This window comes from Hippopotamus amphibius, chromosome 10 (assembly GCF_030028045.1).
Source record: "Hippopotamus amphibius kiboko isolate mHipAmp2 chromosome 10, mHipAmp2.hap2, whole genome shotgun sequence".
NCBI lineage: Eukaryota > Metazoa > Chordata > Mammalia > Artiodactyla > Hippopotamidae > Hippopotamus > Hippopotamus amphibius.
This window is the reverse complement of record NC_080195.1, coordinates 94,032,955-95,186,387: the sequence shown is the minus strand read 5'-3', so window position 1 is coordinate 95,186,387 and position 1,153,433 is coordinate 94,032,955. Positions and strand designations below refer to the sequence as shown.

Here is a 1,153,433-nt window from a genome sequence, read left to right as displayed (position 1 = left end):
TTATGAGGATAAAATTAGATAAATTTAAAATGTTTGAAATAATATACATATGGAAAAACAAGACTTTATTAAAAACAGCAAAGCTACTGAAAAGAAGCAGAGATGGAAGAAAAGTTTTATATCTTTTGTAATGGTAATTTATAAAAATTTTGAAAGGATTCAATAATAAAAATAGCTTTAATGCATTTTTCTACCTTAAAAAAAGTTTTGTTTCAATCTTTAAAAATGTGAGAATTCAAAAACAACTCATTATCACTATGCTTTATGCATTGTTATTCTCTGATGTTATCTAATTCCCAAGTGTTTTGAACCCAGTGCTCTCCATTACAACAAAATGGGAAACACATACTCAGTTTTCAATTTCTAGTATCTGTATTAAAAAGGTTAAAAAAGGTGAAATTAATACAAATAATACATTTCAATCAGTCCAATGTATTCAAAATATTATTTCAACATGGAATCAATACTGAAATTATTATTAATGTATTTTACCTTTTCTTTTTACTATGTCTATAAAATATGGTATGCAGATCATATTTTGAACTAGCCACATTTCAAGTATATAATAACCAGATGTGGTTAGTGGTTACCATATTAGAAAGAATAGTTCTAAATGTAATGCTTTTACTATCCTTGGTTTAAAAAAAAAAAAAGGCTGGCCACCTAGTGCAAAGGTTTATCCATTTGATATCTAAGAAAACAACTTGATATACTCTTGTCTAGGGACCATCAATATGTGGCGGAGGTATGGGCTGTTGTGGGCACTGACCTCCTTTCACAGCTTCACAGTTTCAACTAGAGTCATTCCAGTTTATTCTAATTTGTTATTTTATGTTTCTATATCATTCTTTTTGAGCAGACTTTCCTTGATAAAAAAAAAAAAATCTCAAATAACAATGCCTCAAGGCAGTGATCACAAAATAGAACTTATACTAAGAAAGAAACACAGGGATATCATATATTTTGGACGTGTACAATATTTTTATGATTATTTTTCACATTAACAGCTACATTTGTAGCTTCTTTAAAAAAAAATAACACATTCTTTGCATGCCTGCTTTTCAGTCATGTATACACTCCTCTGCATCTAGTACCTTATACTAGCCCTCAATACTTATTTGTGTTACCTATCAACTTCCTGCAGGAAAAGCAATTTTTAGTGTGTGCTCTAGTTAATTTAATTATAGGTAGCTTCCAAGATCTGGCACCCAGAATATCTGTTCATATGAAGAGAAAGTCTACAATTAGTTTTTCTCCAGCTACTTGAACAACAGTAAAGAGTACAGTTGGTCAGGAAATCGCAAATTTTATCACAACCAAATACACATTCCCTTATTAAATAATTCTGATAGATGTACCAAAGATAGTAATCCAGCTATATGTATCAGACTTTAAATGAATACTAAATAAAACAGTCATTTACCATCTAGTATTACTTGATAAACTGAATTGATAAAATCCGAGAAAAATAATTGTTATACCAATGTCATTTCAAGGTAAAATGGTCTCTATGTAACTGAGAAGTTGATTGGTAAGGAGAACTTTCACTTCTGAAAGAGTAACAAAGAAAGGATTTACTTTCATCTGAAAAACCTAAGAATCAGAACAAAGTAAAAGAAAACGTATTTTTAAAACCACTGGACACTGGACAATGAAGGATAGCAAACCATGAGATATAGAAACAACTAGAAGAGCACTGCTGTTGTATTAAACTGCCTTGAGCAGGGCTGGCTTCAAAGCCATGAAACCAGTGCAGCTGCACAGAGTCCAATACTTCGTGCAATACCTGCTGTCACTGTCTTGAAATTCTTAATAATATTTGAAAAAGGGCTCTTGCACCTTCTTTTTGTGCTAGACCTGCAAATTATGTAACTGGTTCAGTCTTAAGACTTTCTGTATCACAGAACAGAATGGGGGATTCCCCATTTTGAGAAGATGGCACTGAGGGTGCAGGGAGACAAAGATAACTAGCATTGACAAAGTAGGATACCAGAGAGGAGAGGTACACACAAAGAGAGAACTCCAGAAAATCATAGATGGTTTCATTTTAGTATTTAGCAGACATATGGAAAAAATCCAGGAGGCTCAGGAAGAAAAACCTGAAAGAGTCACAGGAAATAGTGATTTGATCTCACACTTGTCTGAGAATAGTGACAATTCCCACCCCTCAGAGTTGAAACCAACATAATTCATGGGCATTGAATCAAAACTTCAGATAAATTCTGCTTTGGTCCAAGCTAACAAAATTGAAAAGCAAACCCCAAAAGATCAGGCTGTTTTCAGGTAACTTCAATACATCTTAGAACAAAGCACACTATTATTTAAAGGAATACAAAATAAAAATTCAGTTTCCAGGAAAGTAGACTTCATAGTATCTGGTATTCAATCAAAAATTACCAGGCATACAAAGAAGTAGGAAAATTCTCTCCACAATGAAAAGAATGATCTATCAATCAAAACTAATGTAGAAATAACACATAGGCTATATTAGTAGACAAGGACTTTAAAAACAGTTATTATAACTGTATTTCAGATATTTAAGCAACTAGAGGAAAGAATGAACAATTTTAGAGAGACATGGAAGGTATAAAAAGATGCAAATAAAACTTTAAGCACAGAAAACCACAATGTTCAAGATGAAAAATATAGTGGATGGGGTTATCATCAGGTTAGACACTACAAAAGAAAATATTAGTGAATTTGAAGACATAGCAAAAGAAACATTCTAAAATGAAGCACAGAGACAAAATATAAATAGTAATGTATGAAACAGAGATGTTTACAACTACAAAGAATCATATATATGTAAGGAGAGTTACCAAAGGAAAGAAAAAATAGGAAAAAGAAAAGTTCAATTGTGTTTCACAATGCAAGTGAAAGCTCTTACAGGAAAGTGATATATGTTAATTCTACTGATAACTGTTGGCCAGAACTGATCAGTGGTCCTACAAGGAGAACATTTAGAGTGTTATGTTTCCTAAAGACTGTTAATATTTAGCAAACAAAACACATTCCTGGAAATTCTTTGTTATGATGTAGTTAAGTCCAATTTTATTAGTGTATTATTTAGGGAGATAGAGAAACACTAATCACTATAATAAATAAAGTTTACAATTTCAGTAATTTAACATGGTCAAGGCTACTTTTCTATTCTGTGAATATTTGTAGCAACTGTTGCTTTCATTTAACTCTTTTCTTACAATTGAAAGTTCAGGGATTTATTTTCTTCTTGTATTTCTGCATTTTCCTAGGGCTTCAGATTATACTTCATCCAGGTTTAAAGAAAAAGAGAAGGTAGAAAAAACATTCATGCTTCCTCATTCACTTGGCCTGGAAATAACCCACATCATCCCCAGTTATATTCTAATGGACATGGCCCCAACTTATTGCAGGGAAGTATAGTTTCCACATTATAGTTTTATAGGGCTTATACATTTTTGACAGCTATCTTTTCAAAAATGAGAAATAAAAGGAACTATTTCTTGACATACACTAGGATACAACAGTATACATCCAACTTAAGATAAGGCAACCACAATACAGGCAGTTCAGGAATGGAGAAGGATGCCTTAATAATTATCCTCCATATCTCATTTTCTTTTTTGTGGTTTTCTTTTTTCAGCATTTCATTTGCTTTGACTTTAGACCATCCATCCCACATGGTTAAGACGGTAGTCTCATAGAGTCCAAGTAAGTCTCATATTTGCTAGAACCCCACACCAGAGAAAAAAATGACTCCTGGTTATTCTTATTTCAAACTACAAAAGCTTTGAGGATGGGCTATAATTTGTTTCAGTGGGGTCAGGTACTTACTTCTGGACATTCAACTTGACCAAAAGGACAAGGCATATAAGAACATGAGCACACTCTTATTAACTATATTTTTTTAATGTAGTGCTTAAAAAGACAAGGGTGTTTCCAGAAGAAAATAATTCATGATTAGAGCAAATAACAGCAAATAGACACTTTCCTTTGATGACTTTTTTCTCCTTTTTAAATGATTTCTCCCACTTAGAAATTCCTAATTGCTACCAGCAACCAACTACCAATCATGACCAGTTATGTAGTTCAACAGTTGAGAATGTTTTCCTCAAGTTTGCAACTCCAATTTCTTCTTTCCCCTCCATCATTCCATTGGTACAGGCACTCCTTAGCAGAGTGAATTGAGGCTATTGTGCATGAGCATTCCAGCTCCCTGCTGTATCAGTGAGACTGTATTTATATCTAAATCGTTCATTACCTCTTTTCTCTTAGTTTCAGGAACTATATCTTTTTAAATTTGAAGTTTAGTATCTCCATCTGTATTCTTCATCCTAAAATCTCCAGATCATTCATGCCAGTGTTACTTATTTTCTTATATCTTCAATTTCTTTTTCTCTGTACATTCTTTTTTGGCACAGTCTTATCCACATTACATATCTGTTTCCTACCTAGGAGATGGCATGATTATCTGTAGTAACGGTGAATACCAAACTGGGCTGGACTTTGGGCTCACTTGGGGATTACAGCTGCTACTAAAGATTCTGAATTAATTGTAAGGGGTATAAACTGTGTACCGAAAGTCTTAAAAGTTGTTCCCAGGTGATTCTAATAAACAAAAGTTTGAGAAACACTGATCTATAAATTTCTTAGCCAAAATCTGATTCATCGTTTATTTAGTCTCTAACTACACTGGTCACATACAATTAAAACAAAACAAAACAAAACAAAAAATCCTGTTACTCTCACTTGTTGACTGTTAAATTTATTCCTTTTGTATATGAACATTACCACCTCTTTATTTGAGGAACTCCTCATTTCTCAGGATTATTTTATTAATAAAATTAATATTGCTAATCTTGATCTGCTTCCTGGTCAGTAAACCCTGCAAACTTGAGGTAGGAGATAGATGGGCTCCAGCTAGGCATTTACATCTCATGAGGTAAAGAAGATGAGCTCCAGGCTGGACATTCATTAACAGCCTCCTGTTTACATTTCCTGAGGCAAGAGGCAAAAAGGCTCCAAGACTACATATTTATGACTGGACTCCTGTCTATATTTCAATATCTGCACTTGGATATAAGAAAGAGCAACAGGAATAGGGTAAATAACTGGATATTGGACACTTTTATGGCAGGGACAGAATGGGGCTCAACCCTGTTAAGAGGTCAAGAAGTCATACACTCCCCATCCTTGGGACAAGGGAGACGTTAAATATGCATAGAAAGGCTCCTTGGAGGTCAAAAAGGTGGGGGGGACACCACCCCATATTATGTCATGCTAAGCCTTTCCTATAGGCCTCCGGGCTGAAATCTGTCTTGGAAAAAAGTTGTGCACACATGTTGAGGAGGGTCCTAGGGCAGGTCAGATATAGAAAAATAAACCAGATAATTGGCCAAAGGTAAACAAAGAGCCGGAAGAACTGCCCTATATAAATGACTTAACTGCCTCTTTACTGCCTCCTCCTCATTAGGGGGGCACACCAACACCCTTTCTCTATGGGTGTGCATCTCTGCCTTGCTTCTGTCTTAATTAAACAAACTGTTTCTCTGTGTGCTCTCCCAATCGTTATGCTGTCTCTAATAATAAACTTTGTACTTGCTTTTATAGTTTTAGCCTCCATGAGAAATGCATTCTTCACTGGGGCAAGAGCCAGGGAAAAATAGCTTCTAGCTTCTAGCCCTTGCTGGTCTGGTGGCTAGGACTCCTGGTTTTCATCCAGGCTACCCAGGTTCAATTCCTGGGCGGGGAATTAAGATCTCACTTCACACCACTGCTTACTGCTGTCTCATTGAGATCAAACTGTCATTAGACTACTCTTTGTAAATCACAAAGCAGATATTCCACACCTGATCAAAAACATTTGGAAATTCACTACTGTGTTCAGCCTGAAGTCCAAATGCTTTAGTTGGATACATAAAACTATACTTAATCTGGTACCTGCCTAGCTCTTTAGTCATCTACTATAGCATGCTCCCTCCATCTCATGCTTTACCAACCCAATCCCTGTGCCCTCACTAGTGTAAATTCTTGGATTTCAACAATTAGCTGAAACATCAGCCTCTCTATCCCATTTATTCTACTTTTCAGTGTTTCAACTTTCCACTGCATATCCCAATTCAAGTTGAATTGTTACCCTCTGTTTGATGCCATATTTACCTGTTGTCTTTTTACATAAGATCTACAAGTTTTGTTGCATTATTTGTTTATAGGTTTAGTTTCATTCTCTAGATTTTAAGACCCTTAAAGCCAGGGGTCATATATTATACATCTTTGTATTACACTTATGCCATTGAAGTAATCATAACTGGATGAATAGATACTATACCTTCCAAAATATTAATTCCACTTAGGAAGAGAAAATATAATAGTGGAAAGTAATGATTTTCTAATGATGAAATTTCAAGCATCAGGAAATATTTTGTCAATGATATCCTCAAATTAGATGATAGTCTGCACTTATCCATGTATAAGTAGCACCTACATTTCACTCAAGATGGCCATGTTATAACTTCATGGGTTCCTTCACATATCTGATCTAGAACAGCTGTTCTCAAAAGCGTGATCCCTGCACCAGCAACATCATTGCCATCATATACCCTTTCAGATATTTCTGATGTCCCAAAGTTTGAGAACTACCATAAAGGTCAGAGAAAGAGCTCATGTTTGTTGCCTGACTTACTTTTTTCCCTTTACATCATGTATGATGATTGGGAAAGCAAGCTCTAAACGTGAATTATAGCCAACATGCATCATTTGGGTAGTATGAGGAAGTGGCTTAATCTTTTGAACCTAAATTCTCTAATTTATATGATGGGGTAAAATATTGCCTACATTTGAGTTGCTGTGAATATGAAATGAGTTAATCCATAGAAAACATCTACCACAATTCATGGAGTAAATGCTTAGCACAATGCTTGCTCAGAAATTTTAGCTGTTTTTTTTTCCCCTTTTGATACTATTGCTGCTATTTTCACTACTACTATTATTGTTACAGTACTATTTTTAATACCACCATTATCAATAGTTTTACAGTTCTTAAAAAATAACTGCGAAGTGTTATATTTAGTATCCTATTAGATAGGTGGAAACAGTCTAGAAGAGGTAGATTAATAAGATCACACAGCAATTATGAAGTGAAACCGGGATTAAACAACAGGTCAGTCTGACAAAACCAGAGAACACAGTTTTCATAGTAAATTGTGCTACTTAAATAATATGCATTTCAAGTAAGGATGGAATACTTAACTTTAAGAAATGTTTAGTACGTAAGTGAAAAGGAAGTTTGGTCATTTGATAAAAACTACAGATACTATTAAATACTGCCAGGTTAGTGTCTTCTCAAAGAATCGTAACTCAACATGTCAAAGTAGAAGGGCAGTTAAAATATGGCAAGAAATATACAATTGTTAAAGGCCTATTCATTTTTTTTTTCTTTTGACATTTGTAGGTATGAATGTCAACACAAATTCAAGTGTATAAAAGAAACAACATATTTTCCCCGACAACTCAACTTATCTATTTTGAATGCCCATAGCACTGAGGTTGAAGATTTTAACTCACTCAGTCTAGGGTTTTTAAACAGTGCTGAGATTTTGTTGGGTTCACTTAATCCTTGATGTAATACCTCTACAGGGAAATCTTGAGATTTTCTTCATCCCATCTGATCTTCAGTCATTCATTCATTCAGGTCATCATTGAAATATTCCTCTTTCCTGTCTGCTGACTTTATTCAGATTCTATTGTTCTTGCTGCTATATTCACACCAATCCTGAAGCCATAGGTACCTTCTCTGGCTTCTTTGTCACCCTGGGGATAGAAGTCCTGGGAAGCTTATTTATGGCCCATATGTACTTAAAGTTGGAAACTTCCATTCACAGTTATGGTGGACACAGAATAGCCTAAATGCTTTGGCTGACAGAGAGTGAACTACAGAGAGAACAAGGACAACAACAAAAGTCAATATTTATCACACGCAAAAAATATTCAGCCACATTTTTACACATTGTGTATTTTCTGTACTATTGAAAGGCTTAAATCACGTCCTTAAACTCACCTTAGTCTGCGGTCATTTAAGCCCTTTAGCTTTCCTTCACAAGACAAATGAATAGTTAACCATTTAGCTGATAAGCAAATCAATTCACTGGAACATGAACTACACACAGTTTTAATATCTGTAATGTGTTTGGCAACAATGGGAAAAGTTTGTATGCACTAGAACATACATTAAATTTTTTACCCTGGAGAAAGATGAGGAGAAACATATGGTATTCACAATGTTAGTGATTAAATCTCACGAAGCATAGAAAAGAAACATTAAACATTCCTGCAAAATGGAATTAAATAATATCAATAATGGTTCATATAGTCACGAGGAATTACGTGGAAGAAAAAGGTTTAACAAGAAAATGTGAGTTGAAATGGACAAACGTATCCCAAATGGTAGAAATAAGTTCAAAATGCCATTAAGCCCAAGTCTCAGCTGTTAGTTCTGAAGAATTGACTGATAATATATTAATTGGCTTTGGGGCCCTACACACTCACCAAAACACACCCACACATACACACAACCATGCACAGATGCTTTACTTTTGATAGATGATTGTAATAAACTTCAGGTCATAGTTTTAATTATGTAGGCTTATTTATTGCACCAAATAATTCATTCATTTATTTCAAATTTGTCTTAATAATGAAGCTGATATTTTCATCATCTATGTAAATGAAGTAGTAGTTTATCAGATTGAACAAGCTGACTTCATGATCTGAAACTCAAATATTTAATTCCAGTGTTAAGCTAACTCATAAGACTGCTACTTACCCAGGAAGAAAACAGAAACTTTCACAGAATAGATGTTTAATGAATATTTATTTTGAATGAATAAATTTTAAAGTAATGAGGAAAGGATAAAGGGAGAGAATGAGGAACAACAAAAATGAAGTTAGGGAGAGGAGGAAGGGGAAGGCAGGAAGGAAAGTTGGAAAAGAAGGAGGTAAGGAAATACAGAAAGAAGTAACGAAAAAGAAGAATTTTTTTAATATAAATTATTTATTTATTTATTGGCTGTGTTGGGTCTTCATGGCTGCACAAGGGCTTTCTCTAGCTGCAGCGAGCAGGGGCCACTCTTCATTGTGGTATGCAGGCTCCTCATTGTGGTGGCTTCTCTTGCTGTGGAGCATGGGCTCCAGCTGCATGGGTTTCAGTAGTTGGGGCACATGGACTCAATAGCTGTGGCTCCCAGGCTCTAGAGCACAGGCTCAGTAGTTGTGGCACTCAGGCTTAGCTGCTCCATGGCATGTAGTATCCTCCCAGGGCAGGGATCGAACCCATGTCCCCCACACTGGCAAGCGGATTCCTAACCACTGACCAACCTAGGAAGTTCAAGAAGAGTTTTTAGAAACTTCGGTGATAAATACACAAAACTACTCCTTGATACTGTTCTTACTATTACCATTTGTAAACTCTTCCTTCAACATAAACATAAATTTGTACTGTGGTATCAGCTAATTCTTCACAGTAGAGACAGAGAATCCTGTTTCTTTCAATATTACCATATTCTTCCAAGTAGTTTAATCCCAGAAGCTATTTTTAAAAATTCACTTTCCTTTGACACACATTTCAATAGCTCCTTTATGAACTATTGATACTTTCCTCTAAAGCATCCATGATTCTTTTAAATTTCTGCTTCTACCACCCTATTTAGATTTTTATCTCATCACTTTAATGATTTCCAGACATTAGACTCTCTCTGTAGACCAAGCGAAAAGGCATTTAAAAGCTATCCTAGACCTGTCTGCTAGAGAAACGTTCTGATATACTACAAGTCTGGTGGAGAGCTAGTAGGTTGACTTTCTAGACTAGAAGTCATACTGTTGTTAATGATTTGACTTTCTGGGCTCATTGCTGCCGATTGTGGGTGAAAGTTCTATTTTTATAGATGGTCTGTGGGCTGGAAAACAACAACAACAACAAAAAAAGAACAAAGAAAAACACCCACACACAATGTGAGAGCTGTGAGTTCAGTTTTATTTGTAGCTTACTGTGGCCTATAGCCCAGGAGAGAACCTCTCAGATAGCTCTGAGGGACTGCTCTAAAAAGGTGGTGGGGAGGAGGTCAGTACATAACAGTAAATGATTTTGATGAAGGAGGGTGCACGCAAACAGTCATACATCTCAGTAGAAGGTTGATACTAGTCATGAGGAGCAAACGTCTCCGTTAGTGATTTTACTGCTTTCCTAGGTTTGAGAAGATGCAAGAAATTGGGTTCATAAAATTGTCTCCTAAGGATATCTAATTAAGTGAAGGCCTCATTCCTGATCTCTGCCTTGAACTCTTTTCAGGATGTGTTAAAGGTCATCGACTGCAGTGGTTAGTGACTTCATCCTTACAGAAACAGACGGCAAGTGGCATTCTTTAGTTTGCAGGCCTAAGCATTGTCCACTTGTCTAACCAATCTCTAATATGAAATCTCACACAATCTGGATATACGTGATTTTTCCACATGATTATAACTAGATGAAGCTTCATTGCAAAGAGCATTACAGAGGTGATGTGTACTTTCATTGTTTTGCATATGAAGGTACATAAAGTCATTGTATCTCATTATTTGTGTGCCAAGTTGAATCATTTGGATATGGAATTGTTCACCAGATTTCTTCATTGTAGAAAATTTTTCACTCTTTGCCATCTCATTATCTCATTCTTTCTCTGCATATTAGCTTTCATTGTTAAGTAAAGACGAGCTTTTTCTTTACCCTACTTCCTCCTTTGTTAAAACATCATTACTGATCCCCGAAAACTTTTGTTATTTGAATTCTTATAATGCATTACCCTCAATCATTTTCTTAATTCTTTCCTTCTGTTTTATTTTTTTTTAATACACAGCCTGTATTAAAGTTGGCCCATGAGAACACATTTTCACCAGGTTTTGTCCTTTTCACACATTCACATCAGAATCTGAACACACACTTTCTTCCTAGAACAGCATATTACATGCTTATCTTCCACTTTGTCCCAAATATAGAATCAGCCATTTCTCCAAAGAACATTGGTGCCTTTTATTGGGAACACATTATTACTTTACTTTTAATGCAGAGAAAACTGGAATAGTATTTTCTACCTTGCTGAAGGTGTTTGCTAAGAAAAAGTTACACTAAAAATATTAATCTTAACATTAAAATTTCTGTAACGACCAAATAATCATTATCAATATAACATATACCTCCAAATTACTTATAATGTTCTAAGCAGTTACTGGGTTATTGAACCACCTTGATCTCTGTGCTTACCTTTGCATAAGTAAATACACATGAGTATTACCAGACGGCATTGGTAAAATAAGGTAAGAATTGCAAGGGACAAAGTTTGTTCAGTCAGACGTTTCTTTACCAGGAACTTTCCATTTGCAATATAGTAGTAAATAAAAGTAGAAATATCAAATTTTCTTTCCTCTTTTGCTACTTTCTTGTTCCCGGCTCCTTCTCCAGGCTCTCCGCTCCCCGCCCTCCCCTCCTCGCCCCGCCCCGCCCACCCCAGACCCGTCTGTCTGCTCTGCACCCGACGCAGCTTCAGCACCTCGGCCCAAAGCAGTGCTACAGTAGCCATCCTGGGGGCTTCCAGAAGAATTCGGCAGCCGCTTTAGCTTCTCCTGAAGAACAGCCCCTTGGTAAGCTGCCTGACCCTCTAGGATACTGCTCATACACCCGGAGTGGCTGCCGATCTGAGCCATATCGAGACCACAGCGTTGGTGAAAGGCTACCTCGGACCTGAGCAGGTGCAAGACTGCCTGAAGGGCTGCGATGTGGCTGTGATTTCTGCGGGAGTCCCAAGAAAACCAGGCATGACACGGGATGACCTGTTCGACACCAATGCCAGGATCGTGGCCACCCTGACTGCTGCCTGTGCCCAGCACGGCCCCGAGGCTACGAGCAGCATCATTTCTTTTTTGTTTTTATATAATTGAGAAATTTTTAGTATGCAATCATTGATTTTTTCCCCCTAGCTGTATCATTTCAAACCCATTAACTCCACCATCCCAATCACAGCGGAATTTTTCAAGAAACATGCGGTATATAACCCCAATATAACCTTCGGGTTGACAATCCTGGACATTGTCAGAGCCAACACTTTTGTTGCAGCACTGAAGGGTTGGGACCCGGCTTGAGTCAACGTTCCTGTCATTGGCGACCATGCTGGGAAGACCACCGTCCCCCTGATCTCTCAGTGCACCCCCAAGGTGGACTTTCACCAGAACCAGCTGACCACCCTCACCAAATGGATCCAGGACGCCGGCAGGGAGGTGTCAAGTCTAAGTCCGGGGCAGGCTTTGCCACCCTGTCCATGGCATATGCCATGGTTTGTCTTCTGGTTTGTCTTCTTCATCGTGGATGCGATGAACGGAAAGGAAGGAGTCGTCCGTTGTTCTTTCGTTAAGTCCCAGGAAACAGACTGTCCATGTTGCTCCATATCGTTGATGATGGGGAAAAAAGACATCAAGAAAGAATCTAGGCATCGGCAAAATCTCCCCTTTCGAAGAGAAGATGATCACCAACGCCATTCCTGAGCTGAAAGCCTTCACCAAGAAAGAAGAGGAGTTTGTAAAGAACGTGACATGAGAAGGTGATTAGCGAGCAGTCCGTTTCCTTAACTTATTAAGACATCATGTCAGTGTAAAGCCATCTCAGACAGTTTGTTCTTTTCTTTTTGTTTTGATGATGAGTATTGTATTAACAAACAAACCGTTCCAAATCTCGGGCCAGTCTATCGGTGCATCAATAAAAGCAGGCTTTGATTTTCTTTTTCAAGGTCTCCTCCAATTAAAAAAAATTCTTTCAAATATTTGCGTGTGGGAGAAAACAAATGCCAGGGAAGAAGAAAAAAGTATATGTAAAATTTTTGAACTACCCCAGGCAGAGAAAATATTTGCTAGTAGTCACATCAGGAAGATTTTTGGATATAATAAGATAAAAATTAGCATTTTTATATGAAACAAAGTTTAGAAAATAATTAGATTAATTTAATTATCTCATTACTCTGTGTGAGGATGTTGCAGGATGACCTAAACAAACTTTTTGTGCTCGAACTGATACATGATAAATGAGGTAAAATTTAAATTATATGCTACATGTAACTGGCTTGTAAAATGAGAGAAAAACAGCAAGACTTAGGGGAAAGTTCAGAAATCAATTAAAAATTGAGCAATTTATTCAAATAATTTTGCAGTTTAAACGTGACCTTTTTATCTTTTAGGTCAAACAGATCATGTATTTCTAACATACTAAACTATCAATAACTCATGTAATATTCCTCCTAAACATGTAAAAAATTCTACTACAGCAATAAATTACTGGGATGCTGTGAAATGATGTTATAATAATTTCAGTTGGCTTGAAGGAATTGGTGTTTTATTTAATATTAAAATAATTATTTATTATGAGAGTTTTCTACATTATTTCCAAGTTTTATGTTCCTTTTCAAAAGAAGGACTGTTTGAAAACATTGAGGGACTTCCCTGGTGGCATAGTGGTTAAGAATCTGCCTGCCAATGCAGAGGACACTGGCTTCAGCCCTGATCTGGGAAGATCCCACATGCCATGGAATAACTAAGCCTGTGTGTCACAACTATTGAGCCCGCATGCTGCAACTACTGAAGCCTGTACGCCTAGAGAAGTCACCACAATGAAAAGCTCACACAACCCTGCTAGCCAGAACTAAAGAAATCCCGTGCACAGCAACAGAAGACCAAACACAGCCAAAATAAATAGGTAAATAAATAATAATAATAATAAAATACATAAAATCAAATAGAAAAAATTTAAAAACATTGAAAATGTTGAGGGCAGTCATCAAAATGGAATTGCCTCTAAAAATTAAACACGTGTATTTGCTTAATTTTTTTAAGTCAACTCTGATTTTACTGGAAAAGTCACTGAAAATGTTGTATAGATTAAAATATAAAATCAAATGATACAGTTGATCTTCAAACTGAAGAATAAAGAAAAAAATTAAAGTAGAAATTTTATCTAGACCTGTTTTCATTTCTGTCTGGCACATTTATTGATTTAAGAAACCTCTGTTTCTAGCATATACTGAAAATGAATTAAAAGAAGGAATATGGAAATGTGTTAATAATAAGAATTGCATTGCACATTTACTATGTGCTGACACTGTTGTGTTTTGACTAACCCATCTATCCTTCTGACAGCCCTGCAAGAGGTATACTATTACTGTCACCATTTTGTGGAGGGGAGAACTGAACCTCAAGTTAATGAAATAATTCACCCGCAGTCACTTAATCTTGGGTGATGGAGTTCAGGCCCCAAAATAGGCAGTATTATTCCACAGTTTCTTGTTCTAAGTCATGAGGTAATAAGCCTTAAAAATAGATTCAGAACAATTTATTTATAAATGCAAGTTATAATGTTGAAATGCCTACACATTGTAATATAAAATATTTTTTGTTACAAATTTTACAGAATGAAACTAACTTTTTTTAAATTTAAATGATTTGCCAAACAATTGAGAAAGAGTTGGAATTGGGAACAGATTCAGATTTTCTGAAATTAAATTCAGTTTTTTTTTTTGTAAGAACGTAAAGCCTACTAATAAAATTTTTAGAATTATGATTGATGAAATTAAGGGGGAAAAGGTATTATTATAATAACAGTAAACATATATAATGCTTACTGTGTGCTATCCACTTTTCTAAGTATTATGTATTTTAATATATTTAATCTACAGAACAACCATATGAGATAAGTTATTACTATTACCACTTTTGAGATAAAGCAACTAAGGTACAAAAAGAATAAATTCACTTCTCAAGGTCACAAAAGTGATAACTAGCAAAGCCAGGATTCAAACTCATGAAGTTTGGATCCAGAGTTCTTGCTTATGAGTCCAAAGAAATGTCCACATATCAGTTTTGTGTCTGGGAGGATTTCTAATAGTAGAACTGAGGAAGGCAGAGAAAGCAAATGCTGTTTCATGTTTTCCCCGCAAGAAATGGGGGAGATGAGTGAAAGTTTTACATATGCTATGTCTGAATTGTCAAAAAGTGTGCTATACAAATGGAAATACATCTGAAATAAAAAACAATATGTGGGACTAAATCCTAGCCCAGAAATCAGAATAAAAACTTGTAATTCAGCTACTACAGGATCATTTAAATGGAGAGAGTAGAAATAATAACATTAATAATAATAATAATTGTTATTACAATTATAATATGTACTATAATAATTTTATATTCAGGTTGTAGTTTATAGCTAGATTTCTTGTCATGTATATTACCTTATTTAAACTCATATATTATGTAATTTAATGTCAGAGACAAAGTTCTCTATAGAACAGAGAAGAATTTCAAGACAACTGAGGGAGAAGAGTCAGTCAAGGAATAAGAGTGGCTGTAGAGATGAGAACTGACCTAAATATAAACCTGAGTTTCAGTAGTGAGTGAATGCTGAGCTAGTGAAAGTGACAAGATATTCTGTACTTTCGAGAGGTTTTCAGAGAAAGAAAAGAAAGAGAGATTTTAAAGAGTTGGTCAGAATGAGAGAAGAAAATAACTTTTAGGACAAACTAGAAGAAAATAAATTTTAGGACAAACATATTTAGAGATGGAAGAAGAGAACTGACGGAGAAAAAGAAATTAAAGCTCAGAAGTGGGGAAGGGTTGGTAAATGGTTCGTGTTTCTTGTGACATGAGGGAATGAGATCAGAAACCCCCATCTTTTTGTTAGAGATCACGGACAATCTAGTAGATAAGAGAAGTTTCAGTAGGAAATATGGGATAAGGAGCTAGAACATTTTGAGCTGGATGGCTTCAGAAAGATAGTCAATAAATTAATACATTGAGAATAAGGAATGGGAGCAGAGTATTGCGAAGAAAAAGTGGCATAGACATGTAAGGAAGTGTATTAAGGGATCAGGAAGAGAAACACTTTCAATTAAGTCTATGGCATCTACTGGTCAGCTTTCTGTCTCAAGCACTTTTAGTAAGAATATAGTTCTTAATCACTTCAATCTTTTAAAATTAAAAAATAAGGCTTATACTTCCCTACCATAATCCAATATTTGATATTCCTTTCATTGTTGTGCTAAGTAGGCAAACAATGGTAAAATCTAAGACTGACTGGATTCTCAAATGGGCCAATAAAGGATTTTTGTCATCATAAAATGTTGAATGGGAAAGGATTTTTAATAGTAATTACCATAATCTACATTGGAGCTCAGAGAAGGCAGTAAAGTCAAGCACTAAGTAATTCACCTGCAATTAATGTTTTAGTGTCCATAGGGATCTCATGGTTACTCTATCGAATAATGAAAGTTGTATGTGTAACAAATTAACTTTTAAAAATCTCAATTAATTTCTCTATTTTAGTTCTATTTATTTTAATCTTTATTTCATAAAGCAATTTTTTTACCTGCTTGAGTGTCCAAAATATGTTACACAGCTCTTGAGGGAAAACAAAATATGAAAATCATTAAAAAATGAAACAACCACCACAACTGAACTCTGCTCCTTGTAACATCTAATTTCTTTATGAATTGTGGATTCCATGAAAAGTACTAGAAAAATGTAAGCTTGTGATTTTTTTAAAATCCTATAGAACCTACACTTATTGCAATGCTTTAGAAAAACACGTTTCTGGAATCCCCCAAGGAGTTATGGAAACATCTAGACACAAATTATGCACAAGAGTCAAAGAGATGAGATAGAGAGGAATATCACCTAAATTATTTGCGTCAGAATCACAGATGCATTCTCTTTGTGCAATAACAATTATTTTGGTTATTTCATCAATATAGGGTTATTCCATATACAGGATAGTTATCTGGAGTATGTATGAGATTTTTTTTTATCAAAGTTTACCTGAGTATTGTCTGAAAAACTATGGTAACAAACAAGAAGAACCCTTTAAAACCAAAATAAAAATTAATTCTCTAAGTATAATATGACCCCCAAGGACAAAGTTCACAGTGGTAAACTATTATACAGCATGCAGTTTTTATACAATTTCTTATGTCTGCTATAACAAATTACCACAAACTTCATGGCTTAATGCAATATACATTTATTATCTTACAGTTCTGGAGGCCAGAGGTTTAAAGTCAGTTTCACTGGACTGAAACCAAGATGCCTAGCTGGCCAAGCTCCCTTTGGAGGAACTAAGGGAGAATTTGTTTCCTCTCCTTTTCTGCTTCTAGAGTTATATTTCTTGACTCAGGGACTCTTCATCCATCATCAAAGTCAGTGGCATAGCTGCTTTTCTCTCTGGCCCTGCTTCCTCTACTTCTTTCACACGTCTTCTTCTGTAGTCTGTGTCAAATATCTCTAATATAAGGGTACATGTGATAGCACTTAGATCTTGACTTTATGATATCTGCAAAGTTTTTTTTTCCATATTATAACATTCACAGGTTCCATGGATTAGGGTATGGATATCTTTTGGGGATCCATTATTCAGCCTACCACAGTGTATAAGGCATACAATAATCTATAGCACAGTATCTAATGTGTTTTCCCTTTAATGTATGAAAAGGAAACTGTCAAGAAAACCCTTAATAATTGAGAACTTGATGCTGAAAGGAGCATATGGTGTCAGAAAATCATGCTTCTACAAATCCTTAGAAAACAAGGCTGTGCTCAAATTCTAAGAGCTGTCCCTTCCTCACCCACAAATCTCCAAGAATGTGTAACTATGAGGACATATCCCAGCCAGAGCACTTTTCTGTCAAAAACACTATCTAGCAAGTGTTTGCCCATGAGTGAAAGAGTAGAAATATAACAATGAAAGCAGAATATAGTGAGATCAAATGAAAATCATGAACCAGATATATCCAAAATGCAGTGAGAATAATATACTTTTCTCTACCAATTGTCTAGGATTCTTTATATTTTTGTGTGTGTATATATACATGTATGTATGTGTATATACGTATGTGTGTATATATATACACAATTGTATATACATACAAACAATTATATATATAAACTATATATATAGATAGACAGATAATAGATCATATTATAAGTATGTGTGACATGACAGTCTGTATCCCCTCTACAACTGGTAGAGACAACAATGGCAGAAAATGTAAATACAGTTTAAAATATTTCATTAGAATCACAGATCAGTAAGAGTGGGTGGTGCATACTTAGCTTTAATTTCAAATAAGAAAGGGTAATTGTGTCTTAGCAAACAAACACTCATAGACATATTTTGACATGGCTTATTGTGGCATGACATGTGCAAATTCAGATCTTCACAAATTCCTAATCAAGACATGAGGGTCAGTGTCTATGTGCCGTTAATTGGGTTATTATGTCCTGTCATCTTTTAGTTAACTCTATATGTTTACATAATATCTCTTCAACTAGAATTTTCCCCCTTTATGGGATAGAGCATAGTTTAGGCATAAGATATAAGCATGCATAGCAATACATATTCTAAGAAAAATGTTGTTTCCTTTTTGACAGTGACAAACCCAGGAGTTCAAAGTTCATTGTATTCTAAAGTCACTGAAGCAAAAATTTTCATCTCTTGTAATGCCTAGTCTAGTGCCTCATACATGGCATGTAATCAGTAAAAGTATAATGAGTAGAACTCATTAATGTAATTTGTAAAAAAATAGTCTGTACCCAGCTAAATAATTTATTTTCAAAATGAGCACAAAAAAATAGTGCTGAACATTGGGAAGTGCTTAGCCAAATAAGATGTCATGTTTTTCTGTGGAAAAATAATAAGATTCATCCATGATTTGAAGAATGTACCCTCCTTATTTTTCATCTATCCTTTAGATTCATGACTTGAATTCACAGACATTGCTTAGATGATTTGCTAAGGCTTAAGATAGCTTCTCATAATGAAGGAAGGAAGGTGGATATTATAGAGACTGTACTATGTGGGGACTGTTCTATCTGGGCACATGGCCAACCAAATTAAAAATTACATTTGTAAGTCTAGTTTTCAGATAGGTATAGTTTTGAAACTAAGTTCAGGACACTGGGATATAAGAACGCATAACCTTTGCAACTACTGAAATGAATAAGGAACGAGTCAAACCTATCTCCTTTATTTTCCTTCCTTTTTGCTGGCCGGAGTGTACATAATGGTTATAGATGGAGATGCCATCCAGGACCAGGAGAAATCCTTATGAATGGAGGCTTTCATAGACTGAGTCCCTAAAGCAGACACTGAAATGAAATTTAATATGCAAGATATTTATTAATAGTGCCTTTTGGATGATCCACAGTAGACGTTAGGAGAAGGAAACAGGATTAGAGAGAGGGAGAAGTTGAACTGAGATGCAGGTCCCACAATAGCCTCCAGAAATCATATGAGATCTTTGGAGATAGACTTGACTTTCAAAATAGTCCCATGATGAGTTAAAGTGGCCAGGGCTTTACTTCCTGTATTGATCGATCACTGGCTGTGGGTAACCCTGAGAAAGCATAAGACCTTGTGTGAGGAACTTCTTTGCAGCTGAATCAATCCCTCAGGGGCTGAACTGTGTGCTCACAGCTCACCAACAACTGGGAAAACAGATCCTTCCATGGTGGGCATCTGATGGTACATCACATTGTTCAACACAGTGGCCAAGTCCAGCTGGTAATAAATAGAGAAGTATTATGAGTCCCAGAACCCTGAGAGAACTTTCCAGTCTTGGAATTCAACCTCTGGACTTTGATATGAAAGAAAAATTTCAAACATGCTCACTGTAACATCTCCTCCACTGGCATGGTTTTTATTACCATCTTTATGACCTTGTGTCTCCAAATTTACCTCTAATCTAGATCAAGTACCTGTATTATATGGCATATGAAGTACTTGGCATTTCCATTTTAAACAATGACTGCTTTTTTAATTTCAAACTGAGCAAACTAAAATAAACATCATCCTCACACCAAACAAATTTTCTTTTTGTACTACCAATCTCAGTATATGACACAAAAATCCATGTAGATATTATTTCACAGTCCAAATTTTTAGCTCAGGAAGCATTTTACAAGATGAACTTTTTTATACCATCTCATGACATCCCCACCATTCATGCAAAATTCTTTTTACAAAAAAGTTCCCTTATACAAAGGGGCTATTTTCTCTTAATTGTCTAATCCTTTGTCCACACCGTTTTCTCTTTCTATGATGTTATACTCATCTCCCCTCCAGCTAACTTTTGGTCACTCATTTGCATTTGTAATTATTTATCTCCAAAGAAAGCATCATAATCTCTTTATATTACTGTGTCTGCAGCACCTACAAAGTGCCTGGCTCACAGTAGGTCTGTATTCATACTGAGTAGATGAATGGATGCATGCACGAATGAAAGACACCCTTCGTTCCATTTATCCCAGTTTTCTCCCCTTTCCATAGAAGCATGCCTCATTTGTCTTCCATGTTATAACAGTAGTGAAATATAAACCTGAAAAATATATTAGGATCAAATAATGAACAATGACAAATATCAGAAAAAGTAAATTGGACTTAATTTGTTAAACAGTGTGGAGCCATTGAAAATTTTTAAGAAGCCTTCAGGCAAAAACATGAGTTTTTAAATTCCAGGCTCTAGCCAATTAAAGATAATCAAAATGATCATTTCATTAATTGAATTCTTACTAGAAGTGTATGATCAGTGTTAAGCTGTGAATCATTTAATAGAAGGAACTCTGAAAGATGATAGAATATTCACTGTGCTCATTCTTCAGATAACATTAAATAGCAAGAGGGGTGAAGGAAGTGGCTTAAAACTAAGAGGCTATGATAACAATTTAGAGTGACCTCCAGGAGAGTGAAGACACAGAACAAAATGCATTAAAGATGAGATGAGGGAAATATAAGTGGAGAGGAAAATAATTTTTAAAATGCAAAAATATAAGATGTGCAAGTGTGGCAGATACATAGTGTCATAGTAGATAACAAACTAGCCATGATCAGTGATGCAGCTCCAGGGAAAGCAAATTCAATGTTGAATTCTAAGTAGAAACAGTGCACCCAGAGATGATGCAGATTCTCAAATTACATTCTCTGTTTTGTCTTTTTTTTTTACACTCTGCAATCAAGGAGCTCTGTGCAAAATGTGGGGCAGATTTGCAGAAAAGAAATATAATCTATTAAATGTTTAACTAATAAGTTAAATAAAGGAAGAGTAAATAAGAAGTGACCATACTGAAAGGTGACTAAGAGTTATGTTCTGCAAAGGGTGATGTCCAGGCCATTTCCACCAAGCTTTATAGTTTGGAAGGGATTAAGAGCTAAAAGTAACAAGACAGATTACATATGAGGGATGATTTCCTAATACTTGAAAAAATATTGGCGTAAGTTGCTCTAAAGACAAAAATAAAATTTGAGTACAACTTTCTTTGAATAACTTAAGTAAAATTCTACTGAACAGGAAATGATGCATTGAATCTTTCTGACTTACCCTTATCCATTATAAACAATTTGGTCAGAGACTTCCCTGGTGGCGCAGTGGTCAAGAATCTGCCTGCCAATGCAGGGAACACAGGTTCAAGTCCTGGTCTGGGAAGATCCCACATGCCAGGGAGCAACTAAGCCCATGCACCACAACTACTGAGCCTGCAACTCTAGAGCCTTCAAACCACAACTACTGAAGCCCGTGTGCCTGGAACCCATGCTCTGCAGCAAGAGAAGCCACCTCATCGAGAAGCCCGCACACCGCAACAAGGAGTAGCCCCTGCTCACTGTAACTAGAGAAAGCCTGCACGCAGCAACGAAGACCCAACACAGGCAAAAAATAAATTTAAAAAAATATATATCGCTCAGTGTATATATTTATACATAGAGAAAATGGTAATGGTGTGAAGAAAGACAGGGGCTAACATGGCACAGTAGAATGAATGCCAGCCTTGCAAGTGATCTTGAAAATGAAAATAATGGGTATCACCAGTGATTCATGGGTTCTCTGCTGGCAGCCATGCTGATCACATTCTGATCACACTGAATTCTCTTGATGATTCTATGGATAGACATGATCATCAATCTCAATTTTAAAAGGGGAAACAGGCTGAGCAAGATTAAGGCCACTCATTCACTGGAATATGTATCCTATATCATGTTTGTTGGACACTAAAATACATATTCCTAACCATAAATAATACTTGAGTATCAGTATCAAGAAAACAGGAGAGTCAGGTTGTTGGTTTTTCTTTTTTTTTTCTGCATCCCCAATGTTAAGAACAACAAATTTATTTAAATATTTTTTGAAATAATGTTAAAAGTGGAAAATTTTGGAAAATAAGTTGAGATAAGATGAAGAGGCTAAAGAATCTATTAAAGAGTATAACACATTCCTTACTTATTATAAATGAATGGTACATGGAATAAATAGTGTTTCCCTGAAATTCATATGTTGAATCCCTAACCCTCAATGAAATTGTATTTGGAGATAGGCCCTTTAGGAGTTAATTAAGGTTAAATGAGGGCCTAAGGTTGGGGCCTTAATCCAATAGAATTAGTGCCCTTATCAGATGATGCAGCGATATCAGAGCTCTTTCTCCACAGGCACACAGGAGGACTCAGTGGGAAGGCAGTCATTTGCAAGCTAGGAAGACTTTTCACCAGAACCTGAACCTTGCCAGAATGTTGATCTTGGACTTTCCAACCTGTACAACTGTGAGAAAATTAATTTCTCTTATTTAAGACACCCAATCAGTGGTATTTTGTTATGGCAATCTGAATAAACTGAGAATAGCTTTAATTTAAAAAGGACTGTACTAAAAATCATATAGTTTATAATGTCAGGTTAATAAGCTGTGAGCTCAAGTACAGACCTTAGCACCATAAAGGATAAAGTCAGAGAACTAGTGATGAGGATACTGGCTGTTCCTAAGGGAGTGTGATTTTTAAAGACATTGCCCACTTTGTTATTCACCTGATAAGGACCAGACAAGGAGATTTGTTGTTGTCGCCATTATTACTGAGGCTGTTTGTTTAAATCTGGGATAAGCACAATTCTAAATTATCTCTGTGTTTTTATTTTTGACACATTGGCTTCTGTTGATATTAAACAGATCAGATTTTTCAATATTCATGTAATATTTACAATAATTTCACATTTGCAGGAAAAAGTAGCATAGAATTAAGAGCATGGAATATCTATTAGGGTAGATACATTAAGAAAATCCCCTTATAGAAGTGTTTTCAGTATCATTTTTTTTAATATTCTCTTTTTTCATTTCTAATCTCACTTCAGTCAATGGCCTTAGTAGAGAGCTAAGTTCTTAGCTCTGTGAGACTAACCTGATATCTAACTTATCTTTAATTCAAGGCTCAAATGGGAATTTGATTAATGCAGAAATCTTTTAAAAAGATGAATTGGTTTGTGTTTACTTAAAATTATACAATGACATAAAAACTGGAAAACACAAATACCCTATAATGTCACTTCTTTGATTAGCCTTTTGAGTTACTCACTTTCAGTTGCAATCGATTTAAATGAGAAAATTAAATAAACAAATCACATTTTAAAATTTCTTTTAAAAATGCACTGAAAGATTAGGAGTGGTTATACATAAAAAAAGGTGGTAATGGATTATACAGAGAAAGATTTCTTCAAAATATAAATTTGTTGATATTTAGTTTTATATTATAAACTATGATTTGATCTTCCATGTCCCTCATGCCTGATTTATTTTCTGATGAGAAAAGCTTTCAATTAGGATGTGATCACTAATCCAATATTTTAAAAAATGTTCATCATTTCTTGCAGAAATAGGGTGAGAAAATACTGTTAAATCATCAAATTATCATTGGGAATTTAGGCTTTACTAATCATAACTGCAGCAAAGAATATTTGATTATGAGTTTTTAAAATGTAATACCCCCCCCCCACACACACACAATATGTCATTCTAGTTTAATTCTTACTTAGCAATATTGGAAAATTTTACTGTTTTCTTATTTTAAGTATTAAGCTTTCCTGAACCTAATTTCCTTATCTGCATTTTGAACAGAAACTTTATAGCAATATGGCAGACAGAACTGACATGCAAAGTTCCCCTTCTGTTCAAACACATAAAAATCTTTATTAAAGGAACATTTTAATTCATAACAAAGTTTCAACACAAAGCAATACAATATTTATAATTTCACTCCAGAGTAATAAAACATGTGCTATTTAGTCTTCTGTGTAACATTAACTATTATTTCAACTTATCTGGTGTAAAATATTTGTGTGTATTCAAAAAAGTAGTGGACATGTAAAGATTGAAACTTAATTAAAAGTATAATCATTAAAAAATAAAAAGCATATTCTCAAAAAATTAGATAAAGTTTAACAGTTTCATTTTAGAAGAAGGGATTATATAGAGACTCCATAATTTATCACAATCATATCAGGGACATATAAAGCCTGAAATATCATTTTTATAGTCCAAGTAAAATATCTTAGTGTAAAATAATTTTAAATAGCATGCTATGCTACACTCATGGGCTAAGCAACACCATCTTAATTTTTTATTATCTATGTAGCCTATGAGGATTGAGGGCTACTTTGAAAATGTCATTTTCAAAGTGAAAATCTTTTTTACTTATTTTAAACCACAGCAGCCAGATTATTACTGGGAAACTAATCATATCTGTAGCAAATTCCATTTTTGAAATGTGCATCTGCTAGAACCCCTGCATTTGAATTTCACTGTATTTTTTTGAACTCTTGTTGCATTATTTGGGTCTTTGAATCTTAATAAGCTTTTATACACACATTTTTTTGCTGTTTGAGTAGCACTCTCCATCAATGTTAATGAATATTTTTACAACATAACTTGAACAGAACCATTCCGCCCATTAAATTAGATGGGACTTTTAGCATCATCTTGAAAAAAAGATGCATCAGCTGTTTCCAAGCACTTTAAAATACCAGATATATAACTTCTAGATGACAAAATGAAGTTGGCAGAATTCATGTAAAAATGCTCTTGATAGTCTCATGCAGGCTTTTCTAAGACCAGTGTCAATGTAGAGGGCAAAGGTTAAATAAAAAGGGAAATGTTTAAACAGTTGAGGAAAAATAACAAGTAATCCTTGGTAAATATGTTTACAGCCAGAATGGGTAGAAAGCAATATTGAGCACATCTGTTTAAAGGATGAAGAAACCTTTAGCATAAAAACAATGACCTTGAGCACATACAGGCAAAAATAGATTTAAAATACGTGCTGTTATATAGCTTTGATAAAGTTTTGTACTGCCTTTTCTTTCCAGGAACTTGAAGAATTTTTCAAACAACACTCAATTTGAGAATTTTTCTTGCTGAATTGAGAGGGCTCTGGGAAATAAGTTTATGTAACTGGAAGAAATAAAATCTCTTAATAGTTCCTTTTGTGTAAGAAAATGCCACCTTTGTGTATTTTTTTTTAAAAGAGAAAAATTTTGTAGGCTGTTTTCACTGCTATAGTATTAATAAAATTACTGTATTTGAAAACTAATAATTGAAATGATTCAACATTTACCAAATTAAACCAATGAAAAAAATTAATAGAATAAATATTTTATCACACCATGTTTTACAAGTCTACCTTCCAAATATTTAAATGTAATAGCAATATAGCCCAGAATGTAAAAATTTGAACACATGTAATAGGCAGCTTCTTTCCTCAATAAATCTAATGGCAAGTGAATTATGTTTTTGTGAGAACAACTGAAGTTTCTCTGTTTCAGAGGCTTTGGAATAATACATCAGAAAAGTGATGGAAAACAAGTGTCTCCCATACCATAAAATTATGGCAACATAAACTACATCGTGAAGTCATCCTCTGGACATCAATAAAAAGTATATCAAAATGTCTGTATGTATTTTATGTTCCTAATTCTGCCAGAAATACATTCTACTATAAACCACCAAAATGTGAACAAGTTTCAATTAAGCATGTCTTATATTTTATGTACATTTCATTATTCAACTGGTGCTCAGATGCAAATTAGGCATAGTCAATATATTCTTCTCAACTCTGTTAGATCAGATAAAAATCTGAGAATTTAAGCTTTTGTATGTGGTTAGTCTAATTTCAGGCCTGTCAACTAAATCTCCAGTATTCTCAAAGTATTTTTATTTTAAAATCTAATTGCTTTCTAATTCATCATAGCAGCCTAGTTTCACCAGATATCAAGACAGCACATAATATTGGGCCTTACTCCACAAAGAACATTTTAATTCCTTTATTAAGCTATTTTTAGATTACATGACTATATATTTGCAGTAACTGAAATAAAATAGATGATAAAATTAAGATTCATAATCATTCATCTGTGATTATAAAATCCAAAAACCTCTGAAAGCTGGAAATGTTTTCAAAACTCAATGGGCAATAATATTTGACATTCTTTGTATTCACTTAGTAAATAAATAGATTTGAGGTAATGTATAGTTATTCTTTCCCACTTTGTAGAATATTGATATGTTTCTGAGAACATAAAATTATGTTTGATTATAGATCCTGCTAGGAGTGTTATATACAGAGTATATGTGCATATTGCTTTCCAAAATATCTCCAAAATCCTAAATTCTAAAATATATCTGATTTCATGATTTATAGAAAGGAGACTACGGATAGGATAAATATTTAAGGGCATTGATTGAAGTCCATATGTCAAAACAGCCTTGCATCCCAGGGATAAATCCTACTTGGTCATGCTATATGATCCTTTAAGTGTATTGTTGAATTCAGTGTGCAAGTACCTTACTGAGGAGTTTTGCACTTATGTTCATCAGTGATATTGGTAGTTTTATTTAATTTTAGAGTCTTTATCTGGCTTTGGTATCAGGGTAATTCCAGACTCATAAAATGAGTTGAAGGTTTCCCTCTTCTTCTATTTTTTTGAAGAGTTTAAGAATAATTGGTATTAATTCTTCTTTGAATATTGGGTAGAATTCACCAGTGAAGCCATATGCTCATGGACTTTTCTTTGTTGGGGTGCTTTTGATTACTGACTTAACCTCTTTATTTGTTATTGGTCTCTTCAAACTTTCCATTTCTTCTTGATTCAGAAAAATGATACACACACACACACACACACACACACACACACCCCACCAGCACCACCAGCACCACCACCACACTGGAATGTTATTCAGCCTTACAAAAGAAGGAAATCCTCCTGTTTGCAACAACATGAATAAACCTGAAAGACATTATGCTAAGTGAAATAAACTAGATGCCAGAAAGACAAATACTACATGTCCTCACTTATATGTGGAATCTAAAACAGTCAAAGGTATAGAAGCAAAGAGTAGAAGGGTAGTTTCTATTTGCAATTCATGGCATATTACAGGGACTGAATAAATAGCTGTTGAATAAATAAATGTATGTGGGGATGAAAGTTGTTATGTATATCATTTTAAATATTCAAATGTTAAGCTTATGAATGTGGAAAGTAATTCTGGGACGACATGGTGATTGGAGAGGCACTGCCAACGTTCCCACTGTATGAGCGTGGAAAAGGGGGCAACAACAATATCAAAGCTATTGATGGATCACACTCTACTTAGTGCAGTGAGCAATGATCCTTGTAGGACTGTAGAAAGGACACTTATGGAAGTGTGCCATGCCTGAGAAATTCTTTCTTAGTCTTGTTAGTCCTAAAAATGCATCTATAGTTGGAAATGGATAATGACCTTCAAGAAATAAAAGATGACCAGAGCTTTCACAATCTTGTTCTGATGAAAGTAAGATACTAGTCCAAGTAGATATTTTGCCAACAATTAGTCCATGTGCTGTATTTCTGAAAATGTTGGAAATTCTGTCTTTAAAATAGATGATGATGTAGTGGTACATTAATTTGTACTTTCACTACCAAGCTGAAAAATAATTGAATTCCACATGCCAACAATTCATAACACCCTTGGAAAGTTAGGCAAATGTTATTTTAATCATATTGATAAATACTTTAAAAATTAATTGGCCTTGTCTAAGTATTATCATCAGAAATATATTGATTCAGAATTGGTCTTGTGCTAATATTAATGTCCCTGCTAAAGGTATAAACAATCACTAGAGATAAATTCATTTAAATGCATTCAATCACATGGGTGCAATATATTGCACTGAGAAAAATCAGAAAGAAGTTTGAAAGCTTCTTTTGTCTCAAATGGGTAATAGATTATATCTGAATATTGTCCAAAAGTTCAGGGTAAACCAGGAAGGATCATAATCCACAACATACAGATGGACAGAATCAGATTAAGATGATTCTGTGAACTTTGTCAAAGCAGGTAAAAGGGGGGAAATCCAAGGTAGTTTGAAGCAATAAAAATGCAGTGGAAATTTGAAACAAAATTTGAGGAAACGACTTCCCTGGTGGTGCAGTGGTTAAGAATCCGCCTGCTAATGCAGGGGACATGGGGTTTGATCCCTGGTCCGGAATGATCCCACATGCAGTGGAGCTACTAAGCCCATTCATCACAACTACTGAGCCTGTGCTCTAGAGCCCGTGAGCTACAATTGCTGAGCCCACATGTCATGACTACTGAAGCCTGCATGCCTGGAGCCCATGCTCCGCAACAAGAGAAGCCACCGCAATGAGAAGACCTCGCACTACAATGAAGAGTAGCCCCTGCTTCTCTGCAACTAGGGAAAGCCCACGTACAGCAATGAAGACCCAATGCAGCCAATAAATAAATAAATAAGTAAATAAATAAATTCATAAAAAAAAAATGAGGAAAGCCAAGTCCATAATGGATGATTCAAAGTGCTTATTATATCAAAGGGAAAGAAAATGGTAGGGGATAAAGCAATGAATGAAGTCAAAATATCAGAGTTTTAGAGACTCAGAAAATGCAGCAAGGCAAGCAATTTAAAATTAGACATAGACTATCTGAGGATAAAATATAAGTGAAGCCAGCAACTCTTTAATGATTCTGTCATGTGCTGTCATGCACAGTAGCCTAAAGGATCCTTCCTCCCCCCACACAACGGGACAGAAAACCAGTCTAAGTAAATCACCTTCCTTAAAATAGTAATAACATAGAGGGAAAATGTATTCAAACTTAGGAAACCTGTATTCTAAACTTAAGTATGTCTCATATAAAAATATATCATTAAACAAGTAACAATTCAATCTTTTTTTAAACTAAAAAAAAGGAAAGAAAAAAAGAAAATGGCCTCAATTTAAATGTTATTGTAGCCATCAACAGTATTTTTTATGTGTAAAAAGTGATGGATCTGACTGCCATGTCTTTCAAAACACAATAGACACAAATAGAAACATTTGAATCTTCTCTATTGAAGTAAGTGGTCAGTTACTGATAATGAACTTACAATGTTATTTTCCCAGCCCTCCATACATTCCAGAATCTCTGCTGAAAACCTCTTCCAACCTGTTGTCCTTCTCAGGCTTTTGAAAAGCAGATTGATTCTTGCCTTTGTTCCTTCCACACCTAGAACAGTGTCAGACACCTTGTAGAAACTCAATAAATATGTGTGGAACTAAACTAAACTTTGACTACTACTCTCAGAATGTCCAACAATGTCAGTCAAATAGCTTCTGCAAAATATCCAGGCACTCCCATTATATTTTAGAAATGGCTTCAACACTTTAACAAGTCTACATGAGTATTTTTAACCATGTTTCTTAGTTTGGGTTCCCAAGAATAATGCTTGAAATAATGACTTGAGTGCAAGTGGGTGTTGGGATAACACTAGAACAGCTGTGGAGGGCAGGCAGATTGAGATGGGAAAGGGGGAAATTAGCAACAAAGGATGAACAATGAACATTGTTATTGCTGTGAGCATCTGGGACTAGAACCCTCTAGAGACCCCCTGAAGAACTGTGTAGGATAGAGTTTAGAATTGTCCTGCAAAATACAGAAAGTTGGGACATTTACCCATTGACTACCATCCTTAATGGACAAAGCTGTTCCCGGGAGTCTTAATGTCCTTGAACTTCTGTGAGGCACATTCAAGGGGGCTGAGTGACCAAGTTCAACTTTAGAAAAAGGCATCAGGCAGAAAGATAAAGATCACACGGCACTTTTCAGGTGGAACAGTCAGCTTGCAAGATGTTTCCACCCAGGCTGTGATGAAAACAGAGGTGTGCAGAGGTGATGATGTAATATGGGGCATAAAAACCATGTGCTACCATAGGATAGCTTATAATATCATATTTTTAAAATATTATAAACCATGTTAATGAATACATAACCTTAGTAAATTAAATGCTCAGTAATATATTATAAAAGGTAAATAATAAACCATTTCTATAAATGATGTACTTTCATGTGTGCTTCCTATGTTCTTTTATATAAAGTGTGTTTCATAGGATATGTAATACATTTGTTCATTAATTTATTCACTCATTCGACCTATATATACACTGAGAGATAAATATGGTCAGGCACTGTTCCAGGCAAAGAGGAAAAATTTAGTAACAAGACAGAAAAGGAACTCTCTTCCTTATCTAAGCTTTTATTTGATGGGAAAGGGGATCACAGGTTTCATATTGTGCAAAAGCTAAGGAAAGTTGGGTTCTAACCATTGATATAAACTAGCGAATATTCACTGACTGGCAAGGCTATGTGAAATCCTGTTTTCCTAAATAAAAGTTAATATATTTTCTGCATTCTCTGGCCACAGTGAGTGGTCAGATCATGAAATTATATTTCATAGATTGCAATTCCATTTTATTTTTAACTTTCCTGTACAGTATATCAAATTAAATACCTACATGTAACATATCTTATGCCAATAGTTTGAAGGCAATTGAATGAGGGCTCCTTGAGTTACATTTGAATGTTAATTGTACTGGCAATAATAACATCACCAACTGACTGACCCTTGTTCGACAGACAACTAGGATAAGAGAATTTATATGTAAAGAACTTTGAAAGAGGTTAGACTAAATGAGAGCAGAAAAAAAGTTCAAGTTAATAATGAGATTTAAAAATGATCTGTAAAGCATAACTCCTTACTTAAAATGACATGTTATATGTCAGGCTCCCTATATAGAGCTGAGCATAATAATTACCCAGAAATAATTTCATGTGCAAAGAACTTTGTATGGGAGTTAGACATCATGGAGTCTGGGGTGCAGAGGGGCTCTGTTCTCCAGGTGTGGTAGTTATGGGTGAGTCATTTGCTATGCCTCAGTTGCTTCATTAAGTAAGCAAAATGTATGCACTCAAAACAATCTCAAAAGTTTCACAGTTAAAATGTTTTCCAGAAATTCCCTGTTTCTGTGAATAATCCTTGGAAAAAGAAAAACTCATCAAATCATGGTTTATTGGTGGGGTTTTGTTGGAGTGTACACAAGCTACAAAATTAGTTTAATTAGCAACAGATGATATACATTTTAATGCTAAAAATGTCTCTTTATCCTTTTCTTACTTGTTTGCACAATGCTTATGAATCAAGATTTATATAAAGGTGATATTAGAATTCCTCCTGATATGCACATCAGAACTGGTCAATCAACACAGCTTCTGATAAAATACATACATTTTTTGGATGAGTAACCATATATCATAACATAAAAGAACTGGCAAATGCAAAACTGATAAAGCACACTTTTAAAATATTTCTAATGTCTTTTCTTTATAGTTGTGAAGGGAGAAAAACCATATCTAAGCTCATGCATAGTTTATGTGCCACATAAAACATGTTTTGAAAAATATAATGAACACTTTCGTGTCTTTTGAAGCTTTAATAATTTTTCATTTTGGAAGAAGTATTTTTACCTTTAATTTCAATAATGAAGTTCTACGGTTCAATGCCTGAGTCACCAAAAGATGGTGCCGCTCTTTCAGCTACTGTCTTTTAACTCCAAATATGGTATATTCTTCTATCCTTTGTTTTGTGATATTGGAATTTGCCTCTCAGCAAGTCCTTTCCTTTCTTTCTGACTTTCTAATAATTCTCATAATAGAGAGGACCAGATGGAGAATGGAAGATAGGTGAGTCAAGAAAGGACATAATCTCTTTTATTTGCAGGCTGTTTCAAACAGCTTATCCCCATAAATTAACATTCTGCCTGGCAACAGTGGATCAGCTGTTGGTCCTAGTTCAGCTTCTTTCAGTCCTCCCAGGGCTAACCTTATGTGCCCTCCTTTCCAGAGGTACCAGCAGCAGCCAGGCAACACCCCCTCTGGAAAGGTCCCAGCCCCATGGTCAAGAGATCCCTCTGAATTGTCTAGGTTTCCCTAAATCCAGGTTCCTCTAACCTGATATGTATGTTACCTGAGTCTTCCTCTTTTGCATTTCCAACCATCCAGCAGCCATATAACAAATTACCCTACATTAAATTACCTCTGTTGAAATACCTACTCTGATATTTTTGTTTTCCTGACTGAATCTTTATGGATACAAAATATTTTCAATAAAGTAATCTTCTAGAATACTTTGTCTACATCAGTGAATTTGACAAACGTAAAAAATTTTCAAAAGTTAAAAATCACAATAAGTCATGTTGACTGTTTTGTTGACCTTAAATATTTCTTTAGTTTTACACAACTTAGTATAAAAAAAAAAAAAAGACTAAAAATATTATGAGAAATTATAACCAAAAAATTCCAAATATTTTGGTTGTTTTGATGTATGGTGTCTCTCTGATTGTTGTCAGATTGTTTAAGAAGTTTACTGGTTAGCAGATTACTTATGAACAAGTATACATATGCATATACACACAGAGACATGCTTAAATATACTGATAGTAATGTGAATTTTTTATTGGTTCAAAAATGATTTGGTTATAATAATCACAAGTATTAATTTGTAAGGTTGTTTAATAAAAATAACTCACCCAGTGGCAAGCATTTTATCAGTTACTTTTTTAGCATTTTAATAGAAGAAAAATATTAATTAGTTTTCAGAACAGTTTAGATTTCAAGCTTCAAAAATAATATAGAAAGTACTATTATAACACACGAATTATTTTTCTTTAATACACACTTGAATATTTTTTAAGTAAAGCCAAATAATTTTGAATTCCCAGGTGAAATCTGAAGAATAGTTCATGTTTCTCAACAACCATTATAAGATATTCTATGAAGAAAATGAGGAATGTATGAATCTAGATTGTGCTCTTTACTTTCTAAAGTAGGAGAAACTGTTAGCGCTTCTGCTGATGGGTAGGTAAGGCAAAGAACTAAAAACAGAGGCCAAATCATATATTAACATTGTAATAGGATAGAAAAATGAGCTATTTTAAAATTTTCTTTGAAAACCAAACCAAATCAGATAAACTACTACATTTTAATGCCATTGGACAATCTTTCATCAACCACTGCAGGCAAAGAATTGCAATAGAGATAATATGAATATTTTATAAGTAATTCTTACATAAACTTCCTTTGTGATATATGGAAATTGTGCTGGAATTATAAGGCACATTTACAACCAAACAACTAGAAATAAATATATGGGAACATGTACATGTGATTGAATAATCTTAAAACACTATGTTTTTCAAATATAATGTAAGGTATGCACTGCAGGGAAGAACTCTCTCCAACACTTAAGGAGGCTTTCTATGAGCAAAACCTTATTGCAAGTACATGTGTGCATGCACTGTAGGATGGGCATTGGACACAGAATACTATAGTCTATGAGCAGGATATGGTATGAATAGAATATAGTTGATACTATTAAAGTATATTAAGAGAGGATAAGATATTCAATTTAGCTTCCTCTTAAGTTTTCTGACCTCCAGTTTCAAAATGGAATTTGTCCATTGTGCTTTTTCCATACATATTTAACTTGTTTTTGGTTTTGGAGAAGAATCCATATGCACTAATAACCTAATTCAAAGAATTACAAATATGATTTATAAACAACACATTGATAACAAATGTTTGATTTAGATCAACCATGCCTTTTCCTTAAAACAATTATAGGTAAAATACTCACTGAACACATTTCCTACAATATGTCTACGAAGGGCTGGGCATTTGGATTTTAAGAAGTGTAATGCACGAAAAAGTGTCAATGACAACTTTGCACTGAACCGTGTTGATAGCATTTTCAGTTCAATAATTAGGTAGGTTTACTGTGTGTCACATTACAGGTGCTCAAAAATAAGAGATCTAAACTAAAAATCTGCCAATGAATGCTCTTACAGTGTAAGAAAATGGAATATTTTAAATTTTTCATTATTTTTTATCAAATCTCAGAGGAATTTTTCCTCCCAATCATAGAAAATAAGGAACCCTGGGAGACAGAGAAGGAGCCCCATGACAAACAGGAGGAAAACAAGAGGAGGAGGAAGAAGAGAGGAGGAAGAAAAAGAGAAACTTGAATATCATTGCATCCTTTTGCTAACCAACTTTGAAAATTGTCTCTTCCTTTCTACACTTTATGTTTTGAAAGATGCAATATCACTTTAACTTAATACTTGCATACTCTTTAAAAATGTTATACCAGATAGTATGAAAAGTATTTCAATATTCTTATAACACTTTAGTCATAAATCTGGACCTTTACACTTTTACCCTTTGAGACAATCAGCTTGAGAGCAATGACTATTCCCAATGTGAATCAAAGATAGGATTTGCATGTGCATTAGGAAAATTAGAAAAACCAGAATGTTCATGATTTCAATATTCACAGCACATTTCTAAGGTAATTTATGAAGTGAGCTGAGAATTTGGGGTTTGTTTTAGTTCCACATCAATGTTTGTGGATAAATCAAAACCATAGAATTTTTAGTAAAATTTATTCTTCTCAATCAAACTCAATCCACCAAACTTTTTTCAGTAGAATTACTTACATGGGGAATGAGGACAACATTAAATTTTAAAATAATATAATCTTATATGCAATGTAACAAAAAATTTTGATTGCTTGGGGTATTATTTGAATGGTGGATTTATGTATTCTTTTAATAAATGTTTATTAAATACATGTAATATGCAAAGCACTTTAACAGGTGCTATGAGGGAAAAACTTTTAAAAATGCATGTTTAACCCAATGCAAACCTATTTTGCATAAATAAAGCTTTTTTATGTATATTGTTTTCCTTTTTCCTAAGGCTCTTTCTCTCCCTTTCCTTTTCTTTCCTTTGCTTTGCTTTCCTTTCCCTTTTCTTTTTTTTTTTTTTTCTTTTCTTTCTTCATGCCTCTTCTTCAGCCGCTACATAATTCATATCAGAACCTGGAAAGTAAATGATTAGAGCAGATCTAGTATCTAGTCTCAATTCTGAAAAGGCATTAGCATCCTTAAGGATGAGAAAGTCAGGTAAACCGATCTATGCTTCTGTTAACATGATAACTGTATCCTTCCTGCAAAGCACATTACTGTAATGGCATTTGCCAAGCATGGCTCTCTGGGAAATGTCATGTAAGCTTGTGACCATCTGAGGACAATGGAGATAGATAGTTTATGACTGAGTTTTTTTGTGGTATTATTTATGTGGCCACAGTCATTGCTTGGTAACTTTACATTTTAATTTGAGCCACAACATACTCAATGTCATAAGAAGACACTTGGTGAGCTGTGTTTCTGTCCCTGATATCTCTCTACATTGTTTGCACCTAGTGATTGCTTGTATCCTTGTAATTATTAGAAAAAAAAATAATTTTCGGTAAAGTCTCTAATTGATGTGAACCTGATTTTACAGTCTGATGCTTTGGGTTATTGTATCAACTTTATATTAGTCAGAGCTCTCCAGAGAAACAGAACTATTGGGAGATATGTATTATGGCAGGGAATTGGCTACTGCAGTTATGTTTGGAAACTGACAATTTCCAAGATCTGCAGTCAGCAAGTTTGAGAACCTGGAGATCCAATGGTATAGTTCCAGTCCGAATGCCAGCCAGGCTCAAGATCCAATTTGAGTTCAGTGGCAGGCAAGATCAATGTCCCAACTCAATGCAGTCAGGCAGGAGGAGTTGCCTCTTATCTGTTGGAAGGTCAGCCTTTTTTTGTTCTATTAAGCCCTTCAGCAGATTGGATAAGGCCCACTCACATTGGGGAGGGCTATCTACTTTACTCAGTCTACCAATTCAGATGTTAATCTCATGCAGAAACACTCTCACAGACACATCCATAGCAATGTTTGACCAAATATCTGGGCTTTTTAGGTCTCAGTCAAGTTGGCATACGAAATTAACCATCACACTTAATAGTCATTTTTCCTTTTGTTTTTCATCTTGAAAAAAATATGCTTCTTCTGCACTCTGCTTTTTATCCAAAAATGACATAAAGAACTCTCTCAACTAAACTGAAACAATGCAGATTCCCTATTTTTTAATGGTTGTATAATTTTCCATGGTGTGTATTTATTTCCATGGTAAGCATATGCTATATTTTATCTATTTTCTTATTGATGACAAGAACTTTATGTGATTTTATTTTGCCTTATATCTTTCTTCTCCTACAAAATTGATTCTTTGGTAGCTGATTTCTTTGTTGTTTACATTTTTTTGTCCTGTGTTATAAGGAAAGTTACCAGAGGGTTCAAACAATTCAGCATATGATTGATTTTTAAAACCTTATCTGACATATTGACTTGAGTACTAACCTTGGAACAAATTCTTCAAACCAAATAGGAATACATATATATGATTATATACTATATCTACATCTATATGTTAAAGAATTTATATTAGAAACAAATCTTTAAGGTCTTCACACTCTTTAAAGATCTTGAAATTTTCAAAAACCTTTAAGCATGTAGTCATAGTATTTTAGAATATATTTTTAGTAAATGCCATTAATGCTATAAATGTTATTACTATATTCCTAAAGGAAGTAGCTTTAAGCAATGTAAAAACACCATACATAAATTAGTATTGCTAATTTTTCACATCACTTTCATCTTTGGTTTTCAACTTTTCTTTCCATGAAAACAATTCACAATTTTGTTTTCATTTATGAGATTTTATAATGCTCAATTTTTTATTTTCTTTATGCCCTTTGTTCATACTCGACACATGGACTCTGAAAATATATGGGAGCATTAGGGACTTCCTAGGTGGCACAGTGGTTAAGCATCTGCCTGCCAATGCAGGGACACAGGTGCAATCCCTGCTCCAGGAAGATCCCACATGCCTCAGAGCAACTAAACCCATGTGCCACAACTACTGAGCCTGTGCTCTAGAGCCCACGAGTCACAACTACTGAGCCCACATGCCACAACTACTGAAGCCTGCATGCCTAGCTGTGTGCGCTGCAACAAGAGAACCCACTGCAATGAGGAGCCTGTGCATCACAATGAAGAGTAGGCCCCGCTCACCACAGCTAGAGAAAGCCCATGTGCAGCAACGAAGACCCAAAGCAGCCAATAAATATATAAATAAATAAATAAATAAATAAATAAATAAATAAATAAAATTTTTAAAAAAAAGAAAATATATGGGAACATTATATTTTATTTTATATAGAGTAGGAGCATGCTTCACACAAATAATGATCTGGAATTGAATAAATTTTATCATAAACATTTTGTATTCATTACTTAAAAATGTATATGTGTAGCCTCTTAGATATTTGGTGTTATAAAAAAGCATATACTTTAGAAGGATTATATATATGTTATAATATTACCACAGGTCCTTGAATATAAGTAATAATGAGCCAAGCGTTAGCATTCTCTTCCAGTTAGGACCCTGTTTGAGACACGGTTCTGCAGAGGAACAGAACCAAAGGATATCTGTATGTGTATATAGATCCACACACAGAGTGAGAGAGATCTATTATAAGAAATTGGCTCACATGATTATAGAGGCTGAGAAGCCCCATAATGTGCCTTCTGCAAGCCGGAGACCCAGGAACTCTGGTGGTCTAATTTTGAAAGCTTGAGACCCAGAGAACCAATGGTATAGATTCCAGTCAAGGTCTGAAGGCCTGAGAGCCAAGAGCAGGGAGGGCAGGAGAACAATATCCAAGCTCATTCAAGCAGGAAGACAGCAGATTCAACCTTCCTCCACTTTTCAGTTTTGTCCAGGCCCTCAATGGATTGGATGATGCCCACTCCCACTGGAGAGGGCAATCTTCTTTCTCAAATGCAAAACTATTCCAGAAACACTTGCACAGACATGCCCAGAAATAGTTTAACTGGATATGTGGGCATCCTGTGGCCCAGTCAACGGGATACACAAAATTAATCATCACAGTTCCCATGGACGTTCTTTACCAGCCCAAGGTCAGTCAGTGAAGATGTTCACTTATTAGTAGTTGAATCATAATCAGGACTGTAAATATTTGATCTTCTTGTTATTTCTGGATAGTCAGCCATCTAGGCTCCTGTTTTGTTTAGTTTTTTCCTCTCTTTCTCTTGTTTTCTAAATTCTATAAAATGACTTATAATCAAAGTCTATTTCAGAGAACAAAATGTACTAAATTTCATGTTTGATTTCTATTTCCACCTGCTAAAATTGCAGCAAAGCACAAAATCAAAGAGTTGACAAAGGTCAGAGTGATTCAGTATACCACAGTTAGGTTTTGTTTAATTATACAAGAAAAGAATCATTTGATCCACTTTTGTGTTTCAATTCATTATAAGCATACTTATAGAATTTTTTTAAGTCTCACGGATTTATTTCCTTAGCTAAATTTTAAGCAACTCACAGAAAAGAAATCATATTATTTATGTATTTTTAATTTTTATGATCCCATTCAAGACTAAGACATTTGACATTAACTTTTATTGTCCTTTACCAGGCCAAATACATTTGTTAAAAAGGGACTGTTTTCTATCCTAAGAAATTGAAATTGTATTGATATTTATTAAGATGATCATATTGCTTCTACTTTCCAATATGTTTTTATGAAAGAAATATTTTTTGTTCTTCAGTATATTACTGGTACAAGCTTAGCCTGGACTGTGATTCAAAACTGTCTGATGGGCAGGACATGATGAAAAATTAGAATTGTGTTAAGACAATGAGGAAAACCCTGGGACAAAATCATCTCAAGGGATGAAAAAGCTGGATATAATGAACCAGCCCTAACTAAGCCATTGGAAGAAACAGTCACAGCTTCTGTCCTCAGATTCTTCTCTAAACCCTGGAGCAAATTTAACTAAATTCAGAAAGAACCATTTCTCTAAAACTATTCTAAGATATTGAGGCTGAAACAGCAATACATCAGTATATTTTAAGCCAGAATAAATGGTCTAGTCTGTCAAAGGCAGCTGAGATTTTTTTTTGTATGATAAAGACTAAAAAGTACTTTTTGGATTTAGAGACAAGAGTTTATTTTTGACCCTAGCACAAGCCACTTTAGAATAGAGTGAGTATATAGAGGAATTGAATGGTGACAACTTGTTCCAAAAATTTTGTGTAAAATACAGGAGACATAAGTAGGATTGCATCCTAATGGATATTAATGGGTACATTGAATACAGAGAAAGCTTTGCTTTGTTTTGTTGCATGAGTGCCTGCTTATTTTAACAACAGGTGGAAACTGAGCCACATTAAAAGAGCAGAGAATTAAATAGTAGAAAGAGGGAAGTCAAAGATTTTGGAGAGAAGCAGTTAAGTGGCATAGAGAAGTGCCAAGAAGGAATAGGAAAAAAAAAAAAATCCATACCAGGTGTGGAAGTTTTAGCCTTTGTCAAGAACAGATCCTTCTCCATGTGACAGGAGAGAAAAAGAAATGGAAGAGTGCCAATGCAGAAATTTTTAGAGAATGGGTTGTCGAAATTTGAGGTTGCATCTACCTTATGCCTTCAATGTTCTCTGTAAACTAAGAAGTGAGAGCATTTAGAAGAATTATAGTGTACAGATGAGGAAGGAAGCACGGGTGAGGTTTATAAATCTGAAAAAATAGGGACTAGATGGCAGATACTATTTTAAACAAGGACACAACAGTATCTCCTGTGTCATATGCTCTTCAACACTGTGGCCTTATCACTCATCAAGAACTGAAGTCCATGTCTCAACTTTCCTGAATCTATTGACTGCTTTCACCAATAAAATGCAAACCAAATGATTCTGTGCCAGTTCCAGATGTAACCTTTAACCGGACTGCAACTTCTGATTCTTCTTGGAAGCCAACTCCATGAAAGAAGTGCAGCTGTCCTCAATCCATCATGTTATGAGAAGGCAAAGCCATGAGGAGGGTCCATAGGGGATATCATGGAGAGAGAGGGAAAGAAACTCCAGAATACTAAATCTGAGTAAGGCACCCATTTTAAATGCCCAGCACACTTGAGAATTCAGGTAATATCTGAGGACTGCTTCATCCTCAGATATTATATGTTTACAACCAAAAGAAATGAATACTTGGCTGAGAAGAGACAGTCCACATAACTATGAGACATATTAATGATAAATTATTGATTTAAACTACTAAGTTTTGTGGTGGTTTGTTACATAGGAATAGACAATTGGAAAATAATGTAGACTATGTTGTTTTGGCAGGTGCTGAAGTGAACTAACCAGAGAAATATGGTAGGACATATGAAGCAGTGTTGAATGCCTAAATAAGGCATAAACATAAGATAATATAAATATTGTAAAATATATAATATAAAATAATATAATAATAATAATAAACAATTTATTTGGTAAACGCTATGTGCAGTTGAGTAACTCTACCCAGCAATACTTATGAGCTACCTGTGAGCACTGAATATGTAGAAAAATACCTGTGATTGATCTAAGGGTAACGTTTAGCCAGGATAGATACAAGAAAAAGAAAATTCATCAAGAGAGTAGAAGGTCAGGAAAAAGAATGATTTAAATTGTTATTTCAACCTAAAATAAATGTTTTGTTGTCTTTGATTGTTTTTACCATTTTTCCTCAAACTTTTCTGGTATGCTCAGAGTCTCCACCATCATCATCACCACCATCCTATCACCCCCAAACATGCTCTTTCATTGAATTTGATCATAGTTTCTCTTCATAAAAATAGTGGGTGGAAATAGACTTTTCCTTTGGGCTGCTGTGTATAGGTTCTAGACTTTTTCAAATGATTGACATTAATTATATATAGATCATTATTCTTGGGAGGATATGTGCCTTTCAATGGTCAGATTTGGCACTGGAGTTTCTCCTTATTCCTCTTCAAGTTGATGCTCATAATTAAAAAATCTAGAAAATTGTATTCCATCTTGAAATAGCAGGCAGACTCTCCTAAGCAAAAATTTCCCCCTAGATAAATTCCTTTTTTAATGCTTTTTTTTTAAAGAAACACATCTTATATTGTGTTACTTAGAATTATACCTGAAGTCTTTATCAGAGATTAGAGAAACAATCTAGAATAAGAAATGGAGTTCCTCTATGTTTGCTTTTTTTTTAGCAGTCCTGAGTACAGGAAATTATTGATAGCCTTAAGCTAGTAACTTTACAAGGATGTGTCACACAAATGTCACACCTACGTTTTCACCACACTCCTGAACTGTGAATCACAGTTACAACTGCCAAGAAGAAAGAGCACTTTAAATTTTAATAACTGATTTTTCCTGTTTTCTGTTTTGCTGGCTGCCAGGGTCCTTTTTTATGCCAATGGAAACCAAAATAGAATAAGACTTCTTTACAATGATTGTGTCAGAGGGGAAGGATATGAAAAGCTGATATAAATGAAGTTGAAATGTTCTTTCTAATTTTATTTACTCTTAGGAAAGGGATTTTCCTAAGAAAATACAAGAATCACACCACAGTAATCATTTTGCATTCACTTTTAAAAATGAATAAAAAATTGAATTGGCCATAAATTCATTCCCTGTGTTCTTCAGCAAGACACAGGGGTAAATACTCAATGGAAAAATTTTAATACAGTCATTCAAAGAAGTATATAGAATCATAGGCTACTACCCATTGGACAAGTAATTTGTGACCCCACTTTTTCTATTCCATCATGCAGTGCAGTCTATGCATATTTTTTTAGTTCAGCCATTCTATTAAGTAGTGCAGTCATGTCCAAGAAAGAATAAAATGTGAGGGAGGCAATTTGTCTTCTGAGGTAGCTTAGTTGCTACAATGTATCCCCCTCCATTTTATCACCAAGTCCCCACAGATATTCAGCTTTACTTTTATTTACATAATTGAGGATTAGGCAAATCCATATTTATATTCTCTTTCCAATTACAAATGCCCTACTTGATCATGTGTTACTGTGTAACACGTTTCCAGAAAACAAAGACCCCAACCACATTACTCTGTGATTTCAATACTACTGTCCATCCTACAACCTATAAAGACTTTCATTCATAGGTGGAAAACAAGCCACCCACAGTATATCTGTGTTGTTGTAAAACCAGAGGTGCCTGATATTTCTTTCCTTTCTGTCTTAGTAAACTAGCTTTGAAAAATTTTAGACAAATAGATGGGCATACACACTGATATTGATTACCTTCATTTTTAAGGTTAACATCACCTTGGCCCATGTTTATTCATTAAGACTGTGTTTGTTGCCCATTGAGTGTGATTGAACTTCTATCTGAATAATAAACTCTGTCTCCCAGGTTTGGGGCATCACTCAAATAGAGGTTCTCAGCCTCTGACAGTTGAGTACCAGTCTCACCTGACACCTGTAATTGTTCTCCATTCCATAATCCAGACACAGAGCAAGGCTGTTGGAGGTGTCACTGTGATTCCTAAAGAGTTTTCCTCTTGCTGCTTAAAAAGATTTCACCATCACCCAATACAAAACAGCTATTTGAGGACCCTGCTCCCTTCCATTCTTCACACAAAATTATCTCCACTTCGTTGGGTAAGCACAGTTCACGAACAGGCAGAATTCTGTTACACGTTGCACTCTTTGTTGGTGACCTTTGACACCCACTGAAGTGTCAGACCCAGAGATGTTGCTGCTGACACTTTGGGAAAAGGCAAGATCTGAAAGTCTGAAAGTTGGTTCCAGGGTGGCCCTGTCTTAAGGATCTCAATGTTGCGTGGCGTTGGGTGTCATATTGGTAAAATACTTTCAAATTCACATATTCCCAACAAACCACAATAGATAATATGATCCCAATGTTTTACAGCTCCTCACAACCTGGGCACAGAGGGTCAGAGAATTTGCATGGAGCAGATAAATACCAGGATCAGGATTCAGGCTCCGTCAAAACCGCATCCATGAACCTCCATGCACAGAGGAGCAGCAAGGGAGCAAAAGAGTAACGGAAAGTAAAATGAATATTATCTTTTTCAAGAGAAAGGAGTTAAAATTATTTTTTTAATAAATTTATTTATTTGTTTGTTTAATGTTTTGGCTGCATTGGGTCTTTGTTGCTCTGCAGGGGCTTTCTCTAGTTGCAGTGAGTGGCGGCTACTCTTTGTTGCAGTGTGTGGGCTTCTCATTGCGGCGGCTTCTCTTGTTGAGGATCACAGGCTCTAGGCACACAGGCTTCAGTAGTTGTGACACATGGGCTCAGTAGCTGTGGCTTGCAGTCTCTGGAGCGCAGGCTCAGTAGTTGTGGTGCACGGACTTAGTTGCTCTGAGGGATGTGGGATCTTCCTGGACCAGGGATCGAACCCATGTCCCCTGCATTGGCAGGTGGATTCTTAACCACTGTGCTACCAGGGAAGTCTCAAAATTAATTTTTAAGTGTAGGTAGATACATGTAATAAATGATACATTATTAAATATGAGGTGCTAAGTTTTAGTCAATTCAAGTATTTTCTTTCATATGCATTATTATTTGTAGTGACAACTGTAGCATTTTTCTTTCTAAATGGGTATGCATTGCTTTATTTTATTTCCCAATTAGCTTTGATTTTTTTATGAGAACAAAATTTACTGATTAAAAAAAAACCTCATCTTAAATGATGCAGTACTTCTGTCAGATGAAACAACAGAAAATATTAAACATGGAATTTTTTTAAATGAGTCAATATTAAATGTAATCTTGTAGCATTAGAATATTATAATTGCCACAGCGATTCTCTAAAATATAATAAACTTTGCCAGTTAAATTTTGATTATGCATAATAACCATCAGTCATTCTATAAATAACATTTAACAAAAGTATTTTTTATTGTTCTGAACCTAATCAGTTAAATGAAAACATTCAGGAAAGTATGCTCAGAGAATATTCTATTTTGGACTTTTGAATTTATTTTTTTCATTTCTCTGTAGTACATCCTGCTAGCTGAATAAGTAATTTGTTGTTTGTTATTGTTGATCTTCTTGATAGCTTAGATACCTTAACCAGTTATAATTATCTGCATATTTAAAATCCAACCATATTTTTACAGTAAAGCTAATTTTAAAGGCTGTTCGTAGTATCATTTAGTTTGTCTTCATATGTTATCTTGAACAGCACCATACAGTAGAAACATAATGCAAGTGATGTATGTAATTTTTAATTTTCTAATCACCATGTTACAAAAAATAAAAGAACAGGGAAAAAGTATTGTTAGATATTTTACATAAACCAACATATGCAAAACATTATCATTTCAACATGTAATCAATATAAAAATTATAAATAAGGTATTTTACATTTCATATTTTATATGAAATTCATTGTATATTTACATTTCAATTAGAATTAGCCACATTTCAAGTGCTCAATATCCATCTATGACTAGTGGACTCCATATTAGACAGGGAACTCTAGAAAGCAAATCAGTGTCTTTAAATTGCTTGAAACAAATGCACAAAAAAGTTACTTAACAATAAAACTAAGTGCTCAAGCATTCTCATTTTCTCTAAAGGTTAACATTGTTTTTAATTTTTATAATGGAAAATCTTCCAACCAATTGGAAAGTAGATTTAATGGTGTTATGTATCCCTTGTGTTCATCACTCAGCTTCCTGAGTTAATCAACTGATGGTGGTATTTCATCTCAATTCATGTTTCATCTTTATCTCCACCCACTCTTACCCTCTATTTTTACTATAAAACAAATTAGAGACATCAAAACACTTCATTCATATCGTTAAAAATATATCTCTAAAAGGTGTTTTAAAAACATAACCATAATATCATTAATACACCTAAACTATGTGTTAATATTGAATACCATCCAATTTTGACTGTCAGTGTTCAAATTTCAAACATTTCATAAGTGTCAAATTTTTAACAATGCTTTAAATTATTTAAATTGTTTTTATTTTTTTAAGTTTATTTTCCTCTATGTACTCTCATTCATTCTCTCTTTTTCTGTCTCTCCAAGCCCTTTTCCTCTTTTTCTCTCCTTTTCATTCATTTGTGGAATAAACCGTTTTCATTTCTTGTGTTATTTCCATTTTGTTTTAGTTTTACAATTTTTCTTCCTGTCACGTTTTCCACATTCTAGAATCTGCTGATAGTACTGCTGTGGAGTAATGAAACAGATTTCTCTGTTCACTGTTTTCCCTATATATTGGTAGATAAATCTAGATTCAGTTTCTATGTTTTTGGAGATTATTTTATAGCGTATCTAGGCTGTTTGGTCTTTTCAACAGTGGATGCATATTTTCCATCAGGCAATGCACATCATCTGCTTTTCTTCTTTTTATGATACTAGCAGCTATTTGTGATTAATACATAGCTCCATTGCATCATCGAGAATTGCAAAAAAAAAAAAGAAATTCTAATCCAATTGTTCATTCTTCATATATTACCAGGAAAATTTCTATAAAAAGAAATTCCCCATGATTTCCTGCTTGATTACCCCATAACATGTACAAACTATAAGGGAAAGACTTAAAAACATCTTTCTTTTGACTTTATCAGCTTTCAACATAATTTTTCCTCAAGCTTAAAAAATGAATGCTTTAAAAATTTAATTAACTTATGGGTATAAATTGACGGATTTATTTTTTTGTGATGTCAAGCATGTGCCATCTTTGGCTAGTGAAAACTCTTTCAAATAGGTTCCTATGTTTTTAGCATGATCCTTGCACTGTTCAGAGCTTCCTTGCCATCTGATATTAGGATATTGCAGATTCATCTTGTGTAATATCTTGACCATGTCTAGAATGGTCTCATTTCTCCTTCGTATCCTGGATCATTTTTGTGGAAGGCCTATATGGACACTAACTAGAGATGCTATTGCCAGGGGATAGCCCAATGTTTTAAGGTCTTTTTAGTAGAAAGTGCTAGAAAATTTTTTTTTTTCTGCTTGCTTGTTTTCAAAGTAAAGCACATAGTGCTTTCACAATAATATTTTTAATTTAAAATGCAGATTATGGGATGTTTATTTAACCTGCTTTACCTTATATTTCTATCCCCTTTACCCATGCAGAGACGGTGTTTTATCTAGAACATTGGGAATAAGAAAATTAAAACATTATATGATTACTCAGTTTTTAATACCTTACAACAAGTACAGCCATTACCAAAATTAAAATATGACACCACTTCAAATGCTATAGTTTTTTTTTAATTGATATTTTGCAGTATATTTTTGTTCCACTATAAATTTATAGTCAAATTACTCTGTTTTGAATCCATTTGGCATAATTTTACCTGCATGGATATGACTGTGTGTATATTTATATTCATTTGTTACATTTTACTTTTGATTGTATCATTTTGGATTTTTAGTATGATTTAGTTTAATAATTATATGAAACATTTGCATGGCTCTAAAGTAAAATTTACAATAAAATCTAAACTAAAATTGATAAAACAAGGACTATTTAAAGAAGCCCAGTTTTTAAGATAAGATAATCCCCTATATCTTATTTCTTCCATTATAAGTAACCTTTATTTTTTATTTCATTGAATATTCTTTCATGATTTGTTTATTACAAACAGATTTTTTGGGCCCTTCATCTTTCTTAGATAAACTGAACCATACTATAAGTCACTTTATAAAAATATACAGACATGAAATGTATGATTTTTTTAAAGTTTGAAATATTTTAAGCAAAAAACAGTTTCTGTGTAAAATGGAGTAAAAGAATATCTTTTGTATTTTGTGTTGCCTATTGTAAACTTTTTGAAATAAGGACTTCACAAATATCCAAAAAGATAAAAACTTTATCATCTCCTTATGAAGGGTAGGTTACACTTTTTAAAAAAAAATAAATTGTAGGCTTTTTGTTGGGATATACATTTGAACTCAGAGTAGTCTTTCAGAGAAGGGGATAAAGATATGTTAGAGTTGGTTGTCACTTAGATGTGGGGAAAATGACCATTTGGTCTGTTTTATTTTGGAAATTGGAGTATGGTTTCTCAAAACCTCTTATTTCCTCTGAGTTTGAGAATATACCCTTTCCAGTAGGCAGTAAATATTATCGCCAGCAACATGAAGCTATCTACTCTAAGTATTTGTATTCAATTAAGCTCTGTTTTTTAAAACAGTATTTATTAATACATCTAACTGTATGGATGATAGATCCAAGTGAGAACATTTTCCTTTAAGTAATGTAAACCAGTTCAGAACTGCCATTAAGTTGTGATTTTGAATTGCTCCAGTCATGGCTAATTACCAAAGAACTGCTTTTAAATTCTTTCTGTTTGTCTTTTCTCTTAAATTTAGAAAAGAGAAAAGATTCAATCACTGAGGTAGTGTGTGATTTGCTCCAATCAAAGAATTCTGCCAGGTGTTAATAGTTACCCTCTGCAATGAAAGTTTACATGCCCAGAGTGCCTGGAAACAATTTTTGTACTGCCTGGAATAGACATCTGGGTATTTAAAGTGTGTTTCCTTTAACCAAAATTAATAATGAAAAAACAAAACAAAACAAAAAAAACCTGTTAGAATTCATGTAATAACTCATTAGATGTCAGAAAGAGATTGATTTTTTGCATACATACAATATGTATGTTTCAAGATCAAATACCCTCCAATTAGACCACATATTTTTAAAGTAAACGCCTAGAAAATCAATTGTCTCTCAATTTTCTACTCTTTTATTTGTATTTTAGTACTCAAAAAATGTGAACAAGGATTTATCCGTTAAAGGAAAACTCTTACCAACAGTCTGGAGTGTTGCATGCTTGTGCTAAGCAAAGGGCATTATAATGTGGGAGAGGAAAATGTTCTGAAAGAGAAATTAAGGGCATAGAAAATGCAGCTTTTCTTTAAATACAGATAATATTGATCTTTAGTGAGTCTTACATCTTTCAACTACAGAGACACACATTCCACTCAGTAGGCTTACTGAATCTTCACAAAACATTAGCAGGTTCAGACAGGAACCAAAAGATGGCACAGATGACGATGATGATGAGTCATGTTTCAGAAAATCCCGTGAGTTTATAAGCTGCTTTTCCAACTACTTGATTTTTGGGAATCTGATTAAAGGAGTGAGGTTAAAGGCAATTGGGAGTCAGGTACAAAAAGCAAGGCAATGATTAGTTGAAAGTACATGCGTAGTATAGGCAACTGAACATTGGACAGAGTCTTTGTATTGGACTTTACTGCAAAAAAAAATATTTACTGTTTCCCTCCATAGTATACTTTTTAAATTATTTGTGACTATTTTCTTCTATTACTATAGCTAATTCAGAGCGGAATCTAATTTAACCCTTTTTTTATATGCACCAGCAAATGCTTAATTAAAGATCTTGTGATATATAAGGAAAACATTCCTTAAGGCTTAAAGATAATCATAACAAAAGAGATTCATTGAAATTGGGGAAAAAATGCATGACTCAAATATCTCATTTCTCCCCATTCCCTCTTGTACATTGCCCTTCTAGCAATTAAGCTCCTTTCCATTCAGCTCATTCAGATATTGAATTCTAAATATTGAAGAAACCACATTTCATTGAAAAATGCAAGACTTTCATTTTGGCATAAAAGATTTAGTTTATAAGAGGTGAAACTTTAATCTGAATTTCCCTTTTAAGGGTATTGCATTTCATTATTTGGAAGCCCTACATATAAATGGGAAAAATAGATTATTTTTTCCAAACTCAGGATGTTTAGAGATCTTTTCAAAAGTGTTAATTTACTTTTTAGATATATGGAAATTTAGTTTTTGAACTGATGGACTGCTATTTTAGGGCTAAAAATAGTGTATCAGTCAACTTAATACTTCATTATACATCTTCAAATGAATCATCTCCCTTTTCCTCAGCCATTATTTCCAGATGTGCGGTAGGTGGCCAAATTCCTTTTTATAGGAATTTTATGATGCCTTATGCAAGGAACACAGGAACATTGACAATTGTCTTCACTGTTTCAGCTCCTAGCCTTGTCTATTAAAGTAACTACAAAATGCATGGAGTTCATTAATGATCCAACCTGCCTTATCTACACTATGTTAAAAGATCTAAGATAAGTAGAAAATGTAATTTTCAGTTAAAATCACTCCATAAAACCTGTACCTGGATATCTCTGAATTAAGTGCTTACATAAAATACAAACCTAACTTTTAATTTACTGTTATTAGAGAAGGAGAGATCTTATTATTTCCACCTTACAAATAAGGAAACTCAGGTCCAAGAAGAGTTATTAAATAATGCTCAAAAAGAAGCAACTGAGAAGCTGGAAAAAAGAATGTAACATACAATCTCTGACTCCATATTCTGGATACTTTGAACCACAGTGTCCTTGTACAAGGTGTTAGGACCAGGCTTAGTGAAATGTGAATGCCTTGAAGGATACATGGAAATAATTTCTTTCTGCATTTTTAACTCCTAGTGTTGAGCATGTTGGGATTAACCCTGAGCTCATTTTTCATGCCTGTATACATTCATTCCCACAGGCACCCCACCCCCATATCAGTGACATTAACCATGGCCTTTAAACTTAAAATAGACAAATCTGTACCTCAGTCCTGTCTTCTTGTAAGTTTCTTCTTAATCTCATATGTCCCACTCTATCAGATGTCTCCTTATAAATCTCCTTCTAATGTCTCAAAAGTATTTTTAATTTTTTGTTTTTCTTCCCAATTTCCTTACAATGCACAGTAGTTCTGCTGTTGCCTTTAAACACTTGTGATTGTTCTGTTCCCTGGACATCCCAGACATGCTAGTTTCCAGGGCTGCAGGTACTGTTAATATCTCCCACCATTACCATCCTATGCTAGCATTTGGGGAAATGTGAAATATGAAATAGAGACATTTACCATAGTGATAAAAAATACACACACTGAAAGTAAATATACACAAGAGGGCAGACAGCAGTGTCAAGCAGTATCAGCAGTATTTCATCCTGTGGAACTGAAAACCACAGCCACAAAAAGATAGAGAAAATGAGAAAGCAGAGGACTTTGTACCAGATGAAGGGACAGGATAAAACCCCAGAAAAAGAACTAAATGAAGAGGAGATATTCACCCTCCCAGAAAAAGAATTCAGAATTATGATGGTGAAGATGATCCAGGACTTTGAAAAAAGACTGCATGCAAAAATAGAAAAGTTTACCAAAGACCTAGAAGAATTAAAAAGCAAACAAACAGAGATATGCAACACAATAACTGAAATGAAAAATACACTAGCAGGAACCAACAGCAGATTAACTGAGGCAGAAGGGCGAATAAGTGACCTGGAAGACAGAATGGTGATCATCACTGATGAGGAAAAGAATAAGGAAAAAAAGAATGAAAAGAACTGAAGACAGCCTAAGAGACCTCTGGGACAATGTTAAATGCAGCAACATTCACATTATAGGGGTCCCAGAAGGAGAAGAGAGAGAGAAAGGACCCGAGAAAATATTGGAAGAGATTATAGTTGAAAACTTCCCTAACATGGGAAAGGAAATAGCTACCCAAGACCAGGAAGCACAGAGAGTCCCAGGCAGGATAAACCCAAGGAGAAACATACCAAGACATATAGTAGTCAAACTGACAAAATGTAAAGACAGTGAAAAGTTATTAAAAGCAACAAGGGAAAAATGACAAATAACATAAAAGGGAACTCCCATAAGGGTAACAGCTGATTTCTCAGCAGAAACTCTGCAGGCCAGAAAGGAGTGGCATGATGTATTTAAAGTGATGACAGGGAAGAACCTACAACCAAGAATACTCTACCCACCAAGGATCTCATTCAGATTTGATGGAGAAATCAAAAGCTTTACAGACAAGCAACAGCTAAGAGAATTCAGCACCACCAAACCAGCCCTACAACAAATGCTAGAGGAACTTCTCTAAGCAGGAAACATAAGAGAAGAAAAGGACCTACAAAAACAAACACAAAACAATTAAGAAAATGGTAATAGGAACATACATATCGATAATTACCTTGAATGTAAATGGACTAAATGCACCTACCAGAAGACACAGACTGGTTGAATGGATACAAAAACAAGACCCATATATATGCTGTCTATAAGAGACCCACTTCAGACCTAGGGACACACACAGACTGAAAGCGAGGGGATGGAAAAAGTTATTCCATGCAAATGAAAATCAAAAGAAAGCTGGAGTAGCAATACTCACATCAGATAAAATAGACTTTAAAATAAAAAATGTTACAAGAGACAAAGAAGGACATTGCATAAAGATCAAGGGATCCATCCAAGAAGAGGAGATAACAATTATAAATATATATGCACCCAATATAGGAGCTCCTCAATACATAAGGAAAATGCTAACAACTATGAAAGAGGAAATGCAAGGCAGAAATAGAGACACAGATGTAGAGAACAAACACATGGACACCAAGTGGGGAAAGCAGGGAGGGTCGGGGGGGAGATGAATTGGGAGATTGGGATACCAAATTGTATACTCTAAATATATGCTGTTTATTATTGTCTGTTAACTGTATCTCAATAAAAGTTCTAAAAAAAAAGTAAATTTAAACAATAAATATTTTCTTGCAAAATTTTTGCCAAAAAATATCATGAACAAAATTCTCTGATGCTACAAAACAAAAACTATGATGGTCCAACTGAACGTAGTTTTGAAGCAATTGTACTTTTTAAGAGATCACTTTCTTTAAGATATTGTCTCTAGATTTTTGAGATTCCTCAGATGTCTGAATCACCTATCACTCCTCCTAAGATGAGATTCAAACTCCTGAGAACTTTTGTAAAACAGGTACTCTTTTTTTCTTTTTCTTTTTTAAACAAAAACTAAGCAGGAAAAAAGTTTTAGCAACATAATTCATTTCTGGCACCTTCACAATTTTCATCTCTCATCTTGTGGATTTTACTGTTTTAATTAGAATCATTTCTTATCACCATCATTAAATGGATCTGTTAAAAAATGACCAATTCTGATACTAAAAGGACATTATAGTCAAGTCCATTTTGTCTTATTTCAAATATTTATTCATTTGTCTGCGCTGCATCTTAGTTGCAGCACATGGGAGCTTTGTTGCAGCATAAGGTATCTTTTTTTTTTTTTAGTTCTGACATTCAGGACCTTTAGTTTCAGCATGTGGGATATTTTAGTTGTGGCATGCCGGCTCTTAGTTGCAGCATTGGGAGTGTGGAATCTTAACTTCTGGACCACCAGGGAAATCCCGATTTTGCCTTATTTTAAATTTTAGATAATTTTTCTTAAAGTTATATTCTTTTGACAAATGACACTACGTTGCCATCTTTAATCAGTGCTCTTCATCTTGTGGAAACGTTTTATCATAACATTAGTCATGTAAGAAGAAAAGCAAAAAAGGAAGACAGGAAGGGAAGAAACAAAGTTCATAAACTCTAGCCATTTAGAGCTATCAAGAAACGAGACTAACAATTCAAGAGAGATCTCTTCCCACTCTTAAACAGGAAAATGGTACTGATTCAACTTCTGTGCAAGTATTATACACAGTTTAAAGGAAACTGTAAGAATCTAATATATGAAAAAAACAAGAATCACATGATCTACTTGATCTTTCATGTGGTGTGTCTACAGAATCTATGAACTAGAATACAAGAAAATTAAATAAACCTCCAAGAACAATGGAGATGAAGAAAGTCCCTATTCAAAGTGATCTTCCAAAGTCTGGAACAGTAGTATCTGAATAACTGGGTTCATTACCATACTTAGTCCCAGAAAACCTGGGGTGGAGAACAAACTACTTTGTACATCCTCTTTTGTACAATGGGTAAGCCTTGCATCATTCATCATCATCAAGGAAGCATAGCAGTCACCACTAGATGAGTCCTTAGAAGCCAACACTCACAGGTGGCACAATAGGTAATGCAGCACTATGAGTAACGATGTAGCCAGCATTAAATAAATGGTGTCAAGAAACTGTGAGGAAAGAAGATCTATATAGTTTCAATGCAAACACAGTCTGAAGAGCCATGGCTTTGTACTGTCCTTTTTCAACAGAGTTGATATGAAATTAGGCAACAATACATGTTTGACAATGAAACACACACACATGCATGCACACACAAATAGTTCCTATACCAGCACAGGAAGAGATAGAGCCTGGACACTGGAAAAAACTTCACAGGCACTGATTGAATAATAAACAAATATATCAGTGCCTCTTCTCTGTTCATTATTTAAATCTTCATTAATAAATCACTCTAACTCACATTCGTGGGACTTCCCTGGCAGTCCAGAGGTTAAGAGTCCACCCTTCCAATGCAGCGGGCGTGGGTTCAATCCCTGGCAGGGGAACTAGGATCCCACATGACGAGTGGCCTAAAAACAAAAACAAAAACAAAAAACCTCATATTGGTCATGCATTTTATAATATATTTTATAGTAAAATTGTTTACATAGATAGGGCACAGCAAATATTTGTCTGGTTCTGTACATCCTGTATATGACCTTGACCTAGTCACAGGTCTGATCTTTTACTCTTGCAGACAGTTGGCTCCTTACGGGAAAATATTAAGATAGCAGGTTCAAACTAAAACCATCTCCAGCTAAATGCTCACTGTTTACATTAAGTGAAATTCACTAATTAAAACCAACTTCACATTAATTTTATTATTCCAGGAAACTGCAAATTACTTTGTTTATTTTAGGAGCTTCCTGAATATCTTTCTATCCATACATTAGCCTATTTGAGTTGTCAGGGTAATAGACCTCTTCTCAGAGCATTTGACTGTTGTCCTGTTTAAAATTCATTTCAAAACTCTCGATTCACTCTGAACACTAAAGCTAAACTATTTTTTCACAAATTTTGATTAGTATTCTAATTTGAAAAATCTACCTTAAACCAATCCAAAACTCTTATAAATATTCTGCCTTTGACCTCTCCTCCTCATATGCTATCAAAACTCTACAATTGCAAAATAATAATATTGCTTATTGCAGTAAGCAATAAACTTGGGGTGGTTTTAGTGGTGTCTTTGGAAAATTGGGTGTTGACATACACTTACAGTTAAAATACTTGAGTAAAAATCATAATAAATGGATCAGAAAATATTTATCCTCTTTGAAAGAAGACAATTTTAAAACATATAATAATATTTTAAGCTGTATTTTACAGTGCTTATTAGAGACTGACTACCACAAATGAGCTAATGAAGAGTCTTTGCATTTTAAAGATAGCATTTATAAGAGAGAGGTAACTTATGTGAGTTCTATCTCTATAACCTATATGTAAAAATAGTACTGTTACAAGGAAAGAAGAACTCTAAAAACTTTACCGCCAAACAACCATAGAAAAATCAGTTCCAGGCAAAGCACATACATAAATTTAAAAAAATTTATTGCATAATAAGAAAGACTAAGCCAATTTTAATGCATACCAAATAACTTCAAATACTGATCCCTCTTCCTAAAAGCTATTTTAAGAATTGATTGCTAAAGTTCATCTTTCCAGTTTAATATCATGTTAATTAACATCTTAAAATGTAGAGCTTGTAAAATATCACTTCTTCAATATTCATTTTTCTTCCAGTAGACCTTCTAACTTAAGAAATGTTCTGGTGCTCTTATCTCATAGATTTACATGCTTTAGTCTGTCAAATGTATGTGAAATGTCTGGTCTTACTCTTGCCCACAGAAAACTGTGTAGCATCCACAATTTTTAGCTTCAGGTTTTGGCACCCAATGTGGATATGAGGGGGCATGAGACTCATTCTGTGCCCTGAAGACATTTATACTCACATAGTATTCCAGAAAAGTAGACAGGAAATTATAATACATTTTGCTAAGCATAACAATTAAAATTGATATTTGGAACTAGAAGAGCAATACCTATTCAAGCCTTGGTGATGCAGACTAGAATCCTCCTGAAAAGTTTCTAGAAAACCAGGTAGCGCTTGACCACATTGTCATATAGGCATTTATGTAGTCGACAACTGCAATGTTTTCTGGCTGCCCAGTAATGAGGAAAAAGCCTCTTATCCATAATCAATAGAAGCTTATGATATCTGTAACTAAATCAGCAAAATATATCTTTTATATTTTTACTTCTTCATTGGTATATTTAATTTTTTTCTTCTTAAAAATTACTGTGACTCACTTTGTTTTCAAACACATATTTAAATCTCTCAGCTGTAAACTATACATTTACTGAATTTCTCCACTAAAAAAAATCTAAATATTTTTTCAGATGTAAATTTACTTTGTTGCTTCCTTCCTCCTCTCTTTCCAAAATGTATAGTTAAATCACTTCCCAAGTATATGCTATTACACACTGGAATATCCTTCAATTTTGTGTGCAAGGGCTTTTCCTCACCCTTCAAATCTCAAAATACTAATTGGAAATCTGGGACAATTTTTAATTGCCCTCACAGCATTGATGTGTTGTAACTGGTATGATAATCTTCCACTTCGGGCTGGTGGTGACTACCCCTTAATTCTTCCTGCAGCAGATTTTCATTCAACAACAAACTACATGCTTCAGACATGTGCTCTTATTTCTTTAAGCCCTGGTTATATTAGGGGAATTTTCAGCATCCTAAATTCCATCAACTCAAGATGGATCTCAAAAAAACAAAAAATATCAACCTCTGTCAAGAGTCAGATGTACAGCCTTGGTTTGCCAATCAGATGAACTCACAAGCAATTTCAATTTGGAGAAAAGAAGCCCATGTTTAACTTTCAGAAGTGGCAGTGATTGTAAGATTGACTCCTCCCCTGTATCAGCTTCTGTGACGATGGAAGCCTCCTCCAGAGCTTAGCAGGGGCCGTGGGAGCTGGAGTAGCTTCCTTAGCAGCCTGTTCTGTATGTAAGGAAGCTTTGTTTCATGCCTGGCACTCCAGTCCTCTCAGCAGCTCCACAGACTCTCAAATCAGAAACAAAAATAAAAATTTTTCAGTTTAATCAGAAAGAGTTATATCTGTTACAAACAAAATTGACGGTTATGGCCTCTGAGTGGTTAAATCATAAAACCTCTGGGACATAGCAACCTTATCTCTTAAACAATCCTTGCACTGAGAGCAACATAAAAGTTGAGAAGCACCAAGAAGTAACGACAAAAGAAAGACGTTCTAATTGATATATTATCAGAACATGTGTATTAGTTATCAGTGGCTGAATAACACATTGCCCCTACATTTTGTAGTTAACACAACACATACTTAACATATTTCAGTTTTGGGGGGTCAACTATCCAGGTATGGCCCAGCTGGACCCACTTTTTCACAGTCTCCCAGTAAACTGTAATCATGGTGCAAGTCCAAGTTGTATGGTCTCACCAAAATTCTCACTTGAGGAAGAAACCATTTACGAGCTCACTCAGTGAACATCCAGTTCCTTTCTCAATGTTGGATGAAGGGCCTCAATTCTTTGCTGGCTCTTGTCCTGAGGCCGCTTGAAGCCCTTGCCAGGTGGGTCTCACGACAGCTTGCTTTATCAATGCACGCAAAGTGAGAAAGTAATTTGGAGACTGTGTTAGCCATACTGAAGTCATAGCTTTTTGTAATTAATCTAAAAAGGGACATCTCCTCAACTTTGCTATGTTCTGTAGGTTAGATGCAAGTGTCTTTAAAGGAGGATATTGTTCAAGACCCTGGATATCAGGAACAGGGATCATTGGGCCCCCTGTGAAGTCTGCCTAACACAATTAGACTTTAATCAACCTACAGATAATCTTTCTTATGCTTACCCCCCAAAATAGCTGAAAAACAAGTCCTTATGTCGAAAGCCATGAAAGGTATTGACAGAAAGATAAAGCAATTCCACTTGTTAAGGCAGTAATACAGCATTCATTTGGGAGAAAATTTAAACTTCAACAATTTGTGTGGATTGTACAATTAGAAATAAATAACCTAAGATATATAACATGAAATTAAAAAAAAATTGAATCTATGTTATAGGAGAAGGAAAAAAATGTTTGTAAAGTGAAACTTGGAAACTTGAAAAGATATCCACAAATTTTCTTTAATTACTGACTAAAGTTACAAAGAAATTACTATTTAATTGTGGGCTACAATTAATAACATTTGGATAAAAATAGTTTGCATTGTAAAAATGAGACCAAAAGAAGAAATCCTAGAAAATAAAAGGGAAAGCACTATAACCTGGTAAAGGATTTGATCACCACCAGGGAAAAGTTTAAGACTGTACATATGTTATCAACATTTGACTTGCAAAGATTTTTTTTAACATTTGTAGTAAGCCTATGACATAGAAAATATAGATTTTTGACTTCCCAAAAGACCATCAGAATAGCCTGTTGATCAACCAAAGCTGAGTTTATTACCTGCTGTATTAAGGGAAAGTGTCATTCTGACAGAGTTATAGTACTACCTGGGAAAAGGGAAAATAGGAATAAATACTACAATAGGACATATTTCTACCAAGGAAAAATGTGCAAATCTGACTAAATAATCAAAGGAGTGCTAGAAAGTTACTCTTTCCTAGGAGAGAAAATAAACTCAGAATTTGAGAAATGGATGAGAGGAAATTAGAACTCAACTCAAAGACTTAAACCACTATTACATTTAGAGAGACTTCTGAGTGAAGTATCAAGGGACCTCAGATGAGCAAGCTATTTTTGAAAAGGAGTATGGAACAGAAATAGGAAGAGATCTGAATTCTATCTTGGTAGGAGTTCTAGGACTGCTGGCTATAGATATCCAAGAGATCACCAGAGTCCATCAAGCAAAATTGAGTTTATCATCCACTACTGCAAGGCATCTGTTTGATAAAGTCTTAGTGGTGTGGCTTTAGGGCAAATAACAATAGGTTTTCAGTGTCTGGGGTGGGAATGTAAGGTGGGCCTTTCAATGTGAGTATCTGATAGCAATGAGCAAACTTCATGAAATAATTTTTTAGGATTAGGACACAGTGAGTCTTGAAAATTAGTGAATGAATAAAAAGTTGTTTCAGAACTGAATGGTTTGCCAATTTAAATTAGGGGACTTTTTGTCCTGAAATGGGGCTTTTGGCTCAGATGAGTTAACTACTGTTCTGAGAAGGGGGTTGCTTGAGCAGCTTAGTGTTCAGATAAGTTAATTTCTGGGAAGTTCCAGAAGTAAATGAAGAAATTATTTACTGATTTTATAGACTTGTCTTCCAGGGAAAAATCTTCCTGGAACAGATAGTAAAAAGGTAGGCAGATTTAATTCTTAGTTCTAACATCATGCTATATGTCTGCAGGCAGCATTAATTCTCAGTATTGTTATTTCCCACACTTTCAATCAAGGGAGAAATAAGCTTTTAAGAGGTTTAGAAAGTTTCTACCACTTATTCTAGAATAAGACCAAAGGCAAACAGATCAGAAAAAAAGAAAGCTTTAATTACTGCTAGCAGAAAGACTATTATGAATGTAAAACAGCAGCTATTTCCTGGTCATGAGTAGACATTTTATATATGACACACATTTAGGTTGCTCATGAGAAAGGAGACAGAGAGCAAGAATTTGAACTGGTGGGGAACGATGGTAAGGCAAAATGAATGACCAATGCTCAGCTCTCAGAAGCATATGTCCTAGGGGTAAATAAATGGGGAAGAAGAACAATCTGAGGATTGAGTTTATCAATAAAAAGTGTTGCTTAGTCTCCATGCTTGCGACTTTTGCAACACAAGCTTTGCAGGAAACATCTCAATTATTGATATCACCCAAAGTTACACAATTAAAAAGTGGCAGAATCTACATTCGAATCCAGCACTATCTTATTTAAAAATCTATGCTTTTAAGCAGGGATCATGTTGTCATAAATTGTTATATGAAACACACACACCTAATAGATGCTTGACATATAAATATATAAAAATATATTTAACAGATACTTGGTGAGTAAATACATATGCTATGATGTATTCAGCTTCATACATTGATGGCCCTGCACTATTTTGGTGGTTGTATCTGTCTATTATGTATATGTGCATATATGTGAGAAGGAAGTTAATACGTGACAGCTTATTTTACATCTTGTGAGATTTAGAAGATTGTGTGATCATGGATACATATTCTGATGATATAAAATTATTTCCCATTCTTTTTTTCTAATAATGAGAAATGAGAGAATTTATTTACCTTAAAAAAAGAGTGTGTACTGAAAATTTGTTCTAATTCCTTATTCAACTTTCTTTATATGCTACTACTTATATACATCGATTGAAAAACTTCATAGCCATAAACAAGAATGAAGTACTCTAGGGCAGTAGGAACTTACAGGCATAATACATTCATCTACTGATTTATTTTTTTCAATATGTATTTATTAATGATTTCCATGTTCAGATGTTCTTGAAAACAACATAATTTTGATTTCAAGATCCTTACATTGCCTTAATGACAATGATATATAGTTAGATAAAACAAATTGTATGACAATAATTTAGAATTACACATGCTATGATTTCAAATGTATATGTATATATACAGATATTTACATTATGTATGTACATATATGTTTGCATACATACATATATAACACGTCTTCCATTAATGAATCTGTAAAATACCCTTTACCTTTGATCACTAATATTTGGAAAATGGGGGAAATTATTTATCTTTTAATTTTTTCTTCATTAGAATATTTGAATTATTTAAAATATTTAAAATTACTTAAAATAATAAGTTGTCAGAAATAACACTAAAATATACGTCAGTAGACATAGCTTTAATATTAGAACAAGTTATATATATATATATAACTAATATTTAAGTATATAATCTTAAATGTCATTGCTTTTGAAGTAAAAGGCGTGCCTTTTCCAGACAGGTTTTTCATGTGTAAAATGAGGCATTTATTTACTTCATTATGCCTTCCAGTTCTAATGTCCTCTGATTCTGAACAATAATCAATCAGATACCCATGAGAGAAAAATACAAAGAGTAGGGAGGATGCAAAATAAATTGATAGCATTATGGTCACTAATTAAAGTTTACATGCAAAAGCGAAGATCCTCAGATTTAAATGTATGCCTTTATTTTTCTCCATAATTGTACAAGATGTATTGTCTCTGTTTGCTGATTGCAAATCTCATGATGGGTAGGGCAAAGAGACAATTTCTCAGGTGAGAAATCCAACTTAAATTCTCACATAGTTTTTTTTAAACTGGGATCTTTGGAAAACTAGAAACAGAATAATTAGGGAGAGTTAATTAAACATGAAGATCCCTGTGAATTAGAAACTTGTGGCAGATTGCAATAATTGTTACTTTTTGACAATTGTCAATTGCTCCAGTTATTCTTATAACTGATAACATCTGAGAACCACCTAGAATTAGAATTAGGAAAAATGTAGCCAGTAATAAGTACAAAATTGAAGTAACGGGTTAACTGCAGAGTTCATCACATCTGAACTAATTTGTTTTTTCGTGGACCTGCCATGAGTCCTCTGTTCTGCGTCTGGATGATCAATGGTTCCAAGTTACAGGAATTTGAATTGATAACCTCAGAAAGGTTGCAGCAGTAATATGATTGGAGTGAAGTTAATGAGAGATTTCCAGGGTAATAGAGAGCTAGGTTTCAGGCAATATTAGCACATCAGTGGCAGAGCAGTGTGTTCAAGAAGTTCAAAGGGACCACGAGGAACCTTCGTAAGTTACAATCATTTCCATAGCAACTGATTCAAAGCTCTCGAAGACAGTGCAATTGTACTGATTTTCTGCCTACTGATTCTGAGGGAAAGCATGGCTGCTCCACCATATTTTGAGAGAAGGTGTTAAAGGACCAAGTGTGTATTTGGAAACATTTGGAAATGTTCCACAGTGTGTGATGAAGGGCTGACTTACTATTCCCTTAAGCAGAAACGACACAAGTATGAATGCAAAACATAAAACTTACATCAACTTTTGCTCAGCCTCCACTAAAACACACTATTCCAAAGGATTTCATCTCAATAAACACAGTTAACAATTTGAAGAGATACAACTGAGTTAGATAATGGTATTGGGGAGGGGGATTGAGAAGAATATTCCTCTTAGATTGTTTCATTGGAGAAACACATTTACAATATGATTTTGGTAGGGTCACTTATTTGTTTCACAAATGCTTCAAATGTCATTTGAAATAGTGGCTGTGGCTTTAACAAAGTCAAAAATTTGAAAATATGATGAAAATGTTTTCCTTATCACAAGCAAAGTGCATATATAGAGAAAATTTCCATGACTTCCAGAATCTCTTGGAATCTCATTCATGGATACTGAGATTTTACTTTACAGGGTGTTTATGTAAAAATGGTGTAGTAAAGTAACAAATATAAATTGATCTTAAGAAAGATTTAGCTTTTCAAAGTTGGAAAATTAAAAGGTGCTTTATGATTTTTTTTTAGCTGTCAATCACACCACAGCATTGGGAAGGTTGTTCTATATATTTGTCATTTAATTTTATCTGTCAAAATGGAAAATATGTGGGTAGTCACTTGAAAGTTCAAGCAAATTTAAATGAATTAAAGCTTCAAATAAGTAATTACTGTCATTGGATAAAAGGTTACTTAGGACTAAACCTGACCACTCCATCTATTTTATAGTCTCCAGTCAAAGTTAGCTGGCTATATATCATTGTCATTCGTTTAAAAAAGCTGACATAGGCATTGGTATGCTGACATTGAAAATAATTTTACAAGATATTTTGAATGAATAAGCGTGAGACCTGAAGTCTAAAGATATCCTATTCCTCTTTAATTCTAAGGATGAACCACTGAGAGTTTGTGCTGTAAATCTCTTATAGACACTGTCATGTGTGCTTTCAAATGCCACTCAATGTCCCCAAAATGCTGTCATGAGAAAAAGATCAATTATGGGTAAACATAAAGGGAAAATAGCAAGAAAGTCAAATTTTTCAAAGAATTGTAATAGTGATTCGAATTTCATAAAATATTGATCAAAATCCTCAAAGACAGAGTTAGTGATAGTTGAGAAAGTCAATTATAAGCTCTAAACCTTTGACAGCAAAATATTAGAAATGAAAATAATAATATAAATTTAAGGAAAATAAAAAATAATTTATATTAAACCTACATAATGACAGTTAATGAATAAAAATAATAATAGTTCGTTGAGCATCTACTATGTGCTGAGTATATTTTATTTATCAAGTTTATTCATCCCCCAAATTGGACAAAGTTGTGCTCCCATTTTTTTCTTATGGTCAAACTAAGGAGCAGCAAAATTAAGTAAGACTGAGGGTCACATAAGCAGAATGTGTCATGGTCCAGATTCAAAGCCAGGTCCTGCTGTTTTCAAAACTTATCTTTTCTAATTAAATGGAGATTTAGTAATTGTTCAGATTATGTCATCAATGTTGATACTAAATTAACCTGGATGGCATTTATATCAGTTAACTTTGCTACATCACAATGTGCACACTCTCAAAAAATTAGTGACTCACAACACATTTTCCCCCTTGATTCTGTTGCTTGGCCAGGTGGTTTGTTTGGTCCATGGCTTAACTCTCACGTCTGAGGCATCAGCTGGGACTGGGGTCAGTTGGGCTCTGTCTTCATGTGGCCTCTATGCTTTAAAATGCTTGTTCACACAGTGACAAAAAGGTTCCCAGGAAGAAGAGTGGGCAAGTCCCAATGGGCAAGCACTTTTTAGCCTTGGGTTAATTTACCTTTGCTTCCACTAAGTCAAAGCATGTCACATAGTCAAGCCCAGGTCCAAATGATGAAAAAATTGAATTCATTTCTTGATGAGAAATGATGCAGATTATTGTAGCTTTAAAAATATTAATTCATATAAGAATTATCTAGCACCTTTTTTTTTGTCTGCTTTTATAACCAGTAATATGGGAAGATAATCACCAAATCTTCAAGTCTGCCTGGGTTGAGATTCAAAATTTGTTTGAAATAGAGGAAATCACATATTTAACATCATGAATATCGTAGTTGGCATATGTTTGGGTTTCATGGTATTTAACTAGCACTTAAATGTTATTTGATAGTTATAATAATCATGTGAAAAACAAGAATGGTAGAAAATTACTTTCCCCTTTGAACAAAAGAAAATCTAGGAAATATTGAGTTTTAATTAACTGCTTAAAGTCATAGCAATTTGGTAGCCCTTGAGGAATTGGAATCAGTGGTCGGTTTACCTTCTAGTTCTGTGCCCAGTACAATACTCTGGAAGAAATTGAATTAATCTCATGACTGTTTTTAAAAATTCCTTTAAAAAGATCTGCTCAAAAGCAAAGCAAAACAAAAACAATTGTGCATAACTACATGCATAATTCTTCCTAATCAACACTAAAACTGTCCTATAATCAAAACGGTGAAAAAGAGTGTTACATTAAAACACATTACATGCTCAAATTCATATTCGTTATTAGAAAGGCTTTTTCATTTACCTGTGTTCTGCGATGTTTATTGTGAAAGAGTAATGAGAATTGTGGCAATATTTCTGTAAAAATGAGTCAGTGATGAAATTAACAGTTATTTATGAAAAAGTATATAAAATCCAGATAACTTTGTTCTTGTCATGTTTTTTGTTTCCCAGTGCATACATATTCTCCTTCCTGAGAAACATTAAAAGTTATACCAGTAGGCTAGATTGAAAGATCACTTAAGTAAAATTCCTCAGTGTTGCACTCAAAATCCACCATCAGCCTTTGTAAGCAGCCTCTACCCCAATTCACCCTGATGCTTTCTTCTGGGTTGGGAGGTGGGAGGAAGAGGAGGATTCCTTCCAAATTCAATATGCTGTCCAGGGTATTAAGAGAAGTTCCTTGCTGTCCGTGTCTTCCTGGGATTCTAGTTTTTAAGCATTTATTGTCAGTCTCAACATGTGGAGTCATGTGTTTCCTGTGAGTTTCACCAGCCTCTAGGACAGATTGATAATTTCAATTGACCAGTGTAGAAATGGCTGAAATCATAGAAGTTCTGCAAATTGGGCTTCTTCTGGGGCTCTCACCATGTAGGTTATCCATAGAAAATGTACTTTGGGCTATTTACTTAAAGATTTTATTTAAAGACATATGTAATTTACATTTATTTATATAGTACACATTAAAAAAAAACCTAAAATACCTTTTAAAGACATGCTCCTGCTGAAGGCCAAAGGGGGGTGAGAAGACATTTGAATTGTGAAATGCATAAAGATTTTGAATAACATTAACAGAATAGCTAGTTAAGTAAGTGACACCTTGGCACTACTGCACCTAAGTTCATGAGTCCAATTCTCATATGGGTCAATGCATTACTCTGTTCTGTCCTCTGATGGCAACACTAATGTCATCCAGACATTTTATGAATACATATTCATTGCTCCTTAGAGGCTGGGCCATATAATATGAATGATTTCATACTAACTATCCATCCTGCTGGGGAAAAAACTTCAGAGCCTGTGATCTACTAACAGAAGGTATTCTGCCATATTTTTATATGTGACCCTCATGCTAGAGATATTATCTTCTAGATATTGTAGATACTATATATGCAAAGAAGTTTAACTGGTATTCCACCAATTAATGGCAGTTGAGAGTAAGAAAATTATTATGACAAAATGATTTTATGAAACTGTCTCTTTTAATCTAAAATTTATATTAAATATTATATTGAGCTTGGGTGAACACACACACACAAATGAGGAGTTTATTAAACCTAATTGGGAGGAATTCAGTATTCTGTGAGTTAGATGGATGGCCAAAATTGATGCCTAGTTTAGCAGTGGAATTAAGTCACAATCTAGATTACCTGATTTACTCCTTATTTAATATGAGCATAGCAAGGAAAATCAGTTATCTTGAAAGGTATATCCCCTACAATTTGAAGAAACTGGCAACACAGATTAAACAAGACGAGCATATTAAAATCTGTATGTATGTCGATAACATTACAACCTCATTGGACCTTGGAAAATATGTTCACTATTCACATCACTGAGGAATGAACATCAGGCATTCATTGGGAAAATTAAAATGAATCTTACTCTGCTACATTTCCAAGGATAAAGTAGTTTTCTCTAACTATAGAAATGCCAAAAGTTAATCAAATTTTCAGAGCTGAAAATGACAACACTGTTGTAATATTATAGAGACATTTGTTCCACATTATACAGTGGAAGCTTAATTTTCAAACATGCATAGCATGTATGAATGTAAATCCTCCATATTACATTAGCAAGGAAACCAACAATGCTGTTGAATGAATGAGGATTGGGAAGAAGGGAAGAATAAATGTATGAATAATACCAGTTAATACCTCAAAATACTATCCCACAATACATGGTGTCTTTAGCAAAGTGATTTACACTATGAATCATGCTTTAAAATAGATTAACACATTCCACTAGTGATATAAACCAAAAGATAATATTTCACATTTAAAATGGCAGAAAATTAATACCTAGAATATACATTAAACACAAGTTTAAAACTTTTTAAGTACATGCTTCTGTACAAGGGAGACAAGAAAGGGAATGAGTGTTGCATTAGCACAGGTACTTGAAGCACTGTGATTTAGGCTTCTTTACAGTGTGCTCACAAACATTCACATCCTTGAGCCAAAAGAATACTGTATGCATCCTAGGATTGTGGACTATTTAAATGCATCATGTGACCTTGCAGGTCAGTCATACTTAAAAGTCAGGTAAATAAACCTGAGATTCATGAGATTAAGATGAGTTTATAATAGTCTGTATGTATGTGTGTGTTTGTGTATTTGCACACAGTTCTGAGACTATAAGTCACACAGTATCAAATCTGAGGCCATCAATCAGAAACAGTAGAGAGCCTCATTCGACAATAAACTTTCATTACTTTTGCTACTCCTAAACCTTTATTAGTCAACTTTTTAACTCAAGAAAAATTGGTTGTATTTTATGGTCTGTTGAGAGGCCAGATTTATATTAAGGAGAAAACAGAAATTCCAAATAGAGACATGAAATACACAACTTTGAAAGAGTCTTCATTTGTTCAACGTAAGCTATCAATGTTCCTCTCCACAGCCAGCACTGATTCTATGTGCTGAATATTATCAGATCATCTCTGCAGTCCTAGAGCTCACATTCAAGTGGGATAGGGTAGACAATAAACATGAACTACATCAATGGAAAGTTCTCTGGTGATAGTTTTGTAGAGAATAAAAATAAAATAGCATAGGAGGAAAGGAAACACAGGAATGGAGAAAGAAGGTGCAGTAACTACTAATATGGGTGTGAGAGAAAGCCTTTTTTTTTTTTTCAGAAAGCCTTTTTAATAAGGTAAAAATTGAGCATGGAAAAGGCATCAATATAGTGTGTGTGCAAGTTCATTCAGGGTAGAGTGGAAAGCAAGTGCAAAGATCCTGAGGCAGGAACAAGTTTGGCCTGTTTGCAGAAAAGCAGAGGCCAGTGAGACAGATCAGAGTGGGTAATGGAAAGAGTCAGAGGAGATGAGGAAGGCTTGCATCTAATCTCACAGGACCTAGAACAAAAACACAAATGTGGCTCAGGATTTCATGTCTAAATATGTGGATGTATATATGAGTCAGTGTAGCCAATTCCTAAATAAAATATATTCTAACTTCCCATATTGAGAAATGTACTTTCCCAGCAACCAAGAAGACCATATGATTTTAAAATTCTTGGACTCCTTAGTGTCATCACGGAAATACAGCACCACAGAGACAGCCTATTAGGGAGACCACTTGAGATAGTGACGTTAGAAGCCTGGGGTTTTATTGATGAATAGTAAGATGTGATAAGATTCTGGATGTGTTTCAAAGGTAGATTAGCTAGGATTAGCTAGGATTTGCTGATGGACAAGATATGTGACATGAGATAAGGAGGGGCCTTGGATGGATGCAAGATTTGTAGCATAAGGAATTGGGGGGTTTCCTAGGTGGCGCAGTGGTTAAAAATCCACCTGCCAGCTCAGGGGATGCAGGTTGGATCCCTGCTCCAGGAGGATCCCACATGCTGTGGAGCAACTAAGCCCATGTGCCACAACCATTAAGCCTGTACTTTAGAGCCCATGAGCCACAACTGTTGAGCCCAGGTGCTGCAAATACTGAAGCCCACATGCCTAGAGCCTGTGCACTGCAACAAGAGGAGCCACAGCAATGAGGAGCCCGTGCACCACAACAAAGAGTAGCCCCTGCTCGCTGCAACTAGAGAAAGCCTGTGTGTAGTAACGAAGAGCCAACACAGCCAATAAATAAATAAATTTATATAAAAAAATAAGGAATTGGAAGAATGAAGCCTCACTTTTTTGTTGTTGTTGTTGTTGTTGTTGTTTGGCATGAGGGTTAGAAGGCTTTTCCGGACACATTAATTTTTACATACCTCTTAGATATTCAAGTAGATATTGCAAGTAGGCTTCCCAATATATTCCCAATATATTAGTCTGGAGTTCAAGGGAGAGTTCAGGGCTAGGGTTAAGCACTTGGGAGTATTCAGTGAATGTGTGGTATTTAGAGCTGGTGTACTCACCCTGTGTACAGATGGGTGACCTTGGTAGTCAGGGTGTGTGGAAGTTCTCTTCTGATCGCTCAATTCTCTCAGTGAAATAGGAAGCAAGATCATTTTCTGTGAGTGAGGATGATGGAGACATTTTGGGAAGTTTGAGAAGAGGGCACAAAGTATGAAATCATCCAGCAGCATGGAACAGAGAATAGAACAGGGAAATGTAGAATTCCCACACAGCATTAGGGGTTCATATCTACTAATGCATGTATATCCCTGAAAACACTGGCTATCTGTTAACTCCCTTTGTGTACCCACAATATTGATAGAGTGTCTGGCACATAACATTTACTGATTTTATTGAATAAAATCAAATGAAAATGAATGCTGGATCATTATGACTTATCCCTGACCTAATACATAAGATCTCAATCTCACATACACATTTATCACAAGGAAAAAAATCTTTACATTTGATTCCTTGATTTACTACTAACACTGGCACTTAGATTAAGAGACCTGATGTTTGAGGGACTTCCCTGGAGGTCCAGTGGTTAAGACTCTGTGCTTCCAATGCAAGAGGCACAGGTTTGATCCCTGGTCAGGGATCTAAGATCCCACATGCCATGCAGTGTAGCCAAACAAACAAACAAACAAACAAACAAACAAAAAAAGGGCCCTGGTGTTTGACAATGTTGCACCCCCTTGTATATAATTTTTGTTGTATTTGTTGCCACCCATTCTCAGAGAGGGATTTGCAAGCTTAGAGTAATGGAGTACTATCTTTGCTTTGGATCCTCTCCATTGAAGTCAACTGAAGCGATTCTAGAAAAGAAAGCTCAGCAATGTATCAAGCTTTTCCTTTCAGAGGCTTCTTTCTGTGATTGCAAGGCTGATCTCAACCCCTGCCGCCCTTTCTAGCACTCTACTTTCTCTTCCCTCTTCAAAATGTGCTTTCCCTCCAAATCTCCTTGAAAATTGGAAGGCCCCTCTTCTGTAGACTATTTCAGTTGAGAGACAGCAAAAAGAATAAAGAGAGGTTCCAACATTTCTGTCTCCTTTTTTTTGCAGCTCCTCCCGCATTTCACCTCAAGGACTCATTTTATGGTACCAAAAACCTAACAGCCGGGTATAATAATTATCCTTTATTTGTACCCTTGGGTTTTTTTTCTGAGCACCCCTGGTGACACTAGCTCATGACTATTGAATCAAATTGAATTGTAATTTTAAATGTCACACTGAACCTAATTTAATGTAGTAATTAAAATGACTTATAGCTCAATCATTTTTCACTGTTCAATTTAGATACCCTCCCTCACTCTTGCTTTTACTGAATGCCTCACACAGGGCCCTGTGCTTAGCAGAAAGGAGGACAATATTGAGAAGTATCATACGAGGTTCTTTTCCTCAGGACATTTACAATGTTAACAGGGAGACAAGAAATGTATGCTTAAGATTTTTTAAACCACTGTCAAATTTCTGTATAATAAAGTCCAGAGAATTACATTTTTGGTGTAGAGGAGTTTAGTTTAAACAGTGTTGGTTAAATGATGTCAGATGATGGAAATGCATTCAAATGGAAAAATCCTGCAGGCAGTTGAAAATGCAAGACCAATGCTCAGAGAATGGTGAAAATGAGAGATAAAGATGAATTATTCTCTCGCATAGAAGTGGGTGGATTTTAAATAAGCTCACCCATATAGAGAAAGTAAACACTAGTAGAGGATTGAGAAGACTGGACATATTTGAGAACTCTGAGTCAAACCATGGGTTAGAACCCTGCTCTACATTATTTACCCATGTGTTATGGTTCAAATCACTTGCCTTCTCTAGACTCCATTTCTTCATTAAGTGGTAAAATGAAACATATATGTTTACAGTATATAAAATAGGTGAAAGTTGTCAAGCCATAAAATAAATATTGACTGCTGACACCATCAAAAGAGTGACAGAATATTCTGTTAATCAAGCAAAGCTAAGTTTACTGTTCCTACTACAACCACAGAGTCTTAACAGAGTCTTTGCAGTGTCTTAGAAGGATATTCATGGGATTTGGGGGTCTGAGATAAAGCAGATTATGTCAGGTCTTTCAAAGAGGGAAATTAATTCATTCTCAGCAAAGATTATGACATAATAATTTAAGACGAATGGACACAGTAAGATGACGGTCCTGATAAGTAAAGTGTTGTTTAATAAGCAAGTTGTTTAGCCAGGTTAGTAATCTATTGTCTGACAGGAGACTTGTTTGTCCGAAGGAAGTATTGCACATTAGAATTATTAGGAGAACTTAAAACAAAATGCAGTAGGCAGACAGAATTCTAAAATTATCCACACAAACTTCTAATCCCTTGGTTATTCAATCAAATACTAATCTAGGTACTGCTATTAAAGGAGGTTAACAGATGAAGGTAAGGTTACTAATTAGATCACCTTAAAATAAGGAGGTGGCCTTGGATTATCCAAGTGGGTCTAATGTAATCACATGGGCCTTCCGATTTTAGAAGAGGAAAGAGGAGAGTGAGATGAATGTGGAGGTGGAAGCAAGAGAGATGAGGCAGAAGGCAAGTCAGAGAGATTTGAGCATGAGAAGGATTTAATTCAGTGTTGTGAGCTTTGATGATGGAGTAAATGGGTCACAAACCAGGGAATGTGGGTGGACTTTAGGATCTGGGAACAGTCCACAGTTTACAGCCTGCAAGGACACAAAGACCTCAGTCCTATACCTGCAAGGAATTGAATTCTGCCACAACCTGAATGAGCAAGGAATTTGTCCCCAAATCCTCCAGATATGAACACCTACCTTCTGCCACCTTGCTTTTGGCCTTGTAAAATCTAACCAGAGGGACCAGTCAGGTCATACTGTATCTGCACTTCTGATGTATAAAACTCTGAGATAATAGATTTTTATTGTTTTAAACCACTATGTTTGTTCTTACATGATCTAAAAGAAAATCAACATTCGGTCAGTATATATATATGTATGGGACATTTGTGCAGTATAATATGAATGTATCTATCTTTTTCATTTTTGGTAACTGAACACATTGTAGTTTATGTTAAATATGAGTAGTTATTCATTTGTACTCAATTTGTCCTCAGGAAATCATTTTCTGTTGAACAACAACATATCATGAAAGCCACTATTTCCAGCTATCCATATCATGTGTTCCCTTCAATAATATCATTCTTTATATTTTCTACTAAAATTTTCTTGCTAGCCTATATTCAAAGAGGCAAAGAATTCCCTTAGCTTCATGGCAGACTTCTCAGGGGAAAAACACACACACACACATACACACACACACACACACACAGATTGTAATGCAAAATTACTTGATATTGTTAATTGTATCCTTAGAATAAAAATGATTAATATATTGATTTAAAAGTTTACATGTTTATGTACTGAAATAAAATTCAGAGAGAAAAATTACAAATTGGAATAATTAATATGTCAACTTGCTGATGTTGAGCTGTATAATCTAAATAAAATAAACGTTAAAAAGTAAGCTCTATAAGAATGCACTGTTAGAATTTTTCCATTTAAAAACGATAATAACTAAGAAAATATTAGAGTCAAGTTGTTTTTGCTAAAGTCACCATATAAAACTTTGATTAGAGGAATTATAAGCATCAAAGCTTCCTTTCTCTTTGAGTATACCTTAACCAATCCTTGCTTTATCACATTTCAGCTAGATGTCAACCATCAATAGTGTTTCACACTAAAGTCCTTAAGACAGAATGTATACATCAAAAATTGTATACTTCTTATTAAATAGTAACTTTTTCAAATTTATGTTCTATTGTTATACTTTATGCTTACTCTTTGAAAAAGTGAAACACGAGGTTAGGACTTATATTTGTCTTTATGTCATATCCTTCTTCATGTATAAATAAATGATCATTTTGGCTAAATTGATTTTTAGCTCAGGGAACTATAAATAGAGAATGGATATGAATATCCTGCATTATTTTTACCAAAATCTCCCTCTAGCCTCAATTTAGATTGATTAAATCTTGTCTTTTTAAAAACTATTTCCAAAAATACCTCAAATTTTCTTTTCCTTGAAGAACACTTTTTATTACACACTGAGATACTTTCTGAACAATTCAAGTGGCTTTTTTTTTTCCACCTTAGGGAGAATCATGTAAAGTTAATATCATCTGATGAAGATTGTTCACACTTCTAACCACTCTCTAAATTTAGTATTTTATATTAAATTGAATTTCCCATGCATGTTTCCACAGTGACATGTTCAAATGACCTGAAAATATTAGATTTGTTCATTGTGATCTGCTGGGTCAAACTGCAAGACTGACTCTAACATGAATAAATCAGACTTTGTTAACCCTATCCACCAATTTGGTTATTTTAAAAGCAGGGCTTGTGAGATTTGGAAACAAGGAATCATAGAGTCACTCATTATGATGGACGTTTACATAGGGATCCCTAGGTGTTGTGCCCTTGAAAAATCCCCTCACCTTGAGTGTGGTAGAACTTCTGACTTGATTCTGCCAATAGAATGAAGGGATGGCGCTGCTATGACTGTGTAATATTATGTAAGATCTGTGCCCCCCCCCCCCCGCCTTAGCAGAGTAGAACCAGACTCTCCTAGTCTTGAAGAAGTAAAGTGTCATGAGGTGTGAGGTCTGTGAGAGGGCCACATGACAGGAAATCATCTGGGTGGTTTTGTGGGCATGAAAAGGAGCTCCCAGCTGACAGCCAGTGAGAAAAGCAGGATCGTGCTTGTAGAGAGCAAGGAGATGAACTCTACCAATAATTACATAAACTTGGAAGAGGACCCCAAGCTCCACTTGGAAGAGGGATCCCTACCTCCAGAAAGGAATTTAGCCTTATTGAAACCTTGATTGTGGGAGCAATCCTCAGTAGAGGACCCACTAGGTCATGCCTGGACTATTGGCACACAGACACTATGAGATAATACACCCTCACCAACTGTAGTTTCCTACTTTGTTATTTTGCCCATCTATTATGTATAATATGGTATCTCACTATTTTAGTTTGCGTTTTTCTAATTATAAATGAGATTGGACATCTTTTGTGTACTTACAAGGCACTTTAGTTGAAATTCGTACTGAGATAACTATAGATTCAAATGCAATTATTGGACATTTGATGTCCAATATTTATTATGTTTCAAGCTAAACATAATAAACATATGTTGCTATTTTTATTTTATATTTAATTGGTTAATATTAATAAAAGATATGCTTGTTTATTTGGAGAGCAAACACACTGAAAAGAAAAAAATTAAAAACTTTAATCACATGATACTGAATATGTCATGTTGAGGTATCTTTTCATAATCACCAGTATTTGGTGACTGTTTTTCCTTGGTAAATATATATATATATTTTATATATATATATATATATTTTATATATATATATATAGAAGTTGATATATATATATGTCAAGTTCTCTGGTGGCAAGCAACAGAAACCAAAGTAGGGTACATTAATCAAACAATCTTAAGTATATGGACTGGCTCTTAGAAGTCACAGGGAAACTAGAGAACCATGTCATATTTAGAACAGAAACTGAACAAAGTCCAAGGACAGAGACCTAACAGAGACCAAGGGACAGTCAATTTTAGGTGCCCCTATTGGGATTAATCAGCTCTAACTTAAAAGTGTTCATGTTGCTTCATGAGAGATCCAGAAGAGTGTAGGGTACCTAGACACTTCCTGTCAGTACCCTGTTTGTAATGTGTGTGGTAGTGAAGGGGGTGGTAGTTCACAAAAGCTAAGTAGCATGACTACACAGAAATAAAGGTCAAATTTCTGTGGTTCCAGCAGCTACAACAGATGTCCGCTACATCTGTAATGTCATTTTAATGGCTTATTAGTATTCCACTTAATAAATTACTTATCAATCACTTTCTTTTGGACATTAACTGCTTTCCAATTTCTGTCATTGTATAAAATATTGCAATTATTATACTAGTAGTTAAGGCTTTCTAAGATGTCTCCAATGTGCTCGTTCAATAGAAAGTATACATTTTTCAGCAAACTGTTCATCAGAAAGTTTATATCAATTTAAATTTCAACCATTAGTTCAAAGGTCTATGTATTTTCTAAATATATGACACATTTGTTTTGTTGTTTTCTTTTATTGCTATTGTATTTGCAGTTCTTGGATCACCAATTAGATCAAAAATGGATGTGCTAGCCATGAGTTTTTCTATTATGCATCATCTGGCCTGAGCATAGCTCAATTTTTCCACTCAAAGTTGTCTTTAATGATTTATAAGAGGTCTTTAAATGTTTTGGTTTTAACTCTTTGGATCTCATATAATTGCAATTATTTTTAAGAATTTGTTGTTTCCTGTTACCAATTTCTTATAGTATATTTCATTATACAGAATTTTTACATTTATATACAGTCAAACTATTAAGCTTTGCTTTTGTAATTTCTGCCTTTTGTTGTTGTTGTTGCTTAGTATGGTTTCTGGATGAAACGAAGTTGGTCTCTGTTTTGTTTTTAATGATTGATTAATTGGTGGTACCTGTGTGATGAATCCACTCTAACATTATTTAGCAGAGATATTATATTCATGTTTCACTTTTATTGCGTATACTTGGTATTGGTAATGAAAATTTTCAGATAACTTAACGCTTACGGGATCCAGAATATTCACCTTGGAACTTCCTCTTCTTCCTGGATTGTCAAAAAGAAGGCTTTTCCCCTAGTATGTCTTTCTGTTCAATTGCCCTCCACTGCTGTGTTTGCAGTTCCTTTCTACCACCATGTTGAGATGCAGGGGCAAGCTGGTTCTTTATCTCCTTCTTAGCTTCTTGCCTGAATACACAGACATTGTCACATGGTGATGTAATAGGCATTTCAAACTCAAATGTCCCAAAGAGAACTCTTGGTTCACTAACAGCTTTCTCTCTACAAAATCACTCCATTCATTCCAAAGATATTTATCAATGAACCATTCCCATAGTTGTCTGCCTAATTTTCTGAGCCGTGAGCTAAACCTGAAATGCTATTTGAATCACGTCAAAGGCATTTTGATTTTCCTACAGTGATATATTTTTTGTTTTTCGGACTTCCTATTCAAATTGGAGCTCAACATTAGATAACATGTAATAATAATTGCTTAATACTGTCTACTCCAAATTCAGTCTAACATGTAACACCAAAACTCTCTGTGTAATTTCATTTTAGCATAAAATCTACTTCTCTTAATATTTAAAAGTATACATAAAGTTAAACTTTTGTAGGCCAAAATTTTCTTTTTTTCCCTTGACTTTTATTATATATTTAAAGGTAAAGTAGAACATAAATTTAAAATGACCACAATAGATATTACTTTGCAATGATTTAGTGTCATAGAACTGACTATATCTTGTCACTTTATTCCCTAAACTCTTATCTGAATATAGATGCACTAAAAAGAATTTCTGCAAAAGAGCTTATCTGTTACCTGCAGCTAAGATACTGACAGAGTACTTTTAGTGAGACAAACTGCATTCCGGAACTGATTATAAAGATTTGAAAGTACTTGAAGTACAACAGTCACAGTCAAACCAATGTATAAACTCCTTTGAATGGTATTTACTTTTAAAAATATGGATGTAATAATTTTCATTGATAAAATATAATAGGAATAAAATATAATAGAAATAGATACTGTAAGGTAGAAATAATAGGCAGTATTTTTAAAAATGTATTCCTAACAGAAAATTTTAAAATAGTAAAATTGGGAATTAGTAACAAAATCATTTCAATATATTTTCACAAATAAGAAAAAGTATTAGGTTACCAAAATTAGAAAATATATAATTTTTCACAGTTTTTTGTATGAACACAAAGGTATAAAGTTTAACTCATAAATCCACATTAATGTCACAAACATTTTTAAAAGGAAATATTGCCTCATTTCTTTCTCTGAATCAACCTGATATATATATTGTCCTAAAGTTGGGAAATTCATTATGTAGGTCAGGCTTTTCCTGTAGTTAATGGTTGGCTTTGCCTTTGTGATTTCCTATAGTTGTAACCACAGTCATATTTTTCAGGCTACACTCCAGAGTCTTGATAACAAGAATTGACTTTTTTTTTAATTTCAATCCTGAGCATTCTTCTCTTCTTTTACCCTCACATATCACAACAGCACTTGATTCAGAGTGAGAAATGGGAAGGAGCAAGTGAACCAGTTTTGGAATCAGAAGGTCTTGATTTATGCCTCGGCACTTTTTACTGAATAAGTGACCTCTCTTGAAAGGAGTGTGGTACAGTGGATTAAGCATGGGTTTTGGAGGCAGCAAGAATGCATTCAAACCCCAGTCATATCTCTTTATAGCTGCATAAACTTGGCAGGTTACTTAATCTCCTTGAACCTTGGTTATTTTTCTGTAGAATAGTGATGGATGTTTTATGCACATCATTGCTCTGCATCTTAACCAGCAAAACTTCCTAAAAGATCAAGACTCCCAAAAAAAGTTCTCAAAAAATGTTAGGTGTTTCTTACCTCCCTCACTACCGCACTTCAATTTATACATCAACTTTCTCCATGTTTATGTCACTATGCCCAGTTGCCCCACTGGCAACCCCTCAAGATGATAATCCCAGTCTTATCCCCTCCAGCACAGGTGGTGCCTCTAGAATTCTCATTTTCTAAAAAGTAGATGTTTGTGTTTCTCTCTGCTCCACCCCCTACCACCTTCCTCCAATTACAGCTCTCATCCTCAGCTGTGGTCTCATTTCTATCCCATCGTTTTGTAAGGTTTCTATTTCATACTAAAATTGTACATATGTTTACTAGACTGTGTTCATGATGTGATTCTGAAAAAAGCATGTCAACAGAAAGCACTCACTTTTCCTATGACTATGAATATTCCTCATAGTTGATCAGATGGTGAAGAAGAAGTTTGCTTGTTAGTTACATTTTGTATCCAATGCCATAGCTCCTGTGTCACTCATGGAGAATGTTTATGACACCATGTGTAGGTTATATTTCAGCATTTCTACCCCACACATTTCTTTAATCAATCCTCAAGATTTCCAGAGTATTCAGTTATGTAACATCTGCATCAAGGCTGCATTTTTACCAAGAAACCTCAATTTACACAAATTGAGACTTCCGAGGACCCTTCTGCTCTACTTTCCTGGATGTTTCCCTTTTTCTTGTATTCATTATTTCTATTTTCTTTATAAAATGTTCAAACCTCTCTTATGAGCTTTTTCTATCCTCACACTGAAGCAATTATTTGGAGGGATATAGAAATGTAGGTAAATGTATTTTTCCAGGGATCTTGAGAGGCTTTGTTCTGCTCTCTTCCAGCCTCTTGTGTTACTGATAAAGTACCTGACACCAGTATGATTATTGTCACAATTTACAAGACTTTGGTCTACTCTCTGGCTTCTGTAAGTTGTCTATCAGTCATTAAGTAGTTGGAAATTTCACAATGTTATGTATTGACCAGGTGCTTTTGTTGTTGTTTCAGTAATTATTTTGAACAATCAATAGGCCATTTCCATCAGCGGCATATATCCTTATTCAGCCGTGAATAAAAAATCTCGTATTAATGCTTGATGTTTTTCTCTCCTCTACTTTCTAATTCTCTGTCTTGGGAAATCTCTTAATTCTGATATTGAATCTCCTTATTTGATCCCTTATGTCTCTGCTTTTTTATTGTCTGTTTCTCCTCTCTCTCTCTTTTTTCTGAATCCAGAAGTATTTTCTTGGCTTTCTTTTCCAACCCATTTGATTATTGTTATTGTTAATTTTAGTGAATTGAAAATGGTTTTTGCTGCTATTGTTCTTTACTTCATGTTGAACAGTGCTGTTTTTGTTTCATGGATGCATCAAGCTCTTTTTTTTTCCCAGTTATATTTTGTTCCTCTGTTTCTTCTAATAACACTAAAGTGAAATTTCCCCTCTATTCTTTTTAGTTTTTCTTTTTCATGTTCTAAAACATTTATGCCTTATGTCGACCACCTTCCATTTTAAAATAAGATTATAGAAGGTCTGTTTTTGGTGACAGGTTAGGTAAGTGGATAGAGAGCTAGACATTCTTCTGAAGGACTTTTATTCTTCTGGAAGATTCAAATGGGAAATAAAATAGATGGAGGAAAATATTCCATTTACAATTATTCCATTAATTCCTAAGATTTTGGCCTCACTTTTCACAACTGCCATGCATGGCATTTGCTTCCACTTCATCCAGAACTTCCCCAGGATTTCATTGGCAGGGTTGTCTCCCTCTTCTGAACAGACCTCCCATATCTGAACATATTCAAACTACGGCTTCCTTTTCTCTTTCATCTTTGTTTTCAGTCAACATTTTTCCACCTCCTCTTAGTTTCATTTATTTGTTTAAAATCTCTCATGTTATTTCATGTCATACACTGATCTCATAACTCTATTTTGCCTATTCCTTTGCTGTCATTTTAATAAATCTTAGGAAAAGAAGATAAACACAGATTTTCAATGCAACATCCTGACTTAAGCAACCTGAGGATTTAGAAATAAATGAAAAAAATTGGCTGATGTTTTCATTTGGGTGCAGAATTCAACAATTTGATATTCCCTGAAAGGTGAGGTCCCATCACAACTGCCTGGAAAGCTTATACAACGACACATGTCCAGTTCCTCCTTGCTTTTGCTATGCCCTCTGAGCGAAGGCAAACCACAATTTCCAGTGAGAAGACTCTGAGCAGTTATTGAATTAAAGCAAATTAAGACTTGTCCTGAAGCCTCAAATAACAGTTAAACTTGAAAATCACTGAAGACAAAGATTATTTTTATTTTATCCGCTCAACCAAATCTTATCTAAATACATTCAGGTTTTCCACTGCTTTCTCCAATATTTAGCTGACTGGTATTTTTCCAGAGTTCTAACACCAAATCAAATGGAGGGAGCTATGTTGAAAGTGATGTGTTTAATACTTCTGCTGCCTCCCTTCCAGTGTGCCCACGTCAGAGACCTGTTGAAAGTAAGCCTACTTACTTTGCAGTTAAGAACCTTTATAGTTAACCTATCATATGCCCTGCTTCCCTTGCTTCCATTTTGAAATCTATAGCATCCCTTCCTTGTGATCATCTTACTATAGGGAGATAATAACCACTTTCAGGATAAGCTTTAATTACTGATATAACCAAATCATTTAAAATAGACTCTTCTTGTAGTTCAAGTTGCCTTTGCTATTAAGAAACAAATGTCTACAAACCATTTTTTATCCCAAAAATATTCTATGAAACCTCTGACAACTATCTGACATCGAAATGGTTGTGAAAAACCATTCCTTTTCATATGTGTGGAAATTCACAAAAGCCCAAGCCAGCAGTAAGAGGCCTTGTTAACACTTTAGAAATACTAAATAGAGACTGTTTACAAACTTGGAAACAGCAAAGCAGTGATTCTGAAAACCTGGACCAATGTTAAGCTGAATTGCTAAAATTGAATTAGAAGCAAAATGAGAGGCCAAAGGAAGGAGAGGTCAGATGGATGGACAATGTCATGAAAGGTGTGAGTGTAGAATGTGGCTGTTGAATACCAACCTTTCTTCCTCTCTCATAGTTTCCTCAGTGAGTATTTGACACCTTGATCAAATCACAAGTTTATCCTGAACTCTGAAACTTTGTTTTGATCATGCTTTGCTCACCTTGATCATAATCCCTTCTAAAAACCCTACTTTTTAAGGCCCACTTAATTCTCTTTTTTTTTTGTAGAGCCTCCCTTAACGATTTCAATACACAAATATCTGTCCTCTGAAATTCTGTAATTCTTATTAAACCCTGAGTGTAAGTTACCACTTTTTGTGTATGTGTTGTGTTTTTTAGAATCATATACACTTACTCTTCCAAATGGAACCATAGATTCATAAAGGAGAGGTCTTTTTCAATGTGTGTTTTTTTTTTTTTTTTTGTAGTTAATGTGTGTAATGTGGAATGCTAAATACCGAAGACTCATGAATTTCTCAAATACAATGTCTGCTTCTCTTCACATCCACCATAATAGCAGGTGCTTGATAAGCTACAGTTATAAACAGTGAGAGTTCAATCTTAAAGCTTTCCCATTTGTTCTTCTGTAAACTTTTTCAGTGTTCTTGTTATGTTTATATTCAATGCTTTTCTTCACAGAATGTCAAAAGCCCTGGGTGTATGGCCAGTGGAGACTAATTTAGTGAAAAGTGAAAAAGAATGTGGGCTTTGGAAACTTGCCCAGAGTAAGGGAAATGCATGGTGAGGCCCAAGTTAAGGCTCATCCTTGGCTTTCTGTTCTTTTCTCACCATGCCCAGTGCAGGAGAGAACGCATATTTCTCCAGTAAATGGTTCTGACTTCTTGGCCATTTACACCCAATTCTGCATCTGCATCACTATTTCCTCCAACACTCTATTTTTCCAGCTACTTCAAGTTGTTGTACATATTATTTCAGTGTCATATAAATGTAAAATAAAATTCATCTCACACATTAATTTCCTAGCTTTTGTCTTTTTTTTTGTTTTTTTTTATTTGAAACAGGGCCGTATTATTAAAACCAGAGACATAAAACATGAGTAATATGTTTTAACCCTTTATTTTGTTTTTTTCAAATAAGATTCTCCACATACGCTTTTGTGAACTATTTAAACATACACCTAAATGGAAAGAACAGCCATCATTAATGGTACAATAAACTCGCATTTTTGTCAGTTTTGGTTTTCAACTTCTCTCCTCCTGGCCTGTGGACTGTGTGTAATTTATGATTCTTAAATTCCATCCCAGGTATCATTAATCCCAGGGTGAGCTGCCACATCCATCAGCATTCATAACTTACTCTTCCCTAATTTTCCTACTGATAAAAGCCTAGACAGATTATTATCATAGTAGGCCCAGCATTGCACTTTCCATATTCCATGCTGACAAAAGGGTTTGGTAATTTGCATATTATGAATCAAAACAAGGGCATAAATAGACACACCCTAAAGTAAACCAAGGGAAACTGAGCATGAAAGTAGAACATTCCTTACCTGCATTATACAGGCTACTGATTTCCATTACCAGTCTCCCTGAATACTACCTCCATGATTACCCATTTTTGTCCACTCCACGTATTCACTGCCAGCATATTTCTACCTGGATATAAGTGTCTTGGGATTCCAATCCCCATTTTATTATATTAACACTTTTGCTACCATCCAATAAGCTTTAATCAGGCTAGAACTTTTCTCAGACACATGAACACAGGAAATAGTAAGCAGATAGAGTGCTGGCTTTAAATGTATCCTAAGTTCTTTAGGAAGGTGTTGACATTATTTAAAAATTATATGAATAATCTTTATCTTTGTTGGTGAGAATGTAAATTGATACAGCCACTATAAAAAACAGTATGGAGGTTCCTTAAAAAACTAAACATATATGAAATATTCTATAGAATTTCAACAATGAATAAGGAAAATTATCATCAAGGTGTGAATTTCAGCTTTATTGGCAACTGAAAGCAAATATGCACTGCGGAAAGCAGATATTTTTACAACTATCCATAACTGAAAAAGATTATCTTTTCACAAATTCCACATAATTTCCTTTTATTTTTATGATCTTCTGGACTGAAAAAACGTTTGTCAGACTGTGCCAGCACCGTTGTTTCATCTCATTTCTTTTCTAATCCAGCTGTGCTGGCTGCATCAGTAGCTACATTGATTGGACAAAAAATGGTAATTTTATAAATATGTTGATACTACCGAAAACCTTATACTTTAATACATCATCACTAAATAGACACTTAAATTTCTTAGACAATTAGAAAATGTTTAATAATTCACCTATGTTTAGATTTTTTTGAGGAAAGAAAATCACACCATCATTAATCTTAATTATGTAAAGATTTAAGCACAATTAAAAAAAAAGTTCAAGTTAAGTCTTTTCAAATATAATTATAAACTCAGTATTTCTGTCTTGCTGGAATGATCTGCAATTTCATAGCAACCATGTTCTGCTCTGTAACTTTTCTCCTTTGAATCACTCAAAGCAAAATTGGTGCAGCAGAAAGGATTTTGTTTATTTTTATAACATTGTTCTCTCCTGCTTCAGGTCATGTTTAATTTCCTCACACCACTGTTTGAAAAATCAGCTTCCGATTTCAAGGTTAGAAGAACAACCCTGAAGGATTCTGTTTGTTTTACAGCTATGTAAGACATGTTAATCTTCAGATTCCTACAAGTTCAAGATGACAATGGAGTATAAAATACAAGGATTTTAGGTCTTAATAACAGTGTTGATTTCACAAAATCTTTGCTTTCCTTAATCATATAAAATATTTATTAAAATCAGATTTTAATTTTTATATTAGCCATGTATTTCAACAAGACAGAGTTTCCGGACCAAGTTTATCTTTATGTTTATTCTCTTTTCCCAGAGGCAGCTCCTGAAAAACCGCTCTGCCCTTAGAAGTCAGCCTACATAATTGGAGACAAGTGGTGTAAATAATTTGCCCTGCAAAAGTAAAACTAAAAGATAGCATGTTAAATCTTTTTAGTCCCAATTACTAGCTAACACTGCTGTTAAATTACAGAGCTCAAGGCTCTGAAATAAATTTGGAATTATACTTGGTATGCAATACCATTTTGAAATGTGGAATCTAAATCATTATTCTGTCAAGATGTAGGTTTAGCGATTGAACCTGTATATGATCAATTTCTTGCTCTGATTGAACTTCAACCTTATAAGAGAACTATGTTATTGGCTCAGATTTCTCCTAGAAATATAGTGTGAGTATTTAGGCCACCATTAATAATCACCCTAATTTTTAACTTCTCCACAGAGGCATCTATCTCATCTATTCATGAGACACCTTTTAACTTCAACAGATATTCAAAGATCAGAAAAGACATATAGGTGAACGAAAAAAAGATTACAGGGGATGCCATGGCATGCTGTGTTAATGCAGCGTTCCGAATTAAAATAACTTTCCTTTTTTCCTTTTCAATAATACCTTGACATATCCATGGTTATTTAAAAAAATAGAAAGGTGAGATAAGTGAATGAATGTAGATTTTACATAATGGTTGCATGGTGAAATTATTGAGCATAGGAATCAGGTAGAAGCAAACCTACATGGATATATGTTGTTATTTATCAGTATACAGGGAGAATATGTATATTATCATATTTCCAATATTCTGTTTCTCTATTAGAGATGAATTAATAAGATAGTAAATTAAAGGTCAATGGAAGAGAATGGGTTCTGAAGCCAAACACAGTTGTGATTAGTTGATTCATCAATACTAGCATTTTATACAACTTCTTAGGCATCTGTGAACTAAACTGTCAAAGGTAGAGTTAAAACATAACTCACATACATCCTGGACAACAAAGTAAGTTTTCAGTATAATTTAGGTTTCTTTCCTGCTAAATCCTCATTTGATAAATAATAATTGTCAGTTACCAATAAAGCAGCCTGGCTAAAGAGTCACTCAAAAATCAATTGCAGAGTCCTACTGAGTATCTGCTTTTTAATAATGACATATAATTACACTCTGATCTTGGACACCAGATCCTATTGTGTGCTTGGTCTTAAATTAAATATGAATTTGCCTTGATCTTTGGCACTGAAGTTCACAATAAACAGTTGCTAATATTTTGTGATCTGAACATCTCTTGAATAGGATAACATGAAAACAGCAAGGTCTTCTAGAAAACAAAACAAAACACTATCTTTTTACAAGAAACCCTTATCTCACTACTTGTATTTAATTTTTGTATGCAGAAAATTTTGTCTTAAAGATTTTGGAGGACAATAAAGTAAGTGTATAAAAAGGTATCTTCATTAGTAGAGTAAGTAGATTACATGCTTAAGAGGGCAGAGGATTTGCTTATATATTGCCTGGTGTGACACTCAGCAAATGTCATATGATTGATCATCCTGGTTCAAGAACCAAAATGGAGATGGATGCTTTTGATAAGTAAGGGTTCTGGCCTAGTGCTTTTCTGATGGTGTTTTTAATAGTAGTGAATTTCCATAGCATCTGTCTCTGTTAGTCTTTTCCACTATCAGACACAATAACTGTATTAAAGACCTGTAAACTCCTCTTCTCTGTGCCTAAACTTTCTTGCATATGCACATAAAGTCCTAAACTTGCAGCCATCATGATTCTACTGACCCACCAACTTTATTCCAACTTGGTAAGATTATGGCTTCTTGGATACAAAAGAAGCACCCCAATCTTAACCTAACCAAGTGGATAAGTTTCACTAACCTTCAAGAAAAATATTTAAGGCAATTGTTACTGCTCCAAATCAACAGAGCATTGGGGACAGGAGGGTGGTTCTCAAGGAATAGATAAAGTCATCATTTACTCTCTATTGTTAATCTTCTTTTCCAAAAAATATATATTTTCATCAGGGCTAATCTAAACCTTCAAAAATCTAACATACTATTGGATCACCACAACATTGAATTTGTGGTAAAGGAACTGCCCCCCAGACATTTTATGCTCTGCTACCAGAGCACCTCTATCAAATGTCTATGAAAAACATATGCCTCATGGAATTGTGATGATTAAGTAGTATAAATTAGGTAAAGTTCTTAGCCCTCCCCCCAAAAAAGAAAAAAGTTCTTAGCCCAGAGCCAGGCATATAATAAATGCTAGGTAAATTCTACTTATTGTTAATTATTAGTTCACAATACACATGAAAATTGAAAATTAAAATTATTCAGATTGCCACTGACATGGGTGTTTTCTTTAACATGTGATATCATGGCCTGGATTTCTCATGTTAAATACATGATGATTTTAAGATAAATATATGATTGCTTAAAGTTTCTCCTTTTCTTTCCAATTACAATAATAGAAATCACAGTCCCTTAGATATTTAAAGCACAACATATGTGCAAAGCATCAGAATCTAGTCCCCCAAATCAGTAAGGAAGGCATCTCTTAACTTTAATTTTAAGAGGAGGTCTTGGACTATAATTCACTTATTACCTGCCCCTTTTAATGAATACCCATTTAAATGGAGACCTAATCTGCCTACAAGTGCAGTACAGATCATGGGACTGGGAAAGTACCTCTTTATTTTAGAGATGGACCTTGGGTCTTTGCTTTCATCAGCTCTTTGCAACTATCACTTGATGGTAAAAAAACACAGCTGATGTTTAAAAATTGCCCTAGATGAAAGGCATCAGGGTTGGCAAGGTGAAAATCAAGAGCTTGTGAATACATTACAAGTGGAAAGAATTTTTGGAAACTATTTCCAAGTACGTATAATGCACAATTTCTAAAATGAATAAAAGTTTGAAATAAGCTTTAAATAAGATGTTGAGAAGATGTAAGAAGTGTAGTTACTTTAATCTTAATCAATGCAACTTGTGATGAGGTAATGAAGAGCAGGCAATCAGTCAGAACCCAATCTACCCAAATGAAATCTCAAACAACAACAGAGGATATTTTTTTTTACTTTAGTTTGTGTTAAGAGAAATGGGCAATGCGAGTGCTATGCAGATTTAATGTGCTAATGAAATCAATTCATCAAGTTTTAAATTATGTAGGAAATTAAAATAAGAAACTGTTCTGTACACAAAAGAGACTGTGTCCCCAAGAGAATAACCAGCCTTGATAAAGAACAGCCCTAACCAATTTTAGATAAGCTTTTTTAAAAATGTTATATATCAGCTGCATTTAAAGACATCTCATATTTTCAAAATTCCCCAATGAATCTCCAGAATTTTTATTTAAAAAGGAGCCTAGGAATGGAAATCTGGAAGAAGCAGCCAAGAGAACCATTGTGAAGCTGTTTACTAGCTTATTGTTCCTCAGATCAGTCATCTGCCACCTGGCTTTTGGGTGCTATTGAGGTATCTGGAGACATTCAAGGGTATATGAGTACAGATAGTTTAAGGGAATTAATTTCCAAAGTAAAGAGTTACATCTTTTATACTGAATCTTTCCTGAGAGCCTCTGATGGAGCTTTGGGTCCTAATTTTCTACCACCATATAGTAAACTCCAACTTGTAAAAATAAAAAGCGTCTCGCCCAACACTAAACTTAAGAGTGCTGATTGTTCCAGAATATCACAAATCTACAAGGAGTCCCTAGAGGAATCAATCAAAATATATTATTGGTTTTGAGAAAATAAAGAATTTTGATGACAAGGTGAAAATAAATTTGAAAGACTAGTAGTTTTCAAATATCTGTTTTCAGCAAAATTGGACTACCTACTTGAATTGGGAGCTGATGGGTCATTTAAAAAGGATATTTGTTGAAGAATTGGAATAAGACTTTTGCACACATCCTCAGAGGAGCTCAAATAATTCAATGACATTGCTAAGATAGCATTCTTATTCCCATCTACTTACTTATGTGAACAAGGTATCTCAGTACCTGCATGTATAAAGAGCAACTAAAAATTAATAAGAATAGAATTTATGATAAACTTTGTCTCATTATAACAACAGTCTATTTATAGATATTAGAGTCAATGTAGTAAATTTTGTACATTTTAGTAAGTACATTTCATAAAGAGATGTGTTTTCTGTAAAAAATCACTTAAAGTTTATGAAAATATGTAATAAATTTATATTATCTATATCAATTAGGTACTAATATTTATTATAATAATTTGTAGGTACTAATAATTACTATAATAATAACTTACTCCTGAAAGAATTTTTCAATGTTTAGAGAGGCTTATGGCCACAAAATAAATTAAATCAATAAAAATATTTTTATCCTAAAATATATCACATTATGATTAAAAGTTAAATTCAAGCAGTTGAATGGAGTTGGTTTGAGGAGCAAAAAGGAAAATATAAAATTTCTGACTCAAATATAAACAATGTTTATATGTGTTTTTTAATGGATACTAGTGGATAGCAAATCATACTATTTTCGTACCACTGAAAATGTTTAAAGAAGTAACTTAGCTTTATTTTAAAAGGCCTATATCTACTTTATGCTGAAAATTAAACTCTTTGTAAATATTAAAACTTATGACAAATAGTGTAGCTGTGCATCTAGAAGTGTATCTGGTGTATATCATTCATATAAATTCTTCCGTAAATTAAACAGATTAAATATTGATCAGGAGTGGCTTAGGCATGTCTATGGAAATCTGAGGCCTAGGAAGGGATCCAACATTGGAAATGCCCATTTCACCATTATGAAGCAGATTTTCATTGGCTCAATATCATTATTTATGCTCTTTCAGCAAAGTATTGAAAGAAGTCAAAAATTTTGTTCATTTTTATAATATGCTATCTTTAAAAAAATTATTGAGTACTAGGCATTTTTCATGGATTATCACATTTAAACTCTCTGTAGTCACATGACAGCATTATACTTATTTCTGGTTTAGAGATGGAGACACTAACATTTAGAATGGGGAAGGGAATTTTTCATGATCAAGTGGAGGAGTTGACATTCAAATCAAGTAACTGACTTTGTCGCCATGAATTATACTCCTATCCTTTAGTCTTTTCTGTCTTGTAATTTCTCAGACAGGGAAATAGAAAAAAACCTACCCTTCTTAATTGGACTGATTTCCTTCTACTTACTAGTAATATATAATAGGATGATTATATAATTAAAAGCCAGAGTTGGCAACTCTTTCCATTATGCTACAATAATTTTCCTATAGGTTTAATGAAAACTATGGTCTAGTTGAAAGTTATGCTCAATTATTTTGTACCTTGGTAAATTGGAAAATACTTATTTTCTAAATAAAAGTAACATAAATAAGTTTTTTATGAAGAGTGCAGATTACATATATCTCTAGTAAGTAGAAACAATATAGATGAAAGATTCAGGGTTAAAAAAAAACAGTGAAACTATACATATTAAATTTAAAAAGCCCAATTGATTCTCTTTTCATTTAAATTTCTCTTAAGAATATTTAAAATAATTATTGGAATTTAGAAATTTTATTAAATTCCTATGAAATATTTATTACATTGCAAAGATCTTATTTTACATAAAATTGTTTTCTGAAGACAAATGCCAACGTGATGTGATATGTAACTTCAGTTGCTTAATTTTATCACTCACCCTGTTGATGAATGATATGTCCTGCAAAAATTCATTTGCTGAAATCCTGGCCTCCACTGTGGTTACATTAGGAGTCAGGGTCTGGCAGAGGTAACTAGGTCATAAGGGTACAGCCCTTATGAATGGAATTAATATGCTTTTTTTTTTTTTTGAGGTACACCAAGTTCAGTCATCTGTATTTATACACGTATTCCTGTATTGCCTCCCTCCCTCAACTCCCCCCACCCTCCCCGTCCCAGTTCTCTAAGGCATCATCCATCCTCAAGTTGAACTCCCTTTGTTATACAGCAACTTCCCACTGGCTATCTATTTTACAGTTGGTAGTATATGTATGTCTATGCTACTCTCTCACTTTGTCTCAGCTTCCTCTTCACCCCCCGCCCCCCCAAACCTCGAGTTCTCCAGTCCATTCTCTGCATCTGCATCCTTGTTCTTGTCTTGTCACTGAGTTCATCAGTACCATTTTTAGATTCCGTATATATGAGTTAGCATACAATATTTGTCTTTCTCTTCCTGACTTACTTCACTCTGTATGACAGACACTAGGTCTATCCACCTCATTACATATAGCTCCATCTCATTCCTTTTTATAGCTGAGTAATATTCCATTGTATATATATGCCACATCTTCTTTATATGAATGGAATTAATATGCTTTTAAAAGGGACTCCAGAGAGCTCTCTCTCTCTCACCCTCTTTCTATAATGTGAGGATACACCTGGAAGGCAACAGTCTGCAGCCTGCATGAAGGAGCACTCTCACCAGAGACTGACCATGTGGGCAACCTGATCTTGGACTTCCAGGCTCAGGAAATAAATGTCAGTTATTTATAAATCCACTCAGTCTACAGTGCTATGTTATAACAGCCAGAACTAACAAGATAGTAACAATACGGAAAGAAAGATTACAAAAAGGATCAAAATGTTTGTCAGTCTTTAGCTTAACAATTACCTTACCATAGAACTGTAGTTTGTTCTCACTTTGTTTCATTAAAATGAGATATTCAAACTTTTATTTTTTACAAATGTGGATGTTTCAGAGTGTTAATTTGAGCCAAATAACCTACTAAAGATGATTTGGCAATTTCTGAATCTAAAAATAAACTCATAATTTCTGATTTACCATTTGTAACTTCAGCTATCATTAGACAAGGAGAAATTAACAAATTTTAGTTAGGTTTAACAGTTCATAGTCTATTAAAGAGAATGATTTCTAGATAGTGATCTGTTCAGAAATTGTTTCTGATTTGTCTAAAATCTGGGCTATGAAAACCTGTAGATGAGGCTTCTTAGGTCACTTTTGCTAGAGTTTAATTAGAGTTGCCTTTGGAAAAAAACATGGAGATGTGAAGTGGGCATTTGAATATGTGAATATGGATTTTTAAAGAGAAGTTTGTGCTAGAAGCCAAGTGTAGAGGAAGAAAAGGAGATAGCCAATATGGAAAAATTGCTTTGAAATAGTACATAATTAAGAAATTAAAGGGACAAGCTTTAATTAGAAATATAGTTAATGTCCGCACAGAGATGAATGAGACTGAATAAGAGAAGGAGGAGAAGTGACAGGGAAACCAGAAGAAACATGTTGTTACAAAAGCCAAGGAAAAAGAATGTTACAAGGAGGATTTTAGCAAGGATCAAAATGGGACCCTATTGCCAATTGGGCAATATATATATATATACACACATATATATATATACACACACACACACACACACACACACTCTCTCTCAATTGTGTTTGACTTAAAAAAATGAGAAGATAAAGGAGATGAGAAAGACCAGGGCATATGTAAATATCAATTGTAAAGAGCTGGTTAGGATGAATAAGCTGCTGGAGACCCCATGATCACAACTAAAATAAAATAAGCAATTAACAAGCTTTTGGCAGTGGGTCAGATTTCACTTTCTCTACATTTTATTTCTTTCCAGTCCACCTTTTTTGTTTTAGTTGAAGTTTATGGAATACACCTGCATATCCTTAAAGTGGTAGGAGCACTCTTTGCCTCCTGTTGTAAGAAGAAAAGCAATTTGAGCAGTACTGGTGTGTAAATGCAGATACCCCAAAGCAAATAGAATGTAGCAGAAACACAAAGATTGGAAACATTTTTGATTTTTTTTGTAGAATTGTTGTCAAACACAGACTGTTCCTAACTAAACTATGATTTAATTTACTTTTTGTTTTTTTTTACTTTATGATGGGGCAAAAGCAATATGCATTCAGTAGAAACTACACTTCAAATTTTGGATTTTGATCTTTTCCCAGATTAGGATGCTGGGCATTTACAGGAACCACAGCTCACCCTCACCCCCGTGATCAAGAGGATACACAACCAGTACACTTACAACCATTCTGTACCCAGACAACCATTCTGTTTTTCACTTTCAGTCCGGTATTCAATAATGTAAGTGTTCTGAGCATGTTTAAGGTAGGCTAGGCTAAGCTATGATATGGGATAGGTTAGATGTATTAAGTGCATTTTCAACTTACTGATAATTTTAAAATATGATAGGTTTATCAGGACTTAACCCCATCATAAGTTGAGGAAGATCTGTAGTATTAATATCCTCAGTTGTTTATGTTAACCACAAGTTTTTACCCTTGCTCATTAATTACACACACACACACACGTGCACACACACGCCTGCCTGCTTCTAGAACAATAAATTAGTAAAGCAATGAAAGTGATACATAAGCACATTATGAAACATGTTTCAGTAATGTCTGATATTTATATTCAAACCTTCATTCTAAACGATTGGTATGTTCTTTACATAATGTATGCATAGCAGGTGTTTCAACCTCTAAACAAGAAGCTTCACTGAGGTGGAAATAAAGTAAATTTTCTGCTTCAACAACTAGGAATATTCTTTATTTAATGGGAGAAGAGTAATTTTTGCAACCAAAGTAGAAATGGGGAGACAAGATAAGGTCAGTCTTATCTTAATTATTGATAATGGACCTGAGAGGTTAACTTTCCAAGGCCTGGGTAGTTTGCAAGAGACACTTAATCAATATTTGTATGTAAACTTTTTTTTTTTAATAAGCTGTGATTTGAATGTGTTGAAGTACATAAATATTTAAAGTTAAATATAAAAAATTCCAGATGGTTGTCTGAATCACTAACATTATCTATGTATTAGCCCATAGTTCTTTTTGCTGCAGTTGTAATTCCTTTGAAAAAAATCAAAGGTTGGCAATATAATGTGAAACTTTAAGTTATAACTTTATATTTTAGCTGCAATGATCATTTGGATATTGTAGGTGAATTATGATAGTGAGATGCATTCAGGCTTGTGAAGGATTAGGGTCAATCAATAATGTATTTTGCTTTCAATTTGGTATTCTAAAACTAAGATTTTTGAATCTTTCAAGAAAAAGACAGAAATGTTATAAGGCTTCAATTGGTTTTACCAGGCATTTAACTCAGAATCTTTCATTGAAGCAGATAAACCACGTAGTATTTGGGGTTTAGGAGTTCCAATATTCCTTAATTTACAAGGACCATGGAAACAAGAGAAAGTTTTAAAGCTAATTAATAAAGATGATCTTAAGATTATGTCTACATTAATGTCATGAATAAAAATAAGATACAGCTTTACTTTAACAAAAAATCTTGTCATTCCCTGTTTTTTATGATCCATAAATGTGAACAAATATAAAATAAAATAGAACAATTAAGTTATTTTGAATCTTAGGATAATACAAAATATTAGATGGAGGCAACCTATTCTCCATCTTTAACTATACAGTAAATCTATACAATAGCTTTTACTCCAAGATTTTCAAATTAGAACAAACATCCATGGTGTCAATATGTAAATACTATTCTCTGTATCCATGGCAGTCATGTTTTGTGAAGCTACTATCAACACGGATTTGGTAAATACAGCACCTTGCTCTTAGGGAAAATACAGTTAGGTTGCTGTGAGACTCTGGTCACAACATTTTCATCAACCTTGTACATAACCTTGTTTTTGGAATGTTTCTGTTTAAAGACAGTTTATTTAATATATATTGCTGATTCATTAACATTGGGCTCAGGGACAACAGCCATATAGCTCATGCCTGAATAAAGCTTATCTAAAGAATGCACATCACAGTTTTCTCGCATTTAGAAAAATTAGACAGCACTTTAACACTGTGCTTGGGGCTGATTTAAAACAGAGAAATCAATGACACAAAAAACAAAAGATGCAGAAAATGTGGCACTGACTAGACCTCAAAAAGGACACTTGTTGATAGCATGAGGACTGAAACTAGAAGCCAGTGCATGCCCTTGTTCCACGTCAGCTGGGAAGGTGCACATTGGACAACTCAAATCTTTTTTTTTTTTTTTTTTTTTTTTACTGCCCTGGACATGTCTATGAGTGATTCTGAAAGTGCTGGGAATATGGATTTGGAGGTTACATGTGCATCTTAACAAATAGGCAAATTTGCAAATACAAAATGTATGGATAATGAGGATTGATTGTATCTCTCCCTCTATGTTGCCAGTCCCTGATAATAGAGGTCTACATGTCACCAAACTTAGGTCTGCTCAGTAGTAAAGCCAACCTACTGACGTGAGGTTGTGGTGAAAGAAAGTGCAGTGTTTATTGCAAGGCCAAACAAGGAGCACTGGCAGCTAATGCTTAAAAGACCTAAAGTCCTGGATGGATTTCAGGGAAGGTTTTTAAAGGCAAAGTGAGGGAGAAAGTTATAGGGTATGTGATCAGCTTGAACATGACTCTCTGATTGGTTGATGGTGAGGTAACAGGATGACATCATAGGGGTTAACATCACCATTCCTCAGGCTCCAGCTGGTCTGGGGGTTATGTGTATGTGGTCATCATTCAGCTGCTTTTTCCATCTGGTTGGGTTTTAGTATCTGTAAAACAACTCTGGAATGTGTTTCAGACACATTCCTGTTATCTACATCCTTCAGAGAGGAACAAAAGAGTCTATAGATTCTGTGATATGGCTGATCTACTGTTTAAATTGTTACCAGTTCTGGCCCAAATGCTATCTTTTGTTACTTCATGTTCACATTCTTCTAATCATTTGTGACTAAGGGGAGGCCTGGAAGAGTAAAGCTTTTCTACAAACAAGAGGCAGGCAAGGGACATGGAGGGGGAGGGGGTTTGCTATGGGAAGGCTCCATGGGATCCTGTTTAGATACACAATGAGCCTGGCCAGCTAGAATTTATGTAATTCTCAAAAGCACTTGAAAGACTTCAAAATTTTAGAAAGTGAAAGACACACATGTTAAGAGTAAATTACTGAGAGTTATATAATTAATAAAGAGTAGAAACCATTAGCAGTTAAAACTAAGCTACACATCTATTTAAACTTTTTTCCTATTTAAATTAGATGAGTTTTTTTGTTGTTTCTTTCTTTTGTTTTTCATTTTGTTTTAATTAGAGGGCAGTAAATGGAAAGATTATGGAGGGATTGATCTAAAACTTGCATTTCTGGCCCATAGCAGAGGTGAAATCAATAACTATCATATTGAATTTGGGCCATCTCTCTAGCTGACTGCTAGTAAACCTATTTGGTAGAGACTATCAGGAGACTGCAAAAATGCTTTTGAATCTATTATTGCTCAAGTTTTCCTGTTTCAAACTGACAACAGCTAAATTTATAATATGCTACAGTCTTCTGGTGTGAATGTTTCCTAAGAGAAAGTGCCTATTAACTTCTTAAGACACCTGTATATATTTGCAGATATAAGAGATTCTTAGAGTATAGGCATCATTCTATAATCAGTTTTCAGAGTGATTGATGTACCCTTATATGTGACCATAACACAAGTTACGGACGTTACTAAAATCTGTTAGCATAAGTGTGGGGACTTGAAAATCATTATTGTTATTTACAATCCTAAATAAAAGTTTAGGAAATGCAGGGACTCTGAGGATTGTAAGTGGTGAATTTAAGAGGCAAAAATGAGTCCATTTGGGGATAACACTAAATACCAAGAAGTGACTGTAAAAGAAAAGAAGAAACTTGCAAAGATTTTTTGAAAAAAAATCTTTTTCATATTCCAAAGAGAATATGAAATATAAAACACAGAGATACTGTGGCAGGAGATGAAAGTGAATGGGGTAATTTCCAGATAATCAAGGTATTTCGACCACATGTGGTGATCTCCTCTCCTATTCAATACTGAAATTCAGAAAAGAAGTTTTTAAAAAGTGAAAGTCAATATGTACAAATCCTAATGAGATTTTGACATGGGTTTTTTTTTTTTTTTTTGAAGTCAGCTGACTTATCAGAGAAAGGGAAGGGACAACTTAAGAGTTAACTGGTCTCAACAAAGTCCAAAGAGTTTCAACACCTGTGGGCATCAGGTAGCTTGAAGACTTTGAAGTTGAGATGGAAAAGAAAAGATGGAGGGCTTTAGAATAATCAAGAAAGAAAACTGAAATTGAAAAATTATCTGATATATTTGAGCATTTGGAAAATAATATTCCTAAAAAAAAGTTTGACAGGTTTAATGGAACATATAAGTGAAAACTATACAATTAGAAAAAAAGAATCATAATTATAGGCCTGTGTGACTCATTGGGGAACAGCATTACATAGCTTAAATATTTACATACTCCAAGTAAAACTGACTCATAATTTGACCAAAAATCAAAATTCTATCTGAGAATAAGTGGAGGTAGATGCTAAGGAGGTATTCTCAAATAACTTGACAGGAGGACAACAGATTCTGAAACTGATAATTTAAGATGAGACTCCAGAAACATATTATGCAGACATGTGGATCTAATATATGAAAAAAGAGTTGAAATATTTGAAAGTATTTTTTTCTACTTCTAGAAGTCTGGGGTGGAGAGAAGCAAAAGCAGAACATACAGAAAAAGCCTGTTTTTACTCTAAGCCTAGTAACATTTAATTTCTTTAATGAACTTGAATGTTACTTTGCTAAAATAAATATGAAACAAAAACAATAAATTTGGGAGGGGGATTTAAGCAATTGGCTGTAAGGGGTTCATGATATCACTGGTACAATTTTTTTTTTTTTTTTTTTTTTTTTTTACTGGTACAATTTTATAGGTCCAGTGGCAGGACAAAAGCCCAGTCTTCGTATATAAATTCCTTGGTGGTCCATTGGTTAGGACTTCTTGCTTTCACTGCTGAGGGCACAGGTTCAATCCCTGGTCAGGGAACTAAGATCCTACAAGCCTCGTGGCATGGCAAAAAAAAAAAAAAAAAAAAAAACGCTCCCCTCCTCCCCCAATACACACACACACACACACACACACACACACATCCTCCATTTTAGGCTCTTTCATTAATTTCAGTTCTGTATTCCATTGTTTGTCTATGAATGCCCCTAAAGCCATTTACCAACAGATAACTGCTAAATCAAGTTAGTTCCCTTTTGTAAAACTACATTTATTTTCCTCCATGAGGCCTGTATTATACCAACTTGGAATTAATCTTCCCACTATGGATTTTTCCCTTTGCATTTGCTGTCTTGAATGTCCTTTTTAATCTTTTTCTTTTAATTGCTTCTTAAGCAGCACTCAAGATTTGGTTCAAATCATTCCAAGAAGCCCTCTTGGACCATTTCAGACCTCAAATGACTATTCCTTCTGTGTGAATCAGTACTCTTTGAATGGCTTGTGTCATAAATCTAATTCAAATCTCTTGAAGGATAAAATGGATTTATCAGCAGACATCCCTGAAAAAGTCCAATAGTAAAAGAGACTCTAGGCACAGCTGGATCCAGTAATACCTCTCTCTGAACCTTCTCAATCCTGCTTTGTTCAGTTTTAACTTTATTCTCAGAAGGTTCTTAATTGAGTGGCACAATGGTCACAAAGACCTCTATAATTTCATCCTATCAGCCTATAACGTGCACAAAAATAGTTCCATCTACATTGTTCCAGTAAATCAGGAAGCAGATTTTCGTTGGTGCAGCTTAAGGCAGTGTGGCTAGGGAGAAGGATATGGTAATTAACCAAGCAGGAGCCACCTAGACACCACTGAACTGGGGGCTCCTTGTGCTCTTATTTAATCATATGGTCTGAGGGAGAAAGAGGTACATTCCCAAAAGAAAACTGAGCTGAGAAAAACAGATTTCTACCATTGGTCCCTCCTCTAGCCTCCTGTGTCTCTGCTCTATAGCATCTGACATTTAGCTTTTATTTTACATCACTATAACTACTCTGTATTCACCCACCTAAGTTTATGAATGCATATGTGTTTTCTCATCTAGACCAGTAGGCTATATTTTATAGTTATTTTTTATACCCAGCAACCAGTGCAATGATCTGTGTATAATAAGAGTTCAATAAACATTTGTGGGTAATGCAGAATTATAGGGAATGTTGTCTAGTAATTAATCAGCATATGTTATGCCAATTTGTGTGTGAAAGTGTATGGTGGGAAGATGTTTTAATACATGTCACACGTCTCAGTATAAGGATCTGTTATGAAGAAATGTTATGTACAGAAAGCCTAAACTATTAGGCTGTGGCTCTATTCTTCTAAAGACCAAAAATTGATTTAGTTTGTCAAACTGCATATAAACAGGCAGAAAATAAATCTGACCTTATGCAACCACAGTGCATGGTATTTGTGAAACCAAAAGTTTTAAAGAAACACATCATCTAATAAACTGGAAATGGCGGTGACATTTTATAGCTTAAATGTGAAATGAAAGGGCATTTCATCGACATTCATGATGTTCTGAAAACAAAGAAAATTACATTGTATAAACAACATTAAGTAGCCAACCCACGTTTCTCCATATCGTTGATTATTCATGAAGCCTCTGGTTGGGTCTCAGCTGGCTCATACACTGCCCTGCCCTGCTCGACTTCACACCCTGCTCAGTGACCTCTTCTCACTTGGTCACATCAAAGCAGCCAACTTCATCCTCCAGCTTGACCTGGGCTACCTCTGTGGCTTCTGAAGCCTGCTCAGAGCTCAGAGCTCTCTGACTCTGCCTGTAGCTGAGATCCAAGATGCTCCTCATCTCAGGCTTTGCTGTATGTCAGTTGAACTGGGAGTTTGGTATGGGTTGAATGCCCTTAAATTCTATGGCCTGGTCTCTCCCAATCAAATCCAAGAGAGGACAGGCCTTCAGGGAAAGTATCAATGGACCTGGAGGAGACAGAGATGCAGAAGCTATCTAGTGTGAGACTGAGATTGATGATCAAGCTCAGAGATGACTGGGAGAAAGTGGGAAAGGGACTGCTAAAGAGCAAGGAGACTGTGAGACAGCAGAGTAGGACTGGGACAGCCATACACAAAGTGGCCTCATGGCACATGGTATGCTGTGGATGTTCTCAAAGTGTGGGCTGGGGACCTGGGTTGTTCCAAGACACTTGCTTTTGCATTAAGAGGTCAAGCCTATGTATTTTCATTATAATACTAAGATATTTGCCTTTTCCCCTCAGTCTCTCAGGAACATACAATGTACTTTTCTTGAGACTCATGGCGTGATGATATTATTTGTTTGAAGACTAATGGATTGTGTGCTTACATGTCTTGGGTTTTAAATTTTTCTCACTTCAAACACTTAATACAGCAGACATCTGGAGATATAAGCTACATAAACAAAAGCTCTTTGGGTTCCTCAGTACAGACATTTCTAGCTTGTATGGTTTTGATATTCATGAGTTTTCTATTCACACTGTACTGTTCAAAGTGAAAGTTGCTTGTAATTTTTTAAAAAAATTTTATTGGAGTATAGTTGATTTCCAATGTTGTGTTAGTTTCATGTGTACAGCGAAGTGAATCAATTATACATACATATGTATCCACTCTTTATTTAGATTATCTTCCCGTATAGGCCATTACAGTGTTTTGAGTAGAGTTCCCTGTGCTATACAGTAAGTCCTTATTAGTTATCTATTTTATATACCATAGTAGTGTGTGTATGTCAATCCCAAACTCCCAATTTATCCCCCAATTTACTCCCAGTAACCATGAGTTTGTTTTCTATATCTGTAACTCTATTTCTGTTTTGTAGATAAGTTCGTTTGTACCCTTTTTTAGATTCCACACATAAGCACATCATACGATGTTTGTAACTTTGAAAGTGTGAAGGTGTCCTTAGACAAATTCTGTACCAAAAACGGATTGTTCTAGGAGACAGTTCTGACTCTATGATCTTATAGAATTTGAGTGCTCCCTTGTTTCCCGATGTAAAGAGGGTGTAAGAATCTCTTCAGTCTACCTCATAGACAAATTGTGGATGTTGCAAACCATTAAGATCATAGAAATTAAAAAAATAATAATAATGGTAAATCTTAATGATACGCTACCACTTAATAACAGCTAACATATTGCTACTCCTTACATGACATGTAGTATTCTCAGCAAATGATGCCTGCTAACTGATTTAGCCTTACTTTATGAAATAAATATGATTATTACCCACATTTCACATTTAATGAAATTGAGATTGAGAGAGTTTAAGTAACTTTTTAAAAAATTAATAACCTTTTTAGAGAAATTTTAGAATCACAGAGAAATCTGGCATGAAGTATAAATAGTTCCTATATACCCCTAGCTGCCTCTTTACACAACCTTCATAACTATCAGCATTCCCTATCAGAGTGGTACATTTTGTACAAAAAAAATAAAATAAACTTACATTGGTACATCAGCACCCAATGCCCATAGTTTACATTCGAGTTCACTCAATGTTGTACATTCCAAGGTTCCTGACAAATGTATACGGACATGTACACACCATTGAAGGATCATATAGAATAGTTTCACTACGCTAAAAATTCTCTGTATTCTGCCTATACATCCCTTTCTCCCCTCTAGTCCCTAGCAACCATTAATCTTTTTACTTCCTCCATAGTTTTGCCTTTTTAGAATGTCATATAACTGGAATCAAACAGTATGTAGCCTTTTCAAATTGGCTTCTTTCAGTTAGCAAAATTCACTTAAATTTCCTCCAAGTCTTTTCACGGCTTGACAGATCATTTCTTTTCAGCACTGCATAAAATTCCATTGTCTGAATGTACTACAGAGTATCTGTGCACCTGCCTACTGAAGGACATCTTGGTTGCTTCCAAGTGTTGATGATTATGAGTAAACCTGTTATAAATATCTATGTTTAGGTTTTTGTGTGAACATAACTTTTCAATTCATTTGGGTAGGTAAACACCAAGGAGCTTGATTAGCTTTGTCAGAAACTGCCAAACTGTCTTCCAAAGTAGCCTTGCCATTTTGCATTCCCACTAGCATTGAATGAAAGTTCTTGTTGTTAAGTAACTTTTTAACTTGCCCAATGTCACAAAAAAATAAGTGGCTGATGCTGGATTTGAATCTATTAGTAAGTTGACTGGCCTCCTAAGTTAAAGGAGAAAAAAAAAAAAAAAAAAAAACAAACCCAGCAATTTACTGTATACATCTTTAGCTCCCACCCCAATACACATACACACATGCAAAACTTACTCCAACTACAAGCTTACTGATAATTTCAGAATCTACTCCTTTGTCCAGCTAGAATAAATCAGAAAACTCTATAATTGTATCCCAAGAACAGGATAAGAGATACTGCCTACAAAATGCCACTGAACCAAACCCTGCAGTTTCAAGAGCAATATATTCACAAATACCTAAGAAATAATATCACAGGTCCAAAACTTTTGCTAATTACATAAAATAGGGTTCTTTTTTTATGATTTTATTAGTAATCAAGGAGGCACTTGACATAAATTAATGAAAGAGCTTCAACAACCTAACTGTCCATCAACAGATGACAGATAAAGAAGTTGTAGTATATATATACAATGGCATATTAGCCATAAAAAATGAAATAATGTTATTTGCAGCAACATGGATGGATAGAGATTATCATACTAAGTGAAGTAAGTCAGACAGAGAAAGACAAATATGGTATCACTTATATGTGGAATCTAAAAAAATTATAGAAATGAAGTTACCTACAAAACAAAAATAGACTCACAGATATAGAAAACAAGCATGGTTACCAAAGCAGAAAGAGGAGAAAGGATAAATTAGGAATTTGAGATTAACAGATTACTACTACTATATATAAAATAAACAACAAGGACCCACTATATAGCACAGGGAACTATATTCAATATCTCATAATATCTTTAATGGAAAATAATCTGAAAAAGAATATATATATACATATATATTCATATGTGTAACTGAATCACTTTACTGTACACCTGAAACACTGTAAATCAACTCTATTTGAATAAAGAAAAAAGAAATAAAGAGCTTCAAATACCTTACTAACAGTGATTCATGACTGAATGAACAACAGATTGGAAAGAATGAGAGTGAGTAGAAACATTCAGACTGCCTTTCTTTGTTCTATAAAGTAAGAACTATGCACTTTATGAAGAGGCCACAAGCTATTTTTGAACATATATACCTTACATAAGTATTTTATAAAGTCTTTTCACTCACTTTTATTTTTTCATTTTGTATTTTTATCTTGTTGCTTTGAGCTGACTTAGCCAATCTCTTCGAGATATTCTCATACAGTTGCTGTCAGCTGATAAAGTGGCTGAGACTAGATGGTCTATGACAGCCTCACTCACATGTCTGTAGATTGCCTCAGTGTCAGCTGGACCAATGATGTGGTCACTTATCTCACAGCATCTAACAGACTAGCTTGGGCTCATTAAAATGGTCTCAGAAATAATTTTCTGTTTTAGTCCATTCAGTCTGCTATAAAAAATACCACAGCTAATACATATTTGAAGAGTGCTTCAAGTATATGTTTTTAAGAAATGGGAAAGAATAAAAAACAAAGTATGTATTTGAAGTTTAAATATGTATTTGAAAACAAGGAATGTTGTAAATACAGGAAAGTTTATATCTGAAAGAGGATTCATAGATAGATATAGATAGATAATATATTATTATAACATATAATATAGTAATATGATGTATTAATTATAAAATATGATACATATTAATGATATATACTTAATATACAGGAAAAAGAGTAAATCTTTAGAGAAACAAAAAGGGCATAAATTTTTCAAGGAAATAAAACAGTATTTTTTAATTTGTTGAGTTTTTACTTTTATAATTTATGACATAAATCTCTGTTGAACACTGAATGGATTTTTTTTTAAATCACAGACACAAAATTCAGAGAAAAAGACAGGATTAAATACACTGAGCTAAAGGGGTCTAGATAAACAATTATCTAAAAAAATTTTGTACATACATGGAAAGAGATTAATTGATTTGGGAATTCTCAGTCCAAATATATCTAAAAGATTAGTCATTGTAAATGAAATAACTCCATATATAAAATACATATTTCACTTACACTGACTTCAGGGAGGAATGTATTTTCTGATTCCAAAGAAATCTAACATTTATATTAATTCAGAAATTGATACTAATATTTAAAGCCATCATAACAACACCAATACTTTAACAAATTAATTTACAGTTTTGTAATAATTTTTAATACTGAGAAGTCTGCTGAAAAATGTATGAAGTAGAGGTTAAAATATTAACTGTAGGTGTATATCTCAGAGTAACACCAAAATAAGCTGTTGAAAAATATAGCCATTATTTACATAATGATTGCTATATGCTGAGTACTATTATAAATTATTTAAAATTAACTTATTTAGTCCTTATAGCAATTCTAGAATTCATTCTCTAATATTACTCATGTACAAAGAAACCAAGAAACAGAGAGTCTAAGCAATTTACCCAAAGTCACACAGCGAGAAAATGTCAGAGTCAAGATTTGAACACTGACAAAGACCACAATCCATGCTATTATTCACTAAACTAAAATGCCTATCACAGAAAAGAAAATAAATATAAGTGATTCACCCCAGAATGAGAAAAGATGAGTTAACGATAAAATTTTTCTCAAAAAGGCCTTTCTAACAGTGTTATCTCATGGATACTTATAATTTTTGACATATCAGGAATATTTTTCCTTGATAAGCCAGTAACAGTTACAAAAATTTAGGAGCAATTGCAATGTACCAGTTTTTCTACCAGATGCTCTCACTACATGATGCAATGCCATCTCCATCCCACAGTCTAGGAAGATGTTGTCACCACCCTGTTCTGAATGAGTGAAATGAGGCTCAGCAATATGTAGTAACTTGTTTGTAAGCTGTGTGTAAATTGCAGGGTCATGCCTATAACCCAGGTTGGCCCTGGTCTGCTGGCTGTTACTTTTATACTACATTGTCCTCCCTCTTTCAGCATATACTTTAATATCAAATTCTGCCTCCTGGTGGCCTTCATTCTGCTTTGAATATGTGTAGAGATACCTATTCTTCCTATTTACCTTTCTAACAGTAATCAGGCCTCTACTACTTGCTGATTGCAAACACTTTCAGTGGGCCAGATATTCATTCATTCACAATATTTATTTATTTAAAGAAAAAGAAAAGTAAATACCAAACATTCAACTATATGATTGGCATAACCCTACAATGAATAGATTCTTTACTGTCAAAGCCCAGTAATTTTCAGAGTAAAATAAGAACCTTAACTAAATTATTGGTCATCAAATAGTCTTTTTCTAAATGCTTCTAGGAGGCATGTTTTTTCTTCTCTGGAAAGGACCATGTAATTGGTCAGTATTGCACCTACTGATGCCAAGGGCTTCAAAGTTCCTGAAGTTGACTTTTAGGGAAACTGATGTAATCCACATCATTTCCGTCACATCATTTACATCAAAAAACCCAGCCAGTCGGCCCAGGTATGACTGAGGCATTATGACCCATCACTACTTTAAAAGGGCAATGGGTATTTCAGGAAAGAGATTTGAAGGATAATCAAAATGCCATACCCCTAGCTAGCAAATCATCAACTTTGATAGTAAACCATCAGCTCTGAAGTGTATCCTTGAATCCACTTTAGATTCTTTTGAATATTTTCCACATAAAATGCATATTCAAACATTTAGATTCATGTATAAACTTAATGAGCAGAGGCAAAGTTGAAATACGACTTTGATAACCAAACTGATAAGCACATCTGAAAAGGATTGCTATGCATTTTGTTTTCTTAACAAATGTGCATTTAGAATATTGATCAGTGACATCTGGGGAAAATTTCTCCATATCGCACTGTTCAAACTACACACCTCTAGACTCCTAACTGAAAGCAATAATGAGAGTTGCCAAGAGGTCTGTATTGTTCCTTCTCTATACCCTTGTCAGTTTAATAGTGCTTGACATGGTTTCAGCACATAAAATTCACGCCTTGCACTTATATAATGAGATAGTGAGTCTAAAGCTCAATTTGGATGCTGAACGATGTTTACCAATATTCTAAGACAGTTCATGATGGAATAGTTTGTTGAGCTCCTATTAATAGCCTTGTGTCTGAGCCATTTCTAATTCCAATAAACTGAAACAGGTCTGTATTATACACCCAGTTCTAATCAAAAGTTTTTACACAACCATACATGAGGTCATAGCAATAGCCTGGAAACTGATATTAAGAAATGTGTTATATTTCTTCAATAAAGTCAAAACTATCATAACAATATTTTAGAGTCTGTACATCCTAATTGTACACTTTACAATCTGCTATATTCTATATTCAGATATGCAGATAAAGGTTGTCTGAGATTTAAAATTCTAATATTGAATAGATTGTAAACCTCATGAAATCTTGTGTTTTAGGTATCTTTTTATATCAAGCACCCAAGAACAGTACAGTTTTTAATCTCCATTCAATGCAGGTGTTTCTCTAGTCCTCTGAATAAAAAGTTCCTGTTCTGAATATTAACAGTCTTTAATTTACCTGCAATTGTTCCAACAGCTTTGGCCTTCACTGTAATTTTCAGACTATGTTTTGCTATGTGGGCTCTCTAGTGTTGCTTTACTGTCTCCAAACCACCTTCCCCATTCTATGCCCAGAGAAAAGTGAACCTTCATTCTCCTTCAGCCCACATTTGTACAAGATCAGCTCCACTTTCTATGGTTTCAGAGAGGTTGGACTTCTGTATAATTCTTCATTAGGAAAAGAAAAACAGGATGTGAGTTTATACTGCTAAAATAAAAGTTTGCAATACAATTTTCTGAAATATAGCATGTCAACTGCTAATTCACAGAATTGGAAATATAAAAACTTTACCTAATTGGTTTATATCAGTCACCATCAGGAGCCAAAACCTCTTGACTCATTCTAACCACGAAACCACAATCATTACATAATGAAATGAAATGAAATTACAAGGGACCCCTGTTTAAAAGTTACTAAGAATTTCAAAACAGTGGCAGCCAAACATAAAATCATGAGCAGGGCCCTCTAAGTTTGCAGAGGTTGCAAACCCATGAAACCCACCCACCTTGACCAGATGAAGAAAGCTTATGTATTGGTATTTTACATTATAATTATTTGAAACTGTTTAACATAGTCTTTTCTCACTTGAGTGAATTATAAAAGAGTCTTTGGTAAACAAATAAAATCAGCCATTCAAGAACAGTTCTTTATTGAGAGTTGTGCCCCTGAAACTCATGCAGAATGACATGAACCACATCATGCATCTTGGAGTGCCAGCACAGCACGGTGTTGACAATAAACTTGAAGGAGAATGAAGTCATTTATCAGCCAGCTTTGGCAAATTGCCCCTTTAAAATTCTCAGTTCCTTAACTGCAATAAATATCCATGTTTCCAACCTCTAGAACTGTAAAAGAGAGTTGTAGCCCACTGGAGGTGATTTCTTTGTTAAAAGTAAGGTAAGTCGTAGATAGCCCTATCAGGAATAAAACCCCGGCTACTAAAATGAATAAGATGGCCATTGCTTATTCCGAAAGAATTACCCTATGTTTGGGAAGCAACTGTGTCAATAGGGAATTTAATTAAACTGAAGTCATTTCTATTCTAGTAGATGCCCAACTGGAGACATCACTGCCACAGCAAGATTCTGAATGTGCTTAATAATCGGGAAGGGTGTAAAAAAGCTTTACTTGTGTTTCTGGATAAGGTGGTATTAAACACTAATTTTCTTTGTTCTTGTAACTAATATAAGGGCTGTAATAAATAAGAAATTATATACAGGTACATATATATGGTCTTATAAAGTAAGAAAAATATGATAGAAAATATGATATACTTAAGTATGTCTTTTTTAACTATTTTTAAGTTAAATCAAAGAATACCTGTATGGATTAATATCAAAGTACAATTATAACTAAGCAGGGGCTTCCTTAATGGTCCAGTGATTAAGACTCCATGCTTCCACTGCTGGAGGTACAGGTTTGATCCTTGGTGTGGGAAGTAAGATCCCGCATGCTACACAGAATGGCAAATAAATAAAATAAATAAATAAATAAATAAATAAATAAATAAATAAATAAGCAAATAAATAAATAAGCATGGTTCAAACCATGAAATTGTTGGACTCCCAGACCAGTTTCTATGAGCAGTGAATTAATATTGTGGAACATTGTATTCAATTAACTCACCAATTTTATGCAATTATTATGTTCAAGGCATTTTGCTATTTCCAAGGAAATACAAAACTCCTAAAGTTATGATCTCTGACCTCGAGGAGCTAACACTTTATTGGGTGAGGAAGGGAATATTAGTGAATATATGAGGTTTACATTAATGTGTGTAACTGTTGTAAGGCACTTTGATATTGGTACATGTGACAGCAACTATGGATACCATGTTATGGCAGAAAACATATGGAACTGATAAAGAATTCATCATGAGTAGGAGAATAGTTTCACAATGAATTAGGTGTTGCCTCATTTATGATAAAAACTCTCCAGAAAGTAGGCATAGAAGGAAACTACCTCAACATAAAAAAAGCCATATACAACAAACCAACAGCCAACATCATTCTCAATGGTGAAAAACTGAAAACATTCCCTCTAAGAATAGGAATAAGACAAGTATCCCCACTCTCACCACTATTATTAAACATAGTTTTGGAAGTTTTAGCTATAGCAATCACAGAAGAAATAGAAATAAAATGACTCCAAATTGGAAAAGAAGAAGTAAAATTGTCACTCTTTGCAGATGACATGATATTACACATAGAAAATCTGAAAGATGCTACCAGAAAAATACTAGAGCTAATCAATGAATTTAGTAAAGTAGCAGGATACAAAATTAATGCACAGAAATCTCTTGCATTCCTATATACTAACAATAAAAAAATCAGAAAGAGAAATTAGGGGAACAATCCCATTTACCATTGGAACAAAAAGAATAAAATACTCAGGAATGAAACTATCTAAGGAGGCAAAAGACCTATATGCAGAAAACTATAAGACACTGATGAAAGAAATCACAGACAGATGATACAAACAGATGGAGAGATATAACATGTTCTTGGATGGGAAGATTCAACATTGTGAAAATGACTATACTACCCAAAACAATCTACAGATTAGTGCAACCCCTATCAAATTACCAATGGTATTTTTCACAGAACTAGAGCAAAAAATTATTCAATTTATATGGAAACACAAAAGACCCAGAATAGCCAAAGCAAACTTTTTTTTTTAGTAAAGATATTTAATAGTTTTCCAATCATATTTATACCTGTACTAGGTCAGTCTTGAAGATGTTTGTAGGAAATTCTTTTTTTGCCAAAGCAATCTTGAGAAGGAAAAATGGAGCTAGAGGAATCAGGCTCTCTGGATTCAGACTATACTACAAGGCTACAGTGATCAAGACAGTATGGTACTGGCACAAAAAAAAGAAATATACATCAATGGAACAGGACAGAAAGCCCAGAGATAAACCCATGTACATATGGGCACCTTATCTTTGACAAAGGAGGCAAGAATATACAATGGAGAAAAGACAGCCTTTCAATAAGTGGTACTGGGAAAATTGGACAGCTACATGTATAAGAATGACATTAGAACACTTCCTATCACCATACACAAAAATAAACTCAAAATGGATTAAAGACCTAAATGTAAGGCCAGACACTCTACAACTCTTAGAGGAAAACATAGGCAGAACACTCTATGACATAAATCAAAGCAAAATCCTTTTTGACCCACCTCCTAGAATAATGAAAATAAATACCAAAATAAACAAATGGGACCTAATGAAAAACTTAAAAGCTTTTGCACAGCAAAGGAAACCATAAATAAAACAAAAAGACAACCCTCAGAATGGGAGAAAACATTATTCACCAACGAAGCAACTGACAAAGGATTAATCTCTAAAACATACAAGCAGCTCATGCGACTCAATACCAAAAAAACAAACAACCCAATCCAAAAATGGGTGGAAGACCTAAATAGACATTTCTCCAAAGAAGACATGCAGATGTCTAACAAACACATGAAAAGATGCTCAACATCACTAATTATTAGAGAAATGCAAGTCAAAGCCACAATGAGGTGTCACCTCACACAGGTCAGAATGGCCATCATCAAAAAAATCTAGGAACAATAAATGCTGGAGAGGGTATGAAGAAAAGAGAATCCTCCTGCACTGTTGGTGGGAATGTAAATTGGTACAACCACTATAGAGAACAGTATGGAGTTTCCTTAAAAAACTAAAAATATAGTTACCATATGACCCAACAATCCCACTGCTGGGCATAAACCCTGAGAATACCATAATTCAAAAAGATACATGTACCACAATGTTCATTGCAGCACTATTTACAATAGCCAGGACATGGAAGCAACCTAAATGCCCATCAAACAGATGGATGGATAAAGAAGATGTGGCACATATATACAATGGACTATTACTCAGCCATAAAAAGGAATGAAATTGAGTTATTTGTAGTGGGGTGGATGGACCTAGAGTCTGTCATACAGAGTGAAGTAAGCCAGAAAGAGAAAAATAAATACTTTTTGCTAATGCGTATATATGGAATCTAAAAACCAAACAAACCAAACCAACAGAAGAAAAGGTACTGATGAACCTAGGGACAGTACAAGAATAAAGATGCAGATGTAGAGAATGGTCTTGAGGACACAGAGGGAAGGGGAAGCTGCACCAAAGTAAGAGGGTAGCATAGACATATATACTAGATAGCTAGTGGGAAGCAGCTGCATAACATAGGGAGATCAACTCCATGCTTCGTGGTGACCTAGAGGGGTGGGATAAGGAGGAGGGTAGGGAGGTTCAAGAGGGAGGGGATGTGGGGATATATGTGTAAATACAGCTGATTCACTTTGTTGCACAGCAGAAACTGCACAACATTGTAAACCAATTACACTCCAATAAAGATCTGAGAAAAAAAATTAGATGTTTAAGATAAGGAGAATTTAGATATAGAAAAAGGAAAGCAAATTCTACACATAGAGAATAGCTGAGTAAAGTCACAGATACAAAAGTATTTTACACATATAAAAATTGAACACCCAGTTTCAAGGATCAAGGCAGTTTTGCTACAGATATGCATGGGTTATTGAAAGTTTTCTCCTGCTACTCCTTTCCTAATTTCTCACAGTCATTGTATGATTCATTCTGTATGAAAAGACAAAAAGAAATCTATGGAGAAGGGAAAAAAAGATAATCAGTTCATAAAATGGCTGGTTCGGGGATGAGCATGTGAATTTCTAATTCAACTTATATTGTTGAAAGCTGAATCTCTCTTTATCAGATGCCCAAGGGGTAAAGGGCATTTAACATGGAGTAGTTAGCTACAAAGACATTTTAAATTATTCATTAATCAAACCATTTAAGATGCTTTAAAATATGTTCTTTGGCAGTTATATGGTTTCATAAATGCTTTTATTCTTATAAAATCTTATTGTTTCCATTTATTCATTCTCCATTGCCTTTTTAAAACAATATAATGTGACCTCAGGAAGAATCTCTTAAGATTTGGTTCCAGAAGTTCAAACACATTACCTCTGGGTAGATAGGGTTTAATTTGTTTGTTTGTACTTAGTTATAAGAACTTCTGAATAAAGTCTCTAAGATTTAAGATATTTGAAATGCTGAATAAGACTTGGACACTAACCAACTTCTAATTATTCAAATGTGAATTTTGGACTCAAATTTTACACATCTGTAGTAACATCTTCATGATTAAGCTTGTTTATGCCTTAGAGATTTGAATTAATTTATATGCTTTTTCAAATTTATTTTTATGCTTTATTTGAATTAATTTTTATGCTTATGGAGTCGAGTTACAACAACATTGATTCAATGAGGGTGGGAAAAAAAGAGAAATTTAGGATTTTAAGTTGAGCAACTCATGAGGATGTCTTTAATAGAAATAAGGGAAACTGAAAGGGAAGTGAACTGAAAGTACAGAAATGAAGTCACAATGGGACATATTGAATTTAAGCTTCTTGAGGACATCAAATTGGAAATACTAAAGAGATACAGTTGAAAAGGATGCTTGACAATAGTTTTTAAATAAGTATGTGATATGAATAAGTGAGTAAATGAATAACTACAGTTTTAAATCTCAGGACAGACTTTACAAACTTCAGTATGAAGATCACGGTTCAGACTGTGAGATTAGATCAGCAAGAGTATCATGAAAAGAGAGATGAGAAGACTAATGAAATTGAACCTGAAGAATATCAGCAAATTCTGGTGTGTGAGAGGAGTAAGAGTCAGCAATTGATCATGAGAATGAATAGCCAGAGAGGAAGAAGGAGAATCAAAGTAAAGAATGGTTCAGAAACTAAGAGGCATCAAATCATATGAGATTACTATTTGAGAATACCCAGAGAAAAGCCACCGAGTTTAGCTCTTATAAGATATACGTTTGATCTCAGTCTTAGAATACTGGACATTTAAAAATCATTTTATATTGAGGCATATTTATTCATTCTAGTGTTGTGAAGTAAAAGTAAAAGGATATATATATATATATAATGTCATATTGTTTAATTGAAGTTTTTATTTATTAGGTTTGTTTTAATCATCTCGTGGTCTATCCACATCCACCTTTCCCAGCCAAACCTAATCCACTATTCCAGCTGCCTGTGGTCCAAGTCCTGGTCCAAATCTGAGAGCTGACTTACAGCTAAAAATGAGCAGAGACTTGGGGAAGTGCTTAACATTGAGTATAGGCAGGCAACTGGAAATTAATTTTAAACTATTCACCACCAATATTTATGTTTCCACAACTTATTAAGGACCCAGGAAGACTAAGAGAATTGTATAATTAATGGTTATGGTCCTTATATATATTCTATGGCTGCTGCCAAGAGAATTGACAGGAAAGTTTTGACTAAACATTGAGTCTGTAAATTCAAACAGACAAATCCAAGTAGAGGAGGCAATGGAAAATGTTCTGACATGGAGAAATCTGTACACATTTCAGGTTCAAGTTTTCAGTTCAACACTTAGAAGTGATGTAGATCAATTTTGTTGCCAAGCCTAAATTCCCTTATATGTGATAAGAAGGAGAATAGTACCATACCCACCAACCTTACACAGCTGCTGAAAAACAAAATGTGTGATATTAGTTCAGTACACTGGGAACTTCTCTGGTGTGAAAACAATCTGTTAATTTGTATCTGTGTAGCATTATTATCATAAGAATTTAATATGTTCTTTAAGCATGGTAAATTATTTTCTGTATCACAATGTAACAAGTTTATCATTTCTAGAAAAAAAAAATGGAGGCAATCCTGGTTAAAGGTTTCTCTTGCAGAGCAAAATGATGGAATGTGAAGCTCCAAGCCCTGACTCTTCCACAGACGCATCAAAAAAAAAAAAAAACAAAAAAAAAAAACAAAAAAAAACAACAACAACAACCATAAACTAGCTGTACTAACCTTACAGATCTCTGGAAAACAGTTAAAGGTCTACAGCAATTAAGCAAATGCTTAATCAAGAAAAAGTCTCCTTCAAAACAGTAGGAGATTTTCTATCATTTCAACTCACCTTGCCCCACAGATATTTGCACTCCAATGTTCACAGAAGCATTATTCACTATAGCCAAGAAGTGGAAACAGCCTTAACACCAATGAACAGATGAATAGATAAACCAGTGTGGTATACACATACAACCAAATACTTAGCCTTAAAAACCAAAACGATTTTGATCTGTGTTACAACATGGATGTACCTTGAAAATATTATGCTAAGTAAAGGAAGCCAGACACAAAATAACAAATACTGTATGATTCCACTTATATGAGATACCAAGAATGGTTAAATTCGTAGAGAGCAAAGCTACAATGAGGTTACCAGGGCCTGAGGGAGGAGGAAATGTGGAGATAACTTTCAGTGGGAACAGAGTTTCAGCTTGGCATGATGAAAGACTTCTGGAGGGGGATGGTGTGGAGGTAAACGCACAATGTAAATGCAGTTAATGAGATTGAATTGTATACATGAATTGTATAATGGTCAGATTCATGTTATGTATATTTTATCACACAAATATCTTTCTAGCCTGCTTTTGCTTTTAAAGGCCTAGTGCTCTCTCATAGAACAGTAGGAGTTAATCTTGTAGACCTGCTAATAACCAGAGGGAAAGAAGCCATCGATCATTTTTAATCCAGTGAGTAGGTATTAGTTATTTCTACTGAAAGGAAGTTTAACATTTCTCACTCTATTCTGTTAGAGAAAATAAAATTGCAGAAGTATGTCAACATTTTACTTTGTTTTTGATAAAAATGGTCCATGAGTATAGTTTTGGACATAGAAAATATCATTTAGATGTTATCCTGTGGCTCTATAAATTAATATTTGTGAAATATCCAAACACAAAAACTTAGTCTATTCTAAATATTTTTCAGTTCAACTTAGAAATATTACTCTGTTTAGAAGTCTGGCATGATTTAACCTTTAGTGTATTTCCAAATCCTGGATACATTTCCTTAACAATGGAAATTAAATTTTTATTATGACTGCAAATAATAATTTTTTCAAACCAAAGCAAATTATGCTACTTGAAAAGTGTTCAAACATTTTAATGTAATTTTTAGGAGTAACAACCATGGCCAAATAGGAATCTTGGATCTCATATGATTATATAAAATTAAAAATATATAATTAAGTAGTAACCTAAGATGTTATTAGTGTTTTAAAATTTTTTATTACCTGGATTGCTCAACATTTATTTAAACAGATTTTGATGATTAGAACATTCATTTCAACAAACTTGTTTTTGAAAAATTACTTAGAGTGGAAAGTAGTATTTAAAATATCATGAAAATATTGCCATAAAATAGAGTAAACAAAATTGACTGAAAATACATTTAAAGTTTTTAAGTGATAAATTTGAATGTATTAGAAAATGGCTTTAAAAGCTTATGACAAATTAAAGTACACTAATTTCCTCTGTCAATTACAAGGCACCATTAAATAAAAGCCTACAAATTCTGAGTATTCTATTTTGACCAATTCATCATTTTAATCAATTTGTTTTCAACCAAATTTTTTTCTACAAATTTAGTTTCCACAAAATCTCCTGGAGTTGGTAGGTGCAGAAGAGGCTAGACATTTTATCAGCTAGTGGTGGTGGGATAGTTGGAGTTGAGCTATTTCATAATTCAGAGTTTTTCTTCTTAGTGAGGTAGTCTTTAAGATTATCTGCTGTGAGGGGCTAGGAGTGAGCAAAATAGTTTTAAGGACTTAAAAATTTGAACCCACCTTCATGAAGTTAGGAAAGAAATAAAGGAAAGAAAAAACAGAATATTTTTTCAAGTAGAGTTTGAAAACTTAAACTTATGAGCAGCAGTGTACTTAGGTAATATTGTAAATATTTTCACAATTCTTCAAACCTAAACCCATGACCCAAAGGGCATAGATTTTGTCAATTTCTCCTTTCCTCCCTCTTCAGATGATCTTAGGAATAAACATGTATCTATTCTGCACCATATCAAAAGATTTCTGTGGCTTTTTTGTTATTGAATTCCAGGTTTTGTTTTAAGCTCAAATTTGCTATCTTCTCTCCCCACTCCCCAGTTTCTCCCTCCCTCTCCCCCTCCCTTGCCCTCTTCCTCCCCCTGCCCCTCCTTTCTCCTCTTCTTCTCTTTCTTTTTCTTTCTCCTTCTCCCCCTTCTCCTTCTTCTCCTTCTCTCTTCTTCTTTCTTCTTCTTCTCCATCTTCTTCTTCTCCTCCTCTTCCTCTTCCTCCTCATCCTCTTCTTCTTCTTCCTCACCTTCCCCTCTTTCTTCTCCTTCTTCTTCCCCTTCTCCTTACCCTCCCCTTCCTCTTCCTCCTTTTCTCCTTCTCTGTCTCTCTCTCCATCTCTTTCTGTCTCTCTCTGTCTCTGTCTCCTCCCCCACACACATATGTATACATTCCTCTACCTGACCCTCCACCATGTTTCCTGTCCAACCCAAAGACAACTGAAGGGAAGTTCCCAAACTATTAATCTCTCTATTTCACTCTAGAAGTAAAGGATTTTATATTCAATCACTATAGCTAAGTAGATTATGGCTAAGACACAAATTTGGGAAAGTTAGAGTCCAGAATTCTCAGAAGTTATGTAGGCTAGGGAAGGGCTCAAGCATAGGCCGGTATTGATATAAACTACGCACTTCGTTCTGAGGTGATAACTATTCTGTTGATTCTGTGCCATTCCTTTGAGAGTGATGTTTACTGTATCTTTTTCCTTTTGCTTCTGTCCCCTCTGTACTTAAACTGTCCCTTCTCTCTTCTGTCCATTATCTATTTATGCAGCAGAAATTCTTGCCCCTCACATAAACCCCATTCATTCATTTTGTCATTGTTGATGGAACAACAGAAACCTCTTTTTTTTTTTAAATGGTAACTTTAGGCTTCCAATTCATGAGACTTAGGATTGAAATAACCTCCTGCCATTTTCAATATAGCTGTTAATTATGAGTGCCTGAGAAATTAAGGATATTCACTTCTATATCTTGTACCCTCCCAGAGCACTCATATCTTTATTTCCCCAAATATTCAAGATGCAACTTGGGCCAAGCAATATATGCAGTCAATAAATGCTTAGTTTTTAAAGGTATGCTTTCATTTTCTATTAATTCTAGCTACTGTTTCCTGTTATGAAGTGTCTGCTGTGCTTTTGAGTTATTCGTCAATTCTGGTTCTACTTAAATGTTGAAAGTGCAGATTGGTAAAATTTGCATTTTTAATTTCAATTCTATATTTGAGAATGTTTGCCTCCATTTAGGAGTATTCTTAAAATCCTTTTAATTTTTTTGGAAGTATGTCTTTCTTAAAATTAAATTTGCATTTAAATTTAAGGTATACAGAGTGTTCTGAGGTAAAATCAAAATTGTGAACCAGTATTCTGATTCTGTGCATTAAAATCTCTATAGAGGGAAATTCTAGAATAATATCACAATTAGGTGATTACTGAGTTTGGGGAATTAATAAGTGTGAAAGTAGCCAAAATGGAATTATCAGATCAAGAAAACCTCAGACACAACCAGAATCTCTTGGGAAAATTTTTCCAGGACATATAAATGGATGAATAAGAATACCAGATATTCTTTTACTACAGTTTTAGACATTGTCCAGTGGACCTTCAAGGGTTATGTGATTTTATGTGTGGTTTCACTTTTGATTTCCTTTCTATTCAATAGATTATTTCACAGCTCTGTAAGGGTGGAAGATAAATTGTGGAAAATGGATAAAATGATGATAATTCTTATCCATAGGAAAGTGAATTTTTTTTTCTTTTTATTGGAGATAAAATTGACTTCTGCTCTGTAGACAATAAGACCTCACTAATTGCATTTATGTTTTATTTCCTTATGAGAAATGAACCTATTTTACATCTATTAGCAAATTTGTTTTGGAATTCCATATATATAAAATATACATACATTTATATATTCCTGTTTTGTTCTTTTGTTAAGCTGCAGAGTAAGTCAACTTATTTTTTCTTTTATTATCATTGTTACCCTTTATTATTTTCTATCTTTGAATTTTAAAATTAAAATGTCATTATACAGTACTTGATATATTGAATGATCCATTTTTCTATACAGTTTCTTACAAGCATCAAATATTTTCTTACCCTTTTACAATACAGTAAAAAGTATCTTTTGTCATGTTCCATGTTCTTTCGAACTAGATTCATTTTTAACAGACTCTTAGAATTCATCTCCTAGAAATAATGACATTCATAAAACAGTATTAGGATGGCTAACTGATTAAAGGTCTTCAGATTTTGAAAGAAAATGCCAAAGATTTCTCAAATATCTTACCAAAAAGAAATACTAGGGAAACTTTTTATTTACTAAAAACTTTGTGAAAAATTGTATTATAGAAGATTAGCTAGCTTTACGAGAATTCATATGCAATGTTCACATTGTAATATCAAATGCATTTTGAGTACTTTAATAATGAGAATTGTACTTCATAGCACATTTAGTCTGAATTTTAATATAGTCAAAATTCTGAATAGACATGACATTAAAAATAACATAGATTAATAACTTCTGGATATCCACTATAGAGCATAATGTCTATAGCTCTACAGCAATAATATACTCTATGCTAATAACTTTGTTAAGAAGATAGATGCATTTTATTTTATTACTATTTTATTTTATTTTATTTTATTTTATTTTATTTTATTTTATTTTATTTTATTTTATTTTATTTTCAGCTGCGCTGAGCGGCTTGAAAGATCTTAGTTCCCCGAGCAGGGATCAAACCATGCCCAGCAGTAAGAGCACTGTGTCCTAGCCATGGGCCAGCCAGAGAATTCCCTAAGAGGGTAGATCTTATGTTAACTGTTTTTTTAATAACAAAAAAAATTATGTAATAAAACAAAATAAAAAGGGCAAGAGGAAACTTTTGTAAGTGAATAATATGTTTATAGCATTGATTGTGGTGATGGATTCACAGGTGTATACTTATCCCCAAACTCATCAAGTTGTATACGTTAAATATATACACACTTTCATTTGTCAATCATACCCCAATAAAGTATTTTTTAAAGAAAAAAGATTGTATATATAAGTGAATTTTCAGAAAACAATATGTTGATATTTAAGTCAAGCAAATATAGAAATGTGAAGGAGTTTTAAGTGTTCATACAGTTTGTTGAAAATAAATGTAATAATAAACCTGAACTAGGAACTGAAAAATTTTCTACTGGTTTCCATGGAAATTTTACTAATCCATAAATATTTTTCCAGTTTTATTGAGAAATAATCAACATATATCTCTGTATAAGTTTAAGGCATACAGCATGATGGTATGATTTACAAATATTGTGAAATGATCACTGCAATAGTTTCAGCTAACATCCATCTTCTCAAATAGATGCAATAAACAACAAAGAAAAAATATTTCTTCTTGTGATGAAAACTCTTAGTATTTACTCTCTTAACAATTTTCCTGTGTATCATACAGCAGTGTTCTCTATAGTCATCATGCTGTATACTACTACTTCCTTAGTATTTATTAATCTTATAACTGAAAATTGGTACCTTTTGACCACCTTCCTCCAATTGTCCTTTCCCCTACCCTCCATCCTTGGTAACCATATATCTGCTATCTTTTCCTATAAGTTTGTCTGTTTCAACTTTCACATATAAGTGATATCATACACTATGCATCTTTTTCTGTCTTGCTTATTTCACTTAGCATAATACCTTCAAGGTCTATCTGTAAAACTTCTTTACCACAACTTCTCTATCCATTCATCCATCAGTGGACACTTAGATTGTCTCCATGCCTTGGCTATGGCATATATATTGCTGCTTTGAACATGAGGGTGCAGAAATCTTTCTGAGTTACTGTTATTTGAGTTATTGAGCTTTTTTTCCCTTTTAATAAATTCCTAGGAGTGGAATTGCTAGATCATATGGTATTTCTATTTTTAATTTTTTGAGGCTTCTTCATACTATTTTCCATAGTGGCTGCACCAGTTTACAATCCCACCAACAGTGCATAAGTGTTCCTTTTCTCCACATTCCATGCCAACGTCCATTTATCATCTTCTGTCTTTTTGATGATGGCTGTTTTAACAGGCATGAGGTGATAACTCTCTGTGATTTTAATTTGCATTTCACCAGTGATTTGAATATCCTTTCATATACATGTTGGCTTTACCTATATTTTATTTGGAGAAATGTCTGTTCAGGTCCTTTGCTTATTTTTTAATTGGATTATTTTTTTTTTGTATTGAATTGAATGAGTTCATTATATATTTTTGATATTAACCCTGTATCAGATATACAGATTGCAAATAATTTTTCCCAATCTGTAGGTTGTCTTTTTACTTTCTTAATGATTTCTTTGCTATGCAGATGCTTTTTAGTTTGATGTGATCCCGCTTATTTATTTTTGATTTTGTTGCTTGTGCTTTAGGTGTCACATACAAAAAATCATTGCCAAGACCCATGTCAAGGATCTTATTCCTATGTTTTCTTCTGGGAGTTTCATGCTTTCAGGTCTCACATGGAAGTCTTTAATCTATTTTAAGTTAATTTTTGTCAGTAGTATAATGTGTGGGTCCAGCTTCATTCTTTTACCTGTGAATAGCCAATTATTTCAGCACAATTTATTGAAGAGACTGTCTTTTCTCCATTAGGTATTCTTGGCCCCTTTGTCAAATATCAGTTGAGCATATATGCTGGGTTCATTTCTAAGCTCTCAATTCTGTTCCATTGGTCTATTTGTCTATTTTTATGCTAGGGCAATACTGTTTTAATGACTATAGCTTTATAGTGTAGCTTAAAAACAGGAAGTGTGATGCTTCTTGCTCTGTTCTTTCTCAGGAATTCCTTGGCTATTAGGAATCTTTGTGGTTCTGTATACATTTTATGGGTTTTTTCCTATGTCTGTAAGAAAAAATTCCATTGGAATCTTGATAGAGATTGCATTGACTCTATAGATGACTTTTAGTAATATGGATATTTTAACATTAGTTCTTTTAATCCATGAACATTGATACCATTCCATTTATTTGTGTCTTTGATTTTTTTCAACAGTGTTTAATAGTTTTTAGATTAGAGATCATTCCGCTCCTGAGTTAAATTTATTCCTAAGTATTTTACTGCTTTTGATGCTATTGTAAAAGGAATCAGTTTCTTTATTTCTTTTCAGAAAGTTCATTGTTAGTGTAGAAACACTACAGATTTTTTTATGTAAATTTCATGTCCTGTAACTTTACTGAATTCATTTATTAGCTCTAACAGTTTTTTGCTTGGTATAAAATCATGTCCTCTGCAAACAGAGACAAGTTTACGTCTTCCTTTCTAATTCTGACTTTTATTTATTTTTCTTACCTAATTGCTCTAGCTAGGGGTTCTAGTACTTTGTTGAATAGTAGTGGTGAGAGTGGGCACACTTGTCTTGTTCCTGTTCTTAGAGGGAATGCTTTCAGTTTTTCACCATTAAGAATGAGGTTGGGTTTTGGCTTCCCATACATGGCTTTTATTATGTTGAGGTAATTTCCTTCTATACACATTTTCTGGAGAATTTTTATCATAAATGGAAGTTGAACTTTGTTAAAAGCTTTTTTCTGCATCTATTGGGATGATCATATGGTTTTTATCCTGCAATTTGTTAACATGGTGTATCACATTGGTTGATTTGCATATATTGAAAAATCCTTGCATTCCAGGGATAAACCCCACTTGATCATGGTGTATGATTTTTTTAATGTACTGTTGGATTCTGTTAGCTAGTCTTTTGTTGAGGATTTTTGCATCTATATTCATGAGTGATATTGGCCTGTAATTTTCTCTTTTTGTGACATCTTTGCCTAGTTTTTATTTCAGGGTGAGAGGGGCCTCATAGAATGACTTTGGGAGTGTTCCTCCTTCTGCTATATTTTGGAAGAGTTTGAGAAGGACAGGTGTTAGTTCTTCTCTAAATGTTTGATAGAATTTGCCTGTGAAGCCATCTGGCCCTGGGCTTTTGTTTGTTGGGAGATTTTTAATCACAGTCTCAATTTCCATACTTGTGATTGGTCTGCTCATATTTTCTATTTCTTCCTGGTTTAGTCTTGGAAGATTGTACTTTCCTAAGAATTTATCCATTTCTTCCAGTTGTCCAATTTATTGGAATATAGTTGCTCGTAGTAGTCTCTCATGATCTTTTGTATTTCTGTGGTGTCCGTTGTTACTTCTCCTTTTTCATTTCTAATTCTGTGATTTGTGTCTTCTCCCTTTTTTTCCTGATGAGTCTGGCTAATGGTTTATCAATTTTGTTTATCTTCTCAAAGAACCAGCTTTTAGTGTCATTGATCTTTGCTATCGTTTCCTTCTTTTCTTTTTCATTTATTTCTGATCTGATCTCTATGATTTCTTTCCTTCTGCTCACTTTGAGGTTTCCTTGTTCTTCTTTCTCCAATTGTTTTCGGTGTGAGGTTAGGTTGTATATTCGATATTTTTCTTGATTCTTGAGGTAGGACTGTATTGCTATAAACTGCCCTCTTAGAACTGCTTTTGCTGCATCCCATAGGTTTTGGGTTGTTGTGTTTTTACTGTCATTTGTTTCCAGATATTTTTTTGATTTCCTCTTTGATTTCTTTAGTGATTTCTTGGTTGTTTAATAGTGAATTGTTTAGCCTCCATGTGTTTGTATATTTTACAGTTTTTTTTTTTTCCTGTAATTGATATGTAGTCTCATGGCATTGTGGTCAGAGAAGATGCTTGATATGATTTCAATTTTCTTGACTTTGCCGAGGTTTGATTTGTGACCCAAGATGTGATCTATCCTGGAAAATGTTCCATGTGCACTTGAGAAGAACGTGTATTCTGTCGTTTTTGGATGGAATGTCCTAGAAATATCAATTAAGTCGAGATGGTCTAATGTGTCCTTCAAAGCTTGTGTGTCCTTATTTATTTTCTGTGTGGATGATCTGTCCATTGGTGTAAGTGAGTTGTTCAAGTCTCCTACTATTATTGTGTTACTATCAATGTCCCCTTTTATGGCTGTTAGCATTTGCCTTATGTATTGAGGTGCTCCTATGTTTGGGGCATAGATATTTACAATTGTTATATGTTCTTTTTGGATTGACCCCTGGATCATTATGTAGTGTCCTTCCTTGTCTCTTGTAATAGTCTTTACTTTAAAGTCTAATTTGTCTGATATGGGTATTGCTACTCCAGCTTTCTTTTGACTTCCATTTGCATGAAACATGTTTTTCCATCCCTTTACTTTCAGTCTATATGTCTCCCTTGGTCTGAAGTGTGTTTCTTGTTGGCAGCATATAGACGGGTCTTGCTTTTGTATCCATTCAACCAGTCTGTGTCGTCTGGTTGGAGCATGTAATCCATTTACATTTAAAGTGATTATTGACATGTGTGTTCCTCATACCATTTTCTGAATTGTTTTGGGTTTGTTTTTGTAAGTCTTTTCCTTCTCTTGTGTTTCCTACTTACAAAAGTTCCTTAAGCAATTGTTGTAAGGCTGGTTTGGTGGTGCTGAATTCTCTTTTGCTTTTCTGTAAAGCTTTTGATTTCTCCCTCAAATCTGAATGAGATTCTTGCTGGCTAGAGTGTTTTTGGCTGTAGGTTTTTTCTTTCAGGACTTTCAGTATATCTTGCCATTCCCTTGTGGCTTGCAGCATTTCTGCAGAAAGATCAGCTGTTATTCTTATGGGTTTTCCCTTATATGTTATTTGTTGCTTTTCTCTTGCTGATTTTAAAATTTTTTCTTTGTGTTTATTTTTTGTTAGTTTGATTAATATGTGCCTCCGTGTATTTCTCCTTGGGTTTATTCTGTATGGGACTCTCTGCGCTTCTTGGACTTGATTAATTATTTCCTTTCCCATGTTGGAGAAATTTTCCACTATAACCTCTTGAAATATTTTCTCAGACCTTTCTTTTTTTCTTCTTCTTCTGGTATGCCTATGATTTGAATGTTGGTGCACTTAATGTTGTCACCAAGGTATCTGAGACTGCCTTCCTCTCTACATGGTGCTGTGCTGGCCTGGGGGAAGGATGATGTAGTCAACATGTAGTCACGCCTCTTACCTTCTAATGCAGTCTGTCTTGGTCCCTGGGGTGTAGGGGGTACTTCAGCCTTTACCCCCATGTCCTAGGATTCTCTCAGTGGTGTCTTGTTCTTGAAGAGTTGTTAGTTTTTCTTGTGAAGGAGACCAAAGTCAGGAACAACCTATGTCACCAACATGATGATGTCCACAATCCAAAAAAATTTGATGATCTAACCATATCAACAAAAATATTGAAGAATGAAATATTAAGAACAGAAAAACCTGGGTATTTATGTGGACCCAGCATGTTTAAATAATAAAGAAAACATTTTCAATTGTACAATATGAGTAGGTGTTAAAATATATTGTTTATTCATTTATCTAGTCAACAAATGTCATTATTAAATCTGTAAATGAATAACAAACATTATGATGAGACATAATTTTCTGGTCAGTTTATTTACTGAAAAATAGTTATCACTTGTAACACCTGAATATTTCTAAGGTTATATGCTATTACATTTAATGCCATTTCAAAGTAATTCTATAGAAGTTATAAGTTCCTAATCACATTAATAATAAAATATTCTATTAATAATAGAATATTAATAATACAAATGTTAATGCATTTTTATAATAAGGTGGGAATTAAATGTACAGGATATTTTTTTATTATTAATTAATTTATTTTTTGGGGGGGCACACGAAGTTCAATCATCTGTTTTTATACACATATCCCCATATTTCCACCCTCCCTCGACTCCCCCCCCACCCTCCCCCTCCCAGTCCTCTAAGGCATCTTCCATCCTCGAGTTGAACAGGATATTTTAAATATGATTTTAGGGACCATGAAATATAGGCCCAGTAACTGGTTTTGAATCACTCTTTTTGGCATACAAATCAGCAGTGAAGATGTAAATTAAGCCTGTAACATGTTTTTAAATTAGCAGATCTATTTGAATTGGGTTGGAATAAGAGTCTTTATTTGAAGCCCAGGGTTGCCACAAAATTCTGTGTTTTCTGCCAGTTCTAGTTACCTTTCTGGAGATAATGACACTTCTGTGTCTTTTGTAACCTAGAGACTACTTTAAAAGACATTCTGAAAAGCCACTCAGGGACTATGGTCATACAATTGAGTCTGGAGTGGAACTACTCAGGTGGGCCTTTCACACCCCCTTCCTATTCCACTTTACACTCTGCTCAGGCTCTATGGACCTATTTTGTTATGTGCAGAGAAAAGGGAGTAAATTATCTTTTCCAAATAATTTTTTAAAAATAATAATACCAGAAGTATAAATTGGGGTGGAGGGTAAGTTCCTAGGACAATTACTTACAGAAGAAGAGGGATAGTATTCTTTGTTAACTATTTCTTCAAAAGCTTGACATTCTCAATAAACATAACTATTTCTGAGTTTTATCATCTTACCTTTACTAGTCCAGCAACATTTCAGCCTTAACATCCAATTCAATAATTCTTCTAATTTTTTATACCCATGATTCTGTAGGGTTGACATTATAAGGACTTCAACTGTATTTCTGAAATTCAGAAAGCTCTAATCACTAAAATATTTTTGAGAACTCATTAAGTCGAATTTGACCCAAACTGACATGAATTTTACAGTCTCAACATATTGTACTTAATGTGAATATTTATTTGTTTTGTTTCAAAACAATGTGTTATCCTAGAACTTGCTTGAACTAGAAAATATTCCATTTATGCATTCTAATAATTTCCTAAAGTAAGAAAATTTCTGTATTGCACACACATCTGGTATGCAGAGTTTGGATAAAAGTTTATGAAACTCTATGGGTTATTCCATTTTTATCTTCATAATTGCTTAAGCTAAAGATTTATATCTTCTACCTCTTGTATCTTTTACTTCTTTTCTGATTACATTTTCTCTGGGTTACCCAGTTGAATTCTCTCCCCCATCAACTCTGCTTGTGATGTCTGGACTCCTCCTGTATGTGTTAGCTATTGCTGTGTAACTAACAAGGACCTCAGAGGTGGGTAAAGCAGCAATCATTTATCATCACACACATAGCTGCAAGTTGTTTGGGTGCTCAGTAGATTTCACCTGGTCTCTGCTTCTCCCTGCATCTCTTTGAGTAGAATAAGGATGCCCAGATTCTGACTGCAGTGGATGAGACAACTCAGTTCCCAGGTCCTTCATCTTCTTCTGGGAACAGCAGTTAGTCTCCTCTGCTCATTTCTTGGTGATGCAGAGGTACAAAAGAGAAAAGATTTACAGATAAGCTAGGGGAATAGAGGAAGAGGGTGTAGGAAGGTGACAAGAGTAAAAATGACAGCAGCAAATGATTGGATCTGATTTTTAAGTGCTAAATTTTTAAGTACTAAATTTTTAAGCACTAAATTTCTGCTTCTGTGTTCCCTCCCATATATCCTTGTATCTCCTTGAGAATAGAGGACAGCGTATGGCTTAGATAGCCACTTGTTAAGGGAATCTGAGCACTGAAAATTAGCACATAAATAAAAACTAAAGAATAAACTACCTTATTCATTATAACCCATCCCCACTGTTGGAAATAAAGACATAATGAGATTTTCACCATCTAAATAAATTCTTCCTAATATGACCATTGAAAGGGATTACTCTGAAGTTCATACTCTGGAAATTTATTTTTCATTAAAATTCTTTCAAGTGGGGAAAAAAGTACTGATTGTATTCTGAGAGTCAACTTTATATATTACACACATGTTCAGTGTAAGAACTCAGTCATGAACATATAGCAAGATTCCTTTATTTTAAATGCCCTATTTTATCCTCTATTTTAAAATGTATTTCAATATTTTATTTACTTATATGCTGCTCAACAATTTGCAATTTTTTTCACAGTATATGAAATTCAATCTTTCTATAAGTGCAAAGTAATAAACACTTTCAATGAGAATTATTAAGAAACTGTGGTAACAAAGTTATTTAGCATGGAAAAATCTCCCTTTGGTTTCAAGTGATTAAAGAATCACTTTTTCAGGTTTTGGAAAATAAAGTATTTCAGTTCACTGGGTTTCAAAATCTGTATTTCTTTAAATGAAATTTCCAAAATGATCAACTTGGGGCATTTGTTAAAAGTGGAGATACCCAGTCTCTTCTCCAACCTATTGCAGAGGGAATTCTAATGATTGAAACTGGGATTCTTCACTTTCATGAATACTTTAGTGACTCATTTGAATTAATGCTAGAGGGCTCTGGAAGCTCTATAATGCAGAGTGCTTTTCCTTAATGCTACATATTTACTGGCTGAAATAAATGCATCATTGGTGTTTCAAATAAAACAAATGCTAATTAAATCAAGGAAAGACTGCATAATGATTCTATCTTTATGAAAATTACCTTTCTCCAAATATATTTATAATTGTAATAAGAATAAAATGAGAATTAAATAATCAATTCTACCATCATAATATACTACAGCTGTGTCTACAAAAGTTATCAGTCATTCAAAGGAGTTTTGCTTATTTGAGAGTAGCTAGTCCAAGTTTGGGCCAAAACGTAAAGATGTTAAGAACTATGTAAGGAAAAAAAATGTAAAAAAAAAAAAAAAACTTTTTACCTTAATATATATTTTTTTATTTTTTATAGTTAACACATTTCTATAGCAAAAAAAAAAAGGAGGGGGTGAGAAAATTCACTGATTGTTAGTAATTAAATTGGCACCTCTGATAGTTTTTTTGTGTAAAATTACAATATTAATTCAGAAAAGGCATCATGTGTTCAACTCTCTGATTTGGAACAGTAGATAAGACTTAAAATGTTAAAGTAATTGAGCTTATACTTTTTCCACTTAGAACACATGGTTTAGTCATTTCCACCATAATGGCAAAATGATTAAGGACAATTGTATAAAGAAAATCTTAAGAAATGAGTTTAAACTACAGTACAGCCTTAGGGACAACTATAAATAATGGTTTCTGCTGTTCAGTTAATTACAATGAAACATGACCATCAATTTTTGTTTTCACCATCTTTTCTGAGGAAAATCAAGAGTAATCCCTTTCCTCTTAATTGCCCTCCTTATTTTCTTCTCCACTTGAAACAGCAAAAATTGCTATTAGAAACTCTTTAATAATCATCACATGTAATATTAAAGTTTTATTATGAATCTTTTTAGGTTTGCTAATGTTATTGCATCATGGATGTTACGTGTCTGAATTGCTTCCTCTTAGAAACACCAACTAAAATACTTCTAAGTTAAAGAAAAAGAATATCCATATTAATGAGTGTCAAGTAGTTTATATAAAATTAAACTGGCTACTTCCTGGTATGAATTGTAATAGCGCAATGGCTGTGTGAATGAGTATTCACTTTTTTCTCTCCTCAGTAACTTCCTTTTTCCTTAGCTGAAGTCCACCTCCCAAACCCTGGTCTACTGAAATTCTGGAAAAAATGCAGTTTCCAGTAAAGTGTGGAAACAAAGACAAAGGAGCTCAGGGAATGTGTTTAAGTTTACAGCACAGCGCTGATCCTTCAGAAAGGACTCAATGACCTGGACGTTTGGTTTCACTTCTATTTTTCTGTTCTATAGAAGCTTAAAGTGAGAGATAGTAAGTAAAGAGAATTTGAGATGTAACTAAAGAAGTTTCTTAACTTCTCAAATATCTCTTTCCTTTTCTATAATTTATTTTTTGAAAAGACACGTTAGTATTCACTGTAGTGTTTTCCTGTTACTTCTAAAGTGTAAAACTGAAGGATGCACTGAAATTTAGCGTCCTAGAGATTTTGCTACTGTCTAGTATGACAACAGGTTTGTGTTAGGATGTGACAGAAGTGACTAATTTGAGATAAATGCCACCTAAAATACACATCTTCACAAATGCTCAGTGATAAGAAAGGAGGAGATACATATTGTGAAGCATGTGGTGCCTTCTGGTCTCACTGGAGAAACTGGGATGTGGCGGTGGCTGTGAGTCTCTTCACTGTAAATATAGCTTGGTGCAGAATCTTTAAAGAGATTCCAACTTATTTCTTTATGAAATCAGCAATCACAGACCAGAAAGATGATTTTAACAACTTTGTAAAATTTCTTATGTTTTAAATATCATCGTTATTTTTTATTTCCTACTTTTACATAATGATTAGTAGAAATATTCTCAACAAAATTAATCCAGAGACATCCTTCCTTTAACAGCAGCAAACAGCAGCTAGAAGTCTTGAGTCTAAAAGAACATCAGAATTAAGCAGCAGCAGCTGTCAAGAGGAAATGATAAATGACTAAGACTTGGGGACCAGTGGCAAAGACAAAGTAAATTTACAGGCTGCAGTTTGAGTCCAAGATAGGCTCTGGCCGTGAGGAGCAGAAAGTGTCCTATGAACGTTCTCTGCTGCTCAAGACAGATGTATGTCACATTCTAGGACTCAAACCCTTCCTTTCTCTATCTAACAAGAAAATGATTGGAAGGGTTTTAATAGTGTAGAAAACTGGGAAGGAGGGAAGGAGGGAGGAAGGAAGGAAGAAAGGGAAAAAAAACCATGAAGGAATGACCCTAAATAAATAGACTGCCAATTATTTCTCCAGCAAAAAATAAAAAAAATAAAAATAAAAGATAAAAATGGCTTTACTTGGGAGCAATGAAGAATTGCAATTCAGAATCTGCAATCATGGCAAGCCACAGAGTTCAAAGTATGGTGGCTTTTCATTGGCTGAGTTGGGACAGTCTCATCAGCTGAGCTCTTACCAAGAAAAAGTCTTCTTCTTGGTGGGCTCTGCTATCATCTTAGGACATAAGAGCTCCCTCTTCTGGCCTCTCAACTCTATTTTAATTATTTCTGTTTATTAATTTTTACAAAAGGAAGGGAGAAAGCAAGAAAGAAAGGAAGGAATCACCAATGTCATAATTAGTCATAAATGTCTGGTAGCATAGGGTTGAGTTGGGACTCTGGAGCTGCAAACTCTTTGCCCTAAGGGTAAGCCACTTCATTTTTTTGTAACTCAATTTTCTCATTTTAAATGAGGCCGACTAATAATCTCTACATTTAAAAAACTTGAACATTCTCTATTATACTTCAGTTCTAGTGCCAGCACTGCCCCTACCTAGCTATCTGTCCTCAGAGACAAGAGACCTCCCTCTTTAGGTGTCGGTTTCTTCTATAATAATGGGTTGAGTTATCAGTTATGAAGCCTGTTATATCATCAGAATCACTTGATGTACAGGTTAGAAATACTGATTCCTTGACCCACGGCTACATTTGAAGTGGTCTTTTGTAAGTAAGGAAAATTTAAGACCCTAAACTTTATTTTGGATACAAATTCTAGTCTCCACATGGCAACATCAGAATCCCATCAGACAAGATACCCATTTAAAACATGCATTTGTAACATTCACATCAGATCTATTCAATCCTGATCTCCTAAAGTAATACAAAATATTTATCTTTAACAAATGCTACAAACAATTCCAAGGGAAATTAAGGAATAGGAATCACTGGGTTTGATGTCTTCCCAGTTATAATCATGGGAAAAAAATAATTTACAGATACTCAGTTCTGTAATATTGTGGAGTGGCATTTGTCTTTAGCAAATAAGGATAAAGCTCTCAGAGATTTTTAATGGCTGAACTGGGCTAAAACCACATGTTCATAAGTTGATTATTTTTTCCCTTCCTCACTGTTTATAGAAAAGAGTTAAGGTGGGGGAGACGGAAGAAAAGAATGCTTGAAATTATGTGGGGCCCATTTGAGGTGGTCATTATTATGGTTTCAAATATTTCTGGTTCTGCTTCTGGAACATAATAGGATTGCCTTTTTTTTTTTTTTTTTTTTTTTTTTTTTTGCATGAAATTAGGTAGGACCACATGATTTGCTTTAAACAATGTAATCAGAGATTGTGTGTATGCATGTGTGTGTGTGTGTGTGTGTGCACGTGTGCGTGTGTGTGGTTTTTTCTGCTCTGAGATTTGAAGACCTGTTATTCTTTTCAGTTCTAATCAGAAACAAGGTAACAAGCCAAGGCTAATACTTCCTGTTGTCATTACTGCATACAGTAACTGTGGGCTATTCTAGAGAAAAAGGTTTTTCTTATGCAAGTTCAAAATTCTTGGACCTCACATCTCTGGTACCGTGTCTGGCCATACCTCAGGGGATTTGAATCCTCATGCATATACTGGCATTTGGCAAATTCACTGTAAGAAATAGGAAAAATACACAAACATACTAACAGAGAAAGTATTTATATAGTGTCACCAAATATGCCTACTTTTGTCCTCCATGAGAAATTTCCCAGAGTAAGCATGAGATAGAATATGGAGATTTCTTCTCTCTAAATTATTTATTAATTCATAAGTTCCAAAATATTTATTAAATGCTGCATATTCCAGTTTCTTGAAATCATTGCTGAACCAAATAAAGATTTCCTGCCTCAGGGAGCTTATGTTTTAGGGAAGGACACACACAATAAATAGTAAATCTAATAAATAAGTAAATTATGTAGTATGTTGAAATTGACAAGTGCTATTGAAAATAGGAAAAAGTGGAGCAGAATGAAGGGGAAAGAGTAGCATGGTCCTGTAGTTGGAGAGCAAGTTGCAGCATTAAATTAGTGGTTTAGGTAAACTGCTTTGAGAAAATGTGATCTAAGAAAAGACATGAAGGAAGCGAGGGAATTAGATAAGCACATGTCTTTGGAAATAGTGTTCCAAGGAGAAAGGATATCTAAAAAAATGTCCTATGATATTCTCCTGCATTTCTAATCAGTAGATGAGTAAAAGATAAGGTCAGAGAATTAATAGGGCATCTTATGGCCCTTGTATGAAGTGTATTTGTTACTCTGATTAAAACTGAAATTGATTGCTAACTTTTTTTAAGCTCTTTATTGGAATATAATTGCTTTACACTCTTGTACCAGCTTTTGAGGTACACCAAAGTGAATCAGCTGTATTTACACATATACCCCCATATCCCCTCCCTACCACTCTCCCTGTCCTGGCCCTCTAAGGCTTCACCCATCATTGAGTTGATCTCCCTTTGTTATACAGCAACTTCCCACTAGCTATCTATTTGACAGTTCATAGTGTACATATGTCTATGCTACTCTCTCACTTCATCCCAGCTTCCCCTTAGGCCCCTGCCCCCCACAACCCCATGTCCTCCAGTCCATTCTCTGTATCTGCATCCTTATTCCTGCCTTCTCACTGAGTTCATCAGTACCTTTTTTTTTTTTTTTTTAGATTCTCTATCTATGAGTTAGCATACAGTATTTGTTTTTCTCTTTCTGGCTTACTTCACTCTGTATGACAAACTCTAGGTCTATCCACCTCATTATATAAAGCTGTATTTCATTCCTTTTTATGGCTGAGTAATAGTCCATTGTATATATGTGCCACATCTTCTTTATCCATTCATCTGTTGATGGGCATTTAGGTTGCTTCCATGTCCTGGCTATTGTAAATAGTGCTGCAATGAACATTATGGTACATGTTTCTTTTGGGATTATGATTTTCTCTGGGTATATGCCCAGGAGTGGGTTTACTGGATCCTATGGTAATTCTATTTTTAGCTTTTTAGGGAACCTCCAAACTGTTTTCCAAAGTGGCTGTACCAACTTGCATTCCCACCAACAGTGCAGGAGAGATCCCTTTTCTCCAAACCCTCTCCAACATGTATTGTTTCTAGATTTTGTGATGATGGCCATTTTGACCGGTGTGAGGTGATATCTCATGGTGGCTTTGACTTTCATTTCTCTAATGATTAGTGAAGTGGAGCATTTTTCATGTGTTTGCTGGCCATCCGTATTACTTCTTTGGAGAAATGTCTATTTAGGTCTTCTGCCCATTTGTGCATTGAGTTAATTGCTTTTTTGGTATTAAGCTGCATGAGCTGCTTGTATATTTTGGAGATTAGTCCTTTGTCCATTGCTTCATTGGTGAGTATTTTCTCCCATTCTGAGGGTTGTCTTCCTGTCTTGTTTATGGTTTCTTTTGCTGTGCAAAAGCATTAAGTTTCATTAGGTCCCATTTGTTAAAAGGATCTTAATTTGATGCATGTCATAGAGTGTTCTGCCTATGTTTTCCTCTAGGAGTTTTGTAGTGTCTGGCCTTACATGTAGGTCTTGAATCCATTTTGAGTTTATTTTTGTGTATGGTGTTAAGAAGTGTTCTAATTTCATTCTTTTACATGTTGCTGTCCAATTTTCCCAGCACCACTTATTGAAGAGGCTGTCTTTTTTTCCATTGCATATTCTTGCCTCCTTTGTCAAAGATAAGCTGCCCGTATGTGCTTGGGTTTACCTCTGAGTTCTCTGTTCTGTTCCTTTGATCTTCCTTTCTGTTTTTGTGCCAGTACCATACTGTCTGGATCACTGTGGCCTAGTAGTATAGTTTGAAGTCAGGAAGCCTACCACCTCTGTCTTTCCTTCTCAAGATTGCTTTGGCTATTTGGGGTCTTTGTTGTTTCCATACAAATTCTAAGATTTCTTGTTCTAGTTCTGTGAAAAATGCCATTGGAAATTTGATCAGGATTGCATTGAATATGTAAATTGTTTTGGGTAGGAGAATCATTTTCACAATGTTGATTCTTCCAATCCAAGAACATGGTATGTCTCTCCATCTGTTTGTATCGTCTTTGGTGTCTTTCATCAGGATCTTATAGTTTTCTGCATATAGGTCTTTTGCCTCCTCAAGCAGGTTTATTCCTAGGTATTTTGTTTCTTTTGTTGCAATGGTAAATGGGAGAGTTCCCTTAATTTTGCTTTTTGCTTTTTCGTTGTTAATGTATAGGAATGCAAGAGATTTCTGCGCATTAATTTTGTATCCTGCTACTTTACTAAATTCATCGATTAGTGCTAGCAGTTTTCTGGTAGAATCTTTAGGGTTCTCTATGTATAATATCATGTCATCTGCAAAGAGTAACAATTTTACTTCTTTTCCAATTTGGATTCCTTTTATTTCTTTTTCTTCTCTGATGGCCATGGCTAAAACTTCCAAAACTATGTTGAATAATGATGGTGAGAGTGGACACCCTTGTCTTGTTCCTGTTCTTAGAGGGAATGCTTTCAGTTTTTTACCATTAGAATGATGTTGGCTTTTGGCTTCTCATATATGGCTTTTATTATGTTGAGGTAATTTCCTTCTATGCCCATTTTCTGGAGAGTTTTTATCATAAATGGATGTTGAATTTCACCAAAAGCTTTTTATGCATCTATTGAGATTATCATATGGTTTTTATCCTTCAATTTGTTGATATGATGTATCACATTGATTGATTTGTGCATATTGAAGAATCCTTGCATCCCAGGGATAAACCCCACTTGATCATGGTATATGATTTTTTTAATGTGCTGTTGCAGTCTGTTAGCTAGTCTTTTGTTGAGTTTTACATTTATATTCATCAGTGATATTGGCCTGTAATTCTCTCTTTTTGTGACATCTTTGCCTGGTTTTGGTATCAACGTGATGGTGGCCTCATAGAATGAGTTTGGAAGTGTTTCTCCTTCTGCTATATTTTAGAAGAGTATGAGAAGGCTAAGTGTTAGCTCTTCTCTAAATGTTTGATAGAATTTGCCTGTGAAGCCATCTGGCCCTGGGCTTTTGTTTGTTGGGAGATTTTTAATCACAGTCTTAATTTCTGTACCTGTGATTGGTCTGCTCCTATTTTCTATTTCTTCCTGGTTTAGTCTTGAAAGATTGCACTTTCCTAAGAATTTATCCATTTCTTCCAGTTGTCCAATTTATTGGCATATAGTTGCTTGTAGTGGTCTCTCATGATCTTTTGTATTTCTGTGGTGTCTGTTGTTACTTCTCCTTTTTCATTTCTAATTCTGTGATTTGTGTCTTCTCCCTTTTTTTCCTGATGAGTCTGGCTAATGGTTTATCAATTTTGTTTATCTTCTCAAAGAACCAGCTTTTAGTGTCATTGATCTTTGCTATCGTTTCCTTCTTTTCTTTTTCATTTATTTCTGATCTGATCTCTATGATTTCTTTCCTTCTGCTCACTTTGAGGTTTCCTTGTTCTTCTTTCTCCAATTGTTTTAGGTGTAAGGTTAGGTTGTTTATTTGCTATTTTTCTTGTTTCTTGAGGTAGGACTGTATTGCTATAAACTTCCCTCTTAGACATGCTTTTGCTGTGTCCCATAGGTTTTGGGTTGTTGTGTTTTCATTGTCAGTTGTTTCCAGATATTTTTTGATTTCCTCTTTGATTTCTTTAGTGATTTCTTGGTTGTTTAATAGTGAATTGTTTAGCCTCCATGTGTTTGTATTTTTTACAGTTTTTTTCCTGTAATTTATATCAAGTCTCATGGCGTTGTGGTCAGAAAAGATGCTTGATATGATTTCAATTTTCTTGACTTTGCCGAGGTTTGATTTGTGACCCAAGATGTGATCTATCCTGGAAAATGTTCCGTGTGCACTTGAGAAGAAAGTGTATTCTGTCATTTTTGGATGGACTGTCTTATAAATACCAATTAAGTCGAGATGATCTAATGTGTCATTTAAAGTTTGTGTGTCTTTATTTATTTTCTGTTTGGTTGATCTGTCCATTGATGTAAGTAAGTTGTTAAAGTCTCCTACTATTATTGTGTTACTGTTGATTTCCCCTTTTATGGCTGTTAGCATTTGTCTTATGTATTGAGGTGCTCCTATGTTTGGGGCATAGATATTTACAATTGTTATGTCTTCTTCTTGTATTTATCCCTCGATCATTATGTAGTGTCATTCCTTGTCTCTTGTAATAGTCTTTGCTTTAAATTCTAATTTGTCTGATATGGGTATTGCTACTCCAGCTTTCTTTTGACTTCCATATGCATGGAATATCTTTTTCCATCCCTTTATTTTCAGTCTGTATGTGTCCATTTATCTCAAGTGTGTTTCTTGTCGGCAGCATTTAGAAAGGTCTTGTTTTTGTATCCATTCAGCCAGTCTGTGTCTTTTGGTTGGAGCATGTAATCCATTTACATTTAAGGTGATTATTTACATGTGTGTTACTATAACGATTGCTAACTTTTGAACAGAAAAATGACACAATCTGACAAATATTTTAAGAACTAATGGCAATTTTAAAAATAAAATAGACTATAGAAAGGAAGGGTAGGATCAGGGAGAGTGTGTCATGCAGTTGCAGTAATATAGACAAGAGATTATGCTGGCTCATACCAGGGAAGTAATGGTGGACTGGAGTTAGGCACTGCTCTTTTTCTTTCCTCTGTGCCTTGGAAGAAAAAATGAAAGATCAAAAAATAAAATAGCAATCATTGATACACAATCCATATTTTTTTTTAATCATAAAAATGGTTTTGGTCTGGAAAGCTTTAGAGAAAAATAAAACACCTAGGAGCCCACTTGTGAGTTAATCTATTCTAGAATCAAATGAAGTCTTATGTACTCCTACCCAATGACAGTCAGTCCCCTACCACTGCTCCAGAAGTAACCATTTTTGCTGTTCTTAAATGCATCCATAAGCCATACATAGACTTGATTTGCTTTTTTTTAGGTTTTATATAAGTGATATCTTACTATATAGCAAGTAGGATATATAAATATAGACACCATTTTTACCAATATTTTAATTATTTAAGAATTGTCCATGTTGATATAGAAAAATGGTACAAATCAACTGGTTTGCAAGGCAGAAATAAAGACACAGATGTAGAGAATAAACATATGAACACCAAGTTTGGAAAGTGGGGGGCAGGGATTGGGGTGGCATGATTGGGAGAATGGGATTGCCGTATATACATTACTAATAAGAAAAAATAATCATATTGTACACTTTAAATATATGCAGTTTATTGTATGTCAATTGTATCTTAATAAAACTTCTTAAAGAAAAAAAATAAAAGGAAGAGAGAAAACAAACAAACAAACAAAAGAATTGTCCATGTTGATAACGTAGCTCTAGTTCCTTTGTTTTAATTGCAGTGTTTTATTCCATTGTAAGAATAAATTATATCTATTCTTGTGATCATAGAATTTTAGGAAATGTCACTGGAATACAGGGAAATGAAGATTAAAACCATAAAACCACAATGAGTCCTCAGTATCATATTTCATGAAATGTTTTCAAAATTAAGATGTTTAAAATTTTAGCAATACCAAACAGAGTATTAAGCTATGGTAATTTTCATTACTATTGGGTGGAAATATAAATTGGTACAACTACTTAAGACCAAATTTGGTGTTATTTGTAAAATTAAAGATTTACATACTATAATTCTCTCTCTCTTTCTCTTTCTCTTTCTCTCTCTCTCTCTCTATATATATATATACATATATATATAGGTTTTATGTGGTACCAACATTTTTGAACTCAAATTATCCCACTGTCCTCAAACTGTGACACATTATACAGTGAAAACAATTAGTGACGGTGCTGGTCAAAGGGTACTGACCTGAGGCACGTTCTCTAAAACCGGCTCCAAGTCAGGGCTCACAATGACGCGGTGTCAGAATGTCCAGCAGTCTTTTCTTAAAACCTAATGAGCTGGGGAAAAAGACTCTTGCTTGTGCAGGAGGCCCTCCTTCTTCAGTCCTGGCTAATGGTCAACACTGGAGCAAGAGACCTTGGCCAGTCCCAGTGCCAGCTTCTGTCCCCAGGGAGGTGGTTCACACATCTTGAAAGAAGAGAGGTTTGCAGGAGTTGCTGTCCTTGTTCTGCTACCTCCCACCAGGACAGAACTCAGCCAGCAGTTCCGTGATGGAGCAGCACATGCAGAGAGTACAGATGTGTCTGCAGTGGAAGGCATGTTCCCACCAGTGCCAGAGGCTCCAGTGAGCACAAGCAGAGAGCAGCGGGGTAAGGGGACAGCCACCTCCACCAATGGGCACAGGGCACACCTGCTGGCGGTCATTACATCTTCCACCAAGGCCTCCAGGAAACCAGACAAGGCTAGGCAGTAGCAGAGCAATATAGTATGTGTGTGTATATATAATGTACATGTATATGTAATATGTATATAGATATATGTATGTTTGTATATACATATCCATCATATATTTATTCCCAATTAAACTCTTGCACATAGGCATATGGAGACATATACAAGATTGTCCATTGCAGTTTGTTTGTTATAGCAAACTCTTAGAACTCTTCTAAATGTCCATTGACAGAGGATTCCATTTACAATGGCCTTACAGATGGAACTTTAAGATGGAAATAGGGACAAAAGGTATATATCACAGGGAGAAGAAATAGAGTAAGCAAAGGCATAAAACCAAAAATATACAGGAGTGTCTTGGAAAGAATCCACATCAGTTAAAATGTGAGATTTGTAAAGGATATAATATGTGTTGTATCTATAGAGTAAAAGGCTTATTAACATAAAATCATGGAAGACTTTGCATAGCATGGCAAGAAATACATTCTTTTCTCTATGGAGAGAGGATAATAAGAGCAGTGAGTCCAAAAACAATCACAGACAAGAAAACATATCTATTCACATCTGAAAGCAAGAAGAGCCATAACAAATACTAGTGAACCTTTGCAATGTAGTGTCACATTAAGACCACTGGTATAAAAGCAAGAGGGAATTAGTATTAAGTAACAACTAAAATAATTTGCAAGTTTTGTGCAGTGATCTACAAGGTAAAAGAAATGAAAATAATTTTAAAGGAGCATGTGACCAGCGCAGTGAATGAGACCTCAGAGACTAATGGCTTAAATCCTGGGGCTGCTGACCTTGTAATGAGCAGATTTTTCCTGGTGTGATGGACTTGTGACTGTAGATTGATCATCCCCTGTTTAAGAAGAAGTAAAGGAGATGTCTGCTGAAATTGTAAATACCTTGTTTACCAAACTCAGTAATAGAAAAAGCCTGCTGCAGCTCAGCTGCTATTGTTCTGCCATAATTAGAAAATAATATCTGATTTCATGAGAAATCAAGAAAACAAGGGCAGCATGAAATACTAAAATGGAAAGCCTCAATGAAGAGTGATTTCAAGCACAATTGTTCTAGTCCTCCCTCTTTTATTCAAATAAGCAACAGAAGGGTCACAATCAGAGAGGTGGATACAGTTTTTATTTTCTTAGGAACAAAGTAGTTTAGATCTGAATGGAAACATTATACCAACACTAAAGCTTCATCAAAAACAGTATTAAACACTGGGAAACATCTGCTAACATATTCCCAACATGTTTTAAAATATTTTCCTTGACATTTAGCTAAATATGTCTTTCCCTGATTTGCTATTTTTTGCAAGCTAGATCAGAGCCAATATTCATATAATCAACAAATATGTTCCCATATGCTTTTCAAAGTGCTCCATTTCTTTAGTAGAATGTAGTGTAAATTTAATAATATTAAACATGATTTCAGAAGATATAAATCACTGTCATGACTATTGTTAAAAGCTGTTTATTAAGCTTCCATCCGCACAGCTACTCTCCTGTACACCACATGAATTGGCAGTATAATCCTTTATTTTTAACAATTGAAGGCTAATGACTATAAAACAAACAAACAAAAAAAGAGACATCTCTTTTTGGCAAAAAGACATATAAAGGTAATGATACTAAAGGTTAATAAATCAATAAAGGTTAACTGAAAATCAGTGTCTTTTCACACAGTTTAATTTTCACCAACTTCTAATGTGTTTGGTATCACTCTCCTTTTTGTCAAGGTGGAGAAACTAGCCAATACAGTAGAAGATTCAAAGCTATAATTCTTTGACTTAAAACTTTGGCACTTCACATCAATTGTCAAAATATATCAATTTACAGATGGTTGACGCTACCTGCACCTTTGAGTCTTGGAGATAAATCACGCAACCGTTCCCTCTTACATTTGGGAATGTGAACAAGCACCTTCCCAAATCCATTCCCTTCATTTATTAAACTTACATTCTTAGAATGTTGGTTCCACATGCAGATTGCCGAATAGAGAGCCAAAATTTTTCATACAGTAGCTGTAGAGTAGGACAAGCAATTTAGCATGTTCAAGAAGCAACAAGTGACTCAAATGCAGGGGGACCTATGAATCACATTTGGAAAACTCTGTTTTTTCTCAGAAGCCTTCTTTGATCTCTCAAGCCTAGAAAAGCCATCCCTTTTGTATTTTCACATATTACTCTCTCTGAGCATTTGTTTATAATCCCCATCACACTATTACTGTGACTGTCCAATGACTCATCAGCCCCCTTGAATAGGTTTCAATATTCTTGAGGCAAAGATTTATGTTATTAGTTTGCTGACCTGACAGCCAATTCAGTTCTTGGGATATAGTAGATGATGAATTAGTGTTTGTCAAATGAGTGAATGAATGAATGAATGATAAATGCCATTTACAAATGCTATTGATAAATGCTCGGCTGACTGACAGAATGAATATTTCTATCAATTCTACCAGTCAGGGTCTTTGTTGTAAACTCTAGAATCAACCCACTGTTTTAAGGAGAAATGTAATTAATTCAAAGTATGTTTGATGGCATATAGAATCATTATGAGGCCTGGCAAAACAGGCTTGAGGCTCTGCATCTAGGAAAAATAAGTGGAAAAAAAAAGTTCTATGAAAACACTTGATTTTGCTACTGTCACAACCTAGCACTTAAGGCAAGGAACTTGACTGCTCTGCGTCCACAACTGCCCTACACAGGTGCTAATTCTGGGCCAAGAACTTGACCTTTAATACTGCCATCCCCAACACCTCTACAGTGCTTACTCCAGCCAAAGGATGGCTTGATACAGATCTGTGTTCTCAGGTTTCTCACACAGGTACATCTGATGGGGGAAACAGGCTGCATGCCCACATCATGGCTGTAAGGAAGGCTAAAACTTTGAATTAATTCTCTGCTATGTTGAATAACAGAAGAGGTTAACCAAATATATGAAGGCTAATCAAAAGAGGATAGGCAGATGGCACACATCCACTGTATCGGTCAAGTATTTTTTCACACTTTTTATGTATAAGACATTGCACCAGACTGGGGGTGGGGGGAAGGAATCCTCTTTACATTCAAAAGTTTAGAATCCACTCAGTTCAGTAATTGCAATGGCTTTAGTGCGGTCTTTGTGGTGCTGAACTTTGGAACACCTATATATTAATGAGTTGACACATTTAGATAATCATAAGACAAAATAAATCCTCCAAAACTTTTTGATTAACTTTAAGAAATAAATTTGAGTGGCAAGTTGGTATATAAGGGTAAAGCTCTTTCTTGTCTCCTGATAGTATTCATAAAAAGGTGAAAATAAAAACTTGGAAAGACTGACAATAAAATTTTATTGCTAGAATGAACTTATTGGCATGGAAATGAAAGTCACCTGAAAGTTATTTAAAATGAAGAGAAGTGGAATACCAGATCTTCACAGGGAGAGGAAAATGCCTAAAACCCGACACACAGAGCATGTGTAACTTTCTCAGAGCATTTTTGAATAAAATTCTAAATGCAGCCACAGCAATGACGCACAATTTCTTACATTATATTTTAGTTGACACATGTCAATATGTTATGCATTAAATTGATGTGTAATATATTCCTAAATATCTATGCCAATATTTATGAAGGCAAGAAGATTCACTGTCTGTTGCTGAGTTTAATGTTTTTTTTCTAATTTCTTATTGTAATAAAATACATATAACATTTACCATTTTGACCATTTTTAAGTATGAAGTTTAATGGCATTAACTATATTCACATTGTTATGCAACTATCACACTGCCCATCTCCAGAACTTTTTTATCCTCCAACTTTGAAACTCTCCCCATGTTTAATTAACTTCCAACCCCTCCTCCCACCAGTCCCTGGCAACCACCATTCTACTTTCCTCTCTATGAATTTGACTACTCTAGATAATCTCATATACATCAAATCATACAATAGTTGTCATTTTGTGGCTGGCTTATTTCACTTGGTATAATGTCTTCAATTCATCCCTGTTGTAGCATGTCTCCTGAGTTGAATTCTCCCTAAGAAAACCCATGACAATTTTCCTAGGAGACATGGAAATATTCAAAATAAAAGGCATGCTTGACATATATGTGTTTCCTGAACTCCCATATACAATCAACCACCTTGCATCATTCTATCCCTCAAATAATTACAAACTATGTATAATAAGTGCATATATTAAATTATTTCATTAAATGATCCAAAACTGTGTGTAATAATAATAACTTAAAACTATGTATTAATCTCATCTTGCTGATCCCACATTAGTGCTAATCAAAAATCTCTTGCTTCTGCTATTATTATTACATTTTTACTTCATTTCTCCATTTCCAGTCTCCTCAATCATCTCCATATAGCAGCCATAGTAACATTTCAAAAATAAATTAGATCATATCACAGCCACTATGGAAAACAGTATGGAGATTCCTCAAAAAATTAAAAATAAAACTGCCATATGATACAGCAGTTTCACTTCTGGGTTTTTACCCCGAGAAAATAAAAACATGAATTCAAAAAGTTATGTGCATGTTGGTGGGAATGTAAGTTGGTACAGCTACTATGGAAAACAGTTTGGAGATTCCTTAAATAACTAAGAATGGAACTACCATATGACCCAGCAATCCCATTACTGGGCATATACCCAGAGAAAACCATAATCCAAAAAGAAACATGTACCATAATGTTCACTGCAGCACTATTTACAATAGCCAGGACATGTAAGCAACCTAAATACCCATCAACAGATGAATGGATAAAGAAGATGTGGCACATACATACAATGGAATTTTACTCAGCCATAAAAAGGAATGAAATTGAGTTATTTGTAATGAGGTGAATAGACCTAGAGCCAGTCACACAGAGTGAAGGAAGCTAGAAAGAGAAAAGCAAATACCATATGCTAATGCATATATATGGAATCTAAAAAAATGGTACTGATGAACCCAGTGACAGGGCAAGAATAAAGATGCAGATGTAGAGGATGGACTTGAGGACACAGGGTTGGGAGGGGGCAAAGTGGAAGCTGGGACGAAGTGAGAGAGTAGCATTGACATATATTCACTACCAAATGTAAAATAGCTAGCTAATGGGAAGCTGCTGCATAACACAGGGAGATAAACTCAATAATGGGTGATGACTTAGAAGGCCAGGATAGGGAGAGTGGGAGGGAACCATGGGAGGGAGGGGATATGGGGATGTATGTATAAATACAGCTGATTCACCTTGGTGTACCTCAAAAACTGGCACAAGAGTGTAAAGCAATTATATTCCAATAAAGACCTTAAAAAAACAGTTATGTGCACACCAATGTTCACTGCAGCACTATTTCCAATAGCCAAGATATGGAAGCAACCTGTGTCAACTGATAGATGAATGGATAAATAAGATGTGATATATGTGTGTGTATACACACACATATATATATTCATAAAAATTAATGAAATCTTGCTATTTGCAACAGCATGGATGGACCTAGAAAGTATTATGCTAATTGAAATAAGTCAGGCAAATATCATATGATCTCACCTATAAGTGGAATCTATAAAAATTAAACAAACAAAACAAAACAATAGCATCCTCATAGTTATAGAGAAGAAACTGGTGGTTGCCAGAGGGGAGAGCGTGGGGGTGGGGAAATAGGTGAAGGGGATATAGAGGTACAAACCTCTAGTATAAAATAAATAAGCCACAGTGATGCAATGTACACCACAAGGAACATGGTCTATAATATTGTAATAACTTTGTATAGGGACAGATGGTTACTAGACTTACAGTGGTGATCATTTTTTAATGTATGCAAATTTCAAATCACTGTGTAGTACACCTGTAACTGACATAATATTATATGTCAACTATACTTCAATTAAAAAAAACTGATTCCTATTACTCCTCAACTTAAAATCTAAGTGCTTCTCTATCTTCTTGGGATAAAACTGAGCTCCTTACCTTGGTCTTCAAGGCTTTATATGTCCTCGCTCCTTCTCCCCTACACAGCTTTATCTCTTGGTACTCTTGGGTTCCCTCACTTCCCTCCAGTAGCCCCTTGGGCCTGCAAGCCCTCACCTGTCTCTCAGACTTTTCTATTTCCCTGACATGCTCATCCTTTGATTCTACCTAAATCCATACCCCTCTTTGTTTCCTTACAGAACACCTGGTTGTTCTTTTCCACTACATTTACTGCAATTTCACATTTCACACTTCTCTGTTTATTTGTTAAAAATATGTGCCAGGCACCATGTTGGTTTTTTTACTGCCATATAGCCAAGACTTAGCATGGCACCAGGAAGATAGCAGGCACTCCGTGAATCTTGCTTAAATGGTTAGATGAATGATGTCATGCTTTGAAGTTGAAGAATGATTTTTCTTTGACACGTGTATCTGACAATGAATGATTAAAATCTCAGGTACTTACTGAAACTTCCAGAGTCATCTCAGGCTGCAACCCCCTTCAACTTACTTATTTGAGAAGACAAGAGGTGTGCTTTCCTCATTATCCTTGCCTTGAAGTTGTTTCCAGTCATGGGTAATGATTTCCTTAGTGTGCACAAAGTTGCTACCATTGGAAATCAGGTTAGGAAGTTTCCATGACTCTCTTTTATGCCCTAAAGCAAAACTGTCACTGAAAGTGTGGTCCGGTGGCTAGCCACTCAAAAGCCAATAAAGAGGCAAGGTTGTTGGAAAGGAAAATTTGCTTTATTTTGGATGCCGGCAACTGGCAGGGGTGGAGTGAGGCAGGCAGACTCCTGTCCAAAGGTGGATGCCCCCCCCCACAATCAGGGGGCAAGAGTTTTTATAGACAGAGAGAGGGGGCTATGTCCAGAAACAGCACAGTCAGTTGTGACAGTCTTCCTGAAATTGATCATGTGGTGGTCTGATCAGTATCATCCTGATTGTTTTAAGCACAGTTAATCTTCAGTTCCAAGGTCAGTTTGTTCCCATTTTCTTCAGGCTAATTCTCAGAATTGTGGCAGCTTATGTCATGGCTACAGTCTGGTCATCATGTAGTTAACTTCTTCCACCTGGTGGGGGTTTCAGCCTCTATAAGACAACCCACAGGATGTGGCTCAGAATATTATCTATAGCCCTTGAGAAGGAACTAAAGGTCCTTGACTTTCCGTACTGACGAAACTATTACTGTTCTGTCCTGTTTGACTGCTTTTCTTTGCTTTTGCATTTTCTCACTTCTCTGATTAAACTTATTCTTTGGTTAAAGTTTTCCCACAGACAAAAGGCAGGTGGAAGACATGGGGAGGAAGGGCCATAGGGTCCTGCTCCGTTTCAATACCATGAGTCAAATAAACAACTTGGTATGCAATGGTAGAAGGAAGAAGAAAGGAGGGAATAATAATAAAAAAAAAAGATTCGTGTTTAAAAAATCTGATGAAGTCAAATTCGTTTTGGTCAAGAAACAACATTGATTTTGATGTAAGAATTTAGTTCTCATTCTGATTCTTAACTGCTTTGTAAAAGTTAACACACTCATTGTGATTTTGCTGCCTCTAATATTAAATAAATTTGTAATTCTTGCTGGAGCTACTTGCCTGGATTGTTGATCATTAAAGCAAAAACAGGAGGAGAGAAAAGATGGCGACGAAGTAGAGAGACGTGGAGTGCATCCCTCTCCACAGATGCATTGGGAATGCACGGAAGGACGCAGTCATTCCCACAGAGAACCAGCTGAACACCAGCAGATGGCCTCGGACACCAGAAAGGACCGCGGGGAGCCCGACATAGCCGGTAGGGAGGCAACTACGAGGGCTCAAAGAGGGTGAAGCAGCGGAGCTGTGGCAGACGGGAGGGAGTGAGAAACATACGGAGGGTCCGCAGCGCAGCGCAGCATTCCCGGACCGAGACATCGATCCGCGGCTGAACGGAGGGTCCAGGAGCGGGAGCGTGGGAACCGGAGAGCTGGTTCAGGGTGAGAAACATTGTTGCCGGTAGGGTGACGGACCGAGAGGACAGGAGGGAGGAGGTCCGCGGAGAGGAGTGCCCGTCCCTGAGAGCTGCCCGGCCATGATGGCGGCTGGAGGCGGCAGGCTCCCGGGCGGGGGGAGGAGCCGCGCGCGTAGCCTCTCCCTCTCTTTCGGCGCCTCTGCAACAGGCAGTGGAGAGACGCCCCTGGGCCACCTAAGGTGCTCAGGGATAACAAGCACACTCAGGCACTTGGGCGGGGCTAGATTAAAACCCCTTGCAACGCCAGCAGCAGGGAGGCTGCCGAGAGAAAAAAAAAAACAACAACAGCAACAAAAAAAAAAAACCCCGAGAGAGGCCCAACTCTAAGACTTTCTGTGTACGCCTGAGCCACCAGCGCCCTCTGCAACAGGCACCTCCAAGCCTGACTGAAACAACAGTGCGCCACTGCTCACTCACTCCCAGGAGAAGGAGCCACTATTGTATCCTCTCCCTCCCCACACACCGATGCTTACAGACGAACAATAAAGGGACCTCTGCTGGTCACAGAATAACGCAAAAAAAACCCAAGGCAAGGAGAAGGACACTTACAGCTGAGACGCTAAGGAAACAGAAATAGTAGTATCAATACCTATTGAACTGGTCCATTCTGGGATCAGTTCTGGATTTTTTTTTTCTTTCTCTCTCTCTTTTTTTTTTTTTTTTGATTTATTAAATACGATCTTAGCCCTAAGGGATCTACAAGTTTTATAACATAATTTTTTAATGATATTTTTTATTCTTTTTTTTTTTTTTTTTGCCTTTTTATATACTTTTATATCTAGCTAAGTTTTTGGTAGTACGGACAAAATATCTCTCATACTTTCCTTTCATCCCTATCTTTTATACATTTCTATTCCTTTCTTTTTATTTGCATATTTCCAACCACATTACGCTCTTCTGTTCCCCTTTCTTCCAGCCTTTTTAAGTTTATTTTATCTTAACATACTTATAAGCAACACTATCGGTCTGCTCAGACTCCTTGCTCTATTCTCCAGATGACACACTGCCTTGGTATTTAATATTAGGCTTTTGTCTTTATCTTAGTTCTTAGTACAGTTGTCTAATTACATTCTGAGAATCTCCATTCTCTCTGGTGGTACTCTAGCTCTTTTCTATATTTGATCCTAGCTTACAAAATCTCCCTGGATTGATGTTTGTATGTGTAGGGTGTTGTTTGTTTGTTTGCTTTTGCATTTGTCTCTGATTTGTTCTGTTTCAGTTGTCAATTTCTGTTGGGTTTCTCTTTGAATATCTGATAGCACACAGAGGTTCTGTCAGGTCTTCTACAGCCTTATGTTCTAACGGATTCAGTAATTGTGTGTCTTATACATGTATGTGTTTCCTAGACGTAATATTCATTTAATCCAATACTTGGACATTAGTCTGAGGCTTGGACAGTCTTCTATAAACACCTCTATCGCCAGGACAAGCAACCCCAAAAGTTTGGACAACCATGAGGAAACAAAGAAACATCATGCAGGCAAAGGAGCAGGAAAAAAACCCACAAGACCAAATAAATGAAGAGGAAATAGGAAAAATGCCTGAAAAAGAATTTAGAGTAATGATAGTAAAAATGATACAAAATCTCGATAACAAAATAGAGAAAGTACAAGAAACAGTTCATAAGAACTCAGAAAAACAAACAGCAATGGATAACAAAATAACTGAAATTAAAAATACTCTAGATGCTATAACCAGCAGAATGACTGAGGCAGAAGAACGAATAAGTGAGTTGGAAGATAGAATGGGGGAAATAAACGCCACAGAGCAGGAAAAAGAAAAAAGAATAAAAAGAATAGAAGACAGTCTCAGAGTCCTCACTGATAACCTTAAACGTACCAACATTGAAATTATAGGCAACCCAGAAGAAGAAGAAAACAAGAAAGGGTCTGAGAAAATATTTGAAGAGGTTCTAGTGGAAAACGTCCCCAACAAGGGAAAGGAAATAATTAACCAAGTCCAAGAAGCACAGAGAGTCCCATACAGAATAAACCCAAGGAGAAATACACCAAGACACATATTAATCAAACTAACGACAATTAAACACAAAGAAAAAATATTAAAAGCAGCAAGAGAAAAGCAACAAACAACATATAAGGGAAAACCCATCAGGATAACAGCTGACCTTTCTACAGAAACTCTGCAGGCCAGAAGGGAATGGCAGGATATACTCAAAGTCCTGAAAGAGAGAAACCTACAGCCAAGAATACTCTACCCAGCAAGAATCTCATTCAGATTTGAGGGAGAAATCAAAAGCTTTCCAGACAAGCAAAAGTTAAGAGAATTCAGCACCACCAAACCAGCCTTACAACAAGTGCTAAAGGAACTTCTCTAAGTAGGAAACACAAGAAAAGGAAAACACCTACAAATAGAAACCCAAAACAATTCAGAAAATGGTAATTGGAACACACATGTCAATAATCACTTTAAATGTAAATGGATTACATGCTCCAACCAGAAGACACAGACTGGCTGAATGGATACAAAAACAAGACCCTTCTATATGCTGCCTACAAGAAAGCCACTTCAGACCAAGGGATACATATAGACTGAAAGGAAAGGGATGGAAAAAGATATTCCATGCAAATGGAAGTCAAAAGAAAGCTGGAGTAGCAATACTCATATCAGACAAATTAGACTTGAAAATACAGACTATTAAAAGAGACAAGGAGGGACACTACATAATGATCACAGGATCCATTCAAGAAGAACATATCATAATGGTAAATATCTATGCCCCCAATATAGGAGCACCTCAATACATGAGGCAAATGCTAACAGCTATAAAAGGGGACATCAACAGTAACACAATAATAGTGGGAGACTTGAACACCCCACTTACATCAATGGACAGATCATCCACACAGAAAATAAATAAAGACACACAAGCTTTAAATGACACATTAGACCATCTCGACTTAATTGATATTTATAGGACAGTCCATCCAAAAATGACAGAATACACTTTCTTCTCAAGTGCACACGGAACATTTTCCAGGATAGATCACATCTTGGGTCACAAATCAAACCTCAGCAAATTCAAGAAAATTGAAATCATATCAAGCATCTTCTCAGACCACAATGCCATGAGACTAGATATCAATTACAGGAAAAAAACTGCAAAAAAGACAAACACATGGAGGCTAAACAATTCACTCTTAAACAACCAAGGAATCACTACAGAAATCAAAGAGGAAATCAAAAAATATCTAGAAACAAATGACAATGAAAACACAACAACCCAAAACCTATGGGACGCAGCAAAAGCAGTTCTAAGAGGGAAGTTTATAGCAATACAGGCCTAACTTAAGAAATAAGAAAATTATTGAATAAACAACCTAACCTTACACCTAAAACAACTAGAGAAAGAAGAACAAAGAAACCCCAAAGTGAGCAGAAGGAAAGAAATCATAAAGATCAGAGCAGAAATAAATGAAAAAGAAAGGAACGAAACCATAGCAAAAATAAATAAAACTAAAAGCTGGTTCTTTGAGAAGATTAACAAAATTGATAAACCATTAGCCAGACTCATCAAGAAAAAAAGGGAGAATATGCAAATCAACAGAATTAGAAATGAAAAAGGAGAAGTAACAACGGACACCTCAGAAATACAAAACATCATGAGAGACCACTACAAGCAACTATATGCCAATCAATTGGATAACCTGGAAGAAATGGATAAATTCTTAGAAAAATACAATCTTCCAAGACTGAACCAGGAAGAAATAGAAACCATGAACAGACCAATCACAAGTACGGAAATTGAGTCAGTGATTAAAAATCTCCCAACACACAAAAGCCCAGGACCAGATGGGTTCACGGGCGAATTCTATCAAACATTTCGAGAAGAGTTAACACCTATCCTTCTCAAACTCTTACAAAATATTGCAGAAGGAAGAGCACTCCCAAACTCATTCTACGAGGCTACCATCACCCTGATACCAAAACCAGGCAAAGATGTCACAAAAAAAGAAAACTACAGACCAATATCACTGATGAATATAGATGCAAAAATCCTTAACAAAACACTAGTTAACAGTCTCCAACAGCACATTAAAAAAATCATACACCATGATCAAGTGGGGTTTATCCCTTGGATGCAAGGATTCTTCAATATATGCAAATCAATCAACATGATACATCATATCAACAACTTGAATGATAAAAACCATATGATCATTTCAGTAGATGCAGAAAAAGCTTTTGACAAAGTTCAACATCCATTTATGATAAAAGCTGTCCAGAAAATGGGCATAGAAGGAATTTACCTCAACATAATAAAAGCCATATATGACAAACCAAAAGCCAACATCGTTCTCAATGGGGAAAAACTGGAAGAATTCCCTCTAAGGACAGGAACAAGACAAGGGTGTCCACTCTCACCACTATTATTCAACATAGTTTTGGAAGTTTTAGCCACAGCAATCAGAGAAGAAAAAGAAATCAAAGGAATCCACATTGGAAAAGAAGAAGTAAAATTGTCACTCTTTGCAGATGACATGATATTATATATAGAAAACCCTAAAGACTCTACCAGAAAACTGCTAGCACTCATTGATGAGTTTAGTAAAGTAGCAGGATACAAAATTAATGCACAGAAATCTCTTGCATTCCTATACACTAACAATGGAAGAGCAGAAAGGGAAATTAAGGAAACTCTCCCATTCACCATTGCAACCAAAAGAATAAAATACCTAGGAATAAACCTACCTAAGGAGGCAAAAGATCTGTATGCAGAAAACTTTAAGACATTGATGAAAGAAATCAAAGACGACACAAACAGATGGAGGCACATACCATGTTCCTGGATTGGAAGAATCAACATCGTGAAAATGTCTGTACTACCCAAAGCCATTTACAGATTCAATGCAATCCCCATCAAATTACCAATGGCATTTTTCACAGAACTAGAGGAAGAAATCTTACGATTTGTATGGAAACGCAAAAGACCCCGAATAGCCAAAGCAATCTTGAGAAGGAAAAATGGGGTTGGTGGAATCAGGCTTCCTGACTTCAAACTATACTACAAGGCCATAGTGATCAAGACAGTATGGTACTGACACAAAAATAGAAAGGAAGATCAATGGAATAGAAGAGGGAACTCAGAAGTAAGCCCAAACACATATGGGCACCTTATCTTTGACAAAGGAGGCACGAGTATACAATGGAAAAAAGACAGCCTCTTCAGTAAGTGGTGCTGGGAAAACTGGACAGCAACATGTAAAAGAATGAAATTAGAACACTTCCTAACACCATACACAAAAATAAACTCCAAATGGATTAAAGACCTACATGGAAGGCCAGACACTATCAAACTCCTAGAGGAAAACAGAGGCAGAACACTCTATGACATCCATCAAAACAAGATCCTTTTGGACCCACCTCCTAGAATCATGGAAATAAAATCAAGAATAAACAAATGGGACCTCATGAAACTTAAAAGCTTTTGCACAGCAAAAGAAACCATAAACAAGACTAAAAGGCAACCCTCAGAATGGGAACAAATAATTGCCTATGAAACAACGGACAAAGGATTAACCTCCAAAATATACAAGCAGCTCATGCAGCTTCATACCAAAAAAGCAAATAACCCAATCCACAAATGGGCAGAAGACCTAAACAGACATTTCTCCAAAGAAGACATACAGATGTCCAACAAACACATGAAAAGATACTCAACATCACTCATCATCAGAGAAATGCAAGTCAAAGCCACAATGAGGTATCACCTCACACCAATCAGAATGGGCATCATCACAAAGTCTGGAAACAACAAATGTTGGAGAGGGTGTGGAGAAAAGGGAACTCTCCTGCACTGTTGGTGGGACTGTAAGTTGGTACAGCCACTATGGAAAACAATTTGGAGGTTCCTTAAAAAACTACAAATAGAACTACCATATGATCCAGTAATCCCACTCCTGGGCATATACCCAAAGAAAACCATAATCCCAAAAGAAACTTGTACCATAATATTTATTGCAGCACTATTTACAATAGCCAGGACATGGAAGCAACCTAAATGCCCATCAACAAATAAATGGATAAAGAAGATGTGGCATATATATACAATGGAATATTACTCAGCTATAAAAAGGGATGAGATGGAGCTATATGTAATGAGGTGGATAGAACTACAGTCTGTCATACAGAGTGAAGTAAGTCAGAAAGAGAAGGACAAATATTGTATGCTAACTCACATATACGGAATCTAAAAATGGTACTGATGAACTCAGTGACAAGATCAAGGATGCAGATACAGAGAATGGACTGGAGAACTCGAGGTATGGGAGGGGGTGGGGGGTGAAGGGGAAACTGAGACAAAGCGAGAGAGTAGCACAGACATATATATACTACCAAGTGTAAAATAGTCAGTGGGAAGTTGTATAACAAAGGGAGCCCAACTCGAGGATGGAAGATGCCTTAGAGGACTGGGGCGGGGAGGGTGGGGGGGACTCGAGGGGGGGGAGTCAAGGAAGGGAGGGAATACGGGGATATGTGTATAAAAACAGATGATTGAACCTGGTGTACCCACCCCCCCCAAAAAAAATAGATGCTATTTGTAATGCACAGTGCCTGACACAGAGTACACACTGAATAAATATTAGATATTATTGTTACTACTATAACAATTAAAGGGATGAAAAGTGAATAAAAAAAAGACAAATAGAAAAGATATGAAAATAAATAAATAAATAAATAAATAAATAAAGCAAAAACAGCATTTTCCACACTTTAAAGTGCTTTACAAATATATTATGACAATATATTTGCATGGATGTGTTTAAATTGCTGAGTTACTATGGGAGGGTAACAATGTAATATACAGTATACTTAAATCATAATTACTTTATGGCTGACATCTAGAAAACTTAAAGGAAGAAGGCATACATTTGGATTTTTAAAAGAGTAACACTGTCAGATAATGTAATCCTTAAGGGTCTGTTAAAGCGGTAAATAGGTCAATTCATTGATTTTGCTGTTGAATTATTTCAGAGATAGTAGCTGAAAGCCTTGGTCACATTGTGTTTTACATGCTCTATTTCACAATAAAATTCCCAGTTTTCCACTTCTTCTGAGAGTTACGAGGACTGTTTTTCATTAAAATCATGGCATATTTTGATTTTCCACTTCAGTTTTCCAGGGAGAGCATGGCTCTGAGACCAGCTGTTGTGCTGCACTCCCCTTGAGAAGCACCACTATTAATTGGAACAAAAATGTTTGAATAGCAAATGTCACTGAATCTCTCAGGATGCTTTAAGCTTCTGCAGCTATGAGAAAACACAAAGCAAGTCATGGCTGCATTATCTAGAAGACCTAAGGAAATAAGAGGAATCTTAAATTTTGCCAATGTGTTACAAATAGCCTGAGCACTTTGAATTCACCAGTTAATAACATTTACTACATATCTCTTATGCGTCAGGCATTTAACCTAGTCATAAGGATACAAAGATGAGCAAGAAATCCCTGTTCCTGTGGGAAATACAGTCCCCAGAGAAGAAAGACAATATGAAGTCAAAGAATAATGGGGTAAGTGGCAAATGAGGGAGTACAATGAGCTGTTAGCACACCAGAGGGAATAAATCTGCATTAAGGAATTAGGACATGTGGACTAGTTAGCTATTGCTGTAAAACTAATCACTCCAAAATTTAGTGGCTTAAATCAATGAGGATTTATTTAGCTCTCATGTTTTCAAAACAGCTAGTGGCCTTGCTCACATATCTGTGGTAGGGTATGCTTGCTGATCTTGGCTGGGGCCTCAGCTTGAGGCCTCAGCTGAGAAACTGTTTACATGGCAGTCACACAGGGGGACAAAGAGAATCAGAAACATGAAAGGACTCTTGAAACCTAGACATGGAACTGGAATTGGCATTGCCTCATGTCCACAACATCCTATCAGCCAAAGCACCTTTCAGGTCCAGCTCAATAATTGTTGCCATTTTTTCAAAATAATTTACTATAACAGATAATAAATAACAAGTGATTTTGACCTGTGTCTTGAAGCCAGTCTATAAATTAGAGGGCGAAAGGACATTCCTTGATATTACTAAGGATAGGGAAGATTCCAAGTTTAATGTATTTTATAAGTTCCTACATTTCTTCATCACATCAGCACCTTTAAGACTGCATAGATACAGAAACTGAAACTCAAAGGAAAAATAAGTTATTGATACTTAAATGAAACTGTACAGATAGGAAATGGTGAATAGTAAATTGATCCATATTAGTCGACTCCAAAAGTGTTACCATATCAATTTTACTGTACCTCCTCTTTACGAACAATACAGGAAATCTCCCCAAATCGAATATGGTCCATATTGTTTGTTCTGAAACTTCTGAGCTTCTTTATTAATTACCTTCTTATTATGTATTTTTAGTTATTTATCCATTTGTTCTTCATGCATTGTGTTCATTTTACATTTGTTTAGTTTGTACTTATAATTTGTTTATTATTTATATATTTTTTATTATTTACACATATTTATTTATTATTTATACATATATGCATGTATTAATTATACATACATAAATATTTACATATTTATAAATATATAAAATTTACATTATTTATGCATTTATTATTTATACATTATGCAAATAATATACAATTATTTGTGTATTATTTATACATAAACTATATATATATTTGTTGTGCAAGAAAATGTTGATAGCCCACCTAGATTTTTTTTTTTTCCTTCCTGAAGGAAACTAATTGTTTATTTACTGACCCTATGCTCCATGAGACTCAGGGCCTCCATCCTTAGCTACAGAGTTGTATCTTGTTTAAGGCAATTAATGCATGATACTCTGATAATGACTTCCTGTAGTCCAAGTGCAGTCACATGACATAAATTGAACAAAACTGGCTGAAGGCATGACCTCTGGAAACTTGTCTGTTGAGTAGAACCAATACAACAGGTAGTTATGATTGTAACAAGCATTCCTTTTGTGACAAGAAAGGAAACCAGACATAGATTATTGCTCCCTTGTAGGATGGATAGATGAATGAAAGTAATCTGATCCTTTATAATATTACCAAGCAATTGCTCTCACTTCCACTCTACCTCTGAATTTCCAAAAATAAGACATAATTCTTCTATAAAAATTGTTCAGTCCAGTTTTGTTGTTTTAGTTGTTACTATCTGCTTGCTACTACTTGCAGCCGAAGTAAAGACCTGCTGACCTAGATCTTGCAACAGCTATTGTACCATCTATTTCCCACTCTTACCACCACAAAACTATTCTAAGTTCTTAAGGTATTCCTGTGCAAAAAACCTGACTCCTCCTATTTACTCAGTTACTGACCCAAATTCATTCAGGGTCATTGCTTTTTATTTATATTATTCAAGCTTTGATAACCCACCCAATATCTTCCTAGAAATTCAGCTTCTTACACAGCCCAGAGTTGATTTCTCAAGACACAATACAGAACTCAGCACTGCTAGTATTAGCATTAGAGTGATGGTAAGAAAGTTAGGATGGAACATTGAAGGAGATTAGATTAGTAAAGTAAATTCAAGATGACTTGTGAAGGGCCTTTACAGTCTAAGAAATTTTTATTTTTTTCTAAAAGAGAGTTTTAAAATTGTTACCATTAATGTGAATACAAAGAGAAAATGTGATCTGATAATGGAATAAAATTTACAATCCCAGGAAAATCAGAAGGAAAAAAAAGGCAACATTATAGCATCGGAGAGCTGTCAGTTTGTTTTAAAAATATAACTAGAGATGTTGATGGATGGCATCTGGAATGTAGATGATATCCAAGTCTGAGATAAAATGATTAGGAAGTAAAATATACCAGTGAAAATGAAAATAATGGAAGAGAATGGATAAGCATTTGTTATTAGTTTCTTTTATAACATGAAGGAACTTCATAAAACTGAAATAACACATATGTATGCCTTAGCTTAATTTACATATATCAAAAGCTGATATATCAAATCAAAGCTTTCCAAATTATATTCCATTGGATATTTTTGGTCAAATGTAAGATGACAACAAAGTGAATATTCATGATTTACGTCCTATACAAATTATTTATCATTACATAAATTGTCATTTGTCATTCAAATAAAATTTCTACCTGATATAACAAAATGGTCTCATTTACTGCCTGTGATTTTGTATTTCACATATATGTTTTCTGTAACTGTGGATCAAACTCAACATCTAATTGCATTATATTTTATTAATGAAGATACAATTTAAAACTATGAGTTCTAAAAAAAATCCTGATTAATCTGCCTATGACATGTTGCAAAGTTATAATTAGTCAATTTAAATTTGAAGAATGAATAAAAATAATTCTTATACTTCAAAACACAGCAGTCAATAAATATTTTCATACACAAAACTTCAGAAATTGTATACAGCTTATAAATCAGGAAAATTTTTAAACTAAAACAAATATGCATACATTTATTTTACTATCACAAAAGCAATATTATTTATAATAATTATATTCATAAAATAGGTATAATATTATTAGAATTATGATGGATAATATGATAATCACAAATTTTAAATTATATATTTAAAATATCCTGGAAATTTATGATTGCTTTACTTTAATATTACATCAAACTGGGTTTCAACAATAAACTGACTTAAAATAAAAAACAATAGAATCCTTAGAACCAAGTATTCCTGTGCAAAAATTTATTTTTCAGTGGATGCAAATGTCGTTGTCTTTTACAAATTTAATTTCAAAAAAAAACTTACCAGGAATTCTCTAATTAAAGTTGCATACATTGGTAGAGCATATTCAAGCATAATACATCATTTTTCAGAAATAAGACTTTCACTTTGGGGCAAAGAAAGTAATTAAAAACCAGAATAATTGATTACAAATAACTTTAAGAAAGTGACATATATTTCAGTGGGACGGGAACAAATTAAAGAAGAAGCATGATTAACTTATATCAGTATTTGAATTTATGAATATACAGAAAGGTTAGTTAAGCTCAGAGAATGGAAAATTACCATCAGAATGCACAGTCAACTAAGTCAATGATTTATTAAATAAATGTTTCTTGAACATCTATTATGTTGCAGCTCGTGACCTATTTTCTAGCTGGAGATTCAGATAGACTTTACTCTTCTGGATAATAAATGCTCTGAATAATAATTTTTAAAATGATGGAGAAGTACTGATAGTATTGAATAGGACCATGTCAAGGTAGCTCATGTGCATATGAAGTATTTAAACATAAATTAGGAGTTAACCATAACTGAAACAACTGAAAACAATACAATAGCTTTGTTTTGCCAACATAAATCTTAATAGAATCAACTTATTGATTATGAAAATTAATGCAATTCCCTTTCAAGGACTTCTCTAGCTCAACTAATACATAAACCTAGAAACTACTTTGTGTGTATAAATTAGGCATACTCTTTATACATATTTGTATTTGTTGAAAATGTAAAATGTAAAGAAGGAATTTGGGGATTTGATTTAAAAGCACACTTTAATAGCCCAATTGGATCATCTTTAAGGTTAAACTAATTAGTTACTGGAATAATTCTCAATCCCCATTGCATGCCTAGAAAGCTCCAGCTTAAATGTTGGCACATCTATCTTCTCTACTGGGTATCACTTCAAGAAGAAGACTCCTTCACTGTAAGTTGGCAGAGGGATTGTTATTCACCTACTGCCAATAAATGCTTTTGAATATATTCACAGATGAATGCGGGAATGAATGAATAGATGAATTATGACATCTGTTCTATATGGCCAAGAGAAGAAAGGCATCTACTTTCTTAAAACAGTACAACGTGAAGGTAGCTGTGCTTCACTGCAATGACACTTTCCTAGTTTTAAAAAGTAAATTATCACATAAAATTCCCCAAAGAAGACAAAGCTCAGATAGATACACACACACACACACACACACACACACACACACATACAATATTTATATACTATGTGTATAGGCTTTTACCAAAAACTACAAAAACAAACAAACAAAAACAAAAACCAAACCAACAAACAAAAAACTTGCATGCAGGAAGAAGTAAGATAGCCATTAAATAGCAGAAGGCCAGAAGGCAGGAGGCTACTTCATACCTTTTCTTAACACACCACTGTTAACAGGTCTTCATTTTATACAAAGATAAAAGCCAAGCTACCTTCATTCACTTCGCACTTCGTTTAGAAATTTTGAGATCTACAGAGAAAGAAGGCACTTTTACTCACAAATACACAAGTTTAAAAGGAGTGGCTAATAATATACATTTAAAAAGTGATTGAAGTATATACAGTTTGACAACATGAGAAGCACAAGGAGATGAAGTCAAAATACATATGGATTTTTTAAGCATATTTAATATATATATGTTTTGGAAACAGGGAAGGGAGAATAAACAAGGTCAACTTTTGAAAATGTATTGAAGAACATTCTTTGAAAACAAGGCCATTAAATATTGTAAAACTTACATTTATTAAAAGAAGAGATTCATACATATGTGAAAAGAAGGAGATTCATGGTATTTGTTCAAAGGAAAAATGAGAGTTTAAGGGAAAATAAACAGTATTTGTTAGTGGAAATTTATACTGTTAGAATCTGCAACATAAAATTCTACTGACTGTGGAAGGATGCAAATATTTCTCATCATTCTTTCTTTTGTGTATGTATAAATTCCACACATTTACAGCACATTTTGATTAGGCTATAATAACGTTGGATTTGGACTGAATTACGCTGTCTTCCAACACTTCTTTCAGGGGCTGCAGCTTGCAGACAGTGGAGCATGGGATTTCTCAGCCTCCATAATTATATGAGTCAATTCCTTATAACAAATCTCTTCTGATAGATGTATCCTATTGGTTCTTTATCTCTAGAAAACCATGACTAATACAGGGAGTGATCATTACGCCACCTCCATTGATTCTGGTTATTCCTTCTAGTTCTTCCAATAGAAGACTGCAACCCCTAAGTTAATATTTCAATTTTTTTTTCCTTTAGCACCAAAAATTTTCACTTAAAGTGGTCCTAAAAATGTCTTTTAAAAGCAGGTTTAGGGGCTTCCTAGGTGGCACAGTGGTTAAGAATTTGCCTGCCATTGCAGGGGACACGGGTTCAATCCTTGCTCCAGGAAGATACCACATGCCACAGAGCAACTAAGCCCATGCACCACAACTATTGAGCCTGCGCTCTAGAGCCTGTGAGACACAACTATTGAGCCCATGTGCTGCAACTACTGAAACCCACGTGCCTAGAGCCCATGCTCTGCAACAAGAGAAGTCACAGAAATGAGGAGCCCGCGCACAATGAAGTGTAGCCCCCACTCACTGCTGATAAAGAAAGCCCGTGCCCAGCAAAAAAGACCCAACACAGCCAATAAAATAAATTAATTAATTAAAAAAAAGCAGGTTTAGATATATTTTACATGACACACAATTCACCCATTTAAATGGTATAAGGAATGAAAAGGGGTGCTTGTGATGTGAAACCTTACTGACTCCTTGAAATCAAGGTCTGAGATGGGTTTCTTATTCTGAACAGAGAGGGGGAAAGAGTAGCATTTTCTGGCTGCTGTTATGACCTGGATAAAATTGGCATTTAATGAGGTGGAGACAAGCAGATACAGCCACATATCCAACCAGGCTGAATATGTTATACATCAGGAACTCCAACTTTATGTATCTCAGACATTCTCATTTAATATTATATATTTCTTAATTTCTATTTTAATTTCCCATGTCTTTAGTTATCTATGCAGCATTTTGTGCAATTTTAGCTCAGTCTTCCAGGTCATTAATTTTCAATTCAGCTTCATTTAATGAGCACTTTAACCAACCTACTGAGTTTTTAATGTAGAATATACAAATATATGTATATATTAGTACATGCACATAAATATACATACATATATTTTCTATTTTCATAGAAATTCTAGTTTTAAGCTGACAATTTATTCACAATGAATTATATATTATTCTTGAATTGCTTTTTCAGCTTATTTCAATAAAATAGGCACAACTTTATAATAATCACAAATTTGGGATATTTTGTTGTACAAGTTAGATGGATGATGAGGTCAACCACATTTCTTATAGATGATTTAAGATGTGTGATGCAATGTGAATTTGGTCAAAAAAATCATATTTTATTTATTCATACAATTTTTGAATATATCTTTTTACTTTGAAATTGCTTTTCATAAGACAGAGGGAATAAGTATGAATCTTAAAACATAATGGCATGGACAAGAGGGCGGACAGCAGTATCAGGCAGTATCAGCAGTCTTGTGGAACTGAAAACCACAGCCATAGAAACATAGAGAAAATGAAAAAGCAGAGGACTTTATACCAGATGAAGGGAGATAGGCACCTTTCCAGAAAAAGAATTCAGAATAATGATGATGAAGATGATCCAGAACTTTGAAAAAAAATCAATTGACCATAAATATAAGGGCTTATTTCTGTACTCTCAATTCTATTTCATTAATCTACATGTCTATTCTTTACTATTACCACACTATTTTGATTACCATGGCTTTGTCATAAGTTCTGAAATCTGGAAGTGTGACTCTTCCAAATTTTTTCTTAAGGTAGTTTTGACTCTTCTATGTTCTTTGCTGTATTAGTTTGCTAATGTTGCCCAAAGTACCATGGATTGAATGACTTAAACAACATAAGTTTATTTTCTCATAATCCTGAATGCTAGAATTTGAGATCAAGATGTTAGCAGATTTAGTTTCTTCTGAGACCTTTTTCATTCACTTGTAGAGGGCCATCTTCACCCTGTGTCTTCACATGGTCTTCTCTCAATCTGTTTTTGTCCAAATTTTCTTGTCTCAAAAAACCACCATTTGTATTGATTTAGGGTCTACCCTAATGACTTCATTTTAACTTAATTACCTCTTTAAAGACCGTAGCTCTAAATACTTTCACATTCTGAGGTACTGAGGCTAAGACTTCAATATATGAATTTAGGAGGAATATAATTCATTCCACGACACTTACAAACCATGTGAATTTTAGAATCAATTTGTCATAAAACAAAAAGACACCTGAGATTTTGACATGGATTGTGGTGAATCTGTACATAAATTTGGGACATACTGACATCTCAATATTGTTTTCTGATCCAAAGCACAGGTTGTGTTTCAATTTATTTAGATCATCCTATAATTTCTTTTAATAGTGATTTGCAGTTTTCTGCATACAAGTCTTGAGCTTGTCTTATTAACTGTTTTTCTAAGTAATTTATTCCTCTTCATGCTATTGTAAATGATGCTGTTGCCTTAATTTTTTCAATTTTTATTGCAGTCTATAGAAATACAATTGATTTTGTATATTGATCCTTTGTTCTATAACTTTACTGAGATTATTTATTAGTTCCAATTTGTGTGAATTTATATATGTATTTATGTGCATGTATGTATATAATGTCATGTCGCATAGAAGTAGAATTTTAATTCTTTCTTTCCAATTTGAATGCCTCTTATTTCATTATCTTGCCTAATTTCCTGGAGGAGACATAACAGTCCAGTGTTGAATAAAAGTGCTGAGAGAAGACATCCTTGTCTTGTTTCTTATCTTAGGAGGAAACTAATCTGTCTCGGAACCTTCACCTTAAAGGGTGAGCTGTGTCAGGGTGATTGGAGTCCAACATTGTTGGCCTGGCCTATTTTTCTGGGCATTGTGGGAGAAGTGAGCCCTGGCTCTCTTAACTGCATTTGATACAATAGAGCTTGTGCAACAGAGCTAGGTAGTATAAGAGTTTCTGGTGTGCTGTCTCTCCCAACCCTAAGACTGAGAGCTGTGTGGAGAAGGAACCCTATCTTCCCAGCTACACAAGCATGATGTAGAACTTCCATCACACTAAGCTTTGGATGGAGGCAGCAGGTTGTGGTCAAATGCCACAGGTTACTTTCCATTTTTACTATGACATAGTAGATTTTCTTGAATAATTGTTTCTCCATTTTATGTATGCTTTTAATGTCAGTTCCAGAGACTTCATATTATTGTTTATGATTTCCACCTGTTAAATGATTGTTTAGCGAAGAGTGTCGATTGAGTTCCTCACAGGGCCATTCTGCCATTCTGGAAGTTTTGACCCCTAAAAAAATACAAATTTAAATGTCTTTTATAAAATTTCACTATTTTTCTATAATATTAGGAACATAATATTCTTAAAGATACTTAAAATTGTATCCATTTATTTCAGCATACCTTGTATGTCTTTTTAAAGGTCCCAGATGATAGTGAGGAGTGTGGTTTCAAATCAGTAGAGTTAGACACTGTTTTATATTTTATTTACTTTTACTAATTTTGTGTTCTTTCTTGGTACAGTAAATTAGTCAATGATAAAATAATTGATTAGCAAGGCAATAGAATACATTCTATTATCTTCATCTTCATGAACACATTGGCTAATTGTTTTGTAAGTGTGTTTCTTTATGGACTCATGATCTTTTCATAGTCACTGTAAGTTAGCCAAATTCAATCAACATTCTTTTCATCTAAAATAGTCTTCACTTGGCCAATATGATCATTTATTAATTTAATCTCTGGATCTTTGATATGAAACAATTAAACTTGACAGTTGTCTTGCTTTCTGACATACAAATGCATTTTAAGCTTCCTTTTGCCTTTAAACTCCAAATATGAGAAATTCACTTCTCCAAGGGACCATGATTCCATTTAGTGGAAAGTTAGTATTGAAGAACAAGAATCTGGATGTTTGGATAAATCATGGGGTTACAATTGCTCCTGGAACTTTTCAGTGGACATAGTTCAAAAAAATTATTTTTAATTTAATTTCATTTTGTAATATAAGTTGACATTTACAATACAAGTAAAAGGACATGATTCTGCTCAAATTCTTGATTATTTAATTGTACATCTCCTCAAAGTCAATTTGAAAATAGATGAGCTAAAACAAGAGGCAGCTTTTGCTCTGGATCTATTTATTAAGCAAAATTGTTTTTTCATGATGTAGAGGTTCACTATCCAATATTATTCCAGTGAAAGTCACAGAAATAAAAGCCTGAAAAAATGAAAAAGGAGCTTAACCAGTTGCAGATCTATAAAAGTGCCTAGAACAGATTGTTAAATAAATCCAATATAGTCCTTAAAGAATTCTTCCTAACAATGAGACTTATTAGACCACAGTAGTTTTCTTCATGATGAGTGTACAATCTTTGTCCAATCTTCTTCTGAGTTTCTGAAATCTTTCCTAAGAAAATATGATAAAAGACATTTACAAATATTAAAAAAGAAAAACTTGTTCAAAAGCAAAAGCATGGATAAAGTATTTGACAGAGTGTTTATCAATCATAAATATCTATTACTAGCATTTCACAGTTTAATTCAAGATAATTTATTTGGGAAAGGAACACTAAAAATCAAATTAAATTGTGGCTATTTACCCTGAATATTCATATAAAACATATATCACTAAAATGAAGATTTGTAGTAGCACAGGAAGTGATTATTAAGGTGATTGCTCTTTCTTCTACTTGTATTTTGTAATAAAAATTTGCCTCAATTGTTATCTGATGGAGGCTGCACCAGATGTGCTCCTGAAGGTGCTTAAAACATATGAGGTTCCTGGGGGTTAATTTCTGCTTCCATGGAAACTACCCTGTTGTGCCCCAGTTTTAAATGACTTCCTGCAGGCTGACACCTGGAGGCACCTGCTCAAAGAAACATCTTTCTTAGGGCTGGAGCAACACACAAAATAAGAAAAAAGTTTCATGTTTATCTTCCTCTGCATTAAATATAACAGTTAACATTTTGAATTTTTAGGAAGTAATTTCTTTGGAATATATTTAGTTATGGTTTTTCAAAGTTCACTTAAGTACTTAGCAGACAGTAGTTTATGAACATCTCTTCTGACATGTAACAGGTATATATGCCCACTAATAAAATAATCACTAATGTGTCATTTGTTCACTAATTAATTTGCTTGGCAAGTGTTGATTTGATGTGCTTACAGGATAAGAAGTAATTAGGACACAGATGCTGACCCCAAGAATCTAGCAATCTACTTGGAAAACAGACCTGCAAAAAAGAACCTTCTAAGACAATCTGGAAATTTCAATGAGTGCTAAGTATACAGGGTAATTTGTGTATATGCATGTTTAGAAAGTACACCTTCTCAACATAGAGAAAAACCAGTCATGGAGATCTCTTTAGAGCAGGTTAGGAGCCAAAGGAATAGTGAGAGAGTGAACAAGGGATGGGGAAAAGAAGCTTTCTGGACGCTGGATTTATGTAGGATATGGCAAGCTATCTGTGATGGAAGAAATAGAAACTACAATGGAGGGAGTTTAGAAGGTGCCTGAAGATACAGATAAAGTGGATGGTCACATAATCTTCATACTATGGCTTTTAGCCCATATTTTATAGGTGAAGGGGAGCCACTGAAAGCTTTACAGCAGGAAAGAAACATAGATTTGATTTTTAGATAGGTCCCTTTGGTGGCCTATCTAAATGCACATTGCTCTGAGACAAGGAGTCTAAAAGTAGGGGATAGAGAGGGGGTGCTACTGTAGGGTTCTAGATCAGTAAACACCAAAGCCTAAAATATTGTAACACAGTAAGTAGAGAAACATAGAAAAGATTAAATATCTATACACACACACAATTCAAAAGGACTTGTTAAAGGATTTGTAGTATGGAAGAAGTGTGAACTAATACCATGTGTTCTACTAGGTCACTGGTGATTCCAACTACTGAGAGACCAGTATTATATTGGATTTGATGAGTTTGAGATGCCTGGGGGTTACCCAGGTAGAAATGACCAAAAGGAAGTTCTGTATCTGAGTCTGATGTGTAGGGATACTACAGAGCTAGACAAGGAGACTTGGGGCTCACCCACCTATAGGCAGTTACTAAATTAAAGCAAAGAGTACAGTCACCCAACATAAATGAGAAGACAAAAACAGCAGTGAGTATGTATAGGATCCACAGAATGTTGAAATAGCCATTCTGTTCCTCCTCATGGATGAAGTCAGTACAAACAGGAAAGCCAGGTCTCAAACTTTTGGTGAAAAAATATGGATTAACTGAGAGTTCAGTGGCAACAAGAGGGTTTGGGATTACCATAGTTTACAAATAATACATAGCATGTATATGAAAATTGTTTTCTTTCTCCATTCTGTCTCTAATCTCAATTCACAGAAATGATTTATGTTAATGGTATTGGTTTTTATTAACTCTAGGAGATAGTTTTATGACTATTCTTCCATTTCTTAAATGTTAATATATAACCTTTAGTCGGATGCACTAACATCCCCAAATAAAAGATGATTAAATTAGCACCTGAGTCTTTTTTTCTGTTTTTTTTAACTTCCAATTTTTTATACTTTATGTTCTTGAAGAGTAAAGTACTTATATCTTGTTCTAAAACTATAATTAAGAGTCTGTTCTTATCAATAGATTGCTTCTAACAGTAGAAACATATCACTGGCATTAAAATCCCGAGATTATGTAAATATTTATTACTTTAAAATGAAACTATAGGATTAGATCCAGAAGAATGGAAATGCAGACTTTGAACCAATATCTATGTCACTTAGAGGAAAATATTCCAAATGTATTTAAACTAGATCCAGCTTCATTTTTTGAGTTCGGGAAGGGTGACACAAATCAGAAGTGTCAATTCAATTTTTAATCCATTGCTTTTATTATTTTCCTACATCACACAATTGCTTTTTAATATTTACTCTGAATTGACATGTTTTTTAGTTCTGCCTAGAAAAGAATTACTCTTTCTGTGTTGTGTGCCACAGTTATCTAGCAGTCTGGTCTCTTTTAATTCCTATTTTATTCAAAATTTCCAAATATCTGGATCAGCATCCTGTGACAGATGTGTAAGATCGGATCATTAACGCATAGAAGCTCTTCTACTGTGTCTTAACTGGGCTGCAGAGGCTGGAAAATTAAAAACAGAACAAAACCAACAAAAATCTAAATTTCCTAAATTCCCTTGCAATTTGGATTATACAAATCATATTTATATGTGAGTTGATTGGGCAAGATAGGCTAGGTTCTCAAGCTTTCATTTTGCTGGTGAGAGTTATAGCATGGCTATACTTGCTCTGAAGCTTTTGATTCTGGTGATGGTCTCAGGATCCTTGGATCATAGCAAGGGAGTGTGTGCCTGAGATCAATAGGCAACAACTGTTGTGCTGAATTCCTTTGCAGTTTTGGAGTCCACTAGAGGCCCAACCTAAAGCCTGCTAGAACTTCTGGCATTTTTCTGGTTACTAAATTTCCTGTATTCAATACTTTCTGCTTAAAGTACATAATGTGATTTTTGTCATCTGTAAATAACCTTTGTCTGGCACATATTCTGTATTTTTTCAATAAAGTAAAAACACATAAATATATCACATTTATATATTTATATACATAGATTTGAAATATATTTAAAATGTATTTAATATAAAATTTTTTGTTAGCTCCATGAAACTTTAGAAATTTTGACATTTAATGAGACCTCGAGAAGGAAAGTAGAAGATAGTTGTACTCAGTCAGCTATCTCATCTATAAATACTCATATTTTTATTAATAATTATAAAACATGTAGAGCTAAGGGTATACATAGCACTATGAATAGTTATCTTACTTTTATGCATCATTTGGATAATATGGATTTAATATTTCTTTTTAAAAATATATGTCCCATATATTTCTCACTGTGAAATCAATGTTGAAGCTGTGATAGATCTGACAGGAAAATAGTAACCTTATATACACACAGTCTGAGACTAATGGTTTATACTCCATTCTAAATTTGATACTTCAGACTATGAAGAACCTATGTTCCCATTGTCACTGTATTCATCATTTACATACAGTAACTTGACAGTTGCTGGAGGCATTTGCAAGGCCCAGGGCTGTCTTGATTAAATGCTAAAGAGTAATTTGGTCTAGAAACTTATGTCAGAATAGACTGGTTTGAAAGGCACAATGTGCTAAAATGTTTCATGGCATACTATCAATATAATTCTTATGAAAGCATCACCTATTGTATGGTATATTTGTTTCTTTCTTTCCTTGCTTTTGCCAACATGAAACTTGGGTTTAGAGAATAGAGTTCAATATGAAAATCTTACCACCTGGAAAAGAAACACATGAAAGATTCCTTGGGTTGTAATAATGTCACACTTAATTTTGAGGTAGACACAAAAACATCCTAATAAGTTTCAGAAATCATAACAAAAGAAATTAGAGAGATTTTACAAGAACTTGGAATAGAAGTTAATTCTTGTTAATGATTGTCTCTGGTGTGCAGTGCTTCAGTTTCAAGTTTAGCATAGCAAGGTGCTTAAATAGGGCTGATACATTGATAAAACACATGTATACACACACAAACACACAATAAAGTGACACCTAAGAGGTTCAATTTTCTATCTAAAAAAAATTGTCCTTTACGTTAAAATTGTATTTACTAAGTTTAATGAATTCCCATTTCTAATTATATGCTGGGAAAATATTGCTTCAAAAATGAATACTTGTACTTAAGGGGATATAAAACTTAGTAGAGGAAGACACTGTAAAATCTGTGTCAGAGAAGCAGAGCCACATTTAACATAATTAATGTTTACTTAATTCTCTAGTTTGGGTGTGGTAAAAGCTATTAAATGTGGGGTAGGATATCTGGAGATAGATAGCAGCTTATGGGGAAGGGGATTACTAAAGATGGAATACTTCAATTAAAATCTGTCTGCATTAGACTTGCTTATTCTTTGCACTGTTTCAGCCTCAAACTATTCATGAATAAAAGAATGGTGGCTGAAATCATGTCATAATAATGTAGGCCCTTTTGGAACACATTCATGTCCAAACCAGGATTGCAATTGCCTATGTACCACATCAGAAAAATAAATATATTCATACAGAAAGGAGTTAGAAGCAAGTGTGTGTGTGTGTGTGTGTGTGGCCAGTGGGTGTGAAAATTGGGCAAGCAGGTGGAAAGGGAGGAATGTCCGGGTGACTCCACAATATGCTACTGCACTCAACCATTCATCAGAAGGCACAGAACAACCTCAGCAAAATGGACTAAAAAACTCTTCTCAGCTCCCAGGGTGCCTTAATGATATATAACATTGGGGAAGCAGTCGTGGTCTTAAGAACTAAGATGAGCTTCTCTTTCTAAGGTAACCAGCTTGCAGTTGAACCATCATTAAAATGAAGGACACTGATGAAGCAACCTTATTATATTGAATACTAGTCCCAATCTGATTATAAACAATTAAATAAAACCACACATGGCATTTTCCTACCAAAATCATGAAAGGAAGCCATTTCCAGAATAATGCACATTTAAAGGTCACATATCCTCTGAAAGAAGAATGCATAATTTAAATCTGCCTGGGAGCAGCTGGAACTTGCCCTCTAGCTATAAAAACATATTTTCATTTTAATATTTACTCAAGAATTCATTATACATGGTTAATCTCCCATTTAATCTCCTCCCCCTAAAATTGCCCACACCATGCCTGAAAACAATGAGTGGTTCTATTTTGAAGAGTGCTTGAGATTTATGAAATTTTTCCTATCAAAAGAAAGTGGAGAGAATTTTATTTTACTAGGTGATTGAACATTTGTAGTTTTCAATTTTCATGTGTGTCTTTATTAATTCAGTTAGCAAGTATGTACCATAAATACGTAATAAATGCTTTCTGTCAAAAGATATTCTAAGAGACATTATATTTAACTTTCTAAAATTTTGTTTCAGTGAATAATCTATCCTCCTTGTGGAAAAATTTACAAACATAACACCAAGTGAAACTGAAAGTGGATAATATTATGGTTTAGGCATTTACACTGACAGCCAAAGGAGAAAAATTCAGCATCAAAAAGTAACAATGACCTGAAAAAGCTATTGAACTAATCTTTATTGAGCATTTACTATGAAGCAGATCCTGTGTTATGCAATTTCCTTAAGATTATCCTATTTAATCCCGGCAGTACGTCTATGAGATCAGCTCTAATACCTCTGTTTTAAGGGGCTGAAGAAACTGGAACTTGGAGGGTCTAACTGATGCAACTGTGATCATGTTATTGAAAGTAGTGGGGGTAACATTTTGGATGCTGGCAGCAGGAGGGTGGCAGAATCTCCTGTCCAAAGGCTGACTATCCTCTCCACTGACAATCAGTGGGCAAGAGCTTTTATAGACAGAGAAAGGAGGATACATGTAGAAACAGCAGAGACAGCTCATAACATGAAATTGGTCATGCAGTGGTCTGGTCAGCATCATCTTGATTGTTTTAAGTACAATTTATCATCAGTTCCGGGGTCAGTTTGTTCCCATTCCCTTGAGGCCAATTCTTGGAATTGTGACAGCTTATGTCATGGCTACAGCCTGGTCATCATGTAGTTAACTTCTTCCACGTGGTGGGGGTTTCAGTATCTACAAGACAGCTTACAGGATATGGCTCAAAATATTATCTATAGCCCTTGAGGAAGAAGTAAATGTCCTTGACTTTTTGCTTAATGAGTAAACTATTACTATTTGGTCTCATTTGACTGTTTTCCTTTGTTTCTGCATGTTCTAACTTCTCTGATTAAACTTACTCTTTGGCTAAAGTTTTTCTACAGAAAAAGGCAGGCTGAGAACATGGAGGGCAAGGACCATAAAGTCCTGCTTCATTTCAGTCACACAGTTAAAGTACAGAGCAATAATGACTACCTCTGGTCAGCAAATCTGCTCTCTCTGCCTCCATATCCTGGGAAGACTCCCAAGCTTTCCCAGAAATTCTTGGGACTATGTGACTATTTTGACTAATGGAAGGTGAGCCAAAGTAGCGTGTGTCACTTCTAGTGGCAGTTGGGAGCCCTTGTGAGTTATTCACATTTTCTTTCACCAATGTTGTAGCCACTGAGGCCATAAGATGACATAGCAGGGCTGTAAGACCAAAGTGGCCTTCAACCCTGAGGCATAACAGACTGCTGAGGACATCTACCCAGCAGCACCAGACTTAGAATGAGAGAGTGAACACTTGTTTGTTAAGCCACTGGAACTTTAGAGTACACTAGTTAATCAAACAGCCTAGTCTGTCTGTCTTGACTAAAATATGAAAAGGAAATTAGTACCTTTTCCTGGTATCATTAAATAACAAAGAGAAAGGTCACTTTACAGAGTGAGTATATTTTAAATGCACCATCACATGTTGCACTGAATAATAGAGTAGCAACCAGCTTCCTGTAGCAATTTAAGCTTGAATTAATTAAAATTACATTTAAATTTTACTTAGCCATATGAGTCACATTACAAGTGTTCAACTAGTCATGCATGGCTAGTTGTTCCTATATTGGATAGAAACAGAACATTCCCAATATCAATGACAATGCAAAATAGTATCAGGGCTGGTTTTTTATTTAGTCTATCATTGTAGATACAGACAGTGACTCCAATATTAAGTGGACATTGAAACAGATGGCTTCTGAAATTCTTTTGAGCCATGAATCCTTCAAAAAAGTCTCTGTACAGTCATTAAAAATAAAGTTGTTAGGGGAAAAGATTAAAAGGAGAGTCATGGGTTCTTTTTCCAAATGTTACCTTGCCTTTTCAAAAATATAAATTTATGTTTAAAAATTGAATACCCCTATATGATATTTAATTGTATCAGGAAAATTAGAATTTGTAGAGCCTCCCAAGTAATACAAAACTACTAAATAACTAGTTGTTGGTGGCATACAGGTACTCAGATGCACTCATTCTACTTCTCTGTCCACTGGCATCTCTGGTAATAGAATTTCACTGCAGGTAGAAAGAAAAGATGGCAAGCAGACATAGGTCTTTAATTAAAGCAAAATCTCAAAAGATTTGTTTTTTATTACAGCTCCTAAATCTAACAGTGTGACTTTTTTTTTTCTCATGTGAAAGAAAAGGGGAAAATACTTGAACACGAGACAGGAATTAACATAAATGGAGAATGAGAAACTTTCTTAGCCAAAGCAAAACCAGCTAACGCATAAAATACTTCTGTAACATTGAGGCACTCTGAGAAGCTATCTTAACCAAAGATGCAAGCTTTTTTTTTTTTTTTTCTTTTCTTTTTTTCCCAACTCTCCATCTCAGCAACAAACTAAGAAATAAACTTTAAGAAATTACCATCTTAAGAAATTATCTGGAAAAAATTTCTCAGTGTTCCAGCTTCAAGTTTTACAAGTATCCATCTTTATCAAGAAAAACTGGACTATGATGAAATCCATTTAAGTAATACCTGGGGAAATACCAGAGGCTCTTTCTTTCTCAACCTATGAGAGTGTAAAGGAGAAAAATATGAGCACTCAGCCCACTGGATCCCACTTTTATTCTATGATCGAATGTACTCTTGTACCACCCAATGCAGGCTCCATTCTTCACCCCTGATCAGTGACATGCCAAGGGAAAGAGGCCATTGGAGCAATCTATCCTGTGTCCAGAATATTTTATCACTGACATTGTTTGGAATGGTCAGTTTATACAATGATGATGAAATGCATTTTAGTTGGATTTCTTATTATTTTTTTTTATTCTCCATGGAAAAATTGTCCCTAAGTGCTTGTACAATGGGCATATCACTCTCACTGACCCACCCACATCTTGGTAGCTTCTCAAACTTGTCACATGGACATACCAATGACATAAGTATGGGACTAAATCTGTGCAAGAGGCCGAATATCTACTTTTCCTGTAGCAAATTCATGATCCTATGAAAATTAAGCAGCATTTTTCTATTATAATGACTTTTTTTACAACTTATAAATTGTGAAATAACTTCATTTTTAATTAACTTTCAATTTAGTATCAAATATTCTGTAAAATATTTTCATTTTTTGTTTATTCAATACTTCCTTAGTTAATCATTATGCCACTTTAGATTATCCTAATATTCTTTCTGGTATATTTGGTATAATCCATGCCAGCCAAAGTAAGGATACATTATTTTAGGAGTCAGTGCCACTAAATTTTAAAGGAAGGAATTTTCTAACTTAAAAAGAAAAATGGCTCACAGCAGACTAAGGGCGAAATAAAAATAAAAAATAAAAAAAAGACAAAACCTTTGAAACCTTAACATTTACCCTGAGGCTATTTAAAAACACCATGTTAGATAATATAAGTAAAAAATATTAATAATGCCCATACTCCAACAGAATATACACTGAAATTCAGAATAGATGGAATTTTATTCAAGCCAATTATTTAATTTTTTATGAGAAAAATAGATTTGAGGAAAAACTAGTGATGGAAAATATATAACAGTAATTCACTTTAAACTGAAAAGGTCAGAAGTAGGAATGTTCAACTATTTTCCATTAAATACAAGATATCAAATTAACTGCCATTGAGATTAAGTAATATCTCATCATTTTTTTTCCTGCTTTACTACAGAATTCTCATTGGATCCACACCATTTCAGAGTCACCATTAGAGTTCCCTTTCTAATAGTGCTAAGCACAGAGGAAGGTGCAATCAAAATAAAGACACAGATGGAAGTATAGACTGACTGATTGACAAACTCATTGAATGAAAGAAAATAACTCATAGAACATCACTTGTGTTCTTTGAAAATGGAAAAGATGGGTGCAGTGATTAGCCACAGGGTGCAATGATTATTCAACAGGTGAATAATCAAGTTTGTGATAAGCAATCATCTTCTTCCCGATTTCATATTTTCCTCTCTTGTTCTACTCTGTCAGGAATTCACAATCCTATTAATCATAGCACATCTATAAAGCATAGAGATTCCAATGAATTTTACTGTTTATCTCAAGCCTTTCTTTGGGGTTCAACACAAAAAAATAACATTGTAAACTAGAACACTGTAGGTGGAAAAGCAAAGCAAATGACTAAGATATATTTTAGAATTGCTGAGTTAATTTTTTTTTTTGAGATGTTACTGCAGACATAATCAGTGGCACTTGGAAAGATTTTAATCATTTCTATCTCGGGAATTTAATATAATATTTGAAAATGTTTGATGGCTGGTGCGTAAAGCAGACCTGCATTTATTAAGTACTGAAATAAGAATTCCTGAGTATATATCAAAATACACAATGGGACAAACTGATCAGCAAAACATAGTGATCTTATGTCTCATAAGATTTTATTGAGCATTTAACTTATTAATATGCACAAAGTGCTCCTTACACATTTCTAAAATGTTTTAGGAAGCTATACATTTCTAATATATGTTAGTTATGGTTTTTGAATTGTGTAGTAATCCTAAAACAAAAAGTGTCAAATAATTCTTCATCAGATAGATATAAACTTCATAAGCAAACATGGCCTTGTGAGTTTTGTACTTATTTGCTGCTGTGTATGAGCCCCTGTGTAGCAAGTCAAATTAAAATCATATTATGTTTCACAGTTTAAATAGATTTCACTGTGATTTAAATTCAGAAAAAAAAAGTGGAAAAGGTGAGAGCTTTAAATTATCTGAAAGTGCAAACATGTATAGGCATAATGATCTAAAACAAACCAAAAAAAAACTAAACAAATAAAAGCGGGCTGCAAAACATTTACATTCCAAGTAGACTATTACCTTACTGTGATTCTTTTATTCACTAACTTGTAACTATTGTTTAGAAGTAGTAAATAATGTTCTTCCCTGGCCATCCAGTGGTTAAACTCCAGGCTTCCACTGTAGGGGGCACAGGTTCTATCCATGGTTGGGAACTAGGATCCCACATAATGCCCCACCAAAAAAAAAAAAAAAAAAAAAAATAGAAGTAGTAAATAATGTATAATCATTGCATTTGGTGAATATATTGGGAACTGATTAAAAAAACTAGTTAGCTGTTTTAAAAGGTGTGTAATCACAACAGTAATAGAGGTGTCTCAAGTGGAAATATATTATGTACTAAACAGCAAGGATTAAGGAAGAAAGTGAAATGCAAAACCTGCACTTCACTGCCAAACTCATAACAGTGCAGTTTCAGTATGTCAACAGCATCCATTACATTAGTACAATGGTGCTAAGTCAAATTTTATTGACATTGCAATTTTGTTTGCAGTTAATGTATTTGTTTAGTCGTATATGTTCCTAAGAAACTTAAACCTTCAAGTTTCTGTTCACTGTATTTTGTGGCTATGCAAATAACATTGTATGAAAATATTAATGCTAATCTTGAAGATTTTGGTACACAGACAAATCACTTCTTAGTAATCAATAACTGAAACAACTACACAATATCACATTTGATTTTTAGCATGTTGAAAAACTGTAATGCAAGGATTTTAAGTGTTTATATTTGTTAGCTTTTGTGTAGGTTGGCAAGATTCATCTGTCTGTCAGTAATGTTCTTCTCACCCTGCATTTCTGTGTCATAAAGTTGGTGTTTGTGTATTTCCAAACCCACATGATAAAAAATCTAGAGTCAAGTAAAATAAAAAAGAAAATAGAAGGACATTTTCCCTTTTTAGGAATAAAAAGTAATATTGATAGCATTTATCTTACCTTTTGAATAATTTGGTAGAAGGACAAAATGATATTGTATAACAATAAGATGTTTCTCACATATTCTGGTTGTAATAGCACGAGGAAGGAGAATGGTCCCTTTTACAATCATAGTGTGAAATATACTTACAATTTAGGAAAAGTGCACATTGACAGGAAGAAAAGAAGATTCTGAGGAAGATAAAAAAGAGATGTTGAAAACCAGACAGAGAACAGAGGATGGGTCAAGATTTGTTGGGTAAGAAGAAATCAAAAGAGAGGGACAGGAATATGGAAAGAAGGAAGTCATGAGGGACCAAAGGGAAGGAAAAGAATCATTCATTATTTATTCTTTCATTCATTCACTCAGTCATGTAGCATATGAAACACTGGTTCACTAAGAACATATCGAGCTCTGGTTATATGCCAGCTCTGAAGTAGATTTGGGTATGCACTAGGGAAAAAAAAATCGAACACTTTGCTTAGTCTAGTAGAACAGATAAACAGCTGAACAAACAAATTTAAATATATCATTAATTTTAATCAGTATAAAAGAAAACAGGGACACCTACTGTTGTAACTGCTGCTCACCAAAGATAAGTTTGCACCACCAGATAAGAAAAGAATGTATAGAAAACTAAGGCTTAGAGTTTGTTTAACTTTGTACTGTAACCACAAAAGTAGAGCAGTTTATTATTTTCTACATTTACATCTTGAGGGTTTTTTTGTTTGTTTGTTTGTTTACTTTGCTTTTGGTTTGGAACAGAAACAGATGGATTAATGATTTAATTGGAGATAAAATGTATTTCACATGCTGATATTCCTTTGCATTTTCCTCTGAATCATTCGAATTGCAATACTGAGCATTTTACAAAGGGCATAGGATGGCTACTTTTATTTTAAATGTTCAAGTTTATAGTTGAACTACAATTTTGATATTTTCTTTGAGAGTGCTAATTCATGCCAACATTTCTGAAAATCATATTTGGGATTAGCAATAATATAATTTTTATGCTCATTTTATTTTCAAATTAAAGTATTACAATCTACTTTGATCTTTGTGGAAATGCTATCCAATAAAAAACTTGAGATACACAACAATGTGAGTGTATTTAGTGCCACAGAACCATTCACTTTACATGGTTAAAATGATAAATTTAACTTTATGTATATTTTACCACAATATAAAAAAGAAAAAAAAAGAAATCATAAGAAATATATGAAAACGTAACAGAGAGGATATCCCTATGATTCCTTGGACTTCAGGTTTCTTTCCTAATCTTTTAGCACTGTAGTCCTCAGCCTCTACTGTGCATGGGACACATTTAAGAATCTTTCTGATCAAATGATGTTTTCCTTGTGTACATGAGCAAACATAACACAATATTTTGAATAATTTCATAGTTTTCATAGACATCCTTTAATGTATCTTTGAGCCTCAGAAAGGGTTTTCCCCTTAGAATAATCTTGGAACCATTTTTAATTCATTGAATCATTAAAGAAAGATTTCTCATGGAAACAAAACAAAACAAATTATCAAGCAAACAAACAAAAACTATGCCATTCAAAATGAACAACTCCTCTTCTTACTCAGTTCAGTTTTGTTGAGGAATCAGAACCAAATAAATAAAAGGCATGGATGGATTACATGGGAGTAGAGGGGAGGGACTGAGTCAGACAGGAAATGACAGAAGCTAAAAAAATAAGAGCCAGACCATCCAGAAGAGAAAGGAGCTTTACAGATAGAATAAAAGAGGAAGAACGTTTTGGCCACAGGCATGGTTGTGAGATGGTCTGTGAGGTAAGCGATGAGAGCAGAGATTCCCTCTTGAAGGAAACATATAGGAATTAGGACAATGGATGCAGAAGAGACTGGGAGGAGATTAAACAGCTTTGTATATATCAACCTGCAGTGCCTGGAACCAATCATGGAGGGCACCACAAACAGGGATGGAAATGGACAGGCTGAACAAGGAAGGTTATTGTCCTCAGCGTGGAGTTGAATCTCTTCCAAATGAGCTCACTGCTGGCAATAGAAATAAGGTACTTGGTTTGCTATTGAGCACATCTGCAGGGTAACTGCTATGGAAAATGTGAGTGTGATCATTCAGTTCCTCCGTGGAATAAAAGCCTCTCACTGTCTTTGTTGCTCTGGCTGTGTGACAGTATGGAGACACATAAAATATGAGAACACACCAGGTATTTGATTTTATTGGTGACCTATCTAATATTCTATAAGCAATATCCATCTGAAAGCATGTAACTGGTGCCAGAAAGCAGCTATATGATAGTTTTTACAACATCTTTCAGTTATTTTAGAACTGCAAATCTGGAAAGGCTAAAAATTTAAACAGCATAATTATCTTTTAAATGCTTCAATTTTGATATAATACATGTTGAGGCAAAAAATATTATGGTTCATAATGCAAGTATACTCTCCCTCAACTTCAATCCTATCCTAGGATGTCCTTTATTTAGAGTAAAAACTTTAATAGAAAAACCTTAATGACTTCTTCCTTTTCACGATCATTTATGGCCATTACAGCATAGGTCACTCACAGCTTCTGTTATTATCAGAATGTGAAAGACCCTGTCAGGGCTTCTCATTGTTATTTGCTTGACATCCATTTATTATTTACCATTGGGGACATCACAGATGGCCCAGTAACCTTCTGATCCTCTTAATGAAGAATGATCATTATTTTTATGGGTCCTCTTGGGGTACCCGATCTGTAAGTAAAGAGCTAGTGGAAAGAGAAATTATATTTGGAGAGTGATTAGCAATTGACCACACCTCACAAAGCAACCTGTACAGTTAAACAGACTGTACCCAGACTCTTTAAACTTGAATCTACCAGGGAAGATGTGGATAAAGATAATGAGTTAAATAAATGGAACAGCACAAAGTAATTGTTGCAGTATTTAGGAATATTTAGGATATAGATGGCAAAGAAGAACTTACTCAAGTGGGCTCATGCCAAGGAACATGTCAACTTCTATAACAAAATTCCAGAGAAAGTGGTGGCTTTTGGAGGTTCAAATAATGTCATTAAATAATAATAATAAATAATGTTTTCTCTCCATCACTTGACTCCATTTCTCTGGGTTACTTCCTTTTCAGACAGAAAATTCAGTGTGGTTGCAAGATTGCTGCCCAACTTTTGGGATTATATCCATATTTGATAAGGAAGAGTACTCACTCTGACATCCCCTGAAAAATCCAAGTACATCTCTTTGAGTCAAATAGTATCTCAGGCGTAGCCCTGAAGATACAGCAGTGTTCTCAATAGTGTGAAAACTGATTGTTCTACTCCTGGCTCACATATTGCATATGTGATAAAAGATCAGAAAAACGAAAAGAAGCCAGAGTTAGCTAAAGCAACAAATTACCACAGCAATAATAAAATACAGTTAAAAAGTAACCCTGATGTGATTGACATTAATAGTGAATAGTTTAGAAGTCAAAGTCAATAAAAGCTAACACCTTTAAAAATCATAAAATTGTGTGTGTGTATATATATATATGTTTTTTAAAATAAACCTTACATGCAAATCAAAACTACACTGAGGTATCACTTCACACCAGTCAGAATGGCCACCATTTAAAAGTCTACAGATAATAAATACTTGAGAGGATGTGGAGAAAAAAGTAACTCCTGCACTGTTAGTGGAAATGTAAATTGATATAGCCATTATTGAGAACAATATGTGTGTTCCTTAATAAACTAAAAATAGAGCTACCATATGATCCTGCAATCCCACTCCTGGGCATATATCTCAATAAAACCATAATTTGAAAAGATACATACATCCCAACGTTCATTGCAACCCTATTTACAATAGCCAAGTCATGCAAGCCACTTGAATGTTTATCAATAGATCAATGGATATAAAAGATATACAGTCCATTACATATATATATATGTATATAATGGACTACTACTCAGGCATAAAAAGGAATAAAATAATCCCTTTTGCAGCAACATGGATGGACCTAGAGATGATAATGTTAAGTGAAATAAGAATCAAAGACAAATAGAGAGAAAGACAAATATCGTATGATATCACTTATATGTGGACTCTAAAACAATGATACAGTGAACTTATTTACAAAACAGAAATAGACACATAGACATAGAAAACACAAACTTGTGTTACCAAAGGTGATAGTGGGGTGGGGGAGATAAATTAGGAGTTTGGGATTAACATATAAACACTACTATATATAAAATAGATAATCAACAAGGACCTACTGTATAGCACAGAGAAATATATTCAATATCTTATAAGAACTTATAATTTAAAAGAATCTGAATCACTTTGCTATACACCTAAAACTAACACAACATTGTAACTTAAATATACTTCAATAAAAAAAAGTTAAACATCAAAAAGTAAACTTTGGGCTTCTCTGGTGGCACAGTGGTTAAGAATCTGCCTGCCAGTGCAGGGGACATGGGTTCAAACCCTGGTCCAGGAAGATCCCACATGCTGCAGAGCAACTAAGCCTGTGCACCACAACTGCTGAGCTTGCTCTCTAGAGACTGCAAGCCACAACTACTGAGCCCATGTGCCACAACTACTGAAGCCCACGCACTGAGAGCCTGTGCTCCACAACCAGAGAAGCCACTGCAATGAGAAGACTGTGCACTGCAGTGAAGAGTAGCCCCAGTTCTCCGCAGCTAGAGAAAGCCCATGCACAGCAATGAAGACCCAACACAGCCAATAAAAAATAAATAAATAAATTTACTAAAAAAAAGGAGTTGTGATTCAGATATGAGGAATACATTAAAAAAAAAAGTAAACCTTAAAAAGGTATAAATTTTTCACTAATATTTCATCTAGGCCCAAGGCAAATCTTAAAGCATGGTATTTTCATGAGTATCTTTCTTTCCCAGAGCACATGCACACCATGTATTCTAATTTCCATTTCTGCTTTTTTAAAGTAAAGTAAATATTTAAAGAAAACTTGCAAAATAATCTGATGGCACAATTCTTGTTTTTAGACAATTCTCCCTTTAATTTTGCAGTTGTCTCCCATACTTCTATCAACACAGATTTCTTTTAGACACTCATAGAGCATGATTGCCTTCTTTTCCTAAAGCACACCCAGAGTACATGTTCTTAGATTTCCATATTTACTTTCTTTAAAGTACAATGAGGTTCTTCCAGCCCAGACAAGCTTGTGTACATCTGTTTCTCCCTGTTCTTTCCTGTTCCTCTAAGTACAACTGTAAACTCTGGAAATAACTCAAGACTCAACCCAAAAAGAGCTCAGACAGGTTGTTAAAAGGTAAATGGGTTAGAGATGCCAGGACATGAGAAATATCCCAGAGGCAGGTTGGCTGCATCGCCCACCCCATGCAGAAGAAAAGCCACTGAGACTCATTGTCTTCCAACTTCCAGCCTAGCAACAGAGGGCAGCCTTGGTGGGTTCATTCTCCCCCAGATGAAAAGAGAAGCCCTCTGACAACATCATAGGGATCAATCAGGATCTCCACAAAAAATTAGGTGCCAGCAGGGGAATCATTTTTCTTTTCTTCCAAATTTGAGACAACCCTCCTGGGAGCTTCTTTGTCCACATGGATCTGATTCCTCCTTTACTCAGAGACTTTGGCCATCTTGAGATAGGAGGGAATGGTGGTTACCAATGAGATCCTGCCATGCCTCTCCCCTCCCCTTCCAAATCTGGGCAGCCCCCTTCTGCCCCTTTAGACAGTATTACCAGGGAAAAGGAGAACACCAGGTGCAACAGATAAACCAAATAAACCAAAACAGAGCTGCAAAAACTCTGAAACTCCACTGACAGTATACTAAAGTAGGCCAAGACCAGGGAGCTAAACCTAAAGAAGGTGTCTGCTAAAATAATAAATAAAAATAAAAATAATTTTAAAAGCCCAGAGTCCTTTAGCTGTGAGGAAACAAAACTTCCTGGATTTCTCAGTGTTCCTATAAATAGATCATAGTTCCTAAAATTTTACATACCTTGAAAATTAGATCTGGAACCATATGGCTACTTGATTGTTCTGATCTGAAATGATAGTAAACATTCTCCTCTCTCTCTGGGGTCCAAATAATTGCACCCTTGCTAGATTCCTAGATTAAGCCACCAAGGAGCCTGAGGGTATCTTCTGCCATATTTATATTTCATGAAAGAATGAGGACCTGGATGTTGGAAAGAGCTCTTTGTTGTAGTATCTGAGACATGGGGCTATCTGGTGCTTATCAAAAATTTTATTTATGTACAAAATGTCCAGGAGAAAGAAAACATTTTAGGATAGTGGAGATGTCAGTTTTTTTCCCTTTTTTATAAGCAGATAATTTTTTTTCCTTCTTCCTCACCTATGACATGTCTAGGCACTCATGCAGGAAAAATTCCCAATGCTCTCATCTTTTCACCCTAGAAATAAGATAAAGTTCCTTGAGGGGGTCTGATCCCTTATGTACTATGATGTATCTATTAAGAAATCTGTCACTGATTCAGAACACCTTGTGTGTGAATTATTAGAATTATTTAAATGGATATTAAAGACCCTCTACTAATATAATAGGTAAAATGTCCAGGATTCAATTGAAAATCTCCCCACCAGATAAGAAATAAGAAAATTATAGTTTAAATTAGAAAAGACAATCAACTGATTGTAATGTGAAAAGAAACAGATGTTGGAATAATCTTACAAGGACCTTAAAGCAGCTATCATAAATATGCTTCAAGGATCAACAGCGGATTCTCTTGAAACAATTTTTTTTAAGATAAAAACTTCAGAAAAGAATTAAATGTTATAAAAAGAATGAAATGGATATTATAGAACTAAAAATTAGAGTCAAATTGATATCATACAGCTAAAAAATAGAGTAAAATAACTTTTTATTAACTCACTAGATGTACTCAATAGTAGAGATCAAAGGGACCTGTAGAACAAGAATAAAAGATCCCATATGTATTTCTTCAGCGTCTCAGAAGGAGAAGAGAAAGAGAATGGGGCTAAAAGAGTGTGTGAATAAATAATTGCTGATCACTTTCCAAAATTGGAAAAATATACAAACCAAGAAGCCGAGTGGATCTCTAACAGATTAAGTGTCCCAAAAATCTAGAACAGAGATATCATAATTAAATTTTGGAAAACTAAAGTAAAGGAAACTAAATGAAAATGAGGTTTCCATACTTCACACCAAGTGGAAAAATGTTGATACTAGTAGATTGTTATACATCACATATGCATTTTGTAATACCCAGAGCAACCACTAGAAAACTATATGAAGAAATACATCCCAAAACACTGTACTTAAAGTGAGAACTTAAAGGTACTTTCAAAACAATCTGATCAAAATAATTTTTCTTAATTTTGGTACTTCCTTTCCCCATTTTTACCCTTGTCTCTTCCACAAATGATAAGACATTAATTTTTTTAAACCACAAGTTCCCATTAGGGAGCCTTAGAATTCATTGCTGAAAGCCTACCTATCTCAGGGATAAGGTATTTGAGGCTCTAACAGTTTCCTTTTCCTACCGCACACTATATCTCCCAGTCGATGGTCTCCAAATCTTGTTTATTGGCATGGCTTAAAGAGATTTTAATTGGATGAACTATGTCAGAATTTCTGGGGGTGATATTCAGGTGAGACTCAGGTATTACTACAGTTAAATTTTTTCAAGAGATTCTAATGTATAACTGAGTTTGAGAACCAGTTACTTAAGTGGTTACTTACAGTAATCTTTTGTTGAAAAAATTCTGTGTGCTGATTTAGCATATGGACAGTTGGAATTGGAGGAAGATATCCACATAAACGTGTAAGGAAAAAAAATGACTGAAATGATCAATAAGGCAAGTCATCACTTATTTTTGGAATGAGCATTTCTAAATTTTGGAGATTTAACTTTTGTTGTAATCATTTCCCTAACAATTGTTATCTCTCAGCCATCAGTGGTTAAATCTTGAATGTTGAGTCAAGTTAATCTGTAGTATTAAAATAAACCATAAAAATAAAGTTAGCTAGAAAATCATAGTAAGTTAGAAATATACGTAATCCTTTTGGACCATGCCTGCCTGCTTTCCTTCAATTTCTGCTTTGCACTGTCATTTCTACTTATGTTTAACAATAATTGAACATTTGATGAAATCTGTTAAATTCTATTTTTGATAACATTTTTCTTCAGGTAAGTTCTTTCCTTCTTTTATTTTTGTTCAAAATTCTACACATTTTTCCCTTTTATTGAGGTAAAATTTGTATATAGAGCAAGGAACGCATCACTTGTAACTGTTAAATTGGGTGAGTATTGACAAGTGTAATATTATCCAAATAAAACATTTTGTTTTATCTTAGAAAGTTTCGTTACTCCTCTGTTCAGTCAATTCATTAGCAACCTCTGTATTTCTTTCTATCATCATGTATTTGTTTTGCTTGTTCTTGAACTTCACATACATTGAATCACACATTATGTACTCATTTGTGTCTATCTTTTTGGCTTAGCATAATATTATAGCTGTGAGATTACTCCATTTTGCTTGTATCTTAGCTGTTCATTCTTTTGTATTGCTGAGCAATATTCCATTATTTTAAAATAATATAATTATTTTGCCCATTTTCATGTTCATATACATGAGTTATTTTTAGGTTTTGGCTGTTATCAATAAAGCTGCTACAAGACTCTTGTAAAAGTGTTTGTATGGACACATGCTTTCATTTCTCTTGTGTGAATTTTCTGCCAGGAGGGCAACTGTTCTGTCACACCTTAATTGTTTAACTTTTAAAGTGACTTTTTAAGGGCTTCCCTGGTGGCCCAGTGATTAAGAACCCACCTGCCACTGCAGGGGACACGGATTCAAGCCCTGGTCCGGGAAGATCCCACATGCCATGGAGCAACTAACCCACTGGCAGACAAGCAGATTAAAGTTTTACAGATCTCCACCCACCAAATCAGATTAAAGATTTATTGAGGTCCACCCACCCAGCCCCACCCACCATTAGTCCCTCCTATCAGGAAGCACCCACGAGCCTCCTAGATAGCTTCCTCCACAAGAGGGCAGATAGCAGTATCAAGCAGTATCATCAGTATTTCATCTTGTGGAACTGAAAACCACAGCCACAAAAAGACAGAAAAAATGAAAAGGCAAAAGACTTTGTACCAGATGAAGGGACAAGCTAAAACCCTAGAAAAACGACTAAATGAAGAGGAGATAGGCACCCTTCCAGAAAAAGAATTCAGAATAATGATGGTGAAGATGATCTAGGACTTTGAAAAAATACTGGATGCAAAGATTGAAAAGTTGCAAGAAAAGTTTACCAAAGACCTAGAAGAATTAAAGAGCAAACAAACAGAGATATGCAACACAATAACTGACATGAAAAATACACTAGAAGGAACCAATAGCAGATTAACTGAGGCAGAAAGGAGAATAACTGACCTGGAAGACAGAATGGTGATAATCACTGATGGGGAAAAGAATAAAGAAAAAAAGAATGAAAAGAACTGAAGACAGCCTAAGAGACCTCTGGGACAATGTTAAATGCACCAACATTCACATTATAGGGGTCCCAGAAGGAGAAGAGAGAAAGGACCTAAGAAAACACTGGAAGACATTATAGTTGAAAACTTCCCTAACATAGGAAAGGAAATAGCTACCCAAGACCAGGAAGCACAGAGAGTCCCAGGCAGGATAAACCCAAGGAGAAACACACCAAGACATATAGTACTCAAATTGACAAAAATTAAAGACAGAGAAAAGTTATTAAAAGCAACAAGGGAAAAACAACCAAAAACATACAAGGGTTAACAGCTGATTTCTCAGCAGAAACTCTGCAAGCCAGAAGGGAGTGGCACAATATATTTAAAGTGATGAAGGGAAAGAACCTACAACCAAGAATACTCTACCCAACAAGGATCTCATTCAGATTTGATGGAGAAATCAAAAGCTTTACAGACAAGCAACAGCTAAGAGAATTCAGCACCACAAAACCAGCCCTGTAACAAATGCTAGAGGAACTTCTCTCAGTGGGAAACATAAGAGAAGAAAAGGACCTACAAAAACAAAAACAAAACAATTAAGAAAATGGTAATAGGAACATACATATCGATAATTACCTTGAATGTAAATGGACTAAATGCACCAACCAAAAGACACAGACTGGCTGAATGGGTACAAAAACAAGACCCTTATATATGCTGTCTACAAGAGACCCACTTCAGATCTAGGGACACATACAGACTGAAAGTGAGGGGATGGAAAAAGATATTCCATGCAAATGAAAATCAAAAGAAAGCTGGAGTAGCAATAGTCACATCAGATAAAATAGACTTTAAAATAAAAAATGTTACAAGAGACAAGAAAGGACACTGCATAATGATAAAGGGATCAATCCAAGAAGAAGAGATAACAATTACAAATATATATGCACCCAATATAGGAGCCCCTCAATACATAAGGCAAATGCTAACAACTATGAAAGAGGAAATTGACAGTAACACAATAATAGTGGGGGACTTTAACACCCCACTGGCACCAATGGACAGATCACCCACACAGAAAATTAATAAGGAAACACAAGCTTTAAATGACACAATAAATCAGCTTGATTTAATAGATATCTATAGGACATTACATCCAAAACAGCAGATTACACATTTTTCTCAAGTGCACATGGAACATTCTCCAGGGTAGATCACATTTTGGGTCATAAATCAAGCCTTGATAAATTCAAGAAAATCTAAAACATTTCAAGCATCTCTTCTGACCATAATGCCATGAGATTAGAAATCAATTACAGGAAACAAACCTGTAAACACAAACACATGGAGGCTAAACAATATGCTACTAAATAACCAAGAGATTAATGAAGAAATCAAAGAGGAAATCAAAAAATACCTAGAGACAAATAACATTGAAAACACAATGATCCAAAACCTGTGGGATGCAGCAAAAGCAGTTCTAAGACGGAAGTTTATAGATACAATCCTACCTCAAGAAACAAGAAAAATCCCAAATAAACAATCTAACCATACACCTAAAGAAACTAGACAAAGAAGAGTAAACAAAACCCAAAGTTAGTAGACGCAGAGAAATCATAAAGATCAGAGCAGAAATAAATGAAATAGAGACAAAGAAAACAATAGCAAAAATCAATAAAACTAATAGCTGGTTCTTTGAGAAGATAAATAAAATTGATAAACCTCTAGAAGACTCATCAAGAAAAAGAGGGAGAGGACTCAAATCAATAAAATTAGAAATGAAACAGGGGAAGTTACAATGGACACCACAGAAATAAAAAGCACAATAAGAGACTACTACGAGCAACTATATGCCAATAAAATGTACAACCTGGAAGAAATGGACAGGTCCTTAGAAAGGTATAACTTTCCAAGACTGAATCAGGAAGACATAGAAAATATGAACAGATCACTCACAAGTAATGAAGTTGAAACTGTGATTAAAAATCTCCCAACAAACAAAAGCCCAGGGCCAGATGGATTCACAGGTGAATTTTATCAAACATTTAGAGAAGAGCTAATACCCATCCTTCTCAAGCTTTTCTAAAATTTTCAGAGAAAGGAATACTCCCAAACCCATTTTATGAGGCCACCATCACCCTGATACCAAAACCAGACAAAGATACTACAAAAAAAGAAAACTACAGACCAATATCACTGATGAATGTAAATGCAAAAATCCTCAACAAAATACTAGCCAACAGAATCCAACAACACATCAAAAATGATCACATACCATGATCAAGTAGGGTTTATCCCTGGAATGCAAGGATTCTTCAATATACACAAATCAATCAATGTGATACACTATATTAATAAACTGAAAGATAAAAACCACATGATCATCTCAATAGATGCAGAAAAAGCTTTTGGCAAAACTCAACACCCATTTATGATAAAAACTCTCCAGAAGGTGGGCATAGAGGGAATCGACCACAACATAATAAAAGCCATATATGACAAAACCATAGCAAACATCATTCTCAATGGTGAAAAACTGGAAGCATTCCCTCCAAGATCAGAAACAAGACAAGGATGCCCACTCTTACCATTACTATTCAACATAGTTTTGGAAGTCCTTGCCACAGCAATCAGAGAAGGAAAAGAAATAAAAGGAATCCAAATTGGAAAGGAAGAAGTAAAACTCTCACTGTTTGCAGATGACATGATATTATACATAGAAAATCCTAAAGATGCCACCAGAAAACTACTTGAGCTAATCAATGAATTCGGTAAAGTTGCAGGATACAAAATTAACACACAGAAATCTCTTGCATTTCTATACACCAACAATGAAAGATCAGAAAGAGAAATTAAGGACACAATCCCATTCACCATTGCAACAAAAAGAATAAAATGCCTAGGAATAAACCTAACCAAGGAGGTAAAAGACCTGTATTCAGAAAACTATAAGACACTCATGAAAGAAATCAAAGACGACACAAACAGATGGAGGGACATACCATGTTCTTGGATTGGAAGAATCAACATTGTGAGAATGACTATACTACCCAAGTAATTTACAGATTCAATGCAATCCCTATCAAATTTCCAATGGCATTTTTCACAGAACTAGAACAATAAATTTTACGATTTGTATGGAAACACAAAAGACCCCGAATAGCCAAAGCAATCTTGAGAAGGAAAGACGAAGTTGGTGGAATCAGGCTTCCTAACTTCAGGCTATACTACAAGGCTACAGTGATCAAAACAGTATGGTACTGGCACAAAAACAGAAATATACATCAATGGAACAGGATAGAAAGCCCAAAGATAAACTATGGTCAACTAATCTATGACAAAGGAGCCAAGGATATACAATGGAGAAAAGGTAGCTTCTTCAATAAGTGGTGCTGGGAAAACTGGACAGCTACATGGTAAAGAAGAAATTAGAACACTCCCTAACACCATAAAAATGAACTCAAAATGGATTAAAGACCTAAGTGTAAGGCCAGACACTATAAAACTCCTAGAGGAAAACATAGGAAGAACACTCTTCAACGTAAATAACAGCAAGATCCTTTTTGATCCACCCCCTAGACTAATGGAAATAAAAACAAAAATAAATAAGTGGGACCTAATGAAACTTCAAAGCTTATGCACAGCAAAGGAAACTATAAGCAAGATGAAAAGACAACCCTCAGAATGAGAGAAAGTATTTGCAAACGAATCAACAGACAAAGGATTAATCTCCAAAATATATAAACAGTTCATCCAGCTCAATATCTAAAAAACAAACAACCCAATCAAATAATGGGCAGAAGACCTAAATAGGCCTTTCTCCAAAGAAGACATATGAATGGCCAAGAGGCACATGAAAAGCTGCTTAACATCACTAATTATTAGAGAAATGCAAATCAAAACTGCAATGAGGTGTCACCTCACACTGGTCAGAATGGGCATCATCAGAAAATCCACAAAGAGTAAATGCTGGAGAGAGTGTGGAGAAAAGGAAATGCTCTTGCACTGTTGGTGGGAATGTAAATTGATACAGCCACTATGGAGAACAGTATGGAGGTTCCTTGCAAAACTGAAAATAGAGTTACCACATGACCCAGCAATCCCACTGCTGGGCATATACCCAGAGAACATCATAAACCAAAAATACACATGCACTCCAATGCTCATTGCAGCACTATTTACAATAGCCAGGACATGTAAGCAACCTAAATGTCCATTGACAGATGAATGGATAAAAAAGATGTGGTACATATATACAATGGAATATTACTCAGATGTAAAAAGCAATGAAATTGGGACATTTGTAGAGACATGGATGGACCTAGAGACTGTCATCCAGAGTGAAATGAGTCAGAAAGAGAAAAAGAAATATTGTATATTAACACATATATGTGGACTATAGAAAAATGGTACAAATCAACCCATTTGCAAGGCAGAAATAGAAACACGGATGTAGAGAACAAACATATGGACACCAAATGGGGAAAGCAAGGAGTGTTGGGGGTAATGAATTGGGAAATTGGGATACCAAATTGTACACTCTAAATATATGCAGTTTATTGTCTGTTAACTATTTCTCAATAAAAGTTCTTAAAAAAAATCAGCCATTTAAGCTGTCATCTGAGCCCACCCCTTAACTTATCAGCTGAAAGGAAACATGTGAGTGAGCCCAGGCTAAATCAGCAGGACTGTCTAGAATCATGAGAAATAATAAAACATAGTCTTAAGACACTAAAATAAATAAATAAGTGAATAAGTAAGTAAGTAAGTAAATAAATAAATAAATAAATAAATAAATAAATAAATAAATAAATGAGATACTACCTCACACCTGTTAGAATGGATATCATCAAGAGGAGAGATAATAAGCCTTGGCAAGAATGTGGAGAACAAGGAAGCCCTGTGCACTCATTGCTAGTGGGAATGTAGATTGATACCACCATGTGGAAAACAGTGTAGATGTTCTCCAAAAATTTAAAAATAAAACTACCTTATGATCCAGCAATTGCTCTTCTGGGTATATGTCCAAAGGAAATGAAAATGGCATTGAAAAGATATCTGCATTCCCATGTTTATTGCAGCATTATTCACAATAGTTCACTTCTTTTATTGGTAGATAGAGTAATGGTTGTTGTACTATCAGACAAAGCATATTTCAGAGCAGACTTTAAACATGGCTAAGTAGGGTTTTTTCATAATGATAAAGGGGACAATTCATCTAGAAGACATAATGATCCTAAACATTTCTATATCTAATAATGAGCTTCAAAACAAAAGCAACAAAAAATGCAAGAAAAAATAAATTCACACTATAGTTACAGATTTTAACACTATACTCTGAATAATTGATAGAACCAGGAGACAGAAAATCGGTAAAGATAGAGAACACTTAAATAGCATTATCAACCAAATTGACATAATTCACATTCATAGAACACTCCACAAAACTGCAGCAGCAAACACATTCTTTTATAACTTAAATGGAACATTTACCAAGATAGATGATATTCTGGGTAGTAAAGCAAGTGTCAATAAATTGAAAAGTATTCAAGTTACACAAAGTGTGTTTTTTGAACATAATCTGTTTATTCATTCACTTATTGAAAATACAATTAAAAATCATAAATATTTCTCAATTTATAAGGTATAGGATATTTAGAAATACTCATAAATGATGAAATGGCTAATTTGAAATGCCCAAGAAACATGGATTATTATAAACATGTCTTTAGATCAGTGATTTATGAATAACCTCTTTTAAATATGAAGAGATAGAATAGAGATGATAAAAATGTGGACAATTCTCTCCTTTTAAAAGTTACTGATTTTCTATTTAAAAGTAATCAGCTTTTCATACATTGTAGACCGAAGAATTAGACTTTGAATGTTCCTTACCACTCTCAAGAGAAAACAAGTTAGGTGACTATCCAAATTAATTTTACTTGAGACTGATAAATTTTTCTCTGATTTTTTAAATAGCAGTACTTTAATATATTTTCTATAATGTTCCTTATATTTATTATATACACATATTTTATTTCTTATACTTAAATATATCATAATCAAATATATTTTTAAATTATGTAGTGATTATAATAATATTGTTTTATCACCAAGCCCAATGTATATATGGAGAGTATATTAAACCCGCTATATTCTGAGATTAATTTTAAACTTTATCAATCTGTATTGTCTGTGTATATGTGATGCTTAATGAAAAAAATTGAATGAGTTGACTGATATGAATTTGAATCTTGTTACTTCCACTTTGCAGATTTATAAACCAAGAAAAGTCATTTCATCCTTTTACTTATCAGAATTTTAGTTCTAAAAACAATGGGAATGAATGATGAGGTATATAGTATGTGTGTGTATAACTATTATTTTTTTCTATTCCATGAGTTTCTAATTGTAGAAGCTCTATATATTGCAGTTTTAATATTTTGAGCCATTTCACTGCTTGGGTAGAATCTCTCATTTGCTGCTGCTAACAAATCATACCTCTTGGTGGAGTTCTCTCTCACAGTGACTAGGTGGTCACAAAATTTGGAAGCTGTTGTCATATTAAAAAGAGTTATGCAAGCAAAGGCTGCATAAATAATTGCACATTGGAACTTGTGCTCCTGAAAAACTTCCTTTTGAAAGCCATTCACCATACTCTAAAGACCTTTGTGTACACTTTAAATATATGCAGTTTATTGTATGTCAATTGTATCTCAATAAAAGTTCTTAAAGAAAAAAAAAGACATTTGTATTTTACTACAGAATGGCTTGAGATCATGTGATGAAAAACCTAGAGGATGAGAGGCCATCATCCACATTCCAATTTCTCCTGAGCTTCCTGCTGACTGCAACCGTCTAACTGACCTCTAGACATCAACAAGGTGAAAACAAAACAAGAGAACAAGAACATAAAGTTGAGCAAACTCAACACACAAAATCATGATATAACAAAATGTGGCATGATATTTTACAATAGTTTGTTACATAGACTGGTGGGCAGAATAATGATCCCTAAAGTATGCTCAGGTCCTAATCTCTAAAACGTGAAAATATATTGCCTTACATTAAAAAAAGACTTTGCAGACTTAATTAAGAACCATGAGAAGGAGAGATTATATTGGATTATTCACATGGACCCAATGAGGCAGGGAGTGTGAATCAGAGAAGGAAGTGTGTTGACAGAAGCAGAGGCCCAAGTGATGCAATTGGCAGCTTTGCAGGTAGAAGGGGCATGTGTCAGGGAATGTGGGCAGCCTTCATGCTGGGGACTGAACTTTTGTATCCCCTAAAAATTCATGTGTTAAAAACTAATCCCCAATGTGATGGTAAGTGGAGGTGAAGTATTTGGGAGATAGAGTTAGAACATGAGGATGCGGCCTTCAAGATGAGATTAATGCCCTCCTAAAAGGAGGATGAGAAACAAGAACTAACTCTCTCCTTCTCTCTCACTGATTTTTCACCAAGGAAAGATCATGTGAGGACGTTACTAGGAAGAAAGTCCTCACCAACAATGCTGGCACTTGATCTCAGGCTTCTGTTAGGGAACTGTTGACTGAACCCACTCACCTTGGCCGGGCCCACTTGCCTGAGATGTCTCACAACAGGAGGTCCCAATAAGGAACATGGTGCTGACACCAAAATCTAACTAGGAAAATTCAGCAGGGGCCAAAAGAGGGAGGAGAAGACCAACCTCCCAGAGTCCTCCTCACAGGAATCCATTTTGACTGAGAGATGGGTGCACCATTAGGAAGGACACTGAGTCACACTATGGGTCAAGCAAAGTGATTGGCCAGAGACAACCCAAAAACTAACCCCATCATCATAAACCCCAAGACTGCGAGCCATGTGGCAGAGCAGTTCTCCTGGGTACCCTTACCCTCCTGCTCCCCACCTGGGCCCCTCTTTCAAATAAAGTCTCTTGCTTTGTCAGCACGTATTGTCTCTTTGGACAATTCATTTCCAAGTGTTAGACAAGAGGCCACCCTTGGGCCATGGAAGGGGTCCCCTTTCCTGCAACACTTCCAGCCTCCAGAACTGTGATAAATGTGTTTGTTGTTTAAGCCATGCGTACTATGGTAACTTCTTATAGCTGCCCAAACTGAGACACTCTAGATGACTTCAAACTAACACAGTCTTGCTGACATCTAGATTTTAGCTCAGTGAAAACCATGTCAGAGTCTGATTTCAAGAACTGTAAAATAATAAATTTGTTTTTGAAGTCACTAACCTCTTGTACTTTCTTACAGCAGCAGTAGGAAACTAACACTAGTAAAACACAAAAACATGAAACAGAAACCAATACACCACAAGTGAAATACCAAAATACCGTTGTAACAAAAACCTAAAACTTCTGGCATTGGCTTTCTGACTGTAGGAGATGGAGGCCTGAATGTAGGTAAGGAGGCTGCTGGTGAAGTCAGCTAGAATAGTGAGGAACTTGCTATTAAAGACAAGAGACCAAAAAAAAAAAAAGAAAAGTGTTTTGTACAGGCAGAACAATTAGGAAATTTGTTACCTGTGATAAAATGGAAAGCAAAAAATATAACAAATGAGTTTGTGAATCAGTCAGATTCTCAGGCAGCATATTGAAAGTGGTAATTGTATTTTTTTCTTCTTAAGTATAATAAGGTGTTGCAAGAGAGAGATGTGCCAAAGAAATTTTCAAGCAGATTTTAGAGAGATATTTTTCTTTCACAAGATTCATTCTCTCATTCTCACGCTTTCCAGCTGTCAAAATTTCTCAGAGCAGAGTATAACATCAGGACAAACATTAAAGTCAGGGTATTAATAGTAAAACATAGTTCTGAGATGAAAAATCAAATCAAGTGTGTCCTTTGTTCAGGTAACAGAAATTTAAGGAAGTGCCTTGTGAAGTTTCCTAACTGGACAAATGAGCTTTTAAGAATCTTAAGGGAATTTACAATTTGTTCCATTTTGCATCCCAATATAGAGAGGGAACTGTCACAGAGATTTAAAAGTGTAAATTTTGTCTAATGTAGTGGATTACAATTTAACACATACAAAACTCACACTGTTTTTAAAGGACTTATATCAGCTCCACTTAATGGGCTTAGGTAGTTTAAATGAAAATAGATTTCCAGGTACTAAATATATCTGGTTAGGAAACAGGCCAAGATATTTACTCACATAACCACACATCATTTTCTACAGAAAAGCAAAGATATCAAAAGTCACCCTAAGAATCACGGACAAGAATAATTTTAGTAACTACTCCCAGGGAGTAGAACCAGATTCAAACTGAGGAAAATCCCTTATAGGGATGGAAAGGGGAACTACATTTCTTCCTGGACGTACCATGAGGTTAGTTCCTGATAAGCCCATTGTTAAGTATCATAAATTGAAAATGCATTTAATACACCTAACCTACCAAACATCCCTGCTTAGCCTAGCCTACCTTAAATGTGCTCAGAATATTTACATGAGCCTACACTTGGGCAAAGTCATCTAACACAAAACCTATTTTACACTAAAGTGTTGAATATTTTATGTCATTTATTGAATACTGTACTGAAAGTGAAAAACAGAATGGTTGTCTGGGTACAGAATGGTTGTAAGTGTATTGGTTGTGTACCCTCGTGATCATGTGGCTGAATGTGAGCTGTGGCTCCTGCAGCTGCCCAGCATCACCAGAGAGGATTGTATTGCATATTGCTAGCTGGGGCAAAGATCAAAATTCAAAACTGGAAGTACAGTACATACTGAATGCCTATCGCTTTTGCACCATCATAAGGTCCAAAAATTTTAAGTGAAACCATAGTAAGTTGGGGACTGCCTGTAGTAAATTTTGATTGGCTGGACATCAAAGTTTCTACAGAGAAGAAAAGGTCAAATGCCCTCATTTCCTCCCTCCTTATCTTTTGAATGGTAACATCTATTGGTCTATTGTTATTTTCCCGCCCCTGTCTCACAGCTGTCTGTAGGTTTTCTGGGAGCAGTTAATTGCCTTTTTCATGTCCAGGCCCCTGCACGAAAGAAGTATTCTTCATGTATACAACCTGAGGAGACATATCAGAACCGGCAATTCATTTAGTTGAATAAATTCTGAGATTTAAACCTGATCCTGATAACATGATGAGCTAAGGTTCTGGAAGTATTGGGAAGGGAGTGAGTGAATTTTGCATATGGAAAAGATGTGAAGCATCAGAGGACAAAAGGAGGATAGTTCCATACTATAACACAGGTGGTATTCAGCAAGGCATACTCTTGTTTACAACCCCCATGCTCACACCTTGATTGTAGGTTTATTCACTTGACTTTAACCAATTGGACACTGAAAATGTGATGAAAAAAGTCTTGGCAAGTATGTACACTTTGGGGCTTCCATTTTTAAAATTTCTCCTAGAAGCCAGAAGCCACAGAAATGAGCTCCATTACACCATATGGAGCAAAATAATTGCCAAGCGAAGTCAAAGTAACACACGTAGTCATGAAAAATAGTACATTGTTGGTGTTTTAGGCCATTACATTTCAGTTTGATTTGTTATTCAGCAATAGATAACTGAAACAAAAATAGAAGTAATAAAATGGAAAGCCATTCTTTCTACTTTTTCAGACTCAAATTTAACCTATTAAATAATTTATGAAGTTACATATTATTAAACCATTAACATTATCTATGGTTTGTCTCTAAATGATATGGAATAGCTGCCTAACACAGTGTTGAAATATGGCAGATACAGAGATCGTCATGACTATCATTTTTTTTGGCATTTTGTATAGTAGACACTGTCTAAAGAACTTCATAGACATTATCTCAGTAAATCCTCATATCAACTCTTAGAGATAAATATTATGCACTGCAGAATCACTATTTTATTGATGAGAAAGTCAAGTTCTAAACTTTTATATAAATTGCTCAATTTCAGAGCTAGTAATAGAGGATAAGAATTGTGATGTGAGCCTGGATCTACTCTAACTCCAATATCTAGGTTCTTACCTATTTCCTATTATTACCTCAATAATACCAGTTCTATCCACATTGCAACTTTGTGAAATATTCTTCCTTAATCTTCTTTTTCTTTTTTCTCTTCTCAAGAGTAAAAACATGAATTTCTTGGTTTCTGAGTTAGTGAAAATTGCATTTATGCTCTTCCGAAGGTGTTCTAATGGGAATTGGAAGGGGAGCTTCACATAATAAAACTTGATGATAAAGCTTCTGCAACCTCCACTGAAGTAATCTTGAGTATATATTCCACTCCCCATTACAATGTTTGGGTCTTTGCTTACAGATAAGATGACTATTTTCTTCCCCCAGTCAATACCTTCGAGTATAAAGAAAATTACAACTTCTAAAATTCTCCATTTGTAAATGACTCTTCCAAGTGAATTTGTACTGACTTGATCTCCAGATGTGATAGAATACAAATGTTTTGGATTGATTTTGGTAATCATTCTTTCTTCTATATAGACTTTCTTCAATCTTGCCAGTCAGTCTTAGACATTGATCATGCTTATGATAGATGAAATGAAGATAAAGTGATATAGCAAGGAATGTGAAAATTGGAGATGGAAAAGGAGATGTTGATAAGAACTGAATCATGAAGTTAATCTTTTCTCTAAATATTAAGATGCCTTAATGCTAGAAAGGCATCTTATTGCCTGCTGGATTAATAAAAAGTCACAGTAAATTAAATTTTGATTAAATTTTATATGATTTTAGTACAGTAGTACAGTTGTCTCTCCCATGCCAAAAAAAAAAAAAAAAATGCTGTGTATGGAAGATGAAAAAGTTATCCAGGGAAGTTGCAATACTCAAATGTATACCTTTTGTTTTGGAGAGCAAAGTTATGCGAAGGATAAGTACACATGCAAGACCCTTCACAAAGAGAATATTATTTTTGTTTTGAGAATATTCTAAGTTGTGTATTGAAAAAAAATCATTCAGGAAAAAATTAAATTTAAAAAGAAATTTAAAGTGCTGACTCCATATATGACATGAATCTTAGGAGACCATACATTGATTACCTGTACTACAAGTAAAGAGGATTTATGGCAGGCAATGGTTTGGGTCAGAAAGAAATAGAAGAAACTCTAAAATATTAACATAAGTAGTCCATTTCCTTTATACACCAGTGACTTAGTTTTGGTTCTTTTCTCATGACATATTTTGCATTTCATTATAACTATTTTTAGTTAATTAAGTAAGATATTAAGAGAACAAACACAATATATAAATGTCCCCATTTTTTCATCCTTCAAAGCTTACTTAATGTTATTTTTATTCTATATGTAATGTACTTTGGGCAATTTGTAAAATTTTATTGAAAATTGCCCGCTTTTGAAAATTTGGCTCTTTTTTTTTTTTTTTTTAAGAATTAGTTAAATTTCCAATGGTCATAAAAATAAAAAGAAAGAAAACACTTTGTTAAAGCTTGTGAGAAATGATTAGCTTCTCTTCTTTTATAACTCACAAAATCCTAAAAAAAGATATTTATATAGGAAACAAAATTCCAACATGAACTAGAAGTGAATACTAGATTATCATTAAAAGTGTGTCTTTTAACCCAGTGCATTTCGAATGTCTGTGTGCCTCAGAATTACCAGAAAGGTTTTTTAAAACACAAACCCCTGGGCCCCCTCCCAGATTATCCTGATTTACTAGGTCCATAGTGGGGTCTAGAATTTTATATTTTTAACACATTCCCAGGTAGTTCCGATGGTGCTGGTCTGCGGATCATGTTTTGAGAACCACTGCTCTTACCAACTTTTATTCATTAAATTCTCCAACTGGGCACAGTTAGAAGCTAAAATATTGTGACTCAGGGTGAGGCAAGATGACAGAAAGCATTTTCTTCTTTTGAATATATAGAGATAGGTTTGGAAATTTTTTTTAAATAAAAAATATTTGTCAAGTCATAAGCTCACTCACTGCAGAGATGTTATTCAAAATAAACATAAATGCAACACTTTATTAAAGTAAAAGTATTTTTACTATTAATATACAAATGGTGAAGAGTGACAATCTTGATATACTGTAAGCCATACTCTCAATGTTTCTCATAAATACAAAACTTCAACATTTGCAGTATAATTTTTACAGTTTAGACATATATATACAGCATTTCATAGGGACATACTATATTGAAACAATAAGAAAACTTTGTGGTAGCTAACTTAAGAATATAGAATTTGAATGGCATATATAAGTTAAAGAAAATAAAAGACAGTATGTTTTAATGCATACTGAACACAGCATAGAATTCACATACCAAAAAAATAAGATTTTTTTTAACCTTTATTTCTAAGTTCACAGATGCCTAACAGAGTTGAGGCAAATGCTAAACCATGAATATTCCTTTAAGAATTGGAACAGATATGTTTCCTCTTAACAGTACCATTTATTTTATATAATGCTTGTTCTCTTAAAAAAAAATCCTATTTGCAGAATTGAATCATAGGTTCTATCTATGTTAACCCTCTTCTCTGGATTTCTCTAAGATTTCTCCTTTGCATCATTATAATTAGCCTTAATTTTTATCTACACAATCTTCCTTGTCCCTACTTCAACACTTCTCACACTAAGGTCCTTCTGTTTGGCTTTCTGGATTCTTTCAATTCTTTGTTCCTCTAGTCTTCCATGCCTTGTTGTGATTTGAAATGCTCCAACAATCATTACTTTGCTTATTCTTTTCCAAAGAAGGCAAGACCAGACGCTAAAAGAAATATGTTTTAATTTTAGGAAAACAATGAAAATAAATGGCAATATTAAATTTGTATTAGTTATTATGAATGTCATGTGGTCAAAATCCTGAAAATATGAAAAAGTTAAAGTGGTAGTGCCAACTAATGTAGTTATGGTATCCTATAGTGAATAACAAATTATTTTTCTAGGCATATTAAATGTTATCAAATAAATATTAAGCATTGCATATAATATGAGTCTATGAGGAGAAATTATTAACATTTTTTTGAATACAATATTGTTATATAGCTGCATCTACTTGGGAGAATGCAATTTTTAAAAAAGAAGAGGGACTTGGAAGGAAATTATATTTGTTCAGCAACTACTACATTTAGGCTCAGTTACACACGTAATCATTTCATCTCAGAACATTATTAAGTCTGTGAGTAGACTTTTTTGAGAGATTTTCATTGTAAAATAGAAGTACTTCATTTCTGTGACCTTCTGCAGTCAAATTTTGGCATATGCTAATACATCCATATGTGATTTCAGTGTGAAAGACAATGCAATAATGCTTCAAAGGGTTAATAAGAAGACGTAAATCTTTTCTCTCTAAAGATAAATAATGTAAACCATCTCATTTAAAAAATGTATTGTCATCTACTTATAAATTCTGTTGAATAAGCACTTTGGATATGATTATGAAAAAAAAAGAACCCCATGAGAGATTGAAATTGAGCATTTATGTTATTCTCCGTGAAAAAGAACATTGCAAATTTAATAAGTAATTGTAGTATGCTATTCCAATACTTCTTAAAATTAAGAAATGGAGATTATTCTTTCTATCACCTCAGTTGTAGATATTTTCATCAGCTATTATCTTATTATCAACAATGAAGGGTGATTTATGGTCCCAATCAAACATATAACAGGAATAATGTAGACCCAAATGACACCATAATAATTTACCCTTTTTAAAAAGACATCTGTTGTCTTCGTCTTACAACTAGTAAAAGTCAATTTCAACAATATGTAGAATTTATTTATTGTCTAGAATAACAATACAGAGCAAATTAAGTATATATTGTGTATGCATCAAAAGAATTGCTTTGTCATGAGTGGAAATAAGTTACACAGTATAGTTTGTTTTGTTGAGATTTTGTATTCAAGGTGAAGAAGTCTGAACTGAGCTTATTCACTAAATGTAAATAAGACAGCATCATTCAAGTGTCATAGATATAAGCAAAACATATCAATAAAGATTGCAGTTTTCTTTTAATAAAGCAGAATGTCATGCTAATCCAAAGGCACAAATACATCTCAGTTTTTTAAAATATGAAGCATAAACTTAAGGTATGATTATAAAGTTACAATTAATTCTTGGCACTCAAATAAATAATTTGATTAATAAAAACCTTCTATTTATATATATGTTTAATTCAAAGACCAAGATTCATGTAAACTTTGCTGGATCACAGAGTCTTTGAAAAAATGCTTTTATAGGTATTAATAGTAAAAAATAATGGAAAGTTGAGAAACATTACATTAACATTAGACATTAGTATCAATAGAATGGTCATAAATCAACTGCCAAAAATAATAAATAAATGTTTAAAATCAAAATTCTTAAATTTCTTTGCAGATCATTGTAAAATATGCTGACACAGTAATTTGTGCCAGTTTTAAAAACAAAATACCTGCTAAAATGCTGACATTACTGTTCCTTCTTATACGTTATTGAATATAGATTGTCATTGCCTAATTGCACATAACCTATCAAGAAATACCAATGTTTTCAGTGATATCTTTGCTTCTTTGTTTAAAGTAGCATAGGGTTCTGGTTATTTAACACTACTTATATTCAGTTCAATCTTTTGATATTTTATACTAACGTTTAAGAGTACTCTTAGACAGTAAAAATAACATTTGTATGGTTGTACGGATGTGTTTAGTCTAGAATAAGAATGAAAAATAAGAAGCAGATCATTTCAGTTCTACTCATATTTCACAATTTACTACAAGCCAGCTCTTATTTGGAAACTTTTACAAGTAGAGTCATTTGGAGCATTCCATTGAAATGTTAAAAAAAAAAAAAAAAAAAGCTTATCACAGTATTCCCTGGCTCCTGCAGGGCATAATGTTCAAGGACAAGAGATAAGGACCACTCAAGACAATTGAAACAGTGCACTTGAAACAGTCTGTTTACAATTAGTTCCAGATTATCTGTTAACTTCAGATCATTACTCCACATTAGTGGCAAGAAATTTAACAGCATACATATGTATATACCTATATATATAAAAGAAATATTTAATTAAACTGCTTTACATAGAAAGTCCAAAGAAGGGAAACAGAACTTTCAAATTGAGGGGAAAAAAAATCTTTGTTTTTATTATGATTTCTCTGCTCTTGAAGTATAGCACGGATACAACAATAATAAACATGCTAAATTGCTTTCTCAGTTTTCCTAATTCTTTCACCATAATTACTTTAAAACCTCATGGCCCTATCCAGGAAAATTTAGTATCCATGCCTATTGCTTCCTGGATGCCTTGCCAAGCTTGGTTACTCTGCACAAACTAATTCAAGTATTTTGATTAGTTTTAGCACATTCATACAAAAGGGAAAAAACAGTAAAAGAAAGCCAACAGACAGTCAGACAAACAGAACTTAAACAGCAACAGTCAAATCCATCAAAAGACCAGTTGGATAATTCCTGCTCAAATTCCTAGGTAGGCACAGGAATTTTTTCTTCAGAATACTCCTGAAAAGATAGCAAGGAGAGATTCCTGCATCATATAACCCTGTAAATTATGGCAAGGACACTGTGGAGATATAGTGCCTGAATGTGCAGATGAGCACATTCTCTCCTCTGATAACCATAGTTTCGGAGCATTACTTCATTCTCTCCTTGGTTGACAGTTTCAAGCACTTTGTAAATAAGTGTTCATGAGTGACATTAATATTACATTTAATGTTTGTCAAATAATCTCCGTAGAGAGATACCCTACAGCAGGTCACTCTGCACTGTTAAGACTTTCCTCCAATGTTCTATTGGTCTGCATTCCCTAACCAGTGTATATTTGAGCTATAATACCCCCTGAAACATGAAAGGTTATGAATGTGATGGGGCCTAAAGAAACCTTTGGCTCTCTAGGGTAAGAAATAATCTAAAACGTGCTCCCAATTGGTATGTATATTTATTATCATAAATACATTTATTTTTACCTTACATATAAATGAAAATCATGTTTCAGCCTTTTACCTTTGAGAGTTTGCATAGCTTGGAAGTTGATAAGTATTTTATTCTGGTATGTATTACTAGTAAGTGACATTAGAAAGTTTGTGTTGAATAGTTAAGGAATTTCTTCAACCCAGTTTATCAAAATCTTAAAATGACTTCTAGCTACAATATACAGAACAAAAACAGACAGTAGCAATTCTGTTGTCTATCACTGACACTTTTATGGCAATGTCTATGTTAATTTCTCCATAATTTAATCACTAAGTATTTTAATTCCCATTAGCCAATTACATATAATGACTGACCTATAACACTGGGAAAATGAATTTTTAAACAAAGATTATCTGTCAATGGGCAAAAATGTATCTGAGGATACATTTTGAAGTATTTGAACATGAAAGACTTGTTTTTTGATAAAATTATTTTAAAAAGTAAAAGATAATCACATACTTATATAAATATATCGAGACAACATTGATATTGTTCCCATTTCAATTTACTTTATTTGAAGCTGAGGGCAAAAATCAGTATTATTTTCACTTGCAATACATTTTCTTTGTGTGTAATCCATTGTGAGTGAATGTGGCATATATAAGAGAGAGAGAGATTTATGGAATCTTTCTAATCTAATTTTACCCACAACTAATATTTGTTCAAATGGGTAACAATTTTGATCTGGCACTTGTCTATTAAAAATCAACATTGAAGTAGCACTGTAATTATAACATAAAAAGAGTTTTCCAAAGTTTCTCTCAATATTTAACATCTGCTAAAGATAACTGGCTCCTTCAAGCCTAAGTTCCTGAAAGTCTCTGGATGAAAAGTGTACCCTTTACTAAGTATTTTCATCTTAAACTGAAATCCACTTTAGCAATCTATTTGCCCAAGATTGGATTAAAAAACATGCAGGGCTTTTTCATACATTTAGCTCACAAAGCTTTTATTTTGTTTGTTTTTCTTAAACCCCTATTTGTGGAGATGTTGTGGTATGAAATACAGTTATTAACAAATAGAGAACTTTATCCATATAATAAATGGCAGTACTTCAATCATAGAATCAAGTTGATACCCAAGAGTTGGTGCCAGTCAGGTCTCTATATTGAAATTCATAACAAAATAAACAACAGTAACAACAACAACAACAAAAGGAAATGGACCATGGGCAGGAGTATTTGATCATATGTATATGTGTACAAGATATTCCAAGCTAGAAGTTTCCCAAGAAATTAAGGTCAATGGAAGAGTTTTGGTCATAGGGTCACTGCAATCCAAATGCTCTTTGTAGCGTTTGTTGTTCAAGACTCTGTGATCTTGGTGTTATGCTTTGCTGTCATCTTCTTTTGACTGAATGATGTCGTTAGAAACCTTAATTTCTATAGTTTCTGGATTTAGGACTTCTTTCCCATTTTCTTCTTTTAAAGGCAATTTTCTGGAAGAGAATATAAAAATAATACACAACTGGCTAAGGCATTTTAAGTGGTACCCCTTAATGTTTAAGTTACTGTTTTGTAGAAGAAAATAGAGTATAATTATTAGAATAAAAAATATCAGATTTGTTAAAGTAAAATCAAATTGACAAAAAAAACCCAAAAGAGAATAATACAATATTGTCTATTGTAAAAATGTCATGTGATGAATAATAATGAATGAAACTATATATTTGCAGATTTAGATGCACCAAATTGTTCATTATAGGGTGGCTTAGGTTTAATAAACCACTGATGTATTAAAAATATAATGAAGTGTTTGGGAATGTGAAAAAGCCAAAATAATTTTATATGTTAACTAGATGATTTACTAGTAATCCAGTTTTTCAAGTAAAAACAATCTGTTACATAAAATTCAAAAGCTGGGTAAATTAGTAATATTCTTTGGAACTTAATGCAAATAAATATATTTCAGGACTTTTTCACTTTTTTACATTTATTATATTTGTTTTCTTTAATTGGTCTCTTCACTATTATTTTTTCTTGATACTTTTGTAACATTTATAAACATTTTTTGAGAGTTTCCAATTATAACTTATGCAGCAATAACAACCTTAATTTCCTAATATTAAAACAGCTTTACAAATCACACTACGATGACAATACATCAAGATTTCGAGTTTTATCTACCAGCCTTAAATTCAGTGGTTTCCTATTACATCTTGTGCATATGGCTTTGAGGGCAATATTTCCTCCCTTGACAAAATAATTTTTTTCACATCAAGAAAAGTGTTACAATAGAATTCAATTTGCCTCTGTGACTTTAACCTCACCATTTTATGGAGTAGTGAAAGTTATTATGCTGTTCCTCTGGGATTCATTTGTAATTTCTTTTATATTTCTGAATGAGAAGAGAAAGCCATTGTCTTCTGAAAGTCAAAGCTCTTACATGAAAACTAACCAATCGAAAGTAAATCATTTCATTGCTAGGAGTGAAGTAGCGTCTACTTTGTACTTTGTTGGGCAGGCTTTCTTTTATATTTACTATGAATAGTTCAGAGTTCCTCTTTTCTCTGATTCCCAGATACTGAAAACATTGATAATAAAGGATTATAAAAACAATGGGTTATTTCTAGCAACAAAATATACAGAAATTTAGAACTTGAATGGAAGGTTAGCATGATGCTTATTCTATTTCTTACTCACAGAACTATGTATTACATTTATAATTAACCAGTGTTTTTTACTAACTCTTGGATGGTGTATTTTTGCATATATATTTATGCACTATTTATATTTATGTTAAATTGTATTTTTAAAGATTACAGTATTTCTTTTCTTTGAGAACCAGAGTAGCTATTAAAATCATCTTATTTTTGTTTTGTTTCAAAATATGGTCCCATTCTATGTAAGGGCATTTTCTTCACTCGTTTTCATACACACCATTATACCATAGTAAGTGTTCATTAATAAATAGGAATTTGTTTTTCTGTGTAATATTTTACTTCATTGAAAAGACTTCTGATTTCTGAAGGCAATTGTATAGAACCTACCTTGTGGAAGATGCCTCTAATAGTCAACTTGAAGTTAGAATGTAACAATCTCTAAATGGAGTCACTAAAAAGGGCTCTGAAGATTTAAACCAAAATTTAAGCTACAGAGTAGTACTCTGTCTAAATATTAATCATTGCTTCCCCTTCAGAACAGATAAAGGGGATTTCTGAAACAAGTTATTTTCTTCTCCTGTGACAACACTAAGCATTTGACTTAGGATGAGAAGCCTAAATCAAATTTCTCTTTAAAAGAATACTAGCTGGCAAAGAAAAAGGAAGTTTTTTGGAAAACAATGAAAGTTAAAAGTCATTTTGGTGAGCAATATTTAAAGAATATGTGATCACCATGATTTTGTTAGTATCAAATATACTCAATAGAATACTGCTATTGCTACTTCCTAATAATGCCTTTGGTCATTTTAACCTTCATATTCATGAACATCATCTTTGCACATGTTCATCATCTTTGTGGGTTTAGCTGAAGTACTTATTATGGTTTTAGTGGAGCTCCGATGGATGCAGAAAGAAGTAAATAACATAACCTTGAAAGGAGACCAAGCATCATTTACTATAGAGACATTGAAATGATAGACTATTTAACAGAATTTCTTTTTCTTCTTGACAAATATATATTTTTCTTTTTAAAATAGACTTGCATTTATTTCACATTATTTATTCTTATTTTAGACTGTCATATTTATATTCAAAGCAATAGCTAATTTCCTGACACTTTTTTTAAAAAAAATTTGGCTGCAGTGTGAGATTTGTGGGATCTTAGTTCCTGATCAGGGATCAAACCCGCACCTCCTGCACTGGAAGCATGGAGTCTTAACCACTGGACTGCCAGGGAAGTCCCTCCTGACACATTTTTATTTCACTAAAAATCAATCATATTTTGAAAGTATCATTTTCTTAAACAGCAAGATTAGTGTAGGAAAACCCAACTTTGTGACATGCTTCCTTCATTTTGATATTTTTGCATAAAATCATGAATATATGTTTGAACAGATTTTCTCTGACTGATACAAAGTCTTCATTTGAAATATCTCAATTATGATATTCACATGTACTTTCATTGAAGAGAAACATCATTTTAAAAATGAGGTTATTTGTCAATATCTGCTACAAATAATGATAATGTGTTAATCACTTTACAAATACTTATCCCAAACAATTAAGCATTTCAAGCTACATACTCAGGTTCTGTTAGTGGTGTGGTTTCATTTGGTTCATTTACTGGGCTCCCATCTTCATGATTAGTAATTCTTTCATCCTCTGTTCTCATCTCCACTATTGGTTCTTTTGATCCATCTTTCCTAGAAAAATAAAGAAAAAAAAAATCTTACCTATGAAATGTAAAGATGGATGCATTGTGGAACATGGTTAAAAATCTCCACAAAATCCCATCACCCCTTAAATAAATCCAACATGGTCAAAATAGGAATATCACTAAGGATTTTTTCCATTTAAATTCATCCAGCATATATTATTCAGAAAAATTAGAAAGAAGAAATTCCATATTGTCTAAAATTCTTTTCCTCATCAAAATTGTGTTAAATGTTTCACAAAAATAGTTCAAATTTTACATTTGATCATTCAGTTTCTTTTGGGAAATAAATGAAAAATATGTTGTTAACTAAAATTTATGGCATGAAGTAGCTTCTTCCCCCTAAATTAACCATACACTTTAAAATACATATTTTTATTGTAAAAATAACATCAAATGAAAACATATTGTATTTGAAAAATAATATTGCTTCTATATCAAAATATGGAAGATAAAATTTATATATAAATATGTTTTATTGTTTCAAATGTCTGAATTTACATACTTTTAACTATAAAGCAATCACTGACTTTTAATATATTTATGATTTGAGAAAATAATTTGAAAAGAATTATACTGTAACATATACACATGATTATTTTCACTTATAATTTCTTATCCATGTCATCTTTTTTAGATATCTAAAGTCTGAAATTAAGTGTAATTTATCATAATTGTGAGGAAAAATTTTACTGCAAATTTTCATAGCCCAAAAAAATAAACAAAAGAAGGAAAAACAAGGAAGCCATTTGCTAATAATAAAAAATGAAGTGAGATATAAAGGTTGAGAATGTTGTACCCATCATACAGATTACAAACACTGCATACATACACACACACACACACACACACAATTAGGAAGGGATGGTTGTTTTCAACAACCCAAGAATATAGTCTTACTGTACTGTCCCACAGTTGTGCTCTTATGTATTTACCCAAATGAGTTGAAAACTTATGTTCACATAAAACTCTGAGCTTGAATCTGTACAGAAATTCTATTCATAATTGCCAAAGACTGGAGCCAACTGAGATGTCTTTTGACAGGTGAATGGATAAACTGTGGTTCATCCATACAGTTGAATATTATTCAACAACAAAGAGTAATGAGCTATCAAGTCACAGAAAGACATGGAATAAGTTTAAATGCATATTGCTAAGGAATATAAGCCAGTCTGAAATGGCTACCTACTGCATAATTCCATCAAATAACAGTCTGGAATAAACAAAGCTGTAGAAACAAAGCTGTAAAAAGATCAGTGGTTGCAGGAGTTCAGGGTGAGGGAGTGAGGACAGGATGTAATGGTGGAGCTCTGGTCATGTTAGGGTGGTGAGTGTATCCTATTTGACACTGTAATGGTAGATATGGGATGATGAAATTAGTTCTTTAAAATCAAGTAAACTAGGATTACATTCAAAAGAAGGTAAACAATAAAACCCAACAATGGCTCAGATATTTAATGGACCTCACAAATGCTGACACCTGAAAAAAAATCAAGCTAATAAAATGCTTTTGATCAGAAAGACAGTGTGATATTATTGCTCTTATTTCAGTATATAGGTACCTCACATAAACACACATAAATTTTTGAAGAAAATCTAGAAGTCAATAGTGAAGAATCCTTTTACTCCTCTAAAATTCAAATGTCTGTTAGAGTTGGTGATTCAAACATGTTTAACAACATTCTCTGTTTTGGCGGCTCCAAGTAAGCAAGATCTATATAATGGTAGAGATGAGTAAGAAGCCAGTCACCATTAGATTTCAGTTTTATGCTTTGTTTGTTTGTTTTTGTTTTGTTTTGTTTTGTTTGTTTTTTTGCTTGGTCATTTGCAGTTGTTATTCTTCAATTGATTCTTTTAAAAAATTCTTCATAATACCAATGCTTTTGATGACATAGAGGATGATACTGTTTGAAAAAACATGGCTATTGATGATTCTGAGCAGAAAAGTGATTCAAAAAACCAGATTTTATTTTTAAATATTTTAATAACAGATACAGATTTGTGATGAAATAAAGCAGAATGCAAAGAAAAGAGAGTGAATTTGGATTTCAATTGTATACTTTCTTACCAAAAATATAGAGATAAGCAAACAACCTTAAGCTAGAAAGGACAAAATAAACATTATTGAAAGGAAATGGAGTAACAAGAGAACATGGTGAGTTGTTCTAAAATCTTTATTTTTGGTTTTAATGATCTTTTTGATTTTTAACTAGTTATCAGATTCAAGTATAGAATAATTTAAAATGGTATAGAGGGAAAAGTGACTCTCCCTTCCAACTCTGTAGGATATTTAGTTATCTATCAGAGAGACAATTACTGTTCCATATTTTTGCCTTGTTTTCAAGAGATACTCTAAGCATATGCCAGCATATAGGTGAGAAAATGAATTATTTTTAAACAAATGGTAGTATACACACTGCGTGTAATTTTGCCTTTTCAATTAGCACTAGATATTAGCTGTAATCCATCAATGAGAATTTAGAAGTGCCTTAATGTTTTTCATGGTGCATACTTTCCCGTTGTATATATTCACCACCATGTATTTGAACAGTCTCCACTGACAAACACTGAGGTTGTTTCCAACCTTTCCTATTACAATAAATACTATATAAAACACACATATAACCTACATGAATCTAATCCCTATCCAGTGTAAATTACATTTAATTATTCTTCTAGTGATATCAGAATAATTACCAATATTTCTGTGGGATTATAAAGAGTGACAAGGCAATAAAACATATGCCAAAATTTATAGAAAAATTTACAATTTATAAACTGGTAAACATTATAAAAACTCTGGCTGGATTTCTAGAACTGATTTTTAAGCAGAAAACAATAAATGTAGCTTAGCAGTTAAGAGGATGTGTCCTAGAACGATTATGGCTGGCTCTCCCACTAACTCATTGTGCAAACATCTGTCCTCTATTGCTTGTTTAGTAAAACAAGATGATAAAGATACCAAACTAATTTCTGCTGAGTCCTTAGAATAGAGCCTGCCGTACATGCAGTACTCAATCATTGTTAACTGTCATCACCATCCAAGCAGGCCAAGGAAGATTTGTTAGGAAATATACTACTAAAACTTGCAACTTGAACAAATTACATAAGAGCAAAATGAAAATATCTTGATGCACACTGAGAAAGAATATTTTATACAATTCATCAATTCTTAAATGAAAATGTAAAGTTCATATAAGTAATGGCATCATCAGCATAATCCGAACTTTGGGATAGATTGGGGAAAATATTTGCAACAAATGCAACATTAAATGATTAAGAGTCACATTATACAATCAACAAGTAAAAGAAAAGTTAAACGACTCTATGAAAATGTGTAAAGAATATGAACCGGAAATTCCAAGAAGAATAAAGTGATCAAAATAAAATCATATAATAAGCTCAGACTCAACCCCAATCAGAAAAATGCAAATTTTAAATGATATTTTTCACTTATCAGATTGGAAAAAATTAGCTGATAATATTCAGTGTTTGAGAAGCCACAGGGAAATATATATTTGGTGATTTTTTGGGAACGTGAATTGGCACTGACTTTTATGGGCAATTTGCCAGTATTTTTCAGTTTTGATCTTCCATTCCATATATAGGAGCTTCATGTACATTCACAACAGGATTTATGTAAAAACAAAGTTCAAAACAGCATAATATACTTTAATGTTATAAAGATATTGACAACCTCATCTAAATTACAATAGAGTAGTGGATAAATACACTATGACATATAATACAATGGAATACTACTTATTTATTTAAAAAAGAGTCAGAAATTCATGTCCTGAAATCAGATATTTTGAAACTGCATTGCTATGTGAGAAAAATGATATGCACGTGCACACACACAAACATATATACACATTATATGTATGTAAATGCAAATCAGTATGTGTATGTATGAGGGGAGGTGTATGTTTGTGTGGTGTGTGATGTCAGGTGTAATTCTTATGTTTGCTTCTCCAGCTTCTTTCAGGATTTTTTCTTTATTTTTGAATTTCTGTATTTAGAAAATTATATGCTTATGTGTAGTTTTGTTTTATTTTGATTTTTATCCTCCTTGGTGTCCTCTGAACTTCCTGGATCTGTGGTTACATGTCTGATATTAATTTGGGGAAGTAGTTATTATTGTTTCAAATATTTCTCTTTCTTTCTTTCTTTCTTTCTTTCTTTCTTTCTTTCTTTCTTTCTTTCTTTCTTTCTTTCTTCTGGTACTCCTATTGTGCACATGTTTAGCCTTTTGTAGTTGCCCCACAGTATTAGATATTCTGTTTTCTTTTTCTTTCAGTCTTTTTTTCTGTTTGCTTTTTAGTTTTGACATTTTCTATTAAGATCTTCTCAAGATTCTTTCTGCAGCCATGTCCAGTCTTGATAATAAGCTGATCAAAGGCATTTTTCACTTCTGTTATGGTGTTTTTGATCTCTAGCATTTCTTTTGGATTCTCTCTTAGAATTTCCACCTCTGCTCACCTTTCCTATCCCTTCTTCCATGCTGTCTACCACATTAATCACGTATTAAAAAAAAAAAATCTTGGTCTGATAATTCCAACATCCCTGCCTTATCTGAATTTGGTTCCAATGCTTGCTCTGCCTCTTCAAATTGTTTTGTGCCTTTAGTGTGCCTTGTAATTTTTTCTTGATAGTGGGACATGTGTACTGGCTAGAAGGAACTGTTAAATACAGGTTTTTAGTAATGTGGTGGTAAATTGTGGTGTAAAGGGGATGCATTCTATAGTCCCATGATTAGGTCTCAGTCTTTTAGTAAGTCTGTATCCCTGGACTGTGAACTTCATAAGTGCTTCTCATTTTTTTCCCCTTTAAGTGGAACAGGATGGCTAGAGTGGACTGGAGTTGGGTATTTCCCTTCTTCCATGTGGCAGTTAGGGGGTTCAGAGCTGTGTCTCTCTCTTTCTGCATATTGGAAAGCCACTTACACACACACACACACACACACACACACACACTTGACTAGTTACTTCCTAGTCTTTTTTATATTTTAGTCCTTTCACAACTTGCTCAGAAAAGTCTAATTAGGTAAATTTATTCTGTTTTGAAAAGTAGCATTTACAACAGAAATTTCTTATTTATTTATCTATTTCATTGTTTTTTAACCAAAATGTATTCCCCATCACAGTAACTAGATAACGGCAGGGACTAGGTTGCTTTTCCTCACAGTTGTATCTCTGGAGCTGAGATAGTGCCTGGTTATCTACGTGTTCAATAAGTATTTGCTATTGCAAATTCATGCTTGGGTAAATAGGAGTATACATATATTTTGATAAAATAGTAACCATTAATCATTTTATAATATAAACTATGAGAAATCAAGATAATTGTTTATTTACATTAAAAGCCAAATAATGGAATATCCTAGAACTTTACACAATGTTATCCTGTATGACATTGACTTTAATTTATCTTTTCTCCTGCAATATAATATTCTTTAAACAAGAATTCTCTGTGTTTAGTTAATGTGTTTTGTTATAAGTCTACACAGTCTTATAACCTGTGATAACAAGAAAGGACTAGTCTCACAATATGGAGGATCCTTGCAAAACTAAAAATAGAACTACCATATGACCCAGCAATCCCACTACTGGGCATACACCCAGAGAACACCATAATTCAAAAAGATACACACACTCCAATGTTCACTGCAGCACTATTTACAATAGCCAGGACATGGAAGCAACCTAAATGTCCATCAACAGGTGAATGGATAAAGAAGATGTGGTACATACATGCAATGGAATATTACTCAGCTGTAAAAAGCAATGAAACTGGGACATTTTTAGAGACATGGGATGGGCCTAGAGACTGTCATACAGAGTGAAGTGAGTCAGGAAGAGAAAAACAAATATTGTATATTAACACATATATGTGGACTATAGAAAAATGGTACGAATCAACTGGTTTGCATGGCAGAAATAGAGACACAGATGTAGAGAACAAACATATGGACACCAAAGGGGAAAGCGGGGAGGGTTGGGGGGGAAATGAATTGGGAGACTGGGATACCAAATTGTACACTCTAAATATATGCAGTTTATTGTAAAAAATAAACAAATAAAAAGTTTAAAAAAAAAGAAAGGACTAGTGTCAGAATGCTTGGGATCATGTTTAGAAGCTAGTATATATCCAATTAATCAAATCAATTATATCCTATTTCTCACTGAGATTGTATATAATCTTTTTCTTTTTTTCAAATGGATTTTTGAAAAAGAGTTGAAAACTGTTTCCCTAAGGCAGGGGAAATTGTGATTTGAAATCTATGCTGGACAGTAAGTGTGGAACAAACCACGTGTTTTCATCTTTCCAAGTCTTTAAGGTTAATTAAACTCAGCAGGAATTACAAATAGAAGTGTTGGTGGCTAAAATACTAATTAATAAAGTCAAATAAAAACAAACAGCAGAACTTGGATGTACCTCATTTTTTTGCATGTGGTCCCCAACATCCCCATAATTAATTAAGACAAAAAAGTGAAGGTCCTTTTTGATATCTCTCTTTCACCCCAAAGTTGAATTAGTCAGCAATAGTTGACTCTAACTTGTCTGTATCTGGATGCTATACACTTTTATATGCCTATAGTACTGCTGGCTTGCTATGGAAGAGCATCATTTTCTACCTGGAATATTTCAAGATTCTCCTATCCAATCTCCCTGATTCTAAATCTTTCCTTTACACCTACCAACCCTCCAGTAATCCTTCTTCACAGGTAGCTAAAGAAATCATTAAAAAAACACATTTAGTCACTTTCTATTTAAAAAATATTTCCTTACTTTGACCCAAGAAGTTTTAATACTTTCGTAGTTGGGTAATTCTCTCACCTGATTAACACCACTCTCTTTCCCTGCCTCACTCCACTCAGGTCCATTTGGCCTTTAACATGGCAAGTTCATTTCTGACTTAATGGCCTTTGTGTTAGTTGTTACACCAGCTTAGAAGGTTCCTCCCCTTGATCATTATATTTCTAGCTCTTTATCACTCACTCTTCAGCTTAAGTTTCACATCCCTTATGGGGTCTTTAATGACCCAACCTCTAGTAACAATTTATCATTCTGTTTTTCATTTTTCTTAGTGCTTATCACTACTAGGCATTTTCATTTTTAGTGTTTATTATCTGACTTCCTACACTGAAACATGAATTCCATGTGAACAAAATCCTTGTTTGTTTTGTTCACCACTTTATCCCGAGGTTGTATAGCAGTGGTCGTTCCCTAGTATTTATTCCATGTAGTTTATAGTAAAGCAAGAATGAAGATATAAAAATTCAGTTTTGATTCATGTGTGCATATATGTATCATCTGCATATATGTATACTTGTGTTATATAGTATGTTGTTTTTTCGATATGTGAAAAAGAAACTAAAACTAAATTTGGTGATACGTTTGTTTAGTTAATATGACAATTTAAAATTACAGCAAGTTATTAGGAAGTAGAATATGTTTCTTTGAGGAAAGCAAGAGATATTGAATAGTGAACTGTTTCCACTATATTTACTATGTCATAATATCTCTTTCAAGCATGAAGTAGATGTGCTGTGTCCAACAAGTAAGCAGGTGACATTTTGATTGGGATATTTAACCTAATTTTTAAATTGAAAATGTATACTATCCAATTTATTATCCCATGAAGTGAAAATAGTCCTTACAGAATATCCATGAGAAATGGTCATAGACAAATAGCCTAGTAAGATTGAAATGGGCTTGGAGATAAAAACAAAACAAAAACAAAACAATGCAGCCATGCAAAATGGATCTTCTGTATCCCTAAGCCTAGAAAATAATGTATGAGACCATATATGCCTAAATGTATTTATCAAAAATGAATAGAAATGACTCAACAATAAAATGAAATGAATTGCTCACACACAAAACACCATGAATGAATTTTAAAACATTATGCTGAGTGAAAGAAGCCAAACACAAAAAAATACACATTGTAGGAAACTATATCAAGTTTTATAAGAGCTAAAAATTATCTATGATGAAAAAAATCAGAGTAGTAGTTGCCTGGGGTAGGGGGAGTTCCTGGAGTAGTGTGGGTTGTCTGGGTAGAAACAGGAGAGAATTTTTGAAGGTGATGCTAAGATGGAATATTTTTGCATTTCACTTTAAGGTTTGCCTGAAAAAAAGATAAATTTTGAACTCTTTGTAGTGATATACAAAGTCTATCTTTACCGTGATGCCGATGTCTGATACTCACAGGTATGCAGCTTTCCCTTCTTCTAGTTCTTTACTTTTACCACTGGAGCCACTTTTCTTCCCACACATCCTCCTGGTGATGCACATCAATAACCCACATTGTCGAATAAAGAAGCAACTGACGTCTGTTACCACAAGGATTAGCAAGAGTGCAGCGACTCCCAGACCAATGACCGCTCCAAGCCCAAGACCATTAAAAAGCGTGTCTTAAAAATAAAAGAACACAATTTTATTAAACCCCAAATTAGAAAAGATTATTCAGAAAAAGAAAAAAAGAAATCTTCAGTAGCAGACTTCAATTTCATGATTGTTGGGAGCTATTGTCTGGTTTTCAAACAATGCTTTAAGCAACTGACATGTTAAGGATTTGAAATATTTCTTATAAACTTTTTTTTAGATAAAACATTCTAAATAACTCTTCTTTCCAATTATTTCCTGATTCCCTTTGGGGAAGATAATTAAGATTTTATCATAACCCTAACTGTACTCTTTCAGAATAAAGTCAGAACTATTAACAGATCATCACTTTCAGAGAAAAAATATAGTCAAAACTCCTGTAAGAGAAGTGTTAAATAAATGCTGTATATGGAATCATTTTCATTTTAAGACTTAGGCTTGCAAATGATGCTGTAGCACTTTGCTTTGACAGAGAATGCTCTTTAAAATGTCTGCCTAGAAATATTTTAGAAGTCATCATTTTAGAATAAATGGTTTACATGTATTTTTCCAGTTAAAATTCTAACAAATCATATTAGACTAGAGGCAAACTTTAACGGAGTTGTGGTACTTATGACCTTTCTGAAAAGATAGAGGAAGATGGGAGCCACTATTCCATGACATGTGGTTGCAGGAAATTCCAAAGGTCATACAGAAAGTATCCATGAAAGAGGTGATTGAGAATGGGATGGAATAGCCTGATTGACAGAGTAGAAATAGCAAGAAGGGCTAGTATGGCAAAAATGAATCAAATGTTAACCACATATAGTTGAATATGAGGGTTGATTACACAACTGTAACAAGGTAAAAAGGAAAATGAGCACAATGGAAACACACAGGATTAAACTGACAATATTATGTTATCCAGAGGGAAAAAGGAAGATTATATAAGACAATTTTATAGAACTATTCAAAATGACTCAACATGATTATGTTAAAATTTGCTTACATAACATTATAAAATTATAAGTACCCATTTTAATGATAAAATGTACTTATCACTCAGCATCATAATAACATCCTCAATCTGTGAGTGGTGTGCAATGCACGTGACAGACACAGGGACAGATGCAAATTTGAGTTTTGAGAAAACCACTTCTAAAAAAGATGTATATGTAAAACAAAGATTTTCTAAATCATATTTCTAAAATTAGGCCTAATATATTTAAATAATGACTGAAGAAATTGTGATCCAAAGGAATGGATATAACTGTTCTTATTTTGAATCTTCGACTAACAGGCTTGTCTTGAATATGTCACCTCTGTATGAATCCTAGCTTATTTTTTTGAGTCTCACGTCTTCTAGGAAATACATGTTATTTCACTCTCAGAGCTTGCAGATAGATTAAGAAAAATCATTCTATTTGTGACATGGTGCCTGGCACTTACCCAGGCGACTTTGTGATTCAGCTGTGCTACAACACAGATGTACTTCTGTAACGGCCCAGTGATGTTGCAAATAAGAATTCTTTCAGCACTGAATCAACACACTTAGAACTCACATGTCCAAGAAAAGGGTGATTTTGATTATAATTATTTTATTTCTGATAATGAGAAGCAGGTAATAAACACACAACGGTGTTGGAGGAAAAACATTTTTTGTGCTGTTTTTGGAATCTCCTTTCCCTAGCAAAGTTTAACCTGCTATTTTGATGGTTTCAGTGTAGAAAAATTGCTTAGCTCATATCCAGAGAAATTGTCAGCTTCCACAAAACTATTCTATTATCCCATGAACCCACTTTAAGAGAAGACTGGAAAAATGAAAGTATTTTTCAGCCATGGAAATGTATCTTTTTTTTTTTTTTGGTAAAGTTCCAATATACAAATAGACAATGAAATTTTAAATATCATTTAATAATTTTCAAAGATGTATCTATAGGCATGACTTAAAAGAAACTAGTGCCTCATTCTATAAAAATACTGTATCGAGCAAATAAGGCTTTCTTTTTAGCAATTTAAAAATTTATGCATTTTATTCCATTACCCTTTTTGAAATATAAATGGTTCTCATCTGAATATACTATTACAATATAATGAAGACAACTTACCTATGAAACATCTTTGATTGTATGTAAAGCAAAATTATGTTTTACAGTGTTCATATATAATCATTTTGGATGTACTTCACATGATTCAACAACCAAAGCTCAGACAAGAATAGTAGAAAAATACATATCCAATCGAGCTTTAGCCCCTGTGGGTATATTGACTCCAATGACATTTGAACTTTAATCACTTCTTTCCTACTTCATTTAGATTCCTCTCACATGCGGACATAGAGCCAAACAATAAATCCCACAGCTCAATGATGATATATCTGGTCTACTACATAAATCCCCATTTACCTTTTAAAATGTGAAGACTCTTGCTTTGTACTTAAATGCACTGGATCTGGTGTCAGAAAATCCTGGTTCCATCACTTACTCCTATGTATACTTGGTTGAGTCAGTTAATTTTTCTCTAAGGCTGATGCCTCTATTGAAATGGGGACAATTAAGAAAACAGCTACCACAAACTAGGTCATGAAGTTGTTGGAAAGATTGTTGTGAATATAATAATGTATTTAACACCTCAAACACTTTTGCCCAGCACTAAGTAAAAATTTAGCAAGTGTTATTATTATTATTTTATTATTAATAATAATAATTCTAGGGAAATACTAGGGAAATGAGGTTTTGATGAAAAAAATAGGCCATTTAAATTAGTGCAGTAAATATATCTCTTCATCAACAACCTTTAGAATCTTGTTAAGCATTGATTATTCTCCTGAGAATACACTCACTTAAAAAAAAAGTTTTAGCTAGTTAGCTTTTAAATGATAAATATTTTATTTGTGAACTTTTTATCATTAAACCAGCATATTGATCTGTTCCATTCCCAAGTCAGAAAAAGCTCTTAGAAATATCATATTTGTAAAGCCCCTTATGGTGAGGGAATATTGACACTAAAATACCTATTACTTTTTTTCTAAAGAAACAAAATTATAACTTTTTAACTTATGATTACAATGTTGGAAAATTACTTGAAGTTATTTTTTGTGAAAAACCAAATATATTTTTGTCATTGCAGAGAATAGGCACAGACATCAAATAGGTTTATGTTATAAATATTTAATTAAGTTTTCTTTTGAAAGATGTTTTTTTTTAATTTCAGCTTAAGAGTATATTTAAATGCTTATACTTTCTCTTATCCCATGGTTAGGCTGTAATATATAAAAGCTGAATTTTATGTTTTCTTCTTTTCTGACACCAATTTAATCTATTGTGAAAGTTCACTTATTTGCCTTTGGACTTTTCACAAAGTCATAACTATGTGTAACAGTACATCACTAGGATTTGGGAAGTGGCAATGATTTATTTTCTCAGTAACATACAAAAACTCTTTCTTTATAAGTAAATTATGGTTTACTTACTTAACAAATTGAAACTGTGCATAGCAATCATTTAAAGAATTTTAAACTCATCTTTTCTTTTTTAGCTTCCCAGGATACTTACATAGGTGCATTATGGTATAATTTTTATTAAACTCCATTACCTAAGCAAAAATATTTTCAGGTCTATCTTCTAGATAAGAAAAATGAGTTCCAGAGAGTATAGTGACCTAAGTCACAAGATAACCCTCAATATTAGATCTGTACAAATGAAAACTGTTTATGTATGTATATACATAAAACCACACCACATGGCTTCTGGGATCTTAGTTCCCCAACCAGAGTTTGAACCCATGCCCACAGCAGTGAAAGCGCCGAACCCTAACCACTAGACCACCAGGGAACTCCCTTGTTCTGTATTTTTTTATACCCATGTTCAAGTCAACATTTTGTATTGGGTACTTAGCATCAAATAATCAAAAGATAGTAATAAAATTTAGTGAATATATTAAAATGTATAATTTACTTTCATGAAAATGTCAATATCATTTTTTCCTATACTACTAGTGAAAAAACAACTATTTAAATGCAGTACAATAATGCTAATAATTATTTCTCGCTCTTACATATTTTTCTTGAATTCTTGCTTTCAGCTTCTTTTTTAGTCATCTTTTGTATTGCTCTTTTGAAAAAGGATTTCACATTATAATTGAAGAAAAATAAATAATTTAGGAACCAAAAATTCAAACATCTATTTTTAGGCATATTTTGTTATTGAAAGCAAACATGAGAATCAGACTAAATGAGTTTTTACAACCTCTCTCCAAAATGCACCTCCCACACCATGAAATTCAGAAATTGGCTAACTAAACCAATATGTATCACCACAGCTTTATGCAATTGCAATTTAACAGTCATCAAAATATAAAATCAAAACACTAAAATAAGAAAAAAAAAGTCATTTCAAATCTGTCGTATGCGTGTCTTTTCATGTTTCTGTTGTAGAAATTAACTTATTGCTAAAACACTGAATTAATTTTCCAATAAATATATTATATTTGATATTAGTTTTTCAAAAATCAGTACACTTTGTTCATAAAAGTAGCATTGCTTTTTGACTCAAGTAGTTCAGTTTTTATTTAACTCTTTCTCCATAGGTTAAGAATTACTTTTAGATGTGGAAAGTCGTGATAAAGATATGGAGAAAAAACTTTTTTTTTAATTTAAAGGTTCCAAAAATGGAGATTCGGTTTTTGCTCCCAGGATAGTGGTAATTTTCATAAGCAATATTGTTAACTACAGTAAGTTTAGGTGTATAAAAGATAAAAAGAAAAGCCCTTTTTGGTGTTAATCATAATAGCTAGATATCCTTCCACAATAGGTGTAAATCTGTCTCCTGTTTATACGTTCTTCCTTCATCCTGTGCAGTGTAACAAACTTTCAAATATCAAATGATTTATGGAAAATCTAGGTATAAATCTATACACACATATCTTTCATCCTATGTGGAAAGAGACAGAGCAGGCAGCTTTGTGCATTTGAGCTCCATCTAAGCAGTGATGGTCAGCCACTGAGCTACTTTAGAATCAGACATCTGGATTATCTAAAGACTTTTGTGTCTACCTAGTTTCATTATTCTTTTAAAGGACTATTAATTCACTTAGGCTTCACAAACCTTCATTGAATGCTACAAAATTAGTGCAGAATTAGAGGGGTTTCCTGATATGTACTAAAATAGGTTAAAAATTAGCATAATTCTTTAGGGTTATCGTGCAACTATTTAAGTCCAGTTTTACTTATGAAGCATAAGTTCCCCAAATGTAATTTCACTCATTGGACTGCCAAAAATACAACAAAAGAAGAAAGGGGTGAGATTTTTAGATTGAGAAGGGCCAACAGTTAATAGTAAGAGTTTCTAGAGTTTTGGTAATCTCTGTGCATTACAAAAGTTACACTCTAAGGTAATACGTACTTTTAAAAGAAAACGTATTACACTAATTTAAAAATCAACTGAAGATTTCACATAGTTTCCTATTGTGTGACCTTAGACAGCTGTTTTCCAAAATCACCTGCCACTTATATACTTGGAAATCATCTTAAATTGATAAATTAATGTTCTGTGGTATTTTTCCTACAATCCCCCAAATCAACAAAGGATAGACAAATGTAATAGAAAGAGCCAAAGTATAGAAATGAGACGATGGTCTACACTGTGTCTACAGAAAAAAATATTTTTAAAAGATTTTAAAACTTTTGATAAGCTTTACAGCTTTAAAAGCAGTGGGGATATTGAAAATGAAGTATAATCACAATATTCCCCCAGCATAGACAAAGCTGCAGGCTTTACATTTTTTGACATAATCCACTTGTCAAGAAAGAAAATAATATTTTCCAACCCTGAGGAGCTGTGCAGAGAAAAGTCATATTTATAAGATTTTCTTTTTCCTACAGGGAATACCTGACCTGCTAAACAGAACCTAAATTAGGTATGATTTGTCTTTAGGTTTGATTGTCTTCTCTCAGTTATACTAAATGAGGAATCAGGCATATTCATGGAAATGCCATATTTATGTATTTCAGGTTTTTAGAAAAACAATTCCAAGTATCTACTTTTATGTATTTGAAACAACACAACTTTCAAATCATTTCTGCAGGTGTAATCACAAGTAGAAAAAACAAAGAAAACTTTGATTTAAGCATTTTATAAAATTCACTATTAAAGAGGGAAATGTTGAAAACTACTGATATAATAATCTGAGCCACTCTTTCCATTTCTCCACATACCACATTTTTCTTCTATATCATGGCCATGGGCCTCCTGCATTTACAGTGACTGCTGTTAATCCCTGAATTGATGGATACCTTCAATTTTGATTCCTATTTAATATGCCTGTTTGAAACAAATGTTTGAACTTCTGAGGTTTCCAAAGTCTGGTCAATGCCTCTTTAATTGTATTAAATAGAAAGAAGGAGAAAACCATTGCAAACTATATCAGCAAGGATGATTACAAATATCATTTTTCATTAATCCAAAATGTTTAAAAAATTCTAACGACAAACTCAAGAGCAACTATGATCAGAATTTATACTCTTCCTCCAAACTGAACCACATTTTGTATTGCTTACCTATACATCCAGAGGAAAACTGAGTATCTCTTCCTACGATATGTGTTTTTCTTTAAAAGTATTTAACAATATATTGATCCTTTGAAAAAAATGCAATAAACAATTACAAAACATAAAAAATAAGAAATGAAAATGATGTAAAATAAATATTGTTGGAAATTCTAATATTTTTTTACTCCACTGTATCATTCACCCATTTTGTGGCCTATACACTACAATCCGATATATCTAAATCATAATTATAATTTTATTCTGTTTCATTATCAATGAAATGTGAATAATGTATGCTAGCTAAAATATTCTTTGATAATCATACATGAAGGTACTTTTGGAATTCCAAAACACCGTACAAATATTACTCAGTGCTCACTCTGTTTATAGCAACCTCTTATCATTTGTTTATAGTACCTTCTTTTAAAAAATTAGAACTCTTCTTCTTTTACCCTAAACCTTCCTAGATTTTAGCAAGTATAAATATTTGAATATTGCTAGTATACATGAACTATGATGCATAAAATAATTGTAAATACATGTTGATATTTTACAAGTGTTTTTAATTGTTTTTGATAAACACTCTTCATTAAGGCCTAAGGCTTAAGTATATTTTCATTTTTCTAGTTTTAGATGTGCATTTCACTGTGACCAGAAGACAAGAAGATTTTAGTTTAACATCATCCTTTTTTAATTTACTCATTATTCATGTAGTAAATTATCTTTTGGGTTACTCCCTAACTTCTACCTGTCAAATTAAAATCTTTTTTGACCTTTGAAAGACTGATGTTAAAATGAATGAAAAAAAGATAATTATTGATAATGCTCTTATTGTCTCTGACAGGTGATGTTGACTTTTGCTCAGTTTGGGGACATGAATACATAAACATATATTTTGGTATTCTTTTCTTCTGTAATTCACTTTGCCCTCTTTAGCTCCCCATTGCACAATATTTTAGACACATTCATCCTCATTTAAATAAAAAATAAGGTTAAAACTTTCAAAAAATTATTACAGAGTGAATCAAAGTCTCCTTCCTAAATTAAGCCTGTACTTTCTTTGTGGTCTAATCTTTTACTCTGAATTATTGGTTCCCTTTTGAACAACTGATAGTATTTATGAGATAAAGCATTTACAACATTCAGCTTTCTGACAAAATGCACTTATTAGCAACTTTTTAAGTGCACTTATGTTCATTTTATTCAAATATTTAATTGCTTACTGAACTAACTGTATGAAAACTGTGTGGGTACAATGTGTAATCTCACATTTTTCAGTGAACAATTTAAAGAACTAAATACATAATGCTAGTAAATCTGTGATGGCTGTGAAAAGAGTATTGTCATCAGTGAAGAGAAAACTGCAGAGTCTTTTATAAAGGACTGCATTTTGGGAAAAGAATATTGGAATTTTAAAATGAAAAATCAAAAAAATATTAAAAATCAAAACAGTATCTTAAGAAAAACACATACTTGTATGTAACTACACCAATTTATAAGTGCTTTGTGACCTGTCTGAGGGATTTAGTGTTTAGGATCACACAAAGGTAATTAGCTGTGTTTTAAATGAATGTGTATTGAGTTCATTGGAGCTCTTTATATATCTAGAAACAAATTATAAAAGTCATGCTGGAGATTAATAATTATGTGGAAATGCATTCTATGTGATTTTTGAGCTTTCTGATTCTTTGATAAAACTGTTTGTAGTATCCTCACATTAATTAAGGAATTTAAAACTTTCATATTTTAAAAGATATAAGTAAAATTCACCAATAATTTTTCAACATTACTCAAATATATCAATAAAGCCTTGTGCTGTTGCTTATGTATGCTTTAAATCTTCAGGCTATTTTTGGTACATCTTAAAAAGGTGCCCATGTCTTTTCTCTGTGTACTCAGTTAAACAATATTGATGCAGACCATTTATTGCTTGCTTCCAAGTTTCTTTCATACAACCCTACTATTTGCGGGGAGCGGGCGGTGAAGATTGCATTTTACTTCACCTATTCCTTACTACTATGTCTCTATTCTCTAGTCATTTTGATTTTTCTGTCAAAAAGATATTCCATGTATAACTATTTTTTTAAATATAAATGCAATGTTAATCCAAAATTTCTCTCCAAGTCACTTCTCCCTACCTAAAATGTATTATTTGGAAGAAGATGGGGTCAGGAGGTAGCACTGATAAACTGGACATTTTTTAAAATTAAATATCTGATTTGGGGCAAGAAAAAGTAGCTAATTGAGGATAATTGGTTTAGTAATGGAAAGGGAATTATAAACATGTTTATTAATATAAATGACATTAATAATTGTAAAACCCTACACTTTTTTCTAAAAGTGTCTTTTTCTGTATATGTTTGTTCACAAAGGTGGGATTATAAATTAAGTATCTTTTCAAAATATCGTCTAGTCCTTTATATTACAAAAGTGATCTTTTTGCCCAGGGGTAAATTGGTCAAAGACATAAAATCATGCTTTAATTTATCATGTTATTAAACAAATTTATCAAGCAGTTGTGAGAATAAAATAAGAAAAAGGCAAAGGACTCTCTGCCCTGGGACTTCTTAATGTATTGAGAGGGGTGAGTAAGACATGTATAATCAAACACTTTCTTAGTTGTGAAAAATAATGTGACCTGGACAAATAGATAGAAGAGGCATATAAGTTGAGGGTTAGTGTCCAAGGAAGGCATAATAGCAAAGATAACTTGAGTTGATGTTGAAGAATAAGAAGCTTTCTATGTAATGATGAGTCCTTTTCAGTCAGAACATGATGTGAGCAAAGATGGAGATGTATGAGAATATACAGTATATTTTGAAATTAGCAGATATTAATGGATATTAGAGATATGATATTGGGGGTAATTGGTGGAGGATGTTGTTGATTAAGTGATAAATGATGAGGTTAAAAAGAATGACCTTGCAATTGAATAGACAAACAAATAAATCAACCAAAACAAAATAAATAATAGCACTAGCAACAAAACCTAACTGTGATCTTTTCCTGAAGGATAGTAGGGAGTTGCTAGAGATACACAGGGAAATAGAGCCTGTTGCATTGGTTAGGAGGGAGCTAGCAGAGGCCTGGGCTAGGGCTGTAAATCTTCCTTCTCTGATTCCATGCCCGTTTTCACAATGCATGTAGACATGTCAATCCCTGTTTGATGTTTAAATATAAGAAGCCAAGAAATAGACTCAGTCTCTTATATGTGATTAGTGGTTGAATTAACATTAGATAATTTATGTCTATTAATATATTTAAAAATATACACTGTATAAGGTAAAATAATACTATAAATTTATATAATATATATTTATAATTAGTATAATTATTCTATCTACTTCTAAGTGGAAGGACATTTCAAGTGGTTCATAATTTTCACCTTTTTTTTAATAGCTACCCAATCCCCCTTAAAGTTTTACTATTTATCTTTTAAAAATAATTCCCTATAAAAAGTGAATACTCTAAAATATAAAATTATTATTCGTCTATGGGAATGTTGATGGAAACTTGTCAGATTTCAGTATGAGTTAAATTAACATCGTTTAATGAAAGGAAGGAAATTAAATAAAATAAACTGTTATTTTGAAAAAAAATTAGTTAAAAAGAAATAGTATTGTAGATAAGAGCACTTTTTTTAACAGCACTTTTTGATAAATGTTTTGAATAACTGAAAACTTAGAAATGAACATTTTTAATAACTGTTACAAATCTGGTAGAACTATAAGTCATGGGAAATTGTGAAATATCTACAGTTCTTGCACAGCAGAATATCTATGCTCTTATCTACACTGACATTTCAAATTGCTAAGTATGTTGAAATGTAGACTGCTTGGCACAAGACCCTGTCAAAAATGGGATAAAAAGAGGTATAAAATATTTTTGTATGTGATGATTTTCCAAACTGATACATTTGAAGTTTTTACTTACCTCACTAACTCTATACTTTCTCCATATGCAGTTCAGATCTTATGGTATATGTTCAGTTTGCTGTGATGGAATTGATTTAGTTATTTCCCATTAGATAATGAAATTTTTATTGGTTAGTAGGAAAGGGAGCTTCTTTGATTGAAGTGAATATCTTCAAAACAGATATTGGCCAATGTTTATATAAATGAATAGTTTAAATTTTAAGTCCTTGTTTCAACCATTAACTGGTGAATTCCTTTTTTTCTGTTAATGTTAAAAGGCTATTCCAGATATTTAAAAAAGGAAGTTAAATTTTCTCTGCACAAAGAGAAAATATTTTTTTCCTTAAAGACTACATTATAAAATTGAATTACACCCATATAAGATTAAACTACAATTGATATTTTAAAAATTGCTTGTTGAAATTCCAAACTGTGTAAACTACTTACTATAAAATTTTAAATATACATACCTTTGAATTTTCTAAATGTATAAGAAAATAAATGGAAAATGTGAAGAAATATATGGATGGTATTATTTTTTTCTAAGGAATTTATAATGTATTAGGTTTACAAAACTTCTCTTTTTACACACTCACTTTATTGTGTCTTAGAGACTTCAATTTCTGTGCTGGGGTTAAATTAAAAAAAATGGTACATTATTAAAACTAAACATTCCAAATATGTATTATTACACAATGCATCTGAATGAAGATATTGTATACCATTTACCATAAAATAGAAGTGTAGATTTTCACTTAAGAAAAATAGAGGCAAGATATTATTCATTTGGTGAACAGATAAAGCATGGAACATCTGGGCAATGGAATATCATTCAATGCTAAAAAGAAATGAGCCATAACATCATGAAAAGACATGGAGGAGCTTTAAAGGCATATTACTAAGTGAAACAAGCCAATCTGAAAAGACTGCTTACTGTATGATTCCAACTATACGACACTATGGAAAATGCACAACTGTGAAGACAGTAATAAAGATCAGAGGTTGCCAGGGATTAAGAGAGAGGGAGGGATGAAGAGGTAGGCAGAGCACAGAGGATTTTTAGGGCATTGGAACTATTGTGTGTGATACTATAATGGTGAATACATGTCATTATACATTCATCAAAACCCATAGAATGTACAACACCAAGAGTGAACCTTAATGTAAATTACGTACTCTGGGTAAAAATGGTGTGTCAGTGTAGGTTCATTGATGGTAACAAATATACCACTCTGCATGTTAATAATGGGGGGGCTAGGCATACATGGGATTGAATGTATATAAGAACTCAGTACACTCCTCTCAATTTTGGTACAAACTTGAAAATGCTCTAAAAATAAAGTATACTTAAGAGCAGGGAGAAAAACAACAATATTAATATCTTTAAAATCTACATAGGACTGGCTAAGGTGCCTGAATCAACTGAGAATGTCCATAAATACAATATTCAATCTTTTATGTCCCTTAACCACTAAAAAAAGATGACATATTAAGTTATGAGTTACACATAGCAAGTCACATTATTTTCAACTTCCTGTTTTTGTATGAGGAAATCCACCAATTAACCATACTGGACCCTGCTGTAGAGAAATATTCCTATTTCCTAAAATGAACTTTCCCTTATGTCTGAGCCATTTGATAGAACAATGTCTCAGAATAGTATATGAAAATCCAATAAATGGTTTTCTGTTTTCCACCAATAAGCACCAAGAAGAAGAATATTTTTCTTGTCATTTTTCAAGAGCATCTGTGAGTTTTGCACTTAATCTTCTATGTAACATACATATCCAGTTCAGCTGTGGTAAAATTATATAGAAATAACAGCAAATTGAAGTTTGCCATTCAGAGATTCTTCAAAACAGAAATGCTAATTTGAAGAGAGAATTTTTAGTTGTGTTTAACAACATATAAACAGAAAAAAAGGCTACATTTTAATATGACTTTTAAAATAATTTAATATTTCTCTTTGTAATAATAAATGAGAAATCAGTAGAGAAGCAAGCATATAGCCACTATGCAAATTATGTATTGAAGCTGTTTATTATGATTTCTTAAAATGAAAAGGATAGATGCTGAAATGGAAATATCTATTTTAGTTTTTATTAGACAGTAGGTAGAAATATTATTTTATATTAAGAGAATATCATTTATTTCTATGGAAATATGTCATTTTATAAAGTGTTTTCATACAATTTGTAAAAATTAGAAAATAATAAAATTTAACTTGATATTCTTTTAAGACTATAAACTCACTGTGAGTTTATTACACTGATCATGGGAATGCAGCTATATGTACAAGTTGATGTGAGAACTGCAACAGCTGCTTAAGAGAAGTACCGTGACTACTAGAAGGACTAGTGGTTGGTTAATACACAGCCTTTCCTTTGCCACAAAGTTTTTTCTATGGCCCAATCAAGAAGAAATCAAACCAACTAGGTTAAAGATATAAGACCATACAAGTGATAGATGAGAGATTTAGGTATGCCTTCTTTGATTCAGTGTAATTTTATAAAACAAACATGTGAGGAAAACAGAGTGTAAGTTACTTGACTATGTCAGTGACTAGTCATTCTTCTCTATCCTCAGATTGTTGATATAATAAAATAATGGCATTTGATTAGAATATTAGACTAAATTTTCTTAGTTTCCTCACAGTGACTCAAAACAATCACGTAAAGCTAACAAAGTAATATAAAATTACTGCGACTGTCACCATGAAAATTTCCAGCAATCCCCAAATACTTCCAATTTGATACCATATCATCATTAAGAAGCTTCAGGAAAAATAAAAACAAGAACAGTAGAAAAAAAATCAGCTTACCTCTCTCTCTCCCAATGTATAAAACTTCTATAACTATTGTATCAATTGAAAGAAGTTCAATATTATAACAAAATATAGATATCATATTAAAATTTTCACTTTGAAATGTATGCAAACATTTTTAATGGGTGGTATCTGTATTAAGACATATATTTGGGAGAGGGCTATTCTGGAGTAAGGAAGATTAAGTGTGTCTTAAAATAATGCAAATCTTGAAAATGAATATTTTCTCTTTTGCAATTTCTACACTATTTAATTTTTAACTGGCAATGCAACACGACTGTGTTTGTAAAAGAGAAATATACATTCATGACTAAACCAGAAGGTTTTTTTTATTTCCACTTTACAAAAAGTAACAGTAATTTACTTATTAAAGAATTATCATTTGAGGGACTTCCCTGGCAGCCCAGTGGTTAAGATTTCACCTTCCACTGCAGGGCGTGAGGGTTCCATCCCTGGTCAGGGATCTAAGATCCCACATGCCTCAGGGCCAAAAAAAACAAAACATAATACAAAAGTAATATTGTAATAAATTCAATAAAGACTTTAAAAATGGTCCACATCAAAAAAATCTTAAAAAAAATAATTATCATTTGAATCTAGGTTCAGTGCTAAAATAAACAAACATAAAGTAATATGATGTTTTATAAAGAGCACTGGAACTCTTTTCTAACTGTGACTCTTCACTGTGTAAATTCCTTAACCTCTTTAGGTCTCACTTTTCTTACCTAAACTATGGGAGAAATGATACTTCATAGTAAATGAAATATTGCACTTAAGGCATTCCGTACAGTGTGTACCAGAGTACGTGTTAAAAAATTGAATATGCTCTATTTTCATATTATTGTTATTATTTGTAAACTTCCAAAGCTATTTTTTGTTTCATACCTTGGCAGTAGATGAACCGAGAATCTTAATGATTTTCTACAACTTTATTCTCATGATGTTCAAACTGAATTATAGTAATATGATAATCAAAGGAATTGGAGAAAATCACTTTAAGGATTTGTGCCTGCTTTCACAGACTTTTGCTGGCAAAGGTGACTACTCCCCAATTATTACTTTATTTAAATGATTATATTAATGTGTTTTATTAAGATATTATCTGATTATCTTGGTCTCCCACTAGTAATAAATGCTTCTAAGAAGACCTTAGAACTAGTTTACTACAAACATAAGAGTATTTGTAATTGTTCCTAAATTATTTTTTCCAATATAAGCCTACTGATGATGTATTATTTATACCAAAAGAGAAATCACTCAATGATCACATGTTTATTACATTAAGATATTGAATCTGATCAAGTTAGAAATGAAAACACACAAGACAGAAAAAGTTTGTACCAGTAATAAAGAAAACACGTATAACAAAGGTTTTCCTCAGTTTTCTTTATTACAACAATGGAGACATAGAGGTACAGAAAATAAAATGACATTTCACATACTATGAAATTCATGCACAGGATTACACATAGTGCTGGATATCATGTCAGGGGTTTTAAATAAGAGATGATACTGAGGACAATACATATACAACATACATTTTGTTTCTAGAAAATAAGCTATGATGAAAACAAATGCAATTAAAATGATCAGAAATAGTCACTTTAAAACAAGTGTTATACATAAAATCAATGTAAGATGTGAGATAAACATTCTTGAAAGAAATTCATGAATTATGGATGTTCTTTAAAACAGTAATTTTTAATTGCTTGCTTTTAGGAAAAAAGAGGACTTGCTAGAGAGTTATTTCATAGTGTCCTTTTAGAACATAGATAAAATAAAATAAATATAATTTAATATTATACTACCTCTGAATATTATGCAATATTTGCCATGTGTAACTATATTTCTACTACTTAAAATGGAGTGTTAAAGAATAACTGAATTTAATTGGAACATACACAAATTAAGAAATTTTGCAATATATCTAGGCTTAATACAACCAACATTAGATTAGTTCACACTTAAAATTTAATTAAACCTGAATAAGCGTATCTTTAAAAAGTAGGTCAAATAATAGTCTACCAGCAAAGACATGAGGACATCATCTGCAGTTCAAATCACCTCAGATATACTAAAAAAACTTTTGAACATATGTGCTTTCCGTGGCTATTTTGTTTTTCAATTTTGCTAAACAGTAGCTCAAAACTGATGTTCTAGAATAACTCACTCTTTCTGTAACATTTAGCAACAATTATTTTAATTAAGAACATTTCCAATTAGTTAATATCCATGAGGGAGGGGAGGATGACTACCAGAGATCTTTATCTGGTTTATAATCTTAGTTAAGATAAAGAAACTAAAGGTATGTGGGGAGGGTTGGGGGGAATGAATTGGGAGATTGGGATTGACATATATATGTTACTAATAAGAAAAAAAATACCAAATTGTACACTCTAAATATATACAGTTTATTGTATGTTAACTGTATCTCAATAAAAGTTCTTAAAAAAAAAAAGAAACTAGAGATATTTAGTAAACAAAATATTGATATTAAACTCCCATCTCTGTTTTATTTCAGAAAAATTAAACTTATACTTACTGAATCCATTCCCTTACATAAATACAGAGATGCTGCTTACTTTTATAATCCTTATGTATTATACCAACTTTTTAAGCACCATGTAGTAAAGAGAGATATTACAACTTTTAAAAATTAAAAATGTTAACTCTAGAAAAATGCTCTAGTTTAGATGGTAATTTGGAAGAGAATATGTTAATTAGATGTTAGAAATAATTTTTTTTTTTTAGTTAAGACCTAAAATTTACTCTGTTAATACATCTGAATTCTAACTATCAAGTATTAATAGTGATTAAATAATGCTCCTTTATAAAAATGATATAATAAGCTGATTTAGACATAGATTTTTTTACCAATTTCAATTTTATGTTGAAATCATTTCAGGGCTATTTGTAGAATAGTCCTATTGCCAATCATTTGAAATATATAAATTTAAGCTACCCATTCATTACATTAGCCTTATTGAAGGTTTTGTGACATACATACGTATCACAAATTCTGAAATTTTAAAATTTAACAGTGATTAACAGAGAAAGAATAGAAGAAATGCAATGTATTTATTCATGACTAGATATTGAGAGGGAGGAAAAGAGAAAGTGAGGATTGGGGGGATGGAGAATATTAGAAAGAAAAAAATTGGAAGGAAGAATGAAAATATATAAAATGAAATAAGAGAAAGCCTACTTAATTTGTACTTATTCAAAAGTGATTTAAAGGATATTACATTATGTCATACAGATTTGAACCATAATAAAACACATACAATGGCATATTTAAGTATGAACTTCATGATCCTGTATCTTTATTCATTGAGCAAAATCTTAATGCATAAGGGCTAAAAAATATATAAATGATAATATTTAATTTAGGTAGTGTCATACATAACAGGTTATTTATTTAAAGCTCTAATGCTGTGACTATCATAAGCAAAAACAAATGGGCAGAGAGTTTCAGATAATTTTAAATAATTAGAGATATTTCTTAACTACCATAAACTGAAAATATTATACATACTATTAGCTATTTTTTTCTTGATATTTTGAGATCTGATAATATTAGCTATTTTTGAAAGATAGGTCCAAACATACTTAACTATTGTCTTGGTGATATAAATATCCACCTTGAATTACTAAAATCATTTGTAATCCAAAAATTTTATTCCTTCATTCTTAGAGTAAGTATACAATGTGAATAAATAAAATACTTTACATGTATCTGAAAGTACTCATCCAGATCCAAAGGTACCTGGACTAATTCTCCTTGCATATTCTATTTTGTTCAATATAAATGAATAATCATAAATCCAACTGTTCAGACTTGAAAATGTGGAATTTTCCTTATTTAAGTCAATTTAAATTAAATACAATTAATTGGAATTCTTAAATAGAAAATGTTTGAGTTGTACAATGATTTCCAAATTAACCCAAACTGTATAACTTATGAACTACTATGGATAGTTGTAATTTTAATTATTAATTTTCAAAGAAATGCTGAATGCTTAAAAAGCCAAAATTATCTGCAATAAAATTACTTGTGCAATTATTTGTTTTAATTGACATATATAATGTTAATCCAATGTCTAGAATTTATTTATTTTTTTAAAATTGTTAAGCACTTGAGATATTTTAGGCTAAGAAAAAAAGGAAAAAAATTAAGAAAAATGAAGCAAGTCATTAAATATTTCAATCTTGTTCATATCTACCAGTAATGAATGCACCTATGCACACTTGGATAATGGCTTGGGAAAGAATATGGGTGTAGAGTTTATAAAACATACTTATTCCCAATGAGTAATAGTATTAAGACAGACAAACAAAAATGACAATTTACTTAGAGTTCTCCCATGTAAAAAAAAAAAATTCATAGGCAAGATTTTACCACTACCTCCTAGGCATACTCTGCTGGCATATCTAAAATGTGGTTTGATGGGTCTTAGAGCTGTATGATGAATAATTAGAGTTTGAATTGGGGTAGAGAGACCAGCAGGGCTGAATGATAAATAGAGAAAGAAGACAGACCTGGAAAGGCTGGGAGAAGAAAAAAGGAGATTTCAGGTTGACATAAAAAATTAATCACAATACTCCACGTGCAAATAATGGCAATTATGCATGAGCAAATCAACCTAACTTTACAACTGGTATAATATGGTCAAAACAAACTTTTAAAGTGATTTAACATTTGACAAGATATACACATCAATAAACATAGGTACATATTTCAGATTATATACAATGAATAACATAAAACTCACCTCACACACAAGTTCATATTTATACATTTCAGACACAGAATTTTATTTAAAAATCCACTGGATGAAAAAAAAAAATCATTGGGTGATGCTAGGGAGAACTTTTATGTCTTGCTTACCAATAATCACATTTACTTAAACCTACAAGCAGATACTGATTACACAAAAATGTACTGTAAGTTTGACTTTATGATTGCATATAACAAAAGTAAAGCTCAAGTAATAAAAAAGATAATTCAGTAACACTTGCATATTATTAAGATAAAACAATCCAAGAAGGTAATTTACAATCTCTAAGGTTTCATTTTTTGAAATGCAATAGTGCGTAGTTTATAGTTTTGTGCTTTCCTATTTCTTATAGACTTAAGGCAAAGCACAGAGTCTATTATTTTAGGATGTCTGAGAATTTTTTTAATTTATGTGTATCTTAGAACTGTAAAGTAATAGTTCATCTAAGAATAAACATTTGTCCAAATGATAAACAGCTCATTAATTTTAAAATTAATATCTTGATCTGTACTTAGATGTTTAAAAAATCTAAATGAACAGCACATTAAGTGTAAATAATTCTGCTAAGATATTAGAATTTTAATTTTAGGTTCTTTTATGAACTGTCCAAATGTCAGTCTAGATATCATGTAAACCAGATTGAGTGTTCCTCATATCACTGTTGGTGACTTTGAGTTATAGAATATAAAATTTCAAAAAAAATTAACTCTGTTATGCTACTAAAGACATATTCCATTGTCTCGACAAAAGTATTTTGTAATCATGTATTAAATCAAGATAATTTCTATGACTTTCCCATGGAAATATTTACAATTTATTGGAGGACCCAGTCAGGTTACAATGAATGGGAAAAATTGTTCACGGAGGTGTTACTGGAACTCCTTTCTTTCCCAGCACTGGTACATATTAGTTATCAACATATCTACAAGTCTTATCCAAACTCATGGAATGTGACATGCAATCATTAAGTGTAGTATGCAATTATAATTAGTTCTTCAATAAACAGAATATTAGCTATTTTAATTTTTAAAATAAAACACTCCCAATAAATAGGTTAAATTCCCACACTGCATAAATTGGAATTGGGAAATCCCTTTGTCTCAGCAGGGGAGAAAGAAGTGTGTTTAATCTGTAGATGGGTCACTTCTGCATTCTACAGGCCTGTTGCTAGCTCAGAAGAAAGAAGTACAGCAGTGGACAGCAAAGAATTTGGAAAAGATAAATGACAGAAAACAGACTACCAAAGGCAGATCTACCTTTAGACCTTCAATGTGAGTATCCTGTAGGTATTTCTTTAAAGAGAAAGAATATTTTCATGCAACAAAACAGATTGTTTTTGATGAATGAATCTCAAAGCCCAGAAACCAATCATTTGATTGACCACATAGGTTATGGTCACTCTTGTTAATATATATAAATCTAATTGCCTCCTAATTATCCTGAATGAGTAGTAAGAATCACTTGCTAGCATGTGGTTGGGAGTGAAAAACACAAAACACTCTTTTCTCATTTTGTAATGAGTGAAAAGGTGAAAACAAAAATCATTATGCATGCTACTCTCTCAAACCCAGCCTCCTCTGAGAGCTGGAATCTAGTCACACTTCCTTCTCATCTCAATTTCCTCTTGAAAGCAGTATTACTTCTCTCTCTGATCCTTGCAAAGAAATGGACTCAGGTGTCCAGGAAAAAGTAATAAATAAGTATACATACAGTTAGCACATGAACACTTGATGCTACCTCAAAATACAATTCCAATCTAGTGCACAGCATGCAAGTTTTTAAACATATTCAAATTTAATTATTATTTACTTTGGGAACTGCAGAAAGATATTTTCACTTAATGAAAAAAAGTCTGGATTTTTAAAAATTGGGTTTCAAATTGAAGAAAAGAAACTCTCACTTTTATTCCTTATGACATTTTAAGTCAATAAAAGGAAAAAAGGCAACACAATAGGATACACATCTAATATAATAAAAGTTATCAGGTTTATGTTTTATATAAATAGTAAACACCATGAAATATTATAAATGTTTATAAAGTTGGAAACTTACATTTAAAAGAATAACAGTTCAAACCAATATAAAACATCCACAATTCTACATAATAAAATTTCTATTTATACATTGTATGGCCATGGATATTGAATTATATTTGTAAAATAATCAAATGAAAGAAGATTAGATATAGCAAATGCTTAGGTTCTGAATAAAAATGATGTGGTATTTAATAAGGTCAACTTCAGAAATTAAAGGAAAGTTTAAAATGAAAAAAGTTACACTGTGAACTAGTACTTGGAAGAAATAATCCTGGTTCAGTTTCCTTCTGTGATTTTCTGACAAATTATCTACTTTAAAGGTCAACAATTTGGAGAAGGGAAAAAAGGCTAGCTATTCATGGGTGAGGATACATGCATAATTAGTTGGACCTTAGAAAATATGTTATTCTAATTTTAGATTAGCCTTGTAAATTTCCAGGGCATAAAAGGAAATATGATATAACAACAACATTAAAACATGCAAGACAAACTCAGGGCTATAATGAAAGAAAACCCAGCAGCATTCAGCTGCCATGACTGGCTTCCATTTTCACCTTTATTCGCTTCACAGCATTTATCTGCATGATGAAAATTATTTTTGAAAGTAGAACAAGAATAGTATCATTAAGGAATAAAGAGTAGAGTTACAAACATGAAAATAAAGGAAAAGAAAAAAGTGACAGTAGGAAAGAAAAAAAGAGAAAATAATTAATACAAGATGTACACAAAGCCATTGCCAATTACCTATAAAAAATTATTTTGATATAAGACAAAGAACAAAAAAAATCTAGTATAAAATGCTTCTAAACAGTTGTCACATATTAAAAACAACATAACAGACAACATTAATAATGTTTATTTCACATAACTCAGACATTAGTTCTATCATTGGTTCATTATTTGTGAACTTCTTAAATATTTTTTAATAAAGATACAACTTAGAGAAAGGTCAACAGTCATTCCACTGTGCTACTGGTAAATTCACACTGTTACTTAAATATGAGCTCATCATATTCTGCAATGTTTGCTGCTAGTATTTTTTTGCTATCATATTTTCTTAGAAAACATATTTAATAAAAGTAGTTATATTTTTAATAATGAAGTATCAAGAAATTCAATTGAAAATTATAAGTTCACACAATGAAAATCTGCAAAAGAATAGAAGCAAGGAACACTAACTCAACTGGCCATAGGTATATTCTAGATGTACATTACTGTTGCTCATTTAAAATAATTTTGAGAAAAAAAGGAAATAATTTACAGAAATTTACTTTTGCATTATGGAAATAACTTACATAAATTTACTTTTGCATTATGTGCTAAACCAAATAAATACTGTTTTGCATGTATTATTAATATTCAGATTTGACTGAGATTTCCAGATAGTTAAAAGGAAGTTCTTCCTAATTAACTGAACTTCAATTTCACTATTGTTTTAGAATTTCTTTAATTTATATTCTAAAACAATCATAACCTTAAGAAGGCATTTTAGTATTTGCCATGCACTTGAATGTTCTGTTTTCTGTCCATGTTGAGTTATTCAGAGAAGAAAGGGTATACTAGTCTTGTTGGAACTAGAGTTGAATGCCATCAAAATAATTTTACTCTACTGTTCATTATAAGTATAATCACAAAAGTCCATGAAAATAAAACTTAACTGAAAAATTTTGGCAATATATGTATTGATAGTGACATATGTCACTTCTTTTTATGGATGGAATTATTTGCCACCAAATTATATTGAGAGTCAAAGTTAAAATTAGACATTTAATTTATAGTAACAAGAGAAGAAAAAGGAAGCAATTTACTAATGGTTTTTGTTTTGCTCTGTTTTTGATTAAAACAAACAATATTAAATGTATTGTAAAGCCAAAAGAAATGGTGAAAATTTTTTTCAGAGTAATTTTATCTCCAAGAATTTTTTAAAACATTAGATTACACTCATTCTACCAAGTTAGGAATATTTCTAGTCATTAAAATTACAGAACAAATCAATAAATATCATTTTATCAGCCTCTAGTTCTATAGACAGTTTTGTAATCAGTTTTACAAGAATTTGTCATCACTACCCAATATTTTCATTGTTTATAAAATAAAATGAGATAGAATTATGAGTATTCCAGAAGAGAATGATTGTGATTTTGCACACTAATTCTATGTGAATCAAGGAACACAACTTTCAAAATAAACACATATTTAATAAGTGAAAATGGGAAATATTATTAATCATAAAATAGTTTTAAAATCAGAATCATAAACTATGGAGAAATGTGGTATCCACTAAGATACATACATAGAAAAGCCATTTTATCAATAGAGTATATTACATATGAATGTAAGGTTAGCCTAGTGTTAAAAAATAGTCCCTCAGTCCAACAAATAAATGTACTCTAGATTTAGCTTGTTGCTTTGCTCAAAGAGTTAAATATATCTGAGTGTACATAAATAATGAGTTTTTAAATTCAATGTCTGTAAGCTTTATTTGGACAGTCTACAATGCATGCTATTTAAAACATAAGTTAAAACTGAATTAACTTTTAAACTCCATATATTCTCCAAACTAAATGACTTAAGATTTGCTAGTTTATTATATATAACTAATTTAAAATATGTTTGACTTTATAATGTGTATTTCAAATGGAATAAGAAATTATATGATAAATTATGATGAAAGTATATGAAGATCATTTTTTCTTATTTTGCTGACACATAATTTTAACTCTATAGTATTTTGTGGGTTAAAAGGCTCCCAAATTCACCATCAATGATCATAGCTTCTAAAATTGACCCCAGAATCCTCCCAGAGCTAAATCAAACAATTCTTGAACTATGAGGGCATGTCTTTGATCTGGCTTTCCGTGAGAAACCTTAGCAGTCTCCGGATTTGGTCACAGTAAATAAGACATTATTTTGAGACATTTTTAAAAATAAAATAAATCTTTCATTTTTCTCTTTTCCAGTAAGATGCTCTGATTTTGCATCAGCTGTACAGTTTAGAGGGGATGAATTCTATCTACTGCCTTCTCAGGTAGCTTTGTCTGTACATCTGTATGTCTGACTTTTCCTTGACTGCTTGATCTGTTTCATCAGCTGTGAAACATGCTCTAGCCTTTTTCATCATAAAAGTCCTTCTAACACTGACCTTTTCCCCCCTCTGCTCACCTTCATACAAAGCTTCTTGAAAGCATAAGTCAACATGGAGTCTAAACCTGCTAACCTCTGATACAATCCTCAGCTCATTCCTACCTAATTTCTTCCCCAACACTTCAGCAGAGTTGTATGTAATAAGCACACTTCACATCTCTTTCAACTGAGTTCTCCTGACCTCTTAGCAGCATCTGAAAGGGCAAATGTGATTTGATAACTTTTCATCTGGAAATATGACTGTCTTTTAAATTCCAAGATACTACAGTCTTGTGTTTTTCCAGGAACTCTACAACACCTTAATTTCATTGGGAGAGTGTGTAATATTACAGTTCCATGGGACATTGTTCTTAACACTCTGTTCTTCAGTAACTCAAGAAGCACACCTTGAACATTGATTCTGTGCCAGTCACCCTTCTAGGTACTGGGAAACATCTATGAGTATCATAGACATCAACTATTTCTCATAGAGCTTAGACATTACTCACTGTATGGTTTTATCACCACCCAGGCTTTAAATAACAATCATCTGTTAAGGCTAACAACATCATAATGTTTGTTTCCAAGCCATGGCTATCTTCTCATCTCCATACACACATATCTAACATCTATTTGACATTTCAAACTTAATGAATACCAAACTGATCTAAAATTTAATCCTTATTCTCCAAATCCTGCTCTGTTTATGATTCTTTATCCTGAGAAATGATGTAACAATGTTCCAGTTGCCCAAACAACAAACTCAGAAGTCATCAATATCTACTGAATCCACTCTATTACACAGGCAGGTTAGTCTACATCTACAATGTGTCTGGAATTTATTTAATGTTTTCTTTTTCTACTGTTATCACATTTTTTCAAACATTCATGTTCATTTATCTCTTGATTCTACCCTGGTGAGCAAGATTAATCTGTCTATAATGTCTCTCTATTCATGTAATTTCCCTGCTTCAAATGATTTCTTATAACTTTTTGTTTTAAAATTATTTATATGGTTTTTAGAAGACCTTGGATTTTATAGATCACAGCTCCCTCTGTATCCTTATTTTTGTTCACATGCCTTCAGGTTCTCTTCCAACCATGCTTTTTCTAGTTCTTATAGCAAATCAAATTATTTCTCCTCTGAGAGACTTCTTCCATGTGACATTTTCTCTGGAAGGCTCATTCCCTATACATTTCTTTCAGAAAGTCACTTTCCAAGGGAATCTATTTTTAAGCCCCACCTACCCCTATAATTTAGGGACACTTGCCAAAGGCTCTCATGGCAGCACACTGCACCAGCATATCTCTTAGTTGCAATGACTTGGTGGTTATTCTAACTTGGTTAATGTCTATTTTTCCTACTAGATTGTACATTCTTTGAGTGCAGGAACCAGTTCTATAGTTTTCACAGATAATTCCTCTGTACTTATCACAGCACTTTTCACAAAGCAAGACCCCAATGAATAACTGGAATGAATGAATGAATGCATGAATAAATGTTAACGTTGCACAACCAGAAGAAATTAGCTTATATCAAGAGAAGTTAAATGACAAGAGCAAAGTTGAAACTATAAACCATTTTCCTTCTAGGCACTGTCCGCAAATGGAATTTCCAAAATTGAAACAAAATGTTTGTATCTCAAATGCATCATAGCATACTTTAGTTATTTTTGTGTCTTCATATACATATATACGAAGGCACAAAATTATATATATTATATATATTATATATATATAATATATATACATACTATGTGTATATTCTTCATATACATATACACAATATATATATTCTTCATATATATATATTCTGTATTTACTTATTTGCCTTTTGGTTTATACTTACTTTGGTTTTATTAACAACAGTTTCTTACAAAAATAGCATAGCAGGGACCCTGGGGGTATAATGCAAACTGCTTGAAATCAATTCTTTTTACAGTTTGTGTTTTATCTATAAAATATAACTGAAATATTGCCTTCCATTTTATAAAATATTCATTTTTATCTTGATAAAAATAATTATTCCCTCCAAGTATATGAGCTAAATTAAAGATGTAGGAGAATGAAGTTCACTCTTGCAATCCTCCTTTGAAGATTCTGGCTCAGATTAAGAATCATGTTTATATCATGTTCCTGATATCTTCATAGAGGATAATTACTACAAACATAATGCATTATAATTGTAGAAGCAGTCATTGATGTTTAAAACTCACAGAAACAATGAACTTAATAGCTCATTCAACCATTCTTCTTATTTAGGTGTATCCTCTTGTAAGGACATGGGATTTGCTATATGATTTAAAGTAGCTCTAACCTTGAACAAATACTTTAACCTGTCAAAACTGTATCTGTAAAATGAGGATAACCCTTCATTGCTCAACTCAAATTCAAGAATAGAATGAGATAATAAGTGCAGAAATACTTTATAAATTATAAAAAGTGCCTGTACAATATAAATTACCCAGCTATCCATATTATTTCTAGATACTTCCAACTTTCTAATTTCAAATTATAATTGGAAGCACTTATTAATACTAGCAATACAAAGCCATGATATAAATTACTTTTAAACCATATAACCAATAGTAATTACTTTTTAATAGAAATATTAATAGTATAAAGCTGCTTTCAATTAAAAAATGATGTATGATATGTCATACTAATGAAATTAACATTCATTTGAAGTTACAAGAGGATTAAATAGCATGACTGAACTGAAAAATTTTATTTTTTCCAGTCCCAAAAATATTATGTAACAATACTGATACTCTACTATAATATGACTTAAATCAGTGATGTTTATGACTATGCAGCTCTGATGTCTCTATCTATATATAAAGCATATATGTGTATATATACATGTATGTATAAAATTTATTATTAAATATTAAATATAATATGTAAATGAATAATGAATATTAAAATATGATCAATCTGACAACTCACTAACGAGTTAACTGACTATGAATCAGGACAGATTCTTGCATTTTCACCTCTATAGCATGTAACTGAAAAAAATGTTAATATCCCTCCTGTATACTTTGATAACATCACTAGCATAAAATGATGTAAGCACTATTATTTCATAGAGGTAGCTACCAGTGTGCTGTGACAACCAATGATGAGTGTCTTGCAACTTTTTGAGTTTTGTTGAAACTCTACTCATAGTTCTTTCCAAGGATGTATCTGTGGTAGTTTCTCTCTCATTGTGTGATAGATCTTATCTTTCCAAACTCAAATTGTTTTGTCAAGCATGAATGGGTCATCATTATCTTGGGCCACATCTTCCCACACGTGGAAAACCAGGCCCCATGTGTTCAGCAGAGAAGTTTTCTCCTTTGTAAAAGTTGTTTCTGATCTCCACCAATATTTTTCATGTTGATTTTCAACAGTCTCTCTTACCCTCCATCCTCCCCCTCTGCTCATTCTCTCTCTACCACTTCAACTACTAAATTTGTCTAAGGGCATTTACAAATGAACCCATCTTTCATGGCAAGAGCAATTGAGAAATCTTGATTAAGATGTAAATAATCATGATCACAACCTAGAATCTACATTTCCTTCTATAAAATTATGTTTCCAATATTAAGAAAAAATCCAGAGGGGTTATAAAAGATACTATCATACTTATTTTCAGCCTAAGAAGGCATACAATTTGCTTACCTTTAATAATGTTGGGCTTTGGTGGCATGCTGAACTCATAGACTGTTGGTTCTGAATATCCCAATCTATTGGCAGCTGTAATTTGAACTTCATACCCCATAGTCCACTGTAGATGCTCCAAAATAATGTGGTCTTTATTTCCCTGCACTTTTTTCTCTAGCCACTGGTCTTCTTTATCTTTCTGTAAAGGCAATACAAATATATTCTGTAAATACTCATGCACTAAGGTTGTGATCTTTAAAAAAATAAGTTATCTTGAAATGGAATGAGTGGGTTTATTAAAACAAAAAAAGGATACGTTCTCATCCACTAGGATAAATGAAGTTGTATATAGATGAAATTATCTCTAAGATTTCTTCCAAAAAAAACGAAATGGTTTTTAAATTAACTGAAGAGTGATGATTCATAATTAATCCTTGATGATTCAAATGATAATTCACCTCTGTTAAGACTTTTTAAAATTTCATATATACCAGTTTGCTGTTTAGCCACTTTGTTGATAATTAATAATCATGTGAAGAGGGAAAATAAAATACTATATATAGAAAAAACTTAAAAAACCCATTAAAATAATTGCCAGAGACTGTTGTTTAAGGTCTGGGGTAGGGCGGGGGTGGGGGTGGGTGGGTAGTAAAGTATGTTACAAATAAAGTCTGGATTTTTTAAATAGATTTAAATTTCCATTATCATTTTTTATTACTATGATGTTTTAGACATAAGGAAACAACACACAAAAAATTGTTACCTGTTAAATAGGTTGTAGCATAAGAAAATAAAAAATATTATCCTATCCTTGAATATTCTACACTTAAATCCTATTATTTTTCTAAAATAAATGTATTGGACAACATGATATTTGAATTACTCTTTACTTGAAAAAAAATACTATGACTACAGTCACAAGTAATTGATATAATTTTATGTATTAAACTATCCTAAACAGTGTGAATATTTGGATGCACCATCTGTTAACTATTTAAACACAGGCAAGTGTTTAAATGGTACCTCTCTGCCTGTGTCCCTCATCTCTATTACAGACGTGAGGGTAGCAGCTGCCTCAGTTAGTTTTCATGAGGAAGTAAAGAGGAAAACTGAGTAAATTGTGTATTCCAGAGTATTAAGAATGATAACCACTTAACAAATGACAGCTATTATTAAAGAGAAACTATCTCCATAATAACTATACAGAAATGAAATATTTTCTCTGAAATAATATTTTCACTGCAAATGAAAATATCAATTTCCTAGAGGTGTAATTATAAATAAATTGTGAGCTGGCCATAGTGATAGAGAGATAAATATATAGACACATCAAGATATTGATTTTTTGTTTAAGCTCAGAGCACAGCCCAGTATCACATTATGTTGAGCCAATATTTTACAATGTTTATTTGACTAGAAAGAATAACAATGTTTCTTACACTTATGGTGAAAATTTAGGATTTATTATCTAAAATCAAATTGTGGAAGTTAAATTCATGATTGCATTAAACTGATGTTATTACAACTATGAAGTGTCCTTCAAAAGGAGATAAGACCACATTACAGTTTTGGTACCATACTATGATTCTCTTTCTCTACTTAATTTTTTTTGGCTCCATAGAAGTTTTATTACAAAGGAAATCAGTTGGTCTCTTTTGTTACTTCATCTAAAACTGGGGATATTCCCCCCACCCCTCCAACGAAGCCAGGGGTTTTAGACAAGCACTTAGAATTATCATATAAACAAGAAGTCTATGTCTTTGCTTTTGGAAACTAATAAATCTACTAATTTATTAGATGGGCTGATGTCCAATGTTTTGAAGTGTACTGGAAAGGCCATTGGAAAATAACAATTTGGACCAGAAACCTTGTAACTTGTCTAAGTCATTAGATGATTAGTAAAGTTAAGAAAGGAACCTAAGTGTGTTTTTGAAATGCTTAGGAGCGCTGGATCATTAGCCATGATTATCCCAACATCTGCTCTTTTCATCAATTCATTCATCAGTTATTGATTCTTTAGTGGGTAGTGAGACTGTTCCAGAACTATGAATACAATAGTGAGCAAGACATGTACAATACACTTGTTTCAGAGCTTACAAAGCAGCACAGAAGGAGGACATGAGTTCTTTGAAAAACAAGATTGTGTTTTGGGAGCATATAGCAGGGAGAACTAATAGAGTCCAGGAAAAAGCAGGGTTTCCTCAGGGGAAATAATGTCAACTTTACTGGAAATAAGAAAGTCCAGTTCCATTTTTCTTTTCATTCTTCCTCACCTAGTTAATGAAGATGTGATTCTTTCACAGAAGTTTAGATCCAAAAAAATAGGCACAATGATTGAAAAACTTAGAAAGATGCACAACCACTGGGAGATGTAAAAGCAGACACTTTATGTTTATTGTTTTAAGTAAATGTAAAAATGCTTCATAGATATTGACCAAAAAAATAAATAAATAAAGCTTACAAAAACCTCCACTCAAAAGTAATTTTAAGTCATATATGATACATGACATACATAAACAAATGTACATATATAGACACAATAAAATACATATATAAATCTTTGATATATTATAAATTGTATATACACATACATACAGAAAGGAGGGATGAGGAGTAGGAAAACAGAAGAATTAGATAAGGACAAATGTTGCACAAAGCAGTGGAGAGTTGCCCCTGTGGGCATCTCCTTACCCCAATAATTCAGTATGTTCTAATTAATTATCAAATGCTTTGTGAAAGTGAATATTTGTGTGGAAATCCAGAGTTGAATTTTGTTTTGGATCTGAGTGGAGATGGGGGTGAAAGAGCCAGAAAATAGCCAATAGTTGATATCTGGATTACCCTAGGATACAAGTTATTATTCACAGGGATGAAAAGACTTCATGTCCTCCAAAAATACTATTTCTGAGAATTGAGCATTTGAAGTGAAACTTCCTGACAAGCCCAAGGCATGCAGATAGTCTCTTGTGAATTACCAGTCACTTAACTCTTAATTGTTGAAGCTCTTAGCATGATAAATAAAAAGCCCCTCCATCATTTTTGATAGTTGGACTGATGACAGGAGGAACCAAAAGGAGTTCTAACATTTTCCGAAATTTGAATCAAGTTCATTTTCCATTCACCATTAGACAATGAGGCTTTTTAATCCCTTAATTGCTATTCCTAGGGAATAGGGAAAAAAATAAAGTGGGTGTTACCAATACTGCCCTAGGCATCAAAATCTCATTTATGTATTTGTAGAGGCCTAATTTACAGAACTTAAATGCCGAGGGAACAATTTAAGATAATCTAGTTGCAAAGCGTTCCCCTAGGTAAATTTAATGAGATGATTTGCTGAATAGGGCTATTATTAATAAGCCAATTAAATTTTGAAGGACAGCTAATAAAAAAGATGGTCATTTTTCTTTGATATAGCTTCTTTTAAGCAATCCTTTTTGTCAAAATATGTATAGCAGGGCCATATGACAATTAAGAGGACTTCTTAAAAGTTATTCTGAAATCATAATATCAGCATATAGGGAAATATTTGCTATCATCTGTATAGAGAGGAGAATGGAGGAGAGATGGAGAGGGTTTTGGTTTGCTTATCTGTAGAGGGTTCCTTGACTGCTTTTATTCGTAATTAGATGAAATGTACTAACTTTCTTTGCAAAGTCTCAGGATATATGTGGTCAACATCCTCAAATAAAAACTGAATAATTATAAAAGGAGAGGACAATAGAGGGGATGAGCTAATACTAACTTGACTAATTTTAAGGTTCTTGTGATTCCAGCATGTTACGATTTAAGAGTGTGTGTTCCCATGCAAGGTAGATCCTGGTTCCTGGATTTCCTGTAACCTGGTTCAGCTATTCACTACTTGTATGACCTTACAGATGGCCTCAGAATTCTCTGAAACTCTGTTTGCTACTCTGAATACGAGAGAAGTGATTTAGCTATCTGGATAATTTACACACACACACACACACACATACACACACACACACACTCCACTGTGATTGGGAAAGATGCAAGGTTTGGAAGTTTTTAGGAGAGTTTCAAATTCTAATCTCTTTTTAATTATTATAGCTGATTCAAACTGCCTTTGCTCCTAGGCCTGAAGCTTGGTAAAATTTTGTAAGCTAGAGTCTACTTTACCTGTTCCTACTCTCCATAACCCAGATACTTCTTTAAGGAAAAATAAGATCAATTTTTTCCTATTCATCACCTTCTGTGTTCTCACATTCCATGAAAATTCACACAGTGCAAGTTTTTTCCCCTTGTACTTATTATTTCTTATATTTGTTAATCTAGATACAGGATCATTTATAATTCACATTATAAACTAACATATCTATTGAGTCATTGATGCATTTACTCATTCAGACAACAATTAGTGTATTTGATACTATGAATACAAGGATAAATAAAAACCATCACTTTCACTAGCAGCAAAGAAAAAATACCAAAAAGTTGAGGACTCTTTAATGTCCACAGCTATCAATATTGGAAAATATTTCAGAACTTAAACTGATGGCTTTAAATAACTGTCAAGGTACACACCTAAACATAATGAAAGAAATGTTATTAATAAATTACTAATTATAGATTAGAAAACAAGTTCTCTCAACAACAAAATCTCAATTCTACTTATTTATTATGATAATACCCTTTTCAAAATTACTTTTTCTTTTTCTAGGGCCGCTGAGACACAACTTTCCAGATTTAAGTCAGGCTTAAGAAGGTCAATTATGACCTAGAAACATACGCTACAGCAGTCTTGCTGGTCCCTATATTCCTCAACAATGATGTTAGGTTACTAATTTTATTGGGCGAGCCCTTCTTAGCTCAGGAAATTTACTTTATATACCAACACTAAACAATAGTTATGATCCTATACCTATCATCAAACTAGAGAGAAAACAGTGAAAAACTAATGGAAGCACATAAAAACCATTTATTAAATTATATAGGGTTTTATTGACATTACAATACAAAGTAGATGAAATATTCTGTACATAATATAAGTGCTTTAATTTTTATACACATTATGAGAGTAATGTTTGTCTTTATTCTCCAAATACATTGTTTAATCTCACTGACATTATAGATGTTAATTTTCACAAAGGATCCATGAAGTCATCTAATTCTGTTTTTATTTCTCAAGTTCTGTTCTAATAAATTCTGTCTTCTCAATAGGCCACTGGAAAAACTTGTGCTACTACAAGATAACATAGAATAATATGTGTTTCCTGATTCATAATCTATAGGAAGTTAAACATTTTTTATATTACGATATGATTAGTCTCCCTTTTCCAGTGAAATGCAGGTTAAAATACTCAGAGTCACTGTCTGCTATAAATCAACACTCACATAAGGAATGCATTATCTTAATTTTGTTTCTTAGCTTATAAAACATATAGTCCTGTGCACAGGGGATTTGAAAGATAGGGTCGAAGACACAATCATGAAAACATCATAAGGGTGTTCTTTACTTTTTGAATTTACCTATTTTATTTCCACAGAGATTATCCAATTAAAAAAATGTGCTGCATATAGCTAAATAAAATTTCAAGTTGTTCATCTGAACTTTACTCCATTGTGGAATTCATGCAGTTTAAGAAACTAATACATGAAGTGGCTTAGAATCATACAAAGAAAAGAGAGAATTAAGTTATTTTTGAAATAGTTATTATTTTAAGTGCAAATATCAAGGCAAAGGCTGCTATAAATATTTAGCAACCAAATCTTGAACATGCAAGTTTTTAACATCAAGAAGTAACCTGTTGAGAAAGAAAATGTGGAGAAAATTATTCCTTCCCCAAATGGGCTATTGTTTGACCACGTGAATATAACTTTACACTGAATCTTGGAATTTGCAATTGGACCTACCCAGCATGATGTTTGCAGGATGGAGGAGGTGGTAAAAGGTGGGAGAGAAAAATAAAGAAATATGAAGATTATTTGAGTGTAGTTGAGTACAAGGCATACCACTAAATGATATGGTAAAGATGAAGTGGACTAGAACAGCTGTATGTGGATGCACAGGAGCTAGGCAGGTGAGTTAAGATGGGAGAGTGGTTGAGGAGTCAATATAATTTCTAGAGGCAAATTTCAATTCAGCCCTTATTGCTACAAAATTGTTTCTGCTATCGTCTCACGTTCTGATCCCCATCTCCACCCATTACCAAGTCACCCAAATTCTGGAAGGTTCAGTTTTTTTCCATTACAAAATGCGAAAAAATATCACTTTATTTATGATTATATATATTTTGTCTTTTTTATCTTCCAAGATTTAGCAATATGTTGTTTTCAATATAAAAGGTATGAAGAATTACCTTTACAAATCTTACTGTAGAAGCCCAAAGCTCTACCAGTAAAACAGCGTTCCCTGCTAAAATGCTAGGGGGCTTAAGAACAGTAAGCCAGTAATTGATCATCAGTCAGTTATAGCTATGTGTGAATTATGCAACCAATCATTTTCATTATGAGATTTAAAAAGAGATCCTCTAGTAATTTTTGTAATTAGAAAAAGCTGGATATTGGAAATTAAGAGGATGGGGTTGGCAAGACAGAAATGAGATGGAATTGAGGAGGAACTAAAACTTTCTTTTATTGATAGAATAAGCATACATATTGCATAAATAGCCAAAAGCAGGGCATTGCTAACATTAGGTTGGTTGGGGGTGGGGGAGAAGAAAGGCAAAACAATGGAAACCAGAGATTCACTGAAAACAAAACTTGTTCTTTTTCAAGTTTTAATCTGAGACTGAGACATATTAACTATGTGTAACGTTAAAATATATTGATGATTTATGTAAATTTGAATCACTCAAAAATTTCTAATTTCATTTTGCTTAACACTTTGCTTATCTGTGTCCCATATATGTTTCACACATAACTTCTCATAAAAGACTAATTCTAATCCACATTAAGGAAACCAAAATATCTTCAGTCATCATTTAAAACAGTATTTACATATATACATATATTTCCCCTTGAATATCTATTTCAATTTTGTGAATCTAATTGGCTCTAAACAGATGTAGTGAATATTTTTGGTTTAACAATGACCGGGACCACTACTCAAAACAGAGTGAGTGGGGTGGGAGATGCTAAGCATGTTGTAAGGTGTGGTTGAGTTCTGGATGGACCACTGTTATGCCACCCAAAGTGCCAATAGTGTGTCTTTTTAGATACCTAGGATTCATGACAGATAGCATTGTTATGGACTAAATTGTGTACACCCCCTCACATAAATATATTAAAGTTTTAACCTCCAATGTGATTCTATTAGGAGATGTAGCCTTTAAAGAGGTAATTGAGAATACATGAGGTCCTTATGATGGAGCCCTAATTCACTAGGACTTATATGTTCATAAGAAGAGGAAGAAATACCAGAGATGCGTGTGCACAGACAAAAAGCCATGTGAGGACACAGTAAGAAGGTAGCCACCTACAAGCCAAGGAGAGAGGCCTTGGGAGAAACCAAACCTCCTGACACTGTGACCTTGGTCTCCCAGACCCCAGAACTGTGAGTAAACACATTTGTGTTGTTTAAGCCACTTGGTCTGTGGCATTTTGTTACAGCAGCCCTAGCAGACTGAGATGGCCTTTATAATGATAAAGGTAATTACTTTAACAATATGTTGAAGACTCCATTGTTTAGCTGACCCAACTTCCAACTATAACACCTTCCTTTCAGTGGTGGTCATCAGACATACTCTCTCTAATGACACATAATTCTAATTCAGCTTGGTGGAGTTTTTGAAAAATGTGTGTGGTATTGTTGGAAAACAAATTCAGCTTATAATAGCCTATTGCTCCTTTTGTTGTTTTTGCTCTCTTCATAGTCTAAATGTAGATATGAGGGCAACATCTTAGGAACACAAGATAATCTATATGAAGACAAAAGCCAACATGCTAAGGATGAAAGAACATAAGGAAAAACATTTTGGAAGCCTGACTGTATAGCGGAACAAAGTCATAGCATTCCTAAATATGCATACTCTATTAATAAAAATCATGCATAGATGAAGAAAGGATACAATTTGAAATAATAAATAATTGCTATTATCAATTGAAATTAACAATTTTGGTTAAACTCAATTTAACATTTGTGTTATTTCCAATATCAACTCTTTAGAAGGCCAAGACAAGCATAGCTTTTAGTTTTAGGTAGAAATTATACACAGAGAATATTAAGCATATTTTTACAACTTGTCATTGAATTTCAGGGTTCATCATGGGATTTTATTGAGGTTCCCTACAAATTCTTACCATCCATATGGATTTTTTACCATAAATTCTTCTGGGTGCAACTGTAGGTCACAATCTGCATTCAAGTTCTTTTCTCCCAGTTTAATTCCCATTAATTTGTTTTAAGCCTATGACCCTTAAAGAGAGACTCCTTCCCTTCCAAAGAGTTTCCAGATGGTCAAATAAGAATGGCTAAGACACCTGGTTTGACTACTAAGACACCATTAGATTCATAGAGAGACAAGTGAGCCTTTCAGAGTTGTTTTGGAAGGGAGGTGTGGAGCCTCCGTGGTAGATAAGCTGTAAGACACACACAGTTGTTCATCATCCCCAGCTTGAAACCTGCAACAAAGAGGGGTCCTGGGAAGGGACTATCAGTCGGAAATTTAAAAGACTGAACTAGTGTCTAAAATTAATTGTTGACGTATGCTACTCAAAGTTAATCTCCCTTTTTACCAGCCTTCAAAATTTAGATGTTTGAATTTAAAAGCAACAATATTATAACTTAGAAATTGTGGATTTGTAGGAAAAGGGTTAAAGTTCATCTACATACTATTAAGGAGCAATTACACTATTTTCAAAAATATAATAAACTTGGAAAGTATTAATAGGTGTTCAGCAAACATAAACATGAAATTGAGACATTATGGGGCTAATCATAAACATTAGTAAAACAGAAGGTTAAAAAAAATTAAAATAGGATGATCACCTATATTTCCAAGTTTTGCCTGATGTGGAGAAACACAGGGAATATTTTTCAATCTGTTTTGTGAGACCACCATTACATTGACACTATAAAAGAAACAAACAAGCAAACAAACACAAAAAAGTACTCATGCCAACTGGAAGCCAGATAAATTTTAAATTTGGTATTACATAGCAAAAATTGCAAGAAATGAGTAGGTGCTGGAATAAAAAAATGTATGTGAATTAAAAATGATAGTTGTACTTGTTTTTATCAAGGAAACATTTAAGGGAATTTATTAAATGTATTAAAGGGAATTCTGAAAGGATGGAAGAGGAAAAAAATAAAATAAATAGAATTGACATGGTATTATGGGGATAATCATAATCATTAGTAAATAAACTTTGCAAAGTTTAATTTTAAATTGTATTTCACTTTTAACATATTCCACAGTAGACACAAATACTCAGTGGTTCCTATGGCAAATTTGTTAACAGAAATCACTTCTAGTGGACTATGAAATCATTTTCAGATGAAGGCAAAGTCTGTCAGGTGACTTTATTCCCTATCTGCAGCCAGAGGACATCCTTCATCCCCTACATAGATGACAAGTCCCAAGGGATCTGTGAGCTATCCAAAATCCCATATTAGTTAGTGCTAATTCAACTTGAAGAAATCTATTTCCTCTTTCTCAAGTTAAATGTGGCCATTTTTTGTTAAAGGTTGATTAAAATGATTTTTTTAAAAAATCTATATTAAATAATAAATGTATTTTGAGTTAATAATTTAATAATTCATAAAAATGAAAAATAAAGTAAATTTGAAGTGTGATTTGTTTATTCTACCTGCAGTAACTAAAACTGAGATTATAGCTTAGCTTGAAGTTACTAAAATCAAGCAGAGTGAAAGGTGAAACATCCTGCTAAACTTGTCAGAAAAACAGGGAAAATGGCATCTCATTGCTGAAATGTTGCTAAGTTTAGAAATCACAAGATGAAAACCACAGCATTATTTTGATTATCTATGCTTAGATTTTACAAAAATCAAACAAGCAAACATTCTACAACATATAATGATGGATTTCAGCAATGGAAAATTAGCATTTGAATTCCTATGAGAACCATTTATCATTGCTGTTAATATACATTCACTTCTGATATATCTATGAATTCAGTGCAAATTTAATGCAACTTGAAAACACTGTGCAAAATGATAATAAACAGGGTACTTACACTTCTATATTTTACAATGTATTCCAAAATAGGGGCCCCTCCATCATCTTGTTTGGTGATACTGAGTTTAAAGCTCTTCCCACTGCTTGGCTGTCCATGTATTGATGGAGGACTTGGTTCACCTGTATATGCAATACAATGCTCTTGATATTTGCACAGACCTCATATATAGAGAGAAACTGAATTTTAATAAAAACAACACTGTCATGTAATCAAAATGTGTGATGTTATCCTGGGTTTATCATGTTCTGTTTGTCCTTTGCTGTGATATAACCTCTGATCCTCTTTTTACCCATCCAAGAAACAGAAACATTCATAAATCTAGAAGTATCATGTCAAAATTGTGAAACTTCAGAACCAAATATATCATTTATATTGCAAATGCTCTGAGAATAGAACTCACTATATTACACAAATGTACAACTTCATTTCTTGTATTAATAGTGTACTACATTTTTTCTAATGTGTTTATTTTGTAAACATTTTGTAAATAGGTCTGAATATAAACATATTGCCACCAAAATATATAAAATATATACCTATCAAGAAATATAATAACTTAGCAAGTAGTTATCTGCTTTAATAAACAGTTTTTAGCTAGATGTAGATTTGAATAAAGAAATTTTGTAGAATCCAATCCATAGATGGGTTTCAAATCTTTTTTCTTTTTTTTTAATTCTAGCTTCATGTAAATACTTCCTTTGGTGTTATTCTTCACGTGGAGATGGTCTTATAATAAAGATACTTATATTTTTAATATGAACAGGGATCTACTGAAGTGGAAGGATTTTCTCTGTGAAGGATGCCTCTGTGAAGGATGTTTGACAACTTGGAATGGGAATTCGCTGTTCTGTGTCACTTATGTGATGTCTTTGGGCATGCACTGGCATCCTTTGCCTCTGTTTCCTCCAATTCCTTATGGATATGGATATGGATAAGGTAATACTAAGAAACTCTAAGTGGACATGCTTTAATGTGCAAGGTTCCAGAAAACTGTAGTAGCTGATCTACTCAGAAGAATGCCAAGACAGATAAACTAAGCAGAATATAGTGGAGAGGACAGCATGACCCCAAAACTGGAGAATCTGGGTTTTTTCTCAGCAGATTACCTTTATTTCTAATACAGTGTTTATAAACTTAAGCAAGTGAGTATTTTATTTGAGACAAGGCAAATCATTAAAGAAATATGACAATTGAGAGTGTTGGCGTGCAAGTAAATAGTAAAATAGCCTTGTATGTGTGGTACAGCCATATAAAAATAAGGTAAATGGAGAAATTATACAGTGATTGTTCCTTAAAGTTAATTAAATTAGTGTGAAGCTATTATGACATAACATGATTTATATGCAACAATGTATTTTCAATAAATGAATTAAAACTTCTGCAAAAAACAGTACAATAATGTCTTAAAAGAACTGTAAGAGAATATGAGAAAGACTAACTATGAAGGGCGGTATTGCTGAGGATTATAATCAGAGAAGGGATAGATCTCTATTTAAATAATGCAAAGTCATTATAGAATCATTTTAGTCTGAAAGTAGGATTATGAGTCAAGATGTACTTGCAGTCATCCTGGTGAAAGAATAAAGAGGGACTGAAAAAGACACTGGCATCAAGAACGAAGACAAGAGAACACATCTGACATTTTATGATAACCAACAGAAAACTGGTCACAAATTATGATAATAATTACTGTGGTCAACTATGGCAGGCTTATGTATAGATTATATAATGGTGTTTGTTTAGTTTTCTCACATTTATTTAACAATTTATTCAACATAAAGGAAATCTATACTGTTTTAAGTTTATGTAACCTCATGTAAATGTAGTTGACTTGAAACACTCCAAAACAGGATGGTGACAAGAAGGAGGTTGCAATAGTTATTCTTTTTCTTCAGTGACCATTGCAGTGGATTAATTTAGTGGTACCTTTTTGTCACACTTAAGTAATTCATGGAATAAAGGCAATGGCCATGCCTCAGCAAAAGACTAGAACATGAAACATGTTACACAGACACTTTTCTACTCTCTCATGGACTATAGTCTGAGCACTGCAATCTAATTAATCAAACTGAATAAGTAGGATACCTTCCTGATTGGATCAATTTCCTGAGAGCGATTTTACTGTATATATTGCAGTGCACTTTTCTTTTTCCCTTGTTCCAGAACAAAGTTATTTTTTATAAATCTGAGATGTCACCATCTTCTGAAACCACTTCAACAAAGACATAATTCACTTCCTCAGATTATTGAAATGCCCCTTTAAAATTCCATTTAAATTTGCAAGTGAAGGGCATAGCAGCAAAGAACAAAGAGAGGATTACTTACGAACTGGTAATGTTTGGAAAATTTCTATTTTACTGTAGTCTCCTTGTCCTTTTCCATTTACAGCTGCAACCCTGATTTCATAAGTTGTATTTGGTTCCAGGTTGCTCAAAACAACCATTGCTAAAAGAAAAAAACATATGCCTATGATTAATGCATTTTAATAAGTAAAACAAATCAAAATATTACAAAGCCGAGTGAACAATATCACTATAAATCTCTCCACAAAATACCTGAAAAAAAATAAGAAATACACATAAGAGAATGATTTGTGAACAATCCTCTTCTTCATCTCTATTTTAGCTTTCTACCCACATGCAGTAACTTTCAAAGAAGAAAATTAGTAGTTCCTTTTGTGATATTATAACTCACAAAGTGGAAAGTAAAATATTTTATCTTTTTAATATTCAAGAAATAAAAAGGATTTAAATAAAACATCTTTACTGCATGCACCACAAATATTTTGTCTACTCAAAATAGATGATTCCTATAGAATTTAATGGAGATATAGAATTCAATATCTAGAATATGGCCTCCAATACAAGGTGTTTGAGTCATGTCAAAGAACTGTCACTAAGTTGACTACTGTAATAGTGGATCATTTGTTGAATAATCTCAAATTGAATCAAATTGTTTTTAATGCTAGCTTGAAGCTTGTCATATCTTTTATTTTCTCTCTGAATTTCTTCTCAATTATATACGATACCAGGCCTGGATTCAACATGACACAAAGGAGAAGAAAGAATTTGAAAAAGTATAGGGATATAAAAGTTTATTGGAAACATCCCTTGGGTCATGGCAGCCCTTTTAATTTGCCAGAAAGTTTTAAATACAGTTGCAGATTTCAAAATTTTATGTCTTCACAAATTCCTTTGGTGCAGCTAATGAAATTCCATAGTTGCCTCTATCCCTACTGTTTTTGCTAAACAGGGCAAAACTTAACTAGTGGAAATGGCAATGCCTTGATGAACAATCAAAATGAAGTTATGTCTGGTTTGCATAATAATTTAAAGTCAAATGATCAATTCATAACAGAAGATATAATCAATCATAAAATAAAAGATTAAACCAGGATTATATTTGTAGGACTATTGGTTAATGTGAACAATGACTGAAGATGATACACATTCAATAAAATTTCAATATAATTTATTAACATGTTTCTGATAATTAGTTACATTATAATATATATTCACTAAATAAGATTTTTCATTTTATGTTGAATGAATATACTTAATGAATTTGATTTGATACTTCCTTGGGCTCCCTTCTTTTCTCCAGTATTATCATATATACCAAATAAATATTAATGGCAAAGAAATGGTTCAGATATCAACCAGACCTTATTTAATCCAGTATATATTTTTCAAAATCATTAGAAAGGATACATTTCCAATTAGTGAAATTTACACTTGTATCTCTCAGTTTCTCTACCTTGTAAGAAAACTGAACTTGCTTTTGAAAGTGCATGGCCTTGTCCAGCCTCAGGTGAAAACACATGGTGTAAAAGTTAAGGGAGGCCAACTGGGAAAAAACAGATTGGCAGGGAAATACAACTAATTAGAAGCTACAAGATAAATCAGAAAATTAAGACTTGAATTCAATTAGTTCCGACAGGGTAACAACCTGTGAGCTTTTTCAGGAAACCCAGACCCAGTTGGCTGGTGAACTGGACTCAGTGAAATACATAATATCAGCCCAAGAAAATGAATACAGCTACAATGGAGAGACATTAGTGGACAGGTGAAGCTGGTCATGAAGATTAAGAGAAGGGAGAGGGAATCAAACTAAGTGTTAGGCAGCTAAAATGCTAAGAAGTTGGAATCCTACTGACCTTATGAGAGAAAGCTTCTGCTTGAGGTCAGCATAAGAAGGAATTCAAGAGTTAAAAATTTATGATATTTTATCATTGAATCACTTAAGAAATACAGCAAATTTAAAACCAAATTGAGCTAGACCTTCAGAGATTAATGCTTTATAAATATATAATGCTAAATAATGTGTTTATTCTTCAGGGCTTGTAACAAAATGCTTGGGCCCTTGGACCATCAGTACTATTGTGGAGTAGTTTGTGTTTGATTATCTTCCTCTTCAACCTAATGAAGAATGCCTTGATGTAGCATGGGAACATATGAGAGATTCATGCAGGAACTAGCCAGACTGCAATAACCTTTGTAATAAGACACTTAGTGATACAGGCTTTAGACTCATGAAAAAAGTCATGTGGCTCTGGGCCAGATTCCACCACTGGCTGAGATTCAACCAAGTCTTAGGGCTGAGTTGGTCTCTCAACTTCTAAAAAGACACTTTCATTAAATGTCATAGAAACAAAAGTATAAAAATAAGTTGAAAGAAGGTATAGATAAAAAATTGTGATTCAGGAAATAATCACTATATATCAATTATTTATGCAGATGGGGATATTATCTTCAGGCTATGAAATAATACAAAATAATGGATTAGCTAAAATTTATTCATCTTTGACTTTCTGTTTAATGGAAAAATGTTTTATGTTTACAGGTAAAATAATCTTAGTGACACATGAATATTAACATTTGCACAGATAATCTATATAGAGAATAGGCTACACAAGAATATATGAAAGATTGCCATAGATGTGTTACTGTTACAGACAACTTTGGTATGTGACATGCCTCTCCGTATTCTACAAAGCTGAGTCAAAAATTATCCACACTCTGGCTGTAGAATTTATTTTAATTAACTTTTAGAAAAGACAACCATCATTTTTTGACATAATCTCCTTGCTTTTCAATACACTTTGTCCATCTATCAACAAGCTTTCGTATTCCCTCATGAAAAATTGTTTTAGGCTGAGCTGCGAGCCATGGATGCACTGCTGTCTTCACTTCTTCATCAAAAATGAATCTTTGTCCACGTAGGGCCACTTTCAGGGGACCAAGCAGGTGAAAGTTTGATGGAGCATGATCAGGACTATAGGAAAGATGCTTTAGCACCTCAAAATGAAGTTTTTGCAGAATGTCAACAGTGTGGGCAGAAGTGTGCAGACATGCATTGTTATGCAAGATCACAACCCCCTTGGAAGGCAGCCCTCTGCATTTAATTGTAAATTTACTCTTCAGCTCTTCAATAAGCATCTCACTGTAATGAGCATTGTTGATTGTTGAAACTTTTTCCTGATAATGTTCCAATACTGGCCCTTGAGAATCCCAGAAATCTGTAAGCATCAATTTTCCAGCTGATGGTTGACTTCTGAACTTCTTCTTGGTCAGATTTGGGGATGTTTCCATTCCATACTCTGCTGTTTACTTTCAGGCTTGTAGTGATGAATCCATGTCTCATCACCAGTAATGATTCTCTTTAAGAAACTTTCACCTTCCTTAGAATATCAGTTTGCAGATATCCAAATGCTTCTGTTTATGCTCTTCCATGAGTTGTTTTGGTACCCATCTTGCACAAACCTTTCAAAACCTAAGTCTGTTGTGGATTAGTTCATTTTGAGGTTAAATATTTACTCTCGATGGAGAAGTGATGACAGCGGTGCATTCGTGGCTTGCAGCTCAGCCTAAAACATTTTTTAATGAGGGAATATGAAAGCTTATTGACAGATGGGCAAAGTGTATTGAAAAGCAAGGAAATTATGTCAAAAAATTATGTATTTGTCTTTCTAAAAGTTAATTAAAATAAATTCTACAGCCAGAGTGTGGATAATTTTTGACTCACCCTCATGCTATGTAAAGATGCAGCTGCTACCATTGTTTTAACATCATGAGATAGACTGCAACTCAGTTGTTTGGAACTGGTAATGCTCAATTGTTTGTCTTTATGGGCACAAAGCAACAGAATTTAAAGCACATACTTTTAATTCTAAATAAATTCTTCATTTCATCAGAAGTGTGGAGATCAGCCTGTTCATCTTTTTAGGTTAAAAATGGAAAATAATAGAGCTATCAAAGTATCAGAGCATATCAAATAAGGGAAAATTGAGGATATTACTTGGATTAAGCAATTACAACAACTCCCTCCCCCCCCCCCCCAACAAAGAAAAGCTACTCCACATTCTACTTGAATTTACCTGAGTAATTCTAGTAAAATCTCTGTCTGGCCTGGATTGTCAGTATTCCTCTTCCTCTAACATTTCATAGGGATTGTGAGGCGCTCTGAGGGTCCCTCTGCCTCTATCAAGGGGAAACCTATTACTTTGATTATATTATGATCAATTCAGAAATGATTTTTCCCATGTTTCCTTTTATTTTTCTTTCCTGTGTCAAGACTCTCCCCTTTACTGAGTTTCACAGCAGAGCAGTTTGTGGAGGAGAGGGGCAAAGAGGGTAAAATTATGGCTGAGCTGTTATTACAACATTGGGCTAAAACACTCAAAGGTAAAGTGGAGGGGAAGGCCTTATAGAGGACCTTCCAAATTATAGGGGGGGAGGCGTGGAAGTAAACCTATTAATGCCAGTTTTACAAAGTTTATATACAAGAAGTCAATCTGCTTTTGAGTTCTGACTCTAAAGGTTTTGGGACAATAACCCTTATTATGAGGCTTATTAACATTGTGTGAACATAAAGATTACTGTGTGAAATAGAAAGAACTCCATAAATTGGGACTAATTTAAAGGGAGGGAAAGGAAAAGATTCAAGGGAGGCAAAGCCTGAATCTGTAATTTGACTTGCCTTTCTTTAAAGAGAGGATATACACATGAAATCATCCGTAATTTACTGGCATATTACCAAACATACGGTTTTTGAATACACAAGGTAGGGCTTGAAAGGAAACCACCACTTGAAATACAAAGGCTGTGTACTCTACAATAGAGCACCTCAAATTATGAAGTTAGTTAATGAAAGACTTTCTTCCCCCAAATGTGTCCATACAATAGAACCACAGAACCACAAACTAGCATGTGGGATGGGTTCTTTCTCTATAATTTATTAGAAATTCAAACTCAAAAATTAGGTGAAAGTAGGTCTAGATTACAAACCACTAAAAGTTCTCTAAAGACAAATGGCATACATTAAGGTCTCTCAAAGTTATATTCAGTCAGCGTGATTTGGAAAGCATAATGCAATTCTTTTGAAAATTATAAACAATCATGAATTTTTCTTTGACATGGCAACAGGAGCCAGGTTCTATAAAAAAGCTGATTTCCCTCACTAATGTAATGCTTCTGCTTGATTTAAATATAATTGAATTTCAAAAATGGCCATTTTGTTACCTGGCTATAAATGTAAAAAGTACAACAAAATATTGAAATACATAAAAACAATGACATTTTAACTGGCAAATGAAAGGCAAATAGGAACTTTTTAAACATTACTTTTACAAGTATGGAAATGATATTACTAGAGAGAAAAATTTGAAGTTGTATTCTCTCTTTAAGAAGGGAATCACATTTTATTAACAGTTGAACAAAATAAGTTTTGTTTGCTCAGATAATAGATTGTAAATTCCTCCCTTTGGCTGTCAAGAGAAGCAGAGGCTACAGAACATTTACAACCCTTGGAGAAAAATACGTTACATATTTACAAACTAATTATGCTGAGCAAAGGTCTACAGTGAGATTAAATTTAGCCATGTTTTCTTCACTCTCTTAAACCCCAGATCTCTCCATGGGTTTTTCCTGTCATTCACTGTAAGGCGATAAGGACTCCCTCAATGTAGAACTGATGTTCCATCACCTAAAATGGAACTGTTCAGGTTGTCAAGAACTGTGAAACATGTCAGATAGCTATGAGAAATTACAAAGCCTGGCTCGGATAGAACTGCATCATTCAAAATTACACTTGTTGTTAATCTCCTCAGATAAATCTGAAAATGTAATGAAATCCCTGAAGTTTCTCACCTGAGATTCAGCTTTTGTTCTTTAAACAAATAAACCAAACCAAAAAAGAACATTTTTTTTTTTTTGAGAGAAATCTTTGACTCCTTTCTGCAAAAGTTTGCAACAGGCTCGAATAAAAATAAAAGTAATTTTTTACCTTTTTTATCCCTAATGTAGAATTTTTAAATACTTTGACTGCAGTTATTCTTTATACATAAGAATGACTTCAGGGATAGTTTCATTATTAACACAAAGTATCTTTAAGTTTTCTTAAGCAGTTTATGTAAATAATCATCTCAGTTCAATCATAGTTTCATTTACTTTTGAAAATATAAATTTGTATTTTTGCACAATTATATTGTGTTTCAAGATTCCATTATTTGCAAAATTATGATCTCATCTTTTTAAAAGTATCTTAGAGACTTTTATGGGTCATGATATATATCTTGTATAAATATATACTCTAATATAAATAAGTTATGGATATATTCTTTGTAATAAAAAATTCATACAAATATACATTTTGATGACCAGTGAAAAGAAAAATTGATAAAATGATTATGTGCTGCTTCTGTGGGACTTCTACTCAAGCAATGTATGGATGACACCATTTTAAAATCACAGCTCATCATTTCTGAATTTTCATAGTTTTTTCTTTACTACACTGCTTTTTAAGTTCTTTTTCATCATGAGTATAAACTATGCATAAAAACAATGTGACAATTTAACAACTGAGTTTTAACTGATGCAAGATTTTACACAAGAAGTACTTGTTGTCAGTTGAAATTAAATGGCTTCTCCTTCAAATATACTTTTTGTAAAAACCTTGATTTAAAAACAGAAAAGTTCCTTCAAAATTACTTTCATAAACTCTTCATACTTTTAAATGTAAAATATAATATTTCTTATCGCATAGAAATTATTCATCTAATGGGAGTTCAATTGTTTTTTTTTGGATCCACTTAGTACGTAAAATATGTTAGATATATAATTACAGTCAAACAATAGGTTTTTATAAAATACTCATGAAATCTCTTGATGATTAAAAGTAATCAGAATATTATTTTTCATTCACAAATGTGCTAATTGCTCAAAATGTCTGTACTAGTTACATTCATTTTTATGTTATAAGCTTTTTTGTTTTTCTCCTTTTTCTTGGCAGGGAGCATAAATTAAGCTTTTGTATTTAAATGCCACCCTCTGTACCAAGGGTATAAAAAATCTAAGCCTCATTTTAGCTATTTAACCTCTTAATAACATTTATAAATATTTTTTCTGTTGCTGATTATGCCCCCTATTTTTGTATTTGAATGTTTTACTATGAGAACCTTTTTATTATAAGAATCTTACGAGCAGAACATATATCATACCTATCATATATATTGTCTCCAGCCCCCACAAAGCCTACATATTTCAAACGCAGAATGAGAGGTCAATAAAGAGGTTTTGAATTAACATTTTAAAAAATATGCCAAACAAAAGATCATTTAAAAATTGATCCAAAAAAGGACACTTGTTTAATCTATAGTTGTTATTCTTTATCACTAATTTATTGACTCTATTCTTGTGTTGCTGAACATTTAAAGCACATTTTACTTCTCCAAGTAATACTTTTTGTTTGTGCAAAAAATCCACTATTCAAATGCCGTTTGATGGTGTGTCATTGAATGCTTAGACTAGACCAGTTTGGTTGCACCCTACATTTCACAGATAAATAAATGGAGGCTCAGGAGATCAGCCAGCCAAGAAGCAGCATAACTTGGATTCTATCTTAAAGTTAAAGCTATGTATTATCCCACACTTGTATCCCAGCCTGTAAAACCAGAGTACAGAAAATCACTTGTAAGCAAGGAATCTAAAAAGTCCTCATAAACCTGAACATGAGGAAAATGCATTCTCTTCTCCAAGACATTAATTACATATAAAAATAAAAACTATAAGTAAATAAAAATGATAATTCTGTATATACTTTTTAAGTTTTAACTTAAGCTATTAGAGGGCACAACCTCTTTCACAGAATATTTTACTTAATTATGTATTTCTGGATTCTCATTAGAATGAACAATGTAAATCCATGCTGATGATCTTCACAAATTCCCAGCACTGTAAGATGGATACAACTCAGTGATTTTTCTTATAGTTCACAGGAGCACATTACAATTACAGCAAGATGCAATAATGAGAGATTCAGAACAAAGTCAGATTAAATAATCTGATTATTAAGTGTTCTGATTCTTAAGTCTCTTACTGCAGAAAAGAGACATTTACCAGCCACTTCTGCCTATTGTGCATTTTGGCCAATTTATTCTGTCATTTTTATGTATTTTTAAATACTAAATCAAACCATTTATTTTGTGTATCCCATTCAAGTTTCCTAGCCACATTTCCAAATAAAAAGGAATGAACTGGTCTTGGACTATCACTTATGTTCTCTATTATGCAACACATCAAACCATAAAGATAGCCCAGAAATTTTCTTAGAATGTGAGTAGGATTCTGAACTAATGCATCAAGAACAAGGCAGATTTTTTCCCCAGAGTTTTTAGTTTCTCTACATTTTTTTCTCTCTCCATTTTCAAGGAAGTTTATACTATTTTTTTAAACTCATCTTAATACTCCAAATTTCTCCTAGACAGGCCATGCTTTTCTCTATAGTGAACCACACATCTCCTTTAGTTCTAATCAATCACTTGCTCTTTTTTAATGAATTTCAGGACATACAAACATTCTACTTTTTCTAGGTATTTGGGAACATGTATGTCCTTTTCTGTATCTTGTTGTTCAAGTGTTTCAAATAAATTAATATGAATGTTTGCTGTTTATATTTTATGGATTTTCATATCCTTAAAAAACTAGTGAGAAATATTTTATTAGTAAATATGTTTTTAGCATTGAATAAAACATTACATTATATTTCTATATAGGTATTTTGAAAGGTATTAAACTATTTTGACTTGGAGAATTTTAAAAGATGTTTTTTGGAGAATTTAAATTATGAAGCAGATAATTCCATGGTTAAACATCCATGTGCATAATTCATTTTCTTATGAATACTTCATACAAACTGACAATGCTCATCTGAACAATTCCACTGAAATCCCTCATAATTTTTTTTAAATAAGCTGAACCTTAACTTTTAAAGTGCAAAGAAAGTGTCTATACATCAAAGTTTCAATGAACATTAAGAAATGCAAATGTTAAGGAAGGATTCTAGGAAGGTGGTGGAACAGGAAGCATTAGGAATCTATCTCTCCACCTAGACAACAATTGTACTGGAAGAATCTGTTTGCTGAAGGTATTTTGGAATTCTGGAGTCTATTAAAGACTGAAGCTTCCAGAGAAGACATAGACATTAAATTATGGTAAATTTTGGTCATTTCACATGTTAGAAGGTACTATCCCCACCCCAACCAAGTAGTAGGCAACTGTACATATGTTCCTGGAGCAACCTGCACACAGCTTGTGGGAGCCAGGGTGGGTAAAAAGGACCCTGTCTTCTAGATATCAGGGATCTTGTTCTAATCTTTGGTTGCTGCTTTTGATCACAGAGGTGCAGGCAAAGAGGTGGGCAGCCATTGTTGTTGTACTTCCCCTCATTGTTGCTGCTCCTCCTCCTCTGGCTGAAATGACTCAATGGTGATTTAGAAGGTTGGCACCCAGAGAAGACCTTAGGTTTACATCTCAGCACAGACACAACCTACAGCAATAATTTTTAAAAAATCAAAATAAAAAAAGAACAATAACAATAAGAGTTAACCTGGGGGAAGAGGGAGAATCTAATTTCCAGAGTACCACATTATTAGATTCAAATGTCGTTTTCCACATAAAATCACATGGCATGCAAGGAAACAGGAAAACATTGCCCATTCAAAGGAAAAATGAGATCAACAGAAGTTGTCCCTGAAAAAGACCTCATGGCAGATATACTAGCCAAAGACTTTGAAACAACTGTGTTAGAGATGCTTAAATAACTACATGAAGATGCAGACAAAGTCAAGAAAACAATGTATGACCAAAATGGAAATACCAATAAAGAGAGAAAACTTAAAAAGAAACCAAAACATAATTCTGAAGCTTAAAACTGCAGTAACTGAAATGAAATATTCATCAGAGGGATTCACAGGTAGATATGAAAGAGCAGAAAAAAGAATCAATGAATTTAAAGATAGGACAATGGAAATCTTTGAATCAGAGGAAGAGAAAGACAAAAGATTGAAGAAAAGTAAACAGAGCTTAAGGGACCAGTGGACAACAACATGACCAAGTGGACAAACAACATACTGTAAGAGTTCCAGAAAGAAAAGAAAGAGAAAGAGAAAGAGAATATACTGGAGAAATAACACCTGAAAACTTCAGCCATGAGGATTAACATTCAAGAAGCTCAATGCATTTCATGGAAGAGGAACTCAACGAAGGCCATACCAAGACACATTATAATCAAATTTGCAAAAGACAAAGAAAAAGAATCTTCAAAGCAGCAAGAAAGAAGTGACGCATCACATACAGGTGATCCTCAATAGCATCATCAGCATATTTCTCATCAGAAACTTTGGAGAACAAAACACAGTGGAATGATTTATGTAAAGCACTAAAAGGGAAAAAAAAACTGTCCTATATCTGGCAAACCTGTCTATAAAAATGAGGGATAAATAAGACAGATAAACAAAAGCTGAGGAAGTTTGTTACCACTAGACACCCTGCAAAAAATACTCAAGGGAGTCCTGCAAGATGAAATGAAAAGACACTAGATAGTAAGTAAAGCCATAGGAACAAATAAGACAGGTCTCAATGAAGATAAATACATGGACAGTTATAAAATCTAGTAATACTGTAGCAATAGTTTGTAACTGTGCTGATTGTTTTTGACATTATTTGAGACTATGATATTCAAAAATATTATTCTAAAAGCTAGTATTATTGTGACTTTGTTCTATAACTCCAAATTTTGTTTTCTACACAATTTAACAGACTAACGTGTTTAAAAGAATTATCCCAGTTCATGTTTGGGCAAACGATGTATAAAGATGTAAAGTTGTGATATTAACCACTGAAAGAATGGGGATGGAGCTATAAAGGAACTGAGTGTTTGTACCTTATTGAAGTTAAGCTGGTATGAATTCAAATTAGAGTGTTACAATTTTAGAATGTTAAGTGAAATCCCATGGTAACCAAAAAATGAAATAGCTATAGGATATACACAAAAGGAAATGAGAAAGGAATTTAAACATCTCAATATGAAAAAAATATTTAACTAAACACAAAAGAAGACAAAAAATGCAGAAAATGAGGACCAAAAAAAGCCATAAGGTGTATAGAAAACAAAGAGTAAAATGATAGACTCCCTCCTTATTGGTAGTTACTTTAAATGTAAATGGATCAAACTCTCCAATTAAATGACAGAGTAGGCAGAATGACTAAAATCATGTTATCCAACTGTTAGCTGTCTATAAGAGAATCACTTTAGACCAAAGACTAAAGAAAGACTAGGTTGAAAGTGAAAGAATGGATTACCCATGCAAATAATAGCCCAAAGAGAACAGGGATGGCTATACTAATATCAGACAAAATAGACTTTAAATCCAAAAAGGTTACAAGAGATGAAGGACATTGTGCATTAATAAAAGTTACAATACAGGAAGAAGATATAACTATTATAAGCATTTATAAACTACTGAAAAACCATCATATGCAAAACAAAAACTGACAGAAATGAAGGGAGGAACAGTTTTACAATGAGTTGGAGACTTCAATACACTACTTGATAATAGAATAATCAAACAGATGATAAGTAAGGAAATAGAGGGCTTAAACAACAAAATAAACCAACTAGAGCTAACAGATATATACAACAGATATATAACACTACCTCAAAGCAACAACAAAACATTTTCAAGTGCAATGGGGTATTTTTTCAAGATAGATCATAGGTCAGACCAGAAATTAAGACTTAAGAAATTTAAAAAGATGAACATCATACAAAGTATCTTCTATGACCATAACAAGATGATATTAGAAATCAGTAATGGAGGAAAACTCAAAAAGTCACACAATAATGGAAATTAAAGACCACACTCTGAAAACCAAGGAACTGAAAAAGAAATCATAAGGGTAGTTATCAAATACTTAGAGATAAATGACAATGAAAACAACATACACCAAAAACAGAAAATACAGAGCTAAGGGGGTAATTTATAGCTATAAATGCTTACGTTAAAAAAAACAAGAAAGATGTCAAATCAACAACCTAGCTGTACAACGAAAGGAATAAGAAAAAGAAGAACTGATAAACTCAAAGCTAGCAGAATTAAAGAAATACTAAGATTAGAAGAGAGAAATGAAACAGGGAATAGAAAAACAACAGAGAAAATTAATGATACCAAAAGTTGGTTCTTCAAAAAGATCAGCAAAGTTCAAAAAACTTTAGGTACGTAGACTATGACTAAAAATAGTCTATTACTAAGATTAAAAATGAAAGTGGAGACATTACTATTGATTCTACATAAATAAAAAGGATTATAAGACAGTTCTATGAACAACTGTATGCCAACCAATCGGGTAACCTAGATGAAATGGACAAATTTCTGGAAACACAAAACCTACCAAGACTAAGTCATGAAGTAATAGAAAATCTAAAATACTTACAGCTAGTGAGAAGATTGAGTCAGTGTTACAAAAAATTTCATGGCAAAGGAAAAGTCCTGGACTCAATGGCTTCACTGATAAAATCAAATATTTAAAGAAAGGCTAATACCAATTTTTCTGTAAATATTCTTTAAAAAGAGCAGGAAACACTTCCTACCTCATTCTATGAGGGCAGCATTAATCTGATATTAAAACCAGACAGATACTGGGACTTCCCTGGAGGTCCAGTAGTTAAGACTCCCCGCTTCCGCTGCAGGGGCCAAGGGTTTGATCCCTGGTCAGGGAACTAAGATCCCTTATGTGGCAGGGTGTGGCCAAAACAAACAAACAAACAAACAACAAAAACTCCCCAGAAAACCAGACAGATACTACCAAAATAAAACTATAGACCACTATTCTTTATGAACATTGATAAAAAATCCTCAACAAAATACTAACAAATCAAATTCCTTATAAAAGGAATACATAAAATAACCTAGAAGAATTCATTCCTGGAATGCAAGGATGTTTCAACACAAAAAAATTAATAAATGTAATACACCATAATTATAGGATGAAGGAAAACACCACCATGATCATCTCAACTTGAAAAAAGCACTTGAGAAAATTTAACACTCTCTCATGATAAAAATACTCAAAAACTAGGAATAGAAAGAAACTACCTCAACATAATAAAAGCCATATGCTAAAAAGCTACAGTGAATTATCCCCAATGGTAAAAGATTGAAATATGCCCTCTAAGAAGAGGAATAAGATAAAGATGCCAGCTTTCACCAGGTCTGTTTAACACAGTACTAGGAGTTCTAGCTAGAGCAATTAGGCAAGAAAAAAGGTATTAAAATTAGAAACAGAGAGGTTAAATTCTCTCTGTTGGCAGATGACATGATTCTATATGTAGAAAACCCTAAAGATTCCACAAAAAATCCTTTCTGAAGTAAAAATGAATTTACCAAAGCAAAAGTTTATAAATTAAATACCCAATAATCAATTGCATTTCTACACACGGTCAGTGAAAAATCTGAAAAGAAAAATTGAAGAACGATTTTATTTTAACAGCATCAAAAAAGATTATATATTTCGGAATTAACCAAAGAAATTAAAGAGTCGCACAATGAAAACTACAAAATATTGCTGAAAGAAATTTAAAAAGACATAAATAAATGGAAATATCCCATGTTCATAGATTAGAAAACTTAATAATGTTAAAATGTCAATAGTACCTAAAGGGATCTACAGATCCAACACAACCTCTATTATATATACACTACCAAATGTAAAATAGATAGTTAGTGGGAAGTTGCTGCATAACACAGGGAGATTAACTTGATGATGGATGATGACTCAGAGGACTGGGATAGGGAAGGTGGGAAGGAGTCACGGGAGGGAGGGGATATGGGGATATATGTACAAATAGAGCTGATTTACTTTGTTGTACAGCAAAAACTGGCACAACAGTGTAAAGCAATTATATTCCAATAAAGAGCTTAAAAAAATTCCAGGTGACATTTACTGCAGAAATAGAAAAACTCATTCTAAAATTCATACAGAATCACAAGGGACCCTAACTAGCCAAAACAATGTCAAAAAAAAAAAAACTAGAAGGCCCTCACTTTCTAGTTTTAAAACATGTTACAAAAGCTACAGAAATCAAAACAGTGTGGTACTGGCATACAGTCAGACATATAGACCAATGGAATAGAATAGAAAGCCCAGGAATAAATCCTCAAATATATGCTCAAATGATTTTCTAAAGTTTTTTCATTTTTCAAATGATTTTTGACAAGAGTGGTAAGACCATTCAATGGAGAAAATAGTCTTCCCAACAAATGGTACTCTGAAAACTGAATATTCATATGCAAAAGAATGAAGTTGGACCCTTACATAATATCATATATGCAAAAATTAATTAAAATGTATCAGAGATCTAAATATAAAACTTAAAACTATAAAAGTTTTAGAAGAAAACTTAGGGGAAAGAGCTTTACAACATTGAATTTGGCAATGATTTTTTTGGATGTGACACCAAAGTGACAAGTAACAAAAGAAAAATAGATGGATGGAAATTCATGAAAATTTAAAATTTTATTAATCAAAAGACACTATCAACAGAGTAGAAAGTCAACCTATAGAATTGGAGAAATATTTCAAATCATATGTCTAATAATGGATTAATATAGAATATGTAGAGAACTCCTAACACTCAAATATAAAAACAAAAATAAAAACAGCCCAATTCAAAAAGGGGTAAAGAGCTTGCATAGCGGTGTCTCAAAAAAAGATACAAATTGCCCATACACATACGAAAAGATGCTCAACATCACTAATCATTAAGAAAATGAAGAGTCAAAGTCACAATAAAATACCACCTCATAGCCATTAGGATGATTACTTTAAAAAAAGAGAGAGAGAGAGAGAGAGAAAAGAAAAAGAAAAAAGAAAAATCAAGCATTGGCAAGGATGTGCAGAAATCTGATCCCTTGTTAATTGTTGGTGAAAACTAAAATGCACATAGTATAGCATGGGGATTCCTTGAAAAATTAATGATAAAATCATAAAATTGCCAAACTGCCATATGATCCAACAATTCCACTTCTGGGTATATGCCCTAAAGAATTGAAAGCAGGGTCCCCAATAGATATTTGTACACCCATTTTTTAGCAGCATTATTCACCAAAGCTAAAACATGCAAGCAACTCATGTGTTCATTAATAGATGAATGGATAAGCAAAATGTGTTGTATCCATATAAAATGAAAAAAATTTGTCTTAAAAAGGAAGGAAATTCTGCAATAAGTGTAACCTCTTTCTGTTATAAAAATCTTTTTCTGTTTATTAAGAAATTTGAATACTTATTGTTTGCTACAAAACCACAGGTGTGTTCTTGAAACTGTGAAGTTTGTAAAGCTGCTGGAGTGTAGATGATTGAATAGGCTAATGCTTATATTGAGCCAGGTCCTTTTGAATGCCAATATTTTTGAAGCTATCTTGAACATGCTTTTTTGTTTTCCTTGAATTTCTAATTAACTAATTAAATTTCCAACTTTATTGAGATATAATTGACAAATAAAATTGCATAAATTTAATATATACAGCATGATGATTGGATATATATTGTGAAATGATTACCCTTGAATATGTATTTTACCTTAGGATGACAAAATTTAGCTTTAATGAAATTACTATCTTTTGAGAGAGGGACAAATTCTAAGAGGTTTATTTTTTTTTTTAATTTCAAGGCATAATACATAAGTTGCATGACAGATGTTCATATGTATTAGCTGTACCATATATAAGGTGAGGATAATAACACCTTCAAAAATGAAATTGTATGTTAAATCCATCATAAAGAATAACAAAAATAAGTGGAGGAAATAGTTGATGGGATGTGGGATCAAAAAGTATTCATTGAATTTATCTGGTTTAGCTCAGTTGGCAGAAAATCAGAGAAAATAAACTTCCACTGTGTACACACACACACACACACACACACACACACACACACAGAGTTTAACAAGAAAGAATGGGAAGAATAATTTTTGTTATTATACTCTCACTACCTTTCAGCGGCTGGTATGTCATAGCCACTAGTCATTCACTGTATGAAAAAATGAATGTCATTCTGTAAGTTTGGGATTAACGCATCAAAGGTATGATTTCTATTTGTGTGTTTGTATTATAAAAAGGGAATTTGGCCCTATTATTACAAAATCAGATCAATAAATTTCCAAAGTGTGTTGGTAGAATTTTAGGCATGGCAAGTCAGAGCTTACCTTCATTATACCATTAAAAAAAAAAATCCCATAGCATGCTGAATTGTGATTGACCTCTGTATTGTCAGAGTCAAAACATTCCACCAAAAAGAGAGAAAATCTAACAATAGATATCTCTTTATATTTTAAAGAGCAATTCAAGAAAGTACAGAGCAGAAAAGCAAACATTAGTATCTTAAGATCTAGTGAAAACTGGGAATTTCAAAAATAGCACAAAAGCATTCAATTAGTCTAGAAAAAGAAAAGAAAATTTATATAAAGCGGTGCAATACACTTACTATTCTCTATCTTTACTAAACATATAATAAAAGGAAACAAATGTTACCTTTATAACACTAGAATTTTGTTTCATGTAATAAAGGAGAATTTAAGAAAGATTCTTCTCTAGTCACAGGACCCCTTTAAGTAATGCCAATATTTGAAAATAACCTCATCTAATACTGACTTAAAAAGATTACTCATGAGACTTTCAGTGACTTCCCATATCATTAAGAATAAGATACAAAATCCTCGCCAAGGGCTACAGGACCCCAGTGAATTTGGGCCTCGGCTATTTTTCTTTTAAATCATTGCTTCATTTAACTCTACCCTCTGATAATGCATTCCACCTAAAATGGCCTTTCTATTGACCTCTGCCCTGGCCAGACTTCGCCCATCTTTGTAAAATCACTCCCTCACTTCATTCAGAGTTCTGCTCAAAGGGCTCTTCACTTCATTCAGGACTCCTCAGAGTCCTGCCCTGACCACTCTTTCTAAAATTGCTGTGGACTCCCACTTCTAGTCATACTCCACCTTCTTGATCTGTTTCATTTTTCTTCATACTTCATATCACTACCTGGCTTTTTATGTCATACACACACACACACACACATATATATGTATGTGTATATATATACATACACACACACGCACACCACAAACATAGATTGTGTTATACAATATAATATACCATACTATAATATTATCTATTAAATATAGCTTCTCCCACTAGAATATAAACTCTATGATGACAAAGACTACTGTTTTGTTCACCGCTGTATCTCTAGCACCTAAAATGTCTAGGACTATTGTACATTTAGCACCTAAAACCTACCTGGGTATAGTTGGTACATCCAAATTTTTTGTTAAATTAAATGAATGAGCATGTATTATTTCAATTAAAACAAAGTAGGGAGTCATTTATGTTAATTGGAATGTGTATGTGTATATACATATTAGAGGGGATAAATATCCTGCCCCAAATAACACAGTCATAAAGGATTAAGTCACTACTATACTACTTCATCAAAGGAAGAGGCATGTTCACTAAAAGCTATTTGAGCATCAAGAAATAGAGAATACAGAACAAACATTTGTAGGATTAGGTGAGAATCATTGATTGAGGCAAGGAGTTAAAGAAACAGAATGTAGGATGAGTGGCCCGACCAATAGCTGGGGGATAAGACAATGCTACCCTGGACAGAAGATCACAGACCCTAATCCAAAGGTCTTTCTACAGTGGCTGAACCAATTTACATTCCCACCAATGGTATACAAGGGTTACCTTTAAACCACATCTTTGCCAATCTTTGTTATTTGTGTTTTTTTGATGACAGTCATTCTGACAGGTGTGAGGTGACATACCATTGTAGTTTGATTTGCATTTCCCTGATGATTAGTGATATGGAGCATCTTTTCATGTGCCTTTTGGCTATCTGCATTTCCTCTTTGGGAAGAAAATGTTTATTCAGTTCTTCTGACCATTATTTTATCAAATTGTTAGTTTTTTGAATGGTTGTATAAGCTGTTTATATAAGTTGAATATTAATCCCATATCAGTCATGTTATATGCAAATATTTTGCCCATTCACTAGGTTATCTTTTTATTTTGTCCATAATTTCTTTTGCTGTGCAGAAGATCTTAAGTTTAGTTATATTCCGTTTGTTTATTTTTTGCTTTTATTTTCTGTGCTCTAGGAGACAGATGCAAAAAAATATTGCTACGATTTATATCAAAGAGCATTCTCCTATGTTTTCCTCTAGGAGTTTTATGTTTCTGGTCTTACGTTTAGGTTTTAATCCATTTTGAGTTTACTTTTGTATATGGTGTTAGAGAATGATCTAATTTCATTTTTTCACATGTAGCCGTCCAGTTTTCCCAGCACCACTTATTGAAGTTTTCCCAGCACCACTCATTGAAGGGACTGTCTTTTCTCCATCGTATAGCTTTCCTCTTTTGTTGTAGACTAATTTACTGTAAGTGTGTGGGTTTATTTCTGAGCTGTCTATTCTGTTCCATTCATCTATGTCTCTGTTTTTTTGTCAGTACCATACTGTTTTGATTACTGGAAGTTTCTCAAAAAACTAAAAATAGAACTACCATATGACCCAGCAATTCCACTCCTGGGTATATAGCCAAAAAAAGCCCCCAAATTCCAATTCAAAAAAGATACATGCACCTCAATACTCCTAGCAGCATTATTTACAATTGCCAAGATATGGAGCAATCTAAGTGTCCATCAAAAGACTAATGAATAAAGGAGATGTGGTATATGTGTGTGTGTGTGTGTGTGTGTGTATGTGTATATAAATATATATATGTAATGGAATACTACACAATCATAAAAAAGAATGAAATTTTGCAATTTGCAGCAACATGGATGGACTTGGAGGGTATCATGCTAAGTGAAAAAAGTCAGACAGAGACTGACATATACTGTATGATAGCACTTATATGTGGAATGTGAAAAATATGTTAACGAATTTAACAAAAAAGGAGCACACTCAGGGATAAAGAGAACAAACTAGTGGGTGCCAGCAGGGAGAGGGAAAGGGGGAGGGGCAGTAAAGGGGCAGGGGATTAAGAAGTATAAAGTATTATGTATAAGCTACAGGGATATATTGTACAACACAGGGAATATAGCTAACATTTTATAATAAGTTTTAATGGGGTATAACTGTTAAAAATTGTGAATCACTATATTGTACACCTGCAACATATAATGTTGTATATCAATATATTTCAATTAAAAATAAGTTCTTTCTATGTGTCCCTGTGTCACAACAGAGACCAGTTATGGAAATTAAGGTCTCTGGATAAATATTGAAGTATTCCAAAAATTGAAGGAGCTTTATGGAGTACATTCATTTTTCTGTCATGTAAAAAAAATGCTGTCCATTGACATGTCCAAATCACCAGAACTGCACAGACATGCTCTATCACCTAAGGAGTTTTCCTTCCTTTAATGTTAGGTGAGAAAGTAGCAGCAGCATATATCATACACTGGTTGGATGATGCCTTTTGGTATGAAGAGTGGGTGGAAAATTAGGAATAATTAAGATTGCTTTTTAGAGGAAGATAAACAACTCCTTATTTTCTCAATAGTCTACTTAAGTCTAGACTTACAATATTTAAAAATGCTACAATACATATTTTAAAAATCTTAGTAGATGGCCTCAAGGTGTATTCATGTAAATAGAGCTAGGTTTTAGAAGACAGATAATTACATACATTAATCCCCAGAAAAGCTTGTGGAATCTCTGGGAACTCCAAAGAAAGAAGAAAACAACCAGCTTGTTTAGGTGGCTTTATTTAATTTAGCATGGTAATGGTGATAATTCAAGATGTTTGGAAATAGTTAATAACATAATTTTATTTTACTATAAGCAAACTTAGTAATTAAGTGGTACATTAATTAATCTCAGGTGATATAGAATATTCAGAGGTCCACACAATATGGTTCACAGGTTTTCAGATGTGTGGTCAAGATGAAGAGATGTGACTCATGTCTTAATACTTATATTATGAGGTGGTTACTGGCAAAGACTGCTATAAGCAATATTTACTAAATAGTTGCAAAAGAATGTAAAATATTTCTATTAAAAGATAATCAAATAAATTATTACAAAGAAGCTCAAATTTATATTGGGCCTTGAAGGATGGATAAAAAAGAATGGAAGGAGTAACATAAACTCACGTATGGCCATAAGAAAGTAGAATGCATGTTTGGCACAGTGAGTGGATGGGTTTTGATGTGCCAAGTGTTTATTTAAGGGTACGTTGTGAGATAAAGAATGAAGCACATACATACACACAAACGCATAATACATTTTTGCGTATACATATATGTATACTTAGTATTTCCAATCATTTATTAAATGTGATTATTTTGATCATAATTTATATCATTTTATTGGAGAAATGGAATTATTTATCAGCTTTCCTTTATGTACCCTAATGGCTAATCTTTTATATATCTTGGAATATGAGAATCCTATTTTAAATATCACTGCTGTATACAACAGTGATTTTTAAAAAAGGACAGGAACAAAAATCAGAGCAGTACATTGTTAATTGAAAATGTTAATCATACCTTAACATGTAGAAAAAGAAGGAGCACATGAGATGGCAACAGTAGGAAAAAGTAAGAATATTATCTCCATGATTCACACATGATACTAAAGAGCTGAGAACTAGAGCAGTGCCAATCTCTAAAACCACTTCTAATCATGCCAGTCCATGGTGTTCATCCTCGCCTCGGAGGATGGTACTATTGAAGAATGCATTCGTAGACCCTTTCCAATGAAACAAGCGTGAGCCGTTCAGTCTATAAAGGAAAAGCTCTATACTCTCTTTAAACTATGAGTATACTTATATATAATAAGAGAAAACAGTGCTCATAATAATAGATTTTAATAGTACAAAATAAAATTTAATATAATGAAGTATTTGGGGTCATGATTTTTATAATTATAGGGGAACAAGATTTAAATATGTTTTCTAAAGTTCCCTCTCACTTAAATTCACTATACAAATAATCTTGATGGTTAACCCACAGAGATTCCTCACTGAAATTAAAAATTTGTAAGCTATATTCTAGCAAAGATCTTATTTACACTGAATACTAAAGTGTCCAGAAGACTATAAGTTTGAGCACCGAAATGGATTCTATTTTCTTAAAGTTTCTAGGACCTGTGAATACTTTCATTCACCTGGGGATTAAATTCCTATGAAACACATGAAACACATATTTCTTTTCTCACTCCTCACAAACATCTTTCCTATACAAATTAATTTCATGTCTTTATAACCTTTATTTCTGTGATTCATAAAACTACAATCATACAGAAAAGCTCATTAATTTTACTGAAAAAACATTTTAAAATATTTGTATAAAAGCTCTATCATTACAGCAGAAAGAAGGCTGAGTATAGAATTTTGTATGAATTTGTGTCTTCATCTTGACATATGTGAGGAAGTTTCCAGCAGACAAGTAATTTTACTTAAGACTGCTATTTCAAACAATTTTCCCTTTTAGTTTAGTTCCCTCTATATTTTTCTACATAGTTTAAATTCATTAAGATTGCAATTATATAAATTTGTAATTTAGTTCCGGTTCTTTTTATGGACACAACGGAAACAGTCCAAGATATTCTTGCTTTGAATGTTAACATGTAGATCTCTTTCCACTACATGCAAATTTGAACAGATTTCCTTTAACTTAAAATATAAAATAACTGTGGATTATATTTTTCTTCCTTTCTTTGCAATTCATAAGTGTTTATTGCACTTGTATTTAAATAGATGATTTTTGCAGTAAATTTCTCTTTTGCCTTTCACCATGTGGAATATACTCATTTAGAAATGATAGCCATTTTTATTTAGGCATATTTATGTTGGAAATAGTATAATCATAAAAATATTTATTGTAGAGAATCTTAAGAAAGCATTGGAGCTTATTAAGTTTTAAAAATTTGTAGCAGTTTAGAGCTAACACTAAATAAAGATTATTTTAAATTTTTATAAAATTCTGAAATTGAATAGTAAAATATGTGGAGGAAAATCCAGTTTCACTCAGGCAACTATAAGTAACATGGATTCAAAGAAACATTGGAATAAAACTCTTAAAGTGTAATTTGAAATGACGTTAAAATATTTTTAACTATTGTGAAATTCCAAGATCATTAAAAAAAAAAACCCAATAAACCAAAACACCCTTTTAAACCCATTTCATCATAAGTGGTAGGCAAAGAAGTTTGTTGCAAAATGGTATATTATAGCATTTCAAACATGAAGTAGCTATCATAGATTCATGTCATTGGATCTCATGAATTCTTTAACTCATTGTTTATGAAAGATATCTGCTAATAAATCACAAAATAAAAGAAAATGTATAGCAATATGTTTTGAGAACGCACACAGAAAAGAGAAAACACAAAGGTAAGAGAAAAAGGAAAAAAGGCAATTCATTTTTATAGTTAAAATAAACCACTGTATGTGTGGTTTGAAAGGAGGGGAGAAAAAAGACCTAGAAGTATAATCATGTTATATGCGGGGATTTCTTCTGAGGTGCATTTCCAAAAAAACAAAATTAAAAAGAAGTTTTTAAGTACAGAAAGATATATCAATTATTTTTTAATGGCACCATAACACCACGTAGAAAATTCCCCGTAAATTTAGGAAAGTCACAATTTAGATAACATCATAATATGGCAAAATGCATTTGAAAAAAATACTTGTATGGGCTTATTCTAGTTAAATTTTGATGCTCATTCTCATCAATGTTACCCTATGTTTTAAATAATCACTGGCCTTCTATTTAAGTACTAACAAAATGTCTCATAGTCAACAATGAGTATGAAATAAATCTTTATAGGCAATAACTTTAATAAAATGTTTCCACTAACAATTACTTTCTTTTTAAGTTGTATAATTCAGACTAAGAGGAACCCAACCCTGTATATTTTCATTAAAAATTAATTGACAATTTAATAGAAATATGGCCTCTTACATTACTATGTGCCCTGTTTTTATATATAGCACTATACACATACAATATGTCCCTCAATTACTGATGAAGAATCCAGGAGCTGTTGAATAACCTGAAATCCGCTGCATAACTAGCAGGGTTTTAAACAATAAAATTTTGGGGTGACTATCAAATAGCATGCTTCCTAATATGGAACTAGTTGGATCAAATACCTTGTGGATTTTAATAGGTTCCTTTATGCAATGTAGACATATCTACCAATAGGCAGAGCTGCCATATTGAAAAATGTCAAGGGTACCACTGACTACATAATACATGTAAATAGCTCTTCTTGTAGTTGTATATTATACAATATATGCAACCTTACACTGTGTCCATAGCGAATGGCCTTTGTTATTCAGGTCCTTGTTGAGAAAAACTGTGACATTTTGAAGCTTAAAATTATAGTTAAAATTTCCTCTGAGTACGCATATGAGACTAGCCAGTTTCCACGATAATTGTGAATTCTTTTCCTCACAAGTCACACAATAAAGCAAAGAATTTAGCTTATTATATGTACTAATCATTACTCAGTAAGAAACACTGATACGCTCATTTTTCTAAAGGGGAATTGTCAATACTATAGCCATCAATATATTAATGAAGTAATTTTAATTTAATATTGTCCTTGCTTTAAAAATTGAAAAAGCCCAAATGAAAAAAATATTACACAAAAATAGTAAATAGCTGTATATAAAGATAAGATGGCAAGTGGAGGTAAACTGATTAAAGAGCTCAGGAAAGTCTCAGAAATTTTAAGCCCAAAACATGGGAACAGGAAAATGGATGATCACTGAACATTTGAACAATTGTACTTTCATGTTCTCATCTCAGATTTAAGGAAAGATGAATTGCTTTCTCTCCACAGAAGATGAAAGTTTTATTATCTGGATAAAGTGGACCAAGGAAGTTAAGACTGTGGGGTTATAAACATGAGGGAGTGTGGAGCTGATGAGCTGGCAAAAATTTGTGGGATACCATCTGACACAAACTGATTTTCTACAGAGTTCCAGTAGTCAAGTATGTCAATAATAACTAGAAAGCCTCAAAAAAGATATCTACAAATTGCTGACATTTCGCATACTGTTGTTGATGTGGAAGTCGTACACTCATCTGATCACAAGGCTTGAGAAGTCCTGCCTTTGCAAACAGAAACTAGCGGTGTTTTCTTCTCACTTTTAAGTATATACATCCAGACAAGGATCACCAAATATTTGAGAAAAGTTTCCGATGTGAATGACAGAGAATAAAATCAGTAACAATAACAACAACAAAATAAGTCCAAGAAAAAAACTAGGGTGCAGAAACAACTTTGAAAATACACTATCATTACAATTATCAGAGACAGAATATACCACATTCATGAAATGCGAAATGATCAGACAATGAAAGATTTAGAAATTTAAAAATCAGTAGCCAAATTGAAAAATACAAATGTTAAAATGAAAAAAATTATGGTAAAGTAGCACTAATCTTCAATCTATTTCAATTTAAACTTCTATTCAAAATTAGTTTTGCTGATCTATAAGACACAGGCATGTACTTTACAAATCCAAACACACACTTCAAAACAAACTTGGAAAAGATGCTTATTGAATGTTACTTTTCAAAAAAAAATGAAAATGGTTTCTTTACCATATAAATTAATTTTTTCTTTCAAATTTTAATTAAAACAGATATTTTGCTAAAATTAAAACCTGGATAAAAAGTTTGGAATTATGTGTAATAATGAAGCATGAACATAATTTTAACTGTAGTGTTTATATACTAAATACTATAATGTTAAAATTGAATCTATAAATTAAAATATACACACTGAAATTGCATCCTGCAAAGCCACATTGAAGGGTCAGTAGAACTACACAATGAAAGGAGTGAAAAATCCAACTGTGTATTTATTTCCAAATTGTAGTCAATGACTACATCCCTTGATTAGTAAAAATAGCAAGAGTTTGGAAAAATAAAAGTTTCAATAAAATTTTATTTAGCTAATGCTCTTATTTTCAAATAAAAATTATCTCCCTTATATTCAGGAACAAAGGGAAATTCTACTCTAAGCTTAGACCCAAATAAAGCAGAGCATAAAAAAACTTTGGTTGACATTGGAAGGACTTCTGTGTGTGATTCTAGTTGGATAAACATTTCACAAATCAAAAGAAAGATTATGCAATTTGAGAGATTTTTTTTATGGTCTGTTAAAAAGAACTTGCTATTTTAAAATGCTAATTTTTCATTTTGAGTTTGAAGACTGAAAAATGAGTAGCTGTTTTGCAAGATTATTATTTTCTCTTCATTTGTGCCCAATGAGTTATATAGAACACACTTAAAAAATGTTAAATGGTATGGTAATGAATATGTCATGTAGCCCTCCCAGCCAAAAAGTGTTGCTACACCTGTAATACATGATTTTAACTCAAAACTAAATGTCAGAATGACTCACATTCTATATTTGAATAGTTCACATTTTTGATAGCTGATTTGTTCACAATTCCCCATGCTTTGAAAATTAGTTTTGTGTCACATCAGTGATTGGGATGATCAGTAAGGCTTCAGTTAAGCCTTGGAGAAGAATATAATAATAGGTCTAAGCTTCAAATGCCCCCTAAGCCTACTTTCAGGTGCAAAGTAATTTCCTAATTTCATAAAAAATTAATTAATGAGTCATTTAGAATCAGAATCTACAAAGAGGAAAACTTTTATGCTAAAATTTTCCTGCTGAATGACATTACAATCAAGCAAGAACTGATATTTATTTCTAGGTCATGATATCAGCAATTAGAAGCAGATAAGTGAATAGTATATAGTGAATTATAGATATTTATGAACAAGGAAAAGTAACTAAACATACACTAAGCTCATATAAATTAGAAAAAAATAAAGCCACTCTGAGGGCAAAAAAAAAAAAAGGTAGTAGCTGAAACATTCATGATCATACGCACCTGTCTTTTCATAAATAAACCTAAATCTATCTTCTAACAAATGACTTAAAAGCAATGAGTATAGTTATGTTTTGAAAAAATCTTTTAACCTTTAAGATGAATGAGTAACACAAATTATAAAACAAATACACAAAATAAGCATCTTTTCACTATTCAAAAATGTATCAGTGCCTTAAAATATACTTTCAGAGTTTCAGCATAGGGTTACTTAGCCAAAAAAACAAGTCTTCTAAGCAAAGAAGACTTACAGATTATAAATATCATTTTCAAAAATCTGTTTAAGTGTACATATCATCTCATAGAAAAGAAAGGCAAACTCTAAACTACCAAAAATGAAGTGGATGGGGAGACACGAAGCTAGAGGAGTAGCCATGGAACTGCATTTCTATCAATTACCGCAGTCCTGTTGAAAACATCACTAGTACTGAGACAATTGAGAGCTTTCACACAGATTGGGTTTGAATATCATCACTGGGGAAAGAAGATACAAGAGGGGAGAACTGAGAATGGGACTCCTGCATGGAGCCAGGAACCTCTATGTTCTTGGATGGAACTAAAGTATGAGCTAGAAAACACACACACACACACACACACACACACACGTAAAGAAGACTACTGGCAATTAAAATTTGTCTGGCTTGGTCTTGAACAACATCTTAGTTTGATTGGGCAGTGTTGGGGGTAGATAAATATTTGTTTGAAAATCAGTAACTATAAACCAGCCTCACAGTACTCTCATAGAATACCACAAATCAAGAAATTGATTTAGAGTGCTCTGGTGCGTCCAGCTTTGTAATGCTCCAGACAACTTCCAGAAGGAAACGGATATCTTCTTTGGAAGAATACACTCAAACCCAAGGCCTTGCATGATTCCCAGTAAAAAAAATAAGCAAAATATGAGATCACAACTTAAAGCCACAAAATATGCTAGTAAATAAGCCACCAAGAGTGAGAGTCTGCTGAAATAAGCCAATGAACTAATAGAAATTAAGTAAATTAAAATGTGATTATTGAATTAAAAACAGTAAGATATTGAAAGGTAAATTAAACATAAGTGAACAAAGAATTAGTGACCTAGTAGGCAGAGCTGAATAGCATAATAAAAGAATGAAACATAATAAAATATATGTAAGGAGATATGATATTCTAAGCTTTCAAATAACAAGTTTAGCACGTTACTTAGATTTTCAGAATAAATGAATAGAGAGAATGGGAGAAGAGACAATAGTCAAGAAGGAAATGATACACCATTTTCCACAACTGATGAAAGATACAGATTTTCAGATTCAGAAATCAAACTGAACCCCAAGCAGAACAAATACAGAAATCCACTTTAAGACATGTAATATTTATTAAAAAAGACAACTGATAGCAGACTTCAAAACAGTAACAATGGAAGATAGAGGAGAGTAAAATATTCTCCTTAGATTACCAAAGGAAAATAACTACCCAATTTGAATTGTATACTCAGTTGAACTACAGTTTGAAAACAAAGTTGAAATAAAAACATTTTTAAGGTAAATTTTTTGAGAATGAATGAAAGCTATGGAACTCCTCTCCAGAATACATATATATGGACAATTCTGAAGTTGAATTTTTGAGATTCTTACTATCTCGGAAGCCTGTTCTCTGCTCCAGATCACCTAACTTTCACCCCTAAATCAAGCTACACCACACAGTGTAGTTGGGCCACATTCTCAAGCTCCCTTATAATAATGTTCTTAGTAAATTACCCTGATTCTTATGTCTGAAATGCATTGAAGCACAATGGAAAGAAGCTACTATGTAATTATTTTTCCTTTTGAAATCATCAATTACTGCATCATATAATCTCACAACTCATCCACACATAATATTTATCATATATTTTCTAGACTTTACTGTCTTGCTGTAGTCTAGTCAACCATTCATATATGGGATGGAAGGAACAAACATGTTTAAAATGTCTGCCTTTTTCTTCCTTCCTACCTTCCTTTCCTGTCAGCTTTATTAGTTTCTAATTACAAACTTTCAAATAACAGTGATATTTCACCTTTGTAATTCATATTTAACTCTGTCAGGCAAATCTGCCACCCCGCCCCAAATTCTCTGCACAACTACCTCTCACTAGCTATCTAAAACACACTGCAACAGCGCAGCACACACACACTACATATTACACTATACACATAAGACATATATACATCTTACTCATACTCTGCAAAGCAGTAACTTGTGTTCCACTTTCTCAACTCTTAACCGAATAAAAGATAAAAAGTCCATAATAGTTAATAACGTAGGCTTTGGAATCAGATTTCCTGTCTGGGTTTGACTTCTAGTTTCATTATTATTTACCCATATGACATTAGGGATACGGCACTACAGTTTAGAGTCTCAGTTTCCCCCTTTATGTGGATTGTCCTCAGCTTCATCCTCCGTAAAGCAGAAGATACTGATACTACCAATTCTTCAATTTGTTGTCAAAATCTGCTGACTTTATTTTCACTCAACACAGTGATGGCAATAGAATAAATATTTGGGACTGAACTGTGTCCCCCCCCCCCAAATTTATATGTTGAAGCCCTAATGTGATCCTTTTGGAGGTGAGGTCTTTGGGAGGTAATTAGGTTTGGATAAGGTCATGAGGGTGGAGAGATTAGTGTTCTTATAACAAGAGGACTAGAAATCTGAGCACTCTGCATGCTTTCTCTGTCTCCCACTCTCCATCTCTCTTCCCTGTTTGGATACGGTGAGAAAGGGGCCACTTGCAGACCAAAAAGAGGGTCCTCAGGAATCAAATCACATGGCATCTTGACCTTGGACTTACCAGTCTCCAGAACTGTGGGAAATAAATATCTGTTATTTAAGCCACTAGACCTAAGACATTTTGTTACAGAGGTCTGAGCTAAGACAAAAATGTCAGCTATCTTTAATGTTGCTTTAATTGCCTGATCACTGGTATTTTGCCTCAGCAAGCAGAAAGAGCATGGTCATTTTAGAAGACTGTCTATATATAGTGTGAGGTGAATGAATAATGAAGAGTTATTTCACTCAAAACATAATACAAAATCAACAAATCTATATGTACTGAGAATTTGCTCACTAATATAAACCAATTTTGTATATTGAATCAGCTAATAGATGACTTGGAAATATCCTAGAAGATATTTGAGGAGGAAAGCACTATATTTAAATGTGTTGATGATTTATTTAATAGACAGAAATACTTTGAAATTGAAGAAAAATGAAAAAATAATGCTAAATAAATGAAGACCATAAATGCTGAGGTTTGTGTATGCACACATTCATAACTGTACACAGATACTTGCATTGCAGAAGTTATTATATCTCACAGTTCAAACTTTAACAAGATTTTGAGGTCTATGAAATTAGATCAGCTTTGGGGATTTTATTTAAAATAGATACATAATAAAGAGATATTATAGTAAACATGGAGATTTCAGCTAAGATTCCATTTGCTGCCTAGCTGGGAGTAATTCAGGCAGCAGACCATTAGGGTCTGCCTCAGCTGCAGAAAGCTGTCTCTAACCCAGCTGTACTCTTCCCAGAGAAGCTTGGATCTGAGTAAAGGAGGAAGCAGGGATTTAAAGGACTGGCCATTTTAGCCTAAGGTGGACATTCTGTAGGGTCATACTCATTCCAGACTTGCCTGATGTGTAGGCTGAGGCATTATTATGCCTCCAGTACAGTCCAACTTCCCTCCTGCCTGATCGAAGCCCTAATTGCTTTCACAAGATACCTTGAAGTCCAAACTACATTTCTGTGTCTGCTATTGGATAATAAAATATGGAAGAGTTGATACCAAAAGTAGGGGTCTCTGATGAGGGAAGAGATTCAGTAGGGCATTCATCAGTGAATGAGATGTGCCAGGCTTTTGAGATGTACAGAGGAAAATGGATCTCAAGCACAGAGTGGTGCACACGTCTGCTCTGCCAGCACTGACCTGGGACAGCAGCAGGAAAGGCCATCACAACAGGTCCGAGCAGTAACACTCGCTAGAAATCATTTAGGAACCATATTTGAGAGAACTAAGCCCCTTAGACATTGATTAGCCTAAGGTCATAAAACTAATTGTAGGGAAAATGTAACCAAAATATTCTAACTCTCAATTTAGTGCCTTTTCTGTGACATCATGACTTAGGGGAAATGTATAGATATAGTATTTTTTCTTTAATGTCACTTCCATATTTGTCTATTGCTGGGAATATCAAAAGACTGAAATGGCATAAAGCATGTCCAGGAAAAACATAATTATAGAACCACACAGTTTTGGAGATGAATGATGAGCAGCGAGCCTAATGCTGTTTGATATATTAGGGATGGGAAGAAATGTTGTGTAGAATTTGTGGTTATTCTCTGTGGAAGAGTCATAATGAAGAACCCTGGTTTCATGAGCAAGGTAATACTATATTCTGTGCAGAAATATATACCTTAAAAACATTCCTAGCATGCCACTGAGCAAGAAGTAATCATTAGCTAAGGGGTCATGATCAGAGCACATGGCCATGTTACTGGAGATGCCTATCACGACCTGGCTTCTACTACATCTTAAGGTCGTGTTGCTCAATAACAATCTATTGTAAGTGAAGTGGTCCATCCAAGATGGACATTATTGCCTTAAGAGTTCCTCATCCCATTGATTGAGGTTTTGTGGAGCCTGCATTGCAGTTCAGTTCCTCCATTTTCCCCATTTTGCTTCTTCCCCTTTTTTTCAAAGATGTTGATCCCTAATAAACACCTCACTACTTCTGTAGACATAAACATATTGAAAGGGGGATATAGAACCTCTACCAAATTTCATCATTCCCCATACTCTCATACGCTTTTGGCACTTGAAATACTGAAATGAATGAACACACTAGTTTCACTCATGCAATTTATAAGCTAGGAGAGAAGATAAATTAGAGATTTATAATGTAAGAAATATAAAATGATATAATATATTAAAATATAAATACAATATAATGTAAGAAATATGGCATTGTTTGCTGGTCATTCATTCTGCAGGAAGAGAAAAGTTTAGTGTGAAAACCCTCCCAAGGAGACATTATGAGAGAACACTGTAGGTTGGCCAGGGTGAAAGAGTAATTCTAGGCATTGATAGAAGGATATAAGCCTATCTGGTGGGAAAAATGTGAGCAAGGTTGAAGTGTCACTTTTAAAAGAAACCATGGTGCCTCAATGAAAATATGTGTGTTTAAGATCAAAAGTTTAAGTCTAAACTATGTTATATCCACATCTCTATGAATGACCCAATTTTGTTCCTTTTAATGGCTGAGTAATATTCCATGGTATATATGTACCACATCTGCTTTATATTTTCCTCTGTTGATGGACATTTAGGTTGCTTCCATGTCCTGGCTATTGTAGATAGTGCTGCAGTGAACAATGGGGTGCATGTGTCTTTTTGAATTATGGTTTTCTTTGGGTATAAGCCTAGTAGTGGGATTGCTGTGTCATATGGTAGTTCTATTTTTGGTCTTTTAAGGAACATCCATACTGTTCTCCATAGTACCTAGAGACTGTCATACAGAGTGAAGTAAGTCAGAAAGAGAAAAACATATTATATATGGAATATAAAAAAAAAATGGTATAGACGATCTTACTTGCAAAGAAGAAATAGGGACACAGAAGTAGACAACAAACATGGATACCAAGTGGGAAAGGATGTGGGGTGGGATGAATTGGGAGATTGGGATTGACATATGTACATTACTATGTATAAAATAGATAACTAATGAGAATTTGCTGTATAGCACAGGGAACTCTACTCAATGCTCTGCAGTGATCTAAATGGGAAAGAAATCCAAAAAAGAGGGCATTTGTGTACACATACAGCTGGTTCACTTTGCTGTATAGTAGAAACTAACACAACATCATAAAGCAAGTATACTACAATTAAAAAAAAAAGAATGTATATGCAAGAATGGTGTTTCAGCAATGTAATAAAATATTTTTCTTCCTTAAAAATTAAATCTTCTCAGAATCTAAAATAAATAAATAAACAGATAAACAAACATTGTTATATATTCTAACAGTCAAATTATTGACATAAATTTTACAAAAAAGTATGCATTCCACATTTCTATCAGCATAAAGCATTTGTTATTCTGATCTTTATTATATCTTTATGAAAATGGTGCATCTCTGCTAAAGGAAGAGCAAATGCCAGACACACATATTCTCAGTTGTTAGGATTAGTCCCAGTGGGAGGTTCAGCTTATCTCCTGGCTACCCTTTACATTTATGTTTTTCTCTTAGTTATGTATTTACATTCATGCCCGTTATCCAAATATTAAGGCTAAACGATGGAACCCTTAAAGACTTGAGTTTTTATACATGAAATATCACCTTGTTATTTGGGATATAAGGTGTAAATTCAACATTAAATAAATCAGGTTATTAAAGTGCACTTAATCTCAAGGAGAAAGAATGGCACCAGTCCAGCACCAGGAATTTGTGAAAATGAGTAGGCTTGCTTCTGCTGTCTTGGGATTTTCAACTGGGATAATTCATGAAAAGAAGAAAGAGATGGAAAATACTAAGCAACTGAGAAAATGCTAGGCATGCCCTGCAAAGTAGAATAAAAAGAGGCTGAACTGGCTCTGGAACCTCAGCCCCAAAACTCCAACCCCTAAGCTCACTGCTTCCCACTCTGTATAAGCAGAAGACTACAAAGAGAAGAACATCATATCATTGAGTAGTATGTATGCCTTTCTGCTAGGAGAAGCCTGTGTTCCCTCCTGGCAGGTGAGGACAGTGCAAATGGATGAACAGATCCATTGGATTTATCAGCAAAAAGTGGGGGTGGAGGGACTCTGGCATTCCCATCCTTATTTGGAATTCTTGTTTTTACATAACATTAATCTCTCTTCTGAAAGAGGAAAGCTGTGAGGCAGTCTACGTTCTCATATTTCAGCTTAATAAGGATGTGGAACTTTTCCCCAGGACAAATGGAGACTCCATAAAGTTGGTAGACTATAGTTACACTCAGAGCAAAACCTACTGAAGACAGGCTGAGGAGGTCAAGCTGAGCAGTGCTCCATCTGAGGACACTGTCTCTCCAAAAGTCTTCTGGTGTGCTTGCACCCCACACATGCATCCCCAGGAGACAGGTACTTAGGTGCCTGTCTCACAGACAGTGCAGAAAAATGAGGTATTTGACTCATTTTTTCTTCCCGAGAGAAGATGTAGTTCATGCCACCTCTGGGCTCTCCTCCCCAGGATAAGATCCAGCTATATGGGGGCCAGAGAAAATATGAGTGCTAAATTGGGCTTTATAAGGTTTAAATTGTGCAGGACTTAACTGAGAGTATTTGTACTTGAGGAGGACCATAAATCTATAGTGTCTGCTAAAGGTGATAAATAACAGAAAATCAGATTTCCCAAAAAATGATGAAATGAGTAATTGGACTAAAAAATCGTGTTTGTACTTCACTGAGTCGAGATCGTGCAGTGGTTTGGCTACATGATTGTGATCTTATTCAAGGAACATATTAACATATCTTTGAAAAAAGAGTAAGACACGAAAAAGAAAGAAAAGTATCAGTGCAGATATTTTCCTCATGTAAAGGGGAGAAATCTCAAGCCATGGGACTTAAAGTATTTTGGTCTTATTGGCAAGCTTTAAGCTGTCCCAGTATGAAGCCATTAAATGCCATATTCATGTGACTTCTCTTACTGACATTAGAGGCTCACCAAACACGTTTCTGATTCACATTTTCTTTCCTACGTAATATACACAGGTAAAGAATGTACTCATCGTACAGATTTTGAATGTCTCATTTCTAGGACAGTGATTTCTCACTATAAATTAACAAATGTTCTCTGTTATTATATACCATTGTTATAAGCATGGAAATCTGCTTCTGAGAGATGTATATATGGGGTACAATATCAGGTTTTTGAATGTGAATAACTTGGCTAGTCCAAGACTGTTATAAAAATTATCCATGGTGTTGCAACTTTGTAAGAAGTCTTGGAAAATCTATTAACCTTCTCCTTCTACCCTGGGGTGGAGGGGCAGGGTGTGGCAGTACTATTCTGCTAGGTATAATTTCTATAATGTAATTTCTATAATGTTCAGACTTCACATTTCCTGTCTTCGTGTCTGTCTGTGTAAAACACTATCCATGTTTTACACTGTCAGAAATATTTTCTCTTTCTGTCTCTCACCTTTCACCCTCTCGTGTTTTCTCTTTCTTAAAAAAAAAAAAAAAAAAAATTCCTGCATTTAGGATACTGATTTCTTTTACCAGAGTCCTTGAACTCACTCATTCTTTCTTTTTGTGCATGACCTTTACACATCTTCTCTCCTGAGCCACATAGCATGTGCATAAAGAACATTAACTATCCAAAATCTCTCATCATTAAAAACAGTGATAAGAGCTGACCTGTTTGGGGGCATTATTTGAAGAACATGGTAAATGATTGATGATTGATTGATAAAATTTCCAACACTTCTATCAAAAACCTATAGTTACTCTTAGCCAAAACTGAACACGCAGGTGCCAACACAGGTGAGCCTCGAATGATTTTATCTGTTCTGTCTCCATTGTCCACTAGGACAGTTCCTCACAAGAGGGCTCATGCCTTTTATAGAACCTTAACACCATACATGTTAGGGCCAAGGCAGGGCCAGCAGAACAGGAACCATCTGCAGCAATACTTTCCTCACTGTTCTATGCTATCTTTTTGGGTGTAGTTTTCTGTCCCAATTAACAGAGGCTAATTCTGGTAATCAATTATTATTCCCTAATTTAGTTTCTTCTCCGAATAATGGAGGAAAAAAATCACATATTCACATGATGAAATTCTGCACAAGTGAAAAGAACTGTTGTAAATTGTTTGAACTTCTCAGAATTAGCTAATTCTATTACTCAAAATGTCATGACTTGCAGTAAAAATTTAAGTTTCCAAAACACAATTTTGAAGTAAATTTTAATATGCAAGGTCAATTTTTATAGATGGCTTCATGAGTATATACACAAGACATCTACATTTTACAGTATGACTTTCACACCTACTTATGAAAGAAATATTATTAATAAATGAAAAACACACATTGGATAATATTCAGCCATCAAATGTAACATGTCAGAAATTTGTTTTCCAACAACCAAATTTTAAATACTAACTTTTTTCCCCTGGAATTAAACTTCGGTGGTTTTGCTAAACTCTTTTTTTTTCTTTATAATTTTATTTTTGGCCACGCTGTGAGGCTTACAGGATCTTACTTCCCCAACCAGGGATTGAACCCTGGCCCACGGCAGTGAACGCACCAAGTCCTAACCACCGGACCTCCAGGGAATTCCCAAAATGCTTTCATCTTTACTAAAGATGGAAACTTTTCTACTCTTTGTTAAACTATTCTGAAGAAGACTAAGATAGTGGGAATGTCTTCCCAATCCTATCTCATTAAAAGCAAGAAAAATAGCATGTTGAAGGAAAATTAAAAGCTAATCACACAGGTATACTGAAGACCAGCTTGAATTAAGCAGCACATTTTGAAATCATGGACTCACTTTGAACTCCATGGGAGCGTACTATTTTCCAGGTTTCTGATGCCACTTCTTTGACATCCACTTGATAGTGATTAATAGGCACACCTCCATGGGAGTCCGGCTTGCTGAAAGAAACCTTGGCTGTAGTCTGTGACAGCTCTATAATCTTCACTCCATAGGGGCTGGATGGCACATCTACAAAGGAATAAAAACAAAGGAAACATGACCCGGATAACGTGGATGGCCATTATTAAGACTTATGGTGCTCAGAGAACTTAGGAATAAAGGAAAATTGTTGCCTATATCACTTAATATATTTGAATTACAAAGCTTTCATAAACCGCTGAGTGATCTCTTCAAATTGTAAGAAAGTATACACTAGTCAATCTTTATTACTATAGAAAATAAAGAGTAACATATTCAATCTCAAATTTCATTTATTGAGGAGTAATTTTACTTCTGCCTTTACCATACAATATAAACATTTTATTTCCATTCAAGAAAAATAAGCTCGTGAGTGTGTGAGTGTATATGTGTGTGTTTGTGTGTGTAAGAGAGAGAATGCAGGCAGAATTAAAATATAAAAAAATAGATTGTATTGAATCATTACTGTAAAGAATTATCTTTTGTAAAAATATGAATTTATTTCCTTTTTGTTTATTAAAATTATATTATAATTTGGGAGCAAGTGTTAAGTTTGGAGAAATTGTCATTATGAACTAAAACTGTGGACTATTTTAAATTTTTATTTATATATCATTTAATTAAAATAAAGGTAGATATTTAAGTTTTAATCCTGATATTTAAAGGAAACAGCTATAAAATTCTTCTTCTATGTGTTTTGTCATTAATCCATTACTCACATTATTTCAAACTCAAGAAGGTATCCTGGGTGAAACTTCATTTTATTTTCTAGTACACAAAGCTTTATAAGGAATTATCTGAAAGGCCAAACAGGCAACAGGAGAAAATAAGAGAGAAAAAAGTCTTGAGAAAATCAATGAAACCTCTGCTCTGGAACGTGAGTAATTAGACGCATGTTAAACATTAAAGGAATTTCTCTCCATCCCTTCTGTTTCTCAGTCTCTCTCTTTTTCTGTCAATATCACATTTGAAAAATCATAAAGATTGGAAATTTATACATAATGTATGTAAATTATATGAATGTATTATATAAATACATAAATAAAATGTATAGTTCTATCTCTGGAATTAACTTTACAAAAACGAAGAGTAAAACACTTGGTTGAAAATAATGCAGTAAATGTAAATTTTTGTTTCAATATAATCAGACATTCATATAAAAATCTTGAATGGCTGTCAAAAGTCAAATGTGCCTTATTTTCTAGAGTTAAAAGAGAGCACTATAGATCACATAAAAATATGCCTTATAAATGATACTGGGCAAGAGCCAACAGGGCAAGTTTATGGTCTTTTAGATATTAATATTGTAAAGAAATTCAACAATGTACATTTCAGCTCTAATTAGTAACTATAAATTATTTGGTGATCCTGTGAAGTACATTATTCTATAACTCTAAGGTTCAGAAATAAATGTGCAGAATACTGATGCATCCCAAAGTCATACTGCTATTAAAATCTTATCTGGAAATATGCATTTTAAATTATCTTAATAATTTATTTAAGCTGTCATATATAAACATGATCATAGTTTTACAAGTTTCTTGAATCTCCAGGTTATAACTGCAGGTTCTTTTTATCTGTAGGTTTGATCTAAAGTTTGCAGGGGAGGAAAAACACACACACATTGATTATTCTAAATGACTGTCAATTCCTCACCTCATGCTAAGTGACTGTCTAATCTCAACTAGGTTTAAGCTGGACATCACAGCAATGATAACCTTTAGTTTGAGGATACATTTTTAAAGGAAAGTTTTCAAGTACTAGGGAAGGAGAGAGAGATGTGATTCTTCTGGGCTCCCACCTTTGACCACATGGCATGCACATGGTTCTGAGTTCTTACTCTCAGTGCAGGAGTATGCACCACTTGCTAAGCTGTGAACCCTGACACCTTACACCAACCAACAAAGCCTTATTCTTAGCCAAAAGTACCCTCACCAAAATATAGGCCAATGAGTATCTGTTTCTAGCCATATAGTCTATTTCCAGACCTCTTAACTCTTACCTGGGTTTTTCACTTATATTTATTTTTTGTTGGCCTCTTCTTTCTGTTACCTGACTCAAAAGAAAAGTTTGCTTATAATTTGCAACTCTAAGATCTTCCTAAACATATTTTTCCATTCTGCTTTTATATGTCTAACTACCTGCTGACCACTATATTATGAATTTCTTGAGGAAAGGGATAAAATATTTGGCATACACAATTTATACATGCACACATACACACATGCATACATATATACATATGTGTATTGCTGAAAAAATGATAGACTATACTCAGTCTTCAGAAAATACACGATGAATTAAATATTTCAATAATTAAAAAGAGTATATAAAAGTACAGAATATGTCCAAGTGAGTAGTGCCTGATATATCTAGAACTAAAATCTCTAAATATTCTCTCCACTTTCTCAATTGTTTTGTAATCACATTCATCCCTGATTCTACCTCTGATATACATCAAAATTAGTCACAAAGTTATTTTCACTTTTCCTGCACTATAATTCTTATATCCATCTTTTCCTTCCTGTTTCCACTGTTAACTCCCAAGCCCAGACACTAACTGCTTCTACCTGCAATGCCATTAGTGGCTCTCAGCTTCCTTTTCTATCGGACAGTCCACGGAATTTCAATCCATATGTCATGTAAATGCAAAATCAATCTTTCTAAAGCACCATTCTGATCATGTCACTTCCCTCAGGAGGATATTCAGGAGCTTCCTCCTCTTTACAACATCAAACTTAGACTTTTCAGTCTGGTTTTCAAGATCCTAAAATATCTAACCTCACTGGGTGTATGCAAGCATATTGTAAAAGATAATCAAACACAGCCCAATGTTTCAAATAGGGTTTGTGGATGTTGAAATTCCATACACAATCCTCCAATCATTGTTAGCATATTTTCCTAATTACTTCTTAGCACCTTCTATCTTAATAACTGATGAATGCCACTTATCAGTGAAGGAATAAATAGGACAATTGTGCAAACACATGTTTATTTACTCTTTCTCTTCACCTCTACTAGTACCAACATAGAGTTGGATGAAAAGCCTGGATATGTATCATCAGAATCTATGGCTCCAAAGTCTGGTCTTGCCACTTTTGTCAACTTCAACCTTGGATAAGCCTCTTAAAAATAAGTCATCAGTATTTTTCTCCCTAAAATGAAGATTAGAATAATATCCACTACTAGGGATGCTATGAGGATTAAATAATGAAGACACGTAAAACAGAACCTGGAATATACTAAGCTTTTAGTAAATATTAGTCATCATAGTTTTTGCTATCCTTCCCTGATAAACATCCTCCTACTATCTCTTTATTTTGTATCCATTGACATTCATCAATATTTTAGGTAAAATATACAATATTGAGGTTCAGCTTAGAAATGTTTGCTATGTATAATAGCAAAGACTTGGTTTCATGGTCTAGGAGTCAGATAGGAACAGTCTCTGGAGTTGTGGTATGATTCTAGGCAAATTTTTGGGATTGGGTATCAGTTTTCTTATAAGCAAAATATTAATATAATAGCAACTTTAAAGTTGCTGTTATGAGGGTAAGTTCATGGATATATATCACAGGGCATTTACAAATATTATTCTAACTTACTCTTTCTTTAAAATGGCTCTCATTGTCTAAATAGCATTGATAAACATTTTTCTATTTAAACATATGCCTAAGTCATAATTTGATCAAAGTGTAAATGAGGAAACATAAAAAGTCTGCCTTGGTAATTATTTTATCTTGTAGCAGGTATAAGAACAATAAGAGGAGTTGCTCCTCTGACTTTAATTCTGATAAAATAAGGGAATACAATTAAATAAAAAGGAACTAATAAAGTAAACTAAAAGTACACTAAACCTTAGGAAAAATAAAGAGGACAATAAGCAGATATATACATAGATGTTTGGAAACAAATTCAAAATAGTACATCAAATATTATGTTCCCTTGTCTAACAACAAAAAGAAGCATCCCAAAGTGAAAATACCCCCTATAAAGCAAAATTCTGAAAGCACATGACCAAAGCTATTTGTGTGGAAGAAAAGAAAGAGAGTTGAAGAATATAATGCACCCACAAAGGATATCTTGGATGAGTAAATTTTTTAAATTGAAAAATTTCAAGTTGAAGTTGAAACCTGGGATTGCAAAACAGTATTTCCTCAGGATTCAGGATAACATGAGAATCAAAAATGTTGAATACAACAGCAATAAAAAAGATTAGTTGCAAATGTATATGCACGTGTGTATATTTTAGATCTTCAACCTCTCTTCCTCAATGACGTCCTCATTCTCAGGAAATAAATAGACCTTAATATCAAAAGTGAAAACAGAAATCAGGGCTTCCCTAGTGGTGCAGGAGTTAAAAATCCACCTGCTAATGCAGGGGACATGGGTTTGATCTCTGGTCCAGGAAGATTCCACATGCTATGGAGCAACTAAGCCCGTGAGCGACAACTATTGAGCCCATGCGCCACAACTACTGAAGGGTGGGTGCCTAGAGCCCATGCTCAGCAACAAGAGAAGCCACCGCAATAAGAATGCCACACACTGCAATGAAGAGCTGCCCCTGCTCTCCACAGCTAGAGAAAGCCTGCACTCAGTAATGAAGACCCAATGCAGCCAATAAATAAAAAATAAATAAATTTGAAAAAAGAAAGAAAGAAAAACAGAAATCATCAGGTGAGTTCACTCAAATTGCATCCTATCACTTGTGGATTAATGGAAGTTCTCCCTCCTCTTTTCTAAGGCCAAAGCCTCCATCTCTGAATGGCATTTCTTTTACTTTTTTCTTCTTCAGAACACTGCATCACCAGGTAGAAATTCTTTTCCTTTTTTCTTGTCTTTTGGACTTTCAGTCTCTCTTTTCTGTCTTATTACCACGAACTGTAAAGATCTCCAAAATGACAAACTTTCTTCAGTTCTACTCTCTTCTCAGGCAACAAACTCTTCTTTTGTTTCCCTGTCACACTGCTTGAATAGGTTGTTACTAATTTCTGTCCCGATAGCTTTACTTCTGGAACTTTGGTTTCCTAGACTGCTGGCAAGTGAGCAACAAAGGTAGGGTTCAGAGTCAGCTCTTTCCCCACAGGTGAGGATGTGGTACTGCTAAACTTAGATCAATAGGAACAGTTTCATATTTGTCAACCTTTGTAAGTGAAAATCCTTAAGTGAATATTTTTTTCTAGAATGGTGTTTGAAACCTTACCTTAAATATTTTCTAATGATACTCCACATCCATTCCTATCATCTACACTACTCCCCTTTATCCTAAGAAATGGAAGGCTAAAATCTTTATTTCCCAGGCTCATTTGCTGCTATGGTTGTTAGTATCATGAGGCACTTAGGATGAGCTGCACATCTTAGTGGTGTAACATGCTAAAGGAGCATGAGTGACTTCCCCACTCTTCCGAGGAGGTGCTCGTGGGCAAGAAGACCTACAGATGTGGATGATGGAAGCAGCTGGACTCCCTATTCCACAGTCTATTCACACAGTTCCTAGTGCTGGTGGCTGTGATATCAGCTGCAGGGCTTCCTGACCTCTGATTAGCAGTTGCAGACTTGACCTTGGACCTCACTTGAGGTATATTATGACCGTGAAGCCAGAAGATTGGTGGCTGTCTTGTGTCTTCCCTCTTCCCTGTCTCTCAAATGATTTTATAACCACTCAATTCTCTATATTAAATTATTTTCCCCTTGCTTTGTTCATTAGTCTACACCTGACAAAAGTCCCAAATATTAAGGGAGTTATCATATAAAGAATGGAACTTCCTAGATTTAGCAAGACTTTAACATGCAGAGCGTAGCTATTAACTACATGCACCTCAGGGATGATGCTAAGATGGGTTCCATCTGCTTCTGCTCTGAGCAGTCACCTTATTTCCAATAAATTTTACATATATTTTCCTATTTCAATTATGAGCTTAACCTAACATTAGAGTCAATCTGTAACACATTTGAAACCCTGTGAATTCCTCATTTCGTTACCCATCTGGTTTTATACAAATGCCAAATCAAATCATTATCCTATTGATCTTTTAACAGCATTTGATCATATATGTTTAAAATTTTCTCCTCACAGGTAGTTATACTAATTCTCTAAATAATTGTTTTCAATTTTATTTGATCATATACTTTTAAATCCATCAATTAAACTGATGTACTTTGGGGCAGGTCTGTCCTTGATTATATCATTTACCTCTTATATTCTCCATTTAATCTCAGGTATTAATGGAAATTATTTCCTCAATTATACCCAAGTCTTAACCCAGTCACAAGTCATGGAGTCCCATGTCCCATTATTAATTGGGCATTTCCACTATGACTCATAGGCAAATCAAAGGAAACACACCGAATCCTTTATACATTCAATAATTCATCTAAAACTACTATAAGCCAGGCAATTTTCTATGTTCTGGGATAAAAATTGAGACAGCCATCACTTCCCTTAAAGAGGTTACATGCTAACTACACAAAAGTAATTATAATATATAAATTTATTATAAGCACTGTGGTCAAAACTAAGCAGAAAAGTGAGATAGTTCAGGTGGGAATAGGGGCAGAGTTGGAGTGTCATAATTTTGAATTTTGTGGGTGGAAATATCTTTGTTAAAAAAGTAATATTTGATCAAGGACTTGATAAGAAAACAACTCATATGTAAATGCTATGAAGAGAAAATAGTGAGTGCAAAGATGAAATGTGCCTGGAGTGTTTAAAGAAGGGGGGCAGTCTGTGGAAAACAGGTTGACCACAGTGTGGGGAGAGGAGATGGAGTTCAGAGAAGGCCACCAGGGGTGGGGTGAAGGGAAACCTTGTGAAGCCTGATAGCCCTTTATAATCACTATGGCTTCATCTCTGAACAAAACAGGAAGCCCTTGGAATGCTTTCAGCAGAAGAGAATTATGCCTTATTTACTTATTTGTTTAATAATAAGAAGTCCTCTCAATCTTTTATTTAGACTACACTCCAGAGGGTCATTGGCCAAATGGGAAAGCCAGTTTAGGAATTTATGCAAAAATCTATATTAAAAGCAAAACCAAACCAAACCAACAAAAACAATTAGAATATAGAAATTGATTTTATGAGAATAGTGAGGCTCTGTAAGCACCTTCTTGGTGAAAGAGTCAATAAGACTTTCCTTAAGTGTTGGGTGTATGGTCTGAGTAAACAAGTCAGTCAGGGATGACTGTGAGTTCCTTGACCTGAACAACTGGAAAGAGACAGTTGCCATTTACTGAGATAGGAAAGACTGCCAAAGGAAGATACATAGAGGTGAATATAGATTAGCTTTTGATATCTGGACATTTGGAGATTTCCATTGGCTATAAAACATCTTTGAGGAGAGGGAGTTAGCTCGATATAAAAGTATAGCACTCAGGGAAAATATTGAGGCTGATGACATACTTTGGAGTTCTTAGAGTATAGATGGTATTTAAATCACAGAAATTAGAAGAATAACAAAGATGTGAGTGTAGGTAAAATTAAAAGAGACCCCCAAACTGAAGTAGAATGGTTTTTAAAGTTGAGAGAAATGTAGAACTACTAGGAAAGAAGACCAAAAAGAGCCTGATGAGGAAGACAAAAAACCAGGAAAGGACGGTGACATGACTGCCATGTTGGGGGCTGGAGAGATGACTCAAGGAGAAAGACACACTCAATTGTGTAATATTCTGCTGCTAGATGAAGAAGTATGAGGATGAGAATTGACCACTGGATTGAACATGAGAAGGTCATTGGATACCTTGATAACAGTAGACTTACAGAGCAGTGGAGGTAAAAACCAGGCTGAAAGTGTTTGTGACAGAATGAGAGGAAAGTAATTAGGTGCAGCAAATACAGTCAATTATTTTGTGAACTTTATTAACAGAAATGATGCAGTAGTGGAGAAATGATGCAGTAGCCAGAAGGATTCATAAAGTCACAATAATTTTATTTAAGATAGAAGGAATTATTTTCCACTCAATAATAAGAAAGAAAGAAAGAACTAAAGAGAAAAACAGAAAAGAAAAGAAAGAAAAAAGGCTATTTTTAAAGAAAATATTGACACTTATCAGACCAAAACAAATGCAATCCACTTACCTAATTTTATATATACTGTATGTGTGTGTATATATCTATAGCTATAGCTATAGCTATATATGTATTTTCTTTTTGGAACAATGAACATTACTTTAGGATGTTACATTCACATATTAGGCTATTTAGAGAAACACAGAAATAGAAAGATAGAAATCAAGATAGTTGTTTCATGATAAATGGATCATGTTGCTCTATGACTAAAATCTCCAAACTCCCCTTGCTGTATACACAATGTAACAGAATGCAAACATGATGGATGTTTTTAAGGAGCTCCATAATTTGATTTCTCACTGACTTTCTATTCATATCACCAACACCGACACCCCCCCCACCCTCCCCTGCAGGATATACCCTCCAGTCTTCCATTAAATGCTCATGACTTTTCATAACATCTTGTTTCTTTCCATCTTTCTACTACTCCTTCATTGGATCTGTTTCTACTCCTTCAGATTCAGCTCAAAAATTGATACCTGTTTGAAGCTTTCCCCAAGAATTACAATCAGAATTCCATTTTGTGTTCTCAAGCATTTGATTCACACTTCTACTGCAATTCATACCTTTTATACTATAACTAATTTGTGAAAATCAGGTGCTAAGTATTATTCATCTTCAGAGTCCCAAGATTTGAAACAGTGCTTAGCACCTACTAGAATCACACGTGATATATGCTGAGTGAACAGATCAACAAGTGATTCAGAATTGGTACAATTCTGAATCACTTGTTAATCCCTGTTAATCACTTGTTAGATCCCTAAAAATAATACCTAGTTATACTAGTTTAATTTTTTCAGAGGAGTCTGGGAATGAGGAAAGTTTGAGAATGTCATAAATAGTTTTCAAAGACAAATAAAAGTTTGCCTTACAATACAGGAAAAAAGAGAAAGATGTAGATTTTCCAAGCTAGATACAAAACCTAGAGTCTGTCATACAGAGTGAAGTAAATCAGAAAGAGTAAAACAAATATCATATGCTAACACATATATATGGAATCTAGAAAAATGGTACTGATGAATCTAGTGGCAGGGCAGGAATAGAGATTCAGACATAGAGAACGGACTAGAGGACACTTGGCAGGGTGGGTGGTGAGGAAGCTGGGACGTAGTGAGAGAGTAGCTCTGGCATATATATACATACCACCAAATGTAAAATAGATAGCTAGTGGGAAGCTGCTACATAGCACAGGGAGATCAGCTTGATGCTTTGTGAAGACCTAAAGGGGTGGGTTAGGGAGGTTGGGAGGGAGGGTCAAGAGGGAGGGGATATGGGGATATATGTATATATATAGATGATTCATGTTGTTGTACAGCAGCAACTAACACAATACTGTAAAGCAATTATACTCCAATAAAGATTAAAAAAAAAAAAAAAAAAAAAACCATGCAGGAGAAACCTAGTTTCATATTCAGTTGAAGAATGTGTGTTTTCAAATGAACTACTTTTAACCTGCTTTCAAGTTTTAAGGAACAAGGTTCTGGATAAAATGTTGTCCAGGTACAAGAGCAAATAGATTGACTATAATTCAATATCTACAGAATTCTGTTCAATTGATCCAGTAACATGTAAGATGGTCTCTATTCTCAAAAATGACTTGTATAGGCTTACCCATGACATAGGTGAAAATATAAATGACTGCTTCATGATATTTGTGAATTAAATCAATCTTGGAAAGACAACAAAAATATTGGGTATGACAGGGTCTTGGTAGGTTAAAATGATGAGTTCAAATGGGCAAGATGAATTTTAATAGGGGTAAGTACAGATTCCTGAACTGAGGTTAAAAAAAAATCAATTGTGAAGCATAGCACAGAAGACCTCACTTAATAGCAGTTTGTGTGAAAAAGATGTAGGAAAAAACACTAGAAGGAAAAAGTTGCAAAATCAAATGAAATTCTGTATTGTTTAATGAAATACAGTGTCCAGAATAAACAAGGTCATTATCCAATCATCAGATTTTACTGTGCATTCGTCTGTGATGTCCAGATCTGTGTATAATTTCTAAAGAGACATCAACAAACTGACTTACACCCATAAGAAAAGTGACTAATATAAACTATAATTTCGCTATAATAGTAAGTCCTTAACATTTGTTGAGTACACATTGTGTGCTGGTGCTTTGACTGCATTTCCTCCCTTAGTCCTCACAAGAGTCTTCTCAGGTAGATTTTGGAAAGGCTACTCTGTGGCATACTGAAACCCCTTTCAGGGCTGAGGCACCCTTTCCTCAGTGCTGGATGTGTTAACTGCTGACAGTTTATAGCAGAATCCTTCCCCTAAAACTGACCAGGAGAAGGTAACTGGATCAGAAAAATGTGTCAATTAATGAAGCAAAGGTGAGATCACCATATTAAGGTTTAATATGAAAAGTTTACAGTTAACAAAGTATAGCAATGATGAAATGAATTAAGAAAGTTAACAAAATTACACATAAAATCATTTGATGAAGTTTAAAAATTAAAGTCTTTCGGGAAAAGCTCTTAAAAATACACATATAAATATACAGAATATCTTGTCAGATTATGATCTATTGGAAGTAGAAAACTATAAAGAAGAAATGATAATCGTTAACTATAGGGTTGCAATTTCATTTACCCTTATGTGTTCTGTATTTTTAATTTGCTCCAAAATAGGCATTTAAATAAAAAAACAAAAAGTATTCTTCCCAGCTAGAAAGTCACCAGGAAGTACATTTTTTAAAATTTCATCATGAAATCTTTAAAAAAAATCTATCTCTCTGTCTCTGTCTCTATCTAATTTTATTTGTATTTGGCATTTTGATAAAACATTAAGGTAACAAACTTAGTTATCAAACACCTGTGAAAAATGCTGTGCTTCCTATAAAATAGAAAAAATAGTATTTATTTTAGTTTTCTGAAGATGGGAACTAGACCAAAGAAGACTAGACCAATCTTTGCTCATGAATATGAAGTCAGAGTTTAATAGAAGGTTTTTATGATTTAATCAAAGAACAATGAAATATCTTTTATTTAAAAAAGTCATTCTAGAAATGAACAACTGTAAGTTCCTTAGTAGTTGGGAAAATGTAAAATCAAAAATGAGATTAAAAAATAGGACTTGATCCATTAAAATCATATGTAGGAAATGGTACCATCAAAAAGAATGCTGCCCTCTGGAGCACTTTGATCTAGCCAATATTTTAGTCTACTCATTATTTAAATTTTATAATGATAGATATAATAAAAATGAACTGTATTTTTACAGATTTTATCCTAATTTGTGAATGTGACTTTCTTCTGTAAAATAGGTATAAATATCTCATGTACTTCAATGAACTACTATGACAATTATGAAATGAGTACTCATGATTCAATTTAGTTAATCATTTCTATCTCTTCTTACTATAACTTTATATAGCTGTTCTGCCCCAGCAGAGATAATGGCAAAATAAGTGGGAGGCATGGAGGTAGAATATCCAGGTCATGAGTATGAGTAGCATCCATCTGCCTATTTCTATACCCTGTTATACTGTCATTGTTACTGAAGACTCTATCTCCATTGTTAAGAACAATGCTATCATCATACCTAAGAGATTTAAAAGAAATGTCTAAATAAATTGCTATATTTTAGAGTGAAAATTATACTTGCACATTTTAAAACAGTAGCAGCATGTGAATATATGATTATTTAATATGAAAAAATGCTCTTTTTAATATTTTAAAGCCATTTACAGGATCATATATGAAAGTATGTATGAGCACACACACAGAAGATGTGGATGTTTATTAAAATGTCACCTATGTTCACAAGTTATGTTGCTTTTCTAAAGTGGCTCTATCTTATGCATATTTGTTTATTGGCCTTAGTTCCTTTCCTTTTTATTCTTTTTCCTTTTAAAATAAGTTTACCTTTATGGAAAACTTGCAAGAATAGGGTATGGAACTTTTCTTTTTAATCTGAACCATTTAAAGTAAGTTGACATGATGCTAGCTTTAGCATGTATTTACTGCAACATGACATTCTCCTATATAAGATCTATGAAATAATTAAACTGCCATTAAATCCAAAGACCACAACCAAATTTTACTCTTATTCCAATAATGTCCTTTATAACAAAAGGATGTATGCATAGGATTTATTCGTTATGTGCTTTTCACAGCTTTGACCTCTGAAGGCTAGTTATTGTGTAGATGGTATCTCAATTTAGATTTGTCTTATATATCCTCATGCTAGATTCTAATTATGCATTTTTGGCAACAATATAACAGTAGTTATTCTGTGTTTTTCCCATTGCCTCTTTCGGATAGTATCCAAATATAATTTTCTCATTGTTAATGATATTAACTTTGATCACTTAATTGAAGTGGGATCCGCTAGTTTTATCAACTGTAAAGTTACTAGTTTTCCCTTTGTAATTAATTAATAATTTGTGAGTAGGTACTTTAAGACTATATTGACTTTTTTCTCATCTAACTCTCATAACCTGCTTTAGCAATCACTGACGCTCTTTAGCTGAATTAATGTATATTATGATGTTTAAGTTGGATAATGGATGTTTTTAACATGCAGCCATCCCTTTTTTAAAAAAAAATATTTCCTTTCTTTATGGTACAACACATTGTTCCAGGCTTATCTTGTACTTTCTCTGCCCCACTCCTAGAATCAGCCAATTTTACAAAGAGCCCTGGTTACTCTCAGTGAAGAATGGTATTTAGAAACTATGATCTGTCTGCCAAGTGTCTCTTTTGTTATTGGAATGTTATAGCTCCCAAGTCCTCTCAGTGCATAGAATTAGCTCAGAAATTGTTTTCTAAATCACATTCCTGGCAAAAGGAAGCTCTTGTAGAAGTGGCTGAACACACACACATACACACACCCCACCTTCTCTTCTTTTCTCTATCCATCTATGTACATATAAGATCAGAGTACTTCCAATACCCAATCATCAGTCCAGGATCATTCTAATTTTTGCTTTTTCCCTATCTCTTCTCCAAAAGTGAGATAACTATATTAGATACATTAGCCATGCTATATTAGCCATACTAACCCTACCACTTTTACAGAAATGAATCACCCATCACTGCCCCCACTCCTTTATTTAAAACCCTCCTCACTCTGATCAGGTTCCAATACTCCTCTCTGGGTTGCTGCTTCTGTTTTAAAACAGGCACACCCTTTTCACCCAGCCTGGGCTCCAAAACCTCACACTGAATTACTGAAGGCTCCTTAACTCTACTGTAGACTCCCTTCAGGGTCTAACACCCTATTGCCAGGCTGCTGTGCCTTACTCCATCCTGATACAAATGCCTGCCTTGCTCAGAGATAGGACTTTATTATTCAGGAGTGAAAAAAGGAAGGAAAGAAGAAAGAAAGGAGGGAAGAAAAAAAATTTCTGAAGCAAAAGAAATTAAAAAGGTAGATTTTCCTTTTTTCACTGAATATATAGTACAAAATTTCATGCTAACTTTTGGCCATTTTAATTTATTGCTCTTTGGGAACAAAGTAATATGTTATAGTGTAAAATACCATAAGTCAAATGATCTTGACCCTTTAATAGGTCAAATAGGCCAATTACATATTGAACTATGGTATTAACATATATTTGGAAATATTTAAATTTCTATATGTTTCTCATAATATTTTATTTAATATCACATTATACTTTCATGGCTTGAATTCTGTAGGAAAGACTAAATTTTATAAGCATTAAATAAAGGAGTCTCCTCAAAAGAATCATATTCATAAATGTTGACATTTAAATGTATGTTTCTCACATAAGATACAATGTCTAATTCATTTTTATATCTTCATAATAATTTCAGTTGAGTGTATCTTTTTCTGAAACAAAGTTTTAGCTTGCATTTGTCACAAAATTTTGGAATATGAGAACAATTGCAGCATTTGAGAAATATTTCCAATAACATAATAACTCTTACCTTGAATGTACATTTTCTACTTTTTATTATAGTTGGAAAGAGGGAAACTCACTAATTTCATATCTTCATTAGAAAGATATGTATAAAATATACTTTTAATGAAAAATATTACTGTAAGTAAGTGAGATATGAAGGTACACAGACATTAATATTTCCTTGAATTTAATGATTGTTTAAATCTCGATAGTATAACGTTCTACTTTTCATTTTTTTCCTAGAATTACGAACTCTTTAAAACTGAAAAAAATTTGATCATTTACCAAGTTTTACCTTATAGAAAACTGGGTCATATATATTGCCTTGTAAAAAAGGCAACATATAATAGTACATCAGTATTAATATATTTATATCTAAGTACATATAATAATATAGTAATCATATGTCTAGTTATTATTTATAAAAAGTTCATACTAATTACAAGGACAAGTCTAATTTCCTAAGGCTTGGAATTAATATGAGTAGTGAGTGCTTCTCACCATTATAGTTAAGACTTCAATTTATTATCAATGAATTTGATCTGATTTAACACATTTCACTTTCCTAGAATTTAATTTGCTTGTACAATGGTTTGTTCACATGCCTAAATGTGTAGTCTATTTCCAATGGTTTTCACTGAGATTAGTTTTCTAATGACTTCCTGGTAGACAGTACACATTGGTTTATTTCCTTCCTTATTTCATCCCTTCCTGCCTCCTTTCCCTCCTATCTTAACTCCCTCTCATCTTACCTTTTTCCTTCTTATTTCCTTCCTTAATATCCTTTCACACAATCCTTCTCTCCGTTTTCCACCAGTGTAATACAATAAAATTTGAATTGGAGAATAGCAGGTTTTCCAGTTACATAATAATTTATTATTAACTTTGTAAACTTTTAAATTTCCCTTTTGATCTTTACAACTAATGACTATTTTGAGATATATTTACATATCAAAGGAAATAAATATCATTCATAACGATATAAAAGAATAGTCACATATTTGAAGTCTTCTTTGAAAAAGTTTTGAAATACTTTCATGGAAGTTATTTATTCTATTAAAACATAACATTACAATAATTTTATGATATTTTCTACTTGGACTTAGAAGACAATAAATCACATTTTTGCATCATCTGAACTGTGCAAAGCACAAAAAATAGATATTTCCAGATTTCTAAACAGTTTTGTAAAACATAATGGCAAATACTCTATGTGCTCATATACTCACATAAATATAAATAAAAATATAGCTGGGTTTCTAGTTAAAGTAGATTTTAATCTACATGATATTTGTTCTATATATTTAAGTATTAGGGGAAGAACTACTTTTTTTATATACACCAAATGAAACATATTTCAGCAAGTTACATAACTGAATTTTCTATTTAGCTTAAAAATAAAGTTACTATTTGTTCTTTCAAATTTAGAATTTTAAAATAGATTAATTTCATTTTCTCTAAAGATCTTAAATTTTTATTTTTTGACAAGATTCTTACTTTGCATGAAATGTAATTTGATGTCTTAAGACTTATGTTTCCTACCTCTTTCATAGATGTGTCATATACAAAGTTGGGGGAATTAGAATCAGGGTTAAAATTAATTTTGAGGTCATCACTGTACATCAGATACAACTGTTCCAAATTTTTAAGCACCAATTTTTTGTTTCTAATAATAACCTGCATCAGGCTTATTAAAATGTAAAAGCCATTTTCTTCCAGAAATATTTTATGAGATCTCAGAAATTACTGTGCTATACTTACCAGCCAAAGCAAGAATATATTCTTGAAATCTTGTTCCTATACGGTTAGTGGCTGTGCAATTATATCGCCCAAAGTCATTGTCAGATGTAGGTGCAATCTAAAATAATTATAATAAAAGTTTCACAATTTTAAAACAATATTACAGAAGTTTTAAAATAGCCTCTAGCATGCCTACTATCTTTACACATATTCAATTATTCACAACTCCCTGCCATAACTCTTTTTTCTGTACCAAGTGAGCACTCCCTCCTTTTAAGATGTAATCCATGGATTTGTACTTTTCACAGGCTCAGGTAAATTATAGTTAGTCTATTAATTTATTAAGAAGATAATGCCACCATTTTGTTACATATATTGAATAGAAAAATCATTGGATATTTATATATGTATAAATTTCAGAAAGTAGTACACAGTTTGAAAATTATGTATGCTGTAATTGCTGCAGATTTGATTTTGAAAATAGGAATCTTGTACCAAAAGCATTGTTAACTCTTTGTTTTCTATGTTGTAGCCTAAGATAAGGCAGATTTAAAGCTCAAGAAAGGCTTGAAATATGTCAGTTTTCTCTTCCTCATATGATTTTATTGAACATAAAATATCAACAAAGGATGAGGACCCATTTAAAAGAAAAATCTTTCCAGGAAGGTATTTTGCAAAAAAGTATTGCTCTTGTGTAGCAATTCCTGTAGACAGGTACATTATCTTGATATCTAATAACAGTATCTTGCCTCCATTTCTGTTCAATTCCTGTCATTCTCTTTCAGTTTAGGTGGACAATAGCTGACCTCACTCCTTACACATTTGAAATCCATAATTAAGTTAACCTTCTGGGATTCTATTGCTAAATGGTAGGACCAACCCTGTAATTCTAATGTACTGAAATTCTGAAGTATCAATTCAGAAAAGTGATTTGATGATGGTAAAGATATAATTTTCAATCCCAGTAACTATTATTAAGAGAGAATATACCTACGACAAGAGTTGCTGTTAATTTCAAGCCTATCCCAAAAGGGGAAACGGTTTTGTGATAATGGGAGGCTATTAACTAAAAGTGCAATTTTGAGGTCCATTGAAGATGGTAATTCTGAAAGAGCACAAAAAAGCTGTGTCGTTCATCTTCTAGTCAGCTGTCCATCTAGGAATAGATCATAGGTTTAAGGGCTAGAGGCTTTAACAGCTCTTATATAAGTACTTCTAAGTGACTAAAATATTCATTGTCCGTACATTCAGGTTTTAATAAATTAGGTTAATTTAACTCTAAAATAATTTTACTACTGAGAAAGAATCTGACCAAAAAAGTCCTTATTCTATAGGCATATGAGAAAGTCCTTTGTATAATCCCATAGGGAAGAATGTGTACTGAATCAATGCAATGCAAAGACAGGATGGCTGTGACAAAGAATCCTGGTTATTGCACAGCTCCGTAAGATTAATAAGATAACTTAAATATATCTATTTTAACTGGAATAAATTTTAAAATGCTCAACTCAGTGTTGTTTTTCTGAGTCTGGAAGTTTGCCTATCAAAAGATAAAAGCTTTATAATTCTATCTGAAATAAAAAAATGTTTCTTTATCATATTGTATGATTAACAAATACAGAAAATATCCCTAGTAGCGCAGAATATTAAAAAAAAATAAGACCTAGACAACTGGGCCAAATCATGTGCCCTGCAGTATATTTGGTGTACTCCAGGAAAGCAGTAAAGTCCAATAATCATTGTACAACAAGTCCCGGCCCAGTGAAATAATAGATAATTTTATTAAAATAAATAATAATATACAACAAAGATACATAATGCATATATATTTTAAATATTTAAATGTTTAAAATATGCAAATTATTGTTGATATTTATCCAATAACTGCTAGAAACATCTACTTATGATACGACTTCATATTTTAATATGCAGTTAAAATAATTGATGTTTACTTCAGATGTTGGGTTTTAATAGAATATAAGAGATGAACAAATGTGGTTTTGAAAACCAAAATATAAACTGAGAGTACAATGTTAATAAAGGAGTTTACAAGTCTCATTCCTAAAACTTCTAAAACTTGATATCCTCTTTCTATGTATTCCATGGTGAGAAAATCATTTATTTAACAGTTAGATATTTACTTAGGGCAAGGAACAATACAGATGATTCAGAGCAGAATATTATTCCAATCAACCTATTATAAATTATTTGCATCAAATTTTGCTCATATATTGAAAAGTTGTCTTCTTACCTCAGGGGAATGCCTAGGAAAAACAAACGAACATATCTGGATGACCTTTAGAATTGCATTTATTGGCAATAACCCAAAGGATTTATAGAATATTTTGTTATTTTTAAAAATTCATAAATTAAGCAATGAATATATGTATCTAATCAAAGAAGAACAAAGTTAAAATTAATTCAAGAGATTTATTATTGACCAATTTGTTATTAATTGTAAAACTAATTTTTATCATTTTTATATGTTCTTAAGAATTAGCAATTATGTCACTACTGTAACAATTACTAAATAAAAATAATTATAATGTACTATCCTAAGGAACTATCTATGCTACTCATTCAAAATTAGTAATGATTATTATTGCTTTTTATTGTTGTTATTTTGCTTTATTTTGTCTTTAAGTTGTGGTAGTAACACATCCGTATTATTTAAATTTAATTTTTGAAAATAGTATAAACATAAAAAGTTTGTGCTCAAGATCAATGCTTTAACAAACAGATTACCTGGCTATGTATAAACAAAAATTGCTCAGGTTTCACTTTGGGGTTGGGAGAAATGCCATTTAGGCAGAAGATTAAATGACATGAGAGCTTTATATGAGTAAAATATTTAAATGTCGATTTATAAAATGTTGCTGACATTAACTATGGAGAATTATGAGCTATTGCAGAAACTGAAAAGTGGCAAGATGAAGTTAAGCCAAAATTACAGATTAATTTGTCATTTAAACGTGAAGTTAAATCTACCTGTTATGGATTGAATCGTGTTTCTCCACAAAACTCAAATCTTCAAAGCCTAATCTCTAATGTGACTATATGTGGAGATAGGGCCTTTAAGAAGGTAATTAAGGTTAAAGGAGAGGTCACAAGAGTGGGGCCTGGTGTCCTTATAAGAAGAAGAGGCGCCAGAGCTTGCTTGCTCTCTCTTTCTCTGCATGCATAGAGGAAAGGTCATGTGAGTACACAGTGAGAGGACACCATCTGCAAATCAAGGAGAGACATTTCAACAGAAACCAACCCTTCTGGCAACTTGATATTGGACTTCTAGCTTCCAGAAATATGTGGAAAAAAATGTTTCTGTTTCTCAAGCCACCTGGTCTGTGGTATTTTGTCATGGCAGCCCCAGTACACTAATACATTACCCCAAACTGTATTTAAACCTAAGCTCAATTTTCTACTATGGTTAAATACCTAAAATTTCAATTGAATCTGGCCAAAAGTCTTTGTGAAATTGAGCTCCCTGTCATTTTGCCAATAGACAATTCTTCTTATACAGATAATAAAAAAAAAAATTAAACAGTCAGTTATCCAAACATTTGAAGGAAGTGGTAGCTAAATCAACCAAATGTTTCACTAAATCCAATTATTAGGTGGAAGAGTTAATACAGCACCAACAAGAATACCTTTAAGTTAGTGCAGTATGGATCTCAAATGTTATTCTAAAACATGCATTTTAAAAATTTATGTATATTGAATTATTAGAGAAAATGTAGCATCTTTTTTAGCTAAAAAGGTTGTTTGAGGAAGATTCCCAATTGTTACAAAAGCTTCATAAATTGGAAGGTCTGATGATCACTGTCATAGACTTACATAAACTTTGGAAATTGATATACACACATAATCTGCAATTAATAAATAAAAGGTATTGTATTCAAATAGAATTTAAAGGCCAGGCACTTGGCAGCATAAAAACAATTATTTACAATCTTAATGTAAAAAAAGAAAATGAAATGAGGCAATGAACAAGTGAATCTGGTTTATTTAGGAATGTGTATATGTAGCTAGTAGACAGCATTTACGTATGCCAGTCTAAGGAGCAGGAAGGTGTAACCACAGACTCCATGTCTAGTAGCAACACTGAAATTGAACTTTTGGACTGCCATAACTGACAGATTGTTCATTCTTTCTCCCTGTTTTTTTTTTCCTCATATAATTGTGGTTTTTTTTCAAAATTAAATTCATGAAAAATAATGGCTTTTGCTATATATCCATATCCCTGCAGAAGTAAATAGTAAGAAAGACATTAACCATTAATGGGCCATGAGCCAAATGCATAAAATTTCTCTTCAAGTAAGTAAACATGAAATACATACAATAGGGTATATTATTATTATAGGATAGAAATATATATTACATAATATATTAGGATACAAAGATATTTAAACATATTCTAAAATAGTAGATAATTGCTAAAATAATACAATTTGTTGATATATACATTGACTTACCTCTAATATTATTTTTCTTCCTGCACTATATGTCTTTAAATTAGTGGTGTTTTTAGCTGGCAACACTAATTTCTCTCTTCTCCAATGGACTGATGCTGGTGGATTAGACTTCACATCACAGCTTATATTGATTGGATTTCCTTCCCAAGAGTAATAAATTGTTTGGTTTGAAATGAACTTGGGAGCATCTGTAAAGCAATATAATATAAAATTACAGACCTTTTCTTAAAGATAGTCATTTAATTAATATAAACAATAGTAATCATTACTGACTACAAAAAAGCCACAGCAATTCTAATTCCATATATTTAATATGTGATATCAGAACTCATGAAAATATATCATTTGACTGTTTCATCAAATAATTTTAATATTAATATAAATATATTCAAAGTTGGCCAATTATTAAAATATGAAACATTAACACTCAGAGTTGTTTGCTCTTAATAATCTGACAAAAATTTCCATCCAGTAAATTAATGGCTCTGTACATATATGAAATACATTTCTGAAACAACCCATATTCTACAGTAAGAGTTTAGGATAAAACAATAAAATCTGTGGCATTGTATCATTTTTTTAACTTTGTCTTGTTCATATAATTTTTTCTATAAAATATTTTAAGGCAGATATAAAATCTAAATTGAAATGGCAACATAACAACTAAACAACAAATATTTTCCTAAAATATCATTTCCAATTCTTAATAACCAGGTATGTTTTAATTTAATCAACAGTAATTAACTTGGATATTAATCAACTTCTATAATGCTATGTCACTTGTCAGGCCCCTACACCATACCTTTATAATAATAGGTAAGAGAAAATAGAAAATACATTATAAATACATTACATCATTTTACTGAAGAAACCTAATCTTGAAGACACACAGACATGGTTTTTAGTTTTTTGCATTCTAGAACTATGACACAGCCCAAATGCCAAGCAAGCATAACTTCTTTGAATCTCAATATCTTGACTGTATAATTGAGTGTTCATTTTACAAATTTCTACATAAAAACATAATTCTAAATTAAGTGGTAACTAAAATGTTGCTGGTATTTATACTGATTATTGTTGCTACTGATATTAACTATTTAGAACTTAATATCCCTCATAAGTTATCAATTTCAAATTAAGTTAAATTTTTTGTTTCACTACCCAAGTTACTTAAGGATGATCTCCCAATTTTGTTATATCAACAGATTATATATCAGATAAGTAATATAACAATTATAATCTCCAGTACAATCTCGCTATATGTAACAAATTATATATCAGATATATAAGAATTATAGTCTCCAATACAAACGCACAAATAATTATTAAACTATTCTTGTCCTATATATGCTTTATGGTATGTTTTTAATGCCAATCTCACATAGAAGTATGAAATGTTTATTGAATGCTTTCTATGTGACAGTAACATACATTTTATTTTATTTAATCTTTTTCATGACTCTGTGAGGACGGTGTCACTTTCTCATAAGCACAAGGGATCTGGAGTAAGAGATATCAAACGTATTCTAGTACTAAGTTGTAGGTCTGGGATGTGAATCTGGGGCAATTTTAACCAGGGTCCATTGATTTTCTATTCAACCCAGGACAAAAATTATAATATTCAGTACTAGCAACGTTTTGGTGATGCGGACTTTATCATGTATTACTGAGGGGAATATAACTGGGACAATTCCTCAGGAACATAAAAGCCGTAAAAAAAAACTTTATCATCTTGATTCTACAATCTAGTCTTAAATATCTCTCCAGAGAAAATAAGTAGAAATATTTTCAAATGTTAACATAGAGGACTTTTAGCACATTGTTATTTTAATAACAAAATCTCAAAAAAACAATGTCCCACAAAAGAGGATTGGATAAATAGTGACACATATTGGTACTTAGGTGTCCTAATAGTACACAGATATATCTGCTTATGGTTTTCCCTCAGCTGCAATGTGTCTGCCCTTCCCTTTACCTGGCTGCCTCAAAACTAACTCCACACTAACTTAACACAGCCTTTCCACAACCTTCAATTATGGATTCAGTTCCCTATTTGTGTTCCCACAGATCCTATGCTCTCCCTCAGCATGGTCATAGGAATTGGAATGATCTACTGATATATGATTATTTCTCTACCAAATGATCTGAATCTTATGGGCCTAACAGATAAAGAAGATACAGTAATTATATAGATATAGATGTGTATATATATGTGTGAGTATATATATATATGTATATATATATATAAAATGAAATATAACTCAGCCATTAAAAAAAATGAAATCTTGCCATTTGTGACAACATGGATGAACCTAGAGTGTATTATGCTAAGTGAAATAAGTCAAAGACAAATACCATATGACTTCACTTACATGTGAAATCTGAAAAACAAAACAAATAAACAAATGTAACAAAACAGAAATAGACTCATAGATAGAGAGAACAAATTTTCAGTTGCCAGGGGGAAGGAGATTAAGAGGAACAAATGTCAAATTGCAAAATGAATAAGGCTCAAGGATGTAATGCATGCATGGCCTGAGGAATATAGACAATAATATGGCAGTAACTTTGTATGGTGATAACTAGACTTATCCTAGAGATCATTTCCTAATTTATAAAAATATCAAATCATTATGATATACACCTGAAGCTAATAAAATATTGTAAGTAATTATACTTTAATAAAAAAAGATTTGTCTTGGTCACAATTATATACCTGATGGCTTACACACTGTGAGACACTTACTTGGTTCTCAAAAACTGTACATCAAATTTACTGGATATTAAAGTGTCAATTTTTAATTCAATAGCTGAGCTAAACTGAACAGAAGGTATTTTCAAGGAGAAAAGGAAAAAAAAGCCTTTTTCAAGGCCTGGGAAGATTAAGTGAAAAGTCTAAGAATGTATAACTAATTAGGGTGCAAGTATAAGAGATGGCAAACTTCTTTATATTTAAAGTCAAAAGTTAAGCTATATCTATATCCATTTCTAGTTCTAGCTCTATCTATAAAATATTTTATTACTGCTTAATATATGTGAAATACAATCTCTTTAGTATTATAATATTCCAGGGAGAGGTTTATAAATAATGTATTTGCATGTATATATAGCCCAATATGAAAATCACACACATTATTAATACCTGACTCACAGTCTACTCTGTCCACAATATAGCATCTGTGTGTATGTATTATATAATTATAATTTAACCATAAACTTAGGGCATGATTTGGCTTTTCTATAAAAGCAAGCAATTGCCACTAATTGCTTGTCTGATGATCTCAGTGGGAATTTAATTTGGAATTACTGATGCTGAATGCAAACGTGCTACAGGCAACACATGCTATACTGAAAGCCACATTTAAAAATGTATTTGTGGTGTGAAGCAGGAAAATATTGATAACTCTTATCTACAATAAAACAGAAACTAAATTCCTGTACATTGTATGCTTTGTAAATATCAAAACAGTAGCAAGGCAGCCGTATTCACTGGCACAGGATTGGCATGTTAATGAAATCAAACAATTGCTATCAGGCCACTTTTTGAAAAAAGGATGTGACTGGCAGAGGTAACATGTGAAGACTTCAGGTTAAAAAAATATAGCCATGTCTCATGTTGATAAACCAAAAATTGTAATTTTCAGAAAATTAAGCCTTTTCAGAAAAGTAAGGCTTTCACATAATAAGAGGCTTCAAATGTTTTACAGAGGAAATAAATTTTGGCAGATTAAAAAAAAAAAAAAAAAACTAAAACCTAGAGGAAGGAAGAGGAATATGCCATGAATAGAAAGACCAGAATTGATGTGGAAAGACCAGAATTGATTATATATATATATATATATATATACAGTCTGGAAGATAGGCATGGACAAATTTTCATCTTGAAGTTGCATTCTTTGCATTTCTTGTCTAGGTTTTATGCCTGTGTTCTCTACATGGGGAAAATTAACTCCTGACTATATGAACTATAAAGTTATGGCAACATCTCTTAAGGTAATATATGTCCCCTCAATCATATTAACTTACAAACTAAAATATTTTACAAATTATAATGAACAGAAATAACATTATTGGAAGAACAAAGTTTTTATCTGAGCAGTGTTGAGAAGAAAATAACAGAAACCTGAATAGTGACAAAATTGAACTATGTCATTCACTGGATGAGAAAGTAGAGATTTTCTTTCAGAAGGTGTCTGGTAACAATGAAAACCAAGGAAAGTGGCAAAAATGCCCTCTTTGATAAAGCTTTACTCAGGCTTCTATAGGCCCCCTTTTTTCAACTGACCCTTGTCCTTGGGCCCTCTCTGGTTTGCCTTTAATAGGGAATCCTGCTAAGTCAGTATAGTGAGAATTCTTCCACACTTGATATATAATTACTTTTGATATCTGATCAAGTTCCTTAATGTCTATGTCCATGGCCTGCTTTTAGCAAGAATTCTATTAGGTCAGTTTAGTAAGAATCACATTATCCTTGAAATTTAATCAAGTTCTTCTTAGTAATTTTCCATCCATTGACTCTTGTCATTCTGCTCATTGGCTATAAATCCCTACTTGTCCTTTTTTTTTTTTTTCTACTTGTCCTTGTACTCAGAGTTGTGTTTAATCTTTCTCTTCCATTGCAGCAGTCTTGACCCCTACACTGCAACAGTTTTGAATAAGTTTTCCTAACCATTTTTAACAAGCATCAGAATACTTTCTCTTTGACCAAAGAAAGGGTACTGTCAAGAAAGGTAATTAAAAAAAAAAAAAAAAACTTGATTCCCTTTCTTTAAGAGGAAATGACAAAGACAGATCTGAAGCAAATGTGACTGCGGCAAGAACTACTGAATTGCTTTATGTAATTCTGTACATGTGAAGCGTTACAGTTAGAATTAGTTTTTAAATGAATCACAGATGCAATAAAAAGTATACCCCAACCAGTCTTTCAGAAAGGGAAAGATGGGAGATTTATATCCAATTGAGTGAAGTCATCAAGTTCTCATGGCAAGAAGAAGAGATCTTTGTATTTATAGTATCTAAATGTGAACCAAGCTAAACTTGCAACAGTTTTGTGCACATGGTCATTATGAGTTCTATGGAACTGGAAAGATCTCATAGGATCTAATATCTGGAAAGGAGCATGGGAATCATCTATAAATCTTTATTCTACATATGAGAAACTTTGTTCTGGGTTGTTCTGAGTTACTTGGGAAGGTGGTGACAGAGCCAAGACCACAACCTTTGGCTCCTTATATTTATTTCATGAAACCACTCTGCTATGCTAGTTATTATATTACTAACTATAAATAATTCTCAGAGACTAGTTTCTATAGATCATTAACAATGTTACTCAACATTGGAATTAATGTTTGAAGTGATTCTACCAATTAACCAAGGAAGCATTTTATTATGTCCTGTATACTATATTCAAGCAATAAAGTAAAAATGCAATGCAGATTAGAATGATTTTAGTGAAGAACATTGCACGTTAGTACACTCACTTATGTCGAGGTGATGCCAAGAATGTGAGATAATTAGGATTATCACTTTTCCAATTTCCATGCTGATGTAGAAGAAACTAAGATGTAAGAAGAAATACATTCTGGGGAATGCCACTAATTTTCCCCACTATGGGTTTTATGGCTAGAACCATGTTTTGGCAACTGCTCTTGAAAAAACAGTGCTTAGATAAAAACTGAGGAAAATTAATCTTACATATAAAAGTAATCTAAAACTGGAAAGAAGGGAAAGAGAAAGGGAGACGTAGGGAGGGTGAGAAGAAAGGAGGAGGAAAAGAAGGACAAGGACAAGAAGACAATAAAGTATATTTCACCTAGTTGCATAATTTATATTTTAAAAATATTTCCTGATTTCATCCTATGTTCTCTTCTGGGCATTGGGAATCGAACACTGAATGTGAAAGACAAGCTTCCCCAATCATCTTGGAGTTTTTACTCTATATGTTCTCTCAAGATTATTTATTTTATAATTGAACGTAACTTGAGACAATGCAAAGCTATGTTTACATCAATTTCAGCAACAAGACACAAAAACACTGAAATAATAAACTATATGTTTAAGACTGTGAAGAGAGAGATAACACATTGTTTCAATATCAGAAAGTCAAAGACAATCCCCTAGATTCCAGTTTGGTAACTTTAATACACTACCTGTTTTGAATTAATAAGAAATATAATGTAGTATATCCAGTTAATTTGGTTAAAGCTTATATTGTACTTCAAAGGTAATTTTAACACAGTGCTGTCTAGCTTTCTTGTGATTAAGAAATTATGAATATGCTAACTTTTATAGTACTTTTGCTCTTGGTCATGACAAGTAAATTCTTGCGCTAAAACAGAAAAATTACCTAAAGTAAATGGAAGCTATCATTTGACATCTCAATAAAGAATAAATTTCACCCCCAAGTGGGCATATATACTAATATCTTAAAGTATAATTGCCTTTTAAAACACTTCTTAATTATTTTTTTATTTAAAGATGCATTTACTATATAATTTTTCCATCAAGAAAATTCACAGGAATTTCCCAAGTAGAGCTCAATTTTCAACATCCTATTAGGATATTGTTGAATAAATTAGGTTATTATATATTTCCAAATCACTGTTGAAACATTAAGATATGAAAATATACTACACTGCTTCCATCATTGTTAATTCTAACATGTGCTGGGTAATTGCCAATTTGAGTATGGTGTCTTCATATTTGAACCTGATAATTACACTTTATAGGTATTTTGTTAAATTATATTTCACATATATTTTACTTGAGTATACACTGCCTCTATTAAAAGAATGCTATAGACTATAATGAAGACTAAGGGAATTTTGTTAATGAAAATATCATACAGAGGATATAGCAAAAAATGTTAGATGTAACTGCAAAAATATCTTCCATATTCTAAAAATGTCAAACATAAATACTGGTATGTTTCTCATTCTGTATCTTTCTCAACAGTGAAATTATAATTTTGATTCTTTCATAGATATATGAATATATATAAATATATATTCATTTATATAAAATAAATTATTTATATTAAATTATTTGTATTAAATAAATATATATATTCACATATATATGAAAGAATCAAAATATATACTCATATATATGAATTAATTCTACAGTGAACACATATGCATCATTTCAGGGAAATTTCAAGTTACCTATTGTATTTTTTGAGAGACCTTAATTATTCAGAATTAAATCTTAAGTGCCTTAATTTTCATGTTTTAAAACTTTAAGTCACTGCACATGAAGTAATATGCTTGAAAGTTAAAAAATATATTTTTTCTTATGTTTTCAAGAGAGAAAAACTCATCTTTAATTCTGACAGTATAGTGGAATCATATATTGTATTTGATCCCTTAAACAATGGCCTTATTTTTATCTTAATTTCAAAATTAGATCCATGTTACCATGAACAGTGTAATCCAATTCTGTTTTTCCTACATAACTTACTTCTACAATAAGTGGTTTAAAATTTAAGTATACTGTATAGAATATTGAGAGTAATTTGCATTTTGTTTATATTTTGATTGTATTTGGTTTGATATTTTAACTGTTTATTTTCCATTTATTCCATCATCCATTTCAAACACTGCCATCATAAGGTGCCTTGCGAAACAAAATAATAAAATTTTCTAAATATTAACGATTGAACTGATTGCACAATTCTAGTCAAAATAATATCAAAGTCTATGTTATCCGACACTAAGCCCTTAGCAAATGCTGGTATAATTGTTTAAGTATAAAAGTTTTGCTACCCTGGCTATTCCTCACCATCATATTTTGAGCTTGTAGGGAAAAGAATCACCTGCCCAAGGCTTCCTCTTAAAGATTCTGAATGTGCACCTCTGGGAAGGGCAGCCACTGCACTAATTATCCAAAATTATTACTGTGTGTCTATTTTATACTAAGCACTGTTTAAATGTGAGGGATTCAGGCCAACAGGGAATTCTTTCTAGTGGATCAGGCCGATGGAAAAATAAATAACTATACCACAAGGCAATATATAGTACATTGGAAGTGGAATTCATAAGGTTCCTGTCTCAAAAGGTGTTAGCACTGACCCTAATTAGAATGTGCAGGGGAAGCACAGGGAAAGCTTCCCAAAGGGGGATGAACTTAACCTCTAACATTCGTGAGCACACAAAATGTGAGTTGAGCACAGTGCTAAGTACTTCCTATGGATTGTCACAAGTCTTAAAATAAGAATCTGGACACACACACATACACTCACACAGATACACAATAGTGGATGAACTACACTGGACAAGAGAATTTTGCAGTTGCTGTTTACAAGTAAAATATTGTATTAGAAATAGCTTTAGGTCTACAATTGAATTTAAGTTCCAACTCTGCTAGATAGCAATGATGTAACCTTTGTTTTCTGTTTATGAATTTGGAATTTAGGTTTTCTTTTCTTTCTTTATTACAGAACTATTGAGTTAAACTGGTTTCCTTAATCTCTTGAGTCCACTAACATAGAAAATGTGAGTCTGGGACAAATTTTAAAAATACAGACAGAGTTATAATATTTATCAATATATTGGTAAATATTATTGCTAGCAGTGGACCATATATAAAGGTGACATTTGCTTTTAGCTATAGTTATATAAACCTCTTGGGTAATGCTATTTTTTTCATGTTTTTTTAAAGCCTCTGTTTGGTAGTTTACAATACACACAATGAAGAATAATCCTGCTTTACTAAATATCACTCTAATAAGTTAATATCCTTAAAACTAGAGAATTCACAACAGAAAATAATACAAGAGGTCCTAGGTGGTGAAAATATTGGAAAGTAGATTATCTTTAGGCTTCCATATCTTCTACTAAATGGTTATATGATTAATAAAAATGTACATATTACTGCATAGATTGTAAGGAGATTTTGTAAAACTGGATGTAAAAAATACAGACTTTAAAAATCAAGGATGCCAATTCTTGTCACTATTATTCAACATAGTTTTGGAAGTCCTAGCCATGGCAATCAGAGAAGAAAAAGAAATTAAAAGATTCCAAATAGGAAAAGAAGATGTAAAACTGTCACTGTTTGCAGATGACATGATAAAATACATAGAAAATCCTAAAGATGCCAACAGAAAACTACCAGAGCTAATCAAGGAAGTTGTAGGATACAAAATTAATACACAGAAATCTCTTGCATTCCCATATACTAACAACAAAAAATGATAAAGAGAAATGAAGGAAACAATCCCATTTACCATTGCAACAAAAGAATAAAATAACTAGGAATAAACCTACCTAAGGAGGCAAAAGACCTGTATGCAGAAAACTATAAGACACTGATGAAAGAAATCACAGATGACACAAACAGATGGAAAGGATACCATGTTCTTGGATTGGAAGAAGCAATATTGTCAAAATGACTATACTACCCAAAGCAATCTATAGATTCAATGCATTCCCTATCAAGTTCCAAATGGCAGTTTTCACAGAACTAGAACAAAAAATTCTAGAATTTGTATGGAAACACAAGAGACCCCGAATAGCCAAAGCAATCTTGAGAAAGAAAAAGAGAGCTGGAGGAATCAAGCTCCCTGACTTCAGACTATACTACAAAGCTATATTAATCAAGACAGTATGGTACTGGCACAAAAGTAGAAATATATTGAATAGATCAATGGAAAAGTATAGAAAGTTCAGAGATAAATCCATGCACCTATGGTCACCTAATCTATGACAAAGGAGGCAAAAATACACAATGGAGAAAAGACAGCCTATTCAATAAGTGGTGCTGGGAAAACTGGACAGCTACATGTAGAAGAATAAAATTTGAACACTTCCTAACACCATACACAAAAATAAACTCAAGATGGATTAAAGACCAAAATGTAAGCACAGACAATATAAAACTCTTAGAAGAAAATATAAGCAGAACACTCTTTGACATAAATCACATCAAGATCCTTTTGACCCAACTCCTAGAGTAATGAAAAAAAAAAAAAATAAACAAATGGGACCTAATTAACATAAAAGTTTTTGCACAGTAAAGGAAACCACAAAAACATGAAAAGACAACCGTCAGAATCAAAGAAAGTATTTGCAAATGAAGCAACTGACAAGGGATTAATCTCCAAAATACACAAGCACTGAATGCAGCTCAATATTAAAAAAAAAAAAACAAAAACAAATAATCCAATCAAAAAATGCACAGAAGACCTAAACATTTCTCCAAAGAAGACAAAGACATGGTCAACAAACACATGGAAAGATGCTCAACATCACTAATTATTAGATAAATGCAAATCAAAACTACAATGAGGTATCACCCCACACTGGTCAGAATGGCCATCATCAAAAATCTAGAAACAATAAATGCTGGAGAGGGTGTGGAGAAAACAGAACCCTCCTACACTGTTGGTGGGAATATAAATTGAGAACACTTTGGAGAACAGTATGGAGGTTTGTTAAAAAACTAAAAATAGAACTACTGCATGACCCAGCAATCCCACTACTGGGCATATATCCTGAGAAAAACATAATTCAAAAAATACATGTACCCCAATGTTCATTGCAGCACTATTTACAATAGCTAGGACATGGAAGTAACCTAAATGCCCATCAACAGATGAATGGATAAAGAAGATGTGGCACATATATACAATGGAATATTATTCAGCTGTAAAAAGGAATGAAATCGGGTCATTTGTAGCGATGTGGATGAATCTAGGGTTTGTCATACAGAGTGAAGTAAGTCAGCAGGAGAAAAACAAATGTCATATACTAATGCATATATCTGGAATTTAGAAAAATGGTACTGATGGACCTATTTGCAGGGCAGAAAAAGATGCAAACATAGAGAATGGACTTGTGGACACAGGGGTCAGAAGGGGAGGGTGGGACAAAATGAGAGAGTAGCAGTGACATATATACACTACCATGTGTAAAATAGATAGCTGGTGGGAAGCTGCTATATAGCACAGTGAGCTCAGTTTGATGCTCTGTGATGACCTAGAGGGGTGGATGTGGGAGGGTGGGAGGGAGGTTCGAGAGGGAGGGGATGCATGTATACATATAGCTGATTCACTTTGTTCTACAGAAGAAACTAACACAACATTGTAAAGCAATTACACTCCAATTAAAAAAAATCAAAGAACTATGTTCTCTTAACTATTATCACAATGGAAAAGATCTAAGCAGACATTACTTAGATTTAATTAAGCGGCAGCTATATAGACTACAGCATTTCACCATACTTCTATCCATGACATTGACTGAATCTCTGATTTAAAGTTTCCAGTCTAAGAAGAAATAGCAAAACTTGCTAGAATCTGAATTTGTTACTTCCTCAAGGTTGGTATCAGGAAATTCATGTTCCAGGCATACCAGGAGACACTGAAGAAACTTTCAAGACTGCCTTTAGACTTAATGCTGAGTTACTCCTGTTTTGATAAATGCCCTATCTTATTTTATTCCTTTCTTTTCTTCCCCTCTCCTTTCTTTTCCTTTCCTTTCCTTTCCTCTCATTCTCCCTCTCCCTCTCCATCTCTGTCTCTGTCTCTCTCTCTCTTCTTATTACTGAGACTTAGAGCTGAGCAAGAAACAGCAGTCATCACTACATTCCTGTCATTGTGCAGTATTTCCTGACTTGATTACTTGCTTAATACAAGCTTTTCACTTTATCTTGTCATTTATCTCAGGCTCCAAAATCTATTTTTTTTTCTTCTCCTGAACACTGTTTTTTGGTGGTTGGTTTCTGTGACCTGAGTATAGCCTCACTTCTTGCTGAGTGCTAGCTGGGTTCCTGAATTCTGCCTGCTCATAAGAAGCCTGAAGCGGATCACAAAACACAACACAGGCTGTGGAAACTGAGATACAAAAGTCTTTGACTTGAATTTTTACAGGTTCATGATTAATTAAATCAGGCAACTCACTATACAACCTCACTGTGTACAGTGCTATCCATTTTGTGAGTAAAGTTGAAAAGTATTACTAGGGTAAGCTTTACAATCAATGAAAAATAAATTTAAGTCTTTTAAAATCATATTATGAACATAATATGTATTGTCCTTGTAATACAGTATTGGGATTATAGCAAATCTGCCTTGCATGCTTTCCAAGTAATTTACATCAGTGAAATACTGTCCTCTCTTCTAGTCATCATACTCCATGATATAAAATTTTCAAATTTTCTTTAATACTAGATTTTAAGAACTACAAATACTAGCAACAATAAATTTACTGTATAATAGAATATTCTATTTTAAAAGCTTTGATATTCATTCTTCACCATAAACCATGTTATATAAAGACACCATTTTCTTCTCTCCATGCTACTATTATAAACCAGGTCAAGGCCATATTCATTATCTGGTCAGTTTTAGCAACCTTGTCCTTACTGGTTTATTGGCTTCCTAGTTTCTATTTTAAGATAATGCTTAAACCTTTCTGAAAGATTCTCTTCACACCTCTTAAATCGAACACATTTATGATGATTTATAAAGTTTGACATTAGCTGCCCTATGCCTACTTCTGTGACCTTGTCTCCATCCAGGTTAACTTTGTTTCTTAAACACTAGCCATCCCTAACTCTTTCCTGCTTTCAGCCCTTTGCACTAGCTGTCCCATCTGTCTAATCACTTTTTTTATATATTTCATCTTAATGCAGTTGTGTGTGTTCCATCCCCCTAGTTAAAACATAAGTTCATGAGAGTAAGGATGATGTCGCTTTTCTCACAGTTCTGTACAGCACCTGAATTTATATTTGACACTCAGCAGATAATCAGTAAATAATAATTAACTGAATGAATGAAAACCAGGGACAAGTATTCTGCATAATACCACTCCATTTAGAGGAAGAAAAGTATGCCACTGTTTGCTTGACTTTCCTAACATCACAGAACTTAGTACTTCAATCTCATATTAATCTATAGTAATACATTGCTTTTCACACTCTTATTGCCTATTTTGTGAAGAAGCCAGCCCCTTACATTAGCTAAGAATTAACTGCACATTTTTTTTTAATATCTAAAATACCTTGACTTTTTCTCAGTCATTAAATTTTCTCACTTGATATATGCTGAAGGAAACTATCAAGGGAATAAAAACTAATATATCCTTTGGCACATTTAGAGGATAATTCAATTAATAATTTCATAGATTCAGTTCTGCTGTATATTCACTCATATGCAGAATCAGCTATGGCAATTAACTGGATTCAGTCCTGTGTCATGGGAATTCTGATGGCTACATGGAATACTAAATTAGATGTGTGCCTATTGCCAACTAACCATAGTACTGGGTGTGCATTTTCTGTACTAAATTTGAACAGCCAAGTTATGCATAATCTCAGCATATTTTATAACCATGGAGTCATAAGCATCATTTATATTAAGATATGCCTATATGTGACTCCCTAGCATATGCTGGGTTTCTCTTTAATTTGTTATTAGTGATTAAAGTATTAAAATCACTGTTTAAATTTTCTTACTGATCGAAAGAAAAGTCTGATCATAAGTAAGGTGAATTATTTCTCTTTCTACTTTTATTGTTCTTTCTCTTGTCCTAATCTCTCTCCTCCTTAAATCATTCATACAAATACTAACAAAAGTATTGTACTACCTATGGCTATTCTGTTCCCTGTTGTTGCTTTTCATAACTGAAATCTCCAGAAAAGGCTACAGTATTTTAAAGATTTTATTATTATTATGCACAATTTCATATATAAATTTAGGATACAAAGTGTAAATGAATCTTTCATAAAAATTTCTAAATTATCAAAAGAAGGATGATTGGTCATACTGATATAGCAGTGTTAAAGTCATTTTACAAATAACAATAATAGTTTCTTCAGAATCTGATTTAACAGTAGCACATTCTGTAACTTATGTAATTTGTGCTTATTAATGTCAAACAACTTTAAAGTTTGTCACTATCATTAAAATTGAAAAGAAAACTATCAAGTGAAATGTAAATTATCTAGTGATTTAATTTGATGTCTAGGTTGTTAATTTTATATGAGGTAAAAAGAGCGCCAACAAATTTAATTCATTTCTTAAACTCCCCAGGTCTATTGAACACTGATGACTTTTAAAAAATCAAAAGCAAATATAAACATTTCCACTATTATATCCTAAAGTTCTTGGTTGTGCATTCTAAAATGTTGCTTATTGTATGCATAATGGAATGACTGGGTCACAACAGAAAACAAAGAATAAAAACTCAGTGTTATTGCCCTCATCACCATCATCATCCTAATAAAAACGACATTGGAAATAATTTTGATGATAATAGCTAACATGGTGCTTATGACCTATCAGTCATTATTTTAAGCATGTTATATAATTAGCAAATTTAATCGCAATTACATCACATTAGGTCTTATTATGACCATTTAACCTTTATATTTAGCCCCTTTTAACTGAAAGACTTAAAAGAAGGGTATTATATAAACCTTTTCTACATCTCTTTAAGTCCCTTAATTGAAAATTGGTAACAAATTGTCACATATTTATAACTTTCAAACAACCGCAGTATTATTTAATAGGACTTAGGTCACCATTTCTTTCTGCTTAACTGTTTATGTTGATATACATTTTATATTTTTAATGCATACTTAATTAGAACACTTTTTTACTTAAAGAGGTGATAAGCTATCATCAAAATTTAATTCTTTTACATTAACACCAAAATAATTTGAGCCAAATGCAATAAATAAGCCAATTCAAGTTATGATTAGAAATGAATCATATGTGATACAGTTTCAGAGCACTGAATCATAGTAAGCAAAACCAAAAATGCAGTTTCTCCTAGAATAACAGTTTATTGATATGTTTCTCCTTTCAACAATATGATTTTTTGAGCTAAAATATGTGTACTCTTTTTTTTTTGGTTTCCCCAATATGAATATACTGCCTAGCATATTTTAAGCATTAATAACTATTAATTTAGTGAATGAATACGCCAATAAATATAAAGCAGCTGGTACTATACTATTATGCACAACATTTATATTACAAATAATTGATAGTTTTATAATAATATTAATGGATTTAAAAATCATTTAAATTAAATTAAAAATATATAGAAGCAAGAATCCATTATAAACTATAGTCTGAATGAAAAACACCATAGATAACAAAAATTAATCAAGGAAACATTTTCTTAACTGTTTATGTTTATTTAAAAAAATTACTGTCAGTTTAATTAAATAATTAACCCTATAGTTTCTCAGTCACCTACAATTCTAATTCACCAAGTGAACAAATCTGTGAAAGTGATTTGGTTTTGCTTTCCCAAAATAGAACCCAAAATTCAGAAAAAAAAAAATAAAATAAACACTTTGGGATATCCATTGCATGCAAAAACATCTTTGGGATTTCCCTAAGAGCTTCTGAAAAATCACAAGTAAGTGTCTTTCTTTTTTTCTTCAGAAAAAGAGAGATGTTAGAAATAATTAGGTTTGTTTCTGTAGACATTACAGTGTAGTGGAAAAGTTGTTACTCATTTTAGGAAAGAACATTTAGTTGTGTGAAATCTAAATGTTTTAAATAAAATTTTGAAATAAATGTGCATGTATTTAAATGAAATGTTTATCTTTGTTTATTGGAATATGATCTGGAATTTTTACACATCTAATTCTTATTTTTAAGTAAAGATCTAAAATAAAGATCTTTTTAAAATAATTGAAATAAGCAAGCATATTGAGAAATATTGCTCAGGGCAGGAAAAATGTTTAAAACAATTGTTTTAGCATTGATGACTCAAGATTACTGGGAACAAAAATCAGTCATGTCATGAAGTCTGAAAAAATCATAGAAAAATATAAAAGTATTAAAAATGGGCTTTTATGGTATTGGACTGACTGCATTGATAATTGCTTTCATTACCTTAAAAGACTTTTTAGCAGGCCCAAGAAAAATCAAAATTTCCTAAACAAACGGAACTGTCATTGAATTACTGGTGTCTAACAAGAACTATTTGAAATCCTGCTGCTTATGAAGCATTTCGAGATACTAATAGTGCCAGAAGTAATTATTTAAAGAGGTTACTTGCTCTTATCAATCCTTCATCTTCATCACCAGGGCAGAAACAGTTTATCTTGTCAGCAATACCAAAGGAGAGAGGACTTTTTACTCCAGGTGACGATATAAATATGAAATAAAATATATTTGAATAAACAGAGTAAGTCAAATAAGCCATATAGGTTTTAAAATTGTATTGATACTGAATCAATATTACCCGATTCTCAGGTTTCACTTCCTTAAGACACTGTGATAATTTTACCTTTCTAAGAGGATTTTTTTTCCTCTATTACTTCTCAGTTGTATAATCTCTGACATATTAATTATATGTGTGTTAAATTATGTTATAATTTCTAAGCTGTTCCATATAAGTACATTCTTCCTAGATGTATTGCAATGTTCTATGTCCATTTCAAGCATTTTGCATCTTTGAAAAGCACTATTAATACACTATTTCTAGTGTTACATAATAAATATTATGAAATCAAGTAATTATCATGAAGTTTCTTAAATGAAAATACAAAAGTATCATTTACTACTTTAATGTCTTTAAAACAACTTATTGAAAAGTATGTTGGTTTTTCTTATTCCATATGTGATGATTATACAAGCAAGTCTAAACAGCTTAGAGAATGTGTAAACATACCTATTTTTACAGCAAAATATTATTTTAAAATTAACTATCTGAAATTTCACTCATAGGCATGAACTTTTGATATGGCTTGTTTCAATTAGCAAATATTCTCTCCAAAAGCCCTCCTAGTACAATAGGAGTGCATTTCCCTCCTGGATTGATATTAGGCTTAACCATGTGATGTTTAGAATATGACATGAAAACGCTTGAAATTTGCTTTCATTCTTGAGTTGTTCTCTTGTGCTTCTGCCATCACCATGGCGTAGCTTCCTGTCTGTAGTTGCTGCCCCTTCAATCTGGTTTCAAGTGTTGTTGGACCCATAACATGGAGTTAACATTGCTGCTTGAAGCAGAGCTCTCTATTCAGGTGCCACATGGGTCAGCCACTTCCAGTTGAGCGTAAGAATTATTACCATATTTTACTGAGTTTTGGAGTGTTTATTATGTATATTTATTGTGACATTAGCAGCTGATGTATCTCACTTCACTGCTTTATATTTTTTTCTCCTTGGCCATTTTCACTGATTCTCATATATTTTGCTATTTTATCTTGTTTATCATTGGTTTTCCTTGCCAATGTAACGGCATTGTATGGTTCATAAGAATGTAAGGTCCATAAAGTCAAGTGTTTTTGTTTGCTTTATTATAATTCTACATACTGAACACCTGAAAAAGTGCTTGGTGTGTAGTACACGCCTGATAAATATTGTTGAATGAAAAAATTGTAATTAAGATCCTAACTTTATTATGCTTAAATTCATAAAATAATAAGTTTATCCATCTCTTCCTCTTTACACATCAGGACACTGAAGCATGGATAATTTAAATGACTTGACCAATGTCCTAGGATTTAGATTCAACAGATTCATTAAAATCTAAGAATAGCTCATGCTACTATGACATGTAAATATTATTTTAGTAAAGCCCAACATATTAAAAAAAAACAAAACCCTGCTATCTAATTTACATCATCACAAACTCTGAGCTGGCTTAAGTCCATGGATAGGTATCAACAATCTATGGACAATATTAAGAAAAGCTGTCCTTGCCTTTGCTTCACTGAAATTAGATAACAAAATTCAGAGGATTTAAGGATTTATGGCCACAGAGTTCTGGCTGATTGGATTCAACTTGTTGAACTGGTCTTTTTTAAGAATTAAGTGCCTTAACTTTTGATGGTCATGCTATTCTGCACTAAAGTGACAGATAATAAATCCAACAAGGTAAACCTGCTGGCACCACATCCTAAGGAGGAGGAGGAAGATGGGAGAGTACTGTTATGGACTGAATGTGTGCCCACAAAAGTCATATGTTGCAATGTGATGGTATTAGGAAGTGTAGCTTTGGAGAGGTGATTGGGATTAGATGAGGTCATGGGGCAGAGCTCCCAATGATAGTGCCCTTAGGAGTTAGGAGAGAGCTTTTTCCTCTGCCCTACCTACTCCTCATCATATGAGGACAGAACAAGAAGACAGCAGTCTGTAACTGGAAAAAGTCCTCACCAGAACCCAAACATGCTGGCTCCCTGATCTCAGATTTCCAGGCTCCAGAACTGTGGGAAGTTAATTTCTGCTTTTTATAAGTCATCTAGTCTATGGTAGTTTATTATAGCAGCCCAAACAGACTAAGATAGACTGTAAGCAGTCTGCCATAAGGTCTTAGCATATTTTTCAGGATTTTCAAGAAGACAAAACTCACTGATGTCAGTAAAGGCTTGATATGATGTAATCTCAATGTGCAGCCTCACCCTGTGAAGTTCTGCACTACTTCCATCTGTGAGGTGGTCTTCTCTGTCAATATAGAAAACTCGTTCCTATGAATGAATTTTCATATCTCCTCAAAACTGATATGTTGATCCCTACTTCTCAATGGGATGGTATTTGGAGGTGGGGCCTTTGGAAGTAATTAATTTTAGATGAAGTCATGAGAGTAGAATCACCATCATGGGATTAATACCCTTAAAGAAAGAGGAAGAGAGAGGAGGTGTCTCTGTTTCTAGGCGAATGTACCAAGGAAAGGCTGTGTAAAGACATACCAGCAAGAAAGCATTCACCAGGGACCTGACCATTCTGGCATCCTGATTTGGACTTCCAGCCTCCAGAACCATGAGAAATAAATGGTTCTTTTAAAGCCTCCCAGTCTAAGATATTTCGTTACAGCTGCCCAAGTGAGGACATTCACTGTACTAGCAAGAACTGGGATCACTGGGACAAGGTTTTCACTCTAGAGGAAGGACAAAAAGCTGTGGCAAATTGGAGGTAGAGTTTGATATTTCTGGACAATTAAGTTAAGCAGGTGCCAAGAGGAGTGATAAATTCAATAGTTACACACAATGACTATTTCATTTGTTTGATATTTGTTCATTTCTAAGATTTATCCTTTCAAGGGATAAATATTTACTAAATTCCTTAACAACTTTTCATCATCATAATCTCTGAAGTACATTTGCACAAGTTTTAATCTGAATCAAATTATATATATCAGAGACAGAAAAAAATGTGATAAAACTAGAGTAAGTTATAGTATCTGTACACATGAAGAATGTGATATTTCAAATTTTCCCAGATGGTCAATGTAAACACTGGGTTAAAAAAATACCGCTGAGCAGGAAAAAGATTTTTCACCACTCTCTTTTAATGATCTGGTCTTCTTATCTTCTGGATTTAGACAAAAACTTCATATTTCTTTCAGATGTTGTCCTTGAAATTATCATGCTGAGTGTAAAGTATAAATAATTGCTGGCATTGGAACCAATTTACTTCCACAAATGAGCCATCTTATTTAAAGCTTGAAAAATTTAAATGTATTGTGGTGAGTGTATAGGGTAGGTTCATAAGACAAGATTTTAATAACAGATATAAAACATTTGTCTGTTATGAACAAGGAGTTTTTCTAATTTCTAAGTGTTATTGAGATACTCTCTTTAAATTTTAAAATCATGGTCAGAGTATGCTACTGGAATTAGTTATTTTAAGAGACTGCCAAACTTGAGGAAATAAGTGTGTGATAAAACAAAGTTTTGTTAATTATATGGAATACATGTAAGTATAGAAGAACATGAGTATGTGTTATAAGATTAATTAATATCTCTATATCCTTAAGAGGTTTCTGATATTGCTAATGACTTTTATACAGGAGAACATGCATTTAAATATTGCTATTACCTCTAACAAGAAATAAAAGCCGGTGAAGAGAGCTCAATGAGAAAAAAATGTAAATGAAAAATTCAATATTTCTTAACAGGCATTGTTACCATGTAACTGTTAAATTAAATTTATCACATAAAATAATTAAGTCTAATTAATAGGTAATAAGTAACAAGTACATAGTCACAAAACTAAATGATATTCTAATTGTAATCAAACATACTATATAATCGGTGCTTATTGCATTAAACTACATATCACATGCTTGTTATCTCCTTTGTTTTATAAATTGGAACTTTAGTTCAACTAGTGCTTCTTAGAAAGGGTAACACCTTTGGAATGTTGAAAAGGAACTGGCAGGATGCCAAGGAGTCTGCTTAAACTGAAACACAAATGAGGTTTTGAACAACAGCAAAAAAAGGTATAATCTCCTAAACACCTTAAGTTTAGTGTTACTATAATGAATGTGGTTGGTATCAAATTATAAACAGCTCAATTCTTTGCCAGTCGTTCTTAGCAATATTACACTGTAGTTTTTTGAATCACATAGCAAATACTATTCTGGTAAATTGTTTGTGACATATAATTTCTTTGTAATCTCATAATTTCTATACTGTTTTGAATCAAAGATGGAGAATAAAAATGTTCTTACCATTTCTAACATATAAATATTTATTTACACCAATGACTTTTCATGGCATTACATTCCATTGCATTAAATTTTCATTACTACCATAAATTTGTCACTAAATAAAATACCCTATTTCATACCAACACAAGCTTTAATTATCAACAAATAAGCTTATTTGATAAATTAAGTAATTATCATGGTTGTTACGTTGCACTATCCAACCAAAATTTCTACTAATGTTCATATGAGAAGAAAATTAGAGTTTTTGCAAATGGTATTGCAGGTATAAAAAGTGTTCTAACTTTCATAATACAATGACACTAACAAGAAAGTTACTTATAAGTGAAAGAGAACAGGCTAAATTTTAAATTATAACCATGGTTACACATTCCAAATGATTATTGAATTCCATATTCTAAAATAATAATAACTATAGACAAATGATAACATAATGGCATTTACTCTGCTCTTATTGCATGAATACAATCTGAATTTTAGCAATTAATGATAAGATGAATAATTATTTTATTTTCTACTTAAGTATAAGCTTATCTTTTACTAGAACATTTATATAATAGCCATAAATAATTTTGCCATAATATTCATCCACTTTAAATGATTCAGTTTTAATAAATTGTAGTAAATATCTAGAAGGTAATAATCTCCTATACCTACAATTGAATAGAGGTTGGGCACATATATGGGCAAATTTATATCTTGCTAAAGCTAAACTTTATTCTTAAATGCAGCATAAAGTTTGAAAAGTGAGCTGGGCTCCCAGCATTGTGGAATTCATGAGTAAATTTGATTGTGAAAAATAGAGCATTTTGAGTAAGGCATATGAAGAAATATTGTAAGAATCTGGGTTAATCAAAGAGTAAGCTGGACTTTCAGAGATTTTCAAGTAATTTGTAATAGATATTTTAGATTCATCATGGGGAGAAAACAAGAGGCTATAGCTTAAATATAGGATTCATGTATAGGTTAAATTCACAAGAGAAACTCCTTTCATTTAGAGATTGGAAAAAAAAGGGAAATATGTCAATAGAATGCATGATTAAAGTTTGATAGTGTGTTTATTAATCTTAAAATATAAAACATTTTCCTTTGCTTTACATGAAATTCAGCATATATCAGGAGAATTACTCTGTTTGTAGGTAAAGGATACTATTAATCTGAACATCTCACTCTAAACCTCAGCTAAAGCCATCCTATCTCTCAATTTATTTATTTATTTGGCCACACTGAATAGCTTTCAGGATCTCAGTTCCCCTACCAGGGATTGAACCCAGGCCATGGCGAATCCTAACTACTAGACCACCACCAGGTAAATGCCCTATGTCTCAATTTAAAATTTGAAATGATTCACATGTGTAGAACTTACTATACTTTCCAGGTAGATTAAGAAAAATGTCAAATTCAATAAACTGACTACACAGAAGATTGATACACAGAAGGAGAAAAAAGAAGCTCAACTTCTTTATAGGACTTTGCAATTTAACAATCTTTTGAGCAGGGTAATGGTTTATTTAAGGATATATGATCATGAAAACTAAAAATAAAATTTGAAAAAAGCAATGAAGGGAAGAACTAAATTAAAAACTGCTGAAAACCGAAACTAAGACATTCATTCTCTTGGTACCAAGAACTAGGGAAACGAAAAATTTTTATGACAAAGTCTTTTTAAAAACAGAATATATAAATAAATTTCTGTTTCCATAATGGCAGAGCAAGCCCGTGATAGCCCAGCTCCCCTCCTGATAATAATTAAATGGACTAGAAATAGCACAAATCTAACAAAACAACAACAACAACAACACTGCCCTAAGGTTTCTGTAGCATAAACAAAATCAGGGATTGTGGAGGGGAATGAAAACTAGTTTCCTTTTTTTTTTTTTAAACCCTCATTGATTTGTCTACAGGGCAGGTGCTAGATAATGAGCTTCAAAGTGATTCTGGACCTAAAACACATCCAGAAATGCAGAGGGTATGCTGGAAAGAAGCCAGTACAGGTTGAATAGTGTGGGGGTAATCCCAGACAGGAGTCAGAGAAGATGATACCATAATTCTGTGTATAAAACCACAGAAATCCCAGCCTAAACTATGAGCTTTGCATGCATAGAACAGATACAAAAAATGCATAGCAAAGGCTTAAGAAATCAACTGAAATTTGAATCACTGATTACGGAAGGCAACACAGAACTTAGGGGTGATTATCTACTTAAAAATATGCTTTTCCAGATGGTTGTCAAGACCCAGAGTCTGCACAACATAATATTTACAGTATCCAGGACACAATGCAATATTTCTCAACATTCAGTGAACCAGGAGAATATGACCAATTCTAAAGGGGAAAAAAAAATAACATGCACATCCCAAGATGACTCAGATCTCGAATCTATCAGATTTTGGAGCAGCTAATTTAACTGTGTTCCATGAGGTAAAGAAAAATCATATATAGAATGAATGAATATATAAGAAATCTCAGTAGAGAAACAAAAAATCTAAAACAGAACAAAATTAGAAACTTAGAGCTAAAAAAATTAGTATCTTAAATAAAGCAAAAACCTCACTGGATGCCTCAGTAGCAGAAAGGAGATGCTGCAGCAAAGAATCAGTTAACTTGAAAAGAAGACAAGGGAAATTATCTAATCTGAAGAACAGTGGGAAAATATGATATATAAAACTGAACAATGTCTCAGAGATCATTGAGCCAAAAGTTCTAACATGTGTGTAAGTAAAGTTCTAGAGATGAGAACGAGATTAGGATAGGACAAGTATTTGGAGACATATGGTCAAAAACTGCAAAATATATTGACAAATATAAATGTACAGATTCAAGAATTTAGTATACACCAAACAGGATAATCTCAAAGAAAACCATACCTAGACACATCCTAGTCAAAGCTATGAATAACCAAATGAAGACACTAACTTAAAGCAGCTTTAGAAAAATGACACATGGCATACAAGGGATAAACAATTCAAATTACCATGGATTTATTATCAGAAACCAAGGGGGCTAGAAGACAGTGGAACCACATCTTAAAAGAAATGACAACCCAGAATTCTTCCCAGGGGAAAAATATTCATCAGGAATGACAGAAAGGGAGAATATTTTCAGATGAAAATTTAAAAACAAATAGACTCTACCCTCAACAAATATGCTTCACAATAAATGGGGAAGAAATTTCTTCAGACTGGAGGAAAATAATATCAGAGGAAAATCTGGATCTTTAAGGGTGGAGGAAGAGCAAAAAGAAAAGGTAAAGAGATAAGTAAATAACATTTTTTTCCTCTTCAGTTCCTTAACACATCTTTAACTCTTAATTAAAACAAAAATCATCATAATTTCTGGTGACATTCTCAATTAATATGAATGTAGATGTAATACATATGATATCAATAGTAAAAAAAATCAGTGTGGAGCACTTGTAAAGGCACCTATGTGATTGCAAGTTTTCTACATTTAATGTGAAGTGTCAGATTATTAACTCTGAGAGAGCTTGAACAGCTATTTGAACATTGGATAAAATACATTGAGTCAGAGATTAGTGGAGAAAATGAATAATTCATGAGGAAGACATATATGGGAGAGAGGATAATGATCCCCCAATGATATTCACATCATAACCTCCAGAACCTCTGAGCATGTTACTTCACATGGGAAAAGAAACTTTGCAGCTGTGATTAAGTTAAGGATATTGAATTGAGGAAATCATCCTGGATTTTCCAACGTGGGCCCAATGTAATGGCAGGGAAGTCAAAGAGAGCAAAGACATGAGGAAAAGCAGAGTCAAAGCAATGTGATATGAGAAAGACTCAATCTGCCACTGGTGGCAGATGGAAGGAGACTGCAAGCCAAGGAAGGTGGACAGATTCTAGAAATGGAAAAGACAAGAAAAGGGAACCTTCTGTAGAGCCTCAACAAAGGAACACGACCTACGGACACTTGATTTTATCCCAGTGAGAATCATTTCTGACCTCTGACCTCAAGAACTTAAAATAATATATTGTGTTGTTCACAACAATTAAATTCATGGTCATTGGTTACAGCAACGATAGGAAACTAAGAGAAGATATAAACTGTAAATGCATATTGTGTCACTGGGCCTCAAAACACATGATGTAAAAATCAACAGGATTAAAGAGAGAGAAAAGTCCACAATCATGGTAGAGGATTTTAACAACCATCATGCTAATAGTGCAAAACAAATTCAGTAAAGACACAGAAGATTTAAAGAACACTAACACCCACCTTGATCTAATGCATATTTATAGAGCACAACATCTGCAGAATACATATGTTTTTCAAGTACACGTAATGTATTCACATATGCTGGGACATAAACCTCAACAAATATAAAAACAATTAAAATCATAGAGCAGCAGTCCCCAACATTTTTGGCAGCAGGGACTGGTTTCCTGGAAGACAATTTTTCCAAGGACGGTGGGTGGGGGTGGGGTTGGGTGGGGAATGGTTCAGGAGGAATGCGAGTGATGGGGAGCAATGGGAAGCAGCTCCCTTGCCCGCTGTTCACCTGTTGTGTGGCCCAGTTCCTAACAGGCCGTGGACTGGTAGTGGTCTGCAGCCTGGGGGTTGGGAACCCCTGACATAGAGGATATTTTCTAAGCACAACTGAATTCAATTAAAAATCAGTAACAGCAAAATATTTAGGAAAACACTAAATATCTGGAAGCTAAACATATCCTCATAAATAACTATTGACCAACGATGAAATCACAAAGAAAAATAGAAAATATTTTCAAGTGAAAGTTAGGAGAAACACAACATGTCACTATTTGTGGGATGCAGTTAAAGTGCTGGTTAGAGAGAAATTCCAGAAAAAACTGAATAAACCAATATGCAAGACTTTAAAAGCAAAGGAACACTGCATCTGTGATCAAAAACAACTTGTACTTTGTTAACAAGCAGTCCTTGAAAAACACAGTACCTTAAATACTGTACTTTAAATGCTATACAATGACTTATGAGGATTTAAAATAATTCAAAAAACAACTTGAATGAGAAATGAAATTCTCACTACATATGTGAAACACAGGACCATTAATATTATGAGTAAACTGATACAAATCTAAGATGCTGATCAATTACTGATAACTAATACAGCTTAGTTTACATTGTGTTTTGGGTTAAACATTGCATAAAAAAAGGTCACAATTTTTAGGATAAGCAGTAGCGAGACTATTAAATATATAGCACTGTGAATCTTCCATAACCTCCACTAGATGTCTCTAATAACTGACTTTGGCTACATTCCTTCTAAAGTTATACAGTAAAGACTGCAACATGAACTATATCTGTATTTTGATTTTCCTACAAAAATTCATGTTTTCAAAGCAGGAAAAAAAATTGTTTTAATAAACATACAAAATGAAAATAACTTACATTCAATATCAAGGTACATGCTCTTTTGATGCCCTCCAATTCTACTTGCAGCTTCACAGTCATATCTCCCTGAATCTGACAACTTCACATCTGCAATATGCAGGGATGAGCTTCCGTGCTGTCCTTTGACTTCGATACGGCCATCTGGGCTCTGTTTACATTGATTCAGGAAAAAGAAAGATTTTATGCTTATTTTGTATAAAATGATGATGAAACATATTGCATTTATTATAGACACAATAAAGGAAAATAAACTCTTACCTGTATTCATTTTTTTAATTTAAGAAAAGCAGTGTTTCTATATTTATACTTCACTGTTTTCAGGTTATCCATTTTACCTGCCCACTAGCTTATTAGGAACACTGACATGTACGTAGTAAAAACTTAAACATGCGTTTTATCAACCTTTTTTATTTAGTAAGCTTTTTGCTTTTAATAAAGCTACTACATTCTTCTAGGAAGAATTTTGTTGGCTTTCAATTGTGTTCTTTGCAAACATAGCAAAACGATGACAATGCCTATTAAATTCTGGCTAAAACCTACCAGTGAAAATGATATTCCTGCTGCACTTTAGTTTTGCATTTCACCACATAAGGAGAATGTATCAAGATGTATGACAATTAAAGACTTTAAGAGGAATGTATAGTTTTCATTTTGGAATGAATGCAACAGCATTGCTCATAAGTATAATTGGTACCATATGCGTCATAGATACACTATTAAAAACAGCATTCTCAGGAAGTCATTGGAAACAATATGGAAATGATTAATCACTTACTCCACAAATATGACTCAAAGAAAGGAATTACTTATAACCCAATAGTATATAGATTATATCTCAAATAAGAATTATTGTGTGAAATATAATTATAGAATTGTTTTCTTAAATCACTTAAATAGCTTCATAGCAAACATATTAAAACAGAGGTAGTTTATTGAATTTTACTGTGCTATCAAGAAATATAGTGAACTTTTAGCACTTTATAACTCATTGGAAACATCTGCTCCACCATTACTGAATTGATTCTTTTTAATATTCGAGGTTTCAGTGTTCAATAGAATATTGTATGTCATACATTTAATTGAAATATGTATGTTATTATAAACAGTATAATGGTTATTAAATTTTCTATATGACAGATTCAAGTAAATTTCAATACATGTGTGTACCTTGCATTATTAAAACTTGATGTTTAATTATTTTCCTTTATTAATATCAGAAGACTATCTTAAAGCTGTTTTTCAAACATGTTTTTGATTGGGGCACAATATGGTTACTTTTTTGGCTTTTTAATTTTATATAGGAGTGCAATCATTATACAATCCTATCAATCACTCATAATTTACTATCTGAAAGATGGTCTTCAAAAGCAAAGAAATAAACAAAAGCATATTAGGGATGTATTATGCAACTTAGATCAAGATTTGTAGGTCAAAAATACGTTCCCCACCTCCCAAGAAATAGTAAGGTGAGGTTTTCAAACAGAAGGGCATTCTCTTCTGCCAGTTTTTAGGATGTTCAAATGCCAAACCCATTTACTTAATTGAAAGAAAAGAAAAGAAAGTGCAAGAATTCACAGAAGTTAAAAATCAGATTGAATAAACCCAAAAGCAAAATGGCCAATTGTTATATAAGATAACGAACTGCTGTTTCATAACTTTACAGGTGTTCTTTCATCTTTACCTTACTGCACCTCTGTTTATCATTCAGTCCTGTTTAACTATCCTTCCTTTCTTGTGTGCTGACTTCCCTTGGCTTTCAGGACACCCACATGATCCTAATTTTTCTCCCAGTTTTGGTTGTAGCCTCCTTGGTTTCGGTTTTGGTTACAGCCTCCTCTCTTCCTGGGAGCCTCTGTATTCTGCCCTAGACTCCAGCGTCTTTTTGGTCAATACAATCCTCTTAGGCACTCTTGTCCTTGCCCACATCGACACTGATAATCTTGAAGTCACTCTTTCTCTACCCAGGATCCTTCTTTCCCTGGAGCTTCAGAACTAGATATATCACATGCCTGGAAAGTTCATTTGATATGTATCTCAAACCAGCATGTGCAGATGAAAGCATCTTACTTTACACAGCATCACCTGCACTCTTCCAGTTGTTTTTCTTCCCCATGCCCCATGCTATACCATGTCCTCAGTCTTGGATCAGTTGCTGAAACTTTATTCATTGATTAATATTCTAAATAATGATAAATGTCAGTTTACCATCTTGCTCAACATTATCATTTCCAGTTTTCAGCAACTGTGTTTCCATAGGCCTATCTGCTCTCTGCCTCTCCATTTACACTTTTAGTTGTGCTGCTGAGTTGGAAGGATATTGACAGGCGTCTCTGGATTTCAGAGAGAACAATCACACTCAGGCTGAATGTGACCGAAAAAGACTCCCTGACTCTGCAAAAGCCTTCAACATTATGTTATTTCCTATGTTTCTCTTAGCAAAAAATCATTCCAGCTGCAGAAATTATTTCTTGTGTAACTAAGAATAAGGCATTTTTTTTAAAGCAAACTTTTACTTCTCATGACAACTTTATGAAGGTTTCACATCCCTGGCCCTCATGCTTTGTAATTACGAATAACATTGCATTGCCTCCCAAATAAAACCTCAATCCTTTAGCCTGATGCTTATGGACTTCCACATGGCATTACCTTTCTGTTTAAGCACACTTTACAATTTGGATACTGTTAATGTGGATACCAATTAATGTGAATTACTTATACTGTCATGAATATCCTGTGCTTTCTTTCTCTAAGCAGCTTTCACATATCTGTCTCAAATCTTTCACCCTTTATCTCTTCCACATTTACATGGCAGTAGTCTACCATCATTCTTTCAAATTCTTAGCCAAATATCAATTTATATTCAAAATAATCCCAGGTTGACTACTATATACACATATATAAAATATTCTTTGAATTCTGTGCATTTCTTGAGACACATTGCTTTTTCTAGTCACACTGGAACTTCAGATTTTATCCTGCAGGTTGATATTACACTTGTATAAATGTGAGAACATTTTTCTGGTACTTTGTGTGAAAATCACCTGGACTAGTACCTAGGACAGAATCATCACATTCTAAAATTTTTATAAAGCACATTAAATCCTAGTGAAACGTATATATAAAGGAAATGTAATCCTTCAGCTATTCTTTACTATGGATTAAAAACTTGGCATTTAATATCTTTATTGGAATGTGACAAGATACTTTAATAATGATGCAAAGCAAATTGTTCCTTCTTTCATTAGGAAGAATATTGTTCTTTACCCACCTTAAAAATAAATAGGTCCTTTTGTTATTATGATGTGGTTTTTGACTTGTGGAAAACTATCCATGCATGTAAAGTTAGCATGCTATTAGTAAAACTGGTGGTATTTAATAGTTATTATTGATATACCTGAAATTAATAGAAATTTCGGAAGAACATAATTTCTCTGGTAGGTGTATGATTCCCCTAGAAATTGTAAGTCACTTTCAGAGTTGGCACTGGCTCTGTAATAATGCACAATTGCATCTGACTAGAAGAACAAAGTCATTTCTTCTCATTTCTGACATTCCAAAGGACATCTTTCTCCTTGTGCTACAAAAAGGCATTGCATATTTCTGAAAGAAAATTCATTTATATCTTGGCTTTGATTCACCACCTACTGAAGATTCATTTAAGACATCTGATATGTGATTGAGACAGGTTAATGGGTGTATTAGCTGTCCATCTAGTATTTTCAGTTTCTATCACTGCATTAAGATGATTAGAAAGTGTCTGACTGAACATCATTATTCCAATCCTTCACAGAAAGACACTCTCTGAAATTTGACTTCATATTATACTTTTTGCAGTTCTGGAAGGTCAGCTTAAGAACTTCTTGTTTTAAAAGTATTTCAATATTTTTATAAAATGATTCTCTATAGAATTTATTGTGCTTGCAATAATCACTTAATCAAATATCTATGTGATAACTAGCATCTTAACTACCATCTTCAGTTTAGCTCAAACATAAATATTTTGTGGCAAATTTTAATTGTTGGACATTTGAATTGATATAATGTATCATGTTTATTTTTTGGCTTTACCTGACTAGACATTTATTGCCAAATTTAGGATGCAATTGTAGTGCACAGCACACCTGAGGTGGCCAGTATTCCCTATATTTCTTCTTCCCCACACTCATGTCTTTGAACCTTTTTAGAGTCATTGACCCTTTGACCTTTTGAGAAAATTGTGAATTATATCACTTAGTTGCTCAACATTTTTTTTTTTTTTGTATGTGTGCAATTGTTCTACAATAAGCATCCAGGCACTGGGGATACAAGCTGAGCTAAATTGAATAATTTCCACTCTTTATGGAATTTTTAACAGAGAAGACAGTTATTACTTTTAAGATATAATAAAGATAAACTCAAAAATACCATGCAGGAATACCACAGTTTCATTTCGGGGGTGTTGATGGAGGAGTGGGTTAGAGTCAGAGGTATGTTCCTTGTTAAACCGTAGTGTGGACTGGGATTTGGAAATGGTGAAAGGGGCAGTGTTGTAGAGAGAATTCTGGGCATGTGCCATCGGGAGGCTTCTGAAAGAACTCAGAGAAGCCAGCAGGTGCAGAGAAAGGACTGAGAGCATGTGGGATCTCCTGACATTGGGCAGGCTGATAGAGAACACATGCAGAACCTAAGACACATGTAGACACAAAACTAATTTGCACCATTTGATTATATGTTATTTTTTTCTCATTGTATGCTATGCAGTTTTTTTTGTGGGGGGCAATTTTTTTCATTACGTATTCTGTTTTCATTATTTGTAATGGCATTAAATCTCTACTGAATGTAAATTAAACTTAGCTCCAAATAAATATAGGTAGCAAGGCATAACTGTTAAATGTATAAAAAAGAAAGCAGACTCTTTCCAAAGGTTATTGGCATTAATTTACCCAAATTGAGTTCTCAAAATCATGTTAAAATTTCATTAAATTCACTAATTTCAGAAAAGAAATTGAAGCAGAAATATTGTTTTGCTCTTATAAGATTCCTATATTTACTCTTCATATTGATGTCTCTTTCCTCTGGGCTTGATCCCACCTTTCTAATTGTATTCCTATTTTGATGTCATGAAATAAACTTTTGTACAACTGCCATTCCTTCTAGCAGCGTAAGCTGATGAAATAAAGAGAAAACAAAATTTCTTAACTTATGTAGTTTCTTCACTGGTTCTAGGGCCCTTTTCTTCTCTTTGCATATATGGTCAGTAATTTATTCAACAAATAGGAATTGACTATAACAATGAATGACACTAACACATATAATAAGTGATAGTTAGATACTATCCCAAATAGTTTACATTTATTAGTTCATACTACTGCCGTGATTCTCACTACATTGCTATGAGATTGGGACTAATACGATCCCCATTTTAAAGATGAGCAAACTGAGGCACGGAAGTATTACATAACTCGCCCAGGCCCCACACAGCTTATAAGTGATAACTGTGGGATGGCCAGGCTGTCTGGCCCTGGAGTTCATATTCTGAATTACTTTTGCCATACGGCTCACTACCTGGGTCATAACTATGGGGCTGAACTACATACTGTGCCATAGCTATGTGACTGGCACTATGCTGGTTTCTGAGGTGAGAAAGATGGTTAAGAAAGGCAACGACTTTAATCTCATAGGTTAAAAGGCTTAGAGAGAAATCATAAATTTCATCTGTTGCTCAACATCATTAGCCATCATGAATATTTATATCAAAACCACAATACCACTGCATGCCTTCAGGTAATGACAAACGTTGGCTAGGACGTGGAGAAAATGGAACCCTTGTGCACATGTGATAGGAATGTAAAATGGTGCAGGTGCTTTGGCTAAAATGTCTGACAGTTACTCAAATGTTAAACACAGAATTACTGTATGACTCAGCAATTATACTCCCAAGAGAATTAAAGATCTATGTCCACACAAAAACATGTACATAAATGTCCATAAGAACATTATTAATAAATCCCAAAAGTAAAAGCAACACAAATGTCCATCTACTAATACATGGGTAAATAAAATGTACTATGTCAATATAATGGAATCACATTTGACAATAAAAGATATGAAGTACTTACACAAGCTACAGCATAGATGAACCTTGAAAACAGTTATAAGTGAAAAAAAGAGAGTAACAAAGTACACACATTGAATGCTTCCATTTATATGGAATTTCCAAAACAAACAAATCTATAGATACAAAAAGTATAAAAGTGGTTGCCTAAGAGGGCTAACTATCAAGAAGGGTGGGATTTCTTTTTGAGGTGATGAAAATTTCCCCAAATTTATTGTGTTGATGATAGCACAATTCTGTGAAGATACTAAAAGACAATTTATTTAATTTTACCCATCTGTGGGTAAATTGCATGCTATGTGAATTACGTGTTAAAAATTAAAGCCACAAGAAGGAATACAAGTGTTCTATGAAGAACTGGAAAGGATAGGAAAGGTTTCAGGCTGAGGAGAAGGGAGAATGCATTTGTTATTCGAAAGCATCATTCATGCTGCAGGGTAAAGAATAAATCTGAAAGGGGGAAGAGAAAACACCTAGAAACAAACTGCAATGATAATGTGTTAGGAAAAGGTAGGCGTAGATAAGATGGAGAGAAGTGAGTGGATTCTAAAAATATACTGAGGAAGAATCAACAGTGGCTTAGTGTATGTTTAGATGGGAGTTGGTGATGAAAGAAAGGAAGAAAAGGATATTTTCAGGTTTGTCACAGATCCCTGGATGGGAAATCTGATCTATCATTAGTAGATTGTTGTATGTATATAAAATTATACATATATATGCATATATTCACACTTGGCCATAACAAATTATATTTTAATAACCAGCATACATTGTATTCCATATTATATACTCAGTACTTCACTATTTGAAATTGAATAAACTTTCCAGAGATTTTAACTTAAAAAAAAATTAGAAAAGCTGAATTTCAACTGATACACATCAAAATGCTGGTTTTCAGAATGTGACCTGAATATTTTATATTAGTGCCTGCATGTGCTGCCTTTTCCGCATAATAGTAGCTAAGACCAGAGACTGCAGCACCAAATGGGAAAGTTTACTTCCTGTTTGTGCTTTACGACCTGGAGTTAACTATTTATCTGTACCTCAGTTTCCCTCTCTGTATAATGGGTTTAAAAGTACAGCCTTTACAGTATTGTGAGGGAGATTAATGATTTGAATATTTGAAAAGAGCTCAGCACCTGTTAAGTACTTCATAATTACATTCGCACAAAACATCTGATATCCAGATCTAAAAGATAAATATGTGAGTTTACATAATATTCATTTCATTGTGAACTCCAAAGTCATTCTAACTCAAAGGGAAATAACAGCTCTCCTATCTTCTTATTTAACAGTGCATTACTGTTGCTAGACTTTTCTCATGATCCCATGAACCACATGCCAATTATTTATAATGTTTTATCAATTTAAGTATGTGAGATATTCAGTAAAAAACAAAATTAAAATTAGGATGAAAAACTACTATATGACAGCAAAATTACTAAATAAATGTTGTGATAAAACATTTCATATATAAATGATTAAATTGCCAAATAATGAGATTTATATTTTATTTCATCCATGATACTAATAAAATCCTACATACTGAATTTATCTATAATTGCCACTATATTTGTGGATGGCTTGGACGTATCCTTGACCCTACCTTTCATCAGAAGGACCATTCCTGAGCCAATGCCATGACTTTGGTGCCAAAGACCCTATCTTTTAAGCCCTATACAGATATAATTTCTATGTTACTATACAATGATTTTAAATTTGTGGATTCTAATGATTATGTATCACATTCCCAAAATTTATATAGTAGTTAAAACTGTATTAAGCATCCCAAGCCCGTGTCTATATCACTATTATTTGTTCTGGTCATTCATTGTGGTTGGAGTCCTAAGCAAATAAATTAGAATGAGAGGAACATGCTTGTAGTATGGCGGATCAAAATTTTGGCAATTCTGCTGGTGACTCTGAATGACAAAATACCTGCTTTTCTGTTGCATGAGTATACGTGCAATTTTAATCAAATACAAATAGAACAGAACAAAATATTTGATCTCAGCTTGTTCAGAAAATTCAGGATATGGGAATTCAAGCCATAAGTATGGGGTAGTGTAGAAAGTCAGTAGGAAAATCCCATGGTTTCAAGAAATCAATCCATTTAAAATTTCATTGCTTTCTCCAAGGTTAAGAAACCGTGAAAAATAGGATGATCACTATTGTCTTTGAGTTTTCAATTTTCTTCTATATCCTTCATAATGGAAAATAAGCAAGGTAAGAACAACTGCTTATTAAAAAATCAATAAGGAATAAAGAAGTCAAGAAGATACTGAAACTTAAAAGTTACACCCTATCTTGTGCTAAAATTTAGTTTCAAGCACACAACAATGAGAAGATAGAAAGGATATCTGAAAGAATGAGGCACATTATACACTGAAATCCTTCCTATTCAACATTTATTATAAGATGGTCAGATGTGATGTGATGATTTATGCTCATAATTGAACTTACCTTGTGAATATTGATATCACACTGTTACACCATAGTGCTCTGGAAGTAATGTAATGACTAAAAATATGGACTCCATTGTTTTAAGGCTTTGAATAAGGCATAGGTTCGGTTCAATATTTTTTTAATCCAGACTTTAAAATGTTTTTCTCTATAACATAAACATAGCCTATTGGAAAACAGATGAAATGCAATACTAAAACTGTTAGAATTCGGATGGCATAATATTGATAATGATTGAAGCTGTCATAGAATGAGGGGTTTCATTATGCCAGTCTCTAGTCTTTGTTTAAAATTTACATCACACATTTTATCATGGGAATTTTTAAACAGCATAACCAAGACAGGATGTGTACCTTGATCCCATTTTCTGAATTGTTAGAACATATAGAGCAGATCAGAACCCAAATTAAAATCTAGAGGATGCTGCTGCAGCCTACTTATAAACCCACAGGTTTTTAAAAAATTTCTTATTTATTTGTTTCATTTTAGTTTTTTTTCATTTTTATTGGAGTATAGTTGATTTACAATATTGTTAGTTTCAAGTGTACAGCAAAGTGAATCAGTTATACATATACATATATCTACTCTTTTTTAAGATTCTTTTTCCATATAGATTATTGCAGAGTACTGAGTAGAGTTCCCTGGGCTACACAGTAGGTTCTTATTAGTTATCTATTTTATAAATAGTAGTGTGTATATGACAATGCAAACCCATCAGTTTTTGTATTGAAAACCACTGAGGTTTGGTGTCATCATTTTGCAGAGTTATCACAATGCAATTTGGCTAATACACAGTATATAACTTTTGTTGCTTTTCCCTTGGTCTGGTTAGAACTACTTATGATTGTGTAGGCTCAGTGCTAGATGCATAATAAATATTATTATAATCAGTGATTTAGTTAATAACCAGTGTCTAAGCAGCATGGCAATCTTGTCCAAATTATAGACAAATGAAAGAGTTTTGAAAAGCAAAAATTACAATATCCAACAGGAAGTAGTACAATAATGTTATGTGAAACAATTAAAAAATCCCTAACACATAGTATATATTCAATAAATGCTAACAATAGTCATTATTCTTTTCCTATAGTACATCTTTATACAAATTTCCACAACATGCTTTATAAGGGAAAACTACAGTGTGAAGAAATACAAAATATTTTGGGAACATTCTTTTTTTGCTCTATCTAATGAGAAACATGAAGGCCCTGTTCTGAGCTTTCTTTGGCCAACACTCACTCAAAGCATGAAAGATACCGGACTGCTCTAAGTATATATATGTCTTTTTCCTGTCTATTTTTCATTTGGATAAACTGCATTTTTCTCTCTTTGATTTCACTAGACTTTTCTTCTGCAGTATCTAATCTGCTGCTAATCCAATCCAATATCTTTTTTTACTTGACATTTTTTAATCTCTAGCATTTCAGTTTAGTCTTTTATATTGTCATGTTTCTCTGTATCATGCTCATGCTTTTCTTCTACCTTGTAGTACATATGCAGTATGTGTAAGAAATAAAGCAAAAACCAAACAAAAATATGTGACTGTTCCTATCTACTAATATTGTTACCTGTGTCAGTGGATCTGTTTCTATTGATTGATTTGGTTTTTCTCCTATTATGGGTTATATTTTCATGTACCTTGTACACCTCATAATTTTCTATTGCATACCAAACATTGTGAATTATATATGTTGAGTTTTATATATATTATATTTATATAAATATATTTTTATATACATACTTTGAGTATACTTTATATATATAAAACTATGAGTTATATATATATATATGCACTTTGAGTTATATATATAATATATTTAAATAATATAAATATATATATATTTAAATATGTTTGGTCTTTTCTCTGAGATAGTGTTAAGTTACTTGAAAATAATTTTTTTCTTTTGAGGCTTTTAAACTTTGTTAGGGGAGCTGGGATTAGTTTAGGACTAATTTGACCACACTACTAAAGCAACATTCTTCAGTATTCCAGTGGCTCTTTCTGTGGCCTTGGATAGTTTTCTCACACACATACACTTATCAGTACTCAGCTGAAGACTCTTGGGGAAAGCGCCGAAGATCTCTGGAGCTCTTTCTGTGTGAATTTCTTCTCCACAGAGCTCTCTCCTCTCTGGTACCCCATCCTGTGATTTCTAGTACTCACAGTCATTTAAACTCAGAACTCTGGCTCCTCAACTAAGAGAAAAGTGTCAGACTCTTTATCCTTGTGCTGTAGCCTGGAAACTCTATACAGTACACTTCAGCAATCGCAGGGCTCACATCATTTGTTTCTCATCTCTCATGGATCAATATGCTATCCATCATGACATAAATTTTGTCTGTTGTCACTGTTTAAAGTCAGAGTATAAATCAAGCCCTTCTTTATTCAATATGCCTGGCAATATAAGTTCTAACAGGTATTTTAAATTGTCACTAGTCCCACACTTAATATCAGAAAGTGCAATGCATTTACCATCTAGTGACCACCTTTTGTCACATATATGAGAATTCTTATGGAATACAACCCATCCCTATTAACAGAATCATTTTTATCAGGCTAATATCACAAAGTAGAATAGTGTCTGGCAATGTATATTTTTCCTTCTTTTGGAAACTCACATCATTTCAAACACATATTAAAATATATACATCATTGGACATATAATAAATGTTATAAAATAATGTGTATAATTACTGTCATATGTACTGGCAATGTTATAGCAAATATATGCTCCTTTTTTAACACACAGCTATGCTGAGTGATATATATTTTACTTCAGTGCCTCATAACTACACTTTACGTGGGAGGTTCAAGAAGATAAAAAAATATTTCTTATCTCTGTGTTTTGAATTCTTCTCAGGCTGTCTTACTGTCTGACAATTATGCAATTAACATAATTATTTTAAATAAAAAGCACTTTAATTATTGGAAATGTCTTATATAATACATGCACATAAACACCAAAAACTACTAACCATACACAAAAATACCAAAAATACAGTTTCATCAAATCATTTTACTACATAGACATAGAAACAAGTTACTTCTAAAAGATGGCTAAAAATTAAAACTGTGTATAACATACATGAACTCCAGTGAGCTGCTTTTGTTTGGTTTTGGTTTTGGATTTTGTTTGTTAGTTTATTTTGTGATAAAGCATCTATTCATAAAGAAAATACAAGTTAAAACAAAGACTGCATATAGAAACTAAACCTTTTATAATTGTTAGAAGTCTTCAATTAAAAGAAAATGTAGGGCTTCCTAGGTGGTGCAGTGGTTAAGAATCTGCCTGCCAATGCAGGGGACACAGGTTCAACCCCTGCTCCGGGAAGATCCCACATGCTGTGGAGCAACTAAGCCTGTGTGCCACAACTATTGAGCCTGTGCTTTAGAGCCCCGTGAGCTACAACTACTGAGCCCATGTGCTGCAACTACTGAAGCCCATGTGCCTAGAGCTCCACAACAAGAGAAGCTATGGCAATGAGGAGCCCACACACCACAATGAAGAGTAGCCTCCACTCACCGCAACTAAAGAAAGCCCACACACAGCAAAAAAGACCCAACATAGCCAATAAAATAAATAAATAAATAAATATTAAAAAAAAGAGAGAATGTACTCTCCAGAAAGGATCTAAGTTATCAAGATAATAAGATAGTGCATATGAGAAAGAGAATTCGAAATATGGAATAAATGAATAGATGCTACTACCCCTAAACTATAGAAAGGGAAAGACACAGTGTGAACTTTGTCAAAAACATTAAAAGAGAATGTAAAGCCTATATTTCCATACTATATTCTTTTACAAGAAAAGAAAATTTTGATTCAGACAGGTATGTGATGAATCTTCACATTGATATATATTGATCATTAGATGATAAAAAATTATGAACATTATCATTAAAGGGGCGTATGGTGGAAACAGACAACCAAGAAGCAGAGATGGTCTGGGAAATTATACTACCGTTGGTACAAGAAACAAAAATGATGAGAGGCAGCCCTCAACAAGTTTTGAATTATGCCCTGGGATACACAGGTATGGGATGTGTAAGTAATTATACTACAGGGCATATTGTTGTAAATTTTATGAGACGGTATTAGAACAGTACTGCATAGTGCAATGTGCCATCTCAAGGTGCTGATCAAACACCCAGCCAGGCATATTTTCTGTAATATAGGAAGAGGAGATCCAACATCTCTCTATGGTACACACAGGAAAAGTATGCAGTTCTATTGCTTGCTAACCTCCCGCTTCTATAAAATTTGTCTATGGGAACTCCTTAATTATCACCTTTTCTATCATTTGGCCCCAGAGTATATTTTAATTTATGAATAAACAAATTATTAATTTACTAAGCAATCAGAGGATTATATCAATTTATTCAAAGTGTTTATCACTGCACATGCTACTATTTCTTTAGCATTATGTTTTTTCTTTTTGATTTTTGTCCCAATAGCTTCACAGCTTCTATGACTCAGCTAGATGCTGTGAGCTTCAAAACTGAATGTAAATATCCATATAGTAAATCAACTCTAGTGTTCTGTACAGAGTTTAAATTCTTATATGGCTTGAGATTTTATAATTAAAAGAATAGTGGCCTATAATTTATACTTAGTTTACCTAAAGAACTCAACAATTAACCTAAACATACACATAGTTAAAAATCAATAGTGTTATCATATAGTCTTTAGTTTGGTAGTCAAGGACTCTCTCAGCAAACTCAAAAGTATTGGAAACTGCAATTAGTAGCAAAGATTTGTGATAGTTTTCACTATACTTATGACTCACAAAGTACATTCAAAATTGTAGATAGATAATGTAGACACACTACTGGAAATTTTCCAGCACCTAAGGACTGATGGAGGAAATGTGAAATCTTATTTGGTTGAAATTAATTAATCTTAATAGTAGGATTTGAAGAAAAAAATAAAGGTAGTAGAGATTTGAAGAGTGGCCTATCATGTAGAGCAGTAAAGTTATAAAAGGGATTTCCAAATGATGCCAGAAGCTATTGGAGGCCTCTGAGCAAAAGAGTGATATTATCTGGCTTACTTCAAACAGACTGATTTTGCTATTCTAACAAGAAAACAGGGGGCAAAGGTGAATGCATTAAAACTTCCTAAAAGTTATTGCAATAATCTAGACAAATAATTATGCTGGCTTGGACCACAGCAGCAACAGCTGGGTTTTGAGAAATGATCAAAATTTTAATATATTTAAAATAAGGCTAACAGGATCTATGAAAAAAAAGAATGTGGGTATAATAATAAATGAGTCAAAGATTTCACCAAGAATTTTAGACTGTATTCTAGAAGGACGGAATCACCATTTAATGAGATTGGGATGACAGAGGGAGAAGCTGAAGTAGAGATAATGTGAGTTGGACTGGATATTTTCACTTTAAGATACTATTTAATATCCAAACGGAGTTACCTGATAGACCACTGGATACAGATGACTAGGATTTAATAGACAGGTTCATATTTAAATTTTGGATTTTACTGAGTCCAATGGTAACTAAAGCCATGAAATTAGATGAATAAATCAAAGGGAATAAACATAGTTAGAGAAAGGAATCCAAGAATGGACCCCAAACAAGGGCCCTCGATAATTTATAGAGGTCGATTAGAAGACAAAGACTGGTAGAGAAAAAACAGGACAGCATACCACAAGCCAAAGACCATGCAACAAGCAGAAAGATCATTTAACTGGATCAGTGCTTCTCTTACACAGAAAAGTAAAATTAGGATTGCTAATTTGTGATAAAATTTAGAAAAGTGAATGTTATTAGTAACAAGCTTTCCAAAGAGTTTTAGTGGAGTCACGTGGTCAAAGCCTGACTAGGGTATATTCAAGAGATAATTCTAGGAAGAATTTAGAGAGAACAAGATTAAACAACATTTTCAAGGGATTTTGCTATGAATAGAGGATAGAGATCAGATGGGATTTGGAAGCCAAACATGGTAGCTAGCTATCTGTCTACATATTTGCATAGACATAAATATATACTCATATATGAAGAATATGTGGGTATAATTATGATTACCCACACTGTGCACTTCATACCCGTGACTCTGTTATTTTGGAACTTAAAGTTTGTACCTCTTAATCTCCCTCAACTATTTATTTCCTCCTCCCATCCAATCTGCCTCTGGCAACCACCTGTTTGCTCTCTGTAATCTGTGTCTGTCTTTGTTATGTTTATTCATTTGTTTTGTTTTTTAGATTTCACATATAAGTAAAATAGTATTTTTGTTCCTCATGCCCTTAAAAAGAATGTATATTCTTGTGCTTTTGAATGGATTATCATATGATATATATGATATATCATATCATTGATATATATACAGTATATTTAGTCTAATATGATATTTTAGGTTGGTGTTTCTTGTTGATTTTTTTCTGTCTAGATGATCTATTCATTGACCTAGGTGGGGTGTTAAAGTCCTTTACTATTACTGGGTTACAGCCAATTTCTTACTTTATGTTTGTTAATATTTGTTTTATGTATTTAAGTGTTGCTCTGTTGGGTGTGTATATAATTGTTATCTCTTCTTGTATTTATCCTTTGATCATCATTTAATGTCCCTCTTTGTCACTTGTTATAGCCTCTGTTTTGAAGTCTATTTTGTTAGATAAAAGTATTGCTACCCCAGATTGCTTTTCATTTCAATTTGCATGAAATACCTCTTTTTCATCCCCTCACTTTCAGTATGTATGTGTCTTTAGATCTGAAGTGAGTCCCTTGTAGGCAGCATATATATAATTCTTGTTTTTGTATCCATTCTGCCACTCTATATCTTTTGATTAGAGCATTACTGCATTTACACTGGAAGTAATTATTGATACACACATACTTATTGCCATTTGGTTCATTATTTTGGGGTCATTTTTATGTTTATACTTATTTTTTATTCAATTCTTCTTCTTTATTCTCTTCCCTTGGGATTTGAAAACTATCTGTAGTGTTATGTTTGGATTCCTTTCTCTTTTCATGTATCTATTATAGATTTTTTAGTTCGTGGTTACCATGAGGTTTATATATAGCAATATATAAATATACATTATTTTAAGTTGCTGACCTCTTGAGTTCAAAAGCATTTTAACAACCCTGTACTTTTACTGCCCCACACATTTACTGTTTTTAAATCATATTTTACATCTTTTTGTTTTGTTATCCCTTAACTACTTTTTGTGGGTACAGATGGTTTTATTATTTTTATCTTTTAAACTTCCTAGTAGCTTTATACATGGTTGGTTTACTTACTTTTATTGTGTATTGTGTATTTGCCTTTACCAATGAGATTTTTTTACTTTCATAATTATCATATTTCTAGTTGTGGACTTTTGTTTTTTACTTAGAGAAGTCCCTTTAACATTTCTTTTAAAACTAATTTGATAGTATTGAACTTTTTAGCTTCTGCTTGTCTGAAAAACTTTTGATCTCTCTATCAATTCTGAATGAAAGCCTTGCTAGGTATAGCATTCCTGGTTGTAGGTTTTTCCTTTTCATCACTTTAAATATCATGCCACTCCTTTCTGGGCTACAGTTTCTGCTGAAATGTCAGCTGATAGCCTACATAAGTTCCCTTGCATGTAACTTGTTGCTTTTCCCTTGTGCTTTTAACATTTTCTCTTCATCTTTAATTTGTGCCATTTTTATTGCAATGTGTCTTGATGTGGTGATTTTTGGGTTTATCCTGTTTGAGATGCTTTGTGCTTCCTGGACTTGGATGTTTGTTTCCTTTCCCAAGATAGGGAAGTTTTCAGTTATTGCAATTTCAAATATATTCTGTGCCCATTTCTCTCTCTCTTCTCCTTCTGGAATCCCTATAATGCAAATGTTAGTATACACTTGATGTTATCCTAGAGGTCTCTTAAACTGTCCTCATTTCTTTTTATTTTTTTCCTTTTTTCTGCTCTGCTGCAGTGATTTCCACTCTTCGATCTTCCAGCAATGTTCAGCAGAACATTGCTCCTCTGTATAATCTAATTTCCTGTTGATTCCTTCCATGTATTTTTCACTTCAGTTATTCTTCATCATTGTTTGGTTCTTTTTGATATTTTTTAACTCTTTGTTAAAAACTTCTAACTTCTCGTGCTGTTCATCCAGTCTTCTCCCAAGTTCTTTGAACATCTTGACAGTCATTACCTTGACCTCTTTATAGGGCAGATTGCCTATCTCCACTTCATTTAGTTCTTCTTCTGGGGTGTTGTGCTCATCTGTTTGGAACATATTGCTCTGTTACCTCCTTTTTATCTACTTTTCTATTTTTATTTCTATGAATTTGGTAGTTTGGTTACATTTCCTGACTTTGGAGAAGTGGCCTTTTCTGGGAGACATATTATGAGTCTCAGCAGCACACTTCCCTCTGGTCACCAGACCTATATACTCTAGGGATGCCCCATATGTGATATGCCTGGGTCCTTTTCTTGTGGTGGGCTGACTACTATGAAGGTCTGGTAGGTGTGGCTGGCTCAGGTCTGGTTGGTTGCCAGGCCCTGCCTCGTACAGAGAATGCTGGCCTCTGTCAGGATGGGTCCCAAGGTGGCTGGCTGCATAGACACAGTTCCTGAGAATAGTTCTGACCTACTGGTTGGCAGAGCTCAGTTCCATGGTGAGTGGCTGTCAGGTCAGGGTTCCTAGATCTCTATGTCAGCTTACTGATGTGTGGGACCAGGGCCCAGGGGCATCTGGGGCTAGTGCTAACCCATGGGGGGGGGATGGAGCCATGTCCTGGGATATCTGGCTACATGCCCCTGGGGGTCCCAGAACTGGTTTTTGGCCCCCTGGGGCACCAGGTTTGTTCTTGCCATGGCTGGCTTCAGGGCCCAGGGTACCCTGAAGTTGGTGTTGGCATGCTGGTAGGTGGGGTCAAATCCAGGGGTGGCTATATAACTATGTAATATCTTACTATGGTGCAGATCATAACTAGGTTTATTGTGGAGATAATTTTGAAAATATAGAACCGTTGAGTCACTATATTGTGTAACAGAATCTAATATAGTGTTGAAGGTCAATTATATTTCAAAAAAAACAAACATAGAAAAAGAGTTCATATTTAGACTTGTGATTATCAGAGGCAGGGGTATAGTCAAAAGGTACAAACTTCCAGTTATAAGGTAAATAAGTACTAAGGATATAAGATACAACATGATAAATATAATTAACACTGCTAAATGTTATACATTAATGTTAAGAGAGCAAATCCAGGACTTCCCTGATGGTGCAGTGGTTAAGAATCTGCCTGTCAGTGCAGGGGACATGGGTTCAATCCCTGGTCTGGGAAGACCCCACATGCCATGGAGCAACTAAGCCTGTGCACCACAATTACTGAGCCTGTGCTCTAGAGCCTGTGAGCCACAACTACTGAGCCTGTGTGCCACAACTACTGAAGCCTGCGAGCCTAGAGCCTGTGCTCCACAACAAGAGAAGCCACCACAATGAGAAGCCCACACACTGCAATGAAGAGTAGCCCCCACTCACCGCAACTAAAGAAAGCCCATGGGCAGCAAAGAAGACCAAACTCAGCCAATAAATAAATAAATAAATAAATAATCAACTTTTTTTTAAAGAGAGCAAATCTAATGAGTTCTCATCATAAGGAAATTTTTTTTCTATTTCTTTAATTTTGCATATATACGAGATTTTTGATGTTCACTAAACTTGTGCTAATCACTTCACTATGTACCTAAGTCTAATAATTATATTGTATACCTTAAACTTATACAGTGCTGTATGGCAATTATATCTCAATAAAACTGGAAGAAAAAATAAAATTAGAAATACAGGAAAAAAGGATATGTAGGTATCTATGTATTCATTTTACATATAATATATACATAAATGTATGTGATGTATAAATTACATATTATGTTACTTATATATTATATGCTATAATATGTATATAAAAGAAATAATAAAATATTTTTGCATATTGATGGGAATAATAAATAAAGTGGTGATTAAAAATTGTTGGAAATAGAGAGAGAAATTACTGGACTGAGGCCTATGATGTATTAAAGAGGATTGGAACTAGTATCCACATAAAAACTTGAATATTACATTCATGGTAACATATAGGTTCAGCTATGTATGATGTAGATAAAGTAATAGGAATTTGTTACAGTTTTCTTTTGATTGCTTGTATTTTCTTAGTAAAGAGGAACCAGTTTATCAGCTGAGCTTTTTTAGGACAGAAGAGGTTTGTGAACTGGAGGATGGAGGAAATGCATGAGGTAGTTATCTACATCTGGTGAAGAAAATGAGCCAGGAAAATGTGGGATGAATAATGCAAAACACAAAGAGCACACATTAAACTATGGGCCACGATTTTAAAGGGAGATCATTCAGAAAGATTGTAGTTTTCCTCCAGCAAAATTCAGCTGTCTTGCAACAAGTGTGAAATAGGCATTGAGGTTAATTAAACCATGACTGGCATTTTGCTAGAAATAGTTCATGAAGCAAAAAAAGACTGAGGAGTGTATATGTGACAGTGATTATGACAGACAATGAAATTTAAGTTGGGGAGTAAAAGAAGTGAATTAGGTGGGTGATTTGGGCCAGGGAAAAGATGGTAGGATCCATGGATATTAAAATTACATCATTTCTAGATATTTGGCAGAGTATAAATATGTTTTTACTATAAGGAGATACGCTATTAAATATGCATCCAAACTCATCTGGCATCCAAGAATGAAGAACTTTGAAGGTTGAATAAGAAATTTTGTGGATTACAAAACAACAGTAACAATGCTACTCCAAAATATAGGTCATGACAACGCATAACAGCCAAGGAAGAGCCTCACCAAGAGGGTTTTTTACATCAGTAAACACAACTACTCAATAGATGGCTGAACAGAGTTATTACTGAAGATCTTTGTTTAACATATTTTATTTAAATTTATTATCTGTTAATCCATGAGTCAAGAGCAATAATGGCCTTATAATAACTGTGTTAAGGTACTTTTCATTAAATTGTATTCAATTTTACAAACTAAGTATTGTATAACTAACATTCTTTTATGCACTTGTTTTTGCTTCATGCTTAAACTTGACAATGGAATTCATCAAATGTATTATTTTTTGGAAGTTGTTTATTAGAATGTTTGCTGAAATATTTTCAGATATACTGTGTCTACCTATACAGCGATTCTTACAAATTTATTTCATTTTCTTTCTTAAATTTAGTTACTGTTTTCCACTAAAATTTCACACAAGTGAATCAAAATTACATTTACCAGAAAATCTGTTATTTTTAAGTCTATTAATGTTCACTGAAATCTATGTATTTCTTTGTAGTTACATTATTTTATATTTTCCTCAGTGGTATTAGATTTCTTTACAAGGTAAAGTAAATACTACATGAAGTCCATAACAGAATATGGCATTTACAAGAAAAAATAATATATTTTCTGTTACAAAGCCAAAGAAAAATCACTTTTAGTATGTAATATTTTTTCCCAGAACAATTATGGTAAAATTTTGAACTAATATCATATCATCCTACACACAAGATTATAGTTTTTCTCAATTGGAAATATATATATTTTAAAATAATAGTTCATTAGTAAATGATTTTTTAAGAACAATGATATTTCTATTTTAACTATTATTTCCCAGAATTTTCTCAAAAAATGTTTTTTAAAATTAAATGTTGAACTTATGACTAGGCTTCTTTAATAATTTTTATTTGAGCTGTGGGCTGAAAAAGAAATTTCAGAAAGTTGTAAATGATTGAAAACCCATCTCTCAGCAAGCTCAGAGCATCCAGGAAGATTTCCAACATGCCTAATTATATTCTCCCACCTACATCAGGTGAGGAATAGAAGTATCCATTTTGCCTATTGCCCAGCAGGGATCTATAATATTGCTCTCAGAACACCAGTATGAAAAAATGCATTAGGAAGACCTTAAAAAATGTCATTCAAATATAAAATCCTTCAGAAAAGCCCATTATCTCTGGAAAGAAAAAAATGCAGGCATTAAAATCTACAGGTGCCAGGAGTATGCTCTTCAGCATTCTTCTCTACAATCAGCAACTGACTTTTTTTTCCAATGTAAAGACATTACCAAAGTAATCTTAGCTTTTCTTATAATTGAGCTATATGGAAAAGCTATACAGAAGAAGGAAATTGCAAACACACTGCCTCACTATATTAAGTTATTAGAAAATCATGAACTGAAAAATTAGTAAATATCTGAATTTAAAAGGGCTTAGCATGGAAATAAAAACTGCATCTTAAAATATGTGATTATCTACTGAATCAATAGAAATGTTTATAGAATAGGAAAGTGTTAGAGTTTGAAGGGGGCTTATTTTATCAATGATGGAACTGAAAAATACATCAACTTACCTGAAGTCACAGGGCAGGTACATGGCAACTTCAGAAACTGAAACAAAGAATCACTGCAACTACCACATAATTTCAATTCCTTAAGCTCTGTTTTATATGAACAGGGAATACCAATGCTAACATGATTAGAAATCCATGAATTCCTTTTATATATCTTATTCTATGTATACCTGGATATCAAGATCACATTACATTGACTGTATATTTTTATGTGTATTGGTGGGTTTGTGATGGCAGAAACGTAGTGATTTTAAAGGTAGAGGTTCTCTACAAGGTACACACACAAGAGAACTTTCTGGGGATTTTCAAAATTTAGCTCTCTAATCTCTGTCAAAGATCCTGGATAAGAATATCTAGGAGCCAGGTGCAGTTAGAACTCTGGGAAAGAGGCTCAGACATTTCCCACAGAGAAAGGTTCAGTCATGTACATGTGTATACAGCTCCTTGTGTGATTTTGATGTACAACCTTGGTTCAGTACCACTCACCCCCTTCCCTGAATATTAACTGAAAGATTTAATTTCACATCAAGGCAGAATATCAGGATAACAGAGATTATTTAAGATCTTCTAATATAATGTCACATCAAATGAAAAGATTTTCTTTTAGATATTAATGATTTTACAAATTATGATAGAGAAATTCATGGGGCTGGATATTCTGTCATTTGGAACTTAATACATTTCATTGTCTATAATCCCTGATACTTGGAAAGTCTCTGCATCTACTCTATTGTCATACTATCACCCACAGTAAGCAATATGTCTAGTTCAACTGTACATGACTATATTTAAAATATTTGAACAAACATATCATTACTGTTCTTTCAATTATTTAATAAAATATTTTGTTGGTTTTATTTGTTCCTGGTTGTTGTTGTTTTTATCAATCTTACTATATCAGGCACTAAGAACTGCCTGTAATTGCATCCTAGAACATATCTTCAGGGTTTGGTAAAGAAGTATAAATAAAATTCCTTATAAAAGTAATAAAAATACAGCTGTAAAAATTTTGCCCAGAAGTATAACTACTTACAAAGATACATAAAAACACATATATGCTGTCTTTTATTCTTAAAGATGGTGCTATAAATATGCCATCATATTTCAGTTTTTCATTTCACTGGAGCTTTTGTAATAAAGTGCAGATATTTGAAACACTACAGTCTCTCAAGTCAGTAATCGTGGATTTGTTAGTCTCATTTCGCAATTTCTATTTAAAGAGAAAAAGGAAGTTGAAAATCTTAAGTTGTCCCCTATAATATAAAGGTGTTGCCAACTACACCATTAAATATTTTTTTAAGTTTCTTATTAAATCAGAGTCTAAGCAATTTTCCTCAGCCTAGAGAAACTGAAAGGAGATATTCTGATGAGAGTAGATATACTTTTCAAAATACACCAGTACATAGGGCTGTCAGAAGAACAAGTTGAACTGGGTCTGTGATAGTGCAGAAAAATATGCCAAAGCTACATCTGTCACCATGCAGAAGTCCACTTATATACTTAAAAATTGACATTTTGCCTTTGAAGTTTTCATCTTTCAAAACTGCATATTCAGAAATAAAATATTGCTAATTTAAATATGCATTGATTCCATCTCCTCTCCTAAGTTGTGTGCACTTTGAAGCAGAAAACTTTTTATTACACTGCTGTATTTTTTGTGCATAGGAGAGCACATGTAAACACAAAATCCCTCAATAAAATCTGTTGATGGCTGTTAAATGAATTTGGGTAAATGATAAAGGAAACATTAGTGCCATAAATTCCTGTCACTTTAAAGATTATATTACTGCTTACATTTTATTAACTTTAATTTTCAAGAACTCATAGTTGCTTTAGAATGGAAAAAAAGGGGAAATACAGAAGGGCTAATGTAATCTTCACAGTTTGTATGTAAAAATATCTTAAGAATTTTTAGTTGAGATTTTCATATAATGTGAAAAATTCAATCCATTATCCTCTCCTCTCCATTAAAAGTGGTTTAAATAAATCATTTAAAAGCATAAACCTTCCTTAAGTCCAAAGCTATCCCTACACAACAAAAAATAATATCCTAGGGCATAAAACATCAATATAATAGTGAAGGAAGTAGCATAATTATAAATATTTTACACTAAGAATTTAATTTGTTATAAAAGTTAAAACATTTTATTCAGGTGGTTGTATCAAAGAACTGCCTATCTTTATTAGTACTAAGAATCCCCTTTGTCTTGGTAGTTTATTCAGCAAAAATATTTGAAGTAAGTATTGTCCAGATATAGTGCCTCAATTCATGGAGAACAATGTTTACCAGTTCTATACAATTAAAACAGAAACATTTTGGTACATCTGAGGCAGGAGATAGCTGGGCCCCAGGCTGAACAGTTGGTCCCTTGTAGACAGAAACTGCATAATAGCAGAAACTCCATAAAAGCAGGATGATGGAGGAGGCTGGGCCCTGCCCAGATAAGAGATAAAAGATCACATATTCTTCATTCTCGAAGTCAAGACTTTCCCAACTACACAGGAGCAGAAAGGCTCACTGGAGGTCAAAAAGGGAGGAGGCGCCACTTCATAATAAGTAATATCAACTACCCATAGGCCTCGTCACTAGAATCCATCTTGGCTAAGAGATGCACATGCACACATGGGAGGACCCTGAGATAAACCAAATATGGACTCAGAAGCAGGCAAAGCAAGATGATTGGTCAAAGGCAACCCAGAAGAAATGCCTCAAATAAGTGATTCAAACTACCATAAGGGCATTACTCTTTCTCTCTCTCTGAGCCCACCCATGTGTCTATCCACACCTACTGTACTCTTTTTCCTCCTAATAAACACTTTATTTGCTTCACTGCTTTCCGTCCTTACGCAGAAATTCATTTCTACACAGCTGGTGGGCCAGGGCCTTGTCACTAGCCACGGGTCCCTGGTGGTCTGGTGTCTAGGATTCAGCGCTCTCACTGCAGCTGTCCGACTTCAGTCTCTGGCCAGAAACCGGAATCCTGCTTTAAGCCGCTGCAGGCCAAGGCCACCCAAGAACACAACTATGGCTTCTGTATGTAAGTGCAAAGCTAAATGTTAAAGTAGACTATTTATATTTTTATCATTTTTTAACCTTAAATTTCAGTTTAAATACATCTATTTATTTGGAGGAACAGCAAGCAAAATGAACTTAAACATAACTAAAGTTAATGTTGAATCAGTAAGGTTATTTTCTTTGACAAGGAAAAACATTTTTCAAATGAATGTAAAAGAACAGGAAGTCCTATTATATTAATCACAAAGTTTGAGTTGATCTAAACTCAGACCATTAGTAGCATTTCATATTTTACTTCAGCAAAATAGAAAGAAATTGTTTTGACGTTAAATCAGTATGCCTTATTTATTGAGTTTATTGGCATCAATTTGAAAAGATCTTTGGGTGTTAAGGACTGAAATTTAATGAGTTTTTGTTACTATGATTTGTGAACTTCTACCCATTAACTAACAATGTAGCATATTTGTTTACCGGAGGGAAGTGCTTGAGCCACAGATAGAAGAAAGGATAATAGGATCTGTCCTCAAAATTTTGTAGCTAAACTTTGTATCACATTAATTCAAAGTATGTTTGAAATAAAGGCAGTGTTTTAAAAGTATGTTGTGTGTACCAGTGAAGATGTACATGCTAAGTTTAGGTATTACTTTGAAAACAAATTTTATCTTATAGTTTTATATTTACATTGATGTACATTTAAAAATATAACTGATATTTTTGGTTAGGGTTAGAATAAATAAAAAACTAATCTAAAGAAAACTTTAAGTGTATAACAGTCCAGGCAGCACATGAATATGGAAAAGAAATGAAACTGATGGTCAGATGACTGAAGTTTGAGAAATTCTGCTTTAAAACAGAACTTATTGCTAAACATTTCAAATACTTCTTATTCAGTGTGGAGTGGGATTAATTTCTAGTGGAGGTAGGACTATAATTTACTCTGTAGGACAAGTATACCAGAAGTAAAATAATTATACATTCTGTATCTTAAGAGTAGATATATGACTCATGTGGCATGTCATCCACCAAACGATATTATAAGCACTTTAGAATTAGTATATAAAGCAATCTATTCACATAGATGAGACTGGTTACTGCCATGTTTATATTTTTGTAAGAACTTTAGAAATAAAAATCACTCCTTGTGGATTTTTCACTTCCATTTACTCCTAAAATGAAAATAACAAAATTTCTAAAAATATGTTCAAAATAAACCAATTTTATCAAATGAAAATGCAATCATATTTTGAAAACTGATGAACTGGCATTCTTAAGCTACTTGGCTTTGTGGAGCATATGATTTCTTTTTCTTCCTATCCTAATGACTTGTTTAGGTACTTCTTAGAATGTGGAAGAGTCTATCCCAAATCAATACTTATTGCTAGATAATATGGGAGGTGAAAAAGGGCCCAAAAGGAAGCAAAAAAAAAAAAAAATTACCTACTTCCTAGAGAGGAAAATTATGGAAAGAGTGGGATAAGACAGACCTGGGAGAGAGGGAAAAGAAGATGATGATATAATAAATCTGTGATACTTCTAGTCCTGATATTGTGTCACACAGGAGTAAAGACCAGGCTTTATCACTTGGAATAATCTGAGAATCCATCCTCATCCAGGATAGAAAGTTAGAGCCCTTATCTGTACTACTGTGCAAGAATGCAGATTGACACATACAGTGATTAAGGTGACACTCAAATGCAGATTCTCAATGTTGTCAACTTCCAAGAGGAATGTGATATATAGTTTCAAGATTTGGAGTTTAGTATGGTAAGACAAGTGCATATCTGAGTCATTGAAATAACACTGCTAGATATTATTTTATAGTAAACTTCTACATATAGCTATGCCAAAGATGCACAATTTACAACTATAACAACATTCTATTGTTTTGTGGGTGATATTACTTATACAATACATGTGACTGTGCTTATACAAGTTTTTATCTGGTTTCTTTGTGGCAACAGCTGTCAGTTAACATGATCATTGTCTCATGTATAAAATATCTAAAGTCTAAATATCTCCAAGGAAAAGAGAAAATAACCCTTTTAAGTTCAATTTGGGTCTGAGATATTGTTATGCAAGCTCTCATTTCATCTTTAGAAACTTTTCCAGGTAGGTTTTATTATTAACCTAATATAGACAACTCAGATTAGGCAGGAGAAGTAACACAGTAAAATGACATGCCAAAGTGACAAATTTGTGATTAAACTTTGACTTGAATGACACTTCATGACTTCCCATACTAATTTAACAATACCTATAATCATACATATACTAATATTTATTGATCAATAATGATGATAATAAGGGATGATTTAAGGAAAATGATTCACGCAGCCAAATATGTGTGTGTGTGTGTATGTGTGTGTAAGGAACTCTCAAAACTCAACAGTAAAATAGCAAAGAATCCAGTTAGAAAATGAGAAAAAACATGAAGAGATATTCCAACCATGAGGATGTGGGGATGGCAAACAAGAACATGAAAAGATGGTCAACGTCATCGGCTATCAGGTTAAACCCACAGTGAGACACACCGCACACCTGTCAAAATGGCTACAACTGAAAGTAGTGAGAAGCTCAACTGCTGGCGAAGATGACAAGCTGGGGATTCTGTAATGGTGCAGCCGCTCTGGGAACAGTCTGGCAATTTCTTAAAACACTAAACCTGCAACTACCCTACAACCCGGCGATTGCACTTCTGGGCATTTACCCCAGAAACCGAGACTTACTTTCACAGAAAAAGCTGAACATCCACGGAGGTTTATAGTAGCTGAATCCCTAACTGCCCAGACTGAGAACAACTCAGATGCCCTTCAATGGGCAGCTGGTTAAAGAAACTCTGATCTTCAATATCAGGGAGCACTGCTCAGCAGTGAAGGAACAGACCATTGACACAGCACCAACTGGGAGGGTCTCCAGAGAATTTTGAGTGAAAAGAGCCAATCCCACAAAGGTTCCTCACTGTCTGGTTCCATTTATAAAACAGTATTGAAAGGATGAAACTACAAAATGAACGGATCAGTGGTGGCCAGGGCTGAGGAGATGGGCATAATGTAAGAGAGTGACAGAGGGACATCCCTGACCTGCCTGTGATGTGGGCTCTGCTCCCGCAAGACCTGTCACCACAGGGGAAATGGGGTACACGGAGTCCTGTGGTTTACTTCTTACAGCTGCGTGTGAATCTATCATTATCTGAAAATAAAACATTTCACTTTAAAAAAACATAAAGAAAATGATTCAAAATAGATGACAGATGTTCATACCAGGGACTTCAAAACACTCTAGTCATATGATCTCACATAATTCCTAAAGCCTCAAATCAACCCTATGAAAAAGCATGGTTTTATTTAAAAAAAAAAGATTTTTAATGTAAAAAAATGAGATTGCTTTGTGTTTAAAATGCAAAATAACTCACAAAGTTTGAGTCATAGCTGAATTAAACACATTCCACAACAATAGCTTTCGTTCTGTCTGAAATTTTATTTTGTGCATTTAACAATTATTACATTTAAGTATACAGCATCTATTAAATGAGGAGGCCAAGAGTTTAATTTTTATACAAGAATGGATATGAGGATGATTCCAAAAAATAATGTGCTAAAATTAAGCTATCAATTTAATAAATTTTTGGATAACCCTAGTTAATTGATATTTTAGTGGAAAATTATCAAGTTGTCACTAAAATAAATTGCCCAAAATTTTTTTAAGAAATGTATAATTAAAAGTTAGTAAGTGAAAACTGTGAATTTTTTTAAAAAGTAAAATGAACAAAATATTATGCAAAATAATGATGGCCATTAAGAAAATATTTCTAAAGTAAATATAAACTATTTTTCTTACAGATTACATGTTTTTTTTAATTTTTTGGAGAGCTTTTAAAATTACATATTTATTTTAAGGGTAGGGAAGATGCGTTTTAGTAGATTATAGATAAAATAGTAATGAGTTTAAAAGAGTTCTGTCCCCTCCCCCCCAAAAAAAAAAAAAAGAGTTCTGTGTTTAAGCACCATATTTTTCATTATTGTTTCTGAAGGATGTCATATTATGCAAGGATATTTTGTGGTAACATGCATAGTTCAATAGTTCTACAGAACTACAGCTGCAGAAAATATCTACATGTGAGCACATTAATTGAGACCCCTTCCTTCAAAAATCTACAATGATGAACCTATTTGCTAAATATATTTTCATATTTTTGGATGGAGTTATTAACTTGAAGTATACTACACTGATGACATTTCACTGTCTATGACCTACACAATAATCATTTTCATCAATAGTGATGAAAAGTTTTGATTTTTTTATTCTGTGATTTTCAAACCCTTATCAAGGTGCCAAGTACTCTGTCGATCATTTTTCTGTTGAAAGGATTAATTGTTAAATTTCATTTGACTTGGAGCTCCAGAGTTGTTATCCAATGTATGGATGGCTTGAAGACCATCCGTGTGACACCAACTGATCAGTTTATTAAATATGCACTCTTAGGACCTGTGCCAGACATACTAAATCAACCACAGGGAGTGGGATTCTAGAATCTGCATTTTAACAGGCTCTCCAAATTATTCTTGCGGCAAATACAATCGCATGCTACTTTTCATGACAAGAAAGGTATAATCACAATATACTCTATGGTAATGTTTAATCAAACTTTAGTTATCAGACTTTATGGAGTCTACTGACAAAGTTTACTCAAAATAATAGAAACAAGATAAAATATACTTCAATATTTATGTAATATGATAAAGAAAAAATAAATTTTATTGAATATTACAACATCCTAAAGACTTTGATATGCATTTTACAATGTACTCCTCATCTTTCTCATACCAATAAGTGAAATAAGTATTGTTATCCACATTGTAAAGATGAAAAAACTCATCTTAAAAAGACTTCATGTAGTATTGCCAAAGCGGAAGCATCATTAAATGGCTTAGCTTAGATTCAGAACTAGATTTGACTTACTTCAAAGTTCAGCTCAACCATTCATTTTCTGAATTTTGGTTGTTGAAGAAACTAGGAATTTTAGGAGAAAAGAGGCTTACCATCCAGGAAATAAGGCAAGGCTCTTAAAATAATTTGGAGAAATGTCAGGATAGAAAGTGAATAGTGTTAATTGTTTTATCTACTGGATAAAAGTTGTGTTTGGAGAAACAAAAGCATATTAGGGTTTCTATAATTGTTTTGTAACAGATAAACCAAATAAAAAGCAGAAAACATGTGTACTTTAATAGACATAGTCCTTAGCAAACAAAACAAGTAGGACAAAAACCTATTGTCCTACTGCAGAAAGACAATACTAAAGAGTTGAGTTAAATGATAGCCAGAATTTGGTGAATTTAAATTATTTTCATTTTCATAGCACAAGGTGGAGGAATTGAAATTGTAATATTTTATAGATTCAGTGTATAGCAAAAGTTTGCATGTAGGCAAACTTAAGAATACCAACAACTTAAGATTTTATGGTTTAATAAAAAATGTCTTTAAATATTACAATTTGACTTTTCTCTCCTCTGAATTTATTTTTAGGCTGACTGTGGTAGAGTTGCCTTTTTAAAAGTTAAACCATTTATTGCATTCCTACAAATTACTTGGTAAATTGGAGTCCAGTGTGAGATTTAATTATATGCAAAACACTGAAAATATCAACACAATGGTTTTGGAAACCACTATATATTAAATTCCTGTTACCTTATCGCCTTCAGAAAAAGTCATGCCATCCACTGCTCTTTTCCAAGTGATTTCTGGAACAGGCTCCCCTTCTGCTTCACATATGAGTGTGACTTGACCATTCTCATATGTAGTTTCATTTTTAAGCTGTATTATGTGAGGCTGTACTGTAAAAAATATATACATTACTCAATCTGTATTGGAGGAAAATATTACTATTCATGGTGAGCATTTAAGTACACATTAGCAAAGTATGGAATTATTAACTTTGAGCAGTTACAGTTGCTTTATAAGAATGCCAGAAGAGTTGCAAAGTATAGGGGAAAAAACTTTAGAAAACAATGCTCATTGATTATCATTATAAAAATAATTTTAAGTGGTTTAGAAACCAACATAAAAATTATAATTCCTTCCATGATTTTGCCAATTAAATGCCATTTTATTATTTTTTCCTCTTAAAGCTAAAAAATTAAAATTTCCTCTTTTTTTTCTATTTTTTTTCAGATCTTTATTGGAGCATAATTGCTTTACAGTGTCGTGTTAGTTTATGCTGTACAACAAAGTGAATCAGCTATATTTATACATATATCCCCATAATGAGCCTCCCTCCCACCCTCCCTATCCTACCCCTCTAGGTCATGTGGTTACCAAGCATTGAGTTATCTCCCTGTGCTCTGTAGCAGCTTCCCACTAGCCATTCATTTTACATATGGTAGTGTATATATCTCAATGCTACTCTCTCACTTTGTCCCAGCTTCACCTCCCCCACTCCATGTCCTCAAATCCATTCTCTATGTCTGTATCTTTATTCTTGCCCTGCCACTAGGTCATCAGTACTGTTTTTTTAGATTCCACATATATATGTTATCACACGGTATTTGTTTTTTTCTTTCTGACTTACTTCACTCTGTCTGACAGATTCTAGGTCCATTCACCTCACTACAAATAACTCAATCTCATTCCTTTTTGCAGCTGAGTTATATTCCATTGTATATATGTGCCACATCTTCCTTATCCATTCATTTGTTGATGGGCATTTAGGTTGCTTCCATGACCTGGCTATTATAATTAGTGCTGCAATGAGCATATTGGAACATGTATCTTTTTGAATTATGATTTTCTCAGGGCATATGCCCAGGAGTGGGATTTCTGGGTAATACGGTAGTTCTATTTTTAGTTTCTTTAAGGATACTGTTCTCCATAGTGACTGTATCAATTTATATTCCCACCAACAGAGCAGGAGGGTTCCCTTTTCTACACATCCTCTCCACCATTTATTATCTCTAGATATTTTGATGATGGTCATTCTGACCAGCATGAGGTGATACCTCATTGTGGTTTTGATTTGCATTTCTCTAATGATTAGTGATGTTGAACATCTTTCCATGTGTTTGTTGGCCATCTGTATGTCTTCTTTGGAGAAATATCTATCTAGGTCTTCCACCCATTTGTGGATTGGGTTACTTGCTTTATTGGTATTAAGTTGCATGAGCTGCTTGTATATTTTGGAGATTAATCCTCTGTCAGTTGCTTCATTGGCACGTATTTTCTCCCATTCTGAGGGTTGTCTTTTTGTTTTGTTTATCATTTCTTTTGCTGTGAAAAAGCTTTTAAGTTTCTATTTGTTCATTTTGTTTTTATTTCTGTTATTCTAGGAAATGGGTCAAAAAGGATCTTGCTGTGATTTATTTCATAGAGTGTTCTGCCTGTGTTTTCCTCTAAGGGTTTTATAGTGTCTGGCCTTACATTTTGGTCTTTAATCCATTTGGAGTTTATTTTTGTGTATGGTGTTAGGAAGTGTTCGAATTTCATTCTTTTACATGTAGCTGTCCAGTTTTCCCAGAACCACTTACTGAAGAGACTGTCTTTTCTCCATTGTATATTCTTGCCTCCTTTGTCAAAGATATATGTGTGTGGGTTTATCTCTGGGCTTTCTATTCTGTTCCATTGATCTATATTTCTATCTATATTGATCTATATTTTGTGCCAGTACCATACTGTCTTGATTACTGTAGCTTTGTAGTATGGTTTGAAGTTAGGGACCCTGAGTCCTCCAGCTCTGTTTTTCTTTCTCAAGATTGCTTTGGCTATCCAGGGTCTTACTTGTTCCCATACAAATTGCAAAATTTCTGGTTCTACTTCTGTGAAAAATGCCATTGCAAATTTGATAGGGATTGCATTGTATCTGTAGATTACTTTGGATAGTATAGTCATTTCACAATGTTAATTCTTCCAATCCAAGAACATGGTGTATCTCTCCATCTGTCTGTATCGTCTCTGATTTCTTTTAACAGTGTCTCATAGTTTTCTTCATATTGGTCCTTTGCCTTCTTAGGTAGGTTTATTCCTAGGTATTTTATAAAATTTCCTCTTTTAAAGTCACATGTACATATGTGTGTGGGCCTGTGTATGACAGCTGCTTATGTAGTGATTATCTCTTAAACTTTAAAAACAATCTCACCAAAGAGGGAAAATAATGACTGCATCCTGAATACGTAGTAAGTGTAATTATGTACAATGTTTAAAATATTTATCATGTAAATATATATACACATTATTTACCTTTATTACTCTGGTTGATTTATTTTGACCTCAGATTATCTTAATATTATTAGACATTGTAGATAATTCTTTCTGCATAGTTATGACTTTTATAAAAACCAGAATATCATGCCTACTAATTTAAATTATATTAATATTAACAATTATGTCCTCCACAGATTTACATATACCAAAGAGCTTTAAGTTTTTAAACTTGGTATTATCAGCATTTCTTAAGTTTATTTGTTTGAACCTAAAAGTGATAAAAGCCAAAAAAAAACTTGTTATTCCAGATAACAGTTTTTTTAAATCATTAAATGCAATCAATTTTGAAATATAAATAAGTTGTTCTTAATCCTAGAAAATTAGATTCCTGATATCAGAAACATAGCATATATAATTTTTTACAATTCAGTATTTACTTCATTGACTTTAATGAATTTAGTTTTATTTACACTGTATATATATATATATATGATTTTGTATCAAACACAATACAAATCTGTTCAGTGTTACTATACAAAGTGATTATAATAGTGATGTGGCATATCATATTTCATTCATTATTTTCTATTTGAAAGGGAAAATATTAAAAACCTTTTATTTGTCTTTGTTCTCACTCACTGCGACATTAATTTAAAAAGGTACCCACTACTTCATATGAGCTCACTAAGATAGACTGAGATTATCTATCTTTTGGAATTACCTCAAACACTATCATTTCTAATTATTAATTTACTCTTATACTGAGTCATATCTCGCACTGTAAGTTTTAAAGAGAACATTTTCTTAAGTGGGAAATGTTGCTGGGACAAATTAAATGCTTTCTATAATTTCTAATAATTTTGCATTTGTTTACTCTTTCCTCTTTGTGAACAATTTTTTCCTGGATCATAGCTTTGCTGATTTCTCATCATTAAAGACTTCTGTGTAAACACATCTAAACATTACCCTTCTGAGTAACTTTCCAACAGCATGATCTCCAAAGTAATAGCACTTTTTACCCAACACTACCTGATTTATCTAGTTTCACTCTCTTCTTAGAACATTTTATTATTCCAATTTTATTTTTTATTTTAATATACTTTGGTATAGTCTTTCTCTGTCTTACTTAGCTAGAATATAAGCTTTATGAAAACCTCCCAGGTACAGAAAATATTTCTATTACAGCTACTATAGGACCAAACTGGTGGAAGGTATGTGCACACATGTATTACCATTCATCTTTTGGTCTGAGTAGTGCTGCTGCAACTGCCAACTGCAACCACTGGTCCCTCCTACTCTTACTCCTTTGGAGTACTCCTTCCTCCCTTCCCCTATCTTTGTTGCGAAAGCATTTTGATAACAATGTTTTTAAAGATGGAGAAAGCATACTAAATATTAGTAGTGCATATAATTTTTAGTGTTTTCTTTCTAAAGAGAATAATCATATTCTAAATATTCACCAGCAAATGTTTTCCTCTTGCAAATATAACAGAGGCTAAATCAATAATTAAAAATAAATTTATTGCTTCTCTACTCTCTGTAAGTTCCCCAAAGAAGGCAATATGGCTCTTGGTAAAAATATGGAACATATTTACATCACATTTCCTTTTCATAAAAAAGGAATATTTAATTATGGTTACAAGTCAATGTTTCCTACTTATAGCCTTATAGATTAACTCTTTTGAAGTATATTTGTGTCATGTGCCATTTAAAGATTTATGAAGATCAACCCTTATAAATAATATAATGTATCCCAATGTGTGCAATTTAAATGAATTTTCTTCCAGCCTCTGTTATGAGTCAGCAAATATTTTACAAAAATTTACATGTATAATCTCATATAATTCTTAAAATAATTATATCTTGTAGCTGCAATTTTAAAATATGTTTTAGAGATGAGAAAACTGAGACTTAGCTTTGGAAATTTAAATAGCTTGTATAAGTGACAGAATAGAGTTTCACTCAGACCTCTCTCTAGACATCACAGTTTTAACTACTATGCTATAATACTTACCAAAGACTTGGAGGAGTGCCTGCTTTTCATCTTCTCCTGCCTTATTTGTGGCCCTGCAGACATAAGGGCCCCCATCAGTATTGATTATGTTCCTGACAGTGAGTTCTGTATTGCTTCCTTTCAGTATGTATTTTTCATTTTCTTCAATGAACTTGCCATTCCTAAAGAAGAAAACAGAGGTTGATCTTCATAAATCTGACTTCATAACTCAGGAGAAAGTCATACTCAAGTTTTTGACCTGTAATGGTCAATCATTTCATGGCTACACTCATTGACAGATAAAGCTATATTCCAATCAAATGTATACTTTTATTAGCTCAATAAAATTTGATAAAGAAGCGATAATAATTCCACTTTTGACCATAGTGGAGTAACAAAACCATATTTAATCTCTCATTTTAAATAATACAAAAACTGGACACAGAGATTAAATAACAGTTTTTAACCACCGATCAACAGGTAGTACATGACACTGACCTTGGAGGACCATCATAGGTTACTACCTGGAGACAGTTTCTAGGCTGCCCCTCAGAGAGGAAAAACCCATACAAAGTCAGGCAGTGTATCTGAACTGGAAGACAGAGTTCTCGGTTGAGGGAAGTTAAAGTGGCTAGAATTTGCAGGTAAGAAAATTGGAGAAGAAGGCACAAGAAGGAGAACTACAGAGATTTGCAGAGGTTTCCCAACCAATCTTTAACTGACTACTAATTAGTGAGTGTACTCCACTAAGGTTTTCCCAGACTAAGGAAAGGACCATTGGAAAAGATAAAGCACAACAATCCCAGGAGCTCATAAAAGACCAGGAATAATTTGCATCCCTACCATCTAGAGTAGAAAGAACCTCCTAAAACACAAGGCATTAATTTGCTTCCTTAGAAGAATAGTTATTGCTTCAGTAACGAAGCCAAGTTAATTTTAGGCTGCAGGTTGTTCTGTATCCACCTACAAGAGCCTAAAAGCAATCCCAAGATCAAATTTTCCCCAAGTAACTTAACTCCATTCAAAGCTAAAGAATATGAAAATATCCAATACCCCAAAATGTAAAACTCAATGTCCGACACACAATAAAAAAATTGACAGGATAGTAAATAGGTAGGAAAATATGACCCATAACAAGGCAAAAAAAAAAAAAAATCAATCAGTAAAATAGACCCAGAAATGATACAGATGATAGAATTAGTAGACAAGACCATTAAAATAGCTATTAAAATATATTCTATATGTTGAAGGAATTAATATATGAGCTTGGTAAGAGAGAAATGGAAGACAAAAAAAGGCCTCCATCAAACTTATACACATAAAAAATAGAATGATGAAAAATACTCTGGTGGGATTAAAAATCAATTTAGACATCACAAGTGGGTTTATTCCAAGGAATGCAAGATTGTTTTAACCTTTGAAAATCAATAGAATTCACCAATTTAAAGGTCTAACAATAAAAATCCACATGGTATTCTCAATAGACGTAGAGGAACCATTTCAATGGAAATGAAGAAAGTGATATTTAGAGTTTCTGCTTTTACTTCCACTTTGGTTTTCATGTCACCAAGTGCTCCTGGTTCTCTTTGTGAAAATTTCTTGTTTTTTCTCAACGTTTAGTCTTCGACTACCTTCTTCACTGGCTTCACTCATACCTCTTGGAGATATTATCTCTATGCAACAGGTAGTGTCTGGATTTTATTCTCTGCACTGCTGCCATAATACTTTTTGGAGTCTTTTTTTTCACAAAGATAATATGTCTAATATCTACAGAAAAATATGTCACAATAAAAACTTCCCTCTGATACCAATTTCACCTCTGTTACGAACACAACCACATACCCATTCTCCCATTTTACGTTATATATCCAGCAAGTAGAATAATTATTTTATTTCATTCAAACAATGAGGCTAATGCCATATGAAAAAATGGAGGTGCAAAATTATGGACTTAAATTATTCAATTAAATTAGCCTCTGAATCTGGTTTATTCTAGGCTGTATGATAATTATATTTCCACTTACATATGAGAATTTTGAACAAATGTTAAACTTTAAGAAAAAAATCTAAACTGAAAGGCAGTCTCTCCAGAAAGTTAAAACGATGAGAATAAAATTCTAGAACAATATTTGTTCATTGTAATGAGTGATCCAAGAGCTTTTCCTTGCTGTGATTAGATCTAATATTGACTATAAAGGATACACACTAGAAACCAGAAGTCTCAGAGATACACTATAAGTATCTGGGGTGAATGTGTTCATGCTTGATGTGTAATCCTTTTCAAAATACCAGCAGTGTGTCAGAAAAGAATTATTGTCTGCAAAGAACTTCTAAAAACACCTGTCTGAGAAATACGTTGTTTACTGCTACCTCCTATGTTAAAGAGATAAATAAAGGCTTGAAACTTGAAGATAGTAAATGTTCAGAAAGTTATAAAAAATAGTTTTGAATTTCAATTATTCTCATTAAATATTTTTTTAAAACTCAATCCTTATTATGGACACTTTTGCCAATTTGAATATAGATTTCTGATTGTTTTCTTGTGACTATTCTTATACTATATGATTTATGAAGTACAGTAGTGATTCTATAAATATTTATAGATTTGCTTGAGTAGTAACCTCAATTAATAACTAATACATATTTTAAAGACTGTCCATTTTTAAACTTTCCTTGTCTCCCTTTTAACAGTCTGAGCCACAACCTAAAAGAATGGAATATTTTAATATCTGCTTGATGCTAATAGAAATCAAATAGCATTTAAAAATTCAAAAAAACATAAAAAACTATAAATCGGTAGATTAAGAATAGAGTTTATTATTCAAACTCTATATTATATAACATTAAATCTACTGAAATTTAACTTTACACAATTAGCTGTTTCTGTAATAATATGGAACACAAATAAAATATACAATTATATTTAATAATATATAATTTTGTACACATACAACACTGGTGCCATCCATACCAGAATTATCACTTCTGGATAATGTCTAGTAGTAACAATAAAATGGTTGAATTAGTTACAGGGTTCCTGGGTCCATTTTGGCCAGAAACATTTTGGCCAGAAACATACCAGAATTATCACTTCTGGATAATGTCTAGTAGTAACAATAAAATGGTTGAATTAGTTACAGGGTTCCTGGGTCCATTTTGGCCTTTTAGACAGAATGACCAGGGTTATGAGTGCAACCTATGACTTGTGTTAAATCATTCTGTTGCTCTCTTTAGCAATTTAATTTAACAAACTTAACTGAAAACAAAAATAATTTTTCCCCTGAAATTCAAAAACAATGCTTTCTTTATGGACAAAATGTTAAGACTGTAATTGTTTTTCCAGAAGCCTGACTGTGGGCACAAGCTAAAGGGATGTGGCTGCATAACCTACCTGTACCAGGAGATGGTTGGCTCAGGAGAGCCAGAGGCCCTGCAGGAAAATGTCATCTCTTCTCCTCTCTCTGCTGTGGCATTAAAGGATTTCTGAGGCATTGTGATTGCTGGTGGCACTGAAAAACACATGAATGTAGATTAAATAGAGATGAAAAACATTTTACCAACACCACTGGGATTTTTTTACTGTTGCTTTTCTTTTTTTTTAAACCTAAGCTTTAAAACTTGATAGTTCACTTCTGTCCTTATATCAAGAGGACTGACTTGGCTGCACAGTAAAATACTGATATCACTGATCCGCTTTCTAAAGTACAATAATTAGATAATTCACTGTAATGATGTTTTCCTGTTTTTACTCTATTAACCTAGACTGAGAATAAACTAGACATTTTAGCAAATGTGTGTATATATATATATATATATATATATATATATATATATATATACTATTTCTTACAAAAAGACAGACAATACCACCCTGACTTACATCAACACTGAGATCTACTTGGAGCATAAATGAATTTCCTATTTGGGTTCTCATCGGTATATGTAATTCTATAAGCAATCATTTACTGCTTCAAGACAGGGCTTTAAAATTAAGTGTCAAACCATAATGTTCTTTCTGATTAACTACACTTAATTTCTTCAAACAACTATAGAACATTTTATGAAGAAAAACTGCTTAATCCATAGAGTATGAAGTAGATTTTCATGAACAATTCAATTTTAAAATTAAGCTTGCCCAATTTCTAACTAATTACATTGCAAAAACTGTATATGCTGCACATTTTGAACATGCTGAAACTGTTATTGAAATGCATCATTTGCAATAAACAAATCAATGACATCCATAACAGAAGCTAAAATTTCAAAGTAAAGCATAAGTTTTGATTTAATGTACACTTTTATGATTTTTCAGTTGAATATGATGAAATGATATTCCTAAAATTAATTATTTAATACATTTGATTTTACATACCTTAAACAACATGACCAGAAAGGCATTTAGAAGTGTGATTGTGATTAAAGATGTCTACAATAGCATTCAGGTCAGCAATGATGTTGCATTATCACAATTGATGGTGGGGATAGGAACTGATATGTATCTTAGTAATTAAGCACAATAAATCAAGTTTCTTCCTTTATGAATTTAAATACAAGGTGCATGACCTGACATGCTGTCTGTAAAGTAACATAATAATTACTAATATTACAATAGAATGGAATTCTCTTTTTTCAGGTGTTAACTCTGCATTTTAAGTCATTGAAATTTCACTTTTTATATCCTGTTTTCCTTCTCTTTTAATTATAGAATAAAACAGTTTAATCAACATGTATTGCTTTTCCTTTTGTTATTTATAAATGTAGTTGCAAGAACATTATGACTATTTTTATTATAATAAAGATTTTTAACCCTTAAAGAGTTATGAAGAAAATGAACTACTTAATACAAATTCTCTCTAAAGTATTCATGTAGATAGAAACATTTTCAAATGGAGAACCATATGTTCTAGTTCTTGTCCTGTTACTGTTGCTAACCTAAACAACTTATTAGTTCTTTATCATAATTTTATCTATAAAGAGAACCATACATGCTGGATGAGGCCTAAGAATTAACAAATCTTAACGTCTATGTTTTACGATATGTTAACTCTGTTAATGATACATATGTTCTTACTTGAAGTGTAGATTAGTAGAAAATATTAATATTGTATATTTAGATACTTTGAAATACTTTGAGGAGTAATTCTAGAACTGTTCTGAAGAAAAATAGCATCAAAATCTGCACAGGTTTTCACTAGTTCAGATGTCAAGATGTTCAGGGAGTTTGTTAGCTACTGTTTAGATGGCATAGCATTTTTACGTATATTATCTTATTGCTTCTGAATTCACTGTTGAGTTGGATTAAATAATTTTAAAAGAGATAACAATTACATTTGATCTGAATTCTTTTTTTTTTTTTTCTCACAAGACCAGTATCTACTCTATTTTAACTTTTTAAAAATACCATTTTGGGCATTTGACTATATCTGAAATGTCCAGTTTTAATAACTTTACTAAGATTTACGTTTTGTATCCATTAAGTAGTCAATCCTTTCTAAGTTTTTGTTTTCATATTTTAGCTTCAAGAAACATGGGGATATATAGGGAAGTAGCTCTATAACTTGCTTACATAGAGAGTTTGTTTCACCTTCAAGTTACAATTTCCCTCATTGGCTGCTTATGTACCAAAGATATCACTAATTTGACATCTTAATCCCCCTTCATCAACAGTGTCTTCTGTGTCTTGCAGTCTTTTTCTCCACTCACTTTCCCTCAAGTATTTTTTGGAAGATAAAGAAATTGGTATTAACTGTGCAATACTTGTATGGTTCTGATTAACCAATACCAATAATTTCTCCAAATTTATTCAGGATAAGATAATACACTCCACTCTGCCATTGTTAGGAAAGCAACTGTCTCCTAATTTATTGATTAGATCTGCCTTAAATATATATTATTAAATATATTCACATGTAGATCCTCTATCTGGCAGAGGAGTGTGATCTTAAGACTCAGCCTTTTCATAATTACCTTTTCTTGTCTTTACTTTTTTTTTTTATTTCTTTATTTTTTTATTTTTATTTTTTTTAAGATTTATTTTTTTTATTATTTTTATTATTTTTATTTTTTTTATTTTTTTTTGGGGGTACACCAGGTTCAATCATCTGTTTTTATACACATATCCCCGTATTCCCTCCCTTCCTTGACTCCCCCCTTGTCTTTACTTTTAAGGCTTCATGACACTTAGACATTCACATAAGAGAGGACTTGGGGAAGATAGCAGGGGAGGAAGTACTAGGCATCTGTCTCCACAGCTATACAACAATTGCACTTGCAGAATCTAATGTAATTATCTTGGAACTATGGAGTCTATTGAATGCTTGCAATTTCCAGGCAAAGACATGGAAGATAAATTGTGGTTAATACTGATCAATTTCATCAGTAGCAGCTGCCTATCCTCCTTCCTATCTGAGGCAGGCAGTTGTGCTTCCTGGAGTAGGCTGCACAAAGAAAGGTGGGAAGACAGGATAGGCAAAAAGGACTTTGTCATTCAGATATCAAGGATCTGTGTGATCACTGACCTATGCTTTCAATCACAAAGGTGCAGATGAAGAGGTAGGGGCCATTGTTCTCATACCTCCCACAATTGTTGTGAGATCCAGGGAATTTAATGAACTTGCATCCTTTTATTACCCTCTTCATTTTTCTCTTTTTACAACTTTGGGATCCAGACATTAAAGACTAGGACATTCAAAAACAACTGCATATAATGGACACATTAGAAAGTGACCATGCATGTCCAGGGAAAGGTGCCAGCTTAGAAAATACCTGAGGATAACTTAAATTTACATCTCAGGCTGATCTCTGTCACAGGGACAGGCTTCAATAATTAATAATAATAATAATAATAACAACCACAACCAGTAACAATAAATGCTGGGATTGAGAGAGAATCTGATTTCCATAGGAACCACTTACCATGTTCAAATGTCCAGTTTTCAGAAAAAAAAAAAAAAAATCACATGGCATACAAAGAAATAGGAATGTGTGGCCCATTCAAAGGAAAAAGTAAATAAATAGAAACTGTCCCTAAAAAAAGACATGAGGGTAGATATACTCAATAAAGACTTTCAAACAACTGTCTTAAAGATGCTCAGAGAACTAAAAAAAGAAGTGGAAAAATTCAAGGAAACAATACACAAAGAAAATGGAAATATCTATAAAGATATAGAAAACCTAAAAAAAAATCCAAAAAGAAGTTCTGAATCTTAAACTTACAATTACTGAGATGATAAGTTACAGGGATTCACAGGCAAATCTGAGCAAGGAAAATAAAGAATCAGTGAATACAAAATAAGACATTGAAAATTCTTGAATCTGAGGAACAGAAAAACACAAGATTGAAGAGAAGTGAAAACAGCTTAAAAGACCAGTGGGACATAATCAAGTAGACCAATAGTCACATGGTGGGAGTCACAGAAGGGAAGTGAGAGAGAAAGGGGCAAACTGAATATTTGAAGAAATAATGGCTGAAAACTTTAGCCATGAATATAAACATCCAAGAAGCTCAACAAACTACAACTATGATGAATTCAAAGAGAACCAGGCCGGTACACATTTTAATGAAATTTTCAAAAGCCAAAGGCAAAGAGAAAATCTTGGAAAGCAGCAAGAGATGAGTGACTCATCACATACAAGGGATCCTCAATAATTATCAGCAAATTTTGTATCAAAAACTTTGGAGGACAAATGGCAGTGGGTGGATATATTCAAAGTGCTAAAAGGAAAAAACTGTCAACCAAGAAATCTATATCCTGGAAAACTGTCTTTCAGCAGTGAGGGAGAAATTAAGACATTCCAGATAAATAAAAGCTAAGGGAGTTTGTTACTACTAGACCTGCCCTGAAAGAAATGCTCAAGGGAGTCCTACAAGATGAAATAAAAGGACACTAGAGAATAATTCAAAGCCATATAAAGAAATAAAGAGCTCAATAAAGGTAAGTACATGGACAATAAAAAAGCTAGTACCACTGTAACAACAGTTTGTAATTGCGCTTTTTTTTCTACCTGATTTAAGAGATTAATATATATATATATATTTAATACTAGTATGATTTTAACTATGTCTTATAACTCTGGATTTTATTTTCTACATAATTTAAGAGACTAAAGAATTGTCAGTTCATGTTTTGGGACACAAAAAGCATAAAGATATAATTTTATGATATTGACAACCGAAAGGAATGGAGTTAAGCTTTAATGGAGCAGAGTTTTTATATTTTACTGAAGTTAAGCTAGTATAAATTTAAATTAAGGTGTTATAACTTTAAGACATTAAATGCAATATCACCAATAACCACAAAGAAAACTGGTATAGAATATACACAAAAGGAAAAGAGAAAATAATTTTAAAGTTTCATTACAAAAAATTGACTAAACAAAAAAGATAGTAATAGGACTTCCTAGGTGGCACAGTAGTAAAGAGTCTGCCTGCCAATGCAGGGGACATGTGTTCGAGCCCTGCCCTGGGAAGATTCCACATGCTATGGAGCAACTAAGCCCATGCGCCACAACTATTGAGCCTGTGCTCTAGAGCCCGTGAGCCACAACTACTGAGCCCATGTGCCACAACAATTGAAGCTTATGTGCATAGGGCCTGTGCTCCACAACAAGAGAAGCCACTGCAATGAGGAGCCTGCGCACTGCAATGAAGAGTAGCACCTGCTCGCAGGAACTAGAGAAAGCCCGTGTGCAGCAACGAAGACCCAATGCAACAAATAAATAAATAAAATAAGTAAATAAATTTATAAAAAAAGATAGTAATGTAGAAAATGAGAGACAAAAAACCTATGACATTTAGAAAATAAATGGCAAAATTACAGAAGTCCTTTCTTATTAATAATTACTTTAAATATAACCAGATTAATCTCTCCAATAAACAGAGAGAGCTTGGCACAATGGCTAAAACACAATGAAAGTGAAAAGAGAAAGCTATAATAATCAGAAAAAGAGCAGGGATGACTATACAAATAGACAAAATAGACTTTAAATCATAAGGTTTACAAGAAAAAAAATTGTGTATTCACGTTTCAATATAGCAAGAAAATAAATGTTTCAATATAGCAAGACTATACAACAGTGGTAAATATTTATGTTCCTAATGGTAGACCATCAAAATACATGAAGCAAAAACTGACAGAATTGAAGGAAGAAATAGTCCTACAATGATAGCTGGAGATTTTAATAATGCATTCTCAAAAATGGATTGAATAACCAGACAGAAGATAAGTAAGGGAACAGAGGACTTATACAACACACTACACGAATTATATCTCATATATATATATATATATATATATATATATATATGAGATCTAATTTTTTGATCTATTCAAAAATGAGAGCAAGCACATTTTCTCAAGGGCACATAGGTCATTTCATAGGATAGCCCATATGTTATGCCACAAATTAATCTTAACTTAAAGAACTAGAATAAAAGAATAAACACAACACAAACTAGCAGAAGAAAGTTATATTATTAGAAGAGAAATTTTAAAAATTGAGAATAGAAAAAAATAGACTAATGAAACTGTAAGTTGGTTTATTAAAAAGATCAACAGAATTGACAAAAGTTTAGCCAGATGAGCTAAGATTTAAAAAGATAAAACTCAAATTATTAAAATCAGAAATGAAAACAATATTATTAACAATTTTAAGGAATAAAAAAGGATTATAAGAGGACACTGTATAAAAAATAACAAATAGAATCAGACCTAAAAACTATAAAACTCTTAGAAAAACTGTAGGGCAAGAGCTTCATGACACTGGATTTGGCAAAGTCTTTTTCAATATGATACCAAAGGTGTAGGCAACAAAAGGAAAAATAGAGTAAAAAGGCAACACACAGAAGTGGGGAAATATTTAAAAACTGTATGTCTGAAAAGGGATTAGCATCCAGAATAGATAGTGAACTCCTAAAATTCAGCAACAACAACAACAAAATACACACCCCAACTCAAAAATGAGCAGAGGACTTAAGTAGACATTTATCCAAAGCAGATGCATAAATGGCCAATAAGTACATGAAAAGATCCTCAACAGCACCCTTAGGGAATTGCAAGTCAAAACTACAATGAACTACTACCTCACATCTAATTGGCAGGCTACTATTAAAAAAATAAAATACAATAGCAAGGGTTAGTGAGGATATGCAGAAACTGCAACTTTTTGCACTGTTGGTAGAATGTAAAATGGAAAACAGTATGGTGGTTCCTCAAAAAATTAAAAATACAATTGCCAAGTGATCCAGCAATTTCACTTATGGGTATATACTCAAAAGAAATTTGAGCAAGATCTCAAAGAGATATTTGTACATCCATGTTCATGGTAGCATTATTCATAATATTTAATAAGTGGAAGCAACCCAGATGTCCATAGGTTAATGAATCAATAAGCAGAATTTTGCATATGCATACAATGGAATATTATCCGACCTTGAAAAAGAAAGAAAATTCTGACTATTTGTTGTGATATACCTACAACATGAGTGAACCTTGAGGACATTATGCTAAGTCAAATAAATCAGTCACATAAAGACAAACACTATATGATTCCACCTATTAAGCATTTAGAGTAGTCAAATTCACAGATACAGAACATGGAATGGTGGTTGCTAGAGGCTGCAGGGAGAGGAGAATGATAGTTACTGTTAAATGAGTACACAGTTTCAGTTTTGCAAGATGAAAAGAGTTATGAAGAAGGATTGTAATGACTGTTACACAACATTACAAGTGTATTAACTGTACATTTAAAAAATGGTTAAACTGGTTAGTTTTATGTCATGTGTATTCTACCACAAAGTTGAAGAAATATAAAAGTACATAGGCTATCTCAGGCCCTGGCCAAGAGACTAGATGGACCAGGTTAACACCAAAGTACCTTGTAGCTTTAACATTCTATAGTGTTATCCTCATTGTACATGGAAAATAATTTAGTTTCTTTCCTCAGGTCTTTCCATGCCTTCATCAGTACATGGTTCTTTCCATTGCATGTAAACACTAAAGAGAGGTAAAAGTGAAACAACTAGGAAACCACATTTGCAAAGCTGATTCATACTACTCAAGGCTGTTAGAAAATTGCAAATTTTTTCAGTTTAACTTGAAGACCCCTCCTTCAGTAAGGAAAGCAAATATTTTCATTCTACAATTTACCCCTGCAGAAATTTTTCATACACTCAGTTGCTTATAGTATCGTGTAGTAAAAAAGGTTGATGTTTTAATATTACATAGACACTCCTTATGCAATAAGATTTAAATTATATAAAATGCATTCCCATCATGATTTTAATGTTGTTACTTTCCAATGGTCACAGCAGGCATCAATGATGTCACATATGCATGTTTTTCTTTCTTTGTTTTATTTTTTTGTTTGTTTGTTTTGCTCTTCACTACTGTCTGACAGACTATTATATCATCTACCTTTTCTTAATTTTCACTAATATTGGTTCTGGTTACTTGCATTAATCTTTCATTTCACATTTATGAAGTTAGTCAATTTAAAGTGCTATGTAATAGAAATAAGGGTTTTTTTAGAATTCAAAACATATACAGTATTTAACATATACAAAATGTCTGTCTTTTTCAAATTTTTACCAAATAAATCTCATTTTCATGTTCTTTTAATTTGACTTTTAAAATAGATCATATTCACAAGTTCAAAAATACACACAGAATTTTTCACCTAAATCCTTTCCTCATTAACCACTTTATTACTTGTAATTCTTTATGCAAACATTATTACACATTTTGTCTCCTGCTTCCTTTTACAAACTATACCCTTTTCTGTACCACATGTTTTTATTCTTAAGTTAATGAGACATGTAGGGGATATATTCATGTCACTACACAAGGAATTTCTTGACACTTATTCAAACGGAATAGTCTTCTACCCTGTGGATAAACCTGTGTGTATGACCAAATGGTTACCTATCACAATCTTTGTCTTCTGCAATTAATGCTGCAACTAATTATCCCAAAGTAGAATTGATTTGTCAAAGGGTAAATGAACATATAGTTTTGACTGAAAACTAAATTAGATATTCCAAATTACCCTTGGTGGTATTATGCAACATTCTATTTCAACAGAGGATTATTTTAATAACTAAAAAATACAAATGAGCAAATAAGAAAATAAAACAATAAAAATGGAAATTAGTAATTTTCATATAATTTAAGAAAGCTAATTTATAGCTGTGTCTACAAGCAATATAACCCCAAAATAAAATCTTATTAAAGAAAAGTCAAGTGAAAAATTACAATTGAAGGCACAGAAAACATTACTTTCATTTCATTTTGTTTCCACAGTAAGAAGTGATAATGAAGTAAAAGGCCAACATCAACACTGAAGATCCATCAGGTCAAAACAAATCCAAAGCTTTTGGACATCTTGATGAAAATTTTCACCATTAAAGTCAGCCATTTTTATCCTTTTTCAGATTACATTTTATGATTAACAATATTTTATAGAGGAGCTTCTCAAAGGATGTTTCAAGGACACCTGAGGTCCCCAACACCCAGTTAGAGGATCTACAAGGCCCTCTTTTCTGACCATGTAACTATGTGATGATAGATTTTCTCCTGCAAATGTACGTTATTTGACTATGCTAATGGATGAAAAGTTCAATAATATCTTTACCTAAAAGATTCCTTTTCTCACATTCAAAAACATATCACAAAAGTTTGCAGCTGGAGATATGAGAATCCATCTGTCTTCTGTTAAGGTACACATTAGGGAAATTCACAAAAATGTGAAAAAAAAAGTCACTCTTCCAATATTTTTCAAAGTGTAGTTTACACTACTTAGATTAGCATGATTATTTTGACAAATTAACAAATTCACATTTTAAAATTTAAATAAATTAAATATTTTTAAAAGTCTCAGTTTCCATGTACAATATAATATATATAAATGGAAATGAACCACATAAACAAATACCAAATTTGGAGGATTTTCAATAATTTTACAAATGTAAAAGAGTTCTTAAGACAAACACTTTTCTGATCATCGGGAACAAAATGAGGTGGAACACAATTTTTAGTAATTTAAATCAGCATTTAAAGAGAAATCACATAAAACTGCCAAGAGAAAAATAAATTCAAAATAAAAGCCATACTGTATGTTTAAGATTAATCTAAATGGATAAATTTTCCTAAACATAAACTTATTCCTAGAGAGTTAATAATAATCACGTTTAAGGAATTCTGGAGAAAGGTATCTGTTGGGAAGTATGAGTTCAAGGATTTCAGGGCTGATCAAGAAAAAAGTCACAACAAGGTGGCAGTGGTACACAGTGGGTTTTATTTGAGTAGCACTTGGACAGGTTGCATGAGATGGTAAGGTATGTGTGTGCCCATGTGCGCATGCGTGCAGGGTCACCACCCATAAGAGGAGGAGAGCAAAGAAACTGCTCAGAGACAGGGGAAATTGAGGAGTGAGCTTATGTGTCTGTGATGTCACTCACCAGCATAACATGGTGTCTTTCAGGTGGAGAGTTCCAAAGGACAACAGAAACTTGGGATCCTGCCTAAGTCCAGAGTTAGTCTTATCTATGGCAAGCAGAAGGTGGGTGCAGTTTTGAAGGGTGCTCAAAGCAAGCTGACTCTAAATGGTTAAAATATGCTTATTTGGGGTTATATTTAAAACCATTGTATTTTAAACATAAAATACACAAAATTTTCAATTTGGTGCTAGTGAGGTTTTTGAGCTAATGGCTCCCAGCCTGCTGTGAAGAAGAAAGCAAAATTAGAACCAATACACAGGGCCCTTCTTTGTCTCATTTATATAATATGAATGAAGGTAATATTGAATGAAGGTGGAGATGCTGGAGACAAAGGGTTATCCTGGTATTGAAAACTTGTCAGTTTACTATAATATCTGAGAGGATACAAGAAGAAATCATCAAATGATCATATAGCTCATAACTTTGGGAAGTTACTATTATAATTTTTTAAGACCTACTTAATTATGTTTTCTATGATCAATATAATTTTCATCTGTGATAGCAGAAAGGAAGAAGAATTGCAGCCTCTTTTATTTTTTCTCCTATAAGTCTTTAAATTTTGCCCCATCAACTAAGTTATGAGGGTGAGTCAAAAATTATCCACACTCTGGTTATTTTAAAATTTTTGTTGGCTGCACTGTCTTATCAGTGCTTTCCTTTCAAGGCTACTGTCTCCCCAGTCACTGCGTGCAGGTGTGAATGTGTTACATCAGTTCATTTGCAACTGTGGTGTGAGCAAAAATGGATGCCCTCCTTATGATCTGCATGAAAGAATAGCAGCTTGCAGTGATTCATTTTTTATGGTCCGAGTGTGTACCTGGTGCGGTTATTTATCGAAGACTTTGTGCACAGTATGCAGAAAGTGTTTTTTCGTGAAGAGGTGTGTATGAATGGATAGAGAAATTCAAGGAAGGTTGCACAAGTGTTAGCCATCAAGACGGAGCCAGATGCCCGTCCATGTGAAGACGTGAAGACAGCAGCACATTCATGGCTTGCAGCTCAGCCTAAAACATTTTTTAGCGAGAGAATAGGAAAGCTGGTTGACAAATGGACAAAGTGTACTGAAAAGCAAGAGATTATGTCAAAAAATGATGTATTTGTCTTTTCTAAAAGTTAATTAAAATAAATTCTATAGTCAGAGTATGGATAATTTTTGACTTACCCTTGTAGATATATTTGGTCTTAAATACACTACTGCCAAAAGTCAATAAGTAGCCTGAGCTTATTCCTAAAATGTGAGGTAGGTATTCCGAGTCACACTTGAGTGATAGAGTAACAATCAAAAATGAGCTGTTGTACATCATTCCAGTTAATATCTTTATTAATTCTTTAGGGATAAAAAATGAGAAAAAATAATCCCTGATCTCATACATGTCAACAAGATTAAAAATAATATCACCAATTTCCAGTTCTGGGTAAATTGGAGTAACCCTACCACATTTGTCTCTATCACTCAATTTGTTCTTAACACAAACAAAATGCATGGATAATTTCTTTGAGGATTCTGAAATAAAGATAGTAGCAGGCATATTGCTATTAGAAAAATAGCAGAATTTGAAAATATTAGGAGACAGTCTATCAGAGAACCTTTTTTTTTTTTTTCTTCAGAACCCCTGGATTGAACTGAAGGCAACCTAAAACCAAGAAGTGGGACTCAGCATGACCTGAGAGAGGCCCAAGAGAAGCCTCCAAGTTCAAGTTCAAGGAGCAGGAAAGAGGTCTCTTGGCAGTGACAATGGCAGCAGGTGGGGAGATTGCAGCTGTCTAAATGTCTGAGAGAGGGCAATCTTCCTCTTTAACCAGAAGACTTATGGTCCCAAGAGGGCAAAGAAAATATCTACTGCTTTTATCTTTCTCTTTCTTCTGGCTAACTGACATTGGATGAGGGCACATTTGTGGTAGAGAGGGGATAAATAAACCCCTGTTTTCTGATTATAGGACTGAAAAGTAAAGACAAAAAATAGGCAAGTAGAGAGATCAAAGAGTAGGAAGAGCTTGGAAAAAGAACCACATCAAGTTACTTATGAAATCCTGCGCTCAGCCCTGAGTTGTGCATGTGTGGATCTAACCTTAAACACTACAAAGACTTTGAGAACTGAACTGAGAGACAGCCTTAGTTGTCCACAGGTCCTGGAATGGCCATTGGTTCATATGTGAGACCGATCTGAAAATTACTGCAAAAGTTTTAAAAATGAAACTGACTGTGAGTCCAGAAACCACAGAAGGCTGGTCACAGCAAGTGGCCTGAATTTAAATAAACTGATTGCCTGTGAAAATAAAAATATCAACATTCTCCATAGGACTGAAACAATGCCCAGAATCTCATACTATTCAAAATCTAGGATATAATCTAAAACTTTTTGGCCTATAAAAAACTAGAAAAATTTAATGTTAATGTTAAATGCCAATGGCATATTGAAGCATGCTTTACTATTTAAAAACTATTTTAAAACAACTATTTGAAACATTTTCCAAAGAGGAAGGGTGAACTATCTGGGAATAAATGGAAAGACAGTCTCTGTAAAGACATAAAATATATAAAAAATAAATGAATAAAATATTAGAACTAAATTTATAATAACAAAGATATTCATGGGTGTGCTGAATGGATATGACAGAGGAAAGAACTTCTGAACTTGAAAAATTACCAATGGAAATTGTCCAATCTTCAAAATAAAAGGAGAAAATATTAAAGAAAAATAAACAGAGCTTCGGAAACCTGTGAGACAATACTGTACCAAAATGTCATCAAATCTAAGGAGGAAAGGAGAAATAAACACCATAAAACATGTATGCATATACATTTGTATATGTATACACAGGTATGTATATCTATAAAACCTCTGAAAACTTCCAAAATTGGCAAAAGACATCAAAATGCAGACTCAAAACCAGCTATAGTCTTGAAACCCAAACAGAATAAACCCAAAGACATTCATGTTGCAGTCATGTCATAATCAAACTGCTAAAAACTAAAGATATACAAACAAAACAGTGTGTTATTTATAGGACAACAATAATTCAAATAACTATGGATTTCTTATAAAAAATACAGAGGCCAAAAGAAGGTGAAACAATGTTTTTTAAGTGTCAAAAAAAGATAGATCTGTCAAAGTAAAGTTCTGTGTTCAGCAAAACTATCTTTCAGAAATGAAGGTAAAGACGTTATTATTCTCAGATAAATGATGAGTAATACAATGTCTGCCAGTATATCTAATCTGAAAGAGTTGCTAAAGGAACCTCTTCAGACAAAAGAGACATTCATACAAAGAGAAATTCTATCAGAAAAGACATCAGACTTCAGGGATAAAGAAAGTGAAAGAGAAATGTTAAATATCTGGGTAAATATAACATTCTCCTCTTGAGTTCTTTAAAATACAGCTGATGATTGCAATGGAAATGTTTAACATTGACTACAGGGTTTGCACTAAGTTCAGATGTAATACAGAAGACTATTAAGACATAAAGAAGAGAGGAGTATAAGAATCTTTATGATGCTACAATTTCTACAATCCAATTAAGGTGGTAAAATATTGGTCCTAATTTAAAGAGGCACATCATGTTCACAATAGCAAGCACAATCACAAAAAGCAGAAAAATGTATAGACAGAAACATAATAGATAAAATAAAATAGAGCACTAAGAAACATTCACAAAACCCAGAAGAAGGAAGAGAAGGGGAAATAGAAGGATGGAAAATGGAAAGAACAAACAAAACAAAACAAAAATTGCAGATCTAAATTAAGTGTAAATGGCCTAATTTCATGAATTAAAAAATATATACTATCAGAATGAATAAAGTAATTAACTCAACTGTATGTACTTTATAAAAAAGCCACTTAAAATATAATAATATAGGTAGATTAAAAATAAAAGAATGGAAAAATATATACATTAAAACAATAATCCAGAGAAGGTTGGAGTGGCTATGTTAATATCAAAGAAAGTAGATTTCAGAGCAAATAAAATTACATGATATAAAATGGAATATTTCATAGTGATAAAAGAACCTTATCAGTAACTTATCTGATTCTTATTTAAGATCTAAAATAGTTACCGGAATACAAGAATATTCAGCAAATTAAAGAGGTAAAACACACAGCATCTGGCATCCAATTAAAAATTACTAACTATGCAAAGAAGCAGGAAACATGAGACATGACGTGGGAGGAAAAAATACAATCAACCAAAACTGACCCAGAAATGACATAGATGATAGAATTAGACAAAAACATCAACATAGTTATTATAACTGCATTCCGTGTGGTCAGGAATCTACAGAAGAAATGATCATGTCAGAGACTTAGAAAACAATTAAAAAATAAATTTGTACATATTAAAGCCAGTGTCTAAAATCAAAAGTACATGAGATAGGATCAATAGTAGATAAAACACTGCAGAAGAAAATATTAGTGAACTTGAATATATAGCAATAGAGACTATCTCAAAAGTAATACAGAAAGGAAAAAAAAACTAATAAAATAAATAAACAGAACATCTGACAAATGTGAAACAAGTTTAAGTGGCCTCAAAAATGTGAAATTGGAGTCCCAAAGGAGTTTGGGTCAGAAAACAATATGTGAAGAACTAATAACTGAAATATTTCCAAATGTGGTAAAAAGTATAATTCAAGTTTGTCAAGAAAACCCAAGTACAAGAACGAAGAAAATTACACCAAGGTATGTTGTATCCAAATTGCTTAAAACAAGTTATAAAGAACATTCAAGAATCTGGGAGGTACATTTTATGTACAGAGCACAAAAGAAGAATGAGGACAAATGCTTCATCTGAAATCACTGAGGTTGAAAATAATGGCTCAGAATTTTTAAGGTACTGAAAGAAAAAAATTGTCAATTTAGAATTCTATAGCCAGCAAACATTCATTTCAAATATGACAGTGAAATAAAGACTTTCTCAGACATCCAGTAGGTGAAGTTAATCATCCCCAGCAGATCTGCACTGTGTGAAATGCTAAAGGAAGTCATTCAGGAATTTGGGAACTGATACCAGACAGAAATCTGGATATACATAAAGAAATAAAGATCCATGGAAATGGTAACTATAGAGATAGATATAAAAGCCTTGTTTTATTTATCAAGTCATGTTAAGAGATAATTAATGACAGGGTGGAAAAACAACAACAGCAAATGCTGTGAAGATATAGTAGGCAGAATAATGCCACCTCCATCACAAACATGCCAATGCCCTAAGCCCAACCATCTATGAATACAGAGCAAAAGGGACTTTGCAGATATAAGTAAGATCATTGACATTGAAATGGAAGGGTATCCAATGTTATTCAATCAATGAGCCCTTAAAAATAGAGAACTCCAGCTGAAAGAAGTCAGGAGATGCAGCAGATGGGAAGTCAGAAATATTCCAAGTCTGAGAAGGATTTAAGGTACTGTTTTGGGCACTGAAGGAAGAACCCAGAAAGAGGCCTCTGAAAGCTAAGCACAGCTCCCTCCAGGTGACAGCCAGCAAAGAAACAGGACCTCTATCCCACAGTGGAAAGAGAGTGAATTCTGCCAAACCTAAATGATATTTAGAGGAGCTTCTTCCCCAGAGCCTGCAGCAAGGAACACAATCCTGACAACACCTTGATTTTAGAAAAATTATAAAACACATTATAATATTATTATATTTTTATAATATCCTGAGCAGATCCCAGCTGAGCCTACTTTGGATTTCTGACCTACAGAAACCAGAAAATAATGTGTTGTTTCAAGCCACTGAATTTGTGGTAATTTGCTCACAGAAACAGAAAACCGATATAGGGTTCATAATTTATGTAGATATAAACTATCTGATGACAGTAGCACAAGGGCTAGAAGAGGATATTGTTAATCAATATGTGAAATAGTATCAAATCACCTGAAGTATGGTTGTGAAAATCAACTACTAAAAAAGCATAGCAATGAACTACAATTAATGAACCAAATAGAAACTAATGATTAACTAAAAATAATTCAAAATCTGAATAAAGCAGAAATAGAAGAAAAAGGGAACAAAAAACAGATAAGAAAAATAGAAAACAAATAGTAAGACTTAAATCCAACTAAATGAATATGATATTTAATGTAAATTGTGTAAACATTCTAATACAAAGGCAGGGACTGTTAGAATTAATAGAAAAAAAAAAAAAGACCAAACTATATACTGTCCTCAAGAAACAGTTAGGTTAAGATTAAAAGGAAGGAAAAAAATATGCTATGCAAACACTAATTAAAAGAAAGGTGGTTAGTTTTACTGATATCAAAGTTTCAGAGCAAAGAATATTACCAAGGATAAACAGGATTACTTCTTATTAATAAATAAAGCAATTTATCAAGAGGACATAATTCTAAACTTTTATGCATGCAATACCAGAGTTTTCAAACTCATGAAGCAGAAACTGCTATAATTACAAGGAAAAAGAGACAAATCTATATACTTTTGTTAGAGAGTAAACAGCCCCCTCTCGATAACTACTTGAACTAGTAGACAAGAAGTTAAAAAGAACAGAAGAGACTAGATCAACATTATGAACTGACCCTAACTAACTGATGATTACCAGAACTCCAACCAAACCAGCAGATTACACTTTCTATTCTACTGTACAGGAAATACATTTGAAAAGATCTAAATCAAAAAAGTGTCTTTTTCTGATCACATTAGAACCAAACTAGAAATCTGACCAAATTTTAACAGAATAGTATTTGAAACCCCCCCCCCCCAGATATTTGGAGACTAAATAACACAATTCTAAATAACCTATAGGACAAGATATAAATCAAAAGAGAAATCACAAATGTTCTGAACTGAATGGCAAAGTGTACACAACATATTGAAAGTTGTGGAAGGAAATTAAGCAGTACATACAGGGACTTCTTGATCATCAAATATATTCATTAGAAGAGAAGAAAGGATTCAAATCAGTGTCTTGAGGTTTAACTTAAATAAACATAAAAGGAAGATCAAGTTAAACCACAAATAAGAAAATGTAAAATGATAAAGATCGGACTGGAAATTGATAAAATATAAACGAGTAAAATTTTAGAAAACAGTCAATGAAACCAAATCTGTTTCTTTGAGAGACTAATATAGCTGATAAAACTCTGGCCACACTGGTCAGAAAATAGGGAATAAAGGACAGCAAGAGTGGCTGACGGAAAGAGCAAGAAAGCTGAGAGGGAGAATTAGACAGTGAGAGTGAGAGAGACAGAGACAAGGTGAACACAGATTACCAGCATTGGGAATGAGAAAGTCAACATGCCTACAGATTCTAAAGGTATTAGCAGGATCACAAGGGGATACTGTGAACAATTTTTCACTAACAAAGATCAGCGACTTAGATGAAATGGGACAAATTCCTTGAAAGATACAAACTGCCAAATTTCACTTAAAAATAGATAACCTGAATAACCTTTTATCTATTGAAAGATTAAATAGTAGTTCAAAATCTTCCCAAAATGTAAACTCTAGACCCAGATGACTATAATGATCAATTGTACTACATATTTAACAAAAAAGTAATTCAAATTAAGCACAAATTTTCCCAACATAAAGAAGTTATTTTCAACTCATTCAATGAGGCCATTAATACCCTGATACCAATATCAGACTAAGGCAAAATAAGAGAAAAAAAGCTGCAGACCAATATCCATTAAGAATGCAGATGCAAAAATTCTTAACAAAGTTTTAGGAAATTAAATCCAACAATATATAAAAGAATAACAAATCATGGTCAAGTGGGAATAAAAAGTTGGTGAACACTTAAAAATTAAACAATGTAAGACTGTCATACAGAGTGAAGTGAGTCAGAAAGAGAAAGACAAATACCCTATAATATTGCTTCTATGTGACATCTAGAAAAATGATACAGATGAACTTATCTGCAAAGCAGAAATAGAGACACAGATGTAGAGAACAAACATATGGATACCAAGGGGGGAAGGGAGGATGGGATGAATTGGGAGATTGGGATTGGCATATATACACTACTATATAAAATAGATAACTAATGAGAACCTACTGTATAGCATAGGAAAGTCTACTTAATGCTCTATGGTGACCTACATGGGAAGGAAATCCAAAAATGAGGGGATATATGTATACATATAGCTGATTCACTTTGCTGTACAGTGGAAACTAACACAACATTGTAAATCAACTATATGCCAAAAAATTAATTTAAATAAACAATGATATTTCCTCAAATTAAGAGATTAAAAAATGTAAGCCATTTTATCATCTCAGTAGATTCAGAGAATTTGAAAAATTCAAAATTCATTCTTGATAAAATTTCTTACTAATCTAGGAAAAGGTTACTTGATAAAGAAACTGAAAAAGAACATCTCCAAAATGTCTATAGTTAATAACGTATATGATATTGAAAGAATGAATATTTCCCTCCCAAAGATTAGGGTCAAGGCAAATATAGTCGCTAGCATCACTTCTATTCAACATGTTACTGGAGCTTCTAACCAATACAATAGGCAGACGGTTGAAAAGGCATCCAAATAAAAAGAAGGAAGTAAAACTCAATTCATAGGCGACACCATTATCTGTGTAGCGAATCCTGTGGAATCTAACAACATAAGCTACTATAACTAATAAGTAAATTTCATAATGTTTTAGAATACAACATAAATACACAAAAATTGTGTGAATAAAGTCACAAAAATTGAAATTAAAATTAAAAGATGTAATTTAATATATATATATATATATTTTTTAAGTTAAATTCCTTCCATACCTTTCACGGGTACAATGTTTATCCAAGAAAAATAAAAGCATATGTCTGTACAAAGACATACATACAAATATTTATAGCAGCTTTTTTTCTTTGTAAGCTAAAAATCTGAAACATCACAGAGTCATTTGGGTGAATGTATATTCTAATTGTGAAATATTCTTAGAATTGGATATTGTTAAGCAATAGAGAAGAATGAAGTGTTACTGCATGGTACAACATGCATGAATCTCTAAATAACTGAGTGAAAAAGAAGTGAAAGAAGTCAGAGTATAAACTACATGATTATTTTTATATAAATTCTGCAAGCTTTTGCACATGGATATACTCATTATATTCACTCTCTTGAATGTGCTTATCAATTCACATTATATATATGTGTGTGTATATATATATATAGATCATATATATGAGGGCGAATCAAAAATTATCCTCACTCTGGCTGTAGAATTTACTTTAATTAACTTTTAGAAAAGACAAATATATCATTTTTCAACATAATCTCCTTGCTTTTCAATACACTTTGTCCATCTGTCAACAAGCTTTTGTATTCCTCGCTAAAAAATGTTTTAGGCTGAGCTGTGAGCCACAGATGCACCACTGTCTTCACTTCTTCATCAGAAGTAAATCTTCATCCTCATAGGGCTGCTTTCAGGGGGCGAAACAGGTGAAAGTCCGATGGAGCAAGATCAGGACTATAGGGAGGAAGTTTTAACATCTCAAAATGACATTTTTGCAGAGTGTCAACAGTGTGGGCAGAAGTGTGCAGATGTGCATTGTCAGGCAAGATCACAATGCCCTTGGATAGCAGTCCTCTGTTTAATCTGAAGTTTAGGCTTCAGCACAAACTTTTCAAAACCTAAGTCTGTCGTGGATTATTTCATGGGCAGAGCCATGGATGATTTTCAAATGATTTGCCACATAATCCACTGTCACTCATCTATTCGACAGAATCACCTCACGTGTATGCTTAATGTTGTCATCAGTCGTGGACATGGATAGGTGTCCAGCTCCTTCTTGATGGCTATCACTTGTGTGACCTTCTTTGAACTTGCCTATCTATTCATACACACTTATTCAAGACAAAACACTTTCTCCACACTGCACACAAAGTCTTCAATAAATAACGGCACCAGGTACACCCTCAGACCACAAAAAAAAGAATCACTGCACGCTGCTCTTCTTTCGTGCAAATCACACGTGAGGCATCCATTTTTGTTCGCACCACAGTTACAAATGAACTGATATAACATGTTCACACCTGCACAGCAGTAACTGGGAAGACAGTAGCCTTGAATGGAAAGCACTAAGACAGTACATCCAAAATAAGTTTTAATATAACCGGAATGCGGATAATTTTTGACTCACCCTCATACATGTATCTATATATGTATATATTTTTGTATATTGTATATATAGTCTACAGTTTAAATATGTAGTATATTGTATATCATGAACAACTCAAACTGTTAAAACTCATGCAAAGCAACTGGAATTGCATTAGTAGATTGGTAATATACAGGGAGAAATTATTTTTATAGTAAAATAATTTGGATTGTTTAAAGTTAAATAGTAATAACTGTCAAATAAAATATCTTTTGTAATTAGGGTAATATCATTTTTGTATAAAATAATTAAAAACTGAAGAAATCATTCCAAAAGTTATTGACTATCTTCTATATGCAAAACTCTAAGACATTCCTTGAATCTATAAGATACTATGTTTGTTCTTGAAGCATTAGCGGTCTAGTCTGTTAGATAATTTGACACATAATGTAAAATTTCAAGTCGGTATGAAAGGTACACCGATAGGTCATCAAGATGGAGTTAGTTTTTATCTCAGCTAGAAAAGTTCTAAAATATTTCCGGGGATTCTCAGATGTCTGTCAAAGACTTCTGGCTAAGATAAAGGCTTTGGAATTTATGATGGGCTAGAAACTTCCCCTAGCAATCCCCCCAAGCATTTTCTGCACTGATAGTTTTATGCCTGGATTAACCAATTTGCCAAGCCTACTTTGATTACTTAAGGGCCCCCACTGTGAGCTTCTTTGAGATTCCTCACTCAGATCTTGGTAGTTCCAGCTTCTGATGGCACCAATTGACGGCCTGATGCTTACAAGCATTCTGTTCTTCTTGCTACACCATATATTTTTCCTTAGAATAAAACCTTTACATGAGCATATTCTGTGGAATCTGGTGAGACCTTTTAAATATCTGAACTGGAGAAAATTTTACAGAGATGAAACCAGTGCTATGAGATACCATAGGGGCGTGGGGTGGGGCACATGTAATAAGGCAGATGAAATGAAGATAAGCTTGATAGAAATGATGCTTAAACTAAGAAGTCTTATAGGCAACTGGATATCAGCCTGGCTGAGAGAGGGAGAGAGAGAACAATTGGGACGGAAATTGTACACACCTTCATCCTGGTTAAACTAAGCGTGCCTGCATAAAGAAGAAAACCATAAGGTACTTCAAAGTGTAATCTACTACATGGAACTAGTTTTAATTACAAATGGTTGTTGAATTTGTATCTAATTTAAATTGAATTCTCAGGACTTCCTAGGTGGCGCAGTGGTAAAGAATCCGCCTGCCAATGCAGGGGACACGGGTTTGAGCCCTGCCCTGGGAAGATTCCACATGCCATGGAGCAACTAAGCCCATGCGCCTAAAAAAAAAAAAAAAAAAAAAAAAAAAAAAAAAAAAAAGAAATAAATTGAATTCTCTTCACTCGGAACTCTTTTTCCTGTTAAAAATACACATGCTCTAGATACCTATACTTTTATAAAAGCCATAGGATATGATGCAAGTAAAAAATAAAGGCAAGAGATATGGGTCATAAGTAATTTGCAGTGTGAATAAAATACTGATATTGCTTACTGAGTTATCCTTCAGTGCAGCCTATTTTGAAGAACAAAAGTCACGGATGTCTCTCCGAAGTGATTTATACATTAACTGTACTGAATGTCATTCATTTCTACAATGTCAGGTGGTAGGTTGGTAGTACCTCTTAGTTAGAGGTTGACTGAATGGAATGTTAAAAATTAGCATTATTGCAGTATCTCCTGGCCCTCTACAGATTTCTTGAAGTTTTGTTGTTGTTATTGTTGTTCAGGTTGTTATTATTTTTACAAATGATAGGATTCACTTCTGTATTTATTGACCAAATGTGAGAGAAAAAAAAGGACAATTCCTACATGACCAAGAGGTGCCATTCAGGAGACAGATGAGTTCAGAGTAGGGTTCTGACGTCAACAATGAGAAAATTCTTCCTTCTCCTTTTATTGGGGATTAAAAGTAATATGTTGTAAAATAAATACATATTCCTCTGTAGCTTTCCAAATATGACATTGTTCCACTTTAACTGTACTCAGGAAATTCTAGGAAGAAGAGGAATATAGATTGAAGAAAAGGTAAGAAGCTGTATTAATTATTCACACCAATTAATTATTGGTGCTAAAGAGAAGACACAGATGTGTCTAGATCTTTGTAGGTTATCTATTGATTGATCTAATTTTCTATTATCTGAGAATTTCTAAAATAATGATTGGACAAATATTAAGCAGAAAAAAATACATTTTTTTTCATTCCTTGTTTTCCAAGACTGCTAATCTTTGAAATTCAGTCGGGTCATTAGGAAGAAAAATGTTTAATAAAATTAGAAGATATTCTGGTTTTGATAAATGCTTACTTATGGACCCTTCAGTGAATTATATATTGTATAATATTGTTATTAATGACAAATTCTCTCATAACTTGCAATCATTAAACTGACTTAAAATACCTCTCTACATGTTTAAATCAATTATATTATTGATATACAAGAGGCTGATTCACTGTCTTTTATGTTTGTATATATGTTTTGCATTATATAACATTGCATAAAAGTTAAAGAGAAAAATTCTGACTTTTCACTTTTAATAAAAAGAAAAGTACTTTCTCCCAATTTTCTTAACTTTAAGAACTGGCTAGAAATAGCTAGGAATGCAAAATCACTGCCTGAGGGTCACCGCAGTAACGAAGTGCACTATACATTCAGATACCTACTGGCACAAATATCTCTGGCCATTGTCATTAACTGTTGATTTTAATGTTCAAAGGAAGACTAAAGACACAATTGCTTTAAAATTATACTCCTAGGTGTTTTTCATCCATTCTCAATTGTCTCTGCTTCCATTATTCCAAGTTTGAACCAGCAGTTAGTGGATCATTTTTCACAAATTTACAAACGATTCAGAAAATAATGAATCATTATACTTTAAAAGAACATTTCACAAATTTAACCCTCTATTGGCTATATTTTAAATTTAAAAGTTATTTCCAGGTCTTTTCATCATTTTCTGAGTAGTTTTGGAGAGCATTTTATTTAACTAGGGGCTAAGAATCTAATGGTGGGAGGATGGGCTTGGGTTAAAGCAAGAGAAATAATTTTGATCCTCTTTTAAAGAATTTACCCATGATTTGTGAATTGTGTAGTGTGTGTGCATGTGTGTGTGTGTGTGTGTAGTATAATTATCCAGTAAAAAGAGTTCATACATGTATAGAAAAGATGGCCAGCAAATTCAGCAAGTTAATAAAAATGTAATAAGGTATAATAATAAAATCAAGGTAGCCGCTGGGAGGTTAATGAAAAGAAAGGTTTTAGGCATTTGGAAAGTTTACCCGAAGATCCAGTAATAAGCAGATATAAACACATATAAATATGCTGAAAAATACCAGTAGCACATCAATGTTTGGTAGGTGAGGTAAGTAAGTGATTAGAAATAGAATAGTGAAGTCATGGGGCAAGATTTCTCTCAAATTATCAACCAGACCTACCTGCAAATTAATCCACATTCTCACCCATTTTTGATTTATTTCCTCCAGACTTAGCATAAACTATATCCTCCTTATGTTCAAGGTAAATCTTCCTTACAAATGTCCTAACACTCCAGTTACTTCCTCTGGTCCTTAACTCAACTCTGTGATGTTTCCCATTTAATAGTGATTCTAACAAGCTGAGATAATAGGTGCTGTACCTTCAACATTTTTTATTCAATGAATGTACATGTACATTTATTCTTTAAATCACTGCCATCTGAATGTTACCCAGGCCATGCAAATGATATTGTTCACCATAATGTCCCTTATAAACTCATAATTGCCAAATTCACCAGATATATTTCAGTTCACTCCTTATTGATCACTTCTGCTTGCAATTACTATTCTGGAAGCCTAGAACCCACATTAGACATCTTGAGCTTAAGCCTTGATTGTTCTTGCCTCTGTGACACATTTATAAACACAACGGCTTTTTTCAAACACTACCTGATTATATACCTTCCTCTTCATTTCTTTGTCTTTTAGCATAGACCCTACTTATCTCTGACTAGAAGGCATTTCTTCTCCCTGCCTCCATCCTTCTCTCCCTAGGTACCCTGCTCCTAAATGGCAGCTCATCTTCATCTCATAAAAGAAAGTCCATAGTTCTCCATGATCCAGCCCCTCCTGCTTTGCAGCTACATTTCCACCTAATCTCCAAACCAACTGACTAACACCATTATCACTCCCTCCCCAAAATATCACATTCCAGTAACAGTTAAGTTGCTAGATCTTTTTTTACATCCTACACTCTTTTTGATTTTGCAGATGCTCATCTGTCTGCAATACATTTCCCCTTTTTTCTACAAAATAATACCTTTTCATCAATAGATTTATCCCAAAAACCAACTCTCTTCTTGAGCTATATTAGGTACCCCTTCTTATTATAAAATAGGCTGTAAATATCTATAAAAAATGCACTTGTTATATGTTTTTGTATTCAGCAGCTCCATAAACAATAAGAGACTTTAGGAAAGTTGATTATTTTAAGTTTTTGAGATAAACGTGTAAGTGCCTTGAGGGATATAATGCTCTGTTAGACCTGTTAGTATTCTGAGCATAACAAAGTATGAAAACTATAGCTAGCACCTCTCATTTACCTGTTGAATAAATATATAAATGCAATACAAAATAACATTAAAATTATCATCAAAAATGTTCAGTTGAATTCCCAATATATTGATAAGGTCATTTTTTAATAAGAAATGATCACCTTCAGGGGAAAATGGGATTATAAGATGTCTGAGGCACACTAGGGGCAGTAATTTCAGACATACTCCTAGATCAGACAGTATTTAAATTGCTTAAGTAGGAAAAAGCCACTGGCATTGAATTTGTCTGCTTTTCTGTGATAGTAAATGGACTCTAAAAATCTCAAGGCTTAAAAAGCTGTTTTGCTTCTTATTTATGTTACATGTTTGCACCTGCAGATCAGCTATGACTCTGTTCCACATGTCTTCTTCATGATGCTCAAGGTAAAGAAGTCTCTATTAGGGCCATGCTAGTTTCATGGCAGGAGGAAAGTACAAGAGAAGTAACGTGATTCCTTTTGAAGCTTGACTTCAACCATAGTGTATATTATGTTTGCTTATATACCAATGGCCAGAACAACTCACATCATCAATTTGGTAGAGATGCATAATCCCCCCACTGGAAGCACCACACTTCACATGGCAATGAGCAGTGATGTATACATCTTAAAGGGAAGGAAGATAAATATTCGTGAAAAACTATATGCAGGCATTGAGAAATATAGTAAGAAATTCACAGAGGGAGTTAACAGGGGAAAAAAAGATCCTTAACATTTAGTATTGATGGTACTATAAACAAGCAAGGATATCTTTAAACTAATTGTTGAGAAAATAGACTACGTATTGGAAGAAAGGAAATGTGAGAGAAAAGTTGCAAAGAGCAAACAATGAAAAAAGAGAAGAGCTTCTTCCAGAGCCAGGACTTGGCAAGAAAGCAGTGACTCTTAAGAAACATTTGACTGGAGTATTTGGTGGGAACTTCAATGTACTTTGAGATGAAGGTAGTTGAAAGAGGTCCATGATGAAGTCCAAATTAGCAAGAATAAAAATCAGTAGCAAATAAGAGAGAGGCGTGCATTATAAATTGGGGAGAAAAGCATAAAGTCAAATACTGTAATTGAAGAAAAATAAGATAATATGGATAAAGTTAGTGCCTTTATTATTAATTTTTGCAACCTCAAAGTTTTCACTGAAACATCTGCAAGAGGTTTTATAAGAGATAAATAATAAAGGATACTTTTAGAGAGAGCCGAAGATTTAAAAGGATCTGGTAAGCAGGGTAAAAGTCAATAAGACTGGAGCAGAATGATTTTTCTGACTGAAATAGAGGCAAAATGTGAGAGAAATCACAGTTGTCTGGTGGCATTAGTCAATGCATTCCCTTGACAGGGTCCAATTGCATCATTCAGAAGGGGAATAAATCAACGGTTGATTTTGTGAACACTGTTATTTTGAAGAAATTTGTTCCGGGAATTCTGAGATATGGGAGTTTGTGACCATAACAGGGAAATGTGACTAATAAGAAAACCTGGAGATAAAGCAGTGTTAAAATAAAGAAGGTCAGATTAAGGTGTATAGTTGATTCTGTTAGAGGAAAAGTGGGAGGTGGAAAGAGGATGATTTGCTTTGGAGAAGATCAGGGTGATGCAGTCACAACAGGACATTACATATCTGATGTGAGTTGCACAAAAGAACACGTTCTAGTGTTTATCTTCTTATGAATTCCATAAGTATAGACATGGAAACAAATATTCCAGTTTGAATACAAATCATGATGGATTTGAAGATTCAAACTTTGTTAATTGAACTCACTCGTACCCAAATAATCCTTCCTTTAAAATAAATGTAATCACATTTAAACACTCACAGATAAGCTAGTGTGGAGATAGATTAGAACATGTTATAACTATATTAAAGTAGAAATTATAATAACAGAATGGATAACAAAGGCTTAATATGCTACATCTTCCAGATGATGCTTCCTTTTTAATATCAGACTCAAATTAATGTTTTAGTGTAAAAATATATGCATAATTTTACATATACATACATATATAACAGATAGTACATATTTATATACAGTTTCCTATAAATGTAGTCCTTTTCAAAAAACTTTGCATGTATTAACTAATATCATAACCCCCATTTTCATAAGAACATAGTGAGCACAAGGTCTTGCTCATGACAAAATACACATATATTCCCTACCTTAAATTCTTTTGGAAACAAAGGACAGTCAGCAATTAAGAAGCTAAATAGCCACTGTGAGTTACCTCTGTTTATTGTATATAATAAAGAAAGATATTAGAAATACTTATAGATGTAAAAATAGATACAGATACAGATTTTCAGATACAAACATAGTACACATCTCCATACTTAAACCTATTCTTCATGCATGGAAATCTTCCTCTTGGGTTGAAGGCCAAAACCTCCACCAACTACAGCACTCTGAGTGAACACCAGATTCTGCACACAAAATGAAGGCTCTGTAAATCTTCTCTCAGAAGGCCTGGCACTTTGGCCTCATCCATGAGCATGTGCAATTTCTATCAACCTGCCTAGTTACTACCTGGTCTATTCCATTATATTATCCATAAATCCCAATTAATTATAGACTTAGAGAAAGAAAGAAAAAATTCTCAGTGATTTAATATTCTTTCCCTTTCAGCATGAATTCTGTGGTTAAACTACCTTCACTCTAGGAAAGGAAAAACCAAATAACCCTTTTAGATCTATATGATATTCCTAGTGTTGCTCTCCAGTCTCTTTAAGAAATTGGAGAGATAGCTCATGGTGGGATGGGCATAGCATATGGAAGAAGACATTGATTTATTCTTCCCCATCCCAGACCTAACTGATACAAAACTCACAGCTAACTCTTTAAATTCATATTTTATCTATTTCAAAAAGAACAAATTACATTCTGCTTATACAATCCTGTGATTACACTTATTTCTATATTATTTAAAACATAAGAAAAAAAATCAGAGTGCATTTGTGTAGTGTTAACACTAGTATTTCCATGTGGCTGAAGCATGGGTTACCCCTGGCTGAAGGGTTAGGGAAGGTAGCTGATGATCATAAAAGCTTCCTATGCCGTGAAGAGTGGTTTTGATTTTGCCTTCAAGGAAATGGGAAAAACTGACAATTTTAAGTGTTGAAAGATTGGTAGGATAGAAAGTTAGAATTGTGAGACTTAGAGGCGAGAAAACAACTTGCAGCCACTCAAGAAAAATACAAAAAACAATTGGAAAGGGCAGCACTCTTATGGAAAGCATGACGGGGAAAATAAAGTATTTTTGATAGATGTTAAATACAATGGGCATCTTGGTGACACAGATTACCAAAGTGGAGATAACTAGCATAACAGTAATATATCTTTTGGCCTCACAGAATGTCATGTTAACACAGGCAGGCATATAGTAAGAGAAGGCAGATTTGGAGGAAAAGATGCCATCTTGATGTTGTAAAACTTAGTTATTAATATTCATTAACATTTCAAAGGGTAAAAATGTATTCAATTATTACATTTGGGAAAACCTGAAAATACTGTTAATTAGATTATTTTAAGCAAGTAATTCATGTACTTTAGAAGTAAAATATAGTATCATGCTTTACTATATTTCATTTGACATTCTTTCAACAATTTCAACAAAGCCAGCAAAAAGCAACTACTTCCTCATAGCTTCTTTGTAAAAGAGGATGACAATGTTAAATAAGTCACAGATCCTGTCCTAGAGGCTGTAATACAATGTAACAGATATTATCTTAGAGGCTAGGAGATTTCCGCTAGATATAGAATACGTTTATTAGGGAAGTCTTGACTGATGAGTTTACATGGTTGCCCTTTTAATAAACATACTGTTAAATGCAACAACAAAATACATACAAATTATTATCTACTTACCATTAACAATAACAATGATATCACGGAAGTCAATTTCTCCCCTAGCCTCCACTCTTCCTTCACACCTGTATATACCTTCATCACTTTTATTGATGTTGAGAATCTGCAGATTATTATTGGCTAACACAGCAAACCGATCTGGAAGGTAAGCAAAGGGAGGAAATGATATCAGTAGTTGAAGGCAGAGTCCAGCGTGCTCTAAATTGCTAAGCATTAAAATATGGCATTTGTCTGACATTATCAAAACTTTTCATCAACAAATTCAAATTTGAAAGTAAAATGTAATTTCATGACTTCAATTTTTCCACTCTACACTGCCTTGTTACACCTTTTTTCAAAAATACATTCAAGACTTTATTTCCACATAAAATGGTTAGGTTATTATTCTCCCCTTGGTACTTTGAATGCAGAAATGATACACAAAAGAACAAAGCCGAAAGATTAGATATTGCAGACACGAATACGTTTTGACTGCAAATATGTAGCAACTTGGGTATGGAAAGGGGTTAGAAAAATTGATTGAATATCCTTCCTCACAAGATAATTAAACTAATAATTGCACATACCCTAAGGAGGCAGCTAAAAGATATAATAATATTCAAGTCATGTAGGGGACATATAAAATACTCATAGCTCAGATTTATTGGAAAGATTTTTTTTTCTAAATGCAAGATAATCCATTTTAGGAAGGAATAGATTAGACTTCATTAATTTTATCTGATGATTCCATTTTATGTGTGAGTGTGTACACGTGCATATATACAAAACTAAGCTGTTACAGGGCATGCATTAGCTGATTGCTTGAACTAATCTGGCTAGCCTAAGCAGCATCTCAGCCTGACGGTATTTTCTATAATGCCTGGCCTTAGTTTTTAATCATCACAATTTCGTCGCAGTCTTAACACCTTTTCGCTTCTTATCAAGTAAAGAATGTTCTCACCTCCAGTTCTATTCAGAAACATGTTGCACATGTAATATCCTAAATTTCATTCATCAGTTCATCCACAGATATCATTGAACATCATCTGTTTGCTAGGTACCATATTTGTATACACTGATGAATAAGAGAATACATCCTTGACCCCTTTGGGCCTTTTGGTAAAAGTAGAAATGTCATTAAAATTTAAGGTACCCACCTCTGAATATCTACTACTAAAGCTACTTTTTGGAACTGTCCCAGTATTTGCTACTCTTCCCCTGTCTGCTGGCTTAATAGAGATGTTAAGGCAAACACAGAAGCCACATGAGAAAATGGTCCAGCCTCCCTCAATCTGGATCACTGAATGGATGCAAGGGATAGAATCCTGCCTCTACCCCTGCTGCTAACTGGACTTTGCATGAGTGAGAAATTGCCATGACATTAAGCCATTCGTATTTCGGGTTCATTTTTCATAGCAATTTCTTAAGTCAAAATAGAAGTTTGGGCTTTAAATACAAATAAGAAAGTTATCAGAATATAGAAGGTCATTAAAATAGGCAAGCATGAAGATACTGATTGTCTAAGAAATAGTTAATAAGGAATGGAAATATGTCAATTCTGAGGCTACCTCAGAGAGAAAAAACCTATTACAAAGCTACAGATACATACTTTTCAGCCCAGGAGGTATAAACTTTCCCAAAATATTTATTTCACCTTTTGGTTGATCCTAAGAAGAGATACAAAAATATTTATGCAGATGCTTTCCTCTAGTAAATCTTCTCACTAAAGAAGAGACTGGAGAGAAAGAAAGGCAATCTGCAAGAAATATAACCCTACAATAAGTCCTGGAGCAACTCAGAGCTCCTAAAAATTCATGGCATTTCAAAGTAAATTAAAAAAAAAAAACTATTCAAGTGTGTTGCTGGAAATTAGAATGAGAAGCAATTACAGTTGACTCTTGAACAACATGGGTTTGAACTGTGCAGATCCACTTATATGGGAATCTTTTTCAATAGTAAATACAGGACTACACAATCCAAAGTTGATTGAATCTAAGGATACAGAACTGAACCACAGATACAGAGGACCCTCAGATAAGGAGGACCAACTATAAATTATACTTGAATTTTTTATTGCATGTCGAGTCAGCACACCAGCCCCTGTATTGTTCATGGATCAACTGTATGAATAAAAAGTTCAAATTTAGAGAGAGAAATATACCAAATCATACTTAAACCACTATAATATTATATTTTCTAACTTATAAAAATATGTATCATCCTTAACTAAAAATTCTAAGCATATGTGTAAAGTCCGTGGAATGATGTTAGTAAACTCTCAAACCAAAGAGCATTATTAATATGTGGTTAGAAAAGACATTTAAAGAAACACTACTTCAATCAATCACATGACTATGGATACTGGAACTATTTAACTGTTAGAGATGATCTATGTATCTCAGTTTTACAAATATCCACATTTTCATGATTGCAGTAAGAAAAAAATGAAATCAAATAATACACAATAAGATGTCTGCTCTATGTTTCTTTAAGCAGCTTATTTTCTAGGTCCCCTTTTCTTCTCATTCCGCAGCCACTGAATGGTTTGCCTCATCTACTCCTATGCCTTCAATCTATATTTTTATGATTCACAATTTTTCTTCAGACAAGATGGTTCCTGTGAGTCCAGAATTATTCAAGAATCGACCAGATGTACGAACTTAGAAGGGCTGTAAAGACTTCAATCTTAGCATGTTTAAAATTTGGTTCACTGTCTCCACCTGAAATTTCTAATAGGGTACTCTCCAGTTCTGTCTTCACAGGTCTTTACGTTGAGCTAGTTACCCAAGGCAAATTCCTTGAGTCATCTTTGACTTCTCCATCTCCCTCAGGCTGCATATCCAATCAAAACCATATCCCATCACTTCTCCCTTTATCATTTCTTGATCTAAAATCTCCTTTTCCCTCAGCAATTATGTCATTCTGATTGGAGCTGTTCTCATTGCCTGGAGCTTGGCCTTGACTCTCATCCAATTCATTCGCCTCACTGAAGCACTAATATCCATCTCAATACATATTAGATCATGTCACTGCCTTAATTAAAATCCTTTAGTGATGTCACCTTTGGATAGATTCTAAACTTCTCAACAGAGATGTCAAGGCCATGTTGACTTGACTCAACCTTCTTTTTCAGAGTCCTTTCTTATTAGTCTTTATTTACAAATCCTAGTTATATTTAGCTATTATTATAAGTATTTCAGTTGTACTCATTCATAAATTCTAGCTATAATGAATTTAAATCAGTCTCTGGAATGTGCCACTCATGCTTTCACCTCTGGGCCATTGTGTTCAGTATTCTCTCTTCTTGATAAGTCCCCACTACTCTCTAACTGGCTAATCCCTTTTTATCTTTAAAGGCTGCTTTTCTCTCTCAGCAGGCATCTTGACTACTCTCCTCTGCCCTAAATAGTTCAGGTGCTCTTTTTTTATCATCCTCTATCACTCTGCACTTTCCTTATCATATACCTCAATACATCTTGCTTTCATGATTTATCTATTGATTTTTATGCTAGATTATTATTTTGAGGGTAGTGGACTCATTCATTGTTTTAACCATGAGTCACCACCATCTAGTATACTAGATGAACTACGTGTTCAATAACTGTTGAATGACTTTTTTATACTGGAAGTAGATTTCATAAAAATTTTATTGAACAGGATAATTTTATCCATAGCTTTTGATGCAAAAAAGGTACTTAATTTGAAAATACTCAAAGCATTTTGGGAGTTTCAGAGGTAATTTTCAAAATGGCTAAGGTAGAATGGACATCTGCAATAGCATATCCTTCCATCAGGTTGACACTAAAAGTCAGGATATTCAACATTTATAATGAAATGTCACCTTTATACCGCCATATGAACAGACCAATCACAAGTACGGAAATTGAAATAATTTCAGTGAATACCCCTAAATACTTGGATTCTTTAGCATATGGACTTCCTTTCAATAAACAACATGGAAAACCTCCACTTCAAGTAGTCTGTGGGAACATTACTTGTGCATATTTGTCACACAGTTGCTATCAAAAGCATGGTTAATAAGATGGACATTTCCAAACCTTCATTGTTTCATATGGAGACTTTAAACTTTATTCCTGTGCCATGTTAGGGCTTCAGAAAGTTATCTGGACACACTATGGTATTCTAAATCCCCATACATGTTGCTTTCATGGTTGTAAACCTCATCTTATTTCAATAGTTTTAATAAAAAGATCACATAAGGTATAAAAATCTGAAGAGTACTACTTCCTATAAGTCCATTATGAACATAAAAATTGTTCAATAATAAAGTATGCTGCAAGTTACTGAAATATTAAAAGGTTAGAAAAGTTTGTTCACCTTCACAATTCCCCTACATACTTTATATCCCAAAGTAAAAACAAATTTTACTTCCCTTTTAAAAAATTCTATTTTGCCTTCTATGAAACTCAGCTTTAAGTTTCTATGTTTAACTGATTCCCAAGAATTAAAAACTCAATGAGAAGGAACAAGAAAAATAAATGTTATTTGCTGAGAATCTTATGTATAATCAAATATTTTATTCATTCACTTAAATATTTATGTGCCTATCTTATTTAGAACTCAAACCATTGTTCAAAATGCATATAATAATTTATTGTTTACAGATGAAGAATCTGAATTTGGTACAGAGCAGTTAGAAAAGTTGTTCAAAAAAAAAAAAAAAGCTTTAGAGACAAGGAAAGAGTAGGGCCATAATGGGATTCTAGCTTCACATTATTTCATCCCAGGATGCTGGGAAAAATGTGTAAGCTGTAGCACAGAAGCATCACTCCTCCATCAGCGTTATACTTGACCATCAATCTTTGCTTTGAGGCTTTTGTTTTATGTGTCTTTAAAAAAAAAAAAAAACTCATTTCAAAACCTTCTTGTAATTCAGGCTTACGATAAACCAGATGTACACTTGAAGCCTAAGATTAGGTAATCTGAAAATGTTTAGACATTGTCATTTAACTGCTATAAAAGAATTGCCTTTATTAATGAAGGGAAGAAAGCAGAAAATACACTGCACAATTTACTCATGCAATTTATTAGTAAAATCTAAAGCAGTTATCTGAAAATAAAGAGAAAACAAGTATTATGTCTCACTGACTTATAATAGAAAAAAGAGTTTTAGTCAATAACTGACAAGCAATGAAAATGCTATGTCCAGAAAAATTATCTCAAAATTAAAAAAAAAAGGACTGTATGATCATGATACGTTCTCTATACATAGTCAAAAACAGAAACTCTCTGCCTTCTCTCCTTTATGTTGTAGAAGTTTCATCTCTTAGAAACATAAAACAAAATCATCCAAGATAGAAAGTATTTTAAAAGATTCAATTATTTTGTACCTCCCTGCAATGCAGGTGCAATGAAAAATATTCTAAATTGAAAATGCTCCCAATTCACAATGGTAAAGTAGCATAATGTAAGCAAATTATGCATTCAATTTCAGATGCCATTTTATTCTGGAATTCTAGCTCAGTCTGAATCAAAATCACAAAGACAATTGGAATGAACGTACTTTTCTTTCTATTATCCATATGCATCTTACCATATTTAGAATAAGTAGGTGTCTTTGAAAGAAAAGTGCCAGAAAAATAAATAGGATTCATATAGATATTATGAATAATAAGTATACATATAATGAACCCATGGGATCATGTTTGAATTATAACTTGTAGAATTTCAGTAGATCAGGATCGATCCCTTTATTTACTTAATATCCTTGAACTTTTTCTATACGATTTTTTCTTGACTAGAGCAAGGGTCAGCAAACTTTTTCTGTAATGTCCAGAAAATAACTAGTGTAGGCTTTGTAGTTCAAACCATCTGTGGCACAGCTGCTTAACTTTGTTCCCAAAGTAGCCATAGACCCTATGTAATGATTGGGTTTGGCTGAAATTTCATAATGCCTTAAAAAGCAAACAAAGAAACAGCAAAGAGGCTGAATTTAGCCTGAGGGCCATAGTTTGCCAACCTCAAGTTTAGAGCTTTGGGGTTCTCAAACCCTTGTTTGACACTTATGGTCAAAAAATCCAATTGCTATATTTACTTAGGTAGAGTCAGTCTTTTACAAAATTGCAATATTGTTAGAACATATAACTTAGAGAGTTACCAAAATACTAACTGTCGGAAATGGCGGTGACTTCCTCATTATGGTACAACCAGCTGACAACAGGTGCAGGCGAACTGCTGACTCGGCAGACCACTTCTGCATTCTCTCCTTGTTTGAACTCTTGAGGAGATACCACTTCTCTGAAAGTGAGTTTTTCTGTATCAAGAAAGTAAAAAAAGAAAAAAAAACAAGTACTATTGCTTATTTCTCCCAGTAGCAGATTTCAGAATTTGTGTTTATTGATGCCATAATAAAATAATTAGATCCTTTGAAATTAAATCTAGATCCTTTAAAACATTAAGCCAGAACATCTAATTCTCTTACTCAATAAACTCCCATCACATTGAGAATAAAATCCAAAGTCCTTACAATGCCGTACTAGGTCCTATATGAACTGCAGTCTGCCCCACGATTCTGACCCCGATTTTTCTTCTCTCCTCCTAGTCTCTGCTTCCGGCAGTTCCTTCAGGCAGGACTCCAGATTTGTTCTCATTTGGGGGCACTTGGATTTTCTTAAATTCCTTCAAATTTCTTCCTAACCTCCCTATATCTCTAAACCACTTAATTTCTTTCCTATAGAATTCTATAGCATATATATCAAGCATTTTAGCATTAGTTTTAGCTTACTTTTTGTCTGTCACTACCCACTAAAATGTTAGCGCCAAGTGGCCAGTGACATTTTCTGTTTCAGTCACTAATGAGTCTTTAAAAATTAGAATATTGTTTAGAATATTGTAGTAAACATCAAGAAAGTGTATCAAATGAATGCATGAACACAGATATTTATGCTTGATGAGAAATTTTCACAATAGCAATTCATCATTCTCGCTAAGAAAAAACAAAAATTTTTTACCTTTCCAAATAAAACACCAGGGATCTCCCTTTGTATCATTTCAAACGACACTTCTTTCCAGATACTAGTCTATGAAATGATGATTTAAATTTAATTTTTATTTATGAAATTGATACAATAAATGGTCATATAAATAAGTAAAACATCTTTCCTTGAGGAGCTTAGAAACTAACAGGAGGAAAGAAAAAGATCAAATCAGGAAAAATGAGGACAACAATGTTCCAACAAATTGCCCTGGTCATCTAAAAGGAAGTCTTGCTATAGTACTGCTTTGGCCTTTTTTTCCCCCATATCCTATTTCTAGAATAACAAAAACAAAGCTACAAGGAAGATATAACTTATGAGCTATCATTCTAAAACTTTTTATAATTTTTCACTGGTTGAAATGCTAGCTACCACAAACCAATTGTAAGGCAATGTTCTAAGCACTTTATGCATGAGTTAATGTATTCCTCAAAGCTACTCTGTATGATATAGGTACTACTATTATACCCATTTTATAGATGAGGAAATTGAAAACCGAGAGGTTACGTGTTTGCTCGAGGAGTGTGAGAGAGCCTGGTTTCAAACCCAGGGAGTCAAGGATCTTCACGGTTCCTATACAGGTTAACAACTCCAAAAATGAGAAACTGGAAAGGAATGTAGGATGCAATCAATCTCAAGTCTTAAAATGAAGTGTAAGGGTAGAAAACCTTGGTACTGAAAATGCCTGAAAGTGTAGAATCTGGTTAGATATTTTTCCTCATTAGATGAGTTTTCAGCTTTTTCTCTGTTTCAAGCCTGACCACTGACCCTTCCCCAGTTCTCATTCTAGACTGGTCACTGCTATCACATAGGTAATTTTATTTGTTTAGTCATGATCTTTTCTTTGACAGTGGAAAAAGCACTCCCAATAAATTTTACATCACTAAATAAACTGCTGTTTTCTACTTACCCAACAGATTCTTAATGTTGTCAGAAAACTATAACAGTTTCATCTATATTATTTAACCAATAGAACTGGATCTGTCTATTTATAATATACTATAACCTATTATCTATTTTATTTTGGAGATGTACTATGGTAAAATAAATAAGCTGATATCTATAAAGAAATTAGCACATTGTCCATCACATAGTTCTTAATGAGTGTTAGTTTCCATTGTTAAAAACATTTTGTTTGAATTTTGTATAAGAATGTGTAATTTAAATCAATAAAACTTGTAAATACATGACTTACGGTAAATTTCCAAAACAACTGTAGCTTCTTGTGTCTGTCCTTTGGCATCTGTTGCTTGACAACGATATATCCCTGCATCTTCTATATTTGCGTTGTAGATGGTTAATCGTGACCTAATACCTTCCTTTTGCACTGATACCCTCTGTGTTGAAATTATCTTCTCTCCTTGAGGATTATACCAATCTATACTCTCAGGTTCACCAATTGCTGCAAAGAGCCATGGAAATGTTTGAAAATATGTTTCAAGCATTTGTTTTGACAGTGGCATTTACTATTATGTAACAACTTTCACAATTTAGAAAAAAATGTAAACAGAAGACTGGAAATCTGAAAATCTTACAAAATTGAAAGTAAACACAAAATGCTAGCACACATGTTCATCCTTATTTATCCAACATTGAGGTTTCAATCTCTTTTGAGTAAGCAAAGCCCATAGGAAACTTCCAGTATGTTATTTAAGCTATGATGGTGTAAATTTTACCACAGAAATCTATGGATTATTTCTACACTTATATACTGAAAGTGCCTTGGCAACTGAATCCAACATAAATTCCACTTGATAGACATAATCTAAACAGAAACACAATTACTAGCGTGATTTCACCAGCTCAGTTCTTTTTCACAGGAATCAGGAAATAGCCTTTTTTTCCCCTGATACAGCAGAGCTCATAAAAATGTAAATCTTTTATGAAATAAACTTTGGCTTTTGTTAATACAGAATTTTGAATTAATTTCCCAAGTTGTTAAATTCATATAGATAAGGCCAATGACTTTTTTAAATGGAGCTCTAATCTTCTCTTTTCTCAACTGAAATGAGTAGTTTTACCATTTTAATCTAAAACTGTTAACTATTTAATCATGTGATAATTAGAATGCATTGAAATGATACTTACAGTGCTAGGCAATTACAACCAAATCACTGCAGGGTAAACATTTATTTAAGTTTTCCAATTCAGAATCTAGATTATTATCCTCTTAGTAAAAGCTGAAGCTTTCCACGTTTGCTTTTAGTCACCAAAAGGATGTATTTCACCTAATTACTTGAGAGATAATTTGTGCAAGCAGCATACACTATTAACTCAAAAGGATCAGGGGGAAAAATGCATAAAGTTAACTAACATCTTCAGGACCTTTTTGAAGAAAATTGTTCCTTCTCATTTTTTCCCCAAGAAATGGTTTTAGAAATAAATTGTCTTCCTTCCTATATCAAATTAGACATGATGGAGAAAAAAAGTATGAAAGGCATTTAGTTAAATCTTAAATGAATCTTAGGGTATCTTCAGTTTTTCTAAACAGAACCATAAAATCACAGTAGTTATAGGATAACTCATTTGGGGAGGTATTTGTTTTAATTCCCTTCTCTATTAAGAAGTTACAAAAGAATAATTTAAATGTGCATTACTATAAATTTGAGCAATACAAAGCCTCATTTTATACAGTAAGTTACATAGGATATTCTGTGAAATATTTTGGACATTTTCATTCTTAATGATATAGAATAAAACTTCACTATCATGTAAAGTTTATTCTGGATTTTCATAGAGCAGTCATAATTCTCTTTTTTCCTGCAATTCTAACACATAATAATTTCCAATAAAACTTTTCATGTTATTTTACTGATAAGACTGGGTTATTGGATTGATTAGTAAGTAGCATTAAACTTGTTTTCTTGAAAATGTAATATGAAAATTCATTTGCTGTACATGATACATACTTATTTAGTTCTGTGAGGTTATGACTGAGCTAGGCTGGGTCCTGGGAGCTGGCACCCTTTACTGAGATGCTTGCACATAAACAAATGTCTCTTAGAGCAACACAATACAAAGAAACTATAAGGAACTAAAACTAACTGCAAGCACCTGCAGTTGGGACACATTATAAACAGCAAGATACAAAAAGGCCAAACCCAACTGCTACATCTGAGGTGCTGGGAGTAAAAGCAAGGCACTAGGCATGGTCCCTGCACACAGCACCACCAAGGGTGTGGGGAAGAGCATCTGAGCCACCCTCCAGCCCAACCCACTGACCCGCCCCTACACTCATCTCATTCAAGGGACCAGCTCACGCCACCTCAGGGAGCAAGCAAGAGAAATTGTTATTTGTTTTCACTCCCTTGTGCTGCAGCAGGAGTCACAATAAAGCCCTGCCTGAATTCCTCCGCTGGCTTTTTACCAATTTCTATTGATTACAGTCCAAGAACCCGGGCCCATAACATGACTACCTTCTAGTTGAATTTTAAGACATACTTATTTTATTGAGTTTTAGATGTCTATGTTCAGGAAACTTTAGAATCATATCAGCATAGTCACTATTGTAATAGAAAAATACATGCAAGAGTTCTGATTTGCATAGGTTTCCCATATCTTTATTTTTAAATTTTTGTTTTAGTACTGCAATTAAGGTAAATAGGGCCACTTTCATGACAGCACTACAGCTCTTGGTTACACATCTTTATATAAAAGGAAAAAAATGTTTAATTGTTTTGCCTTATTATTAAGAGCAAAACTCATTACCACTGAATGATGTTAATTTGTACTCTCATGTCTTAATTTGACCTTATGAATTACATACAGAGGCAATTACATCATATGATTTTATCATAAAGATAATGCAAATCCAAGAAAATAATACAATTTTATTCTATTTTTAAATTCATTTTTAAACTAATTCCTTATTTTGAGATCTTGTGATACAATTGAGCTGTGTGTGTGCATTTGTGCATATAAAATATGGATAAGGTTTAGAAACAATGAACTCTATTCTCATGCCAAAGCTGTACAGACATAATAAAGGATGTTGAACCAATCTCTCCCCTACTTTCTACTTTTTCATTTGCCAACATACAAAACCACGTATCAACAGACCTATCAATTCAGACCTTTACTAAGGCAAACATGAAGAAGCATGGTCTCTATTAGTTGTTTATATGATCTGATATTATTTTTAGATATGTTACCATAACTGCTTCTATTTTTATTAACTGTAATAATTTCAATAAGCCAAGCCATTCTGAAGACAACTTTTATAATGCATTTGATGTCAGAAATGCCTATTTAATCCAGTTGTGAATTGCTAAAGTATAATCAGGAATGGAAACAATTTTGAAATATACTAAAAAGCAATTTGGGCACTAAATGCATATTTTAAAAACTTTATATACGAAGGCTTGTGTGCATGAAAATGAATATGATAACTCTAAATAGCAGTAGAATATGCTTGTTTGTGAGTTTTATAATATGTTGAATAAGAATTTGTTGCTTAGGTAGTTAATACCTTCTGAAAGAATTCTACATGTACATGATTAAACTAGATGAGGCCCATATAATTTCCCATAGGCATTATGACATATGATACTTCTGATTCATAGTCACAAAAATCTTGCAAAATCCTTGCTGACTAAATAACTCTATATTTTTTAAAAGTCACTTTTCATAAGGATGGATTTGATTTGCTTTGTCCTAACTTTTCATTAAAGTGAAACTATAATGCAGGATGCCATATCTAATTTATTCATTTCAAATTTACAAAAATGGTGCAGTTATAACATTTACATACATCTTAATATTACTATTTAAATGGAAATAATATTAAATTGATGTAAAAGTTATCCTGCATACATTATATTTGATGTTATCTATAATTTCAAAATCAATAATCTGGCTTATTTAGCAGTCAAAATTAGTAACTTGACAGTAACAAATGAAATTCATAGTGTTTAATATGTAAAATATGCTTATTCACACTTCTCCAATCATTATAAGCCAAATGATAACATACAACTTTATTTCCAGAGAACTGACATTTTACCAACTTAAATTTAGTCAATATATTATATTAATAATTAAAGAATGAAATGAGTTATCTTAAAATATTTGTAGAAGTACATACCTGTACATGTGAAGAATTTAGATTCACCCACACTAAGCTCTACTTTGCTAAGTGAAATTGTCACTTGAAGAAGAGCTGAAAAAAATATTTGAGTAAAATTAATTATGGTTTTAAATATGAATGCTAAGATTTTAATACATGGTGTCTATACTACATGATCTAACAAACAATTATTCACCCTCTTATGCTTTCATCACCTGTAAAGAGAAATGAAAGTTTTGCAAAATATAATTCAACAAATTCTGTTATATTATTGTGCATCTTACACCCAGACCAAATACAAGACTTATTCAAGCTATGTTGAAATTTTTAGTTAAGAAAATAAGCAAATTCATACTCAGACAGCTGTTCCGTATTCACAGGCTAGGCCTTATGTGTGCTACCAGACTGGGCAACAGCTAAATAAAAGTTTTGCTCAAAATTTGGAAACGTGCTTAAAATGAACAAATCCTACACTGTTATTACAACAATTAAAAATTTAATCAATTGCTTTTTGAGTACCTACTAAAATACTTCCATGAAAGGAGACAAACACAGGGCAGTGAGGGAGTACTACATGAGGAAAGGGAAATAAGCATTTTTTTTTCACAAGGTAAATAAGTGAAGTAACCAGGGCAGTGGCAATAAAATACAGGAGATGATAAAAGAGTTTGTTGTCAAAGTTGAAATCAAATAGCTGAATATCCTAAAACTTCAAAAAATAACTAAAACTATGTTTTAACATAAATTGAAAGATTTCTGTCTCTAACAATATGTAGATGAGATAGTGTGACCACTCCCCAAAATCTTGTTCTACCATCTTTTGCACCCAGAAATGCATAGCTAACCTTTCAGGAAAGTAACGGTGCCTCAAGGGGGAAAAAAAAATGAAGAAAAATCTAAAAACTAGAGTACAAGCCTACATTGGGAATCTGCGGATCACAGTAACTGAAAGGATCACAGATTGCAGAGAATGGATCTTAGGCTGGCTAAAAGACATGATGCTACAGAATACCACCCAACACTGGACCAGAATAAGATTCACCTGTAGTATAAGAAGGGTATAAAATAAATTAGCCCACTGGCAAAAGGGGAATGACAAGGAGAGTTGTCTCTTCTGACCTGTGTAAAGAAAGAATGTTTCTCCTTAAATAGGTTAACCATGGTTCTGCCATATCCCAGGTTTGCTATTTTAAAATTGTAAATATATGTTCTTTGTGAAATCCCAAGCTGAAAATTAAATTAAAAAGCAGTTTCTCATGTAAGGCTCACAGCTAAGTGGCAGAAACAAACATAAAATCCCTTCAGAAGAGCTACATAATCAGCCCAGATTCCCCAAGCTTTTCATAAATGAACCTCTCTTTAATCTAAACTTGCATTCTGATATTATAAAATATATGGTGAAATTAGGCACTGTGAACAAGAATTAGCTGAAATAACCTAGAGGAGCAATAGACTCATGAAATTTCAAAAAATATAATTAGACTAAGAATGTAACATAGCTATGGTGACAATGTTTAAAGAAATAAAATGTGAAATCAAAAGTATGAGAATGGAAGACTGTATCAAGAAAAACTCATTCAACATGTTATTTAAGCTCTTTAAAATATTTCCTTGTATGTCCCATACTTGACTGAAAAATTCCTTCTTTTTCTGGAAACCTCCCTGAGAAACAGGATGGACAATATGGCTATCTTCTCTCCTGTCAGTCTTGGTCCTATTTTTATTGATAATTTTATCAACACTCAGAGAGTACTTGGCACATCATAGGGGCTCAAAAAGTGTTCTAGTAAGTCTAATATTTCAGAGAGAAACAGGTTAAGAGGAGCAAAGAATTGAGAAAAAATAGGATGAAAACTGGAAGAACCAAGGAACAAGAGACTATCCACTATAAACAATGTGAGAATTGCAGAAGAGGACATTTTTGTCTTGAGAAGTAACTAATCCCTTTGATGACCTCAGTTTAAGTGTAATGGGGACAGTAGAGGCAAATTGCAGAAAAAATCAAGGAATTTCAGATTGTCCTCTTAAGAAACATGAATATGTAGACATGTATAGGGTTTGGGGGATCCACAATTCTGGGCATGTGGTCAGGAATTTTATAAACTGGGGAAGTTTTATTCATACTTATGGGTAGAAGAGAAAGAGGCAGAAAAGGAGGTTAAAAGACAAAAGGGAATTATGATTCTGTTTCTCAGCTCTTTTCACTGCTCTTTCTCCTTTAAGACATCATCTTATTTCATGGTATCAACTTCCTTTTTCTCTGTGGATCTTCAGTCTGTGCTTTCCCTAAGTCTAACCCTGAAATTTCTAATACTCAGCCAGCATTCAGTTGAATATATATTTTAATTTCAAACTCTCCACGTGCAAATGAAACCCTTCCCCTTCCTCCAAGAATTGCTCACTACTCACTATTCCATTTTTGGTTATCACCAATCAATTGTAAAGTCTTGGATATGTAACCTCTGAAACATTACTTGTATGCATTCTTGTTTATTTCCAACACTATTCTCCTAATACATGCACTCACTAATTTTAATCTCAGATATTTCTTTTAATCTGACATAGTGATGTATCAAATTCCATATTTCTTTTTCTGGCTTTTATCTCTTCAATGTTCCTTCCCATGGGAGCATTTCTCAGGCTGCTGCAAGCATAAATTTCTAAAACTGTTTAATTTCACCTGCCTACTCAAAAATTTTCAAAGTGCATTTGCTTTGTCCAATTAATTAATTATGAATATTACACACATTTTAATTGAAAGAAAACTAACTTTTCCAAGTTTATTTCCAACTACTCCTTAATGCTTTTGCAGTTATAGACAACTACAATCAATCATCCCCCACTTCCCCACTGACTCATACTTCCTTACCAATGCCTTTGCTCAAAATATTTCCTTTCCCTTCATCTCCCTTTCTCCCATCTCCCCATAGCTGGCTACATTCTATTTTCAAAATAAAACTAAAATATCAATAATTTTACAAAACATTCTTGGATAGTTCCATCTATAATATCAACAAATAAATATCTTTGATCCAGAGACATGTTCACTAAACAAATGAAATGTACATTGTTGTTAAAAATATTCACTTCTCTACTATATTTAAATGTAAATTTTAGGAAATGAAAGCTCATCACCCTCACTTCTGTTTCTCCTAAATTGATAATATATAAATGCATGGCAGAAGAGTGAACAAACACTTACCAAAAGCTTATTGTACACTAGGTACAGAACACTGACAGTATCGACAATATAAAATTTTGGAATTACTTCATTGACTTGAATTTAAAGCTATCAGAGCTTTTGAGAAATGTATGCCAATTATTATGTAATTCCCACCTTTGACCTTTGAAGTTTACAGAAAAGACAAAACTTGAAAGATGTAGGTATTTTATTATAAAAGTCAAATACATTTCTGAACAATTTTATGAAGATTTGCTGATGGGTATAACATATAACTTACATTCATTGCAATAAAATGAAATTAAGCTTGAAATTAATTACTTAATTTATATTAAAATACTTGGTTAATTTTTTATTCAGTACAAACTATCAATTCATCCATTAATCAAGACCCCATTTTTATGGACATTTTGGTGAATGGGCACATGACTATAAACCAGGGATTAAAAGTATATAATAAAAAGAAAACACATAATTCTCCAGTTTTAATACATTTCCCAAAGGCTAGATTTGCACTAATTGACCTCTACAGATACATTAAAACATGTGCATATTCGGAAAAACTTGAAGAACTAAAATTTAAGGTCATGTCTTAATCATTGCTCTAATGATTTAACATCATTCCTGTGATCATTCCTGACCTATGGGCACCTCCAACAGACTCATTTTGGACCCAAATGTCAGAAGAAAATGAAATAATTTTTTAATGCCAAAAGTTGTGTTCAGAGAAAATTGTACAGGACTGATATATTTATATCTATCCAGTTAATCTCTCCTTCATTTCTAACATTTCAATTTAGGCACAAAATATGAAAGTGGATAGTGACACGGGGCCTTTATGTCATTAAGAAAAAAGATATTAAATATTTCTAATTAAAGTTTCTATACAGGATTGAGTGGAATTTGAAAAATAAAATGGCATCCATTGATGCTGAAAAATCTAATTTTGATATTTTACTCTTCTTAGGTATTTGGAATAGATATAACGACTTTGAAGAAAATTGAGAAGGGTACAATGTTATACAGATTGAGTCACTTGATATAAGCAACATTATTGAATGAATGATGGCATTACTTAAAACCAATCAATAAATCATATTTTTGTATTAGAATCAGGATTTGATAATCAGTATCTTCACAAGAGATTCTCATTTAAAGTAAGAAAACATTTTAAACCCATAGACTGAAAAGAGGAGGCATGATAAATCTATGTCTTTTTTGAACTATCCTCAAATACATATAATAATAATCTTAAATATAGAGTTGGGTAAATTAAAAATTGTTTACCAAAATCAGTAAGTACTTATTGAATATATGCATTTTGCCAATCACTCTTTTTAGATACTATGGTATACCATAATAATGTTATAGCTCTTAATGTCAAAATATTTCTAATTTATTTGGTAAGGCAACAACACTACATAAAAGGAAGGATGATAAAACAAGATGATTTGTATCAATTATGCCCATACGAGATTTATGATCAAGAAGCCTGCATAGAGGGCAATAAAACTTGGGAAAAAAAAGATTGCAATAGATACTGTAATGAAAGGACAGAAAGAGGAATATATGCTGGTGGACATTCCAGGTAAGGCAAAAATGTTCAAGGAATATCCAGGGAATAATTAGTAGATCAATACAGAAAAAGTTGATGTCATGTAGAATACTGGTAATATATTATAGTTTAAGAAATAGTTTTGAAAATGCATTGGAGGATCTCAAAAGCCATGGTAAAATTTCTGGACTTAAATTTTGTCCATTAATCATTTATAAATAGAAACTAACATGAAAAAATTGGCATTTAGTAAAGATGAGTCAGAAGATAGGATGACTGACAAATTGAATTTAGGGCAAAAGAACTTTCGGGTAGGTTATGATGAATATCTATCTGGGTTGGCTGGTGGCAAGGAACATGGAAAGGTAGGAGTGGAAGTAACAAGAAAAGTAAAAATAGGAGTTATTACTGGCTCAATTAGAACATTACTGAAAAAGAGAAAAAGTCAAAGATATTAATGTTTTCTACTTTAGTGAAAAAAGCATCACCAACATAAAAAAGAATTTCAGGAAAAATATGGAGCCATAATGAAAATTACTTCTTAAAATAGAACATAGACAACGTTTTAACAAAGATAACTGCTATCATAGCGAAGCTTAAATTAATATTTGTAATTTAAGTAAGCATGCAGATTAAATAGCAGATATTCAAAGGGGACTTTCTTAATTTACAGGAATATAAATATAATGAAGTCACTGGCATTTCTAAGTTCCATCAAGGAACGAAGAGAGCCCATTGCAATTTGATACAATATTTAACAGTGGCATTTAAAATGGCCAGTTTATCACCTGCAGAAATTTTAAAACTGACAACTTAATTAGTCTACCACATGCCTGACACAAAGCAGAGTTGGGTTCACTTAAAATTCTAACAGACATGCACAGATAACTCAAGGCACTGATTTATCTTGGTAGGATGACTTGTAACATTGATCAAGCAAGCAATTTTCTCCCTTGGCTTCCACATCAAGGGAGTTAAAAGAGCTAAGATACCTAACAATTATAAAAACGCTCAAGGAATTTTACTCATAGAAGGTTCTTATAAATTACTGATTATATCAAATGAACATGATTTCCTCATTTTTTTCATTAAAAACATATTTTTAAACTATACCCATTTCAAGAGTATTAGGTATGTAATTTATTTAATTATTTACCTTTTTATTGACTTTTCATGTCAATATATTGAAACAGTCTATGTGTGATCTAATTTTTCTTTAGTTGCTACAATGTTTGAGAAAATTCAGAACTTTTGGAACATTGAAGAGAGAAATACTCCATCATCAAACATTTTAGGAATTCTGAGGGCTGTGAACAATTGATCAAAACTATTTTTTAAATAAATAGTTTCACCTAAATTTACCAAGACAAAATTAAACGTTTTAGTATAATTCCTTTCCATCACTGTACTTTTTTCATATTTGAATTTAATCATCTTTAATTTTCCCATATTTAGTTAGGAAAATAAATGTCTCAGTTGTTAGATCACCTGGGTCCTTTTAAGAGTGACTGGTCTACCTCCTTAATGCTTCTCTTTCTATTGACTCCTTCCTGTTAAGCTATAGACACTATAGTTTCCATCCTCAAATAAATAAATAAATAAATAAATAAATAAATAAATAAATACAAAAAGAAAACAAAACAGCCAAATAATATAAAAAGAAAAACCATCTTTCCCCTTCTTGTCTCTCAAATTAAATACTATGGTATATTCTACTTTGCTTCATTACATTATTTTCCAAAAAAGGGGAAAAAGAAGAAAAAAGAAAAGAAAAAAGAAAAAAAAAATTAAAAAAGGAAAAAAAAAAGAACACTCCAGGTCCCCATTTTTTATTCTATCACATGTTACTCTTTCTTCTCCATTTGACTAATGGAGACTAATGCTGTTCCTAAGGTCAACCACAAACTTCTAATTTTCAAATCCAATAACAATTTTCAGATTTCTATTTGTATTTGATTTAATAAAGCATGAGATACTGCTGATGAATTTTCTCTTTATCTGCCCCATTCCTTGATCCCTTACATATTTATTCTTGGCTCACTTTTCTGATTATGGTATTTCTATTTCAGTCTTTTTGGTTACATTTCTTTTTCCACATATGCCTTAAATATTTATGTTTCTTAGTAATCTCTCCCTTATTTTATTTTCTTGGAATTCTGTATATCTTCTACAGCAAGCACATATATAATACTATTTTTTATGTGTGGAGCACTAGTTTAAGCAATATACCTAAAATATTACATTTTATCTTTAAATGGTCCTGTTAAGTAGATATTTTCATTCCTATTATAAAGATGAGAACGTTGAGGCAAAGGATGGTGTCATGACTTACTCATCCAATATATATGGTGAAGCCAGATTTGAATCCAGCCATTTGTGCACAGTGTCTCTGATCTTAACTACGTCCTATACCCTTCATATATTAAAATATATATATAATGCCTAGTATAATCTGACCTATTATAAGCCCTCAAACAAAACTCAGCTTCTATTTGCCCACCATTCTGTCTTCTATACATTAATTACAGATAGAATGTGTATGTATATGTTTTATCTCCCTATCATCATTTTTGAGGTCTAGAAACATTTTTGCTAATAACTATTATACCTCTTTATTTAAAAAAAAAAAAACTTTTCTATATCTCAAAGTCAGCATATTAAAACTCAAGATATGTTGTCTTATCTCATGCTTTATCTCTGCTGTAAACTATGCTATTACTATCTATTGAATCTATTTTGCCAGAAAAAAAAGTAGAAATAACCAAGTTTCTCTCATTCTCATGTCTCATTAATAGAACTCATAAAGTTCAACTCACTCTTCCTTTAAATATCTCTAAATCTGCTTCTGTTTTGCATCCTCATTGCTTTAGTTTTATTTCTCACCTCTGCTAGCCTGGTCTAGTGAGGGGTCTGCAAAACTGAACAAGGTCAGGTATTGGGTATATCAGAAAAAACTGAGGAGATGTGTGTGTGCGTTTTGTTTTTATTTGATTCTGGCCCCATTCCTGAAAATCCTGATTCAATATATGTGGTGTAAGGCCTAGGATTTTAAGTAGCTCCCAGGTGCTAACCATTGCTATGTAGAATGTAGTCCCCAGTCCCAAACCACTGACCTCAATTAGGAACTTGTTTATAATATAGGATCTCAGGTTTTATTTCATACTGACTGAATCATAATCTATAACTTAATAAGACCCCCAACTGTTCCATGGGCACATTAAAATGTGATGAACACTGGTTTGTGACAATCCAACATGTTTATCACAACATGATGTTATCACAACATCATTTCCCATTGTGTAAGAAAAAATCCAAACTCTTTCACACTTGACAGGTAAGATATTAACAAGCTGGACATGACCTGACTTTATTTACCTTTATTTTCTGCCACTTTTCAAGTATGGGAGCAAAACCAAATAACAAAACAAAACACACACAATAGTTAAATATCAAGAAATTTTGCAAATAGGCTCTATTTTCCTGTTCCTCTATTTCTTTTTGAATTGTTTTTCTTATTCAATAGAGCCCTTCTCCTTTTTTTACCTCTAAGGGCATGATTATTACTTTCTATCGATGAGTTATTTGAGTCCTCCTCCAGTCAGTAAACCACACCCATCAATGCCTTCTAAAATTCTGTAGTATTTTCTCTTAGAGCACTTAAAATATTACACTGAAATATGTTAATATGAATTTTATAAATTTTAATAAGCAGAAATTCCTCATATACAATTAAAGAAACATAACTTGAATAAGGGTATATACAGAAATTATATTCCCTTATTCAACCTAACTTATTGCTATTTTATTTAAAATTAATGTAAAACCAAGGAAGGTTGTTTGAGTTTCTGTACTACTCCCCAGTAGCAATTAACATACTCAGTTTGGTTCACAAATCTGTTTCTCCACTGGACTGTATGTCACTGGCAAAGCCCACTACAATTCCTAGGAAATAAAAATAGAATCTTTGTAATTAAGCCTAACCTTTTAATTTTTTTCCTTTCTGCTTAGTCTAGTTTCACCTCCTTATAGAGTACTCTGTGCAGAGGCCTTGCATCTGGCACTTCAGACCAGAATTCCCAGTGTGAAACTGCTGCACCCAGCATGTCAGCTGGGCTTACACTGTGAAGAAATGCTGCATGCAGCACTTTGATCTGGAGTGCCCTGAGCAACACAGCTGTGCCCAACAGGCAAGAGCACTACCCCCCTCCCCTGCTGACAAGAATCCTATAAAGCATCCCTGCCAACAGGCTTTTGGGAAGAGTGTGTACTTTAGAACATGAGCTCCTGTCTCTCCATTCTTTGATCAAAGAATAAAGCTTTCCTTTGTTTCTGAACCAAACTTGGTCTCGTCTATCGGCAGGAGCAATACCAGGAAGAAGGACTCTCGTTGGGGACCAAGTTGTTGGAGGTTTGGGGGAGGGGACTGGTAAGAAATTTTTGATGACCCAGATGGGACTGACTGTGGCCCTTCCACCTGCACCCACCCAGTAGACCCCAGACATGCTCAAGCTTCAAGGGGAAGATGGCTAAGGATTTGGACTTGGATGCCTCCTTTTTTGGTCACTGAGGGATCCATTAATACTTTAGTGCTGGTTACAAATTTCCCAAACCAGAAATCTTGTTTGGATCAAATCTTGTAGTATTTCTGGGCCAACACATCACTCCAACTGTCCCCTCAGTAGTTGGATCTCTAAATTATAACATCATCTTACAATTGGACCTGGTATGCCAGAGACAAAAGAAGTGGGATGAAATTATCTATGTCTAGTTTTTTGACGGTAACCACCCACAGAGACTCTCAACTCCAGTGAGCGATCCCTGGCTCCTGCCAAGAGATAGAAAGCCAAGGAAACCAGGATCCAATCTGTGTGCCATATGCAAACAAGAGGGACACTGGAAAGAAGAATGCCTTCACCACCCCTGAAGGGGGATAGAAATGGCAGATCCTGGCTCCTATCCTCAAAGGCAGATGGTCCAAACTGATGAAGAATGATGGGGCCAGAGGGCTCCTAAACTGGCACACCAACTGACCCCCAAGGTACCCAGACTGACATTGGACATAGGGAGAAAACCCATCGAATTCTTCGTCAACACTGGTGCCACTTACTTGACTCTGAACACCAGATCAGGCAAGATCAGTTATAAGAGTTGTAAAATTATAAGGGTATCATGGAAGGCCTAAGATCAGGCATTCATAGAGCCATTAGGATACAAATTGTATGAGCACATTCTCACCCATTCCTTCCCAAATGTTCCTTAATGCTCTATACCCCCGTTAGGAAGGGATATCTTACCTAAATTGGGAGCTGCTATCCACCTATTGGGAGATAAACTGAAAGACTGGTGCCCCCCTAGACAGAGGGCACAAGATGATAATGTTAATGGCTAAGGACAAACCTCCCAGGACACAGCAAGTTGATCTCCCAGGAGTAAATCCCAAAGTCTGGGCCTAGGGATCGGTGGCATGAGCTATGGGAGCCAGTCCCTTGATAGTCCATCTAAAATCTGGACATACATGGCCCAATAGAAAACAGTACACTTTCCATTGAGAGGCCTTCTTGGGCATTGCCCCTGTTACACAGAGCCTAAGTGACCAGGACCTTATTAGACCATGCCAATCACCTTTAATACCCCCATTCTCCCTGTAAAGAAACCCAGTGAGGAATACTGGATGGTACAGGAACTCAGGGCAGTCTATGAAGCCATCAAAAATATACATTCAGTGGTTCCCAATCCCTACACCATGCTGGCCACTCTACTGTCCACCAGGACCTGGTATTCTGTATGAGATTTAAAAGATGCCTTCTTCTGTATTCTATTAACAATACCACTGGATAGTTCTGCCACAAAGATTCAAAAACTCCCCCACGGTCTTTGGGGAAACTTTAGCTAAAGATGACCTAAAAAATCTACATCTGGAGGTTCCCTCTTCCAGTTAGGGTCAGGGTTCCTTCCTCCAGTATGTAGACAACATTCTGATCACCAGCTTCACTAAGGAGACCCCTGACAAAGATACGATGACCACTCTGAACCACCTAGCTGATAAAGGATAAAAGGTGGCCAAGAAAAAGGCCAAAATACCAGAAACCAGGGTGACCCACTTGGCTCCATTTTCACAGAAGGTCAGAGAAGCCCTCCCCAGGGAAGGAAAGAAACTATTTGCAGCCTCACCCCTCCTAAAACTAGCAGAAACCTTATGGGTTTCCTGGGGATGGCCAGGTTTTGCTGCATCTAGATCCCTAACTATGATCTAATAGCTAGGCCTCTCTGAAAAGTTAAAGGAAAGGATGGTGATTCTTTTGAATGGAATTCAGAATGTGACAGGGGGCCTTTCAAGAATTAAAAGCCATTACTTCAGGCCCCTTCCCTGGCCCTCCCATATTTAGCTAAATCCTAGACCTTTATATTCATGAGAGAAAGGTAATCACTCTTGGAGTATTAGCTCAAAAACTGGGACCCCCTTACCCAGGTGGTTGCTTATTTCTCTAAATAATTAGAGCAAACCACTAAGGGCTGGCCTCCTTGCCTACAGGCAGTAGCAGCTGCTACAATCCTGGGAAAGGAGCCTGAAAAGTTAATGTTTGGTCAGCCAATCATTACGTGGACTCCACACCAGGAGGCTCTACTTACTTCCCAGGAAATAAGTTCTAAGGGAACAGAATGGTATCCCCCAGAAGGCTGATTCAAGCTCCAGTTATGCTTTTGGAAAACCCAGTGGTTATCATAAAAACCTATCACATGCTGTCGTGCCACCCTGCTACCCCAGAAATGGGGTCCCTGGAGTATGACTGTGTAGAAATCATAGACATGATCTATTCCAGTTGCCCCGACCTAGGAAGTAAGCCTCTCCAAAATGCCAAAGAGAAATGGTTCATAGACAGGAGCAGCTTTATGAGAGAGAGAAAAGGCTGGCAGGATACACAGTAATCTCCTAGACCAACGTCATAGAGGCACAAATCCTACTCCCAGGGCCTTCTGCCCAAAAGGTGGAGCTTATAGGCCTCACCTGGCCTCCAGACAGGGAAAATCTTACATGTTTACACAGATTCCTGGTATGTGTATTCTGCCCTACACGCACACAGGAATATTTGGAAAGAGTGGGGTATGGCTACTGCAGAGAATAAGCAGGTGAAACACGGCATAAATATACTGAGTCTCCTAGAAGTAGTGCAGCTTCCAAAATGAAAGTGCCAGTGATTCACTGAAGGGCTCATCAAAAAGGGAACACACACACACACACACACACACACAAAAGGGAACGCAGAGGTAATAAAGGAAAGCAACAAAGAGAATGCAACTGCCAAAAGAGTGGCCCAGAGTAACTTGGCAATTACCCCTCACACCTAAGAGGCCAGATCCATCCAATTACTCCCCAGTCTACACGAAGGAAGAATTAGACAAGGTCCAGAAATGGGTCTTCAGTAGAGATCTAGGAGGCCATGGGTGACTAGTTAATGAACATGGGTAAATACTTCTTTCCCCAAACTGCAGCTTGGCAAACCATCAGGGAGACTCATCGACAAACTCACTACGGGAAGGATGCCCAATATAATTGGTTAGTTGAGGTCACAGTAACTCCTGGCATGAAAAGCAAAATCAGTTGGATAGTTGAGACTTGCCCCATCTGCACAATGAACAACCATAACAACAGACCCCCCCCCCCAGAGGCCCTCAGATAAGACCCATTCAGATCTGAGGGGCATATCCTAGGGATTATTGGCAGATTGATTTCACTGTCATGCCAAGAACATCAGGCAAAGTCAAGTATCTCTTGGTCCTAGTGGACACATTTTCAGGGTGGGTAGAAGCATTTCCCACTAGAACTGAAATGACAGCTGAAGTGGCTAAGGCATTACTAAAAGAGATAATCACTAGATTTGGGCTCACAGGATTCCTACAAAGCAAGAATAGCCTAGCATTCCAGGCTCAAGTGACAAAAGGGACGGCAAGTGCCCCAGGAAAAAAATAGACCTTGCACTCAGCCTGGAGACCCCAATCATTGGAGAAAGTAGAGAGATCCAATCAGATCTTAAAATGAACCTTAGCCAAATTACACCAGGAGACTCAAGAAAAGTGGATTAAGCTACTCCCTACTGCCCTGCTCTGCATGCAGTTAGCTCCAAGAGTAAAGCTCAGTGCATTTGAACTCATGTATGGTACACTCATTCCCCAAGCCCAGAGAAGGGACACCTGAGCCCCCTTGAAATGGAACAACTCAAGTGTGCCCTCCAGATAGGAGAAACCATGAGAGCTCTCACAGAATATGGTAACAAGGTGCTTCCCACACCCACTGACCTAGTCTTCCACCCCTTCTAGCCAGGAGACTGAGCGCGCCTAAAAACCTCGGAAACTAAGTGTCAGCTCACTCCCCACCACCCATTCTGCCCTGAAGTTGCAGGGATCACACTCAAGGGGAAGAGCCCTCTAAGCCCCAAACTCCAGAGAAACAATCTAGGGCAACGGGCCCCCTTGACTACTCATGTAAACCTCTCCCAGACCTGAAGCTTCTCTTCTGAAAAACAACAGAAGTGTGACAAGGGAGATTCAGTGAGCCTCAACATCAAGGAATGCTTCCCTGCAGGCAAAGGACCTAGATACCTTCATTCGGGGGGAAAAATTTGACATGTGACCGTTGCTCTTGCTAATATTTGGGCCACACATCCTAAATTGTCTGGTGTTATTTGTCTCCAAAAGGGTAGACAAATGGTGGTTGCTGAGGGAGATGAAGAGCCAGGACGAAGGCCTGGGGACAACCAAACACGTGGAAAGGCAGCTGGGGAGAAGCTGCGCTCCTCTACCTGGGGTTATGACCATGCCTGAAATCAGCAGGGAACAGTTACAGAGGACAGACCTTTGCCCCTGAAGAATAAGGAACAGGATACAAGCTGGAGGGGAGATTTGTCACCAGCAAAGCCCATTAACAATTCCTAGGGAATAAAAAGAGAATCTAGGTAATAAAGTCTAACCTTGTTTTTCTTGTTCATGCTTAGTCTAGTCTCACTTGGTCACAGGGTGCTGTGGGCAGAGATTTCACACCTGGCCCTACAGACAGCGGTCCTCATGCAAAACGACTACACCAGTACCTCAGCTCTGGGACTGTGTGCAGAAGATGCAAACAACACTCTATCCAAGACGGTGGGGGCAGCCATGTGTAGAGAGGCTGCACAGGGCACTGCTATCTGGAGCCTCAGCAGCGCAGCTGCACCGGCCCCACCATAACTCCACCCCCTTCTCTCCCCTCTGAGGAGATCCTTATAAAGCAGCCCCACCCACGCCTATCCAGGAGAGCAAGTGCTCTAGAGCCAGCTTGCACCTCTCCATTCTCTGATGAGAGAATAAAGCTTTCCTTTGTTTCTGAACCAAATTCATTCTCCTTCTGTTGGCACTGGCGTGAGCATCACCAATCAGAAAGACCCATGTTGGGCACTGGCTAGGGAGGGTCCATGACATATATAGACTTGGAAAAAAGGAGCATATCTTATCCATCATAGGCTGTCCACCCATCTCCCATGAAGGGAGTCCATGCTAAAATATGTGTGCATAAATGAAGCGACACTATGGTAAACTGAAACAAAAGCAAATGAAAAATTTCTTATTCATATTGCTTCATGAATGTTTCTGTTGGATGAATCCAATAAAAAGCAGCTTTAAGTCAGTTTTATTCTCTGTAGACTATTCTATTTTTAAGAATGCATATTTTGCTAAATGTATACAAATTTGCATAAATTAAATCAGCGGCATATTAAGTGGCTTTTGAGTAAAAAGTTTTGCTGCCATGAATTGTTCAGTAATTGTGTGTGTGTATGTGTGTGTTTCAAATTCAAACATGCATTTCACATGTGAACATAAAATATATTAACATGACATCCAAATGACCAGTGCTCAAAAACTAACTGATGTTTAAAAGAAGACATGTGAATGCAAATAAAGGGCAAATAAGAACAAAAAGAAAGAAGGAACTAAAAGTGAAGGTGAAAAGTTTTGTAAGGAAACGCCAAGAAATGATGAGACTGGGAAGACCATAATGGTGGGGCAATATATTTTAAGATCATTATACTCTCACCTGTCATTGAACCATAGCATTGGGCAAAAATTAATCACTTACATATTCAGAATCTCTCACATGTCAAGCACTTAAAAGTCTGAGCTTATTAAGAAATTAAAGTGAGTACATCATAACGAAGAGGAAATATTCGTGAAGTGAATTTCATGCTGATTTAATTATAATTTTGTTTCGAAACATACATTTTTTTTCTTAAAATACATTATTTAAAATTAAATAACATGCAATGAATTTAAGAAGAAAATAGAAGGATTTCCCTGGTGGCGCAGTGGTTAAGAACCTGTCTGCGAATGCAGGGGACACGGGTTTGATCCCTGGTCCAGGATGATCCCACATGTCTCGCAGCAACTAAGCCTGTGCGCCACAACTACTGAGCCTGAACTCTAGAGCCTGTGAGCCACAGTTATTGGGCCCACATGCCACAACTACTGAAGCCCATGTGCCTAGACCCCGTGCTCCTCAACAAGAAGCCACTGCACCACAATGAAAAGTAAGCCCCGCTCACCACAACTAGAGAAAGCATGCGTGTAGCAATGAAGACCCAACACAGCCAATAAATAAGTAAATAAATAAATAAATTTAATTTAAAAAAGGAAGAAAATCGAGAACTTGTAACTGAAACATAATTTAAATAATTTTTATCACATAGAAATGCTTAGCAAAATAGTTTATTAATAAAAATAGAATAATTATATGTGATACCTTAATATTTATTAAACAGGAAGGAATAAGACCATCTGCCCCATAATTTAAAGTCAATCCTTTTTCTTAATTTACTTAAAATAAATAAAAGCAGAAAATATTCCTTTATGTCAATCAGGCTGGAGGATGTCCTCTGAATGATGAGTGAAGCGATTTGTGCTTACATGGTAGGGAGGCCTGCAGCCCATTATAAGACCAGGAAGAGCTCACTGATCACTTATTTTGAGTGTGACACTTAATTAAAACTAAAATATTGTGAAGAGGCAGCTAAGTCCAAGTTCTACACCCAATCCAAGTTTATTTCAATAGACAGCACTTAGACATGTAAGTTATTAGCTGCCTGATGAAACCAGCATAAAACATCATGTGAATTTTGAATCACTGCTAACACGATGCATTAATAAATTAAATTAAGGGAGAGTGTTTGCCTTGGAATTAGTTCCTATGTCTCTGGATGTCTATATAAGGGCTTTCTCTACCACAAGTGTGTGAAGTTTCTCTCTAGATTAAGGCCAGCCTAAATCTTATTTATAAGCCTGGCAAATCAGAACTCAAACATCTGTTATACAACAGTTCAGCCAGAATGTTTGCCTTCCTTCCTTTCCTGAGTGGTACTATAGCACTAGCTATTCAATCCTCACATTGCTTATCAGCATACCTTGATATACATTGTCAGAAAATGTGAACCCCATCAGCCTACTGTGAATGCTAATATGAAACAGTGCAGAAAAAAGAAGAAATACATCTCCCTCAGCTTTAGGAACTAAAATGTTTTAAAGTAGAAGCACTAAAATGAGGAACCAATGAAAGATGTCACCCTTAATGTCACAGTTTACAATTTCCTGCATTCAATGCAAATCATAAAACTCCTATAATATGAACGCGTGTAATAGGGTCCAAAATATTTCTATACGAATACACTCTTTTAAAATAAACAATTTTGAAAGAATAGTACAAGGCCTGAGCCATAATGTTTTTTAAGATTTTCAGTACCACTTTGTAACAATGAATAAAACAAGAATAAAATTGACCTTTGTAATTCAAAGATGCATGCAATGATTTATTCATTGAGCTGTTCACTCAATAACCATGCATGGAATCACTGAAGTAGATTTGCTTGAGCACATATACAAAGTTTGCTGTTATGTAACTACAGGAAAAAATGTTTCCCTAGGCTGAAAAATTCCCACTTTCATGAAATAAGAGATTGATATGTTTTAAAAAGCCAACAGCAGTTCTGTTTCTTAGGCTTCCAAATCAGTATATAGGATAACTTTATATTATGGCCAGTGGCACATATTTAATACTAAATATTACAAAAAGAAAGCATATTTTATGAATGAATTCTTCAATGTGTTCATAAAGATATGGAGGAAATGCCAGAGAAATTTTAAAAGGGCAAATTAGTTTTGATGTTTAAATACAGAGATTTTTTTTCCCTCCAGTGAACACATTTTAGGTATCTCAGAATCTTAGGTTATTATATCTCGAAGGTGCCTATAGGATTTCTAGTCCAGCAATCTGAGTTACAGGTGGGAAGAGGGGCCAGAAGGTTTATTTGTTTCTGAAGGGCTCGGGATAATGCAGAGGTGGATCTGTGCTAACTAACTTTATTTAATCCTGAGCCTGAACTAACTTTATTTTTTTAATTAATTTTTGTAGTATAGTTGATTCACAATGTTGTGTTAGTTTCTGTTGTACAGCAAAGTCAGTCAGTTATACATAGACATATATCCACTCTTTTTTAGATTCTTTTCCCATAGGTCATTACAGAGTATTGAGCGGAGTTCCCACATTACAAACTGAAGAATAAAAACCATATGATCATCTCAATAGATGCATAAAAAGCTTTTGACAGAACTCAGCACCCATTTATGAAAAAAAAAACTCTCCAGAAAGTGAGCATAGAGGGAACATAACTTCAACATAAGAAAGGCCATCTCTGACAAACCAACAGCTAACATCATTCTCGATGATGAAAAACTGAAAATATTTCCTCTAAGATCAGGAACAAGACAAGGATCTCCACTCTGGCCACTTTTATTCAACATAGTTTTGGAAGTTCTAGCCACATCAATCAGAGAAAAGAAAGAAATAAAAGGAACTCAAATTGAACTAACTTTAGATCTCCAAAATTCTCAGTGCTATATTGTTGATGAATTTGAGCAAAGAAGTAGATTAGATACCTCTTCAGAGAGGAAAAGCTGACATGGGGAATCATGGATAGGAAGAGAACAGATATCCCACCCCTTCTCCCAAGGAGCTGAGTGAATCAGAAGAGAGATGAGAATTTTGGAGTTGCCAGGACTTCCTAGTTTAGGCTAAAATAATAGAGTGAGAGGTTTTCCAGGGTTGAGAGGAAGGCCGAAATCAGAGAAATTAGACCTCACAATTGTGTATGCTCTGTATGTGAATGGGGTAAGGGGCTCTATAGATAGAAGTTATGCATCAACCTAAAGGAGCAAAGAAAAACATCACTGTGGCACAGTTCGTACAAAAAAGAACCAGAGTTAGTATTACCCTGTTGTCCCTGACTCCCAGGTGGTGTGGGAAGGTGCAAGGCCTGAAAATCCACACATGCCTCATGAAGCAGAAAGTGGGTTTGGCCATTAGGCTTGCTGTGGGGCCTTCCTGATGAGAGGTAAACCCAGGAGTAGCAAAGGAACTGTAGGTTAACTCTGAGAAGTCATCAGCACCAGCGGCAACTGAGGTGGAGCTGAGGCAGCATGAGAGAGTCCCCTTTTTCTGACCAAGTCACAAGTATAAATCACATTCTTTTCTTTTTAATCTTTATTGGAGTATAATTGCTTTACAGTATTGTGTCAGTTTCTGCTGTACAACAAAGTGAATTAGCCACATGTATACATATGTCCCCATATCCCCTCCCTTATGAGCCTCCCTCCCAACCTCCCTATTCCACCCCTTTAGGTCTTCACAAAGCATCAAGCTGATCTCCCTGTGCTCTGCAGTAGCTTCCCACTAGCCATCTATTTTACTTTTGTTAGTGTGTATATATCAATGCTGCTCTCTCACTACATCCCAGCTTCCCCTCCCCCTGGTGTCCTCAGGCTTGCTAGCAGTTTTTTTAAAGATACCAGCTCAAGAGGTAAGGAACCACCTCCACCCCCACCCCCCCCGCCAAAAAAAAAAGCAACAAAAAGCCAAAACCCTGGGAAAAAAACCTGAAGCTGAAGCAAGTACCAGTGGATGAGCATATACCTCAGAGCACCCCCCCCCCCAAACAGCTACAAGTTTACATAACTAGGTTTCCTTCCCAGGAGATACACAGATACTATCAGGGGAAGGTGATATTAAAGCCCAAGAGCTTACCTGAAAGATTTCTGAATTAACTGTATATACTGGAAGAAACCAAGATTCTGCCTTTGGTACTTTATTACATACAATGTGGGTATAATAGTAGAAGTTCCATTATATTTGTGAGGATTAAGGTAAAGCATTTCTGTTACATGAATGTCTGATTCAATGTAAAGACACAGTAAATGTTAACCATTATAATTGTAACCCCTCCTCTTAATTATCTATACAGGTGCTCATAAGACAAATTTGGTATCTTTTTTCATTTGCTTGCTTTACATGAGAGAACTGCTCTATGTGGTATACACAGCTGAGTTAGGATTGCCATTCAATACTGCATCTATAGTTTTTCTTACCAAATAATCTGAAAAATTCTTTACTCAATTCAAATTAAATTTTAATGTATTTAAGTAAAATTTGTTCACCTCTACCTTACTCCATTTGGGCTGCTATAACTAAATACCATAAACTGGGTAGCTTATACACAATAAGCATTTATTTCTTAATTCTGGAGGCTAGAAGTCCAAGGTCATGACACCATCATGATCATGTTCCGGTGAAGGCCCTCTCCCAGGTTGCAGACTGCCTACTTCATGCTGTATCTTCATATGGTGGAAAAGAATGAGGGAGCTCTTTGGGGTCCCTTTTGTAAGAGTCTGGTCCCATCATGAGAACTCCATCCTCATTACCTAATCACTTCCCAAAGGCTCTACTTTCTAACACCATTGTACTGGACATTAGGACTCCAACATGTGGATTTTAAGGGGACAGAAACATTCAGACCATAGCAGCCTCTACTTAATAATCTTGACATGCTAAAATTTCCAGCCCTACCTGGGATGGTTGTACAATAAACTTTAGACTTTGTTGACATATGCACAAATAATACAATAATTTCTGGTGCTCATTTCCATAATAATCTATTTCCTTTGTGAGGGGTAAGGAACCTAGTGCAAAATTTGAAGTTTTATTTTTATGAAAAAAAGGCTATTGCCTCATTCACTATTTTCAAAAAATTGTGGACTATAGATAAAGCTTATTATAATGTAATAAATATACACTTGAAGTAACCAAATTTCTAAATCAATGCTAAGAAAAATTATAATAGGATCAGGGTGATTCATTTTTGTCAAACTAGTATGGTGATAGACACAAATTAAAGTATGTCTGTCATGTGCTTTACATTCTGTCACATTTAAGTATGACGCTTTCCCCAACTGGTCCCCCTGGAGAGTTGCTATTTATACACCAGAAATCTCAGACCTTGCTTCATACAGCACTTCTTCTCCAACATGGCAAACTGACAAACCTCCTATTCCTTACTTTCTCTTTGCTCTTCCAGAATTAGGTTGTTTTCCTTCCTTTCCCTTCTTTTGCATCCATGGCTTCTTGGCATAACACTCTATCTAATTTACCATGCACGCAGGGTAATTATTTGTTTACATGGTCTTATTTCTAATCAGAATACAATTTGTGCTGGGAAGGAACAATTCCTTACTCAATTTGGTACCCCCTGTGGAATACTGCAGGCATCTATTACATTTCATGAATACATGAGTGGAATGATTTTTTAAATCACTATATTTAAATCTAAATTTTCCAAATAAAAAAAGACGCAAATCCATTCTTTACACCTGTCCCCAGACAGGAGAGGGTACTTATTTTACTTAAATATTTTTTTAAGATTTCCAATAATCAGACAATTTTATTTAACTATCAAGTAAGTAATGAAAGAAAAAAAATAAAACTGAATATATGCTATTTGATTGATTAGTTGATTGAAAGAAAGATGATCATTACTGTATCAGTGAGTTCTATGGTAGATCTGAAAACCAAAATAACACCCTCACCTATTTATTTATTTATAATAAATTTATTTATTTATAATAAATTTATTTATTTATTTTATTGGCTGTGTTGAGTCTTCATTGCTGCACATGGGCTTTCTCTAGTTGCAGCGAGTGGGGGCTACTCTTCGTTGTGGTGCATGGGCTTCTCATTGCAGTGGTCTTTCTTGCTGCAGAGCACGGGCTCTAGGCGCGTGGACTTCAGTAGTTGCGGCACATGGGCTCAATAGTTGTGGCGCACAGGCTTAGTAGCTCCGCGGCATGTGGTATCTTCCTGGGGCAGGGCTCGAACCCATGTCCCCTGCATTGGCAGGCGGATTCTTACCCACTGCACCTAGGAAGTCCCCTCACCTATTTATTAATCCTTTTTATTCAAACCTACTACATCTCAAGCAACTGATCTAGTTGTGTGGGTGATAAAAATCTTTCACTTTGATATTTGGTGACCTAGCTTACTACCTTAAGAGAAGTTAAGAAAGATTATTAGCAGTACACATTGAATATATATACTTTAAAATAGAATGTTGACAATAAAAAGATACACATTCTATAACTCATAAAAAATGTTCAACTTTATCTACCTAAGTTGCTTTTCAATATAATTAGATTATGTTAAAATGCATTATAGTTGTACTTTAAAACATCATCAGTTAGTCCCTTCAGACACCAGTCCAAGGAGTAAGAAACTGACCAGAGCCCAAAACATGCAGCCAAATGAAGAGCAAGAGGATGATACATGCATCTGTGGTTCCCCCCAGTATCTGAAAGTTTATGTAAGTGAGTTCCTTCTCCCCACCACACATGTGTGAGTGTAGCTGGTTCATAAAAATCAACATTTACATGTTCTTGCTGTTATATCTCTCATTACTGGATTCTTGATTTTATTTTCTGTACCATATCCTTTGATATGGTAAAGATTTATAAGACATTGTTAAATTGCTTGGTCCTTACTGTCTCAGATGGCAAACAACGTGCTATAATTACAGCTCAGAGATTCCATAGGGCATATTCCTTGGCTGCAGAGATTCCTGAAGTTTCTGTCTCCCACACAGAATAGGGGATAAAATCATGTAAACAGTTTATCTCACTCTCCACTTTACTGGCAGAAGGGAATGCTTGGCTGTCAGTTCTGTGATTACTCCAGTGACCAACTTTTGTTGCTAACCTCCAGAGAAATTTGGTTGTATTCCAACTCAATCCATCACTTAATTTTACAGTTTCATTGCAATCCCAGGCAAATGGTTTCTTTTTCTGTGACTCGTTTACCTGAAAGACTAGAACAGTACAAAGTTCTCTTCTTACATACAGAAAGCTTACAATAATAACTCGTAGGACTAGCCATCCTAAATCATTGCAGAGTTCCATTCTACTTTAGCAGCTTGATTAAAAAGATGAACGGTTGTAGATTCAATTCAGGAAAGTCAAAGAAGGGAATGCACAAAGATCTCTTCAAAGATGGCCTTGGCAAAGAACAGAGGACATTTCTAGTGTTAATGAGTACACACCACTCACAGTCACTACCCTTTTTGTAATGTTTCATGAAGTTGGACTTTCAGGGTATTAGAATCGCCTCTGAATGGTGATGTCAAGTATTTCTAACACACAGATATGAGTTATTCTAAATGTTCTTTAACAGGTTAGTACTCTAAGCTGAGTAACTATATATATTTGAAATATATTGTAAATTTTTCTCTAGATTGGACTTGTATGAGCCTCTGGTCTCTGCATTTGGATATGGCAAACCTTAAGAAATGCACCTGATTTTATAAAGGTGGAACTTTATGGCATCAGCACGTGAAGAAAGGATTCTATCTCAGTATTCTAATGTGGGAGACTTTCCAGTAATCAAGGGTATCCAACAGTTCATCGTGTCTGAAGGAAGATCTCAGCAGTCCATGACCAATTTTATGCCATCTAGGTAAAATAATTTACCTCTATATGCAAGGAAAGGAACTAGTGTGGTCCCCAGTAACATCTATGGTATGTATTCTAGTAGTTGAAAATATTATCTCTGTCTGCATACTGGTCTACCCTGCAATGGACTGAATGTGTGTGTCCCCCCATTCCCAATATTTATATGTTGAAATCCTGATTCCCAATATGATGGTAGTAGGAAGTGAAGCCTTTGGGAGGAAATCAGGTCATGAGATTCAGATCATTCCTTCATGATGGGATTAGTGATCTTATAAAACGAAGCCCAAAGAGCTCTTACTCTTTTCCCACCATATGAAGATACAATATGAAGTAGGTAGTGTGCAATCTCAGAGAGGGTGCTCACCAGACCTGAGCATACTGGCATCCTAATCTTGGACTTTCAGCCTCCAAAATCATGAGGAATAAACATCTGTTGTTTAAGCCACACAATGTATGGTAATTTGTTATAGCAGACCAAATTAAGACATACCCTAACCCAGTGTACCCTACACTACTGAAAATTTGGTTTCAAACATGACCTAGGTAGGGCTACATACTTATATTAAGGAAGCAGTTACCCAAGTGCTTCCTTAGCTACAGTGTCAGTTGTAACCAGGGACCATGTTTAAGGGCAAACTTTTCAATGAAACAATATTCTGGGGGAAAGGAAATTGCTGAAGGAGACTGGCATCCTGGAATATTTAGGCTTCATTGCCACAGCCTGGAGTAGACAGGGCATAGCTCAGCCTATGCCAAATATAATGGGTGCCACAAATATGTATGGGAACCAGCTACATGCCAAGTACTATTCTAGTTAGTGAGGTTACCTTTGTGAAGAAACTAAACAGAGATCACTGCCTTTGTGAAGTTTACATTCTAGAAAGTGTGAAAGGCAGTCAAACTTGGAAAATAAATAAATTATATATTAGAAAGTGGTTAGTGCAATCAAAAAAAATGAGAGAAAGCATAAAGCGTTCTTCAAAATACTTTGACAGTGTTAGAGTCAAATGCTTCCAAAGGCATGCTATCCCATAAGCTGACACACCATCCACTGAAGGATACACTGTAATGTTAGCAGCAGATTACTCCTTCCCAGCCATAGTGCTGAAGATGCAGAGGTGAGCTGAGACAGCTTAGAAGGCTCCTATCATAGTGAAGTCTTGCTTGATTAAAACAGCCAGCTACAGATCTTGGGAGGGAAAGTCTTTAACAAAGGGCAACACTAGAAGAACTCTTCAGTGTCTTCAATAATTAGGGCACACTTCACAAGGAGGTCTGGGAGCTACTGATAAGCTATGGCATGTTGCAGTATAGAAATGCATCTGATACCAGTGCTAAGGCTAAAACCATCCCCAAAAGGCATAAGGAGATATTACAATCTCAACCTAAAAATGACTGTAGGATACCAACACTTCTGCTGTGTCCTAGCCATGTTGTCAGCATCGTTCCTATAGCTTGGAGTTTATTCCATCCAACATTTCACCAAACTTTTGATGCAAAAATATTTTTGAAACTCGTACCATAATGTATATGCTAACTACTACCAAGGGATAGATTGAAGGCACACTTTTTGAGAATAACATGTCTCTTTATTTTGGGGGGCCGCACAGCATGACACAAGGGATCGTAGTTCCCTGCCTAGGGATCAAACCTGTGCCCCTCTGCAGTGGAAGCGCAGAGTCTTAACCACTGGCCTGCCAAGGAAGTCCAACATCTGTCTCTTTTCATAGCAGATAAACAAAACTAATCTTGTCAGAGGTGTAGGATCTATCACCCTGAGTCAGGTAAAATCAGACAACTGAGGAGGTGAAGCATATTACGTAGTAGAATAAGGCCAACTTCAGCGAATGGCATGGTAAGAAGGTTATGGTCCAGATGATTGGTTATGGTATAGTCTTTAAAACCAACCTCTTTCCAAAAGATCCTCCAGAGAAAGGAACATGAGGAAAAGGATATTACAATTGGTCAACATGCTGTTTTCTGATCATCAACATCCATGACCTAGCTGGCAAATAAAAATCCAAGGCACAAACAACAGCTTCAATTACAAGAGGCAATCGGCCTAGATTCTTGAGGGAGAGTTACAAGCAATTGGGAGCTTAGGCTTTGGCATCATTTTCTTTAAAAAAAAAGAAAATAAAATTTTGGGCTGCTTTGGTTTTCAAACTCCCACAGTTGAAACCTTGCCTTGATACTTGCATCTGATCAATGCTTTTGGTGTGGCTAAACTTTGTATTCTTCTTTTTGATTCTTGGACGTGGGCATCCTGAAAAGGTCTTGGATTTTATAATCCCTATGTGTTTTGAAGTTTCTTATAGCCCCAGATGAGAACCAATATATCTCTATGAGGTCTGATGTCAAAAGTTGAGTTCATAATCATTAATAACTATCTCAGAAATCTCAGCCAATGACCTAGAAACACAATATCTAAGCTGAGTCCCTGATATCTACAAGTTAAAAACTTAGTCATTTTAAGTTTCAATAATTTTCTGGTATTAAAACAGAAGTTTTCTAAAGATTGGTTGATTTTAGGATGATTCTGTCAAGTAGTATTTATTGAAGACTTACCCTGTAAAGAATAAATTCTTCTAGGTACTGTTAGGATTACAAAACTTATTCAGCTTGAGTATGAATTAAGTAACTGGCATTAGTTCTTTGACCTCACCATTAGTAAGTGACGGATACATCATAAAATGAAGTATTCACACACCATTAGGAACCTCTGTAAAACAATGCCATGAACAGATTCTTTACGACTCAACGTTTCTGGACATTCTCTTTGATAACAAAAATAAGTTTCAAAAAGAGGGAAAAAATGATGAGATGATGCTTAATCTAATTTAGCTGAGAACATGAGACATACCTACACATACTGATATTCAAGAAAGAACGTACGAAGGGGAAGGGGCAAAAAGAAAAAAAAAAGAAGGTGAGAAAAGTGCATAATCAAAGTGTGATAGTACCAAAGAGAGGGTCACATTAATACTGACAGTATTGTGGAATGACTTTGAAAGAAGCAGTGCAATAATCTAGTTATTCAGCAATCAGAACTGGAGAGAAAGCAAAAGTACCCCTAGATCATGGAAAGAATGCAATCAAGAATGAAGGAAGAGGGGAGAAAATGTCAATTTTCCAGTGGTTTTTGGCACAGAGAGATTGGACCATTTAGAACCAGGCTGTGGCATGGCTTCTAACGCCATAAATAGGGTGAACATTAATATACATGAGAGTGCTTACGTGGAAGTCTTGGACCTGGCCTAGTGGCAGGAAAATTATATCTCTGTAGGGATAGGGAAGGTAGAGAGTGAGGACAGGAGTGGGAAGGAGAGAAGAAAGAAAAAGAAAAGTTTTGGAAGTTTGACAGAAGATGACTTCATTTTCACTTTAATTATGGCTACTATTTTCCACTCTAATTTTGCAAGTGTTTATGAACACAATTAGAGTGTAAGGAATGGGAATTTGTATTTGTTTAACTGCTTGATATAAAATGCATGATACTTAAGTCATTACGCAAGTCTATTCATGTCACTCTTATTTTATTTTAATCTTTTTTTTTTGAAAGATTTTCCTGTGTAGTTCCTTTGTGTTTGTTTTGGCATCTTCTATAATCTAAGTGTTTGTTCTGTTTTTTTTTTTCTTTAAAGAACATAGTTGGATAGCTGGTAAAGCAAAAATAGAGTCAGCAGCAGATACAATTATCTTGTTAAGAATATTTCTAGCTAAGATATGTTAGAGAGAGAGCACTTAGATTTTTTTTAATGGCATATAATAAAAAGAAAAAAATCACACTGTGTTAATTATTTTTTCCCATGAGATAGAGTAGTTGATTCAGGTGTTAAAAAGAATCACACACTTAGTTTAAGCTAGTTCTGCACCTGTGGAGATCATATTATTTCAGAAACAATAAATAATTATAATCATGTAATATTAGGATAACTGTAAAGAAAAATCTATGATGACATTTTTGTGTGAATGAAATATAACCATATCAGAAAGGGAATTTATTAGTTACTCTTATATCATCTAAAATAATTCTTACAATTATACTGGATGAAACTGAATGTACTTAATAACATACTTACACATTAAGAGAAAATTTGGAGTTGAAATTTTCTATCAGAGATTACAAACAGATATTCTGTTAATATAGCATCGTCATTAGAAATGTTGAGTTTGGTCCACAACATTGTTTTAAATAATAAATTTGAATGTCTTCTGAGAAGTCATTCACACTCAGGTTTGCAGGGGTCTCTATCTTTCTTTACTAATGTTACCTGCCAGGGTCTGTATAGACATTAAATTTGCTGACCCACGTGTTTTGTATCTTGACAATATGTTTGTTTATTTCTTTTTCTTTGTTAGAAAAAAATGTGAGAAAGAAAAAGATTGATCATTACTTTTACATATTTTTAAATCATCCTTTCCACCAAATGAAAACTTTTAAAATATGTGGCATATGCGATCACATTACATACAAAGTTAAGTGGATTTTTTTCCAGTTTGCTAATGAGCAATGGTAATAAAATTCCAAGGTAAAGTAAGCACATTCCTAGGCAGCAAGAATGGATCAGCATCAAAGTACTTGCATCGGATTTGCTGAAAATATAATTTTTCCTAGCATCCATTTAGATTTTTGGCAACTCCAAGTCTACCTTCTTCCTTATAAGCTTTGTCTTGCCCAATTAGCTTTCAATGGTGCTTGAAATTCCCACTTGAAATGCCTTATGTTGACCTGTCCATTTTAATCAAGTTAAATACTACCTGGGAGGAAGATATATTAGCTATCACTTAGGCACAAATTAGTCTATCTGAACCTATTACCGCACATTATCAACCAGGACAAAAGAGAGCCTTCGGGCACTGGCTCTTGAAATCATTCAAATGCCAGACCACAGAGAGGCTTGGTACACTTGGTGGAAAACTATACAATATAAATCCATTACTCTTGCAACCATTAAGTATATATGGTTGTGTTAAATCCTGTCATTTTATTCTGTAGTCCAATGAAAGTAGGAGAAATCACAGATTTAAAGAATTTAATAGAAGAAAAAATTCAATTTTAAACATTTCATTCAATTTAAATTTTAACAATTGTTAAAATCTTTACCTGCAGAAAATATTCTTGTTTCCTGCAAAGACACTATATTATAGACCTTAAAAATGGGGGTGGGAAAATAAATCTGTAAGGGGATATTGATGGGTGCTAAAGTACTCAATTTTATTGTCCCTATTAAAATATTTTTTATAGGACAGATAATCATCTTAGTAAAAATTAATCAGGAGGTAAATAAAATACTACTTTGCTGAATGTACACATTGGCTGTAAAAGACATCTGAATTTCAGAAGTGTGAAAAAATGTTTATAATATAATTGAAGTTGGAGTTCTTAATGAGGAGTTTTAATTATTTGCCTTGGTTGGCCAAGTGAGAAGGGAGATGTGGTGGGCGGGTACTTTTTTGGTATCTTGGGAGTAGAGCAGTTCTATGGGAGAATTAAGCTCCAGTGCCCTAAGGCATTTTATGCAATGTATTAACTTCTTTCTTATGTATCAAGAACGGCATTAGCTATATATCATTCTTGAGAGAATCACTCAAATAATTTTCTATAAAATTTAATTCGTTTGTGGAATCCCAGTTGAAAAGGTTGGAGTATTGGGTTATTGAAGAAAGGATTGGTCCCAGGTGTAGAAAAAAATCTACACCTAAAAATAATTTACCTCCTAGGTAAAATTACTTTATCAGTTTGATTTATCGTTATTACTATTACTATTCTTGAACACACAATTGGGAAAGATAAGATAAAGGGAGTTAGCAGATCATGGGGAAATAAAGGCTTTCTCAGAAATGACCATTATCTGACCTTCTAGATCAGGGGTCCCCAACAACCAAGCCATAAACCAGTACTCGTCCGAGGCCTGTTAGGAACCGGGCTGCAAGCAGGAGGTGTGCGGCAGGTGAGTGAATCTTCATTTGCACCTCCCCATCGCTCACATTACTGCCTGAACCATGCCCCCGACCCTGCCCAGTGGAAAAATTGTCTTCCATGAAACCAGTCCCTAGTGCCAAAAATGTTGGGGACCACTGTTCTAGATACTTTTCTATTCACAGACTCAACCAACCTAGTAGATATCTAGAAATTTATTTTAGTACCTGAAAAGTTTTTTGTTTTGTTTTTTCCAAGTAGACTACATGCTATTATCTAAGATGAAGTACAAGTTTAATCAAGGTCTTAATTTCTAATTTGAGAACAAAGAATTCTGGTAAATGAAGTAAGCCATAATCTCAGTGGACTCTAGACATTCATAAGAGAGCAAGGACTCTCAAGTGTGACAATTTGTTCTGTGAATCATGGAATATTTAAAAGAGCACTAAAAGATTATAAAGGGAAAAAGTAAAGTTACTCAAGCAAAATCATATTCTTTAAGTGGTAAAAAGATATTGACAACTAACACAATAAATGGAAAGAAAACAAAGAAAAGTGACTTAGAGATCACAGTTTCAGTTACCATTACACATCTCCTTAGTCTAAAGAAAGATTGCTCCTTTATGAGAAGCTGAAGTCAAAGCTCGGGAAGAACTCAGCATATGGACCAGAAAGTCAGTTAGACTCTCACCTCCTGAAGATTTATACTCTAAAATGGAAATAATATTGTCTTTCTTCACCTCAGGGAACTCCATACACACATGGGCAATGATAATTTCTATTTAATTGCATTAACAAAAACTCCAAGATATCTCTCTCTCTCATATACACATAGCTTTTCCTTCTCATTATCCCATTCTGACATCCCTCTATGTGTTCCTCCTGCAACTCTAGGACTCTAAAGTCAGTTGAAACTGGTATTAAAAAAAAAAAGGGGGGGGGAGAGAGAAGCCTAAAGTGCAGTAATGAGCATTGGAAAAAATTTCTCCGCGAAGTTAATCAAATTGAACTGGACAATGAAAGAAAAGCAGGTATGAATAAGAATGAATTTGCATTTATCCTACGTTATACTTTAATACTATAATTACACAATATGAATCTACATAGAGCAAGCCTTGGTTACGATAAACAACATCATTACATGGTTACTGGTTTCATTCAACGCAGAGTTGCTCAGGAGATAAAAATGATTCATCATAAATTACAGGGTAGTTATATTTCACTTTCACAGTAATTATTTTACGAATACCTAGATAGATTTTCATTCATCAAAAGCACAGTTAGTAAAATGCAGATGTTCTCGAATGAAATGGATTTTAACTTTTAAATTGGAAGATTTATTTTGAATTTTCTTCTTGTCTGTAACAGATTTCTCAAAAGAGTCAAAAAACCAAAATCTGTCTGTTTAGTTAACATTCTTTAACATATTAAACTCTGCTATAGTGACAGAACAATGGAAAGTGGATCTGTTATTCAAAGACTAGCCACATACTAGCTACGTGGTCTTAGAATTCTGAGTCTCCCCAGCCACAAATAAAGTTTGCATCCATTGTACTCCAGAAGACAGATAGAGGTCAAGACTTTTAACTTTCAGTTATATAAATTTTTAATGCACATGTTACATGTCTAACCAATGACATTAACAAATACTATAGCAAGTTTGAATGTAGTGCGGAAGATAGAGGGATGGGACGATTCAATCACAGAAATGCTAACATTAGGCAGATAAGCTAAAGTGGCTCACGTGGGTGATAACAATGATGGTGTCACTAAATATACAAGCTATTAAAAGCACTGGAAATGTCAGTCATCATCAGTCATCTACCAAAAGTTTTTAAAAAATGTATTTTTGAAATTAAAAAAACTGGAACCAAAAACTGAGTAAGGAATTACATTGGACTAATAACTTTTTATTGATTCATTCTGTTTCTTGTAATTCAATGTAGTTACTGTGAATATCCAGAAGAGGTAGGAAATATGAAATAGATGAGAAAAAGAAAAATCTTGCAGATTTATGTGAAATTGGTTATTACCAAAAAAACTACACTTGTGCTACAACTAATTTATACAAAAGGGCAGCCACAGTTCTATGATTACATTTATTTATAAATTTATAAACATAATTCTGTAATATATCTTTCTATTTACCAAGCTGTCTGTATCCTGCCATATTTCTACCTCTCTCTTATCCATCTACTTATCTCTTATCTACTGTACTGTCTATTGTTCCATCTCAAATAATCCAAACAAGGTAGCTTAAAACAACAAATATATATCCAACAGTTTCTGGAATCAAGAATTCAGGAGTGGCTTAGCTGGCTCGTTTTGGCCAAGGCATTTCTTGAGGTTGTAATCAGAATGTCACCTGGATAATTCACTTCCAAAATCACTTATTCAGGTGGCTGGAGGAAGGAAACCTCAGTTACTGGGTACATGAGTCCCTTCACAGGCTACTTATGTGTCCCTACACTGTGGCAGCTAACTTCCCCCAAAATGAGGGATCTCAGAAAGATCAAGTGAGGGAGAAGTCTCAGTGCCTTTTGTCACCTAGCTTCCAAAATACCACATTGTCTTTTCAGCTCTATTCTATTTGCTAGATGTGAGTCATTAAATACAAGCCACTGTAAAAGGGAGAGAATTAAGCTCCATCACTTGAGGGAGAACTATCAAAAAATGTATGGGCATATTTTAAAGCCATCACATCTACCATGTATCTATACAAATCTCACCTCCTACCCTCTACCCACTTACTGTCCTTCCTTTGTTCTTATGTCTCACAAACTATCCACCATTTACCTCTGTACCCATCTTCCAGTCTTTCTATCTCTAATCTACCATCCCCTTACTTCCTTTCTCTCCCACTCTCTCCATCTCTGTTTCTCTTTCTCTCTCTCTCAAGGGAGAAAAGAAGAATGCAACTGAGTGTTTCATATAAAAATATCTGAGAAATAAAGGTATAAAATAAACAAATAATCTATGATCTCTGATATTTACAACAAAATTTGGGGCAAGTGATGAAATGAAACATTTAAGCACATGTTTAAAGAGGCAACTTCTGGTATTTTGGAACATAAGGAAGAGATAACGTGACCCACATTATCTTCATGTCTCTTCCTAATAAACTTACTAAAGAGATGGCATATCTGGCCATTGGAGTTTTATGCCACTTATATGTCTCTCTGGGTGATGAAGCAACTTCTCATATACACCCAACAACAAGGAAAAACATATGATTATGTCAAAGGAAAAGGCACATTCATGTTCTCAAACAACTCACAAAAAATAGCAAAAACATGAAGGTTCTGACATTTAACACATATGTCATCAATCTTATACCAACGTAACAGTGTGATAAAACTGAGAAAGTTCATGGAAACACAAAGGAGTTAGTCAATTATCTTGGCCATGGAAGTAGTGAGTACAATATACATGAAGTGTTCATAAGCTTTTAATATTTCATCTCAATGAAGAATGAGTGATAGAGGGAGGAAAAAGGTATCCATGCAGAGAGAATAGCAAAAGCTTGGAGGAATCAAGTCCATGTTGTGATGGATGAATGGTGTGGGTGGCAAATAGCAAAGTGGAGAAATATGCTAAGAAGTAGTCCAAGATTTTTATCAACACTCTTTCAATCTCCACATCACTGTTTTTGCAAGCTGTATCTTCCTTGGATAATGGGTATTCTCAACTCAATTTAGATGGGGATTGAAGAATTTTAACGACTTCTGGCTCTGCCTGTTACTGAAGTGACACATTACTTGTCATGTTTCAATACAAAAGAGAAGTTGGGAGAACAGTTAATCAATAAAGTTAACAGATATCACAATGAAATATTGTGATAGAGCATGTCCCCTTTTGTGGCATTTATATATAATTTTGGAATTTCATATAGAGGTTATATGTAAATTGAATTAAAAAAAATTTAAGGGTGACATTTTTTCCCTGAAAAATTCATATAGTTCATAACAAAATCCCATCTTCTTCTAAGAAGAAAAAGCAGCAAAGTGCTTGTCAGTTTACAGTGGCATACTGGAATATGCACAGATTGCGTATGTATTTAACTTCAATTTGTCAAATGTAAACTAACCAAACATTTCCAATCATTATGGTTTTTAGTGTTTCTATTCCTTCCACTAAGTTTTATTTTTCTTTCTTTATGGGTAGAAACAAAAAGTTTCCTTTCATATTGAAAGGAATTTATTATTTTGCCTGGCTAGCTGAAGTCTTTAAAAGTGCAGAAAATAAGATATTCTGTGCCCTTCTAGGACTTTCCACCAACTTTGATCTGATCTCATGTTAGTATGGGTTGTCAGAAAAACACATTTTATTCTAGAAGAATGGTTATTCACTCTGGTTGCACATCAGATCACCCAGGAAGCTTTTAAAATAAACCAGTGTTTGGGTCCCATCCCAGATCAATTAAGACAGGATTGGGTGAGGGGATATAGAACTAAAAAGCATTTCCTATGTGGTTCACTTGTGCATCTTGGAATTAGAACCATTGCTCTCTTTCTTTTTTTAATATTTATTTTATTTATTTTTAAATTTTTGGCTGTATCAGTCTTAGTTGCAGAACGTTTGATCTTCGTTGCAGCACGTGGGTTTCTCTCTAGTTGTGGCATGTGGGTTTTTGCTCTCTAGTTGTGGCGTGCAGGCTCAGTAGTTGTGGCGCATAGGCTTAATTGCCCCACAGCATGTGGGATCTTAGTTCCTCGACCATGGATTGTACCTGTGTCCACTGCATTGGAAGATGGATTCTTTACCACTGGACCACCAGGGAAGTCCTGCTCTATCTTTCTAGACGCTGTTTTGTTTACATGTAAGATAGACTCCTACTTTCCTTGAATAGAAACCATCCCTTCTTCTCTTCCTGTTACCAGTCTCCCAAATACGTATGTTTTATTACCGAGGGAACAAGCTGTGGCTTTTGCCAGCCATTTCCATTTCCATCTTCTAATCAGCACCTGAGTGCTGGCAAATGGCCCTACACTTCTTAAAAAAATATGGTCTCAGGTATTTCTTAAGTTAGATGGTCATAAGACTATACCACTGAGGCCACTAATGTCAGGACCAGGTGTCAGGACCAAAGCCAAAGCTAGCCAACCATAATATGGAGAACAGATTTGAAGACTTATCTTAACAGTAAAATAAATTCTCATCAACTGGTTAGCTGAAGCATATCTGTACTTCTTAAAACCCCTAAAAGGGCAATACAGCACCACACATTTCAATCAGTAGTATTTGAAGCTCTTCTAAACTTTATGAGCTATGATATTTCCCCCACAAAGAATTAATAGTATTTTATGATTTCTTTTAAAAAGAGGTAACTCTGTTTCTCAGATGGCCAGGAATATATGTACGTGTTTGAAATTATTTCTTCCTGTGGTTCTAAGACTTTTGCTCTTTCTTGATAGAAATGAACCTCTGGGATACTGAGTTTCATGCAACCATTGCCTGAACTGACCTTAGATTTTTTTTCTTCGGTTTTTAAAATCTGGTATCTCTTTTAAGATTCCATGCTTTATCTCAAAAATACTTCTGTGTATGAAGCATTGATTTAGGTATTTATGATACCTTAGCTGATAGTTTATCTGGTATTATTCTCTTATTTATTTATTTAAATAAGAGAGTCTAAAATACTCAGGGAAAGTTATCTTTCTATATATGTCTTAAATCATTTCTTCTGCTATTCTCATTTCTTCTTAGATTGGCAAAGCATCACTCACTTCCTATACACTTCTTCCCCTTGGTGATGATTCCAAAAGCCTCAAGTCTTACTTACATATTAAAAACAAATAGCCATATATACAATGGACTATTACTCCTCTGTAAAAAGGAATGAAACTGGGACATTTGTAGAGACATGGATGGACCTAGAGACTGTCATACAGAGTGAAGTGAGTCAGAAAGAGAGAAACAAATATCGTATATTAACACATATATGTGGAATATAGAAAAATGGTACAAATCAACCAGTTTGCAAGGCAAAAATAGAGACACAGATATAGAGAACAAACATATGGACACCAAGCGAGGAAAGCAGGGAGGGTTGGGGGGGAATGAATTGGGAGATTGGGATTGCCATATATATATTACCAATAAGAAAAAAATACCAAATTGTACACTCTAAATATATGCAGTTTATTGTCTGTTAACTGTATCTCAATAAATGTTCTTAAAAAACAGAAACCAAAAAAAAAAGACAAAGAGCCAGTAAGCATTTGTTATTATACTTCTTACATATCGTCTTTGCATTCATATCACCAAATATAGTTCCAGAATTCAGTGGGTGCACAACAATTGTAGCATAATGGCTGACTGACTGAATGAATGAATTTCTACAGTCTTTTTCTGAGATCCATTATTTTAATAATTTCTGAAACTTTATTTGATGATACTAGCCTTCAAGCTCTCAACCTAGATTTCTAGATAGACCTTAATTTTACCATTAGCAATATTTTTTCTTCCTCCTTATACCATCCATTCATGTAGATGCTAACCAAATTACGAAGTCTGGTTTTGAACCCTCAGGACCAAACTTTATTGATCACAAATACAACAAACTTTAAGCAGATATCGATCAACAGGATGCTCAAGTTTTTTTAATCAAAACATACATTATGTTTGAAAAATTAAAAATTATGTTTGAAAAATTAAACCAGAGACTCTATTTCAGTTCCTTAAATTACCTGGAATAAACCCTTCACAACCTGGTGCATGCTTCACATGAATGGAGTTGGCAAGATTTCCCAGACAGCTTGTCATGAGAGCCCCGTGCACCATCTGCCCTACTGCAGTGGGGTAAAAGCACATGCGACTTGGACTGAATAATTCTGGGTTACAGCCTGAACTCCCTCATATATCCTCGGCGAACTTGGCCAAAATTAATTAGTGTCTATGCATTTTAATTCCAAAAGTTATAAAATATGAAAAGTCACAGCTATATGCTATACACATCATAGGAGAACTTAATAGTTTACGTAAATAGGACCAACGTATATAAACTGTGAAAATACTATCCAATGTCTTTATCATCATTTAGAATGTTGTAGTTAAGGTCTTTTCTCATAGAAAAATCATAAGGAACCTATAACTATTTTATAAATTGTTTTATAAATAATTTCCAAAAGCACAAGATATTTTTGAAAAACCGCTTTTTGTTGTTATTGTTTTTCTGACATTTTAAAAGTCAGGTGACTTTTTAACTGAAGTTCTTTGGGACACATAATAGTCCAAAATGCATTTTGGATTTATCAATAATACTCAACAAATTGAGAATATTATGTGATGATGCCGTTTATAACAGATATTAATAATTGTGATATTTATTTGGTACTTATTTGTGCCAAGGACTCTTCTAAAAATTTTATAAATATTAACTCAACTAATCTTCACAACCCTGTGAAGTAAATATAATTATCCCCATCTTTTCAGATGAGAATCAAGATACAGAAGATAGATAACTTACCTCAGTTCACTATAAACCCTTAATAAGTTTTAATGATATTTTACTGGGTCACAGTTGATCTTAAATGAAATGAGGATTCCCTGATACCTCACAGGATTGATGTGGGGAAAATATAAGATAGTAGATATAAAGATATAAATTTATAAACTGTTATAAATAGCACAATTTTCCAGAAGAATAAATTGTCAGGCAAATAAGTTAGGGGTTTCTTCAGAGACAATTTGGGTAATTAGTGACAGAACAGGAACCAGAATCCAGTTTAAGTACTTTCCACCGCACCGATCTGGCTCTCAGGTAAAGAAGTAGAAAAATAAAACAGCTTTTGCAAAGGTTGTATGTGCAACAGTGTTGTACAAAAATCAGTTTTCTTTTAGGGAAGGGATTTGTGCAGAATGCAGGTTTTTGCTTTTTTAGGAAATATTTTAGCAAATTAATCTGATATATTTTTAGATGCTAATATGATTTTGGTAAAAACTTCCTAAACTTTTGGGAGATGACATTTATGTTTTGAACATTATTTTTAAGTATGTATGCCACCACCAATGGGAATAGTTTTCAATTCATAAATGGCTGACAGAAATCTGCTGGGCACTGATATAGTCCCTTTTAAAACAGTTTTAATTTTAATCTTGCTTTAACCCTTCTTCAGTAGAGGCATTTGGGAACATTAAATATATTTAGCTCAAACATAATATCTTCTAGAAGAAACATAATGTAAGTGATGGTACTGTTGTTTAGGTGATAGTGTCATTTTGTGTGTTTGTGTGTGTGTTTGTGACTGTGTGATAGAAAGAGGAAAACAGCTAAAATTTTTCTTAAGGGAATTGCTGTTTGGAAGGGAAAAAATGTGAGCTTATTTGACATAATTAGCATATATATAAAAGTCTCTCTGATCTTAATCTTTAAAATGCTATTCCATGAAATGTGTCTAAATTAAATTAGATGGTCTGTGTCATACTAGCAAATTCAATGCTTAAAAACAGAAAGCTTTACATTTTACTAATACCACCCGAACGCTGAACAATCACAACACTGAACCATTACAAACAATATCTAATAATTTCTTCAAAGGAAGATAATTATTTTTTATGAACACTGGCTGGTTGCAAAGCATAATACCCTACGTGCATTATGAGTAACAGACCATTTGCCTACTGTTTTCTTGCTCCACCACATTTTTCCCTCTTAAAATTTTCTGCTCCAGATGTCTCCCTGGATGAGCATCGCCTGAAGATGGTTGTGATGGCATGCACTCTCTCCCTTTTCATACAGAAACACTTTAGATTTTTTTGAAATATGGGTTGCAAAAGCCACAAGCAAAAATTCCTCACCAGCCCTTTTAGCATTGGGTTTGCCCAACATCTGAATTTTCAGTTTGCGTAAGTGTTTAAAGAATAAACATTCTACAGGCAAGGCTAAAGGAGATGAGAAAGCTCTATGTATCTCTCTCTTTTGTACAACGTCAACCCCCCAGATTATTGGTCAATAAATGCTGACAACATTAGGAAATATTCTCATATGAAGGAAATTGGGAGTCTAATTTCATTTAGTCCAATTGTATCTAGAGATTACAAATGCTTCCATTATCTGCTGTCATGACCCACCAAGGGGAATTGCTCTGAGAAGATTAGGCCATGTGATTGAAGCCTTTATCAATATAATAGTATGAGAAGCTGCCACTTTGTAACCCTAGGAAATTGAGGTAAACAACTCTCTGAACTTCCAGTTGATTATGTCAGGGGAAAATGGCCATATCATTACAACTATTTACAAGAAAGAATATCACCCTAATGTTTGTATTAAAATGACTAAAGGTTCAAATTTTACATGTTTTATCCTCATGAAAATTTTTGCTTTGATGTAGGAATGAGTTAAGAAACCTTAATGTTAAGAGGAAAAAATATTGAAATGCCACCATTTTATTCAATTAGAAACAAAAAATGCCCTCCTAAAATTAAGTGTACAACTCAAAACTAAAATGTTCATGATTATAAATGTTCCTATGATTTCACTTTGATCTGCTTTCTTATTTCCATATATAATAATATATGCAGTCCTCTCTTACAGTCTTTATATTAAAAAATAAGTTCTACCCCATAATTAAACATAATTTGCCAAATTTCTAATGAACAGTTTCAAAAGAATACCTCTTGGCTAAGAGAAAATGAATTCAAGTATCATTTTGAAGGGGAAAAAAATTATGTAAATCCAAATAGTTTTGTTATGTTTTGTTCTAATGATGAATTTTTATGGCTGACTTCTATACCAAATGAAGGCAAATGATATCCATTCTGTAAATTTATCATGGTGATGTGTTTTTTAACTTTAAGGATTAAAATGCATTGAATAAATATTTCAAACTATTTTAAACAAATGGAAGGTCTTTCAAAAGCTCTGTTCTATTCCTTTAGTATTTGCAATTCAGCATTTAATAGTGTCTAAAACTTCCCAATGACATTAAATATGAATACTGTTTTAAAAATCCCACTTATACCATACTATATTGCATGATTTGATGAATAAAGTTTATTTTTTTCATTAATGCTCTTCACTAGGATAATATAACTATACAGCAAAATGCATTTACATTTAATTACAATTTCTCAAAAGGCAAGTCTCAAATTAATTTGGAGAACAGTAAACCCTGAACTGATTGCTGCCCAATAGAATATGTACTTTGATGTGGAGAAAAATGTGCATATAAAATAGATGTTCTTAATCTGGGAGAGAAATCCTTTATTCAAACACAACCTTGGGACTAAGTTAAGCTAAAAGATCATTTAAGTGGAGACTTATTCAGAGGTTAGGAAGTCGAGGTTCTGATTTTAATAGGAATTGAAAATTCTACTTCTGAGATGAAATGTTAGAACAAGAAAGAGTAGTCACAATGTTCATAATTATGCCATCATTTGCTCTGAAATATTTAAAAATGCTGAGAGTTTTATGTTCCACCTTACCTATAGCCATAACATTATAGAAAATAGGTAGAATTTTTCTTCAGAAGATAAAATGATATGAAACCTTAAAAAAATTGAAACCACAGTGACAGTGTGAGCTGATCCCTCAGGGCTCCCTGCAGGATTAAATCCTCTACTAAATGGGATGCCTGACTAATGAAAGGGTTATGGAATTAGGTAGTCATGCCCATTACAGCTGTATTATTTCTGCTCATTCTCCTGCAAATACCAACCATGCGCCTCCAGAAATAGGATTAAATATCAATCAGTAACTAATGACTCAGAAAGCAGAGAAACCAGGGATGGAAACATAAATAATGAGCAGAATTCTCAGGTTAACAGGTTTGGCCATAAGGAAAACAAACAAAACAAAAAAGACTGAATCATTGAAAATGGACAAATATGATAGAGAAATTGCACGAAAACAAGATTGTCTGCTTAACTCCAGTTTTCTATCCTAAACCTCCAACTCTGCCAAAGTGCCTAGGTTAAAGATTCTGTTGTTGTTCTGTTATTATGGGTTATAGGGAAAACATGAAGGCTCCAAATTTGATTTGTAAAATGCACACACACACACACACACACACACACACACACACACACACACGTCTGTGGATATTGCTTGAACCTGAGAGTTTGCTATTATGTATACATATTACATCATCAGCTATGCTGTGACCAAAACAATCCTGTATAGAGAGTTTTATAAATGCTACAGTATCATAGCTTAAATCCAAAGTTCCCAAGTTTAATAGATTTTCTTTTGAAATGCCTACAAATGTAGAAAACAGTTATCCTTCAATAGTTTTTATCAATAATTACTTTACCTGAGCACTGTGCTAAGATAAAATTGTACTTTAGTAGTTATAAAGAAACCATCAAGTTTCATAAGTGAGGATAAAACTATTCAGTATAAATATAAAGGTATAGTATAAACTATTTTAAAAATAGTTTTCTCTCATTTATCAAATTTGACACTTTCACCTATTAATGGCAACACATATCATTAGATATTAAAAATCTCCTACAAAATGTATTTTTATAAAGGACCATTGTCAAAACATAATCATTTTCACTTTATATTTTATTTGGTTTAGCAAATACTTGTTTTGCATTGATTATCTAGCTAAACCTTCATTTTTTAGATCTTAAATATCTACTCACTTTTTTGAGATTCTATCTCATGGGAAAGAAAACATATGAAGTTGCCTAATACCTATCTTCACATGAAATACTAGGAATCATAAAAGGGAACTGAGTTGATCTCATTCCATTATACTTACAAATGGATATGAGGAGACAGTTATGGAATAAAAATCTATTTGTTGTTTTAGAGGATAATTCTTTTAGAAGCAAGCACTTTTATATTGTTAATTAGCACAAATTTGATTATGATTTTGTAGATTCAAGATACAAATCCCCTTCACATTTACAAGGAAACATCAATTGCTGTGAAAAATATCAAACATTCAAACCCTTAAATGAGAGAAGCACATCTTTCATTTAATGTATTTATTAATTCAAATATATTTATTGATAGCTGTGAACTTCCCATCATGGAAAAACTGAAAGATGACACAATTTGTGCCCTCCAAATTAAATGATTCAGTACAGAATATAACACATATCCCCAAATATCTAGACTATATATGACTATGAAGAATGCCAAAAGAGAGAAGTAATATCTCTAATATCTCTCAAGGTTTCAAAGACAGAGAGGATTTTTGTTTGGTGGGGGGGACAATCAGGGAAGTTTCATGAGGGAAGACAGGATTTCATCGGAGAAAGATGCAATGATAGACACTGAACAAAGTCCAAGAGAAAGCAATGTTCGGAGTACTTATGTTCATGGTGACTTGATATGTTAAGCATAGTGTTAGATGTTTGATTTCTTTTAAGCATTCACTAACCCAGTAAATGCAGATTACATGCCTATGGTATCACAGGCAAGAAAATAATTAATCATCAACCCTTACAATAAGTATATTGCTATTAATAATACAATTAGGGAGAAAAACCAATAGAGGCTGTTGCGAGAATATATAAGAGAACTTGATCTAGCTCAGTAAAGACAGGTTGGTGATGGGGGAGTCTCAGAGGTATGGACATCTGAACTGAGACCTGAATGTAGAGTAGAAATGAACTAAGCAAACAGTTGTGGGGAGATGGAGGAGTAAATTTTCTGCTGAGTTTGAGCTGCTGGATAAGGCTGTATCTATATCCAATCATACCTCTATACTTTATAATTAGGTTAGTGAATTAATTCCACTCATTATATAAACACTTTTATTTGAATTTTCTGTTACATTCAGTATGTAGGTCCTAATTGATTTAAGTGTATTGACCACTTGACTCACTGCTTTTTAATTTATAATTTTAGATCTCTTTGGAGAGTTTTATAATTAATGGATTTAATATAATAGAATTTTTAGAAATAAAATGGACTAGATGCATCTACTGGTGCTATTTTTCAATACTGTTAATTTAATTTACATATAAAATAATAATTTAAATATTATTCAATCAGAGAAAAATAAATAAAACTATGGATTTAATTCCCTTGCAAACTTCTTAAATATTTCAATTTCAGGTACTTCTTACTTGTCAAAACTGAAAATATAAAATACAGAAAGATCTATATTTCATTAAGTCCTAGTGAAAATTTAAATTGGCAAAAAAATAAAGCTATTTTTATTCTGCTACCAAAACATTTTGATACTTCATCTTTTTTTTCCCCTGTATACCTGTCATAAGATTACCTAAGACTAAAGATGTTTGAATAATTGGTGTCCTATTTTGATTTGATGTCCTACTTTGACTTACCAAATGGATATGTGGAAATTACTTGAAAACTATTTTGCTACTATATTTTATTTTTAAAATTGGAATATACTCTAGAGGATGTTCTGTCATTATAAACAGATACTATAAAATTGAAATACAGAACTGAAATACCCTTAGCTGCAATTTACTAATTACTGAATATCTATTTGAATTGGAAAGTAACCTGCTGAGCAGTTTGTTTATCCTTCATGTAAATTCTCAGCACGATGACAGCAATAATAACCTGTTGGTCAGACATTTCCAGTAAGGCAGTGATCTTATGGATCAAGCGTTCTTAACTCTGCTTAAAAGCTCCTACTAAACCACTCATTAAGCCTGAGGGGAACCCTGGGCTAAGAGGTCAGGGGAAAAAAGTGCACACATAGTTCACACCAAGGATAATGTGCAAATGAGAAAGGTCATCACTGAATAGCATTATAATAAAACTGAAATATACAGAGAAAGTTCTCCTTGGGAAGAAAAAAAAACTATACTTCAAACACTTTTTAGGAAAAAAGGTGTTCATTCAAACTCAAACATAAATTTCTTTCATATGCATATGCCCATTTAAAGGATACATTAGTGTATGTTATTTGTTCTTACAGAGAGCCTTCCATGATCCTGCCTCCAAACTAAGTCTGATATTTCCATTAGTTGTTCACACAGTCTTGTTCTTTTTTCCTATCATTACACATTTTAGCTCATTTTCTTATTGCTTGTTTTCCTTGTTACAGTGCAAATTTCAGGAGAGCAGGGAACTTATCTTATTCCTTCACTAATCATGGTATCTACTGGACAAGGTATTTTTCTGACACATAGTATAATGTTAATAAATGCACAAACAACTACTGCAGGAAAGCCCAATGCACATTTTATTCAAGTGGTGATTACTAATTTTTCACATATTAATAAGTTTGCTTTAGGCTAATATTAGTAAAATGTCTATGACTATTTTGAAAATGTTATGAATTAATATGAAATAATGAATATATAATACTCTAAAATATTAAACCTACACATAAACTTAATTAGAATTTCTAATTTATTTTTCAATGTGTATGTGAAAATTATGAACCTATGTATGCTATTAAATACAATGTGTACTTTCCATTATTCTATATAAAATTTTTACCTTATTTTAGAAGGCTGGGAATGTATATTGAAAATGATATTCAGTATGATCATCAGATTTAACTTCTATTACTGAACACCAAAAAAATTTAACTTTTATTTTTGGTTGCTATTTCTACATAGCAAAGAGAATATGTATCAAGACTCAAGTTACTAATTTCATAAAAAAAAGTAAAACATATAACTTCTTATGGTATTACATTTTATTCTTGTCCATAGATGGTGATGTCAAAAATTTATTTGCATTCACGACGTGTATTGAAACAATTCCACTTTAAATTTAAGTACACTTGATATCAGTGTCATGACAACAATAAGAGAAACCGTAATATGCTGATTTTTATCCAAACAATATAAATGTTTTGGTATTGATCATTTCAGGAATTAATTTGATTAAAATATTTATCTATGTAGAAAGAAAATGTCAAGTTAAAATGTTTTACAATAATTCCAAGGAGGTAAGAAAAATGTATTTTTGACTAATAAAATAAAAATTTTGAAACCACATTCTGGGAACTCAGGTTTGAATGATATTAAACTGAAAAGGAATGTAAACTGGAACTTTATGAGAAACAGAAGAATGGAAGAACATGTTTTGTTATTGAAGCTATCAGTAGAAAGTATCCATAGTAAGGAAAGTCAGCTTTCTTCCTGACTATGAGAAACACATCATGGGGATTACACAGATGAGAAGGGAGAGGGGATTAAAATCAAAACTAAGTCTAGAAGGAAGTCATGGACAAAAACAACAACTACATCTCACACTTAACTGAGACCAGAAAAAAAGAATTCCCAGAAAAGAAAATCGATTAACATTTTAGGCTTAGCGCCTAATAGGTCTTTGTACATAATAGGAAACGTACGTATATAAGAATTTTCAGAGAAATCCCAGTAATCCTAAGAGTATGGAAGTTTTCAGATCTCCAAGAACCAACATACGTGAAATAATTTTATCAGCAAAGATACCAAAGACTTTCAAGTCCACGTTGAATATAGCACATGAGTTGTACTGTTGACTGTAGGGTTAATGGTGAAAAGGATATTAAGTTAAAATTGAAACAATCACCAAGGAATAATTTTAAAGGCTAAAATCTCCTTTTAAATCTTTAAAAAATAATGCTTACACTTCATTTTTAAAAATGCAACCTATGGCATGGGAATAAATATTTGCAAATCACATATCTGATAAAGGGTTAATATCCAAAATATACAACAAACTTATGCTAACCCAATAGCAAACACACACACACACACACACACCTAATAACCCAGTTAAAAAATAACCAAAAGACCCAAGTAGGCAGTTTTGAAAGAAGACATACAAATGGCCAACAAATATATCAAAAAGTGCTCAGCATCACTAATCAACAGGCAAATGCAAGTCAAAACCACAATGAAATATCACCTCACATCTATAAGGATGTCTATTATCAAAAAGACAAGAGATAACAAGTGTTGGTGAGGATATGGAGAAAAGGGAACACTTGTACATTGTTGGTGGGAATGTAAATTGATACAGCCACATGGAAAACAGTCTGAAGGTTCCTCAAGAGATTAAAAATAAAACTACAACCTGATCTAGCAATTCCACTTCTGGGCATAAACCCAAAGGAAATAAAATATTTATTTCAAAGAGATATGTGTATTCCCATGTTCATAGCTGTATTATTCACAATAGCCAAGGTATGGAAATAACCTGTGTTCCTAGATGAATGAATGAAAAAAGAAATATTTGAGATACATAGATATATATAGACAGATATATATTTCTGAATATGCTTGTATTGATAGATACACAATGATATACTATTCAGCCTTTAAAAAGAGGGAAATCCTGTCCTTTATGACAACATGGATGAACCTGGAGTGCATTTTGCTAAATGAAATAAGCCAGGCAGAGAAAGATAAATATTATATGATCTCATTTATATGTGGAATTCTAAACAAACCAAACTCATAGAAACAGAGTAGAATGGTGATTGCCTGGGGCTGAAGAGAAATAGGGAAGTGTTGATAAAAAACTACAAACTTTTAATTATAAGATAAATAAGATCTGAGGATCTAATGTATAACATGGTGGCTGTAGTTGATAACACTGCATGTATAACTGAAAGTTATTAAGATAGTAGAATTTAAATACTCTCAAAAAAAAAAGGTAACTGTATGAGGTGATGAGTTGGAGGGAATCCTTTCACACTGTATACTTATATCAAATAACCATTTTGTATACTTTAAATATCTTAATGATTTTGTCAATTATACCTCAGTAAAACTGGGGGAAAATATGTATGTAATGAATGTACACACATATATAACAATAATTAGTCCTGTTAATGGCTATTATTCTCCACATAACAACTTTAATTTGCCCAAGATCTCTGACTATATATATATATATATATTTTTTTTTTTTCCAGAAAAGAACCAAACTGCTCTTCAGATACCAAAGACGTGAATGTCACCAAATGGCAACTCAAGTGGAAAAATTGCTGTAGAATTCATGCACAATAGTGATTGACTGATTCTTCCAGCAGTTGCTACAAAAGTATTTAGTCCAGAGGCATTATAACTAGATTGTTAACATTAATTTTATAATGAATGTATTTCTTGTTCTTAAGTAATTAATCTGTTTTCCTATGATAACAAATAAAAATGTCTGTATATATTTTCTTCTTAGTAATTATATTTTCATATTAATGTCATGTAATTGGAGTGTAATAAAATTTTTAAATAGGCATGATTGGCTTATATTTAAGTAACTCTAGTATTACTTAGATGATAGGAATATAGTACCCTAAACCATCTGAAAACTCCTTATAAACCTCTCTATGAATCAAGCAGAATCATAGAATTTAGTGCAAGTTAAGTGGGGAGAAAAAAGTGTAAAATTATCTTTAAGATTATGCATACAGTAAGGATGAGGTAGATATGAAGAGTGGTATTCCTGAGTTAGAAGCTAAAAAACTGAACGCCCTGAGGGAAACAAAGTAAATCTTAAGTGAACAAATGAACAAAGTTGGTTTTCATAATGACATAAGAACAGTCATTACTACATTCAGTGTATGCTGTTTAGGTAGGCATAAAACATACAAATACAGTTAAAATGTTTATGAAAATGGTAATTATATACCTGCCAATAAGGTTAGATACTTAAAGAGACAGACATCAGGTTTTTATTTTGTTTTGTTTTGTTTTTTGGGTTTTTGGTTTTTTATTTTGTTGTAAATCTTCACCCCCTAATAGATGGAAAAGAAACATATAAAGATATCATTTGGGTTGAAAACAGTATGAATCACATAGTATCAATAGGTAATATCCTTTCAAGACTGTTCCTTAAATCAAACAATATGAGATTTAGTTCAGTGGGTAAATGTTTTCAAGTTTTCAGAAACAAGATATGTTAAACAAATATTTTCCTAAATTTTGTCCTTTTAGTAATTTCTAACAATGGTTAAACCATGAAAACTACACATAAAACATAGTGAAGTAGGTAGAGTCATTAAGTAGCAATAGCTCATAATAATAAGCATTCATGCTCTATAGTACAACATTACTGTAAAAATAATCCAAGTCTTTGGCACTTATACTTAGTTTCATAGTCTGCTACGGTCTCCAAAAGTGCATATCTCATACTAATTTCCCAGGAAGTAGATAATAATGATACATACATTCCTATAAGGGTTTTTTTGGTCAGAACTTTTCCCATTAAATTATAAAAGAGAGAACTGTCATAGAAATTCTAAAGTAGTTCAATTTATTAAGCAGTATTTTGGATGTTCCATGCACATCTCTTTTTTTATGAAAAGTTCTGTTAAATTTACTGCCCCCTCATCTACTAAATCAGTTCTATAGCTGTAGAAGTTAGGCAACCAGGTACTTTTGGCATTGTACTTAAAAATTTTTCTTAGTGCAAATCAATATACCACTTCTAGGTTTTTCACAATGATTAATTTCCAATCACTATTCTTGTCATCATTCTTAATTGCTTGGAAATTTGGGAGTATGTCAAAATTTTAACATCCAGAACACACTGGAGTGATGTCTCCAAAAATATTTTATAATTGCACACATTATTACTACACATATCTCTCATTTCTCTTGCTGTAAGGAAATATTTTCTATTCACCTTCGACTATGGACATAAAGTGGGGAAGCATGCCCTGTCCATGGTTCTGATCTTCACAGGTCTTATAAGGAATGTTACTGAACCAACAGCTAAGCACATTTCATGTACCACTTATGTTCTTAAATTATAACCACCTCCCTAAACAAAGCTTTCATTAAAAGCTGTGATTTTCCAATTTTCTGGTTCTGACATCACCTGGGAACATTTTGGAGGATAACACAATTCGATTTTGATAAAATTATTAAAGGTAGATTATGGCATAGCATCTTATTGGCAACAAAAATTTTACAAGGATGGATTAAGATGAACTTGGTATTTTTCAAGAGTGAGATGAGGGGAGAGTGGGAAAGAAAGGGATAGATGGGAAAGAAGAAATATCCTAGAATAATATTTCTTTTTTTTAATTTTTAGCTCTTTATTGGAATATAATTGCCTTACACTGTTGTGCCAGTTTTTGCTGCACAACAAAGTGAATCAGCTGCATCCATACATATATCCCCACATCCCCTCCTTCCCACGACTCCTTCCCACCCTCCCCATCCCAGCCCTCTAAGTCATTGCCCATCATCAAGTTGATCTCCCTGTGTTAAGCAGCAGCTTCCCACTAGCTATCTGTTTTATATTTGGTAGTGTATATATGTCAGTGCTACTATCTCACTTCATTCCAGCTTCCCCTTTGACCCCCACCCTGTGTCCTCAAGTCAGTTCTCTACATCTGCATCTTTATTCTTGTCCTGTCACTGGGTTCATCAGCACCATCTTTTTTTAGATTTCATATATATGCATTAGCATATAGTATTTGTTTTTTTCTTTCTGGCTTACTTCATTCTGTATGACAGACTCTAGGTCCATCCACCTCACCACAAATAACTCAGTTTCATTCCTCTTTATGGCTGAAGTAATAATCCATTGTATATATGTGCCACATATTCTTTTTCTACTTTTAGGATCAAAGCACATTGTGATTCAGTGGTGCTTAAATATCTGTAGGCCTCAGGCTTGGAGTTAATGATCTAATAGAGTCATATAATGAAACAAATATCAGAGAGAGAGCAGGAGAGAGAGAGAGAGAGAATTGTTTTAAAAGGTATATAGATGAAATAACCATAAAATATATTCTTTTAACATTAATTTTCATATTATTATTATTTTGCCAAATAATGGCATTTGACAACTACAAATACAGCCCAATCCAATCACTCAAATCTGGCACTTCATGGCACTTAGACAAATTATCTAAAATCTCTGTGCCTCAGGTTATTCATTAGTAAATGGAGATAATAATAATTACATCATATTTGTGTGTATGTATGTTTTAAATAAGTCAATATATCTGAAGCTACTAGAACAGTTCCCTGACATATAATATATACTCAACAATGTTAGATATATCATTTTTTGTTGTTACTATACAGGATTTGGTATGATTTCCAAAAAGCCAACCATGTGATTATTCAGATAAGTACAAATACCTTGATTTGTAAGTACATCTGGGATAGTTATTTGAGAGGCATTAAAAATCCTCATCAATTTCAAATGCCCAGCCCAAGAACAATGACTGATAGGAGAATGCATTCACTGAGTATGTACTGAGCTAGTTGTGGAATAGATTCATATATAGTATGAACAAAAGGGATTCGTATGCAGAGTAAATATGATAATGAGATAAGAGCTTTTCTCTGAAGACAGACTATCAGAGTTCTAGTGCCAGATGTACCACTTCACAGCTACTTGCCCTTGGGCAAGTTACTTGACACTTTGACTCTGTTTTCCCATCTGTAGGAGCTGTGGCATAGGGTCTTATGAGGATTAAGTAAATTTATGCATGCAAAGTACTTAGAAATGTCCATAAAACAGAAAATCTAATAAAAAAGTATGTACTAGTATTATAACACCTAAAATGTCAGCCAATCAACTTTTTGATAAAAATGACAGCTTCTTACAAATACTTTTATAGTTCACTATTACCAATGAATTTCAGGTATAATTTTGACGTGAACAAAGTCACTAGATAAATGGAAAATGTGTCTATAAACTTAAGTTATTAGAATCTGTAGTACCCAGGGACTTCCCTGGTGGGTGAAGTGGTTAAAAATCTGCCTACCAATGCAAGGGACACAGGTTCAATCCCTGGTCCGGGAAGATCCCACATGTCACGGAGCAACTAAGCCCCCATGCGCCACAACTACTGAGCCTGTGCTATAGAGCCTGGGAGCCACAGCTACTGAGCCCACATGCCACAATATTGAAGCCCATGCACCTAGAGCCCATGCTCCACAAAAAGAGAAGCCACTGCAATGAGAAGACTGTGTACTGCGACAAAGACCCATTGCGGTAAAAAAAATACATGAAAAAAAAAAGCCAATGGTGGCACAAAACAATAAAAAAAAAAAAAAAAAAAAAGAATCTATAGCAACCAACCTAGTTAGTCAAACATAGGTTATTAAGACAGTAAAATAATGCCTCTGAGAATGCATTAGAGAATATTTTATTATTTTTAAATTAACTTGGTAATTTAAAATCCCCTCAAATACAACACTAATTCCTCTAAGCAAGTCCAATATGTCTTGTGGTCAGCAATGGGTACGAAAAGTGATCAAAGAAGCAAATATACACCATTATTATTAATCTAAACCTTTTCACAAGAACACACACACACAAATGTGGCACACACACATATTCTGAAATACACAAAAGCATAATTTAAATTATATTTATGTATTTCCTACCTAAAGGACACAGTTTCATTCCACTCTTTTGCTATTACAAGCAGTGCAATTACAGGCAATAAAAATTTACGTATCCAAGAGTATCTGCGGAGTAGACACCAACCAGGAAAATGCTGATGTGCTGCAAATGTGAACGTTCAATTTTTTTTTTTTTTCTGTATGATCTTTAGACTACATGATTCTAATACATAGGGAGAAATGTAAGTAGCTAGAGAAAATCATAAAATTCATGTAAATTATCTTCTTAAATTTCTGGTTTCACAAATTTAACCAAAAGCCAGTTGAGAATTTTATAAGGAGATGATGTTTTCTCCTGAAATTTCATTTTATTATAATCTTGTCATAGAAAATTGCTTTCATTTATTCTTTTTTTTCCCCACTTTCTTTTTTTTTTTTAGAACTTTTATTGAGATACAGTTAACAGACAATAAACAGCATATATTTAGAGTGTACAGTTTGGTATCCCAATCTCCCAATTCATCCCCCCAACCCTCCCCGCTGTCCCCACTTGGTGTCCATGTGTTTGTTCTCTACATCTGTGTCTCTATTTGGTCCTTTCTTGTCTCTTGTAACATTTTTTATTTTAAAGTCTATTTTATCGGATATGAGTATTGCTACTTCAGCTTTCTTTTGATTTTCATTTGCATGGAATATCTTTTTCCATCCCCTCACTTTCAGTCTGTATATGTCCCTAGGTCTGAAGTGGGTCTCTTGTAGACAGCATATATATGGGTCTTGTTTTTGTATCCATTCGGCCACTCTGTGTCTTTTGGTTGGGGCATTTAGTCCATTTACATTCAAAGTAATTACTGATATGTATGTTCCTATTACCATTTTCTTAATTGTTTTGTGTTTGTTTTTGTAGGTCCTTTTCTTCTCTTGTGTTTCCTGCTTAGAGAAGTTCCTTTAGCATTTGTTGTAGGGCTGGTTTGGTGGTGCGGAATTCTCTTAGCTGTTGCTTGTCTGGAAAGCTTTTGATTTCTCCTTCGAATCTGAATGAGATCCTTGCTGGGTAGAGTATTCTTGGTTGTAGGTTCTTTTCTTTCATCACTTTAAACATATCATGCCACTCCCTTCTGGCTTGCAGAGTTTCTGCTGAGAAATCAGCTGTTACCCTTATGGGAGTTCCCTTGTATGTTATTTGTCATTTTTCCCTTGTTGCTTTTAATAACATTTCTCTGTCTTTAATTTTTGTCATTTTGGCTACTATATGTCTTGGCATGTTTCTCCTTGGGTTTATCCTGCCTGAGACTCTCTGTGCTTCCTGGACTTGGGTAGCTATTTCCTTTCCCATGTTAGGGAAATTTTCAACTAGAATCTCTTCCAATATTTTCTCGGGTCCTTTCTCTCTCTCTTCTCCTTCTGGGACCCCTATAATGTGAATGTTGGTGTGTTTAACATTGTCCCAGAGGTCTCTTAGGATGTCTTCAGTTCTTTTCATTCTTTTTTTCCTTATTCTTTTCCGCATCAGTGATTATCACCATTCTGTCCTCCAGGTCACTTATTTGCCTTTCTGCCTCAGTTAATCTGCTCTTGGCTCCTCCTAGTGTATTTTTCCTTTCAGTTATTGTGTTGCATATCTCTGTTTGTTTGCTCTTTAATTCTTCTAGGTCTTTGGTAAACTTTTCGATCTTTGCATCCAGTCTTTTTTCAAAGTCCTGGATCATCTTCACCATCATTATTCTGAATTATTTTTCTATAAGGGTGCCTATCTCCTCTTCAAGTAGTTGTTTTTCTGTAGTTTTATCCTGTCCCTTCATCTGGTACAAAGTCTTTTGCCTTTTCATTGTCTCTATCTTTTTGTGGCTATGGTTTTCAGTTCCACAAGACGAAATACTGCTGATACTGCTTGATACTGCTGTCTGCCCTCTTGTGGAGGAAGCTATGTCTGAACCTTCAATTTTCTTTCTAGGTTTAATAAATGGTAGGGATTTTTACTCCCATTAGCCATGCATAACAAGTCCTGCTTTCTAATAACCCCTCCAGCATCTGATGCTATTTGCCACACACATTTTTGCCAATCTCATTGGTATAAAACACTATCATTGCCAAAATATGCATTTGTCTGATTATTGGTGATACATAATTGCTCATTTACCTTTCTTTTTCTGTAAGTTTTCTTTTGAATTTATTTGGCAATTTTATATTAGATTTTTGGTTTTTGTTATTAATTTGTAGCTTTTATATATTCTCTCTCAGTCCTTATCAGTAATGTCATGTGTATCCTCTCCTTGTCTATGATTCATCTTTACCCTTACCTTTTATAGTTTCTTTAATCTCATATAAGATTTTAAATTATGAAATCAGATTTAGTAATTCATTGTTGTATTGTTTTAGTTTATCTTTCTTTTACCTAAATATCAGAAAATTATCTGCATTTGTCTGTTTTATAATTTTGTTATCCACATTAATTCTTTAATTCATTGAGGAAGATTTTTCTTTTTAATGTCTAAACGTGGCAGGAATACACCATTTTCTTCCATTCAGATAGCCAATCAGTTCCAGATTTTCTTGGAACTATTAACTGAATTTTTTCCCCCAAATTTAGAATGGCACACCAAATTAATACAGTTTTTAATTAGTCTTAATACCTGCTAAGGCTTTCTTTTCTTCTCTAAAATAACCTTTGCTATGTTTGGAAGTATAAATTTTCAAATTAATTTCAGGTTCAGAGCTTCATATTCACTGAAAAATCTTTTTGAAATCCTGTTTGGAATTGCATTGGATTGATAAGTTATTTTGTGAAATCATTCATCGTTGTGTTACAGTGACTTTCTATCAATGAATATATCTTTCTATTATTTAAATCTTTGGGGCTTTAATTATGCTTTATGCATCTTTATAAAGCACTTGCACATTTATGTCTCTAAACTGCTTATCACATTTGCTACTTTAAATATCTTTTGATTTGAAATTAATATTCTTTTTTTTTTGCTTCTATAGTAACTATCTTTTCTGTATGTGAAATATACTTCAAGAGATCTACCTGAATTCTTTCACCAACCTCTTGTTTGCCTATAGACTCAGAGCCAGCTGCCATGTTGTGAGTGGTATACAGAGAAGCCCATGTGACAAGAAGGTGTGGGAGGCCTCTGACCAGCAGCCAAGAGGATCAGAGGATGTCAGCCTAATAGCTCACAAGAAGCTAAATCTTGCCAGAGAATACTTGAGTGAACTCAGAAGCAGATCCCTTCCGCCCAGTTGAGTCTTGAGATGGACAACAGATCTAGCTACCACCTTGACTGCAGTCTTGTGAAAGACCCTGAACCAGAGGACTGAGCCATGCCATGCACAGATTCCCTTCTCAGAAACTGAGATAATTAAATGTGTGTTGTCTTAAATAGCTACATTTTGAGGCTATTTGTCATATAGCAATAGATAAAGAAATTCCATTGTATGAATAAAACAATATTGACTCACTTGTTGATAAATATCAAGGTTATTTGTTTTTTGGGGTTTTTTTTTGTTGTTGTTGTTGTTGCTATTACAAAGTATTATATGATGTGCATTCTTGTTCCAGTTTCCTTGAGAGCATGTACAATTCAATCTGTAGTATTTATACCTAGGGGAAGATCTGTTGGGTTAGAGTAAATGTATGACTTTATCCTTACTAGGTATTGTCAAATTTGTTATCAAATTGATTTTGCTGTTTTGTACTCCCATGCAAATCACGTGAGAGTGATTCCTTCTTCAAATACTTACCAATATTGGTATAAACATATATTTTTTTGCTAAATGGATGGGCTTGATGGTATCTCGTTGTTTTAATCTTCATTTCCCTGATCATGATGAGACTATCTTTTAATATATTTATTAACTAATGGCCATTCTATGGTCATGGTAAGTATCTAGTACTTCCTTCATCTTATGTTCCTTTCCTCTTTATAATAAACTAGTAGAGCTGGACAAATGGACAGCACAAATATGGTGGGTTAGGAGTATATGCAATGGTAAAATATGTAGTGGTCACTTAAGGAATGGGGAAACTGCTGGGCAAATACATAATTTGATAATTTTCATGATCCTTATTCCTCTATTTCTTTCACTACGGACATGTAATACATCGGAAAATCTTAGTGAGTACCTTGAAATGATATTTAGAATCTGATCACCCCACACCATTTCCACTGCTACCAGACTCTTATAAGCTAATTCTCTCTCACCTCTGGCTATCTGCCATAGTGTCTTAATTGGTTTTTCTCTTTGAATCTTTGATTCCATTATCAGTAGAATAACAAGTTAGGTTATTTAAAAACAGAAGTTCAATCAACACAGCAGCAAAATTATATATTTAAAAATTGATCACTTCAAAACATAAGTTAAATCTCATCATATATCTAATCAAAATTTATCAGTGGCTCCAGTTTTCACTCAGAGTGAAAATCAAAGCCCTATTCTCAGTCCAGGAGCAAGACTAATCAATCCTGTATCTTCTTCTGTGTTTGTTCAAATATCTATCCTGACCCTCACTCTGGCACACTCCATCTTGCTTAATTTTTTGTTTTCATTTCAATAACCTTTACCAGCTTTTAGCATATGGAATGACTTACTTCTTTATCTTTATTTTCTTTCTAGACTCATTGTAATAGATGCTCCATAAGAACAAGTAATTTATCTGTTTGTTCACTGAGATATATCCTAAGTAATATGTTCTAAATGAATATCTATTGAATGAATGAATGATCATAAATAGTTTTATAAACTAATAGTCTACTGATTGTTTGGTAGGATAGTGTATATGATGAGATGATAACCAGGGAGCATCTCCTAGTTTGATTGACCAACTCCCTATACCACAAAAATGCCACTATATAGATTGTACAGGTCCTGGAGCACTTTGCAAATATTGCTGAGTGACCAGTATCCACAGACAGCAGCTATCACTCAAAGTTTACAATTTTTAAATAGGTGCAACTCCTTGGAAGAGAAATTATAAAGAGTTGCCCAATCCTACTAGCTGATGTGACCCTGACCCAGGTCCTAAGTTTGGGGAGAACAACAAGATCTGGATTTTACCACCTGCTGACTTTTCCTGGCCAAGAGGACTTGTGAAGGACAAGACTTGTATAACTTGCAGCCAAGCAGAGAGCTCTTTCAGACACTGGCTGGCTAGTGTGGCAATGTTATTATTTGGAAGTTTTCTAAAGTTTTGGGGATAGAAAATAAAGATGACATGGGATAGTTTATTCTAGATGGAAACTGTAAAGATATTTTTAAGAAATATTATTAAGATGGATAAAGGATGTTCTGGGATCTGTGACTTCATATGAAAATGCCCAAATTTATCTGACAAACAATTGTAGTTCAGATACTGAATCATAACATTGCCATTTCTAAAATGATTGAACTAAATTTTGCAGAGTTCCAAATGCTCCATGGTTTATTATTTTCAGGTATAAATTCTATTTTGTCTTTGAACAGGCATTTATTTTTAAATTACAGTTGTAAATATAGATGTCTCCAGATGGTCCTAGGTGAATTTACAGAAAGTTCACTGAGGCATTTCCTTCTTCCTATTCTCAAGGTTAGATGGAGCTTTATATATCCTTATTTCTGGAATATGTACAGTAAACTTTGTAGCATTTAGTCCAGAAAAACTGCTCGTCCTAAAATTCTTATGTTCTCTTATCTTTTGAACTTTGCAGTTAGAAGTATATTAGCAATTTCTAAGTGTTATTCTGAATTGTATTTACTCAGAATTAAGTCTTGGGCAATGTATATTAACATATTTTAAGGACACCCATTTCTCAGTTTCTCTATGTGTTGCCTATTCTGAAATCCTAGACTAAAGGTATTTCAAATGTCACCATGGATGATAGTAGATAAGTATCCCTATAAATTATTAAGTGTTTGACCTTATTAGAAATTAATGTTGGAATACTGTTGTTGGAAACTAACAATATTGGAGAGTCAATTCAATTTTGATTTGCTGTATATTTTATAATTTTAATTTTTTTAGCATTTCTAATATGTTATACATTTATTCAATCTACTTCTTGCTATATTAAAATGCAAAAACAATTGCTCTGGATGTAAATCTTAGAAAAACAATCAAAGTTTCTATTAAACCAGAGAAGAGACAGTTAAGCTGCAATGTGAATTGCAGAAGCTCAGGAATAGACAATACTTAGTGTTTCTCTCACTGGAAAGTGAAAAAGAAGAGTGGTAGAGATCCAGATTCCCTCCCATCTTCCCTTCCTTCTCTCTCCCTCTATTTTCTTTCTTTCCTTCTCTTCCTTCCTTTCTTCTTGGATTCAGACTAGGGAGAGTCTTTATTTAAAGTCTAATAATTCAAATTATGTAGGCATGTAAAAATTTTCTTATGTTATAATACCAGCCCTACAGCAGATAGAAACTTCCTTTTACATTCTGTTATAAATAGTTTACATTCGCCTAAACAGTCACAGGGCAATATGGGCAGCTTCAACCTTCTAGGTCCTTCATTACACACACAAAACTCTTGGTTTGTTCTTTGTATACTTATATTAAAGTCATTTCTGTTCATTAAAAACTCAAAATAAGCATGTTCAAGAAAAGGCAACTGAACATGAAGCAAAGAATGAAAAGAATCTTTGCATGTATAACAAGCATTGTGCATTTATTTTGAAAGGAATTTTTAAAATCTACATGCTTTAATTGGAGCGCTACTGGAGTAATAATCTCAAATATGAGATTTAATAAATGTGTCCATGCTCCGATTAAGCTTCAAAGCCATAATTTATTTCAGATATAATAAGCAATAATTATGTTGGATAATAATAAACTCCCAAAGATTTATTTGCAACACTTGCTGTCCATTTCAAAGCTCTGGATTGTACTATAGAGTACTTCCAATTCTGCTAATATTACAGAATCTAGTATACAGAGCTGACATTTAAGTAAATTTTACTCATTTTTTACATGTGCTGCATGGATCCTGAGTACTTTTGCTGAAACTTGGTATCAACAATCTTTGCCCAGTCTTTTTTTTTTTGACAATAAACTGCATATATTTAGAGTATACAATTTGGTATCCCAATCTCCCAATTCATTTCCCCCCAACCCTCCCCGCTTGCCCCACTTGGTATCCATATGTTTGTTTTCTACATCTATGTCTCTATTTCTGCCTTGCAAACCAATTGATTTGTACCATTTTTCTACAGTCTGCATACATGTGTTAATACATAGAAAATCCTAAAGATGCCACCAGAAAACTACTTGAGCTAATCAATGAATTCAGTAAAGTTGCAGGATACAAAATTAACACACAGAAATCTCTTGCATTTCTATACACCAACAATGAAGGATCAGAAAGAGAAATTAAGGAAACAATCCCATTCACCACTGTAACAAAAAGAATAAAATACCTAGGAATAAACCTAACCAAGGAGGTAAAAGACTTGTACTCAGAAAACTATAAGACACTAAGGAAAGAAATCAAAGACAACACAAATAGATGGAGGGACATACCATGTTCTTAGATTGGAAGAGTCAACACTGTGAAAATGACTATACTACCCAAAGCAATTTAAAGATTCAATGCAATCCCGATCAAATTACCAATGGCATTTTTCACAGAACTAGAACAAGAAATTTTACGATTTGTATGGAAACACAAAAGACCCTGAATAGCCAAAGCAATCTTGAGAAGGACAGACAGAGTTGGTGGAATCAGGTTTCCTGACTTCAGGCTATACTACAAGGCTACAGTGACCAAGACAGTATGGTACTGGCACAAAAACAGAAATATAGATCAATGGAACAGGATAGAAAGCCCAGGGATAAACTGTGGTCAACTAATCTATGACAAAGGAGGCAAGGATATATAATGGAGAAAAGACAGCCTCTTCAATAAGTGGTGCTGGGAAAACTGGACAGCTACGTGGAAAAGAATGAAATTAGAACACTCCTTCACACCACACACAAATATAAACTCCAAGTGGATTAAAGACCTAAATGTAAGGCCAGACACTATAAAACTCCTAGAGGAAAACATAAGAAGAACACTCTTTGACATAAATAACAGCAAGATCTTTTTTGATCCATCCCCTAGAGTAATGGAAATAAAAACAAAAATAAATAAGTGGGACCTAAAGAAACTTTAAAGCTTCTACACAGCAAAGGAAACTATAAGCAAGATGAAAAGACAACCCTCAGAATGGGAGAAAATATTTGCAAACGAATCAACAGACAAAGGAATAATCTCCAAAATATATAAGCAGTTTATCCAGCTGAATATCAAAAAAACAAGCAACCCAATCAAAAAATGGGCAGAAGACCTAAATAGGCATTTCTCCAAAGATGATATACGGATGGCCAAGAGGCACATGAGAAGCTGCTCAAAATCACTAATTATTAGAGAAATGCAAATCAAAACTACAATGAGGTATCACCTCACACTGGTCAGAATGGGCATCATCAGAAAATCTACAAACAGCAAATGCTGGAGAAGGTGTGGAGAAAAGGGAACGCTCTTGCACTGTTGGTGGGAATGTAAATTGATACAGGCACTATGGAGAACAGTATGGAGGTTTCTTCCAAAACTAAAAATAAAGTTGCCATATGACCCAGTAATCCCACTGCTGGGCATATACCCAGAGAACACCATAATTCAGAAAGACACATGCACTCCAATGTTCACTGCAGCACTATTTACAATAGCCAGGTCATGGAAGCAACCTAAATGTCCATCAACAGATGAATGGATAAAAAAATGTAGTACATATATACAATGGAATATTACTCAGCTGTAAAAAGCAATGAAACTGGGACAATTTTAGAGATATGGATGGACCTAGAGACTGTCATACAGAGTGAAGTGAGTCAGAAAGACAAAAACAAATATCATATATTTTTAATTTTAAATGAATCTAAGGGTAAAGATTAAAAAATTAAACAGAATATATCGTGAAAAGGGATTTTAAAGAAAATAAATGGACTTATGGCTACTGTTAGTGTTATAATATGCATATGTATTCTGACAAGTAATAGATTATTTAAAATCATTTTAATCAACTAATACACTAAGGTGGGAAAGGCCAACTATGACTTTAACTAAGAGTGTGAGCTTGAGTGAGTTTATAAACATTTGTATGTGTGAATTTCATCACCTTCAAAATAAGTAATGCATGCTAGATTACTCTAAGTACTTTCCAGAATATTTTAAATGATGTGCCCTGCTGTGGAAAGGAGCTAGCCTTTCATAGATGCCACAATAATATACAATGAATCGGAGTTCTTATATTTTTATTGTAGTTGATAATGTTTATCATTTTAATTTAAAGACAATGTGCAAGGAACTTTTTTATTTCATCTTCAGCTTTAATCACTTTAAATATCTTTAAGATAAATGATATTATTGACAATATTTTCATATATTAGATTTAAATCTATTAATTTTCCAAGAGGCTTCCCAAGATAAAGTCATCTTTCCAGGTTCAGTCTTTGCCTACTAATCATATATTAAATATGATGATTGCAAATGCTTTTTCTGCCTTATTTTCCTTTCTAGATTATGCTTTATTCTCCTTAAGCTTGTCACTTTATCTCTATTTACATTGTATTTAGTTTGGCAGTGTTTTGAGATAAAGCATTGGTTTCTGAATCTTATTAATAAAACTATTTTCTCTTTCAAACATAATGCCTCATTCAAACTGTAGCCTGAAAGGAACTTGCAAGGCAACGCTGTTTCCAAGGTACTGACAAAATTTGCTACATATCATATAACATTGCATGGCACATTAATTCAAGCTTTATGTTCTCCTGTTGTGTAAATTCTTTAGAGGCACAACATGGCTCACAAAAATCTAACACCAGTACTCTCTAGGCTGGCTATTACTGATCTGAAGACATGTATACTTGGCTTGAGAAAGAGAAGGGCAATACTTTCCTCTCCAGCTCTTTATCATTTCCTTTATATATCTAAAAATTGTGAGCTTTGTTGACAGAGGAGAAAATAAGTGTATCCTTTTAGAGAATATAACTTGATGACCATGACTTAAAGGTGCAATATTGATCAGGTCTAATGGTTTTCATTGATCTAAGATAAAAAATATTAGAACAATAAGATAATTTTTAAACTAGTAAATTTTGTTGAATCTATCTTTACTGTTTGGGTATTTTTATGATTCTAGAAATTTGTTAATTTTCCACATCATTTGTATAATAATCAAAAACCATGCATGAAATTATATAAAGGTGATTGAATGCAGGTAAGGTCTAACCAAGACAGTTTAGTGAATAGTGTGGGAGCTAAGAGTGAACATGGTTATGTACATATGCATGTTGTATAGAATGAGGGGAATTAAGTTCTAGCAGAGTTACTAACAGTATGTGATAAGTAAAATGTCTGATTGAAAAACAGCATCTCTCTAGAAGGATCTCTAATAACTTTAATTATGGGGAAGAATTTGATTTAGTCTTTGAAGACTGAGTTTGATTTCAAGAAGAATAGACAAAATAGACAATGTTTACCTGGAAGATAAGTTTCAGAGGGATTCTCATATAAATTTAACATCTTGATATATAAAGTATAGTTTTTATATAGTAAGTGACAGTCAATGACCATTTTGGAATTTATGTTTTAAGATGTATGTATTAAGAATATTTTGAGAACAGAGTCTGAAAAGCTGAAGAGAGACTAATGCAACAGTCAAGTAGCAGTGAGGAAATGAGAGATGTACCTAGAGAATAAGAACAAAATAATTATGGGTAGTCAAATGTATTTAGAAACATGAGTGTGGATGAAATGTACAACAGAAATAAAATGTAGAAGGAGAAGAAGGTTCAATGGCAGAACTTCAGAAAACCCCTCCATCCGTGGCCACAATCTCAAAAACAAATTAGTAAGGTAATTTATCCGAATTTTGAAGTGTGATATGATACATTAGGTGCTTTACAAATGGTATCCATTTAATCTTCATGATGGCCTAGCAAGATAGGTGTCATTATTATCTATTGATAAGAAAATATGGTTCACAATCAAGTGACTTGCCCAATATTACAGGATTCCTCTTTTTTTTTTTTAAATTGGGTATAGTTATTTTACAATGTTGTGTTAGTTTCTGCTGTACAATCTCCATCTTGGACCTTCTAATCCAGGTCTATGTCTATAGTCCATTCCCATTCTACCACAACATGCTACAAGTTGATGAGACTGCCAGTGAGAAAGGGGGAAAACCAAGGGGATGTAGGACAGCAGAATGCTTAAAATGCAGGAGGGCTCCCAGTGTGTCAATGGTTTTGTGACACAAAATAAGATTTTAAAAATCTTGAATTTTGTGATCTTTCAGATATTGGCAATATTTGAATGAATAATAGAGGAAGAGTAGAAGCAAAGGCCATGTTGAAGAGAAGACAGCTGTTATATGAAAAAGAAAGTATTGTGGGATGCTGCAGTGCAGGCTTTAAACAAAGACAGTCTAGCATGTGGATTCTGACTACTATTTAAAGGGATTAGAGTTGTTTAGCATCTTTGAATATCAGCTAATTTATCCACAATGGGGAGAATAAGGCCTAACTCATTGAGGTTGTTATGTGAATTGAGATAATTTTATAAAGCACTAAGCCCAGAGAATTATATGATAGATAATTTTATATATCAGGATCAAAGGAATATTCTTAAAAATAATAATATGAGAGAAAGACTTGTATGTATATATGACTGTATTGTGTGAATGTATGGGTTTATACTACATCAATAATATAACACAAACATGTCATTTATATATCTATTAGTATTGGCAGTAATGACTACTATATGAAAACAATTACACATTCATTGTCTTTAATCACAACCATGTGGAAAATATACTGTTTTTTCTATTTTACAGATTAGCCTTCTTGAAGTCTGAGAGATTGTCACAGTCAGTGACTATCAGAAGGACTTAAATTTACATTTTTCAGGCTCTTTTTTATTTTTCTCACCTAATCAGTATTGCAACAATGACATCACAAATTAATCAGTTGCTAAATGTCAATAGTTTTCAGTCAAAAGGAATAGGGAAGAGGTATTTAGAGTGTCCAGAAATTTAAAAACATAACACTCTTTCTCCTATTTCTTGTGATGATATTGAAAATACATAAGATTCTGGCTGAATGTGTACAATATGAAGTTTTGCTTTAAAATTTTTTGAAGCTTTTCCATTTAAAAATCTTTTAGCTTCATTTTGCTAATGATTTGTATACCAATTAGTTCATTATATTTTCCTTACACTATTCACTCAATTAGTTTTCATATAATTGGCATTAGTGAAAAGGATTTTATGATGTATTCTAATAGGTATTGCCAGGATACACAGAAATTTAATGTGTTAGTGGTTAAAATTATATAACTATTCAAATCTATCTATTAACTTATTCACTATTACAAAATCAAACATCAGTAAAGTCAAAAAGCTAAAAATAAGAATTATGCTAAAAAAATAAGCCAAAATGAGTAGAAACACCCAAATATAAGGGAACAATACAAAGTTGAAAATCAAATACACTAAGTGTATTAATAGGAGACCAAATATATGAGGAGCCAGTTGACAATTTTTTATAGTAAGATTATATAAAAAAGAATATATTATAGCTATTTCATAGTCCAATGAACACTACATAATATAATCAAAATGTTTAAATGAGGAGACAAGAACTTTTAGACTTGCTTAGTGAGCTGAAATACTATGTGTTTTTTCCCCCAAGCTGATAGAGTGTCCCTCACTGGACTGTACTTTCTTTCTGTACCTATGGAGTATTCTAAAGTGACATTTTCTTTAGTACCTGTCTTTAGTCTATACTTCTTAACTGATAAATTACCACAAATATGTGATTTTTACCACCAATTCTGCAGTAATACTAAATTTGTAATAGGATCATTCACAACACTATATATTAATTTACCAAAATATATGTTAATCGTAATTGAGTTTAATTTTATTCTCATATAGGCCCAATGATTTAGAGGATGAAGGAAGAGAACTATGTATTCTCCACCTAGGATTGGTATTTCTGTGATTTCTGAACTCTTCTGGCTCCTCAAAACTTGATATCTCTCTCTCTTTCTCTCTCTCTCTCAATGTGTATGTTTATATATGTATATATATATATATGTACATATGTATAAGATTAGATATCTTTATTATGTAAGACTTTTAATCACTTCAGAATATAGTAACTCTATTATAAACCCATAATAGTAAATCAAGTCATATATATATATGTGTGTATATATATATAATTTTATGTGTCCACTTAGTTAGGCTTCAGTGCCAGTTGTTTGATCAAACATTAGTCTATACCTTGCTGTGAAGGTATTTTGAAGGGGTAATTAACATTTAAAATCAGTGAATTTAAATAAAGGAGATTACTCTCCATAATATGAGTGGGCCTCATCCAATCAGTTGAAGGTTTAAGAGCAAAAACTGAGGTTTTCAAAAAAGAAATTATTCTGCCTCAAGACTATAACACAGAAACCCTATCTGAGTTTCCAGCCTGAGAGCCTGTCCTACAAATTTCAGACTTGCTGCCTCCACAATCACGTGAGCTAATTCCTTAAAATAAATCTTTCTTTTACATACACACATCTATTCTGTCAATTCTGTGTCTGTACTAGCCATGGCTAATATAATATGTGTGCATGTATGTACATGTGTACCTAAGATGTTCACAATTTTGGTACTCAGTGGAAATACATATATTGAAAGAAACCTCCAACATTTCATGTATTACTTGAAAAATAATTACCTTTCTGAAAGAGAAGAGTAGAAGTAAAAAATACAGAGACTAATAGTCAGCCTTCACATGGATCAATAAAGCTTCATGTTCCAAAAGAAAGAGCGTACAAAAAGAGCGAGAAAGTAGAATTAAAGAGTGTATATTGTTTTCCTTGGATTTTCTCATAAAATGAAAGGGGACTGACTGAGAAGGAAATTCCTCCCAGTAGAGGAAGAATAACACAATTTGTCCAGCTCACCTGATAAAATATAGTCTTAAAAAGTTTATATTCTTCCAATCCTCTACAAATATGAATGGAGTTAAAAATAGAGAAGAAATTGAAAGCCAGGTACAGAGAATGTCCAAAACACATGTAATTACTATATGAATAATCCCAGATTGCCATATTCCTCCTGAAGACATGAAGCCTATAATCAATTTCCAAAATAAAGGTGGTCATATTTTTCCAATTTTATTTCAGCAGTACTTAATAATCAGTGTTTCTTCAATGTAAAAATTTCTCTGTAGGATATTGCTGTATATCATACTCAGATGGTGAAACTCTAATGACCATAACCAATGAAATAAACAAAGATCTCATCATTTTGGGAGCTCATATATTACTTGAGGAAAAGAAACAAGAGAAGTCTGTCATAGCTGACTTGCTTTACTCAATGTCTACTAAAATAGCAGGTGGATGGTTTGAGCATCTAGCAGTTTGAAACGCTTTAAAAGAAAAGCGAAGTAACAGCAGAAGAGAGAAGTGCTCCAGGAGTTAACAAATTAGAGTCTATGACTTTCTATACCAGTATGAATAGAAATAATAGGCAAGTCACACCAGTGTGAGCCACATAAATAATTTTAAAATTTCTAATAGCTACATTATTAAAGGTTTAAAAAGATATTAATTTTAACAACACATTTTATTTGACCCAATATATCCAAATTATTATCATTTCAACAAGTAATCAATATACAATTACTAAGGAGATATTTTACATTTGTTTTCACATTAAGCCTTCAAAACCTGGTGTGTTTTGCATTTTCAGAACATGTCAATTCAAACTACGCACATGTCAAGTGCTCAATATTCACATGTGGCTAGTGGTTACTTTATTGGACAGTGCAGTTCCAGATCAATGAACCTGAACCCTGACATGGCAGACTGCTAGAATCACTTGGAGAACTTTTTAAAAAATACTAATGCTTTAATCCTAACACCAGAGATTCCACTTTAGTTGATCTGGCAGAAGACTTAACTACTAGTTTTTAAAAGACCCCTTGATGATTAGAAGCCATAATGTGATTTACACTGGCTTTTTTAGATCATCTCTTGGAATTACTGGGAAGTTACTATTTCTTTCACCACCATCTAACTATAGCTCTCCTTGGAGATAATGACTACATGTGAAGATGAATGCTGACTTTGAAAGGGAAGTGGTGACCTTTGCACTTAGTCATAACAGCAAACACATTCAGTTGGTTTTTGAAATCTGTACTGAATTCTGGAGAACATCTCAACTAAAACGGTACATGCAAGAGAAATTTCATGTTCCAGTACATATCTCTAAAGACTAATTACTAATTATCAAAAGGATTTACTTTATAAACAATTTAGATAAGTGCCCAAACTTTTTCTCCCCCCTAGTACTGTGGGTACTTTGTGGCACAACCCTTTGGAGATTCTCCTGAGCAGCCTACACCTGACAATGTCTAGGCTCAAGATACATTTCTTTTCTCAATAGGGAAGTTAGAGTTTATAGCTTAAATAAGAATTTTCCAAATATGATCCTTTGCTTTATATATATATATATATTAACCAGTTCTTTACAAAATATAGAGGGATAATTGTGTAAGACTCAGCTGGCCGGTCGAAGGTAGTTCACCTGTGGCAAACTTGTTGACTTGGAGGAGCAAAGTATTATGATGGACCAGCATCTTGTTACAAATGCAGATGCAGAATCCAAGGCTTCACTCCTGTGTATCAGAACCTACATTTTAATATGATGAGATGGCAACTCATGTGCACATTATATTTTGAGATACACAGGGACATTATTTCAAAGGATTATTGAATGGAAATGGATTTGGGAGGTAGAGTAGAATACAATCAAAGAAATGATAAATGATATAATAGGAAGGAAAGTTGTTTGAAGGGACTGGAGCAAATAAATTGTTTTAAATTGAGTAGAACCAAATTAATAACAGGAGAGAATTTCACTTTTATATTAGATTTGTATTTGCCATAAGAAATTATCACAGACTTGGTGGATTTAAACAAGATGAATTTACTGCCTGTAAGTCAGATTTCTGACACAGGTCTTACTGGGCTATCAAACACAGTGGTTTTCTATAAAGATCTTGTCTCATTTTCTTTACATATCAATGAGTTTAACGCTTCCAAATTCTGTCCATAATCTGAAATACTGACAGGCTGGTGTATGTCTGGGAAAGGCAAGCAGGTTATAGCGAGGTCACAGAAACAGCACACAATATGATTTTTATTTTCGTCCACTGTTTTTTGAATTTTCCCTTGTTAAACCTCTGGAAGCATCTTTACTTTCAAAACTATGCTAGATATTTTAGGTAGTATTAAGACAGCTTCATGCCCTTCTTCTAAATGCAAATTAAGTGATACAGTGAGTGAGGAAATACAGCTGAGTCAGTCAACCTGCAGACTAGGATTGGGTCACATATTTGATTGATTTCCATATAAAATCTAGCCCCCAAATATCCCTCCAAAGTGCAAATACATAATCTGAAAACTAGACAGCAATGAACTGGAACCCCAAGTGGGCTTTCTGAAAGTGTAATTTGTTGTAAATCTCTAAAGCAAGAAATAATTCTCTTATTATTACTCTTTCAATTTTTGTGGTCTTGATTGCAACCACACATAGGCCTGCCCCACCTAAGAGAATATTCTAAACGTATTTGTACAATGTATTAGGTTTCTATTGCTGCTGTAACAAATGACCACAAACTTACGGGGGTAAATGGCACCAATTTACCATCTCACAGTGGCTGTGCTTCAGAAGTATTAACAAACCACAAAAGAGCTGGTTTTCAGCATGAGTCCAAAGTCAAGGTGCTATCAGGCCTGTGTTCCTTTCTGGAAGTCCTAGGGTTGTTTACAGAATTCGGTTTTATGTGGTTATAGGACTGAGTTTTCCATTTTCTTTCTGGCTTTCTGCCTGGGGTTGTTGTCATCTTCTGGAGGCTGCCTGCATTCCCTGGCTTTGGTTCCTTTCTTCCATCTTCCATGCCAGCAACTGAGGTTGAGTCTCTTCAAGCCGGAATCTCTAACCTCTCCTTTTGCCAAATCTCTCCTCCGCCTCTCTTTTCTGTTGCATCTTGCTAACCGACACTTCTATCTTCCCCTGCTTCTTTTAAAGATTGATGTGGTTACACTGGATCCAAGATAATCTTCCTATATAAGGTCAATTGATGTGTATTCTTAATTCCATCTGCAAAATCCCTTCCCAGAAGTACACACAGACTCGTGTTTGATTGAATAACCACAAGATGGGAATCTTGGAGGATCATTTTGAGAATTCTTCCTACCACACGTAGGTACTAAATTTAAGACTTTACTTTCATTTTTACAGTGCCTCACAAGCTCACCTTTGCAACAGAAACATGACAAAATAAATCAGAATAATAAAAATGTACACCTAAATACTAATTTGTTATTGGTGGCAAATACTCAATTGGGAATTTTTATTTCTATGCTCCAAGGCGAGATGGTTGCTTTCCACATTCCTGTGTCCAGACTTTGTGCTCTAGGGTTGGGCACAGACTCGGACCACTGTACAGAATTTAACTCAGCATTGATTTTCCCCAGTTGTAGTAAGCTTGTAGTAAGCTATCAATGACCTGGTGGCATGTTACTTTATTATTATCATCACTGGTTGTCAGATATATTCTTCACCACTTCTTTAAATCTCACCTGTCTGTATTTACACCACCTGACAGCAGATGTTGTATTTTACACCCAGAAGAAAACCACTAGGCATCCTCAATATTTCCCCTCTGTTATGGACACCCTCTACACCCTCAATTGTCACATTGGTGGTCCTTCTAACTTTAAAATAACAGTTTTATTTCTTTGGGGAATTTCTGCTTGTAAAGATTATCATTTGTCTTGTGTTCACAGGTAAAACTTCAGTCAATGTTTTGAGTGAATGACCTTTCCTACTAGTAGACCCTTGCTGAACACCTTCGGATTTATTTCTCTTCTAATTTGGCTCTTGTAGCACTGGCCTCTGTTATCCAGGTTTTTCCTATATGTACCTAATAGAGGGATGGTTGAAGCAAAGTTTGTTCACATTTCCAGAGGAAAGGAACTCCCATTCCTGTTCTCAGCAAAGTCATGAATTGAAAGGGCCAGTCTAACTTTCTTCTCAGCCCCTTACACACTGTAACCCACAAAGGACAGGTGTGATAAAATTGATAAGTTAGTGATAAGGAAATGGGCAAGTGTGGCTCAACCCCTAGCTGGAAAGGATAGTGCCTTCCACTGTGTTCTCCATTCCTACAGAAATCCTACTGGGGCAAGCCTGTACCTCGGGATGGACAAGTTCATCTCAGAGAATAAATATTAGGAAGCCAGAGTGTGGTCACATATACAGGTCTTGTCCTCCAAACCAGTTTCAGCAGTTAATAAAGCTAAAGTTTTATTCTCCATCTGCCCAACTCCATGTCTATTTTCAGTTGGTTTGTAACTCATAAGGGAAGAAAAACAGTGATAAATTTTGATCCCTCAAAACCCAGCAGTATCTTACATATGCTCTGATTTTTTTCACCTCCTTTCACACACACTCCATTTATTCAGTTTGTGCTCCTGTTATGTGTTATTTTTTCATTCCCAGATGTTAGAAACTCCTACTACCTGACAATTAAGTGTCTAAATTTTTGACCATCTGTTATTTCCCTGATGCCAAGCACAGTGCCTGGTACACAGTCAAAATCCACTAAATCTTTTTTTTTACTATCTCCGTTAAAATTGCAAGTCAAAGTTGTCTTGGGTAGATCAGGCCTGAGACCCAGAGGCCTGAGAAATGGACAGTGTCTGTTTATGTTATCAAATGAATTATTTTATTAGCCTTCTACCTCAGCTTAGCTTAAATTTTAGCTCGTTTCTAGCTCAACTATTTTAATTTCTTCCCATCCAAGAGAACAAGTGAAAAGAGGCAGGAATCCTTATTAAACATCTGACAACTCTTTCTACATATACACATCCTTTTGAACAGACTGAACAAATGTATGAGCTCTCTTTCATTTATTTATTAGAGCAACATGTAAGAAACACTAACCTTGTTTAATGAGCTGTCTGCATTAAAAAGTAATCTTTACATGTGTTCTTCAAACACGTCCTTACAGGGCTGTTGTTTTAATGTGAGTACATCTCTATGGCTCTGTTGCATATGGCATTGCCCAAATCATTTTATCCTGAAAGTTCTTGGTACAGCCTCACTCTTTGTAGGAAAATGAACACGTATACAAATAAAGAATATTAAGTATATAACTTCACTAGATTCATGAAGTTTCTCTTAGTATATGCTTACTTCTGAGGCTGGTTCTATTCTATACTCTACCAATTCAGCAATCCACCATCTTTCCCTCATCACAGTCTTTTTTTTTTTAAGACTTTGATAATCACAAGTATAAGGATCAGTAAAACTTCAATACTAGCTTTCACCTTCAATTTTTTTAAGCTCTTTATTGGAATATAATTGCTTTACATTCTTGTACCAGCTTTTGAGGTACCAAAGTGAATCAGAAGTATTTATACGTATATCCCCATATCCCCTCCCTCCCACAACTCCCTCCACCCTCCCTGCCCTGGCCCTCTAAGGCATCACCCATCATCGAGTTGATCTCCCTTTGTTATACAGGAACTTCCCACTAGCTATCTATTTTACAGTCAGTAGTATATATATGTCTATGCTACTCTCTCACTTCATCCCAGATTCCCCTTTGCCCCCCCCACCCCCATGTCTTCCAGTCCATTCTCTGCATCTGCATCCTTATTCTTGCCCTGTCACTGGGTTCATCAGTACCATTTTTTTAGATTCCATAAATATGAGTTAGCATATAGTATTTGTTTTTCTCTTTCTAGCTTACTTTGCTCTGTATGACAGTCTCTAGGTCTATCCACCTCACTACATATAGCTCGATTTCATTCCTTTTTTATGGCTGAGTAATATTCCGCCTTCAATGTTTCTTATGTTTCAGTGTATTCAAAAGCCTTCTGAAATCAGCCTGTTTCCAGAATTACATCATTCCTCTTGCCAAGAGTTTCTTTTAGTGCTACTTTAAGCTAAAATTAATTATGTCAGAGTTTAAGTCCCACCAATAAGCCAATCCTAATTTCATCTTTCCTTCTCTTCACAAATGTGTTTGCTTTGTTTCAGGCAGTCAGGACCTTGTGGCACATATCCAAATATATTTCAAGGTCTAAAACCTGATTGCAAGTATTTCTCCTTCCTCAGAATGGTTGTGCCAATAGCATATCTTGAAATTACACTCCCTATGAATTTGTCAGGAGTTAAAGATAATCATTTGGATTGGGGAGAAGAAACTCAAATCTTAAAGCATTGTAGCTAAACAGCCAATCGTCCTGGTATCCATATTAAATATGTGACTTTACTCCTATTAACTTTAATTAACTTTTCACTAAGCATTCCATAATTTAATAAGTACTTCACAGAAATAAGATATCATGGAAAGAGAATTGGAGTTGGATATTTAGAAATACTGACATTACTAAAAAATGCAAAGTATGGTTAATTATCATACATATTTCAACAATCTGGACCCCACAAACATTTTTCATGAAATGCTTTACTTGGAAAGACTGCACATTTCAAAAGTTGGAAACTAACATAAAAATAAGTGGAAAGCATAAAAAAAAACCCACCCACATAACACCATGATCTTCACTTCCTACACATCTTTAGTGTAAGTAAAATTCATTCACAGAAGCAAGGAAAATAAAACAAATACTTAGAATTCAGTTTTGGCATATTTTAGCGGGTTGAGCTTAAGGTAGAAATTTATTTTTTGGGTATTGTCTTCAAAGAATCCTAGAGATTTCAAGGTCATGTGTGTATTTAGTGGTAGCTGTAAAAATTTAGTTGTCATTTACTCAGTTCTGTTGATCTGAATTGATCAAGATGTTTATTTACAGAAAAACTGAAATGTCAAGCAGTCACTCCTAATATTGTGTGTATGTTTCATTAGGTAGTTTTTTTTTTTTAATAAAAGATATCAAAGAGCAGGATATACACTCTGTGATTGCATTTGGAATTCAACTAGTTATTTTATGTTGTCAGTTTATGTTATATACGTACATTGATGTGACAATTTAACATCACGAGCAGCCATGCTCATGTGAAACCTGAAGCTTTACAGAATGTTTTTCAAATGGGAATGAGTCTATGGAGAACTCTGGAGAGAGAAGAAGACTCTTCTTAGGTAAAAGGTATACAAATACCATAATGTGAGCAACATCTCAAGATGTTCCTAATAGCATCGCCTCAATGCTTTCATCTTAAAAGTCCTTTATAAGGCATGTGATACTCAGAGTTTGAGTGATATGGCTTCCTAGTATATTTCATGAGATCATAAGCTATATATCATATTTTAAATGATGAGGTAACAGTATTAAAATATTATTTATTAATCAGTTTAAGACTGAGAAGGATTTACCAAAAATTGGACTTTAGCTCTAAAGTAGTTAAAACTCTAGCTTAACCTTTTGTCAGTAATTAGTAACTTAAACTTAGTGCTAAAGTTACCTGTTAGATATACTAAATCCACACCATTGACATTAGAAGAATACTTGCCTTTCTATTTGCTGTATCTGTCATGAAAGTATCTAGGAGTCTAACAGTCAAGAATAAGCAAATTAAAAAAAAAGGTAAGACATAAGTCATTATGAGTCCCATGTGGTTAGAAATTAACTGATTTATTCATTTATGGGACTATTCATTTAGTTATCTATAGTCTTAAGTTGAGATTTTAATTGAGACTATTGAATATTCACATGAAGATGTAAGGAGTAATACAGAGATATGCCATGTATACATTGCCTAATTTCACCCAATGATACCATTTTTAAAAACTGTAATATAATATTGCAACCAGGATATTGTCTTTAATAGGTACCACCTGTCTTATTCAGATTTCCTCAGTTTAGCTTGTACTCATTTGTGTATGTGTGTGGAGAGCTTAATAAACAGTTTATTAAGCTCTCTACAATTTTATCATCTGTATAACTGTAATATCCACCACCACAGCCATAACAATACTGAATGTTTCCAACACCACAAGGATCTGTCCTCTTGCCTTTTATACTCACACACTTTCCTCTCACCTGCCCCCATAACCCTGACAACCAGTAATCTGTTTTCCATTTCTAAATGTTGCCACTTCGAAATTTTTGGATAAATGGAATCAAACAGCATACAACTTTTTTGGATTGGCTTTTTTACCTTCTACACAATTCCTTCAAATCTGTCCAACTTGTTGCAAGTTTAGTCATTCTTTTTTTATTACTTAGTAATATTCTATAACATGTATGTTCCACAGCTTATTTCACTGTTCATCTACTGAAAGACAGCTGAACTGATTCCAGTTTTTGGCTATCACAAATAAAGCTGCTATGGACGTGCTTGTACAGATTTTATGTGAATATGTTTTAACTTCTCTAGAATACATGCCCAAGAGTGCAATTGTTAATCTAAATCATGTCATACAAGTAACTGCATGTTTAGTTTTACAAGAAACTGCAAAGCTAATTTTGAGAGTGGCTGTATCATTTTAAACCTCCATCAGCAATGTGCAATTGCTCCAGTTTCCCTGAATCATCACCAGTATTTGCTGTAAAGAATTGAGACTCACAGGTGAAGAAGATTTAACAAGGCTTTACCCCCAGTGGCTTATGATCTAGCTAGACCAGCATCTTTCAGGTTGCCTTTCCACTAGGTGGACTACAGAGCAAAGGAAGTCCATTTTCAGAGAGAGAAGACAATGAAAGGGACATAAGAAGAGAAGCAGTGACTACAGAAAACAGGAAATTAATAGCACTTCAGTCTTGGACCCAAGGACTCTTCCTGAAGACGTGTGCCCTGTCCTTTTTGTAACATGGATTCTATGATATATTTCACTATGTTTTTCCCTCTTTACCTAGTTAGTTTCCATAGCTAAAAATAAAACAAAACAAATATTCCTTCTTAATACACTAGGTGGTGAAGCCTGTAACTGGGTTATAGTACCTAAATTAAAGCTGTTTCCTGAAAATGCCAAAGTGCCAAGGACTCTAGTCAGACATATTTAAACTGGTCTCAAATCCTGCTACATCCTTAACACATGTAAGTCACCTATGGTTGCAATAACAATTAAATGAAGCTTGGTCCTAAAGTATTTATCAAAATTCCTGCTGAGTATAACAGTATATAATTTCTAATAGTAAAAACACTTTTCAAGAAATCAGATGTGCTATTGTTATTAAGCAAGAAGTTTTATGCATTTTGGATAAAATTGCCTATCAGCTGCTAAGGCTCAATTTTGGGAAAAAGTGTTGGCGTTGGAGGTTAACCCCCCAAAAATTATCATTTTTAAAATAGTTTTTAATACTTAAGTTTATTTAATGCAAAGTTTAAGGTTATTAAGATTTATTTAGTGATTTACAAAGGGATCATGGGAAAGAACTGCTAGAAGCAATTCCTGATATTACTAACCCACTGTGTGTGTGTGTGTGTGTGTGTGTGTGTGTGTGTGTGTGTGTGTGTGTGTGAGAGAGAGAGAGAGAGAGAGAGAGAGAGACTGGGGAGCGTAATAAAAAAGCTTTGTACCTTTTCTATAGAGAAGGCCCCTTAATGTCCAGTTTGCTGGTTTCTCCCCACTTCCCACCATCCTCACTCGCCCCACCATCCTCACTCTCCCTCTCCTCTCACTTATTCCAATACTACTAGTGACTTATCAAAGGATCCCCTTCAACTATGAAATATTTTCCCCCTCTAGGACAATTCTGGTAAATAAGATGCTCTCCACCTCATTGCCTTTCAATGACATTCTGACAGTCCTTATAGATTACAGCCCTGGGCAATTGTCCAGCTGACCTGTCCTGTAATCTCTCTCTGGTTGCCCTTTTCAAGATAGAACTCTTCATTCTCTCTCCAGCCAATAAAGAGACCCTGACTGTTGATTAATACAGGTAAACTTGTCCCCACAAATCAAAACTCCCCATTCATGGTAGTCTTGAAATAATTTTGGAAAGAGAAAACAGTCTTCTTTCTCTTATTCTTGCATTCTCCTTGAGTTTTTAAAAAGTCATATTTCATTAAGAATTTTTACAGTAAATCTGTAATGGCCTGTTACTATTTAGTATCTCACTATTTGAGAAAGCATTAAAGCAATTAACCCTCAGCTTTTAGAACTTAGGTGATTAAAGCTTCAAGTTATGACCATCAAATGATATGACAGCTTAAAATTATCTCAATTTTAAATAAACACTGCAATTTAAACTTTTGTGTTTCTAATCTATTACCTCATTTTAGGCAATGTTCAGCAATCGATAACATTCTTACCTAGTTAGCCTGTTTTCCTAATAACATTTCTCAAGGTAAAATGTACTTGACTGGATATATGGAAAAGTAATGAATTGCATGGTCAAGTTTCACCTATCACAGCATTTCTACAATTTTATGGCAGAAGGAGCAATTGTAGATTTTCTATGTCCACATCTAAACAAATGACAGTGACATGAGCTCTTGTATTTATAAGTGAAAATTAACAAGCACGTCCAACCCTAGCTGACGCCATAGATGATGTTGAGAAATTCCAAAGAGATTTCTCAGGATCTTCTACTCCTACCATTTTGCCATAATACGATGTTGCTTTTTTGGCAGGTGACGGGGGAGCAAAAGGTGTGTCAAGTGCCATTTTTTGGAGCATAGCTGGCCTCTGGTGTCTGCCAGTTTCTCTTCTGTCCTCCAGTGAAGGGACCCCATTAGCCCTCACTACTTCATCTCCTGTGTGGAACACACATTCATTTAGGACACACATTAATTTAATTTTTCAACATAGAGCAGAGAGCCAGGGCTTTTATGATAACAGGCTACAACAAAATGGAATTAAAAGACAGACAACCTCTGCAATGACCTCATACATTTGTAGATGGATTCACTTCCATAGCTGGCTGCCTGCTTCCCATGACAAAGATCAGTCCCCCCATCATCTGATGTATCATCATGCTTAAATTCAAGCTAAACCCATTATGGGAATCAATTCCTAATCCTCGTCCATTATTGTTTCATGTTCTCAAATGTATCTCTTAATAGGATACTGAGAGTGGAAATGTCAAGGTGTCAATAAAGGAATCGCATGGAAGTACCACATCAGTAGATTTCACAGAGTTGGGATTATTTTTACACTAAACCACAACATAGACTTGGCATCAATGTACCAGTCCAGCTTTAAAAAAAAAAGCTGTTTAGCCCCTGCTTATTAAGGTTAAAAATCATATAATCCAATTTCAACAAGATTTACCTTACTAAACGTAAATCACAGTGAAAGCAAACATATTTATAAATTTAAGTAGATAATCTTAGTTGAATAAAAAAAATTACTGGGCATGAGATGAAATGATGCATGAGGTGAGATAATCCAATATTTTTTTTCCTTAAGACCTCTTCTATAATAATCTCCACATAGGCCATACCACTTTTTAAGTATTCATATCATTTTACAATTAAAATATGACCTATTGTCAAATACATCTTTTCAATAAAAGCTGAAACCTACATGTATTTTACCAAAAAGAAGTTTAAAAAAAGATGCTAAGTATTTCACCCAAGGTCATTCTAATTAAAAAATGGACAAGGAATAAAAACATTATATTTAGTAGATGTCTGCCTGACTCAGCTCTTAATATTGCAAACTCTCCTAATTGGTATTAATATCACAACAGAGACGTCAATTCTATCTTCCCTGCTGCCTAGTACAGGTTATATTTTATTAGTCTAAAGACATTGAAATGATTTGAAGTGATAATTAAAATGTTTCTTTAGTATGTCCTATTTTATTCCTTGTTAACTGATTCCAGGTCACATACCATTGTCTACTGTTACATTCCACACTTTTAAATATTTTTCTACTCCAGTTTATACCTTGGAAATATTTATGGCTTGTTATATTTTCAGGATACCTTGGGAAATTCTTTCTAGCAACTAATTGTGATTAACTTCAAATAGGCTTATGATCTAACATGGCATTTCCATTAATTTGGTAACACAGGCGCATCATCACAAAAAATTAATAATATATTAAACAGAGTTATTTCATAATTCAGAGGCATAGTTTTACTTATTTTACTTGGAAAAATTACAGTCATACCTTTCTTAAGAAATCGCACGACTAACGTTGTATTATGGTTTTTAGTTTAATTCTTCTTAAGAATATGAAAAAGAAGAGACTAAAGGTTGGGTATCGCTTGATGACATGCAGTTTCCCTTTAACTGTAATAATTTTGCAGTCAACCAATTTCTATGCATGCAAGTTATTCAATTTTCTATCATTTCCTACTTGTACCAATAGGCTTAGCTTTCTACCAAAACATACTCAACTTCCTACCAGCTGGAGAGTGCTATCCTTGACTTTGGAATAGGTATCTGGACTGGGTACTGAATAAGCCTACATAATCCGCAACTCAAGTGTGCACTGCAGGTTATAGCTATTTGTGGATTCATAATGACCTTGTGTCCTGCTCCTACTTATCAGGTTCTTATTGAGTTCCCCATAGACAAACCCCACCTGACAATCTAGTTCAAATAACTGGGTTCTGGTTTTGCTCCCTTGTGCAAGAGTCCCAGCCTTGACACCCTGCTTGGCACGGCAGATTCAACAGAATGGCTTTAATTTTCACCAGCACTGCAGTTCCATTTTCGAACCATTGTCCTAGTGCCTAGTCATAGGCAAACTGGGCAAAGACACACACAAACATCTGGAATAGACAACACCCTGCTTCTTCTTGACTGCCAAAACTCACCCTTATACCCATTCCTTCCTAGTCTTTAAAGTTCAACCTTGCTGAAGCATTCCCCAATAAATAGGACAATAGTGTTTTAACATAATATTTTGATTCACTTGTGAATAATTTTATTCACATAGAACAATACTCTGTGATATATGCATGCAAACCAATGCGACTTTATGATCTATATATTTGTTGTTTCTGTTTCCCCAATTTTACTTTATTTTTAAAAAATTTATAAGGCAATTTATTTTCATTACAAAAACATTTACATTCCATGTCCAAGGTCCTTAACCAAAAGGATTCTGATATTCTGTAAAACATGATTTAATTTGCAGAAAGTCAGTATGCACACAACTAAATTATAAAAGTTCAGTTTGCATTGCTTTGCTTTTTGCTTTGCTGGATTCATACTGACTGCATAATAAAATCCAAATCCTCTTAGTTAGCACAAAAGGTTCTTAACAATTATCTGTATTTCTAGCACTCTCACACAGTAAGTTGTTTTGTTTTGTTTTCCTTTTTAGATGTCTTAATGTCCTTATCCTTTCCCTTGCCCTGTGTTTGCCTAGCAGACATGTACTCATTCTCTAAGGTGAAGCTCAAAGGGCAGCATTTTAGCAAAGCTTTCCAGCACTCCTCTGAGCAAAATTAATTGCCTCACAACTGTAGGGTCTGTATCTGGATTTTAGTATAGTATAATATAGTATAATTAGAAAGGAAAATACTTTGAAGTTCCCCTGTTAGTAAATTATAATACTTAAAATATATAAACATTAAATCTAGGGTTTACAAATTTAATACAAGGAAAACCAAAATATGATGAAATTCAAATATGAATAGTAATTTAACATGCAGTTAAATCACTGCTCACAGTGCTCTCAGGGTACTCACTACTGTAGTCCAAGTTCCTTTGTATCATAAGAAGAGTCATTTGTCCCAAAACTTTTCTTTGTCAAATTGCTAAAACCATGTTTGCTTCATTAATTGCATCACAACATTATTTGAACTTGATTTGGTATAAAAGTTCAATAATAATCATAGTGTCTACACTTTTTTTCAATTTTCTAAAGAAATTTTAAAAGTCTAAGAGATGTCCATTAATATGATTTTGGCTTATTTAGATAGAGAAAAATACCTTGTATATTCTCCTCATCCATGTATAAATTTTCTCCTCATAATTTTAATGACATTACTTAATATCTATAATAAATCTGTTAACTGTAAATAGTAAAGATACCAAACCAAGTAGTACTCCATATATTATTTCAATGGATTCCTACTGAAAGAATCAGTGCTTTTAGCCTTTTATTTAATAATCATTTCAAAAACAATTACATTATCTCCAATTTATGTCCTGAGAAAGTAAGATATAAATTTTAAATAATCTGGATTCCAAGCTGTGACAAAATCAAAAAAGTTATTAAGCATGACATTTATGTTGCAGAGCATAAATCAACACCAATAACATGAAGTCATTTACAAAATCAGTATTTTAGAAATGAATTCTTAAAAGTATTTTTGCATCATAAGAGTTTACAGAAAACAGCATTTCTGATGCCATTAGATGTTCAAACGTGACATTTTTCCATGTTTAAGGGGTCTGTCTATAAAGTTATAGCAGTGCTGTGGAGCATAATTAACATAGAATAATTAGGTGAATTAACTATAAAGGGGGCTGACTTTTATATTGTTCCCTATATAACTGTAATTTAAATAATTGTTGAATGAAGAATTTGGTAATAATAGTTTCCAAGACCTAATATTCAACTTTATATTGTGAAAGCCTATCCTATCAAGATGTAAAATTGAGTTTATTAATACATAACATTATAAAATATAAGATAACCATCATTCTATATTGTCTCTTCTAAACACCCATCATTCATTCAATCAACCATTGTTAATCATCTACTATGTTTAAGAAAGCAAAGTAAATAATTTAGGTGACATTGTTAGAACAGGCAGCTAGATACACAGGGACAGAGAAAAGGAGGGTCACAGGCCAGGTGGCAGGAAACTATACATCTTGTGAATGACAGGCAACCTTGGGCAAACAAAGAAAAGCAGGAACCTCTGGGCTGACAGGAAGCCATACATCTTGTGGTGACAGGGGTCCTAGAGGTAGACAAAGAAAGATGGGAAAAGGTGGGAATCTATGGTGTCTGAATGTAACCTTTTCACATTATATCTTCTTTATAGGAAGATTAGCCTTGCAAATAAGAAGTACCCATCACACACCAATGCTATGACACCTCAGATAAAGATTAAATAAAGACATAAATCTCTCTTCCCTTCAGGAAGGTGGAGCGGGGTTGAAAAGCAGGAAAACAAACTCAAAACCCTTCCCTTCTCAATGAATATTCTGCCCAATCATTTTCACACCTCATATAACCAGCTGGCCAAAGAAACTCAGGGCAGGTGCTCAACGAACCTGTCTGTTCTCCCCACCCCCACCAATTCCTCACTTTGCTTTCTTGACCTCCGTGTCTCCCCTCTGAATTCTTTCTGAGATGAGACAAGAACCTACTCTCTGGTAACAATGTGAAATTGGATAAATGGCTAAGAGTACTCTTAAACTTTCATAAAACTTTAAACTTTTTTCAAAAACTAAGGATCCTGGAAATTCCTTTTGAGTAGTCAAAAATATAAATATAAGTAATATATAATCTGATTGCATTTCATTTGTTTTGTATTTTAAATGGAAAAAGAACAGGCTTTATAAAATCATTATTTATTCAAAATATTCTAAACTTGAAACAAGATTTTTAAAAAATATTATTTATATAAAAAGCAATAGGACTCAAGGAAGTTCTTGCACATCAGAATAACTTGAGAAATTTAAAAGAAATTACATATTCCAGGATATTCTTATTCAATTGGTCTGCATGTGGTCCAGGCACTAATATAAATTAAAATATAATTTTAAAGGTTCATAGTTAATTCTGACATGCTGAGTATTTACAATGCTCAGCTGTAAATCCCTGAAGACAATTTTGTGGGAAAATTATGATTTAAGAACCTGAAAGTATATACAGAAAATAAACTAATGTTCAGTTTTATTATTAAAATATATGTTTTATCAGCATGTGAAATATTATAAATTTCATATCATTAATGGTAGTTTATGTGAACAAGAAGTAGATGTTTACCCATCAGAGTTTTTAGTGCATATGCGCATACACCATACATATATGTACATTCATGAATATACACACATGTATATATATATATACTCATATAAAAATATAATTTTTGTAGAAACATCAATTGACTATCTCAAGTCTTACAAAGAATGATACACGTGCCTATAATAAAGTCAGAATTAAACAAAGGGGATAAAAGAAAGACGAAATGTGGAAGTAACTATTATCAGAAGATAAGTTCCATATTAACGTAGAAATTGTAGTCAGGAGAGCTATAGCAGTGCCTTGCTGTGCATGACACCCAAAAAAGAAATTAAGAAAAATATTTACCAGATGGCTGTATGCAATGATATGAATACACTGGCAATAAGACAATTTTTCTAAAATCTTTTCCTATATGTGAGAGAGCAGAAGTATCACCAGGTTTGAATAGAATGGACAGTTTCATTTCAGTCTATGCAAATATTCACAGCAGAACCTAAGGGTCCATTTTAACCTCACACCAAGGTTAGATGACTTTTTATCAGAGTATTGGCTAGAATCCAGATTTGTTTGCCAGTGTGGCCTTCTTTCCAGCCTTAAAAATTATCCTAGCTTTGACAATGTTATTTTAGGAAAAAAAATGATCAAAACAAAATTCCAAAGAAATAAATCTCTGTCTTAATTGATTTATAGAAACTAGGTAGCACAAGGTTATAGAGAATATGTTTATTATCAGATATAACAAAACAATTGGAAACCTCAAAGATAAAATATGCCCATAAAAATAATTTCAGCAGCAACTATTTGGGGCACCAAAAATATCCACTTTATATTTTCATTATGTTGGCTTGGCTCGCTATAAATAACTGTTATGCTTAGACGTTACATAGATGTCAAGGTCAGAGCTTAAAGCAACAATTGTAAGAACTAAGGGAGACCACAGTAGAATCACTTTTAGATGATAGTTCTGACCCAGTAAGTACACACATTTCAAAATTTAAGTTGGAGAATGTGTAGTAACCAGAAGTCAATGTAGTCAGATATCTAAGGAGATACTTGCTGATGCTCAATAAACACTTATTGAATGAATGAATGAATGAATGAATGACATTCAGTGTTAAACAAAGCATGGAAAATATTTTGTGATGTCTAAATTTTTTTGTTGATTAATAAGAAGAAACACAAACAAAATTAATGAGTATAAATAAATTGAGTCTAAATCGGTATGATCCAAAGGACCATTCAAATAAAACAAATGCTTAGTGAACTTAATTTCTAAACAAGCCTCTACATTTATAATATACTATACATATCAAGAAGTATGTAATATAAATTGACCAATTGTAAGTCACAGTGAGAGAACAATAAGTTTCTCAATATCAACATATTTTCTGAAGTAATCAAGAAAACCCTTAAATTTTATTTAAGTACTGAGAATTATGCCAAGAAATATCAGCTGCGAAATTTTCACACTGTTGCCTAGCTCAGGCCTTCTACACCAAAGTATGACTTTAAGTTTTTGATTCCTTCATTCATCAGATATCAATTGAGCGTCTACCATGTGTTGGGAAATGCTCTAGCCCTGGGGATTCAAGAATGAATAATAGAAAATTTGTACCCTATAGGAAATCCCATTACTGGGGCATTTTACTCACAATTTGAAACTTGACTTACTCTGAGATCAGTACTATATATATGAAATGATACCCTGAAAGAACTTAAGACAGGCAAAATAAATGTCATTAAATCCATGTGTGAAAAGTTTGTGCAGTTGACACTTATGAACTTTCAGAAAATTATTCTAGAGTACAGAGGCTAATTTTTCAGATTTCCTTGATGAAATACACAAGAATAAATAAACAAATAATCAGATCTAGAGCTAGTTATTAATGAGAAAGAGACAAGAAAACAAAGACAAAACAAAGCAAAACAAAAACATGGACTATCTATAAGGAGCCAATTAATTTAAAAATCAAATTACCATTTTATAGTAATTTTTAGTCTTTTTTTATTTTGAAATTTTTTGTTACAGTCACTTGAGAGTCTGATAAGTGTCTCAAAATTATATTTTAAGTGAAATATAAATATGACATAAATATATAATATGCATAATACAAGAATACATTATACAAGTATTTATATATAAGTATAAAATAGTTAAATAAATACAATATTAAATATAAAATAAAATAGAGTCTCCAAATACCAATTATATTTAAACAGAGTTCAACTGATAAAAATCACTGGTGTTATTTTCGCCTTGTTCAAGTTCGCACAGTTCAGTAGCCTCTGTAATTGGAGACAAACAACTGGTATTCACGATGATCAAAGAAGCAGACAATTAAATCCAACAAACTGTGATAAAAAAAAGATGGGAAAACATACATTTTAGAAAATTCTCTCTAACTGATGGAGAGCTGCTGCCCTCAATCAATGGAAACGGCCAATCTGAGGGTGGGTGTGTTTCCTCAAGGCATTAAAATGTGCAGCCATGGTTGGGAACAACTGCTTTATACTAACTACTTCATTGCTATTGCTGGGAAGATTTTAAAAAGGTATGTTATTTGTTTTTCTCTTTCTGGCTTACTTCACTCTGTATGACAGACTCTAGATCTATCCATCTCATTACATATAGCTCCATTTCATTCCTTTTTATGGCTGAGTAATATTCCATTGTATATATATGCCACATCTTCTTTATTCATTCATCTGTTGATGGGCATTTAGGTTGCTTCCATGTCCTGGCTATTGTAAATAGTGCTGCAATAAACATTATGGTACAAGTTTCTTTTGGGATTATGGTTTTCTTTGGGTATATGCCCAGGAGTGGGATTACTGGTATCATATGGTAGTTCTATTTTTAGTTTTTTAAGGAACCTCCAAACTGTTTTCCATAGTGACTGTACCAACTTACATTCCCACCAACAGTGCAGGAGAGTTCCCTTTTCTCCACACCCTCTCCAACATGTATTGTTTCTAGATTTTTTGATGATGGCCATTCTGACTGGTGTGAGGTGATACCTCATTGTGGCTTTGACTTGCATTTCTCTAATGATTAGTGATGTTGAGCATCTTTTCATGTGTTTGTTGGCTTTCTGCATGTCTTCTTTGGAGAAATACTGTATGCTAACTCATATATACGGAATCTAAAAAAAAGTGGTACTGGTGAACCCAGTGACAGGGCAAGAATAAGGATGCAGATGCAGAGAATGGACTGGAGGACACGGAGTTGGGGGGCAGGGGGCGAAGGGGAAGCTGGGATGAAGAGAGAGAGTAGCATAGATATATATACAGTATGAACTGTAAAATAGATAGCTAGTGGGAAGTTGCTGTATAACAAAGGGAGATCAACTCGATGATGGGTGATGCCTTAGAGGGCCAGAACAGGGAGAGCAGAAGGAAGTTGTGGGAAGGAGGGGATATGGGGATATATATATATATATATATATATACACATATATGTATATATAAATATATATATATACAGTTGATTCACTTTAGTGTACCTCAAAAGCTGGTATAAGAATGTAAAGCAATTATATTCCAATAAAGAGCTTAAAAACAACAATAACACAAAACCCAAAACAAAACAAAGAAACAAAAACAAACAAACAAACAAACAAAAAGGTATACTAGAAACAACTGGGGTGACCTACATTTTGTATGCAGTTTAAGGATCACAGATATTCATTTAGCAGATATTTAAACTGCCTGAGTCTTCTGGCTTGTCTCTTTTTTCTGGATAATGCTTTTCTTTCCATTAATTGACTATACAAAGACATCATTGTTGGGCTTCCCTGGTCTTGCAGTGGTTAAGAATCCACCTGCCAATGCAGAGGACATGGGCTTGAGCCCTGGTCTGGAAAGATCCCACATGCCATGGAGCAACTAACTTCATGCGCCACAACTACTGAGTCCAAGTGCCACAACTACTGAAGCCTGAGCACCTACTGCCCATGCTCAAGAAGAGAAGCCACCACAATGAGAAGCCCGCACACTGAAATAAAGAGTAGCCCATGCTCACCACAACTAGAGAAAGCCCATGCACAGCAACAAAGACCCAATGCAGCCAAAAAAATGATTGGGATTGCCATATATATATTACTAATAAAAAAAAAATCAAACTGTATACTTTAAATATATGCAGTTTATTGTATGTCAATTGTATCTCAATAAAAGTTCTTAAAGAAAAAAATTAGTTAAAAATAACTTTAAAAAATTAATTAATTTTTAAAAAGATATCATTGTTGACCTTTTTCTGTCAGAAAAAGGTCTGTTTCTGTGGTCATTTGTTGTTACTGAGCTGTATTTAGGCTATCTGAGCCAGGATTCTTAGTTTGTAAACTTACTGTTCTATAATTCTGGCCTTCACTTACTAATCATAGGAGATAGCATCTGTCTCCTTGAGAGGCACTCCTTGTTAAAACGGAATGGGAGCAGCAGAATTCAAGATCATTGTCTTGGGGACTTGTCTGGTCTTTAGGCACTGATCAACAATTTCAATAAGCCCCCAAAACAAGTTCCTTGGAACTAGAGGCAATAATCACATTCATAGCCTCACTTCTCACATCTCTTAATATCAGCTCATAAAATAAACTGTAAATATGCATGGTAAGGAAATGGAATGAAAATGGGAAATTTGTTTTACTTTGGAGATGGGGTTAATTTCCTATACCTATAATATCAGCAAGTATCAGTAACGTCTCTCTCATTATATTCCATATTAATTATATTATTCCAAAAAACTGTTTAGAAAGTAAAATACACATTAAAATCATAAATATGTATTCTTCAATCACTTACTCATTACTAGACACTTTGATACAGATGGAGAAAAAAATCTTTAGACACATTATCACCACTCCCAAGATTTAGAGTCTAAAGTTAGAGTATAAGATAAGAACACACACACACACACACACACATTTAAAAGGCTGATTTTACTCCTCAGAGATGGAACCAAAATGTTGTTGAGAGGGTTGAGGTTCAAAGAAATGAACACATTAATTAGACTTTTTTAGAACAATCACATTTTGAGTCTTGTCACTAATTTATGCAATCATAACCTGATAAATAGAAGACCGCATTATAAATTAAACAGCAAATACAATTTTTAAAGATGTAATCTGCATTTTCTGTTTATCTGAATCCCTGTTCCATAGTCAACAGAATGTTCCAAGTCTTTATAAATTATACCTAACAGTTTATCTGGCCACTAATTGTTTTCTTTTTTATCTCTTAGGACTGAAAAAATATAATAGCCAGAAAAACTACTAATGAAAAACAATGATGATTTCAATGTTCTTTTTGGTATGGTGTTGTCTTATATGGAATTCTCAGAATTGACTCTTGAGGGTTGATTGACTACATGAGTCATGTCACTTCTGAGGAGCATCATGCAGAGTTTCCTGGTATGAATTAAGTGCTGACTCCAATATAAGTTCATTTCATTGTTATCCAAAGAAAATCACCCCTTTTCAAAGCACATTTTCTATTTATGTTTTCATGGCACTGTTATTAGGGGTCAAGCCAGGATTTCATGGGGAGAGTGGATTTGTCAGCTAAATTAGTCCAGCCTCAACTTTGCCTTGGTTTGTAATTCTCTTTCCTCTTTTTAGGTCTGCCTCCTTGAAAAAATAAATTGAGATGTGTTCTTATTAGAAACCCCTCAAACTTTGGGGGCAGTCTTGATGTAGTGGCAAAGAAATAATATTAAGTTAATATGTATACCACTAGAGATTATGAAAAATTGAATTATCATAGTGCCATTTTCTCTTCCAGTGGTCATTGATTATCACTGTATAAATGCTATGCAGTATTCAAAGTTAGAGCTTCTAGGCTCTAAACTTGAAGTGTTTTGTTTAATGGGAGACCCAAGATATGACATAAATAGCTCACATACATAAGCATTTTATAGGAATTTTAGACAATTATATAACAGGGAAACAAAACTTGTACGATAAAGCTTTTACAAACAAGCTGACATATACTTTATCCTATTATACTGAAAACAATCTCTATGCAGTAGTATATGTGCATTTTTTGTAAAGATGATTTTATTTCATTATTGATATTGTCTTATTCTCTATTGAGGTCATGAAATAAGGTCATCCACAGTTGGTTAAGTCCCTCTTTTAAGTGAGGTCACTAAGATCAAGATTAGTGGAATGTTAATTTTCTATTTATGTTTGCATTCCTTTTGTTTTATCCATGAGATGATAGTAAAAACTATTTTTAATGCTCCATTCTGATCTCTGATATTTACATTCATTAAGAAATTATATACTAAGTATCTGTTATGTGTCAAGTTCTGTGCCAGTTGATTTGGGGTATATCGTATATTAATATACAGAGAAGCAGAGGAAAGTTTATAGCCACATTGGGCAGGAGCCTGAAGAACACAATGTCTTTTTCTGTTCCCACATCCTTAGACCAGTAGTTATTATTAACAGACCTTGAGAAGAAAGTTAATCTTGAGGACAAGAGTCAGTGTGGTAAAAATCATTTTTCCTCCATTGCTAGCCTTGGATGCCCAACATTTGATTTTATTAAGTGAATCAGCAGGTTTCCTTATAACTTCCAAAGAATTTTAATTCATCCTTCTATAAGGTCATTCCCTCTTCATAGTATGAAAGTGCTACTTCAATGCATTTTTGATATAGTTTTCTTCCCAGTAAAATACATTCTGGTCAAGTTGAAACAAAATATCTTTTTTTGTTGTTGTATTCTGCACAGTTATTCTAAATTAATGTAAATGGAAAAGATACATTTATAAATTTAATTGCATTAAAATGCAAATAGTATAAACAATATTTTAAAAAATTTAAAAACAGACAGGAAATATATATTTAAAAAATTAAGTGTAGTCTCTTTGGGTAGATGAGAAGCAGTTGAAAAAAGGTCTAAAGAATTCATACATGCATATATATAAATGATTGATAAAGTGTTTTCTTATATATTACTTCCCATAGTCCTCACAAGAGTGACATAAACCAGGTAAAGTGGGTAGTATTAATATTAACATAATCTAACAGAGGAAAAAGCCAAGGCATGGAAAGTGTCAGTTATATCCCTAGTTACAGTAATGTGGAGACAGACTTCAGACCCAATCTTTTGTCACAGATTGTGCAATGCTTTCCATTTCACCATGCCTATTGATATTTCAGTTCCGCGTTAACTGAGTTCAAGAGAGCTTTTAATTTTCCCTCAGCATTTTCCTGTCAAATGGCTCAGCTAAATCTATTGACTTAGCTGAATTTGAATTTGAATTTCCTACTGACCTCAGTCATTTCTATACTGACAGTTGTTTAGCCATGCAGTTGGAAGGAACTTGGCAAAGTGCATCCCTACTATGAAAAAGTGCAGAAATAATGTGCATTAGACCTTGTACGGTCATATTTTAGTTTGAAAATGTAATATTTTAATCAGAGTTTGAGCTTGGAAATCCCCAGATATTACTTTATTTCTGCTCTCCTTACTCTGCCCTCCGTGACTTTATTCTTTGAAGATTTAGCAACAATGAGTCTTCCATTTTAGTTCTAAACCATGTTTAGTTTGTCTCACCCCATTTTATTTTGAATGAATTTGATTTTTTTAGAGGGGACCTGTGCTGTCCAGTTTCTGGTCCCCACAGTGTATCACTGCCACACTATTATTTGATACTTAGAATAATTCACAAAATAAGATACCCACTTGGCTCCTACTATATAGGCTGAATGCTTTTGTACATGTAAAATGCACATATTGAAATTCTAGTGCCCAGTGTGATGGTATAAGATGATGAAGCTTTGGGAGGTGATTAAGTCATGAGGCTAGAGCCCTCATGAATGAAATTATAGTCCATAAAAGGGACCCCACAGAGCTCCCAGACCTTCTGCCATGTGAGGATATAAGGAAAATTCTGCTTACCCCACCATGTTTGGCACCCTGATCTTGGACTTCCAGCTTCCAGAACTCTGAGCAATGAATTTCTGCTGTGTAGAAGCCATCCAGTCCGTAGTATTTTGTTATAGCAGCCCAAACTAAAACGGCTCCTATAGAATGTGATCTTATGACCCTAGGGTCTAGATGGTAAATCTGTAGAGCTCTATACTTCTGATGTCATAACTTGGGTTCTCTGTGAAGATAACCCCAAGAGATATTTAGTGCTCAGGAGTCATCCCCTTTGGAAGGCAACTGAGGAATGCAGGATTGGAGTGGGGGGGCGTGAAATTCAACTGCAAGACAGCACGAAGACCCAGTGGGTTCAGTAATCCTTAAAGAGAGCTGTGGAAGTAAAATGGCCCATCAGACTTATCTTGTAGTGGGCTGAAAAGCTCAGGTCTTTTTTATTCCCACTTCAATCAGTCATTAAATGCAGGCTGCCCCTTGGGTGAGATGAGTCTTTGCAGTTAAAGCAATCGCTAAGCAGACTGACAGCTGAAGTCTGTCTCCTGACAAAACCCTCAGAAGCTGGAGTAGCAAGTCCTTTCTTGAGGGGGATCTCTGTGTTCATAACATGACATGGCCTGATTCAAGCTACAGTGTGTTTGGCTAGAATTTAGGTCAACTAGGTTCACAAAAACTTCACACTCTTATCCAGCTTAAGATGATTGAGAATGTGAGTTATATATTTTATTTTTTTATTTTTTATTTTTTTATTTTTTGTCCAAAGCCCATGAAGGGCAATCTTCTTATGAGATTCATTAGTTTATTTTCAGCATAAAAATAGTTACCATAGAAACACATTATGACAATATATTGAGTTATATATTTTAGAAGCCAGATAATTTTAATAACTTGAAGTCAGATATTAATCCTATCAAAACTTTAAAGTCTCTCCATCCCCACCCCAAGTACAAAAGGTTAATTTAGTTCACACAGCTTTATTTCACATTCAGTCACTTCCTTCGTAGGTTTGGCATATCTGAAAGTATAAAACTGAGAAAATATTACTGGAGTCTGACTAATATTTCACCTTCACACTTTCAACTATTTATTACAGTTACAGCAATCATATCTGCAACACTGCACATCCTGTCAAAATACATGTCAAGAGTGAGTTGATCAAACACACATCAGAATAATTTTTACTCACTATATTTTTTATCATTTTATATGAAACAAAGTGTCTTCCAGGTTCTAGCCCTCAGCTTTTTATGCTGTCTATAAAAATTTAGTTTGTGTTGATATTGTATTAATGCTAAATTTCAGAATTCCATGCCTTTGAGATGACTTACTACAGAGTCCCATACCATAGCAGAAGCAAAAATACAGTTATTTTGAAAACACACACAGTCACCTAATTATTCCACTTTTCTTTTGACTCTGATTTTTACCTGTGTATGTTAGGTTCTTATTAAGGTGCTTCTGTTTATATCTTTAAGAATAAAATAAATACCTGAAACATTTTCTGTAGAACAATTTTATTTAAAGGTATAAACATGGAATACTTTTTAATTCAGATTTATTCTTGTTCCTTTTATTTTATACTTTAGGACACTGTTAAGTGGTATAGTTCCTAGATGGCACTTACATAATTTCTACGTATAGTTTCCTTGTGTTTTTATTTGTTTTCCTACTGAAATATGGCAATAAAAATGCAGGATGTTTGCTAATATTCTCTACTTCTTTGTTGTCTCAGTGGTTGCTGGAAAAACTTATTCCCTTACCCTAAACTTTTAATAACACCTCTTCCCCTTTTATTATCATCAAGTATACTTTTATTCTCAGTTTTCTAATCTTCAAAATGGGGTTCGGCTCTAGTTAATTATTTACTTTCTATAATATTGAAATCTTGCATATAAACTTGTATTTCTTATTTTAATCTCAAAATGAATTCTCAATGCTGTAACCACCAGTAAGATTTATACTGCTATTGGGCTCTGGAGACACACATGATTATATAATAGAGTAGTTAGGATGATACTGGGTTTGCCACTCACTATCTAAATTACTTTAGACAAGTTAATTAAACTCTTTGTCTCTCTATCTCAGTTTTCTCATCTCTAAAGTGGGAGATAAATCTACTGATATGAAAATCAATAAGTAAATAGATGCAGAGTCTAAGTCAAGTCCTAGTATATTATCAGAACTCAATAATTCTGGTTTTAAATGGTGCTGTATGTATATATGCCACACACATACATATGCACACATCAGTCACTCTAGCCCACAATGCTTTCCTAATAAATTAAAGAAATAACAACCCATATAAGAAAACCATATTCTAATTAAAATTATGGTTTTAATAAAAAAGAAATTAGAGTTATTCGCTAAGGTCAGAATTAGTCCTATCAAGGCCAAATTTATACAATGGTAAAGTATCTGAAATGATATAATTAAATGTGAGTTGTTTTTATTATCATATATTATTTTTTATCTCTCTTTTAAATATAAATTTAATTTTGTAAAATTGTGATTTTCTCATATGGAGAAACCTATATCACATGTAACATATAATTTATTACAAAATTATCACTGAGAGAAATAAAGACATTTTAAGTTCAATACCAATATTTAATTCTGACAACTATATTCCTTTTTAAATCTTAAATTATACCTCAAGAACTGCAGTATATTGAGCCCTTCTAAATAGAACTGTGATATTAACTGTCATGAAAATAAAAAGGAATACATCCATCTTTCCCACTTATTTTAAGCTGTTCTTTCAAGTATCTCAATTTTGTTTCCATTTTCATGATCATAGTTATCCCCAGGACAGACTGTACTTCACTTCACTTTTGCGCCAGTGATGAATTAAAAAAAAGCTTTATCTTTTCTTCTTCTTAGCATGGCTCAAACAGGTCAGATTTTACAAGAAATTTTATTACAAATGAAAAGGAAGGAAAAAACAAATAAAATATCAATATTATACACCTAAAATCAATTCATTTATCTAACTTAAACATAAGTATTCATTATGAACACAGACAGGTCTGGACATAAATGATACAGAGACATTTCTGTTAGTCTGGACTAGGATGAAAGAAAGAGATGAGGATAGAATTAATATTTTAGTTAGCTTGTATAATCAAGAAAAGGAGCTTAAGTTTAAGGCCAATATCTATTCAATACAAAACTAAGTATTTTAAATAGACAAACTTCTCTGAAGAATAAACAGAAATAGCCCATTATTTATAAATATGTAAAACATCTCTTATATATTCCTTAAAGCTGTGTACCTTGGTCTAGTCCATTACTCTACTCCACTAGCCCCACAACATTAACATATACAGATAAAACTTTAAGGCAGTTAGCAAACATGTGGTCCTGTCCAAAACATCCATGGAGACATTTGGTCCATGCCAAAAGTCCCTTGATACTGAGTCCTTTCCAAAACCATCTAGCATAGACCAAATGTGCTCATGGACATTTTGGATAGGACCAAATTTCAAGAACCTTTTAATGTGGATCAAATGTTTTATGGACCAAACGTCTTATGGACCAAATGTCTCATAGATGTTTTGGACAGGACCAAATGTCCTGAAGGGCCTTGAAGCTGATGCTCTGGCCCTTGAAATCTCATCCCTTTCAAGTCTCCTCATTAGGTTTTTATTGCTGATATCAACCTGCAATTTCATTATGTGCTCCTCCCATGCTAGAACTATCTCTTGTTCATTCTGGAGTTTCTCACTTGCACCATAATTCAGTCCTCCATGTATCTGTCTTCAAAACTCTCCTGTGAGCCCACATCCCCCTTCAGCAAACATCCCAATTCTCTGCATCCCCTTCAGGTAAGCTTTTATAAGAAATATTTACGTGTACCATCTCCACTCTCTCTCCCTCTCTCTCTCTCTCTCTTTTAACTGAAGTATAGTTTACAATATTGTATTAGTTTCAGATGTACAGCAAAGTGATTCAGTGTTACATATATATTTTTCAGATTATTTTCCATTCTAAGTTACTGCCAGATATTTAATATAGTTCCCCATGCTATACAATTAATCATTGTTACTTATATATTTTATGTATAGTAGTTTGTATCTGCTCATCCTATATTCCTAATTTATCCCTCCCCACCTCCTTTTCCCCAAAAAGACAACGTATGGAATGAGAGAAAATATTTGTAAATGATGCAACTAACAAGGGGTTAATATCCAAAATATACAGCTCATACAACTCAGTATCAAAAATAAATAAATAAACAATCCAATCAAAAAATGGGCAGAACACCTACATAGACATTTCTCTGAAGAAGATATACAGATAACCAACATGAAAAAATGTTCAACATCACTAGTTATTAGAGAAGTGCAAATCAAAATCACAATGAGGTATCACCTCATACCAGTCAGAATGGCCATCATCAAAAAAGTATATGAATATTACTCAGCCATAAAAATGAACTATTGCCATTTGCAGCAACATGGATGGAACTAGAGAATATTATACTAAGTGAAGTCAGAGAGAGACAAATATCATATGATATCACTTCTAGGTGGTATATAAAAAATAACTCAAATGAATCTATATAAAAAACAGAAACAGACTCACAGACCTAGAAAACAAACATGGTTTCCACTTCTCTTTTTGGATTCACTCCAAAATCCTATTCAGTTTGGATTCAGCCTCCCCCACTGCCATGAACAGGCTCTGTCAAGTTTTTCAATAACCTCCGTGTTCCTGCATTATACATGACATACCAGTGGCTTACTATGGCCTCCAGCACCACCTCTTTTTGGAAACAGTCTCTGCTGCTCTGTTTTAGAGCTCTCTCATGATTTCCATCCCATTTCACTTATTTCTCTTTCTCAGTCTCACTGGCTTCTTCTCTTCACCTCAGCTTTTAAAATCAGTCATCTATTCAACTTCTCCAGGTGAACTAGTCTGTGCCTTCTATACGCCCCCAAGTCTCAAGTGTAAGATTGTGGATGGTCTGTTTCCACACTAGGTTTTAAGCGCCATGAGGACAGTGCTGACCTGTTTGTTCATGTTTGTATCTCCCATGCCTGGTTTCATGCCTGTTGCATAGCGGTAACACAATAAATACTGAGAATTATTAATTAAAAACAATTTTAAAGTAATGAAAATAAATAAATGACTATCTTTTATAAACATGCATCTAAAGTATCTCTGACTCAGAGCTTCTAAATTTACTGAAAACAAGAGAAATTAGGTAATCCTTAAAACTGCTTTCACCACATATTTGTTTAAATAAAAAGCATACTGTGAGGAGTAAGGTACAGTTGAAGCAAAGTAAAACATATAAGCTTATCCTAAGAAAATAAATTTAAATACATAATTACAAAACTTTTAGTTGTTTCTGAAAACACTTCTGCATGATTGAATATGAAAAGGTCACAACAAGATTGAAGAACATTAAGAAAAGAAGTTAAGGAAATCCATCATTGGTCTTATAGCCTGTAATTAGAACATCATTACAAGCCAAATGAGCATAATTTGTCACTTTGAAAATTCTCAGGTTGAGAATCGGGTCATTTCAAATACCAATTTTCACAGGGCAGACAGGTCACATAGTCCACCTGTTCTGTATATTTCTCCCAAACAACTTTCAAAGTGGCTGAGTCTCTGTAAACGATCATTCATTGCTAAAAGGGACCTCCTGACGTTTCCCTTCATACAACCTCCATTTATATGTAGCTTTTTCTTTTAAATCTAGAGAGACAGTTATTTGTAAATGGCTTTTTAGAGCATAGTTTGACAGTTTCTAATAAATTTGTAACTATGCATGACCTTTGATCTAACATTGTCAGTAATGTTAAATAAGATACCCAGCTCACCAGAACTCTCATTTATAACAATATTAGCAGCAATAAATAATTTTATGGACATTTACACATGCTGAGAATTGTTTGACTCATTCATTTCTTAAAAGAGCCCCATCATGTAGGTACTATTGTTATACATATTTTACAGACAAGCAAACTAAGGTAACAAGAAGTTATATAAGTCACCAGAGAGTCACACTTGTGGTAAATGGTAGAGCTAGAACTTGATTCCAGCAAGTCTTGATCTAGTCTGGTCTCCTAACTTCCAGCACTAGACTGTCATGTGCCAAGACAACACACACACACACACACACACACACACACACTCTCTCTCTCTCTCTCTCTCTCTCTCTCTCTGCATTCAGGTAGTGGAAGAAAGCCATGAAGCTTTATAATCTTAACTAGGAATGTGGACATAATCCTGCTCCCAAGTGTATTGTTAGTATTAATGGTAAATTCTTACCATGGTGTGCAAATAACCAGAAAAATGAAGAAGCAGGATTCAGGGTCTAATCAGAAGAGAAAATTTATATCACCTATTGCCTCATTTCAAATTTGTTTAGTGGGGAAATTTCTTCTCTTGTCCCTAGATAAAACCTTGGGGGCTGGAGATGGAAGGATAGATAAGAGAGGTAAACCGTCCTCTCATTTGACTGGTAATGTCTGAAGATGGACCTGTGCTTTCTGAAACTGGGAGAAATTTCAAACTAATTCATTTGTTCACAGGACACTTTTGCAGTTATTTGGAGACCTCTCCTCAGTTTCAGTAAATTTTCCAGCTGTTGCTTGCTCACTTCTTAATACTAATGAATCCAAGGGTCTCTTTCCACCTTCTGTCTGGTGTATTTTCATTGCTCAGTTGAATAGGATCTAAATCAATCCTTCTCTTCCCCAGTGCATCTCTTCTGCGTGGCCCAAATCTCATCAGTATTAACACATAAGCATTCTTCTCTTGGATAATTCTGGAAATTGAGAATGACTGCATTTTAGTGGCAACTTCCTTTGTTCCATCACCAAAACAATCAACTTGCTCATCTCTCTTCCTATAAACTAGTCAAGAACTAGGCAGACACTACTGGTGTTCCTCTTACTGCAGGGGACACATCTCTAAGAGGTTTGGTAAAAGGTTGATCAGAGAAGACAGGAACATCAACCCACGTCCTTGCTTTGGCTCAGAAAGGAGTACATTCCCAGGAGTTTTCTCCAAAGAAATTTACTTCAAAAATACCTTTCCACCACAACACTGAACAATTCTTCACTTTTATATCATCCAGTGGATGAGAGTTCAAGAGTAATCCCAAAGTAACCAGTTTTAGAATAACTGTCTTGAAAATATGAATCTTACTTAACTTTGGTTCATGACACCACTTAAATCTTAAGTCTTCAGTCAAATCTGGAAACTTTAACATCCAATTACTAATCCTTGACACCCACATTTCCACAAATTTTAAGTCTTATCAAGAAGTAAAGGAATTTTACATTTTCAGTCATTATTAACTTCAAAGCCAGTCCTTAAGAGATGACCCGTTTTTATTCTTTTTATTTTCATCACATATTTAAAACTCTTCTTAAATAATATTTGCTACTCAAATAGGAACCAACTGAACAAAACTTTCGAGTGGCTTTAATACCCTTGATTTGCTTTCAGAAGACATAGTCTGACTACTTCCTGTGGGATTAAAGGCAAGCCCCCAAACATGCTGAACTTTAATATTTCATTTATACAATAAAGAAGCGGGGCTAGATAAATGCTTAAGTTTTATTGAGTCCAACACTGTATAATTTAAAATGCACACGTGTTCTGCTGAATGCTTGGGCTCCCTAGAGGGGTCATGTAAGTTTCTGGGCTGGCTTCCAAGACACCTGCCCCATTTTAATCAGCCTTCTTTTTTACACTTTGTATACCATGGGACCCTACATAAAATTGCACTTGACAGTGAAAGAATAGTATTGACATACATACACTACCAAATGTAAAACAGATAGCTAGTGGGAAGCTGCTAAAGAGCACAGGGAGATCAACTTGATGCTTTGTGAAGACCTAAGGGGTGGGATAGGGAGGGTGGGAGGGAGGCTCAAGAGGGAGGGGATATGGGGATATATTTATAAATACAGCTGATTGGCTTTGTTGTACAGCAGAAACTGGCACAACAGTGTAAAGCTATTATACTCCAATAAAGATTGAAAGAAAAAAAAAACTGCACTTGACAATAAAAGTTCTGTAGTTTGAAGGTTTTTTGTTTGTTTTTTTAAACTACTGCTCAAGGGGCATGGAATGTATCAAGCTCTTTATATGCTGTTTTTCAAGTGGAGAAAACCATACACTGTTGGATGGAATCTTTCATGTGTTGTCATGTGTCTCTTGTGATCCACGGAACCCATGAGACATGACGTCATCAGTTCTGTCCTTTCCTGCAACTAACTGGCTTTATTTACTTTTGCTATTGGCCAAGTACACCAATGTGGGTACTGCTTCGTGACTGGAAAATTCAAGAGTCTTCAGGAAATTATTTATCAGACACTTGTTTCAATCCAGAGTTTTGCTTCATTATTAATGGAGCATCTCTAATCAGAATTACAGCTTGCTTTTTCTTTTAAATAAGATGTTCTTCTAAAGAGAAACAGAATTAGTGAGAATACTGTGTTGCCTTTCTTATAAAGGCATTTATAACTACAGCCAGTTACAGAAAATTTTTAATCTTATGTAAAATATGAAATATCCCATTTTATACTTTAATATATATTTGTTAAAAAATTTTAATGGGTAATAACTATACCTTTATACCATCATTAAACACGAAAAACAATAATCTCCAAACTTTGTTCTGATTTCCATACACTACTGAAATTTGCTAAAACAAATTTATTGTCTATTAACAGCTGTATTAACCAATGTTTGAAGAGCTATTTCCTTCATATTTTGCTTTTTTTATTATTCTAAGTTTAGTGCTCATTTCCCTATCTCTTACTTGTGCTTCCTTATGGGGAATCTGCTTATACTACTTCAAACATATGATGTGAAAATTTGAAGAAAAAAAAAAAAAAAAAAAGGAAAGAAGGGAAAGCTACTTAAATCACTTATAACCAAACTGTGTAAAGTTATAATCACTTCATTTTAACCCTGTAAAGAACTCAAAACTAATTAACTGAATATGTTACATTTTTCCAAAAGTATTTATTCTTAATAACAGTGAAAAATACATGTATCATACATATTTAATATTATGATGAAATTGTCTAGAAATAGATTTTTATAAAGTTTGAAGTCTAGAAGGTCAGAAATATTATCTATCTGACCTTGCTGACATAGTTGCCCCTACAGATTTCAAGTCTCATGACAATTTGATGTGTTATCTCACTAATGTGCTCATTCACCAGAAAGTCAGATTTAATGAATACCCAAGACACAACAATTATACGAACTCATATTGTGTAATCCCAAGGAAGGAATAAAGCTTTAATAACTAGAACCACTTGTGTCATGACCTTCTATTTGTTTGGTTTATGTCATACATTAGTAATATTGGCTCAAAATAATTTCTTTAACCCTTTATTTAACATGACATCATTTAAAAAAAGAGAGAAAAGATAGAGTAAATGATGATGTATCCTTTCAAAGCCCTCTATAACCAATAGCCTACATATTACTGGGGAATGGATGTTTGCAAAATGCAACTGATATAGAATTTCCTTTTTTAACGTTTTTTGTTTTTTATTGGATAGAGGATTACAAAGTGGGTTACAAATCTTGTCTCATCAGGACAACGAATGTCATAAAGATACAGCATGACTACTTAAGTAAATATAATTTAAAAATGCTGTTACCTAGAAAAATGAAATATTGTTCTCTTTTAATCAATTCTGGCTACACAGATTTGTAGGCATATACATTCATATAAGTAAAAAGGAGATTTTATAATTCCATTTCCCTTTCTGAATTTTATTTTTTATCATTTTTTTTAAATCATCAAAAAGATTAAATTGGTATGTTTAGGATTAAAATAGTCATCTCACCAACATTTCTGATTCTGGGTAGGCATTTTACAGAAAATTATATTTATGTCCTTTTTTTCTAACCTTTTTTAGAAAGATTCACTACGTCATAAGCCTTATTCCTAACCATTACACAGATAATGCTTTATGTATGAAGGAATGAAAAACACAGGAAATTATAAGTATAGCATCTATTGAGATAAATCAAGATTAATGTCCAAGTAATAATCCTTTCCACGTTATACCCTTATTCTAGAAATGAAGGCATATTCAAAATTCTTACAATATAATTGCTTAAAGGTCACGTGTATTAGTTTTGTACGTATGGAATACAGAATAAAATGAATTATCACCACTAATTAAAGTTTCTTATATATTACCAGTGTTAGATATGGCCTTACATACTTTTTAATTTATAAATTTGAAGTTATTCCTGAAATTGGGAAATGACGTGTCATAGAATTCAGCAACTTTTTATTTTTTATTTTATTTTGTTGAATTGGACTAATTTCAAATATAATCTTGAAATGTTTAATAGCCATCATGTTCTATAAAATCCTGGCTAATCTGGGCACAAGTTTCAAATTAAATAGAGCAGGAGAGACAAAAAAAAATTGTAAGACACAGATTCTCATCTTTACTTTAACTATTATGCTTGTAACCCTTGTAAAGTCACTTATTCCATTTGGGTTTTAATATACTTCTATTTATAATGGGCCTAATAATTTGTTTTGCATACTCCTTAAATTTTCTCTAAAAACAACGTATTTGAGGATAATAAGAGAAAAAATGGAGAACACATAGAAAACTGTATATTATTAAACCCATGGACCATATTATAAACTGTTTCATATAGCTGTCCTTAAAGAGGACAGAATTTGAGGACTTTTATAAATATTTAATCAGAGTTAACAAACACTCTCCCAAACACACACTATATGACAACTAAAGTTTAAACACGTTTGATAATGTTTCTTCATTTTCAGGGCAATTAATAAGAAACAATGCCCCTTCCACCCCCATCATACCTAGTTACTGAACCAAATCTGTTCCAGAATGAAGGGAGTTAATATTGAGGAAATCATATTCAAATACTGTCCATATAGCTTTGCTTATAAAAAAAAAAAAGTCAGTACATTAAAAACATTAAATGTCTGCAAACTTTTATTAAAGTTACTATAGGAGTTCTTAAAATAGATATTTGTTGGAAATGATATTTAGGAGTAAGAGCTAGAACAAATTTCATTATTTTACAATAAGTGTTCAATACAAAATAGAAGGACCCCTTGCAAAGCAAGTAATTAGAAACAGAATGAGTAAAAATAAGATAAGGCAACATGAGAAGAAGAATTGATTGAGCTCAACTGTCTTTTCATCATGATGACTTAAAACAATTATCAAAAAGTCATAAAGATTTCAAACTACATATATCTTGAATGTACATATTTTAATTGATATTAAAATTTTATTCTTAAACTGTCACTTAACTTAGTACTGCACATATACACACACTTTCTTGAGAATGTTATGTTCCATATCCTGAAAATATATAGTAATAAATTGTAATACAAGAACTATTGGACTACCTCTTGCAAGAGCACCAGAATTACAACTAACTGCTGAACAATCATCGACAGAAAGACACTGGAAGTCACCAAAAAAGACACCCCACATACAGAGACAAAGGAGAAGAAGAAATGAGATGGTAGGAGGGGTGCAACTGCATTAAAATCAAATCCCATAAATGCTGGGTGGGTGACTCACAAACTGGAGAACAGTTATACTGCAGAAGTCCACCCACTAAAGTGAGGGTTCTGAGCCCCACGTCAGGCTTCCCAACCTGGGAGTCCAGCAATGGGAGGAGAAATCCCCAGAGAATCAGACTCTGAAAGCCAGCAGGATTTGATTGCAGGACCTCCAAAGGACTGGGGGAAACACAGACTCCACTCTTGAAGGGCACACAAAAAAATGTGCTCACCAGGACCCAGGGGGAAGGAGCAGTGACCCCATAGGAGACTGAACCAGACCTACCTGCTGGTGTTGGGGGGTTGCCTGCAGAGGTGGGGGGTGGCTGTGGCTCACCAAGGAGACAGGGGCACTGGCAGCAGGGGTTCTGGGAAGTGCTCATTTGTGTGAGCCCTCCCAGAGTCTGCCATTAGCTCCACCAAAGAGCCTGTAAGCTCCAGTGCTAGGTGACCTCAAGCCAAACAACCAACAAGGTGTGAACATAGCCCCACCCATTAGCAGACAAACAGATTAAAGTTTTACTGAGCTCTGCCCACCAAATCGGATTAAAGTCTTACTGAGCTCCGCCCACCCAGCCCAACCCACCATCAGTCCCTCCCTTCAGGAAGCACACAGGAGCCTCCTAGATAGCTCTCCACAGGAGGGCAGACAGCAGTATCAAGCAGTATCAGCAGTATTTCATCTTGTGGAACTGAAAACCATAGCCACAGAAAGATAGAGAAATGAAAAAGCAAAGGACTTTGTACCAGATGAAGGGACAGGATAAAACCCCAGAAAAACAACTACATGAAGAGGAGACAGGCACTCTTCCAGAAAAAGAATTCAAAATAATGATGGTGAAGATGATCCAGGACTTTGAAAAGAGACTGGATGCAAAGATTGAAAAGTTTACCACAGACCCAGAAGAACTAAAAAGCAAACAAACAGAGATATGCAACACAATAACTGAAATGAAAAATACACTAGAAGGAACCAATAGCAGATTAACTGAGGCAGAAGGGCGAATAAGTGACCTGGAAGACAGAATGGTGATAATCACTGATGCAGAAAAGAATAAGGAAAAAAGACTGAAAAGAACTGAGACCTCTGCAACAATGTTAAACACACCAACATTCTCATTATAGGGGTCCCAGAAGGAGAAGAGAGAGAGAAAGGACCTGAGAAAATATTGGAAGAGATTTTAGTTGAAAACTTCCCTAACATGGGAAAGGAAATAGCTACCCAAGTCCAGGAAGCACAGAGAGTCCCAGGCAGGATAAACCCAAGGAGAAACACACCAAGACATATAGTAGTCAAATTGACAAAAATTAAAGACAGACAAATGTTATTAAAAGCAACAAGGGAACAACAACAAATGACATACAAGGGAACTCCCATAAGGGTAACAGCTGATTTCTCAGAAGAAACTCTGCAAGCCAGAAAGGAGTGGCATGATATATTTAAAGTGATGAAAGAAAAGAACCTACAACCAAGAATACTCTACCCAGCAAGGATCTCATTCAGATTTGATGGAGAAATCAAAAGCTTTCCAGACAAGCAACAGCTAAGAGAATTCTGCACCACCAAACCAGCCCTACAACAAATGCTAGAGGAACTTCTCTAAGCGGGAACCATAAGAGAAGAAAAGGACCTACAGAAACAACAACAAAACAATTAAGAAAATGGTAATAGGAACATACATATTGATAATTACCTTGAATGTAAATGGACTAAATGCACCAACCAGAAGACAAAGACTGGCTGAATGGATACAAAAACAAGACCCATATATATGCTGTCTACAAGAGACCCACTTCAGACCTAGGCACACATACAGATGGAAAGTGAGGGGATGGAAAAAGATATTCCATGCAAATGAAAATCAAAAGAAAGCTGGAGTAGCAATACCCATATCAGATAAAATAGACTTTAAAATAAAAAATGTTACAAGAGACAAGAAAGGTCATTACATAAAGATCAAGGGATCCATCCAAGAAGAGGCGATAACAATTATAAATATATATGCACCCAATATAGGAGCACCTCAATACATAAGGCAAATGCTAACAACTATGAAAGAGGAAATGCAAGGAAGAAACAGAGACACAGGTGTAGAGAACAAACACATGGACACCAAGTGGGGAAAGCGGGGAGGGTTGGGGGGAAATGAATTGGGAGATTGGGATACCAAATTGTACACTCTAAATATATGCTGTTTATTGTCTGTTAACTGTATCTCAATAAAAGTTCTTAAAAAAAAAACTATTGTATATTTGAGACAATAGAAATGGTTGAATTTCCAGGAAACACTTTGAAACCAGAAGTTTCTAATCATAATATTATTTATGTGCATAATTATCACACTTAAGAATCTCTTCAATTGTCATTGTTCTTTAAAAATTACATTTAAATGGCACTATGCCTTTATAAGGCTGTCATATGTCTCTTTAAAGAGGTAATGTTTTGCTAGTATTAGCTGTTTCTGGGCAGTTCACAGACAAGATATGTAAATAAGAAATAGGCAATTTTTGATGCATGAAAAGCAAGTAATAACTCTACTACTTGAATTAATTAGCATGATTTACCCTTTTAAAGGACAGTTATAATAAGACTACATTTAAAAATCAGGAACACATTTATTTTCTCATACTAATGGTTTTAAAATTGTAAAAATCAATTTCCATTTACTACTTTTTATAATTTCTTGATTATGTAATGTAAAAACTACCTGAATTAGTTTCTAAGACACTGAAATTAAAACAAAAATAAGCACTAGAATTTCTCAGAGAAAACTTATTTTCCATAATTCATAATCTATTCCAAAAAGTCAGTATTCTTTTTTGCCCACCACCTGAATTTTCACTTTTGAACCTTTTAAAAAGTATTGATAGATGATAGATAGATGATAGATAGATAGATAGATAGATAGATAGATAGATAGATAGATGATAGATAGATAGATAGATAGATGATAGATAGATGATAGATAGATAGATGATAGATAGATAGATAGATAGATAGATAGATAGATGATAGATAGATAGATGATAGGTAGATAGATATACACATAAGATACATAAGTTCAAAAGTTTAAGAAGCCTATTAGAAGGAGAAAGCAGGATAATTGTAGACAGAATAAATCCTAGGTCTCCTGATGGGACACATAAATAGTTAAAACTTCCATTGATCATTATAGTATTATTTCAAATATCACAAATATAAAAGTAAGAGAGTAGCTGATTTTCAGCTTATGAAAATATTGATGTTTTAAAACATCCAGAAATATGTTTTGCCCTTTGCAGTAATTACAATTTCCATCTTTTTTGTGTGTACTCTCAATTATTTTTAAGAAAATGAAAAGTGAAAAAAAAGTTATCCTTTATGTTTGGTATTTTTAGAGTTGCAGCTTGGGTTCTGGCAGAATTTCGGACTTTTAAATGTTACTAAAGTAAAATAGGCATGGAGAAAAACAACTGCATTGTAAGGTTACCTCTCTTTGAAATGAAAATAACCAGAGTCTAGGTTAAGAAAGACAATGGTATCTGTGCCCCAGAAACACTCCTTATATTGTCTTGTAGTCACTACCATTACAAACTGCCATGACCAACATGAGCCTGTCTTCCAAAATAATATATTAGTTTTTGTTGCATTTTCACTGTATATTAATGTAATCATATATTTTGTCATTTTATTTTGTCTAATTCCTTTTCCTTAACATGATATATGGAAAATTCACCCATATTATGCATGTGCCTCTAGATCTTTATATCTTATTGCTGTAATTATTGTGTGAATATTCCACAGTGCTTTTTTTTTCATTTTAATATTAATTGGTGACAATATAGTTTCCAATTTGGAGCTATGCTATGCTATGCTATGCTATGAACATACCTTTTCCATTTCTACTGAAAATATATAAAGAAAGAAAAATTGGATAATAGTATAACACAAGCAAAACTTTGGAAGATAAGGCCAAACAACTTTCCAAAGTGACTCTACGGAAAGCTTTTCAAGAGAAAAGAAAATGATAAACATTGACAATTACATACTCATAAAGAGTTAATGAACATGAAGGTAATTTTTCTATAAGTAAAATAGTAAAATTCCAGAAAGAAGTTAGCTATTTTAAGAGTCAAAAGGATACACCTGAAATTGAATGTAAGGAGCAAATTAGTCAAGGATGAGGTTGCTGAGTGAATATTTGAATAGAAAATGATTCATGAGCAAGTGGCACTCCAACCTGAGTCTTTGCGACCCCCATCTATTCTCAAAAGTAAAAGCATAGAACAAAACCACAGCTAGGGTACGTTAGATGAATCTGATTTTTAGATGGGCATTCTTATTGATTTATATGCATAAATCTAAAATCAGAACAGTAATGGTGAATACTGATATACATAAGTGCGTTAAGTGTTAGACTTCACAACTGTAGATTAAGTCATCATTTTAACTTGCTCCATGGTACTACTGCATTTCTGGAAAATGCATCATTTTTTTGCATATGCCTATTACTCTCCTCCTACTGAGAATATGGTGTCATTTGTCCACAGTGACTAAATTAGTGCTGACTCCTTTATCACCTCTGACAAATGCATCCATAAGTGTAGTCTATTTACAGTTATTCCTCTCGCTCCAAATCATAAGCTCCTTTTGCAAAAACAGCCTACAGTAGTGCTAAAATGACAGTGTTTGGTAAAGTTTCCCAAAGAATACATTTTATTTGCTCTTCCTAGAAACAGCCTAGGCTTCTCAATATTGATTCATTTTATTAGAAGTACCTTGGGAACACGGAACAATTTCTTTAACTATCAACACTCTAGGTTTTTTACTAGAATGAAAAATTGGCAAGAAATTGGGACATGACATAGGGATGCTGTTATTTGAATGTTAACTCTTCTCAACACATAATAACTCCAAATGTATGTTGATATAGCCCTGGGTTATTTATTCTCAACAATGACTGTATATTAGAATCATCTGGGAGCTTTTAAAAAATATATTCATGCCCAGGTCTGTATCCAGGACTGATTAAATCTTAATCTTAACGAGGAGGCAGGCATCAGTTTTTAACCTTTCCTGCAGTGATTTTTAGAAGCAGCCCATTTTGAGAACCACTGTATAGTGCCATGACCCTTTCAAGTGCCAAAATTTACACTACAGTAGAAGCAGAGAATGTTTAAGTACTTTCAGGTTAGTATAAGAGAGATTTTCTTTGTTTTCTTTTTCTTTCTTTTTTATTCACAAATCCCAACTTTAAAGCATTCCTTTGACATATGAAGTCATTAGCGTTTCTCATATCTCATGGAAACTGATTTCCAGGTTATATTCTTTTCTCCCTAAATTCTTAATCTTGACTGCATGTTTCTGTCAGCAGTATGACCACAATAAACTAAATTACCTTTTTTAAAATTATTTTAAATAAAACAGACAAAAATTGTCCAATAAGAGTAAAACCCCTCCAGAGCACTGAAAAAAACAAAACATTGAACCACCTTCTCCTTGTAATATTTTATGGGTGTATAAGTATTGGACAGCGAATATTTTTCTCCTTCCTCATATTTTTATATCTTAGCTAATTAATATTCTGGTAAATTCCTATTACAATGATGAACTTTAAAATTTAGGAATCACCATTCAATTTTATATCTCTATTAAACTGCTGCATCATTATCATGAAAATGTGAGATTATAGTCAGTGGGATTTGCTTCGGTTTTTATTTAATTTTTGTTACTTTTCTAATTTAATCTCATTACAGTAAACTGGACTTTGACACCTAAATCTTGTTGGTTAGTAAAGAGTTAGATACAATAGATTAAGACCATGGCATGGCCTAGGACAAGGATTCTCACTCAGCTCATCTGCATTTGATCTATATGAAATTCTGAAAAGAGAATCCTCCAAATCCCACACTTTGAAGTTTTCAGATTTTCCTTAGATGTCACATCTGTTTAGTGCCTTCCCCTGCAAAGTCTTGCCATGGCTAGGTTGGGGGATATAACAGTGAAAAGACAAACAAGGTCTCTATTCTCATCACATTTCCTAGACTCATTTCTTACCACCCAAAGCTCTTTTTAGCTAGCTGCTCCAATGTATGCTCACCTCATGGCATCCCCTACTTAGTCTTCCCATAAAATTTGCTGCACGGTAAAGATAGATCTGTTTGTTTCTCCCTCTCATAGACAATAACTGCAGTGGCTCTGTTATTCACAGTTATGTGGAAGGCAGTCTAGCACTGGGATTAAGAGACTGGTTTCATAAGTGAAACCACAAGCATTTTCATCCTGGCTTCATAATTTATCAGTTGTATGACCCAGGCAAATTATTTAACCTTGGTGTCCTTGCAATTGGAAATTATAAATTAATGCCTGTCTCATAAGGTTGAAGTACAGGCAACATAAAAAAATTTATATGATGTAATTGCACCATGCCTAGGATCTAGTAACTTCTCGAGAGCTGCTACCTATTATTCCTATCATTAGCACCAAGTGTATCATGGAAACACGCAGAGTTGATGCTGGGTGGGAGAGTTATCATCTATATTGCACTATTTAATATAAATATTATAAGAGTACATTTTAAAATTTTTACTTTAAAGATTATAAAAATTATCTACTTTACCTAGACTATTTCCTTTATTTCACGGAAGAGCAAATGTTCTGTAAAACACTTTTGAGTAAGCGACTAAAGTGATTTGGACAAGGCATACATACATCTTAATAGGAATAATACTGCCCAGCCTGTCAAGTTGTCAAGTGCCAATCTCTATCAAAACCATAAGTAAAGTATACTTTTACAAAGATATTGGCTTTCCAGTACATTAGGAGTATGATAGCAATTGTGTGTGAAGTAATATTTAAAATTGAACAGCTAAAATAAAATTGGGCTGCTGAAGATTGCTAATATAAATTTTATCAAAGCCAATTCAAATACAGCAAAGTACTAATGAATATTTTAAAACAGACACATGACAAAATTTATAGATGTTATTCAGGATCATGAAACACATTAATGACTGGTATAATGGGGATGAATATCAAAGCTGAAGCTACCGTCTCTACAATCCAAGACCAGGGTAAAACTACAGACATTCATGTCATCTGAAAATATGTATTCTGAGCTTACGATGAAAATAGCTATCACACTAAATCTTAATCAAATGTTAAAACACTTTTATACCATTCAAAGACTTCATGTTAAAGATATTTGTTTCTTACATTTACTGAGATGTGTCAAAGTATAAACTATTATGTATTTGGTATTGCTGTTGGGGACTTCAACTTGTCATAAAGTTACTATGTTGTCTTCTACAGGAATCAACATGGGAAGGTATATACCAACACCAGTTAAGATGTATTTGTTAAATAAATATTCCTTAATATTAATGCTGAGTTATCATTTCCTCAATAATGCTCCAGTCAATCATTCAAAAAGATTTCTAAGTGACTACTGTGTATTAGTAGCTATTCTAGGTGCTTGGGATACAGTTATGAAGATTATTAAAATAAAAAATATTCCCTGTAGTCACACTGATTACCTCTAATGGGGTAGGGAGACAGCAGACTGATAACAATACAATATATAATCTGTCTTATGGTGATAAATGTTATATAAAAACATTAGGGAAGGAGATAAGAAATACTGCAAGACTGAGAGGGTTGTCACAGAGGAGATAACATTTCAGTAAAGATCTGAGGGAGAGATGAAGAATCCAAGTTATAACAATTTCTGGAGAAAAACATTTCAGTAGAAATCTTAGAACGTGCAAAGGTCCTAACACAGGAATGGATTTAACTGATCAACAGTTGTCCTAAAAAGGGAGTGTGGCCATTGCAGTCATTGGGAAACTCAAAAAATGTATTTTGTAAATTATTGTATTTGTATTCTTTGCAATGCACAAAGCAATAAGGTCTTATAAGGTTTAGATGAGTATGACTACAACATCAGTTATTGTAAATTATATATTTCTGCATCAACACTGCTTATTCCACTTCTACTAAGAAAAAGTTATGAGAATAGAATTTTTTTTTTTTCCAGAACAGGTTTTTACTTGCATAAAATGCTCAGGTTATGTGCTACAAGTGGGTAGTTCTGTGAAGCGATATATTCAACCACCACCTATTTACAGAGAAACCTATATAGTGTGTCCCATAAAAAAGCATTGTGAAATTAGAAATCAGATTAGAAGAATTTTCCTTCTATCAGCACATTCCCTATTACATTGAAATTCAACACTGGGGAATATCTAAGAAAAGCATGCAAAACTGAATCTGCATCTTTATAAAATGTAACTCCATCAGTCTTTTTTTTTTTTTTTTTTCCTGTGGAAATGTATAGTTGTATCAGTGAGTTGGGTTTGAGGTTATAGCTTGTTTTCAACAAAACTGAAGCTGAAGTACCCATGAACACAGGAGGACACATAAAAGAAAAATGTTGCTTTCACATACTTGACATAAGTGCATATGACAACATTCTTGTAAAACACACATGTGCATATACTCACGTTCTAAGGAAGATAACACTTCTAAGAAAGATAACCTTAATAACTTTATAACAAGAGAATGTTCCTAAATTATCCACAGCTTTGCTACAGTTTGAGACCTGAGACATGTATGAATTTCTTTATGTGAACTTCTTCCTCCTTCCTAGGATAGTAGCTTCCTATTTTCGGTTTCTCTGTTTGTGATACTGTTTTGGAGTGTTTTATCACAAGCCACAATCAACATGTTAATCTTTTGTGAGACAAGGAAAGAATTAATTAGTAAATGAATGAACAAAAATGCATATTTAAGCACTCAACACAAAGATTTTCAACATAGCGAGCAATTAATTGACCTCTGTTCAATAAATAAATTGCATCTATTCATAGCCAAGGGGAGGCAAATCTACTTTACTTCCCTTTCTATGATTTCATTCCACAAACTCTTTTGAAACATTAAATGTGGCAAGAGTGACACTGTGTAACTTGGAGGTCTCAGTCTCAAGAGATGAACAGCTTTTGTCATCTCCTTGGAATACTCCTTGTTAGGACCTAGCCATCCTACTGTGAGGAAGCCCAAACAGTGGTGAGGGAAAGCCAAAGCTCATGTGTAGAACAAATAAAATCCCTGTGCAAAGCTCCACCTGATCTTCCAGCAGTGGCACCAACAATCAAACATTTAAGTGAGGCCATTTTGGACCTTGCAGGTATCCCAAGGCCTCAGTTGACAATGAAAACGAATTCCCAATTAACCAAAAGAACTATGAGGAATAATAAATTGTTTTTCTTATTAGCTATGAAGTTTGGTCTTTTTTAAAAAATACACAGATAACTGAAAAAAGACAGATGAGTGGCCTCTCTGTGGTAGCTCCTGTGCTGCTTCCCGGGGGCAGGTCTGACACTGAAGTTTACACTGGAGTTCGTCAACAATGTCCTACACCTGCATAAGCAAAGCTGACTATAAAGCATCACATATGCCTCATGAAAATGACACATATAATAACCAGAGTTATTTCTATAGTGAAGTAAACACGCTTTCTGGTTTTAATAACATAGTCCCGATTCACCATAATAAGCTGAAACCGTAAGGATGGCTTTTTGACAAATGTCACACATAAAAGAAGACAACACCCATAGCACATTGGGAGAATGTGATTTTTGAATTAATTGAAATTTCTCATTAGTATTTTCATGCTAAAAATACATTCTTAAGGCAAAGGAGTTCAGGAGGGGAGGAAAAGAGGAATTTACACAACAAATTCAGTCCGTCTCAGGTATACATGACTTTGCACTCCTTTCAAATTACAGTCTGTGAAATATATCAGGTCAACTATCAGAACACATTGATGTCATAGTGCAATCAGCAACTGTAGTTAGCACATTTTTCAAGTATCCATGCAAAAATAACAAGTTAAAGCTGTTAACAATTGCTTCTATTTAAGACACAAAAGCTCTTAAGTTTATTGAAAGAAAAGACATTTCAAACCTTACTTTCATGAAAATATTACATGAGAATTCAGAGGCAGCCCAGAAAAGCCCTTATGGAGCTGCACTTGAGCCCCTCAAGACTGAGCAATGTTCAAATATTGTGGTCCCTCACCTCTGAATCTGCACTCACCAATTCTAAGACTACTAGGAAATATTTATGAGGTACACACTACCTTGCTGACATATTCTCACCATTTTATGCAAAGAGCTGACACTGACCTCAGCCAAAATGCCTGGTTTCTTCAAGCCTGAGCTCTAAGCATAAGAGGGCCATTTCATAGGTAGTAACAATTAATGCTTTTAAAGAAAATTTAAAATATTAAAAATATATAATTTGAAACAATTAACTAAAACACTATTCTTTTTAAGTGACGTCTACCACTGTCAAAGAATTATACAAAACCAGATTAAGAGTTTAAACCAAGAAATTACATGTTATAATGCAGGTGAAGATAGATTATAAATAACACATTTTAAAAACACACATTGGGAAATCCTAGAGTATAAGTCAGCAAACATGTCTAATTCATCTTTTTAAGCCCCAGTGATTGTCTTAAACTATGAACTCTCTATATATTATTACCTTTCCTTAAAGTTCTTTCATAGGAAATGTCTCTGACAAAAAAATCAAAAAATTAAAGTTTTGCTAAACTTTCTAAACTTATGCCTTATAAACTGAGAGTTGAAATTGTATAGGGAATAATCAGAAATTAACTGAATAAATGTAAATCTTTAAATTCAAATGAAAAGAAAATTGTGTTTACTATATTTCATACTTGCCATAAACTGAACAAGCCCCCCTGCACACCTTCCATCCATATCCTTGTCTCTCACTTTCTCAGAACTTAGGGGTACTAACAAAATTCAAGTTATAATTGTTTCACCAGAAATGAAAATAAAGACGGAATAATTCATCCAGACTAGCTGCTTTGGCAAATAAAACTTCTGTGAATCATTTTTTATCATAAAAAGAAAGCAGCAATAATATGCCTTTTATTGGGTAATATCCTTGCTAATATCCTTATGTTCAAACTAAGATGCAAAAGACTGATTTTCAATTTAAATTATTAACTTCAAAACAATGACATTAAAAGTGTTGGAGCTCAATTCCTTATCTATCAAAATAAAATACAAACACATATAAATGCTTTCCCCAAATATATGCTAGGCATTCTCAACAAAATTCCTCTTTTTAAATTATAAACTTACCTATCAGTAATATTATCCCATGGCAAAAGCAGAGATGATCAATATGACAAGGAAGATGGAGTATAATTCATTTCATTGAAGGGAAAATGTCCCATTCATTGTTGGAAGGAAAGAAGGAAGGAAGGGAAGGAGGGAGGGAAGGTGGGTAGGCAAGAGAGAGAAAAAGAAACAGAGAGAGATAGAGAAAGATAAAGAAATGAATACATGTTAATATGTTATATTAGCATGTTATGCTAATATATGTTATACAAAATAAGTTCTTCATAAAAAAGTAATATATGGTTTCCTTTCACTTTATTGGCTTTAAATATATATGTAATTCATATGACAGGTAACTTATAGAAAAATAATGTGAAATAAAAAAAGCTCCATATTTCACTTACTATCATTGTTATTATTTGTTGCTTATGTGAAATGGCAAGCATTTCAAAGGTATTCAGTAATCCCAATTAATAAATGTTTGTAAAACTGTCTATAATAATTCTACTAAGGATACAATAGTAAGTTTTTAGATATTCTATAAAGTTATTGCAAAATGTCATGGATAAATACAGATTCTGAGTCAGATATATGATAGGTGAAACCTTTAAGCAAACATAACTGATATTTAGAAAGTGGTTATAGGAATACAAAAATAAATGAATAGGGCTTAATGCTTTATAAAGCTAAAGACTTCATTTAAGAAAGGAAAAGGAAAAAGTTGTTTGGGACATAACTTTCATCGTAGGTCCTACAATATGTGTATATTCTCTCTATTTCTCTCTCAATCTCTCTCTCTTAATGTGGTTGGCATTCTTACCAGAATACATAACAGCTGTGCCAATAAAATAACTGGAAATATTCTAAGTAAACAGGCATTAACACAATACAGACTACATATTAGATATTTCTATTTAGATGCACTTTTTGGTTGTAATAGATGATGATATTGGGAAGATTTTAATTTCCAAGGCTTGTTATGGCTTCTTGGTTTATTTGCTTTTCTTTTTTATTGTTCCATCAACAAACACCTCTGTAATCCTGAGTCATAAATAGCTAGTAAGTACAGCAATTATCTAGTATAGATAAACGTTGATTATGTAAAGAAAAATGTATAATGGTAATCTGCCTATTTTAACAAAACTGTGGTTTACTATAATTTCATGATTTTATGAAACCTAGAAACTAAATTATATATTTTCATTTAGTAAAGAATTATCACAAAGTTCACAAATATATGTTTAATATATAAAATTTCAAACATTCCTCATGGTAAGTGGAATTCTGAAAAATGACATTTCAAAATATTTTTAAATTTCAAAAACATTTTACACAAAACTGTCTTAAATATGTTATTATTTTCCTATTCTAAACATAAGGCTGCTTATATGTTGATCATTTAAATAATTTCTATTAGTAAACAAAAGACAACAGGCCCCAAATTGAGTCATGTACGCTAAGCCCTATGTCACCAAAGACATAACTTAATTGCAGTTTTGGCTCTCCCAGAGATGGAATCTTAAGCCAGAAATCACTTGACCAACACTAGTTAGGTAATTGGTCTGATAGATTCCCTCCAACCCCTAAAGTAACCTTGCAACAACCAACCCACTTTTTTGCTTAGTATAACTTCCTATTCTTGCTGTTTTCTGCCTATAAAAGTCTTTCACTTTGTACAGCTCCTCAGAGCTCCTCTGTATCTGCTAGATCAGGGGTCCCCAACCCCCAGGCCACAGACAGTTACTGCATCACCCCTTTGCTCCCCATTGTTCACATTACTGCCTGAAACATCCCTTCTCCCCTGGCCGTGGAAAAACTGTCTTCCAGGAAACTAGCTCCTGGTACCAAAAAGTTTGGGGACTGCTGTGCTAGATTGGCTGCTGCCCAATTCAAATGGATTTTGCTCAAATTCTTAAATTGTTAATATGTTTCAGTTTATCTTTTAACACTATGTTACATTATCAAAATATATCAAATGCCCATTTACATTTTCATATAAAAATTTTAGATTTGATGTTTCTAAAGACCAGATTGATATTACTCATGAATTTATTAGAAAACCAAATTAGCAAATGGATGTGAAAGACAGATGGGTGATAATGAAATTCAATTATGATTATCCATCACCATTAGAAGAGTATTTCAACTATATATACATGTTTGAAATGACACTCTCATTTCTTAATATTTATGGTTACAGAACTTGCTCTGAATTATTTTCATGTTACCTTTAGTCAAATAAACTGGAAATGGCACTGGAGTTATCAATACAGACTTATAAAGTATGATTAATTTGATCTGAGTTCTAGTCAAATTATTCAGAAAAAGGTAACAGAGTAATACAAATAATCCAGTTCTTCAAAATCAAGTAGTTCACAGGTATTACTTCTTAGCTGAGAAAACTGAGCTTTTCTGAGTGGTTTCACAGTTACTTCAATGCATTTTTTTTTTTTTTTTTAGAATACTATCTACTTCCTAAACGTGTCGCATGCTTCTGAAATTTAAGGGAAAGTTAACTGTTAGTTATTTCTATTTTAAACCAAACTTTATACAAGAAGTTAGTCTTCTAGAATATAAGGGAAAAAACTAAAAAGTTAAACAAATAAAATGGGTTATTTTGACTATCAGTTGGAAATATTGGGCTACTCCATTGTAGGAGCCAATCAAAAAATAAGTAATATGCCTATCATGGCACGATAGCACTTCACAAAGACCTTCTTCCCAAGACCTTCCTTCTCTGAGTAAGTGCACTGTTACTATTCCTAGTCAGAGTGCAAATGTAAGCAGCTCCTTTGCCCCTTTCCTCTTTGCCTATTTCTATTCACTTAAAACTTAATTATAAAAATGAGATCACTGGGTGACATTTAACCTAAGTCCTGACTTATGCTCTATTAAATGCACACAATACCTTGCCTAACCTGTTATTCTTTTCCTAGAGTAAAAGAAGTAGGAATGAAGAATTAAGTAGTTAAGCAATGACTAGCTCTCTATCCCCAGCAGCCCCACTTAGCAATCCTGCAGACTGACCACGTGGATGAGATTACATCCGAAGAAAGATCATGAGGAGTTAGCCAGCCTGCATACAGTGGAAAATGACCAATTACCTAAACTTCTGCCTCAATGATTCATTGGGATGACTGCCCCATTTTCCCTTTAAAAACTGTCATGGCTGAGCAGAATCTTCAGCGTTGGTTTTGGGACACAAGTTCACCTTCCTCTCAGATGGCTGGTCTTCTGATTAAAGCAACTTTCTACCAATACTTGCCTCTTGAGTATTGGCTTTTGAGCAGTGAGCAGCCAAAACTGAGTTTGGTAACACTCTCCTCCATTCTCATTTTCTGTTAGTCCCAACAGTTAAGGCCTTAACAAGTCTTGCATGCCTTCATCACTACTTCCAAAGAAAACTTTATATTTCTTTATTCCTTGCCATCTTTATTGCTACCACTTTGGTTTTTCAAGTCTGCCATCACCTCCCTCAAACCCCTGCACTTGGATTACCACAACTGCACCTTACCGTGTCTCCCAGTTTCTATTCTTGCCTCTCCCATTTATTCTCCCTATGCTAATCAAACACATCAATAAATGTAAATCATGTGTTATTTTTCTGCTTTAAGGGATCCAACAGCTTTTGAAAACGGGGGAAAAAGGAAAATAAAGGAAAGGAAAGAAACTAAGCAAAACAAAATGAAAGGAAAATAAAAATCCCAATTCTTGCTCTGTCTTGCAAGAACCTACTTAATTTTTCTATAAAATTTTTCACTATGTTCCAGAAATAAATTTCCTTTACACTCCACATTGCCTTTTCTTAATTTAGGGCATTATTATGTATAAAGTCCCACTGCTTAGTATTTTTTTGTATCATGTTTTGGTATGACTAATTCAGGTCACTCAATCTTTAGGTCTCAGTTCAAAGTGCCTCCTTAGCTAGTCTTTCCCTGGTCACTCTATTTAAAGATGTCCCTTCTTTCTATCACATTACTGTTTTATTTATTTTATAACAGCTTTCTCCAAAATGAGAAAGAATACTTATAAATTATAATTATAAAGAATACTTATAAGTTATAATTATTTTATTGATATATTTTGTTTATTATCTCTCTCTTACCTAAATGCATCTCTCTCCCTAAATGCACCAATCTATTTTTTAACTGCCAATCATCTGATAGAATTCCCTACATCCAGGAGACACTCAATAAATATTAGAATAAATTGAATTAAAAACTGAAATTACACTTGTTGCCTTCTAGAAATATAGTCTTGTAGGAATTTCATTATCCATCAGGCAGTACTGGTCATGTAGCAGAAATGGTGACCATCCTTGTCTGACCTCAGATGTCAATATAAGGTTGACAGATTAAATGTAGAACACCCAGTTAACTTCACTTTTAGATAAAAACTGATTTTTAAAAATAAAGTCCCACATATTGCATACGAGATACCTATACTAAGAAAATATTCATTGTTTATCTGAAATTCAAATTTAATTAGTCATCCAGTATTTTTATTTGTTATATCTGGCAATCCAATGACAAAACATACTGTATACTGCAAACAAGGGGTGTCTGACTGGCTCTTTAAGGAAAAGCTTTGTTGTAACCTCTAATTTTCAAAATTGTATGTCAACCCTTGGTCTGACAACTTAAAGCCTACAGATGTGCTACTTATCAGCCACATGTATCCTTATGATCTAGGTTTGTTAAAGAATATGACTGCGAGCAGACTTCTGCTTAATTTTCATCAGAAGTCTGATTGATAAAAACAAAATTTAAGACAAATGGTTTTAAAGGTATCTGGGATATTTATTTATCTAACCATACTAATTATTATTCCAAAGATGCAGAAAGATGCAGAATTTAATATACCATGATATGGTGTATTTGGTTCAAATTGCCTTGGCCTCTTACAAAAGAAATTTCATGGCATTGCCCTTAGTGTTATGTTCTTAATTTACTCTAAGGAAACCTAAAGAAACAATTAAATAAAGCCAAACTTAGAACATTTCATAGTAATATTCTTCAGGTCATCCTCTACTGAATTTCTCAATATTCACTAAATGAAGGTCCATACAATGAATTACTTCTGACCTCACTGCCATGGTACACATCTAAGTGAATACCAGGCTCACTACCATTGACAACCTTGGAAACTGAAAGAAAAAATGTATATTAATATGCCTCTAAGCAAGTTTGTGTTATTCTATGTTGCTACTCTGAAACATAGTACTGTATAACTCTTCATTACATCCTCATATTTAAGTCATTGAACTTTGTCCACTTTCTTTCCATTGAATAGAAAGAATTAGCACCGGAGTACAAACAGTTCCCCTCTGGAATGCATTTTTATATCAATAGAGAAATTTTCCTGTATGTTAGTAAATGCAAAATACAAAATGCCATCATTTTTATAATTCATTTGTATAACTTTTGAATACCCTCTCTGCTCCAGGCATTGTGTTACATTAATTATTTACATTACTCTATGCCCTCAAATCCCCACGCAAGAAAGCAAAGTGAAGATACAATTTTACAATGTAGCAGTTAGTGAAGTGCACTATTATTGAGTCTCATAAATAATATTACAGGGTAAAAATCGAAGGCAGCAAGGATCAAATGGAAGACGTGAATTAAACAAATGTGTTTCATTTTTACTGTTTATTTCTTCTTTATAAAATATGCATTTGAAAAATAATCTGTTATGAGACATATATGAAGAGACTTCAAACAACTGTAAATTTTAAGAAAAATAGCCAATAGCATGTTTGATACAGTTTGTCTTCAGTTTTCAGTTAGATAAATATTTTAAATGTCATATATTCATCTGATAAAGTATTAATGAATTGCCTTCAGCTCTAGATGAAATTGATGGTGTCATTTAGTTAGTGAAAGGAAACACTTTACCCACCTAAAATTTTGGAATACTTTTAAGCCAATACACTTGCTTCTCGTATATAATTATGCTAAATTTTATAAATGGCAACCAACTGATTATATATTTATATATAACTACAATTGTGCAATATTCAATGCACATGGGAAGTATACACTAAGAAGAAATGGTTTTACGTGTATCTTTTTAATGGGAGAATTTTCCATACTTAACAGATAAAGTATTGCTAGGAATAAAAAGTTGAAAAATTATTTTTAAAATTGTCCTAAATACTAAAATTTAGACCAAAATGACACAAATGTATTTAATAATAAAATGATTTATTATTGGGTGATTTGTAAGACATCACAAACTATTATGATAGTCTTAAATAAGGGTGTTTTGGTGTCTAAAGACTTTTTTTTTAATTTTAGCCTGAGGCTCCAGCATGTGGAAATCTGTAATTTTTTTCCTCCTAATTTACCAAACTGATGACTTTGTCACTATTCTGTCAGAAAACAATTGGAAACAAATGAAGCTTGCTAAAAAAATTTTAAAAGGATACTATGCTGGAAAATAAAATCATCTATATTTGGTGAGCCAAAAAAATAAATAAAAATGTGGAAAACACACACTCTGTGTTTACTATGCTGCTTTATTAAGGTTACTGGGGAATAAAAGACATAAATTTGATTCATTTGCTTACAATGATTAGACTTTTTAAAATGAGTAGAATTTCTTGAAATATAGAATATATAGTGTATAAGCCTATTAGTACACTAATAAGGACAAACCCATTTATTTTTCAGCTACCAAAATAACATTTGTCTGATAAGTATTGAAATTTCTGTTCACCCACATTAGCATACTCAGATAAAATAGTTTATCCCATGTTTTAATTCAATCAAATGTACACAACCTTTAAGCTGTAGAAGATATTTCTGAGATACTCCTTGTTTTGTTTTGTTTCTCTTACCTGTCAATCTTCTCAAATGACTACTGACCTAAAATATGGTAGAATTAAATATTTTCTTTAAAAATTAAGAAGTCTGTCTAGTAAGTCAAGAGTGATCATGAAAGGCAATAGAATAAAGGTAGGAAACAAAATGGTACCATTTTGGAGACAAGACCACTGACACCCAAATCCAGCACTTTCTGTGTGACTGAGCAATTCACTTCACCTCTGAGTACCTCACAATTTCCTCAATGCCAAAATGGGACAAAACATACCCTACCAAACAGGGATATCTGAGGATAAAATAAGATTATTCATGTGATGTCTCTTATACCAGTGTCTGCAGTGCCCATACTCTTTAGTTTTTATTACTATTTTACTATTACGAATGACTCACCATTTAGTAGGCATTGCAGTACATGCGTTTGTAATCTGAAATAGTTCCCTCAGAGAAAAAACTACAGTTCTTTGCCTTTCTCCAGTTTAAAGCCCTTTTCAAATAGTAATAATCCCTTGATCATCACTAAGTGTGGTTTCTGAGCCAATGTTTAATGCATGGTAATTAATCACACCAGAGGCTGAAAGTGTCAAATTATAAATGTATTACCACACCCTTATCTAATTGACCATGTAATCTATTACAATATCAAAGATTAAAACTGAAATGTGTCCAAGAACCCTTGAATTAAAAGGAATTAGTTGAAACTGATCTCATAAGGTTTTTTAAAACACATACACTTTATTTTAGAGCACTTTTAGGTTCACAGCAAAAATGAGTGAAAAGTACAGAGTTCCCATATACCCCTTGTTCTGGCACACACACAACCTCCTCCAAAGTCAACATCCCCCACCACAGTGATATATGTGTATCCATGATCCTACATTGACACATCATCATCCAAACTTCACAGTTTACATTAGAGTTCATTCTTGGTCTTTGACAAATATATAATGGCATGTGTCCACCATTGTAGTATTCTATGGAAGAATTTCACTGCCATAAAAATTCTCAGTGGTCTGCCTATTTGTCCTTCTCTCCCCTAACTTCTAGAAACCACTGATCTTACAGTGTTCATAGTTTTGTTTTGTTTTTTTCTAGGATAGCATATAATTGGAATAAAGTATGTAGCCTTTTCAGACTGCTTTCTTTCACTTGGTAATATTCACCTAAAGTTTCCTCCATGTCTCTCCATGGCTTAATAGTGCACTTATTTTTAGTACTGAATAATACTCCATTGTCTGGATATACCACAATTTACTTATCCATTTGCCTACTGAAAGACAGTGGTTGCTTCTAATGGGCAATCATGAAAAAAGCTGCTAAAAAAATCCATGTGCAAGTTTTTGTGTGGACATAAATTTTCAATTCCTAGGGTAAACATCAAGGATTGTGATTGCTGGATCATATGGCAAAGCTATGCTTGATTTTGCAAAAAGCTGCTAAACTGACTTCCAAAGTGCCTGTACCATTTTGTATTTCCACTGACAATGAATAAGAATTCCAGTTGTTCCACATCCTCACCAGCATTTAGTGTTGTCAGTATTTTGGATTTTGACCACTCTAAAAGATGTGTAGTAATATCTCATTTTAATTTGTAATTCCCTAGTGATGTGTGAAGTTGAATGTATTTTCATACAGTTACTTTGCAATGGTATATCTTCTTGCTGAGGTTTCTGTTCATGTCTTCTCAAGTTGTTCATTTTCATATTGTTGACTTTTAAGAGTTCTCTGTGTATTTTGGATCACAGTCCTTTGCCAATTGTGTCTTTTGCAAGTAGATTCTCCAATCTGTGGCTTGTCTTCTCATTTTCTTGACAGTGTCTTTCACAGAGCAAAACTTCTTAAAATTTTAATGGAGTTTAGTTTATTCTTTCCTTCAAGGATTGTACCTTTGGTGCTGAGTCTAAAAAGTCACTGTCATACCCAAAGTCATATAGGCTTTCTTCTATTTTATCTTCTAGGAGTTTTATAGTTTTGCATTTTCCATTATACATTTAAGTCTATGATCCATTTTGAGTTAATCATTTGAAAAGTATAAAGTCTGTATCTAGAGTCAGTGTGTGTGTGTGTGTGTGTGTGTGTGTGTGTGTGCGCGCATGCACGCGCACGCATGCATGTTGATGTCTGGTTGTTGTTCCAACATTTATGGAAAAAGCTCTACTTGCTCAATTGCACTGCATTTGCTCCTGTGTCAAAGAACTGTTGACTCCATTCATCTGGATCTGGTTCTGGTCTCTCTATTCTGATCCACCTGTGTATCCTTCCACCAAACCACATTGTCTTGATTACTGTAGCTTTATGCTATGTCTTGGTAGTTGCGTCATGTCAGTCCTCCAGCTTTGTTCTTTTCCTTCAATTGAGTTGGCTATTCCAGGTCATTTGGGGAAGAAATGATATCTTGATAAAATTGAATTTTACCATCCATGAACATAGAATATCTCCATTTAATTAGTTTTTCTTTGATATCTTCAACTTTATAAAGAACATCCACAGAAAACCTACAGTTAATACCATACTAAATGATGAGAAACTTGAAACCTTCCCACCAAGATTTTTTGTAGATACTTTTTATAAAGTTGAAGAAGTTCCCCTCTATTACCAGTTTTCTGAGTTTTTAATCAGGAGTGGGTGTTGAATTTTGTCAAACACTTTCCATATTTATTAATATGATCATGTGTTTTTTTTTTTTTTTAGCCAGTAATGTGGTAAATTGCATTAAATGATTTTTAATGTTGAGCCACCTTTGAATATGGAGAATAAATTCTACTTGGTCATGGTATATAATTCTGTTTATACATTGTTGGATTCAATTTGATAGTATTTTATTGAGAATTTTTTACATCTACATTAATGAAAGATATTTGTCTGTGGTTCTCTTTTCTTAGAATGACTTTGTTTTGTTTTTAGTAATGCAGCCTTAATAGTATGAGTTAGGAAGCACTGCCTGTGATTCTACATCCTGAAAGAGATTGTTGAGAAGTGGTATATTTGCTTCCTTAAATGTTTGGTAGAATCCACCAGTGACACTATCCGGGCTTGTTGCTTTCTGTTCTGGAGCTTTATTAAATATGGATACAATGTATTTAACATATACATGCCTCTTCCATGTGTCTATTTATTCTTGTGTGAGTTTGGGTAGACTGTGTTTTTCAAGGAGTTTGTCCATTTCATCTTTCAAATTTGTGATTACAGAATTGTTCACAGTATTATTTTATTATCCTTCTCTAAGCCTATGGGATCCGTAGTTAGGATCCCCCTTTCTTTTCTGATATTAGTAATTTGTGTCTTCTCTCTTTTTCTCTCAGCTTGACAGGAGGCTTATTAATATTTTTGATCTTTAAAAAAACAGCTTTTGGTTTGGCTTATCTCTATTGATTTCCTATTTTCAATGTCTTTGATTTCTGCTCTAATTTTTACTATTTTTCTTTTTCTGCTTACTTTGGATTAATCTCTTTTTTTTCTAGTTTTCAAAAGTGGTAGCTCATAAGATTTTTAAAGATGCTATATTGAAAATGTGGTATATTTCTCTTAAATTACTCGACTGAAAACAAAGACTCACCTGTCATATGAAATTAAATCCTTGTCCTTTGGGATATGCCTTTTCTCTGTTTCAAAATCTATATCTAATCATAATTAAAGTTTTTTTGATAATCTGATTATAAATCATAACAGATTTCAAGAGGAGAGTGAGAGAGAGAATACCACTGCTGTCAAGTAAAATTGGTGGGCCTCTCTGAAAACTAGGCAAGAACATTCACTTTAATTCCCACTCACCCATCCACAAGTCTCCTTTCCCACCTTAGCCCACTCTCCAACCCCCAAAATGAAAACCATTTCTGCAGATATTAGTTGGATATGGAGGAAAGAAAGAGAAAAAATAGAACAATAAAATTAAGAATGTCAATGAGAGACAAAACAGCAATTAGAGCACAGTACTTCACAGGTTATGACCAGGATGTAAATATTTTTTACACAGGTATAAACACAATTTGATGAGATAGAACTCAAGTCTGAATATTTTAAATAATCAGAAAAATTATATTTCACCAAACAGAACTTTTAAAAAAAGATGCAGTATGGTGAAGGATAAACGACTGCTTGGAAATAATAATGCATTGAGGGAAAGCAACAAAATGTAATTTTGTTGTGTGGATTATGACAGCTAAAAACCTAACCGGGTGGAGAATATTGAAACACATCACAAAAAGAAGCAAATTAATGTTAAAATAAGAAGATCAAGTTGTCTGGCTCCAATGCTATTTTTCGATGAGACCACAGTGACTACTCAGGTTAATGTAGCACATCTTTATTATTCTCAACTCCTAATCTCTCTTACCTTTCTATATTTTTCTACTTTACTCACATTTATGTATAGTTTGCTTCTCTGTTATATTTTTTGTCAGTCTCTTGAACAGAATATAAGATCTGTAATGACAGTTTTATATGCTAGATTTTTCACTGATATATCTCAAGCATCTCCATGTGCTCTGAATTTGACCCCCAAAATTTAACTCAAAGTCATGTCTTGTTGCATTGGTAACCATCATCCTACCTAGAATACTGCAACCTACTTCCATGTATTGTCTCTTTTTTCCAACCATAATCTAACACTTAGGAAGTGTTAGATTCTTTTTGAAAAGTAAATATCATCACATCATTCTACAATTTCTTACTCATAAAAAATTTGTAAAGCTATGCAAAATTTGGCCCTGTCCATTTCTTAAATTTCATCTCCCACCTCACTCAACCTTGAATATATTATCTCCTCATTTAACTTTCCATAATACCCTGAATATTCAGGGCTTTCCCCTGTCACACACTGATTACTCCCTCACCTGGAGTACTTCCCATTCTATTCTTTTTATGGTTAGTTTCTTTTTATGGTTAGTGCCTTTTCATTCTTGATGGCTTATTTAAATATCACTCACTCAGAACCTTCTTTGCCCATCCTTTGTAAAGTTGAGTCATTGAACATTAAGTAGATTATTAACCTTATGTCCAAGTTTTTCAACTGTCAACTGGAGGTACAAATAGTAGTTACCTGGGAACTTCTATAAACTAATAACCACTAAGCCACCAGACTGAGGTGGTATACAATTCTTGGTATACTAATCACCATGTAATGATAAATCTTGGTGGCCAAATGCTTAGAGAGATCCCTGGTTGTGTGGACAAAATAGGTAACTACATGCCCACAATGTGCCTTGCATAAATACATATCATCCTTGTTTCTGTGCATGAAAAGCTATTAAACAGAATTGAAAAAGGCACTGAGTTTTTCATGACAGCAGGCAGCACAGAGTGGATCCTAAATGCCCTAGGGAATGTCCCTATCTTAAGAAAAGGAAGGTTATGGGAGATCTTTTGCCATACTCAAACTAAATTATATCCAGGTGACATTACTCCCAACTGGTCTCAGTATAAGCCTATGACCAAGAGAGAGTGACTGGCTTTGTTCCCCAACTGACTTGGAACCCAGAAATAACTGAATCATGGTCAAGATGTTTGTCCATATTATATATGGTATATGTGCAAGGGCTGATTCTATTGGGAAGGCATAGCAAATATGTTCTGTAATTAGTACTGATTTCTTGTGTAAAGGAAATATAAATACTATACTAAATGTCGATGCTCAGAAAAACTGTAAGAGAGTTTTACTGTAAGAGAGCATAGGCCAGGACCAGGCAGGTGGACTGAGTTTAACTCAGCAGGCCTGGGTTGTTCTAACCCTTCACATTCCGGAAAAAGAGCCTGGCTGCTTCTTGAAAGAGAACCTTCTATCTTTTGGAATAATCTGCCTGAAAGGAGGATGTGTGCATGCCTGAGGCTTTTGGCCACAGGATACCAGTTTTGACAAGCCATGTGATTTATACTGAATGTCTGTGTTTGCTCTGGGAAGGGGCTGGAGTCTGAGTGGCTGAGGTCAGTTGTGAAAGTGCTGCGTACATATGGGAATGACCCCAATGAAATTCCTGGACACCAAGGACTGGATGAACTTCCCACATTAATAGCACTTTGTATATGTAGCCACACATCCTTGTTGGAAGAGTTAAGTCTGTCCCCATGTTACACCAATGGGAGGAGACACTTTGAAGCTTATACCTGGCTTCTCCTGTACTTCGTTCAATGCACCATTTCCCTTTGCCAACTTCGATCTATATCCTTTCACTATAATGAACTGTAACACAAATACAAGAGTTTTTCTGAGTCCCCTGAGTCCTTCTAGTGAATTATCAGGCCTGACGGTAGTTGAAAGGAAACACAAAACACTCACTAACAAGGTCATTATAAGAATTAAATAAAGTAGTGCATAAAGAGTACTTAAAACAGTGCCTGGTACATGATAAAGACACAGTGATTTTATTTTAATTGTTACTATCTCAAATATTTCTCTATTGTATTCAGATAATTTAATATAATCTACAACCACAATGTTCAATTATCTGGGAACTGTCTGTTCTTCCCATTGCAGTGGAGGGACACAATGGCAGGGTTTTGTCTGTTTGACTCAACATTTGATCACTCATATCTCATTGAGTGCCAGGCATAGAGTCACTAATCAATTACTTTTTATTCAAAAATGAATTAATAAATATATGCATGAATAAGAAGCAAAGGGATTATGATGAATTAGCTTGGGAAATAGCTCTAAAAGAGTATATGTTTTATTTAAATACCTGGAGAAAAGTTAGATTGGAAGGGCCTCATTTGATTTCACAATACCCTCCAAGTTAGTACTAGAAACAGTAAAAACAAAAAAGGTAAAAAAACATAGATTTTGGCTTAATGTTTAAAAAACTACTTTCTGTCATTTGACCAAAGATGGACAGATAGTCTCTGGGGATTGTGCTTCTCATTAGAGATGTTCAGGCAATATTTCTACTTCTTTTTAAAAACAGAGTTATAGTATGGGGAATTTAATCATTTCATGTGTTTAGAATTACAGCTTTTAAACTTCCTTGAAATGCCCAGATTCTGTTTGAAAAAGCCAAATATAGTTTTCCCTAGAACTGTGTAGTCATCCATAAAACTTCAATATTCTTCTTTCAGGATTTTTTTCAATTTCAAACCAAAACATAGAATACTCCACCATAATATATGTGAAGTTCAAAAAAATCTCAATACTGTAAACTAGAGAACTGCAAAAATGATAAGGCTGAACTTGCCTAGAGGACTCTCAGGGATGCTCGCTTATACATTTCTGATTGTATTTGGTGCCACCTGGTGGCAACTGTCCAGTCTAGCTTAACTGTAAGTAGAGACTTTTCTGGGTACTGGGGTGTTGGCTGACACTTCCAGTACACCTGCAGTGATTCCAGGAATCACGCTTGTGTTTATTCACTGCATTAGTCCAATCCAAGGTGATTGGGCCAGGAGAAAACTGGGATCATCAGGATCCCGTCTGCTCCCACTGCAATAATTAAGAGCTAGATCACAAAATGCTGGGAGCAGAATGTCAGGTTCATAACTCAGTTCTACCACTTACTAGATGTGAAATCTTTTATTTACCTAAATTTGTTTGCCCTCAGTTTATCTGTAAAGTAGAAGTAATAGCATTAATTTCTCCATAGGGTTTTTGTAATTATTAAATAGATAATCCATAGGGAGTCCTTATAAGCATCCCTGACACTTAGCAAGCCAAAAGGAAGTTATAATTATCATGTCATGTCAGTAACTCTATAGACACTAGAAAAAAATCTACTGATATTTAATACATACATATTATATAAAGCAACACGAGCATTAACAAAGAAAATAGAGCATAACAATAGAATGTTTTAAATAAGTAATATTCTAAGCAAAGAAAAAATAAAGCAAACTAACAATATGTGAAGATGGTTTTGTGGAATGTGCGCGTGTGTGTGTTACATTTTTGAGAATTGTGTGTGTGTTTGTGCAAGAAAGAAATTAACACCTTAAAATATTACTTTTTGAGATGAAATGTCTTTAAGAGAGAAGAGTGCTGATTAACCCAAAACATTCAGCATAGTAAAGAGAGCCAGACAGACAGGCTACATTCTTAGCAATGAAGAAGTTTTATTCTCCTTTCTATCTTCTTACAGCCCTCTCCAGTCTCCATTCCTTAATAAACTGCCTTTGAAGTATTTCAATCATGCTCTCTTTTACAGGTAATCACTGAACTCGATTTTGGCGGTCCCTACTGAAATTAACGCATTTATCTTTATTTTTACAGGAGTGTAAGCTTCTTCAGGGGAATTGCTGAGTTTATTTCTTAGTCTGTATTCCTGACATCATTAATTCAATGCCATACATCAAGGACAGAAATACATGATTACATAGATATCTCTTTTTGCTTCAACATTACTATTTAGGAAAGGGGATGAAAGACTATGCTAATTGGACACTTCATTATTTTAAGCACAAGGACTCAGTAAGCAACTGGGACTTCCCTTTTTTATTTATTCATAAAAGCAGTTTGTCTCCTCACAGGAACTGCCAAATTTCTTCCAAGGGACAAACTTAAACTACTTATTCATGAGACTTTTTGACAGATTAAACGTCAACCTGGTTTCCTCACAAATAAAGGATATATTTCAGATCATTGTTGATGCTGGTAACATATAGGAATAATGATTACTGTTTCCCAGGGTTTTGGGTAATCTGACAGGATTTTTACAGGCTTTCCTCGATATCTTGGTACATGCCAATCATTACCAATAAATTTTTTCTTCCTCTTATGCCTCTAACCATTTAAGCACATATATCAAGTGTAAGATTGGGATAGAGTAATGCAAAATTGGGGCATTTTCACTAAATGTGAAGAGTAAAAATTGTATGAACTTGACAGGACCTTTCTTTCCCATACAGAGTTTCTGCTGATCTAAATATACCCCAGTTCTCTTAACAGCCTATAGTCATATGTAAATTGTGATATTTTATGATAGTAATTTGCTAAACTGGTATTTAAAAAAAGTTTTAAGCACAACTGCTCATGAAAATTTACAATCTGGTGAATCAGCAAACATTTATCTCTATGTTTTATGTGTATTTTTAAGACACATGACCCATTTTATTTTTCTATTTCACAAGAAGAATATTTTTCTTAATTTATGTGTAGAGTTGTCATTCATTATGTGCAATAGTTCTGAAATCATGCCCTAGAACTGTATTTTGTGAAAATATGATTACATTTCAAATGTGTTACCGAAGAATATGTGTGTGAAATAAATTGTTTCCTGAATTTTCTTCTGAATTGGAGGTGGGGTAATAGAGTTTTCTTAAAGTGGTATAAGGTGCATCAATATGAATATTGTAGTAAGTGTCTCTAAATATATTACCACAAGTTCAGTGAGACACACAATGCAATTCTAGTCATAGAATTCCTCCTGCCAAAATCCGCATCATTTTTGAGGGATACTCTGCAGAGTGTGAATGAGAAACAAATGAGAAATGAAATATTTTGAACTCGTTATACTCCATCATGATATCTCATGAACCAAATTGTTCCAAAATTGTCTAAACTGTACCCAAGTACTACACACTGCTAATCCTCATACATATGGCTTCAAATTCAAATATGAATAACAAATGGTGGCTGTTGTATAACAAAAATTTGACTAGCCTTCATCTGTGGTTACTGGGAGGGAGACTCTAACTCCTTGCAATCTTACAAGTAATAGGAGTGTCTTTTATTATTCTTGAGTTCCTTAGATCACATCTGATAATTTATGCTAATGAACTCACTCATGATAAGCCCCTAAAACTTCAGGATGATGGCTGATCATGCCCAAAACACCAAGCATGTGATTGGACTTTGAGCCAGCCCAACCTCCACAGCCAATGATTTAATCAATCATGCCTACATAATGAAACTCCAATAAAAACTCTGGACCTCAAGTTCAGTGGAGCTTCCTGGTTAGTGAACATGCTGATGTGGTAGGAACATGACAAGCCCTAACTCCACTAGAAGAGAGCACCAAACCTCTGTATTTGGGACTCTCCCCAATCTCACACCACCTGTCTCCTTATTCACCTCTTCCTGAGTTGTAGCCATTATAATAACACTGTAACCATTACGTAGATCTCTTTTCTGAGTTCTGTGAGTTATGCCAGCAAATTATCAAACCTCACAGAGTCATAAGAACCCTTGAATTTGAATCCAGTTGGTTAGAAGTGGGGGTGGTTTGAGGACTCTGTGTGCAGCTGGTGTCTGAAGTGAGGATAGTCTTGTGGGGCACTGAGGCTTTAACTTGTGGGGCATGTACTACCTCCAGTTGGTTAGTGTCAGAATTAAATTGCAGTAAACCAACTGGGGTGGAACCAGAATAGTGGACTATAATTTAAAACCATATATCTTAAATATATATTTCACACAGTAAATGTGAAGTTTTCTAAATCTATATATACACATATATAAACATATATGTGTATATATATATATATACTAATACATATATATGTATATATATACTAATCCTAAATGCAACACGATTCCATTGCATCCAAAGTTGACTAACTTGATAGAAACTCCTAAAACAGATATTAACTAAGTATAAAATCCAAACTAATTTTAAAATATTAAAGTACAAAACATAAAATTAAACACAGTGTTGGGACAAGTGTTGGGACAAGTTGGGACAAGTATTTGACATATAGACCTAGAATATTGTTTGATTTGCCCTACTACAAATCTGTTTGTTGGCCTTCCCTCAGCCTGAATGCATCATCAATCATTCTCTGGGTTCACCTCTAGTTCTCTTACTCTTCTAATTAGCTTAGGGCCTCTATGTTTATATTTAGCCCTTACATTAATACAGGATAGATAAATAGATACATATAGATACAGAGAGAGCTACAGATACAGATATAGATAGGTGATAGATATGCACTGCAATCACTTATCACTCAACACTCCCCAATTATGAGACTGTCATAAATCCACACAGTGGGCTAACATTTGAAATAAACTTTTATTGATCATCTGGTTGTGAATGTAATAAAAACAACTATAACTTGCAATAAATTACTCCAAAATTTAGACATTGTAAGTGCTTAATTTATATTTGTTGAACAAATGAATGAAATTTATATAAATAAAAAATGCAACAAATACCTTATAGGCACTTTATTCCTAACTTAGTCCTTTTTTCTGCATTAAGATTATTGATCTTTTTTCCCCCTATCTAATCAGTTGCATAGTCACATGTTATACCTTTGTTTTCAATGATCTAGCCTTTTCTTGTCTAATGTAATTCACAGGGAAAATTCTTTCTGCATTTAGTGATGTAGGTGTGCTAGATAGCAATAGAAAACCCATCCTTGTATAGGTTGATAGTCCAAAGTTCTCAACCAGTATTTCAGGGACTTCTTTGCTATAGCATGAAGTGATTCTATGCATTTGTATCTGAAATCATTTTACTCGATAAATCAAACTGAATCAAAAATCCTTTCAATATTTTTCAGTGCTTCAATGCTCATTCAGTGTACTATATATCAAGACTAAACAATTAAATGAATAATTGAAGCAAAGCATCATTCCAAATACAATACTAAAAAATAATGATGTTGGAGCCTTGTTCTCATACTTCACAGAATATGTGGAACACACACATCCTATATAATAAAATCCTCTTGACATTTTACCTTCAAATTTTCTAGTAAGTCCAAGAAATTTTACCTTATCCAATATTCCTTTAAATACACAACACTCTAAAAAATTTTAAACTTTTTTAAAGTTTAAAAAAGTAAATAGTAAGAAATTAAGTCATGTTAGACAGATGAGATTTATTCAGTTTTACTGAAAATGAGGATGAGGTATATTCCCTAAATCTTTTCACCTTTAAATTTTGTTCAAATAACTGTAACACTCTTCTGAAATTCAACATAAAGATTTTTGAAAATATTGTAATATTTTAGAATCTTGTATGTGAAAGAAATAAAATATTTCTCTTTAATAAAATAGACATCATTAAATTTGCTTCAGCTGTTCTGTAACACTAATACTCACTAGATTCTTCCAATCCAAGAACTGGGCATATACCCTGAGAAAACCATAATGCAAAAAGAAACATGTACCACAATGTTCATTGCAGCACTACTTACAATAGCCAGGACATGGAAATAACCTAAATGCCCATCAACAGATGAATGGATAAAGAAGATGTGGCACATATATACAATGGAGTATTACTCAGCCATAAAAAGGAGTGAAATTGAGTTATTTGTAGTGAGCTGGATGGACCTAGAGTCTGTCATACAGAGCGAAGTAAGCCAGAAATAGAAAACCAAATACCGTATTCTAACTCATATGTATGGAATCTAAAACAATGGTACTGATGAACCCAGTGATAGGGCAAGAATAAAGATACAGATGTAGAGAACAAACTTGAGGACACGGGGGGCAGGGAGGGATGCAAGGGGGGTGAAGTGGAAGCCTGGATGAAGTGAGAAAGTAGCACTGACATATATACACTGCCAAATGTAAAATAGATAGCTAGTGGGAAGGGGCTGCATAACACAGGGAGATCCACTCGATGATGGGTGATGACTTAGAGGGCTGGGATAGAGAAGGTGGGAAGGAGTTGCGGGAGGGAGGGGATATGAGGATATATGTATAAATATAGCTGATTCACTTTGTTGTACAGCAAAAACTGGCACAATGATGTAAAGCAACTATATTTCAATAAAGAGCTTAAAAAATACTAGAAACTAAATTTTGTAAAACTATTGCCTGTGATAACTATGGATTTTAGAAAATATCATTTTCTGCTACCAGGAAATGATATTTATATCAAATTTTATATCATGAAAGTGGATGATTAGTGATATTACTAAGTAAAAGCTATTTTTGGGGGGGCTTATTTTAAGCTTTCACACACTGTCCTTTTTTTCCCTTTCTTTCACATGATGACACTAAATAATCACATTGTAAAAATTAAATAAAATACAATAACAATTTAATCTGATAGAAATTTACACTCTGCATGTAGTTAGGGGACTTAATGAGAAATGGTGAGGAAAAACGTCATTAGTGTAATTAGGGTTCACGAAGGCACAATATGTTTGGGTACAGGATAAGCATAAACTGACTTTTCTCAGTTGTTCCTTACTTCAATAATAATAAATGCCTGCCTTTTAGAAGCTCTTTCTTCTCCTATATTTCTCACTCATTCAATTATCCAGTCTGACTCCAAAATTGGAGTTGAATATTATGATATAGTTTTACTTTATGATAAAATATTTGCATTGTAAGAGTTAAGTAGAATAACATGACATATACAATATGCACACACAATATATATACACATATTTATTTATATGTGTATATGTAAAATGATGTGAATGAGTTTTCAAATATTATTTTAGATTAACAGAGAAGGAAAGAAAATCTAAATTATATTCAGCACACGTTGTATTCCATATATTTTATCCATTCTTCTAAATACATTATTGTATTTAATTTTTAAGCCAAGAAGGTAGGTATCTGTATTTTATATTTTGCCTAGCACAGTTCAATAGTGTCTTTTTTTTTTTTTTAACAAACAAATATATGACAAATCATTGAGGTTAAATTTCCAAAGATTAAATGGCTAATAAGTTTAGGGGTGAGATTCAAATCTAGATCAAGCTCGGTCCAGAGTCCAGAACTTTGTCCTAAATGGTTCCCTTCTATTAAGTACAAGTATCTTATGTCAGAGAGAATGAGGAACACATCAAGGGTCTATATTTCTGAAATTGGAGAAAGAAGTTCCTATAAAAGATGTTCAACTTAGCTGGAAATCAAACAACAAGAATGACAACAAAACTTCAAAGACTTCACAGTTTTGCCTAAAGTGGGTCCTTCTAACCTTCACCTGGCCTGGTACAAATAGAAACTGTGTACTGAAATATTTCTGTCTTGCAGCTGCAAGTACAGGCAGCTGTTCTTTGCATGTTTTATGAAGATCCTTTTTTAAAATGCAGATGATTCCATATAAAGGATGTTCTCACTCTAGAGATTTTATAACAGGGCACACATTACAAAGTGTAATGCACTTAATTCTCTCCCTTCATTTACTTGACAATGTCCAAATATGAGGATAATACAAATATGGTGATACATGATTACTTTCTAAAATTTTAAACATATAATTACTGTACAATCTTAAACCTACATGGTATCTTAAAGCCTACCAATTCTCCTGTGTCCAAAATAATTTGTGAAGGTAACAAAAGCAGCATTTTCACCAATTCTTAAAGCTGCTGCAATTGGTAACATTGTGTGTAAAATGTAGTCAAGACTAAAACCCACCCTGTGGCTGCCAAGGAAAATGTTCAATGGTGTTACAAAGACATAACAAGGTGTTCATATTTCCTACCAATGTGGATGCTAATTTTAGCTCAGATTCAAGCAGTGAATTACTCTTCCTGCCAAAATTCAGGGCAGGATATAATTCCTTTCTATTAATGCAACAGTGAGTACCACATCAGTTGAGTGAAAGATACAGCCATGAGTCCACCGATGAATAGAGAAGCCATTCCATGGGAATAAGGAACACATGGCAGGCATGTTACAGTCTATTAGAGACAAGTTTTTTAAAAAATCTGTAGGAATACACCTGCTCCTCTGTGGTGAATTCAACAACTGTGGTTACAGAAATTTGGCATACCGGTAATAATTTGGATTTTGATACAAAGAAGAAATACTAGGCCACCATGAGTAAAGAGATAGTTGGAATTTAGACAATGAATGAATAGATATTAAGTCCTTATTAGAATAGATGCAATTTTCTTAGCCAATATTGCATCAGATTTTCTCCAGTGTCTTTGTTAGGTGATAAGTTACAACTGCATCATATACGTTGCTTTGTATGCAGTTATGATTGTGGTTTCTGGAAGAAATTTTTCATTCCTTTGTAAAAGTTGTTATTCTCAATTCATTTTCTTAGTTTCTGGAAAATATGAATAAAAGATAACATCTAGATAATATGAAATGTATCTATAACTACAGCCATATCGACACTTATGCCTAAATCTACACACCTATGTATCTATTAAACTACAGCTGACTTCCATGGTTATTACTTAGTGTTGATTATGAACAAATATTCCATCATTATATGACCTGGGGTCACTTTCAGAATACTACGAAGCAATTCTTCACTAGCTTTATTACGCTTGTATTAACTATTAACATCCATATCCAGACCAAATATGGAGGGCAAACATTTGTTATAAAATAACTTAATGTTAAAATATTGTTGTTCTTGAAAAATATGTTCCTTTCTAGTCAAAGCTGTTTGTGTGTGTACAGAATAAATTTACCCTATGGAATTCAAACACTACTAATTTGGAATTTACCTTATTTTGGTTTGTTTCTGTTGTTAAACCGAAGAAAAAACAGTTCACAAGAGACAGAAAGAACACAGAACCAGCATGCCATAGTAGCAAGTCCATTTTTATTTCAACATTTTTGTGTATGGGTGCCTGAGAAGACTGAAGCAGACAATATGGGTTGGAATGGTCTCTGAACATTTTGCACATATTGAGTCAAGAGCAGGAGGCAGTGAACTTATTACTACAAGCTCAAGTAAGAAGGACCTTCTTTACAGACAGAAATGAAGGTTTAAGGTGGCAGCTCCATATACCAAACTAAACTAGACTAATTATTTAATATTTTAAAGTGTGTTTATCAAGATTTTCTTGGTAGTTCTTGCATCTTCACTTGGATTAAAATTGTATGAAAAAAAAAAGTCCCCATGGTTGTATAAGATAGAATCAACACCTGATTTAATTTGGGATGAATAAAACCAAATTATCTATAAATTGTGTTGCAATTATAAGACTTGTGTTTAATTTACCTGAAATTGTTCAGCATATTTTGTATATTACAATAATTTCTACTAAAATTTTATTGATTTAAAGATCTTATTTCAAAAAGGGAGCTCATACCATATGTTAAAGCCAAACCAAACTTCCAGATTTCATCATATCATTTATAAATCATTTATTTAATCAGGAGTTAAAAATAAAGAGGGTAAAATGTAGTGTGAACGTCACAGTGATGTGAGGAATAATGTAGGTTAACTAACACAAGACCAGACTGTCCTGTACTAATTTTTTAAAGGGAAAAGAAAGTATGAAAGATCCACAAGATGTAGTCAAACATATAAATAATTTTAACATTTTAATGAGTTGCTATTAAAATGTCAAAATTTAAATGAATACAATTTTTAACTATATTCAAGTCAAAACATTTCAAATAGTAGCATTAAGCAGACTCAAAAATCAGAGTATGTGGAAGAGATAATGAGATGTCATTCATCGTTGTGAGGGCTCCAGAGGCAAACAAATTCTGAAGTGACTTTTCTTTAATACCCTGTTTTACAATTAGATCACACCCATCATATTTACTCCTAAGGCTGCACTCATTCTCTGTTTGCTGTTTTGGTTGATGGCATCACTATAGTAAAGAATAAAACCTTGGTTTCACAGCTGAATTTGTTCCCCTCTCTTGACTTCAAACTTGAAGCAGTTGTCAACTCTATGGATTTTACCAAGACAATGGTGCATCTTGCACCTTTCCTTTCCTCATAAATTTTATTTTCATTATCATAGTGAAAACCCCTCCACCCACACCACCATACTTTTCTAGATGTTTGTATGGCTTCTATACCTAATCTTTTTCCAGCTACCTAAATTACTGTTAGCTCCAAGATACCTGTTTTGGACCTTTTAATTCTATATTCTATTCTACAACAATTTTATACAATTTATAACTAAAAGTATCATATACATACATATATATGTATACATATATGTATCCACATGTATACATGTGTATATATTTCTCCAAAATCTGTATTTTTAGTCATTAACTTTCTTTTAAATGGCACATTTCAATTTTTAATATCACAGAAATTGTTAACCATATACAAAGGTAGAAAATGTGGCTTCAAGAATGACCAATATTCTTCCAATTTTGTTGTATCTCCTTCCGCCATTGACTTTGCTATAGTATTTTAAAGCAAATCCAGACATTATAACATTTGATCTATAAATTCATTGTGCATCAATTACTAACACAGACTTCTAATGAAACCAGTATGCCATCCTTATACCTAATTAAGTTAAAATACTTCTTTAATATCATATACTATGTCTTCCATGCTCAATTTCCCTGAAAAATATCTTTTAGAGTTGGTTTGTGCAAATCATCATCAAATAATATTCATACATAGCACTGTTGTCAAAGTACATAAAAATTGTATTCAATAATTTATATATATTCAATAATTTATATATATACATATATATATATAAAATAGATATGCTAGGCAAAATGAGTCATTTTATTTATTCAGGTCCCCACATTAAATTGACCAATTGCTTCTTTACAGCATTATCTGCCTTGTTATTGGACACCCTATACGTTTCATTATCTGGAGAGCCCAAATGTAACTGCCAATTTTAAGTATCTACTTGAACTTGAAGCAGGCACCTCCAACCTTAAATGCTGAAAATTACATAACCTCTTCCCTCAACTTTTGATGCATTCTGTAGTCTATATCTCAGTTAAAAGTGTAACTAGATATTCAGGCAAGAAAAATAAAAACTGAGAATACACTGTGAACGTTCCACGTCCCTCACTTCCACACATCTATTTGAACATTATATCTTGACCCCACTACTATAATGGTTTCCCATTAAGTTTGCTGCCTCCACTTTTACACTAATACCGGAAATATCTGAATCTGTCAGTCTCTGGATGATAAACTTTTGATGAGTTGAATATAATTTTTTCAATCATTAGCATTATTCAATATCCTTCAGATTTTGTCCCAAATTATATTATATTCACTTCAATGTTTTAAAATTTAAAAACCTCTTTGCCTTTATTCATATGGTCCCTTATGCCTATAATGTGCCACTCCCCCATTCTATGTTGTTCACATGAAGTCATGTCTTATAAAGGTAATGTTTTCTTCCCAACTTGAAATTGACTTATTTCTTCTCCAAACTTGAATTTAATTATTCACATTTATGGGGCTAAATATTTTGCACTTTTTTATTACAATACTCTGGGCACACTCTCCAGTTATGCATATAAAGAAGTCAATGGCAGACTTCCTAGGTAGTGGAGTGGTTAAGAATCCACCTGCTAATACAGGGGGCATGGGTTCAATCTCTGCTTCAGGAAGATCCCACATGCCACAGAGCAACAAAGCCTGTGCGTCACAACTACTGAGCCTGTGCTCTAGAGCCCGTGAGCCACAACTACTGAGCCCATGTGCCACAACTACTGAAGCCCATGCACCTAGAGCCCATGCTCTGCAACAAGAGAAGCCACCGCAACAAGCAGCCCACACACCACAATGGAGAGTAGCCCCCATTTGCCACAAGTAGAGAAAGTCTGTGTGCAGCAACAAAGACCCAATGTGGCCAATAAATTAATTAATTATTTTTTTTAAAAAAGAAGTCAGTGGCATATAAACATGATAGTATAGTAAATGCACTAGTTGAGAAACCACAGAATACTGTGGCAGCAAATAAAAAGGATATGTGGACATGCGGATCCCAGGGACCTTCCTGGGTTAAAAAAAACTAAAATGCTATTTAAACTAGGATCTGAAGGAGTCACACAAAATGACAAGGGAACTGTGTTCCAGATTGAAAGAATAAGATATTATAAAGGATTCCAATAAGAAATATGTTATTAAAAAAGAAAAAAAAGTAGTAGACTTTCCCTTGCTGGCCATGATGATGAAATTGATTATAGGCAAGTCCTCTCATCTAACAACTTAAAAACAGAAAAACACGTTTTTAAAATATATTTTTACATTTGGCAACAGGCGATATAGAACATTGATCCTTGAGAAATATGAAAGAATTAGATGAGGCTTAAAATCACCCTAACTTTCTGCCTAAGGGCATATATTAGGCACCAGTACGGGGTGCGGGCAGAGTACAAGGGTTTCTATGATCTATGGAGACAAAGTCAAACTCAGAGGACTTAGGCTGGCTAAAATTTGTGTCAGAATATTATTGAAGAGGAGGCTCTACAAATAAGGAGCACCAGAGATCTACATAAATCCCTTTGAGTCTTTTGTTGAATACTAAGCTAATTTTTCAGAGGAAAAGAACAACCACTGGGGAATGATAAGCCTAAAACCCACAACTCACAAGGCTGAGAGATTTCCAAGTTCAAATGAGTCAGAATAGTTATTTTTTTGAGTAAATGGGACATTTGGGAGGGACTTCAAAAAGGCCAAGACTTTGAAGTTGAGCTATGATAGTTCTAAAGTCCTGCCTCCTAAACTTCTTTAAAATAAGGCTTAAATAGATCAATGTAATCCTCAAATAAATCACTTATCACATCAAAATACTATCTTCTTTAGAGAGAAACACCGACATTCAGAAATTCAACAATGTGATATTTCATAATGACCAGTGAAAATGACAACTAAAAATCATAGACCAATGAACACATATCAATAAAAATAGATATAAATGACAAATAAAATAGAATTAGCAGACAGGTTTAAGTATTTAAAGGAAAATATGAATTATACTAAAGAGATAAATGGAATCATAAAAATTCAAAGAATCAAGTGGAACTTTAAAGCTGTAAGTACAATATCTAAAATTAAATATTCACTGATTAAGCAGATTAGAAACTACATAAAAAAAGATTAATGAACTTGAAGACATGGCAATAAAGATTATCCAAATTGAATCACACAGAGAAAATAAGTAAATAAATAAGTGAGAAAAGTATCCATGGTCTGTGAGTTAACATCAAGAAGTCCAAAATACGTGAAGTTAGAATCTAATAAAGGGGGCATCACATATTTGAAATAGTGCTTTTCTTCTAATTTTATGAGAAAATACAAATCCACTAACTCAAAAATTTCACCGAACTCTAATTAGGATAAACATTCAAAAATCACACTGAGGTACATCATAACAATATTGATGAAAATCAATGATAAAGATAAGACTATAGAGCAGCTAAAGAAAGAGTCACTTTACCTAAAAAAGAGAAATATAAAAGAACAACTGAAATTGCATCAGAAAAAATGCAAACAAGAAAACAGTGGAAACACACATTTAAAAATATATGTAAAGGGAGGGGGAAATGCTCCCTCCCATTTGAGTTCTTTTGGCTGGTCTATTAATTAAACTGACTCAAGACAGTGGCAGGAGAAAAAAAAAATTAATACATGGAGGTCTCATAGAAATGGCACCCCCAGAGTGACCAAAGCAGACTGTTTATATATCATTTTTAGACAAAGAAACATTTATGAAGATTTACCCCAAAAAATGGGGTTTGTGTTTGAGATAGCAGATTAATTAAGAAGTAACAAAGTTTGTTCATATAGCTTTCCTAGCCTTGAATTCCCTAACTTGTGAAAAAGATGCTTTCTATCCACCTGATATGGGCAGGATACCTTCACATGGGAGATTTATTTCTCACTTTCAGGGTAAAAGAAGCAGGGGTGGGAGAGGTGCTGAGTGGTTGGTTTGTTTGTTTGTTTAATATAAATTTTTTTTCCATTAGCTGTTTCTCAAGTAACTTTAATTAAAAATAATAAATATGCCATTATGGCATATCTTGGGGCAATCTGCTCTGAGCCCCAACATAAGCATAGGAAAAAAAAATCATGCAAACATTAATCATAAGATGGCATGAAGGGCTATACTAGTGTCAGGCAAAACCAAGTTTATTACAATATGACCAGATATAAAGAGGGTTGCTTCAATATAATGAAAGGATAAGTTCACAGGAGATACACAAATCCTTTTTGTGTATGCCACTAATAACAGAGCTTCAACAAAAATGAAGAACTAAAAGGAAATACCTGACAGAACTAAAAGGAACAAATCAACAATTGTCTTAGAGATTTCAACACTCCTCTTTGCGTAATTTAAACAAGGAGACCAAAATAGGAAGAGATGGAATATGTGAATGACACTATTAGCAAAGTTGATACAATAAAGATTAATAGTACTCTACAACTAATTACTGATGAATAGATATTCTTTACAAGTACACACTGAATATTCTCCAAGCTATATGATATTCTAGGCCTTAAAATAAATCTGAGTAAGTTTAATATAACTAAATCATCAGAAACATATTCTCTAAACATAAGGTAATCAAATTAGAAAGAAATAATAAGATATTTGGCATACTGCAAACATTTTGAAATTAAATAACCACTTCTAAATAATCCATATCAGAAAAAAATTAAAAACTATTTTGAGCTAAACATATCAAAATTTGTCAGATGCAGAAGTATTTTTTTAAAAATTGGTTTAACTGATAAGATTAGCAAAGAAAGATGTAAACTTAATTATCCTAATTTCTTTGAAAGACAAAACCTACTAAAACAGGCACAAGAATAACATCAATTAAATAAACATGTAGCTACTAAAGAAATAAAAGTATTTTAAAAATCTTCCCACATTTACAAGGATATATTGTACAGCACAGGGAATATAGCCAATATTAAAAAAATCTCCCCACAAAGCAAAGTCCAGATCAAGATGACTTTGCTGATTAATTCATCAACCATTTAAGAAAGAAATAACATCAAACTCACATAAATTCTTTCAGGAAACAAACACAGAGAGGAAACTTTCCATGTAATTTACAGAGACAGTGTCACTTTTATACCAAATGCAGAAAAGGATATTAGTAGAAAATAACAGTAATGTCAAAACAATGTCATGAACAGGGACATAACAATAGAAAAGAAACATTGGCAAGTCAAATCCAATAATATCTTAATGTGCATAATATAGCACGACCGAGTAGAATTTATCCCAGGAATGGAAATCAAACAATATAAGTTGTCACATTCATAAAATAAAAGAGCAAAATTATATGATCATTTGTATAAATGCCAAAAAGGCATTTGACAAAATTCAACATCCATTATGATAAGATATCTTATCAATCAAGAATAGAAGCACATCTCCACAATCTAATAAAAAATATCTACATATTGCCTACTTTGAACATTATATTTAATGGTGAAAGTCTGAATGCTTTCTCCATTAAATCAGGGACAAGACAAGGACGTCTGTTCTCATCACATCTATTTAACACTGCCCTGGAGTTCCCAAGCAGTGGAATAAGTAAGAACATAAATAAAGAGTAAATTATAAAGAGAAAATTATAAAGATTGGTAAGAAGTAAAACTATCTAATTCACAGATGACCGGTAACCAACTTATAGAAACTACATGAAAGAACTATGAAAATTAACAGGTAAATATGTTTGCAGAGTATAGGTTAATATACACAAAATAATTGTCTTTCCATATATCAATAAAGAAGTAGACCTTTGCTATCAAAGCATTATCTTTTATAGTAAAGTAAGAACATGAGATATTGATGAAGTTTCACAAAATATATGTGTAAAAAATTAATAAATAGAAACCTCAGTTAAATAGAGTTGGGACACCAGAAGGAGGAGCTCTCAAGATTTCACTTGATTCCTGGCAGAGACTCAGACAATAAAAAGCCATGTACTTTTTGTTGTTTCTATAGCGCTCCCAATTTCTTTTTCTTCTCTATAAAAGTCTTCTCTTTCATTTGCCATGCAGGGACTCACATTAGGCTTGCCATGGTTTCAGACCTCAAATTATCCCTGATAATCCTGCATAAACCCAACTTTGCTGGAGAAATAGCCAGCAGTGCATTTGTTTCACGTCAATATACGTGAGACCTGAATGGTGAAAAGCGGGAAAGTTTTCTGAGGTGAATTAAAGAAGATCTAAATAAATGGAGAAAACTTATCTATAGATTCAATGCAATCCTCCCCAAATTCCCTGCAGATATTCTTTTGAGGAAATTGCCAAGAAATTTCTAAATTTATGTGAAAAAAGGAAGACCTAGAAGAGCCAAAACAATTTTGAGAATAGAAGACAATGTGTATTACTTAATTTCAAGAATTTATATAAACCTATAAAAGTCAAAACAGTTTGCTGTTGCAATAATAATATAAATGTAGATTAATGAAAAAAATTATAGAGTCCAGAAATAGACCCCCGTATACATGGTCAGTTGATTTCCACAAAGGCTCTAAATCTGGAAAGACAGATTTTCAATAAACGTTGCTGGAAGATCTAGATGCCTATTTGAGAAAAACAAAGGTAGCTAGCTGTATCCATTACTAGGAAAATAAATAAATATAGTAAGTATTATATGAGGTATGTAACTTTAGAGTCACAGTTCTTTTATTTCTGTTCTAATAACTATTCACAGATTAGTACATAAATTCAAGGCAACTTGTATGCAAAGATGCAAACATCAACTGAATATACCGGGAAGTCTAAGGAAAATTCTCAGAACTATTAATAACTATGACAACTTAAACACATGTGGATACTTCTCACTGCAGTTACTAAAAAAGCTTCCCACAAAGAAAACTGCAGGCCAGAATTCTTCTTTAACTTTAAAGATTCCAAAGAAAAAAAAAATGAACGTCTTTCATATTAAATGTCATATATTTGCCTTATTATAGGTTTGTTTAAAAATCTCCATTTTTAACAGTATCTTCTCCTTTACAGGAGAAATGAATTTTTCCAGAGAAACTATCGATTAGAAAGCAACCAAAGAAAAGAGAAGCATCTCCCAGTGAAAGCTATTCAGTAATCTGCTTTCTTGCCAAACTATGATGTACATAATTTCTGTACAACAATATTTAAAATGGAGAAAGTATTTATTTTTGTGGTCCTAATATTTAAGAACAAACTCTTCAAGAAATTTCAGTCCATAAGGGGTATTTAAGATCACCACGGAAGATTTAAACATATGCAAAGGAGAATCAAATCATATTGCTGTTAGAGAGGCATTTAGCTCTTTAGAACTTTTAATAGCCAGTGCAAAAAAAAAAAAAAAAAAAAACCACCTTCAGTATAAACGAAACGTAAAGTAAGGCTGTGATATTACCTACAGAAGTAGCTTATCTTTCTAAAATATATTTATGTGAAAAAAATTTAAAACCATTTTATTCAGTAAAAGTATTATGACTTTTAAATAACCACATATTCCAACTCCTACATTTTTAAATAAATTTCTAAAAGTATATAGTGATAGAAATTATTCAATTCATATTTTCTCTTTATTATTACTTTCGAAAACTGTAGAAAAAGAGTGCCTCTGCAAATATTTCCAGGCTCAACTGCTATTTAAAGATATTGCCAACTTTATTGTCTACAAGCCAGCTTCTCTGTGAAGACTTACTGGCTCTCCTGCTTTCCTCAGGCAAATTTAATCACAGTCTTCACTACTTTACCAACTCCTAAGTACACTGCTATTGTTAAATGCATAGCACTCCACCTGAGTCATTGCCTATCTTTCCCACTAAACTGTGAAATCCTTAGGTAAAAAAAAAAGTCTTATTTATTCATCCTTTTATCTTGAGTGTCTCGAATTGCTACATGCATATGGGAGATCATAAACCTCTTATGGATAAATCTTTAATTTATAGATTCTCTTGTGTTAGCCATATTTTACTATCCATATTTCCCCTTTGCAATAATCCTCTTACCTTTTTCTGTCGTGGCTTGTTCGTAGCATACAGATTTATAAACTATCCTAAACCACTGGAGAATAACAAAAGACTAAAATTATATTACATAACAAAATCATTATCCATGATCATCTGTCATGAGCATCTAACAGTTTTCATTGATATTTAATTTTGTATAAGATGCACTGCATGATTACATTGGGAAAAAAATTCATGAAGATTGTTTTCAGCATTGTGATTACACATAGATTTCAGTAAGGTGATAATTTATACTTCACTCTATATTAACTATTCAAACAAAAATATCTAAGTAGTGGTCAAGATGGTGAAAATATTACAAACAAAAGCAAATACAACTTAAAATTGCTGTGGTGGTTTCTCTTGTTATATTGAATGAAGCCATTGTAAAAATAATTTGCAATTCATATTAGCATGAGCTTCAAAGACTTCCATTCTGCTTTTGCTTGTTCATTATCAAAGGATTTCTTGTTTTTCAATGATAAGAAACTGAAAAATTTGGTGGAGTAATCAAAAAATAAAATGACTTTGATCTATCAAACTGCATTTGTTATCAACTTGAATTCTACTCCAGGATTTCATTCTCGCAGAGAGCAATATTGCATGATGGATATCTGTAACAGGGATGATCTACATTGCACTCATGTTGGATCTGTTTCTTTGACTTTAACCTTTGCTTTCCGTTGCTTTAATCCTACACAATGGCCTGCCTCAGGGAACCCTACCCATCTGTGAATCTAACACATCCCTTCCCCAAGGCTAGCCATTCCAGGAGAAGTTCTGAAAGACTGATAACTCTTTTTACTTCACTTCCCCACCTCTCCCTCTCTGATTCTATAAAAGAAACTGGCATCCAGATCCCTATAAGATGGTTTTTAGGAGACACTGGTCTGCCATCTTCTCAGCCTGACGGTTTTCCGAATAAAGTCATATTCCTTGCCTAAACATCTGGTCATCAATTCACTGGCCTGTTGTGCAGCAAGCAGAGTGAGCTTGGACTCGGTAACAAATTCATATCAGTGATGATAAAGTTATTTAATCCTCAGTGATCATTCTTTCTTTCAATTTATCATACACTGGTTTGCTTTCCATATGCATGCTGATGCTTGACTCTTTGAAGATAAGTTTCTCTAATGTTGGTTTGTTCTCTGCCTATGTTTCTCTATATTTCCCTATATTCCATCTATTGATTAAGCATTTCATCAATCAAGACGTCTTAGATTTCCTCGTCTTGCTTCTTTGATCTACAGTTAAATCCATGAATGTAAAAAGAGGGAAGATGGAATGATGGAGGCATGTGTTGAGCATTTGTTGGACATCTGTAATCAGGGGTGTTTGATCTAAACTGGGGAGCATTTTTCTTGTGCTGTATGACGATAGGACAAAAGACAGTCAAAGATGTATCACGAATCGAAATCCTAAATTTAAAAAAATTATGTATGTATGAAAACTGGGCTTTAATGAGATGTATAGATCAATTTGGGAAGAAAATCTACCTCAATAGTACTGAATTTTCCAAACCATGATCATGGTGTATGTCTCCATGTGTTTGGGTCATACTTGATTTCTCTTGGCAATGTTCTTTGGTTTGTCATGGGCAGGTCTTGAACTCATTTATTAATATATCATCTTTAAATGTTATTTTAAATGCCTTTTAAATTTTTTTTGATTTTGATTTTTTTTTTTTTTTTGCTTTTCAATTGTATAATGTCGGTATACAATAAAACAATTTTACTTTGAAATATTGAAATAATGATTATACAAAGGCATAAAAGGAGACACAGAGAACTAGAAAACAAAAACCACATCCATAGATAGGAAGACTCCACATTACAAAGATGCCACTTTTCTATGAGCTCATTTAAGCATTCATAAAAATGCCAATAAAATAATAATTCTTTTTATTGTCTGAAGCATGAGAATATGATTAAAATGTTTACTTGAAAAAACAAACAAGTACAAGAAATTATTAGCCAAAATACCCTGAGGAGGAACAAAACGAGCAAAAAAGGAGAAAAGGATTCCAAGACACCAAACATTTTAAACACAACTCTAAAATGTGTTTTGGATGAAAGGACCCATGGGAAACAAAGGGCCAAAAGAAAAATGGCATATTAGAAAAATGAGCAAAAAGGTATTTTTAAATGAGTGGTTAGGATAACTGGAGACTATGGAAAAGAGATAAAACTGCTATCTGTTCATCACATCATACATGAAGATAATTCTAAAATGGCTAGAGATTTAAATGTAAAGAGATAAAACAATATGCATAACAGAAGAAAACTTGGTTGCCTTTTCTATAAGTGAGAGAGAAAAAATCTTTTCAACCTATAATTCAAAATCCAGAAGCAATAAGAAAAAAGTTACATAAATTGAATTACATTAAAAAACTTTCATGACAAAAGAAACCACCAATAAAGTAAACAGACAAATGTCAAACTGAAAGAATATTTGCAACTTAAAATATGCAAGGGTTAATGTGCTAAATAAAGCCATACATTGAAAATTAGAGAACATTTTCAATAACCCTAAAAAATAGAAAAATGAACACACACTTTACAAAAAAAGAAATGGAAACAATCCCAAAACTGAAATATCATTTTCTCACCTCTTAAATTTGCAAAAAAATACAAATTTAGCAACATATTTCTCTAACGGGGGGGGGGGGGCAGCTAAATATTAACCTTCATACTTTGCTGCTGGGATGAAAAAATGATAAAAAGTACCGTGATATGTAACCTGGTGGTATGTAACAAACTTTGTTCATTATTTACCCTTTGACCCAGCAATATAGCACCTAGGAATATATCTAAAATATACAATGGCAAAAATATTTTTAAAAAGAATATTTTTGAAAAATAAGCATATTGCAGCACTCTACATGATGAAATGGGAACCAAAAGAAAGTGAGCAAAATCCAAATTTCTGCCAATGAAGATCCAGTTGAATAAACTTTGCTACATCTATGAAATCACAGCTCTACAAAAGAACAATGAATGCTCTTGTATGTAAGTATGATTTGATACTCATGTATCATAAATGAAAAAAGTGGAGAAAAGTGTGTATGCTATAGATGTATGTGTGTAGACACACACTTATGCTACATGTATATCTGTATTATATACACTTTTCTCTACTTAGCTTTGTCACCTGGAGACCCACACAAATTATTTTATACTGCTGAGACTGTTTCATATGCATTGTGGAGTAAAGCAAATGTTAATCTAATTCACTGATCCCCAGTGTTGCTGAAAAGCAGAAGAAAGGAAGTAAAGATGTAAAATGAACAGATTATACAAAAACCCTTAACAGCTGAATTTGAATTAGAAATCTCAGTGCAACTCTTGACTTAGTTCATCTCTGTATCTAGGTACCAAGCTATCTATCATCCATAGATTTTTCTAGCTCTGTTCTCTGAAAAGCACAGAAACATGATTCAGTGTAGTAGTAGCGAGCATAACCAGCACCAAGATCATGCAATGCAGATGCAATTTTCCACTAAAAGCAGCTAGTCGACTTTGAAGAAATGATTGATTTCTTTCATCTGTGACAGGAGAGAGACACCTTAAGCCTGGAATACTAATATTCCAGAGAGCACAGAAGCTACCACTGACTACTGGGACTGTGCCAAAAGGGCTTAGCTAAACTGAAGAGACTCCTATGAGTAACAGTTGAAAAAATTTGAACAAGAACAACTTAAGTGCATTGAAATCCATCAAATTCATTTATATCTGAATTAATGATGTTTATAAAAAACTACTAATTGTTCATTGATGAAGATTACAGGGAAGCAAAATCTTTATTTTGAAAATTAGTAATTGATGAGAAACAATTAAGCATTTATCCTGTCTTTCTGATATCACTGGTAACCACAGAATTGATGAGGGAATGTTTTTACTTATAAAAATACCTGCTAAAGAGTGACGCAAGAATGATGGAATTAAAGTAGCACCATTTTTAACTGCTGGTGAATTAACAGATCTAGACAAAGACCTCCAATAAGCTGCTAACATCATGAAAACAACCTGTGCCCCCAATGGAAGAAGAATTTACAAGAAATAGAGGAGTGTGTTAAATTGCATCACATCATGTTTATGTACACATACTTGCAACCACTCTCCAAATCTTCCAGCAACACAACCTGAAAAATATTTTTACTTAAGTTTAAGTTTTGAAATTATGAAATGTTATGCCTCCAATTTTATCTGGATCAACAAATCAAAGTTACAAAAATGTATAAATATGGGAAGATACTTCTTGTTTAAGACATTATCTCTCCTTCAATGGAGAGAATCTGATGCCTCCAGGACTATAGATAAATAGTTCATTTTGATAGTTACAGAGGCCTCCAGGGCAGGGTATATCTCAAAGGGCATATCTTAAATTAAGAAATAGTTTCTTTCCATTCTTGCTGTTCAGTATAACCTTCCCAGAACACCCTCTGCACCCCAGCTGCCTAGCAATATGCAGAGATTATTACTAACTAATTAATTTGACTCCTTAAAATTGCATTCGGGATTATTCTTGAAAAGTAATCTGTGGATTTAGGATTGTAACATGTTGAAAAATAATGAAAAATAAAGTGATTTTTCAAGTCTTTCTACATGGTGGTTTGAACAAAAGTGAGAAGAGAAAAAAAAGGAACACTAGAGAATAATGTAAGTTCTTACTGAGCACCTCTGAGTAAAATAATAGCTGTAAATCAAGAGTATGGGATTCTGGACCCTGGAGATTCTGCTAAGAAAAAGTAGTTGATGAGACTTAGGCTGAGGAAAAATGTGTCAACCTCATGTGATTTTTATTCTATAGTCTCAAAAGAATAATTCAGTTTGCTTATAAACATCAGTAGGATAATTTACTGAAGCCCAAAAGGAAAATAGCACTAATGGTGGAAAGAATATTATCATATTTTTGTTAACAGTTTTATTTTCACTAAGAATCATTTACTGAAGGTATGGTTTACTGAATGTATTTGCTGTGCCCAGAGGTCCCAAAGGGAGTTTTCAGATGCTCTAGCCAACATTACTGAAATAGAAACTTGTAGCTTCAATGCCCAGGTGTGAGCAATAATTTGTCTTTATATCCTACAAAACTGCTTAAATTTTCAGTTCCATCTATTTCTCAAGATGTTGTTCCTTATACTTATTATTCTATGACTTCTGAAATTAATACAAAGCAATAACATTATACCAATTATAATGATTTAAAAGTGGATTTTAATATTTTCTCACTTTCTAAATAGTAACCTGATGACTTATTCCAGCCATAGGGAAATACCCTAGATAGAAACTCTAGATAAATCTTAGAAACCATCATTACTGTTTTAAATAAATAGAGACACCATCTTCTTCAGTGAGTAAATTGTTCATGGTAAATGTTTTCTTACAATGGAAGTTACCAGTATATTTCTAACAAAGTAAATCTTTATAACATATGAATTGCAAGGAATTTTAGATTTATTTATGTTAGATAACTAAATTTTAGAAATCAACAATCTTAGCAAACTGAGTTAAACAAACAAGGGTATCTAGTAATTTTCACACATAGAGCCAAATAGTCACATATATATTAGCATTTTAAATATTTTGATATACAAATATAGGCACATACATATTATTGGCAACTCTTTGTAAATTTATGTTATAGACTTCTTTTCTGTACACATATTTTCAAACAATCCCTTATTTTCTCCAGCACCTTGAAATTCTAAAAATAAGAATTAAAAAAAAACCTATGTGATTATTTATCCTACATCAAATGTTAACAGAAAATGAAATAAGAACATCTATAGATTGTTGCAATTATGTATATTATATGTATATATATTTATTTAACTGTGTATCTTGTATATTAATTTCCTTCTTGTATTCTACAGACAAAGCTAAATAGGTCAAAGGTATTCATGAAGAGTCATTCTAAATCTGCAGGAATAGGTACCAAAAACTAGAGATATTAACAAATCTCTGTTAGTTTTCTGAGGCTGCCATAATAAATTATCACAAACCTGGTGGCTTAAAACAACAGAAATGTATTCTCTCACAGTTCTTGAGCTGGAATTCTGAAATTTGACAGGGCCATACTGCCTCTAAGGCTTAGCGGAGAATTTGTTTCTTGCTTCTTCCAACTTCTGGTGGCTCTTTACCTTCCTTGCTTTGTGGGTGCATCCCTCCAATCTCTGTCTCTGTGGTCTACTGTCTCTTTCTTTTCTGTGGGTCTCAATTCCCCCTCTATCTTTTTTCTTAGAAGGATACTTGCTATTGGATTTAGGACTCACACAGACAATCTTCATATCAAATCCTTAATTCAATTATATCTATTGTTATGGGCGGGATTGTATCCCTGCAAATTTCATATGTTGAAGGCCTAATCCCTAGTACCTCACAATGTGACTGTATTTAGAAATAGGGTCTTTAAAAAGGTAAATAAGGTAACATGAGGCCATATGATTGGACGCTAACACAACCTGACTGATATTCCTATAAGAAGAGGAAATCTGTACACAAAGAGACACCAGGGATGTGCATGCATCCTTATCAGAGAAGGTGGTCATCTGCATGCCAAGAAGAATGGCCTCAACAGAGACAAAATTTGCTGATATCTTGATCTTGGACTTCTAGGCTGCAGAGCTGTGAGAAGATAAACTTCTATAGTTGAAGTCATCCAATCTGCAGTATTTTGTTATGAGAGCCTTAGCAAACTAATAAGTCTGCAAGGAACTTTCTTCCAAAGAAGGCAATTTTTACAGGTTCTGGGGGAGGCCACAATCCAACTCATTACATTATATAACTATTCTTTATCGTGAAAATATCCTAGCATGTACAAAGAAGTTAATAAGTAAGACAAAGTATTACTACAATGACTGCATTAGAAATGCCAAGGTATTTAATGGCACTAAAGTTAATGACTACAGTGTCAAATCAATGGCCAGTCAAATACTGAAACATGAAACATATTTTTGGCATCAGAATGCTTAGTTATAAAATTTTGCTTTAACTATTGGAAATATTGTTCAACATAATCAAAATGTTGAAACAAGAACATTAAAGTACATCAATTTTTAAAAATATGTCTATTCCACTGCTAAAGCAATTATCTGATGGAGTCTAATGGTAGTGCATACAGGTCACCTTCTGTTTCTAAGATTGCTGAAGGTTTGGGTGGTGATAATATTAAAAAAGTTGCAACCCTTATTCTCATGTAATTCACAAAATGGTGGAGAAGACAGCCAGTCAATTCATATAAACAGGTTTTTTAAATTGATTCCTACTATTTTGTAGACAAATAAACACACTAAACAGAAGATATAGCATAAGATTTGGGAACCATGATTATCTTATCTTCTTCAATTTGCAGACAATGAAAAATGAGATGTAGAAAAGACAAGTCAAATGCATCTGGCTTGTTTTAATGCCCCTGTGCTTTGGGGGCTTTTTTGTTTGGTTTTTGTTTGTTTCTTTGTTTGTTTGGTTTGGTTTGGTTTCTACTATCACATCAAAATTTGAAAAGTGCTATAATGGCAGTTTTCAGAGTGGACTGGAGAAAATTGGAATGCCTGGGTCAAGGCATACCAGTGGGGGAAATTTTGCCTCTATGTTTCAGGCCAGCAATCAATGGAGTTTGTGCTTGCTCACATTTAGGGAATATGAAATGCAGCTGTTCCCAAGACAACGCTTTAGCATGTGGCAGGATGTGCTTTTTTTTAATGACTATTTATTTATTTATTTTATGGCACACGGGCTTAGTTGCTCTGCGGCATGTGGGATCTTCCTGGAGCAGGGATCGAACCTATGGCCCCTGCTTTGGCAGGTGCATTCTTAACCACTTCACCACCTAGGAAGTCCCAGGATGTGCTTTTTAAAAGGCTTTGATCAGTTTGGAAGAGAGACAAAATATGTGTTTCTCTGTTCCAGGGAGATGGGCTCTAGAGGAGATGACAAGAAGCTGGTGTCTGGAGTCAGCTGAGTTTAAGAAAACAATGTTATATAGAGGCAAAAATTACTGCAAACTGTCTTTGTTCTTAGATTCCATAATTATGTAGACGATCCAAAATAAAACAAACAAAAGACTCTACTGTAACTAACAAGCAATAATAGCAAGGTTGTAGGACACAAGGTTAGCATACAAATGTCAACTGTCTTCCTAAATGCCAGCAATGAACAAGTAGAATTTGCAATTAAAAATGCAATACCATTTTATCGGCATGCCCCAAAATTACTTAGGTATAAATTTAAAAATAATTGTACAAGATATATATGAGGAAAGCTACAAAACTCTGATAAATTAAATCAAAAAATAACTAAATAATTGGAGAATTACTCCATGTTCATGGATAGGAAGATTCAATATCGTTAAAATGTCAGTTCTTCCCAACTTGATCTATAGTTTCAATGCAATCCCAATCAATCCCCCAGCAAGTTATTATGTGGATATCAACAAACTGATTTCTGCAGTTTATATGGAGAGTTAAGAGACCCAGAATAGACAACGCGATTTTAAAGGAATAGAACAAAGTTGGAGGATTGATGGTATTCTACTTCAAGATTTACTAATGAAGCCACAATAATCAGCTCAGTGTGGAACTGGCAGAAAAGAAACAAACAGATCCTTGGCACAGCATAGAGAGCCTAGAAAGAGATCCATATAAACAGGGACAACTATTCTTTGACACAGGAGCAAAGGCAATACCATTGAGCAAAGGCAGTCTTTTCAACAAATGGTGCTTAAACAACTGGATATCCACTTAAAAAAAAAAAAAAAAAAGAATCTAGACACCTTTTACAAAATTAACTTGAAATGGATCATAAGCTTAAATATAAAGTGTAAAATTATAAAACTCCTAAAAGATAACAATAGGAGAAAACCTAGATAACCCTAGGAATGGTGGTGCCTTTTCAGATACAACATCAATGGCATGATATATGAAAGAAATAATCGGTAAGCTGGACTTCATTAAAATATTAAAATTAAAAACAACTGCACCATCAAAAAACTGTCAAAAGAATGAGAAGATAAGCTACACACCAGGGGAAAATATTTTCAAAGAAACAATTAACATAGGGCTGTGATCCAAAACATACAAAGAACTCTTAAAACTCAACAATAAGTAAACAACCCAATTAAAAAAGGGGCCAAAGACCTCAAGAGACACCTCATCAAAGAAGATACCCAGATGGAAAATAAGTATATGAAAAGATGCTCCTCACATATCATCAGGGAAATTAAAGTTAAAACAATAAGACATCACTACACACCTATTAGAATGGGCCAAAATCAAGCACACTAACAACATCAAATTCTAGCAATGATATGGATCTACAGGCATCCTTACGTATTGTTGGTGAGAATGAAAAATGGTATAGCCACTCTGGAAGAAAGTTTGGTGGTTTCTTATAAAACCAAACATACTATTACCAAATGATGCAGCAATCGTACTCCTTGATATTTACCCAAAAGAATTGACACCTTACATCCACACAAAAACCTGCACATTGATATCTAAGGCAGCTTCTTTCATAATTGCCATAATTTGGAATCAACTAAGATGCCCTTCAGTTGGCAAATGGATAAAGAATCTGCTACATTCAGACATTAGAATATTGTTCAGCATTAAGAAGAAATGAGCTTTCAAGCTATGAAAAAGACATACAGGAACCTAAAATACATAATACTAAGTGAAAGATGGCAATCTTAAAAGGCTGCATATTGTATGATTGTATTAACTATATTACATTCTATTAAAGGCAAAAATATGGAGAGAATAAAAGATCAGTGGTGTTCAAGGGTGGGAATGGGGTTGGGGAGAGGAAGGAGGAATGAATAGACAGCACAGAGGACAATAAAACTACTCTGTATGATATTATAATAGTAATACATGTCATATATCTGTCCAAATTTGCAGAACGCACATTAAGAGAGAAACTTAAAATGAACTACAGGCTTTGGGTGAAAATGATGTGTCAATGTACGTTCATCTATTGTTAATAAATATACCACTCTGATAAGTTATGTGGATAATGGGGAAGGCTATGCATTTGTGGGGGTAGTGGGGACGTAAGAAATCTGTCCTTTTCGCTTACTTTTTCCTCTCAATTTTGCTGTGAATCTAAAACTGCTCTAAGAAAATAAAGCCCTTAAAAAACACACATTTTCAATTGGTTTTTATTTAGTAAGTTAATATTTTTAAAAATACCATAACAGCTTGGTACTTCACATATAAACAAAGTTACAGCACAGAGTAAGCAAATAAAATTAAAGTAGTTCCTCAGATATGATGATATTCAATTGCAATGATGTTTTAGAATGTCAAATTGATACACCACATTAATTCATTTCTACTGATTATTCCCTACAGATAAATAAGCAATTGGTATTTGTCATAATCACACATGTAATTATATATACATTTCTTTCTTATACATTACGTTGATGCTTTTATATTAATAAGAAAAGCAAAAGAGAGAGAATTACACAGCCAAATAAGAGTTTGGGGTATTGAGGCACATAAACCTATACTATATCCAACATTTTAGAGGACTGCTAATATTGACCAAAAATCATTTAAATAAGAGGCATGCCACTACATATTTTATTAAGCATCTTTAATAAAATCATGTTGAAATTATTTATTTCCCCACATGAACAGGATAACTTTTGCATGATTTCCAATAGTATAAAGCCTTGAGTTACAAAGTGCTAGATAATGGCAAATTATAATGTTAGCATTATGCCAAAGAGCATAAAATGATAAGAACCAATCCAAGGGATATTTCATGCACTATTTTCTTGTTTCAAATATATTTGGACCATATTAACCATCTTAAATATTTTTTACTTTATTTCTTTATTTTCTGATCTTTCCTTATTTAAAGTTTTTGTAAGTGTACACGTATAACAGCATAATTAAGAACAAGAAGAGAGGTCCACATCTAGCATGACATATTCATTATTCTAAGGACACTGGTTTCATGTTCCTAATTAAATGAAATGATGCTTCTTCAAGTAACATCTTAGGCAAAGATTCATTTACCTTTGGGCAATGATTGCATTTTCTAAGTCAATATCTTTGCATGTTGAAATATCATTACTACTAGAAGCTGCATGGTGGATTCTTGTAAAAACATACATATTCATCATATAATGAATTTATCAAACTTAAGATCGTTTCTTATATTGAACTTTCTATTGCCTGCAGGTTTATAAGCAGCTTAAAATTTGGATGGACTGGTTAAATCATATTTCAACCTTTATCACTCTAATTAAATTAATATGGCACTTGGTGAGGGAAAATCTATATAGTAACTAAGCTAATTTATTTTCAGCCTACTAAATCTAAGACTGTTAAAATTGTGATGTTATAGATTTTTGCAAGATAATAAATTGATATATTAAAATTTGTTTACCTACAAAATTGATGATTGTTATTCAAAAAGCAGTTTAAACATATTTTAAAATTTAGTGTTTGTTACTTGTTTGTGACACTTATTACATTTGTTTTAAAGTCATTCCTACCAATTATTCTGTCTTTGTTTATCTTTACCTTAGTCTTGCACATGTATTGATATAATCTAGTAAAATGTCTCTAATCCTTCTAAGATTTTTTTATTTCTTGTATTCTTTCTGATACAATTCTGATTTGATTTTGAACAGCAATATTTATGTTCTTTATCACCTTAAAAGGAGATTTAATTTTGCTACTGATCTTTCATTTCATTATTATCTTATGTCAAACCACTTTTTATCTTGAAATATGCTTTTAAACACATTATTTTTATTTCATGCCTTACAAAGTCCAAATATTTTATATTTAAATTTTATTTTGTATTTAATTCAGAATCAGCTCCAATAATGTTTACAAAGGATATATAAATCATTATCATACACTACTTTTGATGTTTCTACAGGATCTTATAGATTCCAACTTTTGTATACAGTAGCATATAGAATGCCCAATTTTGATTTTTCCCTCATCCTTTATTTTTCATTTGTCTTAAACTCTTAATTAAGAAGGGATCTTGATCTTTTCAGTACATGTCCTATGAAAAGTTCACTACATCACTTACTGTATCTCCATTTCTATGCTGATGAAGCTCCCCATCAGATGCTAAGTTGCAAGTCAAGGTGATACTTGGCAACACTTAAAGTTTGTGTTAATACCAGGCACACATGTACTTTAATTCTGAACTAGAAAGAGACTTTTTCTTAGTCTTGTGGCCTTGTCCTTGAAGCACTAAAAAGAAAATTCCTGAACAAATCTGATTCATTCTGTGTTTTTTCTTTGACTAGCACACAAACAACCACAAATAAGCAACACAGTATTAACCAAGGTCCACCATTGACAGTATATTTTCACTCTGATTTCACTCTCTTTGAAGCTCACATCCCAGGTGCAATATGTACCATGGTCATTCTACTTCCCTCCTGGTTCTTGTTTTTGATAAGTAGTAACATGGGGTGGCAAATACACTCCACTTGCCATTGCAAAATACCCATCGCATTAGTGAGCTGGGTGCCAGCCAAATCTCCAGGTGTTAAATATTATTGTGTGTTCTCTACTGGAGGCTGGACAGCTTAGCACATAAAATATATGTTGAGATAGTGTAGATATCAATATATTTCTATTTAAATATATTTAAATAAAAATATAATCAATTACTTGACTATATTGGCAAATGCTTCATTTCAGCCTTCACCTTCTGCTTGAAGATATCTGTTTCCTGATATTTATTTCTAAATATACATATATCAAAGTATACATTTATACCTGTGCTAAATTTATTATTTAAATAATAATGTACTTAAGGGTTATGTGAAACCTATTTGTGAATAAAGATCATGTAAAAATTATAAAGTTGATATATTTATAAAATGGTGATCAGTTCTTATTAGTTTTTAATAATGGAAAAATATATAATGAAATAACAGAGTAAATATGTATATGTATCATTTATTTTTTGAAAGTTCTTATGGTAAAAATACTTGAAAGAGTAAAATTTACAAACAGTTTTTTAATATATATATATTTTTTTATTTCTAGAAGGCAAAAGTACACTGTTGAGGAGTTGATGTACTTATCCTTAAAATGTTTCTATTAACTAACAATGACAACGATCTTTTAAAATACATACATATGCTAGTTAAAAAAGTAAAATTAGGAGTGAATATGTATATTTTTGTTTTTTTCAATAATACTGCCAAATAAATTGTTACTTTAATCCCTAAAATTTCCATTATGAGGTCATTAATTTTTATGAGGCTTATCATATTTACATTGCTTTGTGTGTTAAGAAGAGCTCCCATTTCCACACAAACTGCCATTAAAATTTCACTTGCATTATAAGATTGCATTATTTGTGCTTCAACAAGTATACTGATTATATGATTTTCCATAAATTATACACACACATATAACCACAACACATAAACACAAACAGCCACACATATAGCAACATGCATATGGATTGATATTTAATATATTTACAAATATGTTGATACTTTGGTTATTATATTACTGTGCCAGGAATATAAACATATAAATCAAAGAACAGAAAAAAAAATCTCATCCATTCTACTTAAAGTACATTTATATACGTGTGGATGTCTTGGATTGGCCAAAAACTTCGTTTGTGTTTTTCTATAAGAGTTTACCCGAACAAACCTTTCGCCCAACCCAGTATGTTTAGCTTTACTAAGTAAACAAATCTACTTGATTGTATTTTACATTTTACACAATCTGAGGATACTAATGTAAATATATTTTCACTAGCTTATATTAATTCAGAGAAAATTTTTCTTTACAAATATTTTTAATGTTCCATGATACCATCAGAAATGGAAATAAAATTTTGTCTCATTTCTTCATAGCACTTATTCCACTCAAAATTCCCCCACTAAACTCTGCCAAAAGCAATTATTTCATTATGTTTTGCAAAACACCCTTTGTAAATGAAACTAATAAAATATTCTTATTAGGAAACATAACTGGATGTAGCCAATTTTAAAAAGCATGTTAAATAAATATTACAACATTAGGAGAAGCTTGGGGATTCTCTGGTATAAACAGAATAAATGCTAACGTGAAAGCTTTGCACAGAATATTTGTTGGGTGTATTTGATATACTGGTGAAGAAGAGAGTGAGGTATTTACTTAAGTTCCCTTCCATCATTTCTTTTCAACAAATCTGAAAATAAATCAACCATGAAGTTCATTCAAGACTATTGTGATATCTTACAACAGCATTGCAGGTTAAATTTAGTAACCAGATGATAGGGTTGAGGATTTAGAGTGAAGAAAGGTACAAAATAAAATCAAGTATTAAAGGAGAAAAAATGTAGACACTATTTATTGTTTATTTTTCAAATAGAAATGTTTTAGAGCACTTTTAGGTTCACAGCAATAGTGGGCAGAAGATAGATATCCTATGTACTCCCAACCGCTACACATGCAAAAACTCTCCCATTATAGATGTGCACAACCAGAGTGTTACATTTGTTTCAAATGATGAACCTACATTAATACATCATCACCATTCAAAGAAGGCAAAAGACCTGTACACAGTAAACTATAAGATACTGATGAAAGAAATAAAAAATGATACAAACAGATGGAGAGATATATCATGTTCTTGGATTGGAAGAATCAATATTGTGAAAGTGACTATACTACCCAAAGCAATCTACAGATTCAATGCAATGCCTATCAAATTACCAATGGCATTTTTCACAGAACTGGAAAAAAAAAAATTTACAATTTGTATGGAAACACAAAAGAGCCCAAATAACCAAAGCAATCTTGAGAAAGAAAAGCAGAGATGGAGGAATCAGGTGCCCTAACTTCAGACTATACTACAAAGCTACAGTAATCAAGACAGTATGGTATTGGCACAAAAACAGAAACACCGATCAATGGAACAGGATAGAAAGACCAGAGATAAACCCATGCACCCGTGGTCACCTAATCTATGAAAAAGGAGGCAAAAATATACAATGGAGAAAAGACAGCCTTTTCAACAAGTGGTGCTGGGAAAACTGGACAGCTACATGTAAAAGAATGAAATGAGAACACTCCCTAACACCATACACAAAAAATAGACTCAAAATGGATTAAAGACCTAAATGTAAGGTCAGATGCTATAAAACTCTTAGAGGAAAACACAGGCAGAAGACTCTTTGACATAATTTGCAGTAAGACTTTTTTGACCCCCCTGCTAGAGTAATGAGAATAAAAACAAAAATAAACAAATGGGAGATTGGGATTGCCGTATATACATTACCAATAAGAAAAAATATATATAAAATTGTACACTTTAAAAAAAATAAAAAAATAAACAAATGGGACCTAATTAAACTTAAAAGCTTTTGCACAGCATAGGAAACCACAAACAAGACAGAAAGACAACCCTCAGAATGGGAAAATCTATTTGCAAACAAAGCAACTGACAAAGGATTTATTTCCAAAATATACAAGCAGCTGAGGCAGCTCAATATCAAAAAAACAAACAACCTGATCAAAAAAATGGGTGGAAGACCTAAATAGACATTTCTCCAAAGAAGACATACAGATAGCCAACAAACACATGAAAAGATGCTCAACATCACTAATTATTAGAGAAATGCAAATCAAAACTACAATGAGGCATCACCTCACAGCAGTCAAAACAGTCATTATCAAAAAATCTACAAACAATAAATACTGAAGAGTTGTGGAGAAAAGGGAACCCTCATGCACTGTTGGTGGGAATATAAATTTATACAGCCACTATGGAAATCAGTATGGAGGTTCCTGAAAAAGACAAAAATAGAACTACCATATGACCTAGCAATCCCACTACTGGGCATATACCCAGAGAAAACCATAATTTCAAAAAGCATATGCACCCCAATGTTCACAGCAGCATTATTTACAATAGGCAGGACATGGAAGCAACTGAAATGTCCATCAACAGAGGAATGGATAAAGAAGATGTGGTACATATATACAGAGAAATATTACTCAGCCATAAAAAGGAACAAAATTGGGTCATTTGTAGAGACATGCATGGAGCTACAGAGAGTCATATAGGGTGAGTAAGTCAGAGAAAAACAAATACTGTATATTAATGCATATGTGTGGAATCTAGAAAAATGGTATAGATGATTGTATTTGCAAAGCAGAAATAGAGACTCAGATGTAGAGAACAAATGTATGGATACAAAGGTGGGAAAGGGAAGGGGGTGGGAGGAATTGGGAGATTGGTATTAGCATATATACACTATTGATATTATGATAAAGTAAACAAATAATGAAAACATACTGTATAGCTCAGGGAACTCTACTTAATGCACTGTAATGACCTAAATGGGAAGGAAATCCAAAAAAGAGGGAATATATGTATATGTATAGCTAATTCATTTTCTTGTACAGTAGAAACTAACACAACACTGTAAAGCAACTATACTACAACAAAAATTAATTAAAAAAACAAAAACAAAGTCTGTAGTTTACTTCAGGGTTCATTCTTCCCATCATACATTTTATGAGATTGAACAAATGTATAATGACATATATCCACCATTATAGTATCAGACACAATAGTTTCACTGCCCTAAAATTCTTCTGTGTTCCACCTATTCATCCTTAACTTTTCTGCTAACCTCTGTCAACCACTGCTCTTTACTGTATTACATTTTTTGCCTTTTCTTTAATGTCATATACTTGGAATCATACAGTATGTAGTCTTTTCAGATTGCCTTCTTTCAGTTATGCATTTAAGGATTCTCTATGAATTTCCATGGCCTGATAGTACACTTCTTTTAAATGCTAAATAATATTCCTTTGTTTGGATGTCCCAGTTTATTTATCCATTTAGTCACTGAAGGACATTTTAGTTGCTTTCAAGTATGGCAATTGTGAATAAAATCATTATAAACATGTGTGTGCAGGTTTTTTGTGTGGACATAAATTTTCAGCTTCTTTGCATAAAGACCCAGCCAGCTTCCAGTCAACCTACCATCTGACTGCAGATACCTGGGCAAGCCTAGCCCAGATTAACCACTAGGGGCTCAGATCAGAAGAACCACTTAGCCAAGCCACAAAATTCCCTTCAACCTGGCTCAGCACTTCTTCGGAAGCAATGTGGCACAGCAGCCTGCAGCTGTGGCATTAGCTTCCTGATTTATTATACACCTCCATCATGACAGAGGCAGAAGACCCATCGGTGGGTCATTTGAACAGCATGATTCTGGCAGGAATTCCTGAAGGCTCAGCCTATATATAGCCTTTTCCATCAGCCCTCCAAACACTTCAGTGAGCAAACTATAATCCATGATAGATCTTTTTTCTGTTTAAACTGGTTAGAATGGATTCTCTTTTCTTTAACTAAGAGCTCTGAACTTAAAAGAAGGATCATAATTGTTTTGTATCCTTGATCCTATCTGGATACATTTTAATTGCTTAATAAACATGACAGAATAAATTCTCAAAACTTTACTATCCAAAATGTAGAACCCAACTCAAAGCTATTCAAATTTTTTATACATCTTTAGTGGAGTATAATTGCTTTACACTATTGCATTAGTTTCTGTTGTAAAACAAAGTGAATCAGCTGTATGTATACATACATCCCCATTTTTAGCTATGAAATACAACTAAATGTAAAATTGTGACACAAAATATTCTTCAATTATTTGGTGTTTATATCGTAGATCAATAACAAGTAGAACTACTAATTTCATCCAATCTCTCCTCAACATCAATTAATATATTCAGAAGATTATAGCACTGTCTTAAATAAAATTTAAAGAATAATTCCTAATAAATAGCTTAAACACAAAAAAGGGTGAAGTCAGGGAAAAGAAGGAAGAACCTGTGATATTCATTGCACTACTCATGAGCTGTTGAAATTAACCTTATCAGAGTGTAATCTTTCATACTTTTATGAAAAGGAATTTCCATATTAGATAGAAATTTCTGAAATAATAAAAACACTATCATAAATAACGATCATATGAAATATCAGTTACAGAGAAATCGAGCAGGCACATAAAGAAAAAATACAAGCTCAGTAAAGTCCTTCATAACACAGAAATAAACATCAATTTATTTTAAAACATTCATTGGTTTTAAAAATGCCATTATGTCTTCTCCCCATGCTGGATCAAGCTGGATTTCTCCCCATCCTGTAGCACTCAGCTTCTTTTCATTGCAGGTGCTCTGAATAAGGAGCCTCCACTGCTTGTAAATACACACCCTCACCTGCCACCTACCCTCACCTCATGCTTCCAATATCATCTTAAAACCCTGTCCTAGGGACACACACACACACACACACACACACACACAAGGTCGCTACAGAAATTCATTTTCTATCCTCAAGTTAATATTATTTTCTTCTTCATTGAAAATATTTAAATGTTTAATCAACACAACATACAACGACTGCCAACAGTCAATTGACATCATTTTCCTTTCCAACTTCTCATTTTAAATAAAATTCTGGGAATTCTTGAATTTATCCTTGTAAATTACTGATAAAGCTCTTAAGGTCAACAAAGTACATATCTTTAGAAATTACATTATTACCCCCACATAAAATAATTAAACCTAAGAAAGTATTTCCCATTCTCTATTACCCACAAGGAACAAAGATAAGAGGGAAAACATAACTAAACAAGGCATCATATTAAAGCAATTATCAAAACAACAATGGAGCTTCAATACACTCATCACTACTAACCGGAACAAATCAAACACTGAGGTAACATAGAAAAATCAGCGCTTAGGGACCAAAACAGGTTAAGGTCACAATGGGATTTTGCAAAAATTTAAGTCAAAATAAAAGATTGTTCTTGAACACAAACAATACAGTTTCTTTTAATAACCAGCTTAATATTAATGTTTGAGATTCAAATTTTTCAATGAAATAAATATAAACATTATGATTTATATATCCATAATCCACATTTGGAATTATTTGTTTTGTTTTAAAGTTTAGATGTAGCATTAATAAGATGTCTGCAGGGAAAGTTTTTTCTTTTGTTCATAGATGTTATTATCAAAGAAAAAAACTGAGTTCACAAACAAATCTTCTTAAGGATTCTAAGAAGCATATTATTTTTATATTGTCTCATTAAATAGGACAATAATACAGTAATCTTAAAACATGTCTGATTAGATTTTGTGCATTTTCTGCCATTTTCTAATCTATGAATGATTCTAGCAATAACAAAAATATATTAGCTGCAGAGCAATTATTCCTTAATATGCAACTTAAGGCCAAGAAGCAACAGCACGGTTCTTTTAAAATCAAATACCTAACAGAAAAGCAGAAAATCCTTCATTAAAACACTAATTTCTTCTTATTGATGGAGGCACGAAATAGCTGTATGACTATCATAACCACCAGAAATCTGAGCTTATAGACAGCTAATTTAAGAAACAAGATATGAAATTAGTACCCTGGGGCTGAAAACAAGCACTTAGAATTGAGATGTGACATTAATTAAAGTAAGAAAAGAACTATAATATTACTGTGAGGTAATCATTATGCTAAGGAGAACATATAAAAAAGAATTAGAACTGAAGGATAATGCTCAATTATCTTGCTCTGAATGAAGTTCAAATGCAATATCATGATCTTCCAAATGAAAAATCACAGTCGAACTTTTGAAAACTAATCCACAGTATGCTCAATGAAATAAAATGAAAAACAAGGAAACAAACACAGAAATTATAAAATGAAACAAAATACAAAACAAAGTGAAAAGAGAATGACTACAGGTAACCTTACATTAGTGCTCACTAGTCCAAAAAGCTATGACTTCATAATAAAATTACTGTTTCTTGCCAATATTGGCTTACAGAAGAATTGAAGAGGGGCAGTTATCTTTTTTATTTTAGAAATTAGGGAGTGTGGGGGGAGTGCACATAAGCTATCTTGAACATCCTAAATTCACTGCTGCAAAAAAGACTATGTTGGGGGTGTAGATGGAGCAGGGGATATGAATCAGTAAAAATGCTAGGAAAGGAAAGAGAAGGATATGATGCAAGAAGAAAAAGAAGAAAAAAGATGAAGGAAGAGGGAAGGAGGCAATGAATAAAAGAATGAAGGGAAAGGGAAAGAAAGGAAAGGAAAAAATGAAGCAAAAGCCTTTGTTTCAGTCTTTGCACTAATTAGCATGGCTGCTGAGCAGTTCAGATTGCACACTGTAATGGAATACAAAATACTCTTCTTTATTGATTTTGTTCCACCTACAATGTCCCTCACCCCTTCCTCTTAGCTTATCTGAATTGGCTAAGCCTTCAAGATTCAGTTCAGATCTCTCATTTTGTAGGAAGACAGGATGACCTCTCCCATCCCTGGACTATTCAGGCACTCGTTCTTCAACTTATTGTGAGACTGAATATTTTGTGTCCTTTATGTCTTGGTGGTTGTTCGTAAAAAATAATGTGTGAGGACAGATAGTTAGATATGTGCAATGATGACTTGAACTCCTTTCCTGCTGATGAATTGATCCACTTAACCCATCAAGGATATCCAGTAAGTGAAAGGAAGGTGATGGATCCTCATTTTGAAGAATATCCAAAAATATCAAATAGCATCATCACAAGAATGTTATTGTTTATTTGTTGTTGAAAGTCTTGGTAGGCACTTAAACAGGTAACCACCTTAACAAATGAAAATTAGGGATTTTTCTTTTTCCAGTTTAGCATTTCTGAGAGATTTTTTTTTTCTCATTAAGATTTGAAAAGTTTTTCCTAAAAAATCCAGTTATTTCAAGTTATATCAGTAAAATAAAAAGTCATGTATACCATACAACTTAATTTCATTAATCTATTCACTATTCCAATCATTAAACAGAATTGGGTTAAGTTTTTGTATGTGCCTAACACTGAACCATGTCCTTACTTTAACTGTCAATTAAATAGAACACAGGCTTCATCTTCTTAGAACTTGAGATCAAGTGGGGAAAATCATTAATGAAGGAAACATAAATGTGGACTCACAAAGTTACTACTCACAAAATGTACTCATAAAGTATGAAACATTCTTTGAAGTTTAAGGACCAGTTCCATTAATCCTCAATAAGTCTTCCCAGATTGAATCAAAGGATGATAGAGCAGAGTCTGCACAAATAATAGCGTGGGTGGTTTTCTGCTTTTCTTCAAAGACTACTGCCATGCAAGTTTAATTATTTCTCTGATTCACTTATTTACTGAAGTATGTGTTGAGTCAATCAGTGAACGACTATTTCTTCAGCCCTCATTATGCTAAATGGGCCAAACAGGTACTAAAGACAGTGAACAAAACTGACATGGCCTTAAACAAAATATATAGTCCAATAAATGTGAAAGACATCAAATCAGTGATTACTCAACTGGTGCTTAAGTGATAGAAAAAAAAAGGGACTTGAAGAAGTTTGGAAGATCTAGAAAGATTTTTCAAGATTCCTTGAAAAAGTGAACTAAGAAAACTAGCGATGAATAGACAAAAAATAGGAGTGTCTCAGATAAGCAGGCTCAACATATAAAAGGTCTTAATGCTAAAAGAAATTGAATGAAGGCCAGGATCGGAACAACTTTCCCAGCCCCACCTAGTGATCAGGTATTTGATATGTATACATATCAAATGTATGTGTATGAATACATCATATGATATATATAAATTTATAAAGTACTTAGGGTAGATTTTCTTTACTGTATATTGTCTCCCATACAATCTACCAATGTGCAAGAAAGCAATTATTTTTCCCCGTAAATACTGTACTAGTCAGTGGGTGGGCTCCCCATGTGATTCAGCCATGCAAACACGATAACCTGTTTGTATACAGCATATGGCTCACTTCTGACCAGTACGATGTCTGCGGGGAGCATGGGAAATTAATTAATTGATCCCCAGATAAGAAATGCAAAAAATATAGTCTCTTCTTTTGGACATTATTATGTCTGTATCTGATGCCTGGAATTGCTACACCCAAACTGGAACTAGTCAAACCAAAGAAAAACCCAACCCATGAAAAAGGACAAAGAGAATCTCAGAGAAATAGAGCCAGAACCCTGAACTTCAGCCCTATGCATAAACTTCTTATTTCAGAAAGTACATTTTAACATTTTTAGCCAATTCGAATTGATTTTATTCCTCTCCATAGAAGGCACTCCAAATACACACACACACACATACACACACACACACTTACTTTCCATGATTCTGAACTTATAATTAAACATTATCCAGGAAAATAATATATAATTGTTGAGAAGGAGTGTTTTAGAACCATGAGTACCCAAACAATGAAAGAACTTAACTTCTGGCAGAAAACGGAGGTATATAAGGTAGTGATCTAGGAAAGGTCATGTTAGCGAAGATTTTCCTAAAAGACACTATAACCAGGAAAAAAATCATTTAATTCAGGGACATTACATGAACCTATCCAGAGAAGCTGGTAACAGGTCTTAGTTATCTGTGAGAACAGCAGTTTTAACCCCTGACCTGGCCATTAAGAACAGAATGGACCTAACATTCTCAATGCCAAGACAGATGAAGTAAAGAATTAAATGGGGAGAGGAATTGAAAATACATTTGAAGTTTCTAATGTTTTCATTTAACTTCACTAAGTCCTACAGAATCTGTACCCTGAATCTCTATTTTACGGTAAATAAACAAGGATGTTAAATGGTGACTGAGCATGCAGTACTGGGGCAGACACTGAAGAGCAGTGCCACAAGGATAGAATAGAAGAAGTTCTCATAAAAATGTCTTTTTTGCCTGCTAGTTCATAGCAGTGCTCAGATTCCCAAGCAAATGTAAAATTGACCTGGAGGAGTCATTAATTCTGATTTCCTTACATTTTTGTTCACATTTTTCCTGCAGGAAAATTTTGTCTTCAAATGAAAGCAATAGACAAAATAAGTAAATTAGGTTTTTTTGGGAAAAAAGCAGAGGTGCTCTGGTTGAAGGTTAGGAGGCCTTGGGAACCCCCAAGCTCTGCTTGGTCTGCTAGTCACTGTCCCAGCCTTGCCCCTAGAAGTCACTGCTAAGTCGTTCATTGGGACATTTTTTGATAAACTACCTTTCAATTCTCTTAGCATCATTAAGAGAGGCTAAGCCACATCTTGCGCCATGCTCTTTAGATTCAAGAATCAGCTTTTGGCACAGATGACACCTCCACTTTTGTTATTAACCTGTTCCTACAACAGAGTATTAACACCGACCCTTGCAAACTAAGGGTTATATCCCAGGAGATCCATTAGCACATGAGTACACTTGTATTCCCAAACAATTTTAAAAACACAGTCATACAAAACCAGTTGCAATTAACAAATGATATTTTTAAACATACCATATAGAAAAATATGCTGCTTACAATAGCCAACATTCTGTTTAAAGAATGAGGTTTTATACAGGATAAAGGGCTTTTAAAGAATAGTATCAGAAGAAGAATAAGAGATCAGATGTTTTATGTTACTTTCAAGTTTGTATATGTCTGGAGATTCTCAAGGGAAACCTGCCACACTCTCCTCCCAAAACCTGGGTGGAGAATCAGGGTCTTGGGGAATCAGGTGTAATTTAAAAAAACATACTTAAAGTATTTATTATTTTTACATAAATATTATGGAATATAAACTGGGAGGTGTTTTGGTTCATAGGTATTCACAGACTATACAGTTAGAATACACTATGGAAGCACAGATTAAAAGAGGGCGAGAAATGAGGGCTAAACATGACATGGCAAAATTAACTGACTTACATGTGTAATTATAACTCAATGGTAAAGTCAGAGGATGATTTGGTAACTTTATACTGTCTCAACTCTAAAATAAAGCAATTAGTATGAAGTTGAGGTCATATAAGTTGAAATGAAGGCTAACAATATTATTATTCATAGTAAAAACTAGCATTAATATTGAATTTCCAGAAGGTCAATCAAAATAAAAGAGGCATTACAGTCCCAAAATCTTAGATAAATAATTGGAGAAAAAATTCTAGATCAAATATTCACAATGCAGTAAAATTCTCACTATTTAAGATCAATTGATAAAAAGCACAAATTATATAAATTACAGCAAATACTGCCAGTAGTAACCATCAGTAGTTTCCTTGAAGTGACAGGTTTACTTTGTGCATCTTGGGGAAAAGAGTCTGCTAAATACTCAAATCTGAAAAACAATATTTTATCAGTCATTTTCCAAGTAAGAATAATGTTCCCTATTAAAAAACAAAAACAAAAAAGCTAGTTTAGTTCACAACTCAAATAATCTACCTTTGCTTCTTCCTCAAAATAATTATTATAACTTTGCAGCAGAAATGCTTTGTATGTAGTTTCAAGTTTGTCATGCTGAATACTGAAAAGATGTGTAGTCAAGTGTTGAAATGCAAAACAATACTGTATTTCACTGCTTACTGAAGGACATTCTTAAATGAAATTAGCTTTCTTCTCCCTGAGATTGTGTGATAGTGGAGAATCAAGTGACCGCTAGAACAATTTCATGCCACTGCTGGATTCTGGCTGAGAGTTGCCAGTTTTGCCCCACCACTGCTTTGCACCACTGGTGCCAAAATCAACACGTTGAAAAAGTCCAATTACTGTCGGAGCATTTTTATGAATACAGCTTCTCTAACTCACATATCCCCTGAAAGTTTTAGTCCATGGATCTAAAGGATATTCTCGCTTTCAGAACCACTAATATAGATCTTCAATTCTAAAAGCCCCAATACCTTATGCTAACTCTTAGCAAAGAAGTTTTGTGGAAGAATGGTCGTGTGCTGGAAAGCAACCGTGTCCCATGTTTGGGGCCATATGTAGTAAAGGAAAAGAATACACAGCATCCTCTCTAATTCTATGAAGCCAATTCTAAATGTAAGTAGTTTAAGGAGGCCTCACAATATATTTTTACTAGTACCTATTACTGATTCTAGAGTATAAAGATGAAACCTGGGAAACTTGTTCAATCTTTCTGGAAAATCTCCTACAATAAAACATCTTTGGGGTATTCTTTACGATCTGTACTATTCTTTTAGTTTGACCACTTGCTTGTGGGTGATAAGGCCTGATGGTGACAGAGTGATAAAGTTTTCTCTTCCTACATTTCTTAAATGGAGTTATCAGGACCTATATCATCAGGCAATCAGTGTCACAAAATAACTGCCAGGGAGCAGTGACCACAGCCCTCGAATTATGAGAAGGAACTAAGACATTTCAATTCAATTGGAGGTGTATTTAAGGTATATCCTGGCTGCCAGTTACAGTTCAATTTTATTTCAAATAGGAAATCAACACTATTGATAGAAGTTGTAATAGAAACAGGTAAGTAAGAGAAAAAATGAGAAGGATGGGTCAGGCCTTTAGAAAAATAGTCACCTTTTTCAAGCTGCCTTTTTATTCTCCACAGGCAAAAATATATATATATCTATATTTCTAAATACAAAATTCAGAATTCAGAACAGAATATAAGAAGAAAGGTAAAATATATTGTAGGTAAATAGTAAAATAGAGGTAGTGAGGGAGAAAATAGTGGCAAGGTAAAAATAAAACACAATAAATCATTATAGAACATTATATTTTTGAAAAAAGCAAAAGAAAGTTCAGATGTTAAAAATACAATATTTTGTTTTAACAGAGAAGGTAAAAAGAAAATTAAATTTTTGTATGATATGGAATTATGGTAAATAAAATGATAATAGAATGTCTATACTAAATTAAAATTGTTCAACTATTTATAATATTAATAAAACAGGTCTGAAGAACTACTGTGATTCATTAAATTAATGGTTCAATAATTCACACAATAAACATTATTCTACTAAGCCAGAAGACATCTATCACACTTTATATCCAATGATTACAGGGCTCAGTTTTTGTTTTGGAAAATGAACCCATGAAAGGACAATGAAATGGGCAATGAAAGGACAGAAAACCTCTTTAGTCAACTTGAGTTCAGAGTCTCCTAGTGGAGTAGAATTCTCCATGCCTTCCTCACTTTCCTCAAACCTCAAACAATCCTTACATCTCCTAACAATCGTCAGATGAATGGGCCTCTAATGCTGCAAACAGAAATAGTAAAATCAGAAGAAAATTTATCTTCACCATCCACCCAATCTACCAAGCATCTGGTTTCTGTAACCACCTACTTTGGCTTTCCTCTTGCTCCAGTGAATGGGTTATCCCTGCTCTGTATCTTATCTGCCCTTATCTGTAATATAATCCATAGTCAGTTTCTCCCTCCTTGAATCACTTTTTGCACTAGGCTTTTGCAGCAATCTTCTCTTGCTTCTCTATTTCAGCCTTCATTCTTCTTGTGAAATTATCCTCTTCTTTCCAGACCTCCAAGGGCTGGAATGTCCTGACCCTTAGCCTGGGATCCTGGGATCTCTCTGCCATTCCTTTTCCCTCTCACATCCAAACCCATAACTTTAAATAACATCTCTGTGGGGTTATTTTTTGTTTGGTTTGGTTTGGTTGTTTGTTTGTTTTGTTTTTTTAAACATATGTACTCAAGGGTTGAGTTTTTTTTTTGTTTTGTTTTGTCTGTTTTTGGCTGCATCTGGTCTTTGTTGTGGCACATGGGATCTTCTGTTGCAGCGCCCAGGCTCTTTGTTGTGGGGCGCAAGCTTCTCTCTAGTTGTGGCATGTGAGCTCCAGAATGGATGGGCTCTGTAGTTGTGGCTCACAGGCTCAGTAGTTGTGGCACATGGGCTTAGTTGCCCCTCAGCATGTGGGATCTTAGTTCCCTGACCAGGGATCGAACCAGTATCCACTGCATTGCAAGACAGATTCTTAAATACTAGACCTCCAGGAAAGTCCCTATCTCTGTGTTTTTAATTCTCAATGCACAATTCTAGTCCCGATCTCTCTATTGAAATATGGATTTATATTTTAAAAGAGCAGTAGTGTATGAGTAGTAAAATAAAATAGAACAATCAACACTTGCAAAAACAAAGTTAATGCAATTTATTATTTAATTTAGGTTTGATTTTTTCCAAAATGTAAAAAGAGTCACAAGAAAGGAAAACAAAATGAATATTATAGTTTCCTTTTTCAGAAAGTAAGCATACCCTTGTTTGGAGAATACTTCTTTGCCTGAAACTGTATTCTATGAAGAATTAACTCTGTTGCCTTTTAAACAAAGTACAAAGAAAGTGTTTCCTGAAATAATTAATATTTGCATGTGATTTCCTTTTCGTATAGCACTTTGATAGATCTCTTTAGTCAACTATTGCTATTAAACACACACTATACCCAGACAGTTTTTTTCTTCTAACTTTTTGATAATCTCATCAATTCTGTGATTGCTGGAGTATCTGCAGTATTTACTCAAGAGCTGAGACTACCAGTTTAAGGGATTGTTTGCTTCACCTATAAGTAGTAGAGTCAGTATTCAGTCACACATTCTTTCCCTCCCCTCAAGGACAGTGTTCAATGGTAGCTTGTAGTAGAAAAAACATGCTGTCTCAAAATAAAAGTTTTAATAAAATCTTAGTATATATTGTTTTCAAAAAGTAACTCAGAAGACATTCTCTGGTACTTTCATGGAAAGTCCAGATTCATAATAATTTGGTGTGTTAATGTGATACACCATAATTTATAAAACATATAGGAGTTTATTTTTCATTACATACTTGAATTTAAAGAATAATTTTGTGTGTTTGTGTGATATTTCACACTTAATCTGAATTTCAGACAGGAAATATACACTCTATTTCTACTTTACCTAACCTGACTGGCATTTTGTGTTTAAGGTTGTTCTCTTTGAATATTAATTGAGATGCCATATGCCAAATATTGTGTTAACAGCTGGCGAATAAAGAGATGAATTCCTGTCCTCAAAAAGTCAATAAAAGTTGAAAATAAAATAATGCTAGGATTGAATCAACAGATTGACTATATATTTATCAGAAAGTTCAAGCTTAACAAGTAAGTGTTTAGATGTTCAACAAGTCAAAGTCTTACAGCTATGTAAAAACTGAGATGAAAGAAATAATTCAGTGGAAGAAGTATTTTCACTGAATGTTAACAATGATTTTATTTCAATTAATACTAAAATAAAATAAAATAAGATGACAAGGAATAGAATGTTAGGAATAGTGACAGAAAATAGAATTACTGTAATTTACCTCTATGCAGGCAAAAGTTCACTTTTATCCTGTGAAAAGTAATTCATGAATTTAGAGAACTTTTATATCACAAATAACTGAGATATATATATGTATGTATGTGTGTATATATACACACATACATAAAACAACACATGTCAAATATTTGAATTGCCTTTTTCAAGAGTTTCCAGTAAGAGCAGAACCATGTTTAACTGGCCATTCAAATGATTAATCATAAACAATAGAATCGTATCTCACTTATACCAGGCTTATCATTAGAAAAGCAGCTTAAAGGCAAGGTGTTTTCTTTGCAATTAAATCTAAATATATATTCCAGCCATTGCAAAAAGCATTATTATCTTTTTATAGTAGCAGTGAGCCTAGTAACTAAACAACCTTTGCATATACGTTATCTTATTTTCACAATTATTTAGTCACCAGAAATATATACTAAAAATAAAACTAGAAAACATTACCATAACCATAGTCAAAGATATTCATATCTTACCCCAAACATGACTTTTGGTGATATCTGAGAGTTAGTAGTGAGGCTGATGTACCCTGTATCTTCTGATGTGTGATCTTATTTAGACAACAAAAGTGTATGATTTCTGAGTTACATTGCAAATTTCTGAAATTCAATATTTTATGTCCTAGATAGTCCTTCAAATGCAACTGAAACAAGGAGAAATTTCAAGAGCTATGCCAGTAAAGAATTTTAGATCCAGATAGAAATGTCCTTATTCAAATTCTATGCCATCTTTACAACAAATTAGAAATTAGAAAATCCATCTACTGTATGACTTTCAAATTTTGGCCCACTCTTACAACTTGATAACTCAATTCACCTTAAAATCCATCTTTTTTATAGAGTTCTTATCTCTGCTTGATAAAAACTGCAACACTTAATTTCATAGCCAGAGCTTTTCAATTAGCATACTCATTTTTGACAACCATTTGGATGGTAGTATGACAGCTTCTGTCTAACTTCAAAATTAAAAGTGTCATCAATGGCCAAATGTATTCTATATTGCTGTTTTTCAAGTTTTACAAGAGAAATTGAACTGTGAAAGTATTTCAGTTGGCTGAAAATATGGCCTCATTTGCAGAATTCCTGAGTGAGACTGAAAGCTTGCACACAGCACATTTTAATCTGTCCATGGAAAAAAATCAAGAATTTATGGGCCAAATTACATTTTTAAAATATTTGATTATGAATGATTTGAACAAATTGGCTTTTCAAACATAAAGACTTTTTTATGACATAACACACATACAAAATGCAATGAACAAAATAGCTAAACAGGACTGAAACAAACTACATGGTTATTCATAGATTGCTGGTGCTTTACTTAGTGAACATATATTTCCACTCACTATGTCCAACTTGGGTATTCTAAACCCCTATGATATATACTGGGATTATTCAAATGTTTGTTAAAAATATGAATGAACACTAGAACAATACTAGATAATACCTAAGTGGTATGTTATGAATAAGCTTCTGAAGTGACAGATTAAAGACGAGAAATATAGAATTCTTACTGCAATATATATATATCTATATCTCAGCAATGACACCAAGGTTGAAGCAAAGTCAGTTCATTTAATATCCACCAGGTAGTGCTGAAGCGATAAGACCCAAAATGTCAATAATGAATGCACTTGATTAAGAGTTTGCCTATCTTTCTGCTCAGCATTTTCTCTAATACGTCTTATATCCCCTGGTCACCTCTGTAAGCTCCTTTAGGACTACGACCCTGCCTTAAATGCGTATGTGAAGCAAATACAGTGTACTGGAACTTTTATAAAGTTACTTTCACAATGAATTAAAAAATCAAGTATACTCAAAACAAACATTAAATAGAAAATATGGCAACCAAGGGAGTTATTATGTAGGGAGAAAAATGTAGGTTGAGAACCTGGGGTGGAAAGCCACTTTTCAGACATCATGTTCTGTCCCTATTCAATAGTGAAACCAAATGGGATGCTTTGGAAGTTTTGTGGATAAGTATACAAGCCTTGGATAGAAAAAAAAATCTGATACACTTTTTGGAGACATTATTTCATTGTGCGCTCTGGATTTGTTTTCTTGCTCCACTACTTACTAGATTTTAATGCTGGACATGTCATTCGACCTTTCTGAGCCTCAGCTGTCTTATTTTTCAAGTGGAAAGCATTAATCAAAGCTACTCCACATTGTGGTAAGGATAAAATGAAACACTGCATGTGAATGAAGCACACATAAGACTAGTAACTTTACATGGCTGTTATTGCCAGATATTTTAAGACCTCAAATAACCCCTAAAGAAGACAGATTACTATAAAACAAATATGGAAAGCAGAAATGTCTTACTGATGTTAGATTTTACTCTTAGTCACTTTCTAAGCAAAAATGATAAAGCAGTATTTCATTGGATAAAATTTTCTTATTATTATCAGTACTACCTCAGAGCTTGAATAAACTAAGATTCAATGGGAGAATAATTTTTGAGAAATAGTTTTTATCCAACCAAATTGTTTTGCAAAGATTGACTCAGAAAAAAACATCATTTTAGCAATTGCTATGGAACATTTGTGACCAGCCCATGATTTACCTGAAAACTAGAGAATTTGATATCTACAATAAATCTGTAGTGGATATTTATCTTTATTCTTTTCTCATTTTTACTACATGTCCTGCTTTTTTATTTTCTCCTCAATGATCAATACTGTTTTACTTTTTCTCTTATTATCCTTATGTTTTCTTCTGCTCTAATTAAAAGCAATAAAAGGAAAGAAAGTTTTCTAAAGACCTAAAAAAGTAAATAGAAATACAGTACTAAGTATCCAAAATTATCACTATAAGGAAAATACTTGAAGAAAATGATGAGTGTGATAAAGTTACTTCATAGCTAATTTGTTACAATGGAAAATCATGATATAGGTAATATTTTAAAATATTATTTTCCTCAGTTAGTTTTTTAATTACTTTTTATAGCTTTGTGAATCATTGTGGATTATTTTTATTTGTAACAATAACATGTCAGATCAAAGGCACAATCCATCAAAGAAAGAAGTGATAAACGGGACTCATGAAGATTAAAGCTTCTGTTCTGCCAAAGGCAGCATCAAGAGAATGTGAAGAAAGGCCACAATGGAGAGAAAAACATTTTCAAAAGGCACATGTGATACAGCACTGTTATCCAAACTATACAAAGAACTCTTAAAACTCAACAATAAGAAAATGAATAACCCAACTAAAATGTGGGCCAAACACCTTAACAGGTACTTCACAGAAGAAGATACACAGATGGAAAATAAGCATGTGAAAAGTTCTCCATCTCCTAGGTCACCAGGGAAATGCAAATTAAAACAATAATGAGATGCCACTATACACCTATTAGAATGGTCAAAATCCAGAACACTGACAACATCAGTGCTGGAGAGGCTGAATGAGGAATGACAGGAACCTACATTCATTGCTTGTGACAATGCAAAAGGGTATAACCACTTTGGAAGACATTTTGGGTTTTCTAAAGAACTAAACATACTCTTATGGTTTGGTCCAGCAATTAAACCCCTTGGTATTTACACAAAGGAGTTGAAAACTTATGTCCACACAAAAAGTTGCACAGAAATGTTTATAGCAGCTTTACTTATAATTGCCAAAACTAGGAAGCAACTAAGATGTTTTTCAGCTGGTGAATGGATGAACTGTGGAACATCCAGCAAATGGGACATTTTTCAGCGATGAAAAGAAGTGAGCTATCAAGTCATGAAAAGTCATAGAAGAAATGTTAATACATATTATTAAGTGAAAGAAGATAATCTGAAAAGGCTACAAACTATAGGATTCCAACTATATAACATTCTGGAAAAGGCAAAACTATGGAGAGAGTAGAAGCTTCAGTGGTTGCCAGTGGTTAGTGGAGAGGGAGGGATGAGGAGGTATAGCGCAGAGGATTTTCAGAGCACTGAAAATACTCTGCATGATCCTATGAGGGTGAGTCAAAAGTTATCCACACTCCAGTTATATTAAAACTTCTGTTGGCCGCACAGTCTTATCGGTGCTTTCCGTTCAAGGCTACTGTCTCCCCAGTCACTGCTGTGCAGGTGTGAACGTGTTGCATCAGTTCATTTGTAACTGCAATGCGAGCAAAAATGGATGCCCATTTGTGATTTGCACGAAAGAAGAGCAGCGTGCAGTGATTCATTTTTTGTGGTCTGAGGGTGTGCATATCCACACACTTCTGCTCACACTGTTGACACTGCAGAAACGTTGTTTTGAGGTGTTAAAGCATCCTCCCTAAAGTCCTGATCTTGCTCCATCAGACTTTCACCTGTTTGGTCCCCTGAAAGCAGTCCTACAAGGATGAAGATTCACTTTTGAAGAAGAAGTGAAGACAGCAGTGCATTCATGGCTTGCAGCTCAGCCTAAAACATTTTTTAATGAGAGAATACAAAAGCTTGTTGACAGATGGACAAAATGTATTTAAAAGCAAGGAGATTATGTTGAAAAATGATATATTTGTCTTTTCAAAAAGTTAATTAAAATAAATTCTACAGCCAGAGTGCAGATAATTTTTGACTCACCCTCATTTAATGATGGATACGTGTCCTCACACATTTTTCCAAATCCATAGAATGTACAACATCAAAAGTGAACCCCTAAGGTAAACTATTGACTTTGAGTGATAATGACGTGTCAATGCAATAGGTTCATCAGTTGTAACAAGTCTATCATTCTGATGAGAGATATTGATAATGCAGGAGGGTATGTGTGGGGAGGGACCAGGGATACTGTATATGGAAATCTCAGCACTTTCTGCTCACTTTTGCTGTGAACCTGTAATTTCTCCTAAAAAAAAGCCTATTAAAAAACATCCTAAATAGCATGTTGGCAAAAAGCACCCTTTTTTTTAACAGAGAAAAATCTAAAGAAAGTAAAAATCATCTCCAAATCCACTATTCAGAACTATTCATAATTGCTAAACATTCTTCCAGATAGTTCTCTCTCTCTCTCTCTCTCTGTCCCTCTCTCTCTCTCTCTCTCCACACACACACACACACACACACACACACACACATACACACACACACACCTACCCATGGGAATATGGCATGGAGGCACAGATGTATAGTTTTACACATATGGATTCATGAGAAACACACCATGGTGAAACCTTTATTTTACTCAACACTATACCAGAATCATGATTCACTATCTATAACATGAAGATTCTATAAATTTCAAATTTCTACCAATATAAGTAAATAACTTCACAATGAACAATGAATGTTGATTAATATTGCAAATATTTCTTTAGGGTAAAGTCCTAGTAGTGGGATCCCTGGAACAAAGTGTAGATACTTCACAGACTAGCTTCAGAGAGGTGATGTCAATTTAGACTCACATTAACAATAAATGAGTGAATAGTTTTCTAGTCTTGTCAATGAAGAGTTTTATCAGTCTTTTTAAATCTGCAGGATGAAAAATGTCATTATTATTGATTTTTTTTGCCAATAATAATGAGATTGAGCATCTTTTAAGATAGACGTTTGTCATTTGTTTATTCTCTAGTTACTTGCCTTTTATTCTTCCCATTGATTTTAAGTGTTCATGTATATTGAGGATATCCACCTCTTTAGCATTTCTGGACACTTCTCTCGCTGACTGTAGCCTAGACAGCTCTTCTTGTTTCTGTCTTTTCTGTTCTACTCTAATCTATGTCTCAGGCACATCTGGATTACTCTTATTAACTCGACATCCTAACTAATTCTTATGACCCTCCACACTACTGTATCCTAACAGTCAATTCGTTTTTATTTACAGCAAAGTCAAATCATGTATACAATTTCATAATTTCAAATTCCTTAAAAACTTGTTTGTCTAATAACTTAATTCAAACTCTACCAGCTCTGTAAAGTCCTACATTCTATCACTTCATTTCTAACCACTCTTCTTTTGTGTACTCATTATTTATTGCTACACAAAAAGTATCCCCAAATATGGGCTCTTGAGACAATATGCATTATTATTTCACCCTATTTCTGAGGGTCAAGGATTCAGGAGGAGCTTAGCTAGGCAGCTCTGGCTCAGTGCAATCTCAGAAGACTTGTTTGGGGGCAGAGGATCCACTCAGAGTTCCCTCACGTGGTTGTTGGCAGGAGTCTTTAGTTCCTCTCCACGTGAGCATCTCCACTGGGCTGCTCACAACATGGTTTCCCCCAAAGTAAAGGATCAAGAGAAAGAAAAAACAAAACAAAAAATAGTGACCAAGAAGGAAGTCACAGCATCTTTTATAACTTAATCTCAGAAGTAACAAACCATTAAGTCCACCATACTCTATTGGTCATACAAACCCATCCCTGCACAATGGGGGAACAGATGACACAAGCAGAGACCATCAAGGTCCCACTGGTGGCTTGTTAGCATCCCTTGCTAACTGTCATCCAGTCACAGGACCTTCTTTCTATTCCTTATATATTCCAAGCTCATTCTGTCCTTAGGAACTTTCTGCATTAGCTGTTGTTTTGCCTGGACCAATTTTCCCCAGGTCATAGCATAGTTGATTGTAATGTATCATTCAGTTCTTAGTTCAAATGCAACCACCTTGAAAAATATTTTGACCACTCTAATTTTGTTTACTTATTAGCTTTCTCTTTTTTTTAATTGATTAATTTATTTATTGGCTGCATCGGGTCTTCGTTGTTGCACATGGGCTTTCTCTAGTTGCAGCGAGCGGGGCTACTCTTCTTCATTGCCGTGTGAGGGCTTCTCATTGCAGTGGCTTCTCTTGTTCCGGAGCATGGGCTCTAGGCGCGCGGGCTTCAGTAGTTGTGGAGCACGAACTTAATTGCTCCGCAGCACGTGGGATCTTCCCAGACCAGGGATGAAACCCATGTCCCCTACATTGGCAGACAGATTCTTAATCACTTCGCCACCAGGGAAGTCCCATCGTTTACCTATTAGCTTTCTAATTATCTCTTCTTAACTAGAACATATGTTTCAGGAGAGCACTAATGCCTAAAAGAAATGGTTGACAAAAAGTAAGGATTTCTATAAAAGCATATATATATGAGAAAAAATATATAAAAACTTTTCATGTAACATGTAAGGCAAATGATTTCCTTGCTTTTATTTTTCCATCTTACTTGTTTTGCATTTGAGGTGCAGATATACACAATACACTAACTACCTAATATATATGTATGTACACATAAAATTATAATTACTGTTTGAAAAGGACTTACTTAAGTCTCTATGTAAATGGGGAGAATGGAGGATAACATTGACTGAAAACTTAAGGTAGTATCTCCTTAAAAAAGAAAAACTTTCCTAAATCCTTCTGTGGTTTATAGTATCTGTATTTTTCACATAAAGAAACTGAGTCTCAGAGAAGTTAATTAACTTTCCCAAAGTCCCAGAAATAACACTGAAAATAATTTTTGACTTAGATTTGCTGGATGTCAAAGACATTCCTCTTTGTTGTTTGCAAACACAGGTCAACACGCTGATTCCACAAGCATGTTTATTTCCTCAGTTGTTATTTTTCTTGTCAGGGAAATGGTTCTAAAATTTAACTTTTCATTCTTAAACCTAGCTTGTTTCTCATCAAGACTCATTAATAATGAAGGAGTCATTAACACAGAAAAATAAAATGACTAACATTGGGCAGTGTTCACTTAATTACAAAAACTTAATTTTCCCAAGAAAGCAAAATGCATAACCATCTTCCATAGCAGCTTGGCAACGTAAGACACAGGTACACATTTCTAGAAGCAATATTCCATTGTCCTGCTCTTAGCATCTAGAAAAGAACATAATCAACAGACTGGGATTCCTAGACACTTAAAAAAGTATAAAAGTATCAGAGAATGTTTTCCTCCTGATAACAATTTTGAAGTTCATTTAGCTCAAGCTCTTAAATTCATGGAGATAAACTATTTCATGTAGTGTTAATTTTTATATTTTATATTTTGAAATACATATTTCTCTGAAATGTATATGTATTTATCCAAATTAATTGCTATTATACAGCCTCATTAATTATTCTGTTTGTGTTTACTGGATTTGTATTTTTTATAGTGTTTGTTTGATGACCATTCCCTTCAAATAATCAGCCTTTTGTTAAGTTTCCCGAGTTCCACACCGATCAAGCAAAGGAAAGCGTTCCAAATCTCGGTTTTGTTCATTTTTTAAATTCTTGTAACAAATGGCTAACCATAAGCATCATGTAAGTATTTCTTAGACTAAATTTAAAAATAAGGTGAGATTGCAGGGAATGCTTCCTTGGAAGATTTTACCCCCAATAATAGCTGTTTTGTAAAACTTGGACTTTCTACAGCTGCTGAATTTTTGAGTTTCCTAGGAGACTGTAAGCTAGCGTCACTTTCTTAAAAACGATGAAAGCTCTCTTTAGTCTGAGTCTATGCCTTGTTGGTTCACAAGAATGAATCCTTTGATAAAAAGACTAGACAAGAATGCATGCATTAGATGATGGAACCTAAAATTATTTATGACAAAAATTATATAGAGTGGTGAAAATCACAAAGGGCATTTGGATAAATATGTAATTATATATGAATTTTAAAAAATTTTCATTAATCAATACCTTTCAGGAAAATAACAAAATAGAGAGAATGCTGCCTTCCTTTCTCTTTCTTTTTCCCTCTTTCCCTTTTTCTTTCTTTCTTTCCCTTATTTTAAATAAATCCCCAAACCAAAGACAGATTGATACACAGAAAGGTCTTTTCAAATTAGTTCACAATACATTAATAATAGTTTATATTGAAATTTTTATAACAGCATCAAGTTACAAAATCATCATATATGAGTATCTCATTTCAAATATTTTCAACACACACTTGGCACTTGACAAATGTTCCTGAATTTCATCAATTTTTATTGTAATTGTTTTGACTCATATCCATAAGTTATTAGCTAAGTGACAAAGAATCTTACTAAATGCCCAGTTCGCCTCCCTTGAACATACTGCTCTGTTTAAAGCCTCATGTACTACACTGGAAGCATACCATACACGAACTACCACCTGAGAATTACTATATTTTGAGGAATTAAAAAATTAAATGACATTAAGTTGTCAAGTTCTCACAGTCTTTTATATTGAGAATTACAGGTAAAGAGTGTTTCTAAGGAAAAGTTTTCAATTCTATTAAACACTTTTATAATTTTAAAAGTAAAAACAAATGTAAACAATGATTCAAAATCTAAATAAATATTATGACAGTCAGGATAGTTTAGGCAAGTTGTAGTTACCTACAACCTCCAAGTGTCAGATTTTAATAGAAGGGCTTGTTTTGCTCTTGCTTTATCTTCAGTGAAGGTCAGCAGGGGGCGCTCTCATCATGGTCACACAGAGACTCAGAATGATAGCTCCTTCTTCTTAACCCATAATCAAAGCAGTACAAGGAAGAAAAACAGTGCAATAGTCACTCCTCGCACTTCATTGGCTAAAACTTGTCACATGCCAGGCCTAACTTCAGAGGCAAATACAGCCCTAACATATACTCAAAAAAGGGGAGAGCTGGAAATGTCTGGTTAATATCTTGGGTAATTCCTAAAGCCATGGTATCAGGTAGCAGCACTGCATAAACTCAGAAAACAAATGCATGATCAGGAAACTAAAGATCTTAATTTTCTTTCTTTTATTCATTAAAGTGTGCAAGAATCTAAATCTATTCTTCATTTCCTGTCGCTTCTGTTCTGGTTACATCAAAAGTCAGAAAACACTACTCTGACTTTTTTGAAAATGATTACATTGAAATATGTTACGTCAGCGTTAGCTAGTGAGTCATGGATAACGTTTACCTGTCCAAAAAGAGTGCTATATTTTACTCTAAGTCAGAATTACAGACTGGAAATAAAAGAAAAATTTTAAATTGTGACTATCTATAACAAGAATAATAGTTAAAATAATAGTTAAAAAAACTATTTAGTGCTTACTAGGGACTTCACATTACCCTGTTTAATCCTCACAACATTATAAATAATATACCATTATCATCATTTTTCAGGTTAGGAAACTGAGGCAGGGAGAGCTTCAATAAATTTCCCAGAGCCAAAGAGGTGGTAAACAGTGAAGATGGCATTTATACATGGGTAGTCTGACTTCATAGTTAGAAAACCAGGAATTATATTGAGTCCATCTAGATTTGTTTGAGAACATGCATGTTTCAAAAGAAGTGGGGTAGTGTGCATTACTTATGCTTCTGAAAATAAAAAGTGGTATCTAAGTAATCATAATCATAGAATAAAAAACACAAGGGAAATGAAACAATGTTTCTATTTTATAATTAGCTATGATTATGTGTTTGTTATATTTTTCATACATATCTCCCATGTTCAATCAACATATACATATTGTCTATTATCTGTACAGCTTATGGGTATGTTTTCCACTGCATATTATATCTTAAGGAAAACTCACTAACGTTATTTATTTGCATACTTCTAAGATTAAAATGAGATGCATGTGAATGTATTTTTTATAAAGTAAATACCGGGACTTCCCTGGTGGCACAGTGGTTAAGAATCTGCCTGACAATGCAGGGGACACAGGTTCGATCCCTGGTCCAGAAAGATCCCACGTGCCATGGAGCAACTAAGCCTGTGTGCCACAACTACTGAGCCTGCACTCTAGGGCCCATGAGCCACAACTACTGAGCCCATGTGCCACAACTACTGAAGCCTGTGCACCTAGAGCCCGTGCTCTGCAACAAGAGAAGCCACCACAATGAGAAGCCCACACACCACAACCAAGAGTAGGCTCGGCTTGCCACAACTAGAGAAAGCCCATAATGCAGCCAGAAATAAATAAATTAATTAAGTTTTTTAAAAAAGTAAATACTATACACTCATATTAGATGACTATTATTATTCTCTGTAATTTCCAGAAAAATGATGATATGATACATTATACACATAGTGTTTCCTCACATACCACTATGTAATTTAGATTTCACTGAGGGTTACTATTAGGAATATTTAGGGCATAGTCAGTAAGTCAGTGTCACAGGTCAAAATCATTAGAATCTAAGAGACCAGCAAATTGGATCCTAGCGAAGTGTGTCTGATACATTAAGACAGATGAAGTAGCAAAGAGACTCCTGAAAGAAATGTGCTCCCAAGAAAATGTGCATGTATCCAAGTGTCAGGCTTTGCCTGGGAGAGGAGGAAGACACCAGCAGAGTTACTGGGAGAAGTCACAGGTCAGAGGAATTAAAAAAGAAAGGGGAAAAAGGGGCAGTCTAAGCAGAATGAAAAGCCAAGCAAATCAAAAGTCCATATTTGGGGGAACTAGACTAAAGTTTGAGAAGTAGAAAAATAATTTCCATTACCAAATTTATTCTCTTTTGTAAGATTCCACTCCACGTGATAACAGCAAACAATATGGGTAAACACAGGGTAACCCAGTCACTTTCAGGTTCCTGAATTCATATCAGAAATGTCCCTCCTCCCTGTTTCTACATGGCATCATGGTTTGGAGGGTAAACACCTTCTTCTGGATTTGTCCTTCATTGCTGGCATCCACTGAGACATGCCTTATCTTGGCTTTTGGAGGGTCACAGACATCTATTCTTGCTGCTTCTACTGATACATCTACAGCTCCATATAGTTTCTGTTCTTCAGTGAATGCATTCTGCAAACTCCTGATCTCTCTTTATATTATCTCATTAACTCAATGTCTAGATTTCTTTGGGGCTCCTCTTTTTGTTGATCAAATATAAAACACACAAACTTTTCCTTTCTGAAAAGCATGGCCTTATAACTCAAAAATCTTTTAAAATACAGTCTCTGCTATGAATTAAAAAATCCTACTTTAAACTTGAAAGCTAATAGTTTAAAATTTTGTTCTTTATATCTAGTTGTGAAGGCTCTATCCTAAGGCAAAAACCACTGATCAGTTTTAATGTGGGAAAGGCTAAAAGGGTAAAATGAAGGAACAACAACAACAAAAAAGGAATGGAGAGAGGAAAAGAAGGAAGGAAAAAATTAAAAATATAGTCATAAACAAAACATTACTTAATTCCTTAATCTGTGCTTGTCAACAGAAGACACAGGATGCTAGAAATCATGGTAGGTCACAGCCACAGCAAAAGGATCAATTGGAATATAGGTGACTAGAAGCTAGAGAGATATTTATTAAGAAAGAAAAAGAAAGAAAGAAAGAAAGAAAGAAAAAGAAAGAAAGAAAGAAAGAAAGAAAGAAAGAAAGAAAGAAAGAAAGAAAGAAAGAAAGAAAGAAAAAGAAAAGAAAGAAAGAAAAAGAAAGGAAGGAAGAAAGAAAGGGAGGAGAGAGGGAGGGAGGGAGGGAGGAAGTAAGGAAGAAAGGAAGAAAGGGGGGAGAGGGGGGAGGAAGGAAAGGGGGGAAAAAGTGGCAAAATAAGTTAAAGTGTCATGACTAAGGTATGATCAGTTGTGTACAAGTAAACATGGTGTATATGGCAGGGTGGTTGAGTGAATTTGGATAGCTATTACAAATTTCAGTTCATGGAAAGAAGGGAAAAGGAGGAATACTGCCAACATTGTTTCTGGCATTTGAAAACAACCTAAAGCTAGCAACCTTCACGCTTTTCTTAGGCCCATCCCATTACTCCCACTTTATACCTTTAACGTAGCTTGGCTGAGCCAGGCTACCCCCTCCCTCCAAACTGACTGATGATTAATAAAGGCAAAATATATACTTTACCGCCATTCAAGGCATCATCCAGGATCTGCCTTCGATGCTCTAGGATTCTGATTACTGATCTTCAGGTCTGACTTTCTTTCTGACTCACTTTGTTTCACTCCCCACCCCGCCCCCAACTGTGGTTCTTAGGATAACTCTAACACATTGTCTCATCAATATATATCTATTGACACATGAGTGAACAGAGGAATCCATGCATGGTCATACCTCCTGGGCTTGGCTTCCCCATCAGTATCTTATAATTCCTATCACCAAAGTAACCCCACCAAAGCTCATTCCCTAGCTTTTCTTACAGCTAAACATTTCAGGCAGGAAATTATCACTTCATCAACCTGCTGTAATTGTTTGCTTATAATTAGTGCCCTAGATGAGTCCACATTAGGTCTCCAAGCAACCCTGAATTTAAAAAAAAGTTTTGGTATTGCTGTGAACGTCAAAGGTGCTTCTTTTTGTCAATCTTTACATCCCAGTTGAGTAGTTAAAGAACATTCAGAGAATGTAGTATATTCCCTTTACATTTCAATGCATATCACAGAAAATACTTCAGCTTTGGAATTAAATGAAACTAATTCCTCAGTCCAACCCACTGAGTCTCAGTTTATTTGTCCATAAAATGGGGATAATAATTCCCTAATAGAGCTAATGTGAGCAATAAATATGATTACAGATTTAAAGTATTTAGCACAATACCTAACATATAGTAACACAGTAGAAAATGGATTGTGTCCCTTTTGTTCTGAAATCCACTTGAGTATTCTTAAAATATTATGTAAGTAAGAATAATAACACTAGTTCCACAAAGATATGCAGAGAAATGCATTATATTACAAAATAGGTCTATTATGAAGCTAGATATAGGAAAAAAAAGCTAATAAGCCCAATAGTTTAAAAATACAGTGATATTATCTAAATTAGGACATTGTACATCTTCAAACTTGATTTACATAATAATAATATCAATGCACATCTTTTAAAATATTAGGCCTAAAAATTTATTTCAACACTGAAAAGTCAAAGAAACTACAAAAACCAAAAAATCAAAATGAAAATATTTACCAAAACTTTTATTCAAACCAAATTAAGAAATTAAAGATAGTTTATAACCATGTGATGTAATATTTACTTTAAATTTTATAAATTTAAACTCTAAAGGTTTATATCATATAAATCAAGCCATTTTTGCTATATTCATAATCATTCAGATTTGCGTATCTGAAACATATTATACTAACCGAACTCAATCTTTTCATTGCATTTTGCGATAGTAAGAAGTAAACCTCAAGTAGTTCACTTAATATTTACTTGATCTTTGTCATTTAAACATATCAGATTTAAAAATGCTACAATTCCAACAAAGATAAAATAATGAGTATGAATTTATATACATTATAATGTAACCATTAGTATCTGAATTTTGTGTGGTGTATGTTTATGTGAGGCCAATGTCAGAGACAAAATGACTGACATTGGCCTTAGGAAAAAAATAACACAGTTGTGATTCCTTTCAAGAGAACTGTATTCCATTGTTATTTATTAAAAATATCTACTGAGTAATATTTAATATTATACATTTAACATTGTGTGTACTTATCACCTCGTGCAAATATATATGCAAAATAAAGAAAAATTGTAAATTTCATAACTGTCAGAGAAAAAAAGGAATGTTTTGATATTATAAATATCATTTTCATCAAGAATTTCACTTTAGCCTATATTTAAAGTATAACATTGAATTATATAACACCTTATTAATGAAATATTTATGAAATGAAATAAAAATGACAACAATAATTTGCATTTTATAAATACACAGTGTCAGAAATATTTTTTAGGCTTTAAAAAATTTTTAAGACCATATTTTGCTTTTATTCCATCATTTTAATCTGCACAAAGATAATTTTAAATGATCAAAATATTTTGTATACTATTTACAATTACCAAGAAAAGGGGATATTGTTCTCTGTGCTTTTAACTGTTTCCATGTTGCAAAGCCAAATAAAAATCTATAATAATATTAAAGATTGATTGCGTATGTCATAGTGCCATCTGTCTAGCAGATGACAAATAAATTATTTTCTTTACTTTTAGAATTAGGCATGTTTTAAAATTCACTTTAGTTGTAATAATTTCCTATTACTTGCAGACCCCAATGCATAGTTTAGGGATAAAGTATCTTCTTCCTGGGACTGATTATGATACCTCTCTATTTGAATAAATGATACTACAGAGACGCTCATTTCTTTTGTACACATGATTAAAAAACAAAAAGAAAGTTGAAAACCTGTAAAATGGCCTTATAAGGCTTGATATATACTATATTTTTTAAGTATTTCTCACATACTTACAGATTATAGTAATTTAGAGTTTAAGGATATAGTTAAGATTAAATTCTTTTAGGAATTTCAGTTATAATAACTAGTAAATTCAGCTGGAATAAATAGTCTACTCTACTACTGAGTGAGTTCATCAAATGGATATTTAAATGACAGAACGTACTGTAAGATGAACAACAGAAGATGAATCAAGAGTGACAAAGGTTAACATCTGCTGTAGAATTATACACATGGAAACGTATTTAGGGAGCATGGCAAATGCACACCTGGTAAAGCATAATTTGATTAATTGTAGCCAACATGAATTCAGGCAGGAGAGGTCATACTTACCAAACCCATCACAATACTTGGAAGTTATTACTGCCAGAATACAACTCAAATTCAATTCATAAAGTATAGTTAGACTTCAAGAAAGCTCTAGATGAAGTGTATGATCTGATATTAATAGATAAGTTAAATAGCCATAGAATGGGAAGTAGAATGAGTTAGAACAGGAAGATATCTCTACAAGAGAAAGCAATAACACTAGGATGTAAATATTGTATATTAAAATTGAAAAAAAATTCATAGCTGAGATAAAAACTCTACCAAAGCCCCACGTTCTCATCGACTATGATGAAAGATAAATATAGTTAACTATGAATAATATATTGTTATGACTATATTATAAGCCCAGATATTGGGGAAAATAAAAGAACCTAGAAACACTAGAGTCATGTAATTGGAAGCCTGTATTTTGAAAAAGAGCTGTTTTGGATTCTGATTATTCCAGTTATAGGAGTATCACTCATTAAACAAAGCACAGACTTGAAAATTGATATGTGGCCCATCACTTATGATGAAGAAATATAAAGTTACATTACATATATCTAAAATAATGGTTTTCTCTAGGTATCTGAACGATAGAGAAGTACTAACATAAAGCACAGATGAATGCAATCTATCCTTTTGTTTTTTTACCACAGAAGTCTAGTTAATCCAACTACATTTAGAAATCATTTCCATACACACAATATTTTTCAAAAAATGTATCTAAAAGTTAAATGTATCAGTCAACAAACCTATAACCTTATAACCTATAAACTTCCCTGGTTTATAGAATACCTGTAATTATTTGGCACTGTAATAGGAAACACAGAAGTAAACTAAAAATATATAGTGTGTAAATATGTTCATGATGAAATACAAACATGTTGGTGATGAAACTGGCCTTGTTTCAACTCTCCGTCAACAGTTCTGTGAGTGTTCCTAGGAAAACATGCCTTGATTAGGCTGATGTAAAAAAAGTGTAACATGACCCAATTATACAGCAATATGTCTGGAAAGAGCAAATGATACTGATTATAAGAAAACAAAAATGTAAAAGAGTTCAAGTGATAGAATATGTTTAATACATTATCTATATCTATTAACACAACAATAATAAGTAAAGTGCTTAAATAAATGTCAGGCAAATATCTAAGTGCTTAATACTTACTACCTCATTTACATGTAGCTTTATACTCATTTCTAGAAACTGTTATTTTCTACATTTGACAGATAAGGAAGCTGAGCAACAAAGGTTTTAAGTGCCAGGTCCAATGTCACCCCAGTACACTGTGAAGCTGGGATTTGAGCCTAGGCCTTATGGCTCTGGGCAGTGCTGCCTAATAACATCATGAGAGTCACAAGACACCATCTAAAGTTTTCTGTAGCCATACTGAAAAAAGTAAAAAGGAACAGGTGAAATTTCTTTCAATAATATATTTTATTTAAACCAATATATCTAAACAATATCATTCCAACATATGAGCAGTATCAAATTACTAATGAGATTTTTACATTATATTTCATAGTAGTCTTCAAAGTTCAGCATGTGTTTTACTCCTACAACCCATCCCAATGTGGACTAACCACACTTCAAGTGCTCAATAGCCATATGTGGTTAATGGCTACCATATTAGGATGCACTGCTCTAGAATATGTGCTTTTAGGTAATAGGCATAGTGCCTCTCAAGAGCTCTTGTAAATGGGATTATGTACGCACTTTCTCTCTGAAGGTAGAGCCCTCTAATTCTAGTTCTTGGTCCAAGCCCACCAAGTAGGGCTGAGATTCCTATCTGAGAAAGTGTGTATTATAAACCTGTTGTGACAATTTTCATTCAATTCATGGTCATGTTCAGGATTGTCAATTCAAACATTTTATTTGGTTTATTAACTGCTTTCTTGCTCTTTGGTTAGAATGAGTCAATCCCAGAAGTAAGCAGTGAGGCTTCTGGTATAACAGGGTATCTGGACCTATAAAGCTTCCGACTCTTCCTTGCAGACACAGTCTTGGCTTGCTTAAAACATTCAGATAGGCTTTTTTTCTGTTTACTCAACTGACAGCTATCATGTGTCCAAGTTAGTGCAATGTAAATAGGACCATCCATTGAAATCTACACGTAATTTAAAGTACAGAAGGTCTATACTTAAAATAGTAACCATATGAGAGGTTACAAGTGATATCTCATTGTTAAAACAAAATTTTACACATCCATACAAATAATAAAATAATAAATATTCATACCAAATAATAAAAATGCAGGCAGTCCCTACTTTGCACAGTTTGAAGGTGCATGAATTTTGGTTACCAGAGTTTAGTTAAATATCAAACCACACCATGGTTCAGGGCATATTGTTACTGTGATATATTGACTGTTGCATAAAATATATACTTGGGTGCTAGTTTGCAGGTACAAAAATTGCTTTGTAAGTAATAGATGCATGTGATGACCATTGGCCAGTAATATCACTTCTTTCATTGTCTGTTAGTGATTGGTCACTGTCAGTCTATTCAGTTTATGCAGCAAGAGCAAAACCAATGACTGTATTGCCTCTTTGTCTCCCAGTGATAAAATCACATGACATTTGATAAAAATGGATAACAAAAAAGAAAGTTTAAGAAAGAAATTAAAAATGATAATTCTGGAAGTGAAATTAAACTCAGAGGTAAATGAAGTTATAGAAGAAATAACTGACCTGGGGATGTGGACATTGCTACTCTTTAAGAGGCTAAAGGAACTTAGTCAAGGCAAAAATCAGCACAAATGAAGAAACTGATTGTGCCAGAAAGAATGAAGATATTCCAGATGAAGTGATGCCAATGAAAATTTCACATTAAAAAAAGAAGAAAGAAAGAGAGAGAGAGAGAAAGAAAGAAAGAAAGAAAGAAAGAAAGAAAGAAAGAAAGAAAGAAAGAAAGAAAAAGAAAAAGAAAGAAGAGAGGAAGGAAGGAAGGAAGGAAGAAAGGAAGGAAGGAAGGAAGGAAAAGAAAGATAGAAACTCTTGGAGCTATTTCACAATTTTGAAAAAGCAAAGAATAAAATGCCAAAAGCTGATCCAGACTTTGAAAGAAATATGACAACCTGCCAAGCCATAGCAAAATTCTTGCTTGTGATATTAACCATAAATTATACAACGATAAGCCAAGCACTGCTCAAAACAACTCTGGAAAAGTATTTTACCAACGGAAGAAAGCACTTCAATTCTTTTTTTTTTTTTTTTAATTATTTTATTTTATTTTTTGGGGGTACACCAGGTTCAATCAACTGTTTTTATACACATATCCCCATATTCCCTCCCTTCCTTGACGCCCCCCCCTTCGATTCCCCCCCACTCTCCCTGCCCCAGTCCTCTAAGGCATCTTCCATCCTCGAGTTGGACTCCCTTTGTTATACAACAACTTCCCACTGACTATTTTACAGTTAGTAGTATATATATGTCTGTGCTACTCTCTCGCTTCTTCTCAGTTTCCCCTTCACCCCCGCCCCCTCCCATACCTCGAGTTCTCCAGTCCATTCTCTGTATCTGCTTCCTTGTTCTTGTCACTGAGTTCATCAGTACCATTTTTAGATTCCGTATATGTGAGTTAGCATACAATATTTGTCCTTCTTAATATGCCTAAAGTTTTAAACTACAGCGTACTACATAAATATTAGTTGTACTATTTTTCACATCTTTATGCATTTATGACCAAGAGTAAGAGATGTTTAATGCTTTGACCAAAATTTTTAAATATCACAAAACAATCCTAATTTTTCCATTGACTTGTTTGCATAGTTTCAGCTTGTGCTCTCGCTTTTATGATTCTGCATTGCCCTGAAAAATGAGGACTGCCCATAGGCACTTTAAGAGATCATTAATATTGGATTTAGTGAAAGTGTAAAAACAAATCCACACTAAGTACTTGCAAACCTAAAAAGAAGTGAATTAAAACATTTAAACCCCACATCTTATCTATGCTGAGATAAAGAAAATTCGAACAATTTGGCCAGCACTCTTGCTGATAAGAATTTGTGGCATTGTTATCTAATGTATTAAATAAAATTAACAGTAATAGGTAAAGAGTTTGCGGGAAGACAAAGACAGTGCAGGGGGAAATGAAGAATCTCCATGGATATTCCCAATAGATAATTAAGGTTTTTTTCCCTGTTTCTCATAAACAGATGTTCAGCTCCTATTGCTTTAATACATATCTGCCTCATTACTTTCTTGTGTCTTGTCTCTCACTTCCCATTTATTTTAAAAAGTACATCTGTGAATTTCTGATGGGAAAGTGTAATAGTCAGCAGTCAACCCTTAATGAGTTCTACTATATGTCAGATACTGTGCTAGATTAAAGTAAAATTAAATAAATCACACCTCTCTGAGACATAGTATGGGAAAGCTGATACTTGGGTAAAGTCTGAAACAGAGAATAAAAACTAACATGGTGATTTTCTTTAATACTCAAGTATTTAATATTTTCTTATTTACTGATATTTTTCTTTAAAATACTTTGCTTTTATTTATATTTTCACAGGCACACAATATATTTATTCTTTGTACAAATAGGCATATTTGAAAAGTTTCTTATCAGCCTTTCTTCTTTAAAAACTTCCATTTTTAAAAAACTCGATTTTTAATTCCTTGTTTTAGTTTTTGGACATAAACTTCTTATCTACATATTCCACAATTTCTTCCTTTTCTTAACTTTTTTTAAATGATGAAGTTATCTGTGTAAATAGGTATGTGACTTTGAAAAATATTTAGAATATTTTACATACTTAATCAATCATGAGTTACACTAGTGTTTCAATTTTATCAATAGTCTTATGTATGCATGTGTTCATTCACTTTTTTCCTGTGACTAATTGGCTAATCTGTGATTTGCACCAAAAACTCATCCCCTCCAAATGAAAAGATTACACTGGAACAATCATGCTTTTTAAAGGAATCTATCTATTGATTTATAACTATTAACAATTAAGTTGTACTTTCATTTTAGAAATGATGCACATTTTACTGTTTAAAACACAGACATAACCTGAATTGACTTTATATTTCTCAAGGTGTGCAAGACAACAGTACTACTTCAGGAAAATGATCACATTTAACTAATCAACTGTTAATTAATAAATCTATATAGAGAAATCTAATGAACTAATTCCTTTTTAATAGTGAATATCAGTGCTCAGAAAAACTTAACACTTTTTTAGAAGCCTCTAATACGCACCAATATTCTTCATTATTCACTGATTAAGATTAATGTCCCTGTGGAAATTTTGCCAATTAGAAGTGTTTAATTTGAATTTTCTTAAATCTTTAGAGTTAATTTATCCTTTGAGAATTGTCTTTAAACATGTTCGCTTACATCTATACATAAGCCTTTAAGTAATGCCGTACCTAATATCCTTGCAGAAGGCTACCCTGTGATATACATGATTTTTAAAGTTCCAAACAAAACACATTCAGAGAAGAGATTTAGAAACACTGAAATAAGTGAGATTCATAAAATCACTTTAAATGTTATTTCATTCATGCAAATCTCATTTTTTTGAAATACACTTGAAATTTTAAATAGTAGCTTATTTAGAAGAGTTATACTTAATGACAAAGCAAATTCCTTACCTTTCAGGTAACAAAAAATGCCCAAAGTTTAGAATTATCTTTATATTACCCCTCCTGAAGGGTTTCTTAGGGCATGCTGTTTCCATCTTTGTCCTGAGTACATTTTCTTTTTCAACAATCTGGTTAATGATTTCTTTGTTGTTTGTATGCTTTTAAAGCAATTCAATTTCTCGATAAATTACCTTCAAATGTATATTTGTATACATGTTTGACAACGAGCATTTGAATTTCATTGTTATCTATTAATAAATTTCAATTTTCATGTTGTGAGTTTTTTTCAATATTCAACCTATACAGCCAGTCACAAATCTAGGGATTATGTATATAATCTGTGGCAAAATGAGGTATGGGATCTCTTCTCGCAGAGTTGACAAACATAGGGGGAACATAAACATACCTCTGAAAACAGAGACATAAAGGAAAAGTACAGGATGGAATGAGAGCTTAGTGAATAAGCATATGACCCACTTTGAGAAATTTCCTTGAGAGAATGGTCTCCTTGAGAAAATTATACTATAAATGAAATGTAGAAGTAAAGGAGGAAGGTAAGAACATTCTAGGCAATGAAAGAGCAGATGGTGGAATTACAAAGGACTGAAATAAGGACAGCAATCAGGAGCCAAGAGACCAAACATCAGTCACAGAGAAAGACACTGTTGGGGAAGAGATGGTAAAGATGCAGAAGCAGACCATTAACAAGGGAATTATCATGACCATAGTGCTTATACTTCATCCCCAAATTAATGAGAAGTACTGAATTAATTTTAAGCATCAAAAAGGTGATATAATCATACCTCCAATTTTAAAAGCATGCTCTTTCTAGAAGAGGGACTAGAATGGATGTGAACAATCGTGATGTTATTATAGCATGACAGCTCAGTCCATGATGGAGGTTGTGAAGACAGAAACTAGTGGGTGATATCCAAGATAATTTTATTTAAGTGGCCAAATCTGCATGATTTGTCAATGGATTGCGTTTAGGTACGGGAATGAATAGGAAATGATCTCAAGATCTCTGTTTGGGCAATAGGCAAATTTCAATGCTGTTCACAGACATAAAATATTAGAAAATAGGAGGTTTGGGGATGGGAGTACAATAAGTTCTGACCAGAGAAAGCCATCTGATTAACAACCGTGAGTAGAGCCTAAAAATAGGGACAAGCAAGCCAAGCATACCTCCCTCAGACTAGTGAAGGCAGCCCATAACGAAGTCCAGGGCCCTATGATTTCTGGTGCCTTCTTGGAAATTGTCTAAGTTCTTCATTGTTGCCTAAGACTGAGCAGAGTCAGGAGTGCTCTTTGGATGAGATCCCCTGAGCTAAGACCTGGACCCATACGGGTCTCATTTCCACATTTCTCCGTATCACAATGTTCTCTTCCAACCTGTTTAAGGGGTCAGTCTTAGGCCCTGAATATCTCTGAAACTTGTGTCTCTGGGATCTTCAGAGACCCAGGGGTAGGGTAGCTTTCAGCAGCAGACCTTGATGAGTACCTCACTCTCACTGGCCAGTGTGGAAATTCTTTTGTGAGACTGTGCGAGACTGCTTCTCTAGAGTTGTCCTGATGTGCTGATTTTGGATGACTCAAGTTATTCATATAGACAAGGGCACTGCAAAATATTTGCCTGCATCTCCCTTTACCCCCACACCCACACAGTCCACGGGTGGCCCTGTAGCCAAGACCATCGGGACAGTTTCTGACTCAGAAAAGATCCATAAGTGCATCCCAGACCAAAACCGAAGGGGAATGAATAATGAGAAGTTTGACTGTTAGGTTGGAAGGAAAGAGATGGCTTTGAACCAAAATATTAACCAAGCACTTCCTGAATCATAGTTGGGTGCTAAGCTAGATTTGTTCAGGAAATAAGCATAGCAGACCATGATGGATTAAGACCTAGGTAGAAGACAAATCTCCATAATTCATGTCTCCTTTTCACTTCGTTACCAGCTCCTGCTAGACTGAGAGAGCACTGAAAGGAGCAGCTTTCTATGAAAAGTTGTGGGATTCCAGATCTGAGACTCAATATGATGATTCATTAACTGAATGAGCGGGGACATCATTTATTGAAATTAAAATATTGTGGGCATTTTTGTTTCATTATCCATAATAATGGATACTGAACTTGATGCTTTCTAACATCCTTTCAGCTGTACATTTCCATTTCCTACATTACGTTTGTTTCCTATTTCCTCAGTACCTTAAACTGTGGGTTCAGTAGAGCCCATCCTGATATATAATGTGGCCTCAAACAGCATTTGTAAGAGGTGTTCTGACCACAGAAGATGCATTAGTCAGAACTCAGACTGAGAATTAAAGAATAAACCTAGTTTCAGTCTAAGCAAGAATTATTGGCTCATGTAACCTAATCACGGGAAAGGCAGGGTGAAACTGAGAATTAATGGAGCAGAGACCTGCATTCTATGAGGAATTGTATTATTCTTTTTGTTTGTTCTCCTTAAAGGGTCATTTACAGAGCCTTTCATGTTTACATCCTATTAGCCCATGATCCAAAGAGGAACAGGCTCTTCCCTGCCATCTCCATTTTGAAATATCTTTCACAATGACTGGATGAGTTCATAGCACATGTCCATATCTGGATTGGTGACAATGTCCACAAGCATCTGTCACTTGGATCCCTAACTAGGGAAGATGGAGAGGCAGTTTCCAAAAGAAAGGTATGCCATTCCAGAGAAGGAGAGAGTGAAGAGCCAAAATAACGTCAGGAGGCAGTTGGTAGAATCTTGGCCTACTTATGGTTTGTACCTCACACCTGAACTCAAGAAACACTTCATTTAAACCTTCAAACAATTCATTATCTCTGATTGATTTTTCCTGGACATAACCAATTGCCTTCCTACTCTTCCTCTAATCCTTGTATTTCCTGATATCTCTGGACTTGATAAAGTTAAGGAAAGTTATTAAAAAGTTATGAAAGCTACAAGTGATGTTAATTCATTGACGTTCTACTCATTACTACAAAAATTCTGTGGAAAAATTGAAACTGACTTATTTTTGTTTTAATATTTTTTATAAACATTAAATAAAACCACATATTTACAAAGGGGTATAAATAAAGTATTATTATCTATATACTAATTGAGCTATGTATCAGTTCAATAACTTTGAAGCATGTCAACAATATATGATTGTAAGTTACACATACATACATATCTTAGGTGAGAACCAAGGAACTCAAGTTCTTATCCCAGATTTTCCAATTTATATCATTCCTATGCCTTCATATTTGTCCACTTTAAAATAGAAATATTATGTCAACTAACTGATGTTCATTTAACCTAATATCCCTATTAGTATTCTGAGAAATGCTATTCATTTATGTGTCTTTTACTAGTATCAAATCAGGTGGCTACTATGAGATGCCATTATTTGTAAAATGAAAATAGCTACACATGCTAATGGATAGTCCTACAAAAACTGAAAGGTAAAATTAATTAAATTACCAGTGCAGTAAATTCTTCTAGCCTAGTCATATGTTTTGTAGTATATAAGGGCAAAATAAATAATTAAAATTATATTTAATATTTAAATTGAAATTCAATTCAAAAGAAGTTATTATAAAAAAATTCTATGACATCTCCTATCATTAAAATAGATTCAATGATACTTTAGAATTTTTCTTCCTTTAATTTTGTTGGTACACTAGATGGAAATATTTAACAATGTTGCAGGGAGTACCTTTCAATTAACTCTTAGTCAAGAGACTCCTACCAAATACCTATTTCATTTTATATAGAGCATCAACAACCCTTCTCATCACAGACAAGTTCCTCACCTATCACTGAGAACTCAGTGCAAGAACTTACCCATCCTATACACACAAATGTGTCTAAGATAAATTTGTTTTTTAGTTGATTCATTTGTTAATCATCAAATATTTATTGAGCACCTAGTTTGTTAGGCTCTCTTTTATGTATTAAAAAAAAGTATCTAAAACCAATTCCCTAATTAATGGAGAGTACGTAAATGAATATTAACTTTCTCGATGTTCCTGTGTACATATTCGCAACATTCTATAAAAAGAGAAAAAAATTTAAAGGGTCTTTTTAACAAAACATCATTTCTTGAACTTTAAGACTTAATTATAGTAATGAATTACATTCTCTATTTTAAGATATTCTATTGAGAATAATCTTTTTCAGTGCCAGATAATTGTGTGGCTAACTAGTGCACTTGAGGAAAGAAACACACAGCTTCAAATCTCTTTCTTAGAATGATAACTGAGTAGTACTTGGAATCATATTTATTATTCTCAGTAAAATGTTTCAAGAAGCAGTTATATAAGATCATTTGCACTGCCACATTGATTTAGGAAAGAAAACTCTTTCTTAAGGATAGCTGGATTTTTTTTCATTATACTGTGGGAGATTTTCTGTTCTATTTTAAATTGCATTTTGTTCAAACTAAATCATAAAGTACAGCTCAATTATTTAATTTAGAACAGAGTTGATAATGATTAGCAGTCACACTTTAAAAGAATTTTATCAAAGATGTTAGGTACCCTTGATTAAAGATATTATGTTACAGACATATTTGGAAGTAAGGCAATATAGTTGTAAAATTTCCAGGATGGCAGAGGAATAAATAACTTACAGATATATGGTATATCTGAAAACCTATGGAATAAAAAAGGCTCTAATCATGTTATAGCTTATACTATATACACTTATAAAATAAAATCACCCTCAAATATGTCCTATTACCAAACAAACCAAAAAATTACAGATAAGTAGTGCCACATAATTTTTAAGCAAGGATGCAATCCATTCACACCACACCTACTATTAAGAACCTACTGGGGTTACATCATGAACAAAGGACCAAAAGTTCCTTCTTTCACAGAACTAACATTCAAGTGGTGAGAGACAGGGAATAAACAAATAAAATAACTTACATTAGTGCGATGATGGCAAATGCTCTGGAGGAAAAGCATAAAAGAGGGGAGTGTTGGGGTGAGGGTTGGTGTCTCTCGATTTCCGGTTTTTATCAGAGAAGGCCTTATGGTGTAAACAACATTCAGGACAGAGATGGGGTAGGGAAAGGGCAAGCCATGCACATATCTGGGTAGAGAATATTATGACTTCTTCTAGGTGCTTAAAGTAATAGCAAGTGTGCCAGGGTAACAGGACATAAATTTAAGAAAAAGAAAACTGGAGTGAGAGCCTTTCAAAAGCTTGCAAGGTGCTGGCTTTTATTCCTGAGCAAGATATAAGTCTTTGGAGGGACCAATAGTTTCGAGTTTTGTTTTGAAAGGGTCATTGCAGCTGCTCTACAAATATAATACACTGGGGTGGAGTGGTGAGAGCAGGCAGCATTAAAGGTAAAATGCACTCATGGTGTTTATTAAAAACTAAATCAGCCTTGGCATATCTACTGATGGCAATACTTGATTTTTTTTACATGAGTAGCTTTGCTGAGATAGTTAAATATCACTGTTTCCTGAAAATATAAGATTAAGGATGCCACATTTACTGGCTGCATGGTTTAGAACAGTTTGCAAACTGGTAGCCTCCCAGACCTAATGGTACATTCAATTCATATTCTTGGTCCAGAAAAATGTTACAAAAATAACAGTGACAAAAACTGAATCGGATAATTTTTTAAAATTAAGAACTATAGAATTAAAAATCCACATATCTTAAAGATAAAAAAATTCAAGTGATCAGAGAATAGATAGAAAGACAAAAATAAAGCAAAAAAGAGAGAAAAGCAGTGCTTCTGAGCCTTTTGTGTATTTTTACATCACATGTGAAATTGTATAAAATAGATAACTAATGAGAACCTATTGTATAGCACAGGGAATTCTACTTGATCGGTGGTGACCTAAACGGCAAGGAAATCTTAAAAAGAGTGGATATGAATATATGTATAACCGATTCACTTTGCTGTACAGCAGAACCTAACACAACATTGTAAAGCAACTATACTCCAATGAAAATTAATTTAAAAACGTGTGAAATGGCAAAATCTGACTGAGTAGGTCTGGAGTATGACCTGAGACTCTGTATTTCAGACAACATTCCAGTGGTTGCTGAAGCTGCTGGTGCTCAGATCAGATCTGGAGTAGAAAGGTGCTGGGGGGCAGGCACAGTTTACATCCCCCCCTTCAATCCTTACATCCCTACCCCTTCACTGTTGTTGTTGATGGTGGTGGTGTTACTGCATTGACGTTTATTGGCTTTTGAGTATTTTACTCGATGTTTCAGAAGATGGCCTCCTGGTTAAAATATGTAAATAGAATGGCCATTTTTAAACTAGGAGTTGCAATTCAATGCACACAGGAGATATACGAGAGAGAGTCAAAAATTATCCGCACTCTGGCTGTAGAATTTACAGAAGTTTTAATATAACCGGAGTGTGGATAATTTTTGACTCACCTCATACTTGCAAATTCAAAACAAGAAATATTATCATGTTTTACCATTCAAATATAATCAGTGGACTTTCAGAAACACATGGACAGACAGCTTAAATACACTATGCAAAAAGCAGCGATAAATCTCAGGGGAGGATGTATGGGATGGGGCACAATAACCAAAAGACATCAAGATAGAGAAAAAAGACAAGAAAGTAGAGAACAATTGTTTTTGATATCATGGACATCCATGCTCAAATCTCAGTTTCAAACAAATTCTTTCTGGCATAGGCAGCTAGCTTCAGTTAGAAATTGATATCCAGCCTTGCTACATTAACATCTGTAGTGAGAGCATCTCAGGGACTAACAGAAAAAAAAGTGGTGGTTTTAATGTGATTTTTTATTGTGGGTTTGATTGTCACTAATAGCCAGCAGATGCGATAGATACTTTAGGGAGAGAAAAAAGCTCATAGAAGTTTTCGGGCCAAAATAAGCAATTATACTCTAAACTGCATCATAACATCAAGAACAGCAAAGTTCTACTGGGGAATGTTTTTTAGAGAACAAAATTATTGTAAAACGTAGCTTTCTTTATTACCAGCAATTGTTCCCAAATACTTCTATTTAGGTAAGTTTTAAGTCGTGTTTTCAAATAAAGATTATATTTTCTTGCAAAGCATACTTTCTCTAGTTCTAAAATCCTTGTATTGAGTAGAAAGTTTCCAATGGCCAGTTTTTGCTGAAAAGCAAAAATCTCACAAAGATTACCATGATGTGGCTAGCTACCCAAATTGTAAACCGAGGATCACTGAAGCCTAAAAACCACTACCTGTGAATGTCTCTGGCTGTGAACGGATGTGCTCAGTAAACAGTACTGTCAAACACTGATTGTTAAAAATCATAAATAAGTCCTGGAGATCGAAAGCACAGCATACTGACTATAGAGTCAACAATACTGTATTATAAACTTCAAAGTTTCTAAGGGACTAGACCATAATTGTTCTCGTCACAAAAAAAGAAATGATTCTGCAACATGCTAGAGGTATTAGCTAACAGGACAGTTATAATTATATTGCAATTTATAAATGTATCAAATCAATGTGTTGTACACTTTAAACTTGCACGATGTTATATGTCAATTAAATCTCAATTAAAATCTCCCCAAAGTGGATACCGAAGAAAAGCTAATCAGAAAACGAACCTCTGGTATATTAGACTAACCAAGGTTTGTCTTATGCAACATGATTGATCACAGGGGTTGTTATGTTTGATTCAGAGTTTTCCTTTCATATCAAAGTTTGAGGCAACAACACTGACATTCTGTCTTTAATTCATTCTCAAAATGTAAAGAATTCTAACACACCTTCTTCTTTTTCTTTGCAGAAAGAAAATCTGTATTCAAAGAACAATCTTTGAAGATTATTTCATTTAATATCATGGATTTTATACATTAGGCAATTCAATATGAATCCTAATTTTGGCATAATCTAATATCTATTATTGTGCCTTTGCATTATTTAAAATTGTATTGACACTTGCTAGGCTTGAAAAGGATGTAAAGCTCTCTCTAAAATGATCTGGGTAATGCACTTTCTTAATATTTTATTGACTGCTAAACTGGATCATATTTAACTAGTGAAAGCTATTAATTTCATACACAATTGAAAAGCACTTTATTATTATTTAATATAGTGTACATTCTTGCTATGAAACAATTACAGTTCCACATCACTTTACAGAATTATAACATCAAAACAAAGGAGATATTTACTTCAAGATAAATTTAGAGATCTTACATAAATTTGAAATGTGATAATCAGATAGTAGTATAAATTCAATGATGACTAATTCCTGATATGCTAATCTTAGTTAGATTGAGTCCTATGTGATCATACAATTATTAATCACACACAAGATCAGCTTTGCCAAAAATGATGCCAAAGCAGACCTTCATCATTTCGACCTTCCAAAAAATCAAAACCAAAGCTACGTAGAAGACTCTCGTCTGAATTCTAAGGCCAGAATCCAAATGGGATGAATTCTCAGTACTTATGCAATAATCTCACCATTTCCTGTCTCACTAGATTCCCAGTCCTGTCTGCACTATGCAAAATCTGTGTCTTCCCATGGTCCCCACAGGATACAGATGGTACACTCAAATTAAGATAACATCTTGTTTACAAAGAGACTAATTACCAAGTTGTGGGTGAGGTATAGGGAGACCATAAAGGAGAGTTCAGGGACCAGGGCTAGCAGCAGAGGAGCTGTTGTCATCAGTTGGAACAAGGGACCAATGGAAGGAGAGGTTCTAGGGTGCAGTCAGGAAAACAGTGGCATTAGGGCAGGACACAGTCTCAGGGAGGAAGTCAGGACAATAAATAATCAGACCTCTTTCTGTTCAGTCTCTTGGCAGAGTTTCTCATTGGCCCAAATGACGAAAATACATGTTCGTTTCTGGGACAAGGGCGGAGTGCAGAAGAGGATAGAGGGGATCTGAAGGGGTAAATGAAACCTATCCAACATAAATCCTCAACGGAATATGGAAAGTATGCTTTGATTCTTTTCAAACCTGCAATTTCCTTTCTAATGTGAACAATCATCAGCTAAAGATTTAAGAAGAAAAACAACAACAATGAATAACCTAAATCTTAGACACAACCTAAATTCTCATGTAATTCCTGTCATCTCTCAGGGAAGACAGTTACAATGTCAGATATGTCCACAAAATGGTAAATGTCATTATTAGAAGGATGGATTGACTTTTGTATTTGAAAAAAAAATAAATTTGAAAAAAAATCAATAAGGCATAAAGACACAATTCAATTGTAAGGATTAAATATAGGAAGAAAATGAGACACACTCATGTACGTTTGACCTGGGAAATTGTTGAAGTATAGACTGTAAAGTTTTAACACAAATAAAACTGTTCTGTTCACATATTCTAGTTAAGTTTACTGTCCATTTTATTTTAGGACTCACATTTAAGCACCACCACAATCACTGTTATACATCTTGTTATTGAAAATCTTTCAAAATGTCTAATTACATGGTTTCTGAGGTGATGACATTTTGCTACACTGAAGCTCCCTCTTGTTTTTTTGATGGTCCTGACCCTTAGAGCACCTCAAAATCAACATTATATACCCACACCTTGTATTACACACAAATGAAATTGATGTAGGAAGATGAGATAAACCTGCTCTGACCTTAAAGCTATAGCATATATTTTGAACATATTTTCAGCTGTCTACTGTGTGCATGCAGTTCTGCCAACTATGCACTTTCTTACAAGCAGAATGTAAAGTGGGTAATTGTATTTATCCCCCGGTTTATAAATAGACCTTCATATCTGCAAAATGAGTGTTTGAATCAAAAGAGAAAACATACTTTGGCAAATGTGTCTTTCTTTTGTTTCCCTTGTGTATCACCAAAGTCCTCTTCTATTCTGCTTTGAGATTCTCTTTCATACATCACAGTCATGGAAAAGCATTCTCTGATATTTCAACATCAGTGATACTAGGTGTCACTTCGATGTCCAAACCTTCACTCACTTCTTATCTCATTTACAGTAAATGGGTTGATTGATGATAAACAATATTCTATCTCATTTAAAGAATGTGTCCTCACATTTTTATCTTTGGATCATATAAGAAGGTGAGCTTACAAAGCAGAAATAAAGACACAGATGTAGAGAACAAACGTATGGATGCCAAGGGGCAAAGAGGGGTGGGATGAATTGGGAGATTAGGGTTGTCATATACACAATATTAATACCATATATAAAATAGACAACTAATGAGAACCTGCTGTATAGCACAGGGAACTCTACTCAACGCTCTGCAGTGACCTTAAATGGGAGGGAAATCCGAAAGAGGAGATATATGTATACATATAGCTGATTCACTTTGCTATACAGTATAAACTAACACAACAATGTAATGCAACTATACTCCAATAAAAATTTTTAAAAAAGGTCATTCTGCAAATGAATATTAAAACCCCTTTATTTTTTCCTTTACATAAATCTAGGCACATGAAATCTGAAGGTTTTATTTTATATAGTTTTCATAAATTGTAAGATAAATTATTTCCTCCTATGAATTTCTATAACAAACCATATATACTGAGTATCAGATCTGCTACCAGATTTAAAGCAAGGAGTTGGTACTAACCTACAAGAAAATGGCAATAAAAACTAGAAAGTAACCTTTATTCATTGTACTAGGGGTCTTCAGAACTGCCTTCAGGTACCTACAATCCTACCTTCAGAAATGTACCCTCATCCATAGCCTAGCAGAAAAGGCACAACTGTGTTCTCCTTCACAGAATTCCAACTCTCCAGCCATGACTGCTCAACTAGTGGTGAAAATTTGATGAGAAAAGAGTCCATCTAGAGATTGGCCAGCAGCCTGAGGCTTATAAGCCCAGCTGCAAGTGGGAGAAGTCAAGCAAAATGGACATGAGATAGAGTCTGGGCTGGGACGGGCACAGGAGAGGCCAATGTAAGCTGAGGAATTCAGCCAGCAGAGACAGAACCAGAGCAGATGTGCAAAGGGAGAAATTCCATGACAGAGAGGGTGGAGAGAGTGCCCAGTCCTGATAGTGCCCAGTCAGTACACTCTTCTACCCATGGTCCCGAACACATACATTCTTTCAAGAAACCACTTTTTGAATGAAGTTAAATTAAGAGACTCTCCATTCCTTGTAAATAAAAGACCTCCAACTAGAACAGGCATAATGATTAATAACACAAAATAAAATAAAATAAAACAAAATAATAATAACAATAATAATGCATGTATTTCATAGGTTTTAAATTAACCAAATATATTTTTAATAAGGAAATTCAATTTCAGGCTTTTGGAACCTATTGTAACGGAAGAACTTTAACCATTGATAGAAGACAGTAACTGAGGAGTGGAAGTGGAAATAGGAGGGGTGCATAGATTTCTCTAGTACCTGTAAAAATCACACCAGCAAAATGACCAACTACTGTAACTCCATATAAAAATATCTTATTTACATGAGTGATGATTATCAAACATGAAAATGTACTATTTTCACTATAAGCCCAGAGCATAGAGCTCTTTGATTTTAAATACAGAAAGTAATTTATTCATTTAGACAAATATTATTGAGTGCCAACTACATGTGGGTGGGGCACCACCAAATCCTTTGGGGACTTGATAGAAGAGGACAGAGAAAGGTTGGATTCACTCTCTGCCCATATTTGTTTGATATGGGACATCAATCTCCTTCTGCCCTCAGGGTTCCTGGTCTTAGGCCTTCAACTTGAACTGGAATCTACATCATCTGCTCCCCAGCTCTCAGGTCTTCAAACAATACAACTGGCTCTGCTGGGTTTCCAGCTGGCAGTACCCAGACCATGGAACTTACCCTCATAACCCTGTAAGCCAATCCCTTGCAATAAATCTCTTCCTAGATATCTATCTATCTATCTATCTATCTATCTATCTATCTATCTATCTACCTATCTATCTATCCATACATACATTTTCTATTGGTTCTGTTTCTCTGGAAAACCCTCACTAGTATAACATGTGAATCTACAATTATGTCAACTAAACTTTCAACTAAATAAAAGAAGATGGATTCTAGTGTTCACTGGGGCCCAGATTACAAGCTAAACAAATGTCTGTGAAGAAATACTTTAAAATATCTGAACCTCAGTTTTCTCTTCTATTAAATGGAGATAATAATTACCACAAAGGTACTACTTTATTCATTCATTCATTTATTCATTTATCCATTCAAATGTCATGCATGCAATGAGTTCCAATTGCTATACTAATAAGCTGGGAATACAAAATACTACTGTTAGTCCTGCTACTGTTACTACTGCTACTCTCACTAGTACTAATTATAATGGAGTTTCTTGACCTTAAGGAAAGAACAAGCCAGAAGAGTGGCAAATTAACAGATACTTTGTTTTGATAAATACCTTGGAAGAATGAAAAGACTTCTAAAGGAGTAAACAATAGCCCTCCAACTCAAATTTTCAGAAGAGGCTAAGGAGATTTCTACACTATGTTTAGATACTTGTCCTCAATCCTGAAACTAGGTAGAAGACCAGGAAAAGTGGAAGGGGTTTTCAGAAAGAGGCAGCAGAGGTGCCAAGAATCAGAGACCTAAGAAACATGGTGAATTTGTGAAAATTTAAGGCATCTAGTGCAACTGAAACACAGAGTAGGGAACAGAAAAACTGCAGTTCTGTTATGACACACATGACATAAAGATGACCATACCAGATCAGTCCAGTAACACTTTCAGTTGACACCAAAGACTCAGAAAAGATCCAAAAGTACTCTCTACAGTGCATGGCAAATATAAAGCAAAATATAAAGCACTTTAGCTATTATTAGTTGTAGTATCAGTAAGTGTAATAGCAGTGGTAATAGTAGCAAGAGCAGTAATAATGTTTAGTATCATTTTTAACAGGGCTTTTAACAAAACAATTTATAGTGAGCTAGCTACTTTTCAAACTAAATTTAATTACCATCAAGGTAGTGAGATGAAATATTCTATGAAACAAGATATGCAAGTGCCACATGTCAATAGTCCAATGATGATCCACATTTTATTTTTGAAAGTCAGAAATTGTGATCTATTTTTCAATACAAAGTAACTGAAACCACACAGCACTACACTCCTTACTACCATCAACAAGTCTTTTTGACCTCCAACAGATGTAAAACACGGGGAATTCTTAAAAAATAATACACTTTGCGTTCCACGAGATCACAGAGAGTGATACAGATAGAAAGTTGCCTAAATGACTCAAAAATAATTCAGAAAGTAATCAATGTGAAGGGTATGAATCAATGTTTTATAATGATGTTATTAATTCTGACTTAGGAAGTGCGAGGTGAAATTTTAGTGCCATCTTCAAAAAGAAGCATAATTTTTCCAGGCAGTGGCAGGAAGGGAAGCGTATTCTAAGCACAAGGAACAGAAAGTAGATGAACTGAGAAACTGGATGTCTTATTTGGGGGATGGTAAATAGCACTGAATGTTTGAAAAATGTGACACAGTGTACCCAGATGGTGCAGGAACATTTGTGGAAAGCCAAGGAGCATGGTCTCAACATCAGAGAGATGGGGAGCCATCTATATTTTTAAGCAGATCAGTCTTTAAGAAAATAGTCTCTTTTCCCCACACCCTCTCCAGCATTTATTGTGTATAGATTTTGTGATGATGACTACCATGTGACCCAGCAATTCCAATCCTGGGCATATATCCAGAGAAAACCATAATTCAAAAAGACACATGCACCCCAATGTTCACTGCAGCACTATTTACAACAGTGAAGACATGGAAGCAACCTAAATGTCCAACAACAGAGGAATGGATAAAGAAGACATGCACACACACAATGGAGTATTACTCAGCCATATAAAGGAATGACATTGGGTCATTTGTAGAGACATGGATGGACTAGAGACTGTCATACAGAGTGAAGTAAGTCAAAAAGAGAACAAATATCATATATTAACACATACATGCAGAGTCTGAAAAAAATTGGTATAGACAATTTTATTTACAAAGCAGAAATAGAGACACAGATGAAGAAAACAAATGTATAGATACCAAGGGAAAAAGGGGGGGGGGTGGGATGAACTGGGAGATGGGGATTGACATATATACACTATTAATACTACGTATAAAATAGACAACTAATGAGAACCTCCTATATAGCACAGGGAACTCTACTCAGGGCTCTGTGGTGACCTAAATGGGAAGGAAATCCAAAAAAGAGGGGATATATGTGTACATAGAGCTGATTCACTTTGCTGTACAGTAGAAACTAACACAACATTGTAAAACAACTATACTCTAATAAAAATTTAGAAAAAAAAATTCCACTGAGAGTGTGGGCAACAGACTACATCAATAGGGGATAGAAATAAAGGTGATGTAAACGGAACTATAATAACAGGAGAATGATGATGATAGCTTGCATGAGAAAAAAAAAGTGCAGAGAACTCATAGGGCAAAAGAGCAAAGCAAACCAAAACAAAATTGTTAAGATAGTCATTTTCTCACCAATTATTGCAGTATTTTCTTTATCCTCTTAAAAGTGCTCATCATAAGCAATCCTGATAGCAGCAGTTTTTGATAGTCTTATTTCCCCTCTGAATATAAATTCCTTGAGATCAAAGATGTATTTCTATCTGTAAAACACCCACAAGTACTGTCACAGTTTCTCAGTCATGTTAGTAGCTTGCTAAAAGTCTATCATACAAATGAAATTTTCTATTAACAAGGAGGAAAGTGAAAATTATCTCTAAAAGGAAACAAGAAGTCAGAGTAATGAGCTATTTGCAATTTGATCCAAAAGAAATACCATTTTTACATATCTTGATATAGCAGCTTGGTTTCACTATACCATCAAAGGAAAATCACTAATAAACAGTGAGTTACTTATCTCAGACTGCTTATCTCCTTTGTCCACATTTAGAAAAAAACAGGATGACAAAATAATTAACACAATGAACTTTATCTATTTAACCATTGTAGTTATTACATAATAAGAACACATATATACCCAAGCCTCAAATTCACACACAGTCACTCAAATATATATTTTTCCATAATGGGAAATTTGGGTCTAGACTAGAGAGAATAATTCTAAATACTTCTATGTTGTTATATGGTAACATGGAACAAAATCAAATCCACTCTCCTTACCTGTGAGATAACATATTTTACTTAAAATTAAGTCATATTTATAGTGTGTTATGAATTTGAGTTGCACCAACTTCAATTTTACTAACACTATGAGAAAATTCTGCTATGATTCCTGTTAACGTAAAACCAAAATTTGATTACAGGATTCTCTAAATGAAGTTACCTTCAAAATTCACTGTCATGCCTCATTAATACCTTATTTTAAAGGGTTACGTGCAACTTGGCCTGTGAAAGTCATATGGCAATTTTCTCCCTAAATCACGTAAATGAATAAAACGGTGTGTGCATAAATGAACAACACTGAGCCATGAAATATTCACCTACAGTCTGTTTATTAAAAACTATTTAAAACACACCTGTAAATCTTCTGCAATGGTATCAGTGAAAATTCATCTCAAATTCATCTTAACATTTTGAGTTACTGCTTCTTTTATGTGTTTTAACTATTTTATTTCCTCTCATAGGAGAAACAGAATTTTTATTCCGCATTTCTCTTTAGTTTTTACTTATAAAATTTGCATTTTAATATGAAAGTAAAGGCTCTGGGTTACTTTTTAGGTTATTGATTGCCTGTAGGCATGATCATTTATACCTTGAGCCTCATTAATATGAAATTGAGAAAGAAGATGGAAAAACAGAAGTTTGTTGTTTTTATTGTTGTACAATGACCTGTAGATGATTCTTTCTCAATAATCCTTCACTTATCTTTCAAAGGTAGTTGAGGATCTATCCTATTAAAGAAAAAAAAAATTCAAACCTAAAATCTACAACAGAAAGAAGAATGTTTTCTTTTTTTTAGGTTTAAGTCACCCAATATGGAGATATTGGGATGAAGTAAAACATTAAGTCAATTCTGATGTTACATGTAATCTATCTTAAATAATTATCACTTGGGTTGCAGATGATGGAATCACTAATCAATAACTAGCACTTCATCTAAAATATCTTGTCATAAAGTTTTCTTGAAAAATGTTATCCCCCTTTTTCCTAAATAAAAACCTGAAACTAAGAGAATTTGAGTAACTAGCTCCAAATCACAGAACTTATCTACAGTGGAAAATGATTCAACATCTTATTTTTCTGATCTCTCTACTCAACATCCTGCCTTCTTTCTTTCTGATAAACAATCTCTGATAATGGAAAGACATCAGCCTCAGCAATTCAACCAAGGTTGCAGTAACCTCACACTCTATGTCAGTGTACTCACTCTGCAAAAAAAAGCATCCTCCTTGAATTCTCTGACCTGTCCTGGCCAGGAAGGAGGAAAGCTGAGAAAGGGTTTGTGCCTAATGAAATCCTCCTCATTTTGCTCCAGGAAAAAGGACTAGTTTGAGCAGAATTATGTTGTCTTTCGCTGGGCAAGAAAAAAATAACCAAGCAGAAAACTATACAGTTTTTCATACACATATACTTCATTGTGAGGACTCTACAAATTGTATTTTGTGAATCATATGTAATATTGAATGTCAGGGAGCTTCTTTATTTTGGAACCAATAATCTTCCTTCCGAAAGGAAAGAAATGAAATCAAAGTAGACTGACCCAGTTTTAAAACAAATGATAGTCAGAGATGAAACAAAGGAAGCAATAGGGAATGACAAGTCTCAAACTAAACCGACAGAGCTATAAAGGGATCTTTAAAAGAGAAAACTAGACAAAGCAAAATGTGCACAAAAGAAAACAGCAAAAAAAAAATTAAGCAACTAATTTTCTTACAATTTTTTGCAAGTATAAGCCTGAAATAATTACTTAGCAAAGCATTCAAAGAGATCAGAACAGAAACTAAAGACATCCTTTTTGTTTATTTTTTTTAGTAAATTATAAGGGTCCAAGTTTCTTTATGTGCTGCATTAAATGCAGAGTCAGCTTTTAAAAACTCCCATAAAAGCACTAGAGAAGAATGTTTTCAGTTCATTTCCCCTTGTAATACAAATTATACTTTTATCGAACTTCTTTTGAAAATGCTGATCTTCAGGATCATATTCTTAAACTAAACCATCATAAACGATAAAGTTTTTCATTCTTTTAAACAAAAGTTTCTCAGCTTCTCTGTGGAGAAGGATTTTATTTTTTTAAAACTAAGTTTCTCTCATTTTATATTTCTGTACTAAGTCATGTTCGAATGGGATTTAAAGATTGACTCCTTCAATAAAAGACATGAGCAATTACCTCAGGTATTGTGACTTTAGGACAAAGTGAGGTTTACTTGAATAGCATGTGCTGAGATTCAAGGAACTGCCATGAATATCTACTAAAACCTCTCTACCCTGAAGCAAAGCCAGGCTTATCCGTAAGCCCTTGATTTCATCTAGGCATTAAGAAACACAGGTAGATACAAAGGTACCACACTCCGAACTGATTATGAATTAACAATAGCTGTCTTTGGATAAGTTCTTGCTTTTATCACTTTCTTTTCATCATGGTTAATACCTAATGGTTGTGTCTCTGAGGCTTTAAACCTATCCATGTAATCCTGTGGGGTATCTGCTTATGTTAACTGGATACTACCTATCAGTTACTGTGTCCAGCAATACATACTGTTTTTATCCAGCTCAACAAACATTTCTGAAACTGTCCTCTCAATTATCTATCAGAGTCCATCTCAGCATATGATGAATCTGTTTCCGGTGCAGGCAGTAAGGCCTGGCTCAGGTAAGAGAATGTGGCTCTGTTAGCCAATGTTAAAAAGAGAACTGAGTCTCACACACACAATAATCACACATAAAAACCATCATGACCATCAACACAGACGTGACTCTTTAGTAGTTTCCCTGACTCAACTGTCACAGAAATCTCTTTAATCTGATTTTATTAAATGAAAATGGACAGGGAGAACAGAGTGAGGAAGCAAAAAATAACAGCTGAATTCCATCTAGTTTTAGATGTGGTTCAGGTTTCCCAGAAGCAAACTCATGCTTTTCACCTCCTCTGCCTACCAGATCCTGCCCCACTGATGAATTCCAGCTCCTGACCCATTGGAACAATCCAGTTAACTGACCTGGGTTCTAAGATTAAATCATGCAGATTAAATCAGCATTCTACCTGATACTGAATATTAAAGCACGTCTTCAAAGTCTCTCTCTGTATTTATCATTTATCATATAAATCCATTTAAATGTATTATAAATACATCAAAATATTTTAAATTATATATTGCACCTTTTTGTAATATCATCAAGTTGATGAGAATTAATTACATTTCTTTACATATCATATCTTGGACAGGAATATGGCATACTTGGACATTTTTCTAAGGAGCTAAGGTATGAAATGTTTTAATAGTGACAATTTCAACATACAATTATGGGAAGTAAAATTATATCAAAGCAAGGCTAAGGAAACAAACTTGTAATAAAAATAATACGTTATAAACTACAAAGAACGCTGTATTATAGAAAGGGCTGGCTAGAGAATCAGGATATCTTGGTTGTATTCCTTGCTCTGACAAAAGTATTTGACCCTCAGCGAGTCACTTAAATCCTCACAGTTTCAAGTCCCTCTTCTACAAAATAAGAGAAATGAACCTGCTTGACATACATTGTGATCACAGAGACCAGAAATATAGGCACATATTTGACTCACTGATCATATTAAGTGACCTATAAATGCCTACACTTGACAAGCTAAGGGAAGGTCATCATCTGGAGTGGTTCCAACAAATTGGTGCACTAGTCCATTAAGCCAGAGCAGTGAGTGAACTGTTGAATGATAATTTCCAGAACTCAACTGGACAAGATGGTTGTATAGAGTGAGTTTCAAGCTCCCAAATACGAACCCCTTAATTACTTCGTCTTGGGTATACTAGAGGTGCAGTAAAAAGCAGAGACACAACTCGTCTATGGTGCATCAGATAACACAGGTAGGGGCTTATGGAAATGCTGGGTCATTGCGTGATGTTTATTACAATTTTGCATGATATATTGAATTAATGCATTAGAATTGGACGACACACTGCACATAACATGTTGTAACACAATATCAATAAACGTTAAAATTTTATAGTCACTGTATGACTTTATAAATGACCATATCCAAGTAATATGTGAAAGAAAAAAATACTTCATTTAATACTGCCACCTCTATTTTATAGTATTTTCAATTGTCTTTTAGCTATGGATTTATAATAGTATATTATCAACTATAAAATTTAATGAGTTGAAAATATTCACAGAGTGGTTACAGTGGTAGAAATGAAAACCTTATAGAACTTAAAAGGGAAAGCTTGATGAATAAAGTTTAAAAATATGTCCATCAACAGATGAGTGTATATACAAAATATGCATATACATATATACATACAGTGAAATATTACTCAGTCTCTTTAAAGTGAAGGGAATTCTGATACATGTTTGCATGAATGAAAACTTGAAGACCTTAAGTGAAGTAAGCCAATAAAAAAGGACAAATATTGTATCATTTCACTGAGATTAGATATATACAATAGTCAAATTTATAAGGACAGAAAGTACAGTGGTGGTTGCCAGGGGCTGGGGGTAGGAGGGAGTTGGAAGTTACTGCTTGATGTGTACAGAATTTCAGTTTGGGAATATGAAAAAGTTTTGCAGATAAGTGATGATTGCACAACAATATGAATAATGCCGCTGAACTGTACACATAAAAGTGGTAAAGTGGTAAATTTTACATTATGTATATTTACCAAAATAACATGTCATAAATAAATCTAAAAGGCACCTTTAAAATATTTTCACATTTATTAAAATGAAATAAATTCAGCATATTAAAGTAAATGTGATACCAATAAGTTTTATGCAGCTTAAATCAGTAATAACGAATATTCAATAATTTAAAAATATTTAATGGCTTCTTTATGTACAACTTGAAGACCGTATTTATCACCGCAACATTTTAGACCAAAATATGTTGTCTATTTCTCCACTCAGTCTTTAGCTATTCACTGCATAATTACCTTTTCTCACTCTTTTGCCCTCACTTCACCATTCTCAATCCCACTGCCTTCTCCCCACCCCATATCACTGTTGACTGCTACTCTTTCAGTAGTTACTGTCTGTAATATTTATTTAACAATTCAATTTCACAGCACTTTGACCGTTCTTGAACGCGTTTTTGCATTATTTAACATTGTATTTGTTTATATCTCCTATCCTCACCAGGATTATCCATAACTTTATTATATATGTAACTTTATCAAATATAGATATAAAATCTCTATACTCTCATAGCTCTTTGTAAAGGACATTTTATTGCTTAACATTATTACTGATATGAATTGCCAATAGCGTGCCTATTTTTACAGACAATTGAAACTCAGGATTTGGGGAAATGGTGCTGAAGTTAACAGAGACTAAAAAGATTAGAAAGGTAACTAGAATCTAACCCATATAAAGAGGTAAAATAATTCTATTTTAGCTTGGATAACTATCTCATAAATCAGTAAGTGCTTTTTCTAGCTTCTGGTTTTACTTTCACTGAGGAACACATATAAAGTAGCATTTGGTATTTTTCTTCCACAAACATTTATAACTATGTTTTTCTCTTTCATTGTTTGATATTTGATATTTGAATGTGTTTGGGATTTGATATTTTTAAGTTCTCCCAGGTTCCATGAAATTTAATATCATCATATTTTCTTGTACCAGGAAAATAACTCTACTGTTCACTTTGCCAGTTGTGATTTTGTGATATTTTTAGTATCCGGAAAAACCTATTTTAGTCCCTTAATACACACACACATACACAAACACACCCATGTACCCCCACCCCCACCCCCACCCCGGGCCACATATACACAATTGCCAGAGTTTGCAGTGTACGTGAAGACGGCAACTGAAGGACAATATGTTTTAACAGTAACATTAAACAAAGATAAAAACTGCACAAGACACCAATAAAAAAGAGAATGGTCAACTCTGCCTTAGGTCATCAGAGAAGGTCCCTATGGAAGGTGTCACTGGACCCTTTAAAGATCAGAAAAATCTTCAGGTTGACACAGAGAGGGGCTGGAAATAAGAAAAAAAAATCAATCTGAATTTTCTTTTTTATCCTCCACTCCTGGAGGGTTTATTTTATCACCTATCATTTCCCTGCCTTTAACAGTAGCAGCAACATGGAATTTATTCAGTTCCATATTTGTTTCTTATATTCCATTTCTAGAATTCCTTAAAACACTGTAGAAAAGAAGTGTATATAGAAAAGTGTTTGACTGAGTACACAGGTACAGAATTATCACCAGATATTAGATCTTACCTGTAGCAAGGAGGTACCATTATAGTATAGCTAGGATAAGAAAGGAAACATCCTCTTGGCATTGGGAAAGAGAATAAAACATCTATGGGTCTGCAATTATTCCTATGGGTAAATGTTTAAATTAAGAAAGGAGATAATGTCGATAGCTAAAGGATCTTTAACCCTAGGTGTATTTCTACAATTGTCAAGGTTGAATAAATGTTATATTCATATGTAATGTATATCCTCTTTGCTTCCGGAAAGTGATCTGACACAGCACACAATAAAAGACACATTAGTATTGATTAAGTAGTGATAAATCACCCAAATTTATTTTTAGGTATGAACTAGTGAATTCAATTGGTTTCTGGTGACATCAGTACACAGTGTGTATCACTCAAAGCATGAAAAATCTCTCCTGACTTTCAAGGAGTTTCTGAATATCCTCCATAGTGAATATGATTATAATTATATTTTAATCATAATCTATTTAGAGTATGTCTTCTGATGAAATCAGCTTTTAAAAAGTCAGATAAAAATGCATTCCTTTTGAAATTACAAAGTATATATTTAGAGGAGTGATCTGGGGATAGCATTTGGCTATGGAAATATGATAGTAGTTTTACCTTTTATTATGAGCTACCTGTTTAAACTAGTAGTGAAAACAATGATGAGTGGTGTGAAAATGAATGTTTTAGAAATACATAAAGTAAAATTACAAAATAAAGTATTAACAACTTTAAGAATTTTTGTAGCATCCATTATCCAGATAATGATACAAATACCAAAAGGAGTGCAAAAAAAGAAGTCATTCATTCACTGCATAAAAATGCAATACCATGAATATTACAGGACAAATTTCAGTTATTATTTTGCAAGGAAATAATGATTTAATCTTTGATCATGCATTGTTTATTTTCTGGTTTATGCACCTTTATGATGTGAATCATGTCCTATTCACCTTTGCACCCTAACCTTGAAGCAGGATGCACTGTACCTTGATTGCCAAGCAAAAAAAGTAATAAATCAATATCTATTAAATCAAAGTGAAATATCTCAAATATTCAAAATATTTTCTTTAAATTTTAACTAAACCATTCAATCTTTTTTTTCCTTTCCCAACAACTTTATTTTTAGGACAAGTTAAATTTATATGCATATCTATGTTAGTATTTAAAAATTTGGTACCAAAACATATTGCAATACTTCTTAATCTTATAATTTTATAGGATAGGTTCTACTTTTAGTTGAAATGGCTGAAAGAAAATGAGCAATTATGGATAAAGTAATTTAAACTGATACTGTGAAAATAAACAAGTAAATCTCATGTATTTATGTGGCTGTTTCTCACACATTTACTCTAGTGTGGTATCACCAATTCTTTTATTCAATAAAACTGAGTGCTACTCTAGAGTATATGCTATGTCATACAAACAATTTAGGAGTGTGGAACGCAACGTGTTTACATGCTTTTGTGAAACACTCTGTTTTGATTAACTCCTTTCACTGAATAGCAGAAAGCAATCATCTTGATTACCTTCATAAAGGGTCAATTTTAAATATATTTTTAAAAATTAAAGTAAAAATAAATCACATTTGTTACAACCAATCAGTTTCCCTCATTTTCTGAGAAGGAAGTACTTTGGAATAAGCAGTTACAAACTCAAATTCTTACCTCCTGAGAGAGAAAATTTTATCTTTTGAATTCTAAACTTCTCCTTTCATGCCCTCTCTATCTACTTTTCTCCAAAACATTTAGGTTCTTGGTCCAAATCAAGTCTGTGTGATTTATAATTGTTAATGTTTTCTAGTAAAAATATCCCTATAAATTAAAACGTAATTTTCTAATATTCATAACATACCAGAAACATGATTTAACTAAAGGCCAAATAGAAAAAAAAATTTTCCTTATATTTCTTGAATATGTCAACAAAATCTGTTATACATTACCTTCATCATTACTTAAAGTGATAAAATGAATCAGTACTTATCTAGGTGTTTATATAGGTACCATCATAAGTAATAGATACTCTTCAATTAATAATCCATATTATGGAAAGTAAAGTTAATTTTACCAATACAACAGGCCATATTATTAAGATAGGTTGTAGAATTCACTCATATTGACCTTAAAATTCAGATAGTTGTTGACCTCTTAGGAAGGTCATTATAGATAATCTTACATTTGAACAAAGGGGAAGAAAATAATGACTTTTGGGGAAGTCTTTACATTCTGATACTATGTAAACTCCTTATGAGAAATGTTCACCCCATTTTAATCGTCTTGAAAGAGAAGCATACTATGTGGATAACGGAAATACATATTTTCATCTTGCTGTAATTTAGTCAAGACACATATTGGGAATCTTTTTTTTTTTTTTTTTGTAACACGATGATGGGGGAGGTCTGAATATGTGTTAGACACACTTCGTAGAAACGTACTACATCCTGGAAAGTTAAAGACAATATATACATGAAAATCAAGTTCTTCAGTTAGTTTTTTTTTTTTTTTTGAGAAAGTCAGCTTTACAAATACAGCATGATTTTGCAGACAAGAAATTAATTTGTCCCTTTACATATCCCTAACAACTCCACAGCCTGGACCCCAGTATACATAATCCTAGCACCCTATTATAGCCAATATTGATAAGTTTGATGTGCAACATAGTTCAAATTTCCATTAGCATACAAACATAATAAAAATACTAACACATATACTAATCGTGTTTATCAAGATAGATTTTTTTTACAGATACACTAATTTCACTCAAGTATATCTCTTCTATATCACGATCATGTTCTCAGATAATCTACAGAAGTCTGTTTTTTTCTTGTTTCCAAGTAACTTAACATATTTTATATAATCAATGTAAATAGGAAAATTAGATTTATACAAAGAAGGGTTTACCGGTGTTTGAAAAGTGGCCTGCAGAAAGGTATTATGGTGCAAAGGAGTTTACAGAATATTTTGGATTTTAATTTATGAGTAAGATCAAGGTTTGGGTTTTCCTAAAGTTTTCTGCATATATTGAGAAGAACTGAATGAAATATTTATTACTGGAAAACGCTCATTCTCAAGATAATCCCATCATTCAAATGTCCATACATGTCACAAACATAATGTAAAATTTATACTCATACTATTCATTCACTTAGTTCTCATATTTTAAATGTAAATATGGTATACAGTTCCCTTTTGATATAAATTTATAAAGAGTTTATCTTTCTCTATAAAAAGAACATTTTTCAGTAATACATTTTTTTTTTTTTTTTTTTTTTTTTTTTTTGGCACACGGGCTTAGTTGCTCCGCGGCATGTGGGATCTTCCTGGAGCTGGGATCGAACCCGTGACCTCTGCATTGGCAGGCAGATTCTTAACCACTGCGCCACCTAGGAAGCCCTCAGTAATACATTTTTAATTGAAGTACTATTCTCCCTTCCATGCTAGCTTTAAAGATAGATAATTACATCTGATAATTAAGTTTTACATTTATACATATTGTCTAGTAAAATACATGCTGCCTAGTACGTTTTCATGTTAAATAATTTTTGAATTAACAAATATATTATAAAAAATTTACTAATAACTTGTATACCCAGATAAGTCCTTTCTTGATAATTTATATTCAAGATGTGTATAAACCTACTTAACTGGATGTACATATCTTTAAAGATTTCCAATAGCAAGGAAACATTTAGACAACATTAAAACAACAACCTCAACAGACAAGGTATCTACAACATATGCTACACTTATGTTGTGGTTCTTTCAAAGTGCTAAGATCGAATGAGCACTCTGAACCAATAATAGAGTAATTTGGGATTTCCATATAAGTGTTAAGACCATCCAACGATGCAGTGAGTACATTAAATACTTATCAAATTTTAGCTTTCTTTTCATATATTTGTTATAGCTTTCAATTAAATATACATATAATATCTTTAAAATGTAACTGATTCTAAAATCATTCTAAATTCCTAAGTATTTTTTAAGTGTAAGACTCAGAAAAACAGGAAAGCCAACAACCTAAAATACACCATTAGAAAATTAATTTTACAATGTTACTTTGTATCTGTATTGAATTTTCCTGTACATAGAGGCACCACCAGTAATATGACAAAAGGTCAAACAATAGTTTAACAGCTATATTATCTCTTAGCTGACAGAAAACTAAACCATCAATAACAATAGGAGAAACAACAGTAGTGAAAAACAACTGTTTGAATGAGACACCTTAAAAATATATATATGTTATGGGAAAAGAAGGCATTCCAAGTCATGCGTACCACATATGGAATAATTCAAATCAGGAGTCATTTTAAAATGTGCTAATATTTACAAACATGAACTTAAAAACTAACCCCACTGCCAACGAAGTACATCTTAATGAAAAAACATACTCAGATTTTAATTTGATTATAAACTCAAACATTATTGACTTATAAAGAAAATGATAAATTCATCAGCAAAAGATGAATCCTTTTTAACATTTTGAATTCTGCCAAACTGCAGAGAAAACACCTCATGAGGAAATATCGTCCTTGTGTCCCTAATTTGAAATTCATCCACTCTTCACAGGGACACTAAAACAAGGACACTCCCTGCTCAGTAAATCTGGAGGCAGGTCATAGAGGCATCTGTTCTCCATATACCTATTTAATGAGGTCATTTGGTACACATGCCATGCATTGGGGAGCGCTTAATTTTTATTAGTAGCATTAATCTAGCTAAGAGTTAGTGAATTAAAATTATCTTTGAAATGAAATAGAACACTCCTTTGTCTAATTTGCTCAAATTTACTGACATATAATTCTTATCTATTAACCATTTGGGGAATGGCTAAGAATAAATATATTAGTCTTCATAAACATTCCCATCAAAAAACTCAAGCACTTCTGTGACCTTGAACAATAATTAGAACTCAACAGATTTTAAAGTATGAATAGTGAATTGCCTAGTAATAGCCACCCTCGATGATTTGGGAATCTGGAAACTCTGCTGTATGTTGATTACAGTAATAACTTTTCAAGCCATCATTTTAAATAACAAGGGGTATTTACACGACTAGAAACACTGCAAAGAAGAGTCGCCTCTTCAGAAATGAAGAGAATTAAAAGTCTTCGTGCAATGCCATCATGCTTAGAGTTTATGTTTTGACTGTGGACACTGTTTAGGGAATCTTCCTGCACTGTTGGTGGGAATGTAAGTTGGTACAGCCACTATAGAAAACTGTATGGAGGTGCCTTAAAAAACTAAAAATAGAACTACCATATGATCCAACAATCCCACGACTGGACATACACCCTGAGAAAACCATACTTCAAGATACATGTACCAAAATGTTCACTGCAGCACTATTGACAATAGCCAGGACATGGAAGCAACCTAAATGCCCATCAATAGACGAATGGATAAAGAAGAAGTGGCACATATATACAATGGAATATTACTCAGCCACAAAAAGGAATGAAATTGAGTTATTTGCAGTGAAGTGGCTGTACCTAGAGTCTGTCATACAGAATGAAGTAAGCCAGAAAGAGAAAAACAAATACCATTTACTAACGTATATATATGGAATCTAAAAAAAAAGGGTACTGATGAACCCAGTGGCAGGACAAGAATAAAGATGCACACATAGAGAACAGACTTGAGGACATGGTGGGTAGGGAGGGGAAGCTGGGACAAAGTGAGAGAGTAGCATTAACATATATATACTACTAAATGTAAAATAGATAGCTAGTAGGAAGCTGCTGCATTAAACAAGGAGATTAACTTGATGATCAGTGATGACCTAGAGGGGTGGGATAGGGAGGGTGGGAAGAGGCTCATGAGGGAGGGGATATGGGGATATATGTATAAACAGCTGATTCACTTTGTTGTACAGCAAAAACTGACACAACAGTATAAAGCAATTATACTCTAATAAAGAGCTGGAAAGAAAACAAACAAGTAAATACATACATACATACATACATACATACATACATACATACATACATACATAAATACATAAAATGTTAATTTGGGGGGAAAAAGTACTTGTTGTTTTGGTGGTGGTTGTTTTAGAGGGCTTTTGTGATCCACAGATCAGATATAAATGAAAGCAGTAAAGTTTGAGTTCTTTAAGCCTGGGGTTCATTTAATTAAAATTACAAAAATCAAGGCCCATATGACTTGGGGTTTTGAAGCTATTTTGCATTAAACAGAACTCAAGGAACAGAATTACTGTTGGGCTATAATTTCTGTAATTTTCTATTATTTAGAAGGAAGATTCAACCCTAGAAAAGAGGTGATGGTAGAGTAACCAAGCAGTCCACTGACCAAGTTCTTATCTGATATGATGTCTAGGTTAGCATAAGGGAATATGTAGTAAGAGCCCCACCTCTATACAAAGTTCCAATAAGCTAAAAACCATGTCTGGAGACCTGATATTGTTTCTCAGTTTTGTGGAACATGATGCACGGTTTTAGTAACAGAAACTGTTGGTATGAATTTCTAGTAAGCAAGCAATCAAAGTGACAGAAAAACTGTACTTCTCAGAGGGTTCAGAACCTATAGTAATTCCTAGAATGACTAGCATGGTTGGTGACCACTTGCAGGTAGCAGGCAGCATACTCTTGGTGGAGAAAAAGGGAATAAATGACTAGGAACCATGACGGGGCAGGGGGCAGCTTCAATATATCAATAAAAGGATATAAGTGCACTTTTTAGTGAGTGCTATAATTGAGAAACTTTGGAGAAAAGGCATCTAAGAAGCTCTCTGCATAGCACATTCCAGAAAAGCCCTAGGCCCATGTTCTCAGAATACCCACAGTAAAGATTAACATTGTTCCTCAAGACAGTTGGACTGGATCTCCTTTTATTACACAGATGCTTAGACTGAGAATTCAAGGCTGAGTAAGGTTATGTACTTGGATTAATGTCACAACTCTTAACATGTCCTTCAGGAGCTGGTGTAATCTTGGCCCTATCTATCTCCAGCCTCACAGCCTCCTCATTAACTATGCTGTAGCCCACTGTTGTTATTTTATTTTTAGCAGGTACTAACTTTTCATAACTCAGGGCCTTCATCAGTCCTATTCCGTTCACTGTGATTTGTGCCCCCCCAAATTCTTCTCCAGGAATCTCCTAGCATCCTTCAGGTCTCAGGTAACAAATCACTTCCTGGATGTCCATACCCCTGTTATCTCTCTTCACATCCTTTAATTTTGCTTTCTTCCTGGCTGATATCAAAACCTAATTATCTGGGCAAATATCCCATGCGGATATCCAGACTAAGGCATCCCTTGGCTTCTGCTGATCCCCCAGATCTCAGCCATCATTGTCACATGGCTTTCTACTTGTGTGCCAGTCCATCTCTAAATTCTCCCTTTTCATAAGGACACCATTCATATTGGATTAAGGCCCACCCTAATGGCCTCATTTTAACCTGATCATCTCTGTAAATATCCTGTTTCCATATCAGGTCACATCTTGAGGCACTGGTAATTAGGACTTCAATATATGAAATCTGCGGAGATACAAATCAATGTATAGTGGTCGTGTTGGGATAGCAACAGATTCTGTTTCATTTCAAGACATCACATAACTTCATAGGCCATCAATTGGAATATGCAGAACAAATAATCAAGAAAATGTTCCAAGTAAATTAACAATATATTTTAAAATAATGGAAATCAATATTATACAAAGGTAAACCAGATCACTGTCAAAGAATTTTTGGAAAAAAAATTTCTCAATTGGTAGACCTATTTAATACTCATAAAAAATATCACTTCATTGAGTAAAATATGTTAGAACATAATTATTTTTAAATACTATGAAATCTCTAAAAGGGTACTGGCTGTGGAACCAGAAAGGAAACAGTTTTGAATTCCAACTCTACTTTTTACTATCCTAACAACCTACGGAGAGTCAGTTTCTCTCTCTGAGTCTCAGTTTCCTCATAAATAAAATAACAATAATATAATCTGCTCCTGGACTTCCCTGGTGGCACAGTTGTTAAGAATTCATCTGCCAATGCAGGGGACACAGGTTCAAGCCTTGGTCCAGGAAGATCCCACATGCCAGGGAGCAACTAAGCCCGTGCATCACAATTACCGAGCCTGAGCTCTAGAGCCCAAGAGCCACAACTACTGAGCCTGCATGCCACAACTACTGAAGCCCACGCACCTTGAGCCCGTGCTCCACAACATGAGAAGCCACCGCAATGAGAGGCCTGCTCACCGCAACAAAGAGTAGCCCCTGCTCACCACAACTAGAGAAAGCCCACGTGCAGCAATGAAGACCCAAAGCAGCCAAAAATAAATAAATAATAAATAAATCTTAAAAAGAAAAGCTAGTTAAAAAAAAAGAATAATGTAATCTCTGCTCCTACTCATCACAATGTTCTAATGATGTAGTTGTTTACTGTCTCCCTTAGCTTCCTGTCTAGTTATTGAATCCTGATAGAACAGGCATGCTGTTCCCGACTGCTAAGTCATGGCACTTAGTAGATGCTCACTGTTTGTCGGGGGTATACTGTCGTGGGATAATGAAAGTGTGTTTAGGTTGTGATTTACCATTCAAATGTTTTCTTTTATGATTTTATTGCTGTGGTTAAAATATATATTCTATGATGATGATGTGATGGATGGAGCTGACATTTCTGTATACTTAGGGAAAAAAAACAAAAAAATAAATAAAATAAAATACAGTACTTTGAGATGCAGCCATTAGTCAGCTTTTTTGCAGATGGAAGTAATTTTATGTCTCCCCAACTACTATCCTTCATCTTTGCTGACACTTATCTATACACTGATAGTTAAAAATAAAACAAAAACTCTCTCCTTCAAGACAGTTTCCCCACTTAAAGCTCTTCTTCCTCAAAATTAAATGCTGTAGCTTTACATGTGACCACTTCTGATAACCAAATAAACATATGAGTGATGCTTTATCATTTAAGTAAGGAGAGCCAGACTGTTATCTAGATTAAAGGTGCCTAGACAAGCTCTGTTTTGTAAAGTTGGTTCTACCCTATCCTCTCTATTATGCCTGCTCTCCAGTATAGAATACACAATGCATACCATCACTGCACTAAAGTACTAGTCATATTTCTATGATATTATAGAAACTGAACATCAGAACTCTTTAATGATTATTTTTAAAATTCCTCATGAATATTTAATATATTAATTAATATAATTCAATAATAGCAGTCCAGACCCTGTAAACAGGAGACCTTAAGAGATAACAACATATCCAACCAAACATATTTTAAACATCCAATGAATCCCAATAACTAATTTCTATGATTGTGCCCTGTACATATTTCAAAATAAATAGAAATTACAAAAAATAGATTTTGTGATTCAAGGATAAGCAGTAACATCTGTCTAAACTCCAACTCATCATTGAATGAATTAATTAAATGCTTCCATTCAGATTTTCTATTGAGAGTTTTATTTTTTTTAATGTAGAAAGCGCTCTCTTCAATTCAGATAAGAAAGGGATCATGAATGCTTCTCCAGTTTAGTAGTATAAAATGCATCTAAATCTAAATGCTCTTGTTCTTTATCTTGAAAACAGGGGGAAAAAAATAAAAGCACACCTTACAATAGAAGAAAAAATGTGTTCAGTATCTATAACTGTTGTTAACAGAAGACAACTAACAATCAATTCAAGCCTCAGCAATAACTTGAAATGACACCTAGACTATATTTTCGAGAACACTTTGAAAGAGACTGTTTAATATTTAATATGGCCTTTAACTCTCTTTTAGAATAGAAATATCAAAGTGCCTGCAGATTATGTAGATTGGTACCATTCAGGCAAACTCTTCAGCCTTCCAGCTAATGTCTACGGCTGGCTTCTTTGCTATGAATAGCTACTCTGAACCTCCGCATCTTTTCAAACCTGATACCATCCCTACTCTCTTTCCACTCAACATCTTTATACCTTTAGAGAGAAGAGAAAGATACCAACTGACAAGATCCCATACATACAAACTTAATATGGTGCCCATCTGCACTTGGATTCTTTCCTCTCCTACAGCACTTCTAGCTGCATGTATATTGCATGTATAAGGCAATCTCTTTACTTGGGCCCTGGATAACTTGCCTTCCATTCATGAGCATTCTCCATTCAGTTCCTCCCCATTTTATAGCTCCCACTTCTTCCCCTCTACTTGCTCTAATGCTCCAGTTTGTCACATTAAAACATGCCAAAAAAAAAAAAAGGCAAAAAACCTTCTTCCCCCTCCCGATAAGAATATACACATATCTACATGTATACACACATATATGTACATACACATGATTACTGACAAAGGGACATATCTCAGTATCACAACTTTGTCATTTTCAATCTCTGCTTAATATCGTGTGATAGATTTATACCTTGTCATGACAATTTTAGTTGGCATTTAATATTATTAATGTTCCAATATGTCTTAAAATTCTTCTTTCTGATAATCTTTCGATGCCTAAAATTGTCTACTTAAGAATATATTTAAAATATCTGTATAGAAAATTAAAAGGGACATATAATTCAACATATACCAACTGACATTTTTTCTTCAAATAAAATAATTTTTTAAAGAAAATGTTCCAAAATCTAGAGGATTTAGACTAAGAAAATACAGCTACACATAGATATGACTATGCATTTATAACAATATACTTACATAGCCATAAATGTTAGAATGGATATTAAAATGGTTTGATTATTGATGATTATTTGCACTGATAGTATGATCATTTTATTGTTTTTCAGAAATGTGGTAAGTTGAAATGTATCAAAATATCACTATTTTAAACTGAGTATTATGCATAAGAAATTATATGAAATTTAGTAGCAATGGAATAAATATACTGTTATTAGCATATACACAATAGTCATTCATTTACAAATATATGTCAAGCATGTACAAACACAACCCTCACCCTATAATCAGATTAATTCAGACATGTGAATGGCATATTTCACATATTTAATTATAATTAAGAGGAATCCATAAAGTTGGACATTTTCACATCTGAACAAACATATTGATAAAAATAATTGTTCAGACATTATAACATTTTAGCTTCCAGAGCAGATTTTCTCAACCTTGGCCCTATTAACAGTTCTTGGTTGCTGTTGTTGTTTTTTATATTGGAGTATAGCTGATTAACAATGTTGTGTTAGTTTCAGTTATACATACACGTGTCTATTCTTTTTCAAATTATTTTTCCATTTAGGTTATTACAGAATATTGAGCAGAGTTCTCTGTTCTATACAGTGGGCCCTTGTTGGTTATCTATTTTAAATATAGCAGTGTGGACATGTCAATCCCAAACTCCCAATCTATCCCTCTCCCCACCCTTCTTCCCTGCTAATCATAAATTCATTCTCTAAGTCTGTGAGTCCGTTGAAAATCTGCACTGGATAATTCTTTGTTGATGGTAGTGATGCTGTGCATGTAGGAAGGTTAGCAGCATCCTTGGTCTCTACCCACTAAATACTAGTAGCACCCCCACACGCATGCACAATTGAAAACCGAAAATATTTCCAGACACTGCCCAACATCTTCTGGGGAAAAACATCCCCATTGAGAACCACTATTTTAAAGATTGAGAATGTGCATTAATTTAAAATCAAAGAGGATACTGTGTAAAGCCATTTTTAACTTGTCAATAAAATGTGGCTTGTAAGAGAAATGCTATTTAAAAGATAAAGACTACATTAATACACACAACAGGCTTTTGTATTCTAAATATAAAAAGGTTCTTAGGTTAACATGGTCCCAAAATAGTGTGATCATTTATTCATTGTTCCTATTTATGACACTTGTCATATACAACTTAGACACAAAGTCAAGAATGAAATATTAATTTTATTGCATTATTAAGCTTCTTAAAATTTTCATTTTATTATTTTAAGAATGCTTAACATGAGATCTACCCTCTTAACAAATGTTTGTCTACAATACCGTATTGTTTACTATAGGTACAGTACTGTACAGCAGATGTCTAGAACTTAACTCATCAGGATTTTTTTTAATACATTTATTTATTTATTTTTATTTATTGGCTGCGTTGGATCCTCATTGCTGTGCCTGGGCTTTCGCTAGTTGCAATGAATGGAGGCTACTCTTCATTGCAGTGTCTGGGCTTCCCATTGCGGTGGCTTCTCTTGCTGTGGAGCACAGGCTCTAGGCACATGGGCTTCAGTAGTTGTGGCACATGGGCTCAACAGATGTGGCTCACAGGCTCTAGGGCACAGGCTCAGTAGTTGTGGCGCATGGACTTAGTTGCTCTGCGGCATGTGGGAATCTTCCTGCAGCAGGGATCGAACCTGTGTCCCCTGCATTGGCAGGCAGATTCTTAACCACTGTACCACCAAGTCAGTCCCATCATCAGGCTTAACTGAAAGCTTATTCTCCTTGATTAGTAACTCCCCATGTCCTTCCACCCCACCTCCTGGAACCACCATTCCTTTTTTTTTTTTTGATTCTATGTATCCGACTATTTTAGATACCTCATATAAGTGGAATCACACAGTACTTGTCTTGCTGTAACTGGCTTATTTCACTTAGCATAAAGTTCTCAAAGTTCATCCATGTTGACACATATTGCAGAATTTGCTTCTTTACTAATGGTGAAGAATATTCCATTGTATTTACATACCACATTCTCTTTATCCATTCATCTGCTGATGGCCATTTAGGACATTTCCACATCTTGGGAAGAGCACTACAATAACTATGTGAATGCTAATATCTCTTTGAGATCCTAATAGCAAGTCCTTTGGATAAATATCCAGAAGTGAGATTGCTGGACTGTATGGTGGTTTCATGATTAATTTTTTGAGAACCTCTATATTGTTTCCCATAGTAGCGGCACAAATTTCATCCCCATCAACAGTGTACAAGGCTTCCAAATTCTGCACATCTTTGCCAACAACTATTGTCTTTAAAAAAAAAAATAAAAGCCATCCCGACAGGTATGAAGTGATATCCCATTGCAGTTTTAAATTAAGCTAACCAAAGTCACATCCTCTGGAATTTTAAACACTCTATCTCTGCCCACACTATTTTCATCTAATACTGTGTCTCATTAATGTCCTCAAATCTCTGACTTATTTAGCTTCAAACTTTAGCTTTAAATATCCTCTTCCAGATCAAGTGACACAGCATAAGTCTCTTTCCCTGGCTTCATCTATATTTCTCTTATATTTCAAATAATATGCATTAGATTTAAAAAATACAAAAATGCAAAGAAGTTGATATACATAAGATAAAGGGAAGTTCATTTTAAACATAAAAAATCAAACATGTGACATAGTAGATGAAATAGCTAATGAAAACTAAAGTTGCCTTAAAAGAATTAATGTCCATATCACAGGAAGAGAGAGAGAAAAACTCTCACCCACAAATATTAAACTTAATTTTGGGTGTCATATTTTAAGCAGCTATTGGAATCTGATGACTATGGATGGTCCTTCAAGTAGGGCACTAGAAAGTCAGAAAACAGTGTAATGCAAATGAATGTGGAGACAAGTGGTTGTCTGCATTAAGAAATGCAATGAACAATAAAAAGCTATTTCCAAATACAGACTGTAAGAGAAAAAACATTTTTCCTTTGTTTAGACACATGGAAAAACATGACCCAATGGGTCAATCAATGTATGAGTAAAATGAAAAAAAAATTCTATGCGAATTTAAATGTAAGACGATTTCCACAGATATTGGAATGTATAAATGACAAACAAAAGTATTTAAATCCATATAAATCTTATCCTTGACATAATACACTTCTGACTCTGTAGCAATTCACTGTATGTTCTTTCTATTTTTCTTTGAGTGTATTAGCAAATGTTTGGTGATGTCTTTAATAAATTGATGATAAAACATAGGCTGATTTATTACAGAGTAGATGTGTATTTAAGGTGATCCCAACATAATAAATGTGAAAGCTGCTCTTAGGTATCCATGAGTATTATGAAAGAACAATGCAACACACACACACACACACACACACACTCTCAGCAACTGGCTGCCAATATTTTTGAAAAACTTCTCTGAGTGGGAAAAAAAACTATTTCATCTTTTTTTTTTTCCTTTTTCCTTTGGTTCCTAGTCTAAAAGCTTTTTTTTTTTTTTTTTTTTTTTTGAGGAAGATGTTTGGGAGCCACTTTGTACAATCTTTTTGTTAAGCATGTGTAATCAATCCACCAGAGCTCCTGGGCATTACTGATCACTGGTATAGACGGTTCTTGATGAAGTGTTAAACATTACGTCCAATTACACAGAAGTCATTTTGATTGGGAGCAAGACATTCTTTGCAGGAATATCATTTTCTTCTGTTTCTGGTGGCTGAAGTCTGAAGGAGAGAGGAGTTGGAGCTTCTGGTCTTGGGTAGGTAAGGCTAACACCTAAGGGATATCCAATAAAAACAGGAGAGAAATGGCTGTTAAAGGACTCCTGGGGAAGGTGAGAGGCCTGAAGCCTCTAGAAGTAGAGGCAACTGATATTCAGTTTTAGCTAATCAATGTTGGCATTGCATTATTTTATTTCCAACACTTAGGAAGAGCCTTTTTAAAATGGCGATTTTAAAAATGCTTTGGTTACTGGATCATATGGTAGTTCTATTTGTAGTTTTTTAAGGAACCTCCAAATTGTTTTCCATAGTGGCTGTACCAACTTACAGTCCCACCAACAGTGCAGGAGAGTTCGCTTTTCTCCACACCCTCTCCAACATTTGTGGTTTCCAGACTTTGTGATGATGGCCATTCTGATTGGTGTGAGGTGATACCTCATTGTGGCTTTGACTTGCATTTCTCTGATGATTAGTGATGTCGAGCATCTTTTCATGTGTTTGTTGGCCATCTGTATGTCTTCTTTGGAGAAATGTCTATTTAGGTCTTCTGCCCATTTGTGGATTGGGTTATTTCTGGGCATATACCCAAAGAAAACCATAATCCCAAAAGAAACTTGTACCATAATGTTTATTGCAGCACTATTTACAATAGCCAGGACATGGAAGCAACCTAAATGCCCATCAACAAATGAATGGATAAAGAAGATGTGGCATATTTATACAATGGAATATTACTCAGCTATAAAAAGGGATGAGATGGAGCTATATGTCATGAGGTGGATAGAACTACAATCTGTCATACATAGTGAAGTAAGTCAGAAAGAGAAGGACAAATATTGTATGCTAACTCACATATACGGAATCTAAAAATGGTACTGATGAACTCAGTGACAAGAACAAGGATGCAGATACAGAGAATGGACTGGAGAACTCGAGGTATGGGAGGGGGCGGGGGGTGAAGGGGAAACTGAGATGAAGCGAGAGAGTAGCACAGACATATATATACTACCAACTGTAAAATAGTCAGTGGGAAGTTGTTTTATAACAAAGGGAGTCCAACTCGAGGATGGAAGATGCCTTAGAGGACTGGGGCAGGGAGGGTGGGGGGGACTCGAGGGGGGGAGTCAAAGAAGGGAGGGAATACGGGGATATGTGTATAAAAACAGATGATTGAACCTGGTGTACCCCCAAAAAAATAAAAAAATAAATACATAAATTTTTTAAAAAATGCTTTGGTTAAATATAAGAATGTCAATTACGGGAAGACGTTCCCAGGAACACCAGTTATGATTGGGGAGAAATTATGAGAAAGACCAGGTGAGAGATGACAAACCACAATCAGGAACAAGAAGAATCTGTAGAAAACATGTGAGAAGTTTGACCTGTTGGGGATCACTTATACCTGTAGAATGTAAGTGTTCAGGTATTGGGCAATAAAAGTAGGGGTGACTACTCTGAAGTCTGGAAACTTTGAGAATAATAGGGTTATATACATGATATCTTATATGGTTAAATCATTTCAAGCTGTGAAAGTAGAATATATAACTGGTTCACTCATTGACAAGTAATTGCATCTCTTTATTATATCTCAGTAGTTTCATTGTACTTGTTGCAATCACTGTCTGTGCTTCCCAATAATCTTTCAACATTCATGTAACTGCTGCTGTGAATTCTTTATATTTTCACCAATGTTCAAAAGGTGAAATTTACCGTGTTTACAAAGAAAGCATTTTAACTTCTTCTAGAAGTGTGCTTTTAAATCTGGATTTAGACATCTGGATCTTTCTTTCAATATTATAAGTTTATTACAAGTTTAATATTATAAGTTTTGCTCTTTAAGGTTGTTTTCCTTAAAAGGGTATTTTACAAAGGAGTAGGATTATGTATAATAAAACATAAGCATTCATTCCAAAATATTATTAAAGAGGTAATATACTGCCCAAAAAATAGATGGGGGAGAAAGAAGAAGTACAAGAGTCAAGAGTTCGGTTTCTTTCCTATTACATGATTCCAGCTCTAGCTATTGAAGTGTATCCTTCCCAAATCTGCATGTTCCCCTTCACTTTTTCATCATGATATATTTATTTATCTCTATTTATTATTAATTTTAAAACATTTAAATCAAAACTACACCCCAACTTCTGTAGTAGCAACAATTCAGTGAATTAAGTAACCTTGAACAGGACTGACCCTTCTTTGCCTTTTAGATCAATTTTTTCTTTAGGAAAAGTAACAATAGGTCTTTTGTGATTAAAACAACACATCTCTTTGTCACTTAGCCCCCCACTGGCAATTACCCATTTATTTTAGAACGTCTCTTGAGGAATTTTTTCAACTTGATGAATGAACTAGAAGAATGGAAAACATAATCCTATATATGTAAAATAAAATTACACTACAGGAAAAAAAAGAGAGAAAAAAAGAAAAAGTCAAATAGATTTCCTCATTAATTTCAGTTGGAATTCCACAATGTTCTTGCCACTTTTGCTCAAAATTATATTCAAAACAGGTTGTTAATCAAGGTGTATACTCCTGAAAAGTTTTTTGAATAAATATGACAATCTGACTCCATGTTTAGATCTTAAATGAAATCTGTCAGTACTCTCTACCATTTCTAATGTATAAATAGACACTGGCTCTTGTTCGCTAATTATTTTTTTACTATGTGTATAGACAGCTGTTGATTCAGTGCAAATAAAAACGCTTAAGCCAGAATTTCTATCCCCAGAGAGAAAACAGTTTATTGGATATCAGGCTATTGCTAAAATGAGATATTTTAAGAACAGATGAACTATTTTATCTTTTATTTATTTTAATGGATTTCTAGTCCCCTAGAAATGTGTACTATACATTTAGGGATGTGCAAGTGCTCACACTTACGCATATGGTGATAATAATGGTGATATGAGCTAATAATTACTGAGCCTGGGATGTACCAGGCATTGTATTCTCATGGATTTTCTCTTTCAATTCTTATATCAAGTTTGTGAGTTAGTCCCCATTATTGCTATGATTTTACAAATGAAGAAATTAAGGCTGAGGAAGTGTAAATAACAGCTACAGAGTGATGAGGTTATTAGTCTAATCCCGTGTGTGGTGCTCCTGGGCCTTCTTTTAACCATTAACCTCTACCAGTACTTCCCCTAGTGCTTTCCATTTTGTTTTGAGATAAGATATGCTTTTGTACTTATATAGTACTAAGGAACTGTTCCTGCTTCTGAGAATTTATTACACCTCAAATTAATGAGCACAGACTAAGAAGACAGGGGTCAAACAGGATGGCTCTCAAAGTATTTCAGATTCCCCATCATTCTCCTCTAACTAAAAAGTATCTTATTAATACATTAAAACTATCATTATTTTTAGTAAAGGAAACCATCAATGTGGTTTCCTGTTTATGACTTACTGGACACTATCTTGCTAGATCAAGAGAGATGATTAAGTTATTTTTAAACTATCCTTCCAAGTAGTTCAGTGGGTATAATTTGTCTCTCTCTCTCTGTGTGTCTCTCTGTCACACACACACACACACACACACACACACACACACACATACATTATTTGAAAGGTTTCACAGGATGATCACATCACCAATGTCTAAGTGTTTTGGAAATCATTAAACTGACTATAGCAGCTTCTGTGTTTTAATCTCATTTCTCAGTTTATCCTGCAATATCAAGTATATACTAATACTTAACAGGTAACAAAGTCTGGTTGTCCAAAAATTAAGAGATGTTAGATAAAGAAATACCATACATGTATTTCTTTCCTGTAGATAACATCATTATGTTTCATTTTCTGTTAAAGTATTCATGATACACATTTTTCCTGTCAATCTCAAAATAAAAGAAAATGGTCCCAACTTAGGGGCTTAAGCAATAACTCCATTTCTGCATGTAAGAAATTTCATTCTAAGAAAGGATTTAACTGTAAAGATTTATGAGGCAGGAACAATATCATGGATTATTTCCCTAAGGCTACCAGAGATGTAGCTTAAAAAGTTAAAGGTTAGTTTCAAGTAAGTAGTACACCTTTCAGGTTTTGTCATGTTTTTCTCACACTGACAGTTCTCTTCAGGGCAAATGTTCAGAATCTAAATTTAGCTAAATAGGTAAAAATACATAAAAAGAAATTAAAATTAATAAAAGTTAACTATTTAAAATTTTATCCAGTCCACATGCTTCACAGATGTTTCAAGAAGTTGTAATAAAAACAACTATTTTTAATACAAATAAGTACAAAACAATATGCCATATTCATGTAAGAATGGATATGGAAATTTTCAAAATAAAATATTATTGGAAGTAAGGAAAATAAGAAAGTATGATTAAAAGTTATCAACCATATTCTGATGCCCACTCTCAACTTTTAAACTAAGCTCATTTTCCCTTTTAATATTTAAATGTATTGCCATCATATAAGTACTCAGAAGCAAATTTTTAAACTCTAAATAATGCCTATTAATATAATTTGTTAATCCTATAGGATTAAAATAACTAGTTCCCAATGTCTTCACAATAGAACACAAACAAAATCATATTTTTTGCTCTTACTCAGGAAACGGTAGTCTGCTTTTAGTGAAAGAAATTATATATACAAATCCTTAATGGTTGAGAAATGGTAATGAGAATGGTGAAGTAGAGCAAAACACAAAAAATGCACACACACACACACACACACACACAAAACAAAACCTTAGAACTGACTATTTCCAGACTTAATGAACTCTTTTTTAAGTTCCCTTAAAAGGTCAAGAGTTCTGTGCTAAATGGTCTAATATTACCTACTTTTATTTCCACTTTTGAGGAAAAGAGTAAGCAGGATACTACACAACCATTTACTTTCTAATTATAATGGAAATCCAGCCGGAGCTTAAATTGTGTTCATTATAAAGTTTGTAACCTGTCTGAACTTGTCTGGTTGGCAGGATTACAGTCTGGGCCACCAGAGACCTATTTGCCTAAGGGACTGAGAGTCTTCTGGAGAAAGAATTCATTCTCAAGAAAATGGAGTTTCTGAATTTAAGGGGAGGGATGATTTTCAATATTCAGCGTTTGAACAATGTCTTGGATTCTTGTCCATGATAGACCCCACAGAATCTTTAATGTGCTAGAGAGAAATATGCTACAAGTCACACCTGAAACAGAACATGGACTGAAATATTTGGAATGCACTGAAGAAAAAGGCATTACGCTTTTGAGACCCCAATTTCAGAGTTTAATATCATGTTTAATAAAAGGGTCTCTCCTTCCATTGGAGAATCTACTTTGACATCAACAGTAACAGTGGTGGAAAAATCAATTACTTGGAAGTTGATTAGCTGAGCCGCTATTTCTGTTACATCAGAGACCTTAGCCATGGAGAGCAGCAAAACAGGAATTTAGTTAGTAAATGTCTTGCAGTGACAGAGATTAGAATATTCTTACACTTTTGTGAGAATGCATAAAGTTGACTTGGAAGAAGAAAAGGGAGCAACAGAAGTTGTGAAATAGCAAATGTTATAAAATTACAGAAACATTCTGCCTGTTCTTTCACACAACAGTACTTGCCTCTGTGCCAAAGCTACAGTGCTGAGCCAAAACACCTATTATGACTAATTTTATCCCCAGCCTAACACAGCCTAGGCAACCTGAGTTGCGAATAATTTGGATTCTGAAATGGAGTTCTTTATATGTCATTCTTCAGCTCCATTTGATGTCCTTTTAACAAACATCCACTATATGAAAAGCTACAGTACTAGGTTTCCTGGAAGAGCCTACGAGGTGGTTTAGCATGTAGGATGTTTATTAAGTAGTGCCCTTGGGATCCCAACACCTATGAAAGGGGAAGGAAAGATGCAAGATTGGGAAGACAGAGAAGCCAAACTGGGAGAGACTCAATGACAGCCTCAGCCAACCCATGGGGAGCTCAGGAGTTGGATGGCCACTTCAGAATTTTTCTGTGATGTACACTCAGGGTCAGTCCTTTATAACCCACCTCTACTGTCCACCGGCTGTGGACAAACCCGGGGAAAATGTGTGACCTAAGGCATGCGACCATCAAGAGCTGAAGTAATTCATAAAGAGACTGAAATGCGCTATTGACAGCCCTCTCTACAGCCTGGACAGACACCTCTTTCATCTGTACCATGCATCACAATGGACACCAAGTAACCCTGGGCCCAGACTACTAGGTCTGAAGAGAGGCACATTTAAAATATTGTCCTGAAAAGAAATGAAGATTGTCAAACTGTTACCAAACAAATATTTAACAATCTCCATAGCAAAATTAATTTTTTATACTGCATCAAGTTTCCGACAACCTCAAGATAAGAACGTTAATGATAACTAACAATAGCTTACATCTTAGTGCCTAAGAGTACCAAGCACTAACTGCAGGACAGCACAGGCATTAACTCATTTAACTCTAACAATCACACAGGGGTTTAGGCACTGAATTTATTTTCTTTTCTCAGATCAAGAGAGTAAGGCACCGAGAAGGTATTACCCTCAATACTAAAACTTTAGGCCCTTTGCTAGACTAATAATGGGACCTGTGGGAAATCTAAAAATGAATAAGACATGGTCTCAGACTTTGATGTTTTCATTCTAGTAGGACCAACGAAAATGTTACACATCCAAAATTGAAGAATAACACTAAGTGGAGTTGGCATAACATAGCGCTGGGAAAAATATAAGGAAACAAAAGGGGTCAATGTAGAAAACAGCAAGCAATATGAATCAATGCATCTTTATTTTGGCCAAAATGGTGGAATTGAGACACTAGAGTTCTATTAACACTCATAGTGTCCCCACCCCCCAAGTAAAAAAACAATGTCTTATCAGTCACACATAATCTTGGATTTAACGCCTCCTAAAAGCAAGTTTTGGTATAGTTAAAGTACATGGACTCTAAAGTGATTATTTCTCCAGTGTGTCCTTAAGGAAATTTATACCTTTCACTTTTTTTTTTTAATCTCTGTTAAAAATTGGGAGAGTTTGTGAAATACAAATTAAGAAGTAGATCATATTACAATGGACTCATGAGGGATAAAAGCATTTTTGCATATTGCAGTACTTAAAGTGAATCGGATAAACATCCAAATTCTGCAAGTTCTAGTCAACTTGAGTAGTCATTTGATTGTTCACTTTATCTGAGACAGACTGTAGGATTAGTGTGTATCTAATAATCTGGACTAACGAATCAGGTTGTCGTCAAGTGTTCCTACCCCAATGACAACATCTCTACTTGTATACTATGTACATTTTCAAAAGCCCAGGTATATGCTAAGCTTATGTAATATTAACAATAATATTAAGTGAAAACCTTAGCATCTAAATTCCTTACGGTAACCTGCAGAGAAAGAAACGGCTGTGATAGTGGCTGATTCCAATTCTCATGCTCTTTTTATTAGGCAATTCAGAAGGGTCTTTGCCATCAATTAGCAATCCATGAAAAAGAATCAAACATGTAATTAGAAGCCTAATGCAGTGGCATTTTATGGACATGAAAAATTACATTCAGATTTGATCATTATAGGGTACTTAATCTGTACAGTTTAGTTGCAACAGCACATAAATATAAAAATAATGGAAACAAAATATAACTGTAATTATGAACAATTTCCTCAGTGACTACAGAGATAAATTAAGGAATAAAGTACAAGTAACTCAACTCCATTACTTTCCAAATGTGTTCCATATTTAGATGTGGGGGGGGAGGGTTTAAAGTAAAATAATTTGATTTCACAAGCAGACATGAGGTAAAATTTACAGAAAAGCTGTGATTTTTACTCCAGTGATAGCTGCAAAGAAATGAAGTAAAATGAAAACACATAATAAAATGTAGTGCTTAAAGGCCCATAAATGGAAAATATTCGCACAAATGCATCAGTAAAAAATTTATTAAGGTATAGGCCAAACAACTTGCTTCTTTGAAAGTTTTCACTTAGGAGACCAAAATTTAAGAATTTTGTACATGAAATCAAATTAGTTTTAAATAATAGGCCAAAAAGAAACAAGTGAAGAAACAGCACTTTTGAACAGAAAAGACATTTGAAAATTGCCATTTCCCCTCTTCATATAATGCAAACTCCTTCAAAATATTTTCCCAAATGTTTTACTATTGAAGATGTACATAAATTGTCTAACACTTTTTTTAGTGCTTTGTGGTTATCTTATGAGAGATGCACTGAATATGAGAAAACTCAGGTCAGTAAAGCTGAACTCAAACGGAAGAATCCATGATTATACAGAATTTGTAACCAAAACAAAAAGCCACAGAATTTCCTAACCCAGTAAGTGAGCAGTAAAACACCTATTAGCAAGGTAATGAGATACAAAAGAGGATTAAAAAAATCACATAATACATTAAGTATGAGGTGATGACATTTGTTTTAATAACTATTGCTGCTATTTGTGTATCACTCTAATTTTAAAATTTTATCAATATTTCTTTCTAAAATTTTAATGCAAGTTTCCTCACCATATCAATTCTATTATTATAACATATTTCCATTAAGTCCCATCAAAGTAGACACTTTTTTTACATCATCAACCACATCTATACCTTCAGTCAGTATAAAATAAACAAGCATAGAAACCTGCCTGTTCATTTTTGTTGCTCATTAAACATCTGCTCATTAGCCACCTCCTGGTTAATGAGTACTTAGAATCAAATGGCAACCCATTAGCAAAACTAGTTCTGTTTTCAACCACATTTTTCTATTTTTCAAACAACCGTTACTTCCAAAAATATGTATTTAACCAAAATTCATTTAATCATATCAAAGAAATCACTGAAGAATTATAAGCATTGTCTTAAATATCCCAGTAAAAATTAGTGCTTTTTTAAGTATCTAATCATTATCATTTAAAGCAAACCCAACTGAACTATTTAACTATTAACTGCATAGGTTCTCTGACTTAAACAAACCAAGTGATATCACAAACCCATTTCTGAGAAAGGGTTCTATTTCATAAAGTGGCTATAGAAACGTAGGCAGATTCTCTTTCTTTAAATGGTATTTAGGAAGTTGTAATATGTTCTAGCAGCATATGCCAACTTTATGCTTCTAGAGACTAGTTTAAGAAAATAAAGCAGATGCGTAAATTAAGAAGGAGAAAATCCTAAATACCAATTAGAGAAAAAGTTCTCATTGTGACAAAGTAATTATTAATTTTTCTTAGATGTTATTACTGTTTGGTTCTTGCTTGTAATTACCTCCCATATTTTCTTCTTTGCAAAACAGCACAACTAGAGTTTAGTATCTTTGCTTATGCCCTTGTAGACACTACCCCGATCAAACTGGAAGAAAAAAATCAATAAGAATAAAGTTTCCCTCAGCTGCAATGTCAATGCAGACGTGCAACTGAGAAATGAGCTACAAGCTCCTCTGAGTGCTGGAAAGAAAATCTAAACCAAGACATGAAGCAGAAATAGTTGCTAAGAAAAATCTATACAATATCAGATGGGAGTATGCTAATAAGGTTTCAAGAGAAGAAGAAGTAAAGAAGTTATTTTAAAGGCTGTTTTAGAAGAAAAAAATATTTATATATTTCCCATATAATCACATATCTAATTAATATATATGCAATCATATATATGATGTCTTACATATAATCCATGTGTATGCAATACAAAATTAATTATATGTAATCCCCTTGAGAAAATTTGAGATTTAAGGCTTGGATTTGTGAAAAGAGAGGCCAACAGCATTATGAATACCTATAAATAGGGCATCTAAATTCTAAAGCTCTCTTTTAAAATTAAGTATAACAACAACCAAAACATTAATCCGTTGCCATTTGCTTGACACTAGGATAGTGTTAAAATATAGAAGGATCTGTAACATTTTTCTTACCATCAGGGAGCTCACAGTCTCCTGCAGAAGACAGACACGTAAAATAGAATCATGAGATATTGCTATATGTGATATAGAAAACAGATGGTAACATCTATCCGTAACATCTATCAAGATCTGAGTTATTCTGAGCACTTTACATGTTACATTTAACCCTCATGCCCATCCGAGAGTAAGGAACCATTAGAATTATCCTCCTTTTCTAGGCAAAGAATTGAGCCAAAGAGAGTTTAAGTAACTTGCTCTAAGTCAGACAACAAATAAGTGATGCTAGCACAATTTAAATCCCTACAGTGTGGATTCAGCAGGTTTAAAAACTATATATCTGACTTAAATCTTCTATGTATCTTGCACGCCAGATAAGTCAGAGAAAATGGTTTTTGAAAAAAGGCAACACTTCTGCAGACAAATAAAAAAGAAAGGAACATGACTGACATCATGTGATATATGTTACCGTGTTAAACTGAAAGAAGCTGTGGGCTCCAATTATTATTTCCTTCACATAGGCCTACTTCAATTTTCAAAGAAAGTATATTTGATGACAAAAACACTGATTAATTCATTGCCAATAACATTTAGTTTCTACCTACTATGAGGCAGGTCTTGCATATTGACTTTGATTTATATTAAATCAGTTAATATCCATAATAAGCCCATAAGGCAAGTATCACAATATTCATTTTACAGAAGGAAACACTCATCCTAAGGTATTTCTTCTATTTTACCCCGACTGTGTTTTAGAGGAATACAACTTTTAACAGGAGACTGAAGTGGCACCCACCGTAGAATGGAGTGAGCTTGCATTTTCTTGTTATGATTTTCATTTGAAGTTTACATATACTAAATTTAATACTAAAATATCAATATACCAGCAGAGTGATAGGGAACATCTATTACAAATCCTGCTCTGCTGTTTCTATTCAAGATATCCACAACCTTGACAAGGAAGATATACTTCTTCTAGCATAAATCTGCAACAAGATTATATTCTTAAAGATTGTAGTAGCTGTGAAATGTAGCCTTAGGACATTGACCACAATTCATATTTTTGGTAGTTAAAATGTACTGATAGGTTTTGCATTGAGATTTCTCATTAATAAAGATATTCTCTCTCTTTTTCTCTCTATCTGCCCCTCTCTATCTCACACACACACACATAAACACACATAAATACACATATACAGTCTTTAAATATTTGAAAAAATGCTTTCTATGGCTAAAAGAGTCAAAATATCAATTATCCAAAATACTTGACTACTGTGTTCCAGCAAAGTCCGTTATAAGTTCCATAACCTTTATTTTTTGGATTTTTTTCATCTTCTCAAAGATTCATATGCATATTTTATCTTTTAAATTAAAATGTAGTTCCATAGCATCATCTAATAAAAAGGCAAATAACTAATATTGTATACAATATTGTTTCTTCACAAATACTTTTTTCCTCTAAAACAAAAGCTACTTACTAGGTGCCAGATATGGTACCATCCAATTTATCTATGCTACCTTATTTAACTCTCACAATAAACCCATGGTATAAACATTATAATTTTTCTTATTTCATAGATGATTAAAGTATTCATCTTAGATTCTACCCTATGTTACTAGAATTCTATATTAGCTATGCTTTCCTGGTTCTTAACCATTGAATGATATTTCCTATACAGACCCAATTACAGTTTGTGATATTGGCGTGGACTTAAACATAGCCCTTTGCAGAGGGCATGGAGCAGGGAAAGAAATAATTTAAGTTCCTTTATAGGCGACTGTACTTCATATACAAATGTTTACATGGATACACATTTGTAAATTAGTTCAAATTTGACATGTTTTTAATTGTTTGAGTAATTAAACAGGAAGACTAGTAGACTGAGGTGGCTCTAATGCCTCAGTAGCCTCCTCAGCAAACCAAAACCAAAGCCAGAATCAAGGAACCCAAATCTCAGAAAATGATATGCAACAAAAACCAATCACAGACAGCCCATGAAGCTTTCCCTAAAGAAGGCAACTGCTCAAGCTATGGCCAGTTGAATAATTCCCTTGCTTTGCTTCTGCATCTTCTCTACAAAAACCCTTCCCCAAGCTCCTGTTAGTGGAGTACTCTTAACCACTTTTGGTTTGGCCACTGTCCTGTTTACATCAATGTATACTCAAACTCTTGAAAATTTTCATGTGCCTCAATTTATCTTTTAACGAAAAAATGCCTCCCATTTCTTAGTCTAATGATTTAATAAGCATAAATGATGGGTGAATTACGTTCATGGTACATGTTACAATAAATTTCAATATGGATATTGATATTTGGGTCTCAGGGATTGTATTTTGTTTCTCTGGGCTTCTTATAAAACTTTCAAGGAGATAAAATGTAGTAATGTGTTCTCTAAGAAAAATGTTTGTTGTTATTTAAACCTACTGATCAAAGAACAGCTCTTGCAGAAAATAATATTTATATAAGGCTTGCATTTCATTTACCAAGCCAACATTATTCTTCATTATTTTAGAACCGATAATCCATTTCAGGTGCCAAACATCAATCCTGTATAACCGTTGCTATGGGAAATGAAGGGCCTGAAAAAAGTAATTCACACTTCATTTTTTATTTGGCATATTCTCATTTATAGATGGAAAATTCAAGCTCAAAGAACTTAAGATACATGAAAAGAAGAGTCACTGAGATTTCTGCATATTAACACATTTCTAAATTTAGAAACATGAATCTTACTTCCCTATTAAATTAATTCCTAGAAATATAAAATAGTTGCCCCAGAAAGAGAGGAGAAATGTTTGTCTATTAATCCTATACCACAGTCTATTTAAGTAGAGCCAAGCTGAACAATCTCTAGACACGTTCCAGATTTTAGATTCTTAATTCTGTGTAAATAGCATAATCTCTGTCTGTGTATGTGCTATTATCTAAGAAAAATGTACAAATATGTTAAATAGTGTTCCACTGTGCTTAAGATTAATGAAAGTTGACACACGCCTTTAACCTGTTACAAATCAATTATCCTGTCCACATTCCTCCATGTTACCCACAAGGTAAACTTCTATAAAAAGATGAGCTCAAATTCAGATATACCAGGTTTACAGAATTTCCCTACTGATCAGTCCAATGACTAACCACAAAGTTTAGTAAGATCTGAACAATTACTTCTTCCCCCTGTTGCAGTTTAAATGTGTATGAGTACAGAAACACACTCACACACAGAAATGTACACTATCTAATATATTCTGAAGTCTTTCCCAGGATCTGTCAAGTTCACAGATCTATAGTTTGCTGGATGTACTTTGTGAAAACTTGAAAGTTCACATCTTTACAGCAACACCACTCTGCTTTCGCTACTTCAAAGATTTCAGAATAAAATGTCCTTACCTAGGTTCGGATATTACTCTGTGATATAATCTACTGGAATAAGGAAGATGAAACGCACTTAGAAGAGGGAACTATTTTCCTAAGACTCCTCACCTAACTCTACCTTCAGTGCTCCTGAACTATCGCCTTTGAAAATCATTCTTAAAGAATTGAAAAAGAATGGTGTATCCACATCAGCTAACCACATAGTTGTTTTCTTTAAATATTTTTCCAAGATTTACCCAACTAATGAGTAATAGCATCTTTTCACATCACACAAAGGCTTCCCCAAATTACCTTTTATTGTTGTCAAGCATTTTCCAAAAGCTTGTCTTATTCTCAGCTGTAACAGTTTTACAATATTCTGACAGAAAAAGAACATTGCTTTGTGGTCTTCATTAGTTCTGCTACTCTTATGGCCCTTTGTAAAGTAAGCCTATCAAAACCCCCTTTTCAATTGATACCTCTTTCTTAACTTTATTATTTTCATCTGAAAAAATTATTTTAATTTTGTGATATACTTACTGTAGAATGTTGTACTACTTCTACTGTACATGTTTCCATTGCTTTGCAATGTATTGCAAAACAATATATTAAGACTGGAAACACAATTTTTTTTCTGAAGGTAACAGTGCATCGAGACAGAGAGACAGGGAGAATGAATGAATAGGATGCTAGAACAAGAGGAACCAGTTATATAATTTTAAATAAGCAAGTTAAACACTTTCTCTGGGCCAGAGCATAGTAAGTACTCAATAATGAAAAGGCATCAGTTTCTTCAACAGGAAAATGAAGATTCAGATAAGATATCACACATAGCCCCTCCTCAACCTTTCTAAAATTCTATAACTCTATAAAAATGCACTTGGCTGGCAGCTGTTAGCTTGGTAGAAAGAGTAAATAACTTTGTGGTGTGACAAGAATTAAAAAAGAGGTCTGCAGAGAGAATTACGACATGCTCACTAAGGTTGCCCTTAACAGTAATAACTGGCAATGTGTAGCCTCCTTACCGGTGTGAAATATCTGCAGCTACTCATCATAGAGTCCCCTCTCTGGGAAGCTGTCAGAATAAAAAACACTCCTAACTGTTCTGAAATATAATAACTCTAGTTAATATGCTTCCCTGATCGGACAAGCACTGATTTATGATGTTAACTGAGGATTAGACATCAACAAGCAATGCTAACATTTAGTGCTGCACTTGAGAGAGAATCACATAAGTGACCCTCTGGCAACTTCAGTGATTTGCATATTTCCAAGGCAGCAAGTTATGGAATTGCTGAGAAAATGGTCTCATTTTAATTTTTAATGTTTTCACACATCAAAAATCAAAACGATTATTAAAATATTAACTTAAAATATGCATATATTTGAATACAGCCCTGCTTTTTTTCATGAAGTTTCATGATTTTTTGACAAGATTTGCTGTTCCCTCTGAAAACAATAGCCCTTTTTAATCCACTATTGTCAAAGAACAAATTTATATTAATGCACCTGTTACTCTACTTTCTTAATTAACTTAATTATCAGAAACTGTAAAGGATAAGTGAAGGAAACATATTTCTCTGTGGAGACTATTAATGGAATAAACAAACTTCATAGTTATAGGTCTTAGTTTCTTTGACCATGAAATGTCTCCCTTGGTGGTGTGGTTGGAAGGTGAACGGTCCCGTTAATATTCCAAGATGATATATATTGAAAGAATATTTTCTGGCAGAAGAAAGAGGGTCAACCTTAGAGTTTTCCCTATGGGGAGCCATCCTAATTGAAATCTGTAGAGCATGGAAACTGCTTGAGCATTCAGTCTACAGTCAAAATGGGATTAAATAAATCAGTAAATTTCAGAAGTGACAGCAGAAAATCAGAATTTGGGTTTTCTTAGCAGAGAGCCATTTATAGTTTTTATTTCTTTTGGAGAATAAAACCATTTAAAATATCTAACCTATGGATTTTCTTTTGTATACAAAAATTTCAGCTAAAACAATATTTCTATAGCTCTATTTATATTCTTTGGGGGGGGGATAACTAAACCATTCTTAGCAGGCCTACTGATCTGTTTCTTAATCTCTATATTCTCAATAAAAATCAGTATTGTCAGCCATTAAAACACATTCATATTTGGATCAGGCTGACTGGTATTTTAAAAGTAATAGCAGGAAAATTCTTAAGAAAATTATAAAGAGAAGCGACTCAAAGTAAACTATAAACAAAGGCAAGAAAAGAGGAGAGAACATCTTCAATATCTTTTCCTGCCATTTTTCATAATCTCATGAGCAGATAAAGCAGAAGAATTAATCTAATAAGGTATTCCAAAATCAATGATATTATCTGCATTAATATGTCATTAGAAGGGGCATTCTGCCTGTGAAATAGAGAAGTTTCTGGTATCCCACTATCAAAATTAACAGAAAATTGCATCATTCTACTCCATAGTTTCTAATTTTAATCAAGTGAACATAAAACATCAACTTTAAATATATGGTCTATGAAGGAACTATATGTTAAAATGAACCAGTCCATTCAAATCAAAGTTATTAGTCTCCACCCACCCCACTTTTAGTTTTGAATATTTAATTGACAAAATCTGAATTCCAGGAATATCTCCATAATGTTCCATTATGCTTTCATTTATGGTAATCACAGAACCTTAACAATTAGTCTTAGGCTGAAAATTAGCAAATTAGTCCTGATCTGTAGTCTCTTATTGAACATGTAGTCTAATATAGAGCCTATAAATACAATAAATGCCTTGTATTCCTTATTAAGAATTATATAGAACAGAAACAACTTTAAGAGAATAATCAATTATAAATCATTCAGTCTTGTGCTCTCATTTTGAAGATTTTAAATATCACCCATAAAATCATTTGTCTTCTTGGAAATCCTTAACTGGATTAGTAGCTTTTAGGAGAATAACAACATGCAAAAGGATAGGAAAAAATGAACAACCATGGAAAAGTATGTTTTATAATCAATATCACGCCCTAAGAAAGATATAACCATTTTTTCTGACACCATGATCTCAGTAACAGTCATTTAACACTTTATGACTCCACATGTCTGAACACCGTGTGGTGACACTATGAAATTTTTGTAAAAACAAGAAACCATATGCTCTTAGGAATTAGAGTTACTACCAGGAAAAAAACAAACAAAAACAAAAAACAAAAAAACAGCATTTTGCCAAGGTGTGTGCATAAATTTCTAAATATATTTTAAGAAAAAGAGATTCAGGTCACACAAAAGTACTGATGAATTTGTTCCTAGTTACCAATAACCATTAATTTATCTTATGACAAAAGATAGTAATTGTGTCTCTGACTAGTCTATTGTTTGAATAAATTAATACTTGAACACTTCAGCAAAATAAGAGTTTGTTATAGATTCATAATGCACTGTAATTATTTTCCTTTAAAAAAAACACTAAGAGCTAAACTCTATTTTAGAACTAAGGCAAAATGAAGAATGTAGATGGGAAACACTGAGAGATTTATTTTGATTTGCTGTAGTCAATACATATTTTTCTTTTCAAATTGAGCTAGAGTAGACATTAGAATTATTTGCTGATGGTGTTTCAGGCAATTACAATAACATTTTCTGGTGTTAATATACAGCCACCCTGCAATTTACAGACTAATGCCAGTGGTTTTTTTTTGTTTTTTTTTTAAAGGAATCATAGAGACTGATAAGCCCACATGACACGGGAGATTTCATGGAAAACTTTAAAATTTTAAAATAGCTATTTCTGCATTACACTTAAGTAAACATAACTTTTAATTTAATTTCTTTACTAAATCATAAAAATATTTTAACTGCCATAGCTTTATTTCCTTTTCTACAATCGCTGGCTGTAGTGTGCTGCCACTGTGTGAAAATCACTTCCTCAGGGAAATGATCTATGGAGTTATTCAGAATGGAACTCATTTTTTTTTAAGAAATTAATTTAAAAGGGCCAAAGTAGATAGATATTTTTTCTAACTTAGTATGTTCATTATCACAGTGATATCACATGGAAGATGGTGAGGGACAAGCTTTGCTAAGTTTAAAGACATCTATTCAATATTTAAATCTATCAAACCACATTTGCCTTGGTGTTCCTCTACTATAAAACATTCTCTATCTTATTATCGCTGTAAAAACCTACCTGAACCATAGAAAGAATATATGATCACATTCAACTTGTACTTCTACAAATAAAGATAATGAAATTATGTGTGCATATGAGTGCCTGTGTAACAGAAAGAGAGAGCGAGGGGGGGGAGACAATATTTAACAAATGTTCAAAAATGTTAAGGTAAAAGTATTCATTTAACTTATCAAAGGCTTATTTCAGAACATTAAATATGGCTCTAGTTTGCTTGCCAATCACAATGACCATCCCTGCCTGCTTGTATATTGAAGACCTATTTTAATAAGAGTTTTATAGGATATAGATTTCCTCAGACAAAATCAAGTTGATCAAGATCACACCAATGGAAGACTATTTATTTGCAATTACATATGACACAAATGAACCTGCATAGGTAGTAAAATCAATAGGCCAAAAGCTCATTAAGTTTTGTCTTAGATTTGCAAGGTAGTGACCCAGGGGTAATCACTTTAGAGTGGGTGTCCAGTGAACAAGGAAGCAGATCAGGCTCTATTACCAACTAGTTGTGTGACACTCTCGGGAACTTACTAAAACTTTCCACGTCTCATGGCTGACATTTTGTTTATTAGGATTAACACACTATCTAACCTCTAAATATTATTACAGCAGGTTATAAAACAACTCAATATAAAATGGCAAATGCAAAATTAGAAATGGCAGAAAAAATAAATAGTAAAATCAATGATTCATGGTAGTTACCAGGCCTTAAAAGAGGTAATATATTTATAAAGCAGTTTTTAAAACATCAGTTCTATTATCTCCAAGAATGATGGGGAATCATATGGGAGCAGATAGATTGAAGAAAATTTTTACAAAGAATGAAGTGCTATGCAGTTAACACATTTCTTAATGTAGATGTTTTTCATTCCACAGAAAATGGAACATTGAAAATGAAAAGTAATTTCTGTATTCAATTTGATCCTTGTCACTATCTTTTTAGACTGATAAATTCATAAATGTATTAACATCAATTAAAAATATTGTGATGAGTTCCTTGTCATACAATTTATCCAGCTTTTAAAGTCCACTACATTAATTTATTTCTGCATTATTTAACTTTTAAACCATGTTAGTTGCTGAGATTAAACATGCCACCATTTGTCTGACTAATCAATTAATAATGAATCATCCCTTCTGAGCTCTTCACAGAGGAGAGAGATACATTCGCTAACTTATCTCCCTCAACACCACACATGTTAAAAGAAAAGGCATTGCCAGCAGTCAGTGGTAGAGTAGACTTGTGATAGAAAGAATGACCCCCCTGAAAACGTCCACATCCTAATCCCAGAACCTGTGAATGTTCCCTTCCATGGCGAAACAGACTTTGCAAAAATGATTAAGAATCTTGAGATGGGGAAAGTACCTTAGTGGGATCATTATAATGGCAAGAGCCCTTATAAAGAAAAAGGGAGACCGGTGATTCCGATGGAGCTGTGGTAGAAGAGGCAGAGACAAGAGACCCGGAGAGAGAAATGTAAAGATTCTACACTGCTGGCTTTGAGAATGAGGAAGGGGCCATGAGTCAAGGAATTACAGATGACCTCTAGGAGCTGGAAAAGGAAAGGACAATGATTCTCAGTCAGAGCCTCGAGAAAGAACACAGGCCTGCCGACATCCTGGTTTTAGCCCAGTGAGCCTCCTGACCTCTAGAACAGTGAGATAAATTTGTATCCTTGATGTCACTAATTCTGTGGTAATTTGTTACAGCAGCAACAGGATATTAATATAGTGGTGGTCAAAGATGTGCCCTTTGAATTCAGTCCACCTCATCTTGAAATTTACAAAAGTCACACAAAGTTTCTGGGCATTGCTTTCATCATCTGTAACATGGCTTAATAATAGTATTTACCTTATAAGGTTATGCTTAGGCTCAAGTGAGATAATATATGGAGATAATATATGTCTAATGCTTTGCACAGTGGCTGGGGTAGTAAATGCTCAAGAAACTTGATTATATTTTCATGGAACTTTCCCAAAATATTCAATATCACTCCCTCCCTCCCCTCCAACATCATGGCAGGGGTAGGAAACGGGAGTTGAAGTTGTAGCCATAGGTACATAGAGTCCACAGTCATATGCATAAGAATTTTGAAAGCAGACCATCATGGTTTCTGAATTCCAGATTCTTCACTCTTCAATTGGATAATCCTGGTCAAAGTGATTCACCTTCTCTGAGACTTAGTTTCTTAATCAGTGATTTATATTAAATGAACATCCCTCATAGATTTGCTACTAGATTCAAATTGTCTAACACAACTGGTGGTTGTAGGACAGATCTGATGGTGCTCATTAAATGCAAATTTTCTTACCTTCCATTCCTACTCAGCCTTATTCATTTCAATACCCCGGAACATGTTACCAAGGAATAGTACATTTACACAGGTGAAGATATAGAAGTCCAGAAAAATGAAGCCAGTGCTTGACTTTAATTCTGTTTTCAAGCTGAGAGTTGTTTTTTTCCCCCACTAAATCACATTTGGCTAGAATATTAACCAGTTATCTGAAGAATTAAGGGAAATCAGTTAACAAGCACTCTTGACTGTTTCAGATTTTTACCTCCTGCTAAAAACTGGGGAATTTTAGATATTGTAATGCCATGAATAATTATGTAACACAACTTCTAAGAGATTTTTTTTTAAATATCACCACTTTTACATGAAATTTATTGAAGATTTCAACTAAAACATAGGATAGTTTAAAATAGCAAATGTGATGCCAAGCAAAGTTTTAATCTAGGAAGATAATTATTTGTTATCTAATTCTGAAAGCTAGCACTATTGTTAAATATGCATTAAATACAAATTCACTGTCCTAAGTTCTCCTGCCCCTACATTTGTTTTGCGCTGACAACCTCAAAAGTTAATCGCAGACATAGATTTGGCAGGCATCCCAGCACAGGAAAAAGGATGTATGGATTAAAACTACTTTGCATTCTGGTCACAAACAGCACACTAGCAACATGACAACTAAGAATTTTACATCAGAAAGAATCTATTGTTCTCTGAATTGCATTAAATATTTGTGATTAAATCAAAGTATGCCGTGATCACTGTCACAATTTCATCTGAAAAACATAACCATTAAAGTTCGGGCAATGTAGGAAGTCAAATAGACTAAAAATGAAAATTGTAAATATCTGTGTAAAAGCACATCTTCATTAATGAAAAATTATGTTTCTTTTAAAATCAAAGAGTATGGATTTGTATTTGTGGATTATGACACAACCTTTATACAGAATCTACATTTTACTTATTTCACTGTCGTTCTAAGTCAACACGTCAAGATAAACAAAACACAGCTATATTTTCATTCAAACAAATACTCCCAGAAATTCGTTTCATGCCTACTGAATTTTAATACTAAAACTAATTTTAAACACTAATTTGTATGAAAAATATGGATTATATACCTCTGATGATAGATTACATAATTTAAAAATTTTTATTATAACAGTAAACATCACACACACGCACTGTTTTGTTTCCCTAAAGTTGAATAGAATATTAAGTACAATGAGGTAGATTCAAACAAAAACAGTGACATATATAACAGGATTAGTATAGATACTTCATATATATGTTATATGTTTGTATTGCATAATATAGAAGACTATTGGACATTCTTTGCAAACTTGAGGATGCTCATCTGGCATAGATCTACTTATTGCATTGTACCATCTCATTTTAATTCAGTCAAGGTAGTCTATGCTGCAGTTTTCTGTTCCTCATTACATGCAGGCTGCACACCAAAGTTTTCTGGCAATAACGATGAGATGCTGGGAAGATTAAGTACAACGGCAACAACAAAGTGACCTCAAATATGACTCAAAATCATTTAGATTGAAGGTCTGTTTGGGAAATGTGAATCACTGTGTTTGCTTTTCACTAAAAAGAGCTGGTCAGGCCTCAAGAAAGAATCTGATAAGTAAATACGTTTCACACAACATACATTTTTGAATTGGATTTTGATTTTAATGTTATTTGTTCAATAACAAGATGATTGGAATTGGGAGACTTGCGTCATTTCTAACAACAACAAATTCAGTACATGTGAAAAATGGCGAAATTCTAAAGCAATCAACAAGCCAATGAGCATAAGAAATATTTTAGCAAAGACCTTGTTCACTCTAAAAACATAATAAATACAATTCAGAGAAAAGGCCCTCAGAAGGAAATTGTGTATTACATATTTAGAACTCACTTTGTGTTAAAAATTATCAACATAACTAGGGAAATATGTATATAACACAGGATTTCCTCTCATTAATTAAAGTAAGTGTAGAGGGCTCAAACAATGTGTCCATTTCTAATGTGACACATTTGACACATCTGTAATGGGAACTCACTATATGTGTTATACTGGAAAAAGTATTTTTATTCATAGTTCTTCTATTGCGATAAAGGAAACTGGAAATAAATCTATGTTCTCATTTCCACAACTGAAGAAATAATTATAAAACTGATAGCAGACTAAGTCAAATACTATGATGAAATTATGTTTCACTATTATTTCATGTTTATAAATTACTTCCATATGTAACAGCTTGGCTATAATTAGAATATTTCATTGGAACAGTCTGCTTAAGTGTTTCCTTCAGAGAAGACTTAAAGTTCCTTGGGGAACAGGACAAAGCTTTACTTATCTCTATGAGCCTGATTTATACTGTGGTGCTCATCAAAATAACTGGTAAACAGTTGATTCTCCAAAGATGTCTTAAAATAAGTAAATACTTAAGTGAACTCACCTTTTTAGCAATGGGAAAGATAAACTAATACTTATCCCAGATTAACTGTGATCAATTCAAAAATTAGAACTCATTAAGAAACTAAGAAAGTCATAGTTAAACATTGCTGTAGAATGAATATTTGTGCCCCCACCCCTTAAATTCGGATGTTGAAATCCTAACCCCCAATGTGATATTAGGAGGTGAGGCCTTTGGGCGTGATTAGATATGAGGGTGAAGCCCTCATTAAGGGAATTAGTGCCCTTATAAAAGAGTCCAGTGAGCATGCTAGCTGCTTCTAACAATGAGGACACAGCAAGAAGATAACTCTCTATGATCCAGGAAGCAAGCTCTCATCAGACACTGAATCTGATGGGGCCTTGATCTTGAATTTCCCAAGATTTCAAGAGCATTTAATTTCATTCTGAACATTTAATCTCATACTTTAAAGTGTTTTTACACCTTCTTCTTTCACCACCTCCTTTTCTCAAATGAACCCTGGCTATGCCCAGGTAACTATCCTGCAATTTGCCTTTAACACATTGTTAGAAAATAATCAGTCTGAACCTTGCTTACTTCCAAGTATCATGTTAGTCCCTCTCTTCCCCACCCTCACAATGCTTCTGGTATAAGTCCAATGTTTTATCAATGCTTTCCAAGTTCCCAGTACTCTCATCAAATTGATTTCTGGGCTATCTTTTATCATCCCCAATTTTTTTTAATTAATTTATTTTATTTTTTATTTATTGGCTGCATTAGGTCTTCATTGCTGTGCGCGGGCTTTCTGTAGTTGTGACAGAGAGCAGGGGCTGCTCTTCACTGCAGTGTGAAGGCTTTTTATTGCAGTGGCTTCTCTTGTTGTGAAGCCTGGGCTCTAGGCGCACGGGCTTCAGTAATTGCGGCATGTGGGTTCAACAGTTGTGGCTGGCGGGCTCCAGAGCACAGGCTCAGCAGTTGTGGCACATGGGCTTAGTTGCTCCACAGCATGTGGGATCTTTCCAGACCAGGGATTTAACCTGTGTCCCCTGCATTGGCAGGCAGATTCTTACACGCTGTGCCACCAGCCCATCACTCACAATTTAATAAAAAATATTGACTATCCTTGAGCTTGACTTTATCCTCACATCATTTGCCCAAAGGCATTATCAACTTGTTCAACACTCTTTGGCCAAGACTTTGCCTGCACTTGTGGATATACTTTGCAACTCAGCTCCCCTTGACTCACTCTTTCACTCTGATTCACAACACCTCATATACCCAGTTCATTAGTTCCATCCTGTCAACACTGCATTCTTTGCCCCAGAAGTGTGACAGCATTTCTGTTATTTCTGCTTTTAAAATGTCTCCACTTTGTGGGAAAATAAACATTTACACTGTAGAACAAATTTCTGGAGAATAAAATATATTAGCTTCATTCCAAGTAAAATTCACACATTTACTTCAGATGCAATAAAGACGCTCATCTTTAATAACAGCGATTTCAGTATTTAAAAAGATAGAAACTGAATTCCTTCAATTAATCACAAGCTATTCAGGAAACAGTGGCACACTCAGTATCTTGGAAACCTTTCTGATATAAAGGTATTGTCACTCCTGGAGAGAGAAATCATATTAATATATATCTACTTTTTAATTTTTAAATCCTTTCCCTTCAGAATAAAATATTATAATGGATATTTGGGCAAAATATTGGAAAGAATAATGTGGCACATTTAAAATAATTTTTCAAAACATATGAAATTCTGACCTAACACAAAACTCTCTCCCCTAATTTGAACTATTTAAGGTTTTTCTACCTAAGTCAAAACATTGATTTAGACCAAGCCAAGCAACTTGGTAGCTGTGAATAACTGACAAGTCACTTATCCATTTAAGGAATTTTTTCTTTTCATTTGTAAAATCAGGATGTTGATTAAAAGAATTTTTAAGTCCTTTGCTTAAAAAGAAATATTTCAAGTTCCTAGGATTTTTATAGAAATTTTCAGAAAACACAAAACATAAACATCTTCTTTGCTCCAGGGGAGAAATGTAAGAGCAAAAGCAAGGTGTGTGACCCCACCAGTCGTGGTGTAATAAAGGAACTGATATGTTGTAGGTGGCAGAGCAAAACTGGTTGATTTTCTGCCTCTTCCTGAGTCAGAGACTCATTTTCACTGTGTTGTTTCAATCGAATTCTCAGCACTTCGTGCACACCCATATAATCAAATTGCATTCACAAGCTGATATCAAATTTTGTCACTTATATGGAAATATCACATGTTCTTTGTATTATTGCTTGGGGAATAAGCGTATTACTGCCGGAGCTAGATGGTAAATCCCTTGAGAAAACGATCCAGGGCTTATATACCTTTCTATTACCCACAGGGTTCAAGGGCTGCACAAAGCAAGGATTTGACAAATAGGAATGGGAATGAGTGAATGAAACAGAAGCTCACATTCTCATGATACATTTGTGAATTTTTCTTTTTTATTCATCACTTTAAATTATGTTTTAACACCTTGTAATGTAAAATATTGAACTATGTAAAACATAAACTAAATCATACATACTTATGTCTTTGATTTATATTTATATATGTATATATATGTAAATGATATTATAGATTAATACAATTTGCTATACACTAGGCTGTTTCTAAGGATGGCTATAAGAAATGGTACTATTAAAAAATTTCTGGATCTTTCTTGAAACTAATAAGAAAGCCATCATCTATTAAGCTGTTTAAAATTATCTGACTTGAAAAGCCACATAATAAATTAATTTTAATCTTCCTTTTGATTAATAGTATGGTTTTCACATTTGATAACAAAAATTATATATCCTATCTTCCGTTTTTACCCTTTACCCAGTAAACTCTGAATTAAATGTAACTTTAAAGGGAGCAACATAGCTAGTTTAGATTTTTATGTCATTTTTTCTTGTCTTCCATACACTTATTTAGATTTGTAAGAGTCCTGTTGCACATATATATCTTTCACTGAATTACCACAAATAAATTTTCACATTAGCAGACAAAAATCTTAATCCATTCTAAAGTAAATAAAATATTTAGAAACATTTTATTTTAAATTATAAATATTTTTATGATGGCTGAGTTCTATTGTAACTCATATGCTTCTGTTATTACTGTTTTGGTTATTTAATTATTATAAGATATATATTCATGTACAAATAACTTCTGACTTTCTGACCTTTACCCTGTAAAATTAAACTGAAAAATGATGAGTTGTAACATTTGTTTCATCAGGCGAAACATTAAAATTAATCAACAGTAGATTACTCAGAAAGTATTAATACTGCATAATATTACATAAACATACATGAGCTATTTAAAATAAATGATGCTGAATTTTGCAATTATATCAAAATATGCTGTATAAATTATAGATCGTTCTTTACACACAAAATTGTCAGAATAAATTAACTGGGGATAAATATTAACTAATATAATATTTTAATAACAAAATGATTCAAATAACACTTATCTGGATAGTGCCATTTGAAAAGTCATTCCATATTTTCTATAACTGAAATTGATTTTGCTTTAGAGCATTTAGAGCCAGGAAAAAAACTGAACTTATTTAGGTAGGCTGGACATGCATATAAGTAACTAAACTATACATGCAAAGATCAGCTTCCGGGTTTTTGACTATTACATTTACTTGCTATCTTCTCTGAAAATTTATCAGAAAGATTATCAACAAGGTGAAATGTAAAAATCCCTTATTAAGTTGCCAATAATCTATTGAGTTAATATAAAGAAGGAAAAACACACAAGCTTAACTAATTTTCAAGTATATATTGTCAAAGAACTTACAGGCAAATCTGATTATTTAATAATTATTAATTATTTATATTTCCAACAAAACTGTTCTAATCAGATAAAAATGTATATTCACCTTTAAGGATTTTAAAAGAGTAAATATTCTATAACTTTTCTAAGTATAATTTGCTTATTGATAACAGCTCCCACAATCAGATATTTATTTTTTAACTCATTTTTTGTTATAATTTTAATTCTGCTTCTACTCTGAATATAAATAGCAACATGAGAACATCATTTATATTTTTCAATAATTATTTCTTAGCATCTACTATATGTACTACATAACATAAAACTTTTGTTTCTAAACTAGAATCTGATTTAAAAGACAAGATTAATGAAATTAAAACACTTAAAATAACCCTGGACTGTATGAGATTACATGTCAAAATGAGCAGTACTAATCCAAGTTCAAGTGGTTTATACCAGACAAAGAAAGATTTCAAAGAATAGTATATATCAAAATACCTCAATAAAGCTGGAGAAAAAAAAGAGAAAGGTTTCAAAAATGAAGTAGGGTTTGAGCTTCATTTTATATGATAAACTGAGCTAAGTTTAGAAATGCCAGCTTGTGAAGCATCCAAACAGTTACCTCTAAACATTATTCTGCCGTTTCAAGTGGGGGATCAAATCAATCCTTCTACTTTTTGTAAACATAGTAATCACTATTTACTCAATTTTCTCTCCTCTTATGTATTTCCATTTCTTTCTTACATGTCTACATATTTAGTCTTTATCACCATGCAGATCTCTAAACCCGACTGCCTGTCACTTCCCACCCAGTGAGCTGAGTGAGCCATCCATCGCTTGTCTGGATGGCAAGAGTTGGGAATCAAAAAGTCATTATCAGCTTTGATTTTCAAACAGCACTTCTAAATAGAGAATGGCAGAATGGATTGCCTTGAATGCTAAAATTTTAGAGACAAAATTCAGTCTCCTTGAAAGAAAGGAGAATTTTCCTAAAAGTATCCCTTTAAATATCAATAACTAATGACTCAGAGCAAAGACTTCATAAGAAATGATCCTGGAGGTGGCAGTGGTGGGGTAGGAGGGAGATGAACCTGCTATAAGAATAGTTTCTCATTCCCTAAAAAGGGAAGAATGCAACCAGTTGTTGGAAAGGATAAAAACAGGAGATTCTCAAGTATCTCTTAGAGCATTCCCTTTTCCTTCCTTATGATGTAATTCTTGGCAGGACCCAGAAGGCAATTGGGCAGCCTGCCCTATCATCCCTATAATCATAATCTCTGCTCCCACCACCATGGACAGATTTGAGAGCATCATCTATAAGCCTGGAAGGAGCACCGGAATGATTGACTTTAGGTGCGAGCAAAGAGAAGTCCAGTTGCCCAGAGAGGGCCCAAGTTGTACCCCAAGTCTTCACTGATTACTGCAATGTGGAAGTGCTTTAACATGTGTTCTTACAATTTCTTAATTATGATGCGGATATTAGAGGAGAATAAATTGTCAATGAACTACCTTGGTCGGGTGAAGAGGGTGTTGAAGATCACTAAAGCTTATACCAGGAAACCCAGTAGCATAGGCTATAGGTCAGGAACATAACCAGCCAGCTCATGAGAAAAGAACTGTTAATCCTCTGAGCTAAACCAGAACCAGTGGGAGAGGAGGTGAAGCCTTATTCACTAGTGTGAGAACCACTGTGCATTGAACATACAGACCATGTGATATGCCAATAGTACAGACACTGCTCAAAGTCCAGGTGGAAACGAGAGCTTCACTTGAGTTAAGAATGGAGATGAGTAGAGGAAAAGCAAGGACATAAGCTTACACCTAAACCAAGACAGGAATCTGAGAAGAGTTGGGGGATGAGGAGGGAAGTCCTGGAGAGGGGAGGATAGCCCTGAGACGGAGACCCAACTTTACACTGGATTCAGGATTTAGATAGTTCCGTGTTGGTTAAGTAACAAACTGAGTAATTACCCTTAATTCCTCACCCTGCCTCAGCTGTGAAGCCCAGCACCAAGATGCTAAACAGCTAACAAAGAAGAACACAAATCCTAGATACCATCAGAACCCAAATGCCAAACTTTCCAACTGCCATCTGCTCTTAGCAAACTGTGGGAAAACTGAAGAGAACGTAATCAATGGCAGCGTGATAATACAGCTTTCTAAAAGTAATAACTGTCTCAAAATAAACATTCTGACATCTTACCAGAGCACGGTTTTTCATAGCGTTAAATTCCTTTTGGAAACCTTTTTAAAGAAGCTTGGTTAATAAATTATCAAAAATATGTAATTATAACTTGGCTCTATAGCAGTATTAATGATGTTAGCTAATATTAATAGAACAGTTACTATATGAGCAGCACTAATCTTTCCATTTTACACATGAGATTATTAAAGAATAGAGAAGTAAATCCCTTGCTCACGATCTAGATGAGCAATGGCTCATCAAACAAGTGGGTGAACAGGATCTGAATTCAAATTTGCCAGGTTTCAGACTCTGTGCTCTTAACTATTGCGCAGCCTCTGGCATGGAAGCATATTTTAAAGGCTCAAGTGTTGGCATGCCCACAAACCAAAATAGAAATTTGTGCAAATAAAATTATCAAAAGTTTTTCTCTGAAGCTAAAAGGAATGTAAAGATATTTCGATGTTCATTTATAAGCAGAGATCTGGGCTTCACTGAATGTGGAACAGAGTTGGAAATAAAACACAGATGTTGAGTTATTCATTGAAGACACCTTTGGGCCACAGGGTCCAAATTTATTCTCAGGAAACCACTACTTGTGAATAGGAAAGAGTTTCTCCCCAGCACTAAGCAGCCACTGGCTTCAGTGCCTGGAACTGCCATGTGCTGGCATGAATCCATTTAGTACCCAACCATTCAGCCAGAACACTTCAACTACCAGCCACGTGATGTGAATTCTGAACACTCGAGAAACAATTTTGACTGGTGTCAAACCGAACCATAAGGACTAAAAGAAAATCAAAGAGATCTTTAAAAATGACACCATTCAAAGTCACTTATAGAAAAAGGAAAGCTCCTCTCAAAATACTTATTTCCATAAAACTGCAAACCAGTCAACGATAAAGATAATAGAAACTATCTAATTTGAGCACTATTACTTTACTGCAAATAAGGGAGCTCAGCTGTTTTGAATTACCTGTAAATACAGATATGCTTTATAGGAAAAACATTATCAACATATCTCACAAAAGCTTTTTACGCAAATGAATTTGTTCTCTGTCATCAGAAATAGAAGCAGATTATCTACTTAGTAATCCTCAAAAGGGACATGGCAATCAACCACTGAGATACAAGAGAATCTGTATCTACAATTTTACCATCCAATACTTATTGTGATATTACAAGCAGGTTAGACAATTTTCTCAGCAGCTTTGTAACATGAAATGTTTTAACTCGGTGGTGCAGTGCTATGTAAGGAGGGTATAACACTGTTAGAAACTTAGCAGCCTTCCTCTCTGCAGTTACAAATTGGGGAAAATGGAAATGAAGGATTCAGGCCTGTGTGTACATTTCAATCACAGTCCCTGAGTTGGAACCAAAGCACCCATGCTCCAAATGCCAATTTTATCTATATTCAGGGAATATGTTTTAATGAAAAACATCATAAATTATGAATACTGTGCTGGGAGTTTGTTTTAAAAAAATAAGGTGAGGGAGCTGTTTAGCTGTTCAGTTTGTGAAACAGAAAGACAACAGATATTGTTTTGTAGTCTTGAGAAATTAAACACTGGCTAATTAGTCTTCAGTTATACAAAGTGTGAATAATAAGTCCAATGTTTCATTATGGAGTGTACTTTCTTCTTTGAGGCAAAAATAAGCAAAGAAAAAATCATTTAAAATATTTGTGAATTTCAGCAATAATGAAAGTAATGAAAGAAATATAGCTAACATTTTGAAGCAGCATGGAATAATGAGGTGGTTTCCCAAAATTTTTATATACATATGTATATGTGTATGTACACACACACGCACACATACACACTCCCACACACACAAATATACATGACTTTACATATTTGACCATTCAGAACAAACACAGTGTTGGTGAGAGTACCTGGTATAAGAAAAAAAAATGGCTATCTAAGAAACAGTAATTATAGAGCATAGTTTTATACGCTAAGCACTTCAGTCTCTATCCTGCCTTTTAATTCCCTGTGCAGTCTCAGGAAGAAACCATCTAGAGGTCAGGAACTGATGTGGTTCATATCTTAGTTTAGGTATGCGCTAGATTAGAATCCTGATTCGTGAGTCTACATATAATCACACACAGTTCAATATTTAACCTGTCTCAGCAGTCAATTCCAAATCCATACTCCTCTTTCATAGTCTCAGCTTCTCCCTATAAAGAAGACTCTGGTCGCTATATCTACTTTTCATCCAACTCTTCCAGAAATCAAATGAATATCTTTCCCTGGCCTCCTTAAACTTGAGAATGCTATTCTTCTGCCTAGTTTGGAAAAACATAAGAGCAATTAAATATATATTTCCTTAAAAATTAGTTTCCTTTATACTATAAACTTCTAGAGGGCTAGCCAGGTTTATGCAATTTGTTTTATTCCAAATGTATTACCCTATCCCTGCCATAATATAACATTAATTCTCAAGCATTGTATAGTAGCAGGCACTCAGGTCTTCAAATTCAAAGTAAGCCCTCCTTCAAATACCACTCTGGCCCCTTCATAGTCATGTGACTACAGGTAAATATCTTTATCACTCTATCTCTTAATTTCCTTATTTGTAAAATTTTAAAATGATAGCAAAAGATGTGTAAATACAGATTTTTTTTTAAAAAAAAGCAAGTATAATAGTTTTCTTAGCAGATTACCCAGGACATAGCTTGTCACAAAGGAAGTTAGTACCCTTACCTACCATTCTTAAACTTAACAATAGTAACATGATGAACAATGTTAACAGTTTCCTTTCATGGTGACCTGATAAGGAAAGACAACTCATTTACCAAGTAGCCTGGCTTCTAATCCAACTTTGCCATTGAGCAGCTTTGTGAGTTTGATAAGTCATTTAAACTCTTCAAAATCTGTTCACATCTACTTCTATAAAATAGAATTTACCTCATAAGGAAAAATGAAGAATTAAATTAGATCACACATACAAAGCACAGAAAAATGGTACAGTATAAGTGCTTAATAAATATTGATCTTCATTATTTGTCTAAAAGGGCCCTTTCCACTTTCCTGTGGCAGACACATTTGACTACATACCTCACACTATGTCCCTTCCCTCATTCTTCAGATCTTCCGCTCAGCAATTGAAAGGAGTTGATTAGTTAAGGGAAACTATGGTTATGTCATTCTCCACCCCACTGATTGGTTTAGGGGAGTTCATCTGAAATAACTCTAGCCAATGAAAATTGAGGGAAGTCTGCTGAATGACATATGGGGATTTTTCCTTTACTATTAAAATGCGGCCACTCAAATAAGTATTTATTTTTCTTTCCTAGCTTTAGATTTCATCATCTAAGAATGTGATGCATAAAGCTGTTGCAGCTGTGTTTCTCCCAGGAAGTCAGAGAAAAGCAGCCAAAACTGAGGAGAAACATGAAATCCAAACCTACCTCACATGCTTTAAGAGACATTCATTTTTAAACCATTTTGGATATGTTCTCTTCTTTGACTTTAAAAGCATCATAAATGCATGGAATTTGATTATGAAAGTATTCAATAAGTCAACCACAAATTGATGACTTACTCAATTATTAATAATTATAGTGTTTCACAATGAGAGGCCATTTAAAAATATAGCTGATATTTAAATATTAATGTCTCATAGTCCTTAATGAATTATACTAATCTGAATAATAGAAATGCCCCACTTTGCAATCACCTAGACCCCAGTATCTCTAAATCCTGTTGGTTCTCTATGCCCATTAATCTTTTAAATCAGTAAAAGATTCACTTGTTTACTAATTGGTCGTTCCTCACCTAGAGTTTAGGCATTCAAAAGACATGGCCAGAATAAATGGTTAAAAACCTGAAACTAGAGCTACTCCTAATGCTTTCTTTCTCCCTTTAGCAATTCCTTGCTACTTCAAAAGAACCATATTTCAGTCAGTGGAATGAGTAAAGTTTTAGAATCAAATATTAACTGAATTTGAATTTGAAATCCTGTACTTATTAGATGCTACTTCACTTTTATGAAATTCAGTTCCCTCTTTCAGAACTCTTAGATATGTTTTGAACATAAAAATGTGGTAACTCATATGAAAGTACCCTGAAGGGTGACTGACAGATCTTCTTCTGAGAAAAATTCTCTCTTTGACCAAACTCTAGCCAGGCTGCATTAAGCCCTCTGGTCAATTAGGCCTCAACCTTGGCCTATAAAGATCTGAACAAAAGGCTAACATAGTTTTTTTGCAACTCAAGGCCACATCCCAAGGATGTCTCTCATCCCCCTTAAAGTGCCTGCCTGAGCAAACTTAAGGCTGCCAAAAAGAATTTACTGTTTGTCCCAGCCAACCCCTGAAGACAGGACCCCTGTCTCTCAGTCCCTGTAGGAGGGTGGGAGCCTAACTTTGAAAAGAACCAGTTAACAAACAGGGACCACCCCCCTCTTTCTGGGTGTTTGCAATTTTTCACTTCCTTGCCTCTATGGAGCCCCCACTCAGGCCTCTCCCTACTCTCTCATTCTCCCTTTAAAACTCCCAGTTACTATACAAATCAAAGTTCAGTTCTGTTCACACTGGGCTCTTTATCCTATTGAGTACAGTAATATACTCTTCCCAAAATAGTATATTACTGATTAAAATCTGTCCTTACCATATTAACTAGTGTCTGGATTTGGTTATCTTTGACACTTCCTTCATTCAATTAATTCATCAAATACTTACAAATAGACACTGTTGAGAAAACAAGCTTGCCTGCAATTCCTTCTATGTTTTCTTGGGTATCTCCTTTTCCCATTGTATGCGTGTAGTTACGTCAGACTTTAGCCCAGCTCTTCAAAATCTGATCCCCCCACCCACTTACCCATTCCTCTTTAGCTGATGTTATCCTCCTTGAAACAAAACAGTGATTGATCTGTACTATTAATATTTACTTCCCTTTCTCAGTCAAAGCTCCCTGCATGCGTTTCTGCTCAGTGGTTAGAAAAAGACACTTTTTAGGACTTCACTTCTTCCATCACACATTCACATTCACGTAAATAACCTGAGATATTGAGACTTTTAAATGAGGTATGGGAGTGAGAGACAGCCAAACAGGAAGAGACAAGTGAAAGTTAACTACTAGATAATTCCTCTTCTCCACTGCAGCCTATACATTTAATCTTTTGATTTTCCTAGCAAGAAGGAGATACATTCTGCTTAAAGAAGTCACCATTCATCACTGTGTATTAATGTGCAGTGTAGGAAGGAGGGTATTTTTAACAAATTGTTTCATTACAATAGAAATGGAACAAGGACTTGAAAGAGAAAATACATTAGCAACTTAGGGTATTTCATAAAATTGTTCAGAATTCTATACTAAGTGTTATTTTAATATCATGAGAATACTAAAGTTGAATATTTCATATCCATTTTGGATGTGGCTAAGCAAGTTTTAAGAAAAGCATAGAGGATTGCATAATATCATTTAATAACCTATGTTGAATTTTCTTTCAAAATTGCTGACCATATGCAATCTCCACAAACATAAAATGCATTAGCATGGGGCTTATGTGGGGGCTTTGAAACAAAATGACTCATGTAGTTAACCAATTAAAGTGATTATAAATCATGTGAAATTTGAGGGAGAAAGGAAAGTAAAAACAGAATGAATTATAAACAATAGTAATATCTTTAATTGTAAACTGTTTCGAGTTAGAGGCATACACAGTAATGGTAACATAAATGGGTAAGTGGTAAGCAGACAAGTAAGTAGGTGAAGAAGATATTCTGGAGTATTTGAAAATGTATTCTGTCCCCTTTAATTTAAATGCTTTTATCACTGAAGTCAGACCTAGAGAACATCATAAAATTATGACAAAATATGGCTACCAGATAAAGAAAACTGTTTGAGGTTAAATTGGATTTAGTTAAAAAATGAGAAAAAAATCCAAGTGCTTACAAAACAATAAGGTAAAAATAACTCTTCTCTTACTTGCCTTTCTATACATACAGTTTAGAATCAACTTCCAATAAGCACTGATTGAATAATCAACTTTTAATTAACCCCAGGGGATTATTTTGATTTTCAGGACTTTAAATACTTGCTCTATTGACATATTAGACATTTACTATTGACAGTATCTAACCTGTTTAATTATATCATTATAAACATATTATATCTCCCTCATTTATTTCTATATACTGAAGACTTTAAAACTCCAACTAGGTAACCATGTCCTATCCCTCAGATAAGGCTTCAGAAGAACAAATCTTTCAGCAAGATTTAAAAGTCTGCTTTACTCCCAGTCTAATTAATTTTCAGTACAGGAGATAAGATCAGGGATAAGGCAGCTCATCTTTGCCATTCCTCCTGTATTAAATAATCACTATGGCTTGATTATGGATATTCATGAATTTACTGAAAGCCTATCATGTGCATGGCAGTGATATAAACAGATGTTTGAAGTAAATACTGGAACAACATTAACACGTCCCAATAAACCAAACCATTATCCTAAGTCAAGGGGAAATAAATATCTATTTTTAAAGTCAGCCATTTTATTTTACTTCTGCTGGGTAATATTTAGATATTCATTCAGCGCATATTTGCTAAGCATCTACTACGTTCCAGGAATACACATGAATTTACAGTAAACTCTCTAATCTAGTACACTGAATTTAATGGAAGCCAGCATGGAAAGGCATTCTTGCTCTTATGGAGTTCACATGCAAGGTCACAGTAGAGTTCAGTAAAGTTTGGCATGCAGAGACCTGTTTGGATCTAGACTGCCTTGCACATTGACTAGTATGTAGTAGGCAATTAATGTACATTTGCTGAAAGAAAGACATCTTTAGTGATGAGATGCTTGAGCTGAGTCCTGAAGAAAAATAATGGTAATTGTCCGGACAAAGACAGACAGGAAGTGTGTAAAATACACAGGCTGTGTACACACAGGGACCAAATTGGGAATTCCAGGAATGGTGTTAGAGTGGTGTGCACAGTAACAAGCAATGAGGTTGACAGAATAGGACTGTGCAAGTGAATAAAATGCAGAAGTCTTAACAGTTCTAAGTCAGGAACTTCCAAATAATTCAACTGAGAGATAGACCCTCTAATTAAAATTAACAGCTTGTATCCCATAAACACAGTCCAAAAATAACTTTAAAGAGCATACTGGCATAAAATATGTACTATACTAAGAAGTTATTTTTGAGAATAATTTATAGATATCAGTAAAACATACTCAGACAAAAACAGAGACACTGTAACAGGAAAATGTGCTGTATCTAGAATAAATTATTTACATCAAGTCCCGGTCTTAGCATGTTTTAAATCTTTTTTCATGGGCAAGTAATTTTACCTCTTTGAGGTTCATTTGCTTCTTTTCTAAACCAGTAGTAGTATCGACATTTCAGGATAATCGTGGGACTTCAAATAGGTAAGTTAAAGTTGATTACAAAAGTTTCTGTCAACTACTGTGTCTCGGTGTATGCTTACAAACATTTTGCAATATTAAATTTTATAACATAACTCTAACTCTGATAATCAAAAAGTTTAACCTGGTATGAAGTATTAGTATATAATCTATGGAATAGGTAAGGTGTATTCTATGATAAAGATTATGTTAAAGAAGTGAACAATATTTAAAATGAGTTTAGCTTCAGTTGGTTTTAGAAAGCTATAAGAGGTTTATCTAAGTAAATAAAGTGAAAAAATCAGAAACGTAAATATAATGGATCAGTACTTTGATAAAGTGTGTGGTATATATCTCATGTTATATATTTTAATATTCACATAATCTGTATATAGCTTTTCTCTCATGAATGACCCCAAGTTATTGCTATAATATAAAAGTGCAACTTTTCTGTTCGGCAATATTGAACATTTGTGGTGGCAGAAAATAATAATCAGAGAGAAATTATGTGGGACAATAAATATAATCAGAAAGTCTCGTATTGTAATTACTAGAAAACTGGTTGGGAACGGACAAGTTATGATAGAAAAACCTGTCCATAAGCCCTCTCATCAGTACTTAGAACAAAGCACAGTGTGCTTATTTTCTTAAATTGGGACCTATTCTATTCTAATATAGGTCTTAGCCATATTACATTTGTTTCTTTTACAAGTAGTGACATCCGTTTCTGCTATAATACCATATTTGAATCCTTGAAAAATGCTGGTGTCTGCAAAATTCTGCAGTAAAATATATCACAGTTTATGGGAAAAGACAGGATTGGAGGTCAGAACATTCGAAACTTACAGAAATTTAAAACCAAGTGCTAACAAAAACCATACCAATCTTTATTAAAGTTCCAGCACAGTTAAATCTCTACTGGTATTTGTACCTAGCTTTTGCATCTTCTTTCAAGATGCAGGCCTGAAGGGCATTCACTTTAAAATGAAAACTATGATCCAGGATATAGCCTTCAAAATATAAGGCAACAAACAAGTAAATAAACACATCATTTTAACACAGGGGAAAATGATTTCCCAGTTTCTCCAAATGCACTCTCAATGTTACCTATACATAATGTAGTGGAAATCAAGATGGTTCTTAAAGTCACTAAACAAACTAATACTTGCACTAAAGAAAGGCACTTGAGTTTTTCAAAGGCACTTTGATTTTTCATATTTTTCTTAACATCTTCAGACTGCTAAGGCTTTCTCTTCAATTGTGAGAAAATGTGCTCTTGGTCGCTTAAAAATTAATGACCTGAAGAAATCATATGTGGATCAACACAATCCTTACATCATCCTCCTATTTACCAATTGTGTATAACTTAATATGCATCAAAGAAACACACACTGAAAGCAGAAAAGACTACATTTTACCTTAAATGCATTTGGCTATAAATTTGGGTGTCAGCAGACAGAACATACTTAATAGCTCTAGGTAACTCAGACACTTTCAATCTCAAAACATCACCTATCAGATGTGGTTTTATCAGGATTAAATGAGATAATGGGTGAAAATGCTCAGCACAGCTCCTTGGCATAGAGTAGATATGCAAACATGTTAGTTCCCTTGGATACTAAAAGAAAAATAATCAACTCTATATTTCCAATACCAACTTTCTTTTTTGTTTTTTGTTTCAGTTTAGTTTGCGGGGTGGGGGGGGTCCTTTTTGTTTTTGTTTTTCCTCATTTAAACATGTTTTGTTCCCCCAGAATAATAATAATAATAATAGTAATAGTAATAGTAATAAAACAACTATAGATAAAGCAGAGAAAATGAAGCATATAAAGCAAAGTTGACTCACATGCTTCTGAGATTTTATCTAAAATTCCAGACATACTAAATAATACTAGAATATAAACAGTGATGAAGAAAGAAAGAAAACAGGAGTTAAATGAAAGGGGAGAAAGATTCTGAAGAAATGACCAAGATCAGCAGTCTATACTTTCCAGTTTAATACTGACATTTCTATTTGGATATTTCATGGATTCTCAACTTAATTTTTAAATATTACAAGAAGCAAAAAAAAAAACCTCTCGCCTAATAAAGCAGCTTGCTTTACTTACTTCCCTATTTCTGTTAAGATATAATCATTCTTTCTGTCAAATAGGCTTAAAACTTCAGGTGCCACCTTCCTGCCAATTTCCCAAATCAAATGTGTTATTAAGATCCATTATTTCTTCCACCGAAATATGTGTCATGTCCATTCACTCCTTTTTCATTTTCCACTGGTCCACCCCACACATGGCCAGTAGACTTAAAGACAAAAGAAAACTTTAGTCGTTATCTTCCTGCCCAAAAACAATGGCCCCAAATATCCACACACAAGAGTCAAACTCAGCTTGGCCTCAAGGCCGGACTGCCTCCCAGTCCCACCAATATTCCCATAATTGAGGCCAAAAACTTTTAGTTTTCTATTTGACCTTTAGTAAGTCACTTATCCTAACTGCGTGCCATCTTAAAACTCTTTGTGACTAATTCCAGCCTGGTGTTGGCCCAAAGAAGGGACTCATGATACAAAAAAGACACTCATTCCTCAAGATGATTTACTGCCCTCTGCTGGAAAACTGTGAAAATAAACATGTATTCTATCACTATGACTATGAGTAGTGCCCTCTAGAGTTGTTCATCACATAACCTATATAATCATTCCTAGGGATGCTGCCTAATAAGATGTCTGAGCACCGCAGGCATGTAATGAATGTCTGATGAATGAGCCACTTTCATCAATGAATTAGATTATCTCCGCCCCTCAATATTTTTCTCTAATCACAGGGCAGCTTATGATGATATTGTTTAAATTTAATAAAGGAGATATTTTTAAGCCATAGGCAGCTTTACACATATGCCTATCATACCAAAAATAGAAATAACTTCTGGAATAGTAGGATTAACATGTTATAAGATGCCTACACGTGTGTTATCACAACTGCTCCTCGTGGCAGTCCAGCAAGGTCAACTAGGCAGATATTTTTATAACACATTTTCAAATAAGCAAATAATGGCTCTGAGAGACTAAGTTGCTTCTTCAAAGTCAAGAGGCCCTTAGTGTTCTAGGTCTTCTGATTCCAAATCCAGTGTTCTCTCTCCTTCTCTGCTCGCTTTAAAAAACAAACTGGAGCCAAGACAATTTTCATTCATTGACCTGAAATTCTTCGAAGACTCATCTATTGATTGTCATGCTTATGGATACTCTCAAAATTCGCCATCTGCCTCTTAATTAAATTCAAGCAAGCGTATTTATTATTTCTTTCTAAAATATCTCACAATGTTTGATGAATTGTTAGTGGCACCAGTGAATATGTGAAACTAGGAAGTGTGTTGATAGCTATTTGAGATGAGCAGTATTATTATAATTGTAAACAGTTAAAAGTTATTAAAATATTTAAAAGAGGGCCATACAGAAGCACTTTTATTTGCTGAACAATTAAAGATACCTTGGCTCTGTGAAACTCAGGAATATTACATTTAATAAGAGCATAAAAGCACGGCTTGCATCTTAAAGTGTTCTCATATCATATAATTTGGAAAATTAAAACTAATTTATAATCTGTTAAATAGGCCTATCTTCAGTATAACTAGGATAGTATAAAGGGTACAAGGAATTTAGAATCCAGGTCAATAAAACTTGAAAAACAATGATATTCACTTTATAAGAATATTAAAATTATTAAAATAATTTTGCATACACCAACTCCTAGAGGATTATTTTTATTTTGGACCAAAAAAACAAAACAAAACAAAACAAAACAACAAAAAAAAGCAATTCAGACTAGTTCTACCACTTATGAAGTACTTTCTTCATGCTCTCAAAAGTTCACTGCTCTGAGAGATGACCCCGAAAACAGAAAAATTAAAATCATTTCCCAAATGTCAAAAGCCAGAGGAAGCAGCAGGACTAGCTCCAAGGTCTTCAGATTGACAACCCTGTTTCCATTCTCACTGCTCCCTCCCAAGGAAACAGGCAAAAACAAATTATGCTGTGCAGCTTGGTTCCTAGCCTCAATCTCTGTAGCTCATTTCTTCAGTCTCATTACAAACCAGTCCTAAGTTTGAAAACAAGCCTTTTTATGTACTAAATTATATGAAGTTTGACTTTCTTCTTGGACTGCATGAGGTTCTTTTGTTCCATTAATTGCATCTGTAAGAGGGTATTACCTCTGGGAGACCATTAGCGCCCTGTGTCATTGAAAAGACTCCATGAACACTCGGGGCCCACCAATTGCCCTTCTTGTTTTAAGGGCTCTAGTGCAGCATTAGACACTAAAGTGGACACTAAACTTTGAGCACCGAAGTGACCAAACGCTCTGCTTAACCCCTCTGACATAAAGCAGGGAAGGAAATCCTCTGGGTTATTCACTGACAATAGCAATATTAATTCACACAACCTATTTCCTCTAAGTGCAAATGAGCAGGGTAGATAAGAGACGCTGTCTCTGTTCAACAGCCTACACAGAAGATAGGTTTGTGGAGACCTCCCTGTAGATCTGAAACTAGTACACACCCACACACCTGTGCTTTATTTTTAGAAGGGGCCCTTTTCTAATGAACAACTTACTAACACTTCATCAGAAAGAGCAATTATAAGCAGATGCCTGTAAGCTTACTTAACTGGGCGATTCACCCCTTTCTCCCCATGATTCTGGCTTAGGTGAGTGTTCTATGTATGTATCTTGTACTGGATTGCAAGAGAGAGGAATAGCTCTGTTCTTGCTTTATGATTTTGTACAACAATGCTTCTAATTTATGTATGTGAACATTCAGTAATAGATGTTTATTAATCACACTTGGGTAATTTGTAAAGAAGAAAATTATTTTTAAAATAGAAAAAAGGTTCAGGAAAGTAATACATACATGTAAATCCAAATTTATGTACATCCAAATAGCACATGCGCTGGGAATCATCACAGACTCAAGTTATCATTTGAGAGCTATGATGACAGAAGCTGTGGCCAAGTTTTACAAAGGAAAAATAATTGCAAAAGCTATGGAATCTCTGTTCCTTGACAATGAAATTCAGACTTGACAATTAAATCCCAGCCTCACTTCATTAGATATGAATCTTGCAGTGAGAATGAGAGGCTTTTAAAGGAGCGTTTATGCTACAATAAAAAAGCCTCTCACTACAGTAGAACAATAACGTCGTGTTGAAAGTTAGAAGTAGAACTATTAGGCCTTGTTAGCTAATTATGGTATTGGCATCCACTTAAGTTAGTCAGTTTTTCACTTCTTTCATTTTCTCCTATTCAACTGCTGCAGTTCAAAACGTTTTGACTACTTAAAAGGGAATACATCATCGTTGCCTTTCCCCAGTCTAACTGCACACCACTTTCCAAAGCAATAGCTTCAATCATGCTTTATAAAATCCCCTGCAAGTATATTGTTGGAAACATAAATCAGCAAGCTGGGATTTTAGTATTTCTAATGCAAGCCCAGGGATCACTGACTGGCGGCTTTTCCATGGCCCCATTTATAAAAGAATAAACAAAATTATGAGTTACACTAGATGCATTTTTTTCAAACTGCTCCCAGTGGTGTTTCTGATACTTGCTGCTGCATCCTTAATTGGAGAACAAAACACTAGCATAGAGGAATTGGACTCCAGGATCAGGATTGCTGTTTCCAAGCATCTCTGACTTCATTAGGACACACGGCACAGAAGTACCACATGTTCTCTTTCACAAAAGCTAGGGCTCTTTGCTACGCATGCATCTATGCCTCTGTGAGTGCCATGCATTTTTAAATTGTACTAGACAGAGAGATCTTTAGAACGACGATCCCCTCCTTCCCAGTTTCATTACAGTGAATATGGGCTCCCCTTCAGGCATGCTTCAGTCTTAGAGCCTCTCTTTATAATCACCCTGCATTCTGAATTATAAATCAGGTGAATCGCAATTTCAGATGTGTTACACATGAAGACTCAGATTATATGTGTCTGTGTGTACTATTTAAGTGTTCCTAGATTTCTTTTTTATCCCCCAAATTCCAACACACTTAATGTCTACGATGGTAAATTCACAGACTCCACAACTGAGACATTTTTCTTCTCCAAACCAGTCACAATGCAATCCTAAGTCTGCATAAACTTGCTTCCTATTATGCCCTCATCTTGCTCCACACTGTCTACACTTGGTTAATTGCAGTGGTATTTTAACTGTAATTTTCAGGGGCTGCTTCTCAGTATTCAGAAATACCTGTCTATATGATAAATGAACAGTTAAACATAATCAGTAGCTCTCCAAAAATTAAAGCAGCATATCTGTAGGGCATAAAGTGTATATTGATCATTGCTATAATAATGATTCAATTAACTGATTGGGCAAATATTAGCTTCAGATGGACATATCTGCAATTTTGCTACGACTGATATTTTGCATACTCTATGTTATTAAGGGAAAATGAGCAGCATCTTAGCAAGACACTTTACAAACTACAGCCACGTTCAGTGTTTGCGTTCTGATTTCTGAACATAAAATCTGCATCCAATCGTGTTTCATCAGCCACTAACACCAGGGAGGAGAAGGGCAGAGAAAGGAAGGCTTCATATCCAAAATGTCAAGCCCTGCTGAAGAATGATAGAAGGACCTAGTGAGTGTGGAAGAACAGAACCACCATTTCTGGGCTTAAAATGGAGTTCTACCACCCCCTGCTGGACCAAATGAGAAACACAGAGGAGTCTAAAAGGCTTTGAATTAAATACAGTGGAGATATTTTAACTTGTGCTGTAATTTATTTTTTCCTCAAAAAAACAATTTCATGCTACACTAATAATATAAAATTCTCTGTGATTATTACACACCACAAAATTACTGCTATATTCTTTTTCTTTAAAGATTTCCACCAATGCATGTTTTAGCATTTTATGTCCCCAATTAAATGTTCAAACTTGTCTGGACAGTTGAAAATGCCTCCATTTATTATAAATATATTTTACATGAATGTAAACTAAACAAAGCAAGATAAATGCACATCTATCTCTAAAGATAAAGAGGTAGCTTCCCCAAATTTTCTCTCAGGTTATTCTAGTAAGCTATTCATTTTTTTTCTTTTCTTAAGAGAGAAAAATCCCACCAGTTCCCCACAAGCTAAAACACCCCTTACAGGTGTAATTACAATCTGATGGTATAAACATTTTCAGTCTTGCTGTATTACCAAGGTGGGGGGGGGGACGCTGAAAATGAATGACTGCAACACATCCCTAGTTTTATCCATTTGCTTTCTTACACACAACATCCATGGCCCCTCTCTTAGTTCTCAACAGAAATAAGCCATCATCGTTCACTTCAGTTAGGAATTGGGGTCTTGGGAAAGGGAAGAAGAAGAAAAAAAAAAGAATCTCTAAGATTTGAATTTCCTGCACACAACAGAGATTTTTCACGAGTTTAAGGCTGATAGTTTTTGCTGCTTCTTTAAAGCATCATCGTCCCCTTTCCTTTCGCAACCTCAGAGATTTAACTGTTAACACACACCAACATACTCATCCAATTTTCGAAAATGAAAATCAGAGAAAGCCAAGATCCTAGAAAAAGATGCAGTTTGCCTCAATCTCCTCTCACTGATGCCCATCTCCCATTCTGTATTTCCTCTCACTTCAGGGTCTCCACACAACAGATATAATTTTTTTAGCGGCAGCTGAAAGAAAGAGCGAAAATAACAACAGCAACGATAACTGTAACTTTAGTTCCGTCATCTAATTCTTCTTGTGCCTCCTTCTGCCTCTCTTGGTTGGGTTAGAAGGGGGAGGGAAAGTAAATGCAATAAAGCACCACACTCCTACCTTGCCCGCTACTGACAAGCAACCCGAGCAGGTAGAAGGAGAGGAGGAGGCTCATGTTCAGGACGTGACACCGGTGGACAGTTCCAAAGTTATTAAGTCCAGCCCCGGAGAGAGAACCTTCCGCTGTCACGGCCGCCTCTGCTAGAGCCGCCGCCGCTCCCGGGGCGCCCCAGCCGCCCGCAGCCCGCGCGCTCCTCCTTGCAAAGTGACTGCAAGCTCCGCTCCTTGCCGCACTATATCCAGGCGGCGGCGGCGGCGGCAACAGCAGCAGTAGCAGCAGCGGCCGCCGCGGCGGCAGCAGCAGAGCCGGGCGGGGAGGGAGGCGGGGGCGGGGGCGCGGGGAGAGGAGGGGAGGGAGAGAGCGGAGGCGCGGCCGAGGCGTATCCCTCCGCGCCTCACGGAGGCCGCTTGCCGCGAGGCGCGCGGCCCCAGGATTCGTCCGCAGTCGAGCTCGGAGGCGCGAGTTCGGTTCCCGCTGCCTCCAGCTACAGGGGCTCGCCGCGATCCAGCTGGCGCGAGCACGTCCGCGAGTGGCGGCCGGACGCTCAGCCTGACGGTGATCCGCACGTTGACGGGCGGCCCTGGGCCAAGGAGGGAGGGCAGCCTGGAGCTCCTGCACCGCAGCGGGCCAGTTCGCGGAAGCGGACCGCTGGAACTGATGCTGACGGTGCGGGCGGCCGCCTGGCCCCGCGCTCCGAGCGCGCCGGGGCTTAGCGGGGGCGGGACGTCTGGGTGAAGACGGTGTATTCTGCGGCTCTCACTCCTCCAAGGGTGTGGGGAGGGGAGGGTGTTCTTCCTCGCCCAGGCTTTCCCTTTTTCCCAGACCTTCAGCAGGCGGCCCGCTTCCCACGCTTTTTACTCTGCCCTGGCAGAGAAAACAGCCGTCCTCTGGTGTCTACACCGCCTGTTTCCTCGAGCCCTAGAGGGTCGGCGGAAAGATGAGCACGGTGTTTCTTATCCGTGTCGACCCACTGCTGTTGACAGCAGATACCTTAAGGGAGAGTGATTTGGGGAGGGGATGAGATATTAGAGGGGCTGCGTCCAACTCGGCTGTCAGCGTTTACTGCGTCCTTGGAGAAGTCCAAAGCCTCCCCTAGACACACTCAGCGGGCTCTGCCCTCGGTCCCCAGCACGCAGCGCTGGCAAGGTCCCCGCGAGGGTTGAGATGCGGGCGGTCTCGGAAACGTACAGAGATGAGTTGCGCGGGGATCCTGCTCAGGTCACCGCCCACTCATACGCACACCTGCGTGTGCCCGCCTGTAAATTGAAGGGATGGAGTCGTGGCAAGCGTCCGCAGCCAACTCTCCTCTTCTGAAGGTTGGGATATAGCTTTCCTTCTCCTGGAAAGGTAGGAAAAGGCGTGTCAGTTTTATGTCAGACCTGCAGCAAGAGCATGCAAGAGGCAGAATACTTGGCCCCAGGGCCCTCGTGGGTCGGCCTAGGTCAGAGCAACCTGTTGGAACTGACAATGGATCCTTTCGTCTGTACATTGTGGTGCTCCATTGCCTCACCCTTGACCCGGCGAGGCCCTTGGCTGTTTCTTTATCAGCGAGGACCCGGAAGTAGAAGGGGTTAGAAATATTGCAGAGCTCAGAATCCAGCCCCCACCCTCTGCCCTCAAGATGCTGAAATGGAGGTGTCACTGCTTCGGGACTGGCAAGGGGTAAGAGTGGAAACAAGCTGACGTTGGTAGGAGAGATCTTGTCCGCAATTGGTGTTCCCCAGGCAGAACACTATAACACCATCTTCACACAGAAGATTCACTTACTTGGCATCCTAGGATTGGGGTTACTGCGAGGGGTGGAGGAGGGGCAAAGACTCCTCCCCACAACAGACTATGGCTGGCTCTCTAACCCATGGCCCTCTCAACATCTCACAGATTGAGAACCCCTTCTTCGAGAGTGGTATATTTAGGACAATATATTTAGGAAGTTCTTTTGCCAAGTCTCCCTCCCCAGACGTTTTCCTCATTCTGGGAAGTGCCAACTGTATTTGAGTAAGCTCACAGTCAATTCTTTGCAGGAAAGGGTGGAAACAGCACATTTATAGGTGTGAAAGACAGATGACTCCTTTATTTAACCAGTTCTTGATTTCTCTAGGGAATCAGAAAGTGCTACAGAGAGAGAGAGAGAGTCTGGTAGTCTTTACAACTGGATTTTCCTCTTTAACAAATTATTTTTATCTCAGGCAGAGGGCTGAACTATGCAGAGGAGAATTTGACTGGTACCCTCTAAGGATATTTCGACATTAAAACTTCTTAGGGTGGGGTGGAGGAAGGAATAAGGGTAGCAGTAGTCCATTAGAGAAAAGTACAGGTTTGTATCATAAGACTGTGTGCAAACTCTGTGTGTGTGTGTGTGTGGCAGAGACAGACAGACAGAGGGATCTTGTGTGTATGGAAACAATGAAGGAACGCAGCATTGGCACTTCAGAAATATACAAAAGTGATGCAGCTACAGATCCTACCCTCAAATTGCTAATAATAATGTTGAAAAGATCAGGCATAAACACATCTGATGATATAAATCAGGTTGTAAAAATGTCATAAGAAAAGTGAAAACCAGCTGCTATTGTGACATAAGAGGAAGGGATCATTTCTGAATAGGGGATTAAGAAAGGCTTCAGGAAGCTTTAAAGAAAATGGAGAAATTAGATAGGTAGAGACATGGGCAAAACAGAGAGGAGCTTAAGTAAAGCCTGGAGCATGAAAGCATAAGTCTTGTGTGAAGAACAGAGAGAAGTCTAATTTGAAAAAAAGTACAGAGTGTAAAATACAGAGGTTGGATAGAATTGGAAAAGGGGTTCAGGACCATATTTTATCAAAGAAAGAAAAAAAACTATTATTTACCACCTTTCAGAATGTAAGTCCAGATGTACATGATCAAGAGGATCTAGAATGGCTGTCCCATCCCCCAGGGTTAAGGCTCGATTGCAAGTTGTAACCCACAGGAAGGTTATCAACAGAGGCTCTCACAGGGTTTCTCCATAGTTAGCCTGAGTTTATGTTGTTGTGAGGTCTCAATAACAGGGTGGCACATGTTCCCCCACTCGCCTAAACTGCTTCTTAGCAGGTAGACATGCCTCTCCAGGGCACCATCAGAAGCCCATTCATTCCCCATTGCAATGATGAAGTGATCTACAGCCTGACATTTGCCTTGGTCAATTCCATTTCATAGCAGATTGAGGGCTGAGGACAAGATGTAGACAAATCTCATTTGCCCACGGTTCCCCTCCGCACTCCAAAGACATGCTTTCCTCACTGTGCAGACGTTGAGTTCTATTAACAAAGGCGCCAAATCTCTGAACATGACTAAGCTACTATGCACTGGGTGGGATGTAAAAGGTATAGAAATGCATCCTTACTTGTATATGTGACTCCTAATTTACATTTAAGACAAACTATCATTGTTCCCATCTACCTGGGGAAGTGTTTCAGAGGCTTAGTTGGAGCTTTAGAGTTTTTCATTTATAAAAATAAGAGAAAGTTGAATAGAATTCAGGGATCTACACAAAGCTGAGTGGTAGGAAATACCAACAGGACTGGATGCATGGTTAAATGGAAGCAGATAAATTTGTTTTAAAAGAATCAATAAAATGAACATGAAGGAGTAGCGGAGAGATAGAAAATGATAAGGAGCATTATGTGTGGAACTTCTCAGATTTTGCCTCCTCCGTCTGCAGTCCGCTCTTGTAAAAAGCATGCAGGTATACAATCCACACATAGATCCTAAGGCTCAATGGTGTGTTGTGGGCAGGATTTAAGCATTATTTTTATTTTTTGTATTTCTGATGTTATTTTTGTTTAGTTTCTCTGTTGACAGAATTCATGTGTGTTAAGATCATACTATTAGGAAATGGGGCATTCTGTGTGTTCATTTATATTTTTAAAATGTCACAAATCATTATACCTATTCATTTACTTGTCTAGAAAATTGCCTGTTTTGACTTTTTTTATTACCACAAAGGAAGAAAAATATCCACTGTATATATAGGCAGATAGCCTGAAACCTCTAAAAATAGATGATCCCGCTACTGCCTTTCTGTCTCCATTAATGCCACTTTTTCTAATGATCATGTCTTTGAAAATAATTTCAACTTTCTTGATACAACAACACTTTAGATGTTTTACCAGGCTATTTGTGAGCATCTGACAGTAGCTGCTTTAGTGGTGGAATTTAGATTTTAACACCTTCCTCTGTAAATGTTTTACTTGCTTAGCCATTTTCTTTGAAATTAAGAAACAGAAGAGAGAGATTTATGGTACTGAGGCACCCTAATTGTCACAGACTCTTACTTTTTAATTTCTTTCAAGATACATGGGGTCATTTTCCTTCATGGCTACTTCATGTTCCCTCTGGGCAAATAACTGCTCACTTCGCTCTGAAATTATGCAATAACTGCCTATAATTTGCCACTTGCCTGAATAATATTTTCTTAACTGTAAGGGATATGATATTTTTCTTCACCAAGACATCTCTGGCAAATATCTTGATGGCCAGAGCAGAAAATGTAAGGAACCTGTAACACATTGACTAAACACTGATTAACACAACTTTAAGAATGTATTCTGGACAATATGAGATCAGAAAAAGGAGTCAAGCAGCGGCTAGCAATGAACCTATTTGATATGACAAGGATCGTGATGTGAAGTGCAGGTTACACAAATATTGATCACAGCATTCAGAAATCATATTTCTGTCCATGGATAGTATTGACCAAGGTGATGTCCAACACAAATCCTATCATATGGAGGGCAGTTATTATATACTAGATAACAACAAAACCTTCATATCTGGCAAGTAATCCCATACAACTATAGGTTTGGGAGAAAACGTTAACAGAATGCATTTTTGCAGGGCAATGGGATCAGTAATTAAATTTGAAAATCTCTTATTGCATAGGATCATTTGGTTGTTTCCTTAATGGAGTTATGTTGCTATTAATTTTCAAATTAGATAAGCAATTCTATTAGCAACAGGCAAGCTCTCGGTAGCAATGGGGTTCCCTCATATAGCCACAAACCATTAATATTTGCCTAATAATCAACCAATGCACATTATCTGAATACACACAATTATTTACTGTAATGTACATTACCTATGTTACAAAAACTTATGTTTCACAGTTACATGAAATGATCCTCACTCACTTAAAGGAAAATAGCACATTTTCCCTGACACCTTTTAAAATCATTAGTTTTCATACTTAAATAAATATGTATTTAAGAACTGTTACTGGATCTGATGACCTTCCTAAAACCAAGGAACTTAACACCTATGGAAAACATTGACCTGAAAATAAATAAATAGATGGGATATGTCAAAAGTATTGGAATAGAGAAATGAAACTATCTGTATATATTTTATTATAAATTAATATATACTCTTTTCAAATTCCTTCATTCTAGTAATAAAAACATTTGGAAATGTCTATACCCCTAAACCAGACAGAGATTATCCCTTGAAATTTTGACATATTTTCTCCAGTATTTCACATATATTTTTTCTTAATATGGCTTGAGATAGTACTATTTAGCATATTTACCTTGCTTTAAATTGGATATTAATATTTTACATCAACTTTTCCAAATATAAATTTAATAATTTTATTTGACTACATGGATCACACGCTAATACACTTAATTTTCCTACATTGTGTTTTTCTGTGATTTTTATTATTACGAGTAACACTGCAAAGTGAATGTCTTTGTCCATAGAGCTTTGAACATATTGCAGATTGCATCCTTAGGCTACCAGAAGTTAAATACCTGTTTTAAAAATACAGCCATTTTTAGGTACTGAATTCATAAATTGTTCATTAAGGCCTAAATTCTTTTCCAAAATGTATAATTTACCCTGTAATCAAGAACACATAAAAACACTTCGCTCACATTAGCATTGACCGTTTATTTTATTTTTATTTTGTATTTTGTGTGTTAATTTCCTGAGAGTTTCTATTCTTTGGTTTCTCCCTTTAATCATCCTCAATTAAAGTATCAGACTCTAGAAAATGTGTGTATTCATATTTGTGAAATTTAAGGTGTACTGAAAGACATCTGTTTCTTTTGTCTTTTTATGTCATATCTTTTTAACCCTATTCTTCTGCTCTGGGATCCAGAAATTGTCATTATACTTATTAAAATGTTGAAAAATTGTAGTTGTAAGTGACCAAATGTCCTCAATTTCTCTAGTTTACTAGCATCAAACTTTTTATTTCCACGCTGTATCTGCACAAATAAACAGAAGCCTAAGTATCCCAATGCATTTGCTACTAGGGATATCTGAGGATGCCTGAGGAATGCTGCCATGTTTCACAGCAGATCATAAGATCTAGTATGTGTCTGTCATTCCAAACTCATCTCTGCTCCACTCCTTGGAGGTTAACTTTTTGCCATCTTATAAATGACTACCCAAGGATATACCTTTTTGTTGTATCGTTTCACTTGAAGCCTAAATCAGAGCCGCCTGCCTTAATTTCTCAGTGCTCAAGCACAGGTGTTTAAGAAAGCATATTGAAATCTTGAGAATAACAAAGACACAACAAAACACAAAAGAGAAATCCGACCTTGAATAAGAGATACCGAAAAATAGCCACTTTAGAAGACAGTTGCGTGGTTTCTCACAAAACTAAATATACTCTTACTATATGTTCCAGTAATTACGCTCGTTGATATCTATCCAAAGGAGCTGACATTTTATGTCTACATAAAAATCTGCACACATATGTTTATAGCAGCTTTATTCATAATTGGTAAAAGTGGAAGGAACCAAGATGTTTTTCAGTAGGTGAATGGATAAACTGTGGTATATTCACACAATGGAATATCATTCAGCACTAAAAGAAACTGATCTATAAGACCATTAAAAGACATGGGGGAACTTTGTGTATTATTAAGTGAAAAAAAAAAAAAGCCAGTCAGATAAGGCTATGTACACTTTGATTCCAATGATGTGACATTCTGGAAAAAAGCAAAACCATTGAGATGACAAAAAGATCAATAGTTGTCAGGGGTAGTGGGGGAGAGATGAGTAGGTGAATTACAGAGAATTTTTAGGGTGGTGAAAAATGTTATATTATAATGGTAGAGCTATGTCAGTATATACTTATCCAAACGTATTGAATTTACAATATCAGCAATGAAAACTCTGGTAAACTGTGGACTTTGGGTTATTATGATATGTCAATGCAGGATCACCCTTCCTAAAAAATGTACCATTCTGATGAGAAATATTTATAATGGGCCAAGCTCCGCACGTATAGGGGCACGGGTATATAGGAAATCTCTTTACCTTTCTCTCAGTTTTGTTGTCAATCTAAAACTGTCCTAAAAACATTGTCTCTAAAAAAAATAGGTACCATTTCTCTTAGAGACTATTGGCCACTTCTCCCTCTCCCCCATACAGAGTCCTCTTAATGGATTCTCTTAGTGCCATGAAATTTTTAGGTGTCAGTTACCTCCCCAAGAAGAATTTCTCTAACCCAGTCCTTCACTACTGAGAACTAATTTGTCCCTCCAGGAAACATTTGACCCTGTCTGGAGACATTTTTTGATTGTCATGACTGGAAGGGTGGTGCTAATGGCATTCAGTGGGGAGAAGACAAGGATACTACTAAGCTTTCTACTTTGCACAGCCTGGTCTCCACAATAAATAATTATCCAGAATGTCAGGTCGAGGAATTCTGCTTTATTTTTCTCAGTCTGAGTCTGAGAACAACTCCCAGGGTCCCTACAAAAGGAACAGTCTTTTCACTTCTCAAAAACCAAAGCCTGCCCATTTTTCTCAAAAGTATTTTTAACTGTACTCAATTTCCAGAACAAAATTTGATACTATGAACTGTATGGTATGATCTCTTGTAGTCTTGAAAAGGGAATAATTATCATGGAAAAGTAATTTTCCAAGTTTCTTTTCTCAGTTTAAATGATGACATGCAAAATGAAAAGTGCAAGCACAATGTGTCTTCATACCCTTTACATAAAATGTATTTATTTAAGATAAACCTGTAAGTAGAACAACCTATGAGAAGTCCAGGCTGCACAGTCCTATTGACCTGACAAACTATCACTTATCTCCTTGCAAATAAATGTTTGGGAATGTTGTGGTTTGGGGTCAGAGATAGGGAAGGCAAGCCTTAAGAACCAGCTGTTGTTTTAAAGCCAGTACAATCTTTATTCATTAAAATTTTTTAAAAAAATATAAATATTATCTTTCTATAAGCCCTAGTCTTGCTAGTCATATACTCGGATTATGTTTCAAAATGATGTCTTTAAAACAATGTGGAAACAGCTACACATAGATGACTTCATTAGGTCAGAGATAACTTAGAAAAATGAGTAAATGCATGCTTTGTAGCTCCATATTGAAATTGACTTATTAACGGAATCCCTCCAAGAACAAAAACATGTCTGACTCAAGCTCAAAAATTGCATGCAAAAATTGCTAACAATCTCCAGAAATGGCTGCAATAGAAAACATTAAGACTCAGCAAACTGCTACATGTCCAGAGTGCTAAATAAATTAATTTCATCAATGGATTTTACCTCAACTAGTAAATTGTTGAGCAAAAAGTTCATAGATAAGAAAAAGAATCAAGGAAGAGTAAATACTGGGTTGGTTTCCAGAAGGACTAGCAAGAGACATATATGTGGATAAAAAGCATGAAGAAATTGTTTATTTTCTTCACTGATATCTCTCCAGTGCCTACAGCAGCACCTGGGGGAATGTAAGGATTCAAAAAACATTGAAAGAATGTGTAAAAGTAAAAACAATGGAGAAAGGCTGATTACTTAAGGGAAGGAGAATGAAAATAAGCATTGCTTATATTATTTCTTGCCTTTTGATTGAAATCCATGTCCAAGATCAAGCCAGAATTAAATGCTCATTTAAATCATCTTCTGGAGAAATTTTACAAGAATCACTACTTAAGTGGTATTTTACAGTTAAGTAATATGAGCCCTGTTTCCATATACTTAATACTTTGCTGCATATTAAATAAAACAAAATGTAATGTCACTTATACCGACTTGCAGCCAACCAAATAACGTCAGCAATCTAGGCATCTTGTCTTTGTTAAAAATGTATCCAGGTAAGCCAGAATGAGGGCATGCATGGCAGCCTCTGATCCATCCATGGAAGTTCTCCCTACTCACCTAAAACCTCAGTGTCTTCCTTGCTATTGTTGTCTTCCTTGGTTTCTCTACTCCATTCTCTACTCTCTTCCTCTACTCCATTTTTGGCTTTATCTCCTGGTTACCCATCTTTTCTCAGCATGTCGGATTTGCAGGCCAGTTTTTTACTGTCTTTACCAACTTTAATGTTGACTCCATCCCTTTCTTACTACTTTAGAGCATGGCTTCTGATATTTCACCATGACCTCATGCCTACTACCGTGATAACTACCCCCTGCCTGGATCCTCTACCGGTTTTCCCTTCCTTGTTCTCATAACTGTTTTTGTAATAACACTAATAAATGACTATTGAGACCAGAATTGTGAACCTAGTAATGCTCCTAACTATAGCACTTAGAGTGAAGACTGGGGTAATTCTGAAATGAATTGTAGAGCTATGTAATTCATCAGCGCTAAAGCAGCATTGTCTTAAAACCCTTGAGAATTTTTTTTAATTGAAGTATAGTTGGTTTACAGTGTTGTGTTAGTTTCAGGTATACAACAAAGCAATTCATATATATAAATATATATATATATATATATATATATATATATATATATATATATATATATTTTCAGGTTCTTTTCCCCTATAGGTTATTAGGAAATATTGAGTAGAGTTCCCTGTGACATATAGTAGGTACTTGTTGCTTATCTATTTTATATATAGTAACGTATACATGTTAATCCAACATATGAGGATCTGTTTTCAACTTATCTCTGAAAGAGAGCATCTATATTTAAGAATCTAGTGGTATTGAGAAACCAGTGCTATTATAGGTTGCCAACACGAGATGGAAAATTACTGTAGGGAGGAACCAGGACTATGGAAACTTCCGTGAAGCCTACTTCTTGAATATACTCTTTACTACTGCCCTTATTAAAAGAATAATTGTACCCAATGCATCTTGAAATTACCAGATGGCAATATTAAAGAGTGGTTATAAAATGCAACTTTAAAATTCATTGCTCATACAAAAAAGAAATCAGTGTTCAGAAAATTTAACCTGTTTAAGTATATTTTCTTCAAATTACAGGTGGTGTCTCAAGGAGGTATCACAGTAACACCTTAGTCTAGTAAAATTAATTTCACTTAATGTAAGAAAGGCCAAAGTGTTGTCGAATCCACTGTGTCTGTCTTAATTCTGTTTATTTGAATACATTATTTGGTAGATTTGCAGGAAGATATTTTTCTTCTTTGAAATCAAAAGTCCTAAAGAACATAATTATTTATAAGGCTTTTATGCCTGGATCTCTCTTTTTTTAACTTCCCATCAAATATACAGTAGTAAACTAAACATTTTGTTCCCTATACCATCATAATTATATTCCATAGTCAATAATCAAAGGGATGAGAGATTTTAGACATAACATGAGTTCGACTCTCTAAATTTACAAATGAAAAAAAACTCATGCTGAAAAAGATTAAATGACCTGCCCAAATTCATTGAGCTTAAAGAGTAAAATTATAACTTGAATCCAGCATAGTAATTTTTGTGCTACAGAATGCTTAAAAATGGAAAAATGCAAGATCAATTTCCTAATCACTACCTAATATAATTCTGTAATTTGTTTCCTAAATGAAGTGTGAGAGTATTGCCTGTTAAGATATTTTTTAAAAGTTAAATTCTATTCTAATGATTTCAGAAGAGCAGTTTTATTTATTGGTGACTCTAATGCCATTATTATATATTAATAGATTCCTATCTTCTTAATTCAGCTTTCATCTCTAATTACCAAAGTGACTATAGCTACCAATGCCAAAAACTGATTTAAAAGTGCAAAACTGAGCCAAATCATCATGGGCTGACAATTTATTGGCTAAAATTCCCAAATAACCAGTTTATATATTTTTTCTGAATGTGTCTGATCAACAAAATAGATGCTCAATGAATAACAAGTAATTGGCTCTAATCAATTCTTTAAGCATAAGGCAAAGAGAGAAAATAGGAGTTAGAGTCAGATTTAATACAGTTAAGTAGTTCAGAAAGCATTATATTAACAGTCCTTCATAATAGACCTTTTTTTTTCTGTTGTTTGTAACATAGAGAATTACTTTCTTGATTATAGGTGCTTACTTGATGTCTATTGAAAAGAAAAATTAAATTTGAATAGCCTATAATTAAAATGACTAAGCTCTTACCATGATGGCTATAATATAATGAATAAAACCAGCACAGGGTAAAAAATAATTATAGTATAACATCAAGTATGTGCCATATCTAAAGCAAGAGAACGTACTCACATTCACATTTTTTGGTTTGAAAACTTGGAAGCTTCCTGGGTAAAATCTGAAATTGGCCCCCATACACAGAGGGGAAGGAGAGAAAGTACTCTGAAGAAAGCGGCAGACCATTCCAGACTGGTAAATGTCTGGTTTAATAAGCAAGGAAACTTACATATGAGGCTTGCCTTGGACAACCTGCAAGCTGAGTAGATCTTTGCACCAGCTCACCAGAATCTTAAGAGTTTATATAGAGGCCGTATCTGAGTTCAGTCATGTATACAGTAGAGATGGTCTCAACAATATCTTGTTTTCTCAAGGCTGCCTCCTTGAATATGGCTCCCCTGTGTGAAAGGTGGACGAATGTACGGGCAGAGGTGAGTGGCCTCTGGTTGCCTGAGTTCAGCTCCAGAGTCAGCCAGTGGTATTGTCTTCTTGATGACCTCCAACAACTTTCATTAGCAACTTGGTAAATTTCCAACAGCTAACACACACTGTGAGTTAAGTCCTTTATACATATCATCCAATATATTTCTCAATTTTATGAGACTCATTGTTGTTCCCATGACATAGATGAGAAACCTGAGGACAAAGAGCTCTAGCAGCTGGACAAGATCACAGAGTCATGAGCTGTGGTTTGGATCACAAAGACCGGTATGTCAATCAGTTTACAACATCTCCTTTACGTATAATGCACTTACAAGCCACTTACTGAAGGCTCTTAAGAAAACAAAGAAGTTTTTAAAAAGGAAAGGGAGAAAAAATTGAAAAAATGTCCTCACAGATTACAAATTTGATACACTTAGTTGACCTAAATGAGAAAACCATCAATTAAACTAACAAAAGTTCTGGATGGATAATTTAATACTAAAAAGGTTCACAATGTTAGTCTGTTGGTATCTGATAGTTATCAAGTTTTGAAACACTATGACATATACAATATATATCTTTATGTAAAATTATGTAATATTTGTAATTTTAGAAACTATTGTTTTATTGGTCGGCAACAATTTGAAATAATGTACAAATTAATAATACCCAATGTGCTGTTAAAGAAGTATTAATGACAGTACATCTTTTTATAATGGAGAGAGATGAGATTTAATACTTTTATTTTGTGTGTGTTGGATTTATCACATAAGTACCTTAACATGGATTTAATTGCCCCTATCATAACATTTATAATTTTTTTAGTGTATGGCATAATAAATTGTACACATAAAAAAAGGAAAATAACTGGCTCCCTCATGAACAAAAAAAGGGATTCTTATGAACAACTTAAAAGCACAAAAATGCTTAGAAGAGTTTCTTAAAATATTCTGGTGGAAGGAGGATGAAAGAAGCACTTATTTATACTCTGTAGGTTTGAGTGTTTGTAGGAAATTCTCTTCTTGCAAGATTTTGAGTAATTTTCTGAAGTGTTCGTGAGCCAAATTACTGATCTTCACGAAGATGAGTAATTATCCAAACAGAATGCTTCTTTGTGAATACCGCAAACACAATTAAAGACATACTAACATAAATTTGCTTGAGTATGCCACCATGTTCCTTTTCTTTTCAGTTGGTAAAGAAATTTTGAACACAGTCACAGAATGTATTACTCGTACTATTTCAGTTCTAAGATCTTTAAAAAGCTGTTGCATTCAAGATAAATTTGGCCTGATAATAAAGTAGCAGAAGCCATGCTGCTACATAGTATCACCTTCAGGCTTCCATCACTGCTCAGAGATGACCACTGCATTTGGGAAAGCTGTCAGGTTTTGTGCTGGTTTGACTTACCTGTCTAATTTGGGTGGTAATTACGCCCACTGGGTGGGAAATGTGACAAACTTTGAGTTCTGACAGCACCTGGTGCACTGATGGATTTTCACTAAGTGTTGAATAAGAACCTACAGAAATCAATTTAATAATAGCAAAATAGGCCTTTATGCAGTGAAATTGTTTTTTTTTTTTTAATCTCTAGGAATTATTGGGAAAAAATTCTTGCTTAGCAAAGAATGGGCTATACCTAGGGTCATTGTGTCCTGCAGGAGAATGCCATGTGTCTCCAGAGTGCATTTTCTGTCTGCAATAGACAAGAACAAAGCAGTGAACTCTGAAATGCACGAAGTACAAATAGAAGAGGGAAAAAGCATGGTCCACATGCCATTCTGTTTTGGTATGTTCTCTGAAAAGGCTGGCATGGATGTTCAGGAAGCAGATGCAGCCCTTTAGGCAATCTGTGTGCCATGAGCTGGCCTCTTACAGCTTGCAGCCGATGAGAGTACATAAAAGAGGCTGCCCTAGGATCATAAGACTCTATAGCTGCAAGGCCTTAGATCAGCAGAACTGATCCAAGCCCTTGAGCTTAAAACTGAAGCCCAGAGATATTAAGTGTGTTCTCAGAGTCATGCATATATTAAGTTGAGCCTTTTCCACTATGCTACCCTCTCCCAAACCAAAACAAACATATATTTCTGTCACCTGAATAAAAAGAAAGCTCTGTGCTTAAAATATTTTATACACCACGCTTTTATCTCTGTCCATATTTGTATTTAGTTAGATAGGTGATAGGACAAACAAATGCTACTACATCACTGTTAAGTGTGGAGATTTATGTAATGGTATTATTGGTCACTGGATCCCATTCCATTATTTGTTAGAAAATCTGGTATTTTCTTGTGACTTCCATGCACTTGTCTTTTCCCCTTTGCTATTCTGAACACTTGTTTGAAGCAATTTCTATCCTGTGTTCTTCCCAGTGGGGTTTTGATTGCCCATCCAAGGCTCATAATTGATTTGGTTCTCCAGACCCATTACTCTGACATATGAAATATCAGAATGATAGTAGCATTGGATGCATTAACAACTGCATTTCAACACATCTATCTTTGGGTAATGGTTTCAGAGCAGAGTACTTTGGTCTATAGTATAACAGTATGATGGCCCATGGGTCTTTTTTTTTTTTCCAATGAAACCATGATGTAAATGCAATAATATCATTTTAAAACCTCGGTGATTATACACACTGAAAGCCTTTCCTTGTGTGTTATTTGCTATGTATGATAAAGTCCTCTACAACCTGTGCTGATTGCTAGATTATAGCTAATACTTTGGAACAAACAACTGAATGTGATTTTACAATTTGGGATCATATATAAGTATGACCTTTTAGGATTGAATGGAGAAGAGGGTTTACCTACTTAGAAATAAAAATGCATTATGGTTTACCACTCATTTGCCTTATACAAACTTGCTGGATCTTTTCTTATGCCATTTTGAAATAAAAATAATTAGAATAATTAGTGATGCATGTATTATTGCATCTGTACTCTATCCATATGGAGGTATGCATATGCCAGAACTTATTAACACCTGAAGGTTTATTAAATGTAACAAAAAACATTATTTTGCCTTTATTTTGGAGTTTTTTTTTGAACTTAGAGAAAACGCATTGACAGAGTTTATATAAATATTCTTACTTCTACCTTAAAATGTGTTTATGTCTGATAAAAAGCAGTTCATTTTTGGCTAAATAGAATTATAAAATACAAAAAATTAAACTAGAAATGCAAGGCAATTTTATAATGACAGACAAAATTACTAAATATAATATAACTACATATAGTGCATTTTAAATTTATAATTTTTTTTCAGAAAAGCAAAGAATAAGTGCCATATTTATGTCAACATCTAAATGGACTAGAGCATGATAAGGACCTTTGCTTTCTATCCAAATGGTGGTTTCTGGCTGATAGTCAGGGAAACCTATTTCTGCATTCGTGTTCTTGTCTCTCACACCTGGACATGGGTGAAGTATTGTTAAGTTGATATCTTTCACTCTTCTCTCTCCTTTGGTAATTCAGTATGATAACCTAGAAGAAAAACAGAAATTATTGGTGGTCCATGAAAGTTGAATAAATTACTTTTCCTTCCCTGAGAACCCAATGCCCTATATAACTTCTCTAGTTTAAAAACATGCAAAAATTGAGTCCAGGTTCATAAAGTTGTTTACTGCAGTGTCAGACTTCAAATGAGCAAAAGAATGTGTGGGAATTAGAGATTCGAGTTTGCAGCTCTAACAGAAGTTTCTTCTACCGTAAAAGGGTAAAGCTTTTAGAGCTGGGCTTTTAAAAAGATTGCTTCACCAACTAGGCCTTTCCAAATCTCTCTCTTTTTTCAAATCTCTCAGTATAATCTTCCTGTCAACTGGAGCTCCTCAGACTTCCTCCTGATGCTAAAAAGAGCCCCTCTTTGTTCAATATGTGCTTCTATTCCTAGAGAGAGATGGTGGCTGGAGTCTTAGGAAGAGGAAGCATCGAAGTAGATGTTCAATTTAAGCTTATTCTTCCCACTAGGAGATCTGGAGGTGATTTTCTCACTAGTTGACCTAAGAAGCAGACACATTTTACTAAGAAAACTTGTATATTTTTCATAGATAATTATATAGTCTCAAAAGGAGAAAAGACATTCCTCTTGTTTTGTTTTGTTTTAGCAGGGTTTCTGAAAGTCAACAAAGAACTAAAATAATGGCATTGTTTTACTAAGGAACTTTAGATATCTGTCCTGGTCAGGCATATTTTACTGGAGTTAACACAAGTTCAGATTCTGTTTCTTTTTTTTTCTCTTTGGATCTTTTTAAAATTTAAATTTCACCTAACCTTGATTAGAAGACTTGCGAATTATTTCTACTATATGAAATAGGGTTTTTTTTGCATATTTTTAACGCTTTTAATATGGTAATCAAGTAAGTTATCCAGCATCATGATATAATTACAAAATATTAGTAGAAGGTGTATATTAATACTTATCTATGGACTACACGTCTTTATTAGGGGCCATGTGTCAAGTGCTTTGGGGTTCCCAGGCTAAAACCAGATTGGTCAATTCAAACCAAAAGAGCAGCTTTTGGTAATTTACACACGGTTCTTATCTAAGGGGCACATTTGGGGAAGGCACTGGGAGGCAGGGAATACTGTTGGTCATGAGGTTTGTTAAGGAGTCCTATCAGGAACTTAACCTTTACTCTGACTGTAGACTGTTGTCTAGTACAGGCACTTGGATGAGGGGCTAGTATCAGTTTAAGCTCACTGCAGGATGCTTGGCTAAACAAAATTAATGCCAAGGCAGCAGTAGCATGGAATAGCTTAGCTAAACTCTAGACAGTCATCATTCAATCGTTTTCCTGTGTTTTTTTTTTTTAGCTTTTTTTAATCTTTATCTTCTATTTGCTTTCTGCTTTGGAGCTGAATGATTATGTAAGCTAAGGATAGCCTGATTCTTACCAAAGAATTATATTTAATTCTAGAGAATTATATTTGTATTCAGAAAACTATGTTTTGTTTTCTGCATATTTTATCCAACTTTGATTATTTTATTTTAAAATAGCAGTGCATGTGTAATAATAATATATGAGAAAATGTCAGTGGCTAGTTTTATATTATATATTTTATATGTATAATTTATATAAATATCAGTAATCTATACATAGGGTGCATAATTTATATAAATATATAATCATATAAATACCTAATTTATATTAAATATGTATTTATAATTACATACTAGATACACAAGGAGCAGAAAGTCCTAGCACTGTATAACTGGTAAATTAAGATAAACATTTCTTGAATATTAAATGTATGGAAGTATGTTTTTATGGAAACAATGAAAGGAATGAAACTTTATATTCTACTAACAGAATATTTACTAGGCACATTTTTTAATTTACAAAAATTTTTAAAAATTAAATATTGAGCAAAATGTATTTCCATGTCTAAGGCTTGGGATATCAAATCATGTTGAAATGTTCATAACTGATCCCACAACATTAATATAACAAAGCCAAATAGATTTAAAAGTACTCATTCACACCACAGAGTTTAATGAATAATCAAGGTAAAATATCAGGACATAGAGTGTCTTCCATGTACTTATAAACTGTTACCTTTTCTCTTTGTTGCATTCCTTAAATCATGTAATAGCCTCTTACAAAGTTTACAAAACTTGTAAATTTTTTTTTTTAGTTTCCTGAAATTTTCTTTATACATAAACGAAGGATTTTTTTTGGGGGGGTGGGCACAAATATGGTAAAATATAATGTATTTATATTTTTTGTACAAAGAGTTTTGATTTAATATCCTTGATAGTGACAATAATGAGCTCACCTATTAAACACAAATTTTAGCACTGACTCCTTTAATGATAAACAACCTGTTTTTTACAGAATTTAGAGATTTGAATGGCCAAATTGCTAAGGATCATTCCAAAATTATATTGTCTTATGATCTCATTTCCAGCAAACAGCAGTCTCTGGATATTAAATGTCTATCCTAAGAACACCCATTTCCTTGTTTCAAATTAATTTAAAAGTTGTGCTCACGTCTTATGGAAGGTTATATAAAAATACAATTTATTCTTGCCATTTTATGATAGTTTGCATTATAGAAGTTAATATTTTAAAAACTTTGATTTTTTTTTTCCCCTGTCCTTTTTAGCTCCTGCAAAAGGGACTAGGCAGACACCAGAGGGAGCCCAAGTTACCTAACCCTTTTCTCAGGAGCGAAAGTGACATCATTTGTTATCCTATTTAGAAGCAGTAGATTTAATATTCAGAGTCAACTCAACATACCTAAGAATGGAAAAAAACACAGATAGCCTAATTTATTGAGGTTTATATATGTATATATATGTATACACATAAATAACCCGCAACATAGTTATTTACCATTTAAAACTAATATTTTTTTAATGACTTTGTTTCTAATAGAATGCAAAAAAAACAAGAGCAATTTTTAAACAACTCAGAATCTAGAACAAGAGAATGAAACGTGAGGTGAGGCGTAGTGTAGAATCCTTTAGGATTTGAAATTCAGTTTGGTTGGGATGTCTCGTCTGTCTCCCAGCCCAGTTGTAAGAACATATAGGTGTGCAGTGTTCACAGTCTAGCATTTTGCTTTATTATTTTATAGGTGATGAAACTGCTCTCTAAACCTCTTTTCCACTTCTGCCTCCTCACTCCTCAGACTTTATTTTTTCCCTAAAAAGAGTGCATGTAAAAAAAACAATACCTAGCACTAAGGCAATTCACTTTTTATCGGGGCCTTTGGCGATAACAAAATAGAGATTGCAATATTTCACCATACTCATAATTTAGTGGTACAGAGGCTCTTTGAAACAAGCACACCAGGCAAAAGACAGGGAGGGCCTGTGTTTGGGTTGATGTTTGCTGGCTATGGTTCAGATATCTGGAGCTTCAGGCTTTGAACAACAAAAAGAATTTCTAAATTCCCTCTTACAGCTTCTCAAAACTGCTTATTGATTTCCTGTTTTTAAAATAATTCTAATGCCACATCATATGAAAATAATATTCCTATTTGTCATGAATGTTTAATTCTTTCTGGTTTTGTTTGTTTTATGTTTTTGTTTTGGTATATTCTGTCAGAACAAATGGACAGTGTGTTTCATAGTGGTGGAGGGAAAAGAAAAGGAAAAAAAAACAAAAACAAACCTCTGGCTTATTTACAATTAATCCAGGTATGAGACTGAGACTCTCGGAATCTCTTTAGGAAATCATTATTCTAAATTCATAAGTTTTAATTACTGTTGTTAAATCCTCATTTAAAAATTATTTTGCAAGTGATTTTTAAACTTAATATATTATTTGAATAGACCTTTCAAAAATCAATATTATAATATTTACAATGCATATCTCAGATTCTTTCCATTAATCCTTTTTCCATTCTGGTCTTTCTGTCCGTGATAGAATTATCTTAATTACTGAAAGCTGCCTTTTACTGCCACCATTTGCCCCTTGCAACATTATGAGTTTCTTTCTACCTTTCCTTCCTTAGCACCACTAGTCTTCTCTTCCTTCTAAAATAACCTTCTGTAAGAAAAGGGATATATATCAGCCATTGCACTGAATAACACATTAAATCCACGTGTTTACAATCTAGGGAATATTTTCATTTCTCTAATGGCCACATTTTAAAACCAATTACAGCATTATCAAATAGGAAGAGGAGATCTTTATATGTGAAGATGTACTTCTTGACTGTACGTGACATTTTATTGTGGACAAATATTTGTCCATCTGGAAGGAGCAATACTTTATTAACAAAATTTGTACACTCACTATCAATATGGCTAGTGTATAGAAAAGTAATCTGTATGCTCCTCTCAGAATTAGTCATTTAGGAAATATTTATATGTGTATTTTCAAAAAAGTCAACCTGGCACCTTTTTTTTCTTTGCTAACAAAATATTGCAATATACAAATATCTTGAAGTTTTATTAGGCTGGTGGCAAGTGGAATGGCATTTGTAAAAATAAAAGGAGATCATTATATATCCTAGCACCTCTCGCTCTTAACCATGCGATCTCAATCTCACTTCATAGCTCCTTTTATTCTCAGTTTCATTGTTTATAAAGTTCTAAAAATGTTATGTATCTCATTAAAATGCTGTCAGAATGTAATGGGCAATCCATATGAAACACTGAGTATACTGTATTTATTAGTAGCCTCTGAATAAATATGAGACACCTTTAAACTCTTCCAAATTATTACTGTAATTATATTGGAAGTAAGTTTTCACCTTCATAAGTTTTTTCTTCAGCATATGATATTGAACTCTTACCAAGATTGATGATGGATGAATGGATAGATAGAGTGATAGATAAATGACAGGCAGACAGATTATAGGTAGATAGATGACTGATAGATACATAGATAGATAGATTATAGGTAGATAGATAATAGATTGATAGATAGTTACTAGGTAGATAGAGATATTATGTCGAAATCAGTGATATACTGAAGAGGATATTATAATCAGTCAGAAATGTGTTTTACATGCCACTTTCCCCCAAAAGATCTCTTGCATATTTTTGTTTTCCTTGGTAGTAAGAGAATAGGGAGCAGATGCCTTTGTAAGTTAGTAGAGATGTTAAATCCATTTATACTCTGTGACATACATTTAGTGTTAACTTAAATCCCGAGTTTCTATTTAGTATCTGTAACTATAGTCTACTTATCATATCCCACCCTCCCCCATCCTGTCCTGGCTCCTCACGTCATTCTGTGTCTCACGTACAACAGTCTTTCCTGCATTCTGGAGTTCCTCTCTTTGTTATACTGAACATTTTTTTTTAAGCAAAAACAAAAACCAAAAGTGCCTCCAAAGTGCTTCCCTTTGCACTCCACTCCCTTTGAGTAGGAAAGACAAGCCCTCACGTGGACTTCACACCCAAAAGCCACAATGACATACTTGCTCCTAGTCCTGCTTTGAGCTTAGCCCAAGTACCACATGGCCAGTTTGGCATCTGAGCGTTCCTTCTAGCTCAAAGCACTTTCCCCCAGTATATCCAGTCTAAATTCATAAGCATTTTTCTGATAACTTGCTTGGGATTTAAAATTGCATCCATAAAAATATTCAGCGGAATGCTCAAAAACACATGACATGGAATTGATAAAGAGGATTACTCGTTTCTGTTGGCAGCATACATCTTAGTTTAATTTAAATATGTGATGAATAAATATGGCCCTTAAGCACCCAGAGTGTTGAATATATAACCTAAATGAAAAACATTGTCATCTTTTTAAATACTAGCTGGAAAAAAAATCCTAGGCACATAGTGGGTATGCAATAAGTACAGAGAAACCACTGATATTAGTTGTAATATATATAGAAAAATCATACTTATTCACCATAACTCGGATATAAGAAAGCAAGAACAAAAAGTATATCTTTAATTTTTTAAGTATATTTAGCTTCCTCTTATATTAACCATTGTACATACTTAGTCAAGAAAAGTTTCAAAGATTCTGAGCTGCTTACATCAAGCTGGCAGTTAGCATCTCCATAATTTGAACATGATTTTGATAATACTTTAGTTTTAAAATCCAGTGGAGAAATTATTTGTGCATTCCAACCATTTTTGAGAAACTATGACAAACTCCGAATGAAGAAGCATTTCTCTGTCTTTGTGACATTCAGATGGTGCATTTGCTACATACTGATTTAGAGACAGGGCATTCAAATACAGTGAAGAGGACTGTATATGCTATTCCCTCTGCATGGCTTGTGCTTGGAAGTTTCCTCTGCTCCTGTTCCCTCGATCATTCAGACAGAACAGGTGGTTTCCATGGGCAGCAAAACATTAGGGGAAGAGAGATCGTTTAGTGACTGCTGATTGTACGAGCCACTGCAGTCCTTGAGGACCTGAGTTTCTGTATCTCCTTTCAGAATGAAAATTCTAGAGCTATTTATGCCTGAACTGGGCAAGGCCTGCTTTCCAAAGGATTCTTTTTTTAAATTTATTTTTTCCACCTTGGGAAAGTTTACCCAGTTTCTTCTGTGTTGGTGAAAAGAACAACTCATTTGAAAACTATCATTAACACTGATTTAACTGATACATGAACACAATGAGGTCATGATATAAAAAGTATAAATGGAGTTTTTCTTTCTCTTTAATTTCTTTTGTGGATTTTATTACGCTTTCCATTATACCTGTATGAAAAGTTTTGTCAAAAAACAGCTAATTTATTTCTCCATGTAAAAGATTACGCTTTCTTTTGATTGTTTTAACTGATAAACACTTCAAAATTCAGTATTCAGTAAATTCTTGTGTATCAGAAGGAATGGAGTGCAGCCAGAACATTGACAATCCAAACTGATGAATAATATAAAAATCTTTATTTCTAACTAGATTTAGCTTTCCATGTACAATTTGAAGAAATAACCTAGCATAATTTAACATTTATTTATACCTTATAAAATGAAGCTATTTTTAATAACTGTTTTAAAATTTATAAACATTATGATTTCTGAACATTTAATATTTTAAACATATATTAATACACATACAAACATTTACTTGCATCTTCCTGAAACATTTTCTAACACTATTGCCATCTTCTTCAATCACTTTTTGTCCCTCCTACCCCAATAAGAAAGCCTCACTTAGTAATATTTTAAAAATACTTTCTGTGCCTCACTATGCAGCAACTCTAGTTAAAAAAAAAAATACGTACATCTAGGAACAAAACTCAAAAAGTATGATGAAGGGATATCAATTAGAGCCTGGAGCAATGATTAGTATTTTGGTTGTATATTACTTGTATATAGCATTACTATATATTATATAATGTATTATATATTATGTATGTTATATAATATCCTATATAGGACATGTATTATTAGTACTTTGGTTATTTGGTTGTTTAGTGGCTTTGATGGAAATTTAAAACCATAACAAATATTCATCTCCAGGTGCTCTCAGCCATAGACATATTTATAATTATTAGTTAATATTAAAGATATCTGAACTCTTCCAATACTAGTAATTGAATCTAATATGCTTCCCATTGAGGTGATTCCCACTTTGAAATGATGGGCCTGAACGTAAATATGTGACATGTCTGGGGTTTCCTTTGAGGCTTTTCATCCTACAATCCAGTGATTGAAGCTGATGATGAGTGAGCATTTGACATATCTGAAATATGCATATCCGAAAAAAATATATGTGTCACTAGGTTAGAGAACATCAAAAAGCATGATAAAATATGTAAAGAATTAAAGAGTTTAAATAACAAAATTTGAGTATACCATCATTATCTTTATAAATTCAATACTGTACCAATGGAGCATTCTAAGCTTTAAATCTAAAATAGAGCTTATATATTTCTTAATATAATTTCTCTATCTTTTCATGATTACAGCCTGCATACTGAGAGTTTTAACTTCTTAGGTTTACAAACAAACAGGGAGATAATTATACATGTTTCTTAAATAACTCCTTGTTATAGAAATAAGGAAAATTTAGTTTATTTTTAAGCTGCACAGACTTTAGAAGGAAAAAATTGTGGAGCAGATTTAGGTATATGAGGTCATAATCTTTTATGATATGTTTTGATTAAGGGATAAATGAATAACAAAACTAAGATTATAAAAAATTAAACTATCAAAAACACATGGCAAATCATAGGTCAAAAATGAAGAGAATTTGCTAAAAAGAGAAAGGGGCATGTGGATTGCAAAATATTTTATTGATATTAAGAATTAAGTATATGGTATGATTTATGACCACCATCTAGGAAATATAGACTAAATCTGAAGAGCAGCAGCATATAAGTAAACACAGGGCAAAAATTTTAAATTTTAAATTCAGACTATTTTAAGAACAGTTGCGAGTCATTAAAATATACAGTTTGAAAATACAAAAGAAAGTGCATAGGATAATGAAAATTTTAATGGCAGAAGTGAAAAATTTGCAAAAATAGTCAACCAAGATGAAAAGATTATACAAACTATGTGAGAAAATCTCTATGTGAGGTTCAGATAGAAAACAGGATTACAAATTTAAAGACTTCTTAGGTTTTGTGATGTTAAAGTCTACTTTCTAAAAATGTGCACTCAGATCTTATGGGAAACATGACATATACTGAATTATATCTGTCAAAGATGCAGTATTACACTGGGTACCAAATCTTATTCACTGTGACGGGTGTCTCTATAGACCCTGGAGTCGACCTCTGTTCATTAACTTTGTATAGATCTTAGAGGTCCTATGTCCAGAGATCTCTAGGACATATTACACTTTCATTCAGGTCATCACAGAGCTCAGAAATGCCATTACAAATTAATCGATGGTGACACCCAAGCACTTAATCATTTATTTGGAAAATGATTTCACACTGGGTAACACAGTGTAATCTTCTCTATTCTAGCCTTTAGCCAAGAGCTTGGGGATCCTTCAATGCATTAGAGGGAGATGCTTGGGCAAGTGCCCTTCTGAAAATGTTCTCTGCCTGACAGTCAAGCAGGTCCCTATTCACCTTGTAAAAATGGAGGATGAAAATTGGCCTGGGTGATTTAGAAATTTCACCTTTCCATCATTGTTTTGGCATGAAGAATTTATGTGTTCAGACCCCAGTTTTAAAAGACTAGAAGTGAAGAGAATTCAGAATTGTCAATTCCCTGTTCATAAAGTAATCAATTCCTAGTGATAGGAATTGATTACTCCCTCTGTCATTCATTTTTTATTTATAAGAAACATTTTGGCACTTTATTCCAGAATATCTTTTTTTAACCACAATGAGTGTACCGCATATCTACGATTGTCAAATAACTACCCAAAGAGTTTTGAATCTTAATTTCGTCAAACTGCATATCAACTTTTCAAATATGTATAACAGGGTGTTATCAAGAGAGATTAAACACAGTGCCCTTTTATAAGAGTGTTTAAAATGCCAGGTTCTTCTTAAAGTGTCCGAAGCTGGCTAGATTTAGGAAACAAGTAATTGAAATGATACTTAATTTATAGAGAAATAGGTTTCTTTGAACTTATGTTTATGGCAGTTTTTGTGCTTTATGTGGATTGCTCATTCGTCATAACAAATCTTTAAGCAAGTACTATTTTAATCCCCATTTTGCATATGAGGAATCTAAGTCTTACAGATATTAAATGCTTTGCACAGAATCATAGATATTAAATTGTGGGAGCAAGATTCTGTGGACTGTATTCTTCACTATAATTCCATAGTGTATAATAATAAAATTAATAGATGATTTTCATGACAGGTGAATGTCCATACTGGACCCTCAGGCCAAGAATAAGATCTAGTAGCTTCGTGTTTAGTGAACATCAGTTAGTGAAGTGACTTAATCCCCATTGATAAGAAACTTTATTTGTACAATCTAAAAAAGGTGAAGTTATACTTACACAATCTATAGCTTTTCTTTTTCTCTTATATACCAAGGGCACTAAACTTTTTATGATAATGTGAATTGTTTTCAAGTCAAATCAACCTTTTACAAGTCAAGAACTTAAAATTCAGGAGGAACTTTATGCACATTGTATTAAAGAAATTATGCACATTGTATTAAAGAAATTATGAGTCTGAATTGTATACCACCTAAAAAATGTAATAGTTGCAGATAAAGTATTACATACATGAAGGCACATATTTGAGGTCACCATTGGCTTTATCCCTACTGTCTTCCCACTTTATCCCCAACTCTTAACTTTCTACACCTTCAGTTTCAGGCTGTGAACTTGGCACCTGGACCCTAGAATCCCCTCATAGCTCCAAAGGACTCTTGTTTGTAAAGGATAAAGTGAAGTGTTACAACTTGCTGTTTAAGGAGATGCCAGGATTATAAATCGGGAGATTGGGATTGACATATACACATTACAATATGTAAAATAGATAAGTAATAAGAACCAGCTGTATAGCACAGGGAACTCTACTCTGTAGTCTATAATGACCTATATGGGAAGAGAATCTGAAAAAAAAAAAAAGTGGATATATACATATATACAGTAAGTCCCCTACATACAAACCTTTAAGCTGAGAACTTTCAAAGATGCGAACGTGCATTTGCATGTTCAAACACGTAAATTAGTTCACGTGTCTGGATTACACTGTCACATGACTGCATCCTCTACGAGTGGTTGTGCTTTTGTGTACCTTGCTGTACCATACTGTATAGACTACAGTAGTACAGTATCTTTATTTCAAGCCCAGGACGTCTGGAAGCAAGTGTAAAAGCTGCAGTGATATAGCTGTTACTACTACCTTTTCGAGGTACTGTAAGATTTAAAATGTTTTCTTTATTTTTTGTGTTAGCTTTTTATGTATTATTTGTGTGAAAAGCATTATTAATCTATTACAGTACAGTACTATGTAGCCAATAGTGTTAGTTGGGTAGCTAGTCTAACTTTGTTGGACTTACAAATTGGACTTATGAACTGGCTCTTGGAACGCAGCTAGTTCATAAGTAGGGGACTTACTGTATAACTTATTCACTTTGCTGTACGCCTGAAACTAACACAACATTGTGAATCAACTATATTCTAATAGAAAATTTTTTTAAAAAAGATGCCAGGATTGAGCATGCTCTTAGCCACAGCTACACATAACATCAAGTTTTGGATTTTCCTATAGTTCATATTGTCTTCAGGGTCTGGAGGAGTGTGATCTCAGATCTTACTCTTACTGCACCATTCTTTAAGACTCAAATGAGACTGCTTGTGACTAGCATTGATGAGTGCATTATCCCTGGCTGCACCAGGCTCCACCAGGATGCTCCATAAGCTAAGAGAATCAATTTCTGATGGCTCGGCACTTACTCAGTTGCACCACATCAGGATGCCATAGCTTATCATTTAGAAAGTTCCTCCCTTGAGTGTTTTCTGGAGTCTCATTGTTAGTCTGACTTCTCTTGATGAAAAAATAAAATGCAATAAAATACTGGCTAATTAATATCTTACTTGGACATAAAACAGAATAAAAATTAGTTTCTAATATATTAGCAGTTGTTTTGACCAACACATATGTGTGCTCAGTTGGGAGTTACTATTATTATCAAGTATCACCATTTAATTTATGAAAACTATAGAGAAATTTTTGTACTCCAATGGAAAACTATGCACTGGCTATACTTCTGAGTTATTTGAGTCTAGTCTTTTACTCTCTTTGAGCTGTTTTATAACTGTAATTTGTAAGTATTTGATTAACATGCAAATTCCAGCCTATCTAATAGAAGTTCAATTGACTTTCTTTCCCACCCTGTGGAAAAATCCAACTTTGCCTCCAAGTACATATTTATTTGAATATTACTGGTATATCAATGTGTCTACTTTTTGTATTCTCTTTTGAATCAAACATAACATTTGCCTGGCCCTTCATTAAATAAGTTAAATAAAATCCTTAACAATTGTTCACTTTTATGTATTTTTTTCCTGAAATTATTCTGCCCTTTTCTGAAATTATCTTTTAACAAAACTGGTGGAAGGTCTCCTTTACTACTATCTTATAATCCATATAAAAAGTGTAAATTTAAATGAACTAATGTGTGTGAAAATGCTTGCCAACTCTGAAACCCTTTAAAAACATAACAGAGTTATTATAATAACAAATTAAAGAGATATAAGAATATATTAGTGGAGAAAATCTAGTATTTTCAATAGAAAGGAAATTAAAGTTTTTTTTTTTTTTCCTGGAAGTTTTTGTTTCTGTCAGAATAAATTCAGATACACTGAAAAAAAAATAGGAAATGCTGATCAGAGTTGAGAAATAGGGCATTCAGAAAGTGATGAATTGTTTAAAGAAAATCAGTCTGGATCACAAGAAGACAACCACACCTGACAAACCTGATAGCATTCGGCTTGATAAAATAATACAGTTGTCAGAGAAAATTGGGGACATAATTTTCCTACCGTGCAAATTGTTCCCTAAATGACCAGGTAGAAAACTAAATCTACAAGGTCAACCATTATGGAGAGACATGGAAGACGGCTACTTGAATAAAGAACTGTCTTGAAGAATGAAGACAAATGATAACAAGAGAAGAAAAACCTCAGTATGGATAGAAGTGACAAGTGTGATGTATCAAAGACTCACATTAGTTCCAATTGTAGAAAGTTAGATACCAGTGCTGTGAAAGGCAGAATACTCAACAAGGTAAATAATGTTTATTTGAAAAAAAAAAAAAAAAAAACTTTAGGTCTAAAGTCATGAATTTATTCCAGGATTAAGATCACCAACCTTTGAAGGTTTGGCAAGACTATGTTGGACAACATCAATGTAGTGACTTAAATGTTATTCATTGTAATAAGTCTAGGACAGTTAAGTCACTGACAAGGAAGGGAAAGATAATGTCAAAGTCTTCAAGGTTATAGCATATTAAAATTAAAAGAAAAAATTGCTTGCATTTGTAGTGTGTGTGTGTGTGTGTGTGGTGTGCTTGTTTGAACACACATGCTCACACACATGTAAGGAAATAATCTTTGTTCCTTTTCTAATGTCTTTTACCTTTTCACCTAAACCAGAAGAGCTGAAAGCATGTCATCATCTCAAATCTCAAGAAAAAGTTGCCTATTCATTTTAGCATATCAGACATATGAATAAAAAATAGTGCTGAAATCTTCATGAATGAGGCAGTGAGCAGCCAAATTGAAATCGGTGTGCACCCTCAGTGTCTGGGGTTTTGAAGAGAGAATTTCTGAGTATGAAAATGTCTTTAATTAGCTGATTATCATGCTACTTCAAGCAGTTTGATAATTGAACAGTTGTAGAGATATGCTGAAATGAATAAAGAAAAATCTCTATTCTTTTCTTCCATAAGGAGGAGGAGGTGGTGGAGAGAAAAAAAATTTTAGGGAAAATATTACATAATCCTTTCAAATTAACTTACATTATTTCACTTTTCCAAGTCTAAGATTAATAGATGAGTGTTGTGAAGATATAGTGAAGCACAGACGAAAAGATTTTAAAGAATGAATATTTGATATTTAACTGATCACATACCTAACGTCAGTTTCATGAGTTTTTGTTGTTTGTTTTCTTTAAAACTAAAGAAAAGAAAATATTTATTGAGTGACTACATTGTGTTAATCACTCCTCTAGGCTTTTTTTTTTTTTAACATAAACTCAATTTTTAGAAAATACTATTCGTAACCCAGATGTAAAATACATATTTTATTTCATGCACATAGAGAAGAATACAACCTATTATTGTTTATATGTAATAATGTAAATATGTCCCACTTTTAAATCTTTTTTTCTAGCACAATGTACAGTAGAGTAGAAATAAATGAATACAAATTTAAATGATTCAGATTTTAAAAACTAAGGCTGTATAAGAATATTACAGTTTTATCACCTGATAACTGAATGGTGATGATGTATGCATTGTGTGTTTGTTTACCTCTTTTTTTCTAACCAGACCAGTACTGTCTATGAGAACTTCTGGCAATGATAGAAATATTCTGTAATTGGTGCTGTCCAATACTGTAGCCACTAGCCACATGTAGTTATTAAATACTTGAAATGTAGGCAGTGAAGCTGAGGGACTGACTTCTGCTTAATTTTCAAAATTTTAAATTTAAATAACCACATGTAAATAGTGGCTACCATGCTGACAATGCATATCTAAGCAATTGTATTTTGCCCCAAGTTCAGGATATATTTTATTTGTGTTTTGATAAAGCTATCCACATGGAGATGAGATAAACACCCATGGATACTTTTATGATATGCAGGAAGTGATAAGATCCTTAATATCTGGGTTCTCAAAAACAATTTCACTCCCTGCATACAAATTCTCGCCCTTGTCCTCATGTTAATTTCTTTAACATGACAAAGCATCTATAAATGTTTATTAGTTCCTTTGATGAGATCTGTACAAATGGAGACAAAAATAGGTTACTTGAGCCTAAGTGAATGTAGAAAATATCAGAAAGGAAAAATCAAGTCCTTAAAATTGCTAATATCACACTGTTTGCAAAGCTTGTTGTCTGTTTTCCTTCCATAGCTTAATCCAACTTAAATTCACTGAGTATATTTTAATGGATACCATTATGCTTCGTTCTAGGTAGAGATGTAAATATTAATGGAAGATACTTCCTTTCTCATATGTGTGTCCTATGAAATGTGCTTTAATCTTTCCTCTTATTTTATTTCTAACTCATTTTTGTTGGTATTTTCAATAACCCTTCAGATTCAGGTGATGAAATATGGAATATCTGTTACTCAAAAAAATAGTTAGAACTTCTCTCAAGATATTTACAAGGCACAGATGGGTCATGTAAATACAGAACAATAATTTAAGTTTGTAGAATACTTTTGGATTTAGAAAAAATGTTTACATATTTGGCCTGTTTTGAAATTCATAACTTAGTGGGTCAGTTAAAGCCTTAACCAGAGAGAAAACTGAGACTCAAGGAACTAACTGATGGTTGACTAAGCAAGGACTTGAACTCCCTTGTCCTGATTTTAAATATAGAATTCATTTCACTGCACCAAAAATACAGTGAACCCAGAAGTAATAGCCCTATCTCTACACTAGAGGGCCTAAAATTGAATGATGTTGAATTATTACACAGTGATCTTGGAGACACTTGAAAATATTGAAATGAACCATGTCATATGAAAATAAACTCTAAATATTAATGGTCCAAATGGAAAATACATTTTTGAAGTCAGTGAAGATTAGCTTTATGGGCTGACCTTGGAGGTTCTACACGTTTGCAAGTCCCCATAGACTTGCTCTAAAATGTTGTCTCTAAATAAATGTGTAAATCACCATACGTGTGCTTTCAGGTTGACTTGCCAAATCATTTCAAGATCTTATTCCTAATAAATCATACGAATATATGTAATAAAAGTATTTGAGTAAATAAAATTAATAGTCTATGGCCCTAATTCTTCTATTTATGGCTTCAAGGAAAACTCCAGATTTGTTAAGGAAATCATTACCAGGACCAGAAGTCAGAGAGATGGTAACTTTCTTTGAATCTGAGCTCTTGTTTCACTAGCAAAAATCATAAGAAATTTGCATAGAACAACATTTCTCAAAGCATATTTTGTAATACAGTAATGTCTAGGCTGCTAATTATTTTTTGCATTAAAACAAAAAATAAGTTCATTATAATAACCAAGGGGTTGTACTAATTTGAATCGTTTTATTTACTTTAGGCCCTGTCTGATCCCTTCATCTACTAATGCAAATGATAGAGAGGGATGTCAAAGAAAACCACAGGATATATGTTAATGCAGAAAAAGCAGATTTTACTCAGAAAAACAATTGCAATAGGGGACAAGAGACCTCATCTTTGAACTGGGCTCCAATACCAATACAGCATGGCCAGGTGTGAATTTACAGTCAAGCAGTGTATGGGCCAGTGGATGGAAAACTTACTAACAGGCAACTTCAAGGGTAAGGAGGGATTCTGGCTACATTGACTTAATAGGAATCTTGCTGAAGGCAGGCCAGACTAATCAAGTATCAATGGTGAAGGGTGAGAAATCTGATCAGAAATTGAAGGTGGAGATTCTTGTTAAATTGATTTAACAGCATTCTTGCCAGAACTAGAATCTATTAGGAAAGACACTGAAGCCCAAGGTGGAGCCTAGTCTAAAGAAGATCATTGAAGAGCTTGACCAAAATTTAGCCTAGAGAAAATCTCTTCAAGAGTAACATCTGTTTTCTGAACCTATTAGGTGCCAATGATATTGTCATTGTTGCTTTCTATTAAACCTCTTGTAGAATCTGCTGTCACTTGAAATATACTTTGAGAAATAATTGATGTAGCATCATTTGGGTCTATATTTCTTAGACTTGGGTTCCCTAGTTTTAGCACTAGAAGCAAAAATTGGATGGCTCAGTGGCTCTTGCTGTTAGTGTCATGATAGGGTAGGAAAGAAAGAGGGCAATGCATTCAGAGAATTGAATTATAGATCTAAGTGTGATATTATCTACTATCATTACCCTGTGCAAACAATTTAAACACTCTAATCATCAACATGTTCATCTGTAAAATTCATGGTGGAATTTGTTAATAGCAAATGTATTTCCTCCAGGGCCTAGTATTTGACTTTCTTTTGCCCACTTTCCAAATTTTTCTTTGACTCAGGCATTTCCCTGATGCTACTTTGAAAGCTATTTCTATTAACTTTCCTTACTTCTTATTCTTTATCTGTCTAGTCTTTCATACAACTGTCTACACCCTACCAGGATAGAATAAAGGTAGCTGAATCCTTTGAATTCTTCTCATACCACAGTTTCCATCTTTTTCAAAATTATATTCTAGCAACAATCTGACCTTTCATTTCCGAGTGCTATTCTAAAGGGTTAAAGAATATTTCACAGCCAAAAGGCTTAAATTGCTTCTCATGAAATTAACTGAAAACTCAGTCAGTCATTCCAGTACAATCCTAGGGGCTAAGTGTCTGAAACTAAAAACTTTACCACAGAATAATTGTCCAAAATTTTAAAAATATCTGTCATTACCATATTTTATATTTTATTACAATTTTCATATCATATAATGTATGAAAGAGATATAACTAAATTTAGATAGGTGAAATATAAAACAGGGAGGTAAGGGGTGAATATACCATTTGCTGAGAATCACTCATTTTCAGGCAACATGCTAGGGAAAATGTACTGAAAAGTCTTGACATCTCGCCCTCAAAACAATTGTATAGGTTGTATCTGTATCTTGCTTTTACTGATGAGAAAACAAAGACTCAGATCTTACTTAAGAACACTTACTTAGTAACTTGGAAAAACAGGATTCAAACAAAGGCTCAGATCTTATTTAAGAACTCTTATTTAGTAACTTGGAAAAACAGGATTCAAATAAAGCCTTCCCTGAGTCCACACACTTTAAATGCAGAGTTTGTACCACATTGAAAAATAAAAACAAGCAGAGATAAATTTGAAAGTAGAAGTGAGGGTGGAGGGACTGAGAGAGAGAGTGAGAAAGAATTTTTGTTTGTTTGTTTGATTTGGCTGGGTTGGGTCTTCATTGTTGCATGCAGGCTTTCTCTAGTTATGGCAAGTGGGGGCTACTCTTTGTTGTGGTGGGTGGGCTTCTCAGTGCAGTGGCTTCTCTTGTTGCAGAGCATGGGTTCTAGGCATGCAGCCTTCAATAGTTGCAGCACGTGGGCCCTAGAGTGCGTGGGCTCAGTAGTTGTGACACTTGGGCTCTAGGGCGCATGGGCATCAGTAGTTGTGGCATGCAGGCTCAGTAGTTGTGGTGCACGGGCTTAGTTGCAGCATGTGGAATCTTCCCGGATAAGGAATCGAACCACTGTCCCCTGTATTGGCAGGTGGATGCTTAACCACTGGGCAACCAGGGAAGTCCCCAAATTTTTAATATAGTTTACTAATCAGAAATATAAATTCAGGTCTCTAACTGAATAATACACATACATGGGTGGGTCCCTCCAGGAATGACATCAGAAATACATTTCTATTACAGATCTCTTTGTGGAATAGGCCATCCCAGAAGGGAGGTAAATGACAACCCTAGGTTAGAGAATCTGAGGCCCAGTCCCCAGATTACACCCTGACCTTCTACATCATTTCAAAATAAAAGCAGGAGCTTAATATGTGGTTCTCAAGTCTTAGTTATACAAATTATATTTCTCTAAGTCAAGATAATAAAAAGCCCTGAATTATAAAATATAAAGGACAATACCCTTTCTTCCTTGGTTATTCCCTTGCAGAACAAACAAACAAAAGGACAGTAATACGATTAGGAAAATGCTATAATTCTAGATTCTTAAAAGTGTTTAAAAAATAATAAGTGTAATACCCTCAATAATTATATTCTATACCTTTCTTCTTATCTCTATCTTATTTGGATAAAGATAGCAAGATAGAAAATGTATATATTTCCTTGGATGGCTTTGCATTCTAGAACATAAGTGAAATCTCACTTTGTTGTAAACATTTGCAAATTTACAAGGGAAACGTCCTACCTCTTCATCTATTATTTAACACATAGTTTCCTTGTGATAAATTTAAATGTCTCTAAAGGCTTCAGTAAGGGAAAATGCTTTGTGCCAAAAGATGCTAACTCACATATTTTATTCCTTGTAAAAGTTTACGCACTTGGGTTTTTTGTTTGCTTCTTCAATATAATAAAATATAAGTAATCCTATAGATTATGAGAAAGATAAATTTCTAGAACTGAATGCAAATCCTACTTTGAAACTCCAATCAGAGATTCCCTGAAACTGAGGAAATAAGATCTATTCTGTGAGAGACAACTCTATTTTTCAACATTTTATTGTTCTAGAGCGGATAAAAATTTCTTGTCCCAAGTTGGTTGAAATTTAGAGCAAATAAGGAGAATTGATCTAGGTCAAAAATTAGGACAATTAATGAAATGGGGCTTGGAAGTACAAGTTAGTATAAAGCTATATAATTTTCTAATATTTATTAGCAGTGTTGATGTCATTGATTCATGGGAATAATATCTCTTGCTAATATATGAGCTGACCAAATGTCTTTTTCATGGAATAAATAACAAAAAAAATCTATCTGCATAGTTTTACCTAAAATATTAAAATAGAAACTTTTCTTTTTCTTGTCTTTTAACACGACATCTGTTAACATTCACTCGCCATTCTTTATATTGTGCACATACAGAAGAATAGAGTAGTAGGAAACAATGAAAAAAAAGAGGTGGGGTATAAAAATAAATCTTTACCAGGATATTATCCTAGTAACTTTTATTTTTAAAAAATCAGTGTAAGTTTTTGGTTTCACAAAATATATTTTGGTACATCAGTGATATGCTATGGATCTTAATTGCCATTTTGACTAATAATTAATGCTTTTTCTTAGAGGAGTTATAAAAAAATTGAGGCAATTCCTTCAGAGAGGAAATAAATTGAATTTTTGAAACATGATAATTTTTTACAGTTGAGAGAAACTGAGGCCTTATGTGTAAATGTGTAGACAAAATTTTTCATCATCTTTATAGTCTTTGTGGCCTTTTCAAATTTAAAATGATAAGTCAATAAATGTCATGTGAAAGCAAATTGAATTCTCTTTTATGTAATCTTCAATTCTTTCTCTATAAGATGTTGTTTATCACTTTGCCATGGAAAGACATTTATAATTTGTGAAGGAATGAGAAAATAACTTTAACTAACCTGTTTGTAATTCCAATCACAGATACACTATCATACTTTCACCTTAATTTATTATAAATTCAATGTACAAACTTATTTTTTAAAGAAAAGTTTTAAGGAATATTATATTATCTGAATGTTTTAGGCAATTTTTCTATATATTCATAATAAGAACAAATGAGATCATTGTCACAGTCAGGGACCAGAAATGAGAGATAAAATTAAAATCTAAAAATCCAAACATAGTCAAGTTTTAAGGTAAAAAGAATTTAGAATACTGAATCATTTTTATCTCAACTTGTTGGAAAAGTCAGCTTGAAACCTTGCTGTGGTTGATATTGTGAGATCCTAAAATTATAGTAATGGGTGTGTGGTCTCTAACTACATTTTTATTTTTAAAAAAAGCCCTTTAGATTTTTAGAAATACAAGATAGGTAGAACTTTATAATACAAGTAGTCAGTTTTTCAATATTAAATTATGGAAAACAAACATCTACCCCCACCACAACTAGTAGAGAGAGTACCCTCTTTGCTACTCTTGTACTGCAAAATTTTGGAGTTTCCATTACAGATAAGTTGAGAATGATTACTCAAATGATTTAAACAAAATAAGCTATACTGCTGACCAATAAGACATATGGGCTCAGAAAATTTACAATATTTGGTTGAAGTACATACTGTATATGAATAAATTATTTTAAAGGAATAGGAACATTGTTACTATTGAAAACACTATTGGCTAAATCAGTAGAAATGGCAAAGACTTTATTAAACAAGCAGTATTCAATCCTTGATGGGTGTTAGGAAAGATAACTTGGACAAAAAAACATAAGAAACCGTTTTGGGGAGCTCAGAATTTATAAGAATACAAACAATGAAGATAAGAATTTAAAAATATTCCTTACTTATTTGTCTAGATCTTCTTTGCTTAGCTGATTTTAAACTTGAGAAGCTAATTAGGCATTACTAAACTTGGGTTTCAAAATACATACATTTCTTGGGACTATTCTTTGTCCCTCTTTTCTTCTTTCCCTGCCTTTTGTCTGACAACCATTTTCTAGTAGAATAATTATTTCTCTTCCAAGCTTCTGGAAGAGGGAAGTTTGATCTGTGGTCCCTGGTAATCATTGATTTTGGACAGTAGTCATTAAATCTTAAAGCACTTGTGAAGTGAAAAAAATGTTCTGGAAACAAAGTTATATTAAGAGCAGAAGTGATGAATTAATGTAATAAGGTGATTGGTTAATTTTCAAAAGAAAATTATCTTGTAGAAGTAATAATAAATCAAGAATACATGTTGTAATCATTAGTTTAACCATTGAAAAGTTTAACTGTCTCTCTAACTAACTAGTTTGTAAAGAAAAAAATGGAAAAAAAAATTTTTAGTGTAAAAGATAGAAGAATAAGAAAATTAGAGAGAAGTTAAAAAATAGAAAAGAAGACATAAATGCCAAATATGTCATTAATTAATCCTCTAAATATGAACTACTCAGAACAAAGGTCCAAGATGATCAGACTTGATGAAAAATAAATACACTCATATGCTTGCAAGAGCTTCATATCAAGTGATGGACATAGAAATATTTAAGTAAAAGGGTGGAAAAATGTATATTATACTCTAATCAAAAAAACTGTATGTGTATGTAAACAAGATACTATAAAGACCAAGTGGAGCTTGTTTCAGTTACAAATATAGTTTAACATTTAAAGATCAATCCTCTCTCATTAACAAAATGGTAGAAAAAAATTATAATATCATCTCAAAAGGTACAGAAAATCTATGACAAAATTCAACACAGATTCATGATACAAATTCCCAGTACACTGAGGATAGAAGAAGCTTCCCTTAATTTGTTAAGAAGTACACATACAGATGCACACACACACACAGTCACACACACAACTAGAAAAATAATATATAATTAATGAAAAATCATTACAAGTATTCCTTGGGAATTAAGAATGTGACAAAAAAATACCTGCTATCACCACTTCTGTTCAAGATTTTACTAGTATTCAACCTATAAAACATTAACAATAATTAAAAAGCAAATAATTAGAAATTGAACCTGAGTCAGGACCATTTGCTGATCTTGGAGAGCCTCCTGGACAGACAGGAATAATAACTAGGGATATTCCTGTGTTGGTGACACTGGTTGCAGCCATTTTGGGGGGCTCATTTTACTACTATAACACCAGTACTGATGTGTCCAATTTTGGAATCCCCCTTCTAGCTTATTAGCACTGGGAGCCTGGCCTCATCAACTGCAAGTTGGCAACATCATCAAAAATATAAGAGATAACAAACGGGTCTTGGATGTGGAGAAAAGGGAACCCTCATGCACTGTTGGTGTGAATATAAATTGGTACAACCATTATGGGAAAAAGTATGGAGGTTCTCAAAAATTTTTACATAGAACTGTCACATGATCCAGCAATTTTGTTTCTGGGTATTTACCCTAAGAAAAACACACACTAATTTGGTTAGATATATGCACATTACTGTCCATTGAAACATTATTTCTAATAGCCAAATATGGAATCAACCTAGGTGTTCATTGATAGATGAATGGATAAAGAAGATGTGGCATGTATGTATATATATATATATATATGTGTGTGTGTGTGTGTGTGTGTGTGTGTGTGTGTATATATGTGTATATATATGAATATTACTCTGTCTTAAGGAAAAGAAATCTTTCCATTTGTAACACCATGTGAACCTATAGGGTATTATGCTAAGTGAAATAAGTCAGACAGAAAAAGACAAATATATGATCTCACTAATGTGTGGAATATAAAAAAGACAAAACAAACAAACAAAACAGTAGGAAAAGACTCATAAATACAAAAAACATACCAAATGGGTGGTTGCCAGAGGGTATGGGAGTGGGAGGGTAAAATAGGTGAAAGGTATTAATAGGTACAAAGCTCAGTTATGAAATAAATAAACCACAATGATATAACATACATCATAAGGAACGTGATCAATAATATTGTGGCAACTTTTACGAGGGACAGAGGATTACTGGACTTCCTGTGGTGATCATTTCATAATGTATGTAAATGTCAAATCACTATATAATACACCTGTAACTAAAATAACATTTTATATCAACTAAATTTCAATAAAAGAAGCAAAAGAAAAACAAACAAAAAACCCTATAAGGAATAAAGAAAGATGTGTAGGACATATACATTAAAAACAACAAAATACCATTTGAGGAAAATTAAATTAGAGTATAAAAAACGGAGGCAGAGGGAGAGATGAAGAGAGGAAGCACAGAGGATTTTAATGGCAGTGAAACTACTCTGTGTGATACTATAATGATGGATATATATCACATTTGCTCATATCCATAGAATAAACAACATCGTGAGTGAATCATAAGGTAAAAGATGGACTCTGTGTGATTATGATGTGTCAGGCTAGTTCCCCAATTTTAGCAAATGTACCATCTGATGGGGGTATTGATAATGGGGGAAACTATGTATGGATGGTGGCAGCAGGAATATGGGAAATCTCAGTACTTTTGTCTCAATTTTACTGTGAACCTAAAAGTACTCTAAAAAATATCTGTAATTTGAAAAATAAATGAAAAAATAAAGGAGGGATCAAAAAGCTCAATAATGTAAACACATTCTTTTTCTATAAATTAATATATAGTTTCAACACTAGCTCATGATATTCCAGCTGGTTTTGTATTATTTGTGTGAATCCACAAACAAGTTGAATGTACATGGATCTGCTAGGGCCAAGGAAAGAGAAGACAATCTTGAAGAAGAAATAAACTGAGAAATTACTTGTTATAAATTTCTAGTTATTGAAATACATGGGATAGACGAATGGACAAAGTGAATTAGAACACAGTGCAGGACCCGAGCCCTAAGGAGCCATCTGACACTGCCAGTGGTGACACTGTGGTTTACTAGGTCAGGTCTGCTCTCTCAGTAGATGGGGAAATGACATATTGCATATTTACATGGAAAATAAAATTTTCCCGAACTCTGCTATTTCCTTTCTCCTAAAAATACTCGGTGGATTTTAGATACAAATGTAAAAAAAAAAATTAAGAATATAGAAAAAAGCTTGTATGAGCATATTTTTTCTGGCATTCAATAGGCAGAGGACATTTAAACAAGACACAAAAAAGTGCTAGATTCGAAAGAAACAGGGAAAGTGCTTGCTTTTTATAAAATTAGAAATTTTTATATCTCAAAATTCAACTTTAAAAAAGTGAAAACGAAAGCCACATTGTAAGAGCAGGTATTTACAATAAATATATACAATAAAGGGTGCGTATCCAAAATGTATAGAGAAATCTGACAATGCAATGAGAAAAAAAGATGCTTTAACAATCTAAATTGCTATTCCCTTTCAGAAAATTTTGTCATCATCCACTAAAGCTACATAAAAATGTGTAAATTTTCTGTTCCAGCAATTTCACTCCTAGGTATATACCAGAAATGCACATGTGTTCACAAAAAAGACATGCAAAATAATGTTATTGCTTACCCCAATAGCAGAAAGAACCAAAAATTCTCCTCAATTATGAAGTGGATATATTGTGGTGTATTTATAAAATGAAATAACATAAAGCAGTGAGAATGCACAAACTATTGCTATGTGGAAATAAATAAATGAATGTCTTCAATATAATGTTGAATGAAAGAAGCTTAACATAAAAAGTAAACAGTGAATGATTGTGATCATGTAAAGTTAAAAAATATGCAGAATTCCTGTCTGGTGTTGCTCAGGATCATTGTCCTGCTATGTCAGGGTGTAGTGGCTATAGTGGGGCATGGAGGGGGTTTCCGTAATGCTGGAAGTGTGTGTTGTCTAATGTGACAGATTGTTACATGGATGTTGGATTAGTCTTCTGTTTCTATGTAATAATTTCTCACAAACTTACTGGCTTAAAACAAGATAGATTTGTTATCGCAGTGTCTGTGGGTCAGGGGTCCAGGCGTCGCCTACCAGGGTCCACACTCAAGGTATCACAAGGCTGCAGTCTAGGTGCTGGAGGGGCTGTGCTCCTTTCTGGAGCCCAGGGCCTCCTCCCCAGGTAATGTGGATGTTGCTAGCATTCTGTTCCCTGGAGAAGGAACATGGATTCTTTGTTTTCTTGTTGACTGTTAGCTGGGGGCTCCTCTTGGTTCCTAGAAGCTGCCCACAGGTCCCTCACAGGCCCTGTCACAATGTGATTATTCGACTCTTTAAAGCAGTGGGAAAATCTCTCCGATTTCAAGTCTCTCCCCTCAGGGAAGGTGTGGACCCTCTTTAAAGGGTCGCTTGTTTAGATAATCCTACCCAGGTAATCTTTTGGATGAACTCAAAGTCAACTTATTTCAGATTAAGTAACATCAGCTTTGTCACATTACGGTGACTCAATCAAAGGTGGGGATCCCATCAAATTCACAAGTTTTGCTCACACTCAAGGGGAGGGGATTATACAAGACATGTTTACCAGAGGTGGGGGTCTTGGGAGCCAACTTACATTCTGTCAGCCACAGGTGTGTTCACTCTGAAAATTCACCAAGCTGTATGTTTATGATATATGAATGATATATGCACATTTCTGTCTATATGTCTTACCTCAAAAAAGGAAAAATCAGATAAAATGGGAAATAAACTAGCGAAGCAAGGCAGGAGATCAGTATAAGGAATATAGCAGATGCCAAAGGATAACTGTGATTATTGGTAAGAGATGCTACATAGGAGAGATACTAGAATGTGGAGATGAAGAAAGGGATGATTAGGAAAGAAGCAGTTCTAAGATGACAAAATTTTGAGGCAATATTTTATTACAGTCAGAATTCTATTATTTGATTCCTTTGAAAAGAGCAGCCTCAGAGTTTAAGAGGTAAAAAAAACATACATGATTCCTTATATATATACTTAAATGAGCTGTGCATACTTAGAGCCAATATTAACCACTAAGTATTCTCAAAAAAACCAAAAGAGTAGGAAGATTCACAAAGGTGAATTGAGTGGAAACAGTTCTCCAGAGAAGCCAGTTAAATTGGAATTTCAAGAAAAGACATTTAATTTGTCTGAAATAATTCATTGGTAATCTTTGTAATGGCAGATTCAATGAAATGTTGAAAGAATAAACCGATTTAAAAGAATTTCTCAAAGATGACATACAGACGGCCAAAAAACACATGAAAAGATGCTCAACATCACTAATCACTAGAGAAATGCAAGTCAAAGCCACAATGAGGTATCACCTCACACTGGTCAGAAGGGCCATCATCAAAAAATCTAGAAACAATAAATGCTGGAGAAGGTGCAGAGAAAAGGGAACTCTCCTGCATTGTTGGCAGGAATGTAAATTGGTACAGCCACTATGGAAAACAGTATGGAGGTTCCTTAAAAAACTAAAAATAGAACTACCATATGACCCAGGAATCCCACTACTGGGCATATACCCAGAGAAGAGCATAATCCCAAAAGAAACGTACCACAATGTTCATTGCAGCACTATTTACAATAGCCAGGACATGGAAGCGACCTAAATGCCCATCAACAGATGAATGGATAAAGAAGATGTGGCACATATATACAATGGGATATTACTCAGCCATAAAAAAAAAAAAGAATGAAATTGAGGTGGATGGACCTAGAATCTGTCATACAGAGCGAAGTAAGCCATAAAGAGAAAAATAAATACCATATGCTAACTCATATATATGGAATCTAAAAAAATGGTACTGATGAACCCAGTGACAGGGCAAGAATAAAGATGCAGATGTAGAGAACGGACTTGAGGACATAGTGTGGGGGGAGAAGGGGAAGCTGGGACGAAGTGAGAGAGTAGCACTGACATACATACACTACCAAAGGTAAAATAGATAGCTAGTAGGAAGCTGCTGCATAAATAGGGAGATCAACTTGATGATGGGTGATGACTTAGAGGGCTGGGATAGGGAGGGTGGGAGGGAGTCGCAGGAGGGAAGGGATATGGGGATATATGTATAAATACAGCTGATTCACTTTGTTGTACAGCATAAACTGGCACAACAGTGTAAAGCAATTATATTCCAATAAAGAATTTTAACAAAGAAAAGAACCTTTATAGGTAATGTTTGGAAAGGCAGATGAAGATTTAGACAGTAGTTCATAATTCTACTATTTTTAAATGCAAAAGTTAAAAAAATGGAAAAAACCTTCCAACAACTGAAAAGTGATACCTTAAACTATGGAACACTTGTAGAATGAAATATTATATTGTAAATTTTAGAAATATTATTTTTGCAATCACATATTTTCCTGGAAACCGAGGTAGTGGATATCCATAGGTTTAAGAATTTGAATCATGAAGAAAGATAAATTGCACAAACATAAGGTAAATATTTTTATTTTGTATTTTTATTATTTTAAAAATGTTTTAAAATCATCAGTGAGTGTCATTTAAGGGAGAAATAAATAGCTGTATAAAACATTAAACTTCAGGCATCAGAGGATAACTTGTACAATCCTTAGAAATTGAGAAAAGAGAACAAAAAGTGAATCAGAGAACAGGCTGAACACACATTGCCAATAGCCAACAAGGACATTTCTTTGGTCTTCAGAAAAGAAGAGGGGAAGAATAGGTCTCCAACTCCATCATTTAGGCCTTGAGAATATGTCTATTAACATTTAGAAAGAGTTAGATGTCAAGGAGGAAAAATTCCTTTAATTTCTAGCTATTTGAAAATGCTTCCTTCATAAGTATCTGGACTCTCTTCCTCAACAGCCCTAACAAGTGAGAAAAGGGAAGCAGCCTTTTGGATACCTCACGTTTTTAGATGACATTTTCCAAATTACACAAATTAATTAAGAAAAAAACACTTCAACACGGCTTTATGCCATTTTATACCTCACGTTTCCTATGTTGTAACAATTTAGATCATATTGCTATTTCTTGAAAGTGAGCTTGTCTTCAATATTTTAATAGAAGAATGGATCATTGTCGCTCTAATTTTCTACTTTGATCTTTCTTGCTAAAATTAGGGTCACATTCCCACACTTTCTGTTATCTCAGTAACCTGCACGTATGATGAATCCACCATTCACAAAGGGATTTCTCACAATGTTTCAAAGGATGGCTTAACAATTCCTTTGAAGAATAATGCCGTCACAGATTATTTTTCACTTTTCCTGAGCTTTATTTTATTCTCCTTCCTCTTGATATGAAGTATTGAGGATGAACTGAATCTGCATATGAAAAATATGTCAAATGCAGAGTTTGCTTTAAATTAGTAGTGATATCTTGGACTGAGGGAGAAGTGTGGTACTCGGTATATGGATAAAAGTGATTAATCATCTAACTAATCAAGGAATATATTAAAGGCTGCATAGGCTTAAATTTGCCTAGGGAATTGCTGTAGCTTTGGATACTTTTGCATATGTAAGTATTAAAAATAAGGAACTTTCTTCAAATGCCTATCATTTAATAGGCATCAGGAAATAGAAATCTGAATAAAGACCCATCAGGAAATAAAATTCAAATTCAAACTGAAACAGCTTAAGTCAGCATAATCATCAATATTTCCGTAATTTGCTAAAAATAATAATGATTTTAATTGAGCCAATTCTTTATGCAGGAAGAAACAGTTCAAAGAGAAAACTAGGTTTTCTTCATTTCGTAGCTCAAATCAACTCAGGAATTAAATAGGAATTGACCAAAAACCAAAAGGATGCCTTTTCCTCAAATCGGAAGCACTTGATTGATTACAGATATTCAATGTGTTATAAAATTTTTCATCTCTATGTCACTAGTCCAAACACCATCAAGAGAAGTCATGACTAAAAGCTGTTATAATTTGAAGATTATTAAGTGACTCATGAGAATTTGCTAGTGGTCTGATTTCAGGTCCTGGAAGGCAAACTGCCATATCTCAAACACGTGCTCAGGACAGTTATTAATTCAATGCATCAGGATTTACTAAATAGTTCTTTGGAGTGAACTTCTGCCCTCAATAAGGTAAATCCTACAAAAATTATATTAGGGATTTATTCTCTTACACATCTTCTTGCATGAATAAACACATCACTCTATGATTTGCCTTAATTTGAACAGTATTTAAAGAGTGTGTTTGTTTTAAAAAAATCAAATAAAATGGAGTCAATGCATTATTAAAAGCAGTAGATGAATGTTTCCATTAACATTTTTTTCCATGCTAGGATTATAGGATAGGCTAGTGAGAAGTTTGCCACCATTTATTCTTCAGCTAAAAGTATCAGGGCAAACTAAGCATCTTGATATATCCATTTAACCTCTGCTTTGTATCTAAAAGCTGAACATTTATCAACCTCCACAGCCTTGGCTCTCTGAATTGCTTGGAGTGAGCATCTGTATTCAAACATATGCTGTGGGTAACTACTAAGATATTTTAGCCAGTTTGGCTTAGCAGCTGTTCTGTAAAAGTGAGATGAGTAATTTAATAAGCAACTCTCCTTGACTCTGATACTCTTCCCTCAGTGTATGCCAGCCTCAGCCAGAAATGCAGCCTAAAAAGGGTTCACTGCTTGTGAGACATAAAAGCGGAATAATGATTTATGCAGAGGACCATCTTCCAGGCGCTGACAAGTGCTCACTGTCCCACACAAGTCATCACTGCCACTCTAAAGAGAACAGATGGCTTTGCACACACTACTAACAAAGAAGGAATTCTGCACAGATAGCATGAAACTTTGCTACTTTTCTGAACACATCTTGTTTTAACCAAGTAATAAAAGGAACTTGCCAAAATGCAACAAATATGAACCTTGGTCTCGCTCCTAGGAAAATGGAACTGAGGTTAAAAAATCTTTTAAGAAATGGGTGAGGGTAAACTACATCATTTTTTATTTCCTGTATTAAATAGATATTCTCACAATACAACACCGAAACAAATAATTTGATGTGTTTGAAAATTCAGACTGTGAAGTTATCAATTCAAGACAAAATTCTGGGTTAAATAATACTATGCCCAATATTTGTTCAAAGAACTATTTCAAATGCTTCAGAATTTAAATTCAGTTAAAAGTGAATGTTAGCTATATATTTTAGAAAATAATTTTTTAGGAGAAAACAATAGACAACATACTGGTTTGTAGTGGTTTTTTTTTTCTTTCATGTTTCATGTAAAGTTTCCATGTAATGATTATTCAGGGCATGCATTCCCTAACAGTTCCCAAATAGATGGTGCTTTTGTTATGATCAATCAATTTCCATTATATTATTACCATACAACATATTCAGTATTTGGGCTTATAATACATTCCAAAATTTATAGGTGGATATTTATTCCAAAAGCATATTCATTCACCACTAGGTCCTAGAAAAATGACTGCAGATAACATAAACAATTGTGGACATATTTGGCAAAACATCTTAAACCTCCTTTGGAAAAACAACAAAAAATTTTTTCAAAAAAAATAGAAAATTCTCTATTGCAATGTTTCTTCTTTACATGGTTCAAAAGAAGATTGGACATTATAGTTAAGGTTAAAACTCTGGCATTTTGCAGAGTTTGCAGTCTTGGCTGCCATATCTTCTGGCCCCTGGCTACACAACATGCGGTACATGTGACATCAGCACTGGCATCCTATAGGAATTTTGTAGGAATACATACTTTCAGGACTAACCAATACCTACAAGATCAGAATCTGCATTTTAGCAAGATATCCAGGTGATTTACATGTGCATTATACTTTTAGAAGCACTGCTCTAGCCCCATGGTTCTCAAACTTGACTCCACATTAGAAGAATCTGAGAAGCTTTGGAAAATTAGCCATAACTGGGAAGCATGCCCAGGCCAATTACATCAATCTGTGAAATAAGTGTGAACAATGCAGTTCAGGCTCCTGATCCTTTTGAGAATACATTCTAGTATTTTTCTCTCCAGGTGCACATAAGTCCATATGCAGAGCATAGCCAAAAAATATAATCATTGAACAATACCAATAAATGCAGTTAATGCTAACATGTCAAAAGCCAAATGGCTTTGTTGAAAATATGAGACATTGTTTGATTTGGGTCATGATCTCTTTTTATTGAACAAAGCGCTCACAAACGCTCTCCATTCTCTGACTGCTTAACAATAAAAGGAAACCCAATTTCAGATTTCTGAGGCACAGACTGATCTGCATGCCATTGTTTCTCCAGTCCATATCTTTATCAATATATGAAAGCATGCTTTTTCTTCTCTTTTTTGCCATTGCTCAGCTGCAGGTTCCTACAGAGTAAACACAGAGGAGACTTCATGAAACTGGATGAGAAAGCCAACCAGAACCCTAAAACAAAACAAATACAAAACCTCATGAACACAAGAGGAGTCCTGAAATATATTTGACAAAATCTGAAATAACTTGATTTTTAACTCCAGATACATTGTACAGATTCATAGCAGTCTGAACTGGGGTGCTTAATAAAATGAAAATGCCATCTGCTATGAAAACATGTCTTCTATTTGAAATCCAATTGCAATTGTTCATGTAGAATTAGGTAACTTATAGATCAAATTTGTGGCAGGCTGGGATGTTGGTGCAGGCAACATTTAAAACATGAGAGTTTCTGCATATGAGTCTCTATATATGTGAATATATACATATGTGTGAATATATATGCACATATATGTGTGTCTATATATATATATATATTCATATTTATGAATATATATAACAACAAAGCAGGAGCAACATTTTACCTGTAACTTGGAACAGAAATTATATAATGGAAGCAATTGTCTATATATTAGCCCTTAATGTTTGTGTACAGAACTACTGTTCATTCTTTTCTCACTTCAGTCACTGGCAATTATAACCTAAAAGCCATTTTAGACAGTTGTTTATGCTAGTTGGAACTCTTCCTATAAAAGGAAAAAGAACAAACTGGTTTATAAGCATCTCCTGTACTGCTGAAATCTTCCAGAGCAGGGCTTATTTTCAGTCCTGACAACTTCAAGAGTCCTGCCATCACCTCTTCAAGGTAATAATAGAGTGCCTCAGCACCTGGAGACTTCGCTGACCTGCTCTTCATTTCAGAGGATACCACTAGTCCACGAATGCCATTTCTCCTTTCCTCGGTCCTAGGCAATATGTGGTGATTTAATTTCTGATTGTAAATATAACCTTACCTTCTATGAATGTTCCCTTCTTGTAGATAAACTGAGGAAGTATAGTCACATCAGAGCAGGCTAGGTCACACAAATTGCTGACAAGGCTCTCCTAGACCCTGCTACAACACAAGTCGTGTAGGAGCTGACAAAGCTTTCCAACCCCAGAATTTATTTATTCCCTTGTCAGGAAGTGTTGATTTAGTACAGGGCTAAACTTTCTCATGTATTGTTAAATAGGTTTGAGTCACAAGATGGAAAGATGATGGATACTGAACTCCCCACACCAGGTTTGGATGATATATTTGTGACAGAAAAGGCCCTAGGTGTTTAGCATCAAGTAACTTTTAAGTGGTTACACTAAAGTATAGTGATCAAGTTCAAAGGCTTAGAAAGGACATATGATTTACTGCCTCTCCCACATTAGAAAAAAAAGAAGCCTATTTGACTTTGGATTATTCTAAAATCTGATATTGTAAATGCAAGTATTTGTCAGAACAGTGAGAGTCTGGGTGACTAATGCTGAATTGCTAACTCACGGAAATACGACGATGGATGTGGTCTTTGTCGATACAGTTAAATTTATTACATTAGAGAAAATGTGTGGCAAGATGCCAAACTCCTCAAAGCCATGTCTTTCTAGGCCACACTAACATCTAGATCCTAGAATTGTTTCTGGAGCAAAATAGGCAGTCACTGAAAATTTATTGAATAATGTGTTCCCAGGTGTTACTATTATGGATTCTATATCAGCTTCAGACAGTTCCTTCAAACAAAATTATTATGTTTATTATCTCTCAGACTTTAAGAGAACATAGGGAATTAAAATCTTTGGACTTCTGTAAGAGCTGCAAAGTTCAGTTGTGCAGAGCATGTCACTATCACACTTGATCTCATAAATGATGCTAGTTCTCAATTTACCCACCAAAGGGAGAACAAGGTGCCTGAGATCACAAACAACATTTAATCAGCTGCCAGCCTGGCAGGCTGTCCTTGACAACTTGAATTTTAGTAGTCAGTGTTCTTTCAGGCAAATGCAAGCCTTTTATATGGGTAACCATAGATAAATACCAACACTTTCATAAAGGACTGGCACACAAAGAAAAGAAAGGACAAACCGGTGGTAAATTATGGAAGCTAAAACCAAACCGAAGAAACTATTAAAATGAGAAGACAAAACAAGAAAGCATACAGTACTTAGAAACATTTTTTGGTCGTTTAACGTTAGAAGAATAACTGCAAAGAATACATATTATTTTAACTCATAATATTTGTTATTCTGCATACACGTTGTTACAAAACATAGCTCTTGGCCAAAATGTTTAAGATCTGTCAGAAGCAATTTTTTTCAATCCCAGTTATATGTCTGTGGTGAATAAAATAGGGTAACAGTAAGAAAAAATCATATTTTTACTTGAAAGCTCATTGCACATTCTTTGAAGAATTGGTACTATTAGAATCTTGGGTGAAATCTAAGTCCTTACGCCAATCTGAAAAGAGCAATAAATAATATGTTACACTTGACTTCATATTTGCCAATTCAAGTTTCTTGGTTTAAGATTGTGATTAACAGAATACAAAATGTTCTAGCTTTCAGAGCAGTCACTTTGAAAAATCTGGATGTCTCAGTTCCTAAATGCCATGTGGGCTGTGTGCACGTGCCTGTGTGTGTGTGTAACAAACACTCTGTGACTGCACTCTGATGTAGGTGAGTAGCTACTTAGCACACCCCTAGTGATGCAGTTAATGATGTGTGTCCTGTGCTAAATTGTAAGATGTCCCTTTGCTATGTTGATTGTTACTTCCGTGCCCCTTGAAGAATATCTGCTATGTGTTGTTAGTCTAGAGAGAGTCACCCTGTTGCACACACTGTGGAATGAAGGGGCAAGCTTTCATGTCATTTTCTGCTGAGAGGTTTCATTGCCTCTTACTTGAGATCCTTTCTGAGGAATATGACAAGCAGAAGAAATGTCAGAAGAAGACGAGTTAAGGTCTGTTATAACACTCCCTTCTTTATCATGTCTCAGATGTGTAAGACATCAGTGTGATAATGCATTTCCTCTAAAGGTCACTTTTACTAGAAAATAAATAAGGGCTTTGACAACAGGTTAATCAGTGTACCTGTTTTTGGAAAACAGTTTCTTTCTATCACCATCAGTTTTGCTTCCAAAAAGCATACTTTCACAGAGTTTCCTCGAACTCAATTCTATATTCTTTCACATCACAACATGACATTATTTTACAGGTGTTTTTTGCTTGTTCATATATTTATTTGAGGTCTCATATATTTCTGAGATGATTTGTAAATTTTTCACCACTAAAACCACTTCTAAGAATATTTTCTACTTTATCTTTGGTAAGTTCTAGCAACAGAGATCATGCATACATCTCTGTGTATGAATGTTTGTTGTTAAGTAATCACCTTTCCCATCTTCTATACTTTTTCCTGGGAACCCAGGGCAATCCTTTTAGGAAGGTTCTAGGTTACATTTTGCTGATGAAAATCATTGAAAAGTCGTTGTTCTTTAGTGGGTTCTGCAAACTGGCATGTAGAAATGTGCACACATTAGATGTGAGGTTTTGCTATCTGTCTTCACATGAGCAGATTATCCATTTTAGTTCTACAGAAAGTTGAGATAATAAGCCAGAGTGTCTTTCAGATCTTGGGACCCCAGTTTTTCTAAAATATGTTAGTTAAACATTTCTTGTACTATATTCCCTCCTGTTGAATATAGCCAAAGTATGCTTTCTTTGCTGAAATACACAGTTTTAATATTACATGTGCTATTGAGATCTACTATTTAATATTCCTTAATATTAATATGCTACCTATTTAGCACCGAGATTTATTTATTTATTTATTTTATTATTTTTTGGGGGTACATGTTTTTATACACATATCCCCGTATTCCCTCCCTTCCTTGACTCCCCCCCAGCTCGAGTCCCCCCCCCCACCCTCCCTGCCCCAGTCCTCTAAGGCATCTTTCATCCTCGAGTTGCACTCCGTTTGTTATACAACAACTTCCCACTGGCTATCTATTTTACAGTTGGTAGTATATATATGTCTGTGCTACTCTCTCGCTTCGTCTCAGTTTCCCCTTCACCCCCTGCCATACCTCGAGTTCTCCAGTCCATTCTCTGTATCTGCATCCTTGTTCTTGTCACTGAGTTCATCAGTACCAATTTTAGATTCTGTATATGTGAGTTAGCATACAATATTTGTCCTTCTCTTTCTGACTTACTTCACTCTGTATGACAGATTGTAGTTCTATCCACCTCATTACATATAGCTCCATCTCATCCCTTTTTATAGCTGAGTAATATTCCATTGTGTATATATGCCACATCTTCTTTATCCATTCATTTGTTGATGGGCATTTAGGTTGCTTCCATGTCCTGGCTATTGTAAATAGTGCTGCAATAAACATTATGGTACATGTTTCTTTTGGGATTATGGTTTTCTTTGGGTATATGCCCAGGAGTGGGATTACTGGATCATATGGAAGTTCTATTTGTAGTTTTTTAAGGAACCTCCAAATTGTTTTCCATAGTGGCTGTACCAACTTACAGTCCCACCAACAGTGCAGGAGAGTTCCCTTTTCTCCACACCCTCTCCAACATTTGTGGTTTCCAGATTTTGTGATGATGGCCATTCTGATCGGTGTGAGGTGATACCTCATTGTGGCTTTGACTTGCATTTCTCTGATGATTAGTGATGTTGAGCATCTTTTCATGTGTGTGTTGGCCATCTGTATGTCTTCTTTGGAGAAATGTCTATTTAGGTCTTCTGCCCATTTGTGGATTGGGTTATTTGCTTTTTTGGTGTTAAGCTTCATGAGCTGCTTGTATATTTTGGAGGTTAATCCTTTGTCCGTTGTTTCATAGGCAATTATTTTTTCCCATTCTGAGGGTTGCCTTCTAGTCTTGTTTATGGTTTCTTTCACTGTGCAAAAGCTTTGAAGTTTCATGAGGTCCCATTTGTTTATTCTTGGTTTTATTTCCATGATTCTAGGAGGTGGGTCAAAAAGGATCTTGCTTTGATGGATGTCCTAGAGTGTTCTGCCTATGTTTTCCTCAGGAGTTTGATAGTGTCTGGCCTTACATGTAGGTCTTTCATCCATTTGGAGTTTATTTTTGTGTATGGTGTTAGGAAGTGTTCTAATTTCATTCTTTTACATGTTGCTGTCCAATTTTCCCAGCACCACTTATTGAAGAGGCTGTCTTTTTTCCATTGTATACTCGTGCCTCCTTTGTCAAAGATAAGGTGCCCATATGTGTTTGGGCTTACTTCTGAGTTCTCTATTCTATTCCATTGATCTTCCTTTCTCTTTTTGTGCCAGTACCATACTGTCTTGATCACTATGGCCTTGTAGTATAGTTTGAAGTCAGGAAGCCTGATTCCACCAACTCCATTTTTCCTTCTCAAGATTGCTTTGGCTATTCGGGGTCTTTTGCGTTTCCATACAAGTCGTAAGATTTCTTGCTCTAGTTCTGTGAAAAATGCCATTGGTAATTTGATCGGGATTGCATTGAATCTGTAAATTGCTTTGGGTAGTACATTCATTTTCATGATGTTGATTCTTCCAATCCAGGAACATGGTATGTGCCTCCATCTGTTTGTGTCGTCTTTGATTTCTTTCATCAATGTCTTAAAGTTTTCTGCATACAGATCTTTTGCCTCCTTAGGCAGGTTTATTCCTAGGTATTTTATTCTTTTGGTTGCAATGGTGAATGGGAGAGTTTCCTTAATTTCTCCTTCTGCTCTTCCGTTGTTAGTGTATAGGAATGCAAGAGATTTCTGTGCATTAATTTTGTATCCTGCTACTTTACTAAATTCATCAATGAGTGCTAGCAGTTTTCTGGTAGAGTCTTTAGGGTTTTCTATATATAATATCATGTCATCTGCAAAGAGTGACAATTTTACTTCTTCTTTTCCAATTTGGATTCCTTTTATTTCTTTTTCTTCTCTGATTGCTGTGGCTAAAACTTCCAAAACTATGTTGAATAATAGTGGTGAGAGTGGACACCCTTGTCTTGTTCCTGTTCTTAGAGGGAATTCTTCCAGTTTTTCCCCATTGAGAACAATGTTGGCTTTTGGTTTGTCATATATGGCTTTTATTATGTTGAGGTAATTTCCTTCTATGCCCATTTTCTGGAGAGCTTTTATCATAAATGGATGTTGAACTTTGTCCAAAGCTTTTTTGCATCTATTGAAATGATCATATGATTTTTATCCTTCAAGTTGTTCATGTGATGTATCATGTTGATTGATTTGTGTATATTGAAGAATCCTTGCATCCCAGGGATAAACCCCACTTGATCATGGTGTATGATTTTTTTAATGTGCTGTTGCAGTCTGTTAGCTAGTATTTTGTTGAGGATTTTTGCATCTATATTCATCAGTGATATTGGTCTGTAGTTTTCTTTTTTTGTGACATCTTTGCCTGGTTTTGGTATCAGGGTGATGGTGGCCTCGTAGAATGAGTTTGGGAGTGTTCCGCCTTCTGCAATATTTTGGAAGAGTTTGAGAAGGATAGGTGTTAGCTCCTCTCGAAATGTTTGATAGAATTCGCCCGTGAACCCATCTGGTCCTGGGCTATTGTGTGTTGGGAGATTTTTAATCACTGCCTCAATTTCCGTACTTGTGATTGGTCTGTTCATGGTTTCTATTTCTTCCTGGTTCAGTCTTGGAAGATTGTATTTTTCTAAGAATGTATCCATTTCTTCCAAGTTATCCAATTGATTGGCATATAGTTGATTGTAGCAGTCTCTCATGATCTTTTGTATTTCTGAGGTGTCCGTTGTTACTTCTCCTTTTCCATTTCTAATTCTGTTGATTTGCATCTTCTCCCTTTTTTTCTTGATGAGTCTGGCTAATGGTTTATCAATTTTGTTAATCTTCTCAAAGAACCAGCTTTTAGTTTTATTTATTTTTGCTATGGTTTCGTTCCTTTCTTTTTCATTTATTTCTGCTCTGATCTTTATGATTTCTTTCCTTCTGCTCACTTTGGGGTTTCTTTGTTCTTCTTTCTCTAGTTGTTTTAGGTGTAAGGTTAGGTTGTTTATTCGATCATTTTCTTGTTTCTTAAGGTAGGACTGTATTGCTATAAACTTCCCTCTTAGAACTGCTTTTGCAGTGTCCCATAGGTTTTGGGTTGTTGTGTTTTCGTTGTCATTTGTTTCTAGACATTTTTTGATTTCCTCTTTGATTTCTGTAGTGATTCCTTGGTTGTTTAAGAGTGAGTTGTTTAGCCTCCATGTGTTTGTCTTTTTTGCAGTTTTTTTCCTGTAATTGATATCTAGTCTCATGGCGTTGTGGTCTGAGAAGATGCTTGATATGATTTCAATTTTCTTGAATTTGCCAAGGTTTGATTTGTGACCCAAGATGTGATCTATCCTGGAAAATGTTCCGTGTGCACTTGAGAAGAAAGTGTAGTCTGTCGTTTTTGGATGGAATGTCCTATAAATATCAATGAAGTCAAGATGGTCTAATGTGTCATTTAAAGCTTGTGTGTCTATTTATTTTCTGTTTGGATGATCTGTCCATTGATGTAAGTGGGGTGTTCAAGTCTCCCACTATTATTGTGTTACTGTCGATGTCCCCTTTTATAGCTGTTAGCATTTGCCTTATGTATTGAGGTGCTCCTATATGGGGGGGAATAGATATTTACCATTGTGATATGCTCTTCTTGAATGGATCCCTTGATCATTATGTAGTGTCCTTCCTTGTCTCTTTTAATAGTCTTTACTTTCAAGTCTAATTTGTCTGATATGAGTATTGCTACTCCAGCTTTCTTTTGACTTCCATTTGCATGGAATATCTTTTTCCATCCCTTCACTTTCAGTCTATATGTATCCCTTGGTCTGAAGTGGGTTTCTTGTAGGCGGCATACAGAAGGGTCTTCTTTTTGTATCCATTCAGCCAGTCTGTGTCTTTTGGTTGGAGCATTTAATCCATTGACATTTAAAGTGATTATTGACATGTGTGTTCCAATTACCATTTTCTGAATTGTTTTGGGTTTGTATTTGTAGGTGTTTTCCTTTTCTTGTGTGTCCTGCTTAGAGAAGTTCCTTTAGCACTTGTTGTAAGGATGGTTTGGTGGTGCTGAATTCTCTTAACTTTTGCTTGTCTGGAAAGCTTTTGATTTCTCCCTCAAATCTGAATGAGATTCTTGCTGGGTAGAGTATTCTTGGCTGTAGGTTTCTCTCTTTCAGGGCTTTCAGTATATCCTGCCATTCCCTTCTGGCCTGCAGAGTTTCTGTAGAAAGGTCAGCTGTGATCCTGATGGGTTTTCCCTTATATGTTGTGTGTTGCTTTTCTCTTGCTGCTTTTAATATTTTTTCTTTGTGTTTAATTGTCGTTAGTTTGATTAATATGTGTCTTGGTGTATTTCTCCTTGGGTTTATTCTGTATGGGACTCTCTGTGCTTCTTGGACTTGGTGAATTATTTCCTTTCCCATGTTGGGGAAGTTTTCCACTATCACCTCTTCAAATATTTTCTCAGACCCTTTCTTGTATTCTTCCTCTTCTGGGATGCCTATAATTCGAATGTTGGTACGCTTAATGTTATCACTGAGGTCTCTGAGACTGTCCTCTATTGTTTTTATTCTTTTTTCTTTTTCCTGCTCTGTGGCAGTTATTTCCCCCATTCTATCTTCCAACTCACTTATTCGTTCTTCTGCCTCAGTCATTCTGCTGGTTATAGCAGCTAGAGTATTTTTAATTTCAGTTATTTTGTTATCCATTGCTGTTTGTTTTTCTGAGTTCTTATGAACTGTTTCTTGTACTTTCTCTATTTTGTTATCGAGATTTTGTATCATTTTTACTATCATTACTCTGAATCCTTTTTCAAGCATTTTTCCTATTTTCTCCTCATTTATTTGGTCTTGTGGGTTTTTTTCCTGCTCCTTTGCCTGCATGGTGTTTCTTTGTTTCCTCATGGTTGTCCAAACTTTTGGGGTTGCTTGTCCTGGCGATAGAGGTGTTTATAGAAGACTGTCCAAGCCTCAGACTAATGTCCAAGTATTGGATTAAACGAATATTAAGTCTAGGAAACACATACATGTATAAGACACACAATTACTGAATCCGTTAGGACATAAGGCTCTAGAAAGACCTGACAGAACCCCAGCGTGCTATCAGATATTCAAAGAGAAACCCAACAGAAATTGACAACTGAAACAGAACAAATCAGAGACAAAAGCAAAAGCAAACAAACAAACAAATAACACCTTACACATACAAACATCAATCCAGGGAGATTTTGTAAGCTAGGATCAAATATAGAAAAGAGCCAGAATACCACCAGAGAGAATGGAGATTCTCAGAATGTAATTAGACAACTGTACTAAGAACTAAGATAAAGACAAAAGCCTAATATTAAATACCAAGGCAGTGCGTCATCTGGAGAATAGAGCCAGGAGTCTGAGCAGACCTATTAGTGTTGCTTATAAGTATGTTAAGATAAAATAAACTTAAAAAGGCTGGAAGAAAGGGGAACAGAAGAGCGTAATGTGGTTGGAAATATGCAAATAAAAAGAAAGGAATAGAAATGTATAAAAGATAGGGATGAAAGGAAAGTATGAGAGATATATTGTCCGTAGTACCAAAAACTTAGCTAGATATAGAAGTATATAAAAAGGCAAAAAAAAAAAAGAATAAAAAATGTCATTAAAAAATTATGTTATAAAACTTGTAGATCCCTTAGGGCTAAGATCGTATTTAATAAAAAAAAAAAAAAAAAAAAAGAGAGAGAGAAAGAAAAAAAAAAAAATCCAGCACTGATCGCAGAATGGACCAGTTTAATAGGTATTGATACTACTATTTCTGTTTCCTTAGCGTCTCAGCTGTAAGTGTCCTTCTCCTTGCCTTGGGTTTTTTTGTATTATTCTGTGACCAGCAGAGGTTCCTTTATTGTTCGTCTGCAAGCGACGGTGTGTGGGGAGGGAGAGGGTACAATAGTGGCTCCTTCTCCTGGGAGGGAGTGAGCAGTGGCGCACTGTTGTTTCAGTCGGGCTTGGAGGTGCCTGTTGCAGAGGGCGCTGGTGGCTCAGGCATAAACAGAAAGTCTTAGAGTTGGGCCTCTCTCGGGGTTTTTTTTTTTGTTGCTGTTGTTGTTTGTTTGTTTTTTTCTCTCGGCAGCCTCCCTGCTGTTGGCATTGCAAGGGGTTTTAATTTAGCCCCGCCTGAGTGCCTGAGGGTGCTTGTTATCCCTGAGCGCCTTAGGTGGCCCGCGGGCATCTCTCCACTGCCTGTTGCAGAGGCCCCAAAAGAGAGAGAGAGGCTCTGCGCACGGCTCCTCCCCCCTGCCCGTGAGCCTGCAGCTTCCAGCCGCCATCATGGCCGGGCAGCTCTCAGGGACGGGCACTCCTCTCCGCAGACCTCCTCCCTCCTGTCCTCTCGGTCCGTCACCCTACCGGCAACAATGTTTCTCCCCCTGAACCAGCTCTCCGGTTCCCACGCTCCCGCTCCCGGACCCTCCGCTCAGCCACGGATCGACGTCTTGGTCTGGGAACGCTGAGCTGCGCTGCGGACCCTCCATATGTTTCTCACTCCCTCCCGTCTGCCACAGCTCCGCCGCTTCACCCTCTTTGAGCCGTCATAGATGCCTCCCTACCGGTTATGTCGGGCTCCCCGCGGTCCTTTCTGGTGTCCGAGGCCGTCTGCTGGTGTTCAGCTGGTTCTCTGTGGGAGTTACTGCATCCTTCCGTGCATTCCCAATGCATCTGTGGAGAGAGATTCAGTCCACGTCCCTCTACTTCGCTGCCATCTTTTTTCCTCCCCAGAATTATTTTTTTAATTAATAAATTTATTTATTGGCTGTGTTGGGTCTTCATTGCTGCACATGGTCTTTCTCTAGTTGCAGCAAGCAGAGGGGCTACTCTTTATTGTGGTGCATGGGCTTCTCATTGTGGTGGCTTCTTTTGTTGTGGCACCTGGGCTCTAGGCGCACGGGCTTCAGTAGTTGTGGCACATGGGGTCAATAGTTGTGGCTTGCGGGCTCTAGAACACAGGCTCAGTAGTTGTGGCACATGAGCTTAGTTGCTCCGTGGTATGTGGGATCTTCCCAGCCCAGGGCTCAAACCCTTATCTCTTGCATTAGCAGGAGAATTCTTAACCACTGTGCCACCAGGGAAGCCCCAGCACCCTGGTTTCTATGGCTGGCTATAATATCTCTACAAAAAGTGAAAATCATCACTTGCTCAAATTCAATCTTTCCAGCCTGAGTTTTAAGAATCCAAAATGAGTAAATCTACGTGCATCAAGTTTTAATGGACATGTCTAAAAACTTATTTCATGACTCTGGAATACACCTTTCTCATTCAAATAACATTTTAAAAATCAGAGGGTTAAGTGTTTTAAAGAGGATGTTTTGCAGTTGGTTAATTTGCTCTTAGTTAGTTTGCCATTAGTTCTGTTCCATCTTTCCTGAAAGAGAAGTGAGTGCTACTCCTTCTTTCAGCTCAGGGTTAAAGGGCAGAGGGTGTCTCCAGAGCTCCAGCTATTCTACCTGCACTGGGGTCACTCTGGCCCATGGGTGCCTGTAAGGGCAGAGACAGGAGAGTACTAAAACCCTAGGACTGACCTGATACTCCAGAGTATTGGAGCAAAAGATCTGTGTTTCCCATGATTCAGGTGTGTGCCATGTTGGGGAGAACAATCTGGGGAGCAACAGCTTTATGTCATGTCCAAGAAGGCTGCCCAGATGGGTGGGGAAATCTCAGCCCAAAGAAGCTGCAGGTAACTACCAGATGCCTAGAGCAAAGGAAACTGTTCCAAGTGAGTGAACACCTTTATTAAAAACATGGAGATGCCTCCATCCAAAATGAGATACCTGCATAAAAATCTGGCATGACATAGTTAACTTTTGTTAAACAAAGTTTGTTTGTTGCTATTGTTTTTAACTAGGGAATTGTACCATGTTAGTATTTCTCAACTCTAGGTACACATTAGAATCCCCTGCAAAGCTTAGAACAAAACCAAACAAAACAAAACCACAAATAAACACCAAAACAACAAAAGGATGAAGTTAAGGCCTCAGCTCCATGAAGAAAAATTAGATACCTGCAAGAGAGAGTATCCAAAGCAGGAAACTTTTAAAAAACTTTTGCCAGATCCAGAGAATGTGAAGGCAATGACAGGAGGACTAGCCAGTTAGTTTTTGTGAAGGAGGAAGCAGAGGGGATGGTCAATGCAAAGAAGCTGAATGTAAAACTCTGTCAAGTCTGCCTACGTCACTCAGCAGTTTCTCACCATCAGTCAAGCTCTAGTCTCAAAGGGAGAAAGATTTTATGCTAAATCGAGTTCATAGTATTGATTATTATCTTGGAGTGAGCGTTCCATTTCCTCAACTGAGATGAACTAAGACGATTATAAGCCATATGTGTATCTATTATGAAAGAACAGAAAAGCCATGGAATCTATAGGAATTTCTGTGCAGGAGCAAGTCCGATTACATCCATGAATACTGCTTAAAGAAATGATAGGAGACAGGGTTGAGTAAGAGTTTGGGTCACCATTCATGAGACATGGAGATACAACTTACACATTTTATATCCATGATAACAAATAGCAGCATATTCACAAAAGGTTGGGCAAGTAAAAAAACTCCAGACAATTTTCATAATTTTCTGCTGCATCTTGATTTAAACCATTTGCTTTTTATTCATAAGAGGAGGATTGAATCAGTTATATTTAAGGGAAGCTACTCCCCCAAAGCATATTGGACAATTTGTCTCAATGTCATCCTATAAGGAGCAGCTCCCTGGACAGAGGTCTAATAAAATGAAACCTCATTTTTTTAAAGAGAGAAAAATAAACTGGTAGCTTTGGAATCAGATAGACAACCCTGAGTAATGATTCCCTCAATAATTAATGTCTCAGAGTTTCACTTTTCTGAACTTAAACTAATGGGAGGGGGGAGAGAGACAGAGACAGAGACAGAGAGAAAGAGAGAGACAGAGACAGAGAGAATACCAATATCTATCTCATAGGGCATTATCACAAGAGTTAAATTAGATAACATCTGTAAATTCTCAAAATCAAGATAAATTTTAAGTTCTGCCTTCACATAGAAGCTGACTGACAAGTTTTGTCCAGTTGAATTGAACAGTTCACCTTCTGGTGCAATTTAACATTTAGATAGGAATAGACCCCCATCTAATCCTAATGCAAGGAAAATAAGACACTTTAAATAAATGGATGTTGAATTCACCGGATGAGAATTGGGCTATAGACCATTTCATATTTTGTAAAAAGAATGGCAATGTTAAAAATGAAGTTATCCTCAAAACTAAATTGAACATGAATAATTTTCATGCATCAAAGAATTTACTTCCTGATCTTAAACCCATGATTCCCCATATCTAGGTCACAGTAATATACCTACTAGTTTTAATACCAATAGCAATTCCTTCCACTGTCCCCCAATTACTGAGGATACATCCTGCTTCTTTTCTTTTTTCCTAAACAAATAGAGTTGGGAAACTTTTAAAAATAATTTTTTTATTGAGTAATAACTGAGTAGTATACAGTATTATGTTAGCTTCAGATACACAACATAGCGATATGATAGCTTCGTACATTATGAAATGATCACTGCAGTAAGACCAATTAACACCCATCACCATACAAAGCTGCTGATATATTATTGACTGTGTTTGCTATGTGTACATTATATCCCCATGACATTTATTTTATACCTGGAAGAATGAAATAGGTGAAAGAGATTAAGAAGTGTAAACATCCTACTTTCCCCCCCAATTATCAGCAAAAGAAGCCACTGAATGCCAAAAGCTTTAAAAGGCTGCTTTTAAAATATAACTTATACTTACAAATCCCAAACTCCTTTCTTGAAACTTTGATGGGAAAAAAAATCCTGCTTAGAACTCAGCTGAATGACTTCCCCCCCTTGAAAGCTATTGATTAACTCACACAATATAGTATTCTTTTAATCTTGAAGGTTCCACTGAGATCACCATTTCTCTTTGCCTGGCTGAAGCAGCATTTTGAGAGTGGGTGGGAGTGAACATTGATTTTTGGAACTGGCAGCTGAGGTCAGCTTTTAATTTTTCTTACTTTGATCTTTTACTGTTAGAATATAATCCATAGCCTCAAGGGGCTGGGTTTGGGTAAGGGGGTTTGCAGAGACAAGATTCATCTTGTAAACTGCATGGCACTGGCTTATTTTATCAGTGAGTTGGGGGTTGCTCCATTGTGAATTGACAACAGGTTCATAAGAATGCATTTGGTTTTCAGTTTCCTCGGTTTAGTAGAAATAGGTTATTCAGTCATTATAGGGCGTATATTGGGTTATTATTTATTGGGGATGGAAAGATAAAGCAAAGTGAGAGCCTCAGGAAAGGTATACAGCTAAAATACCATGGAAGTTCCCCACTTGAAGATTTCAGTGCTGTTGGCACACACTTTAGAATCAGAAAACATAGAAGGAATTCTTGCTTATTTAGCTTTTCATTTATTTAGCCCTTCGAAGAATAACTTCTAGGTATTTACTACTTAACAGACACAGAGGGAAGAATTGAGGCCACCTTGAGGAATAAAGGAAAGCTCCTTCCAGGACAGTCTCAGAATAGTGGCTTCTTGATTCTTGTTCTTAATCTGTAAACTAGGGATAATAATTAGAGTTCTCATTTCTTAGGTTGATCGTGAGAATTCAATCAGATGATTCCTGTAACATGCTCTCTGTACTGCCAAGCATTCTAAGTAATAGGTGTCCATTCTGTTAGTGTTGCAGGAGATCTGAAATTGTTCTCTGAATGATCAGTGTGAGAGGGGCTTGCCAACCCTCACCCTCCACATGTCAATCTCTGTATGCTTTATGTGGGCACTAATATTTGAAAATAATATTTGGTCCATTAGACTTAACATTTTCGTAATTTGTCACTAAGATAAAATCTTGGCCCAAAGGTGAAGCAGCTTGTACCCTCTCAAAGCCATTATTATGAACTTTAGTGAGCATTGATTACATGGGATGATCAATGTAGATGGTGAGAAAGCTGAGCCAAATCTGTGTTGAATTCAGCTTCCTTTCAAAAATAAATCACAATTGGAATTTTTTACTTGTAATGCATGCCTTTCTTATAAAAGGATCTGCAAAAATGTGAGGGAAATCCATTTACTCAGTATTTCACAATCAATGAGAAATTTGTATAACTTGACCCACTTTTACACATGCATGCACACACACTTACATACCACTTGTCTCCACATTATCGTATGATTCAAGCAGAAAACTATATTTGTCAGATAGATGAGCTATGTAACAAATAGTCCCAAGTATCAATGGATTAACATCATTTGAGTTTATTTTTCAGTCCAGTATGGATGTTCTTGGTCATACAACTCTCCTGGGCCACCCTCCTTCAAGGGGTAAATTAAGAAAGAAAATCTGTTCCATTTTCTCAGTATTATGGCCACTTAGGAACTTGCCATCCTGCCATTGAAAATAAAGGGATAAAGTGGAATCATGTATGATGTTTTAGGTCCAGGAGTAGACATGTACTATGACACTTCTGCCCATATTACACTGCCTGTAACTCACCACTTGGCCCCATCTAGTTGATAAAGGCCTGATGAAATGGTGTCCTTCCATTTACTCAGGAGAAAATTAAAATAATCCAATCAAATTGTAGCATTGTCTTTAATCATGGAAGCCCACTACTGTGACTATATAGGGAATTTTATTTATTTTTAAAATTTTTAAGCTCTTTATTGGAATATAATTGCTTTACACTCTTGTACCAGCTTTTAAGGTACACCAAAGTGAGTGAGCTGTATTTATACATATATCCACTCCCTCCCACCCTCCCTGTCCTGGCCCTCTAAAGCATCATATTTAGGCAATTTTAAAAATGTACACTCTCGTTATTGTAAATAACTGAGATATTCTCTAAATGAACACCTCACATTTGCTTACAACGTACTTATAAAAGTAAGGGAAGGGGTAACTAGAATTTGTGATTATGAGTTTCCTTTGCCAGATGTTAATCTTAGACTTTAACAAGAAGTGGGCAGTTTGGATTTCCAAAGATAAATTGCTACATTTCCCTTTATTCATTATTTTTGGTAGAGTACACAAAATAATGATATTCTTTAAATAACTTCCCACCTACACTTAATCTTGAAAACAAGACTTGTATACCAGAACTCAGGTGTTTTCATATAACTAATATAATCTCATTTGGTTTTACTGAAATTGAAAAACTAATTACAACTGCATAGAAAACCTCTTTCCTTTCCTTTCCAGTCCTAACAAATTTGAATGAACATAACATGAAAGTTGTTATGCTGTGGTGATTCTTCTCCTGACATGGTGAATAAAATACATTTCATTGTGATCTGAGTAAAATTTCATGGAGTAAAGATTATTATATAATAAACACACACACAAATTTTGTTGTCTTTTTTAAGTTGTTATAGATTCCTATACCTGAGATAGTCCATAAAAAGGCAGTATGGAAACTTACTTACAATTTCACATTTATCTTAAAGTTGATTACTGATGAGCTCCTGGATATGTGAGGAAGGGTTATATGTATTTGCCATAAAAGATGATTTTGAATTTGTGTTAAAGAACCTCTCTCATCTCAACATCAAAATTAAAGCAATGACACTATGTAGCATCAGGTTATCTGTCTCAGACTCTACTTCACACGTAATATAATAATATCTATGCTTTTGAAAAGACTGCTGTCATGATAGAAAATTATTTGGGCGATGATGTTTGAATATTTAATCAAGTATTTGTCATATATACCAGACATACATCTGATAGCACTGTGATAGCATTGTGATGGCAGAGTCATTTCTGCCAAGGACTTTCATTAAAAAGCCCTTGGCAGAAATGAATTTAATACATTTTCCTTTAGATTCTCAGCTTTGTGTTAATCAGAGAAAAATTCTAACTTTCCTCAGCTAGTATGTCTGTTAATCTAAAGAAGTTAGAACACTTACTTTATGTTAGCACAGAAGTATGCATAATAAAGCACTGACATATAAATAACAATAAGTCCCTAATCATTACCACAATTTTATTTTAATAATATACCTTCCAAGAAGCTAGGAGTCACTGTTGTATCAGTGCAATATTTTCCTCTTTGTTTTCATGTAATTTTAAACTTAGTAAAACACTGCAGGGACAGTGCAAAGTTTTAGTGCCCAAAATCCTTCACCAAGACATCCCATTGAAGTTCACCAACTGTCCCAATAATCTAATCTCAATCATTCCTTGCAATGATCACCATGTTTCTTTGGTCTTCTTCATTCTGAAATAATTCTCAGGGCTTCTTTGATCTTCCTGATCTTAGATTTTTGAATAATATAGGCCAGTCATTTTGTAAAATCTTCCTCAGTTTGAGTTTGATATTTCCTCATGATGAGATTACGGTATATATTTTTTGGCAAGAACATCATAGAAGGAATGCTGTGTCCTCATTGCATGTCAATCTGTCACTTTCCTGGGGGTATTGAGTTTGATTACTTAGTGAAGGGTGTGTGCTAGCTTTATCTAGTGTAACATTGCTCTTTCCCCCTTTATAATTATTATACAAATTCTGCTGGAAAGTGCTTTGAGACTATGCAAATATCCTATCGCTCATCTAACTTTTACATACTAGTTTTAGCGTCCATTGATGTTTGAGTTAATTATTACTATGATGATTGACAAATGGAGGTTTACTATTTCAATCATTCCTTCTACACTTATTAGTTAACATTTGATTTTGAAGAACTTTCCTCTTTCTCCATTTATAATTAACTTGTCTATGTACATTGGTGTAGACTCATAGATTCCTATTCTATTCAAAAGGATGCAATTTATTACTATCAATGTTTTATTTTTTATTTTATATATATTTATTTATTTATTTATTGACTGTGTTGGGTCTTTGTTGCTGTGTGTGGGCTTTCTCTAGTTGCAGAGAACGGGGTCTACTGTTCTTTTCAGTGCACAGGCTTCTCATTGCAGTGGCTTCTCTTGTTGTGGAACACGGGCTCTAGGCATGCAGGCTTCAGTAGTTGTGGCTCGCAGGCTCTAGAGCACAGGTTCAGTAGTTGTGGCCCACGGGCTTAGTTGCTCCATGGCATGTGGGATCTTCCCGGACCAGGGCTCGAAACCGTGTCCCCTGCATTGTCAGGTGGATTCTTAACCACTGCGCCACCAGGGAAGCCCATTATCAATATGTTGATGCTCATATTACTATCGACTATAAAATGTTGATTACTATCAATATGTTGATACGTAACCTTTGAGGGTGAGTAGGATGGGGAGTTACTCACAAATGGTAAAATCAGGGGCAGTTCAATATAGATCGTACTGAATTTTAGGAAGACAATATCTCCTTGAATGAGTAACACCTGAAAAAATCATTTTGAAAAGTCTTTAATAGTGTGTACTTCCTATTTTACACTACTGCATTATTTATACTGGTAATCCCAGGGCTATCTTATTCTAACCATTCAAAAAGACTCAAGAATGAGATTCCAAAGATCAAAATTTGTGATTTCCTAAGGCAAAACTGCCATATACTTCTACTGTGTGGAATATGTCGGTAAAATGTGTTAAAATACACCTGATAATCTGTAGAGGGTCCTTAAAAGAGTAATATTCATACACCTGTCCCTATCACCAGATAATAAGTCCCCCTATACTCTGCTCACTCCACTTCATGTTGCATAGAATTTCACATGTGGGGATAATCATTTATAAAACTTCAGCCATGACACAGTTCTTCATAAACATATGACACAATGTGGCTTATAATCACCATAGTGCAAGAATGCTACCTCTTGACTTAGTCAAATTCTACATAAATGAAGTACTCTTTAGAACCAATCTGAACTTCCACTTTGATGAATTGAGATAATTACCAATAAATGACTACACCAAAATGAATTGCTGAGTATCCACAAAATGACATATAAAATATAGCTATGGAGAAGTAACTAAAATTAATCATTAAATGTGCATTTTAAGCTCTTTATTTTGCAGTCATTCATTTTGCCTATTGAATTTACTAAATCTCTTTAAAGAGATTTTCATACATACTCTTAAATACTTTCAAACTAAAATTTAATACTTGGCATCTTTGAATCACAGAGTTTCAGAGGCCATTTTAAGTAAATAATGAACTATTTATTAAGAAAACTGGGAAACTAAAGTTTATTTCTAAATTGTATAGCATTATACTTCAAAGTGGATACCAAATTGTTATATTGTTAATATATTTTATAATCAAAACTAGGGGTGAGTTAGAAATGTTTATTTTGCTATGGTTATTTTTATTATAATAATTAAACAGATTAGAGATATTTGTTTTAAAGAACTTCTCTTTTTGGATAGATTCTTTAGCAGAGAAAGGAAAATTTATGTTGCAAATGTGGTCATGGACATTCCATCAATTGTTTACTATAAAGAGCATCTCACAAAAAAAATAACAAGCATCTTGGGAGAAGTAAAGACAATTTGGAAAGAGTTGTAGAATTTGAGGGAGAAAGTAGCACACAGTGATAACCCTGACCTTGTCCAAGAATAAGGTTAGTATCAGAAAAGTTTCATTTTTATCTATATCCTCAAATTAGTTTTGAAAATAATTCAGTGGATATTAAAGTGTGAAATTTAAGGGGGTGACATATAAAGATTTGCAAATGTAAACTGGGTTGTTTTTAATTCCACATGTAGAGATAATCAGTTACACACTCTTTGACTGGAGAATATTCTACATCTATTATAATCACAGAAGGAAACCTTCCAAGAGCTTAATCTGAAGGAATATCTTCTACTCTAATTTATATTAGGATAATTTCTACCTGTATTTTAGGAAATGGAATCTTTATAAAGTTACTGTGTTATCATGTTATTGTGTTACAATATGTGAATTAGACAAAATATTTGTTAATATTCATCGTTGATGGATACAGAGGAAAGTTTATTACACATACACAGTGCACATATATGCAGTGTACTAGTGTTTTAATTTTCTATATATTTTCGCTGTATAAAATGTTTTGTACATATTCAACATGTACAGTTTTATGATTTTTATGTATTACTCCTTTTTATTTTCTGATACTAAGGCTAAAATTACTTAAAATGTGTTACAATATTAAGGTTAACTTATATTGTGGTGAAGAAAATGGTTGATATTTTACATCATAATCTCCTTCTCGGCATACTTGGTTCAATCAATGGGGAATCCCATCCTTCCATGCTAAAAATCTGTGTATGTTGTTAATAGCTTACTAAACTTATTACTGTTAAATCTGCATGTATATTCCATTGTATGGAACTCCTTCAAGAATACTGAAATTTACCCACTGTTCTTCTCTAGTTTGAGCTATTTTTAAATTATATCTAAAAGAAATGCATTACCTCCTACAATGTTTCCCACAATCAGCGCTTAATATTTCAGTCCAACCTCCATTTGCTGCCTATTTCTTCAACAGTTACCATATTTACTACTTCCAATTTGCCCTTTCTCTCCAATATATCTTTTCTGGAGTGATTGCAATTCAACTAATCTTCAAACCTCCAGTACTTTACCTTGAATTTTAATAGCTTAAATATTTTATTTGCTTAAAAATAATTGATGTTTGTAAGAATTCTCAACAAAGCAAATCCCCAGCTTGTCCAAAGGAATTCTCACAGATATTACTTTTTAAAAAGTGTCTTGTCTAATATATATATTAATTTACACAAAAAATTAGTAATGACCATTATAATAATGTGCCCAGCATATAACTGGCATTCAATAAATATGTGTCATGTAGACAAGTATAGATTAGGCTCTACTTTTTAAAACTTTCATTTTTAGTTTCTAACACACTAGGTAAATTGACATAGATATATTTGTATCTATAATGTGTACTGATGTATATTGATATAGTATTTTTATCTCCGCTCTAAGATGGAGAAATTGCAGTTGGAGGGTTGGGTAAAGATTAGTCATACAGCTGGCAAAATTATCTGGACTTATAACCTATGGACTTCCATCACATCAGTTCCTTTCATAATATTTATCTTCTCATTCAGAAGCCCCATATTTAGAAAAGAAAACCTGAGTAAAATAGGAATTAATTTTTTATCCCTTGAGTGTTTTAACACTACATAAGTATACTCATGAAAATAAGACCCTGAGAAAGGATTTTATACATTCAAAATTAAATACAAAAGAAGTCCATATGTTAAAAACAAACCCCTGTTTTCTGAGAAAAGGATGCAGTATTGTATGCTAAGAAGCTTAGAACTCAATTTATAAAATGAATCACAGAAGTAAATCCTAGGGAAGTTACCTCTGTTACTTTCAAGTGTGCCCTTGAAACAATGTATTTATGAAGTATGTTTTGTTTTTAGCTTTAACCACATCCAGTTGAATCCCATCTGATACGGATTTTGAGTTCCTTTTTATCTTTACAAATAAATCAGTGATGTGAAGAGAACTCTTGATCATAGGAGGAAAATATTTTCACAGCTGCCTGCCTTTCAGTAATTAACACTTGCTTCTCAATATACAAAATACTGGGCTCACACATGTACATGTTTATAAAATATTTCTTAGGTTAACAATAAATATAATTTTCCTAACACATTACATCCCAGATTGGTATACTTTATATTAATTCACATGGTGTGGAAAGCAAAGAACACATCTCCCAAAACAACTACAGGTCATCCTTGACTTACAATGAGGTTATCTCCCAATAAAACCCATTGTAAATTGGAAAGATCCTAAATCAAAAATGCATTTAATACAGCTAATCTACCAAACATCATATCTTAGCCTAGCCTGCCTTAAATGTGCTCAGAACACTTACATTAGCCTACAGGTAGGCAAAATCATCTAATCATCTAATACAAAGCCTATTTTATAATAAAGCATTGAATATCTCAGGTAATTTATTGAATACTGTACTGAAAGTAAAAAAAAAAAAAAAAGAATAGTGATATGGGTACAGAATGGTTGTAAGTGTATATATAGGTTGTTTACCCTTGAAATCCCATGACTGACTGGGAGCCATGGCTCTGTGACCCCACCCAGGATCGAGAGAGTATCTTACTGCAGATTGCTAGCCTGGGAAAAGATCAAAATTTGAAATTCGAAACATAGTTTCTGCTGGATGTGTATAGCTTTCACATATGGCAAGGCTGAAAAATCATTAAGTCCAACTATCTTAAGTTGGCAACCTAGTGCTTGCTGTAGACTAGTATATTTACATCAAGAATGAAAAATAAACTGGAAAAAAATACATGCACTGAGAGAAGAGTCATTTGATGTAAGGAAGATTTAATGATTTTTCCTCCATTGGAGTATTAAAGAATAAAATCAATTTAGGGAAATAATAGCTAAACTCTGAGGCAGAGATATATATTTTAAGGGCCAACTCTGAAAAATAGAATGTTAAGCTATTAAAAAGGCTTTAAAACATCTTTGTATCATATTTTACCTTGAAATAGCAAAATGTAAAGTCTTTGGTGCTCAAGTGTTTGCCCAAAGGATGGATGAATTGTCACTACAAAAAACAAACAAACAAACAAACAAACAAAAAACCATTCTTAGGAATATAGCTTTTACACCTAATTATTATTGTCTTTTAGCTGATGAGGAATTTCAGATTTTTTTTCTCCAACTCTGACTCTAATTTCTCATGCTTAAACTTCCACTGCCTGAAGGATTCCTGAGCTTTCAGGTTCAGCTCTTCTCCACCTCCTGTCTCAGGGTCTCTGACTACGAAACTCACTAGGTTAGAGGTCAGGAGGCTTGGTTGACTCCTCAGTGTAGTGAGTCAGCTCTGAGATGTGGAGGTCAGCATGCTTGCCCTCTGCCTCATATGGCCCAAAGAGATTCTGGATCTCCTTATGTCAGTCTAACATCTGCAGTTGCTGTTTTACCTTGTGTTCCAATTTGCATGTTAATTTTTAGGAATAGAGCAAGTGAAATAGTAGGGGCATAGTTTTGTTAAAATTAAATGCATAACATACCATTAAATGATAATCTTTTTTTTTTTTTAAGGTGGTAATTTAGCATGTTTCAGTACATTGCTGAATGGATACTTGCAAAATGACATACACATGTCGGTAAAGAAAGAAGTTACACATCCCCACTAAAATTCAGTGCAAAACAATACCTAAAAGCCCTGAAAAGTATGTTTTTTGGCACTATATATATAACAAACCAGCTCCTAATACACCAAGTTCAGATGTCTGAGTATCCAATATTCTTGATATGAGATGCAATTATGTTTAGACGTAAGTCTTGTTAAAAGCATTCTGTAGAAACCAAATAGTCAGCTTTTAGAATAACCCCATGTAAGTGGAAATTCTGTAGCTCTGTGTGTGTGTGTGTGTGTGTGTGTGTGTGTGTGTGTGTGTGTGTGTGTGTGTGTGTGTGCGCGTGTGTGTGTGTGTCTGGAAAGTATTCCCTGGAAAGGCTTCCCCAGGCAGATGGTTTGCCACCAATTAAAATGAGGGGCAGTGATGGGAAGTGAGACTCAGGGAGGCCACAAACCTATTTGGGGCTGCAACACGCATTTGTTCTGTCTCAGGAAAAATCAAGAACTAAAATTGTGAGAGGCAAGGAGCTCATGGGAGGAAGAGACCCGTTAGAGCTGAAATAAGGTTGGAGTCCAGCTATGGGTCCCAAAGCAATGTTAAATGCCTTCTCAAAATGTCACCCACTCCATATCCATTATACCAACATATTCTAGGAGTTTAGGTTTTTGTCCTAAATAAGCTCTATCCCTGTCTCTTGAAAAGTTTGTTGCCCTCGGGTGAGTACCTAGCTTTTCTCCTGAGGCCTCTTAGCGGCCCAGCCTAGGCCCAGACTTGCTGGCCTTGACAGACAAAGTAGAGAGCTCACCCAAGGAGTCTAATCCAAAGGGTGACTGTGGGTGTGCGTTTCCTGAGGAGTGTGGGGCAGTGTCTCAGCCCTCACCTTTGTCTATAAAGCAATATCTCCCAATCTTGATATAGTCTTTCAGTGGTAGGGACCAGATGCCTGTATCCTTTTAAAACTTCCATGATTTCACTCTGCAGTCCCATGAGAACCACTGTATCAGATGGGAATTTCTCAAAGGACAAAGACTATATTTTTCCTCTATTCAACTAGTATTTGTTGAGCATCTTCAATGGGCCAGGAACTGTTAGGGGATGGCTGTAGGATGGTAAGAGGGGCATGATCTCATGAAACTTTCACTGGGGGAGTTAGACACTACACAAATAATTATAGTTAATTAAATATTTACAACTGATTGAAGAATTACAAAAGAAAGGCAAACTTCTATATCCCAGGCCCTTGGCCTAGCATCCTACATATGAATAACAAATATTTGTCAAATGTCTGCTACTCTGTGAGTTATCTGCATTGACATTAAATGCCTGAGTATATTCTGGTAAGATCTCCTAGGCAAGAAAAATTCTCAGAGAAGTTTGGGGAAGCCTGGTTTAGGCAAAATCTAACAGGCCTCCTTATGGGAGGATTTCTTCAGACTTTAACCTGCTGATGTGCCCTGGGACACTCTAGCAGCCACCTAGTGTGCACGGCGTGTCACAGGTGCTCGCACTCTGCAGCGTCCCCAGGAGCCTAATCATCTGGGGACACTCTCTTGGAAACACTTTTCTGAGGGTTTTCAGGTGGAACGTCAATGCTTCCTTTCCATTGCCAGCAGTGGGACCCTACAGAGTCTGGTGCTGACCTGGGTTTTTTTTTTTTTTTTTTTTTTTTCTGGTAACACAATCCTGCCCCATGTTCAAGGAACATTCTCTACGGCACCCAGATACAAGGGGAACGTTGCTCCCATGGAGGGTTGCATGGGACGTACTTATACCAAAAAATTATTTGTGTTTATCTAAAATTCAAATGTAACTGGACATCCTGTATTTTTCATTTCCTAAATCTGCTAGCCGCACTTTGGTGCCAGCCTGTTCTGCCTACCATGAGTTCTGCCCCTGGAGTGCTGGGCTTTGAATACAAGGGGCCAAGGAGGCCGCCCTGCAGGTGCCATCCTGACCGAGCCAGGAGAAGCTCAGTCCAGCTGCTGTGCAGATGTGCAGGACAAACCTTGCCAGGAGGCACTCCTGCTGCTGCCCTACTTGGCCAGGGTCCACTGCTGGGGAGCAGGTCAATTTCACACTTCTTATTTCAAAACCAGGAAAGAGATGAGTTCTGTCAGTAAATTTCTGTGGTGCGGAATAGACTGGAGCAGTGATTCTTAACCAGGAGCAATTTTGTCTGGAAATATTTCTGTTCATCACAACCGGGGGTAGGGGGCAGTGTTACTGGCATCTAGTGGGCCAAGGCCAGGATAAACATCCTACGACGCAGAGTAGCCCTTGCACCCAAGAATGACCCAGTCCAAGACAGCAACAGCGCCGACGTTCAGAAACCATAATCTCAGCCGTTTTGAGTTTGGTATTGCTCTCATTTTATAGCTGATCCTTACACAGGTTTAGCGACTGGCCTTTCCTCTTCTGTAGTATAAAGCAGATCATCCTGGTTAGGTAAGGAGTCTTCGGGTCAGTTGGTACCAGGCTGTGTCCTCCATTAAGGTGTCTGGAATGTATTCTTTTCCAGTTCCTGAAGCCACTCGCACTCCTTTGGCTTCTGGCCTTCTTCCGCCATCTTGAAAGGCAACGATGTTGCAGCCCTTTGACTCTTCTTCCTTAATCACATCTCCCTCTGATAAATGATAATCTTTAATGGGGGCCATCTGTGTTAGATTTAATTAGCAATCAATTTAGAAAAAAAGGAAATGATTGATAAAATCTTTTAACAAATTCCTTTTCCTCATGTTAATGAGGTAACACCACAAAATTCAGAGGTTCAAACAAGATATATTATGACAACACTTCCTCCCATCTCAGTGAGGGGTGGTTTGAAATTCCCACCTCAGACCCTAACCACTCAGTTTTTCCACACTACTGAACCAAATCCTATCATCCTTTCATGTTTTTTTTTTTTTTAAGAGATATTTTAAGTGCATGCAAGGAGAGCTAACTAGCTAGCTAGATATTTGTATTTTTGTATAAAATGATTACCATACAGAGTAATCTTAATTTTAGCATTTTCCTCTAGCAATATTTTCAGAACTGATTTCTTCGAATTTTCTCTTCATTTCCCTCTGTCTTTTCTGGGGCTGTATGCAGTCTATGCGAAATAGTCACTACTTTGTCTTGACTTTTCCTGAGGTGTTCATGTGTCATTTCAAAATTTATGAATAAACTTAACACTCCACAATGGGGTTTTCCTGATTTAAAGGGTATTTGTTATTCTAAGAAATAAACTATTTGAGAAGATAAAATATCTGCCCACAATGCACTTTGCAATCCCACCAGCAGCAAATGGCAGCCACTCTTATTCCCCATCCTGCTGACATAATGTTATCCAATGCTGGCATCTTTGCCCATCTGATAGGGGGAAAATCATACCTCAGTGATTTTTTTCTCACTGTTTTATATGTTATCAGAAGGCCTAACATCTTTTCTTCTGTCTCAAAGCTGCTTGTATCTACTTTTCCTTGTGCTCTTTACTTACTCTCTTGCTTGTTCTTCTATTGTGCTGTTTATTTTCTTCAAAATAGCTTTTTATAATTATATATTTAGCCAAGTTATGTGCTGCAAATATCTTTCCCTATTCAATAAAATGTCTTTCTAGTGGTGGTTTGTTTTCTTAGAGGATTTTTTAAAATTTTGGTGGAGTCAAAAATTTGCACGTAGAAATACACGTCTATTTTCAGTGTCACATAATTTGGTTATAGTTAGGAAGGTCCATTCACTAATTGTTGGTAAAGCAATCTTCACTTGGTTTCTCCTGTCATTCTCATGAATCTATTTTCTGTCTTTAAAGTTGTTTTCCGTTTGGAATGAATATGGATTCAAGTTTATTTTTTTTGCACCCGATAACTGTCATTGACTTATCAAATCTACTTCCTGACCCTCTACCGTATACTAAATTTTTATAACATTTAAGTGCATTCCGTTGTTTCACATTTACTTGTCTGCCTTCTCACTATCACATTTTTCTAATAATTTTTGGTATGGAAATATTCATATTTTGTTAATGATTTTATGTCATTATAAATGGATGTTACCTAATATCTATAATAATAGTATGAGTGGTATATATTACTCTATATATTTTCTTAATCAAATAGCAAAAGATTTTGCATTCCTGAAGATGGAAAAACTAGTCCTTGTTAGTTTTTACTGTTAACATGTTGCTGGTTTATGTTTGCTAATAGGTGGTATTTTTGTTTGTATGTTAATCAGTTAGTTTATTGTTTTTCTTTTTTTGCATCATCTTTGAAGAAATAGGGCATTATGATATGCAAGCTTTAAAAAAATCTTTCTCTTTGTTTTCGGGAACAATTTTAATATGTCTGGAAACTTCTGTCCCTTAAAATTTAAATTCCCCATTGTACTATCTGGACTTTGGAGTTTTTGAGGGTTTTTGGACACATTTCTCTTTTTTTTCAATGAACTATTTACTCATTCAGTGCTTTTATAAGCACTAGGAGTATTTACAGTAATGTATGGTCACACTAAATTGTCTTCTTCATTCAGGACATCAAATTTATGTTCATAGTTTTGAGCAAAGTTGACCTCAAATTCATCTTTATAGTTCTGAGCAAAGTTATTCCTAAGTTTCTTTAAATATCCAATATACCAATGGCTATTTTCCCATTATAATTGTATATATATGTCATATATTCTTCCTTATTTCTGATTACTATAGCTGCTTATTTTATTTTATTTTTTCTCATTTTATTGAGGCATAGCTGACATAAAGCATGATGATATGACTTACGTGCATCATGAAATGAATACCACAGTAAGTTCAGTGAATAGCCATCACCTCATATAGATACAAAAAACAAAGAGAAAAAAATTTTCTTGTCCTTATAATAAGAACTCTTGGGATTTATTTAATATTTTATTCAGAGAATTGGCTTTAAGATCAATAACCAAGTGTTATAGTATTTTACTGCTAATAGATTAATTTTTGTTATTTAATTTTTATTCCATCTTCTTTCCTTATTGTGTGCTCTTTCCCTACCTTTTGAACTATATGCTGAAAATGTTAATTTTTATTTTTAATTTAATATAAAAATTCAGAATTATCAGTTAGGCTCATGATAATTACTTCAGTTACATCCCAGGTGAAATTGGAGTTTGAATTGCTTCTGACCCCAGGAGTTGTTTGAAGAAGAGTTTTGTTGATGTTGTTGTCTTGTTTTTTAATTTTCATGTGTAGCATCCTTTTTTTAATATCTGATTTATTATCTATGTATAGTTTTATTATTCTATTGAGATTGTAGAATGTTTATTGAAGCTTTTTTTGTGGGGAAGTAGATAATCATTGTTCGAATGTTCCATATGCAAGATAATCATTGTTTAAATTCTGCATGTAGAAAAGAATGTTGAATCCTTGCTTTCAAAAAATGCAATACAATATATCGGAATTAGATTTATGTGCTGTTAAGTATCAGTATATTCTTCCCTATCTAACTTGATTTGACTTAAAATGATGGGAGTGTATTAAAGTGTTTGTTCTTAGGATCTATCTTCAACTATTTTTCTTTGTGGTCCCATGTGGTGGTTGTTATGGATGCAGATGCTATGACATTTTGATGCTTAACGTAGGCATTTGTACAATACTTTGATATAAATTTTAAGCGTATGAGTAAAACATTATTTTTAAAAACTGTTGTTTTTCAGTTATTCGGAATAGTTCCCAGAACCACCCCCACCATCTCCACCAAATGTAGAAGGTATTGTATTCTTTATTTTTTGGTAATAAGCTGGATGCATAGTGATATGTCATTATGAATTCAAAAGTGGATTAACACACCATTTGATATCGTATGTTGAATGGTCATTTGGTTTTGCTATTTGTGATTTTTTTCATACTTTTTTTGTTTATATACTGGCTTGGGTTTAATTTTGTAATCAATTTGCACATTTTTAATAGTAGAGATAGTAATCTTTTATTTGATATCCAAGTTTCAAACATTCTTTCTATTTATTTTTGTATCCCAACTTTTATCCTAACTTTTGTCTTATAAAATTTTTAAATTTTATATAGCCAAGTATGATTTCTTTATCTTTTATAGCTTTTAGGTTTCCTGTGTTGATTAGAAAAGTGAAGCCTTACATAACATGTATGATTTCCCTAATTTGTCTCTAACAAATTGGACCTCTATTTTCATGATAAACCCAAAAATTTAAAACTAAGCTAACCATTTTATTTTTGCCCCTTCAAGAGTACTTGGTCTATTCATGGCCTTTTGTTGTTGTTGTTCCACATAAATTTTAAAATTATCTTATCAAGTACTATGATGACGCATGTGTGACCTCTGTTAAATTGATTTTTATAGTTTTTAAGAATGTGCTATATCTTGCTATTGACTTAGGTTCTCTTTTAATATATATGCACTCTTAATATATTTTGTTTCTATTCTAAATTGTCTCTTAAAACTATTAAAGTAGAACCTTGAACATCGCCTTTTAAAAAATAATGATTCTAATTGTGTTTGAGAAGAATATGAACTCTCAAATTGTTGCATACAATGTTCTAATTATATTTGTTAGATCATTTCTAATTGTGTTCTAATTGCGTTGTTATTATTATATGTATTTTATTAGTTTTTTAAACTCTTTAATCAGAAAATGCTAAGTTTTTTTTTCCATTTTCATATTTATGTCAAATTTTCACTTTTGTATTTTGGAGTCATGTGATCCGTTGCATTAGAAACTTTGTACTTATTAATCACCATTAATTGAATGTACTCATTATTTTTTACACTATACTTATAATATCATTTTCCCGCAAAGTTAATTGCTTTGTGTTATTAATTAAGCCAAAGTAGATTCCGTTTTGTTATTATTTTTCTGGCATGCATTTTCTACCCTTTGTGTTTCAATATTTATTTCCTTATAACATAGGGAGTTCTTTATACACAGTGTATAGCTGGATTTTGTTTCTTTATGCAGCCTCATTATATTAATCTTTTAGTTAGAAATTTAATCCGTGTAATATATTGTGAATTCTGACCCATATTGATTACTGCTAACATCTAATTACATGTTTTCTCTTTGTCTGACTTTTTCAGTCTCATTTTTGCCCACTTTTTCTTTTCATTCTTTCTTATACATTGACTGAGTTTTATCATCCCCAACATTTCCTTCCCCCTTTCCTTTTCTGCTGGATTGCTGGTTCCCTGCTTATTTTATAAGATATTATTAACATTTATAAAATTACTTTACATAATTACATCTCAAGCAATATAAGGACCTTATCGCTCTCTTCCAACATAGGTAGTAATTTTTGCCAGGATTCTTATAGGGTATCTTATTTCCTTTGCCTTCATAGTAAAGCTTGGAACTAGCTGGTGGGGAGAGCATAGTTTGTTGGGAGGCACAGCAATTTGTTGTAATTGATTTAGCAGACAGCTACATTTTCAGGATCTCTTCCCCAACCTATTTGCTCAACTGCAAGTGCTGGCAAGCTCCAGTTCTCCAGCAGATGAGGCAGAGAGGAATCAGCTGTCCCTAATTCCCTCATTCCTCTAAGATAATCACACCTACGCCTACATTACAGATCTTTGCAGATCATGACTTCTCCATAATCTACTGCTTAATTCTCTCCCCCTGCTTATTCAGAAATACTTAAATATTTCCTTAATGCTAAAGGTAAAAGAAGAGATAAAGCATATATATGGGGGTTGGGGACAGCCAAAAGATTTTGGTTCAAAATCTATCCAGAAACTTTTCTATTTCAATGATATCTTTAAATAATTTGCCTTAGATCTGTATATTATAAACATTATAATTTATTTATTAAGAGCACTTATCAAGTAGAACTAGCTTAAATTCTACCTCCACTATTTACTTTCTGTTTGACCTTGGCATTTCTTTCCTATCTCTTAGTTCCTTCTGTAAAATGGAGCTAAGTGTCAACCTCAAAGGACTGTTACTCAATAAGATATTCAGAACACTGAGCAGGAGGTGTGACACCAAGGAGAGTTTGACAACTTATAGATACTGTCATTCTTTAGTTTTTCTGTTTGTAACTTCATTAATTTGCACATTTTAAAAATTGCATCCTAACCATTGTTTCTCTACTCTTGATTTTATTATTTGTTTTATTTTCTTGAGCTACGTACCTTCATTATACCATTTAAAATTTTTTACTTTAAGGATAAGAGTTTTCCTTTTGACACAGATTTGATTACAACTCTAATTTTTGATTGGTAATATTTCACTCTGCTGTTTTTTTTAAACAGAATTTTTAGAGCAATTTTAGGTTCACAGCAAAATTGAGCAGAAGGTAGATTTCCCACATACCCCCTGCCTCCGCATAGGCATAGTCTCCCCCCACAGTACTGTTTCCCATCAGGATGGTATATTTGTGGCAACTGATGAATCTACATTTACAGGTCATTATCACCCAAAGTCCATAGTTTACATTAGAATTTACTCTTGGTATTGTATACTCTATTTTTTTCAGTTATCCATAGTTGTGGTTTGCGTACCATGTTACAGGAAGATTATTTAGTATTATATATATGTAATTTATTAATGTTTACCAATTCCACTTTAAAGCTATAATCATGAATATAGTTAAGAATTCAGCTCTCAGATTCATAGTAGCTTTATTTATTATAATATAGGCCGGAACACCAACTAAATCTCCAGTCATTCTGGACTGGTTTGAGAAAGATAATTTAAAATATCAATTAAAATAATAACATATTACTCATTAATGTGAGTAATTACAATATATATTCAAACTTTTATTAGTGTTGTGATATTTTTATATTAATTTTATGCAAAACAAAATATTTGAGTATTTGCATATACATATGCATGTGTGTGTATATGCACGTGTGTATATATGCATGTGTGTATGTGTATGCACGTGTGTGTGTATGTGTCTGCGTGTGTGTATAATATTGAAAAGGAGCCAATTGAAAGCTGGGAATGGAGAATGCAGAGGTAGCCACTTTGTTTTCCACAAGCATTCTAAAGTTGCCCTGTGGGCACCTCTGAAGGATTATTGGACTATATGGAAGAAGAAAATCACTATTTTACTAAGTATTTGCAAAAAAATGATAAATATTCATGATATAGTGTCCCAATTTAAAACAGTAAGTAGAAATAAGAAAAAGAAACATTTAAAAGATACAGCAATAATTGTTTTTAGGGAATCATACATTATTATATTCACAGTTTTTAGAAATTTTTGTAAGTGAATATGCCCAGCTGATAGAGTCCTCTCTTCAACCCAAACTGTGGAGGAAAATTGATTTGAACTCTGAGTTCTGTAGATCTTTTATGAAAGACCATAGGCTGTAATAGAGTGCCTCCGTATTCATGCTTGCATATGTTGTTAATATTTGGCTCAAGATACAGAAAATCCTAGAATATAATATATATCTTTTTCAAGCAAAAATGGTGTATTTCTACATTAAGAAAAGCATTTTAGCTAAACTTATTCTTTAAATCATAATGTACATAATAACACACATAACATGTAAGCACAGTGTATAACACATCATAATGGAAATATTGTACAAGAGTAAAATTTACATGGGTGTCTGCAACTAAGGGAAATTTATCTATAGCTTTCTTTCGGGAAAATAAACTGATGCTGTTTTTCAGTGTAAACAGCTAACTTGCTAACCGTCAAATGAATTCCATAAGAAAAACTTTGTTCTTTTTCTGGCAAAAAGAATAGATTATTAGGAATTACAGTATTAATGGACATAGACACCTTGAACTTATGTCTTATGAGAAAATTGGAAAGCATAAAAATGACAAATAGCTATCTTGTGTTGAATATTCCTTCTGCCACAAATTGAGCTTAATTTGACTCTTTCTGGATATACTAATCAAATGCTGTTTGCTGCTACACAGCAGTTTGATATAAAAGGCATGTAGGACATTCCAAAAAGTGTCAGTTCATTTTTCCCATAATTTATTGTGTGCTTAGCACCATATCTGACAAACAATTAAGCAACTAAATGATAAGTGAATGTGTGATAATGAATGAATGAATGAACAAAAGAAGAATATTTAATATGTTTAGAATATATATTATGATCATTTGATATAGCATTATTTCTCAAATCCCATGGAAGGTATACGAAAAGCTTATTAATTTATCTTCTCTCTCTTTTTCTCTCATATATACGTGTGTGCAAAACCACTTACCTCCGTACACAATCTTACACAATCCTCAATAATACAAATATTTGACTGCAGAACTTCAAGAAGGATTGCCACATCCAAATTCCTCCCTCCCTCAGACTGAAGCATTTCTTGGAGACCCTGGGGGAGCTAACTGGGAGGACTGGAAGAACTAATGTCACTTTAATTTCTAAATCTCTAAACTCTCCTAGAGTTCATCACCCTTATCGCTCATTGGACTCTTCAACTATATACAGCTTCATGTTGGTATGAATTGTTTTATTTCTATGAGCCATATGTCCTCTAAAAGGGAAAATAAACCTACTTGCAAGGAATGTACCACCATTTTTCACTTAATTTGATTGTTCAGAAGTCTTGCAAATGAAACAAAAGCTATTATACTTCCTAAATCAAAGGCAGGACCAAGTCAGCCCAAATCTCATTATAGAATTATGAAATTCTCATCATATCTGCTATAGTTATGTACCTTTTCCTGACATGCCCATGGCACATAAACTTCTTCAAGAACTCTCTGATCTTGTGTGAAAATGTGTCTTGAACTATTTAGCACAGTGGAGAGATGTATCTCAGCTCAGGTCTAAGCTTTTATCTTCCTCTTTGAAATCCAAAAGCACCCCAATTGCAGTTTTTTAAATAACTCCTTTGAACAACAAAATATGGTTGCAACCTATTTAGGTTTATTTGTGCTGTTGTTAGTTTTTTCACTTGTATTTAATGTGTGCGTGTTTCATTTTATTTCATTAATATTACTGTGTGCTGTCAAGAAGTGTCAAGTGATATACCATATCCGTGCCAATCTATCTTTCTAAAATATTAAAAATATGAATTCTAAAACACATCTGGCCCCAAAGATTTTGAGTAAAGGACTGAAAATCTGTAATATTTATTGAGTGCCTACCTTGTGCCATGCTTTCTCAAAATAGTGCGTATATAAGCAATTGATAAAAAAATAAAGCAAATAAAAAACTGTGATAAATTGGACTGTTTCCTGCATGGCAAATTTGAACTTCCCCTACAGAAAATAGAAAAGAAATTTTCAGATTCAGTAGTTTAATAAGTGTTATAACAATAAAAGCATTCTTCTAAATAATTCAGGTTATCTAGAGTATATTTCTGTAGAGCAGAGAAAATATACGGGGAGAAAAATAATCCATAGAGTGTTTTCTACATCTTGTATGTGTTCTTATATTGGTAATTCATTTTGAGGGTTGGCGCAGTTTGTTAATATTTAGCATACTTAACTCAGTTCTTTGCACAATGATTTGAAAGTACATGTTTGAGAAGTAAATTTAAATGACAGTTTAAATTAAAACCAAATTAGAAAATATTTGAAGAGATACACACAGTAAAAATAATTGTATAATGCCTATTAAATAGAGAATATTTTAAAAGATTCTTTTTCCCATAGCTAAAATGTAAATGTTCAGATTCATATAACTCAATCCAATGACATTTAAATCCATTGCATCTTTAGCTTACCAGTTTTTTGTCAGTATATCCAAACCTTCAATATTTATTGTCTCAGTATTTATACCCTTTTCATTCTTTGTGATGCACGTGCCATCTTTGAGAATGGGGGAGACAGGGGGAGGTGGAGGAAGAGATAGAGATAGATGGAGAGAGAGAGATTAGTTTCACTATCTTAATAAATATGGTCTTTACTTTTGATATAAAATTGAATTATATGATTGACTTCCCAAAGTCAATGAAAAGACTTTGGTGTGAATACAGAGGCAATTTGTTTCTGATTCTTCCTGCTTCTCCTCCTTTAAACATACAGAATAATTTGAAGAAACAGGAAACCAAAGCCTTATAAACTGAGCTGCATTTTCAGCAAAACTAGAAAGCAGAGATTATCCTTATAATAAACATTACATGTAAGTCATGACACAGCAGCTCAGAATAGCAGGGTCCTGTGAAAAGACAGAAATAGTGACCAAAGCAGAAAGGAAGAAGATGAAGGGTCAGGAACCTTCTCAGTGGCATAACTCAAAAAAAGCCAGCAAAAACATATTCCCAGAAGGAAAGTGCCTCACCCAAAGGGGGAACTGCTGTGAAGAGGGCAGAGATCAACCAGAGTAGGAACACTGGGAAAAGTAGAGATAAAAGGCTCATAAAGTACCCAGGTACCTGAAGGGAGGAAAATCCAGAATATACTAGATAATCTATCCATCCTTAAAAATAGGCATTGTCTGTGCTTTGGAATCAGTAGCCAGTGAGGTCATGGGTAACTCAGGGCTATTCTTAGAAGCCATCCTTAATCAAATGAGGTGTGGAGAGAGAGAGGAAGTGGGACTACATAGAGCTACCTTAATCTATTGAAACTGTTGAACAGAGTAGCAGCAGAGAGGGAAGCATTAATTTGCAAATCGTGAAGTCTACGTAATCCCTTCTAACTCCGCGTTTCCAAACATCCTACAAATAAGAGGACAAGTAAAATCCAAGCAATTGAAACATGCATCTTTCAAAAGGAATTGTCACATCATCCATATAAAGGTACTACAAAATATTTGGGGTGGGGAATTGTCAAACATTCCCCCATGCGAAACAACAATAAAAACAAAACCACAAGCAGGAGAGAAGTTAGAGGATTTGGCCTTAGGTAGAGGAGAATTAGAAAATACTGAAGTAGAACTTGAGAGTGATATGGAACTTTCACCTGCAGTGTAGGAATATGAATGAACAGGAGCAAATAAAATAGGATTGCTGGGTGATAGGAAAGGTCCACTTGAGTTTTATGGCTATTAAGTGGAAATGAGATCAACTGGCCTGTCTTGTGCTAAAAGTACATTTTTCTTAAGTCAAGTGATTGAGTCAAACAATTGCATAATATTTTCTGTAAAAGAAATCATGTTTGGACTATGAAATGAAACAAAGCTGAAATTTTTAGACCATTTGATAGTTATCATTTATAGTTAGATAAAAGACAACAAAATAAAACTATTATTTTCAAGACAATTTTATTATTAAACCTTCAAAACATAAAACCTCATCATCCTGAAAAACAAATAGTAATTAGGACAAATTATATTTTTAGTATAAACTATAGTTTGAGGAAACGTAAAACAGAAAAAAATATTAAGATAAATTAGAGTAAACTAAAAGTAATTTTATAACTGTGATAAAAATACAAAGAGAATTCTTTATGTAATAAAATAACTATCTTTTAAGAAATATTTTCATTGCTGTAAATGTAAAATATTAAGATAATGTTACCAAAAAGAATAATGTCTCACTCTTTTTACTAACTTGTGAAAAATCTGAAGTTGTTCTTTATTGATTGGCATAAAGAATTACTTAAATAGAAAATGATTTCTTTTATAATTTAAACTGTTAAGGAAGAGAAGATATATTATAAAGGTAAATTCATATCTAGTATCATACTTTTGATAACATTTTCACTACCTTATCATTGCTGTCCATCTATGCATATTTCTTCTTTATCAAATACTAAATACATTTTTTGGTGCATTGGTTATTTTGGAAATCAATAATACTTTCTTGCAAAATATATCTCAGCTTCTACTGGCAGTGCTACCTAGCCCTTGAAGATGTGGGAGGTGGGAAAAGTGATGATTAAGCCCTAGAAATTAGGGCCTTAGGAAAAAGCAACAACAGGTATATTTGCCAAAGGGTAGGGTAAAGAGAATTATAAGAAAACACTATGTCCAGAGATGCTACCAGCTTTCCAGATGATCTAAGGCAATTCAAGGCAGATGTATTTCCAGAGAAAACATGTTGCCCTTGGGTGTGAACCAGGGAATTGAGTGAATTCTGGGTATGTCGTGTGAGAATCTCAGACCCACTGTAGGAGAATGACTTCTACAAGCTAACGCCAAGAATTTGAAGATTCAAGAATTTGAATAACTAACTCCCTGTTATTCTCCATCTCTCCAAGGCATTACAATAAAGTAAGCTTTCTAATGCTTTGAAATTGAAACGAGACCCACTTACTGAATATGTAGGCATAAAGAACATGTTGTAGAGTGCTCCTCCACCCAGTCTACACTTTGGCACTCTGTCCCAGGGTAAGAGGCTCTCTCCTCTTATATGTGCCTTATAGGTAATGTGACCCATCTTCCCTGTTTGTCAGGACAGTGTTACTTAAATCTGTTTTCCCAGCACAGTTATTAATAGCATCCACTTGAACTCTAAGTGGTTTGTTTTGGATAATAAATTGCGAAACTGACCTCCGTGCAGAGGGTGTAGGGGTCTGCTATGTACCTTGGCTTTTCTCCTGTCTGGGGATGGGAAGAGGAACAGAGGGTCTCATTGTATCATTCTAAGGTAATACTTCACAACTGGCAGCAACGTTGCTTCCCAAAGGACATTTAGCAATTTCTGGAGATATTTTCTTTAATTGTCAAAATTGAGAGTAATGAGGAAGCTGTTGCTGCTTGCATCAAATGGGGAAAGACCAGGAATGTATCTAAAAATCCTATAGTGCTTAGGACAGCCCCCTCAGCCAGAAATTATCTGCCCTAAATTGTCAATTGTGCTGAGGTTAAGAAGGCTGTTTTAATGGAATGGATGTTACACCAACTACAGCAACCCCTCTCTGCTGCAAGGACCCAGACGTCTCCTTAAGGATGCTTCCATGCTAGTGTCTATCCCTTAGAGCAAAGCCAGCTTTCACTGGTCCCTTTCTCCCAAGCCTGCCCCAAGGACCGGCTGCATAAGTGGGCAGGGCCTGATGGGAAGCGAAAATGCAGGGCCCATTGTTCAAAAATCATTATGAATTTCAAGATAGCAATAGCAGAGTATAAACCAAGCTCAGAATCCCATCTGTCTGCCTCAGTTGCACACCCATAAATTGGGCCCTGATGCCTCATCAGCAGTAGAAGATTAATTTATAATGAATTAATTTTATGAAGACCCAATCGGATGGTTGACTGCCTGATTTTCTTTGATTCCATGGTAGTGTTTTTTAGAGAGACAATTTTGTAAATTTAAAGCATCCTGCTGATTGGGTCAACTTGACAAGTTATATACACTTTTTTGATTTAAGAAAGGGCTGAAACATTTTGAAATCTAAAAGCATTACTGTGAGCTTTCCTTCTACTTTTAAGGAGAGGAAAACTCATAAAAATATTTAGCCTAAAAAATCCTAACAAACAAACAGAGTGCTTGCTTCATTATTTTATCTGGTCCATCAAGGTTAGAGCATCTCAAACAGACCATTAAGTACATCCTTTGGCATCCTTTACACCAGTGCTGCACTGAAGAGCTATTAGAATACTGAGAGTTAGAAATAACTGATGTATTCATTCTCCTTCACATCCCAAAGCATATCTATATTAGCTAGTAGATTCAGCCCTTTTTACTCTCTATAACATTAAGGCTTAAGATGTTGGATTATGGTACCATCAGCTTTTTTTTTTTTTTTTAATCTTCATAGTATCTCCAACCAGTGCATGTTTGCTGTCACTATCACCTGTTGCAAAATGTTAAGGATGTATCTCTCAAGTGTATTGTTTTATCTACTTTTGTTCCTTCCTGCACCTACATTGTTCCCACCCAAACTTATCTAATCATAAACAGTGGCCTCTTTACAAATAAACTTTCTTTATGTTTGGCTTACAGCAATATTTCAGAATTTTTCAGCCTTTCCACTAAATCATAATTTGGTCACAGAGCAAAACTCATATAATCATTTTTTTTTTCTTGGCACAGACCCATAGAGTTTTGCGATACATTTTTGATTTAAAAATTATACAGACATCTGAGCCCAGTGACAACAAGGTTTTTGAAAGGAGACAAGTTTTCATATTCCATACAGTAAATTTTCTCTCTGAAAAAGTAGGAAGTATCTTCATTTTCAATTCCTTTAAACAGTGTTTCTCAACCTCTTGGACTGAATGATTATGGGAAGGCTGTTCTCTACGCTAAAGGATGTTGATCAGCATCGCTGGCTGCTATCCATTAAATGACAGTAACACCTTTCCAGCTGTGAAAACTGAAAATATTTCCAGATAGGGCAAAATGTCCCCTGGAGGAAAAAAACAGCCCTGGTGGAGAACTACTGCTTTAAAACAAATTTAAAACAAATATATCAGATTTTCAGGTTAAATTTCCCTTTATGTTTCCCAAAGGAGCTCTGTGAATTTTCATGAAATGATCTAGAAAGCTACTCAGACAAAACATATTAAACAAATGAAATAGAGAGTTTATCTTATTGATATAATAACAAACCTTCCTGATACAATGAATGTGTTGATTTTTTATATTAAGTTTAAAAAGAAAATGATGTGACCTGGAGTTGTGCCTTGGTATGTTAAACTCGAATATTCCTCCCATTGTCGTTATACTAATATTATGAATTGCACTAAGGTCAAAATGTGCTCTTCTTATTCACCAAAACAGGGGAACAAAGGCAGCATTGTCTTTGGAGGTGAACATTTGTTCACTTCTCAAGCATATTCACATCATTATATCATTTTAGGCTGTCTCTACTTAACAATACAACCACCTGAACAAAGAGAAAAATCAAAGAGCTGTGTAAAAGTTGAAACAACTATTTTCACTGACTTTTTTTTACTGTCTACTTGCACAGATTCCCTGGATCTTTTATGATTATGATTATCCTTACCTTCAAAGATTGAAGCAATCACACTGCTGTACTTGAGTAGTAGATAAAGGATGAATTAACTGCTCATTTGGATGGATTCCATTCAATTGTTTAATTTAGAAAATGTGCTTAGACATATTTTGGTGATGGTTGAATTACATACATCTACATAGAGAGTTATGTTTCCTATTTTTTAAAAAAAATCCATATGTTAGCCTTTATTTAATATCTCCCTATTTTCTGTCATTCCAGATAAATTCATCTACAAACTGAATTCCAGGAAACTCAAAAGCACATATATCCACACTGGAAAATGTGGGCTAGAGCAGGATAGATGATTAAGATTTAACAATATTCCTATACATTGTCTATTAATGGAAACTAAGAAAATGATTAAGAAAAAATAGTTGCTTCAACAAGAGACTAGTAAGCTTAACTTACTGAACTTGTAAAATTTCATCATAGAAGACAAAGTTTATTTTTAAAGAGTCGATTACTTTAAAAATTATTGTACTTATATTCTTAGGTTGATTGCTTTGTTGTTTTTCCCCATAAATTACAAATGAGAGGTGAGACATGTTTAAACTATCAATTAAAATATTATTTCTGCGTCATGACTTTTATTGTATGATTATTTATTTGCATCATACTGAAATTAAAATTTGAGGGGAGGTAGCAATAGTTTACTAAGAATGATTAAGAGTATACTAAGCATGAGTTTTGCTTTTAAATGATGTTTATATCTCAGGGAGGGTCTAGAGTAAGATTTAGTAAAAGTGTTGGTTTTCTGGTATTACTGAAAGAAGATCATGAAGCTCTGTTGGAAAAGGGACTTGCTTAAAGTCTTATAATCATATAGCAACTAGAAATGACTTCACTTTGTAATCTAAAATGAAAAAGGATTAGAGTATGCAAATATGAAAAACCTCTAGCATGTAGATTTCTGAGTCATTCTTGGTGTTATAGTCCTACCACTTAAAAGTGAATTATTTCAGAAAATTATTGCAATCAAGACATAAAGTATAATAGACAATCAATATGCAGAATGCCAGCAAAACATCATATAAACTATGCATTTTTCCTTGTTAAAGTCTTATGTGCACTATGAATTATGCAAAACAACCAAGAGATCCTATTAAAAAGGTGATATATCTTCAGGATCCTAAGACATGAAAGACCATTCTTTCCTTTCAAGGTTATTACAGAGTTATCAGAAATCCTCAGAATCTGAAAGTTTTAAATGAGAGTAGGATTGTGAGGATATATTGCAAGTTATATGCTGGTAGAAGAAAAATGCTACAGAAAATAACAATTTTTGATGAAGTAATCAAAATAATTTGTTTACTAGGTTGCTCATTTGCTCAAAAGCACAATTTACAAAGTGATAGCCTGACTACAGCAGTGATGTCGTTGGTTAGAGCATGTACTTTGAAGACATCTTCATTAATATGCACAACATATCACCCAATAAGAATTTATATTTACTTGTTTGACATAATTCATTGTATTTATTTTATGTCTCACTTAATGCTTTAGAGTATGATTGTCAAATTACTGGAATTATTAGTAATAACACTCAAGCATGACTAGGAGACCCTGATTAATTATGAGAAATCACAGAATAGGTTCAGATGGTCTGTTACAGGCAAGATTGTGGATTTAATACTTAAAACTGGTGCCCTGTTGGTAAGTGACCCAACTCTTGGATCAGCTGTGGAAAAGCTGGGTATCAGCTAGTTGCTTTCTTCACGTAATCCTCACCAATTTATTAGTTTTCCCCTTAATAACCAATTATTTTGGCAGAACTGAGGCTGATGAATTTCAGTCAGACATGTCTACAGAATCGAGAGAGTAGATAACCTGGTTAGCTAATAAAAGGAATGACAATTTGCCTCTGGCACATCTAAATAATGTAATTTTTACCCCACAGGATGTCTAGTTTCATTAATCTATTATGCGCTGCTGTTTAAATACACAAACACAAAGCAGTTTCAATTTGTATAAATGCATAGTAGTAACCATAGCACTTATAAAATAAAGGATTAAAAGAAAGGAAGCATAATGTTACATGTGATAATACTGTTTCAAACACTTGGAAGCACTTGACTTAATTGAATCAGTTTGGAAAAACAGTCCCTTGGTATCCCTGAGGTATTGGTTCTAGGACCCCAGAGGTTACCAAAGTGATGCTCAAGTCTCTTACATAAAATGGGGTAGTAGTTGTCTATAATCTATGTACATTCTCCCGCACACTTTAAATCATCTCTAGATTACTTGTAATACCTAACACGACATAAAAGCTAAGTAAATAATCACAGGTGTGCAGCAAATTCAAGTTTTGCTTTTTGGAACTTTCTGGGATTTCTTTTCTGGGCTATTTTAGATCTGAGGTTGGTTGAATCTGTGAATATGAAACCCATGGATACAGAGGACCAACTGCACCTACATTCTGTAGGGTTCACATCATCCCCAAACAGTCCCCTGAAACCTCAATGCTCTATGTTACCATTAGTGTCCTACAATTACCAAATTCCTTGTCTTAGCCCAAGTTTTCACTGAAAATAGTTTAAAGGTGTAACGAAGAATGGTTGTTACTCCACCAACTTTCAGCAAGACTGGAGCTTTTAAACCAAGAGTCTGCATAGCTGTTGTTTAAATCAGGGACTTTGGAGCCATAACTAGCTGTGCCCTCACATGAGCAGCTCAGCATATCTGAGCCTCCTGGTTGTCTTCTCTTTACCATAGGGATAAGAAGATAGCGTGATGGGTAGGGTTGTCACGATACCTGCTGTCCCTGTGCTTTCAGTTGTTCTGTTTTACATCACATGGGGCTCTGCCCCTGCAGACTGCACATACAGTCTCCAAGTCAATGACAGTATTAACCAATGGGTGGCAAAGATGGGGGGCTTTTGTGCTGGAGGAAAGGAGAAACCAGAGTATATTTCTAGCTTCTCTGTATTAGTTTGCTCGAGCCACCATAACAAAATACCACAGGGTGGCTGGCTTAAAACAAGAGAAGCTTGTTTTCTCACAGTTCTGCAGAAGTCCGGGATCAAGGTATCAACAGGTTTATTTTCTCTGAGGTCTTTCTCCACAGCTTGCACGTCACTGTCTTCCTACTGTTTTGTCATGTGACCTTTCCTCTGTGTGCATGCATCTCTGGTGCCTCTTTTGTGTATCCAAATTTCCTCTTCTTATAAGGACACCAGTCAAATTGGATTAGGGGCCATGCACATGACCTCTTTCAAAGCCCTGTCTCCAAATGCAATCACATTGGGATGTACTAAGGATCAGGGCTCTGACATATGAATTTTGGCAGGGGACACAATTTAGCCCGTAACACTCTCTGTCTCTGGTGGCTTCCGTAACAACAACTGCAATCCTCCCTAGTTTCATTTTCCCCCGGATGTGTCTGCAGCTCAGCTCCCCGGGGACAGTATCTCTAGCCACTACTGGTTAGATCCTCTGTTGTTCTAGCTCTCATTGTGGGCCACTTGGGCAAGCCCTGTTCCTCTCTTTTTTGTCTCCACTGGAAAATGGGAACAGGTTTCTGCTGTTGCTAACTGGGATGCCTCACCTTCTTTTGATTAGTTGCTGAGCTCTTCATCTGTAACCAGTACCCTGGATTAAATTTGCTTTGTTTTAAATACAAGCTTGACTCTCTTCTCTTATAAAGGAAAGAATAAATACAGTTGCAGAAAAAGTAAATGAATCAATGCTTGAAAAGTCAGGAGAACAGAGATCATTGTGCAGTAATTGTGCTGCATGTGTTTAAGTAAGTGAACAACATTTCTATATTCTGTGAATGTTCTCTGAACAACTTCTTTGCCTCACAGGAAATTATTCTATAAACAGTTTCAATGTTGCTCTACTCAAATTCTTTGGTTTTATTCTTCAATAAATTGCTGTTCCTAAAAAGTGAAGGTTTGGAGTAGAACTTGGGAGTTTTGGTAGATATGTAAAATTTTATTTTATTTTTCAAAGTACAAAGAAAAAATTAACAGAACAGGTTTTTCTGGACTGTTATAGTCTTAGTTCTCAACCCATGATCCTCCCAAACGTGAATTCAGAAACAAAGCAGCATCAAACCAGCAAAACACACCAGGACAAATATATCTTAATATTCTTGTCCCTATTGAGTAAGTATACCCATTCTCTCCCAGCATAACAAATCAACAAACAAGCAAAGAAAACACACACACACACACACACACACACACACACACACACACACAAGCACGCACAATCAGCCCTTATATTTTTACTTCTATGATGTTGGACTTTAACCTGCCATCACCAAATGTCTCTTTTGCTTTATTGTCAAGCTTTTTGGGGAAGTGGTCTATTTCCACGCTGCCTTTTCTCTTATCAATTATACCAACTCCATGAATTCATGTTTCTTCCCTTGGCATTTTATTCTAACTATTCTTGCCAATGTTTCCAATGAGTCAGGGATTATCCCCATGAATATTTTGTCAATATTACTTGCTTGACCTCTCTATAACCTTTATTTAGGGTTCTCAGCCACTTAAGTAGTGCTTTTTCTTATATTTTCCCGGACAAATTAGGTCTCATCTTCTCAGTCTTTCTGGAGACTTCTTTATACTAGATTGAAAAGCTGGTTTTCTAGAAAATCTTATCCCATGCTTTGCTCATTACATCTTGATATGTAAGACTTTACCCACAGCCATGGCATTATTTACCTCCTCTATGTAAAGACTCACAAATACCTCTGTCTGAAGCTGATCTTTCCCTGAGGCACCACTTGTCCACATAATTAACTGTATGTGAAATATCTCCCAATGAAAGACCTTCAGGCAGGTCACATATTTAAAGATGTGGAGGCAAACTCATCACATTCTTCCCAAACCTCTCCTCATAGCTATGAATAGTTCTACAATCCCCCCAAAAATTGTTTTTCTAAACACAGAATCATCAATACTTTCTCCATCTAAGTATAAATACATAATTATAGCCCTTAAATAGCTAAATTCTTCTTTCTCCGTTAACATTGCTATAAACTTTCCTCATATTCTCATCACTTTTTAGTTAGTGATTTGCAAACTTCCTTCTCATCTTCCTGCCCCTTGAACTGCCCACCTGCTGCCTGGAGCAGCTACTCCAACCCGAAGCTTCATTTCATGCAGATGCAAAGTGTTCTTCCACAAATGCAAATATTGTTAGATTTTCTTTACATAAAATAATCCCTGTAGCTCCCTAATGACTGCAGGACGAAATGCATGTTCTTACTACGGCTATAAAGCTCATTATGACTTGGTTTCTTCTCACAATCCCAAGCTTAGTTCACCATTTCATGTTTCATATTTTGCTCTCTAACCATACAAACAGAACCAGCTTGCAAATAAAAAGTATAACCATAAGCTCTCCATTCAACAACTTAACTCCCTCTTTTCGCTCTGTCTGCTGTCCCCTGAGGCTTTTTCTTTGCCCTGCTAACTGCAGTCAGGGTTTTTGTTTGTTCGTTCCTGCGTTTTCAAAAATTCAGTTTGTATGCATCCACTGTTAGCAGGCCTCTTTTGATTACCCAATCAGTACAAATGTTAAAGATGAAAAAAAGATAGAAGGGCATCATCTACTGCAGTAGATTGCTGTACTCAATCCTTATAGCAAGCTATGGCTTGCCTCCTGTGTTACAGAGTCTGGGAAGCTAGATCTCCTTCCCCAGTCTCCCTTGTGACGGGGGTTATGGCCATTCTGAGATTCCATCAATCAGATCAATCTCAAAAAAATCTGAATTTTAAGTCCATTTATGAAAAGAGAGAATGCTACCACTTTGTACTACATGAGCCATACATTTGCAATGAATAATCCCGCAGAGGGGTTGTGGTTCTAGAATGAGAGATGGAAGCAGTGAATTATTCCTGATCCATGGGCAGAAGTGGTAATGGTATAACTCTGGAAACAACTACTGCAGCAGTGGCTTATTGATTCCCCAACCTCCTGACTGTGATACAGAAAAACGAGTCTTAACTAGATCTTAGAACATGCTGCTATGGGGTTACCCGTGACTGTGTAAATACCATTCTGTATCTTAAACCCCATTCTGCTTAAAATAGCTGAACATCTTCACAACAATTCTATTAGGTAAATAATAATTACTTCCATTATGTAGATGAAGAAACTGAGGTACAGAAAGTAAATTTTCTAAGGTTACACAGAGAGTAAGCAGTTAATCCAAGAAATGAATGCAGGTGTTCCCTCTCAGATTCTGCCTAAATCTCTACCAGGAAGAATCTCTCCTATGCTGTGAAATCTGTCATCGTCTTCAGTCTGGCAAGCACTGGGACTTGATTTCTTTAGAATTTTTTGGGTCCATCCATTCATTTATATTGAATGAGTTCACATCAGAAAGATCATTAACGAAAAAGAGATGTAATTCCCACAGAGATGCAAAAGTTTATCTAGGTCTAACAAGCACCACTTTTTTATCCTGTAGGTAACCTGTTAGGGAAGCCACATCATAATTAAAATGTGTTTAGTTGGCCTGAAATAGTAATGAAAAGAATTAAAGGAACAAAACCTTTAATGGCTTCCATATCGCTAAAGGGTATGGTCTTGAGTACAGGAGTGGATTCTTGGCAGTTATTTGCCTTTAACGCCTTACATAACTCTTAATGATATAATTCAACTCAGCAGCAGAACTAGAATAATTCAAAACAATTTGGCTAAGATTCCCCACTCCCATGGATTGCTTTTTTGATTAAAACTGTATGCTTTTGATTCTATGATCCCCTTGTATCTTACGTTTTTCCATTGGCTGACCTCTTTTTCAAGCAGCCCCTTTCTTTCTTAGATCTGATGCTTAAATTCAGTAAATTGTCATTTATATCTTCAGGCTCTGGGACCATTGTTTCCTTGCGAATTCGTTTGTCACTCAAAAGGTAATGTTGTTTACCTTACCTTAAATTTCTTAGGGAAACCTCAGTGTCACCTCTCTTAGCGCAATACCAGCACTCTACTGCCCTTAATTCTAATCATCCCTCACACATCTTTCCAATTACAGTGAAAGCCCAAGGGGAGTAGAGACTGTGCCACCTTCATCTTTGTAGCCTCAGCTTGTAGCACAGCACACGGCAAGATTGAAAAATACCCAACATATTATTCTGAATGAAATAATAATATATTTGAAGGGATTTTGCCAATTTCAAAATGCATACTGACATGATATTAATATTAGAAGTTGTTCAAAATATACTTTCAGAAGTTAAAGATAATTTAAACTTTGTTTGCCAAAGAACAAATCATTAGAAAAAGTTTTATGTTTTTTTATTTTGTATGCATTTCCATAGCACTGGCTCCCAGGAACTCAATATGGTGAATTATCATTTTGAGCTCTAAGATATGAGGAAAAAGATAAATGCATATTATTTCAGCACTTCACACTTCAAAATTGCTCCTAAAATGCATTCTGAAAAACGTGAATACTCAATTGCCTTATTTGGCATATCTAAGGATGAACAAGCCAAAGAAAATATAAGATCGATTTGAAATATCTCTACTGGGGTAATAACTTATTTTCACTATTGCATCATAAATATGCCATGGCAATCTTATTAACTGATTCAATCTAATTAGTGTCAAAGGCAAGGTGCTTGTCCTGAATGAAAGATTGCATTCAACAATAACTATTAGGGCCAAGATATACATAATGAGATACATTTTTCAAAGAAATGCTTTCATTGTGAGAACTTGTGAAAAAATTTTATGGGACTCCAGCTCTAGTTTACTCTAACAAATATTTCCTGAGAATTTATCATGTACACAATGGGCTAAGTTCTAGTCAAGCACAAAGTGAATTAAAAGCAAGCTCATCAAAAAGTTTACAGTAGGAAAATTAGATATTCAAAAAGAAAATTCTAATTACATCTGACAAGTGCAATGATAAAAATTTCAAAGGCTTTATGGAAGAAAAGAGCAGGATAGTTAACCCTGCCTTGAGGACTGGAGTTGAGATAGTGACAAGAGTATGGAGGCTCCCTGGTTATGGTGATATCTGAGCTAAATGCTAAAGAATGAATCCAAGAAAATGGGAAGGGAAAAATCTTTTTTCAAACCAAGAGACTTGCGAAGCTGCAGAGACAAGAAATAGCTTTGTGAGTCTGGGAATCAAAAGTAGAACATCAAAGTTGGAGAATAAACTGTGATATAAGGACTAGTGGAAGATTACAGCCTTTTTCAGTGGAAGCATCCCAAAGTATACAGTGTTTTGTACAAAGGAGATGTTCTATGCATGCAATTGCCTTATTGTAAGTCAGGAAAGCATTTAGTAATAGAGACGTAAGGATACAATTAGAACCCATTTAGCTTGCTTTTAATTAGTTATCTAATGTGAACTTGCTTCAATACTTAAATTATATTGAATTTTGTAAAGTATGGTAGACAATACTTGAACCTGAATAGTGTCGAATCTGTGGAACATTCTATATCCATCATTAGGCAGGCTTTCACTGGTGGGCTACATTTGCATCCTATTATTTTATAAAATGTGTCCTTTTGAACCTGGTCAAAACTGTAAGTGGTCTAGCATCCAGGGTGTCAGGCAGTCTGAAGACTAAAGCTAGGCTAATACAACACTGTAAAGCAACCATACTCCAAAAAAAAAAAAAAAAAAAAAAAAAGACTAAACTAGAAAAGTAAGGTTACAAGCTATATGATAAAGTTGAAAGATTTTTCTAACACACCTAGCTGAAATAAATCTCATACAAAAGTTCTGCAGTTTTCTCCTTAATTTACTTTCTACTGTTGTAAACTTCTCCCAATAAGAAGTTTTTTCCAAACTGAAATTGAAATACTCCCTTTAAAATATTAGTTTTATCTTCTCTTTTACCCTCATTTTAGAACCCTTTAATGGATTAAGACTGCATTTAAGATCTTAAACAGAACCTATCAGGCCCTGCATATTCTGTTTCCTTTCAGAATCTGTAGCACCACATTTCACTCCTGGGGCAAAAATCAGTTCCATTGTACCATTTTTGTTTGTTGCATCACTAACCCATTGTATAAGAAATTCTCTTGCCCAAGATGTTTTTTCTAACTCTCCTCAAACTCCACTCTTCTTTCATGAAGTTCATTTGTAATCAACTTTCAGATCTCAATTAAATTGTCACTTACCTAGAGATACCTCCACCAACGTCTTTATTGGTCCAACCATTTCTAGAATATGCCTCAAAGCAACATTTAACTCCTCTTCCCAACACTTACCATAGTTGTAGTTTTACACTTTGTTATCAGTATTGTTATAATTATTATTTGAATAATGTCTAATTATCCTTCTAGATGTTATGCTCCATAAGGACAGGGACCATAACTCTATTTGTTCACCATTGCATCCCCATGGCAATGTCTAATACACAACAGCTATCGAAAGTAAAACTCAAGCTTTTAGCTAAGTGATGAAAGTACAAAATTTGTTGTGTCTTAAAAGATTTGCTGGTCCATATGGAGCTTTAAAACTGATGACTGCTAAGTGGTTCCCTTACTCATGTCTGTGATGTAAAAGGTCTGAGGTGGGTGGATATTGAAGGAATAAATTTGAGCCATATTTTTGGGAAGTATTTTAAGTCTTAACCCATTCACCACCAAAAGAAGTGGTGATATGAACATGGGGTTCTTTCTCTAACCTCATATTTAGTTAGCTTTGTAGGTCATTCCTAGAGCTTATTATGTATTTTATGTAGTTGAAGGGGCACAGAGAATGAGATTCTGACTCACACTTGAGAAAAATAGTGATGAATGGCATTGGGAAGGAGGGCTAAAACTAGGAAGTAACTACTAACTAATAGAGGACCAAAGATTCACACTTCCTGGAACCAGCTGAGGCAACCTTCACAGGGAAGGCAGCCCAAGACACAATCTGCCAGTGTTATAGGACCCAAAAGTTGGAGGCTGTAGTCTGCTCCACAGGGAGGATATGCTGAAAATCTGGAGTGGCTGATGCAAAGAAAATCCAAGTCCCGATCAGAACAATTGAGGGAGACAGCAGAGGACTCAAAAACTACCTGTGAAAGAATAAGCTTTAAACATGTACTACTCAAGAGAATGCAAAGCCATCTTACATAGTACCAATCAGTTAACTCTTTCGGATTTCCTCACCTCTTATCCCTCCAACCTCTTTGTTCCTGAAGGAGATAAAATAGCAGACAAAGAAAGGGAAACTGGTGAGTAACAGCTGGAAGGTGAAGGACCACAGCCCTACCTCAAGGTAGCTGGCAACTCATACAGCTGGCTGTAGCTGGGAAAAAAGTAGTCTTATAATTGAATGATGATTGCAGTGTTAGTTAGTATACTGGATGTTTTTAATCACTGAATAGATGTGGTATTTTCATTATAAAGTGAATATTGGATTTTCTGTTAATAGTGATAAAAATGTCATGGAGTCATTGGAGCTTTTCAAGAGGGATTAAGGGGAGGACTATCCACATTGAGATAGTTTAAAAAATAGAATAAAAAGTAAAGTTAAGTTTATGATTACACCTGATGCATACTACCAATTTAATATACCTGTTGCATAGTACTTAAGGCACATTCATTGAATGAGTGAGTTGTATTTTTGTCTTGCCTGTTACTAATAAGCTGTAGGACCTCAGGAAATGTCTGATAAAATTGGCCTCAAGTATAAAAGTAAGAAATTCCGCTGCAGCTCATACTCCATTTCCAGTCCTGAGTAACTACTATCCTTCAGTGATCATACCTGTTTGGAAATCACCTTCTAGAAAGTTTAGAAAACTTAAATGCTCCCCAATAATAACTATTTTGCATTTTTAATATAGAGATACCAAATGAATAGATAAATACCTGACAATCATGGAGCTGAACATTTAGCAGGAGACAAAAAATAGACCATTGCAATATATTTTATAAATGTAGTAATAGAGCATGGAATCTAAGGATATCATATGAGACATATTTAGCCAGGACATGAAAGCAACCTAAATGTCCATTGACAGATGAAAAAATAAAGAAGATGTGGCACATATGTACAATGGAATATTACTCAGCTGTTAAGAAGGAACAAATCGAGTTATTTGTAGTGAGGTGGATGGACTTAGAGTCTGTCATACAGAGTGAAGTAAGTCAGAAAGAGAAAAACAAATACCATATGCTAACACATATATGTGGAATCTAGAAAAATGGTACTGATGAACCTAATGGCAGGGCAGGAAAAGAGAAGTAGGGGTAGAGAATGGACTTGAGAACACAGGGTGGGAAGCGAAGCCTGGGACTTAGTGAGAGAGTAGCATTGGCATATATACACTACCAAATGTAAAGTAGATAGCTAGTGGGAAGCTGCTGCATAGCACAGAGAGATCAGCTCGGTGCTTTGTGAAAAGAGGAGTGGGATAGGAAGGGTGGGAGGGAGGCTCAAGAGGAAGGGGATGTGGGGATATATGTATACATATAGCTGATTCACTTTGTTGTACAGCAGAAACTAACATAACATTATAAAGCAATTATGCTCCAGTAAAGATGAAACAATAAAGATGGATGATGGCTCTTTTTATGCATAAGCTTAAAAGCAGAATTATACTCAGGATATCAAAAACTTCAGTCAGCCTAAATTTGAAAACAAATAAATACCTTAGTCTATTTAAAACTAAGAAAGTCCTGATTTAGCAACGAGTTTTATAAAATAGATTTGTTTCTTTCTTTGCTTTCATGACTTGCTTTGTTTGTGTGGGCAATTGTAGCTTAATAACATGTTTTTCCTACCATCTTTGAATGCTTGACCAATTTAATCTTCAAGAACATGGATTCAATGCACAAAGGAAGAGCATGGTGTGAAATGCTTAGTTGTACAGGACAGTGTTTTATGAGTACATAGGGAATGATATAAACTTCTTATCTTGCATTTTTTGCTGAGAAAATAGAAACATTTGGCATCTTTCTTGTTGCTTCCAGTCACATAATTTGAATAGTTTTATTTTAGGGTCATTCTTATCACATTTTAATTAATCTTATAGGTGTATAAGGTTGTCATTATAAAATGCTAACTATGAGAATAAAAGTAAAGTGTTAGGTAGCTTTATATCATGAGTAAATTTTATTAAAAAATATTTGTGACAAACAAATCCAACAAGATTAAACTTTGAAAAATGCAATATAGTCACTATCTTGGGAAAATAATATGAGAACAGATTTTCAGTGGGAGGGAACAACCTGGAATATTATAGTGCCAGAAGATACCTAATAGTCACAGACAGTGAGACATTAGACATAATGTGAAAGTTTAAAAAAAATAAAGCCTTAAACACTCATGTTTTGAATTTTCTATTCACATTTATTTTGAAGCATGTACAATTTTAAGTTCAGCTCCATGAATTTGTTTAGAGCTAAGAGATATGTCACAAATCTCTTATTTAAGAAACTAGTAATTCAGATAAGCCTTTGACTCAAATGAAGATACCCACTCAAATTGAGAAAAAGACACACAAACTTCAAATTATCTGTTTTATTTTAACATGGCTTTAAGTATTTTTTATTTGAAACAGAACTGCATTTTTAACAGTAATAAAATTAAGGACATTCAATTAGAATTGTAAATATTTACAATATTTCAGAGTATTAACTCTTTAGCACTTTAGACATAAAAGTAGCTTTGTGAATAATATATATCATATTTGACTATCATATTTGACATACTTTTTGGTACAAATTTAAATTTTGGTTAACTATGTAGAGCACTATTCTTATTAAAATTTCAGAATGACAGTAACAAATCAAAATTTTAAGAAGTTTGGCAACTGAGAGTGAAAAGGAAATACATAAGAACTTTTTGTAATAGACTCAGTTGGCACTGGGTAGAGTAGAAAAACATCAAGCTTAAGTATTTAAAACTATGTAAAAGAGATCAAAATGGCAGATAATATTGGCAAGATAAAAGGTTGGCCAAAACACATGCTTCTCTATCCAACATATACTTTCTTCAGAGAGTTTCTCTACTGAGAAGAAAAAATATTTTTATAATATGCCATACATTACACTGTACACTTTAAGATCTCTCTTCAATATGTTTTATAAGAGTCTATGTAACTCTTTGGACATTGATCAAAGTGTAAATACAAGATGGATGCCATTTAATAATGGTCATATATTTAGGCTCCACAAGAGCTTACAATTCCTTTAATGAAAACATCTGGTAGGGTTTTAATCTAGTAAATAATAACAGGAGCCCTCATCGTGTGTGAGAAAGTCTTGGGTTTCTGTCAGTTTGCTATACAACCTGCCAGCATCCATAAAGTGCAGGAGGAATATATCACCAATTCAATTTCTATATTGGTTAAATTAACTCTGTTGGACATTCTTTGGATGAGAAGAGATGTTCCTGATGAGGAAAATAATATCATAATTAATATGTACTACTTCTATACCGGAATTGTCAGATCTTGCAAAATGTCTACTCTGACTACCACAACTGCCCTTTCAATTAAGTATGGAAGCAAAATGATGCCTAGGGAAATTAAGGGTCTCATAATATCAATGAACTTTCTTTTATTCGGCCTGCATAGCCATTTCCTTTGCCAATTAATAAAAATGCTTTACAGATATTACACATGCCTTAATGAGCAATAATTTCCTTGCAAGAAGATAAGATTTGTGAGACTTTTTTATTGCTGTGGTAACCCACCTTCATTAACGCCCCCCAAGATTCTCACCTTGTGGTGTTTGGACCCTGATAAGGTCCTTTCCAAAATGGCATCAAGCTGACTGACGTAGCCAATAGGATATTGGCTGAAATTACAGAATGTGGCTTCAAGCCTAGATCATACAGGACATGTTGACATCTATTGGATCACTCTCTTTGAAAGAATCCAGCTGCTATGTGATAAATCATCTCCAGCACCCCTAAGAATAGGTCCATGTAGTGAAAAACAGTAGACTCCTGCCAATAGCCAGATCAATTTGCCAGTTCTGGGAGTAAGTTCAGTGTAGAAATAGATCCTCCAGTCATAGCGAAGCCTTCAGATGACTGCAGGCACAGCCATAATCTTAACAGCAACTGCATGAGAGATTCAGATAGAGAACCATTCAGCTAAGCTCCTCCATGATTCCCCAATAACAGAAACTGTGCGACATAATGTTTATTGTTTTAAGCCATTAAGTTTTTGGATAACTTGTGCAGCTAGATAACTAATATAACTGCTAATCATATTGTCAATTGAGTAATAAAACTTTTTTACAGACTGTATGTATTTGTATATGGTATTCTCCATGGTCACATTTCCACTGTTCTCCAAATATTTAAGAAAAAAAATGTTTAATTCATAGATGTTTAAAAAAAATTACTCATTCAATGGATAATTTCCTCAAGAGGAAAAATAGTGAAAGTCAATAATGCTTTTTCCAAATCCCTGATATTCATTCCCTCCGAAATATTTTTGAGAGTCTATCATGTGCAGACTGAGGAAATAACATATGTAATCCTTTCCCTTGTGTAGATTACATTCCAGAACGGAGAAATAGAAAATAAACAATGAAGTAAGTCAGATTATGGTGTTACAGAGAATAATAAACCCTCTGGCAAGAGGAGAAAGCTTGGGAGTGACATGACGGGTTTTTTTAGTAAAATCCCAAGGCTGACAATGGCAACTAGTACAGTTCAGGCAGCTTGCACTGCTGACACAACTACAAAAGATGCTAAAAGATGCAACCATGGTTTCTAGAAATTCAGCAATGGTACCTGATTTTTTCATATCAACATTGCCACTTGAAAATGTGGGGCAAGTGTAACCAAGTGTTGGATTCAGTCATGTGACTATCTTGTAGCCATAAGATGTCAAATCCAAAATTGTGACGATTCTGTGCTTTTATTCTGCTTGCAAACTAACAACTTAGTCTGCCATAGAAGATCAAACCAAACTGCCATGATGAGTCCATTGTGCTGAGTGTTGAGACAGTAGCTCCTATGTTGAATGTACACCTTCCAAGGCTATTAAAAGACATATGCCTCCTTGGTCAGAGATGAAGACATTTATCACTCATATTGGTTCCCTATACATCAATTCCCATGAGGCAACACAATGGAAGTTAGTAGTTATCTGCACATGCAGTAGGGTACGTTACAGGAGAGAAAGCTCAGAATTAGGAAATCTTGATTTCATGAAGGGCTGCTTGTGACCTGTCTATCTTCACCTCCAGAGAGAGAAAGAGCAACAAGAATGTTATCTTTACTCTGAAATGTAAGCACATATCTCTGGGGGTGAAGGGGAAGCCTTCTATGTTTATTACCCTGGAATATAAACAGATCCCCTCCAAAAAAGTGAAAAAAAAAAAAAAAAAAAACCACTTAAATATCCTGAAATGTCTCCAGACACAAAAATTGGCTGTAAATGCTTTTGCTCAAGGGACTCCAGCTGTGCAGGAATGCAAAAAATCCATAGAAAAATGTCTCTCAACACAAGGAAGCCTATAAAAAATAATATGAGGCTCTTTCAGATTTGCTAATGACTTTAATCTCTTCCCCAAAAGGTAGAAGATTCTGCAAACATATAAGACAAGTGAGTAGTTGGACGGACAAAAGAAATGCTAAATGACTGCTAAAATTGACCTCAAAGGTGGCAAATTCATTGGCCCCATCATGTGGACAGAAACTTGATTTCTTCTCATGTCTTCATTCTTCCATCTTTGGTTGATTTCAACTTTCAGCTATTAAAAATACAGTAACTGTAGTCCCAGGAATCATAAAAAACATTAACATCAACAAAGATCACAGCAACAACAACAGTAATAAAAATGCATTTTAAAACGGAAGAGACACTCTACTTTCCCGCGTCTCTGTTTTATGAATGAGGAAAGCTGTATTAGAAGTCTTCCAACAGAATTTGCTTTTGGCTCTGCTATCTAGACTTAGATCACATGACTTTTTCTGAAACTGTCACTAGTGTAAAGAGTATGACATGACCAGAATTGCCTTAGTCAACTCAGGTGGATATGGAAATCACCACCAGAGGGTGCAGCGGGAATGGCAACTGACCTGGACTTGGAAGATGAGACACTGATCCTGAAATACCAAATTAAGTAGGAACTAAATAGTTGGTGGGAGTGAAAGCAAGTTTTCCAAGTAGAAAACACAGCATAGGAAAAGGGTGGGACAGGTAGAGTTTTTCCAAGAACAGAAGGGAATTCAATTTAAATGGAACTTTGATTTCAAGAATATAGTTACCAGTAATAAGACCAAAGAGGCAACTAAGGTTTAATCATGAATCAAGAAAATATTCTTCAAGTATTAAGAATGCTTACATTTTCATTAAGGCTATGTTTGTATAAATTTTATACAACAATTCTGGTACAATTGATTCCATAATTCCATACAACACATATCCTACACTAACATTAATTTGAAGATTTGGAACTACTTTCATAAAATTGATTCATACTTATTTCTTGAAGTCAGTCTTCTTCCTCCTTAGCTGAAAATAAGTTTTTATTATTACATACTATCTTACAGGAGACTAAAATTCAAGATGAGAACAATGTTTACAGGTAATGAGGGAATGGTATATATTAAACACAACAAAACAAATGTTGGAAGGGATGATAACTTAGTAGTTCTTCAATAAATTTGTAGCCTGATGGTTTTATCACCTCTATAGGATATTGCATGTTTCTTCCTCTTTCAAATACTTGTAAGACTCTTAAAGAGAAATTTTGTTTTTTATTTGTCAAGCAATTATTTTGAGTTTCTGATCATTTTTTATCATTTTTTTGCCCCATTGCATGGGGATAACGGGCAGGACAGCACAGAAGAATTTTAAGAATAAAAAGTTGTATTCCTGTTTATATTTTCAAGATGGTTTTAGTAGACTACTCTAAAATTAAGGTTTTGATATTTATTCTCATAAGTAATAAACATATGAAGCATTTGTTCCAGATTTGAGGATATTTTGTTCTTCCTTCATTTTTATCCCATTACAATGCAGTAAGACATTATGTTTCATGATAGATCTGATCTCACTGATAATATCGAAGTGGGAAACATTTTTCAGAAGAAACCTCCTGAATCAAAATGAGTAAGTGAATATCTTAAAATACACACCGATTAAATTAAAAGTTACTTTTATTATAATTTGATACACAGCAGGAAGTGGAAAAATAATTTTACAGTATCACACACATATATACACAGGCATTCTTTACATTCTAAAGAAAGACACACTTGTAACTGAACACACTACACGTTGAGAAGGTGTTATGATATGGTGCTTCTTGAAAGGAGTTGATATCTTATCTGATTATAAGAGACTTTGGCTGTTCATGTTTCCCCTTTACTGCAGTCCTGCCAAATGGGGGTCATAAGGACATAAATATCATATGAAGGATAAATGGAGAAACATAAGAAACTTTCACAGAATAGTCAAAAATCCTAAACTGTGACATAATAGGTATATACCTCAGAAATAGGCAATTACTGTTGGTAACCAAAACACCTTACTGTGGTTAGAAAGAAAAGCAGATTTCCTTTTACAAGCTGTTTGCCCTTCTGTGTTTGGGGTAGATGTCACAAAACTGCAGATTGTGGACTTTGAGAGAGAAAAACTTTTTTTTTTCCAAAAGAAAGTCAATTCTACAGATTTTGGAGAATTTTTTTATCTTGAGAAGATCTGCTTAGTGGGCACTTTAAAATTAGGTGATTTGATTAGCTCCCAGGGAGGAGAAAGATCATTTTAATTTCTTAGGTTTAAGGAAGTAACATGAATGCACTATCCTGATTTTTTACCCTCAGTTGTCCTGTCCTGCTCACCTTAGTATCATGGAAGTTAACTATTCACAACAGATACTGCAAATAAGAATAAAAATTACAGTTTTGAACTGCATCATTCAGAACCCAAGTGTAGGAAAATTAGAAAGTACAGTATACAGGAGACACAGGAACTGAAAGTATGCTGCTATCTCAATGTCATCCCCTCTTCCTGTTTCATTTGTCATCAATATGAGTGTTGGGGACTATTGAAGAGAGAGAGAGCAGAGACAGAGCCCAGGAAATTGTTCTAAGGCATTAAAATGAAACCAAGTTAAACTGGAAAGTGTTGGACACATTTTACTAAAATATTTCTCCAAAACTGAAGGGGCTTTTTTTTCCCATTCAAAATGAGCATCAGACATGAAAAATGACAACTAGACTATTATGTATATTTTTGGAAGTAAGAATAAGCAGTTCTGTTATTTTATTGTATGGCTTTTATTCCTTTGTTGACTTCATCATATTACTATCACCGTTTCCAAAATTTTTTCTCCTATTGTCCTTTTACTTCTAAGAGTAAACTTCTGAAGTGGACTGTGGCAGATGGGTGGCAAGGCAAAACTGGATTAGGAGGTGTGGAGGGTATTCATGGCTTGTAAGGGAAATAATTCACTTTTCTTTCCTGTCCATATCCATCTCTAACTCTCAATTTTTCATAGAAAGATGCTGAAAATAGCATTTATACTTAAGTGTTTATAGCATATCAACTCCTCATGTCCCAGAAGAAAATACATAAAGTTTGGTCAGTAGTGTCCAGCTTGTTCCAATATGTGCAAAGTGGAATAATTCATAGATGCATTGAACCACTGAAAAAAAGATGTCATGAGGATTTTGAAAGCCATGTGTGTTTCATTATCTCCAATTTCTCTCCCTCGAAAAGTTCCATTCAATTACCCATTCCTTTATTCTTAGCACATATGTTCTCAATTTGCACTGTATCTATTTGCATTTATTTGTAGATTGCTGTTGGTAAAACATTTCTTAATGTTGTGTGAATGTACATTTATTTTTCTGTCTCCACAACTGGATTGAAATTTTGTGCAGGACAAGCACTTAATTGACTCTCTCTGCCCCGAAGGTAAAACAAGTGCTCAATAAAGTTTATTGAAAAAGAAAATTCTTGCTTCAAAACCACTGTTTACCACCAAGCACAGAAACCGTAAAAGGAAAGATTGACTGAACGGACCTTACAAACATTTTAACTTCTGGGCATTAGATACTGATGAATAGGCAGAATAGAAAAGTAAGTAAAAATTGGGAAAACATAGGCAGCATTTATGACACAGAAAGCTTTAATCTTTAATAAAGTAATTAATTAAATCAATAGTTAAAAATGATTACTCAAATATATAAATGGAAAGGGGTCACATCACTCAATTTGCAATGGACATGATAGATTGATGGATAGATGGATACATACATATGTACACGGATAGATGCATAGAATATGATAATACACTGACACCATTACTAGTCTCAGAAAATTTGATTTAAAGTAATGTAAAACATGTGTTTACTTCTTATATTGGCATAGAATCTAGGGATGATAATGTTGACTATCAGTATGTTTGTGGAGGAATCAGGAACTCTTGTAGACCTGTAGGAGGGGTGCCACATGCTATACACTTTCTGAATGGATTTTTCACCATCTGAATCATATATTTAAATATACGTTCAAATGTTGGCCCATAATTCCACATAATTTTACATAAATTCTACGAAGAACTTATGAGACAACACTGAGTGTATTTAATAATATAAACTTGGAGATAATTACATTTATTATCTTAAAAGGGTAGAGTTTTCAGAAAATTAATGATAAGCCTAAAAAGAGACAGTGTTTATCAGCAGATTGCTGGCTGGCACACTGTGTAAACACTGCATATGATAGTCTTGGATTTCATTTGAAAAGTGAAGTATATATTCTAAAGCACGACTGATTTTCATACTTAAAATGGTTATTCAAACAATTACTTCACAATATTTCTTTCACCAGTAACTTAGACCTTGCTAACTTTAGACCTCAGACCTTGTATGCTAACAGACAATTATTATCCACAGGCAATCTAAATGAGATAGTCAATAATTAATCCTCTAATAAAATTAGAGTGTATAACATTATTCACATTAGTGTTTATTTCTAACTTTTTTTAGAGAACTGTGTTCAGAATTATTTTAATCTCAACTAATTTCAGAAATTAGGTAATATCAAATGCAGTATACATATTTCTTTCTTGCAAGAATAACTGATAACTGATAATAAAGTTTAGAGTAACTGAATTCCAAATTACATATTATCCCATATTAGCTGGTAGTATCTCAGCAAGTAGGTCATTGATATAAAACTGGTGCCTATGGGTCTTTAGCACAATAGAGAGAAGCAATTTTTCAAGATGGTAAGTTATCAGTCAGCAACTAGGAATATAGGAGTAGCATACATAGGTCCCTTTTGGGATAATTGCCCTTAGCGGAATAGAGAAAATGGTGCTAACTGCATGTTGTATTTATTGTTGCTTTTCCTGGTCTAGCATATTTTCAAAATATTTTCACAACATAAACATCTGTTCTTCACTTGTGGTTGTAATACCAACATAAAGAAACTGGACAGAGGTATGCAAATTGTTGGTTATACTTTTCCAAATGCAAAGATAATGTAATGATAAAAATAGTAATTATTTTAAAGTAGCATAAAATATAACCCTTTAAAAAATTAAAGTGCCTTACACAAGCAGAATAACTGTGGCCAATTCGAGTGGGTGGCTCCAGGGTGTACTGGAGAACATCTCCAGAAAAGATTAATGGACCATACGTTTTAAGAAAAATATTATGGCTGATCGTAGTACTTAGCTTACATATTTATGAAAAGGATGAATTTGAAAGCAAATCTAAAGGCTGATTTGTTTATGTGCAGTGGCTCTTATCCCTACTCCCTAACCCTGATTCTCAGTTGTGATTTTCCGTCTATAATTTTGAGTAGATTCTTGGCTATAAAATTTTTTTTTCAATTTTTTTCTCCTTGGGGCAAGCTACTCATGTTTTCAACTGTAGTTGAAGTATCTCTTGAAGGTAAGTAGGAACAATTGAATAGTTGTGAATTTGCTGGAGGAAAAAGAAAGTTTCTCCTACCAATTGTAGTTTTCTGCAATAACGGCTCATAGCAAGACTCCAAAGACTCAGCCTGATGGGCTAATGTTACAGCCCAGGATAAACTGCAGCATTCCTGAGGTCTCTGAGCTTCTGTGATAGCAACCTTGGCAGTTAAGGGGAGTGAGGGTGGGGTGGGATTCAGCTATATAGCATTCTGGAAAAAAGCAAAACTATAGAACAGTATGAAGATTAGATGTGGACAAGTGTTCTGAGGATGGGGTTGAGGAGAGAGGAATGAATGAATAGGTAGAGCAAAGAGGATTTTTAGGGCAGTGAAGCTCCGGTATGATACTGTAATGGTGGATACACGTCATTATACATTTGTCAAAACCCATAAAACGTACAACACAAACAATATACATTTGTCAAAACCCATCGAATGTACAATACAACATATAATGTGAACTATGAACTTTAAAGTGTGTCAATATTGGTTCTCCAATTGTGATAAATGTACCACACTAATGGAAGGGTGTTGACAGTGTCTGTACAAGTTCATCCCTTATACTACTCACATCCACTTGTGTCTCACCATAAATTTTCTTGGTGCTGACAATGCTTCTTCATGATGGTGGCAAGGCATAATTTCTGAAGACAAGAAAGGAACAGTGGTGGAATAATCTTTATTAGTCACTGCTGCAATTGGTACTAAGGCTACAAATAATAGTGATCATATTCTTCCTCTACCATTTGGTCAGGTCTAGGTTGCTCCCCTGAGGGGATAACCTAAACATTCATTCTTAAGGGAGTGAGACTCTGGTTACCATGTTCTTTTCAAACTATGGTTACTTATGATTATTACCCAACATAGATCAACAGTGCCCAAACTATCAACTCGGGTCCACCCATACTCCTTCCTGTTCCTATTGTGTAGCAATTACCCATGCCACCATGAAAATCAGAGTCCATTTTTCCTGTAAGGTTGGTGTTTGCTGGTTTACTTTCAGGTGGAAGCCAAAAGTTCAAATAGCAACATTAAAGTTAGATTTAGTGAAACCCTAAAAAAGGTTCAGTTAACCTAAGATGGACTTGTCCAGGAGATTCTGCTTGGCCAGTCTCTGAGGTTGGAGTTTAAGTTCAGGTGTTCTCTTAATATATTCATTCTGGAATCCAGGCTAAAGAGACAATGCTTAATATGTTATAAGAGCTTAAGAGGCGAGCCATACATGCAAGCACATTAAAGATCTTCACTTCCATCAAATATTCTTATATTTTTGTAAGCAAATAAGCTAATCCATTGGCCAATGTAAGTCTCAAGACCCATCCCAGCTTCAATTGGATAGAGTAATAAACTCACCCACAATGGGTATAGGAGGAAATGAGTATTTGCTGGGCAAATTAATACAAATTATCTCAGAGACTTCTAGGGTTGTTAGATGATTAAATTAATTAATGTTTTAATCACTTAGGGCAGCTCCTGGCCCCAAACACATGCCATGTAAAAATCTGCTAAATAAAAATACATAAATAAACAAGCAAGTAATCACTTGAGAAATCAAATAATTTATCCAGAAATATATATTCTTAGTATAAAAATGAAGAATGAATCTACTGCTGTAACTCTTTCTTCAAACTATCAGAAATAACTAATAAGATGATAACTTGATAAAACTAGAAAAGGAAAATCGTATATGCATGTGACCTGAGTATTACACCCTGGTAAGAGGGAACTCTTTCAAGAATACTGAATGCTTGAATTTATTTTCCTTAAATTAAAATTCTTAAGGCTATATTGTTCAAGCTCAGTTCAGCTTCCCTAAAAGAAGTTCATTCTAGAAAAATATTATTGAGCCAAAATGTTCTAATGCAGCAAGGTGAATACCCCAATTAAAAAAGTAATTGTTTATATGAGAGTGTTTGCACAGAATCCAAATTAGAGGTCTGTACCGCTATTACTAACACTGAGATCTACTATATCAAAGGCATCATTTATGTTTCAAGATGGTATTTATAGTTTATCTTTGGAATTCAAAGTTAATATTTGAAAACAATAAGAAATAGAATTAAGGTAACTGTCCAAATCTTGTACTCTTCCTTAGATGACAATCTTTAATTATAAAGATAATCCTTTAAATACTAATGTATGTGATAGAATGTTTTTTTCATAGAATGTTTTTTTCTTTTTAATCACTTTTACAGAGCCTGTTACTCTATCCGTGTATAGCTATGTTTCATATTTATAAACAAAACAGCTATCCTTCTGAGACAAGGGTCATAGTGGCTTTCTAATGTGCAGTCACCCACAAACAAGTTGCTATGTGTGACAAAAGCAATGAGACTACAGAAACCCAGAATGGAAAGATCTCATTTTTCTCTAGGTTTGAAATTACACTAGAACTATTAAAGCAATCTGCATCTACGCCCTTTTGACAGTCTATTATTTCTCCCCATATTATCCAACCCTCCAACTGAAAGCCACACCCTGGAATGACATTTACAAAACAGCAGAAATACAACCAACAGGGAGTTAGCGGTGGGCTTTGTACCCAGTAGGTGCTGCTCTTGAACAATGTGAATAGGAAACATCTTCCAAAAGCAAAGTAACAGCTGACACTTTGATTTTAATGGATCACAAGGTCAGAAAATATGTTTAGAATTTAGCCTAAGATTTTAGCAACTGAGATTTCCCTGATATATTATTACATTGTATCCTATCACGACAAATGGTAACCAATATGTTATTTGAAATATTTTCCACAGATTTATTACACAAATGTATTATTCTTCTTTAAAAGAGAAGACACAGGTATAGAGAACAAACTAGTGGTTACCAGTGGGGAGAGGGGAAGGGGTAACGCAGGAGTAGGGGAGTAAGAGGTACAAACTATTAGGTATAAAATAAGCTACAAGGATATCTTGTATAACACGGGGAAATAGCCAATATTTTATAATAACTGTAAAAGGAGTATAACTTTTAAATATAGTGAATCACTATATTATAAACCTGTAACTTACATAATATCGTACAGCAACTATACTTCAATAAAAAAATTGAGGTTTTGATGCTCCATTTTGCTGTTTTCTCATGTGCACCATGGTAAGAAAGAAAGCTCTTAATCGAATACCTACTTCTTCTATAATTTTAACTGAGAAAAATATGCAAGGTAATGACCTCTGGTATTTTTTTTTTAATATTAAGCTCTAAATAAGGAAAACAAGAAAATTACTTTAACTGGAAAATATCTAGATTCAGTCACATTCATGTATGACTATTTTCTCTCAGCCTCAGAGTCATTGAAATATTTGTGTTTCTCTTGGACATTACTATATCTATAAATATATTTCTAGACATTATGTCACTTCAGTACTCCAGCATTGTTATGATACTGGATTCCTTGTTTTGCTCCATGTTAAAATCTGCTACAAGACTGAAAAGAGGCATGAGGTGTTGTGACATCATTGTGTATGAAATGAAGTCATGTCAAATAATTTCAAAATAAGTTGATCAGGTAAAATACTATCTGTTGAATAACTGCTTTAAATTAGTAGCCAAAAGCTTTGGCAAAAAAGAAGAAAAATTTACACAGACTAGAACTTTGCTATCATGCACACACATAAACACGCTCATGTATAAAACACATTGTCATGTGTTTTATATATATACGTACATATATTTGGATATAGATGCATTTAGGATTGATATATATATATATATATCAAATATATGACTCATTCTGTCTAATATTATGAATAGCATAGTATATATCTACAACCACGAGAAGAACACAAATCTAAATGCTTTCTGTTATGGGCCGAATTGTTTCCTACTTTCAAAAACATATTAAAGTCCTTACGTCTAGTCCCACAAAATGTAACCTTATTTGAAAATAGGGTCTTTACAGAAGTTATTAATTTAAAATGACCTCTTTTGTGTGAGCCCCAGTCCAGCATGTCTGGTATACTCATAAAAAGGAGAAATTTATACTACCAACTGTAAAATAGATAGCCAGTGGGAAGTTGCTGTATAACAAAGGGAGATCACCTCGATGATGGGTGATGCCTTAGAGGGCCAGGACGGGGAGGGTGGGGGGTAGTCGCGGGAGGTAGGGAATATGGGGATATGTGTACAAATACAGCTGATCGACTTTGGTGTACCTCAAAAACTGGTACAAGAGTGTAAAGCAATTATATTCCAATAAAGAGCCAAAAAAAAAAAAGGAGAAATTTAGACATGAGGACAGACACATGCAGATGTAAGACAAAATGAAGCAATGCAGGGAGAAGATGACCACATGACTGGAGTGATGTATCCACAAGACAAAAAGAATAAGGATTGCCTCTGGAACTATAAGACAATGTCTGTTGTTTTAAGCCACTCCATTTTTAATGTTTTGGTAAGGCAGTCCTAGAACACTAATATACCTTTCTGGACATTAAAAAAAGACAAACCTATACTCATGAAAATGCTTATATGGACTAAATTTAGCCCTTGAGACTTTGTTTTGCATTCTTAAGCAAGATGCATTTTAATCAAATTTGTGGTACACACAAATGAAATTGCTACTTAATGTCATAGATGTCAGCTTTGAGATTTAGAATTATCCCAATACCCTGAAAACATGGATTGAAACCAATAGCTATCATCTTAATGGTGATAAATGAAGTGTGAAAATGCACAAACTCCAATTCACGTTAAGAATTGTGGAGTGTTTGCTCGTTACAAGTATGAGGCAACAAGGACATACATTGCTAAAAAAAAATTGACACAATTTTAGAAGACTATGTTAAAAATATTTCAATCATGAGAACTATTATTATTCCAGGCTGCATGGAATAATATATGGAAATGACATCTAATTAGAAATGTCACATTTTAACGGGGATTATGCAGACTCCAGTTAATGGGGAAAGGCTCTTAGGTGTAACAGCAACAAGCACTGAAGTGAGTTAACTGACCTACATTTTAGTATAAACCTGGCTGCAAACTATATATAATTTAAAACAATTCACGTGTCTTCTTGAGCTCAGTATCATATATCAAATAAGAAATTTACGTGCTGTGCTTATTCCCTAGGATTAGTTGGAGCTATAAGATGCCTCCATTTATTCATTCATATAACAGGTGTTTACTGAATACCTACTATGTGCCAAGATCTTTCTGAAAATGAAAAATAAAAATGTAATACCACAAGTTCACTGATGGTAATTTGACAGGATATTATATCAAAATTCCAACATTGAGAATGGTATCTCCCATCCCTAACATTTAGTATGATTTCCAGTAATATAAATAATATTGGTTTATAAATATGAATGATATACTAATCAGTTTGAAAAAAACCTGAGAAAGGATACCAAGCCAGTAGAGGTTTTCATTTCACTGTTGCAACCTGATAGAATAACATAATTACTCTACTTAAAGGTCTGTGTGTGTGTGTGTGTGTGTTTGTGGTGCTTCCCTTAAAGCTTAGTTGTCAATCAAATTGTTATCAATCAAATTTTTTTCAATTTGTCAATCAAATTTTTGTGCATAGGCAACTAGGAAAAGAGTGGGAAGTGAATTGGAGAAATAGTGTTTCAACTGTTTTAGAATGAAGATATTATGAACAGGGGATATGGGAATGGTGTCTACCAGGACAGGCAAGGAGAGTGCCCAGTCTATTAGTATTGTGTTGAAAGTAGGTTCTCTTTCTTCTGTCTCTTTGCTGCTCTGGGACCATAATGCATTCTCCCTCCAGAAATGTCAGATTCAGAAGTTTAAGGATTTGATAGACTGTGGAGAAAAAAATTCAGGTAATAACATATCTTCTATATCCTAATTTTAGGCTTACTGGAAATATGGGTTCCACATAACTCCAAAGACTAACTCTGAATATGTGATTCAAAATCTTCAAAACCATAGTTTCTCACACTAAATTTTGACATTATTTGATGTCACGATGTCGCATTTTTAAACCAATATTGCTGAATTTTATTCTTGGTTCTATGTCTGAATGCCTGGGAGACCGTTTCCTGCACTCTCATCAGCTCAGTAATCCATTTATAAATGGATACAATATTCAAAATAGACTCAAAGGGCCATGTTAAATTTAATACATTTTTACATGGTACACTAAGATTTTTGCTTACTGCCTCATTTAAGTAAAAAATAATCTCAGGCCAGAAATATCTTAATGATATAATGGAATTATTCAAGAAATTTTAAGTGCTAGCTCTGTCTCAGTGATTTTTTTCAGAACTTAATAGATATCTGAATTTAGGCCAGACATTTTAATCCAAGAAGGTCCAATATTCTTTGATGAGTTGTAATTCAAAGAAGACAAGCAATTGTGTGTAAATGTGGTGTAGCCGATCTGAGCTGCGGTATGTTCTTCCTTGGTTTCCTGAGAAAAGTCAGAATCTGCACAACACTTAAAAAAAGAGGTTACTACACTTTACCGCTTGGTGGGAAAGCAGTGAAATGTGCAGGATAGTGGCTGACCCATGGCCACAGCAAGCTAGGTGGATATATAGTTAAAATGAACCTATCTCAGCGATGCAGTGAAGAATTATAGACAATAACTATATTGCAGACTGAAAGATGGCAGTTATGGGAATTAATAATGGTATTGGGCTTCATAGTAGGATTAGAATTTTCTTCCCCTTTTTTGCATAGTTCCCTGGAAAATCAGCTTAATTAAAGGAGGGTATTCCACATTTTTCCAATTGTATTTTATAGGAGACATAGAAGTCTCCTGAATTTCCCTCCTCCAGTGAATGCACAGAACATGGAGCTGTATCTGGAGCAATTCCCTCTGAGAAAAATCGAGAAGCTGTATTTGATTGACTCCTCCACACTGAACAACTGAGAAGACACTCACATGGAAACAAGTAGGAATCACTGAGACACACTCTCCCTCTAACACCCACCCTGGGCACAGTGTCTTTCATTGAGGAGGGAAACCCCAATTCCCAGCTCCTGCCTGAGGAGCAAAGGATTGGACCACACATATAGCACCCAACTTTAAAGGCTTCCACCCAGATGGGTCTCCAAATAACCTACCTCTGATAGCCAATGGGGCTTGCATTCATGAATCCCACAGGACCATAGCAAACAAAGCAGCAGTTGTTAAATGAGCACATGCGCACTCCCCAGGCTATTCTCCGTTAGGCTTGGTGCAGAGGGAGCAGACAAAAGTGCCATCTCCCAGTTTTTCCCCCGGAAGGATTTGATTGTGTACCTTGCCAGCTACTGCCTAGGGTCCAGCTTCTAATTAGCCTCTGTCTAGGTGCTGACTGGGATCTTCCCTGAAGCCCAAAAGAGCCAAAAGACATTTCCCCACATTCTTCCTCTGGCTTGCTCCAACAGTAAAAACCAAATCTTCAGCATCACTCTGGAAGGAATTTGCCCATACATCTAATGCTTCAACATTTGCAGCTGTCACCTGCAGGATGGGCACCCAAACCACCCATCTCTGATAGGCAGCGGGGCTTGCATTCATAAGTTACACAGAACAATAGCTAACAGAGAAGTAGTTTTTAAATAAGTGCAGAAAGAATCCCTGCAGCTATATACCTGGGCTCAGTGCAGGGGGCACAGACAAAAATGTCCACTGCCCAGCTTCTCTCTGGAAAGAAGCTGGTGGCATATCTTCCCAGCTGCTGCCTGAAGTTCCAGGTTCTAATCAGCCTGCATGGGGAACCTGAATGGGACCTTCCACGAAGCCTGAAGAAGCTGGTGGGCCCGTTCTTTGCGGTCTTCCCCCTGATTTCCCCAACAGTAAAACCAAGTTTCCAGCTTCTTTCTGGAAGGAACTTGTCCACATATGTGGTACCCCTACTTTTGTGGCTGCCACCAGAGGGACTGGCTTTCTAATCGCCTTGCTCTGGGTACTGATGGGGCTCAGTAATCACTAGTTTCCAAGGATCACAAAAAATAAAGAGGTGGTTAGATTAGGTCACACACACATTTCCAGCAACTGTTCCCCCTGGCTTGCACAGAGTGAGTAAGCAAACACCCAGGTCTAGTTTCTCCCTGATAGGGGCTAGACTGGGTATCTAATGTCCTGACTTTCCCAGCTCCTGCCTGATGCTTGGGCTTCTAATGAGCCTGCATTAAGGAGCGGAAAGAGCAGGCATTTAGCAGTCCTCTGGGATCCTAAACAGGTACACGGGCATTGTTCATGCTTTTGGGACACTGATGTGTCTTGGCACACCCTGAACTAAGAACAAAGATGGTGGCTTGGACAATCACAAAGGTTTGAGGGGCAACCAGGAGCTCAGGCCAAGCTGACTAACGGGATCCGTCTCCTATGAAAGGCCACTCTGTCAATACTACAAGAGATGGCTGGTTTTTTTCCATATGTGGGATCTTAGTTGCCTGACCAGGGATTGAAGCCATGCCCCCTTCATTAGAAGCGTGGAGTCCTAACCACTGGACCGCCAGGGAAGTCTAAGAGGTGACTTTTATCTAATGCACAGAAACCAATACAGAGAGTCAAGGAGAATAAGCAAGGGGATATGTTCCAAACAAAAGGACAAAATAACTATCTAGAATCTTGCCCTAGTGAAATGGAGATAAGTGATTTACTCAATAAAGAGTTCAAAATAAAGGTCATAAAGATGCCCACTGAGGCCAGGAGAGCAATGCATGAAGAAGTGAGAATTTCAACAAAGAGATAAAAATCACAAAAACAAAAAGCATCAAACAAAAATCATAGACCTGAAGAATACAAGAACTGAACTGAAAAATTCAATGAGGAGATCAACAGCAGACTAGATTGAGCAGAAGAAAGGATCAGTTAATTCAAATACAAGGCAGTGGGAACCATGTTATCCTATTTTTAACACAATAGAAGAGCAGGAGTTCAGTTTTTTTTTTTCTTTTTTTCCTCTATTGGCAATGAATATGTGTTGATCAAATAAAATAAATCAATTTTAAACAATTTTAACAACTGTTAACTATATCTGGCTCCTTTATCATCTTCTCATGAGCACACTTAGACTGCTCTATTATTGTAAAGGAATATGCAAAACTTTAAGCAGTAGCATGTGTACCCAAGCAGTTCCCTCTGATTGGCATGTCCTTTTCTCAATGTGTTCCTAATGGCTTTTATGAGCAAGTACATATTCTTTTTAATGGGCCATAGAAGGCTACTTATTTTCTTGCTTCCAAAATCCGCTAAAGGATGTTCTCTTACCACTCTTTACATATGTTGTATCCTCTAAATTATTAGGTATTACTAGAATTCTCCTTATTTCCCACCCCCATGCTTTCATATATGATGTCCCAGCTGCCTGGAATGCCCGACATGTCATCGCCTACCCTGCCCCCAACACTTTAACATGTGCATGCACACACATACACGCACATACACACACATTAATTTAAGCTAGATTTTCCCAGAGACAGATCATGGGAAAAAGATTTGTGTATGACTAGTTTGTGTTCCCAAGAGGTAATACAATGCCTTGATATAGTAGATGCTGTATCCCATGTATTTATGAACCAAAGAATGATAGCCTATGACAAAAATAATAAATTATTAATATTTGTTTAGTCTGCTTACATTACTAAAGTGTTTTTATATTCATCAGCTGGACTCAATTTCTACCTTTTTACTAAAAAAAACCCAAAAAACTACAAACAAAAATGTAGACTTAACATTTTGGAAATTTCTAGCTCTGCAGTTCTGTTTAGGAAACCTGGAGTTGCTTGGCAAGTTTGTAAAAGAAGAACCTATTTAATTTTAGTCTTTGTGCTCTACAGGATTGATTTTACAAAGCCAGATGGCTCCCAAGCCATACTGGCTACATAGTCCCAAGCTGTCTAATAGAGAATATCATCTTCACAAGACTCTGCAGTGTCTGCTCTCAATTTTTATGTAAACCATTGATATTATATCTTCTAATCCAGTGGTTGAGTTGCCATTTTCTTGAAAATTCACTTTCTGGTATTCTCACTCTGCATCTTGACTCCTATTCATTGCATGTTTGGCTGAACCCCAAATATAGACTGTAATAGCCAAAAGGGACTTGGGAGACTATACAGTTCAAATTTCTTGTTTCACTGTGGAAACCGAGAGAGGGTTAGTTTGCCCAAAGTCACCCAGCAGAGGAAGAGTGATATTAAAAATACGTCACAACTTGGACAGCTGGGTATCAACTAATCAAAGTGGGATATCAGACAATCAGAATAGGCACTGGTCACTGAGCACAGCCAAGGTGGTGCATGGAGAATAAATACAGGTCCTTCAGCAGAAACTATACCACATCTCAGCAGCTCATGATGCTTTAGATTATGCACCAGCAAAGCTGGTCCTCTGACTACCCCTCTTGTGGATACTTGTATAATAACTAGAACTGATGTCTTTAACACAGGGCATTCACTATTTTATACTTTTCTTCTTTTTCTCTAAATTTATTTTATTGAAATATAGTTGATTTACAATGTTCTGTTAATTTCTGCTGTACAGCAAAGTGATTCAGATATATATATAAACACATACATATGTATATATAATTTTTTATATTCTTTTCCATTATGATTTATCACAAGATATTGAATAGAGTTCCCTGGGCTATACAGTAGGACCTTGTTGTTTATCCATTCTATGTATAATAGTTTGTATCTGCTAATCCCAAACTCCCAATCCATCTCTCCCCCACCCCTCTCCCCCTTGGCAACTAGAAATATGTTTTCTATGCCTATGAGTCTTTTCTTTTTTTATAGATAAGTTCATTTGTTTCATATTTTAGATTTCACACAGAAGTGCTATCATATGGTATTTATCTTTCTCTTTCTGACTCATTCCACTTAGTATAATAGTCTCTAGGTCCATCCATGTTGCTGCAAATGACATTATTTCATTCTTTCTTATGGCTGAGTAGTATTCCATTGTGTGTATATATATATACACACCGCTCTTCTTTATCCATTCATCTGTCAGTGAACATTTAGGTTTTTATCATATCTTAACTACTGTGAATAGTGCTTCTATGAAAGTAGGGGTGCATTTTAGTTTTCTTCTTAGTGAGAAAATAATCTAATGGTAAGAACCGCCTGAACAGAAGTTTATGTATACAAGTTGAAAGTGGTATAGTGAGGAGTGTGGAAAGATACTTCTTTTTCAGAGTTTATATCTCTCTGGCTCATTTCCAAACTGCAGAGAACATTCCTAACAAAACCTAGTAGGTCTTTAAAGTGGAAATAAAAGTAAAAGAAAAAAAAAAGAGGAAAACGAAACAATAGTGTCTAAGACAAAGAAAAGCAAATTACTGACACTTTGTGCTCTTAACAAAATAAAGAAGCCAATGGCATTTTTAGTTTTATCTTGTCTGTTTTCCACTAGTATATCCCTGTTGATTTGTTGTGCCCATTGATAGAAACTGCCATTTTCTGTATGTTTTTTCAATAAAAGGAAAGAAGATGTTAATAAAAAAAAAGGTATAATCAAATTAAGTACATAATGACATGGAAGCACAAATCAAAAAATATATATAAAATAATGAATAACAGTGAAAATGGTTGCCTTCTATCAATAATGGCAATTAAGTACTATTTATGAAATTATTTGAAATGATAACAAAATAAAAGTTTGTTTTATTTGCTTGAAATACCTCTGAAAATTTCTGAGAAATGAGCCTCACTGTGATCTTAACCTTGGTATAGATTAATTTCTCTAAACATCTTCCAACAGTTTAAAAAGTGTTTTAAAAAATAAGGTAGATATATCACAGCCTATTTTTGCATTAACGCTATGAGAGTTTTAACTTGAAACTTAATGTGTCATTCTTTATTTTAATGCACCAATATTATTTTTTGAGGGGATCATTTTTGGAGCTCTCAGTGGAACATTAATTTTCATAGAGTTCTATATTATCACATTTGTTAGCAGGAAATTCAGCCCAATGTAGCTTGGAAATAATGATTACTTTCTGACTGGAAACAAGGTTGGTTGTGTTTAGAAATGATTCCTTCCCAATAGTGATTCTTTATCTTAGCAACCCTAATTTCAGAATCTAACTGCTGGTGCCTTTTTTTCTCTGAGAAAGTTACACAGAAATTTTAAACTTTGATACTGTTTGATGGAGTTCTCATTTTTCATTTAGGTTAATATAGTTCTATGTATTGATTCTATTAAAATAAATAAAAGTAATTTTTTAAGGTTGTATAAGCATTTCTACATATATACACACATATCATGTAAACTGCATTTTTGACATATAAAAGTGAAATGATTAGCTAAGAGGCCACTAAAGTATTTAAGACATCATAATGAGAGAAGCCTTGCATTGATAGACATCCTTTTTGTTTGTAATCAACATCCCCATTTAGATGACAGGCTCTTTGAGGTCAGAGAGCTCTGAAGTGGTTTTCTATCACTTGGTTTCTCCTGCACCTGACACAGCAATTTGCATATTGACAGATTTTCAACAATAATATCATAATTGAAATTACTGAGGTTGTTTAGCAAACAGGACTCTTCTGTGAAAATTAGGGAAGGCACGTGCTAATTGTTCACACAGTGATATGATTTATACCAGAGTCTATTATTATTAATAATAATGGGATGCATTCTATATTATACAAATCTGGTTACTATTCCAACATATGTAAAAAGCCTGAGACTACTCCACAGAGAACTTCTAAATACATTGTGTGATAGAGAATTGTATTTGAAATGGATCAATTTTTTTTCATGGAACAGTGGATATAGTGCATGAATTTTGTTCAAAATGTATCTTAGCATTTTCAGAAGGGTGGCGTGTATCATTGAAGGATTCTTAGCATATTTATTTTGCATTACTATGCATATTAAAGTGTAACCATGTAGAACAACAATCAACAGTATGGTAGCATCCATACTTTTAATTCATGCCAGGATGCCTGGAGATGTTTTTTATTTAATATTGTTCAGAAGTTAATAATGGATGATATGCATCTATATGCTCATCGGGGAATTACATTTAGCTTGTACTTGAATTTCAACATAATCGGGAAGCTTAGCTTTGCAAAATACATGATTTCTCTAAGAATGTTACATAGAAAAATGTCTCACTCTTCTCAAACACCATCTTATAGGGGCTGGGACTTAAGACAAACATGAAAGAATCTAGGAAAAACTGCTTAGCCTGGTGATCTTCCTTTTTCTTATTTGCCTATATCAATTTTTTATCACAAAGTTTATATTTTTTATGTCCCAGGAATTTCTTGTGTTTTTAGTCAGTAAAATAAAGAACAATAATGAAAAGCAGAAACATGAAAATGAATTTGGGATTAAGAAAACATCCTTTAATGAATTAGACATAAGCATGACTGCTGGGATGCGTCCATTCAGGGTCTATGAAAGGTCTGTCAGCTTTGGGGGCTGAAGCATGTTGTCTGAACCTTTAAAATATTGAACAGCACTGACAATTTAATGTTTAAACTCAAAAACACCCTTCAGAGTTGGTGGGAAAGTGAGACAAGTAAAAGATAAATGGAAAACTTGATAAAGAGTGACTACAAACTATGTAGGATGAATTTATGTAAATGAACTTATTATTTAAAGAAATGATGTCACACACACACACACCGAAGGCTTCTGGTAAAAAGCAAAAAACTAGAATTGGTAGCTCATGGACAAATGGATGACTACTGATTAATTGAGTAAACTTCCCAAAGCTTTCACACCAAATTAACTTTTGAAAACTGTATGTTAAAGCTAATTTTTTTCTTTATTTTTTAGAATATGTATACATGGAGAGAGAGAGAGAAAAACATATATATAGGTAGATACACACACACATATACGTAGAGAGTGTGTACATTTTTATCCAAGATATCCACTTAGATACTAAGATTGCTTAGCCTTCAGCTGTGCCTGGTATTTCATCCTCGAGCCAGTTATTTGGCTGAGCAAGAAAGATTGGGCTTTATAATAGGGAACCTGACAGAACTTTTATTATCCTGGTGTTATTTGAGTGCTACTATAGTTTATTCTCTCATATAAGGTTAACAAAAGTAACAGAGACTTGTAACCTGCAGCTAACACGTTTTTATTAACTCCTACAATTCTGATATTTCATTATAGATTTTGACACCTTATTTTGCCTGACTCCCTTTCTGTACTCAATCTTGATTTATTTCAATACATGGAGAATGAATATTTTCTGTTTAATTTATATTCCTCCCTCTCCCCTTCTTCCCCTATAGGAACATTACGTTTTTAGTTAACTCAGTGCATTGTGTTTTTACTCAGTGAGTGAGGTCTTCAGATAGGATCCTCAAATCAATCCAATCTGTTGTGTTTATGTCACATGATTACAACTTTGAAGCATGTGAGATAACCAGCTACCTCTGACATTTCCTCATGATAGTATCATTTCTAACATTTATAATAATGAATCTTTAAACAAAGTACTAACTAAATACCAAATGTTGACTAGAACTCATTAAACATCTCTTTCAAAGTAGTTTCAAACTTGTAAATTTCAAGTACATGCTATGTTTGTACCACAAGTTGAACCATAGATTGTACCTTAATTGACAGGGACAGAGCCATGTCGTATTTTAATAATCATGGGAATAGTACAAATTTGACTTGTTAAAAGTAGGAACAAAAGTTCATGTAAATTTATGCAATGATTTAGAAACCAGGGCTTGATGGGGACCACAAGTAATTATTTTGGTTTAGTGATGGAAGTTACACATATAAAAATGTTCACATTATATGCATATATAAAGATCCCTACCTTACTCGCTATTCATATATTGTTAACTCATCAACCACCACAACTCTGACATACCATTTCATCATTCAGTCTTTTTCCCTGTTACATCCAAGTTAGTTGTCTGCATTTCCAATCCTTAACCCAATGCTCAGAGTCTTCCTCTCTTTCTGGTCCATTTTCAAGTGTATGTCCCAGCCAAACTCATCCAAAGGTCATGTTTGAATCTTTTTCCTTTGCTAACTGTGTTTAATTTACTTAGTGAGGAAAAGCATAGAGTAAGTAACACATTTATAAAAATCCAACAGTGCAAAACTCAAATGCCATCTATTCCAAGACACCGTCCTTACCTCATTAAAGAAAGTGGAATTTTCCTGCTCTGTTATTCATTTCACTGAGATGACCTAGTAAATCTGCACTGCAGGAATTTGAATCATGCCTTCATCAAGTAGCAGCTGTGGAACCCTGAGCGGGTTTCTCTACTGACTTTGTCTCAGCTTCTTCCTCATAAATTTGGATTGTGAGCATATTGCAGGTTTATAATCCCTTATCCAATTCTGAAATCCAAATTTCTTTGTAAAACAAAAGCTTAAAGGAAAAAAACAAGTTAAAAAAAAAAAAAAGGATAACTCAGATGGGTGCAAATTCAGAAGCAGAAGCTGACCTATATTGACCTTATAATCTTTATCATGCTTAGTGAGAACCTGTATGTTTTACTGTGGAAGTACTGGTGTATTTTATTGCAGGTTGCTCATCCAGATCCTCCTGCACATGTTAAAAAAATCCTTTTTTGCACCTTCAGTAGTGGTATGTAAATAAAATCTTTAGAAACCATTGAACTGCAGCCCTTAACAATTTGGTGGTGACAGTCCCATCCCAGCCTAATTGTGTATACCCAGCATAGGCCTTCCTTCCACCCATTCCTGCCCTGCATTTTGCAGAACTTGTATATTAAATTTAAAATGAATGCCTAGATTAGATAGTCACCATCTTGGTAAATATGCCTTAATAACAATCTTGAGGGAAAGCGAATCTAATAGAGCCCTAAGGGAATTTAACCTGAGGTTCTCTATTTAAGGACAAATATAGCATATGGGAAGTGATGTTCTCTCTCAAAAGGCTTTTCAAGCAGGAGGGAAAAAAAGTGAGTAGGAATAAGTACACTAGAAAAAATATTAAGAAGTTCCAAGTTGAGGTTAGTTTCGAAAAATCATCCCTTTCTCAAATTTAGAGCATGAATTTTTCTGATTAAACCCTTCTCTTTTAAGCTCCCTTTAATATTCTTTCATCTCATATTAAAAACTTCTCTGTCTTTTCTTGTACAAGCCAGATAGCATTTACATTGAGCCCATCCAAGTTACCACACATCAGTCAACCCATAAGTGGGGCGTAGGGGAAGTATAAAGTGGGTCACAATTATCCAAGAATATACACATAACATATGGCATTTTAAAAGCTTAGGGACTGTGGGGTAGTTGTACATGCAGCCTCTTCATCCAAAGAGTTGAGGGCTTAGTTCTATAATTAGAGAAGTCCTAAATGCAGAGGCAGATGGAGTGGAAAAAATAGAAAATAAGAGCCCATGTTTTCCTTAAGCCTCCACAATTGAAAGCACCCAACATGGCAGGTAAACTCCCATATCCTTACAAAAGAAAAAAAAAAAAAACATATATATAGCAGATATATTCATCTGCTCAGGCTGCCATAAAAAAATACTACAGACTGGGTGGCCTAAACAACACAAAGTTACTTTCTTACAGTTCTGGAGGGTGGAAGTTCAAGATCAAGGTGCCTTCAGGGTTAGTTTCTGGTGGAAGTTCTTTTCCTGGTTTGTACACAGCCACCTTCTCACTGCATCCTCACATGGCTTCCTCTCTGTGTGCACAGAAAGGGAGGGATTTCTGTCATCTCTTCCTTTTTTTCTGACACCAATCTTATTGGATTAAGAGATAGGTAATGATCATGAGATCTTCATGATCTCACTTAACTATTATTACTTTCAAATACAGTCACATGGAGGGTTAGAGCTTCCACATACCAATTTAGAGGGGAAACAGTTCAGCCCACAGCATCAGGAAAATATCCCTTGGAGGACATTGGTGATTTCTTACAGGCATCTAATTTCTTTATCTTTCATAAAGAACATTATTTCATTCAATATTCCCCCTTGTCCATCATGCACATATACCTCAACAAAAGCCTACCCCATTCTTAATTTCAGGACTTGACCAGATTGACTTTAGATAGAATAGCAATACAATCTATTATCCAAACTGTGGCAATTTTAAGATTGAAAGGGGGCACTATTTAATTATGGCAGAAAAACAGGTAACAACACTTAGGGGAAAACTGGGATACAAGGTCATTGTTTGTCATGCTTGGTTCAGGAACTGGCCTATGCTACAATTCGTGATGGAGTGCTGGGGGATTTAGGAATATCCTTTCTCATTACCTACCATTGGGCAGTGTCTTCTGTCATGTAAAACTTTTAACATCTGCTATTATTTTGTTACCGAGGAAGGGATTGTCCTTGGGGTGCTCACCAAAGAAACAGGAGGACTGCTATAAACCCATAGGGTAATATAGCCAGCAACTGGATGCTGTGGCACGAGGATACCCCCCTTGACTTAAAGTCATTACAGCCGTTGCCCTTTTGGTCAAGACCACTGAGAAAATCGTTATGGGATCCCCATTAACTATTTTTGTACCTCATGCGGTAGAAGCTCTCCTGAATTTTCACCACACTCTACATTTCTCAGCCAATAGCCTCACCTCCTATGAATTTCTTTTGTTAACTGCTCCTCCTGTAACTCTTTTTCATTCTACTTTTCTCCCCTACTGTCTCCCCTCCACCACCCTCCATCACCTGCAAAGTCCCTCTTGACTGCTTAACATCTCCTAACTCCTTGTGATAATCTACAGAAAATTCCTTTGTGTAAGGTGACATCTCGTGGTACACTGATGGTTCTTATTTAAAAGGTAACAATGGCAAATATCGTGCAGGGTGTGCTGTTATGACTCCTTTCGATATTGTTGAGGCCTCACTTTCACCTACGGGGACTTTAGCCCAAGGGCTGAATTGCACACTTTTACAGGGGTTTGTACTTTAGCCAAATACAAACCTGCCAATATTGATAGTGATAGTAGATACGCTTTCAGAGTAGCTCATGATTTTGGAATGTTGGGGAAGCAATGTGGCTTTCTTATTTCTAGCAGAAATAAAATTTAAAATGGCCCCTCTATTCAGGAATTATTGGATATCTGCTACTTTAAGCTGTTGCTTTAGCTACATTAAGATTCTTAGGCATTCTAAACTTGACTTTCTGGATGCTAAGGGAAATCATTTTGGTGATATTTTTGCAAGGAATGCCGCCCTTAAAGGAACCAATAGCAGCCAGACCCTTGTCATAGTCCAAAGGGATATTTCCCTAAATAATAACTTAGAAAAATTGGCTAGAGAATTCCAACAATTGGCCTCAGAAAAGGAAAAATGAGATTGGAAATTCAACAATTATTGGTTTGATGAAAAACATGAGCTCTGCTTTGGACAAAATAGAATTTAGAGTCCTACCAGAGACTCTAAAATTCCAACTCCTTACTGCTCTACATGCATTAATCCATTGGTCTACTGACAAAATGATAGCCTTCATTAATCAATATTGGTGGGAAAACATTAACAGGGCCACAAAAAGTGCCTACCTCACTTGTCCCACTTGTCCAAATACAACCCAGGAAGCCTGTTTATAATGCCCCTGGACATTTTAAAATGCCTAATGGACCGTTCAAATTCTGGCAAATGGATTTCACATAATTTCTTCTGTCTAATGGATATAAATATGTTTTAGTCACAGTCTGTATGTTTTCACACTGGTCGAAAGCCTTCCCTGGAAGATAGGCCATTGTCTTTTCAGTGACTAAAGTCCTTTTGGAAAAGATTATCCCTACCTGGGGAGATCCTCGTGGGCATCACAGTGATTGAGGAACCCAATTTACTGGCCAGATGCTTCAACAAGTTTGTGCTGTTTGGCTGGTTGTATAACACTTTCACTATACTTACCACCCTCAATTCTCTGATTTAGTCAAACACATTAACGGCGTTATTAAGACTGAATTGGCAAATTTTGTAGAAGCCTTCCAAATACCTAAGCCAAAAACATTGCCATTGATCCTTCTAAATCTCAGAACCATCCCTTTTGGAACTCATAAACTCTCACTCTTTGAGATAGTTGTGGGATGCCCAGTGCACTTAGCTCCTGCTTCTTTCGACCCACAATTGATGAAAAGAAGTGTTCCAATATTGCAAAGTTCTAATTGCTTCTATTTAAAGTAACTGTGCTTTGGTAGAGCAATCTTTTCATCATGAGCTCTTGGGAGACAATGATCTTAAGCATCACACCTTGTAATCTGGATATTTCATCTATTGGAAAAAACACCTCCAGAAGGACTCTCCTAAACCTCATTGAAAAGGCCTCATTCAGGTACTGCTAATCAACACTTTCTCTGCTAAACTCCAGGGAATAAACACTTGGGTTCATGTGATACATCTAAAGAAAGTGTGGAACCATGACTGGACCTACATCCGGTGACCTGAAAATAAAGATTTTCCAAAATTGAAGCAGGTGACATCTGATGAGACAGCTTTCTCAAGATACTCACACCAGGCCTGTTGGAATTTTGTCATTAAAGCTTTGAGGATGACATAATGCTTCAGATGATCTCCAGTGTCTATGATCTTGTTAACGTATGGGCTTCAAACAAAAAGTGCCTGAGAGTTCTTCTTCTTATCCCTCCTTGTTACTGGAATGTGACCTTAACAGGTTTCCAATTTGTGCATTTTCCCTCTAGCATGGGACATTACACCCAAGCAAGTTCCTTCCTGGCACTGAGGGACAAAAAGCCTCTGAAACTAGAAGACTTGACTCTTGATTAGAGATGCTTTCAGAGAAAGATCCTGGTCAAAAGGTGGAAATATAAAATTAATAAACAGAAATCTCAATTAAATAGATTCAGAAGACCAGAAGTGGGAGCACCTATGCCCTGCCACAATGGCAGAGACCAACAGGAAGAAGAAAGAGTCCTCTTCTTTCCTGTCAGATACTCAGCCAATGAAAAGCCATGGACTATTTGTGTACTATAGCCCTCGCAATTCTTTTTTCCATTATGTAAAAGTGTTTTCCTGACTTTGCTGTGTGGGAATGTACCCATGGCTCACCATAGTTGTTAACCCTGAACTGCAGTTCTCAGCCCCAAATAAACCCATCTTTGCTGAACAAATATCTGGCAACCCATTTACTTCAGGTAAACAGTAGGAAGTATAACAAGATCATTTTAGAAAATGTTATGCCTAACATTGTAATTGGTAACTCTTACAAAGACAGTTAACTGTGGCTGCTCTCTAAGATTTAATTCACAAAAGACAACATAAGCATAGTTAGAAGCATAGTGTTTTAGACTACTGACTATAACACAATCAAATGATAACATTCTGAATTCAACTTATAGTGATATTCTTTATTCTCTTCTAAGTAATTCTGAGTGGAACAGACTAAAATTTTAAAAAAATTCAGAGAATTTTAAGACCTTTGCCAGACATCAGAGAGACAGATACACCTGCCTATCTCCCAGCATCCATTCTCTATATCTTCCTTTTAATTGATGAAACTCCCACCCAGAGTTTAAACTCGGCACATAGCCAGATCCTGCATTTCACAATTTTCCTTGCAGTTATGAGAAGTCACAGAAATGAATTCAGGCCAATTGGGGATGGACAGAAATGACATGTTCACTTTCAGACCTTGGCATTAAAATATTATGTATGAATGTGATGTTGTGATTTATTACAAGAAATATGTATTTGTTCTTTGTCCCCATTCCTGGCACCACAGAGTTCCTAAAACCCTCAGAATTTCCTAAGTGATGAGAGAAACAAAAGTGTCTCTTGTTATGTTAAGGAGATGACTTTGGACCCCACCCAAGGTTGGGGGCTTGTTGCCAGGAGAACCAACAAAGGCATCAAGAGGGTTGGAACTTCCAGCCCCATCCTCCTGAACCTTTAGTGAAAAGAGAGAGGCTGGAGGTTGAATCAATGACCACTGGCCAATGATTTAGTCAATCATGCCTATGTAATGAAGTCTCCATAAAAACCCAGAAGGATGAGGTTTGGAGAGCTTTTGGGTTGACGAACTTGTGGAGGTGCTTGGAGAGTGGCTTGCTGGGAGACAGCAGGGGAGCTCCTCATCCTTTCTTTTGCCCTATGCATCTCTTCCATGTGTCTTTTCTAAGTTATATGCTTTTATAATAAGCCAATAAGTAAATGAAATGTTTTTCTGAGTTCTGTGAGCCACTCTAGCAAATTAATCAAACCCATGGAGGGGACTGTAGAAATCTGCAGTCTATAGCCAGCTGGTCAGAAGCACAGGTGACATCTTGGAACTGTGATTGTTTCTGAATAGGGTGGGGGCAGTCCTATGGGACTGAGCCTTTAACTTGTGGGATCTGATGTTATTGTCAGGTGGATAGTGGGAGGATTGAGCTGAAATGTGAGACTCTCAGCTGGTATCTGAGAATTGCTTGGTTGTGTAGGGGAAAAAAACCTTCACATTGAAAATGGGCACAGAATATTAATGAGGTAACCTGTTCTCTCTTTTCCTCACTGTGGGCTGGCATGAGAGCATGACCGGATTCTTCTCAGTGATGCAGAAGAGGACCATGGACTATGTGATGAAGGAAATACAAGCTAAACCCTTGATTAACTTCGTGGATCAGTGCTGAAGTACAAACTCATTTTTGTCAGCAACTAGTTTTTTTTTGGGGGGAAGGGGGGTGGGTGTTGTTTTGGTTTTGTTTTTACACCAGGTTGGTCTTCAGTGCTCCTTAGATACTCAGTGATATTCATTGCCATTTTAGTGGAAATAGCCAAATATTCACATATGGTAAACAAATCATGGCTTTACCTTTATGCTTTAATTTTGTAAGTCCAACATAAGGTGAAATGCAGTCTTTTCTAAAATATTAATCCCAAAAATAAGGCCCAAGGAGACACACATATACACACACATGAACACACACATACATGAAAATAATACAACAAATAAACCTTAACTACTTTCATTTGCATAGGAAAATCTTACTTCACTAAATACATCTAATAATAATTTTCTACTCTGAGTCTACCTGTAAGACAACTTTAGGTTCCACAGTCATGAGGCCCAGGGCACTAACAGAGATCTCCTTTACCATGGGGTTTATGAATATCTGATTTATACATTTATTTCCAGGATAGATTTTCTGAAATCCAAATTGAAATGAATTTTTGGAAACCATTTAACCTTCATGAGGCATCTGAAAATAAGTACTTACAAGAATGAAAAGCGTAGACCCTCCAGAGGTATCGTATCAACCCTCATGTTCATTCTCTCCATTTTCATATTCACATGAAATTTGTAGGGAACAATCTTCAATTACTGATGGACAACAGTGATGTAAGCAGGCTGAAACTTGATCGAGCAAGCTGCAATTAAAAACTTGAAGCTCGGCATCTACGTTGAGTTAAAAAAAGCATCAGATTGCAAGGGGACATTTTTTGTTTCATTAATTTTATATTGAATGGCAATTTCTCACATATTTCATCTACTGAATAAATTTGTTCATTAGCACAAAAACAGTAATTCACATAATGCTCATCTAGGTGTGTACTCAATTTTTATGTGTAGTCATGGTGCATTTTAAAAATCTTTATTTTAAAAATGAGTTTCAACCATATCATTGATTTCTTCTCTCTCTTGGAGGTGATACAAAAACCTGATTTAACAAGAACAAAGAACTATTCAAGTTGGAAGAAGTATAGTCACAAATGATTTTATACAGAAATAATTATGCAGGCATATACATATATATGAATGTAACTATATGTGATTATGTGTTTATATATGTATGTATTACCTATGCAATTGATAATATGCAAAAAGGTATCTATCTGTACATATATCTATTTGTATGTTATCAAGTGCATGGGCCATGCAACAACATTAATGGCAGAAAAAAACTGTTATTATTAATCTTTTAATTCTAAGCTTCTGCAAAATGTCAACTGATGTGATAGGCTACTAGCGTTTCTCTTTTTTATATTTTTTTATTTTAAGAACTTTTATTGAGATACAGTTAACAGACAATGAACAGCATACATTTAGGGTATACAATTTGGTATCCTAATCTCCCAATTCATTCCCCCCAAATCCTTCCCGCTTTCCCCACTTGGTGTCCATATGTTTGTTTTCTGCATCTGTGTCTCTATTTCTGCCTTGCATTTCCTCTTTCATAGTTGTTAGCATTTTCCTTATGTATTGAGGTGCTCCTATATTGGGTGCATATATATTTATAATTGTTATCTCCTCTTCTTGGATGAATCCTTTGATCTTTATGCAATGTCCTTTCTTGTCTCTTGCAACATTTTTTATTTTAAAGTCTATTTTATCTGATATGAGTATTGCTACTCCAGCTTTCTTTTGATTTCCATTTGCATGGAATATCTTTTTCCATCCCCTCACCTTCAGTCTGTATGCGTGCCTAGGTCTGAAGTGGGTCTCTTGTAGACAGCATATGTATGGGTCTTGTTGCTGTATCCATTCAGCCAGTCTGTGTCTTTTGGTTGGTGCATTTAGTCCATTTACATTCAAGGTAATTTTTTTTATGTATGTTCCTATTACCATTTTCTTAATTGTTTTGTTTTTGTTTTTGTAGGTCCTTTTCTTCTCTTATGTTTCCTGCTTAAAGAAGTTCCTTTAGCATTGTTGTAGGGCTGGTTTGGTGGTGTGGAATTCTCTTAGCTGTTGCTTGTCTATAAAGCTTTTGATTTCTCTGTCAAACCTGAATGAGATCCTTGCTGGGTAGAGTATTCTTGGTTGTAGGTTCTTCCCTTTTATCACTTTAAGTATAACATGCCACTCCCTTCTGGCTTGCAGAGTTTCTGCTGAGAAATCAGCTGTTACCCTGATGGGAGTTCCCTTGTATGTTTTTTGTCATTTTTCCCTTGCTGCTTTTAATAACATTTCTCTGTCTTTAATTTTTGTCAGCTTGACTACTATATGTCTTGGAGTGTTTCTCCTTGGGTTTGTCCTGCCTGGGACTCTCTGCACTTCCTGGACTTGGGTGGCTATTTCCTTTCCCATGTTAGGGAAGTTTTCAACTATAATCTCTTCCAATATTTTCTCAGGTCCTTTCTCTTTCTCTTCTCCTTCTGAGACCCCTATAATGTGAATGCTGGTGCGTTTAATGTTGTCCCAGAGGTCTCTTAGGTTGTTTTCAGTTCTTTTCATTCTTTTTTCTTTATTCTTTTCTGTATCAGTGATTATCACCATTCTGTCTTCCAAGTCACTTATTCGCCCTTCTGCCTCCGTTAATCTGCTGTCGGTTCCTTCTAGTGTATTTTTCATTTCAGTTATTGTGTTGCATATCTCTGTTTGTTTGTTCTTTACTTCTTCTAGGTCTTTGGTAAACTTTTCGATCTTTGCATCCATTCGTTTTTCAAAGTCCTGGATCATCTTCACCATCATTACTCTGAATTCTTTTTCTGGAAGGGTGCCTATCTCCTCTTCATTTAGTTGTTTTTCTGGGTTTTTATTCTGTCCCTTCATCTGGTACAAAGCCTTTTGCCTTTTCATTTTCTCTATCTTTCTGTGGTTGTGGTTTTCAGTTCCACAAGGTGAAATACTGCTGATACTGCTTGATACTGCTGTCTCACTACTAGTGTTTCAGATATAAAATAAATAATCTTAAAAAAATAAATAAATAATCTTCATCTTCAAAGAGTTTTCTTTTAGATTTTAGAGGGCATTTAATTTTAATTCAGAACATTAAAAATGTTTATAACTCAGTGTAATAACAGTTATGAAATTTCCAGTAAGAGGCACTTAACCAGGTCTCATATGGGAGAAAGTGGAAGAGGTAAGATTTTTAAAGTAGATAATTTTGAGATTTTCTTGAACTGCAAAGAGGAGATAGAGAAATACACACTTCAACTAGTTAAACATATTAAAGAAATGTCTGTGCGGAAGACAGAGGAAAGAGGGGCTTGCATGGAGATTGACACGTGTAGAGACTACTGTGTAAGCGGGGTCATGGCCATTTTGGGGACCAGATGTTCCTACTCAAGCCGCAAGATCCCACAGTTCCTATCCTCACAACAAACTTTGATCATACAAACAGCCATCATAATTAAGAGGATAATTTTCTATTAAAAAAAAAAACTGGACAAAATTCATTTGAAAGTGATTTGATGGGGGACTGGGGTAGGAAGAATGGGATAAGTTTTTAATAAGAAGTATTATTCTCCTCAATAAACATTTTACTTGTTTATTGTACAAGTAAACCAGACTCAAAGAATGATTGTTAGTAAAATTATGTATTTAAAAATTTCCTGTGACTTTTATTTTCTTGTTCACATCCTAGTGTGTAAAACATAGAGATATGACTTCTAAATGTTTATGTAAATGTTTATGTAAATGTAAATGTTTATGCTGAGAGTATTTGAAATTCACTGAGGTCCACTGCAAAATATAAATACACCTTCCACTTTAAATTGCAAAGTATTTTTCTTATGCAATGATTTTCCCTAAATCTCTTTTCCCATTCACAAATTTTGCTTTCAGTTGCATTCCAGGGAATTGCCCCTTCACCCTAAAAATTTCAGTTTTATATTTATAGATTGAATGTCATAGGGCAGAGTACTATAACAAAAGTGAGCAGTTTTCAATTTAATTACTCATATTTGTAAATATTATTTGTCGTGCAATTCAAACCTCATGTAGCAAATTGCCTTTTAATGGTCTACCTTATAAACAGGTGTAGTGTGCAGAGTTACAGGGATTTTTAATAGCTTTGCCTAAGGCATCTTTTTGCAAAGAATGAATTGCGCTGCTGCCTAATTTTCTTTTTAAGTTAGATATTGCAGGTACCTAGATTTTCTATATGCCTAAAATAATGTAAAAAAGTCATAACAGTAATATTATTACCTCTGTTAAAGCAACAACAACCAATGCTATGTCCCAAAATAAAGTGATTTCAAGTTTAATGTCAAAATAAGATCATATGCAGGGTAAAATCTTTGGGGAAGTTAAGTGCCCAGGTTGCTTGCCTACACCTAGGCACATTCTACCACTTTTCTTTTACCCTTTTTGAATTTTACTTCAGTCATGAGCATTGCCTGACTATACCAGTTATCTCAGATGAAAAAAATAAACTAATAATACTGCCTTGCCGGGTTTCTGTGAAAATTAATAAAAATATATATGCAATTTCTACAATAAGACCTGAAACTTGGTGGATGCTACTTAACTCTGGGCATTGTAATTACTTTGGCAAATTATTCATTTGGTTTTATTTTACTTAAAACACAATAGATGAGGGAGATCAACTAAGATAGTGAGCTTCCCTGGTGACACAGTGGTTAAGAATCTGCCTGTCAATGCAGGGGACACAAGTTGGATCCTTGGACTGGGAAGATCCCACATGCCCTTGCACCACAGTTACTGAGCCTGTGTTCTAGAGCCTGTGAGCCACAGCTACTGAGCCCATGTGCAACAGCTACTGAAGCCCAGGTGCCTAGAGCCCGTGTTCCGCAATAAGAGAAGCCAATGCAATTAGAAGCCCGCATACATCAACAAAGATTAGCCCCGCTCACCACAACTAGAGAAAGCCTGCATGCAGCAATGAAGATCCAATGCAGCCAAAATTAAATAAATCAATAAATAATAAATAAAGTAAATCTTAAAAAAAAAGATAGTAACATATAAGTGGAGCCCACAATGAAAGATATTATTCAATTAATGTGATATTTCTAATTATAGACCACGCTAAGTTTTCTTAAGCAGAGCCCACCTTTGGATAAGCAAAATACTACTGAGGAAATCAATTTAACTTCCACTCTCCTCCTCATCACAACTGAATATATACAGAAAGGTGATTAGAATTCCTGTTTAGGGATCAGGCAAAACTGAATTGCATTCTTTCATCTAAAACATAATAATTGTCTGTCTATGGGCAAACTTCATAATCCATAATCACCAAATCTCAATTTTCTCATCTGTAGTATATGGGCAATTCAAACTTAACCCAAAACACTTGTGCGATCCAGACCTCTGTAATTTGGAAGAAATTGTCTCAATCAGCCTAATCTATATACAGTGTGAAGTCCAAGGCCCTTGCCAGAGTTTCCACATATTCCCCAAATCTGAAGTGACACTTATCTTCTGTTCCAAAAAATTCTAACTTTTGCCACCAAAACATTAACACTCAGAAAGCACAGGCTTTTTCTGTTCTGTTGGCTATTGTGTTTCCAGCATCACAAACTCTGTAAATCAATAATACAATTTTTGTTGCATGACTTAATTAACAGACTTATTCTTCTTATTTAAACTCTCTGCTATGCAAAATAAAAATAATCATTTCAGAGGTTCTCAACTTTTAACACTATAACTGGCTGGCAAAGGATATAAAATCATGTCATCTTCTGTCCTTCTATCACCAGAAAGTCAGCAGCTCAGAGATTTATTTTCTCACTGTTCTATTTTGTCCTCCCACCTCTTAGAAGGCAAGAGCATGTGTAATCCTTTTTAGAATAAAAAACATATTGTCTTCTTTTAGATTTGTTGCTTAAAAGAAGTGTGCAAGTTGAGGAAGACTGTATATAAAATGCTAAACATATTGCTTGGGTGCAAAGTAAGTTCTCAATAAAAATAATTTCCCATGAAACAGAGTTCCATACACACATCAGTCACTTTTGTCATGTAGAGATAGAAGAATCTGAGTGATATTGGAGTTCATGAAATCCGCAGTCATGTTATAGATGAGGGAATTGAGGATTGGAAAGATTAATTAACTTGCCAATGGACACACAGCTTGTAAGGAATAGATAGAATCAAGACTGAGTCAAGACTGAAAATCAAGCTGAACCATTCTGTCAATGACCAATAGCTATAAAAGTTGGTAAATGCTCACTCAATCTGTTGCTAATCATAGCGGAGCCTGGAAACCATTCAGACAATGCCAGTGAACCACGATTAGAGAACCATGGATTGTTCAAGTATTTCCTAGAGTTCTTTTTTGCTTTTGGGGGGACAGTAGACTATTGGATTACTTTCTTTAAAATGTGTTTAAAATACTTACATAGAAATTTGCACTATCTCCCAGCCTTATACACGTAGTGACTTTTTCAACCTTTATTCTACCTGTTTTATCCCTTCAAAGTCAAAGCCAAATGCAGTTATTGATGTGAAGAAACATAATTGAACAAAAGAAGACCTAATTTAGGTTAAAAAAATCAGATCTCATCATCTCCTCTCATCCTTTTAGAACAGGTTTCTTTTGGGCTGGGTAATTATTTGTTGTGGGGAGCTGTTCAGTGCATCATAGGATGCTTAGTTATACTCTTGGCCTCCACCCACTGGATGCCAGTAGCACTTCCTCATTTGTGACAGCAGAAAATATCTCCCAAAATGTTGGTAAATGTCTTTTGGGAAAGAAAATGGTGAACAAATGGTTTTAGATTATGGATCAAGACGTAATCCTAGAGTGGCGTTCATAATTAGGTGTGTGTCAGAATAATCAGAAAAACTTGTCCAGACATTCCTAGCTGGGCTCCACATTGGGAGGTTCTGATTACACAGATCTGCTGTGGGTCCAGGCAGCCAACTTTATACTAAATCTGCAGGTGATTTGGGCATACACAAAAGATCTAGAAACACCACCATGCAGAACAGGGAACATGCAGCTCTGCTATTACAGGAACACAAAAATAGACTCTCTGTAGTAAAAGCATCACAAGAAGTCTGGCTTGGTTGCTCCATATTATCAAGGACACCTGAGTTTGGGAGATATTTGGGTCACCAAGGGAGTCTGGGGACTACTGATGTACACACTAATGAGGATAGAAAGAGAGTATAAGCTAACTCATACACTCTCAGAGAGCTCAGTACAGGCTGGACCCAGTATTGTGACATAGAATCCTTTTCTAGGAATGAGGTTACAAGGATTGGCCAAGGATTCACATTTAGGGCTTTATTCTCCTTCAATTAGTATACAGGCAGAATGGCAAAGTCGTCAAGAGCTTGAGACTTAACTGTATTTGATTTCAGGGTGTACCATTTCCCTAGCTGAATAAACTTACATTAGTTACTTGAGCTCTTTCTAACCATCAGTTTTCTCATTTACTTATAAAATGAGGAGAATTATAGTTATCTGTGATTGACAGAATAATGTTCCCCCAAATATGTTAACGTCTTAATCTCCAGAATCTGTGAATATGTTACTTTAAATGGTCAAAGAGACTTTGCAGATGTAATTAAGAATCTCTAGATGGGAGAGTATACTAGATTTTTTAGGTAGGTCCAATGCAATCATAAGCATTCCTATAAGAGGGAGATTTAACTACAGAAAAGGAAAAGGTGATGTGACACTGAAGACAGAAGTCAGGGTGATGTGGCCAGAAGCTAAGGAATGCCAATGCCCCCTAGAAGTTGGGAGAAACAAGGAAGGGATTCTCTCCTGGAGCCTCCAGAAGGAGCTGGCCTTGCTGACGTCTTGATTTTAACCTCATGTGACTCAAAGTTTCTCACCTCTAGAATTACAAGAGAATAAATTTGTGTGGTTTTAGGCCATTAAGATCATGGTAAATTGTTAGAGCAGCAACAGGAAACATACATTATCTCTCAGGGTTGCTATGAAGATTAACTGAGTTCATGTAAAGCATTTAGAAGATCCTGTCACACAAAGAGTCAGTGCTTTTGCTATTATCCATTATATATTGTATGTCTCTAAACCACAACTTTGTTCTAAATAAGCTATTATTATTAACATATTCCATAATGGTTTCTCAATAAACATATCAATGATTTGTAGAACAGATACTGTCCTACATGTTCCAGTAGCCCTAGAGCTTCTAAGATTGGAAAAACCTTGCTTTAAATTGTATTATGCCCACTTTTCATCTGAATGAAAATGTATAATTTCCCTGGGAGGTAGTAGGATGCCATTGTATAAGAGCTGTAGAGCCACGCATGACCAAAAGTCTAAATTTATCAATGAAACCCACAATTTATACTCTTGGGTTCCTAATTCCAAACTCTAAGATTAAGTCTTATGTGTAAATTCTGATCAATTTGCTTAAAAATATAGCTGTTTAGAAATTATACTGAGAACTTTTTCTTTCTTAAAATTTATACTATGTATTGTCTTCCAAAAATAAATATAGCCATTTAAAGAAATTACACACATTATAAATAGAAAACAAGATGAATAATTCCCTACCCTCCTCTCTTTATACAAAGAAGGCCTTTTGATTTGTGATCTTTGAAATTCTAGACCTTTCTAGGTCCATAAAATAGTTCAGCTAACAACTTTATCATATATTCAATTAAAAAACATTTCCATACAATATTTTATTTGCATCATATTTAGGTAAGGAATGTCTTACTGTTAGTACCACTTCATACATAAGAAAATTGAGGCAAAGGAGTTTGTTTGAATGATTTGCCTCATGCTACCTCCTTTCTAAATAGTAGAGAAAAGGTTATACGTTCAATCTTCTGACTGCTAATTTAGCATTTTAAACATTTTTTAGTACAATTGGTTAGATTTTTCAGGGCCAAGAGGAATAGGCATGTTGGGATGACTTACATGGATCTAGTGCAAGGAAACAGAGATGTAATGTAGAAGATGCATGGCTTTCGTGGTACCATCAACACAGTTCCCAGCCTCAAAGTACAGAACAAGAAGAGACTTCAACTAGCACCAGGGAAGCTCTTTAACACTGTGTTCACTGACCAACCACACCATCTCACCTTACCTATGGTCTTTACACAAAGAATTTCCAGCGTGACTTTTTCTGGTGCTTTTCATTATGAGTCTCATACTCTCCCAGCAACAACCCGAGAGAATACTGATATGATGGCGCTCAGGCCATAGCTTGTCACCTCTGGCTTGTGTTTGTTCCCAGGAAAATTGATTGTGGTTTTGGCAGTAGACAGCCTTGCTTTCAGAGCTCTATTTCTATTAGACCTCTAATGAAGGCTACTATCCAAGGGTGACATCGTATGGGTCATCTGTACCCATTGCACAGCAGGCACCAAGGATGAAAGCACACTTACTTCACTTGGCTCAGATCTTTACTGCTTTACACTGTGCCATTGATTCATGGTAGATAAATACTCTCATACTTAGATCAAGGGTAAATGAGAAAGATTTTATTTGGTTGTAGAACATGCATTATTTTTAAAACTTTTAATACAAGATAAATGAACTTTAAAAATAAGGTGAAAATACTCAGTATTCCATAAGAATGTCAGATTTAATGCATAACCTTTGTGACTTTTTAATAACTATGTCATGTCTACTGCCAGTAATTATCAAATAAAGTGAAGACCTTACTTAACCTTCTTAATAAAATCATGGAAACAAAGTGACGCCTATGTCAGCAGATCTATTATTTGATAGTTCATACCCTCACATTTTTTAAAGCAACCATCAAAGGGAAATTTGATGTTCCTTTTTTTACTTTTTGGTTTAATCATAACAATGTACATCAGAAGGATTTTGCATTTTTAAGAGAAATATTAAATATTCATTGAGATATTTTTCTTCATTTATAAAGGATTACTCAATGCACTGTCATGACAATTTCACAGAATGAAAGACATTGCTTTAAATAATTTAACATAGTCACCCACATCAAGTGCTCACAATTCAGAATTTGCCCCCCTTTATAACTCATCAATTCTCACTCATTCTTCTCTCCTTCCCTGGTGGTCGTCCTTTAAAAATATAATCCAGAAGCCTGGGTTCTGGATGTTCATGCCTGCTATCGGAAATTCTCCCATCAATTAGTCTTTTCCTCTCTTATATTTTGAATCCCTCATTCTATTGCCTTCCTATTCCAAACTGAAGAACAAAATTACCCTTTGGCTTTCTCTGTTTCTCAAGGGACACAGCTCCAACATCATTTGTAGGGGTCAGAGTCAAGTCATCAGCCATGGAGTGAACACTGGACCATATGAGTATCACTTATCCTGATGCATTCTTACATTTAATTCAATTTTTTTTTCATTTTAAACTTTACCTGAAAAAAGAAAAAAAGCAAATATACTTGATTTTTTTTTCTGGATTAGATGATCCTTAGCATGCCTGCTATATTTTCTGAGCTTTTGAGTTTTCCATCATAAAATGAAATATCTTTTACCTAATGCATATTTAGTTTTTAAAAAAATCATCCATGATCAAACTAAACTTGGATACTGAGTTATATATGCAGAAAATTTTAAAGCTTCATTTCTTCCATGTGTGTGTCAGAGGCAGTGCAGCACAGGGGTTGAGAGCTTGGACTCTGGGGAAAGATGCCTGTGTCCATATTCCACCTTTGATGATGTACTAGCTGCATGACCTCAGGCAAGTTGCTTAAGATTTCAGAGGTCACATTTGTATCTCAGAGATAATGTTTACAGTTTAATTCAGCAACTATTACACTTTAAATCAGAAGCACAATATAATCCTAATTAAGTGAGTATCGGTTTAAGTAAGGTTGGCTTAAGGAATGTTTGCTTAAGTGAGAGCTGTACGTCTATGACGTTTGGGTGTAAAATAACAAGGTTGCATTTCCTGTGAGACTTCTCAGTGTTTTAGAGTCCAAATTCACATGAAATATTTTGAATTATAAATGTGGTAAGTGATATATAGAAATCAGCACTTGTTCTTCATTTCAATACCAGTCTATAAAATTAACATTTGGCACCCATTTCATATTAGATACATCTTTACATTCAGGCCTTTTTCAAGGAACTAGAAGTACTTACCTGCTTCAATTATCACCCTATCATTTTTTCAGCTAAAAATGGTCTCCAAACAATTAATGATTTGTTTGACAATAAGCACTTGAAACATAAAACAGATATCCTTTAGATTTTATGGTATTCAATATTGTTGCAAAAGATATTAGTATCTTGAGGTGTATTTTGTCTTCTCTCTTTACTAATGAATTCTTGGGGGGCTCCCATGGATGCCCGAATATGCATATAAGTTAACTGAGAATGTGCAGTATTCTAAATTAATTAAAATGCTTTTTAATTTTGTTTTCAACCCTAACATAATACATTTCTGTAAGAAGAGAAAGTTAACAGTTTTCATCACTCTAAGTAATGAATCAATATCTACACAAGTTTTGCTAGAAGTAGTTCTTGAAATGATAGATTTCTTGAATTGGAGGGAATTTGCTAATTAGCAAATCTGACTCCTTAGTTCTATAGATTGAAATATTAAAACTTAAAGAATTAGAGAGTTTCCCAGAATCAAACTCTATTCTAGACTCAGTCTGAGATCTGAATGGATCATCATTCTCTCTCTCTCTCCCGCCCCCCATCGCACTTTCTTTTAACCAATTTTGCTCCAGTATTTTTACATGTTTTTCCACCTTAAATAATTCATTTCCTCTGGGGATAATACTGATTTTCTGCTGTTTGAGTACATGTCAAGTTATCCATTGTGAAAATGGATTTACAAAAACTCCATTCTCATCAAAAGTACTTAATGAATGCAGTCTTCCAAGTCCCTTTAATGCTAAGCAGTCTAAAACTGACATCAACCAGATTTACCATTACTCAGAAAGAAGGGGGGGAAGACTCTAAAATTTAAAGTGCTGCTCTTGTAGATTTTAAAAATGCTGTCTCTGCTTGCCAAGAAGTTTCAGGTTTCAGATGATTTAGCTTTGAGAATCAATAAGAGGGCTGAAGGAGAAGAGAATGAGTAAAAAAAAAGATAGAAAAAAAAAAACCTGAATGAAACATTGTAGAAAAACAAAAAGATGTGTGGTATGAGAAAAAAATAAATCATGGATTGATAAAAGAGAGAGGCTTTACATGCCAAAGGAGAGAGACCTGTTCTTTTGAATTTTTTTTAAAAAATAGACAAACATGACTTAAGGGAACAACTCACATATTTTCTTCACCATAAAGAAAGCAAGTCATGACATTTTCAGGCAAGTTATGAAGTGAACACATCTCCCAAATGATAATATAAGCATGTTTGCAGTCCTGATAGCAGAACCAGTAAAGAAATAAGCAGTTGTATTCAGGGAATGGTAAGCTGTTCCCTACATTCTGGCATTGCATTTTTCTAGCCACATTCCCAACAACTTCTTCAGAAAGACCATTTCAAAAGTAGCTATTTTTTTTAAAAAGGAAATCCCAAAGGTGGGCATATCTCCATCTTTCATAGCGTGTACATTCTAACCTTTCCAGACCAGTAATACTTGATGTTCTGCTTCTGGGATTTAATTTCCCTACTTCCACTTTACATTATATTGGTCTTTATTTGAATCAAAGCTAATATTATAATGGTTCAGTGTGTAATTTTACAAGTTTGAACAATGTTGGGGTTCAGTTGTCTGCTCAGTCATGTTGAAAATATTTTTAAATATGATAACTGTCGGTGTCTTATGAGTGTAGGAAATGAGCACTCATAAACTGCTGGTGGATAAATCAGTATGCTTTTCTGAAGGACATTCGTTATATATTATATGCTAATTTCATTAAAATATTTACATCAAATTTGTGTGTAGATAGCTAGGTAAGCTCATGCTTTGGATCTATATAATGGTGTTATAAATGCACAGATTGATAGAAAAAAATCAAAATGAGAATATAAAAAAAGATATACTCATCAGACTTAAAAACAAGATAGACATTTCCAGAGTTTAGGGACAGGACCAAAATGCAGAACAATGAGTAGGGCTGGAGCTGCATACCTGCTTGACTTTGAAACTGGCACTGGCAGTCAGAAATGGGATACAAAAGAGATTGCCATGGGAGGAGACAACATGAAATGTAGATTCATTCAGGAAGTGCTATAAAAGAGAACAACTGGCAACAACTGCATCTCTTGTCTTCCTGTCTTCCTACAGGCATCTCTAATTAGGTTCATTTCATAGATTAAGTGTACCATGTTAAAGTGAAAGCAGTAAAACTGCCTCCCTGTTTCTTTTTTCCAGTAAATGAGGGTGGCGGCACTATTTACACTAGCTAGAAACTGCCAAACTTTTATTTCAGTCGACAGTCAAGTTTAAATTTGGAGTGACATGTTGAGAGCGCTTTTGTTTTATTTTTTTAAAGAAAAGTAAAATAGATGAAATACAGCATCAAATAGTATCTTACCAAGTTCAGCACTTATGTCCCTAATGTTTAAATTATCACCTCTGGTCATTGTCTCCCCCCAAAAAATAAAAAATAAAAGTACATATTTTTAACTAGATTCTAGTAATTCATAAGACAACATGACAACTCTAAGACATGAATAGCGATAAGTTAGAGGCAATGTCTAAATAGAACACTAGATCAGTGATTTCAGAGATTTACAAATGGTGTGCTGGTATATCCACTATGCCCATTAATATTCCACAGAATTACTATTTACTGACTTGTATAATGGGCATGAAAATACATTAAGCTTAACTCTTAAGGAATCTTTATGATTCCAATTTATGAAATACCATCCACATTTGATTCAAATTAAGCACTTAAGAAATGCAATCCTTCATGAAAAGACTACCCCTTGAAGACAGCATGCTGTTTTATCAAGAAGTTAGATTTCACTAATAATAAAATGGAGATGTTAGTTATAAAAATTAAAGCTCTTTTAAAGGTGAATATGTTCTAGGGAGGAATAAGTAAGGAGGTATTTTTCTATCATTACAGGTAACATTTTAAGAAACCTAAATGCTCTGGCTGAATGATGGCCAAGCTATATTTGAATCGTAGAGAAAATGTGTGTAGGGTGAAGAGCAAAAGTGTCCCTATACCACACATTGTATTTTTTTCTCTCATTATATTTTATATTTCAAGTTAGTCCCTCAGCATAATCAGTTTCATTTCTCCAAACTGCTGCTACATAATTTAAGAAAAAGTGAAACAAACTAAAATGTGGTTTGGATAATGCTTTTCAAATTTAACCCATTGAAATAGTGACATTAATATTTTTTAACTGTCTTCAATGGGAGTTACCTATACATACAATTTAAAGAGGAAAATAATTCCACAAGACTTCTTATGAAAAATGGCAGTTTCTGCCACCCATTCCCTTTCCCTCTCTTCTAAAGTTTTCTTTCCATTACTTAGCTCATTATTTTTTACTTATTTTTAAAAATATTTATTTATTTATTTAGGCTGCTCCAGGTCTTATTTGCAGCATGTGGACTTCTTAGTTGTGGCATGCATGTGAGATCTAGTTCCCTGACCAGGGATCAAACCCTGGCCCCCTACATTGGGAGCATGGAGTCTTACCCAGTGGACCACCAGTGAAGTTCCAGCTCACTGTGTTTAATTTACCTCTTTAAGGCTAAATTATATGATTATATTTTGACTTTTTAGGTTTAAACATTGATTTCCAACATGTGAGGGTGAGTCAAAAACTATCTGCACTCCAGTTATATTAAAACTTCTGTAAATTCTACTGCGAGAGTGTGGGTAATTTTTGACTCACCCTCGTAGGAGATGAAGAATTGACTCTCTCTGCTTCCCTCCTCATCACCTACGTAAATGCTCTCATCCTCCCAATTCAGTTACATGGTAATTTTGGTTAGATCCCTGTTTACTCGATGAAAACAATGCAAATGCGATGCATATCCAGCTATGAGGTAAGCTATGATTACTTTTAATTTTTACTACATTTTTTCTTCTTAGTTCTGTAATTCCTAGTTGCTTTTTTTGTTGGTGGTGTTGGTTTAATCACTGAGTTTTCAACATACACTTTCTACTACACTCATTCATGTCTAAATCTCTTCTAAAAACATGGAAGTCCATCAGGTATTCCATCAATTTTATCTTTCTAAAGACATCTCCTGGAATTGGGGCTCACCTTGTCTGCACTGGTTGTCCTCTTTGCCAGTTACACTTGTCGTCTTGAGATTTCCATCAACAATTTCCTGGGGATTCCCATCAGATCTCTAGTTTATGTATACTAAGGTGGCTTCTTCCCTTTTTTTGCTCCTTTGTTTTAGTGGAGAACATTTGCCAGAACCATCTGAAAAAGGCTAAATGGAAGAAAAATGTTTGAGAATGTTAAATAAAAATTATTTATTCTTTCCTGACAGTGGACTATTCAGTTTCAAATAATATTCCAAGCTGAAAATAATTTCGATTAATGTTTTGAAAGTATTGTCCCATTGCTTTAGGCTTCCAATGTTACCATTAGGAAATCTAAAGTAATTGTGTTTCCTTATTTGTATATGACTAATATTTTTTCCCTCAAACTTCATTGAATTTTTCCTTTGTCCACAATATTCCGGAATTTCATGTGACTTGATGTGGTTCTACTTCCAAACATTGCACTAGACAGGTCAAATTTGTTCTTGTGTAATATTTAGGGACATTTTGTTTTAATTATTTTATAAATGATGTTACCCTGTTTTCTCTATTCTCTTTTTCTGATGTAGGTTTCCTGAAACAGACCTCTGATTATTGTATCATCTCTCTTTATTTTTCTTATCTTTGTCATTTTGCTGTCTTTCAAGGAGATTTCTACAATTTTATATTCCAGTATATCTATTATATTTATTAATTCTGCCATCCTTGCTTTAATATCCTATAGCTCAACTACCAGAGTGTCTTTTTATCTTTTATACAGTAATTTTTTTTTCATGGTTGCCATATAATATCTTTAAACTCCCTGATATTATTAATGCTAGTTTTTTTTTAAGCTTTTCTATTCTTTACAAATTTCTACTTCATTCAAATTGTTTTTTCCTTGATTTATTCTCTTCCTTTTAGAGGTTTCCCGCATATGTCTGGTAATACTTTAGTCTGCTTGTATTTAAAGTGGAGGCTGAAAAGCTGATTTTAAACTTTGGGCTCTTGGCTGTAACTTATGTCTTGTGACATGGTTGGCCTATTTATTTGGTGGACATTTAGCCATTAAGCTCTTTGTGTCTTTTGGGCTCATTAGATATTCCCATGGAGGATCTAGCAATTTCCTATTTGTAGAGAAAAGATATGTTTCCTAGCAATTGGGGAATCGTGTAGAACTCTGGATAGCTCAGAAAATAAAATACTTAATTAGATACTTCATCCTGCTGTGTCAATAAGAGCCTAATTAGGAGACAGAAGTCACATAGTAATTTGAACAGATAATGTGATATACAAAGAATTATTAACTATAAAGGATAAAGAAAATTCTAAAGAATATCCTTTGACAGAGGGAGAATCCCAAAGTAAGGAATATCCTTGGAAGGGAGGTCCCATTGTCAAGGCTGAAATTCAGATCTCATTGGAGAAGACGTGCTTGTAGCCCTACAGGATAATGGTGAAGTTGGTTTGGTCTAGGCCAAAGCTAGTTCACAGTTGCTGGACAAACAGAAAACACATTTCAGTGATGGAGGTGCTGAGGGCAGGAGAACCACAGTCAGGACTGGCAAGTTAGTGTATGTCCCTTCTGGGTACAGATGAGCAAGAAACCAAGGCCTGGAGAGTCAAAGAGGTAACACCCCGTAAGGTACAGAAGGATGAAGCAGTGAAAATGAAGTAAAGCTCTGGGCACCACTACAATGAACTCGGAATCCACCTAAGGGACGCTGCTGAAACTTACTGGAAACCTATTCATAGTGGTGCTGCTGAAACTTGATTAGCCGTGAGCATCACTGGGTGTCTGCCTTATGAGAGCCACTGACAATTGTAAGAGAAAAATGCAGCAAATGGAAGCACATCAGGACCAAAAGAGAAGTCCTTTCTCCTCCAGTGTCCCTGAAATGCCCTCTGCTGATAAGTCTAAAACTGTGCCTGCTGCAAAGGATACATATTCATAGAGTTCAGCGCCATTATCACAGGTCATGAAGTATGGATTCAGCACTGAAGGCAATGAATTAAACATTGGCACACTCTTTCACATTTGACACTTCTAACTTCTAGCTACCATCTTGCTAATTTTCTTAGTCCAGAGACCTTCTGTTTCCTTACTCTCCAGAAAATAAAACTACAGTCATTTGCTAGGTTAGGAAGGAGCATCTACTGGAGTGGCTGTCTGCACTGAGCAGGAGATAGTTCTGGCTGCTTCTTTAACAGACTTCCTACATATCGTATTATTTTAGATCTCCCGAAACCACCAGCCTTTTAGCTCTGTTGGTCCTAATACCTCAGCCACTTGAGGGTTTGCAACATAAATTTATTTGGTTCATATTTTCCCACACTTTTGGCTTACAGTTCAGCTTCCTTAGATTTGCCAAATCATATGGTCAAATCCAGTTTCACAATTTTCAGGTCACAACACAAAATGAAGTGGGACTCCTTGCTCCAAAATCATTAAAAATGTCAAGGTAGTGACTGCAGCCCATTAAACTGACTGCAGGACACATCTGTGTGTGGGGACCTATGTGATTGCACTGGTCATCCACTCATGAAGCCCACCCTGCATTTACTAACCCTCCCTCTGTTTTCAAAGTTCAAGATTTTCTTGTTTCTTTTTCCCTTTCAAATATTTCATGTTCTTAATAACATTATGCCTTAAAAATGTAGAACCCTATATACTCTTTTTTTCTTGGGATCCCAAAGAATGTGAGAATAGATATATTTGTCTACACTGCCATCTATACCTTAAACTTTGGTGTTTACATGCTTAATGTATCGAAGGGTTTGCTGCTTCTCACTTCAACTGAAACTCTCAAATACTGATACATATATAGAGACATGCAGATATAAATTTTAAATTTTATATTGAAAATTTAAGGAAAATATCAAACATTCATACTAGCAACTTGAGGACAGCGACTTCCCTTAATTAATTTATCTTCCTATATAAGTGTCTGATAAATCACAATGAAAAGAATGAGAAAGAAATATGAAGCTCTATTTTTCCTCAATTTCACCATAAATTTTCTCCCTCCTTGCCCCCTTCTCTCTCCCTTCTTCCTTCTTCCCCCTCTTCCTTCCTGCATTCTTTTTTCTCTCTTCCCTTTCTTTGTTTCATTCTTAGATATTGACCTCAGTGGAAAACACTCAATAGTAAGTACATGCTCTAGAAAATGGAATTCAATAAATCTGTGTAGTTAAACTCATATGTGCAATAAATAATTTATTTTATTTCTAAAACTCAATTTCCATTTTGAGAGTCACCTATTTTCCAGGCGGATGGAAAATGTAATCTTAGTAATTACTGAAGTTTTCTCCATTCTTAGGTCTTTTCCAACTCCCCTTCCTAAGTATTTTAATCTAGATTAAACTCATTGTCTTAACATATAAATTGCAAAACTGCAGTGTAAACTTTTGCTTATGGAAAGTTCAAAATGAATGTTCTTCATTGGTAGGCAGGTCGATTCCAAATGGTGATTAAAGACAAGTTCCTTCTGTATTTTTGGATCCACCATCTTTAAACCCTGGCTTCCAAGGTCAGGATGGAAGGGGCTGAAGACATGCATGGGAGTCTGGGGGAAGTTTATTGTTGTGCATCACTTCACATCTCATTCTGCTGGCTAGAACTTAACCATATTATTCCTCTTAACTGCAAGAGAAGTTGGGAAACAGTTTAGCTTTGTGCACAGAATGAAGAGAAAATGTGATTGATGGTTAGCAAGCAATCTACCACACTAGGATTTTATAAAAGTTCTTTGATCTTATTTGATATCAAACTAATTGCATACAACTGCTCAATTTACATAATTATTGGTGGATCTGTAGTATTTCCAGATTCAAGTTTATGAAGTGCTATTGTCTAGAAGTAAGGAAATGTTATTACTATTTTTCTCAGACATATAGTTCACATTAAAACAAATTATTACATTATCAATAGAACTTTGAGTATACACACAATGTTATGATAAAGTCAATTTTATATTAATGCTATTTCTCAAATACTGTGACATACTTTAAGGGAAATCACTGGGTTGAATAAGAAAAATAAACTGCAAATCTTGTTCCATTGCTTCTCAGCCACTTCGTTACCAAACCCATTAGTCTTCCCACAAAGAGAAAATTGATGTTGAGTATCCAGTTGCTACAGGTCTGATGAATTGATTTATTTCCATGAACATTCATCAACGCTCATGTGATATAAAGCTCGGAGTGACTAACATTACTGGCAAACCAAAGAGAAAGTAGTATTTTTGAATGGAGCAGAGGCACGAGTGCCTAGGAATCCATCAAATAAAAATGAGAATTAATGAGACAAGAAATTGAGAATCCCTGGAAATCACATCTCCATGATTTTGTATTAAGGCAAGAGGAGTTAGTGTCAGTCAAAGCTTCTTCAGCAAAGAAAAGGGAACCTGTTCATTTAGCTCTTTCTGACCTGTGTGGTTGCATTTCTGCTTCTCATTAAAGAAAGAACACTGTGGTTTCCCTTAATGTTCTAGGCAACTGAATATTTCATCTTTTAAAGAAAAAGAGGTTACTAAAATTGTCCTAAAATCTCATTGCAGGTTGGACATTGTAGAGGCAAAATTAGATTGGAAAATAATACTTCTGAAAATCTGGCTTGTAAGGTTTTGCAAACATAAATTCTTCATCTGCAAAAATAAACCAGCATACAGGTACCAAATCTAAGTTTGGGTATTAAATTTTTAACAAGTTTCTTTCACTTAAAATTAAATACTGGAATAATTAAAGGCTGAAAATATATATTTAATATTTTCTCTTCTATTGTACTATTAGAGTAACCCTTGCATTTTATTGGAATATAAAATTATACCGTGATAATCTAAAGATGCGATCTTTCCTGATGGCTCTAGGACTTGGCCTCAATAGGAATTCATTTTATTGCTTTGTGTGTTTATGGTGAGGGCACTTGAACTTTAATGATTCTTTCAAGTAGAAAGAATCATTACGTTGTCACACTTCATTGATCATTGTCTGGGGTCTCTGTTTCCTTTTTCACTCTCTTCCAATGCAACTTACATACATAATCTTGGAAATCTCTCTTTAATCACCTTTTTCATTGCTGATCCAAGAATCCCCAATGACCTCCTCTTGCCTAAAACACTAATATATTAGGTCTTCATAATTCAATGTCATTCATCAATATATTTAACATATGTCAGACTTTTCTCCGTATTGATCTACAAGCATGACATATCCCTACAGTCATGGTTTTGCTTATCCATTTCTAGAACCAGAAATGCCCTGATTACTTTTCCCTGGCAATTTAAATGTATTCCTTCTGAGTCATGATTACATTTTTACACTTTTCATAGGAACTGCTAAGGCTTTTGCAGGTCACAAACCTCTATTCATCTTATTTCCTTCTGTTGCATTGAATTGTTCTCCAATGATCTTTATGCTTTATTCCCACTCTTAGGTACTTTATTATAATAGTACATTGTTAAATTGCCAAATATTTTTAATATTAAAAATTAGGGTATGGAAAATATTATGGTATATTAAAAAATGCATGCAAGTTGCTGGAGATAATTTAAATTGATAAGACTTTCTACAGTGCAAATTTTGACAGTTTCTATCCTGAGCTGAATAATATCCATCAACCAATCATTCTGAAAAGCCATCCTATTTTTCTGCATACTGTTAAACATCTGAAAGTCAAAATACTTAAGTGAATCTCGTTAATTATAATTCCACTTATATCACAAATACTTTATTTCTTCAATATATGATGAGATTGTAAAAATTAAGAACAGACCAACAATGTGATTTTTACAATTGGCAAGTATGTGAACACACAGTTCGTAGAAAAGCAAGTAAAATGACTCAGACTTCTTTTTAAAAAAGTAGCTTAATGAGGTGGATAGACCTAGAGTCTGTCATACAGAGTGAAGTAAGCCAGAAAGAGGAAAAAAAATACTATATGCTAATTCATACATACGGAATCTTAAAAAAAAATGGTACCGATGAACCCAGTGACAGGGCAAGAATAAGGATGCAGATGCAGAGAATGGACTGGAGGACACAGGATTGGAGGGAGCCAGGGGCAAAGGGGAAGCTGGGACGAAGGGATGAAGTACATAGACATAGATACACTACCAACTGTAAAATAGATAGCTAGCAGGAAGTTGCTGTATAAGAAAGGGAGATCAACTCAATGATGGGTGATGCCTTAGAGGGCCAGGACAGGGAGGGTGGAAGGGAGTCGCGGGAGGGAGGGGATATGGGGATATATGTATAAATACAGCTGATTCACTGTGGTGTACCTCAAAAGCTGGTACAAGAGTGTAAATCAATTATGTTTCAATAAAGAGCTTGAAAAAAAACAGTGGCTTAACCTCAACCTTAATGGAATTATTAAAAACTAGAACTGGAGGAAAATAGCATTTTTTTCAGTTATTAGATTAGGAAATATCATGGCTTTTATTAAAATTCCATAGGTGGGAAAATGTGTGTGAAACAAGCACACATTGCATATTTATATTGAGTATAGTTGACATACAGTTTCAGGTGTACAGCAAGGTGATTCTATATATATATATTCTTTTTCAGATTCTTTTCCACTATAGGTTAATAGAAGATATTGAATATAGTTGCCTGTGCTATACAGTAGGTCCTTTTTGTTTAACTACTTTATATACAGTAGTGTGTATCTAGGACAGGATATTTTCTGTGTATAAGAAGCCAGTGATATAATTCAGTCTGAGTCTGAAGGCCCAAGAACCAGGGGGAGCCAACTGTGTGAATCCCACTCTGCAGGCAGAGAAGATCAGATGAGATGTCCCACCTCAAGCAGTGAAGCAGGAAGAAAAGGAGAAATTCCTCCTTCCTCAGCCTACTGAGTCCACTGATTCAAAATCTCATCCTGAAAGATTCTCAGACACAAACCCAGAAATAATGTTTACTCTGGGCATCCTGTGGCCAGTCAAGTTGACACATAAAATTAACCATCATAATGACTGAATGAGTGACAGAATGTGTGTGTGTGTGTGTGTGTGAGAGTATCTTTGAGTGGGAAGATTGTTTGGAACAATCTCCTCAAACTTTTGGCAAGAGCCTATTTCCACAGAATTCAGTGAGTTCTTGAATTCTTGTTTTTCCTCACTAGAGAAAATATGCTATTATTTCAGATATACATATAAAGTTTGTCATATACCAAAATATGAATTATTGGGTAAAATGTAATAAAGATAGATATGCCCCCAGCTGAGATCAATATTCTGTCAAAAAAAAGAAAAACAGCAAAATCTACTGAATACTTTTTTGTCATCATGTAACAAATGTGACTTTAGGCAAATTACATATCTTTTCTCCATTTTATCATATGTATACCTCATATAGTTTTATTAAGGATTAAAAAAAATTATGTTAAAGGTTTTAGGTAAAGTGTTTAGAAAAAGGCCCAGTAGACAGTAAGTGTTCAACAAACATTAGTTATTACTATTCCCACAACTATTAGTTCTGATGTTGCTAATGTTATCACTAAAATGTAAATAGACCTGAACAAAGAGGTTAAGAGCAAGAGTTCTGGAGTCAGATTGTCCATTTTGATATTTTCATTATAAATTTTTATTTATTGAAATATTTTAGTGTGTTATTTCTTTAAGGTTTTATCATTAATATTTTATCCTAATTCTTTGCTGGGTTTCTGTAGGAGATATTTTATACTTACCTTAGAAAAAAATAATCCCATGAGGATTTCCAAAGGACTATTCATTGACTTGCTTTAGGCTTAAAATCACGTTGCTATTCAATATAATAGTAAAAGTGTTATTCTGGAAATATAAATTTATAGATCCCAGGGTATAGTGTGGTTAGGAGAAGCAAATTTTTGTAGCACTTTGGAATAAATTATAATTTAATGTTCTAATCATTCTAACAAATATGGTTGCCATTGAAAGTAAACTAAGCAAATGCCTTCAACACTACATACATGCATTGAAGATTCTTCCCCCAGGTATCTCTATGACATTTGCAGAGTGAATAGAACCAAATTCTTTACTAGTATTAACATCAGAATACAGTCTATCCTATAGTTGGAAAGGGAAAAAGATCTTAGATGTGACCCTATTTTATAAACATTGTAGGGTAAGGCGGGGGGAACAGATACATATAGAACTGGCTAGTATGTTGTAAGGAAGCACTGAACAAGTCTCTAACTTCAAAAGCAAATAGAATATGAGTGACGATATCGATTGTCCATGGGATATTTATTGGGTTAAAACTTCCTTCCCTAAGCTACTGGTCCAATAAAAAAGAGAGGTAACAAACTAGAACATAGGGTAAAAAGGATTAGAAAGCATCTATACTATTTGAGAAGTTGGAGCATTTTATTCTTTGAAAGGTGATACCAGCTGGCATCAATTATGGATAAAGTAGTTGCCTTAAAAATTTGCAATGAAGTTTTAAGAAATCACCAAGATTACAACATAGAATTCAAACGGATTCAGTTTTAGGACATCAATCTGAATTGGAAGACGCTATTATTCTTAGACTAATTTCATCAGTAAGAACACAAACAGTCAGCAGATAACGCAATTTTTGTTATCATTTGAGAGTCATGTAGATGATGAAGAAGGGCACTGGCACCTTTCAGATAAACTAGCAAGTCTCTTTAGTTTCACAAGTTCTAGAAAACATTTACTTGCATTCGATAGCGGTAAGCCTACCAACAGTAAAATCAGGAGCGGTTATCAGCAACGAATTTGTTTTGTTTTGTTTTGCTTTTGCTTTTCTGCCAGTCTTGCAAGGTCTCACAGCTGGAGTTCCCCTGCACTGATAACCCCTAAAGAAAGCTGAAAATATGAATATTGACAGAAGTGTCCTTTAACACAAAGTTTTCATTTACAAATGTACTCCACTTGTCAGTGTGATTGTGCAAAAGATATTAAGATATTAATTTTGTGTATGTAAGTCATTAATATGTGTTTCTAAGTAAAAGTAATGTTTTGAAGTTGGAAATAATTTGGGTTCGCCTGTGTTTCTGATCCAAGTTTCTATCTGATGAGTTCTGAAATTAAGTTTGAGTTGCTCCTTAAATACACAATTTAATTGATTAAAAAATCACTCTTCTGGAGCTTATAATATGAAAAGACTTATTAGAAAATGATCACCTTGCTGATGCATAGCAGGGGCCTTCAAGCTGGGAGAGAAACAGATTGATTGTAAGAGTGTTGTACATCATTCCAACAGAAAATCAGTGGTGGTCTTTGCTATTGTGTTTATAAATTTTAGATACATTTATATTTACGGAAAGTAAGAAAGTTTTGTTTAGAAATTCTTGAAAGATCACAGCTTCTACAGTTCCATGTGCTTTTACATTTTTTTAAATTAACAGCTAAAATAAAAATGTATGCATATGCTTTAACAGTTCTCTCTCTTCATGGCATCTAGTGAGTAAGCGTGTGTTAATTCTTGTAACCTATTATCCTTAGCATCTTTTGTTTGTGGTTCCTACTTTCAGAAGAATTGGCATTAATTATAACAGTAGAAGGAATTAAAAATGTCAGTTCAGAATTTTACCGCTTGAAACAGCTCATCCTTCAATAATTAAGTCAATAAAACTAACTTAATTTAATTTAAGCCGCAATGCTGTTTTTTAGGCCTTGTGGAGTCATCACAATTAGTAATTCATAATTAGTATTTTATTGATGTCCATGCACCATGTTGCCGAACATCATCAAGAAACTATGATGATTGGTGGTAATTCAATAAACATTCAGAACCATTGCATTAATTATGTGCCTTCCAATTACATCTGAAGTTAATGAATATATGTGAATGTTGTGGAAATGAATTTAAAGGACAGCTCAGCCTTAATTATAAGACAGTTTTTTTTCCCCAAGTATTCTAATTATAACTTTCCTAGTTATCAGCTTTTAGAGAAACAACGCTTATCTAAAATATTAAATTTGAATATTGTTCATACATAACAATCTGTTTCTAAACTGGTAGTGATTGATTCAAAACAGCAGTCAATGTAATTTCTGCACAATATGATGAATAAAAAAGCAATAAAGCATCTTTTAGACAAGCTAAAAGGAGAAAATATCCATAAATATGATGACTAGAAAAATCTTAAAATTAAATGATTTTGCTAACTTTGGCTCTGTTTAATACAGAAGCTTTGTAGAAGTTATGCCAAACTTAATTTTATATATTTATTTAGCATATAAACTAAAATAATTACAATAAGAAGTATTTCATTTTTTGATTAATATGTACAATATATGCATATACTTACGTGTATATGTATAAAACCTTTAATTACAACAATCTCATAAAGGCTTGACTAATCTAAAAGCATTCAGATCAGGTGCATTGGAAACCTGCAAGGTAAGCACAAAGGAGAAGACCCACATGTCAGATCTAAATTTTAAGCTAAAATTCCAGGAAAAATTTTAAAGTCTTCATGGTTCCTCCCTTTATTGTCATTTCATGATCTTAACTATCTCATTCCAATCACTACCAGCCATTGAGCAATTAACAATTCAGAGTCTGATGTTCACTCCGAGTGAACTTAATATGAGACATTAAGAATTTTTGAATATTAAGATTTTCTTATAGGTATTGAATGAATGGCTTCACCTGCTTATGGAAAATTTGTTCAGTTTGGTTGTGGTGACGGTAAGGAGGATTTTGGTAATGGTAATACTGATGGAGAAAGGAATTCTTTATTTTTATTATTGTTATTATTATTACCACAACATGTGGCAGCCACAAATTTGATCCACACATCAATTCAACCCCAATTATGTCACATTTAAGTCAGCTTCAATACCCCCAGCTATGTAAATCATTATTATTTTAACCTTTTTATATTTTGTGTTATAATCAAAATATCCATCCATTCATCCTAGGTGGTAGGTGATTTCTTCACTTCCATGTATAATTTTACTGTAGTTACCGTTTCTTTAAAGTTCTCTAATTTAATAGAGTTTTGAAATGGTGCTCTGATTTTTCAAATGGAATTCCTTAATATATCAAATATGTCTATATCATGTGAATAATAGGCAGCCTGCTCATCTCTTCATAGAGAATTCTTGTATTTGTTGCAGAGAAAAAGCCCCAGTGCCTTCCATAGCTACTGGGGACCTTCTATCATGCTGGAGAATCCAGCCAATGAATCCATAAGGAAGTGCTTTAGAAAGACTTGTGTAAAGAGGGCTATGCCTCTACCATGCCATTGTGAGGAGACAGACTGTATGCAGTAATTCTAGGTTATATATTCTTAATGAGTTTATAGGCAGCGGGCTTACATGACAAGAAAGTAACAGAAACCATTCTCTAAGTGATTTGGGCTTATGCAAAAGATTTTAGTGCTACAGAGAGACTGAGAAAGTTTTAAATGCAAGCATTTGCCATAGTGTCCATAAAAGGCTACATAATTGAGATGTTTTGCTAATATGTTCGGACGTAGCTATTTAAAAGCAATACCTATATTTGTATAATCCAAAATTATGAGTACAATACATCTAGAATATCCTCTTATGACTATTTACTATTTGTGAGGTAAATGTAAGTGTTTAAGAGAAGTATTCTATTATTTTCTTCTATTTTGTTAAACAAAAAACAAAATTTTAAGTTTTCTTTCAATTTCAAATGCTTGGGATACAGTTTTGTTTTTTCTGTAGTATTCTCTGTAGGAAAACCTGTATTACAAGTAATAATTTAGCACTAAAACAATTATATCATTTTTTAAGACTCAGAGTGTTTGTAAAGTGTCCAGAAAAAAAATTTAAATGACATTTAAAAAATATCTCAAAATATACCCTAAGATTACCATTTGGACAAAAGCCTGAGAAAATTACAAATGCCTTATGTGCAAGTGGGCCACAATCTCTCCAGTTGCTAAATTGTAGTCTGACATAATGGGTGCAGGGAATTTCCTCCCAGGAGTTGGCCCCTGGAGGATGGCTGATTATTCAACCAGATGAAGAAAGTGATTGTGTCATCCCTGATGCCAGGGAAAGACGCTTCCCACACGGAGTGGGAGTTTTGAAGTCTTAGTATTTCAGTCCCTCAAGTTTCATCGTGTCAGTTCCAAAAACAAAATGCAGAAAAAAGACAGCTGCACAAGAATCTCCAGGAATAGCCTGAGTCAGTAGCAAATGAACAGGCATTCTGTTGGACATATTGATTCAGTTTGTAATTTTCCTGTTGCTTGTTAAAAAACAGAAAGTACTCAGATCTTTCATCTCTGTACAGCATAATATGCCATTGATCTTTTCATGAAAAAGTGTTTGTTCAGAATATCTGTCCACTTGAGATTTTGCATGGGGCATTGCTGGTTCAAAAGCAAAGCTTAATCAAGATTTATGCATAGTTTTTTTAAATGGACCCATGAATGAAGGGAAGGCAATGAATAGGAAGTTATTCTTACCAGATTTCCAGGGTCACGTAATGCAAATGTGAATCTGACCAAGATGAGCTGGGAATTGCTGCTTGTAAATCCAGCTCTGTTCCATGAAGGTAATGTATTCCTTTCAACCGACTGCTTCTGAAACTTTCATGTTAGTGGTTAGTACTCTTGCTATAAAGAGTCCCTAGTTCCTTGGTGTTGCTTAAATATGGCCCTTGTCAGAAAAAAGAATAAGTATAGTAATGTCACAAGAGGATGTAAAAGAAAACTTCAGAAAATAAATAATATAAAGGAACTGTCATTTTAACTTGTAAATGAGAAAAAAACAAGTATTTACTGAGTGACTCCTATTGCACTGTCTGTTTAGGTTTGGTGGGGAATGAGGATGGGGAGTAGAGAGATGGGTAAAATATTTCCAGTGTTGCAAAAAGTCAACACATTTAAGCAAATATTAAAACTTCAAACTGGAGATTTAAATTGGAAAAGAACATTAGGAATACAACAAAGATGTGTGAGATTACGATTATAATCATAGTTAAGAGAGTTGTTAGGCCACATAAGCATAGAAGTGTTCAGAAAGACCTATGAAGGAGGACACAGACACCAAATAGAAAATGACAGGGATGGGAGGAAGGCAGGGGTTTTGAGAGAGACAGTGTTTCAGGTAGATGAAATATTGTAAATAAGAATATGGAAGAATAAAATGAATAGAAATGTTTGGGAAGCTCTTTAATATACTACCTTGATTAGAAGGACGCATTTGGGAAAATCAATAACTGGGCAGTAATAGTACTGTGATATGTGAGATCTTTGTGATTAAGAGAGAGGATAAAATTTCAAGGCAATATTCTTTGGAGCTATGCTGGGCCTCTGCCCCAAATAATGTTCTGTGATTACTTGAATTATCTCTGTTTTTTGTTTATGTTTTTGTTTTTTTAAGAAAAAAATTCATGAATCTTCTCTATTTTGGCAAAAAACTCATGGTACAGTTCAGTAAAAATTATTACTTCTGATGAACTGAAAACTATACCTCTATTCGTGTTTCTTCAGTTCTTAATTTTGAACACCAGAAAAAAAAAGGAGGACTTCCCTGTTGGCGCAGTGGTTAGGAATCTACCTGCCAGTGCAGGGGACACATGCCTCAGAGCAACTACTGAAGCCCGAGTGCCTGGATCCCGTGCTCCACAACAAGAGGAGCCACCACAATGAGAAGCCTGCACACAGCAACGAAGAGCAGCCCCCTGCTCACCGCAACTAGAGAAAGCTCACGCGCAGCAACAAAAACCCAACACAGCCAAAAATAAATAATAAATAAATAAGTAAATTAATAAATCTTAAAAAGAAAAAAAAGCAGATTTTTGCCAGGATCAGTGTGTTCAAACGCACTGAACATCATCCAAACAAAGCCTTTTGGATTTCCACCACCCTAGGAGAGATACAGAAGAGAGAACATGGCTTCTGTCTTTTTCTGTAAACTTTTTAAATTAGTTTTTGAATGAGGCATAATTTTAACATTTTAAATGTTTTAACATTAAATTAACTGCTGTTCTTATACTTGATAAGTTCATTTTCAATAAATTTATGTATTTAAGTAGTTAGATTTAGAATTCCTATTAAAGGCCTAGAACTGGTATAAGTTTGAACTGAAATATTATAAATTTCTCACAGCTATCAAAGGAGTAATTTTTAAAGATTAGGCAAATACATACAATTTCAGTTTTTCCTATAATTCATGTTATCTTTTAGCTGTACATCCAATGCCTAAAACTTCTAGATATTTTAAGAAATGATCTTATTACAAAAGGAATATGAGGGCTTCCTAGGTGGCGCAGTGGTTAAGAATCCGCCTGACAATGCAGAGGTCACGGGTTCGATCCCAGCTCCAGGAAGATCCTACATGCCACGGAGCAACTAAGCCCGTGTGCCAAAATAAAAAAAAAAAAAAAAAAAAAAAAAAAAAGGAATATGAATTGTTAAAGCTGTATTTAAAGGAAATAAAATATTTTTCTATGTTTAATGTCATTTAAAAATCTGAAAAATGAGAATTTTTGAGTTTTCACTGAACAAAATTCTTGAAGAATGGTGTTTAAAGATTTTTCTGACTGGGTACATTGGCTAAACATCTCTGTGAGTAGCCAAAATTTCTAACTCTCTGGTTTGGAAAGAAAAATAAAACAAACAAAAAAACCTTTAAATAGCCTTATAAAAGGATAAGCTATATACTAAGAGGTATTAAAAACAAAATTAAGTGAAAAATATCCAAGTTAGAAATGTTAGGTTTTGGTGGTTTTTTACCATTGTTAGTTTTTGTTTTGTTTTTTTTTAAATTTTTTTAAAGGCATTTTCACTTTTTATTTATTTATTTATGTATGTATTTTATTGGTTGTGGTGGGTCTTTTTTTTTTTTTTTTTTTTTTTTTTGCTGTGAGCGGGCTTTCTTTAGTTTTGGTGAGTGGGAGCTACTCTTCATTGTGGTGCACGGGCTCCTCATTGCCATGGCTTCTCTTGTTGCGGAGCACAGGCTCTAGGCACGTGGGCTTCAGTAGTTGCAACATGCGGGCTCAATAGTTGTGGCTCATGGGCTCTAAAGCGCAGGCTCAATAGTTGTGGCACACGGGCTTAGTTGCTCCGCGGCATGTGGGATCTTCCTGGAGCAGGGATCGAACCCGTGTCCCCTGCATTGGCAGGTGGATTCTCAACCACTGCGCCACCTAGGAAGCCCCTACCATCATTAGTTTTGTTTCTTTGTTTGTTTGTTTGTTTTTGATGTGTAAACTGAATCCACATAAAATGTGCAGGTATGTGCTACAGATTTGATCAATCTAATTTTTCATAACCAATCTCCATGGCTTTTTGGGCAGCAAGAAATGTAAAGTCTAAAACTGCTACTGCTGAAGCAGTATTAGACATTGTAAAATGGACCAAACTTTATATGTAATTCATCTCATAATGAGGATAGTAACTAATTCAACATTCATGCTACCCAAGTGACATTTCCTGCATCCAACCCACCAGACAGACTGCTGAGACTGAGGAAGAGCGCAGTGGGACAGCAATGTTGGTACATCTGGGATGGTGTTATGTATGAAGCTGTCCATGTGTTGATAAGAGAATCAGGACATTCAGAGTATCAGGAGAGATCCCGGCTTTAGGAGAGTACCTTCCTCCTGGGACCAGTCTGTCTGTCCTGGGTGGTCAGTCTATGTAGTAAGCATGGCTGGGCAATTGGCATATCCAGAATGGATAGTAACTCTGAGCTATTAGTCTCTCCAGAGAGGTCTCTGTACCTAGACTTTGAGTGAGAATAGAATACTCAAAAAATAGACATTGTTCAGAAAGCGAGGAATATCTTTAGGTTTTCCCTGCACTTTCTACTGGGACTGGAACAAACTCCTTGTTTTGGCTTGAATTTGACCATGAGTTGAAAGTGTGTGAAAAAATAATTGATAGGAAACTTAGCCTCACTAGCCCCAAAGAGGGGAATCTGCTCTTATCCCAGCTCTGCCAAAGACCAACATCTACCTTTTCCTCAGTAAGGACACTCCACAGGCAGGCAGCGGGGATTCTGGTGAGAAGCATAGCCTTGCATGGATGAAGGCAAGATGCAATTTAGGCTCTAGATGGCATGGATTCTATCTCTCTTACCCAACCCTCCAACCCCACAGCCCTTCCCTCACAACTCCTCTTTATGTCTTACTTTATGTCTTACTTGTCCCTATCTTCTCTTCCAGGGCTGAGGTGATGCAAAGAGCTAATTGATTTAGCTTATTGATTGTATGGCTTGAGTTGCCTCTCATACCTTAGTGTCTATGTGAATTGGGGTATTTTAATTACCCAAACTAACTGTATTTCCTAATGAGTAAAAAGGAGTTAATAAGAGAATGAATCTATATCATAGTTTCTCACAAAAATTAAATAAGACAAATCCATGTAACAAAGTGCACAATGAAAGCTATCAATTAAAGCACACAATGAAAGCTATCAATTAAAGTGCACAATTAAAGCTATCAATAAAATTAGCTCATGTTCTTCACCAAAACATGCATAGGTGTGTTTCACAAAGCTTAACAGAGGCAGCTTTCAAGCGATCCATGACTGTTTGCCTGTTGACTTACTGGCATGTTATTTAAATACCCTCTCTGGACTTTGGGAATTAGTGAAACCAAGCCTATAAGGAACCTGGGGAAACGGAGCTACAGTTTTCTCAGACAGATTTATTGAGCCTGTGATAGGTGTCAATCACTGGGCTAGGGTGTTAGGGAAATACCGGTGAGCCAAAGTGTTTTCCCTTTTATCTTTCATGGAGATTACTATCCAGGAGAAGAGACAGACAATAAGCAAACAGACAAACACAGAAATGGAAAATTTTTTTAAGCTCTTTATTGGAGTATAATTGCTTTACACTGTCGTGCCAATTTTTGCTGTACAACAAAGTGAATCAGCTGTATTTATACATATATTCCCACATCCCCTCCCTCCCACAACTCCTTCCCACCATCCCTATCCCAGCCCTCTAAGTCATCACCCATCATCGAGTGGATCTCCCTGTGTTATGCAGCAGCTTCCCACTAGCTATCTATTTTACATTTGGTAGTGTATATATGTCAATGCTACTCTCTCACTTCATCCCAGCTTCCCCTTCATCCCCCACCCCATGTCCTCAAGTCCATTCTGTACATCCGCATCTTTAATAAATGTAAAATTTTGACTTGCCCTAGTGCAATGAATGAAAAGTTCATAACACTTTGAGGGCATGTAACATGGGAATCTGACCAGGGCTAAGGCATCAAAAAACTTTCATAAGGAAATGTCCTTTGCGCTCTATAGCATAACCATTGCAAATGTGGAATCAAAGGTCAGACTGCCTGGATTCAAATCATGACTTTGCTACATAGGAGCAGAGTGACCCAGGGAGTTGCTTAATCTCACTGACCCTCAGCTTCCTCATTCATCAATGCAGAGAATGATAGTGTTGGTCAATGGGGTTATAATGAAGATCAAAGGAGTCAATATTTATAAATTACTTAGGACTGACATGTAGTAAACACTATAAACACTACCATTATTAATAATCTCAGTGCTATAATTATTAGTTACTGTGATTTGCAGATTCTTATGGGTTAAGTAAGAAAAAAGGACTTGGGGTGGAAGAGAGCATGAGAGGAGACAGTGTCCTAGGGAATGGAGAGCAAGGGAAGTGTTATAAGAGGAGAGATTAAAAGGGAGAGATCATAGAGGACACCACAGGCCAGCATTAAGGATTCTCAACCTGATTACTCTGTGGAGAAGATACTACAGACGGCAAGAGTGGAGGAGGGGAGGTTGGGGAGAAGGCTTTGAAGTGGTTCAGATGAGAAAAATTCTGACTCTGAAAGCATTGGCTGAAACAGGTGTAGAACTAATTTTCTTGTTTCATACTTACATGAATTAGGTGTGGGGAATGGAATATGAAGTGTGACGCTTTTAATCTAGATCATAAAACCTCTCTCATCCAATCCTTATTCTTACTTTCAATTAAACAGTTTAGATGAAAAGAAACTCAAGGACTCCAAGAAGGGGGGAAAAGCACACGGAATGGAATAACGCTTAGTTCCTAAATGACTACATGGAGTAGACTCTTGTTCCCTCTTCCTACTAATCTGTGAAATGGTATCTGAGGTCATGAAAGGATGAGAGGGTAGCATCCTCACCTCCCCTGAGTCTCCAAGCAGTGGGATCCCACTCTCCTCGTCCCACTTGTCCCACTCTCATAGCACCTGTCTACCTGTTATTGTGTCTTTACTTTGGAAACAATTAGTATAACAGTTCCTACTCATTCCTAGAACACTGGACCCTCTACCTTATACATAGATCTTATTTATTTTTTTATTTATAGCTGTTGCTGTGGCTTAGCAGTCAGGTATCAAAGTTAAATTAATTACTTTTTAAAAATTAAGTATGCATTAATGTTAATACAACAGGTTGAAAAATACCTATTTACATATATAGGTATATTACTTTAGTATGATTTTCCCAAGTACAAGGACAGTTTCTTTTTAAAACAGGATAGCAGCATCATACTTAAAAATTAGAATTACACAGAGTCCATGTCTAATTTTTCTCAATTTTCTTCAAAATGCCCTTTTTGTTTTTCCTACCCTCTCCTCCAACGAAGAACCCAATCCAGGTACATGCACTGGATGTGTCTGTTGTCTATTTCATGTCTCCCACTCCAGGGCAGTTTTCCCACCTGCCTCTATTCACTGTGACGTGCAATTTGTAAATAAGTTTCAGCTGACTCACTTGATCAAGTTGGGTTATGTGACATAGTATTAACTAGAGCTTTGGGGTACTAGAAACCTGGATTCTGAACTATACCACTTCCTGGCTATATGACCTCTGTCAACTCATTTAATCTAAGTCACTATTTTCTTCCCTGTAAAATGAGAATAAGAGTAATAGTAATACTGCCTAATTCATAGGGTAGTTATGAAGATTAAACTAGATAACAAATGAAACAAATTAAACACTGAATTAAAGAAACACAAGATATGATAGTAACGATGACAGTGAAGATGTGATGATGATGTTATGGTTAGCATAATTGTTATTTTTAGCAATTTAAAAAATAATTGCTGAGGCCCTGATGTTTTGCTCCTCTGATAAGGTACCAGTTTGCACAGACAGTTGTTTTAACCTCCTTATCTCAGCATATCGCACAGCTTTACTCTCAAAAGTGTCCTAGTTTGAACAATGAATTATATGATCATGCTCCCTGTGAGGGGACAATTCCCTCAATAATTGCCTCTCTCTCCCTGCTAAAAAAGAACTCCTGCTTGATTTGCCCATGACTTGATCTCTTGCTCTGACTCCCAGCATGTCACATCACATCACATCACTGATGTAGCAGACTTGACAATGTCCCTGCACTTCCCACCCACGTATTTTTTTTTTCTTTCTCCCCAGTAAGACAGTTCTTTGGAGGGAGAGTCCAGGTTTTATCTTCTTTTTTAAATCTTTACTGCTTGATTTATTCATTTTATTATTATTTGCCATTGTAGTTGTGGTATCACAGATCACTTAATTAATAACTTCAAATACTTTTATTTATTTAACGAGGTCCTTATAAATTCTTGTAGACATGTTTCTAAGCACTTCTCCAGGTAACTCCATTCCCACTGCTCTGTAAACACTCTGCTTTCTACTCACATTCTCCCTCTGCTTCCTCCTTCTCTAGATCTTCATAGTCAAGTGAACAGAGAACATTATGTAGACAAAACACAACAACACAAAACAAAAAAAAAAACTTAACTGCAGCAACAATAAAAGGCAGACTTATCCACCACCACAGTCATAAGGAAGCACACTGAACTTGGTCCAACTCAGGCTATGAGTCCCCACCTCCATGCAACTATGCAAGGCCTCTGACAGCTTGATTCACAGCTTCCAGTCAAACCTTGTTTTAAACTACGGCTTCTCTCTCTCATAGCTAACTCTCAAGTGCTTTCTAGAGCAAAAAATAGCAAGTCCTGTTTGTGTAATTATCTTGTTCCAGGAAACTGAGAGCACCCATATGATGCTCTAGTGTCCCATAAGTTTTAAGGATTTTGTTGTGTTTTCATTTCTCTGTCTTTTCCTTACGTGCATAGGTGGTGGTGCTAAAATTAGGAGTAGGCACCAGGGCAAAATGAGAAGTCACAACAGTAACCTAAAAAGCTTATTCTTAGCTCTTAGTTGGTATAAGGAAAGACCTTATTTTCTTCATGTCAGGAAAAGCTACAATCAATATATGGTATTCTTAATCATTATTCTTGGTGATTTGATAATCTGCAAGTCCAAGTTTAGAAACTTCAGTTATTTCCAATCTTCCTCAGTGTATACTGAGGTCGGCAGGCTGGGTAGTGCTGTGGGAAGTAGATGTGGCTGGACTTGTAGCCACGGCTCCCACTGTCATGGCTCCTTTGTCTCACTTGTATCCCTCCTTGTGTTCTACCCATAGAGACATAAATTTCCTATCCCTCACCCAAATATACCTACCTACTACCTATTACTTTAGGAATGAGACAATAATGACGTGGTCATTATAGTTAGGTAAATAATCTTGGGGAACTGGGAATGTCATTCTTTTTCCATTAATTCCGAGAATGTTCATTTTTGTCAATATATCAGAAAATGATAAATTAATCCATATTTTTGTCAACATATATCTTTATTCCCTACCTATGCACATATTCAGTCAAATAATTGATTTATTGTGTTATCACAGAAGCATTAGACATTTAGTTTATGGCCTTATTTGAACTGCAACTAAATTTAAGTGGGTAAATCACATAACGTATCAGGTTTTTAATTTGTTTTTTTTTTTGTTGTTTCTGTAAAATGAGACAATTGGACCCAGAAACTTCCTTTGGGCTTAGCTTTACTAGGAGGTAAACATAAGCAGCCACATGTATTCACTTAATCTTATTTATTTGCAACAGATTGTGTCAGTTTTAATCAAGAAAAAATTAAAAAATATTATTTTAGAACACCAACCTAAAGTTGAATACAAAATTTTGCCTGCATAGTAAGTCAATTACATGTTTAAACTAACCTTAAATATATAATCTTATAACTTGTTATTGCCTAATAATTATCTGATCTAAAAGTGCAATGCAAACTTAATTTAAAATTATTGCAGCTATTTAATAAGATATTGGGTTTCAAAGGGAAGGATAATCAGCGGAGGGCAGAAACTTTCCTAATATACTATCGTATATTCTGAACTTATCTGTTTATTTTTATTCAGGTTAGTATCATTAAATCAAATCTCAAGGAACATAAAGCTGATAATTTCTCCTACTCAACTATGTTCAATACATGTGTAGCTCAATCAAAGGGTTAAAAAAAGGCTGAGGCAAAGGTTAATCGTGATTTTTTAAGGAGCACATAACAGGTCTGACAAAGTGAGAGACAGAAAAATGAATTTCTTGACAGGAGAGGTTGTCAGATATCTGAGCAAGCTCCTAAAAGAGTTTGTTGAAATGGAGGACCTTAGAAATGGGAAATATATTGCTATCTATACTACCGGTGACGGTTTAGGTGAGATTATGACTACAGAAAAAAATAGTAGACCTGATGAATACAAATGGAATTTGCTAGCCCTGTGGGTTTGAGATTTATTTTGGAGGCTATGATAAAATCAGATTTAAAAGTCACACCTCATTATAAAATCCAACTAGAGAAAAAGTTTGATTTTGAGATATATTTGAACAAGGAAAATGAAAGGAAATTATTGTCTACTTCACATTAATACAGCCTCTATGGTACACAAAACAAAAGAGTTTTATGTTCTTATAATACTTGTGAAACATTGTGGGAAAAGTTCAAGTTTATGTAGCTGGGAGATAAAAATAGGAACTGATGAGAGAATTCATCTTATGGATAAAGACAGTCTTTGTTTAGTAAAATGTTTTGTTTGTCCACTTTGGCTGTAGAAAGTTAATGCACAGAATGTTCCCTGATGGGCCAGGGAGAAAGTATATTGATTGTCAGGAAGAAATTTGTGGAGTGGACTGCAAATGAGCAAAAAAAGAGGGAGGGATGGAAGAGAAAAGCAATTCAGAACGATTTACAGTCCCAGGACCAGGACGCATGGGTGGTCTGCCCCAGCCCTGGCCTCAGCCTCTTGCCCCTTCCTTGAAATGTTGTAAAGGCTCCCTCCAGTGCCCAAAACCTGCCAGGGTCTGAAGTTGTCTCTGTGCAGCACCATGAGGCCTGAGAATTCTCTCTATAGGTCTAGGGTCCTTTTCTTCCTTTAATAGACTCTCTGACACATTCACAGCTCCCTCAGTGGGGTCAACCAGATGCCCAGAGGAGCTCCAGGGCTGAGCTCTGTGGGGGTCCCATGGAGTCCTGTGCATGGCGAGATTCCAGGAGGGTGGCACAGTTTGGCAACCACTCACTGATCAGAACTGTATTTTTCCACAGGATCACTAGAGATGAGGTCACACAGAATGGGTGACTCTGATCGTGTAGGTGACTCTCAGAATACAGGGTTCTGGACCACTGATCTTCAGCTCCTGGGATGTGGCTTGAGCTGTGAGTGAGGGAGTAAGGGCCCATGTTTACCTCAACCCTGCCTCTGGTCTACAGCACTGGAGAGCTGCAGGGGTGGTGGTAGGCATACCTTGATCTGCGTGTCACGCTCCGCGGGCACCCAGGCAGTCACCCCATTATAGCTGCAAGCTCATGGCCACATATCGACCAGTCTTCCAGGGGTAGCTGCATCTACGTCCTCTGGGGTTTTGAGACCATTGCTCCAATGCAAAGGGGACATATCATGTGATATATGTGGATAAGGGTCAGACAACCTCTCCGGGTCCTGCCTCCCCCACTGGTGGTGGCAGGTAGAAGATAGATATGTGGTGAATATTGAAAGAAATCAAATTCAAGAAATACATTGATTACAACCTAAAGGGTTCAAGAGGAGATACAGATGGAAAATGTGCTGTTTAGATTTACTGCTATAAAATCTAGAATGGTATATTTAGCATGAATAAACTATCCCAAATAAACTATCATGTACCCTTTCCTGCATAATCTCAGTGAGATTTCTCTTCGTGGTCACCTTCAAAGCCTATAACAACTTTTGAAGGAGTCACTCGGGCCAGTGCTCATGGATGGCACAGCAGGTGATTCAGTGTCACATGTAATGATGAAGCCAACATTAGGCAAATGGTTTTAGGGAGCTGCAGGGGTAAGAAATCTATATTGTTTCAATACAAATCACTTCTAAAGAGTCACAGGAATGTGGACAGTAGTAGTACTGTCACATTTTCTTACTACATTTTTCGAGTTGTGGTGGATATAAAATTAGGCAGTGTGGTGGGCAGGATTCTTAAACCCCCAAGACTCTTACCTTCATACCATCCTCTCCCTTTTGAGTGTGAGTGGAACCTGGGAAAATAAGGAGATTTCAATTCTGGATGATGCTATGTTATATGGCAAAAGGATAATTGTCCTGGGAAGGCTTGACACAACAGGTGAGCCCTTTAAAAGCGACATGTTTTATCTGGCTGGTTGAAGAAAAGAATGCTAGAAAGCCATGCTTTGGCTGCCCAGGAAGAGAGCAAACATCTATTTTGTAAATTGTGTATGGGAGCCACACGGCAATGAACTCCATCCAGGCGGTCTCCAAGAGCTAAGAGCAGTTTGTAGCTCGCAGTTGGCAGAAAAAATGGGATCTCAGTCCTAAAACTACAAAGAAATGATTCTGCCATCATCATCCAGTGAATGTGGAAGTGGATCCTGGGCCCAGGTGAGAACAACAGTTCCTACCCACACCCATCCAGCATTTCAGCCCATCCAGCCCATTCTCATCCTTCAGCAGAGAATCCAGTCATGCTGTGTCTTGACCTCTGACCTTTGGAAACAGAGAGAGAATAAATTTGAGTGGTTGCAAGTTGCTAAGTTTGTGGCAATTTTGCAGCAATAGGAAACTAACACATCCAGGAGGAGCATAAATGACAGTTAAGTCCCTGAAGGGATGGTCCCGGCCTTGCACAGGAAGAGATGATGCCTGGTCACTAAAACAAATCTTCAGGTGCCCTCTTTAGAGAATGAACCTATGTCACTCATCTCTACTGTTAGTATAAACATTCATCAATAAATCACTACACATCACCTTGGCCATGATATTTTAGCATATTTCTAAAAAATCAAATTGTTCACATTGACAGGGTCCCTGGCAGAATTATTTGCCTATGACCATGAACACCCTCTGGGTGTCACTGCACCCTGAACATGTGTTTCTTGTTCTGGTGATACACCTTTTCATTAAGACACAATCTAAGTTGAGTTTTATGTTGCTTGTAGTTAAAAGTATATTAAATGATAAACCAATATTATTTAAATTAAGATATCACAGATGATTTAACTAATTTTGCTGATATGAATTTTCAATCAGTGAACAACTATATTTTTGTTTTGATTTCTTTTTTCTCTATAGCTGAGGATATAATGATTTTACCATGGTGACTGAATTACTTGTGATGCCAACTAGGCACTTGCAGGGATTGTGGTTCTATTTATATATCATCTGAGACATTTGAAAAAAATCCTCTTATTTTGCCAAGGCATTGCATCTTTATTTCTTAAAATCACCTCCTAGTATCTTGGAATCAATACCACATAATTCAGATAGTATATTTCTGTCAAATCCTAAGGACAGTGGGGCCCAGCAGAGTTAGGTCATCATTAGCAAAGACGAGTGAGTGAAAGAAAAGGTCAAATTCTTAAAAATTCTTTCCATTTAGTTGTATCTCTAAATGTTAGATTTTTCCTTAAGACATATAGGTTAGAAATAATGAAAATGTTTCTTTCGAGATTACACTTATCATGATTTAGCTCCTTTTATTGTTGTCAGTAATAATATAAACAGGTTTTTTAAAAAAATGCAATTGGAAAAAATGTGTTACTGGGAACCCTGAACTTTCTGTGGAAATCCTCAAGATTCTGGGGAAAGCAAGCACTTCACACGGAACTAAAATCGGAGTAAAATGACATGTGAGAAGTTGTTTTCTTCAGGTTTGTTTATCTACTTATATAAAATAATAACTGTGGATATTAAATTATCTTCTATATACACTAAAATAAAATATGCTAACCATATTTTCAGAATATGGATGATTAATAAAAATTTGGGGGTTCATTGTGTGTTTATACATGTATGTAAAATAACATGCTATTCTATACTCATGTAAATATAAAAGAGAATAAAATAAAAATGTAAAAGGATCAGATCCTGATGAATAATATAATTGCTGCAAAACATTTGACTTTATTAATGTAATAAAATCAGCTTGTTCTTCTAAATATAATACTAAATTATAATATTATTTATTAATTTGCCAATTAATGAATGGGTGATAATCTGTTTTTCTAAGAACAGTATATTTAAGTATGCTTCATAACCAGTAGATTTTTAAAACTGGTTTAAGAAATTGTGATGCAGAGGGTGAAAAATCAGGATCTAAATTCAGATTGTTTGGGTACTTTGTCTGAATGGTTGTGATAGTTTAAACTGCTGGCTGCCCATGGTAAAGCAAGATTATTTTTAAAGCATAAAAAGTTGAACAAAGGTTTTAGTTGTAATTTAACTGTGAAATTTTCATCTTTCTTAATGTTGAGCTATTCTTAATAGCTAATTGTATCAATTATTTTGCTGTTTCATATTCATATTTCACATCTATGGTTCTGTATATTTTATGAATACATGCAAAACACATTGGAACTCAAGACACTAGGATGTTCAGCAGACTAAAAACTATGATTTTTAAATGCTTACTTTTCATAAAAGAGAATTTTAATAAGTGGTACATTTACCACACATATTTTCAATAGTGAAATACATATAATGAAAAAATCTTCAAATTCGACTTTCAAAATAACCTCTCCATAGCATAAGTCTCTTAGATATTTCTTCTTCACTTATGTTTAAAGGATTATTTACATATTGAAGAAAACATTTTAAAATAAAGTTGCTACTTATCATACTTCTGACGGACCTTTGTCATCATAGTAAGCAAATTTGGAAAAAAATTATTTTTTCCAAATAAAAGTGTTACTCATATTTACATGTGACACATCTCACAAATGCTTCCTCACCAGCAGTCCCAGATTCCAGGCTCAAAACTGCGTTCTTTTACAGTCAAGTGACTACCAGTATTTTTTCCAACATTTATTCCATTGATTGATATTTGTTTTTCAGCATTTTTTTAGCTTGTTTATTTATTAATTGACGGTGCCAGGCATTCACCATCTCATCTGTGAGATATCTGGAGAATATTTATACAGTTTTTAATTATTAAGGAACTTACAGTTAACCTAAAATATACTTTGTGCTGTGTCATACCTTCTAATTTATATTTCATTTTCTGAAAATTAGATCTAAATTATACATCACTAAAATTTCTTCAGTGGCCCTACTAGAGCTTATCTTAATCCTAAATATGCATGATATGACTAATTTATTTGGAAAACTTCAAATCCGGCCTCCATTATTGCTGTTATATGCTAAGTACCATGCTATGTGAAGGAGTTTACAACACAAAGACTTAATCCTTCTGAGGCCACGATCTAAGAAGGAGCACAATACATTTAGGTACAGAAAAAACAACTGTGATGCAGTAAAGGATCAGTCAGTCAACTGTCAGCAGTATAGGATCTCCTTAGAAAATATCTGATTATGTGTTCCGGTCACATTTTAGAAAATAAGTGCTGTGAGTTTATAATGAATAAGTGCACGGAAAGCATCAGAAATGTTCTCTAACAAAGATTGCAAGAGGTCTTTAAACATGGAAGGAGTAGGGGGAAGTGCAAAAGAGGAGAGAAGACATTCCAAATGCACAGACTGTCATGGTGAGGGACCAGGATGGAAATGCAGGTGAGAGATCGTGAGACAGTCAATAGACCACTGAAAAGTGTGAAAATGCTGGTGGCAGAGATAGATTGAAGCTGGGCCTGAAGTTTTTACTTGTAGGATCTATAATGAGTGTCTTCTTTAGAGATGTATTCTTTCAAAACCTTGAAATGCTGAAGCTTTCCTGCCACAGAGACGCATCATGGGGTATGGCAGCAACAAACAACAGAACCAAATTAACACTGATGAAACAAAGATGTGGTCAATATCAGATATAATTATTTCAAAGCTTAACTGAACTCATGAAAGAGCTTTCAACCTTATCAAAATGTTTTCCCATTGAATAGCCCATATGTGCTTCCTTTGTTTTCAAAGTGGAGACTTGGGTTAGGCAGACTTGTTTACTCTTACAATACCTGGAATAACTTGATGTGTAACCAACATGCTAACTTGCTGTATGTTTCCAAGTTCAAATTGCTTGTGTCACCTTTTCCTTTATCGTTTAGGTAAAATTGGCTTAAATCAACTAATAATATGTGGTGGGATCAGGCAAAAATACTGTGTTTCCAATGACCCTAGAGATTCCCAAGGATTTGAAGGAAGGGTTACCTACACTTTTCTCCTAAGGGCCTCAAGCTCTAAATTCCTACTTTTGTTTTTCTCTCTCTCTTCCCTACTTTCTTCTTTCCCTACCTACAGTCTGTTTTCTACATGATGTCACTCTGCAGAGGTTACTTCTCTCCTTATTGTGTCATTTTCCAGAAGCCATCTCCTTTCAGGGACCATGGCCTCAAGGCTGTGTATATGCCAGACTTTACTGAACATTCAGGGCAGTTGAAGAATTTCACAAGAGTTTAGCAAAGCAACGATCTAATGTTAAGTATTTAAGAATGTGTTCTTAAAATTCCCTCAAACATTTCTGCCTCCAAAAATTTTCCCTGATCATCTTTTTAATTCAAGCCACAACCTGTCATGGGTATTACTATTACAACAACTACTACTAATAGTCAATATTTATGGAGCAGTAGAGGATAGTAATAAAAAAAAAATTACTAGGCATCCTATATAGGTAATTAGTATTCACGCCATACTAGTGATGTAATTACTCTTATATCTCCATTAAGAAGAGAAGAGGGACTTCCCTGGTAGGGTAGTGGTTAAGAATCCGCCTGCCAATGCAGGGGACATGGGTTGGATCCCTGCTCCACGAAGATCCCACGTGCCACCGAGCAACTAAGCCCCTGTGCCACAACTATTGAGCCCATGTGTCACAACTACTGAAGACCAGGTGCCTAGAGCCCATGCTCTGCAACAAGAGACGCCACGGCAATGAGGAGCCCGTGTACCACAACAAAGAGTAGCCCCCGCTTGCCACAACTAGAGAAAGCCCCTGTGCAGCAATGAAGACCCAACACAGCCAATAAATAAATACATACATACATACATACATACATACATACATACATACATACATAAAAGAAGAAAAAGAAGTACAAAGACGTTACTTTTTTTCCAAAATCCCATTGCAATTGACTATGGAGTGGAAATTAGAAAGCAGATTTCAGATCATGTAATTGTATTGACCATACTTCACAGTTAGCATATTTCTGGGCAGGGCTTACCCAAGAGTAAATGGAGCTGTAAGCAAATATCTACGGTGGGGACCCTATGCACATATAAACAATAAGATTCTTAAAAATATGTTAAAAATGCATGGATCCATGTGGGGTAGAGTGATTTATTAATGAAGATTTAAAATAATGGGTAGGAAGATTCTTTGTAGTATACTAAATGTCTTTTCTTATTCAGGCCCAGGGACTATCTATTCTTTTTTTTTAATCATCAAATGTGACAGTTCTTGCTAATTTTATTATTCCCATCATGAGAAAAAGAGGTAGCTATTTTGCTAGTACACAGAGTGACATGACTTTTCTCAGCCTGTCTGAATTGAAACAACGCAGACTTTTTTTGGCTTTACGGTTCCTTTATACCATTTATTTAATGCTGCATCGCTCATGGTGCTAAAATGGATACTGACTTCAAATGACTCCCTCAACGGTTGTGATGTAATCTTACTCAGAGTATGTAGGAAAATTTGAATGATAAATAGTTTTCTGGTCATGTTGTATTTACCATTGAGAATAGTTAATAATGTAAATGTAGTAACCATTCTCTTGGACACTTTAGGCAAAAGCTGCATTTGTAAACTATAACCTCTTTTAATGTTGACATTGCACAACACTTGTCTACAAATCATGGAGGACAGGATGAAGACCAGATGACTAGAAAAATGGTCCCATTCATCCAAGTAATGTCCATCCCTTCTCTGGCTTAGTTTGTGACCTACCTGGGAAAGCATGACATCATATTGATGAGAGGCAAGAGAGACGACATTGTTTGGAAGAGCCCATTGGTGTTGCACAGCAACGAGGACTGCCTGACAGGGGTCCGAGAGCCTGTGGTGGGCATGGCTGAACTGTCCTCAGTAACAGTGTTGGAAAGCACAGGGTAAGGGGTGTCTGCTGCCTCCTCAGCCAGCCTTGGCTGCTCTAGTCAAAGGCAGCATTTTAGTTGGAACACGAATGAGCAAAATTGTCACATAAACTTACACATGCAACTCAAGCCCCAGGGTCAGTGATGGATGATCGGTAATCCAATCACTCAAAATCAGCAACATCCTGCATTCAACGAAGAGGCATTGTGGTTGGGAAACAAAGCTCCCAGCAAGGTTCTCGAAGGAGACAAAAATTCTTCCTTCCTAGCTTCAGAGTTTTGCTATCATCTGAATATATTACTGTTAAAGATAAATAAAATAATTTAAAAAATCTGACCTGCCAAAAAAAAAAACAAACCTCAAAAGTATAATAAACATATTCCATCATAAAAATGTATTAAAATCATTGCCTAATTACATTTAATAAATAAATAAATTGATAAAAGATAAATTGGAAATACATGAATGAATATAGGCACCAGTATTCAAAACAGTTTTCTAATTTCTACTCCAAGTCTCTTTGAAGTAATCTGCATTGCGCACATCAATGATTATTCTAATGCTCACTGACAAAAGGCAATATGTAATTTGGTCTTTGTCCTAATTCTAATAGCATCCCATCTAGCCTCAACATTCCCCATATTTCAGTCACACTGCAAGCAATTATTCTATGTTATGTCAATATCTTTGTTATTTTTGTTTACTACAATAAAATGTCACTTCTTCATATGAATTTAGATTTGCATTAATGAATGCTCTTGACCTTATACCTACCATCATTACATTCCATTGTGGGTGTGGTAAATGGAGGAGGAAACTAACTAGGTTCCCTGAGCGTGTTTTTGGTGTTAACAAAGATAAATACTTGGCTAGTATCAGGGTTTTTATTTTTAACTGTTCCACTTACAAGTTACTTCTTCTGGCAGTGAGACAATATCCTTGAATTCTACTTACACAGAGCATAGGTCTTCTAAATTCATATCTCATTTCTGTTTTAGATAATTTATAGCTTGTGGATTCTGCTCAAAACAATTTGTGTGTTCTCTTTATCCATCATTTTTCCCCTAGATATTGAGAGCAGTGGCCAAAAAAATGCTTCAAGAAGACCCTTGCCATTAATAAATAATAGTCATCTTTATTAAATAAAATATATCTTCTACTGAAATAAATATTAAAATGTCTAAGGGATTTAGGAAGAAAGTAGATCTTAATCATCTTTTAGCTAATACACCAGCTTGGCACAAGGTAAGCACATAATGGGCACTGGGTCAAGGCTGCTGAATGATTAGGTAAGCAAAATGCTCACATGATTTCTGTAATACTTTTAAATTTTGTTTTAAATACCATTTTTTCTTAACAAAAATTAAAATTCCTGCAATTACATACTTTTTCTTTTCTTTTTTTTTCTCTCTCTTCCTCTTTTTCTTCCTTCCCTCCCTCCCTCCCTCCCTTCCTTCCTGCCTTCCTTCCTTCTGTGGCAGGAAAAACTGGGGCACCAGAGGAAGGTCATGTCCCAGGTTTCTGGTGAGTGACTGTCCTTGGCTTCATGCAGGAAAGTATTCAAGAGCAAGCTACAGTGAAGTGAAAACAGGTTTATTGAGAGAGATACACACTCCATAGGAACAGTATGGGCCATTTCAGAGGATGAGAGAGGCCACAGGGCATGGATTCCTCTAGAAAAATAACAGCAGTCCTGGGAGGTAGACATTCCATAGACAGAATGCAGACAATCTCAAAAGGCAAGAGCAGGACGCAATGTGTGGGGATGGTTAGATTTTATGGGCTGAGTAATTTCATAGGCTAACAAGTGGGAGGAATATTCTAACTATCTTGGAGAAGGGGTGGGAATTTCCAGGATTTTGGGCACCACCCACTTTTTGGCCTTTTATGGTTGGCCTCTGAACTGCTATGGCACCTGCGGGTGTCATTTAGCATATGCTAATGTATATGCTAATGAGCATATAATGAGGCTCAAGGTCTATTGGAAGTGGGCCTAGTAGGTTCTAACCAGTTTTTCTGGTATCCTATTCTTCTTAATGGTTGTGTCATTCTTTTAATGGTTGTGCCCTGCCCCCTTCCTTCCTGTCTCACTTCCTCCCTCCCTCTTTCTTTTTCTTCCTCCCTCTCTTTCTTTCCTTCTTTCTTCCTTCCTCTCTTTCTTTTTCCTTTCTTTTCTTTCTCTTTCTTTCTTTCTCTTTCTTTCTTTTTCTTTCTTTCTTTTTCTTTCTTTCTTTCCTTCTTTCTTTCTTTCTTTCTTTCTTTCTTTCTTTTCTTTCTTTCTCCCTTCCTCTCTGTCTCTCTCTCTCCCTCCCTCCCTTTCTTCTTTTCCATTTATTAAAGCTATTGTGATGATCTCCTTTAAGACCATATATTATTATTATGAAAAGTTGATAGGAAAATAACAGTAATGGGCTTAACTAAGGAAAGCTAGGAATTGGTCTCCATAATCTATAAACCTGAAACTAGGCAAAAAATTGAGCATTATTTTCTAATTTTTTGGAAACACTCAAATATAAATTTTAGACAACCCCGAACCAAATACTTATAGAGAAGTAGCACTAGAACTGTGGGTACATTTCAAAATGCATGCTGTTCTGCTTACAATAATCAATTGTTCTCATGCCTATCATTCTATGAAAAATAAAATAACTTCCTAACTCAATACAATATAGGTATGCAACAGACTCTTTTAACAATTTTCCCAGCAAAAAGGTTGTCATCTTATTATTCTTTGATTCAGCCAATATAAAGCCTCAGGCTCAGGAGTGAGTCATGATAGGTGGCCCCATTCCCTTTGCCAGTGATTGGACATGCCATGGCTTTCTCTGTATTAGAATGCATTGCCTGCAGATGGGCAGCCCTCTCATATCCATGAGGTATTCCAAAAATACATGAGGAATAACAGAGCAGAAAGAGGAAATGGACTCAGGTCTTTAATGATATCATTGATCCAGTAAATTAACCAATAGAAAAGCCACCCTTCTCTGGACCATTCTAGTTACTTAAATTAATAAATCTTTTTACTGTTTTATCCATTTTGTTGTGTTGTCGTTCTTCTTTTCAGTAACTTATACCTGAAATCATCCTCATTGACAAAAGCACACCTATTAAGAAAACTTATTTTTTCTCATTGCTGAAATCTTATATGAATGACATTAATAATTAACTAATGGATGAATCAAATTATGGACAGAGTAAAACAAAACAATTAAGACTGATTTATCACATATATTCATATAAAATCCATTAAACGGACTTCCCTGGTGGTCCAGTCGTTAAGACTCCATGCTCCCAATGCAGGAGAGGTGGGTTCAATCCCTGGTCAGGGAAGTTCTGCATGCAGAAGGGTGTGGCCAAAAATATTGGGTTAGCCAAAAGGTTCGTTTGTTTTTTTCATAAGATGGCTCTAGTAGCACTTAGCTGTCTTTAACTTCATTCAAAACAAGTTTGTTAGATTGTATGTGACAGCTGTCATATCAGCGTGCATTTAAAAAAAAAAAAAGACGGGCGTCCTAGGTGGCGCAGTGGTTAAGAATCCGCCTGATAATGCAGAGGTCACGGGTTCGATCCCAGCTCCAGGAAGATCCCACATGCCGCGGACCCGTGTGCCAAAAAAAAAATAATAATAAAGACAAAAATTGCTGAATTTTTGTGTAACCATTTTAATATTGAAGAAGGAAGGAAAAAAGCAACATTTTCAGCATATGATGCTTTATTATTTGAAGAACAGTAAAAACGCAATTGAAATGCAATAGAAGACTTGTACAGTGTATGGAGAAAATGCTGTGACTGATAGAACATGTCAAAAGTGATTTGTGAACTTCGTGCTGGAGATTTCTCGCTGGATGTTGCTCCACGCTCGGGTAGACCAGTTGAAGTTGATAACCACCAAATTGAGACATTAATTGAGAAGAATCAATGTTATACCATACCGACATACTCAAAATATCCAAATTAAGTGTTGAAAATCATTTGCACCAGCTTGGTTATGTTCATTTTTTTGATGTTTGGGTTCTGCATAAGTTAAGTGAAAAAAACCTTCTTGACTGTATTTCTGCATGCAATTCTCCACTTAAACGTAATGAAAATGTTCCATTTTTAAAACAAATTGTGACCAGTGATGAAAAGTGGATGCCGTACAATAATGTGGAACAGAAGAGGTTGTATGGCAAGCGAAATGAACCACCACCAACCACATCTAAGGCCGGTCTTCATCCAAAGAAGGTGATGCTGAGATTGGAAGGGAGTCCTCTATTAAGAGCTCCTTCCAGAAAACCAAATGATTAATTGCAACAAATACTGCTCCCAATTAGACCAACTAAAAACAGCATTCAGACGACAAATGTTGTTGAAAAGCATTCAGAATTAGTCAACAGAAAACGCATAATCTTCTATAAGGATAATGCAAGACCACATGTTTCTTTGATGACCAGGCAAAAACTGTTACAGCTTGGCTGCGAAGTTCTGATTCATCTGCTTTATTCACCAGACATTGTGCCTTCAGATGTCCATTTATTTAGTTAGGTCTTTATAAAATTCTCTTAATGGAAAAAATTTCAATTCCCTGAAAGACTGTAAAAGGCACCTGGAACAGTTCTTTGCTCAAAAAGATAAGTTTTGGGAAGATGAAATTATGAAGTTGCCTGAAAAATGTCAGAAGGTAGTGGAACAGAAGGGTGGAAACATTTCAATAAAGTTCTTGGTGAAAATGAAGAATATGTATTTCATTTTTGCTTAAAAACCGAAGACACTTTTTGGCCAACCCGATAAAAAATAAAAAATTTAAAAATCCATTAAACATGTATTATGTGTTACACATTATTTGAAATACTGGAAATCACAAAAGGTTACAAAGGAAATGATCTCTACCCCAAAGCATGATTAAGTGAGGTAAAATTACAACTAAGGTGTATTTGAGCCATGGGTAAACTTGCAAAGAACTTGTACACTTATTCTTTTTTCCAGCTTCATTTACATGAAGTTATTTGATGGAATTGAATATCAGTCAATTTATTTTTCAGATAGCATCTTATTTCCTCACCTGTAGCTTACAAAATCTACAAGCAGTTATTGAAGAATAACAAAGAATAAACATTCCAATGTGAAAAGTCTATCAGAGACTATGCTGAAAAATAAATGTATAAAGAAAAATGAGAGAGAAATCAGATTGAATCCACTTAGTTGCCCAGGAAATTACCAATTATATATAAAATTTAATACTGGAGATATTATTACTTATGACTCCAGAGATCTGGGTTAGTCCTGAAATAGTTGTGTGGTTTTTATCAATCACTTCTCCAGGTAGTCTTAATTTTACTCAAATCAAATCAGACAATTATAGTCCTAAATCATTTGGTCCCTTGGAAATCTGTCTTTCATTGAGGAAAGTTACAAAAAATGGTAATTAGAAGGCACTAGGGTATTTTGAGGACATATGTCTCTACATCTTAAGAAACTCCTTGGAGGCATTTTATTCAGATATTAGTATCAGGAAAACAAACAACCAAGCAAATAAATGAATGTTACTCCCTATACAAGTGGTTTCTTTTTAGCTTAAAGAATTAAGAATGTCAATATCAAACATATTTACTCTTTTGATTTTGCCACCAAGAGCTCAATGAAATAAATTTGAAAACTCTATCCCCTTAGCTTGCCCCCACTACCCTGTCAGCTTTATTAAGATATAATTGACATATAACATTGTGTAAGTAAGGCGTACAAGGTGATGATCTCATACACTTATCTACTGCAAAATGTTTACCACAATAAAGTTAATTAATAGGTCCTTCACCACACATAATTACCATTTCCATTGTTGTTGTTGTTACAATGAGAACATTAAAGGTCTACTGTCATAGCAACTTTGAGTGTAGAATACAGTATTATTAACTATAGTCACCATGCGGTTTCTTATTCACCTCATAACTAAAAGTTTGTATTCTTTGACCATTGTCTCCCTGTTTCCCCCACCCCTCAGCCCTGGCAACCACCATGCTAACTTCTGTTTGACCAATGTCAGTTGATAAGTATTCCTGGCTTTATATTACCCTTGATATTCATAATCTTCTTTCTTCTGCACCTCAGCTCCCTCATATGTATATTCTAAACTCATGAACTGTATCTATTTTTGGTTAGTATTTGTGAGTTGAGAGCAGATAAATGTCTGAGTTTTGTTAACTATAAGTTGTGACAATGTGCACAGATGAGCTGTGTGACATCTTTAAATTTTTAATGTTTCACTTATCTATTTCTTCTTTCATTGAATTTGATGTTAATTAGTGGTGACTATTTATTGATACTGATGTTTCAAAGGAAGCCATTTTATCTCCAGTCTTAAAAAAATAATATGAATCAAAGAAAATCATTGGAAATAAAAACATTAGTTGCACTAATCCAAACTTGTCATTAATAAAGGTAATTAAGAAAATATCTTGTAAAAAATCTCTAAGCATATATTGTATTAGCATTAGCTTTACTTTCTTGTCTCTGAAACTAATGGCTATTGCACCACAGTATATTTATTTTTCTAAATATAGTAATATGTTATAAAAGGTAATAATTACAACTTGTCATGACCTGATTTTTCTAATGGCACACTTTTTAAAGAATCATTTAGGCATGGGTGATTTCATTTCCTTAATCATGTTCATATATCAATGAGGCATGAAATTCTATGTATCTCTTACAGTTTTAAAGAGAATATTGTTTTAAAATGTGTTCCACATGAATAAAATATAATGTTGCTTTGCAACTAAAACACAGACAAATAAAACTAGACTCTGGAAATCCTTCAATATAAAATTAAACTGCAGAGGTCTATTTGGGAGGTTTTCTTCCACATTTCTATTCCTCTTTGACACCCTTTGGATTCCATTTCAAATATGGATATCAAGTTCCATAAAATAGACAAATTCATTGGTCTAATTGTATAAAGTAACATTTAACTGTAAAAATTCAAATGGCGTATTTCTCATCTCTTCTGACTTTGGCGATAGGACTAAGAATAAGAATTGGAAAGAACTAGTATTTTATATAACACAAATCCTAATGCTTTTGAATGAAAGAAGTTTTTTTCTCTCATAGACTGAAGCAGGAGCAGTGATTAGTTTAGGTTCAGGGAAATTGGAACATCTGGCATGACATTCCTATTGCACAGCTATTCTCCCTTGTCTGCGGCTACAACACTTTGGCAAACTTTGGCGTGGGAGTCTATTACATTAGCTGTACCCGCCTCTTCCCTTCCTCATTTGCAAATTAGTCTGTTATCTAAATTTCCACTTAATCCTTATGAAAATAATATTTTGCAACTTGTAGAATATTTTTGTAGGCTCCCCATGGTGTCCTCAACTTGAAATATTTTGATTGTAGTTATTCTTATTTAAAATAATTCTGTGTAATTTTAAAAAGTTACTTAACACACACAAATTATTGTTGTTACCTTGATTTGTGTCCACTATAAATACATCCATAGAATAGAAACGATCAAAATGCACTTTAATTTCCCTTTTAAATCATATCCTGAATCACAAGGATATTACCCTGAACATGTAGGGTAGCTGACCCCTTTAGGTAGGCAGTAGGCTGGAAATCCAGGTTTAGATGGAAAAAGAGATAGTTCAAATTCCTAAAGAGCCAGGCTGAAGGATTCAGAGCAGAGAATTCCAATATGGAGTGAAGCCTATGCCAGTTGGGCTAAGTGATGTTTGTTCTTTAGTAAAGGACTACAAACATGGCAAAAATAATGCCTTTCCCTTTCAGTGTGGATTAAGAGAAGAAAAAATTGAAGAAAATGGAGGGAAAGTAAGTGACTAAAATTGTTATTTTTGTCCTTCCATCTCTTGGTTTGGTGTTAGCAATTTGAGCTAAGGATGAAGGCATAGGGACTGTGGCTATAGGGTACAATCCTGTACATGGATGTGATATATTCAGGGCAGTCCTGCAGGAAGGCTCGGTCTCACAGCTTGAGGCACAGAGCAGGATGCAGGGTGCAGCAGAGTCAGGAGTTCATGGGCAGGGACAACAATGGAAGGTCTAGAGCCCTACTGTCTGCTTTTACAAGAGAAAGGTTTATTGGAACACAGACATGTCTGTCATTTTACATATTGTCGATGGCTGTTTTTGAGCTTCAATAGCTGAGTTGAGTTTGTTGCAACAGAGACCAAATGTCCACAGTCCAAAAATACTTACTCTCTGCCCCTTTAACAAAAAGATTGCTAACCTCTGTTCTAGCGTTTCAACCTGGCACAAGTGAGACATAATATATGGGTCCTGAGAAACCATAGAGAGAACAGAATATGTTGCACCAGCACCCAAGGAATGCAAGCCTTAGGAGCCACATCCACAGGACCTTCAGAAACAATGGAGTATGAAATAGGCTTCTGCCACTTCCTAAGGCCAGTTATTCACAGCTCTTTCTGATACATTGGTAGTTCGAAAAGCGGTCATTGGAGTATTTACACCATGGAAATTGACAAGTGCCACAAATCAGGGCAGGCATGCATTTATTCACTCATTTAATTTTCAGGGAGCTTGTTTTTAAACATTTACCACCATACCACTGCTTAGAAAATGAAGAGTCAGAATTCACTGCCAGTCTTTAAGGTTATGCAGGTTCTCCCACATACCTCCAAACCCAGCTTATACATGTGCTGAAAAGCATGACAGAAGTCCAAGTGGCTAATTGATTTTTACTTAAAAATAATAAGAATTACCTATGGTTTTAATTATTACCCTAGCCTAGTCTGAAAAACAAGTATGTTTACAATCTCTAGATTCATTTAATTATTCATTCACTTATTTTATTTACTTATTCTTTCATTCGTTTATTTACTCACTCCTGTATTGGTTGTGTTTCTGTTACATGGCAGGTCAGCTCTTTAGCAGAATAAAATGAGTTAACAAATTTCTTTCCACAGATTTGATTTTAGTGTTAGAAAATTTCCAAACACACAATGTTTATATATACATTAAATTGTATTAAATGGTAAATATTATATACACAGATTTTACATCATTTCTAAAGCTTAAATACCATGAATGTGTCTCATAACATTAAATACTCTTAAAAACATCATTTTAAAAAACAAGCCCATACATTTTCTTTTACTTTCTCTTTTTATATTATTAAATATGATTTTTCTTTTTTATTTAAAATATTCATGCAGGAAGAAATTAGGGGTCTTCATCGCCATCTAGAAACTGAGAGCCTGTCTCCTGGGCTATAGTTCTCAGTTAAGTTCCCTGAATAAAACATAACTTGAAACTTTTAGGTTTTTTGCACATAAAACATCCATTGATAAGTTTCTTTTGTCTTTGATTCCATAGTGCTGGAAAAAGCGTGACCAAGTTTTTATGTTAATTTATCCATAGTCGCAAGTACTACAGGCAATTTCATACTTTGTCTAATGAAAGGATAGCTCTTTTTCAATACAATCAGAACTCAACAATGATTCAAAAGCAACACCTTACCCTTAATACTGTCCGTTTCAAGCCATCAACATGAAAATTCTTGATGAGGTTGAAAAGATGTTGCTAAGAATCAATTAATTGATGTGTCTAAGGGTTTCAAAATACTATTTCACTTAAGTTCCTTTGCACCATTGATTGATTTTTTTAAACCCATGTTTATTTTTCCTCTGTCCAAAGTGTTTTGTGGAACAACACTGATTCTTCAAGACTGTTATTTAGAGTCTTCTTGTCTCACCTAGAAGGATGCTCACACATCCCCTCCCCAACTTTTTGCCTCAAATTCATCAAAAGCATTGCTCTGACATCAGTTCATACACAGGTGCTCTGGTTGTTTGGAGATCATGGGAAGAGCTTGATTTTGTATGGCCAGGAGTTTGGAGGTCATTTTGGAAGTGATGCTGAAGCTTCCCCAGTCATGATCACATCTATCTGCTCTATTTCTTCCACTTGTTTCCACCATATATTCCACAGGTGTCTGAGGATTTGCCATGCTGGCTGAAGCATCTCTTCCCCAGAAACCTCCAGGAGAAAATTTGACCTGGCTGACAGCTGTTCATGGGCTGCCAACACCTCTTCAAGTTGCCTAGACTTTTGGTTCAAAGGAAAACTTTTCTTCCAAGTTTTCAAGTACAGATGGAGCCACACATGCAAACCCCATAAAGACCTGTTTGTCAATGTTGCTGAGAGCGGAGTCATCTGAGCTGTCAACAGGTAGACAGATGTCTGACGTGTACACTTCAAATCCAACACACTCACATCTTCTTTAGGTTGCAAAAGAGGTTTAAAGAGGGGGCTCTCCCTTCCCCGTTAGCAGTTCTTCCAAGTTATTATATCTGAGGAATGGATGAGCTTGTCCCCAGGACCAGCTCCAAGATGAGAAGCAGCATTTCTTTTCCGTAGCTTTTTAAGCAGATCTCTGGCTTGTTGTGTGAGGTAGGGAGGCAAATTGAGTTTACACTTGAGGATTTTGTCAGTTGTTTTCTTTCCCTTCTCCCCAGTGAAGAGGTTGCTGCAGTCAACACGTTCCACATTAATGCTCCTCAACTCCACCAAACCCCAGCACTAATGTGGCCACTTTTCATCAAGATTTCAGGAGCCATGTGTTCTTTTTGTTCCACAAAATGTGGTGTGACTCTTCTATCATGAATAGATTCTTGAAATAGTCCAAAATCTGTTAGTTTCCATGAACTTGGTGATTAAGCATGACTTTCTCCCGCTTCAGATAACTGTAGACAATCCCCTTTTGATGTAAATGTCCCAAAGCCATGGAGATTTCTGCCAAGTAAAAGCAGGTTGTGTCTTCCATAAATATTTCCTCTCTTTCTAACTGCATAAATAATTCTCCTCTGCTGAGATACTCAAGGATGAAGTAGAATTTTCCACCGGTCTGAAAAGCATAAATTAAATCCACAATGAAGAGATGCTTTACTTTCTTCAGAATATTCTGCCCTGCATTTTGTATGAGCTGTATCTTTAGCACTTTTTACTATCATTGTCTTTTTGAGCACCTCCAAGGCAAATATTTTCTGAGTTTTTGCTCCTGTTACTTTTCATACTTGAAAAACCTTTCCACAGCTGCCTTTACCAAGTGCATAAAGTAGCTCAAAACATTCTGGCCTGAATCTTTCTGTCCCTCTGTTCACGCTAGTTTCTGAGATTTCAAGTTTCTCACAACACTCCATACTAAGTGCATATGGTCCAACTTCCCCAGGGTCTGTGCTTTCCTTTAGCTGACCCACCCCCTCCAGCTCATCCTTAGAGCCTGTATCCTCTGGCTGGTCCAGGCTATGTCAAACACTCCTGCTATGTCCTCAGCTTCCCTGTCTTAGAAGTCTGGTGCTGGGTAAAAGGCATTCTGCCTCCTTTATCGTCTCAAGGACCTAGTCCCTCCATGGCTGCAGCCAACACCAGATGTTTAGACTATCTATCTATCATCTATCTATCCATTTGTCTGTCTGTCTGTCTGTCTGTCTATCTATCTAATCTATCTATCTATCATCTATCCATTGTCTAAGAGGAGGTTAAATTTACACAGAGACTCGACAGAAAAACAGTCTCGTCCATGATCCCTACCTGAAATGACTGAATGAGAACATACTTTCTGAATAGAAAACAACACAGAAATAAAACTTTGCAATGGAATACTTTAGCTGTCTCGAGGAATAGGAGTAAGGTTGACAGTAGCACATTCGGTAAGCAATCCTACATTTTGAACACTCCATCCTACCTGAAGCCTACTTCCTCTGTCCCAGAAATCCATGCTTCTCTAGATACTGTCAAGAATTTCCCAAACTCCTGTTCAAATAAAAAAAAAATGACTACAGATCATACATATTCAGAATTTGAATTTTGTCATTTACTTAAAATCTCCAAAGTAAAGATTATGAGTATGTTTAGTTGCCAGCCAGAAGCAAAAAGTAATCACTGCCAATTTTGAGAAATGTAAACATTTTAAGCAAAATTCTCCTGTTTGGACACTTATTTCATATGAAAGTTTTAACTACTTTAAAAATTGTTTATGCAAATATCCTTAACATACATCTTTATAATTCCTCTATTTCTTTAAGTAGGATTATTTAAACTACATAAGCAAGGTAACATGATATTTATGTGTGTGAGCTGTTCAGACACCATAGTTTTGCTATCTGGCCCCAAGGCTTCTCAGCTGTGTCCCCCAGTTTATTTCACCCCACAGTGCTGCAGTTTTCTCATCTGTAAAAGAGATTAATAATGATTCCTACTCCATAGGCTTATTGTCAGAATGACACAGGTTACTATATATAAAGTATGCAGAACAGTACCTTTATCACAGTATTACTCAATAACTATAGGCTATAATACTAAGTCAAAAAACACATTTTAATATTTTGATATATATTACCAAATCATCTTTTAGAAATGAGGCATGTTTTCATTGCTGCTTCATCAACTAAGATATGAAAGACCAATTTTCCAACATTCTTAACATCTCTTATATACTCATTTTTATTCTTCTTTGACATTCGGTAGGAAATATCATTGTGCTCAAATTTGCAATTCTGGATATTAGTAGCTTTCTTTTCACAACTTTTTCTTTACATTTTTTCTCTTTCTATTCTTTACCTATTTAGGGGTCATTGATATGTGTTTTAAAAATCATTCTCTAAAAGCTTTTTAAATTAGTAATCATATTAAGCATTCATAAATTAAATGATAATTATTTTGAAACCATTTTCTTCTACAATTTTTTCTGATGCTTTATTTTGGTCATGTAGTTTACAATGTATATTTCTCCATTGTGATCTCTCTTTTCCTTTGTGATATCACTTTTATGCTTTGATATAATCTGATCTCAAAATCAAAAATACATTCTCATATCCAATTGATAGTTTCTTTTTTAAAATAAATAAATAAATAAATTAATTAATTAATTAATTATTTTTGGCCATGTTGGGTCTTCATTTCTGTGTGCAGGCTTTCTCTAGTTGTGGCAAGCAGGGGCTACTCTTCATTGTGGTGTATAGGCTTCTCATTATGGTGGCTTCTCTTGTTGCGGAGCATAAGCTCTAGGAGCGTGTGCTTCAGTAGTTGTGGCACACAGGCTCAGTAGTTGTGGCATGCAGGCTCTAGAGCACAGGCTTGGTAGTTGTGGCACACAGGCTTAGCTGCTCAGCAGCATTTGGGATCTTCCCAGACCAGGACTCGAACCTGTGTCCCCTGCATTGGCAGGCGGATTCTTAACATCTGCGCCACCAGGGAAGCCCAGTTTCATTTTTTTATAACTATGTTATAAAACTATGATTTATAATTGTTAATCTTTCTGGAATTTATGCCGTAATATGATATGAGGTTGGGGTATACCTTAATTGTTTTCTAAGCAGTTAACCTATTATCACAAGCCCTCTGACATTTTATGTAATCATTATCATGTGTTTTTATCTTATCTTAACTATCCCACTAAGTTCTCTAGCAATTCAATCAGTTCTTGAGGAAACATAGCATTTTCATTTTTGCAGCTTTACATAATACAAATTGCTAACTGTAGGGGAATAATCTTTTCCCTCTCTTTTCTTTCCACTTACTTTCATATTCTCTCCCTTGCAACAAGAGTGTGAGCATGTGTCCCCATCTTGTCTACTTTCTGATCTGAAGTAAAGTCTTCTGGAAGATTTCTGGAAATGTATGCCTTCTGGATTAAAAAAGGAAAGAAAGAAAAAGAAAACAGAGATGAGGAGATAGAAAGCCACCTTCCTATGTCCTGGATTGGGCGTGGTCATATGCATATATGATGCTTGATCTATAGGACCGCCATCTGGTGAACAAGAGAATAGTAAGATGATGACCTAGAATCTGGGTATGGTTGAGAAGCTGAGTTATATAACCCTTGAACCATCTGCTCCAGATCTTTTAATACTGGATAACTAAAGTCAATAATAATATATCCTGCTCCTAAAACATTCTAGCTGATATAGCTTCTCTAGCGTTACCACTGAATCGGCATCAATATTAAATCAGTTGTCGATTTGATTTTCTTTCCCTGATTCCTACCAAGTAAAAACCAAAGTCCTAAGGGTCAGCACTCAAAACTCCTTAGAATCTCTCCCCTATTTTTATTTCAGCCTCATCTCTGGCTCTTTATCAGTGAAGCTACATATTCAGATTCCCTTCCTTTCCCCAAGATTACAGCCTCATATGCTGTTCAATCAATCCTAGCTAGAACATCTTTCCTATTAATGCCTTTTTCCTGAAATTCTTTCTTGTCTTCAAGAACAGTCATGAATTCCAGCAGTTATGAACACACTTTCTCTCATCACGACTGAAATATGATGCCTCTTTGCTCTGAACATCAAAAACAGTTGGCTTATATCATTTGTGGCAATTTTCCACATGAGAATTGAAACCATTTACAGCCCTGCAGCTTGTTGTCTACACTAACATGAATTTAATATTCTATTGCCTGCAATTAACATGAATTCAATACTCCAGAAAATTTTTACCCAGGGAGATGAAGTTATAATAACTTTATTCATCGTTTTAGAAACTTACTGAATACCTGCTTATCTGAACAATAGACTAGTCTACTTACCCATAGCTCCTCCTCAGAATAATAATGCTTGATTTTAGCTGAGCAAAGAAATCTTTACTCTTCAAGACTCACTTAAAACCCTTCTCTCCCTGTGCCCACCAATCCTAAGCTATTACAGCACAAACTTTGCCCAGTCCCAAGCAGACCCCCTGCGATGGAAGTGTTGGGTAAATAGAATTAAAAACAAAGTCTCCCAACCCAGCAGTTCTTCCCACAAAGGTAGTAGAGAAAGAGAACACTTTTATTATTGAATAAACATTAATTAAACCAGAGTGTGATGTGCATTACAAGTAATCTGCTAAGAGAGTTCAAAGACAAAAATAAATCTCACTCTTTTACACAGTCATGGGGATACAACCTATTACTTACTTGTTTTCAAGATAAGTGACAACTAGTCCTCAAGTCAGAGGACTTAGCACCATTTATCACATATAGTTCATCTTAACTTTGCCTTATTATGGGGGTGTCCATCTGTGTGAGTTAATTGGCTCACACAGAGGAAAAACAAATGTCTCATATCTTTATGATAAAAGGAACTAGTCTTGCACCTTGGAGCAAAGTGCCCACAGAAATAGGCTCCTCCCCTCTTACAGAGACTGAGAGTAAGGGGTGCTATCTCTCTTGATGATTACATTTCAAAAAAACAGTCTCCAAGTTCTTGAGAAAGACATTCCTAGGCTATAAACTAACAAAATGCTAATCTAGTCTTAAAAAGAATTTATATACATTTCAAAGAGAGGAGAAAGTACTTAAAACTACAAAATTTCTAAAGTAAATGCTCAAAGTAAAAGGAGAAAAATGAGATCTCAGAAACCTTCTGAGACTGATGATATCTCCCTTCTGAGACCCTACTAAGACTCTGTCAATACAGGGTCTCCCCCGACTGAAGTAATAAACTTGGCTTTGCTTTATCCGCAAGTTAGCATGGTAGTGGCATCTTCGGGGAACTGGCAAGTGACCCCCACTATCTTATTCTAATTTTTGAATCTTCTACATATCTTCTACTGGACTATAATCTACTAAAATGTAAAAAAATATTTCCTATGTAAATTTATATTTTCTTTTTCTTTTCTTTGTGCTAGTATAAGGCCCTATAGTCATTTGAATCTTCAATGAAAGAGCAGATTTTCTTTCATGGTCTCCACAATATCTTGTCCATGTTTTGTCACGTAAATAGGATAAAAAGAACTGGTTGTCCCCTAAAGACAATTTATAAAATTCTCTCTTACTCTGAACACAATTTAATGACAAATACAAATGTAAGAATAACATCTGTCTTTTAATGTAAACAGAAAAATGACTGAAACAATCAATTACAAAATGACTTTATAAAAAATTAGCATTTTACCATATCAATGGTAAAATATATGCAAATAGCACTATTTAAATAGACAGAAATTACTAGATTTCCTAATGGATTTCTACAATTACTTCTTATTCATTAATGTATCCCTTCTAGTTCTGATCCTTGGGATTTTTGGCAGGTTCTTCATTTTTTAAGAGAATATGCTTTTTAAAAAGCACTTCAGAGATGCACAAATGAGATGCTTTCTGAAAATGACCTCTCCAAAGAGATCTGCTTTGAGAGAAGTTTTAAGCCCTTTCATTTCTAATTGACCCCCTACCCTGGAATTGTACAGCATCTCAATCATCATAAAAGCCACAGATTTCTTTTCTTTAAATGTTCCATAGAGCAATGGCTCCTGCTGTGACTAGACAAAGGCAAGATGCCAGTACAATGTTAGCCATGACCTTTTTTTCTCTACCAGAGTCATCAGGCAGTAGCTACTTCAAGATCACTGATGAAATAGCAACACTCAAAATGGTAATAATAAAGTTCTGTTCTAATTCGGGAGAAAAATCTGATATGGCAATTTCTTATTTGATACTTTCATTTAACTTGCAGAAAGCTTGCTGAAAGTGCTGAAAACCATATTAGGGAGTTTATTTGACCTATACATTGCAATTACCAAATATCTGCCTAGATAGGCAATTAAAGTGGGCAAATAAAGAGCTTGCATTCAGCGAAAATATCATTCTCAATTCCAGTGAGACATTTACATAATTCTAAAAATATTTGGGAGAGCTAATCACTTTTCTTTTTTATATGCTAGACCTTCTTCTGAGGCATGTTTGTTTTTGTAATTCTAGGATTTAGCATTCTTTTCCTTTCAGCCATAGACACCTTATCTCTAACTTAGATAAGTACTATCAGAGGGATTAATTATGCATGCTGTTCTTCCCAGATTTAAATAAACAAGAAGGAATTGCCAAACATAATATGCTATCCCATACTATAGTTTTAAAGATATATGCACAAATTAAGATTAGAATATAAATATCAGAAAGGAACATATACCCTTTTTGATAGAGTATGTAACATGGGCATCTAAATTAGTCTGGGACTTCAGAAAAAGTTTCACAGAGAAAATGAGTTAAGTCTTGAGAAATGAAGATTCACGCCACATTGGCTGGGCAAATGGGGTGGAGGAATCGTGTTCCAGCTCTCGGGGGTTCTGTGATGTGTGAAAAGTTTGAGGAACCAAAATAAGATGAGAGGGACTGGATGTAGATATGTGGTGTGGATTTCATCTGGAGAGTGATTCAAGAACAAATTTAAAGGAACTTTGAGGTTATATAGCACCTATAATATATCCTACAGCCATGTAAAAACCTTAGAGAGTCTAAAAATAGCACTTAAAAAGTACTGAAGTATCTGACATATGTTTTAATAAGGTTATAATTTTAAAATTTGCAAGCATCCAGATACTAAATAAAAATAATAATACTTGGAGTTCCATATACTTCCTTCCAGGAAAAAGGAAAGAGGAGAAAACAGGTATTCGAGAGATGCAGAGAGGAGTTCTCTTAGTCATAGGGCTAGTTTTCTGGAAACATCTCTGTTTCGAGCCAAGGGCAGGCATTTGTAGGTGTCCTGAAAACTTTAATGCCACTTTGTCTGTTGGGCTATTATGGAATTCAAATCTTAAATTACAGTACTAAGTCAATTAAACCAATTAGGTTATGTTTTCAACTTTCAATGTCCAGATAAACATTCTAAAAGTTACTTTTAATGCACAATTATGTAAATATGAGATTTAATGTTCAAATAGTATGATTGGTTTTCAAATGTGGCTTGCTAATAAGCCAATTTCATTTATAGTGTACAGAGAAATAAAATATGAATGGCTTATTTTCCTTTAAAGTAACATCTTAATCAAAGGAACTGATGCCACTCAGTTGGGAATAAAATATAAAATAACCAAATTGAATCAATGAATCACTGGATTACTGAACTGAACTACATTGTCAAATACTTTAATATCTGCTAATGTTAAAACTTTTCCTTATAGCAGTAAATAAAATTCCACTTTTTGGAAGATCAGTTCAATCACCTAATGACATAGGGAATTTTCATAGGTTAAATTAAAACAAACATATATTTCACTATTGCAGACCACCTACCATCCATAAAAGATTTTTAAAAAATGAATTAAACTTAAAATCATCATTTTTCAGGAAGGAAACAAGAAAAATTGTTCTAAGACTCACCTGTCATTTTGAAATAAACTCATGTCCCCCAAACGTTGGCTCTGATGACATTAAGATTGAAAGAAATGTCATCGAAGGCTCTACCCTCTGAACCACAGGGCATTAGGTCACATAGCTCAAAGATAACCTTTCTCAATAGCTGACAGTGCTATTCTCTTACTGAATAAGATACTATTACTACTATTGTTAAACCAATATATACGTATATATTTGTATTTAGCAGTAAAATTTCAGCTAAATAATAGATAACTGAAATGATGCTTTTTGCCATTTTACTGCTTTTTTCTACATTCAGATTAGCATTGCAATCGATTCTTAAGGATGTGAATTCAGAGTCAATGAAAGCTTAAAGATTTTACGTTAACAAACTGAGATTCAAATATGTTCCAACAAATCACAGTATGAAAGTGAGAACCCTGAAACTAGACTTGCTCTTCTGGGTCCTATCTTGTGACAATTAGGAGCACTCTGAGAGGAAAGCATTCTCAACATATACATAAGCCGTGAGACAACAGAAGCTAGAAACACATGACCATGATAACATAAGCTGTCTGTGTTGCTTCACTATGCCATGCATAAAGCCCCAGAGATGGTGAATCTTCACAACTTGCTCAGAGTTTTAGTCCATTTCTTACTATTCCTCATCATGCAGTTTTTTCTGTAATCAGAATTATTTCTTTATTTTTTCTCCAACAATTCCACTTTATTCCTGCTTCTTCACCTTTGCAATTGCTCTTACCTTAGCTTCAAATATATTGTTATTTTGCTTCACCCTCTTGTTATCCAGATGCCAAATCTCCACAATATGGCATAAGTACCACCTGTATGTACAAAGTTTTTCCTGATTACTTTTCTTCATTGCAATGGGAAACATTCATTTTTACTACAGTAAAATCGACTCTCTGGGTTGGCAGGAGGTAGGCTATAGGTCAGCTTTGGGTTAATTGAGCTCTGTTGAGTCTGGCTGGACTTGACTGGACTCAGATTAGCTCCATGCATCAACTAGCTCCAGAACACACTGTGAAGGATTAACCAATATCTGGGATACATTGTTCTTAAGGAAAAGTTTGAAAAAAATTACACAGATGTACCCAAAGATTCGGTTTGAACTGTTGTCTTGTGTGTCATGTCTACTCTCATTTCATTGGCTAAAACAAATCACTTACGCATGCCTTACATTGCAGTAGAAAAGTATACTCCACTTTCTGGAAGATAGGACCATATAATACTCTTAGGGGGGGGGAGCAGATATTCAAACAATAACACCAATTACTCCAATCTGTGCTCTCGATGGCATATAATTGGCTTTCCTCCTGCATGAGAAATGCACTCAATACTTCCCCTAGGAATAAAGCAAATGCCTTTAATTAAGGCATAAAATACAAAGTTCTACATCCCATGATTTCAATCAGCTCCAGATGCAGTTCCTTTTGATCTGGAAACATATGAACAAATAATATAAGCCTATTCCTCAACCACACCCAAAATGTTATGGTGACACAGGGATACTCTAACCAAATAAACACACTCATTCAGATAGAGAAAAAGAAGAGATCCTCAGAGCCACTGCTGCGTGGCAATGAATCCCTGTGTCACAATGGTAAAGGTCTGCCACCATGAAATTTAGGGAATATTCCCTGATTTACCCCCAATGTAACTCACTTCTGTGTTGGTTACTGATCACCAGTCTTTGTTTCTCGTAACTTAGACTTTGCCCTCCTGGAGGCTCTTCTTTTTTTGCCATTCTCCTCAGTCACATAGGAAAGGCACGTGGGGGAATCTGAGCACTGTAGAAGCTGCATAACTTCCTGTTTCTGCCGTTAGAAAATTGAGAGCATAAGGATTGTTTTGTATTGTAGTCTCTTTTAAACCAAGCTTGTGGCACCTTTGGAGATATAATTTTACAGATATAACTTTCAAACACTTGGCATTTAGCTATTTGATTTCGGTCAGCCCCTTGTGCCAGTAGTCACCCCCATAATGCTTTTTGAGACGTATCTCTTGCCTAGGCTTCTTGATAGGTATTTTGATCTTAACTGTCTTTTTGGGGACCACACGTTTGGTTTCTTTTCTCTGCTTATAAGTCGGTGAGAGGTCTTAGCAAACAGTTTGATGATCACTTCTCTCTCTCTGTGCCTTGATTTGGTGTTTTCCTAAAGACTTTGTCTTCATTAGCTTTTGTGACTCAGGTCTTTTCTCAAGGTTATGTTTGATGACTGTAGTTGAGTGCATCTTTCAAACCTGCACGTCCTGAATTTTGTGAATTCTTTGTCTGTTTCATCTCTGATTGCCAACAGCCTAATTTGTCCTTAAACTCATCTCTTTGCTGTGGTACCATGCAAAACACTGCTAATAGCCATGGTAGAGGGCACAAATTCATTAGATACACTACCTAATTTTAAAACAGGCAATAGTTTTACCAAACAATCTGGCAGAAATAACATTGGATTGTCATTTATATAAACTTTGTTAATGATGTTCACACTGCCTGACACTTGGCCCAAAGTCAGTAGCACCCTATTTTAGTTTTATGTATGCTATATCAGCACTCTGACTCTAGTATTAATTTTTTTATAAGTCCTGGAATAACAACAGTGTCAAAATATCATGAGTTTACAACATTTATGTCTTGCTCATGTTACAGTAAGGACAAGTTGGTAGTTGCCCTGCTCTGCTCTCCTCCTCATGTTTTCTTAGTCTAGGACTGAATGAAGCAAACTCTACCTGGGACATGGTATTCTTTCCTGGAACAAAAGTACCAAAATAAGAGAGAGACTGAGCCAGATCATGCAATCATATTAAAGTTTTGGTTTGGGGACTTCCTAGGTGGCGCAGTGGTTAAGAATCTGCCTGCCAATGCAGGGGACATGGGTTCAATCCCTGCTCCAGGAAGATGCCATGTGCCGCAGAGCAACTAAACCCATGCACCACAACTATTGAGCCTGTGCTCTAGAGCCTGTGAGCCACAACTATTGAGCCTCTGTGCTGCAGCTACTGAAGCCCATGCCTAGAGCCCATGCTCTGCAACAAGAGAAGCCACTGCATGAGGAGCCCACACACCACAATGAAGAGTAGTTGCTTGCTGCAACTAGAGAAAGCCCATGTGCATCATCAAAGACCCAACACAGCCAATAAACAAATAAATAAATTTATAAAAAAAATAAAGTTTTGGTTTTGACATAATAAATATCACATTTGCTTACATTCCATTGGAGAAAGGGTACTTTACGGTCAAGTTCAAAATGAAATAAGGGCATAATTTCTATCAACAAAACACCTGAGTAACTCCTGATAATGAATGGGAATCTATAATGCAGTTATGAGGGAGATAAATAGTTGGACAACAATCTATTCTGTTACTGATCCCTTTAATGTTATTTTTTTATACCCTTTGAAACTTTATATTCTTTTTTAATATAAATTTTCATTTCAGGTTAGTAAATATTGACTTTCCAAATAGATTATAACCAATTTCATGCTAATTCTTTATCCTTCACAACTTTTAGTATATTTCTGAGGATGTATTTCTGAGGATACAATATTTATTGATTGATTATGAGGCCATATCAGCCCATCCACGTTTGTAGATGAGTTTAATCCCCCTGCAGGATTTCTACTTATATGTGGGGTAGACAACTGTTTCTCAAACATTTGGATTCCTAGTGTACTAGAATCACTTGTATACTTATCAGTTCCATTGTGATAGAGATGAAATAAAACCTAACCCATCCTTTTTCTAAGCCCTATATGTACATTTTAAAAAGAAAAAATTACAACTAAAAATAGTCTATTTTTGTTTTAGGGAATGTAAACTGCATTCAGTAGATTGCTTGAAAAATGTAAATAACAAGGAAAATATCTGTGAGAATACAGGGAAAGAAAATAGAATATTTCCTGTATCCTCCCAAAATTTTACCGTCAGGTCAACTGTATGCATACTACAGGAGAAGAACTGTTTGGAATTACAGAAAAGTTTTGAGCTGGATAAAAGTCTATTAGAGAGATTATGAGTCACAGAACAGTCTCTTGGGAATCTAGAACTGAAGTTTCAGAGTTTGGGGAGTTTTGTAGATTTTTTTCAAGACATATCATATTCGAACTCCCATGTATGTGAATTTGTCATACATGATTTGTTATTATTAGTAAACATTTCCTTATTGATTCAAACAAATTATTATTATTACTTACATAATTGTGTGCCAGAAGTATTTTGATCATATAGGGATAAAAAGAGTACTTACTTTTCATGGTTTAATTATCTAGAAAAGGAGGTTTATAATACAAAATAAAAATGTTGAGGCAGTTTGTTACATATGGAACTGAAGTATTACAAAAAACATGTAGAACTCAAGATCTGGCCTAATGTTACGTGCCTGAGGTAACAAGAGAGAACTTACTGGTGGAATTTATTTCTAAGGTGCTTTTGAAAAATGAGTAACAGTTCAGTAGCAAAAAGAGAATAGGTATTCCAAGGAAGAGAAAATTTCATAATATAAAGAAAAAGAAGTATAAAATATCATAAACGGATTCTGGGAACTATAATCAATTTGAATTACTGGAAAGTAAGAATAAAGTATGTTATAAAATAAATAAGTTTGGAAAGCAAGAAAAGATGTAGATCATGATGGGCTTGGAACACCATGTTTTGGAACTTAAAATCAACATGTGGAAAGCAATGTTTAATACATATAGTCTTAATTCTTCAAAATGTGGATCTTTATAGTGCTGATATATGATGATACAGTTTTAGACCTGATCCTAATTCTTGATAGATTTTTTTGTTGTTGTTAAGCCAAATGAGAATAAAGATAGTCATGTAATCTTTATTAAGGAGTGTGATTATGTAAGAATTTGAGGAATTTTAAGTCAGTAAAGTATGTCTGACATTTTTATATGATCAACGGTCAATCAGAGCCAAAGGACCAAAATTGGACTACAGTTGTTTATGAAATTTTCCAGATAATTCTGAACTCATAAACTTGTCCCCAAAACCTTAAGGATATGCCATCAGTTTAGAGGCAAAATTTTCCTCTTAGTTTAATCAGCGGTCCTTGAATCTGAAGCACACATATACGAGGGAAACTTTTTACCTCACACATATCCCAAGGAGTTTTTCTCATCTAAATCAGCCAATCACTTTGAAATTGTGACATTATTATCAACAAATTGCTCAGCAATGCTTGAAACCATGATTTTACTGAATTGAAGGCACTTCAGCCATGGAGAATTAGTACATTCTGAACCTACCTATAGCACAATCAAGTCTAGGGTTAAAGACAGCCAATCTCTTCAACATGCTCAGCAAAGTTTTTCCTCTGTGGCTGCTAGTTCATTGGGTTCATAGCTCTTGTCCCAGAAGAAAGAAATTGCAACCATGTCCACCACAGCTGATGAGTGTAATTTATTAACTAACAAATTCATCTGAAATATCACCTCAGTAATATTTTCCACACCTATATTAAAATAAATAAAATTTCCATAATCATCTTTAAATTTTCCCTTAAATGATTTTTACGAGCTTGGATGTCAAAATCTCTCTCGCTTTTTAAATTTCTTCCACACATCTAGTAGTGGATTTGATTTACAAACAGAGCACAGACTTCCATAACATAGAATACAGTGGAAGCTGGTACATGGACCCTTTTGACTATATGAGCTACTTATGAATGGAGGCCTCAAATTGTATATTATTTACTTAAAGGTGGTTAAGACCTACCTCACTAGAAAAACTAGTTCATCGGGCAAAACACACCTCTTAAAAACAGGAAACAAGTAGAACATTGGGATAACACATGTTTGATTTCTTTAAGAAATGCTTGTTGAATAACCTCATCTTGCCTTTGAAGTACAAAAGAAGTTATCCAGTGATCCCTTACTGCCAGTCAAAACCTCACTGTGGGCTGATTTTTAGACGTAAATAGAAAGTAACTTGAAAGCTTTAGCCAGGATGATTGTTATTCAGTGTTTTGTTCTTTTACTATTAGTTTTAGAAATACTTTCTTGAAATTTATTTCTACATATTAATAAAACATATCCCTTTTATATTATTTATAGGGCAAATTTTAAACCTTTAATTTGAAGATAAAACACTACTTCTTTTCCAAGCCTACCAGAAGAATAAGTTGCTTAATTCAAAACATTTTGTTTCTAAAGTAGACATTTTTAAGTGGTCATATGAAATATACACTAGATACGTTTATTGTATAAACATCTACTAATTCAAATTTAGAGAAAGCATTCAGGTAATCTAATTGGTAGGGAGTTCATTACAAGTAAAGATGAGGACAATGACGCTTTTAAATTGCAGGAAACTAAAAAACACGTATGTGATAAATTAAATGATTTAAAAATTTTATTTCCTCAAGTTACCATTTACTGGGTCAGAAACCAATTGTATCACTATCTTCTTTAATAGCTTTTCATCCTAATACCTTAGTTGAATAGATCTATTTTTTTAAATAATTACCTACTCAACAATTCAGCTAGATAAAACACAAAGGCAAAAACCTCATCACTATAACAAAACTTTAGCAATGCAATCATATGCAAATTCCAGCAATTTCTCTAGTCCAGCATCTAATTATGTACATACCCATTACTTATTTCCCAGAAGTGAGTGTCAAGCTAATTAGGACTTCTATCACATTCTTCATCCATACAGAAAATGAACTCTGGTCAGATTTCAGAGTAAACTGAAAGGCTACTCTATATGGGACATTAAATGCATTCCAAGATTTTATTATCTGAATGTGTTGCTTACGGTAGTGCAAATCTTTTAAATAATTGTCAGTACTATCCTACAAGGCCATGCACTCTTTTGACTTCTTCAGCACTTACGGTGGTGAAAAATGATACAGATAAGATGGAGTCAATGAGTTCTCTGTGCTCTGGGCAAGGCTCTTTCTTCTCTCTCTCCACAACGTCACCACTGCAATATGCCTTAGAGAGCATGGACACAAATTTCATTTTGCCCTTTGTCTTTGTGCGTCAGTAATCACAAGATGCCCAGAAAGCCTAGGTCATGCCTCAGTCCTTGAATACACATCTTCATGTGGATCTGTACATTGTTGAATCTGACCACATCTGCCATCCTCCCCAACTTCTGAAATCCTTCCATTGTGTCCTCTAGTCACATGATTCATTATCAGAAAAAAAGAAAAAAAAATTAACCCCAAACTCACCTCTCATTATTTTCTTTATTTACCTTTTCGCTTCAAATGATACCTAGCTTTCACCTGAAATCACTATTTTTACATGCAGCTCTCATAAAACCAAACCTGAAGGAGGACAATTACCTGTTTTGGTCCTCATTTCCTCAGGCTGAACCCACCCCCTCATTTCTGCTTTGAAACACTTCTCATCTGATTTTACTACCTGTTCTTCATTCTTTTTTTTCACTTATTTAAAGATTTCATCATCATCTAGCCTTCATTTCTTTCAGATTTTACCTCTTCACCACTGAATATCACGCCTACGTTGACCCTATCACGTTTTCTTGATATCAGTATACATACAGACGATTCTTTCACTTTGGGTGGCATCAGTGCTGTTACCAAATATCCTGATTGTCCTCTAGTTCCCCTGTTGTTGGGTGTGGCCTTTTGCCCAGCTCTCCTCAGTAAGTTCTGAGTAGAAGTGATTTAATTGTCTCTTGAAGCTGAAACATTTAGTCAAATGGAGACTCTCCAGAGCCTGAATACAACCAGCTCCCCCGCACTGCCGCTGACTGATGGAGCTGTAACCTGAGCAAGACATAAACTTGGATTGTTTTAAGCTGCTGAGTATTATTTATTTTCTGCAGCATAACCGAGGTTCTCTTAACTGATACACCTGGTCTCTCCTTTCTTTGTACCCTAATAGCAAAAGGTATATCTTGGTTAAATTTTATTATCTATTATAACTAAAAGCATGAAGCTGAATGTGGCTGAAAAAGAATCCTCTGCCTTGCTAACTGGCCTGACTTTAAGCTCAGGGCTGCTAACCACGTGACCCCCTAATGCTGCCCTGCAATCCTGTCATATTTTCTTTGCCCATTTAACCTCCCACTCAAAAACAACTATGGTATACCTTTTCCTCTGTCCTCAAACATCGACGGTATTTTATGTTATAACAGTACTAGAAAAAAATAGTGTCAGTGCCTTGAAAGTGGATATTAACCACAGTTTGCAATCACTGTTTCCGTAATGAGTCAATAAATATGTTTGGGATACTGAAATGTGGAAGTTAAAACACATACTCCTCAGTTGCTTCCTTTATTTTCTGATATGATTTCTGCATTGTAGTTTTTTCAAATTTAAAATAACTATTATTCATTAAGTGCCTGCTCAGTGCTAGGCAATGTGTTATACTCTTTACAAGTGATATCTCATTTAACTTTCAAAATAATGCTATTACGTACTACAATTATTCCTTTTTTCAAATATGAAAATGAAAGCAAAGATATAAAATACTTGATCTCAAATTACAAGTCAGTCAGTAGTAGATATGGGATTTGTAGAAGGGTTGATTGTGGATTCCAGAGGCCATGGGTCTAACCACTACACACCTTGCTCCCACAAAATATTGGAGAGAGTTTGAACAGTCTGGTTAAGAAGCAGGGGGAATAAGGAAGGTTTTATTGTTTCCTGAGGTTCCAAAGTTAAGAGCTCTTATGTTGACTTTCATCCAGCAAAGAACACTCTCAGACTTGAGTTCCTTTGATAGTGTTTGCCCATGTACTAGAGCTACAAAGGAAAAAGGATTGTTGTACTGGATTATTCCTAGTAGTTAATCAATTGTTGTGATAACTCTAATGACATTTTGAATAATGATATACCTATTTGGGGGTTTAGATATACTTTGTTTTCTCCAACTTTGCCACTTCTTATTTGACTTCTATTTATCTTGATTTCTTTTACTACAAAATATAATATAGTAATTCTAAATGGCATCACTGAGTTAGATGATACATGTGCGAGGGGCTGTGTCACATGTTGCCCTTTCCGAGCCTTAGTTGAGTTTGGGACATGCTGGCTAGGCTGGCCGATGTGATTAAACTGCCTCCTGAGGATTACCAAATGGATTTCTGGGCAAACATAACTTAATCATTATCGAATGCTTAATATTTTTCTAAAGTTGTATCTAGCTATTTCCCAAGATTTACAGTCACAGATCCCCATGGAATATAGAAGACAGAGGCTCAAACCCATCTGACAGAATGGTGGTGGGAACAGAATGCCATAAAACATAGATTATAGAAAAAGACAATGAGATACTTCAGAGAAAAATTATGCCTATAAATGAGAAAAGACCCTGGTATGCGGGCTCAGACTGAGCAAAGCCTCCATGGTAGAGTGGTCCAGCCATTTTGGGTAGGATGTAAGGCTGTTCATTAATCTCTCAACATTCTCGTCCTGGGGATGTTGGAAAGGAGAAGGCTACAATAACAGGACTGAATCACTGGGGGTGCAAACAATTCTGCTTTGTAATCTCTTCACACGAGTCAGGCATGCCAAAGGGAATATATTTTCCTACCTTCCTAAGAGAGAAGTAAAAACCACAGAAGCAGTTGGAGATTATGATGAACTCAGAGTAGGGATTGCAAAGGGAATAATTTCTCCAAGGTCATCAGAGGTCAAGTAACACTGCTCAAGGAAAGCACTGTTCACACAGCAGACTGCAGCAGGTGGACTGATGCAGAAGACAAGGATGAAGACAAAAAGGCAAAGACATGGTAAGGGAAAACTAGGTCAGAGACCTATAGGCCACCATGCAGTAATTTAGATTTTTGTGAGACACTTCTACTTTGGGGATCCCTAGAGTCACAAGCAGGATAACAGCTTAAGGCTTTTATTTTTGGTGGGTGATATCTTGTGATCCAAGAAGCTAGAGACAAACTGCTAAAATGCCTTTCCTATGATTCCTCAGTGAATATATTTTAGAGCATATGTGTTTATACCAAGTAAAATATCTGGTAAATATCATTATCATCAAATATTGGTCTCTTCCCTGACAATTCTATAACTCATTCAGTAAAAGTTGGAAAATGGTTTTAGAGTACCAATTTTTATTAAAACAGGAGTTTTTATATCGTAGAGAGCTGTATTTTTCGGTGAGAAGCAGAAACAAATTTTGGCTGTTTAAGGTAACCTCTACTTTTTTTCCACTAAAAGCCAGAGTTGTGTTCAACTAACCAAACTAATTAAATTTCCACAATGTTTTTGCAAAGCCCTTTTGCTTACGGTTAGTCCAAATGTGCTAAAAATTGAAAGACTTCTACCTTCTTTTGTTGCAAGTAAACTTGCCCTAGAAAGTGAATTTAGGGATTATTATACTTTTTCCATTACAAGCTGTTTGTGTAAACCTTTCTACATTGTCAAAATAAAGACTTTATTGAAGGAAAGTGAAATAGAAAAGGACTAAAAAAATAAAGTTGATGGATTAGCTCAGTATTTCCCAGAAGAAATTTTTATTCTCTTGTGTGTGGTAGTTTCTTATCTCAGTGGACTATACCTCTACTTTTTATCAATTACCTGAGGGGCACTTCTCTGCAAATACTTTCAATTCTATAGAGTCTTCTGGCAGACCTCCCTGATACCTTTGGCTCTTTATCTCTGGATTCTATCAGATGCTTTCAAGAGAACTATTCTGCAGCCAACTTCCAAACCTGAGCACTAGACTGTTTCAGATCTTTTTTCTGTGAAATAGCTAAGGATCCCAAGATACCTATTTGAAAAGCAAGCACCATTTTGTAAAGGCAGGAAACTCGCTTTGATTCACTCATGATAAGAAATCCCTCTATAAAGTTTTATTTTTATTAATTTGTACTCTTTTGCAAAATTCCTATGGGGTGGGATATATATATATATGCTATATAGAATATAGAATTATATATATATAGGGAGAGAGAGACAGAGTCAGAGAGACAGAGGCAGAGACAGAGAGAAATAGAGAGAGAGACAGAAACAGAGAGACAGAGAGAAAGAGACAGAGACAGAATCCAGTTATCTATTCATTGTTGATGACTAAATTTTTAAATACAGTATTCTCTACCGTTAATAACGAGTAGCATTTAGTATATATATATATATATATATATATATATATATATTTCTGTTAAGCAGAGGTTTTTAAATTGGTGTCTTCAGTCATTGCAGAGCTTCATGGCTACAAGAAATCCATGAACTGAGATAGAAAAAACATATTTGTTTTCATCAGTCCCCTACTGAAATTTAGCCTTTATTTTTTTTTAGTTAGAAAAACGAATAATAAATCACAGCAGTACTTGAAGTACTTTGTTACCCATAGAAATTGTACATTTTTCTTTTCCTATCCCGTTAGAGATACTGTACTGTACATGTGTTTTACGTTCATCACTACTTTGTAATTAGAATTATTAGATTCCTTCCTGCTAAAATATATTAATGTATTTCATAATGATGCACTCATATTAGTACACCACACAATTTTAAAACATTTTATAACCTTATTTCAACATATTCATCTTTCTTCTTATTCTAATATTTTACTTTAAGGATTTTTAAAAGACCCTGTGAAAAAAGCTAATGGTGTCATATAACCACCAAAAGAGTCCATAAATAAATAAACAAATAAGTAAATGTAAATATCCAGTGCAAAACTTCAGAAGTGTAAGAAATCTTAGATTTTTGATATTCTTAAGAAAAGTAAAATGATAATAAAAATTATCATACGGTGATTCCAGTTAGTAAAGACTTCATTTGTTACTGTTCATTCAACGAAGGAATAGGCATCCGCCATTTGCCTATTATTGTTCTCATGGCAAGAAAAAAATGTGGTGAAGAAAATAGGCACAGAGAGACTATATTTAACTTTGCAATCATGAACTTTATATTTTAGTATGAGACAAAAATACGTAAATTTTTAAATTACTATAATAAAAATATGTTAGACCATGTACGCTTGTCCCACAGTAGTGTTGTTGTATTTCTTCCCCCAGCCTAGCATTTCGATTTCACCTTTTCTGTCTCTGTTGAAATTCCCCATCTATTTTACATAATCCACCAGGCAGGGCAGGTTACCATATTAATCACAGTTGTTACAAATTATGTCTCTGTGCATTCCTACAGAGGGGTCATCTCTGAGTCTGGTCCTGTTGATTGCTTTGTCTTTTGGTAATACTTTTTTTCCTTTATTTCTTTCAAGAGTTTTACATTTTCTGATTGAATCTTTGAACTTTTCATGGTGAACAGTGGAAACTGAGTGTTGGGTTCCAAGGAAAGCTTGAATTTTGTAGTTTATCTGGATTTTTATTGTTATCTAATTGGGGGTGATGCTCTTTTCCAACATTCCATGTGTTGAACCAGACAATTATTTTGAGCCTAGTAGTGACAGATTCAGATTTATATTTTTGTTAAGAGATAACTCTTGCTGCTTTATGGAAACTGTCAAGTAGAAAAATGGAGAAATAAGTCAGCAGGATACCACAATAGTTCAGACAATGGTTAAGTATGTGAAAAAGTTGTCAAATTCATGATGTAATTTAAAGAACTAAGAGGATGTTCTCATGGATTAATGTTGGTTGTATGGGAGTGGAGTAAAGAAAATTTCCAGGCAAATGTCCTGACTAATAAGATGGATTGTGGTGACATTTACCGAGATAGAAGATAATGGGGAAGGAACAAATATTTCCCAGGAGCAGGGATAGAGGAAGAGTGAGTCATCCATTCATTTATTCACTGAATAATTGTTACAATTTTATTTTATTTGAAGTGTTAGGGGCCACGTAGGTGAATCAGAAATATGGCCTTTATCCTTAATGCATGAATGTTATAGGACTATAACCATTAAACCACAATTCAGTGTGACAAATTATAAGGCAGATCTAAATCAGTATGTTAAGAGAACACACAGGAGGAACACTGATCTTGTTAGAGTCCAAATGTTGTTCCTACCAGCTATAAGAAATCAAACTACAGACATGAAATTAAAAATGTTCATTCAAGTACTTAAAATTTTAAATATGAAATTAAAATTAAGGATGACATTTCTCTACTTCATTTTTTCAATACTTCCTGACTGTCAAAGATTTAAATATCTTACTGTTAACATATATCCTTTCCTTATGTGACTTTTTACTTTTATACTTCAAAACTACAGAATTTTATTCCTCTCTCTCTTCTACATTTTATCATATGATATATTCTCTGGTAGAAGTGGTTCCTCCTCCTCCATCCCCAATGCCAGGTATCATCTGGTAAAATAAGACTTAACCTAAAATAATCAATCAACTCACATTTTGATCTCCTTATAGAACCTTTCTTGCAACACTGCAGAATGGATTGGCATACCCTCTTCTCTGTCTTTTAGTTTCTTATACGGATTTTCTAACCCTTTTTGTATGTTAGCATTTCCTCATTCTTATAAATGAATTACCTAGATAACTTAGAATTTAAAGGAAGTATCGACTTTGACGCACTTGGTACAATCAACATTGCTCCATAGACATTCTACAATGTCACTCTGATGAGTGTGTGTGTGTACGTGCACACGCGTGCACACCCTCGTGTCACCAGGAAAGGACATAAAAGTGTTGGCAAGTAGGAGAAATATGTTTGTAAAGGAAGAACAGGAAAATATGGAACAGGGAAATAGGGAACATGAAAATAAGACCAAAATTCTTGAGGTTAAAAAAAAAAATGTATTGATGATTTTTCTATTCCCAGACTCTGTCATAGGAAATGATCCTCTAAGAAGGTAACTAGTTGACTTTCACATCTCTTAATACTGTTAAGCCAAAATATTATTTCTCCACCACCTATCAATTTATAACTTTAAGTTTTTATTTTATATTACTTATACATCACTAGAATAAGAAGCTATATAGAGAAGTACAAGACATTTTTACAGTAATAATGCATTTAGCTACTAGCTTGTCACACATAGCATGACTTTATTAGTTGGTTGAATGTGGAAAATGTGTTAGCATCTTCTCTTACTATCCAGACCACAGTAATAAAATTGTATTTTTTAAAAGAAAATCTAGCGCCATTTTATGTGAAAATTATGCCACAAAATTCCTTAAGCCAGATTCCACAGCAAATTTAAACTCTTGAATGAAGATATATATATATATATATATATATGAACATACATATGTGTATATATATGTATATATATATATGATCAAGGGTAAATATTTGAACAATGAAGAGATTTGAAGACCAACTATAATTTCCAAAAATATTTCCAAAGGTACTTCTGGAGATTCAAATAATTATTTAATCAAATTAAATCTAAGAGTGGCAGAAAGCCTGCCTGGACTTTTCTTTAGTTGTCTTTCTGGTAGTTTCCAAGCTGAAGAGAGAGATGTTTCCATCAATTACTGGGAAACTGTAGTGTTATATCCTTCTAAAGAATATTGACTTTTCTTTTGAAAATTGATGCCTGGAGCTGATTTTTTTAATCTGTGTCCTGAAAACTAATTTTAGAAATAAGAATTGAAGAGTATCACATTAACTATTTTTTAGATTATAATTTTGTATATGTGTGAATTTAAACTTGTGGGCTAGATACACCATATGAACACCTTCATGAAACAAAATAGAAACTACAAATCTTTATTGAATAAGTTATTCTGTATTTATTTGTTGTCCTAGGGTTTCTCTATAAGATTTTCTGGCAATATATGTTACTTTCTGTGCTACAAAACAGTGAGGTCTTCAGGGAATTTCAATAATTAGCTTTGATAACTTGTGGAAAAAAATTCTGTGTGTGTGTGAGAGAGACAGAGACAAGTGACAAGAGACAGAGATAGAGACTGAGAGAATGCGTATGGCACCCTGGGCTGGGTTCAAGGATTCATTCATAATGGACACACTTTTCTGATTTATTACACATTTCCAAGTTCAGTTAGGCATCCCCATTTTAGAAACCTCTATACCAAATTCCTCATAATCATAACAATTCATAACTTGATAGCAGGGGACAGATTTTTGTATTCTGTCTCCCTTTCTCTCTGTGTGTGGTGGAGTGGCTAAAATGAGACAGTTTTCCTTGGTTAAAATGAAAGAAAATAAAATGATAATTTGTTGTGTAATTCAGGTAAATATATTACAATTTTCTGTTTTGTCAGAATTGTCATTACCTTTGGATCTGGGAACGGATAAGGGAAATTTAAAAATTAACAACCATTTATTCCTTCAACACAATAAAATTACATCAGAGATACATTATTTAAAAAGAATTGGTGATCCAGTCCCACTTGGCTGTGTTTGTGTGTTTTTGTTTGTTTATGGGTGTCTTGTGCATTATTTTTGCTGTAGCGATAGATTTTTTATACATGATATAGACATAATTTAGCAGTATTTTGGTATCCATCTGATAGAAAAGCATGTGTAATAGGAGGATCATGTATGTATTTATTTAAAATCATCATCAACAGCAACAAATCTTCAGGGAAATGTAGTTTCCACAGGGCATTAACCTTGTTCACGGTGTCATATTGCATGGTAAATTTTGTGCCTTTGCTGCACTGAACTGCTATTGAAATACCATTTTCATGATTCTCAATTTTTCAAATTTATGCAGGTGTTGTACTGCATGAGAAAACCTGCATTTAGTATGCGAACTGGAATTGCCAAAGGAGGATGGCTGCTCTCCTGCTAACTTTAAACAAGTCATGTCACAAATCGCATGTAAGCCTTATAAAATATTAACACTGGGAGACATTTAAACAAATCAGGATTACTATCAACATGGGAAAAGATCTTCCAAATATACATCCAAACTAAATAAAACAAACTGAAAAAAAAGTTTTAGTTTTAAAACCAGGTTTATGAAATGTTTTCTTAAAGTTTGCATGATTATTAGGAAGGTGACTCAAACAGTAGAGGAAAGCAGGAAGCTTGTGTGTTTTCCAGAAACTTCTCTCACACATCGCTTCCCTTGTAACCAGAGACTGGTAAATGTTCAGACATGAAACTGCTCCTAAATTAAAAAATGGAATGGTATAGATAACACATAAACTTTTACTTCAGTCCTCCTTCTTCCTTTCTCTTTGTTTAAGTATTAAAGCTTATTTTCAAACATATTAATTAATGGGACCTACACAAAAACGCTTGTATTTATGATAGTGTAGCAGTCTTTTTGAAGAAGGTGATGGTTACAGTTTAAGAAATATTAGTTTAGGGAAGAAAACATACAGCGGCAATTAGTTCTTTTTATTTTTGTTTATTTTCTATAATGAAAAGGATAAATTGTCAAGAAAATATGGATAAAACTGAAACTCAGTATCTAGACTTAGTCTGCTCTCCTTGCTAATTAGTAGAAAAAGGGGGAAAAGAGTGAAGATATAGGGAATTCTGTTTTATTGACTAAACCTGATATGCAGGAGAGAGAAAGAGACTGCAAATGTCAGCCTTATAGTTTAAACTATAATCAAGCTAGTTTATTAACAGTCTGAGTTTTGCAAAAATAGGTACATATATGATAGATGATAGATAGAGAAATATATACATACATACATAGACAGATATAGATAGAATGAGTGAGCAATAAAAACCCCTTTAATCTAAAATAGATTTATTGATAACCTACTATATTATTATATTATATATTACTATATTAATATATTATATTATATGTTACAATAATTACTGTAATATATATACTAGAAATATAATAGAAGAGTAAGATATAAGCTCCGTCTTCAAGGAAAATACAGTCCTGTTGGGGAGGCAAGTCATATCTTGTAGGCAGTAAATTGGGTAGACAGATTATGGGAGAATCTTGAAAGTTAGGCCTAGAATTTTGAACTTGATTCTTAGTGCAAAGGAGAACCACCAACTCTTATGAACAGGATCTGACTATAGAAATGATTTGTTTTTGAAAAAAGGAATCTATAAATATTGATTTCCAAATGTGAGGACCATTTTGCATTCATATTTTACTGAAATATTATAATACAATTGATATTATCAGTCATTTCCTCTTTGAAATGCTCTTATTTCTTAATTTTGGTACCCAGGATTCTGCTTTCTCCTCCAATCTCTTTCACCAATATTTCTTATTCACCTTTATGAGCGCCTCTTTTTCTTTGCAATGTTGATATTTCACTGCAATATTCTTTGCAACGTTACTATCTCATAGCGTTCTTCCCTCAACTAAAGGCTCTTGTTCATCCTGTTCTCCATGGGTGACCAAATAAAATTACCTGAACTCAAATACTAAGTTTTGATGTCTTCAACTAAGTCTCTGGCTTCTCTCATTTAAGCTTCAGGTTCACTTGTTAAACTGCATCCACATCTTCACTTGGATATCATAAAAATGTTACTATGCTAAATACTGAATTCCTCTTTTCTCAAACAGTGGACACTCATTGTATCTTGACTCCCCAACATCAATTTGCCCTTCTTGACAACATAGTTTTACCTCACTCTTATTTGAGTGAGTTCTTGTTAGTCCAGGGGTTCTGCTCTCTCACTACACAAGTCAAAGGAATTTTTGGAAAACATAAAAGGCTCTCTTTGCTACATCCTTTCTTTTACCATCCTGTGTGGTCTAAGGGTGAGCCATATGGCCAAAATAACAGACAATTGGATTCTCTCTCTTTGATTTTGAAAGTTGTGAACCTAGGACTGAAAATCCAAAGACTATTTACGTAAATGGTGTCATCTTTCTTGCATGATTGAGTAGTTCCGTCAGCTCTAGTTCTATCCCTGGTTCCTGTCCAATTTACACGTCTCCTATTCCAAATAATGCTGTTGGAGGCGGGGTGGTTACAGTTATCACTAGGCTCAACTAGGACAGGTAAATCCAGTTCCTGTATGTGGCTGTTGATGGACCTCAGAATGTCTGTTTCCAAGCTTGCTCTACAGGAGTCTCCACAGGGTCTTCTCGCAATGTGGCAATTAATTTTCACTGGGGGAAATTTATCATCATCCAAGAGGGAGCAAGATAGAGTAGCTAGAGGTCTTTTCATCATCTAATCGCTGAGATGACATTTCACCATTTCTGCCTTATTCTCTCTATTACAAGTGCATTAATACATCCAGCCCACATTCAAGGGGAGGAGCTTATGTAAAGGTGTTAACCCCAGGGGAAAGAGATCATCTCATGGGGACATCTTAGATGCTATCTACCACACCTTTCAATACATTTCCTTTCTGCTTAGGATAACTAGCATTGTCTTCTATTGCTTGTAGCCCTATGTCTCTAACTGGTAAACTATGTCAGTATTACCCTTCTCCTGTATTGCTATACCTTCTGGTGCCTCTATGAGCCACCCAGGGATCCAATGGGTAAATCTTGGGTTGATGTTGGCCACTTCACTCTCCCATGTTCCTAGATCCCAAGTGATGCCCTTCCTTCAGTTTCCCAAACAACTTTAGTTCAGAGGAATCTCCATGACCTGGACTTTTCCTCCCTTATTATCTTAAACTTCTGCCTCTGAGTTTATTCTTCCATTTCTACTTTTAATTCATTGAACACCTTACAGTGTGCTAATTCCTTTTTGTTTATGTGGTTTTCTAAGACAGATGCATTTCCTTCCCCATTTTCCCAGCTCAACACTAGATTATCCTCCAAGTTCATGCATTTACATCCCAGCTTGGTGAGCACCTTACCTAGAAAATGGCCTCTTATTTCCCAACTCTGAGTAAAGTATTTTCATTGTGAACCCATAATGCTATGTGAATCTCTATTGTTGTACTTTTCACATGTTAATAAAATGATCTGATAAGTTTCTGTCTTCCCCAAAAAACTATGAATAGTAACTCTAGTTTTTAATGTTAATTTTGGAATCTTCACGTCTTGTACATGTCTCTCTTATATGAGTCTCAAAAGATGATAAATTATATAAACAAATTTACATCAACGCTCTAGATGATTCAATAAAGATAGTTACATTGAATCATAGCTAAAATTAAGTAAAGTGAGTATCTGCAGAGAATAAATCACTGAAAATGTCTCTACACTGTGTTAAGTTTAGAGTACACATTGAATTGGCAGTTTATGAATTCAAAAGTCTACTAGGAAACAAAACTGGAGAATTAGAGCAATTACAAATATTTTTGTCAAAATTGGAAACTTTTTCCATTATTACCTTTGCAGCTTATTAATGAAGTAGTTTTATATGACTTACCAAAAGTGTTTAGGGTTAGTGAAAACCTAAATATTAGGCTCAGAAGTAGTTGCAAGTTTTGATGATTAGAGATTGTTGACAGACGATGTATAAAGTTATTTTCAAAACCCAGTAGAAACGTTTCATATCAATGCAATACCGATGCAAAGCAGAGACAGATGAGTTTGTGGTATCGAAAGTGATATGTGTCATTACTAGGGATTATGAGATATGTAGAGTATGATTTCTGAGTGACACAATGGCCATAAGTCTTCATTTTGCCTTTTCTTTTTTGTTTAAAATACTGACCTTTCTCTGACTATCCCCTTTTGTTATTTTCTACCAACAAGCAATGCTCTTAGTCTCAACTAAAGTATGAGACACTTGGAAATAATACTTCTGTGGCAGCATTTCTGTCAGCTTTTTGAGAGTTGATGTTTATATTTTGTAGTCTTTGCCTAAAATGTCTTCCTCCTAAGTAAAAAAGGGTTTTATATTAAAATCTGAAAATCAAATATATTTAATCATAGTAGGAGATTTTATTAATGTACATATTCAGATTAACTCACCTTTCTTGAAATACTTATCTGCAAGTTAAAATTTCTTATCTTTTACCTAACCCCTTATTTTAAATTATAAAATAAGAAATGAGCCCTGATCATTTTCCTGCCAATAGACTGTTTTTAGCATCCTTTCTGGAAGTAATATTGAAGCCCACAAAATATTTTTTAGCTTAATATTTTAAATATTTATACTTATATAATGTTTATTTAATTAGGAATGAAAGCATATTTTTAAAAAGTCCACAAATGGCAATAGACTTTTCTCTTCTGAGAATGTGTATCATTAAAATCAATCACATTTATGCTTAGTCTATTCAGATTTCAAAATTTGAGTTATTAAGGAGATTCCATTTCATGTTTATACATATCTGTCCATTTTCATTGAATATGCATTTTTGGTTTTGAAAATGTAATATAGTTTATTTATGGAATAATGTTGGACTTCCCAGCCTCTACTTATTGTCATTACTTGAAATACTGGCTATTTTTACTGGAGTTTGCAGTGTAAAAATGGACAACACTTTTATTCTTAGAATTTCCTACTTTACCTTTGAAACTGATAATGTTACTCAACCATGCATCCAGATTTTTATACTATTTGGCATATTCTTTCCAGAGCTATAAAAATCTGCTCTTTGCATAATGAGACTTCCTTTAATATCCATTTAAAAACCCACGGAGATCATATTCTTTAGATAGGTGAGTAACTCAGGGTAATTTATAGCTTCAAGAACACCGAGTACACTTACATTTGTGTGTGTGTATGTGCGTGTGTGTGTAACTGATTTCCAGTTTAATAGTCTGCTGTTGTTATATTCCTGAGTAGATATTTCTTTCAGTGGTCTGGTTTTCAAGAGTTTCCCACAGAGCTGTAAAATATACTGCATTCAACACCTTTATTCAGATTCTGGTGCTAACATTTAATAAAATAAATTAAAATCATGTCGAGAATGTTTTCTGTGTGAAGTAACATTTTGTAAAAAATAAGAAAAAAATATTTTTACATATATTATACCCTTTATGCACATGAAGTTCATTGGATCCTCTGGAGATCCAATGAACTCCAACGAAGATAAACACAAACGACTCAATTTTGGCAGAATTTATTTAAATAAAAATATTTTAAGATATTTATTGTGAAAATTTCTATATGTCTTGAGAGTGTTTTAATCAAGTCAATTTAAAACACAGATACTCTTTAAGACTTTAAATATTCATGTAAGACCCTTCCTTTTCTGTTTCCCAGTCACCTTTCTCTCTTTACCATATTCCTTCATTTTTTATCCTTACATTCCAAAATTCTGAGTGTTTAGTGTTGCTCAACATGCAATGTCCATTTACGTCTCTGTATATTTTACTATACTGATTCCTGTGACTCAAATGCTTTATTTCCAGTTAGCCTTTCCTCTCTGATAATTCAACTTTTAATACTACGAGCTGTAATCTTGAAGGTACCTTTTACAGTTGCCTTAGATTTGGCAACTAGGATTCAAGGATAGAAAAAGAGACATTAAATACTCCACCTTACAAGGAAAGGGCCATCAAATCATTATAACAATTAGTCATAAATATTTCTGAGAAGTTATTAAAAGATGGTCATACTAGATCTGTTACTCTAAAACCATCACCCCAGCTTCCCACTCATCTTTCTTTGCTTACGTAGACTGCAGGGAAGAAGAAATGGAGAATCACGTTACGTAAAGATTTCTGAGACAGTTCCTTCCCGCACCCAAGCCAAATCTTGAGATAATTACCGTTTGATATTTGGGTGTCTACAAACAGGGGAAGTAAAATCCTGATCCCTGGCAAGAAGTTTGGTAAACTCTGGAATTAGCAGTTTAACCAAGCTGGGGAGTGTATGGAGGCAGTGTCAGTAGGAGAGCTTGATATGTATTTGTTTTGGGCATGACTATGACCATAGAGCCTGGTGCCTGCTTCTTTGCTGGAGGTATTCATGCATGTTGGTTTAAGCAGCCCAAGCCATCAGAATGAAAAGGGATCACAGTCAAACTTTGAGGTGTTTAACAGTCTGTAAGAGGAAGAAGTAGAGGATCTCGGGAAGTCTCTGTGAATTTTCTTATTTAAGAAAATACTCAAGAATATTTTTCTTGTGGATGTATCATTGTTCATAAACATTTTCTTATAGAAAATATGCAAGAATATTTCAAAGTAATTTTGTGAATGTATTCTTCACATACATCTTTTCCTGAACTTATTAAAAATGTATTTGGTTAATATATTCTAATTGTATTCTCAAAAAATATAGTCAAAATATATTCCTATATTCTAATAATGCATTTATTAAATACACTTATTGAATTCTTATTGAATAATATATTTTTTAGTTATACCTATGATGGATGTACTATTTGTATATATTCTTTGTCTCTGGACAAAGAAGCAGAGATCTAGGATAGAGGCTAATTAACAATACTTAAAATGCTATTATTAAAAAAGAGGGAAAACTGGATATTAGAAATTAAGAGAGGAGAGGTTTTCCTAGAATCAAATGCTGCTCCTATCTCCCATTCAAAGGTTTTGGAGTTACAAGCCTGGTGAAAAGCTGAGTACATTTTCTTATCCACTCCACACACCAAGTACAAGTATGCATAGCTCTGCAGGGAGTCCTGGAGATGGAATCTGCTTCAAGGTTGGGATTGGTATTTTCATCCAGGCTTTAATCACCACCTTGGGAAGAGGGACAAGGGGGCAACTTGGTCTCATCTCGTGAAAAGAGCTGGGTCTTCAGAAATTGGAAAAAGTCAATACTTATCTATTCCCTAATTTTGTGACTCAGTCATATTATTTTCTTTCTTAGACTTTGTTATGTATGAAACTTGTACCATTAGTTCTATCCTAGCTAGACACATTTGATACATGGTTTGTACTCAGATTCTTTTCTTTTTTAAATCTCTTTTATCAGTACATTTTTTCTTTATGTACTTTCTTTCTGGCAATTAATGTTCTGTCTTTATGAACTTCCATTTCTCTTTGCTTAATATCACAACTAGCATCATTTTCATCCTGTATTCTGATAATTAATAATTGCAAAATTTTTGCTCTCACGAGGTCATCTATTAGACTGCAGTTGCAGCACCTTTGTTATCTTGGTCTCCCCACTTCTCAGCACAGTTGCTGGCATATATTAATTCAATTCAAATCCCCAAACAATATTGTCTGCTTGCTGTGTTCTAGACACTTGGTGATATAGAAGTCAAAAGGGAAAGTGTCTCTTACAAAGTAGAGTGAAGAAGACAAGCAAATCTATAGAAGACTTTAGATATAGATATATTCTTAAGGAATAGGGTTGTTCAGAAGAAAGACTTGCTCATACAACTGGCAATAATACAATTTCAGCATGCACATTTCTCATATTTCTTGTAAAACTAATACACATCTGAATCTTGAATATAAGTAGGGATTAGACAGTTGAAAAACTAAAAGGATATTTTAGGTCAGGGATTGGCTGAAATTTTCTATAAAGGAAGGGATGGATAGTAAATATCTTAGAATTTGAAGGTCACACAGCCTCTATTACACCTGCTCAACTCTGCCATTGTGGTGCGAAAGCAGACATAGATGATGTATAGGGAACGGGTCTGACTATGTACCAATAAAACTACAAAAACACATAAAACACAGCCTTGTTTTAGGCAAAGATACTAGTATATATGAGTAGATAAATATGATTTGCAGAAGAATTTAAAAATAGTTGGCTATTAATGGTAAGTGTTGTGGAAATTTAAGAAGTAATGAGACTTGAGTTTCACAGAGAAGAAAGAACAGGATAGGCTTTATTTGTTGTATTGCTTCAAGCAGAACTTTGAACTTTTGCCAATCAATCAGAGTGAGGAAGGATAGGTAACAAGTAAGTGATGATGTTTGAAGCTGAATCACTCACCTAGGAGAATTTTGAAATCAGTGACTTTTAATACTAGGCCATATAATAATGGGAAAAGGAATGGGGTAGATTGGGAGGGTAAGTGTGAAAATTTTTCTCTAGCTAAGCTCTACCATTTGAGAACCACCGCAACGTGTGCCAGGCTGACGGTGAGGAGTTCAAGTCAGGGTTATGACATAGCCGCACTTTCTTTCACGTGTATCATTCCTGAGACCTTATGGAAATTTATGTAAGGGGGTCAAGAGAGAAAGAAAAATTATGAGATGATTCAAGTAAAAGATGATGAGAAATTTTATAGGGTAGTGATGGCGAGGAAGGTGAGGACAAGGGAAAATTAAATGCTTTGGAGACAAATTTTGCTGAATGGATAATTCATAATCAGCAGGGAAGATTGAAACAACACTGCATGGTCTCTGTGTTTTAACTGGACCTAATTATTAGCTATTCAAGAGGTAAAAAATTCAGGAATAGAGAAATTGGGTAGATATGTATGCAGGAGACTCAACTACTTGATTGTTGAAAATGTTGATTATTTTCATATCAATTAGACACGTTAAAAATAAATTAATAACAATAAGATTAATGACCCTCAAAAGGAAAAAGGTGTTTTTTTTTTCACTCTTTTCTGGCAGAATTGCATGCTTGATTTTTCTGTGAACTCTTGATCCTTCAAGTGAGAATTAAGGTTGGTGATGCACTGTGCTTCTATGATATTGGTATTTTTTTTTGAAGAAATTATAGACTTCACTTGGGGCAATGTCAGTGTTGAATTATCAGTTGCTTTCCACGTAAAGATAAATGTTGCATCACGTCTAAATTATGACATGTTTTTCTCCCGCAGGAGAGAGAGTAAGGGGGAGAGAGAGAAGAGAAAGCACTGTGAGGCAATGAGTCAAAGGGGTTTGAAGAATGACTTTAGCCATATTCCTATGTGGCTAATTGTAAATTTTCAGGGGCAGAAATTTGACAATAACTTGAATAAATCTTGTGATTTTGCACATAACCATTTTGACATATGCCTCTAGGTCGATGCCACTAAAACATCTGGTTTCTTCCTTCCTTGGCAGCACACAGCTCTTCACCACTAAGTATGACAAGAATGATTGGTAGAGGGTCTTTCAGAGGATTTAGAGCCATCACTGAGGGAAGAGTGAGAAGGAAATGCCATTTATAAGATCCAAAGAAGAACAAAATCCTCATTACGAATTGAGAGTTCAACATCACTTATCGGTGTCTCCTATCTAGTCTCATACATCACTTGAAATTTATTGGGACTTCAAGCACAAAGTGGCATAGGGAGAGATTAAAGGTCTAACAAATTTACGTATCCTTTTTGGGGACTTTCCAGGGAGGATGACTAAGATCACCACTCATCTTGATTTTTCTTTGTAATTATTATTTTGAGGGCATGCAAATCAGACGTGTTTACATTGCACTTGTTATTTGCAGGCCTAACACTTATATTTACATTGTGCAAAGTTGCTTGAAAGCATGATCTATACTGGGAATGTCTCAAAAGTCACAGGATACTGTCAGAGACCAATATGGGCAAACTTTTCTATCTCTGTCTATGCATCACCAGTCGTTGAAAGCAGAAGAAAAGTTGGAAACTTTCTGCATACTGTATTATCATTGCTTTTACATTTTTCAGGATTTAGATAATAGGGCATTTATCACTTCTTTTCCTTTAATGTATTTATCTTGAAGATTTTTTAAAAAGTTGTTATCCATATCCACAGTAGTGAGGCCACTTGAATTATAAGTTTGTTTCTATTCATTTTATATATTTATTAACACTCTAATTTAGAAGTAACATAAAATTACACACAATTTTAAAAACTTCTCTTTTGTAATTTAATATCATGTTAAATGAAAATTCAGGGAGTTACTCTAATATAGACTTAAATCTATAAATCTAGGGATACATGATCTGTTATAAGAAAAGTAAGAAAGTATATAGCATATAAAGGTAAAGCATATGATTTATTTAGGTGGGATGTCAGGTTCAAATTCCTGACATCCCAAGCACAGAACCTGAGTAAGCTATGAACTTGAGTAAGTTATTTTACCTCTCTCTGCCCTGGGTTACTCATTTATATAATCAGCTACTTCCCATTAATGTAATGTAGATTTAATGAGTTATTAAATATAAATCACTTAGAAAACTATACAGTACCTATTAAATAATGAATAAATGTTAGCTATTTTCAACTATTATCTATTAATATCCTTTTCTTCTAAAAAGTAATTTTGAGAAAAACCCATTTTCTATATTTCTTCCATTGTTTCCCATGGCATACAAATGTAATAGAGCTTATAAAAGTGACTAGGGTTTACTCAGATATTAAATTTCAAATTAAATGCTCTAATATAGAAAACATTCTGTTTCAGAAAGAAATTAACCTGACTGTTTTCATGCAAACTTTCATATAATGATTGATGTTGCTATTCAAAATGAAATGAAGAGTTGACATATTTTCCTGGCTAATAGAGTCTCAAGTCTTTACATTGGAAGTGAGATCTTTATATTGCCTTTAGCTTTGGTTCTTGCTAGAGGTTATCTATATTTATAGTCATCACTATGCTTAAAAAAATAAAAATATCTATTCCATATCATCCAGATAAGTATTTAGGCACATAGATATTTGTAATTATGTACATGTTTGGAAGCTTCTGTCTTCAGTTCAAGTTAAGTACATACACATTCTCTCTCTCTCTGTGTGTGTATATATATATATATACACACACACACACCCACGTGTGTATGTGTATACATATACATACATGAAGCTAAATATATATATAAAGCTAATACATATATATGTAAAGCTAAGTGTATGCATCTGTTATACTTTATATATGTTTATATACTGTATATGTATTTGATAAGTCACTATCCTAACTATGCCTTAGTATTCAGTGATAATACAACAGAACATGACTGAAAACATCTTTTATTTTTAAGACCAAGAAATAGTCTATAATTTCTCAAATTAAAATGAGAACATCTGTTTGTTTATTTGTTGTTTTAACACTGAGGTACTCATGGCTGCTACATTTCAAATTCTATAGATAAGGTGACATCAGTGTAGTTTACTGCATTCTTTTCCTCTCTATGTTGGCTTCATTTCCTTGATTCTTTGCAGTGTGACTGGACACATCTCCTGGAATACAAGCCAGTCTAAACAGAACTCTCAACAGGTCATGCTTAATAACGACAGAGTTGGAGCCATCATTCTGTACAGATTGGGGAATCATCTCTACCTGTGGATGCAAATGAAGGGCATTACTTTGACATTAGATTATTTTTAAATCTCTCTCAGTCTTACCAACCTTCCCAGAAGAAGCTCTCATCTCTCTGGTTCAACCAGAAGATAGACGTATAACTCTTCTCTTAATGACTTTGCATTGCCATTAGTACCCAGATAACAATAAGGGGTAAGGGACCCAGAGATTGAAATGTACAGTGTGAGCTTTCCTGTAGTTCATTTAAATAGGCCCCTCTCAATCTTGAAAAATGGTACAGATCAACCGGTTTGCAAGGCAGAAATAGAGACACAGATGTAGAGAACAAACATATGGACACCAAGGGCAGAAAGCAGAGGGCAGGGCAGAGAGGGGGTTAGGGTGGGATGAATTGGGAGATTGGGATTGCTATATATACATTACTAATAAGAAAAAATAACAAATTGTACACTTTAAATATATGCAGTTTATTGTATGACATTTATATTTCAATAAAAGTCCTTAAATAAATAAACAAGCCCCTCTCTGAAATATTTCCCATTTTATTAGAAATACTTGAAGAGAAAGGTTCCCATGTTTTTTTTTTTAATTTTTTATTTTTTTTTAGGGATGAAAGGAACCTGGTCCAACAAGGACCTATACCAGGTAAAGTCTTTTCTACCAGTGTACAATTTAGGAATGCTCCTGAGAAAGGGATTAGACTAGACATCTAGAAAGTTAGGCTGACAGATTTATAATAGAATAACAGACAATATTTTTGGTTTCTCTTCAGTAAAGATCACAAAAAATATTGCTAAGTCATTAAAACACCTTTGCAATAACTTAAGGGCTTACAGCTTTATACCAGTGTAGCGCAGTTACTACTCTGGTGTGAAAGCATTTCTCTCATGTAGAAAATTGGATGACTGTGGTTTTATCGGAGATTTGCAATTATTAATATTTATGCCAATAATAGTTGAGTGGTACATCTATTCATATATATGGAATGAAAATGCATATAGACAGTTGTGTAAAATTGGAAAATAAACATATAACAAAAGATAACATATATTGAACAGACAGTACATACATGCACATCAAACAAGTGACATTTTAATGACCATATTATTTATTTCTCATTTTAAAATTGGCAAAATTACTGAACTCTGACAATGGCAATGAGCAATGCAGCTAATAGGCAAACAGTTTCAATAAAAGTCTAAAAATAAAGACTATGTACAAAGTGTGTTTCTTTCTGCTTTTAATCGTAAATGGCAGAAATTAACACACTTAAGTAACCATCTGTTTTCTTCAAGTAGAAATCATTCTAATTTCTCACTTTCTTATCCTGAGAACAGCTGTCAGCCAGGAGGGCAGAGCTGAAATTCATTGCTCATATCACATGATGCACGGGACAAACTTCACTACTTCTTAAGACTCAAAACTTTGCCTCTTACAAGTGGCCTTTGTTTCACCTGGTTCATCATCACCCCTTTCCTTTCTCCTCTGCTGGCTTTTTCTTTTTTCATTTATTTTATTTCTTTGCTGAAAATAATCAAATCTGTGAATGACTATGTTTTGTTTTATTTACAATAATTATCTCAAGAAATATTTCAATGCTAAGTCACTGACTTTTAGAAAATCCTCGTAGGCCATTTAAAATATTTTATTGATGTATTTATACATTGATATGTTATACGTATAATATGTACAGGTCAACTAATTTTTATAAACTGAACATATCCACAGAACCAGACTCAAGAATACAAATATTCTCAGCATTTCAGAAGTTTTTGTCATGTTCCATTTAGGTCACTATCTGCCTGTTTGAAATGTAACCACTATTTTGAATTTTAAAACCATACGTTAATTTTCATGCCGGTGTTTACCGTATTTTTGGTCTTGGTTTTTGGGTTTATTTGTCATCTGTGATTTAGCTTTTTGTTTAGCCCTGCATAACATTTTAAATTGAGTTAAAACGTACACACAGTTGACTGTACAAACGTACAAATATTAAGTGTACAATTTGATAAGTTTCGACAAGTGTAATTAATAGAGATAGACTCATCTAAGGAAATTTTGTGTGCCTCTTTCAGTCCACACACATCAGAGACAAAGGCTATTCTGATTCCTGTCACTTTAAATTTATTTTGCCTGTCTTTAGCATTTGAGATAAATGGAATGATACAGTATGCATGTAGTTTTTGGTCTGGCTTCTTTCTCAATCAACATATCATAATTAAAACTCATCCACACTGTTTCATAAGTCACAGGTGCCAGTTAGTCGACTGAGTCAGATGGTTTGCAGAGCACCAGCCTTAGCAAAAGAAGCCTGAATACAAAAAGCAAAGTGTGAAACAGAGACACAGTAGCTTAATAAATGGCACAAGAAAAGAGGCTGTTATAATAATTAATAGCGCATGATCAAGAATGGATTAAATAAATACAAAGTAATTTATGACTTCAAAATAGACCAGAAGCTAGCTGAAAATAAATAAATAAATAAATAAATAAATAAATAAATAAATAAATAAATAAGTGAATGAATGAAATGAGATAAAATAAAAAAATCAACAGAGTGAAACACTGAGATAATTGATACAAAGTTTTGGAAGTATTTCCACTAACTACAGGGATAATTGAACCTGATTGAGAAAGGTAATTATGGACTGACTGATACTTTACTCAAGAAATTGAGCTTACTCATCAACAGAAATGCAGAAACTTCATTTATTTCTAAGTCTGATCCAGAGACCCATGTCTCTACTAACTGGAAAACTGGATGGCTACCATTATGCTGGACAGTGATACATTTTGAAGAGGTTTTTGTATTCTTGCCCACAGTTTTATAGCCATTTGGGGATTGCAATTCTAAGAAATCAATGTAGCAGGGAGTCAGAAAGACGGAAAGTGATATAGAAGCATACAGCATTGCAACCTAGAAGCATTTTCATCCCAAATAAAGCACTTTCAGCAGGGTGGATATGAGAATATTCCTGGAAATAACACATTCTCAGCATCCTGTTGTCCTTTATTTTAGATTATCAGAAAACCATGCAATGGTCTTAGCTGGAGCTCAGTACAGGAAACCTGCGTTCTGTGAATGCAGTTGGCTTATGGGAATAGGACAGAACACTGCATTCTATAAACCAACTTTCAAGTCTAGATATGAAAAGGAGATATAACCAGAACTTATGTAAAATGTGTGCCTAGGTAAGGGATATTCCCACAGCTTGATTAATGAAAATAATGATTCCAAATAAATTTTTCTTGCTCAATCTCTAATAAAGAAGTTTAAGAAAAAAAAAAAGCAAAAGTTCTCATGAAATTTTATAGAAAGTGAAATAAAGGAAGTATTACTATAAAGATGCAAGAGGAAAGCAAGTGTCTGAAAATTATCTACTGCAGAAAACCCCCAAAAATTATGAATCTATTTTTAATAGACAAAAGTAGCCTTTACAAAAAAAGAACATAATTTAGTAAGCAGATAAAGTTACTGTATGAGAGAGTCATGTATTCTTTGTATTGGGACATGGAACCATATAAAGTTCTTTTATTCAATATGTATACTGTCTCCTTGGGGATGGCATCCCTTTTTCAAAGAATGTTACGTCCAGACTGACGACTCAGGTATGCATTAGCCATTGCTTCAATTGTACATCAGGTCATCAGATCCTGAGTGACATTGTATGTGATCTGACCAGTGGATCCCATGGTCACTGGCCTACTTAATATACTGGAAAGTGGATCCCTTGGTTTCGGTGATATTAGGTGAGATCCAGGCCATTGGATTAAAAAATCCGCAAACATACAAATAGTGGTGCTTGTTGAGGGTCTGAGGGCAAGAAAGACAAACATATCCAGAATATGTATCTGTTTCTATGAGATCAAACTGCTGGCCATTCCAATATGGAAAGAAACTAATGCAGATATCTTGCCAGTGAGTGACTGGATTGCCTCCTAGAGGAAATAGTGCCATATTGGGGCCTGGGCATTGTTCTCTATTTCTAGCAGGCTGGACATTTGACAATAACAGTAGCTGGATCAGCCTTGATAAGTGAAGGGCCCATGCATATTCTCTACAATTGCCAGAGTGAACACTCCTTTACTGTGCCTATTGTACTGGCGCTGGGGTGGTCAATGGCAGAGGCTGGAAGATGTCATCCTACCTAGTAATTTTGTCCTCTTGGTTGTTTAATTCAACATCTGTGGTGGAATGTCCTTTGGTGGTTGCTAACATATAATGGAAAGATCCTCCCTTTGTGCCACTCCAATATGCCCATTCTCTTGCCTCTCCCTGTGAATTCCTTGCTTCTTCCACTAATTTTCTTTCCAGGCCAGGACCAACTGGCCAGGCCATTTGCAACTGCCGGTAAGACCATATATTTGATATTCCTGGGCTCCCTTTGTTCCACGTAAAGTAGATAATGCTCCTGAAACTCTGCCTATTGGGAGCATTTTTACTAAGTTCTATCATTCCAGATCACCCATGAAAAACATAATACAGTTGCTCTCCAGTTTTTACTTTTATCACCAGGTAAGCCAGGCCATCTATAAACCAAATGGGCATTTTTTTGTTTGTTTGTTTTCTGTTTTCTTAAAGTGGTTCAATAAGAATGACCTATTTCTTGGCCTAAGTTGAAGAAAGAACAATGGCACCACAATGTTGGGAACCATGGAGTTGTAGTCTCTATGTTTGTGCATCTTGCTTCTGCCTTATAGTCATGCTGAAGCTCAATCCCAAATGTACTATTTCCTTGTTAAAAATGGATGGGGATGGGTCCACCTGATTTTATGACTTGAGGGGTCTGATAAGACCTGGTTAATAGTGGGCTGCTCTGGTCTCATGGTAGCATGGTATTCCATGGTATTCTTTCTCTGCTTGAGTCTAGTACACTTCTAGGATTTGATTTTCCACAAGATTTATAATGTCTACTTCTGATAACATTATCTATTTTCCAGAATTCCTGGGGCCTGCATTATGAATTCCTCACCAGGTCTTAAGACAAATTCCACATTTCCATGGATACCTCCTAAATTAGAGGATGGGTTGGGTCATATGGGCCACATGGCAGTGCTGCTTCCTCTGTAGTCTAGACAACCAGCAGACCCTTTTCTTTCTCTGAGCCCCACTTAAATTTGGCAACCTTTCACATCAAAAGTATATGGACCATAAAAATATTTACAGGTGTGGAATGTGTTGTCTCTAGTACCCAAAAGATCTAACAAACATTATATTTCCTTCTTAATGGTAGAAATTACATGATGTAATTATTTCTCTTTTACATTGGAGGGGATGCCCTTGATCATTATACTTCTAAAAGATTTACTGACATGGTAGGCCACTGAATAGTCACATTTGTCCTACCAAGTCCATCAGTGTATTAGCTCACTCAGCCCAATAATGATGATCTTATCACTATAATGGATCAATGTGATATTTGGCAAGACTTGCAAACGGTCTAGGTCTCTGCAGACAATATTATGACAGAGGTGACAGGGGTGTGGAAGTTAATGTAACCCTGGGGCCAAAGTCTAACTGTATATTGTTTGTGCAGCAGGATGATTACTCTGGAGCACACACACTGATATACAGCTTCGAGAGCAAGATATTCACTAGGGATCAGTATGTTTGAAAGAATAGGAGATGAAACAGAATTGCACAAAGGGATAAACTGAACAGAAATGTAGTTTCACCAAAGCTTTAGCAAATGCTGGAGCAAATATTGCTCATGAAATCTGTCTGCTTCTGGGTTGATCTGGCCAGGCAATTGCACTCCAGCTACACTGTCACCAGAGGTGGCTTTTTCCAGAAAAATCATGACCTGAAACAAGACAGTTGAGGTTCACCCTGGCGTTGACAGCTGGAGGCTGAATGAAAACTCTCTTCCCTGAAGGTGAACAGTATGTTCTTCTTGCAGTATGATCTAATCCGTGTCTACCATAGAGGCATAAAATTTTAAGAAAGAAGGTATTTGAAAATTGGGCAGATACCCAAAGATGTATTTGAAACAGGAGTAAAACAAAAATCAGACAAGATCAGATAAAAATGGAAGATGGGTAAAATAAGATAGGATGGCAAAAAAGAAGATGAGATAGGATGTAAGTAAATCAATGTAAAAAGAGCACTGGCCAAGAACATTAAATTATAGGACACACTGATGCACTCTGACCAAATTTAAAGAAGTCAAAAGACATAAGGAAAGATAGACATTCACAAATATTAAGTCAAAAAAATGGAGAGCCAAAGTAAGAATTATAGCTATTTTAGTCAGAAGTAAGAAAAATTACAGCAAAGATTACAGCAAAGTAATAATTCAAGAAATACTATATTTTACAAATTCTAATATCCTGCTTTTCCTGCATGTTAATGTTTTTGATATCAGGAAGAGGCTTACAACAAATGTCATAACTTAATTAGCAAGACTTTTACTTTCATAGTAAAATATAAAATAATGGTATGTTGTACTCCTGATGGGGATATCAAATTGGTAATAGTGGGAAAGTGAAGAAAAATGTATTTTAAAAAAGAAGGAAAGAAGTAAAATTTTAAAGGCTGAATTTTCAATCTGAAGACCAACTGAAAGGAATCTTCACAGTGAGAAAAGACCAGTGCCTAGAATTTAAGCTCCATGAAGCCAGAAACTTTGTTTACTGGAGTATTCACAGCTTTAAGAATATTGCCATGTAGGCACACACAAAAAATTCAATTCATTGAATAAATCCTGATACAGGTTAGATTATAAAAATAAAGAAAAATTATACATGCTGCCAAGCAGTTTAACTTATGGTTTCAGAGTACTCTGGAGCTAGATGGTCCAGGCTTGAAATGCTGTTCTGCCATTGAGGAAGACACTTGTGAAGACTACTTGTAACTACTTATAACTAATTATCATCCCCTCCAGGACATGTGACAGGATTACCTCCTAACACCGTGTTTGCAGTGACAGGGCCTTGTGACTGGTTCTGGCTCATAGGTCTGGCCAGTGTATGTCACTTTGAATCATTTAATTGCCAGTGAAGACTGTTCTGTGCTTTCTTCCCCAACAGTTTTGGGTATAGATGCACAGGTTGGGCCATCAGATCAAGCAGTTGCACTCTGAGCTAACACAAGGAGCATAGCTGCCTTGAAAAGTTGCCTGACTTTGCACCAGACTTTTATTAAAAAAATTTTTGTGGATTCCTGGAGTTGTTAACTGCAACACAATGTAGCCATCTTGACTAATAAGGCACTTAAATGTTGAGTGACATTATGTAAGAAAGTTATTCAAGTTATTCTGCTATAACAGCTTTTTTATCTAAAACATGGCTAATGATTTTACGTACTTCTAGATTTCTGCATGGATTAAATACGCTCATGTAAAGTAGTTCTGAAAGTTCGTGGCTGATTGAGTTTATTCAGATTAAAGAAAATAAGAAAGGTTTCCACACAGGAGAAGAATCATACTGGCCATATAATTTTTCAGAATATAATGAAGTAATGTATTCAGAATTAAGAAGGAAATGACCTGTTCCTTTGATAATTTTATAACTAGTGAAACTGTCTTTCATACATGAAGGCAACAAAAATATTTTCATATATAAGAATACAGAAATTACAGACACTTTGAAAAATTACTTGAAGATAGATCCTAGACAAAAGCAAAGAGATGATCAAGATCAATAACTCAAGACTGATTGAGTTATTTTATCAAGAATTATGATAAAAATGTCATATCTAGACTTCTCTTACCTGATGTGAATCTTAGTCTAATAAATCTGGTTAGGTAGAATCTTGTAAGTATTGGAGTTGTAATCCACATCTGGGGTAAACCTAAGCTCTACCTGACTTTGCACACAATTTCTTGTTCTCCTTCTCTTCTTGTTCTTCCTCGTTCTTCTTCAAGGAATTAATAGTGTGAAGAGAGCAAAGGCATATTTTTGAGTGGGTATCAGTACTAAGAGAACTATTTTTGACTAGAAAGAGCTTAGGAAGCTAAAAATGTTTTATATGTGTGGTAAGTTGAATAATAGCTTACTGGAATGTCCACGTCCTAATCCCCAGAATCTGTGACTGTTACCTTAAATAGCAAAAGAGACTCTGCAGATGTGATCAGGTTGAAGATTCTGAGATGGGAAAATTATCCCGGATTATATAAGTGGACCCACTAAAATCACAAGGGTTCATATATAAGGGACATGGGAAGTGTGTGAGTCAGACAGAAGGCAATGTAACTACTGAAGCAGAGGGGCAGAAAATGAGATTTGCAGATGCTACACTTGCAACTTTGAAATCGGAGGAAGAGTGCCATGAGCCAAAGATGGTAGGTGTCCTCTGGAAGCTGCAAAGGGCAAGGAAATGGATTCTCCCTGGAGCCTCAGAGAATACAGTCCTGCTGACTCATTTTAGACTTGTAACTTCTAGAATGAAGATGTGTTGTTTTAAGCCACTAAATTTGTGATACTTTGTTACAGTAGCAATAAAAAATGAACATGTATTATTTTGAAAGATGATTTTTGCAAAGTCATTGACTTGTCTTTAAACAATTGGCTTTTGAGCTTGTTGGTCATTATCAATATCAATACTTTTGAATATTCAACTGTCAGTCATATAAGCCATGTGATATTTTATGCCTTTTTTACTCTAAGCACAAAATGAAAAATAACTTTATGATGTGCCTAAAAGAAGAGGAATATATTATTCCTTTAGTTCTTAAACTTATTTGTTTTCTCATCTTCATAAGCAAAAATAATTATACACATTTAACATATTTATATTTCTTTAAATTATATGCATGTGACTATATAACATATTAATATAATGCTAATAAACAAACATATTTAAAAGGTTCAGAATGAAAATAAACTGGAAGAGATAGAACAAATGTGAATGAAATGTCAAATATCTTCCTTGAGCACCTCACTGGACCAAATTGTAGACCCCCAGCAATCTTGCGCCCAGCATTAGAAACTACTGTATTAGGTAATCAAGACAGATCACGTCCCACTGTTAAATGATTCTCTTCTTTTTCTACTGTGAGCTGTTAATGCCAAATATAGTATTTAGTTAGATGCTATGGGGTATGATACTGAATAAGCAATGTGACTAATCCTCATTGTGTATTCCCAAGCTGATTCTTAGTACTCTATTTTCATGTCTCTTGAGCACTATTGCTTATTAAAACTGTCTATTTCTTCAGTGTTTCAGAGAAAGGTATTATGATGCAATGTATTTTCTTTCTCAACTTGCAAAGGTGATGAACTAAAATTATATGATCATTTGGCTAATGACATTAATTTATCTGTGTGAATATATATATTTTAAAAATCACATGCTGTTATGGCAGGAAATAAGATTAAGCTTCTCACATTTTGAAAAATCAGATAATACACATGTCACAACTAAAAAGACATTTTGTTGAATGAGTCTATTTTAATCTCAGCATGATGGTGCCAATCTCATATTTTTTCCTATTAGAGTGAAATGGAGAACAGAGCTTTTCCATTTCTAAAATATCCTGGGTTTCTTTCAAACTTTCTGGCCTCCTGACATCTAAAGTGACCTAAACTATCATTACTATGGCCATAATTTACATGAAAGAGGAAAAACAACCCATAGATACCGCCATTAATGAGCTGGCTCCAACTATCTGCCCACATTGAATAATTTAAGTGCAAAAATGACTTAAAAAGCACTGTGGTGTTTTGAAATTTGAAACATCTGCTAAAACTTGTTTTTCACAAAGGACCCTAGTAACCTCTCACAGAATGACCAAATTCCTGTCAGTAATATAATATCAAGGTCAGTAAGATCAAAGACAGAAGTAACAGGCAATCTGCATTAATGCATCTTTGTCTTCAAACTTAAACTTATTTTTTTTCTTAAAGTGAGTTATTTTACTACTCTGGGATCAAATTATGTCTATGGAATATACAAGTTCCATCTTGCAATCAAACTGATACCCAGAAATCATTCCTCTTGCATAAGAATTGGACAGATGTTGATTATCACAGAGTACTATATCTAACTGTTACAAAAAGGATTTTCTGAAAATGACCCTGAATCTTTATCATGGGCTGCATGGAAAATGAACCAAGAGCATCTGGAGGGGACTAGCACCACCATGGTGCCCTGACAACTTTATATGTATCTCCATAGGCCATGGAGGCAAAGGCTTGAAACACTGTTGTCCAAGACTTAGAAGATTGTTTTGTGATCCCCTCTGAACAAGAGATGATGAGAGGTTTATGAGGCACTACGTCAGGGTCATCTCTCACTTTCCTGTGGAACTGAGAGAGATTCAATTTCCAAGATGCCCGTATTTTCAGACAACTCTTGAAAGCAGCTAGAAACCAATCCAGACAGTGGAGCACCCAAATCTGTAACTTGCTTGTGTTTCCTCACGGATCAGATTGCTTACTCTGAGAAGGTCCCTTTACTGGATTGCAAACCTATCTTCTGTGCCCAAAATTGTCCCCTGCATGTCCTCTGAGGGATGAAAAATTAGGCAAAACATGCCTTTTCTTCCTTTGTTGAATCTTGGTTTCTAAAAGTCTCCTTTACTCTGAGTCCATTCTATGAAAGTTAGGGAAATTTTTCTGACACTAATGTGTGAGAGGTAGTAACCCTGATGAGATGGACATTTTAGAACACTAATATTTAAGGAAACATGCTATTATGGGCTGAACTGCATCCTTCCAAAATTTATATGTTAAAGCCCTATCCTTAAGTACCTCAGCACATGAATGTATGTGGAGATAGGGGCTTCAAAGAGGTAACTGAGGTGAAATGAAGTCACATAGGTGGGTCCTAATCCAATCTGACTGGTGTTCATCTAAGAAGAGGAAATTTGGACACACAAGAGACACCAAAGGGGCATATGCACAGAGAACCAACACGTGAAGAGACAGCAAGAGGGCAGCCACCTGCAAACCAAGGAGAGAGTCCTCAGAAGAAATCAAACCTGGAGGCACTTTGATCTTGAACTTCTAGCCTTTAGAACTGTGAGAAAATAAACGTCTGTTGTTAAGCCACCCAGTCTGTGGTATTGTGTTATGGTGGCCCTAGTCAGCTAATGCGCATGCTAAATAGGAAAGAACATGATGGAAGTTGAAATTATGAATGCACTGGAATGAGAGAGGTCATGTTCATGGGAGTTCTTTATGTAACAGCGGCCAGCTTCCATTTGCCTTTACACTTCGAAGACCCAATCGCATAGGGTAGGAGACCCCAGGAGCTAGAAATGTCATGCATTATCGCTGTTGATATCTTTTTAGGTTACAGAGTTGCCACTCTAGTCCAATCTGCTGACTCTGCCGTACCACCTCAGCCCTTGCAAATAATATGTGTCACGTTTTCAATTTCTGGACCATTCGAAATCTGATAAGGGAAGCTTTTGTCACAGAAACCACTTAACAATAAATGATTTTCTAGATATTCAATAGATCTTCCATGTTCTTTACCATTTACAGACATCTGGTATGTTTGCATGTTAGAAATGTCTCTTCTGAAATTAATGTAAAACCTTTTCTGACTACCATCTTAGCTCTTTTTTTTGTTCACCCATCTTGGTAAGGAAGTTTTGTCATGGAACGTGACTGTAACCAGAAAGGGATAATCCACTCTCAACTGTTTCCTGGGTAACAATCAGGATGAACAGTTTGGGGATCATATACACCCAGTTCAGGCTCCCGTCCTCGCCATTCTTGGGTGTGGTGCTTCATTCTTTCCTCTAAAGACAGCCTTAGGTCCACCTGATTGGTATATACTTTAAGGAGCAGCCTGGTAAATACTCTTAGCAGCTCTTAAGGGAACCAAGGGAATTCACACTTATTTCCAGTTAAAAAACCTAGATTCTCATGTTAAGCCAGCACAGTCCTAGATGGTAAACATAATGACCACTTGGTTGAATATATTACCATGGGCCATGCAGACCAAAGTGGGGAACACAGCAGATCCTTCTAAGTTCAATAAAAATGTCCTTGTCTTTTATGTACCTGACCTTTCTAGACAAAAGGTCTCAGTGCAAGAAGATGATAATTCCAAAAAAAGGTAAAGCTGTATCTTTTGAAATGTGATACACCAATTTTGTGGTAGTAGAGATAAAGCAACAACGCAGGTATCCGATGTGCCAGGTAAAAGGAATATCAGGTTCTGAGAGGTATTAGGGAGGGACAGACATTGGTGATCTTTGTCTTTCTGAACTGCCCTTGGAGCATTTCTCATGAAAGAACACCCTGGTGAAGCTCTCCCAAACTGCTGCAAGAACTTTCAATTTAACTTACTGTTGGGTTGGCTATGCCCGCAAGACATTTCTGTCCACAATTTGATCCCTATTCTTCTTTACCTTATAAGTAAGTCTGTGGAAAACAGCAGAGTAGTGGCTCCTGATCTTGCATCTGCCAAGCAAAACACCTGTCAACATAGTTGTGCTATATTCTTCATGTTCACTACTACATGTGTCACTCAGTCATTTCACATGGAGAAGATTGCTACCTGGCTGATAGTTTAGACAAACAGTATAAATAGAACTTAATGTCCACAGCAGGCACTCCAGAAACAAGGACTAACCCAATAATTCTGACTAAACTGAGGACTTCTGACTATAGTTCTTGAGTGGAAACCAAGTATTATCCTGCCTCCTTTTCAAAAATATGGTGACTTGCTCATTGGATATGGTTATAAGCGACCTTCAAGTGTTTAAGAAAATACTTCTCTGGCCCTGGAAGAATTTCAGGTCATCCTCAACTCACTGGTTTGTTTTAAATTTAGATATGCCCTAGAACTCTTTTTTTGCATGCAAAGATGGAGTTGGTGTAATTGGTAAGTAAATCCTGGGATACAGGATCTATGTCTTGGGCCACATGGAATGGCAAATTTAGAAACCTAAATTTCTAAATTTAAGGGGGTTGGGGGGGATGAATTGGGAGATTGGGATTGCCATATATACATTACTAATAAGAAAAAAAATCAAATTGTACACTTTAAATATATGCAATTTATTATGTCAATTATATCTCAATGAAAGTTCTTAAAAAAGTAAAAAATAGAAACCTAAGACTAGCACATGGCTTTCTAAGGTAGACCCAGATGGTTTATGGGATTTGTTCAGCCTGTCAAGACCAGAATGCCAGGGCATGTTTGAAATCTGCAGGTAGGCCTTGTCCTGCTGCTTTGAATCATGTTGCTAACAGCCTAAGTTGAATGCGGAAGGAGCCAGCCACTGGCTGTCAAGTTAACCAAAATAGTCAATGGAGAGGTGTTCTTATGAGGAAATTTCCCAGAAGTCAAGATGTAATAAATGAGGGGCAGGTATTTTTGGGAGACAATCCTCTACAGATCTTTTATTTTCCTTCTTATCTTGGTTAAGATTACTTTCAATGATGTTTAAACAGCAAAGAGCCTTGGCAGATAGAAATAACATCTCCCTTCAACACAAAGGGCAGATTTGTTCATTGCACAATACAGTAAAATAGTGTCTATGTCTAGGACAAAGGGGAATCATGCTTAATACCTATGATAAAAGATTAGGTTTCCTAAGCTCAGAGTTTCTCTCCTATCAAAAAATTCACACATGTGCAGGCTTCACTTGGCCATCTTTGCCATGCCCTGTGGGAACTGCAGCTTGAGGAACTTACTCAAGAAGAATGCTGATATTCTGGCTACTGGAATTGCTGTGGTTAATAAAATTATTTGACCCAAGAGTGTCATGCCTTCTGCTAGCATCCATAAAACAGCGGCAGGCTTGCTTGTTAGCTTGCAAGGAGGGTAAAATCTAAGACTCTTCACAGTACTTGACACTTTGAGACATGCTTAGAGTAGAGATGTCCCAGCTCTTATTCTTAAAAATGGAAGCAAAAAAAGGAAATTATTAAGCCAAGATAGATGATATCTATTCTAATGATTAACCCAAATAGAAAGTTAAAAGAAACTTGCTTAAAACTCCCTATGAATAAGTCTGTCTTTGGGTTTTTTTTTGTTATTATTCTTTCTTTGACACGTTTATATAAAAGAACTATGTAATTAATTTAGCAGGGCATGGAGAAAGGAATATCCCCTGTTCTTTGGGAAATAAGCATATAAGTAATTGAGTAAAAGCATTTTTGAGTAATACAATAAAAGAATAGAAATTCTATGCATATAAAGAACTCTGGTCACTAGTGCAAAGGGAAAAGGCTCCCAAACATCTGCCTCTAATGCAGATTGGTTTCCTAATCTGCAAGTCCACATATCCAGGACTGATATTCATCCTGGTACACTGGTGTGGCTGCAGATATGTGAAATACACTATATGAGCTGGTTACAGCTGCTGTCCCATACCCTGAAGCATCATCTGTTTGGACTTGGGAATCCTTGCTCCAACACTGGTATGATGCACTTTCTAACTATCCACGGTTAAGCCCCTCTTCCCTTCTCCAGTATCCAGTGTGTCAGGGAGTGTCTAGAACCCTTTACCAGGGAATTGGCCAAGATCTACCCTGAATAACCATAGCATCTGCTGTGTCAGTTATTAAATATTTTGAATATCACAACTGATTAACTATCAATTTAGGGAATCATACTGAAATCTCAATTTATCTAAAACCAATGTCCTGCCACTGGGCACTAACATGTTCAATGTGATTTTAGCTCCTGATAATTCAGCTTTGTTTTCACATCAGTCCAAAATCACTTTTTAAAAACAAATGAATTGTGGGACTATACCAATATAAAAATGACAAACTCCCATATTGTCACACATACGATATGTGGCCAATGGGGCCCTCAGAGCAGGGTTGCAGTTACAGGAAAGCCTTTCTATGCCCTGCCCCTCCCCTCCCCTCCCCCACTCCTGCCCCCCAGCGTTCTGTGCTCCTCTCCTGTTTCCCCATCACTTCCTGTCCCTCCCCCACCCCGCCCTGCCCTGGGGTGGGTGCTGTCCTCCACCTCTCCCCCTCACCCCCTGGAGCCTCCCCTCAGTTACTGCTTTGCTCCGGTCATCTCTCCCCTGAGCTCATGGGTCTCAAACAGTTGTTAGGAAGAAAGAAAGCTCATATTTCTAATAGATTCATTCACATTGAGGTAGTAACTGGCAGGTTTAGACTACCTGGCAAGAGGTTTGCATATATAAAATGTCTACCCTTCAATGAATTCCTGAATGAGCGCAAGGCTTTGGGGGCTGTTTCCAGAAGGGAAGTTTTCCCAGGCCCAGGCCTTTTTCTCACATGCAAGGGCAGGAGTCAGCACCTCAGGATGGAAGTCTGAAAGGCTGTGGATTTATGTCCAGGAATCTGAACTCTGTAGGACCTAGACGATTTCCTCAGTCACTCTGAACTCTGAACTTGGTTTACTCTGTTCCCTCACGACTGCAGCTCTGAGCTTTACTCAGCCTTTGGTTTAGGAATTGAAAAGCAAGAGGAGTTGCTGACCTCAAAGAAATTTTCTTGAATTTCTCTCCTAGAAGGAGCAGACTGTTACATGTTGTGTAACCATAGCTCATAAAACAAGAAGTGGCTTGAATTACATCATAATAACAGAGAGAAAAAAAATAAAACCAATATCCTTATCTTCCCTACAAAATGTAGTCCTCCTCCTTTGTGTTCTGCTTCAGAGAGATTCACCATTAAACCCAGTAAGCTTATTGCACAAGACATCTTTTATATTATGTCTTTCTTCTCCACATCCAAATATTTTCTATTTTACTTGTCAGCCCTGTAACACACTTCTTACTTCCTCCTTATATCCTTTATCACTGCCTTCTTTCTCCCTGCCTATTGCATCACCCTCCTCGATTCATCCATGCTTAAGACAGCTGCTGGAATAATCTTTCTAAAATACAATCTTACCTGGCTACTCTCATTTAAGCTGTTCAATAGCTGCTGTATAAACCTTTTCTCCTGGCATCTTGAGGTCTGGTCTCAGATGACCTAGTTAACCCATTTCTCAACAATCCACCCCTCACACCCTTGCTCCAGCCATAGCAATTGACTTGTTATTCCCTTGTTCCATTCTCCTAATGCCTCTGTACCTTCACTGCCAGGAACAGTCCCTCCACCTCTTTCCCATGTTAATTTCTTCTCAACTTTTAAAGGTGGGGTGAATAAATTCTATTTCTTCTCACTTGTATTATACCAATTGTATATTTAATTTTGTATTTGTTGTTTGGTCACTGTTCTAGCTCTTCCAGTTCTTTTTATCATTGTTCATGACACATTATACGATCTCAATAAACATTGGTTGAAAGAACACATTTATTCCTACTACAATGTCTTAAAAGTTAACTGTGGGCAGGTGTCAATTTTCAAAGCTGTATGTGATAAAGTGTTAAGTACCAAAATATCTTGAAATGTTGATAAACAGAGCAGCCATCAAATTTTCATGTCAGAGGATAATAATGTTAGTGTGATACAAACAGAGTGTTGATTAAAGGCCAGAAGGGAAGAAGCTACAGGAAACTCCGGGAAAATGTTATCATTACACACACTTGCACTATTGTAGACATATTCCCCCAGGCTCCACATCCTTTTCCCAAAATGTTCACATGTCGAAGGCCTACAAAAATTAATGAAAAGTTCTCATATGAAAATGAAGGTGTATCCCAATAAATTATTTTCCTTAGAGTTAGGTTAGAGGAATACTTACTCATTTTGCAAATGCCTTTAGTATTTATTTAAAAATAACAATTTTAAAAACAGGAAACCTAAAGAATAATTGGCCTAGAATGAGAATGTACTTGAGTATGACAGTAGAAACTAGTTGATGAGTTCTCTTAAATGCTTAAAAGTATGTCATTTGCCTTTATTTGGTATTAATTTTAAACTTCTGTCAGTATTGAATTTAATGGGCTCTAAATAAAGCTATAAAGTGGATCTTGGATAACTAACCATTCCAGGCTTCAATCAGAACTATTTCTTTTTCTGGATAGGGAGGGGGAAATTCCAATTATGTATTTAAGTTTTAAGGCCTTCTGTGTACGTTTTCATAATATTTCTTCACAGGGAATAATTTGGAAGTTCAAGGTAAGTGAAGAATGAGATGCAGACATCTGTGGAAACCTTTAATAGTTCATCCAGAGAATCTTTGGGTGAGCAAATACAGTCCTGGTAGATTACATAAACTTTTCCTATGAATATGTGCTGGTGAATTATATGAAATTAAGGTGGAAGAAACTCTGTATTCCAGTGAGTTTTTAAGCTACATCAATGCTGTTATCCAAAGATTACTGTAGTGTTGTTCAAAAGTTGTGGTACTAGGCATTGTTTAGCCTTTTCTTTTCTGGAAGATAAATTTAATTGCATTGGGTTAGGAAAGTCATTTACCCATATGGTCCAAAAAAAGAAACCCTCTTCTGTGTTTCAGCTTTCTGTCTAGTTATCTAAACTTTACATTCTTTTCAATTGTTTCCTTCTGTCTTATATTTAAACCATGACTTGGTCTCTTAGTGGAAGAGAGAGCTGCTAGTATTTAAAATATCGCTACTTGTTTTTTTTTTTAGTCAAAGCATGTCCCAGAATGTACATGGATTCAGAGAAATCAGGCAACTAATTTCCTTTCAGTTTGAGTGTAATTCAAATTCAGTTGTCCTGGATGTGCTTCCAAATCTAAAGAAGCAAATAGCTTCCACAGTGAATTATTTCTCACCTTAAAAATTAATGTCAATAACTATTTAATCTGCCATAGCTGCTGGGAAGCTTAACCCTTTCCTCTCTGAAAATATATCCCTATCTTAAACAGTTAGATTAATAATATTTCCAGGCAGAATGATGTCATAACCTCTGATTTCATGTAGTTTAGAAACTTGTGGTCAAGTCAGTTTTCCTTCAGCTTTCCTCCAAACTAATATTCTGATTCCAGAAAATGACACTTTTTTTATGATTGTCATTATTCCAGAAACTACCATTAAGTTCTGTTAACATTAAATGATGTTATACGGGAATTCTCTCTTGTTTCTCTGATTCAAAGAGACGAAGACTCCTTAAAGGCAATAATTAGGTCCCAGTCTCTCTGTCTAGGTTTGTTTTCCATCGCTACTACTATTTCTGATGCCATGTCACCACTACTAGGATTCTGTTATTCATCTGTATTTAATTTTTTTTAATTAAAAACTCTCAGATATAACTTTAGCATAATTAAAATTTCAGTAACAAATTTGTTAGAATAATCTCCAAGCATATGATTTTACAAATCTGATGAGTATTCCTTTACATATTATCTGCCAGTTGCCCCCCACAAGCTCTATTATAAATTGATGTACAATATTCTCCACCCAATCAACACCCCAAACACACTCCATTTGACAAGATGTGGACTGAATGATGATTATTAGGATGCTTCAGTTCACAGAATTTTATTTATGGCAGGACTCACAGATATCTCTATACATTTGCCAGGCAGGAAACTTTAAATGGGTTAAGCTACTAAGATGAAGATGCTTGTTCCAAAACTGGAGGCTGTAGGGTGCTGAGAAAATTATAGCATTGGTTTTGTCAAATTTATGATATTTCAAAAGAATTAACATTACCATTTATAATATCTCTCAATTTAAAAATATTGACTTTTTAAAAAATTTCAGGGATCAAACAAAACAGGTCTAAGGGCAAAATTTTGCCCTTAAGCTACTGGATTCCCCTGTCTAATTTAGGAATTACATTAAAAGAATAAATTTATTTATTTATTGGCTTCATTGGGTCTTCGTTGCTGCACACAGGCTCTCTCTAGTTGCGGTGAGCAGGGGCTACTCTTCGTTGCAGTGCTCGGGCATCTCATTGTGGTAGCTTTTCTTGTTGCAGAGAATGGGCTCTAGGTGTGTGGCTTCAATAATTGTGGCAAGTGGGCTCAGTAGCTGTGGCACACAGGCTTAGTCGCTCTGCAGCATGTGGGATCTTCCCTGACCAGGGATCAAACCCGTGTCCCCTGCATTGGCAGGTGGATTCTTCACCATTGCGCCACCAGGGAAGTCCAGGAATTATAATTAAAAAAAAAAAAATTGTTCTCTTTTTCTGATGAGTTGCTAACCCCAAATATAATCGGAAAATATTTGGTAAGAAAAATAATTCACAGTAAGAAAATCATCCTGTCATTCATAGGATAACTGGCAAGAAAGAATATTTAAAGGGTTTTTGTTTATTTTTCAAAATATTGAACTCAAAGATAGATCTTATCAAAATATCATATTCCCTTACCACTTAACCATATACATTTACAAAATGCTATAGTGTTAGATTAAAAAATAATATTTATCTATGAAAGAAATGTGTTTTCACTTCATTGCATTTACTGGAAACACTTTATTATTTAAAAAAAAAAAAGTGTTAACGGGCTAGTCTGGAAAGCTGCCCAAGATGTGTGTTTAGTATAAACTTATGCCATAAGTAGATTAATGCCATCCATTTAAGGATTACTTCAATGACCAAGACATAGATTACTCAACTGAATCTTCCCAAAGGTGGTTACAATTTAGAATAATGTGAAGCAATATTAAAAATTAATTTAAATGAAATCCACCTGGAATTGTTTTGACTTTAATTATCTGGAGTATCTCTTCACAATTGATAGAAAATCATTCAAAAATAGGGAAAGACAAAAAAGTTTCTGAACATTACAATGAACCCATGAACTAACTGACATGTAGAACCCTCACACAACAACAACAGAATTTATTTTTTTTTCAAGTGCATATGTAAGGTTCATCAAAATCAACCATGTGGTGAACTATGACAAAGCTTCAACAAAATTTAAGATACTGAAATAAGTTGAATTTTTAAAATATTTGAAATAATTCAAAGTATGTTCTCAAATTATGGGATTAAGATGGAAATCAGCAATAAAACAAAACTAGAAAAAGGTGTACTACCTGAAAATTAAGTAATACATCCTAAACAACTCATGGATCAAGGAACGAATCAGCATAGAAATCAGAAAATTATTGAACTATAATAATATAACTATAATTATAATAAAATGTAACAGATCAAAACTTCTGGGACATGGTTAAGGTAATATATAAAGAAAAAGTTATAGCCTTACATGCATATATGAGAAAGAAGAATGGGTGGAAATCAACAATTTAACTTTCTATCGCAAGAAGGAGGAGTATGGAAAAAAGAAAGGAATAATAAAAATGAAAACAGAAATGAAGGAAATTTGAAAAATGCTGTAGAATAGAAAAAATAACAGTCAAAAGTTAGAACTTTGAAAAGATTGAAAATATTAATCAATTTGTTAATCCTTAGCAAGATTGATCAAGGCAAAAAAGAGAAAAAATAGAATAACAGAAATAAAAATGGAAAAGATGGCATAAATATAGATCTATAATATAAATAACAAAAGAACATTATGACCAACATTGAGCAAAGGAATTTATAATTTAGTTAAAATGAACAAATGCCTCCACAAATTACAATTTACTGAAGTTAAGAGGTGACATAAAATCTTAGTAGTGAAGCATCTGTTAAAGAAATTAAATTTGTTATTTTAAAAAAGTTCCCACAGGAAACTGTAGAACCAGATGGCTTTAATAGTAAAATTTTCCAACTATTTAGAAAAGAAATAGCTCTAATCTTGCAGAAAATCTCTGAAAAACAGAAAAAAATTTAAGGCGACTTTTCCTGTCTACTTTTACTAGGCTAACAAAACCATGAATTTTAAATTCTCTTAAGAACAGTCAAGAAAGAAAAGAAAATCATATCAACAGAAGCCAAAAAGAAGTATTTGACTAAAATTCAACACACTTTTATGAAAAATCTTTTAGGAAACTGGGAGAAAAAGTGAAAACTTTAAAACAACAAGAAATATCTACAGAAAACAGAGGGTATATATATTCAGTGATCTTTTTTAAAAAGTTGAAAACTTGTAGGGGGAAGAGGAAAAGGACACTCACTTTTCCTACTTTTGTATCTTAATAGAGAGTCTGAACATTGCAGTCAGACAAGAAAAAGAGTCATAAGATGATAAAAATAGAGAGTAGAGAAATAAACTATTATTTTCTTGACAATAGCATAACTAAAACTTGTCTAAAATACTGTATGAATTATTTTACTAAATTAATAAATATGCTATCATCATTGGATCCAAGATCAATATAAAAAATTGTATTTCTACATAAATAGAACAACACAATTGGAAATTTAAGAAATGATATCACTTACAAAGCAAGAAAAAAATCACATATCTAAGAATAAATCAAACAAAAGTGTGTAAGGACTTCATACTAAAAACTATAAAATATTAAAAAAATACTGATGAACAAAATAAATAACGTTTGTTTATGAAGACTAAAAATTGTAAATATGTCAAATTTATTTATATATTGGCAATACCAATGAAAATATTCATAGGCTTTATCTCAGAATTCAATAAGCAGATTATAAATTCACATATGCAAAGTGCCAAAAATGGCAAAGTAACCTAGTAGAAGAACAAACCTAGGGATATTATAGTACCAAATATAGTTCTACAATAAGCTCTAAAGCTATACTTAACACATTATGTTCAGATAAAAGAATAAAATAAAAACCAATATGGACAGGATATAGATTCTGGGAGTACATCAAAACATATGATGTCACCTAATTTACAAAAATGGTGATACTTCAGTGATTGTGATCTCAATACATGTCAACTGGACATCTACTTATGAAAAGGAAGTATCTTCATTGGTACCTCACACTGTATACAAAAATGAAATCCAGATGGATTACAGATCTAAGTGTAAAAGAAAAAATCATTAAGGTTTGAGAAGCAGATATCAAAAAACAACTTTTTGATCTTGGAGCAGACAATAATTTTTTAAAAAGGATGTAAAACTTGCAAAAAAGACAATCAAGCTACATTAAAATTAAGAACTCTGGTTTATCAAAAGGTACCAATGAGTGAAAATTAAACTACAAGGTAGAAAGTGATATTCATAATTCATATAGCTAGTAAAGATCTCATAGCCAAAATTAATAAATAATTTCTGCAAATCAAAGAACACCAGATAACCAAATTATTTTAATGGGCAAAAGACTTAAAACACTTTGCCCAAGAGAAGATTCAAAATGCCAACGAACATTAGAAGTATGGTTCAAACTTATTAGCCATCAGGGAAGTACACATTAAAGCCACAAGTTGATACTACTATTCAACTAAATGGCTACACTGAAAAATACAGAGTATCAAGCATCAATGAGGATGTGGCGCAACAAGAACTCAAATACAATACTAATAGGGGTATATTTCTGAAACCATTTTAGGTAACTTTATGGCAGTATGATTATCATTATCTATCTATCATCTATCTACCATCAATCTATCTATCTATCTATCTATCTATCTATCTATCTATCTATCATCTATCTATCTATCTATCTATCTATCTATCTATCTAATCTATCTATCATCTATCTCTCTATCTATCCATCTCTCTCTCTATCCTATATATGTTCTACATGTTCCACATAGTTATGATACATGTATGGAGCACAGATCCCACAGGCTAAGGGCTCAGTCGTACAAGACTGCCCCCACTTCAGAAACCAGCTGTAAATGGGTTTCCCACGTGACTCGTACTACTATCTGGCCAACTATAGATTTGAGGATTTCCAGGACGTCTTCCTCACGTTTGACAATTCTCTAGAGCAGCGGTCCCCAACATTTTTGGCACTGGGGACCATTTTCATGGAAGACAATTTTTCCAAGGATGGGCAGCAGGAGGTTGGGGGTGGGGAGAGATGGTTCTGTGATGATTCAAGTGCATTACATTTATTGTGCACTTTGTTATTATTACATCAGCTCCAACTCAAATCATCAGGCATTCGATCCCAGGGTTCGGGGACCCCTGCTCTAGAACAACTTACAGAACTCAGGAAAGTGCTCTATTTATGATTATTGGTTTAATATGAAAGATACAACTCAGGAACAGCCAAATGGAAAAGTTCCACAGGACCAAGTATGGGGTGTGGGGGGTACAGAGATTTCACCTAGCGCTACACCCTCCCAGCACATTGACGTACTCACCACCCCAGAAGCTCTCCAAGTTCCATTGCTCAGAAGTTTTTGTAATCCAATCTAGTTCCCCTACCCTCTCCAGAGGTCGCTGGGGCTGAAAGTTCCAACCCTCCAATCATGTGATTGGTCTTCCTGGTGACGAGCCTAAATCCTGAAGCTATCTATTGGTCCCACCCTGAGTTAATCCCTATGGCATAAACTCAAGTGTTTGGAAAGGGCTTTTTGTCAATAACATTGGATTCTCCTATGACTTAGGGAATTTCAAGGGTTTTAGGAGCTCTGTGTCAGGAACCAAGGAGAAAGACCAAATACATATTTTTTTACACATACCATGGTGCCCTAGAAAGAACATTCTCTAGGTATGAAAGGCTGCAAAATTCTCCTGAGATTTGCATTTTTCTAAATGTCTCCTGCAGATCATGTGTTCCTTAAATCAGATTTCAGTGTTAAATCATTTGTTGGGAATGCATTAGAGTAGAATCTAATACTAGAAAACATCTTTTTTCTCCACTGTCCACAGTCTTCATTCACAGCCTTCATCATGAAATATCCCTGAGGCTATTGTTCCCTGCCCCAAGTATAGCACATTGTACTATCTTAATGTCTCTATTAATTAGTGAAAATTATGCCATTCCAAGATCAGGGTGATCAGAATATAAAAGTTTATAAGGAATGGAATTTTTCTTGCTTCTTTTTTTTATGTTGCAACTTTCAACCTCTTAACTGAGTTCTGGGCCAATTTTCTACGCGCATCTGTGATGGTTGTAGAAGGTGAAGTTAGCAGTGTTCCAATTTCTACTTGGTTTAATGTGACCACCAACATAACAATCTGCTTTACTCTGTGGCCATCTGCTTTACCCATTTTAACGTGACACCATCTTAAACTCATGCTACAAACAGGGTGTGTTTGTGTGTGTGTGTGTGTGTAGGTAGGGTAGGTGTTTGTGTGTTATGACATTCTTCTTTTCCGTCTGAATTATTCTAACAATGATGGAGAATCTTGGTTGGAGGGAAGCTCTCAAACTCGTTGAAAGTCCTGGGTTGAGGTTAAAATAACCCAGATATATTCACCAAGTAAGGTGAGTCCCAACTACATGTCCTTGGTTATTGCTTGACTTTCTGAGTTCCGTTCCTTGGTCTCCCTCTGCACTGACTTGTGAAAATATTATTTTCATATTATTACAAAGCTAAAATTCTTTTCAACTTCTTACGCCAGATGGTCTCACACTCCACATATGTCTCACTGGCAATTTCTCTCCTGTCAAACTCTTCATTGAATGCCAGTAACCAGTCAAGTTCCAGTAATGTTGCAGTTTTGGCTTTCACCCCAGGCACCTCCTCAAGGGTAGCCCCCAAAAGCCTACATCAACTGTCAGTGTTTCTCAAGCTCTCAGAAATTTGATGCTGTAACGCTCCTTTCTTATATTCAGTGCACCATTCAAAGCTTCTTCTTTCAACACTTACTTTTCTTCCTCTGTAGAATTCCTTAGTTTTCTCTACCTGGTACAACCCAGATTGGGCTACATGCAGAAAAAAGATAACATAGCAGGCCTGAGACTGCTATTCTTCAAAATGCCCATCTGCAAGATCGGCCCTTGGCTGGCATCTGAGATTTATAAAGGGTTCCTAACATTCCCCAGACTAATAAGAATGGCTTAATATGCCTAGACTGTTTGTACACACAGTATGGATTATGCTGAACACCTGCTTTTCTTCTGGAAGTCTGGAAGGTTGGAACATGCAAGGCAGAGGACCAGCTTCCAATTAAAATCCTGGGTACTAGTCCTAATGAGTTTCTCTGGTAGGCAGCATTTTACACATGCTGTCACAGCTCATTGCTGGAGGAATTAAGCACATACTGTGTGACTCAATTGGAAGAGGATTTTTGAAGCTTGTACCTAGTTTCTCCTGAAAAGGCATTGCATTGGTTAGCTTATACTTCCATGACAAAGTACAATAGGCTGAGTAGCTTAAACAACAGAAACTTACTAAAGTTCTGGAGGCTGGAAGTCTCAGAGACGGGTGTCACTATCGTCAGGTTCTGGTGAGAACTCTCTTCCCAGCTTGTAGTTGGCCACCTTCTCATTATAGCCTCACATGGGGGAGAGATACATAAATAGAGACAGACATGTAGAGCTGTCTTGGTGTTTCTTCTTATCAGGGCACTAATTCCATCAGACCAGAATTCCACTCTTGTGACCTCATCTAACCTTAAACCCCTCTCAAACCCCTAATTCCAGACATCATCACACTAGGAGTTAGGGCATCAACATATGAATTTGGGGAGAATACGAATATTCAGTCTATAGCAGATCCCAGGCACCTTTTTCCTTTGCTAGTTTTGCTTTATCCTTTCATGAAAATAAATTACAGCCTTGAGTATGACTATATAATGAGACCTTCTAGTAAATAACAACCAAATCTGGGGTGTGTACATAAAAACACACACACACACATATATATAAATACTGCAGATGACTGATGCCAAAACTCTCTCTCTCTCTCTCTCTCTCTCTATATATATATATATGTATATATATATATATAATGTATTTGACCCTTGAACAATATGGGTTTGAACTGCACAGGTGCAGTTACACATTTTTTTTTTTCAATAAATACATGGTCAGCCTTCCATATTCATGAGTTCCAAATCCACAGATTCAACCAACTATGGATCATGTGCTATTTTTAGGATCTGTGGTTGGTTGAATCTGTGGATGAGGAATCTGTGTGCATATATATATATAAAAATACATACTATTTATATGTATTTATATTTATATTAATATAAATATATTATTTTACACTTATATATTTGTATACTATATAAATATATAAAATATATAGTTTATATATATATATAATATACCTATCATATATATACCTAACAGGTATGTTATAGATATACTTATAATATGAAACATCCTATGCGTATGAAAGACATGAAGTAAATGTGTTGTCTTATCAGTAGAATCTGTGATCACTTCAGTAATGCTCCTTACTTTAGGTGTTCAAGCAGAATTTTATACATAAATCAAAGAAAAGATTGGTTAGTTTCCCTTGACTTATGGTGCCTGCTTTCCTCTGTTAGTTCTAAATTGTAGTGTCTTTGATGGAAGAGATTGTGCCTAACCTGTCCGTTTTTCCTGAGTTGTGAGGTATAAAGCTTTCTGGATAGGTTCATGTGCAAATCTCCTAATACATTTTCTAAAACGAATCCCTTTTGAAATAGATTTAGTCCTTCCCTAAAGCAAAACAAAAAGCCAAACTTTTTCATAACAGTGCAAAATATTTGCTGAAGCCCCAAGTTGAGGGATAGTCCGTGACACTCCAAGGGAGCTTCTAAAAGCATATTAGCAGGACTTGCTCAGCAATGATTGACAAGAGGTCCTCTGATTCTTATCCAGCAACCAGTTTTAGCCAATGTACACTAGCAGAAAAGAGATTTGTGAGAGGAGGACTATTTCTTTAAAGACAGTCCTAGCCATTGCTATGCATTTACCGTTTCTGTAACTTCAAGCCACACATGTATAGTGGGACTGATTTATGAGACTTGTGAGGTATTAGTGTTTCCCAGGGAAAAGGATGCCAGATACTCATTGACAAGTGTAGGTCTAGTGTTTCTATGGAACAAGAGGAGAGCATAATGAGAATTTGTGGGGGGATAACTTGAACTCAGAACAGAGCCTAACTCCTGGATAAATCTAAAGTTGAGAGGCAGCTTGGAGCTGTGTGTGGTGATAATAAAATCTCTTTTCCACGCTGCAGGGAGAGCCATCTTTGTTTCCAAAGGTTGATTCAGCCAAAATGAACACTTTTCTGAGTGAAGTGGCCAGTAGAAGGAAACTAATCTGGACATATTTTGACCTTTTCCAAGCAGATTAGTTATCAAAGTGAGCAGACTTCAACAGAAAAAAAAAATGCTTGTATATAGTTAACTTTTGTTATGGGAAATCCCAAGGTGAGCTGGTGTGTATATTACACTGAAGTCTAGGATGATCCTCTGGGAGGGAGGGAGAGGCATGAGAAGAACACACACGAGAGAGAATTCTGACTCAGAAGCACACCAATGGACTTATCAATGGTTTCAGTCAAGCAAGATCTTTCATTCAATACCAGCACCTTTCCCCATCCAAATTTGTCTAGTAAATTTAAAATTGCTAGATGTTAAGTGTGGTGAAATTTAATCCCTTTTGCTTTTACCATGGAATCAAGATCAACGTTGGTATTTTCTTCCTTATACTCAAAATATTTTTGTTCCAGATAATATATTCTATCTTGATTCTAGACAAACCTACTGCCACAGTAAACATGAATAAATTCTGTTCCATGAAAATAATTAGTTGTGAGAAAAGATTTATTTTTTCAAACAATGTTTAAATCTCATTTTACTGATATGGCTGTTTGCATTATTTCTACAACGCCCTAAATAAAAAAAATATATATTTTGAATGTAAAGAAATGAATCAACAAGAGCTATTATTAAAATCCCTTAGAATTAGTCATTAAATTATTAGTCCAATGTGATTCCATTAGGTATAACACATCAGGATAAAAAGATAGCAATATTTAGCATATCTCATTTAGAGGTAAAATTCTGGGACTGAAGCACATTAGCTCGGGGAAGAGTAAGTGTAGTATTAAGCTGCTGTATATGCTTTTTTTTCCCTGTTTTCATCTTGTATAATTTCCTGAAACAATTTTTTCTTCCATAAGTACTTAAGCACAAGGCAGTTAGTGTTTTTATCTGAGAAAGCAGATGATACCATTTACTTTTCTTCTCTGCCCTCACTTGCACCACCACTGTATCATTTGGTGTCATATGAAGGAGCAACTAGACTCTCACTTAGGCCAATAGGAGAATCACCTGAGAAGATTAAACAAGGGCAGTTTCTTTCCAGAACAAGGGAGGTCACTCAGCTGTTACAGGAGTGTTGAGAAATAGTTTATCAAAGAGAAAGCAAATTTCCCTTGGGTCAGGATGTACAGCCCCACCATCATGGTGAATTACCAATGATGGTCTGAAGTCAGGGAATTTAGCCTCTCACATAACACAGTCAACAAAGGTGAGGCAACCTTAATATCCATCAGTGGCTGGCAAAATATGAATGCTAGAGCTTCACTGACTGTGGCTCTTCTCAAATAAAATTGTATAAAAATGAATCCACACACAGGTCAACTTTCTCATTTCTATGTTATTTTTCTGACTTAGAGTAATGACAATGCAATCTTACATCAGTAGCTTCCTCTCTCATACCAACGATAAAGCAGCTGTCTGTTCATTTATGAAGCCTCAGAGGGAGCACGTTAAGTGTGATCACTTGTATACTCAGCTGAATGCTCCAAGGCCAAACCACTTGCCACATTTGGCTGTCGGGGACTGGGAGGCAGCCCAATATATACAGAAGGAACTGACAGCATTTCCGCTGCCAGAGAGGAGGGCTGTGGTGCATGATGGAATGTAAGTGCCTTTGCTTTTGACTACCAAAGTGCTCCCTGGTCCTGGGCAAGGTGGTGACCCTGGAGAAAGAATGGGGTCTAAATTTTGATTCTGTTGCTTACTTTTAGGTGACCATGGGAAAATTCTTGCAATGACACCTGTCAGTTTGTTTTACCTTAAAACTGGGCTAATTAAATTTAACTTCTGTTGTACTGTGACGAATAGAAATACTGTCCCGGCACATAGAAAACAATGAGGTGTGGTCATATACATGCCAGTTTACAAAGGCTGATTATCATGTTGGGTATCCAAAGGGTAGTCTTACCAAGTGAAAAGGCCAAGGTAATAACAGAATTATGGCATTAAAAAGTGATAAAGTAGCGACTGTACTTGGTAAGTACCTAAATGAAAAAACTGAGATCCTGGAAGATGACTGATTCCTCTCCATTAAGATGTTTTTAAAAGTATAAGTAATCTGGCATGTCTTACTTCTTAAATATTCTATATACCTCTCCCAGAGACTCTGAGTTGGACAATATTTTTCCTATAAATAGTTAATAGTACCTAGTGAAAAAGCCTTTTCAAAACTGTTCAGATGCCACCTTTGAATTTCTAAGCCATTTTTAATGTTCTCAAATAATAAATAATTATCTAAAATAATTAGAAACTATAAACCATCAATAAAATTGAAAGTCACCTGTAATCCCTCTACTCAGAGATAACCAGTTATATTTTCCTTTTTTGTAATCAGACAATACAAAATGCATATAAAGATCAATTACATATTAAAGTTAAAATAGCAACAAAAAATTATGGGGAACTTAGAATACAAAACTACAGTATCATTAATATATTTATATATATTTATATAAAGATAAATTTTTATCTTTAAATTCAGTTCTAGTTCTCTGTTCTTGCTACTTTAGGTAACAGTCTTTGTTTCAGAAATTAGGATATAATATGGAAAATATAATGTCTATAACAGTAAAACACCAAAGCGATAAAATGTATAAATGTAAAAAATCAAGTTATTATTAGAGTAATGATAATAATGATGCAACTTTGAAATATGTATTTTTAAATAAAGGAAGCATCTCTTTGGGTGGGAATGGTGGCATAAATTTTTACAAACAGAATTAGTAAAAAATATTTATCAATGAGTCGTTAAATAGCCCAATGAAAAATAACAGAATGCTATAAGATTTGAAGTAGAAATTTTTCAAAAAGAGCTGGAAGCTCTGCTTAAGTTAATTATTTCAGGTTAATTAAGCCTGTGCTATAGAGGAGCTAGGGAAACAAAAGGAATTAGTAGCTTAAAGAGAAATGAGGAGTTATGCTAGTTTTTATACTAATAACAACATACTGGTCAGAAGGTGAGAGCCATAATGCTTAGTGCAAATTGCTTCTGAGTCACTTGCTCTGTGCCTGGATGTTTACCTGATTATTAAGTTAGGGCTCAGAAGCAAGAGTTTGCAAAGCACTGTGCTGTGCAAAGTGGGCTTCTTCTGGGTCTCTAAACTCTCCTCTAAGGAGATGCTGGCTGAATTCAACAAAGTCCTATTTGCAAGGCCAGGGCAGCAAGCAAAGAGAAAATTGAGGTTTCCCTGGTTCCCCCTGCAGAGAGAATTATCAGGGCCTGGGTGCTTGTGCATGCAGGGTGTTTATGTTCTAGTAGAGGGACACTGACTTCCCTTATTCTTCACTATTTGGAGCAAGTGTGAGAAAGTAGCTTGTGAACCAGGAAAACAAAGGAAGCTTGGTCTTAGGCAATCTGGAATTTTTAGGCCAGCTATTGACAGAAGTGGTATGGAAATACTAGCTGCACAGCACCTGGAGAGCTTGGTGCCTGTGGGATGTTACATTCTCTCTTGTTGAGGAAAGGAAACAACTTGTCCTGTGGGAAGCTGAAATTGGGCATAATGCCATCTGGTGAGAGAAGTTGGGGCTGGGATGGCGGACTCCCAACTAGCTCAACTGGTTCATTGACCAGGAAATTCAGAGTGAGCTTCCATGGACATTTTTGGACAATTCTATTCATATCAGCATAAAATGACTGGAAGGAGGCATTTAAACCAAGCCAACTTTTTCAGTGAAAAAATTCACAATATGATAGGCTCCTTCATTGGAAGTTTATTCAGAACAATAGAGTAAGCTGGTCCATGACTCTTTCCTTGGGAAGTTATGGACTGAGATGAAATTTTAAGATTTTATTTTATTTTATTTTTTAAGTTCGTTATTGGAGTATAATTGCTTTACACTGTTGTACCAGTTTCTGCTATACAACAAAGTGAATCAGCTGTATTTATACATATATCCCTATATCCCCTCCCTCCTGCTACTCCTTCCCACCCTCCCTCTCCCAGCCCTCTAAGCCATCACCAATCATCAAGTTGGTTTTATGTTGCTTCTTTTATTTATTTATTTATGTATTTTAATTTTTTTAAATTTTATTATTATTATTATTTTATGTTGCTTCTAATTTTAGAAAACTCAGATGCAATAAATATCCAATAAATAAACAGAAGTATTAGGGTGAATATTTTGAATATTCAAAATATTTGAATTGAAGCAAATGTGAAACACTGTCAGAGACAGTCAAAAGGCTGCTAAAAGTAGACAAAAAAGCAAGGGCTTAGTTCTGGCCAAGTCTGGCGAGCCATGGCTGCACACTACAGGTTACTTCAAATGGACCACAGTGAGAGAGGGTACAGATAATGCAGTTTATTTACATCTGGGTGAGTGAAATATGTGGAACAGCTTTGGGCCATCTTTGGTTTGAGGAATCAGAATAATAGGGACACATCTAATCTTCTTACACCACACCTGGCTACCAGAAGTAAGTAAATGACCTCACCTATGACTTGCTCTGCTTAAAGGTGATGTTGGAAACAATGTAAAGGAAGACCACAGAGTTGAATTCTTGAGCTTGTCAGTTATGGTTTAACTTGCGTCCTGGTTTCTTATTTGTAAAACCATTATAACTTATGTCTTAACTTAAATACTCAAGTGAAAACCTTGGGGTGGGATAACATATGTGAATGTATACTGAAAAGCATATATTTCTCATTTTAATTATTGTTAGACAGAATTTTTATCTGTCGTCAGACCTTGAAGAAAATAATTCCACACAGTCTTATAATACCTCTAGAAAAACTTGCAAACTTTTTTTTCGTTTTCTTTTGCTTTTTGGTAAAGGGTTTAGAAGTTTTCATTGATTTGGGTAAGACCAATCTATTAGGAATCACCGTGTTTCCATAGTTCATCTACATAATCTCTTTTATGATCTACAATATCCTTGAATGACATATGTCTTTTTATGTCTTTAGAAATCTTTTTTTGTTCTCATTTCTTAGTAGGCAGTCATTCACACTTCACGATCATTTTCATCCTCACCAATCTACCAAAAATGAGATAGCACTTTCTGTCCTATGAAAAAATAATTCTTTAGTAAAAATAAAAGTGACAATTGATTTCCAACTTTACTCTGGTTTAACTGGATCAGCAGGAACTATTCATTGAAAGGCAGATGCTTTCAATATGCTTTCAGTGTGATTTCTCAGGAGGGGTTGTTCCATCAAGAATAAAAATTTCACATTTATTCAAGATAAGTGAACATAAAATCCATTCACTTATTCATGCATTCCATAAATATTGTGCACCTACCATGTGGAATTCTTTGTTCTGGCTTATAGGATGAAATAATATTGAAAAACCATGGCTTGAAGATTTCTTCCATCAACTTGTGACCCCTGAAGACATACCTAAACTCTAAACCAAAATTGGTATATACAACTCTTTTTGAAACAATTTTATTTGGGAGCCTTATTTGTTACAGTAGCAATCAATATCCTAATTAATACATTTGTGCACAAAGCAAGATAGAATTTATGGACTGAAGAATAGATGAGTGATTTGACACGGCTGGAATAGTTCGGTGCTGTGTAACTAATGATAATAGGATAGCAGTTTTAGAGAAGTATATCAGAAATTAATCTGGGAAAGCAGATCATGGCAATTTTATTTTAAATTTCCTTTTTCCCTCCATAATATTTAATATGCAAATGCATATATGACATAGATCTAATGAAAAGTTGTTAAGAGTGTGGGTTCTTGTGTCTAATGGCTTTTATTTGAATCCTGGCTTGACTAGCTGTGTATCTTTGGGCATAATACATGTTTGCACTGAGTGTAACATCTCTGCTATCACTATGCTGAGTGATAAGAACGTCTTATAATTGACGTTCTTAAAATTGATGTCAGCTGGAGAATAGTCATGGTATAATTGTCACTGCTTGTGATAAATATCCAGCTTGAAAATTTGTAAAATGGATGGCAGAGGCATGGAAGATAATCTGAATGACACCCTTGGGATGTTCTTTTTATCCTCAGGATCGACTTCGTCTAGGGGCAGATTTCAGGAAGCTGGTGAATCAAACATGCAGAACAATAATCTCAGGGTAGTGTTTTTATAAAGTTAGCTTAAAAGCACAGCAGTGGCTTTTGAATAGTTTATAATTTTTTTAAGGAAATGTTGCAAATTCAGTGGCACAAAGGATAATATTATCAATATTATCAATGATGAAGCTGGGTGAAAAAGTGATTAATAATTGGATTTTCAATGTTAATACATTTTAGGAATATCCAAACTAATTAATTTAACTTATATTTTTACTTATGTATGTACAGTGGTGATGGCTGATTAATAAAAATCTGTGTCTAATTTGTCTAAACAGCTCTAAGTGATAAGAAGGAATTATGTCAGATTAATCAGCATTTTCTCTTTTTTTCTTAATCTTTCCCAGTATCTTATTCTTTCATGAAAAATAGTAATAATACATACCCAAGAAAGATTAAATTAATTAATCCATAAAAAATGGCCTAACAGAATTTCTTAAAATATGTTATTATTTAGTGTCAATAGAAAACTACGAACATAGACCATACATAATAATCTGATGATATACATCACTTTAAAGTATTCCTTGCTTTATCCAGTGCTTATTACTTTAGGGTTTTCTGCCACATCGTGCGGCATGCGGGATCTCAGTTCCCTGACTAGGGATCAAACCCATGCCCCCTGCAGTGGAAGTGCAGACTCTTAACCACTGGACCACCAGGGAAGTCCCAACTTTAGGGTTTTTAAAAAAAACTGTTAATGACCCAAATTATAAGTGCTCTACTCTGAGGGAGCATTTGGAAAAATTAAAGGTGTGACTAAAGCAGTGTGAAGGAAGAAAATGATGCAGACTTGATTATCTGAAGGTAAAGATCAACATGGAGCAGAGTGAATTTATTCTATCTGCTGAAAGAGTTCTGATTTTTTTTAACGTATCTCCTGGACTAGCCACGAGTGGTAATAACCATCAGCTGCAACGTTCTTCCCCTGAGATCCTATTAGTTCTTTTGTGCTTGACCTTCCCTGATCTGGCAGTTTTATTGGCCAGTTCTTCTGGGAAACTTGGCGCATTTGTGAAGCAGAAGATATCCTCAAGTCCCACAACTATTTTGTTCAAAGACAGTGCTTTGTTGCCACAGTACTACCCATTACCCATTATCCATCATGGATTTGTGCAAACAAGTCACACTCTGCTCCAGTTCAATTTATAAGTATAGACTGATCTCTATAGAATTGGGATGAAGAAGGAGAGGCAGGGAAGGCTTGTCACATCCCTCTAGGACTCCTACTTAAATTTTATTTTTGAATGACCAAGATAGCTCTCACAAACACCACTATTTTCAGTTTACTACATTTTCCTTCCCATTAGATAAGAGTGCCTATTATTTTAAGACCAATCAATTTATTCTATTTACAGGCTCACATAATAAATCAAATAAGCTTTCAGATTGAGGAAGTATGGATACTACTAAATATTCATTGGGAGTGAATGCAGCAGTATGTCTTTGTTAATGTGGTCTTCTGGGTTTAGTTTTGTGACTTATTTAGCTAAATTCAATTGAACCTAATTGATTTAGCAAAGCCAGGCATAAAATATAGAGAAGTGGAGTGCCTATGAGAGAACAAGGCAGTTATGAATTCATAAGTAGACACAAATAAAAGAATTATAAATAAGATCCAGGATGTAGAATATAAAACTTGAGATAAACATGGAAGAGTTTATGACAGTTTTTCCTCAATCAATCTATTCTCATTTCTCTAAAGATATTTAACTTGTGCATCTGAGCAGCAGATTAATTTTGACCCCTCCCCCATACTCTGCCCTTAATTGCATCATTTTGCTTCTAAAAACAAAGCTAATGTTTCATGATGCTTATCTTGGAGGCACAGGCTTCCTTAGTATCATTCAAACATTGATTCTATTCCCAGGAGCAGAATTCTTTAATTTATTTATTCACTCAAAAATATATTTTGCATTTCTACTATCTGCTAGATACAGATTGCATCTGACTAAATGTAGCGAAAGGCAGAAAAAGGAAACAAGCACAGTATCAGGAATTCTGGCTTGCACAATTGACCCTACTACCTGAGATAAGAAATAAAAAACATAAAGCATGTTTGAGGCAGAGGTGACAGAGGTTACGATTTGTTTTGAATATCATGAGTTTGCATTACTTGTTGAACATATCAGTGAAAATAACAATTATGTAATTGGATACATGGGTGAGAGTCTCAAAAATATCATCTGACCTGGAGATAAATTTTGAAAGCATGCAGATTTGAAAAAGCATATCTTACCTGGACAGCACATGAGCACAAAACAAAGATCTATTTTTTTTGCAAGTGATATTAATTATTCATTGGTATTTATTTTTAGTCTGCTTTATTGAGGCACAATTTATATACAATAAGATTTACTCCCTTTAGGTATATAGTTCTGTTAATTTTGAAAAATGTATACAGTTGCCTAACTACCACTGTAGCCAACGTATAGAGGATTTTCATCACTTCAAAAAGATTCCTTGTGTTTCTTTGTGTCAGTTTTCTGCCCCCAACTCCACTCTGACAACTTCTAAACTTTTTCCTAGCTCTTGAATTTATCTTTTATAGATGTCACATAAATAGAATCATGCACTATATAACACATTAAGTGCCTTCTCTGACTCAGTGCAATGCATTGATTCATTAATGTTGTGTGTATCAATCATTCATTCCTTCTTAGTGCTGAGTAAGACTGTAGATGAACAACATTTTGTTTACTCATTCAAAATTTGGTGGATATTGGTGTTGTTTTCAGTGTTGGATGACTGTGAATACAACTGCTGTGAACATTCAAGTATAGATTTTTGTGTGAATATGTGTATTTGGTTCTCTTGAATGTATACCTAAGAATCAGGTCATTGGGTCATATAGTTAGTATACGTTTTAACCTTTTAAGAAACTGCCAAAGTTTTCCAAACTGGCTGTGCCATTATGCATTCCTATCAGTAATGTATAAGCATTCCAATTGTTCTGAATTCTTGTCAGCACTTGATGCTGTCAGTTTAATGACTTCTGTAAAGTAATTCTGTAAAGTCTGTATTTTTTGTTGTGTTTGGCTATGGACGTCTCTGTTCCATTAGTTTAGCAGTCAGCTAGCGATTAGAGAGAATTTCCTTAAATACCTGGAACCAAAAAACTCTTCCAGTGTTTGTTGAGTGGCTCTGTGTATGTTTGGGTGCCACTTCAGCACTGTCAGACAGTGTACAATGTTGCCTTGGCTTTCACTTTCTGCTTCCACATGGGCTTAAGGTTAGACAGTTGAGCAATGAGAACCTGTTCAGGTCTTTCCTGAGCATGTGCACAGCTCTGGGCATATGTATGGACTTCTGGCTTCCCAGAATATGTCAGAGATTTGCAAAGCCCTTGTGAATATCTCATTGACCATCCAGTTCACCCACGTTTTTTAGCTAGTCCTTTGGTTCCCCAGTTGTTACCTATCACCACTGACAGCTGTGTCTAAAACATTGTCCTGTAAATGTTTTTGACAAATGACCCAAGGAAGCAGATTTAACAGTGGGTCAGTCCTGAGTCAGGTGAAATAAAGGCAAACGTTTTGAGCTGGTCTTCCAAGGAATGACTAGACAGGTTTTTAAAAGTAACTATTACAATAATTTGCAAATGAGGTCTGTAGTCTTCACTACAGTACTGCGAATGCTAGCTGTTATTTTCAGGACTATGGCGAACTAGAGAAGGAGGATCAAACTGGCCTAAGTTAAAATACCACACAGCTCACTGTGCTTACTGGCAGTCCAGCTGCTTTTCTTGAATAAGCACTCTCTGCTTTGCTGCAAATCTTTAGTTAATACTTATACTTCAAAAAAATTGATTCTAACTCTTTTTGTCCTGTTTTGTCATGGGTTTTATGGAGGGGTGGGGTTTTGAGTTTATTTTTCTATTTTGGGACATGGCATCCCCTGCACTCTAATGTGGGGTTTTTATATGTGGCATATATTTGGGGTATGCTTTTTTGATTCAATGTGGCTAATACTGCTTTTTATTTTATTTTTTTAATTTTTAAATTTTTAATTTATTTTTTAATTTTTACTGCAGTGTAGTTGATTTACAGTGTGTTAGTTTCTGCTGTAAAATAAGGTGAATCAGTTATACATATACATATATACACTCTTTTTTATATTCTATTTCCATATAGGTCATTATAGAGTATTGAGTAGAGTTCCTTGGGCTATACAGTAGGCTATATTAGTTATCTATTTTACCACATCACTGCAAATGGTATTATGTTGTTCTTTTTTATGGCTAAGTAATATCCCATTATATATAATACCGCAATTCTTTTTTTTAAGCTCTTTATTGGAGTATAATTGCTTTACACTGTTGTGCTAGTTTCTGCTGTGCAACAAAGTAAATCAGCTGTATTTATACATATATCCCCATATCCCCTCCCTCCTGTGACTCCTTCCCACCGTCCCTATCTCACCACTCTAAGTAATCACCAGTCATTGAGTTGATATCCCTGTGTTATGCAACAGCTTCCCACTAGCTATCTATTTTACATTTGCTGGTGTAATACTGCTTTTTTTTTTAAGCTCTTTTTTGGAATATATTTGCTTCACACTGTTGTGCCAGTTTTTGCTGTACAACAATGTGAATCAGCTGTATTTATAAAGTGTACTACTGCTTTTAAAATGGAATGTTAAACCGTTTACATTTAATATGATTGTTACTATTGTACTATTTAAATTTATTGTATTGTAGTTTTTACTAATTGTCTTATTTGTTCATTGTTCCCTGTGACTTCTTTTTAGCAGTGCTGTCAGAATTTCTGTATCTTTGCTAATTTTCTGTCTAATTGTTCTATCAATAATTCTCTTCTCCTTTTTGGACTCTAATAGTATTATGTTAGACTACTTGATATTGTCCTATAGGTTTTTAAAATAATTTTTCCAATATTTTTTTGCTTTGTATTTCAGTTTAGATAATTTCCATTGACATATTTTCCAGCCTGCTTTTGAGATAGCTGAAGAAATTCTTTACTGCTGATATCAAGATTTCACTTCTACAATTTCAATTTGATGTTTTCTTATAAATTTCCCTTTTTGCTTATTCATCTCTTATATATGTTATCTACCTTTTCTAGTAAGTCTTTTAACATATTAATCATGGTAAATTTATCTCCCAGACAGGTTTTTCTTGACCATGTGACTTTATTGAATCATCTAGTTGGTTATTTCAGAGTCTTTATTTTGTTTATCTAATTTTGTTTATTACACTAACTAGATTTAATTTCCTTCAGGGTAAGGCCTCTGTCTATTTTACTCAAAACACTGTTTATACTATACCTTTCACCTTGCTGGCACAAAATATAATTGATTAATGAAAAGATACATATATATTTAAATAATGACTAAGTCCATTAACAACTTTTCTATACTCCCTCAAAATGTGTTCAGTTGCTTTCAAAGTTTTGACAGCCTTCTCTGATCAGACCTTTGTGAGACTCCATGGTATAGGGAAGTTGCATGTAATGAGGGCTCCACAAAACACAGCTTATTCTTTTGAAATGGTTTAGTGGATTCACAGGGGCATATGAAGACTGAGATATCTATATTTACCTCAAAATTTCTCTTTAAGCTGAGCATGGTTTGGTATTTCAACCTTCTCTCTGATATTCTGTCATAATTCCAGGAAGATTCTAAAGATTTCTGCCATTATATAGCTGAACACAATTTAGAAGTTTGGAGAAGCTTTTCTGTCTTGTTTTGGAGGAAATTTTCTGCCTATTTAGTGGGAGACAGAATGGCACATAGACAAGGGCATCTGTTCTCTGCTCAATTTATGGCTTCACCACTTACACGCTGTAGGATTTTGAGCAGATTATTTAATCTCTCTAATGTATCACTTACAAAATGAAAGAAAAACTAATAATACGTACCTCACTGAATTCAATGAGATGATCTACGTTAAACATTCTTAAAATAGCTGCAATTGTTGCTGTTAACATTAATGTAAATATTATCCTTCTTAGAATTTTGGCTTATTTGCTAAGAATCCTCCCCAAGGGTTACTTTCAGGACCTCTTGAAATTTGCATCAAAAAGTACCATTTAAAAAAAAAAAAATTGCGCAAGAAATTTGGCCATGAATGGGTTCTGTTAATTGGTCTTTTCCTGTAGAATTTATTGGTCCATGAATTTTCCATAAATATTCTTAGAATACTTATTCAATTCTTGTTTATGGTTATACAGCAGTTTTTAATGTATAGGAAGCCCTAATTAAATATCTTGAATAACTAGAAACTGGATTTTCCAATAAGGTACATGTTTTGAACTGTAATTTGGAAAGAGAAAAATAGACTTTCTTATTCCCTCCTATGCATTAGAGCTCTCAAATTTTAGTATGCATTAGAGTCACTGAGGAGTTTTTAAAGAGGAGATTCCTGGGCTCCATCTAAAACCAGCTGAGCCTGAACCTCTTGAATGGATCCTGATCCACAGAGCAAGTGGCTCTAAATCTGCTTTTTTGCAGATACTGCACTAGATTGTTATCTTGCTAATTTTCAATCAAACACAAGGAGGAGAATGAAGCATATTTTAACTTAATTAAGAGAAAATGCAGACAAGTTATTACATTAATCTCTTTTCATAAGCTTAACAACAGCACGAGTAGCAAGCCATGTAATGATTGAATCTGGAAGAAAACCATATGTACCTAATGACACAATGATAATTGAAATACGTGCTGAAAATTTTTCTGTTAAAGATGCAGACAAAGTTACTCACGAGGAAGTTTAAACAATGAGCTATCATGATTCTCTAAGGTTAGAAAAGCTATTCTTAGTGGAAGTAGCATATAATTTGTGTCTGAAAATATATTTACAAGTACTCTGTGTCTTTTTTGAGTATTTTAGATGCATTAATTCAGAACTCTAAAAAGTAATGTTAACCACTAACTAAAATGGACAAAAACAGGAGACATTGATACTTAACTTGTGATCTGCATAATATCTAAATAATATCTATTGATCTTGATGCAAATTATAAACATGTATGTCAGTCTTATAATTTAGTATTGTTCCTTTTTATACTGAATCTCAACTATTATTTTTATGACAAATAAATGATTTTAAAAGCAAATAATACCATTCAATTAATAATAAAGAAAACTATTAACTGTTCCCACTACCAAAGTAGTTTTCTAATAACAAATAATAGGCTTTTATTTCTTTATATTTCCAGTAATTACAGTTTTGATAACTCACATTTCATCTTAAAATTTTTTAAAGCCCCATATTGTTAAAATTATTACTTCCTCATTCAATGCTCAAACTAGAAAATTCTCTCTCTCTTTCATACACACACACAAACACACACACACACACACACACACACACACACACACTTCAAAACAACCAGCCCTAGTAACAAAAGCACTGTTTTGGTACTCTTTTGAAAGCATGAATTTACTATTTATGTTTCAGTAAACTAATCTTGCTGCTCCCAAGCTAAAAACATTCCATTAGTCAAATAAAATTGCAATAAACAAGAACATAGCTAGATCAAGAAACAGTCTGATTGTTTATATAACTAATTATGTCTTATAGTTTGAAAAACTGAAGGCTGAATAACTTTTGATGAAGGTCCTAAAGTCACGCTCATATAATTGTTGAAAGAAAGGCTCAAATCCATGGCTCCTTCTTAGTGCCATGTTTGTTTTGAGAGAATCTTTTGCCTCTGTCAAGGAATCTGGCAGCTAAAGAAGTGATTGATGGGGCCATGGAAACATTTTTGTCCTTATGATTTTTTCCCTTTAATTAATGGACTTTGTTTCTTAGAGCAGTTTAAGTTCACAGAAAAATGGAACAGAAAGTTCAGAGGGCTCCCATGTACTCCCTCTTTCCAAGCCCACAGTTTCTTCAATTATTAACATCTTTTATTAGTGTGGTACATTTGTTACAATTGATGAACCAATATTGACACGTTATTATTAAAGTCCATAGTTTACATTAGTGTTCACTCTTTGTGTTATACAGTTCTATCGTTTTTAACACATGCATGTCATGTATCCACCATAACAGTATCATACATAATAATTTCACGGCCCTAAAAATCCCCTCTACTCTACCTTCTCATCCTTCACCCACCTCTAAACACTAGTAACCTCTGATCTTTTCGCTGTCTCCATAGTTTTGCCAGAATTCCAGTTTATGACCATAGATTAGTTTACATAAAAAAATCACACATTAAGGTCCCTTTTCTTACTGGCTTTTTCATCCATTATGTTTGGGGAACTCCTGCATTGCCTATAGTTTGTTCATTTTCATTGCCATAAAGGAATCCACTGTGGGATACTATATATACCACTGCTTATATATTTTCATGATTTTGTACACATTTCTGTTGGGCAAACTCCTAGGAATAATATTACCATGTTATCTGGTGTGTCTGTGTTCAGGTTTTGCAGTTAATGCCAATGAGGTTTCCAAAGTGTTTGTACTAATGCAGGATCCCACTGACAGGTATGAGAGTTTCAATTGCTGTGCACCTTCAGCAACATTCAGTATTCATTAGGTTTTTAAATTTTCAGATGTGCTACCTCATAGTTTTAATTTGATTTTCTCTGGAAACTAGTAAGATTTTGTACTTGTTCATCCATTTATGAGATATGTGAATATCCTCTTTTGTGAAATGCCTGTTCAAGGGCTTTTGTCCCTTTTTAAGTTTGACTTGCATATTTTGTATTACTTATGGAATAATTCTATATACTCTGAGATCAGATTTTTGATGGTTAAATAGGCAGACAATATATCCTAACTCTGTGTACGGCTCTTCACATGTTAATGGGAGCTATTGATGAATACCATTTCCTAATTTAAACATTGTATGATTTCTTCACAGTTAGAATATTTTACCCTGTTTAAGAAATCATACTCTATTTCAAGTTCATGAAAAATTTCCATTAAATTATCTGCTAGAAGCATTACGGTTTTCTCTTGTGGAATTAAATCCTCCACCTCCTTCCTCCACATGGATTGATTTTAATGTAAGAGCACAGCTCTTCCCAGTTGGAAATGTACTGGATAAAGAACAGGATTACACCCACTGGGAATTTATTAGGTGAGCCATTAATACTGTTGGTTAATTGGTTTCTTTCAAAATTAGCTTTCTTTCTTTTCAAGGCAGTTTTTAAATGATTTTCACCTTCTTAAAGTATACTACTAACATGCCTCTTGTAGTTTATAAATTAATATCTACTAATCTAGTAATTGGGAATCAACAGATAATTGTCTCTTATTCTTAAGCAGAAGTTTACCACTAATACCTTCTTTTTGTCATTTGTTTATTTATCATTTTATTTTTTGGATTAACTTCTTAGATTTTCCCCTTGATCTTATGACCCAACTCTTTCCCTTTCCCCCTCTGGGGGACATTGTTCTATCTTTATATCTTATACCTTTAAAATTAGGTATTGTCTTTTTCTTTCCTTCATTACCAAACTTCAGCCAAAAGCATTCTAAACTCTATCTCTCCTCTTGTCTCTAGCTGTTTTTGCTAAAATCCACACATGACTCATTGAAACCAGTGACATTTTTTATGGTATCCCATCTGAATCCTGGAACATTTGAAATTGAAAAAAAATTATTTTTGAGTTCCATATTGACATTTTGAAATATTTACCTGCTATCCCTCTACGAATGGTCAAAAGTCACACTAAAGTGGTAAAATATAAAACTGAACTTATTTTCTCTCATCCAGAAATTATTCATCATTTTACTGTCCCTATATTTCCAAGTGGTGATAATAGTCACTCAAATATCTAAACTAAAATGCTTAAGATTGACATTGCTACTCCTCATTTGTCACTCTCAATAACACTTTCTGTGATTCTGCACCTGAACTAATTCTGAGAGCAACTGTCTATTTTATATTCCCAAAGCAACTAATCTCTTCAGATTATACACATCTCCCAGTTTTTGAAGTAATTATTATTAATATTAAATCTCAAATTTTATTTGTAAATGTTTCAAAGTATAAATCTGTTGTGTACTAGGTTTCAATTATTTGGCCAGAAAACATGTAATGATTTTTATTTTGACAGGCACCTCACATATTCTTTACTACTTCCTTTCCTCTAGGAAAACCAGGAAAAGCATCATAGTAAAATCTCTATGAAGTCACTTGAAAGAAGTAACCTCATACCATTTTGTAATTAAATTATCTAGTATAATTTTAGAAATGAGCCATAAAAATGGAATATTCCTGCAAACATAGCCTTTAATGACAAGAAAAATAATAAAATGCAAACTGAGTATTACAAGTCACCATAAATGCTGCATGTTTACTCTTCTCCAAAAGAAATGGAATAGAAAACTCATATGAATATAAAAATCACTCTGCCATTTAGAGATATTAAAATATCAAAAAAATGGGTAGCATGTTTAGTTACACATTTCTCTTAGGAGAAGAAAACCTCTAAAGAACTATTGCTTCACGGCCTCTAAGTGCACCCATAGGTTTAAGCATCATAGTTTATATTTATATAGTCAAATTTCAGTAACTGATGGTGCCTTTTATGCATTAACTACATCAAATATGGAAAAATTCCTCCTATAAAATCCAAACAATTTTCAATCAAAGTACACCTGGAGAAAAAACTCTTGATTTTATATATGCCTGATTGAACTGTCATAGAAATTATTACGTTGCTTTCTATAATAATTGACTAGAAAATTTTGTTCAAAAAGTATAAACTTGCTTTAATACATCTTACTGAAGTTGTAAGCAGAGTTTCTTAAGAGATATGCAAGATATATAAGGCTTTTGAAGTTGAACCCGTTCTTTTACCTACCTGTAATTACATGTATCCTGTGCGAGTGAAGTCACAGAAGTCTTTGCTAATTAAATAATAATACTGCCATTTGAAACTTAGTGCATAGTTACATTGCTCAAATATTCTTGATAAGGATATTTCAAAGTAAGAAGAGTCGGAAAGTAGGAGTAATGAGTATAAAAGCTGAAGTATTTTAGACGGGAGGATTTCTTTCTCATTCACTTTGAATTATATGACTTAAAATATAGTATTGGGTAGTGATTATGAGCAGAAAAATGGAAATAAGGCATCAGTTCAAGTCCTTGCTCATTTACTTACTCACTGTCTGACATATTATTAAATTGTCTAAAGCTCAGCTTTTCTTTTCCAGCAGTAAAATGAGGGAAAATAGTAGAGCCAACCTCATGGTGTTGTTGTGAATATTAAAATAAATAATAAATATAAATTAACTATCTTTATAAAAGGGCCCAATAAATGTTAATCATCATACTATTAGTAGATGTTTATTGTTACATATACTATGGAATCTTTGTCCCAGATATTTTCAGGACTGAATACCTCAAAGAGCTAGAGGCGTACCTAATCAAAGTATTATGAATATTTAAAGTACTACAACCTTATTTTAAATTTATTTATTTATTGTCTGTGTTGTGTCATTGTTGCTGTACCCGGGCTTTCTCTCATTGTGGCAAGCAGGGGCTACTCCTCATTGTGGTGCTTGGGCTCCTCCTCATTGTGGTGCTTGGGTTCCTCAGTGCGGTGTCTTCCTTTGTTGCGAAGCACAGGCTCTAGGCGCACAGGCTTCAGTAGTTGCAGCACACAGCCTCAATAGTTGTGGCTCACGGGCTCCAAAGCACAGGCTCAATAGCTGTGGTGCACAGGCTTAGCTGCTCCGCGGCATGTGGGATCTTCCTGGAGCACAGGTCAAACCTGTGTCCCCTGCATTGGCAGGCGGATTCTTAACCATTGTGCCACCTAGGCAGTCCTCTACAACCTTATTTTAGATGTTCACTTCAGTCTTTCTTAGAGAAAGTATCTAGAAAGACCTAAATTCACTTCAATTGTCTTTCCCCCCATCTTCGAGTTATGTTCTTTTCCTGAATACAGATGCTGGGCCATGCATTTATCTGGATGATGTGTATTCATTTCATCATCCTGAGAGGATGGAAGGAAAACATGTACATCTTTAGTGCCTAAGGGCCAGACAAAGGCCTAGATAGTGACATTGACATCCTCAGGACAAGGCCTAGATATTGGTAGGTCCAGCCAGCAGAGAGTTTGATCATAAGAGATGTTTGAAGGTAGGGAAGTTGTATTAGGGTAATCCAGTGAAACAGAACCAATAGGATATGAGGATATATTAACAAGCAAACAAACATGTGTACATAAGTATACTTATTATGCTTATACTTGAGATACTTATTATAAGGAATTAGCTCATGTAATTGATTATGGATGCTTAAACATCCTGAGATCTGATGTTGCAAGCTGCAGACCCAGGAGAGCCAATGTCATAAGTTCAATTTGAGTCTGAACACTGGAGAAGACAAATGTCCCAGCTAAAAGATAATTAGGCAGAGAAAACAAATTCCCCCTTCTTCTACCTTTTGCTCTACTCAAGCTGTCAAGTAATTGGATGAGGTCCACCCTAACTGGAGAGGGCTATTTGCTTTACTCAGCCTGCTGATCTGAATGCTAATCTCATTCAGAAACACCTTTACAGACACAGCCAGAATAATGTTTAATCAGGTGTCTGGGCAACTCATTGCCCAGTCAAACTGATATAAAATTAACTACCACACTCTTATTTCCTCTGTTGTAAGAAGCTGCTGAAGAGTTGGCCATGTTCTACCTGCACAGCAAGATCTAGAAACAGAAATGTGGAGAGCAAGTCTCCTTCTTTTATACTCCTCTTCAAGGAGCAGGAAGACTTGGTTTCCTGTTCTACCATGGTTATGGAGTAGAAATCATGACTGCCACCTAGCTGTGTCTGAAGTTGAAGGCAATCCATTGACAAGACATGAACCTAGTGGCCATATATATATGTGTATATATATATATATATGCACACACACACACACACACACACACTACCCATCTCAGAGGACCTTGTGTTAGAGACAGTTCAACCTGCATAAACAAATAATATACACAGCAAAATGGAGCTGCTAGAAAAGCTGGATCATGACATGAACAAAATACTAATGCAGTTACTCAATTGCAATATTAAACAACTTTCTGGAGTGAAATAATAACTTGCCTATAGAGAAAAACTTACTAAAAAAGGAGGAAAAGGGTTCAGGGAACAGAATTCACATTTACTTCACTGGAAGCTAGAAATCAGTGGGAATAGCTTCTAAGGAATACTGAGTGAAAAGGACTACAGTCCAAGGTCTGTATGCCCACCAAAAATAGCAGTTACCTGTCAGAGTTAACTCCTGAGTTAAGTCATGATATATAAAGTTAAGCAAGAATTTAAATAGCATAGCTTACATGGACACATCATAATCTTGCCCAAAATCATAGTTTACCTTAGGGCTCACTCTTGGTATTGTATATTCTATGCCTTTGGACAAATATATAATGGCATATATCTGTCAACATAATATCATACAGAGTATTTGAATGCCCTAAAAATCCCCTGTTCTCAGGCTATCATCCTTGGTAAAAAAAAATGTACCATTCTGGTGAGTGATGTTAATAATAGGGGTGGCTATACATGAATGGGGCAAGGAGTATACGGGAAATCTCTGTACCTTCCTGTTAATTTTGGTGTAAATCTAAAACGGCTCTAAAAAAATAAAGTCTTAAAATACAGGGGAAAATGATCAATCAATCAATCAATCAATAATAAAAAAATAAATAGCATCGCTTCTGTAATCTATGTCAGAAAAACACGAGAAAGGATTCAACTACTCCACTAAAGAACAAGAACACACACTCAAAACTAGGAAAAAAGAAGAATCAGTGGTGAGAAGTATACTAAATGAATATTAACTTAAGTGTTATATATCTAGAGGCTTGAAACCAAAAGGACATACTTTGGGTAATTATAATAATAATTACAAATAAAAACATTAAGTGACTTCAACAAAACCCAGAAAATAGGGTCTGGGTTGGAGATGGGGAGTGAGAGTAAACAAAGCTTTTCCCAAGTTCTCATGAGGGAAGAGCAACTGAAGGAAAATAAAAGGAAGAGAAAATGCAAATGCAAACTTTAAAATGCAAAACATGCATTTTAAATTTTGGATTGGGGTTTATGTAAGGAGGAATTAAGGGAATTGGGTTGTGAAAATATTTATCGGGTTTTTTTATTTACTTTATTTTTTATTTTCTTTTCATATAAAAGATGAAATCTTTGATGAGGAGAGCAGGGTAAGGGAAAATAGTAACCATTAATAAAATAAAAACACATTTTCTTAATGATCAAAGGGAAATAATAAAGTGTATTTTAATCAAACCAGAAAACACATGAGCTAAAGAAAAAGAGAAAAACAATGTGAAATAACTGTTAAACATAGCATACAGAAAGCGATAAGAATAATGTATATTAATTAAAAATAACTGAAAATGGAATAAATTATCTTTTTAAAAGACAGATTTAAAAACAAGCGTAAAAATTAAAATGTTACATTTTTTCAATAAATACACTTAAATATCTAAAAAGATGATAGCATAGAGATAGTAAAAGAGATATTAGGTAAATGCAAGTCAACAAGAAAAAACAATGGCAGTATTAATATGTCAAAATGGAGTTAAAGTGAAATGTACTAATCAAAATAAAGTGAAACATTTTATATGAAAAAAAGGCACACTTTGTGGAAAAATATGATAACCATAAATGCATAAAATAAGAAATCAGCTAAATACTTAATGTAATTATTAAAAATCCAAGAACTTGACAAAATCAATTTGATTATGAGATTTTTATAAACTACTCTCAAAACTAGGCAATGCTAACATTAAAAAAAGAGGTTAGTTCATCATAATCATGATGTAATGAATATATATAAAAAGTACATCTTTCAAAAAATCTCTCTATGTTCCTGTAACTTTCATATTTACCACACAATAAGCTTTATAAATTCAGAAAGGTAAAAGTTTTATAGGAAATAATCTTTGAATATAATCCAATAAAGTTAAAAATAACTTTTAAAAGATCACAAAAGTATCTTAACCACTTGGAAATTAAGATTCAGGGAAGAGTGAATCTATGATAAGAGCTGAAATTAATGAAATAGAAAAAAATGAATAAAGATAAAAAATAAAAAAGCTACTTCTGGGGAAAAAGTAAATTCAAAAAATCTATCCTAAGCTTAATGAAAAACGTGTATGCATGTATGGTGGGGAGATAGGAAATACACAGGATAATATATAAGAATGGAGATATTATCATAGAGGGCAAATTGATAGAAAAATATATGCAAACAGCACATGAATCTCTCCTGCAATGGATGTGAAAACCAATCAAAATGGAAAGCTTTCTAATAAATTATAAAGTTTCTATCTTGATAATTAGAATAAATAAATCAAAACAACAGAATAACATGCACTGACATATCTTTTCTATTTTTCATATAACCTATTATTTCAAGTTCATTTATAGTATTTTATGCCATGGAATAAAACAGCAAGTATTCCCATTTTATTTTGCAAAACCCAAAACCTTTAAAACCAAAGTCTGAAAAACCTTAGTTTAAAACTGTAATTCTAAGTCAATATGATATAGGAATACGTTTGCAAGTATTTAACATGCATTTTCTATTTCAGACACAGTGCTCAGTGATTGTCCTATGTTTTGATGAACTATCTATTTAGGTTTTGTGCCTTGAAGGTTTGATATTGTACATGCCTAATGTGCTCGTTGCTCAGCTAGAGGGTCAGCTAACTACTGCCTGTGGGCCAAGAGTCTGCTGTTTTACTGAAAAGCAGGTGTGCTCATTTGGTGATTGTGTATCATCTGTGGCTGCATTCCTCCTGCAAAGGCAGACTTGAACAATTGCAAGGGGGACCATAGGGCCTGCAAAGTTGAAAGTATTTACATATATTTACTATATGGCTCTTTACAGAAAAGTGTGCCCTTGGCCTAGATTAGTCTACCTCCAATTTTCTCAGCTGTTACATTCTTTAGGCATTACCTTTTATGTCACTTCTTCAGTTAGACCTAATATGGCTAACTAATTATGGTCTCTTTCCATATCAAAATGTGCAGTTCTTTATGGATTTGTGTAATGTGCTCTCTCATAATTTACTGTATACTTTATAAGGGTTAGGGATATTGTTCATTGCAGCATAATATTTAGTTTCTGACATAGCCCTTCAGATATAAGAGTTATTCAATAACATTTATTGAATTAATTAATGGGTAAAAGAATGAGTGAATGAATAAACTAAAGCAGTAAATTCTCTATCTTTTCTTTGATAATTAGTTTAATCCAATTATTTGTTTTTAATAAATACAAATACAAACTGAAAACAAGCAAATATACTCATTCAAGGCCCTAAAATCAAAATTAATCACAGTTACCATATGTATAGATACAGATATATCAAAAACAAAGATGGTATCATATCCTATAACATTGTAGTGAATTTTGCTATTTTCTTACTGCCTTCAAACTCACTTTCTACTGTAGCAGTATTTCTACTGTGTGAGTCTACATGAGAGTACAGGACTTGCCTTCCTTCCCAAAGGGCCAGACAATGCCCAGATGATTTGCGCATGTGAACAAGAGTCTATATACTGGATGTCACATCAGAGATGGGAACACCATGAGGTCATTGAGGGTAAAACCAGTTGATCACATAACATCTCAGTGAACTGTTCCCATGATGTGTCCTTAGATTTGTTTCTTACTGCTGAGCCACTCTCCCCATTAGCTTTTATCACTTAGTTTCACTAAGATTTCCATCCATTCTGTGATCTTTCTATTATCTTTCCAACTATTTTTTTGTATTTAAGTTAGCTGGAGTCCATTAATCTTATTTGCAGTAAGATATTTTGACTAATTATAGCATTTATTCATTCATTTATTTATCAATCCATTTATATATCCATCATTTTTAAAGAGCATTAGCTGTGTGCCATGCACTGTACTAGCTACATGACAACTGTTCTTTGTGATGATATAAAACACTAATGAATTTGATTTTGCTCCATTTGCTTAGGCAAGATTTCAGTTTGTAAATTTGTTTCCACCAGTGAGAAGAACTATTTCTGAGAGTGATATAGAAAATTCCGTTGTAGATTTCCAGATGCTTGACATTTCTGTGACACTACCTGGTTTCATCATTTCTAATTTTACAAAATAACTAGATCTTTAAGCCAACTTTTCATTCATTACCTGAACTTCTGACTTTCATCTTTGGCATATTTAAAGAAAGCAAGAGTAACATGTTTTAAGGAAGGAGGTTTGCTTCTGTCATGGTTGGTATTTTTGAGGGAAATTGTGCTTAGATTGAAAGTTATTGGTTACTGAAAGTCAGAGGACAAAGTACATAATCAAGATTTCTTGGCAATAATAAAAAATACCAAATGGCTTCATTGCTACATGTTACCTGCATTACGACTCTTTAAAACTATCCTTTCAAGTTATCAACAGCCACTTGGTCTAGAAGGTTTATGCTGCAGAAATAGATTGTATCGAGAGAGCACCAATATCAGGAGACAAAGAATTATCTTCTAAGGCCTTAAAATATTGTTTTTTAACAGGGAAATTTTTTATTTGCTGACCATGTTTAGTTGTCCATGATTAGTACACTGCTTTAAAATTGAGATGGTTAGAAATACAGCCTAAATTGCTCAAATTAAAAGAGCAGTGTCAAAATGCACACTTCTTAGCATTCCTAGTGGTACCTTACATGTATTCGTTAGGAGTCTGACCTTGCTGAAAGACACTATTCCAGTACCACTTCCACTGGGAATCTTCCACCTCTTACTGTGCATCCTCTTTGGACAACAGGTCAAGCATGTGTCCAACCTGCATCTGGTATTATCCACTAAACAGCATGGTCTCCACCACTGCTCTGCTACTCTGCTGGTGGATCACTCATAGAGCTACAGAATTCCAGCGGGTGCTGTTTTTACTGGAAGGAGGTGAATGCTCAAGCCCTGCAAATCTGGGTCTTGGCAGTTTGTGCTGAAATTAACATCTCTGTACGGTCTATCACTCACACTTTGGGCTTGGTGTTGGGTAGGTTCATCAAATCGTCCCCGTTTTCATGCCTCTGCACTGCCCCTTCACCTGCTAAAAGCAAAATTAAACAGCCACTTGCAAATCAATTTTTCTTCATGCTACCCTACCAGGATTTCAAATGTACCCAGGTACAATAAAATCCTACAAGAGACACAGTCTAGCCTCAGAATCCTGCTACACCTACAGCAACTCTGCAGGGCACAGTTGCTACTGCCATAATGCAAGTGAAGCACAGAAAGATACAGTGACTTGTTCAAAGTCATGGGGCTAATGTGTATTGTAATCAGATTTCAAACAATTATATCTTTTTTTTTAAGGTTTATGCATTTTATTGAATATAAATTTTACATCAAAAAGGAAAATATATAAATAAATGGTAAGCCTGGTAACATATTTAGAGGGAAGTAACTGATGTCTGTGATTTTCTTTGAAATGCACCAAAGTTAAGATGGATTAATGGATGGATAGAGGTGTGTATGAATGAAGAGATGTATGATAAAGCAAATATAGTAAAATATTAATGATACAATCTAAGTGGGGGAAATAAATGGGTAAGACTTTGTTGCTAATTTAACAAAAATTTGAAAATTATAAAAACTATTCCATCCCAAATTTAATTTCAAAGCTCTGGAGTTTCATACCATAAATATAAAATATTATGGCCCATAATATAAGAATTTTAAGTAAGCACATTAAAATTATTTGACTTTTAATCAACAGAGTAGAGCATCAAGTGGAACAACTCAAACCCTGCTCTATGATTCTGAGACTCAACTTTTGCTCAAAACATTCTGCCAGCATTTGCCATTAGCTCTTTCTGGAAACTGAAGGAAGAAATAAAAAATGCTCAGTGCTCTTTGCCCAGGCTTTTTGGTTTTATTTGCTTGAGCTTTATTTATCTTTTTAATTTTTTTTTTTTTACAATTGCTCATTGTTAAAAAAAAAAAAAATCAAAGAATGAGGCAGTTTGGTGTGCAGCCTGCTAGGATTTCTTCAAAGGATACATAATCCTTGAAATATTTATATAAATATACATGCACTCATAAACTTTAGACTTTTGGCATAAATAGGATCATATTATACAGATTTCTGAATTTTGCTTTATCTATAAAGCAGCATGACATATATATGGTAGCCATTAGTGCTGTTTACCTAACATCTGGTTTCCCTCTTTCTTCTGAACATATGGGCGGAGCCATGTGACTAGTACTGGCCAATGAATTGAGAGTGTAAATGATATGTATTTCTTCCCAGCTGAGATTTATTGGGCTTCACCCTCTGAAGTTCTCCTCTTTCTCTGGGATATTCAAGGTAGTGGCTGTTCTGTCAGCTTCACTCCCTGAGTGGCTACTGTGAACAAAGCTCCCTCTGAATGTATTATAATCCACCATCTTCATGTGTGTACAATCAGCAGCTATAAACACCTGCTTGAGCTCTCTGGATTTGATTCTTCTTGTTTTATCTTTTGTAGGGCAAGTTCAATGTTGCTCATAGGAAATTTATCTGAATTCCTCTCCATGTAGCTTAAGGTGTACTTGTCAGCATTGACCAAAAGAAACAGGCAGCCATTCACGTTCATTTTGGCTCCAACATACAGCTCCTCAGCCTTGATAAATTCCAAGAGTTCACATTTAAAGACTTCTTATCCAGGCTTCTTAACATGAATTCTTTTTAAGAACATCCCACCAGTATGCCCTGAATTCCTCTCTATAGGTTCAAACACTGAAAGTGTGTCATCACTGAGAAAATATGAAATAACAAACATCCTTTCCACATCAGCACATTTGTGTGTGATTAGTTTTGCAAAAAACCGGAGTATATTGCTCATGTTGCCATAGCTGTCGTATTCCATGAACTTCTTGAAGTTCCTCTGATGAGGTGTGGGCATAAGGCACAAGGCCTATGCAGGAGCGGAGAGAATCCTCTTCAGAACCAAAACCAGTGTAAGGTGGAAATTCCCTTTCTATTTTTGGGGCCTTGCATGAAATCGAGGTAAAGTTCTCAAGTCCATATTTTGTCTTATAATAAGTCTTCGTGAACTCATCACAGTCACAAAGGAGCACTTTCCTTCCCCACACGTTGATGGTACCTCCTATGGACCGGTCAGTATCTTTGTAAAACTCTTGGTCTACTTTTCCTAGCTTGTATTTATCCAACAGGTAGCCATACACTCAGTTCTCTGATATGCCACCATACACATTGAGAACTGCCCGGTCTGTTATCTGGCCTGGTTGGTAGACTCCAGGGGGGGCATACTTAGGTAGCTTTCTCCTCTGGAGGAACAATGACATAGCATCTCTTCCTGAGTTATGTGGCAATACTTCTTTGATTTCGATGGTATCATCAGACAGAAAGTAATGCAGGATGAGTTCTCTATGGTCCCCAAACATTGAGCCTGAGTCATCCCGCAGGCAGAAGAAACGCAAAACCTTCCTATCATACTCGAGGAACTGTCTTAAAGTGTCAAAGGACTCATAGGGATGTAAGGGCTCCACGTACTCTAGCTTCTCCCTCCGTGTCTTCATGTAAGGATCTTCTGGGCACTGTCCTGGGGGCGTTAATTTGACTCCTATTTTCTTCAAAAAGTTTTTTGTGAATGTGTCACAGTCATAAATCTTGAACGTCCGACCATAAAAGACAATGTCTACATTGATAATAAAATGATGCACAGTATAAAACTGATCCTCATCAGGAGGGGGGAGAGAAATCCGATGACGCTGGATAAAAATTCCTTGAGGCAGTCCACTATTTTTCAACGCTGGTTCATTTACTTGAATTGTGTCATCTTCAAGGTAGAAATAGATTTCATAGAGTCTTATTCTATAGTTTTCTTGACTTTTATCAGGCACTTCATCTTCTAAATAGGCATCAAAAGATAATACCTGTTTATCAAAAGCCACCCAGGATGGTGAGTCAGTTCCCATTCCTTTAGGAAATACACTATATTTGGGCTTTATCTTTTGTCCGAGAAGCAGTTCTCCACGTATTCCTGGTTTATCTTCACTCACCAGCATCCTAACATTGTTGCAAAAGCCCCAATGTTGAGATTTGCGGAATTTCTCTTTTCCCATGTTGCGGTTGAAGCTGTTGCCAGGCAGCAGCGGCTTGGCCATGGCTCTGAGCATCCGAGGGTCAAGGGTCCGAGAAGAGGGGCCGGCAGGCAGCGGCCACCTTGCAGCCGCCAATTATATCTGTTCTAAAGGCTAATCTCTACATATCCCTGATGGTTATCTTTACTTTTATTAGTAGAGGCATGTTTTTATTGGTAAGTTGGGTCTTAGGAACTCCATTTTGGAGAAGAGGTATGTGCTTTGGATAAGGGAGAAACTAATGTGATTCAGTGTAGGAGAAAATAAGAGTATTTTTTATCTGGTTATTCCAAGAGGGAAATACATTTCATTCTTCGTGTTCCAAGAAATGTGTTCTTGAAAACTACAAAATACAGACGGAACATGAACTATGGATGTATTTCCACTTTCCTAGTCTCTTTATTGGCACCAGAGTCTCACAGAGGAAGGAATTAGGGACTAGCTGGAAGCAGAGGCCAGGGATATGGGCTGAAATTGTGTTTGCATAACAATCCCACTACCTTTATGCTTTTGTGACATATTTTTTTCCTCAGTTGCACAGAAATGAATTAATCATAATTGTTTTATAGCATTCTCAATCACTTGTCCATGTTTTATCTATTTTAGCTTTTAGTTTTTCTTAAAAATACTAGTTATTCAAAAAGCAGTGTAGGGACTTCTTAAGTGGCACAGTGGTTAAGAATTCACCTGCCAAAGCAGGGGACACAGGTTTGATCCCTGCTCCAGGAAGATCCCACATGCCTCGGAGCAACTAAGCCCATGTGCCACAACTATTGATCCCATGTGCTGCAACTACTGAAGCCCACGCTCCCAGAGCCTTGCTTCACAACAAGAGAAGCCACGGCAATGAGGAGCCCACGCACCGCAATGAAGAGCAGCCCCCTCTCGCTGCAACTAGACAAAGCCCATGTGCGGCAACAAAGACCCAACACAGCCAATAAATAAATAAAGAAATAAATTAATTTTAAAAAAAGCAGTGTATAAATTAAATCTCAATCAACCATCCCAACAAAATTGACATCACAGTATATGATCCCCACGGCCCCTCTCCACAAATTCTCTCCTTGCCTCCCTCTCAGACCAAGGAAATTCTCTTTTCAATTATGCTGAATGTAACTGTAAAAATGGCAAGTTTTTCAGTATTTTTCACTTAAACCTAATTGTATTAAATTTGTTTCTAATAGCTTCTAAAATCTTTCAAAATACTCATAAAATAGTTGGCATATATATACATATATATATATATATATATATACATACACACACACACATATAAAATTAAAGGTGGTTTTACTGGCAGAGATAAAGACTGTGGGAGACCAATGTCCACCACACACAACGAAGCTACCCTTTGGTAGCGACACCGTCACCTCAATACTTAAATAGCATTTTTTTTTGGGGGGTACACCAAGTTCAATCGTCTGTTTTTATACACATATCCCCGTATTCCCTCCCTTCCTTGACTCCCCCGCCTTGAGTCCCCCCCACCCTCCCCGCCCCAGTCCTCTAAGGCATCTTCCATCCTCGAGTTGAACTCCCTTTGTTATACAACAACTTCCCACTGACTATCTATTTTACAGTTGGTAGTATATATATGTCTGTGCTACTCTCTCGCTTCGTCTCAGCTTCCCCTTCACCACCTGCCCCCTCCCAAACCTCGAGTTCTCCAGTCCATTCTCTGTATCTGCGTCCTTGTTCTTGTCACTGAGTTCATCAGTACCATTTTTAGATTCCATACATGTGAGTTAGCATACAATATTTGTCTTTCTCTTTCTGACTTACTTCACTCTGTATGACAGACTGTAGTATTTTATATTGTCCCACCACTACCACCCAGTACTGCTATAAAACTTACCCACTTCTCTTTCTAAGACTGTTTTCTGATTTAAAGTTCTCACTTGTTGAGATAAAGGGTTTGGACACAGCAGAATCCCACTAGTGGATTCTTGTTTATGAAGCAGTGTTTTCACAAAATTGAATTAGTCATCTACTTTTAAAATATGGAGAATTCACGTTGAAATTGGAATTTCTAGCTTTGGAAAAATTTCAGAAGATCTTGAAGTCCCATTAGGGCATCGGCCCAGCATTTGAGCTTGGGAGCAGTTGACCCCTTTAGAAGGGCAAGCACCCTTCAACTCCTCAGTCACTCAACACAAACTTCTGCTGGTGTTACTTGTTTGACCCCTGTTGGAAAGGGCATTTTCAATCCCTGAAGCCCATAATATTAATGAATATCTCTCTAATCAGACTGTCTGGATTTCTAGCCTGCCACTTTGGTGGTTTTAACATTGCTACTCTATTTTTTTATGAGAAGTGGGATTGGAAATGACTTTGCATGGGAGATATGTGAATTTGTACCTTCCTCAATACTATTTTTTACATTATGATGGTTTAATAAAGATATTTGCCCTTTCTTTTAACAGGGAATTACTTAGATAATATTTTGGAAAAAATGTTTTGTAAACATTAAAAGACAACACTAAGTTGTTCTAAGAATAAAACCGTAGCATGGCTTCAGCTGCCTCTCTTCCATCACTTTTAACTTAAGGCAGTTGTAAATTTGGACTCAAGTCCTGAAGCAAGCTTGTGTCCAAATGCCAAGAATGACAGGGCTGAGTCAAGGTGTTCTTTGGGGCCATCCTCACATCCCCAGCATCTCCCCTCCATTGTTGGGCTGCCCATCAGCTGGACCTTTGCCTGCTTCATGCCAATAATGCTATCAAGCACAAATCAAATCTAAATCAAATTCCTTTGAGTGTTTATGGGGATTAGGCATCCTGGACTTTGCAATCATGTGGTGCTGTATTCTCTTCCAGGTGCATGGCTTTTTATGGCCAGCATCACTCCAGGAAGTGCAGAGCTCCTGGCTGAAAGTGAGTCCTGGAGTGTTTCCACTACTTCTAAATGGTCAGTTGATGCCTTAGTCATAGTTTCAAACTTTGTAATACAGGATGAAAAATTCAAGCTTTCGAAAACAGAGGTCATAATAAGAGCAAACACTTCTAAGCACTTTCTGTGTGCCAAACACCATTATAAAGTCCTTCTAAGTCATACATATTTAGCTAATTCATACTGCAACCCTTTGAGGTAAGTAATTTTAACTGTTGCAGCTCCAGAAATTCACTTACCCTCTTTGAATTTTGGTATACTAATCTGAAAAATGACAATAAGTTGAAATGTTATTGTTGAGGAGGTAGAAATACCATCCTTCAAGATGAAAAAAAAAATCCAATTTGCGTGTTTGTGTATGCGTAAGTTTTAAACACTTGACATTGATGTTATGAACTACAACGATAATTTAATGCTATGGATCCGATAAATGTACTTAGGCTTAACCTCTAAGGGTTTAGTTTTCATTCTTTCATTGTTCCAACCCACAAAGCAGGTTGTAAACAAACTTCCTATGGAAACGTTAAGTGGTAAAGAATGGGTGGGTATCTGTTGTCTATATAGGTATCAACTTTAAATAATATAATAGCCAGTTACTTTACCAGCAAAGCAAGTTTATTCAGGAATAGCCAAAGGAATCACAATTTGGGAGATGCAAGCTATGGCAGACCATAGGCAAATCCAGAGAACAGGAAGGGGGACCTGCTTTTATAGCGTAAAGCAGGGTATTGAGAGAGGCTGTGATCAACAGAGTTCATCTGAGGAAGCTGGGAGTCCAAAACATGGAGACTTCTCATTGGTTAGGCTGCTAGTGAAAATAAATTTCTTTCTGCTTGATTGTAAAGTAGAGGCACCTTCCTGTCAGAGATGTAAGACTAAATTTCTTCCTCTGAAGAGCAACTGACAACACAAGGTGGGGTGTAAGAGCTCCCCCTACAGGCCTGTTCCCACTCCATTTTTTTAAGAACTTTTATTGAGATACAGTTGACATACAATAAACTGCATATATATTTAAAGTGTACAACTTGATTTTTTTTTCTTATTAGTAATGTATATATGGCTAGATCTACTTTTTTTAAACTCTTTATTGGAATATAACTGCTTTACACTCTGTACCAGCTTTTGAGATACACCAAAGTGAATCAGCTGTATTTATACATATATCCCCATATCCCCTCCCTCCTATGACTCCCTCCCACCCTACCTGTCCTGGCCCTCTAAGGTATCACCCATCATCGAGTTGATCTCCCTTTGTTATACAGCAACTTCCCATTAGATATCCATCTTACAGTTGGTAGTATACATATGTCTATGCTACACTCTCACTTCGTCCCAGCTTCCCCTTCGCCCCCACCCCCCCAACCCCGTGTCCTCCAGTCCATTCTCTGCATCTGCATCCTTATTCTTGCCCTGTCACTGGATTCATCAGTACCATTTTTTTGTTTTTTAGATTCCGTAAATATGAGTTAGCATGCAGTATTTGTTTTTCTCTTTCTGGTGCTTACTTCACTCTATATGACAGACTCCAGGTCTATCCACCTCATTACATATAGCTAGCTCCATCTCATTCCTTTTTATGGATGAGAAATATTCCACTGTATATATATGCCACATCTTCTTTATCCATTCATCTGTTGATGGGCATTTAGGTTGCTTCCATGTCCTGGCTATTGTAAATAGTGTTGCAATGAACATTATGGTACATGTTTCTTTTTGGATTATGATTTTCTCTGGGTATATGTCCAGTAGTGGGATTACTGGATCATAAGGTAGTTCTATTTTTAATTTTTGAAGGAACCTCCAAATTGTTTTCCATAGTGGCTGTACCAACTTATATTCCCACCAACAGTGCAGGAGAGTTCCCTTTTCTCCACACCCTCTCCAACATTTATTGTTTCTAGATGTTTTGATGATGGCCATTCTGACTGGTGTGAGGTGATACCTCATTGTGGCTTTGACTTGCATTTCTCTAATGATGAGTGATGTTGAGCATCTTCTCATGTGTTTGTTGGTCATCTGTATGTCTTCTTTGGAGAAATGTCCATTTAGGTCTTCCACCCATTTGTGGATTGGGTTATTTGCTTTTTTGGTATTAAGCTGCATGAGCTGCTTGTATATTTTGGAGATTAATTCTTTGTCCGTTGCTTCATTGGCAAGTATTTTCTCCCATTCTGAGAGCTGTCTTCTTGTCTTGTTTATGTTTTCTTTCACTGTGCAAAAGCTTTTAGGTTTCATTAGGTCCCATTTGTTTACTCTTGATTTTATTTCTGTTATTCTAGGAGGTGGGTCAAAAAGGATCTTGCTTTGATGTATGTCATAGAATGTTCTGCCTACGTTTTCCTCTAGGAGTTTTATAGTGTCTGGCCTTACATTTAGGTTTTTAATCCATTTTGAGTTTCTTTTTGTGTATGGTGTTAGGATGTGTTCTAATTTCATTCTTTTACATGTTGCTGTCCAATTTTCCCAGCACCACTTATTGAAGAGGCTGTCTTTTTTCCATTGTATATTCTTGCCTCCTTTGTCAAAGATAAGGTGTCCATATGTGCTTAGGCTTACCTCTGAGATCTCTATTCTATTCCATTGATCTTCCTTTTCTATTTTTGTGCCAGTACCATACTGTCTTGATCACTGTGGCCTTGTAGTATAGTTTGAAGTCAGGAAGCCTAATTCCACCAACTCCATTTTTTCTTCTCAAGATTGCTTTGACTATTCGGGGTCTTTTGCGTTTCCATACAAATTGTAAGATTTCTTGTTCTAGTTCTGTGAAAAATGCCTTTGGTAATTTGATAGGGATTGCGTTGACTCTGTAAATTGCTTTGGGTAGAATAGTCATTTTCACAATGTTGATTCTTCCAATCCAAGAACATGGTATTTCTCTCCATCTGTTTTTATCATCTTTGATTTCTTTCATCAGTGTCTTATAGTTTTCTGCATACATGTCTTTTGCCTCCCTAGGCAGGTTTATTCCTAGGTATTTTATTCTTTTTGTTGCAATGGTAAACGGGAGAGTTTCCTTAATTTCTCTTTCTGCTTTTTTGTTGTTAGTGTATAGGAATGCAAGAGGTTTCTGTGCATTGATTTTGTATCCTGCTACTTTACTAAACTCATCAATTAGTGCTAGCAGTTTTCTGGTAGAGTCTTTAGGGTTTTCTATGTGTAATATCATGTCATCTGCAAAGAGTGACAATTTTACTTCTTCTTTTCCAATTTGGATTCCTTTTATTTCTTTTTCTTCTCTGATTGCTGTGGCTAAAACTTCCAAAACTATGTTAAATAATAATGGTGAGAGTGGACACCCTTTTTTTGTTCATGGTCTTAGAGGGAATTCTTTTAGTTTTTCCCCATTTAGAACGATGCTGGCTTTTGGTTTCTCATATATGGCTTTTATGATGTTGAGGTAATTTCCTTCTATGCCCATTTTCTGGAGAGTTTTTATCATAAATGGATGTTGAATTTTGTCAAAAGCTTTCTCTGCATCTATTGAGATGATTATATGGTTTTTATCCTTCAATTTGTTGATATGGTATATCACATTGATTGATTTGTGTATATTGAAGAATCCTTGCATCCCAGAGATAAACCCCACTTGATCACAGTGTATGATTTTTTTAATGTGCTGTTGGATTCTGTTAGCTAGTATTTTGTTGAGGATTTTTGCATCTATATTCATCGGTGATATTGGCATGTAATTTTCTTTTTTTGTGACATCTTTGCCTGGTTTTGGTATCAGTGTGATGGTGGCCTCAAAAAATGAGTTTGGGAGTGTTCCTCCTTCTGCTATATTTTGGAAGAGTTTGAGAAGGATAGGTGTTAGTTCTTCTTTAAATATTTGATAGAATTCGCCTGTGAAGCCATCTGGCCCTGGGCTTTTGTGTGTTGGGAGATTTTTAATCACAGTCGCAATTTCCGTACTTGTGATTGGTGTGTTCATATTTTCTATTTCTTTCTGGTTCAGTCTTGGAAGATTGCATTTTTCTAAGAATTTATCCATTTCTTCCAGGTTATCCAATTGATTGGCGTATAGTTGTTTGTAGTAGTCTCTCACGATGTTTTGTATTTCTGTGGTCAGTTGTTACTTCTCCTTTTTCATTTCTAATTCTGTTGATTTGCATCTTCTCCCTTTTTTTCTTGATGAGTCTGGCTAATGGTTTATCAATTTTGCTTATCTTCTCAAAGAACCAGCTTTTAGTTTCATTGATGTTTGCTATTGTTTCCTTCATTTCTTTTTCATTTATTTCTGATCTGATCTTTATGATTTCTTTCCTTCTGCTCAATTTGGGTGTTTTTTGTTCTTCTTTCTCTAATTGTTTTAGGTGTAAGGTTAGGTTGTTTATTTGATATTTTTCTTGTTACTTGATGTAGGACTGTATTGCTATAAACTTCCCTCGTATGCTTTTGCTGTGTCCCGTAGGTTTTGGGTGGTTGTGTTTTCATTGCCATTTGTTTCTAGGTATATTTTGATTTCCTCTATGATTTCTCTAGTGATTTCTCAGTTGTTTAATAGCATATTGCTTAGCCTCCATGTGGTTGTGTTTTTTACAGTTTTTTTTTCCTGTAATTGATATCTAGTCTCATGGAGTTGTGCTCAGAGAAGATGCTTGATATGATTTCAATTTTCTTGAATTTACTGAGGCTTGATTTGTGACCCAAGATGTGATCTATCCTGGAAAATGTTCCGTGTGCATTTGAGAAGAAAGTGTAGTCTGTCATTTTTGGATGGAATGTCCTATAAATATCAATGAAGTCGAGATGGTCTAATTTGTCATTTAAAGCTTGTGTGTCTTTATTTATTTTCTGTTTGGATGATCTGTCCATTGATGTAAGTGGGGTGTTCAAGTCTCCCACTCTTATTGTGTTCCTGTTGATGTCCCCTTTTATGGCTGTCAGCATTTGCCTTACGTATTGAGGTGCTCCTATGTTGGGGGCATAGATATTTACAATTGCTATATGTTCTTTTTGGATTGACCCCTGGATCATTATGTAGTGTCCTTCCTTGTCTCTTGTAATAGTCTTTACTTTAAAGTCTAATATGTCTCATATGAGTATTGCTACTCCAGCTTTCTTTTGACTTCCATTTGCATGGAATATCTTTTTTCATCCCTTTACTTTCAGGCTGTATGTGCCCCTAGGTGTGAAGTGGGTTTCTTGTAGGCAGCATATAGTAGGGTTTTGTTTTTGTATCCATTCAGCCAGTCTGTGTCTTTTGGTTGGAGCATTTAATCCATTTACATTTAAGGTGATTATTGACATGTGTGTTCCAATTACCATTTTCTTAATTGTTTTGGGTTTGTTTTTGTATGTCTTTTCCTTCTCTTGTGTTTCCTACTTAGAAAAGTTCCTTTAGCAATTGTTGTAATGCTGGTTTGGTGGTGCTGAATTCTCTTCACTTTTGCTTGTCTGTAAAGCTTTTTATTTCTCCATCAAATCTGAATGAGATTCTTGCTGGGTAGAGTATTCTTGGCTGTAGATTTTTCTCTTCCAGGATTTTCAGTATATCCTGCCATTCCTTTCTGGCCTGCAGAGTTTCTGGAGAAAGATCAGCTGTTATCCTTATGGATTTACCCTTATATGTTATTTGTTTCTTTTCTCTTGCTGCTTTTAATATTTTTTCTTTGAGTTTAATTTTCATTAGTTTGATTAATATGTGCCTCAGTGTATTTCTCCTTGGGTTTATTCTGTATGGGACTCTCTGCACACCTTGGATTTGATTAATTACTTCCTTTCCCATGTTGGGGAAGTTTTCCACTATAACCTCTTCAAATATTTTCTCAGGCCCTTTCTTTCTTTCTTCTTTTTCTGAGATGCCTATGATTGGAATGTTTTGCGCTTAATATTGTCACCAAGGCCTCTGAGACGCTCTTCCATTCTTTTTATTCTTTTTTTCTTTCCTGCTCTGTGGCAGTTATTTCCCCCATTCTATCTTCCAACTCACTTATTTGTTCTTCTGCCTCAGTTATTCTGCTGTTTATACCATCTACAGTATTTTTAATTTCAGTTATTTTGTTGTCCATTACTGTTTGTTTGCTCTTTAGTTCTTCTGAGTCCTAATTAACTGTTTCTTGTATTTTCTCTATTTTGTTGTCAAGATTTTTGGATCATCTTTACTATCATTACTCTGAATTCTTTTTCAGTCAATTTTCCTATTTCCTCTTCATTTATTTGGTCTTGTGGGTTTTTCTCCTGCTCCTTTGCCTGCATGATGTTTCTTTATTTTCTCATTTTGTCCAATTTACAAGATTTGCTGTCTCCTTTCCCTATGCTGCCTAGTAGTAATTCCTCTTGTTTCTGCCCTCTGCCCCCTGTGGTGGGGTTTGTCCAGTGTCTTGAGTACGCTTCCAAGTTGGGGGGTCTGGTGTCTGCTTTCCAGTGTGTGGTTCTGTGTCTTTTCTCTCTGACGAGCAGGGCCATGTCAGGAGGTGTGTTTTAGGGTATCTGTGAGGTTAATGTGGCTTTAGGTAGTCTGTGTGTTGATGGTTAGGTTTGTGTTCCTGTCTTGTTTGTAGTTTGGTGTGAGGTGTCCAGCACTGGCAGCTGCAGACAGTCAGACGAAGCTGAGTCTTAGACTCTGATACAGGGCTCTGTGAGAGTTCTCTGCAGTTAATCTTCCCTGTGTCTGAGGACTCCCTAGTAGTCCAGCATCCTGGATTCAGTGCTCCCTCCCCAGAGCCTCCTAGTTGACTTCTGATGGAGTAGTCCAGACTTCAGAGGTTGCTTGTCCTGGCAATAAAGGGGTTCAAAGAACACTGTCCAAGCCCAAGATTAATGGCAGAGTGTTGAGTGAAACAAATACTAAGTCCAGGAAACACATACATGTATAAGACACACAAATACTGAATCCAATAGAACATAAGGCACTAGAAAAACCTGATAGAAGAACTCCAGTATGCCATCAGACCATCAAAGAGAAAACCAACAGAAATTCAAAACCAACCAACCAACAAACAAACAAAAACCACACACACATAAACACAAATCCAGGGAGATTTTCAAAACTAGGATCAAATATAATAAAGAGCAAGTGTACCATCAGAAAGACTGAAGATTCTCAGAACAAAATCAGACAATTATACTTATATCTAAGATAAATACAAAACCTAATAGTAAAAACCAAAGCAGTGTGTCATCTGGAGAATAAAGCAAGGAAACAGAGCAGAAAGATAATATTGCTTATAAGTATATTAAGATAAAATAAACTAAAAAAGGATAGAAGGCAGGGCAACAGAATTGCATAGTCTGACTGGAAATATGAAAAGAAAAAGAAAAAATAGAAACGTATAAAAGATAGAGAAGGAAGGATGGTAGAAGAGATAAAGTTAGCTCTACAAAAAACTTAGATAGAAATAGAAATATGTAAAAAGTCTAAAAATAAAAATAGAAGAAAAAATAGAATAAAAGAATAGAAAATATCTTATAATATGTGTAGATCCCTTAGGACTAAGATCATAATTAATTAAAAAAAAAAAAAAAAAACCACATACACACAAGCACATATCCAGGGACATTTTGAAAGCTAGGACCAAATATAATAAAGAGCGAGAGTACAATCAGACAGACTGAAGATTCCCAAAACAAAATCAGACAATTATAATCAGAACTAAGATGAAGACCAAACCTAATAATAAAAACCAAAGCAGTGTGTCATCTGGAGAATAAAGCAAGGAAACAGAGCCCAGTGATAATACTGATTATAAGTACATTAAGGTAAAAAAAACTAAAAAAGGATAGAAGACAGGGCAACAGAAGAGTGTAGTGTGACTGAAAATATGAAAAGAAAAAGAAAAAAATAGAAATGTATAAAAGAGATGAAAAGAAGGTAGGAGAGATATAGTCAGCACTACAAAAAACTTAGCTAGACAGAGAAATATATAAAAAGGCTAAAAATAAAAATAGAATAAAAAATAGAATAAAAAATGTGTTATAAAATGTGTAGATCCCTTAGGACTAAGATCGTAATTAATAAAATTTAAAAACAAAATCTAGAACTGACCCCAGAATGGAGCAGATCAATAGAATTAATAATAATATTTATGATTCCTTGGGGTCTCAGCTGTAAGTGTCCTTCTACCCACCCTGGGTTTTTTGTATTACCCTGCGACCAGCAGAGCTTCCTTTATTGTTCATCTGTAAGTGCTGGTGTGTGGGGAGAGAGAGGGTACAATAGTGGCTACTTCCCCTGGGGGTGAGTGAGCAGTGGCGCCCTGCCTGGATTGCAGCAGCTTGGGTGGCTTGGGTGTTGCCTGTTGCAGAGGGACGCCAGCAGCTCAGGCCAAGAGAGTGACTACAACTGTGGCTCCTCCTCCTTGCTATGACGCTGCTGGGGTGCCCTGCCTGGGTCTCAGCAGCTCAGTCAGCTGTGGCGGTGCCTGTTGTAGAGGGATGCCAGTGGCTCAGGTGTAAACAGAATGTCTCCAGAGCTGGGCCACTCTGCAGAGTTTTGGCTCTTGGCTGCAGGCACTCTAGGCCAGCCCTGCCCGGAGGCCTTTGTTATCCCTGAGCGCATTAGTCAGACCCAGAGGGGTCCTTCCTTTGTCCATCACAGGTGCCAAGAGGGAAGCTACACCTGTGGCTCCTCCTCTCTGCTTGTGAGTCAGCAGTATCGAGCTGCTGCCATGGCCACCCAGCTTTCCATGGTAGGCACTCGCCGCTGCTGATTTCTTCCCTCCTGTCCTCTCAGTCTGTCTCCCCACTGCTAACAATGTTTCTCACCCTGAACCAGTTCTCCGGTTCCCACGTTCCAGCTCCCAGACCCCCTGTTCAGCTGTGAACCAATGTCTCAGTCGAGACACACTGAGCCGTGGTGCAGACCCTCCGTGTGTTTCTCACTCTTTGCCATCTGCCACAGCTCAGCTGCTTCACCCCCTTTGAACAGTCCCAAATGCATCCCTTCTGACCCAGGGAAATTCCACATTGGAGAAGGGGTTTCCCCATCAGATAATGGATGTTTCCCCAAATTCGGCAATCTCCCCTCTGTTTCAGATCCCCCTGCCTCAGGGTGTGGGACCCATCCCTTTCCATTCTTCTCCTCCTCTTTCTCCCTTTTTTTTTTTTCCCCTTTGTCCTACCCAGTTATGTCAGGATCTTTGCAGTCATTTCTGGTGTCCGAGGTCGTTTCCTGGTGTTCAGCTGGTTCTCTGTGGGAATTATTGCACCTTTTGGTGTATTCCTGATGCATCTGTGGAGAGGGATGCATTCCACATCCTTCTACTCCACCACCATCTTTCTTCCTAGATCCCCACTCCATTTTTAGCTGATGTTTTTTTAATTCATCTTATGCCCGTGGTAAAGTAAAATGACCTTGAGGAAACTATTTCTCATTTTCTTTTACCTTTTTCCTTTTGTTTTTAATGCCCTCACACCCTAATTGGTAGACCAGCCAAAACAACAGACATCAAGGGCTCTAGTTCACAGGTTTGTTGCTTTGCCAAAGACAATGTTAACAGAGATTTTGGTCTCTTGGACACCATGGCTTTTGTCCAGGGTTAAATACAGGGTGAGCTGAGGTTACAGAGTGGATGTTGGATTAAAATGTTTGCCCACATGATTGGGTTGATTTTTCACTGCATGTTGGCAACAACTACCGATTCTTTCCTCAGCAGCAGCTGCTTCACTTTGTCCTCCTTAGAGCCCTCAGAGAATTGCACACAGCTCTTGAATAGTCCCATTTTCTCTTGATGTTATTGCCCAGTTTACTTTTTAACAGACCCATATCATTGCTGACAAAAAAGATGTGCTATACTCTAGCAGTGAAACCTCCCTGACAGAAACATGCATACAGGAAGAAGTAAGCCACCAAAACTTTCTTGTTAATTGCTCTTAAAGGATTATACATTTATCCCAATGCTCCCTGACACTCTTATTAAACAGTGTAATAATATTATCAAGGATGCTCATAAAGACAAAAATTTCCCCAGCATTGAATCATAGCACCTCTTACACAATTATTAGTCTCAAAGTTTCCTCTAGATGTTTCTTCCAAGCTCAGTTACAGAAAAATCCATTTCCCAAAGATGATGCTACAGAAAGAAACCATGCACAGTACATATAAAGGTATATTAAAATTACATGGCAGAAAAAAAGGGTAAATTTGGTAAGTAAATGTGACAGAGTCTTTGTTATTATGGCTTTTCGAAACTCAATTATTTATGAACATTCGTTTTCAGTTCTCAGAGGAATAATGGCCCAGTTATTACTATGCTAGCTGAAGAAACTCTAGGGGTGTGACAAGAAAATGATTTGCTTTTAAAACTGTGTGTATCTGCCATATTTTTAGTGCTAATAGAACAAATATTTCATAAAGTTTAAAAAATATGAGGATGGAATGCCTTTGGATTTTATTCTAGGAAAAAAATTATAAGAGTGAGGAACAGTTTATGTAGTATGTGGGCAGATCAAGCGGAGAGTTTAGTAGGTGAGTAGATTCAGAATTATAGCATCTTTATTGATCAACTTGGTCATTTCTTATGTAGGTATCATGTATTGACTACTCATATTATCAGAATTCATTCATAAAGAAATTTATTAATTCAAAAATTTCTCCCTTATTTTTTGCTGTTCAGTTTTACTGGGACTTTAATCCACATGCAATGAATGGATTTTACATTCCACTCTCATTTAATTTAGTGAGCATTGGTGTAATCAATTTACAGATGTAGAAAACAAGGCACAGAGGACTTAAGTTACCAAGGTGACAAAACTAATGACAAAGCTATTGATTCTGCAACAAACTGCAGAATCAGCATTGGAAGACTGGCCACACTCAAAATCTATAGTTTAGAACTTTGGAAATTTTGTTACAGAATAATATTCTGTATTCTACATAATATTCTATATCCTATAGTTATTTTAAGAGTTATATTCTGTATGTAACTTTGGAGTAATTATCTACTCATTTGCTGCATACATACTGAGTGAGAAAACAGAAGCCCAGGCTACTGATTCTAGGTTTTTATGTGTTGACAAAACTCATATTACATGCAATCCATAAAAACATCACCAGTTTTAGAGATAGAAGTATTACACTTTTCATGCATGAATATTAGCAGACACCATTCTTGTTTTGTTGTATGTATACATGTGCCACTTAGAACAAGCAATATATGCAACAGCCAGATTCAGGCTTTTATTCAAAGAGGAACCTCTAAATATTTGACGTCTAACCTCATAGGATGACTGTAAGTGGTTTTATAGAATTGTGCTTTCACATTTCAAGACATATTTTGAGCATCTCTGGTGCCTATCTAAAATGTTCTTTGTGATGACAATGTTGAAGTTTACCTGAGCCCTGTGATTCTGAAAAACAGCAAAGGTTAAGAAACCCCTCATCTTTTTGTGTTCCACGAAAATGTCTACTCTAATCACACACCCTTCCCCACACGATTTAGATAAGAATCATGGATGTTCCCCTTGTTTCCCTATAACAAAACCAGACCCACACCTTCCAAATTCTCATTCTTTGCTTCGTAAATTAGAATCCGAACTGCTCGTCCCCACTGATCAATCAGAATAAAATGCCTGTTAAAACAAATCAAAACAAAACAAAACAAAACAACTTTGGTTAAGCTTCTCACCTTGCCCAGGTCCCTAACTGTGGGCAGCATGCAACTTTTCTTTAACAGCCCTTCCTGAGAATAGGCTGGCCTGAGAGTAAAACATCCTCTGATCTCCTATCCGATCAAGCCACCCTTTCATCTCACTCCCCGTCATGCAGTTCCTTTTAACCTTGTTCATTTCTCTCTATAAAAGAAAACTCTTTTTGCCCAACCCTTGAGATGCTTGAAAACCTTCTGATCAGAGTGTGCTCCCTATTATGATACTTCCCATCCGCTATTACAATAGTCCCTTTCACCTTTGCAATAATCCTCCCAAATACAATTTCTCCTAAGTAAATCCAGATTTGTTTTGTTTGACAGTGATGAGAAAAAGATCGAAACACATCACCTTCTTTCCCATTAGTATGTAACCTCTATGATAAAATGTATCGAGAGAGGTATTATGTTAGCGCTACAAAAGAAAATGAACAAAATGAGATGCTTTTATTCAGATCAAAATTAGCAGATGTTATCCAAGCCTGGCTGTAATGGTGGGTATCAGAGCCAGGCAGGATGCTTCTTTCCTCTGTGAATATAGCTAACAATCTTTATGAACCTAAGGAGAGGACAAAACTGGTAATACAAGGTCATTTTAGTAAGATTTTCTTCACCTGCTCAAAGACAGAGTTGTGGTTCCTGCCCCCCAATAGCATTATAACTACCTTGTGTCATCTGTGACGGGCAGTTGACAGGTGGTACTTATTTTTCTGAATAACCACTTTGAAGGAACATGCATACCTTTCTTAGTAAAATGGATTCGTTTTGATAGCACCCTTTTCAAGGGATTTTACATCCAGGTGTAGAAATAAAAGTTATTATGGAACAATGTATTTTGTGGTAACAGGCAACATGGATGTTCTTAGGGAAACATTATTAAAATTAACTGAGATAACTCCACCAAACTACTCAGAAAATAATCTTTAACTGGATAAGGATTCTGTCCAAAAAGTTAGTTAAAGTTTCCAGGCAAGTGATCTGCCATCAGTCTCCTTTGTACACTCACAGGAGAGAGAATTCCAGACAATGGAAGGACTCATCCATTCCAGGGCTTTTCCATCCTAAGATTTTTCTGGTCACTCGGACATAAAGAGCTTCCCAGCACTCCTGATCTCGAGGAAATGCTGAAGAAGAGACCTCCATCCTGGACTGGACCATCTTTGACACAAGATATTGCATATAGCATAAGTAAGGGACATTTTCCACAACTGTCAGAGACTATGATTTCAGGGGCTTCTCAGCAATTCAACCATTTTTTTTGCTTTTATCAATAGCAGGACATTGCTTGATGAAGCATAATTGTTTTTTATGTTAGATTAAAAACAAAATAGTTGGTTCAGAAAAGAATGCATAATTAAGTCTGTTTTAAAACATCCTCGAGTGAAACCTATTTTTTATTTGCATTTGTATTTTTAATTGAAATATATTTGACATATAACATAGTATCGTTTAAGTTGTACAACAGGTTGATTTGACACATTTATATGTTGTAATATGATGGCCATTGAATCAATACTTAGCGTCCCTGTCACTACACACAATCATTTCTTTTTTGAGGAGTAGATAATTAAGATATAGTCTTAACAAGTTTGATGATTATAATACAATATTGTTGCCTATCTTCACCATACTGAGCATTAGAAACTGATTTTTTAATTATCACATCCTCAGTATTAGTTTTCTCTTTCTGGCATTCCAGCTTTTTGGATGTTGGAACTTCACATGATTTTCCCAAGTCTCTTACATCCTTTTTCTTACTTCACAATACCTTTTCCCTTTGGAAGCAATCCTCTCTTAAATACACCTACTTGTTAGTTTACTTTTCAGCAATATCCATCTTGCTATTTAGCTTATTACTGAAGTTTTTTTTTTTTTTTTAAATTTCAAAAAATCCCTATTTTCATTCTGTGGTGTTACTGTATTTGTATGTGCATGTTTAAAGACATACTTCCTTTAAGATCTAATCGTATCATTTTGTTTTTCTTTGTGTTTAAATGTTGCTCTTCATTGAGCCTGCTGTTTCTCTGTTCTGGTGTCTGCTTTCCTGTCTTGCTTCATCAGTCTTGATATTGTTTTGTGGGGATTGCCTGCTAAGAACTGAGACTCCATTGCACAGCTTACTGTCTACATTAACATGCCTTTACTCCTCTGCTGACTTCATCAACTTCACGTTAGTATTACAAACAACTCTTGCCCAAGAAGATAAAATTACAAATAATTTTATTTTTCACTCCAGGAACTTACTGAAAGGTACATGTCAAGATCCTTTATCCTACTTGCCTCATAATTCCCTCTTTACAGTGTCCACAATCCCGAACAATTTTATTATGATTTCTAACCAAGCTTTCACATTAAGTGAGCCACCTTAAACCAGACTTTAAAATCTCAATGAATATCTCTTCCCCCTTTGCCTAGGCAGTGTTCTCTGTTATTATGGTAAGAAATGAATTCAGGTTTATCCCATCAACTTGTTTTGGTAATACACAGCAAATCAACATTCAATATTGCTCCTGATTGAAAAAATCTTGAGGAAACAGGGAAATATTGAGTGCTTTGGCTATTTTCAGTGAAAGTATAGTCAAGTAAGCTCTGCTGCTGGATGAGATGTCCAGTCATGGAGAAATCTTCATTCTTTCTTCGAGATACCAGCCCACGGGCTTGACTTCCTCTTTCCTCTGTGATAAGTCACTCACTGCTTTCCAGCAGAAGTAAGGTAGCATTGTAAAGGCTCACTCTTTAATTAGATGGCCACCCATAAACCAGAAATTTAAAAGCTATGTTAGTTTATACCTAATTGTGACTCAATTCTAATTGAGTTTAGACTTTTTTTTTTTAATTGCAAATAATTGGGTATCAGATCATCTTTTGACTTACAGACAGGGGACTGTGAGGCAGCAGAAAAGCCCCAGACAATAGTTGCTAACAGAAAAGTAAATGATTCTGTCAGAAGATAAGCCTCAAGGAAGTTGTAACCTTGATTAAGGTGGGCCCAATTTATTTTCACTTCTTTGGGGAAAAAGGTTGTGAAGCCTTTCCATAAACAATTACTTGTATTGCTGTTTTCATTATGAAGATTCTCTCTATGCTTGAATAAAATAATTCGGTTTTAAAAGGAACTGTTCTTTGAGGAATCGTATTTTATACACTGATTTTTTTATAATTGAAACATTTTCTATAAATACTATATACTATATTTTATAAAATACTTGAGGTTTCACTTTGTAATATGTGTTGGAAGAAAGCAAAACCAGTTTTTCCCCTTTTCCACTTTAAATTTTGAGTTTGTAATTATTTATTTCATTTATTGATTTACTGATAACTGCCACGTCCTGAAGATTTAGAGTGGCTTATACAACTATCTTTAAAAGAGCAGGAAGATCTGTGTTTGGTCTTAATTTTCCAAATCATCATTCTTTCTTAAATAAAACCATTAGTATATGCTTAGCTTAATAAAGGTAACATTACACATTTTCACCTCCATATAACTCAGTTAAATCTTGAAAAGTGACAATTTTATATGGTGTCTCCAAAGCTGAAAGGCTTCTTTGTTTAGATCTAATTCTAGGAAGGTCAGAACAACCTGAAACCATCAGTCTTCATCACTGGTAATTCTTATACTTGAAAGTAGTTTTTGATCTTGAACTCATACTCTATTATAGCATTTTAATCCATATAATAGCATCATTTAAATACAGTTAGAAAACATCAATGGAAATGAGGATAATTTTTACAAAACTGTCATTCATCCAGTTTTACAACTTTCTTCCCAACATATTCCAATAATTTTCTTATTTTATTTTTTTCATATTGATGGACATCTTAATATTGAAACAATGATTAAATGGATGAAAGATATAGAATGGCACCTTAAGTTTTCAAATCACTGATGGAGCTAACAAGTAGCTCATATTTACATATTCCTCTACAGTTTCCTCAGTAACTTCAAAATAGTATGGTTTCTTTTTGTTGAGCAGAGTCCATGGTGTTATTCACATTTTTCAGTTGAGTAAATTAAGGCAGAAAATTATGTGATCTTTTAAGGTCAAATGGCTAGTTGTTAAAGTTGTAAAGTTGTAAATAACTTTTAGATGTCACCATTCATCTTAAAATTGTTCAATTATTACCATAATACACATACGCACCCACATATATTTATACATATATGTGTGTATGTGTAAAAAGTATGTCTTTACTCTTGATGTTCTGAAGTGAAGATTGCTTTACTTTTCCTACTCAGATTTCACTGCACTATTTCAATGTGAGAACACATTTTCGATATTTCTAGATAAAAATTTCTGTATTTCTAGATAAAAGTGAAATCACATTCTACTTGAATAGAGACTCTCTTCCTTATCACTTTTCTTCACCCTCTGGTGTTCCTTTACATATATATCCAGGTTCTTATTCTGTTTGGCTCATTCATCATCTTCTTCTTCTTTTTCTTTCAGTCATCATCTTTAAAATAACTGTGATGTGTTCTTAGTGTTTTCCTAAGATCTGTTGGCCAAATAATTAACTAATAACAATAATGAGTAACTAACTAACTATCACTTTTAAATTTAAATGCAGATATTATTTATTTCTGGGATTTATGTATATTAAAAATGTCCTAGGCCATTATCAGCTCTATTTCTTCTTTTATCTCTTTAAATAATTTAACTATATTTATTGTAAAATAAGTTTCAGATCGTTTTAAATCTCTGGATTCTGGATGTGAATTTTCCCTTTTATTCTGTAAATTCAATTTCAGAGAAAAAGATTCATGTCCATGCTTTTCAGTCTTCTGTGCTAGCCCTTCTCCAAAGGAATTGTCTTCAGAAGGAGTCTCACATATTCTCTGGGTTCTAGAAGTCTTTATGGGGGATGGGAGTGCATTCATTTCTGCGGGGCCTGTACTGAGCTGTCCAATGTCAATTTAGCATCCACTTCACCCCTTTTTGTGGTTTTCTCTGCATGGCAGAGGAGAAGCAGGAAACTTCCTTTACAGAACCCCATTTCCTCCAAAACTCTGGGCTAGAGTTTACCTATAAAAGAACTCATGCAATATTTAAAATGTATTTTCCTCCTTAGTCGTGGGCAGACTGAAGAATCACTGTAGCTTCTCAGCAAGGAAGTGAGAAGCACCATTTCCCTGCTGCTGACTGAAGCAGTTGATAGGAGCTTCCAATCATTCAGTCCAGTCCCTGAGATCCACCCAATCTAGCGCTTAAGGTGAAGACCTTGAGGTTTGCTTCTCTTACCTCCCACTTGCAATGGTTTTTTTTTATAAATTTATCTATTTATTTAATTGGCTGTGTTGGGTCTTTTTTGCTATACGCGGGCTTTCTTTTAGTTGCGGTGAGTGGGGGCTACTCTTCGTTGTGGTGCATCGGCTCCTCATTGCCGTGGCTTCTCTTGTTGCGGAGCACGGGCTCTAGGCACGTGGGCTTCAGTAGTTGTAGCACATGGGCTCAATAGTTGTGGCTCATGGGCTCTAGAGCGCAGGCTCAGTAGTTGCGGCGCACAGGCTTAGTTGCTCCACGGCATGTGGGATCTTCCTGGAGCAGGGATCGAACCCGTGTCCCCTGCATTGGCAGGCAGATTCTTAACCACTGCACCACCTAGGAAGCTCCCACCTGCAATGGTTTTATGTTTGGTGACAGTTCCTTCAACTGTAGCTGCCCAGCTTTCCCACAATCAACTAATCTTGATCCATTTATTAAACAAATTATTTCATTAAAGAGTCTCTATTTTCCTGATGGAATCAAGACTGATATGTCCCTTTAGAAACCCTTTATGTCTTAACAAATTTTATGTTAGTTCTTTAAATAGAAGATTTGCCACCAGAAACTTTGGTGTTCAGACTTAGGCTTCTGTTTAGCCACAGGTGACATTCCTTTTAACCTATCATCTTTCACTTTCATTGGCTTCCTGATCAGAGCTGGCAGTGTCTTTGCCCACTCATGGTTAGGATCATTTTGGTTTTGTCATGGTCCATGGCCTTGTATCCATCATCATTTTGTGGGTATTGAATACCCAGCATGTTTGGCTCCTACAACCCTATATGTATAGTGACCACATAATGCTGCATCCAAACCAGAAAACATCTGAGTATAAGGGGGTGGTATTATTTAAGCCAGATAATAAGGATATACTGGAATATCCCAGGCAAACTAGGCTACCTTACACATAAGTCACACAGCTTCCACCTCATTTGCTATTAGGGAATTTGAACATCTCCTTTTGTTAATTGCAAGCTTCATTCTCTCCCTCTCTCTCTTACAAATTATATATATATATGTGTTTTTCAAATTATATATTTATAAGTATATGTATATTTACATTATATGTGTTTCACATATTATATGTAAAATGAATATATACTATTCATATTCACATATTTATACTGATATATACATATACATATAAAATGAAAATGTATATATTCATTTTACATGCATATGCATATTCAGCATTTGTATATTTCAGTAGCAGAAACACAGCATTCTATCCTAGCGAGATATCTGCTCCAGTCTCTCTTTACAAATGTATATGCCTTTTTCAGTGTAATTCTGGTAATCAACAAAAGAGATTTCCTTATGCAATTGCTAATACAACAAAGATTTTAAATAGTCTGCCGCACGATTTATACTGATGACATACTTTAGTAGAAAATCTTAATATACAATAATCATAAAGAAAGATATAAACTGGAGACCCAGAAGTCTAGGTCTCAACCCTCACTCTGCTTCTAATGAGCTGTGTAGCTGAAACAAGCTTCTACAATCCTCAGTATTTTCCTCATTTGCAAAGTATAGGTTTAATAATCACTACTATCAAATATTTCGTCTGCTTTAAATATTTGAGTCTTATAATTCAAAAGTATATTATTCTTTGTATGTACTAGAGAAAACATATTTCAGAGATGGTCTTGAGACCAGAGGAAATAATATTTGCCCTTTGATTATTAAAATACGATCTCTAAAGGGCCCTTGATTTTTGCAGCAGCAAATTCTTTCATGAGTCTGGAATATTTGCCTTTGACAGCTCTGTCAGTTTGTGAGCTAACTACAAAGCCTAGTCCGGGTTCAAAAACTGCAAGAATGATAACAGACGTAGCTAAAGTCGCTGTCACTTCCATTTACCGCTGTCCTGGTAAATAAGGAATATAATAGAAAGGATACACAAGATGAGGATGCACGTAGGGGAAATAGCTCCTGGTGCCTCATAAGTGCCCTCCTGAGGGACACTGAGGTAAATTTCATTGCTGAATAAATCCCATGTAGAATGAAAAATTTAACAGGTCAGAAAAAAATAAACAATGGACTTGCTATCCTTTGTAACTTTCAGTAACTTAGGAATTCTATCTCTACTAAAGAGCAAGTCTTTGCATTCATACTTCAGTGGAATGTTTCCTTCTAGCCCATTTGGTACTAAAGTGGCCTTGATTATGGCCTACCACAGTAGTTTTGATAGTCAGACATCAGTTTGAAAATGTATAACATTCAATTTTATAAACAACTTAAGGAAACATACACTTTAGGTTTTGCAAGCAATGGCATGATTAGCTTTGAGTCTTGCTGAGTGAGAGCTACATAGTAATTGTATTTTAAATTGGATTTTCTTTTGATTTTATTAAAGCAAAAGGGATATATTAAGTATGTGACAGTCTAGGATGAGCTAAGATAATTAAAAATAATGATAATTATAAGTTATAAGTTCTAATATTAGTAAATAGTAATTATACTATTTATAACTATGTGAATGTTATACATTATAAATCAATAATTATTAAAAAGCTAAGCAACTTAGCTATAATTTAATAGATCACTCATAGCAATATTATTTTAATTGAATTTTTATTAATAAAATAGTGAGTGAGGGAAATACAGAGAAGATAAACTGTATCTGTCATATATAAGATGCGTCTTTAAGGTGTTCAAAATTGTTGAACTTATACAAAGTCAATTATCCACAAAGATGCTTCTGTATTTTGGAGACACTTGAAAAATGATATGCTCATGTAAAATTGCAGTGTGCTAACTAGGAACACAGCTTGAAGAATAAAGAACTGAAATTAGTGGCCATTTCCAAACTGGCTCGCTGGTTTTCCACATAATCTGCCTTATGTAGCCTTGTTAATATTTGTGAAAAATTAAAGCTGACTATAAATTCTTTGATATTTTTCCACCCAGGGATGGAGCTGACAGGCTTTCTGCTTGAATATGGGAGATTTTTATGACTGCTTTGAGAGACAGTAAGTATCAGAAATAATGCTGTGACAGATTCTAGGCTTGGGGCTTAGAAAAGTGGCAATTCCCACTTCTTGTCTTTTGCAATAATCTTTCCTAAAACCCAGCCATATCCCAGGAAGAGCCCCAAATAGCGTCAAGGAGATTCCCAGTAGGAAAGAAGATCCATGGCTGGCAACTCTATGACCAAATCATCCTGGAGCTAGATTCTCCAGCCACAGGTTAGCCACATCAGTGACACATCCCACCCGAGCCCTGCCAGCATTGCAGATCTGTGATCAAAGCAAATAATGGTTATTTTAAGCCATTAACTTTTGAGGTAGCTGTATAAACAGCAATAGATAACCAGAACAGTAATGTTTACAACATTTGACAGTTTAGGTATGATTAGTGCAATTCAGTGACATACAGAATTCCTTTTGTTAACGAAATAATTTTTTAAGCTCTTTATTGGAATATAATTGCTTTACACTGTTGTGCCAGTTTTTTTCTGTACGCTAAAGGGAATCAGCTGTATTTATACATATATTCCCATATGCCCTCCCTCCCATGACTTCCTCCCCCCTCCCTATCCCGGCCCTCTAAGTCATCACCCATCATCCAGTTGATCTCCCTGTGTTATGTGGCAACTTTCCACTAGCTATTTATTTTACATTTGCTACTTTCTCACTTCGTCCCAGCTTCCCCTTGCCCCCCCCAACCCCGTGTCCTCAAGTCCATTCTCTACATCTGCATCTTTATTCTTGCCCTGTCACTGGGTTCATCAGAACCATTTTTTTTAAGATTCCATATATATGAGTTAGCATATTTGTTTTTTGTTTTTCTCTTTCTGGCTTACTTCGCTCTTTATGACAGCCTCTAGGTCCATCCACCTCACTACCATTGTTAATGAATTAATCTGATTCCTTAGTGCTTTTTTTTTTTTTTTCAGTCTCTGTTTGTGACTGAGGTCTATACCAGAATTGTTTGAACAAATTTTTAAATATATAATGTATGTACATTTAGTGTTTGTCTATTATTTGATATAAGGATGCTGAACATTTACAAGGGTATGTAAGATTCTTCACTCTGAAATGTAGGCAATTTGAATATAGTTAAGATTTCTCTAGGAAGGAATCAGCAATATATCTCACATTATATCAAATATCCACCTTAGGTACAGAGAATTACATAGGAAAGTCAAGAGAACAAATGACAAAATTCATATATTTTTTGTTAATTTTGCCTAATCCTGGTTATATGCTATTATGGTAAAGGTAGGAGACCAAACTTGGGAGAAATGTGGACTTTTAAAAATTTATTTTCAAATGAAATGTATTCATTTCATCAAAGTTTCATTATTATACGCTGTTGAAATATCTTGAGGAAGATAAAGTTTCCTAAAAGACTACAGATCAGACACTTTGCCACCAAACAAATTAGTTTGGGAGACCTACTCAAGAGGTTTCAGCTAAGAGGTAGAGATAGAAATGATATAGTTATAAGCATAAAGACAGAGACAGAGCTAGAGCCAGAGAGACTATACCAGGGATAGAACTGACTTCCTAGCTACGGAAAGGATTTTATCTAAAAAAATGAACAATGTAGTTTCTGTGTGCATCATTTTCTAAAATTCACATCAGTATTCAGGCACATCTCTGTCTCTGGCTGTTTTGTACACACACATACCTATGCTGAATCCTTCAAGATTTTCAGATTGGCTTTTAGCCAAAAGAATCTGTAAAACTGACTTTCTACTGAGAAACATACGAATCTGGAACCAAAGAAAATTCTGAATAGAAACTTCTTGTAAAAACACCTGAAGACTTAAATTACTGTAAAGAGTTACTTTTATTTTAAACCCACCTCTTTTAGAAATTACTATTAAAGCTGATAATTACCCATGGCTTTAATCAAATACTAATTCATACACATTTGATGTACTACAAATTCCCTACCTTGCTTTCTTATTTTTATAATCTTTGGAAGCAAAGAAAATATAGAATTTTCCCACAGAACACATTATCTTCAATAGAACTTTGGAGGACATTTGGGGCTTCTGAATACTTCTTTAGAGGACACTTCTTCTGAAGAACATACATTTTAAGAAGCTTGCAAATATTGTGCATTTCACATTTTCATCATTTTTTTCATTTAAATGTATCTGTATTTTTCCTTTTTGTTCCCAGCCCTTTCTATCTTTTATCACTTAATTGTGCAACAAGTCAATACGCTGGTTCTGTTTTCTGGTTTTCATTTGCTTCTTAAGCTTATTTTTTAAAAAAAACTAAAAACAATAGGAAATAAATGAAAGCACTGTTTTCAGTTTACAGCTGGGATTTTGCACAGCATGTAATACTAACTGCATCTGCGCTGAAAGTCCAGCATATGGGTGGGAGGGGAATCATTTAATTTAGTTCATATGCATGAAGCAAGTGAAAAGTTGACTATATTTCAGATCTTGCCAAAGTCAAGCAACAGCAGAGCTAAGAACAGAATCCAAAAAGTTTCATAATCAATCTTATGTTCTTGGTAAACTACTCCCTCTTTTAAGGCTGTTCACTTGTACACTCAAGTGATCTACTCTCTTACTCTGAAAATGTATTTTTAAATCTATTTTATGCGTATTAAACTGTATAAAGAGTAGAATTGATTTACAATTTTTTATTTTTGAAGTTATATATTTGAATTTCCTTATAAAATGTCTTAAATGTGCAATTTAGAGGAAATTAAAACGTAAATAAATAATACTTGAAAATGACAATCATTTCTGGAAGACAATCGGTGTGGATTGAATGAATAAAGACATAACTTTACTCTAAACTTAACATGTAATTTAGCTAATGTTAACACTGCAGAGATTAAAGGAAGTTCAGGAGAGGTGGTGCTGACAAATAGGACATTATAAGGACATCTGTCATTCAGAGATATAGGGCAGAGAGGATTGCATAGGGAAAGAACATCTGAAGAGTAGAGGCCATGGACCTAAACAGGCAATTTAATGTCTTTATTTTCTACAAAGTTACTCAAAATACTCCATTCACTTTATAAGAACAATCTTTCTGCAAGTTACTTCAGGGATTCTTTTGAGTAAATAGCTTTCTAATTTCTCATTTATTTATCGAGATAATGGCTACTAGGTGGTATATTAAATGAAAGTATAAGCAAATGTTCTGTATTTTCTTGAAGAAAAAATTTTCAGGCAAGTTTTTCATTATTTTTAAAACATTTTATTTACTACTATGGAAAAATATCTCCTCTCTGAAGCCTTATTTTATTATGGGAGATCCATCACAACCATAAACTCAAAGTTAATTATGTAAAAATAAGCTATGGGACTCATATCCATTAAAAATATAAAAGGAAAGGAGATTACTTCTTGTGTACAGATAAGTATTAATAAATTTCCAATGTAGGTGCTGTACATGGTAATATCTATTTGCTGTCAAAGCTTCACAACAAGGCTACATTAGAGTAACTATTAGGACTAATCAACACTTTCCATTGCCATAGTTTTATAATTGATAATTTAATTTAAATGAATAATTCAATAAAATAATAAAAAGTGCTTCTGAAGAGTCGTTTATTCTATTTATCAGTAAATTAAAGTAAATGGTTATGGCTGGACTGCCATGGCGCAGGGCCTGATAAACCCCAAGAACCCACGTGTTCCCTGCCTACCCTGCAGTGTGGCTCTACAAGACAAGGTCAGCAGAGGGTGGGAGGAGTTACCAATTGGTTATGAAGCACAAAGAGACTTGGACACAAAGAGGGCAACCATGGCTGGTGCTCACACAGATGGCATATCAAAGGCCACCTGGACCACTGTCTGCGGCCAGCTCACCACTGGCTGTGCTACATCATGAGCTGAGACCATACACAGGACCCACCTGCTCCAGTGCCATTCCCCTCTGGGGTGGAAGTCCTGGTGCTGGGAGAAGATAGAGCACACACTTAAAGGAAACAGAGCCAGTTCAAACCCAACCCTCAGGGCTTCTGCTTCATCAGCTTGGGATCTGCACCAGCACTCCAGAGGGTAACTAAGTGATGGTAACTGAGCACAGGGAAGCCCTGCCTCACACCTGGCTCCTGTCCTAGCCCTACCATCTCCAGTCCCACCTCCTACGAAGGTGATAGCTGCCAGCATATGCTGAGGAAAGATGTGACTTCTGCTCACGTCAAATCCAGCTCTCCCACCAAAGGCACTGAGCACACACAGACTCTATAGGGATGAGTCCACAAAAGGACACCCCTTCAAGACAGCAATAAGTAACTGCTTCACCTAAATTGCTATAGACAAAGAAGGTTAAGCAAAAGGAAAAGACAGAGGAGCTGGTCCAAATTGAAAGATCAAGAGAAAAAACCCTGAAAAAATAAATAATAAAGGGACTTCCTAGGTGGCGTAGTGGATAAGAATCCACCTGACAATGCAGGAGACACGGGTTCGATCCCTGCCCCAGGGAGATACCACATGCAGCAGAGCAACTAAGCCTGTGCGCCACAACTACTGAGCCTATGCTCTAGGGCCTGTGCGCCACAACTACTGAGCCTATGCTTTAGGGCCCGTGAGCCACAACTATTGAACCCATGTGCTGCAATTACTGAAGCTCATGCGCTAGAGCCTGTGCTCCACAACAAGAGAAGCCACTGTAATGAGAAGTCTGCGCACTGCAACAAAGAGTAGCCCCCGCTCACCGCAACTAGAGAAAGCTCATGTGCAGCAATGAAGACCCAACAAGGTCAAAAAAAAAAAAACAAATAAATAATAAAGCAGCAATAAACAATTTATTAGATAAAAAATTCAAACCATTAGTAATAGGAATGCCAACTGAATTAGGGAAAAGAATTGATGAACAAAATGAGAATTTTAACAAGGAACTAGAAAGTATTTAAAAAAAAGAAAACAGTCAAAACTAAAAAATACAATAACTGAAAAAAAACACACTAGAAGGAATGAACAGTTGACCAAGTGATACATAAGAACACGTAAGTGATCTAGAAGACAGAATAATAGAAGTCACTTAATCAGAAGAGCAAAAAGAAAAATAAATTTAAAAAAATGAGAACTAAAGAGATCTCTGGAATGACATCAAACATACCAACATTTGTATTATAGGGCTACAAAAAAGAGAAGAGAAAGAGAATGGGGTCAAAAATGTACTGGATGAAATTATGGCTGAAAAAATCTTAAATCTGAAGCAGTAAATAGGTATCCAAGTACAGGAAGCTCAGAAGTTCCTAAACAAGATGAGTGCTCCAAAACTCATACTATCAGTACCTCCCATCACAAAGCACGCACCAGCCTCCTAGATAGCTTCCTCCACAAGCGGGCAGACAGCAGTATCAAGCAGTATCAGCAGTATTTTGTCATGCAGAACTGAAAACCACAGCCACAGAAAGATAGAGAAAATGAAAAAGCAGAGGACTTTGTACCAGATGAAGGCACAGAATAAAGCCCCAGAAAAACAACTAAATGAAGAGGAGATAGGCACCCTTCCAGAAAAAGAATTCAGAATAATGATAGTGAAGATTATCAAGGACTTTGAAAAAAGACTGGATGCAAAGATCAAAAAGTTTACCAAAGACCTAGAAGAATTAAAGAGCAAACAAACAGAGATATGCAACACAATAACTGAAATGAAAAATACACTAGAAGGAACCAATAGCAGATTAATGGAGGCAGAAGGGCGAATAAGTGACCTGGAAGACAGAATGGTGATAATCACTGATGCAGAAAAGAATAAAGAAAAAAGAATGAAAAGAAATGAAGACAGCCTAAGAGACCTCTGGGACAATGTTAAACACACCAACATTTGCATTATAGGGGTCCCAGAAGGAGAAGAGAGAGAGAAAGGACCTGAGAAAATATTGCAAGAGATTATAGTTGAAAACTTCCCTAACATGAGAAAGGAAATAGCTACCCAAGTCCAGGAAGTGCAGAGAGTACCAGGCAGGATAAACCCAAGGAGAAACATGCCAAGACATATAGTAGTCAAACTGACAAAAATTAAAGACAGATAAATATTATTAAAAGCAACAAGGGAAAAACAACAAATAACATACAAGGGAACTCACATAAGGTTAACAGCTGATTTCTCAGCAGAAACTCTGCAAGCCTGAAGGGAGTGGCATGATATACTTAAAGTGATGAAAGGGAAGAACCTACAACCAAGAATACTCTACCCAGCAAGGATCTCATTCAGATTTGACAGAGAAATCAAAAGCTTTACAGACAAGGAACAGCTAAGAGAATTCCGCACCACCAAACCAGCCCTACAACAAATGCTAAAGGAACTTCCCTAAGCGGGAAACATAAGAGAAGAAAAGGACCTACAAAAACAAAAACGAAACAATTAAGAAAATGGTAATAGGAACATACATCTCGATAATTACCTTGAATGTAAATGGACTAAATGCACCAACCAGAAGACACAGACTGGCTGAATAGATACAAAAACAAGACCCATATATATGCTGTCTACAAGAGACCCACTTCAGACCTATGGACACATACAGGCTGAAGGTGAGGGGATGGAAAAAGATATTCCATGCAAATGAAAATCAAAAGAAAGCTGGAGTAGCAATAGTCATATCAGATAAAATAGACTTTAAAATAAAAAATGTTACAAGAGGCAAGACAGGACATTACATAAAGATCAAGGGATCCATCCAAGAAGAGGAGATAACAATTATAAATATATATGCACCCAATATAGGAGCACCTTAATACATAAGGCAAATGCTAACAACTATGAAAGAGGAAATGCAAGGCAGAAATAGAGACACAGATGTAGAGAACAAACACATGGACACCAAGTGGGGAAAGCGGGGAGGGTTGGGGGGAATGAATTGGGAGATTGGGATACCAAATTGTACACTCTAAATATATGCTGTTTATTGTCTGTTAACTGTATCTCAATAAAAGTTCTTAAAAAAAAAAACTCATGCTATAACATATCATAATTAAAATGGCAGAAGTTAAAGATAAAGAGAGGATTCTAAAAGCACCAAGAGAAAAACAGTCATATAAAAGGGAACCCCCATTAGACTATAAGCTGACTTTTCTGCACAAGCTTTGCAGGCCAGAGGGAGTGGCATGATTTATTCAAAGTGCTAAAAGGGAAAAACCTGCAACCTAAGATACTCTACACAGCAAGATAATCATTTAGAATCAAAAGAGAGATAAAGAATTTCTCCTACAAGCAAAAACTAAGAGTTCATCAATACTAAATCTACCCTAAAAGAAATGTTAAAGATTCTTCTCTAAGTGGAGAAGAAAAGGCTATCACAAGAATTAAGAATCTATAGGAAAGGAAAAAAACACACTAGGAAAGGCTAGTAAGAGCTGAGACTAAATCAACTTAAACATGCTAGTACTCAGAACAAAAGACAAAAATTGGTAGGAGCAACTATAACTATAATAAGCAGTGAAGGAATAAACATGAAAATGTAAAATGCAACATCAGAAAGATAAAATGCAGGAGAGGGGAGTAAAAAAGTGTTTCTTTTAGAAAGTGTTTTAACTTAAATGACTACCAGTTTAAAAGTTATAGTTATAGGTCAACATATGAGCCCCATGGTAACCACAAATCAAAAACTTACAACAGACACACAAAATGTAGAAAGAAAGGAACACAAGCATACTAGTAAGGAAAATCATCAAACCACAAGTGAGAAGAAGAAATGAACAGGGAAGAATTACAAAAACAACCAGAAAACAATCAATAAAATGGTGGTGAGTACATACTGATCAATAATTACTTTATAGGTCAATGGACTAAATACTCCAATCAAAATATCAAAAGATATAGGATGGCTGATTGGATTAAACAAACAAAAAACACAAACAAGACCCTTTTATGTGATGCTTACAAAAGACTCACGTTAGGGCTAAAGACACACACAGACTGAAAATGAGTGACTGGGAAAAGATATTTCATGCAAATGGAAGTGACAAGAAAGTAGGGGTAGCAATATTCATTACCAGACAAAATAGGCTTTAAAACAAAGTCTATAACAGAAAGACAAAAAAAGACATATATCATGATAAAGGAATGAATATATAATGCCCATTTAGATATATGCATCCAATAAAGGAGCACCTAAATAATTAATACAAATATTAGCAGAACTTAAGGGAGAAATTGACAATGATACATTAATATAAGGGGACTTTAACACCCCACTTATATCAATGGACAGATCATTCAGACAGAAAAATCAGTGAGGCACTGGTGGTCTCAAATGACATAATTAACCAGTTGGATTTAATACATATCTATAGGACATTTCTTCCCAAAAATATCAGAATGCACATTCGTTTCAAATGCACATGGAACATTCCCCAGGATAGATCATATGGTAGACCACAAAACAAGTCTTAACACAATTAAGAGGATAGAAATTATATCAAGAATGTTTTCTGACCACAGTGGTATGAAACTAGAAATCAATTACAGAAAGAAAAATGGGAAAAGTACAAACATGTGAAGATTAAAAACAAGCTACTGGAAAAACTGTGGGTCAATGAAGAAATCAGAAAATAACTCAAGACAAATGAAATGGATACACAGCTTTCCAAAATCTATGGGATTCAGCAAAAGCAGTTCTAAGAGAGAATTTTATTGCAATACAGGTCTAGCTCAAGAAATAAGAAAAATATCCAATAAACAACATAACCTACCACCTAAAGGAATTAGAAAAAGAACAAGCAAAGCCCAAAGTCAGCAGAAGGGAGGAAATAGTAAAGATCAGAGAAGATATAAAGAAAATAGGAACCAAAAAGGCAATAGAAAAGATCAATGAAACCAAGAGAGGTCTTTCACAAAGATAAACAAAATTGAGCCACACTCATCCAGAGGATAAGAGTGAGGACCCAAATATACAAAATAAAAAAATGAAAGAGAAGAAATAACAACTGATATCACAAAGACACAAAAATCATAAGCGAATACTATAAGCAATTATATACCAACAAATTGGACAACCTAGAAGAAATGGACAAATTTCTAGAAATGTGCAACCTGCCAAGACTGAATCAGGAAGAAATAGACAATCTGAATAAACCAATCACTAATACTAAAATTGAACATACTAAAAAAAAAAAAAAAACAAAAAAAACTCCCAGTAAACAAAAGTCAAGGACCAGGTGGCTCTCAGGAGAATTCCACTAAATGCATAAAGAAAAGCTAATACCTATCCTCCTCAAACTATTCCAAAAAACTGAAGAGGATGGAAAACCACCAAATTTATTCTATGAGGCTACTATTACCCTAATACCAAAACCAGACAGAGATGCCACAAAAAAAAGAAAATTAGAGGCCAATACCTTTGATGAATATAGATGTGAAAATCTTCAACAAAATGCTAGAAAAGCAAATCCAACAGTATGTAAAAAGGATCATACACTAATCAAGTGGGATTTATTCCAGGGTTGCAAGTATGTTTCAATATTTGCAAGTCAATCAATGTGATAAACCATACTAACAGAAGGAAAGATAAAAATCACATGATCATCTCAATAGACACAAAAAAGGCATTTGAAAAAATTCAACATCCATCCATGATAAAACTGTCATCAAAGTAGGTACACAGGGAACATATCTCAACATAATAAAGTCCATTTGTGTTAAACCCATACTCAATGGTGAAAAGCTTCCAGCTTTTCCTCTAATTTCAGTAACATGACAAGGATGCCTACTCTTGCCACTTCAGTTTAATGTAGTATTGGATATTTTAGCCACAGCAATCAGACAATTAAAAAAAAAGACATCCAAATTAAAAGGGAAGAAGTAAAACTGTCACTATTTGAAGATGACATAATACTGTATATAGAAAATCATAAACTCTCCACCAAAAAGCTATTAGAACCTATAAGTGAATTCAGTAAAGTTTCAGGATACAGATTAATATACAGAAATCTGTCCCCTTTCTATATGATAATGAACTATCAAAAGAGAAAGCAAAAAAAAATCCCATTCAAAATAGCATCGAAAAGAATAAAATACGTAGGAATAAACTCAACCAATAAGGTAAAAGGACTATACTCTGAAAACTACAAAACACTGATAAAGAAAATTTAAGATGATACAAAGCAATGGGAAATATCTTGTGTTCATTAACTGAAAGAATATAGTTAAATGACCATAGTTCCCAAAGCAATCTATAGAGTTAATGTAATCACTATCAAAATACCCATGACATTTTTCACAGAACTAGACCAAATAGCCCTAGAATTTATGTGGAACCACAAAAGACCCTGAATTGCCACAGCAATCTTGAGAGAAAAAAAGGAAAAAGGCTGGTGTTATCACCCTCCCAGATTTCAGACCATACTACAGAGCTACAGTATCAAAAAGTGTGGTACTGGCAGTAAAACAGACACATAGATCAATGGAACAAAATAGAGAGCCCAGAAATAAACCCACACACCTATGGCCAATTAATATATGACAAAAGAGTCAGTAATGTTCATGGAGAAAAGACTTCAATAAGTGGTGCTAGAAATACTGGATAGCTACATGTAAAAGAATAAGAGCAGAACATTTCCTCACACCACATACAAAATTAAACTCAAAATGGATAAAGACCTAAATGTAAGATTTGAAACCATAAAACTCCTAGAAGCCCTTGTTTCACAAAGTACTTAGATCACAACTAGGGGATATGTTATGGATTTTTGGTTGAGTTATAGATTATATATATATATATATATATATAGTGAGGTAAAGCCATATTGTATCTCTATGCATTTCATTATACTCATCCTAATAAATAGTTGAGAACAAAGAAAGGAGAAGAGGATAACATGGAAGTGTCTCACAGAAGGAGCTAATATGAAAGTAAATTTTAAAAAATGATTTCCTGTTACTATGGTACAATTGGTTTTCCCTAATCCAGTATGTAGAATATCTGTAATTCAATATTTGCCTATTTCATGGAGTTGGGAAGGGTAGCTAAATAAAATTAGTAAGGTTCCTAGTGACATACAGTAGTATCCAAGCATACAGATGAAATGTACTAAAGTATTGCATTATAAAGATCCTTGAACCCATTGTCTCATATAGTTCTCAAATTCCTATGAAGTCAGTCTTATTATGATAATTTTAGAGATGCATCATTATTGACAGGAGATACAGTGAGAAAATAAAATTTTAAGAAAATCATTTCTGAATTAGTATGTAGCTGTGTAGTGGCAGGCTTATTAATCACTTTTTGGGAGGGAGTTAAAAATGAGTAGAGGCTGTGAAATAGTACATTGAGGGAACCACTTTTTATGTTATAAGTTTTGATCAGAAAATTTCCGTTTGAGCTGCCTGAGAGAAGTCCATGTCCTAGATCCCATGATGTGACAAACATTACAGCATTAATAAATTGTCTAAGATTCTGAGAGCCAGAATAAACTTACAAAGGAGTGACTATTTAGAATCCAAGATTCTATTGCTACAGTGATCTTGGTAGCTATACATCTCCTAGTGATTTGGAGGAAACTCATCACAAGAGGCAGCTTTTTTATTCTGCCTTTTTTTTTTTTTTTTGATGAGAAGAGAAATAACTGCCATGGCATACTGTGTGCTAGGCACCGTGTTAGGGCTTTGCATGTGTAATTTCACTTACAGAGATCACCAAACTCATTGTAAAGATAAATTTCTTGAGGTTCAGAAAGATTTCATGGGGTCAACACTGTCGGGGAGCAGTAGAGGCAGAATATGTGCACAAATGTGCAGTGACCCTATGCACTCATTGGTTTAAAATGTTTATAATTCTTTTGTGACTGGAGTAAGGAAAGGGAGTAATCCTCCATCTTTTCTCTCTCCAACTATGAAATAAGGACCTTTAAGGAACTCAGCTGAGAGCAATTTGAAAGCCACATGTTGATTATAGCATATACCCAACTCACTTATAACTAATTTACCACTACTTTTCTTTTTAGTTTATTATATGTGTCAATCACTTGAAATGTGCTGGGGATACAGAGCCCATGTAGTCATTGCTTTGGAGATCCTATAGTCTAGTAGAGGGAAATAGATATGAAAGCAATAAAGTACAAATGCATCTCAGGTGCCCTGAAAGAAATAGATGCATGCACCCTGGATGGACAAAGGAAAAATGTGGTCAATGTATCCAGGAAGCTTGAAAGAGTCATCATAATGTGAGGGACACTTCACAAATACTTTAAAAGAAGAAGTCTTGTGGGATTTTCAACGGTTTTGTATGGAGGTAAAATTTTCTGTGGCTTTCTTATAAATAAATTCCACTCTGTTCCAATGACCTAAATTTAATTAGAAGAAAACAGTTCATTTATACACTAAGTCCTTTGACAGAAGCATCAAAATTATTTCTGGTGTAGTTGGGGAATTTGGGGAGAAGCATTATTTTCTGAAATGCAGCAGAAGTGTTAATGATCAGTTGCTTTCATAACTCATACCTTGTGTACAATTTCATCTCAATAATTTATTGAGTAATGATTCATTTTTCTAGATGCTGGAACATTGCTGGTACAATTAATGAAGGCTACCAGAACAGAGAAAGTAGAATACTAAATGTTTCAAAGCAAAAAAAAAAAAAAAAAAAAAGCAATACGTACTCTGGTTACTTATATAATGGGCCATTTCACTAAGAAAGAAACTGGAGCTTAATGAGATAAATGACTTGCCCAAGATCAAGCAACTAAACAAATGATAGATTTGAAATTAACTTCTACTCTTCTCTTTCTGGTCTCAATGTTTCTAACAATGAAGAGGACCATGGATTTTTCTGATTTTCATAATCTGAGAGCTTGGACTGGATTCATAAATTGAGCTTGGATTGCTCTTTTTTCTAAGATTAACCTTCTTCTGAAAACACGGCATATCACTAATGGTTAAATGTTTCTCTTTTCTTAACTCTTAGGAAATATATTCTTTGATCTACAAGCCTTGGTTTTACAAGTTGGATCTTCCAGAGGCAGATTTTGAGATGGAGTCTGGCATGCCAAATATTTACCAAGGATCCACATTTGTGAAAAGAAAGAGGCAGACTCAGGATTTGGCAAGGGAAGGAGCCAAATTGCCTTCACAGTCCTGCCAAAGCCAGAGCCAATTCCAGGGGAAGCTCTGGGGTGAAAACTGCTAGTCAGAAAGCCCACATTGAGCTGAAACTCCCAATCTTTTACATGCCCTACCTGAAAAACCACCAAATGCAAGCTTCTCGGAAGGATGTGGCTCTTGGAATGGTAACTCTCTGAGGTGGAGACAAGGTCTTGAAGGAGCTGACAGCTGGAGTCTGTCTACTGACTTCTTAGAGCTGGCAGCAAGTCTTTCCTTAAAGGGTCATCTGGGCCCTGCATCTCTGTGTCTACCTCATTTTGCATCCTGGGCAATGACTTTGATTCTCCTCTATTTCTTCAGGATCTTGTTAGTTAAAAACATCTGACCTTCTGTTAGAGTTATTTCTTCCATCACATTTTGCAACCAGTCTCTATAATGACTCAGTAAAGATCAAGACGAGCTCCTTTTCCTCAAACCCTTCTCCAGCAGAATGCTCAGATGTGTTCACAGTGCATACCCTTAATGAGGGCCCCTGAGCAGGAAGGTCAGCATGACCTACAGATGGCAGGTCCTGGAACAGTGCCTATGCTTTTCGTAACTTCACAATCCCAAAGTGACCTAACTGTACTTTTTCCAACACATTACTTACAGTTCTGCTTGTCTCTTAACTCTATGAACCCCAAGTTCTTAGTCACACAGGTTCTCAGAGGAATTGAGCCTTTAAGCTCTCCTGATGGTGCCCCATATGGCCCTTTTAAACCTCAACTGAACTCGCATGCCCTAGTGCTTACTCAGCCACAATCCAGCCAAGACTAAAAATTCAACAAACCCAGAGACCTCTGGCCGGTATTCTAAAATCTCCTAGTTTATATTACACACTTTTTTCTCTGCAACTTTTCCCAACTGAATTCAGTTGTTACAGAAAAAAAAAAGTGCTACTTCATCAAATACATAACTGACAACATTCTTTACCTCATTTGTTAAGGAGGGGGCCTGCAGAGAGTCAGCAAGTAAGCAAGCACTTGGTGTTAGTTATACAATTATTATAAGTTATATAACTTTTGCAAATTACTTAACCTCTTTTAATTTTTTGCTGCTGTTGTTCATTTGAAAAGGGGATAATAATACCTGTCATAGAATACAATGTGAATATTAAATATGATACTATATTTAAAGTTCTTGACATGTGTAAACTCTCACTTTGATTACCTTTCCTTAACATTCAGTTTCATTTTACTTTATTTTACTTTCTTCCATTTGAAGTATTCCCACTATCACAACTCCTTATATACAGCCTTATTGTAATTTTAAATGGTACTATTAATCTTGCTCAGGGAAACACTGGTTGAAAAAGTAGAAAACAAATTAAAATATCCCACTTTATTCTACTCTCTTTAAATTTGGTCCTTTAATGCACACCTTTGTCATTTATCTTTAGAGAATATTCCCTAGGGAAAAAAAAAATCATAATTTTTCTTTTTTATTTTTACCTCGTCAGTTAGACTTCTCTCCATGTACCTTAGCCCTCGTACAGCACACCGTATACCCACTTACGATTCTGACATTTGTCATTGATTGGACTTTACAAGCATTACAATAATGATGACTATTACAGTGAAAATGTCATTTTCTAGATACAAACTTCTGCCTACTTTTTAAATTTAACTTCTTTAAGCAATATGACACCTAGAAAGATAAGAAGAATGTTATAATTCAATATTATTTGGAGGCAGAAAGGATTACTTTCCATTTTTAAAAAGACCACTCTCTTTGGCTTTTATCTGCATTTTATTCAGATATATAAATAGTAGTCAGGTAAAAAGTAGCATGTCTCTTTCATTCTATTTGACAGAGTTGAAGATAACTTTGGATTAAATTTTGGAGAAACATATACACACATGCATAACCTCACACATAAATACATACAGACACAAAAATAGTTCTTATAAAGTTATAATGTAGTTTTAGAGTGTCACATTTAATATATTGTCAAACATCTCCCGTTTAATTCAATGTTTTCATGAGGTAGAAAAAACAAAAGTAAATATCATTTACTACTCTCATTTATAATTGATTTGATAAATTCTTAGATTAATTTTGTTCACATCAAAGTAATCCTTTAGTAGATACATACCTGTGGCTCTGTTTTGAAACATTCTACTTGGAGTTATGTCTGGCTGTATTGTATGGTTGAAATCCAATTCTGGTCAGAGAAATGTGTGTGTTTTGAAATAAAACTTGTATGAGGGGTAGAACATGAGAAAAATTCTAAAGAGCTTATTTATTACTTTTATACTTAGATGTGAATCATCTAAACCTTTACTATCAGATGCTTTAAAATTAATTTTGCAGAATTATTTGAGTATGCTGATTATTTACTTTTAGAAATAAACAAACAAGTTAGATGGTAGTGCTGTTTTTTTTCTTTTTTAAGTAACTATGGTTTAAAAAAAAAAAAGACGATGAAGTCCCAGTCCCACAAAGGACTATTTGAAAGACTTTTTTAGGTGAAAACTCTGAGAAAGAAACTACTATACAGGCTGAACTTACAATGTTTGCAACAAAAGCTACAAACTGATGATTTCAGAGCCTTTACATAATATTAATATGCTAGAAAACCCATTTATTGCTTCATCTAATGAGATTTTTAAAATTAGTTAACTAATCAATTACTGTGGAAAAATATACACATAACATAAAATTTGCCATTTTAGCCATTTTTAAGTGTACAGTTCAGTGGTATTAGGTACATCCACATTTTGTGCTACCATCACCACCATCAATCTCCAAACCTTTTTTTTCATATTCTCAAACTGAAACTATGTACCTGTTAAATAATAACTCTTTATTTCTCGCTTCTCCCAGTTCCCGGAAACCAGCATTTTACTTCCATCTCTATGAATTTGACAGTGTAAGTACGTTATATGAATAGAGTCATACAGTGTTTGTCCTTTTGTGACTTGCTTATTTTACCTAGCATATTGTCTTAAACATTCATCCGTGCTTTAGCATGTGTCAAAATTTCTTGCCTTTTAAAAGCTGAATAATAGTCTATTGTGTCTATATATACCACATTTTGTTTATCCATTCATGAATACTTAGGTTGCTTCCACCTTTCAGCTAATGTGAATAAGGCTGCTGTGAACACGGTTGTAAAAATAGCTATTCATGTCCCTATGTCCCTGCTTTCAGTTCTGCTGGGTACATACCCAGAAGTGGAATTGCTGGATCAAAATGTAACTTAAATATTGAGGTGCTCAAAAAGTGATATTAAAATATTAAGTTACTTAAAGCTAAAATATTCAGTGTAATTATGATTTACAACACTACTGCTTTAGGTACAGAAAGGTTAGGTGCTGCTTTAGTTAGAGTAACAGTACTTTCAGCTTCCTGAAATAGCGGAACTAGAGCCAAGGAGATTATCCTTCAGGGAGAGAAGTAAATAAGGAGTGAGGAGAGAAGTTATGAATATTAGTCACAAGAATCCTTCCACATGAAAATCTGAAGACATGGAAATGGAGATGCCTCTTTTTTATCTCCAAAGTTTTCCTCTTTTAATGCACTGGGTTTAACCAAAATAAGCCCATGACCCATCCGTCAGGATGTGATAATCTCCCACTGGTGGGCAGTTTAGTGTTTCCCCTAGAAAGGCCCTTATGAAAGCTAGAAGACCACATTAATTAAACTGACTTCAGTGCTCACAGTTACCCTAGCTCCCTGGAGAGGGAGCTTCCATACATTTGCAAGTGTCCTTTCCTAAAGCCTAGTCACTTCTGGGTTTTGGATTTTTGAAGGACTGAGTATATATTCTCCTATAACAGCAATGTCTATCTGAGGTTAAGGGACGTGCTCTTATCTCTCCTCTTCTTACTCGCCTAATCATTTTATTGATTTGATTAAGATTTGATTAATCATTTGCTTAAGATTTTAGATTCTTAACTGTTTCTCAGTTATCTCTTTATGAAAAGCTGGCACAATTTATTGCTATTCTTTCCTTCTACTTTGTTCTCTGACAAGATTTTTTGCTTTTCATAACACAGTCCAGCATCTGTTGTCTTGTGATGATGCACAGGTGAAGTGCACATATTCTCCCACTTCCTAGTTATGTGATCTTTCTATGCCCATGCTTCCTTCAGTAAAATGGGGGGGGGGGGGAGGGAAGTTGCTGTAATGCATATAAGTTTATTTTGCATATACGCATGTAGCACAATATCTGATACACAGAAACTGTGTTATACGTTTCCCATTATTTTGTAATCAGATATTGTTCTCTCCATCTGGAACACTGCTCACTTATTATTTAATCTTCAAGCTTCTGTTGGGTTAATTTGAACTTTTTCCTTTTTTTTTTGTTTCTTTTTATTTGTTTCTTTTGTTTATATGTTTGTCCAACCCCTTTCATCCTTTGGAACCCAAGAGCATAAAACTGGACTGATCAAAATCTTTGATTTATTGCATATTAACTTCATTGCTACAAACAATGCACCTTTATTATTAATTATTTTCTAAAAAATAACTCACTTTTATGATAGAATGAACTGCCATAAACACATTGCCAAAGATGAGGATTAATTACCATCAACAATGCTTGTCTATTTGCCAGTCCCTCTTCTATTCTATCATTCCTAAAAGTAATCCCTACTTTGAATTTGAGATTTATCTTAGCCTGCTTTATTTTTAATCAACATATATGTAAAATATACTATTTTACTTATATTTGAACTTTGTATAAAATTGTCTTCTATTAATAGTCTTTGGGGACTTGCTTTCTCAACAAAATATGTTACTAATATTCATTTAGGTGGTCCCTTCATTTTCACTGCTGTGTAATTGTGTGAATTTTCTATAATATGGTTACCAGATAGTGTCTCGGTTGGTTTCAGTACACCACTCGAACACAATGTTATTCAGCGATCCTATATTTTAGATGCTTCCAGGCACACATCTATATATATAACTGTTCAACTTAACAATATAAATCCAAGTTTTTTTTTCAAAGTAGTTCATATATTCAACATCAAGAAAACTCTTTAATCCACAGTCACTCTAATTCTTAGAATTTTCAGATTTTTTAATTTAAAATAGGTAAATAAGTATAAAACAGTATTTTATTTTTATTTTATCCCCTCTTCATTTTCATTCTGATACTAGTAATGATGTTTTTAATTAAAATCACTCCCATTCTTTCTTGATTTCTGGAGCAAAATTGATTTCAAGATTATTATAGACGTATTAAAATTTTCCTATTAAATCTTTGATTTGTAATAATTTCAACAAGTTGCTTATCAATTTCCACCAAAGGATATCACATATTCTAGATGGGCCCCATTGCTTAACATTTTTTTTCTGTTTATAAAATGTACTATTTTTCCTTTCTGTGGGTGTTGAGAGTTTTGATGTCTGCTACCTAAAGCCATATTCAGTGTTTATGCAGCTAGTTACCTAGAGACCATGTGAGTGCTGGAAATTTTTTTGCCTGTGAAAAAAGCCACATAGATCCAGGAGGTTAGCTTATTCATGGTTCCTTCCTTTGGCCTTGTGAACAGTCAAAAACAGCATAGTGATTAAGTAAGACTGGAGCTGCTTGCCTGGCAGCACTTGCCAATACTTTAAGAAACCCAAACTGAACATGGCTTTTTGCACTCCTGGCTGAGAAACCAACTCCATAGATATCTAAGGGGCCTATATACATAAAGATTCTCTCTTCCTTATAATTGAATTCCTATTTCACTAGTACCTGGTTAGGGCTCATCAAAATAAGACTAACAAATTCTTGTCAAAGCAGTCGGTCCTTGCTTACCCACATGTTGTTTGCTCAGCAATTAAAACTAGTCAAGCAATCCTTTAAAAAAAGTAATCAGTAGAAACTAAACATAAACCGCTAGGCTCAAACTCATGTGGCACACATTTAGAATCAGCTCTTGTGATAGACAAGGATTCTTAATGTTTATATATGTAACATTGTTCCCCAAAAGTCATTCCTTATCTATTTCTAACAGTGCCTGGCTAATTCACCAAAATGTGGCGGTCTCAGCAAATCAATTATATAAGGCCCATTCCTTCATTTCCACACATCAGGAGGAATTGAGACTAAAGACTTTTCTCAGGGAAATGCAAAGTCGGGGACGGAGGCTTCCTGAAACAGTAACTAGCAGATTAAGTGAATCTATTTGTCTTAAATATCAATATCTTCTGTGTTAAGCATGTGGTCTTGATATAAGAGTAGAAAAAAAGAAGTATCTTTAAATCCTGAATTTCTCTGGAATCCAGGATTCTTTCATACAAAATAAAATCAAACACTTGAGACTGAATGAGTCTTAGAAGAGAAACTAAACAATTTGTGACAAAGTACAAGGAATCATGAATCGCATTGTGAACAAGCACAAAATGAGGTCATCTTAGATATCTCACTAAGAAGATACATACAGTACTTATATCTGGAGTAAGATGCTCTGACCTGGACATTTCCTAAAATCTATGTTTAGCTCTCTAGGCCAAATTGAGATACTAAATCATCTTAGCTCTGGGGAAAGTAGAACCTTAGCCCTTGGAAAATTTGTTAAGAAAAGCAAAAAAAAAAAAACAAAGTGTATTAAAAGGTGTTCTGTATTGCATTCACTTCATGTAACCACTTTTCTTACCAATTTCTGTTTTTTCAGAACTTGAATTTATCAAATCAATTTCCTTTTTAAGGCATTTGTTATTTTCCAAATTGTTAATTCAAATACAAAGATCACATTTTTACAAAAATGCTTTCCAAATTAAATACTTATAGGTCATGTTTTCTTTTAAAGAATTCGATAAATAGTAAAGTAAAAATAGATTTCTGCCTTGTACCTTTTGTGCTATTTTGGGGCAAAAACAAACAGAGGGAAAAAGGACAAATGGAATACCCTTGATTTTAAAAAGTAGATTTTTTTTTTAACAGGCAGCAAATTCCCTGTACTTTCAAAGGTGCTTTCCTGAGATATTTATTTTGGAAATTGATATTTTATTCTTCTTTTCAAGTAAACGTGGTAAATGCTTTTATCTCAGTTCATATATGGAAACCATTCTAACAAATCATTTCCTTGCCTGATTTTGACGATGACATCAGTTATACATGAAATGCCCGCTAAGTGAATCAATTGTTTTAGTCAATTTTTGGCAGTAACTCTCAGCCATAGCTGTGCATTTGAATTACCAGGAGTGCTTTAAAAAATATACTGATGTGTGGATATCACTGCATTTTAAAATCTCCCTTGGTTATTGAAATAAGCAGCCAGATTTGAAAAACACTACTTCAGGGAAACCCTTGAAGAACTATAACACTAAATTTGAAAATGTGGTATAGAAACAAACATACTTTTAACAACCCTTGTGAGAACTTTATTTATTTTCTTTAGAATACTGAAGTGCATATCGTAGCTAGAATTTGGACTGCGCTTCACTGGAGAAAAAGAAAAATGGACATAGGAAGACAAATCCACATGTGGTAGTATAAAGTAAGTCAGGAGGTAGCAGAGGCAGAGGGGAGTGAGAACAACCACATAATTCCAGGCAAAATTGTCAAATAGTTGATGTTTGTTTTTAGTGGTCTTCTAGTTTTCCTTTACAGAATTATGTTTTGCCCAGTTACTTTCTGTCTTCAAATTTCTTTTTGACTCAGTAAAATAACCTTACAAAATCCACTCCTTGCCCAAATTCACACATGCTTGAAAAATTCATTTTTTTCTTCTACTACCATACACTTTATTAAGATGCCCATTTTCTTCTGTTTAACTCATGATGTTATAAGGAAAACAGATAACTAAACTAAGTTGTACAAAACTGACAGATCTTTAAATTCCCATATTATTTATGTTAAAAATTGGACACATGGATTGGACGCACAACTCAACATCAAAAAACCAAACACCCTGATTAAAATATGAGTGGAAGAACTGAATAAGGAGGAAATGCAGATGGCCAATGGGCACGTAAAAAGATGTTCAGCATCACTAATCATCAGGGAAATGCAAATCAAAACCACAATGAAATATCACCTCACCATTCAGAATAGCTATCACCAAGAACACAAATAACAAATGCTGGTGAGGATGTGGAGAAAAGGGAACAGTTGTACTTTGTTGGAGGGAATGTAAATTGGTGGAGCTGTGGAAAACAGTATGGAGGTTTCTCAAAAACTAAAACTAAAATTAGAACTACCTACCATATGATCCAGCAATTCCATTCCTGGGTATATATATTTTAGAAACAAAAACACTAATTTGAAAAGATACATGTACCCCAATGTTCATAGCAGCATTATTTACATTTGCCAACATATGGAAGAAACCTAAGTGTCCATCAACAGAAGAATGGATAAAGAAGATGTGGTGTACATATATATACAATGGAATACTACTCAGCCATAAAAAAAATAATGAAACTTTGCCATTTGCAGCAACATGGATGGATTTGGAGAGCATTACGCTAAGTGAAATAAGTCAGACAGAGAAAGACAAATACTGTATGATATCACGTATATGTGGAATGTAAAAAAATACAACAAACTAATGGATAAAAAAATAAGCAGACCCACAGATAAAGAGAACAAACTAGTGGTTATCAGTAGGTGGGGGGAAATATAGCGGTAGGAGGAAAAAAGGGGTTATGATGGAATTATATGAAATCATCTGTTTGAAACTTCTGAAAATTGTAAAGCACTACAGAATTTAAAGAATCTTTCAGGACTTGTCTGGTGTCACAGTGGTTAAGAATCTGCCTGTCAATGCAGGGGACACAGGTTCGAGCCCTGGTCTGGGAAGATCCCATATGCCACGGAGCAACTAAGCCTGCGCCACAACTACTGAGCCTGTGCTCTAGAGCCCAAGAGCCACAACTACTGAGCCCACATGCCATAACTACCAAAGCCCCCATACCTAGAGCCTGTGCTCCACAACAATAGAAACTGCTGCAATGAGAATCCCCACACCACAACAAAGAGTAGCCCCCACTTCCCACAACTAGAGGAAGCCCACGTGCAGCAAGGAAGACCCAACACAGCCAATTAAAAATTAATTAATTAATTAAAAAATAATCTTTCATTCCATAAAAACTTTTTTTAAATTGGAAATCTTGTTAACTTAAATCAAAATATAATTGATGTTATCTGAGCTAAGGTAACCAAAGTAAAAAAAAAAAAAAAAATAGAATTTGATGGCTAGAAAACAGTTTGGGTAAGAAATACTTCTTAATTAAAAAATATTTACTCACTATTACTATATCCTAAGTACTAAAATAGGTAATAATGATACATAAGTGAATAATAAAGTTTGTAATTTAATCATGGTCCCCGCATTTAGGTCCCTGGATTTAGGAAATTTGTCATTTAGTAGTAAAATTATGCAAGTAAACAGTTGAGTTGAATACAGTGTAATGAATTCTGTACTGAAGATCTGTTAAAATCATTTTGTATCACATAGGAGCACCTCTCCATGGAGGAATTTCAAAGAAGATGAATGATTCGTTTATCACATCAGTTGGAAAATGGATGTTTACTTCTGCATATGGGTAAATTAAATGTTATGCTTGTTTAGAGGAAAATAATTATTAAAGCAAGTGCAAATTTTCTCGATTACATTTTTTTTGATAATCTGAGAACGTTTATTTTTACTCTCTTAAAATGAGAAGGTAAAATTGAAATATCACATATATTTAATAAAGTGCATTATTAAACACTGTGAATTTGCCATCATTACATTTATTTTGTTTCCTTCTGTAATCCTACATCATGTTTCTACATTTAATCTTCATATAGACTAACTGTTTGTAGCTGAAAGAAAAATAGAGAAAAAAGTGGAAATACTGAGGTGAGGGAAGGAAGATAATTTGATGACAGTGGAGGAAATGTAGACTTTAAAAGTGTGATTTAGGTGGAAAGAGTATGTACTTTTCAATGTGTGTGCATAGTCATCAAATTAAAAGGCAAGTTATAATGAGAAAGAGTATACAATTTACAGGTAGAAAGAGCAAATAATTCAATTTAGTAATAATAATAATAATAAATGGATCACTTTTCTATTTTCTAAAGTCATTTCAAAATATTAAATCTCAAACATGAAGACCTTTTTTTTTGAGAGATACACAAATATACACATAAAAGCATACGTTTCTATAGATACTTCTAACATAATCTTGCAATTGATTATGTTTTTGGAGTTAATTCTCATTTTAAGAAATTATTAGTTAAAGTAGTTATAAAAAATACAGGTTAATACTACACAGAGAATTCTGGTTATCAAAATAAAATAATTTTCAAGTTATATTCTTATACTTCTTTGAATTTAATCACAGGGCTCTCTCAAATGCTTTCTTATCCTATTTACATATTCAGACCTGTTATATGCAATAAGGCAAAATGCTGAATAAGTCATATTTTATTTACAGACAATAAAATCTGAATAATAAAGTGAATTATCAAAATATGTATAAGCAAATTTTATCTACGACAGCTTTTGTTAGCTTTGATGAGGTGTTAGTTATTAGCTAAGATGGTGTTCCCATTTCATCTCCTGTTAGGCTCTGGAATATCACTGAGGTTCCAAGAAGCATTTTTCATTTAGTTTAGAGGAAACAGTTTTGTATCATCATTATTCTTTTATGACATATCAAAACTTTCTCTTTCACTTTAGGAAGTTCAGGGTACTATTACCCCATGCATGTCCAATGTAAAGAAAAAGTAGAGGATCTTTCAGAAACTATAGTTTTGTATCACTATGTTACTCTTTTTTTTTTTGTAATTAGGTAAAATTTATTTATGACATACAGTGTGATAAGTTTTTATTTTTGCACACACCTGAGTGACTTACCCTGGTACAAAGATATAGGCAATTTACATCATCTTGGCTGAAAAATCTATCATGTCCCTTCCCAGTCAGCCCTCACCTTCACAACTCCTCAACCAACTATTATTTGTACTTTTATTCTGTCTTGACTTCATGTAGATGAAATCATGCATGTATTCTCTTCTCTCTTCCTCTTCTCCTCAGCATATTGTTAGGATCACCTATGTTGTAAATATAATTTTGATTTTACCCTTTTGATAATTCAGTAGGGTTACATGGTATTGTTATGTCACAATTGGTTTATCACTTATCCTTTCTCCTTGCTGAATGTTTGGATTGTTTCTAGCTTGGGCTATCATGAAAAACATTCTTTTCTATAAATCTTTCTGTATAAGACTTTATTTCTCTTATACACATTTTCATTTCTCTTGGGGAAATCATTATTTCCAATTTAGACCATTTTCATAGGGGTTAAGAGCTCTCTCAATGTGATTTTAGTTTGCATTTCCCTGATAACTAATTTAATATTTTAGAGCAATAAGTTAAATGATACATTCTTAGTGATGTATGAGAGATGAAGCCAGGCTAAGTTATGGTCATTAAGCACAACTTTTGGTGTCTCATCAATGTCCTTATGGTAGATGTCCCTCAGTTGCTGGTATCATAAGATTAGATAAAATTTGGAACTGTAACATCCAACCTGTGTATAAAAGGGGAGGACCAGAACAGTAAATTAAAGTCATCCACAGTACTGACATTTTCATTCTGATGAATTAATTATAGGGCCAGTTACTCCTACATTTTTATTTCCTATTCTGTTCTGCTCTGTTCTATTCTATTCTATTCTATTCTATTCTATTCTATTCTAGTCTAGTCTAGTCTAGTCTAGTCTAGTCTATTCTATTCTATTCCATTCCATTCCATTATTTTACATAGACCTTTCTCCAAAGAAGACATACAGATGGCCAAGAGGCACATGAAGGGACACTCAACAGTGCCAATTATTAAATGAATGCAAATCTTATTACAATTTAAAATCAAAACCTTATTATTTAACTTACTTTTCAACAACTATTCTGTTACTTGACACTGAAAGACCTTTAACCTTGGAATAAAGATGAGAAAGAGTGGAGCTTGGAGATGCTTCACAGTTTGAGGGAGGAAAGTTGTAGCAAATAGAAGAAAAACAGAAATAGAGTTGGAGATGCAGAAAACAAACTTATGGATACTGGGGGGTGGGGGGGAGGATAAATTGGGAGGTTAGGATTGACACACACACACTACTATATATAAAATAGTTAACTAATAAGGACCTACTGTATAGCACAGGGCACTCTACTCAACAATCTGTAATGACCTATATGGGAAAAGAATCTAAAAAAGAGTGGATATATGTATATGTATAACTGATTCACTTTGCTGTACAACAGAAACTAGCACAACATTGTAAATCAACTACACTCCAATAAAAATTTAAATATATATACATATGATAAGAGCAGATCAAGGACATCTCAGCTAATACAATGCATTGAGAAAACAATGTATTAGAGCCAGATAACATGATGTCCCAACCATATATGATATATTTCTCTTTGGATGAACATAAGAAAATATATTGACCAAATATCAGCAGCTCCTCTGTCAATGCACTGACCATGCGTCCACTTTTTCATAACTTTTATCTACCCCGCGAAGAAATGGAAGCAGGAAAGCTAACTGAGAAAACTCTAATTAGACTATTCTTACATTGAATTAACATACTGGTTAGAGTTGATGCTCATGTTAGCATTAAGTTCAGAAGAAATTTAGAGTTGTAATTTTGCACACATTTGCATGCTTAGCTTGTACTTGCTGTGTATGTTCTCCTGTAGTTTCTTTAAGGCCAACTCAAACAAGCACTTAGATTTACCTCCTATCTCTAGATCCATCTATAATGAGTTTGACTGAAACTATATGTATTAGGTGTTGTAACTCAGACGCTATTACATTTTTGATAGCATCATAAAAAATGCAAACTGCCAAACTGTAGTTCTCATTTGGAATTCAGAGGCCAAAAGACTCAGGTTTTACATAAAAAACATTAATGTAAATCCCCATATTGTCTTTAATATTGTGGAAAAAGAATATTCTCTTCCACCTCACCTTTTCACATGGTGAATTTCTGTACTTAAAATATAAAAACAGGCTCCCTTTTTCAAATCTGAAATGGTGATTGCTAAGGATAGATACTGACACATTCCCAGTAGTTCACAGTTGGCTTACACCAGACTGGCATTCTTCCCCTCAACTGCTTGTTACTAAGAATGAAAGAGAAGACTATCTGGAGTTAGACTGCTTTTCTTTTTTTTTTTTTTTTTTTTATTAAACAGAACTTTCCTTTGATGTCACCTTGGATTGTAAGTAGTTGTCAACTGACTCTTGAGTCATTCCTTGTACAGATTCATTGTCAATCAGCAGAGGATACACACAAACTTCTGAACTAAGAACTCTGAGAAAAACTGGTTGAAATGAACATTCGTCATCAAAGATCAGTTTAAACTGGAGTGATGTGAATTTGGAGATGTACTTGGAGGAATATGTAAAAGAGATCACTTATTAGCAGCAACACCAAGAGCCCAAAAGATTTTACAAAAATATATAATTTCTCTGATTCCATCTTTCTTCCTTCCCCTTAGTGAAGATTTCCTCCTTGCTTTGTTTCTTACATTCTTATCTTCCTATTCTCTCTGCTTTCTTCTGATTTCTTTGGCAATCCTTTGCATTTTATATGCTTTCCTTACTATTTGCACTTATTCTCCTTTATTTTGCTTTTGTTCTGTAGGTTCCTCTTGCTCCTTAGTGAGTCATACTCAAACAGAGCCGGAATCCGGTAGAGATGTATGTCAGTAAACTAACGTGTCATCCTCTGATATAAATAAGGAATTACTTGGTCACTGCAATCGTACAGCAGGAAGTATGCCAATAGAAAAACTAATTGATTACATGATGTAACAATAATATACCTATACCCTATGAATATAAGTCCTGAGATATTTTGGAAATTAGCCTGAGAGAGAAAAAAAGGAAGAGATGTGGTAACAGTATTTTCACCATTAAATTTACAGTGTTTGACTACTTATATAATGGAAACTAGACTGTGTCCAAGAACAGGATCAGAGACTAAAATAAAGTTCTACTACTTGGAAATAAAGCAGAGTGTCAACAAAAATGTTTACCTCAATACTTGTGTACACAATATATGTTTCATTTAGCTTTATTTAGAGATAAGTATTGATGTTATATCAATAATTGCCAAATCTCATTATCAGCCCTTTGGAAAGTGATGAGGTGGTACCATAAAGAAATTATATAATAGGTTGAAATCCAAACAGAATAGCAAGTGAAGACACGCAGAAATATTTCAAATTCCCTATCATTCAACTCTTGATATCCTCAGTTCGAGCAGAGGCTAGACTCTTCCAATAATTAGTTACAAAACAAAACAATATTTAGAACTCAAATTACCAAATATTTATTAATGATCTATTATCATCAAGGTACTATAATATGGGTCATAAGAAATTTTAAAATTTGGGGCTATCAAACAAATAGATAATGAAATAATAGTAATTTGACAGTGCAGAATGTTCATTATTCAGTATATGAGTATTTGTGATGCTGGTGATGCAGAAAAGATAAGTTGTGATTTAAAGGCTAGAGAAATCACTGTGAACTGGCTGATGGGATATTTCAGAACTGATGCAGCTTATCTTATTGATTACTATTAATATTATCTTAATGAAATGAAAATGAGATTGCTTATTGTAGTTTGGGGTGTCAGTTCAAGTAGAAGCTAATTTATATTTGCCAGTTATATAATCTGGTCTTCTATATATGGAGTATATTATTGACAAAAGGGGACAAAAAAATTTATATCACCTTCTAAATATGCTCACCAGGAGGATTTACAGTTATCACTCTTTGGCATTCCAAAAGGAAAGTTAGACTTTAGATGTTGTATGTTTTGGAATGAATTTTGCAAAAAAAAAATATAGTACACTTAAAAGTGGATTGGATGATTAATTTCTGAAGTATTCTGTTCTCACCTATGAGAAGGGATTTTCCTAAATCCTCCTGGCTGCTTCCACTACCCACCACTCCTTAGTGTTTTTTCAGGAGTAGGTCATGTTCACTGGTAGGGGTTGGAATCTTCATCCAGATTTCTCAACCAGCTGAAGTTAGGGACACTCCCACTCTGGCACCCCACTACACACACACACACACACACACACACACACACACACACACACACACGTGTACACAGCTCAATAGGAGACAGTAGCAACATGGGTAATAAATATCTATTCTACAACTGCAAACATTCCTTTGCATGGGCTATTTCAAGAATAATAATAAATATGGAAACCCATTATTTTTTTAATCTCAAATAAGCTAGATCTTTATCAGGTAAAAAAAACAAAAGCATATGATAGTTCTACATCTGCTAAATTCTTTGTTGCTTCTCAACTGACTCCAAACTTGGTGGGAAAGAGTGATTCTCTACATTCATATTTTGATCCAAAGTTATAAAATTTTAATCCATAGATTTAATTTCTCACAACTTTCACTGCATTGCCAAAAAATTTTCACTTTATGATATCCCTTTTAATTACTTTTTGATTTAGAAAACTGAATCGTGAGTGCTTACTAGCAGAGAGTATATGGTTACTTTCTGATTTTTATTAGAAATCATTTTAGTTCCCACTTGAAAGGCTAACAAATTTATTATATAAAAAATAAACTATTTAACTTTATTCATTCCACTAGGTTCACCTGATACCAAATATCATCAGAAAAAATATCTGTATGCACTTAAAATTTGGTAAAGAAAAGTAGAGAAATAGAGATAAAAGAGAAACATTGAGAAATATTTCAAGTGTCAATTAAAATGATGCTAATATTGGGGAAAATGACTGGAGAGATAAAATTTACTTATCCTTTACATCGACAAGAGAAAACTGTCTAGATTTCATTAAAAATATTAGGATTTTCCAATATATGCTAGGATCTGGGTGAGAAGGACCAGTATTTTCCTTAAAAAAATTTAGAAATGGTTGTTTGCTCATATTGTGTATTATAATAAATATTTTAAATAATATAACATCAGAAAGTTTTAATATAGTATTTTGAACTCATAAAATAGATTATATTGCAATTATGTCATTATCCTTTTTCATGCTACTTAAGCCTGTTCCTTCCTTCCTTCTTTCTATCCCTTCCTGCGTCTTTACATTTAAACATGGGGATAATAATTCCTAGGTTATAGATATATTTTGAAGATCAAATGAGAAACTATGGAAATATAGTGCTTAGCATATAGTTGACTCCCAATAAATGGTAGCTTATTACAGTTATCTTAAGTAGTATCACGTGCTTGGATCTATTGCTTCAGTTATAAAAATACATAAGATGTTTATCTATAGAGAAATAAAATTCCAGTAGGATATTTCTTACTGACTCCATATGTCAAATGTCCTGAATCAGATGGAATGCTAGCCCTTGAGATTTTATTCTAACTTGTAGATTGTAAGGGATACCATTTATATGTCTATCTTTGTCACCTTTGCTTTTAATATAGCTGTGGAATATGTTTCTACTAAGTTTTCTTGGCACTCATTCTCTTTTCTGTACACAATCATTTTTCACGAAACTATGAAAAAGAAAATTAAAATGTAATGAAAGTCACATGGCTAAGTTTTTAGCATGCTTATAATACCACAGTATGGCATAAATCACAGTAAATAATCTATAACATTATTTTGTTTTCCTCTCTTCAACATTGAGGATATAATAGTCTACAGAAACCTTACCAGGAAGTCAGCATTCAAAGCACTGTAATATTATTTGAGTTGATGCAAAAGATGGTAGGAACATGAAAGTGGCATTAAATTTAACAGCATTTAAAAGATTTTCTTCACAAAGTTAAATATGCAAAATTGTGAACTATCAAATTATTTTGCACACGTCAGTAGTTTCTAATGAACTCTGTGGTTATTCATAAACCTAGACAGAATTAGGTTAGTGAGAGGAAGGCTTAGGATCCCACATGTATTTTACAGAAATATGTATTTTTCATATTATTATTTAATGTAATGAAGTGGTGAAGCTAAACCACGCAATTCAATAAAAAATACTCTAAACTATTTAACATTCCTGAAATGAAACTTTAAATTATTTTCTGCCTCTCTCTTTTTTTTTCTCCATTTGCTTCGAAATCAACTCTATCATTTTAGATAAGTTTGAAGTCAGTGTCATTATTATTCCTATATCAGAAATTGAAAAATTGAGGTGGAAATACATTTTATTTCCCAAAGACACACAGCAAGATAATGAAATTTAAAAAAATAAGAAGAAAAAATACTGGAGGATTTTTATTGCTCTAGTGCTATCCCTTTGCTCATACTGAATCATTTCATAGTATTAACCACTTGTTAATATAACTGAGTGAATTAAAGAAACTCATAAATATTCCTCAGGACTCAGCACAGAAAAGACTTATTTAAAAAAAATGTAATTGAAGTATAATTGATTTACAATGCTGTGCCAATCTCTGCTGTACAGCAAAAGTGACTCAGTTGTACACATACATACATTCTTTTTTTTATATTCTTTTCCATTGTGGTTTATCATAGGATAGTCAATATAGTTCCCTGCGCTGTACATTAGGACCTTATTGTTTACCCATTCTAAATGTAATAGTTTGCATCTACCAACCCCAAAGTCCCTGTTCGTCCCTCTTCCTCCCTCCCTTCCCCCTTGGCAACCACAAGTCTGTCCTCTATGACTACGAGTGTTTCCGTTTTGTAGATAGATTCATTTGTGCCATATTTTAGATTCCATGTATAAGTGATAGCATATGATGTTTGTTTTTCTCTTTCTGACTTACTTCATTTAATGTGATAATCTCTAGTTGCATCCATGCTGCTGCAAATTGCATTATTTTGTTCTAGAAAAGACTTATTGAAAAGAAATAAAATTATAGTTAGGCATTATTATTATTAATTTTAATGTTGAAATACATTATACACACAAAAGAGTAAGATTTCCTTAAATGACATTTTATATATTAAATATTTCATATGTAATGCAATTATTTTAGTCAAAAAGTTAAAGATAACATGTCAACGTAATATTTTTTACAAATTAATTTAATAATTATGCATAACACGTATCTTTTCAAATTAGTGTTTTTGCTTTTTTCCAAAATATACCCAGGTTTGGACTTGCTAGGTCATATGGTAGTCCTGTTTTTAGTTTTTTTGAGAAACCTCCACACTGTTTTCCACAGTGGCTACACCAACTTACATTTCCACAGTGTACAAGTGTTCCCTTTCTTCTACATTCTCGTCAACTTTGTTATTTGTAGTCTTTGATAATAGCCATTCTGACAGGTGTGAGATGGTATCTCATTGCGGTTTTGATTTGCCTTCCCCTGATGATTAACGATGTTGCTGAGCATCTTTTTGTGTGTCTGTTGGCCATCTGCATTTCCTCTTTGGAAAAATATCTATTCAGGTCTTCTGCCTACTTTTTAAATTTTTTTTTTTTGATGTTGAGCTGTATGAGTTGTTTATATATTTTGGAGAGCAACCCCCTATTGGTCATATTATTTGCAAATATTTTCTCCCACTCAGTAGGATGTCTTTTCATTTTGTAGACAGTTTCCTTTGCTGTGCAAAAGCTTTTAGTTTTTTTTTTTAATTAGGTCCCATTTATTTATTTTTGCTTTTATTTCCTTTGCTTTAAGGGACATACCTGAAAAAATATTGCTGCAGTTTATGTCAAAGAGAGTTCTGCCTACATTTTTATCTAGTTTTATAGTTTCTTGTCTTAAGATACATGCATTCCAATGTTTATAGCAACATTATTTACAATTGCCAAGATATGGAAGTAACCTAAGTGTCCATCAGCAGATGAATGGATAAAGAAGAAGTGCTATACACACACACACACACACACACACACACAATGGGATACTACTCAGCCATAAAAAAAGAATTAAAAATTGCCATTTACAACAACATGGATGGACTTGGAGGGTATTATGCTAAGTGAAATAAATCAGAGAAAGACAGATGCTGTATGGTATCACTTATATGTGTAAATTAAAAAAAAATACAACAAACTAGTGAATAAAACAAAAAAGAAGCAGACACAGATATAAATAACAAACTAGTGGTTACCACTGGGGAGATGGAAGGAGGAGAGGCAATACAGGGTTGGGGGTTAAAATGTAAAAACTATTATGTATAAAACAAGCTACAAGGATATAGTGTATAATACAGGGGACATAGCCAATATTTTATAATAACTATAAATAGAATATAACCTTTAAAATTGTGAATCACTATATCGTACACCTGTAACATAATATTGTACATCAACTATACTTCAATAAGAATAACAATTATACACAACATTAAGACAAATTGTTTTAAAACTATCTTCTTTTTATCTATATGAATCCTATGGCCTCAACCCTTACAAAATTGAAGGTCACCTATAATTTCTCCTCTAGTTTTGATGTTCTTTGGTCACTCTGTACAACTGCTTGTTGATACTCTTGTCTGGTATTTAGGGCCCTGTGCTACGTTGAAGCCCCTCATCCTTCTCCTGGTTCTCTTTCTCTAATTTTATTTCTTTTTAGTGGATTATTTTTGATAACTCTCTGAAAATATGGGTGACAGCATTAGGTTTTAGTGGATTATTTTTGATAACTCTCTGAAAATATGGGTGACAGCATTAGCATTAACAATTATGCATTACACATATCTTTTCAAATTGGTGTAAGATGGTATCTCATTGCTTTCATTTTTGTACCATCCTCAAGAGCTTATCTATTCTCACAGTTTTAGAAATCAATTCTCTAGGGATGATCCTAAACCTTCTCTCACATTCAAATTTCTTTCTAAATTCTAGCGCCAAACTTTTCACTGTATCACGAACCCTTCCACTTGGAAGTCTTACTATCATCCCACACTTAAGGTTCCTAAAACAAAAGTAAAGTCCCTTCTTGATATCTTGTCCTCTCTCATTTATGTTATCAATTTCCAGAGTAATAATTTTAAGACCACAATTTTAACTTCATGGCTATGTCATCATTTTTTCATGATTCTGTCAAATTCAATGTCACAATTATTTTTCTAATTTTATATTAACCCCTTTTTAGAACTGCAGTTAGACCACTTTCCCTGAAACACAAGTGATTACATAACTGACTTTATCTTGACTGTGATTACCAATTTTAAGATAGAAGATACTGAAGAGTTCCTAGTTGGCTATAAAATATATGATAATCCATTGATTTTAGGCTCTAGTCCCACCACACTTACCACTGTCCTCTGTTAAATAATATCTTTCAAGTATATGTTCATCACGACATTTTCACATTTTATGTAAATTTTACCCTCACTTCTTTAAATTTTTAAATAAAATTTAATTTTATAAAAATTCTATTTACATGCTCTATATCTCACTTATTTTACTTATTATTTTAAAGACTTTGAGTCCCTAGAATTTAAAATTTTGCACCCCTAGAATACAAGCTCTAATAGAGCAGAAATTATAGTCTATTTTATTCTCTTATGTTCCCCAAGGCCTAAAAAATGCCAAGAACATAGTAGGTGTCAAGAGCTGTGAAGGGACTGAGATTTTATTCTGCTTTCAAGCTAACAGAAGACCCTTGCATTAAAGATAAAGGTGCTTTTTGTTTTTTGTTTTTTCGCTCATAGCAAACAGATATCATGAGCTCCATGCTCTGGTGCCCTGTGCCTCCCAGGTCTCACTGCAGTGATTCAAAGGCTCCTAGTTGGATGTAACACATGCAGTGTTTTTGCCCACATCCAAAGAACTCCAATTTCAGAAAATGCCAATCTTTTCCAGTGATGCAATCAAACCTGCCCAACCTCTGCCCCAGAGAGAGACATTAACTTTCTTATTGTGTCCAGCAGACAAATATTTTCTCTGCTCTAGAAAAAGACACCATCTCTATCTTTTAGGGTGGTTCAGTCTACAGACTGCTTTGAAAATACAGTCTGGAACAAAAGCTGTCAGTGCCTTTGCTTGCAAGATTTTCAGAAACATAAGGGGCCCATAGAAACATAAGGGCCCTCCCAAAAGGTGGTGCTCTAAAAATATTTTTAGACTGAATGAATAACAGAAACTCTAATTTTACTTAAGTGGCCACATTTATTTGGTTTCCCACTCTTGAATTTACTATCACTTCCTCTTTGATTTCATTTTAAGCAGTCTCTTCATTCTCTTCCAATACTGAATATTCTCTTCATTTTTTGAGGCTGATTTCAAGTTCAAGTCTAACCAGACTATTTTAATCTGTTTTCTTTGTCCTCTGAATTTAGTAGTGACTAATACACAGTTCAAACCTTTCCACCCCAACACCCCTATATGTTACTGTAATTAGGGAAAACTGAAAGGAAAGCAATGCATTATGCTTCAAAATAACTAATTTCCTTAAAATTAAATTTCTTCCTGCACAATGTTCTGCTAATACCAAATTTTTCTTTAAATTTCACTTCAGTGGGAAAACTGCTTCTATATTCAAATGCATTTCATCATATTCATAAATAAATATCTGCAATACCACATTAACTAATGTGGAAAGAAAACCCCAGGTAACAAGTACTACTCCTAATAAATAAATCAGTTGATAATATTTATAGCTTCAGATAGGATAGTCTGTCACAAACAAGTTATTGCACTCTCCTTCAACTAGAAAGGAAGTCAAGGGGTGGGCCTCACCATAAGGTTGGGTGAAGATCATCCTTTTAACTCAGAGGATGCTTTTCCAGGGACTTGAAATCTAGCTAAAAAATGTAATCTAAGAAAACTGAAATAATTATAATTCAGTAAAATGAAGGAGCAGAAGAATTCTAAATGAGGTTATAGAGATTACCAGGGAAAGAATTCAGAGAAAGGGGACACTGATGCTGGAAGAATACACTAGGAGTTGATGTTATTACAATATGCAGTGAAAAGAAAGGAAGGGAGATGCCAATCTTATTTGAATCTTCCTTTGGCAGTGATGCATTACTCTTTGGATTCTATAAATAAGAGGTTTTCTGGTGAAATGCCACATTTTAAGCCTCTATTCTAAGAAAAATAATATGAAATCCAGTTCATTTTTATGACACTCAAGTATTAAAGGAAAAAATATCTTAAACTTCAAGAGGCATTAAGTACCTATTCTAATCTTCCATCAGGTAAAGAAGAATATATCTCTCTGATTAATCTTTTAAAGTATATTTCTTCTTGTTTCTTTATAAATTAGTTTGGGCTTATAGGCTACTTGCTAAATCTCTATTAATATTTTCTTCTATTTGGTTAATTGTTAAATGAGTTTTGTATAATTAATGTTATCTTTGTTAGAGCTTAATAATATTACCCTCTTATCATATTGTTGCCTGAATTATTGTTTACTCAGAATTGGAAAGTGACTAATAAAACTCAGTATTTCTGTTATGATTGTATAAAAATATTAACTAGTGGTACCTGAAGAAAATTTGGCTGTTACTTTGTCAGTGCCAATAAATATAAATACAAGGAAATACAATTAACAATAATTTACTTCAACCCATTTCATCTCTAGAATTACATATATATTTTGTAAGTAGGGAATGATGGACAGGCATCAATACAGTATGCCTCAATACAAATCCTTTTCTTAATCTTAAAATTTTTGTTGTTACAGGGGTCTATTAATATGCAGCAATCACTCCAGATTTGTTTTTAATTTTACTTCAGTAGAAAAACTGCCACTCTATCTAGTGCATATCATCACATTTTGGGTAAATATATGCTGAAATATTTTCACTGAAATGTGGTAGGTAAACTCTAGATAAGCATGTATTTATTATTGCTAAAAATTAAATTAACCAATAACTTTTGTAGATTGAGAAAGGACAGTCTGTCACAAATGAGCCTCTGTATTCTCCTCCACTTAGGAAGGACGTCAAGGGGAGGGGTCCACCATAAGGATCTAAATGGAGAGTTTGTCCTCCTAATTGAGAGGGTGCTTTTTTCTTGACTGGTTGCAGAAGAAGAATGTTTCACAGTAACTATGGTTTCTATTTTGTCTCTTTCTTTTCTATATTAATGTAGGAATGCTGAATTTTGTTTTTTTTAGTTTTTAGCCATAATTAGGTCAATAATCATCTGAAACTGTGAACATATACCTCAAATATGTGCTATTCATTTCAGAAATTAAAATTTGGAAACAAACCATCAAAATTATATTTCCACATAAAATAATTTAGATTTCCTCCTTTTATCCATTATCTGAAACTAAAAATTTCCATTCAATATTTTCATTTCTTTAGCTTCAAAACCAGTTGCTGCTCCAGTTTTCATGGTATTTTAATTTCTGTTTGCTTTCATGCACACAAAAGCTGAATGTCATATATAATTGCACAATCTGAAGAAAGAAATGCCTGTGTCCTGCCCAAATTTCTTAAGAAAGGAAGCAATAAGTGAATCTTGATTTACATTTGTGCTCTTTTTTCCTTTGAGTAGAATCTACTGTTCTGAATTTTGTGTTATTTAATGCCTGGTTTAACATTACTCATTTGTCTCATAGGTAAATGTGCCCAATAATATATTGTCTAATTTTTTAGTGTATGACTATATTTAAGTCAATATCTGTTTTACAGACATTCAGTTTGTGTGCGTGTGTGTATGTATTGTTGTTGTTGTATTATGAACAGTGCACAAGGTGCATGGCTTCTGGTGTACAAGACTACATCCTGGAAGCATAGCTGCTGAATAAAAAGGAATGTACGTACAAGTGCCACTTTATAAGCTAATGAAATGCCGAATTGATTTTCTAAATGGCGGTACTAATTTGTCCTCAGCAGTGTGTGCATATGTCCATCGTTTCATACCTCATCAACAATTGAGGCTGTGATACTATTTTTTGTTTCCAATCTGGTAGTTAAACTTATTTCTGAGTCCCACTTATGAATAATATGTGATTTCCTCAGCGATAGGAAATATTATTTTCACAATACATCAGAAATTCATACATAGCAGCCTTTTGACCACTTTCTTTTCTGTTTCCTTGGGCTCTTCATTCACCCCTGTGCACACTATCTTGGTTACCATGGCTGTACAATGCCCTGATATCTTGTATGTCAAGTCTCCTACCCGCTCCTCTTCAGAAATGTCTTTTAAAACTTTTGTTTGTCTCATCTTCCTGAATGATTAACCCAAAGGTTACTGTGAATCAATATTTGGTAAAACAGATAGAAGCCTGAAATTTAAGTCAATAGGGAAAATTTTAAAACATATTTCTATATACCTGAATTTGTAGATTTGTAGATTTTGACATATACCTGGTTTCTTTGCAGTATGAAACCAACAGCCAAATTTTCTAATATAGTAAACTATGCCTGAAAAAAACTAAATCCTAATTTTAACACAACTGCTTATTCCATTTCAATGTTCTTTTCATTTTTCCACCAAAGTAATCTTTCAATTAAAAACTATTCATTCATTGGTGGGCACTGGATACTTAAGCAGGCATCAATGATGAGAATAAAGGCACAAGACTAGAAAGACTGTGATCATTAAAATAAACCCATGCAATTTACATTGTAATCAAGTTCAGGGCTGTAAATACCTGCTAATGCTAGAGACTTTTATGATTTGTGATCTTGCTTGAAATCTAATGAAATTAATGTATTTTTGAGTTTATTCACAGAAATGGCTATAATGGAGCAATACTTCACATTGTTTCATTGTTTGTCTCTCCTTTTAATAAAGAGAAACTGCCCACAACTTATATATTTTGAACAGACTAAGGTAGAAAAGGTATCATTTTGCATATATTTTCTCTTATAGAAATAAAGGCTTAACACATTTGATATTTGAAAATACAAATAAGATGGATAAAAGGAAACCAAGCTGTTTCCCCATATAAATATAAAATATAAATTCAGATTGTTCCTCTAGTTCATCATTTATTACTATGCAGTATGTAAAAATCTTGATTATACAAATTAATATAACTTTGCATGGTCCCAAATTAAACACAGATATTTATGAGAAAAGATGACTGTCCTTAATATTATAACTCAAGATAACTTTTGAGCTGTCAACTACTGTACTTTTTAGGCTAATTTAGATTTATATATAATCCTTAATGAATGTGCAAGGACTGAAAGAAGAACTCAGTAATTACTTTCTCTAATTATCTATTTTAATTATATTCTGGCTATATGCAAAAAGGAAGCAATCTAGCAGATCTGTATTTAAGAAAACTAAAATCAAGGCTTCCTCTGTATGAATGCTTTCCTTAAAGGTGGTTGGGTAGATACTGCCAAAGTTTATAAATCCCTCACTCAAAAAATTGAGATTTAACATGTTAATAACCCAAAATCTCATTTAAGAGTAGGTTATTTAATGGAAATATGGTGTGGCACAGCCCTTCCATTTTCTCAACTATTAAACATTTTTCTTAAGAATGGCACAAAGTATCAGCCTTGTTCTGCAATGTATAAGTCTCCCATTTTCAATATGTGTATCTTATTTAACCGATTTCCAAAGGAAATCTGTAACTGTACACTTTCCCATCAAACTGATTACATTGTATTGTAATTATCTTTAAATTTATTCTAAATAATAAAATAGTTGCTCATAAATTGTGAGGCAAACTCATAATGATTTTGAATAAATGTTAAAAAGATTTCTGTAATACAATATATACTGATTTATATATTTAGCATAGCAACATTTACATAAAATTATAACATTTATAGATATGGGGACTTTTTAAAGCATAGAGTTTATCTGTCTAAAAATGTTCTAGCAGAGCCTGGCTAATCTCAGTAAAAGGGACATGTAAATAATCATTGGGCTAAAAGACTTCAAATATCCCTTTAATAAATACATGACAATAATAATTATAATAACACAATAAAAACAAACAATAAAGCTACCATCACTGAGCACTTAATTCTTTTTTTTAAATAAATAATTTATTTATTTATTTATTTATTTATTGGCTGTGTTGAGTCTTCATTGCTGTGCATGGACTTTCTCTAGTTGTGGAAATCAGGGGCCAGTCTGTTGTGGTGCACAGGCTTCTCATTGTGGGTGGCTTCTCTTATTGCAAAGCACTGGCTCTAGGCAAGCAGGCTTCAGTAGCTGTGGCACATGGGCTCAGTAGTTGTGGCTCGTGGGCTCTAGAGTGCAGGCTCAGTAGTTGTGGCGCACGGGCTTAACTGCTCTGCAGCATGTGGGATCTTCCCAGACCAGGGCTCGAACCCGTGTTCCCTGTGTTCGCAGGTGGATTCTTAACCACTGTGCCACCAGGGAAGTCCAAACACTTAATTTTTAACATTGTATTAAGTACTTCACAACTATTGCCTTATTTAATACCAATGGTTACACACATTTTTTCATGTGACTGAATTGAAAAGGAAGGAAATCAATTACATGCTGAAAATCACACAGATGGTAGAGGACAGAGGTGGGACTCAAATTGAGATAAGTGTTTCTATAAGCTCGTGCCCTTTCACACTACTCGTTATTCTTCTCATTTACTCAGATTTCTAGTAAATATGATTGTTATAAATATACATATATGTAGACATAAATAATATGATACAGGCATACTATGAAATATTATGCATTTTAAAATCCTTTTGGGTTTTGGCTTTTAAACTTCTGGAAAATAACAATATAAAAATAACCTCTATTTCTGTTTTTTAAACATTCTAAATTGTCTGTTTCTTACAATTATTTTTCAGAAATCTCTCCTGCATTCTTTCAAGTTTATTGGATATAGTGTAAAAAATAAAGCTGTTTTAAATACTACCAACACCTAAAATTTTAAATATTATTATAACCAATGCTATACAACATTATTGTTCACATGTGTACACTTGGATATGATTTTCCTCTAAATGAAATTTTTATAAGTGGAATCACTTTATCAAGGCACTCTGTACATATCAAATATCAATACATGTCAACTTAAATGCACTTGATTTGTATAAAGGTATACTTCCACTGATAACCTATTCATCACTTTTACCAATCACATAGAATAAAAGTTCCTCTTATGGTGTTAGATTATAGACCCTAGTGATGGAAATCACAGCCTTGAAACTGAGCTTAATGCTAATCTGACACGTCATGTTCCTGGATAATTTTACAGAGCAGAGAAACTCTGCCAACATTGGAACATTCACCTCTGGACTATTAAGTGAGGGAGAAAAAAAGTTAACAGTTGAGTACTTAAGTATTGTTCCTTAATGAGTTAATGAGGGCCTCTCATGTTTAGCTCCAACACTTTGGAACATTACATAGGCTCAAAAACCTGCATTTCACAACAGCATTAGCATTTGCTCCCCAAACCCTATCATTGATGAGTTTATATAAACTGAGAGCTCCCTGCTCAGTTTCAGCTGTTTCTGTCTTGGTTTGTTAATCCCCAAATGATGTTCTTTATTTTCAGCAGGAGTGAATTCAAAAGATAGTTTGCTGTAATTTATCTAATATCCACTTGAAATATAGTAAAAACCATTTAGCACATTTGCTCTGCCATACTGTCCTTTACACATTTTTTCTCTTCGTGGTTTAAGTCATATATTATTAATTAACACTATATAGTTTTTGAAGGTAGAATAAGTTTTTTACTTTATGGGACTTCAAACAATAAAATATGTAGCTAGTGAAAACAAAAAGAGTGAGTTACATATTCTGATCTGGAGTAATCATCTTACTTTGTCTCTAACACACACGTACACATTCATACATACACATTCACACACACAAATATACACAAACAACACAGAGACACTTAGGTATACAATTTTCTATGTTTAACTTAATGCAGTAAATGTCATAAACACAGACAAGTATGTGGAAGGTTAAAATTAGGGAATCTGTTATTTTTCACTTTATGTATACTAGGCATTTTACTTTCTTAATGAACATTTATTACTCTTTTTTGGTTTAGATAAACACAGTGTTTTGAAAAAAGGTTTTGCTTCAAAACTCAGTTTAATTCCCAAATATGCAAACTTTTAGACATATTATTTAACATAGTCACATTCTATTTAAGTGTAATAATTATATTTAAAATATTTAAGATTACTGTTGACTTCCATATGCAATCAGTGTAACATATAAGTACTTTTACATAACTTAAAATGTACTTTTTGGAAAATCTAGTATTTTTTAATTTCCATAAATGTTTGAAGAACTGATGTCTGCACAGAGGTAGTTTGTTTCATTTCTTCTTTTTAAAATAGAATTCTTTTTATTTTATCTGCAAAGTAAAAAAGCAATATTTAACCATACAATAGTTTATAAAGTTTCTAAAGAGTATGTAATGACATGGATTATAAATTAGTTTAAAATATAAGTTAGTAAAGATTAATGATATTTACCCTAAGGAATATAATGACATTTTGATCATCTGAGAAACTTTCATTTAGAAAATAAATTTGTAAAAAGGTTATAGAAGTTATAATCAGAACTTATATAATGTATTATGATAAAAATTGACTATCATATACTATTCAGTAGGTTCAAATACACATGCACATACACACACCCCCACCTCACTTGTATTAATAGGCCTGTGAATGGTTGCTAATTTGTTTTCACCTTTGAATAATAATGTTTAATTTACAAGTACTTATTATTAGTTGTAATTATTAATATATTATATCTATTTACTGCCTTTACATTTTGACAAGACTTTTTATACTACAAGTCAGATACACAGATTTATGAATTATGTACACAAGGGAATTTTCTCCAAAATCTGTTTCAAAGATGACAAAATTTTCTGTCAACAAATTTATGACAATATCTTCATGGCATGTTTTTGACCATTTTTGTTTCTACAATTTAACATTCTGCTATGGTGGTAAAATATTTAATTAAATTAGTTGTCAGGCTAAAGAGGCCTCTGAAACTGTCCCATACATAACAAGGTTATTTTTGGATATAATATCATGCCCTTCATGGGCTCTTTAGATCCCTCAACTTCCAATAATACTGTTATATTTACAGAGTTTACTTTTGTGGATATAGTCAAGATGTCTGAGGATAAATGACATTTGGAAGTGAAAAGAATCAGCGAGATGAATGAGCTTTAATCTAGAACAATATGAAACATGCAACAAGAATGAGCTCCTGATCTTTAAATGGAAAAAACAAAAATCAAAGAAAGTCAGATCATGCCACTTATTCTCCATTTTTTTTTTTTTTTTTGATGGACGCCTGCTTTGGATAAAGACTAATTTTACTAAAACAGAAAAAATAAGTATATCCACTTCAGAGTTCCAGCTAGGTCAATAATTCTCCAATTTGCATTTGGAGTTTATGTCTGAAAACATTTAATTTGGGGAAGAGGAATTTGCAGTCTTTGCAAAGATGAGGTTTGGGGAAAATAAAGTTTTCAGGAAATGGAAAAATATTTTCTTTTCCGATCCTTTGATATACTTGGCTATTTTCTGGACTTTCAGTTAGATATAAAATAATTCATGTACAATAATAAAGACTTCACATGCACAATACTGACTTACAGAAAACATAGGCACAACATACCTAATAGAGATCTGGCATAGTTCTATGTCAGAAAATGTTTGTGTTTAAAAGAACAATGTACAATTTTCTACTCATTACAAGAATTGTTAATGTTTTTGATGTTTTCCAAACAATCAGAATATTTATTCAAGGAAATTGTCTCTGTTTTTTGACATTAAACACACATTAAAAGCAATAGTGGCTGTTAGAAATCTGTTCAGAATACAAGGGCAAATTTCAAGGTTTTGTGCTGAAACAAACTGAAGAAATAAATGCCACATGTTCTGCAGTTCGCAGACGTCACAGTGAATTTCATGTGTCCCTCAACTTTGATCTAAACAATTGCAATTGATAAATGGAATAAGATCTTGTAGGCAAGGGAACAGACATTTCCCCAATTTCTAAACAATTTAGTTGCTTACAGGCTTTCTTTGGAAGAGACATTTCAATTTACACGCTAGTTCCTACTCAGGAGAGTTGGGTGAAGGCAGAAATATTTTAAAAGACTAGAATTCAGGATTATTGATAGAGGTATGAAGTAGATAATTCAGAACAAAATATAAAAGCGTGGCCTAGCTGTAGAGTGCAAGGAAAAGGTATAAAACCTGGTTTCAAATCTATCTCTAACTCTTTTTGTTTTTTAATTTCAGCTTTATTGAGATATACCTGACAAAATTGTAAGATATTTAAAGACAACATCATGCTAATTTTATGTATATCTACATTGTGAAAGGATTTCCCTCATCTAGTCAATAGTATATCCATCACCCCACACATTTATCTTCTTTTTTTCTTGGTGAGAATATTTAAGTTCTACTCCCTTAGCAAATTTCAATTATACAATACAGTGTTATCAACTATAGTCACTACGTTATACAGACCTTATTTATCTTACAGCTGAAAGTTTGTACCCTTTCACTACCCTCTCCCTATTTCTCCTGCACCCCCAGGCCCCAGCAAGCACTTTTCTACTTTTTTTTTTTTGGATTCCACTTCCACATATAAGTGACACCGTTCAGTATTTGTCTTTCTCTGTCTGCCTTGTTTCACTTACAATAACAGAATCTTAGCAGGTTGTGAAATTTAAAAGAAATCAGATTTGTGAGAAATAAAATTTAAACTAAAAAATACTATATATTTTTAAAATAAATTTTGTTTGATCTATGATAATTAGAAAGTAGTCTGAAATTGTTTTAAGGAAATATTGTAAATTAAGGAACATTTATTCAAGGAAATATAATAAATCCCTTCAAAGAATGGCAAGAGTCTGTGCCTTTGAACTGTGACCTCATCTCTTGCAATGATTCTAGCAATAAGTTACAGAAGCTCTACAGAGCACCCTATGGCAGGCAGGTAACACCAAGGAGGTGGGCTCCTCCCCATTACTATTCTGGGATTGTGGTTTCATCCTGGAAGGGGCAGGCTGCCTGAGTTTCTCACTTACTGCCCCAGACCCATGTTGCAGAGGTCCTATTCCATGCAGGTGTATATTTGATATAACCACATCTCCATTCCCCACTCAGTCCCCACTTATATAGTGGAAATTCTTACCTAGGCATGTCAAACCAAGAATACTGGGATCCCAGTCACGCATTCTTAGGGCAGAAGTTACATTCTGGGTAGAGAGGAAGCAAGCTGAAAAAACCAGTGGTTGCCACAACTACCCAATGTCAACTCATAGAGAGAGGGTGTCATTCCAGAAAAAAAAAAAAAAAAATCTGTCTGAGGGTGCTGACTTTATTTGCATCAGATAATAGAGACTTTCATGCCTAAGGGTGTTGCCAAAAAAAAAAAAAAAAAGATTCTGGAGAGAAAAATAAGAGGAAGCTGGTAGGTCTATGACATAAGCAAAGTGGTAGAATAGCCAGAAGTTTAATAGAAAATGAAGGGGAGAGAAAGTTAAGAATAGGCCTTCAGGGATCACAGTCAACCCTGGGAAATGGGAAGCTTGTGTACCTGCAGTTGGTTGAACTATCTCAGGAACAATCAGACCAGGATGTTGTGCAGACTTGACAGCATCCTCAAGTCACAGACAGACTTGACAACACAAGGTAGAAGAGCCCCTGACACAAAGGATTTAAAGAAAACCTCCGGCTGGTTATAAACTGCTCCTATAGGTGAATTTAAAAATTTGGAGCTGAAAACAAAATCACTCTCATACTTGGCAGTTTGGAAGACCGCATGCATAACCAAGACTAAACCCTCTTAGGAATTATTTGAGAGGTACCTCCAAGCTAATGGTCTTTGTAACTGTGGACAAAATAAGCCACACACCTCTAACAGTAAATGGTAAAATCTAAATGGCCAAGAGGGCTTAAATAAAACCTTTGTAAAATGCAGCTAATACCAATTCAGGGATCACCCATAGGCAGCCTGCCTAAAAGATAAAAGGGAACTATCACATGAACAGGGACATCAGTAGCTTCAAAATGCAGGGAAAAGTAATTTCACAAAATTAGTTCAGCAAAATCACTGAACAAAAAATAGCTAAGCAAACAACACCAAATCAACCTCTGGAAAGGGAGACTCAATATCCAGAGATGCTATACTACATTCTAAAAGGTCCACTTTTTTCCACCTAAAAACTACAAGTCACACAAATAAACAACAAAATAAGAGCATGACACAAATAAGGGGGGAAGAGTGGCAATAGAAATTGCCTGTGAAGGGGACCAGAGGGTGGAATCAGAATACAACCTTTTTAAAGTAGCTCTCACAAATATGTTTGAAAACTAAAGAAAACTATGCTTTAAAAATAAAGAAAAATATAAATATAATGTATCATCATATAGAGCATCAACAAAGGCACAGACATTATTACAAATAACAAAATGGAAATTCTGCAATTGAAAAATACAAAAACCAAAATTGTATTCACAAGACATTCACAAGAAGAGCTCAACAAGTTTTGAACTGGAAGAAAAAAGGATAAGCACAAATGAAGAATGATCAATAGAGATTATTTATTTTGAAGAACCAGTAGAAGAAAGACTGAAGAAAAATTAAAAATGAGTGAAGGAAATGTGGGACATTATTACCCAGAAAACCTATGTGTAACTGGGCAGGAGAAGAAAGAGAAAAAGAAAGATAAAAAGGAAAAAAATATTTGAGGAAATAATGACTGACATCTTTCCAGATTGATGAAAAGATTAATCAGCTCACTTAAGAAGCTCAACAAACTCCAAATAAGATAAAAGCAAAAAGATAAACCCTCAGACACACTATAATTAATGGATTGAAAAGTCAAAGGCAGAGAGAAAATCTTGAAAGCAGCAAAAGATAAACAAGTCATTATTTACATGGGGGGTCCCAATAAGAAATTAGCTAACTTATCAGAAACAAGAGATTCTAGGAAGTAGTGGGACAACATATTCAAACTGATAAAGTAAAAAATAAAACAAAAAACGGTCAATCAAGATTCTGTTATCCATCTTACACTAATTATAACTCATTTACCAAAATTATGTTAAAGACATTTCCAGATAAATTAAAATAGAATTCACTGCTTAGAGACCTATGTTACAAGAAATTCTGAAGGACGTTCTTCAAGGTGAAAGCAAGTGACATCAGAATGAAATTCAAAACAATGAGTTCCATTAAAGATAATTACATAGGTAATTAAAAAAGACTGTATAATTGCACATGTCTTCTCCTTTCTTCTCATGACTAATTTAAAAAGCAGTTGTCTAAAACAATCATTATGTAATTGTACTGCTGGACCCATAACATATAGAAATGTAATACATTTGACAATAACAAAACAGCACAGAACAGATGGGTGGGAAAAAGCTGTATTGGTATAAACAAATGACATACATTAGCAAAAAAATCCACATGAAATGAAGAAAGCAACAAAATCGTAAATAAAATTGTTATTTTAAAACAAAGTTTACATATGCTTTCCTTTCTTCTCTCAGCTTCTTTAAAATACATGAAATAATATAAAGTAATAATTACAACAATGGATTTATATCATAGTCATAATATGTGTGTATGTAAGTAATGGAATTAAAAGTGAAGGAGAAAATGAACAATATAGGAGTAAAATTTCCACATCTGGAAACAGAGCAGGACTCTGTGGGCCTTCCCAGGGACAGAATCCCTAGCTCTGTGTCCTTTGACTCTTTTTTTTTTTTAATTGGGGTATAATTACTTTACAGTGTTGTGTTAGTTTCTTCTGTACAACAAAGTGAATCAGCTATATGTATACATATATCCCCTCTCTCGGACCTCCCTCCCATCACTGCATCCCACCTAGGGATGGATGCATCTAGGTTACCCCAGAGCACCGAGCTGAGCTCCCTACGCTATACAGCAGGTTCCCACTAGCTACTTATTTTACACATGGTAGTGTGTGTATGTCAATCCCAATCTCCCAATTCATTCCACTCCCCACTTCTCCCCCTGTGTCCACATGTCTGTTCTCTACATCTGCATCTCTATTCCTGACCTGCAAATAGGTTCATCTCTACCATTTTTCTAGATTCCACATGTGTGTTAATATATATTTGTTTTTCTCTTTCTGACTTACTTCACTCAGTATGACAGACTCTAGGTTCATCCACGTCTCCACAAATGACCCAATTTCATTCCTTGTTATGGCTAAGTAATATTCCATTGTATATACGTGCCACAACTTCTTTATCCATTCATCTTTCAATGGACACATAGGCTGCTTCCATGTCCCAGCTATTGTAAATAGTGTTGCAGTGAACGTGGGAGTGCATGTGTCTGTTTGAATTATGGTATTCTCAAGGTATCTGCCCAGTAGTGGGATTGCTGGGACATACAATAGTTCTATTTTTAGTTTTGATTACTGTAGCTTTGTAGTATATCTGAAGTCAGGGAGTCTGCTTCCTCCAGCTCTGTTTTTCTTTCTCAAAATTGCTTTGGCTATTTGGGGTCTTTTGTGTTTCTATACAAATTGTAAAATTTTTTGTTCTAATTCTGTGAAAAATGTCATTGGTAATTTGATAGGCATTGCATTGAATCTGTAGATTGCTTTGGGTAGTATAGTCATTTTCACAATATTGATTCTTCCAATCCAAGAACATGGTCTAGCTCTCCATCTGTTTGTGTCATCTTTGATTTCTTTCATTAGTGTCTTACAATTTTCTGAGTATAGGTCTTTTACCTCCATAGGTAGGTTTATTCTTAGGTATTTTATTCTTTTTGTTGCAGTGGTGAATGGGGTTGTTTCCTTAATTTCTGTTTCTGGTCTTTCTTTGTTGGTGTATAGGAATGCAAGAGATTTCTGTGCATTAATTTTGTATCCTGCAACTTTATCAAATTCATTGATTATCTCTAGTAGTTTTCTGGTGGCATCTTTAGGATACTCTATGTATAATATCATGTCATTGGCAAACAGTGACAGTTTTACTTCTTTTCCAACTTAGATTCCTTTTATTTCTTTTTCTTCTCTGTTGTGGCTAGGACTTCCAAAACTACATTGAATAATAGTGTAGAGAGTGGACATCCTCTGTTTTGTTCCTGATCTTAGAGGAAATGCTTTCAGTTTTTCACCATTGAGAATGACGTTTGCTGAGGGTTTGTGGCCTTTATTATGTTGAGGTAGGTTCCCTCTATGCCTACTTTCTGGAGAGTTTTTATCATATAAGGGTGTTGAATTTTGTCAAAGGCTTTTTCTGTATCTATTGAGATGAAAATAGGTTTTAGTGTAGAAGTCATATCAGATGCATAATAGTTACCTCTTTTTTAGAATTAATATATTTGGAATCATACAGTGCACAGCCTTTTCTGATTGGCTTCTTTCACTTAATAATATGCATGTAAGGTTACTCTATGTCTTTTCATGTTCTGCTAGCTCATTTGTTTTCAGCACTGAATAATATTCCATTGTCTGGATGTCCCACAGTTTATTTCTTCATTTACCCACTGAGGAATCTTGGTTTCTTTCAAGTTTTGACAGTTATGAATAGAGCTGCTATAAACATCTGTGCTCAGGTTTTTGTGTAGGTATAAATTTTCAACTCTTTTCTGTAATACCAAGAAGCATTATTGCTGATTGTATGGTAAGAGTATGTTTACTTTTGTAAGAAATCACCGAAATGTCTTCCAAAGTATCTGTACTATTTTGCATTCCCATCAGCAATGAATGAGGGTTCTTATTGTTCTACATTCTTACAAGCATTTGGGATTGTCAGTGTTCTGAATTTTGGCTATTCTAATAGGTGGTTAGTGGTATTTCATTGTTTTTATTTGCATTTCCTTGAGTATCTTTTCATATGTTTATCTGGTATCTGTATATCTTCTTTGGTGAAGTGTCAGTTAAGGTCTTCGACTCATTTTTTTTTTTTTTAATTGTAGTGTTTGTTTCCTTATTGTTTAGTTTTAAGAGTTCACTTTAAATATTGAATAACAGTACTTTGTCAGATGTGTCTTTTGCAAACATTTTCTCCTAGTCTGAGGGTTTTTTTTCATTCCCTTCACACTGTCTTCACACAGCAGAAGTTTTTGTTTTGTTTTCTTTTTTAATTAAGTTCAGTTTGTCAATGATTTCTTCTATGGATTGTACCTTCATGTTGTATATAAAAAGTCAAGACCTATTTGCAGCAACACAGATGGACCTAGAGATTATCATTCTAAGTGATATTAAGTCAGACAGAGAAAGACAAATATCATATGATATCTCTCATATGTGGGATCTAATTTAAAAAAAAATGATACAAATGAATATATTTACAAAATAGACTCACAGATTTTGAAAACAAACCGATGGTTACCAAAGTGGAAATGAGGCAGGGGGTAAGGTAAAGGGGATAAATTTGGAGTTTGGGATTAACACACACACACCACTACATATAAAATAGATAACCAACAATAATCTACTGTATAGCACAGTGAACTCTACTCAATATTCTGTAATAACCTAAACTAACACAACATTGTAAATCAACTACACTCCAATAAATTTTTTAAAATATGTAAAGGAAAAAAAAAGTCAAGGATGTATGCAATGTTATCTTCTAGGAATATATTTTATTGATTTGCATTTTATATTTAGGTCTGTGGTCTGTGGTCCATATTGAGCTAAATTTTGTGAAGAGTTTAAGTTCTGTGTCTAGATTCATTGTTTCATTTGTAGATGTCCATTGTCCCAGCACCTTTTATGGAAGACAATCTTTGCTCCATTGCATTGCCTTTGATCCTTTGTCAAGTGTCTATTCTTTCAGGGATACTGCTGTCTTGATTACCATAGTGTTATGGTAAGTGTTGAAGTCAGGTAGTAGTATCAGTACTCCACCTTTTTTCTTTTCCTTCAATATTGTCTTGGTTATTCTGGGTCTTTTGCCTCTTCACATTAACTTGAGAATCAGTTTCTCTGTATTACAACCACCACTCCACCCCAAAAGAAAAACAAACTTACTGGAATTTTGATTGGGATTGTATTGAATCTTTATATCAAGTTGAGAACTGACAGCCTGACAATATTAAGTCTTCCTGTCCATCAGCATGGACTATGACTCCATTTACATAAATCTTATTTGATTTCATTCACCAAGGTTTTATAGTTTTCCTCATATAGATTTATACATATTTTGTTAATTTATATCTAGGTATTTTTTCTGAACACTTATGTAAATGGTATTGTATTTTTAATTTCAAATTATACCTGTTTACTGCTGGTATGCAAGAAAATTGAATTTTTATTATGACCTTGTATTCTGCAACCTTGCTATAATCACTGGTTGGTTCCAGATGTCTGTTTTTTTTTTCTCAATTCTTTTGGAATTTCTGTATACATGGTCATGCCATCTGTAAACAATGACAGTTGCATGTCTTCTTTCCCAAGATGTATACCTTTTATTTCTTCATCTTGTCTCGTTGCATTAGCTAGAAATTCTAATATGATGCTGAAAAGGATTGGTGAGGGGGACTTCCTTGCCTCATGCTTGAAAAAGCAGTGATTTCACAGTTTAGTTTTTTAGGTATGGGTTAGTGATCTAACAAGATTTCTGATTTTCTGTTGTTATATATAGCACAAAAAATTAATCATTGTGAAAAAACTTGTATTATATAAGACAATGAATATGTTTAGGGATATTTTCATGATTTGTACTACATTCAGTATTTCTTTTTAGGACATAAAACAATTACTTTTCTAATGTTTAATAACATTTTCCTATTTTTTAAAGATTAATTAACAGTTGTATTTCTTTATTATAATTTCATTTAATTTTTTGTTTTATTGACTAGAATATGTATATTTTCTTAGGAAGTGTTGTAAATATGGGGCTTTTGTCCTCAACATTTTAGGAAGTTAATTCAAGGATATAGCCCATTTTGCATTATAAATTAATATAAAGTTCATAGACAGTAGTTCTTAACCAAAATAAGACCAAAAAACCCCACAAAGTCTCTAAATGTTAACCAACATTCTCTGCTCCTTTTCTGTGGGCCCAGTTATTTTCCAGTTATCCTTACAATTAGATGTGGACACAACAATGTGTTCTGTTCAATGGAATTTAAACAGAAGTTATATTTTACATTTCCAAGTTGGTATTTTTTTACAGAGCTCTGCCCCCTACATGCTCTCTTTCTCCTTCTGTGGAAAATGAGAATATAAGAGATGACAGGGCTGAAAGGTGGAAGAACTTGACTTTCTGTCTCACAAAGTGGGCACTTATCATTGCCCTAAAAATGATCTCATTAATCTTTTATTTCATGGAAGTAGTCATTGCCATTGTTTCCACATTTGTAGTGGGAAACATTCTTCTTAGATGCAGAACATTTATGTCGGAAGAAAAAAAATCCTGAAATATTTTAGCATCTTTTCCTTAATGCACATATCTGTCTTGCAAATTTATCACAAACTGTCATTAAACTTGAGAGGGAAATAGTATAAGAAGAATTTTTTTTTTAATATTAAGGAAAAATGCTTCATTTAAAAAATAACCCTTACTTGTTCTTAGGAAAATAATCACTAGATTTTTCCACAAACTTCAAAATAGCTACAAAAGTGATAGACAAAATAGCAATTAAATTCTAGTATATGATTTTAGTATTTAATGGAATGTATATCTGTTTTAATATAGAGCAATGCAACATAATGGATATGACAATGTTTATCTAACAGAAAACATGAAAGTATAATTGAGGAAGAGTATTACACCACAAATGCAGCTATACATAAAATTTGCAACAGAATATTTTTCCTGGTACAAATATGTACTAAGTGCTTTTTATATAATCCCAAATCTCTCCTCAAATTACTAGAGTTAATGATTTCAATATAGCAATGCATTGAAACATTTGGTTTGGGAAATATTTTCTTACAAGTGAAACATAGTGGTGAATAATTTTAATATTGCTACGTAAATCTTTTCTATTTGTAGTGCATGTCCTTTCAAACGAAAGCCTATGAGAGAGAAGTCTGAATTAGATTGCACTAATTGGCATATTTATCTCTATTGATTTCATTCTATTCAAACACAGCTAATTTCATATAATCATCGTTTATCATAGCCTGAGGGGACCTCAGAGATCAGTTTGTGATTCCTAGCTCCTCCATTACAGATCAGCACACAAAGTCTCAGAGAAGGTAAATGATTTCCCAGGTCTCACAGCTTTTTAACAACAGAAGTACTGAAACCAGGTTGTATATAATTTTAAGTGGTAAAATAGCATTTTTTTTCTTAATTAAATATGTTAAATTATAGATGTTTTCTTTGGACTTTTTATAGAGGCATTGACTAAAAATGTACTCTTTAATTAGATAAATTATTTTTGTATTGAAGTATAGTTGATTTATAATATTGTGTTAGTTTCAGGTGTACAGCACAGTGATTTAGTATTTTTGAGGATTATATTCCATTATAGGTTATTACAAGATATTGGACATAATTCCTTGTGTTACATAGTAAATTCTTGTTGTTTTTCTATTCTATGTATTGTAGTTTGCATCCGTTAATCCCATACCCTTAATTTGTCTCCTCCCCCTTCCTCTCCCCTTTGGTAGCCACAAGTTTGTTTTCTATGTCTGAGTCTGTTTCTGTTTTGTATATGTTCATTTGTATTATTTTTTAGATTCTAGATATAAGTGAGATTGCATTTGTCTTTCTCTGACTTATTTCACTAAGCATAATACTCTCTAGGTTCATCCACACTGTTGCAAATGGCAGAATCTCATTCCTTTTATGACCGCATAATATTCTATTGTTTATATATAGCACATCTTCTTAAGCCAATTGTCCATTGATGGGTATTTGGGTTGCTTCCATATCTGGGCCTCTGTAGATAGTGCCACTATAAACATTGGGGTGCATGTATCTTCTCAGATTAGTGTTTTCTTTTCTCCAGATGTATACCCAGGAGTGGGATTGTTGGATCATATGGTACTTTTCTTTTTAGTTTTTTGAGGAACCTCTATACTGTATTCCATAGTGGCTGCATAAATTTACATTCCTTCCAACAGTGCAGGAGGATTTCCTTTTCTCCACATCTTCTCCAACATGTTATTTTTGTGGACTCTTTGATGATAGCCATTCTGACAGGTGTGAGGTGATACCTCATTGTGGTTTTGATTTGCATTTCTCTAATAATTAATAATGTTGAACATCTTTTCTTGTGGCTATTTAGCCATCTGTATGTCTTTGGAAAAATGTCTGTCCAAATATTCTGCCCATTTTTGATTGGATTGTTTGTTTTGTTTTGATATTGAATTGTATGAACTGTTTGTATATTTTGGATGTTAAGCTCTTGTTGGTCACATCAATTGCAATTATTTTCTCCCATTCTGTAGGTTGTCTTTTTGTTTTGTTAATTGTTTCCTTTGCTGAATAATACACTTTTTATTTCTCCAATCTGAATAATGGCTTTAGATATTTTTAAAGGATAATAATCTGTTTTTAAAACTTTCTCACATATTTCATTGTACTTTTAATAACTGCATCTACCACACTAATACTAATGTGGTTATATGAAAGTTATTTTCTTCTTTCTCTGCTCATTCATCTGTATAATCATATTATAGTCTGAAAATCCTTCAATATCTGTTTGGAAGAATCATTATAATGGTCATTAGTTAAAATACTGGTTATAATTTTATTGTACAATATAATACTGGCTATCTATAAGTAAGGTCCTGTGCTTGGAATATTGATTTAATCAAACCAATATGAACACGTGTTGCCTGGTCTAAGAAGCCCTAGTGAAAAACGTAAAACATGATATCTTAGTGTACTTATTAGCTTGTAGTTTAAGACAACTTGTTCCTAAACATAGCTTGAATTTTGCCTTTCCCATTAATTGTCACAGAACCCTTGGGAAGCTTCTTTTTCTCTTTGTACTCAGTTTCCCTATCTGTAAAATGGGAGTAATAGCAGATCCAAACTCATAGCATTGTTGTGAGTGTTTGGTCAGTGGTTACATGTAATGATTTCAGAAAATTGCCTGGCACACAAAGACTATTCAACAAATGTAAGATTTTAAAATTTATCATTGTCTGATGATTAAAAATATTACTTTTGGCTAGTAAGTACAGAAGACCATAGTAATGGCAGAGCAGCTTTGGTGCAGTAAAAATGAGTATTATATTCATGGGAAAAACCTTCATTCACATCAACCTTTTCTTTTTCACTTTACTTAAAAACTTATATTTAAATGGTATGTTCCTAATCTAATAACTTCTAAAATCTGAGGACAACTGGAGTTGTAAAGGAATTTGTCAAATACAGCAGAATCATGATGGTAATGTTTCCTGATTCCTGTTCTGCTATAATTTTTTTACCTTGAAACATAGTATCAAGCCATAGGTGTGTGTGTGTGTGTGTGTACGTGTGTGTGTGTGTGTGTGTGTGTGTGTGTGTGTATTAATTTAAAGTTCTTTTCTTTTTCCAATTTTGCAAAGGCTGCATTGTTAGTATTTTCTTCAAACTCCTACAGGACTTTCTCTGACATAGCATTTATCACTTTCCATTGTAATTGTCTGTTCACTTAGCTGTTTGCCTTACATAACTATGTGTTTTAAAGAATATGACTGTGTATTATTTGTCATGTCATGTGCTTCTAGTACAAGATCAATAAATGTTCAGTAAGTATTCAGTTCCAATGAATTGACCTCAATGCATTTAAAAAAATCTTCCTGTATTTACTTCTATATGTACCTGACAATTTTATATTCATAGTCTTCTGACTATAAAGGGAAGGTGAGATAATTTGGCTGTTTCTCATGCAGGCCACTCAAATGTTTGCATTTCTTTTCTTTTTGGCTTATCACCATGTGTTTTATAAAGATGTCTGAATTGTATGATATATAAAATATATCCATGGTCCCATGGAATCCACCTACCATATAGAATAATTAATTTATTAATAAGTCCATGGGTATAGAAATAGATGCCATTTGTTCTACATATATTTGAAAGTAAATCTTTGAAAATAAATTTGTCAGTAAATAAAATATTGAATTACAACCATGTATTTTATGTACATTTTCATATATACCATTATACTTGCTAATTGAAAGTGAACAGATAAATGATTTTACCTAAAGGGAAACCCAGCGTTAATTCACCTTGTCAGCTACAAAACAATATTCCCTCCACTCTGTTTCAAAATCAACAGAAAGAAAGTAAGACAAGTTTTTCAGAATCTTTTTCTAGAAAAAAAGATGATTGTCAATAGTATCTCTGTGCAATACTGATCATAGTGTCAAGAATTAGTGGTTATTTTGTAACATAGAAATAATATTATTCAGATAACGTAGAAATTTTTAAAATTAATGAAATTTTTTTTTACACACAAAAGTCTCTCCAACTCACCCTTAGAGAGAAGGGCTTAGAAAGAATCCTCAGTGAACAGATAACCCTGATTATTTATCATATGGTACCTTTCATTGATATGACATGTGTACATGCCCACAGCCTTGCTCCAGTATAGTTCATTCATATTGAACTGTAATTCATTCACAGTGATCAATTCTGGATGTATTCTAGATTTAGTTCAATTACAATTCCATCTTCTACCACCAAGGATTCCCAATTTTGACGGTATTTTATTTTTTAACAAAACAGTGCTTTCATGATACTCTCTATTTGCCTAATATCTTTTTCTTAAAATGTGCTTTTCTTCTGCTTTCTGGGTATAACTGTTCTCAAAGGAATGGTGTATTAAATAATTTTGTTATTTATCAGTTATTTTCCATGGTGTATTAAATAACTTTGATGAGTTCTTTTCAAGATTACAATAAATCAACTTGTAAATTCCAACTAACAAGTTTGATTGTTTGCTTACCATTCTTATTACAAAATACTCTCATATTAAACAGCTATTAACATCTCACTTTAACCTTTCTTTAAAACTCATTTAAAATTAACATTGCCTCTGATATTGTTTTAATAACAGGACTATAATTGTTAGCTTAGTTTATCCTAATCAGAATCAAAATTTGTCATGATACATTTACTATTAACATTGCCATTTTTTCTGAAACTTCTTCTTTAATAATTAATAACTTTGAACAGTTCACACTCCTCTGATAAGCTTCAGGACATGGTACCCTAAATATGGCACCTTGGCAAACTGAATATTTTAAGCCAAAGGAATTTGGAAACACAGCAGAGGCAGGAATGTCACACTGACCCTTCCCTGACCTCTGTCCCTTGAAAAAAGTCATAAATGCTTCAGGTAAGAGGTGCCCTCCCTGTAATTGAAAGGAAGGAGCATGCTTACCTCCCAAGACAAAGCAAAATGAGTAGAGTCCTAAGAAATAGGCCTTGCTAAGCTTCCCCAGTTTACCTCACACTCTTTGATTTACAATATTTCTCCATGACTGTCCACTCTTCACTAGACCTAGCATAAAAACACTCAGATTTAACTGTTTCTTGGGGTTTCATTACCTTATGAAGGCTCCCATGTCACATAAAACTTATATTAAAAAACTTCACACATTTCTCTTGTTAATCTGTCTTTGTCAGTTTAATTTTCAGACCCAGCCAGGGACTCTAAGAGAGCCAAGGAACAATTTTCTTTCCTACAATTCCAAATTTCTTTTCACTAACAGTAAGCAGGCTATTCCATCTTTGAGCAAATATTTTACTTTAATGACACAGAAAACTCTAATATCAAAAAGTAGGTCTGGGACTTCCCTGGCAGTCCAGTGGTTAAGACTTTGCCTTCCAGTGCAGGGAGTGTGGGTTTGATCCCTGGTCAGGGAGCTAAGATCCCACATGCCTTGTGGCCAAAAAACCAAAACAAAACAGAAGCAATATTGTAACAAATTCAATAAAGACTTTAAAAATGGTCCACATCAAAAAACAATCTTTAAAACAAAAAACAAAACAAAAAAGTACGTCTGATTATACCTTTGAAAAAGACACAGTTTAATAAAGAAAATCACACCTATCTATATAATTGATAAAGCAATATTTTTCTGAAAATAGGAGTCAATCACATATTTTGGGGGAGATATAAAAACTTAAAATATATAAACATTTGGATAGTGAAAATTGTGTTAAATATGAGTTAATATTTATTCGTACAGAAACAAAAATATATTACGGTCAAGCAGTCAACAGAAAGACTTCATACTCTAAGAAAATTAGTAGGTAAGTGATATGTCATAGTTGAGAAAAGCCTTGAAGGGAACCGGTGATGAAGGAAACTCAAGTAAATGTTTTCTAATTCTAAGGATATTTTCTATTCCTCCACTCTCAAATGTAACTTGTGGTCAAGAATTTTCCAAATTTGTTCTTAGCCTTATGAAATTACAGACTCATAGCTCCATGAGGCTCAGAAATGTGGTTTTAGGAATTACATTTCCATACTTTTCTTACTGGAATGTACTTCACTTGTAGGATGAAATATTGGTCTATTTCTAATGCACTCTCAAATGACAGCTATCACTTATTGAGGTATTGTGTGCTAGACACTGCGCTAATTACTTTGCTTGTATTATCTCAAGCTTCATAGTAATCCTACCAGTTTCATATTATTATCTCTATTTTACAGATTACATAACTGAGGTTTACACATGTGACTAACTTGCACATGATTCTGAGACAAATACATGGTGGAGCTATCATTTAAACCATAACAGTCTGTCAAAATCTCCCAAATATTTACTAACAATTGAGACTATAATTAAAACAAAGACAGAGCAGCTTTAAGTATAGATATATCTAATATATTTTCTTATCTGTTTCTCAAGGAATGTTTTCAGTTATATACTATAAACCTTAAACATTAATATCTAAAATTTAGCACTTTAAGTCAAAATCTATTCATAGATTAAAAACACCAAATAAGTAGAGATTTATCAGGAAAAACACACCCTCTCCCTTTCTGTGTTCATGTTTATTTTGTTTACTTCTTTGAGATCACATGCTAAAATAATTATTTCGTGTTGAATGCATTGCCAATTTACACCTTAATTGCAAGGAAACCAGCTGCTAGGACAATTGGCAACATTTTAAGCTGTTCCTGCTTTTAAAACGATTAGCAGATAGTAACACTATGTATTTAAGCAAAAAAAATTCAAAACCATCATCTTTATAAATCTGAATTAGATTATGCTCATGGTTAAAGTGTTTATAACAATGCCTAACACAGAGCTAATGTTACACTCATGTTGACGATTACATGCACAAACATAATTATGTGTGTGTTTGTATATGCTAATAGCATTATAACATTTTCAACTTAAAACATTGACAATTCTTAAAAGCACTGTGTGTGTGTGTGTATAAGAGAATGAGAAAGAGAGAAGGAGCGTGACACATGCACTTTAATTTACACTACAGTCAAACTAAAATAAGGGTAAGAATGTTTGGCAAAAAAGTAGCTGATGTACAAATTAGGCCTACATACTTTGAAGGGCTTTTCTGAGATGAAGCATTCATCATTGTATGTTTAGGTCTCAGCACATATAGATGCTGGATAAATACTTGTTGGATGAAAATAATAATAAATAATTGAAAATAGGAATTGAGCTTTTATCTTTTCTATGGTTTTAGCATTAAGCCTTTATATTAAAGGGGTGACCTTTAGGGACCAGACTTTGAGACAGTTCTATAGTGGAGAATCTGGGAATCTGGCAGCTTCCATCTCAAGACTCGAGGCAAAGGGTTAAATTCATGGTTGTGGAATAAAGAAAAAAGGTCACAAACATAGTGTCTGGGAAAGCAAAGGATATGCAAACACAAAACTAAATCTGTAGCTTTTAATTCACAGAAAATCTTGATTTCTTCTGCCAGACTTGTTTGTCTTAAGTATTCACCATGTAATAAGGATAAATGAACAGCATGCTGACATTGAAAAAATAAACACCAGCGTATTTATTACTTTTCTCATTGAGACTAGCTGCTGCAGATAATGTAACTTCTAATAATGACCATTCTCTTTTTGATGAATTAAGCTTATCATAAAATTCAGACTTGAGAATTATGTAAGTTTTTTTTTGTGTGTGTGCATTTAAAATCAATTGGTTTTGCATTTAAAATCAATTATTGGACTCTCCTGGTGGCGCAGTAGTTAAGAATCTGCCTGCCAAGCCAGGGGGCATTGATTCGATTCCTGAACCAGGAAGATCCCACATGCCATGGAGCAACTAAGCCCGCGAGGCAAAACTACTGAGTCCATGTGCTGCAACTACTGAAGCCCATGTTCCTAGAGTCCATATTCTGCAACAAGAGAAGCCACAGCAATGATAAGCCTGCGCACTGCAAGGAAGAGAAGACCCGGCTTGTCACAATTAGAGAAAGCCTGTGCACAGCATCAAAGACCCAATGCAGTCAAAAAAATAAATATAAATAAAAATTTTTTTTTAAGTTTAAAAAATTTAAAAAGAATAATTAAAAAATAAAATAAAATCAATTGTTACTAGAGAGAAAAAAAATTAGGTAAAGCTATAAAATTAGCTATTTGCTGTCAGTAACATTAATCTATTCCCAGGTATCAATGAATAATCTCTTGGGAGCAATTTAGATGAAAATACACTAGCAATGACTAAAATCATTCCCACTGAGGAACAATGGTTGGCTCTGTATATTGCTGGGCATTTATTTCTGTCAACGTGGTAACCACTAGGGATAAATTTATTTTCAAACAGTGGATCCATACTGCTGCCAACACTATTTCAATGATTTATCCTAGAATTCAAGTCTTTACCGAGCATCACGTTTCACTCCCAGGAGAGGATAACTGTCCCTGTGTCCTTAGGCTCTGTCTCTCACTTAACACTTCAATGAAACAACAGTTGTGTTAAGAGGAGACTCAGCCTCCTTGTTTCTTAGACAACGTAGTAATTGCCAAGATAAATCTGTTCCACTCAGAAGCAATTTCTACACGTGTGATACGTTCAGTGGTATCTTCAGTGACAGAATCAATAAGAATCTGAAAATATTTTGACAAGTGCAAAATCATAGGGCTGTAATGACCTATAACTCAGGGGATTTTTTTCTTGTTTGTTCACACATACACACACGTGTACACACACACATACACACATGTGTACACACATACAAACACTCCAAACATAAATGCAAAGACCTCTAAATTTTACTTGATACATATTAAAACAGTGAATTAGACTAAGGTCATACTTTGAAATGCCATAAGGAATTTCATTTTAGTTAGCTGACTGGTATATATTCAAACTTCTAATAGTTGCTGGTTTTCCTCTTTTTCTATTTCATTCTTTTACTCTCCCTTCTTATCTCTCACTGCTCAGTTTCACAGATGTATTTTAAAAAAGAAAAGAAAAATGTGTAAATGGCTACAGAAATTGGTTAATTCTTTCCTGGGCCAGATTTCTAATACTTTTTATAGTAAAGATATTAAAGATTTAGTAATATATATTCAATCCAAGTGTAACCTACACTATTCTGCTAAATAAAATGTCTTAGTGTTAAAATTGTTCTGTATTTCTCTGAAAATGTAGGCTCATAGAAAATAAGATAAGATTACAAATGGTTATTCATTTAAACACAAGCATTTATTTACGCAGATTTTTAAATAAAATATTTCTTTCCAAAATATTTAAAAAATGTTAAAAATGTTGTTGAACATTTCACATACATCTCTTTTCCACTAATCTATTAGTCTACACTTTGGTTTTCAATCTTACACGAATTCTTCCTTTATACCCTTCTAGTTTTTCTGTATGATTTTATTTACTAGAACCTTAACTAGTGATGACATTGTTAAATAAATAAGCTTAGTTTTGGTATACATTTAAGTGAAAAGAGTTCAAAGCCACCAATTTTATAAATCTTAATTAGATTATGCTTCTACTAAAGTGCTTATAGCCATTACATATATATTAACAATTATATGCATAAATATAATTGTGTGTGATAATAGCATATAACATCTACAGTAACACAGCCCTTATTACATGGCAGATATTGTTATTTCACTTTATATACTGAGTTATTTAGTCTTTATAAAAACTTTCTGCATTGAAAAAATTGGAAAGTGAGGCACGGGCATGTTAATGAAGTTGACCAGGTAACACAGCAGGTAGATAATCAACTAGGATACAATTCTAGGCAATTTGGCTGCAAAGAGCATTGAAGTATGTAGTATGAAAAAAGTAAACTTTAAAGCATGGAAATATATATGTGATTTCTTTGGTTTCTTCCTTTTTTTTTTTTTACTTTTATATATGTTCTTTAAGGAGACTAAATTGTTTGAAAGTAATGCTCAAAATCATACACCTTAAATATTGGAGGGGATCTTTTCATTTTAAACAAAGGGATTTATTTTCATAGTTTTGTCAAAATTTAATTCCGATACAATTCAATTCACCAATTTAAATTATGCTGTTCAATGTATTTTAGTATATTCACATGTACAACAATCACTATATATGAAATTGTGAAATATTTTCATCTCTCAGAAAAAAAGGTGCATAGCTATTAGCAAACAGTGGCTATTCTTGTTACCTTCTCCCCCAACTCCAGTCCCAAGATCCACTAATCTACTTTCTGTCTCTTTAGAGTTGCCAATTCAGAACATTTCACATAAAGATATTCACACAAAATTTAGTTTTTTGGGCATGCTTCTTTGACTTAGGATAATATTTACAAAGTTTCACCAGTGTTGTGATATGGTTTTTGTGCATTATTTTTTATTGCCAGAAAATATTCTAAAGTATAGATATATGAGGGTGAGTCAAAAATTATCTGCACTCTGGCTATACTAAAATTTCTGTTGGCTGCACTGTCTTATCAGCGGTTTCCGTTCAAGGCTACTGTCTCCCCAAGTACTGCTGTGCAGGTGGTAACGTATTACATCAGTTCATGTGTAACTGCAGTGCCAACAAAAATGGATGCCCCACTCAATGCAGCATGCAGTGAGTCATTTTTTGTGGTCTGAGGGTGTACCTGCTGCCATTATTCATCGAAGACCGTGCGCAGTATGGAGAAAGTGTTTTGTTGCGAAGAAGTGTGTATGAATGGATAAAGTTCAAGGAAGGTCACACAAGTGTTAGCCATCAAGAAGGAGCCAGACGCCCGTCCATGTCCACGGCTGATGACAACATTAAGCATACATGTGAAATGATTCTGTCAACAAGTGACAGTGGATTATATGGCAAATCATTTGCAAATCAGCCATGGCTCTGCCTATGAAATAATCCATGACAGACAGGTTTTGAAAAGTTTGTGCTGAAGCCTAAATTTCGAATTAAATGCAGAGGACTACTGTCCAAGGGTGTTGTGATCTTGCATGACAATGCACGTCCACACACCTTTGCCCACACTGTCAACACTCTGCAAAAACATCATTTGGAGGTGTTAACACATCCTCCCTATAGTCCTGATCTTGTTCAGTCAGACTTTCACCTGCTTGGTCCCCTGAAAGCAGCCCTATGAGGGTGAAGATTCACTTCTGATGAAGTGAAGACAGCAGTGCATTTGTGGCTCACAGCTCAGCATAAAACATTTTTTAATGAAGGAATATGAAAGCTTATTGACAGATGGACAAAGTGTATTGAAAAGCAAGCAGATTATGTCGAAAAATGATGTATTTGTCTTTTCTAAAAATTAATTAAAATAAATTCTACAGCCAGCGTTTGGATAATTTTTGACACACCCTTGTACAATATTTTGTTTAACCATTTATCAGTCAATGCACAATTGGATTGTTTTCACTTTTTGGCTATTACAAATATTGCTCCTAGGAGCATCTGTGTACAAGTTTTTGAGCAAACGTATATTTTCAATTATCTTAAATATTTACCTAGGAATAAAATTACTAGATCATATGCTGATTTTATGTTTAATTTTTTGAGGAATTGCCTTCTAAGGTGACTGCACCATTTTATAATTTCACTAGCAATGCTCGGGTTCAAATTTCTCCACATGCTTAATACTTATTACTTTTTTTTGTTTGTTTTGTTTTTCTGAGTATAGGGATCTTAGTGTGTGGGAAGTGGTATCTTATTGGAATTTTGATTTGAATATTTCTAAGGACAAATGGTGTTGAAAATATTTCATGTATTTATTGGTCATTATTATATACTCGTTGGAGAAATGTCCATTCATATTTTTTAACCAGTTTAAACTTGTGTTATTTGTCACTTCTATTGTTAACTTGTAGGAATTTTTTTTTAAATAATCTTGATAGTAGAACATTATCAGGCATACCATTTGCAAAAATGTTCTCCTATTATTTGCATTTTCTTTTCACTTTCTTGATTGTGCCTTTTGAAACAGAATGGCTTTAAATTTGAGTGATGTCCAATAGATTTTGTATATTGATATTTATTCTATGGTATACCTGGCAAACTTGTTTATTAATGCTAATTGTTTTGTGGATTCCTTAGAATTTTTCCAGACACAAAATCAAGTCATCTGCAAATATAGTTTTACATATTCTATTCACACATTGGTGGATTTTATTTATTTTTCTTATCTAATTCCCATGGCAAAAGCTACAAATACAATATTGAATAGAGTGGCAAGAGTGGCTACTCTTGCAGTATCCCTGATTTTAGGGGGAAAGTTCTCAATCTTTCACCATTGATTATGATGTTAGGTGTGGGATTTTTATATATTGCCTTTGTCAGATTGAGGAAGTTGCATTCTATTCCTAGTTTCTTGAGGATTTTTATCATAAAAATGTGTTAAATTTTGCAAATTCTATTTCGACTTCTATTGAAATGATAAATGTGATTTTTATCCTTTATTCTCCTGATGTGGTGTATAAAATAAATTGTGGTTTTTTATATTGAATCCCCCTTGCATTCTGGGAATAAAGACCATGTGTTAATGTATATTACTTCTTATACATTGCTGGTCTGCTAATATTTTGTTGAGTATTATTACATCTATACATTTAACTCCAGTGAGTTTGGGAATTTCAGGGCTAATCAAAGAAAAAGACCATTCCAGTGGCAATAGCATAGGAGTTTTACTTGAGTGGCACTTGGACAGGATTGCATATGAGAATAACTCCCTGACAGCATGAGATCTTTTAGAGATGACAATAAAGGGCCACCCACCAGAAGGAGAAGAGGGAAGGGGACCCCCTGGGAAAAAAAGGAGAGTTAGAGAGGGTCCTTATGTGTTTAGGTGATGTTGCTCAGGAGCATGATGGGTGTCCCTGGGTCAAAGAACTCTTAAGGGCAGCAGTGGTTTGAGGTCTTTCATATCCCCAGGATTTTACTTACCTATGGATAGAAGATTTGTGGTGCAGATTGTGGAATATCCAAAGTAAGCAGGTTCTAAATGACTAAAAACCTGCTTATTTGGGCTATACTTGAAGCCATTTGGATATGTTAAAATAGTTTGTTGCCAACAGGCTTTTGAACTAATAGTCCTAGCTTGCTATGAAGAAGTAAACAACAAAGGGCCAAAATAAAGAAAAACAGAAACCATCTTTGACTTATTTATATAACAATAAGGAATGTCAGTCTATATTTTTCTTTTCTTTTTCAATACATTTGTCTGCTTTGGGTATCAGAGTAATACTGACTTCATAGAATTGGGAAGTTTTCCTTTCTTTTCAATTTATTTGAAATAGTTTAAGAATGTTTGTTATTAATTCTCTTTAAGTGTTTAGTAGAAATAAACAGTGAATCCATCTGTTTCTGGGCTTTTCCTTATGGGAAGCTTTTTATTATTATTATTAATTTAATTACTCTTAAAAGGTCTGTTCAGATTTTCTATTTCTTTTTGCATACCTTTCCAAAATGTCCAAAAGACATTCGTTCCATGCCAAAATGTCTTTGAAATATGGTCCTTCCATCCAAAACATCCTTGAGCACATTTGGTCCATGCCAAATGGTTTCAGACAAGACCAAATATGACCAAATATCAAGGACCTTTTAAACATGAACCAAATGTCTTATAGATGTTTAGGATAAGATCAAATGGTCCTGCAAATATTGAGAAACTTTGGCTTTTACCATATGTCTTAAGAACATTTTGGACAGAACCAAATATCAAGGGCCTTTAGGTTTGGAACAAATGTTTGATGAACATTATAGAAAGAACCAGTATCTTAGAAGTGCTGGCTCATCTTTTTCTAATTTCTTTTTTGTTTGATTTTTAATTTTTTCCAGAGATTTATTGGAGTATAATTGCTTTACACTCTTGTGCTAGTTTCTGCTATACAACAAAGTGAATCAACTATATGTATACATATATCCCCATATCCCCTCCCTCTTGAGCCTCCCTCCCACCCTCCCTATCCCACCCCTCTAGGTTATCACCAATCATTGATTTGATCTCCCTGTGTTACACAGTTGCTTCCCACTAGCCATCTATTTTACATTTGGTAGTGTATAAATGTCAATGCTACTCTCTCACTTTGTCCCAGTTTCTCCTTTCCCCCTCCCACATCCTCAAGTCTGTTCTCTACATCTGCATCTTTATTCTTCCCCTACCAATGAGTTCATCAGTAACATTTTTTTAGATTCCATATATATGTGTTAGCATATGGTATTTGTTTTTCTCTTTCTGACTTACTTCGCTCTGTATGACAGACTCTAGTTCCATCCACCTCACTACAAATAACTCAGTGTCATTCCTTTTTATGGCTGAGTAATGTTCCACCGTATATATGTGCCACAACTTCTTTATCCATTCATCTGTTTATGGACATTTAGGTTCTTCCATGTCCTGGCTATTGTAAATAGTGCTGCAACGAACATTGGGGTGCATGTATCTTTTGGAATTATGGTTTCCTCAGGGTATACGGCCAGTAGTGGGATTGCTGGGTCATATGGTAGTTCCATTTTTACTTTTCTAAGGAACCACCATACTGATTTCCATAGTGGCTGTATCACTTTACAGTCCCACCAACAGTACAAGAGGGTTCCCTTTTCTCCACAGCCTCTCCAGCATTCATTGTTCCTAGATTTTTTGATGATGGCCATTCTGACTGGTATGAAGTGATACCTCATTGTGGTTTTGATTTGCATTTCTTTAATGATTAGTGATGTTGAGCAGCTTTTCATGTGTTTGTTGGTCATCTGTATGTATGCTCTGAGAAATGTCTGTTTAGGTCTTCTGCTCATTTTTGGATGGGTTTTTGTTTTTGTTTTTGTTTTGATATTGAGCTGCATGAGCTGCTTATATATTTTGGAGATTAATCCTTTCTCAGTTGCTTCATTTGCAAACATTTTCTCCAATTCCAAGGGTTGTCTTTTTGTCATATTTATGGGTTCCTTTGCTGTGCAGAAACATTTAAATTTCATTAGATCCCATTTGTTTATTTTTGTTTTTATTTCCTTTACTGTAATTTCTTAAGATGAAAATTTTGGTTATTAATTTGAGACATTTCCTCTTTTTTTAACATTGGCTTTTACTGCTGCAAATTTCTCTCTAAGCATGGCTTTAGCTGGATTCCATTAGTTTTTGTATACTGTGTATGCATTTTTATTCATCTCAAGATATTCTCTAATAATTCTTGTGATTTCTTATTTGATCCATTGGTTATTTGAAGTTTATTATTTAATTTTTTACATATTTCTGAATTTGAATTTTCTAAATTTTCTTATGTTATTTTCTAATATAATTGCATTGTAATCAGAAAACATATTTTGTATCATTAAAATTATTTATAATAATATAATAATATGATAATAGCTTATTATACAATAGTAGTCGAACTTACGGTCTATGTAATGTTCCATGTGCATTTGAGAAGAATGTGTATTCTACTGTGGTTTTGTGGCTTGTTTTCCCTCTATTGTATTACTACTGTCAAACAAAATACATCATTAAACATTATAAGCCTTTCAACAAAAATTTATAATAGTTATTTATGCAGTTGTTTTTAAAACTGATAGAAGAAAAGAATTACACAAAAAATATGGTTATACTATCTTCTTTAATAACTACGTTGTCAGCTTTACTGGTGCTCTCTATATATCTTTGCATGGCCTTGAGTTACTCCCTGGTTTCCTTTTGATTTGACCTTCCTTTAGTATTCCTTTTGGGGTAGGTCTGCTAGCAATGAATTCTCTCTATTTTTGTTTAACTAAAAAATTTCTCCTTCAGTTTTGAAGGAGTATTGAGTAAGATATTGAATTTGGGGATGGCATACTTTTTTCTTCCAACACTTAAAAATGTCATCTCACTGCCTTCTGGCCTCTGTAATTTCTGATGAGAAGTCAGTTAAATGGTGTTCCTTTGTATACGCAACCATTTTTTGGTTTCATGGTGAGCCATTTTACTCTTGTTGCTTTCAAAGTCTTCTTTTAGTCTTGGTCATTAAGCATTTTTCAATATGATGTGTCTGGTGGATCTATTTGTGTTTATCCTACTTGTACCTCATTGAGTTTCTGGAATTTGTAGATTTAATATTTTCCATCAAACTTAGAAAGTTTTCCACTATAATTTTTCAAGTATTTTTGTGCTCCTTTCTCTTCTTTTTTTGGGCCTCCCATTATGCACATGTTGGTACACTTGATGGTGTTCTACAATTCTGTGAGGCTCTGCTCATTTTTCTTCATTTTCTTTCTATTTCTCAGCCTGGATAATCTCTGATAACATGTATTCATGTTTGTTGATTCTAGCTCTTGTTGAGCCCTCTAGTTGTTAGTGATTTTTTTTTTAATTCAATTACTGTACTTTTCAACTCCCAAATTTTTACTTGGCTCTTTTTCATAATTTCTATTTATTGGCATTCTCTTTTTGGTGAGACATCACTGTTATACATCACCATCATATTTTTCTTTAATTCTTCATACACAGTTTCCTTCTTTGAAGATATTTATAATGCTAACTTCTATATTTTCCATATTTTTACTGAGATATAATCAATGTACAGGGCTGTATACATTTAAGGCATAGAGCATAAATATTTGACTTACATATAACATGAAATGATTATCACAATAGGTTTAGTAAACATGCATCACCTCATCTTGACAGAAAATAAAATAAATAGAAAGAAAAATATTTTTCCTTGTGAAGAGAACTCAGGATTTACTCTCAACAATTTTCATATATAACACACAGCAGTGTTAACTGTATTAATCACACTGTACATTACATCCCTAATATTTATTTATCTTATAAGTAGAAGTTTGTTCCTTTTGACTACCTTCATCCAATTTCTCCTTCTCCCACCATCCACTCCTGGTAACCATAAATTTGATCTCTTTTTCTGTGAGTTCATTTTTTTTTTTTTTTTGAAGTTTAATTGACCTACAACACTATGTTAACTCCTGGTATACTACAAAGTCATTCAATATTTCTATACATTTCAAAATGATGGCCAAGATAAGTCTAGCAACCATCTGTCACCATACAAAGATATTACATAATTATAGATTATAATCTCCATGCTGTACATTTCATACCCATGACTGATTTATTCTGTAACAAGAGGTTTATACCTCTTAATCACTTTGACCTAGTTCTCTTATTCCCCAGTTCCTTCCCTGCTGGCAACCACCTGTTTGTTCTCTGTATCTATGACCCTGTTTCTATTTTGTTGTGTTTATTTGTTTTGTTTTTAGATTCCACATGTAAGTGAAATCATGCAGTATTTATTGTTCTCTGTCTGATTTATTTCACCCTTTATGTCCATCCATGTTACAAATGTCAAGATTTCATTCTTTTTTATGGCTAATTAATATTCCATTGTTTATATATACCACATCTTTACCCATTCATTTATTGATGGGCATTTACTTTGTTTGCATATCTTGGCTATTGTAAGTAATGCTGCATTGAACACAGGGGTGCATATTTATCTTTTCAAATTAGCGTTTTCATTTTCTTCAGATAAACAGAAAGGAGTGGAATTCCTGGATCATATGGTAGTTCTATTTTTAATTATTTGAAGAACGTCCATACTGTTTTCCACATTAACTGCACCATTCTACATTCCCCCCAACAGTACATGAGGATTCACTTTTCTCCACATCCTAGCCAATGCTTATTATTTCTTGTCTTTTTATAATACCCATTCTGTCAGGTGTGAAGTGGGTTTGATTTGCATTTCCTTGATGATTAGTGATGGTGAAAATCTTTTCATGTGTCCCTTGGCTATCTGTATGTCTTCTTTGAAAAAAATGTCTGTTTAGGTCCTTTGCTCAGTTTTTAATCTGACTGTTTATTTTTTTGACTTTGAGTTGTATGAATTCTTGGTACATTTTGGATATTAACCCCTTATCAGATATATCATTTGCAAACATCTTCTCCCATTCAGAGGTGGCCTTTTCAATTTTTTGATAGTTTTCTTTGCTGTGCAATTTTTTTTTTTTTTTTAGTTTGATGAAGTCTCATTTGTTTATATTTGCTTTTGTTTCCCTTGCTTGAGGAGACATATCCAAAAAATATTACTAAGGTAGATGTCAAAGAGCTTACTGCCCATGTTTTCTTCTAAGAAATTTGTGGTTTCAGGTTTTACATTCAAGTCTTCAATCTATTGTGAGTTTATTTATGTATATGGTGTGAAAAAGTAGTCCAGTTTGATTCTTTTGTATGCAGCTCTCCAGTTTACTCAACATCATTTACTGAAAAGACTGTCTTGTCCCCATTGTATATTATTGCCTCCTTTGTTATTGATTAATTGCCCTTATAAATGTGGTTTCATTCCCGGGCTCTCTATTCTGTTTCATTGATGTATGTGTATGTTTTTGTGCCAGAACAAAATTGTTTTGATTACCATAGCTTTGTAGTATAGTTTGAGGACAGGTAAGTATAATATCTGCAGCTTTACTCTTTCTCAAGACTGTTTTGCTTTTTTGAGGTCTTTATTTTTTTAATACAAATTTTAGAATTATTTGTTCTAGATCTGTGAAAAATATCATTGGTATTTTGATAGGAATTTCATTGAATATGCAGACTGCCTTGGGTTGTATGGTCATTTTGACAATATTGATTTTTCCATAAGCATGCTACATATTTTCATTTGCTTGTGTTTTATCTCCTTAGTTAGATTTATTCCTAGTTATTTTATTCTTTTTGAAGTGATTGTAAATAGAATTGTTTTCTTAATTTCACTTTCTGAGAGTTCATTGTGTTAGTTCATTGTTAGTGTGTAGAAATGGAACCAATTTCTGTATATTAATTTTGTAACTGAAACTTTATGAAATTCATTGAGGTTTAGTGGGTTTTTTTGTTTTGTTTTTGGGGGTATCTTTTGGATTTTTTTTATATATCAAGTCATCTGTTATAATGCTAAAATAAATTATTTGCTTACTAGTTCCAAAATCTGAACTTTCTTAGTGAAACTTCCTATCTCCTTTCCTTTTGTTCTCGTGTGCAAACTTTTTTATTTCCTTGTATGCCATGTAATTTATTGTTAAAAACTGCATTATAGATTTTACATAATATATTGTAACAATTCTTGTATCAAGTTCTTCTACTCCCAAAGGTTATTTCTGTCCCTGTTGCTGAGTATTGTTTAGCAACTTTCCTGGAATAATTTGTAGATCCTTTATTCCGTGTAGGACATGGTTATTGGTTTCTCTGCCTTTTTTTCTTTTCTTCCTTTCTTTTCTTTCTTTCTTTCTTTCTTTTTTTTTTTTGTGCTGGTTTTTATTTTCAGCCTGCCTCCTGAGATTAACATCTGACAGTATAATTTTTTAGACAGTCAGTGATTGACCATATTTTTTAAAATGCTTTGACTGCCTGACTTCCACCCTTTGACAAGAGGATCTTTGTGAGAAGGTGCACCTTTGACTTGCAGGCAGTTTACAAGACAGCCTTATTTTTGCATCCATAAGTCATGACTGGTGCTTTCACTTCTCTATGTCTTACTGGGCATGTGTGTAGTCTGATACATGCCTTCAGTCTTTTAGATCAACAGGAATGCAGTGGAGCTTTTCAAAATTACTTATGGTCATATACTTTGACTGTTTTGTGATTTTGTAACACATAAATGAATCTGGGAAGAAAAAAAGTTTATTTCCATAATAAATAATGGAGCAGGCGGGGAGCTGAAGCTGAATATTGAAATAACATAAAAACATTCTTTCCTATACATCTAAAAATACTTCATGTTGGGATTTTTTTTAAAGTTCATAACTAATTGTTACCTTACAGATACTCTATTGATACCTTTACTAATATTTAGTGGAAATATGAGCTGCCATAATTTTTATGATGATAAAAATGCTTTACTTTAAGTGAAGTGGAAAAATTAAAGTTTATTTTATGCCTGAAATATCAATATACCAGAGTCAAGTAAACAATAACCAACAAGGATAATGTAACTTTTACTGATGCTTGTTTGATGTTTCATTAAATCATGTGCTAAAAGGATGTAAAATATAACTCTATTGATTATAATGTTATTATCAAGGGATTTTGTCAGAACAACTTGAATATTACTTTTGGGGCCTAAATTATTATTTGAAATACTTGGCCATTATTTTTAATAATGATTTAGCTTTAATTTGGGGTTTTGACAATACATAATGTAAGTGGAAATATAACCTAAATCTAATCTCACAACTTGTTAAGAGTTGTTTCTAAGAAAATAATAAGCTTAAGAATAAAATACCTAGGAATAAACCTACCTAAGGAGGCAAAAGAGTTGTACTCTGAAAACTATAAGATGCTGATGAAAGAAATTTGAAGATGACACAAACAGATGGAAAGATATACCATGTTCTTGCACTATAAGAATCAACAATTGTAAAAATGACCATATTACCCAAGGCAATCCACAGATTCAATTCAATCCCCCTATCAAGTTACCAGTGGCATTTTTCACAGAACTAGAATATTTTTTTTTTTTAATTTGTGTGGAGACACAAAAGACCCCAAATAGCCAAAACAATCTTAAGAAAGGAAAACAGAACTGGAGGAATCAGGCTTCCTGACTTCAGACTATACTATAAGGCTACAGTGATCAAAACAGTATGGCACTGGCACAAAAACAGAAATATAAATCAATAGAACAGGATAGACAGTCCAGAAATAAACCCATGCACCTATGGTCAATTAATCTATGACAAAGGAGGCAAGAATATACAGTGGAGAAAAGACAGTCTCTTCAATAAGTGGTGCTGGGAAAAGTGTACAGCTACATGTAAAAGAATGAAATTAAAACATTCTATAACACCATGCACAAAAATAAACTGGATTAAAGGCCTAAATGCAAGACCAGATACTATAAAACTCCTAGAGGAAATCATAGGCAGGACACTCTTTGACATAAATCTCAGCAAGTTCTTTTTGGATCCATCTCCTAAAGTAATGGAAATGAAAACAAAAATAAACAAATAGGACCTAATTAAGTGTAAAAGCTTTTGCACAGCAAAGGAAACCATAAACAAAACCAAAAGACAACCTACAGAATGGGAGAAAATATTTGCAAATGATGTGACTGACAAGGGATTAATCTCCAAAGCACACAGACAACTGATACAGCTCAATATCAAAAAAACAAACAACCCAATCAAAAAATGGGCAGAAGACCTAAATAGATATTTCTCCAAAGAGAACATACAGATGGCCAAGTGGCACATGAAAAAATGCTCAACATGGATAATTATTAAAGAAATGAAAATCAAAACTACAATGAGGTAATACCTCACACCAGTCAGAATGGCCATCATCAAAAAGTCTACAAATAATAAATGCTGGAGAGGATATGGAGAAAAAAGAATCCTCCCAGTGTTGGTGGGAATGTAAATTGGTACAGGCACTATGGAGGGCAGTATGGAGGTTCCTTAAAAAACTAAAATATAGAGTGACTGTATGATCCTGTAACCCCACTCCTGGGCCTATATATGGAGAAAACCATAACTGGAAAAGATACATGCACCCCAATGTTCATTGCCACACTATTTACAATACCCAAGACATGGAGGCAACCTAAATGTCCAGCAACAAATAAATGGATAAAGAAGTTGTGTTATATTTATACAATGGAATATTATTCAGCCATAAAAAGAATGAAATAATACCACTTGCAGCAACATGGATAGACCGAGAAATTATCATACTAAGTGAAGTGAGCCAGATAGAGAAAAACAAATATCATATGACATTGCTTATATGTGGAATCTAAAAAAAAAAAGATACAAATGAACTTACATACAAAACAGAAATAAACCCACAGACATAGAAAACAAACTTATGATTACCAAAGCTGATAGCTGGAGCGAGGGGTGAGAGAAATTATATATATAAATAAATATATATATATAAATATATACACTACATATAATATATAAAATATAGTATATATATAAATATGTATACTATATATAAAATAGATAACCAACAAGGACCTACTGTGTAGCACAGGAGACTATATTCAATATTTTGTAATAACCTATAAGGGAAAAGAACATGAAAAAATAGTTATATACATATATGTATAACTGAATTACTTTGCTATACACTTGAAACTAACATAACATTGTAAATCAACTATACTTCAATAAAATTTAGGAAAAAATGTATACAAAAAACTAAAAGGAAAAAAAACATTAAGCTTAGGCTATTTTAAACAAATTTAAAATATTTTTTAGACTTTCTCATTCTAGTTAGGTTACAAAATACATAACTTTTAACCATATATTTTTACAGTTATTAGAAATCATTACTATAGGGAATTACTAAAGATAAACTATTAATTGTTCTTTCCAGAGTAAAAGAATAGTATGCTCAAGGTATTCAATAACCCTTTGTTGATGATCCATGACAGGTAACATAGAGCTTGTATCCATGATAAAGTTTTGTTCTTTGGAATATGAACAAAATATCAAATGGTAAAAGTATAATTTATAAAATATAAACAATTTGAATTAATATACCTTATGTTATTATACTTAATCTAGAAACATAATATTTGAATACTGAAGGTGATCATCAGGAGGTAGACACACATGCACATATAAGTGAACACACACACATAGAAAGTTTGAAATATTAATCATTCCATCAAGAAGCATTATGTAGAACCAATATATTGGAAATGGGCAGTGTTTTCACTTTTCATCAGGTTACTTGGTTCTTATATACAATCTACTCTGGCAACATTGTTACAAAGAAAAAGTGAATGTATTAAGAATGATTTCATGGTCTAATAAGCATGTGTTTTGTCATGATCAGCATTTTTATAAATCTTAGGAGTATAAAACATTTCAGCTAATACTTTAGAAATGAAAAATAAAAACATTAACATAATTGAAGGGACGTAAAATGGAGATATCTTCTAGAATTTGTATATACTCTGAATTCTCCATGCATTTTGAAAGAGATAATTTGTCTGCTTATAGCATTCTATAAAATTCAATTTTAAAATAATGTATTTTATTTCCAACTTATTCAGGAAAATGAATAGATTATCTCCTGTTTAGAAATGATATTTTTAAGAATTAAAAAAATAAGTACTCATTTGTGACAGCTGGAAGAATTATAAACAATATGTATAACAATTAAATCCAATGCATGTGAGACATGGAGCCCAATTCTAATTAAGCAAATTCTATAAAATGAAATTAATTATGTTTACCACCAAAACACCATCTGTTTCTAATAGCTGAAAACTGTTAAGGAAATAGAAGAGTTGTATCATGCCGAAAAATACTTCTGATTTTTATTTCACTGTGGAAAAACCAAACAATAATCTTTTAACTGATGTACACATCATTATAGAATTTTTCTAATCAACTATCAATTGTGAGACATATAACTATTTTGTCAAGTTATTTAACTGTGGGTTAAAATATGTGTGTATGTGTTTCTGCATATCTATCTCTATATTCTTTTTCAGGTCTATGAATCAAATGAATTTTGCTCTGCTAGTGAGGACAATTTAATAAATTCTTATTGCTTTCCATATATTTTCTAATTTTTCCCTTTCATGGTGAACATGTAATTTTCTGGGTTAAATAAATGGGACAAGGGCACAACAATACTGAATCACTTTAGAAAAAACTACCAGAACGCTTATACATATAACAGCTAAAAACTGGAGTCTGTAATTTTGACTGTTACTAATTGGTAAAGTGAAGAACACACAAAATATAAAATTTAGGCTATATGTATCAATTTTGAACTTTATAAAATGAGACAATAAAGATTTTGAGGCTGAATACTATTATAATAATATTTATTTTTCTCCTTTTTCCCCATAGGTCTAGAGTTTAAAGTCTCTAATTCTATTAATATTTTCTCAGTTGGAATGTCATATAATTTGTTTTGCAGTATCAAGCATACAGTTCTTGTGCTACTCAAAATGTTTTGCCAAAATAGTTTAACAAATCTCTGGAGTGTTATCTTGATAATAATTCTGAATAAAAATATTATTAAATTGAATTGGGAATATGTGGCACTTCCTTTGCTCCATTTCTTTCTCCTGCCATCAATTGGATATTAATACTCCACTTGGAGGAATTTAAACTAAGAAACTGTATAACTCTAAACAGCAGGAAATCTCATGACAATTTTTGAAAGAGCTTGCTTTTTGCAATCTGGTAAAATATTGCTCCTACAAAAATTTTGCTTTCATGTATTTCTAAAATGGAAACAACCAAGAACTGTGCAAAAAATGTGTTAAATTAGTTGATACTAAAATAGTCCTTTTTTGAATCAATGCTATTTTAGCTGTTGACATGTAATGGCAGACAATAACATCCAACCTCTCTATGTTATTTGTTTTACTCTTTTTCTCATTCTTGTGTTTTGCTTTTATTTTCCTCTATCTCACTAAATTTTGTCATCTTTATTGAGATCTAATGGGACCCTAGCATTTTATTAAGATACAAAGGATATGGTATAAAAAGAACATTTTTGCAAGTTTAGTGGAATCATCTACTTCTCCTAAGTAGTGACAAAGACATGGTGTCTATAGAATTCTCGGTTACAGCAAAAATGGATTAGATTTGATTGACAGTTTCAAAAAAGACAAAACTTGTTTCATTGTAGGGTAGGAAATCCTTAATTGTGGAGTCATGTGGATAAGTTGATAATGCAAAACGTATGGAAAGAAGCAGGGAATAGAAAAAGGCCAGTCAACCTGTGGAAGTATTTCAGTATAATTTGCATGGATTAAATTGCAACAACTGTGTAATCAATTTATTACAGTTTTCTTCAACATTGTGAGTTCTGAGCCACTTATAACCTTATAACCAAGTCTGTCATATATTAAAGGTGGCCACATTTTGGATGTAACACCTGAAGCACAAGCAAGAAAATAAAAATAAACAAGCAGGACTACATAAAAAACTAAAAGCTCTGCACAGCAAAAAATATACCCAACAAAATGAAAAGACAACCTATGGAATAGGAAAAAATATTTGCAAATCCTTCATCTTATAAGGGATTTATATCCAAATATATATAAAGAATTCCTTCAATTCAACAGCAAAAAAGCAAAAAACAAAACAAACAAATTCACTTACAAAATGGGTAAAGGACTTGGAGAGACATTTTTTTCCAAAAAAGATATAAGAAAGACCAAACAGGTACATGAATAAGTGCTCGATATCCCTAATCATAAGGGAAATGCAAATCAAAACCACAATGAGATATTACCTCACGCCTATCATATAAAAAGCTATCATATAAAAGACAAAAGGATGGCTATCATATAAAGACAAAAGACAATAAAAGGTGTAGAGGATGTAGAAAAAAGGGAACAGTTGTGCACTGTTGGTGGGAATGTAAATCAATACAGCCATTATGGAAAATAGTATGGAGGTTTCCCAAAATATTAAAAACACAACTACCAAAGGATCAGCAATTCCACTTCTGGGAATATATCCACAGGAAATGAAAATGCTATGTTGAAGATATATTTGCACCCCCAGAAAAATGAGTACTGGGGATGTAACATGCAACATGATGACATGATGCCCACAGTTAACACTGCTTGCCATTTGATTGAAAAAACAAAAAAAAGCGGCCACAAATTCTTGCTGGTTCTCTCATTAAGAGGTAAAGTCTAATTCTACTCTTCCTTAATTTGGGCTTGCCTTAATTGTTTACTTCACCAATTAAATGTCTAGAAAGGTACATTCTGGAATTTCCGAAGCTATTTCACAAGAAGCCTTGCTGCTTCTGTGCAGATTTCTTGGAATGTTGCCACTGGGGAAGCCAGCCACTCTGTAAAAAATTCAGCAACCTTTAGACTATCATAGTGGAGAGAGAGGGAAGAGAGAAGAGAGAGAGGAGACGAGAGAGGTGCTGTTCAGGTAGCCTCAGCTGGTCCAGCCAGTCCAGCCCACAGCTCAGGTGTCAGGTGAGTGAATAAGACATCTGGGATCAGCCAATAGCCACAACTAAGACCTTAAACACGTGCCCCCATTTTAATCCATCACAGCCATCTACACTGTTTCAACCACCAAAGCTCAGTCACTGCAGAGCAGAGATGAGTCCTCTGTTGTGAACTGCCCATATTCTGACCCATTAAATTCTGAGCACATGAGAATGGTTGTTGGTTTCTCCAACTACACTTTTTGATATTTACTTATGCAGCACAGATACTCAAAACAGAATCTAAGAGAAACAGTGGAGTAAGTAACTATAAGACACACAAAAATACTTTTGTAGCCGGCATTTGACTGTGGTGGAATGGATATTAACACTGATTGTCTTTAGCCAAAAGGGGAGTGTGTTAATTTGTATGTGCTGCATGGGTATCCATATGTGCAATGGGTGAAGGGATGTTAAATTGGATTGCACAGGAAACTAGGACTTCTATTTTCATGCTCCATGTAGAAAATGTCATAGTTTTGTCCCCAATTATTCTACTAGTTCCCTAATTTAAAACTTTCACCAGTACCATAATACAGCAGAGAACTACAAGAACAGATTTTTAAAAGGCAGCTAGCAAGAACAGCTAGGGCTCAAAATAGAGTAATCCACAGAGTAATGTGAAAAGCAGGCAGCATGTCACAGGGTGTGCCGAACATCTCTGCCTTACACGTTTTTAGCATTTGTGATTTTAACTATACTTGGTCTAACGTGTCATGATGAGGAATCGAACTGAGGCATATGTTTCCAGACTGTAATGGGGAGATTATCTTTTACCTGAATGACCAACGATTTGACCAGCCTATATATACATGGATATTTTTGAATACTTTTTGCTGTCATTCTCTGTAATCATATTCTTGGGGAAAGTGAGAAAACCACCTCAACAAAGAAAATGAAGTGGATATGAAGATGGAATATAGCAATATGGAAAAGTAACGTGGGAAGAAGAGGCGGGCAAATGGAAGAAATCAGGCTCAGGGGGCTTGTTTCTTCCTTTGCCTTCAGGGCCATATTTGGGGGCAGAAGGGCGGGAGCTATAGAAACATATTACTTGTGGCAATATCACCCAAAGGGGAGAATTTAGAAATTTTTTAGGTCTTTTTCAGAGTGAATAAGATGGTGATACTGGAATATAATGGCATGTTAAACATTCAGGGAGGCATGAATAAATGTGGGAAATTTCATCTGCCCAAAACACTAGTAGATGGTGCTCCCTGTCCAATAGGCTGGTTTCATAGAAAGTCTGGGCAAAAACTCATCTCAAAGAAAGAGCCTGTATTTGGCTCTCCCAATGGTGTGTCTCAGTTCGAAACCTGGCCTTTACTCCTTACTTTCTGTTTGACATGAGTATTTAACCTATTTATTCTCCATTTTCTTATTTATTTATTTATTTATTTATTTATTTATTTATTTATTTATTTATTTTATTGGCTATGTTGGGTCTTTTTTGCTGTGCGCAGGCTTTCCTTTTAGTTGCAGTGAGTGGGGGCTACTCTTCGTTGTGGTGCGCAGGCTCCTCATTGCCGTGGCTTCTCTTGTTGCAGAGCACAGGCTCTAGGGGCATGGGCTTCAGTAGTTGCAGCACATGGGCTCAATAGTTGTGACTCATGGGCTCTAAAGCACAGGCTCAATAGTTGTGGCACACGGGTTTAGTTGCTCCGTGGCATGTGGGATCTTACTGGAGCAGGGATCGAACCCGTGTCCCCTGCATTGACAGGCAGATTTTCAACCACTGCGCCACCTAGGAAGCCCTCCATTTTCTTTTACTTGAAATACAGATCAATTGTAATTAGTTCAAAGGATTTTTTGAATGTTCAGTGGTTTACTGTATAGAAAACCTTTGAACATCTCTAGTCACACAAACATTTCCTGAATGTTAGATATTTAGTAGTAGTAGTACTAAATAGTACTACTAGTACTACTACTAGTAGTACTACTACTAGTACTATTACTACTATTTATTTGAGGATATTATATGCTCAGGGACTTTTTTTTTAACACATGGAAGTAGGTAAAGATTTCAAGTCTAAAAAAAATATCTTAGGGCTTCATCCCTCACAAATTCCAATTATATTACATCTGAGGAATGAGCATTAATTAGCAACACAGATTTGGATGCAAGCTATAAAAGTATTTGGTTTACGGCTTCTTAATCAGATTATTGCCATATTAATGTTCTAAATTCAAGTCCTTCTATATATGCTTTGATCTTATAAGTGGGAAGAATGTAGCCTGACTATAGCAGGTAACATTCCAGTGTCCACAGAAGACAGAAAAGATAAATAACCATCATCTTATTGATTGTTGTCTCTGACAAACTTACTTTTATCTCTGTACAAGCTTATATATATTTTGTCCAAACATAGATTTAAAGGAAAAAATGTAACATGGCACCATGCAAATAACATGAATGAATGAAGGGACTTATTGACTAAAGTAGTGTGTGTGTATATATATAACATGTGTATGAATACACATATATATGTATGTATGTATATATATATGTGTGTACATTAATATTTATACAGACCTTTTTTGCCTGTTAATAAAAATTGTCTTATCTTACACATGTCCTATACATCAAGACACAGTTTCCTCTTTCCTAAATTTATAATGGTACAAACAATACTTCAAGAGCTGTGAGAAGTAACTGAAACTTATGCAGACAAGTAGGCAGTAATAACTGCATTAAGTGGTAGAACACAAGCTCATCTAAAGGCTGCCTGCTTTTGTCCAAACAATTGCTCCTATGAAAATTAAGAGTATTTTAGAGATCATGTTTGCAGGCCTTCAGAATTTGTTGAGAAAAGCTGAAAATTGGAATTTTATGTTAAGTATCATAATAGCTAAACATTGAAAACTAAAAACATATATGTGTGTGTGTATCTATCGATATATAAATAAACCAGCAAGACCCACATTTATGCCAATGTTCTTTGGACTAAAACAAAATCCGCCTTAGACGAGATCATCTTAAAGGACCTAAAAGGCCACTTTTGTAAAATACAGTGATGAGGGGGTAGGAAATAAATATGTGGTGAAAGTGTCCATTTTATAATATTTGTAATGAAGACTGATACTTCATTAGAAGATAAAAAACAAAATTGTTTATATGATACTTTTATGTACATTTTCCTTAATTTTGGGAGGTTGACTAAATGGCAGAATTTCTATAGGATAATCTTAGCTTTGTCCTCCAACCAGAGGATTCACTCTGTCTATATAACCCCCATTACATGATTTTAAACAGCTGTTGCCCCCATCTCGCAGTGATGTTGTTAAATCTGAATCCCTCTTATTATATTAAGTTTTTCTCCTTCATCCCCTGCTCAAAATATCTCTGATGATGACCATATATCTCTTGTCTTCAGAAACTAGGATCAAACCTCTCCAACTTCTTCTACTTCTAAATGTATGCTTATTCTTATCTGTCTTTATATTCTCTGCTATCATAAAGCCAAACATTATTTAAACCCTAGGTAAGCTAACTCTTCTACACATGGTCTTCATTCTAAACAAATTCACATTTTGGAATCATTCATTTAAACAATCTTTACCATTACAAGATTTGTACAGCCAATCAATCATTCTCCAATAGGTTTTTATCCCTATATACAAACATACAAAATCATGCAGAGATCTTAAATTCTAAAAATGTTACATATGTCAAACATAGTTCTTCCTTGAGTTATTATACTATGTCTATTCTAGCCATTCACACATAATCTTAAAATAGTCTTTGAAAAATTAATTTATACTTCCTAGCTCTTTTTTCATATTTTCATTTTTCTTTCAATGCATTGTAATATTTCACTGCCCTGATAATTAAAAAAAAAAAGCTATATAATAGAAATAATCACATCTTTGGGGGGATTTAATTTACCTTTAAAATTTTCTTCTGATATCTTTCATGATAATATTTTATCTTTTTCCTTCATATGTTCAGTTTGAAATCTTTTCCATAGTCTCATGGAGTCAATTTTTGACCCATATTTTATGTAGAAATATATGGCTACATTGCCAAATGCTTGACAACTTTCTATATATCTTATAGTTATTGACATCTATTTTAATTCTATTGTATTCAGAACACAAACTTTGAATAACAACAATCTTTTGAAATTTATGGAGACAATGTATGGCTCAGCTTGTCATCTGTGAGAGTGAGTCTTCAATGTTTATTGAAAGAAAAGTGACTGCAGTTTTTGGATGTAGTATTCTATCAGTGTCAACTAAGTCAATTAACTCCTTTCTTCTTACTAATTATTTGTCTACTTACCTATTAATTATTGAGAGTGGAGGGTTTAAATCTCTGATGATGGTTGTGGATTTGTCATTTTTTGATTTGTGTATTTGAATCTTTGCCATTAGGTACATGTTAATTTAGTTCTGTTATCTTATTGATGAATTGACATTTTTATCATGAGGAAATGCTCTACTTTATTACTAGTGAGCTTTTAAAGGATACTTTTTCTTATTAAATACAGCCATACCAGCTTTTTTATGCTTGGTATGTACTCTTCTGATATTTATTTTGCAATTTCTTTGTGCGTTATATTTAAAATTTGTGTATGTATATTTAAAATTTGTGTTTCTATGCTTTATTTTTCCACACTTGGAGTCTTGCTTTCTTCTTTAGTCTAAAAGTGTTTGTCTTTTAATTGCAGTATTCAATTTATTTACATGATCAAATTATTGATGTGTTTAAGTTTAACATCTTTATAACTGTTCAATTTTGGTTATAGCAATTCTTTGTTCCCTTTCCTTCTTATCCCTCCCCTATCTTTTGGAATAATTAAGTATCCTTTATTATATCCTTTTATCTGCTCTATTAACACTTGGACTATGATTCTTTGGTTTCTTTATTTAGTAACTACTCCAGAGCTGTACTGTCCAATAGATAGCCACGAGCCACATGTGGTCATTTAAATCAAAATTTAAATAAAATTAAATATCATTGAAAACTCAGTTATGCAGCTGTACTAACCACCTTTAGATGCTTACTAACCACATGTAGCTAGTGGTTACAGCATTGGCAAGCACAGATTAACAGAATATTTCATCATCACAGAAAGTTCTATTGGACAAATATTTATCATATTGAATCATCATATATTATAGTACTTCAACAACAATTTGCAAACCTCACAGTAGTGTAATTCCATTTGTGCCTGCCCTTTGTACTTTTGTATTCATATACTTTACTTCTCTGCATGGTATAACCCCCAGAATATATTTGTATCATTTTTGCTTCAGTCAATAATATTTTAAAGAATTTTTATATATCCAAACACACATACATACACCAACTCATAAAAGATATTAAAGGTAATTTATAGTTATCCTCAATTTTAACTTTCCAGGTACTCTTCTTTCTTCCTGCAGATTTAGATTTCTATTTGGTATGTTCTTTATTCTGAAGAACTTTGGTGACCATTTCTTACAGTTCATTTCAGCTGGACACAAATTCTCTAAGGCATTTCTCTCTTAAAATGTTTTTGTTTTAGCTTCATTTTAAATAATTTTTCCCACTAGATAGATAATTTTGGACTGATAAATGTTTTAATTTCAGAACTCTAAACATGTGATTCTATTATCTTCTAATCTTTATTGATTCTAAGGAGAAGTCAGCGATGTAACATTATTCCACTGCATCTAATACTCCCTCCATCTCCTGGTATATTTTAAGCTTTTACTTTGCTTTTCTGGGGTAGTATTTCAGATGAGGGGCATTGAAGTCTGAGAGCCAAGGTTTGAGTACCTGGTGTAAAATTTCAAAACTTCAGCAAATCACTTGGCTCTCAGCTGTTGAGTTTTTCTATCTATACAAGTGAGTGTAACAATAACACACCACAGCATATTAATGATTAAATAAGGAAATACATATACATGCTTTGAGTTATACACAGCACTTGTTAAGCAATCAGTGAATGAAAATTATCTTTGCTGTACTGTAAGTGTTTATTCATATCTATTGCTCAGTGTGCAGATTCTGAGCTGCTTGAGATTTTAAAAATAGCAAAAAACACCATGTGTTATTCTTTTTCTGTTTTCCCAGTGCTTAAAGTTTTCTTTGTTCTATAGGTAGCTCTTGGGAGAGTAAATGCAGAAATTATCTGTGGATTTTTATTTCCATTAGTATTTATTTTGTCAAAATGAAACTAATTTTAAGCATATGTGTGCTTAAGTGAATTCCATTTTTGTGTTTAGTAAATACATTTGTTTTGTATGACTGTGTTTTCAGGAAATATTGTCTTCCTTTTTCTTGCTGATTTTTAAGGTCCATATGTTTTAAAAAATGTGATTTTCCAGTGAAGAGACAACTATTTTGATGCAAACCTCACAGTAGTATAATTCCATTTGTGCCTGCCCTTTGTACTTTTGTATTCATATACTTATTTAAACTATTGGAAGAAGGTTATTCACAAGAGGAGCAGACAAGAGGGCAGACAGCAGTATCAAGTAGTGTCAGAAGTATTTTTTCTTGTGGAACTGAAAACCACAGCCACAGAAAGATAGAGAAAATGAAAAAGCAGAGGACTTTGTACCAGATGAAGGAAGAGGATAAAACCCCAGAAAAACAACTAAATGAAGAGGAGATAGGCACCCTTCCAGAAAAAGAATTCAGAATAATGATGGTGAAGATGATCCAGAACTTTGAAAAAAGACTGGATGCAAAGATCAAAAAGTTTACCAAAGACCTAGAAGGATTAAAGAGCAAACAGAGATATACAACACAAAAACTGAAATGAAAAATACACTAGAAGGAACCAATAGCAGATTAACTGAAGCAGAAGGGCCAATAAGTGACCTGGAAGACAGAATGGTGATAATCACCGATGCAGAAAAGAATAAAGAATAAAGAATGAAAAGAAATGAAGACAGCCTAAGAGACCTTTGGGACAATGTTAAATGCACCAACATTCGCATTATAGGGGTCCCAGAAGGAGACAAGAGAGAGAAAGGATCCGGGAGAATATTGGAAGAGATTATAGTTGAAAACTTCCCTAACATGGGAAAGGAAATAGCTACCCAAATCCAGGAAGCACAGAGAGTCCCAGGCAGGATAAACCCAAGGAGAAATACACCAAGACATATAGTAGTCAAACTGACAAAAATTAAAGACAGAGAAATATTATTAAAAGCAACAAGGGAAAAACAACAAATAACATACAAGGGAACTCCCATAAGGGTAACAGCTGATTTCCCAGCAGAAACTCTGCAAGCCAGAAGGGAGTGGTATGATATATTTCAAGTGATGAAAGGGAAGAACCTACAACCAAGAATACTCTTCCCAGCAAGGATCTCATTCAGATTCCACAGAGATATCAAAAGCTTTACAGACAAGCAACAGCTAAGAGAATTCCGCACCACCAAACCAGCCCTACAACAAATGCTAAAGGAACTTCTCTAAGCGGGAAACATAAGAGAGAAAAGGACCTACAAAAACAAAAATAAAACAACTAAGAAAATAGTAACAGGAACATACATATCAATAATTACCTTGAATGTAAATGGACTAAATGCACCAACCAGAAGACACAGACTGGCTGAATGGATACAAAAACAAGACCCATATGTATTCTGTCTACAAAAGACCCACTTCAGACCTATGGACATATACAGACTGAGGGTGAGGGAATGGAAAAAGATATTCCATGCAAATGGAAATCAAAAGAAAGCTGGAGTAGCAATACTCAGATAAAATTGACTTTAAAATAAAAAATGTTACAAGAGACAAGAAATGACATTACATAAAGATCAAGGGATCAATCCAAAAAGAGGAGATAACAATTGTAAATATATATGCACCCAATATAGGAGCCCCTCAATACATAAGGCAAATGCTACCAACTATGAAAGAGGAAATGCAAGGCAGAAATAGAGACACAGATGTAGAGAACAAACACATGGACACCAAGTGGGGAAAGTGGGGAGGGTTGGGGGGGAATGAATTGGGAGATTGGGATACCAAAATGTACACTCTAAATATATGCTATTTATTGTCTGTTAACTGTATCTCAATAAAAGTTCTTAAAAAAAAAAAAGAGGAGCATAAAAAGTTCAATAAATATCAATTCCTTATGTAACAATGATAATTTTGTACCTAATTTATCCCAGACACTATCCAGGTGCTGGCAATATATTAGTGAATTAGACAAAGACCCTAAATTACAGATAGAGTATTTTTTCATTGTGGGAGGTAGAAAAATGAACAATAATAATAAAAATGTACAATGAGGTTTTCAAAATTTATCATCTGACAACTCTGATATGCAGAGAAAATACTTAATATTTTTAATTTTTTGATTCCTTATATTGATCATAAAAGCTACCACTGGACAGTAATGTGAAAAAAAAAATTTAGTTCCGTTCAGTGAACTAATTTTTTGATAATCCTTTTTTTCTCCAGTGAAGACTGTTTGTTTTTCATCACAATATAATTGTGCTATATTCTTTAAAAGTAGAAAAATCCTATCAATGCCCTTAAGATACCGTGTGGTTTAATATTAATTTTCTTCCCTTTTAACTTAAATATGTAATTGATAATATGCAACTGATTTCTTGTGAAATGTAGTGTTTATGTTTTTAATTTTCTTTGCTTTTTTTTTCAACTAAACTTAAGGGCAATTTAAAATGACCAGCTGGAGAAGAAATACTTGCAACCAATATAAAAAATAATACTTCACTGGGGAAAAAATACTTGCAAGCAAAGGAAAAAAACTACTTTCTTTAAAATATGAAAAATTCATATAATCAATGAGAAAAAGAACATCAACTCAATAGACAAATGAACAAAGAACACAAACTGGTAGTACACAAAATATAAATGGCAAGTAAAAATGAAATCAATCTCGCTATGAATTATATGCAACCCATTTCTCATCTGTCAGATTGATAAATAAAACAATTACTTGACAATCACAATTTGGAGAGTTTGGGAAACAGAACTTTAGTGAAAGGTATATGAGACTGTAAATTCTCAGCTGTCATGCAATTTGCAATATTTGTCAAAACTGAAAAGCTGTCCATTGACCCAAATAACTCTAACAACTAAACGATCTTCAGGGATACTGACACATTTGAGCAAAGGTATATATACAGAGTAGTTCATGACACCATAATAGCAGAAGACTGGCAGCAGCTTAAATGTCTATCTTGGTAGAGTTGATTAAATACAGAATGCTATCTTCATAGTGTGGAATATTGTATGGTAATGTAAAATACTGTACTAATGTTAAATCACATTTAAAATACATTATTAAATATAAAGGCAAATTAGCATTTAAAAAATAAACCTATGGTTTCTTGCAACAAGCCAAATCAGGACTATCATAATTAATGGTGATAAAATCAAACACTAAATGATGCTGTTCATAAATACAGTCAGTTAGTGGTAAACTGTGTGTATTTGTTTGCTAAGGCTGCAATAATATCACAAACTGGGTGGCTTAAACAACAAAAAATTTTTTTTTTCCTGTTCTGGACTCTAAGATCAAGGTGTTGCCAGGTTTGATTTCTTTGAAGCCTCTCTCCTTGGTTTTCAGATAGCCACTTTCTCAGTGTCCTCACATAGCCTTTCCTCCATGTTCATGCATCCCTGATGTTCTTTTTATGTGTTCCAATTTCCATTTAAAAGGGTACCCAAGTCAGACTGGATTAGGGGCCACCCTAACAGCCTCATTTTAACATAATTCTCTTTAAAGGCCCTATGACCAAATGCAGTCACATCCTGAGGTGATGAGGGTTAGGGCTTCAACATATGAATTGGGGGTGGGGGAAATAATTCAGCCCATAAGATAGTGATAAAAATTTCCCATAATAAGATAGGTTCTGATTTAGAGATCATGGAAAGGTATATTTTTGAAAAAAATTACACTATATCCCAAAACTTGATGAGTTCAAACTTATTTCACTTTATATTCAGTTGTTCTGATATATTGCAGGTCTATACTAAATTAATGATGAACTATTATAACTGGTCTGAATATGCAAATACATTTTCCCATTGTCTCTCTTTCTTCTGGAAAAAAAAAGAAAACACATCTCGATTTACTTAGAAAAGAGAACAGCAGTGTTTCAGAGAGACTGAGGTGGCTCATTCTCTCCTTCTTCTCTCCTCTCTCAGCCCCTTTGCTGTCGTTACAGGTAAGTGATTGCCACCAGGATGGCAGTACACTGCTCTATAATCATGTCCTAGATTATGACAAAATTTTCACTTATCTTTAGAAACCTTTTGCTTTTTCTGAGCTGAAATTGTAAATATGAGATAGAGGGAATCCATTTCAGAGCTGAATTCATTTGTAGAATACTACGGCAGGTCCTCCGCATGTTGGATAAAAGAATTAGAGGGCGATCTGAAATCTTTTCTACAAGTTCTGGTTGAGAATGTGAGAAATAACACTTTGGGTTTTTTTTGACTCAGGATAGGAGTGTTACAAGGACTGGTGCGAGGTATGAGTCTGTTATCTAATATGCTTTCCACTATCAGTTTCTCTCCCTTTCTATATCTCCCAGCTTAAGAGGTTATTTTGCAGGTTTGGGTAGAATTTTTGATGAAACAATTGAAGCTAAATGTGTCCAGGCCTCATACTCCTTCCTGTGTCCACAGAATGTTTTGCCCTCAAGAAGCCCCAGGTCAACCTGGTATCTTTAATTTTGACTTATTTTAGGTACAAGAGTAAGGTAAGCTCATTTCAAAATTAGCTTTGACTCATCATGGATAAAGATGTCAGGATACCTTCAGAAGAGCACTGTCAATGCTATTTGTACAACAGATCTCTTCTTTTTAAGTTAGTAGGTCAGTAGTTTGACAGATGCAGAAAGAATGTCCCCCAGTTAAAGAGGTGAGGGGGTTGACAGTTTGGGGAAGTAAAACTGCCATTTCATGTTATCAATTGAAGTACTGAATAATTCTATTTGTTCAAATGGCGTTCTCTGGAAGTTTCGGGACTAAACAATTAAGTTATTGGCAACAGCCTGAAATTGTATATATGCAATGATACAGACACGGAAATAGAAAAGCCCTGTTCGTATAGACTAAAAAATTAGTAGATATAGATGGTTTTAGTTCTCATTTTTCATCAGGAGGAAAGATGGCTGGCTATATATATATATATATATATATATACACACATACATACACACACATATATATATATTTGTAAATCTATTTGCAAATAGAAGATTTAGGAAGGAATCATTTCGCCAAAAGAGAAAAGAAATCAGAATTCTGGAGAAGAAAACTTGATCACTGAACTTGCTGAGCCCCTCAAGGCATTTTCAGACATGCAAAATTATGTTTCAGCTTGTGTTAGCTCACTAGGGCTGCCTAAACAAAGTATCCCAAATTGGGTGACTTAACAGATAGGTATTTTCTCATAGTCCTGGAAGCTAGATGTCTGAAGTTAAGGTGTCAGCAGGGCCCAGCTCCCTCTGAGACCCTGGATAGACTCCTTCCTTACTTCTTCCTTGCTCTGGTAGTGGCCTGCCATCCTTGGAGTTTCTTGCCTTACAGCTGCATCACTCCAATACCTGCTTCTGTCATTATATGGCTTTCATCTTGTTTCTATTCATATCACATCCCCTCTGTGCTTTGCTGTGTCTGTGTCTCTTCTCTTTATATAAGGACACCACTCAATTTGGATTAGAGTCCCCTCTAATGACCTCATTTTCACTTGATTACAATGTAATGACTCTATTTCCAAATAAGGCTAGGTTCACAGGTGCCAGAAGTTAGGACTTCAACACATCTTTTGGGGTGTGTATTATTCAACCCATAAGGTTTAAAGAGATTCCTGGTATCTAAGTGACAAAAATTATACCTCAGGACCAATAAAGATTTGGAGTTGAATATCATACTGAGTTTCATAATGTATAATAGCTCATAAACTCCAAGGTTTTTCCTCATATGAGCAGGTTAGTGGTGAGTGATGGTGGTGGAAGATGTATGTTCTTCATACAGTTACTCAGGGACACTGAAAATGTTCATAAACAAGTAAAAGCATGGAAGACTGTGTGTAGAAATTTTCATGTCACTTTTATTAACATTTTATTTATGCAAATTCAGCCACACAGCCACACTTAAATTTAAGATGGGGGAAAATATATCTAGATTATGTGCTCAGGAAAAAGTATTAGAAGTGTTTGTTAGCTGGCATCTTGGCTACAGAAATTATTATGTGTGTACTACTGTCCAAACACTCAGAACTGCAAGTGATGCGATAAACTTTTCTTGGAAAACAGAGTGAAAAATAAGGGAAATCTGTGAGCAACTGTATCCTCGAGCAAGTCTACACATTGATTTGAAGCTGACATTCACAGTTTGGATGATACAAGAAGCCAAAAGGAACCAAGTAAATGTTAAATGATTCTAGACACGCTGCATACTAGGTACCCGGTAGTTGAAATATATTGATGCATCATCTCTGTAGGATTCCTTCATTATTTTATCAAATAACTTCCACAAATAAATTGCTAAATGAAATGAAGATTTCAAAATTAAAAATCAATAATTTCACACAAGAAAAGTCACCAGCAGAAATAGCAGAAAGCCATATTGCCCTAATTTGGTTCCGGGAAGGTGTTAAAATGTAACTCCCAGGCAACCCTCAGACCTACTCAGTCAGAATACGCATTTTATCAAGATTCCCAAGTGATATAAAAGACCATTAAAATTTGAGAAGAATCCCTCCAGCACACTACTTTTCTAGGAGAGCTGCACATCAATCACTCGGGAGAGCTGATTCCTGACTTTCACCCCTGAAATTCTGATTTAATTGGATTCACTTACGACCTAAATGTTGGGATTTTGAAAGACTCCCCAGATGACTGTGATGTGCAGAGAAAGTTAAGAATCACTCCTCCTGGAGATGCTGTTTCATTTCTCCTTGGATCCCCACACTGTCAAGCAGAATTGCTTGCACTGTAGGTTCTCCATAAATGCTGGTTCAGTTAGAATTTCTCTATACAAAAGATTATTTTCCTCAATGAGACTGGAAGAGTTTCCACCTCTATTTTTTATTTATTTATTATTTTTTTGGGGGTACACCAAGTTCAATCATCTGTTTTTATACACATATCCCCATATTCCCTCCCTTCCTTGACTCCCCCCACCTCGAGTCCCCCCCACCCTCCCCACCCCAGTCCTCTAAGGCATCTTCCATCCTCGAGTTGGACTCCCTTTGTTATACAACAACTTCCCACTGACTATCTATTTTACAGTTGGTAGTATATATATGTCTGTGCTACTCTCTCGCTTCGTCTCAGCTTCCCCTTCACCACCCGCCCCCTCCCAAACCTCGAGTTCTCCAGTCCATTCTCTGTATCTGCATCCTTGTTCTTGTCACTGAGTTCATCAGTACCATTTTTAGATTCCATATATGTGAGTTAGCATACAATATTTGTCTTTCTCTTTCTGACTTACTTCACTCTGTATGACAGACTGTAGTTCTATCCACCTCATTACATATAGCTCCATCTCCACCTCTTTTTAAAGACAGCATTATTCTTATCTTCACTGCTTTACTAGCCATGGGTTGAAATTTAAAGAAGATACTCAAAGTAAATATCTTTCAAATAGTTGTTTTTACAATGGCTCAAATTTCATAGACTTGGTTCGGATAGAGACAAATTTCTAAAAGAGAAAAGCTTATAATAACAGTATCTTTGAATTTTAAAAACTTTACCAGTTACTGTTTACATAATAAATAAATGCTTAAGGATTTATGCCAAGTTTAGAGTTTGGATAGAAGGCCATTTTTAACAATCATATTTGTGTATGTGCAAATATACATACACGCATATGAGTACACCCACCCCCCCACACACACACACACGTCTTTATCTCCAATGACTAAACTGTAAAAGTTTTCTAAGTTAAATCACTTTTTTTAGAGATCCAACTCTTCCCAGCTGGCTGTGTTTTCACTCCATAAACATTGCAATGTTCTGTACTGTTGAATGATTCTGAGTTGATTGCATTTCCCCAAACTCAAGAGATCCTGACTTTCTAGAAAAGACACATTAAAAGGGAAAGAGAAGATATCATTGTAGAATATAATATACATACCCAAAGATTTATATAGGAAATAAGATAAATTTTGAATTTTTCTCAAATGCAAGTTATCATCTAGGACAGTTATTATTTTATCCCTGTTTGTAAGATACTATTCTAAGAAACAAGGGTACTATACTTTGTTGTATTCCTTGTTTCATTTCAATGATATAAGGTGTATAATTTTAAATGTATACAAATGAGGGTTATTTTTATCCCCACATCATTTAAAATAAAAAGAAAACAAATCCCTATTCTAGGAAAATATGGAAAATAATTTTGGGGAAATAATTGAAAAATATAAACAGAAATATTTGTATTGTTAAGGTTTACTGTTTGCACCAAGTTACTTTGGGCCTTTCCAATATTTTCTATATAGCATTAAAATGTAGTATAATTTTCAGTTGAATGTTAATGCTTATTTGTTATATCAAAGTTAATTCTTTCCCTTATGGCCTATCTCTTTAAAGCCCTTCGTAATTCATGCTAAATAAATTGTTTCAATAGAACACAATCAATTACCATGAACCCTATAAAAATTCTAAGACCAAAATCTGCCCTCTTGGGACATCAGGTTAGTTTGGGGATTTAACTCCCTAAAGCTTGCCCAAGCAGTTTGTGAGCATTTGGCCTTAGGCTGCATTTCTATACTTGTTTTGTCTGTAAACAAGGGACTTCTGTCTTCAAGGCAGTCCATCTGCCTGTTGACTGCAGACTGAAATTGCTTTGTGCATTCTGGATGTGCAATGAGCCAGGTTTTCCAGTGAGAGACAGAGTGTAAGCACTTTATGAAGCATCTTTAACTCATTCAGCCACAGAGGTGTCTTCTTAGCCAGTCTGAGGTTTCTCACTGGGTAGACATCACTAGATGGTTTGGAAAAGTTGAATGTGACAGGCTCAATTTTCCTGGGAGGTTGTGACTCAATAACTTGAGGCTTGGTGGCATATTCTAATCATATGAAACACTGTGAAAGTAGAGTTATCTTGTCCAGGATTTAAAAAGAAAGTTTAATTCCTTCTGAAAGAACATATGTAGATTCAAGGCCAGAACAGATCGGTTTCTGCATGATCTCTTGGTTCTTACTCAGTGTTCTGTATTTGAGCATGTGTAAATATTTGCGTTTTCAAATATTTTAAAATTGTTTTACTATTTTATCAATTTATTTATAACATCTTTGGTTAAATAGGAGGGAACAGTAGTTATTGTAAATTAAAAACATGTCAGTTTTAAGGCTAAAAACTAATTTCTTGCAAATCTTTGATTATCTTCAAAATTTCTGATATTTATTGAAAGAAAATAATATGTTTGCATTATTTATTTTAAAAATAAATGGCTCAGGCCAGTATCACTGGTATATGTGTGTGTGTGTGAGAGAGAAAGAGGGTGAAAACTATTCCAAGAAAGTTTTCAGTTAGCTTTATCAGGTGTGTTTTCTCTACTGTGTGACCCAAGCATTTAAGGTGGTCTACTCTCCATGTTCACATTGGAGAAACTGGTCCATCCAGAAGGACCACAGGGTATTGAGCTTATAATACTTTAATGATTCTCTATAGCATTTATAACCATTTGCACAACAGATTTGCAGACAAGTTATTTCATGATCTGATTAATGCTTACCTCCCCAGCCTTATTTCCAATATCGCCCCTACATGTAGGATTTTCCCTAAGTTTATGAAACTCATTGTAATAATGCAAAGGGCACATACTGTTTCAAGTCTATTCAAAACAAAACAAAAAAAAGCAAACAAACAAACAAAAAAAGAAAAGCCCCTTCCTCTCTCTTTCATATAGCATGGGTGATCCCTATTCATTGTTTAGAAATTACTTCCAGAGACACTGCCTCTGGAAAACAACTCTGAAAATTTCAGTACCAGGTAGACAGTTCCCTTTATGCCCATACCCCAAACTTAAGCACAACTATCACAGAAAAAATTACACTCTTCCAGTTTCACTTATTTATTCTCCAGATAGACTCTAAGGTCCTTAATAGCAGAAAATATATTTGAATCTGTTTCCCAAAAACTGGAATTGAAGCTGGGACATGGGAATAGGTCAATAATTATTTGTTAACTTATGGCAGGTGATATTTTTTGCAGTATTTTGTCAATCAAAAGGAGCCTCCTATATCATAATCTTTGTGAATTAAGATAATTTAATTTTTTTTTAATTAGGAAAAATGGGTTGTTTCAACATTAATTTTTTCATGTGTGGACTGATATAAAGATTGTTTTTACAGAGTATATTTGTGATCAATCTCAGTAACAAAGCACAGTATGATTGTTTTGAAATACCTAAGTTTTTTGAAAAGCTGTGACTTCTTTTGTAATGTCCTTCCAGAATTTCAATACTTGGACTGAGTCAGTGTTAATCATTCTTGAAAGACTGCAAATTTAATAGCATGTTTTTACTGATAAAAGATAGCTTGGAATTCTCTTTTAGACATGACAGTCTCAATAGTCCCTTATCTCTTCCCCTAAAAAAAAACTCTTCATTTTTTCCCACCAAAAATGTAGCACAACTGTATCCCATTCACTGCCTTGTAATAATTTTTCTATTAAAATCACCAACTTCCTTTCCAGGCAGCCAGTTTTCTTGCAGAGCCTTGTAACAAGAGAAAAAAAAAAATACTCTATCCAAATTTACATTAAAATGAATTTTAAAGCAATTCAGAATGTTGGCTTTTGGCAGGATTTTACTTACTATGAAGAGGAAAAGAATAGGATCTGCCTATCAAAATGATGAAACTGAGCACGCAACTGCCAAGTGTACTATGTATGTTGCTGAAATGTATTATTAACCTTGAACACAATATGTTTTGTCAAATAAAAGAAATCCCATTAAGACTGCCAATTTTAATAACAGTGACATAGATCTATTCAAAAAATCCATGAGGTTTTTATAAATCATGAAAATGCAAGGTAGACGTATAATTTTTGGCAAATATAGTGACTTTTATCTATACATGAAAACATGATATGAACTATGGAAATTTTCTTCCTATTAGTGGCTTTTGTCTAATAGGAAAAAAAATCCAAGAGCAATGCATAAATAAAAGCACAGCTATTTTTTAACACTCTTTTAAATCTTCAAAAATACTATTGGAAAATGATTTTTTTAAAATATTTTGAAAGTCCAGGTCATCAAAACATTGTTAGCTCACTCACAACTCAATTTCACAGACATCATAGACTACTTTATGTCATGAAAGCATTCAGAGCTTTATTGTTGTAGAGGCTTATAAAGAGGGATGCACAGAAAGAGATGGGGTGAACTGTGCTATCAACTGGTATATGTGGCAAAGACTGTGCAAATTCCAGTGTTACTTATCCTGCATTTCTCATTGGAAATTTTGGGTATACTACAGGTTTTGGTTTTGGTTGCTATCACAAATCTTTCCCATCAGTTTACTTTGTTTTGTAGTCTGCTTCTTTTTGTCTTCTGGATATTTACTTTATAATGGATAACTCCATTTTTTGATTTTGTTTTTCCATTAAGCATTTTTCCCTATTCGATGTTTGTGATTCTTGTTGGAATCTTTAAAAGTCAATGCATTTCCATATAGAATATACACCATTTTATTTTTATTCTCAAAATAAAAGTATTGGAAAATTGCAGTAATTAAGTAAGAAACATCCATGGGGCAGAGATGATGGGAGTGAGTGCCAGCTCACTGGAGGAAGTCATCAAGAAGACGTGACTACCAGTTGACCCTCCTGCTGGACCTGGGCAGTTGGAGGCTCTCCAACCCCCTCCCTTGACCTTGGAATGTGCATCCTCTTGCTTTCCCTGATCCCAGAAGCTGCTCCAAGGGTACAGTTTTAAGATAAAAATGTGGTATTGAGACTACTATCTGAACTGGTAATGTGACTGAATCAGTTAAGGCCGCTAGATAAATTTTTAAGATTCTGGCAGTCAGATGTGAAAATGGACTCATCTTTTGGCCGCTCGAGACAAGCCTCTGTAGTGATTTCCCTTGCTTCTTAAATCTGCTACCTACCAATCCAGAGTACTCTGTCTTTTTTCTTCTGTCTCTCCCTGCCCTCTGCTTAGTGGGGCTGGTTTCAGATTACAGCCAGGAATCTCCCCAGGACATTGTGAAACAACAGCATCTCAAATGCTAGTTGGCTGTATGTTTTATATTCCCAGAAGTGGAGAGCCTGGATTATGAAAACAGGGCCTATGATTATATGTCAAAGGAAAGCATTCCTTTCACCTCTGTTCATGATAAAGCCCTCTAGTGTTGACTCAGATATGGAATTAATGTGTTGCAATGAGATAAACTAGCAAAGAATTAAAAAATAATTGCAAAATAAATAAGTGGTGAAAAGATAGCTTATGCATTTACATGTCAAAAAAGTTAAAACTAAATTTGTGACATTGCATTGAACTTTTTCCTAGAACTTAAGGTCAATAAACTTTAAAAAAGTTTCAAAGTCAGATTTGTGACTATTTTACCATAACCATATTTATGCCAAGTTGAGTATGGAACCTAACAGACTGACAGAAACTGTCATGTATTATGCAATTGTTACTTTTTCAATTACCAAATCTTATTGATAATCTATTAATATACTAGTCTCTGTCCTAGGTGTTTAGGGTGTGATAGGAAAGACAAAACAAAAACAATGACATTGAAATTGTGACCACGTCTGCTGTACACAAAGAACAGCAAGAAGTCTAGTGTGATCAAATCAAAGTGAATTATGGGTCTAACGGAGCAGGTTCTCCTACGGGACCCAAAGTGCCCAAACCCCCTCTGTTCTAGCAATCTAGTTTCTCTAGTCTTAGGCTAACAACAGCCACAACTGCATTACATTCTGATCTACTGTATTCTATATTAGTGCTATATCTGCTTTATTATTTTGTAATTTCTGTTGGGAATAAAGGGCAGAGGCCATAGATGAACAGAACTGTGGAGGTGCTACACCACAGCTAAAATCCTGTTCATAATTATGTATGTGCCCCAATCTGATGGTGTTCAGGTTAGGAGCATTTCATTTCTTGTAATTTTGGTTCCACTTTCAAATTCAGAAGTCTTTATTTTAGAATCAGACGCTCTTGCTTTGCCTCCACTGCCCAAATATTGTTCTTCCTTTAAACAATGCAAATACTGAACATCATACTTGTACTTTTAAATGCAGTATACCAGACTTTAGCACTAAATGTTATTTAAGAACAGAAACAGAGTCTGGTTTTTATTGGCTATGGAAGATAAAAATAAGGAGATGGTACAAAATAGAGATGGGCCAATAAACAGAGATTTTTCTCTAATTGTTATGCAGAGAGGTAGAAGATTTCAGGACCTTTTAAGACATGACAATATATTCTAGAAGCTCAACTATTTTTGGTTTCTCAATGCGAAGTTGGGATCTCTTTGTCTTTAGCAACTGAGAACATTTCTCCCTAGTGTTTTTCATATCATAGCACACTAAGAAAATAATAGTGTGTTAGATAAATGGAAGAGGCAAACTCTAGTAAAAACAATAATCCTATGAATCCTGGCAGCCCCAAGCCCCACTGACCACCATAAGAGTTGAAGGGATCAACAGCACAAAATGTTGGGGTCATGTCTTTTGAATATTACAATGCTTGGTAAGTTCTAGACTGGAGATGAGTGAGGTTTGCAATTGGATTTGCATTTTTCTCTCATACTCTCTAATTTTGTTGATTTTACCTATAACCCCCAGATTCAAATATCTGATTTTTATCTGCCATAAACAACTAAAATATTTTACACATTTGACCAAATCCTATTGGACTAAAGGCTGATTTTCCCATTCTTGCTCTAGTCAATCCAACTTTTTTTTTTCCGATCTTGTTACATTGAAGGAAAAATCAAAACAGTGAGCTCTGCCATAGTATTGAGATTTTGGCTCATGTTGTGTTATCAAAATGCAGGTAAAAAATCTTTTATACATTAAGCTTCTACATTTGGGTCCATAATAAACCCACTTTTAATTTAATCTTCTCATACAGTGAATATTGATCTACTCTAGATTCAGTACACATTCTTGATTTTAAAAATAAATAGAATTTCATTAAAAAATGATTGAAATGACATCGCTGTGTGCAATTACTTTCCAAAATGTGTGTAAAACATATTCACAATTGAAACAAAATTGCATTTCCAAGGATATCTCACATTACACTTTAAGATGTATGTAGGTAATATAATATATAATAACAAAGAGCATTATTAATTCAGTTCTAACACTTTTTGGATAGTCAGAGATATATCTGTATTATATCAAGTTCCACTAAATTACTAATACATAGTCAAGTTCCTTTGTATTCATGCATACTTTATTTTTCTAATGTAGCAAACTAACAACATTGGCATATTTCAATTCAAACATAAGCATTGAAAGCATGTAAATGATTTAGTAATTGATTATAGCATAGTTGGGCTATATAAAGAATATTTATTTACTAAACCAGAATGATTTTCTGGCAAAAGGATAATCCTTTGGTTGGAAATATTCAGAATGGAAGTCTAAAAGGAGGAAATTTTAGAAAACAGTGGGTTATAACCTTAGAGAGGTCCAGTTTTTGACTATTGCTTTTGTTTTCTTTTGAGAGCAAAAGTTTTCATATTATTCACTTCTTTATTCCTGTTTTATCACCATATATGAGACACAAGAGGGGCTTGTTGAAAGAATCACAGAGTGGGTTATCCTCTTTCAAAAAAGACTTTTCAGCCCAGAGATAAACCCATGCACCTATGGTCACCTAATCTATGACGAAGGAGGCAAAAATATACAATGGAGAAAGACAGCCTCTTCAATAAGTGGTGCTGGGAAAACTGAACGGCTACATGTAAAAGAATGAAATTAGAACACTCCCTAACACCATACACAAAAATAAACTCAAAATGGATTAAATACCTAAATGTAAGTCTGAGCACTATGAAACTCTTAGAGCAAAACATACACAGAACATTCTTTTTTGACCCACTTCCTAGAGTAATAAAAACAAAAACAAAAATAAACAAATGGGACCTGATTAAACTTAAAAGCTTTTGTACAGCAAAGGAAACCATAAACAAGACAAACCTTCAGAATGGGAGAAATATTTGCAAATGAAGCAACTGACAAGCAATTAATCTCCAAAATATACAAACAACTCATGCAGCTCAATATCAAAAAAACAAGCAACCCAATCAAAAAATGGGCAGAAGACCTAAACAGACATTTCTCCAAAAAGGACATACAGATTGCCAAAAAGCACATGAAAATATGCTAAACATCACTAATTATTAGAGGATGCAAATCAAAATTACAATGAAGTGTCACCTCACACCCGTCAGAATGGCCATCATCAAAAAATCTACAAACAACAAATGCTGGAGAGGGTGTGGAGAAAAGGGAACCCTCTTACACTGTTGGTAGGAATGTAAACTGATAGAGCCACTATGGATAACAGTATGGAGGTTCCGTAATTCCAATCCTGGGCATATACTTGGAGAAAACCATAATTCCAAAAGATACATGCACCCCAATGTTCATTGCAGCACTATTTACAATAGCCAGGATGTGAAAGCAACCTAAATGACCATCAACAGAAGGATGGATAAAGAAGATATGGTACATACCTACAATGGAATATTACTCAACCACAAAAAGGAATGAAATTGTGCCATTTGCAGAGACATGGATGGACCTAAAGTCTGTCATACAGAGTTAAGTAAGCCAGAAAGAGAAAAACAAATATCGTATAATATCACTTATATGTAGAATCTAGAAAAACAATACAGATGAATTTATTTGCAAAACAGAAATAGTGACACAGACATAGAGATCAAATATATGGATACCAAGGTGGGAAGGGGCGATGGGATTAATTGGGAGACTGGAATTGACATATATACACTACTATGTATAAAATAGATAACTAATGAGAACCTACTGTATAGTACAGGGAACTCTGCTCAGTGCTCTGCAGTGACCTAAATGGGAAGGAAATCCAAAAAAGAGGAGATATATGTATACATATAGGTGATTCACTTTGCTGTACAGTAGAAACTAACACAACACTGTAATGCAACTATACTCCAATAAAAAGTTTTCTTAAAAAAGGCTTTTCACTGCTGATACCATCTGAAATGTACTTGAGGAATAAAAGTTAGTCTGTCAATTATGTAATTTCTGCTTTGTGATTTGAGAGAACTTTCAATACTGGTAATATAATGTGAAATTCTGAACTGCTGAAATGTTACTGAAACATCTTTTATGTCTTGGCAAATGTGATTATTTTACATTCTACAATGTAGAAAAAAATATAATTTGAATAGTACACATTTCCATGATACTAAATACAGGATAGCAATTTCTTTTATTAAATGAAAACAATATTAAACTATATTTATAAGCTGGGATATGTCACTATAAAAAGTTTTCTACAATGATCTACTAACTATACAAAAAGGAAAACTTATTAGTTCCCTGCAAACAAAACTAGATTGGCTCATCAGATTCAAGTGGGATGTAAACTGGAAAAAAATTTAAAATACACATTTTAATTAGTATCTTGGAAACATCGAGTAGCATTGGACTTTCTATATGCAAGGGAATCTATATTTTAAGATATTTAAGTTATTTTAATCTTCTGATTAGTTTCTAAAAATTAATAGAGCTTAAAAATGTGCACTAAATAAAATATTATCTTAACTCTTCTCATATTGACTTTTTCTAATAATATATCTAATATATATGTCAGATGAGTAGAAGGAGCATTTCCTTTCAGTAAATAAGCTATTAGTTCTCAAAAATTTCTGTCCTGAAGGTGATGACAAGTTTAAAGTCAGTAGTAAAATGTTTCAATGCCGTATTTTGGTGGCTATTCAGAGAATTAAACATTAACAAGAACAGAGAAAGATATAAAGCTTTGGTTAAACAATTCATAATACTTATGATGCTGGGACAAGGATAAGATTTGTTACAGGATTTCTGAGTTATAAGAATAAGGATTTTCCTTAATCATTAGATGGCTAGTGCACACATTTAATTTAAAGTGGAAAAAAAAGTTTTAACATGGCATGATCATGTTGGCATTTTCTACAGTGTAAAGAAAGACAAAAACTTGAAATATTACTTTTTAATATGTTGATTAACTCTGTGTCCACATTTGACCCCAATATTATGCTCTCATAACATCATGATTGCTGAGGAAGAAAGGGATACATTTTAAAACAATAACATATTAAAAATTCCACAAAGCATACAAATTATATAGCCTATAAATATCATGCTTGTAGCAACTTAAAATAGAAGATGTTGAACAAGAGCTTTTTACACAGCTCTTAGTTGTCTCCCTCTTGTCAGTCAAGACTTCTCAAAGATGGCCTCTTGGAGGTTAAGCTTTTTGCCCAAGATCTGCTGTTGCAAATGACAAGTTCTGACCAAAAAGAGTGTCCTCTGGTTCACCTTCCATTGCTTTTTCTATTATTCTACAGTGTCATGGCTGTAAATTCATGTTGTGATGCCTGAGAACAAGTGCTCAATGTACCAAATGTAGTGTCAATATAAGTTGGACAGAAAACTAACTTTTGAAGATTTAGAAGCCTGATATTTATTCTTAGCCATATGCAGAGCAAACATGTACACATAAGGGCATCATGGATGCCTAAGGGTATAGAACACATATTTTGTTTACCCTTCAATAGGTTTTAATCTAAGCTCTTTGGTAGGTATAACACTGAGAATCAAAATTTTGTTCCAAAAGGCAGGGAAGAGACATTTTCTGAATAAAAAGTTTTAGAACATATTTTAGTTAAAGAAACTACAGTAATAAAAAAAATAATTCTTTTCTGTATTCTTAATTCAAGACAAAATTTTTAACAGATCTTCCTTTTTGATAAGCTCATTACAGTAGAGAAATATAAAGTGTTCCCTTAACTATCTAAGTTCAGATATTAAATAATACAGTTAGGTATCATTCATTTACCTGTTTCAGAATGTCATCTAAATGCAACAATGCTCATTTTATTGCATTCAATCTTAAGATATTTCTTCTGGTAATAATAGGTTCTATTGTTTTCAATGAACACTCATGGTGAAGATAAATAACAATGTCATCAAGAAAGAGAGAAATGTCCTTCTTGTTCGCTCTAGATGGCCTGAAAACACCTACTTTATCTAAAGAATTAGGCAAAGTATGTAATAAAATGTTAAATATAATTGGAAAATGCATTTCATTATCCTTCTAGTAGAAATTTGACCTGAAAGATGTTCCTTTTTGTCATCTTATCCTAGCAAAATAAAATGATGCCGTTTTGGTTAGTATGTTGAGTTAGATTACACAATTTTCATTACAGATGATTTATATTTATATTATCAGGAGTTGTCAAGAAATAAGTGAAAATGATAAAAATGTTTTTTAAATATATTCTCAAAGAGATGAAAGAGAGTAGTTCTCAGAAATGATCTAGTTATTCATAACACTTGGCTGTTTCTTATAATCCATTATATCAGGGATCTGGTTGTGTAATTTGTTGAGATGAAATATTGACTTGAATTCTTAGGACTGTGGTTTGGACTGAAGAGAGGAGTTTCTTTTCTTATTTTTTACATTTTTTCTATTTTTTCCAAACTTGTACTATATTAAAGTGTATTCTATCTTTTATTGTTTGAATTTTTTTCCTGGAGAGTAATTAACTTACTCTCCAGGAAAAAAATTTTTAATTGGAGAGTAATTAACTTACAATATTGTATTATTTTCAGGTGTGTAACACAGTGATTCAATGTTTTTATAGATTACATCATTCAAACTTATTGATTATACTCCCTGTGCTGTATGTTACATCCCTGTAACATTTATTTTATAACTTGTATTTTATACCACTTAATCCCCTTCACCTATTTCATCTCTCCCCTCATCCATCTTCCCCATGTTAATTGGTTTGTCTCTGTATCTGTTTTGTTATATTTATGTTTGTTTTGTTTTTTAAATTCCACTTATAAGTGAAAATATAGAGTATCTGTCTTTGTATGACTTATTTCACTAAGCATAATACCCTCCAGGTCCATCCATGTTTTTGCAAATGGCAAGATTTAATTTTTTATGGCTGAGTAATATTCCATCGTATATACATACCACCATTTTTTTTTTATCCATTCATCTGTCAATGGGCAGTTAGGCTGCTTCCAAATCTTGGCTACTGTAATAGCGCTACTATAAACATTGGGGTGCATATATTTTTTCAAATTAGTGTTTTCAGATAAATGCCCAGGAGTGGAATTGCTGGATCATATGGTAGTTCTTTCTTTTTTCTTTTTTCTTTTTTTTTTTTTTTTTGAGGAACCTCTGTACTACCTTCTATGGTGGCTGCACTAATTTACACTCACACCAATAGTGTTCTAGGGTTCCCTTTTATCCACATCCTCACCAACACTTGTTACTTCTTGCCTTTTTGATGACAGCCATACTGACAGGCATGAGGTGATATCTCATTGTGGTTGTGATTTGCATTTCCCTGATAATGAGTGATGTTGAGCATCTTTTCTTGTGCATGTTGGCCATCTGTATGTCTTCTTTGGAAAAATGCCTATTCAGGTCCTCTGTCAATTTTTTAATTGGATTGTTCGTTTTTTTGGATATTTAGTTATACGAGTTGTATATTCTGATAGAACTAATTTCACTATTATCTCTATATAGGGTTCGATTAAATAATAGGGTCCACTACAATAGAAAGCACCTAATCAGTTTTTCTCTCTCTTCGGTCTTCTCTAGAAGCCTCTTTGGGTTCTGCTGGGTTTTGTTTTTTGACATTTTATATACTTACTTAGATCTAAGATAAGAATAAAGACAACCATAGAATTAGAAGAATTTATTGAATTTTACATGCTTATGTGATTTTCTGATTTTTTTCCAACTTAAACTATCAAATGGAATGCAGTACCTTTCTACTTACACAATGATCTGATACTTGAAAGCCCAATCTTTCATGTACATTCATTGAAATATACTCTTAAACATCTCTAGCTTGGGTAAAGTAACTTGAAATTACAAAATTAGAAAGACTTTCTCTTAAGAATGTGATGTAGTAGTATATTTACAGAAACTGCAGAATAACTAATCATAGACTATGTTGCATACATTGTAATAATGTCCATTCATCAAAAATTGATTCATATTTTCAAAGAAATCCTAAATAAAACTCTAGTAGGCTTGTGTGAAAATTGATAATGTTGTTATAAAATGTATATGGAAATATAAATGACCAAAAGTAATTAATCCAAGACTAAGATAGAAAGATTAAGAAAGAAAACTTGAGGCCAGCACGTATCAGACATTAAGGTTTAAAAGGTAAAAAAATTAAAAGACTGTGGTATTGGCATGTACATAAATAAGCTAATGAAGCAGGATAAGACCCACACATAGATTACAAATTGATTTATGGAAAATATGACACTGCAGCACAATGTGAAGGGGATGGTAAATAGTGCTAGGTCAATTGGATAGCTGTATGTGAAAAATGAAACTTCTATTCTAGCTCACATAAAGAAATGTTAGTCCTAAGTGGATTATTGACCTAAAGGTAAAAGGTAAATAAAGCAAGCTTTTAAAAAAAACATAAGATAATATTTTCCTAGCTTTGGGATAGCCAATAATTTTTATAACTAGACACAAAACTGCTATCCATAAAAGTACAAATAGATATATTGGGCTTCATTAAGATTAAGTAGTGATTATTAAATGATATCATTGAGGGAAAGGAAAGCCACCAGGTGGGAGGGCATATTTACAACACATTATTACTTACAAAGCCCCAATATGCAGATATAAAAAGAACTCCTATAATCATTGAGAGAATTACATACAATCAAATAGAAAAATAGAGAAAAGACTTAATGGACCATTTTTGGAAGAGGATATCAAAGTGACCAAAATACACATTAAAAGGTCACCAAATTTATTAGCCACCCACAGAATGACTAAAATAAAAATGATGGAAAACACTAAAAGTTAATGATGTTATGGAGCTACTGAAACTTTCATACATTGTTGATGGGAGAATGAATTTGTTAAAATGACTTTAGAAAACCGGCAATTTCATCAAAATCATACTCTAAGACTCAGAAATTCCACTCCTATGTACGAATGTTCACTGAAAGATACTAAATATCCATCAGTAATGGAATAATAAAGTGAATTGTGGCAAACTTACATATTAATTCATAAATATTAATGTGCATTAATAGAAATGAATGAGTCACTGCTACATGATTAGCAATATACGGATTTGAAAATTTCACCTTTAGTAAAAGAAGCAAGAAACAAAAGAAAAACTATTTTAATTCAGTCATATAATTTAAAAATAAGCAAAATCAACCTAAAATTTTGGAAGACACGTTAGTAGTTACTTTTCATGGGCTGTCATGATTGAGGAGGGTTTGAGAGATCTTCTGGGTTGCTGATAATATTCTGTTTCCTAATATGGGTGCTAGTTACATGATTGAGTTTGCTTTATTAAAAAAGGATGAGCTAAAAATAAAGACCTGTGTAGTTTTCAATAGGTATATTAAACTTTAAAATGATTAAAAAGTAAAATATAAAAAATTGTGTGTTTGAAGATGTGAGTTTTATTTAAGGTATTATTGTCTTACTATTTTTTTTCTTTCCTGACATTTTTTTAAGGAGCAAGGAAACTGATTGCTCAATCTCGTCTCTGTCCAAAATAAGTTTGGCAGTCAATGTTAGTTTTAACATTCTGTTGGCTTTCATTTAAGCCATACTTCACAGAAAGGACAGTTTCAGCAAACAATTCTAAAATTTTAGGCCTCAGAATATGTATTGATTTGGGGAATAAATGTTCCTTGCTTTATATTACCATTATGTACCCTATAAATTCATATTTCTCATTTTGTGTATGAATCAAAATGGGTGCATTGACATTTGGCAGTAGAATACACTTAAAGAGAAAGTGAATATTCAGTCTAAAATGTCCACTATAATTTTGGAGAAGAGAATAAAAGATAAAATAATTATTTTTAATCAGTAATTTTGTTGCCGTGATTACTGTGAGTGTTCCTTTAAACTTATTCTACCTCTATTTTCTCTATTCAGGTGTGAAAACAGCAGTGCAAATCCTACTTGATGGAAGAGATGGTCACTAAAAAAAATCCTATGATGAGAATCTTTCCACTGCATTTAAGGAGTCTGTTCACATATTAAGTTAACATGTGTATGTATACTTATGTGTATAACTGCATATATATGTGTGTATAAGTGTATATGTAAATATTGGTCTTATCAGAAATTAGAAATAGTATCGGAAAAAAATGGTCCTTATTGAATTGTTTTTTGCTCAGAGTCTATGACTCTTTCCCACTATTGTTATTGAATTTCTTGGCTGTAAGCCTGAAACTATGACCATTAGCATATGTTGTTTCTAAAATTTACCTCATTTATAAATGGATAATGACAAGAGGGCTAAAAAAGGTTAAGATATTTGATGAAATCACCCTGAAATATTCTGGGAAAAACATCTCTGTATTGTGATGCATGTTCCAAAGTAATCACTGAATCAGAGAAAATAAGGTTTTTCTTTGGTGACTGAAAATAAAAGTTCATATCTTTTGAAGACTGATTGTGTGGATATGGGATTAGCCTAGGTCATATTCATTGTAAATGAGGATTGAACTTTTTCTGTGAAGAAATGTCAAAGTTCCAAGATGAAAATAATAATATATGACTAAGTTTCAGATCATCAGACTGAAAGACTGGGACTTCAAGGGGAGAAATATGGGAAAATTATATTTGTAGGTGTTTTCACTTGTTGTCTAATCCAGAGATGAAGCAATGTGCCTTACTAAATAAACAGCAAAGAGAAATTAGGAAGTATAGGTGACAAACATGTGACCTAGAAAAGGGAAAGACCTGTGTTGATGCTTAAATTTTGTTTTATTTAGTTTACTTTGAAATGGATCAAAAATATCTGTCATTATAATCTTTTTATTCTTAAGGGGGCATATTTTAGAGGTCTTTATCATTAGCCTACATAACCAGGCTATTTTGTCTACAGTTGGAATTTAGCTTGGCTAGGGTAAACCATGGATTTCTTATTCTTGAAAATATCTGGAATTCTAGTCAGGCATTGATTTTCAGGAGAGACTTCTACCTCAGTGGGTTTATTAAAATTTATTTCAAATTATATGACCATAGTTCATATAAAGAACAATGTGGTGATGTTTTCAACCACAGGCAAATATTCTCCTTGACTTTCATGATGAATGCAAGGAATGAAGTATAATTAACTATAAGGAGAATAATTTTTGAAATGCTGGCTTGAAAGCAGTTATATCCAATAAGGTAAGCTTTGTGGATTGTAAGAGCTATGTAGTACCGTTTTACTCTGCTTTCTCATAAGTTTCATAAAGTTCATATATTTCTATAATTAAAATTGTGCAAGGATAGTAAATTCTTTCTACACTATTCCTGACCATTAATGTTGATCTAAGTAAATAAAATGCTCTGAAAGTAAGTCTTAGCAAATTTCCACCAGCCAACTAGTTAGAATCATTCATTTTAACTCAAAGATTGTCTAATATGGACCAAAGAATCTGAAAAATGGAAGGAAAATACTGGACCAGGAGCTCCCTGAGCTATTTCTGGACATCATCTTAGAATGTATTTCTCTGTAGCATATGATGGAAGTAATTTTCACATATTGAGGTATGGGGAAATCATTCTAACTTATACATGATTTAACTTGAAGTTAACCAAAAGAGCCTGTTCATAGCCTATTAAACAAAGATTGTACATAGGCTTCAACCATTAAAGAAAATAATACATTTAAAAATCAAAATGGAGTAATTGTGTTTCAGGCATCCAAAATGGAGCTGGGTGGCCATTCTGGATGTAGTTTCAAACATGTTCCTGTATTACTGAGAACTTGAATTTTCTGAACTATATCAGACTCAAGGACACTACCAGCTGCTCTCAATATCTGCTAGCAGCTGCCAAATGCAACCTTATGGTCTCAAGATCTCCACCTGTAACTATGCAACCTTTTTGGATTTCAACAAATCCTTGATTAACGAGTACCCTTACTTACCAGCTCTGATTAGGATTCTTGTCAAACAACTTATGTAATTTTGCAGATTTGCCTTTATAAGCCCCCATTTTGTACTCCGGTAGAACACAATTTTAGTGCTTCTTGAATCTGTGTCCCTTGGGCTATTGTCCTCAGTGTGGCTCAAATAAAACTCTTTTCTTATTATGGATTGTTTATTAATTATTTCCATTGACACATAGGACTTCTGGCCAGCAACATCGCTTAGAAATATTACAATTGACTCTCAAAGAGCATGGGTTTGAACTGCGTGGGTCCACTTATACACAGATTTTTTTAAGTACATACTATATGGTGTGCAGTTGGTCCAATTCACAGATGCGGGACCACGGATACGGAAGACCAGCTAGAGGATCTGATATCTGCCATGGATTTTGGTATCCGCTGCAGGTCATGGAATCATTCCTCTGCAGATACTGATGGACAACTGTATTTTAAGTTTTTATGGTTCCTTCTTCCACCACTTCAGGAAGTAAGTGTGTGTGTGTGTGTGTGTGTGTGTGTGTGTGTGTGTGTCTGCTTGCACTGTGGGTTGATACATAAGTCTTTCCTTGAGGAAACATAAGATTGAGGTGGTGCTTTTTTGTAATTCCTAATACACTGTAGCACTTAGTAAATACTTGGATAACAGAATGTGGCAATCAAAACTGAAACTATGCAGAGTTGCTGAGGTTTAAAATGATGAGAGTGTTCTTAAGGGCTAAAATCAAATAAAATAGAGATCAGAGGTAATGCTTGAAAACTAAGGCCAGGAAAAGAGAGCCTCCTCAAGTAAGCAGAAAATAAAGGAGAGAGAAAAGTGGAATTAGAGGCATTTACCTAGAACCATCCTCAATCTTTTGTCCATTTATTTGGCCACTCTGGGAAGCATATGAAGCAACTAACCTGGCTTTAAGGATCAGAGATTGTTTGGGCAACCTGCTGGTTTGAGATGCATAAGACACATTTTAGTGAATTGCCAAAAACTGTTATTCCAAGAATGATTTAGGGACAAGTTTTAGAAATTATTTGAAGGACATGAAAGCACTTTTAAGAAGGTGAACATAAGAAAAGTAGGCACATTATTAAGCTCTTTGCAGCCAAATGTATACCTCTGTAAATTGTTACCTTCTGATTATCTTCCTTGAAATGAAAAACAAATGAACTAATAAAGATTTGGAAGAGTAGGAGATTAAAAAAATTATTTGATGTAATTAAATAAGAATAATAAATTATTCATATAGAGCTTATATTATGAAAATTAAATATCCCAGAATGTCAAGGCCTGTCATCTGACCCAAAAGAAACAGCTGTGAACAAAGCTCTGGGCATAAATGGATTCAGGCTTGAAGAAACATTCATGATGGTAACTATTAGGTTAATTCGTGCTCTAAAGGATTTGAAATTCAGTGAGTTAGAAATGGGAATGTGATATTACAGGACTGCAATTAACTATCTGAGATTGCTTAGGATCATAATACATTTTTTTGAGTCCAAATAACCTTTCTGAACTGATCCTAAAGATTCCTAGGAGCACAGTTCTTCAGAGAGAATAGATCATATACTCTATACATAGGTACAGTATGTATATGTCAGCTCATAAGCCAGAAACAGCAATTTATAACTGAGGGCTCCAGATTTCCCGTTAGATAAATGTAAGACAAAAAACAAACAAAAAAAGATGACTAAGGACCTATGTAAATGAAAGCACTCACAATGTAAATTAATATTTTTTTCAGGTGCTGAAAAAGTATGTAAGACTGTTGATGACATTACACAGTGAAATGTCACACTTTCTCACTTGGGTTCCATCACACCCAAGTTTTCTTCCTACCTCACTTACAACCATCAACTACTCAATGCTTCTTGTTATCCAAACATTTTATGCTAAAATTCCTCCTAATAGTTCATTATTTATCCCATGAGTTATTTAGAATTTTTTTCAGTTTTGCTTTTGTGTGAAAATTTTACTTACTAATATTTTGTTGTATTCTTACTTAATTACACTGAGACCAAAGTACTTGATCTATATGAGACATTTTGTGACATTTGTTGATGATTTACTGTATGGCTAACATAAGATCAATTTTTACAAATATCCTTTGTTTTATGTCAGTGTTCATTATTTAAAGCTCATTAATTATGGTATTTAAACCCACTGTTCTTTTTTTTTTATGTTTTCATCTTTATTGGATTACAACTGCTTTACAGTATTGTGTTAGTTTAGGCTGTACAACCAAGTGAATCAGCTATATGAATACATATATCCCTATATCTCATCCCTCTTGAGCCTCTCTCCCACCCTCCCTATACCACCCCTTTAGGTCTTAACAAAGCATTGAGCTGATCTCCCTGTGCTCTGTAGAGGCTTCTCACTAGCCATCTATTTTAGAATGCTACTCTCTTACTATATCCTAGCTTCCCCTTCCCCTCCGTGTCCTCCATATGCTAACGCATATATACGGAATCGAATCTAGAAACACTTTGTTCTTAATAATTTTGTCAGTATAATCTCTAAATAACTGAGAAACACAACATATCCTTTATGAAGATGGGTTTGTAAACAGAAAAAGTACATCGATTTTATTATTAGCTTTCTATCACATTGTACCAAAATACCATAAATTTAATGGCTTAAAAGAGCATCCATAGGTTAGCTCACTGTTTGGGAGATCAGAGGCCTACACAGCATGGCTGTCTTCTCTAATTAGGGTACCACGAGGATGACATCAAGATATTGGCTGAACTCAGCTTTCATCTGGGGGGTCTGGGGGAAATTTCTTTTCCAAGTTCATTCTTTTTTGTTGGCTAAATTCATTTTCTTGCAGTTGCAAGCCTGAGGTCCCTGTTTCTTGGCTGACTGTAAATTGGTAGCTTCTCTTAGCTTCTAGAAGCCACTTGAATTCATTACCATGTGCACCCTGCCATTTTCAACCTGTCAAATTATTCTCATACTTCAAATCTCTGACTTCTTTTTCTAATACCTGCTTTAAATAGGTCCTGTGATTTGATCAGGTACAACTGATCACTTTCCTTTGCAAAGTCCACTGTGCCATGCAACAGAACATAATCATGAGAGTACAATTTATCCTATTAACTGTCTTAGGGATTATGCATTCTATGTATATCAGGTGAGCAGAAGATTTGGGAGCCATCTTAAAATTCTACTTATCACAAATATTACAGTATCCATCCTCATAAGAGAAAACAGCTCAATAGTCTGTTGGTTTTTATTTTTTAGAGCTCATCTTTTTTTAGGTTTGATTGTCAGGATTTTTCTGACTTCAAAGTGAAATTAGAAATTTTCCATTTTTGTTCTGGGACAATTTCTATAATGTATCTATTCCATGAATGTTTGAAATAACTTGCTCTGTAAAAGCATTTGAGGCTGAAACTTTTTATGAGGTTATTCTTTGCCAGATTAAAAAAATTCAACCTATGGGTATTTGTCTAATTTTCAGTAATATTAGATGTTTCTTTTTTTAAAATTTGATATACTTTATCTTAATTTTTAATTATGAGATACATATAAGATTGTTTTGGATAAAGAAAATGTGGACTGTACATACAATGGATTACTATTCAGCTTTAAAAACAAAATTCTGCAATATGCCACAACAAGGATGAAGCTTGAGGACATAATGCTAAAGTGAATAAGCCAGTCATTGAAAGACAAATACTGCACGGTTTCACTTATACAAGGTACCGAAAATAGTCAAGTTTAGAGAATCAAAGACTTGAATGGTAGTTTCCAGGGGCTGGGGGAGGCAGAAATCAGGAGTAACTAATCAATGGGCATAAAGATTTAGTTTGTAAGATGATTTAAGTTCTGGATATTGGGTATACAACATAGTACCTATAGTCAACAATACTGCATTGTACAGTTAAACATTTATTAAAGGCTAGCTCTTATGTCAAATGTTCTTACCACAACAAAATGTAAAACAATAAAAATCAAAATTGTGTGTGAAGTATACTTTTGATATTTAATGTTATGATTATTCCTATTTTCTAAACATGTTTTATTGCACTTTAATTTTTTACCCTCCAATAAATTCCAAGTGCTGGAACATTTCTTTTCATGCATTTAATGTCCTTGCTTATGAACACAAATGATATTTTTATTGTTTTTCTCTAACTGAAAGAGTTCTCCATCTTAGAACCATTCTATCTTAACTGGTCCCACAATTTTTAAAAACTCATGTTATTCTGTATGTTGATAGTGTCTCAATTTTGACAACGACATTACTAATACCCAATTTGGATTTTAAGTTTTTATTTTTAGTTCAGTTTTTGATTCTGCTAATCATATTATGTTCATTTAGTGTTCTTTGTGTTAGACCTATTCATCCATCTATTGTTTTAGCATCACTCCATTTATTTTTTATAAACATTTTTTACTTTAAAACAATTTTAAATTCATAGAAAACCATTCACAACAGTACTGAGTTCCCATATACTCCACACCCAATTTACTGTCATTAACACATTAAATTAAATAATTTTCTTAGAATTTAAAAAATCAGTATTGATTATTATTAATAATTAAAGCCCATACTTTATTCAGGTTTCTTTAGTTTAGCCTAATGTCCTTTTTTTGTTTTTCTGCTTTTCTGATTGCATCCAGAATACCACATTAAATTTAGTAGGTATATCTCCTTGGTTTTCTCCTGGCTGAGTCAGTGTCTCAGAACTTCCTTGTGTTGTATTAGGACTGTATTAGTTTCCTTCTGCTGGCGTAACAAACCACCACTAACTTAGTGGCAAATGTAGTATCTTAGAGTTGTGGAAATCAGTCTCTCTGGTGTAGAGTCAAGGTTTCAGTAGGGCTGCCTCCTCTTAGAGGTTCCCTTTCTTTGTTTTTTCAGCTTCTAAAAGGCTACAATTTTTCCTTAACTCATGTTTTCCTCACATCACTCCAACTTCTGGCTTCCCTCATCCCATCTTCTATTTCTCACTTTGACTATCCTACTGATCTCCTCTAGGGACCCTCTTATGACCATGGGCCACTTGGATAATCCAGAATAATCTCCTGATCTCAATTTATAAAGTCCCTTTTACTGTAATATGTAACATATTCTTATGTCCTGGGGATAAGAATGTGGATACCTTTATGGTCATTATTCAATTTACTACAACCACTGACAGTTTTAGGGAATACTGGTTAGGTATTTTTGTTAGTGACATTCTCATCTGAGATTTGTCTAATGCTCTCATGATTAGACTGGAGTTGTACATATTTGGGGTGGAATACTACAGAAGTTGTGTTATTTTCACCATATCAAGGGCACATATTATTAGCATTACTTAACCCTATTGAATTTAAACTTGAGAATCTGGCTGACTTAGTGGTTTTCAGATCTGTCCACTATGAAGATTCACACACACACATCCCCTCACTTTTATGATGTGCTCTTTGGAAGGAGGTCATTATACAGAGCCTACACATAAGACGTGGGGAATTATGCTGTCCCTCCTTGAGGGTAGCATATCTACAAAAAGTTTTTAGAATTCTTCCTCACAGGTTTATCCTACCCTATTTATTTATTAATTCAATCATTTATAAATATCAGTAAGGCTTTACATACACACACACACATAAACTTTGGGTTATAATTCTATTCTATTTTATCTTGTCACTCAAATTTTTGCAGCTTTGGCCATTGAAGGCCAAACAAATAAGTAAAAATGCAAACTAAAACCACATTGATCGTGTTTCAAATGGCTCAAAATTTTGTGCTTTTATTTGTTTGTTTTGAACACTTTCTTACATTCTGCCATTATAAGATTCTTCAGTTTCATCCTATATGTTTCTTTCCTGAGTCCTGAAATCAGCCTTTTCTCCAAGGAGCCCTGGTTCCATTTATTAGAGAGTTGTAATATATCTGAGTGCTAGGTATGCTCATTGCTATTGGGATGTCATTGCTTCTAGGCCTGCTCATCTGACAAAGCAAGGAAACATGTATGTATACTAAGCTATGTATATGCACTTATCTATAAACATTTATATATGTAATCATCTGGGTCTATATTAAGCTAAACACGGTTTCATAATAATTTCTCCAAATCTAATCCATTACCACACGAATCATTAGGTCATTCTAGCTCCCTCCACGTGCTGGTCTGTAACCTCCTACTCCAACAGTGAGAATCCTGGTTTGTACCATCTGACATTATTTACTTAAATGTTCATTTCTATATGTATATAGAAATATACATATATATTACTTTTAGGAATGTTAACCTATACCTCATGTTAACACAGGAAAAATTTCTCCACATAGTTAGATCTTTGATTATTTTTGCCAGAGTTTTATAGTTTTCCACATATAGGTCCTGTATATATTTTGTTAGATTTACAGCTAGTGTTTTCTTTTGGGGGCTATTTTTTTTCCAGAATTTTAAAAATATGTTTTATGAAAGAGCTTTTGCCTCTTAAATTATCTGTAAGTAGCTTCAGAATAAATTCTGAGGCATAGACTTTGGGAAATGTTATTCAACAAGATGGCTCTTATCCAGGCCTTATGTTGGTATTTATTTTGTGTGATTATTTCCCCTTGAATAAGGAGACATCTGTAGACACCAAATATTTGCTGACTGATATGGTGGAGAGAGTTTCCTTATTTTCTAATATCTGTGCCTGTTTAGTTTCAGCATCCTTTTGTCAGATATTAAGCAGGCAGTGTGAAGATTTATATAGTTCCTGTGGTGCTTTCTGTTGTCTAGTAGCCATTTTTCTAATATGAATCTTCTGAACTGAGAAGGAAGTTTCAGTTTCTGCTTCCTTTTAGACTTTTTATGCACCCAACAATTTATTTTTATATTGTTTTCAGTGACTTTAATAGTCTCTTAGAGGGCTATTCTTAATGGTATTTTGTTTTGTTTTGTTTTTAATTTCAAATTTTAATTGTTCATTGCTAGTATATAGGAAAGTAATTGATTTTGATATATTGACATTGTTTACAGCGACCTTGCTATATTCATTTATTCACTGCAGGAATTTTTTGCAATTCTTTCTGATTTTCTACATAGTCATGTTATCTCAAATAAAGGCAATTCTATTTCTTTGATTCAAATCTGTACGTATTTATTTCATTTTCTTGTCTTATTGCAGTAGGTAGGAGTTAAGTGAAGAATACCCAGTTTTGTCTTTGCTCTCTTTTGTCTTGATTAGCCTGGCTGGTTTTGTTTGTTTTTGTTGTTGTTGCTGTTTTTCAAACAATCAGCTTTTGGTTTTCTTGTTTTCAATTTCATTTATTTCTGTCGTTTTTTTTTTTTTGTTTGTTTATTTCTTCACCATGCTTTAAGCTTAAGTTCCTCTTTTCTACATTTTCCAAGCTAGAAGCTTAGATTATTGAATTTTGATCTTTCTTCTTTTCTAATATATTTATTCAGTGCTATAAATATCTCTCTAAGCACTGTCTTTGCTGCATCCCACAAATTTTGATAAGTTGCATTTTTATTTTTATTTAGTTTACAATGTATTTTAATGTATCTGGAACATCTGGCATTCTGATGAAGAGAAAGAATAAACAGAGCCATATTTAATTCTTCAAACTTGATCCAATACCACTTTACTGAGGAGAAATTCCTGGACACTACTCTTTTGTGGTGAAATTCCTACCAATATATTAATGTTAGTAAAAAAAACTTCTTTTGCTGCTTTATTTGAACATAAAGTACCAACAGATTCTTCTTTTTTTAAGTATTTCTTTATTAGCTGCATTTGGTCTTGGTTGCTGTTCATAGGCTTTCTCTAGTTTCAGAGAGCAAGGGCTACTCTTCATTGCAGTGCATGGGCTTCTCATTGTGGTGGCTTCTCTTGCTGCAGAGCACAGGCTCTAGGCACATGGGCTTCTGTAGTTCTGGCACGTGGGCTCAATAGTTGTTGCTTGCAGACTCTAGAACACAGGCTCAGTAATTGTGGCACACAGGCTTAGTCACTCTGCGGCATGTGGGATCTTCCCGGACTAGGGAACGAACCCTTGTCCCCTGCATTGGCAGGCAGATTCTTAACCACTGCACCACCAGGAAAGTCCCCCAAAAGATTATCCTTGAGATTTCCTCTTTTATTTATTTTATACACATTTATGAGAAAAAATATAAGGACGGATGTGCATTGATTGCATTTTGTGTTTGAAATTACATGAGTGTGGAGGACAAGATTGATAACCATGTCATTATACACCTTGGCATATTTGAATTGTTGCTTGATCATGTGTTATTTTTATAAATAAAAATGTTCTATAAAAAAGGGGGAATTAAATCTGTGGTTCTTCAAATATTTACATGATAAAATAAAACCATAATTGCCTATCCTTTATGTAAGCTCACAAAGATAGTATTTTGTTCATATTTCCTTGTTTATCAGCTTCAAAGTTTTGTTCACATTTGGTATTTTGGACTTCCATTTGTAAACATAGTTATTTATATGTTATATATATTACATGCATTATATGCTATATATGTGTGTACATATATACATATATATATATAACTGCTTTCTATATTATCTGACAGACTTTTTATACTATATATTCATTTTATTTTTTATGTCAGGTGACATAATGAAAAAATGTTTTTTTCATGGAGTTTATGTGGGATGATATATTTTCTGAGATTTTGCATATCTAAAGAGTATCTTTTGATTAACTTCACACAGGAATAGCAATGCAGCTGTCTTTTGATTTCTTATATCATAAATTTTTCCTCTCAAAATAAAAAGTGATTTCCTTTTTGTTGTTTGACATCTTATAAGACAGAAGATAAACCCAACACAATTTTCCTTCTTTCAACATAAATTGATTCGCTTTCTTGGAAATTTTGTATATGGGGGGAATTATTTAAATGTATTCATTTTACCTAAATTAATTGAAGTGCTTCTCTTGATAGTAACCTTGATTGAGTTTAAATAGCTTACTCATTTAGCACAAGTCTTTCTTCATCACAGACATTTTACTTTCCTCTTTGTTCAACATCTTTTTCAATAACAAGAATCATTTTATTCTCAGTATTAACTCATATCACTTTCTCCTTTATGATTTTAATTCTAATCTTTTCTTCTCTGAGAGATGTCCTCCCTTCTGTTTTGATGTTTGTTGTATATGTTGTACACTCCACTATGTCTAATATGTAGAGATGTTATAAGTGCTATATTTTTAAGTAATCTCTGTACGGTTTCTTTATTTTCATTGCTTTTTTTAAATGTCTACCTTTCCCCAATGTCCCTTTTAGTCTTCTGCATACTGGATTATTACTATTGTATTTTTTACTATTTTATAAAATCCATATTTTCTTTATTATTTCTAAAATTATAGTGCCAGTGTTAATTTTTTTTCTTTTGCATTAAGCTTTTTTAAGTGGTGCAATTCCTCTCACCCCTAAAAAGTTTTTCCTACTTTCTGAGGTTGTAGAAAATTTCCCATATTTCAAAATTTTTGTCTATATTATCACCTATTCTTATATCTTTTTCCTTCCTCTTTCCTCCTCCTTATCTTTTTCCCTTCCCTCTTTGACAAATACTCCTCTTTATGATAAAATATTCCTTAAAATAGAAATAAAATGACAGAAAAGGGGGCAAATGATATTGAACTATTTCTTTCACCATCAACTGGGATTTTTTTCTCATTGAAATAAATTCCGCCAAAATAAAAAGTGGTTTGAAAGGAAGTTACCTAACATCTTAACACAGGCAATCAACATTGTTCCTAACTTAGGTGTGCAAGTGTGTGTGTATGTTGCTGATAATCCAATTATGTGAGGTAAAATTTGTGTTGGCTGACAACATATGAAAAGTATGATCACTCGCTTCTATAGTATGACTATTATAGAAATAGGAGCTTTAAAACATGACTTTGAAAATAGCTTACATGTGGATGCAATTCTCCCTGTTCAGCACTCTTTTCAGTACTATTGATTGACAACTGATATTGTCACAGGCTCCTACTTGTTTAAAAAAATATTAAAGAAGACAATTTAGGTGATACAAGCCAGCTTTATCAAACACTTCATGAAGTGGATGATCTCCTTTTGGAGAACTGCAAAACGGAGCAGAAAGCAAGAAACTTTTATAGAATAAGAATAAAGAACAAGGAAGAGACAAATAGAAAATATCTTATTGTCTGGGGCCACAAGTCAACCTTGTTTGAGTGAGGAGGTCCAGAGCTGACTTGACATTTGAAGATTAGCTGACTGGGTGTACCGTGTTTCTGGTCAAGCAGAGCATTTACAGAGATATGAAAGTTACCTAGGTTTTGGCTTGCTGATATAGCACCCTGAGCAGGAGTGGCTCTTTTGAGGCCTAGAAATTTATTTTAACAGTCCCCCCTTTTGATCATCCTCTTAACCATTCAAAAGGTTTGATCAAAAATGTCTTAACCTGACAGTTACCACTGACCTTCAGGTCTTAGTGTAGTATTTACAAGAGGTGATGTCAGGCTCCTAGTCTTAGAGCTGCTTATGATAATCTGTTTTTTTGTCATTTCAGTTGAGAGAGAACATCTGTTAGTGGTGAATGGCTGCCCAAATGCACCGAATTTAAAACTTTTGAGGGAACACAGCATATTAGGGAGACAATAATAATTATTAGGACATTTGTAAATTGGGACATTTGTAGAGACATGGATGGACCTAGAGACTGTCATACAGAGTGAAATAAGTCAGAAAGAGAAAAACAAATATTGTATATTAACGCATATATGCAGAATCTAGAAAAAAATGGTACAGATAACCGGTTTGCAAGACAGAAATAGAGACACAGATGTAGAGAACAGACGTATAGACATCAAGTGGGGAAAGCGGGGGTGGGGGGGTTGAGTGGAATGAACTGGGAGATTGGGATTGTCATATATACACTACTAATAAGAAAAAAATATCAAATTGTATGCTTTAATTATATGCAGTTTATTGTATGTCAATTATATCTCAATAAAAGTTCTTAAAAATATATATAAATAAAAATGAAACAATGACCATGGTTTGGAGAGCACTCCTGAGCCATTGTCTCCATAACTCAAACCACCTGAAATTAAATAAGTCAAGAAATGATCCTACATGCAGATGGCCAAAAAGACATGAAAAGATGCTCAACATCACTAATTATTAGAGAAATGCAAATGAAAACTACAATAAGGTATCACCTCACACCGGTCAGAATGGCTATCATCAAAAATTCTACAACCAATAAATGCTGGAGAGGGTGTGGAGAAAAGGGAATCCTCCCACACTGTTGGTAGGAATGTAAATTGGTACAACCACTATGGAGAACAGTATGAAGGTTCCTTAAAAAACTTAAAATAGAACTACCATATGATCTGCTAATCCTTCTCTTGGGCATGTATCCAGAGAAAATTATAATCCAAAAGGGTACATGCACCCCAATGTTCATTGCAGCACTAAAAAAGATTGAAATAATGCCATTTGCAGCAACATGGATAGACCTAGAGATTATCATGTTAAGTGACGTAAGTCAGAATAAGACAAATATCATGCTATCACTCATACATGGAATCTAATTAAGAAAAAGGATACAAATTAACTTATTTACAAAAGAGAAGCTGATTTATAGATATCAAAAACAAACTTATGGTTACCAAAGGGGAAACATGGTGAGGAGTAATAAAGCAGGAACTTGGGATGAACACACGCACACTACTGTATATAAAATAGATAACTCATAAGGACCTACTGTATAGCACAGGGAACTCTACCCAATATTCTGTGATAATCTATACGAGAAAAGAATCTAAAAAGAGTGGATATATGTATAACTGTATCACTTTGCTATACACCTGAAACTAACACAACATTGTAAATCAACTATACTCCAATAAAATTAAAGTATTTTAAAAAAAGAAATGATGCTAAAGAGGGGGATCATTCTTTAAGGAACTTGTCTTGCTTATGAATTTTGTGTAACTGTGTCTCCAGTTCTCCAGAAGTTTTTATTCAGTGAGCTTATTCTAGAGAAACTGAGCCATTTGAAATCATGGAGAAGTTTGTGACAGAAATAGCTACAGAATCATCAACATCATAACAAATTTAACAATCTGTTAGAGACTGGAATACTCCCCTTTGTAATAGCCTGAGATATGTGATATGGTATTATCTTTCCAGTCTAGAGCAAGGCAAAAGATGGACAAAGAATTGTAAAGATTTCCATGGCGTAAGAATTTGGAAAAGAATGGTCAGAGAGGAAAGGAAGAATGGTAAGAAAAGTTCTTGATCTGACATCTTGGGAGGAAGCAGTCTGCCTCAATGTCAACAACTTCTCTTTCTAGTCAATTTGATTTTGAGGACTTTGGTAATTACTCAGAACCAGATGTTAGGTGGAACTTTCTTCAGTTATGAAATATGCACACAAGGTTTGACATCTTGTAATTTGTCAGTGGTGTCAATGGGCCGAAGTACATGTGGAAGGGTCCTTTCCATGAATATTGCTTTTACAAAAGCATCAGAGGAAAATGTTAACCGTCTGTAAATGACAAAAGACTTTAAAATTCCTATGTTAAAGATCTAATGAGGGCTTCCTAGGTGGCACAGTGGTTAAAAATCCACCTGCCAATGCAGGGGACACGGGTTTGATCCTTGCTCCAGGAAGATCCCACATGACTCGGAGCAACTAATCCCTTGCGCCACAACTATTGAGCCTGCGCTTTAGAGCTCGTGAGCCACAATTATCGAGTCCATATGCTGCAACTACTGAAGCCCACATGCCTAGAGCCCGTGCTCCGTGCAACAAGAGAAGCCACAGCAATGAGAAGCCCGTGCACCACAACAAAGAGTAGCCCCTGCTCGCGGCAACTAGAGAAAGCCCACGTGCAGCAACGAAGTCCCAATGCAGTCAATAAATAAATAAATAAATAAATAAATTTATTTTTAAGAAAAGATCTAATGAGTGTTTCTTATAATGGAATTGACAAGGAAATTTGGTTATTTCTGTGACCCACAACATTTTAAAATGATAACTGAAACTGTGACTGATAGCATTATACCAGGAGATAACAGATTAAGAACTTTATACAGTTTCTGCAACACATATTAGTAACACATACCCATACAAATATAACCTCAGAAGGTTGAACATTACTGCTCATTTGATAATGCTCCCTATGTCACTCAACATATCAAATAAGTCTATTCAGTTTAACACTTTTATTTCTATAAACAGAGAGAACACATCTTTTGAGATGTTCCAAGGGCTCTCTTGCAAATCCAGAATTTTAAAAAAAACAACTTCACTTAAAATTTGATTTTGGGGAAATTTATCAAAATTTTCCATTTAACCAAAGTGACAGTTAAAGACTTTAAAGGCAAATACAGAGAGTTACATAGTTGTAAAACCACCATATTTCCTTTAATATTGAGAAGACATGGTTTTCTTAAGTATTCAATTACTTAATAAAGACAACATTAAGCACAGTAAATTATTTTGGTAAGACACAAAATCTTTTTTTTCCAGGCTGATTAATTAAAAGGTAAAGAAAAATATTTGCTCACAATTTCTTATTAAGAGAGGACAATAATCTAAGAAAACTTTGTGCTTTTAACAGAAAGGAAATCAAGTTTTAATTTTGTACCAGTATACCTTTGATATAAAACTCACATAAAAAATAAAAATCAATCCCAATCATAGATAGTTGACCACACATAAAAATCTTTTCTCAAGATTTCTTTTCCACAAATCTTTTACAATTTTTATATCAGTTTAGATTCTGTCCTATGTCTTTTCCTTCTTTCTCATTCTGGAACAGCCATTTTAACTTAGGACAAAATTACTTCCCTTTTTCTCTCTTACCAAAAGCACATCTCTGTGAAATAAGAATGCTGCCAGTCATATCATAAACAAAGGATGTTGCAGCCATCGAGCCACCACATTACAGTGAGGCCTGAGGGAACTCAGGATGGAGAAAAAGGATGCCCACCATCTAGCAGTCAATTGCTACAGCCACCTTCCCCAGCTTAGATGGTGCACCCTGAGCAGACTCAGGATGAGAAAACAGAAAACACAGGATACTGGTCCTAGATAGCTGAGGTGCACATCAAAAGAATGATTTCAGTGAGCCCAGACTCTTGCACCTTCCCATACACAGAAAAGTGCTAAATTCCTTAACTTGAGGTATCTGGTTTTCTTTAATTAACAGTAATCTTTTGATGTTCTGACTACCTGGTCTTTTGTTGCAAAACCTCCTATCTATCCTGGCTCCCCTGCTTGACTCTTTGGAACAGTTTCTAAGAGTTACCTGCGATGCTGCCTCCCAGGCTTAAGTCCACAGATATGTCCACCAAATAAAACAATTTGTTAGGTTGTGCTTTTTTTTTTTTTTTCAGTCAACGTTTCCATACCTCATACATTTCCTTACCCTAAACTCATTCTACTTCCTTGTATACACGTTTCCCTTGTTCTTTCTAGTCGTTTTAATTATAATCTTACAATTTTTGTTTTCAGTATCTCTTGTGTCTTTAATTACATTAGCCTTTTGCAATGACTCTTTCAACAAAACTATCTGGGAATCTTGAAGCCTTCTGGAGGCTTTGGCATGTGAATTCAAATAGGTATCCCGTTCTGTATATTAATTTGGGAACGCTTGCTTTCCAGTGCACTTATTAAATAAAAAACCCTGTCTAATTGGAACACTTCCTATAATGGCCACTGTAATTTTAGGTTGTCTTGATAAGATTTTACCATTTTTGTAAATGTACAGCTTCTGGGACCACAGTTTTTAGACATAAAATGAGCAGGTGTGCTGGAAGATGTCACACTCAATTTCCTGAAACTCAAGGTTGCCATTTCTTTAGCTAAGCCTTGGGTCTCTCAGAGCCAAATTAACACCTAAGAGGGATGTGCTAGTGGGTTGCAGATTTTGTGGTGCTTTACAGTGTGCCTCATTGCACAGAAATTTTCTTGAGGTTGGCGGGCGACCTAGTATAATCTAACATGTTCTGTGACCAACTTATCCTAGCAGGAGAGTCTTAGCTTTAGGTGGCAAGTGCTCTAACAGCTTGTAAGTGCTCTATCCATGCTCACCAGCTTTGCAGCTTTGGCTTCCAAGATTTCCATTAGCAATTCTATTATTCCTTTCATGAGAACATTTCTTTTTGGTGGTAGATGCCTTTATGCCTTTTCATAGTCTCGGCTGTGCCTACTTAGGTTTTGAAGTGCCATTGGTCAAAACAGTCTGAATTTCTCATCTTAATTAATTTCTCCAAATCCCCCAGCAATTTATCCTCAAGCCTTTTTGAGTCCCCTAGTGTCTGTTACCTGTGGCAAACTCCCAATATAACTACCCTGGAAATTTTCCAGACCCCAGAACTTTTCTGGAATATATATATATATATATATATACTCATATTTTTAAAATAAAGTTTGGATTGGAGAGCTGCATGCAAGAGAGTGGAGCTCACATGCAAGAGTGACTTACCCACATCCTCGGTGTTGATGAGAAGAACAATGAAGCAGAAGAGGGCAACACAAGCCTTACCTGTGCCTCCTCCTACGTGCTGTTAGCAGGCAGCTTCGGATCCCATTCCTTGTTGCCAAAAACTGTTAAAAACAATTAAATAAGACAACATAAGCAATACAATTAAGCTGTATGTAACATTTCATGAAGCGAACGGTCTCCTTTTGCAGAACTGCAAAATGGGGCAGAGGCAGGGAGCTTTTAATAGGATAAAGAATAATGACCAAGGAAGAAACAATTAGAAAATATCTAATTGGCTGGGGACACTTGGTCAGCTTCGCAGTGAGTAGGTCCAGAGCTGGCTTGGCTTTGGGGATTGGCAGATGGGAGATACTGTGTTTCTTTGTCAAGTGGAGCATTTACAGGGACATACAGTTATCTAAGTTTTGTTTCCCTGTCATGGCACCCTGGGCAGCAGTGGCTCCATTTGGGGTCTAGAAATTTACTTCAACGTACTGATCGATCTAAAGGCATTACAATTATATTTCTAACCACACCAAACATTAACTGCTTAAATTACTTTATAGAATCTTAATCTTAGCATCGTTTAGAGTTCACTCTGGGAAACAGAGCCATTATAAATGTAATGGGAATAGGGGATATTGGATTTAGACCTCATGATCATAGCACCAGCAATCATGCCGCCCTCTTAGATAGGACCAGGAAGAAAATGCTCATGGAGACATCTATGGGAAGCTGTTCTCTCTGTACAAAACTGGTTCTGTGGATCTGTAGGAAAGTTCCTGGTGCGAACCTGGGGTTACTATATGTCGGCAGTGCCATGTGTGAGAAGATAAGCTGAGTTTGGAATGAAGGACACTTGCCAGGTACCTTTTATTATTTTTTTAAGCTCTTTATTGGAATATAATTTCTTTACACTGTTGTGCCAGTTTTTGCTGTACAACAAAGTGAATCAGCTGTATTTATACATATACGGTTTTAGAAAAAAATTTGGAACAGTTTAATAAAGAATTTAGGAATGTAGTGAATGTAGTGGTGTCCTTTTTAGTTTTCATGGAAAGACCAACATATACAATGCATGCACATTAGGCACTACACACAGTAAATTTTAAAAAATCTTTCTCAGTTCTATAAAAACCCCTGTGAGGAAGGCTATTTAAGCCACAGCTTGACTCTATTACCAGTGCATTGTGTAAGTAAATCATTTTACCAAGAAAAATCTGAGACTAGTTAATATATAAATAACCAAATAATTCCATCTGGTGAATGATTACTTACTAGGAGGCTTTGTTTTAAACAGCATGGACACTTTGGAGTAGAAATAAAATTGCTAAGCCAACAAACAAAATATTTGTAAAATTGGACATGAAATTCTTTTCATCAGTAAAGCATTGAGAACCAAGCGCTAATAATAATTAGATATTTTATAAATATTCATATGAATGAAAAATAAGACTAAAAAAGATTGTATATACCTCACATATTTTACGAACATATACATTTGAAAGAATGTAAATGGGAACCTGTGTAAATTTTATAAAAGCCATGCTTCCATGTTTCACAGGAGATTGTCATAAAGGTCTTTACCACAGCAGAATTGGTTTCTATGGCCTTGTATAGCAAAAAAGTGCTGAATGTATCCCTTGGGACTTCAGGTGTGTCAGGAGAATTTTGCTTTGACTCCTTTTTCCCCTCCAAAATGAACTGTTTCGCATCATTTGGCAATATATTCTACATTCTATAACCCAGTTTATTTATTTATTTAATTTAAAGTTTTCACTTGTTAAAACATGACTCTCTCGACCACCTTCTAAAATTTAAGCCATTATCAGATACTGTTATTTGTACATGTGTAAAAGAGCTTCAAAATCCACTCCAAGAGTCAGTTTTTAAAGAAGCAAATAGATAAAACAAGAGTAAAACTGAGAAACTCAGCATGAGAGATGCACGTGCCTCAATTTACCTCATATCAGTGATGATAAAAATGATAGGCTGGTAAATAATCATGATTATATTTTTATTTAAAAGAATAGGTTTATTACTGTTTGTCTTTAACATGATTCAGATTTCAAAATCACTCAAATTTCAACTTCCCTGGTAGCACAGTGGTTAAGAATTCGCCTGCCAATGCAGGGGACATGGGTTCAAGCCCTGGTCTGGGAAGATCCCACATGCCGCAGAGCAACTAAGCCTGTGCACCACAACTACTGAGCCTGTGCTCTAGAGCCCACGACCCACAATCACTGAGCCCGAGTGCCGCAACTACTGAAGCCAACATGCCTAGAGCCTGTGCTCTGCAACAAGAGAAGCTACTGCAATGAGAAGCCTGTGGACCACAACGAAGAGCAGCCCCAGCTCACCACAGCTAGAGAAAGCCTGTGTGCAGCAACGAAGACCCAATGCAGCCAGCCAATAACTAAATAAATAAATTTATTTATTTATTTTTTAAAAAGTTACTGTTTATTAAGATGTACTAGGTTCAGTACAACACAGCCAATAAATAAATAAATAAATTTATTTATTTAAAAAAAATATCACACGAATTTACCCTTGACCCAGTAACTTCACTTCCAGGAATTTATCTTACATATATATTCAGATATATAGGAAATGACTATCTGTAAGGCTATTTATTGTTTCATCATTTTTAATGGCTAAAATTGGAAGCAGACTAATTGTCACATTTAGAGATCTAGTCAGACAGATTTGCTACATATTCACATAGATAATGTGTATTTATGGAAAAAAAAAAGGAAATCTCTGGCTACTGATACGAAATGATTTTCAGGAATATTAAGTTAAAAACCAATGTGCAGAACAGTGTGAATAATATTATTTTCTTAAAAAGATGAGAGAAATATGTATGCTTATTTCTTTGTTTTACATGAAATATCTATGGAAGTTTACTTCCCAAAAAAAAATAATAATAATTTGGATGACCCAAAAGGAAAGAAAACTTGAGAATCTGAGTGGTTTGGAAAACAGATATAAGCAGGAAAATATTAACTGTATATTCTTTCTAGAGTTGACTTTGAAACAGGGGAAAGTATTATGTATAAAAATTACATAAACTTATGAACAAAAAAAAAAAACAGATGAAAAACATGAAAAAAATTACCTGAAAAAAAAAACTTTTTTTTAGCCTAGGCTGTTTTTCAGTGGAGAAGTGCTTGAAAGTGCTGTATGATATCAAATTTATAATAAAATTTCCATGCAAGTAAACAACAAGAATACAGTACAGAGTAAACAAAGAAGGGATTAGACATGTGGGGTCTAATCAAAAAAGAGATGTATATACCATTTGAGATGGAAAGATAAGGTTATTGCCCAATGGAAGGATAAAACATAAAAAATTAAAAACAAAAAATTAACAAGATATCTAGATCTATATTTTTCTATACTTTTCAAACTACAATTTTGGGGCCTCAGAGTCTATTTTTCTGTATCTTCCAACTTTTATGTTAGAACTTTGAGTGAAGATTTCCTCACGTTCATTATATAATTACTTCTGAAAAATAGAGATCTATCATATAGCAATTGTGTAAAATTTTACTTTGTATAACTACTTAAAAATGGCTTTTCCTACCTAATAGAGCATGAATATTTAAAATTGTGAGTCTAAAAGTGAAAAGCAATTTAAAATGTGTTCTGTTTTTAAATAGAAGGTGGCACAGTTTATCACCATGTATTTTCAGTGTGCTCTGACTGTATTTTGATAGCTCATTTATTTTTATCATCCAGGAGATGGGGGTACGAAAAGCAGAAAAGGGCAAGTTAAACTTTCTGAAATATTAGTTCAAGTGAAGGAAGAATATGTTTTTCTCTCCTTTGGTAAGCTGTTTCTAGTACTATGCTAAGTATATTGAACAAGCATAATTTTACCTTGCCTCTTTACTTTTTCTGATTGTAAATAGAATATGTACCTCAAAATCAGACAATAAAATATATACAAAAGAAAGTAAAATGTATGCTGATATCATCTAAAAGTAAACATAGGTGTATATACTTTGGTATATATACTTTATAGAATTATATTCTTTATTAGCAAAGAAAAATACACATCTGTGAATTTTAAGTAAATGTAGGCTCTTATCATATATGCTGTTTGTATTTTTTGGTTGTTTTAAAACTACACCATGGTCAGTGGTTCATACATGTGATAAGCTATGCATAGATGAACATGTATGTGTATATTTGTAATGTTATTCATGTATCTTTGCACTATTGCTTGATTTATATCTCAAGAGATCAGACCGTTAGTGGAAACAGGACTTGTACCTTGCTTAACTTCAATAGATATTGCCAACTGGCACTCCAAAAAGTTAACCTGACTTTACACTCATAGTCTTCTCAACATTGGCTTGCCTTAGTCAGTCTAGGCTCTTATAACTGAATACCACAAATTGGGTGGCTTATGAAAACAAATTTACTTCTCACTGTTCTGGAGGCTGGGAAGTCCAGGATCAAGGTGTCAGCATATTTGTTGTCTGCTGAGAACCTACTTCCTGGTTCATACATAGCTGTCTTTCCAGTGTAATCTCACGGCAGAAGGAGGAGGGAGCTCTCTGGGGTCCCTTTTATAAGGACACTATCCCCATTCATGAGGGCTCCACTCTCATAAGCGAATCACCTTCCAAAGATTTCACCTCTAAATACCACCACACTGGGTGTTAAGATTCATCATACACATTTTGTGGGGGGACACAGACATTCAGTCTATCACAATAGGGATTATAGTGAATCTATAGATTGGCATAATATGAACATTTTAATAATATTAGGTCTTTGCATCCATGAATGTAAGCTATCTTACATTTATTTTAGTCTTCCTTAATTTCTTTCATTATATTTGTAGTTTTCAATGTACAAGTCTTTTTGAACTATTTAGGAATAAATCTAAATTTATTTTTAAGTATTTTATTACTTTCAATGCTGTTGTATATGGAATTGTTTTCTTAATTTCCTATTTGGATTGTTTATTTTATTTTATTTTTATAAGTTTATTTATTGATTCATTTATTTATTGGCTGTGTCAGGTCTTCATTGCTGCACATGGGCTTTCCCTAGTTGCCGTGAGCCAGGGCTACTCTTCACTGGGGTGCATGGGCTTCTCATTGTGGTGGCTTCTCTTGTTGCGGAGCACAGGCTCTAGGCATGTGGGCTTCAGTAGTTGTGGCCCAAGGGCTCAATAGTTATGGCTTGAGGGCTCCAGAGCTCAGGGTCAGTGGTTGTGGCGCATGGGCTTAGTTGCTCCAGAGCATGTGGGATCTTCCTGGACCAGGGATCAAACCTGTGTCCCCTGTATTGGCAGGTGGATTCTTAACCACTGTGCCACCAGGGGAGTCCTGGATTGTTGATTTTAAATGTATAGAAATGGAACTGATTTTTGTATGTTGATTTTGTATCTTGCAAATGTACTGATTTTGTTTATTCTAATAACTTTTTGGTGTATAGAGTCTTTAAGGCTTTCTATATGTAAGATCATGTCATCTGCAAATAGAAAGAATTTTATTTTAGATGCCTTTATTTCTTTTTCTTGCCTAATTTCTCTGGCTAGGACTTCTAGTACTATGTTAAGTAGAAGTGTTGAGGGTGGACATCTTTGCCTCGTTTCTGATCTTATAGGAAAACTTTCAGTTTTTCACTGTTGAGAATGATGTTAACTTGTGAGATTTTGATATATGACCTTTATTATGTTGAGGTAAATTCTTTCTATACCTAGTTTGCTTATATTGAAAAGCTTTTATCATTAAAGAGTGATGAATTTTGGCAAATGCTTTTTCTGCATTGATTGATCTGATCACGTGATTTTTTAAAAAATTTTTTAAAGCTCTTTATTGGAATATAATTGCTTTACACTCTTGTACCAGCTTATGAGGTACACCAAAGTGAATCAGCTGTATTTATACACATATCCCCATATCCCCTCCCTCCTGCGACTCCCCCTCACCCTCCCCGTTCCGGCCCTCTAAGGCATCACCCATCATCGAGCTGATCTCCGTTTGTTATACAGCAACTTCCCACTAGCTATCTATTTTACAGTTGGTTGATCATGTGATTTTTATCCATCATTCTGTTAAAGTGGTGCATCACATTAATTCATTTGCATACGGTGAACCATCCCAAGGATAAATCCTAAGTGATCATGATGTATGATCCTTTTAATGTGTTGTTAAATTACATTTCTTAGTATTTTATTAAGAACTTTGTGTGGCTATGTTCAACAGGGATATTGCCTTGTTTTTATTTGTTGTAATGCCTTTGTCTGACTTTGGTATTAGGGTAATCCTGACCTCATAAACTCAGTTTGGAAGTGTTCCTTCCTCTTCAGTTTTTTTTTTTTTTTTTTTTTTGGAAGAATGTGAGAAGGATTGTTAATGATTCTTTTTTAAATGTTAGACACATTCACCAGGAAATCCATCTGATCCTAGGCTTTTCTTTATTGGGAAGTTTTGAATTACTGATTTAATCTCTTTCTTCTTTCTTGGTCTGTTGAGTTTTCTCTATCCTCATAATTCAGACTTAGTAACTCATGTGTTAATAGCAACTCATCCATTTCTCCTACATTATCCAATTTGATGGTGTATAATTGTTCATATAGTATCATAATTCTTATAATTTCTGTGGTATCAATTATAATGTTTCCTGTTCGTAATTTTATTTATTTGAGTCTTGCCTCTTTTTTCTCAGTCTAGCTAAAGGTTTGTCAGTTTACTTTGCCTTTTCAAAAGTCCAACTCAGTTTCATTGATCTTTTCTATTGCTTTTCTATATTTTATTTCATTTATTTCTATCCTAATCTTTATTATTTATTTCCTCCTGCTAACTTTAGGTTTATTTTGTTCCTTTAGATATAAAGTTAGATTGTTTATTTGAGATCTTTCTTCTTTTTTAATGTAGGTGTTTATTGCCATAAACTTCTCTCTCCGTACTGCTTTTTCTGCAATCCATAAGTTTCAATATGTATGTTTTTATTTTTGTCTCAAATTATTTTCCAATTTCCCTTTTCATTTAGTCTTTGACTCACTGATTATTCAAGAGTATGTTAATTTCCACATATTTGTGAATTTTCTAGCTCTCCTTTAGTTTTAAATTTCTAGTTTTATTCCATTGTAGTTGGGAAAGATTTCAATTTTCTTAAATTTGTTAAAACTTGTGACCTAACATGTGATATGTCCTGGAGAATGTTCTGGGCATACTTGAAAAGAAGGTGTATTCTGCTACTGTTATGTGGAAGGTTCTGGATATGTCTGTTACATCCATTTGATCCATAGTATTGTTCAAAACTGATATTTCCTTATTGATTTTCTGTCCAGATAATCTATCCATTCCTGAAAGTGGCATATTAAAGTCCCCTATTATTATTGTATTGCTCTACATATTTAGATGATCTGATGTTGAATGCGTATATATTTGTAATTTTTGTATCTAGCATATAGATGAATCTTGTTTGTTTGTTTATTTAATCCATTTTAGCCACTCTATGTCTTTTGATTTAGGAGTTTAATCCACTTACACAAAGTTATTATTGATAGAACATTATTTCCATTTGTTAATTTTTTTTTCTGTCTGTCTTGTGGATCTTTGTCTCTGTTTCTTTTTTAACTATCTTTTTTTAAGTTTACTTGATTTTTTGTAGTGCTATGCTTTGATTCCTTACTCTTTTCTTTTGTGCATTTTCTATAGTTATTTTCTTTGTGGTTACCATGAGGTTTTTATAAAACATCTTATAGTTATAACAGTCTACTTCAGGCTGATACCAATTTAATTTCAATCATATACAAAAACTCTACACTTTCTTTTAAGTGTAGGCTGCAAATTTTGGATGATTGTTATTTTTCAATTTTTTGGATTTTTCTCAGAAACAGTTTTGGTAGACATAAAGCACCATCGACTCATTAGCACCTACCTCTGTAGCAAGTGATAGGCCAGCAGACCTTTCTATATCACTGATCTACTCTGGTACAAAAGCTAATGCTCTGCAGCCTCAGTAGAGAGGAGCCAAGCTATCTATTCTACTCTCTCACAGATCTTTGGAGAGCAGAGGACTTCTCATTACCAACCACCCAGGCTTTGCTACCCTTCTCTGTGTGGTCCACATATCTTCTCCTGCCAAGATCCTTTCTCTTATTGTAGAGTTCGGTCCTCTCCAGGTGTCAGCCTCTGAACTGCCAGATAATGTCTAAGGTAAAAGTCAATATTTTTTTCTGTCACCCAACACATTCTATATCTAGCCAAATTTGTATCTTTGCTCATAATCTACCTGCCTTTACCATCAGTATTTTTGTTGTCATTGTTATTAGGATTTAGTAGCTAATTGTAATTCATTTGAGAGAAATCTGCAGGGATAACAGTTTAGGATTCCATAATTTCAGAATTCCCATGTAGGTTTTAACAAACAACTGTGAATATTCTGTGCATAATATTACATTTACTTTCTTTTCAAAATATGAATTGATTTTTTTACTAATTAAAAAAGAGGCTGTGCAAAAAATATAGCAAGTGAAAAGATGTCGATATTATATGTCATTAAGGAACTACAATTAAAACAAGACACAACTGCATACCTATTGGTTTTCCAAACTGACACTATCAGATATAGGCAAGAATTTAGAGCAACCGGAACTCTCACTCATTGTTGATGGGAATGCAAAATGTTATAGTCACACTGCAAGGCAATTTGACAGTTTTTTACCAAGCTAAACATAGTCTTACCATATGATCCAGCAATCACGCCTCTTAGTACTTTCCCAAATGAGTTGAAAACTTATATCCATACAGAAGCCTGCACATGAATATTTGTAGTAGCTTTATTCATAATTGCCAAATTACAGAAGCAACAAATATGTCTTTCAATAAGCGAATGGATAAATATACTGGGGTGCATCCATACAATGGAATATATTCAATCATGAAAACATATAAGCTATCAAGCCATGAAAAGACAAAGGAAGAACCTTAAACACATACTGCTAAGTGAAAGTATGCTGTCTGAAAAAGGTACTGATTCTAACTATGTGACATTCTGGAAAAAAACAAAAGTATAGAGACAGCAAAAAAGATCAGTGGTTGCTAAGTGTTTGGGTACAGAATGGAAAGAATGAGTAAATGGATCAGGGAGATTTTTAAAACACTGACACTATTTTGTATGGCATTGTAATGGTGGATACATGACATTATACATTTGTTAAAACTAATAGAACTATAGAACACAAAGAGTGAACTGTAATATAAACTATGAACTTTAGTTAATAGTAATGCATCAATATTTTTCATCAACTGCAACAAATGTACTACACTAATGCAAGATGTCAATAATAGAGAAAACTATAGGGGAGGGGAGAAGAGTAGAAAAGGATACATGGGCATTCTTTGTACTTTCTATTTAACTTTTCTATAAAATAAAAACTGCTCTAAAATAAAAAGTAAAGTGTGTTAATTAAAAACATAACGAGGAGGAAAAGGAAAAGGAGAAGGAGGTGTGATAGGTCAAATAACGACCCCTGTATCCTCTACAGATGTCAATACTCTTAATCCTGGAACCTGTGGATATGTTATCTTACATTGCAAGAGGGACTCTACAGATGTAATTAAGATTAGGGATCCTGACATAGGGTGATTACCCTGGATTATCCAGGTGATTCCAAAATAATGATATAAACTCTTAAAAACTGGGGAATAGTCCCTGTTTTGAGTCAGAGAGATACCATGGAAAAAGAGGCAAGAGACATTCAATCACGAGGGGGACACAACCTGCCATTTTTGGCTTTAAATATAGAGGAAGGGAGTCATGAGCCAAGGGATGTTGGCTGCCTTTGGCAGCTGGTGTGGGAAGACATTCTGGAACCTTTCTGAAACATTGAAAATGTTGAAGTATGTGGGCCGAGCGATGGGATTCAGAATGTCCTGCTTGAGCAGTGGAGGAGCTGAGGGTGCGGGGTGTGGAGACTAATATCACCCTGTTTGGTCCTGAGGGATGGCTGGTTAGGCAAAGACGGGTAAGATTCCTCAGAGGAGGAACAACCTAAGACAGGCACAGCCGCAGAGGGGCCAACAGGGGTGGTGCATAAAGCCTTCCTTATATCACCATGTTTGGCCCTGGAGGATGACTGGTTAGCCAAACAGGGGTAAGATTCCTCAAGGGAGGAACAACCTAAGACAGGCACAGTCGCGGAGGGGCCAACACGGGTGGGGCACAGACCCTTAATCCTTTTGAGAGAGGTCTCCTGCCCCCAGGGCTGCTTTGCTCTCCACGCCCAGCTCAAATCAGGACCCAGGAGGCAAACAAAGATCATTGCCCCCAGTCATGTGAGGCCTTTGATTGTTTATGGGATTAACCTGGGAGTGTTAGACCCTTAGGCTATGCCGAGAACTCAATAAAAGCAACGTGGGATCAATCAGCAAGGCTCTTGATCCTAGAGGTCTTGAGTCCCCCAGTCCCATCTTTCTCTTCGGTCTGTGTCTGTGTCTTCTTCAAGCTTGCGGCACCCGTCACTCACCTCGAGTCGCCGAGTTGTTCCCGGCAAGCTGGGAATGGCCACAGCTGACAACCACAAGAAACTAAAATCTTCTAACAACTCGAATGAAAAAGGAAACAGATTCTCCCCTAGAGTCTCCAGAAGGAATGCAGCACTATTAATATGTTTATTTTAGCCCACTGAATGCAGTGTCAAAATTCCAACCTATAGAACTGTTATATAATAAATATGTGTTATTTAAAGCTGCTAAATTTGTGGTAATGGTAACTGCAGCAATAGAAAACATACAGAGACTAACTGAATTTGTTCTGAGTCTCAAAACACAAAAGGAATGAACTATCAATTGGGATGGATGTGCATCCAATTTCAATGCTTCTAACTGAAGCATAGTACTTTATTATTTGCCCACAACATATTTTTCTTATGTTTCTTAAGTTTTCTTATATTTCTTAGAATATAATGTATCTTATATTATAAAATAAATGTTTTATATTTCTTATATTATCTATGTACATTTTTAAAGATAAATATATATCTAAATGAATGTTCAGAAAAAAAAAGGATTGGAAGAAAAACTTCCATGTACTTGATGGGCACCTCAGAGAAACAGAATACAAAATTGGGAATGGAGAGTGAAAGGAATAAGATAGCAATATAAAACAAATTCAAAACACAGCAAAACAAAACAAAACAAAACAAAAAATCTTGCATGGGTTGATGCTCAATTCAGTTCTATGCAACTATGACCTCAAGAGTGAAATAAGAAAATTAAAGTGAAATTACAGTGAGGTTGGATTTTTAGATATTGTACCATCTTGAATGCTGGAGTTACACAATCACAAAACACACTCTCAAGTTAAATTATGCATCTTCATTTAGGGAGGGAGATGTTAAAGACTGAACAAAGAAATATCCCTTTGGGGTAATATATATTCATCTTCTTTTAAAAATTTGATTAATTTATGAATTAGATCTCTAATGTATTTTTCCAGATGCCTTATCCTGGGCTTAAGCATATCATGTTAAATATAATGTGTGTAGTTAGAACTCTCAGGTTAGATACTCAGATCTGGTACTTGAGTGAAGCATGGGCTTAGTCAAATATTCGCATGTTCTTAGCTTTAGTTTAAGTGTTGTCTGTCACCCATGGTAATGTATAAGAAAGTGCACTATGAACTATAAAGTTCTGAGCACATGATAAATGTAACTCTTCACATCAGGCAATATGTTAACTGTGCCATTACTGAACATGAAAATAGTTACTTCATATTTTTCCTCTCATTCTGCTATTGAACTAATTATTTTCTGATGGTGATTAATTTCCAGTTGTTCCAGGACATATTTCATACTCATACTTAAGGACATACTAATTTATAGGGCATGTTTGTACTTCAAATTATCTATCAGGCCACTTCTTATAGGCATAAGTGGGAAGTAAAAATAGGACTTTCCTGATTTCACCACTCCTAGCCCCATCCCCATGTAAACTACTGCTAATCTCCAAATAAACACAGCCATGTACTTTTATCAAAATCTACAGTTATCTCATTTATTTATAAATTTTGCTTACAATTTGACTTCTTCCCCATAAAAATGTAAGCTGCATATGGACAGATACATTATTAAATCTATATGCCCATTAATAAATGCGTGCAGAATGTATGTCACATGTAAGGCAAATAATTAATACATATTGAATTAACAAGTTATTCCATAAAACTGCCAAAGCCAAAGCTATAATTTGAGTATATATTTCTCAGAGCTTGTTATTAGAAAATCTGGTATCTAGCCTTAACTCTGTCTTTAAGTAGAGTCTTCAGCTAGAGTGAAGCCAGGGTACATGCCCTCATCCTCAGTATTGATATCACTATTGAAATGAGTATTGAATCAGATCCCTTGGCATCCTTTTCAGACTTCAAATGCAAAATCCTTGACACAAGTGGTATTTACATCCAGGCTTGGATTTTTCATCCATAAAATATTATGGGAGTAAATATCATATTTGCTATCAGATGTCAATAGGACCTTGGGTCTAGAATAACTTTCCTTATTTTTTAAAAAAAATATTTAATTTATTTAAACTAAAATAAAAAGTTCATCCATATCACCCATCCCCTGCACCCTGCCTCTTGCAACTCTTGCAACCCCCAATCTTTTCTCTGCATTGTTGACTGAAAAAAATGCATAACTTAAAAGTTGAGAACTATGTTTTATTTGGTGGACTTGCTGATGACTTAAGCCTGGGAAGTAGCTTATCAGATAGCTCTGCAGGACTGCTGCAAAGAAGTGAGGGAGGAGCCAGGATATATAGGAGCTTTGCAACACAAACCCTGTAGTTGCAACATCAAAAGATTGCTGTTAATTAAAGAAAAAAAAACAGACCTCTCAAGTTAATGCATTTAATGCTTTTCCACATATGGGAAGATGCAAGAGTCTAGGCTCACTGATATCATTCCTTTGATATGCACCTTAATTATCTAGGGCCATTATCCTGTTTTTCTCCATGCTGAACCCTTCAGTATGCACAGTCCAGGCAGCTGCAGTGGCTGATAGCTTGATGGCCATAATATCCTTTGTTTACTGATAGGGCAGGTGACATTTTCCATCCACAGTATCTATTAGCTTGTTTGTTTTTTAGATTCTACATAAAAGAGGGATCATGTGAATAAGAAAAAAAATCAAATTGTACGCTTTAAATATATGCAATTTAGTGGATGTCAATTATATCTCAATAAAAGTTCTTAAAAAATAGAGATCACATGATATTTTTCTTTCTCCGTCTACCTTATTTCACTTAGCATGATAACTTGAGGTCCATTCTTATTGTCACAAATGGCAAGATTTCATCCTTTTATATGACTAATGTCTCACTATATCAGATCTTCTTTATCCACTCACCCATTAATGGACACTTAAGCTGTTTCCATATCTTGGCTATAAACAATGCTGCTATAAACATGTGTGTGTATATATCTTTTCAAATTAGTGTTTTTGTTTTCTTTGGATAAATACCAAAGGACAAAATACCAAATTCCATTCAACGACGGAATTGTTGGATTACCTGGTAGTTCTATTAATGTTTTGAGGAGCCTCCATACTGTTTTCCATAGTGGTAGTACCAATTTGCATTCCCACCAACACTTCACAGGGGTTTCATTTCCTTTTCTCCACATCCTCATCAATATGTTAATTTTTTGGCTTTTTGATAACAGCCATTCTAACAGGTGTGAGGTGATATTTCACTGTGGTTTTGATTTGCATTTCCGTGATGCTTAGTGATATTGAACACCTTTTCGTGTACTTGCTGGCCATCTGTATATCTATTCAGATCTTTTGCCCATTCTTTAATTGGATTTTTTCTATTGTTTGAGCAGATAATGAGTTCTTTGTATACATTGGATATTAGTCCCTTATCAGATATGTGATTTGCAAACAGGTTCTCTTGTTCCCCTAGTTGCCCTTTAACTTTGTTGATGGTTTCCTTTGCTGTGCAGAAGCTTTAGTTTGATGTAGTCTCATTTGTTTATTTTTGGCTTCTTTTGCCTTTGATTTTGGTGTCAAATCCAAAAAATCACTACCAAAACCAGTGTCAAGGTACTTAGCCCCTATGTTTCCTTCTAAAAAATAAAAATAAATAAAGCCTAGTAGGACAGTTTAAAAAAAAAATAGCTTTCCAAAGTCTAAAATATTTTTACATTTGTTGTCAACTAATTGAAAACAATTCACAAATTGTTGGTTAAGATTAAGTAGGAGATGTTACCAGCATATGACTGGTCTTTTAACATCTGTTATAAATCTCTTTCTGAAACCATCTTTAGGTTTTCTTTTCTTTTTTTTCTTCCAGTTTTATTGAGATACAATTGATATAAAGCACTGCATAAGATTAAGGAGGGAAGCATAATGATTTGACCGACATGCATCATTAAATGATCACCACAGTAAGTTTAGTGAACATTCATCATCTCATACAGATACAAAAATCAAATAAACAGAAAAAAATATTGTTTCCTTATGATGAGAACTCTTAGGATTTACTCACTTAGCAATTTTCATAGTTAACACAACAGCAGTGTTTAATGATACCCATCATGTTGTAAGGTTTTCTTGAAATTGTGTATGCAACTAAAGGTCGAGTTCTAACTATTGCAAGGAGAAAGAAACATCAACACATAGAGGCAGAAAATATAACTGGCTTCAGAAGCATGGAGACCTTGGTTTGAGTCCAACTCTGTCATTTGCTAATTATAATAGTCTGAAACACATTGCTTCAGATATGCAAACTGGTCTTTGCCTATACCTACTTCATAGAAAGTTAAGCAACATATGTCCTGACTATATTATAGTAAATTATAAAACTTTCCTCCAATTTATTTACTACTGATTCCAAAATATTCTCCATTTTCCAAATGAGGCCTAGAGGACAAAATAGTCTGAAATAGCATTGTTAAGTAGCATTAGACTTAAAACCTGGGTAGACTTTCTCCAGAATTCATCCTCAGTCACTAGGCATTGATCACCCTGCTGTAGTAGAGACATTAAATGAATGCATGGAGCCCACTGACTTTTAACGAACACATATCTGTACTGAAATAACATAGACACCATTTACAGATTAGTTTTCTGTAGTTCAACAAACTCATTAAAGGGATAAACCTCTCTTAATGGAAAACTAATATAACCATATAGTGAGGGGAAAGAGGTTTTCCCTTTTACTGTTGGTAGAAGTATGAACTGTTATATTTCTGAGAACAATTTGATAATAAGCAACTACAATGTTAAAAATATGGATACTTTTGTAAAACTAATCCTCTTCTAAGAATTTATCTTCATGTAATGATTAAGCATAGGTGGGAAACTTTTGCTTTAATGGAACACTTTTGTAATAGCAAAACCTTCACAAAAATCTAAATACCAAATAATGAAAGACCAGTCTTTAATATTCATAACATAGAATATTACATAGCCATTAAAATGATAATGCAGGCATATATTATTTTGGCATCTAATACGTTTACATTTTCAGTGAAACTATATGCTGCATATATGTTTACATATATACATTTATATATATATTGCATATATATAATACATATATGATGTCACCAACACATTGCATTACTGACCTTTTAAAGTACATTTTAAATCTCTTTTTATCATATATAATGATCTGGAATATACTACATTAAAATGTTTCTTGATGCCAATGTATTTTTAAATTTTTAATTTCTTTTTTCTATTTTATTTTTATTAATAGAGTATCATTCAAGAAAAAACTATATAAAATTAAAGGCAAAATAGTTAATTTTAGTTAATTTTGACATTTTTGAATAAAACTTTCACCTGCCTTTTAAGGAGGCTTGACCATGGTACTTCCTGATGTCTGTTGGCACTTGTTTGAACTGCAGAATAATTATTTTAGACTATGTACAAGCAAAAGCAAAAAAAAAAAAAAAGAATTAAAAATTGAAAAATAATAACAATAACAAAATCTGTGTGGGAAGGATTCCCAAACTCAAATCTCCACAGGGGTCTTGTTGGGTATTTAAGTAGGTAAAATAAGTTGGGTTTAAGTTCAGATGCATTTGCTAGGGGCGACAAGACACCACCGTGGGCATTGCCAACTTAAGGAAAGCAGTCGCGACTCAACTGTAGCCAAGTGCTGGCAGGTTCAAGTTAGCATTCACTGCCACCAGCACTTGCAATTTTTCAAGAGAGTCATATTTTTGTACATTTATGTGAAATTTTCCAACTTCTAAATGTTACTTGTAACTTCTTTTAAACACTCTAAAAACCAAACATATCTGTAGAATAGATATGTTCCTTGTACTGGCAGTTGCATTTCTTTTATTAAGAATTGATGCCAAAAAATGAAGCCACAAAGTGATAGTCAACAAGAAAATGTCTCTTGAGGCCACTCAGGAGGCTGTGGCACTGGCCTGGCTCTGCGATGATTCTGCTTTATTTTTATGCAACTTATGTTTATATGACTAGAAAATAACATTTGCTTAGAGGAGGCTGGGTTGGTGTTTATTTACAAATATTCAGAATATCAAATGTAAGTCATTGCAGATAATTTATAGATGGAAGTGCTGAGTGTGTGAAATTGCAGAAATAGATTGTAGCTTCAACTGGAGCAGAATGGAAATAGCAACAAAGATAATAACCATATTGTTCAGTGAAATCATATTCAAAGATATCAAACTTTCTATTTCACTCCAGTAAAACTTAATTTGTGGTACAGATTTTTATTGTGAGCATCTTATTACTACTTTTGTATATTTCTGTAGATGCTTGAAGGAGACTGGCAAGAACAGGGTTCAAGGGATGTCATTTACTTCTTAAAAAAAAAAGGATGACAAAGACACAGCTTCTAAATGTGATTTCTGAACAATATCATAGAACTATTTGATTGTTAAAATGTCTAGTATAATTAAAGGATGACTGAGTGCTTAACAATGCTTAATTGAACAAATAAAAAGAAAAAATATTTTAAGGGAAACCATCTTGTTTTGGTAGGGAATGCACTAATTGCTCTAAATTATGTCTCTCTTTGATGTTTATGGTTCTTCCATAAACGGGTCTTTTGATCCATTTAAAATGTGAATAAATGGAGAGAGACAAAATTACAATGGGGGAGAGAGAAAAGGAAAGTCTGAGCAGGTTTTTGCTAGCAAACATTTTAGTAGTCTACAAGTAGAATGCCTCCCTCCCATCACACAGTGCCAGATGCTGCTTTGTTTGAAGCCACAAGCTGTGGTGCATCCCTATGGCACTATAAACAAAATCAAACCTGGCACTGTTATCGCAGTTATAGAAACACCTATGCTAAATAGCTCTGTGCTGAGAAACTGGGTAGAGTGTATATGCAGAACCTTTACTGTCTTTAATTTTTTTAAACATCTCATTAAATTGCCCATTAAAGAATGAGCCATAGTAATATAGTAAGATAAACCAGCCTTAAAGCACTAGAGTATACAATGTGCACATTCTGTACATAGACTGCTTATTTCACTCCGTTAATAAAAGAGGCACGATGAAAATTCAGCTTGAGTGAGATCAGGTGGGGGAGGGAGACCCAAAAGGGAGGGGATATATGTATACATAGAGCTGATTCACTACACTGTACAGCAGAAACTAACACAACATTGTAAAGCAATTATACTCCAATAAAAAAGAAAGAAGGGAAAAAATAAAGTTCCTCCATATCAAAAAAAGTATATGTATGCATATATTCTATATGTATATATACATATATATTCAAATGAAATATGAACTTCATATTTGATTCATGCTTAATCTAATTTTCCCCCAGAAGAACTTATATTTAACATAAAAGAACTGTTATTGCATTCCTCCTTCTCATACTCTATTGTCTCTTTTGAGTATTTTGACTTCATTGAGTAGTTGAGTATACTGTCTGCGTTGAATATTGATTTTGTGTATTTTTCATTGTATTGAGTAAGGTAGACATATGGTTTCTTTTCCAAGTTATTAGCAAAAGTTTGACCACAGGCAATTATTGGATAATTGGTTTCTTTGGAAGACTGAATTAATGTATACTTAAGATATTCAGATTATCATGTAAGATTAAGGAAGAATATTTAATATATTGCTGGCATGACTTTGTCCCCAACTTAAGGGGCTGAGTCTGATATCATAAAATATTTCAAACTCGACTACACTTCTCTTTCATCGTTTTTCTGTTCCTCAGTGGGCCATTGGCACTGTCTTTTGTCTAGCAATGTTTTTCCTGTTTTGTGGTTAAGGTCTACCCATTAGATAACTAAGTTTGGGTTTCATAGAGAAAGTACATGATTGTGATTTGGAATTTAGAGGAAGTTATGAATGAACCTAACTGATGACATCTAAAACAAGATTCTGGGAACGCCTGGCTTCATCTATCTGCAGATATTTATAGTGGCAGATGACTGCTGCTATATATCCAAAGATGCAAATTGTTCACTAGACTCATCATGACCTTTAAGGAAAATAACTCTGAAATCTTTGTCTGCTTCATTTATTGCTCAATGCTTCTGTTCTTTCTTGTAGCAGGTATGGTTGATGCCTCACCCAGATTTTCTTTACCAGGCTAGTATTCCCATTACTAGCTGCTATAGGTCTTGAAAGCTAATGGCTCGTACTTGCATCCATCACCCAGAATCGCCCACAATGGGCAGTGCTTGGGAGGCTATGATTTCTCTCTTTCCCTCATTCTCTCTTTCTCTCTCTCTCTCTCACTCTCACCCCTCCCCGCTTCTCTCCCTTTTAGGCAGCTTCTGATCAATGGCTGAACTCAATCACCTCATTTTTAACTAGTGCTTATGTTCCATGGCTACTCATGGGATTAGAAGAAGTTAGCTTTCACCTGAATCACATTTTAGCTTTGTCTCTACCTCTTCCCTACTTATGTTTCTCTCACTTCTTTACAGTTTTCTCCTGAAAAGACTCGCAAAAATCATTTATGTTAGTACTTATGTCTCAGACTTTGCTACTGAGGAATATGACCTAGACATACCTGCTCATACAGCAAATGCTTATTAAAAGGATGGGGGCTGTTAAAGTAAGCTGGTAAGACTAAATCAAGAATGATTATAAACACAATCACAATCTTACTAGAGTTTAAACAATATGGCTCTTGGTAATAAAAACATTTCTGATTTTCACTTGAGGCGGAAATTCTAAGTGAAATAATTTTCTTTAGATTTTTAAAGCCAACTCATCTTGGTTTTCCTGGCAACCCAGGAAAGCAACAACCACTTGAATTTCATAAAGTGGAGGACAGAGCCAGTTACAGTAAAAACAATTTATAAAGACATTGTGAGAGAATTATGATGTGATGTCTATGCTAAAAATCTATTGCATCAACTTATTATACAGGGTTTCTAAAAAGATCACAGTTAAGCATTCATATTCTGAGAACCTTTGCTGATAGTCAATTGCATTCTCTAGACTCTAGATAAGCAGTGGGATTTAGGCAATAGCGAAGGGATTTGGAAAAAACTGATGTTTCAGTCATCTTTACTTTCATTCTCCCTAAGGATTGTATTTGGAGAAAAAAAGTTGAATTTTAATGCCTACTTCATCTATTTCCTTCTTTCTTTTCTGCCTTTTCTTGTTATCTCCTAAATAGCAGCAGCTATATTTATAGATTCCAATTCTGTTCTCAGTCACTCTTTCTCCCATTCTTATAATATATGACAATTTTGCAGTCTCTATACATTAATCCAGGCAATACAAATATCCTTCATCAAACACACGGAATGTGTTTCCAACATTAGAAGCGAACATGTTTCTGAAAGCCAGTCTCACGGATCTAACCTGGAAAGAAGGTATCTATAGATCTGAGACAACTGATGGTGAGCTCTGTGGCAATGACAAGGGCAAGCAGCCTGGGAAGCTGCTGCAAAGCTAATTTTAAAGATGCTTTCATAGAGCAATATGTTCTCTTTCTGATTTTTGTTTAATACCAGACTATATAATTATAAAAATTTAAATGATATGTAAAAAAAATTAGTTTGGAATTTTGTGGTGTCAGAGAAAGAATCAGGTTTGTTTTTAAAACATTCAATAGTGTATAGGTAATTCAGACCAAATTTTCAATCTGTTAAGCCTTTGGTCTAATGACCGTCAGGGAAGAATGCAAGAGCCACGGTTTCTAATTGGTCTTTTCTAATGGGGTGATACTTTAAGGCTCATAGTTTTATATGGTACATGCAATTTTAACTGCTGCTTTATTGTTTTATGTATTCTAATTTAACACTTTACATGTTTCACTTGGATCCTTAAACAGATCTAACCATGAAGGACACAATATTATAAATTGAAGATTGACTAAGAGGAACATATAAGGGATTCAATGGAGAAGCAGAGAGTGTCAGTATATTCAGGTAACTGAGACCTTTGAGGAAAGTGAAGGGCAAAACAGTTAGTTTGGCATAGTTCAGAGCATGAAAAAAAATACCATTATGGTATAAGCTGTATTTTTAATAATGGACAGATATAGAGGATTACTTGATTGTATTTTGTCCTATCTTCTCTACCTAAAATAACTAATTTTAAATTGAAAATGATAGAATACACATAGTAAAGAGAAAAAAATCCTTAAAAGTAATAAAGGTAGAAACATTTTGAGTGATAAAATAAAGTTTTAAAAAGGTATCAATAGGAAATAAGAATGAATTAAAACTAATAAGATGGACTTCCTTGGTGGCACAGTAGTTAAGAATCTGCCTGCCAATGCAGGGGACACAGGGTTCGATCTGTGGTCCAGGAAGATCCCACACGCCACGGAGCAACTAAGCCCATGCACCACAACTGCTGAGACTGTGCTCTACAGCCTGCAAGCCATAACTACTGAGCCTGTGTGCCACAACTACTGAACACTACATGCCCAGAGCCCTTGCTCCAACAAGAGAAGCCTAGCCCCTGCTCACTGCAACTGAAGAAAGCCCACACAGCAGCAGAGACCCAATGCAGCCAATAAATTAAAAAAAATAAAATAGAATAAAACTAATGAGACAATTAAATAGAGACCTATAAGACTATGCATATTTTTAAAGGACTCACCTGGTGCTTTATAACTCAACATGAATTACCAACAGCAACAACAACAAACCTCAAGGGACCATATCCACTAACAATTGAAAAGCACAGAGAACTAATTATGTGATGTGGCTAACAGAATGAGTATGCAAGCAACGTTTGGACAATAAAAGTGTTGAGAATTAACAGTCATTTTCATTAGTAGACTGATAATTAAAATGCATTACGTTCAAGGAAAAAAAGACAAAAGTGAGAATCTCAGAGAAGAAAGAAAAACCAATATACTGAAAAATATTAAAACTAAAATTAAGTGACCAGTGGATAATTTAACAGCTAGAGAGAAAATTTCTGACCTGGAAATGATATCTAGAAGGACTTACTCAGAGCAAGGCATATAAATAAACAAACAAACAAAAGACAGAAATATATGGAAGACAAAGGAAGTGAAGGGGAATACAGAGTGAGAATACCTAACATATGGGTTACTGGAGTTCTTAAAGGAGACAAGTGAGAGTATAAGAAGACATAATGGCCGACAACTTTGCAAAACTTGTGAAAGAAATCTAACTTTAAATTGAATAAATTTAGAAACACTAAGGTGGATCAATATAAGAAATATATACCCAAATACATCAGACTGAAACTTCTGAAAACCAAATCTAAAGAAAAACATCTTAAAAGTAGCAAATATTGTTACCAATATGAAATGATAATATCAAAGTTCTGAGAGAAAATATCCTTCAGAAAACAATGCTTCATAAATTGAAGGAGAAATCAAGGCAATTCCAGAAAAACAATAGTGAGAGATTAGTCATCTGCATACCTGCAACAAAAGAAATACTAATTTTTTCTTTCATTATAAGAGATTATAAATGAAAGTTTGGGGATGCATGAAGGACAGAAAAGCAAGACAAGGTGTAAGCAAATGATAAGTCTAAATAAACATTACTTTTATAAAATAATAAAAATAATTTCTTGTAGTGTAGGATTTTGAATATAGGGAGAGTTAAAATATATAGTAGGGCACAGGTAAAAAGAACAAACTGACTTGTTCCCTCTTTCTTGAATTATCTAGGAGGATTATAAAATTACTAATTACTATCAGGATGTGATAACATTCACAAATCTATGTCACAACCACTTACCATACCACTAAACAGTAAAACAGTGAACAACACTAAGGTAATAGCTAGTAAATATGCCTACACTGTTGGTGGGAATATAAATTGATATGGCCACTATGGAGAACAGTAAGGAAGTTCCTTAAAAAACTAAAAATAGAATTGCCATATGACCCAGCAATCCCACTACTGGGCATATACCCAGAGGAAACCATAATTCAAAAAGACACATGTGGGACTTCCTTGGTGGCACAGTGGATAAGACTCTGTGCTCCCAACGCAGGGGGCCTGGGTTCAATTCCTGGTCAGGAAACTAGATCCCACATGCATGCCACAACTAAGAGTTTGCATGCCACAATTAAGGAGCCTGCCTGATGGAACTAACACCCAGCACAACCAACCAAATAAATAAATAAAAATATTTGAAAAAAAAAAAAAAAGACACATGTACCCTACTGTTCATTGCAGCACTATTTACAATAGCCAGGTCATGGAAGCAACCTAAATGTCCATCAACAGATGAATGGATAAAGAAGGTGTGGAACATATATACGATAGACTATTACTCAGCAATAAAAAGGAATAAAATTAGGACATTTGTAGAGACAAGGATGGACCAAGAGTCTGTCATACAAATTGAAGTAGGTCAGAAAGAGAAAAACAAATATCATATATTAATACATATATGCGGAATCTAGAAAAATGGTACAGATCAACAGATTTGCAAGGCAGAAATAGAGACACAGATGTAGAGAACAAACATATGGACACTAAGTGGGGAAAGCGGGGAGGTTTGGGGGGGAATGAAGTGGGAGATTGGGATTGCCATATATACATTACTAATAAGAAAAAAGAAAAAAAAATCAAATTGTACACTTTAAATATACACAGTGTGTTATATGTCAGTTATATCACAAAAGTTCTTAAAAATAAAATAATAAAATAAAAACTTAGCTAAAAGCCTTAAAAAATAGCTAGTAAATATGAAGTAAAAAATATTTATGCAAAAATGAGTCAAAACAAATAGAAGGATGGTAAAATTGTAAGAACAAATCAGGAATTATTATTTTAAAATGTCAATATAGCAGTGCAGGTGTGGACAATTTTTGATTCTTTGATCTAGATGGCACATACTTGCTTTTTCATTTTATTGTAACTTGATAAGATATATACCTTTTCTTTATGTACTTTTATCTATATATGTTATATGCAACTTTTTTTTTAAAGATTTTAAAAAGACACAAAAATCAAAGGACTCTGGAAAGTAAAGCCAAAAAAGAAAGACAATACTAGACATATTATCATCAAATATGACTAGGCTTGTCTTATAGGAGGCTTTTTATGCAATTCTGAGATTGATGTTTAGAACAAAAAAAAAAAAGAAATAAGTATCAATCAATATGGAATAAGAAAATTAGACCTAAATAGCTTCTGATTTAAGAAAAAAAAAAAAAAAAGAGAAAAATTTGGAAAAGTTAATGGCATTTCCAAGGTCACCAGTGTATCTAGAATGATAGTGCTGAGTCTAGAAAGCAGGTCTTTGAGTCCTTTTTCTATTGCTCATGACTATATACAGAAGTGTTTCCTATTTTTATTTTATCATTTTTCTTGTAAAAATTAACCCTAGGGTTTCAGCTTTCAAGGACTGCTATTACAAATTCAGAGATCATTCTGTCTTTTGCCTTCCTAGCAGTCCTCATATTTCTATTTTTGGGTTTGTTTAACATCTTCATTGTTACTGATTGGTAAGCATCATGAAAGCAGGGACAGATCACATTTGTTTTAATTCCCTTCTATTCCCCCAGGGAATAGAAAATATTGTAGGCAAGAAGTCAGTGGATTAGGATCAAAGATATAAAAAGTGTCAAGAATAGAAATCAGATGAGACATTTGTGCAAAATGAAAATATTTGGAAGCAATGTTTCTAGTCATTTTGCTTATGAAAATATGGGACAATGTTGTGTATACTATTTTATAAGTTGTTTGTTTTGTTTTATGCCTTAAACACAAATTATGAATGACTTCCCATGTTAACAAATGCATATAAATAACATCATTATGATGGCTTTATAATGCTTCATTTTGTGATTGTATCAATTCATTCAATTAGTGTCTATTGTTGAACTTTTAGGTTCTGATTGTTTCCACAATGCTACATTATACATTTTTGTTGTACTTTAAGATTTGTAATCACTGGGACAAACGATATGGGTAAGTTTCAGGCCTTTGGTAAATATTGTCAGAATTCTCTCCACAGAGGATATTGTAAAGCATCCTTACATCTCAGAAAATGAGAATAACTGCCATTTTCTTCTGAGGCTTCTTGCATTTTCTGGTGTAGGAATGTTTTTACACTTGTAGTTATTAAAATTTTTAAATGTTCCTTAGACAGTCATGTTCTATCAGAAGAATTTTTCATGTAGACAGAATATTATTCTAAATGATGTTCAAGGATTGTGAAAGGGAAGTCTTGCATTTATTTGACATTTGAGCTCAGTGACTATTAACTGGTTACATGTGATGGTTAATTTTATGTGTCAGTCTGACTAGGCTAAGGGATGCCCAGATAGGTGGTAAAATTTTATTTCTGGGTCCATCTATGAAGATGTTTTAGAAGAGATTAGTTAGCATTTGATTCTGTAAACTGAATAAAGATCCACCCTCACCAGTGTGGGTGGGGATCAGATCAACCAGTCCCCTGAGGACCCAAATAAAATAAAAAGGCAAAGGAAGGGTGAATTCCCTGTTTCTCCTTGAGCCAGCAAGTCCATCTTTTCCTGCTCTTGGGCATCAGATCTCCTGATTCTTAGGTTTTCAGATGCTGAGACTCACACCAGCAGCCCCGGTTTTCAGGCCTCCAGCCTTGGACTGGGTGGGAATTACACCATGAGCTCTCTTGACCTTTGGTTTTAGACTGAATTACATCGCCAGCTTTTTTGGTTCTCCAGTTAATAGACAGCCTATTGTAGGACTTCTCAGCCCCCACAAGCTCATGATGGAACAATTCCTATAATAAATTACTCTCTTTCTCATTCATATCAGTCTGTCTCTCTAGAGAATCCTAATACATAATTTTCTAGTGTGTCTTTATAGGATTTTACAAAAATATGAGATGCCTCAAAAATCATAAAACAGTCTGAACACACCAATAACCCTAGTTCATTGGCATATCTCCCTCTCTCTATCTTTCTTTTGCTTTCTCACCCACACATCTAAATCTATCTATCTATCTATCTATCTATCTATCTATCTATCTATCTATCTACCTATCTATCTATCCTATGCACATATCTATACCATTATCATTTCTTCTGCTGCTTTAGCCTTGAATTTATTTTAATGGTTTTCACAATAAACAAGATGTTTATTGTTGGTAGGTATTTATCTTGTTTCACACATTAACTTAGAACTCATTTATTTTTCTCTTCAGTGATATGGTTCACTAACTTTCTGGAATCTCAATCTCTTACATAAAATTTCGATTACAGCCACAGAATTTTTTTTCTTAAGTGAATACATTGTTACATAAAATTGTTCTTCAAACAGAAGGTGATTTTTGACTTTTTTATTATTTCACTTATTTTACTCTGGTAATCAGTTTTTATTAGTTATGTCACTCTTAAAATACTGCGTATCTTTTGATTTGTATTGTTTTGTCTAATACGGTGAGAGGTGATCTAGAATTTCTTCTGTATTTTGGAATAGATGATATTGGAATTTCAAAGTTCCATAAAAATCTAGGAACTGACTCAAATCAACTTCAAAGTTTCATTAATTTAGATGCTAATTTTTCTGCCTGTCCTCAAGGGATATTTTGCATACTTGTAATTGTGTCCAAAATGTACCATAAATTAAAATCTGAAATGATAAGCTATGTTAAAGTATCGTATTTTGTAATTCATTTCCCCAGTTTTCCAATGGCAAAACTATAGATTATATATAAAGTCGAATAAAAACCTGACATAAAGTATCAGTTTCCTCTATAAAATAAAATGACAGCCATTCTGAGATAAAGGGAATTTTTCTTTTAAAAGTAATACCAAGCCAAAAAAATCAAAACAAACAATTAACATAGGCCTCATAAATTTAGTCCTTTTCTTATCCAGTCTGAAGTCCCTTTATAATCACCACCTCCCCAACCACTGCATTTTAAAGAAAAAGCATAAGAAGCAAGAGATGTTCTAAGTAATGCTTGTTAAGCCCTCCTATTTCCATAACTCCATTCCCTGTTAGAGTCCAGAGACACAGAAATACACATGGATAAATTGTGAAATATTATCCAGTTTTTCTTATTTAGGATACAGAATAAACCTTTTAGTAAGTTCCTAAAGATTTTGAGCTATAACTGTTGTCACAAAATTGAAAGTTGCCCAAACATGAGGGCTAATTCCTGCTGCAGTGTATGCTCCCAATTTTGCTGCTAACAGAATACCACTATTCTCTTATAAACAAATTTCATGTCACTTGGCTTATCTACCTTCCAATTTTACCAAATATTAAACACTCTCTTTTTCCTTCATCACTTGCCTCGTACTGCATTGTTGTAGGTGCCTGGGTATGTGTGTGTTTTAACATTTTCTTCTTCTCCATCTCTTTCAAGTATCAGTGGATATTTCGGGAGCACAGTATTCAAGTTAAACTCTTTATTTATTACCCTTTTATCCTTTATGCTCATCTCCTCAATCACTTGTGAAGTCTTCACTTTCCCCAGTGCATTGGGATAAGTAAATCATCAATCTGAGAAAAGATGGGGGTACTTACCTTCAGCACCTGGGATAACACTGATCATCTATCTCACCTCAGGTTATTCTTCTCTAATTTCATATTTTTTTCAAAAGCTGTCAACCTCAAGAGAAGACCCCTTGCAGAGTCAGAAATCACCTCCAAAATCAATGATTCAGTGGGCAGATGGACACATTTGTCAAATGCCTAATTCCAAAATGGGAGTATTAAAGAAAGGCTGAGGCATGTTTTTGAAAAGAATAAAAAAAAAGTTTAGAGTATTTTTTTTCTTTACATGGGGTTGTATTTTATTTCTTTAAAAACTATGTGAAAGTCCTGTACCCTCTAAGTCTATAGCAGCTTAAATATTATGAACTATATGTTTAAAAACATAAATAATTTTATTTTTAACTTAGGGGAAATAAAAGAAAAAATGTATTGTTTATGCATGCTTGACGGCAACCAGAACTATACACACGGATAGTATTTGGTATTTATTATACTTCGGATTGTAAAGTAATGAAAGAGTGAGGACAATCATTGTGTTAATGAAATGTCAATGAAGCATGGTTGCATTTGCCACTTGTCAGGAAAATAGCCTTGCTTCATCTATTAGATTTTATCAGAAGTCAGAGAAAACAGTCGATGTTATGCAAATTATTCTAACTACCATATTATAAACTCTATGCCTGACTCAAGAACTAGTTAACTACATACTACAACATTTATGGAGTTACACTCTAAAATTATATCTGAGTCTTTTTAAAGATTGTTCGGCTGCCTAATACACCTACTAGATTTGTCTTTTTGAAAGCTACTAGTATTCAAATAAGATCTTAAAAATAAGATTTATGAAGAGCACAAAGCCTGTTAGAACCAGAGTCACCTCTGTTACAGTCACTATTGCCAGGCAGAACACATGGGAAGATGGCAATTTTTTTTTTTTTGGGGGGGTACACCAGGTTCAATCAACTGTTTTTATACACATATCCCCATATTCCCTCCCTTCCCTGACGCCCCGCCTCAAGTCCCCCCCACCCTCCCTGCCCCAGTCCTCTAAGGCATCTTCCATCCTCGAGTTGAAGATGGCAATTTGATTTGGGCAGTGTTCCCTCTACGCCCAATTCTAACATATACACCTGCTTTCTACAATTAAGCAGAAGTCGAAACAGGTAGGCAGGTGGGTTCAAGTGAAATTTCAGATTCTACTGGAAATGCTATTATATGATTTTCCCCTTTAGAATACGATGACATAAGATTGTGCCTGGTCATTTTCTTCAGCAAGGATTTGAAGATGGCCTGACTAGTTAAGTTAAATCTTTTCTGCTCTTGATCTCAGGAGAGAATGACCATCATGAGCGATTGTGTAGCTTCCTTCTGCATCTTTATCAGAATGCTAGACATGACCATTGAACTCTTACTGATCCACAGGCAGTGTTTATGCCACCACTTCCAAGCATGGCAATATTAAAGACATATTGTATTTAGTTGTGGTCAACATAGAGTGGACAAAGTAACTCTCCATCACAAGTATTGAGCAAAAAGAAAAAGGAAAAGCAAACAGAAGATAGAGTTTCTGGAGGAAACTGCAGCAAAAATTTCAAAAAGACTGAAATGGACTCAATTATCAGTGTTTCTGCCTTTCATTTTTCTTATGCAAAATTACATATCTATAAATTGTACATAACTGATATCAATGCAAATGATAAATCTATAGACATACAATTTTATCTGACTTAGTCACTGTCAAAAACAAAATGGCTCAAAACACCACGAGGAACAATAAAAAAAAAATCAATAAAACAAAAAATTTTTTAAAAAAATAAATGAAATTGAGAAACTACTAGCGAAATCTAATAAAGGTAGAATGACAGAAGACATTATCAATATCAGAAATGAAAAAGGATTTTGCTACATATCCTGCAGTCTTTAAAAGAATAAGATAACAGTATAAACACCTTTATGCTCAATTCAACCTGGAAGACATTCTCAAAGGCCATGAACTACCACGATTCAACCATGATAAAACAGATAATCTGAAAGTTTAAAACAATTAAAGAAATTAAACTTGCATCTAAAAAGACCACAGAAAAGAAATAAACAGGAATAGATTGTTTCACTCGATAATTCTCCTAGACACGTAATGAAGAATTAACGTCAAAACTGCAAAGACGAAATGCCTGCTAATAGAGCAAGTTGTCTGCCCCCAAAGACCACTGAAAGAAAGAAAACACCAGAGAGATAAGTAAAAGAGGTTAGGAGGGGTTTAACAGGAGAGTTATTTTCTTTACACTTGAGTAGGCTGTGTATGGTACTCAACATCCATCTGTCCTCAAGTGTGGGATCTTGACACCCCGGCATTCTACTCTCTACCTCTGTCTACCCAAGTTCTGAGCATTGTTTTGCTTAGATCTCATGCTGAACTCTCAATATGGTGATGAGGCTTGATGGATGGTAAAAACTTACTCCATGAGCAGTCAAGGTGAAATTGTACAGAACTATAGTGGTGAATTCTCCTATGAGGGTGAAAAACAGTGGACCTACTGACATTGACACACGTTTACTTATTCAGCAAAAATGTATTAAGTGCCTAGAATATGCCAGGCACTGTGCTCAGGCCTGGGGATACAAGACCGATCCCTCTAAACTTAATAGAGCAGAGAAACTGGCTCAAGAGCAATCACAACAGAAACATAGAAATGTGACACAGCACAGTTCTGAAAGAAAAAGATGAACCATTCCTGAGTTAAGAGGCAGTTACAAAACTATTTTGCAGTTTTGTGTGCTGAAGAATAAATCTCCCAAGACTCATCTTTGACCAAATCTCTTCCAATCTTTTATTTTATTTCTTAAACAACAGTGGGTAAAATTATAGAAATAAAGTGAATAAGGTATATGATTTTTAAAACTGAATTTTAAACACTTCTAGAAAGGTAGCGACCAAGAATTTAGTACAATTTAAGTACAAGTCCCATACTCTTTAAAAGCTCATTTTGATAAGCCAAAAATATTCAGAAAATGAAATCAAAAGATAAAAATATTATTTAGGAAGGCATTTTGATTTACCACTTTTGGAGAAACTATTTAATAATTCTACAGGGAGTAGAACATGACATTGTTTTCAGAGTCAACCTTATGTCCTTTGGATTTTATTGCATATATGACATGGAATATAGACTGAATATATTTCACTTTCAGGTGTACAGCTTTGAATCTTTGTGGCCCTAAATGTGTGCATGTGTGTGTGTGTGTATTTGCATCTTTAATATAACATTTCACAATATATAAACCACACAAGTGTAGTTGTATGAAAGGATTGCAATCTAAAACGCAACCATATTTTATTCACACATGAGCTCTCAGAAGAATGGAACTTAAGAACTGAGAGACTGATTTCCATTAAAGGCCTGATGTATAAAAGTCCAAGATTTATCTCCTGGCTCATGAACACCTGCCAAGAAACATTTCCCATCCTCAAGACAATGGACTTACTGATTGGACTCTGGACATCACCCTCTTTGCACTCATTGCCTAGAAATCCAGTCCACCCCAAACCCTCACTGGACTCACCTATAGCTGGCTATAGCATGTGTTTCCTGAATTAGAATCCCTCTGCTATTCCTGAATAAACTCAATTTTGGGTAATTTGAATTTGTCTCACTTTAACTCTTTCTTTAGGCTGACAGCGGTAAGTATCTTTTTTCCTTTTTGGGGGGTGGGTGGAGTGCTGTGCTATACTGCATGCAGGATCTTAGTTCCCCCACCAGGGATCCAACTTGCACCCCCTACAGTGGAAGTGGAAGTGGAGTCTTAACCACTGACTGCCAGGGAATTCCTGTAAGTATACATTTTGATTAGATGATTTTAAATAATTACAGAAAACTGTCTTTTAAAACTGTCTTTTATTTCTGTTTGGTTTTTCACATGATATACTATGTACCAAATTATTACATACAAAGTCCAATGTAGCCGATTTTTTTAGACCTTCCTTTCCAACAATTTTAGGCTATTTGAATTTCTTTGTCTGCTGTTTTAGAAATCTTTGAGATTGGGTCATTTATCTATTGCAATAACAACATCCAAGAAAGTAATATTCCTCATCGTATTGGACTTTCAATTAAGCCAAGTAGTGTAAGGTCAATTCAATATTGTAATTGGGAAAAGATTGTTTTATTGTTGGCTGCTTTTGGCATATTGCCCATGGGCTATGGGCCAGATTAATAAAAACATTCAGTATTTGGTGTCCCTGATATTTCATATCTTTGCTGCTCCTGAACCAGGGCCAGTATCTTCTCTTTGAGGTTTGAAATTCACTTTTCCCCCTGAGTCAAATCTCAAATTGATGTGCTTTGAGTGATTAGTAAATTGATAGAATTGACATTCATTAAGTAGACTGTTTTGTGCATATTCATAAAATATTTATTATATTTATAAAAAGAGACAGAATCACTTTAATTTTGTTTTTGGCAGAAAAAAAAGAATTTCAAGCTGTTTCTTTCAAGAAACTACAGCTCATGGGCCAAATCATGTGCATATTATCTTTGGCTGTTTGGGGGCTACAAGGTCAAATAAAATAATTGTGATAACGCCCAATGGCCTACAAAGCCAACATTTACTTACTGTCTGGCCTTTTAAAGTAAGTTTGCTGACTCCTGCTGTGAGAACTAATAAGTATGAATTTTAGTTTGTTCTCTAGTAACTTTCATTAATAATAATAAAAATAATAACAAAATTATACTATAGGGAAGATGCTGTTCTAATCACCATACATTTATTAAATTATTTAACATGCACAACTAATATTTAAGAACCATAGGTTATTCCAATATTAAAGATGATAGGACTGAAGCATACAGAAGTTAATTCACTTGTCTATGGTCACTAGTAAGTGACAGTGCAGGGTTTGAAACACTAAGATCTAGCTTCATTGCCTACACTTTAACCACTATGTTATTTACATGACTGTCAGATGAGATCATTGCTTAAGCTTTGTTTTGTCTTCAGTTCATTGTCATCTCGAGCTTATAAACTTTGTTTCTGCATTCTCCTTTTTAACCTGAAAAACCATGCTATGTCAAGAGTAATATTTCTTTGATAATATATTATCATACTAGTGAAGCAACTTTATTTAAAAAAAAAGATGCTGATATATTTAAGGTTCATCTGATTTCCCATTATTCTAAATATGAGAAAACTTCTTCAGCAAAAACACTATAATAACAGTAAACATAATAACTCTGTAGCACTTTTTAATATTTTATAGCATCAATTTATTTTTACAAGTCCTTGAGAATTTAATAACTAGCCAGAACATTTTCTTATCTAGATTATCTCATTTGCAATCACTCCAATGAGTGTTTTTTCCTCCCTTTACATAAGAAGTGGGGCCATCTGATGAATATAAAACATATTAGTCACATCAGGGCTTGTAACTGACACTAGTCATCACCCGCTCCAATCCTTTTGTATCCATTTTATCAATTCTTTGTACTCATCTCTTAGGTCCTGTGAATTCTGCTGCTCAGAGTTGGTACCTGTGACCTTGAGAGATGTGGCCTTCAGCATTGGAACTCTCTCATCTCTATGAAGGACCACATACATTAGCTAGTTTTATGTACACAAGCCCACAGCCTGTAACCAATGACTGATTATCGTGAGGTTGTAAAACCCAGCCCTCTGACTCTAAGAGAAACAAACAGGTTATACTCCAGATCTCCCTGCAGGATCAGATGAGATGTGAGACTGTGCCTAATTTCCCACTCTGGCTTAGCTTCTTACTATCTTCTATCTTGCTTCCCACATACTCTCACTGGTTTCTCCTGAGGGCACTTCCTTAATCCATCACTTTCACTTGAATCTAGGGCTCTGGTCTGCTACTGATAGAATCCTCCTGGATACTGCAGAAGGGAGCAAGATACAATCAAGAAAAATTAGGATACACTCCAAGCTGATAATTAACACACAAACACATGTTTAAACAAAAAGGGGGAAAGGCCATAAAACAGCAAGAGCAGCAACAGAACTGTAAGCAAAAAATCTAGCACTTTTATTTCTATGATCCTCTAATATATAGCAGTGAGTGAAGAAACAGAAGGAGGAGAAAGGTGATGAGTCTCTCTGGCATAAATATTTCCTCGATATATATGCTCTTTTTGTTTTTTTCTTCCTCATTCTTTTCTACACTAACGCGGCTTTGGCCTAATTTAACTTGAGTTTGTGCAACTGTGTGTGTGTCTATGTGTGCTTCTGTGCGTCTTTGTACTTATAAAAGCATATATGTACGTGTGTGTGTACGTATGTCTGTATGTATCTACACAAAACACTCATTCGCACATATTGATTTTTTCCTTTTGGTAGAGGCGAGAAAGGAATGGAAGAGAATATTATAATTTTTTCATGATCTTTTTTTCCAGTATTCTCAAATTTAAATTACAATATTAGAAGAACTATTGCATTTAACATTATACTTAATGGTTCTTGGAAAATTGAAATAGATTTTATTTTCTGTATTCATTATATGTTGTCCAAGGTATAGTTTTGTAATAACCTTGATTTCATAATTTGTTTTAAGTTATAACTATGAATGTACTTAAGTACTAAAAAATTCAGGAGCTTCAGCAGATATATGACTAATGAATGGGTTCTCTTGAGGATATTTTATAAGCAGGGGAAGTTAATGCATTACATGCTGCATGGATAGAGCACTTCCCCTCCTGTATTACACAGAATGATGGTCTCCCCATTGGGACATCTATACCACTCCGAGTACACAAAGTTCAAAGGAAACAACAGGTCACATCCAAGTGTCCCGTTTCCTAAAGTTGATCTGCAGAAAAGATCTATGACCCAATAGTATTCCCTTTTTCAAGTGTCTTTCACAAGGGACTTTTCTCCTGACTGTCCAAGGAATATTATACTTTACTCAGGTCATATTTAATTTTTATGCCTTGCAGTGCAAAATCCTGGGCAATGTGATAATTCTTGTCAATAATATATTTATAAGGAAGGATTAAATGAATCAAATGCCTAGTAACAAAGCACTTTTCAGCTTGGGTTATTCTCAGATCATTATTTTAACAAAATTGAAGAACTTAACCTAGTTATTCACTTGTAGATATTTAAACATTTTTATGATAAATCAGAGTAATACTTGGACATAACTTATAAAAACCTTAAAGAAGTGAGCTACATCAGTATAAAAAAGTTTGTTCTAGTCCTTTCTACTTATTTATGGAGACAAAACTTTGTGGCTTCTATTTGTTAAGAATAAAAGGGGCAGGGGTAGAATTAATAATGGAATTATATCTCATTCTGATAATACATGACTTGTGTCCATGGATACATGTGCTGATTGCTAAACCAAAGCTTTTCTCATACCATTAAAAGCTGTACTTTCAATAAAATACTGTATTTTAATACTTAGTAAAGATAAATCTTAAAAATATTCATTTAGTTTTGATCAGTTGTGTGCTACTACACATCAATTTTTTAACACCCAGGGGACCCTTAAGCTTTTTACCAATATGAAGTTACATATATGGGTCTATTTCTATGTCCTCTGTTCTATTCTATCATCTTTTAACTAATATTGATACTACCTTGATTCATGGGGGTTTATACTAAGTCTTGAAATAAAACAGTGTGAATGCTTCAACTTTTTTCTTTTTTAAGAGTTGTTTATGCTATTTTAGTTTGCCTTTCCTTACCAATTTTTGAATTCAGATCGTAGTTTTCTACAAACATTTCAACTAGTTTGCATTTATTCTAAAGATAGATTGAGAAAAACTGACATCTTTACCACGTTGAGTCTTCAGCTTTGTGAACATACTATATGCTGAAAATACAAATTAAGTGTTCTTCCATTTCCTCCTCCAGTTCTATTTTTTCCCCTTTTCTATCCTGCTTGATAATGCAAGACACTGACCTCTATGGACTGTATCAAGGCCTTCCTTATTCTGTGGATTCCAACTGGCTTGGGCCAAAGATAGAAACTATGGGAGATCAAACAACAGAAAATGAGGAAAGGTGAGTTTCTTTACCAAAGGCGCAGCACCTATCAGACAGGCTTCTTCCACAAATACAACTCTTGCTGAGTTTTTTTCCCTCAGGCTTACCACTGGCAACACTATCCACTATTTTTCATTGATCTCTCTTAACTCTGCCAGAGCCTTTGAAATGGGCCATCAATTAACCTTTCTTAAATTGTGCTGTAGGGAACCCTCCTGCCCTATTGGTGGGAATGTAAATTGGTACAGGCACTATGGAAAACAGTATGGAGGTTCTTTAAAAAACTAAAAATAGAACTACCATATGACACAGCAATCTCACTACTGGGCATATACCCTGAGAAGACCATAATCCAAAAAAGAAAAATGTACCACAATGTTCATTACAGCACTGTTTACAATAGCCAGGACATGGAAGCAACCTAAACGCCCTTCAACAGATGAATGAATAAAGATGTGGCACATATATACAATGGAATATTACTCAGCCATAAAAAGGAATGAAACTGAGTTATTTGTAGTGATGTGGATGGACCTAGAGTCTGTCATACAGAGTGAAGTAGGTCAGAAAGAGAAAAACAAATACTGTATGCTAACTCATATATATAGAATCTAAAAAAATGGTTCTGATGAACCCAGTGACAGGGCAAGAATAAAGATGTAGATGTAGAGAATGGACTTGAGAACACAGGGGATGGGGTTGGGGGGAGAGAAAGGGAGGTTGGGATGAAGTAGGAGATTATCATTGATGTATATACACTACCAAATGTAAAATATACAGCTAGTGGGAAGCTGCTGCATAACACAGGGACATCAACTTGATGATTGGTGATGACTTAGAGGGGAGGGATATGGAGGGTAGGAAGGAGTTACGGGAGGGGGGTTTATGGGGATATATGTATAAATACAGCTGATTCACTTTGTTGTACAGCAGAAACTGGCACAACAGTGTAAAGCAATTATACTCCAATAAAGAGCTTAAAAAAAAATTGTGCCCTAGGAATGTGCCATCACTTCAAGGCAATGACAATATCATTTTGTATGTTTTCAGGTATACTGTTATTTTAAAACAATGTGAGTTTGATTACATACATGCACACAGTCTCTACTATTGGTAAATACACTTACACGTCTGTGACTTAAATCAGATGACCAGTATTCTTTAATACATACTTTCATTTTGCAGGGCACAGTTATGTTTGTATATAGAGAGGGATGTTCATTTGAATTAATAGATTTCCATGTTCCACAAGCTTTCTCACAAACAAAATACTGTGTTTTATGCTATGAATTCTGAAATAGTATAGCACATCTAGTAGAATATGTTACTGAAATCAGGTTCAGCTGCTCACCACTCGAAAAGCCAATAGTGGAGAGACAAGTGCTGGTAGGAATGGAAGCTTGCCTTATTTGGGAGGCTGGCAGACTGGGGAAAAGGTGGTCTCATGTCTCAGAACCAACTCTGAAGATTCTGCTCAGCCATGACAGTTTTTAAAGGGAAAAAAGGGGACAGAATCTTAGAGAATCATAAAGGGAGGAGGTTAGGTTCTGTGTCATTTTCCATTGCGCGCAGACTCACTGACTCCTCATGATCTTTCTTCAGATGTTATCTTGCCTGCATAGTCTGCTTGCAGAATTACTAGGGGGGCTGCTGGGGGTAGAGAGCGAGCCATTTGACTAAATTCTTCATTCCTACTTCTCTTAGTCGAGGAACAGAGTCAACAGTTTAGGCAAGGCATTGCGTGCACTCACTAGAGCTAAAGTCAGGAGTTAGGTTGACTGTTACCTAGTGATCTCATTTTTATAATTAAGGTTTAAAGAGAACAGAAATGGGCAAGCAGGAAAGGGGGGAAAGAGCTGCTTACAAATAGACAAGGTGAAATTGTTAATTCTCCCTGGATCTAGAAATTTCAAATTGTAAGATCAAGAATTTTAAATGTAACATACGTTCTGAAAATAGAAACTTCTGTAGATGTAAAAAAAAAAAAAAAAAAAAAATTGTAGATGTAAAGTGTTGTATTCTAGTTGTAGTTTAAAATGAGATCTGTAAAATTTAGCCTTATTAAAGATGTATATTACGGAGTCACATTTGGAAAAGAGAAAATTGTGATGAAATTCATATAATGTATTCCGTTAAGCAAGAATGGATGTGTTGCATTGAAATGGGAAGTATTTAATGTTATAAACTGGCTTCATTATACTCAGAACCTTGAGAAGACAATGGAGTACAAAATAAGTTAACTCAAGAAGATAAAAAGCTAATGTCATCATTTTCCCACATATCTGAATTATCACTGATGAGAAACTTCTAATTAGCATCTTGACCTTTAAGCAGATAATTCAGCAGAACTTTCATTAGTAGTAGATCAAGAAGAAACTGTAAATTAAAATGCAATTTTCTGACTTGTTACAAACTGCTTACTGGATTTAAGGATATCTGTATATAATTACATAATATTCATTACCAATGAAACATGCTTATAATACTCATTCAAAAATGTTACAAAGGGTATATAAGTTTTAAGAGTTTAAGAAACTAGATTTTTATCTTTTCCACAGTACTCAAAAAAATTAATTTAATGTAGAGTTGTTTAAAATGAGCTAAAGAAAAAATATGTACTATTCGTTCCTATTTCATTAAGTTTTAAGTATTGTTTTCCTTTTTACATTCAGTTATTATTCTTGAGGTTTGGCAATAAAATATTTTTAAGAATAAAATGAACAAGTTTACCCATCTCTCAATTTTTTTCCACCAGTTTCTGGAGAATGGGTAGTAAAGAAAGTTTACTGTTCTCATCCACTTTTTATGAGTGGTCATGGAAAATAATCAGTTCCACATCTGACCAATTCTTCTATCTTAGTTATTTTGTATAACTACCAAAATGAATCTTTGCAATGTCAAGCTTGCAATGTTATTATGCTGATCATTGGCAGCCTTTTGGAAAACAGCAATATACACAGACTGATTTCTTGTCACTCAATAAATTAAAGTGTTACTAAGGATGGCAATGATTCTGTCCCTCAGGACAACTTCAGTGACTACGTGCGTTTATGATGGCTACTGTTTGCTATTCTTGCCCTTTTGAAAAACCCAAGGCTTGTTCCCTGGAATAGTTAAGATCATTAAATGCATCCTGTGATTATACTCTATCAGTGATTGTGCTGTAGAATAGAGCAACACAGTGAAGATTAAAAGTATGACTGTCTTTATCCCAAGTCTTATTTGCACAAATTTACTACAAGAAAATTAAAAAGTAAAATTCATTTCACAATATCAAGACTAATAGCTTGACACTGGATAATAGTAAGAGATCTTATTTTAAAATCTGAGGCCAGTGTATATCACTGAGGTGGAATACCTATGTGAGGCTTAAGAGTACTAAAATTTTCAAGGCAGCCACTGACTTTAAATTGTATATTTTGAGAACTTAAGTCTCATATGTTCTGAAGTGAGAAAGTTAAATCTAACATATTATCTGTAATATTAGTACAATTTTAAGAATAACTTCCTTTTTCTTACATGGAAAACTTTTAGTAAATGCACACTACTCCCTAAGCATGAAATGTGCCTTTTTCTGGTGTTCAGTATTTATATTGAAGTGGGTCACAGGCATTACATAAAATTTGAGAAATTACTGATATGATTAGAAATCCTAGAAAATTTTACATTGTGCCTTCATTAAAAAAAAAAAAAAACAACTTCTTTTAATTTATTCCCTCAACCTTAAGCATCTATTTTTTTCTGCTTTTTGCTTTAGCACCAATGTAATCAATACTTGAATTTGAACTATTTTAGCACAGCTTATGAAAAGGAAATATAGCATAAGATTTTAATGATTAAATGTATTTATCAGAAATAGCCAAATATTCTTAAAGAAGAAATGCCAAGCTCTAGATCTGGTCTCAATGAAATCAATTATGATGCATAAAAATTGCATTTGCTTTAGAATATTTTCATCCAACTGTGTGCCATGCCTATCTGAAGAGACTGCAGAATAGGGAAGAATGTCACTGAAGACTGAAAATCATTCAGAAAATGATATTCAAAGTACAAGACAATGTTAAGATTAAAGAACTGTGAAATAGGTAATAGGAAGAGAAGGATGAAATAGTAAAACTGGAAGGGAAGCAAAAGAGCCTAGTTTTTAAAAAGTGTCACTCTGTTGACCAGTCAGCTTTGCGACTATGTCAGACATTCCTTTCATGATTTCCGTGAACAGGGACTCACTCTGGTTACTTTCATGAATGGAGATTCATCATATGCACATAACAAAGTAAGATGGACAGAAAATATTATCCAGTTGCTGCAAAACTCAAGCTGACAAAATTGCAAAAGAATAATCACCACCGGGATGCAATGCAGCTCTAGCATACTGCAGCAATGATGGTTCTAAACAATTATTCCACTAGTCCTATTTGTGTCCACATTGTCTACTTGTCCTATTCTTTATTGCTCTTACCACCTTACTATGATACCAAGCAGCTGTTCTCTCTACTTCCTGACATCCCTTGGCTCTTGACTAATAATACTTCACTTCAGCTTACTCACTCAGTTTTCTATGCCTCTCCAATTGTGACCACTCTACTCTCTACTAACTTTCCAAATGTTCCATGGCCAGACATTCAAAAGGAGAGACCTGGTTGAATCAGCCAGCCAGTCACCATCCAGTTTAAAGTGTTCCTGATGATCAGAGCATCCTACTGTGTCATAGTCTACTCTTTAAACATGAGGACGCCTGGGTCTCAGGTATTAATTATTGTCTGAACATCTAAGTCCATATGGTACAAAGCACAGTTTAATATGAATTCTCTTCAAAAAACTCTAAAAGTATAATGGACACTGAGAAATATACAATCTTTCCTCTGGCTATTTTTAGGTACATCTGTCTATGCATGCCCAGTGTCTAAAGAGAGCTGGGTAACTGAAGTAAATTATCCAGTGTCCCAGGTTCCTTTAAATTCCTGCTATTTCTTTTAATAAAGCGACATACATGTTTTAATAAACAAATTTAAATATGAAGATTTATTTAAAATAAAAAGTGGAAATTCTCTGTAATCCACCCTGAGAAACTTACTATTAATAACTGGTTGTATCTTCTTTCTTAGATGCTAAGAATACTATAAAAATACAATGTTTTTTAAATTGGGATCATAAAACTATAAGTTACTGTAATTTGTAGGTACATGTTCATTCTAATGGCTACATAATATTCCAAATACTATTATACATTTAATTATTTTTTGGTATTTTACTATTACAAACAATGTTTTTATATATACCTATATAGTTATCTGTTTATATATTTGTTTAAAGACTTCTATATTATAAAATTCTAACACGCAAATATTGTGTCAAAGAGTTTTTATAGACTAAATGTTCATTAATTAGGTACTTAGAATATATCACATTCTGTGTCAGATGATGGTAATACAAAAGTGAAAGCACTATATACCTTACTTTCTTATGTTTCTCTTTCACTGTGTTTATCTTTCCTGTTGGTGTTTTCAATTCCATACCTCATCACCCATAGATGCTCTTCTCCAAAACAACTCACCCTAAATGTATCTAACAGTCAGCCATTACTGGACTTTTCTTGAGACTGAAGTGTGTTATAAGAAAAAAAAAGAATGAATACATAAATGAGCTACTGTGCTCTCAAGGTTAGCAAATTCAATACTTCCTAAAACCTGCTGCTAAAATCTGCCTAGTTTTCTCTTGTTTTGCTCTACTTCCTGGCAATTATTCCTCATTCTTCACAGAAAGTATTCAAACTTACTCTGTTCTCCATAAGTCTTTGAATGCATACCGCTTTTAGCAGATCATCTTTCCTTATCCATCACAAAGAAGAAGTCATGTGATCAAATCTGTCTTAAAAATCCTGGTATTAAATGTAGTTTTTCATAGAGAATGGACTTGAGGACACAGTGGGGGAAGGGGAAGCTGGGAAGAAGTGAGAGAGTATATATTTGACATATACACACTACCAAAAGTAAAATAGATAGCTAGTGGGAGGCTGCTGCATAGCACAGAGAGATCAACTTGATGCTTGGTGATGACCTAGAGGGGTGGGATAGGGAGGGTGGGAAGGAGTCTCGGGAGGGAGGGGATATGGGGATATATGTATAAATACAGCTGATTCACTTTGTTGTACAGCGGAAACTGGCACAACATTGTAAAGCAATTATACTCCAATAAAGATCTGAAGAAAAAAAATTGTAGTCTTTGTTTCCTTCCTATAAAAACAAGAGTGCTATCATTTCCTTAATCTAAAGGTTTTAAAAATAGCAAAGACCAAGGTCTCATGTTTCCTGAAGAAGACAGGTGCTAGCTGGTAAAGGAAATAGAGAGACGGGGAAATCAACAGAATCAGACCTTCTCTTTTGCAGATTTAGAACCTTAATCTTTCCACTATTCCTGAGATGAGTGTCCCTGGAGTGTTGTCCTACACACACACACACACCCCAAAATAGATAGATAGATAAATAAATAAATAAATAAATAAATAAACCTAAAACAACAATGTATATTTAATAATTCAGAAGTATGTATTTCCACAATGAGAACTTCAATAGCTATGAGGACTGGAGGTTATTCAGGGTCACTAATAAATGACTGTTCACAGTTCCCATGAGAAGTACAGAAAATTGAACTAAAACCACAAATTCAGTTAACACAGAAACAGTAAATGATGTTACTTGCATGCTTGAAATGTCTGACATATCTGCCTTCACAGTAGGCATATATAGGAGAAGTATACCTTCTTTGTTTACAATTGTTTTTTTTTTCTTTTAATTTCTGTTTTTACTCTAGTACTTGAGTAACTCTCAGTGAAAGTTACCAATGCCTGTTTCACAGACCTTGTCTAATGTAAAGTTAGGAGTGGCTATTCAAGAGTACCTCATGCTCTTTGCACAGGACCTCAAAAGGATTAAACACCTACTACGTATCTGATCCTCTTCCAGTCATTAGAACAATCCTTGGCATTATACCTTTATTTGACACATATGTACTGAGATTATGAAGGATCTCTGAAAAGCAGAATGTGAAAAACTAGAAATATATTTGCCTTTACATTTTATGAAATTGTACTTATTTATTTTCCTTTGATTATTGACCTATGTTGGTTTGGGAACATAATGAATCTCTAAAATAGGGTTTAATTTGTTTGCTGAAAGCACTGAAGAAGAGACAGAACACATGGCGACACATCAGAGTGAATTAAATTTCCTTTAATCTCCGTGGGATCATAGGAACATTAAATCTTATCCTGTTATTGAAGGAAGGTCTGAGAGGCAAAAGGTAAAGTCTCCTGCTAGACAAAGATTTGTAAAACATTACTGCTTTAAAACTAAAATTCTTATTATGTCTAATATAAACAGAAAAGCTAAATAAGGTGTGACAGTTTACATTAGAAATAGTATGTTGTCTACTGAATTCTTGCTTCCATTGGGCAGCATAGCTACTTTTTGGCTAAGTTACAAGATGAAGGAACAAAAAGGTCCTTTCAATAGAAGAAATGGAAGGTGGAAAGAAATCCATTTATTGATTCAAGCACTGGTTGATTAGGTGAGTGAGGAAAAAGTTGTTGTTTTTTTTTTCATAATGATGGTAAGAACACTTAACACGACCTACCCTCAACTTTTTCAGTGTACAGTACAGTATGAATAAAGAACTTGTGTTCATAAATGCAATGGGATATCATTCAGTTTTAAAAAAGGAAGGAACTCCTGCCAAAGTACAACATGGAAGAAGCTTGAGAATATCATGCTAAGTGAAATAAGACAGTCACAGAAGGAATAAATTTGTAAGCCACTGAAATTTCGGGGATTGTTTTTTAGAGCAGCTAGTTCTGTCTTTCCTAATATAATGAGTGTGTGTACTCATTTAGAATGTACATTCCTTATAAGTGGTTTTGAAATATTTCAAGGGGTAAAAAAAAATGCAGGACTCTTCACTTCATGAAGCCTCTATTTTAATAGGAGGAGAGAGGAAAAAAAGAATTAAGCAAATAAATGGGCACATCTTATTTTTTCAGAATCTAAGCATCAATAAGCAGAGTGAAATGTGTGACTGAGGATGGCATCGTTGTATATTTTGGAGAGGATGTTGCAGCAATGCATATGTGGAAAAGGTGATGCTCAAAGATGGGTAGTGTAAGAGAACTACATGCCCAAAAAACTGAGGGTAAAAAATTACCTAGGGCTTGGATGTGCTTGGCTGTTAACTAAAAGGTCAGTGTTTCTAGACCCTAATAAGATAAGAATGGAGTGAGAAGGTGCTACAAACAGAGACTTGAGCTGTACCAAGAGACAACTCAAGCAGTACCATCTAGTAAAGTGGTTGGAGTTTTACCTAATAGCAATGAGAAACCATTAGAATGTTAAGCAAGGATGCTATTCACTTTGATTTATATCATATGGATCATTTTTGCCGCTGTCATCTAGTTGATGGTGAACTACAGCGGAACCTTGGATAATAAGAGAATTCTGCAATTTTCCAAGGCAGGAGATGAAGATGGCTACAGCCAGGGTACTCACTGAGCAGGGAGAGAGCAGTTGTTGATTATACGTTTTATATGGAAAGCAGGTTCACAGTGGAATTTGCAATTTCATTTCCTCAAATATTATTCAGACAAAAGTTCTATTATTAAGAAATGGAAGGAAATATTTACCAACTACTGATGCTTTTCAGAAATGTTTTGGTAAAGATATATGAATTAGGTATATTTGGTAATCTTCCTATATTTAAACTTAAATAATAAATTACATAAGTGAGGAGATCATTTTTGCATATGACTTTAAAAACTCTCAAACAGGGACTTCCCTGGCAGTCCAGCGGTTAAGACTCCATGGTTCCATGGCAGGGGGTGTGGGTTTGATTCCTGATCAGGGAGCTAAGATCCCCATGGTGTGGAGCAGCAAAAAAAAAAAAAACCCCAAAAAACAACAACAAAACAAAAAATCCAAAAAAAAAAAAACTGTGTTAAAAAAAAAAAACTCTCAAACAAAAGACAAGTGCAGTGGGTAAATGGTTAATCAAATATTTGTATACCTCTGTTGGCTATGTTTAATTGAGTACGATGGTGTCACATAGCTTTGATAACATTTTTGTCTGCCCTTATTCAATTTCATTTACTATGAAGTGCTTTTAGAAAATGAAGGATTAAAAGACATGGAAACTTTCCACAGGAAGCTTCAAGCTGTAATTTTTTTTTTTTCCTAACTAGAATGCTATCTGGATTTTTATCTCTACATGAAATAAGGTGCTAATACTTTGATACTCTATTAAAAGGTAGTGTCACTTTGATGAACTAGGTAATGGGCTGACATCAATACATCAAAACAATGAGTTTCAGGAGAGATCCAAAAGGCCTTATGAACTTAAATCCAAAGATACTGAACGCTGAATGCTAAGTAGTGATTAGCAACAGAATATAGAATTTAAGAATGTTAATGTGTGCACACAAATTACATCTGAAGTGGCCTTAGAACTCTCAAAGGCTATGTTTACAGGACATTATTCTATATATTAATTTATGTCAAGTAAAATAATTCAAAATAATTATATACATACAAGTCATGGAATTTCTATCAAAGATCTCTGTTACTAAATTTGCTGTTTTCATCATTTTTGTTTAAAGAATATGCTTGTGCAAATATGAAATCAGGCAGTTGACTAAGTGCACAACAGAATGAGGCAGACCTATAAAGCACTTCGTTTGTATAAAACAGATTCTGAATTTGGGGTATTATTATGCTTGATATATTATGGTGATTGAAAATAAAGTCCTGATTCACTGGATAACTACACAATTGTTTTCATGGTTGGGAATTTCCTCTTTTTTTCCCTCTTATTGTTAGGCTTGTTCTAAGATCTCCTGGAGCTTAGTTTATTGGAAGCCTCAATAGTTCTCTTCAATACATAAGAATGCAATAATTCACTCCTAACTTTAATCATTTGGAATCGACTAGATGTGGTCCATAAAATGCTGAAATATAACTATGACGGGTAGCAATCTTAGCAGAGGCAATGAGCTATGATTACCTAGATGGAACTATTAATCTTTCTATAGTTGTGGTAACAATACAGAATAAACTTGTGTTCTTATAGTAAATGTATGTGTATGCATTTATATTTCTGTGTAAGTTTAAGCAAGTGAGTCAAGAGCTCAAAGCTATTTGTCACATGATGAAAAAAAGAGATATACAACCAATTCTCATTATTTGCAGTAGTTATGTTCTATAAAGTCACTGTGAATGCTGAATTAGTGAACACTGAATCATTATTCATAAGGGAAATATAGTTTTGGGTTACCTGAAGCCTCTAGTCAAAATACTTTATCAACTCATCAATACATAACCTTGTTCATATTTGCTTATTTTCAAAAACACCTTATTTAATATATATTGTTGATTCATTAACACTGAACTCACAGCCAACATGTTAAGTTATGCTTGAGCTAAGCTTACCTAAACACACTTATTTTCTCTATAAGGCACATCATAGCCTTCCTGCACTCAGGAAAACTACACGGCACTTCCACACTACACTTAAGGGCCCTTTAAACAGCTAAGACGCACCACCTCCACCAACAACAAAAGACAGAAAAATGGCACTAATTATAAAGCAAAAAGGACACATTTACAGTGTGAGAGCTGAAACAAGAAGGCAGAGAGTCACCTTGTTTGACCTCAGCTGGGAATATGAGCATTAGACCACTCAAAGTTTTCACTGCTCTGTGCGTGTGCAAATGGAGTCGAGTTAGGGCTCCATGATTCCTCCTGTGGTGACTCACATCAGTTGTAAATTCTACTATGGGACAGAAATTGGAGGAGGTAGGTTACCCATCAATTCAAAAAACAGTGATTAAGCACCTATGTTATATTAGGCAAATATATGTTAATTGTAAGTATGTAGCAGTGAACAAAATAACCATGATCCGCTGTCTTTGGGGAGTAACCACTTACGGTGCCTCATCAATTACAGTGTTGGAACAGCTGCTGGGTTTTCTACATACCTGTATGGATCTGCTAAGGTTCCTTCCTCTAATGACTATTAAAAAAAAATTCTTAAACAGAAATATCCATTGGCTTGAAATATTTTGTAATTAAAAACATGGCTGTCATTGTCAAATCAGTTGAGAAAAGGAGATTCCAAGGCAGCTCTCTTCCATCATTGAAATAGTCTGTTAACATCATTGTTAGTGAAATACTAATTATTGAATTAATACTGATGCTTAGTTCCGTAAAACGTTCTAAATAGGATTGACTGTTACAGATAGCATAAAAGGAGTGTACTATGTCTTTATAATCTGTATGTAAGGTAAAAGGACTTACTGCCTGTATATTGGATTTAAAAGTTAAAAGGAATAAACTGATCTGGAAAGAAAAATTGAACACCCCATAAATTGTACACACACACACACTCCCCCCATACACAAAATAGATACAGATACAGCTATATGTGTGTGTATAACAATTTAAGATGAGTTTTTATGTTTATAGAACATATTTTGGAGATCTGTAGTATGTCATTTAAGCTTTTCTCTTTTTATTGGTGTACGATTTATCAGAATTACTACCTGAATGCAGGAATACCCATCTGACTTTATAGTCAAGCTCTGACCAAAACTTTACCTCTTTCTCTGTTCACAGATTTTGCTAAGCCATGAAACTTGGAATATGATTACTATGTGTGAAAAATCACCATTATTCCATTATTGATATTGAAAAGGTAAAAATGAAAATATCTGAGGGTTGTCAATACTATCATCATCAGAAACAAATTACAGAGTCCAAATGAGAAGTTATATGCTTGAGATGTTTTTCAACCAAGCATTATAGTCATTTCTGGTGGGTATCAAGGAAATATTTGGAAAATTTTGGAACATTTAAGCATTTTTTTCAAAGGCAGCCTTGAAATTTAACTGACAAACCCAGAAGTCTAAAGGACATCTGATAAAAATTTATAATATTCTATTGTGTGTTCCGGGATTGATATTATTTTAGGGAAGGAAATTAATCACCAGGATACTTTTAAAATTTTATTTTGGTGTTGGAGAGGGTGTGGAGAAAAGGCAACACTCTTACACTGTTGATGGGAATGTAAATTGGTACAACCACTATGGACAACAGTATGAAGGTTCCTCAAAAAACTAAAAATATAGTTTCCATATGATCCAGAAATCCCACTCCTGGGCATATATCCAGACAAAGCTATAATTCAAAAATATACATGCAAAGATTGGGAGCTTGGAATTAGCAGATGCAAATTAGCACATATAGGATAGATAAACAAGATCCTACTATATAGCATAGGGAACTATACTCAATCTTGTGATAAACCAGAATGGAAAAGAATATGAAAAAGAATATATACATATTTTTTAACATACATATATATAAAAAACTGAGTCACTTTGCTGTAGAGCAGAAATTAACACAACATTGTAAATCAACTATACTTCAATAAAATTAAAAAAAATAAAATTATATTTCACAATAAACAACTGCATAAATTTTATGAAGATAAATTTACCTATCACTCTATTCAAACTCTATATTGATCTCACATTAAACCTCTCTATTTATATAACATGAAGGAAGATGAGTTAGTACCAGAGGAGAGCCATGTCAGTTTCTAAAGGACTTATAGGTATTTTTAAGGAAAAAGTACTAAATTTCAGAAAACTCAAATGTATTTTTTTCAAAAACAAGGATTAATATAAATGCTTCCATATACCTGAAATGTTTATAAATGAGCTTGTACATTATCAAATTGATAAACGTTAGTAGAAGTAAAATGATTAATACAAATTCTATTTTAAAATAGTTTGCATTGTCTAATTTTGCACAAATTACTTTCTTCCTATTGTCTATCAACTTCACCTGCCTTCTCTGTAGGAATGTTTCTAAATCTACTTTGTAAATATAGTGGTGACAACAAGGACTTAAAAGATAAGCATAAAATATGTTGTCACTACTGATGTGTTTATATTACACCTGCATTGAAACTGGGACAAACATTTTTGTCTTGAAAACAAAGACAGGTGAGCTTGAAGCACTTGGCTGTTTTAAGCATTGAACCATTAAATTTTTAATGACTTTAAGCTTTTAAATTATAAACAACTTTCTCAAGCTTTTTTTGGATCCCTGTAAGAAAGTGGATTGATGTAGAAAAGAAATATATACAAAGAAGAAAACAGGAAAATAAGATAGTTCATTTTGTTGTTTGTATTGACATTTTCCAGGTAACTTAAAATAATGTTAGGCTATCTAGAGATTTTAATGGAGAGATTGGCAAAAAGATAAGCAAATCTTTGTTTTAACTTCCAATGATTAAATGCCCCAATTTGACTTTGAGGTCATTCACATGATGGCAATTTCAAGCAAGAAAGTGCTTATTATACTACTAATTAGAAAGTATTTAAAAGTGATGGCAAATGATTTTAAATCTATTTCCTTTCAGAGCTATCTGAATTTTTTATTTATCAGGGTACATCCAGGTAAACAAACTCACACCAAGTAATTCAACAGAGGGAATTTAATATGAAAACTTAATTCCAACATTTTATAAGAGGAAAAGGGCAACTAGGGGAGAATGAGATAAAATGACTATGATGCTTGGTTGAAAAACATCTTAACTATCGAAGGCTCCCACCACTCTTAAGACTGAAGAAAGACAAGGAGGTAGTGGTGATACCAGCTTCAAGGAGTTAGAGCTCCTACTCAACGATGGGATCAAAGCAGATGTGCTTGTCAGGAGTGTGGACCCTGGAAGCACAGTATGCTGGGAACTGAAGGTGCAGAAGAGATGCTTCTACCAGAGGTGCTGTCTAAGGAAAAAAATGTTTGAGAAAAACCTGTTCTTCAAATTTCCTTCCTTCTCCAAATCTCCTCCTAGTGTCTCCTAGCCAGAAGTCAATAGGCAAGAGATCCTGGGAAAAGCATATAGCCCCCACTGCTATGCCAAGAAGAACAGGGGCAAAGCAGCAAATGGAACTGAGAGCAAATGACTAATACAGACCTCTTCTAAAAGCTTGGATCTCTTTATGCCTCTTCAATTTTTAAAGTCTTGAATGTTGCCCACTGTCTACAGTAAAGAAGTTACATAACCCTCTCAATAAGACCATCAAGTACTTTTCAGTCTAGCATCAGCCTAATTTTCCAGGCTGGTTTTCCACCACTCTTTAACTTTCAGTCTAATGTAGAGGTAAATAAATAAAAGACTATTTATCACATAGAGTAACTTCAGGTCACTAAACCTTCTTCATGTTATGGCTTTTGCCTAGAATGTCTTCCCAGGCCCTCCCCCTGACCCCAGCACTTTATCCCATGATTCTCAACATCTTAGGAAATCCATTCAAATATATCATTTCTGTAGAAATTATTTTGATATGCAGATAGAATGAAGTATTTTATAGTGATTAACTATAGTATTAGCATAATATTTATAATATATTATTATTAGTGATATAGTTTTGTTTCCTTTAATGAATTGAACTCTTTCAAGACGGGGACCAAGTTAATATGCATAGTGAATGGATTATTGTCAGTTCTCAGTAGATATTAAACATATGAATGGATTATTTTTTTAGACTCTATTAAATTATATTTTTCCAAGAAAATTTCCAATGTATTAATCATTGTGATGACTTTATTTTTGCACCTGTGGGATCAATGCTTTGTAATAATCAAGGTTTATACTGAAATATAGAAGAACAAAATATTTAATTTTGTCACTAACAATCTCCTGTTTGTATTTTGTCAAACTTTCTCCTTAAAAACATCTTTTTTCTAATATTTGCAATCTCACATGGTTGGTAGAATAGCATTTTTGTTATCATAAGACAGTAAACAATCAAAATACCTGCAGGGACCAAGGAAAAGTGATCATGGGCTTTGAACTTTATTAGTCAGAGTTGTCATTTATTTTCTACTCATATCCATTTCTTTTCTGTCAGAGATTGAATCAAGAAACCCTATGCAGTGAGCCCAATTCTCTAGCCATAAATGACTGAGTTATGGATAAACTCTTGTTTCAAACTGAGAGAAAATATCCCTTAGAAATGTCTGCAGCTGCACTCTCTCTAGCATTATGTTTGCATTTCAGTCAAGAAGAGGAAGAAATGATGTCTTTCCAAAAGGAAAGTTTTTTTCAATAAATTCCTATTAAACTTTACTTTGTGTTTCATTGGGCAGGAATATGTTACATGACAACCCTTAAAACCAACTGAAGGTACAAATCTTAGTCCTGGTGCTGAAATCACTTCAGAATAGTTATCGTGATCTCAAAGCTTGTTTCAAAATTTGCAAGTATCAAGTGGCAATCAAAATTGAACATGAAACACTAATGAACATTGAAGTCTCATGCTTTAGGTGTACCTCCTTTTTAGAGTTTTTGGTTCTTGGCTATTTACTGTACTGTTTCTTTTAAATTTCCACACACTATCTTCATTTGTATGATTGAAATAAAATTGCAGTATATATATATCTGTTAAAACAAAGGAAGTGAGAAAATATGTCCTTGATATTTTAGTCTCTATCATAGAGAAAGGAAATTGAGAAAAGAATTGAGATTTTATTCTGAATGAGCCAATTCATAGTATCTAACCAAAGAATATGGAGATTTGGAGTTAAGAAGCATAGCGAGATAGTAGGGGACATTTAAGGCAGTAAGGTCTCTTCTCTAAGCCACATGCCAACACAGTAACCAGTGCAGAAAGTAAGAATTTTGCAGAGGCAAGCGGTATAAGGAGATAAGACTGAAAAGAGAGCAAAAAGGAAAAAGACCATGTGGCCCCAAAGTAAAGAGAAAATGAGAACAGCTGTCTGATGTTTCATTTGCTAAGTGGCCCAGCTATAATTCGAGCAATTAAGATTCCCAAGATTCATTAGTATCCTCAAAAAAATTGCCTATACTTAAGACAGCTTGAGAGGTATTTTGTTTCTTTATAGCCAAGTTTCCTGATTTATATAAGAGCTTAGATGAAAGTAATATAAGTTGGAGGTCTGGCAACATCTTCTCTGTTTCTTTAGTACATGCTCCTGCTCTCATATACTCTAAGAATATAGAAGAAAACCTATTCAATGAGTGTATGTGTTACATTTGCTACTATTTTCTCCATTTAAAATTATCAGCAATCTTGTGAAGAACGCTTTTAAAAGATAGCTTTTTCCAGACATCTGAACATGTAGCTAACCATTTAACATTTAATGTGAATCAGTCAGAAGCAAAATTAAGAAGAATGAAATGCAATGAAACATCTGTACTTATTCTAGTTACCTCATGATACACTACTTTAATTCTTAGTAGTATCTCCATGTATAGTTTCATTTGTAAATATTAGGATGTGTGAAAATGCAGCTAGAGATTATCTCTGATTATTCTCCTAATATGATTTCTTTCTCCTACTTGATTTGATTCATTATTTCTATTTGTATTTGAATCCATGTCTATGGGATACTAGAGAATCTAACAGCTAGGCAGTAGTCCAAAGGTTACCTGAGAGATTTTAGCAGTTCTCCCTGTGGAGGTCCTTTTACTCCTTTATATTTTTTTGAGCATCCTTCCTAAAGCAACACATTTGCTTGTAAGATCAATCCATCTTTTTGAAAAGAGGCATTGGAATGTCAGGAAATAGTACAAAAAGTAAACTTAAAAAATACATACTCTATTAGAATTGGGGAATGGCTGCAAATCAACACAAGAAGAGCTGGTTTTTACTATCACTTAACATGATACAATATTTGGTGATAGAGAACACTGATTCAGCAATTTTATTTTTCCTCAGAATTCTGCCTATTTTGTGTCACTTTTTCTGATACTAGGCAATTTCATGTGCAACTTGTTTAAATTTCGTCCATTCATTATGCATGCCATAGATGCATCTCTCGTATACATCTGTGTGTAATACATGTCACATGCCATACATAAACACATATACACACAGGTATTTATTTGAGTTAAAACACCTTAAGTAAAGGAAATTTACTGTAAAATTCATTTTTGCTTCAACTTACAAGCATGAAACAATTTTGGATTTATAAAAACACACACACACGTTCCATTTTTATTTAGACTAGTAAAATTGGCAACACTAACAGTGATAGACTCAGAGCAACCCTAGATTTTAGAATTGTGTTCATTGCTTTAGCAGAGATGGTGAGTTATTCTATGACAATTCTTTGCCCATTCTTCTATGTCAATAGAAATGTTAGCTGAGGATGGGCACATGAATATCCAAGTAAAGATTGTCCTGCAACTAGATCATGTGGCTAGGACCTGGACAGTGGGATGAAGTGGAGATGGTGTAGGCAATTATATTATTCTACCCTTAAAAAAAAAAAAAAATATATATATATATATATATACACATATTTCTTCTTATCCCATTTCTGCCAGCAGAAGTACACATATAGTGATGAGCCTTTTTGAGTAATGAAAAAATGATAAAATCTATGGATGGATACCAAAGATAAGTAAAAAGCAAAAGAAGGACCCTGGATCCTTAATGCCATAGAGCTATTATTCTATTATTATTCTATTTCTAAAGAAATAAACGTCCATGCTATATAAGACACTTTTCAGCGAGATATTTTTTCAGCAGCCAAAATGGTACCCTAAATATTTCAATCGCCATTTATCACATCACTAAATTGATGGTCATGTATCATAAATGAAAGGATTTTAATGAAGGTGCTTGTACTCATTTGCAAATTTGATTAGAAAACTAAGTCTAGGGACTTCCCTTGTGGTGCAGTGGTTAAGAATCCGCCTGCCAATGCAGGAGACATGGGTTCAAGCCCTGGTCTGGGAAGATTCCGCATGCTGCAGAGCAAATAACCCCGTGTGCCACAACTACTCAGCCCATGTGCCGCAACTATAGAAACCCACACACCTAGAGCCCGTGCCCTGCAACAACAGAAGCCACCACAATGAGAAGCCCACACACCACAACGAAGAGTAGCCCCCGCTCGCAGCAACTAGAGAAAGCCTGCACATGGCAACAAAGACCCAACACAGCCAATAAATAAATAAATAAATAAATAAATAAATAAATAAATAAATAACACCAAGTCTAATGGTTTTTAAAGTAACATCAAGAAAGCAAAGAAACTTATCCCATTTCACTTTTCTTAGTTATGTGATATGATGGCAAGAATAAAAATAAATTAAAGGTAAAATTAACTATTAACAAGAATACCATAACATTCTCTTTTCTAACACAGAAATTCATAGTCATATATCCCTTGGTGATAATTTTGTTACCTAATCATTGTGCTTCCTACATTATGAACAGGACTATGATTTATTGGCTTTGACCTAAGAACTGGAACACTAATCTCATAATCCCAAATGTGGACCATTTTTCTTACTGAAAGAAATATTTAAAATATATATTGTATATTATTTACATTTTTCAGAAGTCTCTGAAATTTACAATAAAGTATAATGGAATCAAAACCAAAATTCTCTTCATTTATTCTCAATCTCTAATTATATAGTTGGGAAGAATCTTGTTATATTTTCAATGTTTTTAGCATCTGCTTGGGAGAGTGATATCAGATTCCTCATATGTAAAAATTTTTAAGATCCTAGTTATTTAAAGCCTTGAAGGTCATGGAAAAGATCATAGACTGCATTCTATGGCAAGATATGTGGGAAGGCATTGGAAAGATTAGAATAGAGTAGTAATACAATAAAATTTAGGTTTAAAAAATGTAAAGTTAGTCTGTGGAGAATATAAATTAATATTCACATATATCATCTTAAGAGTTTCATGTGAAAGTAGGAAAGCGAGTACATAAATTCCTGTAGTATATACAGCAAACACTATAGTAGCAACCTTTTATTGTTCCGCTATACTTAACAGTTTTTGTTAATATATGATTAAGTTGAAATACCATGGTAACAACAAGGAAAAAAAATTGACTTTTCAATATTTTTAAATTTGAAAATTGCTTTTAATTTTATCTGCTTTAATCTAATCTGGGTTGCCAATTTTGAAGTTTTCTTTTTTTTTTTTTTTGGTCAGAGGAAGAAGGAAACTTAAGCTTTCCACAATAATGTTAATGTTTACAGAAAATCCACTAGGAGCACTATGGTGTCTGATTTGCACAACTCATGCCTGTCTGATTTAATTTTTATAACAAACAAATGAGAAACACAAAGTTCTAAAAGTTTTTTCTTAAAGGATCCCAAAGCATATATCTAAGAAGTGAGAAGTAGGTAGAATTCTTACCCAGGTCTTCGTTTTCCTTTGAATCTCCTTTTCTTTCTTAAACAAAAAAACAAACAAACAAAAAGCCAAAAGAAACTATGTTAGCCAAAATAAATTATTTTTTCTGAGTTGAATGTAATGCCAATGTGAATTTAAAAATACATATTCAAAGTTTCAATGTAGACACAGATTTTTACTTAAAAATGCTACTTCCAGAAATTTATCCTTTGGAAATAATTAGACATTTAGCATAAGCTACAATCTAATTGTCCAATGAAACACTACCCACTCATTAATTATAAGGATAAAGATATATACTTTTCTAAACTCTGTCCGAAGAAAATATTTTTTTTTTATTTTATAAGCTTTTAGATCACAAATTTTAATTTTTCACATCTTTCTGAAGTAAATATTCCTTGGGAAACCTCAAAACCAAAGTTAAGTTTAGGAAGAGCCAATTTGGCCCTTAGGAAACTTCATATTACCTAATATTATAATCAGCAAACACCAATTCCTTATTACTGCCTTTTCAGATAATGAAAGTGTTACCTTTAAGCAATTAAATGAACTTGTTCAGCTCTACTAGATATCTCACCCGCAGAAAGCAATAGAGCTGGACCAAATAAGTTACAGAAGACTTCAGGGAACATTAAACAAACGTTGTACCTTCATTCATCATCAGAATACTTGAATTTTCTGGAGTTTTTTATTTTGTTTTGTTTTTTGTTTTTGTTTTTTGTTTTTTTGTTTTTTACCTAATAGCATTGTGTTGTAACTCTCTGGTCCTTGCACATTACTTATCTAACACATTACTTGTTTTATTACGTTATCTATATTGTCTCTTCTTTCTTCTCCTTTGTTTCACCCTATTTCTTGTTAAGTATTTTGACTGGCTCTGACCTATCACTATTGGCACAGTCTCAGTTATTTATGCATCCCACAATTATTTATCAGCTTTATGATAGTGACTACACTTTGTTATATATTGTTTTCAGATTATTTAATAATGTTTTATTTATTATTGCTGTATGCTATTTATTAAAATGTATAAAATAAAATACTGTGTTGTCTAAAAGTTCAGAATAAGACAGGATAGCAAAGCAACACTTTCACCAGGTAAGATTTGGGGTTTGATACAGCTAATTACTGAGAATAAAGTGGGAAGCCATCTAAATCAGCTTGGGGAAAATGGGAGCCTTTTAAGGAGAAATAACACTAAAAGGAATTTTCCATGATAATTGGACATTATTGAGGAAAATGTGATTTTGTGTTTTATTGTTAGAGGTATGAGTAATTTCATTTGGCTGGTCATAACATAAGAGTCAGATATAGTAAAAGATGGAGCAAGTGAAGTAGAATGAAGTATAAATATGATGGATCATTAAAGAATTTTAGAAAGATAGAAGGTGTGATAGGATTTATAATAGGAAGTTTGGCAAGACTATGAATGGTGGATTGGAGGGCTGTGACTGTAGTAATTTAGATCAACTAGGTAACTATTTAAGTAATCCAGAAGAGAACTAATCTAGATCTTACTTTAAGAGGGTACAGAGGATACCCCCATTTGAAGAACATTTATGAAGCAGAATTGAAGGCAGTAAAATACTGAGTTCCTGATTATACACAAGAAGAGAGAAATAGAGAGAAAGAAGAGCAGGAAGGAGAAATAAAAGGAGGAGAAGGAGGTGGAAGAGGAGGAGGAGGGGAGGAGAGAGAGACTTGCTCCATGAAGCATGAATTACTCCACAAAGTGTGGTCTCTTTCAATGAGTTAATCACCATCAGACATCTTCCCCACAGGTGGTAAATGTTCATAATTATAGGCTTACATAAACTCTATTTTTATTTTTTGGGGAAAATTGTAAATATATTTTCATCTGTTTGCAATAAAGTGTTATCATTTTTATAAGCTGCTTTGGGGTGCAATTTCATTTACTAAGTATTCTATTCAATAAACAAATACTGATACAATACTATATGGCAGGGATTATTTGGGGCTGTGAGTACACAATGGTAAATCATAGAAATATAGTCTATATCTTTCTTCAGATTTTTTGGCAGGCTATAAGCACATAAGTAGATAAGCACAATAATTACAAATTTGTATAAGAGTTTTTTTTTTTTTTTAAAGAGGATATTTTATGGAGAATAAGTTTTAGAACTGTGTAGTTTGAGAGTGGGAGATACTCCATAGGTTGTTCAGAAAATACTTTTCAGAAGAGAAGATATTTTAGCTGAGACTAGAAAAGGAGAGGTGCTGTATCTACTCTTTAGGAATAAGATAGATCCTTATTCAAAATTTGGTTCAAATGTCAAAACTGATGAGGCTACACACACTGAAAAGGTATGAAATGTTTTATTACTTACATGATGAGGCTCCCTAAGAGCAGAGCAGGCCTCCTAAGTTGATTTAAAAAAAAAAAAATGGCTTAAGCAAGTAAGGAAAGGAGACTTGCTTAGGGTAATGAGTTGGGGCCATAGTAAGGGTTCCAGAACACAGAAAGGGGCTTGCAGTAGTTTGAAACTCCTATAGGTGTCAAAGAGCTTTTCTGGGCTTTCTTACTAGCCTGTCCAGATGTGGAGCAAAAGAGGAAAGAGAAGGGGTGAGGCTTAAAACCTGGCAGAAGTCAAACATCCAAAAATAGAGACTTTCTTACAGAAAGCTACCTTTGGACAGAGTTGGATGATAGGTGAGGAGAGGGCTGGCTTCATTCTAGGAAGAAGGAAAAGTTAGAACTTAGCCCATGAGGGCTGAGAAAATTGAGCATGATCAAAGCAGAATGCCAGTGTATATGCTGTATGGTAAATAGAGGTGAGGAAATATCTAAAAACGCTTATCATTTTGTCCAAGTTTCTTTGTATTTTTTCCAAACTCTGAACCAAGATGTCATTCAGAATAACACAATCAGAATGGACACCAGTTTTAGCTCTAGAGTAAGATCTTCCAGGCTCCCCACTGGGACATGAATTAACCCTTTAGTATTTAGATTACTTAAAAAGTCCATGATGTCTTAGAGAGAGGCCAGGGTGCCCAGATCAGTAGAGAAGATAACTGGGAAAGATCAGTGGCTCTTTCCCAAGACATACAGAGAAATTCAAACTTTTAAAGCTGGTATAGTATCAGCTGAATGTTCACCTTATTTTAAATATTTTCTACAAGTAAAGGATCTAGAAATTGAAACATGATAAAAAGTCAAAATGAAGATACAAACATTTCAAATAGCACTATTTCTTAAATTTCAGCATAAAGTATAAAAACGATATTTTAATAAGATTTGCAGCATCAATTTTAAAAGCATATATGATATTGTACAGGGATATAATCAGCCATAAAAACTTGTGTAAATTTAAAAATATTTCTCTTCCTCTGGGTGCAAATATCCCCACTCTTATTCTCCTGATTTGGGGAGGACCACAAACTAAATTTCAGCTCCTATGTGCCACTCACAGAGTGCCTTTATACAGTGCAAAACCTGGAACAGTATAGAGGTTGGTCTTAACGTTAAAAATTCTCATAAAAATTATAATAATCTAAATGTTATTTAACTATTTTGAAAATCAGGAAAGAAAAGAGTAGCTGTCCTGTAAGTAATAGCGATAAATCTATATGTGTTTTAAAGGAGACTATCTTAGATCATCAACATCCAGCTCCAGATTTCCTAGGGGAAAAATAAGAAACACTAGTCACTAGTCTTCTGTTTTGAGGAAAGGAATTGGTGAGAAAAATAATTCATTTCTTATTATTTTCACTTGTAGGTTGATGGTGACATTACCTCCAATTTGAGAAAGGGAGGACTCTTTTGAATATTTACTTTTAACCAACATTAGAAAATCCTTCACTGCATTTTTTCATAGTTGATGGATAGGAAACAATGGCCTATATATGTGTGGCAAAATCACCAGCTGAAATAAACTTTTATTTCCTTGTGGGAACATAACAGAAAAAACCTTGGAATTCCAACTTTTTTGTTGCTTTTGTTTTTTAATGAAAATACTAATTATCCTCAGCAGGAGCTTTGGTAATACATTATTTAATCTTTCTTTGTTGAACTAACCCAAATGCTGTCAGACTATTCAAAATAGTTTTGTCAGTTTTTAAAAGGCAGTCTTTCTGTCAGATGTGGGTGGAGAGGTTGATGAATTTACCTGACAAAATTCATTGGTAAATAATAATTCAGTTTGCTTTATTAAAGCATTTTTCATTTTACAGTTGTGATTAAAAGTCTTAGCTCTTTCTTTTGCATTTTATGATGTTTGGGGAATATATCAGTAAAGCTACAAAGATATTCTTTTTTCCCCACTGAAAGAATACTTCATATAAACACATCTTAAGCAAAAAGGAAAATTCATTTTTATGGTTGAATTTTCACAGTGACTCACACAGACAGACTTTTTACTACAAGTGTATAGCATATTTAAATTGGAGAACCCTCCTTATCCAAGAATTGGTTTTCTATTTTCCACAGTACTTTTTGTGAATCCTCTAGTTGTCTGTATTTTAATAACAATCTTTATGGCCAAAGGAATAATATATGGATTGAATCAGGCACTATAAGCCACTTGAAAGAGCAAAGTAAATTTCTTTTAGTAAAACTGTGTGCCCAGACTGTGTTGACAATTGAAGAGTTTTAGCTAAATAAAAAATACTGACATCTTAAAAGCCCACCTTCATAAATATGCTTTGCCTAAGATTTTGAAGAGCTTCTGGAAAGAACATCATAATAATAATTATGCTGAGAATATTTTATTTAGCAAAACAATATAACTGGCCAAAGTTCATTTTAACAGCGTGAAAAACATATGGAACACATACTTTTTATGCAATGTCATAACATAATTTCCAAAAATCTACAATCAAAAGGAAGTGAATCAGCGTTAACTGCTTATTTCAAAGTATTTCCAATGCTGACTTTTTAATTGATAAATAAAAGGTTAAAAATTCACACATTTTATTGTGTGAGAATCTTACAAAAGCTTAAAGTATATCTGATAAAAATATATAATTCATTTAAAAAGATTTTTCAGAATCAATTGCTTGATAAGATAGTTGCTAAATAAAATTTTACATGCTCAAATATTACAGAGCTCTATAGAAATCTTAGTAATTCATTTAAAATTATAAAAATATCATTGTATAAAAGTATGAAATATAAACTCTGAAATAAAAATAGTTGTATCTAATATTTTATAGTAATATTCACTTACAGAATAATAACTTTTTTAAAGTAGTGAAGATAATGGGGATAATCATAATATTTTTCATTATTTAAGTAGCAATTGAATATATTTCATTACAA

At 34.2% G+C, this 1,153,433-nt stretch overlaps 1 protein-coding gene and 3 pseudogenes across 1 annotated transcript; 1 reads left to right on the top strand and 3 right to left on the bottom strand.

Moving 5' to 3' along the window:
• Positions 1-8,334: 8,334 nt before the first annotated feature.
• Positions 8,335-12,595, top strand: LOC130829876 (malate dehydrogenase, mitochondrial-like; annotated as a pseudogene).
• Positions 12,596-197,896: 185,301 nt separating this feature from the next.
• NCAM2 (neural cell adhesion molecule 2) lies at positions 197,897-749,273 on the bottom strand. Its single transcript, XM_057696426.1, has 24 exons — positions 749,092-749,273; positions 748,499-748,673; positions 679,174-679,395; positions 678,906-679,002; positions 678,522-678,653; positions 678,057-678,390; positions 677,663-677,859; positions 408,360-408,434; positions 404,472-404,678; positions 402,412-402,555; positions 396,303-396,440; positions 367,664-367,781; positions 364,294-364,454; positions 359,775-359,920; positions 330,157-330,307; positions 304,348-304,535; positions 299,900-299,996; positions 284,076-284,249; positions 248,613-248,732; positions 246,285-246,406; positions 236,148-236,328; positions 209,105-209,309; positions 200,756-200,875; positions 197,897-198,008 (listed from the first exon to the last, which is right to left on the bottom strand). Exons 1-24 carry the CDS (start codon positions 749,271-749,273, stop codon positions 197,897-197,899), a joined length of 3,798 nt encoding a protein of 1,265 aa, XP_057552409.1.
• A 110,781-nt stretch (positions 749,274-860,054) lies between these two features.
• On the bottom strand, positions 860,055-918,662 carry LOC130829874 (ribosomal protein S6 kinase beta-1-like; annotated as a pseudogene).
• A 28,273-nt stretch (positions 918,663-946,935) lies between these two features.
• On the bottom strand, positions 946,936-948,777 carry LOC130829873 (EF-hand domain-containing family member C2-like; annotated as a pseudogene).
• Between the last annotated feature and the right edge of the window lie 204,656 nt (positions 948,778-1,153,433).

Coding starts and splice junctions, on each gene's coding strand:
- NCAM2 (XM_057696426.1), bottom strand. CDS start 749,273: ATGGCCCCCATTAAAGATTATCATTTATCAGAGGGAGATGTGATTAAG. Junction 330,308..359,774: donor CTTTTTCTGAAGGCGATAAG/GTAACAGGAATT, acceptor CAATGTAAACAG/AGCCCAGATGGCCGTATCGA. Junction 248,733..284,075: donor ACGCTCCCATGGAGTTCAAA/GTGAGTCCATGA, acceptor TTTTTCTTTTAG/CAATGGTTGTTTTGAGCAAC.